Source organism: Ambystoma mexicanum, chromosome 5q (assembly GCF_040938575.1).
Source record: "Ambystoma mexicanum isolate Mex_15411 chromosome 5q, UKY_AmexF1_1, whole genome shotgun sequence".
NCBI classification, from domain to species: domain Eukaryota; kingdom Metazoa; phylum Chordata; class Amphibia; order Caudata; family Ambystomatidae; genus Ambystoma; species Ambystoma mexicanum.
In genome coordinates this window covers 722,600,436-723,444,734 of record NC_090933.1, presented here as the reverse complement: position 1 = coordinate 723,444,734, position 844,299 = coordinate 722,600,436, and the positions used below count along the sequence as shown (strand labels likewise).

The 844,299-nt window shown below is 47.2% G+C and overlaps 1 protein-coding gene across 3 annotated transcripts; it reads right to left on the bottom strand.

Annotated features, from left to right (window-relative positions):
• Positions 1 to 296,895: 296,895 nt before the first annotated feature.
• On the bottom strand, positions 296,896 to 826,040 carry TERF1 (telomeric repeat binding factor 1). 3 transcript variants are annotated; one of them, XM_069621207.1, is made up of 11 exons: positions 825,578 to 826,040; positions 766,094 to 766,189; positions 730,923 to 731,053; positions 706,128 to 706,214; positions 678,752 to 678,901; positions 640,537 to 640,646; positions 553,679 to 553,810; positions 489,101 to 489,160; positions 488,889 to 488,995; positions 362,969 to 363,042; positions 296,896 to 297,588 (listed from the first exon to the last, which is right to left on the bottom strand). In XM_069621207.1, exons 1-11 carry the CDS (start codon positions 825,912 to 825,914, stop codon positions 297,430 to 297,432), a joined length of 1,443 nt encoding a protein of 480 aa, XP_069477308.1. In that variant the 5' UTR covers positions 825,915 to 826,040; the 3' UTR covers positions 296,896 to 297,429. The 3 variants fall into 3 exon arrangements, with proteins under 3 accessions (XP_069477308.1, XP_069477309.1, XP_069477310.1); XM_069621208.1 differs by lacking the exon at positions 766,094 to 766,189 and having other exon boundaries at positions 825,578 to 825,966; XM_069621209.1 differs by lacking the exon at positions 678,752 to 678,901 and having other exon boundaries at positions 297,251 to 297,588; positions 825,578 to 825,966.
• Positions 826,041 to 844,299: the final 18,259 nt, after the last annotated feature.

Below are 844,299 nucleotides of genomic sequence, written 5' to 3'. Positions count from 1 at the left end.
GAACCCATAACCGTTCTTTCATACCATATGCTACCAGGAGGGCAGCTCAGGTAATTGTGGTCACACAGACTGCTTAGCCAGCCACAACTGTAGGGGGATCATCATCCCCTCCCCATTTATATGTGTCAAAGATGTATGGATACAACATTTTTTTCTGGAGTAGGTCAACAATAGGGTTGTGTTCTAGACCTTGATGCATTGAGCATGCCTAAGTGGCAAATGAGTTTGTCACAAATACTCTTTCCCCCATACAATAAAACAATAAATAAATGCCCTGAACCCTTGTCAGTTGCAGATGGGAAGAGGTGGAGACTGCCTAATGTTATTAGCTGTGTTTGAACGTGAAGCCGAAGGGATGTTCTTTGAACCTGTCGACTCAGCTCTTTCTGCAAACATTCTTCCAAATGCCTCAACAACTCATTCTTGCACATGGTGTGCATGTCTTGCTCTGTGTTCTCCAAGTCAGCCTCATCAACCTGCTGCTCGAAATTTGCCATATTGACTTTAAATCGTGGGTCATGGAATTCCATCAAGAGGTACTCAGTGTTGCCTTTTATTGTAAGGATACAGAGATCGTCATGGCTTTGTGAGCGGATTTCTTTTCAATTGAGACACTTCTGCATTGTCAGACAAGGCATGGGATTTTGCTATTTGATGAACCTGATGGTGTCATCACTTCTTTCCCAGAGCTAGCCTCTCCTCATGTGGCCAGGGGACGGCAACCTCTACTTGATCCTGACCCTGGGGGTGGCTATGTGAGGGAGGATCTCATGGGGAGAGGCGGCCCTCACGGGGGCGAAGCAACATCATTGGGTAAGACATGATATCTTTTTTTTAACAACATATTTTATTTTATTTTGTTACCGTTCCACAATTCAAGAACATACAAAACACAAACATATAACTTTGCATAAAATTAGCAGATCAGCACGAGCAGGCACTGTTCGGGTATGGGCGAGTGTAGAGACACAGATGTTGTGAGGTATAGACAAGGTCGGGTCAGCGAATGTTCATTTCCCTGTTCATATTGTTTAAGCGGCATCCAATGATGATGTTGTAGCGTGTGGCCTTTCCAGAATTACGTTTCAAAGTTTGTTGGCTGTTGTGCATGATTTACAATGTCTGTTCCCATTTCCCCCAGATTTGATCTGCTTTGCTCGGACAGCCTCTTGCTTGGTAGACTCAGCGTTCCATGAGGATGATAGCGTCTACATCTGATATCCATTGATCATATTTCGAGGTGCTTTCAGAGCCCCATAGTTGTGCAATGTTCCTTTTGGCAACCCCTGTGGTTGTCGATAGAAGTAACTTTTCGAAGCGGGACACATCCACGTTAACTTCAATACCCAGAAGAAGAAGCCTGGGATCCGTTGGGATCTGGCGACACATGACTTTTGAGAGTCGTTCCCTGCATTTATGCCAGAAGTGTTGTATACGTGTATATAAGGATATGATAGAAGGTACCTTCCTCTTGTTTGCACCGTAGGCATTTGGGGTCGGTTGACTTACCCCATTTATACAAAGCTACTCGGGGATAATATATCCTATGAAGTATTTTCAGTCGGACGAGCCTAATCCTCGCCGATATTGCAGAGCCTCTAGGATACATCAGAGTCGATATCCAATCTTCGGGTTGTATTGGGCCCACGTCTCTTTCCCATTTAATTTTCAGATTCAGTAGCTCTTTCGTGGCAAATGAGGAGATGGCGTTGTACATGGTAGACGTGACCTTGTTCCTAACACTGTCCATAACTATATTTCTTTCCATGGGCGTACATTCCGGCATATCTGGCAACTGATCTCTATGCACAGTGAGTGCATGTTGTAGTTGTCCATAGTGGTATTGCTCTGTGACTGGAAGATCGTGTGATGACACAAGCTCGTCGAATTGTATCATCTGGTCGTTCACGAATACTTGCTGAATGGTTTGTATGCCAGCTGTTACCCAGTTCGGCCATTTCGGGAGGTTACTGGGGCCGTGAGGTGAGCATTATTCCAGATGGGCTGGACTGGGGTCATTTTATTGTCCCTTCCTAAGTGTTTATGTACTTCCCTCCACACCAGGGCTGTGTGCGCTACTATCGTGCATTCAGGGGGACGGGATTGTTTACAGTAGAGACTTTTGATCAGGGACATGTCGTGTCGTGCAGCTAATTCGGTTTTTATGTGGGGTATGTTCGGGTCCCCATGCAGAATGTCGTTAACTGTCACCATCTGGGTCACCCAGTAATAGATTCGGATATTCGGGAGCCCTATTCCCCCCTCCCAGACTGAACGTTGAAGGGTTTTGAGAGCTATCCTTGGGTGTTTCCCATCCCACAGGAACTTACGTGTTATTCCGTCTATTTTATGGAACTTTTCAATGGGAACATGGAGAGGGGCATTTTGAAGGATGTACAAGAACCGGAGAAGGGCCAGCATCTTGAAGAGTGCCGCCCTGCCTAACAATGTCAGTGGCAATGCCTGCCAGTGGGCTGCATCTTGCGCGTATCTTCTGGTTAGTGGGTGTAGGTTTTGCATTACATAGCTATCCAGCCCATTCGTAATTAGAATGCCCAGGTAGCGGAACTGTGTGGTCTCAACTTGATATGGAGAACCAGATGCCGGTATGCAGTCTACGTCCTTCACCGGGAACAGTACAGATTTGGCCCAGTTCACTCTCAGGCCACTGAAGACTCCGTAGTTAATCAAAATTTGAGTGACTACAGGGCAGGAGGTCGTTGGATCGCCCAGATACACCAGAAGGTCATCTGCGTAAAGGGATATCTTATCTTCCCATTCCGAGCTCCATCTGAAACCAGTCCACGCAGATGTGCCCCGCAGGAGTACAGCTAATGGTTCTATTATCAGTGCAAACAGCAATGCCGAGAGCGGGCAACCTTGTCTGGTGCCTTTTCCCAGTTGGTTGTTGCGCGAGGGCCACCCGTTCACTCTTACCTCCGCTAATGGCTTATTGTAGAGAAGTTGCACCCATTTTATGAATGGTTCCCCGAATTGCATCTTACGCATTATTGCCCATACGCGTCCCAATACACTGAGTAGAAGGCTTTTTTGAAAACTATGGCTAATAGTGCCAGTGATTGTTGCAGGGCAGGAGCTCTCTCCAGCGCCAGATGCAGCCTGCGAATGTTCATTCTCGTGGACCTTTGAGGCATAAAGCCGCATTGGTCTGGGTGGATCAGTGCTGTAATGACCAATTGTAGCCTATTGGCTAGTATTTTAGGTAATATTTTGGCTTCACTGTTGATTAGGGATATGGGCCGATAAGAGGTACATTCATCTGGGGGTTTGCCCTTTTTAGGAATCTCTATGATGGTGGCCTTGCGGAGATCTGATGGGAGCTCGCCTTTGCGTAGGGAATGTTCAAACATGTTGAGCAAATGAGTGGGTATATCTAGATGATTTAGTTTTTTCCAAATGTCTAGTGGGAACCCGTTGGGACCTGGGGTTTTGCCTGTTTGTAGCTGGGCGATAGCCGTTGATATTTCATCAGTCATTATTTTGCTATCCAACGCGGTGGCTTGCTCCATGGTAAGCATTGGAAGATCAATACTGTTGAGTATGGTGCTGTCTGTTGTGCTAACGGGGGGTTTATAGAGGTCTTCGTAGAAATCAGCAAAACGTTCTGCAATCTCCGCATCGGAGAAGAGTAGATCTGTGTTCAAGGTTTTAATGCATTTCACCTTCTGGTGGCCTTTGTCACGCTTTTCCAGCCACGCTAGCATTTTGCCTGCTTTTTCCCCCGTCTCGTACAGGCGAGCCTTCATGGCATTGTGTGCCTTTTTGGCACAGTCCAGAGATAGATTTTACAGCTTCTTCTGAGCCAGTATGAGGGCTCTGTTCATCTCAGGGGTGTCGCTGGCCATCTGATCCGTTTCCCTGTATGCAACTTCATTTTCGGCTTCGATGATCCCTTCGCGTTGAGCCTTCTTTTTTGCCGATGTCCACGAGATTATTTCACCACGCAGGACTGGCTTGTATGCCTCCCATAGTGTGTTGGGATCGTCAACCGGGCCTTCATTTAGTTCGAAGTAGTTGGAGGTGGCTGCCTCTATTCTCTCTTGAAGGTCTGGGAACCCCAGGTAATAAGAGTTCAGTCGCCACGTGGGGGGTGATTGAGGTCTCTCTGTTTCAAGTTCAAGGAGCAATGGGGAGTGGTCAGAGATTCCTCACGGGAGGAAGGATGCGTTGCACACTTTGTGACTATTTTGATGTGGTAAGAAGAAGTAATCTATTCTGGACATTGAAGCATGAGCTCCAGAGTGGAATGAATATTGACGAACCTCACCATGCAGTTCTCGCCATGTGTCCCTCAAGCCCATTGCAGACACAAAAGAGGCCAGTTTGGTGGTGGTGGCAGGATTTCTGGCCCTCAGGTGCGTGCAATCGAGTATATTGTCCATAACTTCATTGAAGTCCCCTCCTATTACCCATCTGTCTGCGGGGTTCGTTGCTAGGATGGGGGTAATCTCAGTTAGGCGATTATTAAGGAGAGTTGGCGGGGGAGTACACTGCCATAAGTGCCAGGGTTTGGTTCCAGAGGGTTTCTCGGATATAAACATATCGACCTCCTCTGTCTTGCATTATATGCGTGATTTCCATCGGAAGTCTTTTATGAATTAATATGAGCACCCCTCTCGCTCCAATGGAGAAACCTGCATGCAACGCTGTGTGATGGTTAGATCTTTGGAAGAATTTGCATGCATTTCCCGCTAAATGCGTTTCAGACAGGAAGGCTATATCCGGGGAGTGTCTATTTATATGCTGCAGTACTAGTCTTCTTTTGATACTGGATCTCAGCCCATTCACATTCCATGACATTAGTTTCACTTTTTTTGGATTGAAGCAATCTCAGGTGCCATAGGTCGCTTGGAGTAAAAATGTGCATGTGTCTCTTCAATTGTAGTCGCGAAATTTGTACAGCATTTGATCTGCTCTGTATGCCCACCGTACCATTGCATGCCAAACATTGAAAAAAGGAAACTTGAAGTCCAACTCCCCCCTCCCCATACTCCTCCCCCAACTGAAGCATCTGTCGTCCCGATATAAACTTCTGAACTTTTGAACTTTAGCCAGTAGAACACCACTCTATGGTGCTCCCGGTACTCTTGCTTGTCGGGGGGGGGGGTGGGGTTGTTGTTTGACTGCCCGCCAGCCTTGTTATTACTCACGCCTAAGGTTGCAATATGAGGAGTGGGCTGCTTTGCGATACGTTTGTAGTGATGTGGACAATCTGGATAATATTGCTACTTGTTACGCTACGTCTTGCTGCAGGTTCTCTATGTGTGGGTTTTGCTGCAGATCTCGGTCAGGTGGCCGCTCAGGATGTGGTCTGTTGCGTTCCCCTCTCCCCCTGCCCCCAGCGCTCCAGTCGCCGTCTATATGCCTTTCGGCCCAGCTCCACGCCTCCTTAGGATCTGTGAAGTGCACTGTTGTATTCTTGTGGAATATTTTGAGCTGTGCAGGGAAGATTAGCCCATATTTGACTCCCATTGAGTGCAGGCATTTCTTAAGCAGATCAAATGATTGATGTGCTTTCTGTACTTCTTTGGTGAAGTCAGGGAAGAAAGCGATTCTTGATCCGTTGTATGTGACAGTCCCTTTATGTCATGATCTCTGCTTCCAAAAGGTCAGGGTTTTCCCAACTCCCTAGGAAGCAGATCCATAACCCAGGTTCCGAGTGCCAACCAGTCCCAATTGGGACCTTTTGGACCCAGTCCTGGCGCCAGTGGCACCAGGCTCATAAATATGCCCAGTCCCAGCGCTGGAAGCGCCGGGCTCATAATGCTTGGGTGGACTTACCTGCAGCAGACCATGCTGCTTACTTGCCTGCCAGTTGAGCCTCTGATCCTCTTCTGTTTGGAACTACTTTTCCTGTTGGGTGGGGCTGGAGCCACTCCCTAGATTTAGAACACTGGAACTCTTCTGGAAGGCAGGAACTCTTTTCTTACCAGGAACTCTTTTCTTACTTAGGCGTGGCTGTGGAAGGAGACACCTAAGCACTACAGGAGGCTATTTAAACCACACCCGGTGGATGAATCTTGCTTTGCGTTATTCTGCACCCTCTGCAGCAGGACGCTCATCGTGTCTTCTGCATCCAGTCCTGGGCCTAAGGAAAAAGGCTTACCATCCTGAATCCAGTCTTCAGCAACACCTATAAAGACAAGAAAGAACAGGTTAGCATTCCGGCATCTGAAAGGCAAAGGCTTACCATCCTGAATCCAGTCTTCAGCAACACCTATAAAGACAAGAAAGAACAGGTTAGCATTCCGGCATCGGAAAGGCAAAGGCTTACCTACTCTTCGTGCGCTCCGGAGGTCTTCATACTGCATTCCGGCATCTGAAAGACAAAAGCTTACCAACTCTTCGCACGCTCCGGAGGCCTTCGGCGCTGCATCCGCATCTGAAAGACAAAACAAGGTGCGTTTAAAGACATTGGGGAACTTTAATACTCACGTGCCATTACTCCTTTCCACATCTAATCCAGTGGGTATTCCGGCACCCTGCAGCCGCTCCGAACTCGTACCTGCAAAATAAAAAGACAGTTAGAGCGCATCGTGAAGCAGGCAACAAGCGCTTACTCACGTGCTTCCAGGCGCTTCTATTCATCACACGGGCTCCATCTTCAACTCACTTCAGCCCGTCATCCGCCATCGCCGGAACCCTGCAAAACAAGAGACATCATTACTAAAGACTTTAAAAAGACATTTGAATGACTCGAAACTTACCGTTCGTGCAGTAAACGACGGACAGCAGTCCTCTGAAGTCAAGAGGCCTGCGCTACCTATCCAGTGAAGAAACTGGCTACAGCACCCTGCCCCGAGGCAGATGGAGAGCTCGGCATTCACTTACCTAAGGTGAGAGCGTTAACCTTTGGGGTCTACAGGAGAGGAGAAGAGGAAAGAGATAGGGACACCTCAATAACCCCAGTTCATTAACCCCATATTTTCTATCTGCAGACATCTTACTCTACACGTCAGGCATACAGTGCACAGAGGTCCAGCCCAAAGAGCCAACAGGGTGCTACACATCACCTTTGAAGATACGGTAGTCGCCCAGCCAAGACCGGCGCCTCTGCGAGAATCAGGTGAGCGTTACAGAACGCAAAGCCTACTGCAAAACTCTCGCCCAGGCGCTATGGAAACCTCGGATACTGACCCCCTAGCCCGGTTACTTGGGGAACTAAGGGCAGAAGTGCATGCAACTCGTCAGGAAACGAATGCTCTAAGAAGGGAACTAATTATTTCCAAGGAGAGAACAGACAATCTTGCTAGACAAGTGCTACAGTCACAAGCCGGACAGACCCCGTTACCCGCATCAGGGGCAAATCTTCCTTCAACATCCTCTATGAATCCAGTGCAGATCAACCTACCTGGGAATGTACCTCTGGCTCCGCCCGAGCGATTTTCTGGTGACCCAAAGAGGTTTGCAGTATTTATCAATCAGTGCCGGTTGCACTTCTTATGCCGGCCAGCAGCCTTTCCAACTGATCAAGCTAAAGTAGCTTTTGTACTTTCGTACCTTAGTGGCAATGCGGCAGACTGGTCGATCCCTCTAGTTCATCAAGATGATCCGGTTCTCCATGATTTTCAAGCCTTTCAGCTTAGTATGGAAAAACTGTTCGCAAGACATTCACAGGGACAGGCCTTGGACAATGAGCTTCTTTCGTTGCGACAGGGTAATCAAGACCTTTTGGCTTATATTGCATCTTTCAATAGACTAATAGTGGAAACTCAATGGCCTGAGGACAAAAGGATTACGCTGTTTTATAGAGGTCTACGTGGAGAGCTCAAAGACGTTTTAGCCCAAGTAGTGAATCCCCCACAAGACTGTTCGGATTACATAGACTTGGTCGTTCAAATAGATCACAGGCTGTAGAACAGGAAGGCCGATCGTTCCAAGTTTGATGCTCGAGTATTTTCCAAACCGCCAACTCCTTCCAAAGGAGTAGACTCCGGGGAATCCATGCAAATAGGGGGTCTGAAAGGTCCTCTAACACAACGGGAGCGGGAAAGGAGGAAACAGTTGCAATTATGCCTATATTGCGGAAACTCAGGGCACTTTCTTCGAGACTGTCCGGTGAAACCTGCCAAGAAGGCAGTAGGAGCTGCAGTTACCAAAGTTACAAACTCTGAGCAGGGAAACGACCTCGCCCGACAAGAATAGAGGTCCTCTTGCCGAGCGTAAAAACCAGTTCCGTGACCTCGCATTTCGTGATACCTATGGTCCTCATTAGCCCTGATAATCCGGATCGATTACATGCAATTGAAGCTTACGTCGACAGCGGTGCCATCGGCAATTATGTGGATCATGAAATGGTTTTGAGGATGAATCTAACTCTTTGTCCCAAGGCTGTAAAGGACGTCATTACTACGGTGGATGGTACGGAGATAGCCTCCGGGCCAGTAACGCATACCACTCAAGAAGTGACGCTAGTAAGTCAAGATGGACACCATGAGAAGATCGTGTTCGATGTGATCAAGGCCCCTCAGTTTCAGATTATTCTAGGAATACCTTGGTTAGAGAAACACAATCCTCTGATCGATTGGCGAGCAAGAACGGTCCAGTTTCCAGAATGTGTCTCTACTTGTCACCCTCCACCTGGTGTTGCACTGGCCGCAATTTCTTCAGAGACTCCCCAGTTAGCTCCCGAATACCTAGAATACCAAGATGTTTTCCGGAAGGATCAGGCTAACTCTCTACCTCCTCATAGGTTTTATGACTTCCAGATAGACCTGATACCTGGATCTACTCCTCCTTGTAGTAGAATTTATGCCCTCACCGAGCCTGAGAACCTTCACCTTCGACAATACCTGGATCAATACCTGGCAAATGGGTTTATTCGTCCTTCCAAGTCCCCTGCTTCTTCAGCTTTGTTCTTCGTTCCAAAAAAGGAAGGAGACCTTAGAACTTGTATCGATTATCGCTCCCTGAACCAGATCACCGTTAAGAATAGATATCCGTTACCTTTGATCCCTGAACTCCTGGACCAAGTCAGAAAAGCATGCATATATACAAAGCTGGATCTTAGAGGAGCTTACCACTTGGTACGAGTAAAAGAGGGCGATGAATGGAAGACGGCCTTCCGCACAAAGTATGGGCTATTTGAATATCAGGTCATGCCGTTCGGACTTTGCAATGCCCCGGCCGCCTTTCAATATTTTATGAACGATGTCCTCAGAGAGCTCATAGATGTATGTGTTGTTGTTTACATTGACGACATCCTCGTTTATTCTTCATCGGAATCTGAACATCGGAAACACGTGAAAATGGTCCTCGAAAGATTGCGTCAACACAAACTTTTCGCTAAGTTGGAAAAATGTGTTTTCAACGTGACTGAAGTTGAATTCTTGGGATTCATATTATCACCTGGCGGGGTGCGTATGGATTCAAAGAAGGTCGATGCAGTTCTCAAATGGCCATCACCATCCTCCGTAAAAGGTGTGCAAAGCATGTTAGGCTTCGCTAACTTTTACCGCAGGTTTATCCCCGAGTTCTCTCGAATAGTCCAGCCCATCACTGCCTTGTTAAAGAAAAACAAACGTTTTGAATGGTCTACCGAGGCGGAACAAGCATTCCAGGATTTGAAGACTAAATTTATCTCTGCACCAATCTTAAAACACCCTCGCCCCGAACTCCCCTACATCGTGGAAACTGATGCTTCAAGCCTTGCCATGGGGGCAGTTCTATCACAAAAGGACCCGGTAACCAATCAGTTGCATCCCGTGGCATTTTGGTCCCACAAATTCTCGCCTCCTGAAGTCAATTACACGATTACTGACAAGGAACTTCTGGCTATCAAGTCTGCCTTTAAGGCTTGGCGGCATTATCTGCTGGGGGCCCGACACACCGTTACTGTAATTACGGATCACCGAAACCTGCAATATTTGAAAACCGCAAAAGCCCAATCCTCTAGACACTCCGTTGGGCATTATTCTTTGCCGAGTTTGACTTCATAATTACCTATCGACCAGGTACAAAGAACGGTAAAGCCGATGCCCTTTCTCGAATGGGAGTGGAAGAACACTTGATCAACCCTAAACCTGTACCAATCATTCCCGAACAAAGAATTCTGGGTGTAATCGCCACAGAATCCATAGAGGAAGTTAAGGATAAAGCCAGGCAACTTGTAACTCCAGCAGATATACAGAATTGGCATCTGCAGGGAAAGGACTTTGCAGTAAAGGACAACTTATTGTATTTCCAAGAACGATTATACCTACCCAGCACAGATTTACAGAAAAAAGTAATCTCTTGTTATCACGACTCTTTAATGGAAGGTCATCCCGGTATAGCCAAGACCTCAGAAAAGATCAAGCGCTACTTCTGGTGGCCGTCTTGGAAAAAAGATATCAGAGACTTTATAATGTCCTGTGGAGTATGCGCCCAAAACAAGAGTCAAAAGGAAAGACCAGCAGGCCTCTTACGCCCTATTGACATCCCACCTCGCCCTTGGCATACGCTTTCTATGGACTTCATCACCGATCTACCTCCATGCTCCGGATACAATACGATTCTAGTAATCGTGGACTTATTCTCCAAGATGGCGCATTTCATTCCGCTCAAAGGCTTGCCAACAGCAGCAACTCTGGCCCGAGAATTTCTCGAAAACATCGTCCGACTGCACGGTTTTCCTTCGGTTCTAATTTCAGATCGAGGTAGTCAATTTATTTCTCATTTTTGGCGAAGTTGCTGTCGGTCGGCTCAAATTGATGTGAGACTATCGACCAGTCACCACCCTCAGACCGACGGACAAACCGAGAGGACCAATCAAACTCTGGAACAGTATTTACGCTGCATGCTGCAACAAACTGAAAAAACTTGGAAAGATATCCTTTGGATAGCCGAGTATGCCTACAATAACTCTGTCCACTCGGGAACTGGGAAAACCCCGTTTTTTCTTTTGTACGGCAGTCACCCTCGAACCTCAGAGTTGGATCCCCTCCAAGATCTTGAAACACCAGCAGTAGACTACCTGCATTCTACAATCACCCAAGCCTTTAAGGAAGCTGTTTCTCACCTTCAAAGGGTTAAAGAACAATACAAGAAAGGAGCAGATCAACATCGGAAGGAAGCCCCTCACTATCAAGTAGGGGATCAAGTCTGGTTATCCACCAAATATCTATCTCTAAAAGGGCCACGCACATTCAACCCAAGATACCTTGGTCCCTATTCCATCACTACCATAGTAAACCCAGTAGCGGTCAAGTTGGACTTGCCCCCGCACATGAAGATACATCCGGTCTTCCACGTCTCTCTATTAAAACCCGTGCAACCTCAAACCCGACTAACCAAATCTCCAAAACCTATCCTAGTGGATGGAGAACTCGAGTTTGAAGTCAAAAGCATTCTGGACTCCAAGATCTCCAAATCTAAACTATTCTACCTAATTGACTGGAAAGGCTACGGCCCCCAAGAGAGATCCTGGGAACCTGCTGAATATGTCCACGCTCCTCGCCTAATCAAAAGATTTCACCGAACATTTCCTGACAAGCCAAAACCCCCGGAGAAGCCCGGTTTGGGAGGGGCCTTGAGAGGGGGTACTGTCATGATCTCTGCTTCCAAAAGGTCAGGGTTTTCCCAACTCCCTAGGAAGCAGATCCATAACCCAGGTTCCGAGTGCCAACCAGTCCCAATTAGGACCTTTTGGACCCAGTCCTGGCGCCAGTGGCACCAGGCTCATAAATATGCCCAGTCCCAGCGCTGGAAGCGCCGGGCTCATAATGCTTGGGTGGACTTACCTGCAGCAGACCATGCTGCTTACTTGCCTGCCAGTTGAGCCTCTGATCCTCTTCTGTTTGGAACTACTTTTCCTGTTGGGTGGGGCTGGAGCCACTCCCTAGATTTAGAACACTGGAACTCTTCTGGAAGGCAGGAACTCTTTTCTTACCAGGAACTCTTTTCTTACTTAGGCGTGGCTGTGGAAGGAGACACCTAAGCACTACAGGAGGCTATTTAAACCACACCCGGTGGATGAATCTTGCTTTGGGTTATTCTGCACCCTCTGCAGCAGGACGCTCATCGTGTCTTCTGCATCCAGTCCTGGGCCGAAGGAAAAAGGCTTACCATCCTGAATCCAGTCTTCAGCAACACCTATAAAGACAAGAAAGAACAGGTTAGCATTCCGGCATCTGAAAGGCAAAGGCTTACCATCCTGAATCCAGTCTTCAGCAACACCTATAAAGACAAGAAAGAACAGGTTAGCATTCCGGCATCGGAAAGGCAAAGGCTTACCTACTCTTCGTGCGCTCCGGAGGTCTTCATACTGCATTCCGGCATCTGAAAGACAAAAGCTTACCAACTCTTCGCACGCTCCGGAGGCCTTCGGCGCTGCATCCGCATCTGAAAGACAAAACAAGGTGCGTTTAAAGACATTGGGGAACTTTAATACTCACGTGCCATTACTCCTTTCCACATCTAATCCAGTGGGTATTCCGGCACCCTGCAGCCGCTCCGAACTCGTACCTGCAAAATAAAAAGACAGTTAGAGCGCATCGTGAAGCAGGCAACAAGCGCTTACTCACGTGCTTCCAGGCGCTTCTATTCATCACACGGGCTCCATCTTCAACTCACTTCAGCCCGTCATCCGCCATCGCCGGAACCCTGCAAAACAAGAGACATCATTACTAAAGACTTTAAAAAGACATTTGAATGACTCGAAACTTACCGTTCGTGCAGTAAACGACGGACAACAGTCCTCTGAAGTCAAGAGGCCTGCGCTACCTATCCAGTGAAGAAACTGGCTACAGCACCCTGCCCCGAGGCAGATGGAGAGCTCGGCATTCACTTACCTAAGGTGAGAGCGTTAACCTTTGGGGTCTACAGGAGAGGAGAAGAGGAAAGAGATAGGGACACCCCAATAACCCCAGTTCATTAACCCCATATTTTCTATCTGCAGACATCTTACTCTACACGTCAGGCATACAGTGCACAGAGGTCCAGCCCAAAGAGCCAACGGGGTGCTACACATCACCTTTGAAGATACGGTAGTCGCCCAGCCAAGACCGGCGCCTCTGCGAGAATCAGGTGAGCGTTACACTTTAGATCTCGCCAGCTGCAGCACCGTATCCCTGTCCCTGTAGTTCAGGAACCTTGCGATGACTGTACGTACGCGGGGGTGCACCCGGCACGACCTTGCCGGTCGGGATGCGGTGGGCCCGCTCAATGGAAAAAAATTTGGAGAAGGATTGTGCGTCATATGTTTTCACAAGCCATTCCTCAAGGAACAATTCCATACAAGCTCCTTCTGCTTTCTCTGGAAGGCCAAGTATGCAGACATTATTGTGCCTATACCTGCCTTCACTGTCGTCCGCTCTCGCTTCCAGGAGCTTTATACGTGCTAGCATGCTGGACATCTGGCGGTTTACCCCACGTAGACTATCTTCAGTTTCCGAAATCCGTGCTTCCGCCTCTCTGGTACGTAAGGTCGGCTTCTCCAAGTCGTGCCTTAACAAGGACACGTCCGCTCCAATACTGTCCATCTTCTTCTCCATAGAAGTTCTAGAACTGTCAATGGCACTCATTATGTCCCTGAGGGAGATGTTTTCCTCTGTGCAGTCTGTATCGGATAATGACGGCCTCTCTGGGGAGCGAGTCCCCGATGCGGTTGTGTATTGCTCAATTCTACTTTGTGTAGAGGTCTTCCTGGGCTTATCTTTCCCCATTTCCAGTGTTCAGGTGTACTGGCTTCGAGGGTCTGTGTCTCCTCTGGGGGGGATGCGGGTAGGAAAGCGGATAGTCGAGTGCCGTCGAGGGGGGCCGGAGGTGAGCCCACTCCACCTTTATTGCTATGAGGCCGGCGGTCGCGTGGATTCGTATCAGATAGATCTATGGTGCACCGCTACCACCTCTTGGATAGGGTGGCCACAGGGAGGGGGCCTTTTGCTTGGAATTGCGCTGGGTGTGAGCATATATATTGGTGCGGGTCTGCCGAGGATACGAGGGTCCGTGTGCTTCGTTTGGTGTAGACCTCTTGCTCAGCTCAACTTGTATTGCTATGTTCAGGAGCTTGTACAGTGTACAGGAGGGGAAGGCGGCAGCATTACATGTAGGCGAGAGATTCCTGTAGTCTCGACGGCAGTTGGCTCTGGGCGCCAGAGTGGCAGGGGCAGTGGTCACACAGGGCCTTCTGGGATTTGTCTGCTCTCCACGTCTCCACTTTTTAATGGAGACAGCAATCGTCTTTATGCCTCCTTGTAGGGTATTTATTCCCCCCCCGCTCCTTCTCAAGTGTGGCCGCCCAACTTGTCTCGCATGTGTTTTTCGGCTCTCTGTCCCTTCTCCCTTTACTTGCCAAGCGGCACTGGCTGTGTCTGGCTGCCCAAACCGAGAGTGCCACCGGGGCGTGAGGTTCGCCTAAGTGGTCATATTGTTATGCATGAGCGGCCTGTGCCGCGTAGTTGACCACACTGCTGTTGGTGCGTGACAGAACTATTGTGCTGCGTCTTGTCTCCGCTTACTGCACCAGTGGCTCCCTTTTGGAGCGAGGAATTGTCCCAGTGCTTGTAGCCTCGCCGGTGGCCCCTTACATTTACATTAGGCAGTTCATGATGGTTGCTTGGTAGTGTTGCCACTGCATGTGAGCGCGCCCACCAGCCCCCGACCAGCGCCGCCAGCAGGGGTGGGTGGGCCGGCGGAGGCCCAAGCTCGGTTATCCCCCTCCAGGAGCCCATGCCGCTGGGTTTTTGCTTATGTAGCTCGAGACGTTTTCAGTTCGTGTAATGGGGGCCCAGGGGCAGTAACGTTGTGTGGGGGGGCTGTGCAGGAGTGCTACACGATGACTCTGGCCACGCTTCCCCGCCACCCCCCCTCTCCTTACCGCTGTGTCGGGCAGCTGTAGCCCGCAGGCAGATGGGCGGGTGTCTCTCTGTGAGCCCGGAAAGGCGCTCTACGCGAGAGCGGAGCGCCCGCGGCTCCACTGCGGCTCCGTGCGACCCGCAGCCGCAGCGTCTTCACCCCCAGGGCGAGCCACGATGTTTCGCAATCCCTCGCGGCACCCCAGCGATGCTGACTGCCAGAATGTTCGTGCCCCGTCGCCAGCGGGTGCACAGTGGCCACCTCCAGGGACACGTCGCTCCCAGCCTCTGGCTCTCAGCCGGGGATCGAGACAGCCCTCCCTGGGAAACTCCTGAAGGCGGGAATCACGGAGGCACCCCCTGGGTTCCTCCAGCTCGCGTAGAGGGAGCGGCAACTGTAGCAGCCCTCACACCCCTCCGTCCGCATCCAGGCCCACAGCAACGCTCCTCGTCACGCCGACATGCTGTTTCAACGCAGGATGGGTCCGTCGTTGGCATGCGGCGCCCTCCGCTCACCCGCAGCACACAGCGGCCATTTTGTTCATCCCACACCGCGGAGGCCCGCGACTTGCAGTCTTTGTAGCTGGGTCTCCCGTTTCCGATTACACTCTGGAGCCGGGTAGAAATGTGCGGCAAGGATTCGCCCGTCGATGAGGTATTTCAGATCTTCTCAGGTTAGCAAATAAGGCAGGATCAGTGCAGGATCTGGCTGGCGGCAAGGAAACGATGCGATCTCACGTCCGCATCGTTAGCCTGCTGGCCACGCCCCCCCAAGACATGATATCTTTATTTATTTTATTTGTTGAACATTTGTATGGTGCCTATACAGCAAAAAGTGTTTCCAGGCACCACCAAAGAAAGAAAGGGTTGGGGAGTGGGGGAGCTCAGAGGGGAAAATAACGGTAATGGTCCTACTAGGCCTTGTGACAATCGGATCATGCAAGTGTAGTACAGAAAGTGCAGGGGGAGAGGCAGACCAGGGGGAGGGATGGGATAAAGACCAGGGGGAGGGATGGGATAAAGAGAGGGGAAGAGGGAGAAGTGTAGGGGTAGAGGGCCCCAGGGGCTGGGCAAGTACTGAGGGGAGCCCGGGAGGGCAAGTGCTCAGGAAGACAGAGGAGTGGGGGTCAATTAGTGCAATGGAATGGGGTGGACCAGCCTGAGTAGGCTAGTTGGGGAAAGGTGCCCGGAGGCAAGTGCTGGTAGGAAGGTGCAGGGAAGACTGGTCGAAGGAAGGCCTGGCCCAAGTAAGGCTCAAAAGGAAAACAGGCAAAAAGACATAGCGGCAGGTGGTGATAAGCAGGGGAGGGAGAGAGGGAAGGAGGAGAAGAAAAGGAAGGTCTTGAGGCCATTCCAGTGGGAGGCTCCTGCCGAGGAGAGTGATCTACCTCCAACTCTCTGCTTGGAGAAATGTCTGGTCTGCAGAGAGTTGGAGCCAGAGGACCGAAGGACTCTAGCAGGGAGGTATTTAGGGAGACAGAGTTGCATATAGTGAGGTTCCAGGGAGGCTCCAGAAAACTTTGTGGATGATTCAGAGAGTCTTGATTTGGATCCTTGCGACCACAGGGACTCAGTGGTGATATTATGGCTGGAGAGATGTGGTCCCTGGGCTTGAGGCCAAGGATAAGTCTCACAGTCCTATCCCCCATTCCCTTGTAGGGACATCGTTTCAATACCTCAGGCCCTCATGCCAAATGGTTACAGTAATCCTCATTATTCCCCAACAGTTAGTCATAGAACTCTTAACCAACCTGCAGTGTTATCATCAACAAAGACTGTTGCGAGGAAGAGAGCAACCAGAATGAAGGTTACTCAGCTAGACCAAAGTGAACAGTGTAGCTGTTGGGGAATCCAACAACTCCCTTCCCTACCGTGAAGTTCACAGATGACGCTGTGGAGAATTGCAGAAAGACCCAACCGGCTAGTGATTGCTGGGGGACCTGAGCTGTTAGCTGGACACACGAGCGAAGAAGAAGGGACACAAGAATGAGCAGACTGCTGACGCAAGATGCGGGGAGGCTCTGCAGCGTACCCCACAAGTGGGGAAAGGGCTGGAGAGTGTTGGAGATGCCAACACTTACCGAAGCATGACTGATAAGGAGAGGGGCACACGCGGAGGACGCCTGGGGCGCTTTGCGATGTAGACCACAGAGAAACCCAGAAGGAAGGGCTCCATTCCAAGGCAGTGAACAAGGGAGCTGGGGCATTATGAAAACTAAGGGGATTCAAGAAAACCAAGTGTTGTGCAAGTCTGGGACCTGAACCCATAATCACATATAGTGAAAAGAATTCTCAAGGAAGACTCATACCCTTTGAGAGGTTGTCCTGTCAGAAGAGTACACCAGGATGACAGCGAGAGTGAACAGTGTAATTAAAACCTGGCAGGAGAGCATAGCAGGTGTTTTGTAAGTTGAAAGAAACCTGCCAGGAGAGTATACCAGGTACTTTGTGAGTCTGGGACCTGCACCCAAATTGTATCAAGAAACTATGGGACAGAACCTGGCAGGAGAGTATACAAAGCGTTTTATGAGTCAAAACATCCGAGGTAAGATTCATGCCCGTACGATTTTTTTATTGCATTTGGGGTATTATGAAAGTAGAGAATCCAAAGGAAGGTTCATGCCCTTTGGATTTTGAACTTCATTGAATGTGGAAAATACTTGGGGAAGGGAGTAATTTCCCCTGGAGTGAGTTACAACACCAAGACGAGGAGGTTATCCTCTTGGGCTACAAAGAACTCATTATTCTTTTGAACTTTTGTTTTGCTGGAGAAAAACCTTGGTCATTCCATGGAAGTGTGAACATTATCCATTTGGAAACTTTGTTGGATTTTTACCTTTTTGTTGAACTTGAACATTTGTGCACTTTTCAAGCTCAAGACAATACCCTTAACACCTTAGAGTTACTTTTAGAATGAGAGGGCTAGGATAGGATTTTAAACAAAGGAAATGTTTGCTTCGGACATCTTGACAAAGGAAAGACCCTTAGATTGTGGATGAGGTAGGGAAATACCTTCTAGATTAGGCACAGCACAGCATTTCCAACCCCTTTATTATTTAAATAAAAGTTTATAGCAATCATCCTGAGTCCTGTGTGTCTGTCTCATTCCTGGTTCCTCACAGCTATGCTGGAGAGTTCTGATCCCAACAGGTACATAGGTGGTAGTACCTCTTTGAGTGACAAAGTGAACATGCTAACGTAATGTGTGTTCTCCACAAAAGGCTGCAAAAGAGAGACATTGTTCACCACCTGTCACCAAATGGGTGTGAGGTATGCACAAAACAGTGCCCTGCTTGAACTGTTGCAGCAGTCAGTCACTGGTTAGCTTTGCTCACATAGGAGTTACAGTATGCATAGAGACACACTCCAGTAGGTCAGCACAGTGGCCTTTATCTAGTGGCACGGCAAGTTGTGGCATGCCGGCAAAGTAATCGATGTATTTTAGGCTCTGTAGGACTGGTTGAAATTGGAACACATTTGCAGTTCCATTCCAATCATGTCATCTGGAGGCTGGCAGTAACTGATGAAATGCGTGACTTTAAGGTGGAAGACATGGGCAGCGCAAGGGACATGCCACAAAGCCCAAATACTAATGAATGAGTAGTAACCCATTGTGGCACCACAACCTCCACCACTAGGTAAACTCTACAGTGGCATTTGATGTCAAACACATTCATGAACATTGTATCCTGTTGGCGAATAGCATATGTATGACTCTGCTCTAGATATTGCTGAATGATGGCAGAGCTGGAAAGGCGGCACAATATGCACTGATGGAAATGCTCTGGCTGTTGGTCTACATTGACTTGGTTCCCATCACACTGGTCTGGTAACAACCCATGGTGGCTTAGCACAGCCCCATCACCCATTTGGCGGAATCCAGTATCTGCAATGTCCACGGCAATAGAAATGGCATGGTCTGATGCCACCTCACCCTCATGTAGCAGTGTAAGCACCTCATCCTGGTTGTTGTATGGGAGGAAGTGTAGTATCGGGCCGAGTTTAAACCATTGCTCATGGTCGTAGCGGAACAGAATTGCCAGCTAGTTAGCTGCCTTGATGGTCGGCGCAGCAGTAGAGATGGCTCTCTTTCCAAAAGTGTTTAGTTGTTTGCCCACTTTTACTGGCGGCACCATATGGGGAAAGGAAGGACTGGGCGAATGCTTACGAGCAGCTGCAGAGACATCTGAGTCTGGAAGTGGTCCAGATGGAGCAGGAGGAACCAGGCGCTCCATTGCTGATAATCCATGTGACTGTGGTGGAAAAGGCAATGATGGAGTTGGAAGCCTTTGCTGTAGCCCAGACACAAGTGTTTGTAATGTGGATATTATATCCATTGACACATCCCTTGAGCCGGATAGCTTAGGGGTCTGTGAGGCCTAAGAGGGCACATCTCTGGTCACTGGCAATGGCTGAGTTGGGCCTTGAGGCAGAGGAAAACCTTTCCTAGGTGGAGTCGGCATATCCGCAACAGGAGGTACAGTATTTGCCCCATCATCTTCAGACGACACCATCTCTAGTCATTCTAAGTCCAAATCGGTGCCTCCCTATAGCAACTGCCCAATGGGGCTGGGCATGGATGGACAATGGGCTTCAAGCGATGAATGGCGAGCCAGTGAACACAGTGGCTGAGCACGAGTTGGCCTGGATAGAAAAGAAAAAGCAGATGGGGCATCCCTGGCTACAGCAACTCCCCGTGGGAAGGTTGAGACCAGGGGCCTCTGCACAGGCGTCGTCGACGATGCAGACCTGCTTGGCACTGGTGTAGGTCTAGTCGGCAGCAAAGTTATCAGTGTATCAGATTTAGACGTGGACAACGATTTGGTCATTGACAAAGTGGTTGACAGGACTGAAACAACATGTGTGATCGACGATGTCTTGGTCGTCATGAGGGAGTGGATGAGGTCATCGACTGGATTGTGGTCCAAGAAGTCATCAACGGGGTCGAGGATTTTGTCATTGACGATGATCTTGGTCGACTCTGGGTCGTCAACGATGATGGTGTAGATGGAGGAACTCTAATCATGGTTGAGCATTGCTTTTCCAAACAGTGTTTGGACGACGCACCCACCGACAAAGATGTACTTGGCGCTGAGATGGTCAATGATGTGACCGTAGGTCGTGATGCAGCTGTCACAACACTGTCGACGAAGGGTAGCCTGAGCATGTGATCCATGTTCCTTTTTAGTATTTTTCCCCCAGGAAGATTCCTCGTGGCACCTCAACCCCTTTGAAGAAGGAGTGAACTCTAGGGGTCTGCTGTGCTTGGCCGAAGCCTACTACGGTCAAAGGGCGAGTCATAGGCCCGACACCTTCATCCAACCAAGCCACTAACCTGCGGTGGTGGTATTTGCAGGTCTTGGATGCGAATGGCTGGCATGTGGTACAGCTGGTCAATCAACACTTTTCATGAAGATCCTCAATGTAAACATTAATTTCTTTCACTTTTTTAATTTGTATAGCGCACACAACAGACGGTGAACATCGTTGCGCTGTTACATAGGTAGATAAACTCCTTAGTTACAGTGGTACATACATTGAATATCATAGCTATTACAGTGGTGGTAAAGGACATAACTTATCAAGTGTACACAGTTCGTTTGGTTACAGGGAACCTGAGTACACAGGAGTAGGTCAGAACAGCCAGGTTTTGAGGGCTTTGCAGAGTGCAAAGAGGCAGGGTTTGTTTCTGAGGGTAAATGGAAGGAAATTCCATTGTCTTGCAGCAATGAATGGGAAGCTGGCTCCACATGCTTTGGCACGTTTGACTATGGGGATAATGAGTCAGTGGGAGTGTTGTGGTGTTGTGGTGGGTCTGGAAGAGCCCGTTCTACCTACTTTCGAGGAACGTAGGGGGGACTGTGAGAGTGATGCACTTGTGAGTGATAGTGCGAGTTTTAAACAAGACTCGTTCTTTGATGGGGAGCCAGTGGGCTTCATGTCTGGTTGCAGAGATGTGTTCTCTTTTGGAAATGTTGAGAGCAACGTGCAATGCGTTCTTTTGGATTATTTGGAGTTTCATTACGTTTTTAGAGGAAGTGCCAGCAAAGTGCCTGTTGCAGTAGTTCAATCTTGAGCCAATTATAGCTCTAGCAATCGAGAGGCAGTTCTCGTGGATAAGAATGGTTTGGCTGTGTTGATCAGCTTGGCGTAGTAAGCTCCTGAGGAGGCAATGGCGCTGACTTGGCGTGACACGGACAGGGTGGCATCAAGGTAGACGCCTAAGGTCTTGACCGAAGAGGAGACAGGGATCTTAATGTTGTCAATTGTGAAAGTGATGTATTGGCTGGTAAGTTTCATTAGGGTTTCTTGGGGACCTACTAGGAGCATTTCTGTCTTTTCGCCATTGAGGCGGAGACTATTGGCTGCCATCCAGGCATGAATAGTGGAATAGGCTCTGTTGAGGGTCTTGTCATCAGTTTTGTAGTTGCCAGAGAGTGGGAGGAGGACTTGGGTGTCATCAGCTATGCCAAAGGAGTCTAAGATGTCAAATAGTGGCTTAGTTGGTGTATGCTATGCCAAAGGAGTCTAAGATGTCAAATAGTGGCTTAGTGAAAATGTTGTAGAGTGGGAGAGATGCAAGATCCATGTGGGACTCCGCAGTGGATGGTGGTGGGGGCTGGACAGGCTTGATCTGAAAACTCTCTCATGGCTCTTCCTTCCAGGAATGAGGTGGTCCAAACTGTGCCTTTGGGTGAGAAGTGGGCTGCGGAGGTGAGGTGATGACATAGAATGTTGTGGTCCACTAGGTCAAATGCAGCTGATAAGTCCAGGAGGAGGAGTAGAGCAGGCTTGCCTGCATCCTTGATCTCATCTAGTTGTTTTTTTAGGTCAAGTAGAGCAGATTCTGTGCTGAGACCAGGGCGAAGGCCATATTGACATAGGCCCAGGATGTGGTTGGTTTCGAGGAAGTGTTGGACTTGCGTGTAAGCTACTTTGTCGAGGATTTTTAGAAGGAAGGGGAATGTAGTTATGGGCCTGTAGTTGGGGGAGGCAGGGTCAAGCAGAGGTTTTTTTTAAAGTGGTCGTACCCAAGCTTCCTTGAGGCTAGCAGGAACCAGTTCTGTGGCAAAGGAGGCGTTTATGAATGCAGTGAGAAACGGGGCCAGTGTGACTGCACAGTCTTTGATGATTGTGGCTGGGCAGTCATCACCTTCGCAATTGGATGGTTTGAGGTGTTTCAGAAGGGTAAGGACTTCAGGTTCAGTAACTTCCATGAAGGAGAAGAGGGGGGAAGTCCTGGAGGTGGGGGGGTTAGTGGTGAGAGTAGCTGTAGGTGTGATTAGTGCATTCCTGTTGGTTAGGATTCTGCTATGCAGTAGGTCAGGTTTATCAAGCATGGTGGTTTGGATATTAGAACACCATGATTCGTCTTTGGAAATGACCTGCGTGGAGGGAGCTGGTGATTCTAGTTACCTGAAAATGGCAAACATCTCTTTAGATAGAGATTTTTCATTGGCAATCCTAGTGCTAAAGGACGTGGTTTTGGCTGAGATGATTGCCTTTTTGTATTGGGCAAATATCTTGTTGAATTTCAGTTTGGTGAATTCAAGTGGGTTAGCTTGCCAAGTGGAGAGGGCAGTGCGTTTCAAGGGACAGAGTTCCATTAGCTATGTGGTGACCCAGGAGTTTGCATGCCTAACCGTTTTTGCTTTCCTCGCTGACAGTGGGGCTATGGCGGCGACTGCATCCTTTAGCGCAGAATTGTAAAGTTCACCTAGAGCTGTAGGGTCATTGGAGAAGGGAAGCCTGAAAGCAGGAGTTTCTAGATAAGGCAGTAGCCTCTCTTTGGTTAGTTTACATGAGCTCTGAGCTATAGTGGGCGGTAGGGGAGTGCTGAGAGGTCTTTGTTTGGAAGGCATGGGGATGGCAAAGCGGATGACATGGTGGTCAGTCCAGGGCCAGAGGGCAATGGAGCTGATGGATGGGGAGCAATTTTGGTCAGCTATCCAATCCAGGATACAGCCTCTAGAGTGGGTGTGGTCTGTGATTGATTGTTTGAACCCCAGAGTATCTAGGGCTTTGGCGAGAGATTTGGCATGAGAATCCTCTGGATCATTGAACCCAAGGTTCAGGTCTCCTAGTAGGATGGATTTAGGTGAGATTTTTAGATTGTTGGATAGGAAGTGGAAGAGGTTCTCCTGGAAGTAGGTCATGGGGCCGGGCGTGGGGGGTAGACGGTGTGTATAGTGATGGTGCAGTTAGGGGAAGTGGTAAGGTTGAGGGACAAAATGTCACTGTTACCTTTGAAAGAGTTGGAGACCTGTTTTAGCGGAAGAGATTCCTTAGCTACGAGGGCAACTCCACCCCGTTTAGAGTTTAGGTGGTACTGACGGTAGATGTTGTAGCCTTGTGGTAGGGCTAAGGAGATGGCAGGGCCAGAGGCTTTGTGTAGCCAGGTTTCTCAGATGGCTAATAGTTCCAAATTGTTAGCAGTGACCAGGTCGCAGATTTTCAACACGTGTGCTGGGAGGGAGTGGCCATTAATGAGGGCACATTCAAATGAGGCCAGAGGTTTGAGGGAGTTCTTGGGGAGGTGGCTGCTAGTAGTATCAAGAGTGGTAGTGACAGGGAGGCTGGATGTGCCAGCTATACTTAACTTGGTTCCAGAGTGGATCGATGTAGTGGGGCCTGGGTTTAGCCTAGCAGGAGTTGGGTTAGTAACCGAATTTTAATGCAGGGGATTTACAAGCGTGACCTTCATGAGAGTTGGGGCAGCATTCAGATTCTTCAGATAGGGGGTCAGGTCATAGGCAGTGGGATTGTGAACAGAGGAATCCAGAGTAGGTATTTCAGGATTGGTGTGTACAGTTACATTAGCGTATGGAGGGCAAATGGGAGAGGCAATCGGATAGAATAGTCCCACATCCTGCATTGGGGCTCCAGTGATGTGGTCAGAAGAGGTGGTAGTTTGATGGATGGCTTTGATGTGGTTCAGGACTTTTTAGGTGTTCTGGGGGAGGTAGCTTTGTTAGGTGCAACACAAGGTATTTGGCTGGAGCAGCCAGCAAAGAGAATATGGGGTTTTCATAAGTGTGGAGAGCCTGTAATCTTTCTTTAGTTTGGGCATGTGGACAATTCCTTTTGGGTTAGTGAGGATGGAGATGGTTGGGGTGTGGCAGCAGCGAGGGTGGGATGCCACGGGTTCTCTGTGTACTGATTCCTTGATAGGAGGTGGAGGCATAGTGTGCTGTGGGTGTGCAGTTTGACAGGATTTATGTTTAATGCTAGGCGCGTGGCAAAGCCAAGGGATGTGATGTAGGGCTTAGCAGCGAAGAAGGTGAGTGATGCGTGGAGCTGTGGGGTGTTCGGGTGATACAGGAGTGAGTGAACTCATCCGCAAGGTGACATCTGTGTGTGGTCGGCATGCTGAGGCTGGCGTGGCTGTGTTTCGTCGCTGAGACTTGGGTGCAAAGGCCAAGGAGGCGATTTCTAGAGGATGTGATTCTTGGGTGAGAAGGGCAGTGAATAGGTAGTGTACGAGCACGCAGCATTTTTAGTCTGCGGTTGTGTGGGCTAAACACACGTAACATGTTACACTTTAAATGTGCGAGAGACATGTAAAATCGATTCAAAGCACATCTAATGTTGCTTTAAAGGCACGGCAAGGCTAGATGCAAAACAAATGTAGATCAAGTAAAAGCACATTTAATGTTGCTTTAAAGGCACGGCACATTCTTCAAGTTATATGCCGAGGAGACCTTGAATAGGCTCTTCTTCTTTTTGTCTGTCATCTTCAAGGCCTCAAATGGAATATTGGAATTCTGGAGGCAATGGAATGGGTCGAAACGTTACTGCCGTCGGTGAGAAGTGTTGCACCAGACCAGTAGATTTGATTGAAGAAGAATAGCAAACATAGACAATAAAATGTCAAAGTTGTAGAAGAGAGAATTCTCGAGGACTCCCAACACCGGACGTGCAGTAATAAATCTGAAGATGACCTCCAGTGGAGAAGCTAAGGGAACCTGTCTAATTCTCTCTGGTTAGTATAACCCAAAATGACTCTAATAGATAACTAAAGTGACAAGCAGTTTAAAGGTTTAAAGGTAAACTGCTTTAAAGTTACAGAGGATTCCCAGCCTGACATGGGGAATATTCAAGAGCTTTTGAATCCATGAAAGATCCATTGCTGGAGAATCTATGATTTTCCTCAGTTGCTTAAACCCTGATCTTTCAACAAACAAGTATGTAAATAACACCCAAGCCAACATTACTACCAGATTAACTTTCAGCAGTGCTGTGGGTTGCATCATTGGAGAAGTGATAGGATTCACCATTGGGGTGGCAAAAGGTTCCAAGGTAATGGTACGGGATACTGGATATATGATGGCTTGTGACTGATAGTTGATGACCAGTTCTCATCCCCAAACAAGTGGTTGTTGCAGCCAAATTTGAGCCGGCAGTGATGAGGTACCCACATTGGACCCAGCCTTCTCTTGGCAGGTGGTGTTCTGGGTTTCAGAAGTGGAATTATTGCAATAACCAGCTGAGTCTAAGAGTTAGACTAGTTGGAGGGGGATACCAAGAGCATTGTTCAGGGTTTTGGACCTTTCTAATAGATGAAATACTTAAGCTTGCACTCTTGCATGTGCGTATAAAGGACAATCTCGGAGGTAGCATAGTTAGCTATAGTAATGTTGGCAGGGCTAGATCGCTGCTAGGCAGGATGTGCAGGTTTCAAGAGGTAGACATGAAAGACTGGATGGAATTGTCAATATTTGGGCAGCTACAGTTTAGCAACTACCGGAGGAAACATGTTTCAGGATTCTAAAGGGACCAAGAAATTGGGGCTTGGTTTTCGGTGTGTCATGGATAGTACTGCTCACAGAACATCTCCAGCTAAAGGCTAATGCTTTCAGGTATTATCGTTCATTCTTTTATTGGGCAATAGAGGGTTTGGAGAAAAATCTATGATTTATCCTGCCCTTGAAAACCTTTCTACCAAAATAGTTCTCAAACCATTTTCTTCCCTTCTCCTGAAATTCTTCTGTTACGCTTTCTCCGACCTCCCACCTTCATATTCTGTATCTTCTCATTGCTATGCCACATTTCTTCTTCACCACCCTCTCTTCGCTCCACTTTCTCCTGGGGTCAGGAAATCTCTCCTCCCTCGTGGCTCCACCACATTGTCTCTCACTGCTGTCAGTTTTCATCCTTCTTGCTTTTTTCCTTATCATTCTCGTCAGTTAATTTCCCTTATTCTGGTTTCACCACCCTTAATATATCCCTTGGGTCCTCTCCCTGATGACTCCCCCAGTTCTCCTCTTTCCTTTCCCTTGCTTACCTTCCCCAGTTCTATCCTTGTTTTCTTTTTTCTCCACTTTGGTCTTTGACCCATTGTTCTCCTCTCTCGACCTTTCCCTTTTCCCTCTTCCAGTCACACACTATTCTACTATTTCAACTGATTGTTGCCTTCCTCTTCACCCCTTCTTTATTCAACTCTTTCTTCTTTGACTCAGAAGATTTGATGTAAGAGAGAGGATTGGCAACAAACGATCAATTTCCCACCTACTTTGGTTCAGTGTTCCCAACCCTCTTTGGTTCGTTTAATTTCTCCTCCACTTTTGTCATTACCTCTGTTAATATTCTTCTCCTCTATGCCCCTGTTAGTCTCTGTTTTGGTTTGCCCTTTCTTCAGCCTCCTGAATTAGCCTCTTTCTTTCTCTTCTCAGTTTTGTCTCCTCTCGCCCCTCTTCCTTGGACTTCTCCTGTCATCCTCTCCAGTCCACCATATGTTTGGACCCTCTTCCAGCTTCTCTGCTCTCTGGATCCTCATCATCTCCCCTGGCACCTCCATTGCTCCTCTCGCTTTTTTCTCTACCCTCCCTTGCGCATGCAGGTCTCTTGGCGACTCCCTGATTTTCTCCTAGCATCTTCTTTCGTCCTTTTACCTCCTTCCTTTTTCTACCTCTGGCATGCGCACACTATGCAGGCCTTTGGGCAACTTCTTGTGCACAGACCCAGTTCCTTTGTATCTTTCTGTAGATTGGGTGATGGTGACACCCGCTTCAATTAAGACCCTCTATGTCTGCTTCTTGAAGTCTAAGCAAGATTGGTTATCAGGGTAATATCTGCCTCTTTTCACTAATGCTACAAAGTCTGATGTCCTGCTAACAATAGCTCCCTAGCCCAATGTGTCCTGTGGGGCAGGACCTTTTAGGGTCAAGTAGTCCAGCTAGAAAGTCAGCATGATCCCAACCCCCTTTCCTTCCCAATTACCAGGATAGGTCCCATGACTCAGCCCACTAGGCCCTGGCTGCACCACTCACCATAGACCACCTTGTTTTCTCCTGTGCAAATCGATGGCAATTGGAGAGCAGGGCCTGCAATTGCACCAGAGAGCACATTGGCTCCAGCACCTTCTCCAGAACTGCAAAGTGATGTGTGCATGGAAACTCCAGTCGGGTGTCAATGTTTCCCCCATGATTCACCTGCTTCATTTTCTTTTTTGCACTACAACCTCCCCCAGAGACAATGACTTACTCCCCAAGACTCCTGAAGAAAACCAGGGTAGCGAGCCGTGGGCTCCAGATTAAGCCATATATAGGAGGTTCTAGGGAGTCTTACCCGCTCACCCACAGGGCCTACTCTCCAGTATACAGGGTGGGGGTGTTTCTCCCTACGACCTAGGTCCCTTGTCTCTTAGGTTGGGAGTCCAGCCTATGAATTTATCACAGGTGACGCTGAAGAATGTGAATGTTTTTGGCCGAAAAATCAAGACCTGGGCGTGTACTGCAGAAGCAGGGGCTGACACCCTTTGCATTCAGCCAAATGTTTGTAAGAAACCAACGTTATATTGCTGCAATGTGGCTTGTGCCATATTATGTACTCCAACTATCTTCTGTGGTAGCTCTTGCACTTCTGGAATGGAGCAGGCCCTGGGTAAAGTGATGGGGAACATGTGGTAATGCCAGCCTTTCAGACAATAGAAAGGCAGCATGCTAATGAATATGTGATAAATATTGCATGCAAATTCAGCAAGAAAATTAGTTTGCTTCAGTTACCTTGAGCTTGTGAAATGAAAACGGCAGATATACTGCCCTATCACCTACTTAATTCTTTCCATTTGGCCACTGATTTGTGGAGGGAAAGCGGTGGAGTGATGGACCCGAACACCGAGTTTTGCCAAGGTGTGCCAAACATGGAAGTTAATTGTGATCCTAGAATCAAGACCAATGTATTAGGCAAGCAATTTAGGTGTGTTGCAAGAAAAGTCTGGGAAAAAAGGACCAGGATAAGAATAAAATGCTAAATTTTGGAATATGTATTTATTTATTTTTATATTTATATAGCGCTGTAGCACATGGGCATCAGTGCACTACAAACAACGTAAGACATTATTAACTCCAACAAACAACAAAAAGAAAGGATCAAAACAGTAATTCTGAAAGGAAACAAAATGGCACCAGTGTTTTGGTCGACTATAGGATTGAGGTTTGAGGAACCCGTGGGCAAATATCGACAAATACTGAGATAGTGTTGCAGGTTACTGGACCCAAATCCTACCAGCACACAGTCTCTGTCCTCATGAGTACACCAATAATTTAACTCCAGTCTCGGTAAAACCTTCAGGTCAGAACTTCTTACGACTCCTGGCCCTGTTCTTTGCCAAAGCCATGCCAGCACTTTGTTCCGTAAGGCTTCTTTCGGTTCTAACGCGGAAGGCTTCTCAATATTTGCGATCATAATATTCCTCTCGTCCATGACAAAATCTCTGATACACTTGCCCATAGGCAACGGCATAAGAGATTTTCTAACTCATAAGCTTCTAAACATAACCTGAGGTGTACACAATTTCAATTTTCTACCGACTTTACACAGGTTATTCTTACACTTAATTTCAGCAGCCGAACCTACTGTATAAGGACACTCGTTCACTTACTTGCTAGCAATGGTGGAGCTGACATAGCCATAGGAGAGGAACTGGCTTCAAAAACCGACCCAAGGGGAAATGTCAGTGTCGGTTGTGGATACAAATTGGTTATATTGAATTGGCCGTCAGTCTGCCAGCAGTTGTCCTCCTTGTTCAGGTGTTGAGAGATCCCTACAGTTGGTATAAATTCAGTTTGACAAGATATGTTTAGTTTGACTGGGCGATGTTCTCCTGCACATTTATCTTGTGTGTCCATCCAAATACAGAAATCGGAGAAGCTATTGCAAAGGTTCAACTCCTTGGACATATCAGCCTTGACATGTGACCATTGTTCAGGTGTGTAAAGCATCAGGGGGTCTTCTTCTACAACACACAACGATTGCGCATTAAGCGGAACAGGGTTGGCCTTAATTTCCAAATCACAGAGGAAAAGTGAAACAGTAGGGGCAGATACCATTGCGTTGATTGGCACATTTTCAGGGCTAACTACCTCTGCATTTACCCATTCATGCATTTGGCAGGCCAGCTCTTTAGCACCCGTATGGATGTCTTTGGCGGAATCAATATCTGGGGGCATGTTAGGTCTCTCAATGTGTAATTTCTCCCTTCTACAAGAACTTAATGTGAACCTTACGGGACTAAAATCCTTATCAGAGCCTGGAAAGGGCAGAAAATGTGCCACAGATGTAGCGGCAGAGACCTCAAGGCCAGAAGCACGTTTGTTGCATTTACCCGAGGTCAGTGTTTTTCTATTCATGATCTTCCTTTTTGTAACAGGTGTTGAGGGTGACTGGCGCCCCCGCGCGCTTCGCCGTAAGCCCCGGCCCCAAGAACGCAGACCAACACGTCCGTCTTGGTTCGGGCTTCCCGGTCGCTCTAACGCGGCCGGGAAACGGCCCGTTTATTTATACTGCACGCGACAGCGTGCAACATCACGCCGCCGCGTGCGCACCCGTCATCGGGCAGCGCCACACTCTTTCCTTTTTCGGGGAGAACCAACAACCATCATTGAACAAATCACACAACCCCTGTCCCATGAGCACCCCTTTATTGGCATCCACCCGGGTCCCCTTAGCTAGACTGTCTCACCCTCTGGATTCTCAGCCAATTGTCCCAGCACGTGAGGCGAGCTGGTTTCCCTCGCCCAGTCCTCTGGGGGTACCTCCTGCTCGCCTCCGGCACGGGTGATCTGTCCGCCGACGGACCCCGCACTGGGGACTCCGGCATGCAGGGTGGGTCTCCCTCATTCTCAAGGACTCCTCCCAGGTCCGGGTCAGGAGGTGGGTCAGTTCTAGGGTCTCTGATCTTTTTGAAGAAGCTCAAGTTGCGCGTCACTTCCGACCGTCCATCCGACGCCGTCACCATGGAGCCCCGGACGGCCATGACATCCAGTGGCTCAGGCTCGTACGGCAAAGAGAGTTTTCCATGCGGGTGTCGATTGCGAATGAGAACCTCATCGCCCGGCTCCAGCTGTTGTGTGCGAAGCCCCCTCCGCACGTTTTCTTGCTCAGTTCTTGCTTGCCGGTCCATCTCGACCCGTTGGTCGTCAATCACCGCAGGTTCCCGCTCTCCGACCTCCGGCAATAGCCCTCGCGGACACCTCCTGAACATTGCCTCTGCTGGGGCCACCCCCGTGGACACATGTGGCGTGGTGCGGGATACTCTCAAGAATTGGTACAGGGCTCTCTGTGGGGACTGCCCCTGGCCTTGGGCAATTCTAAATGTCTTATTGAGGGTCCTCATCAGGCGTTCTGCCTCCCCATTCGCTCGAGGCCACAGGGGCATGATCTTCCGGTGCACCACCCGCAGCTCACCATCAGTTCAGCAAATCGTTCACCCTGAAAAGGCGCACCATTGTCCGAACACAGCGTGTGAGGGAATCCGTGAGCCGCGAACAACTTCTCCACCGCCACCACCACGTGTTCAAACGCAACGGACTCCACGAACTCCACCTCGGGGTAGCGGGAGTACTCGTCCACCAGGACCAGGAAGTGGGTGCCCATGGTGGTGGATCCAAAATCGGCATGAACCACCTCCCACGGATGGGTCCCCTTCAGCATCGCCTCGATGACTGGCTCCCGCTGTAAGGACGAGGCTGCCTGACACCAGACACAAGCCGCCACAAACTCGTCCACCTTGCGTTCCAGCTCGGGGAACCACGCCTTCATCCGGAGGCGGGCCTTGGTCTTGGCGGCCCCTTGGTGGCCCCGGTGTGCCAGCGCGATCACCTCACCCACCTTTGACTGGGGAACCACAATCCGATCACCCCGGAGTAGCAGGCCCGACGCCGAGAAAGACAGTTCCTCACGAACCTTCCAAAGTTGTTCTAGACCAGTCCGGGCCTCCTGAGTGCGTCCCGCCAGGGCCTCAAGCGCTGACTTCCAGGAGCCTTGCTGCATGGACTGCCTCAATACTTTGAAGCACTCATCCTGTGCCACCGCAGCCTCCAGCTCCCGGAGAGGCATGGCATTCGGCGTGGCAGCCTCTACCACGACCTGGACATGCTCCTCAGCTTCTTGCTCACAGATGTCACAATCTCCTTCTCCAGGCGCTCCGGGGTGTCTGGATAGGTAGTCAGCTGCGTTGTTTACCCCTGGCCGGTAAACCAGGGTCACCCCATACTCTAAGAGAGCCAGCATCCACCTCTCAATGCGTGCCGGCGGTTTAGATGACTAGGATTGGCAGCAGAGGTTTATGGTCAGTAACCACCGTCACCGGGCGTCCGAGAACATAAAGCCGGAAATGGCGACATCCCCACAGCGCCGCCAGAGCCTCGAGCTCAATCTGCGAGTAGCGTTGTTCGGCGTCTGACAGCGTCTTACTGGCATATGCGACTGGCCGGACGCCACCATCACGGTCAATCTGTTTCAACACCGCACCCAGGCCGAATGGGCTAGCATCAACGATGATCTCCGATGGTAAGGCGGGATCAAAGAATGACATTGTGTCCTCGGCTGTGAGGGCGCCCATAATGTCATCAAAAGCCGCCTGTTCCAGCGGACCCCAATTCCAGACAGTGTCCTTTCTTGTCAGGGCCCGGAGGGGCTCAGACCTGGATGCCAGGTTCTTGATGAACCGGCCACAGTACGTGACCATGCCCAAAAAGCTTCGCACCTCCGACACAGATTCCGGTGGTTGGGCCTTCTGTATGTCCAGTACCTTTCTGGGGTCAGGAGACACCCCCCTTCCCTGAACACAAACCCGAAGAACTCCAGGGAGGGGCGCGGAAATTCGCATTTCTCCTTATGTAGTGTGAGTCCCAGCGACTGCAGCCTCTCGAATGTTTTCGCCAGATGCCTCAGGTGGTCCACCTCGGTCCTCGCGAAGACCAGAATGTCGTCGCTTATGTTTAGGACGCCCTCGAGGTCGGCTAGGGCACCCCGAATGATGTTCTGGAATACTTCCGCGGCTGAGGATACCCCAAAACTCAACATCTTGTAGCGATATAGTTCCCGGTGCGTGGTGAAGGTGGTAATGTACCTTGAGTCGGGGTGGAGGACGACCTGATGATATCCGGCCCTGAGGTTGAGCTTCGAGAAGAACCAAGCACCCTGCACCTCTGCGATGATGTCATCCAGCGTCGGTGTGAGGTGCCTCTCTCTCCCGATGGCCTTGTTGGGGATTCTCATGTCTACGCAGATCCTGACTGCGCCCGGTTGTTTGAGTTTCCTTGCCACCACTATGGGGGACACCCAGGGAGTCGGTCCCTCCGCCTTCTCGATAATGTCTAGATCAACAAGGCTGACCAGTTCTTTGTCTACCTGCTCACGGAGGTGGAAGGGTACCCTCCGATGTTTGAGGGCTACCGGCTGTACCGACTCATCAATGTGCAGCCGCACCGGCTCCCCGACCATCTGCCCAATCCCCTTGAATAGGGCATGATGTTTCTCCAGCAAGTCATTAATGTCCTCCAGGTAGACGGAGTACGCGAAGCTTACGATGCCGAGAGCCTCCGCCGCCGCACAATTTAGCAAAGTGTTCTTACTCACTGGTGTCACGTAGAAGCGGGCTGTGATGTGGGAGCCATTGTGTTCCACTTTTGCTACAAAGGCCCCGTCCAGAGGGATGGGCTCCACACCACCGAACGCGAAGATGCGGGCCTTTGGCGTGACCAGCCTGGGCGGCCGATCCATGGCGTTGTAATGTTCTCGGGCCATGACGTTCACTGATGCCCCTGTGTCCACGAGTACAGGGATCGGAGACTGGTTCACTTCGACCACGCACCTTGGTTGACGTCGATTCCCGCCTCTTAGGAGTTCCACACTTGAGACAAAGAATATATTCTCTTCATCTTCTTCCTCTGCTTCTTCTGCCCGAGCCTCCTCCTCGCCCTGGTCCACCTGGGCGACATTGGACGGCCGACCTTGGCGAATGGCAACCGCTCGGCCCTGACCCCTTGGCACCAGTACGGGCAAGGCCACCCTACACACCCTTGAGAAGTGGTCTGGCAACCCACATCGTCCACATGTCTTTCCAGCTGCAGGGCACTCCGCTGGGTGAGGCAGGTTGTATACGCATTTTTGGCAAATCTCTCCTGCCCTCCCAGCTCTGTCCCGTGTGGCACCGCCATACCTCCTAGAACCTCTTCCCCCTCGCCACATCGCGCAGATCTCTTCAGTCTTTATGGGGCGCGACCCGACCTCCATTCTTGCCGCTCTCACCTCTGACACCTCGTGGCTCCTTCCTAGCTCAAGGATGCGCTGGAGCGTTATCCCCGGCTCCCTCAGCACTTGGCGCCTGAGCTTTCCTGATGAGCACTCCTGGATAAGCATGGTCCTGATCATGTCCTCTGCATCGCCCCAGGCGCAGGCGAGCGACAGACGCCTTAGGCGCCCGTAGAACGTGTCCAAGGTCTCGTCATCTTTTTGTTTGGCAGAGAGCATCACGAACCGCTCATAGTCCGCGTTGGCTAAGGGCAAAAAGTATGCCTGGAGGGCGGCCTTTGCATGATCGTAGGTTCCATTCCCAAAATCTCCTGGACAGAGGGCCCTGCCGAGTACAACATTGTGGCCAGCCTGGTGTCATCATCAACCACTTGCCCAGCCCTGAAATACATGTCCAGGCGGTCCACCCACCTTCTCCATCGGGGCCCCAGGCTGGATGGCGGGCCCGACACATCGAATTCGGGGATGGGCTGCAGGGCAGCATGCACACGTACCTGCGACATGGCAGGCGCTGCCTGCTGAACACCAGGAGCAGCAGCAGGTTGAACTGGGGGTTGAAGGGCGGGAACTGCTGCCTGACCATCTACTGGAGCTGTTGGTTGCTGCATTGGAGGTAGAAGACCCTGCAGGGCCACTGGTGCACGAGGATGAGACTGCGCCGCCACACCGTGTGCTCCGTCCTGGTCCTCGGTGTCACTCATGAGTTTGAGCGCACAGGCACCCCCATAATGCTGATTGGGGCCGCAACTCAAACATTCAGCCCACAGTGACTCTCAGCCTGGACCACCCCTGGATGCAGTGACTCCTGCCACCTCTGTGATGATGAAGAGGACGAAGATAGATGGAGTCACCAGGATGATGATGAAGGGGATGAAAAAGCAGAATGCCTTTTAGTGTTCCAAAAATTGGTAGCAAAATAGTAACTGGATTCAGCAGGCCCAGTCAAGATAGGCCTTCTCCTAGCTTCCACTCGACGTAGGAAACCCAAAATTGAGTCGATGCACTAAATATGCATACCTCCGTGTAGATGTAGCTGTCAGCTACTGAAATGTCAAAAAATTAGGCCTGGGGTCGTTTCAGGGCCCAAACCGGAGCTCCTTGAAATCCCACAGCCGTTGCACAAAATGGCCACCAGCCGCGTGGGCAACGCACTACCCGCGGCATGAAACGAAGTCTGTCCTTCGACCTCGTTCCGGTGAAAAATTGTTCCGATGATCACCGCCGGGCCCGGGCATCGTTTCCCCCACTCGTCGCCACTGTTGAGGGTGACTGGCGCCCCCCACGCGCTTCGCCGTAAGCCCCGGCCCCAAGAACGCAGACCAACACGTCCGTCTTGGTTCGGGCTTCCCGGTCGCTCTAACGCGGCCGGGAAACACTCCGTTTATTTATAATGCACGCGACGCTGTGCAACGTCACGCCGCCGCTCATCGGGCAGCGCCACAACAGGCATAATGCTCTGGGAACAAGATCGCTGTATTATGGTACAGGTTTTGCAAAAAATAAAGCTTTGTTATTATAGAGGGGTTAAATACCTGTGACGCAGACTTCTTAACTGGTGTCAGAAACGAAGGTATAGCAACGCAGAGACATACAGCCGCTTTGAGCCACAAGACCACCATCATGGTGAGAGGCGTGCAAACAAGGCGGGCGCTGCTGTAGCTACAACTGCCAGTGCTGGCTCTTCGTCGGACGGCCTCCAACAGCGTGTGGCTCGAGGAAAGGACCATACAGGCATACGAAACGTCAAGCCGCACTGCCGTATAGACAGCTGCTTCTGACAAATGCGTGCTATAGGTGTGGACTACTGCCGGAGGATGGTGTTTTTGCAGGATGAGAACAATTCTGTGATGAGGTCCATAGCAAAAACCACACCGGGTTTGATGGCCACTTCCAAGGGTTGCAAGATTGTGCATACATCATACATCCATGGACATATGTATTGTCTTTTCCCATCTGAGGTTACCAGACCCAGTGTTGTACCATTTGCTTTATCTTATTTTGTCCAAGATAACCATATTGTTTGGAATCATGGCACTACTTGAGTTGTCCACTAACAGTCTTGGGTAGTGGAACATATAACTGATATTGTGGATTTATCATGCATTCTGGGGGTTGGTTGCAGTTTAGAATGCTGTTTAACAAACTTGATTACTTTAGCTGCTTGCACAGATAACCAGAGTTGGTTTTATAATCCCTGAAGGGCACCAATCACAGCCTCCAGAACTAGATGTGATTCCAGCACTGCCGTAGAGTTGGGGTCGGTGCAAGATAACGCGTCTGGTTTATTTGCATGGAGCCAAACCAATGGGACAGTTTGCAATTGAACCTGGTGTTAAACAACGTCCAACATGCAGCTCCAGCGGCAGCGGTCAAACATTGTGCCTCTTTAAGGAACATTACGTTGTTATGATCATGTAATACCGTACCGGGATGCATTGCTCCTTCCAGATGGTAACACCATCCTTGATGGCCATGAGTTCTTTATCATAAATGGGTTAGTTGCACTCCGCCACAGCGAGCTACCTCGAGTGGCAGGCCATGGGGTGTAACAACCCATCCTCTACCTTCTGCGATAATCTGACTCCAACAGCACTACTGGAGATGTCTGCTTCTAGCAACAATAGTTTCTAAGCTTCTGATTGAATCAAAAACAAATGTAAAGGCTTCCTTGAGGGAATCAAACACTTTTTACTTCATGGCATTACACAGGAATGGGACAGCCTTTCATGTCAAGTGGATTAGAGGTTGGACCACTGGTGAGGTCTCTTACGAGTCTCTTGGCGTATCGCTGGAGTTCTGTGAGGTTGTTCAGTCTAGCCTCTTTCAAAAATACCAAAACCTCCTTCTGAACAATATTCAACCCATTAGGAGCGAGCACACAGCCCAAGCACTCCAGCTCCTTTGAGTAGAATAAGATTTTCTCCAGCTCAGTGTTTAGATGTTGTTTTTATAAATGGTGCACACCATGCGTTTTTGGTGATCCTGTCTATTGTGGGAGTAAATGTGCAGGTCAAACTAGTTTGCCATGTACACCCCACAAAAATCATGAAATACATTGAGCATGAAATGCTGAAAAGCTCAGGGTTGTTGTAGCAAGTGTAGTTAGCAGTATGGCAGACTTGCAGATATTGTTGGAACAGAAAAGTAATTTGATATGTGGGCCAGTCAATGTTAGGATTGTGATTGGACAACCATGCTGTTCTCAAGATTGGTTTGGTGAATCGATGAGTTCAAAGTGAATGAGCTTCTGCTGATTTGCAGGGCAGCAGTCACATGGTTGAAGCCCACTGTAGTATAATTCTTCCAATGAAGACAGGAGCCTCTGATCTGGTCACGATGTATTTATTTGCTTAACCAGTTTCATGCAGTATGCACCCAACACGTGTGCATTAAAGATAAAGGCCAACGGGCCTAAAGTGGCAGAGAGAATGCTGCAGGGATGGTCTGAGTCCAGGCTGTCTCCCGAGCAGGCCCCGTAGCAGGAGCGCTATCCAGGACGCCCCTTCGCGTCCTCGCGCTCGTCCCGTAGTGCGCGCGAAGTGCGCGGGGGCGGAGCTTGATCCGGCTGCGAGATCTCGCGAGAGCGCAGGCTCTCGCGATGTCTCTACACCCACGAAAGTCAGTGGGCATCCATCCATTAATTTAATTGGTTCTGGGTGGGGGTTTCAAGAAAAAAGGAATAGAAGTGTTCTTGGCGAACTGTAGATCCATTCAGTTGCTGGTGGCTCCAGGATCTTTAAAGAGGACAACCTTCGCAGGTGCAGAAGTTCCTAGAAACTCAATAGGTACATAGATGTGTGTGGAAGGAGACTGGATACACCCAAGGAGAGTTCCCCTTTTCCTTTGAGCTTTGGCATTTCTCAGATTTGATGAGGGGCAGTCACATACAAAGTGCCTTTATTGCCACAATGCATACATAGATTTTCAAGGCTTCCCACATTGCTTTCCTTGGGAGAGAGCGGACCACAGAATCAACAATAGTTATTGGCTATGGCTCTTTCACGGCCGCCTGGGTATTGCGGTGCCAGGAGGACTAATGGGATATGGACAGGGTAGCCAAGTACTTTCCTTTTAATTTTGATTGGGCCGTAGGTCCTGGAGACGCTAATCGATTCGTAGTGCCATGTTTATGAGATCCTCGATTATGTTCTGGGTTGGATGCAGGTTTGCTAAGGCACATTGAATTTTGTCCAGAAGCCCTCGTTGAAACACTGTAATTTGAGATTCCTCAGAACAATTAAGTTCTGGAACCAATTTTTTGTTGAAGTGTGCAATATAGAAGCAAAGGACTCTTGTACTGTGTTTCAGAGTCAGCATTTTCATTCCCTTGGTCTATGTCCTGTCCTTCATTTGTGAAATGGCATGGAGGTGTGCTAGAAACACTGGAGGGAACTGGAGGTTAACCGCAGTACAGGGAGAATGATTACACTGAGAAAGAGAACGTTTAACTCCTCTTTATTCACCTTGCCGGAACCTGCCTTCGCACAGGAAGTCCTAGCGCGCATGCGCGACGTGCACTCATCCTCATTGGCTGGCACATCTAGTGAAGGAGCTCAGGCGCTCCATTAACTGTGTCCTTGCCGGGACAGACATCTCCCCCCTTCGGGCAAACAAAAGTCTCTCATAGTTTATGTCTTCACATCTCTTCAATGAGGTGTACAGCAGGCCTTCGAATACACCTGGTGGACCTGGTCTGACGTTCTTCCTGCTGCTCTCCTGGCTCATCTTCTCCCTATCTTTAGTCCCTGAGCATGTTGCACACAGCTGATTGCGTGACATTTGTCTTAGCTCATTTTCCTGGAGAACTCTTTTCAAGCTGCCCATGAGGTGCTCCGGCATAGGTGGCAATCATTGATGGTGCGCTCTACCATTTGATCCAGCCCTGGGATCCACATGGTGTCCAGTTTGTCTCTTCATGGCCACCATTCCACGTTGACCTTCATGTGCCACGTCAATGACGGCTTGTCGTAGATCCGAGGGAATAACTATTCTATGCCCTCTCATGACAAGTTAGTCCACCAATATCAACAGTTCTTCTCTTACATTCTTGAACGCGCGCATTTCCACAGTGAGATGGGTTTCTCGTACTTCACGGGTGCTGTACAGATCTCTCCATCCCCCAGATCACATCAGTTCTTGTACCTTCAGTAGTGCGACGTCTCACTTTGTGTGATCTCGGATGGTTTCAGATGTGATTGCCTGGGAGGGCCATGACATGGTGAGCAAATTAACATGTTCTTACACTAGGCTTTTGTCGGTGGAGTCGCATGGCAGCGCATGTCGCGACATGAAATTTGCTGAATTAATAATAATAATAATAATAATAATAATAATAATAATAAATGTCTCCTTGCCTGGCTTGTGGATGATCGTGAAGTCAAAATCCTGTAATCTCAGGCCCCATCTTTCAATTCGGCAGGGCCTCGTGCTCCGAGAACTTCCGTAGATGGTTACTAGAGCTTGATGATCTGTCACGACCGTGAGCAGTTGCCCTGGAGAAACATTTGGAACTGTACCCAGACGACGTCAAGGCCTTCTTTTTCAAGTTCTGAGTACCTGGTTTCCACCTCTGAGAGGCTTTTGCTGACGTAGGCTACGACAATGCGGGGAGATTCTGGTCCCGGTTGATGTTGTGCCAAAATTGCTAACAGGCCAACTGGGCTATCATTGACGGTCAATTGTGTGCACAGATTCAGATCAAAATAGGCCATGTAATCTATTGATGCAATGTCATTTTTGATCCATGCAAAAGCATCTTCGCAGTGTTGTGACCTTTGGAATGGCCTTCCTTGCTTGGTGAGCTCTCTGAGGGGTGCATTGGTAGTCGTAAAATCTCGGAGGTATCGACCACAGTAGCTAGCCATCCCAGGAATGATCTGACTTCACTGACATCTTTTGGGGTAAAATCGCTGAGATGTCAGCAACCTTGCTCGGATCCAGGCTCATGCCCTCTTGTGAGAAGATGTGTCCATAGAACTTGAGAAGTGATTTGTGAAAGACGCTTTTCTCGCTGTTGAGTGTCAACCCAGCATCCACCAGTGCTGTGCACACTTGACACAAGACGTGATCATGCTGTGCCATTGTGGCCCCAAATATCAAGATGTCGCTGGAGTTGAAGCAGTCATTTACATGGCGAATCACTTTCCTCACGCGCTCTTGAAATATCTCGGCAGACGAGCAGATGCCAGAGCTAAGTCTCTTATATCTAATGAGCCCAATCGACGTGGCAAATGTGGTGATGTACCTGGAGTGTTCATCTATCACAATCTGATGATATCCTTTGTTTCGGTCAAGTTTTGAAAACACCTTTGCTCCATTTAGTAGGCTGATCATGTCATCCAGGTGCATTCCGGGATGCCTCTCGCACCCGATTGCCTTAATAATAATAATAATAATAATAATAATAATAATAATAATTTGGCATTTATATAGCGCTACAAACCCTGAGGTATCTGAGCGCTGCTTATTATTACCCACGGTGTGTGGTGCCTTGTTTGCCTGGTGCATGTCGACACATATGCATATCTTGTTGGTGGACCCTCTCTTGGGAACAGCTTCTATGGGAGATATCCTGGGGCCATCAGCTGGTTCTATTACGCCATCATTCAATAGGCATTGTATTTCTTCTTCCATCAGTGGTTGCAGGTACACTGGAATCCTCCTCGGGTGTTGAGCAACCAGTGGTACTGATTCGTCAATGTGGAGTGTCACATAACTTCCTTTCAGGCACCCAATGCCTTTGAACAGGGTCGGGAACAGTCGTCTGGCCGAGAACCTGGACTGCATGTTGTATGTTACTGCCACCATCTCCATCTCAAGTAGGTAGCTCCCGGGAAATTCTCCTTGAAGCCCGTGAAACTGGGCTTGGGTGCACTTCTCCTTGTTATGCAATGATGTGGAGACTTTCCCGTGGTTTTGCAGCGGCCCTCTCGCTGCCCATGGGAAAACCTTCAGGTCAGACAGACATAGTGGTGGCCAGGACGCCATTTTGCAGTATTCTGACACACACATAATGTTCAGTGTGGTGCCGGTGTCGACGAGGAATTTGGCCTGATGATCTCCTACCAGTACGTTGAGGTCACCTTCAGGTGGGGCCATCACGCCGTTCACTGCTGCGTGCACTGAACATTTGCTTGGATGACAGAGCTGTACCCCGGCGATCGTCCAGGTGGAGCCTTGCAGACGATAGCTAGATGGTTTTCCTGGCCGCCCTTGGTGAACACAAGACTAAATGCTGGACATTTCACTCCTTCTTGATGGGGAAACGGTAGACCACATCAATAACATCTTCTGGACGACGCAGGCCCTCTGGACATGTGGTTGCCAGTGGGTCCCCCTCGGGCCGATGACGATAATTGATAGATTTGCTCTTTTCCGGAACCTTAGAAGTTTCAACTTGCAATGCTTGTGCATCCGCCCTGGACTCTGGCCTGGCCATTTGCAGTATGGTAGCCAGCGGGAGAGGTTCTCGGAGCAACTTTTTCCTAAATGAGGATGAAAGACAACCTCCTATAATTTGCAGTCGAATGGCTTATTCATTCTAGAAAGTGTGAAACTCGCAGTGCACCAGCAACTTGCAAAGACGAAGTCCATTGATTCACCCACCAGTTGGCATGTCATGTTGAAAAGGTGTCTTTCATGGTCAATGTTGACTTGAGGGTCGAAAAATACGCGCTCAGTGCTTTCTTGAGGCCTGGATAGATCTCAACTTCCTCTGGAGGGAACGTGGGTATGAATTCTTCTAACACATCTCCAACTAAGTTCACTAGCAGCCTTCTGGCGAATTTGTTAGGTGCAGTTTTGTCAAGTGCGTTCAGGTAGTTTTAGAATCTTTTTATCCACTTCTCCCAGCGAGGTTCCAGGGCTTGCTGATCAGTCATGGCAACGGGCCCCAGGTAGGTCGGCGAAAAGCTGCTGCACCGCGCCCATCTTCATTCAGCTCACCTTCTGACATTGTGGAAATGGGTGGTCCTGGTGAAGGCCTCAGAAGCCATTGCAAGGAGAATGATTACACGGAGACAGAGAACGTTAGAACTCCTCTTTATTCACTGAGCCGGCAACTGCCTGCGCGCTGGATGTCCTAGTGCACATGTGCAATGTGTGCTCATCATAGGTGTAATTATAGGCAGGGACAAGGGGTTTTGTCCCCCCCAACTTCTGTAGCATGCCTTTTTGTCCCCCCCATCTTTTGGAGGGAAGGAAGGGGGCTCCAATCATCAATTATGTAATGGACAACGCAAGCCCAGCTGGGGTGTTCAGCAAGGCTTGCGCTGTCTCATTACATAATGCAGAGATGCCTGACAGCCGCGCTGCAACACCTACAGGGCTGGGATGCCCTGCGTGGCTCAGTCCCTTTCACTGGCTGGCCTGAATCAAAGTCAGCAGCCAGGGTGCTGAACTGGGTGTTGCAGGGCCTGGCGCCTGTGCTGTCACGCTAGCAGCAGCACTTCCGTGGGCCAGCGGCACAGAGCATCGCTTTCCGGCTTCGTGTTCGTGCAACACACAGACAGGAACTAGGAAGCTCATTCAGCTTCCTGGTTTCTGTCTGGAGGCACGTGAGTGCGAAGAGGTTAGGTTGGTGTAACGTGAGACGTGGCCCGAGCAGCATTTGAAAGCAGAGCTACTTTAAAAAATAAACATGTTTTTAATTGTGTTTGTGTATGTTTGTTGGGGAGCTCTGTCCAAGCCCTCTGAGGCAAAATACATGCAAACTTCCTAATTAGCATATGGATTCCACCAACAGAAGTGACTTCATAAAAAAGAACATTGCAAGGCGCATCATCAGTCTTTGATACTTAGAGACACCATGGAAGTGACTTTAGAATAAGTTGCCATAAATAGGCCAAGTGACAAATAACTTTGTGGTGCAAAATACCTAAATTGCAATTTGTTAAATGTGGAGCAACTCTATACTTATTAGGCTTTTCCATTATAATAGCATGATACATTAACATAAGCTTTGAAGTGAATCAGAATCACTTACAGAGCTGCAGATAAGGCACAATATGATTAAATGATTTGCTCAGGATCACACACTTGGTTAAATGGTGAAACTGGGATGTGGACAATTTAAGTGCCCATGCACATCTTTCCAGGCTTAGTTGATATAGATATTTATTAAGGCTTTGCTTTACATTTCATGTGCTTATTATTTATGTAATGCATATAATTATGTATAGCAATGCATTGGAAGAAAACCATATTACATAATAAACTAGCCATACACTATATACATTGTCATAGAAATATGTTAAGCAATATGAGTAGGGCTTTGGTTTCATTCTCCCCATTCTGCATGCAAAGTCACAATAGCATCATGCAGATTAATGTGAGCCTAACAAATCCTCCTTGGGTTTTAAAGCCATAGTCATTATTTCATAAAGCATGCAACATTATGCACCCTTCTCACTTCTGATCACTCCCACCCATTCACATTTCTAAAAGGACAAATGTCCCTGCTAATAGTGCCACCCTTCCTCCCGTCAGTGCCTAATGGCTCACCTTGTAAAACAGAGCAACGTGAGGACGCCCTGCTGCCCGGTGCTCCTTGGGACAATGTCCTGGCAGCGGGACACCTCTACCATTCGGAACGAGAAAGGTGTTCTGCTGCCAGGACAGTTGCTCAGCACACATTGTCCTGCCAGCGGGACACCTTTGCCGTTGGGCGCCCACTTTGAGGTGCTGAATGGGAGAGGTGTCCCAATAACAAATGTCCCGGGCTGGCTCTTAAAAGAGCTACGGGGGGATGCTAACTTGACCACCCCATTGCGACTCTCCCGCTCGGTACTCCACTGCTTGGAGCCATTTCAACACAGGAAAACATACCTTAATTTTAATCAGTCAGAATCTTGTGGAAAAAAATTCTATCAGCACATAGACATATAAGGTGCTGTGCAGAACCCAAGTTTGGAGATATATGGCATTTAAAAATCTATACCAATTATACTTGGTCACCCATTGCACTGCATTAACCAATGATTTCTGCCTTTGAATGAAAGGAAAAATCAGGCAAATTGCTGATATTCCAGTGAATCTGGTCCTTTCGGCCATGGCTTTATAGTTCAGCAAGTCAATTTAGCCCAAAATTTCAGGTATCAGGGGGTGATAAAGTCTGGTCTGTTCAATGGACGTTGTGCCACTGTTTCCATGTGTTATTGTAAATGTACATATAAATGTTGTGTGCACACAGTGTATGTCAGTGGAGGTGATGGGTGCATTTGTGTGTGAGTGAGTGTGTGCAAGCATATGTGTGTTGACCTTTGTGTCTGAACGAAGGATAAATAATGCATTGTCTGTATGTTCCAGTGGAAATAAGTTTGTGAATGTTATGTTGTGTCGCTGGGTGCATGGCAGGCCAGCTGAAGATGCGTGTGAGCCTAATTGAATTTTAAAGATACACCATCAGTCTTATGAAAGTTATAACAGAGCGTCAGCAATGGACTCTTGTGGTGTGGTAGTTTATGTTATGTTATGTTATGTTATTTTGCACTTATATAGCGCCTTATATACCATTGGTATGGTCTGAAGGCGCTGGTAGGTTGAACGCCCTTGGGAAACGAAGTTCAGATCAGTAGAGAGAGTAGGGAGAGTCAAAAGGTGCGTGTGAGAACCGGGTTTGTGTGCAGCTCGTGCAGTATTCGTGTAATAGCTGCTTCTTAGCGGTAGGTGTGGTGGTTGAGAGATCAGGAGAATGTGTTCGTTCTGGCAGGATTTATCCGGAACGGATGTGGCTGTGTTAGGCCTGAGGAGAACGCCTGGCTGGGGGTGTGAAACCAGCAGTGTTTACATAGAATGATGTGGAGTAAGCGGCGGATGTTGGTATGAGAACAGTTATACCGAATGGTGTCATAGTATCTCTGTGTTCTAGTTGAGTGGTGATGTAAAGGAGAGAGTAAGCGTGGTGGTGTGATATGATGGGTTACATGCTCTTTCAAACGTTCTCTGCATTCCAAACTGGGCTATATACGTCATGCAGTTCTATGCGCTCCAGGCACTTGTTCGCTCCAGGTACTCGTCTGCTTTATGCCCACACACGTACTATGCATTCATCTGTTTTACGCACTCACCCCCTCTACGCGCACACACCCCCTCTGCGCATTCACCCCCTCTGCGCAATCACCATCTCTTCGCACTCGTCCTCCTCAACGTACTCATCCTCCTCAACGTACTCATCCTCCTCAACGTACTCATCCGCTCCACGCACTCATCCGCTCCACGCACTCATCCGCTCCACGCACTCATCCGCTCCACGCACTCATCCGCTTTAAGCACTCGTGCGTTCACGCAATCAACAGCAATATCGTGTTCTATATATTCATCTCTAAGCTCATCTGTTCTATACCTTCATCTGTTCTGTACATTCATTATCTTCATATACCGAAGCGCTCCATACACTCATCCGCTCCATACACTCACCCGCTCCATACACTCACTCTCCTCAACGGAGGAGGCTATTTGGCACACTTCTAAATTCAGTTTACCAGAGAGGCTATTGGGCAGAAGGCTATTGGGCACACTTCTAAATGCAACTTTCACAGAGAGGGTATTGGGCACACTTCTAAATTCAATTTTCCAGAGAGGCTATTGGGCACACTTCTAAATACAACTTTCACAGAGCGTCTATTGGACACACATCTTTAATCAACTTTCACAGAGGATCTTGGGCACACTTCTAAATGCAACTTTCACAGCAAGGCTATTGGGCACACTTCTAAATGCAACTTTCACAGCGTGGCTATTGGGCACACTTCTAAATGCAACTTTCACAGAGCGTCTATTGGACACACATCTTTAATCAACTTTCACAGAGGATCTTGGGCACACTTCTAAATGCAACTTTCACAGCAAGGCTATTGGGCACACTTCTAAATGCAACTTTCACAGCGAGGCTATTGGGCACACTTCTAAATGCAACTTTCATAGCAAGGCTATTGGGCACATTTCTATAGTCAACTTTCACAGAGAGGCTACTGGGCGCACTTCTAAAATCAATTTTCCAGAGAGGCTATTGGGGGCACTTCTAAATTCAATTTTCTAGAGAGGCAATTGGGCACACTTCTAAATGCAACTTTCCAGAGTGTCTATTGGATACACTTCTATAATCAACTTTCACAGAGGGTATTGGGCTCACTTCTAGATGCACCTTTCACAGCGAGGCTATTGGGCACATTTCTAAATTCAATTTTCCACAGAGAGGCTACTGGGCTCACTTCTAAAATCAGTTTTCCAAAGAGGCTATTGGAAACACTTCTAAATTCAATTTACCAGAGAGGCTATTGAGCATGTTTCTAGATGCAACTCTCACAGAGGCTATTGGGTACACTTCTAAATGCAATTGTCACAGAGCGTCTATTTGCCACACTTCTAAATTCAATTTTACAGAGAGGCTATTGGGCACAATTCTAAATGCAACTTTCCAGAGTGTGTATTGGATACACTTCTGTAATCAACTTTCACAGAGGATATTGGGCACACTTCTAAATGTAACTTTCACAGAGCGTCTATTGTGCACACTTCTATAATTAACTTTCACAGAGGATATTGGGCACACTTCTAAATGCAGTTTTCACAGAGCATCTATTCGGTACACTTCTAAATTTAATTTCACAGAGAGGCTATTGGGCACACTTCTAAATGCAACATTCACAGAGGCTATTCGGTACACTTCTAAATGCGACTTTCCAGAGTGTCTATTGGAACATGGCATAATGAATGCTGTTACACCAGCTTTCGTCCATGAGGAGAGTGGGTGGGGGAGTGGATGGATTTTCCAGCTCTCTAAAGATGGTGAAGATTTCTTTGGACCCTGATTTGGCATCATAAATCCTGGAGTTGAATGATGCGGTTTCGGCCTGGGTGATGTTGGCTTTGTATGCTTTGGAGATGGCTTTGAAGGCACTTCTAGTAGTTTCAGAATGGTTGGCTTTCCATGCAGATAGGGCAAGCCTTTTCTGAGAGCGTTGGTCAAGCAGCTCCTTCGAAAACCATGCGTTAGAATGTTTGGCTTTTTTGGGCTTTAAGGGCGAAAGGATACTTTGTGTAACATTTAAGGAGGGACACAAAGTATCCATTTTCATCCTTAAGAACTGTAGTTAGGAAGGATAAGGAAATAATCTCAAAGGAGAACCTAAAGGGTTCCCAGCAGCACTGCCCATAAGCAGCTGTGTGCTGCAATAGTAAAACACAGCTGCTTTAATAGAGATATGGAAGAAAGCAGACTCCATAGTAAAGGAAAAACACAGAACAGAGTTCCAAAAGTCAGAGCAGATAAGAATGAATGAGTTGAAAAAGGCTCCACTCACTCAGGATAGAAAGAAAGCTTCCCAGAAGTCCAGCAAAAAGTGCTGGGGCTCTCACTAGGAGAGGGGAGGAATGTTAGGGAGAATTCTCATTGCTGTGCTAATTCCCTTCAACCTTAGAGACCCACAGCTCCTTTGCTGGATCTTAGGACTCCTTTAATTTGAAGCCTTGAGTGAGTGGCACCTTTTCCTCACTCTGGCATGTGTTTTGACCTGATTTGGATTATGTTTGCTCCGTTTCTGGAGTCTGACAAACTCCATAGGCATCTATCCTTTGTATGGTGACAAAGCACCCCCAGTGCAGCATCACAGAAATCCTTCAGATTTCTCATAAGGTTCAAATACCTTTTACCGTTCCCAAGAACAGTAAAGTGAAATCGACTTCACTTACCCTTCCTCCCTGTAGGTCCAGCACACCCCATCTTATATGAAGTGCTGGGGGGTTACCCAGTAGCCACTTATCCTACATTTCCATGTAACATTTTTTTTGCTACCTTCACTACTTTAAAATGGCTGGTGGCAATGGTTTCACTTCCCCACCACTGTGCTTTTCCACCGCAGGCCGAATCCTCAGCTACAGTACAGCACCCATGGGTGACCACCCTGTCAAAATGGCCCCGGCCTTCCCCCCTCGCCACTTTCCGTTTGTGAGGTCTTTCATGGGCTTTACCCTGTGCGTTGAGCCAGGCTTGAGCCCTTTGTTCGTCTTGCCCTTGGCGGGCTTGAACCTTGATGCCCGTCTCTGGCTCCAGCGCGCCTGGAAATGCAGGACACGAGGGAGGTCCACAAAATGCCCCCGTCCTTTGCCTCTAGGAATGCCCGAATGCAACCAGATTGACAGCTGCTTAAAAGGTGAGGGTTTTGGGACTCAAGGCAGAGTCGACCGCTGGGAGAACGGATCTGCGTTATTGTTCCATCACGGAAAATTCAGCCATAGAAAGGTTTGCATGAGAAATGTATGAACCACAAAGTGTTATCCCTCTGGGATTTAGGTTGTTTGACCGATGTACAAAATCACGGTGGAATTAACCGCATTCATTTTCGCTGCAAATACATTTTTACCTTGGTACAAAAAACGTCCCTGGAGGATAGCACAGCGGCAACGTGCGCGCCTTGGAAGCAAGACGACACGAAGCAACACAAGTTCGATCCCCGGGTCCGCGCTTAGAAACATCTGGGTGTTTAAGCGCGTTATAAATATGCAACTAAGAGAAAAACAATTACGCAACTACAAAACAAACAAATCCTGTAACAGCGCCTCGATGCCTGTGGGCTGCGTGAGCGCTGTAAAAATAAAAAATAAAAAAATAAAAAACCAAACCCCTGTCCCCTCAAACTGCCAGTACACCATAAACCCCCACTTACCCTTTCTCCATCCGCTGCCTCTCTTGTAACCTGCAACGTCAGATCCACCCCTTTAACGCGGGTGGGATCTGACGCTGCAGCATCCCTTTTCTTCTTTATTTGTTGGGTTCACTGCCACCAATGCTGAGGAAGCGAGGGACATCCCTGTTCAGTATCTTTGGCTTCGAACTAATGGTGGTTACCAAATTCGGTCAAATCTACCACTCGACCAATTTTTTTTTAACAATTTGGCTGAAACGATCCCTCAGAGCCACCATCCGCCCTCCCTTCACCCTACCCCTTTCCTTCAGTTGTCATGTCCCCCCCAACATTTTCAGCAAAGTTACTCCACTGGTGCTCATCCTCATTGGCTGGCGCCTCTAGTGACGGAGCTCAGGCGCTCCGTTAATTGTGTCGATGCCGGGACACGACATCCACAGATAAGGAATTTCTACACAATGTTTTCTTCAACAGTGAACTACATCTGGTTTAATCTCCAAGAAGGGGGTCATTAAGGACTAGTAATCAGGTGTCCTAGGTAAGAGTGTTAACCCCTAATTGTGAAACAATAAATATGTCTTTGGACTGATCATTAGAAACTAGGATGGTTTCATGAGGAAATGTAGTAGACACTGAGTTTAACATTCTTAGGGTAATGATAGAAGCAGTTGGTGGTGGTAGATTGCAGGTAGTGCCTCAGTTTGCAGAGTTGGGTCCTGGCTTGGGCAAGGACGAGCAACAGAAACATTGGCGTGTTGGTCCTCACTGAACATCTATCTGCCTAAGCTTGCAAAGCCTCACTTGAGTCAAGCAGTGCAGCAGCATCAGCGTGTCAGACTTATTTTTACATGAACTTGGCTCAGCTGAGTCATTAACTGATGGAACACTGGGAAAATCTGTTAGTTCACATGCAGGGGAGGGGCTTGCAATCTGTCAGACTTCACCTCACTGATACCAATCAATTCAAAATAATAAAAAGAAAGGTCAGAAACCTTAAAAATAAAAATGGATGGAATGTGCACCTCGTCTTCATGCTCTGACTAGCGAAATGACAGATAACACAGGGCAGGGCGTTAGCAGGGACAATGTGGCTCGCTGTAGGAGGTGCACACGATGACGTTAGAGCCTTCAAGCATTGGTTAGGTTAGCCTTCGGCAGAGAGCCCTGGACAGGGTTGCAATGACTATTTCTGTGCCAGCAGCACAGCATGAACCCTCAGAAGCAGCAGGTGAGAGCAAACATTGGTGTGACCTGGCACAGACGTTTGGTGGGTTCCAGCAGGCCCTTTCTTGTGAAGAGAGATAGCAGCAGGTTGGCAAGTTCAAAGTATAGCTCCGAGGATGCTATCAAAGGTTCCAGCGATGAAGTGGGAAGGTGCGTCTGCGAGGTTGCAGCCCAGTTCAAAGCCGGTGGAGGCCAAATACAGACCTGGAGTGGAGTCAAACCTTGGAAAAGCGATGGAGGCAGAGTAGGGCTTCAGACTGTCATCAAATTCAGGTCTTCCAAGTCGATTTGAAGGCAGAGGTCCAGTATGCAGTGGTGTGCTTGGCCAATGCTCATTGCGAAAGCAGACATTTGGTAGGTTTCTGGTGGTCCTTCTGCTGAAGATGCTTGGATCGTGTGGCCAACAATCTGAAAGGGCTCCAAGTCTTTTGCTTCTATCCAGAATTTGGGTAAGTGGCTGCCCCATGTAAGGAACGTTTCACAAATAAACTGACAAACGCTGTCCAATTGGGGATTCTATCTAGCAACAGGAGACACTCCGACACTCTGGCTGAAGTGTAGATTGGAAAAGGACAGTGCCATTACCCAGTTTTAGCCAGTTCACTCACACAAAGCACTTGCCACTTAACAAGAAGTCGTGGGCTGGACCACCACAAAATTTAATCTCAATATATTGCAATTTTCCAGCTGAAGTGGAAGGAAGATGGGCAACAAAGATGGTGGCACAAAAATCAGGGCTTGTACCATGAGGAGCAGCCCATTTGAGTATATGGTACAGTGGAAAAGAAATGTATATATAAGATTCAATGAAAAAACGTTGTTAAAGGGATGTTATGGTTAATAGTAAAACCGAAAAATCTCAGAAAATTGCCAGTTGTGGTAAGCTAAGCAACCATAACTTGCACCACAACCGTGCACTGATAAGAATAACATCCAGGACATCAGATGGGGGCATATACCTTTTTTGCAAAGTTTTGTAAGGATTCATCCATGGAGAGCAAAGTTATAAGCTGCCCAAAAAGTGCTCTTCCGATGAGCTCAGTAACTTAACCATAACTCCAGGGCCGTTAAACCAGGCCCTGTGATATATATATATATATATATCACTATCACTACCGTGGCCGTGTAATATATAGATAGATAGATAGATAGATAGATAGATAGATAGATAGATAGATAGATAAGATAGATATTACACGGCCACAGTAGTAAATTTGTGATATCTATGTCCACTCTGCGGTCGCACTTCCCTGTTCGCTCCGCGGACAAGAAATCGATTGGCTAATCTGTAGCGTCATGTCCGCGGACATGTGGCGCTTTCACCGATTGGTTGTTGAACAGCGTGAAGTGCGTCCCATTTCTTTGCGGCCTCTGTCATATTTTGTTCATGTTTTGGTGTACACGGACATCGTCGGTAAAACATACAAAACAAGACACTAATGCACTTGTTACAATTATGAAATAATGTTTCTGAAGGTGAGCTTTATTTAGGTTGGAATGGAGTGTGGTCGCGGAAAATTAAAAAAGTGGCGTTTTCTTGCCACCAAATTCATACGGTAAAGTGGAAGTTGGTGCTCAATGCGTGGCCACCAATGCCTGCATCTCTGTTACAATGTTTTCAGATTAATATTGAAGTCGGACTGGCGTCCTATGTTTTGAAATCTGAGTCGGCCACCTGGAGTGTTTGATGGAAACAGTGGTTTACGCGGCATATGGGAGTAGCGGTTCTCATGATAGGATGCTCATATGTTGTTGCAAAGTGAGAATGTATTTGCCTTCTGAGTGAAGGTCAGTTGATTTGCTTTTTTGGTCGCAAGCTCAGTAGGCCCACGCATCCAAGTTAATTCATAAGGGGCTATTTGTTTTTTGACCTTGAGTGAAACTTTAAAAGCTACGCAAGGAATGAAAGCTTGGAAAAAGAATACTATTTGATAAGGCTATATTTTAAAAACGTTTGTAAGGAACATGAAATATCAGTTCACAAAGATTCTTTGATGCGAACAGTTTGCTGTCTGACTGTGGAAAAAATATCCCTGTCCACATTGTCCACGACACCAACATCTTACTGTTAAGTGTTTACGGATTTGGGGACACGTTACTGTGCTGTACACCAGCATATTGTCAAGTGGTATTCTCCGCAAGGTGTTTAAATAAGTCAGAAGTTGCTTTACATTATGGTTACGTGGCACTACTGTAAACGGATCATCTTTAGCAAAAACATTTTGCAAAAGGGACGGTATGGTTAAGTTGCTCTACTGGAAACCTGTAAAATGGACTAAAAAGAACTTTGTTAAAGGGACGTTATGGTTAAGTTGCACTACTAAAAACCTGTGAAATTCACTAAAAAAACTTTATAAACGTGACATTATGGTTCAAAGTACAATCGAAAAACCCCTGAAATTCGACAGTTATGGTAGGCTAAGCAACCATAACTGCCTGCACCACTGTGCACTGCTAACACTAACACTCAGGACATCACTGATGACATCACATGTGTAGCCCCTTTGTTTTTGTTCACTGCCATATCTAGGCCAGGTGGGTTTATTTACTGACTGTCAGAAACTTCACTTTCAAAAGGTATTACATTTATTAATGTTGCTATTCTCACATGTTCTTACACTACTTTTTTTAGAATGTAATCGCAGCTTTGGATGTACATATACAGCGGAAGAAGCAGGCATGAAACACAGCAATCATTTTTGTGCATGAATCTAATCATGTACATTATACACAGTTGCTAATGATACTGCCTCTTGCATGCTTACTTTACTCTCCACATATAAGCCACATCTTTGTATGCATTGTAGTCTATTTATGTTTTGTGTGTAGTACTAGATATATGTAGTAAGTGATGCATTATTAGCAACTTAGTACATGTTTCAACATGGCCCCACATCATGTGACTCATCAAAGGCACAGTCTCACCTTCTACAGTTATGCATAAAACAAAACATTTTCAAAAAGAGCACCATCTAGGACAGACACTGTTTCAACAACTGCTTTGCTCAAATGAACACATGGATGATGATTAATAACTTAAAACTAAACCCAGACAAGAGAGAAATCATTATCTCTACCAGTCATTGTTAGGGAGAATTCTCATAAATGGTTCATTTGCCTTACCTAATGAGTCCCTCAGCAGCTTTGCTGGATTTCTAGGATTTATTGTTTTCACCTGGTAAGAGTGCGAGCCTTTTTTTCCCACTCTTACATGTGTTTTGCTATGTGTATTTCTACTTTCTGTGTGATCTTGGGCACTGGAGCCTCACCTACTCCATGTGCACCACTTTTTGTGTGTGTTACAGGCACCTTCAGTGCAGTGACACAGGGTTGTCTTTGAGACTTCCCATTGACTCCATTTTTCTGGGGCTGCCTACTGTCCCCCAGAAACAGGTAAAGTTGCCATTAACTTTATATAGTCACTTTAAACCACAGACCCAGTACACTCCATCTTACATGGAGTATTGGAAAGGGTTAACTCTTATCCCTTTTTTTCTGTGCCTCTTGGAGCCTTGTTTCGCTGCCTTAATATTAAGGCTTAGCTGGTGGCAGTGGTGTCTACCCTAAATTTTTTACCGCAATTATCTTATATAAATGTGGTAATGTTTTAGGCTATTATATTAGCCTCAAACATAAACCTACTTGACCAAATACATTTTTTTTTGGTTTTGGCTGGGTTTATTAGCCATTTCTTTTTGTTAAAGTCTTTCTCGTGTTTCTCTCTGCGTGCCAAACTGGGGATGACTCCTTTGTTGGCTGTCTTTTCACAGGCTTCTGCACAGAAGCCCTCCTTAAGGCGCCTGATAGTCTATGTAGGCAGGATGTGAGGGAGGGATCTTCGGACCTCTGCCATCGGTTCCCTTGGTAACCCAAGTCGCACTCTTGTCTGATTGGCTAAGGGGACTGGCCTTGCCAGGCCAGCCACCCTGCTGTGTGAATGTGGGAAAACTGCATAAAAAGCAGGTTTCTGGGACTGGAAGAACAGAGTAACAGAGTCGCCACTGGAACGAAAGAACCAATGAGGAACTGGAAGAAGAGGACCCCTACCATGACTGAACCGCCTGGTGAAGCCCTGCTGCAGGTCTGAATCCCCAGAATCCGACGACAGAGAAGATCCTCCAGGAAACTTCTTCCCTTGAGCTGGTGGGACCAACCATTTCGTCCAAACTACCAGCCGGGACCCCTTCTCTGGTCGAATTCGCTGTACAGAGCTACAGTCGGCCGGATAGCCCGGAAGGTCGGACCTTGCTTGGGTTTTAAGGAGCGTACCTTTTATTTGTTGTTTTGCTCTGCTGCTGGTTTCCTCCCTGGGTGGCGCAGGACCCTCCAATCTTCCTACTTCATGTCAGTCCGACAGTCGCTTCAGGAACTGTGAGCCTGCAGGAACCCCAGAAACGTCCGCCTCAGCTACAGCTCTCTCTCCGTTTTAAGGTACTGTGCAAATCCGGTTGTCCGTTTCGTTCAACTGCGGTGAAAGTGTTTGAAATCTTTCTCCAAGCCGAGGGCTTGTCCTTCTCTTTGAACTAACTTTTCTATCAACCAACCTCGTCCGGAATCTGTGCCAAGAACTTTACCGCAAACTACCCTGACCTGTGTGATGTTGAGCAAAAGACACTTGACCCATTGACTTTGGCCCCAAGCCTTTTCTAGCTGATCTCCTCACTGTAGTCTCTCTTGTTCAATTGCCCTGAGTACCTACCTGTTGGTTTTGCCTAATTTCTAATAACCTTGACTTTCCCTCCCTTTTAAATTTCTGGAGTGCATTTTGCTCCCACTTCATTTTGTGAGCTTAACTTGCCTGGAATTTAAGGGAAGTGGTGTAGTGTATTTATGATTTTGATTTTTAACTTGCTTAGAATAGTGAAATGTTATACAACTGTTGAGTAAATAAATATATATATTATTTTACTTAGAAACCTTGAGCCAGTGTTTGCCTTAATCATAGTAAATGCTGTCCTTTTTGTAAATATTTGTACTGCTCACTTACTCTTGAGATAAGTCTGGCTTCTCCGCTACTGCTACCACTATAACTGTGTAGTACAGGCTTGTACCAAAGGTGAAATTGTACTGTCACTTGTAGTCTTGATTGTGTGTAGTGTTCCCAAAGGGTACTGCATATAGTTCTGCCTAACAGTCATACCACAGGCAGCAATATCTTGACCTACACTGTTGGGCACCTGTCCAAATACCACAAAAGAGAACAAGAATGTGGATATCTATATGGGCAATGTAATTACCACATAAATACAATTCAGCGTTGAAGTAAAGAAATGGTATGGAACCACAATTCAACGCTGACATAAAGAAATCTTTCTATGATCAATCAGGTGTAAGATGCCCTTCCTCACCTTCTAGCACAGGACTCTCCCCATAATTTCGCAGTTTTTTTAAATCAAGAAGCAATTATGCCAACAGCATTTATCCAAGTATTCCGGATTACCTTATTAAGAAACTTCAACATATCCAGAACACAGCGGCAAGACTATTACGCAGACTCGACAGAAAGGAATACATAATACCAGACCTACGAACACGGCACTCGCTACTGGGTAAAAATAATCTATTTCAAAGAACTCTGCATTGCCCACAGAGCTCTTCAGGGCTGTGGAGCTGAATTCATCTAAGGAACGATCATCCAATACCCAAGAGAACACTGAGATCGAGCAATAATATACTCCTAGGAAACACATGCTATGCCAGTAACAAACAAAGAGGACTGACTTCCTCCAACATCACGGCCGAACTCTGGAACTCCCTGCCAAAGAGAATCTGCTCAATCAAGGATCCCCTTACATTCAGGCAAACACTAACTAGCTAAGCTATTTCCCCAGCAATCCCCCAGACACCCACTCCGACCAGAGCCCATGGTATACGCTCGCCAGAAAAGCCAGCAGCCCGACAACTGGAGGCCTGTTTTTCCTTGTTTCACATCATCATTTGTACTATATTGTGATTTCGCTTCCTGATGTCCAACAGAAGGTTTCCCTGCTCAGACATAATGTTCAGTATAGAGATCTATATGTATTTTAAAATTCTTACTTTCAGCAAAGCCGCTGGCCCAGATGGTCTGCATTTGGATATTTGTAAGTGGTTCTCACGCTGGTGGTTGCCAATTTTATTTAAGCTTTTTAACTCAATCAGCTACTTTGGGGTTCTCCCCGCTCATGGTGCAAGATTATGATGGTTCCTATTTTTTAGAAAAGGAGTTATAATTAGAACTGTAATTGTTCTTTTATAACACACTTAATACCAGAGACAAGTTTCTAAGTGCGAGTCTGGGATTCAAACCTGTGTTGCTATGTGTTGTCTTGCTTCCAAGACAAACTCGTTGCCCCTGAGCTTTCCTCCTGGTCAATATGTAACCTGCACTGCTATCATCCAATTTCCCTATTAGATATACCAGGCTACGTTTTTATCAAATGTCTTCTGACTAGGACAGAGGACTTGTCAGAACTTTTTAAACCCATTCACGAAGGTTTTGGGAAAGGGTTTTCAACATTTGACCACTGTTTGTTTGCTTTTAAATACGCTGATTAATAAGTACTATATACTAAGCGCAATCAGAGGCAGGAAGCTAAATGTGGGTTTTTATCGATTTAGAAAAAGCCTTTGATTCCAAACCCTGGAACTGGCTGTGGGAAAAGCTAGCTGCACTAAAGATGCCCGAAGGCCTCCCAAACGTAATCCAGTTGTGTTACAAAGACATGTATGCGTCTGTATGGACCTCGTGTTCCGGCAGAATGTCGGAAGCCTTTCCAACAAACAAGGGGGAAAAGCAAGGCTGTGATTTAGCCCAAATGCTATTTATTCTGCTTCTTTCGAACTTTAACCATGTTTTTGCAGGCCCTAATGTCAACCCCCCTTCGCTCCACGACACCCACTTTGGAGCCCTTTTGTATGTCGATGACATAGCTTTACTTGATCTATCAAGGGGGGGGGCTGCAATTTGGTCTCTCTTACGCCAAGTAATATTTCACAGCCCATGCCCTAAAGATGAACAGGGCGACTACTAAGGTACTTGTATTTGTGAAAGGCAGAAATCTATACTCGTTGGACCTAAAGAGAGAACAAACTGAGGTAGTTGAGGCATATTGCTACCTAGGTTTACTTTTCTCCAAAAATGGGAAATGGTCAAGTCATAGAAAGGCAATTGCAATGACGGCTGAGGCAAGGCTAGGGGATTTGCTTAGATTTTATCATATGTATGGTGGACAGATGCTTGATAGATGTCTGTCTTTACAAAGCCAAGGTGCCACACGGTATGCAGTGATTTTGTCGAATTGAAAACGACGAATGCAATTAACGAACCCAAAACATCTATTAAAAAAATCTCATTTTTTTAATATGTAGTTGGGAATGGCAATAGTAGTTTTGGGGGTGGAGGGAAAGTATGAATAACAAAAAAAAGGTGTGCTTGGGGGGGAACATTTTCGGTTGGTTAAAAATTCATTCATTGTTTTGTGATTCGTTAAAATCACATGTAACCGCTGAACACTTTGCTATATGCGAGTCAGATCTGGTGCTACTCCAACTGCTCTGTCATTGAGAGGACTCAAAACAGAATAAAAAAAATGAGTAGGCCTAACTCAAAGTACCAATAATTGTGTGCTGTGCTTAGAACTTGGTTTGTCTGTTATTTTTCTGAAAGTATGCCAGAGCAATTTGGAAAATCCAAATCTGAAGAAGATGATGGTGGAAATTCTAGGGTCCCCTGTGTCCAACAAATATGTTCGGCACAAGGAGGGCCGTAAATGATTGGTCAGTTGGGAAATATTAAACATGGATGTCACTCAGCATTCCTCTCTGTCCCATTTGAAAGCACTAAGGAACGACCTAGAGTTGAGTATACAAAAAGTGTGCACTCTCTCCTTGCTTGAAATATATCCTGATCTACGCATAAATATGGCATGTGGTGGTGAAATATGTACTATAAAATCTGCAGAATGTAGGAGATTGGTACTAATGACAAGGCTGAACTTGCTTCCTTTAAATGATAGAAGAGATTGGGACAAGTCTTTGCCGAATAAAAAATGTTATTGTAACACAGGGGCGGTTGAGAATAGCACCCATTTCCTACTATTCTGTTCAGGTTTCCCTGATCTGAGCAGGGAATTTTGATATCCTTTTTTAGGAAGTAGAACATCAGGTTTTATTGTAATGCACTTTTTAAAATTAATTGCAATCTCCTAATCTCCTCCTTTGGGTACTTGTACCAACTCTTTGCGGACAACACCCAAATCATCTTCTCTTTTCCTGAACTCTCCTCTGATCTCTCTATCAAAATTTCCAACTGTCTCTCTGCCATTAAATATTGGATGACTTTGCACTCTCTGATGTTAAACTCTTCCAAAACAGAGGCACTCTTCTTCCCTGCCAAAAGCTCACTCTCATCTCGTCCTCTGCCTATCTAGTTCCCACCTGACACTCTCCCCTACTCTTCTTCAGCTAGAAACCTCAGCATCATCTATGACCCTTCTCACACATTCACTACTTCCATCTCCAAAACTGGGACAGCAGCTCGCAGCAACGTACTAAACATTAAGAAAATCAGACACCTCCTTCCTTTCAAAACCACCAAGCATCTTTTAACCACTCTTTTCTTCTCTAAACTGGACTTCTATGCCAGTATCCTCTTTGGTCTCCCTAACTTTGCTTTCTGTCCTCTCGGCAAGTTCCTTAACTTCGCTACCAGGACTCCCTCATTTCACACCTACTTCCTTGTACCATCACCAGGCTGGATGGCTGAGGATGCAAAACAAGGCCAGATTTAAATTTCTTCTCCTGGCTCACAAATCTATCCACAGTAAGGCACCACTGTATCTATCCTCCTCTATAAGCCTTCTCGTAATCTCTGCTCTTCCTCCTCGACTACCCTTGTTGCTCCATGTCCTCCCTGTGCTTCCTCTCGCTTCCGCTCTTTCTCTCTTCTTGCTCCACTTGCATGGAATTCTCTTGCTCTGGATATCCGAGAAACAGTCAACACGGATTTGTTCAAAAACAAACTAAAAGCCTACCTCCTCACCTCTGAGCTACCCTCTTAATGTACCTCTCATCTGCCTGCTAGCTAACATTTTTCCCTCCCCTTGTCTCTAACCTACCTCTGCCTCCATGCTAGCACTTCACCCATCATGGAAATGTCCCAAGCACAGCTGGCCGTACTGCCTACCTGCTTTTAAAATGTCCAGTGTTGGTTGTCCTTAATCTATGTATGTCCACTTATGCATTGTCCCCAGTAACTGTTCTATTTACTCCCCCCACCACAATCTGGTCAGAATGTCCCTCAAACTCCACCCCATTGTAAGAAGCTCACTGCTTCCCGTCAAATCTGATTTCTTATCTATTGTACGTTCTTTGGTGATCAGAAGAGCATTGCTCCTCCTGTATATAAATAAATAAACTATCTGTACAGTTGATATACATTTGTAACAATAGTTCTTTCAAGACGGGCCGTTGCTTTGTATAGTGTGTCATTTTCTTAGGTTTTTAGCGTGGTTTTATTCATTGTGTTCTTGTCTTTTGTAGTTTTAACTGTGTTAATGGAGAAATACAAATCTAATAAAGATTGAGGATTCCCTTCTCAGTGTTCCACTGTCACTTATAATATACTGTGATTTGCTCCCTCGTGTCCCACCTTATTGTGCGCTTCAATGTGATTTTCACATCCTTGCGTCTGCTGCAAATTCTGCCATGCAAATCTACTGCGCCCTTGTGCCTCACCATAATTTGTGCAAACATTCCCCATAAAAACATTCTGAACTTCACCGCTCTGTGACTAAGTCCCTTACCTTATTCTGTGGAGTGCAAAGGTGACAACCAAGAGGGTCGGATACATCAATCTAACAAATGATTGGCCCATGAGTGGGGAAGGAGGGTCCACTAGTCTCCCTCCCCTGAGCCCAATCTTTTGCCAGCAGACAGCCGGAAAATCAACACCCCTTCCCTCACCCCAGCAGTAAGGATTCTTGACAAGTTGAGGCATACGCAGAAATGTAGCAGCATTCGGCTGCCCGGCTAATAACCCCAACAGATGCACCCACATGAGATGGCTGGAACTTGCCAACGTTTTCTGTTTTTGACTAGATCCATTACTCCAAACGCAGATGAAGGCCCGATTTCCCCATGACACAGGGCAGCCAAATTCAATCGAGCAGCAGGGGTAGGCTTAGATTATCTTAGAGGTTCACCCGAGAGCCCCAGACGCCGCAGTGAATGTAGTCAGTGATTTCTCCAAGCACAGGTCTGCCAGGCCACAAGCTTGCAAATCCAAATCGAGAAATATTACAGAAAAAAGAATTCACTCATCTGCATGCCCATTTCAGCCTCTCAGAAATCATACCAAGGAGAAATGGGAAAAGAAAGAAAAGTACCTAGAAAGGGTTATATTTCTAGAAAGGGTTTAACACCTTCTGTGTTGGCACCTCAAGCTAGAGCCCCCAGGCTGAGAAAGCCAGTACCAACGAGTTCCTGATTCTTTTCTTAGTCTTTTCTCCACTGCCTTTTAGGACAAGCTGGGGAGCTGGACCCTCTGTGACTAATATTGCAGGGCAGGATTTGTGCTATGGCTTGCGCTATAACTTGCATTGGGGGGCTCGGTTATGGGGTTCAGCAGCATAAAGAATCATGCTTCATCAGCAGATCTGTGCATCCCGTGGTAGATTTCGCAGTGGTGGGGACAGTGGGTTGGGACCAAGTAGACACAGGGTTTTCAGCATATTAGGTGAATGCTCAGTGGGTTTAATCCTTCAAGGCACTTCAGCAAAGCCCCTGGTTTTAGGAGCGAGGCACATTTTTTCCCTTTGTAGAAGTAGTGGCTTTGGTACCGAGAAGATCCGGCTAAGAGAGTCTAACAAGACTGTCAGGACAAATTGATCCAGGGATAAAAGCATATGGAACAGGATACCCGGGGAAATAAAGGAATACTTGCCTGAGGTTTCACTTGTTACCTCTGCTCCAAGTGACAAAGTCCTACAGTTTTGCGAGAGGAAAAGAAAAAAACAACACAAATACAGAGCCCTGTTCTTGAGGGACTGGAGAGAAAGGGAGCTAAAGTATGGAATCAGGCCATGGACTCTCAAACACCAAACATTAAGGGCAAAGGTAATGTGTTACCTTCAAAGTACTGTGATGGACATGAATGGCATAGCTTACCATTGCTTGCTTATACCATAAGCAGAAGTTTTGAACAGAATCTTGTAGCTGGTGGTCAGCTAGGATGCAGGAATTGAGGAAAAAACAGGGTAACTACAAGCAGCACACAATGGAAGAAAAGAGTGAGGTGCAGGGGGCTGGCGGATACATTATATAATGCTAAAGGTATTTATATATAATTGATGTATAGGGCACCCTCTGAATGCAGTTACTTTGTGGTGTTAAGTTGTAAAGGAATTGTCATAGCCTTTTCACATTAGACCAGTTAAGTACAGGAAGAACGGGGGAGAGAAATGCAAAGCATGTGCAGGTACATATTCAACATACAAAAACACAGGAAGCCTGCCGGTCCTGCAAAGAGGTGGCACACAGGACAGTGAATCAGGTAGGTGCAAGAAGGATAAGTGCAAGGCTAATACCAGGCCCCTGTGGAATCATAAAGCAGCGACACCCGAAACTCAGGACATAAACAGATGTGCACAAGGACAGGTTTGACAAAGCAGAGGTAGTACCAATTGTGGCATTAACATGCAGGACAGAGGGATCCAAAAGAGGATCACACCTGCCTTAAAAGGGCAGAATCCCTGGAGCACCCAGAGAGGTGGGTGGAAGTAGACATTCTAAATTCAATGAGAGGTGGCTAATTGCTCTCTGAGGTGGGTCAGGAGAGTGTTCCAAAGATGGGCATTGACAGATCCAATGGTCCTGCCATCATCGCTTCTTTTCCTGCAATGCCAGACAAGAGATGTGGATGGATGAAGACGATCTTTGGGACCTCAATGGGCACCATTCACTGGAAATAACATGGCTCCCACCATCTGTTTATGTCCAGAGCATAATACAGAAGGCTTTGAAAGAGATGTGGGCCTCAAGTGGGAGCCAGTGAAATGATTACAGAGCAGGAGTGTTATTATGGCTGTGAGGTGTTAAGGCCTAGGGAAAGCCTTGCCGCCTTGTTCTTGATGACCTGAAAGCGGTGAAGCTGGGACTTATGGAGGCCCCAGTGAAGGCTATTACAATAGATCAGCCTCGAGACGATTGAGCGCACTACTTGCCAGCAATATCGCTTCACGGTAGCAGAGTATGTGGCCCTACAGGTTCCCCTTCTACCATGTTGCTGTCCTACATCCAGAACATTCTAGGACGGAGACTGAACATACTATTATTTTATCTGTGTGTCAAGAGACTGTTCTAGCATAGTGTGGCCACTGGTGCTTAACACTCGCATGCATGCACAGATGTATTCACTGTTCCATTCCAAGATGGCGGATGACACTTTTAAGGTTTGGCAGTATAAAAAAACTCACAACTGATGTACGGCCTGTAATTAAGTAAAATCCCCATTCAGGCCGCAAATCTGAAGATCCTCGATCCAAGCCCAAATGATGGGTCTGGTGGAACTTCAGCCCATTTATTCCCCAGATCACCAAAGAGCAAGCTGTGTGTTTTGAGTAAGTTGCAAGTGATGGCGATTCAGAAGAGAAGGGGGAGAAGGAAGTTGATGGGAGAGTGGAAGGAGTGGAGGAGTCTGGATACAAGATTGGAAAAGGAACATCAGGAGTTGAAATGGGCTGAACATCAGGAGGTAGCAGGGGTGTTAGGTGTAAGCAGCAGTTTGAAAGCAGGTGGTGACCCTCAGGAGTTGGCAGTAGGAGAATATCAGGAGGTGGTTGGAAAGAAATAGAAGGAGAAGGCTGGGACTCAAGTGTAAACCAGAACTAAAGGGCTAGAAGAAAGAGCAGAAGGAAACTAAATAGCTAGCATCAATCAAGGAGCTCCCTTGTGGAAAATGGGGCCAGGGAACCCAGTTGGCTCCCTCTACTAGAGAAGGTGAAGCACCAATGGTTTCTATGGGTAATGGCAGAGACCGCAATATCAACAGAATCTACAGGAGTAATCAGAGAAGAGACAAGTCAGAGGATTTGTTGGGGAAAGAACCACAGAGAATGATTGCTGGGGTGGAATCCTGAATACTGGAGTACTTAAGGAAATGTTTGAACTGGTGCATCTATTGAGAAAAGAATATCCTGACATTTTTATTTGCGTGAGTTTTGTCTGAGGAGAAATTCTTTGTGTTTAATTAAATCAATTTTTTAAGCTTTTGTGTGGGGACTTTTAGGGACCCCACTCAGTTTTATACGACTTATGATGTCAGAAGTGAGATCTAAGAAGGCTGTTCCTGAAGCCTACCTAGGATACCAAGACACCTAGTCCCTACCGCACAAGTCGTCTGTAGGTCCCGAATGACTCAAGTTCTGATAAGGACTACTCCTGGATCAGCTGGTATGGACTTGTAACAGTGTGGCTATTCCCGGAAGGGCCAGGCCCTGATGTCCAAATGTCTTGGGGTGGCAGTGCGAGATGGTAGGACATAATAGGATCGCTCCCAAGTCAGTACTTTCAGTAAAATACCATACTGATCTTGGGTCAGAAGGGACTGATCGAGATTATCGTGTGGTGATGAAGGTTGTCCTCTTTAACCACAGTTCTGACACATTTAGAGGTAAAGAGGTGGATAACACAGGGGTGAAGCTGGGTTTGGATCCTCTTATTTACTACAACAATAACCTGCAGTGGTGAAAATACATCCCATGGGACTGAGCAAGATTAGCCAGAGAATCTCTTTTGAACTACAATTTGTTTTAGCATAGAGAAAGTAACCTTCCCTGTGTGCTGCTTTTGTTCCTACTATCTGTGCAAAGTAAGGTAGATGAGAACTAGACTCTATTTTGTAGGGAGAAGGGCCTCCTGTACAGTTTGATGAATAATACCAAGGAAGATGGGCAGGTGAGCTATCAGTTGTTAGAGCACCCCCAAAACTTCCCAGAAAGCAGTTATCAACCTGGCTCACTACCATCTTTTGGCAGGACTCCAAGGGGTGACTAACACACTGTAACATGTCCCTCGTTGGTTCTCTTGGCCTGGGATTTACCAGCAAATTCAGAAATACTATCTGGAATGCCCAGTGTGTCAAACAACCTTTAGGAATGATGTGGGTAAAGTACCCTTACAGTCTGTACCTATCCAAGGCATTCCATTTCAAATTATTGGAATGGATGTGGTGGGTCCCCACAGTCCATCCATGGTTGGGAATTTTATATTTTCTTTCCATTAGATTGTGCCACCCGTTATTGGAAGGCTTACGCTGTGAAACTGAATATCAGGCAGCATATTTTAAAATAGTTAGTACCATACATTGCACGAAATGACAGAACTTTCACGGCCCAGTGTGCCCCATTTATGCCCAAACCCCTAACTAGCAAGAAAATAACTACTGTAGATAGACACCATCTGGATGTTTTCCTAACAGCCCCAGGCAGATGGTCTAGTGGAGCTTTTCAAACAAGCGCTAAAAAACGCTCTCTGGAAATTGGCTAGAGGGTGCAAGGAACTGGAAAGTGTTGAAACCCTTCAACCACTTTGATGCATGAAAAAAACGGACTTGCATGGAATGGGGAAGAGTTGTAATGGAGATGTATTCAGTGGTGGTCGATGTTTCAGGGGGGAGGAATAGGCTAATTATGAATGAGCTGAGAATAACGCATTTGACAGAACGATTTAATGACCAGGTGGAGAGAGCTCCTAATGATCATGTAGATCTCGTGCTGGACTATACTAGGCCCTTGACAACTTTTGTTGAATCGAGAAAACCAGGTCTGAAAGCTACCTTCACCCACGTGCATGTTTACGACATGGAAGTAGTGAAGGCTAAGAGGAACTTAAGGGCCCTTTTGAGTGGGTCTAAAGGCAACATAACTGGGGAGAGAGTAGACTATATTAAGAAATATCGTAATTGATATCATTGTTAAATCAATGATGTTGCAGCACGATGCAGAACAAATGCTTCATAGGATTGAAACAAAAAGGACAGGTCACATTTCAAAGTTAATAAACTCATTGAGTGGGCCCCAGGAGGCGTTGTTAACGAATGCTGTTCCTGCTATGTCATGGGTTGAGCCCTTTTCCCAAGTTATTCTTGGAAAATGGGGTGGCGGGTTAGTGGATGCTTGTTACTCACCACACTGTATCTGCTAGGGGCATTGTATAGGCATCCCGAGACCAGCAATGGAACCCTGGGATCAGAACCTCCTGTACTCGACAGCCAGCCTGACTTCACTTAGGCCTCTGAGAAGTCAAGCCTCCTCAACTCAAGGGAATTATTTTATACAATACACCCCTCTGCTGTTCTAGAAGTAGACAGAGAGAGGAGTTGATCCCATAAAAAAGCCGGGAACACGCGCACCGCCAAACCAATGCTGCAAGAAAAGACCGAGAGAATAACACCAAGCTGAAACCAATGCAGTAGAATTTTTTTTTATTTTATTTTATTTTATTTAATATTTGTAATGCGCCGGTAGCTCGCGAGCCTCGGGGCGCAAAGATAAGAACACGATAGACAGACAGACAGGAAAACGGACAGCAGAGACGGGAATGAACATACAGAGATTACTCCAGCTGGGATTTGGACATGTGGTAATTTATTTGAAGATGTGGGTTTTTAGCGATTTGCGGAAACGGATGTAATTAGGCTCCATTCTTAGCTGGTCCGGGAGATTGTTCCAGAGATTGGCTGCGAGGGACGGAAAGGCTCTGCCTAGGCCGCTTTTAAGTCTATGTGGTGCTATTGCAATTTTGCCGAGTTGGGATGATCTCAGTGTTCTATTTGGGACGTATGGTCTGATCCTCGTTTTTAGGTATGTTGGTGCTTTTCCGTGGATGCATTTATGAACAATAATTAGGGTCTTAAAGTGCACCCTATCTTCAATTTTTAGCCAGTGAAGCTCCCTTCTGGAGTCGCTGATATGCTCTGTTCTGGATTTAAGCTTGACAGTTCTTACTGCGTTGTTCTGTACAACTTGGTAGCTGTGTAGGCACCGTTTGGAGGCACCCAGGAGTAAGGCATTGCCATAGTCGAGGCGCGACAGGATGGTGGCTCTAGCTATGGTCGCCCAATTGTCCTCTGATAAAAAGGGTCTGATGGCTTTTATTAGACGGAGGTGGTAAGCACAGTTTTTCTTAACGTATTGTGCTTGGGCCTCTGCCCCTAAGGATGCTTCAAGCAGCATACCGAGGGTTTTGACCTTGCCTAATACTGGTATAGGTGTGTCTTTGATCTGAAAGGATGCGTAGGATGTAGGTAACTTAGCTCGGGCGTATGATGAGCCAAAAATCATGAGCTCCGTTTTTTTCCCATTAAGGCACATCCAATTGGAGCCCATCCATTGCTCCACGTAATTATAAATCATGCTGAGTTGCTCACTGTCCTTCTGATAATCGCCACTTAGTTCAAATACCAGCTGCGTATCATCAGCATAGTTAGTGAAATAGGTGTTAATATGGTCCAGAACTAGGCATAAGTACCTCAAGTAGATGTTAAACAGCAATGGTGACATGCTTGCCCCTTGGGGGACTCCACAGAGGATTTCTTTTTCCAAAGAGAACTTGTCCCCCCAGTGCACCCTGGATATTCTGTTTTTTAAGAATGACATTATCCAGCTGATGGCTTCATCAGAGCAATTGGTGGACTTTTTCAAAGCATCCTGGAGTAGGTTGTGGTCAAGGAGGTCAAAAGCGGCACTGAGGTTGAGTAAAATAAGAAGGCCTGTCTTACCCTTGTCAATAATGCCGAGCATTTTGGTCTGGAGATCTAACATGGCTGTCTCGGTACTGTGGGCGGGTCGAAAACCAGATTGTTGTGGGTGGAGGGCGTTTGACTCCTCCACATATGTCTGGAGTTGCATGGTGGCAATTTTGTCCATAATTTTGAGAATGAAATTGCAGTTAGTTATGGGTCTAAGGTTGTTTGGGTCCCTTTGGTCCAGATTGGGTTTTTTTTACCAGAGGGGTTACTGTAACCTTTTTGATGGCATCGGGCACTTTCTGATCTCTGAAGGAGGCATTTATGATCTTTGTCAAGGTGGGGGCGAATATGTCAATGTTATCCAGTATTATTTTGGGTGGGATGATGTTCTCTGCACAAGTCGTAGGTTTCATTGTTGTCAGTACCTTGATCATGTCACTACTGTTGATCTCTGTGAATTTAAAGGTTTCAATACCTGGTGTTGAAATCTCGACTGGCAGGGTCTCTATCATTTGTTTGTTAGACAATGAGTTAATAATTGAATCCCTGGCTTTAGCAATTTTATTGAAGAAGGCGATCTGAGTAGTGTCGCATTCTTCTTGTGAGGGTAGGAAAGGAGGGGTGATAGCTTTTGGTTTTTCTATAGATTTGAGAATATTGAACAATTTGCTGGTGGAGTTGGCTGCTGTAGAGATCTGTTCATTATAGAAGTTTTTTTTGGCCATGATTATCATGTGTTTGTATTTTGAAAGGGCTTTATTGGTTGACGAGGGGTCTTTTAGCCAAGCATTTTCTCTGTTTCGTTTATCTCTTTTTTGTTCTGCTAGTTCTTTGGAGAACCATTGATGGTTCTTTTGGATAGATCTGGTTGACTTGGTTTGGAGGGGAGCTACTTGGTCTATAAGTTCATCGAGGTGACTAAGTAAATTTACTAGCATGGTTTCACAGGTGTCATTCTCAGCTTGCTTTTTTCCAACCTCAGCCAAGCAGTGTATGAGATGGTTCCTGTCGATGTTTTTGTAGTTTCGATAGGTCGAGAGAATGGGGCTGTTGGGGGTTTTAGGTTTAGGAAGGGGTAGGCTGATGTGAAAGGATATGCTGTGGTGGTCAGACCATATGCATGCTTCCGTCTTAAACTCTCGTGTTTCTAGATTGTTAGAGATGTCCCAGTCAAGAAGGTGACCGTTGTTCATTGTGGGCTCTTGATTATTGATCTCAAAGTCAATGTTGTTTAGGGATTTTTGTAATTTTCTAGCTTCTTTGTCTTTGGGATCACTGTACCAGCGATTGAAATCTCCCAACACTAGAGTGGCTGTATTGGGTCCTTTAAGCATGTTAAGTTGGTGAGTTATTTCGTCATTAAAATCAGGCATGGACGTGGGAGGCCTGTAAAGTACTATCAAGTTTAGGCTACTGTTGGCCGTGGGAGTGTGTTTAAGGTGTAGTATTTCACAGCCTGTGCAAGCTATGCTGTTTGGGAACATGTGGATGTGGTCTCTAGCAATGACTGCAACCCCACCCCCCTGTCCTTCTTCTCTATTGGAGTAGAAGATGGAGTAGCCTTCTGGTACTGCGATGTCGCAGATGGGGCCGATGGGGTCCTTAAGCCAGGATTCAGCGATGCAGAAGATGTCTATTTGTTCGTCGACAATCCTGTCATGAACACATTGTGAGTGTTTATTGAGAGAGCGTGTGTTTAGTAGGCAAATTTTTAGGACGAGCTTTGTTGGGGGGTGAGTGGACAGTTTTTCCTTTTTTGCGGGCCTTTTAATGGCGAGTTGTTCTCTAGTGTCCTGACTGTTACGGTCAAGGACAGAGTCCACCGCTTTTTTGACCAAGTTAATGCGCGCAAGTTTACTAAGGTCTGATGTGAGCTTGTCAAAAGGGAGCATCCCCATGGTTGCCTGTGAGGATGAAACTTACGTTTAGTGCAGAAATGAGCAGCGGTTTTCGCCCTGAACGCCACGGACGGCGTAGACCGGCTTGCCCCTGAAAGCGCCGGCGCTGAAAGTACCTGACGTGTCAAGATGTAGGCGGCAAGGGCACCTGGGAACAGTAGTTCCAAAAAGAAATGCAGCAAAGTTGCAAAGTAAACAAAATACGAGTGCTTGCTCGTTGCGCTTATTATGTAAGGAAAACTCTTAAACAAACAAAGCAGTTACAAGTCTTTCTGAATTGACAAAGGAATCCAAAATATAATGCAGTCAAAACACTTTTCCCAAATGACAAAGTATTCTAGGAACGTACGTTATAACGTTGCCTGGTAGGGAAATGGAATGGGGAATGGGCTGTGCTTCTGGCCCACCCACAAAAATGCTGTTACCTTTCTAATGGACACCGTGTGTCTTAGGGGTTAATGAGGAGGCCGGCGGGACCGGCGTAGACCGGCTTGCCCCTGAAAGCGCCGGCGCTGAAAGCGCCTGACGTGTCAAGATGTAGGCGGCAAGGGCACCTGGGAACAGAAGTTCCAAAAAGAAATGCAGCAAAGTTGCAAAGTAAACAAAATACGAGTGCTTGCTCGTTGCGCTTATTATGTAAGGAAAACTCTTAAACAAACAAAGCAGTTACAAGTCTTTCTGAATTGACAAAGGAATCCAAAATATAATGCAGTCAAAACACTTTTCCCAAATGACAAAGTATTCTAGGAACGTACGTTATAACGTTGCCTGGTAGGGAAATGGAATGGGGAATGGGCTGTGCTTCTGGCCCACCCACAAAAATGCTGTTACCTTTCTAGGTAACAATTCTAACAATTTAACCTTAAGGAATACCTAAATGGTAGCCTTGCTATGGACATGGAGTCTAAACATATAGTGAAAACCAAAGCATGCCTTAATTCCTAAATCTACTAATCCAACACAACCACCCCAGTCAATGAGTATTTGTGGATGTTTATGTCATCACCTCCATGGTGAATCCTGCTGTCGTTACCGAAGTTCTGGCGTGTGCACCCAGTGTTCTACGTTTCTCTTGTCAAACCTTGTCTTCCTGATACCCGTCTGCCTTGACATCCTGCTCCTGTTCTGGTTGATGGTGAGGAGTACAAGGTGTCCCGCATATCCATTTCTCTATGACGGTTCGCATAGAGGGCTGCACAGAACAAGCGCAAACCACTTTATTGGGTAGAAGAGAAGGTGGTTCTGGCTGAGTTTGGTAATCCCCTGAATGTAGACGAAGAGTGCATCCGCGGAATCCTGGGAGATTTGGCAGGACGGTAGGTGATGGTGAACTGGCATTGTGAGAAAAAAAGATGCCATCGAGCCTGCCTGGCGGTCAGACACTTCATTGACTGGAAGGCTAATAAACTACGATGGCCAGAGTAAACTGTGACTGAATGCTGAGAACCCAACAAATGGTATCTCCACTCAGAAAATGCGTCTGTGATGGCCAATAGTTCCCTTTCTTTAATAGCATAGTTCTTTTCATAGGGTGATCGTTTTCTGGAGAAGTAAGCAAGGGTCTCTCCAGATTGGAAACACTTGTGAGAGTACAGCCCCCACTACAAACCTAGAAGCCTCTGCTTCCACATAAAATGGCAGCTCTGGATACGGATGTTTCAGAACAGGTGATGTAGTGAAGGCAACCTTCAGCCTCTCGAATGCTGTTTGCACCTCCGAAGAACAAGCAAAAGGCATTTTAGAACTGGTCAAGGCTGTAAGAGGAGCTGAGATGGATGAGAAGCCATGAATAAAACACCTGTAGAAATCTGCAAATCCTAGAAAGGATTGCAGGGTTTTGACTGATTTCGGTACAGGCCAGTGCATGACTGCTTTTACTTTAGAGGAACTCATCCATGTGACATGTTTGGTGAGATCGTAACCGAGGAATTCCACTTCAGATGCATGGAAAGCACACTTTTCTACTTTTACGTAGAGTTGGTTTTTGCTGAGACACTGCAACACATGCTGGAAATGTTCTGTCAATGAGCGAGAGTAAATCAGGAAGTCATCTAAATAGACCATGACATATTGGTCTAAAACATTGTGGAACAGATCATTCATGAAAGCCTGAAATGAGGCTGGGGCATTGCAGAGCCCATATGGCATTACCAAATACTTATAAAGACCGTAGCGTCTTCCATTCATCCCCCTCTCTTATTCGTGCAAGATTATACGGCCCTCGGAGATCCAAATTAGTAAACACTTGTGAAGAACCTAAGTGATCGAGGAGAACCGAAATCAAGGGAAGAGGATATTGGTTCTTCACGGTTACCGCGTTAAGGGCTCGATAATCGATGCATGGTCTGAGGTCACCCTCCTTCTTAGGAAAGAAGAAGAGGGTGGCGGTGGCTGGAGATTTGGAGGGACGTATCAACCCCATATCCAATGTCTTGTCAATGTAGTCTTTTAATACAGAGTCTTCATTCAGGGTCAAGGAATAATCTCTCCCTGCTGGGATTTTCGCCCCTGGTGTGAGGTCGATCGGACAGTCATAAATGCGATGAGACGGTAGGGTCTCAGCCTTGCCCTTGCTGAAGACGTCCAGGAATTCAGTGTATTCAGAAGGTACGTGGATCATGGGAGTACTTGTAAGAGCTCCGATGTGAGAGGAGGAGTGAACGAGTGCAGTACAGGGACTTTCGGGCATAATACAATACAATTTCATACACTGTGTGGTACACATGGTTGAAGGGAACTGGATTGTACATAGTGGCCAGTCTATGGCCGGGTTGTGGCATTGAAGCCACTGGATTCCCAAGATAACCTTGTAGGCAGGGGCTTTGATGATGTCAAAGCAGATCTCCTTGGAGTGACCTTCATCTGTACACATGGCCAGAGGTGCAGTTTGATGGGTAACCAAATCTGAAGCAAGAGTGGACCCGTCCACGGTGTTAACCTAACCGTCTCTGGATGTTTCTTATGTACCGAAGGAATCCCAGATAAGGAAACATATTGTTAATCAATGTAATTGCCAGTAGCTCCCAAGTCGATAACAGCCATGGCGTTGAATGAAACCCCAACAGCTGTCGAATATGTAACAGGAAGATGGAACAATAAGGTGTGACCATCAATGGGTGAGTCCAACCTATAACCTCCTGGAGTAGGGACTCCATCTACTGTTGGGATTTGGCATTTCCCACCTTCCTTTTATGTTTTTTGGGACACTCTAATGACAGATGATCTGAGGCGCCACAGCACATGCGTAGATTATGAGACCTACGGTACTCCCTCTGGGCAGGAGTCAATGGACCCCTGACTGCCCCCATTTGCATGGGTTCTGGAGCAGGTAGAGGAGGGGCTGAAGATTCCGTAGTTACAGGGAGAAATACAGGTTTCTTCTTGCCTCGTCTTTCAGCCCTACGGGCATTGATTTGTAACACCAAGTCGAGTAAATCCCCAAAAGCGGACGGAACGACTGGTACTGTGGATAATATGTCCTTTAGTTCCTCGGAATGGCCTTGATAGAAAACAGCGGCCTTCGTCTCCTCCGGCCAGTCTGTCTCTGCTGCCAGTTGATTAAAGCGAGCAAGATAAGCAAGGAGCGATGTGCTCCCTTGTCTGTGTTTCAGAAGCTCCAAATCTGAGGCCTGTGTGCTATAAGGGGTGTCGAAAACTTTGCTCATCATGGCAAGAAGAGCATTACAGTTAAACAACACATGACTGTTTGCTTCCAATAATGGATTGGACCAAGCAGCGGCAGTACCACCAAAGTGTGACAAAACAAAAGCCGCCTTGGAGGTGGAAGTAGGAAATGAAGCTGGGCGGCAAAGAAAATGCAGCTTGCACTAGTTAACGAACGTACTGTAATTCTTGGGATCGCCCAAAAAACGCTCAGGAGGGGCAAGGGGGAACTGTGTGGATAGAACCACAGGTGCCGGTTCCTGCCGAGGAGTCACAAAACCCCAACCCAAGGCCGTAGCCCCTGAAAGGGCTGCTCCCTGGGAGGCAGGAGTGGTTACCGATGATTGAAGAGCATCCATGCGCTGACGAAGCGCCTCATGTGCGTTCGTTAGATCAGTCTGTAAATCAGTAACCATCTGCACTATTTGTGCCGAGGGATCCGAAGGTTCCGTTGAAATTTTGGGCTTTTAATTCTGTTACTCACCACACCGTATCTGATAGGGGCGTTGGATAGGTTCCTAAGACCAGCGAGGGAACCCAGGGAACAGAACCTCCTGTACTCGACAGCCAGTCTGACTTCACTTAGGCTTCCGAGACGTCAGCCTCCTCAACTCGAGGGTGCTCTTTTCTACGATACACTCCTCTGCTGTTCTAGAAGTAGACAGAGAGAGGAGTTGATCCCATAAAAGAGTAGGGAACACGTGCACCGCCAAACCAATGTTGCAAGAAAGGACAGAGAGATTAACACCAAGCTGAAACCAATGCAGTAGAATTCTAACAGTTTAACCTTGAGAAATAGCTGAATGGTAGTCTTGCTATGGGCATGGTGTCTGAACCTATAGTGAAAACCAAAGCATGCCTTCATTCCTAAATCTACTAATCTAACACAACCACCCCAGTCAATGAGTATTGTTCTTACCACCAAGGTGTGAGTTGCTTGTATCCAAGAAGAAGAAAGTTACAGAAGCAACAGAAGGATAAAATAATAAAGAGAAAGATTAGTATGGGAATACTAACCCGGACGGCACGAGGGACGCACTAGTAACGGGTTGGTGTACTGACAGCATAGCGGTCGTACGTGCACTTCTTGTTAAGGAACTTAATGTGCAGAGAGCAATACATATGGAATAGCTTGTGGGTATGGAAGTTCATTGGTTAGCAAGATAGAGAAAAACAGGCAACTGCCAGGTGGTTGAATAGTAGAGACAGTGACGCTGCTTGTAATGCCAATGCAAATATAGCAGAAACTTACAGAGTATCAGGATAAGGAAACGGAGTCCATTTGTGGTCCGTAGTCAAAAGCAAAAATAAGGAACAAAGGCAGAATCAGGAGGCAAAGGCAGTTCGAATGCAGTCTGTGGTTGAAGCTGAAAGGAAAGACGGAGGCAGAATCAGGAGGCCGGGCGTAATCCAAGTAGCGGTCCGAGGTCGAGTACCATGTGGAAAACTGAAAGCAGAATCGGGATGAAGAAAGGAGTCCTGGAGCAGTCCCGAGTCAGGAAGGTTTGGAGCTTCAAGGAAATAAGATAGAAAGAAGTCTGTCTACCGTAAAATGATTAGCACAAACACCAAAACAGGAAACTGGAATGCTAATTAGAAGCCCTGAATGAATGGAAGAGAACTGCCTTTAAGCCGTAGTGGAAGGGCGAAGCTTGCGTGGAGCATAACTGACGTGTCACATGACACGGAAGGAACGACGTTGGTGCGCCGTTGTTGACAATCTCCATGGCAACTTCCATCTCTGCCAAACGGAGAATCTCACCACCGTTTACCTTCATGAAATGGCTGCAAAGATGACATAAACGCCAACACTGCACTCTGGATGAGTGTCCATATGTGACAATGCTGACCCATTATGTAAGAAATGGTCCCTATTGGTGGAAATGGATGTTATTGTCGACCTGATTAAAAAAAGCAAGTAATTCTAGAGTTGCAGGGCCGGATGGTATAACCAACGTGATGTTAAAGGAGAATTGGAGGAATGGGCACTATTTTTGTTGAGGTTGTTCAACTACATAGGAAAGGTGGGGAGAATTCCACAATCATGGAAAACATCGGTGGCGGTACCAATTTACAAGAAGGGCGACAGGTTGGATCCTAAGAACTATAGACATATGGCCCTTCTTGACGTAGTTGGGAAAATCTTTGCAGCCCTGGTGTTGAAGGCGCTCTTGGGGTGGTTTGCTCTCTCTGGAAACTGGGACCCTCTGCAGTCACGTTTTATGAGGGGATTGTGTTTGTCTCTGAACATGCTCTTCATAAATATAGTGAACATTTCCGAAGAAGAAATCCATAGGAAAATCAAAACCTTGAAAACCTGCGTGCACCAGGCCCTAATGGTCTGGCCAATGAAGTTTTGTTTCATAACACCTTTTTTTGGTCATCCCTCTTAAAAATTTTATTCGACAAGGCATTGGCAGAAGGTAAAATTCCGATATCCTGGCAAACTGCGCATTCTGCGTCGTTTCTAAAAAAAAGGTTCCCCCCTTGATCCAGGTAATTATCGTTTACTATCCATGTTAGACTCCTCTGGTAAACTGTTTGATTATTTCCTCCTCAGAGAATTACAATCCTGGGCAGAACACAGAAATATACTGGATAAATTCCAGAGTGGTTTTCGCACAGGGTACTCCACAGTCCATAATCTCCTTCTTTTGGACCATATGGTAGATCAGGCACAAGCAACTCATAAACCCTCACTCTATGTAATGTTTGTAGATCTAAAGGCTGCCTTCGATACAGTGAGGAGGGATTTGCTGTGGAGGAAATGAGAACTTCTGGGGTGCCCATCTGGGCTCCTATACTTTCTGAAATTACTCTATCTTAGGTTGGGTAACAACGGTACAACGACTCCCCAAGTCATACAAAATACAGTAGTCAAACAAGGTTGCATAACAGCCCCAATCCTGTACAATCTGTTTGTATTTGATGTTCCCGGTTACTTGTTTTGTATTAAAGCTTGTCCACCTAAGATCGGCAATGCCCACTGTCAGGTCCTGGCATACACAGATGATTTGGTTTTATTAGACCATACTTTCAATGGAATCCAACATATTGATCTGGGCCTGTGGGAATATGCTGGGAAAAATGGCCTTGTCATCAACAACAAAAAACCGCAAATTATGCTATTCACAGCGAGAAAGATTGCTAGACCAAGACTCTAGATACTGAAATTATGTATACTCCAATGTATAAGTACTTGGGGATAGAATTTGAAGTTTGAAGGGGCTACAAAATTTGCATTGAAACCCAGATAAGAAAAGCCACCCAACTTACAGCACTAATTAGTCAATTTGCAAGGAAAGGAGCGGTATACTCTTTGCTGGGTACTAGACATCTTTATATGCAGTGTATGGTCCCGGGAATAATGTATGGCCTGGGGAGCCTAATGGAAGTCAACCTTGACTGGCTCCAACTGATTGAAGGCAAATTTTGGAGGAAATTACTGGGTCTTCCGAGTTGTATTCCCATGGCTATTTTGAGATTTTGAACTCGGGCTGCATTCTCTTAAATCGATGGTATTGAAGAAAAGGGCAATATTATTCATAAAGCTCATGCAGGGCCCGGCAAACCCTCTGTTAAATACATTGAGTACCAAGATTCGGAAAGCCGAAACTGAATCTGGCCTTAGCAGGGGAATTGCCTCACTACTTAAGGAAATAAACTGGCACACTGATTGGGGGAAAGAAGAACATAACTTTAGACCGCGTCTTACTAATAAACTGGACCTGTAGGATTGGGGTGAACATTTTAAGCACTTGGAGTCCTTGAAAAGCTATACATTTACCTCAGAAGTCCTGTATACATATGAAAGGATGCAATCCTATCTTGCATTGTGTCCTTCTAAGACGCTGAAGAGATTTATCCTCCTATTGCGAATTAACAGGCTTCCTATGCTTGGGGTACTGGGCCCATCGCTTGCTATACCTGCTATAGATGGTAGCTGCCGTATCTGTAGGGAACAATTCATCCAGGAAATGGCTAGACGCGTTCTTACCAGCTGTAGCAGTATGGAGAAGGTGCACTTTAAACATTTTAGAAGATTTGTCCATCTGCAGGATTATAGAAAAACCTCCACATTCTGGAAGAACTGCATAAATACTCAGAATCAGAGCAAGCATATTGCACTCTGTAGGGTGTGGAAGGTGGTCGAAACACAGTTATATCTGGCTTAGAACTAGTAAGTGAATGAAATGTGGGTATGTTAACGATTTAAATATGGATGACTCCTCCTGCTGGTATAGTAATATGATCTAGGATTTTTTAGCTGAAAGTACATTTTATTGAATGTAATTGGTTCTAAACGCGTAATGAAATTGACAAGGCTCTAGAGGTACAGCATATGATATATATATATATATATATATATATATATATACATGTATTTCGAACATTTTGAATTGAACTATCTGAATGATTATTATTACAACTCATACAATTGTCTTGCCATTTGGAATAGTTTTTAGTATTGTACAGTTTTAAACAATGATATTATGATATGAAGATGAAAGAATGTACATCAGATGTATTGATCGATGAATTAATATGTGTAAAGTTTTAATTTTAAACTGTAACACATTAATTAAATTAAAAAGATAAATATACTGAAGTCACGTGTAGTGAGGAAAAAATGCAAGACGGTCCTTGCCTTTATAGACCTGGCCCAAGCCTTTGATACAATTGACAGACAGAGACTTTGGGCGAATTAAAAAAGCTGAGAGTCCCCGAGTGACATCCTGGAACCAATACAGGGTTTATACTATGATACTTCTCTTAAAGTACGATTGGATTCTAAAGGGACGCTTTCTGATCCAGTTCCAACAGGAAAGCGCCTTAAACAAGGATGCCCGTTAGCACCAGCTCTTTTTAGCTTATTCATTTCCGATTTACATAAAACATGGAAAACCACAAGGAGCTTTCTGCCTAATGTGGATGGTGTACACTTAGATAGACTATTGTATGCAAACGATTTTGTCGTAATGGACCAAACCCCCGTAGTGCTGCAAAGGCAGTTAAAGGCACTGCAGGCCTACGTTGAGGAGAATGGCCTGAAAATAAACACTACCAAATCTAAAGTATTAATCTTACACCCACCGACTGGGAGGGCAACATTTAAACACCAGTGGTTTTTGGGAAGTGAGAGTTTATTAAAAGTGAACGCTTTCGTATGCTTGGGGATGCACCTAAACACTAGCATTAAAGATGCCCTGAGGGAATTAATCTTACGCACAAAAGTGAAAAATTTGGCGTCCCAAGCAAGAGTCATCTTAAAAAGATATGAAAGATTTTCTCTCTTTCACGTAGTGTCTTATTATCACTTGAAAGTGATTCCTATTCTGTCCTATGGTGCAGAGGCTTTTTTTGTACTGCCAGCAGACACATGGGTAGTGCTGGAGAGTCTGTTCTGGAAAGGAGTGCTGTCCATTTCAAGGTGTGTTCCGATCCAGGTTATAAGAACGGAGTTGGGTCTCACATCTATGTATGCAATGGTTGTCTAGAAAAGTTTATATCGTGAGTGCATACTAGCATTGCCAGAGTAGGGTTTTTGTACACTTAGGAGTGTTTTATTGAATGATTCTGAGCCTGTCTTAACAGAATGGAAAATTATTTTTAAGGCAATTTTGGCCGACTTGAGTGTTTCAGAGGACATCCTGGTTGCGAACCCAACTTTGGTCAAAAACTAGTTATGGTTATTAGACTGGATAGGGGACACAGCAGGAAAGGCAGCCCTATAAAACGTAATCGCAGTTGGTTCCAGAAGCTCAGCGTCTTAATACTTTACTGCAATATTTAGCAACATTTTTTATCGTATGCAATATATGCGGTTCAGATTAAATCTCTATCAAACGTAGCATAGGTGAAATGACTGACACAACATGCAGGTTGTGCAAATTGAAGCATGTAAAAGAGCTCTGAAACATCTGGTACTGTTTTGTACTGCACTGACAGAGCTGAGAATGAGGCTACTGGGCAAATATATTTAATGGCCGATGGACGAGATGCGCTGATCAATGGTGGGTAGCGCTTATTCATGGTGAACGATTATCACTGATTGTAGCGTTAGTACATTTTTTAAGAGATATTTATCAAAATAGAAAGTCTGCCTCTAGAGGAGGTGGAATCTGTTGTTTTTTTGTTTTTTTAACTGAAATTTCACAAACTATACATTGATGTTAATTACATAAAAGGATCCAAATGTACAATGTATTATGTAATTATGATAATTGCAAATGAAATGTTTTTCTTTTCCCTTTGTTCTTATTTTTCTTGAGTTTAATGCTCATATATTGTTTGAGGTTAAGAATGGTAAAAGGCTGTGCATAGTAAACCAATGCCAATAAAAAAATAATAAAAACTCTGCAACCATCCACCAGATTCTCCCCATTCAAAATGGTCAAAGGGAGAGGACACTGAGATGTCCCTGATAGACGGGAGGAAGTATGGGAGGGACGAGAAGACCCAGAAGTTGGCATACCAATGCTCATGAGAACTACCCAGTAGAGACTCTCATTGATCCACAATTTGACACAACAACATTTACAAAGCAGTCATGAGAAGCAAAAGCTTTTTATGACTGATAAGCTAAACTAAGAAAGTTCAAAGCATACAATTTAAGCCCAGTCCTACTTCAGATAGCCGAGAATAAGCTTGTGACCAAGTGGCATGGGCCTATAAAGTCACGCTAGTTCTCAGAGACATCAAATATCAAGATCAGCAGGATACTGTCAAAAGTATGCCCAAGCATGCCATATAAACTGGCTCAAGGCCTGGCAGAAGAACCATAGAAACAAACTCTGATGGCACACCTGAAGTCAGGGTTAAACAGATCTCATACTGGAGGTCCCGGCTGTCGACCAGACCCAAGATCTACAGACCAGTTCTTTGCTGGTGTATTTTTAGATCAGCCCAACAATGCTAATAACTTTGTACATCAAATTGAAACTCCTCGAAGCAAATGAGTACAGCTGTAATCCAAAGGATTACCTGAGGGGAGTACGAAGGCAGTGAAAGATGGGATGACGATGATGCTGCATCTGAAGGTCATTGAACCCTCACAAGCCACATAAATCATCTTGCTTTGAGGCCTACCATATACCAATCATTTGTGAGATGATTGAAAGGATTTGACCAGCAAAGTACATTTCCACCCTCGATTTAACAAAAGGTTACTGGATGATCTCCTTGTTGTAAGAAGATGGGAAGATAAGAAGATAGAAGGAAACCCCCTTCTTCATACTTATTCATATTTTTCAGTTCACCATTCTACTCTTTAGATGGTGTGGGGCCTCCACGACCTTTCATTGGGTAAAAGACACGATACTTTAACTATACCAAGCTTTTGCCAGAGCCTACTTAGATGAAATTGTGGTATACAGTAAGAATTGGGCCAACCATGTAAAACATCTATATTTGGTTGCCCCGAGTCTCAGGAAGACAGGACACAAGGACAAACCAGGGACTTGTCACATGGCTGTTCACTCAGTGAAACACATGGGGTTTCACATTGGAGAGGGGATCGTTCAGCAGGGAAGCAAACACTTTCAGCAGGGTAGCAAACATTAAAAGCATCCAGAACCGCTCAACTCACATAACGAAGGAGCTGCACTTTTCTGGGCAGAGTTGGGTACCATTGGCACCCATTGCAAAGTTTAATTGTATCCAATGAGCTGAAAGTGTGGAGAAGGCCTTGGGGATGTTTAAAATAAACTCACTCTTTCATAAGACACTCTTAATAACGGCCAACCTAAATGATCCACTTATCATTCAAAATGATGAATGCGGTGTTGTATCTGGGGTAGTACATTCTTAAGTCCGAAATGGAGTCAAATAACCCATTCTCCTCATCAGTCGAAAGCTCAATCCCTGACAAAAGAGCTATGCCACTATTGAACTTAAGTGCCTTTCTATTAATGGGCCATAGAACCCCTCAAGTAACGTTAGACAGGCCCAAAATTCCCCTTAGCCACAGACCATGCACCTCTCACGTGGTTATGCAGGAATAAGGACACTAACCACGGGGTCATTTGGTAGTTCATAGGTCGAAAGTCATACTCTTCTTCTGGCATCTATAGGGTGGTAAAACTCAAAGCAAAGGTACATTATTTAAGTAGGTATCCCGTAGCAGGGATTCAGGTAATTGTTTTGCAGCTCATGATGCTGTGGCCCTTTTTTCCCGCTCCTGTTCACCTCCCCCCCCTACTGTATGGGAGAGAGCCACTTGTCGCCCCACTTGCATCCCATTGTACAGGGCACAAAAAAGCATTGGATGTGAAATACTTTCTGTGGTAAAGTGACCCACTCCCAACGGCAGAACCACTGAGGTGTCAGAGCAAATAGATGGGATATGTGACAAAGTCCCCAGCCTTATTATAGGGACATTGAGTGCAGGTGACCAAGGGCAAGGAATGATGGTCTGGTGTGATATCTGGAGGATCCCATGATCACCTCAACTTAGACTCTACCAGGGGGCACCTACAAGCATAACTATACTACTGGCCCTTTAAATGATGTAGATTTGTTTGAGAAGGCCAGGTTTGTCAAGCAGCATCCTGTGAAAACTGTGTGAATGGAGAAAGAAACTTTTAATAACTGCATTATTAAGGCAGTTCGTGCCCTGTGAACACTCATGGCATGTAGAGAAGCAGAGGCTGTTCCGCTCCCGCTTCTGACCGAGCCCAACCCAAAGGGAGGGGACTTAATTCTTTTTAAACCACATCTAGTAAACAGTGGTGTGGGTGTTTGGGAGAAGTCACATGCAAATTATGGAGCAAGCTGGCAATATAGGAGAGAAGTAGGCTGGATAGAGAAAGGAAGGAGTGAGTGGATGAGTCTGGACACAAGGGGAGAGAAAACATCAGGCAATGAGCATCAAGCAATGGAAGGACGAGAATACCAGGTAGCAGGAAGAGAAAATCTGGAGGTGGTAGGAAAGAAACAGCAGAACAAGACCAGGAAGCAGTATGAATCCAGCACTAGGGAGCTTCTAGAGAGCAAAAAGGAACAGGAGGGTAGAGATCAAGAATCTAGAGAAGGGAAATTGTAGGACCATAGTCTTCTCTTCTGTGGAAACTGGTGGTGGTGAAAAACAGTAGGCTCCGGCTACTAGAAAGGGCAAATCTGCAGCTATTTCTACTGCTAGGGGTTGCCTTCCAATTTTTGGACATTTGTCTGGTTTTGTTCTGGTCTTTTTCAGAAGGAGATTTATCTAAATTTGTTTCAAACCTATCGCATTTAGTGATTTTTAAGCATTAGGGAAGTTTGCTTTCACTTGCGTGCTTTCATAAATAGAGTAAAGAAGAATTTTACTTTTAACTATATTTACTTTCATTCAAGGTCGGATATTGAAGGTTGTTTCCCCAAAGTTCTGTAAAAATATTTTAATATCTCTTCTAAAGTCTGGGTCAATAGCCCCTGCTAGAACATCGAGTCCAAATTTCCAAGCAATTCCCAATTTCAGAGCAAGTCTAATATAACACCAGGGTGGGGGATCGAGTTAGATCTGTAGGTATTAACCCTCGCTCCCCAGGAAGGACATTTGCTACTCTGCTACTACAGAGGTCAAATCAAATAGACCCTTTTGTGGCCACTGTTGGAGCTAACGCTCTCTTACTCAACTTTTCATATTTCAGGGTCCCCCAACCTGTTTCGTTTGAGATGCATCCCACTCCTGACACCATATATGTGAAAGGCTTGGTGCTCAGAGGTAGACATAGACACAAGGATACCATTTTTGAAAACCTTTATTTGTTAAAATGGGATTTGAAGAATGCCTAACATGTCCTATTTCTAAACAGGAGTAGTCTCAATCATTAAAATAAAAAAGAAAGAATAGTCAAAAAATCTGTCTGTCAAAAGTAAAGAAATCTGCTTGTGCCAAACCTATGCTTGCCCTCACGTTCTAACTTAACAATGTATAGGGTATTGGATAAAATATATAAGTGTCTCAAAAGAATATCAGGATGGCCATTTCCCTTCCCCAAGCTTAAGTCACTCGGGATCTCAAAAAGTTCAGTTTGTTCCACACAGTTCACAAAAGGCAGTTCAATAGTTTTCTTATACTGCACAGTTCATGTACTTCTCGCAGGCTTCCATTGCCTGATTCAATGCTCTCTAGTATAACACAGTTCTGCTTTAACAATGGTCTCCTTCTCTGGCTTTTCTCGCCCGATTCAATTCTTTCTAGCATAACTCAGTACTACTTTAAGAATGTTCCTGGGTGGATCTTTCCGGCTTTCCTCACTGAAGGTTAGACCCTCTTTTCTCGTTCCTTTCAACTCTTTAATATTTTACATTACAATATTTCATCTACTTGATACACAGGGTTCCCTTCCCCAATCGACTTTCGAAATGGCACAGCTTTACTTATTCTTCTTCTTCTTATTATTATTATTCTCATGCCTGACCACCACAACATGGTTGCATTCTGGTTATCATATTCCTTATACTGGGTTAGTCTTTCATCAAGCGAGCCTTCTAGCACCACGACAAGTTCTACTTCCTTTTCTCCGTCTCAAACGTGCTCCTTAGCACTCTGACAAGTTTCACTTTCTTGTCAATTCCTTTAATCACTCTGTTTCATTCGATCCCCATTGGGATTTTGCTTCACTCAATATTCTCTTCCGTTGCCTTTCCCGTCAGCTATCACTTTCATTAAGTTTATTCAACTCGCTTTTTACCTCAGCTATACTTTGTTTAACTTTCACATTTCACAGAGACTTTCGACAATGCAGTGTTCAACAGGACCACTCTGTTACTTTGTTTCATCAAAGCTCAAAACAATCGAAGCTTTCTTTCAACGCACCTCGCTTCTGCACGTAACCTTGCTTGCAACTTGGTCATCATTCACATCATTACAAACTGGGCTCTCATTAATTTGAACTCTCAACGACTGTATTTTAACAACGTGTCCTTCACAGTTCTTTTATCCGAGGTCAGAGTCTCTCCACTCCTGCCCCTCAGACCTTCCTGGGTGGCTTTGCTTAGGGAAATGAGCAATCTCTTGGCATAACGTTTGGAGAGATTAACCAACTTTCTCGGCTTCTTGGAGACACAGCTCCCTCGCCACGCTTTCTCCTGCTTCAACATGCAGCCTTTTAGTGTCTCGGCATCCCATTCTCTCAATACTGGTTCTCAATAGCCTCTGCTCAGCTGCTCCCCATCTCGCCTGCTCTCCTTCTCGAACTCGCCTTTGCCTTCCTGGCTTCCCGTTCTCCATTTGTGAATCTGGTGATACTCCCTTGCTTGTCCGCCTCCCAGGGTCGGGATCCAAAAGCAATGGCCCTTCCCTGGCCACCTGTTTAGAAGATTCACTGGAGTGGGAAGGGAAAAACCCTTAGGGTTTTCACACACCCCATTTGTTTGCTTTCTTTTTAATCCTGTCCTGACATTTTGAAGAGGAGTAAAGCCTTCAACTTCACTTCCTTTGGCTTTTGCTCATTGTTATGGAGAAACTAACTAGTTATTCAGACTGTCAGCACTGAGAAACTTTGTTTCTCTTTTGAATTCTTGTATTTTTACCAATTGCAGCCAACACATTATAGTGCAGTGCAATGCCTTTTTACATTATGGGTTTGTGATTACTTTTATATGGGCCTAAAAACAAGCTGGTTGCAGCAGTTCAATTTTTACAGTTTTTGTACTATTTTACCCAAGCACTTTCACGTTTACCGCACATGGCTAGTTGAGGTGGCTAGCATCCTAAATTGGCTGTGCCACGAGATTATTTGCTTTTGTACTCCAGCACCTTGAAGTGTCTCTTGTGCTAGATGGAATTACCAATAAAGATCTCAGACCAACTAACTGGACAGACTCAAGGAATATGGCAAAGTACTACTTTATTCTCAGTTTATTAAACCAGGGTCAACTGGCAAATATCAGACGGATGCTTGCACACTCACACACAAACTTTATTAAACATGGATCTTGTACCCCAACATGCGTCATCTATGAAGTCTTTCTACGTGGCAAAACATAAAAACTATTCGCGGGAGGGATTGGTTAGGGGAACATATCTACTTATAGAAAATCTATGGGTTAAGACTTCATCTGTCTCTTATCTGTAAGACAAACCTCAAACTATCTCTAAATGCAAATAATACTGATTGCTAACAAAATGACAGCAGATTGGTCTATGCAACATTGTATAGCAGGTTGCCCCAGAGACCAACTGATTGGTTTATGGTTCTTTATTTCAGGGTCCATTCTTTGGGTTTAGGGAGTGCTCTATATAGTACCTGGGTTTAGGAAGGGTGTGTGGGTTTGTGATCCTTCCGTTGTTCACCTCTGTGTACAGAGTGAAAATGTTTTGCTGCATCTGAGTGATTTTGGGCAGTTTTAATAGCCATGATTAGGGTAGGTCGGTTTAGCTGTAATACTGCTTTCTGTAAAAAGGGAGGTAGAGAATTGGTGAATTGTGCCAGAATTATCATTTCAACCAACTCTTCCATAGTCTTGCTGTTAATCCAGATGGCTACCGTGTTCTTGATTTGTTCCCCTAATTCAAGGGGGGTTTCATCTAATAGCCCTTAGTTTCTGTCGATAGAAGTTACAGGTTTGGCCTACTCTTTTAAGAAGTCCCTCTTTTATTGATATAAAGGTAGCTCCCTGGGCAAGGTTCAGTGGCTCATAGGTGGTTTGTAGCTCGCCTTTCAATAGGTGGACCAAATGAAAAAGTTAGATTTTCTTTCCACCCCAATTGCTCAGCTAATCACTTGACATTCAAAAAGAAATTCCCTTGATCTTTACCCTCCTGATAAGGTTGTAGTATCTCTTGAGGTGGTATGGGTCTGGCCTGTAACTGGACTCATTTTGTTAAATTCTTGTGAAGACGGGTTTCGGCCTGCATCTGATGGGCGGCTAGTTGGGCAATGACATCTTCATGATCGGCCATACCTTCCGGGGGAGTAAGGGGTCCCTCTGTGACACTTTCTGAATCAGAAAAAAAGGGTCTCACCCTCTGAAAGGGTTTTGAAGTCATCTGACTCCTCTGAACTGTATCCTGATGGAGGAGAGGATTTTGGTGGATTGATTTCTACACCCAATGGACCAGGAAATGAAACTAGCCTGGTACAAAAGAAAATAGGTTCGGGGAAAGGCAGATTCAGGGTACTAGAGCTAATGAAAATGTGTGCAGTCCTTATTTTTAAGACTATTCAATCCTATTGTTGTATATTATAGTGGGAGAGTGGAAGGGTATCTAACAATACCTGGGTTTTGAAAAACAAATCTTGTTGGCCAATTGGGACTTGAAGCTGGGAGAACAAGGCTTCTTTTATAGTGTATATTTTATCAGACTGAAGGAGTTCAATAATCCTATTTTCTCCTTCTGGTGGTGTGACGATTACTAGAGTGGGTTTTCAACTTTTGTCAGTTAAATCATATCCCACTCCTGACACCACATGTAAGGAAGGCATGGTATCAACAGTAAAAAAGACACAAGTGACCACAGCTCAAGGATGTTTATTGAACTTCAAAGAGGGTTTGAAAAACGCCTATCTAATCCTAACTCTACAGATGGGCGCAAGCTTCGACCAACGAATAATAATAACACTGTTCCAGTGGTGTCTTGTCAAAATAAAAGGTCCTATGCTAATAAACCTATTGCCAATCCTTACCTCTAAATACAAATAGTGTCTGAAACAGTGTTACAAAAAAGAAAGAAGTGTTCACAAAATTATAGGTCAGGATGTCAGGCCGTTGGCCTCGCTTCCCCACTTTTTCAGCACGGGACAAAGCGGTACACTCGAGCTTAGCACAGTTGCTGTCTTCTCTGGCACGAGGATACAGTTCAATCCTTAGCATCAGGGCCTTCCGTGCCCAAGTCTCTTTGCATTTCAAAGTCTCTTCTTTCAGAGGGCCTGATCCGATAAACAAACAATACGTTATTTTCCTCTTAAGATTTCACAAGTTCTCAATTTCTCAGGCGATTCACTATTCACCTTAGATCCCCTCAGCCGGGCTCAGATCCACTTTAACACAATGTTTAACACAATGTTCTCATGATTTCCACTATTTACTTTGGACCCCATATGCCGGGCTCAGATCTGCTTAAACACCATGTCCTCAGGATTTTCCCATATCCAATTTCACAGCTGGTCCACTGTTCACCACGGATCCCCCACCGCCGGGCTCAGATCCTCTTAACACAATGTTCAATTAGTCTCCCTCCACCAGGATCAGACCAATTTCAATTTAACTCAAAAATGCTTTAACAAAAAGCTCTCAGCTAGTCTCACGCCTCTGGGCAAAAACCTGAGACATTCTTTTCTATCTCTCTTCCGCACCACATCACACACCAACACCTCTGGAGCAATCCTTGGCCCCTCCACCACTTTTTCTTTCTTCTCTCACTCCTGTCACATCTGATGAGGTCACCAGACAAGTCCAGCCTTTGAAGGCCTCATCCAAAAAGGTAGACCCCTTCCCCTGCAAAACCTTTAAGTACAACATTGACTCCCTCACTTCAGCCGTGGCTGATCTCTGCAATCTCTCTTTTGCCACTTGAGTTTAACAAACTTCTCTTAAGCACTCCCTTGTGCACCCTCTGCTGACCCCTCCGTTCCGGCAGACAACCACCCTATGTCTATCACTCCTTTCATGGGCAAACCTCTTGAGAAGCTGGATATTTCTCAGCTCGCCCTCCACACTGAATCTGTTGGTTGCTTCCACAACCATCAGTCTGGATTTAGAGCATTCAGAGGCACAGAAACTGCTCTTCTGAACATCTGTGAAGACCTGCTCTCAAATCTCGACACTAACACTCCCTCTGTCCTCATTCTTCTTGACCTCTCCTCTGCCTTTGATAAGGCAAACTACAATATCCTGATCGCACGTCTCTTTGGCACCTTGGGAATCACAGGTCAGGCTCTGGCATGGTAAACCTCTTTCCCTTCTGACTGCCCATCCCAGGTTGAACTTGGGTCCTTTCTCTCTACTATCACTCTTTCAACTTGTGGCGTTCCCCAGGGTTCTAACCTATCCCCTGGTTCTTCAATGTCTACATGGCTGCCCTGGCAAATGTGATTGCCACTTTCATATCTAACTTCCAGTGTTATGCAGATGACACACAGCTATCCTTCAGGCTACCCTCAGCTACCTCCTCTACCTCGCTCATATCTGACTGTGCGTAATGCAGTCATGGTGTGCTGCAAATGACCTCTGCCTCAACACCAGCAAAACTGAGATCCTTCGCATTGGGACTCCTGCTCCCGCTTTCCCACTCTCACTCTGGCCAGCCTGCCTTGGCCGTGCGCCCACCTGCATGGCAAAAAACCTTGGGGTCTTCTTCAACTCCACTCTCTTCTTCTCCACTCACATTTCGGACATCTCAAAAAAGTCCTCAGACATACTCTCCCTTTTCTCACCTTCTCTGAGTGGCTCACTGTCTCCAGAGCCCTGGTTCTATCTAGGCCGAACTACTTCAACAGCTTCTTTCTAAACCTCCCTGCCTCTGCTCTGCGACCTTTGCAACTCATCCAGAAGAGACCCGTGAGACTTATCCCTGGCATCATGCCCAGTGACCGCATCTCTCCAGCACTGAAATCCCTCCAATGGCTCCCTGTGGCTGCAAGGATCAAGTTCAAGACCACCTGAATTGTCCACAAGGCTTTCTGGGGCCTGGGACCTACCTATCTGCAACGTTGCCTACCTAAATACTGTCCTTCCTGAGCCCTCCGCTCATCTACCTCCAACCTTCTGCGAGTGAGCCGGTTCTTCAAGCAGAGATTTGGAGGGAGATCTTTATCCTCTGCAGGGGCCTCCTTCTGGAATAACCTACCTGCCATATTGAGCCAGATCTCCTTAAGTTCTGAAAACTGTCCTTCCTGAGCCCTCCGCTCATCTACCTCCAACCTTCTGCGAGTGAGCCGGTTCTTCAAGCAGAGATTTGGAGGGAGATCTTTATCCTCTGCAGGGGCCTCCTTCTGGAATAACCTACCTGCCATATTGAGCCAGATCTCCTTAAATTCTGAAAACTCCTTAAGACATTCATCTTCCTTCTCTCTCCCGCTACCCAGCTAACCTCTCTCAACGCTCTATCCACCTCTCCCCCCTTTTTTCGCAGAGCCTGCTAACTGGCTGACTGTTGTACCTCAGAGTCACACAGGTCCCAGGCACCCACTCCAGTCCTCTCGCACCTGCCTCCAGGCCTTGCACCTGCCTCATCGCTACTGCACTTGGTAAATGGACATGTGAGAGTGGCATCTCGCAGCACTTACCCCTGCTTCTGATTGACTGGGTGCAAACCTAATCCCCTCATCCCCCTGCATGTGACCCTCCCTCCACTCACATGCACCAGTCTGCGCACTTGCACGATCCGAAAGTATCATGCCTCAAAGATCGTCTATATCTATATGTCTTTCTTTTGTCTGCCCTCCCTGCATGGTGGTGCCTCAATGCACTTGGAAAAACTAAAGAATAGTTGTCGGACCTATTTGCTGTTATCTACACTGTTAATTTGTATTACATGCACTTGTTCCATGCGCTTACTCTGCCTGCCGGAGACTTGTATCATTCATAAATACAAGGGCTCTGAATACCTGTTGTTTTTCTCCTTATTCCCTCCCTCCTTGAGTACGTTGAAAGACTTGCTTTGCGTATACGCGCTTTAAAAATAAACAATACCAATACCAAAAGACTTTCTATTGCGCAAAGGGGTTTGCTTGCCCCGTTGCAGGACCACTTTGATTCACAATTCCTTGTCACTCTTTTGCTTTTGCCACCTTTCAGTTGGATACCTTACAGAGACTTTTGAATGAGCATGCACGCAATGCCAGACCACTCTGTCTTAGGTATCATATCTTGGCATAAAAGTTAAATCACTCATCTCTTGTTCCATTTTACTTGAATTGATTATCACATACGCTTCATACACTGTTCACTTCAGCGTTCACTATACAATGTTGCCGCTTGCAACCTTGGCTTCAACATAAACCAGTCTGGTATCAGCCTCCCCAACTCACCGGCTGTGCTGACATCACTGGCACTGCTTGGTTGTAGGAGCCAAGGACAGTACCACAGCAGCAAGCAATTATCCCTGTCTTGAATATCAACGTGGGAGAGACTTGGGTACCTCTGACACAAAATGCAGGATTCTTCAGCCTCCTTTCCTGGACTTACAGTTTCTATTCTTGAAGGTTCATGAAAGTAACAGCTCCTGGTCGAAAAGGGCAAGAGTACATCCCTCCTTGTGATGCCCTTCTGCTTTGCCTTTTTCCGCCTTGTATTAAACTGCCATCGTGGAACTGATGCTTCCTCATGTGCTTTGCCTCGCTCAGAGTGTGCTCTCGTGCTCCGCCTTTTATCCGTTTGGCGAAGTGTAATGGAAGTCAGGTGTGTGTAATGGTCAATAATTGCCTGACCCTTCCTGACCATTGTATTGGGACATGTCAGGTATACGGCTCAGGTGTTAGTCCGTTTTCTCTCATAGCAAGCTCTCTGTGAGAAAGTGTTTGTGTTGGGAAAGGGGGAGGGTCGAGTTTCTAAATGTCGTACCCGGTAGGATGGGGTAAAGGTGTTACAGGGAAGGGGATACTGCGTCTCACCATCCAGTGTCCCACTCCCACAAGATCCCTCACCCAGGTGATCCTCCCGCACTAGTACACCCTCAGGAACAGGATCCAAAAGCGATGGCCAGGACATGGCCACCTAGATGACAGATCCTCGGAGACTAGGGGGTGAAACACCTTCCGGTTTCTCACAGGTGTCACTGATAGTACTGAAAACATCCGGTCACACTGTGGGCTGTCCTTTTGTGGATATAAATTCATCCCTGTACATGTGAAAGCATTTCCTCCTACGACAGTCCCACTCCCTAATTTGGGTGAAGGTGCTTGCTGAACTCCTGTAGTAATATTACAATATGGGATGTCCTGTGTTATTTTGTTGCACTGATTGCATCTCCTGTGCCACCCCACCTTCATTACTTGTCAATACTGCTCCCCCTATGGCTATATTTGGCAACTTTTCTGGACTAACTTTGCTTCCTCCTGCTTTCTATTCTCGGCTTTCTTCTTATTCTTCTCCTGCATTAATCGGCAGTGATGCACAATCATCAATTGATTTTCTGGCAATGGCTTTGCTTCCATTCCCACTTGTTTGTTCAATTGCTGTTGCACTGGCTCGGGCAGTCGCCAACACAAAATATGGTAAAATAATGCTACTGTTTTATCCCACGGTTGATATGTCTAAAAGTGACTTTTCTCTTGAATATAAGCAACAGGGTCTTCATCCTCCCCCATTTTCCTAGGAATAATCGCACCCATGTCTGATATATCAGGGTATTGCACTCTTATATTAAATGGCACTCCATCGTGTGTCGTGTTTTGTGCAATCACACCTGCTCATCCTGCTAATTTCCAAATGTCGTCAGCCCTCTCCCCTATGATAGCTGCTAGCAAGCCTTTTATATCACCTATGGCTAACGTCATTCCTGATGTCAGTCTCTCTAGGTCATAAATCCATGTTCCGACACCGGATTTTAAACTGAGTAATTTATGTCTTAAATTGTCGTTCTCCATTTGTGGCCACAGTATATATTGTAGTCGTCCTCCCCCTTTCTTTAATAATGGGAATTGTGAAAATCCTGGTCCGCAATCATACCTGCCTACACTTCTTGTTTTCCAAGCAGTGCAAGTCTCACCCGTCTGTCTCCGTCCTGGTAGTGCCCTTAACCTGCTTACATAAGATGGGGATTCATCCCCTGCACTACGCGATTGTGCTTGTGGTGGCTCAGTGTATGGTGTTGATTCTGGTGTTCTATCTTTGGGGTCCATTAAATGTGTTCATTTTAGCCCTTTTTCCACACTCGATTCTTTTAAAAAATCTGCATGCGCTCTCTCGTTTTCTTCCCTCTCTTCATCTGACATTATTATATCGGAGCTTGTATGGCTGTTATCCTTTTCCGCATCATCAAGATCTAGCCTGCTTAAAGAAAGCGTTCTATGCTCATCTGTTATGATGTTATCTGACATACCTCCAATTTCCCTTGATAGAGATCCTTCTATGTTCTCTTGGGTTTTATACCTGTCTTTATCCCTCAATTGCCTACATAAATCCCCAAGTCTTTTATCTATGTCTTCTGTGTCTCGCACATCAGCCAATGATGGTATTCTTGGCACCCCTTGCAGCTCCCTGCAGGGCTGTTGTGACCCTCTCTCAAGTCGTTCTTGTGCTTCTATCAGCACTACTTCTGTTCATTTCTTCCTCTCTTCTAGTTATCTCCCTTAATTTATCTTGCCCTTGCCTTCTTTGCAACCTATGTTTGTTCATCCTTTGCGCTTCTACCTCCTCTCGTCTCTTCTCTTCTCTTCTAGTCTCTCCTTTTCTTTCCTTGCCTTGTGCCTTCGTTCTTCCTTTTCTTGCATTCTTTCTTTCCCTTCCTTATATGCTCTCTCTTCTTCCTTTTCCCGCTCTTCTCTCTTCCTCGAACCCCATTAATGCACTTATCATCCAGCTTGAGTAATATCTGTCCTCCCATCCATTAGTTCTGTACTATTGTTGTTCCCTTAGCTTTGTCCTTTATTTCTTTCAGCTTTTTTGCTTCTCCCTCTATCTCCATCTGTTTATCTTGTCTGTCCTTCCTCTCATCGTGCTGTTTACTTTCATCGGGTGTTGAGATATATTTGCGTTCTCTACTTCTGCTCTTTTCCCCATTGTCCTCACTGTTACATGCAGGGGGCACATATGTCGGATTAACATACCCCACCGCTGTTTTCAATTGCTTTAAAGGATAAAATTCCTTCTCCTCTGTATCTATGCTCTTGTTTTCAGGAGGGAAAAGGGGAGCCGAAGGCGTTTTATCCTGCCCTTCATGCTGATTAATCATCCATTCCTTTTCCACTGGATCTTCTTTCTCACTCTGAAACATCTTCCATAGCTCTAAAACAGCCAACCCATTCTGTAACTTCTTTCCCTTATATGTAACATGCAAATACGTTGTCATATGTCGCAGTCGTTTTTTGACAATGAACCCTCCTGAGGCCATGGCATGAGTGACTTATTAGCAGAGCCTCAGACCCATTCTGAATGATATTTCTTTATCTTAGCTACGTAGCTTGGCAATGTGCTGCAAAAGCATAGAAGAGGAGTGTCTCCCATGATGACAAGTCAGTCTTGACTGTTCGTACTTACCTGATTTTTTATTGTTATCTTTATGTTATCAAATATACCACACAGATCAATTTGAGAAGGCGCCATCAATTGCTGCTTGATTATCCAAAAATCAAGCAATTGTATCCGTTTTTAAAACTCTACACAACAATGTTTTTTGTTCCTGTGTTTACATTTTATACATTTTTAATATCTTGTTGTTCTACCATTGATATTTTGAGCCTCTTCTTTTTTATTACTTGCCTTTGATTTTTATCCTTCTGATTGATGTCAATCTCTTGATCAAAAAAGCACTTTAATTTTTTACTATTGTTTTATATCTACTAGTTTAAACACAACAGAGGCTTTATACTGACATATTTATGACCCCACACATGTGCACTCTAATAATTGTTCCCCTGTGAACACCTTCCTTTACTATCTTTAGTAAATATATCAAATGTTTGCCCCATTTTGGAGTTTGGTACGCATTCTTCTTTTTCGCTTTGCACCAGGAATCCTTAACACCCCTATTTGGAGTCTTTTTAATGCGTACCCTTCCGTCCCCTTAGAACCGGTAATCAAGGTATCTACTTCTCTTCCTTATAATCCCCCAAACATCCCATTACCTTTATACATACATTATTTACAACACAATCACTCCCCCACATTATTTACAACACAATCCCTCCCCCTATGTTTGCCATTTTGAATGTTCTACTTACATCCATGGCTCAGCTAGAGTCCATTGGCATCACCTCTCACTCAACCAACCAGTTTGCCTTCAGTCCACGGGGCACCTGCGGGGACCGGAATTTCGTCAAAGGGGGACCTGCCAACTGTATCTTTTACACTTGTATTGGCGCATGCCATTCTCCACAGGAAGCTCTGTGGTCTTCTGGCTAATCCGGGGAGCAGCCAAAAGTCAGAGGATCTGGGCCTAGGTTGACAAGACCTACCAACGTGTGCTCTAGCACCTTGAAGCGTCTCTTGTGCTAGATGGAATTACCAATAAAGATCTCAAACTAAATAACTGGACAGACTTAAGCAATATGACAAAGTACTGCTTTATTCTCAGTTTAAAAAAGCAGTATCACTGGCAAACATCAGACAGACGCTTTCACACTCACACACAAACCTGATTACACAGGGGTCTTATACCCCAACATGCGTCATCTATGATGTCATTCTATGTGGAAAACCATAAAACCTATTTTTTCTAGTAGGGATTGGTAAGGGAAACATATCTACTTATATAATATATATGGGTTAATACTTCATTGACTGTCTCTTATCTGTAAGACATTCCTCAAACTACCTCTAAATACGTATAATACTGATTATAGCTAACAAAATGACAGTGGATTGGTCTATGCAATATTGTATAGTAGGTTGCCCCATAGACCCGCTGATTGGTTGGCATTCTTAACCAACCTTGCACTTTCGGCTCGGATAGCAGCATGTAAGCAAACCAAAATCCAGGTGTTTGGATCATGTCAAGATTACTCCCTACTTTCCCAATTAGTCTATCATCTCTCATCAAACCGGCCATGAGCCAAGGTTTCCCATCTATAGTCGACGTTGTAGCCTGTTCTCTGTTCTAGGACATTCAAGGGAGTGAAAGCACATCACTATCTTCATCTGAGGCTTAATGAATAGCCTTTGTTTCCGACTTCTGGGTTCCATGTGAAGAGGCAACGAATGCGTCGATTTCAACCTCTTATTTACTGCTATTTGATTTAATCATACTGGGTGTCAATGCTCCTCCTGGCCTCTAGAGACTTGCTCACTCTACCTTGTATACACTTTCAATTGTCCAAAACTTGGCTCTTGCAGGTGTTTTTCTTCTTCTTTAATCTAAGAGGAATATGTCCCATCCATGGCTTATCCGTCTGCCTCCCTTAGTACTTTGCAGCCATTCCTTAAACATAGCACACTTGATTCCGAGCCAACATTGACTTCTTTTTGTTTTGCACACAAGCTGTTCTTCCAGTGTCTGCTGACTCTGCAACTCTGATCAGCTTCTGAGGTAGTTGAATTGAATATTTACACAAGCCGGCGTCCGTTTTCCAACTATGGCCATCCTTGCCACGTTATATATTCCTATAAAGCAAGCTTCTATGTATCTTTTTACCTTGCGTTACTGCGTATTTACACTCATTGGTCAGCAAGATACTTTCTCTTCTTTTGTATTCATGATTACTTTATCGTTTCGTACATGTTTCTCTTATTGATTCAGTTACATCGTCACTCAAATATTTTCATATCGTTCCAGCATGGCTCTGTACATCTTCTCCATGACATCACTCTGCCCTCGTCAGATTTCCCTCAGCGCTCCATGATGTCCAATGGTGCGTGCTGACATCTTTTCATATAGCATCCTTCCACACTTTCAGTGCAAGGCTACATTTGATATGCTTGTCTGAGTGCATATCATCTCTCATACATTGAATGAGGTATAGGCATAACACATGACGTCTCATACAGTGCCCTTCTCCCGCTGCTCCAGTATGACGGTAGTGAGGGGCGGGAGTTAGGGAAAATGCGTCCACCTAATCCTCTACACTTGTTCTTTGGATATATTGTAGTTTGGCCTTCTTCCTGCAGTCAAAGTACAGGAAATCCCACATAAGGTTCTGCACTTGCCCAGGGAAGTTGCTGCTTTCCCGGGCTAGTGAGCCTTTGCGTGTGTAAGCACAAGAGAGGTGTCTCTGACTGTCTGGTCCCAGTCCACATCCATATATCTTAGGGCTGGACTTATGTAAAGGGAATTGTGTTTGTGATTGGTTCTATTAATTTTACCTGCATCCGATTACTTACCTGGTTAAATATTGATTGATGCATTGTAAGTGAACCTACTGGTCAATGTATATGACATACATTAGTTACCGTAGTCGTATTTTTGATGCTTGCATCTGCTTAGATTCACATGCTTTCCATAGGCTGACATCTAGTGGTAGGTGCAGAGTATTGCATAGTTTGTTTTTGAAGTTCGAAAAGGGGTGTTGACTGGGTGCGTTTGTAATACTATCCCTATTGTGATGTGTACTGTACCCATGGTCCTTCACCCGTCAAGGTCCCTCAGATTGTTTTGTTTCTGACATGGGGAGCATTAAGTGTATTGAGTACAGGAAGGAAAGGTGTTAGTTGTCTATGTACCTTCAACACAAGAGGGGAGGAAGGGTGGGCACATGTGAATCTAAGCAGATAAAAGCATCAGAAATACAATTACGCTAAGTAATGTAGGCCTTTTGAGGCTTGTGGATCTACTTAGAATCATATGCTTTGCATAGTCACGCAAGCAGTACCTGGAGAAGTGGTGGGTTGTTAGAAGGTACAGCCGCAAAAAGATGTTTTACCACCACCACCTGACCCACCTGTGTCTCACCTTGTAAATGTATAAACAAGCAGTAATGCTGTGTGAAGCTGTGAATAGAACTCCAAGTAGCAGCTTTGCAAATGGCATCTAAGAGTACATTTGCATTCAATGCTAGAGTCGCCACTGTGCCCCAAGTTGAGTGTGCTCTGGGCGTGAAAGGTAAGGTTATTTTGGCTGAGTAGTAAAATTGGATGCATTTCATAATCCATTATGAGATAACCGACTTAGAGACAGGGTCCCTTTCTCTTCCTGAGGCTACAGACAAGAAGAAGCAGTCAGTTTTCCTCGGTGGGTTTGTTTTTTGTATGTAATACATGACAGCTCTCCTGACACCCAGTGTATGGAGGCTTTTTTCTGCTGAATTATTTGGGTTTTGAAAGAAAGCAGGAAGTCGATGGATTAACATGGAACTTTGAGATGAATTTAGCAGCGAAACGTGGATGTGTTAGTAATACAATTTTGTTCTTGTGCACCATTATAAATGGATGTTGTAGTTCACTCACACTCCTTATAGATGCACTGGTGACAATAAATTCAGTCTTATAAATGAGGTGGTTAAGGCTGGCTTTATACATTGGCTCAAGGGGGGCAACAATGAGCTTTGTAAGAAAAACATTTAAGTCCCATGCACTGGAAATTAGAGGGTATAATCTTTTGACCGCTTCTATGAAAGCTTTAACTACAGGTACTTTCCACCATGATAACTTGCTTTGGGAAGTGGTGTAAGATGAGAGCGCTGCTAGGTGCACTCGTAGTGAATTAAATACCAACCCTGAGTCTAGAAAATATAGTAAATAGTGTATTATATGAGAAGGTAAACAGACAATAGGGTTGTTCTTGTGTGATATGCACCACAAGACAAAGCATTTCCATTCAATGCAATCACAGTGCCTTGTGTTAGGTTTCCGTGCTTCCTTTAAGATGTCCATACATTTCTGGTCTAGGTATAAATTACCAAATTCTAGGACTTCAAGAGCCAGGCTGCCAAGTTCCGTGTTTGAGGGCATGGATGTAGTGTTGTCCCCCGATTCTGTGACAACATATTGAAAGGACACAGTAGTTTCTTTGGAGGACAGAGACATTTTCAATAGGTGTAAAAATCATGTTTGACGTGCCAACATAGAAGCTATTAGGAGCATGTTGAATTGTTCCTGGTGTAGTGGAGGTTGCACCTTGATATCTTGCGCTGGTTTTCTGAATCAATAATCACAAGATTTCAATATATAAACTGTGAATACAAATTTAATCAAGATACAGTGAATTAGTCAACACGTCTTTCAGCTCTCAAGTCTTTTACAATGTTGAGCAATTACAAAAACCTATCAATTTGAAAATATTTAAGTAGAAAACATGATATTCAATAGAGGATCATATGTGTGATTGAAAATTCACCAATACAGTAAATATCGTTCAAAGTAAACCAAATGATATGTGTGAAAAAAAGAGGGGTGGAAGAAGAGTGGAGGGAGAGAGAGAAGGACAAAACATTAGTATCTATATATTGCATTATCACCAAAACTGATAAAACATAAACACCAATGGGTTGGGAGCCATGGCATGAAAAGCCTTACTAAGGAGATTTACCAGGGTTTCCAGGAGATCTGGGTATATTGTTCACTGCAATTGATTCTGCATGTAAAAGTCTGGAACTAATGATCTGGCTACTGGTGGTCTAATCAGACAGACAGCATGAAGTGGAGTACAGTCGAATTGGTGAACTACTGCTAGTTGTCTGGGTCATACAGAAACAGAGGTGGAGTCAAACCGGAAGCATCCCTATGAGGGTTAATCAGATGGTGAGTACCAATGCCTGGTGGACACCAATTCGTTGTGGTAGAATTTCACAAGCTAGGAGGTATGAACAATTTACACCATGGGGGTAATTCATGGAATAAATGTGCGCCGAAATTTGTGGTGCAAGCTGGCGCAAGAATGAAAAAGCTAGCACACGCGTGCGATTCATGGAAGGTCCTGTGCGTGTTTTTTCCGGGATGTGCACCAAATCCGTGGTTACCTTACACGTCACTCGGACTTTCCAAATGCGTGCACGACAGGAACGGGGAAAGCGCACAACTTCTCGCACACACACCTAAAAAGCGGGCAGAACCCGGAGAATGGGGAATAACATTAAAATGTAGGCATAACGTGGAAAGTACTGCTGACAAACACCCACATGCCAGTGAACAACACGTATTCATGGAATCGAATAGGTAAAATCCATGCTGGTCAAAACACACGCACACGCACAAATACGTCTGCCACACGAAAGCAGGTGTAAGCGCGCCTGCGCAGCATAAAAGTGCGCGCAAACAACAGACAAGCATATACAGCTATGATGAATGCCCCATTCCTCGCAGCAGTGATCGTGGGACACCGCAGGAGGAGGAGAATAGCCAGGCCCTGCATTTTTCTGACCAGGACCAGCCTTTTTGGGATGCCTGATGACCAGGTCTATGGCAGGTATAGGTATCCACCTCATATCATCCTAGATCTGGTCACTGAGTGGGAGGACAAACTCACATCACCCACCATGTGCTCCCAAGCATTGAGCCCCTTGGAGAAGGTGCTCAATGTACTGAATTTTTTGGCCACTGGGTCATTTCAGTAGACAACTCCCATAGTGGGGGGCGTCTCACAGCCCATGCAGTCACGTTGCCTACACCATGTGTTGGCAATCATCCCTGCGCGCCCCTCAATCCGCAGGCACATAAACATGCCCAGAACACCCGCAGAAAGGCCAGCTGTGGTCCAGGACTTCTACAGGGTGGCACACTTCCCCAAAGTGCTCGGTGCCATAGATTGCACCCATGTGGCCCTACATCCACCTAGGGCCACTGAAAACATCTACCGCAACTGCAAGCACTGGCATTCCATCAACGTGCAGGTTGTTTGCGATGCCAAGGGAATCATCACCTCTGTATATGAGAACAGTCCAGGATCCACCCATGACAGTTTCATGTAGAGAATGTCTGCCCTGAGCCGGGCCCTGGAAGCTGGGAAGCATGGTGAGACATGGCTCATAGGTGAGTACAAATGCATGTGCACATGCATGCATGTCACATACAGACAAATACACAAACCCAACTAATGACAACCATCATCACCTCCCCAGGGGACAGTGCCTACCCTCTGAGCATCCACATGATGACGCCAATACGGAACCCCACCACACCACCCCAGGTAAGATACAACGCAGCCCATATTGCAACCAGGGCCATAGTGGAGCGCACGTTCGGAGTGCTCAAGTCATGCTTACGCTCCCTTAACCCATCTGGCGGTCAGCTACTATATGCAACCCCAGTAGTGTGCAGGATCATTGTGGCAGCATGTGCCCTGCACAATATCGCAACGCGGCAGGGTGTACCGGTGGACATGGTGGTGCCCCCACATCTTAACCACATGCACAGACGCTGCTGCTGGGAGGGGAAAGGGTACGTGGCGAGGCAGCCCGGACCCAGCTTGTGGCCAAATTTTTCACATAAACTCCCACCCCTGTGGAGTGCAGACAGGGCTGCATATACCAGGTGACAATCGATGATGAAAAAGAGACAGTCAACTGTCACAACCTTACCACCCTGAGAATGTTTTCACAGAAGTGCTACATTGTGTGCATCCCTAGCTACATAAACATAACCAATCATGTGTGATCAAAAGGAACATATGCAAGGTGCATATCCCACCACCCCCCCTGCAAAACATGCCATGTAAATCACTGTTATGTCACCCAAACCCTCCCAAACCCCATGACCTCTGTCCTCCATGCCATGCCATGGCATGCAACAGCTAAACAGCCAACCAAATGCACAACACATGACACTATCGTCATTAAGTGCAACGTGAGAAATGTAAACAGGCATGACACATTCACACCTGACATGGAACCTGATAAACTCACTTGGCAAAAATATCCCAGACATACAAAGGGGGTCATTATGAGTATGGCGGTATGCCATAGACGGTGCCAGTATGTCACTGGCCCCTGTCCATACCGTACTGCCATATCACCAGTTACCCTGGGCGGTGGCGGGCTGTGTGGTGGTTGCCACAGCTGCACCTGCAGCTACCACTATTGGTGGCCTCATGTCAGCACATGTTACTTACTGTCGGGTCGCAAGGGTGCCAGGGTCGGATGCAACAGCAGCATCACCTGGAGCCGCAGGGCGTGGTGGCATGGCTGCACCAGCACGTGACTGGACATCCTGTGGTGCACCCCTGCCTCTTCCCGCTCTATGGCCACCCTGGACTCCACGTACTCCCTGGTCATCCCAGCCACATGCCCGACCAATCCCAGCACTGGCAGGACGTCCAGCTGAGCCCCCCTTAACCTTTGGTGGCCTCCCAACCATGGCACGGATGTACTAATGCCAATGGGAGGTGCACTGAACAATTGTCCTTGTCAATTGGGGTGAAGGGGGCAGAAAACGTGATGGTAGATGCACCCCTGTGCTCCTGCCAGGCTATCTGTGGACCCTGGGGATAAATGCCAGTCACGCAATGCTCAGGCACCCCAAAAATACAAGAAAAACGTATACGCAACCCCTGTAGCCCACGTGCGTATAAAAAAACCTCACGCAGTAAGCTGTGGCACCCAGGAACACAAAAAAGTGTACGAGATTAACATGTGGGCTACTATGACCTCAACAAATTGGGTATGCGACAAACAGGGGCACTTGCAGTGGGAAAAATAGCATGCAATAGCGTGCGCGACTCACTGTCTGCCTTGAAGTAATCGCGTGTGAACCCCAAAGTAGGAAAAACACACGCGTCGGTCTCCACTGAAAGCACGTACAGCGCGCTGCAGACCCACGTGGACCATAAACACGTGCAGAAGGAAACCCCTGTGCGCATTATGTCACTTACGCGGTTACGCGCTAAGGGCCTTTCCTCGAATTACACGCTGACGTGCTGTTTTTTCACGTGCCAATTCACTCTGCATCAAGGTGACCACGCGACAACACATGGAAGACCATGCTTCTCCCCAGAAGGCCATTTTCCTGCACCCCAGAGCCCTGGGGAGCCTCCTTCAAGCCATCTGCTGTTGCCTGCCTGCCTGCTGCCAACAGTGCCCTGCCATTCGGTTCCTGCACATCAGCCATCTGCAGGGGTCCAGTTGCTGTGACCACCCCTGCTGGAACAGAAGACTCCCGACTGATGTTCCATCACTCCACAGCCCAGCCCCAGGACCCAGATGCCCACCCACACCTGCCTCGGGGGTTGCCATGTCCAACGCAATACCATCCGGCACCAGTGATAACCCCCCAGCAGAGAGGCAGAGGGCTGCTAGCTTCAGTGAAAAGGAAGTTGGCATCCTGGTCGAGCAAGTCCAGGGGCATTATGATGCCCTCTTCACACCATCGCGCGCCAACAAGGAAGGACGGAAGAGGATCTGGAAGGACATAGTGGGTGCCATCAACGCAGAGTCGTCTGGCACCCAGCGAAATCAAACACGTCCAGAAGCGCTACAAGTCCAGGACCCTCAAGAAGGCCCGGTGCCTCTTGGACGCAGCGGATGCAGTTGGGCGCCAGGTCCACCTTACCACCCAGCCGATGAGGGTCCTGGAGTGCATTCGCCCAGTGCTTCATCACCAGATCCTCAGGATGCAGGTCCGTTTGGAGTCGAGCGGTAAGTGCCCATGCATTCCCGTTTAAAACAGTGCATGTTGCAGTGTGGTGGTAGTTAGCTACTTGGCTGTATGTGTGGCATGGGTCATGTATGGATGTGTGTGTGCAGGGACATGATGGTGCTGCATGTGAGTCCAGTCAGGCATGACCCACATGGATGGTGTATGTGTAAGCTTTCCTGTTTTCAGTGAAATCCGATAAACACTGGAAAAACACCTCCCATAAGAAAAAGTGCCTCCTGGGGTTAAACTGAAAAACACTGTTTCCCCTCATACCAGTGGTGTCTTCGTGAGAGCATGGATAGGAGGAAATTTGGGGTGAAGGAGTGGCTGGAGAGGGGGCTTGGCAGACAATATGAAAAGGGCCCTACTCCACCCCATGTATGCTTGTTTGCCTTCTCCCATTGCTTCCCCTCTTCTCCCATGACCTTATTCATCACACTGCACATTCAATGTTGCATTGGTTTCTATGTAAAAAAATATATATATATTTGTAGTTGTATGTGGTCAGAGCTATTTTGAGGCATTGGAGACACATTTGAGAAATGTCTGCGGTTGCCAATTCATGTCTTAAAATTGGTTAGAATTCCTCAAAATATCCCTTGACCACTGACAAATATTTGTATTTACAACAAATGGTTTAACATGGATTTTTCAGTGTCAGTTTGTGGCCACAGACCCTCTGTATATGTATCTGTCTGGAGGAGAGCTGCAATGTATCAGCTACCTGTCGGCTTTAAAAGAAAAGCCATGTGAGGCTTCAATGCATGACGCTCGCATGAGGCCACAGTGTTGGTGTCACTGTCACGTCGCAACCTCCTGTGGCAATTTAGAGCACCCAAATTAATCCTCATCTCCACCAAATTGAGTGTTCCTGAGCAAATCCTTTTCTCACTCTATGCCTTAGCTACTAAAAATTGAAGTCTCTACAATGTGGACAGGCCGTTTTCACAAATCAAAGTATTCATGGGAAGATAAGGGGCAAGGATGGGCAAAGAGTCCCTGAAAAAGTATTGCATTATTTGCAATAATTTTGACATGTAGAAATGTTAGATATTACCGGATTTACACATTCATCTTTATTTTCCGGAAAGTGTTCATAGCATCTTGCTCTGAGAGACATCACCCTACTTATACACGAGATGAAACAATAAAAGAATATTTGTGTGTTTACAATGGAAAAAACAGTTATCCATGATTTTTTGAATGGGACAAACGGGAAAACATTGCTAAACACAGATCCTTACAATTTTTTAAAACACTGGAAAAACACCCCCGGAAGTAAATAAAAATAAACCCCTAAAACAGGAAACACTATTTGTGTTACAATGCATCATGTGGAGCAGCATGCGGAATGCACACATGTATGCATGCCTGTGTCTGTACTTGGACATGTTTGGGGTCTGAGAGATGGGTGTTGCTCTCATGGACATGCATGGTGTACATATCTGTGTGTCTGAGTAGTGTGTGAGTGACCGGTAAACGCCATGGATGCATGACACATGTTGGTGACGATGAGTTGATTCACTGATACAGCCCAGTCATCCTTGTATCCACTGTGTCTGTATTTCTTCATTTGCATGTGTGGTTTTCATTTTGTCATTTGTTTTACTTTTTAATACATTTCATAATTCTACATTATTGGTGTGGTGTACTATGATTTATTTTGTGCATGTCTCCATGAGCATTGGTTCAGTCATGTGTTGCCACTGTGTGGCTCTGTAGGACATTTGTTGATGGGCATGCTGATTCTTTTCAGACTATCATGGAATGGGTAATTTACTAGGGAGTGGGTGCAGTGGATCGTTGGGTGTTTACACTGGGGGGTGGAGGGGTGGGATTTGGGTTGGCATTAGAACCATGGGTCTGTATAGTTTTGAAGTGGTGTTTGGGGGGACATGAGTCGGGGCCTGCTGGCAGGTGTCCGTCAATGGGGGTGGGTGGGGGGGACATTATTCAGGGCCTGCTGGCAGGTGCCCGTCAATGGGGGCTGGGTGGGGGGGACATGAGTCGGCGCCTGCTGGCAGGTGCCCATCAATGGGGGGGACATGAGTCGGGGCCTGCTGGCAGGTGCCCGTCAATGGGGGGCCAGTGTGGGGGACATGAGTCGGGGCCTGCTGGCAAGTGTCCGTCAATGGGGGGGTGGGGAACATGAGTCTGGGCTCCCAAGTGCATGGTGTCATGTGGCCTGCTGCAGGGCATGGGGAGGGTGGATGGGCTGCCTGCGGGGCATGGGCAGGGTGGATGGGCTGCCTGCGAGGCTGCAGGGGGTGCATGTGGCTTCTCACCACACTGCTGCGTGAATCTGGGAGTACGGGAGTGAGAATTACACACAACTGGGCTGTCGCGAGCAGGGTACGCATATTCCAGGGGTGCGCAGGGAGTTTTACATGCCATTTTGCCAGCGCGAGCAGAGCATGTGTATATTCTAGGGCTGCGCAGGGAGTTTTGCACGCGATTTCTCTGGCACGAGCGGGGTACGTGTAATCCGAGGGGTGCGCAGGGAGTTTTACACGCGATTTTGCTGCCGCGAGCAGGGTATGCATATTCCCGGGGTGCGCGGGGAGTTTTACACGCAATTTCGCTGGCACGAGCGGGGTACGCATATTCCAGGGATGCGTGGGGAGTTTTACATGCGATTTCGCTGGTGTGAGCGGGGTACGTGTATTCCAGGGGTGCGCAGTGAGTTTTACACACGATTTCGCAGGCCTGAGCGGGGTACACGTATTCCGAGGGGTGCGCGGGGAGTTTTACATGCAATTTTGCTAGCGCGAGCGGGGTACGCATATTCCGAGGGATGCGCTGGGAGTTTTACACATGATTTCGCTGGCACGCGCGGGGAGTCTTACACGCGATTTCGCTGGCACGATCGGGATACGCATATTCCGAGGGGTGCGCAGGGAGTTTTACACATGATTTTTCTGGCGCAAGCGGGGTACGCGTATTCCGAGGGGTGCACAGGGAGTTTTACATGCATTTTCGCAGGCGCGTGAGGGCTGAATGGCGTTTTAGTGCGTTTTCGTGGTTGGGGGGCTGTATGCTGGTCCACTGGCCTTTGCGCCATGTAGGGAATTTGTGCAATGTTTTTGGCGCACGGGGTGGCGTTGGGGGCGTAACTGGCACTGCTGCAGGGTCGCTGCACCACTCTGCACCACGGCTGGTTATGGATTTAAGTATCCATGAATACGCTGTGTGTGAAAATGGGTTTTGGTGCATGCGGCTGGCGCACGCTGGCACACGCTCCCTCTCTGCGCCAGATGCGTGCGCTACTTCTGCGCTAAATTCTATGAATCACCCCCCATGTGTCAAGTGAAATAATCTGTTTACTCTCAAGTGTCACCAGGGTGAATACAGTGTAATAATTAGGGCACTTACCCTAGATGTGAGTGCACGAATGTGCACGGTGAGACTCAGACTCATGCTGGTATGGATTGAGCTGGCTCAACCGGTTAGAGGCACCAGCAAGGTATATATAAGGCCTGGCCCATTAGATCTTATAAGCTATTGTCTGAAAAAAAGAATATAATGTGGAATCTCAGAAAGAGTTGTCCTGTTAGTGTGAGCAATTACATAAACCTAAACACGGGGTAAACCATAGATGTACTCAAGGCGTCCGATTAAATAATACTTTAAAAGGTCATTAGGAATAATTAATGCGCAGAATAAAAGCCCACACATATCTCAAAAGGTCAAGTTGATCATTAATCAACAGCAGTTGTCCACTGAATCAGGCCAATAAAATTGGCAACAAGGATGAGCACATTTTGTTAACTCACAAATACTGTTGTGTAGAATGATGAATGATACTAGAGCTGTGCACTTCCCATAAAGAGTGGGACCTGAAAAGCAGTCCTCCTTCTGCCTTTCGGCGTAAAATCAATGCAGCGCCTTACAGCTCCGCACAGCATCCTGTGGGGATGGCTAGTGCAGTGTGCTTGAGAATTGTAGTTCTAGTAAATGCATGCGGTTAATACGTGGGACACTGATCCCTCATTAGTATAGCGCTGTGTGGCACAGAGACACTACACATGATGAACACCCATGCGCTGTACACCTGCGTGTACATCTGAAGATGGATCCCTTACATAGAAAGTGGCTCACAATAGCACGTGCGGCGCAATGGCATTGGGGCACTTGTTGTAGTTGATATTGTGCAAATACACGCCATTTTATCTTTAAGGAAGATGACGTTTTTGCGGCATGAAAGCCCTCACATATCTCAATGGAAGGTCCATTCATATTTAATCAACAGCATTTGTCCACTGAAATCAAGCCACAAGGAGTGGCGTCAAAAATGAGCAAATCTCATTAATAACCGGATAATGTTAATATTGTTAAACTGTGTAGACTGCAATAAGGCGCAAGCGCAGTACAGTTGAGTATACATCTGTTGGACCAAATCATTTGGGTAATATTTGACAATTGGGAGCACACACGCAGTGGCATCTGTGTGTGATGCGTGGAACTCGTTATGCTCCTGAGGATATACAGGCTTCATCTCTAATGAGCCCTGAATTAACAATTGGGGGTGTTGGTAAAGGGTTGATAATGTTAAACTGTGTAGACCGGTGTTGGGCGCAAGCGCATTACAATTGATTATACATCTGTTGGACCAAATCATTTAGGTATAGTCACCCAATGTTTACGGCCTTCATCAGGACGGAGTTCTGTGTAGATTGACGTCATTGCTATGGGTTAATAGATTTCACAGGCGCTAAATTTGAGATCTGCTAGCCGCATGGGCTGGTCTCTGTATGATCCTCTCGCTGGAGGTCGAAAAATGCTGATCCAGGGTGGTATCAGTGGGAAACAGACACGGCTTGCACAGCTGTGAGGGTTGCAGCATGGGCAGCCTGTCTGCAAAAAAGTACGAGCTGGAGCTCCTCAGGCTGCTGAGTCACAGATGAGACTGCAGGGGCCTGACTGCAAAGCGTTGGTAACCATACTTAGACCAGCCCATGCGGCTAGCAGATCTCAAATTTAGCGCCTGTGAAATCTATTAACCCATAGCACAGACGTCAATCTACACAGAACTCCAGGGTGGTATCAGTGGGAAACAGACACGGCTTGCACAGCTGTGAGGGTTGCAGCATGGGCAGCCTGTCTGCAAAAAAGTACGAGCTGGAGCTCCTCAGGCTGCTGAGTCACAGATGAGACTGCAGGGGCCTGACTGCAAAGCGTTGGTAACCATACTTAGACCAGCCCATGCGGCTAGCAGATCTCAAATTTAGCGCCTGTGAAATCTATTAACCCATAGCACAGACGTCAATCTACACAGAACTCCGTCCTGATGAAGGCCGTGTTAAAGATGAGGCACACCTAGCCCACCTATAAACGGCTGAAACACCTGGTGTAGACGCACTACTCCCCCCAAAACTACAGCACATTAATGCTGTTTACGCAAGAAAAATAATTTTGTGTACCCACCATTGTTCTATGTGTTTTCCACAAATGTTGACTTGAATATGTACACTGTAATATGTGAATTTCTTGGCAAATCCTAATAGGAGTCGGGTTTGTTGCACACACACAATTTGGAGATTGTCCCAAAAAATGCTTTTTTGGCACTGTGTGTTGTAAATATCTTTCTGTTTTTTTGTCTGATTGTTCTGTTTTAGCAAACCATTTTGATGTCTTAATTTCTCTAAATGTTGGATTTATGTCTTTTTGCACACAACTCTAATATAAAAAAATGAGATTTATCTCTACAACATACTATTGAAGAGTGATTCCTTCCTTAGCAATGCAGAGTTTGATAATACATGTGGAGGTGTTGTTCTGAGCCTAGCATCCTTGGACCTATTCATTTGTATCTTTTGTTTTCCTAGTTAACCCTCCTAGGTAGAATAGGTTCCACACCAGGTGCCCTATTTTTTGATTCTTGAGTACAAGCTGTGACACACAGACCTGAGTGCATCACAGTCAAATGTGTGTACATGCAAGTGGTCACAGATCGTTCAGTGTGATGCATTTGATAGACCCATCAAAAACCACCACATGACTGACAGCATGCCCTCTGTCTCCCCACAGGCATGACAAGTGACAGTGACAATGCCCAGCAGGCGACGCAACGTCCATCTGCACGTGGACGACGCAGCCAACCTGCCGGGGATGAGGATGCAAGCACCTTTGGGACACAGGCACCAGCACCAGCTGCAACTGGCATGGATGCACCAGCCCACGTGACCATCCCAGTACAGGCTGCCACCACACACGTGGCACACGCTCCCACCATGGCCACAAAAACCATCCTGCAGGCTGTCTGCACTGCATAGGATGCTGCATCCAGTAGCAACAGTGCCCCTGTCATGCAGTCCGAAGATCGAGGACAGGAGGGGGGACAACATGGATGACCTGTCATCCCTCCACAACCTGCAGTTCAGCCCCCCCCCCCTCACTGCACAGCCCCATGAGGTCACCAACACCCTCCATGGCAGAGATTAGTACATGCATGCAGCGGATGGAGGAACAGCAGGCCACCCTATCCCAGCTTGTCGAAAGGCAGCTGGAGGAGTCGAAGCTGCAGCGGGAGGAGGCGGTGCAGCGGGAGGGGGCTAGGCTGCTGCAGGAGGAGTTGAGGCTGCAGTGGTAGGAGGCAACGCAGCAGCGGGAGGAGGAGAGGCTGCAGCGAGAAAGCAATGCTACATCAGTGCATCGGCTTTCCAGGGCCATCGGGTGTTTAACCACTACAAACCCCCTGGCCTTTATTATTATTATTATTATTATTATTATTATTACAAATGTAAACATGGCGCGCCATGTCCGGGAGGGCAACAGTGTCATGTCCTCCATCGCTGAGTGCATGTATGTGGCCCAGCAGGTGTTTCTTGGATGTGTGCCACCAGTTGGTTGCACCACCAGTGCCATCCACCAGCACCACCCCAACAAGCTCCGTCGCTGGCAGCCCACGGAGGCGCTCCAGTCGGCTGAGTGCACCCTCTGGCAAGGACGCTCATGAACAAAAGCGCGGTCGGAAATAGTGCCATGTGGGAATGACTGTCCACAAGACAAACTGGGAAACATTGAGTGAATGGGGGCAGGTACGTTTGGGTGGTGGGGGAGGTCCATGATGGGGTTAGTGGTCTGGGGCATGGTTGGGGTTGGGTATGTTTGGGTGGTGGGGGAGGTCCATGGTGGGGTTAGTGGTCTGGGGCATGGTTGGGGGTGGGTAAGTCTGGGTGGTGGGTGGTGAGTGGTCACGGGTGTACAGCTTTCCTATCCAATTCACCTTCTTACCTGCTTTGTTGTCAATAAATCACTTCTTGAAATGATTTTACGAGTGAACATCCATTATTTAATTTGCAATCATTTGACATGCATCATCATAATCATGCAATGCTGTTCATGTACAGTCTCTCAAAAGTAAATGCGAATGAGTGCATCGCGTGCATGCTGTCCATCATGTGCCCCCCTGCGAGGGGGTGCAACCATCCCACCCCCATTGTCATCTTCATCATCTACTTCACCATCATCCTCTGTGTCTGGGGCAGAGGGACGTTCCTGCGCATGCACATATAGTGCAGCATGGCACACACAAGCACTATTTTACCTGTCTTCACTGGGTTGTACAGCAGTGACCCGCCAGACCTGCTCAAGCAGCAGAACCTGGCCTTCAGTAGGCCAAATGTCCTCTCGATCATGCCACGTGTGCAGACGTGTGCTCTGTTGTAGGCCTCCTCATGTCTGTTCTGTGGCCTCTGTACGGGCGTCATCAGCCATGGAGCGAGTGCATATTCTCTATCACTTACATGGGATGTAAATGGAGGGGACATGTCAGTGGTTGTGGTATCCATGTCTTGATCAGTTGCAGTGCAATCATGTGTCATTAGTCAATCATCCATATGGGGCAAGCAATGGTCTGACCAGTGTGTGAATGCCATTCCTGGGTCATTCGTAGGACATTGTCCTACGACTTGCTGTGCATATGTAGTTGCCATTGTGCTCATTTGTGGTTGATAAGTTTGGCATTGTGCAGTGGTGTACATACATTGAGGAGTTAGTCAATGGACACTGTGATGATGTGGTCGATGCACAATGTCAGATGTGCACACATCATGTGCATTGGGGGGCACTGGTGCATTGGGTGGGTGGGTGGAATCACTGCCTCATGTCGTATAGGCTTGTGCTACCACTACATGTCTTGGTTGTGCATCTCCTTAGTCAGGGTGTGACGGGCACACTGTGCCCACCTCTGATGTGTAGCTTTGGAATGTGTGGGTTGTGGTGACTGTCCATTTCATTGGCCTGGGGGTGATGCATTGCCAGTTGTAGGAACACAGACACACAGATCATTGCACTGGACTCCCACCCATCCCCTTTCACAGGGGCCGTGCATTGGCAGTTGTGCTCACCCAATAGACATGTGCTTTGTCCAGCATATCGTTCCATGTACCGGGGCAATGTTGAATCCCGAAGGACCATTGAGTCATGTGTTGACCCCGGAAAACGTGCGCAGCAATGTGTTATCACTTGTCCAGCATCACATACCATCTGTACATTCAGTGAGTGGTAGAGTTCCCTATTGCGGTACACCATCTCCATTGCACCTGGTACAGTCAGCTCTATGTGGGTGCAGTCTACTGCACCAATGCAATTTGGCATGGCCGCAATGGCATGGAATGCCAACTTGGTGGCAATGACCTAGGGGAGGGTTCGGGGAGGGCGATGTGTTCCGACACATGGCGCAGCAGGGAATCCAGTACCTGGTCCAGTATTCTTGAGAAGCAGGATTGTGACAGCCCGTGCAGCTCACCAACAGTGTGCTAATACATTCCAGTGCCAAGAAAATGCAGTACCGAGACCACCTTCAGCAGGGGTAGGATTGCCACCCGTATGCCAATGCGGGTGCTGATGTCGTCCTCAATCATGGTGATGATGGACATGATTGTTGGACGTCTAGCCAGTATAATGTGTGGATTTGACCTGGGGTCAGGACACCGAGCAAGGATCTGAGTCACCTAGGAGTTTCCAGCTTCTTTGCCATATGTCTTTGGCCAACTGCAACAGCAGGGAGGGTATCACTAGACTAGAGCAAGTTCCTTAACCCAAAATGCTTCCCTCAAAAGATATTGCTTGAGCAGCAGTTGTAATAGCAGTGTGTCCTGTGAAGCTTCGTCCCCCAGCCAGCGCACCACATGTTGCAGCTGCCCCGCAAGGTAATAGCACTTGAAATGGGGTACTTTCATTCCGCCCACCACATAGTCCCTCTGTAGGCTGCTCAAGGCAATTTGGTTTCTTCCTTCACCCCTCGACCCCTCACAGGAAGTCTCTCACCAACACGTTCAACCTCTGAAAGAAAATAGCTGGTATGTATTAGGGACATTAGTGAAATAATACAGGAGACGGGGGAGTATGACAACCTTCAAGATGGCCGCTCTTCCCGGTACTCCCAGGGGCAGTCTCCTCCAGAACTTCATGTTATTCATGGCCGTCTGCGTATTATTCTTGTGTGAGGCCGCTGGGTTTTGCCACCCAGTAATACCTAAATAGCGAAAGTTATTTGTCTCCCACTGAAGTCCCAGTCAGGGCAGATGCTGTTCATCAAGGCCTCTAAGCCCATCGAGCAGGAACAGACAGGACTTCTCTCCTTGTTCTCCCTAATCCCCACAGCTCAGCGAACTGGTCAATGACATACAAGTGCAGTAAGTTATCGTCAGGCCTGTTTACATACAACATCATGTCATCTGCGTACAAGGAGATTAGGTTGCACCACTCCGTCTAAATTTATCCCCGCCTCCCCATAATCCTCCCTGAGGGACACAGCCAGCGGCTCCGCTGCCAGAATTTACAGCATTGGCGATAATGGACAGCCATGTTTGGAGCCCTTCTGCCGCAATATCCTTCTTATTCACAATTCCACAATTGGCCCCGCAGTTCTCACCAGGAGCCGGTACCAGACACTCAGAAATTACATAACTGACCAATAAACAGGATCCAAGAACCAAACATTGGTTGGGTCATGATATCCTGAGATGATATCCAACCATTCTTAATCATGCATGCAACCATTCTACCAACGCTCCCAATTGTTATTGCAGGGCTCGTTAAAGATAGCACTTTTATATCCTCAGGAGCATAACAAATTCCATGCATTACACGCTGTGCCCTAAGTGCCACTATGTATGCGCTCCCAATTGACATATACCTAAATGATTTGGTCCAACAGATGTATAATCAATTGTAATGCGCTTACGCACAACACCGGTCTACACAGTTTAACATTATCAACCCTTTACCAACACCCCCAATTGTTAATTCAGGGCTCATTAGAGATGAAGCCTGTATATCCTCAGGAGCATAACGAGTTCCACGCATCACACACAGATGCCACTGCGTGTGCTCCCAATTGTCAAATATTACCCAAATGATTTGGTCCAACAGATGTATACTCAACTGTACTGCGCTTGAACCTTATTGCGGTCTAAACAGTTTAACAATATTAACATTATCCAGTAACTAATGAGATTTGCTCATTTTTGACGCCACTCCTTGTGGCTTGATTTCAGTGGACAAATGCTGTTGATTAAATATGAATGGACCTTCCATTGAGATATGTGAGGGCTTTCCTGCCGCAAAAACGTCATCTTCCCTAAAGATAAAATGGCGTGTATTTCGCACAATATCAACTACAACAAGTGCCCCCGATGCCATTGCGCCGCACGTGCTATTGTAAGCCACTTTCTATGTAAGGGATCCATCTTCAACTGTACACACAGGTGTACAGCGCAAGGGTGTTCATCATGTGTAGTGTCTCTGTGCCACACAGCGCTATACTAATGAGGGATCAGTGTCCCACGTATTAGCCGCATGCATTTACTAGAACTACAATTCTCAAGCACACTGCACTAGCCATCCCCACAGGATGCTGTGCGGAGCTGTAAGGCGCTGCATTGATTTTATGCCGAAAGGCAGAAGGAGGACTGCTTTTCAGGTCCCACTCTTTATGGGAAGTGCACAGCTCTAGTATCATTCATCATTCTACACAACAGTATTTGTGAGTTAACAAAATGTGCTCATCCTTGTTGCCTATTTTATTGGCCTGATTCAGTGCTGTTGATTAATGATCAACTTGACCTATTGAGATATGTGTGGGTTTTTATTCTGCGCATTAATTATTCCTAATGACCTTTTAAAGGATTATTTAATCGGACGCCTTGAGTACATCTATGGTTTACCCTGTGTTTAGGTTTATGTAATTGCTCACACTAACAGGACAACTCTTTCTGAGATTCCACATTATATTCTTTTTTTCAGACAATAGCTTATAAGATCTAATGGGCCAGGCCTTATATATACCTTGCTGGTGCCTCTAACCGGTTGAGCCAGCTCAATCCATACCAGCATGAGTCTGAGTCTCACCGTGCACATTCTTGCACTCACATCTAGGGTAAGTGCCCTAATTAATACACTGTATTCACCCTATCTGGTGACACTTGAGAGTAAACAGATTATTTCACTTGACACATGGGGGGTAATTCATAGAATTTAGCGCAGAAGTAGCGCACGCAGCTGGCGCAGAGAGGGAGCGCGTGCCAGCGTGCGCCAGCCGCATGCACCAAAACCCATTTTCACACACAGCGTATTCATGGATACTTAAATCCATAACCAGCCGTGGTGCAGAGTGGTGCAGCGACCCTGCAACAGTGCCAGTTACGCCCCCAACCCCACCCCGTGCGCCAAAAACATCGCACAAATTCCCTACATGGCGCAAAGGCCAGTGGACCAGCATACAGCCCCCCAACCACGAAAACGCACTAAAAACGCCACACAGCCCTCACGCGCCAGCGAAATTGCATGTAAAACTCCCTGTGCACCCCTCGGAACACGAGTACCCCGCTCGCGCCAGAAAAATCATGTGTAAAACTCCCCATGTACCCAGCTCGCGCCGGCAAAATCACATGTAAAACTCCCTGCGCACCCCTGGGAATATGCGTACCCCGATCGTGCCAGCGGAATCGCGTGTAAGACTCCCCGTGCACCCCTGGAATATGCGTACCCCGCTCGCGCCAGCAAAATCATGTGTAAAACTCCCAGCGCACCCCTCGGAATATGCGTACCCCGTTCGCGCTAGCAAAATTGCATGTAAAAGACCCCGCACCCCTCGGAATACGTGTATCCCGCTCAGGCCAGCAAAATCGTGTGTAAAACTGCCTGCGCACCCCAGGAATATGCGTACCCCGCTCACACCAGCGAAATCGCATGTTAAACTCCCCGCGCACCCCTCGGAATACGTGTATCCTGCTCAGGCCAGCAAAATCGTGTGTAAAACTGCCTGCACACCCCTGGAATACGCGTACCCCGCTCACACCAGCGAAATCGCATGTAAAACTCCCCGCGCACCCCTCGGAATACGTGTATCCTGCTCAGGCCAGCAAAATCGTGTGTAAAACTGCCTGCGCACCCCTAGAATACGCGTACCCCGCTCGTGCCAGCAAAATTGCACGTAAAACTCCCTGCGCACCCCGGGAATATGCATACCCTGCTCGCGCCAGCAAAATCGCGTGTAAAACTCCCTGCGCACCCCTCGGATTATGCGTACCCCGCTCGTGCCAGAGAAATTGCGTGCAAAACTCCCTGCGCAGCCCTGGAATATACACATGCCCTGCTCGCGCTAGCGAAATGGCATGTAAAACTCCCTGCGCACCCCTGGAATATGCGTACCCTGTTCGCAACAGCCCAGTTGCGTGTAATTCTCACTCCCGTACTCCCAGATTCACGCAGCAGTGTGGTGAGAAGCCACATGCACCCCCTGCAGCCTTGCAGGCAGCCCATCCACCCTCCCCATGCCCCGCAGGCAGCCCATCCACCCTCCCCATGCCCTGCAGCAGGCCACATGACACCATGCACTTGGGAGCCCAGACACATATTCCCCACCCCCCCATTGATGGGCACCTGCCAGCAGGCCCCGACTCATGTCCCCCACACTGGCCACCAATTGACGGGCACCTGCCAGCAGGGCCGGACTCATGTCCCCCCCATTGATGGGCACCTGCCAGCAGGCACCGACTCATGTCCCCCCCCAATCACCCCTCATTGACGGGCACCTGCCAGCAGGCCCTGAATAATGTTCCCCCCACCCACCCCTATTGACGGGCACCTGCCAGCAGGCCCAGACTCATGTCCCCCCAAACACCGCTTCATAACTATACAGACCCATGGCCCTAATGCCAACCCAAATCCCACCCTCCCCACCCCCCAGTGTAAACACCCAACGATCCACTGCACCCACTCCCTAGTAAATTACCCATTCCATGATAGTCTGAAAAGAACCAGCATGCCCATCAACAAATGTCCTACAGAGCCACACAGTGGCAACACATGACTGAGCCAATGCTCATGGAGACATGCACAAAATAAATCATAGTACACCACATCAATAATGTAGAATTATGAAATGTATTAAAAAGTAAAACAAATGACAAAATGAAAACCACACATGCAAATGAAGTAATACAGAGACAGTGGATATAAGGATGACTGGGCTGTATCAGTGAATCAACTCATCGTCACCAACATGTGTCATGCATCCATGGCGTTTACCGGTCACTCACACACTACTCAGACACACAGATATGTACACCATGCATGTCCATGACAGCAGCACCCATCTCTCAGACCCCAAACATGTCCAAGTACAGACACAGGCATGCATACATGTGTGCATTCTGCATGCTGCTCCACATGATGCATTGTAACACATACCATAGTGTTTCCTGTTTTAGGGGTTTATTTTTATTTACTTCCGGGGGTGTTTTTCCAGTGTTTTCAAAAATTGTAAGGATCTGTGTTTAGCAATGTTTTCCCGTTTGTCCTGTTTTTTCCAGTGTAAACACACAAATATTCTTTTATTGTTTCATCGCGTGTATAAGTAGGGTGATGTCTCTCAGAGCAAGATGCTATGAACACTTTCCGGAGAATAAAGATGAATGTGTAAATCCGGTAATATCTAACATTTCTACATGTCAAAATTATTGCAAATAATTCAATACTTTTTCAGGGACTCTTTGCCCATCCTTGCCCCTTATCTTCCCATGAAGACTTTGATTTGTGAAAACGACCTGTCCACATTGTAGAGACTTCAATTTTTAGTAGCTAAGGGAGTGATAAAAGGATTTGCTCGGGAACACTCACTTTGGTGGAGATGAGGATTAATTTGGGTGCTCTAAATTGCCACAGGAGGTTGCGAGGTGACAGTGACACCAACACTGTGGCCTCATGCGAGCTTCATGCATGGAAGCCTCACACAGCTTTTCTTTTAAAGCCGACAGGTAGCTGATACTTTGCAGCTCTCCTCCAGACAGATACACATACAGAGGGTCTGTGGCCACAAACTGACACTGAAAAATCCATGTTAAACCATTTGTTGTAAATACAAATATTTGTCAGTGGTCAAGGGATATTTTGAGGAATTCTAACCAATTTTAAGACATGAATTGGCAACCGCAGACATCTCTCAAATGTGTCTCCAAAGCCTGAAAATAGCTCTGACCACATACAACTACAAATATATATATTTTGTTACATAGAAACCAATGCAACATTGAATGTGCAGTGTGTTGAAAAAGGTCATGGGACAAGAGGGGAAGCAATGGGAGAAGGCAAACAAGCATACATGGGGTGGAGTAGGGCCATTTTCATATTGTCTGCCAAGCCCCCTCTCCAGCCACCTCTTCACCCCAAACTTCCTCCTATCCATGCTCTCACTAAGGCACCACTGGGATGAGGGGAAACAGTGTTTTTCAGTTTAACCCCAGGAGGAACTTTTTCTTCTGGGAGGTGTTTTTCCAGTGTTTATCGGATTTCACTGAAAACAGGAAAGCTTACACATACACCATTCATGTGGGTCATGCCTGACTGGACTCACATGCAGCACCATCATGTCTCTGCGCACACACATCCATACATGACCCATGTCACACATACAGTGAAGTAGCTAACTACCACCACACTGCAACATGCACTGTTTTAAACGGGAATGCATGGGCACTTACAGCTCGACTCCAAACGGGCCTGCATCCTGAGGATCTGGTGATGAAGCACTGGGTGAATGCACTCCAGGACCCTCATCTGCTGGGTGGTAAGGTGGACCTGGCACCCAACTGCATCCGCTGCGTCCAAGAGGCACCGGGCTTTCTTGAGGGTCCTGGACTTGTAGTGCTTCTGGACGTGTTTGTTGTCGCTGGGTGCCAGACCCCTCCGTGTTGATGGCACCCACTATGTCCTTCCAGATCCTCTTCCGTCCTTCCTTGTTGGCGCGCGATGGTGTGAAGAGGGCATCATAATGCCCCTGGACTTGCTCCACCAGGATGCCAACTTCCTTTTCACTGAAGCTAGCAGCCCTCTGCCTCTCTGCTGGGGGGTTATCACTGGTGCCGGATGGTATTGCGTTGGACATGGCAACCCCCGAGGCAGGTGTGGGTGTGCATCTGGCTCCTGGGGCTGGGCTGTGAAGCGATGGAACTCCATGCGGGGGTCTTCTGTTCCAGCAAGGGTGGTCACAGCAACTGGGCCCCTGCAGATGGCTGATGTGCAGGCACCGAATGGCAGGGCACTGTTGGCAGCCAGCAGGCAGGCAGCAGCAGATGGCTTGTAGGAGGCTCCCCAGGGCTCTGGGGTGCAGGAAAATGGCCTTCTGAGCAGAAGCATGGTCTTCCGTGTGTTGTCGCATGGTCAACTTGATGCAGAGTGAATTGCACGTCAGCGTGTAATTCGAGGAAGGGCCCTTAGCGAGTAAACGCGTAAGTGACATAATGCGCACAGGGGTTTCCTTCTGCACGTGTTCATGGTCCGCGCGGGTCTGCAGTGCGCTGTACGTGCTTTCAGTGGAGACCGACGCGTGTGTTTTTCCTACTTTGGGGTTCACACGCGATTACTTCAAGGCAGACAGTGAGTCGCGCACGCTATTGCACGCTATTTTTCCCACTGCAAGTGCCCCTGTTTGTTGCATACCCAATTTGTTGAGGTCATAGTAGCCCACATGTTAATCGCATACGCTTTTTTGTGTTCCTGGGCGCCACAGCGTACTGCGTGAAGTTTTTTTACATGCACGTGAGCTACAGGGGTTGCGTATACGTTTTTCTTGTATTTTTGGGGTGCCTGAGCATTGCGTGACTGTCATTTATCCTCAGGGTCCACAGATAGCCTGGCAGGAGCACAGGGGTGCATCTACCATCACGTTTTCTGCCCCCTTCACCCCAATTGACAAGGACAATTGTTCAGTGCACCTCCCATTGGCATTAGTACATCTGTGCCATGGTTGGGAGGCCACCAAAGGTTAAGGGGGGCTCAGCTCGCCACCGGCCAGGGTTACTGGTAATATGGCAGTACAGTATGGACGGGGGCCAGTGACGTACTGGCACCGTCTATGGCGTACCGCCATACTCATAATGACCCCCTTTGTATGTCTGGGATATTTTTGCCAAGTGAGTTTATCAGGTTCCATGTCAGGTGTGAATGTCTCATGCCTGTTTACATTTCTCACGTTGCACTTAATGACGATAGTGTCATGTGTTGTGCATTTGGTTGGCTGTTTAGATGTTGCATGCCATGGCATGGCCTGGAGGACAGGGGTCATGGGGGTAGGGAGGGTTTGGGTGACATACCAGTGATTTACATGGCCTGTTTTGCAGAGGGGGGGGTGGTGGGATATGCACCTTGCATATGTTCCTTTTGGTCACACATGATTGGTTATGTTTAAGTAGCTAGGGATGCACACAATGTAGCACTTCCGTGAAAACATTCTCAGGGTGGTAAGGTTGTGACAGTTGACTGTCTCTTTTTCATCATCGATTGTCACCTGGTATGTGCCAGCCCTGTGTGCACTCCACAGGAGTGGGAGTTTATGTGAAAAATTTGGCCACAAGCTGGGTCCGGGCTGCCTCGCCATGTACCCTTTCCCCTCCCAGGAGCAGCGTCTGTGCATGTGGTTAGGATGTGGGGGCACCACCATGTCCACCGGTACACCCCGCCGCATTGCGATATTGTGCAGGGCACATGCTGCCACAATGATCCTGCACACTACTGGGGGTGCATATAGTAGCTGATGGGTTAAGGGAGCGTAAGCGTGACTTGAGCACTCCGAACGTGCGCACCACTATGGCCCTGGTTGCAATATGGGCTGCGTTGTATCTCACCTGGGGTGGTGTGGTGGGGTTCCGTATTGGCGTCATCATGTGGATGCTCAGAGGGTAGGCACTGTCCCCTGGGGAGGTGATGATGGTTGTCATTAGTTGGGTTTGTGTATTTGTCTGTGTGTGACATGCATGCATGTGCACATGCATTTGTACTCACCTATGAGCCATGTCTCACCATGCTTCCTAACTTCCAGGGCCCGGCTCAGGGCAGACATTCTGTACATGAAACTGTCATGGGTGGACCCTGGACTGTTCTCATATACAGAGGTGATGATTCCCTTGGCATCGCAAACAACCTGCACATTGATGGAATGTCAGTGCCTGCGGTTGCGGTAGATGTTTTCAGTGGCTCTAGGTGGACGTAGGGCCACATGGGTGTAATCTATGGCACCGAGCACTTTGGGGAAGTGTGCCACCCTGTAGAAGTCCTGGACCACAGCTGGCCTTTCTGCGGCTGTTCTGGGCATGTTTATGTGCCTGCGGACTGAGGGGCGCGCAGTGATGATTGCCAACACATGGTGTAGGCAACGTGACTGTGTGGGCTGTGAGACGCCCCCCACTATGGCAGTTGTCTGCTGAAAGGACCCAGTGGCCAAAAAATTCAGTACATTGAGCACCTTCTCCAAGGGGCTCAATGCTTGGGAGCACATGGTGGGTGATGTGAGTTTGTCCTCCCACTCAGTGACCAGGTCTAGGATGATATGAGGTGGATACCTATACCTGCCATAGACCTGGTCATCAGGCATCCCAAAAAGGCTGGTCCTGGTCAGAAAAATGCAGGGCCTGGCGATTCTCCTCCTCCTGCGGTGTCCCACGATCACTGCTGCGAGGAATGGGACATTCATCAGAGCTGTATATGCTTGTTTGTTGTTTGCACGCACTTTTATGCTGCGCAGGGGCGCTTACACCTGCTTTCGTGTGGCAGACGTATTTGTGCGTGTGCGTGTGTTTTGACTTGCGTGGATTTTACCTATTCGATTCCATGAATACGTGTTGTTCACTGGCATGTGGGCGTTTCCCAGCAGTACTTTCCACGTTATGCCTACATTTTCATGAGTTATTCCCCATTCCCTGGGTTCTGCCCCCTTTTTAGGTGTGCGCGCGAGAAGTTGTGCGCTTTCCCTTTTCCTGTCGCGCACGCGTTTGGAAAGTCGCAGTGACGTGTAAGGCAAGCACAGATTTGGCGCACATCCCGTAAAAAACACGCACAGGGCCTTCCATGAATCGCACGCGTGCGATTCGCGCTCGTGTGCTAGTTTTTCACTCTTGCGCCAGCTTGCACCACAAATTTCGGCGCACATTTATTCCATGAATTACCCCCATGGTGTATATTGTTCATACCTCCTAGCTTGTGAAATTCTACCACAACGAATTGGTGTCCACCAGGCATTGGTACTCACCATCTGATTAACCCTCATAGGGAAGCTTCCGGTTTGACTCCACCTCTGTTTCTGTATGACTCAGACAACTAGCAGTAGTTCACCAATTCGACTGTACTCCACTTCATGCTGTCTGTCTGATTAGACCACCAGTAGCCAGATCATTAGTTCAAGACTTTTACATGCAGATTCAATTGCAGTGAACAATATACCCAGATCTACTGGAAACCCTGGTAAATCTCCTTAGTAAGGATTTTCATGCCATGGCTCCCAACCCATTGGTGTTTATGTTTTAACAGTTTTGGTGATAATGCAATATATAGATACTAATGTTTTGTCCTTCTCTCTCTCCCTCCACTCTTCTTCCAACCCTCTTTTTTCACACATATCATTTGGTTTACTTTGAAAGATATTTACTGTATTGGTGAATTTTCAATCACACATATAATCCTCTATTGAATATCATGTTGTCTACTTAAATATTTTCAAATTGATAGGTTTTTGTAATTGTTCAACATTGTAAAAGACTTGCGAGCTGAAAGACGTGTTGACTGATTCACTGTATCTTAATTAAATTTGTATTCACATTTTATATATTGAAATCTTGTGATTATTGATTCAGAAAACCAGCGCAAGATATCAAGGTGCAACCTCCACTACACCAGGAACAAGTCAACATGCTCCTAATAGCTTCTATGTTGGCACGTGAAACATGTTTTTTACACCTGTTGAAAATGTCTCTGTCCTCCAAAGAAACTACTGTGTCCTTTCAATATGTTGTCACAGAATCGGGGGACAACACTACATCCATGCCCTCAAACACTGAACTTGGCAGCCTGGCTCTTGAGGTCCTAGAATTTGGTAATTTATACGTAGACCAGAAATGTATGGACATCTTAAAGGAAGCACGGAAACCTAACACAAGGCACTGCTATTGCATTAAATGGAAATGCTTTGTCTTGTTGTGCATATCACACAAGAACAACCCTATTGTCTGTTTACCTTCTCATATAATACACTATTTACTATATCTTCTAGACTCAGGGTTGGTCTTTAATTCACTACGAGTGCACCTAGCAGCGCTCTCATCTTACACCACTTCCCAAAGCAAGTTATCATGGTGGAAAGTACCTGTAGTTAAAGCTTTCATGGAAGCGGTCAAAAGATGATACCCTCTAATTTCCAGTGCAACTCCCAGATGGGACTTAAATGTTTTTTCTTACAAAGCTCATTGTTGCCACCTTCGAGCCAATGTATAAAGCCAGCCTTAAACACCTCATTTATAAGACTGGATTTATTGTCACCAGTGCATCTATTAGGAGTGTGAGTGAACTACAACATCCATTTGTAATGGTGCACAAGAACAAAATAGTATTACTAACACATCCACGTTTCGCTGCTAAATTCATCTCAAAGTTCCATGTTAATCCATCGACTTCCTGCTTTCTTTCAAAACCCAAATAATTCAGCAGAAAAAAGCCTCCATACACTGGGTGTCAGGAGAGCTGTCATGTATTACATACAAAAAACAAACCCACTGAGGAAAACTGACTGTTTCATCTTGTCTGTAGCCTCAGGAAGAGAAAGGGACCCTGTCTCTAAGTCGGTTATCTCATAATGGATTATGAAATGCATCCAATTTTACTACTCAGCCAAAATAACCTTACCTTTCACGCCCAGAGCGCACTCAACTTGGGGCACAGTGGCGACTCTAGCATTGAATGCAAATGTACTCTTAGATGCCATTTGCAAAGCTGCTACTTGGAGTTCTATTCACAGCTTCACACAGCATTACTGCTTGGATATACATTCACAAGGTGACACACAGGTGGGTCAGGTGGTGGTGGTGGTAAAACATCTTTTTGCGGCTGTACCTTCTAACAACCCACCACTTATCCAGGTACTGCTTGCTTGACTATGCAAAGCATGTGATTCTAAGTAGATCCACAAGCCTCAGAAGGCCTACATTACTTACTGTAATTGTATTTCTGATGCTTTTATCTGCTTAGATTCACATGTGCCCACCCTTCCTTCCCTCTTGTGTTGAAGGTACATAGACAACTAACACCTTTCCTTCCTGTACTCAGTACACTTCATGCTCCCCATGTCAGAAACAAAACAATCTGAGGGACCGTGACGCATGAAGGACCATGGGTACAGTACACATCACACTAGGGTTAGTATTACAAACGCACCCAGTCAACACTCCTTTTCGAACTTCGAAAACGAACTATGGAATACTCTGCACCTACCACTAGATGTCAGCCTATGGAAAGCATATGAATCTAAGCAGATGCAAGCATCAAAAATACGACTACGGTAACTAATGTATGTCATATACATTGACCAGTAGGTTCACTTACAATGCATCAATCAATATTTAACCAGGTAAGTAATCGGATGCAGGTAAAATTAATAGAACCAATCACAAACACAATTCCCTTTACATAAGTCCAGCCCTAAGATATATTGATGTGGACTGGGACCAGACAGTCAGAGACACCTCCCTTGTGCTTACACACGCAAAGGCTCACTAGCCCGTGAAAGCAGCAACTTCCCTGGGCAGGTGCAGAACCTTATGTGGGATTTCCTGTACTTTGACTGCAGGAAGAAGGCCAAACTACAATATAGCCAAAGAACAAGTGTAGAGGATTAGGTGGACACATTTTCCCTAACTCCCGCCGTCATACTGGAGCAGCAGGAGAAGGGCACTGTATGAGACGTCATGTGTTATGCCTATACCTCATTGAGTGTATGAGAGATGATATGCACTCAGACAACCATATCAAATGTAGCCTTGCACTGAAAGTGTGGAAGGATGCTATATGAAAAGATGTCAGCACGCACCATTGGACATCATGGAGCACTGAGGGAAATCTGACGAGGGCAGAGTGATGTCATGGGGAAGATGATGTACAGAGCCATGCTGGAACGATATGAAAATATTTGAGTGACGATGTAACTGAATCGATAAGAGAAACATGTACGAAACGATAAAGTAATCATGAATACAAAAGAAGACAAGGTAACTTGCTGACCAATGAGTGTAAATACGCAGTAACGAAAGGTAGAAAAGATACATAGAAGCTTGCTTTAGAGGAATATATAACGTGGCAAGGACGGCCATAGTTGGAAAACAGACGCCGGCTCATGTAAATATTCAATTCAACTACCTCAGAAGCCGATCAGAGTTGCAGGGTCAGCAGACACTGGAAGAACAGCTTGTGTGCAAAACAAAGAGAAGTCAATGTTGGCTCAGAATCAAGTGTGCTATGTTTAAGGAATGGCTGCAAAGTACGAAGGGAGGCAGACGGATAAGCCATGGATGGGACATATTCCTCTTAGATTAAAGAAGAAGAGAAACATCGGCAAGAGCCAAGTATTGGACAATTGAAAGTGTATACAAGGTAGAGTGAGCAAGTCTCTAGAGGCCAGGAGGAGCATTGACACCCAGTATGATTAAATCAAATAGCAGTAAATAAGAGGTTGAAATCGACACATTTGTGGCCTCTTCACATGGAACTCAGAAGTCGAAAACAAAGGCTATTCATTAAGCCTCAGATGAAGATATTGATATGCTTTCACTCCCTTGAATGTCCTAGAACAGAGAACAGGCTACAACGTCAACTATAGATGGGAAACCTTGGCTCATGGCCGGTTTGATGAGAGATGATAGACTAATTGGGAAAGTAGGGAGTAATCTTGACATGATCCAAACACCTGGATTTTGGTTTCCTTACGTGCTGCTAGCCGAGCCGAAAGTGCAAGATTGATTAAGAATGCCAACCAATCAGTGGGTCTATGGGGCAACCTACTATACAATATTGCATAGACCAATCCACTGTCATTTTGTTAGCTATAATCAGTATTATACGTATTTAGAGGTAGTTCGAGGAATGTCTTACAGATAAGAGACAGTCAATGAAGCATTAACCCATATATATTCTATACGTAGATATGTTTCCCTTACCAATCCCTACTAGAAAAAATAAGTTTTATGGTTTGCCACATAGAATGACATCATAGATGACGCATGTTGGGGTATAAGATCCCTGTGTAATCAAGTTTGTGTGTGAGTGTGAAAGCATCTGTCTGATGTTTGCCAGTTGATACTGCTTTTTTAAACTGAGAATAAAGCAGTACTTTGCCATATTGCTTAAGTCTGTCCGGTTATTTAGTTTGAGATCTTTATTGGTAATTCCATGTAGCACAAGAGACGCTTCAAGGTGCTAGAGCACACGTTGGTTGGTCTTGTCAACCTAGGCCCAGATCCTCTGACTTTTGGCTGCTCCCCGGATTAGCCAGAAGACCACAGAGTTTCCTGTGGAGAATGGCATACGCCAATACAAGTGTAAAAGATACAGTTGGCAGGTCCACTTTGACGAAGTTCCGGTCCCCGCAGGTGCCCCGTGGACTGAAGGCAAACTGGTTGGTTGAGTGAGAGGTGATGCCAATGGACTCTAGCTGAGCCATGGATGTAAGTAGAACTTTCAAAATGGCAAAAATAGGGGGAGGGATTGTGTTGTAAATAATGTATGTATAAAAGTAATGGGATTTTTGGGGGATTATAAGGAAGAGAAGTAGATACCTTGATTACCAGTTCCAAGGGGACGGAAGGGTACGCACTAAAAAGACTCCAAATAGGGGTGTTAAGGATTCCTGGTGCAAAGTGAAAAAGAAGAATGCGTACCAAACTACAAAATGGGGCAAACATTTGATATATTTACTAAAGATAGTAAAGGAAGGTGTTTACACAGGAACAAAAAACATTGTTGTGTAGACAGATACAATTGCTTGATTTTTGGATAATCAAGCAGCAATTGATGGCGCCTTCTCAAATTGATCTGTTTGGTATATTTGATAACATAAAGTTAACAATAAAAAATCAGGTAAGTACGAACAGTCAAGATTGACTTGTCAGCATGGGAGACACTCCTCTTCTACGCTTCTGCAGCACATTGCCAAGCTATGTAGCTAAAATAAAGAAATATTACTCAGAATGGGTCTGAGGCACTGCTAATAAGACACTGATGCCATGGCCTCAGGAGGGTTCATTGTCAAAATCTACTGTGACATATGACAACGTATTTGCATGCTACATATAAGGGAAAGAAGTTACAGAAAGGGTTGGCTGTTTTAGAGCTATGGAAGATGTTTCACAGTGAGAAAGAAGATCCAGTGGAAAAGGAATGGATGATTAATCAGCATAAAGGGCAGGATAAAACGCCTTCGGCTCCCCTTTTCCCTCCTGAAAACAAGAGCGTAGATACAGAGGAGAAGAAATGTTATCCTTTAAAGCAATTAAAAACAGCGGTGGGGTATGTTAATCCGACATATGAGCCCCCTGCATATAACAGTGAGGACAATGGGGAAGAGAGCAGAAGTAGAGAACGCAAATATATCTCAACACCCGATGAAAGTAAACAGCATGATGAGAGGAAGGACTGACAAGATAAACAGATGGAGATAGAGGAAGAAGCAAAAAAGCTGAAAGAAATAAAGGACAAAGCTAAGGGAACAACAATAGTACAGGACTAATGGATGGGAGGACAGATATTGCTGATTGAAGCAAAAGAACGACTTGAGAGAGGGTCACAACAGCCCTGCAGGGAGCTGCAAGGGGTGCCAAGAATACCATCATTGGCTGATGTGCGAGACACAGAAGGCATAGATAAAAGACTTGGGGATTTATGTAGGCAATTGAGGGATAAAGACAGGTATAAAACCCAAGAGAACATAGAAGGATCTCTAACAAGGGAAATTGGAGGTATGTCAGATAACATCATAACAGATGAACATTGAACGCTGTCCTTAAGCAGATTAGATCTTGATGATGCGGAAAAGGATAACAGCCATACAAGCTCCGATATAATAATGTCAGATGAAGAGAGGGAAGAAAACGGGAGGCGCATCCAGATTTTTTAAAAGAATCGAGTGTGGAAAAAGGGCTAAAATGAACACATTTAATAGACCCCAAAGATAGAACACCAGAATCAACACCATACACTCAGCGAACACAAGCACAATCGCCTAGTGCAGAGGATGTATCCCCATCTTACGTAAGCAGGTTAAGGGCACTACCAGAACGGAGACAAAAGGGCGAGACTAGCCCCGCTTGGAAAACAAGAAGTGTAGGCAGGTATGATTGCGGATCACAATTCCCATTATTAAAGAAAGGGGGAGGACGACCACAATATATACCGTGGCCACAAATGGAGAACGACAATTTAAGATATAAATTACTCAGTTTAAAATCCAGTGTGGGAGCATGGATTTATGAGCTAGAGAGACTGACATCAGGAATGACGTTAGCCATAGGTGATATAAAAGGCTTGCTAGCAGCTATCATAGGGGAGAGGGCTGATGACATTTGGAAATGAGCAGGATAAGCAGGTGTGATTGCACAAAACACGACACATGATGGAGCGCCATTCAATATAAGAGTGCAATACCCTGATACATCAGACATGGGTGCGATTATGACTAGGAAAATGGGGGAGAATGAAGACCCTGTTGCTTATATTCAAGAGGAAAGTCACTTTCAGACATATCAACCGTGGGATAAAACAGTAGCATTATTTTACCATATTTTGTGTCGGCAACAGCAATTGAAGAAACAAGTGGGAATGGAAGCAAAGCCATTGCCAGAAATACAATTGATGATGGTGCATCACTGCAGATTAATGCAGGAGAAGAATAAGAAGAAAGCCGAGAATAAAAAGCAAGAGGAAGCGAAGTTAGTCCAGAAAAAGATGGCAAATATAGCCATAGAGGGAGCAGTATTGACAAGTAATGAAGGTGGGGTGGCACAGGAGATGCAATCAGTGCAACAAAATAACACAGGACATCCCACAATGGAATATTACTACAGGAGTTCAGTAAGCACCTTCACCCAAATTAGGGAGTGGGACTGTCGTAGGAGGAAATGCTTTCACATGTACAGGGATGAATTTATATCCACAAAAAGACAGCCCACAGTGTGACCGGATGTGCTCAGTACTATCAGTGACACCTGTGAGAAACCGGAAGGTGTTTCACCCCCTAGTCTCCGAGGATCTGTCATCTAGGTGGCCATGTCCTGGCCATCGCTTTTGGATCCTGTTCCTGAGGGTGTACTAGTGCGGGAGGATCACCTGGGTGGGGGATCTTGTGGGAGTGGGACACTGGATGGTGAGACGCAGTATCCCCTTCCCTGTAACACCTTTACCCCATCCTACCAGGTACGACATGTAGAAACTCGACCCCCCCTTTCCCAACACAAACACTTTCTCACAGAGAACTTGCTATGAGAGAAAACGGACTAACACCCGAGCCGTATACCTGACATGTCCCAATACAATGGTCAGGAAGGGTCAGGCAATTATTGACCATTACACACACCTGACTTCCATTACACTTCCCCAAACGGATAAAAGGCGGAGCACAAGAGCACACTCTGAGCGAGGCAAAGCACATGAGGAAGCAGCAGTTCCAAGATGGCAGTTTAATACAAGGCGGAAAAAGGCAAAGCAGAAGGGGATCACAAGGAGGGATGTACTTTTGCCCTTTTCGACCAGGAGCTGTTACTTTCATGAACCTTCAAGAATAGAACCTGTAAATCCAGGAAAGGAGGCTGAAGAATCCTGCATTGTGCGTCAGAGGTACCCAAGTCTCTCCCGCGTTGATATTCAAGGCAGGGAGAATTGCTTGCTGCTGTGGTACTGTCCTTGGCTCCTACAACAAAGCAGTGCCAGTGATGTCAGCAAAGCCGGTGAGTTGGGGAGGCTGATACCAGACTGGTCTGTGTTGAAGCCAACGTTGAAAGCAGCAACATTGTATAGTGAATGCTGAAGTGAACAGTGTATGAAGTGTATGTGATAATCAATGCAAGTGAAATGGAACAACAGATGAGTCATTGAACTTTGATGCCAAGATATGATACCTTAGACAGAGTGGTCTGGCATTGTGTGCATGCTCATTCAAAAGTCTCTGTAAGGAATCCAACTGAAAGGTGGCAAAAGCAAAAGAGTGACAAGGAATTGTGAATCAAAGTGGTCCTGCAACGTGGCAAGCAAACCCCTTTGCACAATCGAAAGTCTTCTGGTATTGGTATTGTTTATTTGTAAAGCGCGTATACACAAAGCAAGTGTGTCAAAGCGCTCAAGGAGGGAGGGAATAAGGGAAAAAAACAACAGGTATTCAGAGCCCTTGTATTTATGAATGATACAAGTCTCCAGCAGGCAGAGTAAGCGCATGGAACAAGTGCATGTAATACAAATTAACAGTGTAGATAACAGCAAATAGGTCCGACGACTATTCTTCAGTTTTTCCAAGTGCATTGAGGCACCACCATGCAGGGAGGGAAGACAAAGGAAAGACATATAGATATAGAGGATCTTTGAGGCATGATACTTTTGGATCGTGCAAGTGCGCAGACAGGTGCATGTGAGGGGAGGGAGGGTCACATGCAGGGGGTTGAAGGATTACGTTTGCGCCCAGTCAATCAGAAGCAGGGGTAAGTGCTGAGAGATGCCATTCTCACGTGTCAATTTACCAAGTGCAATAGCGATGAGGCAGGTGCAAGGCCTGGAGGCAAGTGCGAGAGGACTGGAGTGGGTGCCTGGGACCTGTGTGACTCTGAGGTACAACAGTCAGCCAGTTAGCAGGCTCTGCAAAAAAAGGGGGGAGAGGTGGATAGAACGGTGAGAGAGGTTAGCAGGGTAGCGGGAGAGAGAAGGAAGAGGAGAAGAGGAATGTCTTAAGGAGTTTTCAGAACTTAAGGAGATCTGGCTCAAGATAGCAGGTAGGTTATTCCAGAAGGAGGCCCCTGCAGAGGATAAAGATCTCCCTCCAAATCTCTGCTTGGAGAACCGGCTCACTCGCAGAAGGTTGGAGGTAGATGAGCGGAGGGCTCAGGAAGGACAGTATTTAGTTAGGCAACGTTGCAGATAGGTAGATCCCAGGGTCCAGAAAGCTTTGTGGACAATGCAGGTGGTCTTGAACTTGATCCTTGCAGCCACAGGGAGCCAGTGGAGGGATTTCAGTGCCGGAGAGATGCGGTCACTGGGCTTGAGGCCAAGGATAAGTCTCACGGGTCTCTTCTGGATGAGTTGCAAAGGTCGCAGAGCAGAAGCAGGGAGGTTTAGAAAGAGGCTGTTGAAGTAGTTCGGCCTAGATAGAACCAGGGCTCTGGAGACATCGAGCCACTCAGAGAATGTGAGAAAAGGGAGAGTATCTCTGAGGACTTTTTTGAGATGTCTGAAATGTGAGTGGAGAAGGAGAGAGTGGAGTTGAAGATGACCCCAAGGTTTTTTTTAGCCTGAAGGATAGCTGCATGTCATCTGCATAACACTGGAAGTTAGATATGAAAGTGGCAATCACACGTGCCAGGGCAGCCATGTAGACATTGAAGAACCAGGGGGATAGGTTAGAACCCTGGGGAACGCCACAAGTTGAAACAGTGATAGTAGAGAGAAAGGACCCAAGTTCAACCTGGGATGGGCAGTCAGAAGGGAAGGAGGTTAACCATGCCAGAGCCTGACCTGTGATTCCCAAGGTGCCACAGAGACGTGCGATCAGGATATTGAAGTTTGCCTTATCAAAAGCAGAGGAGAGGTCAAGAAGAATGAGGACAGAGGGACTGTTAGTGTTGAGATTTGAGAGCAGGTCTTCACAGATGTTCAGAAGAGCAGTTAGTTTCTGTGCCTCTGAATGCTCTAAATCCAGACTGATGGTTGTGGAAGCAACCAACAGATTCAGTGTGGAGGGCGAGCTGAGAAATATCCAGCTTCTCAAGAAGTTTGCCCATGAAAGGAGTGATAGAGATAGGGTGGTCGTTTGTCGGAACCGAGGAGTCAGCAGAGGGTGCACAAGGGAGTGCTTAAGAGAAGTTTGGAAAACTCAAGTGGCAAAAGAGAGATAGCAGAGATCAGCCACGGCTGAAGCGAGGGAGTCAATGTTGTTCTTAAAGGTTTTGCAGGGGAAAGGGTCTACCTTTTTGGATGAGGCCTTCAAAGGCTGGACTTGTCTGGTGACCTCATCAGATGTGACAGGAGTGAGAGAAGAAAGGAAAAGTGGTGGAGGGCCAAGGGTGGCTCCAGAGGGTTGGTGTGTGATGTGGTGCGGAAGAGAGAGAGAAAAGAATGTCTCAGCTGAGAGCTTTTGGTTGAACCATTTTTGAGTTAAATTGAAATTGGTCTGATCCTGGTGGAGGGAGACTAATTGAACATGGTCTTAAGAGGGTCTGAGCCCGGCGGTGGGGGATCCGTGTTGAACAGTGGACCAGCCGTGAAATTGGATACGGGAAAATCCTGAGAACATGGTGTTTAAGCGGATCTGAGCCCGGCATATGGGGTCCAAAGTGAATAGTGGAAATCCTGAGAACATTGTGTTAAACATTGTGTTAAATTGGATCTGAGCCCGGCTGAGGGGGATCTAAGGTGAATAGTGAAACGCCTGAGAAATTGAGAACTTGTGAAAGGCTGGACTTGTCTGGTGACCTCGTCAGATGTGACAGGAGTGAGAGAAGAAAGGAAAAGTGGTGGAGGGCCAAGGGTGGCTCCAGAGGTGTTGGTGTGTGATGTGGTGCGGAAGAGAGAGAGAAAAGAATGTCTCAGCTGAGAGCTTTTGGTTGAAGTGTTTTTCAGTTAAATTGAAATTGGTCTGATCCTGGTGGAGGGAGACTAATTGAACATTGTTTTAAGAGGATCTGAGCCCGGCGGTGGGGGATCCGTGGTGAACAGTGGACCAGCCGTGAAATTGGATACGGGAAAATCCTGAGAACATGGTGTTTAAGCGGATCTGAGCCCGGCATATGGGGTCCAAAGTGAATAGTGGAAATCCTGAGAACATTGTGTTAAACATTGTGTTAAATTGGATCTGAGCCCGGCTGAGGGGGATCTAAGGTGAATAGTGAAACGCCTGAGAAATTGAGAACTTGTGAAATCTTAAGAGGAAAATAATGTATTGTTTGTTTATCAGATCAGGCCCTCTGAAAGAAGAGACTTTGAAATGCAAAGAGACTTGGGCACGGAAGGCCCTGATGCTAATGATTGAACTTTATCCTCGTGCCAGAGAAGACAGCAACTGTGCTAAGCTCGAGTGTACCGCTTCGTCCCGTGCTGAAAACGTGGGGAATGGAGGCCAACGGCCTCACATCCTGACCTATCTTTCGTGAACACTTCTTTCTTTTTCGTAACACTGTTTCGCACACTATTTGTATTTAGAGGTAAGGATTGGCAATAGGTTTATTAGCATAGGCCCTTTTATTTTGACAAGACACCACTGGAACAGTGTTATTATTATTTGTTGGTCGAAGCTTGCTCCCATCTGTAGAGTTAGGATTAGATAGGCGTTTTTCAAACCCTCTTTGAAGTTCAATAAACATCCTTGAGCTGTGGTCACTTGTGTCTTTTTTACTGTTGATACCATGCCTTCCTTACATGTGGTGTCAGGAGTGGGATATGATTTAACTGACAAAAGTTGAAAACCCACTCTAGTAATTGTCATACCACCAGAAGGAGAAAATAGGATTATTGAACTCCTTCAGTCTGATAAAATATACACTATAAAAGAAGCCTTGTTCTCCTAGCTTCAAGTCCCAATTGGCCAACAAGATTTGTTTTTCAAAACCCAGGTATTGTTAGATACCCTTCCACTCTCCCACTATAATATACAACAATAGGATTGAATAGTCTTAAAAATAAGGAATGCACACATTTTCATTAGCTCTAGTACCCTGAATCCGCCTTTCCCCAAACCTATTTTCTTTTTTTACCAGACTAGTTTAATCTCCTGGTCCATTGGGTGTAGAGATCAATCCACCGAAATCCTCTCCTCCATCAGGATACAGTTCAGGGGAGTCAAATGACTTCAAAACCCTTTCAGAGGGCGAGAGCCTTTTTTTCTGATTCAGAAAGTGTCACGGAGGGACCCCTTACTCCCCCGGAAGGTATGGCCGACCTTGAAGATGTCATTGCCCAACTAGCCGCCCATCAGATGCAGGCCGAAACCCGTCTTCACAAGAACTTAACAAAATGAGTCGAGTTACAAACCAGACCCATACCACCTCAAGGGATACTACAACCTTATCAGGAGGGTAAAGATCAAGGGAATTTCTTTTTGAATGTCAAGTGATTAGCTGAGCAATTGGGGTGGAAAGAAAATCTAACTTTTTTCATTTGGGACACCTATTGAAAGGCGAGCTACAGACTGCCTATGAGCTACTTAACCTTGCCCAGGGAGCTACCTTAAAAGAGGGACTTCTTAAAAGCGTAGGCCAAACCTGTAACTTCTATCGACAGAAACTAAGGGCTATTAGATGAAACCCCCCTTGAATTAGGGGAACAAATCAAGAACACGATAGCCCTCTGGATTAACAGCAAGACAATGGAAGAGTTGGTCGAAATGATAATTCTGGCACAATTCACCAATTCTCTACCTCCCTTTTTACAGAAAGCAGTATTACAGCTAAACCGACCTACCCTAATCATGGCTATTGAAACTGCCCAAAATCACTCAGATGCAGCAAAACATTTTCACTCTGTACACAGAGGTGAACAACGGAAGGATCACAAACCCACACACCCTTCCTAAACCCAGGTACTAGATAAAGCGCTCCCTAAACCCAAAGAATGGACCCCGAAAGAAAGAACCATAGACCAATCAGTTGGTCTATGGGGCAACCTGCTATACAATGTTGCATAGACCAATCCGCTGTCATTTTGTTAGCAATCAGTATTATTTGTATTTAGAGATAGTTTGAGGTTTGTCTTACAGCTCACCCAATAGACATGTGCTTTGTCCAGCATATCGTTCCATGTACCGGGGCAATGTTGAATCCCGAAGGACCATTGAGTCATGTGTTGACCCCGGAAAACGTGCGCAGCAATGTGTTATCACTTGTCCAGCATCACATACCATCTGTACATTCAGTGAGTGGTATAGTTCCCTATTGCGGTACACCATCTCCATTGCACCTGGTACAGTCAGCTCTATGTGGGCGCAGTCTACTGCACCAATGCAATTTGGCATGGCCGCAATGGCATGGAATGCCAACTTGGTGGCAATGACCTGGGGGAGGGTTCGGGGAGGGCGATGTGTTCCGACACATGGCGCAGCAGGGAATCCAGTACCTGGTCCAGTATTCTTGAGAAGCAGGATTGTGACAGCCTGTGCAGCTCACCAACAGTGTGCTAATACATTCCAGTGCCAAGAAAATGCAGTACCGAGACCACCTTCAGCAGGGGTAGGATTGCCACCCGTATGCCAATGCGGGTGCTGATGTCGTCCTCAATCATGGTGATGATGGACATGATTGTTGGACGTCTAGCCAGTATAATGTGTGGATTTGACCTGGGGTCAGGGCACCGAGCAAGGATCTGAGTCACCTAGGAGTTTCCAGCTTCTTTGCCATATGTCTTTGCCCAATTGCAACAGCAGGGAGGGTATCACTAGACTAGAGCAAGTTCCTTAACCCAAAATACTTCCCTCAAAAGATATTGCTTCAGCAGCAGTTGTAATAGCAGTGTGTCCTGTGACGCTTCGTCCCCCAGCCAGCGCACCACATGTTGCAGCTGCCCCGCAAGGTAATAGCACTTGAAATGGGGTACTTTCATTCCGCCCACCACATAGTCCCTCTGTAGGCTGCTCAAGGCAATTTGGTTTCTTCCTTCACCCCTCGACCCCCCACAGGAAGTCTCTCACCAACACGTTCAACCTCTGAAAGAAAATAGCTGGTATGTATTAGGGACATTAGTGAAATAATACAGGAGACGGGGGAGTATGACAACCTTCAAGATGGCCGCTCTTCCCGGTACTCCCAGGGGCAGTCTCCTCCAGAACCTCATGTTATTCATGGCCGTCTGCGTATTATTCTTGTGTGAGGCCGCTGGGTTTTGCCACCCAGTAATACCTAAATAGCGAAAGTTATTTGTCTCCCACTGAAGTCCCAGTCAGGGCAGATGCTGTTCATCAAGGCCTCTAAGCCCATCGAGCAGGAACAGACAGGACTTCTCTCCTTGTTCTCCCTAATCCCCACAGCTCAGCGAACTGGTCAATGACATACAACAAGTGCAGTAAGTTATCGTCAGGCCTGTTTACATACAACATCATGTCATCTGCGTACAAGGAGATTAGGTTGCACCACTCCGTCTAAATTTATCCCCGCCTCCCCATAATCCTCCCTGAGGGACACAGCCAGCGGCTCCGCTGCCAGAATGTACAGCATTGGCGATAATGGACAGCCATGTTTGGAGCCCTTCTGCTGCAATATCCTTCTTATTCACAATTCCACAATTGGCCCCGCAGTTCTCACCAGGAGCCGGTACCAGACACTCAGAAATTACATAACTGACCAATAAACAGGATCCAAGAACCAAACATTGGTTGGGTCATGATATCCTGAGATGATATCCAACCATTCTTAATCATGCATGCAACCATTCTACCAACGCTCCCAATTGTTATTGCAGGGCTCGTTAAAGATAGCGCTTTTATATCCTCAGGAGCATAACAAATTCCATGCATTACACGCTGTGCCCTAGGTGCCACTATGTATGCGCTCCCAATTGACATATACCTAAATGATTTGGTCCAACAGATGCATAATCAATTGTAATGCGCTTACGCGCAACACCGGTCTACACAGTTTAACATTATCAACCCTTTACCAACACCCCCAATTGTTAATTCAGGGCTCATTAGAGATGAAGCCTGTATATCCTCAGGAGCATAACGAGTTCCACGCATCACACACAGATGCCACTGCTTGTGTGCTCCCAATTGTCAAATATTACCCAAATGATTTGGTCCAACAGATGTACACTCAACTGTACTGCGCTTGAACCTTATTGCGGTCTAAACAGTTTAACAATATTAACATTATCCAGTAACTAATGAGATTTGCTCATTTTTGACGCCACTCCTTGTGGCTTGATTTCAGTGGACAAATGCTGTTGATTAAATATGAATGGACCTTCCATTGAGATATGTAAGGGCTTTCCTGCCGCAAAAACGTCATCTTCCCTAAAGATAAAATGGCGTGTATTTCGCACAATATCAACTACAACAAGTGCCCCCGATTATTTCACTTGACACATGGGGGGTAATTCATAGAATTTAGCGCAGAAGTAGCGCACGCAGCTGGCGCAGAGAGGGAGCGTGTGCCAGCGTGCGCCAGCCGCATGCACCAAAACCCATTTTCACACACAGCGTATTCATGGATACTTAAATCCATAACCAGCCGTGGTGCAGAGTGGTGCAGCGACCCTGCAACAGTGCCAGTTACGCCCCCTACCCTACCCCACCCCGTGCGCCAAAAACATCGCACAAATTCCCTACATGGCGCAAAGGCCAGTGGACCAGCATACAGCCCCCCAACCACGAAAACGCACTAAAAACGCCACACAGCCCTCACGCGCCAGCGAAATTGCATGTAAAACTCCCTGTGCACCCCTCGGAACACGAATACCCCGCTCGCGCCAGAAAAATCATGTGTAAAACTCCCCATGTACCCAGCTCGCGCCAGCAAAATCACATGTAAAACTCCCTGCGCACCCCTGGGAATATGCGTACCCCGATCGTGCCAGCGAAATCGCGTGTAAGACTCCCCGCGCACCCCTGGAATATGCGTACCCCGCTCGCGCCAGCAAAATCATGTGTAAAACTCCCAGCGCACCCCTCGGAATATGCGTACCCCGTTCGCGCTAGCAAAATTGCATGTAAAAGTCCCCGCGCACCCCTCGGAATACGTGTATCCCGCTCAGGCCAGCAAAATCGTGTGTAAAACTGCCTGCACACCCCAGGAATATGCGTACCCCGCTCACACCAGCGAAATCGCATGTTAAACTCCCCGCGCACCCCTCGGAATACGTGTATCCTGCTCAGGCCAGCAAAATCGTGTGTAAAACTGCCTGCACACACCTGGAATACGCGTACTCCGCTCACACCAGCGAAATCGCATGTAAAACTCCCCGCGCACCCCTCGGAATATGTGTATCCCGCTCAGGTCAGCAAAATCGTGTGTAAAACTGCCTACGCACCCCTAGAATACGCGTACCCCGCTCGTGCCAGCGAAATTGCCCGTAAAACTCCCTGCGCACCCCGGGAATATGCATACCCTGCTCGCGCCAGCAAAATCGCGTGTAAAACTCCCTGCGCACCCCTCGGATTACGCATACCCCGCTCGTGCCAGAGAAATCGCGTGCAAAACTCCCCACGCAGCCCTGGAATATACACATGCCCTGCTTGCGCTAGCGAAATGGCATGTAAAACTCCCTGCGCACCCCTGGAATATGCGTACCCTGCTCGCAACAGCCCAGTTGCGTGTAATTCTCACTCCCGTACTCCCAGATTCACGCAGCAGTGTGGTGAGAAGCCACATGCACCCCCTGCAGCCTTGCAGGCAGCCCATCCACCCTCCCCATGCCCCGCAGGCAGCCCATCCACCCTCCCCATGCCCTGCAGCAGGCCACATGACACCATGCACTTGGGAGCCCAGACACATATTCCCCAACCCCCCATTGATGGGCACCTGCCAGCAGGCCCCGACTCATGTCCCCCACACTGGCCACCGATTGACGGGCACCTGCCAGCAGGGCCGGACTCATGTCCCCCCCATTGATGGGCACCTGCCAGCAGGCACCGACTCATGTTCCCCCCACCCACCCCTCATTGACGGGCACCTGCCAGCAGGCCCCGACTCATGTCCCCCCAAACACTGTGTAACGCTCACCTGATTCCCGCAGAGGCGCCGGTCTTGACTGGGTGAATGCCGTATCTTCAAAGGTGATGTGTAACACACGGTTGGCTCTTTGGGCTGGACCTCTGTGCACTGTATGTCTGACTCGAAGAGTAAGATGTCTGCAGATAGAAAATATGGGATTAATGAACTGGGGTTATTGGGTGCCTCTCTCCTCTTCCCTTTCTCTTCTCCTGTAGAACCCCAAAGGTTAACGCCCTCCCCTTAGGTAAGTGAACGCCGAGCTCTCCATCTGCCTCGGGGCAGGGTGCCGTAACCAGTTTCTTCACTGGATAAGGGTGCAGGCCTCTTGACCTCAGAGGACTGCTGTCCGTCGTTAACTGCACGAACGGTAAGTTCTGAGCACTTCAAATGTCTTAAAAGTCTTTTGTAATGATATCTCTTGTTTTGCAGGGTTCCGGCGATGGCGGATGGCGGGCTGATGAGAGTTGAGGATCGAACCCGCGTGAGGAATAGAAGCGCCTGGAAGCACATAAGTAAGCGCTTGTAGCCTGCTTCACGATGCGCACTAACTGTCCCTTTTATCTTGCAAGTACAAGTTCGGAGCTTTAGAGAAGCTGAAGGGTGCTGGAATACCCACTGGATTCGGCGTGGGAAGGAGTAATGGCACGTGAGTAATAAAGTTGCCCAATGTCTTTAAACGCACCTTCTTTTGTCTTTCAGATGCGGGATGCAGCGCCGAAGGCCTCCGGAGCGTGCGAAGAGCTGGTAAGCTTTTGTCTTTCAGATGCCGGAATGCAGTGCGAAGACCTCCGGAGCATGCGAAGAGTAGGTAAGCCTTTGTCTTTCAGATGCCGGAATGCAGCGCGAGGCGTTGGTGACAGCCGATGGACCAGGTAAGAGATGCGCTGCCACTGAAGACCGTAGTGCTAACCTGTTCTTTCTTTGTCTTTACAGGTGCTGCTGAAGACTGGATTCCAGGATGGTAAGCCTTTGTTCCCTTAGGCCCAGGATCAGAAGCAGAAGACACGATGAGCGTTCTGCTGCAGAGAATGCAGAATAACGCAAAGCAAGATTCATCCATCGGGTGTGGTTTAAATAGCCTCCTGTAGTGCTTAGGTATCTCCTTCCACAGCTACGCCTAAGAAAAGAGTTCCTGCTTTCCAGAAGAGTTCCAGTGTTCTGAACCTAGGGAGTGGCTCCTGCCCCACCCAACAGGAAAAGTAGTCCCAAACAGAAGAGGATCAGGTGTTCAACTGGCAGGTAAGTAAGCAGCATGGTCTGCTGCAGGTAAGTCCACCCAAGCATTATGAGCCCGGCGCTTCCAGCGCTGGGACTGGGCATCTTTATGAGCCTGGTGCCACTGGCGCCAGGACAGGGTCCAAAAGGTCCCAATTGGGACTGGCTGGCACTCGGAACCGGGGTTATGGGTCTGCTTCCAAGGGAGTCGGGCAAGTCCTGATCTTTTGGAAGCAGAGATCATGACAGCACCCCCCCTCAAGGCCCCTCCCAAACCGGGCTTCTCCGGGGGTTTGGGCTTGTTAGGAAATGTTCGATGAAATATTTTGATTAGACGAGGCGCGTGGACATATTCTGCAGGTTCCCAGGATCTTTCTTGGGGACCGTAGCCTTTCCAGTCAATCAGGTAAAATAGTTTAGATTTGGAGATCTTGGAATCCAGGATGCTTTTGACTTCAAACTCGAGTTCTCCATCAACTAGAATAGGTTTTGGAGATGTAGTTAGTCGGGTTTGAGGTTGCACGGGTTTTAATAGGGAGACATGGAAGACCGAATGTATCTTCATGTGAGGGGGCAAGTCCAACTTGACCGCTACTGGATTTACTATGGTAGTGATGGAATAGGGACCAAGGTATCTTGGGTTGAATGTGCGTGGTCCTTTTAGAGGTAGATATTTGGTGGATAACCAGACTTGATCTCCTACTTGATATGGGGGGGCTTCCTTCCGATGTCGGTCTGCTCCTTTCTTGTATTGTTCTTTAGCCCTTTGAAGGTGAGAAACGGCTTCCTTAAAGGCTTGGGTGATTGTAGAATGCAGGTGGTCTACTGCTGGTGTTCCAAGATCTTGGAGTGGATCTAACTCCGAGGTTCGAGGGTGACTACCGTATAAAAGAAAAAACGGGGTCTTCCCAGTTCCCGAGTGGACAGAGCTATTGTAGGCATATTCGGCTATCCAAAGGATATCTTTCCAAGTTTTTTCAGTTTGTTGTAGCATGCAGCGCAAATACTGTTCCAGAGTTTGATTGGTCCTCTCGGTTTGTCCGCCGGTTTGAGGGTGGTGGCTGGTCGAAAGTCTCACATCAATTTGAGCCGACCGACAGCAACTTCGCCAAAAATGAGAAATAAATTGACTACCTCGATCCGAAATTAGAACTGAAGGAAAACCGTGCAGTCGGACGATGTTTTCGAGAAATTCTCGGGCCAGAGTTGCTGCTGTTGGTAAGCCTTTGAGTGGAATGAAATGCGCCATCTTGGAGAATAGGTCCACGATTACTAGGATCGTATTGTATCCGGAGCATGGAGGTAGATCGGTGATGAAGTCAATAGAAAGCGTATGCCAAGGGCGAGGCGGGATGTCAATAGGGCGTAAGAGGCCGGCTGGTTTTTCCTTTTGACTCTTGTTTTGGGCGCATACTCCACAGGACATTATAAAGTCTCTGATATCTTTTTTCCAAAGACGGCCACCAGAAGTAGCGTTTGATCTTTTCCGAGGTCTTGGTCATACCGGGATGTCCTTCCATTAAAGAATCGTGATAACAAGAGATTACCTTTTTCTGTAAATCTGTGCTGGGCAGGTATAACCATTCTTGGAAATATAATAGGTTGTCCTTCACCGTAAAGTCCTTTCCCTGCAAATGCCAATTCTGTATGTCTGCTGGAGTTACCAGTATCCTGGCTTTATCCTTAACTTCCTCTATGGATTGTGTGGCGATTACACCTAGAATTCTTTGTTCGGGAATGATAGGTACAGGTTTAGGATTGATCAAATGTTCTTCCACTCCCATCCGAGAAAGGGCATCAGCTTTACCGTTTTTTGTACCAGGTCGATAGGTAATTATGAAGTCAAACTCGGCAAAGAATAGTGCCCAACGGAGTTGCCTAGAGGATTGAGCTTTTGCAGTTTTCAAATATTGCAGGTTTCGGTGATCTGTAATCACAGTAACGGTGTGTCGGGCCCCCAGAAGATAATGCCGCCAAGCCTTAAAGGCGGACTTGATAGCTAGAAGTTCCTTATCAGTAATAGTGTAATTGATTTCAGGAGGCGAGAATTTGCGGGACCAAAATGCCACGGGATGCAACTGAATGGTTACTGGGTCCTTTTGTGATAGAACTGCCCCCATGGCAAGGCTCGAAGCATCAGTTTCAACGATGTAGGGGAGTTCTGGGCGAGGATGTTTTAAGATCGGTGCAGAGATAAATCTAGCCTTCAAATTCTGGAAAGCTTGTTCCGCCTCGGTAGACCATTCAAAACGTTTGTTTTTCTTTAACAAGGCGGTGATGGGCTGGACTATTCGAGAGAATTCGGGGATAAACCTGCGGTAAAAGTTAGCGAAGCCTAACATGCTTTGAACACCTTTTACGGAGGATGGCGATGGCCATTTGAGAATTGCATCGACCTTCTTTGAATCCATACGCACTCCGCTAGGTGATATATGAATCCCAAGAATTCAACTTCAGTCACGTTGAAAACACATTTTTCCAACTTAGCGAAAAGTTTGTGTTGACGCAATCTCTCGAGGACCATTTTCACGTGTTTCCGATGTTCAGTTTCCGATGAAGAATAAACGAGGATGTCATCAATGTAAACAACAACACACACATCTATGAGCTCTCTGAGGACATCGTTCATAAAATATTGAAAGGCGGCCGGGGCATTGCAAAGTCCGAAGGGCATGACCTGATATTCAAATAGCCCATACTTGGTGCGGAAGGCCGTCTTCCATTCATCGCCCTCTTTTACTCGTACCAAGTGGTAGGCTCCTCTAAGATCCAGCTTTGTATATATGCATGCTTTTCTGACTTGGTCCAGGAGTTCAGGGATCAAAGGTAACGGATATCTATTCTTAACGGTGATCTGGTTCAGGGCGCGATAATCTATACAAGTTCTAAGGTCCCCTTCTTTTTTTGGAACGAAGAACAAAGCTGAGGAAGCAGGGGACTTGGAAGGACGAATAAACCCATTCGCTAGGTATTGATCCAGGTATTGTCGGAGGTGAAGATTCTCAGGCTCGGTGAGGGCATAAATTCTACTACAAGGAGGAGTAGATGCAGGTATCAGGTCTATCTGGCAGTCATAAGACCTATGAGGAGGTAGAGAGTTAGCCTGATCCTTCCGGAAAACATCTTGGAATTCTAGGTATTCAGGAGGTAACTGAGGAGCCTCCGAGGAAATTGCTGCCAGTGCAACACCAGGTCGAGGGTGACAAGTGGAGACACATTCTGGAAACTGAACCGTTCTTGCTCGCCAATCGATCTGAGGATTGTGCTTCTCTAACCAAGGAATTCCTAGAATAATCTGGAACTGGGGGGCCTTGATCACATCGAACACGATCTTCTCATGGTGTCCATCTTGACTTACTAGCGTCACTTCTTGGGTGGTATGCGTTACTGGTCCGGAGGCTATCTCCGTACCATCCACCGTAGTAATGACGTCCTTTACAGCCTTTGGACAAAGAGTCAGATTCATCCTCAAAATCATTTCATGATCCACATAATTGCCGATGGCACCGCTGTCGACGTAAGCTTCAATCGCATGTAATCGATCCGGATGTTCAGGACTAATGAGGACCATAGGTATCACGAAATGCGAGGTCACGGAACTGGTTTTAACGCTCGGCAAGAGGACCTCTATTCTTGTCGGGCGAGGTCGTTTCCCTGCTCAGAGTTTGTGACCCTGGTAACTGCAGCTCCTACTGCCTTCTTGGCTGGTTTCACCGGACAGTCTCGAAGAAAGTGCCCCGAGTTTCCGCAATAGAGGCATAATTGCAGCTGTTTTCTCCTTTCCCGCTCCTTTTGTGTTAGTGGTCCTTTCAGGCCCCCTATTTGCATGGGTTCCCCGGAGTCTACTCCTTTGGTAGGAGTTGGTGGTTTGGAAAATACTCGAGCATCAAACTTGGAACGATCGGCCTTCCTGTTCTGCAGTCTGTGGTCAATTTGAACGACTAAGTCAATATAGTCCGAACAGTCTTGCGGGGGATTCACTACTTGGGCTAACACATCTTTGAGCTCTCCACGTAGACCTCTATAAAACAGCGTAATCCTTTTGTCCTCAGGCCATCGAGTTTCCACTATCAGTCTGTTGAAAGACGCAATATAAGCCAAAAGGTCTTGATTACCCTGTCGCAATGAAAGGAGCTCATTGTCCAAGGACTGCCCTGTGAATGTCTTGAAAACAGTTTTTCCATACTGAGCTGAAAAGCTCGAAAATCATGGAGAACCGGATCATCTTGATTAACTAGAGGGATCGACCAGTCTGCCGCATTGCCACTAAGGTACGAAAGCACGAAAGCTACCTTAGCTTGATCAGTTGGAAAGGCTGCTGGCCGGCATAAGAAGTGCAACCGGCACTGATTAATAAATACTGCAAACCTCTTTGGGTCACCAGAAAATCGTTCGGGCGGAGCCAGAGGTACATTCCCAGGTAGGTTGATCTGCACTGGGTTCGTAGAGGATGTTGAAGGAAGATTTGCCCCTGATGCGGGTAACAGAGTTTGTCCGGCTTGTGACTGTAGCAATTGTCTAGCGAGATCGTCTGTTCGCTCCTTGGAAATAATCAGTTCCCTTCTTAGAGCATTCGTTTCCTGACGGGCTGCATGCACTTCTGCTCTTAGTTCCCCAAGTAACTGGGCTAGCTGGTCGGTATCCAAGGTTTCCATAGCGCCTGGGTGGGAGTTTTGCGGTAGGCTTTGCGTTCTGTAACGCTCACCTGATTCCCGCAGAGGCGCCGGTCTTGACTGGGTGAATGCCGTATCTTCAAAGGTGATGTGTAACACACGGTTGGCTCTTTGGGCTGGACCTCTGTGCACTGTATGTCTGACTCGAAGAGTAAGATGTCTGCAGATAGAAAATATGGGATTAATGAACTGGGGTTATTGGGTGCCTCTCTCCTCTTCCCTTTCTCTTCTCCTGTAGAACCCCAAAGGTTAACGCCCGCACCTTAGGTAAGTGAACGCCGAGCTCTCCATCTGCCTCGGGGCAGGGTGCCGTAACCAGTTTCTTCACTGGATAAGGGTGCAGGCCTCTTGACCTCAGAGGACTGCTGTCCGTCGATAACTGCACGAACGGTAAGTTCTGGGCACTTCAAATGTCTTAAAAGTCTTTTGTAATGATATCTCTTGTTTTGCAGGGTTCTGGCGATGGCGGATGGCGGGCTGATGAGAGTTGAGGATCGAACCCGCGTGAGGAATAGAAGCGCCTGGAAGCACGTAATTAAGCGCTTGTAGCCTGCTTCACGATGCGCACTAACTGTCCCTTTTATCTTGCAGGTACAAGTTCGGAGCTTTAGAGAAGCTGAAGGGTGCTGGAATACCCACTGGATTCGGCGTGGGAAGGAGTAATGGCACGTGAGTAATAAAGTTGCCCAATGTCTTTAAACGCACCTTCTTTTGTCTTTCAGATGCGGGATGCAGCGCCGAAGGCCTCCGGAGCGTGCGAAGAGCTGGTAAGCTTTTGTCTTTCAGATGCCGGAATGCAGTGCGAAGACCTCCGGAGCATGCGAAGAGTAGGTAAGCCTTTGTCTTTCAGATGCCGGAATGCAGCGCGAGGCGTTGGTGACAGCCGATGGACCAGGTAAGAGATGCGCTGCCACTGAAGACCGTAGTGCTAACCTGTTCTTTCTTTGTCTTTACAGGTGCTGCTGAAGACTGGATTCCAGGATGGTAAGCCTTTGTTCCCTTAGGCCCAGGATCAGAAGCAGAAGACACGATGAGCGTTCTGCTGCAGAGAATGCAGAATAACGCAAAGCAAGATTCATCCATCGGGTGTGGTTTAAATAGCCTCCTGTAGTGCTTAGGTATCTCCTTCCACAGCTACGCCTAAGAAAAGAGTTCCTGCTTTCCAGAAGAGTTCCAGTGTTCTGAACCTAGGGAGTGGCTCCTGCCCCACCCAACAGGAAAAGTAGTCCCAAACAGAAGAGGATCAGGGGTTCAACTGGCAGGTAAGTAAGCAGCATGGTCTGCTGCAGGTAAGTCCACCCAAGCATTATGAGCCCGGCGCTTCCAGCGCTGGGACTGGGCATCTTTATGAGCCTGGTGCCACTGGCGCCAGGACAGGGTCCAAAAGGTCCCAATTGGGACTGGCTGGCACTCGGAACCGGGGTTATGGGTCTGCTTCCAAGGGAGTCGGGCAAGTCCTGATCTTTTGGAAGCAGAGATCATGACACACCGCTTCATAACTATACAGACCCATGGCCCTAATGCCAACCCAAATCCCACCCTCCCCACCCCCCAGTGTAAACACCCAACGATCCACTGCACCCACTCCCTAGTAAATTACCCATTCCATGATAGTCTGAAAAGAACCAGCATGCCCATCAACAAATGTCCTACAGAGCCACACAGTGGCAACACATGACTGAGCCAATGCTCATGGAGACATGCACAAAATAAATCATAGTACACCACACCAATAATGTAGAATTATGAAATGTATTAAAAAGTAAAACAAATGACAAAATGAAAACCACACATGCAAATGAAGAAATACAGAGACAGTGGATACAAGGATGACTGGGCTGTATCAGTGAATCAACTCATCGTCACCAACATGTGTCATGCATCCATGGCGTTTACCGGTCACTCACACACTACTCAGACACACAGATATGTACACCATGCATGTCCATGACAGCAGCACCCATCTCTCAGACCCCAAACATGTCCAAGTACAGACACAGGCATGCATACATGTGTGCATTCTGCATGCTGCTCCACATGATGCATTGTAACACATACCATAGTGTTTCCTGTTTTAGGGGTTTATTTTTATTTACTTCCGGGGGTGTTTTTCCAGTGTTTTCAAAAATTGTAAGGATCTGTGTTTAGCAATGTTTTCCCATTTGTCCCATTCAAAAAATCATGGATAACTGTTTTTTCCAGTGTAAACACACAAATATTCTTTTATTGTTTCATCGCGTGTATAAGTAGGGTGATGTCTCTCAGAGCAAGATGCTATGAACACTTTCCGGAGAATAAAGATGAATGTGTAAATCCGGTAAAATCTAACATTTCTACATGTCAAAATTATTGCAAATAATTCAATACTTTTTCAGGGACTCTTTGCCCATCCTTGCCCCTTATCTTCCCATGAAGACTTTGATTTGTGAAAACGACCTGTCCACATTGTAGAGACTTCAATTTTTAGTAGCTAAGGCATAGAGTGATAAAAGGATTTGCTCGGGAACACTCACTTTGGTGGAGATGAGGATTAATTTGGGTGCTCTAAATTGCCACAGGAGGTTGCGAGGTGACAGTGACACCAACACTGTGGCCTCATGCGAGCTTCATGCATGGAAGCCTCACACAGCTTTTCTTTTAAAGCCGACAGGTAGCTGATACTTTGCAGCTCTCCTCCAGACAGATACACATACAGAGGGTCTGTGGCCACAAACTGACACTGAAAAATCCATGTTAAACCATTTGTTGTAAATACAAATATTTGTCAGTGGTCAAGGGATATTTTGAGGAATTCTAACCAATTTTAAGACATGAATTGGCAACCGCAGACATCTCTCAAATGTGTCTCCAAAGCCTGAAAATAGCTCTGACCACATACAACTACAAATATATATATTTTTTTACATAGAAACCAATGCAACATTGAATGTGCAATGTGTTGAATAAGGTCATGGGACAAGAGGGGAAGCAATGGGAGAAGGCAAACAAGCATACATGGGGTGGAGTAGGGCCCTTTTCATATTGTCTGCCAAGCCCCCTCTCCAGCCACCTCTTCACCGCAAACTTCCTCCTATCCATGCTCTCACTAAGGCACCACTGGGATGAGGGGAAACAGTGTTTTTCAGTTTAACCCCAGGAGGAACTTTTTCTTCTGGGAGGTGTTTTTCCAGTGTTTATCGGATTTCACTGAAAACAGGAAAGCTTACACATACACCATCCATGTGGGTCATGCCTGACTGGACTCACATGCAGCAACATCATGTCCCTGCGCACACACATCCATACATGACCCATGTCACACATACAGTCAAGTAGCTAACTACCACCACACTGTAACATGCACTGTTTTAAACGGGAATGCATGGGCACTTACAGCTCGACTCCAAACGGGCCTGCATCCTGAGGATCTGGTGATGAAGCACTGGGTGAATGCACTCCAGGACCCTCATCTGCTGGGTGGTAAGGTGGACCTGGCGCCCAACTGCATCCGCTACGTCCAAGAGGCACCGGGCTTTCTTGAGGGTCCTGGACTTGTAGTGCTTCTGGACGTGTTTGTTGTCGCTGGGTGCCAGACCCCTCCGTGTTGATGGCACCCACTATGTCCTTCCAGATCCTCTTCCTTCCTTCCTTGTTGGCGCGCGATGGTGTGAAGAGGGCATCATAATGCCCCTGGACTTGCTCCACCAGGATGCCAACTTCCTTTTCACTGAAGCTAGCAGCCCTCTGCCTCTCTGCTGGGGGGTTATCACTGGTGCCGGATGGTATTGCGTTGGACATGGCAACCCCCGAGGCAGGTGTGGGTGGGCATCTGGGGCCTGGGGCTGGGCTGTGAAGCGATGGAACTCCATTCGGGAGTCTTCTGTTCCAGCAAGGGTGGTCACAGCAACTGGGCTCCTGCAGATGGCTGATGTGCAGGCACCGAATGGCAGGGCACTGTTGGCAGCCAGCAGGCAGGCAGCAGCAGATGGCTTGTAGGAGGCTCCCCAGGGCTCTGGGGTGCAGGAAAATGGCCTTCTGGGCAGAAGCATGGTCTTCCGTGTGTTGTCGCATGGTCAACTTGATGCAGAGTGAATTGCACGTCAGCGTGTAATTCGAGGAAGGGCCCTTAGCGAGTAAACGCGTAAGTGACATAATGCACACAGGGGTTTCCTTCTGCACGTGTTCATGGTCCGCGCGGGTCTGCAGCGCGCTGTACGTGCTTTCAGTGGAGACCGACGCGTGTGTTTTTCCTACTTTGGGGTTCACACGCGATTACTTCAAGGCAGACAGTGAGTCGCGCACGCTATTGCACGCTATTTTTCCCACTGCAAGTGCCCCTGTTTGTTGCATACCCAATTTGTTGAGGTCATAGTAGCCCACATGTTAATCGCATACGCTTTTTTGTGTTCCTGGGTGCCACAGCTTACTGCGTGAAGTTTTTTTACATGCACGTGGGCTACAGGGGTTGCGTATACGTTTTTCTTGTATTTTTGGGGTGCCTGAGCATTGCGTGACTGTCATTTATCCCCAGGGTCCACAGATAGCCTGGCAGGAGCACAGGGGTGCATCTACCATCATGTTTTCTGCCCCCTTCACCCCAATTGACAAGGACAATTGTTCAGTGCACCTCCCATTGGCATTAGTACATCTGTGCCATGGCTGGGAGGCCACCAAAGGTTAAGGGGGGCTCAGCTGGGTGTCCTGCCAGTGCTGGGAGTGGTCGGGCATGTGGCTGGGATGACCAGGGAGTATGTGGAGTCCAGGGTGGCCGTACAGCGGGAAGAGGCAGGGGTGCACCACAGGATGTCCCGCCACGTGCTGGTGCAGCCATGCGACCACGCCCTGCGGCTCCAGGTGATTCTGCTGTTGCATCTGACCCTGGCCCCCTTGCGACCCGACAGTAAGTAACATGTGCTGACATGAGGCCACCGATAGTGGTAGCTGCAGGTGCAGTTGTGGCAACCACCACACAGCCCGCCACCGGCCAGGGTTACTGGTAATATGGCAGTACAGTATGGACGGGGGCCAGTGACGTACTGGCACCGTCTATGGCGTACCGCCATACTCATAATGACCCCCTTTGTATGTCTGGGATATTTTTGCCAAATGAGTTTATCAGGTTCCATGTCAGGTGTGAATGTCTCATGCCTGTTTACATTTCTCACGTTGCACTTAATGACGATAGTGTCATGTGTTGTGCATTTGGTTGGCTGTTTAGATGTTGCATGCCATGGCATGGCCTGGAGGACAGGGGTCATGGGGGTAGGGAGGGTTTGGGTGACATACCAGTGATTTACATGGCCTGTTTTGCAGGGGGGGGTGGTGGGATATGCACCTTGCATATGTTCCTTTTGGTCACACATGATTGGTTATGTTTAAGTAGCTAGGGATGCACACAATGTAGCACTTCCGTGAAAACATTCTCAGGGTGGTAAGGTTGTGACAGTTGACTGTCTCTTTTTTATCATCGATTGTCACCTGGTATGTGCCAGACCTGTGTGCACTCCACAGGAGTGGGAGTTTATGTGAAAAATTTGGCCACAAGCTGGGTCCGGGCTGCCTCGCCATGTACCCTTTCCCCTCCCAGGAGCAGCGTCTGTGCATGTGGTTAGGATGTGGGGGCACCACCATGTCCACTGGTACACCCCGCCGCATTGCGATATTGTGCAGGGTACATGACATGCTGCCACAATTATCCTGCACACTACTGGGGGTGCATATAGTAGCTGATGGGTTAAGGGAGCGTAAGCGTGACTTGAGCACTCCGAACGTGCGCTCCACTATGGCCCTGGTTGCAATATGGGCTGCGTTGTACCTCACCTGGGGTGGTGTGGTGGGGCTCCGTATTGGCGTCATCATGTGGATGCTCAGAGGGTAGGCACTGTCCCCTGGGGAGGTGATGATGGTTGTCATTAGTTGGGTTTGTGTATTTGTCTGTGTGTGACATGCATGCATGTGCACATGCATTTGTACTCACCTATGAGCCATGTCTCACCATGCTTCCTAACTTCCAGGGCCCGGCTCAGGGCGGACATTCTGTACATGAAACTGTCATGGGTGGACCCTGGACTGTTCTCATATACAGAGGTGATGATTCCCTTGGCATCGCAAACAACCTGCACGTTGATGGAATGTCAGTGCCTGCGGTTGCGGTAGATGTTTTCAGTGGCTCTAGGTGGACGTAGGGCCACATGGGTGCAATCTATGGCACCGAGCAATTTTGGGGAAGTGTGCCACCCTGTAGAAGTCCTGGACCACAGCTGGCCTTTCTGCGGCTGTTCTGGGCATGTTTATGTGCCTGCGGACTGAGGGGCGCGCAATGATTGCCAACACATGGTGTAGGCAACGTGACTGCGTGGGCTGTGAGACGCCCCCCACTATGGCAGTTGTCTGCTGAAAGGACCCAGTGGCCAAAAAATTCAGTACATTGAGCACCTTCTCCAAGGGGCTCAATGCTTGGGAGCACATGGTGGGTGATGTGAGTTTGTCCTCCCACTCAGTGACCAGGTCTAGGATGATATGAGGTGGATACCTATACCTGCCATAGACCTGGTCATCAGGCATCCCAAAAAGGCTGGTCCTGGTCAGAAAAATGCAGGGCCTGGCTATTCTCCTCCTCCTGCGGTGTCCCACGATCACTGCTGCAAAGAATGGGACATTCATCAGAGCTGTATATGCTTGTTTGTTGTTTGCACGCACTTTTATGCTGCGCAGGGGCGCTTACATCTGCTTTCGTGTGGCAGACGTATTTGTGCGTGTGCGTGTGTTTTGACTTGCGTGGATTTTACCTATTCGATTCCATGAATACGTGTTGTTCACTGACATGTGGGCGTTTCCCAGCAGTACTTTCCACGTTATGCCTACATTTTCATGAGTTATTCCCCATTCCCTGGGTTCTGCCCCCTTTTTAGGTGTGTGCGCGAGAAGTTGTGCGCTTTCCCTGTTCCTGTCGCGCACGCGTTTGGAAAGTTGCAGTGACGTGTAAGGTAAGCACGGATTTGGCGCACATCCCGTAAAAAACACGCACAGGGCCTTCCATGAATCGCACGCGTGCGATTCGCGCTCGTGTGCTAGCTTTTTCACTCTTGCGCCAGCTTGCACCACAAATTTCGGCGCACATTTATTCCATGAATTACCCCCATGGTGTATATTGTTCATACCTCCTAGCTTGTGAAATTCTACCACAACAAATTGGTGTCCACCAGGCATTGGTACTCGCCATCTGATTAACCCTCATAGGGAAGCTTCCGGTTTGACTCCACCTCTGTTTCTGTATGACTCAGACAACTAGCAGTAGTTCACCAATTCGACTGTACTCCACTTCATGCTGTCTGTCTGATTAGACCACCAGTAGCCAGATCATTAGTTCAAGACTTTTACATGCAGATTCAATTGCAGTGAACCATATACCCAGATCTACTGGAAACCCTGGTAAATCTCCTTAGTAAGGATTTTCATGCCATGGCTCCCAACCCATTGGTGTTTATGTTTTAACAGTTTTGGTGATAATGCAATATATAGATACTAATGTTTTGTCCTTCTCTCTCTCCCTCCACTCTTCTTCCAACCCTCTTTTTTCACACATATCATTTGGTTTACTTTGAAAGATATTTACTGTATTGGTGAATTTTCAATCACACATATAATCCTCAATTGAACATCACGTTGTCTACTTAAATATTTTCAAATTGATAGGTTTTTGTAATTGTTCAACATTGTAAAAGACTTGAGAGCTGAAAGACGTGTTGACTGATTCACTGTATCTTAATTAAATTTGTATTCACATTTTATATATTGAAATCTTGTGATTATTGATTCAGAAAACCAGAGCAAGATATCAAGATGCAACCTCCACTACACCAGGAACAAGTCAACATGCTCCTAATAGCTTCTATGTTGGCACGTCAAACATGTTTTTTACACCTGTTGAAAATGTCTCTGTCCTCCAAAGAAACTACTGTGTCCTTTCAATATGTTGTCACAGAATCGGGGGACAACACTACATCCATGCCCTCAAACACTGAACTTGGCAGCCTGGCTCTTGAGGTCCTAGAATTTGGTAATTTATACGTAGACCAGAAATGTATGGACATCTTAAAGGAAGCACGGAAACCTAACACAAGGCACTGCTATTGCATTAAATGGAAATGCTTTGTCTTGTTGTGCATATCACACAAGAACAACCCTATTGTCTGTTTACCTTCTCATATAATACACTATTTACTATATCTTCTAGACTCAGGGTTGGTCTTTAATTCACTACGAGTGCACCTAGCAGCGCTCTCATCTTACACCACTTCCCAAAGCAAGTTATCATGGTGGAAAGTACCTGTAGTTAAAGCTTTCATGGAAGCGGTCAAAAGATGATACCCTCTAATTTCCAGTGCAACTCCCAGATGGGACTTAAATGTTTTTTCTTACAAAGCTCATTGTTGCCCCCTTCGAGCCAATGTATAAAGCCAGCCTTAAACACCTCATTTATAAGACTGGATTTATTGTCACCAGTGCATCTATTAGGAGTGTGAGTGAACTACAACATCCATTTGTAATGGTGCACAAGAACAAAATAGTATTACTAACACATCCACGTTTCGCTGCTAAATTCATCTCAAAGTTCCATGTTAATCCATCGACTTCCTGCTTTCTTTCAAAACCCAAATAATTCAGCAGAAAAAAACCTCCATACACTGGATGTCAGAAGAGCTGTCATGTATTACATACAAAAAACAAACCCACTGAGGAAAACTGACTGTTTCATCTTGTCTGTAGCCTCGGGAAGAGAAAGGGACCCTGTCTCTAAGTCGGTTATCTCATAATGGATTATGAAATGCATCCAATTTTACTACTCAGCCAAAATAACCTTACCTTTCACGCCCAGAGCACACTCAACTTGGGGCACAGTGGCGACTCTAGCATTGAATGCAAATGTACTCTTAGATGCCATTTGCAAAGCTGCTACTTGGAGTTCTATTCACAGCTTCACACAGCATTACTGCTTGGATATACATTCACAAGGTGACACACAGGTGGGTCAGGTGGTGGTGGTGGTAAAACATCTTTTTGCGGCTGTACCTTCTAACAACCCACCACTTATCCAGGTACTGCTTGCTTGACTATGCAAAGCATGTGATTCTAAGTAGATCCACAAGCCTCAGAAGGCCCACATTACTTACTGTAATTGTATTTCTGATGCTTTTATCTGCTTAGATTCACATGTGCCCACCCTTCCTTCCCTCTTGTGTTGAAGGTACATAGACAACTAATACCTTTCCTTCCTGTACTCAGTGCACTTCATGCTCCCCATGTCAGAAACAAAACAATCTGAGGGACCGTGACGCATGAAGGACCATGGGTACAGTACACATCACACTAGGGTTAGTATTACAAACGCACCCAGTCAACACTCCTTTTCGAACTTCGAAAACGAACTATGGAATACTCTGCACCTACCACTAGATGTCAGCCTATGGAAAGCATATGAATCTAAGCAGATGCAAGCATCAAAAATACGACTACGGTAACTAATGTATGTCATATACATTGACCAGTAGGTTCACTTACAATGCATCAATCAATATTTAACCAGGTAAGTAATCGGATGCAGGTAAAATTAATAGAACCAATCACAAACACAATTCCCTTTACATAAGTCCAGCCCTAAGATATATTGATGTGGACTGGGACAGAGACACCTCCCTTGTGCTTACACACGCAAAGGCTCACTAGCCCGTGAAAGCAGCAACTTCCCTGGGCAGGTGCAGAACCTTATGTGGGATTTCCTGTACTTTGACTGCAGGAAGAAGGCCAAACTACAATATAGCCAAAGAACAAGTGTAGAGGATTAGGTGGACGCATTTTCCCTAACTCCCGCCGTCATACTGGAGCAGCAGGAGAAGGGCACTGTATGAGACGTCATGTGTTATGCATATACCTCATTGAGTGTATGAGAGATGATATGCATTCAGACAACCATATCAAATGTAGCCTTGCACTGAAAGTGTGGAAGGATGCTATATGAAAAGATGTCAGCACGCACCATTGGACATCATGGAGCACTGAGGGAAATCTGACGAGGGCAGAGTGATGTCATGGGGAAGATGATGTACAGAGCCATGCTGGAACGATATGAAAATATTTGAGTGACGATGTAACTGAATCAATAAGAGAAACATGTACGAAACGATAAAGTAATCTTGAATACAAAAGAAGACAAGGTAACTTGCTGACCAATGAGTGTAAATACGCAGTAACGAAAGGTAGAAAAGATACATAGAAGCTTGCTTTAGAGGAATATATAACGTGGCAAGGACGGCCATAGTTGGAAAACGGACGCCGGCTCATGTAAATATTCAATTCAACTACCTCAGAAGCCGATCAGAGAGACAGGGACAGCAGACACTGGAAGAACAGCTTGTGTGCAAAACAAAGAGAAGTCAATGTTGGCTCGGAATCAAGTGTGCTATGTTTAAGGAATGGCTGCAAAGTACGAAGGGAGTCAGACGGATAATCCATGGATGGGACATATTCCTCTTAGATTAAAGAAGAAGAGAAACATCGGCAAGAGCCAAGTATTGGACAATTGAAAGTGTATACAAGGTAGAGTGAGCAAGTCTCTAGAGGCCAGGAGGAGCATTGACACCCAGTATGATTAAATCAAATAGCAGTAAATAAGAGGTTGAAATCGACACATTTGTGGCCTCTTCACATGGAACTCAGAAGTCGAAAACAAAGGCTATTCATTAAGCCTCAGATGAAGATATTGATATGCTTTCACTCCCTTGAATGTCCTAGAACAGAGAACAGGCTACAACGTCAACTATAGATGGGAAACCTTGGCTCATGGCCGGTTTGATGAGAGATGATAGACTAATTGGGAAAGTAGGGAGTAATCTTGACATGATCCAAACACCTGGATTTTGGTTTCCTTACGTGCTGCTAGCCGAGCCGAAAGTGCAAGATTGATTAAGAATGCCAACCAATCAGTGGGTCTATGGGGCAACCTACTATACAATATTGCATAGACCAATCCACTGTCATTTTGTTAGCTATAATCAGTATGATACGTATTTAGAGGTAGTTCGAGGAATGTCTTACAGATAAGAGACAGTCAATGAAGCATTAACCCATATATATTCTATACGTAGATATGTTTCCCTTACCAATCCCTACTAGAAAAAATAAGTTTTATGGTTTGCCACATAGAATGACATCATAGATGACGCATGTTGGGGTATAAGACCCCTGTGTAATCAAGTTTGTGTGTGAGTGTGAAAGCATCTGTCTGGTGTTTGCCAGTTGATACTGCTTTTTTAAACTGAGAATAAAGCAGTACTTTGCCATATTGCTTAAGTCTGTCCAGTTATTTAGTTTGAGATCTTTATTGGTAATTCCATGTAGCACAAGAGACCCTTCAAGGTGCTAGAGCACACGTTGGTTGGTCTTGTCAACCTAGGCCCAGATCCTCTGACTTTTGGCTGCTCCCCGGATTAGCCAGAAGACCACAGAGTTTCCTGTGGAGAATGGCATGCGCCAATACAAGTGTAAAAGATACAGTTGGCAGGTCCCCCTTTGACGAAATTCCGGTCCGCGCAGGTGCCCCGTGGACTGAAGGCAAACTGGTTGGTTGAGTGAGAGGTGATGCCAATGGACTCTAGCTGAGCCATGGATGTAAGTAGAACTTTCAAAATGGCAAAAATAGGGGGAGGGATTGTGTTGTAAATAATGTATGTATAAAAGTAATGGGATTTTTGGGGGATTATAAGGAAGAGAAGTAGATACCTTGATTACCAGTTCCAAGGGGACGGAAGGGTACGCACTAAAAAGACTCCAAATAGGGGTGTTAAGGATTCCTGGTGCAAAGCGAAAAAGAAGAATGTGTACCAAACTACAAAATGGGGCAAACATTTGATATATTTACTAAAGATAGTAAAGGAAGGTGTTTACACAGGAACAAAAAACATTGTTGTGTAGAGTTTTAAAAACAGATACAATTGCTTGATTTTTGGATAATCAAGCAGCAATTGATGGCGCCTTCTCAAATTGATCTGTGTGGTATATTTGATAACATAAAGTTAACAATAAAAAATCAGGTAAGTACGAACAGTCAAGATTGACTTGTCAGCATGGGAGACACTCCTCTTCTACGCTTCTGCAGCACATTGCCAAGCTATGTAGCTAAAATAAAGAAATATCACTCAGAATGGGTCTGAGGCACTGCTAATAAGACACTCATGCCATGGCCTCAGGAGGGTTCATTGTCAAAAACTACTGTGACATATGACAACGTATTTGCATGCTACATATAAGGGAAAGAAGTTACAGAAAGGGTTGGCTGTTTTAGAGCTATGGAAGATGTTTCACAGTGAGAAAGAAGATCCAGTGGAAAAGGAATGGATGATTAATCAGCATAAAGGTCAGGATAAAACGCCTTCGGCTCCCCTTTTCCCTCCTGAAAACAAGAGCGTAGATACAGAGGAGAAGAAATGTTATCCTTTAAAGCAATTGAAAACAGCGGTGGGGTATGTTAATCCGACATATGAGCCCCCTGCATATAACAGTGAGGACAATGGGGAAGAGAGCAGAAGTAGAGAACGCAAATATATCTCAACACCCGATGAAAGTAAACAGCATGATGAGAGGAAGGACTGACAAGATAAACAGATGGAGATAGAGGAAGAAGCAAAAAAGCTGAAAGAAATAAAGGACAAAGCTAAGGTAACAACAATAGTACAGAACTAATGGATGGGAGGACAGATATTGCTGATTGAAGCAAAAGAACGACTTGAGAGAGGGTCACAACAGCCCTGCAGGGAGCTGCAAGGGGTGCCAAGAATACCATCATTGGCTGATGTGCGAGACACAGAAGGCATAGATAAAAGACTTGGGGATTTATGTAGGCAATTGAGGGATAAAGACAGGTATAAAACCCAAGAGAACATAGAAGGATCTCTAACAAGGGAAATTGGAGGTATGTCAGATAACATCATAACAGATGAACATTGAACGCTGTCCTTAAGCAGATTAGATCTTGATGATGCGGAAAAGGATAACAGCCATACAAACTCCGATATAATAATGTCAGATGAAGAGAGGGAAGAAAACGGGAGGCGCATCCAGATTTTTTAAAAGAATCGAGTGTGGAAAAAGGGCTAAAATGAACACATTTAATAGACCCCAAAGATAGAACACCAGAATCAACACCATACACTCAGCGAACACAAGCACAATCGCGTAGTGTAGAGGATGTATCCCCATCTTACGTAAGCAGGTTAAGGGCACTACCAGAACGGAGACAAACGGGCCAGACTAGCCCCGCTTGGAAAACAAGAAGTGTAGGCAGGTATGATTGCGGATCAGGATTTTCACAATTCCCATTATTAAAGAAAGGGGGAGGACGACCACAATATATACCGTGGCCACAAATGGAGAACGACAATTTAAGATATAAATTACTCAGTTTAAAATCCAGTGTGGGAGCATGGATTTATGAGCTAGAGAGACTGACATCAGGAATGACGTTAGCAATAGGTGATATAAAAGGCTTGCTAGCAGCTATCATAGGGGAGAGGGCTGACGACATTTGGAAATGAGCAGGATAAGCAGGTGTGATTGCACAAAACACGACACATGATGGAGCGCCATTCAATATAAGAGTGCAATACCCTGATACATCAGACATGGGTGCGATTATGACTAGGAAAATGGGGGAGAATGAAGACCCTGTTGCTTATATTCAAGAGAAAAGTCACTTTCAGACATATCAACCGTGGGATAAAACAGTAGCATTATTTTACCATATTTTGTGTTGGCTACTGCCCGAGCCAGTGCAACAGCAATTGAAGAAACAAGTGGGAATGGAAGCAAAGCCATTGCCAGAAATACAATTGATGATGGTGCATCACTGCAGATTAATGCAGGAGAAGAATAAGAAGAAAGCCGAGAATAGAAAGCAAGAGGAAGCGAAGTTAGTCCAGAAAAAGTTGGCAAATATAGCCATAGAGGGAGCAGTATTGACAAGTAATGAAGGTGGGGTGGCACAGGAGATGCAATCAGTGCAACAAAATACCACAGGACATCCCACAATGGAATATTACTACAGGAGTTCAGCAAGCACCTTCACCCAAATTAGGGAGTGGGACTGTCGTAGGAGGAAATGCTTTCACATGTACAGGGATGAATTTATATCCACAAAAAGACAGCCCACTGTGTGACCGGATGTGCTCAGTACTATCAGTGACACCTGTGAGAAACCGGAAGGTGTTTCACCCCCTAGTCTCCGAGGATCTGTCATCTAGATGGCCATGTCCTGGCCATCGCTTTCGGATCCTGTTCCTGAGGGTGTACTAGTGCGGGAGGATCACCTGGGTGGGGGATCTTGTGGGAGTGGGACACTGGATGGTGAGACGCAGTATCCCCTTCCCTGTAACACCTTTACCCCATCCTACCAGGTACGACATTTAGAAACTCGACCCCCCCCCTTTCCCAACACAAACACTTTCTCACAGAGAACTTGCTATGAGAGAAAACGGACTAACACCCGAGCCGTATACCTGACATGTCCCAATACAATGGTCAGGAAGGGTCAGGCAATTATTGACCATTACACACACCTGACTTCCATTACACTTCCCCAAACGGATAAAAGGCGGAGCACAAGAGCACACTCTGAGCGAGGCAAAGCACATGAGGAAGCAGCAGTTCCAAGATGGCAGTTTAATACAAGGCGGAAAAAGGCAAAGCAGAAGGGGATCACAAGGAGGGATGTACTTTTGCCCTTTTCGACCAGGAGCTGTTACTTTCATGAACCTTCAAGAATAGAAACTGTAAATCCAGGAAAGGAGGCTGAAGAATCCTGCATTGTGCGTCAGAGGTACCCAAGTCTCTCCCGCGTTGATATTCAAGGCAGGGAGAATTGCTTGCTGCTGTGGTACTGTCCTTGGCTCCTACAACAAAGCAGTGCCAGTGATGTCAGCAAAGCCGGTGAGTTGGGGAGGCTGATACCAGACTGGTCTGGTTTTGAAGCCAACGTTGAAAGCAGCAACATTGTATAGTGAATGCTGAAGTGAACAGTGTATGAAGTGTATGTGATAATCAATGCAAGTGAAATGGAACAACAGATGAGTCATTGAACTTTGATGCCAAGATATGATACCTTAGACAGAGTGGTCTGGCATTGTGTGCATGCTCATTCAAAAGTCTCTGTAAGGAATCCAACTGAAAGGTGGCAAAAGCAAAAGAGTGACAAGTAATTGTGAATCAAAGTGGTCCTGCAACGTGGCAAGCAAACCCCTTTGCACAATCGAAAGTCTTTTGGTATTGGTATTGTTTATTTGTAAAGCGCGTATACACAAAGCAAGTGTGTCAAAGCGCTCAAGGAGGGAGGGAATAAGGGAAAAAAACAACAGGTATTCAGAGCCCTTGTATTTATGAATGATACAAGTCTCCAGCAGGCAGAGTAAGCGCATGGAACAAGTGCATGTAATACAAATTAACAGTGTAGATAACAGCAAATAGGTCCGCGACTATTCTTCAGTCTTTCCAAGTGCATTGAGGCACCACCATGCAGGGAGGGAAGACAAAGGAAAGACATATAGATATAGAGGATCTTTGAGGCATGATACTTTTGGATCGTGCAAGTGCGCAGACAGGTGCATGTGAGGGGAGGGAGGGTCACATGCAGGGGGTTGAAGGATTACGTTTGCGCCCAGTCAATCAGAAGCAGGGGTAAGTGCTGAGAGATGCCATTCTCACGTGTCAATTTACCAAGTGCAATAGCGATGAGGCAGGTGCAAGGCCTGGAGGCAAGTGCGAGAGGACTGGAGTGGGTGCCTGGGACCTGTGTGACTCTGAGGTACAACAGTCAGCCAGTTAGCAGGCTCTGCAAAAAAAGGGGAGAGAGGTGGATAGAGCGGTGAGAGAGGTTAGCAGGGTAGCGGGAGAGAGAAGGAAGAGGAGAAGAGGAATGTCTTAAGGAGTTTTCAGAACTTAAGGAGATCTGGCTCAAGATAGCAGGTAGGTTATTCCAGAAGGAGGCCCCTGCAGAGGATAAAGATCTCCCTCCAAATCTCTGCTTGGAGAACCGGCTCACTCGCAGAAGGTTGGAGGTAGATGAGCAGAGGGCTCAGGAAGGACAGTATTTAGGTAGGCAACGTTGCAGATAGGTAGATCCCAGGGTCCAGAAAGCCTTGTGGACAATGCAGGTGGTCTTGAACTTGATCCTTACAGCCACAGGGAGCCAGTGGAGGGATTTCAGTGCCGGAGAGATGCGGTCACTGGGCTTGAGGCCAGGGATAAGTCTCACGGGTCTCTTCTGGATGAGTTGCAAAGGTCGCAGAGCAGAAGCAGGGAGGTTTAGAAAGAGGCTGTTGAAGTAGTTCGACCTAGATAGAACCAGGGCTCTGGATACATCGAGCCACTCGGAGAATGTGAGAAAAGGGAGAGTATCTCTGAGGACTTTTTTGAGATGTCTGAAATGTGAGTGGAGAAGGAGAGAGTGGAGTTGAAGATGACCCCAAGGTTTTTTTAGCCTGAAGGATAGCTGCGTGTCATCTGCATAACACTGGAAGTTAGATATGAAAGTGGCAATCACACGTGCCAGGGCAGCCATGTAGACATTGAAGAACCAGGGGGATAGGTTAGAACCCTGGGGAACGCCACAAGTTGAAAAAGTGATAGTAGAGAGAAAGGACCCAAGTTCAACCTGGGATGGGCAGTCAGAAGGGAAGGAGGTTAACCATGCCAGAGCCTGACCTGTGATTCCCAAGGTGCCACAGAGACGTGCGATCAGGATATTGAAGTTTGCCTTATCAAAGGCAGAGGAGAGGTCAAGAAGAATGAGGACAGAGGGACTGTTAGTGTTGAGATTTGAGAGCAGGTCTTCACAGCTGTTCAGAAGAGCAGTTTCTGTGCCTCTGAATGCTCTAAATCCAGACTGATGGTTGTGGAAGCAACCAACAGATTCAGTGTGGAGGGCGAGCTGAGAAATATCCAGCTTCTCAAGAAGTTTGCCCATGAAAGGAGTGATAGAGATAGGGTGGTCGTTTGTCGGAACCGAGGAGTCAGCAGAGGGTGCACAAGGGAGTGCTTAAGAGAAGTTTGTAAAACTCAAGTGGCAAAAGAGAGATAGCAGAGATCAGCCACGGCTGAAGCGAGGGAGTCAATGTTGTTCTTAAAGGTTTTGCAGGGGAAAGGGTCTACCTTTTTGGATGAGGCCTTCAAAGGCTGGACTTGTCTGGTGACCTCATCAGATGTGACAGGAGTGAGAGAAGAAAGGAAAAGTGGTGGAGGGCCAAGGGTGGCTCCAGAGGTGTTGGTGTGTGATGTGGTGCGGAAGAGAGAGAGAAAAGAATGTCTCAGCTGAGAGCTTTTGGTTGAACCGTTTTTGAGTTAAATTGAAATTGGTCTGATCCTGGTGGAGGGAGACTAATTGAACATTGTCTTAAGAGGGTCTGAGCCCGGCGGTGGGGGATCCATGGTGAACAGTGGACCAGCCGTGAAATTGGATACGGGAAAATCCTGAGAACATGGTGTTTAAGCGGATCTGAGCCCGGCATATGGGGTCCAAAGTGAATAGTGGAAATCCTGAGAACATTGTGTTAAACATTGTGTTAAAGTGGATCTGAGCCCGGCTGAGGGGGATCTAAGGTGAATAGTGAAACGCCTGAGAAATTGAGAACTTGTGAAAGGCTGGACTTGTCTGGTGACCTCGTCAGATGTGACAGGACTGAGAGAAGAAAGGAAAAGTGGGGGAGGGCCAAGGGTGGCTCCAGAGGTGTTGGTGTGTGATGTGGTGCGGAAGAGAGAGAGAAAAGAATGTCTCAGCTGAGAGCTTTTGGTTGAAGTGTTTTTGAGTTAAATTGAAATTGGTCTGATCCTGGTGGAGGGAGACTAATTGAACATTGTCTTAAGAGGATCTGAGCCCGGCGGTGGGGGATCCGTGGTGAACAGTGGACCAGCCGTGAAATTGGATATGGGAAAATCCTGAGAACATGGTGTTTAAGCGGATCTGAGCCCGGCATATGGGGTCCAAAGTGAATAGTGGAAATCCTGAGAACATTGTGTTAAACATTGTGTTAAATTGGATCTGAGCCCGGCTGAGGGGGATCTAAGGTGAATAGTGAAACGCCTGAGAAATTGAGAACTTGTGAAATCTTAAGAGGAAAATAATGTATTGTTTGTTTATCAGATCAGGCCCTCTGAAAGAAGAGACTTTGAAATGCAAAGAGACTTGGGCACAGAAGGCCCTGATGCTAATGATTGAACTTTATCCTCGTGCCAGAGAAGACAGCAACTGTGCTAAGCTCGAGTGTACCGCCTCGTCCCGTGCTGAAAACGTGGGGAAGGGAGGCCAACGGCCTCACATCCTGACCTATCATTTTGTGAACACTTCTTTCTTTTTCGTAACACTGTTTCGCACACTATTTGTATTTAGAGGTAAGGATTGGCAATAGGTTCATTAGCATAGGCCCTTTTATTTTGACAAGACACCACTGGAACAGTGTTATTATTATTTGTTGGTCGAAGCTTGCTCCCATCTGTAGAGTTAGGATTAGATAGGTGTTTTTCAAACCCTCTTTGAAGTTCAATAAACATCCTTGAGCTGTGGTCACTTGTGTCTTTTTTACTGTTGATACCATGCCTTCCTTACATGTGGTGTCAGGAGTGGGATATGATTTAACTGACAAAAGTTGAAAACCCACTCTAGTAATTGTCATACCACCAGAAGGAGAAAATAGGATTATTGAACTCCTTCAGTCTGATAAAATATACACTATAAAAGAAGCCTTGTTCTCCTAGCTTCAAGTCCCAATTGGCCAACAAGATTTGTTTTTCAAAACCCAGGTATTTTTAGATACCCTTCCACTCTCCCACTATAATATACAACAATAGGATTGAATAGTCTTAAAAATAAGGAATGCACACATTTTCATTAGCTCTAGTACCCTGAATCCGCCTTTCCCCAAACCTATTTTCTTTTGTACCAGACTAGTTTAATTTCCTGGTCCATTGGGTGTAGAGATCAATCCACCGAAATCCTCTCCTCCATCAGGATACAGTTCAGGGGAGTCAAATGACTTCAAAACCCTTTCAGAGGGCGAGACCCTTTTTTTCTGATTCAGAAAGTGTCACGGAGGGACCCCTTACTCCCCCGGAAGGTATGGCCGACCTTGAAGATGTCATTGCCCAACTAGCCGCCCATCAGATGCAGGCCGAAACCCGTCTTCACAAGAATTTAACAAAATGAGTCGAGTTACAGGCCAGACCCATACCATCTCAAGGGATACTACAACCTTATCAGGAGGGTAAAGATCAAGGGAATTTCTTTTTGAATGTCAAGTGATTAGCTGAGCAATTGGGGTGGAAAGAAAATCTAACTTTTTTCATTTGGGACACCTATTGAACGGCGAGCTACAGACTGCCTATGAGCTACTTAACCTTGCCCAGGGAGCTACCTTAAAAGAGGGACTTCTTAAAAGCGTAGGCCAAACCTGTAACTTCTATCGACAGAAACTAAGGGCTATTAGATGAAACCCCCCTTGAATTAGGGGAACAAATCAAGAACACGATAGCCCTCTGGATTAACAGCAAGACAATGGAAGAGTTGGTCGAAATGATAATTCTGGCACAATTCACCAATTCTCTACCTCCCTTTTTACAGAAAGCAGTATTACAGCTAAACCGACCTACCCTAATCATGGCTATTGAAACTGCCCAAAATCACTCAGATGCAGCAAAACATTTTCACTCTGTACACAGAGGTGAAGAACGGAAGGATCACAAACCCACACACCCTTCCTAAACCCAGGTACTAGATAGAGCGCTCCCTAAACCCAAAGAATGGACCCCGAAAGAAAGAACCATAGACCAATCAGTTGGTCTATGGGGCAACCTGCTATACAATGTTGCATAGACCAATCCGCTGTCATTTTGTTAGCAATCAGTATTATTTGTATTTAGAGATAGTTTGAGGTTTGTCTTACAGCTCACCCAATAGACATGTGCTTTGTCCAGCATATCGTTCCATGTACCGGGGCAATGTTGAATCCCGAAGGACCATTGAGTCATGTGTTGACCCCGGAAAACGTGCGCAGCAATGTGTTATCACTTGTCCAGCATCACATACCATCTGTACATTCAGTGAGTGGTATAGTTTCCTATTGCGGTACACCATCTCCATTGCACCTGGTACAGTCAGCTCTATGTGGGTGCAGTCTACTGCACCAATGCAATTTGGCATGGCCGCAATGGCATGGAATGCCAACTTGGTGGCAATGACCCGGGGGAGGGTTCGGGGAGGGCGATGTGTTCCGACACATGGCGCAGCAGGGAATCCAGTACCTGGTCCAGTATTCTTGAGAAGCAGGATTGTGACAGCCCGTGCAGCTCACCAACAGTGTGCTAATACATTCCAGTGCCAAGAAAATGCAGTACCGAGACCACCTTCAGCAGGGGTAGGATTGCCACCCGTATGCCAATGCGGGTGCTGATGTCGTCCTCAATCATGGTGATGATGGACATGATTGTTAGACGTCTAGCCAGTATAATGTGTGGATTTGACCTGGGGTCAGGGCACTGAGCAAGGATCTGAGTCACCTAGGAGTTTCCAGCTTCTTTGCCATATGTCTTTGCCCAATTGCAACAGCAGGGAGGGTATCACTAGACTAGAGCAAGTTCCTTAACCCAAAATACTTCCCTCAAAAGATATTGCTTCAGCAGCAGTTGTAATAGCAGTGTGTCCTGTGAAGCTTCGTCCCCCAGCCAGCGCACCACATGTTGCAGCTGCCCCGCAAGGTAATAGCACTTGAAATGGGGTACTTTCATTCCGCCCGCCACATAGTCCCTCTGTAGGCTGCTCACGGCAATTTGGTTTCTTCCTTCACCCCTCGACCCCCACAGGAAGTCTCTCACCAACACGTTCAACCTCTGAAAGAAAATAGCTGGTATGTATTAGGGACATTAGTGAAATAATACAGGAGACGGGGGAGTATGACAACCTTCAAGATGGCCGCTCTTCCCGGTACTCCCAGGGGCAGTCTCCTCCAGAACTTCATGTTATTCATGGCCGTCTGCGTATTATTCTTGTGTGAAGCCGCTGGGTTTTGCCACCCAGTAATACCTAAATAGCGAAAGTTATTTGTCTCCCACTGAAGACCCAGTCAGGGCAGATGCTGTTCATCAAGGCCTCTAAGCCCATCGAGCAGGAACAGACAGGACTTCTCTCCTTGTTCTCCCTAATCCCCACAGCTCAGCGAACTGGTCAATGACATACAACAAGTACAGTAAGTTATCGTCAGGCCTGTTTACATACAACATCATGTCATCTGCATACAAGGAGATTAGGTTGCACCACTTCGTCTAAATTTATCCCCGCCTCCCCATAATCCTCCCTGAGGGACACAGCCAGCGGCTCCGCTGCCAGAATGTACAGCATTGGCGATAATGGACAGCCATGTTTGGAGCCCTTCTGCCGCAATATCCTTCTTATTCACAATTCCACAATTGGCCCCGCAGTTCTCACCAGGAGCCGGTACCAGACACTCAGAAATTACATAACTGACCAATAAATAGGATCCAAGAACCAAACATTGGTTGGGTCATTATATCCTGAGATGATATCCAACCATTCTTAATCATGCATGCAACCATTCTACCAACGCTCCCAATTGTTATTGCAGGGCTCGTTAAAGATAGCGCTTTTATATCCTCAGGAGCATAACAAATTCCATGCATTACACGCTGTGCCCTAGGTGCCACTATGTATGCGCTCCCAATTGACATATACCTAAATGATTTAGTCCAACAGATGTATAATCAATTGTAATGCGCTTATGCGCAACACCGGTCTACACAGTTTAACATTATCAACCCTTTACCAACACCCCCAATTGTTAATTCAGGGCTCATTAGAGATGAAGCCTGTATATCCTCAGGAGCATAACGAGTTCCACGCATCACACACAGATGCACTGCGTGTGTGCTCCCAATTGTCAAATATTACCCAAATGATTTGGTCCAACAGATGTATACTCAACTGTACTGCGCTTGAACCTTATTGCGGTCTAAACAGTTTAACAATATTAACATTATCCAGTAACTAATGAGATTTGCTCATTTTTGACGCCACTCCTTGTGGCTTGATTTCAGTGGACAAATGCTGTTGATTAAATATGAATGGACCTTCCATTGAGATATGTGAGGGCTTTCCTGCCGCAAAAACGTCATCTTCCCTAAAGATAAAATGGCGTGTATTTCGCACAATATCAACTACAACAAGTGCCCCCGATTATTTCACTTGACACATGGGGGGTAATTCATAGAATTTAGCGCAGAAGTAGCGCACGCAGCTGGTGCAGAGAGGGAGCGTGTGCCAGCGTGCGCCAGCCGCATGCACCAAAACCCATTTTCACACACCGCGTATTCATGGATACTTAAATCCATAACCAGCCGTGGTACAGAGTGGTGCAGCGACCCTGCAACAGTGCCAGTTACGCCCCCAACCCCACCCCGTGCGCCAAAAACATCGCACAAATTCCCTACATGGCGCAAAGGCCAGTGGACCAGCATACAGCCCCCCAACCACGAACACGCACTAAAAATGCCACACAGCCCTCACGCGCCAGCGAAATTGCATGTAAAACTCCCTGTGCACCCCTCGGAACACGAGTACCCCGCTCGCACCAGAAAAATCATGTGTAAAACTCCCCATGTACCCAGCTTGCGCCGGCAAAATCACATGTAAAACTCCCTGCGCACCCCTGGGAATATGCGTACCCCGATCGTGCCAGCGGAATCGCGTGTAAGACTCCCCGCGCACCCCTGGAATATGCGTACCCCGCTCGCGCCAGCAAAATCATGTGTAAAACTCCCAGCGCACCCCTCGGAATATGCGTACCCCGTTCGCGCTAGCAAAATTGCATGTAAAAGTCCCCGCGCACCCCTCGGAATATGTGTATCCCGCTCAGGCCAGCAAAATCGTGTGTAAAACTGCCTGCGCACCCGAATATGCGTACCCCGCTCACACCAGCGAAATCGCATGTTAAACTCCCCGCGCACCCCTCGGAATACGTGTATCCTGCTCAGGCCAGCAAAATCGTGTGTAAAACTGCCTGCGCACCCCTAGAATACGCGTACCCCGCTCGTGCCAGCGAAATTGCACGTAAAACTCCCTGCGCACCCCGGGAATATGCATACCCTGCTCGCGCCAGCAAAATCGCGTGTAAAACTCCCTGCGCACCCCTCGGATTACGCGTACCCCGCTCGTGCCAGAGAAATCGCGTGCAAAACTCCCTGCGCAGCCCTGGAATATACACATGCCCTGCTCGCGCTAGCGAAATGGCATGTAAAACTCCCTGCGCACCCCTGGAATATGCGTACCCTGCTCGCAACAGCCCAGTTGCGTGTAATTCTCACTCCCGTACTCCCAGATTCACGCAGCAGTGTGGTGAGAAGCCACATGCACCCCCTGCAGCCTTGCAGGCAGCCAATCCACCCTCCCCATGCCCCGCAGGCAGCCCATCCACCCTCCCCATGCCCTGCAGCAGGCAACATGACACCATGCACTTGGGAGCCCAGACACATATTCCCCACCCCCCCATTGATGCCCCCGACTCATGTCCCCCACACTGGCCACCCATTGACGGGCACCTGCCAGCAGGGCCGGACTTATGCCCCCCCATTGATGGGCACCTGCCAGCAGGCACCGACTCATGTCCCCCCCCCAACCACCCCTCATTGACGGGCACCTGCCAGCAGGCCCTGAATAATGTTCCCCCCACCCACCCCCATTGACGGGCACATGCCAGCAGGCCCCGACTCATGTCCCCCCAAACACCGCTTCATAACTATACAGACCCATGGCCCTAATGCCAACCCAAATCCCACCCTCCCCACCCCCCAGTGTAAACACCCAACGATCCACTGCACCCACTCCCTAGTATTTTACCCATTCCATGATAGTCTGAAAAGAACCAGCATGCCCATCAACAAATGTCCTACAGAGCCACACAGTGGCAACACATGACTGAGCCAATGCTCATGGAGACATGCACAAAATAAATCATAGTACACCACATCAATAATGTAGAATTATGAAATGTATTAAAAAGTAAAACAAATGACAAAATGAAAACCACACATGCAAATGAAGTAATACAGAGACAGTGGATATAAGGATGACTGGGCTGTATCAGTGAATCAACTCATCGTCACCAACATGTGTCATGCATCCATGGCGTTTACCGGTCACTCACACACTACTCAGACACACAGATATGTACACCATGCATGTCCATGACAGCAGCACCCATCTCTCAGACCCCAAACATGTCCAAGTACAGACACAGGCATGCATACATGTGTGCATTCTGCATGCTGCTCCACATGATGCATTGTAACACATACCATAGTGTTTCCTGTTTTAGGGGTTTATTTTTATTTACTTCCTGGGGTGTTTTTCCAGTGTTTTCAAAAATTGTAAGGATCTGTGTTTAGCAATGTTTTCCCGTTTATCCCATTCAAAAAATCATGGATAACTGTTTTTTCCAGTGTAAACACACAAATATTCTTTTATTGTTTCATCGCGTGTATAAGTAGGGTGATGTCTCTCAGAGCAAGATGCTATGAACACTTTCCGGAGAATAAAGATGAATGTGTAAATCTGGTAATATCTAACATTTCTACATGTCAAAATTATTGCAAATAATTCAATACTTTTCAGGGACTCTTTGCCCATCCTTGCCCCTTATCTTCCCATGAAGACTTTGATTTGTGAAAACGACCTGTCCACATTGTAGAGACTTCAATTTTTAGTAGCTAAGGCATAGAGTGATAAAAGGATTTGCTCGGGAACACTCACTTTGGTGGAGATGAGGATTAATTTGGGTGCTCTAAATTGCCACAGGAGGTTGCGAGGTGACAGTGACACCAACACTGTGGCCTCATGCGAGCTTCATGCATGGAAGCCTCACACAGCTTTTCTTTTAAAGCCGACAGGTAGCTGATACTTTGCAGCTCTCCTCCAGACAGATACACATACAGAGGGTCTGTGGCCACAAACTGACACTGAAAAATCCATGTTAAACCATTTGTTGTAAATACAAATATTTGTCAGTGGTCAAGGGATATTTTGAGGAATTCTAACCAATTTTAAGACATGAATTGGCAACCACAGACATGTCTCAAATGTGTCTACAAAGCCTGAAAATAGCTCTGACCACATACAACTACAAATATATATATTTTTTTACATAGAAACCAATGCAACATTGAATGTGCAGTGTGTTGAATAAGGTCATGGGACAAGAGGAGAAGCAATGGGAGAAGGCAAACAAGCATACATGGGGTGGAGTAGGGCCCTTTTCATATTGTCTGCCAAGCCCCCTCTCCAGCCACCTCTTCACCCCAAACTTCCTCCTATCCATGCTCTCACTAAGGCACCACTGGGATGAGGGGAAACAGTGTTTTTCAGTTTAACCCCAGGAGGAACTTTTTCTTCTGGGAGGTGTTTTTCCAGTGTTTATCGGATTTCACTGAAAACAGGAAAGCTTACACATACACCATCCATGTGGGTCATGCCTGACTGGACTCACATGCAGCACCATCATGTCCCTGCGCACACACATCCATAAATGACCCATGTCACACATACAGTCAAGTAGCTAACTACCACCACACTGCAACATGCACTGTTTTAAACGGGAATGCATGGGCACTTACAGCTCGACTCCAAACGGGCCTGCATCCTGAGGATCTGGTGATGAAGCACTGGGCGAATGCACTCCAGGACCCTCATCTGCTGGGTGGTAAGGTGGACCTGGCGCCCAACTGCATCCGCTGCGTCCAAGAGGCACCGGGCTTTCTTGAGGGTCCTGGACTTGTAGTGCTTCTGGACGTGTTTGTTGTCGCTGGGTGCCAGACCCCTCCGTGTTGATGGCACCCACTATGTCCTTCCAGATCCTCTTCCGTCCTTCCTTGTTGGCGCGCGATGGTGTGAAGAGGGCATTATAATGCCCCTGGACTTGCACCACCAGGATGCCAACTTCCTTTTCACTGAAGCTAGCAGCCCTCTGCCTCTCTGCTGGGGGGTTATCACTGGTGCCGGATGGTATTGCGTTGGACATGGCAACCCCCGAGGCAGGTGTGGGTGGGCATCTGGGTCCTGGGGCTGGGCTGTGAAGCGATGGAACTCCATTCGGGAGTCTTCTGTTCCAGCAAGGGTGGTCACAGCAACTGGGCCCCTGCAGATGGCTGATGTGCAGGCACCGAATGGCAGGGCACTGTTGGCAGCCAGCAGGCAGGCAGCAGCAGATGGCTTGTAGGAGGCTCCCCAGGGCTCTGGGGTGCAGGAAAATGGCCTTCTGGGCAGAAGCATGGACTTCCGTGTGTTGTCGCATGGTCAACTTGATGCAGAGTGAATTGCACGTCAGCGTGTAATTTGAGGAAGGGCCCTTAGCGAGTAAACGCGTAAGTGACATAATGCGCACAGGGGTTTCCTTCTGCACGTGTTCATGGTCCGCGCGGGTCTGCAGCGCGCTGTACGTGCTTTCAGTGGAGACCGACGCGTGTGTTTTTCCTACTTTGGGGTTCACACGCGATTACTTCAAGGCAGACAGTGAGTCGCGCACGCTATTGCACGCTATTTTTCCCACTGCAAGTGCCCCTGTTTGTTGCATACCCAATTTGTTGAGGTCATAGTAGCCCACATGTTAATCGCATACGCTTTTTTGTGTTCCTGGGTGCCACAGCTTACTGCGTGAAGTTTTTTTACATGCACGTGGGCTGCAGGGGTTGCGTATACGTTTTTCTTGTATTTTTGGGGTGCCTGAGCATTGCGTGACTGTCATTTATCCCCAGGGTCCACAGATAGCCTGGCAGGAGCACAGGGGTGCATCTACCATCACGTTTTCTGCCCCCTTCACCCCAATTGACAAGGACAATTGTTCAGTGCACCTCCCATTGGCATTAGTACATCTGTGCCATGGTTGGGAGGCCACCAAAGGTTAAGGGGGGCTCAGCTGGGTGTCCTGCCAGTGCTGGGAGTGGTCGGGCATGTGGCTGGGATGACCAGGGAGTACGTGGAGTCCAGGGTGGCCGGACAGCGGGAAGAGGCAGGGGTGCACCACAGGATGTCCAGCCACGTGCTGGTGCAGCCATGCCACCACGCCCTGCGGCTCCAGGTGATTCTGCTGTTGCATCTGACCCTGGCACCCTTGCGACCTGACAGTAAGTAACATATGCTGACATGAGGCCACCGATAGTGGTAGCTGCAGGTGCAGCTGTGGCAACCACCACACAGCCCGCCACCGGCCAGGGTTACTGGTAATATGGCAGTACAGTATGGACGGGGGCCAGTGACGTACTGGCACCGTCTATGGCGTACCGCCATACTCATAATGACCCCCTTTGTATGTCTGGGATATTTTTGCCAAGTGAGTTTATCAGGTTCCATGTCAGGTGTGAATGTCTCATGCCTGTTTACATTTCTCACGTTGCACTTAATGACGATAGTGTCATGTGTTGTGCATTTGGTTGGCTGTTTAGATGTTGCATGCCATGGCATGGCCTGGAGGACAGGGGTCATGGGGGTAGGGAGGGTTTGGGTGACATACCAGTGATTTACATGGCCTGTTTTGCAGTGGGGGGGTGGTGGGATATGCACCTTGCATATGTTCCTTTTGGTCACACATGATTGGTTATGTTTAAGTAGCTTGGGATGCACACAATGTAGCACTTCCGTGAAAACATTCTCAGGGTGGTAAGGTTGTGACAGTTGACTGTCTCTTTTTCATCATCGATTGTCACCTGGTATGTGCCAGCCCTGTGTGCACTCCACAGGAGTGGGAGTTTATGTGAAAAATTTGGCCACAAGCTGGGTCCGGGCTGCCTCGCCATGTACCCTTTCCCCTCCCAGGAGCAGCGTCTGTGCATGTGGTTAGGATGTGGGGGCACCACCATGTCCACCGGTACACCCCGTCGCATTGCGATATTGTGCAGGGCACATGCTGCCACAATGATCCTGCACACTACTGGGGGTGCATATAGTAGCTGATGGGTTAAGGGAGCGTAAGCGTGACTTGAGCACTCCGAACGTGCGCTCCACTATGGCCCTGGTTGCAATATGGGCTGCGTTGTATCTCACCTGGGGTGGTGTGGTGGGGTTCCGTATTGGCGTCATCATGTGGATGCTCAGAGGGTAGGCACTGTCCCCTGGGGAGGTGATGATGGTTGTCATTAGTTGGGTTTGTGTATTTGTCTGTGTGTGACATGCATGCATGTGCACATGCATTTGTGCTCACCTATGAGCCATGTCTCACCATGCTTCCTAACTTCCAGGGCCCGGCTCAGGGCGGACATTCTGTACATGAAACTGTCATGGGTGGACCCTGGACTGTTCTCATGTACAGAGGTGATGATTCCCTTGGCATCGCAAACAACCTGCACGTTGATGGAATGTAAGTGCCTGCGGTTGCGGTAGATGTTTTCAGTGGCTCTAGGTGGACGTAGGGCCACATGGGTGTAATCTATGGCACCGAGCACTTTGGGGAAGTGTGCCACCCTGTAGAAGTCCTGGACCACAGCTGGCCTTTCTGCGGCTGTTCTGGGCATGTTTATGTGCCTGCGGACTGAGGGGCGCGCAGTGATGATTGCCAACACATGGTGTAGGCAACGTGACTGCGTGGGCTGTGAGACGCCCCCCACTATGGCAGTTGTCTGCTGAAAGGACCCAGTGGCCAAAAAATTCAGTACATTGAGCACCTTCTCCAAGGGGCTCAATGCTTGGGAGCACATGGTGGGTGATGTGAGTTTGTCCTCCCACTCAGTGACCAGGTCTAGGATGATATGAGGTGGATACCTATACCTGCCATAGACCTGGTCATCAGGCATCCCAAAAAGGCTGGTCCTGTTCAGAAAAATGCAGGGCCTGGCTATTCTCCTCCTCCTGCGGTGTCCCACGATCACTGCTGCGAGGAATGGGACATTCATCAGAGCTGTATATGCTTGTTTGTTGTTTGCATGCACTTTTATGCTGCGCAGGGGCGCTTACACCTGCTTTCGTGTGGCAGACGTATTTGTGTGCGTGCGTGTGTTTTGACTTGCGTGGATTTTACCTATTCGATTCCATGAATATGTGTTGTTCACTGGCATGTGGGCGTTTCCCAGCAGTACTTTCCACGTTATGCCTACATTTTCATGAGTTATTCCCCATTCCCTGGGTTCTGCCCCCTTTTTAGGTGTGTGCGCGAGAAGTTGTGCGCTTTCCCTGTTCCTGTCGCGCACGCGTTTGGAAAGTCGCAGTGACGTGTAAGGTAAGCACGGATTTGGCGCACATCCCGTAAAAAACACGCACAGGGCCTTCCATGAATCGCACGCGTGCGATTCACGCTCGTGTGCTAGCTTTTTCACTCTTGCGCCAGCTTGCACCACAAATTCCGGCGCACATTTATTCCATGAATTACCCCCATGGTGTATATTGTTCATACCTCCTAGCTTGTGAAATTCTACCACAACGAATTGGTGTCCACCAGGCATTGGTACTCACCATCTGATTAACCCTCATAGGGAAGCTTCCGGTTTGACTCCACCTCTGTTTCTGTATGACTCAGACAACTAGCAGTAGTTCACCAATTCGACTGTACTCCACTTCATGCTGTCTGTCTGATTAGACCACCAGTAGCCAGATCATTAGTTCAAGACTTTTACACACAGATTCAATTGCAGTGAACAATATACCCAGATCTACTGAAAACCCTGGTAAATCTCCTTAGTAAGGCTTTTCATGCCATGGCTCCCAACACATTGGTGTTTATGTTTTAACAGTTTTGGTGATAATGCAATATATAGATACTAATGTTTTGTCCTTCTCTCTCTCCCTCCACTCTTCTTCCAACCCTCTTTTTTTCACACATATCATTTGGTTTACTTTGAAAGATATTTACTGTATTGTTGAATTTTCAATCACACATATAATCCTCTATTGAATATCATGTTGTCTACTTAAATATTTTCAAATTGATAGGTTTTTCTAATTGTTCAACATTGTAAAAGACTTGAGAGCTGAAAGACGTGTTGACTGATTCACTGTATCTTAATTAAATTTGTATTCACATTTTATATATTGAAATCTTGTGATTATTGATTCAGAAAACCAGCGCAAGATATCAAGGTGCAACCTCCACTACACGAGGAACAAGTCAACATGCTCCTAATAGCTTCTATGTTGGCACGTCAAACATGTTTTTTACACCTGTTGAAAATGTCTCTGTCCTCCAAAGAAACTACTGTGTCCTTTCAATATGTTGTCACAGAATCGGGGGACAACACTACATCCATGCCCTCAAACACTGAACTTGGCAGCCTGGCTTTTGAGGTCCTAGAATTTGGTAATTTATACGTAGACCAGAAATGTATGGACATCTTAAAGGAAGCACGGAAACCTAACACAAGGCACTGCTATTGCATTAAATGGAAATGCTTTGTCTTGTTGTGCATATCACACAAGAACAACCCTATTGTCTGTTTACCTTCTCATATAATACACTATTTACTATATCTTCTAGACTCAGGGTTGGTCTTTAATTCACTACGAGTGCACCTAGCAGCGCTCTCATCTTACACCACTTCCCAAAGCAAGTTATCATGGTGGAAAGTACCTGTAGTTAAAGCTTTCATGGAAGCGGTCAAAAGATGATACCCTCTAATTTCCAGTGCAACTCCCAGATGGGACTTAAATGTTTTTTCTTACAAAGCTCATTGTTGCCCCCTTCGAGCCAATGTATAAAGCCAGCCTTAAACACCTCATTTATAAGACTGGATTTATTGTCACCAGTGCATCTATTAGGAGTGTGAGTGAACTACAACATCCATTTGTAATGGTGCACAAGAACAAAATAGTATTACTAACACATCCACGTTTCGCTGCTAAATTCATCTCAAAGTTCCATGTTAATCCATCGACTTCCTGCTTTCTTTCAAAACCCAAATAATTCAGCAGAAAAAAGCCTCCATACACTGGATGTCAGAAGAGCTGTCATGTATTACATACAAAAAACAAACCCACTGAGGAAAACTGACTGTTTCATCTTGTCTGTAGCCTCGGGAAGAGAAAGGGACCCTGTCTCTAAGTCGGTTATCTCATAATGGATTATGAAATGCATCCAATTTTACTACTCAGCCAAAATAACCTTACCTTTCACGCCCAGAGCACACTCAACTTGGGGCACAGTGGCGACTCTAGCATTGAATGCAAATGTACTCTTAGATGCCATTTGCAAAGCTGCTACTTGGAGTTCTATTCACAGCTTCACACAGCATTACTGCTTGGATATACATTCACAAGGTGACACACAGGTGGGTCAGGTGGTGGTGGTGGTAAAACATCTTTTTGCGGCTGTACCTTCTAACAACCCACCACTTATCCAGGTACTGCTTGCTTGACTATGCAAAGCATGTGATTCTAAGTAGATCCACAAGCCTCAGAAGGCCCACATTACTTACTGTAATTGTATTTCTGATGCTTTTATCTGCTTAGATTCACATGTGCCCACCCTTCCTTCCCTCTTGTGTTGGAGGTACATAGACAACTAACACCTTTCCTTCCTGTACTCAGTACACTTCATGCTCCCCATGTCAGAAACAAAACAATCTGAGGGACCGTGACGCATGAAGGACCATGGGTACAGTACACATCACACTAGGGTTAGTATTACAGACGCACCCAGTCAACACTCCTTTTCGAACTTCGAAAACGAACTATGGAATACTCTGCACCTACCACTAGATGTCAGCCTATGGAAAGCATATGAATCTAAGCAGATGCAAGCATCAAAAATACGACTACGGTAACTAATGTATGTCATATACATTGACCAGTAGGTTCACTTACAATGCATCAATCAATATTTAACCAGGTAAGTAATCGGATGCAGGTAATATTAATAGAACCAATCACAAACACAATTCCCTTTACATAAGTCCAGCCCTAAGATATATTGATGTGGACTGGGACCAGACAGTCAGAGACACCTCCCTTGTGCTTACACACGCAAAGGCTCACTAGCCCGTGAAAGCAGCAACTTCCCTGGGCAGGTGCAGAACCTTATGTGGGATTTCCTGTACTTTGACTGCAGGAAGAAGGCCAAACTACAATATAGCCAAAGGACAAGTGTAGAGGATTAGGTGAACGCATTTTCCCTAACTCCCGCCGTCATACTGGAGCAGCAGGAGAAGGGCACTGTATGAGACGTCATGTGTTATGCCTATACCTCATTGAGTGTATGAGAGATGATATGCACTCAGACAACCATATCAAATGTAGCCTTGCACTGAAAGTGTGGAAGGATGCTATATGAAAAGATGTCAGCACGCACCATTGGACATCATGGAGCATTGAGGGAAATCTGACGAGGGCAGAGTGATGTCATGGGGAAGATGATGTACAGAGCCATGCTGGAACAATATGAAAATATTTGAGTGACGATGTAACTGAATCGATAAGAGAAACATGTACGAAACGATAAAGTAATCATGAATACAAAAGAAGACAAGGTAACTTGCTGACCAATGAGTGTAAATACGCAGTAACGAAAGGTAGAAAAGATACATAGAAGCTTGCTTTAGAGGAATATATAACGTGGCAAGGACGGCCATAGTTGGAAAACGGACGCCGGCTCATGTAAATATTCAATTCAACTACCTCAGAAGCCGATCAGAGTTGCAGGGTCAGCAGACACTGGAAGAACAGCTTGTGTGCAAAACAAAGAGAAGTCAATGTTGGCTCGGAATCAAGTGTGCTATGTTTAAGGAATGGCTGCAAAGTACGAAGGGAGGCAGACGGATAAGCCATGGATGGGACATATTCCTCTTAGATTAAAGAAGAAGAGAAACATCGGCAAGAGCCAAGTATTGGACAATTGAAAGTGTATACAAGGTAGAGTGAGCAAGTCTCTAGAGGCCAGGAGGAGCATTGACACCCAGTATGATTAAATCAAATAGCAGTAAATAAGAGGTTGAAATCGACACATTTGTGGCCTCTTTACATGGAACTCAGAAGTCGAAAACAAAGGCTATTCATTAAGCCTCAGATGAAGATATTGATATGCTTTCACTCCCTTGAATGTCCTAGAACAGAGAACAGGCTACAACGTCAACTATAGATGGGAAACCTTGGCTCATGGCCGGTTTGATGAGAGATGATAGACTAATTGGGAAAGTAGGGAGTAATCTTGACATGATCCAAACACCTGGATTTTGGTTTCCTTACGTGCTGCTAGCCGAGCCGAAAGTGCAAGATTGATTAAGAATGCCAACCAATCAGTGGGTCTATGGGGCAACCTACTATACAATATTGCATAGACCAATCCACTGTCATTTTGTTAGCTATAATCAGTATGATACGTATTTAGAGGTAGTTCGAGGAATGTCTTACAGATAATAGACAGTCAATGAAGCATTAACCCATATATATTCTATACGTAGATATGTTTCCCTTACCAATCCCTACTAGAAAAAATAAGTTTTATGGTTTGCCACATAGAATGACATCATAGATGACGCATGTTGGGGTATAAGACCCCTGTGTAATCAAGTTTGTGTGCGAGTGTGAAAGCATCTGTCTGATGTTTGCCAGTTGATACTGCTTTTTTAAACTGAGAATAAAGCAGTACTTTGCCATATTGCTTAAGTCTGTCCGGTTATTTAGTTTGAGATCTTTATTGGTAATTCCATCTAGCACAAGAGACGCTTCAAGGTGCTAGAGCACACGTTGATTGGTCTTGTCAACCAAGCCCAGATCCTCTGACTTTTGGCTGCTCCCTGGATTAGCCAGATGACCACAGAGCTTCCTGTGGAGAATGGCATGCGCCAATACACGTGTAAAATATACAGTTGGCAGGTCCCCCTTTGACGAAATTCCGGTCCCCGCAGGTGCCCCGTGGACTGAAGGCAAACTGGTTGGTTGAGTGAGAGGTAATGCCAATGGACTCTAGCTGAGCCATGGATGTAAGTAGAACTTTCAAAATGGCAAAAATAGGGGGAGGGATTGTGTTGTAAATAATGTATGTATAAAAGTAATGGGATTTTTGGGGGATTATAAGGAAGAGAAGTAGATACCTTGATTACCAGTTCCAAGGGGACGGAAGGGTACGCACTAAAAAGACTCCAAATAGGGGTGTTAAGGATTCCTGGTGCAAAGCGAAAAAGAAGAATGCGTACCAAACTACAAAATGGGGCAAACATTTGATATATTTACTAAAGATAGTAAAGGAAGGTGTTTACACAGGAACAAAAAACATTGTTGTGTAGAGTTTTAAAAACAGATACAATTGCTTGATTTTTGGATAATCAAGCAGCAATTGATGGCGCCTTCTCAAATTGATCTGTGTGGTATATTTGATAACATAAAGTTAACAATAAAAAATCAGGTAAGTACGAACAGTCAAGATTGACTTGTCAGCATGGGAGACACCTCTTCTACGCTTCTGCAGCACATTGCCAAGCTATGTAGCTAAAATAAAGAAATATCACTCAGAATGGGTCTGAGGCACTGCTAATAAGACACTCATGCCATGGCCTCAGGAGGGTTCATTGTCAAAAACTACTGTGACATATGACAACGTATTTGCATGCTACATATAAGGGAAAGAAGTTACAGAAAGGGTTGGCTGTTTTAGAGCTATGGAAGATGTTTCACAGTGAGAAAGAAGATCCAGTGGAAAAGGAATGGATGATTAATCAGCATAAAGGTCAGGATAAAACGCCTTCGGCTCCCCTTTTCCCTCCTGAAAACAAGAGCGTAGATACAGAGGAGAAGAAATGTTATCCTTTAAAGCAATTGAAAACAGTGGTGGGGTATGTTAATCCGACATATGAGCCCCCTGCATATAACAGTGAGGACAATGGGGAAGAGAGCAGAAGTAGAGAACGCAAATATATCTCAACACCCGATGAAAGTAAACAGCATGATGAGAGGAAGGACTGACAAGATAAACAGATGGAGATAGAGGAAGAAGCAAAAAAGCTGAAAGAAATAAAGGACAAAGCTAAGGGAACAACAATAGTACAGAACTAATGGATGGGAGGACAGATATTGCTGATTGAAGCAAAAGAACGACTTGAGAGAGGGTCACAACAGCCCTGCAGGGAGCTGCAAGGGGTGCCAAGAATACCATAATTGGCTGATGTGCGAGACACAGAAGGCATAGATAAAAGACTTGGGGATTTATGTAGAACATAGAAGGAAGGTATAAAACCCAAGAGAACATAGAAGGATCTCTAACAAGGGAAATTGGAGGTATGTCAGATAACATCATAACAGATGAACATTGAACGCTGTCCTTAAGCAGATTAGATCTTGATGACGCGGAAAAGGATAACAGCCATACAAGCTCCCATATAATAATATCAGATGAAGAGAGGGAAGAAAACGGGAGGCGCATCCAGATTTTTTAAAAGAATCGAGTGTGGAAAAAGGGCTAAAATGAACACATTTAATAGACCCCAAAGATAGAACACCAGAATCAACACCATACACTCAGCGAACACAAGCACAATCGCGTAATGCAGAGGATGTATCCCCATCTTACGTAAGCAGGTTAAGGGCACTACCAGAACGGAGACAAACAGGCGAGACTAGCCCCGCTTGGAAAACAAGAAGTGTAGGCAGGTATGATTGCGGATCAGGATTTTCACAATTCCCATTATTAAAGAAAGGGGGAGGACGACCACAATATATACCGTGGCCACAAATGGAGAACGACAATTTAAGATATAAATTACTCAGTTTAAAATCCAGTGTGGGAGCATGGATTTATGAGCTAGAGAGACTGACATCAGGAATGACGTTAGCCATAGGTGATATAAAAGGCTTGCTAGCAGCTATCATAGGGGAGAGGGCTGACGACATTTGGAAATGAGCAGGATAAGCAGGTGTGATTGCACAAAACACGACACATGATGGAGCGCCATTCAATAGAAGAGTGCAATACCCTGATACATCAGACATGGGTGCGATTATGACTAGGAAAATGGGGGAGAATGAAGACCCTGTTGCTTATATTCAAGAGAAAAGTCACTTTCAGACATATCAACCGTGGGATAAAACAGTAGCATTATTTTACCATATTTTGTGTCGGCTACTGCCCGAGCCAGTGCAACAGCAATTGAAGAAACAAGTGGGAATGGAAGCAAAGCCATTGCCAGAAATACAATTGATGATGGTGCATCAGTGCAGATTAATGCAGGAGAAGAATAAGAAGAAAGCCGAGAATAGAAAGCAAGAGGAAGCGAAGTTAGTCCAGAAAAAGTTGGCAAATATAGCCATAGAGGGAGCAGTATTGACAAGTAATGAAGGTGGGGTGGCACAGGAGATGCAATCAGTGCAACAAAATAACACAGGACATCCCCCAATGGAATATTACTACAGGAGTTCAGCAAGCACCTTCACCCAAATTAGGGAGTGGGACTGTCGTAGGAGGAAATGCTTTCACATGTACAGGGATGAATTTATATCCACAAAAAGACAGCCCACAGTGTGACCGGATGTGCTCAGTACTATCAGTGACACCTGTGAGAAACCGGAAGGTGTTTCACCCCCTAGTCTCCGAGGATCTGTCATCTAGGTGGCCATGTCCTGGCCATCGCTTTTGGATCCTGTTCCTGAGGGTGTAAGTGCAATAGCGATGAGGCAGGTGCAAGGCCTGGAGGCAAGTGCGAGAGGACTGGAGTGGGTGCCTGGGACCTGTGTGACTCTGAGGTACAACAGTCAGCCAGTTAGCAGGCTCTGCAAAAAAAGGGGGGAGAGGTGGATAGAGCGGTGAGAGAGGTTAGCAGGGTAGCGGGAGAGAGAAGGAAGAGGAGAAGAGGAATGTCTTAAGGAGTTTTCAGAACTTAAGGAGATCTGGCTCAAGATAGCAAGTAGGTTATTCCAGAAGGAGGCCCCTGCAGAGGATAAAGATCTCCCTCCAAATCTCTGCTTGGAGAACCGGCTCACTTGCAGAAGGTTGGAGGTAGATGAGCGGAGGGCTCAGGAAGGACAGTATTTAGGTAGGCAACGTTGCAGATAGGTAGATCCCAGGGTCCAGAAAGCCTTGTGGACAATGCAGGTGGTCTTGAACTTGATCCTTGCAGCCACAGGGAGCCAGTGGGGGGATTTCAGTGCCGGAGAGATGCGGTCACTGGGCTTGAGGCCAGGGATAAGTCTCACGGGTCTCTTCTGGATGAGTTGCAAAGGTCGCAGAGCAGAAGCAGGGAGGTTTAGAAAGAGGCTGTTGAAGTAGCTCGGCCTAGATAGAACCAGGGCTCTGGAGACATCGAGCCACTCGGAGAATGTGAGAAAAGGGAGAGTATCTCTGAGGACTTTTTTGAGATGTCTGAAATGTGAGTGGAGAAGGAGAGAGTGGAGTTGAAGATGACCCCAAGGTTTTTTTTAGCCTGAAGGATAGCTGCGTGTCATCTGCATAACACTGGAAGTTAGATATGAAAGTGGCAATCACACGTGCCAGGGCAGCCATGTAGACATTGAAGAACCAGGGGGATAGGTTAGAACCCTGGGGAACGCCACAAGTTGAAACAGTGATAGTAGAGAGAAAGGACCCAAGTTCAACCTGGGATGGGCAGTCAGAAGGGAAGGAGGTTAACCATGCCAGAGCCTGACCTGTGATTCCCAAGGTGCCACAGAGACGTGCGATCAGGATATTGAAGTTTGCCTTATCAAAGGCAGAGGAGAGGTCAAGAAGAATGAGGACAGAGGGAGTGTTAGTGTTGAGATTTGAGAGCAGGTCTTCACAGATGTTCAGAAGAGCAGTTTCTGTGCCTCTGAATGCTCTAAATCCAGACTGATGGTTGTGGAAGCAACCAACAGATTCAGTGTGGAGGGCGAGCTGAGAAATATCCAGCTTCTCAAGAAGTTTGCCCATGAAAGGAGTGATAGAGATAGGGTGGTCGTTTGTCGGAACCGAGGAGTCAGCAGAGGGTGCACAAGGGAGTGCTTAAGAGAAGTTTGGAAAACTCAAGTGGCAAAAGAGAGATAGCAGAGATCAGCCACGGCTGAAGCGAGGGAGTCAATGTTGTTCTTAAAGGTTTTGCAGGGGAAAGGGTCTACCTTTTTGGATGAGGCCTTCAAAGGCTGGACTTGTCTGGTGACCTCATCAGATGTGACAGGAGTGAGAGAAGAAAGGAAAAGTGGTGGAGGGCCAAGGGTGGCTCCAGAGGTGTTGGTGTGTGATGTGGTGCGGAAGAGAGAGAGAAAAGAATGTCTCAGCTGAGAGCTTTTGGTTGAACCGTTTTTGAGTTAAATTGAAATTGGTCTGATCCTGGTGGAGGGAGACTAATTGAACATTGTCTTAAGAGGGTCTGAGCCCGGCGGTGGGGGATCCGTGGTGAACAGTGGACCAGCCGTGAAATTGGATACGGGAAAATCCTGAGAACATGGTGTTTAAGCGGATCTGAGCCCGGCATATGGGGTCCAAAGTGAATAGTGGAAATCCTGAGAACATTGTGTAAAACATTGTGTTAAATTGGATCTGAGCCCGGCTGAGGGGGATCTAAGGTGAATAGTGAAACGCCTGAGAAATTGAGAACTTGTGAAATCCTAAGAGGAAAATAATGTATTGTTTGTTTATCAGATCAGGCCCTCTGAAAGAAGAGACTTTGAAATGCAAAGAGACTTGGGCACGGAAGGCCCTGATGCTAATGATTGAACTTTATCCTCGTGCCAGAGAAGACAGCAACTGTGCTAAGCTCGAGTGTACCGCCTCGTCCCGTGCTGAAAACGTGGGGAAGGGAGGCCAGCGGCCCCACATCCTGACCTATCATTTTGTGAACACTTCTTTCTTTTTCGTAACACTGTTTCGCACACTATTTGTATTTAGAGGTAAGGATTGGCAATAGGTTTATTAGCATAGGCCCTTTTATTTTGACAAGACACCACTGGAACAGTGTTATTATTATTTGTTGGTCGAAGCTTGCTCCCATCTGTAGAGTTAGGATTAGATAGGCGTTTTTCAAACCCTCTTTGAAGTTCAATAAACATCCTTGAGCTGTGGTCACTTGTGTCTTTATTACTGTTGATACCATGCCTTCCTTACATGTGGTGTCAGGAGTGGGATATGATTTAACTGACAAAAGTTGAAAACCCACTCTAGTAATTGTCATACCACCAGAAGGAGAAAATAGGATTATTGAACTCCTTCAGTCTGATAAAATATACACTATAAAAGAAGCCTTGTTCTCCTAGCTTCAAGTCCCAATTGGCCAACAAGATTTGTTTTTCAAAACCCAGGTATTGTTAGATACCCTTCCACTCTCCCACTATAATATACAACAATAGGATTGAATAGTCTTAAAAATAAGGAATGCACACATTTTCATTAGCTCTAGTACCCTGAATCCGCCTTTCCCCAAACCTATTTTCTTTTGTACCAGACTAGTTTAATTTCCTGGTCCATTGGGTGTAGAGATCAATCCACCGAAATCCTCTCCTCCATCAGGATACAGTTCAGGGGAGTCAAATGACTTCAAAACCCTTTCAGAGGGCGAGACCCTTTTTTTCTGATTCAGAAAGTGTCACGGAGGGACCCCTTACTCCCCCGGAAGGTATGGCCGACCTTGAAGATGTCATTGCCCAACTAGCCGCCCATCAGATGCAGGCCGAAACCCGTCTTCACAAGAATTTAACAAAATGAGTCGAGTTACAGGCCAGACCCATACCACCTCAAGGGATACTACAACCTTATCAGGAGGGTAAAGATCAAGAGAATTTCTTTTTGAATGTCAAGTGATTAGCTGAGCAATTGGGGTGGAAAGAAAATCTAACTTTTTTCATTTGGGACACCTATTGAAAGGCGAGCTACAGACTGCCTATGAGCTACTTAACCCTGCCCAGGGAGCTACCTTAAAAGAGGGACTTCTTAAAAGCGTAGGCCAAACCTGTAACTTCTATCGACAGAAACTAAGGGCTATTAGATTAAACCCCCCCTTGAATTAGGGGAACAAATCAAGAACACGATAGCCCTCTGGATTAACAGCAAGACAATGGAAGAGTTGGTCGAAATGATAATTCTGGCACAATTCACCAATTCTCTACCTCCCTTTTTACAGAAAGCAGTATTACAGCTAAACTGACCTACCCTAATCATGGCTATTGAAACTGCCCAAAATCACTCAGATGCAGCAAAACATTTTCACTCTGTACACAGAGGTGAACAACGGAAGGATCACAAACCCACACACCCTTCCTAAACACAGGTACTAGATAGAGTGCTCCCTAAACCCAAAGAATGGACCCCGAAAGAAAGAACCATAGACCAATCAGTTGGTCTATGGGGCATCCTTCTATACAATGTTGCATAGACCAATCTGCTGTCATTTTGTTAGCAATCAGTATTATTTGTATTTAGAGATAGTTTGAGGTTTGTCTTACAGATAAGTGACAGATGAAGTGTTAATCCATAGATTTTCTATAAGTAGATATGTTCCCCTAACCAATCCCTCCCACGAATAGGTTTTATGTTTTGCCACGTAGAAAGACTTCATAGATGATGCATGTTGGGGTACAAGATCCATGTTTAATAAAGTTTGTGTGTGAGTGTGCAAGCATCCGTCTGATATTTGCCAGTTGACCCTGCTTTATTAAACTGAGAATAAAGTAGTACTTTGCCATATTCCTTGAGTCTGTCCAGTTAGTTGGTCTGAGATCTATATTGGTAATTCCATCTAGCCCAAGAGACACTTCAAGGTGCTGGAGTACAAAAGCAAATAATCTCGTGGCACAGCCAATTTAGGATGCTAGCCACCTCAACTAGCCATGTGCGGTAAACGTGAAAGTGCTTGGGTAAAATAATACAAAAACTGTAAAAATGGAACTGCTACAACCAGCTTGTTTTTAGGCCCATATAAAAGTAATCAAAAACCTATAATGTAAAAAGGCATTGCACTGTACTATAATGTGCTGGCTGCAAGTGGTAAAAATACAAGTATTCAAAAGAGAAACAAAGTTTCTCAGTGCTGACAGTCTGAATGACTAGTCAGTTTGTCAATAACAATGAGCAAAAGCCAAGGGAAGTGAAGCTGAAGGCTTTATTTCTCTTCAAAATATCAGGACAGGATTAAAAAGAAAGCAAACAAATGGGGTGTATGAAAAACCTAAGGGTTTTTCCCTTCCCACTCACAGGGAATCTTCCAAACAGGTGGCCAGGGAAGGGCCATTGCTTTTGGATCCCGACCCTGGGGGGCGGACAAGCAAGGGAGTATCACCAGATTCACAAATGGAGAACGGGAAGCCAGGAAGGCAAAGGCGAGTTCGAGAATGAGAGCAGACGAGATGGCGAGCAGCTGAGCAGAGGCTATTGAGAACCATTATTGAGAGAATGGGATGGCGAGACGCTACAAGGCTGCATGTTGAAGCAGGGGAAGGCGTGGCGAGGGAGCCGTGTCTCCAAGTAGCCAAGAAAGTTGGTTAATCTCTCCAAACGTTATGCCAAGAGATTGCTTGTTTCCCTAAGACAGCAAAGCCACCCAGGAAGGTCTGAGGGGCAGGAGTGGAGAGACTCTGACCTCGGATAAAAGAACTGTGAAGGACGTGTTCTTAAAATACAGTCGTTGAGTTCAAATTAATGAGAGAGCCCAGTTTGTAATGATGCGAATGATGGCCAAGTTGCAAGCAAGGTTACGTGCAGAAGCGAGGTGCGTTGAAAGAAAGCTTTGATTGTTTTGAGCTTTGATGAAACAAAGTAACAGAGTGGTCCTGTTGAACACTGCATTGTCGAAAGTTTCTGTGAAATGTGAAAGTTAAACAAAGTATAGCTGAGGTGAAAAGCGAGTTGAATAAACTTAATGAAAGTGATAGCTGACGGGAAAGGCTACGGAAGAGAATATTGAGTGAAGCAAAATCCCAATGGCGATCGATTGAAACAGAGTGATTAAAGGAATTGACAAGAAAGTTAAACTTGTCGGGGTGCTAAGGAGCACGTTTCAGACAGAGAAAAGGAAGTAGAACTTGTTGTGGTGCTAGAAGGCCCGCTTGAGGAAAGAATAACCCAGTATAAGGAATATGATGACCAGAATGCAACCATGTTGTGGGGGTCAGGCATGAAAATAATAATAATAATAAGAATAAGAATAAGAATAAGAATAATAAGAATAAGAATAAGAATAAGAATAAGAATAAGAATAAGAATAAGAATAAGTAAAGCTGTGCCATTTCTAAAGTCTTCGACATAAACCGGATGAGGAAAGCAGGATGATTGAGGAAGGGAACACTGTGTATCAAGTTGATGAAATATTGTAATGTAAAATACTAAAGAGTTGAAAGGAACAAGAAAAGAGGGTCTAACCTTCAGTGAGGAAAGCCGGAAAGATCCACCCAGGAACATTCTTAAAGTAGTACTGAGTTATGCTAGAAAGCATTGAATCGGGCGAGAGAAGCCAGAGAAGGATAACATTGCTAAAGCAGAACTGTGTTATACTAGAGAGCATTGAATCAGGCAATGGAAGCCTGCGAGAAGTACATGAACTGTGCCGTATAAGAAAACTATTGAACTGCCTTTTGTGAACTGTGTGGAACAAACTGAACTTTTTGAGATCCCGAGTGACTTAAGCTTGGGGAAGGGAAATGGGAAGAGACTCCATGACCATCCTGATATTCTTTTGAGACACTTATATATTTGATCCAATACCCTACACATTGTTAAGTTAGAACGTGAGGGCAAGCATAGGTTTGACACAGCAGATTTCTTTACTTTTGACAGACAGGTTTTTTGCCTATTCTTTCTTCTTTATTTTAATGGTTGAGACTACTCCTGTTTAGAAATAGGGCATGTTAGGCGTTCTTCAAATCCCATTTTAACAAATAAAGGTTTTCAAAGATGGTATCCTTGTGTCTGTGTCTACCTCTGAGCACCATGTCTTTTGCATATATGGTGTCAGGGTTGGGATGCAGCTCAAACGAAACAGGTTGGGGGACTCTGAAATATGAAAAGTTGAGTAAGAGAGCGTTAGCTCCAACAGTGGCCACAAAAGGGTCTATTTGATTTGACCTCTGTAGTAGCAGAGTAGCAAATATCCTTCCTGGGGAGCGAGGGTTAATACCTACAGATCTAACCTGATCCCCCACCCTGGTGTTATATTAGACTTGCTCCCAAATTGGGAATTGCTTGGAAATTTGGACTCGATGTTCTAGCGGGGGCTATTGACCCAGACTTTAGAACAGTTATTAAAATCTTTTTACAGAACTTTGGGGAAACAACCTTCAATATCTGACCTTGAATGAAAGTAAATATAGTTAAAAGTAAAATTCTTCTTTACTCTATTTATGAAAGCACGCAAGTGAAAGCAAACTTCCCTAATGCTTAAAAATCAATAAATGCTATAGGTTTGAAACAAATTCAGATAAATCTCCTTCTGAAAAAGACCAGAACGAAACCAGACAAATGTCCAAAAATTGGAAGACAACTCCTAGCAGTAGAAATAGCTGCAGATTTGCCCTTTCTAGTAGCCGGAGCCTACTGTTTTTCACCACCACCAGTTTCCTCAGAAGAGAAGACTAGGGTCCTACAATTTCCCTTCTCTAGATTCTTGATCTCTACCCTCCTGTTCCTTTTTGCTCTCTAGAAACTCCCTAGTGCTGGATTCATACTGCTTCCCGGTCTTGTTCTGCTGTTTCTTCCCTACCACCTCCAGATTTTCTCTTCCTGCTACCTGGTATTCTCGTCCTTCCATTGCTTGATGTTCATTGCCTGATGTTTTCTCTCCCCTTGTGTCTTCATCCACTCACTCCTTCCTTTCTCCATCCAGCCTACTTCTCTCCTATATTGCCAGCTTGCTCCATAATTTGCATGTGAATTCTCCCAAACACCCACACCACTGTTTACTAAATGGAGTTTAGATAGAATGAAGTCCCCTCCCTTTGGGTTGGGCTCGGATCGACGGTCAGAAGCGGGAGCGGAACAGCCTCTGCTTCTCTACATGCCATGAGTGTTCACAGGGCACGAACTGCCTTAATAATGCAGTTATTAAAAGTTTCTTTCTCCATTTGCACCGTTTTCACAGGATGCTGCTTGACCTCTTAGGGCAAACCTGGCCTTCTCAAACAAATCTACATCATTTAAAGGGCCAGTAGTATAGTTATGCTTGTAGGTGCCCCCTGGTAGAGTCTAAGTTGAGGTGATCATGGGATCCTCCACATATCACACCAGATCATCATTCCTTGCCCTAGGTCACCTGCACTCAATGTCCCTATAATAAGGCTGGGGACTTTCTCACATATCCCATCTATTCGCTCTGACACCTTGTGTGTGTTACACCTTTCCTTCCCATTAAAATGTGAATTTGAACTGGTTTCTTCTAAAATGGCCATGCCACTAGGTTCTTTGTCCTGTCCTTTGGCCATGTCGCCCCTTCACCTTCCCCAGGTCGAGTCGAGCTGACCCGGGTCAGTCTTTATTTGGGCATGTATTTTCCCGCGAAGCGCCAAGCTTTTGCGGGCTTCTGCATGCCATGAGTGTGCGCCCCCAGGATGTGGGCTGGACTGTCCAGTTCCAATACAGATCCTGGGTGCCAGAGTGTCTGGTGTGCTCTGAATGCCTAGGACCAACATGGTCCATGATTTATCCACGTATGGTAGGCCTGTATGTGAGCAGATCTCCCATTGGGTCCTCTTCGTTTTGGCACAAAGGAGATTTTGGATAAGAGAAGGCTCCAAACACCCGTACCACATCGATCTCTGGAGCTCTCACTGAACAAAGGATAGGATCCAAGTATCCTGAAACTAAGAAGCAGAGTCAAGAAACTGCTGGTGACCCGCTGGAGGGTTTGGTACCATGAGCCCGCTGTGGTCCCGTGGGACCCCTCTGCAGCTAGTCGTCCTAGAAGGTCTGCGTAGACGCTTCAACCCATTGCAACAGTGGGACCAACTATTCTCGGCACCTTCATCAAAACCTGCAAGTAAGCCTTTTCGGAAGTGTCCCTGGACCAACCAGTGGGCTGACCAGCTTGCTCAGAACTTTTGCCCTGATACTGCCGCCATTTCGAGGAGGCCCTTGAAACTTGGTACATCGCATGGTCAGTGTTCATGGCACTCTCATACCGAATTTTGTACACAGGTCTGTAGTAAAGTGTGTGCGCCTGAAACGGAGTATACACGGTTACCGTGTTGCCCAGCCGTGGTGACGAACTTTGCAAGTTCATTGCAGCTGTGGTCCTCTGTGCCCTGAAGCCTGCTACAGTGGAACTGGCCTGATCCACCCACCAGGAGTGGACAAATCGCTACTGTCCTGTTTGTGAATCAACACTGTATCTTAGTCGTTGAAAGCCGCAGAGCCGTGAGATTGCCACATTTGAACCTGCAACCAAAGTGGACTCTACTGCCGAAGTTTGGTCCATAGTGCGCTAGGGGTTGGTGTGTAATTGCAACCCTTACCGGTGGCCCCTAGCGCATCCATCAATTTTTACGAATGAGTGGCCCCTGAGGGCCCCTCTCATTTCCACTGCTAGTGCAAACTATTCCCAAACTCTGGAACCTGCTCTGCCCTGTTGGGGAGACCCTCCACGAATAGTGGGAACTTATTCGGCATCACCTCACCCACCTTCCTGAGCTGCTACAGACCCTTGAAGAGACCCCGTTTTGCCCATCTGCATTACCGCGTGCACCAGCATTGCAAGTACATTTGAGCAATAGGCTCCACTCTTCTTAGGGATTGGACTGCCTTTCAGTTAGGACTGTGTTTGATGAAGAAGGGACTTAAAGACTATATGCACTTCCTATTTCCTTCCCCTTTTAGGTTGCGGACCCATTTCGTGCATTAACCATTTAGACCCCATTCGTCTTGTATATATGTATATTGATAGGATTGTGTTGGCTTAGAAGTATTACCGTGATTTTATTTGTATGTTGAAACTCAAAGGCCTTGAAATAATTGTATATGTATTTTTAATATATACACCTGACTGGGATTGATTTGTAAGTGTCCTTTACTCTTTGTGCTCATTGAGGTCTTTCAGTCACCCTCACCCCTCCTGAGACCTAGTCTTGACCGCCGCCAAATGCTACCTTGATTGGTCTGGCTTGTCCAGAAGGTTACCCTGTTCCAAGAAACTAGGCTGGCCTTCTGAACCTCTGCCCACCAGGTCAGAGTTCAGAAATCTGTCAACAAATTGGTGTACAGCGGTGGGATAGGACTGAAGGTATCCAGTGTTGCACACTAGTAAAGACATGTCAGATTACCCCTACCCAGGACACATAGTGACTTTGTAGTGATAACTGTAAAAGGCCATAGACCTATCTAATATAATGAAAACAAGTACCCTTATTACCTTAAATGCTTCTAAGTCAGAAACATTGAGAAAGATGTGTACTGATAGAGGTTTATCTGCTCAAGGTACACAATTGGAAATGATTCAGAGAATCATGGAATGGCAAGAGTTGCAACTCAGTGCCATAGCCTGAGATGAGAAGGAGGTGGGGCTGCTCCCACTGGCAGAACTGACAGTTGTGTCACTGCCCTCATCCATGGTGTCCATGAGGACCTGGATGATGTAATGTCCAAAGTTTCTTCTGCATGCTCTGATGCTGAGGCCATACTGGAATTCAAGAAGCAAGAGCTGCTATTTAGGCAGAAGGAGCTTGAATTTCACATGGCTAAACTGAAGATAGAACAGGCAGAAAAACAGAAGGACAGGGATCACCAGTTGGAACTGGCCAAGCTTCAAGTTTCAAATGGATCTAAGGGATCTCGACATGGGTCTGGGTCCTCCTCTCATCCAAGATTTCCTAAAGATCTGCTCAGTGTGTATGATGAGAAGAATGACATTATGGACTGGTTAAATCCATTTGAGTATGCATGTGAAGTTTAAGAGGTTGTAAATTCTGATAAGATTGCATGGTTGCTCAGCAGACTACCCCATTCCGGCTGCAATGCTATTATGGAAATGTCAAAAGCTGAAAGATTAGATTTTGCAATGTTGAAGCATACTCATCTTAAAGTTTGGGAAGACTCCTGCCCAATACTTGTAGAGGTTTAGAGAGCACAAAAAGAAAGAAGGAAGTACTTGGGTGTCATATGTGACTGATTCTTTAAAGAACTTGACTGGCTGGGTTGAAGGCTAGAAGGTCTCCACCTTTGAGGGTATGATATGTCTTGTCATGCTTGAACATATGTTTGCATCTTGTTCCACTGAGCTTCAGCAGCATTTGGCAGATTCAAAGGAGTTAGATCCTAAGAAGCTGGCCCTTGCAGCAGATTTGTGGTTATCACATAGAGTGTCCCATAAGGACAAGACTCATCCTGGTAAGCATGAGGAGGGTGAACAAGTCCAAAGATAAGGAGGGTGGGGGATCTGATAAAACCTCCTCCCAAAAAAGCCACAAAAAGAAATGTAAGGGTAAGTCACAAGAGAACACACAGGGTAGTGGAGGTTATCCTCCAAAACAGAACTCTGCTTACAGTAAGCCTCCCTATGCCCCAAGTCCCAGTGGATCTTGTGTGACTTGTGGAGCAAGTGACCAGGTGAAGGGGGACCCCAGATGTAAGGTCAAAACCTTGGGGTTCCACTCTGCTAATCTGGCCTTCTCCTCCTATGAGGAAGAGGAGATAACAGGGGCATCCTTCTCCTCAGACTCCTTCTCCAGTGGGATAGATTCTGAGTTAGTTTTAGTTTCCCTGGGTTCCTGGGAGCCTAAAGTCTTAGTGGCTTATGCTAGGATTCCTGATAATACCAAGCACTACTTTAAGGACAGTGTGCTGATTAATGGAGTAGATACTCCTACCCTTAGGGATAGTGGGTGCAGCAGAACTGTAGTGGATTCTACCTTGGTAGGCCCAGAGGAAGTTGCCAGAGCTCATCTGTTACCCACTAAGTTGGCTGACGGCCCCCCTCTCAAGTTATCAGTTATGCCTGTAAATCTTACTATAAATGGTACAGTAGTCAGGATTCCAGGGAGCATTCAGAGAGATGTCCCAGGAAAGGTCTTGCTGGGGAAGGATCTCAGAGCTTTAGGGCTTGTGGGAGACACAGCAGAGAGACCCTGCACAAGGTCACAAACAGGGGCTGCACTGGCCAAGTCCACTGCCTTGCCCAAGCCAAAGGGGAAACCCAAGGCTAAAGGAGTCAAGAAAGATAGAAGAGCGATAGAAAATATTCCCCCTAACTCACCTACTACTGAGATGGAGGTAGTTGGTCCAACACCTGGACCTCACGAGGTAGGGTTGTTACCTGAAGTGTTTGATCCCAATGACCATCCTGAACTACAAGACTTGTTAGTGGAAGGTGGTCTTGACAAGATTGAATTCAGTAGGGGGTGTGTGCCCATCTCTGGAAAGCCTAAGAAGACAGGCCTGCTCCCAGCTTGAGGGTGAACCTCCTGGGAAGCATAGGATTTATTGGGAAGGTGGGCTCTTCTACAGTGAGCCTACAGCATCTACAGAAGGAGACCATAGGAGGTTGGTGGTTCCCCTTGCTGTAAGACCCTTTCTGCTGCAGTTGGCGCATGAAGTGCCCTTGCTGGTCACCTTGGCATCAAGAGAACCAAGCAAAGCTTATCCATGCATTTCTACTGGCCCAAGAAGGGAACGTAACGTGCAACTCACGTGATTAGTAGACGCGGCGCGTTGCTAGGGTCCGTTTTTCAGAGTCCTAAGCAGAGTGTGGCATTTGTTAAGTACCAGCAAAGTTTTTTTTGAGACGGAAGGATCCAGTGGAGGCATACAGATTTGACATTGGCAGTGGACAAAACAAGGCTGCTGTACTGAGAGCAGGAAACTCGCACATTTCAAAGGAGAGCTCTCCAGGAAAAGCAAACATCTCTCGGCCTATCATCTACCCCTTGCCCTGTGCAAGGACACAACTGCTTGAATGCTGCATGCTCTTGATACGGGCAACATGAAAGGACCCCCCCTGTAGCATTTGTTCTGTGTTGCACCTGCTACAAGGTAAGCCTAAAACGGACTTCTCTTCTGTAGTGAAGCAGTTCTTTTCAGGAAACGAACACTCTTGCCTGGTGCTGCTGCCTGTAAATCAGCGCTGGGAGTTTTCTAAACTCGCGCCTTTCGAATGCTCGCTTCCAGGAGGGGGCGGAGCATTGCGGTGGTCATGTGACACTCTCTGCCCACAAAAACAGGGCCAGTCCACCCTTGCGGCGTTAAGCCCGTCAGGAGTAAAGCCCAGTGACTGTTGAGCGACTGTTAGGCGCTGGTGGCTCGAATACTGGTTGGGAGACTGCAGAGTTTATCTCTTTGATCCCAATCGAATTCACTTATTTTACTTGTGGCACGGTGAATTCACAGGTAATCCTGTTACGTGCTACAATAATTTGCAGTGTGAAGCTAAGTGTTACCTGCGACGCCAGTGTGGCCGTGTGTGCACACGACTCTTTCTCTCATAACAAGAAACAGTCCCCTAATGGCTTGGATGGAGCCGGGACCCTCAGGGCTCCTTTTGACTGATGTCGCTGTTCAGTCTCAATCCAGTAGTGAAGATGGAGGAGTACATCCGCTCACCAGGCGGCAGCGTCGCTTTCTGGCCGCTGGAGGAATCGAGCCTGTCGAACTACTCACAACATCCCTGGTAAGTAGTTATAGATCTCGTAAAAGAACGTGTACTTCAATCTCTTCCTCCAGCTCTGAAATTTTTTTTGATTGCCAGGCAAACAACTCACCCCCACATGATGTCACTAGAACACCGAAGACAGTCCATACACCTTGTTTTCCCTATGGTACGATCCTAGAAGAAGAGAATGTAAGGACTATAAGTCACGCTGTGTCTGAGATGCATCCGGAGGTTTATCCAGTAGCATTCTCAGAATTTGATTCCTCAGTCACGGAGTGTGACATAGATCCAAATATCCATCAAATGGTTGCCACAACAGATGTTCACCCATATGAAGATGTAGAGCAGACGGTGACCAGATCTTTATCAGTCACAGAGAGCTGCATACGGGATCAGGACAAAGTCCATACGAAAGCGAAGGTATGCAATCAAGCTGAAAATGTTGGCACTGCAGGACAGCTACTTAGTAGCCATGAGTTATACCTGCATAATCACAGCCTCCCAACTCAAGCCGAGAAAAGCAATTTGGCAGAAGATAATAGAAATATGACAGTTGATCTTGTAACCAACATCGGTAATAATGTAAATGAAACACAAACACAGGAATCATCAGGTACTACTGCCACTCCTGCCAAGGAAGTGAGGAGCCCAAACTGGCGAAGCTCGATTGCCACAGCTGATGAAGTACTTAAAGACTTAATCGAAATAAACACGAGATTGACAAGTCAGCAAACCTCTCATAATGAGGTAGAAACATCATCTACCGAATTTCCAACAGCACCCGAGTTGGTTGTAGATGCAAACATGTCTTTACCGTGGAATATCCCAAAGCAGTTACCGAGTACATGGGAGTTTGTTGAAAAACGGAACCGTGGCTAAAACCCATGACGAAAACAAAAAGAAACAACTCGTTAAACGATGACCTAACTGATCTACTGTTTGTGTCCCAGAAGAGACATACTGAAGAAGGACACTTAACCGGTCAAGACGAATTTGGGGATGAGTCATATTTAACATCAATCCTGACAGCTGGTCCTAACATAGACAACATTTCTACCAAAGAAAGCAATCTCTGGAAGCCAAAGTTAAAAACATTCAGTCTGAAACCAAAGAGTGCAAAGAAAAAAAAAGAAACCCCAGACTCAAAACTTGGCAGAATTCCTAACTAAAGAAATCACCAGAGAATTAAACACACTAATAATGGCTGCTCATACGATATCGATGTCACCATATATGAAGCTATATGAACAATTGAATGACAATATAAAGGACCAAACAACACTCTTGGCCATGATGAACACCAAAATGCGAACCGTAGAGCAAGACCTGACGAGAACCCAACAAATGCGGTCACATGAAAATCTAAAATCTGAGGCAAATGTGAAGATTATACTAGAACACACCAAGAACAGTGCAACTGATAAACGACTGTTTGGAGAAGTAGCACGAGAAGCGATTGCCTTGCTAAAACAGCAAAAAATGAACTCCATTCCCATGGAGCAGAGAGTGAAACAGAACGGTGAATGTACTGACGTGCGTGAGGAGATAACATCTGTAATTAATACACTACAAGAGGCTAGACAAACTGTGAAACTGAGATCGATAAAGACTCAAACTTAAACACACAAAAGACCTGTCAGGACAATGGATGTATGAATGATCCTCCGTCCAAATGTAAACAAAAATTAAAAAGAACTAAAGAAGCTGAGAAAGGATTTACCATTACTGCTAATTTAGATCTAGTCCACTCTCCGGCAGCCTCCTTGAAAAGGGTCCAGGAAGCTACACCGGAGCAACCTGTCAGTGATAGCTCCACTGTGGAAATAGATCTGACCCAGTCTAATAAAGCCCTGCTATCAGTAAAACAGCCAGACTTTAAAGCTACCTTGCTGGATCAGGCCCACCCCAATCCAGCTACTGGCAGTGTCCTGAAAGATACTGAAGCAGCCTCACAAAAGCAGTCCATATTGACGGATCAGGACCTCTTAAATCCAGCCCCAGGCTTCGATCCCAAAAAATCAGAGATCCAAAAAACCAAAGAACATGAGAAATCGTAAAAACCATCAACGATCTAGTGTACGTTCTTTTCTAAGAAATATAAAAGGCTTTAGTATTACAACAACTACTAAGCAACTCTCTGGAGCCATCACTAATGATCACCCTAGCACACAAATGCCAAATCCACCTGCTGAGCAACAGGTGAGCCATGAAGGTGAAAAAAGCACAATTACGGAGAAGGAAAACTCTCTAGAAGATCTATTAGATCTCTCTACATACAAGCAGAGCGAAAGTGACAGCTGGGTTGAGACTCCTGATCCAATCCCGAATGAAGAGTGTATAACAGCAGAAGCTGTAATTAGCATTGACCTCAGATCTACATCGCATGAAGAGAAATTATCTGAGGGCAAGAAAAATTGTAAGAAACCCCATATTCCCCAAGATATTCCAACTGGTAAAATCGGTGGGGCGACAATGAATGAATCTGAGCATCAGCAAAAATGTGTCACCATGCAACTAGTAAAGCAAGATAGTTACCTTCGAAAATTTGCAGAGAAAGTCCCAGCAACATGTATAACGCTAGAGGAGAAAAGAGCGCTAACTATAGCCAGTAACAACTGGGAATACTCCACCTCAAAACTTTCATCCCGAAACCAGGATCTGTGGAAGTACGAACAAGAATTTGAGGCTCTGGAAGCCAAGATGGCCCTAAGGGATGCTGGAATTATCACCCCTAAATTCATCATGGAAATAAACCCCAGAGATAAAGATGTTAACTTAACTGAGTCAATTCCGTCGCCACAGACGCAGAGATTTATGATGGATTCAAAGATACCTTCTGACTTACGCCAAGCAATGTCTGAGAAAATCCAGACTAATGCAAAAATAAATAAAATGCCCAAGAAGGAGCCCTGTCCTCAAAATCGGCACTCCACGAAATCAGGGAAATATCTCCTGCGAGTAGAGCGAATAGTGAGAGAAAAAGATGGTCTCTTACTAAATAGAAAAAACATGATGAGACTAATACATCACATCCCGCAACTTAGAACAGTGGCTTCTGAAGATATCCAAGTAGTCGAATTTGAGGATGAAAAATATAATGACCGCGTGATACTTCATATAGCCTCTAAACTCATTCGAGACTCCCTCTTACAGACTGGTGCTATCTTCAACTCCCTAGGGTTTGACATAAATGAGATTGGTGACCCAAAGGAGAGACAACCAGCAAGGGAAAAAAGATCCTTCTCTGACTACAAACAAGCGGAACATAAAAGATCCACAAGCGGGGTAGAAGAAAACGTCCCGAAAAACAAACATGTCTCCCCGAGAGGGAAATCTCTGAGAATGAAGAAATGAAGATTGTATCAACTGAAACAAGAAGTAGACACTCTGATAACCAAGGCCCGAGGAAATCCATTTCGAGAACTGAGGACCTCGATTGGACATGGTTTGCGAAAACCATCAATAACCATAATATCAGCTAATGCCGAAAGTCATACGAGTCAGGAAAGATATGCATAGCCTCATGGAATACAAGAGGCTATATGCATTTGCTGAGTGAAATCCCAAATGAACTAAAAGATATTGACTTATTATGCCTGCAAGAGACATGGCTGACATTCCAATTGCAGATGGTTTTGAGATTGCTTTCAATCAGGCAATAAAAAAGAACAAGGGATGACCCATGTCGGGAATGTTGACATTAGCAAAAATTAAAAGTGGCACACGTATTTTACCTACAACTAATGTTTCATCATACATACAAGTATCCAGGATCAAACTACCGATGAGTGCAATGAAAAACGAGAACCTACTTATGTTGATAAATGTCTATTGGCAACATGCTGCAAACAAAGCTGAGGCATTCATCGAAACTATCTCGAAAATTATCTGCAACATTAAGAGGACGGAAAAAGACGTAAATATCTTAATATGTGGCGATCTTAACATAAATTGCCTGCCAAGTGGACAAGACGTGAAGGAAACAGACAGAGAACATGCGACCAATCTGTGGGTAAACGAAATGAAATCATGGAACCTACAGATGCTGAATGGAGAAGTGATGGGAGATATTCCGCCTCGTCCAACTTGGCGAAGAAATGAGCTAAGCTCCACAATAGATTATATGTTTGCAAACGAAAGACTGAAAAGTGAAGTTGCACAGCTAAAAATCATCGAAATGAAACATAGTGACCACAGCCTAGTAAAAATATACTGGAAGACTCATCATATAGAAAGCCTCCCTGATACTGCCAAAAAGGATCCAGCGGTTGAACCGGGCCGTAATCATTTACGACTAAACGCGACCAAAGTGAACTCACTGCTAAAATCATTGGAAGAAACATCAGTGGTAGAGAAAATTGAATATACAACCTTTCTACAGAAATATCGAGAGAAGAACTTCTCTAAAACCAGATCAAACTTCAGGAACCAACATGTATGGGATGAAGAACTCAATGATAAGAAAAAAAAACTGAATAAAGAAATAAGATCGCTCAAAAAGAAATCGGAGCTGAGCAATGGAAGTACAGCAAAAACCCTGAAACAAACCTACAAGAACTGGCTTCTCAGTCACAAACATATCATGCTGCAACGCGATGCGGAAAGCATGATGAAAACGTTAGCCAACAGAAATACAAGTGAATTTTGGTCCTACCTGATTAACATCTCAACTCCACAAGGTGCCATTATAAAAAACACAATACCAGAAGAACTATGGGTGAAGCACTACGCGAGAATATTCTTTAATAATGAAATCAAGATAAAAGAGACCACCACATCGGAGAATGAGTGTTCAATTACAATAACCAAAGAAGATATATCTAGAAACATCAAGAGATTAAGTACATCAAGAGCCCCAGGACCCGATGGGTTAACAAATCAGATGCTAAAACAACAGCCCGAGCTATGGTCGGAGGTCTGTTTTATGTTGTTTTTAGCCATCCTAAAGAACCAAAAGATCCCTACATCTTGCAAAAGTGCTATTGTCATACCGATTTTTAAAAAGGGGGAGCGTACTAACCCAATCAACTATCGGCCCATAGCGCTCCTTGATGTGGTGGGGAAAATCTTCGCCTCGCAGCTTCAAATTCAACTAACAAACTGGATATACGGTTCCAAACAATATGATCCACACCAATCAGGATTTGTTAAAGGGGTTGGATGCGGTCTGAACTTGACGATTCTGAACTTCTTAAAAATGGAAGCGATCCGCCAAAATAGAAAAATCTACGTAGCGTTTGTGGGTCTATCAAGTGCCTTGGATACAATTGATCGAGAGTTACTTTGGAGCAAGATGAAGAAATGGAAATGTCCTGAAAATCTTCTCCAACCCATAAAGCACTCCACACAGACACACAAATTAAGGTCAGACTAGACTCCAATGGAACGTTGAGCAAGGCTATACAAACTAATCAGGGCGTGAAACAAGGCTGTCCTTTGGCAGCCACGTTGTTCGCCCTATTCTTATCCGATATTGGAGAAAGCTTAGAATCCATAATCTCCTACCCACCGAAAATCAATGGATCACGGATAAACTGGATGCTCTACGCTGATGACATCGCACTATTGGATCTAACGCCAATTGGTCTGACAAGAAAATTGAGAGCTCTAGAAAGCTATGTGGAGAAAAACAAACTAAAGATCAATTCTGCAAACTCGGAAATAATAATTCTTCAAGACCTAACAAGAAATAACAAACAAAACAAAAATCGTGTACCTAAATGGAGTCTACACAATGACAAATTGAGATGTTTGAAAATAAATATTTAGGAATGTGGATCAACAGCAACATAAACGATGCCCCCTGGGTAGAGAATGTAAAACAGAAATGCAAACAACTATCAAGTCAAGGAGTGATTATAAATAAGAGATTTGGGAAATGTTCTCTTCTACCTGTTCTGGCCCACTACAACCAGAAAGCGCTACCAACATTGATGTATAGTGCAGAAAGTGCACTGGGAGTACCTGCAACCCAATGGCCAGAACTGGGAAATCAATATTGGAGGAGAGTACTACATCTACAAAAGGGAATCTCGAGCACCTGCATTAGATATGAACTCAATCTAATATCTATGCAAGCCCGAGTACTATGGAACATGCTATCTATATACAGGAAGATAACCATACCTGATTGCTCCCCCCAGTTTAAAACACTACAGCATGCCCTTACGGGAAACTCAGAATCAGTTCTGTGCAAATGGGTAAGTGGATGCAGAAATAAGCTAGCGGAATTGGGCATTGATCAAAGAACCTTGGAAACCAATCCGTACTTCGTAAGAAAAAGTTATGGGAGCTGGATTGGTGTCGAACAGTGGACGATCGAAATCGCCATAACCTAATGAAAGATGCCGCAACTGAAGCCAAAGATCGGAACATAATGTTGCAATATCTGATGAAATCACCAAGTGCTAGACATCGTTTTATGTACATGAAATTTCAAATGAATCTATTCAACACAAGGGTAAGCTATGCAATAAGAACTCGGAACGTGTTAGCAGTATTAAGCTGTCGCTTGGGCAATAAAGAGCAGGAGACGCTTAAACATCTCACATTGTATTGCGAAAGCTTGAAAGACATGAGATCTGTGCATTTAGGAAACTTAGTAAAACAATATCCTACCTTGTGTGAAGAAGAATTGTGGCGAAAATGGTTCAACCCGTGAGAAAAGGACATTTTTGGGTTGACTAATTTTCTACAGAACTTGGAGTCAGTGTTATAAACTTATATTAACGTGAGTAGCACTGCAAAGAAACACGGCATAGATGTGTCATGGAAGCAGAGACTGAATAAGGGGGAATAATGAAACCCGGAGGATTACAACATCTGAAGAAACATAAACTGATAAACAAAACAAGGACTGGAAAATTGGACCAGGATGGCTAGCAACAAAGGACATCAAAACTGTTGCATAAGCCATTGTGATTAAGATGTACCCTAATTTGTCTCTGCTTTTCTGACACCAAGTAATTGTGAGTTGGAAATTCTTTTTCAAAAGTTTGTATAAACTAAATGAAAAAAAAAAAGATGGGGGTGCAAGTAGAAAGTCACTGCAGGAGTTGTGCCACCTACCAAATATCTGGAAAAAGTGGCACAACAATCCAAGCTCCATTGGTACCACTCCCAGTAGTGGGGGTACCATTTGAGAGGGTAGGAATGGACATTGTTCATCCTCTTGAAACCCAGACATCCTGAGGCAATAGGTTTATCTTGGTGCTGGTCGACCATGCCACCAGGTATCCTGAGGCCATCCCATTGAAGACTGTGACTGCCAAGTCAGTTGCAAAAGATTTACTTGGAATATTTACTAGGGTTGGCTTCCCTAAAGAAGTTGAGTTGTGTTTGATAGGGGCAGCAACTTTATGTTGAAGTACATGTAGGCCATGTGGCAGGAATGTGGTGTCAGCTATATGTTTTCATCCGCATATCACCCACAAACCAATACTCTCGTAGAAAGGTTTAACAGAACCTTGAAAAGCATGATAGGGGCTCTGGAAGAGCCCCAAAGAAGAAAATTGGATCTTCTATTGCCATGCTTACTGTTTGCCTACAGATAGTTACCTCAGGAGGGTGTTGGCTTCAGCCCCTTCAATCTTCTGTTTGATCACCCTGTGAGGGGACCCTTAGCAATAGTCAAGGAGGGATGGGAGATGCCCACTCCCCCATCACTACCAACGTAGTAGACTATGTGCTAGGGCTCAGAAGGAGAATGGTACTCCTGATGGGTCTGGCAAGTGAGAAAATAAAGGCAGGGCAAGCACTCGTGAAACATTGGTATGACTGGAAGGCTGCCCTCATCAATTTCACACACGGTCAGCAAGTCCTGATCATGAATCCCCTAAGGCCTAGAGCTTTACAGGACAAATAGTCAGGCCCTTACACAGTGGTGGAGTCACTGGGTGAGGTCAACTATTTAGTGGACCTTGGAAGGGCTGGTCAAGCTCCAAAGGTGTTCCATGTAAATAGTCTGAGGGCTTTCATCCCAAGAGTTGAACTCGCTGCACTGCTGCTGGCTTCAGATGTTGAGGAGGAGGAGTCAGAACCTCTCACTGACCTGTTCCAGGGCAGTCCTTCAGATAGCTCCATTGAGGGTGTCCAAGTGGCCCCTCACCCGACTGCTGATCAACAAGCAGAGGTGAAGGTTTGCTGAGGCAATTTTCCCCCTTGTTCTCATAGTCTCCTGGATTGACAACCTGGTGCAAACATGACATTGGCACAGGAGACAGTGTACCTACCAAAAGTAGGGGATACAGGATGTCTGACAAAGTAAGGTCTTACATTAAGACAGAGGTCAACAAGATGTTGTATCTTGGGGGTGATTGAACCCTCAAGTAGTCCTTGGTCCAGCCAAGTTAGAGCCTTTTTAGGACTCACTGTGTACTACATAAACTTCATGGCAGACTATGGCACCATAGCTGCCCCTCTGACTGCTCTCACAACTCCTAAGAAACCGAAGAAGGTAACTTGGTCTGAAGAGTGTGGGGAGGCCTTCAATGGCTTAAAAGACTCCTTGTGCCAGGCCTCTGTTCTCAGGGCCCCTGATTACCAAAGACCTTTTATTGTGCAGACAGATGCCTCTGACACTGGGATAGGAACTGTACTATCACAAGTAGATGAGATGGGCAAGGAACACCCTATTGGCTTCATTAGTCGCCAGCTTAAGGACAGAGAGCTCAGATGGTCCCCAGTAGAGAAAGCATGTTTCTCTGTTGTGTGGGCCCTAAGGAAGCTGAGACCCTACCTCTATGGGACCCACGTCACTGTGCAAACTGACCATAAGCACTTAAAGTGGCTAATGAACATGAAGGAGAGAATCCAAAGTTGCTCAGGTGGTCCATAAGCCTTCAAGGTTTTGACTTCACTATTGAGCATAGGCCAGGTGACCAACATAGCAATGCTGATGGGTTGTCCAGAATGTTTAACCGACATGAACATGAGACTCATCCAGGTGTGGATTAATTCCCCCTGTCCCTGGTCTGGCAGGGGCGAGTGTTAGGAAAGATTTCCAGTTCATGTGTAATTTTCCCGCCGGTTGTGTACCCCCTAACTCTTTGCTTTTGTTTAAACACCATAGTCTGACTTTACCAGAGGAGCACAGCCTTCTGCTGCACTTCCATGGGCTTTTTCGCTCACTTCTTATGGGGAAACTGACATGCCCTTAAAGACAGTCAGTACTTGGAGACTTTGTTTCCCTTAGTCCTTGTCAATGTTACAACTTTTCTGCAACATGTTGCAAGTGCACCAAGTACCTTACAGTGCAGTGCACTTGGGTCTTCCTGTCATTTCTAAAGGCCCTAGTTACTCTCTAAGGATTTTTTTAGGGGATGTGCCTTGGACAGGGCTGGTGGCAGGTTATCTTTTCGTATCGTGCCCTGAAGCCTGCTACAGCGGAACTGACCTGATCCATCCACCAGGAGGGGAGAAATCGCCACTGTATCTTCATTGCTGAACCTGCGTGTCATCCGCCGTGCCGGATGGGGTTTACTTCCGCATTGGCGGCTTCGTCACGGTAGAGTGCGGGGTTAGTTTCCTCTCTGTGCAGGTCTAGTTGTTGCGTCCTGACGGCCGCCCGGAAGTATAAATTCTGTGTACTTCCGGGTTACCGTTGCGTTGCAACCCCATTAGATTAGCGCTTCGCTCTCCTTTGGGTCAGATGCTGTTTTCCTCTTTCCGCTTTTTCTTTAGCCGACTCCTTTCGTACGCCTTTCTGGTGTCCTTTCCTCCTCTATCTCTTTGCCTCGCTGCCTTCTAACTTTTACTACGCTTTCCGCTTGGCCGGCGCTCTCTTCAGTGGCTTTCTTTTCCAATCTTTCTTTGTGGTTAGCCTTACCTCTACCTCAAGGATTGCCAGCCTCTCTACCATCTTCCACTTGCCGGTTACCACTACCATCTCTGGACCACTTTCCAATCCTGGATCAACTTCGAGCAGAACAACAATACGGACAAAAGGGTTTTTTCTGCCGTTCGGCTTTTTCCCTTTACTTCTTGGCTGCTCACGGGAACGAGGCCACAGGACTGCTGTTATAGCTAGCGGTCACTGTGGCGTCCTCTCGCGGCAGGCTCCCTCCACATAAAAAGGAAAAGGATTACCTGCATCGAAGGAACTTCAACCCAGAAGATTTGAATAACCTATCACCAGGTGAGGAGAGTGGGGAGGAAGGAGGGCGAGAACGTCCTAGTCAGGACAGATTGCAACGCCAAGACAAGATGTCGGCGGACGAACAGATTCAGGAACTGTGGAAGGCCATTAAAGGCATATCCCAAGAACTACAGACTGTTAAAACTGAAAATGCCATCCTTAAACAAATGGCTACCTCACGGGAGGCCTCCCCAGCGGAATTGCCAGCTATGTCTCTCTCCTCCGGAAAATATTATGGATTACCAAAAAAGATGAAGGAATTCTTGGAAGCTTGCATTGTGTACTTCACTTTTAGACCCTGTTCATTTGCAACTGACCAAGCTAAGATTGGTTTCTTGATCTCAAATATGACAGGCAATGCACTGTCATGGGCTATCCCTCTTGTGCCCAGTGCTAACCCTATCTTGCATGACTTCACGGGGTTTCAGACACTATTGAAACAAACTTTTGAGCGACCAGAATTAACGTTTACAGCCTGCGAAGATCTATTAGATGTACGACAAGAGGCTACCGACGTCCTTACTTATATATCCCGTTTCAAGACACTGGCCGCCGGTGCTGGTTGGCCAGAACAAGCTCAGTATGCCATATTCAGAGGAGGCTTAAAGGAGGAGATCAAAGACAAGCTTGCTAGGTCTACTAGACCTCCAACGTTTTCTGATTTACTCTCTTCTGTCTTACAAATAGAATACCGATTACAAGAGTGGTGCTCGGAACGCCGCAGACACGGTACAACGACTCAAGTTCCGGACTCCAGGACAGCTGCCACGACTTTGTCCTCTTCCCCTCACTCACACGAAGAATCAATGCAGATAGGAGCTACCAGAGGCCCGTTGTCATCAGCAGAAAGAAGACGAAGAAGGGAAAAGGGACTTTGTGCATATTGTGGTTTGGAGCAGCATCTCCTTAAAGACTGTCCGGAAGTTCCTACTAAGCGGCAGGGAAACGAGAATCCTCGGTACCAGTAGGGAGTAGGTTCTGAGGAACACTTGGAGATTCACGCAGTCCCTATGTTTCGCTTTCTATCACGGCTCCCAACACACAAGAAGACTCCAGGCTTATGGTCATTCCTGTCCTTATCAATCTACCCGCAAAGACCGTGGAAACTTTAGCTCTCTTGGATTCCGGAGCAGCGGGAAATTTTGTGGAACACTGCGGGCAGAAAAGGTGGGTCTCCACCGATTAGTCTGCAATCATAACCAGAAGGCGTAAGGTGTGGATGGTTCCCCCCTTTCGTCGGGACCCATAACACATACTACTGAAGAGCTCACGATCACCATTTTTCAACAATCAGAGTCCATCAATTTCGGCATAATACGAGCTGCCCATTTTCCCATTATCCTCGGTATTACTTGGTTACGGAAGCATAATCCTCAGATAAACTGGACCAATAACCAGCTAAGTTTCAGCTCTTCATACTGTCAACTTCATTGCTTCCCTGTTACAGCTAAAGACGAAGTTTATAACATGACAAACTACTCAAGTAATCTTGTGGGCATCCATGCTCTACCCCAGTATTGTACACCATACCAGAAAGTCTTTACGGAAAGAAGGCCTGCTACCTTGCCTCCACATAGGCCGGAAGATTGCAAGATCGACCTGGAGCCTAATGCTTTAGTTCCATTCGGTCGAATGTTTTCTCTTACTCAGGCGGAAAGACTGTTCCTCAAAGACTATTTGGAGAAAAACATGCAAGACGGTCTCATCCAACCTTCAAGGTTCCCTGCTAGGGCCTCATTATTCTTCATAAGAAAGAGAGATTCCACTGAACTCTGTCCCTGCATCAACTATAGGGGCCTAAATAAAGTAACAATCCGGGACCGTTACCCTATGCCATTGATAACCGAAATCATAGAAGCTGTGCAAGGAGCCAACATTTTCACTAAACTTGATCTTCGTAATGCTTATCACTTACTTCGCATTGCTGAAGGTGATGAATGGAAAACGGCTTTCCGTACACCATTCGGGTTATACGAGTACCGGGTCATGCCGTTTGGGCTAGTTAATGCACCGGCTGTGTTTCAGCGGTTTATGGACCAAGTGGTTTCAGATCTACTTTCGGTTTCAGTCATCGTCTATCTGACATCCTGATATTCTCATCCGATGTAACTGATCATACTCGACACGTCCTACAAGTACTGGAACGTCTCCAAAGATATCAGCTCCTTGTCAAATCAGAAAACTGTAAGTTTGCAGTATCCTCGGTACCTTATTTAGGTTATATTCTCTCAAAGGATGGTATTTCTACGGATCCTGACAAGATTTTGGCTTTTATTGAATGGCCTTCACCCACCAATATCAAGGAAGTCCAAAGATTTCTGGGTTTGTCAAACTTCTACAGGAGACTCATTCAAAACTTTTCTGAGATTGTTCTTCCCATCACCAGACTACTTAAAAAGAGTTCAGGCCCATTCAAATGGTCATCAGAAGCAGAAAACAGTTTTGTTCATTTAAAACAGATGTTCTGTTCAGCTCCCATTCTTCGACACCCAAATCAAGAACTACAGTTTATAGTCGAGACTGATGCTTCTGCTTCTGCCATAGGAGCTGTTCTGCTTCAAACTCACGACGGAGTGGAACATCCTGTAGCATACCTCTCAAAAGCACTGTCCTCTAGTCAACTAAATTATTCAGTACTAGAGAAGGAGCTACTTGCTATTAAACAGGCTTGTGAAGAATGGCGACATCTACTTTTGGGAGCACGTCATCAGTTTCTCATTCGCACAGATCATAAAAATGTACGAGTCCTACAGAACATGGACTGTGTTAACTCACGACAAGCCCGATGGGCATACTTCTTCGCCCAATACAACTTTCTTATCACTTACTTACCTGGAACGAATAACAAAGTAGCGGATGCATTATCTAGAAAAGAGACGGTCAGCGAAGGAGAAACCCTTCTTAGGGAGCCCATGTTCCAAAGAAACAGGATACTTGGAATTAAGGCAACATTTTTTCAGGAGATCAAGACCGCTCAAGCTGTCGAAAGGCCTTAGTTATTACAACAGGACAGTTATTCTTACACTGATAAAGGTGGCTTGCTTTTTTATGGTACTCGGTTGTACATTCCTTCCGGAATGTGGCGACGAAAGATTATCAGTTGGTGTCACGATCTACCCACTGCAGGACACAGAGGAGTGCAGAACACTACAGATCTAGTTGCTAGATCATTCTTTTGGCCTGTGTCACAGCTGCGGCTTCCAGGCCCAGGAGTGGCGCGAACCAACCACCCCCTCCAAGGTCTCAGCGCCTGCAAAGCAAAGCTTACACAAGCCTCTGAGACCCTAGCGGGGAAAGAGGGTTAGGATCTCGTCGGTTGGATAGGTAGAATCATGCAGGATCACCGGAAAGAGGGTTGGGAAAAGTGGGAGTGGTTAGGGAAGGGAAAACACAGAAAAACACAATGCAGTACAATTATACTACGTTTTCATTCACACTTTTAGGCAACCAGAAGAGACTTATCTCTGGGGTGAGTGCTGGCCTCCTGCCTGCGCACTCTCAGGTCTGGAATCCGGAGCAGAATCAGTGCTGCAAAAAGAGTGACAGTTACTGACTAGTGTGTCACCTCACATACCACACACACATTATTAGTTGGCACAGAGTACAAGGTTATGCTCTTGCTTTGGCTGCTGCTGCGGCCCACTACAGGGTTAAATATCTGGCTACAGCCCGTTCAATGCGGATCTAAGCCGCGCGTGGCTCCGCGATGAAATGCGTGCGGTTCCAGGCCAGTGCAGCCCCCAACTCGATCCGTTAGTTGAGGCGAGTGTTTTTAGTGTGCCGGGAGCAAGCTGCGATATGGTCAAGAACCGCAGGCGTCTCAAACGCGTCTGCGCTGGTAGCTGCTGCACGTGGCTAATTTAACATGCAAATCGTATGCACTGCTCGCGTTATGGATGCGGGCTGAAAGCGGGTAGCAACCCGAAGCGCTATAGCCCATGGAGCCTAGGACTTAGCTTGCTGGAGCAGGGGGAGCGGGAACCCTGGGCGATGCCCCCCTGTGCGTGCCCCTCACTGCCAACTCAGCTCTCCCTCTCTCTCTACGGTGCGGCGCTGGGCTGGCTTCACCCGTGTGACCTTGACTCCCCGAGCCTACGGTACTTAGCTTTTGCAGGCGAGGGGTCTGGAGTGAAGTAAGGTGGGGCGTGGCCCCTCGTGTTGATCCCCGTGCTCGGAGCTCCCAGGAACACGTCTTCCTCGGTGACACTTCGTAGCACAAGCCCTGTGCCTTTTGCTGCGTGCGCATGCGTGCGCGTGTCACGCCCAACGTGGGCCTTGGAAAGTAGTTCCTGGCCCAGGGCTTCCTGGGTAATGTAGTCTGTAGGCGATTTTGTCTGAAATAGGGACAGAAAAGCCCTTTATACGGCTGGATTCTTTTGCCTTTGAATTGATTTTGCGCACAGTGTTCAAACAGAAGTCTGTGGGCCCTGATAGGGTCCTGCACTCAGAGTCCTAGACTCTGTTTCATGACAGTACTCCCCCCCGCACAGAAGGATCTGGGTTTAGGTTTGTCTGGGTAGTTATGATGAAATGTTTTTATCAAACGTGGAGCATGTATATTACGAATTGGCTCCCAAGATCGCTCCTCGGGCCCATAACCCACCCAATCCACCCGATAGTAGAACCCATCCTTACGTTGTTGGGAATTCAAAATTGCTTTCACTTCATACTCGGGATGTCCCTGCACTAAAACAGGTGTTTTTTTTTAGTGCGTATGGTGGGTGGGGCTGGTTTCAGTAAGGAAACATGAAATGTAGGGTGGATCTTTATTTGACTGGGTAGATTCAACCTCACTGCCACTGGATTGACTATAGCGGATATAGTAAATGGGCCAAGGAACCTGGGTTGTAATTTACAAGGTCCTGGCAACTTAACGTTGCGTGTGGATAACCAAACCCGATCTCCTACCTTGTACAATGGGCCTTCTCGTCTTTTTTTATCTGCATAGGTTTTATAGGTTTGTTTTGCTTCCTGGAGATTTTTTTGTATCTGAGACCAGACATATTGGGCATGAGTGTGGTGTCCTAACAAGGTGGGCAACTGTATCAATTGGGGGCCAGCGGCGGTGGGCAAAACCCTTGGGTGAAGGCCATATACTCCAAAGAACGGAGTATGTTTTGTGGAACTGTGCACGGTACTGTTATAAGCCAGTTCAGCTAACCACGCATATTGCACCCACGAAGTTTCTGCACTGGTGGCATAACAGCGTAAGTATTGCTCTAAACCCTGATTTACCTTTTCGGTCTGGCCGTCAGTTTCAGGATGGTACCCTGAGGACAGACTTACTTGCATGCCGATCAACTGGCAGAAAGCCCGCCAGAAGCGAGAGGTAAATTGAGGACCCCGATCAGTGATTATTCGATTGGGTAAACCATGTAAGCGTACCACGTTTTGCAGAAACAGTTCTGCGAGTTCATCAGCCGTGGGAACCCCTTTACACGGGATGAAGTGACTCATTTTTGTAAGAGAGTCAACCACAACTAGAATCGAGGTGTGACCCTGAACCGATGGTAAATCTACAATCAGGTCCATGGTTACTGTATGCCATGGTGTTGGTGGGGTAGGTAAAGGCTGCAGTAGACCTGCCGGTTTCTGATGACTAGCTTTTTGTCTTCCACAAATGTCACAACCTGATACATATATTCTAATGTCCCTGTTTATAGTGGGCCACCAAAAGTGCTGAGCCACGTTACATTGAGTTTTTGATATTCCCGGATGACCCGCTGTTGGGGCATCGTGACACCATTGCATAACTTCTTGTTGAAGTGCTGTCGTAGGTAGGTAAAGTGCCTTGGCATATTAGGGGAGCCCATTCTGCAATAAGTGCTGCGCCCCTCTGGAACACCAATTGTGCAAGTCCTGTATTGACATAGCCTTAAGAACATCCTCGAAGATATTAGGCCTACCCACGACTCCTATGATACTCGAATCTGGGATAATTGGGCGAGGTTTTATCTCTTCCTTAGCATCCCCTTCGGGATATCATGACAATATATCAGCCTTTTTGTTATCTGTGCCAGGACAATAGGTGACAATGAAGTCAAAATCAGCAAAACATAACGCCCAACGTAATTGACGCGGACTGAGAGTCTTTGCTGTCTTTATAAATTGTAAGTTGCGGTGATCAGTTATAACCGTCACTGTATGTCGAGCCCCTAAGAGATAATGTCGCCATTCTTCGAATGCCGTTTTCACAGCCAACAACTCTCTGTCTGCGATGGTATAGTTGATCTCTGCCGGGAGTAGTTTTTGGGAATAAAATGCCACTGGATGCAATAACCCCGTCTGTGGATCCCGTTGTGACAATACCGCTCCTAGGGCATGGCTGGAGGCGTCCGTCTCTAATATAAAAGGCAAAGCAAGGTCTGGGTGTCTTAACACAGGAGCTGAGGTAAAAGCCTGTTTTAACCGGCGAAACCCTTGCTCTGCAGACTCGTTCCATTGATATGTTTTTCCTTTTTTTAACAATGCCGTAATTGGGGTTACAAGTTCAGAGAAGTTCTTTATAAAGCGCCTGTAGAAATTTGCAAATCCTAAAAAGGCTTGCACTTCTTTGACCGTTGTGGGAGCTGGCCAATCCAAGACTGCCTGAACTTTTCGCTGGTCCATCTGTACCCCAGCAGGTGTTAGGAAGTACCCCAAGAATTCTACAGTGGTCCGATGAAATTCACATTTTTCTATTTTGGCATACAGACGGTGTTCTCTCAACCTCTGCAGTACTGCCTTTACGTGTTTTATGTGTTCCTGCAAGTTCTGAGAGTAGATCAGTATGTCGTCTATGTATACCGCCGCAAACACGTCCAAGTATCCGTGCAACACTTCGTCTAGGAAGTGCTGAAAAGCCGCAGGAGCGTTACAGAGGCCGAACGGCATGACCTGGTATTCGAACAGGCCGAATTTAGTACGAAATGCCGTTTTCCACTCGTCCCCTGAGCGAACCCTGACCAAGTGGTATGCACCCCGCAAGTCCAACTTAGTATAAATCGTTGCACTACGCACCTGATCTAAAAGGACTGGTATCAACGGTAATGGTTAATGTTTTTTTATGGTAATTCTGTTCACCCCGCAATAATTTATACACGTTCTCAAGTCCCCGGTCTTCTTTGGTATGAAGAAGAGGGGGGACAAGACGGGTGAATTAGAATGCCTAATGAACCCATTCCGCAAATTTGTGTCTATGTAATTTTTTTCATGCTCAGTTTCAGCCTCTGTAAGCGTGTATATCCTGCTACAGGGCAGCACTGCCCCTGGCTCCAAGTCAATGCGACAGTCAAATGGCCTATGGGGAGGCAATGTCTCTGCGGCTAGTTTACTGAATACATCTTCATACTCCCGATATTCCGGGGGTAGGGAACTCAAATCTATACCTTCTGTGGTTGCAAGACCTATGCCCACTTCTGGGTTCTGCCTTGGTGACTGCTCTAGTTCACCGGCGACATAGTGGGCTGAACACTTTGAGGAAGTTAAAGAAACCTTTCCTGTGGACCAAGTCACAAGCGGATCGTGTTTACAAAACCATGGGAGACCTAAGATTATACCAAATTGAGGTGCCGTAATTAAATCGAATTGGATTTCCTCCAAGTGCTTGGACTGACTTCGTAAAGTTAACACCTGTGTACAATGAGTAATGGGTCCTGAACGCAAGGCCGTACCATCGACAGCCCTTACAACTTCTGGTGTGGTTTTATTGGACAAAGGCACTCCCAACTTTTTAGCATACTCTATATCGATGAAGTTACCCGTGGCCCCAGAATCTAAAAGGAGGGAGACACGAACCTCCAGACCCAGAAATCCTAACTCCCCCGGCATAGTGACATGCGGGGCAAAATTAACGAACCTGATGGCTGGGGTAACTTCTTTCTTTTGGCCCGACCGCACTACCCCTACAACTGCCGAGCCGAGGCGTTTCCCTGTGACTTGGGTTTGTTAGGACATTCCTTTACAAAATGCCCAGTAGCTCCACAATATAAACATAAGCCTTCCTTGCGGCGGCGTTCCTTTTCTTCTTTGGCAAGTGGGCCTCGTGTAGAACCAATTTGCATAGGTTCATCCATCACACTTTTATCTGGGGGGACGGAAGATCGAGATGCATGATGCTGATCAAACCTAGCTATGGGTCTCACTTCCCCTCGCCTCTTATCTCCTCGGCGCTCCGCTTGACGGTGATCTAAGCATAGCGCAAGATCCATCATGGCTGCACAGTCCTGGGGTTGGGGATCTACTTGTGCAATAAGGACCTTCATCTCATCGCGCAGACCTTGATAAAAAAGGGACATCTGCTTTTTGCGTGGCCACTCCGTCTCTGCCACCAATCGATTGAAATGAGTGTCGTAAGTCACTAATTCCATATTGCCCTGGCGCAAAGTTAACAACTCCCTATCCTTGCACATGGTGGCTGCCCTGCGATCAAATATTTTTCCAAACTCTAATTGAAACTCATCCCAATTGTACAAGACCTCATCGTCCCTTTGAACCAAGGGGTTTGCCCAGGCCGCTGCATCCCCAGTAAGATACGATATTACGAATGCTGTCCTAGCCTGGGTGGCCCTAAACGCAGTAGGTTTTGTTAGAAAATGCAATTTGCACTGAGTCAAAAATGTTTGGTACTTCTGGGGATCCCCCGAGTATCTTTCGGGCAGAGCCAATGGCACCACAGCTTCCGGAGAAACGTGGACCTGCACGGGAGAGGGCCCCGCAGAGGCACTGGGAAGGGGGGACGCCTGAGCGGTCAAACTTCGCACTTGTGTTGCGAGTACCGCATAGTCGTGCCTAGTGGCAGTGAGCTCGGCTTGCAAATCTTGCAAGACTTTCGTAAGTTCCTCCATGGTTGGCCCGTACCACCCAGGGGCCTGATTCACTTGGGCTTGTGCTTCTGTCACAGCTGCGGCTTCCAGGCCCAGGAGTGGCACGAACCAACCACCCCCTCCAAGGTCTGAGCGCCTGCAAGGCGAAGCTTACACAAGCCTCTGAGACCCTAGCGGGGAAAGAGGGTTAGGATCTCGTCGGTTGGATAGGTAGAATCATGCAGGATCACCGGAAAGAGGGTTGGGAAAAGGGGGAGTGGTTAGGGAAGGGAAAACACAGGAAAACACAATGCAGTACAATTATACTACGTTTTCATTCACAACTTTAGGCAACCAGAAGAGACTTATCTCTGGGGTGAGTGCTGGCCTCCTGCCTGCGCACTCTCAGGTCCGGAGTCCGGAGCAGAATCAGTGCTGCAAAAAGAGTGACAGTTACTGACTAGTGTGTCACCTCACATACCACACACACATTATTAGTTGGCACAGAGTACAAGGTTATGCTCTTGCTTTGGCTGCTGCTGCGGCCCACTACAGGGTTAAATATCTGGGCTACAGCCCATTCAATGCGGATCTACGCCGCGCGTGGCTCCGCGGTGAAATGCGTGCGTCTGCCCTCTAAGGGGTTAATAAGTTGTCTGATATGGGCTACTGCCCATTCCATGCGGATTTAAGCCGCGCGTGGCTCCGCGATGAAATGCGTGCGGTTCCTGGCCAGTGCAGCCCCCAACTCGATCCGTTAGTTGAGGCGAGTGTTTTTAGTGTGCCGGGAGCAAGCTGCGATTTGGTCAAGAACCGCAGGCGTCTCAAACGCGTCTGCGCTGGTAGCAGCTGCACGTGGCTAATTTAACATGCAAATCGTATGCACTGCTCGCGTTATGGATGCGGGCTGAAAGCGGGTAGCAACCCGAAGTGCTATAGCCTATGGAGCCTAGGACTTAGCTTGCTGGAGCAGGGGGAGCGGGAACCCTGGGCGATGCCCCCCTGTGCGTGCCCCTCACTGCCAACTCAGCTCTCCCTCTCTCTCTACGGTGCGGCGCTGGGCTGGCTTCACCCTTGTGACCTTGACTCCCCGAGCCCACGGTACTTAGCTTTTACAGGCGAGGGGCCTGGAGTGAAGTCAGGTGGGGCGTGGCCCCTCGTGTTGATCCCCGTGCTCGGAGCTCCCAGGAAGACGTCTTCCTCGGTGAGACTTCGTAGCACAAGCCCCGTGCCTTTTGCTGCGTGCGCATGCGTGCGCGTGTCACGCCCAACGTGGGCCTTGGAAAGTAGTTCCTGGCCCAGGACTTCCTGGGTAATGTAGTCTGTAGGCGATTTTGTCTGAAATAGGGACAGAAAAGCCCTTTATACGGCTGGATTATTTTGCCTTTGACTTGATTTTGCACACAGTGTTCAAACAGAAGTCTGTGGGCCCTTATAGGGTCCTGCACACAGAGTCCTAGACTCTGTTTCATGACACCCTGGACTCAGAAAAGATGTTAGTGAGTATCTGAAGGCATGCCCGGTGGGTGCCACTGCCAAATACCCTTCTGGTAAACCGTTAGGACTGTTTAACCAATGTGAGATACCTACACGTCCGTGGGGCTTGATTTCAACCGATTTCATTGTTGATTTGCCAGTTTCTAGCGGTTGTACCTGCATTATGGTGACGATTGACTCTTTCACCAAACTGGCTCATTTTTCCCCGTTAATCGGATTACCTACGGCAACTGAGATGGCAGAAACCTTTGCTAAGGACATATTCCGGTTACACGGCCTTCCAGACAAGATCATCTCTGACAGAGGAAGTCAATACATCTCTAAATTTTGGAAAGCCCTCTGTTCTCGAGTTGGTATTGAAAGAGCATTATCCTCAGGGTTTCATCCTCAGTCAAATGGCCAGACGGAACAACTGAATGCCACGTTAGAACAGTATTTACGGTGCTACAGCAACAGATACCAAGATAACTAGGTTTCATTACTTCCGACAGCGGAGTTCACGTACAACAATTCAAAACATTCTGCCACGGGTCACACTCCGTTTTTCTGTACATACGGTGTACATCCAAGGTCTTTTCTTCCCACTCTTCCTGTTCCTACTAATTCTCCCACTGCCGAAGCTGTTCTCGAGTCTATTCGAGAAACACACCATTCAGCCAGACAGTGTCTAGAAGAGAGTAGAAGAAAGAACAAGACTCAAGCAGACAAGCACCGCAAGAACTGTCCTACTTGGGAGAAAGGTGACAGAGTATGGCTTTCTACCAGATACCTACCCAGATGGGTTCATCCTTCCAAACTGTCTCCCCGTTTCTTGGGTCCTTTTTCTGTACTCTCTAAGATCAACCCTGTTTCCTACAAGCTTGACCTCCCTCCTCATCTTTGTCGTATCCATCCGGTTTTTCACGCTTCTCTTCTCAAACCTTTTGTCTCAGATTCTTTCCAGAGGTCAATTCCCAAGCAGATTCATGCCCAACCCGACGGGAAGGGCGAATATGAAGTCTCCACCATCTGGGATTCACGGTATTACCGGGGACGCTTGGAATACTTGGTTTCGTGGAAGGGTTACCCAGAGTCGGAGGACTCTTGGGAACCAGCTTTTCATGTCCATGCTCCCCGGTTGCTGAGCTGTTTTCACCGGTTACACCCCGGTAAACCTGGGTCCCTTCGCACTGGAGGGGGGCATACTGTCATCGCCGTGCCGGATGGGGTTTGCTTCCGCGTTGGCGGCTTCGTCGCGGTAGAGTGCGGGGTTAGTTTCCTCTCTGTGCAGGTCTAGTTGTTGCGTCCTGACGGCCGCCCGGAAGTATAAATTCTGTGTACTTCCGGGTTACCGTTGCGTTGCAACCCCATTAGATTAGCGCTTCGCTCTCCTTTGGGTCAGACGCTGTTTTCCTCTTTCGGCTTTTTCTTTAGCCGACTCCTTTCGTACGCCTTTCTGGTGTCCTTTCCTCCTCCATCTCTTTGCCTCGCTGCCTTCTAACTTTTACTACGCTTTCCGCGTGGCCGGCGCTCTCTTCAGTGGCTTTCTTTTCCAATCTTTCTTTGTGGTTAGCCTTACCTCTACCTCAAGGATTGCCAGCCTCTCTACCATCTTCCACCTGCCGGTTACCACTACCATCTCTGGACCACTTTCTAATCCTGGATCAACTTCGAGCAGAACAACAATACGGACAAAAGGGTTTTTTCTGCCGTTCGGCTTTTTCCCTTTACTTCCTGGCTGCTCGCGGGAACGAGGCCACAGGACTGCTGTTATAGCTAGCGGTCACTGTGGCTTCCTCTCGTGGCAGGCTCCCTCCACATAAAAAGGAAAAGGATTACCTGCATCGAAAGAACTTCAACCCAGAAGATTTGGATAACCTATCACCAGGTGAGGAGAGTGGGGAGGAGGGGGGCGAGAACGTCCTAGTCAAGACACTGCGCCCGAAGTGGACTCGACTGCCGAAGTTTAGTCTGGAGTGAGCAGGGGTCGGTGAGTAATTGCAACCCTTAGTGGTGGTCCCTAGCACATACATCCATTTTTATGCATGAATGGCCCCTGAGGGCCCCTCTCCTTTCTACTGAGAGTGCGAATTAGCAAACTATTCTCGAACTCTAGAACCTGCTCTGCCCTGTTGGAGAGACCCTCCACGAATAGTGGGAACTTCTTCGGCATCACCTCACCCACCTTCCTGAGCTGCTACAGACCCTTGAAGAGACCCCGTTTTGCCCATCTGCATTACTGTGTGAGCCAGCATTGCAGGTACATTTGAGCAATAGGCTCCACTCTTCTTAGGGATTGGACTGCCTTTTAGTTAAGACTGTGTTTGATGCAGAAGGGACTAAAGAATATTTGCACTGCTCGTTTCCTTCCCCTTTTAGGTTGTGGACCCATTTTGTGCATTAACCCTTTAGACCCCATTGGTCTTGTATATATGTATATTGATAGGATTGTGTTGGCTTAGAAATATTACAGTGATTTTATTTGTGTTGAAACTCAAAGGCCTTGAAATAAAATGTATATGTGTTTTTAATATATACAACTGACTGGGAGTTATTTGTAAGTGTCCTTTACTCTGTGTGCTAATTTCGGTCTTTCAGTCACCCTCACCCCTCCTGAGACCTAGTCTTGACTGCCGCCAAAGATACCTTGATTGGTCTGGCTTGTCCAGAAGGTTACCCTGTTCCAAGAAACTAGGCTGGCCTTCTGAACCTCTTCCCACCAGGTCAGAGTTCAGAAATCCGTGATAACAGTCTCTAGACTATATGATCTGTTCCTGGGCAGGTTGGGTGCGTCAGAGCTGAAAGTGCACAGTAAGTGGGAGACACACATAGGGAGAGCACTTACAAATGTGGAATGGGAAAGGGCACTGATCTACAGTAAGCGAGTATCTAGGAATGCCAGTTTCAAACACACCCAATTGTATGTCACTCACAGGGCATATGTGACTCCATACCGGGTGTCCCTTATGGCTAAATGAGGTGACCAGGCCTGTCCAAGATGCACACAGGGGAGAGCAGACCTGATACACATGTTTTGGGTGTGCCCGGTAATACAGACATTTCAGGGAGTTATTGTGGGGAGGGTGGCACAGGGTGGTATCCAGATGCAGTTGTGGCCCCCAGAGTACTGCTTATTAGGATCATTCCCTAGGGGCGAACGACAAAAGGCTCACTTGACCAAAATGAAGGATTTGGTATGTCTACTAGCGAAACGCAGAATTGCCATGAAGTGGAAATCACCAGAGGGCCCTCAAATAGAAGCCTGGTGGGCAGACCTAAGGCGATGGTCACTCGCGGAGTCTACTGTATGGTATAAAGCACTTAAGAAGGGCATGCATGACGGTAATGAGGTAATCGAGGCATGGAACACCCTGGTACAGAATATGTTCAACCTGGGTGAAGTTGAGACTTAGAGGCTGTTTGCTCCCGGGGGGAGGTTGATGCAGGAACTGGGAGGCACCGATGCGATGGGGACCATGAAGTCTGGTGGGTAGGAATTGTTGTGGGAGGTCGTGGACCTGGCGGAAAGCTGAGATAGAGGAGGAATAACTACCCGCCCTGGGGAACGCCTGAATTTATATATGCCTGTATCACTGAAATGACATGGTGACGCTTGTCTGTATTTGCTTGTTTGTTTGTTGAATAAAATAAAAATATGTAGAAGGATATGGAAAATTATCTAACGGCATAAAAAGAAGTGTAACCCTGGAAGGAGATCTCAAACCCTGGCATTCCAATGCTTTTTTGATGATTAGCATTCCATATTAAAGAAAGACATTAAATTCATGGTCTCAGTTCAGTCCTTGGATCACACATCTGAAGCCACAGATCAGTCTGGCTTCTTGCTGCCTCAATTTCAAATTTGCGGTGGCCATCTCTGATGCCACATGAGACTGTCTGTAGTACAATGAATCAAATATATTTGTCTCACTCCGCTGGTGTTCTAATCTAATATTAGATTGTGTAGTCTTTCTGGTCTTTGGAGTAAGTAATGTCTGTCTTGTCAATTTGCGTGCTGCTGTCTCCGCTTGGTCCAAGGTTTGTCCGGAGTAGCTTTGATCTATGAATTTCTGAGCAAGCAACTTGCATTCATTGTTAAAGGCTACTTAATTATTGCAATTTTCCAAGCTCTTATAAATTCACCTTTCAGTATGTTTTTGATAATTGTACTCCTGTGGCAACTGGAGGCATGTAGTACTGAGTTGACCTCAGTGGGTTTTCTATAGGTTCGTGTAAGTAGACCTTGCTCAGAGACTGAAAATGCGATGTGCAGAAATTACATCTTGGTGGCACTGAAGTTAGGAGGGAGTTCAAAGCCAAATTGATTGCAGTTAAGTCACAAATTCTTTAAGGGCTCCTTGTGCTCCTTGCCAGACCAATATGATATCGTCTATGACTCGATGCCAATTTCTAAAGTTAGTCTGAAATGTTCTGTTTGACAAGGCATGTGTAGCTTCATATTGATGCATGAAAATGTTGACTAGAGCTGGTGCATAATTAGCACATAGAGCCACCCCTTTTGTCCGACGATAGTCCCTATTGAAAAGAAAAACATTGTTGGCTAGACAAAATTCAAGTAGCTGTTTAGTCATTTCCAAATGACTATAAAAAGATACCGACTGTTTCAAAAAGAAGAAGTCAATGCTATAAAGGGCTATTTTGTGATTGATAGATGTATACAGTGCCTTGACGTCCAATCATACTAAGAGAAAGTCAGGTTCCCAAATTATACTGTCAAAGATTTCTAGTGTGTGCATGGTGTCTCTAAGATATGTGGTTATATTTGGAACTTATTTCTGAATAATGTTGTTGATATACTTGGATAGTGGTTCTGTGATCAAACCTCTAGCACTAAAGATTGGTCTCCCTTCTGGTACTTCCTCGAAGGGTTTGTGGACTTTGGGCAAGAAATACAAATTTGGCATTGTAGGATGCATAACTCCAAGGTAGTGATATTCCTTATCGGTAAGAAGACCTTTTTTTGAGCCAATGATTAACAATAGTGGTGTGTTCAGTTAATATACTCTTGGTTGGATTTGAGTTAAGTTGAACGTTAACAGCGAGGTGTATTTAAATGGTTGGTAGCTATTTGAATATAGTCCGCTCTATTCTTTAGAACGATGTTCCCACCTTTGTCAGCCTCTTTTATGAGTATGTTTAAATCCTTCTGTTGGTTTTGAAGAGCCTGAATTTCTTGATGTTGCAAATTCTGTCTGGTCATTTGCCCTCTCCTATAGGTATCTTCAAGTCTATGTAGGTCCAATGTGACCGCCTTTTCAAAAGTGTATATATCATTTTCATTTAGAAGATTATTCAAATTTTTTACATTTTTTTTAAACTCGGGTATGTTCATAGAACCCTCATCTATATCCAGATAGGCAATAGGGGGGGCGTGGTTAGCAGCCAACTGAGTATGTCGCATTCATGGACTGCTCCCGCGGATCCTGGAAGATCTTTTCATATGGCAGGTGCTATTGCATGAACCGCATTGAAAGTTGGTGACGGTGTGGGGGAATGCTACAGCAGTGACCAGCTGTGAGCCGTCGAGCTGTGCTGTGAGCGAAAGAGGGCTGCAAAGGTGTGGAACTGCTGCCGGTGCCTTTGTCCAACATGGCAGTCGCGAGCAAGGAGTGAAGGCAGATGCAGGCTATAGACTCGGAGTTGGAGCTGCGACAGGTCGGAGGAAGAGCGGGTGCCGGGATGAGCAGCAGAGGCCACCAAGTGGAAGAAGACGGCCACCCGACTTACGGAGTGCCTGGTCTGGAGAAGTGTGGCGAGGAGCGCAGCCATACCCCCGCCAGCACCGGAGATCCCACACCGTAAGCCAGGAAAAGTGTGTGATGCATCCCAAGGGCCCCGGCTACCCCAAAAGGAGTCTGGAGAGTGGGGCCCGGACTGCATGGTGGTGATACGCGCATACATATTTAAGCCCCCGGAGCAAAAACTGCTACTGTTGGGGTTCTGCGGCCCCAACTGCTACTGTGCTACGGTATCCTCATGTGCAAAGGACCAGATGGGTGCCCTGTAAAGAAGGACCCAGGCCACATGGTGAAATATCATTTCTCAGAGTACGTTCTGAAATTCTCAAAAGACCCAGGCCACAGGGTGAAATTACATAGCATTGACTGAGACCTGGCTTCCGCACGCACAGAAGATGGGAGGCGTGCATTAGACAAGGGGACCAGAGCCATGGGAGCAACGTGGAAAGCAACCCTGGGGATCTCCGGCCTCTGGGGAATCCCCAGGCCAAGAAGGCCAGTAGAGTGCAGTGAGCACAAGACCCGGGCCGCATGGTGAACATAAAAAGCAGCCTTTGGGTCCCCCATCCAACGAGGGAATCGCACGCACAGAGCATTCCTTGTCTGCCTATGGTAGCACAGGCAACAACACTGGGATAACCCTTATTGCCGCAGTAACGGACATTTGGGCAGAGGCATACTTGGCGCAGGGCCAAGAAAAAGTCCAGGACAGAAGCCCAAGTGTGCACAATTTGCCTTGGACACCACAAAGGGCACAGCTTTTCGGTTACAAAGGCATATGGGACAAAGAAAGTGGTGATATACAAGCCCCTGCAGCTGGAATACACACGTGGAGCTCTAGCCAGAGCACAGCTGCAACTGATACACGAGCACCTGCGCCAAGGAACCCAAGCAGGGGCTCAGGCAGGATGAGGATCGGCCTGAGCACCAAGAATCCTGCAGGCCTGATGCCTCCCAAGTCAGCCAAGCTGACAACTAGCCAACCCACACTAGACGGCTTCGCCAGGGCAAAGCAACAGTATCCCGGTGGCGCGATGGAACCAGCACAGGGGAAAGAGAGCGAGACTACAGAGCTGCATAAACAGGTGATGCAGGCGATAGCAGACTTGAAAGCCTCCCTGGTCACACAGAGTGCAGCAGTGCAAGTAGATGTCAGACTGCTGCGTCAGCATGTGAGAAATTTGGCAGAGCGCACTGAGACCCAAAGGAGAACACGGGAGCGCTCTGCGAGACACAGGCGGATGTCCATATTTTGTAACAGAAGGTCAGCCTCCTGGAAAACAGAGTGGCAGAAGCCAAAGGGCTGGCCAGGAAGAATAACATATGCATAGTCGGATTGCCGGAGGGAGAAGAGGGCGCTGGCCCCACGTCTTATATTGAGAACATGTTACTTCAGGAGATTGGGCCTTGGAACCTCACGCAAGGTTTTACGATTCAGAGGGCACACAGGGCACTGTCCAGATGCCCTCTTCCAGGAGCACCTCCGCGGCCGATCACTGCTAAGGTCGTGAACTACAAGGACAGGGAGAAAATATTGGCATACTCCAGACAAGGGGGTGAACTGAGAAGGGCTTCAGCAGACTTGGCGTTCTACCCCGACTATACTTTCCAGATACAGAAAAGCAGGGCAAAATTCTCAGCGGCCAAGACAGGGCTCTGAGCGGCAGGCCTGAAGTACATGTTGATCTACCCTGCGCAACTCAAAATAATTCATTAAAAAGTCCTGGTTCTTGGACCTTCCAGAGGAAGTGCAGGGATGGATGGACAGAGAGGAGATATGGCCTTGCGGTAAAGAGGGAGACGACACTGATGTGAGATGCAAAGGAAGCTCTACGCAACCAGTGGCCAGGAGCACTTAGGGTACCTGGACTGGATTGAGAGGAGACACAATGCTCCAGTGATAATGCCACTGTGGGGACACCCTAAGATGAAGGATTCCTCGTTCGGAGTGTGATTCTCACTGGCCCTCATTACGACCCTGGCGGAAAGGGGTTTATGCCGGCGTAAACCATGGCACCCCTTTCCGCCTGACTACGAGTTCCCGTAGCGCCATGGTGATTTTTACGCCTGCTTTTTGCAGGCGGAAAAATCCATGGCGCTACGGGACTTGTTGTTAATTACGCCACCGTAATTTACGGTGGCGTAATTAACGCCTTCCGCACTCCCATTATACCCTATGGGGCAAAAATGGGAATGGGGAAGGGTAAATGGGGATTGGGGACTTACCGCCCCGCCAAGGTCGGAATGGGGCGGTAAGTCCGCCAACCACCATGGCGGAGTTGGCAGCTTAGCGCCATGGACCATGGTGCAAATTGCACCATGGTTCTCCGCCAGGGTCGTAATGAGGCCCACTGAAACAAACTATTTGCGCTTTCTGTCTCTTTCTCTTCTTTGTACATGGTGGGGCTTCGGCAACGTACACCACGATGAGGAAGATCATACTTGCAGCTGCTGCCGCCACACCCTCAGAGTTCTCTTTCTTCCTAGGGGCACTTGTTTCTGTGCCTATCTGCTGTGCACTAACCACAAGCAGGACAGCTTGGGGTGAACACGAGGCGCTCACACGCCTGAGCAACAGGAACGTAGCTGGGCATTTGGTTATTGTTGGGGATGTTGGGAAGGGGGGTTTAGGGATGCTTGCACGCATAACAACAGCGATTGGTAGTGTATTACCTTTGGTTGGAACGCCTCATAAGCAGAAAGTACAGATGGATGTCAAGGGGGCGGATTAGCCCAGTGGATGAGGAGAAAAGCGGATGGCTGGATCTGTGAATGTCCTCACATGGAATGTGAGGGGTCTGAATTCCTATGTGAAAAGGAACAGGGTCTACTCGTACCACAGGAGATGCAAAGTGGACATAGCCATGCTGCAAGAAAGGCACCTTAGGGCTGAGAAGCAAATATTGTTGGCAAGGAAATGGGGGGGGGGGGGTGGGCGATGGTCCTGTGTTCTGCATACTCGGCTTAGGCACGCAGATTCCTAATATGGATTGCGCCCTCAGTACCCTTTAAGGTCACCCACGTTAAAACGGATGATGAGGGAAGGATGGTGGTAGTACAGGGACTTCTTGAACAGGTAGATACATGTCTGATCAATACGTCTGCCCCTAACCACGGGGCGGCTAAGCTTTTCCAAACCTTTTACCCCAGGCTGGGCCCTTATAGGAACAGTAACATAATATGGGGGGGGAGAGGGGAACAGACTTTAATTGTACGCTAAATCCTCTATTAGACAGATCAGACACAAAAGACACTAGACCGGCTCTGCCTGCTAAGACCCTGCAGACACTCTTAGATTCCTTCGCCCTCGTGGATGCCTGGAGAACTACATATGGACACCAGGCACTACTCGTACTATTCAGTACCACATGCAGTTCAAACGATAATTGATTACTTTTTCATAGGATGTGAACTAGCTCACCACGAATGCACAGTACAAAGGTAGAGTAGTGTCGGATCATGCTCCGCTCAGTCTGCAATGGCAGTACGTGCCCCTTAAAGCCCTGATCCCTACGTAGTGGCTCAGAAGTGAGTCACTGCAAAACCCCCCTTTCCAGGATTGCATCAAAAACAGTATCACAGATTATGTTTCCCACAACAAAGGAAGTGTCCCTAGTGCAGGGACCTTTTGGGAGGCACTGAAGGTAGTGATTAGGGGAATGGCCATAGCAGGCTCAAATGGGGCCCAAGCATAAGCAGGAATTTTTCCTCCGCTGAGGAAAGCTCGAGACAATTAGAACAATCCCAAGAGCGGCTATCGGACAAAAATGCATGGAATGCTGGGAGAGGGTGGGTAAACAGTTTCGCAAAACATACTGGGCCTCATTAGGACCCAGGCGGTAAGGGGTTTACGGCGGCGTAAACAGCGCCGACCCTTACCGCCTGATTCCGAGGTCCCTTAGCGCCATGGAGGATTTAACACCTGCTTTTAGCAGGTGTTAAAATCCATGGCGCTAAGGGACCTTGTTGTTAATTACGCCACCGTAATTTACGGTGGCGTAATTAACGCCTTCCCCACTCCCATTATGCCCTATGGGGCAAAAATGGGAATGGGGAAGGGTAAATGGGTTAATGGGGACTTACCGCCCCGCCAACCTCGGAATGGGGCGGTAAGTCCGCCAACCACCATGGCGTAAACGTAGTTTACGCCATGGTGGTAAAGGTACGACCCAGGCGGTAACTTACCACCTGGGTCGTAATGAGGCCCACTGAGAGGCAACATACGGAGGGGGACAAGCCAGGCCGCCTGCTGGCATAGCTGTATTAAAAAAAAAGGATAAACAGGGGCCCATACACTCGATATACACGAAACAAAGAGACCTCTGCCATACCCATAAGAGTGTCAATGATGTGTTTTTGGAATTCTACCAAATCTTTTATCAGGAGGAATCCCGGACACCAATAGCCCGTATAGTGGAAGTGCTGGATGAGATAACAGTTCCAGAGCTGAGTCAGGAGGCGTGAGACAGCTTAGACGCACCTATCTCACCTATCTCACTAGAAGACATTCTAAGCATAATTGCAACCCTGCCCACGGGAAAGACACCGGGATCAGACAGGCTACCTAGTGAATTCTATAAGGAATACACCCAAGAATTGGCCCCTCAGTTGCTTAGCACCTTCAATGATTCTTATGAGGCAGGGGTTCTCCCGCTGAGCTTGAGGGAATCCATCATTATACCACTTATTAAATCCCACAAGCCTCCTGAGGAGCGTAGCTCTTATAGGCCCCTGTCAATGCTCAATCAAGACAGCAAGATACTTACATCAATACTTGCAAATGAATGAAAAAGGTAATACATGATTTGGTGTTCCCGGACCAAACAGGCTACATACCAGGACGGAGTATGTCCTGGAATTTGAGACGATTGCATCACGTGATAGATAGCACAGCACTCTGGGACACAACGTGCGCCATAGCCACATTAGATGCTATGAAGGCATTTGACTCCGTTAGATGGGATTGGCTTTATGCAACTTTGCGAAGGTTCGGTTTTGTCCAGGCATACATCAAGTGGGTACAGCTAATGTATACTAGACCGATTGATAGGGTCAAAACAGGGAAACATATCTCGGAGGCATGGGAACTGGAGAAGGGTACAAGACACGGCTGCCCCTTGTCGTCTCTGCTCTACTTCCTGGCCATGGAACCCATTCCTCGGTATCTCAGGGCGGAATATATAGACGTGGGCATTGAAATAGACAGGACAAGGCACCTGATATCTCTGTATGCAGGTGATGCGCTGTTGTACATTCAGAACCCAGAAGATAATTTGGAATTGTTACTGGAAGCAATGGCACTTTTCGCAGAATTGTCAGGAATTACAATTAGCATGGACAAATCAGCCTTGTTTTCCCCTGGTGGGACTACGCAGGTTTGACATTGGAGCACTGCCAGCTCATGCTCTACGATGGGAAGTGACCATGTTCAGGTATTTGGGAGTCAATGTGTACAATAGCCCTGTAGTGGAGCATGCGCAGAACACACTGGGTGCCTTGGAGAGTTTTAAGAGTTCCATTAAGTTCTGGGCTAGATGGCCCCTTTGAATGATGGGAAGGGCAGCTTTGTTGAAGATGGTGGTGCTACCCAGGCTACGTAAATGTCCCGTTTTACATAACTACATTTATCATTAAAACTTTGGATAGCATCTGTAGAGGGTTCCTGTGGCAAAATCGAATAGCGCTATAAGGAACAAGTTACTTACCTGTAACTGTTGTTCTCCAGCATGGGTCTGGCATGGATTCACATGCTCATGAACATTCCCCGTCGTCAGGCTGGGAATCCTCGGTAAAGAAAAAATCAGTATCAGTTTCGTTTCTGATCTGTCTTTCTTAGTAGTACCCAATCACTGATCTCTGGGTCATACTGCCCCCAGCCAATGACTGCCCTCTCCCTAAGCCCCGCCTCTGGCAGCCATCCTCAGATGTGGTAGCACGCCAAGTGGCAGTATGACCAAGTGAAGAGCCGCAGAGGGGTAGGCGGGAGGGTTCGCATGTGAATCCATGCCAGACCCATGCTGGAGAACAACAGTTACAGGTAAGTAACTTGTTCCTTCTCCAGCATGGGGTCACTAGTTGTGTGTGTGTAGAATGAGATGGTGACAGTGACTGAAGGAAAGAGCGAATGGAATGTGTTCGAGTGAGATGTGCGAAACAAGGAATGATCAGACGTGTTAAATAACACAGCACAATACACTCTAATGGTTTAAAATCAAAAATTCAAATTAACTGAATCACTGATGGAAAGGGTCCTAGTTTTGTGCATATATTGCTGTTAATGTGATATTTAGATTCCTAATGCAGGAGACTACAAAAGCACTTTAATTCTGCACCGAAGGTGTGTTTTTTAATATTTGCATGTAAATGAACAATAAAATATGTTTATTCTTTTACAAATTCATGTCTAAGTAGATGTTGTTTTTTTTCTCTTGCCCTGAATTGAATAGGGTATGAGAATAGAACCCACCCAGAGAATGCAGTGATGATGAGCACCAGCTCGGTTGTTGCAATTTATTAAGGGTTAATCCCTTTACGCTTAGGGTAGGCTGGTGCCATATACCCCTTTATCTCTCTTTTTGTTGGAATATGGATTCACATGCTCATGAATAAAATAATACATAGCAGTATACACATGCACAACCACGGGAGGTGGCAAAGGCTCAATATTAAGCATTACATACAAACTCAACATTAAGCAATTCTTACCTCCTCACCAGGCTCACCTTAGGCAAACAGGTTGCGCAGTACTGCTTGGCCGACCCTGGACTCCTCCCTGGAGTCCGAATCGACGCAGTAGAATCTTGTGAAGGTGTGCGTCGACCTCCACGTAGCAGCCCTGCAGATGTCCAGCAGGGGCACACCAGACCGGAACCGCTTTCCACATCCATAGGGCACAAAAAATGCCCATAAAATGAAGATTTGGCGTGTATCATCGGCAAACGCAGAATAGCCACGTCGTGGAAATCTCCTTGTGGCCCGGTGGTGGAGGATTGGTGGTGGGTGCCTGAGGCAGTGGCAGAAACAGTGACATGGAGGAGGGTGGTGCAGGGCAGTCAAGGTGAGGCCACAAAGGCATCTCAGCATGGGAGGCCTTGCTGCACTCAGTTTGCGGCAGAAGCCATAGCAGGAGGGGAGGCAGATTGAGATTGCTAGCTGAATAAGGAGTTACATATGTTGCAAGTACTATGTTTTTCTTCCTTTTGGTACATACCACATGAGCGTTTCAGGCATTGGGGGGAGGGCAAAAGGGAAGGGTATTAAGGGTAATGTTTAAGAAAAGTTAATGCGAGAGACGTTGATCTTGTTCTGTGACATGCTGTTGTTTGGTATATGTTAAAACCAATAAAGTAAATGTAAAAAAATCCAGATAGGCGATTGCATCCTCTTTAGAGATTGTTTCAGTCTCCTCAAGGGATAATAGTAAAAAGGCATGTGGGTCATATTTTCCTGTGTGATGTTACTTGGAATGGGTTTTGGTGTCTGTAAAAACTGGAGGGGGCTGATATCTGTACTGCTGCTCTCTATATGGCAGAGTAGAAGCACAGAGTACCCCAGCCAAGATTCTCTATTTGGTAACGTTGGATGAGCAATCAAGGCTTAAGCTCTCAGCAGGCGATGCAGGCTGCTTTTTTAAAAACTTTATTTTAAATTAGCTTGGCAATACAACAGCAAACAACCAGAACTTTTCGGGCCAGTGAGTCCCAACCAGGGCCTAAGAATAACAATGGAGCATACAGCGAGAGTGAGCATCCGATCGGGCACATAATAATACAGTGCCCCGTCAATGCTGGGGAGGGGAAGAAGAGGGTGGTGTGTCAACCTCTTCACGCGAGTCGACCGACAAAGAGGAAATATATAAACGGAAAGGGCCCAAAACATACCTCGGTCTGGATCTACTTGGTTGCGTCAACAGCCAGCATTCCTGAGTATCGGAGGCCCACGTGACAGCGCAGAGCCATTGTTCGTGTGTAGGGGGTCTCGGTCTGAGCCATAATAGAAGGATACAGCGGGTTGCGAGGAGGAATCCCAGACTCGCTAATTTCTTGGAATCTCGGCCTAGTGTAGAGAGCTCATAAAAGAGACAGGTTAAAGGGAATGGGGCGATGGTACACTCTAATATTTATGATAGGGATGTGCATACTGTAATCCAGAATTGAGTGAGTTGGGGGTATGTCCATAGCATGTGCATTTAGTCAGCCTCATCAGAGTTGCATCTTGAGCAAGTACGCGGATGGTCTCGTGATATACGGTGCAGCCTGGCTGGGGTGTAGTGGAATCTATGTAACAGTTTAAATTGAATCAGTTTAAAACAAGAATTAAACGATATTGTCTGTGGGCAAGTACACATGTAGTCCCAACTCTGATCTGATAGCTTAACCTCTCGGTCCCTGGCCCAGGATTCCCTGAGTTTGGTAAACAGGTGGGATATCTGAGTTTGAAATGTATTGTACAATCTAGAGACCTTACCCCTCTGGGACGTGGGGTTAATGATCTCTGATAGGATTGGGTCATCATGTGGGATAGCAGGAAAGTCAAAGAATCTGGCTTTTAGTATGTGCCGCAGACCGGCCTACTGTAGTCAGCTGGTGGGTCTACTGTGTAATTGTCTAGGGAGATTGCACCACTCAATGAAGATGCCCTGTTCAAATACATCTCGGACCGCAAGCAATCCGACCACTGCCCAGCTCTGCACGGTTACTGCGCTCACACGGGGGGAGTTCGGGAGGAAATTCGAGAAGGGGAGGTCCCCATGAAATGGGTGCGTGCTACCGGTCTGTTTCCAAAGTCTAGTCAGGGCCTGGACTGTGGCACCAACAGGATCAGCAGGTTGAAATTGGGCGGTGCAGGTGGGAAAGATTAAGGAACGGATATCGTGGTCGTCAGTAGCTTGCCGTTCTATTTTAACATGAAGTGGTGGGTCGGTAGGCACAAACCAAAATGATGCATAGTGGGCTTGAGCTGCTATCAAGTATCCTTCGAAGTTGGGAGCACCAAGTCCCCCCCTAGTTACCGGGGTGGTCAGCGTTGTGAGCTTCAGGCGGACCACGCCTGAGTGCCGAAGGAAGATATTGGTAATACGAGCAAGAGGCGAATAGAATTCGCTGCCTGGCCATATCACAACATTTAGGAATCTATACAGCAGCTAAGGCAGTATAACCATTTTAAGGACAGCGATCCTTCCCGCTAAGGTTATTGACAGTTTCGCCCACCCTGTACATTTCCGCGCCAAGTTGGTTTGGTAATTGCCATAGTTTAAGTCATACAGAGTGACTGGGTCGCGCGTGACAACAGCACCCAGGTATGTGATCTCAGAATGGGCCCAGACAAATCCCTCAAGTTCTGACGGGGGGTTGGTATTCTCAGTCAACGGGAAGAGGGTCGATTTAGTGCAATTCACTTTAAGGCCCTATAGTTCGCCGAAGTGGATAATGTCCTCCAATATCGGAGAAATGTTCAATTCAGGTTGTCTAATATAAAGTAGAGCATCAGGTATCCAGGCATTGTTTTGAAAAAATAGTTTTGAATGCCAAAAGTTTCGACAAAAATGCATTGTAAAAATGCATTTTTTTTGTGGGTAAAGTTTTTTTTTTTTTAAACTAAAATGGGTGTTAAGGGGTAAAAAAACGGGGGTTGCAGAGGACCCCCCATTTAAAAAAGAAAAAATTAATTTTTTGACGCATTTGTTGTCAAAACTTTGCCATTCGAAACTATGGCTGTCGAAATAATCACTATAAACCGAGCATCGTCTGCATATAGCGAGATTATCTTGGGGCGGTCAGATAGCTGCAGTCCTCTAAGCGCGTCTCGTTGATGGATATTGTCGGCCAATGGTTCTATGACCAGAGCATATATCAGTGGTGAGAAAGGGCACCCCTGTCTCGTGCCTCTTTCTATCTGCAATTGGGGCGAACATAGATTGTTGGTGGGGACTCGTGCGACTGGGGAAGAGTATAATAGTTTAACCCAGGTTCTGAATTGGGGACCAAAATTACATTTCTCAAGTACCTGCCATAAAAAAAAACAGGAAACAGAATCAAACGCTTTTTGCATATCTAGGGTCGCTGCAACTGCTTGAGTGTCGGGATGCATGCGGGCTAGTATATTAAATAATCGGCGCAGCTTGTATGCGGTGGAACGGCCCAAGATAAACCAGACTGGTCGGGATGTACAATATAATGCATATAGGGGGCCAGTCTGAGACCTAAGACTTTGGTATATATTTTGGCGTCACAGTTGATGAGTGAAAGGGGGCGATAGGAGCCACACTGTGTAGTGGGTTTACCCGGCTTACACAACACCATTATTATTGTTTCACGGACAGAGGGCGGTAGAATACCTGTAAGACATGCTTCGTTCCAGAGGGCCAATAACGGAGGGACAAGGCGAGATTTATAGTTGTAATAGAACTCGATCAGGAATCTGTCGGATCCCGGTGCTCTCCCCGAGGCCAAGGAATCTATGGCCTTAGATAGCTCTTCGGCAGTGATCAGGGCATCAAGGGCCTCCCTAGTTTCCGCAGAGAGAACAGAGAGTGGGAGGTGTAAGAGGTTTTGTCTTATTGGGGCAAATTCGGGATTTGGCAGTATTTTCTTACCGTGATACTTTGGTGGTAAACTGGCCCTACCATTATAGATAGTTCAGTATTATCCTATTTTGGTGATAATATAGTGTTAGCTTGTGTTGGTTGTAATTTTAGTGGTATCTTACTTTGTGGTATTTTCAGAATTATCTTATTTTTGTGGTATAGTGGTGAGCATAGGTTTTTATACTACAGCCCCATCATGAAACAAACCTTTCCTCTCTATTAGAATGTCTCTTGGTCGCCTGTAGAGAACCCCCCAGACCTATCACACTTTTAGAGAACCCAGTGAGTTTATTCATAATGCCATCTATCGTATGTGGCTTGTATTACTGGCTTATTTGCATCCAGTAATCTATGTGTCCTGATGACACCGCTCTCTCGAATGCATGCAGAGAAAAGCGCATTCAAAACACATACACACCTTCCTACCTTACAGGTATTTATTCACTTTTCCTTGCTTGCTACTTTAGCTACAGTGGTAGAATAGCAAATGTTTTACCGCTCTGGTATAAACATCAAACTCTTGTGATTCCCTTGTGTAGAAATGATTCACAGACACATGAAACAACACCAAAATCCCAGCCTTTGTTTTTTGTACACTATGTATTACATAACCATTATAAACATAGTTACATCTTACCACATGATATCACAGCATCGAGCCTACAAAATATAAAAGACAACAGAGAACAACAGGCACATTGCAAAAACACAAATTTCGCATTCAGCACTTTTAAACGTGGTGAGAGGGAGACATGAACATGCAGTATTATATATTTATTTATAACTCCCTGCACTGCCAACAAATTACATCATCTCCCATTCATTCTCATTCCTCACTTGGCACCTAACTCACCCCGGACAAGAGAAGTTTGAAACTCTCGTTGTCAGGACCTTATCTGCCGACTTTGCCGCTTCGCAGACCCAGTGCTAAGGATTCCTTCGCATCAAAGCCGGCAACTTGACCTCCTTGTGTGGGGAACTCCTAGCTGTTTACATTTGTAGCCAGCGCTCACACCCAGATGGAGTCTGGCAGCATTTCCTTGGAAGCACCGTCTGTACCTCTGTCCCAGCTCAAACTGACTCTTCCCACTGCCTTAGTCATCAAGAAAACTCCTCCTGTCTATCACTCCTAGGTCAGTCCTCTATTGACGCGGCCCATCCACCTCCAATCCCTACCAATCAAAATAAAAGAATGTGCCCTGTACCAGCCCTTGTTTTTCAAGACAATGAAGATTTCAGTCCTGCAAAGCAACTGTTTCTGTTTGCCTTCCTGCCAGTGGTATATTTCTGCTTTCCACGGAAAAAACACTAACATGGTATATATTTCAGAGTGAGCATCTCTTCATGGAAAACATATAGAATGCATCCCATTGTGCACAGGAACTGCATTAATAATGTTAGAGGGATTGGGGTTAATATATTAGTAATGCAGTTAAGTAAAGGGTTATTTAGTTATGTATTTCTAATGCACTTCCACACAGATGAAGAAATCCCAATTGTAAAATATGCACATTTTTAAAATGACAGCACACTGTGCTAAATGCTTCAATGCTTCCAAAATTAAACCCATTTTGCTGGTTTAGCTTAATGCTTTTTTTAAAAAAAAATGTTTGCTGAAAAACTGCCTCGCACCTACTTTGAAATGGCTGCATTTACATATTGCCCAATTATTCTTACAGAGGTCATCAAGGAATGCACTGATCTCATCGTCTGTAGCCGTGTCAGAGTTGGTATAGAGTTTCTCGTAAAAGGAGCGGAATTCAGAGTTGACCTCCTGTGATGAGATGGCCAAGGAGCCATTTGCTTTTTCTATGGCTAAGATGTGTGGCGACCCTCTTTCAAGCCAGACTAATCGTACCAGTGCCCGACCAGGACGCTCGCTCTCGCGGTATCTGCGTGCTGTCTGGGGTTTATCTAGGAATTTTCACTTGCGGTCCGCATGAGCCCAGAACGCGTCCAGTTTTTTGCCTATATTTGCTAGAATACCAGGTGAGTGTGTGGTTGCATATTGTGTCTCCAGAGAGGCATGGTTAGCTTCACTTTTGGCTATATTCCTCCTAATGGTCTGGAGCACCCCTGCTTCTTTAAAGATTGCCATTCCCCTAATGTATGTTTTGAATGTCTCCCAAAGGCTGGTTTGAGATGTGACTGACCCGGTATTCAGCGTAAAAAATTCATCAATATCTGTACCTAGTTCGGTTTCAACATCCAATAGGGAGTATGGTTTTAATCTCCATGTACGGGTCGCGTGTATATCCATAGCCCAGTAAGCATTTTGGATTAAAACGCTATATAAATTCAATCAAATACAAATCTAAGAGATAGTGTCACTGGTGAGTGATCAGAGAATGTCCTAGCAAGGATGGAAACATGGGTGATAGTTGCGATTAAATTGTCTGTGATGAGCCACCTATCTATGCGGGAATGAGAGTCATGTACTGACGAGAAAAAGGAGAACGCACAGGAGTCGGGGTGTAGCAACCGCCACGGGTCAGCGAGTTCCAAGTGGGCCTGTAGATCTAGGATGGTTTTAGCTGCCTTGGATAGTTGGCGAGGTTTGGAACTGGATCTATCATAGTGAATGTCAAGAATAATATTGAAGTTCTTCCCCCCCACACCCCCCCTCCAGAGTATAGGGACCAGTGGGAACCCAGATATGGGTGTGAAGAGATGTTCAAAGAAATCAGGGTCATCAAAGTTTGTACTATACACATTCAACAATACGACTTCCCTGCCCTGCAAGGTACCCAATAGTAAAACATAACGCCCTGCATGATCGATGTGGACCACTTTCTGTTGAAATTGGAGACTCTTATGGATAATGGTCATAACACCCCGGTTCTAAGAGGAGTAGACAGTATAATACCGTTGAGGACCCCAAGACTTGGCAAATCCCTCACAGGTACCTGCGAGGGAGTGAGTCTCCTGCAGGAAGAGTATATTAACATGGTGTCTCTCAACATAGAGCTGGAGTTTCCGCCTTTCAGCAAAATTACCCAGTCCCCGTACGTTCCAGCTCATACACGTGATAGTGTCAGCCATAGTTTCCACAGTTGTACATCACTAGAGGATAACAGTCTAGGCCATTAAATTCCACCCTCCACCCCAGATTATGTGCATAATACAGTAGGCTCAATGGTCTCATCATAGATAATAAGGAGGTTTCAGTCCCCAGATGCTTGCCAATCAGTTTTCTTATCATAACCTCTATCCCTCCCACCCCGACCCATACCCATCCGCCAATTGGAGGGGTGAACCCCAAACATAGGCAAAACTTGAACACAACCATGGGCGACTTTGCCTGGGGGTCTTGGCGCCAAGCGAGCTGGAACACTCTCGTCCAGGGACATTAACTAGATCACTGTGGCATTGGGTCACTGACAGCACTTTCTTTCGTTACTGTAAAATGGGTCTAACATGTGGGACCTGGCACAGGGCCATGGGAAACTTTTCAACGAAGAATAGGTATCCAGGGACATCACGGCGCCCGGCCGACCAAGGCAGTTAAACAGCATTAGGAGCAGACAGGGGGTCTCAGGGGGGGCATCCCCAGTAGCAATCCCCAACAGGCTGGTCATCTGGGAAAGTGTTCTTCGATGAATTTAGTCGCCTCTTCCGGGATGGTGAAGAAGTAAACCCGGTTTGCGCGTTCCACCCTGAGCTTTGCAGGGTATAACAGAGTAACGGACTCTGAGATCACGCAGTCTCTTCCTCACAGACAAGAATGTTTTCCGCTCCTGCTGAATTGCAGTGGAGACGTCTGGGTAAAGATGGATTCTGGAGGACCCAAGAAACAGATCACCCTTGACCCTTGCAGCTCGAAGTAGGGCATCCCTGTCGCTGTAATTCAACACCCTTATTATGATCAGGCAGGGGGGGGGGGGGAGTACCTGGCCTGGGTTTAGTTGTTAGGGATCGGTGGGCCCTTTCAATAGCAAACTGTGGAGACACTTTGGAAGAGTCCAGCAAGGATAACAGGGTCTGCTCAATGTAGTCCTCCATGGGGCCCTCGACGTTGTCTTCAGGTAAACCAATTATGCGAATGTTGTTACGCCCAGAGCGTGATTCGAGGTCTTCGTTCTTTTTGCTGATCTCCTGGACTCGCCTGGTCAATGTATTCATTTCGCCTCAAAGGGAGCCAATATCATCCTCTGCAGTGCTCACCCTGTTTTCAACCTCCGTTACACGGCTGTCCGTCTTTTCCATATGGGCCTTAATTGAGCAGATGGTCCCACTCATGTCGTCCAGCTTGGAATGTAGGGCTGTGAACCCCTCACGCATGGTGGGCCAAGGGGGGGTGTACCTGGTTATGCGACATTGTCCGGTATAACTTTAGTAAAGTAGGAGTCCTCACTCCAGGAAGTGCATCGGAGGAACGGGCGTGAGGATTCCGCAAGGCAAGCACTACCGTCTGATCAGGTCTCAGACTTACAGAAGGAAGTTGGACAATGCACCACTCCCACAGAGCAGTACATAGGTATGGGCACTTCAGGTAACAAGTTCCAGTAACTATTTACTAATCCCGGGTTATTGGCCACATGTCAGCACCACTGCATGTAGGCAGGAAGAGGTGCACAGCCAGGCAAGTCTTACCAAGTCCAGGAGGGCAGGCGGGACACCCGTGTGGCGTGTAGTATAGTGTGAGTGTGTTGCCTCGTGGTGCCGTAAGATGGTGTTCGGGATATCCTATAAATGGGGCGTGTCAGAGTGAACAGGATCTTGTGTTAACAAAGGTGAGGGTTCCCGCCGGTCCGCCCCTCTGATGAAGCAAGCTGATTCCGTAGGGTCGGGACGCGATTCTCCTCACAGCAGTATGTCTGATATTTCTCAGGTGGATTATGGCCTCCCACATAGGTCGAGCAATAAGCTGATGAAGCTATGGCACCTTGGGTGGATCGCGTAAGCTGACAGTGCTCTTCGCAGGTTTCTGTGTCCAAAGAGTGTGCTGCTCACTGGTCGAACTTAACGCCCCTGCAAAGCGCTCCGCTGGTGGTCGCGGGCGTACAGGCCCCCACAACCCGGGGTCACTCCAGGAGAGGCAGACAGTCTTGCAGGGCCAGCGATGGGACCAAATGGTGTCCCCACATGCAGCGCCTCACCAGTGATCTGAGGCAGCATTCAGCAAAGGCCAGGGCGGAGGTCCGGAAGGAAAGGTAGCGGGCCAAAGGGGAGCTCAGCCGATACCCGCAAATAAACTATATGGTGGAGCTCACCGTGTCCGCCTCATGAACACGTGACTGCTGCTCCCAATGCTCCAGACCATCTGCGGGCAAGCAGACTCACGAGTACTAGTCTACGACTGTGTCCCACGGGCCGTCTCGATGAGAGCGCGGGGGAATATCACACCGTGGGTGACCCCCACCACCTGCCCACACCTCAGGGAATCACTAACGGCAGCAGCACAGTCGAGGCCGGGTCAACGATGGGCAGCAGGGTATGCACCGCAGGGATAGCAGCATACAGTCCAACCTCCGTTAGGTGGGCTCTTCAGTGGCGGCTCGGAGTTCCCAGGCACCTCGCCAGGGCGGGGGGGAAGAGAACGCTGTCTGCTGTCGATCAGTGGTTGGAGGGCACGAGTCCATCGCGCTCCAGGCTGGTGTAGCTCCTCCCCGTACAGGCCCGTAGCCCCCCGCACTCAGGTGCCAGCGGAGCCAGGGCCTGTGAAGCTGCAATGTGGCCAGCTCCAGTAAACCACGACGGTGGTTTTTGAAACAAAATATCTCTGCAGCGGCTGTATCAACAGGGTCGGGAGTCGGTCAGCAGCCGTAGATGTCCCCAATGTTGCAGGAGGCCTGATATTGATAATTTTGATGGGACCCCGCCAAGTTTATCAGTTTACATGGCTACTTCCAGCGCAGAGCACAAGTTTATGCGACCATCCTCGCTCAGACGCAACAGCACCCCCCCCCCTGATGCAGGCTGGTTCTTAAGTAAAGTGTAGTACCTATGGTGTACACAACACTATCGATAAACACATAAACACAGGGGAGACCAGCAGGGTTGTTTAGAGCTGCCGTGGTGTTCTTTAAGGGTGAAGATAACGGTTTGATAACCTTTTCTTTCACAGCTCCTAGAGGCTCCAGACGGTAAGCTGTTCCATTAAATACACCACTAGTGTATTTTAGGCACCAATCAGCCATTATTCATTAATTTTTGAATTGAGAATTGACTCCCTGAGATCCTGACAGCTATCCTTCCCCCACAGATTACCTTTACGGACAGCACCACTACCAGCGATCATCCTGATGAAGGCCACCACTACCTCAGGCTCTTACCCAGCCCTGCTTGGCCGAAACACTTCAGTGTCAATGTTTTGTGGCACAACCCTTGTGTTTATGTGTTTATAGATAGTGTTGTATACACCATCTTGCTTAGTACCCCCGGACCAACTACAGTCCTGGGTCGCACCCTGTAAAAATCCTTTGTCACCACTTACCTGTATTGTATACTCGTGCATTTCTTTGGAAATTGTACCTCGACAAAAATAGAGGTCGATACTTACCTGTATTTCCCTTGTTAAAAAACGTCTGTCCTTATACTTTTGTGCTTATCAAAAGTCATGTAAATATTTCATTTTATTCATCTGTGCAAAATCGTTTTGGAGGCAAAATATAATAGATTCAATACTAGACAGCTGTCTATGGATCTCTCAAACTGATTTCTAGCATTTTGCATACAGGTACCCTCCTCGGCATATCAGGACTCTGCCAGGTGCCCTTTATATACTCTAAAAGGAAAGAAGCAAGACATTATTATTCGAAATAAGAGGAACATAAGAACTGCATATAAAGACTGTAAAGCAGCAAACCTACGGAGCCGCACCAGTGAAGTAACTTGGTCGCTGCTCGCCCCCCACATCTACGCACCCCTGCCATGAGGAGCAGGATGGAGAATCCACCTTTTACAATATTAAGACCCATCTTTAACCAGAGGCCTTATCAAGGGACCGGGAGAGGGTTTGAGAATGCAAATCATCCAACCAGGGCTGGGTGGCGTCCCTGTGGATACCAGGTGATCGTAACCTATAGCAGATTTCTTCAATGGGTCATCAATAGATCCTTCTTGAGTGTCTCCCTTTAAGCCAGGAGCCACAGATCGTTTATAGTCCTTGAAGAAGGTGAACTTTAGCGTTGGGAGTCCTCGATGAAGACTTTGATGGCATTGAGGCAGCAGCTTTGGTTCTGGCGGTGCTCATCGACGATCAGTCGTGGACATCGTGTAAAGACAAGGCGTGTGGTGCACCTCGACGATGATGTTGCTGCAAAGAGTCAATGAAGAACTTCGGCCCAGTAAGGGTGTCGGGTCGTCAGCGTCTTTGTGGCCTTCGGGTGGCAGGAACCCACCAGCGGATTCTCCTCGGTTCACCGGCGACCTTGACTCTCTCAGGCGGGACAAAGTGGTAGACGGTGATGAGCAAGGGAGTCCTTGATTAAAAGTGTTCTTAGGAAAAGGTGGAGCGTTGTGGCTCCGGTCATCGTTTGCATGGCGTTAAGCGGCCCCTGCTTCGAGGCAACACAGCTTTGACGGGCTTCCAGCGGTTACAGCAATCCTCCAAACTCTGGTCGACAGTAATGGACTTTCGATGGCCTCGATGTCCGGGTGCTTACTTCGAGATTCCTCAGCGGTCCCCGTCTCCGGTCGACAGTCTTTGTAAGGCTGGCTTCCAGGGCACTTCAGCGAAGGTTACCGGTCTGCATGATGTTCCCTCGAAGCTCGGGAAGAGGTCTCCTAGCCAGGTCCTCTCTCGGATCAGTCCTCGACAAACTCGACAGCTTTCAGATCGGGTCGAAGCAAATGCAGCAGAAAGTCTTCTTCCTCTAGCTGGGCTTCAAGGCTAAGCCACAAGTTTCAACTTCCATCAGTGAGAGGTCCCCAGATAAACTGTTTGGTCTCTCATTCACTCTGCTGGTTCACATTCAGGCAGCCAATCATTCAGAAGGGCATTCATGCAGGCAGGCAGGCAGCCAATCAGGCTCACAGTGCATTCATGCCATTCTTCTCCATCCAGACACTCACAACAAGAAATGTGGATTGGGGCAAGCACCCAGCAATTCAGCACTCCACACTGCATTCATACCAGTTTCGGGTAGGGCTGTCTCAGTCTTTGTGTCACATACCAGAAACCAGACACCCATTACATGAAATGCATATTGGTCACACACTCCATTCACCCAGGTCCCACCCCAGGGTGTACCAACAACATACAGCCACTGGGAAGCATCCAGACAGTCTGGCCTAGACTTCCCCACAATAACATATATGGAACTTCCACCCGACAGCCAGTAAGGGGAAGGGACATAGTCAGGGCTTCCCAGGACTTTGGGAAAACAAGGTAACAGGCAATAGAAAGCAAGAGGCCACAGGGGCCATCTTGTCTTCTATCAGGGATCAACTGATTCCAATGGCAGGGCCTGGGTGTCCCAAAACAGAGGATACTCTGAGCACCTGTCAAATTCAGCATGGAGCTGCCACCAGCCCATACACTGCTCTGTGGGCCACACAGGTGCCCAAAAACATACACTAGGGGGACAGGGTTGTACCCCCCCCATGGGTGCCATAAGGGTATTCAAAGAGTCTGTTCACCATACCAAAAAAGAGTAAGAGAATTGTACTGCCAGGAGTCCCACGTGGACTCCTGCACAGAAAATACCACAGAACACACATGGTAAAAGGACTAAAGAACAAGGACATGGAGGCCCTGTCCTTCCAATAGATTTCCAGCATCACAGTATCAGTCTCTGACAGATTGTAAGTTTGGTGGCAAAGAATTTAGCTAATTTGAGTTTCCGTATGAACTTGGAAAGATTAAATTGTAAGTCCACGAAACTGTTGGAACTGGTAGGAGCAAAGGATAACCCTTTATTCAGAACTTGTTCTTCCATCATTGTTAGATGTCTATTGGGTACGACGTCCTTTCATCGCCTGCATTTTCATCTCCTGGCATTTTAACATGCACATTCCATCGAAAATGCTCATCGAATTCTCTTGGGGGGGTGGGAAAGGTTAGATAAGGGTTTGGACGGGCAGGCAATAGCCAAAATTAAGTGTGGGAGGGGAGCTTTGGGGGTGTGGTGGGGGGTAGCCCCCCCCAAAAAAAACAATGAGCATTTTCGATGGAATGTGCACGTTAAAATCACAGGGGATGAAATTACAGGCGATGAAATGACATGGAACCCAGTCTATTGGAGAAATTGAGTACCAAGTTGGTGGATTCCCTCGTCTCTGGTAGGAAGATCTTGTCACGTGCCTTCCTTCTTGTTCTACCTTTTGGCTGTTTTCCTGCCCTCTGCCCTCTACCCTCCCTTCTCTTGTTGATGTACTTTCTAATGGGTATGAGAAGCGTACATGCTTGGTAGAGAGTTTGCGATTTGCTTCCTTGGGTCTTTTGACCTGCTCTAAAAAAGACAATTTGGCGTTGTTAGCAATATTCATTGGTGTAGGGGGCTTGGGCTGTAGTTTCTGGTTCACAGTGTCAGAGCTCGCTGTAGATGAATTAGGAATACTGTCTCGACTGGTCTAGCTTGTGGACTAGCCTGTTGAGAAGAGGGGTTGGAGGAAAAGCGAACAGAACATTCCCTGACAAGCTCATCCATAGTGTGTGTTTCCTTTGGATCCTGTCTGGGGATACCTGGATGTGCAGTCTTGGCATTGTGCATTCTCTTTGGTCGCAAAGAGATCTGTCTGGGGCACCCCAGATTGAGAAGATGATGCGTAGGACATCTGCATGCAACTGACATGTTGTGATAAGAGAAACATGTTGTTTAAGAGCACATAACCACATGTTCTGGGCTAGTTTGGACAGCCCTGGAGATTGTGTCCCTCCCTACTGGTTTATGTAGAACATGGCTGTGGTGCGGCCTGTGAGTAAGAGGACTGTTTTCCCTAGTAGCTGTTTGAAAGCTTGAAGAGCTTTGAACATCGCTAATAGTTCTAAAAGCTTGTGTTTGTTTGCCACAGCTTGTTTCCACACTCTGTGCGTGGTTTGCTGGAGAAAATGTGCTCCCCACCCAGATACCTATGCATCTTTTTTAACTGTGGCCTCGGCGGCGGGGGCTGGTGAAAGGCTTCTCTTTTGTTCACCACTGTAGTGATAGAACGAGGGAATGTGAAAACACCACTAGATCGTCCCATAGACCACATGCTTGAGAACATTGTTTCGCCAACCACTCTTGCATAGGACCCATGCGCAAACAGGTGTGTGGTACAAGGTAAATACAGGAAACCATCATTCCCAGAAGGTGCATGGCCTTCCGCACGGTTACCTGACGACCGGCTACATACTATGGGTGCTGAAACCGCACCGATCTTTGTGCCATTTTTGCCCAAAGGTTGTATTCACAGCTGCAGCTATGTACAAAAGGGTCACCTTTGGTCCAACACAGTGGCTTCTTTCTTTTTTCACCATTTCTTGTATGGTTCTTTCTTGGTCCTTCTAACGTCCTGGGAGGGGGAGGTCCTGATCTGAGTTTTATCTTTGGCGGGAACCCTTTGTGCATCCCGCCGAGGCTCCAGTGTGTCTGTGAGGACAGAAACCATGTGAGGATCCCGAAACTCTGCTCTCTTTTGTCTTCTGGTGTGTCTGAAAGGAACCAGTTCCCACTGGGGGGTTGGCTGTCCTGATTGGACAGCCACCCACCCCTTTCTGTATACTCAAGGGAGCGTTTGTAGAGGATGAGTGTGAAATCCTGATAAAAGGTGAGGTTCCTGAGGCAGAAGACAAGTCGACCACAGGAACAGAAGATCTGAAGAAGACGACCAGAGATGCCTGCAACCCCTTCCAGCAACCGTGACGAGACCACTGCTGTTCTGACCCTGTTTTCGAATCAACATAGGAGCCCTGAAGAGGAATACTCCTTCCCTTTGGCTGGTGGGACCAACTAGCAATAAGACGACCTACAGAACGAGCCATCGCCTGATGTGCTGTGACCTTCCTGGGCTGCAAACCACCAATTCCAGGGGACCTCCGACCCAATTGCAGTGCATCGTCTTCACATGAACCAATCCTCTCTGAACTCCAGAGGCAAGATCCCGTTCCTCCAAGTCCCTGCACCAAAGTGAACAACCGAAGAATGGAGGTGGCCCAACCAGGCGGTAAACGTTGAACCTTTCAGCCTATAAAAAGGCACCAAAACTGCAGACCAATGTGGGAGTATGAAGAATCCTTTGCTGAGAGTTCTTTCTCTCGACTGCTGCTGCGTCATCCTTCCAGAGTCCCTCCTTTTGTCACCACGACTAAGGAACAGGAGACCAGGTCCACCGATGTTGCACTGTGAAAGAATCCAGCTGCATCTTCTTCACTACTCTTCAGGTACTGTGGGACTCGGGGTAGTAATTACAAAACTGCCATTTTTGTCACTCCTGTGTTGCTGGAGTGCCGCTTCTGGAATACTGGATGTTCACTCCTACCGCTCGCCCAGGCCTAATGCCTGTGCGCCTATAGGGAGCCTTTCCCAAGGTCCCTGAAACCTTTTCGATCTACAAAAGCATTCTACTAACTTGTAACCGAAGAATCCTCTGGAACTTTGCCTGTTCTGCTGCTATTACCTGCTTTCCCTCCAAACTGACTGTGAAGAACTCATACGTAATTAGGGATGGAATGCTAAAGCCTAAGGCCACTGTAAAGTATTACATGTCTTTGAAAGTGTTGAACTGCTATTGCTAGTGCTGAATAACCCTTTGTATTCTTACAACAGAACATTTTCTGAGTTGCTATAACAAGTGATTTTACTTACCACTGAACTGTGTGCATGATCTGTATACTTCCCTACTATTGGATAACTCACCTAAAGTATTACTGATGTTTTCTATTGTGTTGATCGATTAGTTTAAATAGTACTTACTTGCGTGAATATAACTTTGCTTAGTGTACATAAAATACATGTCTATTTAACTAGAACTACAAGTATGTAAGAGTTTCATTGGGCCTATGTATAGACTGAGTTCATTGTACTTGCCTACAGCACACATCCTCCTATATGAAGCCTGACGGCTCCACCATTCTACCAAACCCTTTGGGTAGTAGAGACGTATCCTAAGAGGCCAGTTCACCAAAGGATAGTTTCATGAAGTCTTTTCACTCACTTTCCCCCAGAAGCTCAATGGGCCTCATTACAAGTCTGCCGGTCCGGTTTTAACGTTGCCGGTAAAACCGTACCGGCATCGTTTACCTGACTGGCTCATTCTGACATGGAGTCCCAGAAAAACCATCACCCCGAATCCACTCCCGTGTAGACAACGCACCCGGAAAATGCGTCGCCGGACACAGAGCATCCACACCCCCGTTAGCAGCAACACGAAACACTGTGCGCATTACGAGTGGCACAGACATGGAAACACCGCCACCGAAATAGCGGAATCACCGTGATCACTGTGGCAGTACCACCACCACCGCGGGGATGGCAGTAAACAGTGGCAGGTGAGTTGAATCAGGCCACAGGTGCACCAAATGAGCCCAGCTGCACCCAGCAGGCCACTGGGAGCCTACAAAAGGGCCACACCCAGGCCATCTCCAGACACAACAATGCAGGCAGCCGTTGTAGCAGCATTGGGCCTCGGGCTATTGAACCTACAGGCAGCAGCGCACGTAGCGGCAGTCATGCAGCAGGGGAATAGGAGGCGGAGGCGGCGCAGGCAGCAGATAGCAAACCCGGTACCCATACCAAACCCAAATGTGCAGCCGGCACGACCCCGCAGGCAGCCTGCAATACCCCGCATCAGGGCCTCACCCTGGAACCTGACGCCAGGGCAGATCCACACATTATGGCATTCGGAAGGCAATCCTGCCCCTGCTGAAGGTCGTCTCGGTGCTGCATTTCCTAGGAACTGGAACATATCAGCACACTGTCGGTGAGCTGCATGGGCTGTCACAACCTTGTTTTTCAAGGATACTCGACCAGGTACTGGATGCCCTGCTGCACCATGCGTTGGAACACATTGCCCTCCCCCATACCTCTGGCCAGGTTTTTGCCACCAAGGTGGCCTTCCATGCCATTGCTGGCATGCCAAATTGCATCCGTGCATTAGACTGCACCCACATAGAGCTGACAGTACCACATGCAATGGAGGTGGTATACTGCAATAGGAAACAATAGCACTCACTAAATGTACAGATGGTATGTGACGCTGGACAAGTGATAACCCATTGCTGTGCACGTTTCCTGGGGTCGACACATGACTCAATGGTCCTGCGAATTCCATATTGCCACGGTACATGGACAGAGCACATGGCTATTGGGTGAGTATAACTGCCAATGCATGACCCCTGTGAAAGGGGGGGGGTGGCCAGGGCAATGATGTGTGTGTCTGGGTTGCTATAACTGCCAATGCATGACCCCCCTGACCTATGCAACGGACAGTCACCACACCCCACACATTGCAATGCTTCACAATACAGATGGCCACAGTGTGCCTGTACAGACCCTGCCAAAGGAGATGCACAACCAAGACATGTAGCACCACAAGCAAAAACAAAATGAGGGAGGGAGTCCCCCCACTCATCCAATGCACCTGTGCCCTCACAATGCACATGATGAGTGCATATCTGACATTGTGCATCGATACACATTATCACAGCGTCCATTGACCGATTGCTCCGCGTAAGTACATCAATGCACAATGCCATACTTACCAACCACAAATGAGCATAAGGCCATCATCTAATGCACAGCGAGTCGTGGACCACTGTTAAAGCATCAATATGGAAAACAATGACCCAGGAATGGGATTCACCCACTAGTCAGATCAGCGCAATGCCCCATATGAATGATTCACTAATGGTACATGAATGAACTGCATCTTATCCACACATGGATGTCACAAACAATGACATGTCCCCTTCCTTCCCATTCCGTGTAGGTGATGCAGGATATGCACTCACGCCATGGCTGATGACGCCCATACAGAGGCCAAGGAACTGGCATGAGGAGGCCTACAACAGGGCACACGTTCGCACACGTGCCATGATCGAGAGGACATTTGGTTTACTGAAGGCCAGGTTCTGCTGCTTGAGCAGATCTGGCGGATCATTGCTGTACAAGCCAGTGAAGATGGGTAAAATAGTGGTTGTGTGTGCCATGCTGCACAATCTGTGCATGAGCAGGAACGTCCCTCTGCCCCCAGACACAGAGGATGATGATGAAGTGGATGATGAAGATGACGATGGGGATGGGATGGCTGCACTCCCTGGCAGGGGTGCACAAGATGGACAACATGCACGGGATGTACTCATTCGCAGTTTCTTTTGAGAGGCTCTACATGAACAGCACTGCATGCATTTACTGTAGCACGACAATAAATGGAGTGATTGTAAATCAAATAACGGACGTCCACTCGTCACTTCAATTTCAACAGGGACTTAATGTTAACAAAGCAAGAAAGGTGGTGGTATCGACAGGAAAGCTGTACACCCGTGACCACCCACCTCCCAAACATATCCACCCCCAACCAGGCCCCAACACACTACCCCCATAATGGACCTCCCCCACCTCCCAAACATACCCACCCCCAAACAGGTCCCAACACACTACCCCGATAATTGACCTCCCCACCTCCCAAACATACCCACCCCCATACACCCAATGATCCCAAAATGTCTTGTGGACATTCATTCATTCTGGACACTATTTCCGGCCACGCTTATGTGCATTAGTGTCCTTGCCAGAGGGGCCAGCCAGCCGACTAGAGCGCCTCGTGGGCTGCCTGTGACAGAACTTGAGGGGGTGGTGCTGGTGGACGGCACTGGTGGCGTGACAGGTGGCACACGGCCAAAATAAGCTTGCGGGGCTACCAACATGGAATCAGCGATGGAGGACATTATGCTATTGCCCTCCCTGACACGGCGTGACAAGGTCACAATTGGTGTGGCAAAACGGCTGATGGCCCTGGACAGGCGGCGTATTGATATGGCAGTGCTTTCACATTGCAGCCTTGCCTCCTCCCGCTGCTGCATCGCCACCTCCCGCTGCTGCATCGCCTCCTCCAACTGCCTTTCCACCAGCTGTGCAAGGCTGGCTTGCTGTTCTTCCATGCGCTGCACGCGTGCACTTAACTCAGCCATTGAGGGTGTTGGTGACCTCATGGGGCTGTGTAGGTCTGGGGCGCTAAACTGCATGTTGTGGAGGGATGAGAGGTCACCCATGTCATCCACCTCCTCCTGTCCTGCATCTTTAGGCTGCACGACTGGGGCAATGTCGCCACAGGATGCTGCATCCACCTCAGTGCACACTACCTGCTCAATGGTTTTGGTGACCACGGTGGTGATGGGTGCTACTCGTGTGGCAGCTGACTGTAAGGGGTTGGCCACGTGGGTTGGGGCATCCGTGCTAGATGTTGCTGGTACAGGTGCCTGTGTCCCGGAGGTGGTGGCATTGGCATCCCAGCTGCATCGGTCACGTGTGCCTGTGGGGGAATAGAGGGCATGCTGTTAGTTGTGTGGTGGAATTTGATGGGTCCATCACATGCATCACACTGAACAGTCTCTGCCCAATTGCATGTACACACATTTGACAGGTGATGCGCTCAGGTGTGTGTCTCAGCCTGTATTCAGTCACGCACTGTGTGCATGTACAGGTGGCATGTTTTGAGTGCGTGTTGCTTGTCGTCTGGGTCATTGATAGATGCATTGGGTCACTCCTGCCCTGGCTTGGGTGGGGGGTGTTCATTGGTACATGCATTGGGTCACTCCTGCCCTGGCTGGGGGGGTTCACAACCATGGCTTCATACTCTGTGCACTTACCAGCATCAGCAGGTGGGCATACTCAAACGTCTGTCTCGCCGACGCCCTGTATCCCCTCAAGGTGCAGGATACTGCTGCACCGCTCCTCCCATGACTGGAGTTTTAATGGCGATGCTGGGCCTCCACTGGTGCCAGTGCTGTGCAGCAATGAGATTCCACACTCGCAGCCGTAGGTCATCCCACATTTTGTGGCAGTCCTTTATGGTGCGTATGGTCACCCCAACGGCTGTGCAGATTCTGCCGAGACCTTACGCCGTTGCTGGGTGCTGCAACGCTGGTCTGTGCTGAAAAGCATGTCTGCATTCCCTACAATGTGCTCCACAAGCACTGTGAGCCCGCCTCACTGAACCTCTGCTTGTGCTACCTTGTAGCAGGGATGCGGGATGCCATCGTGGTGGTTGGTTTTTCCAACTGAAGGAGGTGATGTTGCCTGCAGTCTGTGAGGATGGCAGTGGATTGTGGTTTAAGTAATGGCCGCCTCTCTCTTTCCGGTTTTCGCGATCACAGTGTTTCCGCTTCCGGTAATTCCGTGTCCATGTCGGCGGTTGCGGAAATTCCACTGCTGTTTTTGGCAGTATGTCCGTGTCCGTGGGTGTTTCCGTGCTGGCAGCGACACCATTTCTTCGTTGTACTGGGGCGCGCGACCGACAACCCGCAATCTGCCATTGATTCTGCAAGCTTGCGTTCGCGGAAACGGTGTCACCGTCGTCACGGAATAAACGGATTACGGACCGGTGAACTCAGAATGAGGCCCAATGTCTCCTGAGCTCTGGTTCTCTCAAAGATAGACTACTGCCTGTTCATTAATCTGACCTCTTCTTCACTAGAACCCCTCCAGCTAATCCAGAATAGGGATGCACGATTTATCCTTGGCCTTAAGCCCAGGGGTCGCATCTCTCCAGCCCTAAAAACTCTCCAATGGCTCCTGCTTGCTGCAAGTATCAAATAAAAATCCCTCTGCATCATCCACAAGGTTGTCTGGGGCCGGAGACCACGCTATCTACAATTTGCTCTCACTAAACACTCTCCCTCCAGATCTCTATGTTTCTCCGGCACCAACTCTGTGTGTTAAACGCTTAGCTAAACCGCAAGCTGATGGAGATCTCTTTCCTCAGCACGCTCTCTCCTATGGAACAACCTCCCTCTTCCTCTCCGTCTTGAGCTGGATCTCCTCAAGACTCCTTTTCACCTCCTCCTTCCTTTCCTCCCTCCTCTGCTAATCCCACAGTTGCTGAGATTGGTGACCAGGGCCCTTACGTGTCCTCCAGGGTTCTGGCCTCTGACACCCAATCGCCTAGAGCCTCCACCCCTCCCACCACTTTGCTTAGGTACCCACTTGCCTATGCCACCACAGGCCTGCACTTATTTATTGACGGCTGACCACTCCACCTATACGCTTACAGCTGCTCACTACCTAGTACTTCCCTGTTGATACACAACACTTACCTCCCCAAACCCTCGTCCCTCCCTCTCTCTGCACTTGCACATTCTGAATGCTTACAAGGCCTAGTAGGTCCGCCTCTATCTTTTATTGTTAGATTTCTTTGATTCACATGTCCCCTCCCTGTTGCTGTGTGGGCGCTTTGAAACACAATTTACTTTGTATAGGTGCCTTACAAATGCACGATAAAATAAATAAAATTAAAAAGTGTCATCTTTGGTAGACTTTAGAAACCTCCCCTAAGAGAGTCGTTAAGTGCGCCGCTACCACCAAGAGTACTTTGATAAATACTCTTGGTGCGGAGGCTATGCTGAAGGCTAACACCCTGAATTGGTAGTGCGATTTTCCCACTTTGAATCTTAGGTATTATCTGTGGCCCTGGAAACATTGAAATATAAAAGTATCATGCCCAATGTTGCCATGTAATCCCCTTGTTTTAAAAAGGGGGATTACTTCCTGCAGCACTGACATCCTGAATTTGTGCGGCTTGACATACAAGTTTGCAGGATGCAGGTGTAAAACAGGGCGCATGGTTAGATCCTTTGTTGGGACAAGGAAGTATATTGATTAAATCCCTTTGTTTACCTTTGTCTCGGGAGGATAGCTCAGGGGCAACATGCTCGCCTTGAAAGCAAGACGACACAGAGCAACAAAGGTCCGATCCCTGGGTCCGCGCTTTGAAACCTCTGGGTATAAAGCGTGTTATAAATAACCTATCATACCTGTAGAAGCGGAACCAGCTCTATTGCTCCCTTCTGTATTATTGTTTGAATCTCTTTTTGTAGAATGAGGTGATGCTACTGAGACACTCTTCTTGATCTTGGAGGATGGTGGCAAGGTTTTTGTAGGAATGTCATTGAATAACCTTGGCCACTGTTGTGGACACCCACTGGTCTGATGTTATGCCCTCCCATGCTTGGACAAAATTAGTTATTCGACCCTCTACAGGGAAAGCATGGCAGGGGACCTGAACTGGAGCATTGTTGGAGGGAGGACCGGAACCTCTACAGGCTGCAATCCTGCCCCGCCCTTTGCCCCCTTTAAAACCTCTTTGTTAGATGGTTTGAAAAGAGGAAAACTATCCCTGAGGAGCGTACCAAGAGGAGGAAGCAGACCCAAAACCAGATTGAGAAGCCCTCGTGAATCCTTTGCTTCAAAAAGAATGGCAGGTATTGAAGCTGCCCTGAAGAATAAAGTGTTTGTTTGATATTTGCCCCAGTGTTTTTAAAGTTTCATGCTCTTTCTTTCAGGTTTCTAACGTGCCATATTCAGCATTCTGAAAGAGCACAGTCTTCTATGGCCATGTTAATAAGTGTTGCCTGAGTTTGTAGTTAAAAATCTGAATTTAGGACGCCATGAACAGCGTTTGAGTAAGGTGCCCTCATCTAGGACTCTGACAGAGGTCTCTGCTGAATCGAGGGCATTTTCTAGGATATTTTGTGCCACTTGTCTGTTTCCCTTCATTTGTAATTTTAAGTAACTCGGATATAATTGGCTCAGGAACTGAGTCCAGATGTTTTGGTACCAGATCCCACTGAGCCGTATTGTAACTGGCTAGTAGCGTAGAGTTGTTCGCTATGCGAGTAGAATAAGCCCCAGAAGTGGTTACCCTTTTGCCTAGAGCATATAGTCTTTTGCACTCTTTGTCTGGCGGTGCTTCAGCTTTGGTATCCTGCCCTCTTCCTTGTTGTGGTGACAAGAGAATCTGGCTTGACATGGCCTCTAATGTAGAGGGGGTCTGACGTAGCAGGTTTAAAGATTTGTTTCTACTCTGGATTGCACTGCCCGTGTTGAAGAAGGTGAAACTAACGATGGGGCAATTATCTTATTGACTATAGAACAGGTATTGACTGACTGCTTTCTTTTAGTTCAGAATGTCATTTACAAAATCAGTGTCCTCATCTATGTCTTGACTTTGGATTTTAAAGTGATCCGCAGCCTTCTTAAGTAGATTGTTAAATAAGTGTGGATTGTCAATGGGGGTGAGGAGAGGTCTGACCTGGCTCAGGTGCAACATCAGGAGACTGAAAAAAGGAAGCGTCAGGATCATCTGGGTCATAGCCGGTAGGCGTATTAGGGTCATCATACCAAGTCCCTTGGTCACCATTCCCCAGGTCTTGGTAGTATTGAGGATCTTGAGAGTCTTGCTAAATATCTCGTTGAGTAGGCTCAATAGTGTCAATGACCATATTTTTTATTTTGCATTTTTAAATCACTCACACAGCCCTGGGGCATCGAGGCACTATTACAGGAATATGTATCTTAGTTGCATATTTATAACGTGCTTAATACCCGGAGGTTTCTAACACGATGGCGCTGAGCTATCCTCCCTATCCGCTGGAGATGTATGTATGAACCCTGGGGGTTTTAGATTGTGGGTCTTCCATTTCTAAGTGCAGGGTTTTCTGCTTAATTGGGCATTTGTCCATAAATGAGCCAAAGGATGAAACCTTATCCATAGTGTCCTCAAACCATAGCGTAGGCTGCCCACCGTTTGGAAAGCCCATTGCTTCTGGATCTTCCCTTGGCCTCTTATTTTGTAATGATTGAGATAAGGGCGAGGTGGCCTTAGAATATCTAGGGACCTCTTTAGGGGCTACAGTGCGTCTTTGGGTTGTTGTTGAGACACTTCTATGTGTTTTTCTTTGATACTTGGTGTTTTTTTATTTTGAAATGTGTTTCGATGTTTGTTGCTGAAGCACGTTCCGTCGAGCGTTTATGTAGCATGGTAATCAGCGCCCGTTTAGTTTTATCACCTTGTGATGGACACGAGAGCGAAGTGGGCTTGTGTAATCGGTAGGCTTTGCTGTACCTTTCACTACCGTGAGGCCCTCTATTGACGCTCCAGTTGAAAGCCGGCACAGGGTTGTGCGTTTATGATGCTTGTGGTTTTCCTCATAGCCTGTCATTCGGGGTTGGGGACTGACACGCGGGAGCGCGTAGGCTCCTCCAAAACGTTTTCGGCGTCCGACTCTGAGCTGCTGCTGCCATGGCCTTCTAGATCAGATTCAAAAGCGCCAGAGTGGATATCAGCTTTTGCCACCATAGCATAGGCCGCCCACCGTTTCATACGCTGCTCTTTGAGCATCGAAGTCTTAAAGAGTTTGTATGCCGCGAAACGTCCTTCAGGATGATCCCGGGAAGGCAGTGATTACACACTCGCTTAGTGTCTTTCCAAGGGCAGTTTCGGTTACACTATGGACAGAATTTAAAGGGCGCTCTTTCCATTTTTTATAAAATGTGAAATGGCAGCTAGAAAAAGTGTATAAGGGGAGTGAAAGGATACATTCGCTAAAAGAAGTGAAGAGAATCAGTCCTCCTCACTCACCCTACTGTGACGGAAGCCTGGTGTAGGCCAGACCCTGCCGTTACTTTGTCAAGGAATCCGTCGAGATCTGCACTCAATCGGTGATGGCTGCTACTCGTCGAAGCATGGGTCAAACTGCGTTTGTCAAAAGGTTGATAGAAGATTTCAAATAAAGTTCTATCAATCTTAAGTTTGAAAAGCTATCGACTCCGCAATGGAAACAGCCGACCACAATGGCGGAAAACAATCTGTGGTATCTCGATGCGTGAAGGACTATGGGTACAGTACACGTCACACTAGGAATAGTAATACAAACACGGCCAGTCGACGTCCCTTTTTGAACTTCAAAAACAAACTATGTAATACTCTGCATCTACCACTAGATGTCAGATGTTGGCCTATGCAAAGGATATGATTCTAAGCAGATAGACAAGCCTCGGAAATGTACGATAAATGGTTTTGTGCATAACACTACCTGGTGGTTTCATTTCTTAGTGTGACCTGAAAGGCTATAGCATCTAAGCTGAATTAGTGTGCTCTGTGTGGATTCATTGTGGCCCTAGACCACTCTCACTCACTCCTGAGAATAAGTCTCGACTGCTCTTCCGAGTACCTTGTTTGGGCTTTGGCTAAAGTCTCAGAGCTTCCAGTTCACTGTACCTATGGTGGGGTCCTAAAATCTTCCCCTCAGAGATGATTTTAGCAATCCATCTCAACATGCTGCAATGGCCAACTTTGATAAAATTAGTTGCATTGCTGTTATCGTCCTAATGAAGGCATTTTAATGTATTTTGGATACTGAAACTTCCATACACCTCGTTTGTCTTGTAATAAATAGTATAAATAAGCTAGTCTGAATTGTTGATATTCAAAATTAGTGAAGTAAGTTTAGATAACAAAGAACAAGGGAATGGTGAAAATTCAGTTACTATTTTAATTCACCGTCTTGTTTTTTCTGTTTCTATTGCTAGTTGCAGATACACAGTGATGTCTACGGACTTGACAGGAGGAATAGGAGAAGGTGGGTGATTTTCCGGAGAAAGAACCAGGCCCTAAGTGCTGGGGAGATACTCCAAACCTTTCAGAACTCAAGGCAACCTTTGAGCTGGTGTAGATGTGCAGGAAGGATAGTGCTGACATTTTTCGTTGCTTAAATTTTGCCTACATTTGTGTGTTGGGAATCTATTGCTGACCTCACTCAGCAATACAACTGTAACACCTTACCTTGGCTTTTGAGTTTTGCCACCATGGGAATGCAGCACAGTCTTAAGGGCGTACCATGGTGCTGAACCATTACATGAAGCTACATCGGAGTATACTATGCTCCCAGATGCAGCCCCCACGAAAGAGTGGGGCTTTATTCACCCTTGTCCCCAATTCTCCCTCTAGCCTGGGCACTGTCCGTCTTTTTTTTTATTCCTGTGGGCACACAAGAGTATATTAAGGTTAGTGCACCCCTAAAGACCCCACCGCGGTCTCAGATTCCCACTGGTTACCTGGAGGTCTTGCTCTAAGGGAGTTCCAAACCTACACCAGGCTCTCGGATCCCAGAAGTTACAGTACTCCTGGAGTTCACAGAGAAGTACTGTTCATGGGGACAGGGCAATTGCAATTGTACTGCAGTGGTCAGCCACAATGGAATCCTATAACAATACAATGTCTTTCTCAGTTCTAATGCTGTTAGCGTAAGGAACAAGTCACTTACCTGTAACTATTGTTCTCCAGCAAGGACCTGGCATGGATTCACATGCTCATGAATATTCCTAGTCATCAGCCTGGGAATTCTATGTAAAAGAAAAACAGTTTCACTTACAAACTATTTCTCTTTTAAACCAATCACTGTCCTCTGGGTCATACTGCCCCCATCTAATGACAGTCCTCTTCCTAGGTCCCTTCCCTGGCAGACATCTTCAGATATGGTAAGCACGTAAAGTGGCAGTATGACCAAGAAGAGCCGCAGACGAGACGGAGGGAGGGTTTGCATGTGAATTCATGTCAGACCCATGCTAGAGAACAATAGTTCTGTTCCTTCTCCAGCATGGGGTCTGGCATGGATTCACATGCTCATGAATAATGAATACATAGCAGTACAACATTACACAACCACAGGAGTTGGCAAGGCTCAACAGAAGCAATCAACTCTTACCTCTGGAACAGACTCACCACAAGAGAACAGGTTGCGTAACATGCTTGGCCGACTCTGGACTTCTCCCTGGAATCCTTGTCGATGCCGTAGAATTTCGTGAAGGTGTGTCGAGGACCTCCACGTAGCTGCCCTGCAAATGTCCAGCAGAGGTACACCAGACAGGAACGCCGTAGTCGCGGCGATCACTCTGGTTGAGTGGGCTCAGGGACGGCCGGGTTGCAGACAGTTTGCCAACCGATGACAGTGATGCAGCCAGAGAGCCACCTTGAGATAGAAGCCTTGGACAAGGCCTGCCCATGGTTCATAGGACTAAAGTTCACAAACAGTTGAGAAGTCTCCTGAAAACTCTGTGCGTGCCACGTAGAGCTTCAGGGCACGAGCAACATCCAGCGATTGCAAGGCCCTTTCAGCCAGTGACAAAGGAAAAAAAATTAACACCAAAGGCTTGCTGAGGTGCAATTCTGATGGAACCTAAGGCATAAAAGAGGGGTGTGTCTGCAGCACCACCTTCGATTTGTGCAAAGACAGGTATGGCTGTTTGCAGGATAGGGCCTGGATCTCACTTACACTGCTGGCAGAGGTGATGGCCATAAGGAAAGCCGTTTTCCACGAGAGGAACTTGAGACGGGCTTCGTGCACAGGGTCAAAGGGGGTCCCCCATGAGCCTCGTCAGCACCACTGAGTTCCCATGCCAGGGCAGGAGACTTCACCTGCGGGAAAGACCGAAACAGTCCTTTGAGGAACTCCTTGACAAGTCAGTGAGACCAAAGTGAAGATCTTCCTGGAGATCTGGTGTAGCGGGACATATGCACCAGATGTACCTTGCTAGAGCCGTGCACCAGTCCGGCCTTGGCCAAGCATAGCAAGTATGGAAGAATCTGCGGGGCTGTGACCCTCAGAGGGGTCACCTTTTGAGACCAGCACCACTAAGTGAAATGCTTCCACTTGTGACCGTAGCACTTCAAAGTCAACGACACCCTGGCCTTGGAGAGGACCTCCCTACAGTCTGCCGGCAACTCATATCCTCCTAACTCTAGGGCTGCAGGAGCCAAGCCCTCAGGTTCAGCAATCCTGGGTCGTGTTGAACTAATGGCCGCTTGACCGAGGCGACACTAACAGGCTGAGGAACATCCCATCGAAAGAACGTTACCAGGTAAGAAGTAACTTGTTCTTCGAAGGGATTATGTCCTCCGACGTATTCCTTATCTTGATAGACTCCCTTAGCAGTGGTCTGTAAACGGAGGTGGGAGTAAAAGTGCCAGAATGAACAAAGTGTAACACAGCTTTGTCAAATCTAGTCTCCTGGCTAGAGGAGGAATCCAGATTATAGAATTTTGTAAAGGTATGTGCGGACGACCATGTGGCAGCCACACATATGTCTCGAATCGGTACCCCTCTTTGGAGGGCCAAAGAGGCTGCGATGCCCCTGGTTGAATGAGCCCTAAGATTTTGAGGGGGCTCTTTCCCTGCCAATTTGTAACATTCTAGAATGGCTAAAATAATCCATCTGGAAATGGTCTGTTTTGTGATTGGCAATCCTAATTTGTGCCCTGTGTAACCTATAAACAGTTGGTCTGCTTGCCTAATCCTAGCAGGTCTGCTGATATAAAAACTCAAGGCTCGCCTTGGATCCAGCCTATGTAGCCTATGTAGCCTCTCTTCCTCTTTCCCTGGATGGGGAGGAGGATAGAATGAGGGTAAGGTTATCTTCTGAGTGATGTGGAATTCAGAAACCACCTTTGGGAGGAAATTAGGCTTCACTTGTAGGACAACTTTATCTTTGTGAAAAATTGTAAAAGGGCGGAGGGTTTAGAAGATAGGGCTTGTAATTCGCTCACCCTTCTGGCAGATGTCAAAGCCACTAATAAGACAGATTTAAGGGTGAGGAATCTTAACGAACAAGAGTGTAGTGGTTCAAAAGGAGTACCCATCAGTAAGTTTAAGACTAAATTTAAGTCCCATAAGGGAACTTGGAACAGTCTCCGGGGATAGACATTAGTTAATCCCTTCAGATATTGTATTACTAAGGGTAATTTGAAATATGACGGCTCCTCTGCAGTGCGCTTGAAGATCGATAGCGCTGCGAGGTAGCCCTTGATCGTACCAAATTGAAGACCTGAATTCGCCAAATAGAGTAGAAAGGATAACACCATTGGTGTACCACATGAAAAGGGTTCAATATTCTTTTCTCTAAACCAGCTGCAAAATTTGTTCCAACGGCAGCGGTATAAAGTCTTTGTTGCTGGCCTCGTGGCTGAAAGCAACACCTCCATGACGTCATCTGGGAGGTCCCAATCCTTGTATCTCAACCTTTCAGAAACCAAGCATGAAGGTTGAGGGTTCTGATGTCTGGATGGAGAACCTGACCTCCTTTCTGTGAGAGAAGATGCTCCCTGTGTGGAAGACAAATCGGAGGGCAGATGGACATGTCCAGAAGGTCCGGGTACCACGTTCTCCTGGGGAAATTAGGCTCATAGTCTTCCGGAATCTTCTCAACCTCCTGATCATCTGAGGAATGACAGGGACTGGAGGAAACACGTACAGAAGTGGAAACTCCCAGTCTACCACGAACACGTCCCGTAGAGCTCCCCTCGGGGGAAATTCCCTTGAACAAAACTGATTGCACTTCCTGTTGATACTGGGGGCGAACAGATCCACTTGAGGGGTTCCCCAAAGGGCAAAGATCTCTTTAAGGACTTCCTGAGCTATCTCCCACTCGTGAGAGACTGTGCTCTGTCTGCTCAGAGCATCCGCTGTCAAGTTCTTCTCTCCGGCTAAGTGAACTGCCGATAGAGATATTCCTTCTTGAATTGCCCAAAACCAGAGGTGCATCGCCTCTCTGCACAGTGGCAGTGATCCTAAGCCTCCTCTTTTGTTGAGGTAGTGCATGGCCACTGTATTGTCCGTCATTATTATGGCATTTTTCCCTTGTACAGATGGCAGAAAAGCCTTCAGCGCTAGTCTGATAGCTCTCAGCTCCAACAGGTTGTTATGTAGTCTGGACTCTGATGGAGACCAACGACCGCTGATGGTCAAGTCGTTGACATCGGCTCCCCACCCCGTGAGTGAGGCATCCGTGACTACTGTTATCTCCGGCCATGGTTGCCAAAACAGTTCTCCTTTCAAAATGTTCTCCCGACAGGCCCACCACTGAAGGTCTCGAGCCACTTTGTCCAGAACCTGAAGGAAGTCTGTCATTCTTCCTGAGAATTGCGACCACTGAATTCTTAGTGCCTACTGGAGAGATCTCATTCTCAGGCGAGTCTCTGGCACAAGGAAGATGCAGGATGCCATGAGGCCTAGCAACCTCAAAAAGTCGAAGGCTGGGAGACATTGGGCATTTTGAAACTTGGTGACCATCTGCAGAATATCTTGAGCCCTCACCTCTGGTGGTGAGGCTTTCCCCAGGCAAATGTCCAGGACCGCTCCAATGAACTGGAGTCTCTGTGATGGTATCATCTGTGACTTCTTTAAATTGAGGGAGAAGCCCAGTTTGGGAAGGAAGCGGCAGACATAATCTAGCTGAATCTGAGCTTGTTCCCAAGATACAGCTCTGATCAACCAATCGTCTAGGTAGGGGTAGACATGAATCCCTTCCCTCCTTAGACTTGCAGCCACTACCAACATTAGCTTGGTGAAGACCCTTGGGGCGGAGATCAGCCCAAATGGCAGAACTCGAGATTGATAATGAGAGTTGCCACTTGAAAACCTCAGATATTTCCTGTGTTTGAGATGGATTGGCACATGGAAATAAGCATCCTGAAGGTCCAGAGATACCAGCCAGTCCTGAAGCTGGAAGGCCTGAAGGATCTGAGAGAATTACCATCTTGAACTTGTCCTTCCTGAGGAACTTGTTCAATTCTCGTAAGTCCAAGATAGGTCTCAGTCCTCCGTCCTTCTTCGGTATCAAGAAGTAGGGGGAGTACCAACCCTTGTTCCTCTCCGCTACAGGTACCGGTTCTATGGCACCTTTCTCCAGCAGGTCTAGAATCTCCTGCAAAAGGAGCGGATCTGGAATCTTCAAAGAGTTGTTCCCCGGTAAATGACTGAGGGGTGCGTAGAAAAGGCAGGCAGTAACCTTGGGCAACTGTCTCCAATGCCCAAGCATCTGACGTAATAGCCTGCCATTCCGTCAGATGTTGAGTTCACCTGTCCCCTACTGGTGTCTTGTGAGGAGAGTCCTCAGAGCGGTTTAGAGGCGGCTGATGCAGATGCCGAGGGTAAAGAGGCACCTGCTGCCGCTGCGGCTTTTGTATTTTTAACCCGTCCACCTCGGGTGAATTTCTTTTGGCCTCTTTGAGTCAGCTGTCCTCTACCTTTTCCAAATGCGGAATAAAAACGAAAGGACCTACCTCTCCAAGAGGTTCCTGAGGGGCGATAGGGAGTTTGACGGATTGCAGCTCCAAGGGATTTTGCTGCTGCCTTGGATGTTTCCAACTTCTCTAGGCTGTCATCAGCCTTCTTACCAAATAAAGAAGAGCCGTCAAAGGGCATATTCAAAAGGCTGGCCTGTACATCTGGAGCAAAACCAGACTTTCGCAGCCACGCAAATCTCCGGATTGTAGTACTTGCCGCCATGGCCCTGCTGATACTGTCAGCAGAATCAATGCGAGTTTGAAGGGATTCGCACATTGCGTCTTTACCATCTTTAATGATGTTCAGAAAAGCTTCCCTTTCTTCTCCTTCCGGAAGGCAGTCAGCCGCTGATGAAGCACACTCCCAAAGTGTATGGCTGAATCTTGTGAGCGTACAAGTAGCATTAATGGATTTAAGCGCCATGCTACATGCAGAAAAGACCTTTTTTGACGTAGCGTCAAATCTCTTAGCATCCCTGTCTTGTGGAACAGTAGGGTATGCAGATCTACTCTTCAATGAAGTTGCTGCTTGAACAACCAGACTCTCTGGAGTTGGATGTTTGGACAAATAATCGGGGGTCAGAAGCAGATACCCTATATTTGGCAGATAGTTTTTTGTTAACTGCCGGGATAACCTCAGGAGTTTCCCAGTTGGCCCATATTTTCCTCTGCAATGCAGTATGAAATGGAACCACAGGATCTTCCTGTGGGCCTTTAATTAAAATGTCTGTAAGATCATCTTGTTGAAAAGCAGGTGAAGGTGTAGACCAACCCATGAATTCTATTATTCTGGCCATTAAAGTTCTATAAGGGGTGTCAGCATGTTCCCCTGGGTCTGGTTTGGCAAATTCTACTTCTGGGGAAGTATCTAACCCACTTGCATCATTCAAGGATTCTTGAAGGTCTTTCAACCTATTTTCTTCAGAGATAAATTCCTCTGGTACAGGTGTTGTAGTCCTCTGCAACCCAAAAGGTCTTTCCTGATCAGAATCCTCCCCTTCCTCATAAATAGAGGACAAGGCTCTGAAATAATCTGACCTTGGAAATGGCTTAAAACCCATTTCTAAAGCAGAAGGGGCCAAGCTTGTAGTAACCGGTTGAGAAAACATCGACGTTGTCGACGCGGAAGTCAAAGGCTTCCAAGAAACCGAAAAGGTGTTGAAAAGGTATGAAGAGACCTCGAAGAACTCGAGAGGATCGGAATCCTACTCGGAGTCGTCAAGGTTATCAACGACATTCTTGAGGTCATGGTGGAAGCCCTCGGTATGACTACTAACTGCAAAGTAGTGACAGCTGTAGGTTTGTCCTTTATCAGCGTCGACATCAGCGTCGATTCGACCGATCTATGCGTCGATGGGCCCTTCGATAATGGCGTCGATGATGCAGATTTATGAGGCGAAGGGACCTTCGAAGATGGCGTCGATGACGCGGTTTTACTGCCTTTGCTCGACGGTTCATGACGCTCTGGGGCAGTTTCTTTCGCCGGGTGCAACGACTCACGGCGTTTCGATTTTTCGGGTCTTTCACCCAGGGTATCACCTTTAGCCGTCTCCGAGGGGGTCGAGGCTGCTTTCTCGAAGACGCTAAGCATCTTTTTACAGAATTCCTCCCACTTAGCTGGAGAGCTGTGTTTTGTGGGGCAGGTGACCCTTTCCGTGAAAACAGAAGAAGGCTAAGAAGAGGGTGATCTTCGACGCCTCTTTTTCGAGTTTGGATCTCGAAGAGTGATTTTCTTTCCACAATCTCGACACTTTTGGAAGCCGGACTGTGGGGTCGACGGTTCAGATGAGGAAGCCATCAAAAAGAGTAAGATATATTCGAGGAATAAGTAGAATCTACTTGAAGAACGAACTGAGCAATACTATTTCGAGGCCCACGAAGCACGGAAAAACGCTGAGCAACCGACGCTGCGCGTGTATTTATACGCATGATGATGTCGGCGCCGATACGGAGGCTGTCGAGGGACACCAACTCGAGGCAAAACAAAAGAGGTGATGGCTGGAAGGTTTAGAATGAATCTTAACCTCTGGCATTGCTCTGGGCAACCCTCCAGACCATCGTTCTTCGCCTGCCAAGCCATTACAGAAGGGGAAAGACCATATGCAAATCAGGCTTGGCCCCACCCCCAAAGGGGTAGTCCAGCCCGAAATGCTAGGTCACATCCCTTTTGCACGAGACCACAAGCATCCCCAGACATGTTTCAGCCTTGTTGGGTGTCATCCATGAGGGGTAAGCTTGGGTCTCTAGGCCCAGCAGGCACGGGACCCACATCTGGGCATGCCCGTCCCACTCGGGGTGACAATAGCAAAACAAAAGAGGTGATGGCTGGAAGGTTTAGAACAAATCTTAACCTCTGGCATTGCTCTGGGCAACCCTCCAGACCATCGTTCTTCGCCTGCCAAGCCATTACAGAAGGGGAAAGACCATATGCAAATCAGGCTTGGCCCCACCCCCAAAGGGGTAGTCCATCCCGAACTGCTGGGTCACATCCCTTCTGCACGGGACGTCGACGCGCAGCGCCCTCTACTGAAATTTTTTTCCGCGGCCAGCAAGCTGGAAGTAATTATCAAGATAAGGAATATGTCGGAGGACACAATCCCTTCGAAGCAGGACATGCCGCAAACGACTTGATGGTTTGCACTGTGGCGGTCTTCATCAACAACAGCTGCTGCACTTTCCCTTGAATGGCCGCTACCCTCTACTCCAAAGGTGACGCCAGGCAGAACACCGTATTGAGTCTGGCTCCTAGGAGCAGTGCATTCTGCGTTGGTGTCACGCAGGACTTTGGATAGTTGATGGAGAATCCCAGATCTGTCACCAGCTGGAGGGTTGTCTCCGTGTGTCCGACGGCCAACTCTCCAGCGGGCTCGGATCAGCCAGTCGTTGAATTACGGGTATACGTGTATACCCCGTAGACACAGATGGGCTGCCACCGGTGAACACTCTGGGGCCGACTGCAATCTGAAAGGTAGGGCCTTTAACTGGTAGTGCTGTCCCTGCACTACAAAGCATGTTTCCTATGAATGGGGATGTGGAAGTAGGCGTCCTCCAGGTCCAGCAACGTCAAGAAGTCTCCTTTAAATGGAAAGGGGGGGGGGGGCAAGGGAGGGCAAGATGGCTGCAAAAGGCAGGCAGCTACTATATCAATGCCTGACGGCAATTGAAGTAGTGCAGATCTTTCACAGGCCGAGGGGAAGGAAAGAGGGGAGGGCAGGCAGCTGCAAAAAACAGGTGAATACGAATTACTATGCCTGACGGCAATTAAGGTAGTGCCAAAATTTGACAGAGAGGAGGGAAAGGAGGGCAGGGGCGTGGGTGGGGGGGCTTGCACATACTCACGGTGGGTAGGCGGTGGGCTCGCACAATCACGGTGGGTGGGGGATTGCACACACTTACAGGGGTAGTGGGTGGGTGGGAGAGCTGTGCACACCCACAGGGGCAGTGGGGGTGGGGGGTTGCACAACCTCACGGGTGGCAGGGAGTGGGTGGGAGGGGCTTTAGAGATCTAACTTCTGTACAGGAGGGCGGAGCGACCTCTGACGGGCCCATAGGATCAGAGCTCAACCTCAAGTACTTTAAGACGAGATAGCTGCACCTTGAGGTGGATGGGGTGCAGGATTCTCTTACTTCAACACCAAGCAATAAGGACAACTCAATGGTTTGGCAAAGGGAAGTCCGTTTAATGACACATACAAAAAATGGGGAAAAAATGGAAATCAACAGTGATGCGATCGCCTGTCTCGCTTCAACTCCCAAAATCTTCATTCTGACAGCAATAGTTATAGCGAATTCTTGTCATCATTGACGTTTAACACACAAAAGTTTGTCATGCAATTCTATTGGTTAAAAAGAAAACTTCAGTAAAGGTGCTATATCTGTATATGGTAACAGACTGTGAGGATTGGATAACTTATCGGGTGGGCATCTACGCCCATCCCTCTACAATACTTGTGCTAGACGTCACTACACATACGACGTCTCATTGGTTCTACTAGCTATAGGACCCTAAATGATTTGGTCCATTGTGATTGGGTCGGTTAAACCCCGGGGCATAAATCTCCACTTTAATTAGCAGCTAGCAGAATTGTTACTCAGATGTGGCATGCCCCAAGATTCACCCTGCCTCCCTTCCATCAATCAGTACTTTTAGGGCTATGGGTCAATTAGTTGGCTGAGGTTGGCCTCGAAACTAGCTTCTTATCAGGAAAAGTTATGGCATCCTCTGGTTTGGGTGACATTAGACGTTGGTACCTCTTCGCGCTTGGCTGGTGACATGTTAGCACACCATCAATCTGCTTCATTTTCCCTCTATTTGCGTATTTGATTCTCTCTTTGGCCTCGCCACTTGCCTGGGCCTCTTTATCTTGACCTTCACGGGGCAGGCTGCTATGCTCTTAGTTTTGTTTCTTCGAAGTTGCTGCTCTCCTCCCTTCCTGGGGTTGACCTTGAATTCCCAGGCATGAGCTGCTTCTTGCTAAGTTTCGATTCCGCTATTTCTTCTAGCTTAGCTGGAGTATGAATCTTGGCCTGTTTGGCCCCTAATATCCTGGGCTTAATTTATGCTTTTTGTAAAATGGAGTCGCACTTGTATAATGTGCTTCATTGAGGTAGGTATATAGTTGGCACTTGCCGCTCTATTCTGCTACTAAGCATAGCAAGCCATACTGTTTTCTTAGCTTCTTGCGTTCCAAGCCTATTTACAGGCGTAAGCTAGTTGCATATTTTCATCCTTCTATATGGTTACGTTTCTTTATAGGTCAACATTGTTTCTTCTTCTAAGTCCATTACATCATTATTCCTTATATTTCGTCCTTGCGTGTCATCCTTTGCTTGTCTTTTCGTTCATCAGTACGCCTGTCCGGGCCCTTGCGTTGTCACCATTCTCCTTCAATTAAGGCCCTTTGGGTTTATTCCGGGACAGTTTGTAAGTAGTCTTCATTTTGTGTCAGCAGCTGGTACGGTTGTCTCAATGGGTACCGTGCTGCCCATGGTTGTCTAGTTATCAGCACTTCAACAGGTATTGCTCTTCTGATGGGCACTGGGAAGAGGCCTAGTGCTGCTCTCTGTTGGTTTATTTGCTCCTCATACGTCACATATCTCGGTGAGTAAGTTCCTGGTATTTCAAAATGGGTGGCTGGAGTGCAGGCCATATCTGGGACCTCCTCTACACTCCCCTCTCTGGTCGGTTCATCGAACACTTCTGCTTCCTCCTTTGGATTCGTCTTACTTGGTTCTTCTGCATCCATTTCTTCATCTTCTGGGTTTGTACATGATGGTGTGAAGGAGTGTCTCTTTGGGGTCCACATTTTTATCACTCCTTTCAAACTTCCTGCTGTTTTTACATGTTCGTCTTTGTTCCAGGTCGTCAGCTGGCATTGTCCATTTGGGCTGCAATAGATCCATTTTCCTTCATACGTTCTTTGTTTTCTGGGATACACAAACTTTGTTCCTTCTGGCGCATATTCGCGGGCTTTCACAAAGTCTCTTATTTCTTCATCAGTCAGGTCTCTGGGCTTCCATCCTGGTTTGACATTGATCATGCTCTTCATCCCTATGGCTTTCTTCGCAGTTTTCTGGCATTGTGAGATGATTATCTTGATAACACAAAATTCTAGTAGTATCATCAGTAGTAGGGCTCCCAGAAACTTGAATATGTCTGCCATCCATTGTGGGACCCATGAGAATAGTGTTCCAAACCAGCTGTCATCATCAACTTCGTCAGTTTCATCGATCATCTGGTTCTGTAGGTTTGTCAGCATACTTATGGCTTCTGTTAAAGTTCCATTTTCTTCGTCATGCGAAGGTGTAAATGTGCAACATGATTCTCCGATTTTTGCGCAAACACCTCCATCCATCGCTGGGATCATGTCAAGTACATATCTCTTCTGTAGAGTCATCAATCGGATTGCTCTTAGTTCTTCTTTAATCGCATTGAATCCTTTTATGGTAGTGTCGATGGTCTGTAATAATTCCCATCTGGTTATCTGCAACCATTTGGTGTTTACTCCAACTTGGATTTTTGACATGAAGACCATTGTGAACACCGATGAGGTGAGGCTGAAAAGCCTGTGCTCATACGGGATTGCATGGAATGCTTCTTCTGATTTGGCAGAAAAGTAATTTTCTCTCTTCCTTCGGGATACCAGCTTTACAGATCTCCTTTTCCTCAGGTAGGCATCTGCTTTCGGGAAACTGTCAATATTCAGGTCACTCTTTGGGATCACCAGTGCAGGAACGTGGACGTTCACTATTGTGCATATGCCTCCCCAGTCTTTCGGCAGTCTTATGTAGGTTTTGGATCCACACGCCCAGTAATGATCCATAATTACTGCGGTTCCTTGAGTCATTCCTGGAGCTTCACAGATTCGTCTGCAGTTCTGATTCTCTCCCATCTTCCTGGTGCCATTGTTCCTGAAGCACAATTTTGGGCTTTCCAGCGGCGCTATCTGCAAGGGTCCTCCTCTGTCTTCGACCCATGTTAGTAATTTTGTGAGTTTTGGCCATAAAGGTTTGCATAGTTTTTGTGAGTTTTCCATTGCTTCCTTGCAAGCTCCAAGGACCATCCATGCTCGGCAGATCACTACTCCTTCCCATCCATTCGGTGAAACCACAGTTCCCCAAATCTGCATTTGGCCTCTGTTCTTCCAAATCTGAGCTTCTTCTAGAGTTTTTCCTTGGACATTCAGCCTTGGGTTTATTTCCCATCTTATTCCTGCCCCTTTAATTTCAGGCTTCTCATATCCGATTACGTGATTCCTAGTATGAGCTCTATTTCTCATCTTAATGTCCTGGACGTAACCATCTTCATCGGGGTAATCCGTTTCAGTTGCCCACATCAATGAGGCATCCCTCCCCATGAACGGTCCTCTCGTGTTGCACATTGCTACGTGCGACAGGCAGTGTGCTGTCGGGACGTCAATCTCTACAGCCACAAAGATCTTTGTGCACTCCTACCCTACAGCATAGGGAAATCAAACGAAGCATTCTCCTTCTGACTTTCTTCTTCCAACTTCTTTCATGTGTTGGTACCAAATGTTGTTTCCTAGATGTGCTGTGCTGTCCAGGTAGTCGTTCAGTTCGTTGTTATCTTCATTTGGGCTTCTCTTGATTCTAAGTGTATTCCTTTAGTTAGCTAGAACTACATCTCTAAATGCGTGTGTGTGACTTTTCCTTGCTGGGGTTCTCTCGGGCATGCTGGTCGGTGGAGCAGGTTTCTTTATCTGCATCAGTGTGGTATGTGGAGGTTTTGCAATTCTCTCCTTCTCTTCTTGCATTCTTTTCCTGCCCTCTAAGTGCTTTTATCAACCACCAGCCTGTCACTGGCCCAGTGTATGGCTGCATCGTGGGCCAGGTACTTGTTCCTTGTGTTGGAACTGGTGTGCTTGTCAATACAGTCTCTGCGTTTTTTTTTCAGTTCCTCCTGCCGTTTATTTGCTCTAGCTATAAACAGGAATAAATTATCATCATTTGTGTCCTTGCAGTGAATTCTCCCGTAGCCGCTTCTGTCTTCTTGAGGGCTTTTGCTATGTCTGCTTTAGTTGGCCTTTCACTTAATTCTTTTCGGTCTCTTCCATTATTTACTGGAACGGGTTGTTCGGTAGGCAGTCTTGGGCTCTGTTTCCTCTGCTTGAGGTTCTGTGGCCATTGACACTCGCCCTGGTTCGTGTGCATTCAGTGTGTGGGTGCGAGAAGTGGTCAGTGCTATGTTTTTGTTACGCTCACCTGGCTCCCACAGAGGCGTCGATCTGGACTGGACCGCTGCGGTCTCCACCAATGTGACGCGTAGGGCCGAGATGACGGACTGGACTGGCCCACCTAGCTTCGTTTGCTTGGCCCGTAGGAATATTCTTCTGCAAGTGGAGAAAGGGAATTAACCACCCGTGGAGTTGAGCGTAAATCCCCCCCACCCCACTGTTCTCCCCACTGATCACCTTGGATGTGCCCTCTTATAGTCTCACCTGATGATTTGAAAAGATAAGCTCTCCATCTGCATTGAGCGCAGGGGCGTGTACATAACCAGTTGCTTCACTGGCTCGAAGGAATTGGTGAGTTCCAGGACAATAATGACTCCGATATTCCTGGCAAGACGCCGTAAGTATGTAGTTCATAAGAGTTCAAATGCCTGACTTTCACTCTTGTCTGATTCCTTGCAGGTTGCAGCTTGACCCTACTGAAGAGTTCCTCGTGGCAACCGGTAATGTTCTGGTAAGGATTTGTATTATCCAACACAGTTCGATAAAATAATGTCCATATGTAACCTGTTGCTTTCTCCCTTATTCAGGCACTGAGAGAAAGTATGAAGTCTCGGGGAATAATGCCTCAGGCGGTAAAATCAGTTAAGTCTTTTGTGGTGAGAAGGGTTCCCCTTGTTAGTCCCTTGTTTCACCTTGCTGTCCTTTTGTTTCCCCTTAGGGGCCGGGGTTCGGCTAGGATGCAGTGGAAGCTGCGCCGACTCGTGAAGAAGAATAGTACCCCTGGTGGTAAAATCAAGTAAGTCTATGGAACAAGTTACTTACCTGTAACTGTTGTTCTCCAGCATGGGTCTGGCATGGATTCACATGCTCATGAATATTCCCCGTCGTCAGGCTGGGAATCCTCGGTAAAGAAAAATCAGTATCAGTTTTGTTTCTGATCTGTCTTTCGCAGTATTAACCAATCACTTATCTCTGCGTCAGACTGACAACAGCCAATGACTGCCATCTCCCTAAGCCGCGCCTCTGGCAGCCATCTTCAGATTTGGTAGCACGTGAAGTGGCAGTATGACCAAGTGAAGAGCCGCAGAGGGGTAGGCGTGAGGGTTCGCATGTGAATCCATGCCAGACCCATGCTGGAGAACAACAGTTACAGGTAAGTAACTTGTTCCTTCTCCAGCATGGGGTCTGGCATGGATTCACATGCTCATGAATAAAAGAATACATAGCAGTACACACATGCACAACCACGGGAGGTGGCAAAGGCTCAACATTAAGCATTACATCCAAAACTCATCATTAAGCAATTCTTACCTCCTCACCAGGCTCACCTTAGGCAAACAGGTTGCGCAGCACTGCTTGGCCGACCCTGGACTCCTCCCTGGAATCCCGATCGACGCAGTAGAATTTAGTGAAGGTGTGCGTCGACCTCCACGTAGCAGCCCTGCAGATGTCCAGCAAGGGCACACCAGATAGGAACGCCGTGGTAGCTGCGATCGCTCTGGTGGAATGGGCTCTCGGACGGCCAGGCAGGGGTCGGTTTCCCAACCGATGACAGTACATGATACAGCTGGAGAGCCACCTGGAAATGGAAGCCTTCGAGAGAGCCTTCCCCTGATTGACAGGTCCAAAGTTCACAAAAAGTTGTGATGTCTTCCGAAAACTCTTTGTGCGGTCCACGTAGAACTTCAGCGCTCTAGCCACATCCAGCGAGTGCAAAGTCCTTTCAGCCGGCGAATAAGGTGACGGGAAGAAAACAGGCAACACCAAGGGTTCGTTGAGGTGGAAGTCTGACGGCACCTTGGGCATGAAGGAGGGGTGCGTCCTGAGCACTACCCCCGTGTCGTGAAAAGTCAAGTACGGGGGCTTGCAGGAAAGGGCCTGGATCTCTCCCACCCGTCGTGCGGAGGTGATGGCCACAAGAAATGCCGTTTTCCACGACAAGAACTTCAACGGAGCTGAGTGCAGAGGCTCGAACGGAGGTCCCATGAGCTTGGTCAACACCACGTTGAGCTCCCACGCCGGGGCCGGTGCCTTCACCAGCAGGAACGATCTGAACAGTCCCCTCATGAATTCTTTCACCAGACGATGAGACCACAAAGTCGTCCGTCCCGTGGTTCTGGTGTATCGGGAGATCGCAGCAAGATGAATCTTGATGGAAGCGTGCGCCAGTCCAGCCTTGGCCAGCGTCAGCAGGTACGGCAGTACTTGAGGAGCCGTAATCCGTAGAGGGTTAATCTTCTCTGCGTGGCACCAGACAGAGCACCTCTTCCATTTGTGTCCGTAGCATTTAAGAGTTGAGGACGCCCTGGCCTTTGCAAGAACCTCTCTGCAGTCGGCCGGTATGTCGTAACCTCCAAACTCTAACGCTGCAGGAGCCAGGCCTGCAAGTTCAGCGACTTCGGGTCGTGATGGAGGATGGCGCCTCCTTCCCTGGAGAGAAGATCCGCGTCTACTGGCAGCTTGATTGACGGGGACACTGACAAGTCCAGAAGGTCCGGGAACCATATCTGCCTCGGCCACGCAGGTGCGACGTGGATCATCCTGCACCGTGACCTCTTGAGCTGGTTGATGAGCTGGATCAGCAGCAGCAATGGAGGGAACGCATATAGGAACAGGCCCTCCCAGGGGAATGAGAAAGCATCGCCCATGCTCCTCGGCTGGGGAAACCTGCTGGCGAACCTCCGGCACTTGGAGTTCGTCGCCGTCGCGAACAGATCGATCTGGGGTGTGCCCCACCGTCGGAAGAGGCGGTCCACTAGATCCTGTCATAGTTCCCAATCGTGGCACTAGCGCAGCTCCCTGCTGAGCGAGTCGGCGATGGTGTTTTTTATCCCTGTCAGATGAAACGGCACCAGAAACATCCCTTGGGCGACGGCCCAATGCCACAGATCCTGAGCCTCCTTGGACAGGGCTGGGGATCTGGTACCGCCCTGCTTCCTGATGTAGAACATGGTGGTGGTGTTGTCGGTGAAGATCCTCACCACCTTGCCCTTGAGGGACGGAAGAAAGGACCTGAGGGCCCAAAACACTGCACAGAGTTCCAGGACGTTGATATGGAGGGACTTCTCCGTCGGCAGCCAAAGGCCTCTCGCGTGCAGATTTTCAGTCTGCGCTCCCCACCCTACCAGGGAGGCATCCGTGGTCACTGTCTTCTGGTGGCCCGGGGTCTGGAAGTCCATGCCCGCCATCAGATGCGTGCGGGTGCCCCACCACCGGATCGCTCGTCGGAAGCTCTCGTCGAGTGTGATCCTGTCCTCGAAGCTGCCCGTCGTCTGGATCCAGCGAGCGTCCAGGAACTCCTGCAACGGGCGCATCCGAAGCCTGCACAGGCGGATGAGATAAATGCAAGAAGACATCATTCCGAGGAGGGATTTGATGGACCTCACCCTGGCCGCGTCCGCAACCAGCATCCGCTGCACCTTGCCCAAGATGGCCCTCATGCTTTCCTCCGACGGAGAGGCCAGAAGCGCCACTGTGTCGAGTTTCGCTCCCAGAAACAGCGCGTCTTGCGCGGGCACCAGGTGGGACTTGGCGTAGTTTATGGAGAATCCCAGGTCCGTGAGTAGTTGGACGGTCCTCGCCGTGTGCTCCACGGCGAGCTCCTTTGTCTTTGCTCGGATCAGCGAGTCGTCCAGGTAGGGGTAGACGTGGATCCCCTCCAGGCGCAGCCGCGCCGCCACCGGTGCAAGGCACTTGGTGAACACCCTGGGTGCCGACCTCAATCCGAAGGGAAGGGCTCTGAACTGGTAGTGACGGCCTTGGACCACGAATCTGAGAAACTTTCGGTGTCCCTTTAGGATGGGGATATGGAAGTAGGCATCCTCCAAATCCAACGATGACAGGAAATCGCCCTCCTCCAGTTGACCTAGGACGTGCTGGAGGGTGACCATCCGGAACTTCTGTGCCTTGATGAATTTGTTCAGTCGTCGTAGGTCCAGGATGGGACGCCATCCTCCCGTCTTCTTCTTCACGAGGAAGTATCTTGAGTAAACTCCGGAGCCCCGAAGCCTCTTTGGGACGAGCTTGATGGCGCCTTTCTTGAGCATCGCCTTTACCTCCAAGAGAAGTTGAGGGACGTGATGTTCCTTCCTTGCCACGGGTGGAACGTGCGGGCACTTCTTTAGAAACTCGAGCGCTTGACCCTGGGCCAGGGGGTCCAGCACCCAACGGTCGGTGGAGATGGACTCCCACACGCTGACGAAGTTCGCCAGCCGGCCTCCCACCGGGGTGCTTCGGTGGGGACCCGACCCCACGGCCGGTTCAGTCCTGCTTCGACGAGGCTTTGCCGCCTTGTCCTCCTTGGCGACGACGGCGGGGTCCGCCCGACTTGCCTCGTCCCTTGTAGGCTTCCTGTGACGACGAACGGGCCCCTTGACGATAGGTGGAAAATCCGCCGCCGGAACCTTTGGAGGCACCCTGCTTGCCTCCGCCGCTCCGAAAGGGCGGCCGTCGTTGCTGGAGAACACCAAGAGCCCGGGCCGTCTCCGTGTCCGTCTTGATGGCTTGTAGGGAATCGTCCACTGTTTTCCCAAACAGGTTGCTCCCGTCGAACGGCATGTCCAAGACTCTGGTCTGCACGTCCTGACGGAAGTCAGTTGCCTTAAGCCATCCACGCCGTCTAAGGCACACGCCGTTGCCCAACTGGCGAAATCCAGTGTCAGCGATGTCCGTCGCTATCGTAATGGCATGGTCCGACGCCACTTCTCCTTCCTGCAAGATCTCTAGGGCCTCCGCCCTCTTGTCGTCTGGTAGGAAATCCAGCAGGGGGGCGATTTTGTATCACAACTCCGTCGTAGCGGGCTACGATAGTCAAGGCGTTAGCAGCCTTAATTGTCGTTGCTGCCGATGAGATGACTCTGCGTCCCATCGTGTCCAACATCTTTCCCTTGCCGTCCGGCGGGGAGGTTGACGTAGAGGCCGAGGCCCCTCCCGCTTTCTTCCTGGCCGCCGCGGAGACGACCGAGTCCGGGTCGGCTGTGCCCGAAAGCACAAGGGGGCCGCGTCCGGGACCCGGTACTTCTTCTCGTACCGATCCCTTCTCGCAGGCGTTGTGGATGGGTTCTTGAGGAGGGCGAGACCCTCATTCCAGATATCGTCCAGTAGAGGTACAGCGAGGACCGTCTTCCTCTTGGTCTCGTGCCGTTGATAAAGGAAACCTTCCATCTTCTTCTCTTCCGGGCAGAGCTGGAAAAGCTTGGATGCCCTGGCGATCATGGCATGAAACGATCCAATCTCGTCGGGCGGGGAAGCCCGGGGAGGAGGTGACAACGGGAGATCCTCGTAAACCTCGTCGTCTGTGCCCGTCGCGGCCGTGTCAGTCCCCGTATCATCCCCACGGGTCGTGGACGGGGAGGAGGGCTGAGCAGGGCGTGATGGTTGAAAAGGAGGTGGAGGATGAATCCTTCTTCTCTTAGGAGGAGGGCTCCCAGAAGGGCCTGGCTCCGGGTCCCCCGTCGGGAGAGGTTCCTCCGTTGGTGGTAACGGCAATCTCGTCCTTATCTCCGAGCATAAGGACTGTATAGCCAACAAAATGGTCACCGAGTTGTCTTGCGGCACTGGTTGAGGGGAGTCCGACGGGCGGTCAGGAGCCCCGTCGGCACCCTCGACGTTCTCGTCGTCTCCTACGTCAGGGTCCCTCCCGACGGGCTGGTCTTCTTCCACGCCAACGCCGTGGCTTAAGACTTCGATCAGCTCCTCCTCAGAGGTTGAGGCCGAATCCACGACGACCTCCTGCCCCCCCTTTTTCTTCTCCGTCGGGGGTTTCACAGGGGTCCTGTCGATGGGCATGAAAGAGGACTCCCTCCGCGGTGGCAGGGAGACTCTGGGCCCCGAGGTCGCCACCACTGGTGTAGCCTCCACAGGCTGAGCCAGGGCCGCCGCGACTGTCTCGATAGAGGCCTTGGCCGGATGGATTAAGGCTTTCACCACCTTAGGTGCGCTCACTGCCTTCTCCTTGCGGGGGGAGGGTCACCGCCTCGCTCCCCCTCCGATGGGGCCTTCGAGCTCGACCGGGGTCTCTCCAGGAGCTTCGCTGGGTGCTCGGCCTTCCTCTTACCCGAGCCAGAGCGTTGGCTCGTGGTTGATGGCGCCGGGGAGGATGCGCCCTGCCTGGCGCCCGTAGAGCCCGACCGTTCGGCGCTCCCGGTGCCAGCAGACTCGCGGTGCTTGGCCTTCTGTTGGACCCCCGTCGCTGGGGCGCCCTCAAAGGTCTTAGAAGACCGCTCGGACTTCTTCTTCTTCTCGCCTGACGGGCTCTTCCCTTCCAGCCAGTTGGCGAGATGCAGATGGCGATCCTTCATGGTCCGCTCCGACATATTGCCGCAAAACGCACAGTCCTCCTCCACGTGCGTCTTGTCCTCATGCAGGCAGTAGAGGCAAAGGGAGTGTTCGTCCTCCTTAAAGACATTCTGAAGCTGGCATCCAGGGCAGACCCTGAACAGCTTTCCGGGCGTCGAGCTTCCCTTCTCCTGGGCCATGATCGAGATGGGCCTGAGAAACTTCTGGAGTCCTCCAAAAGCGTGGCTCGACGAAATCTTCACCCTTGAGGGGCGTAGAAGAATCCGACACGGGTCCCCGTTGATTGGATAAAGAAACGGTGGAGCTTGAGGCTCTTTTGACCGAAAAAGAGAACATTTTCCTAAGAAAAAGCGCGAAAAAAGCACTAAAGCTCGAGAGCAATAGCACGAGGATCCCAACACTTGAACGTGCGGTAAAAATCTGAAGATGGCTGCCAGAGGCGGGGCATAGGGAGATGGCAGTCATTGGCTGTGGTCAGTATGACACAAAGATCAGTGATTGGTTAATACTACGAAAGACAGATCAGAAACGAAACTGATACTGATTTTTCTTTACCGAGGATTCCCAGCCTGACGACGGGAATATTCATGAGCATGTGAATCCATGCCAGACCCCATGCTGGAGAAAGGGGGTATTCCTCTGTGTATTCCCTTGGCTCAGCTTACTGTTCTTGTCTTCTCCTTGGGTGCCAGAGTGCGGTGGTAACATGCAGGAGGATGCGGTGGAATGTGAAGATGCGGCAAAAGCCGGTGAGTTCAGCGCGGCGCTGCAGCAGGCGAGGCAACGCGCATAAAATAACTTCTTTCTTCCAGCTCGAAGGCGAGATGGATCGGGAATTCAGGTAAGGATCAAAGGTATTGCTCTTGTTCTAACCTTTTCTCCTTCTTTCTCCCTTTTTCTAGGAGCTCCAAATTCGAGGCAGGCGTGGCAGAAGACTGGATGCAGACTTGCAGGCACGGTGAGCGTTACGCTGCTGGATGCAGAATAACGCGAAGCGTGTGCTGCTCTTCGGGCGTGGTTTAAATAGCCTCCAAAGTAGTCTCAGGTAAGTATTCCTCCCCAGCCCCACCCGAGTAAAAAAACAGTCCCTAGGTAAAATAGTCCCTTCCAAGCCTCGTTTGGCTTGGAGCTCTTGCAGCATGGTTTGCATCAGGTAAGTTTTAATCTATGAGCCTGGTGCCTATGGCGCCAGGACTGACTCTCCATATGAGCCTGGCGCCATAGGCGCCAGGACTGCACCTAAATAGCCCCTAGCGGGGGTTGTTGGGCTTGCTTGGGGTAACTTGATGCCTGCTTCTGGGGTTGCTGGACTTGGTCTGGGTCCCCGGGGGTAGGCATCATGACAGCTTTCATTCATTCCGTGCTGACCCTGTCTCCAGCTTTTCTCTTCATTCGTTACCATAAGTGTGTATGCATCACTGCTAATTACATTCATTTTCAGTTTGCCTTACTATCAGATTTCCTCGGGACTGGAATAAGTATATAGGGTCTGGGTGCTTTTGTGGCACTCATGCGTACACCATCAGGTGGGTGCACTGAAATTGGAACACTTCGTGCACCAATGAAAAAAGGCAGTTCTGATCGTTAAAGATAGCAAAATAATGATAAACACAATGCATAGATACATGATAGTGCGGTAGGTTAAACGGCAGCATTTCCTTCCAGAGAAGCGGGGGCGCCCCGCTGCTTGTGCGAGGACCAGGTTACTGTTCTGGGCCCCCATCCTGCTCATAACAAAATGTCAATGTTTTATTCTTTTCCCTCACTTCACTATTGTTCTCGAACAGTTTGTATCATAAAGTGTCTGGTGCTTCACAAGTGTCCCCCCTCTTGTGGGTGACTATTGTCTCTTGATAGAGGATACAGTGTCCTTGCTAGACTATGGAAAAATAGATTAGACTAACACTTCGATAGGTTACTTTTACCATGCATGCTCAAAGTACGTAAGCTCCCATTACACCTCCCGAATCTGCTTTAGTCCTGAGGACATGTTGGACACTGTTCAATGTGAAGAATTGGGAAAATTTGCAATCAAAACAAATAAAGGCGAAGTTCTTGTCTCTACTCCCTCGATCTGTCCCTCGGCGGAAAGTTTCACTGGAATCTCCTCAGATACACTCTCTAAAAGTTGGACAGTTCCACTTGCAGCATGCTGACATGGAGGAGCGTTCCCATCTGTCGGACGTTAGCTGGATCTCTGATGAAGGTGTGGACGTCAACCTCGACAGGTATCCCTACCATCTCTGGAAAGTCAGTTACTAGGCAAAAGAGGATGTTTGGTGCCAGTCGGCTGTCCTCAGGTGACAGGGACATTTGTCCTGCCTTGCTGGGTTCTGGATCACAGCCCCTCCCTTGACGTGAACAGCCCTTGCACTTTCCTGCTGCATGGATTGCGACTAAGTAACTCAGTTTAATCCACAGCTGGCTCAAATGTTCAGAGTTTGCTGGATCGCAAATAAACCTGAGAGTGTCTGTGGTTCTCCCGAAGATAGCTGGGCACTCCTCTATGATGCGAAAGATAAACGTATTGATGAGTTCATCTATAATCGTCTGCGGTGGAAGCATTTGTGTCATTTTCGTTGTATTCAGGCAGTACTATGAAGGCTTCCGCGATAACGGTAAGTAGTTGGCAAATTACTTTCTTGTTGGCCGGATCTTGGATACAGTCTGTGACACTGGTGACCCTCCTTACCAGCGATGGATATATCAGCACTAACTGGAAGTAGGTTAGCACATCCCTTGTGATATTTCTGCTGGGAGACACCATAAGTGCTGCAAAACAAAGTCTTGGTATTGGATGATTCAGGATACTGTAATTTGCTCTTTAAGTAAAAGTCCTTGATCACTGTCTGTTAGAGTCTTGTTTCTCAACAATGCTTAAGTGTGGCTTGGTTTACAAGTTCGTGTCAACAAACTTGTTGTGGCTTACATGCACAATTTTATTCTGCAACCTACAACTAGGATGCACAGAGTGTCCGTTTTATGTCCTTATCCCCTTTTTGCTTAGAGGAAATGTCCAATTTAAGCCACATCTTTCAAAAGGGTTCTTTTTGTCTTGGCTTTGCTGCTAATGCGTCCTTTTTCCTCGTCATGGATCTCGTCTGCACGTGCTGAGGTTCTTCCCCATTGTCTGTGGTTTCTTCGCGGTGGAGTGCAGCTAAAGGGCTTTCTCTGATATAGGGCTTAATGTCATTGAGAAAAATCCATGCTCTCCTGCCCTGTAGTTTCACAGCTGATGGAGTGCAGTCCTCCACAATGAAAGGACCATTGAATCTCGGCTCGTCCCACTTTTTCCTCTTATGGTTTTGTACAAGTACAGCACCTCCCAGGAAAATGAGTGGAACACGTAGACGTTGAATTGCATCTGTTGCAGTGTCTCCTGCTGTGTTTTATGCTGCGCTGCACCCTTTTGGTCGTCGTCGCAGTTGTTCTGAAATTACAGTAAGTTTGGATGTCATGCAGTTCAGATATTTCTGCATCTCGGTTCCCAGGACCTCTCGGGTTGACTGGGCATCACATCTAGCTCTGTCTCGAGGGGTCAGGGGAGTATTAATTCTCCTTCCTGTGACTATCTCATGCAGCGTAAAATGATGGTCGGAGCCTGGTTGGTTCCGAAGAGCATACAATGTCAGTGGAAGGCAGTGCAACCATCCCCTCTTCAGAGTAAGCTTCAACTTGGCTATCCTTTCCTTTAACAAGCCGTTGAGCCTCTCACAAATACCATTACCTTCAGGATGATACACCAAAGAGAACTTGTGCTTTATATCAAGCAACAAGCTAATCTGTTCAAAAACTGCATTTACAAAATGAGCCCCATTGTCTGATCTCATCACCTCATACAGTCCCCAACTAGGGAACACTTCCCTCACCTGGAATTTGGCCGCACAGGTAGAGCCTGGGTGTGTAAATGGACCTGCTTCTATCCATCTAGAGAATGGACACACCACTACAATTAAGTATCTGTACCCGTTACACACTTGAATCATGTCAACATAGTCGATATGTAAGTGCTGAAAAGGCCCATTTGGCCGGGTGAGGACTCCTCCCACTGCTTTTAATGTGTGCCCAGCGGTGAATTGCTGGCAGATTATGCAGTTCACCATAAAGAATGCAACATGCTCTGCTAAATTCGGTATAAACCAGTCTTCTGCGAGCGTTGCTGCTAGATTCTCTTTTGACATGTTTATGGGGTAATGCAATTGCTCCAATGATATTTTTAGTAGGGCTACAGGCATTACTGGTTTACCAGTGCTGTCCTGCAGCCACAATCCGTCAGAGGGGTTTAAGGAACACCCTCAATGTTTCCACAGGTTCTTTTCGCCCTGTGGTGCTTCCCCTTGAAGCTCCATTAGTTGTGTCTGCCCCAGATTAGTATAGGCTTCAGGTGTGGTACGTGCCACCATCATTCTCTCATGGGTGCACGCTACTTCCACTTGCATGATCGTCTCACTTTTGGATGCCATTCGCTTGGCTACCGTGTCTGCTGCGTGGTTCCCGCGTGACACAAAATCTGTCCCTTTGATGTGAGCGGTGCATTTCACGACCGCTATGCCCACTGGGAGCTGTAGTGCCTTGATCAGCCTCTCCAATAAGGCTGCATGCTGCACTGGCGTGCCGTCTGCTCGGAGGTAGCTCCTCCTTTTGCAACGTGCTAGGCCTGTGTGCACTGTAGACATCACATAGGCAGAGTCTCTGTACACCGTAACTTCCTGATCCGCATGATTCTCAACGGCGAGTATCAACGACAATAGTTCAGCAGCCTGCGCTGAATAATGAGATGGTATTTGTGCACTGACGAGTACTTGAAATTCTCCGTTTGCTATGTGTTTCATTACGGCAACACCTGTATATCTTTGTCCGTCTTCTTGGTCGATTCTTGAAGATCCATCAATACAAACAATCTCTCCTCCCGCCAGGGCATTTTCTTTCACCCTGGGGATTTCATCATAGAATTCTTCATAGTTTGCACAGTCATGTATCGGCTCTCCCCTCAGTGACTGGCTCTGCAATTAATGTAGCTGGGTTCACTGTTTTACATCGAACTACCTTGATCAATGGATTAGATATGATCACCTCATATGCAGAAGCTCTCTGAGTCGTCAACGTGACTTTAGGTTTCTCTAAAATAGCGAATAGTGAATGTTCAATGTATAATGTCATGGAACATCCCATCGCAATGGTTGTCGCTCTCTCTATGGAGAATGCAGCGGCAGCTAAGTTTTGTTCCCATGGGAAGTGGCCTCTCATTACTGGGTCCAGGTTCCCACTGTAACATGCCAGGGGTTTGTACCCCAACGAGGTTCTTTGTGCGAGCACTGCCGTCATAATGCTGCCATCTGTGTGCGAGAACAGGAAGAATTCCTCTGCATAATTAGGAATCCCGAGAACTGGAGCCTTACAAATCGCTCTCTTGAGTTCTGCAAACCCCTTTTCCATTGCCTCAGTCCATTCAATCTTTTCCTTTGTCACCTGGGCCTTCTTTAAAGCCTGGAGTAAGGGTTTGGTATACAAACTGTAATCGAAGACCCATGCTCTAACATAATTGCACAGGCCTAAAAAGCTCTACATTTGCTTTATCGTGAGTGGCTTAGCCATGCTCATGATGGCTTTAGCCCTTTCTGTGGTCACCTTTTTACCTTCGTGTGAAATTAGCTGGCCTATGTACAGCTATAGGCCAGTAGCAGGATTGCCATGGCCTTCCAAGATTTTGGAAAAAATTGTGACCACTCAATTGCAGAACCATGTTGACCAGGAGAATCTGTTAAACCCATTACAGTCTGGTTTTCGCCCAGGTTTTGGGACAGAGACAGCGCTATTAACGGTGTGGGATGATTTGTTAGAAACAGCGGATCAGGGGGGGCAAGTCCCTGCTGGTTATGCTCGACCTGTCCGCCGCTTTTGATACAGTGGACAATGGGAGATGTCTGATGGAAGTAGGAGGGGTGGGGGTAAATGCCCTGCAATGGTTTATATCGTTTCTTTGCAGCAGAGAACGAGTTTGACTTGGAGATTTCCTGTCGGACTCAGTATTACAAAGCTGTGGAGTTCCTCAGGGATCCTCCCTTTACCCACTGCTTTTTAATTTATATGCAAAACTGCTTATGGATATCCTGAGAAAGCATGGCATACAGTTTCATTCGTATGCTGATGACACTCAGGTGTTCCTGAGGATACAGAATCCAGAGGAAACATACGAGATAGTGGAAAGATGTCTACAAGAGATACACGGTTGGATGTGTGCAAATCAGTTATTGCTGAATGCCAGCAAAACCGAAGTATCCGTATTCGCCTCAAAACACCATCTACAGAAGGAGAAATAGCATCCCCCTTGTCTACTGGGGACACAGTTGAATTTTTCCCCCCCAAAAAATCAAGAATTTAGGTTGTATCTGGAAGAACAATATGGAATGTGGAGCTCAGGTGAGCGCGAAGGTGCAGGCAGCATACCACTCATTGCATGTACTGAGACATATTTTACCTTTTATTGCAAATGAGGATAGAGCGGTAGTTATCGGTACTCTGGTTAATTCAAAGCTAGATTATGGTAACGCATTGCTGTCAGGTATTCCAGCTTACCAATTGCGTAGACTGCAGTTGGCCCAAAATGCAGCAGTCAGACTGGTGTACAGAGCAAAAAAATCAGCCTCAATCTCTATCCTGAGAAAAGCCCTGCACTGGTTGCCTGTAAAAGTGAGAATAGAGTTTAAGGTCCTCTGTTTGGTCTATAAAGGCGTGAATAAGATAGGACCAACATACCTATCAGATAAAATCAGGAGATACATTCCTACCCGACAACTGCGCTCCGCAGACCAAAATCTGCTCTGCATACCAGGCACTAAATGTGTGAATAAAGGGGACCGAAGATTCAGTCTACGGTCCCAGAGCATGGAACAAACTGCCCAGAGAAATCTGCGACATTAAAACCCTCTAGGTTTTCCAGAGGGCTGTGAAGACCTATCTGTTCTGTTAGGCCTCTGATAGAGTATATTTGCTAAGTAATTCTCATAAGATCCAGTGGACCATTCATAGACAAATGTCAATTGATACATCTGCGCCCAGTTACGATTTAATTCGTCAGGTGCGCGTTACAAATACTACAATACAATACAGCACCTCCTGTTGACAGCATTGTAGTTTTTCCTTGTCAACCTTATATCCCTTCTCAGCCAGTATAGTCAGTAGCTGAACAGAATCGTGTCTGCATTGTTCTTCTGTGGTACTGCAGATCAAGATGTCGTCCACGTACTCCAAGACGACACTTTCTAATGCAATATTGCTTAGGTCCATCTGTAGGACTCTGTTGAAAATGGATGGGCACTCACAGTACCCCTGTGGCAACCTCGTGCTTTTCAGACGCATTTGTTTGAATGTAAATGACATCAGATCTTGAGAGTCACGGTGCAACGGGATTGAGAAAAAGGCATTTTTCAAGTCAATCACCGTGAAATATTTTGCCTCGATGGGTATGTTACATAGGATTGTAGATGGATTAGGGTCTAGAGGGAACTCGGCTTCAACAATATCATTTAATGCTCTTAAATTTTGGATTAAACGTCAGGACCCTCCCTTTGATTTCTTGATGGGATAAATCACTTGTAACGCTCACCTGATTCCCGTAGAGGCGCCGGTCTTGACTGGGCGTATACCGTATCTTCAAAGGTGATGTGTAACACACGGCTGGCTCTTTGGGCTGGACCTCTGTGCACTGTATGTCTGACTCGAAGGGTAAGATGTCTGCAGATAGAAAATATGGGATTAAGGAACTGGGTTATTGAATGTCTCTCTCTTCTTCCCTTTCTCTTCTCCTGTAGAACCCCAAAGGTTAACGCTCTCACCTTAGGTAAGTGAACGCCGTGCTCTCCATCTGCCTCGGGGCAGGGTGCTGTAACCAGTTTCTTCACTGGATAAGGGGAGCAGGCCTCTTGACTTCAGAGGACTGCTGTCCGTCGTTTACTGCACAAACGGTAAGTTTCGAGTAATTCTAATGTCTTTAAAGTCTTTAGTAATGATGTTTCTTGTTTCGCAGGGTTCCGGCGATGGCGGATGACGGGCTGAAGTGAGTTGAAGATGGAGCCCGTGTGATGAATAGAAGCGCCTGGAAGCACGTAAGTAAGCGCTTGTTGCCTGCTTCACGATGCGCTCTAACTCTCTTTTTATTTTGCAGGTACAAGTTCGGAGCGGCTGCAGGGTGCCGGAATACCCACTGGGTTAGATGTGGAAAGGAGTAATGGCACGTGAGTATTAAAGTTCCCCAATGTCTTTTAACGCACCTTGTTTTGTCTTTCAGATGCGGGATGCAGCGCCGAAGGCCTCCGGAGCGTGCGAAGAGTTGGTAAGCTTTTGTCTTTCAGATGCCGGAATGCAGTGTGAAGACCTCCGGAGCGCACGAAGAGTAGGTAAGCCTTTGTCTTTCAGATGCCGGAATGCAGCGCGAGGCGTTGGTGACAGCCGATGGACCAGGTAAGTGAAGAGCTGTCACTGAAGACCGTAATGCTAACCTGTTCTTTCTTTTCTTTATAGGTGTTGCTGAAGACTGGATTCAGGATGGTAAGCCTTTTTCCTTAGGCCCAGGATCAGATGCAGAAGACACGATGAGCGTTCTGCTGCAGAGGATGCAGAATAACGCAAAGCAAGATTCATCCATCGGGTGTGGTTTAAATAGCCTCCTGTAGTGCTTAGGTGTCTCCTTCCACAGCCACGCCTAGGTAAGAAAAGAGTTCCTGCTTTCCAGAAGAGTTCCAGTGTTCTGAACCTAGGGAGTGGCTCCTGCCCCACCCAACAGGAAAAGTAGTTCCAAACAGAAGAGGATCAGAGGCTCAACTGGCAGGCAAGTAAGCAGCATGGTCTGCTGCAGGTAAGTCCACCCAAGCATTATGAGCCTGGCGTTTCCAGCGCTGGGACTGGGCATATTTATGAGCCTGGTGCCACTGGCGCCAGGACTGGGTCCAAAAGGTCCCAATTGGGACTGGTTGGCACTCGGAACCTGGGTTATGGATCTGCTTCCAAGGGAGTTGGGAAAACCCTGACCTTTTGGAAGCAGAGATCATGACAGTACCCCCCCTCAAGGCCCCTCCCAAACCGGGCTTCTCCGGGGGTTTTGGCTTGTCAGGAAATGTTCGGTGAAATCTTTTGATTAGGCGAGGAGCGTGGACATATTCAGCAGGTTCCCAGGATCTCTCTTGGGGGCCGTAGCCTTTCCAGTCAATTAGGTAAAATAGTTTAGATTTGGAGATCTTGGAGTCCAGAATGCTTTTGACTTCAAACTCGAGTTCTCCATCAACTAGGATAGGTTTTGGAGATTTAGTTAGTCGGGTTTGAGGTTGCACGGGTTTTAATAGAGAGACGTGGAAGACCGGATGTATCTTCATGTGCGGGGGCAAGTCCAACTTGACCGCTACTGGGTTTACTATGGTAGTGATGGAATAGGGACCAAGGTATCTTGGGTTGAATGTGCGTGGCCCTTTTAGAGGTAGATATTTGGTGGATAACCAGACTTGATCCCCTACTTGATATTGAGGGGCTTCCTTCCGATGTTGATCTGCTCCTTTCTTGTATTGTTCTTTAGCCCTTTGAAGGTGAGAAACAGCTTCCTTAAAGGCTTGGGTGATTGTAGAATGCAGGTAGTCTACTGCTGGTGTTTCAAGATCTTGGAGGGGATCCAACTCCGAGGTTCGAGGGTGACTGCCGTACAAAAGAAAAAACGGGGTTTTCCCAGTTCCCGAATGGACAGAGTTATTGTAGGCATATTCGGCTATCCAAAGGATGTCTTTCCAAGTTTTTTCAGTTTGTTGCAGCATGCAGCGTAAATACTGTTCCAGAGTTTGATTGGTCCTCTCGGTTTGTCCGTCGGTCTGAGGGTGGTGACTGGTCGATAGTCTCACATCAATTTGAGCCGACCGACAGCAACTTCGCCAAAAATGAGAAATAAATTGACTACCTCGATCCGAAATTAGAACCGAAGGAAAACCGTGCAGTCGGACGAAGTTTTCGAGAAATTCTCGGGCCAGAGTTGCGGCTGTTGGCAAGCCTTTGAGCGGAATGAAATGCGCCATCTTGGAGAATAGGTCCACGATTACTAGAATCGTATTGTATCCGGAGCATGGAGGTAGATCGGTGATGAAGTCCATAGAAAGCGTATGCCAAGGGCGAGGTGGGATGTCAATAGGGCGTAAGAGGCCTGCTGGTCTTTCCTTTTGACTCTTGTTTTGGGCGCATACTCCACAGGACATTATAAAGTCTCTGATATCTTTTTTCCAAGACGGCCACCAGAAGTAGCGCTTGATCTTTTCTGAGGTCTTGGCCATACCGGGATGTCCTTCCATTAAAGAATCGTGATAACAAGAGATTACTTTTTTCTGTAAATCTGTGCTGGGTAGGTATAATCGTTCTTGGAAATACAATAAGTTGTCCTTTACTGCAAAGTCCTTTCCCTGCAGATGCCAATTCTGTATGTCTGCTGGAGTTACAAGTTGCCTGGCTTTATCCTTAACTTCCTCTATGGATTCTGTGGCGATTACACCCAGAATTCTTTGTTCGGGAATGATTGGTACAGGTTTAGGGTTGATCAAGTGTTCTTCCACTCCCATCCGAGAAAGGGCATCAGCTTTACCGTTCTTTGTACCAGGTCGATAGGTAATTATGAAGTCAAACTCGGCAAAGAATAATGCCCAACGGAGTTGTCTAGAGGATTGGGCTTTTGCGGTTTTCAAATATTGCAGGTTTCGGTGATCCGTAATCACAGTAACGGTGTGTCGGGCCCCCAGCAGATAATGCCGCCAAGCCTTAAAGGCAGACTTGATAGCCAGAAGTTCCTTGTCAGTAATCGTGTAATTGATTTCAGGAGGCGAGAATTTGCGGGACCAAAATGCCACGGGATGCAACTGATTGGTTACCGGGTCCTTTTGTGATAGAACTGCCCCCATGGCAAGGCTTGAAGCATCAGTTTCCATGATGTAGGGGAGTTCGGGGCGAGGGTGTTTTAAGATTGGTGCAGAGATAAATTTAGTCTTCAAATCCTGGAAAGCTTGTTCCGCCTCGGTAGACCATTCAAAACGTTTGTTTTTCTTTAACAAGGCAGTGATGGGCTGGACTATTCGAGAGAATTCGGGGATAAACCTGCGGTAAAAGTTAGCGAAGCCTAACATGCTTTGCACACCTTTTACGGAGGATGGTGATGGCCATTTGAGAACTGCATCGACCTTCTTTGAATCCATAAGCACTCCGCCAGGTGATAATATGAATCCCAAGAATTCAACTTCAGTCACGTTGAAAACACATTTTTCCAACTTAGCGAAAAGTTTGTGTTGACGCAATCTTTCGAGGACCATTTTCACGTGTTTCCGATGTTCATATTCCGATGAAGAATAAACGAGGTTGTCGTCAATGTAAACAACAACACACACATCTATGAGCTCTCTGAGGACATCGTTCATAAAATATTGAAAGGCGGCCGGGGCATTGCAAAGTCCGAAGGGCATGACCTGATATTCAAATAGCCCATACTTGGTGCGGAAGGCCGTCTTCCATTCATCGCCCTCTTTTACTCGTACCAAGTGGTAAGCTCCTCTAAGATCCAGCTTTGTATATATGCATGCCTTTCTGACTTGGTCCAGGAGTTCAGGGATCAAAGGTAACGGATATCTATTCTTAACGGTGATCTGGTTCAGGGAGCGATAATCTATACAAGTTCTAAGGTCTCCTTCCTTTTTTGGAACGAAGAACAAAGCTGAAGAAGCAGGGGACTTGGAAGGACGAATAAACCCATTTGCCAGGTATTGATCCAGGTATTGTCGAAGGTGAAGGTTCTCAGGCTCGGTGAGGGCATAAATTCTACTACAAGGAGGAGTAGATCCCGGTATCAGGTCTATCTGGCAGTCATAAGACCTATCAGGAGGTAGAGAGTTAGCCTGATCCTTCCGGAAAACATCTTGGTATTCTAGGTATTCGGGAGGTAACTGGGGAGTCTCTGAAGAAATTGCTGCCAGTGCAACACCAGGTGGAGGGTGACAAGTAGAGACACATTCTGGAAACTGGACCGTTCTTGCTCGCCAATCGATCAGAGGATTGTGTTTCTCTAACCAAGGTATTCCTAGAATAATCTGAAACTGAGGGGCCTTGATCACATCGAACACGATCTTCTCATGGTGTCCATCTTGACTTACTAGCGTCACCTCTTGAGTGGTATGCGTTACTGGCCCGGAGGCTATCTCCGTACCATCCACCGTAGTAATGACGTCCTTTACAGCCTTGGGACAAAGAGTTAGATTCATCCTCAAAACCATTTCATGATCCACATAATTGCCGATGGCACCGCTGTCGACGTAAGCTTCAATTGCATGTAATCGATCCGGATTATCAGGGCTAATGAGGACCATAGGTATCACGAAATGCGAGGTCACGGAACTGGTTTTCACGCTCGGCAAGAGGACCTCTATTCTTGTCGGGCGAGGTCGTTTCCCTGCTCAGAGTTTGTAACTTTGGTAACTGCAGCTCCTGCTGCCTTCTTGGCAGGTTTCACCGGACAGTCTCGAATAAAGTGCCCTGAGTTTCCGCAATAGAGGCATAATTGCAACTGTTTTCTCCTTTCCCGCTCCTTTTGTGTTAGAGGACCTTTCAGACCCCCTATTTGCATGGGTTCCCCGGAGTCTACTCCTTTGGAAGGAGTTGGCGGTTTGGAAAATACTCGAGCATCAAACTTGGAACGATCGGCCTTCCTGTTCTGCAGTCTGTGATCTATTTGAACGACTAAGTCTATATAGTCCGAACAATCTTGTGGGGGATTCACTACTTGGGCTAACACATCTTTGAGCTCTCCACGTAGACCTCTATAAAACAGCGTAATCCTTTTGTCCTCAGGCCATTGAGTTTCCACTACCAGTCTGTTGAAAGACGCAATATAAGCCAAAAGGTCTTGATTACCTTGTCGCAACGAAAGAAGCTCATTGTCCAAGGCCTGCCCCTGTGAATGTCTTGCGAACAGTTTTTCCATACTGAGCTGAAAAGCTTGAAAATCATGGAGGACCGGATCATCTTGATTTACTAGAGGGATCGACCAGTCTGCCGCATTGCCACTAAGGTACGAAAGCACGAAAGCTACTTTAGCTTGATCAGTTGGAAAGGCTGCTGGCCGGCATAAGAAATGCAACCGGCACTGATTGATAAATACTGCAAACCTCTTTGGGTCACCAGAAAATCGTCCGGGCGGAGCCAGAGGTACATTCCCAGGTAGGTTATCTGCACTGGATTCATAGAGGATGTAGAAGGAAGATTTCCCCCAGATGCGGGTAACGGGGTCTGTCCGGCTTGTGACTGTAGCAATTGTCTAGCGAGATCATCTGTTCGCTCCTTGGAAATAATCAGTTCCCTTCTTAGAGCGTTTGTTTCCTGACGGGCTGCATGCACTTCTGCCCTTAGTTCCCCAAGTAACTGGGCTAGCTGGTCGGTATCCGAGGTTTCCATAGCGCCTGGACGGGAGTTTTGTGGTAGGCTTTGCGTTCTGTAACGCTCACCTGATTCCCGTAGAGGCGCCGGTCTTGACTGGGCGTATACCGTATCTTCAAAGGTGATGTGTAACACACGGCTGGCTCTTTGGGCTGGACCTCTGTGCACTGTATGTCTGACTCGAAGGGTAAGATGTCTGCAGATAGAAAATATGGGATTAAGGAACTGGGTTATTGAATGTCTCTCTCTTCTTCCCTTTCTCTTCTCCTGTAGAACCCCAAAGGTTAACGCTCTCACCTTAGGTAAGTGAACGCCGTGCTCTCCATCTGCCTCGGGGCAGGGTGCTGTAACCAGTTTCTTCACTGGATAAGGGGAGCAGGCCTCTTGACTTCAGAGGACTGCTGTCCGTCGTTTACTGCACAAACGGTAAGTTTCGAGTAATTCTAATGTCTTTAAAGTCTTTAGTAATGATGTTTCTTGTTTCGCAGGGTTCCGGCGATGGCGGATGACGGGCTGAAGTGAGTTGAAGATGGAGCCCGTGTGATGAATAGAAGCGCCTGGAAGCACGTAAGTAAGCGCTTGTTGCCTGCTTCACGATGCGCTCTAACTCTCTTTTTATTTTGCAGGTACAAGTTCGGAGCGGCTGCAGGGTGCCGGAATACCCACTGGGTTAGATGTGGAAAGGAGTAATGGCACGTGAGTATTAAAGTTCCCCAATGTCTTTTAACGCACCTTGTTTTGTCTTTCAGATGCGGGATGCAGCGCCGAAGGCCTCCGGAGCGTGCGAAGAGTTGGTAAGCTTTTGTCTTTCAGATGCCGGAATGCAGTGTGAAGACCTCCGGAGCGCACGAAGAGTAGGTAAGCCTTTGTCTTTCAGATGCCGGAATGCAGCGCGAGGCGTTGGTGACAGCCGATGGACCAGGTAAGTGAAGAGCTGTCACTGAAGACCGTAATGCTAACCTGTTCTTTCTTGTCTTTATAGGTGTTGCTGAAGACTGGATTCAGGATAGTAAGCCTTTTTCCTTAGGCCCAGGATCAGATGCAGAAGACACGATGAGCGTTCTGCTGCAGAGGATGCAGAATAACGCAAAGCAAGATTCATCCATTGGGTGTGGTTTAAATAGCCTCCTGTAGTGCTTAGGTGTCTCCTTCCACAGCCACGCCTAGGTAAGAAAAGAGTTCCTGCTTTCCAGAAGAGTTCCAGTGTTCTGAATCTAGGGAGTGGCTCCTGCCCCACCCAACAGGAAAAGTAGTTCCAAACAGAAGAGGATCAGAGGCTCAACTGGCAGGCAAGTAAGCAGCATGGTCTGCTGCAGGTAAGTCCACCCAAGCATTATGAGCCTGGCGCTTCCAGCGCTGGGACTGGGCATATTTATGAGCCTGGTGCCACTGGCGCCAGGACTGGGTCCAAAAGGTCCCAATTGGGACTGGTTGGCACTCGGAACCTGGGTTATGGATCTGCTTCCAAGGGAGTTGGGAAAACCCTGACCTTTTGGAAGCAGAGATCATGACATCACTGTATTACAGGGTGACTCTGACTTCACTAAGATGCCCTAGTCCATCATGGAAAAAATTGTCTTCGCGATCCCTTCATCCGCCTCTCTGGACATGGGATATTGTCGCGCTCTCGGTAAAACTGCTCCTGGTTTCAGTTTAATTTTCACTTCTCCCACCCCCTTCAGGAGGCCTACGTCATAAGGTCCTGTAGTCCATACTGAGACAGGCACCTGGGCCATGTCATCATCAAAGTATTCCGGATGTATCAGTGCCAACATCTTTCTCTGAGGCACTTCTCTTTTGATAGTTTTTACCCAAAATATGAGACTCACTTCCACCATCTTCTCTTCTGAGTCTGGTTGTTCTTCAAACAGATCATCATCGGTGATGTCAGTCACTGGATACCCATTTTCAATGGCGATTATCTCGCGCCATTGTCTGCCTTCATCATCGTATCCTTCGACCAATGCTACTTTCCCTCGCACTGCTGCGGTATATATCAAGGGAAATACTTGTCCCTCCTCTTCATGCATAGGTATTCTAGGTCTGAATAGAAACTCATCAGGGGTTCTCATAATTCTACCTGCAAGGCCTGGCAATCCTGCCATAAGCACACGCATGCCATATGCGAAACCGTCTGGCTCTAATGGTATAGCTCTCATGGCTATGTGTCCTGAGTATGCCCTGATCATGTAGCACATGTTTAAATAGTGCATTACTGGAGTGGAGCATACTATGCCCTCCTCCGTGAACAAGATCATCATGTTCAATTTTGTTAAAATTCTCGACCCAAAATGTTTACTGGGGTCTGACGTGAATATAATAAAGGTACATTCCTTTCACACTCTCCTACAGAGACTGGGAGTGCGTCTGTAAAGGGAACTCGACTGTGAGCTCCTGTAAAACTCTGAGTATCTATGGCCTTGCCGGACAAGGAAAACTTGCCTTCTTGTATGCACGAGCGTGTTGCACCCTTGTCAACTAGAAGGAATATTCTTTACCCCCTATGATGACATTCACCCTTGGTTCCCTATTAGGGTCTGATGTGACTGATAGGATAGAGCACATCAGGGTTCCCAGTGAGCTGTCCTAGTTCATATACAAGTTCGGTCCACTGTACACTTGTGGATTTTCTCCATTCCCGGGGTTGCCTCCCCTTCCGGAGTTTGTGCCCTGAGACATTTGCAGTGGTGCCTGTTGAAATTGCCCTTGGTACAATATGTGGTAAAACACCGGTATAGATTTTGTCCAAGATTCATGCGTTTCGAGCACCCACGCTTCTTGGAAAGTTTGGATATAAATCAACGGATCTTCTGACTCCTTCATTTTGCGAATCATTATAGCTCCCATATCGGAAGTGTCTGGGTACAGCACTCATTGCGCTTTCCATACCGCTGCTCTTCAATTATTAAATGGTGCTCCGTCGCAAGCAGTGTTAATTATGGTCACACCAGGGTACCCTGCCCGTGTCCACACATCATCTGCTCTCTCTCCAAGTATGGCGATCAGGAGACCTTTAATATCCCCTATAGCTAATGTGACACCCCCTGTCCTTTTTGTTCTAACTCGTGTATCCACTTCCTGGCTCCCGATGTCAGCATTGGAAGCTTGTTTTTAGGTTCTCTCGATCCATATGTGGCTATGGAATCTATTGCGGTCTTGCTCCCCCTTTTCTAATAGCGGAAATTGGAATGCCCAGCCCGCTTTCTCTTTCCCCATAGCTCTCTTGTCTATTGCTGGGGTAACATTACCGCATCGCCGTCTGCCTGGCAAGGTCCTCAACCTGTCTACATAGGCAGGTGCTGACACCCCCCTCTGACCATGGGGTGTTCCATCATGCCGGTATGACTGTGTGCAGACTCGGATGCCCTTGAGGCGGACTCGTTAGCGTCTGACCATCGTACCCCTTTGTCCCTTGGGAGCCGCTTTTCGCGCCGTCTCCCCTTCCTCATTTGTCTCGCACTCCGTTTCCTCTCTGGAGTCGGACTCTGACTGTTCCCCATTCACGCAACTCCCCTCAGCCTATCTTTTCTTCTTATCCTTTCGTCCCTCAACTCGTTTTCCTTCTCCCTTCTCTGTGCCTTATCTGACTTCTCTCTCGGTCTCACATCATCCCTTCCTTTTCCATCGAGTTTCAACAATATCTGTTCTCCCATCCATTCGTCTTTTGCGAATGCTATCTCATCAGTCCTGCTTTCGCTTCCTTTCAATTTCTTTCCCTCTCTCTCTCTTTATCGAGAGATGCACTAATCTGTGCCTGGTCCTTCCTCTCATCATCGCGTCTCTCCTTGTCCCTCGGGACTGCGGCTGTAAGATTCTTATCCTGATCCTTCCCTTTATGTTCGTCACTACTGCACATAGGTGACTCATATGCGGGGTTGCTATACCCCGTGGCTGCTTTAAGCTCTCTTAATGGGTAGAGTCCCTCAGGTTTACTTCCCTCGGTTCCGTTTCAGGCGGAGCAGGTGGCGTGGTAGGCATCTCACCTCCCTCCGTGCATACGTTTAATATCCAGTCTGCAGGTGGCTTTTCCTCCTTAGACTGTTCGAACATTTTCCAAAGTTCTAGAACAGCAAGGCGTTTCTCTAGTTTCTTGCCTGTATATGTGGCATGCAAGTAAGTCGTAATATGCTGTAAGGCAGCTTTAGATCAGGACCCATTTTGTGGCCATGGCATAAACATCTTGTGGGCGGTACCCTTAACCCACTCAGTGCTGTATTTCTTAAGCTTGGGTGCATGTTTTGGCAGTTGTTTACCTAAGTGTGCTAATGGAGTAATGTCTTCCATGCTTAAATCTGTTTCTAACAATGCTTTCATGCAACTTCAACACTCCCAACAATATGAGCGAGCACCAAATACTGCAAGCTCCAATCCAATCTTTTCCCGCCAAACTTTTGTACCACCAATTTACTCAAGATCATCAATTTCGGTGCAATTCTCTCTCAACTATAGAATCACGAAAAACCTTACTTAATTTCGAACAACAAGGAGACCAATTTCCTTACATGTGACATACAACAGAACACGTACAACAGACATTTGACAGACTAGACAGACCAGCTGCACACAAATATCTCTGCCTTCTGATTAACACCCCAACATTTTACGACATCTTAAAACGTGGTAGTAGCCTAGTCGGCCCCTATTATGTGGGGCCCCGAGTTCACGTTTCTTCTGACCGCTATATTATAGCGCAGGAATAAGGCGTATCCTCTCTCCGTCTCAGGTGTCTGCCCCGGTATCCTCTCTCTGTCTCAGGTGTCCGCCCTGGTATCCTCTCTCTTCTCAGGTGTCTGCCCTGGCAATCTGTTTTCTCAGGTGTCTACCCCGGTATCCACTATTTTCTCGGGCGTCTACCCCGGTAACCTCTATTTTCTCAATTATTCTCGAGTCATTATCCCCTTATATATATTCAGTCTTCTCTACTTCTGACTTTTATTTTTTCTTTTCCCCACCTCCCTCCATTACCTTTTCCCTTACTTGTTCTAATGCCTATTACATTTTTTGCTTCACTCACCACTCGCTTCGTTCCTCTCTTGATCCTCGGGATCACCGCCTCCGTTACCTCCTCTTTCAGTCTTTCGTCTGTTCCGCTGCCCGTAGGAATGGAGGGGGTTATGTTTTTTAAAACGGGTCCCTTCAGGCCCACTGCAGGTTTTGATTCAATTTAAACTATCATTATCCATGGGAAGCTTCACAGTCTACTCGGCCGAATGGCGAAGGAGTTGTGATATTGCCAAAGACCTAGAGTTACTTCGTGTCGACGGTCAATAGATGTCTTATCAATAATTAATGGTCATAACTATCCTTTTGGGCCCATAGGATCAGAGCTCACCCTCAAGTACTTTAAGACGAGATAGCTGCAACTTGAGGTGGATGGGGTGCAGGATTCTCTTACTCCAACACCAAGCAATAAGGACAACTCAATGGTTTGGCAAAGGGAAGTCTGTTTAATGACGAGTACAAAAAATGGGGAAACAATGGAAATTAACAGTTATGCGATCGCCTGTCTCGCTTCAACTCCCAAAATCTTCATTCTGACAGCAATAGTTATAGCGAATTCTCGTCATCATTGACGTGTAACAGTCAAAAGTTTGTCATGCAATTCTATTGGTTAAAAAGAAAACGTAAGTATAGGTGCTATATCTGCATATTGTAACAGAGTGTGAGGATTGGATAACTTATCGGGTGGGCGTGTACGCCCATCCCTCTACAATACTTGCGCTAGACGTCACTACAAGTACGACGTCTCATTGGTTCTACTAGCTATAGGACCCTAGATTATTTGGTCCATTGTGATTGGGTCGGTTACACCCCTAGGCATAATTCTCCACTTTAATTAGCAGCTAGCAGAATGGTTACACAGATGTGGCATGCCCCAAGTTTCACCTTGCCTCCCTTCTATCAATCAGTACTTTCATGGCTATGTGTCTTTTAGTTGGCTGAGGTTGGCCTCGAAACTGTAGCTTCTTATCAGGAAATGTTATGGCATCCTCTGGTTTGGGTGACATCAGACGTTGGTACCTCTTCGCGCTTGGCTGGTCATGCGTTAGTACACCGTGAATCTGCTTAATTTTCCCTCTATTTGCGTATTTGATTCTCTCTTTGGCCTCGCCACCTGCCTGGGCCTCTATCTCGACCTTCACGGGGCAGGCTGCTATGCTCTTAAGTTTCGTTTCTTCGAAGTTGCCGCTCTTCTCCCTTCCTGGGGTTGACGTCGAATTCCCAGGCATGAGCTGCTTCTTGCTAAGTTTCGATTCCGCTATTTCTTCTACCTTAGCTGGAGTATGAATCTTGGCTGGTTTGGCCCCTAATATCCTGGGCTTCATTTCTTTTTTGTAAAATGGAGTTGCACATGTATAATGTGCTTCATTGACGTAGGTACATAGTTGGCGTTTGCTGCTCTATTCTTCTACTAAGCATACCAAGCCGTACTGTTTTCTTAGCTTCTTGCGTTCCAAGCCAATTTACAGGCGCAAGCTAGTTGCATATTTTCATCCTTATATATGGTTACGTTTCTTTACAGATCAACATTGTGTCTTCTTCTAAGTCCATTACATCATTATTCCTTATATTTCGTTGTTGCGTGTCATTCTTTGCTTGTCGTTTTGTTAATCAGTACATCGGTCTGAGCCCTTGTGTTGTCACCATTCTCCTTCAATTAAGGCCCTTTGGGTTTCTTCAGGGACAGTTTGTAAGTAGTCTTCATTTCGTGTCAGCTGCTGGTACGGTTGTCTCAATGGGTACCGTGCTGCCCATGGTTGTCTGGATATTGGCACTTCAACAGGTGTTGCTCTCCTGATGGGCACTAGGCAGAGCCCTGGTGCTGCTCTCTGTTGGTTTATTTTCTCTTCATACGTTACATATCTCGGTGAGCAAGTTCCTGGTATTTCAAAATGGGTGGCTGGAGTGCAGGCCATATCTGGGACCTCCTCTACACTGCAACGCCAAGCATGGGAATGCATGGGGCGTGGCTCCTTATACTGAGCCAATCAAGATGGCCCCTGAGAAGTGTCAAGTCTTGTGAGAATCTTAGAGATCTACTAGGTCTGCTTGGTAATGTAGTCCTAGACCCATAATGTGGTGGCCCAGGTTTGGAATTCCCTCTCAAGCAGCAGATCAGATGTAAGTGTGCCCTAGAACAGTGGGCTCTCCTTTGTGTTTCTTCCCCCCTGGAGCCCCTCGAGTGCCCCGCATTTCTGTGTTTTTGAAGTATGTGGAAATCTGCCAGACTTGACAATAATAGCATTCAGTGTCCAAACATATGGCTACCACTTTTAGGTTGTATTATTTGGCAGATCACTCTGATCCAGAGCGCCCCGTTTCCCCACTGTTCCACTCAGATCCTTCTCCAAAAGCGCTAGCAATAGGTTTTCATATGGGAACACGAGTCCTCGTTGCAATGCTATTACGTGTGGCAGTTGTACTGTCTTGCCTGGGCAGCATCTCACCACGATGCAAGGCACTGGGGAAGCTTGCCCGCCAGGGCCAAATTTAATAAATGGTGCAAACCTGTGCAAAGGGGGATGAATAGCATTTGCACTATGCAGATCTAGCACTTTTTGACTCTGGCAAGTGCATGATTTTGCCCTTAATTGTCATGGCTCCAAAGACAATTGCAGTGGTGTTTCCTGCTAATGTTTAGTACGTTAGAAGTAAATAGTTCCTTACTGGGTATACTTATGTTTTGCTTCCTAGCAATTAGATTCTAAAACTTGTTGTGAGAGCAAGCTGCAAATCTTACATTTGAGCTGGATAATTAACTTGTTACCTACCTGAAAGAGAGGCAAAATTGCTACGGGCTACTGGGATGATGGCCTGGACTCTGAGACCTGCAGGAACAACATTCTCTGAATTCAGTCGCAGGCAACCAAGAAAGGTTGCCATAGTTGGTCCACTTCTGTCAAGCACAGAAAGGTGACCGAGGAGGCATGTTTAGGGCGAAAACGTGGTTTGGGTCTATTTCACTTAAAACATTTGACATAATCGCATTTGATCGAATGCATTTGACCTTTTTTCGGTCTAAAATGCAGGGGGAGACTCCCTGCAAACCCCCCGCCCCCACTTCCCCTCAACCTAATCTATACCCTTACCCATATTATATATGGGATACATTACTCACCGTAATCGTATTTCTGATGCTTGTATCTGCTTAGATTCACATGCTGTGCATAGGCCGACATCTAGTGGAAGCTGCGGAGTATTACAGTTTGTTTTTCGAAAGTCGAAAATGGGCGTCGACACAGGCGTGCCAGTAATACTATCCCTAGTGTGACGTCCACTGTACCCAAGATCCCTCACGCGTGTAGGATCCTCAGATTGTATTTTTTCTGACATGAGGAAGCATGAGGAGTAGCGTGAGTACAGATAATCCAAGCAGATAGACAGAAAAGGTAAGACTACAAGCAATCATGCGCCTTCTCTCGGAGGGGAGGAAGGGTGGGTCGCATGTGAATCTAAGCAGATACAAGCATCAGAAATACGATTACGGTGAGTAATGTATCCCTTCTGAGGCTTGTGGAATCTGCTTAGATCACATGCTGTGCATAGATTAGCGAGCAGTACCCGAAGAAGGAGGTGGGATGTGAGAAGGGTCATGAGCAAACAGGTGTCTTAGAACCGCTTGTCCCACTTGTGTATCTGTCTTGGAATGAGTGTCAATGCAGTAATGCTGAGTAAAAGTGTGAATAGAGCTCCAAGTAGCCGCTTTGCAAATGGTGTCGAGGGGAACATTTGCAATGAAAGCCAGAGTGGCACCAATGCCTCTAGTAGAGTGGGCCCTTGGCGTAAAAGGCAGAGTCTTGTCAGAAAGAGAGTAACACAGCTGTATACAGTTGATAATCCACTTCGAGATAGCGCCCTTAGAGACGCGATCCCCCTCTCTGCCTGTAGCTACGGAGACAAACAGTTGATCTGTTTTCCTTAGCGGTCTGGTTTTATTTACATAGTATAGGACCGCCCTACGCACATCTAGGGTGTGTAGTTTCACCTCAGCCGAGCTTTGCGGGTTCTGGAAGAAAGCCGGAAGCTCGATGGACTGGTTTACATGGAACTTGGATATGAATTTAGGTGAGAACCTAGGGTGTGTGCGTAAAACCAGTTTGTCCTTGTGGATAGTAAAGAAAGGATCCTGCACTGACAGAGCCTGAATTTCACTGACCCTTCTTATGGAGGTAATGGCTACTAAGAAGGCCGTTTTATAAGTCAGGTGTTTGAGACTACTTTTATGCATGGGTTCGAATGGGGGTCCCATGAGCTTAGCTAGCACCACGTTGAGGTCCCATCCTGGCGGTGGGTTCGAAATAGGAGGGTGAAGTCTCTTTACTCCTTCCATGAAGGCTTTAACCACTGGTACTTTCCACCACGAGACCTTGTTATGGGATGTGGTGTAAGCCGAGAGGGCTGCCAGGTGTACTTTCAGCGAGTTAAAAACCAACCCTGCATCCAGCAGGTGGAGCATGTATGTCACAACGTTGGAAGGAGTGCAATCAACCGGGTTGATTTGTTTATTCTGGCACCAGATAACGAATCTTTTCCACTTATCAAAGTAACAGTGCCTTGTATTTGGTTTCCTGGACTCCTTTAGAATGTCCATACACCTCTGTGGTAATTTGAGATGTCCAAACTCTATGACTTCAGGAGCCATGCTGCTAGGTTCATAGAGTTGGGTTCCTGATGCACTGTTTGACCCTGTTGCTGGGACAGTAGGTTGTACCAGGCTGGGAGTCTGATGGGTTCGCACACCGCCATCCTGCGTAGGTGTGGAAACCATGGTTGTCTCGCCCACATGGGAGCAACTAGGATGAGCGTCATAGATTCCTTGTTCATCTTGTACACCACCTTCCTGATGAGAGGAGTTGGTGGAAAAGCGTACGCAAACATCCCTGACCAGTTCATCCACAGGGCATTCCCTTGGGAGTCCGGCTGGGGGAACCTGGATGCAAATCCTGGGCATTGTTTGTTTTCGCTTGTGGCGAATAGGTCTATAGTGGGGAAACCCCACTGAGAGAAGAGATCTTCTACTACGTCTCTGTGAAGGACCCATTCGTGTTCTTCCGGGAGGGAGTTTCTGCTTAGAGCATCCGCTAGGGAATTGAGCTCCCCTGGAACATGTTGCGATGACAGGAAGATGTTCCGTCTGAGTGCCCATATCCATATTTTCTGGGCAAGCTTGGACAGATTTGGAGAACGAGTCCCCCCTTGCTTGTTCAGATAGAACATGGCTGTCGTGCTGTCCGTCCTGATCTGCACCGACAAGTTCAGTAGATGGGGCTCGAACGCCCTTAGCGCTCGGAATACTGCCAGAAGCTCTAGCAGATTGATGTGGTTCTTGGCTACTGAGTGAGACCAGAGACCCTGAGCTGTGTGGTGGAGATGGTGAGCTCCCCACCCAGTCAGGCATGCATCTGTAGTCACCACGGCTTGTACTTCGGGATCGTAAAAGGGTTTCCCCTTTGCGAGATTCTCTCTTGTCCACCAGTGTAGGCTCTGTACGAGTGTTGGCGAAACGACCACTAGATCGTCCCAATGACCACTTGCCTGAGACCACTGTTTCGCCAACCATTCCTGCATGGGACGCATGCGCAGACGCGCGTGGGGGACCAGGTAAATGCATGACGCCATCATGCCCAGTAACCGCATAGCTTTGCGTACTGTTATCTGTTGACCTGACTGATAATGCGGAATTTGCAGAAGTATATTCCGAATTCTCTCTTCCGAAGGGAAGGTCAATCTTTTCTGAGTATCTAGGATAGCTCCTAGAAACTGTTTTGAGGTGCTTGGCACCAGACTTGACTTTTTCTCGTTGATGGAGAAGCCTAATTCGTGGAGGAGGTCGATAGTCCTCTGAATGTTTGACCTGCAAATTCCTGGGGTTTCCCCCGTTATGAGCCAGTCGTCCAGATAAGGGTACACCGGGATTGCTTCCCTGCGTAGGTGTGCAGCCGCCACCGCCAGTACCTTGGTGAATACCCTTGGTGCTGAAGCTATCCCGAAGGGCAGTACCTTGAATTGGTAGTGGCGACTGTCCACCTTGAAGCGCAAGTACTTTTTGTGCGCTGGGAGCATGGAAATATGAAAATAAGCATCTTTCATATCCAAGGTTGCCATGTAATCCCCCTTTTTTAGGAGGGGGATTACCTCTTGTAGCGTGGTCATACGGAATTTTTGGGGCTTGACATATTTGTTGGCAGGCCGTAAGTCCAATACTGGGCGCATTGTCAAATCTTTCTTTGGCACAAGGAAGTAAGTTGAATAGATACCCTTGTTTACCTGGTGTCCTGGGACGAGTTCTATCGCGTCCTTTTCTAGCAGAATGGCGATCTCCTCGAGAAGGATCCTTTGATGTTCTAGGGAGTGCACTCTTTGTCGTGGAGGATGATTCCGGGGACGCTGCAGTAGTTCTATACAATATCCTGCGGATACTGTTGACAGCACCCATCTGTCTGAGGTGATCCCTTCCCAAGCCTGGGTGAAGGTGGAAATGCGTCCCCCTACTGGGGTTGCGTGGCAAGGGACCCTGAACTGAGCGTCACTGTTTTGGTGGAGGCGTGCCCCCGCCCTTGTTGGGGCTGCCTCTGCCTCTTCCACGACCTCTCTTGTTACCCCTGCCGTAACTCTGGGTAGACTGCTGGTTGTTATTCCATTGTGTACCTTGTCCCTGGGCATAGTTGCCTCTTTGTGAATTTTGGCCGCGTGGGCGACGAAAATTATTGTTCCCCCTCTGGTTAGGGGGTTTGTTGGTAAGCTGGCCAAGGGATTTGAGAGTCTCATATTCATCTTTGGCATTTTTAAGTGCGTCTTCGACCGCTTTCCCAAACAATAGGTCGGGTTCCACTGGCTTGTCTATTAAAGAAGCCTGGGTTTCTGTCTTGAATCCCGACTGCCGTAACCACGCATGTCTCTTGATAACAGTACCTTCTGCTATCAATCTCCCTGCGTTGTCAGCGGCGTCGAAAGTTGCTTTTAAAATGCAACCAGACACGGCTCTCCCCTCTGCCGAGATCCGAGCCAGCTGGCCCTTTAGCGGTTCTGGAGCAGAGGCAATGAGCGCCGCGACTTCTTCCCATTGATGGCAATTGTAACTAGCCAACAGGGTGGTGGAATTCGCAATCCTTGCTTGGTAGGCGGACGTTGAGGCTACCTTTCTGCCAAACCCGTAAAGTTTTTTGCTCTCCTTGTCGGGAGGAGCTTCTGATGAAGATAAGGGCGTGCCAGCCCTCTTTCTAGTGTTGGTCACCACTAGGGAATCTGGTTTAAGATGTCCCTTTATATACAGAGGGTCAGACTGGGCTGCCCGGAAAATCTTTTCAATTCTGGGGTTGACAGCTCTGGTGAGGTTAGGATTCACCAGGGAAGGATCTATTCTTCGTTGGATGGATTTGAGGATAGGGATGGTCTGAGCGACCGGTCTTCTCTCTCCTACAAACTCCTCCGCGAAGTCCCTTTCCTCCTGTACACCGTGGGTGTCGATGTGGAAGTGTTCCGCTGCTCGAGCGAGAACCTCGTTAAGGAGGGGCTGGTTATCAACTGGAGAGTCAGTAACTGGGGCTTCGCTTTGTACTGGGGAATCTACTCTGTAAATTTCCTGCTCATCTTCTCCCTCCTCCAGGTCCTCATCCTCTGCATAGTAATCTGTCCCGGTTTGTTCTTCCATAAATGCAAACTCCTGGTCCTCTTCAGGGAAAACTTGTCCCTGATAACTGGGGAGTGGAGTAGAATATGGAGTGGAGTAAGGCTGAACCTTGAAGGGTTCAGGTCTTTCGACCCGGGGCTCTTTACTTAGCGGGATAGGATCGGAGGAGCCTGAGGGTGTGGCCCCTTGAGGGTTATATGAAAGAAAGTGTTCTGGGTTCTTATCATAAAAATCAGCCAAGGAAGACATCCTAGACATAACCCTGTCTATGTCCTCACTGGACCATTCCCTGGAACAGGGTATTACTTTAGCAGGTGATTTATTTTCAAGGGTAGACTTGTGTTTGCTTGTCTGCTTAGGCTTTACAGGGGTGGAAGGCTGTGCTTTCCGCTGTTTCCCCCCTTCTCCGTGCGTGGAAAAATGTTTTCCCTGTCCCTTGGGGGCCCCAGAGACTTTCGACGCCTGGCGTCGAGGGTCTGGAGAGGTATCTGTGTGCTTCGGGCGTGGGGCCTCACTGATGTTAACCGCGGTCTCGGTATCTTGGAGCGCGGCCTGGGGGTGGAAGTCGTCTTCGTCTCCCGACGATCGAACTTCCGTTAGTGTGTGTAGCGAGGCACTCTTGGCAAGAGTGGATGATTGCCTTGCGTCGTGAGGCGATCTCGATCGAGAGCGCCCAGAGGACACCGAGTCGGACCGTTCTTTTTGTGCCTCTTTCCGGGAAGTCGACGTCGTCGAGGTCCGGTTGGTCTTAGTGTGTTTAGTGTGTGTTAGGTGTGTAGCGCTTGCGTCGCCGGGGGTCTTCCCCATAGCCGCCCTGCCGGACGACCTTCCGAGGTCGGGGACCTGCGCTCGTCGGCTGTCTTTCGACGCCGTAATGCCCTCGCCGTCCGAAAGTACGGCGTCGCTGCCATCGCTGAAGGCGCCCTCCGCTGCCATGGCCTCCTGCCTGGCGTGGTGGGCCCAACGCTTTGTCGAACGGTCCTTAAGTGTCTTAGGTTTAAACCTACTACACGCTCTGCAGTTCGCTTCGGGGTGATCCCTCGGCAAGCAGAGATTGCACGTGGCGTGCCTGTCGACCCAAGGGTATTTGCGATTGCACTTGGGGCAGAATTGAAAAGGGGTACCCTCCATACGCACCTTAAGGCAGCGGGCTGCTAAGTGTAGGAATATATATAAATGTAACTATATATCAAGAGTGAAGAGTATGTACCACCCCCCACTCTCCCTACTTGTAAGGGCCGAGGCCAGCGGCCTACTAGGCCCGGGCCGAGGCCAGCGGCCTACCGAGGCCCAGATCCGTCGTGCAGCAGTCGACGGTCGATGACTTCTCCAGCCGTCGTCGAGGTTGAGGGTCGACGTTGGGGTGGGGAAGGGAATGAATAAGAATTAAAATTATAATAACAGCAAAAGTATGGCTAAGGCCAGGGAACTCCGCAAGATGCTTCCGACCAGTATGGCGGAAAAAAACAATCTGAGGATCCTACACGCGTGAGGGATCTTGGGTACAGTGGACGTCACACTAGGGATAGTATTACTGGCACGCCTGTGTCGACGCCCATTTTCGACTTTCGAAAAACAAACTGTAATACTCCGCAGCTTCCACTAGATGTCGGCCTATGCACAGCATGTGATCTAAGCAGATTCCACAAGCCTCAGAAATATATATATATATATACACACAATACAATTTGACGAAAAAAAGGTAAAGAAATTCAATCAAAGGTTTTAGATCAAATGTTCAATTATGCTAATACCGAATATGTGAGGGGCCGATTCTGGCATATGGGTTGTGCACGTTCTGTCGTTAATATGGCAGCAATCCAAGCAGGAAAGGCCTTCCAGGCCTAAGAACGGAGGGGGATTTAGGAAATAAAAGTATGACAACCATATAATAGCAGTTAATGAATATGCAGTTATAATCAACACAAAATTTGACACGTCATCCAAGTTTTATACCATAAAAAGGAACAGTACTGCATTTCTTTGTACAAAAAACATGTATTGAAATGGCATTTTTCTGTACCATTTTGTCTCAGTAAAATGGGGATTACCTCTTACAAGTAGCATCGAAATGTTATTTACTAAATGAATAAATATTCAACACAAAAAGCTGACCAAATATATGCATTTTGTTTAGACTGCAAATGTTAACAACACTGGATATTCTTTGTACAAATAACACATTTACAAGTGGTATCTTCAATGGCCAATTTAAGAGGTCTTAATATCTGATTAATACAATTGCAGAAATGTAGTTTTAAAAAGGAACAACAGATGCATGTAGATTCAGGATAAAAAATGTATAACTTTAAAATTAATTCTGCATCGACAAATACATGCACAAAAAGGTTTTCATTTACTTTTCACTGAAAAGAACAAAAGACATCCTTAACCTTTATACCAAGTTATCATACAAAAATAGTTTTATGATACAAATATTTAAATATACATAAACCCAGTTGTTTTAAATGAGATGTAGTTTCTTCATAGTCCTCCATCGATCTTTTAACATAACACCAGTCCGATTACTGAACTTATAATGAAAAAGAATTTGACTCCAGTTTCCTACTCCAAACTCTTTCACGCCTTTCACGAGTTGCTCATCTTCTTCTTGCACCCAAAGCTGAAGAGAGTAAAGCACATTTTCACAGATCACTCCTTTTAGCCATCAAATCAAAATGAAAACAAATTAAAGGCATTCATATGTTTTCTAGCAGCCTTCCTCTCACTTATTATATAACACTTTAAATCAGATTAGCAACATCAAACTCCAAATGTGATCTCTTCAGTAATGGAACTAGAATGATTTAGAATGTGGGTACATTTTACAGCCACAGCCATATGTTTTATTTTGTGTCACATGAATGATCTCATGCCGACATTATAGGGCAGGTATTTCTAATCAAACACATCAGAATTACTAAGAAAATATTGCCTAGTACTTACATCGAATGCTTTGGAACCAATAGAGCCTGTTAACAATTAATTCAATGTAGTTTATTTTGGACAAAAACAATACACAAAACATGTTTAGGCATATGTAAGAATAACATCACACCATGCTTTTTTTAAACTAGTACAACTGTGGAAGACTTCCAAATTTGGGGATTCACATTAGTACTAGCAATTAGTAGTACATTAGTGGGTAGTGGTGCTCATGAATCCATTCAGAATGCAGTTGGAGGCAGGGCTCCTATTTGGCTTTCACAATGCTAAGTTTATCCATACAAACGGATAACGGTTTTCTCTCTAGCACCATCATTGACTAATGCATTCTAGAGAGGAAGTATTTGTCTCAAGATGATAGGGATTTTTGGCGGCCTGGGCCATAGCTTCCCAGAGCTGCATGCACCAGTTCTCTCTAGCAGTACGTAAGGGCCCATGAACAATTCCTTCTTCTGTCGATAGTGTCTAATTGTCTGTAATTATCGTTCCTTGTTAGGCCATCCCACAATGCACTCTTGGCATCATTGCAGCAGCTGTTAAAACAAACCTTGATCTCTGGAGCTACGTGCCATTCCATTTGTTCGCTTTGAATTTAGGTGATTAAAGAAATGTAAAAGCACTAGTGAACCAAAATGTTTATTGAACAAATAAGTAGTGCCTCCTTTAAGATGGTATTTTGAAAATGCTGCTCCCGCCCACCCAAATAATTAGACTATACAAAACGCATCAAAAAAAAAGCACCCTCGTCCAAAATCTATCAAGGATGCACCAAGTAAGCGCTCAATACTGTAACCATGGTGTAACCGAGAAGGAACCGGGCCTGCGTAGGCATTGCAGTGCCTCAGCACTCAGTAAGGTGTAAGCAGATAAGCGGTGTAACGCAAGGGAAGCTATAAAGCTGAGCTGTGTTTTTTAGCAAGATGGTGCTGTGCATGTGAGATTTCCATCTGCCATGGGGAAACTTCTAGAATTTTTCAAGTTTTAGGTGTAAATGGATTCTGCCATTAAAACGTCAGATCTGCTAAACAGACTCACTATCAGACATGTCTCCATTTTAAAAACTTGTGTAGGTGGGTTTGCTCCTAGATGGGCCCACCGGCCATGAAGTGAAAAATGGAAATTACAAGCATTCATATTTAAGACATATACTTTCTGCCGGGCATAAGTACTTGCCATGTCAGCCATGGTTAGGCCACATAAAAGCATGCACAGCTGGAAACTGGGTAACAATTTCCCATATACGTTTCTGTTCAAAGCAAAATTGTTCCTAAGGAAACCCTTTCAACTTGTTAATTCAGTATTTTAGGGTGAAGGAAAGAATGGTGCACAATTACAATTAGCTGAAGTAAAACTCATTTTAAGCAGCATTGGGCGACTTTCAAAAGTGCCCGAGCTAATTTGTTCACTTATAAATTGAAAAAGTTTCTTTTGGTTGTTCAATCTGCTACAAAAGTGGTAGGAGTATACACATTATTTGATTACTGTTCCTGACAAAAGCATTTCTATAACCAAAGTTGTTATACATTTTACATGGGCCTTTTTGGCAAGAAAATGGGAATACCTTTAAAAGTAAAACATTTTATTGTCAAACTGGTAACTAAGGGTGAAGAAGAAGGAAAGATGGCATGCTTGGGGCTATAGACTTATTAACAAATGACGCAAGAGAACACCTATTCCTAAGAGGAGTTTCCCAGCCTCAACTAAAGATCTAAGGCAGTTTTGTCATGATGTCTGCTCAACTAAGCGTCCACCGTCGTGTGTCAAGAAAACCCTACTTCTGACCCTTACTAATAAATAAAGCAGTACTGTTCTGATCACAAAAGATTGCCTCCCTTCTCCTGGGTTGTGGTCACAGTTTCCTTGGTGGGCCAGGGAAATGCCTACCTCCTCCTGGCGTTCAGTCTCAAAAGGCCTGGGGGAATGACTCCCTTACCCAGGTCACATAGTTCCAAACAATATTTACTTTCTCTGATGAATGCCTCTGGCGTAGTCTCAAAAAGACCCAGGGAATGACTCCCTTTCCCAGGCCTGTTGGACCTTCCTCCTTGTCCAAGTTACAAGGAGAAGGACTCCCTACTCCTAGTATCTGTAACACAATCTCTTACAACCAGGGGGAATGACTCTCTTCCCCTGGTCTTCTCCTCTTTAGGTTTCACACTTGGAACACCCAACTCTGAGTGATATGAGTGTCTGCGATCCTTCTTTAGTTTGGCCCCTGTATCACTCTCTTGGTTTGGGTCCCCAACCCTGCATTCTCTTCTTTGGTTTGGACCACTTGGTTCACTTCTCTGCCAAGTACTACCACAATGAAGATGACTTGTATGACTCTCTTGGTTTGGGTCCTCAACCCTTATTCCTCTCCCTCTCTTTATCTCCCCTTCGCTGCCTCGCTTGCCAAGTACTGACACGAGGAAGATGGTCTGTTATTTCGGTACAGGGTTTTTGCCTCCTCTACCTTCTAGCCCCTACTGCTCCCTGCACCTCTCAATTTACCTGCTGTGTTTGCTGGATGCGCAGCTGATTCTTCCTGGGGGCTTCTATTCCGTATCTCCTGCCCCGCCCTTGGAGCGATGGACGCATTTGCGTCACTGTCAGCCAGCCTTGCGTTACCATCTGGAAGCCATCAGCCAAAGGAGTCCCGTTGTCCCCTTGACTCAGGGAGTGGACTGCTCTCAGCTGCATCCTGTCCTTGCCAGCGTCTCCTTCAGGCTTACCAGACTTCACGGTCTGGCATCCAGGGTGGCTGTGTCTCCCCGACATGCAGTCCTTCCTTAGTTCTTATGGTGTAAAAGGAACCACGCCTCCATGGAAGTCTATACCGCTGCAGTTCCTTCTTGGTATTGCTCTTCATTGTTCCTGTATTCCACCTCGTAGCATAACTTGGATTACCTATTGTGGTGAATCTGATGGTTTAATCACTTTTCCCGGCAGTGACCTTTCCCCATAAGGTCAGGGGACAGCAGCCGCTAACTAATACTGACCCTGGGGATGGCTATATGAGGGAGGATCATGTGGGGGGGGAAGACAACCTCCGGAGGAGTAGCAGAGCATCATTGGACACGGCACAGAATTCCCCTTCCTCTCTTGAGGATACTCCATCCATACCCAAATGCCTTAATGGCATATTGTGACTCCTTCCCTCGCCCATCTAGGAAGATTACTGAAGACCTTTTCTCTAGATCTGTATGGGAGTCTCATTAAAAATCCTTTTTAGACTCCACCTGCAATTCATTCAGAGCTAACTTGCCCAGGGTGTGTATGTAAAGCACCAAGAATGGACTACCATTCCCATAACTACAAGAATACTGGGACGAGGAAGATGAGCAGAGTAATGCAGAGCAGAAAAGACCAATAGTACAAGCTGTGCTCTAGTTGTTATGAGCCCATACCTGTAGCCGGGCGATTTATACCGCAGCCACAGCTGACTGGGGCGTGCTGCTGGAGAAAGCTGCTTCTCTCGGTACTGACCGAGAGACCATGAGGCTAGAGATAGAGTACCATGGAGCCAACCGGCTCAGGAGCCAATGAAAGGGAAGTTGACCGCGAGAGGAAACATGCTGCAGGAACGCCAGAAGCCAACGGAGGGCTCCTGGGCATTCGCAGGTGTTTGAAGGAAGCCGTCACCTTACCGGAACCCTAAGACATGAAGCAGAAGAGCCCACTAGGGACCTCTAGAAGCCGAGAAATGGATGCAGCAACACAGAGGGAGACGCTGAATGACCGCTACCAGCTTGTCATGGGAGAAGTAGAATACGCCAGCCAGGAGCACACTGTGTGCAGGAGGTGTTCACCAGTGATTGGGACTGCGTAGAACACAGGGACAACAGTATCGAGACTGGGAGCACACTGGAGAGGTGCTGGATATTGGTTGGGAGCTACATGGACTCCCGAAACACAGGGCAGCAGACCGGAGACGAGCTGGGAACTTCAGATACCCTGTCGCATGGAGGCGCAGTGCGAGCACGAACTGGTGAAGGCACTCCTTTAGACTGTCCAGCTATGGTGTTGGGAAAAATTGGCAGGCAATAGCGAATATTGTTGTCTAGGGCTAGTGGCGGCAAGGTTCCTGTTTAGGGACAGACATTGTGGAGCCTGCTTATATAAACTGCACAGCAGCCACAAGCTGGTTGGGGCGTGAGGAGATTACGGTGGCTTGGGAAACACTTTCTACTGGTAAAGCTGCACCGAATGTAAACACAGTGGACTGTTAAAACCCCCTGGACCTTGGCATGCACTGCTAGATGGACTAGGGCAAGGACTCATGCGCTAATTTCCAGTAGTCGCCATGAGCTGGCCAGTACTGGGGAGAGCAATCTGTAAATCTGAGACTGGTTAACCGGCTGGACAGTACCATTGTACAATCGCTTAAAACATACAACATGTTGACAATACATCAGGTGGACCTTGGCATGCACTGCTAGATGGACTAGGGCAAGGACTCATGCGCTAATTTCCAGTAGTCGCCATGAGCTGGCCAGTACTGGGGAGAGCAATCTGTAAATCTGAGACTGGTTAACCGGCTGGACAGTACCATTGTACAATCGCTTAAAACATACAACATGTTGACAATACATCAGGTATGTCCCCCACGAAGAACAAACAGAAGGGTTCAATAATGGAATCCTTCACAGGCAAGCGAACGCCTGTGATGCGGCGCCCTCGGCTATGCTTGCACCGGGTGAAGTATCAGTGTCACAAGGGGACCCTCAGGAATCCAGGTATTGGCTGCCATTGCGGATTTAAAGACGTCACTGGAGGGCAAACTAGATGCAGTGAGCATCGACGTGCAGTTACTTTGCCAGGACGTATGCTCGCGTGCCGAGAGGGTCACAATGGCAGAGGCAACCCTGAAGTATACGGCCACCGCCACGGGTGACTTGACAGTGAGAATGAAAGCGGTGGAGTCGAGAAATGCCATACTAGAGTCGCGAGTGGCTGAAGGAGAGGAAAGGTCCCGCAGGAACAACATAAGGGAGCTAGCTTTACCAGAGGGCAGAGAACCGACAGGATACATTGAAAACCTGCTTTTGCAAGTCATTGGCCTGGGTAAGCTGTCACAGGGGTTCGCAGTGGAAAGGGCGCACATGTCCCTTCAAAAGAAACCCCCGCGTGGCTCTTATCATAGGTCGGTTATCACCAGGATTTTAAATTTCAGAGATAGAGAAGCGATACTTCAGTTTTCTAGAGAGGGCGGGACACTACAATGAGGCAACACAGCAATAGATATATATCCGGACTACACACCCATGGTGTAACAGAATCGAAACAGGTTTGTGCCCATTAAAGCACAGTCCTAACCGCTGGGAATAAAATAATAAAATACATGTTGATGTACCCAGCCAGGTTGAAGATTATATATGGCGGGAAAACGCAATTTCTGGAAACACCACAGGTAGCAAACATGTGGCTTGAACATAATCATTTGGGGAAAAGAGCGGGAGAAGACACCAGAGGACGTAAGGAGCTGCCTATTTGAACTGACGCTGAATGAAGGTACCAAAAGGAACGTGACTTGCAGTGGAGACTAGATCCTTGCTTACCCGTTATAAGGGAATAGTTTCTTACCTGTAACTCCATTTCTCCAGCATTGGTATCTTTCATGGATTCACATGCTTAGAATATTCCCCGTCGTCAGGCTGGGAATCCTCAGTAAGTTATATAGACATTTTCCATAGGAAAAATTCCGACACTTTTGTGTCCCATCTACGTCGTTTTGGGCCGCGCACGCCGGCGCCACTAGGACGTAGAGGTATATATAGCTCCGCCCCCGCGGCTCCCTCAGATTTCAGCCCCCAAAGTAGTATGGGGGGGGATCTCTGGTTTGCATGCTCAGGGGAGGCCAGCGGGCGCATGTGAATCCATGAAAGATACCAATGCTGGAGAAATGGAGTTACAGGTAAGAAACTATTCCCTTCTCCAGCATTGGATCTTTCATGGATTCACATGCTTAGAATAGATTGTATAGCAGTATCCCAAACATTGGAGGCGTGTATGCAAACCAACATCACAACAAGCACAGTGCCCACTTACTATGGCAACACATTATATTATAGCCTGTTAACTGTAAAAGACACGACACTTGTCGGGTAAACGTATGTGGTACCGACCAGGAAGCCGCCTGGCAGATATCCCCCAGCGGAATTCCGGACCACAAAGCCGTTGACGACGATGTAGATCTCGTCGAATGGGCCCTTGGACGCTTTTCTAGCGGCTTTCCGGCCTTGGAATGACAATAAGAAATGGCCGAAGACACCCATCTGGATAGTCCTTGTTTTGAAATCGCTTTACCCCTAGCCGCAGGACCATAAGCTACGAAGAGTTGTCTCATGTCTCTGAAGCTTTGAGTGCGATGGAGATAAAATTTCAAAGCTCTTTTCACGTCCAATGTATGGAGAGTCTTCTCTGCCACTGAAGACGGTGTTGTAAGAATGTAGGCAACACTATAGCAGCGTGTTTATGGAACATGGAAGGTACTTTAGGTATGAAATGCGGGTTAGTGGCCAGCACGACTTTATTACTGAAAAACCTCAAATACGGAGGGTCGATCACTAGAGCTTGTATTTCCGACAGGCGACGAGCAGAAGTAATGGCCACCAGGAAAGCCAATTTCCAAGACAAACATTTTAATGATGTCGATGACATTGGTTCAAAAGGGGGTTTCATCAGGGCTGCCAGGACCAGGTTCAGACTCCAGATCGGAGGAAACTTCTTCTTGGGAGGAAAGGTTCGAAACAACCCTTTAAGGAAGTGTTTAACTAGGCGGTCACTGAACAGTGGAGTGGAATGTCTCTTCCGAGTAAATCTCGAGATGGCAGCTAGATGCACCTTTATGGATGAAACAGATAACCCGTTATTTGCCAGGAGCAACAAGTATGGTAGGAGTTGTTCCGGTGTGATCGCCCGCGGGACCAGACCTGGTTGACCTGCGCACCATATGCAGAACCTTTTCTATTTGTATGTGTATGAAGTGTTCGTGGAAGGTGCCCTTGCGGCTTGCAAAATACGACGGCAATCCGCTGGAATCGCTAACGCGCTAAACTCGGCGAAATCAGGAGCCAGGCCGTCAGACTGAGGTTGTCCGGGTTGTGATGCCAAACGGTCCCTTTCTCCTGAGACAGAAGGTTGGGGATCTTCTGGAACCTCATTGGTTCTGCCGCTGAGAGGTGAAGTAGATCGGAGAACCACACTTGTCTGACCCAATACGGGGCCACCAGGATCACCCGACAAGGATATCTGTGGATCCATTGCAGAGCCCGACGGATGAGAGGGAATGGGGGGAAGGCATACAGAAACCTGCCCGTCCACGGGAAGGAGAACGCGTCCCCTAGCAAGTCTTGTTGTGGCCACCTGCTCGCATATTGGGAGCATTTCTTGTTGTCTCTCGTCGCAAAGAGATCGAGGGCCGGATGACCCCATTCCGCGAAGACACGGTGCAGTTGCTGATCGTTCAGTTCCCATTCGTGTAGACAATTCATCTCTCTGCTGAGAGCGTCTGCTTGCACATTTTTTACTCCTGGTAAGTGGAACGCCAACAGATGTATGTCGTGTTGTAGGGCCCAATGCCAGATCTCTTGGGCTTCCGTCGACAGGCTCCTGGAGCGAGTTCCTCCCTGCTTCTGTAGACTGTAGATAAAACAGGGTTGTCTGTCATGGTTCTCACCACTGAGCCCTTTATCTGTGGCAGAAAGGATTTTAGGGCCCAACGCACCGTCCTCAACTCTAGCAGGTTGATGTGGAGGGAGGACTCTTCCGATGACCACCGACCCTGAACCTGTAAGGAGTCCAGTTGAGCTCCCCACCCAGTTAGAGAAGCATCCGTAACCACTGTCTTCTGGAACGCAGGCTCCAGTAAGGGCATTCCCTTCGTTAGGTGTATGGAGATTCTCCACCATTGAAGCGCCTGCACGAGATGTCCGTTGATGGTCAACTTGTCCGACCAGCGTCCTTGACTCTGTGCCCATCGATCCGCCAAGAATTCCTGAAGAGGCCTCATGAAGAGGCGACAGTTGTCTATCAAGGGTATGCAGGACGACATGGTCCCCAGCAGGGACATGTACCTTCGTACTGACACTCTGGTGTTGACCTCCCATTCCGATGCCTTTTGTTGCAGTCTGTGAATCCTTTCGAGGGATGGCTTCACCAGTCCCGACTGTGTGTGGAACTCTGCCCCCAAAAAGACCAAGGTCCTTGAAGGCTTTAACGAGGACTTGTCGAAGTTCACTGCGAAGCCCAAACGTTGCAGGAGGGACATGGTGGCATCTAGGCTTTCTTGTGCTCTTTCTGGAGACAGTCCCCTCACTAGCCAATCGTCCAAATAAGGGTACACATGGTGACCTTCCTTTCTTAACCAGGCTGCTATTGGAACCAGACATTTGGTGAACGTCCTGGGGGACGATTTTAGGCCGAACGGGAGGACCTTGAACTGATAGTGGGTTCGTCCGACGACGAACCGCAGAAATCTTTTGTGCCATCGACGCATCAGGATATGGAAGTATGCGTCCTGAAGGTCTAGCGATGACAAATAATCTCCGGGTTGTATGGATCGGATCACCTCCTGAAGCGTCAGCATTTTGAATTTTAAATTCTTGAGCAGTTTGTTGAGCGCTCGTAGATCCAGAATGGGACGCCATTTTCCATTTGGTTTCTTGACGACAAAGTACCGGGAGTACACTCCCTGTCCTTTTTCTGCCACCGGGACCAGTTCTATAGCCCCTTTCTGCAGCATAAGCGCCACCTCCTGTAGTAGTATTTGAAGGTGGGGCTGGGCCGAGAACACCAGTGGAATGTGTGGTGGCTTGCCCTTGAACTGTAGAGAGTGGCCCAGATGATTCGTGTCCAAAACCCTTCGGTCTGTTATGCGCTCCCACTTGTCGATGCGACGAGACACTAGACTCCCCAGGACGCCCTGAAGCATGTCATTGTTGGTTCTTGGTTTGTTTATCTTTCGTCGACGAAGGGTAGGCACCCCGCCGTCTGGAGGTTTGGTAATCTCTGCCTCTACGAGAAGAATGGGCCGCACGCCTGGAGCCTTGGGACGAGTAGGAGGGTCTGCTGAAACCTCGGTCTCTAGATGACCCAAACCGGGAGTTACCAGAGGCCCCTCTGAAAGGACGAAAGGAACGAAAATTCCTACCACTCTGGAGGGCTCCGAGTGACCGTGCCGTGTCAGTATCCTCTTTCATGCTCTTCAAGGCCTCATCAACTTTTTCACCGAACAGTTGCTCCACTTCACACGGCATATCCAAGACTTTATATTGCACCTCCGGTCTGAACGAAGTGCACTTGAGCCAGGCTTGTCTACGTAGAACTACGCCATTATTGATTTGCTTAAACCGGACTCGGCTAGGTCGATGGCAATGTTTATAGCATGGTTGGAGGCCTCCTCTCCTTCCCGCACTAGCAACATTGCGGACTTTCTATGTTCCTCGGGCAAATGCTCCAAGATAGGAGCCAGTCGGTGCCACATTTCCCTGTCATACCTAGACATAATCGCCAAGGAGTTGGCTGCTTTAACTGTAGTCGCGCCGACGGACAGCACCTTCTTGCCGAAAGCGTCCTGTCTCCTGGCCTCGTTGTCTGGAGGGGTCGTGCATTTATGTTGAGACCTGGCCTTTCTTGCCGCCACCGCCGATACCACCGACTCCGGCGAAGGTTGAGACGTCAGGCACTTGAGAGTCGATTCCGAAGCCTTGAACTTCTTATCCAAATGACCTTTCACTGCCGGTTCAGAGAACGGGTGCCGCATGGTCTTCAGGCCCTCTTGCCAGACATGATCCAAAATCAGGATGGCGAATATGGATTTCCTTCTCTTGCCCATATGATCAAAAAGAAAACAATCCTTTTTCTCCTCTTCAGGGACTAGGCCAAACTCCGAACACGCCTTACTCATCATGGCATGGAATGCACCCACGTCGTCAGGTGGCGATGGCTGTGCCGGCTTCTCGGCGCTTCCATCTCCGCTTCAGAGTCCCAAGTTGGGTCCCTTGAGGGGGATTAGCGAGATGTCTGAACCTGATCCCTCACGGTCAGAGTCCTGTAGTTCTCCTTCTTCTTGCAGGGTAGGGCAATCTTCCGGCACGTGGGAAGCGGCCGTAATCCTTGTCGCCGAGCGAGGAGCCAGGCCCGGCTCGTCGACGAATGGCGTCGACTGTATCTGTGTTGGGGCCCCAGGCTGGGCTATTTGTGTGTCCAAACGCTGTAATAGTTTCTGTAGCGTATTTAGCACCTCCAAGGACAGAACCGCCTGGGGGTTCAGTAATGACGAGGCAGTAGGGATGGAACCCACACCCAAGAGCAACATTGCGCTGGTCGGCTGCAGACCCAGATCGGTTGGGTGCGCGACCGTGTCGCGTTCCTCGTCAGCTGACGAGATGGAGAAAGTCGCCTCTGGTTGAAGCAGGGCCTCCGGCGGGACGGGATCGAAAACCTCCGGTTGCCATCCCATCGACGGGACCACCGTCGAAGATATGTTTCCAACCGCCGCAGTCTGACATGTGGGAGGAGCCACCGATGACGCAGGCATCGACGAGCGCGTCGTCGGCGAAGCCAGTGGCGCAGGGCCTTGAGGTGTTCCCGCCGCTTTTGGGGCCGACTTGCTGGCCGCGGCCTCTCGACTCAAGGTAGACTTATGACGGTCTCCTGAGGGGAATTTAGATGGTTCTTTTCTCTCCTTTTTAGATGAGGAGGAAGAAGACGGCGCCTTGTGTGAAGAGGAGGAGGCCTTCGAATGTTTCTCCGAGGGTCGTTTTTCGGCCGACTCCGAGGTTCGTTTTTCGGCAGCACGTGCCTTCTTCGTCGGGGGTTCCGACATACTTTTTGAGGCCATGGAGCCCACCTCCGATGCCGGGTACGCACTCGCTCCGTCATTGAGCCAATCGACCAGGCGTCTTTTTCGATCTTTGAGGGTTTTCTGGGAGAAACCCTGACAGATTTCACAAGTGTCTGCCGTGTGGCGAGGATGAAGGCAGTAAATGCAGTCCATATGACCATCCCCTTCGTACACCTTCTTAAGGCCGCACGTAGCACACGGACGACAACGCCTTTCCAGACATTCTCTTGAGAAGAACTAACAGTTGCAGAAGTAGAAAGAACAACCTAACCAAATAGCAGATACGCGAGGTGTTCCCACCACTTTGGAAGACGGTTGAAATCTGAGGGAGCCGCGGGGGCGGAGCTATATATACCCCTACTTCCTAGTGGCGCCGGCATGCGCAGCCCAAAATGATGTAGATAGGACACAAAAGTGTCACAATTTTTCCTATGGAAAATGTCTATATAACTTACTGAGGATTCCCAGCCTGACGACGGGGAATACTCCAAGCATGTGAATCCATGAAAGATCCAATGCTGGAGAACTATTATAATCTTTCAGGGATGCCCTGCTGCATTTGGGGCAAACAGACTGATGGAATTGCAGAAAGGGCTCAGGTCTTATGGAAGCCACAATGTATGGCAGCGCGCCTGACTTGTACTATTTGTGCTACACACTGATGTGGAGACGTCGCAGCTTGGAAGCTGAGAACAGTGGGAGCTCTCTGACAACCCCAAACTTAGTGTTACTTGTTACCAGCCATTTGCTGGCCTTCACCTGGTACACAAAGTATAGCGTTGGTGGTGCGGGTATGCCCGAATGGGGACTCTTTGTTGGGTGATGTTTATCCCTTGGGTTTAGGGGCTTGTTGAATTTAGTTTTGTTTATTTCTTCTACAGAGCTCAATGTAGGTACGCAGGGTAAGGGAAGGTGATGGCTCAGTACTAAGGGTTGGAATGGGCTAAATCAAACTACTATATGGGCAAGAGGTGGCATGTTTGATCTACAAGGTACTGGGGAGTGGGGTATGTGACGGCAGTGTGACACAGACTGCATGGTAAAGGGTGGCTGGGTGTTAAATCTCCCTATGACACAAGTAAAGTTTTTGTCCTGGAATGTTAGGGGACTGGGATCATACATAAGAAGGAATAGGGGGAGGTCTTACCTTCGAAGGAAAAACATATCCATAGCCTTGTTGCAGGAGACCCATCTGCTGCCTGATGGGCAGGAGCAACTTTTGTTGCAATGGGGTGGGACGGGATACAGCTCCATGTTCTCGCAGTTTGCTAGAGAGTTCTTCTATGGGTGGATGCAACAGTACCCTTACAAGTATCAGAGGCAGTGGTAGACAGGGAGGGGAGATATGTAATCCTGTGTGGCTATCTGGGCCAAAGGGAAATGTGTATTGTACACTCATACTTTCCTAATAGCTTGATTCCGGCGCATGTGCGCTCACTTAGTGTGTAATTACACTAAGACGGGATGTGATGTTATTGTGGGGAGGTGATTTTAACTGTGTGCAAGATGTGCTTCTTGACAGATCTTAACCACACGTCCCCCCCACCCCCCCAAGGAGGTTCCTTCCCTGCTACTGAGGCTCTGAACGCAACCATTTCGGAGATTGCTATGAGGGACATATGGAAGGACCAACACCCGAATGTTAAGAGGTATTCTTATTATTCGTCCCTGCATGGCCTACATGAGAATTAATTACATGTTTGTGGGGGTGGAATACCTCATGGAGTTCTTCTTAAGTGCAGAATATGTGGGACGAACTACGTCAGATCATTCACCACTGATGGTTACATGGGAGACGGGGGACCCAGGGCCCCTATCCCGACGTGGCGTATGCCCATAGATGCCCTAATAGATAAGCCACACCAAACCACACACCAAACCATAGAGAAGTACTTGGAGACCAACATTGGTAGCGTGGACAGCTGGGGTACTGTCTGGGAGGCAATGACGGTAGTGGTTTGGGGAGACAAAGCGAGGGCGGGAGAACTCGCAGGCAGGGCAAATCTGGAGGTAAGATCATTAAGATAGAGGCCCAGAGACTTATGAGAGGAGAGTTGGAGAGGGACCTCGCTGAATTGAGAATGCAGTGTGCACAGGCTTGGGGAAAGCTCTCCAAATTTCAATATGAGGCACGGGTGGCACAGATACACGAGGAGGGGGATGAATCTGGTAGGATGGTAGCATGGTTGTGTATGCAGGAGCAGCCCTTGGACACGCTGTTGGACGAGAGTGGCGCCCCATGAAGGTCTTAGACGGCCATAAATGATATCTTTGCACCCAGTTGTATAGACATCACACACAGGTACCCCAGGGGGAGATCGAGGATGCTTTTAACCAGATTCATCTTCCGCAATTGACTAAAGAACAGGTTGAGGCTTTGGACCAATCGATTTCCTTGGAAGAGGTGAGGGAGGCAATAACAGCACTTGCCGCTGGAAAAACCACGGGGAGTGACAGACTTCGGTCTGAATAAGACATATACTTCACTGTTAGCGACTTCGCTACTAAGGGTGTATGAAGAGGCGTACGAGAAAGGCATTCTTCCGCTGGGTATGAGAGAGACTATGGCAACACCTATACCTAAACCAGGGAAGCCCATGGAGTGCTGCAATTCCTATCGCTCTCTGGCCATGCTGAATTATGATGCTAAAATCCTTACACTATATTGGCTGGTCACCTCCGTAAGGCTGTAACCACGATAATGCACACTGATCGTAGAGGGTTTGTACCTGGTCGTAGCACAGCTTCTAACCTGCGTAGGTTGCAGAATGTCATAGATGAGAACAACGGACAGAAGGCGCACCTACTGGTTGTATCACTTGCTGTTAAGGCCTTCGATTAGTTTTTTTGGGAGTGGATGCATGCAGCACTAAAAGGTTTTGGGATAGGCGAGTCATTTATCCAGTGGGTTAAATTACTGTACATCAACCGGTGGCTAGGGTGAAATCTGGGAAGTGCATCTCAGAGGTATGGAACATACAAAGGGGTACCCGTCCGGGGTGGCCGCTCTCACCGATGCTGTATATACTGGCGCTGGAACCACTGGCGATATACCCTAGGCAAGAGTACTTGGAAGCCGGCATAGATGTGGGAGGAACTAGACATCTTATATCGCTGTATGTGGATGATGTTTTCTTATACTTATGCAAGCCTTCCCACAAACTCCCCATTATTTTAGAGGTCTTGGGCGACTTTGCAAAAATGTCAGTGATTATGTTTAGTAGGCTGAAGTCGTGTCTTTTCTTTCCCTCTTGTGGGACTCCGAAGGGAAGCTACGGAGGATTTACCGGAATGGGGGCTGAAGTGAGAAACAACTACATTTAAATATGTAGGGGTCTGGATAGCGCACATGACACAAGATATGCATCCACATAACACCATTAGGATAGTGGATGGGATAAGGAAGTGCATAACATTTTGGTCCCATTTACCACTCTCGCTCATGGGCAGGGTATATATAACTAAAATTACCATTCTTTCAAGATTGCTGTACTCATTCACAAATGTGCATTACTATGCAGAAACAATGTTTTGAAAGAACCTCAATGCCACACTCTGGGAATTCCTATGGGGAAGGAGCTGCCGTAGGATTGCACTCAAGACATATTTATCATACCAAGAAGGACGTGTGCGGCTCCCGAACCTGGAACTGTATTATTTGGCTGCTCAATTGCGATATGCGACTTTGTGGTTATCGATGGAGTCACTACTTAATCTGATCTGTTACAGATGGTAGTGAAGCCTGTTAGCCTTAAGGACATTCTGTGGGTTTCGGGATCTTGCATGGACTCCCAATGTTGGATAGTGGGACTGGGCAGAAAGATTTGGGCTAGGGCACTGAAGTTGGTGCATTTGCCACATCCTTACTCTCTAAATGTTCCTATTGCAGCAGAGACCTGTTCAAATCTGTCCGAAAGGGGGTTCCCCAGCATGAATCAACTAGCTCACATCCCACAGCTGACACCAGGTTGCAGGGGTGGCATATTTGGGGCTATAGACTTATTAGCAAATGAAGCAAGACAAAACCTACTTTTCCCTATTCCTGAGAGGGGGTTCCCTGCCTCAACTAAAGATCTATGGTGACTGTCAGGATGCATGTTCAAGTAAAAATGTCCACCGTCCTATTTCAAGATAACCCTACTTCTGGTCCTTATTAAGGTATAAAGCAATACTGCTCTGATCCCAGGAGAAGACCTCCCTTCTCCTGGGTTGTGGTCAAAGTGTTACACAATGTTTCCTTGGTGGCCAAGGAGAATGCCTCTTCCTCTTGGCATTTAGTCTCAAAATGCCTGTGGGAATGACTCTCTTCCCCAGATCACAAAGTTCAAAAAGAATCCCAAACAATGTTTCCTTGGTGGGCCAGGAGAATGCCTCCCTTCTCCTGGCATTCAGTCTCAAAAGGCCAGGCGGAATTACTCCCTTCACTGAGTCACAAAGTTCCAAACAATATTTACTTTCTCAAATGAGCAAGGAGAATGCCTCCCTTCTCCTGGTTTCTATCACACAATCACCAACAACTAAGGGGAATGTCTAACTTCCCCTGCCCTTCTCAAGTTTCACAGTTGCAATACCCAATTCTGAGTCTTATTAGGGTCCGTGACCCTGATTCCGCTCTCCTTTGGTATATCCAACTTGTTCCACTTCCTTACCAAGTACTGCCTTGAGGAAGATGACATTTATCCCTTTCTTGGTTTGGGTCCCCCTGACCCTGGATTCCCTTTAGTTTGGTTCACTTCCCTGCCAAGTATTGCCACAAGGAATTTGACTTATAACCCTCTTGGAATGGGTCCTCAACCCTTATTCCCCTCCCCCTCTCTTCATGTGCCCTTGACTGCCTCGCTTGCCAAGTACTCACATGAGGCAGATAGTCCTGCACGTTATTTCGGTACAAGGTTTTTGCCTCCTTTACCGGTCCCCGCGCCTCTCTTGCTACCTTCCTTGTTTCCGAGGATGCATGGCTGGTTCTTCCTGGGGTCTTCCTTCTACTCAGTGTCCACTGATGATCTACAGAGTCCTTGGAGTGACGATTTGGATGCTGCCTCTCATGTTCAGCGTCCCGGTCGGCCAGCCCTGTGTTACCGTCTGGAAGTCATCAGGGAAAGGGGTCCCTTTGTCCTCTTGACTTCGGGAGCGGACTGCTCTTGGCCACGTCCTGGCCTTCTGCGCATCTTCTTCAAGCTTCCTGGTCTTGCAGGCTCGCTGGCTGCAACTCCCTGATAGGCAGTCCTTCCTTGGTCCTTATGGGGGAAGTCTATACCGCTGCAGTTCTTTCTTTTGTATTGCTCTTCATTGTTCCTGTATTCCACCTCGTCCCAGTACTTGGATGACCTATGTTCCTGATGTACTTTGTCTCAGCACTTTCCAGGACCTTGAGGTAGTCTACTTTACAACAGTACATAGATCTTCTGTCTACAAAGAAGTTAGTAGAGGAAGGAGAGGCTAGCGTATGTGGGGGGTGTGATGGGTTTATAAGGGCTATACCCTAGATGGGCAACCTTCTCCTGGGTCCGGAGGTGGGGGTAGATGAGTCCCACATTATATCACCCACAGAGAATTGACGACATCCAGTGATTTGTCACAGTAACCCAGAAGAGAAGTTACAACCAAGAGAGGGGTTCCACCATCTTCACATTCGGCCACTCCCACATCTTAGGCTCCATCCCCACTTCCTGCAAACATAACACTCTGGGACTGACATCACCAGGAAGAGACTCTTGTCGCAGCAGGCAGACAGAACAAGTTACTCACCCCTGGTAACATACATTTTTCGGCAGGGGGTGCCCTGCGTCGATGGCATCGGGTCAATGTCCCTTGAAGGCCTCAGTTGAGGGTGACATCATCAGATGTTATAAAGTAGCACGCACAGCGCCTGTTGCCTCGGTTCTGGCTTTTTCCCCCTCCTCGTGTAGCAGAAGTGGCCACAAATCAGGTCTGACCGTATTCAGCCTTGCTGGAATGAAAGGTGTAATAGCATAGGAAATTCTACAGAGGGGCAGGTTGGGAGGGCGATGAGGAATACGTTGGAGGAACATCCAGTCGAAAGAATGTTACCAGGGCTAAGTAACTTGTTCTTCGAATGGATTGTGTCCTCCAACGTATTCCTCATCTTTGACTCCCGAAGCAGTATCCATGTTTGGAGGAGGGTGAAGAATTTTGTACATTAGAAATTAAAGGGCAGAGTAAAGCACTGCCTTACCAAATGTCACATCCTGAGCATGGGAAGTATCCAGGGAAAAATGCTTTGTAAACGTGTGCATCAACGACCACGTTGCAGCATCACAGATGTTCTTGCTAGGGACACACCCCTTTGTAGGGCTGTCGATGTAGCCATGCCTCTGGTGGAATGAGCATGCAACCCTCAGGAGGGTCCTTGCCTGCCAATCTATAGCATTCAGAAATAGTGAGGATGATCCACCTAGACAAAGTCTGTTTAGAAACAGCCTGGCCTAGCTTGTGCCCTGCATACCCCACAAAGAGCTGATCGTCCACTCTTACCTTGGACATTCTGGAAATATAAAAGCTTAATGCTCTTCTAGGATCCAACCTATGAAGCCTTTCCTCATCCTTATACTATGATATTTTATTTGTATCGCGCTCGTACACAAGTGTTTCATAGAAGGCAGGTAGCGCAATTTTCTGATTTAAGTGAAAGTCCGAAACTACCTTAGGTAGGAAGGAAGGTCTGACTCCACACAATCCTGTCCTGGTTGAATACAGTAAAGGGTGGCTTGGAAGAAAGTGCCTGCAATTCCCTCACTCTACGTGCAGCTGTAGTAGCCACCAATAGAATAGTCTTAAAGGTCAACAACCTTAATGGACATGAGTGCAATGGTTCAAATGGAGCACCCATCAGAAACTTTAAGACCAAGTTAAGGTCCCAAACCGGAAACTGAAATGGTGATGGTGGGAACACATTTGTGAGCCCCTTTAGAAACAGAGTAACTAGTGGAATCTTAAAATAAGAGCATTCTTTGGATGAGCGCTTAAAGATTGAGAGCGCTGCTAGATAACCTTTAATGGTTCCCACCTGACGACCCTAGTGTGCTAAAGAAAGCAAAAATGGATAGAACGTCCGGAGTTGAACATTGAAAAGGATTAACATTCTTTTCCCAGCACCAGTCGCAGAACTTATTCCAACAGCAACAGTACATACTTTGTTGCCGGCCGCCTGGCCGGAAGCAACACCTACATTACGTCATCCGGGAGGTCCTAATCCTTGTATCTCAACCTTTAAGAAACCATGCGTGAAGGTTGAGAGTACTGACCTCTGGATGGAGAACCTGACCCTCCTCTCACGAGAGAAGACCCTCTCTTTGGGGCAGACGTATCGGAGGACAGATGGACATGTCTAGAAGGTCTGGGTACCACGATCTCCTGGCCCAATTGGAGCAATGAGGATCATGTGGGTCCCGAACCGTCTCAACCGCCTGAGAACTTAAGAGATGGCGGGGACAGGAGGAAACGTGTACACTAGCGGAAATTCCCAGTCCACCACGAATGCGTCTGCTAGAGCTCCGCTCAGAGGAAATTTCCTTGAGCAGTACTGCTCGCACCTCCAGTTGGCATATGTCACGAACAGATCCACTTGAGTGGTTCCCCAAAGAGTGAAGATCTCCCGAAGGACTTCCTGAGCTAGTTCCCACTCTTGGGAGACTGCGCTCTGCCCGCTCGGAGCATCCGCCGCTGCCTTCTCCTCTCCGGCTAGGTGAACCACCGCCATGGAGATTCCCTCTTTAATTGCCCAGTACCAGAGCTGCATTGCCTCTCTGCACAGAGACAGTGACCCTACGCATCCTCTCTTGTTGAGGTGATACATGGCCACTGTGTTGTCCGTCATTATCAGTACATTCTTTCCCCATAAAGACGGCAGGAAAGCCTGCAGTGTTAGACCGATTGCTCGCAGCTCTAAAAGATTGATGTTTAGTCTGGACTCTGATGGAGACCAACGACGGCTGATGATCAAATCATTGGCGTGAGCTCCCCACCGTGTGAGGGGAAGCGTCCGTCACCACTGTTATCTCTGGCCATGGTTGCCAAAAAGGTTCTCCCCTAATAAGATTTTCCTCGCAGGCCCACCACAGAAGATCCTGTGAGACCCTGAATGGAATCTGAAGGCGATCCGACATCTAGCCTGAGAACTGGGACCACCGAGTCCTGCGAGCCCGTTGAAGTGATCTCATTCTCAGGCGGGCCTCTGGCACCAGAAAAATGCAGGATGCCATGAGGCCGAGCAACCTTAAGAATTCGAAGGCCGAAGACTCTGGGCACAATGAAACTGGAGAATGTCTTGAGCCCTCACCCTGGGTGGCGAGCACTCCCCCCCCCCCCCCCCAAGGATGTGTCCAAAACAGCCCTGGTGTACTGGAGCCGTTGGGAAGCTGTCAAATGGGACTTCTTGAAATTGAGGGAGAAGCCCAGTCTGTGAAGGGAGTGGCAGGTAACGCTGAGATGAGCCAAGGCTTGTTCGGGAGAGCTCACCAGGATCAGCCAATCGTCCAGGTAGGGGTTGACGTGAATCCCCCCTCTCCTGAGATGCGCTGACACAACAACCATCAGTTTGGAGAATACCCTTGGGCGGAGGTTAATCCGAATGGCAGGACTCGGAACTGATCGTGCAAGCCGCCAACGGCGAACCTCAGGTATTTCCTGTGCTTGAGATCAATCAGCACATGAAAATAAGCATACTGAAGGTCCAATGAAATCCTGAATTTGGAGGGCCTGAAGGATCTGAGAAAGAGTGACCATCTCCTCTCCGCTACAGACACTGGGTTCTATAGCGCCTTTCTCTAGCAGGGTTAATATTTCCTACACAAGGAGCGGATCTGGAATCCTCAAAGAGTACTCCCGGTGGATTGGCGTGAGGCTTGTGTTGAAAAGGAAGGCAGTACTTGTGGGTTATTGTTTCCAGAGCCCATTCTTCTAGATGCTGAGACAGCCTGCCCCCCCCGCAGGTGAGCTGTGACAGAAGGCAGGCCTCAGAGCAGTTTTGAAGGGGCGGTAGCAGAGCCTGATGGCAAAGAGGCTGCAGCTTGAGCAGGCTTGGCACCTCTACCTCGTCCACCACGAGGAAACTTATGTTGGCCTCTTTGACTGGCCATTCCTCTCGCCCTTCCAAAAGAGGACTAGTAGCGAAAAGATCTACCCCTCCATTGCTGTCCGCTAGGATGAAAAAGCTGAGGCTGCTGAACAGCGGCGCCCAAAGACTTGGCGGCTGCTTTAGAGGTCTGCAGCTTCTCAAGGATCTCGTCAGCCTTGCTGCCAAAAAGAGGAGACCCATCAAATGGCATGTTCAGAAGTCTAGCCTGCACATCTGGTGCAAAACCCGAATTCCGCAACCATGCACATCTACGTATCACGGTGCTCATAGCCATGGAACTGCTGACACTGTCTGCAGCATTCAACCCAGACTGTAGGGATTCACACATGGTTTCCTTTTCGTCCTTAATAGCCAGGAAGCCCTCCCTTTCTTGCCCTTCAGGAATATGCTCAGCCGCCATAGATATGCACTCGCACAGTGTGTATGAAAATCATGCCAAGGCACAAGCAGAGTTGGCCGATTTCAACGCCGGAAATACGTTGCACGCCCATCCATCCACACGCTATCGTCTCTATCTGGAGAGATGGTAGGGTACGCAGCCTGCTTCGAAGTAGATGTTGCTGCCTGGACCACCAGACTCTCAGGAGTGGGGTGAGATGGCAGATAGCCGGGGTCGCTACTGGAGGGGCGGTATTTTCTTGTCAGAGACCTGTTCACCGCCGGATTAACCTCTGGGGTTTCCCAATTTCTGGCCACCCTGTTCTGCAGAGCCACATGAAATGGCAATATTGGATACGTAGGGAGACCCTGATCCAAAATGTCTGTGAGATCATCCGGATCATAATGAGCAGGAGGTCTAGACCAGCCCAAATATTCCACAAGTCTCGACCCTGGGTCTGGTTTGCCGAACTCCAGCTCTGCAGAAGTGTCTATATCACTTGAATTATGCAAGGTATCACAAAGATTCTGCATCCTATTCTCCCCCGAGATGAGGCAGTCTGGCACATTAGGAGTCCCAAACTGGAGACCAAAAGGAGCATCATCCTCATCAGAATGTTCCTTCTCCTCAAAAATGGAGTTGAGGGACTTAAAAAAATCTTTCTCTGGCAGAGGAATGGGCCAAAGGCATTGAGGGTCTGACCGGGGTGGAGGACCCGACAGGCACTATCGACTGGCGTGGCTCAACGGCTTCGAAGGCATCAAGGGTTTGGACTGTTTCGATGGAGATGAAGACTGTGACCTTGCTCTTGAACGATCCTTAGATATCTTGTCCGGACAGGGCCTCAAAGGCTCCCGAAGAGGATCATGCCGTTTACGCGGGCTCGAAGGCACGCGAGTATCCAGCCAGACCGTTCCCTGCCAGCTTCAACAGGAGACACGGACGGGGCCTTGCCCTGCTTTTCAAAAATCTTAAGCATTTCCACGCGGAAAGCTTCCCACTCAGCAGGTGTCGATTTTCTGGACGGGCAACTCACCCTCTCAGGGGTGCCGCCTGAAGATGCAGAAGGCGACCGGCAGTGCCTTCTCCTCAAGCGATTTGACAAGGACGAGTGGTGGGAACCACTCCTGGACCTTGAATGATTTGCCTTCTTCCTCTGAGGAGAGTCGGCTCTCGACTCATCGGTCGAAGGACCAGCAGGTCGGGAGTTATGGGGCTTGGACACCTTGCCTACATTGAGCTTCCCCTTTCGTTCCCGCAAGGCCTTTCCAGTCATCGACTGGCACTTGGAGCAAATATCCATGTCATGGCCCTCGGCGAGGCACCACAGGCAGACTATGTGGATCTGTGATTGACATCTTGGAGCCGCAGTCCCGGCATTTCTTGAATCCGGACCGAGGTGTCGTTGGGAGTGGAAGACTAAGACATATCGATGAACTTCAACAGCAAACACTAGTAAGTACGAGACGCGTCGAGTTTCAAAGCAAACCGGTCTGTGGAAAACACGGAACTGAGGCAACGGGCGCCGTGCATGCTACTTATAACATCCAATGACGTCACCCCCAACAGAGGCCTTAGATGGACATTGACCCGACGCCATCGACGCAGGGCGCCCTCTGCCGAAAAATTTCCGAAGCAGCCTCGCTGTGGACAATAGATGTCAAAGATGAGGAATACGTTGGAGGACACACTCCATTCGAAACAGAAGTTCAAAACAGGCTTGAAATGGATGACTGTGCTGTGGCAAAATGAGTATATAGTGGGCGAATCATCTTTGGATCACAAGTAGAAGGTTTTACCTGGAACTTTATTGGGATATAGGCTGCTGAAAATCGAAACTGAAACCTGAAGTCTGAAATCTGTTGGGATTGGCAAGGAATCCAGGAGGGAAAGTACCCTGCCTATAGAACTGTTTATCTGAATCAGAACTGTTTATCTGAATCGCAAAAAGTAAAGATGGCTGGCCACTGAAGTTTAAAAGCACTGCATCCATGCTCCCTACAGAATTAAGAGAATATGAGACCATTGTACCGGTCAGAGCAGTGTAGGACTAATCAGAGATTAGGGTGAGTGTGAAGAAAATATCTTGGATGAGAACCCCATGATTGTCTGGTCTTAAACCACACCTCGGTACTTGAAACCCTAAATGCGCAACTCAGTTTTTCTAAAAAGCTGAGTACTGCTCCGCATTGTGGGTAGTGCAATGGGGGATATAGGCTGTGAACCAGCAGTCATCTGAATCTGACCATTAACTGCGGGAATTGACATTTCTGTATGGGGTTGGGGGTGGAGGGGAACAGAGCTCAGGGGGCGATACCTGAGCCTCCAAATAGACATGGAGGAGCAGTTAAGCTAATGAGCCATACCCACCACGCCAGCCACGGGACTCGATAGCGTCCCGATGCAGACGGAGTTGGGAACAGACCTGGAAATCCGAAATAAGCCATACCTTGTCTTAACCCTATGAAAACAGGTTCAGGGCAGTCTAAACAAGTGACACTTCCTCCTAAAGGAAGTCCAGCACACTTCACGTTTACTCGCTACTCACCAAAAGCATGCAAATACCTGGAATAATAGCACGAATATACACAGAGCGAATCACCTAAACATTTCCCACAGGAAGACACATTTGATTTAGACAGGATAACAAATTTACGTTAGGCATTAGAGAAGAAAGGCCCACGTGTAGACCAACGCCAATGGGATAGTTACCTCGACTGGTATATCACTAAGAGACAGTTTGAATCTAAGACCTGGGCACGAAAAGACTCTGAAGAAAAGCTCCAGGAGCAAGAGAAATCCATGAAAACCGAGTATTCTAACCTGCAGGTACCAGCCCAAAAAGCCAGGTACAAACAATTATATACCGTTCTTCAAGGGGAGCCCACATTAAAAGAAAGCCCCAAAGATATTTTGGACACTTCTAACCCTGCCATCTTAAATGTCATACCCAATCAACGACTAATTAGCCCAGCTTCCCCTCAAGCATGAATTTATCACCAGTCCTCTCCAATGACCCGATGACTGGCCCATTTACTCCTGAAATATGAACTCAGATTTCTGAACCGTTTTTGCCAGCCACAGGCACGTTCAAATGATTCCTGAACTCAACAAATATCAGTTCTGGTGTGTTTCCACTCAGACAGCTCCTGGCAGTAGGTGATACTCTAGTTACAGTTATGTTATGCACTTAAAAAGTTTACTGATAGACTGATGCAAACCATTCTCGAAATCAGACCTTGAAAAATGGATTTGGCTAAGATCAACGCATGTAAACAAGCCAAGGGAGAAAACCCTGCAGAGTATCTCGAATGATTAAAACTGTACTTTGAACAGCATTCTGGGATTGTTGACACTGTGCTTACTGCACCTCAAGCCGTGTTGGCTCGGTTTCTTCAGGGGTTGCAACCCAAGGTATGCAAAAGGTATTAGGGCAGTAATCTACAATACTAAATTTTTCAGTTCCCATTGATACGCTGAAAATGGAATGTCTTCTTGCCCACATTTCGATATCCTCTACTATGACCCTGCCAGTGTTATTAACATATCAACCCCCTGGAGTCGATATTCTGTTTTGCTCTGATTTTCCGGCACTAGCCCTTGAATTACAGACTCAACACCCTAACCTAGTAATTATGAGAGAATTTAATCTGCCTAACAACCCGGCCCTTAGTGATCATAGGAAAACATTTCTAGACCCGATGCTTGATCTTGGACTTCATCAGTGGGTAATTAAACATATCCACCTACGGGGTAATACTCTTGATCTAGTCTTCGCTCCGGAGCAATCCATTACTCTGTCCCCTCGTTCCCCTATTATCTGGTGTGACCACTATTTAGTTCTTTTTTTCCATTCCCTTGCCTGCCCCGATTGCTGTGCAACCTAAGCCAGATATTTTGGAACATAGCTGGCATAGGGTTCTTAGCCCCTCCATAACGTCCGCTCTGGCCGTGCATTGTGGCCAGCCCATGTCGTGCTCCCTGTCTACTTTGGAATCTGCCTTCGCCACCACTGCCGACCAATTGGCCCCTCTTAGGATGTGCAAGCAAAAAGCACGTCCGTCAGAGCCATGGTATACCGATCAGCTACGAGCTGAAAGGATTTCGTGCAGACAGGCTGAGAGAAAGTGGCGGGTTAAGTACTCAGTGGAAACAATCTGTATTCCGCCAGCAACTTACCGCCTACCATATATCTGTGGTTTATGCTGAAAAGGCGCATTTTGCCCTTAAGATTGAAGGATCCCTTAATCAACCTAGGGCCCTTTTCCAGCTTGTTCAGTCCCTCTCCTCCCCTGCGATGACTAGCTTTATGTGGTTCCTTGTCGTCCTCCTTTGTGTCTAAGATCGTTGCTATCCGTGGTAATATCAATAACGATGAAGCATGCCTGCCAGTCACTAAAACATCGACTGAGCCTTCTCCGGATGACAGGACTTGGTCGTCATTTCCCACCTTTCTAGAATCAGATATTCTTGCTGCCATTCTAGGGCTGAAATCAGCGGCTCCCACTGACCCCATTCCGCTGGCAGTGCTGAAGGAAAACTCGAGGGCTATTATCTCTCAGATTACTGCAGCGGTTAATGCATTCTTTTTTGGAGGGTTTGATTCCATCTACACTTAAAACACGCCCTTGTGATCCCACTTTTAAAAAAAACCTGATCCAGAGGTGTTAGCGAACTATCATCCTATTTCTTTACTCCCATTCCTTATGAAATTGTTGGAAGCCCTGATCTCCCCTGTGCTCTCCACTTTCCTGGAATCTACGTCCTACTTTGACTTATTTCAGTCCGGGTTCCGGCTTGGTAGGGGAACTGAATCAGTCCTGAACTCGGTGCTTGACGACTTGGCTCGCTTGGTGGATCAGGGGGGTGTTGGCGAAGTTCTTTTACATCCGTCAGCTGCATTCGACACTGTTGACCATCCTACCCCAATCTCCCGGCTTGCTACTGCCGTCGTGTCTGGCAGAGTTCGGGGCTGGTTCGTCTCCTTTCTGGCCGACCGTTCACAATCAGTTACACTCCCTGCGTTTCGCTGCAGCCCAGTCTTGCTATCCTGTGGTGTCCCGCAGGAGTCTGCCCTCTCCCCGATCCTATTCAACTTGTATATCAGGCACCGTCTGGCTCTCATGGCTTCCGCCATTATTCCTACATCGACGACACCCAAATTCTGGCCCGTCTTGAACTTAATCATACCAATACGGCCAGTCGGTTTAGGTTGTGTCTTCAGGAGGCCGGGGAATGGATGTCATCTAATTGACTCAAAATAAATGTTAGCAAGACAGAGGTATTGGTGGTTGGTACCACCTCGCCTCTTCTCTATTGGACCAGTGATTGCTGGCCGACCTCTCTTGGCCCCCTCCTGTTCCCTGTGGCATCTGTAAAGAACTTGGGGTGGTTATCTCCTCCTCTCTTGCGGTGGACGCCCAGGTAGCAGCAGTTTGTAAGAGCGGACATTTTAAACTGCGCATACTTAGGAAAGTTCTCCCTTTTGTGCCAAAAGAATGTTGGGCTCCGGTGGTAGCAGCACTCGTCTTGAGTGGTCTAGACTATTGCAACTCACTGTATCCTGCCCAGCCCCGTTATGTGATCCATCCATTACAGTTACTGCACAACCCCACTGTCAGAGCTATTCTGCGGCCTCCTATGGGAGCCCACATTAGCCCCCTGCTGAGGCAACTTCACTGGATCCCGGTGGACAAGAGGATACTGTTCGAATCCTTGTGTATGGTACCCATCAGGCCTTCAACAGCCTTGGGCCAGAATATATTCAAGAAAGGTTCACCCACTATGTACTAACAGTGTCTCCGCTCTCACTCTGCCTGCCTGGTCAAAGTTCCCTGGTTTAGACTGACCCGTACCGGCAGCTGTGCCTTTTCGGTGGCTGCTGCCAAGGCCTGGAATGCCATTCCTCTGGCATTGCGGATGACAGTTGACCACCTTACCTTCCGGCGTTTGCTCAAAACTTGGGCGTTTTAAAATTGTCGCCTAGCAGCTTTGTATTCATTCCAGCGCGAGGGTGCCCTCGGGTGTTTGTGCGCTCTATACATTTGTTTAACATAACATAACATAACAAATGATAGGATGGGAAGGAAAGGGTTTGGTAGGAGCTTTATTAGATGCACAGCACTTCCATGAGTAGGTCGAGAGACAAAAGGAAACCACTGAAGATATCCTCATGGAGTTACAAATACAAAGTTTACAAATGCTCCACGGAAGGGGAGGGTTCTGCCCTGCTCCGGGAGGGCGAGGGTGGGGACGAGGAAGAGAAACACCTCAGTCATTTCAGTCAGGGAACACTGAAGAAAGTTCTTACTCGAACATGTACAGAGACCAATGTAACTACTGTAAAGAGTTTGGGCACTGGAAAGTCAAGTGCCCACATCTGCCTCAGTATGACGGTCGAGGAGGACAGCCAACCGTATCAAGCGGGATGGCAAGATCCCTGTATCCACCGCCATTACTTATGACCGATTTTTAGGACTGCCAAGGGGTGCCTGTGCTTGTTGCACCACTTACATCAAATAAGCCTGCTGCCCTGTATGTTGATTGTATTGGTGATGGTCAAAGTGTGTCATGTTTGGTTGATACAGAGGAATCCCACTCCACACTAAAAGCTTGGGTTTCCCCTGGCATAGAAAACTGATGACATAGTAAACACTGTAGGTATAGGGGGTACTCCGATAACTCATCCTGTGTCCAGCCCACTTACGGTCACGATAGGCCCAATTTCCAAACAACATGCATTTTTGCTCCACCCTTGTTCTCCTGTGAATTTGTTGGACTAGATTTGTGTTAAATAAGTGACACTATTCACTGTTCCTCGGATGGTGTACATCTGGATAACCCTGCCCATAGGGAGCACATGGTGCTGGCAGTATTACAGGAATTCAAGCATTCAAACCCTGGGGACCGAGCCAACACCCCATGGGCCTCATTACGACCCTGGCGCTAATGGGTTAACGGCGCCGTAAAAGGCTGCGGCGCCGTTAACCCATTAGCGCCTGATTACGAGGTCCCTTTGCGGGACCGGACCTTAACGGCTGGTCTACACCAGCCGTTAAAGTAGGGACCCGCAAAGGGACCTTGGCGCTAAGTACGGTACCGCAATTTGCGGTACCGTACTTAGCGCCTTCCCCATTCCCATTGAGCCCTATGGGGCAAAAATGGGAATGGGGAAGGGCCATGGAGGAAGGGGGAATTACCGCCCCGCCAACCTTGTAATGGGGTGGTAATTCCCCCCTTTCTCCATGGCGGAGTCAGTAAGTTACCGGCATGGACCATGGTGCTATCAGCACCATGGTTTTCCGCCTGGGTCGTAATGAGGCCCCATGACTGTAACAGGGGTGGACCGGGTCCCAGTTAAATTATGATCAATCCATGCTAACGATACTGGATATATGGATAATGTTGAGCCAGTTAAAATCAGGCTCAATCCTGCCAAGCCATTGCCATCTGTACCTCAGTATCTTATTTCCCAACAGGCTGAAGAAGGTATCCGCTCTGTGATAGAATCCCTTCTCCAACAAAACATCATTGTGCCAACCCAATGCACCTTTAGTACTCCGATCTTGCATACAAAGAAGCCAGGTAAAGAGTTTTATTGTTTTATTCAGGATTTGCTTGCAGTTAATGCAGCTGTGTTACCATCTTTTGCAGTGGTACCCATCCCAGCTACCATTTTTTCATGCATTCCCTATAGAGCCAAGTATTTCACTGATGTAGTGTCTCCCCCATACCCATACATCCTGATAGTCAGCGTTTCTCCAATAAATTGATACAGTACACGTTCAGTAGGCTTCCAAAGGGGTACGTAGAGAGCCCTATCCTGTTTTCCCAGATCTTAAAGAAAGACCTTGATTCAGTACAGTTTCAGGAGGTTTGATGCTGATGCATTAAGTAGATGATCTGCTCATAGCCTCACCCTCCTTGGAAGCCTGTGAGGAAGTCTCACTTTACCTGTTGAAAGCGCTCACTAAAAAGGGTCACAAGTGCATCTAAAGACAAATTACAGTTATGTCTGCTGCGTTTACGATACCTGTGCTATGAGATTCCTGCCAGTGAAAAACTATTATCCCAGGATCTGATTGCAACAATTCAGAAAGTCTTTAAGTCCGATACCAAGAAGCAGATGAAAGGTTTCATCTGGATGGTCCGTTACTGTAAGCAATGGGTCCAGGGATATGCATCCATAGTTAAGCAACTTCAGAACCTCACGCATGATTCGACCAAAGAGACCCTGCCATGGTCTCAAGACGCAGAAGATGCCTTTGTCATTATTAAGCAAGCACTCGCAACTGTTCTGGCTTTAGGTTTGCCGTATTATAGTAAGCCTTTTGGTCTTGTTTAGCGACGAGCGTAACAGGTTTGCTCCAGGTGTGTTGACTCAATGACATGGTGATAAGCACCGGACTGTATCCTAGCACAGCTAACTCTAGATCCAGTAGCCGTGGGTCTCCCAGCTTGTCTGTAGGCTGTCACTGCTGCTGTCCTGTTGGTAGGTGAAACTGACTCCCTACTCCCAGGACATCCTGTCGCGATTGCAGTTCCCCACGCTGCCTTGTCATTGCTACGAAATGAAAGAACACAACACGTGTCAAATTCCTGCCTTACACTACACGGAAAATGACTAATTTCCACTGCCAATTGTGAATCAAGGGAGTGCGTAACTTCTCTAAAAATGGGAAGCCCCCCACTCATCCCCCTGTGAGGCTAGGGAGGTGAGGCTGCTCCACAACGCTCTTAGGGGTCGTGGCAAGTCGGACCCCACCTACTCCTGTTCCTGTGAGGAACTCCACAGACCAGTACAGGTAATGGCCTACATGGGACTCTCTGGAATGCCAAGAAATGTCAAGCTTCAAGACTTGGATAAAAGAAGAGTTAACATATATAATTTTCAACAAGAAAGAGCTTGCCTCTTTAAATGAAAGTCTCCAATCCACGGAGACAAGGACATTGAAGAACAAGCGTATAGTGAAGGAGTAGAACGAGAGGGAGACATGCATACGTGAGCAGGGGAAGGCCCCTACTGTGTCATGGCGGCAAAAGGAGGAGTGGAAGGGAAGCGCGGAGCCCGCTCTGTTCAAACCTGCATTGAACGAAGGGGAGCAGAAACGTCAGAATCGCTGTAACCCCGACAAGAGAGTGAGCGAAGGGGAAGACGCGAGAGACGCCGCAGAACCCCGAAGGCATTAGTAGAGAAGGCCAAAGGGCGAGCAGAAATGGTTGAGTGGCCGCAAAGGAGCAGTGATTGGCCAGCGGCTCGTGGAACAGTGCGGAGACCACAGCAAGAAATAGCCCGGCAGCAAGAGAACGAAGTCTGGAGCGTGACTGCTGGAAAAAGCAAACCGATAACCAAGCAAAATAGGAAGGCTGTGTCCATAGAAATCTCCTGACATTAAAGGAGGTAATGGGGAGAACGGGAAGCCAAGCAGGAATTATTACACAGTTGGGGAAACTCATCACAGTATAAATATTGAAATTATGAGAACAAACATGATGGACTATAAATGCATATGGTGGTTGGGTCAGTTCGCTTAGTGTTGGACAGTTTGTTTTGGACATTCACTGATGACCAACGAGCACCCTAGTAAATGGTTGCACATGGGAAAGCCACAACAGCAATAGGGAGAGATAGGCCTTATACTTATTCTTCAATAAAACCCCTTGAACATGTCCAAAGAGTGTCCACATCCTTCTTCTGATCCGCCACACAATGTAACCCTGAGTTCCTACTCAGTCCTGAATCCTTCTTCGTTACCAAACCCTGAAGATGGTGAGCTGCATGACTGACAGGTTGTTGTGGAGACACTTTTGTCACCCGTTTTGATGTAGCTTTATTCAATCTGAACCTTATTCTTTTCAATGACGGATCTTGTATCTGCATTCCGGAAACAGGAGAATTGGTCTCTGGGTATTCTGGATGTACCCTCATGCTGTTCTAGTAGCATATTGCAGGCACATGGCCAAATCAGCACAGGTCGCCAAGCTTGTGGCCCTCACCTGTGCATATACTCTTGCTCAAGGTCGATTAGCAACAATTTATACCGACTCCAGGTGCGCACATGGGGTGGTCCATGACTGGAGTCCTTTGTAGCAGCATAGGTACTTAACCTCCAAGGGCACCCCAATATTGAATATGTCTGCTCTATTTAAGGCATTGTTATTCCTTGCAGCTATCACAATAGTGAAATGTAAAGGGCACGACCCCTCTCAGTCCTTTACAGCCCAGGGAAATGCTTTAGCTGATGGTGCAACTCGGTCAGCGGCCTTAGAGGGGCCTCTGGCTCCTAATGAATGTCTTGTCTGTGTTGCAGTTTCACGGTCACCGATCCCTTCTCTTTGCAGTCTGGTGATTCTGCAAGATCAAGATCCAGAGGCTTAGAAGGTGACCTGGACTCAACATAGGTATGGCCTGGGACAAACTACCTGTGGCGTTCCACAAACGGCCGCCTGCCAGCACCCAAGGTACTCCTCCCCTATCTGGTCCATGAAGCTCATAGCATGGCCCAATCAGGTAAAAATGCCATGATCACACTACAGCATCAGGCCTGGATAGCTCCCGGTTTAGCCTATATGGCTCCGAATTATTGTGAAAATTGGGTTACATGTGCCTAAGAAGCTGTCTGCACGTCCTTTACCGGAAGGTCCGTTTTTATAAGTGCAGACAGACTTCATAAAGCTGCCTGCGTGTATGACCTCTCTCTATTGTACAGTGCTTATTGATGTGTTTTCTGCATGGGTGGTGGCCTATCCTTGTATAGGAAAGCAGATGCTGTCACGGTAGCCAAGAAATTGCTAGCTGCGTTTATTCTTCGGTTTGAGCTGCTTCTTAGTATAGACAGCAACCGAGGTACACATTTTACTGGTCCAGTTATTAGGGAAGTTTGCAAGGCTCTGGGAATAATTCAACAGTTCCATTGTGTGAACCATTGGTTTTCAAGCGCACATGTAGAATGCCGAAATAGCAACATTAAGCTGAGGCTGCCCAATGTGTGTAAGAAACAGGGTTGAAGTGGTCCCAATCCTTGCCCCTGGTTTTGTTTGCTATGAGAAATAATCCGCAAGTCGTCACTGCACCTCCAGCAGTCCCCCACGTTCAAATTTTACCTTAAGGGGAGGACACATTGATCAAGAACTGTAGCATGAGGATTCAAACTGTTCAATCTCTTCAGGCCTAGGTCCGCGAAGGCCTGCCTGAACCAGCCACTGGACCGTGCCACACCTTGCAGCCAAGACACTATGTCCTGGTGAAGGTCCATTTGCAAATGTCAGCGCTGCAGCCATGGTGGCATGGGCCGTTTCAAATGCTGCTCACTAAGAAAACTGCTGTTAAATATGACGGAATCCCAGCCTGGATTCACGCGTCACATTGTCGCAAAGTCCCCCCTAAACGCTGCATCTACCGGTTTTCCTCGGACTAACTCCAGTTCAACCCCGACTGCCAAAACCACCCCGATCTGAAATGCCCCCGACCTTTGCTAGTGTCAGACTCTTCCAGGGTTTCTGGAACAGAGAGCGAGAGCATGACCCTCGATCAATCAATACATTCACTGCTGAAACAGAATCAGCAACTTCTGAGTCTTTTCAACACAGGGAGGACCATGCAGGAGCGATTGCTTAAAGTTCCTTCCCATGAGGACGCATTTCTGGAAGGGACGGGCCGATTCAAACCCCACTGTTGGCATACCATCTTCAGTGTCTGGCCCTTCTGGATCTCAATGCAATGAGCCGTAGGTACACCCAACGATCCCGTGAAAGAATACCAGAGAGCCAGTAGTTTTGAACAAAGAGGCCACAGGTCAAGTTACTCGTCACTGGATCGGACTCCTCAACAACAATGAATCCACCTGAGAGAATAGATGCCAATGCTGCCAATTCCCCAGCATCTCTAAGTTACGGCCCCTGTTGCTATCATTTGTTGGCCATGCTTTTTTGTTACCATGACCCTTATATTCGTTTGGCTCTGGTATCTCAGATATTTGTAGGTTGGACTATTAGGAGGAACTTGGAACATAATTTGTTTCTTCGTCACAGAGCCTGCAAATGTTGAACCAGACATTGGTCTAGCAGACACCTTTCACATATGTCCTGTGTCCTGTACCTTACCAGCATAGATGAACTGAAGTGAACTTTACTTGCAGGCCACCAACTGTTACCCCAAAAGTTAAGATTGATTCCAGGACCTGAATGTGAGTCTGCTGTGCATGATGTCAGACTACATCATGGTTGTTGTAATTATGAGACTAGTGATTTACTCTGGTTTCCCTGTAACAGACACCTTCTGCACTACGTGCCATGAGAGGGACGGTTCCTCCACACACACCTGGGTTCAAAGTGAAAATACCCATCTACACCTTGTGTCCAGTCAAATTTTCGAAACATTAGTTTCGAATGTCAAAAGTTGACACAAAAGTGTGGAAACAAAGTTTTGAATGTATTTATTTAATATTAAAGTGTTTATTTTAATTTCGTATAGGTAAATAAGTGTTTAAAAAAGAAAAAAACGGGGGTTTAGGGCAGAACCCCACCCCCACCCCCCACTTTTGTGTCGGAACTTTTGGCATTAGAAACTTTGGCTGTCGAAACAGTCACTAGGAACCCTACACCTCTCCTGGCAGCATGCCTGCATATTTAATCTGCCCAATAGTTGGTTTTGTTCCCATTTGCCACATGAACTCTGCTCCAAGTTCCCTATTGCACCCATCCCCTTCTAGTGGGGGGATGTCTGTTTGGATCTCAAGTTGGTGACCCAGTCCGTGGGTCCAGGATCCTATAGGGATGCTCATTGACACTTGCGTTTTACTTGTCCTCTGAATTTCCATACCCCAAATCAAGTATGCATCAAAGCAGCCACACTTCACCTTTCCTCCCCGGCAGTTGATCTTCTGTTATACCAACCAAGGATCTATATACATGGGAACTAGCAGGTGTCAGTATTGCCCGTCCACTAACTCTAGTGTGATGATTAATAATGTCACCTTAACGTTTGAACAGAACTTTTAATTTTCCCAGTCAGGGTAATCTACATATTCTGGAATTTGCTTCATCTGTGGAGATGAGGCTTGCCCCTGGTTGCCCAACAATTGGGGAGGGAGCTGTTACATGGGATATATCCTGCCTGCAGTGTGTTACACTCCCACATTTCCCGCAGAACCCTGCCCTGAGAGAAACACTGACTAGGAAACCTTTGCTGCAGGAGTGGAATATTTGATACCGGCCCTTGCGGTCAAAATATAGAGACTTGTCGACGCAAATGCCACGATTAGTGGAGGATATCACAAATGCTACTGCAGTCTCCCTGTCTTGGTTGTCCCTTGAACAAATAGCCATCCAGACTATTATGCTCCAGAAACATATGGCTCTATATATTGTCCTATCCTCGCAAAGAGGCATCTATGCAGTCGTAAAAACTTGAGTGCTGCACTTTTATACCAGATTACGCAAGTAACATTACCCACATTCACCATATTTTAAGCTTCCTGCCTACTAGCAGAGACATGTCCTGGTCCTTTGGGTCTTGGATTTTAGGGCTATTGGGACCCCTAGATGAGTCTATTACAAAACTCACTGCAGAGAACATCTCAACCTCCCATGCCTAACACCACCATTCTCTCTCGACCCTGTCATACTAGCGGAACTATTCAGAGACACACTGACTAACGCCATCAACACAATCGCCCCGCTAGAAAACAAAAAAGAAAAGAAATCCTTCCACTCCAACTCGTGGTTCACAGAAGAGCTCCTTAACCTGCGCAACTCCAAACGGCAGGCGCTAAAAACCTGGCAGGCTAACACCTGTGACACCACTAAAGATATCTTCCAAACCATCGCTAAAAAATACAAAGAATATATATTCAAAGCCAAATCTGAATCCTACAACAACAGAATCTCTTCGGCCAACTCCCATTCCAAAGAGCTATTTACCATCTTCAAAGGATTAACAGTACCTCCCACTTGCACGGACGAAATTGTTAAAGATGCAGCCTGGTGCTCCAGCATACAAGCTGCCATGCTAAAAAACATAGACCTCCTCCAGAACAAAATCTCTGACCATTACAAAGCATTACCTAAACAGAAGCATCAGAAGCAAACCCAACAAAAACACTCAGGCATCATCCATCCCAATTTCTCCTTCTCTGAAATATCCGAGACAGACGTCTTAGACATCCTAAAACATCTCAAACCATCGCTATGCAAGGGCGATGTATGCCCCCAAAAATTGTCAAAGAATGCGCGGAGCAGCTCGCCCCACTAATCACTGCCTTCATAAACGCCTAATTCAAAACAGGTATAGTCCCCAACTGCCTCAAAGAGGCGTGGGTACGTCCCCTCCTAAAAAAAACCTACATTAGACCCCTCCCAAACAAATAATTACAGACCAATTACTACCGTCCCTTTTCTTAAAATATTAGGTAAGGCCGCCCACAGGCAAATCCAACTGTACCTCGAAACTAACTCTATCCTTGGTAAGAGACAATCAGGGTTCCGCAAAGGACACGGAACGGAAACCGCATTACTAGATCTGAAAAACCAAATCACTTCCATCCTTGACATGGGTAAGCCTGCATTACTCCTGCTCCTAGACCTCTCAGCAGCGTTTGACCTCCTTGACCATAACACCCTCACCAACCACCTCACACATGCTGCGCACTTCTCCAATCACGCAGCAACTTGGATCACGTCCTTCCTACAAGGCAGAGCCATGAAAGTGTTCTCCAATATAGCAAACGCTGAACCCACTATCATACACTGTGGTGTTCCCCAGGGATCATGTACTGCCCCTAAACTTTATAATCTATTTACAAAGCCACTCTTTGATCACCTGGATGCACTTGGGATCACATTCACAAACTATGCTGATGATACCCAGGTTCTCCTTCCCCTCACGGGGAACTATATCAAAGACGCTTCTACCCTCCAACAAATTTACTCCACAATTCAAGCCTGGATGGCCACCAATGGATTATGCCTCAACGGGGATAAAACTGAAATCCTCATTCTCAGTCAAAAACCCACGCTAGCTAAACTGAGTCCAACCTATCAAAACTTCTGCGTTGACAACTGTAGCATCCCAGTCCTTTCGTCAGTTAAAACGCTTGGAGTCCACATTGATGCTACACTATCCATGGATAAGCAAGTTAGCGCCATTGTATCAGCCTCCGCTCTGAGTACCAAACTAATCAATGCCATAAAGCCTTTTCTAACTAAAGACAATTGCCTCTCCATTGCAAGAGCTACAATAGGAGCTAAATTGGATTACTGCAATTCCCTCCTAGCGGGTACATCAAAAAAAAACTTAGCCAGACTCCAAACCACTCAAAACAGCTCTCTCAGAGCAGCTCTAAGTATTCCCAAAAGAGAACACATCTCCCAAGCAAGAAAAAACGCTCACTGGCTACCAGTTAAAGACCGAATCTCCTTCAAGATTCTCTCCACCGCACACAAATGCATCAACCTAACCGCACCCTCTTACTTATCGGACTCTTTAGTCAGAACACAATCCACCAGGCCCACTAGACTCGAGTACACCAACCAACTCCTAGTGCCACGAATTACCAGGGCCAAGGCAGGAGGTCTAGGATTCCCCCATCTGGCACCTAAACTCTGGAACACGTTACCCACAGCCCTCAGAGAGGAAACCTCTCTTCAGGTCTTCCGTAAAAATCTAAAAATGACACTCTTCAACTAGCTGCTAGCTCACTGTATACACCTGCGCACTACTATGATATCTGCACCTATGCGCTACAAGCCGCAATGCCTTCTCCTGCTGTATGTATTTACGTGACTACTGTAACTAAGATATAAATATCCACTGTACCAGCGCCACAATGCCCACGGGCTGCTGTGCGCTTAACAAATGTGAATAAATAAAATAAAATATTGGTCATATCTTGCTCATAGCAGTGGCAATAATTTTAAGTCTGTCCCGTCTGTCAATGCCTCAGTTATTGAGCATACAATCCCTGTTATGAAGTTTCCTAAATCGCTGAAGTGCTTTACTGTTTTGTTACTGAAGACTCAATTTGTTACGACATGTAAGGATGTGATGTTTGTAATGAGACTGGAGTGAACGTCTCACAAGAGGGGACTTTGGAGGAAATGTTTGAGAGTTGGAAATTGGATTTACTCGCCTAGCATATTACCACTGTATTCCGTTGTGCATGCACATGCAAACCGCCATGTTTAAACCACTGCTTCTAGCTTGTGTGAGGCGAGACGGTAAACTGTACTGAGCATGTCTTTGCCATTAAAGCGCTTTGCCCAGCATTCAAGAATGCTCACCTTCACAGTTCTCGCTTATGACATATTTCCCTTTTGGCATATGCAAGAGGGTTTTATGTTCTCGCTTTCTTAGGAAAAGCAGCATTAGTGGGCGGAAGTAATCATATTGCAAGCGCTCGTATATTTACCTTGACTAAATATATTACACTAGGCTGCCCCTCCCTGACAACACTAACTAGCATCTTTGATTGCAACGGGCATCAAAACAAGGTGTTGTGCGCAATGTTTCAAGGTGAGACTATGCCCTGTTGGGACCACCCCTTGCATTGAAATGCATGTGTGCTTTTGGGTATAAGAGCGAGGTGCAGGGAGGAAGAGGGGGTTCACTTGTGCCAGAGTCTTGTGCTGCTGCTGGTTATGTTTTGCTACTGCTTTACATAAAGTGTTCACCAATCCACCAGAATCACGAGTGGTAATTTCTCCATCACCCAATCAAAATAACAATGGTGGAGTGGATTGAAACCTGGGTCTCAATTATACAGGGTTCATCCAGCTGATGAGGTGCACAAGAGGTTCCAACGCTGGTCCCCAATCTATCAGTGGGTACACCAGTTATGAGCGAAACCCCACAAATATCATTAACAGAATGAATGGTGCCTGAACATCTTTGTGCTTGAAAGTCTGCCTACACCACACTGGTTTGCCAGATTGAGGCATCAAGACATGGGCGCCGTTAGTCTTTTTTTTTCTTAAGTCCACCTTTAGGACTTTTTAAGACTCGCTACTTGGCAATACAGAGTTCCAACTCTCAGTATATGCATTTACCACTCAAGGTGGGTAGCAATGGCAAAGCAGCCAGAGTTCTCTTAGGAGGGAGAGATGGCTGTAAGAAGGTAGAAAGAACTTTTAGCATACATGTGTTCCAAAGAAACACTTATACACTTTAGTTTAACAAAGTTACTCACCGTAGTGACTACCTCACTCCTAGTCCATAGTCCCCTTTCCTCCATATGTGTGGGACATGCCGTCCTTCGGGATGCGACCGGAGCACTTTGTAAAAAGCATCAAAAACGTATAATTTTTGTCCTTTTGATTTTTACCCGGGTTATCCCACGTGGCCGTACCCCCACCCTCCTGATCTCTGCACCGCGCATCGCCCTTCAGTCCTTTTCTATTGCCAGGTCTGAGACCATTGAAGCAATAATAGAGGATATTTTCTTGAGGGGACAGCAGGCGGGCATATAGAGGAAAGGGGACTATGGACTAGGAGTAAGGTAGTCACTAAAGTCAGTAACTTTGTTATACTCCTATGTCCCATCCCCTTTCCTCCATACTTGTGGGAGATTCCCAAGCACGCGCCACAGTTAGTTTGGGTGGATGGAAAAAAAAAACCTTTACTGGAATACGTTCTTAAGAACAGCCTGGCCAAACAGGACATCAGCCCTGGAGCTCAGGTCCAAGCAATAATGCTTACAAAAAGCTGATGGGGAAGCCCAAATAGCTGCCTTGGCAATGGTTTCCCAAGGAACATACTTTTGGAAGGCAAGAGCAGCCACTTTGCCCCATACAAGATAAGCGTGAATGTCTCTTGGAGGTTGAAGGCCTTGGATGGTATAGGCTTCTGAAATGCAGGAGGCAATCTATCGGGAGATAGTTGCCTTGGAAGCCGGTTTCCCTTTCGGGTCCCCGATTGTGACAAAGTTGTGAGGAGCCCCTGAGTTCACTTGTTCTGCCGAGATACAACTTCAGGGCTGGCCTAACATCCAAGTTGTGTAAGACTCACTTGGCATCCAATGCCGGGTTAGGAAAAAAGACAGGTAAGGAGATCAGTGGTGCGGAAGCAGGAGGGAGCGAGACTGTATGAGGCAGTGGTGCCCAAGCCGGTTTTTGTTGTCCACAAAGCGTGGAAAAGGCTGCTCAGCCCCAAAAGGAATTCTCCCAGCGCCAGACGTTGTGAACGTTGGTGTAAGAGGTATCCAAAATGGCCACCATGGACCATGGAGGTTGGACCGCCATTTTGTCAACACCGCAGAACTGCGTCACATGTGGAGATGAGGCAATTGTCTCCTCAGGGGAGACAGGGGACTTAAATAACACCTTAGCCTTAACACCTGAATCCTCAGCAGAGCCAGTGCTGGCAGGTCTTGGATGTTTACTTGACCTTAGAAACTGCCCCAGAATTAGCCTCCAGTGGAGGACCCTCAGCAGAGCCGGTACTGGAAGGCCTGTGGTCTGTGACCGCCCTCTTTGCCCCCTCAACACAACCGGTACCACCACGATTGTGAGCGTGGGACGGCTGAGGAATGTACCTCACCGACAAGACCTTCAAAGAGGGCCTCTTGATTCTGTTGGTGATGACATTAACCCCAAGAAGAGGAACCTCGGGTTGTAACTCAGACGAATAGCTCCCTCAAGAGGGGCCTCGAGCTGTGACTCAGTGTGGAAAGCTCCAGAAATGGAGACCTCGGGCGAACCCTGGTAACCAGAGCCACAGAAGAACTCGGCTGAACTTTAGCACCCAAACGGTGAACCTCAGAACAGTGTCCAGTTTTGGCAGGTCCGCTGAAGGAACCCTCGGAGACCACTCCGGTGTGCCTATTAGGCCCCTTGTGAGGCACCTCAGGGGGAATCCCTGGTGACAGAGCTACTGGAGCCCCTCCTGGACCTGGAAGACCCCGGGAAGGAGTCCCCTGGTCAGGGTGCCCTAAAAAGTAAAGAACTTACCGGCGTTTCTTCTTTTCATCGATGAAAAGCTGTAAACGAGGTGGGGGAATGCGCTGAAACACTTCCTCCCATCGAAGATGAAGGCATGCCCTAACGGAGAGGGAATCGCAATAGAAACACGAATCCCAGCGATGCTTCGGGCCTAGACACTCCAGCAAAGAGTGGGGATCCACCCTCCCGAAACGACATTCACATGAAGAACAGGATACGAATCCCAGACGCTCCGGCATAGACGGAGGGCTAGGTGACTGGAACCGGAGCAGGAAGGAAGGACAAAGTGTTAGGCAGAATCCTGTGCAGTTCCCTTAGGGAGCACTACACAAGATTAGGACTACAGGTGAGAGCAATAAATCCCCTTTTGGTATCAGTCTGTACCACAAAGATTTAGTTGGTAGCTGTGGCTGAGCAGTCAGACTTATCTCAAGAGGGAGATGAGCAGTATTCAGGGTTTACACAATAGGCCCACTAGACTATGGTACAAGGAAACGCTGATCAAAGCTTTGTATTTAAAAAGTAGATATATATTTATTTTATACACTTCTAATAAAACACATGTATCACAGTCATCAAGCAAGTTAAATTAAGTCAAAGAAAAAATATACACACTTCAAAGTTAAATTGTAGACCAAATGAACCAGAGTGAAAACTGAGCAAAACGGCACAGTGACAACTACACACAAGGGATCCTCTAATAATTCCTCACAAGGGAGGGAAAGCACAAGTTATATAGAAATCGGTTCTTACACACCCTAGCAACACTTCCCATCAGTTTGTGAACCATTTTAAGCAAGGCAGTGTATCAGTATCAGTATAAGCAATACTTAAATGAAAACTGAGCAAAATGGCATTTCACAAGGTTAAAAAATCGGAAGGAAAGGGTAGTAAAAAGAAAATAGGTGCACCACACAATTCTAGCTGAGTATCAATCTAAAGAAGGCAGATCTAACAAATGTGACCAGAGTCAGTAGGCCTGTGCCAAAAGTCAGTTGGTACAGGGCAAGGGCCCAGGAGCAAAAATGTTCTTGTAGCTGCAGTCAAGTCTTTAGTTAACGAAGAGGAAAAGGGGGATGCAGACGTTGAAAAGACAATGTTAAGAGAGAGGGGCGGCCAACCCAATAGGTAGGTAAAGGATTTAAAACACCTTTAGTGCTAGCGCGAAGAAAGGCCGGCCTGGCGGAACAATGTACCTTAAAATGGAGAAGTGGCTCCTGTGGTGGCGGTTGTTCCTGGACTACCAGGCGGTTGTTCCTGCAGTTCGGGTGATCCAGCAGAGGAAGAGAGGCTCTCGTCGTGGAGGAAGGTTCGAGTTACTGCACTACCCAGGGATGAAACCAGCCGCGGTGCTGCCCGATGAATAAAAGGTACACTCCTTTAAATCGTGGTCCGGGTGGACTGGTGCCTGGCTATCCAGCCTCCGAGTACAGGGTACGGGAGATTCGACCAAGGCAGGTCCGGGAAGGCGATTGGCAAACTGGTTGGCCCCACCAGTTCAAGGGATGAAGGCTCCTGCGGTGAAGATCTTCTCTCGTCGTGTGGAGAAAAGTGGTGAGACGCTGCAGCAGGGCTTCACCGGTGGTTCAGTCGTTGCAGATGTCTTTGGCTTCTCTCCTCTTCGGCTTCTTAGTTCCAGTGGCAACGTCTTGCTTTTCCAGTCCTCAGGACCCTGCTTTTATGCAAAAAGATCCCCATTCAACAGCCTAGCTGTCACTCACACAGTGGAGTGGTCATCCTGGCGGGAGACCCTCCAGCCTATCAGGATAGAGTGTGACATGGGTTGCTGCGGCAACCCTGTCCAGGGGTCCTACTCCCCCTCCCACACAATGGACCCACCACAGACTCAGTGGCGCCGAAAGGAGGGCTTCTCGGCAGAAGCCCGCCAAAAGGATGAACAAAGGATCCCCGACCTGGGTTAGGAGTTTAGAGGAAGACACGAGAAAGAAGTTATATTAAAGTTCTGGCAATAAAAACCTACCGGAGTAAAGTTAATATTAAAATACACCGGCGGTATGTTAGAGGCTGTCAGTAAAAGTGGTAGCCTCAAACAATGGGAAAATCCCATAGGGAAATATTTGCAGTTGAATATTTACGGTAGTAACCACTGCCAGCAGCCAGAAACTTTTGAGGGAGGGACTGTACGGTATCCTCTCGAAAATGAACATAGGGGAAAAACTATTAACCCCTTCCCGTACCTCCATAGTAAGATGGGTTGTACTGGTTTAGTTCATAGGATTCGACTAGTAAAGTCAATGGGGACTTTACATGCCCTGGGAGACAGTAGTCTGTCCCAGGGTATGGAGTCTATGTTTGAGGGTCGCTACGACAACCCTGTGTCACTGCACTGAGGGTGGTGTATAACACATGTGAATAAAGAAGGTTCCTATGGGGTTGAGAAAGATCCCATAGGCATTAAACACAAAAATAGCCTAGAACACACATAGCAAAAATGCCTAAGAGTGAAAAAAAAAAAAAATAATAATAATAATAAAAAAAAAGAGTCTCACTCTTAGCAGGAAAAAAGAAACAAGCCCTTCAAATCCAGCAAAGCTACTGGGGGACTCTATAGGTAAGGGACATTAGCCATAGAATGAGAATTCTCCCTAACACAAAGGTTATAAAAAAAAATCCTGGTGATGCTGGGGTGTCCAGCCCAGACCGAGGACTGAAGGGCAATTTGCGGGGCGGAGCTCAGGAGGGTAGGGTTACGGCCATGTGCGGTACCTCTCATAAAACTAAAAGGACAAAGATGTTAAATGTTTCATGCTTTTTACAAAGTGCTCTGGTCCCGTCCCGAAGGACGGAATGCCCCACAATTATGGAGGAAAGGGGACGGGACGTAGGAGTAAAAGTTACTTATCTGTAACTATTGTTCTCCAGCCAGACCCATGCTGGAGAACAATAGTTACAGGTAAGTAATTTAAACCTTCTCCAGCATGGTGTCTGGCATGGATTCACAGGATCATGAATAACGAAAATATAGCAGTACAACATTACACAACCATGGGAGGTGGCAAGGCTCAACAGAAGCAATTAATGTGTACCTTCGGAACAGTCTCACCTCGAGCGAACAGGTTGTGTAGCACTGCTTGGCGGACTCTGGACTCCTCCCTGGAATCACTGCCGACGCAGTAGAACCTCGTGAAGGTGTGCGTGGACCTCCACGTAGCAGGCCTGTAGATGTCCAGCAGGGGCACACCAGACAGGAACGCCGTTGTCGCAACGATCGGTCTGGTGGAGTGGGCTCTCGGACGGCCGGGCAGAGTTCTGTACGCCAACTGATGGCAGTGCGTGAGGCAGCCAGAGAGCCACCTTGAAATGGAAGCCTTGGATAAGGAAGGCTCATGGTTCACAGGACCAAAGTTCACAAACAGTTGTGAGGTCTTCCGAAAACTATTTGTGCGTGTCACATAGAACTTCAGGGCATGAGCAACATCCAGCGAATGCAAGGCCCTTTCCGCCGGTGACGAAGGTTTCAGGTGAAAAACAGGTAACACCAAAGGCTCGTTGGGGTGGAATTCCAACAGCATCTTCGGCATGAAAGAGGGGGCGTACGCAGGACCACCCATGATTCGTGGAAAGTCAGGTATAGTCTCTTGCAGGATAGGGCCTGGATCTCACCTACCATCCTGGCAGAGATAATGGGCACAAGGAAAGCCATTTTCCACAAGAGAAACTTGAGAGGGGCCTGATGCATAGGCTCGAAGTGGGCACCCCCCCATGAACCTTGTCGGAATCGCGTTGAGTTCCCGTGCCAGGGCAGGAGCCTTAACCGGTGGGAAAGATCACAAAAGCCCTTTGAGAAATTCTTGATGCGTCTGTGGGACCAGAGTGAAGAACTTCCTTGAGACCTAGTGTAGCGGGAGATGGCTGCCAGATGTACCTTGATAGAGGTGTGTGCCAGTCCGGCCTTGGCCAAGGATAGCGAAGATGGAAGAATCTGCAGGGCCGTGACCCGCAAAGGGGTAATCTTTTGAGACCGGCATCACATAGAGAAACGCTTCCACTTGTGACCGTAGCACTTCAAAGTCAACGACGCCCTGGCCTTGGCGAGGACCTCCCTGCAGTCTGCAGGCAGCTCATACCCTTCAAACTCTGGGGCTGCAGTAGCCAATCACTCGGGTTCAGCGATCTTGTGTCATGATGAAGGATTGCGCCTCCTTCTCTGGTGAGAAGATCCAGAACCACTGGCAGCCAGACCGGGGGGCGACACGGACAGGCTGAGAAAGTCCAGATACCAAATTCTACCTCGGCCACGCCAGGGCAATGAGTACCATTTTGCATGGACACAGTGTGTGTTGATGACTCGTAGCAGGAGAGGGAACGCGTACAGGAACAGTTCCTCCTACGTGAAGGAGAACTGTTCCCCCAGGATCCTCGGTTGGTGGAATCTGCTGGCAAACCTCTGTCACTTGGAGTTCACCAATGTCGCAAACAGATCGATCTAGAGCCTGCCCCATTTGACGAATAGGCGGTCCACCGGATCCTGATGAAGCTCCCACTCCTAGCAAGAGCACAATTCCCTGCTTTGGGAGTCTGTGATGGTGTTCTTGACTCCCGCCAGGTGGGGAGGGACGAGGAACATCCCCTGTCCGACAGCCCAGCGCCTTAAGTCCTGCGCTTCTTTGGAGAGCGCCGGGGATAGAGTGTACCCCTGCTTCCTGATGTAGAACATGGTGGTGATGTTGTCTGTGAAGACCTTCATCACCTTGCCCTTCAGAGACAGTAGGAACGACTTGAGGGCTCAGAACACTGCTTGTAGCTGCAGGATGTTGATATGAAGCTCCTTCCCTGGCAGCTACAGGCCTCTGGCGTGCAGACATCCGGTGTGTGCTTCCCCAGCCTTCCAGGGAGACATCCGTGGTGACTGTCTCCTGGGATGTTTTTTTTTAAAATCCTGTGACTTGAGCGATGTTGAAGCAGACGCCCCACCATCCAATTGCCTGATGGAACTAGTTGTTGAGCAAGATCTTTTCCGTGAAGGTTCCAGACACCTGCATCCATGAATTCCTGCAGGGGTTGCTTCAGAATGGCCAGAAGCACAGAAACTGCTCTCCTGAACATCTGTGAAGACCTACTCTCCAACGTTGATTCCAACACCCTCTGTGTCCTCATCTTACTTGATATCTCTTCTGCCTTTGACACGGTCAACCACGCCCTCCTGCTCAACTGTCTCCGTGATAACCTGGGTATCACTGTACAGGCCCTGGCTTGGCAGACCTCTTTCCTCTCTGATCGACCCTCCCAGGTCCAACTTGGGTCCTTCCTCTCCTCTATCTCTACCTGTGGTGCTCAACAGTGGTCTAACCTCTATCCCTGGCTGTTCAACCAATACCTTGCACTTCTTGACCATCGCATTGTCGCCGTCTGCCGCAACTTTCAGTGCTATGCGGATGCCACTCAACTCATTGTCAGGCTCCATTCCGCCACCTCTTCTCCTTCTCTCATCTCTGTCTGCTATCCAGGAGTGGTGTGCCGCCAATGTTCTCTGCCTTAATGCCAGTAAGACCAATATTCTCCTTATCGGCACACCAGCCCCTTACTTTCCTTTTCGTTCTCTGGCTGGCCTCTCTTGGCCCACTTCCTGCTCCCACCCATGAGGCTAAAAACCTCTGGGTCATCAATGTCTCCTCACATCTCTGACATCTCTAAGAAGTCACACTACCAGCTGCACCTCCTCAGAGTTATTCTTCCTTTCCTCTCCTTCCCCCAGAAGCTCACTGTTGCTAGAGCTCTGGTTCTCTCTAGGCTGGACTACAGCCTCTTTCTAATCTGCCGGCCTCTACTCTCAATCCTCTGGCAAATCATCCAAAAAAGGACTGCAAGACTTGTCCCTGGCCTCAAACCCAGGGATCGTACCTCTCCAGGGCTGAAATCTCTGCACTGGTTCCAAGTGGCAGCGAGGATTAAGTTCAAAACCCTCTCCATTGTCCACAAGGCCGTCTGGGGCCTCAATACCTTCAACTCTCTCTTCGTAAATATCTTACTTCTCGATTTCTTTGCTCTTCCGCCTCCAACTCCCTCAGGCTCAGTCGCTTCTCCAAGCAACGAGTTGGTGGTAGATCTATTTCTTCTGCTGGGGCCTCCCTCTTGAAAAGCCTCTCTGAAACTTGAGGAGAACCATCTCTGGGGTTCCGGAAGCACCTCAAGACCTTCCTCTTTGCTTTCGATTCCTCTCCTCCTCTCCCCTGCTGATCCCCTGGCTGAAACTGAAACTGCACTGGTTACCTGGCTACCCTCTGATCTCAGGCCCAGGTCTCCTCCCCGCCAGTTGCACACCTGCACTGCCCCCCTGGCAACCGTTGCACTTGGGGGCTGTTTCTGTATCCCTACAGCTCCTTACCAGCACTGGACACCCAATGTCTGCACTTACACTTGCCACCATCTGGGCGCACTCTATTGTCTTATTTATTTTACAGTTTCCTATGTACTGCACTGCCCTCTCCCCCTTTCCCCCAAACTTTTCCCCTTCTCCCGCACTTGCGCGATCTCAATGTCACCTGACCTAATAAGATTGTCTGTCTTCCCTCTGTTCCCCCTCCCTTGCCCCGTCACGCCTTGAAACACTTGTGTATAGGAGTGTTATAAATGCCATATCATATCATTTGCAACCTGCAGAGGTAGATGCAGGATAATGCCCACTAACGACTCGATGGCCGGCACCGTGGCCGTCTTCGTCGACGATAGCCAATGAACCTTTCCTTGAATGGCTGCTATCCTCTCCTCAGATGGCGACGCCAGGCAAGACACCGTATTGAGTCTGGCACGTAGGAAATGCATGTTCTGTGATGGCGTTAAGAGGACTTCGGATAGTTGACAGAGAATCCCAGATCCGTCAGTAGCCAGACGGTCGTCTCCGTGTCTGTCGGCCAGCTCCCGCCAGTTGCAGCGAATCAGCCAGTGGTCCAGGTACGGGTATAAGTGTATGCCCTGTAGACTTAGGAGGGCCGCCTCTGGTGCCAGGCATTTCATGAACACACTGGGGGTCGACTTCAAGCCCAAAAGGTAGAACCTTGAATGGGTAATGCTGTGCCTGCACCACGAAACATAGAAACATCTGATGTTTCTTGTGAATGGGGACGTGGAAGTAGGAGTTCTCCAGGTCCAACGAATTGAAGTATCCCTTTTCCAGTTGGCCGAGCACATGTTTCAACGTGACCATCCTAAACTTTGGGGACTTTAGGTATCTGTTCAGACGCTGTAAGACTAGGATGGGCCTCCAGCCCCCTATCTTCTTGCTAACCGGAAAGTATCTAGAATAGACTGCAGAGCCCCAGAGCAGTTGGGGAACTAGCGCTATCACCCCTTTTTGCAGCATGGGTCATACCTGTAGGAGCTGTGGTATGTGATGCTCCAGACGGGTAACTGGTGGGATCCGCGGACACCAGCGTTGAAACTCCAGGATGTGTCCTTAGGCGACAGCATCCAGCACCCATCTGTCGTTGGTGAGCTTTCTCCACTCGCTGATGAACCTCATCAGCCAGCCTCCCACCGGGGTGCACAAGTGGGAGCCCAACGACCCGGTCAGTTCAGGCTCGTTTTGGCGCTGGCGTCCTGCCCTGCGGGCAACGGCAATGCTGTCCCCTGCTACATTAGGTGTGGGAACGGCCTGTGTAGGCTTCCTGCATTGAAGATCTGGAAGGCTGTTGGTACGATGAAGACCTGCTCGACTTTCCCCTGGAGGAGCGAAAGGACGATCAGTGTTGCTGTAGAGTACCCAGGAAACAAGCCGTCTCCGTAACCGTTTGGATGGCCTGGAGGGACTCGTCGATGACCTTCCCAAACAGATTCTCTGCGTCGAAGGGCATGTCCAGCAGCTTCCACTTGGAACCACGGATAGAAATGTGTGGCTTTCATCCAACCTTGGCGACAAAGGCAGACACTGTTCCACATTTGGCAGAACCCTGTGTCGTCGACATCCAATGCCACTGTGATGGCGTGATCCGACGCCACTTCCCCTTCATGGAAGAGAGAGATTGCCTCCATCTGATTATCGTCAGGGAGGAACTACAGAATCTGGCCCAGCTTGTACCACAACTCCATGTCGTACCAGGCCAGGATCGCCAGTGCATTGGCCACCTTGATAGTGGACGCTGCGGTGTGAATCATCTTCTTTCCCATGGTGTCCATCCTTTTCCCCTCACTGTTTGAGGGGAGCGAAGATGACGAGGACCGGTTGGCCGACTGTTTCCACGCGGCCGCTAATACCACCAAATTTGGTGATGGCTGCGACCTCAGGTCCTTGGGTGCAGAGTTTGGCATCCTATATTTGGCTAGAGCCATGCAAGGGTTCTTCATGAGGGTCAGGCCCTCCACCCGATCATCATCCAGAAAGGGCACCGCCATGATAGTCTTTCTCTTGGCCTCTCGCCTCTGATACAAGAAGCACTCCTTCTTGATTTACTTGTGCACCAGCTGGAATAGCTCGGAGGCCCTGGCGATCATGGAGTGCAAAGATTCCACCTCATCCAGTGGGGATTCTGTCCACTGCGACAATGTCTTGATCGTCATTCGTCGTTGTGGCCATATCCGTACCAGTGTCTGGGTCTGCTGGGGGAGAAGGGACACGACGTGGCGAAGGAGGTTGAACTGGAGGCTGATAGGGAAACTGGGGACCACAGGTACTGGAGCCGGAGGCATCCTCATCTGAATCTCTGACACCAAGAAGTGTAGAGTAGACAGAATATCCAAGGAGATGTCCCTCGGCTGAGAAGGCAGAACAGGAATTCTAGGCCCTGCGCCGTCATAGCCACCGTCATCCTCGTCGACCGTATGTACAGACTCCTGATCATCCTACATGGTTTGGGCGATGGCCTGGGAGGGTTGCTTCGGAGGCCGTTTCACCCCTTCTGCCGTGCCTGCAGACTTTACAACGTCACTGCGGAGGTCTCGCGTCTTAAGGGTATTGACACTTTTTGAGCCGTGGGAGCTACTCTCGCAGGATCAGCGCCCTTAGCTGTCGTGGCAGAAGCAGTCGTCAAAGGAGTCGCCAACAAGGTCTTAGCCTCTGCCGGTTCAGCATGCTTGGGCTGTTTGGCCGCCTTCTCCTCCGTCTTCGGCTTCTCAGATTTCTCACATAGCTTAGCAGGGGTAGATGACTTCCTCTTCAAAGAGGAGCTTGACTGTCAGACGCGGAAGGTGATGCTGATCGTGCCCTATCCACTTTGGGACCCGCTTCCGCAGTGAACGCGGTGGACTTGCAGCTCTTGGCCTTATCTTGGGCCCCCAGGGATGAGGTGCCCTCAAAGGACTTCGAAGACCACTCCTCGGACCGGCCGGTTGGCCGGCCCTGGCAGTAGCATGACCCTGCTCAGAAGCACGGGTCAGAGGCCTTGGCGTTCAGCTACGATGCCAGACTAGTACGTCTGTCCTTCATTGTTTTCTTGGAGAAACCAAGGCAAATCTCGCACTCCACCTCCTTGTGGTCTGGGTGCAGGCAGTAGAGGCATTGCAGGTGTGTTTCTTCCACAAACACATTCCGTAGCCCACATTTGGTGCAGGGCCTGAAAAGGGACCTTCCCTCCTTCTCCACCGTCATAGGGTGTAAAGTAGGCCCAAAGGCCTTGTAGAATCTTCGATGATCTTCGCCCGTGAGGGGCATGGAACTTGAAAGACAACTGGTCCCTGCATTCAGCCGATAAAGAGAAGATGGGCTTCTTTGAAACAAAAATAGAACTTTTTCCGTCAAAAACGTACTCGGAGAGCAAACTCGAGGACTCCCAACACTGAAGCGTGCAGTAAAAATCTGAAGATGGCTGCCAGAGGAGGGGCTTAGGGGGGAGGCAGTATGACCCAGAGGACAGTGATAGGTTTAGAGGAGAAATGCAGTTTTTAAGTGAAAGTGAAACGGTTTTTCTTTTACCAAAGGCCATGGTCAGTGACCTGGTAGGTATCGAGTCTTCTTTATTTTAGATGTGTGTTTTCAGACTTTTGAGCATGTGAGACTTGAGAAAAATAGAAGAAAATACTTTAACAAAATGAATATAAAAAGGAGCAATTTAAGTCTACTTTTAGATGCACCATACAATGTATTTTATATATTGTGTGGCTGTGAAACGTTTGCCTATCTCATTTACTGTTACACATTTTTCTATGCTTTCTTATTTTTCAGTTACTTTACATAAGTACATGAGTAGTGTTGTACTGTACTGATCATTTTAGTTGGATTGTAGTATAAAACTAAGTGAGTCCCCCTTTTAACTGACTTTTTGTAACCAAAGTTATGGTGAAAGTCAATGAACTGTAGCTGCAGGTATAATAAAAATGTCTTTTGTTATTATTTATTGTATTTGTGTATTTATGTATGATGAGTAGTGCTTAAAAGGAGTGTTTTGGGGTAAACTGAGTGTAGAAGTTTAGCACATCAGGAGTACTGTTTTGATGTTATGAAGGAACACTGCATTTCCTCCATAGGTTAGGTGTACTCTGTCATTTCTATAGAAATTGGCCATGTTGAACTCGATGTTGGTCGAAATCCATAATTGGTTGTGGTCTATCATGAATTCTGAAACTGCTTTATTAACATTTCTCCGGGATTTCTCAATTTTACCATTAAATCTGGTGGTCCATCTCCATTTTTGCCTCTGAGTGAGATTGGAAAAGATAAAGATGGTGCAAGGAAATAGTTCCATTAATTTTTCCCATGTCTTGTTTGATCATTAAAGTAAGGGACACCCCTCGTACATTGCCCAAATCATTGCCTCCACAATTAATTAGTATGACATCTGGGTGCCCTGTACTTCGCAGACTTAATTTTGGAAAAACTTGGAACCAACGCATTCCCTGCAATCCAAACCATGCAATTGTAAAATCTCTCAAAACTAGGTCCATGTTAATATTTAGTTTCTCACAAAAAGCCAGCAACCAAAAAAGGCAACTGTCTCCAATCAGCCACACAGTTTTCAAACCAGCCATGATATCTGTAGTATTTCTGTTTCCAGGAAAATGATTCCTAGTTCGAACTTATAGTAGTTTGTATGAGCAGGGTATGTATGATGTGCGTATTGTAGTTTCTAATTGGTTGATGGTGCTGCTGATATTATTTGCGGCTATACAGTAGCCACCCAGCCGCAGCATTGCTATTCGTGGGTAGATATCCCACCCAACCTGCAGCCATAGCTATAGTCGGGCAAAATACACGTGTGTTTTTGGATGTGTAGTAGCTGCGGCTATCCGAAATTATGGGTGGGGGTGGCATCTTATATAAATTGAGTGGGGGGATTGTAAGAGACTAGCGTAGTGCATGAGGACTATGAGGAGTGGAGGGGGGCTGGTAGGAATGTTGGGGACAGTTTGGGAAGTTTGGTGGAGTGGAAATGTTGGAATCTCTTAGTAGGAAGGGAAAAGAAAAAAAAGAATGCTGCAAAAAAGAAAAACGTTTTTTAAAAAACGAAAAAGAAAAGGAAAACATAAAATACACAAACTGAACAAATCACAGTACAAAAGGGAAAATAGGATTAAGGGTAAGGTGGGTAAAACGGGTCAGGAATTTAAAGGGTAAAGTGCCAAAAGTGCTTGCAGTTACTGAGAAACCCTTTCACTAGCAAATACAGAAAGCAATGATAAATGTTACTGAGAAACCCTTTCACTAGCAAATACAGAAAGCAATGATAAATGTTAACTTCTTTTTTGTGGGTGCGATTATTCGCGGCTACAGACGGCCGCACCATCTGGATTGGACAGTCTTGTATGCGCAGATGTCAAACGGCGTGGGCGTAGCTGTGTCACTATATCACAACGTTTGATTGGCTTGTTAGTTTACACGCATAAAATGTCACATGTAGACTTGGAGCTGCAGCGCGTCTTTTCATTGGTTGGTGGATCATGCATGAAGATCAGACACATGAAGGGAGTTTGACGTCCTATTGGCCCATTTTGCACGTGTGGGTCACATCAGACGGTATGGGTGTATTCGCGTGAATACAACCCAACGTTTGATTGGATCGTTTGTTGACACGTACAAGTCATGTCTAGGCGTGGAGCCGCAGCAAGTTATTTCATTGGTTGGTGGATCATGCGCGAGGATTGGCAGATGCATTAAACGAGTTGAACGTCCTATTGGCTCATTTCGCACGCATGGGTCATTGTCAGACAGCATGGGCGTAGTCACGTGAATACATCCCAACGTTTGATTGATCGTTCATTGACGCGCATAAAATTCACATGTAGGTGCACAACTGCAGCACGTGATATGATTGGCTGGCTTATTAGTCGCTAAGATATATAGCCGCGTTGAAGGATGTCGACGTCTATTGCTCATTTTGCAGACGCGGTAACCCTCAGTCGTTGCTGCATGTAGCCGTGCATGCATCCTTAGTAAACGCGGCTATAAAACCATTTAAGTGTTGTACATATTTATTTTGAAATATATTGTGTAGTCCTTCTACACAGTTACTGTACCACTTTAATAACTATTCATGAGCAGTACATATACAAGTAAATACTTTTAAAAGTCAGGTACATATGCAAACACATTTTTTTAACAGGGTTTATTTGGGGGCCAGTGGGTTGAGGTTGCACCATTGCTTTTTATTTTCTAGACATAATACATTGTTTTGATTAGCCAAATTGTCTGTATTATTGTTAATTGATGGAAATGTATGGAATAACAAAACCCTTGAAATTCAAGGAAAAAAAACTTTAGTTGGAAGGATCTTAAGGTGAGAACTTAATGTAACAAAACACTGTCAATTCAACTAATGCTCCCTTAACTTCTCGCCCCCTGTTGCGCAGACTATGACCACAACGATGACATCACTGATGACATCACTAATTACGTGTTGTACGAGAACAAATTATGACATTACAAATCACATCACTGATGCCATCAGTGGTGACAACACTAATTTCATTCTATATAACTGATTACATCTATAATGGAATTAGACATAACATCATTTATAAGTTAGCTCATGAAAACTTTGATTACCTTAACAATTTAGGCCGTGGACTTGGCCATGACAAAGACTGGGGTCACTGGCCAGCACCAAAGGCCATAGCTATTCGTCGGTTAGTGTTCAAAAGTACCAATGTGCATGGTTAAAAGTCATGCCTATTGGCCCAACACTGTTTTAAAATATACAGCGGCCAACGCGGAAAGCTGTAGTCAGTGGCCATGGCTAAAGGCCATAACTAGTGCCCATTTATATAGCAAACTATGCAGTCGGCACAGCCAAAGGCCGTGGGCACTGGCTAGTCATTGTGTTGAAGACCATGGCTACTTTGGGCATGGTGGAAAGCCATAGCTAGTGTCTGGTTAGTGTTGTGTAATACACAGTGGGCAGGGCCGAAGGTCATTGCTTATTGCATTTTATTATTTTAAAAAATACAGTGGACATGTCCAAAAGATGTACAAACTGCTCAAGATCAAAGGCCATGGCTAGTGGGCCATTTATATGTTAGAATATATAGTGGGCACAGCCAAAGATTGTGGCCAGTATTGTGCTAAAGTCCATGGCTAGTGCCTATTCCGGTTGAAAGCTGTATCCACTGGCAAAGGCCAAAATCTATGTTTGGTAGCCGGTTAGTGCACATGTAGGTTGTGACTATCGTCCATAGCTGAAGGCCATGACTAGTACCCATTCATGTGTTCAAATATATTTGGCCATGCACACTGACCATGGCTGAAGGGCACACTGACCATGGCTGAAGGCCATGCTTAATGCCAGTTACTGTTGTAATATAACTAGTGATTGAGTACATTATTTGTGGCTTCTATATCTGTAGTAGCCTACTGCTTACTAGATGTCCCTATCAGAAAGACACTAACTTTCCCTTAAGTAAGTTAACTCTCCCTATTCAGAGCTGATATGCCGCCTGTCTAGGTTAGGGGATAGAAGAAGAGATTCACCCTCAACACACTCACTGCTTTCCTTTCAGCCTAAAAAGGTGTAGAATTGCACACAGTCGGAAGCTGACTATTTTATTCCTTCCTCAATGTGTGTCTTATAAAATCTGCAACAAGATAAAAAATCTGAGTTAAGAATTCCAATGTGTATTGTTGTGTATGTAGTATAAATCTACCACAACTTTCGCAGAACTATTCTGCTCTAATAAAATGATGCATCTTTTACAAGCTTGCAGTTTTTCTTTAAGTCTCGGGGGTTCTGGACATCACCCTGAACCCTATCACAGTCGACTGGTTTCAGCAGAACCAATACAAGTATGTCCGCTTTCTTCAGGACTAAACACCAAACATAATTTGTTCGGCTTACAGTTGTATCGGGGACAGCACAATAATTTCTGTAAATGTTCTCAGTCTTGTTTTGTCAGTTAGTCTCTTCTCTTCAAATTGCTTTAGAGTTCCAATGCTCCCTACACAAGAGGGCAAACTAAAAGAGATGGGGGACCATCAGAACATTTCTGTTATCTACTTCCTTTATCTAAATGGTTTCTCATTTTATGTGAAAAACTCTTACGAAAGCCTTTTTTCTGATGCTCCAGGTTGGCTCCACGTATTTGGGTCCAACCTACAATCCGATCCAAAAACCCTTGCTTGTTTAAGGACTTTATATATTATGATCCTTTGCACCATGTATTTCAATTTCAATTACAGAGTGTCTAATGTACCCATTGGGTCCTTACCCGTATTATCCACGGAGTGATCATAAAATGATCTTATTTCGCATTCCACTCACCTCAGCAAATGTTTTTCCTTTTCCAACCTATTTTGTACAAATATCTGTATCAGTTCATCGTGTTTCATCTTTTTCTAGTTTCTTTTGTTTATATTTTATTTATTCCATGCTATGCAGTCTTGTAAATGTGCTGAATGTTAACCATCTCTACTTAACTACTTGAATAAATGCTGCAACGATCTAATGCTGCATGAGCCATTGTGTGCTCCATGTTTACCAAATGCTGTTTTTCTGCATTCGTGAGCTCGAGCATGTGCATGTAGGCCCCCAATCTATTCTAAAACCTATTTAGCTGTTCGTAGTCTACGCATACATTACTTCACCGCAAGTTGTGTGCAATTGTCCTTATTTTTAAACTTATGAAGACGAAGTAGGTTACAACTGTTTCCTGGGCATTTCCTTTTGTCCCGACTACACATATGGCGATTGCATATCGCGGTTCAGATGACCTCATTGTGATTGTGCTGGATTATATACAGCAACAGGGACGGCGCTACTCTGTGAGCAGTGGAATCAGACACATTTCCAGTTTACCTGATTGATTTGGTGTGCTGTTTCTCTCTGCGTCTCGTGTCCGCGTAGCTGTCTCGTTCTAGTCTCGCATCGGGTTCACTCTGCGATGTCTAGTTTCAGCATGCACGCCCCCTATTTGTTTCTCTAATCACATGATGAGCCACCTTCTGGCAACACTGTGCGCAGTCCTCTTTCGTTGTTACCTGATTTCTTCACCCTATGTGCAAAAACTCTTTTGCTAAATAGATTTACTTCTTATTGTGCCACTAGTATCAGAGTTTACTCACATCTAGTGTCAACTCTGATACATCCCTGGTTATTGCATTTATCTCAGGGATGTCTCATGTGGGGAGACCCTAGGCATGCTGGTAGTTGTAGTTTTTGCCATTCCTCCCAGTTCAGTACAGAAACAGGTGCTGTGCCTCCTAAAGGCAAATTTCACAATCCTCTTTCAGTGGACCAACATACTTTCGCAATGTGTGCTTTGCTATAGTGTATGGAACGGATGAGGGTATGGAACGGATGAGGGTGTGGAGGGGGATGAGTGCGTGGAGGGGGATGAGGGCGTGGAGGGGGATGAGGGCGTGGAGGGGGATGAATGCATAGAGGGGGATGAGGGCGTAGAGGGGGATGAGGGCGTAGAGGGGGCACAAAGCAGATGAGTACCTGGAGCGAACGAGTGCCCAGAGTGAACGGACATGTTGCGTAGAGTGGACGAGTACGTAGAACAAACTGGCGCAGACTGCATCCAGTACTGATGAGTGCGTAGAAAGGATGAGTTCGAAGAGCTGCTGAATGCGTATAGCATGGGCCAGACAAAAGCGCTTGCATGGGGCAGACAAGAGAGCATGCATGGAGCAGACAAGAATGCGCAAGGCGAACCGGAAAGCGCGGGGCGGACTAGAGCGCGCGGGGTGGGTCAGAATGCATGAGTGCGTGCAGCAGACCAGAGTGTATAGACCAGACGTGGGTTCATGGAGCAGATAGGAGCGCACGGAATGGACTGGAGCGCATAGAATTGCATGATGTATATAGTATAGTCTGGAATGCAGAGAACGTTTGAAAGAGCATATAACCCATCATATCACACCACCACGCTTACTCTCTCCTTTACATCACCACTCAACTAGAACGCAGAGATACTATGACACCATTCGGTATAACTGTTCTCATACCAACATCTGCCGCTTACTCCACATCACTGCTGGTTTCACACACCCCAGCCAGGCGTTCTCCTCAGGCCTAACGCAGCCACATCCATTCTGGACAAATCCTGCCAGAACAAACACATTCTCCTGATCTCTTAACCACCACACCTATCGCTCAGAAGCAGCAATCACACGAAGACTGCACGAGCTGCACACATATCCGGTGCTCACACGCACCTTTTGACTCCCTCTACTGATCTGAACTTCAGTTCCCAAGGGCGTTCAACCTACCAGCGCCTTCAGACCATACCAATGGTATATAAGGCGCTATATAAGTGCAAAATAACAATACATATTCATTCATGTAACTCTGATCTATATTATGATGTTATAAACTATATATTTTGTTATTCGTGTGAGTAAAAGGCCTTGCCTTCCCCCCTCCTCCCAGCATATTGTGGGGGGTGACTCGTATTGTACAAGTCTGGGCATACTAGTGACTGTTGTTTTTACCTCAGAGATCGAAAATGTGTATGTATGTGATGGCAGCTTTGGTCCAGTCCCCTTGTTGTTAATCAGATCTTATTTTGTGTTGTTACCGGTGTGCAACTTCCTGTCTCATTTCCATATTTGTGGATTTTGCCTATTAACCCTTTAAGTGACATGGGTTCCCCCCCCCCCAGTGGCAAGGCCTTTTTTGGTGATTTCGGTATGTGCCATTCAATGCCTTGTAACTTTGTTACATGAGATATCTCGGCCAAATTTGGCCACTTTTTTTCCCACATGTAGGCGGTCGTAACGCTACCCAGGAATCTTAGGTTGCTGTAGAGGGGTTAGGGGGTGAGAGAAAATAACCAAAAAGGGGGAACATTTGAGGGTTTTTCAAAAAATGCCAATAAAATGATGTACAAAGAAGCCTGTAGTTTTTTCCTTGTAAGAGCTAGGAACAAATGGTTTGCTGTGCTGAATTCCCCAGATTTGGGCCTAGGGTGTCGAAGCCAGCAAGGAAAACAGGGAACCCCATGAATTTCCCAAAAGAGGATACCCATGGGAATCCACAGGGGTCTGGCTTGCACAAATCACCCCAGAATGTATTACCCTGAACCCCCCGGCAAAGTCCAAATTTGGGGGGAAAAAAATACAATTTCAGCACATTTTACTTAGCTCACCCACCAAAACACGCTGCCAACAACACATGGCCTACCGTCCTGAGCTCCCACAGGTGTCCCGACGGAAACGGTACCTCATATGTGTGGGTGCACCTACCGGGGCACAAAGGGATGAAGTCGAAAACACGGGTAACCTCAACTCTTTTCGCAAAGCAGGATCGCAGGATTTTGACTGATGTGCACACCATACAGATTTGGGCCTAGGGTGTCCAAGCCACCAAGGAAAACTGGGAACCCCATGCATTTCTGAAAAGTGGACACCCGTGGGAATCCACAGAGGTCTGACTTGCGCAAATCGCCCCAGTTGTTATTAGCCACAATCCGAGACAAAGTGTGATATTTGGGGGGGTGGAGAGGTGCACCCCCCTTCCCATTAGAAAATTCCCCATCGGTTTGGGGTGCCCCACAGCCCCCCCAAAAAAACTATCTAACATTTTTACTTTTTTGCTTTGTTTACCCATCTCTCCTTGGCACAGATGGGCACAATAGTGTGCCATTCTGCCCCAAGGGTGCCCAAACCTTACTGCCCCACCCATTGGGGGGCCAGTCTGACATTTGTGGTGGCCCTCTCCCCCCAAATGGGTGGGGGGCACCTCATGCAGGCCTCCCTGGGCCTCCAACAAACGGCTGTGTGAGGTACACCCCCCTCCATTTGGAGAGGGGGAGGAGAGGGCCACCACAAAATGTAGGACAGGCCCCCCAGTGGGTGGGGCAGTAAGATTTGGGCACCTTGTAGGCAGATTGGCACACTAATGTGCCCATCCACACCAAGGGAAGTTTGGTAAACAAAGATTTTTTTTAAAAAAGGTACCCTACACTTTAGGGTGGGTTGAGGGGCACCCTAAACCTCTGGGGAACTTTCCAAAGTAAAGGGGGGTGGCCCTCTCCCCCCCAAACCAAATGAAAGGGGGGCCATCTCAATCAGCCCTCCCTGGGGGCAGATAAGAGGGGGGCATCTCATGCAGCCCTCCCTGGGGTCAGATGCCCCTTCCTAGGAACAGTTATCTGCCCCCAGGAAGGGCTACAAGGGGTGCCCCAATTTCCCCTTGGGATGAGGGCCACCCCCCCTTTTCCGTAAAATAAATCCCTGGTGGCTAGTGACTGCCTCCCACCCCCACCCAAATCTCCCTTTTTTCATTTTGCCCCCTTCCCTGGGGGCAGATAATGAGCCATCTGTCCCCAGGGGGGCCCTAACCTGCAGGCCCCATCCTTTGGGGGGCCTGCACACTTATTCCTGGTGCCCCCCCTCCAATTGGATGGGGGGCCACCTCAAGTACTCCTGCCTGGGGGCAGAAATCTGCCCCCAGGGAGGGCTACAAGGGGTGGCCCCCTTTCCACTTGGTGTGGGAGGGGAGGGCCACCAACCTTTCGGGGGCAAAAAAAAATCCCTGGTGCATAGTGCCCCCCCACTGCCACCCCCCATCCCCGTTGCATTTCATTATTTTTTTATTTTTTATTTTTCCCCCTTCCCTGGGGCAGATGATCAGCCATCTGCCCCCAGGAATATCCATAAGTGCCCCCATGCTTTGGGGGATGGTGGGGGAGAGGGCTGCTTACAGTAAGCAGCCCCCACCTCCCCCCCACTTTGAAAACAATCCCTGGTGGTCTAGTGTGCATTGCTGGGCGGGGATCGAGCACTCTGCGCCCAATCCGCGTCTAGCAATGCTTTCATAAAAGGTGTTGTTGGAAAGGGGAGAATCTCCCCTTTCCAACGACACCTCCCTCGATCTCCGGCTTGAAATACAGCCAGAGATCGAGGGGGAGAAAGGTGGAGACTCACCTTTCATTTTCACTACGGCAGCCCAAAATGGGTTAACGTTTGAGGAGCATAGATCCTATGTTGCCTCCTCGTCTCGGTATCTGCATTTTTTCCAAGATGGTCCATGCTATATAATTTTATGTGCGTCTTTCTTTAACATAATGATCCACTTGTGGTGCTGTGATGCATGTGGTCCCGATACTGGACTGATGCTCACAAATCCTGACTTTTATTGCCCTTGTGGTCATGCCTATATATCATGTGATTAGATCGACGATATTCATTGTGTTACAATTTGTGAACGATCAATTTTCCCATGGGGCTGTCCATCCTATGTCTATTTGCATTGTCTGTTTTGTGAACTGGCACACGGAACATTGTCCATATCGGGAATGCCCCATTGCTTAGGTAGGCCCCATAGTCTTGTTTGTGTATCAGCTCCCTCATGATCTTCTCTGTAGGTTCTGACCAATGAGTTCTGTAGATTCCTTCTCCTTTTCAGGGCAAAAAAGGGAATAGCAAGATTGCTTTGTCAAACGTTCAGTATGTGCCAGAGTCTTCCCACTTCTTTCTTCAGTTTGTTCACTATGGGCGAGTGACTAAAGACTGCAGTTATTCGATCTTCTCCTTGATCTCTTCTTTCATTTTGGATTAGAGTAGTTTCCCTCGGTATATTCCGGGCTCTCTTTCTTGCATACCTTATGTATTTCTCTGGGTAGTTTCTTTCTCTCAACTTCTCGGTAAGTATATTCGCTTGACAATCATGCTCCTGTCTTGTGCTGCAATTTCTCCTGAATCTGGGAAATTGCCCAAAGGGCAAGTTTTCTTTCAGGGTTCTGGGGTGGTAGCTGTTAAATTCCAAAAGTGAATTCCTGTCTGTTGTCTTTCGGTATATCGTTGTTTCCAACTGCTCCCCATTCCACATGATTTTCAAGTCGAGAAACTTAGCTTCTGTTTTGCTGTACTCATGTGTGAATCTTAGATAGGGATTCTGTGCATTCAACCAGGCTACAAATTCCATCAGGATGTTCTCTTCTCCATCAAAAAACATGAGCACATAGTCTATGTAACGTCTCCAGATTGTTTTGTTCTTCACATAAGGATTAGACTTGCGGTAGATTGTTCTTTCCTCGGTGCCAGGCTCGGTGCGAATGTCGCACCCATCGCTGTTCCAGATGTCTACTAGTAGTACCCATCTATCAAGACGAAAAAGTTCTTCGGCTTGGAAGATAAGTTATTGTATTTCTGATAGGGACATCTAGTAAGCAGTAGATCACTACAGATATAGAAGCTACAAATAATTTACTCAATTATTTTCCGCCTGTCTTGTGTGAAAATGGACGGAGCATCAGGCAGATCTTGCAGGCAGCTCGTAGACTTTTGTGGTACTAAAATATAATTAGTGATGTCATCAGTGATGTGACCTGTGATGTCATCATTGTGGTCACTCTGCGCAAAAGGCGGAGCTTTAGCTGAATTTTGTTGCATTAAGTTCTCACCTTAACGTCCTTGAAACTAAAGTTTTTTCCTTGAATCTTTATAAAGCTGAATGTATGTATGTGTGTAGGCTTGTCTGGCTATACAAATCCACACTGTTCAAACTACTGCTACCAACGTTCACATGGATTCCTCTTTTGTCTGGGGCAAGTTTGTAGTCTATGTTTGGATGCAAAAAATGCCTTCCGTAGACACCCTCATTTACTGATGCTCACCCCGATTCACTACAGTAGGTACTAGGAGGAGGCAAAATTTGAAAAGTGTCAGAAGCAAAATGTTCGATGTGTTGGTATTACTACTGTATACAGTTTGAAAGTGTTTATTAAAGCATTTTTGAAAGGTAATTAAAAAAATATTAATTTTCTTTATCACACTACTCCAAATATGGGAAATGGCAAGCTTACAGAAGTTCATTCACGAGAAAAGAGCACAATCAATCTTTCTTGGACATTTTCTCAAATGTGCTGAAGCAATTAAGTAACTGAAACATACTGCACAAAAAACGAACATCACTTGAAAAAGTTCCATCTGATGCAAAGATAAAAATCAATATCAACAGCTTCTGAAACAGCAACAAACAGCAGCACGACTTCCTGACCAGAGGACAAGAGCACATTTTCCAGGGCAAATGAGATGCCAAAGCAAACTGAAGCAAGACTTGCCGACAAGAGGATAAGAGCAACATCCGAACGCCAGTATTGACAAACATTTCGAGATCTGGGATTCCACGCCAATCGGAATAAGCTATTTTCGCTTGCCATTGGGGGAGTGAGAGTCAGGAATAAAGGTCCCTACGAACTTTAGGACAGCCGAATTGAAACACTTTATGGCAGACCGGCACAGCATTACCGGGATCCAACCGTGCACACACGCTTAAGGGACAAACGGGTGACGCCCCTCTTTTTTGGCTGTGGGATCAGCAGCAAGCTATCCACATTGTAAAACAACTTGCTGTGCAGAATCACAATGATGTTTCCTCTGTTTCTGATTTATTCGGGCTGCTCAGATTGCCGTTTTCTGAAATATAGTCAGGTGACGAACACGCAGACAACAGTGCTCGACTATGGCTAATTTCGGAGTAGAAGGTCCTTACCATTACAGACACTCGGAAATGGAGAAATCTCCAAATGCTAGCTGTTGAGAAAACACTGACAGGTCTCGAGTAATAACATCCAAACTGAACTAATTGTGCCGACTAGCATTTAGAAGGTGTATTTCACTGATGTTAGTTTTAGATGAGTAGATGATATTTGGACTACAGTGCGCTTGCTGTTTTTTCAGATAGCCCCTGATGAATTTCCCATGTACTTGGTTTAAAAGACTGTGGAAAGAAACATATTGGAATGGAACGGTACAAATGTAGTATGAGATGGTACGAGTGATAAACGAGTACGATGAACACAGTGTCTGATACCTTTTTATGGTTTGTAATTTTGTATAGCACAAGACGCTTTTCTCCCTTCTTGTACTGAAAACTTGCAGGAAGAAATGCTTTTGAAATGAAAACCTGTTTGTTACAGCTTGCACCGTTTATACGACCCGTCACAAATTAATGGTCATTTGGTTGGTGGTCAGTGAGTAATGGGTGAGGCAAACCCATTGACATTGCCTTGGTTATCGATGTGCAGTGGGTGAGAAGTTATTCACATTTTTATATATTTTGAAAGACTTGGGGTTTGGGGGTAATCCAGATGTAGGCCGTGTGCTTATTGTTCTCATAGCGGCACAGCTTTACCTCACTGATGAGGCCCAACCAGGCTGACACACCTGGCTGGGTTTGCTGTTGGTACTCTTGTTCAGAGGGGAATTGCCTAGCATTTCGGTACCGGACTGTCCTGGAGGGTAGAACCAGACTGATATGCAAATGGAAATGTATCCACTCTGAAAGGTACACTGAGCTAAAACGTGGTTGAAGACTCTCCGGAGTGAGAAACATCCCATAGAACAGGTTCATGTAGTCATGTTTGTTCTCAGAAGAGGTGCTTCTACACATTTCTCTATTCATTCAAAGTACCCTGTGCACATCGCCATGCTAATTTCTGTTCCACGCTATCCTCACTCTAAAAAAACGATTTATACTTTTGGCTGGTTAGGTGACATAGGGTTTCACCTGGGACGAAGAAAGACGCAAAAGAGATAGATTTCTTCATTTTGTTTGAAGAATTGGGCAACACAAATGAAGATGCGAACTTCCCAATTAAACAAAGGTCAAGGTGGTTCTCCTTAAAGGGGACCATGTCCTAGTCCCTTCAGAGATAACCCACTTGGCCTAACTCTTCCACAAGTTGGGCGTCCAAAGGCCTTCCCGGCCTCTGATGCAGTGTCCCAGTTCATGCAGTTCCAAAAAGTGTTATCTCATCCCTTCCAGGCATTGCAGGCTTTAGAGAGATCCAAACCCTCTTTCTTGGTTTGAAGTAGATGTAGGCTTTCCAGGGACCTGTATCCCACTACTCACTAAAGTATCGTGAGCAAAGGGGTCAGTGGACACAGTCAGCAGGTCTGCATTAGAGATGGGTTCCTTGGGGGTCTGGCTGGGCCTAGGCCAGGGGCGTCATTTAGGGGTCGCCAGGGGTCACAGCTGCGACCCCCCGAGATCTCCCTTGTTACCCCTAAAATAAAATAGAACTTCTCTTTTTTTATAAATTAAATTGAGGCTCCTGGGCTGTGGCCAGCCGCAGGTGGCTCTTCGTTTCTGGAGTGGCTGGTTTCCTGATAGCTACAGCCGTTAAGATAGCTCAGTGGGTTGAGCGCTCGCTTCTGCAATGTGAATGTTTTCTGCAGGTTGCAGGTCTGACTCCCCGCAAGATCAACTCAGCCTTTCATCAGGTTGATAAATGAGTACCAACACAGTTTGGGTAATATTGTATGTATATTTGTTCTATATGAAGCGCTTAAGCGTAAGTGCTACATAATAACACATCATTATCATTTGGCCTTGGACGTCTGCTTGCATTCACAGTAATTTGGTAATATAGGCCTATAGGCGCTGATATTGATACATATGGTGATCCATTCTTGTACAAACGTATATCACTTTACAGTGATATTGTAAGCATATTTTTCGTAGTGTGCTTAGAAACAATGCTATGTGATGCCACTTTGTCAAGGGGTGAAAGGTTGTGTGCCATTGCGTCCATGTCACTTTGGGGTGGGTTAAAATTACATCACTTCCTGTGATGTCATCAGAGGTCAAGGATCGTGTGATGTCACTTTGCTACCCCTGGCATTTTGGTGAAATTATGTCACTGGCCTAGCTTTCCTCTGTCCGGCTTGACTGACCTTAAAATAATCTCTCTGACCACCTCTCACTCCTCCCACTGTTTGGTCATCCCTGGCCTGCTGAAACGTGCCTGCTCTCGCTGTCTATCTACTGGATCCCCTACTTCACCTCAGACAATTTCTCGCCTCCTGATATTCCTCTCTCCACTACTTGGGATTTAACCACCTGGTCTATCCTAGTCATACTGCTGCTGTTGTGATCTCCGAGACACTTCCTCATCTGGGTTTTAACTCCTCTGGGGAATCCCATCTTTCTGCCGATGATACAGATCCAAACTCCCCCATAACACTTTTACTACATCCGCCAACTCGTGAAGTTCCTTCCTCCACCTTCTTCATATAACTCTTTTCCCCTGATGTTAACTCTGTTTCACTTCCAACCTCGGATGTTATTGCAACCTTCTTTCTCTTGGATTTTTCCACCTCCTCCTGGACCCCAATTCCTAATACCTCTTCCACTCCCAGATCCTGATGTTACTATCATCTCCTTCAACTGTTCTCCTGCTATCGCCACCTCATCTGTCTCTCCCTTAATTCTCACCACCTTCTGAACTCCTGGTACCTCCTCTTTCACAATCTCACTCTTTGATGTTACCACATCCTCCTTGACACTATTAGCTCCCAAAACCCATGCATTACTCCTCTCCACTGCTGCCACCTCTCCATTTTACTCCATCTCTCTAGTCTGTGCTTCTTTCACACACACAGACATCTGCAAACATGGGTCTCTTGCCCCTACTCCCAGCACTGAGGAATTGGAACTGTGTGCTTTTATACTGTGTTGCCCCCCCTCAACTCTGTGTGGGACTTTTAGTGAGGGTTTGCATCTCTGGATTGTAAACGAGGGAGGGCTGGGATTAGCTTTTATCTCGGAGTGCACCTGTCGCTGCTTTGGGCACAAGAGGCTGGACCAAATCTATAATTGGCCTGTCTGCCATCTTGGATGCGAGTTCTGCTCCCCAAACCACTCCCTGCTGCTGCCAGTGTGGTTTCAGCATCTAACTTAGAGGCCGGAAGAACATTGGGGAAGCTTTCAGGAGGATTTGTATCTGTATTTACATTGGGTACACAGTAAAACAGCAACAATGTACCACCCATTATGAGAACATCTTGCTAGGGAACAATGCTTCCGAGTCTTTTATTTACTGCCCCGCACTTTTAGCGTTTAGCAAGTCACGGACAAAAACATTGCATCTGCAAACCTCAGAGTTTACAGCTCCCACAAATGCTGCAAAATTATTCCTTTGATTTGTTGAATGAGACAGCAACTTTCATAACACTCGCTACCATTGATGAGTGAAGACATTTTCCCCATGGGAGATTTGGGTGTGTTCAATGGGTGCCTTAGGGTCTCTAAATAGGAGAGGGTGCAGAAGTGTTGCCCCACAGAGTACAATAGGTTGTGTGCAGGACACAAGCTTCAAAGAGTCTTGGGGCTAACCTTATTTCATGGGCTGGTGGGGAGAGTCCAGACCCCAAACTTCAGCCTGAGGTTTGTCACTGCATTTGACTACGGCCATGTAATGGTCAGAAACCTCCCCATACCTCCCACAGGCCAAACATCCACTCGTTCCGGGTGGCAGCTGGCCACCCGAGTAACCACTGTGGCAATTCCCAGAAAGAGGAAGCGGGATTCTTCACACCATCTATAAACCCAGACCAAAAATAAGGTGGATGTTGAAAACCTGTATAATTTATCACAGGGATGATGCCAGTCCCCAGCTTTAAAATAATGAAAAGAGAAACACATCACTCTATGTCACTGTATTTACTGTACACTTTAAAATACATTTTATTTACTTCGGAAAGTACGCACCTGTCTTTTTTTCTTTCTAGGGGTGTTACTGGGAGAAGATGACTCTTTTTCTGTCACGGGCAAACTGTTTCTACCTAAAGCAAAACACAAAAGTAAAGAACAAGCTAAAGATATTACAAATTTCCATATACATACAACAAAAAGGAGAAATAATGTTGCCAATATTGTAAACCCAAGGAAAGTATTTTACTTTGTAAGAGTTTAAAAAGCCTCATAGCTGCACAGGCAGTGTCAGAATTGAAGATTACATTTCTTTTTACTGGTGGTGTGGTTGATAAATGTTGTAGCACCGTCATTGTATTGCTGTAATGGCACCTCACTACATGAATATCTGCTGAAGAATTTTCTGCAAGCCATTTTATTTATTGTTTGCATGTTAGGTGCTTATACAGCAAGTACATACTGTTTCAAAGCACCCATAGGGCAAAGTGAGGGAATAAGGAAGTGATACAAATTGAATACACAACAGAGGAGAGGAAAGGAAAAAGGGACAAACTTACTATGCCTTGTGAGTAATTCAGAACATGCAAGTGCAGCAAGGAAGAGGGCAGAGGGGGTAAGTGCTGGAGTGTCCGTGCTCGTGAGTGAGCAACAGATGAAGTGCATGGTGTGTTAAGTGCTATACAGCGTGGAGCACCATAAGAGCCACAAGCCCAAACCAGCAGACCAACTTAATCCTACATCCTCATAAGAGTATTATCAAAATGCTCTTTTGCAGTAGCCTCTGTTATTTAGCATGCCTGGATAAAAATAAAAAGTCTGAGGGGTTTATGCGATTTAAAACTCAAGATCAGATTATTTAAGCTAAAACCAGGTTAGGCAACCAGGCAGTCTTCCGTTTAGTCTACAATTCCCATGATCTCTCGCTAGGGCAGGTGGCAGTTGTAGGCTATAAGCAGAGCAACAGGGTGATCCGCACCTGGTTGCAACCCTCCATGACCTCAGTCTCCCTGTTAACCTGTGTGTTCCCTCGTACTGGTAATATACACCAGTCTCCATCCCACCCACAGGGGCCTTCGGGCTGCTGCTGATCGCTGCCAGTTCAGACTTTCCAAGTTCACATATGCTGTGTCTCTTACTGACAGGAGAATGGAAGCCGGGCGATTAATTATTTCCAAGCCAACTGATTGTGGTTTGTTAGGGAGATGTATCCGTTTTATGCTTAATCCCTTCCCCGTGTGAGATCCCCAGCACTTTTTACTTGACTTCTGGGCATTTTGCTTCCACCATACCTTTTAAAGTCACGCTTCACTTTTGCAGCACACAGCACCCTCTGTGCAGTGTTGCTGGGAGTCCCTTGGGCTCTCCTTTTCATATTATTTTATTTACCTTAAGAACTGTTTTCAAGGTTTGGGGGGTACATTTAAAGGCCCTAGATAGAAGCCCCCTTCACCTGAAGAGCAGCATGCAAACACTGCCACCAAAAACGGCATGGTTTGCTCTTATTTCACCTGAAAAGCAGAATTTCTACACCGCAACGAAAAAACGGCTCGGTTTTGCTTTTATTTCATCTGAATGACGTGAATTTTAACACTACAACCAAAAACGGCTTTTGCTTTCCCTTGCACATGAACAGCAGCTCTTTAAACAAAGCAAATGAAAAATACTGCTTGGTTTTTTCTTTGTTTTCATGTCAAATTAAAGAACCATGTGAAAGGGGGCCTATCGATCCTTATCAATGGACCAACAGCAAACACAAACGTGCTCAAAAGAGAGAAGTTAAAGAATCCTGTGACCTGCAAGACAGGATTTAAACATTTTTTTAAAAAACATTTTTATTGGGTTTTACAACAATCAACTTTTAACAAAAAACAAAAAAAACCAGCAGTATTTATGTAATACATTAACGTCATGTGCACATCAATATGTATCTACTGCTTACCCTTACCCTCCCACCAACCCAAGCCTAATCCATTTCGCATTATGCTCATCTTTCCTCTGAGGGAACTTCTCCTCCTGTATTCTCAGAGGTTTCATGCTCGCTTGAGCAGTCCTGAGCGGACCCATACAATGTGGCCGCTAAGTGTTTCCAGGCCGTCAGGGTTTCTGCTTCCTCCTCCCCTCCCCTATTGACTGCTTCATGCCATGCTGCCGTTTCGGCTTTGGTCCATTTCTGGAGATCACTCCACCAAACTTCCACCTTTGGTCTGTTACATGCTTCGCACCCCATGCAATCCTGCGCTTGGCAAGTATGTATGCCAAGTCCTTGAGCTTGCTGACATGTTTTAGTTGGCGCGGTCTAGGGAACCCCCCCTACCACACATGCCCACACTGATTCAACATCTAACAATCCCTTTTCCGTTTAATCGGTGGGCTACTTCTCCCCAGAACTTCCCAATTTCTGGACACGCCCAAAACATGCGAGTCATCCCTGCATTTTCTTCCCCACATTTGGGGCACGTTTGTCGTCCAGCATTCTTAAACCATGCTATCCTCTGGGGGGGGGGGTCATGTATGCGCTAGGGGTTACATATAGCTGTATTTGTTGTAGCCTCGCGTTTCTAGACACTTTTTTAATGGTACCCTTGAACCCGTTCCCATAGCCCATCACTCAGAGGTTCCGCGGTTTCCTTTTCCCAGTCTGTCTTAATTGGGCCACTTCCTTTCCCACCCTAGACATCAGAAACTCAAGATTCGGGAAACTTCATGACCTCCCTCTGCTATGTCATATCGTTTCTATAGCTGTATCAGGTTGATCTTCCAGTATTATTTCAGACCATGTCTCTCTGATCTTCCGGACCAATCTAGTATAGGTGATATACTGCCCTACATGCAAACCCGTTTCCTCTGCAAGCACCCCAAGTTCCCTCACTTCCCCGTCCTGCCATAGGTCTCCCATTGTTGCAATCCCCACCGATTCCCAGTGCTTACGAATTGTCCTCCTTAGTTGCTCGTCTCCTCTGGTCAATGCCATTAGCGGCCCTTGTGGAGAGCACGGGGTCGGATTCTCCATGACCTGGCAAGCCTTGCGCCACATCCTCCATCCCAGCTCCAACATCCCCGGGTGCCCTATTATCTCAGGTTGGAGCAGCCATATTGCTTCTTTCAGAAAAAACGGGGCAAACTCTAATCTCAACAATCTGGACTCTGTTGAATCTTCCGTTAACCATTTGGCCACGTTTTGCAGTTGTCTGGCCAAGTGATAGATCTCAAAGTTAGGCAGTTTTATACCCCCTTTTTCATATGTGTTTTGTAATTTCCATAGGGCAATTCTGTTCCTAGTTCTGTGACAAAGGAAGTCTCTACATATGCTCTGGAGTTTAACAAAGAGCGCTTCGGTATCATATGTGGTATGTTCCCAAAGAAATGTAATAGTCTAGGCAATACGACCATCTTCAACAATGCCCCCCTCCCCATCATGGCCAAGGGGAGCTTGGTCCAGAACCTCATGCTGCTTTCTAAATTCACGACTGCTTTCTCAGTATTGTATTTATATTCTGCTTCTACCGTGTGATAAATGTCAATCCCCAGGTATCTGAACATGCGGGTCACCCATGGTATTTGCAAGACTGGCAGTTGCTCCCGCGGAACCCCCATGTACCTCCCCAAGGAAAAAATGCACGACTTCTTTGGATTAACTGCAATGCAAGACAGCACTGAAAATCGCTCCATTGTTTCCAGAATATATTGGAGATTCTCCTCAGGGTACCTCAGGTATAACAACATGTCATCTGCATATAATTAAATTAAGTGTGGTCCCACTTTTGTGTAAATCCTGACTTCCTCATATTGTTGCCTTAGGTATATCGCCAGGGGTTCCAACGCTAGGATGTACAGCATCGGGTACAAGGGTGTCCCTGTCTGGTGCCCCTACTGAGCTGCCACCTCTCCAAGATGATCGCTCCCGTCTTAACTCTGGCTAGCGGTGAACTGCATAGTAATTTCACCCACTTAAGGTACCCGGGTCCCATCCCATATTCTCTCAGAGATGCCATCAGCCAAGGCCACTTGACAGAGTCAAAGGCCTTCACTGCATCCAGTGATATAATTGCAATCTCACTCAAGTCTCCGGCTGTGTGTTCTATTACTCAGTGAAGTTGTCTGAGGTCATCCGATATGTTTCTGCACGGGACATATCCAGACTGATCTGGGTGTATTAATCTGCTTATAACCGGTCTCATTCTATTTACCAACACAGCCGTGAGTATCTTGCTGTCCTGGTTCAGCATCGACAACGGTCTATACGACCCGCAGTACATGCTCGGCTTGTTAGGTTTAGGGAGTGGGATAATGATCGCCTCTCTCAGGGATTCTGATAATATCTCTGCTTCGAATGCTTCATTTAGCATTGCGAGCAGCGGGGGGGAGCACTTCTTTCTTATACATTTTGTAAAACTCACTGGGTAGTCCATCTGCCCCCAGAGTCTTGCTCGTGGGTAGCTGCTCCACTTCCAATTCTTCTAATGTGATTGGGGCGTCTAGGTCCTCTCGCTCTTCAGCACTTATTTTTGGCAGCCCAATATCCTCCAATGTTTCCCTTATTTCGCAAAGATTTGCCCACTCTCCCCCATTACTGCTCTAATCATTGGTCTGGGGGTCTCACTTTTATATAGCCATGCTAGCAATCTTCCCGGCATGTCTACCCCCGCCGGTTGCCTCTCAATATATTTCTTATAGTTTAAATTACACAATCTCACCCAGAGCCCTATGCATTCCTGCTGCAATTGGTTTATGGCTTCAGCATCCTCCCGGGAGTCACTTCCTTTACCTAGCACTGACTCCAGTTCCGCCTCTGCCTTCTGTAATTCCCTTAGTATGCCTCCTTGCAGCCCTTTGGATTTGGCTATGGCTGTACCTCTCATCACCACCTTAAAAGCTTCCCATAAAGTGCCGGACGATTCAACACTCCCAGTGTTCTTTTCAAAGTATTCTATAATTTCTTCTCTCAGGTCCTCCCTGAACACTATATCTTTCAGTGTTTCAGCTCTGAGTCACCACGTTGGGATCCTAGCTCTTGGGGGCAAATATTGCCATGTAAGGACCAGAGGCGAGTGGTCCGAAAGGACCCTTGCTTTGTACTCCGATTGCACTATTTCAGCCACAATCTCTTGTGTGGCAACCACATAATCTAAACGTGTATACACGTTTTGTGGGGCTGAGTAATGTGAATACTGTCGATTGTGTGGGTGGTGCAACCTCCACATATCTTCTAGCCGGAGGTCTCCCAACATGGTCTTTAAGGTTTTGGTAGCAGGGGTGGGTTTGTCTGTTTTCCTGTCTGACCTGTTTATACTCGGGTCTAATGTGCAATATAAGTCGCCCCCCCATATCACCACACCCCCCAGGTACGGGCTCATTTTGTTATGTAGGGTCTTAAAGTAAGCTACTGTATCTTGATCCGGGGCCTATGTATTAATAATGCATATTTCCCTGTTTTCTATCAGTCTCCTTATTGCCACCATCCTCCCATCTTCCTCTACTGTGGTCTGTAACAGTTGAAAGGGGACATGTGGTGCTACCCAAGTGATCACCCCTCTAGCAAAGGCCCAGTACGTTGCGCCTATGGCGGTCCCTTTTCATTTCCTCTGCATCACCTCTAGTTTCTTTTTCGTGAGGTGTGTTTCCTGTATTAAGGCTATATCTATTTTCTGTCTCCTTAAGTACATAATAATCTTGTTTCTCTTCAACTGTTGAGCCCCCTGCCATTCCAAGTAACTATCTTAAGGTCCCCCATGTTACTGACCTACCTGGTCCCCTCCATTTTCTCACCTGGTTAATTGCTTTAGGCTCAGACGCGCTTGTATGTAAGCTTGTTCCCGTAACTAATAACACTACCAAACCCCAAACTCCCCTCCTTTCCGCTGTTAACACCCCTTCAAATACCCCAACTCCCCCCTCCCACACCATTCCTCCCATCCCCAACTGGTGCCTAGCTCCATCCCTGGATGATCTCAGGCTATCCTGCATCTAGTCCTAGCAGTAGAACCCAACAGGGGGGGGGGGGGAATCCACCCCATTGGTGTCCTGACTCAACTAACTACTGGGGGTAAGAACGCACTGTCTCAGTTGCTCACGCATTGATGGCAATTTACTACTCACATTTTTCTGACTCCCACTTATCAATTCTAGTATTAGGGCTACTCCATGGTCGCACCCACTGTTAATATCTACTACCTCATGTACATGCCCAGTGGGCTCCGCTAGGCATCCACACACCATATGACCAAGTCATCATTTTGTCCGCTAGCTTAGCCTCAGTCACATTTAGCCACCCATGGGCGGCTGATTCACTTATCTTGTCCGTTCTGGTCACAATCTCCTGCATCCGCCGGGCAACCCTGTGCATCTAGCCAATTCGCCGCCTCTTCGGGTGATTCGAAGAAGAACGCCTTTCCTCTGTGCAAGACTTTTAGCTTCACCGGGTACAGCAGCATGTATTTAAATCCAGATTCCTGCAGTCACATCTTGACCGCCACATAGTGTAGTCACTGCCTTTGTACCAGCATGGTGTAGTCCAGATACGCTGTGACGGTCGCTGATGCTCTGCTTATCGTTGCGCCCGTACGGAAATATTCCAGGATCTTTTCTCTGTCTTTATAGTTCAGACTCTTGGCAAAAATTGCTCAGGGAGGGGCTCCTGGTTGGGGCCTTCTGAGCAGAACCCTGTGGGCTCTCTCTACCGTGAACCCTTGGGTGAGCGCTCCTGCCCCAATCTCCTGTATCAACATGTTTTTTTCCATGTAGTTTGTAGGGTCCATACCTTCCTCTCCCTCGGCAAGCCCACCACTCGTATGTTGTTGCGACACGCTCTCCCTTCTGCCTCCTCTGCTCGGCTTTCCAGGTTTCACACCTGTTGCTGTAATATGTGCACCTCCTTGGCATTGGCTGTGCTGACCTCCGCGTTGGTTTTCACTTTACTTTCCAGGCCACTTGTAGGTTCCGCCAATGTCCTTACATCTTGTTTTAGGAGGTTCACATCCACACTGACCGCATACATTTTGATTTCCAGTGCAGATTTCAGCTCCGCCATGGCCGTGTCGATCTTGCTTCCCCATGAGGCCTTCAATTCTGATATGGCCTCTAGGATATGATGGTCGTCCCGTGGCAGGCGATCTTATCTTGAGTGACTCCTTTTACGGGTGCGGTCACCTCCGGTGAGTGTGACTGGTTGGTAAAGATGTCCATCGTAGGTTGTTTACCTTTGGCTTTGTTGTTTTTGGGCGCCATGTTCTCTGCCCCCACACTGGCCTTCTCAGCATTATGTTATGGTATCTTCTCCAGTTCTTATCAACTGCCTGGTCGGGGCCTTTTAGCCAAACAAACTATCTGCCTGACAATCAGAAATGTATTTCTACTTCCCCACTACCACCCGAAGGGTGGCGGGTGGGCCAGGTGTTCACCTCTCGCAGTGTCTCTATGCTTAGACCACTTGCATTAGCCTATGCCGCACAAGTAGTATAGTGGGCCACTGCAGTGGTTATTCGCTCTAGTCGAGCTCCAGTCATTTGCACAAGACTCTGATGGCCGCTGTAGTCGTATCACCCTGTTCCTAGCTTCTGCACATGACTCATAAATAGCTCCGGGTACTTTCACTCCCTGGCGTAACTCAGCGGGCTGCCTGTCCATGTACTGCAGTGTTCTTGTGGTTTTATTTATGCATCGTGCGTCCTGGCCCACCGGGCCCGCACTGGGGTTTTATTCTTGCTTCAGCATGTGCAGCGCAGCAGCTATGGGGCCGGTGTAGGGCTCTGTTAGTGTTTATAAACAATGGTGTAGGCCGTTTGTACTGCCTTCTGTGTGGGCTCTTCCCCACTTCTCACTTTATCGCCTGGGAGTTGTTGTCTGCCTACCAGGCTCCAGGCAGTTCCATGTCCTTCATGCTATGTGCCATGGAGCTTGCCTCGAGCATAAACTGCCTGTTACGCGGTCCGGGACAAATCTGTCTAGATGCGCCCGGTCCGTGGCTCTTTTCTGTGTTATTTCGGGGCCGGGGTTAATGTATCCCGCCGCCTGTGCCACTGTTCTTTGGGGCGCATGTGACCTTTATAGCATTAGGTGCACGCAATACCCTGCTGCTCAGAGGGTCTTTCACCTTCCAGTTCTGCAGTCTTAGATGAACATGGGCCGTGTAATGACTAGGGGCTCCGCGTCTTGGCATGGTCCTTTGTTCGGTCTCATCCACCATCTTGGCGATTGGTCCGCGGGCCAGGTCTCTCGCCGCAATCAATGCCGCTGCAGTCGTACACATTCAATATACTGCTAGTCTTGCATATGTCGAGCTCCACATCTTCCGACAGGCGCAGCTCCGTTTATATTCCCATTTGGAGTAGTTTGCAGTTCGTTGGTGCAAGGATCAATTTCGGATCCGTGGGAGAACCCGAGAAGAGCAGCCTATTCCATGGCTGCCAAGCCACGCCCCCCTTTTGGATTTAAACATTAAAAGAAAATAACAGCCTGCACACGTCTAAAAAAAAAAGGCTTTAAAAAGCCAAAGTGGAAAAGATAGCACTGCTCGAACAGAGAAATTTCAGGGGAATATGATGGGGGAGGGGGAGGTTTGACCAAAGTGAATGTAGATTATGTTCCAACCCATAAAACTCCTGTCACATTTGAATAGACCCTTTGACGGGAAAGACGGGTTCCGGCACGAAAGCAGGGACTAGTGATGATAAAGCCCCACTTCCCACTGGATCTCGCACATATCCTATTACCATCTCACAATAAAATGTGATGCTGCAGAGGGCGTCAATTCCCTGCTCTGCTAGACATTAAGGCAGGAGCCCGGAGATTTCAAAGAAGGCAAAGTGTGGCTAAAGCTTGAGCACTTCCTGCACTCACTACAAAGAGCCAACTGTAACTTCAAAGTGAGCCATAAAATCTCTGGTCATCGGCTGAGTCCAGAGAAAGACAGATGGCTGTGGGGGGGATAAGTGGCCCTCCCCCAGGTAGCACAAGACACTCTCAATTTACTTTAAAAGACGGATTACATTTTAGGCATTTTCACAGCAAACAGAATAAGAATCAATTTCATTGCATGCTATTTTTGCATGCAATTTCCAGGCGGTTTTTTATTTCCCTAGGACTTTGGGGACTGAAATGGCTGTTTAAGACTAGCTTCTGGCTGATCTGAACAGGTGACAAATATGACAGTTGATGGAAAGATGCAAGATGAAATTAGGAACATGCTGGATCATTTGCCTAGTCACAACTGTTATACATTTTATGAAAATGACAAAAATGTGCCAAAGGCCCATGCTACCTCGTATGGAGTTGGCGATCGACTTACCCAATTCCTTATGACCCACTAAAACCACATAACTAGTTCATATGGCTGGGCTAGTATAATTATGAAGTTATGAGACAACTAAATTTTGCCAAAAAGTGGTCATGAGAACAAAGAATTGGAATAAATGCAAATAGACAGATGGTGCTCTCTTCCCTTGAACCAATCATGCCAGAGGGCGGAGAAAGGAATGGCAAACTGTCCTATCCGAGCAGCAGGGATAATTCCAGAGTACTCCCCCTAGATTGTAAAGTTAGTGATGTCATTTGTGTTATATAAGAGGGACTGTACTAGGACCGGACACACAAAAACCCGGGGAGACAGGAGAAGGAGGATGGACAGGAGGCGGTTGTACCTTACCATCTTTGAGAGTGCAGTGACCAGACCCCTTGCCCTAGCTGTCCAGAGTGTCCCGAGATCCAGTTGGCGGTTCTGAATCCTAAACCAAGGCTTGCTTTGTAAGTAGTATATACCCCAGCCCTAAATTGCATAAGCCCTTCATTTTGTAGCATTGCATCCAATCATTTCCCTAACTGAAAACCCCATTGAAAACCAAAATTGCCAGTGTAATTCAGTCACCTTCCCATGGAAGAATCTATTGTTAGCCTGTGTAGGTTAGCATCTCTCTTTGAAAAAAACTCAGTGTCTGTGTAAATCCTTAGCATATTTTTAAGTAAATCAATTAATTTCCCCATTGAAACTCACGGTTCAAGATGGTTGATGTTCAAAATCAACCATCTTGTCTCTGGTGTTGTATTTAATTATTATAGTCATTAAATAATTTGTCTCTTTGTAAATGAAAGCCGAATTTGTCTGTGTATAGTGAGCATTCCCCAAAAAAAATCCTAGTTGCATCTGCCGTATTAAAACCCAAACCGTTGTTCCATTGTGAGCAGTCCCTTTTGCCTAGAAGTCTACATGTATGTGCCTCTGAAAAACGATTTTTCGATTGTAAGCTAAACCCCTTTACTCAGCTGCCTGCCATAGTAAACCCAGTGTAAACAAATTTCCGTTTGCCACTGTATTTTTCCTTTTTGCATTTGCTTTCTCCCAAAACCCATTTTCCCATGTGTATTTGTGTTTTACATAGTGCCTTTGTCCAAAGTGCTTTACATAGGACAGTCAACAATATAATGAATCAGAATGCAAATCAGCGTTCATAAACAGTAACATTCAAGCTGTGTTCATAAATAGTAACAATCAATTACCATTCCTGGGAGTAAACAGTCAATCAGCGTTCATCAACAGTAGCAATCAATTAGTGTGCATAAGAGTAAATGAATCAGTGTTCAAAGCAGATGATTAAATCAATTAGAGCACTCTAGCAGGTGGGTTTTTGGAGAGGAACGGAACAGAGGAAGTAATGGAGCGAAGAGACAGGGGAAGCATGTTCCAGTGAAGAGGGGCTAGGAGCTGGAACGTGCGAAAACGGGATTGGGCACAAGGGGGACGTGGGACATTGAGTCTAAAAAGATTAGTAGAGCGGAGGGAGCGAGATGGAGAGTAAAAAGAAAGGAGAGATGCAAGGTATTCGGGAGCAAGGCCATAGAGACATTTGAACGCAAGACAGAGAAAGTTGCATTTAAGTTGAGAATATACGGGCAACCAGCCAACAGAGGCCAGGGAAGGAGAAATTGGGTCATGGTAGGAGAGAAGACAGAGTGAGCAAATTGAAGAATGATAGATTTAAAAGGAGCAAGGCGTGAGTGGGGAACACCAAAGAACAGAATAGAATAGTCGGGAGAAGACTAGTGAGGAGATGAGGAGTTTTGTAGCATGGAAAGTGAGAAAAGGGCAGACTTTGCGAATGTTGTAGAGATGAAATCGACAGGCGCGGATGTAAGGGAGATGTGGTGGTCAAACGAGAGATTAGAGTAAAAGTAAATGCCAAGATTGCGGGCAGAGCGAGAGATTGAGAGACAGGAGGGAGGAAAAGAGATGGAAGAGGGCGGAGATTGCGAGATGAGTTTGCCGGAAAGAATAGGACCTCCGTTTTTTCGGCACTTAGAGTGAGGAAGTGAGAGGCCATCCAGGACTTGATGGCGGTGAGGCAGGATGAGAGAGTCTGATGAATATCCTAGGAGAAGGACGAGAAGTATAGAAAGAGCTGGGTGTCGTCAGCATAGAAGTGGTGTGACACCCCAAAGGTCGCCTAGCAGTTGTAAGAACCAAGACCCCATACTGCCGTTTTGCTCCAAAAACGGGTTTTCATTTTCTTTGCTAGCTTCCCATCTTGCGGTGGTGGGCTTTACCCCAAATCTGATTTTCTCTCTCTATTCCTACTCCTTGCCACTGACTTCTATTCAAAGGAATCAAGTTTAATTGATGTTTGGGGTGAGTGTTGCAGGGGGGAGTGGTAAAACCTTGGCGCTATCACTTTCAACCATTTTCCCGTTTTGTCATTAAACCAAAAGCGAGTAACAGTCTATTTCAACCTGATTGTATTTTCCTGTTTATCATTATAACAAAAGTGTAACAGCCCATTTCCACTTGCTCACTCTAGATAGGATATTGCATTTATGTTGCCCCAATTTTGATGGCTGCTGTTTGTTATTTTCCTTTTTCATTAAATAATAAATTAATAAATATCTTATTGATACACACCGGCCTGGTTCCTAGTCCATTGTGACACAGGGTGCTTGTGGAGGTTGGGTGTGAGACGGTTTGGAGGCCTACTCAAAACGAATCCGTAGGATATTAAAATAAAAGCACTTTTTTGTATGCCACATTGTCGGGGAAGGAGTCCCTGGCTGGAGTAGTAAAATGGTGACAGGTTAGAGGGATACTTTATCCTTCTTAGCTTTTCCTTTTGAGAGATATGCACACAACCTTATGTGGAGTGCTGAAGGGTCACTTAGTATCCCCTTTCTCTCTGCTCCTGTAACAATTATGTTAGAGTAACAAGCATACGCATACGGAGCGAGGTGCAGCCCCCTTGTGATCGTGCTAGCAGTCCGACAATAGTAAATTGCTGATTTGTTTATTTATCTTGCAGGCCCGTGCCCTGGTGTCTCCCTCTCCCCTTTGCGGCCCATTTCCTTGTTGCTGCTCGTCCATCCCTCCTTCCCGCCTCCCATCCTGCCCACCCTGCCCTGATTGGTAGCTAGGCCCGGAGGTCTGGGGCTTGTGGAGCACAGCGTCGACCCCTCGGCTCTTTCCATCCAGAGCGAGGTGTGTCCAGCTGCAGCCCCCTTGTGATCGTGCTAGCGGTCCGACAATAGTAAATTGCTGATTTGTGTATTTATCTTGCGGGCCCGTGCCCTGGTGTCTCCCTCTCCCCTTTGCGGCCCATTTCCTTGTTGCTGCTCGTCCATCCCTCCCTCCCGCCTCCCATCCCGCCCACCGTGCCCTGATTTGCCCAGACGAGCGGACTCCTCTCCATTACCAATCCCCCTAGGGCAGCCCTCTGCCCGGCAGCCCATCGGCTAAGGACCTGAGGCAAAGGACGTCGCCTACAGAGACGGCGCCAGGTCGTATCTGCAAGTATCCGCAGGAGAAGCAAGAAGTCAACAATAAGTAAGAGTGGGAACGGCAGGGCCATTAGTAATCACTTCACGCCATACTACCCAACCACTCAACTAACAAAGCATCACCACTTTAAACTTGTAATATCTGTAACATATTTGCATTTGAAAGCTCTGTTCTTCACATTTAAGTTCGAAAGTGCACCCAATAACCTCTGTGCGAATTTAGAAGTGTGCCCAATAGCCTCACTGTGAAAGTTGCAATTAGAAGTGTGCCCACTAGCCTCACTGTGAAAGTTGCATTTAGAAGTGTGCCCAATAGCCTCTCTGCGAATTTAGAAGTGTGCCCAATAGCCTCTCTGTGAAAGTTGCATTTAGAAGTGTGCCCAATAGCCTCTCTGTGAATTTTGAAGTGCACCCAATAGCCTCTCTGTGAAAGTTGCATTTAGAATTGTTCCCAATAGCCTCTCTGTGAAAGTACCATTTAGAATTGTTCCCAATAGCCTCTCTGTGAAAGTTGCATTTAGAAGTGTGCCCAATTGCCTCTCTGCGAATTTAGAAGTGCACCCAATAGCCTCTCTGTGAAAGTCGCATTTAGAAGTGTGCCCAATACCCTCTCTGTGAAAGTTGCATTTAGAAGTGTGCCCAATAACCTCTCTGTGAAAGTTGCATTTAGAACTGTTCCTGTTAGCCTCTCTGTGAAAGTTGCATTTAGAAGTGTGCCCAATACCCTCTCTGTGAAAGTTGCATTTAGAAGTGTGCCCAATAACCTCTCTGTGAAAGTCGCATTTAGAAGTGTGCCCAATACCCTCTCTGTGAAAGTTGCATTTAGAAGTGGCCCAATAACCTCTCTGTGAAAGTTGCATTTAGAACTGTTCCTGTTAGTCTCTCTGTGAAAGTTGCATTTAGAAGTGTGCCCAATACCCTCTCTGTGAAAGTTTCATTTAGAAGTGTGCCCAATAACCTCTCTGTGAAAGTTGCATTTAGAACTGTTCCTGTTAGCCTCTCTGTGAATCTAGAAGTGCGCCCAATAGCCTCCCTGTGAAAGTTGCATTTAGAAGTGTGCCCAATAGCCTCTCTGTGAAAGTTGCATTTAGAAGTGTTCCCAATAGCCTCTCTGTGAAATATCAAAATAATCTAATACCTTACCGGGTTGAATTGACTAATCTCCCTAATAACCTCTCTGGGCAAAGCTGAGTTATATTCATGCCCAATACCCTCCCTGTATAAAATTGAATTGAGAGAAGTGCGCCTATTAGCGTGCCCTAATTGAACTGACTAGTGTCCAGAATAGTCTCTCTGCACTTAGTTCAATCTAGAAGTGTGCATGACACCATTAAGGCTAAGAAGCGTGCCCAAATATCCTAATTAATCCTATTAGTATACCTAATATAATATCCGTGTCATGTTGAATCTAGCACTGTGCCTAATATCACCTCTACACAAAATCGAATCTAGAGTTAAACCTAATATCATCCCTGTGTACAGTTGATCCTAGAAGTGTACCCAATAATACCTAGTAGCCTAATATCATCTCTGTGCAATTTGAACTTGGAAGTGTGCCTGAACTTAGAACTACTATTAGAAAGCCCTCCTAAATCCACCTAAAAGCCAGTACCAAGCATGAGTGCACCCACAAACCAACAGCTTGTCGGAAACGACCGCCGTGGACCGCCCACACTTCCCGATCCGCCTTCCCTCCCGTCCCTCCTTTCCCAAATCACCCCACCCTCCTTCGCATTCCCTGCCATCCCTCTCTCGAAAAACCAAGCCAGAGGGGCACGATGGCGAGCCAACCACCCTAAGACCACCCCTCCCCTGAACCCTATCACCAACCAGCCAATGTGAACCATGCCTGCTCTCCTCATTCCTAGCACACCCCGCCGTGCAAGCATCCACCCGCCGCCTTGCCCTCAAACCCCCGCCACCTTTGCCCAACCGCACCCTTTCCCCTCCCTAAAAACTGCACGCCTAGCCCTAGCAAGAACCGAAGCAACATCCCCCTCCCCCTCTGATCCCCCTACCCTCTCTCACACTCCAATTGCAACAAAGAAACTAAAGAGGAAACGTACCTGGTCCACCCACAATCTCTCAGCACTCTTCGTCAACCCTGTCTCGACCCACCACCTCATTCCCCCACTCACCTCCTTCCCCCATGGCTTCACCCTTCCTGAAACCCCTCTCCCTCGACGTCTCATTCACTGCAACTGAATCTCCTAACTGCCCACACCCGCCTTCAAATCCCCATAACCAAACCCGATCATCCTAACACATGCAGCTACCCAATCCCGCCCGAAGCTCGCCTATTTTTCTGCTCGCCCGCTATTCCCATCGATCATCACCGACCCCCCCGCTCTCCCTTTCCAGCCTCCACTCTCTCCGCCACCACCCCCTTCGGCTCCGAGACCAACCTCACCTGCCGATGTGAACTGCATCCTATTTAATGCCCGATCAGTAGCAAAAAACAGACACTGCATCTTTGACTTCCTCGCTTCCGACAAAACAGACCTGGTTTTCATCACCGAAACTTGGGTCTCTGACGACTTCGCCCCAATCGCTAATGAAGGCTTTCCTCCTGACTACTCCCTCATCCCTCTGAACCGTCCCTCCAGAGGAGGAGGAGTAGCATTCATCTTCAAGTCTCTCTTCCACGCCTTAATCATCGACAACCAACCTTCCATTTCTTCCTGCAAATCTCTCCTCATTAAACTATCCCTCTCCCCGTCGTTATCATACAGCTTCCTAATAATCTACAGGCCCCCTGGCTACGATAGACAATTCGCAAACAACCTCTGCGACTCAATTGCCACCCTTCAACTAAACCATCCCAACCTCACCCTTGTTGGAGACTTCTACATATGGCTCGACATCCCCACCAACCCTATGACACACTCCCTGGTCGACAGTTTGGACGCAATTAACCTCCAACCCTACATAAACGGCCCGACCCACTACAAAGGACACACTTGATGCCATCTTTAGCTCCAACACCCCGATTCATTTAAAGCCCCCCACCCCTATCCTCTGGTCCGATCACTTCATTCTCTCGTTCGCCATTCACTCATCCGACCCCCTTCCCATACTAAAATCTGAACCTCTGAATCTACGCAAATGCTGGAAAAAACTAATAATCGTCCCGGACCTACCTGACGCACTCCTCCAGTCTCTACCTCCTACCTGCCAACTCAACAAACAACTAACCCCTGACGCCTTTGACTCATGGCTCAACGCATCTCTTATGCGGTTCACACCCCCTTACAAACCATCAACCCGCCACGGCCTCTTCCCCGAACGGTTCACTCCTGAGTTGAAAACCACTAAACAACTATATAAATACCTAGAACGCAAATGGCAGAAAGACAAAACCCAGGAGAGCAGGGCCACTCTGGCCCGACACCTCTATCAGTACAAGGCCGAAATCCGGACAGCAAAAACAGCCCACTACAACTCCCGAATCCTAAACTGCAAAAACCCAAGCAAAGAACTCTGCAAAATCATCTCCGAGTTCACCAATCCGGCTCGCAACACGACCGTCCCAACTCCCTCACAATCACTGTGTGACTCTCTCTCTCCCCCTCCACTTTTACACCACGGCTCTCGAAAGAACAAATACTCTAACCACCAAACTGGATCTCCTACATCCACCAAGCAATTCTCCCCTCATACCGGCCGTCTCTCCAACTGCGACCACTATGCAACCAACGTTCGAATCCTTTAGTCCAATATCACCAGAGCAATTTCTCAAACTTCTATCTGCCCACAAACCATCTGGCTTGCCACTGGACCCTTGCCCAGCCACAACCCTCAAAGAAATTTTCGCTTCCACCTGCGCAGGAGAACACGCAAGATCCATCATAAACGCCTCACTTTCCTCCGGAATCTTTCCCGACGCATTCAAAACGGTTCATGTCAAACCTCTAATTAAAAAACCTTTGCTCAACCCTCTCGTGCCCAAAAACTACCGCCCCTTCTCAAACACCAGATTCCTTGCCAAACTCATTGACAGAACCGCCTACTCCCAACTAAACGCCTTTGTCGAAAAGACAACAATCTCCTAGACCCTGCTCAATCAGGTTTCAGAGCCCGTCACAGAACTGAAACCACCATAACCTCAATTTGGGATGACCTTAAAATGACGGCAGACTCCACGGGATGCGCAGCACTAATCCTTCTTGACCTATCCGCCGCCTTCGACACAATCAATCACTCAATCCTCCTAGACCGCCTCCACTCCCTAGGAATTCATGGAACCGCTCTTAAATGGATAGCTTTATTCCTCAAAGATCGGTACCAAATAACAATACTCTCCACCTATACCTCCCAAGCCTGACCAGTCGACACGCGAGTCCCACAAGGATCATGCCCGTCTGCCCTCCTGTTCAATCTCTACTTGATCACCCTCCCACCAATAATTTGTTCGCACAACATCCTGTGCTACAACTAAGCCGACGACACTGAACTAATTCTAAAACTCCTGAACTCAAAACCCAACTCCCAACCAGACCTGGCCTCCTTCCTCCGAGACATAGAACTCTGGATGACCCAAAGCCACCTCTTGTTATACCCCCCCAAAACGGAAATCATGGTATGTGGCAACTCCGAACTTCTTCCGCACCCGCTACCCTGGCCGTCCGCCATGGGCAACTCACTGACCCCCTCCAACTCTGTGAAAAATCTGACTCCGACCTAACACTCTCGCGCCAAGTCAACATCGTATCAAAGTCCTGCCACTACCACCTTAAAACCCTTAGGCGCATCTTTCCATATCTCTCCTTTCCCAACAGACTCTCCGCGGTCCAATCAATCGTTATATCAAGACTGGACTACGCAAACCCCCTTTACCTCTGAGTCCACGTGTACCAACTGAACAAACTCCAAAGGGCACAAAACGCTGCAGCCAAACTGCTACTTGCACTCGGCCCAAGAGACCACATCTCCCCAGCCCTTAAAACGCTGCACTGGCTTCCAGTAGCCCGAAGGGTCACTTTCAAAACATTGTGCATCTCCCATTGAGCGCTGCACAAAACCGGACCACAATATCTTCAAGACAAACTAAAACCCTACCCCCCCCCCCCCCACGCACCCTAAGATCAAGCTCAGCCGGCCTCCGTCATACCGAAGACAAACTCAAGCAGGTTAGGCGGATCATCATTCTCAGCCTTGGCCCCCACGCTATGGAACTCACTCCCACCCCACATCCGCCTGAGGATTTCACGTCTTTCCGCAAACTGCTGAAAACCTGGCTCTTTCCCTAAAACCAACCCGTACCAAACTAACCAAACAGACCAACAGCAACTCAATGACTCCTATACATCAAACCACCTGACGCGAGAAACTGAAGCTAATAACCCCTAATATAAACTAGAAGGACAAACAGAATTAAACAAATAAATTAGATCAAAGCAGTGAAATGGCTATTAAGAGTAAATCATACGGAAACAGTAAAGAGATTTAAACTCCTGAAATGGACAGAATGCATACGGAGTGAACGAAGTGAATGGCGTGGATGAATTAGTTAGAATGGATAAAACAGGTGGAATAAATGAATGCTCTGAGGGGAAGAATGCATAAGTGGAAGAACAGACACCTATATAGTTCAAATGAGTATGGAAATCGAGTGAATTTGTAGATCAGGTGAGTTTATGGAATGGATGAACATGTTGAGTCAATGAGTGTGTAAAGCGGCTGGATGCATAGAACGGACAAGCATGTAGCACGGATAAGTGCGCAAATACAGAAGCGTGTAGAACGCAAGAGTACGCAAAACAGATTAATGTCCAGAACGGATGAGCGTAAACCGGATAAATGTGTTTAACAGATGAGTATGCCGAGCGGATGAATATCTAGAGCACATGAGTGTGGATAACGGGTGAATATGGAAGTGTGGAGAGTGTGTAGATGGCTGGAACAGATGAATGTACAGACCGGTCGAATATACAGAGAGGATGACTGCATAGAATGGACGAGTGAATAGAGCGGACGAGTGGATAGAGCGGACGAGTGGATAGAGCGGACGAGTGGATAGAGCGGACGAGTGGATAGAGCGGACGAGTGGATAGAGCGGACGAGTGGATAAAGTGTTCAGAGAAGATGAGTAGATAGAGCCGATAGAACGGATGAGTGGATGTGCGGATGAGTGGATAGAACAGATAAATGGATGAGTGGATAGAACGGATGAGTGATGAGTGGGTGAATCGATGAGTAGGTGAGTGGAGGAGTGGATAGAGCGGATTAGTGGACAGAACGGATGAGTGGATAAAGTGTACAGAGAGGATGAGTAGATAGAACGGATGAGTGGATAGAACGGATGAGTGGATAGGGGGATAGAGCGGATGAGTGAATAGAGTGGATGAGTGGATAGATCGGATGGATAGAGCAGAGGAGTGGATAGGTGTATGGATGAGAACAAAAGTGGACAGAGAGGATGAGTAGATAGAGCCAATGAGTAGATAGAGCGGATGAGTAGATAGAATGTGTGGATAGAGCGGTTGAGTGGATGAGTGGATAGAGCAGATGAGTGGATAGAGCGGAGAAGTAGATAAGTGTATAGAACGAATGAAGGTAGAACATGATATTGTTGCTGAATGCGTGAAAGCACGTGTCCTTAAAGATGATGAGTGCGGGGAGCACATGAGTGCGTAGAGGATGAGCGCGTAGAGGGGGTGAGCGCGTAGAGGGGGTGAGCGCAGCGTGTAGAGGGGGTGAGGGCGTAGAGGGGGTGAGGGCATAAAACAGGTGAATGCTTAGTACATGTGAGGGCATAAAGCGGATGAATGCCTGGAGCGAACTAGTGCTTGGAGCGAACGAGTGCCCAGAGTGAACGGACGTGTTGCCTAGAGTGGACGAGTAAGTAGAACGAATGAACACAGATTGCATCCAATACTGATGAGTGCGTAGAATGGATGAATATGTAGAGCTGCCAAATGCGTAGAGCATGGGGCAGACAGGAATGCATGCGTGGGGCAGGCCGGTGTGCATGCGTGGGGCAGGCGGGTGTGCATGCGTGGGGCAGGCGGGTGTGCATGCGTGGGGCAGGCAAAAGTGCATGTGAGGGACAGGCAAAAGTGCATACGAGGGACAGACAAGACTGCATACGAGGGACAGACAAAAGTGCATGTTTAGAGCTGACTGGAATACGCATGGCGGACCGGAGCGCGCAGAACGAGCGGGAATGCATGAATGCGTGGAGCAGACCAGAGTGTATGGAGCTGACTGGGATGCATGAGTGGATAGGAGTGCATGGAATGGACCGGAGCACATAGAATTACGTGTTGTATATAGTATGGGTTGGAATGCAGAGAACATTTGAAAGAGCATATAACCCATCATATCTCACCACCACGCTTACTCTCTCCTTTACATCACCACTCAACTAGAACACAGAGATACTATGACACCATTCGGTATAACTGTTCTCAAACCAACATCTGCCGCTCACTCCACATCATTCTAAGTAAACAATGCTGGTTACACACCCCTCAGCCAGGCGTTCTCCTCAGGCCTAACGCAGCCACATCCGATCAGGTTAAATCCTGCCAGAACAAACACATACACCTGATCCCTCGACTACCACACCTACCGCTAAGAAGCAGCTGTCACACGAATACAGCACGAGCTGCACACATACTCGGTGCTCACACGCACCTTTTGGCTCTCTACTGATCTGAACTTCGGTTCCCAAGGGCGTTCAACCTACTAGCGCCTTCAGACCATACCAATGGTATAGAAGGTGCTATATAAATGCAAAATAACAATAACAATACAAGTATGGTTTGTGGCAGTGGACGTGTTCTACCGACTTTTGTACCGTTTATACTCGCAGGCTGTATTCACAGATGCGGCTATGCACAAAAAACATAACCTTTGTTCCAACATGGTTACTTCTTTCTTTTTTCGCCATTTCTTGTGTGGCCATTTTTTCTTGGTCCTTCTACCATCCTGGGAGAGGGAGGTCCTGATTCTGACCCTTTGTGTAGCCCGCTGAGGCCCCAGTATGTCTGCGAGCACAGGACGCAATGGAGGATCCAGAAACTCTGCTATCCTTTGTCTTCTGGTGTGCCTAAAAGGAACCAATTCCCACTGGGGAGCTGGCTGTCTCAACTGGAGAGCTACCCACCCCTTTATGCATACTGCATGGAGAGTTAGCAGAGGATGAGTGTGAAATCCTGATTAAAGGTGAGGTTCCTGAGGCAGAAGGCAAGTCGACCACAGGAACAAAAGATCTGAAGAAGACGACCAGAGACGCTTGCAGCTCCTTCCAGCAACCCCAAAGAGACCCTGTTTCCGAATTGACAAAGGAGCTCTGCAGAGGACTACTCCTTCCCTTTGGCTGGAAGGACCAAGTAGCCATAAAACGACCTGCAGAACGAGCCACCACCGATGTGCTGCGACTTTCCTGCGATGCAAATCGCCAATTCCAGGGGCCCTCTGACCCAATTGCAGTGCATCGTCTTCCCATTAACAAATCCTCTCGGAAATTTGGTGAGTTCCAGCTGGACCTCCAGAGGAAAGATCCCCTTCCTCAACGTCCCCGCCTCAGAGTTCACGACTGAAGAATAGAGATGCATCAACCGGGCAGTAAACGTTCATCCTTGAAGCCTGTAAAAAGGCTTCAAAACTGCAGACTGGCATGGGAGTACGAAGAATCCTTTGCACAGTCTCCTTTCTCCCATCTGTTGCTGCAACATCCTTCAAGAGTCCCACCTTTAGTCCCCACAACCAAGGAACAGGAGACCGGGTCCGCCGCTGTTGCATCATGAAAGAATACAGCTGCATCTTCACACTCCTCAGGTACTGTGGGACCCGGGGTAGTACTTACCTCAAGCCATCTTGTCGCTCTTGTGTTGCTGGAAAGCTGATTCTGGTGTTTGCCTGTTCACCCATACCGGTCTCCCTAGCCAAATGCGTGTGCGCCTATAGGGAGCCTTTCCCAAGTTCCCTGAACCCTCTCTAACTTGCAAAAGTATTGTACTTACTTGTAATTGAAGTCTCCTATTGAACTTTGCCTGTTCTGCTGTTGTGTGCTCTCCCCTCAAACTGACTGTGAAGAACTCATACTTAGTTAGGGATGGACTGCCAAAACCTCAAGGCCACTGAAAATTATTACAAGTCTTTGAAAGTGTTGAACTGCTATTGTTGGTGCTGAATAACCCATTTATTCCTACAATAGAACATCTTCTGAGTTGCTATAACAAGTGATTTTACTTACCACTGAACTGTGTTCATAATTTGTATACTTCCTTACTATTGGTTTACTCACCTGAAGTATTGCTGATGTTTCCTATTGTGTTGATTAGCTTAACTAGCACTTACTTACCCCGAATATACATTGTGCATATAAAATAAATGTCTATTTTACCATAACTACAAGTGTGTAAGAGTTTCTTTGGGCATGTATTTACTGAGTTAATTGTACTAACCTACAGCTCACATCATCCTCCTAAAAGAAGCCTGGCTGCTCTGCCATTCTAGTAAACCCTTAGGGTAGTACATACTTCTAGTAATAGTTGGGGCCTGTATACAGAGGGATAGTTTTATGAATGCTCACCTTTGGTAGACCCAAGATGGTTTTAGGTACCTGCATGGTGGACTATTGCACTTTCAATGCCTCAGATTTCTTTTCTTGGCAGTGATTTTCCTCCCAAATCTGTCTAAGCACCAATCACTGTGCACTAGACGAGAGGCCATGGCAAATGTAGCTTGGCCATGGCTAGAATCTTGATTGTTGGTCTGGATATATCTGCTTTTTCATATTCTAAGCCGTTGTCCCTTACTCTTCCAGTCTACGTCCAACCCCTGCTGCCACATCCATTGTGTTTCTCCTCGCCTCATCTGCCCCCCCACTGAGCATGATTCACCAACATTACCCTGCAGGCGCTCAACTGGATTTGATTGGCCCTCGGAGTGAGTAAATCTAGTGGAGGCACCACTGTACACCACCGGATAGGTTGTGTGCAGTCAGCCTTTACTCTGACCTACATTTCAGACAATCCTGGTTTCATTACTGCAGTGTTCCTATTTGGCTCAAGTTCCTGCTGCATGGATTGCTAACATTGGTGCCTCGATGAACATTTGACAATGGGATTAATAAGGCTAACTATGGGGCAACTCAATTTAATGTGCATATTCCACCAGACTTCATATATGCAAATTAGATGCATCATTGCATGAAGCAGTGACACAGATCAACCATTTCGCATTGTGTTAAGGAAAATGTTCATTTCTGTGCCAATTCCCTTTTGTTGGATTCAGGACTTTTTACATTTTATTCCTGAGTGAGTGGGACCTTTTTTCTCACTCACTCCTGTGTTTTTCTGACTATGATTTTCTATGTTCCTTACTGTTTCATGGAGTCTGGTAAACTACATAGGCATCTGCTTTTGCATTGTGACACACAGCACCTTTTGTACAGTGCCACTGATGTTTAACTACATTTTCTTGGGTGAACTACTGTACCCAAGAATAGTAAGGTGACCCCTGTCTTACCTTTACCTTATGGGTCCAGCACACACCACCCTATCTGGAATTTTAAAGGTTGCATAGTAATTCCTTTAACCCATTCCTCATGTAACATTTTGTTACACTAACTCATTTGAATGGCTGAGGCAGTGGTTTGTTTTTTACTACCTAGTGACATGTATCTGCAGGCTGATACCTAAGCTGAAATGCTCTACAGTGTACACTAGGGTGACTATTTTCCCAAAATGGCCCAGCCTTCTTTTTTCGCCATTTCTTGTTAGTTCTCCTAGGCTTTTACTCTGTTTGGATCAGGTTTGAGCACCCTTTGTGTAGTTTGCCTTTGGCGGGCTTCAGCCCTGAAGCCCACCTAGGCTCCAGTGTGTCTGGAAAGGCAGGCAGGAAGTGAGGGAGGGTCCCAAAGCTTCCCTGTCCTTTGTCTCTAGGTGCTAGGTGTGCCTGACTGAAATCAGTTCCTACTGGCCAGCTAGTTGCCCTGAAAGGACAGCCATCCTGCTGTGTGATTGACAGCCTAGGGCTGTGAATGAATGGGAACTTGCATAAAAAGAGGGGTGTTTGGTACTAAGCAGAGTCAACCACTGGAGGACAGAATCTGAAGCAGAGGACGAGAGAAGACACCAGCAGCACCCTCCTGGACCGCAAAGTGCCCAGTGAAGCCCTGCAGCTGTGCTGACCCTATTGTCGAATCGACAGGGAAGAACTACAAAGGAAGACTTCCTTCCCTAGGCTGGTGGGACCAACTAGTCACCGAGACAAACTATTTTGGCGCAACCCCCTTCATGCTGTGACGTTCCAAGGCTGCACAAGCCCAATACCCGGGGTAGCTCGACCACTCGTAAGTGCTTTGTCTTCCAAAGTCCAAATACGGACATATCTTCGTAGACATCCAGAGGACTCTGCAGAAGCAAGTAATCTGCATCCAGAGTCCCCTCACCAGAGTCCAGGACCAACGGACAAAGGAATTCCTAACCAGAGTTTTTCGTTCTTCATTGGCACTGAGGAAAAGCTGCCAAAACCACAAAGAGCCGCTGAATCATTGAAAATCCATTGCTGCAGAGTCCCTTTCTCGAGTGCTGCCACAGGAGCCCGCCAGAGGTCCTCCCTTTCGTCACCACGACCAATGCTGGAACATGTGTAACATATGAATGATTACTCACCTGCTGTATTGTTCACTTTTGAATTGAATCCCAACTTGGGATTAAGGTTACAGTTAATTACTGCTTTTTAAAGAATGCTTTAAATATCTTTATGTATATATTAATAATCCATGCATTATAACTAAGTGTTTAAGTATTTACTTGGATACCTGAATTTACTTGTTTCATTGCACAGCTCTACAGCTCACATTATCCCTCTTAAGATAAGCCTGGGTGCTCAGTCACACTACCAACTTGTCTAGTACAGGACTATATTAAAAGGTGAGTCTGATATCAAGGAGATAAGTCTTGTGTAGTCCCACACCAGTTGGACTGCACTAATACATTGTCACACAAAACTGTATTTTATAAGCCCATGTAGATTACAACTCATCCTTCACCCAGGCCAGGGTATGTTGGAGCTCAGATCTCTGCATTCACTCTCCAAGTACACGTTCATTTATTGAAGTCACATGATAGATTGCCACAGGACATGGCACTTTAAGGCCCACCATGTACAGCGCTCACTTAAATTCTCTGAGAGACTACACCACACTCTTTGACTCAGAGCAAGCTATACAGGAACCATAGAACTGAAAGACAAACCTACAGAGCTATTGAGAGCTAACTCTATAAAATTAATATAGCATACACTAAGGGAATTGATATTACTAGTATCTGGGATGTCTAGCCTCTCTCACCCTGCCAAGATAACAATCTGTAAATTACCTCTTCAAATTGTATTTACGAATCCATGGACACAAATTAGAAGACAATGATTTTGGATATAGAACATTCCCTGAGACACAAATATATGATCCTGAAGGTGTCATTTATAGTGAAATGTACATGCACTGAAGGTTACTCTATAGTGCATTTACACAAATGTGCATGACAATAACAATTTGCAAAAAGGAAATAGTTAAGCACAGCAGTTTGGTACACTGTATATAATTTATGCGTTTACAATGTGCTTATACGGCAAATGGTGTTTCAAGGCACCACAAGAAAAAACAGGGTCGGGGCGACAGTGGAGGAATAACAAAAAACGGTCCTACTAGGACTTGTGTCATTCAGATTGTGCAAGTGCAGTAATAAAAAGTGCAGGGGGTGGGGTCCACATACTAAGTGTGATGACTGGGCTGGACCAGGCTCAGAAGAGGTGCGGCCCCACCAGGCTAGTACAGGTGTAAGGAGCCTGGTAGGGCAAGTGCAGAATTGGCAGGCGGGTCAGGGGAAGACCAAGGAGTTGCGCTAGACTTGGCGAGGAGGGCATGGTGCCCAGTATGACTCAGAGTGAACCAGGCAGCCAGTTAAAATTAAAACTGCGGCAGAGGGGAAATTAGCAGGGGGGAGAGGGAAGAAAGGAGGGTCTTGAGAAGCTTCCAGAACTTAAGGAGATCCGGCTCAAGCCTGAGAGGGGCAGGGTGACCATTCCAGAGGGAGGCGCCTGCGGAAGAGAGATCGCTCTGCTTGGAAAAATGTCTGATCTGCAGGGAGTTGGAGCTATAAGGCTGAAGGGCTCTAGCAGGGAGGTATTTTGGGGGAGAGAGTTGGATGTAGCAGGCTCCCTGGCCGCAGAAATCCTTGTGGATGATGCAGAGGTTCTCGAACTTGATCCTCGCAAAACCCGGGTGCCAGTGGAGGGATTTCAGGGCTGGAGAGATGTGGTCCCTGGGCTTGATGCCAAGGATAAATCTTGCAGTCCTATTCTGGATAAGCTGAAGGGGACATAGGGAGGATTTAGACAGTTTTAGGAAGAGACTGTTGCAGTAGTCAAGCCTAAAGAGTACAGGAGCGAGCTCTGGAGACATTGAGTTTCTGGGGGAAGGTGAGGAAAGGGAGAATGCCTCTGCGGAGGTGCAGCTGAAAGTGGGCCTTCTTGGCAAGGTCCGCGAGGAGAAGAGAGCGGAGTCGATGACACTAAGGTTTTTTGCCTCACAACAGGGTGACGGAGGGGACACTTGGAGGGCAGTGTGAAAAACCAGAAGGTGTCTCACTCGCTAGTCTCAGGGGATTTGTCATCCAGGTGGTCAGGACACCGCCATTGCTTCTGGATCTAGTTCCTGGGGCTGGACCAGTGCGGGGGGTGGGGGGTAAATCACTTAAATCGGGGGTCTTTGCGGAGAGGGACACCGGATGGTGACACGCGGTATCCCCCTCCCTCTAACACCTTTTCCCAATCCTACCAGGTAGGATACTTAGGAACTCAAACCCCCTACCCCTTTTCCCTACACAAACACACGTAGCTGTGGCTGAGCAGTCGGACTTCTCTCAAGAAAAGTTGGGCAGTATATAGAGTATACACAATAGGGCCCAAAATACATTAGCACAAGCAAACACTGACCAGAGCTTTGGTATAAAAGTATATAATTATTTATTTAAAAACACACTTATAAAAATACACTGGCACTAATATGTCAAGCAAGTTCAAACACAGTCACCAGAAATATATACACCTCCCTAATTAATTATTTGACAAGTCTAGGTTAAGACACCACTTATATAGCAAAACAGAGGTGAGCGCGTAACCATAGATGGCACTCCAATAATTTGTTTAAAAAGGGAGAGGAAAGGCAGAATAGGAAAATCACACAGTAACAACACATTTAAAGAACCACAGAAAGTCAAGAAAGGCAGGGTCTACTGTAGAGCAAAAAGTTCATAGGCCAGGCCCACTCTTGGAGAGAGCAAGGCGGAATGTGCCCAAGATCACACAGTGAGAATGCACGCAAAGTCTTTGCAGGAAAGTCAAAAAGAGGTTGGATCAAGTTAGGAAGGTAATGTTAACGGGTCCGAGGTCACCCCAGGATAGATGGTCAAGGATACCTTGGACAGTCTGTTGCAAGGGAGACCAGGCGGGACACGGTACCAGAAATGTTGAGAAAGCTCCAGCGGGGGCAGTTGTTCCTGGCAGCGGGTGCAAGTCGGGGCTTCGTCCAGGGGAAGAGAAGATCTCGGCGTGGAGGAAAGCTGGAGGTCGTTGCACTGCCAGGGAAGAAACCAGCCGCGGAGTTTCCCGGATAAAAGGTACTACCCCGTTATTCGCGGTAGTGGTGAAACATGGCTATCAGGCCGCCGGGGTGCTTGGCACGGGCAATTCGACCACAAGATGATCCAGGAGGCGAAAAAAGGCTAATTGGTTGGTCCCACCAACTCAAAGGGAAGAAGTCTCTCCTGGAAGAAGTCGGGAAAGTGGCGAGTTTCGTACAGCAGGGATCCACCGGTGGGGTCGTCGTTGTAGATGGCTCAGCTTCTCCCCTCTTCTGATTCTTTAGGTCCTGTGGCGACTTCTGAAGTTCCAGTCCCCAAAGCCCTGCTTTTATGCAGAAAACTCCCATTCATCAGCCTAGCTGTCAATCAAACATGCTAAGTGGTGAGCCGGGCGGCTCACCACTGGGCCAATCACACAAGAGTGCGACTTGAGTTGCCAAGGCAACTCGGTCCAGGGTGCCTATTCCCCCCCCCTCCCACACATCCTGTAGACCCAGACAGAGTGGCAGCACTTTTGGAGGCTTAGTTTGCAGAAGCCCGCCAAAAGTGGAACAAAGGGCTCGACTTGGGTTGGAGTTTCAGAGGCGAACACAAACGCCATTTTAAAACCGAGTCCTGGCAAAAAGACCTAACCGGCAAATATTAAATAAATAACCCGGCGGTATCTTTAACATTGCATCAAAAAAGTGGTGCGTTTAAAATGAATGGGAAAATCCCATAGGAAATATTCCGGTGGAATATTTCGCGTGGTATCCACTGCCACCAGCCAGAAACTCGACAAGGGGGGACTGGACAGTGCCCCCTTCAAAAAAAGACCCAGGGGCAATCAAATTACCCCTACCAGCGCTTCCACAATATGATGGTTTGTACTGGTTATGTTCACGATTTAAGACTAGTAAAGCCAATGGTGACTCTACATGCCCTGGGAGACAGTAGTCAGACCCAGGGTATGGGGTCTATGTTTGGGGGTCACTATGACACCCCTGTGTTACTGCACTGAGGGTGCTGTGTAACACATATACCAAAAACACATGAAGCCCTATGGAGTAAAAGACCCCATAGCCCATAAAACACTTTACAAAGTCAAAGGACATTCTCAAATCATGCCTAAGAGTGGGAGGAAAAGATTCTCACTATTAGCAGGAGAAAAAATGAAACCCCAAAAATCCAGCAAAGCTGCTGGGGGACTCACTAGGTTTGGGGAATTAGCCTTAACAGAGAATTCTCCCTAACACACCCGAGAAAAGATATTCTATAAGCATTGAGAAGAGGATCTGAGCCCTACTCAAGGGGAACCAGTGTGAAGAATAACTCACCTGAATTGAGTATTTGTAATGGCACCTCTGAATCAGAGACTTTGATAACTTACGAGACTTGGGCACAGGCCCTGATGTCAGTAAGGGAACAGTGTCCTCATGCTGAAGAAGCCCAAGAGTGTGCTATGCCTGGGGTAACTGCCTTGTCCGTGCTGAAAACGACGGGAAGGGAGGCCCATGGACAGAACATCCTGATTTATCATTTTTTGACCACTTCTTTATTTTTCATGACCATTTTCACACACTATTTGTATTTAGCGCTAAGGATTGGCAATACGTTTTTAAGTATAGGGCCTTTTATTTTTACAAGACTCCACTAGGACTACAGTATTATTTGATGGTCGCAGCTGGCTCCCATCTGTAGTTTTAGAATTGGAGAGGAGTTTATCACACCTTTATTAAAGTTCAATGAAAACTCTTGACCTGTGGTCACTTGTGTCCGTCTTACATTGATATCATGCCTTCCGTACAGCAGCCAGAAAATAGTAGGGAAGGAGGGAACTGGGGTCCCAATGAGAAGTTTCTCAGTTTTTCTGGAATTAAGGCAGAGATCGTTGGCAGCGCATCATGCCTGAATAGCAGTCATACAGTCAGGAATGAGAAGAGGAGGCAGCATTGGAGGGAAGCTTGAAGGAGAGCTGTGTATCGTCCACGTAACACTGGAAATGAGGAGAGAAGTTGGAGATCAAGTGGGCCAGAAAGGCAAGGTAGATGTTGAAGAGCCACAGCAAGAGGATAGAGCCCTAAGGCACACCAGAGGTGGAGAGTGTGATGGAGGAGAGAAAAGGGTCCAGATGAACCTGGAATGGTGGGTCCGAGGGGAAGGAAGTTAACCAGTCTAGAGCCAGGTCCATGATGCCAAGGGTATATCAGAGAGATTTATAATGGTGGCATGATTGACCATGTCAAAGGCAGAGGAAAGATCGAGAATGATGAGAACGTAAGGAGAGTTGTAATCGAGATTTGAGAGCAAGTCTTCATGGGTGTTCAGGAGTGTAGTTTCCGTGCCTTTGGCTGCTCTGATGCCAGACTGGTGGTCGTGGGGACAACCAACAGATTCAGTGTGGCGGATCAGCTCAGAGATGACAAGCTTCTCCAGGAGTTTGCCCAGGAAGGGGGTAATGGAGATAGGGCGATAGTTAGCCAGCAGCAGGGGTCGGCAGAAGGCTTGAGGAGAGAATGCACAAGGGAGAGCTTGAGGGTAGAGGGAAGGATCCTTGTCAGGGGTAAAGGAGTGATTGCAGAAATCCACCAAGGTTGGGACAAGGGAGGCAATGTTGTCCTTGATAGTTCTGGAGGAGCAGGGGAGCACCTGTTTGGAGGAGACTTTCATATAGAGGACTTGTCTAGAGAACTCATCCAGTGCTATAGGCGAGAAAGAGGAGAGCAGGAGGGATGGTGATAGGGGTCCAGGGGTGGCCTCAGAGCAGGTGGGGGAGAAGGGAGGGGTGTAGTGGAGAGTAAGGACAGGGTGTCCCGCGTTTGGTTATGAAGTGAGAGGCCAGTTCAGTGCAGAGGGTCTGGGATGGCAGAGGAGAAGTGGAGACTGCAGTGGGATTGGCATGTTCCCTGCATATTTTGAACAGTTAAGCCATGTTAGTGGCCGCAAAGATGCAGGCTTGGATATAGGCCGCCTTCGAGCGGATAGAGAGTCTGTATTGCTTTTCGGAGCAGGCGTCAGGCCAGTCTGTCAGAGGCTGTGTTCGAAGCCTGCCACTTCCTCTCAGCAGCTCTGCACTTGTGTTTCAGAGAGACTATGTCTGAGTCATACCAGTTGTTATGCTTGGAGGCAGGCCTCATGCATATCCTCATGGCAGGTAAGGGTACACTGGGATTGCCTCCCTGCGCAGGTGTGCTGCCACCACCACCAGTACCTTTGTGAATACCCTTGGAGCAGATGCTATTCTGAAGGGCAGCACTTTTAATTGGTATTGCTGGTTCGCTATCTTGAAATGCAAGAATCTTCTATGCGCACATTGAAATATGAAAATAGGAATCTTTCATATCCAGTGTTGCCATGTAATCCCCTTTTTTAGCAGAGGGATTACCTCTTGTAGCGTAGTCATGCAGAACCTTTGTGGCTCGACATTTGTTTGCAGGGCGCAAATCTAATACTGGGTGCATTGCTATATCTTTCTTTGGCACAAGACAGTAAGTTGAATAAATATCCTTGTTTACCTGGTTAGCCGGGACGATTTCAATGGCTTCCTTTACGAGAAGCGTGGCGATTTCCTCGAGGAGGATGCGCTGGTGTTCTTTGGTGTGGGTCTTTTGGCGTGGGGGGTGGTTCCGGGGTTGCTCAAGGAGCTTTATACAATATCCGCTTGCTACGGTGGACAGCATACGTCTGTCTGAGGTGATTCCCTCCCATGCTTGGATGAAGTTGGAAATGCGCCCTCCTAATGTAGAGGCATGGGAGGGCACCTGGAGCGGGATGTCACTGCTTCTGAGGTAGGGTACCACCTCTGGAGGAGGAACCCCTTCCTCGACCGCGAGATCCGAGCAGTCCTCTCTGGTAATTTTGAGAGGTTTGGCCTTGATTGTTCCTCCAGGCCATAACTTGACCTCGATTATAGGAACCCCTCGGGGCAAATTGTCCTTGTGTGCGATGAAAATTGCTGTTTCCCCCTTTGGCCAGGAGGTTTATTAGTCAATTGGCCCAAAGATTTCAAAGTATCATACTCCTCATTGGCTGTCTTCAAGGCGTTCTTGACGGCCTTGCCAAAGAGTACGTTAGGCTTGACGGGCATGTTAATGATCGTAGCTTGCATTTCTGGTTTAAACACGGATTGGCGTAACCAAGCATGATGCTTAATAACGTTAGGCTTGACGGGCATGTTAATGATCGTAGCTTGCGTTTCTGGTTTAAACACGGATTGGCGTAACCAAGTATGATGCTTAATAATGGTAACTTCAGCTATTATTCTGCCGGCGTTGTCCGCGGCGTCAAGACCGCTCTTTAACAGACAGCTCGACAGTGCCCTCCCTTTTGCAGCCACCAGTGCTAACTGAGACTTGAGGGGTTCTTGTGCTGACGAATGCAACACTGAGACTTCGTCCCATTTATGGCAGTTATAACTAGCTAATAAGGTAGAGTTATTAGCAATTCTGGTTTGGTAAGCAGCAGAAGAGGCCACCTTCCTGCCCATTGTGTAAAGTGTTTTGCTTTCTTTGTCTGTGGGAGCCTCAGAGGAGACTAGGGGAGCAACTGCCCTTTTTCTTGTTGTAGGAACAACTAGCGAGTCCGGCTTTAGTTGGCCCCTACTGTACAGCGGGTCTGAAGGTGCAGGTCTGAAAAGTTTCTCTATGTGTGGGTTCACGGCCCTCGTCCGATTGGGTGTCTCCAGTGAGGGTTGTACCCTCAGCTGCACTGACTTTAGAAGTGGAATAAACTGAGTAACTGCCTTCTTGTTTCCGAAGATCGGTCCATAAAATTGTCGTCCTTTGGACCCTCTTGGGTAGCTATTTGAAAAGGCTCTGCCGCTTTGATAAGTACCTCATTAAGAAGAGGTTGATTGCCTATGGGTGAATCTACAATCTGGGAGGGGGAGAGGGAGAGTCTTGATCCATTGGTGAATTTATGATGTACATCTCTGCATCATCAGGGTCACCCTCCTCCTCCTCATTATCTCTTTAATAAGGGTCTGTGGCTTCCTGGTCATAGAGGTCTTCATGATCCGTGTCATAGTTTAATTGTGGTTGCATTTTGCGGTGGTTCACTGGGGCAACACCTTTTAGCAGGGGATTCAACAGGGTTCTGTGACCCAGAGGCCACTGTTGTGGGAGGGGTGGAGTGAACACTTGCGAAATAGTTAGGGTCCTTTTCATACAAATTAGCCATGAAAGACATTCTTCTCATTACCCTATCTATATCCTCAGCTGATCATTGGGCAGAACTAGGTATGACCAAAGATTGGGGAGGGAGACCCAGATCCTCTGCAGTGGGTGGGATTACTTTAGAAAGTGTAGCCTTTTTGTTCAAGGTTGAAGACAGGTAATCCTGTGTTTGCGGTTCCTTACTTTTATGAGGGGACCTATCCTTCTGTGTCTTATCTCTATGAGGGGTTTTAGAGGAGCTCTTTTTAGACTCCTTTGACCTTACAAGGCTTTCCGGTACATGCTTTTTAACTAATTGTGCAAGTCCGGCTTGTATTTACAGCTATCGACGAGGAACGCCGAATCTCTGCCACGGTTAGCTCCGAAGTCTCGTCAGCCGACTCACAATCTTCGGGAATGTTTTTTATCGGCGATGTCTGTTCTGTACTTCGACAGTCGGGATCTGTCATGTGCCGATCTCGATCTGGAGTGCCCAGAGGACAGCGAATCAGCAGACCTTTCCCTGGATGTCGCGCAATGCTGTTTGCTTGACACGTGTGTCGATTCTCTGCTGTGGATTCTGTTTGGTGTGGGGGGGGGGGTTAACGAGAGCGCTTTCGCCACCGGGTGTAGTCCTCATAACATGGCCGCCGACCTGTTTGTTGGGGTCGGGGGCCTGCGCTTGGGAAACTTGAGTTGCCCCTTCGCATACCACAGTGTTACTGCCGTCGCTGAAAGCACCCTCGGCTTCCATGGCCTCGAGTTTCCTGGCGTGATGGGCCCAGCGCTTAGTTTGGAGGTCGAGAGGCTTGTGGAATCTGCTTAGATCACATGCTATGCATAGATTAGCGAGCAGTGTTAGAAGGTGGTGCTAAGTGAAAAGTGTGTACTGAGCTCCATGTAGCTGCTTTGCAAATGCTGTCTAAGGGGACATTTGCAATAAAAGCCAGCATAGCACCTGTGCTCCTTGTGGAGTGATCTCTTGGTGTGAAAGGCATCTAATTTGATAATAATAGCATAGTTGTATGCATCGAACTATCCATCTGGAGATGGCATTTTTGGAAATGCTGTCTCCTTCTCTGTCTGGCGCTACGGAGACAAACAGTTGGTCTGTTTTCCTTAGCGGTCTGGTCTTGTTTATGTAGTAAAGGACAGCCCTCCTCACATCCACGTGTGGAGTTTTACCTCAGCTGAGCTAGTTGGATTTTGAAAGAAAGCTGTAGCTCTATGGATTGGTTCACGTGGGATTTGGAAATGAATTTAGGAGAGAACCTCGGATGTGTACGCAAATCCAATTCGTCTTTATGTATGATACAGAAAGGGTCCTACACTGACAATGCTTGCAATTCACCAACTCTTCTTATGTAAGTATTACCCACTAAGAAGGCAGTCTTGTATGTCAGGTGTTTAAGACATGACTTATGCATAGGCTTGAATGGGGATCCCATGAGCTTTGCGAGTACTACATTGAGATCCCATCCTGGCGGTGTGTTAGAAATTGGAGGGTGGAGTCTCTTTACTCCCTCCATGAACGCTTTAATGACTGGAATCTTCCACCACAATACTTTACTTTGAGAGGTGGTGTACGCTGATAAAGCCTCCAAGTGGACTTTTATGGAGTTGAATACTAACCCTGAGTCTAGCAAGTGGAGCACATAATTTTGAATGTGGGATGGAGTACATTCTATGGGGTTTATTTGTTTAGACTGGCACAAATTACAAATCTCCTCCACTTGTCGAAATAACAGTGTTTAGGGTTTGGTTTTTCGCACCTCCTTGAGGATATCCATACACTGTTGTGGTAGATTAAGATGTCCGAACTCTTACTCCAGGAGCCACGATGCCAAGTTCCTGGAGTGTGGTTGTAGATGCACTGTTGTTCCGCCCGTGTTGGGTTAATAGGTGGGTCTGACACAGGAGTTTGATGGGATCGCATATCGCCAATTTGCGCAGATGCGGATACCCTGGCTGTCTCGCCCACATGGGAGCAACTTGGATGAGTGTCATCTATTCTCTGTGAATTCTGTTCACTATCCTGCTCATTAAGGGAGTCAGGGGGTGGGGGGGCTCGGGTGCAAATTTCCCTGACCAGTTCATCCATAGGGTGTTCCCCTTGGAGTGTGGTTGGGGGAACATGGATGCGAAGTCTGAGCATTGCTTGTTTTCGCCTCTAGTGAACAAGTCCAGAGTGGGGTAACCCCATTGAGAGAAGAAGTGGTCTATGACACTTGAGTCTAGTTGCCACTCGTGTTCCTCTGGTAGGGGATCTCTGCTCAGAGAGTCTACTAGAGTGTTGAGTGTTAGGCAAGGTTTGAATGCAGTACCCTCTGAGAACACTACAAACAACTATGACTACAGGTATAGGCAACCCAACCTTTGGTATAAGCTTGTACTACACAGTTTTGGTAGCGTGTTGAGCAGCCAGGCTTTTCTCAAGAGGGGGGGGAATGTGAGCAGTAGTGGAGTTACACACAGATTCACAGTTACAGGTATTCAAATAAACTCTTACACTCAAGGTTTCTTGCATAAACAATTGTTCATTTATTTATCAGTCAGTTATAAAGCCTTCTTTAGAAGGGAGCAATATACTAGTAACGCACAAATACACTTCAATACTGTACACTCTGAGTTTCTGGATCAGAATGGGGACTTTTGGGAGTGCCCACAGACAACCTACACCCACAGGCGACTTCAGGAACAAGGGTTCTGGGCATGTTAATACCTTACTGTTAGCACACAGAATGCTCTCAATAGTTCGTAAAAGGCAAAGGTTATCTGAACACAAGAAGGTTCAAATATTCCTAAGCAGGGCAAATACTTTCAGATAGCAAGAGAAGAGTCATTCAATTCAAGAGGCTAAGCCAAAGTCAATAGGCCAAAGTCTTTGTATAGGATGCAGCACTTCAGGTAAGTAAATGGAAAATTCTTTGCACAAGTTCTTAGGAGTCTTTGATAAAATAAAGAATCAAATGTAAGCCACAAGATGATTAGACTTGTGAGTTGCAGAAGTTACAAGCACTTCCACAGTAAGAGAGAAGTTCTCTTAGACTTGTTTTAAAGTACCTTGGTAAAGAAGAAAAGATGCAGCTGATGACTTCTGTTCCTGTGCAGCTCTGCAGATCTCACTGTTCCTGGGCCTCAGTCGTGGGCACAAGAGGGAGGATGTCGGGGGGACTACTGCACTGCACTGACACTGTCAAAACTGGCAACCGGCAAACTTTACTTTCAGTGGCTGTTTCGCGTTTCAGCTCCTTGCGGTACAGCAAATAACAATAAGCGCCGTTCCTGGCTGTCAAGGTGGATTTTCCTCACATCCGAGGTCCCGCACTCAACTGAGGGGGGTCGGGGGATCAGCCTTGGTCAGTCCTGCTTCATGGGAGTCCAGAGGATCTTCCAAAAACTTTAGGCCAGCTTACAAGCAACGCACACAATCTGGTGTCTCCCTCTCTACGGTTTCCTGCAGCATTCTGAGGAAAAGCAGCTCCAAGATGGGTGTCGAGGTGGCTTACTTGGGAGTTGATTGGTCCCACCAACTCAAAAGGGAGAAGTCGTTCTTGCAGGGCTTCTCTGTCGATGCAAACTTGGCGATGCAGACCTGCAGCAGGGCTTCACCGGGCAAACCAACGGTCCAGGAGGAATTCTCCCTAACATCGAGTACCCCAGGAACATGTTGGGAGGACAGGGACATCACCCGTCTGAGTGCCCATCTCGATATCTTCTGTGCCAGCTTGGACAGACTTGGAGAGTGTGTGCCCCCTTGTTTGTTTACATAGAACATTGCAGTGGTGCTGTCTGTTAGAATTTAAACAGACTGGTTGGTGAGTTGTGCTTCGAATGCTTGAAGTGCTTTGAATACTGCTAGAAGTTCCAGCAGGTTGATGTGGTTCTGTGCCGTGATGTAAGTCCACAGACCATGTGCTGTGAAGGTAATGAGGCCCCCAAGCGGAGAGCGATGCGTCTGTTGTAACGATCGCTTGCGCTTCCGGGTCGTGGAAGTTTTTTCCCTTTAACAAGTTTTCCATTGTCCACTAGTGTAGGTTTTGAACCAGTTTTGGCGAAACGACTACTAGATCGTCATACTGACTAATTGCCTGAGACCACTGTTTCGCCAACCACCCCTGCATTGGGCACACACGCAGACGTGCATAATGGACCAGGTATATGCACAATGCCATAATGCCTACTAAATGCATTGCTTTGCGTATGCTTATCTGGAGACCGGCTTGATACTGAGGTATTTGCCGAAGCATGTTTTGCACTCTTTCCATGTATGGAACGGCCAAGCCTCCTCTTGTGTCCAAGACAGCTCCTAGGAACTTTTTTGTTGTGTTTGGTAAAAGACTTCACTTTTTCTCGTTCATTGAGAAACCCAATTGGAAGAGAAGGTTTAGGGTTCTTTGCGTGTTTAGTTTGGAAAGATGGGGCGATTCCCCTGTGATCAGCCATTCGTCCAGGTAGGAGTACACTGGGATTGCCTCCCTGCGCAGGTGCGCTGTCACCACCGCCAGTACCTTGGTGAATACCCTTGGAACCGTAGCACCATGAATTGGTAGTACTGGTTTACTATTTTGAAACACAAGAGTTTTCTGTGCGCTGGGAACATTGAAATATGAAAATAGGCATCTTTCATATCCAGTGTTGCCATGTAATCTCCTTGTTTTAGCAGAGGGATTACTTCTTGTATCGTTGTCATGCAGAATTTTTGTGGCTTTACATAGGTGTTTGCAGGGCTTAAGCCTAAAACTGGGCGCATAGTTAGATCCTTTTTTGGCACAAGGAAGTAGGTGGAATAAATACCCTTGTTTACCTCGTTGGACGGCACAATCTCTATGGCATCCTTGAGAAGCAACACGTTGACCTCTTTGAGAAGGATGAGCTGTTCTTCTCTTGTTGTCTTCCTTTGGCGCAAGGGATGGTTCGATGTTTTTTGGAGGAGCTCCACACAATAACCTCCCGCTACTGTTGATAGCACCCACTTGTCTGTGGTTATTCCCTTCCATGCGTGGGTGAAGTGTGAAATCTGTCCGCCTAATGAGGAGGTATGGGAGGGGACCTGTAGCGGGCTATCATCGCTTGGGAGGCGTTTCTCCACCTCTAGATGTGGAGAGCCTCCCACCAGCCGCAGGATCTGCTCTAGCATCTGTTAACCCTGTGACGCCTGACCTTGGTTGTTATTCCAGGAAGAATTTTGACTTTGTCCGTACCCGTAACCTCTGTCAATTTTGGCCACGAAAGCTGCAAAAATTGTTCCAGCCTCTCTGGCCAGGAGGTTTATTAGTTAGTTGCCCTAGGGACTTGAGGGTGTCGTATTCCTCCTTGGCGGACTTCAGGGCATCCGCTACCACTTTGCCGAATAAGACTGTTGGTTCCACTTGCATGTTAAGTAATATTGCCTGGGTCTCCAGCTTAAAGCCAGACTGGCAAAGCCAAGCGTGGTGCTTCATTACGGTTCCTCCAGCGATTATTCGGCCTGCATTAGCTGCAGCGTCGAGATTATTCTTGAGAATGCAGCTGGCAGTAGCTTTGCCACCCACTGCTACTAATGCAAGTAGAGACTTTAAACGCTCGGGAGCAGAAGCTATCAAGGTAGTTATTTCATCCAATTTATGGGAATCATATCTTGGCAACAGTGTAGAATTGTTGGCGATTCTAGCTTGAAACGCTGCTGAAGTCGCTACCTTCCTTCCCATGCTATAGAGATTCTTGCTCAAACCTTTTAAGGTATATTGCTCGTTTCCCTTTCACTGCACTACATGATGTTATTAAGTGTATCAGATCTCCCTTTTGCCAATACCTTTGCATAACCTACAATCGACATGCTCAGGCTGGATTAACCCATATCTGGCGAATACCTCCTTAGTCAGAACTATGTTTCATCTAAATTTCAGAAAGGATTGCCTGATCCACAAAAAACTCTTACAAATATGTTGCATTCCCATATAAAACAATCTTCAGATCATAAAACAGGGAATCTTTTAGTGGATTTAAAATCTTAAGATAAAGAGATAAATATGTACAGTGAGCCCTACAGGTTAAGGAATAGATAGCTCATATCGAATACCTGCCAGAGGTATAGAGGTCGGCACCCTGAGGGCTCTCCTCCAGAACAAACCTTCCAAGTAAGGCAAAAACTCCAGAATACCAAACGTTAAGACTCCAATACCATATAACATTTCTGGGACTATTTTTCCCTCATAAAACTTCAAGCTGGTAGCGACTAAGAATTTTCTATATATCTTGTGTCCACCTGATTCTACTGATTCGAGAGGGTGATGACTTGCATCTTTAGCGATTCCTTAATTTGCAGTTTCGAAACGTTTGGTAGTTATGGGGAATCCAAGATGGATAAAAATAAAACTACTATTTTGGGGTGGCAAATGCAGATTGTTCCAATTAATCCCCAATATCTGATACAGAGGTTGAAAAGGCAGGGTGCAAGAACGCAATCTTGCTTGACACCTCTAAACATTGGAATCTTACGTGACAAGCCCCCATTCCGATTCAATCTCACCTGTACGTTCGACTATTCATGCAGCCCAATCACTAGGCGCAGAAGCCCTTCTGAATACCCAATTCTTTCAGCTTTGTCCACAACAGACCACGATTGACCATATCAAATGCGGCAGATCCGTCAATCGTGGCCAGAAAGATGGATTTTTTTTTATTTTATACAAAGTAGGACTTTGTGCACATTTTCGAATGAATCCGCTCAAGGATTTACCCAAAGCCTTACGAAATCCTGTCTGCCACTTCTTAATTCTACCCATTTCCCATTGCCAAATTTCCAGATGCTCCAACAGCAAGGCCGCAAAAACCTTTCTGTCGGCATCTAGTATGGCAATGGGTCGGTAAAGTTTTGGCTCAGACTGAGGACCTCTTTTGTTAATAGGCATTGAGTGCACAGCAAGTGCCGTTTGCTGTCCTGTTAATTTCAGAGGCTGCGATAAAACTCACATTTCTCTCCTCATCTTGCTTTTATTGGATGCACTTTGATTTTACCAAGGATTTTACTGCCTATAGTTTTAATCATGGGCTGACACCCGCCCACTTTCAACAGGAAACGCTATAAAACACTGGCACCTCGTGCATGCGCACTCACGGAGTGCAGACTGAGTACTGTTTGGCGGTGAGGCGGGGACGGCCGGTGAGAGGATTGATCCCTTGATTGTACTGCACTTGCTCATGTTCTTTTCTATAGTCTCCTTGTCATCGTTTGTTGGGAGTATCTGATGTTGTACGCCTACACGCTTAAATCCAAAATGCCCAGGAGAGCGGGTGTTTCAAGGGACTTGACTTTACAAGCTGCGAAGTCCAAAATATCCATCTTCAATAAACCAGGCTTCGGCGAGTAATCATCTTCGTACTGGCCTTCAGACCCCAGATATTCAAGCGTATTTAAAACCTTCCCAATCCATTGACGGGGCCGCAGATTTTTTTTAAATGCCTTTCCAGATTCTGCACTGGTGACAGAAGTTTCATCTTTGGAGCGGGGGATAGAAACCCCTCCGGTATTAAGGGGCACTTTTAATTCAGAGCCCCTGGACATGCAGGGGAAGATTTGGCTCTGTCTGAGAGCATACCTACTACCCAGGTGCAGGTTCATTCAGCGAACACTGAGGTCACACTTTTTTTGTAACAAAGATGAGGTTAATTTAACCACTTTGGTTGGGCAATATGATCTGCCAGCGCATGATCAATTATTGACATCCAACACTTTAGAGACTTAACATCTCAGAGTCTACCTCTCTAATCACAGAACTTGAATTCCTAAGAGGTGGTTCTATCAAAAGACTTGCGGGTTAATGACCAGGATTTGACGAAGGATTTGAATGTTTCCGGCTGTTCCATTCTTTATGGGTATTCGGTGGATTCTTCCACTAATTCCTCGTCCTCATTTGTACATCCGGCTCCGCAAAGATCATTTGGAATTCCATCATCGTCTATGCCTACGTTGAAGATGACCTTGTCGGCAATGAACACTACGCTGCTGGTTTTGGCAAATTTGTACGAGTCCTTAATTAACAAAATCTCTGACCAGGTATCTCTTTCACTTCTCAATTTGAAGGTAGTATATGTATAGAGGGTCATTTGACCTCAACTGATCATTGGTCAAGGCTGTGCCCACATTCTATTCAGGTCCAGTTGTTGGATTCAATGACAGCTGAATCACTTCTTCCTTTTGGGCGGTCTACGGAAGAGGGGGTAGGTACTGGGTAGTCCGAGCTTGTGGGTGAGCCATAGACGAAGTGCTAGGAATGTTGAGTGCTACACTGCGTGGGCCGCGGGAGGTGTAAGTGCGAGTCTCCAGAGCATAGGGTGTGCAGATGCAAAGTGCTGTGGATAGACAGGAGCTGGGAAGAATTGGTGTGGGAGGTCAAGGCCCCAAAGGTGCCCAAGGGCACAGATTCAGCAACTGTGGGATTAGCAGAGGAGGGAAGGAGGAGGAAAAGGGGAAAGTCTTAAGGAGCTTATGGAATTTGAGAAGATCCTGCACAAGGCACAGGGGGCGGCTATTCCAAAGGAGGGAGCCCGCAGAGGAGTGAGCGACCCCCTGCCCTCTTTTTAGCAAAACGCTTTACACACAAAGAGTTGGTGCCAGAGGAGTGAAGTGGTCTAGAGGGAGAGTATTTAGTGAGATAAAGTTGAAGATTGTGTGGGCCCCAGGCCCAGACAGCCTTGTGGAAGATGAAGAAGGATTTGAATTTAATCCCTGCAGCAACCGGGAGCCAGTGAAGACACTTTAGTGCAGGAGAGATGCATTCCCTGGGCTTAAGGCCAAGGATAAGTCTTGCTGCCCTATTCTGGATAAGCTGAAGGGGTCGAAGAGTGGAGGAAGGAAGATTCAGGAGGAGGCTATTAAAGTAGACAAGTCTATAGAGAACTAGGGCTTGAGTGACATTGAGCCTCTGAGGGAAAGTGAGAAAGGATAGAATTCCTTTCAGAAGGAAGAGCTGATAGTTGGACCTCTTTGCAATGTCCTGAGTGTGAGGGAGGAAGGAGAGAAGAGTCAAAGGTGACTCCAAGGTTTCTGGCTTCAGTTGAAGGAGCAGAGGGAGAACCCAAGGAGGAAGGCCGGAGTGAGGGGAAGAAAGAGGGAGCAGGGGTCCCAATGGGAAGGATCTCAGTTTTACAGGCATTGAGGAAGAGATCATTGGAGGCACACCAGGAATGGATGGCAGAGATGATGGAGGGTGCAAAAGGGTCAGCAGGGAGTCTGAAGAGCTGCGTTTCATCCGTGTAGCACTGGAAGTTGGAGAAGGAGGTGATGAAGCATGCAAGGAGAGCCAGGTAGATTTTAAAGAGCCAGGGGGAGAGAATAGAGCCCTGGGGGACACCACAGGTGGAGATGGAAGTAGGAGAGGAGAAGGGGACCAGGACGACTTGGGAAGAGCGGCTAGTGAGAAGCTTCAACTAAGGCCTGTTTGTCGACATTGGCTATTCCTGTCAGCGACTCCCCCAACAAGTCGTTACGATATTCTATATATGATATGGCATTCATAACGCGCCTGTACACAAGTGTTTCTAGGCGCCACAAGACCAGGGAGGGAAGACAGACAGTATTAGACAAACGATCCAATTAGGCCTTGTGTCATTCGGATCGTGCAAGTGCGACAATAGAAGTGCAAAGGGAAGGAGAGGGGGGGAAGTGCAACGGAGAGGAAGGTTGAGGGGGGGAGTGCGATCAGGGCAGCATGGCTCTGAGATAAGTGCAGCAAGGGCAGCCTTGGGTACGTGGAAGGAAACAGGGGTGCTGTAGTGGTTACAGTTACTGCCCCCAAGTCTGAGGTAGTCAAGGAGGCATTGCAGAGGAAGACTGGTCATGGAAAAACCTGGTACCCAGTGAGACTTTGAGGGAGCCAGGCAAACCAGTCGGCACATGTTAAAATGAGGCTCTAAACTCTGACCTGGTGGACAGAGGTTTAGGAGGCCACCCTAGTTTAGTGGAACAGGGGAGCCTTCTGGATGAGCCATACAATCTACAGTAGCTTGGCAGGCAGTCAAGACTAAGTCTCAGGAGGGGTGAGAGTAATCGTAGGCCCACAATGAACACACACAGTAAAACTACACAGAATACTCTTAGACAAGTGTATATCAAAAATACATATACATTTCTAATAGGCCTTAATAATTGAACACCAATAAACCACAGTAATATAAAACAGTTACACCACACGCCTATAATATATATATATATATATATATATATATACACATATATATATATATATATATATAACACAGCCACGGTAGTGGCAGTTATGGTTGTTGCTGTTTCCATAGGAAGAACACTTTTTGGGTGGCTTATAACTCTGCTCCCTCTGGACAAATCCTCACCAAACTTTGCGAAAAAAAAAGGATATGGGCCACTCTGAATTTTTTTTCTGCAGTTTGGTGACGTTTGGTCCAGGGGGGGGAAAAGTTATAGGGGGGTCCCAAAACGTCTTTTTTTCACATAGACTGAATAGGGGAAAAACTTTGCGCACGCCTACAGGCCAAACAGCTGGACGGATTTTCACCACATTTGCGGCAGGGGCTTGGTCTCGAAAGTGTGCTTTTGTAAATTTGGTGACAATCTGTCCAGTAGTTTTCTTTAAAATGACCAATAGGTCTCCAAAAATGTGTGATATCTATGTCCGCTACGCGGTCACACTTCCCTGTTCGCCGCGCGGACAAGATACTGATTGGCTAAGGGGCTGGCGTCATGACCACGGACACGCGACGTCTCTGCCGATTGGCTGGAGTGAGGCATGATGTGCGTCAGATTGTTTGGATGCGCCCAACATGTTGGATCCGCCGACAGCGTGGCGGCGACCAGAGGCAAAATGCTGTTTCGAAAACTGTTTTGGTGTGTCAAGTGCGTGGGGAGGTTCAGAGAGTAAGACATGGGTGAAATGCTGTATTTGTTTAGGCGGCAGGTGTTAATGATGTATTCCATATGCCCGGTTTGTAAGTAATGAAAATGAGGGGTATCATAAGGATAGTACTTCAGTCCGTGATGTGCGCAGGCAACTTGAAACTGTTCTAAGGACACGCATGGTGTTAGCAAACATTAAAAGTGAGTACATACCGTAGTTAAAAAAAAAAAACCTTCTATGGGTGCGCTATTGATTTATACGGCGCCATGGGTGTGATATGCTGCGGTGGTTGTGGCCAGGGCCTAGAGTCTTGGGTGCATGGCCGTAGGCCATATTCCCAAGACGCTAGGCCCTGGCCACAACCACTGCAGCCTATCACAGCAATAGATACACCCGTAGTATCGAACATCAATCAGGTGGTTGTGGGGAGGGCCTACAGTCTTGGGTGCATGGCCAAAGGCCATGCACCCAAGATCAAATGTATACGTAGTGAAGTTACAAGCCACAATGGGTGTGATATGCTGTGGTGGTTGTGGCCAAGAGTCTTGGGTGCATGGCCCATGAACAAAGTTATAGGCACTGGAGTTATAAGCCACTATGGTTTTTATATACTGCACACCCATACATTCAAATATCTATGGCCTTACACCCAAGACACTAGCCTCTGGGCACAACCACTGCAGCATATCACAGTTCTAGATACACCTGTAGTATCACACATCAATCAGGTGGTTGTGGGAAGGGCCTAGAGTCTTGGGTGCATGGCCAAAGGCCAAGACCAAAATTATACGTAGTGAAGTTACAAGCCACAATGAGTGTGATATGCTGTGGTGGTTATGGGCAGGAGCTAGAGTCATGGGGTCATGGCCAAAGGCCATGCACCCAAGAACAAAGTTATAATCACTGAAGTTATAAGCCAACATGGGTTTTATACAGTGCAGTGGTTGTGGGCAGGACGTAGAGTTTTGGGTGCATGGCTGCAGGCTGTAGGCCATACACCCAAGAGTGTAGACCCTGCCCACAATCACTGCAGCATATCACATTCATACATCACACTCATACAATCAATTATGTATCTGCTAGGTGTGGGCAGGGCCTAGAGTCCTGGGTGCAAATTGAGTACATGCTACAGTTAAAATGTTTCATTCTATGGGTGTGCTAATGATTTATAAGCCACCATGGGTGTAATATGCTGCAGTGGTTGTGGCCAGGGCCTAGAGTCTTGGGTGCATGGCCGTAGGCCACACACACAAGACTATAGGCCCTGGCCACAACCACTGCAGCATATCACAGCAATAGATACACCCGTAGTATCGCATATCGATCAGTTGGTTGTGGGGAGGGCCTAGAGTCTTGGGTCCATGTCCAAATGCCATGCACCCGAGACCAAATTTATACGTAGTGATGTTTTAAGCCACAATGGGTGCGATATGCTGCAGTGGTTGTGGGCAGGACTTAGAGTCTTGGGTGCATGGCCAAAGGCCATGCACCAATGCCTGAAGATATAAGCACTGAGGTTATAAGTCAGCATGGGTGTGCTGTGGTGCAGTGGTTGTGTGAACGACCCAGAGTCTTAGGTGCATGGCCGCAGACCATGCACCCAAGACCAAAGTTATAAGCAGTGAAGTTATAAGTCACCATGGTTTCGATATGCTGCGATGGTTGTGGGTAGGACCTACATTGTTGGTTGCTTGGCCGCAGGGTGTAGGTGGTAGGTTATACATCCAATACTTTAGGCCCTGCCTACAGCCACTGCACCATATTACTGCCATAGATCAGACATATAGATTCAAATATGTATGACATGTATGAAATTATACTTACTGTTTACTTAGTTGAGATTCCATATATTTCTTACATGACTTTAGTACTTGGCGGAAATATCCTTTTTTAATTTCTGTGATAAAAGAAAACAGCATGTTAGTGTTTGGATTTTATAAAGACTTATTACATTGTACAATAGATATTTTAGCTTTATTTTTACCCTCATATTTAGTTTACACACCAGTGTACTGTGCATTTTGCTCAGTTTGTGTTTGTTTTTCAAATCCTTAGGTCTGGGGGAAAAAAATCCTTGTCGGATTAAAAAAACCTTTCTTTGCTATGCAACAAACTATTTCTTTGTTTCCTTTGAGTGTTTACTTGTTGTTTCTGATTAATGTTATGTATGTTGGCTTGTTGCAGATTTTTTAAACAGTTAGATACCTGTTGGCGTATTCTAACTGTGTATTTTTTGTTACGGATGTGTGGTATTCATTTATCTGTGTGGTTGTTGTACACTCTTGGGCAGTTAGATACCTGTTGGCGTATTCTAACAGTTTATATAGTTTTTTACTTGCACTTTTTGTTAATGATGTACAGATTAGTTATTAAATTTTGGCTTTAAGAAAATTAAATACGCATTTGTAAGATTAGCTGGCAATCTCTGCTTTACAGTAATGGTACTATCATTACATGCGACCCGTCCACATTTCTTTTTAATATATGCAGTGTAGTGACCTGCATTGGTTGTGGCTCCTGCGTGGTAGATTATATCTATTGTTGTAAAGGTTTTCTTACCAAGTGACACTTGACCGTGTGTGAATCCAGTCAGCTTGCAGTTGTTTATGGTACCATCTGCATTGTCCCGTAGAAGCATAAGTATTATGTAGTTACTATGTGTTTGTATCAGTAAGGTGGAGCGATTATCTGAATTGCACATAGTACATAATCTGCCATGGTTTGCATTCTGTAGAAGTTGCTGAAATGGAATGGATTCACAATTAGGTATGGATACATACACAAATCGCTCATTTGGGATTTGTTCCTGTGTCACATTGTTACAGAGCGTGCATGTATGTTTCCACATGTATGAAATCTAGAAGATTTCATTTATAGGTATGTTTTTGTTTTCCAGTACTTGTAGTAAGTACATTAGAAATTCTTGTGGGTCTTCTTGTGAGTTTATAGTGAATCTCACCATTCCAGCACAGTAGTCCAATTCTTGTCTTATTCCATGAACACTATACGTGTTGTCAGAATTGTGTGTTGCGTTTCTATGAAGGACTAACATTTGCAAACACAATTGCTCTGTACTGTGTAAGTAAATATTGTTAACAACTGGTGGCAATTGAAATGGAATATTCATTGCTACATTTGCATAGCAATTTACACCAGTTTCATCTGAAAATTTGAATGGACCAGCTAGTTCTGTCTCAGTGATTTCTTCGGAGTTTCTGTTGCTTCTTTGAAGAAATACCCGATTTACTTTCCCTAATAGGTTCTTCTTTAGTTTCAGCTTCTTTTGTTTTCTTTGAAGGATTTGCCATCAGATTCTGTTGCATTTCTGTTTGAATTAGTTTTCTTTTACCACGTTTTCATTTTGCTGGAACAGGATATGATTTCAGATGGGGGGTGTACAGTGAACGCAGTCTATTGTATTCTAAAATGCAAGGAATATCAGCGTTCAGTTTACTTGCAAAGTTGAATTAGAAATAGACCGTCAAGTGTACATAAGCGTGATAGTGCTACGTAGCTCATGCCTTCTTTAAAGACTGTTTCCTATATCTATCAATGCTTTGTCTAGGGTAAGACCTTGGGATTTATGAATGGTGACTGCATATGCAAGAGTTAGAGAAAATTGTACACACATGTCTTTGAAGAGAAGGAATCGAGCAGTTGAGCGCCCTATCCTTTTCACTTCTGAAAGTTTGTCAAAGCGAATATTGACAAACTGAATGTTGTTGTCACGTGGGTATGTTTGAAAGCCAACAACTGTACCCAGTGCCCCATTAACTAGCCATTGCTCCACGTCAAGGTTACGTTTAAGCATTATTCTACAATTTAAGGATAATGTTTTTTTCAACCCAGCTGTGTTGGAGATTGATTTTTGTAAGGTATTTATTCTTGTTGTGGCTTGCTCACACATGGGTAGTGTCATACCATGTACGTCTAGTTTGTCTGTGGAACAAATTTCCATTATTGGTTGCATTTCTTTTTTTTAACATTGTTTCATTGAATTTGAAACAGCTTGCAAGAGATGGCATTAAGGCCATACAATTGACATTTTTGTGCGCTAATTGTTCCATTTCAGTAGCACATGTGCCAGTTTTTAAATATTGCTTGAGCTTCTTGAGATAGTACACCAACTCCAATACTTTTTAAAATCTTGGCTTAAGTGAGATCTGCAGATTGATGCACGTTTTCTGTTAATTCTCTGCATTGGAAATGTTGCTGAAGGTTCACATTTCCTATGCTGCCAACAGTTTTATGGCAGAGTTTGTGTCCTAAGGTTTTAAAAATAGGTTCACCTTTCACTGGTGTCAATTGTAGAAGATCTCCAAAAACGATGTCTTTCTCCGCAAAGAGTTCTGTGTAGTTTGTTTTAAGTACTTCTTGCAATCTGAGGTGAATCAAAGCCAACATTAGGTTGGAGACCATGCTCACTTCATCTATTAGTAGCATTTTCATTTGTTTTAATACTCTGCGTTGTTCCATTGCAGCTTCTGCAGAAAATTTGTAATAGTATAATTTGTTTTGGTGTTCTACTGGAAGGAGTAGTAATCGGTGTAAAGTGACACCGCCTATGTTGTAGGCAGCTAAACCTGTGGGGGCAGTTACAACAGCTGACAGTTTGTTGTTTGTCAATTGTTGAAGGAACTTGCTGATTTTGATTAAGAATGTTTTTCGTGACCCAGCTTCACCACCGACGTACGGCAGTATAGGTTTGTAATTTTGGCAGGTACATTCTTTATTTTCGTGTTGTACACCATGTGCAATTTCTTTTGTTACTTCTTCAAAAATGGTGCGCTGATCTTTGTTACGTTTTGCTTGTAGTACAGTTAAGTCTTCTACATTTTCTTCATAGTCACTCATAGCGTTTTCCACTTCTGTCATAGCTAATTCTGTCTCATTTACTATTAGTGGCAGTACTAGTGGTTCTTGACTTCCTGTTACAGAAGGTTGACTACTGTCGGAAGTGCCCTTATCTAGTAGGGCCTGAAGTTGTTTTTCGTGTTGCTGTTCATTGTGCAACATTGTTTTGTACTGCGTAAAGTTCACATCGGTGATAGTGCTTTCATTTGCTTTGAAAGCATCTTCATAGCAGTCATAGTTATCTAGTATCTCTTACTCTTTTCTCCATGGTTTAAAAAGTTGCAGCAGAGACATGTAATATAGTTGTTTCTGTTGAGGAGTTTTTAATGACAATTTGACATGATTAATTAAGCTTTGTTTGGTAAGTTTCACTAAGCTGCCTTCACAATCTGTCACTCTATATCTACATTTGCTTTCATCAGGCTTTATATTATTTTTGTATGCAAAGTTTTGAGCTATGTGGTATAGACACATGGTTTCCAAAGTGGTACTCCTGTTCGGATAGTATGTGTCCAGTAAATAGTTTTCAAAATGTCTTGGCTGTTGGGATCATTTCTAGCTATTGTGTCTATGTCTTCATGATTTCAGAACTCTTTCTAGATTTAGCAGGACCAAGACTTAGCCATACTATGTTTTCTGATTTTCCATACAAAGCAGTACCGGTTAAACGATCTTCCGCTTCATAGCGCCACATTCTCTATAAGAGAGCATTTTTATGCCTAGCGTGTACAATTTCAGAGATAGTGTTTTGTCTGATGATAGGTCATTCCAGATGTCTTGAAGCTGTTTTCTGCTTTTGTTAAGTAGGCTGTAACATATCATGCAACTGCAGTGGAATTGTCTGCAATGTACTGCACATCTATGTTTGCATTCCATAAGAGGACAATGATTGCATTGTAATCATTGACATATTTTGATTCTTCTGTTCTTTTTATGTAATACGTGTTCTTAGGTGATTTTCCTTTAACACTATGTTGAACTGAAGACAAAGTTGTTCACTTCACCTGTTTCTGTAACTGGTCTAGGGAAACCAGAGCAGCATTTGGTGTAGTATTTCCCTTTGCTTTTGTATTTGCGAAGACAATATTTGCCACATTTGTGTCTTTGAAATTGTAAAATCTGTCCATGAAGGTCACCATGTGTCCGTTGTGAAGGGATTTCACAAGTGACATATTTTTGGATAAACTGCAAAACAGTGGCATCACTGTCCTGACAAAATTTAGGTGCACCTTTAATCCATAAAAGCATGTGAATATTTGGTGCTCCTCTGGCTTGGTATTCTTTTCTCCAAAAGAAGTGTTGCACTTCTCCGAGAAGAGGAACAGTTTTATTACAAATAAAGTGTAGCATAGCAATGAAACGATGTTGGAAATATCTTGACATTAACAGGATCTAGAGAGCAAAGTTCTCTAGGTGTTAGTATATCCATGTTGGTTTTTTTGTTTGATATGCGTAGGAACTCATGTAAATCTTCCCATGCATACTCTGCCCAACTTAATGTAACAAACCAAGTGGGTGGTCCAAGGTTTCTGATCATACAACGTACATCTCCGTGCCGTCTGAACCAGTATTCTTTCGTACCACGCATGTTTGCAAACAGATTTGTTATACTTGATTGTAAAACCTCATCTTTTTCTTGCACTTTTTGTATTAATTGTGTAGCTGACATTTTTAAAGTGGGTTCCAGATTTCAATATGTGTGCAACGCCGTAACATAGGGTTGCTAGTTCACTTTCAAAGAGTAGGTGGAATATGTATTCCACATTTTGTCTAAATCTGGGATCTTGAGAATACATTCGTAATGAGCGGTATTCTGATGCCGTAATCTGAGTGGGTCCATCATCGTATCTTCCGCCTTTGCCAGTAGGAAATAGCAGTGGAAAAGCACGTGCTTCTATACTTTTTTCCCATATGCTCATTGGTGACCCTTTGGTTTGTCGCATTTGGTAAGTTTCTAGTGCATCATCTATGCTCTCAGAGTGTAATGGATGAATTGTGTAATGGTCCAAAAGAGTGGATACTGCAGCAGGATCCAGAAGTTCAAATTGACCAGTTTCTGATGACTCTTGAATTAATTCAGTTGTTTCCCCTTAAGCTTTCTTCAATATTTATTTCTTTGTAGTATTAGTTATTGTCTTTCAGATATTGCAAGGCTTGTCTAACTTTCTGTAAGTCCACCAGTTGTTGCCAAATTTGTTTGTCTTTTGTTGGTACACCATTTACTAAGACAATTAAAGAATGCTCTATTGGACGTTGCACTCCTAGAGTGTGCACATTTTCTGTCAGATCTAATGGCAAATAAACTACTTTGCCACAAATGCCTTTTAGCAATTCAGAGGGAGATAATTTTGCTGTTTTTGGTTGAAGGCGTATTATTGCTTGAAATGGGTGAACTGTTTGAATTATGATGCTCTCATACAAATTGAGTTGTTGCAGGGGTTTTGGTAGTGGGAATAATTCCAAATGATTTGTGATAGCACGTGAAGGAGTATGGTTGTTGTCCAGTTTTGTAGTACAGTAACTGCAACATATTAGTGGTTCACTTATTTGGTATTTCTTTTTCTGCTAAAAGGTAAAGAGCTAATTCAAACCATTTGGAATCTTCTTTGTCTTCTAATTTGTATGTTATGTCTATAGTTTTTGTGTTCCTTTTGTAAAACGTTCTGTGGCAACACACACACACATGGTTTGGTACTTCAGCCGATGTACTTTTAAATTTTAGTATTTCTTTTTTGTATGTGTGTAATAGAAGGTTGCCATGTGCAGAATTGTTGCTAGTCTGTTCTAAAACTATTGCATTTTGTAAGTGGCTTTCACTTCCAAAATATTTTCTTTGGATACAGTCGATTTCTTCTTGTAGGTATTTGGGTGTACCATGTAGAAGAGTGTTATTTAAATTGGCCAATTCTAAAGCTGGACTTTTAGCATAGTACAGTTTGTACACTAGATTTCTTACACTTGAATGATGTATTGATATTCTTTTGATATCATGGAAGGTGCTTTTGCAAATAGGTCCGTAAATGCAGGCTAATGAATGTCCTTGTAGTCCTGTGTATTTGCGCACTGGGCAGATATCCATATTTTGCAGCACTTTCATTTTGATTTTGTCTTTACCTTTCACATACTGATTGAGGAACTGACGTAAAGATTTGTTAGGAATGTTACACATTGACGTGCACAGCCATTTGTTAACTGGACGGTCTGGTTCAGTTGAATGGAGAGGTAATTCTGAGTTTTCAGGGGATACTTTTGTAAGCAGTGTTTCTTGTTCCATGATGTTATTATTGATTTTTTCATACCCTCGTCCACTGCTATGGATGGCAATTGTGTTTGTTTGATTTTGTTTGTATGCGTCTTCATTAAAATATGGTTCTGTGGTCGTTGTGTGACTCCATTCACCTCCACAAATATTTAAGAAGTTATTTTTGTTGATATTCTGTTTATTGAGAAGTTTCTTTTGTAGTTTAGTACTTAGTTTTGTTAGTGGTTTCATCCTATTTAACACTAAAATAAATAACTTCCTTTTGAGAAGGATTGCACTGTCTATGAGAGCTTGTAGGATTAATTTTCTACGGTAGGTTTAAAGGGTTGAGGATGATTTCGCTCCTCTTATTACATTCTGAAGGACTCTGTGGTGAAACATTTTTCTAAAATACTTTTTTTACTATGGGTTCTTGTTACTATATCAGGATTCATAGGAGCATTGTTAGCAGTACTGGTAGCCGATTTTTTTAAAAGCGTTTTCTGTTTCGTGCCACATTTTGATAGAGGAGCCAAAGTTTCGGTAGTTGAAGCTTCCTTTGTTTCGCTAAATGATTGTATGAGCTGTTTTGTTCCAACGTTCTCTACAAACTCTGCTAGAGATGGATGCTTACTTTAGACACTTATTTTAATTTCCTTTGCTCTATTTCTGCCTTCCTTTCTACGGACTTGCTTTTTGGTAGGCATTCTTTGGTGTCTGTTGAAAAAAAAGAAGGCATGGTTTGGTCTGTTGTACAATGTATGTGTGGTGTGTGCATGCACGCATGAGTTTGATGGGGAAGCTGTTTGGGGTGGTGTGTGAATGTGCATTGGGCAGTTACAATGAGTTGGGAAGGCTATTTTTCTGTTTGTATATTACTACACTGTGCTTCAGATGAGAGTAGAAAGTGAGCTAGTGGTGAGGAGAGGCATTAATAGTAAACGTAATGTTATAAAATTAAAACAGCTATTTGTTTTGTAGTACTAACATTTTAAGGCTTATGTATGTTATTTGTGTTCCAAAAACACAAGGATTTATGTGCCATTCTGCCTGTTATTCTTTGTTTAATAAATGGGGATTTGTGGGTAGAATGGTTCAGAAATCAATGTTTTTTTTGGTTTTCAAATTATATAAATAACCTACACAGTCTCTTTGAGGAACAGTAAGAATATATAGGTAGTACTGTACTTACTTTTTTTGTGGAATGACCAGGTTTCTTCGGATATGTTGTTTGCAGTGTAGATGCTGTTGATTTTCAGGAGCATAGTCTTCACTGCAATTGTAAAAGGAAGAAGTTAGTAACTTTGTGTGTTTAAAGCAGTGATGTTAATGTACACGTTCATTTTGCATCTTTCGTCAGAGTATTCTCCTTTGATATCTCAGCACAGTGCAAGTGTGCATTTTATTTCATTATGTGCAGCCTTTATATGCTATTTGCAGTACGTTAGTTGAACCTGCTTCACAAATGAGTACAATTTTCAGTTGATGAAATACCCTTGTTTTTTTTAAGCTGTGTTGTCTATAGCAGAGAGGATATTATAGTAGATGGGAAAAATGTGACTACTTTCATATTATAAGTACGAATGCGAAAAATCGGGAGAACCTCAGAGGGAGATGTCACCACAGCAATCGTGAACATTTATTTTTCTCATACGATCGCATTGGAAGTAGCATTAATTTAGGCTGTAGACAGTAAAAAAATTGTGACATTTTGTAATGGAAGTTTCGCTCTTAAATCGGGAGGGTTGTTACATATGTATAGGTTATGCGGGAGAAAGTAAGAAGCAGTGCGGTTTCTCAATGAAAAAAATCGGAAGTCTTGCACTTAAAGGGAGAGCATTGGTATGTATTGGCTATGTAGATTTAGTGGCATTAATTTGTTTAAATGAAATCATAAGGGTTGCACATGTTCTCTGAATAAAATATGCATACCTGTACTTTGTACTCATGCATGTTCGTAAGCATGGAGCTGTAAGTAGAAATCCGCGACACTTGCACAGTAATTTTTGAAGTAGGTGCTTTGCAATGATATGCGACTTGCATTCAGAGTGATCAACAGTACATTTGAAGTGCGGAACTCTGATGACGGAGTTAGTTGTAGAGATCTTGAATGGGATTGCTGGATGGTTGTGTGACGGCTTAGCTGTGTCCAATGAGGGAATGGATTCGCGAGTGATGTGGAAAAGGTAGAAGGACTGGCTAAGAGTTACGTGCCGCACGTAGACCGTGCTTGTCCGCGGGTAGGGTGTGGCACATACGGGTTCTACAGCAAATCCAGCATGGAAAGGGGACTGTAGGCATCAGCCAATCAGATGTTCACATTGTTCATTTGTGTCGAAAGACGGTGCATGTATGAAGATGGCAGAGGTGGAGACAGTGAGGGTGTTGGTGCTCAGAGATATTTTTGTCCATGGTTTACAGCACTATTCCGAAAGTAGGCATGTGGCACACAATTTCGATGTTAGAGGAGTAGAGGTGGTGTGGAGCACTGCGACTGATTGCAATGTTGAGGCAATTCTCCAAGTTTGCAGAGATATGCGTAGGATGACCAGTCCCCATGTGGTACTTTTGCACTACGGTACTTGCCATTTGGGCTATGTAACTTCACCTACTTTGTTGGAAGATTTGGAACAGTTGCTGCAAGCAGTCATTAATATCTTTCCAACTGCGAAAGTGCCAAACCTTCCAGCACCTCTCAGGCGTTACCACGGGTCTGCTCTTTTCATTTCAGGATACTTGGCTCCTCTGTAGTTTCAGGATACTTGAATCCTCTGTAGTGCGGTGTGAACTTCAGTTGATCGACCTGGAATGGATGCAGAGCCCCTTCTCTTATCCAGGATTAGCTTCGCGCCAAAATCTGGGATAACCAATGAAAGATCTGCTCTCTTGCATGCACGGCAGGCATGGACCAATCACGGTCCACGGTGGTCCCAGTCATTCAGGCATACCAGACATACTGGCACCAGCAGTATCGGGACCAGACAGTCCCAATCCTCTTACTGGACAATGGCACACGTGACATGCAGTAGGCTGCTAAAGTAGCGGTTTTCGTAGGAGACTGCATGCCCAAATAAGGAAAGCCTGGGTTTGCTCGACCTGGGGGAAGGCAAGGGGACAGAAAATGGCCAAAGGACCAAACAAAAGACTTTGTGGCACAGCCATTGTTGGCACTGGCAACAGTCTTGAGCCAACGTGGTAAACGCGATATGGTTCATTAAAAAGAAGTAAAAATACTATAAAAGTAAGCTGCTGCCACCAGTTCATCCTAGGCACACTTGAACAATCAACAAACAATCCTTAGAGTGAGTTTAGGGCCATTAAACAAAACGAACCTCTATGCGCTGCACGCAACAAGTAACTTACCTGTAACTGTTCTCCAGCATGGGTCTGGCATGGATTCACATGCTCATGAATATTCCCCGTTGTCAGGCTGGGAATCCTCGGTAAAGAAAAGGAACAAGTTACTTACCTGTAACTGTTGTTCGCCAGCATGGGTCTGGCATGGATTCACATGCTCATGAATATTCCCTGTCGTCAGGCCGGGAATCCTCGATAAAGAAAAAATCAGTTTCGTTTCTGATCTATCTTTCTTAGTAGTAACCAATCACTGGTCTCTGGGTCATACTGCCCCAGCCAATGACTGCCCTCTCCCTAAGCCCCGCCTCCGGCAGCCATCCTCAGATTTGGTAGCACGCCAGGTGGCAGTATGACCAAGTGAAGAGCCGCAGAGGGGTAGGTGGGAGGGTTCGCATGTGAATCCATGCCAGACCCATGCTGGAGAACAACAGTTACAGGTAAGTAACTTTTTCCTTCTCCTGCATGGGGTCTGGCATGGATTCACATGCTCATGAATAAAAGAATACATAGCAGTATACACATGCACAACCACGGGAGGTGGCAACAACTCAACATTAAGCATCTCTTACCTCCTCACCAGGCTCACCTTAAGCGAACAGGTTGCGCAGCACTGCTTGGCCGACCATGGACTCCTCCCTGTAGTCCCGATCGACGCAGTAAAATCTTGTGAAGGTGCGCGTAGACCTCCACGTAGCAGCCCTGCAGATGTCCAGCAGGGGCACACCAGACAGGAACGCCGTGGTAGTAGCGATCGCTCTGGTCGAATGGGCTCTCGGACGGCCGGGCAGCGGTCGGTTTGCCAACCGGTGACAATGCATGATGCAGCCGGAGAGCCACCTGGAAATGGACGTCTTTGAGAGAGCCTTCCCTTGATTCACAGACCCAAAGTTGACAAACAGTTGTGACGTCTTCCGAAAACTCGGTCCACGTAGAACTTCAGCGCTCTAGCTACATCCAGCGAGTGCAAAGTCCTCTTGGCCGGCGTCGAAGGCGACGGGAAGAAAACTAGTAACACCAAGGGCTCGTTGAGGTGGAAGTCCGACGGCACCTTGGGCCTGAAGGAGGGGTGAGTCCTCAGCACCACCCTCGTGTCATGAAAAGTCAAGTATGGAGGCTTGCAAGATAAGGCCTGAATCTCTCCCACTCGTCGTGCAGAGGTGATGGCCACGAGGAACGCTGTCTTCCAAGACAGGAACTTCAAAGGCGCCGAATGCATAGGCTCGAATGGGGCTCCCATGAGCCTGGTCAGCACCACATTAAGCTCCCACGCCGGGGCAGGAGCCTTCACCGGCGGGCATAATCGGAATAGTCCCTTCATAAATTCCTTCACCAGGCGATGAGACCACAAGGACGCCCGTCCCGTAGTCCTGGTATATCGGGAGATGGCCGCCAGATGTATTTTTATGGAGGCGTGAGCCAGTCCAACTTTGGCCAGCGACAGTAGGTACGGCAGTACTTGAGGGGCCGTAATCCGCGGAGGGTTAATCTGTGCACGGCACCCGACAGAGAACCTCTTCCATTTATGACCGTAGCACTTGAGGGTGGAGAATGCCTGGCCTTTGCAAGAACCTCTCTGCAATCAGCCGGGATATCGTACCCTCCAAACTCTAGCGCTGCAGGAGCCAGGCCTGCAAGTTCAGCGACTGCGGATCGTGATGGAGAATGGCGCCTCCTTCTCTGGAGAGAAGATCCGCGTCCGCCGGTAGCTTGACTGGTTGGGACGTTGACAAGTCCAGAAAGTCCGGGAACCAGATCTGCCTCAGCCACGCCGGTGCGACGAGGATCATCACCTGGACTTCTTGAGCTGGTTGATGAGGCGCAGAGCAGCAACGGCAATGGAGGGAGCGCGTATAGAAACAGGCCGTCCCAAGGGAACGAGAAAGCATCGCCCATGCTCCTCGGCTGTGGGAACCTGCTGGCGAACCTCTGGCATTTGGAGTTTGTCGCCGTCGCGAACAGGTCGATCTGGGGTTTGCCCCATCATTGGAAGAGTTGATCCACTTGATCCTGGCGCAGTTCTCACTCGTGGCACGAGCGCAGCTCCCTGCTGAGTGAGTAGCCGATGGTGTTTTTTATTCCTGCCAGGTGGAAGGGAACCAGAAACATCCCCTGGGCGACTGCCCAGTGCCACAGATCCTGGGCCTCCTTGGATAGGGCTGGGGATCTGGTGCCTCCTTGCTTCCGTATATAGGATTGCCAACAAAATGGCTGCCGAGCTATCCTGTGGCTTGGGTAATGGCTGCGACGGACGGGATGGCCGTTCAACTGGGCCCTCTACGTCGCCATCGTCGCTATCCTCGATCACGTCAGCAGGGGCCGCCCCCTGGGACCGAACCCTCCCGAACCTCTCGTTGGGGCATATGAACCTCTCCTTGAGGCCTATGGACCTCTCGTTGAGGCCTTTCTCGGTCTACCAGCTCCTCCTCATAGGCTGATTCCGAGTCTGTAATGGCCACCGGCCGCCCCCCCTCTTTTTCCGCCGGGGGCTTCACAAGGTTTTTAACGATGGGCTGGAAAGAGGATTCCCTCCGCGGTGGCAGGAATACTCTGGGCCCAGAGGCCGTTTACACTGGCGTAGTCTCATCCGGCTTCGCCAGGGTCGCAGCGACCACTTCGGCAGAGGCCTTTGCCGGATGGATCAAAGCCCTCACCACCTTAGGTGCGTCCTGGGCCTTCGTCTTTGGGGGAGGGTCAGCACCTCGCTCCCCCTTCGAGATCAACCGGGTCCGCTCCAGCAGCGTTCTCGGACTTCCTCTTCCCCGAACCGGAGCGCTGGCTCGTGGTCGAACGTGCCGGGGAAGTAGCGCCCTGCCTGACAGCCGAAGAGCCTGACCTTTCGGCGCTCCTGGTGCCCGCGGACTCGCGGTGCTTGGCCTTCTGTTGGGCCCACGTTGCCGGGGCGCCCTCACAGGACTTAGAAGCCCGCTCAGACTTTTTCTTCGCCTTCTCACCTGCTGTGCCCTTCTCCAGCCAGGCGGGAACAACGATCTTGTTTGGTCTGTTCCGAAAGGTTCTTGCAGAACGCACAGTCCTTCTCCACGTGCGTCCTGTCCTCATGAAGACAGTAGAGACAACGCGAATGCTCGTCCTCCTTGAAAACTTTCTGCAATCCGCATCCAGGGCAGCACCTGAATAGCTTGGATCCGGGCGTCGAGCTTCCCTTGTCCTAGGCCATGTCCGTTGAGGTAGGAGGTAGGCCGCAGATCTTCTGGAATCCTCCAAGAAGTGTAAACTCGACGAAAACTTCACCCTTGAGGGGCGTAGAAGAAATCCGAAATGGCAACCCGTTGTCGGAAGTAGAAACGGTGGAGCTTGAGGCTCGAATAAACCGAAAAAATGAGAAAATATCCTGAAAAAGCGTGAAAACGCAGTAAAAAACTCGAGAGATAGACACGAGGACTCCCAACACTTGAGCATGTGGTAAAAATCTGAGGATGGCTGCCAGAGGCGGGGCTTAGGGAGAGGGCAGTCATTGGCTGGGGCAGTATGACCCAGAGACCAGTGATTGGTTACTACTAAGAAAGACAGATCAGAAACAAAACTGATACTGATTATTTCTTTACCGAGGATTCCCGGCCTGACGACGGGGAATATTCATGAGCATGTGAATCCATGCCAGACCCCATGCTGGAGAAAAATCAGTTTGTTTCATTGCTGAACTCTCTTTCTCCTAAAAAACAATCACTGAGCTCTGGGTCATACTGCATCCAGCCAATGACTGCCCTCTACCTAAGCTCCTCCTCTGGCAGCAATCTTCAAATTAGGTAGCATGTAAAGTGGGAAAAGGACCAAGAGAAGAGCCACAGAGGGGCAGGCTGGGGGGTTCGCACGTGAATCCACGCCAGACCCATGCTGGAGAACAACAGTTACAGGTAAGTAACTTGTTCCTTCTCCAGCATGGGCTCTGGCATGGATTCACATGATCATGAATAAAGAATACATAGCAGTACACACATGCACAACCACGGGAGGTGGCAAGGTTCAACATAAGCATCTCTTCCCATGAATAAAGAATACATAGCAGTACACACATGCACAACCACGGGAGGTGGCAAGGCTCAACATAAGCATCTCTTACCTCCTGTAACTCCCACCTGGTTCCCACGGGGGCGCTGATCTAGTCTGGATTACTGCGGCCTCTTCTAGCGTGATGCGCAGGACCCGGAACACCGATTGGACAGGACCTCCAAATCGTGCTTCCTTGGCCCGTAGGAATATCCTTCTGCAGATGAGAAAGGGGATTAACAGTCTGCAGAATGGTGTGCTAGCTTCCCCCTTCCCCCCTCCGTTCCTCTCTATTCCTCCAAACCCGGTTTAAGCTCACCTTATGGTTTGGAAGGTTGAACTCTCCATCCTGCTTCTGGTGCAGGGGCGCGCGTTCGTCCAGTGACTTCACTGGTTTTCAGAATGGCGCTGGCAAAATCCACTTGACTTTCCTGAGCGATGCGCCGTAAGTATGAAAGTTCAAAGTTCAAGTGAGGCCCCCTTTATGCTGTCTTTCTCACCTGCGATCTGTCCTTTATTTCAGGCGCAGAATGAAGGCGATGCGTCGAGGGGTTAACCTGCCGAGGTGAGTAGTAATGAGGGCGATCCCTCTAGATGTCCTTATCGTTCCTCTGAAATGTCTCTAGTCCTTTCCCCATAGGGGCCGGGGTACGGTACCTGCCAACGGGGCGGCGCCGACCCGAAATGTGGAAGAAAAGCCGGTAAGTATTATGGCTGTTAATCAGACTTTCCTTCTGTGTGTCCTTCTGCTCACCTTTTGTTTCTTCCTCTCTCCCCTAGGTGCAGAGATGTGGCGTCCGATGCTGACAGCCGCGATGGAGCCGGGAGATGTCTCGAGGACAGGACAGGTGAGTGAAGCGTGGCGCTGCAGCGAGCAAGTCTTCCTTCAGGGATGCTGGCGAGAAGATTCCGGATGCAGGTAAGAAGCTTGAAATAATCCTTGGTTTTCACCTTTCTCTTCTCTTCCTTCCTTGAAGGTCTTCCAGGTTCAAGACGGGCGTGGCTGTAGTCCAGGAGCAGGAGCAGACACGGTGAGCGTTAAGCTGCAGGAAGCAGAACAACGCGAAGCATGAGCTGCTGTCTGGGCGTGGCTTAAATAGCCTCCAAAGAAGTCCCAGGTATGTATCCTTCCCCAACTAGGTATGTATCCTTCCCTGGCCACGCCCGAGTGAAAAAATAGTCCCTATGAAAAAATAGTCCCTTTCAGGTCTCAGGGAGGCCTGAAGCGTGCAGCATGGTCTGCATCAGGTAAGTGCACAAAACACCTCCCTTTATGAGCCTGGCGCCTATGGCGCCAGGACTGATGTCCAACATGAGCCTGGCGCCAAAGGCGCCAGGACTGAGACCAAAGAGTCCCTATAAGGGGCCGCTGGGCTTTTACCCAAGGGCATGATGCCTGCTTCCGGGGGTGCTTGGCCTGGCCTGATGCTCCGGGGGTAGGCATCATGACACCTCCTCACCAGGCTCACCTTCAAGCGAGCAGGTTGCGCAGCACTGCTTGGCCGACTCTGTAATCCCTGTCGACGCAGTAGAATACTGTGAAGGTGTGCGTCGACTTCCACGTAGCAGCCCTACAGATGTCTAGCAGGGGCACACCAGACAGGAACGCCGTAGTTGCAGCGACCGCTCTGGTCGAATGGGCTCTGGGACGGCCAGGCAAAGGTCGGTTTGCCAACCAGTGACAATGGGTGATGCAGCCGGAGAGCCACCTGGAAATGGAAGCCTTGGTTCACAGGGCCAAAGTTCACAAAAAGTTGCGACGTCTTCCAGAAACTCTTTGTGCAGTCCACGTAGAACTTTAGCGCTCTTGCCACATCCAGCGAGTGCAAAGTCCTTTCAGCCGGCGACGAAGACGTCGAAAAAAAACACAGGCAACACCAAGTGCTCGTTTAGATCAAAGTCTGACGGCACCTTGGGCATGAAGGCAGGATGCGTCCGCAGCACCACCCCTGTGTCGTGAAAAGTCAAATAAGGTGGCTTACAGGACATGGCCTGAATCTCACTCACTCGTCGTGCAGAGGTGATGGCCATGAGGAACGCTGTCCTCCACGACAAGAACTTCAGTGGGACTGTCTGCATAGGTTCGAATGGAGGGCCCATGAGCCGAGTCAGCACCACATTGAGTTCCCACGCCGGGGCTGGAGCCTTCACCGGCGGGAACAAACGGAACAGCCCTTTAACAAACTCCTTAACCAGACCGTGTGACCATAACGAAGACCGTCCAGGAGATCTGGTGTAGCGGGAAATACCCACCAGATGAACTTTAATGGAAGCGTGCGCCAGTCCTGCTTTGGCCAACAGCAAATATGGTAGTACCTGCGGAGCCATGACTCGGAGGATAGATCTTCTGTGCACGGCCCAAATGGCGAACCTCTTCCATTTATGTCTGTAGCATTTTAGAGTAGACAATGCTCTGGCCTTGGCAAGCACCTCTTTGCAATCCGCTGGGAGATAATAGCCCCTGAACTCTAACTCTGCAGGAGCCAGGTCTTCAGATTCAGTAATCCTGGTTCGTGGTGCAGAATTGTGCCTCCTTCCCTGGCGAGAAGATCTGCGACTACCAGAAGCATGACTGGAGGGGACGCTGACATGCTGAGAAGGTCCAGGTACCAGATCTGCCTCGGCCACGATGGTGCGACAAGGATCATCCTGCACCGGGACCGTCTGAGTTGATTGATGAGTCGCAGAAGCAACAGCAACAGAGGGAACGCATACAGAAACCGGCCGTCCCAGGGGAATGAGAATACGTCCCCCATGCTTCCCGGCTGGGGAAACCTGCTGGCGAACCTCCGGCACTTGGTGTTCGTCGCCGATGCAAACAGATCGATCTGGTGATTGCCCCATCTGCGGAAACAAGAGATCCACTTGATCCTGCCTAAATTCCCACTCATGGCAAGAGCACAACTCCTGAGTAGGCAACAGTGTTATTTACTCCTGCCAGATGAAAAGGAATGAGGAATATCCCCTGGGTGACGGCCCAGTGCCATAGGTCCTGCGCTTTTTTGGACAGCGACGGTGGATCTGGTGCCCCCCTGCTTCCTGAAGTAAAACATTGTGGTGGTATTGTCCATGAAGACTGGCAGCACCTTGCTCTTGAGGGACAGGAGGAAGGACTGAGGGCCCAAAACACTGCTCGCAGCTCCAGCATGATGTTGTGCAACGTTTTCTACTCCGGCAGCCACAGGCCTCTTGCTTGAAGACTTCCGGTGTGAGCTCCCCATCATTCCAGGGAGGCGTCTGTCGTGACCTTCTCCTGGTGCGGCGGGGTCTGGAAATACGCACTTCCTGAGAGATGAGCACAAACTCCCCATCACCTTATCGCTCAACGGAAACTCTTGTCGAGCATGATCTCGTCCTGGAATCTTCCCGACACTTGTATCCAACTGTCATCGAGGAACTCCTGTAGGGAGTGCAACCGTGTCCTGCATAGGTGGATGAGGTAGATGCATGACGACTTCACGCCGAGCAGAGACTTGATGGTCCTCACTGTGGCGACCTTCAGTGCCAACAGCCGTTGCAACTTGCCCAAGATGGCCGCTATCCTTTCCTCTGACGGAGAAGCCAGGCACGACACGGTGTTGAGACGGGATCCCAGAAACAGCGGAGCCAAGCAGGACTTTGCATAGTTCACCGATAACCCCAGCTCCGACAGTAGGCGAACGGTCCTCGCCGTGTGGTCGATGGCGATGTTCTTCGAACTGGCCCGGATGAACCAGTCTAGGGGTAGACGTGGATCCCCCGCAGTCGCAGCTGCGCCACCACTAGTGGCAGGCACTTGATGAAAACCCTTGGTGCCAACTTCAATCTGAAGGGAAGGGCCTTGAATTGGTAGTGCTTCCCTTGAACCACAAAGCGCAGAAACTTGTGGTGTCCCTTGTGAATGGGGATATGGAAGTACATATCCTCCAAGTCCAGCGAGGACAGAGTCTGCCTCCTCGAGCTGCCCGAGCATGTGCTGAAGAGTGAACATCCAGAACTTTTGGGACTTGATGCATTTGTTTAGTCGACGAGGCGGAAGTACCTTGAGTACACTCTCGAGCCCCGGAGCCTCTTTGGGACAAGCTCTATATCAGGCCTTTTCTTAACATGGCCCACACCTCCAGGAGCAGCTGAGGGATGTGGTTTTCCTGCCGGGCCAATGTTGGTATTCGGGGACACTTCAGTTAAAATTCCAGGGTGTGTCCGCGGACGAGAGCATTCAGCACCCAACTGTCGGTGGAGATGGTCTTCCACACGCTGACTAAGTTCGCCAGCCGGCCTCCCACTGGGGTGCACGGGTGGGGGCTCGATGCAACGGTCGGTTCAATCCTGGCTTGGACGTCGAAGGGGCGCCTTGGGGACCCTGGTGGCAAAAACTTCCTCCTCCGAAGTCCTTGGAGCGGCCCTTGTTGGTTTCCTGGGCCGAAGAGTGGGAGGGTTGGTGGTAAGAAGCAGAGCCCCCACTGAAACCCTTCGAGGATCCCTGGGATTTTCTGCCTAAGGGCTGAAAGCACGGCCTCCAATGCTGAACGGTGCCCAAGGCACGTTTCATCTCCGTGTCCGTCTTTATGGCCTGTAGAGACTCATCCACAGCCTTCCCAAACAAATTGTCCCTGTCAAAGGGCATGTCCAACACCTTCGACTGAACGTCCTGATGAATGTTGATGGCCTTGAGCCAGCCACGACAACTAAGGCAAACGCTGTTGTCCATTTGGTTGAACCCCGCATCAGCAATATCTGTGGCCTCCGTGAAGACGTGGTCCGACAGCACTTCACATTCCTGTAGAATTTCCAGCGCTCCCAACCTATTGTCGTCGGGGAGGAAGTCTAGGATGGAAGCGATCTTGATCTTGAACGACATCTCCCGGTCGTAGCGTGCCACGATGGAAAGACCGTTGGCGGCCTTGATGGTCGCCGCCACAGAATAGATGACCCGTCGTCCCATGGTATCTAACTTCTAGCCCTCGCTGTCCAGAGGGGTGGATGCTGCAGAGGAAGAAGCACCTGAGGACAACTTCTTGGGTGCCGCTGAACACAGAGTCCGGCACCCTGTACTTCTCAAGGTGATCCCGCTTCACTGGGGCCGTAGAAGGTTTCTTCATGAGACACAAACCTTTGTCCCAAATGTCATCCCGGAGTGGCACCGAGAGGATGGTCTTTCTCTTCGCCTCGTGGCGTTGATATAAGAATCCCTCCTTCTCCTTCTCTGGAGCAAGCTGGAAGAGTTCCGAAGCACTGGAGATCATCGCGTGGAACAAGCCTATCTCACCCGGCCGAAAGATCTGGGAGGTGGTGATGGGTGGTCCCCCATCCCACCGTCGTCGTCCATGCCTGTCGTTGCCGTGTCAGGGTCTATCTCATCTCTCGGGGGGGGGGTAAGGGAGGTGGGCGAAGGGGTCAAAGGGTGGCAAGGAGGTGGAGGGTGTACACTCCCTTCTTGGCCAGAGGCTTCTTGGCCAGAGGCTCCCCTGTCAGCAGGGGGGGGGGGGTCAGCCATCGCCGGGGCCATGGGATGGGCCACCAGCGCGATAGGCATCCTTGTCTGCATCTCCGAGACCAGAGTATGCAGTGCAGAGAGACTGTTCACCGAGAGGTCTCTAGGGGGCAGCTGTTAGGTATCCACCTACCACTAGACTCCAGTCACGCACACAAGGTCTCACACAGGCTTTGCTAGTTCACATGATACTTCACAAACTATGAGTAAACACACACGCATTTCACCCACACCTCAGGCAACGGCTAAGCGACTCGTTCTGCACAAGAACCTTCGCCGTTTTTCACCAAGTCATGATTTGCACTACATTTCCCCGAGGGTTCAGCCTACGGGACGTTACGGTCGTTCCTGGCGGTTGGCCTGGAAACTATGGCGCCCGTGATTGTTTCGTCATCAGGTTCGCATCCAGGTCATGTGATTTTGCAGTACTTAATGCTCGATTGCCATGGGTCCCGCGATTCTGATTCCACGGAAGTGTGCCTCATTTCCTGTTTTTTGAACTTTCTGGATTGTCTGCTGCCTCGACCTCGGACTTCGTGTTTTGGACCAGTCTCCTGCCTACTCCTTGTCTGCTTTGTTTGCCTGGACATTATTGGAACTTTGGTAATTCAACCCTGGAACGTTTCCTTTGGATTTGTCTTGCTGCTCCTTTGTCTGCTACTTGTGCTGTTCGTTTCAATACAGTGTCTCTTGCTCTTTCCACGAATCATGGCGTACCGGACCTGTCTGACTAAACCTTCACTATGACCTTCCAGTTGAAGTGCTTGTATTCCAGTGCAATATCAGCCCGTATCTGGTTTCCCCCCAGTCGTACACCTTGGACTAGAGACTGCCTGCTTGGTGTGCTTCTGTTCGTCCTCGTTTCGTCGGGTTTCCCCATTTGGAACTAGGGACTCTACGAAGGCGTCCTCGTGTCGGCGGGGACAGGTGGGCTGTTGCTACTTGGATACAGCACTTTACTTTTGTTCTTCTTGGCTGACATCCCTTGGGTCCACAGTAAGGTACATAATTGACATTGCACATATTTCTCAAACCTTTAGAACTTCCACCACTTATTCTGTTGTCTTTTGTTTGCTTTATCACAGCATTAAGGAGGATAGTTTTCCCTGCACTTCTTACCAGCTCCTGTCTTCCTCCCAATTGAGGTTGGTTCTGCTACTTGTAGTATTCTACGAACATATTGCTTTGTGTTGTTACTTAATCAGGGTGTTTTTCATAGGGTCCTGGAGTTGCTGGCATCGCATTGTGATTATCCTCTGGGCGTCTTCTGGGATCCTCCTGGCGGTTTGTGGATTTCCATCTTTCAAAGAATGCCTCAGACTGTCTGTTATTAGGTGGCCAGTCAGTGGCATTGTTGGGAAGAAATCTTCGGCTACACTACGTGGTCAAGTAATTGCTGTGGATTTCTGACAGCAGCTGAGGTGGAGGAGGAATAGGCAGCTGGGAAACCGGCTGGGAGCCCAGGCCCTCGTCGCTATGCTGCTCTTCCTCGACGGTATCCTGGCCGTCGTCACCCTCATCATCGCCTTAGTCGGCGCACTCGTTGTAGGGTTCCTCCTGGATGGTTTGCAGGCAGACGAGCTCCTCCTCAGAGGAGATATCTGTAACCTGGAGGGCCACCGGGCCTCCCACCCCTTCTTCGCGTCCAGAGGGTAAGGTCACAGGGAGATGACAGGCATCTTCTGTGGGGTCTTTTCTATGGGCCAGAATTCAGCCTCCATCCTGGGAGGGAGACCCTCACCTTTGGGGTTGCGCCCTGCGGGGCCGTCTCGGTGGCCTTTGCAAGAGACGCCACCACCCCCTTGATGGAAGGCTGGGACTTCGCCGGTTGTACCTGGGCTTTCACAGTCAGGACCGGAGCCTTGTCCTGTGAGGCCTTCTTGTCCTGCTTGGCCTTCTCCTTATGGGCGACTGAAGCTGGAGATGTCGAACGCGCCCTGGCTGCCAAGGAGCCCATCGCAACGGCGCTCTCGTTGGCAGTGGACTTGCGGTGCTTAGCCTTTTGTTGAACACCCGTGGGAGGGATGCCCACAAAGGTCTTAGAAGCCCACTCAGCCTTCTTGGAACTGGGAGAGGCATGCTGCTGCGACCCACCCTGAGCAGGGGCCACTCGTTCAGCCGCCTGTGCCGATCCTTCATCGTACGAGGGGCCATCTCCTTGCAAAACGCACAATCTTCCTCCTTGTGTGATAGGTACAGGCAGTAAATACACTGGGAATGCTTGTTGTCTGAAAAGACAATCCACAAGCCGCAGTCAGAGCAAATTTTCAACAGGGGTGTTGAATCCTTTTCCTCCAACATGGTACACGCAGCGTAGGCCTGAAGAATCTTCTGGAAGCCTCCACGAAGAAACTCGACGAAACTCGCCATTGACGGGTGCTGGAAAACGGGTCCCCGTTAATCAGAAGGTAGATCGGTGGAGCACAAGGCTCGATTGACCGAAAAATAGAGTAAAACTCTTCCAAAAAGAAAAAAAACGCAGTAAAAGCTTGAGCGCTAAACACAAGGACTCCCAACATTTGAACATGCAGTAAAAATCTGAAGATGGCTACTAGAGGAGGGGCTTAGGTAGAGGGCAGTCATTGGCTGGGGCAGTATGACCCAGAGCTCAGTGATTGGTTGTTAGGAGAAAGTCAGTTCAGAAATCAAACTGCAACTGATTTTTTCTTTACCAAGGATTCCCAGACTGACAGGGAATATTCATGAGCATGTGAATCCATGCCAGAGCCCTTGCTGGAGAATTTAAGGTACTTGTCACAGACAAAAAGTGACCAAGAAATGGCCACAGTCAAAGACTAAGGGAAACAGTTTCCCAGTACTGACAGCCTGAAGGACGTGTCAGTTTCCCCATAACTAGAGAAGTGCAGCCGAAGCTTGTGCTCCACTGGAAAAAGTCAGGTTAGGTTAGCTAAACAAAAAGGGGGGGGGGTGGGTCCATAAATGGAAGGAAAATTGCATTCCTAACAGCGCATTAGAAAGGTTAGTTCGCAAGGGAGAGAGAGAGAGAGAGAAGGAAGAGGAGACAAGGAGGGTCTTGAGCTGTCTACAGAATTTTAGGAGGTCCGGTTCAAGCCTGAGAGGGGAATGGCAGCCATTCCAGAGGGAGGCACCTGCAGAGGAGATTGATCTAACCCCCACTCTCTGCCTGGAGAAGAGTCTGACCCTCAGAGTTGGAGTAGCTGAGCGAAGGGATCTGGGTTGTTTGACCGTGGCAGAATTGTTCGCGGCTGACTTGACCGTAGGCAATTTCCCTGCAAATACATTGTGCAGCGGCCAAACTCACCAAATCCAAGTCCCTCCAACCACCCTTAATAGATCCCACCCCCCCACTTACCTTTTCTCTGTCTGCTGCCTCTCCTGACCCTGCAGCGTCAGTTCCGTCTCTCTCGGGTCGGATCAAACACTGCAGGGTCCCCTTTTCTTTTTGTTTTTCGTCCCCCGCCTCCAATCTTCAGCACCTCCACATCCCCCAATCCCCATGTTCGGTATTTTTTAATTGACTTGATTGAATCAAATCGATCTAATGGTACTGGCTGAATTCGGTCAGATGTACCATTCGATCAACAATATTCAATCAAATTGGTTAATACCGAGCGAAGGGCTCTGGAATTAAGGTATTTCGGAAGAGATAGTTGGTATACGGCGGGCCCCGGCCCCAGAAAGCACTGTGGACGATTCAGAGGGTCTTGAACTTTATACTTGCAGCAACCAGGAGCCAGTGGAGAGATTTCAGGGCTGCAGAGATACAGTCCCTGGGTTTGAGGCCAAGGTTAAGTCTTGCAGTCCCGTTCTGGATTAGTTGCAGGGGGCGAGGAGTAGAGGTAGGCAGATTGAGAAGAACAAGTTACTTTCTTACATGGTAACGTTCTTTCGATGGGATGTTCCTCCGACGTAGTCCACATCTATGACAGGTAATCACCACAGCTGTGCTGCTTCGGAAAATATTCAGCGTCTGCGTCCTTCGTCGATGACGTCGATATGCTGTCCCTCGAGGGCCTCGTTCGAGCCGATGTCACCAGATGTTATAAGTACGACGCATGATGCCCGTAGCCTAAGTTGTAGTTTTTTCGCAGAACGTGTGGCACCAATCTTCTGCCAGTATGACTACAGAAAGCCTTGCGGAAACGTAAGCTGCAATCGCATAAGAAATTCTGTAGAGGGGCAGTCTGGGAGGGTGCGATGGGGAATACGTTAGAGGAACATCCCAGGTAAGAAAGTAACTTGTTCTTCGAAGGGATTGTGTCCTCCGACGTATTCCACATCTATGACACACTCCCAAAGCAGTACCAACGTATGGAGGTGGGAAAAGAATTTAGAATTTTAGACTGCCCAATTAAATTGCAGAATAGAGGACCGCCTTGCCAACGGCCAAATCTTGCCCATGGATAGAATCCAGGTAGTGTTTTACAAAAGTATGGACAAAGGCCCATGTGGCTGCTTCACAAATGTTACGAATGGGAACACCCCTCTGCAGAGCAGCAGAGGCAGCCACACCCCTAGTAGAATGGGCCCGTAAGCCTACAGGAGGGTCCTTACCCACCAGACGGTAGCATTCAGAGATTGTCAAGATAATCCATCTGGACAAGGTCTGCTTAGTAACAGCTTGACCCAAACGCCTTCCAGCCTATCCTACAAAGAGATGATCGTCCACTCTGACCCGGGACATGCGTGAGATGTAGAAACTTAAAGCTCTCCTAGGATCCAACCTATGGAGCCTCTCCTCTTCCTTACCAGGATGCGGAGGAGGATATAACGCCGGAAGAATGACCTTCTGGCTCAAATGAAAGTCCGACACAACCTTCGGAAGAAAAGAAGGACGGACCCTAAGGACATCCCTGTCCTTATGGAACACCGTGAAAGGTGGCTTGGCAGATAGTGCCTGCAACTCACTCTCTCTGCGAGAGGAAGTAACCGCAACCAAAAATACAATTTTAAAGGTCAACAGTCTCAAAGGACAAGAAAGTAAGGACTCAACGGGAGCTCCCATTAGGAATTTCAGAACCAAGTTCAAATCCCAACCAGGCACCTGGAAAGGTGACGGTGGGAACACATTAGTTAGCCCTTTCAGAAACTGAGAAATGAAAGGAATCTTAAAATAAGAACACTTCTCAGACGAGCGCTTAAATATGGACAGGGCCGCCAGGTAACCCTTAATGGTACCCACTTACACGCCCTTGTTGGCCAACAAAAGCAAAAAAGACAGAACCACAGGAATGGCACATGAAAAAGGATCCACATTCTTTACCCTGCACCAGTCGCAGAAATTTCTTCAACAGCAACGGTACAGGGACTTTGTTGCAGGCCTTCTCGTCGAAAGCAACACCTCCATCACGTCTTCAGGGAGGTCCCAATCCTTGTAACTCAACCTTTCAGAAACCAAGCATGAAGGTTGAGAGACTTGACCTCTGGATGGAGAACCCGACCCCCCTCCTGTGAGAGCAGATCGTCTTGGTAGGGAAGACGGCGTAGAGGGCAGATGGACAGGTCAAGAAGGTCCGGGTACCATGCTCTTCTGGCCCATGCCGGAGCAATGAGGATCATTCAGGGACCGAACCTGCGCAGCACTTGCAGAATGACGGGGACTGGAGGAAACACATACAGCAGTGGGAAGGACCACTCCACTACGAACGCTTCCCCCAAGACTCCTCTTGGAGGAAATTCCTGCGAGCAGAATCTTTCGCACTTCGGGTTGACGCTGGTGGCTAAGAGATCCACTTGTGGGGTCCCCCAAAAGGTGAAGATCTCCAAGAGAACCTCCAGAGCCAGCTCCCACTCGTGAGAGACCGTGCTCTGCCTGTTCAGAGAGTCTGCCGCCTCGTTTTAGTCTCCAGCCAGATGAACTGCCGAGATCAAAATTTCCTACTGGATGGCCCAGAACCAGAGCTGCATCGCCTCTCTGCACAGTGGGAGAGACCCTGCCCCCCATTTTTGTTGAGGTAGTGCATGTCCACTGTATTGTCCGTCAGAATCAGGACATTCTTCCGCCGTACAGACGGCAGAAAAGTCTTCAGAGCAAGCCTGATGGCCCTCGGCTCCAACAGATTGATATGGAGTCTGGACTCCGACGGAGACCAATGACCGCTGACTGTCAACTCGTTGGCATGAGCTCCCCATCCCGTGAGGGATGCATCTGTCACGATCGTTACCTCTGGCCAGGGTAACCAAAATTGAGCTCCCTTCATCAGATTGCCTTCTACGGCCCACCACAGAAGATCCTGGGTGACCGAGGGTGGCACCTGAACGGGATCCAACATCCTGCCGGAGGACTGCGACCACTGCATCTTGAGAGCCCATTGCAGAGATCTCATCCGCAACCTGGCCTCTGGCACCAGTCGAATGCAGGATGCCATGAGGCCGAGCAACCTCAAGAACTCGAATGCCGGGAGACTCTGGGCACGTTCAAACTTGTCCACCATCTGCAGATTGTGATGAGCCCTCACCTGGGGAGGCACGCACTGCCCCAGGGATGTGTCGAGCACTGCTCCAATGTACTGGAGCCGCTGGGTAGGTGTAAAGTGGGACTTTGAGGGAGAAGCCCAGCCTGTGAAGGGAGTGGCATGTGACTGACAGATGATCCAGGACTTGCTCGGCATCAACCAATCGTCCTGGTAGGGGTAGACGTGAATCCCCCATTTCCTGAGATACGCTTCCACCACCACCATGAGCTTGGTGAAGACGCTCGGGGCAGAGGTCAATCCGAACGGCAGGACCCGAAAACTGAAAATGCAGTACTTCCTGTGCTTGGGATGAATCGGCACATGAAAGTAAGCATCCTTGAGGTCGAGAGACACCAACCAGTCCTGAAGTTGAAGGGCCTGGAGGACGAGAGAGAGAGAGAGAGAGAGAGAGAGAGAGAGAGAGAGAGAGAGAGAGTAACCATCTTTAACTTGTCCTTCCTGAGGAGCTTGTTCAAACCACGCAAGTCCATGATGGGTCTCAATCACCTGTCTTTTTTCGGGATCAAAAAATATGGGGAATACCATCCCTTGTTCCTCTCTGCTACAGGCACCAGTTCTATGGTGCCTTTCTCCAGCAGGGATTTGATTTCCTGCGCAAGGAGCGGATCCGGACTCTTCAAAGAGAGCTTCCCTGGTGGATTGTCGTGAGGCCTCTGCCGGAAAGGAAGACAGTAGCCGTGGGCTATGATCTCCAGAACCCACACATCTGAAGTAATGGCACGCCATTCTACAAGATGCTGTGCCAGCCTTCCTCCAACCGGCAAACCATGGGACATGGCCTCATGACTGAGCTGAAGCGGCTGTGGCAGTGCCTGAGGGCAAAGAGGCAACTGCCCGAGCAGCCTTGGCACCTCGAGTACCTTGTTTTCCACCTCTGATACTCCTACGTTGGCCCCTTTGACTGGCAGCTCCCCTCGATCTACCAAAGCACGAGTAGTATCGAAAGGAACCTCCCCTCCATTGCTGTCCCTAGGACGAAAAGGCGGAGGTTGGCGAACTGCAGCGCTAAACGAATTCACTGCAGCTTTGGAGGTCTGCATCCTCTCAAGGCTCTCGTCAGCCTTGCTGCCAAAAAGATGGTCACCATCAAAGGGCATGTTGAGAAGCCGGGACTGTACATCAGGAGCAAACCTTGACTTCCGCAACCACGCAAACCTGCGCATCACGGTGTTCGCTGCTATGGACTGGCTGACAGTCTGCCACGGAACGGTTTCACACATGGCATCCTTCCCATCCTGAACGAGGGCAAGAAAACCATCCCGTTCCTCCCCTTCGAGAATATGATCAGCCGCTAAAGATACACAATTCCACAAAGTGTGAGTGAATCTTGCCAAGGCACAAACAGAGTTGGCTGCCTTTAAAGCCATACCCCTAGATGAAAATATTTTCTTCACCCAACCGTCGAAGCGCTTGTCGTCCCTATCAGGAGGGATGGTAGGGTATGCCGCCTGCTTCGTCTGGGCCGTAGCCGCCTGCACCACCAAATTCTCCGGAGTGGGGTGCAAAGACAAGTAGCCGGGGTTGCCACTGGATGGACGTTTTTTTTTCAGCAACGACTTATTCACTGCCGGGAGACTCTCCGGAGCAGTCCAAGCCGCCACCACCCTTCTTTGCAAGGCCATATAAAATGGGTCAGTGGGTGGACCTTGGTCCAAAATATCTGCAGGTCATCCTGCCGAAAATCCACAGGTGGAGCAGACCATCCCAAGTACTCGGTCACCCTCGACATGAGACGCCTGTACGAAGACTCGGCGTGTGTACCAGGCTCAGGCCTACCAAATTCAACCTCCGGAGAGGTGTCCAGACCACTGGCGTCATGCAAGGATTGACGCAGGTCTTCCATCTGGCTATGACCAGACAACAGTTCATCAGGAACCTCAGGAGGGACAAACCCTTCCACATCTGACCCTTCATCCACCTCTGAGATATAATCCAAAGGCTGGAATAAATCCCTAGATGAGGGTACAGAAAAAGGCTCAAACACAGGCCTCACCGACTTACTCAGTGCCTTCCTCTGGGTTTCCACCGGTCTCCGGGGCACCTCCGATAAAGCCTCCTCAAAAGGCGTTGACGGAATCGGCGCCGACGGCTTCGACAACAGCTTCAAGGCAGGAGCCCCGAGCGTGTCCTTAGACGGCCACGCCACCAATGGCGTTGAAGACTTCCTCGGAGGCAGAGCCTCGAGAGAGCCCCTCAATGGACATGGCGCTGATGCCTTCTTAGAAGGCCTCACAGGCTCCGACGGTCTCGAGGGCGTTGAAGACTGGGACCTGGAACGGGCATGGCTAGAGCGATCTACCTTGTCCTATCGGGACCTCGACGGCTCCCGATGTTCGCGCCGACGACCGGAGCACGAAGGCATGCTCCGGTGGCCCTAGATCATCATTCGAAGCAGGCTTCTCTCGAAGGCGCAGATGGAACAGAGCCCTGCGATTCAAAAATCACCATCATCTCCTTGCGAAATGCGTCCCATTCCGCCGGAGATGAATGCTTGTTGGGACAAGCTACCCGCCGTCTGGCGGAGTCCTCGGACGAGGAAGGGGAAGACGACCGGTGACGGCACTTCCGAGAGTGCCTAGAAGAGGCAGAGGAATGGTGGGAACCACTCCGGGACCTAGACCCCCTGGACTTACGCCGACGCAGAGAGTCGCCCCTCGAATCATCGGTCAAAAGCCAAGTGGATTTCTACTTTCGGGGTTTGGAAACCCTACATACAGTCAGCTTCTTCTTACGCTCCCGCAAGGCATTTGACGTCAAAGACTACCATTCACCGCAGTCATCGGTGGCGTGGTCCTCGCCGAGGCACCAGAGGCAGACATCGTGCGGGTCCGTAAGCGACATCTTGGAACCGCAGTCCTGACACTTCATGAAGCCCGACCGCGGGGTAGAAGACGAAGACATGAAACTTCACAAACAACCAAGTTCGAAGAACCGATTCAATCAGAAGAACTGAGGCGCGCTGAGATTCCATAGCGAACACGTTTGCGGAAAAAACAGAACTGAGGCTACGGGCGTCGTGCGTCCTACTTAACATCCGGTGAAGTCGGCTTGACAGAGGCCCTCGAGGGACAGTGTATCGACGTCATCGACGTAGGACGCAGATGCCGAACATTTTCCAAAGCAGCACAGCTGTGGTGATTACCGGTCATAGATGTGGAATACGTCGGAGGACACAATCCCTTCGAAAGAGGCCATTGCAGTAGACCAGCCTGGAGAGAATCAGGGCTCTGGAGACAGTGAGTTTATGGGGGAAAGTATGAAAAGGTAGAATACCTCTGAGTAGGTGCAGCTGCAATGTGCCAAAACTAGGTCTCAGGAGATTCGCTCGGGGGCAACGCACTGGCCTTGGAAGCAAGACGACGCAGAGTAACAGATTCGATCCCCGGGTTCGTGCTTAGAAACCTCTGGGTATTAAGCGCGTTATAAATAACCAATTATAATTAGTGTTCGATGAGCAGAGCTAAATTGGTCAAAAAAAGGAAGAAAACAACGGTACACCCCGTTTCCACGCGGCCAGTTCGGCGACGGGATGTTTTGGCCCTGGGATGTTTTGGTGCGCCGTGATCTGTTTTTTTGACTTTTATACAATCCTTTGTTCCTTTGTCGCTAGGGACGGCGTATTTCCTTTCCTTTTACAAACCATTGTAATCTCGGTACTTTATTCCAATTACTTCAGCTGAAGTGAGCCACTTCTGCAAACCCCGGAGCGTATTAGGCTGTTAAACGTCTGCCCAGGACTGAAACCAGGGAATGTCCAGTGACAGTTTTATATGGACGGCCTATGGTTAGTGAGGTGTACATTCGCAAGGAACTAACAGACGTTCGTTCCTGCACAAGCCTACCAAGTGGAGTAAACAAAACCTTGCATTATAAAGGGATGCTGGGGCCCACTCATCGATATGTTTGTTTCCTGGGCATGCAGAATTCAATAATAGGAAAGGCACTAGGAGCTCCACCAATCTTCTTTCCGGATGCCTCTGTGTGGTTGCTAAGCAACCATTGCTCGCTTTCCCCCTTCATTTCCGAAAGCACTTTGTGTTAGTAAAGGTGCTTCAGACTCTAGGACATTTCTATGCGGCCAGTTTGGCGCGGGCTGCCGCGCCAAACCGGCTCCGGCGCCGAACCGGCCGTGCCAAATCGGCCACGCCTAATCGGCCCACGCCGAACCGGCTGTGGCGAAATGTCCTGCTCCGAGAAAACAAACCACAAAATCCAAAATCAGGTGCTCGTTCTAGAACTTCAGATTCTAGAAAATGGATCTGTACTCTTTCTACTCGTCCACGGCCTGCTAAAGGGGAAAAAGAAGAAGGTGAATCAAAAGAAAGTTACTGCGAAAGTAGTTACGTTTTAAGTCTGCCGACTCGCGGGCTTTATATAGGGACGCTATGCTGATTGTGGAATGTGCAACCTTCTCACCTAATGATAAGTATTTATTGAATATTTCTACGTATTCGACTGATATTCATTATGAATATTTGAAGGAAATGGGGGTCCCTTCAGAGGGGACCATCTCTTCAGCCCCAGATTTATATAACAAGGTGGTGCCCCTAGCTTGAAGATGTGACACTACAAAGAGGGCACACGTTGGGGGATAAACCCGAAGACCAATACGCATTTGAGTTTAAGACAAATAAACAGAAGATTGTTATGGTAACGGAGATCCAATAGTCATACTCCGGCGCTGACCAAGCAGTACTTGATATTAATAAGCTTTAATTTCCACACTTGGTAAGTATTTGCAATATATATTGCTTAATTGTTTGTCACGTGCTTCATACAATGATTGTCATTCTTGTGACATACTTTCTAGTTATTTCAGACTTTCATAGTATACCAAAAAGGCAAATGCCTAGGTTTTACTAGTGCCGACACGTGTTTCAACCTTAAGGCTTTTCCCAAGGCTGTTCAATGTGCAAGTGGTGATTTGTCGTGACAGAGTGCCCAGTGAATAGTGATATTCCCGGTTGTGGTTTTTTGTATTCATTCATACAGGAAACAAGACCATAGTGTACATTTTGTATATATAGTGGCATGACAAATCTGTGACAAGTGCCTGGTATGTGCATAGTTCACATTCATTTTAGTGAAATCATCGCCGTTCTGTTTCTGACAACTGAATGTGAGTAAATACATCACTCATCTGGGTTAGGCTGGGAAAAGAACCCAACTGTTGTTCAGATCAACAATCCGTGACGTCTGGTAGAGTAAATTGTTGGTGGCAAGGTCACAAATCAGACAAGTAAATGTGAGAGTATATATACATCATAGAAATACATTCAATTCATGTTCTGTGTTGCGGTCCAGCAGCACATTTCTGTATTTGCAGATTAGCTTGGCTTCCCTTTGGCGTAGCATTATATATTGCAAACACTTTCCAAGTGTGGAAATTAAAGCTTATTAATATCAAGTACCGCTTGGTCAGTGCCGGAGTAGGACTATTGCATCTCAGTTACCATAACAATTAACCGGAAACACTGGGACAGCAGGAGCTGTGTCCATCTGAGATCCCCGTACAGGTGGCAGACGAACAGTGGAAGTTCATACAAACACCAGAGCAATAAACAATAGCGCAGTGATCCACAGTTCCCACAAGCTCCAACACATCGTCACTTCTTAAACAGAAGAGACTATTAAGTAATAAGCTGAACTAAAGTTTGGGGGTTTGATGATCAGTCCTCTCAGTATTTGGTTCTAGATAATGATCACTTTATAGGGATTGGGGTTCAATTACACAGGGACCAAAGAGATTCAAGACCTCCTATTAACCGGGGCATGTCAACTGATAGCGATAGATCTAATTAAAGGTGAAATCTGATCCTGCCATCCTTGGGTGCCAGGAAAGGTGATTCAGGGCCCTTTCAATGTCTCCTTCTAGAAAGGGGACGGGATACTCATGATATGGTTACGTTGAATAGATTAACGTGTTGAGGTTATTCCACTCTATTTTGAGTTGGAGGGCTATACGGTGTAGGGACACAGCTCAAGTCTAATTTATTGATCGAGTCTTGTTGCATATTCCATCTAACTTAGTAATCCAAGTATTGTTAGCAGCTCGAGACCAACATAGAACCCATTTGAAGGAAAGTCGATCTCCTTTTTTACCTTTAAGAGTGACCTGTTCACAGTCGATTCTTAACAAGCTCAGAGACATAGAATTTTTGAGAACGATTCCCCAGCTAGATACCGGGGATGATTGTGTTACGCTCACCTGGCTCCCACAGAGGCGTTGATCTGAACTGGACAGCTGCGGTCTCCACCAACGTGACACGTAGGGCCGAGATGACGGACTGGACTGGCCCACCTAATTTCGTTTGCTTGGACCGTAGGAATATTCTTCTGCAAATGGAGAAAGGGAATTAACCACCCGTGGAGTTGAGCGTAAAACCCCCCACCCCTGCTTTTCTCCCTACTGATCACCTTTGATGTCCCCTCTTATAGTCTCACCTGATGGTTTGAAAAGATGAGCTCTCCATCCTGCATTCAGCGCAGGGGCGCGTAGACAACCAGTTGCTTCACTGGCTCGAAGGAGTTGGTGAGTTCCAGAACAATATTGACTCCGAGATTCCCGGCAAGACGCCGTAAGAATGTAGTTCGTAAGAGTTCAAATGCCTGACTTTCACTCTTGTCCGATTTCTTGCAGGTTGCAGCTTGACCCTAGTGAAGAGTTCCTCGTGGCAACCGGTAATATTCTGGTAAGGATTTGTATTATCCAACACAGTTCGATAAAATAATGTCAATATGTTACCTGTTGCTTTCTCCCTTATTCAGGCGCTGAGAGAAGTATGAAGTCTCGGGGAATAATGCCTCCGGCGGTAAAAATCAGGTAAGTCTATTGTGGTGAGGAGGGTTCCCCTTGTTAGTCCCTTTGTTTCACCTTGATGTCCTTTTGTTTCCCCTTAGGGGCCGGGGTTCGGCAAAGGTGCAGTGGAAGCTGCGTCGACCCGTGAAGGGGAATAGTACCCCCGGTGGTAAAATCAGGTAAGTCTATGGGGGGGTAACTAATATTCCTCTGTGTATTCCCTTGGCTCACCTTGCCGTTCTTGTCCTCTCCTTAGGTGCCGGAGTGCGGCGGGAACATGCAGGAGGATGCGGTGGAATGTGAAGATGCTGCGAAGGCCGGTGAGTTCAGCGCGGCGCTGCAGCAGGCGACGCGCATAAAATAGATTCTTTCTTCCAGCTCAAAGGCGCGATGGATCGGGAATTCAGGTAAGGATCAAAGGTATTGCTCTTGTTCTAACCTTTTCTCCTTCTTTCTCCCTTTTTCTAGGAGCTACAAACTCGAGGCGGGCGTGGCAGAAGACCGGATGCAGACTTGCAGGCACGGTGAGCGTTACGCTGCTGGATGCAGAATAACGCGAAGCGTGTGCTGCTCTTCTGGCGTGGTTTAAATAGCCTCCAAAGTAGTCCCCGGTAAGTATTCCTCCCAGCCCCACCCAAGTACAAAAATAGTCCCTAAGTAAAGTAGTCCCTTCCAAGCCTCTTTTGGCTTGGAGCTCTTGCAGCATGGTCTGCATCAGGTAAGTTTAAATCTATGAGCCTGGCGCTATGGCGCCAGGACTGAATCTCCATATGAGGCTGGCGCCATAGGCGCCAGGACTGCACCCAAATAAACCCTAGCAGGGGTTGTTGGGCTTGCTTGGGATAACTTGATGCCTGCTTCCGGGGTTGCTGGACTTGGTCTGGGTCCCCGGGGGTAGGCATCATGACAGATTGGGCTTGGTTACCAGGAACGTTGATTTCAAGATCTTCATATTACTAGCCACCCGTAAGGCACCCATCTACGCAAATCATAATGATCTTGGAATACGTGAAGTTTCAAGCACCTTTTCTCTAACAAAGATATCCATTTGAGTTCCCTCAATATAGTTTTTTTGCAAGAAACTTGGTTGAGGAAAATGCCTTTTTGAGGTGGGTATTCATGAAATCTTTCTGCTGCTATTACGGGTGAACAGGGTAAACCCTCTTCGGGTTTGCGGACGGTGTCGGAATGGAAGAGGATTCAGCTTGGAATCTTGGGCCACTCCCAATCCGTTTTCTTAACGGACTAAATTGGTCTGTTCAAACAAACAAGGAATGACCCAAGGGCACTATGCATTGTTGAACCTCTACTGGAACCCTTTGGGTATAAATGTAGACATCGTTTTGGAGGGGATTACGAATTTGCTCAATGTATGTGCAGCCGATTCCAGAAACGTTGGCGGTGATTATAGCCAGTGATTTAAACATAAGGTGTCTCCCTTATGATGACCCTAATTTACATCTGCAAGCAAAGAGATTGCTAGCTTTAATGGATGACAGGGGCTTTTGTATGCTAAATGGAAGTGTAAAGGTAGATATCGGCCCGGTATTCCATTATTGAATATTTAGTTTCACAAGGTTTTTTTCTGGGTATAGAAGAATTATCTGTAGCCCTGCAAACAAGCAGTGACCCGAACTTGCTGGTGGTTAAGTGGTCTTGTCCTTTGATACCTGTAAGGAAAGATATGTATCGGCAGAATTTGTTGGTCTCGTCTGGGAGAAACAGTTTTAAATGGAATTGGGGGTCGATATCGGCCCTGGACATGCGCCTAGTTAATAAATACTTAAGTTCTCAATCGGAATATTATGATCGGTATGCAGACTATACCTTATGCGAACCTTTTTGCAGTGAAAAATACTTTCTTTACTCCGAGCTTGTTTTCACATAAACATGTGTTTGATGCTGAAATTCAAGCTAGAAAAAGTAAATTGAGAGCTGAAATTAGGGCTCCGACGCCCTTTGACAGTCAATCGATGGCATCTAAGCTGAAGCTATTAAAACAGAAATATAGCAATTGGCATAGAGGCCAGAGGGCTCTGATGGGCCACAGAGACAGCCAATAAATGTTGGTCGCTTTAAGTTCTAAAAAGAGCACAAAATTCTGGTACATTTTAAATTATTATAAAGGTGATCAACAGCTTGTTTGTTTATTGCATTTATAGAGCGCACCAGACCCAGGAGTAGCAGGGCGCAGAAGGATATGCGAAGCTTACAAATGTTACATAGTGTGCAGGCAGTAATTGAAAATTCACATTATACAAGAAATAGTAATACAAAATACAACGCTTAAATTACACAGAAGGGCAGAGTCATTTACATCTTGGTAGGTAAGGATGTGCACCATTAACAAATAGACAATCTAGCAACAGGTCGTGCTAACGTAACAGTTTCAGAGGAGAACTAACTCTCAGTCAGGTTGAGGTGAGTGATGAGATTTTTTCTGAAGAAAGAATAGGGGAGGTCGGCTCTCAACTGGTGAGGTAGGGAGTTCCAAAGTTTAGCAGCCTTTACAGGGAAGCTGTTGCCACTAATCCTGGAGGATTTGAATCTGGGTACTACCAGACAGTTAGTGTTGATGGTTCTAGAAGGCCTACTGGAGGTTCTTCTAGATATTCTGTCAATTAGGTAGCTTGGTGCCACGTTATGTAGTGCTTTGTATGTCAAGGAGGCAATTTTTAGTTGTATTTTATTATGGGTAGATAGCCATTTTTGGTGTCATCTGATGGCAGAGATGTGCACTCTTTTGTTAATGCCTGAAGCAGCTCTGATGGCATTGTTTTGTAATATTTGGAGTTTTTGGATAGTAGTTTTATTGGCACTGCTGTAAAGGGCGTTGCAATAATCTAGTCTTGATAGAATTAATGCTCTGGCCAGCATGAGGCAGTTGTCATTAGACAGAAAGGGCCTACCTGCTCTGATCCGCTTACAGGTGTAAGCTGTGGTGGACGCCAGGGAGTTTAGTTGTTTGGTAAAGGACATAGTTGCATCAAGGTAGAAACCCAGCATTTTTACCTCCTTAGAGACGATGGTATTGTTACCGTCAATGATGAATGAGGCATATTCATGCCCTAGTTTGGAGATGTTGGAAGGGGAACCGAGGATTATCAACTATGTCTTGTCATCATTCAGGCATAGGCCGTGGGTGGCCATCCATGCCTGAATGATGAGATAGATTCTATTGACCAACGCCAGGACCCTGCCAGGATCCCCAGAAAGAGGGAGGAGAATCTGAGTGTCATCTGCATAGTTAGTGTAGGTGACATCCAGAAGGTCCAGATCATCGAACAATGGCTTGGTAAATATATTGTAGAGAGTGGGGGACACACAAGAACCCTGAGGGACCCCACACGTAATAGGGGTAGGATCTGCAGCTGCAGAGGGTGAGAATACTCTGCTAGTTCTGTCACTCAAGAATGATTCTATCCACTTAACAGCACCTGTGGATAAGCGGGTTGCTGTGTCTAGATACCTACAGAGGACCTTATGGTCGACTAGGTCGAATGCAGCTGAGAGATCAAGTAGCAGCAATAATGCTATTCTACCTTGATCTCTCAGCTCATCGATCTGAGTCTTCAAGTCCATCAGTGCAGTCTCCGTCCCATGCAGTGGTCGGAATCCTGACTGTCGGACCCCAAGAAGTTTGTACTTTGAGATGTTTCTGGATCTGTAAGTAAGCAATTTTATCTAAGATTTTAAGTAAAAACGGTACCGTAGTGATAGGACGGTAATTGGTAGCGATAAGTGGGTCTAATGTTTGCTTCTTGAGAAGCGGGGGCACCCATGATTGTTTGAGATTGGCTGGGACAGTGCCAGAGGCAAAGGAAGGAATCCGTTTAGAGATAAAGGGGGGGAAGAGGTCTCTTGCAGCCTCTTTTATGATATGCACTGGGCAAATATCCCCTTTGCAGTTAGATGGTTTAAGAGAAAGGATAGTTTTTTCCACTTCAAGGATTGTTGTTTTGGTGAAGCAGAATGTGGTATTTGGGTCGGAGATATTTACTTTGGAGGGGAGAGGTAGTTATTTGGTTGAGATAAGTTCAGAGAGTCTTTTTTGTTTTTTATTTTAGTTTGGAGTGTGTTGATTTTGTTGGTTAGTGCTTGTTGTATTTCTGAGCACCAGTTCTGGTCTTTGATGCAGATGTCGGGTTGAGAGAATGGGGACTCTAGTTCTTTGAGGATTTTAAATAATTCTTTCATGCTAGAGTTGGAGTTTGCTATTCGTTCATTGTAGGAGTTTCTTTTTGCCTGGCATATTTCTTTTTATAGAGTGACGCAGTGGACGCTAGCTTCTTTTTGTTCTCTTGGGAGAGGCAAGCACGCCAGTCAGTTTCGCACTTTCTTTTTAATAGTCGCATGTCCTTTAAATGTGGAGTGAACCATTTGTTAAGATGTAGTTTAGCTTTACTGGCTCTCAGTTTGAGGGGGGATACTTTGTCCAAGGTGGAGAGCATAATCTTATTATATTCTTGCACCATAGTGCTTGGGTCGAGGTTATCTGGCTAAGAATTTAGGGTGGGTAGGATGTTAGGGATCACACTGTCCACTGTTATATTCTTTTTTAACCTGGTTGGACAGGGTGGTACTTCTTGGGGTGCTATAAGTTTCTATTAGTGGAAAGTGTCAAGGACACAAGGAAATGGTCAGTCCAAGATAAGGGAGAAATAGAGGCGATGGTAACTACAATTGTGGTCGGCTACCCAGTCCAGAGTTCTACCCTTAGTATGGGTGGGAGCGCTCACCTTTTGAGTTAGTCCTAATGCATTAAGGGAGTTTGCTATTGGCACAGCCTGTTTATCTGAAGGATCATTTAGGCCTAGGTTAAAATCACTGAGCAACAATACTTACAAGGTGTGTTTGAGGTTACTGGCAATTAGGTTATGCAAGTCCTCTTCGAAAGTGCCAATAGGGCCAGGGGGTCTGTAGACTATATGCATGTTGAGTGATTGGGAGTTCTTTAGTGGTAGTCTGATGGAAAGGGCTTCACAGGGTTGTAGGTCATGTGGGTCTACTAGTCTTAGAGATAAGCTGTCTCTAGATATAATGGCTATTCACCCGCCTCGGGAGCCAGCTCTGTCTTGTCTGATTATAGTATATCCTTCTGAGATGGCTAGCATGAGTGCCGGTCCTGCGGCGTTGTGTAGCCATGATTCCGTTATGACAAGGAAGTCTAAGCTGTCTTCTATGATTAGGTCAGCTATGTCAATAGCATGAGCCACCAGCGACCTAGCGTTCAGGAGAGCTCTTTTAAGGGGTTGATTATCTGCTTTAATTGTGGGAAAGCTATTAGTAGCTGTTGGCTTGGAGATGGGTATAGGGGACTGTGTATCCGAGGTATTACAGGTGAGTAGGGTGGCGGGCTGTTTGACGCTAGTAGTTGCCGTGGTGTGGTAACCATAAGTTTTCTTATTAGAAGGTGGTAGCGATCTGGTCAGCGGCTCAATGATTTTGGGGAGTCTACTGCATAGGTTAAGATTTCTAATGTATGTAGTGCACGGGATCATGGTATAATTTCCTGTAGGCTGGTCGTAGGGCTGGACAAGACTACTGGGCTTCGGTGCCATGTTAAAGGAGGTATGAGTGGGTAGTTTCTTCTCAACTAGGCAGGTGGAGTTAGGGTAGGATACTACACTAATGAACAGTTGAGAGGTGATAAGTATCCTAAGAATAAATGAGATACGGTGGCCTGGCATATTAGTGGTGAGAGGTGGGTCACAGTGGGAAAATTCAACTTTTTCAGAATGGGCTTGAGGCACAATATGCACAGTATACAGAGTATTCTAGGACAGGTCAGGATGGCTAGATTCTACTTTAGCTGTATGTGCCTGTAACCCGGTAAGCTAGTACACAGAAATTCTCGGGCAAGATGATGAGGCTATTACAGTACAGGACAATGATGGCTATGTAGCAGGGGTGCAGAGCTAGGGCTAAATAGGCATATAAATGTAAATTGGCAATGCGGCAGGGCTCATAAAAGGTTTGCATACAGGCAAGATCAGCAAAGCAGAGGCCTTAAACACACGTGGAATGGCTGCATACATGTAAAATTAGCCATACGGCATGGCGTGAAGTACATGAGGGAGATTATGCAAAGTCAATATGAGCAGATTGGCATGCTGTAGCTTAGCCCTATTGCTGAAGAAGTTTGGGTCAAATATTTTTCAGACATATTTAGTAGCCGTGTGAGGCACGGTGGAGTTGTGTAGTTGGAATCCCTCTTTTGATCGGAGAGTGTAACCCCAGAATTACCAGCTTATAGCCCTCCTTGACGCCCCGGGTATGATCTTTGCCAGATTAGTTCTGAGGGATCTTTGAGAGGCTTAAGGGGGCAAGGTGTTTTGACGCTTATCAATCGGGTTGGGGACTTCAATTAATTTGATGGCACAGTCCCTGATAAAAAAAAGTTTTAAACTCTAGCCAGCTGGTATATTTAGCATTTATTAATTTCAAACTTTCATTTGATTCTGTGGATCGAGGACTGTTTTTTAATTTGTACAATTTGGGCTGCCCTCCAAAAATCCATCATACAAGAACTATATACCCAAACCTCAATCCAGGTTAGGCTCAATCAACAAGGTATGCTGTCGAAAAGTATTTCCACATAGAGGATTAAAGCAGGGGTGCATTTTGGCCCCCGCTTTGCTTAACCTCTTTATTGTTGATCTGCGTGAATATTTGATACGGCGATCACTTTTCCTCAGAGATTAGGCAAACTCCCAATATTTGGCTTGTATACATGAGTCTAGAAATGGCCTTACAGTAAATGCAAGTAAATCCAATATCGTGATTTTTACATCAAAACATTTACGGAAAAAAAACATTCTTTTAATTTGAATAAGGCACCTTTGCTGGTTGTAAAGGATTATAGATACTTGGGAGTTTGTACCACTGATAATGTTATGGCCAGTTATTATATTTTATAAACAAAGAGGTGGTTCCTACGTTGGTATATAGTACCGAAATTAATGCTGGCAGATATTAACTGGAATGGACTGGAGGGTCTCTATTGGAGAAGGTTCTCGCTTTTCCCCCACGTGTATCAATTCAAATATTTTTGTACAAATTGGGACTTCTTTCACTCGCTATTATGGTGAGGTGGAGAGCGCTGGCACTTCTCAGGAAATGCCTTTTGGGGCAATCTAATATGATTCTTTCAGCTTTGGGTGAGCTTTTAAAGATCAAATCAGATCCATCAGTCCAGAAATGGAAGGATGACTGTTTCTATCTGATGGCAGAAGCAGATATTTCTTTGGACACCCTTATGTTGACACTGATAGAGCAAAGCATAAACTCTGGCAATACGATTAGATCCAGAAATTAGCTCATTGTAAAAAATATTAGATTTGTAAAAATTGTCAATTTGAGGTTAAGGCGCTTAACTCTATTGCGAATTACTTAGTTCCACTGCCATACATTTCGGGGTTGGTTTTTGAGACTTTGTTTTAATCTTTGGCCAACTCGGGAGGTGGTGGGAACAAGACTGAATTGGCCTACCTCCCAGATGCAGTCTCGTTTTTGTACTAATATAAATTAATTAGAAACCTTCAGGCATATATTGGTATGTTGCCCTAATTTCATGGGTAAAAGGAAGACTTTTAACAGAAGAAAAAATGTGGCAGATTATTTTTAGTGGTTAACATATTTCATACATTTTAGCAACTATTAGGTTTTTATTGGCGGTTGATATTTTACCAAATTTAGCGTACAAGAGTAAACAGGATTAATGTGTATGGTTAAAAAGCTTCTATGGTGTCTTATGAAGTGTATTTATTTATTGGAGAACTAAGGTTGTTTCTGTATTGCTTTGGATCGATTTAAACTTCTGTATGTTGATTGTAAGGTTGAAATATTTCAGCAAATAAAAAATAAAATATATGCACTTGTCCAGGACTTTGTTAACAAACGAGATTCTGCCACACGTTCAAATAGAGTTGTCAGTACCAAAGCCCAAACTGCTGGGTTCCCTTAGACTAGAAAGTTAGATAATCTATTTGGTCCTGCTGCTCGATGGGTGCTAATCTTCTTAATCATTTCCTTCACATGTTCACTGTCAACTATCATTTTCCAACTTTTTTCTTGTGAGCCCTCTACCTCTTCTATAGAGTTGCAAAAACACTTCTGAAGTGAGACACTACTTCCGCTACTGGATTCAGCTGCTGAGTCGGCTGGGAACTCTCCATATCATTTATCAGTCTCCAGAATGCATTTGAGTTTTAATTTTGCAAAACCAACAACATGCATTCTGCACCCCGTTGGGTTCGTAACACCCTATTTACCTATAACCAGTTTTTATAGCCCAACTTCACTTTATTTTTCAGCACATCTCTTGTGCGGAGCGCCCACCAAAAATCTTTAGCAATTTGATCTGTGCTCTCATCTCTTCTTTCTTCAGTGCCACTTCAGCAGCAAAGACATGAACATGCTTCTTTAGCAGCTTACCAGTACAAGACTTAACACTTGTCCCAGGAGGATAGCTCAGCGGCAGCGTGCTCGACTTCGAAACAAGACGACACGGAGCAACACAGGTTCGATCCCTGGGTCCACGCTTAGAAACCTCTGGGTATTAAGCGCGTTATAAATAACCTATCAAATGAGCTGTAATCAAGAACATTGTTAATAAAAGAATCAATTTTCCACCGGTATGGTATTATATTGCCAATCGGGAGAAATTAGAGTAAGATAAGTGGCAAGAATTTCATTAACTCAATACACTGTACCCGTATTCCAAGACAGTCCATTCCCTACCACATTGACTCGTAAATCGCTATTCTGCTAAATTTGATATTCTGATCTAGATTTCACAGATAATACAATGGTCACTAAAATCAATCGGAATAACTTGAAGCAGTTCACACTTTTCAAAAAGTCTAACCCACAAAGATGTAATCTATAGTGATGTAGGAGGCACCATTAAACCATGTATAATACTTGGTATGTCTCCTGTAATGGATTCATTCAATCTGGAAAGACCCAAACCACCCAAGCTCTTTAACCAGATATAGCCTTGATGTTGTTTTCCCATCATCCTTAGAGCATCCATGATACAGACCTGATCAGAATCCTGCATTATACAGGTAGCATTCAGATCATCGGAAAGGAAGATTTGGGCTCCCAAAAATGTCCCACTCCACTCATTTGCACAAGACAAACACTATTTCTACATCTACAAAACATTCCAAGTTACCACTGCCAGGCTGCCAACATACATTAAAGATCAGGAAATCCATAACACTCCACTGGTAACCTGACATGGGTTGCCAATATGCCCCAGCCTAGTTTATGCATTTAATAACTAGCAATTCCTTTCATGATCTCACTAAAGTTAAAAGGCCACCCAATGGGCAACCCTGCTCACCCCTTTTGGCTGATTGAAAATTAGTAACAAAACCGTCCATAAATTGATTCATTACAGGAAACATGGATCCTCAAGAGATCACACTATGAGCTTTTATTATTCCGCCCACTTTAGGATTGGTTAGTAAATGTTTGTAAACCTGGGAATTCCATGATAAAAGAATCAGGATCTGATCAAAACATTCAAGGCTAGGGAAAGGACAAAGCATTCCAATGCGGAGCCCTGCACAATAGTCCTGACTTCCATGACCAATCTTACATTTCTTCCAAGGGCTTAGACCTCACGGGAGGGACCCCTACCAGGCTCCACAGATACCACAATCTCATTAGGCAATGGATAATCCAACCTACCCGTGTGCATTGACATTACATTAGGGTCCCTTATCAGTACAAGGAACAAGTTACTTACCTGTAACTGTTGTTCTCCAGCATGGGTCTGGCATGGATTCACATGCTCATGAATATTCCCCGTCGTCAGGCTGGGAATCCTCGGTAAAGAAAAAATCAGTATCAGTTTCGTTTCTGATCTGTCTTTCTTAGTAGTGACCAATCACTGATCTCTGGGTCATACTGCCCCCAGCCAATGACTGCCCTCTCCCTAAGCCCCTCCCTGGCAGCCATCCTCAGATTTGGTAGCACGTAAAGTGGCCGTATGACCAAGTGAAGAGCCGCAGAGGGGGGGGAGGGAGGGTTTGCATGTGAATCCATGCCAGACCCATGCTGGAGAACAACAGTTACAGGTAAGTAACTTGTTCCTTCTCCAGCATGGGGTCTGGTATGGATTCACATGCTCATGAATATAAGAATACATAGCAGTATACACATGCACAACCACGGGAGGTGGCAAAAGGCTCAACATTAAGCAATACAACAACTCAACATTAAGCATCTCTTACCTCCTCACCAGGCTCACCTTAAGCGAACAGGTTGCGCAGCACTGCTTGGCCGACCCTGGACTCCTCCCTGGAGTCTCGATCGATGCAGTAGAATCTTGTGAAGGTGTGCGTCGACCTCCACGTAGCAGCCCTGCAGATGTCCAGCAGGGGCACACCAGACAGGAACGCCGTGGTAGCAGCGATCGCTCTGGTCGAATGGGCTCTCGGCCGGCTGGGCAGCGGTCGGTTTGCCAACCGGTGACAGTGCATGATGCAGCCGGAGAGCCATCTGGAAATGGAAGCCTTCGAGAGAGCCTTCCCTTGATTCACAGGTCCAAAGCTCACAAACAGCTGTGATGTCTTCCGAAACCTGTTCGTGCGGTCCAGGTAGATCTTCAGCGCTCTAGCTACGTCCAGCGAGTGCAGAGTTCTCTCGGCCTGCGACGAAGGGAAGAAAACTGGCAACACCAAGGGCTCGTTGAGGTGGAAGTCCGATGGCACCTTGGGCATGAAGGAGGGGTGCGTCCTCAGCACCACCCTCGTGTCGTGAAAAGTCAAGTATGGAGGCTTGCAAGATAGTGCCTGGATCTCTCCCACTCGTCGTGCGGAGGTGATGGCCACGAGAAATGCTGTCTTCCACGACAGGAACTTCAACGGCGCCGAATGCATAGGCTCGAATCGGGCCCCCATGAGCCTGGTCAGCACCACGTTGAGCTCCCACGCCGGTGCAGGGGCCTTCACCGGCGGGAACGATCGGAATAGTCCCATCATAAATTCCTTCACCAGGCGATGAGACCACAAGGATGCCCGTCCTGTAGTTCTGGTGCATCGGAAGATGGCAGCCAGATGCATCTTGATGGAGGCGTGAGCCAGTCCAGCTTTGGCCAGCGACAGTAGGTAGGGCAATACTTGAGGGGTCGTAATCCGCAGAGGGTTAATCTTCTGTGCACAGCACCAGACAGAGAACCTCTTCCACTTATGTCCATAGCACTTGAGAGTTGAGGACGCCCTGGCGTTTGCAAGAACCTCTCTGCAGTCAGCCGGGATATCGTATCCTCCAAACTAGTGCTGCAGGAGCCAAGCCAGCAAGTTCAGCGACTCTGGGTCATGATGAAGAATGGCGCCTCCTTCTCTGGAGAGAAGATCCGTGTCCGTCGCCAGCTTGATAGGTGGGGACGTTGACAAGTCCAGAAGGTCCGAGAACCAGATCTGTCTCGGCCACGCCGGTGCAACGAGGATCATCCTGCACCTGGACCTCTTGAGCTGGTTGATGAGACGGAGCAGCAACGGCAACAGAGGGAACGCGTACAGGAACAGGCCGTCCCAAGGGAACGAGAAAGCATCGCCCATGCTCCTTGGCTGTGTGAACCTGCTGGCGAACCTCTGTCACTTGAGTTCGTCGCCGTCGCGAACAGCCGATCTGGGGTTTGCCCCATTGTTGAAAGAGCCGATCCACCTGGTCCTGGCATAGTTCCCACTCGTGGCACGAGCGCAGCTCCCTGCTGAGTGAGTCGGCGATGGTGTTTTTTATTCCTGCCAAGTGGAAGGGAACCAGAAACATCCCCTGGGCGACGGCCCAGTTCCACAGATCCTGGGCCTCCTTGGGTAGGGCTGGGAATCTGGTGCCTCCCTGCTTCCGGATGTAGAACATCGTGGTGGTGTTGTCGGTGAAGATCGTCACCACTTTGTCCTTGAGGGACGGAAGGAACGATTTGAGCGCCCAGAACATGGCTCCTAGCTCCAGGATGTTGATGTGGAGCGACCTCTCCTCCGGGACTAGAGGCCTCTTGCGTGGAGATCTCCGGTGTGGGCCCCCCATCCCTCCAGGGAGGCGTCCGTCATCACCGTCTCCTGATACGCCGGGGTCTGAAAATCCGTGCCTGCCATGAGGTGTGCACGGGTACCCCACCATAGAATCGCCCGACGGAACTCCTCGTCGAGTGGGATCCTGTCTTCGAAGCTGCCCGCCGCTTGAATCCAGCGGGCGTCGAGGAACTCTTGTAGCGGAGGCATACGAAGTCTGCAAAGGGCACAAAGTAGATGCATGAGGACATCATCCCGAGGAGGGACTTGATGGACCTCACCCTGGCCACATCCGTGGCTAACAGGCGCTGCACCTGGCCCAAAACGGCCTTCGTCCTTTCTTCCGACGGAGATGCCAATCGCTCCACTGTATCGAGCTTTGCTCCCAGAAACAGTGCTACCTGCGACAGAACCAGGTGGGATTTGGGGTAGTTGATGGCGAATCCCAGATCCGTGAGCAGGCGGACGGTCCTCGCTGTGTGTTCGACGGCGAGTTCTCTTGACCTTGCACGGATTAGCCAGTCGTCCAGGTAGGGGTGGACGTGGATCCCTGCAGACGCAGCCGCACCGCCACTGGAGCGAGGCACTTGGTGAACACCCTGGGTGCCGACTAATCCGAACGGCAGGGCTCTGAATTGGCAGAGACGCCCCTGGACTGCGAATCTGAAGAACTTTGTGTCCTTTTAGAATGGGGATGTGGAAGTAAGAATCTGCCAGGTCCAACGACGATAGGAAGCCACCCTCCTCCAGCTGTCCCAGCACATGCTGGAGGGTGACCATCCTGAATTTCTGTGCCTTGATGTACTTGTTTAACCGACGCAGGTCCAGGATGGGGCGCAACCGCCTGTCTTCTTTCTGACGAGGAAGTACCTTGAGTAAACTCCAGAGGCCCGGAGCCTCTTGGGGACAAGCTCGATGGCACCTTTCTTGAGCATCGCCCTTACCTCCAACAGCAGTTGAGGGACGTGATTCTCCTTCCTGGCCACGGGAGGAATGCGAGGACACTTCTTTTGAAATTCTAGCGAGTGTCCGGTGGCCAGGGTGTCCAGCACGCTGACTAACTTCGTCAGCCGGCCTCCCACCGGGGTGCTTTGGTGGGGGCCCGATGCAACGGCCGGTTCAGTCCTGCTTGGAAGAGGCCTTGCCGCCTTGACCTCCTTGGTGACGGCGGCAAGACCCTCCTTGCTTGCCGCAGCCTCTGTAGGCCTCCTGGGAGGAGGAGCGGGCCGCCTGGCAGTACGTAGAAGAGCTGGATCCCTTGGAGGCTCCCCATCTGCCTCTGGCTCTCCGAAAGGGCCGCCGTTGCTGAAGGACTGCTAGGGCTCGGGCTGTCTCTGTCTTGATGGCCTGGAGGGGCTCATCCACCATCTTCCCAAACAGGTTGTTGCCGTCGAACGGCATATCCAACACTCTGGTCTGGACGTCCTGGCGAAAGTCCGTAGCCCTGAGCCATCCTCGTCGTCGAAGGCAAACCCCGTTGCCCTGCTGGCGAAATCCGGTATCAGCAATGTCCGTTGCCACCGTAATGGCGTGATCCGACGCCACCTCACCTTCCTGCAGAATCTGTAGGGCCTCCGCCGTCTTGTCTAGTCTAGCAGGGGAGCTATCTTGAACCAGAGCTCCCTGACGTAACGGGCCACAATCGCTAAGGCATTGGCCGACTTAATCGTCGTTGCCACTGACGAGATGACTCGTCCCATGGAGTCCAACTTCTTGCCCTCGCTGTCCGGCGGGGAAGTGGAAGTTGAAGCCGCCGCACCCGCCGCTTTTTTCTTGGCCGCTGCCGAGACGACCAAATCCGGCATAGACTGGGCCCTGAGGCACAAGGGGGAGGCGTCGGGGACCCGGTACTTCTTCTCGTACCGTCCCTCTTGGCGGGTGTCGTGGAAGGGTTCTTCAGGATAGCCAGCCTTTTGTCCGAGATGTCGTTGAGCAACGGTACCGCGAGGACCGTCTTTCTCTTGGCCCCCCGTCATTGGTAAAGAAAGCCTTCCTTTTTCTGTTCCTCAGGGCAGAGCTGGAAGAGCTCGGATGCCCTGGCTATCATGGCGTGGAAAGAGCCAATTTCATCAGGCAGAGAGGCCCGAAGGGGAGGGGGGGTAGAGTGATGAAGGAATGTCCGTTGTATCATCGCCACCGTCGTCGTCCGTCCCCGTCGCTGTATCTGTCGCCGTATCATCCCAAGGGTCCGGTGAGGGGGATGAGGGGTCCACAGGCCTTGTGGGCATGAAGGGCGGTGCGGGGTGGACTCTCCTCCGCTTGTTCGGAGGGCTTCCCGACGGTCCAGGTTCTGGATCCTCCATCGGGGTCCGTGGTAACCTCGTCCTTATCTCAGTACATAAAGATTGGATCGGCAAAAAAATTGCCACCGAACTATCCTGGGGCTCAGGCAATGGCTGCGACGGGCGGGATGGCTGCTCCACTGGGCCCTCGTCGTCGCCATCGTCGCTATCTTCGATCACATCAGCAGGATCCTTGCCCTGGGATCGAACCTTCTCGAACCTCTCGTTGAGGCCTTTGAACCTCTCATTGAGGCCTTTCACGGGTCCCACCAGATCCTCCTCGGAGGCTGAATCCGAGTCCATAATGGCCACCACCCCCCCCTCTTTTTCCACCGGGGTCTTCACGATGGGCTGGAAAGAGAATTCCCTCCGCGGTGGCAGGGAAACTCTGGGCCCTGAGGGCGCCTCCACTGGCGTAGTCTCTGCCGGCTTTGCCAGGGCCGCTGCGACAACCTCGATAGAGGCCTTGCCGGGTGGATCAAGGCCCTCACCACCTTAGGTGCGTCCTGTCCTGGGCCTTCGCTTTGGGGGGAGGGTCATCGCCTCGCTCCCCCTCGGCTCCCTTTGAGATCGACCGGGGCCTCTCCAGAAGCTTACCCGGGTTCTTGGACTTCCTCTTCCCTGAGCCAGAGCGCTGGCTCGCGGTTGATCATGCCGGGGAAGTCACGCCCTGCTTGGCCGCCGAAGAGCCCGACCTTTCAGCGCTCCCAGTGCCCGCGGACTCGCAGTGATTGGCCTTCTGTTGGGCCCCCGTCGCCGGGGCGCCCTCACAGGACTTAGAAGACTGCTCAGACTTTTTCTTCGCCTTCTCACCTGCTGTGCCCTTCTCCAGCCAGGCGGCGAGGCGGGAACGACGATCTTGCTTGCTCCGTTCCGACATGTTCTTGCAGCACGCACAGTCCTTTTCCACGTGCGTCTTGTCCTCATGAAGGCAGTAGAGACATCTCCAATGCTCGTCCTCCTTCAAAACATTTTGCAATCCACATCCCGGGCAGCTCCTGAACAGCTTGGATCCGGGAGTCGAGCTTCCCTTGTCCTGGGCCATGTCCGTTGAGGTAGGCCTCAGATCTTCTGGAACCTCCAAGAAGCGTAACTCGACGAAAATATCACTCTTGAGGGGCGTAGAAGAATTCCGAAACGGGTCCCAGTTATCGGAAGTGGAAACGGTGGAGCTTGAGGCTCGATTAAACTGAAAAAATGAGAAAATCTCCTGAAAAAGCACGAAAATGCAGTAAAAGCTCGAGAGCTAAAGCACGAGGACTCCCAACACTTGAACGTGCAGTAAAAATCTGAGGATGCTGCCAGGGGAGGGGCTTAGGGAGAGGGAAGTCATTGGCTGGGTGCAGTATGACCCAGAGATCAGTGATTGGTTACTACTAAGAAAGACAGATCAGAAACGAAACTGATACTGATTTTTTCTTTACCGAGGATTCCCAGCCTGACGACGGGGAATATTCATGAGCATGTGAATCCATGCCAGACCGCATGCTGGAGAAAGCTTAATATCAAAACCAAATGCTCTTACTGAATGGCGTTCTCTCATAATGGAGTCCAGAATCATTTTTGATTTAATGTGAATTGCTACCCGATCAGTTCTATATTAATCTATGAAATCAAGATCTTGCGAAGCGATTGCCTGTCAATTAGGGATTTCACCCAGGAGCCTCACGATATTCGATTGGTTAAAGACAATATGTTTGTTATCTGGCAAAACACTTCTCCAGTAAGAGCCTATAAACCTGATCACTTTTGTGTTCTTTGGATGGGGGGACCTCACTCATGTTACCCAAGCTCCGGTCCAACCCATGCACTGCCGAGACAACTACTATTCCAAAAACCGTTCTGTGATTCCATACGTTTGAAACCTTTTAGGACACCAAAAACCAGATTTTTGGCCCTCGAGAATCCACCCTCTCCCATACACCAGGCATTGTTAGTTGTGGCCATTTCCACAATCACCTTTATTAGTACCTGCTATCCACCAATGGCACCTCAGTTTCCCAAACTGGAACCAAATTGGTAATTTCCACGATAATATGCTACAAATAAGTACATCCATGCACTTCCACCAACTTCTCATTCATTTGTACAACCTGGTGAATTAGGTGCACCCCACCAGCCAGCACCTCAGTCTGTTGCCTGCGACACGCAACCATTATCAGATATTGTCACTGGGGCTGTACTTGTTGCCACACAATCTGTCCCTATGTCATTATGCTATATAACTCGGAATCACTTCCGCTACAACTGGCGGAGTTCTAACCACTACTTTCTCCATGACCGCTTTCAAAACAAGGTTGCTTAAACAGTGAGCTAATAAACTTACTGGAGGCCTGCTTATTAAAATTCTACTTAGGCTCGTTTTTTGACCAGTTTACTGCATTTTTTCTTTCCATTATTCACTGTTGTAATGTTAGAGCACACGTTGGAGCACACTGTTGGCCGTGCCTCAGCATTCACCACATATTCCAACAATCCAACCAAATGGAGTTATCCACAATTGACAGCCTGGAGTGTTAGTAGCTCCTTCCCCACCCAAGCTGGATAATTGCTGGGTGTCTCCTAACACTACATTACCATGTTCTCGAGTTCACTGTGGCTTCCATCGAGAATTATTGTGGCAGTTTCCACTAACACAGTCGAAATCGTGGGATTAGGGGGACAAACCGTCTGATTACTGTTACAGGCTTCTCAACAGGCAACAGGCTCGGACCACGCTCCACAAGTGGGGAGGCTAATGGGCTTCCAGACAAGCAGGCTGGACCACGTCTGAAACTTCTAGAGGACGCTTTTCAGGGGGTGCAGACCTTTCTCTGCCCACATGTAGTGACCCTTTCCCATTTGTATTAACAATCACATTGTTATGTACAGAAAGGGATACAGCGGGCACTGCTGGAAAGAAGGCCGTTATTTTCCCTGGCTTAGTGGCTTTCACCCGCTTTGACTTCAAACAAGTACTTTCCTCCCCCAGACCCACAGGAGGAATATCCACTGAACACCGTCTCCCACTTGCCTACGTTGCAGCCTGCCCTGGTGAGAGAGGGAGCATCAAGACGAGTGCCAGTAGCATTTCATGCTCAGTAATCTGGGTGCAATTTTGCGTGGGTGCTGGAGACATAGCCATACCACCTTGCCTTTTTTGTTACTCTTTAAATTGCACATAAACTGCAGTCTGCCTGCAGGCTACCACTGTCCAGACAAATGCCAATTAAATACGTGCTGCCCTTGAACTAAAATCGATGGTCTTGAGGCACAGCACTGATCACGCTTGCACGCTCTGCTTATATTACCACTTCCCAAAGTCACTACCTGTGTCGACGGCCGAAGCAGGAGCCGACCCAGGCGGTTCCATCTCAGTGACGAGCGGTGCAGCTTCAGTCCGGCAGTCGTGCAGTCAGGAGTGTCATATCGGACTCCTTGATCCTTACCCCCGTGACCCGCTTACTGTGCTCTCACACTGCCTCACACCACACGTGCTCCACACCGCACTGCTTTTATTTGAATGCTTTCTCCAGCGTTGTAAATGACAGCAACACCAGACTCCAAGCAACACCTCAGGCAGAGTAACGCTGCACTGCACCCTGGTTTTTCAATGCTTTCTCCAACGTTGTAAATGACAACAGACTCCAAGCAGCTTCTCAGGCAGAGTAACACTGCCTCACACCGCAAGGGAGCACTTCTTGCTGGAATATTGGTTTTCTTTGGACTCTTGAGTGAGTGGGAACCTCTCCTCACTCATTCTTTTGCTAGCACTCTGGGACCCCTTTTTGGTTATCTTTAGTGGAGTCTGCTTTCCTCCATCTTTTTGAGGCATCTGTATTTTACTATTGCAGTACACTGCACCTTCTGTGTAGTATTGCTGGAAGCTCAGGGAGCTTCCTTCTTTGGTTTTCTTGTATTTTCCTGTGCTAACGTAATGTTAGCAGGATGGGGGATAATTTTTTATTCTACCTATACTTTTCGTTTGTGAGATCAGCACATGTGGAGTGGTGAGGGGACACAATGTATCCCTTTTCTCACTTCTCCTGTAACTTTCTAGATACAGTGGCGTGGCTGGTGGCAGTGGATATTTTCTAATGACTTTTCATGATTTTTACACGCTGGCTGCTGCCACAGCTGCGGTAAAGGACACATGGGCCACCATTGACCTAAAATGGTTCCAGTCTTCATTTTTCGCCAACTCATGATGGCTTGCCTCTTGAGCCTTCCTCTGCTAAACTGGGTGGGGGGAAGTTTGCTCACTCCTTTGTCTTCAACGGGCTCCCATTGGGAATCCCGCCCGAAGTGCCAGTTTGTCTGGGAGGACAGGAAGCTGGGAGGACACAGAGAAACCAGAGGGTGTCTCACAGGCTAGGTCCTGGGGATCCGTCATCCAGGTGGCCAGGACACGGCCATCACTTTTGGATCCAGTTCCTGGGGGTGGACCAGTGCAGGAGGATCACCTGGATGGGGGATCTTTGGGGAGTAGGTGTGGGACACCTAATGGTGAGATGAGGTAACCACCTCCCTTTAAAACCTTCACTCCCTCTTTCCCGATCAAGTACATGAGTTTTGTAACTCCCACCACCCCTCCCCTGCAAGAACGCATATACATTCCCTCTACACACTGGGGAAAGACAGCCTCAAACATGTCCCGGTGCTGTGGTCAGGCAGAGTCAGGCGATTGCCTGGAACAACTGACACGTGAATCCCCTTTACCTTCCCCACCTGGATTAAAGGCAGAGCACAGTAACACACTTCGAGCAAGGCATGAAACGAGACCGAGCACATGAAGGAACAGCCTATTCCAGAATGCAGCAGAATCGAGGAAGCCAGACGGAAAGTCACAGAGCGAAACCAAGGAGAGAAATGCCTTTGGGCCGTTTAGTAATCGCTGGGCTGTTGAAAACTCGGAAGCAGCACATGTGAGGCAGAGATGTGAGGGCAGAGAATCCTGTAATGTGTGCCTGAGATACCAGGGGCACTCCAGCCTGACTAGTGGAGTCGGGGGGAGAAGTGCAGCCGCCGTGGTATTGTCCTTGACTCCATGATCAAAGCTGCAAGTTGAACCTTGTATTCAGTCGGTGAGTTGAAGGCAACTGTGTGAAACCTGGCTGTGCCTGAACAAAGGTTACGGGCGTCAACAAAGTGTTCTATGAAGTCGAATGGAAAAGGCGTTTGATAAAAGACGTGAATAAAAAGGCAAAGTCGATAATTGTTTTCTGAACTTTGAGAAGTGAACGCACGATACTAAGTAGCAGAGTGGTCCAGCACCGCATGTGTGCCCAATCAAAAGGCCTCTGCCTGAATGTATCCTGTTAACAGAACTTATGAAATCTGAATATGATTTATGAGGAAGAAAATCGAAGTGGCCCTGCAAGGGTTTAAATCAAATCCTTTGCACAATTCGGTTTGTAGTGAACTGTGAAAGAAATAGGAGTCTGAGCCCGATGGCGGGGACTCAAGGTGAAAGTGGTGTGAATTGAGAACGGAACCATACAGAGGCCTGAGTCAGACAAAGAGAGGCTTATGGTAAATTGTAAAGTGAAATGGGAGTCCGAGCCCTGTCGAGGGGGACTCAAAGTGGAAGTAAAAGACTTTTGTTGCTTGAAAAGTAAACTCCTGAAGAAAGGAACTTTAAATAATCTTTGTTGAACTTTTGTCTTGCAAGGGAGAAACCTTCCTTGATTGAGCAAGAGACTTTTGGTTGCCGAGAGCTGATTTATGAACTGGAACCGTGCCCTTGTGCTTAGCCGAACTGAAGTGTATTCTGATCCCAAGTGTGCCGTTTAGTCCCATGGTGAAAACATGGGGAAGGGGAACCAACAATCCAGTCATCCTGACATACTGTTTCATGACACGTTATCTACATCATTTCCCACACTGTTTATTGTTTAGATGTAGGGATTGGTAATAGTTTTTTTTAGTATAGGCCCTTTTATTTTGACGAAGACACTAATAGGAATGAGCTATCTTTATTTTGATGGTCATAGCTTGCTCCCATCCTTGGATTTAGGTTTACCATAGGCGTTTTTCCAACCCCCTTGAAGTTCAATATACACCCTTGAACTTTGAGCACTTGTGTCTGTGTTCACTGTTTGATACCATGCCTTCCTTACAACACCAAAACTCAATGGGTATTTGTCCTCCAGTGTGTCTGCTTCGATCCAGTTCTAACTGGGTGCATGGCTGTCCTCTTGGGACAGCCACCACCCAAAGTCAGAATGTTGCATGCATGCTCATTGGCTGGGTTCCTGCATAAAAGAAGAGGGTTTTGATGGTGAAGCCAGAGTCGACCACTGGAAGAAACATTCCGAAGGAGGAGGATTGCAGCCACCTTCATCGACCGCCAAGCTGACTGAGCAGCTTCAGCCCTTTCCTGTTCAACAGGGAAGATCCAGACCAGACAACTTCCTCATTTGGACTGGTGGGCCTAAACAGTCTCGAAACCAGCTACAGTTTGAGCCATCCCATGGAGTGCTTGGACCTTTCAGGCCTGTAATACCGGAATACCCGGGGACATCTGGCACTGCTGCGGTGCATCATCTTGTCGAGTGCGGTTCTGGCTGAATCCCTTTGGGCATCTGTCTGGGCCTGCAGAGACTCCATTTTGATTGTAGAAGTCCCCTCAGAAGAGTCGACAGAGGACAATGGAAGTCTGCCAGGTGACAACCGTCGCTGTTACAAAGCCTGTGCGTAGCCTCCTCAACCAAGTGCTGCGAAGATCGTCTGCTGGGTATCCCTGTGACAGAGTCTAACCGTCTGCTCCCGCCAAAGTTTTTTCATCCAGCCGCCAAGGCCAGATACCCGAACCTGAGCTGCTGTTGTCTTAACTTTGGGACCCACCAGTGACATCACTCTTCCACATCATAGAAGGTACTGTTGAACTTCTGTGTACTTACCTAGGAGGTTTTTGTGTTGCCGTTTGCTCTTCCTGAGCTTCGTGAGTCACGCTGGAGTGGACGAACCAACGGTGTTCTCCTAGGCCTAAGGACAACCGTCCTACAGGCTGAAATCCTTCAGGTGGCCTACCTAGTCCCGCTGAACCCAAAATGGAAACAAATTCCATTACTTGTTATGAAAACGCTCCTTCTGCTATTTAACAACTTTGACAGCATCTGCCTTCCTTTGTTCTGCCGACCAAGGGTTATTGCTCCACCAGTGTCCCCATCTGACTTTTTGAGACACTCACCCCCCAGATAGGGCTAGATTTCTAAAGAAAAGGCTTTCCTGGTTGAGTAATGATTTGCTAACCTAAAGGTACTCTTATACATACCTGTAATTCATCTAAGGTCTACTACTGAAACGGAGTATTGCAACAGCAAATATCTAGTGTATATCTGTATGAACTATTTTTACTTATCTGAACTGTCTTGATTTTAACATTGTCTTGGCATCTATAATAAATAGGTCTATTTTTATAATACTACAGTGTATGTATGTTTCCTGAACCATCGGTGTACTCAATTGTCTTTGTACTCAACTACATCCCTTCTCCCACTGAGACTAAGCCTGGCTGCTAGTCCATTGCTACCAAAACATGTGGGTAGTTCAGGCCAAACCTAAAAATTGAAGCCCTGTACACCTAAGCGTAGTGCTCCAGATAAGATTTTGGAGTGGGAGCATTTAAATCCCTATTTTTAAACTGTGAAAGTAAATGTGAATTCAAGAGAGTAAAAATTAGTTTTCTCCTTTGCAAGAGAGTATAAAGTATGTGACATCAAGTGCAGAGTTAAAACTGTATGCAAATCATTACCATGCAGCAGTTTTCTGCATTGTGACAGAAAAGCAGGTTTCTCTCACACTTAACCAATAAAGCACACTGTGCAGTGGCACCCACACCCTCTCACAAATGGAACAGATGAGCACAAACACTCAGATTGTCCCTTGCATATAAAGCATATAAAGCAAGTATAAGCTTTTAACTCTTCGCTCACACACAGAGCAGGTCAGCTCGAGTAGAAACTGTGTCCCTCACACAAACAGAAAAGGCAAATCAGAGCTTTATTTATGTAGAACAGGTAGAAATCAGTGCAAGGTGTAAAGTAAGGGTAGAGGTATCTGGTGATCCGTCGAATGCTATTGCATCTAACACCAATCCATCAAATTATAAGCATTGAAATGCCATGCCATTGAATGACCAGTTTGTTGTCTATAATTCGATGGATCCAACGAAATGTGTTATATTGGATTAGGGTTAGATTAAGGGTTAGATTAGGGTTAGATTTAGGGCTAGGGTTAGATTAAGGGTTGGGTTAGGGTTGGTGCTAGGTTTAGATTACATTAGGGTTGGGGGTGGGTGTGGGCTTGGGGGACTTGGGGGGGCACCCTACTCCCCGCCCCCGAACCACCAATATACATAAAAACAAACATGTTACAAGGAGCTGGCCAGTGCCGAAATTTCAACACTGGACAGCTCCATGTAACGTTTTAAAGTTACAAAAAAAGCACTGAAATGCTATTTTTTACATGTAAAAGTGCATTTCCATTGAAACCAGTCCATTTATATTTTCGATGGACTGGTTTAGATGGGAATGCACTTTTACATGTTAAAGATAGCCTGTCGATGCTTTGGCAGACGATGCTTTGCATTAGATGGGTTGATATGTCACTGCTTTTTTTCCAGACGGATTGACTATAAACCAGGCTAGAAGATTCCCACACAGAACAGATCAGGAATGCGTCCCCACAATAGAAGGTCTTCTTATATAAAACAGGTGAAACATAGCCTTCAGTAGTGTGCACACCACTCCTAATATACAAAAGGTAGAACATGGATCTCAGTAGATCATGCACACATAGAAGAGGAATGTTGTGAGTCTCAACAATACAAGATTACCACATTTGGAACAGGTAAATTGTGGGTCACAACAGTAGAAGTTCCACATGCATATTGAAAGAACTGCATGGGATGGAGCAATGCAAGCACCCTCACACTGATGAGGTAAATTAATGGCCTCAACACAGCAGGGCATTGCAAGCTACACTCATTTAACTGGAACATGGTAGGACTCAGCATTACAAATGTCTGTCACAAAGACCATGCCCAGCATGTGCCACACCAATACAGCAGTGGGAGAACCACCCACATAGAACCGGAACAGTTAATTGCCTTAGTAGTGCAGCATCCTCAAAAATGGAACTAAAATAACATTAATAGAGTCTAGACAAAATGTGCACGCCAACTCGATTCAGAAAAGCTTTTCAGTAGCAGTAGGTATTCAGTAAACCATAATTAGAAGGAATTCGGCCTTAGAAAACCAAATTATTTCTATGCCAATTCAATACCAAATCCCATCCACTCTACAGCTGGTTCTCTTCCTAAAATATGTTGCAGATGCTAATATAATACAGAGCAATATGTTACTCCATACTCATTTCATTATTTCTCTACGGTCTAGCCATTTGATCTCTTCTATATGCATTTTATTTTTATACACTAAAACCTAGCCAATTCTATGTCAAGACCGGAGGCTCCCATTATGCTTCTCTTTCTTTATTCAAAATCCAAAGAGAAAGCTCAGCAGCATGATATATTCACCAACGTTATAGTAACATTACATAAATAACATGAATGGGTGCAGAAATCCCATAAAAATAACATATTAAACAACCATAGTCCATGGAAATAAGAGTCACTGGGAAAAAAACTCAGTTTCCCAGAAGGCTTTGCCAAAGTCCATAACTGGTCACAGAACATGGGACTGAAACAGCCAATGAGGCATAGGCAGTCCCTCCAAATAGGAGCTAGACATGAATCACTTCCTCTTGCTTTGCCTCTCACAGCAAGAGATAAGTGGAATTTTCATACACATTTCCTAATTGTTTAATGAATATTTGTATGTAGCGTTAGTGCTCAGAGGTGACACTTGTCTGATTGCAGTCACTCGAATGCATGTTGCGGCACTGTTGCCTCAATAATAGCCTTTTTCTTTTCTGCGCCGCAGTAATAATCGCAGCCTTTCCCTTCCGACACCTGTTGATCTCCTCAGCTTGTATCGGAAGCCTCGCATTTTACAAACGGAAGTTCCCATTACACACGCAAAGCCTACGGTTGCCGTTTCATGCTTCCGTGGGACTGTGTTTTCTCCCCCCTTTTCCCTTTGCTCGCGCCCCTCCTCCCACAGCATCTCACCTTCGTGGTAAGAAAGGCAACCACGCAATATGTTTCCTTTTCAGTCAGGGCCCTCGCTGTGCTTGCAACACACAAGCAGAGGGAGCCTGTACACGCTTGGTCCTTTCCTCTTCTCCGGCGCTCGCTGATGCATTTACTTTGAATTCAAAAGGATTTTAACGTGCAGCGAGCGCCATAGACACTCGTAACAAGAGGATTCTTCTGATTTCTTTGCTAATATCTCCTAATTGATTTAAAAAAATAAAATGAATGAAAAGGGGATCATTATCTGTAACCACTCAGCATATATGGCGCCTCAATACTCTTCGCCAAGCTGAAAAGGAATGGTCAGATGAGGAAGAGGAGATATATGAAGATGATATGGCTTTTGGCAGACAGTTTTAAAGAATGCTGGGCTCCTCAGTGTAGACTATCAAAAAAGCAGTATCAGACATGCTGATGCCTATCCAACAATGCTTGGATGACAGAGGCCCCCGTAAAGGAAAAATAGAACTCAAAACAGGAAGAACACTTCTGAAGGGAAAGTACACCGGCTCGAAAGAGTTAAGAGGACTCTGACTCCCCTCCCCCCGAGCCAGCCAGAACCAGCCTCAACCATGACCGCCATCACAGATGCCTCCTCCAGGCTCAAGAAAGCCTTTTTCACCAGGAAGGAGACCCCTTCCGATCCTAGACCCTCTCACCCGGACTAAGATAATGCGGCTGCTAGACCCTCGAGAAGTATCATCAGGGCACGGATGATGAATATGAGAATAAGGGGGACGATCACAATGATGATCAGACTCCCCAATCCTCAGAAGAAGAGGACAAACAGGACGACGGATCAAGGCCCAGCACATGCGGGAATGCGGCAGCCCCCACTCCCAAACAGCAACCTGATGAGTATTCCGCTCCTGATGGAATGTTTGTTCCCGAGGACCTGATCCACCCCAGGTTATCCGTCTGGGCTCTGTCATCCAGGGCTATGGAATACATTAAAGCAAGGCTCTTGTCGGCCCCTGGAGAAGGAGGTCAGGGCCAAGCTTAAAGCTAAATTCCTTGGCCCGAGATCCCAGGAAAGGTAGCCCTAACTCCCTGAATGCAAAGATGATTACATTCCTAGGGAAGATTATCTATGACCCCAGTAAAGAAATTGACAGATCCTGGAGGTCTTGACAGTCCTAGATATCACAGGTCCCTTAACAAAAATCATGGACCTGGCCAAAAAAGCCCTAAACACAGGGAAATCGACCCACCCACCCTATCAGGGTGGTCTCAGAGTGCTCTGCTTGCTCGGCAACGCCAACTCCGACATTTTGACAGAGCGCAGGAAAGGTATCCCCATGAAGATTGACCCTAAACTTGGGGAACTCGCCAACACTAATCAGGCACAGCCGCACCAGGGACTACTGTTCGACGACCATTTTGTGAAGGAAATGTCCAAATGCGCAGGCACATTTACTGCTTTAGATAAGGCGCAAGCATCAATTAAAAGAGTTTTTGCCACTAAGATTTTTTCTCAGGCCGAACGAGGTAGGGGTCGCTCCTCCGGATGTTACGCCTTCGACAGAAGGCCCTGGCAATCAAGAGACCAGCATTCCTACTGGCAAGACAGGACAGACACCTTTTTCCCTTCCAGAGGAAGAGGAAGGGGCCGCGGCTGGAGAAGGGGAGATACCCAGCTCAACAATCTTCAAGTCAGTGTAAGCATGGCAGCGCCAGCACCGCAATCGCCCATAGGAGGGAGGATAGCTCTCTTCGCGCAAGCGTGGAACTCCTCATCAGGAGATGCCTGGATCAGAGACAATGCAAGGGTGTTTCGCTTAGAATTCGTTGCCCAACCTTTTCAAGCATGTCGCCTAACACAGATAGTAATGCTGCACGCAGACGCCTTAGCGTTAGACAGCGAGGTGTGCAGTCTACACCTAAAACACGCCATACACCCATGCTCAGACCAGGGCAATAGGTTCGCCCGGTAATAAACCTCAGAGCCTTGAACGACTTCATCGTATACCGCCATTTCAAAATGGAGGGAATTCACATGCTCAGAGATATTCTAAGACCAATCGCTTGGCTCATTTGCATAGACCTAAAGGACGCATATCTAGCGGTGCCTATTCACCAGGCACATGTGAGTTACCCAAGGTTCACATGGTGGAATCAGGACTGGGAGTGCACAAGCTTGCCCTCCGGGCTCTCCTCGGCACCTTGGGCATTTACGAAACTCCTAAGGCCAGTCGTAGCACAGCTCAGGGAGAAAGGTGTCGGGCTTATCCTATCATTCTCACGGCTCAGTCCGAGGACCTGGCAATGCATCAGGCCCGGCTCACCATAGACCTATTTCACAACCTAGGCTTCTTCCTCAACTGGGAGAAATCAATTTTCTCGCCCTCCAGGAGCCTGGAATTTTTGGGTTTCATAGTAGACACTCAGAACTCACAGCTTTGTCTGCCGACGCTCAATATACACTCCACTCGCCAAGAGATCCGCAGACTTCTACAGAGAAATGCCATTTCCCTCCAGGGGGTTAGCGAGAGTAATAGGCCTCCTGTCATCATCCATTCAGGCAATATTTCCCAGCCCGCATCATTGCCGCAAATTACAGAGACTGAAAGGTCAGCATCTGAGGTGCAACCTTTCTTACTCACATCATCAAGCCCTCTAGCCCCAAGCAAGAGCGGAGCTCAACTGGTGGCTCACGCATATGGAGGCCTGGAACGTCAGAGCGATCTTCGGTTCGTCTCCCGACAGTGATGAGTCGAACGCAAGCCTTTCAGGTTGGGGAGCAAGATGCGGCCTAGTGGCCACGGGGGTGGGCGGGACTTGGTCCCCCCCAGGAGCTAGAGATGCACAAACTGCTTGTAGCTTCTGGCAGACTCATTCGTAGTGCGATCTTTCGCCAGAGATTGAGTGAACTGTTGCATCTTACTCAAGATGGACAACATCTCTGCCGTGAGATACATCAATCATTTGGGTGGCACCAGATCCAAGCCTCTAGCAGAGCTAGCCAAGGACTTTTGGCGTTTCTGTCTAGAACACCAGATATCTATGACAGCCGAATAACTCCCAGGGCTAAGAAATGAGGTGGCGGACTGGTACTCTCACCACTCCGCCGACTACAGCGACTGGACACTCGCCAGGGATCTATTTGCTTCTCGTCTCAACACCCAGCTCCCGGAATTCTACAACTGGAGGGCGGATCCAGTGGTCGCAGCAACAGACTCCTTTCTACAGCGGTGGACCGGGGGAATTGCTTATGCCTTTCCCCCGTTCACCATGATAGCGGGGACCCTGGCCAAGGCCCGTCGGGAACATACAGAGCTAGTCCTCATACCCCTGGTTTGGACCTCTCAGAGTGGATATCCAGTTCTTCTGGAACTTTCATCGTATTCTCCAATCCTAGTAACCCAATCTCCGGATCAGCTATAGGGTCCGACAGGTCAATGCCCCCCCTTCTCCTGAGTGGGTCGCTGACCTTAGCAGCCTGGAGGATTTCAGGGCAAGATGGAGGGTTTAGGGCATTTCAAACAAGGCTCTCTTATTGAGGAGAGCTGGACCCCACAACGACTAAGCGCTTGGACACGCTGGTGCTTGGCGCGGGAGATCCATCCAATTTCAGCAACTGTAGAGGAGATTTTAAACTTCCTAGCTTCATTAGTAGAGCGCGGACTAGCTTACAGGACAGTAAACGCCTAACGTTCTGCAATCTCAGCCGGGCACGATCTTGTCCAGGGCTGCCCAGCAGAGGAACATCACCTGATACCGCCTCCGGCCCGCTACAACAAACTTTGGGACGTAAACACTATACTTTACCTTTTTCTGGCCTCGTAACGAGGACCTATCGTGTACAGCCCTCTCCGGCAAGCTCACTACTTTTCTATGTCTAGTCTCCTGCAGGAGAGTCTCGGACGTCAGAGCTCTCAACCTAGCAGGCAGTTCTCTCCAGACTGAATAGTCTTCCATACATCCAGAAGAACTAAGTGCCATACGAGAGTGATGGGATATATCCAGCCTTTAGCGAGCAACCAAAACTATGTCTATTAAGGTGCCTAAAGGTCTACGAGGAGGTGACTGCACCTCTCAGGACCGACAGCACCAGGCAGCTCCTTATAGCACTCTGCAAACCACATAAAGCGGTTTCCACCCCTACTCTAGCTCGCTGGGTACGCTGGACTCAAACGTAAGCGGGAATTAATAGCAATCACTTTGGTGCACACTCAGTAAGAGGCGCTGTGGACTCCAAGGCCTTCCAGGTAGGAGTCCGGCCGACTGGGCAGGGGAGTCGGTTTTTCAAAAAAATTCTACCTAAATCCGGTAGAACAACCCGCTGTAGTGGAAAGTAAACTTTAAACTAGCATAATGGGAGCCTCCGGTCTTGACATAGAATAAAGATTTTCTATGGTCCTATAATGCTAGGCAAATACCTATGCATACTACTTCTGTTTGTTCCATGAGCAAAAACATAGCAGAAGCTGAACAGAAAGAAACAAGTTCTTACATCACTGTGCGTGGTTTCTTTCTGAAAGGCTTCAGAGAAAACATTGTCTGTTTCAGAGGCTTTTCTCCGTGGCCTGCAATTACAACCATGCAGATACAAATCAAAAGAAGCGTTCTGGTTCTGGTCTTTACAGGGTCGTCTGCTCTAAACTGGTGCAATGCCCATTTCCCTTGGGAGTTTAAAGTGACAAACTACTAGACCTCTACCATGGGGGTGGAGACAGACCCGAGTCCGAGATTGTACAACTGAAGATTCTGCCTGATATGCAGAAGATTGGTCTGGGAAAGCAGGCTGAAAGTGTCATTGAAAGTGTCTTGTGGATGGCTTGCAGGGCCAAAGTTGAGGGTACATGCGGGGGGGACGGAGTCCACCCACTTTATTCAGAGGGTGGGCTCATTCCCCCCTAGCTAAAAGAGAAACTTGGATGTCCTCTTTAAATTTACAAATTAAAGCAGACCTCATGGATCGAACCGCAGTCGCCAGGTTTGCAGGCCAGACACTTCACCACTGCACTATAACCTGATGAAAACTAACAAACAACTAAAGGTGAAATATCTCATTTCAGTACTCCAAGTCCCAGGGAAAACATTTGTATTGGTTCTTGGAGTTTAAAACATGCACACCTTATAACGTTTTCAAAAACACTATTAGAAGAAAATATCCTCTCTTGGTTTTGTGTGCGTGTTGATTTTACAAAAGGCAAATGTCATTCGTCCTGTGCAATTTGGGAGGCTATGCAAAGTCAATGTAATGAGTTGCTCATATTTCACCTTGATATGCTATTTTCTGGGGACGTCGCATCCCATTGCGTTTGTTGATGAGCCCCCCCCCCGACTTTAATTTTTAGGACTTGACCCCTGATGGCTTGCTAAAGAAATGACCCATCACCTGCCATTTCATGAACTGTATATACATGCGTATCAATTCTAGAATCGGACGTTGCAGCATGGAAAAAGGCCCCGAGGAGGAAAGCACTAGACTGTACCGCTAGCAAGGCACTGTACTCATTTTTCCTAACTGATTTATCAAAACATTTCCGCAGCTGGACTTAGACAGCCCCTTACCTACAGCCATGGAATCAAAGGCCATGAACAGAGGACTTCTGCACCTATTTGGAGCGGGCAACGGCAAATGTTTAAAGCCTGCATGACGTCCAGCAAATGCAGCTTGTGTTCATCCACAGGAGAGGACGAGGCAAATAAATCAAGCAGGACCAAGGGCTCATTAAGATGTAAAGACAAAGGTACCTTAGGTATGAAAGTAGGATTTGTCCCCAACACAAGGTTTGACTTGTCGAACACCAAGTATGGTGGTTAACGTAACGGCATGCAACTTCCTAACTATCCTGGCAGATGTAATTGCGACCAAAAAGGCAGTCTCCCAGAAAAGAAACTTGATGTCTGCCTTGTGCAAAGGCTCGAATGGAGGACCCATGAATTTGGAAAGAGCAAAATTCAGTTCCCACGCTGGGAGGGTGCCCGTAAAAGAAGTTTTAGAAATTCATTAACCAGATGGTGGGACCACAAAGATGGAAAGCGTGCGGGTGAATCTTGAATTTGCCACCAATAGGACTCTGATGGAGTAGTATGAAAGAACACGGGACAAAGGCAGGCGGTATTGCAAAACATCCTGAGATATGAAGTGAAAACATTCAACCTGATTGGCACAACATCAAGTCGTAAAGCGCTTCCACTTAGGCATGCAAGCCTCATCAAGAACACTGCAGCAATCATGCGGCATAGAGATGTGTCTAAGAAAGCAGGAGTCAGGCCGTCAAGTTGGATGGGTTGGGTGAGATTCAGGCCCTGTACTGTAAGCCACTCTATTTTACTTTTCAAGACACAAGGGTGGTGCTGCGGGCGCACCCCTCCTTCATGCCCAAGGTGCCGTCAGACTTTCATCTAAGCGAGCCCTTGGTGTTGCCTGTGTTTTTTCCGACGCATTCGGAACCGGCTGAGAGAACTTTGCACTTGCTGGATGTGGCTAGAGCGCTAAAGTTCTACGTGGACCGCACAAAGGATTTCTGGAAGACGTTGCAACATTTTGTGAACTTTGTCCATGTGAACCATGAGCAGGCCCTCTCCAAGGCTTTCCAATTGGCTCTTCGGCTGCATCACCCATTGTCACTGGTTCGCAAACTGACCGTTGCTTGGCCGTCTGAGAGCCCATTCGACCAGACCAATCACTGCAACTACAGTGTTCCTGTCTGGTTTGCCCCTGCTGGACATCTGCAGGGCTGCTACGTGAAGGTAGACGCACACCTTCACAAAATTCTTCCAGGGAGGATTCCAGAGTTGGCCAGGCAGTGCTGCGCAACCTGTTCCCTTGAAGGTCACCCTGGTGAGGAGGTAAGAGATGCTTTTGTTGAGCCTTGCCACCTCCCGTAGTTGTGCATGTGTGTACTGCTATGTATTCCTTATTCATGAGCATGTGAATCCATGCCAGACCCCATGCTGGAGAAGGAAGAAGTTACTTACTGGTAACTGTTGTACTCCAACATGAGTCTGGCATTGATTCACATGCAAACCCACCCGCCTACCCCTCTGCGGCTCTTCTCTTGGTCCTACTGCCACTTTACGTGCTATCAAATCTGCAGATGGCTGCCAGAGGAGGGGCTTAGGTAGAGGGCAGTGATTGGCTGGGGGCACTATGACCCAGAGCTCAGCGATTGGTTGTTGGGAGAAAGATGTCCTGTGGCCCTTTTGATGGCTATAATCTTGTCCTTTGAGAGGAAGACACTCTCGGAGCCCGTATCCCAGATGAGGCACAGGAACATTAGATTCTGCAGAGGCTCCAGCTGTGACTTCTTGAGATTGAATGAAAATCCCAACTCGTGTAGAGTATTCATGAGGGCGCAGGAGGTGTGGTTGACTGCCTCCGGACACCCTGCCCTGACGAGCCAGTCGTCTAGGTATTGATAGACGTGGTGACCCTGGGCCATGAGAAGGGCTGCCAACGCGTTCATCAGTCTTGCAAAGGCCCTGGGGGCTGAACTGAGGCCAAAAGGTAGAACCTTGTATTGGAAATGAAAGCCCATGATCCTGAACCTCAGAAGGAACCGATGGGGCTACCAGATCGGGACATGTAGGTACGCATCCTTCAGATCCAGGGAGAACATCCAGTCTCCCAAGCACAATGTCTATACTATAAGCACTGGGGGAACCATCTTCAACTTTTGAAGAGGAGGGGAAAGGTTCAAGGTCCAACAACTCTCAGGCCCACCTGGTTCTTCTTGTGTATGGTGAAAATCTGTGAATAGAATCCCAGACCCCGCTGGGAGGCTGGGACCTCTTCCACCGCCCAACTCTCTACGAGCGAGCGAATTTCCACCAACAGAGTTGCTGTCTCAATCTGTGGGAGAGGAGGGGAGGAGAGAGGGGAAGGAGGGATAGGTAGGCGGTAGCCCCTGGACACTACTGAGAGGATCCAGGGGTACACAAACCTTGTGCACCAGCACTGGGAGTGAAGAGTAAGCCTGCCCCCCGCCGGAAACACGTGGACCCGGATGGCCGGGTCATGCCTTTTTTCTCCTCTCAGGCGGAGGGGGGACTAAAAAAAAAACCTTGTGCCCGGCCTGGTGGTGTTTGCGCTGGTGCTGGCTCGAAGACCTGTCGGGTTGCCTGGACTGACATTCCAGGAAACCCCAGAACCCGCCGAAGGACCGACCCTTGTCTAAACTGGTGCGTCTGGCTGTACGCTTTAGGAGTGGCCTTAGTGAGGATGGATAAGGACTTGGCAGTTATTATCCAGTTCCTCGTCCGTAGTGGAATGGAACAGGTTACCATACTCAAAGGGAAGGTCCAATATGCATTCCTGGATGTCCGGGTTGAACGTGGTTGCCCGCAGCCAGGCCGTCTGTCCTCACGTCAGTAGTGATGCAAATGGCATGGCCTGAGGTGTCAAGGTGCGCCACCGTGGACTCCATGATGGCTTGCGCTACTATTTTTGCCTCTGCCAGCCCCGCCTTGAAGCGTGCCAGGTTCTGTACCGGACGTTCCGGAAGGAAATCCGCAATTTTGTGCCAAAGCCTCTGGTTGACAGCACAACCAAAGCTGATGTAGCTGAAGACAATTGTGGCTTGGAGTAGATCGAAGCTGCAGAGATTATCGAGGAGTGTGACTTGGCGTTGAGGCGCTTGTTTGTAGGCTGCGCCGAATGGGGTTTAAGCCATTCCTTTTTGGCCAGTGCTACAACGTTCTTTTGCATCGGAATCCCTGTTCTAGCCGAGGGTTGTATAGCGAGGACCTCTGCTAGGACTCCCTCCCGCCCCCTTCCAGTTTTTCCAGCCTAAAGTATTCGGCCAATTTGCGAGCCACTCATGGAAAACCTTGGCCGACAGTGTGTCCGGATCCTACTCATTGTCCGTTTCCACCAAGGCATCCTGCTGGTCAGGTGCAACTGGAGGAGTGGCATACTGACAGGGGCCGGTGGCTGTGCAGCTGACAGGACCGTTGGAGGCATAGGAGCCGGCATGGGAGCTGGCAAGGGCAGATGGGGTTGCATCGTGGGCAGAGCCGATGGAACCACGTGCGTAGTGGCTGTGGATGCCGGAGCAGGACTGGAGGGAGCATGTCACTGATCAAATCCTTGAGAATGATGCCCATCTGTGGAGATCTCATGAGGGCCAGAAACTTCTCCAAAAAACCTGTCCTCACAGGCGGGGGAGTGCTTGTAGGCATGGGCATGGGGTGAGGCCTGGGCACACTCTGCCTTACTGTCTTGCGTGGTGCATCTGCCCTGGCACGGTGACTGGTATGCCAGAGCCCATGTGCCCGGTGAAGACCAGTCCCACCTGGAAACTCCTTCCCCCTGCCTGTTCCCCAAAGGGGTACGGTGTCGGGCGAGCTGCCATTTTAACTGGGCCAGCGGACATTTTGTCGGGCTGCATGCCAGGTGCCTGTGTCATGGTGCTTGCCGCGCTGGGCCCGGCCTCTTCCAAGACTCTTGGCGGTGGAGGTTGAGGCCTACCCTGCACCTCAGGACGGGGCCTGGTAGGCGAATTGCCCTCGTCTGTGTCGCCAGTAGTGCTGCGTACAGGCGCCCACTCAGACATATGTCCGGTACTACAGCGTAGCCCCTCGGGCGTAGACCGTGTAACAGAAACTTGTGGTCCCTCAGTGACGTCACTGGTAGGACCTAGGGACCCCCTCGGTCTGGTGGCTAGTAGCTGTAGCAGCCTCGGTAGCCGCCCTGGTACAAGAACCTGAAAGGTCAGTCCCACTCGAGCGCTTCCTGGGAAAGGAGTCGCCTTTGCGGGGTGGGGATGAAAAAAGTGCCTCTACCTTGGGCCTGGACTTGTGCTCGACGAATTCCTTAAAGTCCTCCGGAGGCGACCTTCTGAAGAGCTCCCTCCACTGAGCTAGCCTGTTCTTCAGAGCGTTCTTCAGAGCGTGCTGTGTCAGCGCATCGCACGTGGTGCAGCCTTCCCAGCCGTGGTCAAGGCAGCGGAGGCAGAGAGCTTGGGGGTTGGACGTAGGGAAGAGCCCCTTGCAGGGTGGACACCTGCTGAAGCCCGCTGACGTCGACATGCACCGGGGAGGAGCGGGACGCCAGAGGACAGAGGTATCAGATTAAAACAAGAAAGAAGAAGACAAAAAAAACACTTCTCTGGGGAAGAGCACGTGGCATTACTAGGCCAGAGGCCTAACCCAGGAGTGCTGGTGAAAGCGGTACGTTCCCGTCAACGCGGAAAAGAGGACTGTGGAGTGGTGTCGGTGGCCGGAGTCAGGGGAACGCATGCTCCCAGGGAAGCGCTCCCGCGCGTCTCTAAATTTAAAGGGGAATTAGATTTTCTATGGTGAAAAGGGTTCCTTCTCCCATCCCTAGCGAGGGACAACCATATAGTGTGGAGGAAAGGTGACGGGATGTAGGAGTATGAGACTGAGCATCTGAAAACCAGAAAGCCAGGGCCACCAACGCGACAGTGTCCCCTAGGCTTCCGGACTGGGGGAAACTGCTGGCAAATAGCCTGCATATCGCGTTTCCCTGGTGGTGAAGAGACCCATCTCTGGAACACCCCACAATGGAAGATGAAATTAAGTTGATTGTGGAGAAGTTCCCACTCGTGGCAGGAGTGCAGTACCTTGCTCAGGGAATCAGCAATGGAGTTTGGGATGCCTAACAGATTAAAGGGGGGGCAGGAATATTCTGTGGGCCAGAACCCACTTCCAGAACGACTGGGCCTCCATGGGAGGAGTGTTGATCGGATGCTGCCTTGTTTTTGTATGTAAAACATGGTGGTGTTGTCTGTGAACACCCAAACCATCTCCCCATCAAGATGGAGGTGAAAGAACACAGCTTTCATGATGTGCAGCAATTTGTCGGGTGAAGACCAGAGGACTCTGACATGATAGTTTCTGTATGCCGACTCCAACATTCCTATGAGGCGTTGATGGTGACTGTGACCTGATGCGTTGCAGGCTGTAACGGAGGCCACCTGGAGGAGGTTGGTGGGGACCGAAAACCCAAGTAAGGCAAGATGGAAAGGGCATGACAACTTGTCCCATTTTTCTGAGATTTGTTTCCATCAGGAATTCAAGAACTCTTTGAGAGATCGCTGTATCAAGGGGATGCAGGAGAACATCATCAAAAGGAGAGATTTGAGAGAGTGGACCAATGTAGTCTGCTTCTGTGAGAGCAAGTTGTTCTTCACCAGGATGGTTGCAACCCTGTCTGTTGATGGGGTAGCCAGGCTAGAGACTGTGTCCAGTTGTGCACCTAGGAACGACATCTGCTAGAAAAAGCATAGCAGGATTTGCTGTAATTGATCGAGAACACCAGAGAGGGCAAACAGCCTTGTGGTGTGATGCATGGTCTGACGCAGGGAAGGAACCCTGACCAAACAATCGTCAAGGCAAGGGTACACGCGAATGCTCACCCGACAAAGGGGGGCTGCCACTAGGGAGAGGCATTTGGTGAAAATGTTGCTATAGACCCGAGGCCTAAGCGTAACGTCCTGAATTGATAGTGCATACCAACCATCATGAAAGAGGAATTGCCAGCGTTGCAGATGTATTGGGATGTAGAAATATATGTACTCAAATCCAGCAAGGACAGGAAATCTCCTTTTTGAATCTGAGTGAGCATGTGCTGAAAAGTAACCATCCCAAAAGTCTGAACTGATGAACTTGTTTAACAGGCGGAGATCCAAAATTGGCCTCCAACTGCCTGACCTTTTCTTATCTAAGAAATATGGAACAAGTTCTTACCTTCAACTGTTGTTCTCCAGCATAGGTCTGGCATGGATTCACATGCTCATGAATATTCCCCGTCGTCAGGCTGGGAATCCTCGGTAAAGAAAAAAAATCAGTTTCCGTTTTGTTTCTGAACTGTCCTCCTACTAGTAACCAATCACTGCAGTTTGACTGGAGGGGACGCCGACAAGTTCAGAAGGTCCGGGAACCATATCTGCCTCGGCCACGCCGGTGTGACGAGGATCATCTTGCACCGGGCCCGTCTGAGTTGATTGATGAGCCGCAGAAGCAACAGTGGGAATGCGTATACCGTCCCAGGGGAATGAGAATGCATTGCCCATGCTCCCCGGCTGGGGAAACCTGCTGGTGAACCTCTGGCACTTGGTGTTCGCCGCTGTCGCAAACAGGTCGATCTGGGGACTGCCCCATTGTCAGAATAGGAGATCCACTTGATCCTGCCAAAGCTCCCACTCGTGGCAAGAGCGCAGCTCCCTGCTGAGTGAGTCGGCGACAGTGTTTTTCACTCCTGCCAGATGAAAAGGTACCAGAAACCTCTCCTGGGCGATGGTCCAGTGCCACAGATCCTGCATTTCCTTGGATAGGGCTGGGGATCTGGTGCCTCCCTGCTTCTGGATGTAGAACATCGTGGTGGTGTTGTCGGTGAAGATCCGTACCACTTTGCCCTTGAGGGACGGAAGGAAAGACCTGAGGGCCCAGAACATTGATGTGCAGGGACCTCTCCTACGGGAGCCAAGGGCCTCTTGCGTGGAGATCTCCAGTGTGCGCTCCTCATCCCTCCAGGGAGGCGTCCGTCACCATCTCCTGATGCGCTGGGATCTGGAAGTCCATGTCCGCCTCGAGGTGCGCGCGGGCCCCTCCCACCACCGGATCGCTTGACGGAACGTCTCGTTGAGGGAGATCTTGTTTTTGAAGCTGCCCGCTGCTTGTATCCAACGGGCGTCGAGGAACTCCTGCAGTGGCCGCATCCGCAACCTGCATAGACGCACGAGTTAGATGCACAATGACATCATGCCGAGTAGGGACTTGATGGACCTCACCCTGGCCACTTCCATGGTCAAAAGCCGTTGTACCTTGCCCAGGATGGCCTTCGTCCTTTTCTCCGACGGTGAAGCCAACCGCGCTAATGTGTCGAGTCTGGCTCCCAGGAACAGGGCGTCTTGCGACGGTACCAGGTGGGATTTCATGAAGTTGATCAAGAATCGCAGATCCATGAGCAGTTGGACGGTCTTCGCTGTGTGATCGACGGCGAGTTCTCTTGACCTTGTCGGATGAGCCAATTGTCCAGGTAGGGGTATACGTGGATCCCCTGCAGGCGTAGGCGCAAGCGCGCCGCCACCGGTGCCAGGCACTTGGTGAAAACCCTCGGCGCCGACTTCAACCCGAAGGGCAGGGCCTTGAACCGGTAGTGTCGTCCTTGGACCACGAATCGTAGGAACTTTCGATGTCCTTTGTGTATGGGGATGTGGAAGTAGGCATCCTCCAAGTCCAGCGATGACAGGAAGTCGCCCTCCTCCAGCTGTCCCAGCACGTACTGATGGGTGACCATCCGAAACTTCTTGGACTTGATGTATTTGTTGAGGCGGCAGAGGTCTAGGATGGGCCGCCAGCCGTCGGTCTTCTTTCGGATGAGTAAATACTGCGAGTATACTCCGAAGCCCTGGAGCCTCTTTGGGACGAGCTCTATCGCGCCCATTTTAAGCATTGCTCGTACCTCTAGGAGCAGCTGTGGCACCTGGTTTTCCTTCCTGGCCACGGGTGGTAGACAGGGCCACTTTCCTTGGAACTCCAGAGTGTGCGCATGGGCCAGGGCATCCAGCACCCAACGGTTGGTGGAGATGGACTCCCACACGCTGATGAAATTCGCCAGGTGGCCTCACACCGGGGTGCTCGGGTTGGTGCCCGACGTCACGGCCAGTTCAGTCTTGCTTCGCCGAGGCCTTGACACCTTGGCCTCCCTGGCGACGACTATGGTGTCCTCCGGCCTTGCTGCAGCCTCTGTAGGCTTCCTGCGACGAAGAGCGGGCCGCCTGGCGGTACGACGCAAACTGCCGCCGAATCCTTTGGAGGCACCTTGGGACTTTCCTCCGGAGGTCCGAAAGGACGGCCGTCGTTGGAGGACCCAAGGCCCGGGCCGTCTCGGTGTCCGCCTTGATGGCCTGTAGTGACTCATCCACTGCCTTGCCGAACAGGTTGTTCCCATCGAAGGGCATGTCCAGTACCCTGGTCTGCACGTCCAGACGGAAAATCAGTGGCCTTGAGCCAACCGCGCCTGCGAAGGTAAACGAGTTGCCCATCTGGCAAAAGCCGGTGTCGGCAATGTCCGTGGCCACCGTGATGGCGTGGTCCGAAGCCACCTCTCCTATTTCAAGTGCTTCCGCCCTCTTGTCGTCTGGGAGGAAGTCCAGGAGCGGCGTGATCTTGAACCACAGCTCCCTGTAGTAGCGTGCCACGATCACGAGGGCATTGACCGATTTGATGGTCGTCGCCACCGACGAGATGACCCGTCGTCCCATGGCATCCAGGTTCTTCCCCTAGCCCCTGCCGATTTCTTATTGGCAGCCCCAGAGACCACCGAATCAGGGGACAGCTGTGCTCTGAGGCACATATGAGCGGAGTCTGGGACCCGGTACCTCTTCTCGTACCGGTCCCTCTTCGCAGGAGCCGTGGACGGGTTCTTCAGCAGTGACAGTCCTTCGTCCCAGATGTCGTCCAGTAACGGGACTGAGAGGACGGTCTTCTTCTTGGCCTCCCGTCGTTGGTAGAGGAAACCCTCTTTCTGCTCTTCGGGGCATAGCTGGAACAGCTCTGATGCCCTAACGATCATGGCGTGAAAGGAGCCAATTTCGTCGGCGGGTGGGGGGCGGTGAGGCCCGGGCAGGGGGTGATGGGAGATCCGTCCCGTCATCACCATTGTCGTCGCCCGTCCCCGCCGTTTCCGTTCCCGTCTCATCCCTCAGTGGGGGGGATGGAGGTGAAGGATGGAAGGGAGGGGGGAGGATGGATTCGCCTTCGCTTGTTCGGTGGGCTCCCCGAAGGTCCAGGCGCTGCTGGATCGTCCGCTGGGGGTAAGGGCAACCTTGTCCTCATCTCCGTACACAGAGTCTGCAAAGCCATCAGGATTGCTCCTGAATTGTCCTGTGTCGTAGGCATCGGTTGCAACGGGAGCGACGGCTGGGCTGCGGGGTCTTCCGTTTCCTCCGCCACCTCATCGGCCCCACCATTGCTCTCTACATCCACCTTGTCTGGATCCCTCCCGTAGGACCCGACTTCCTCGAACTTCTTGTCCAGGATCTTTTTGACACCAGCCAGCTCATCCTCGGAGGTGGTATCTGTGTCCGTTATAGCCACTGTGCCCCCCCCCTATTTCATCCCGGGGTTTCACGATAGGCTGGAAAGACGATTCCCTCCGGGGTGGCAGGGAAACTACAGGCCCGGAAGTCGCCTCCACAGGCTTCGCCAGGGTCGCCACGACTCCTTCAATCGAGGCCTTCGTCGGGTGAATCAGGGCCGTCACGACCTTGGGCGCGTCTGAGGCCTTCACCTTAGGGGGAGGGTCAACGCCTCGCCCCCCGTAGACTTTCTCCGTCAGGATCGACCGGGGCTTTTCCCAAAGCTTACCCGGGTTCTCCGACTTCATTTTCCCCAAGCCAAAGCATTGGCTCATGGATGATGACGTTGGTGACATTGCGCCCTACCTGGAAGCGGAGGAGCCCGAACCAACGGCGCTCCCGGTGCCCACGGACTCGCAGTGCTTTGCCTTTTGTTGGGCCCCCATCGCCGCAGCGCCCTCAAAGGTCTTAGAAGACCGCTCACACTACTACTTCTCACCTGTTGCTGGGCTCTTCCCTTCCAGCCAGATGGTGAGCCGAACACGACGGTCCTTCATTGTCCGGATGGACATGTTCTTACAGGACGCACAGTCCTCCTCCATGTGCGACTTGTCAGCATGAAGGCAGTAGAGGCACCGGGAGTGCTCATCTTCCTTGAAGACATTCTGTAGTCCACATCCTGGGCAGTTCCTGAACAGTTTGGATCCAGTAGGTGTCAAATCTCCTTTGTCCTGGGCCATGTCCGAAACGGGGTAGGCCTCAAAGGTATTCCGGAATCCTCCAAGAAGTGTAATTCGACGAAAATCCGCCATTGAGGGGCCTAGAAAATTCCTTAACGGGTCCCCGTTGATCGGAAGAAGAATCGGTGGAGCTTGAGGCTGGAACTGACCGAAAATATAAGAGTAAACTCTTTGAAAAAACGCAACACGCAGTAAAGGCTCGAGAGCTAAAGCACGAGGACTCCCAGCACTTGAACGTGCAGTAAAAATCTGAAGATGGTTGCCAGAGGAGGGGCTTAGGTAGAGGGCAGTCATTGGCTGGGGGCAGTATGACCCAGAGACCAGTGATTTGTTATTAGTAGAAAGACAGTTCAGAAACGCAACTGAAACTGATTTTTTCTTTACCAAGGATTCCCAGCCTGACGACGGGGAAAATTCATGAGCATGTGAATCCATGCCAGACCCCATGCTGGAGAGCTGTAGTATACTCCTCGACCCCACTAAGCATGAGGAACGCATTCTATGGCCCCTTTCACAAGGAGGATCGAACTTTCTGATGAAGCATTAAAAGATGGTTTTCTGACTAACTTTGGCAATTGGCTTTGAAATGCCAGGGTGTGTCAGGAATAAGGACAGAACCCTCTTGGTGTTCGACCACTTGGTGAGGAACTGGGAAAGACGCCCTCCCACGGGCAAGGAAATGGGGTGTAGGGCAAGTCTGCAGACTAATCAGAAGCGCTTACCGGCTTGACTCCTTGGTTGGGAGTAGCCACACCAACGCTGGTTCCCCCTGTATGTGTCCCTGTATGGAAAGGTGGAAGATTGATATGACTAACTGATAAAACAGCCTATAGTCCCTGTTGGATCTTGAAAACCTGGACTTTCCAGCAGGAATGGATTGCTGACACTGTTGCAGGGTGCCAATAGACCTGCCAGTGTCAGCCTTTATGGCCTGGAGTGTGTTGTTGACCTACTTTCCACAGAGGCCCTCTCCGCCAAAAGGCATATCCCCAATTTTGGCATGCAGTTACGGCCGAAAGTTGGTAGCCTTCAAACATTCCAGTTGGCACAGCATCACACCGTTGTTGAAAACCGGTGTTTGCGATGTCCACCGCAATCGAGAGGGCATTGTCCCAAAGATGTTTAAACACCTCCATCCAGAATAAGGCACATTTTGAACCATAGCTCCCTGTCGTAGCGGGACAGAATGGCCAAAGAATTAGCAGCTTTAATAGTAGTGGCCGCAGTGGAAACAATGCGCTCGCCAAAATAGGTCAGTTGCCTTCCTTCCTTATCCGGTGGAACAGAACATTGTGAAGGGCTGGCTGTGCGTTTTTCTGGGTGGCAGAAGAGACAAAGGAAGCTGGACTAGGCTGGGTTTGCAGACTTGGGGCTGCCCTCAGGGACCCTGTAATTCTTCTCTAACCTGTCCTTTTTGGCAAGGGCTGTAAAAGGAGTTCTTCATGGTTGGGAGGCCATCCTCCCAAATGTCATCCAGTGTCGAGCATCTTTTGTGCCCATTTCCAGAATTGGTACAAGAAGCTTTCCTTTCTCTGCCACTCTGGGAGAAGATCAAACACCCTAGCAGCCTTGGAAATGAGAGAGTGCAAAGAACAAATCTCAGCAGGAGAAACCCTGATGGGTGGATTATCAGGTTCGCCATCCGCAGGAGCAAAGTCATCAAAGTAATCTGTTGTAGTATGAGTAGAAGCACCACCCTGAGAGGTGTTGTCTTCGCTCTCGCATTCTGAGGACTCAAGAGGAGAGCGTGCAGTCAATGGAGAGATGGAACTGCAGTGTCTAAAAGGAAACCTGTGAAAGAGTGCATCACCGGTTGACTAAGGGCAGCAGCGGGAGTATGTGGAGGCTGCACGGTCGTAAGAGATTGCAGCTGTGCAGGTGGCATTCACGACATGACTTCTTCCTCCTCGTTATCTGAAAATACACCTTCCGGTCCCTCAAAATCCATATCTATCACATGCTCAAGGATTTCCTCAGGAGGCACTCAGGAAGGGCCAGGAACAGCAGGAGGAACATAAGGAGCGACCATAAATATAGGCTGTTTTCATCTAGGAGATCAAGCAGATGTGTGTGTGGCTAATAAAGTTGTAACTGTTGGTGACGGAGGGTCATTTTCATCGACTAGGTGGACGTTTATGTCATTGATGGTGCCATGGAAGAAGTAGTCTGAGGACGTCAACAGAGTGCTGGAAGAGGACAGGAGGAAAGCAGACTTTCTGCGCTTGGTCGTCTATGACGAGGAGGGCATCAGCGTAGTCGTCTTAGTGGACGAATGACAAAGTTATTCACCGTAGTGACTACCTTACTCCTAAGTCCATAGTCCCCTTTCCTCCATACTTGTGGGATATTCCGTCCTTCAGGATGGGACCGAAGCACTTTTTAATAGCATTTAAAAAAAAGTTTTGTCCTTTTATTTTTATGCTGGGCCACTGCCTTCCTGAGCTCCGCCCACGCCTCATCCTTCAGTCCTTTGCTATCACCAGGTCTAGGACCATTTAGCAACAGCGGATACTTATTAGAGGTGACGGCGGGTGGCGTATGGAGGCTATGGACTAGGAGTAAGGTGGTCACAACGGTGAGTAACTTTGTCATACTCCTACGTCCCATCCCCTTTCCTCCATACTTGTGGGAGATTCCCAAGCACCGACCATAGGTATTATAGGTGGATGGAAATGTCCCTTATTGCAACATATTCTGTAGAACTGCTTGGCCATATTGGGCATCAGCCCGGGAGCTCAAGTTGAGACAGTAATGTCTGTACAAAGCTGATGGGGAGGCTCACATAGCCGCCTTGGTAACGGACTCCCAAGGGATGTACTTTTGGAAGGCTACAGCAGCCACTTTGCCACGGACCAGATGTGCATGAATGCCCTTTGGTGGTTGAAGGCCTTGAATCTTGTAGGCCTTGGAAATACACAAAGCTATCCAGCAGGAGATGGATGCTTTTGGGTCTGGTTTCATTTTTGGGTCACCAAACGTAACAAGAGTTGTGAAGAGCTTCTGGGTTTGCTCGTTCTATCGAGGTAGAACTTCAGAGCTCGTCTGACATCTAGGCTGTGCAGGACCCTCTCAGCATCAGAGACCAGGTTCGGGAAGAAGACTGGTAAAGATATTGACTGGTTCAAATGGAATTCAGAAACCACTTTAGGAAGAAAGGAAGGGTGAGTGCGAAGCAAAACCTTATCCTTTTGGAAAGTTAGGAACAGATGTTCCGCGGAAAGAGCCTGAAGCCCACTTATTCGTCTTGCAGATGTTAACGCAATCAAAAAGGCCACCTTCCAAGATAGGTACTTGAGTTTGGTAGTGGCCATGGGTTCAAAAGGCTTATGACAAAGCAGCGAGGAACACATTCAGATCCCATTTGGGGTGAGGGGCCCGAACTAGTGGAAAAAGATGAAGACCTGAAAAGTGTCTTTTGACGACTGGATTAGCCAGTGAAAAGGATCAACTGTCTGTAGACAGGCAAGCCGCAATGGTGGACAAACATGTCCTGCATGGAAAGACATGTATGACCGAGGCTGTAAGGTCAGATACAAGAGACAAAACAGTGTCAATAGAAGCATACCTAGGATCAAGCTCTTTGGCTAGGCACCAATGACAAAAACGGAGCCACTTGCTCCTGTTATGAAATCTTGTAGAGAACTTTTGTGCCGCTTGAATTATATGCATGTTGTCCTCGGAGAGGTTGAACTGCGCTAATGATCGGAACTCGGGCACCAGACCGCCAAGCTGAACGATCGTGGGGAGGGGTGCCACAACTGGTGATTGCTCTGGTGAAGGTCGGGAATCTGCGGCAACCTGATCGGAGAGGACACCGACAGGTGCTGCAGTTCCGGATACCAGAACCAGGCTGGCAACCCAGGAGCTATGAGGAGAGCGTAGTTCGATGCACTCCTGAATTTCCAAAGTGACCGATGAATCGGTGGCAAAAGAGGGAAAGCATAAGCTTTCATGTTGTCCCACTGGATCTCGAGGGCGTGCCCCAAAGAAGACACCCCGAGCCCGTCCCTGGAAGCATAAAGAGGAAGTTTCCTGTTCGATGATGTCGCGAAGAGGTCCACCGCTGGAGTACCCAATTGCTGAAAGATCTTGGTGAGAACATCAGTGTTCCTCTCCCACTTGTAACTCGCCGCAGATAGGAGGTTGAGGGAGTCTGCAGTCACACTGATGTGACCCGGAATGTGCACAGCTTGGAGCCAGAAATTGTGTTGGATAGCGCAATTCCACATTTGGATAACAAAGTCCACCAGAAGGGGGGACTTGGTGCCCCCCCCTGTTGATGTAGAACATCGTTACGGAATGGTGCGTGCGAATCCGAGCCACACTGTTGTTGATAGAGGGTTGAAAAGCCCTGGCCGCCAGAAAAACTGCCACGAGCTCCAGATAATTGATATGGAACTGCCTGTCTTAAACGTCCACAAATCGTACACCTCGAGGTGATGCAATGTTGCTCTCCACCCCAGAAGGGAGGAGTCTGGAGTAACCATTACTTGTGGGCAGGGCTCCTGGAAGGAGGTCCCCACTGAAAGGTTGCTGGCGGATGACTACCATTGAAGATCGCTGTCATGCAGGATGGGACTGGATTCCTCTTGGAATCCGGTTCGGTAGCGTGGGCCCAGCAGCTCCGAAGAGCAAGCTGAGTGTGCCTCATTTTCAGGCGTGCAAGAGGTAGAGGCAACACGCAAGAGGCCATAAGGCCCAGGAGTCTCTGGACCACCAGGCCGACATGTGGGAGGACTGCAGGAAGAGCTGGCACGTGGCCCAAAGGTCCGCAATCCTGTCCTCCGTCATGAACACTTTGGTATTGACGGTATCCCAATGGAAACCCAGAAAGATCAAGTCTTGAAAGACCGTCATCGACCAATTCCGCCAGTTCACTGACAGCCCAAGATGGAACAGGAGCTGAAGGAATGACTGAAGATTGCCCATAGCAGCCTGTGGGCAAGGACTGCGCAGGAGCCAATCATCCAAGTATGGATATACATGAACCCCGTGCAGTCTGAGGAATGCTGCGATGACCAACATCTCCGTAAAGACATTCAGTGTCGAGCTGAGACCAAACGGAATCACACAATACTGAAAGTGTTCCGTTCACACGGAGAACCGCAGATATTTTCAATGCAGGCTCCAGATCAGAATATGCATGTATGCATCCTGAAGGTCTACCACACTGAGGCAATCGCCCTTCCGGAGAGAGGACTTTATCTGGCAGGGCAGGATCATCTTGAATTCCTCTTAGGGTAGAAAGAGATTGAACTTGGATAGGTCGAGGATAGTGCGCAGGCCAGCATGGTTGGGTTTGGGCACTTTAAACAGACAGGAGTAATAGCCCTCCCCTTGTTCCCACAAGGGAACAGGTTACACTGCTCTGAGGTCTAGAAGTTTCTGTACCTCGGCTCTGAGGGAGGGCGACCCAGACTGCTGGAGAGGAGGGTGAGAGGGTGGGATATGGGGCAAGGGCAAGCGGATGCCCACCCGAGCGACGGACAAAACCCATCGGTCTTCTGTGATGGTCTGCCATGTCTCCAGATGAGACGAAATTCGTTCTCCCACCGGAGTCTCGTGTGACAGATGGAAAATATTTAGCTGTTTTATCGGCGGAGAGACCATCCTTTGCTGAAGAGGAGGCTGCTGGCAGAGAGGAAAAACGGCCACCTTGCTGTTGCTATTTACGGCGGGGGCTGCCAGCTGGAGCCTCTGCTCGGTGCGCACGGCGGTCTTGAAAGCCTCTGAAAACAGAGAAGGAGCTCGTTTCAGACCCCGACCTCCAAGTATAATGCCTTTGCTGGTGTTTTCGCAAGGACCGACAATGACTTGCAGTTTCAGTACTTGCCTTGGTCTTCGTGAGTTCCTCATCCGTGGAGGAGTAGAACAGTTCTTTAACCTCCAAGGGGAGGATCAAGCACGTTGTCCTGAACCTCCTTTGAAAACTTCGTAGCATGCAGCCATACTTGGCGGGAGATGTCTACAAGGAAGTGTCCACAAGTTTTGAACACTGGCATAAAAAGTTACATTCAAACGTAACAGTAATCAGAGTCACTTATTTCTCCACTGCACCCTTAATTCACACAACATCCTCCTTTTTGGGAGTAAGTATGCTAATTTCCCAACTAAAACAGTTCCTTTAATTAAGGTGTGCTTGCTATATCCTAATTAAGTTCCAAGGCGGGTTGACCGTTACATGGGGGTTGATCGTCCCCCAAGTCCCACAATGGTCCAGGGGAGCCCCGGCGGGGTCCCCGTCCCTCCCTGGAGATATATATATGCTAGATTTTACCAATCAAATTAAGAAATGAGAATCAACTTTCTCCAACCTAGGGATGTGCAATCCGACCTTAACCCAGGCTTATCTCGACACTGGACTGATTCTAGTGATCAGCAAACCCTACTATCTAAAAGCTATCCGTCTATAGGTGATGGCCTAAACGCAAATGCCTTGTCTATCTAATCTTCCTCTGCAATCTAGATGACATCTATAAGGAATCCCAGTTGGATAGTGCCTTCCAGTCATCCTGAGCAGTCTCCTGGACTACCACACAGTTCTACTGCTTTCCCTGGATCTTACGTTCTATTTCTGTTTCTCTTTCTACACTCGCCTCCTCCTTCCCTACTCTGCTCACCTTCTTTCTTCCTTCTCTCTCTCCCCCTCACTTCCTCTCCCATCCATCCAATTGTTACCTTCCTAATACGCCTCTAGTGGCTCCTCTCCTTACAGCCCACTACTACTCTCTCTGCCCCTCTAAACTGCTCCCACCTCTACACTGCCAGTCCTCCCACCTACACACCGCAACTGCTTCACCTCAACACCACTACTATCCCAAACCACCTTCTCCACAATCTTCCTCCATTCACTCCCTCAGTCATCCTTCACTCACTCCTTACTACCACTTTCACTCACAACACAGTCCACCAGCCAAAACCTCACCTTCACAATGAAACACCTCCACACTGTTTTCCACCAGCCTCTGGTCTCGCTCTGCCACCATCTCCTCCTCCTCCTCTGACATCAACCACACCTTACTGTTTCTGGTTGTCCCTGATATCCTCCCCCTTCTGTCTCTCCCCTTCTGGTTCCCCGGGCCAGTCTTGCTGAGCACCCCCCTTGGGACTTGTTACAGATATCAGAACACATGAGGAGATCCAAACACTGCCCTTTTCTCTCATGTGGTATCGACCTGGACCGTCAATGGTGGCCCACCAAAATCAAAGTTCCAGTTCATGTGAGAGTCCAAGTCCTTGGAATCAGTCGACGCTCCGCAGCTCTCGTGTCAGTAAGTGGTTGCTAATTTCCAAGCGACAGACAGTCTTTGTTACAACTGTGCTCCATGGCTCTGCTGCCAGCGAGCGTGCTGGTTGTACGGAGCAGAAGGCACCATTTCGCACACTCAATGGCTCTTGGTCGTGCAGAAGTTTCATGGTGTACTGCTGCGAGTTGGGGTGTGCCGACACTGGGTACCTGTTCTGGTAGGCTATTGATTCTTTGTTTTCCGGCCCTAGTGAGAAAAGTGGCCAGCACTTGGAAATTGAACTATGGGGTGATTAAGAGTGGTATTAGTTTCAATCACACAAGAACAAGAAAGCGACAGGGACTGGAGCCCTCCTAACTGCCACTTCCCACCTCTGGTGGGTAGGACTGGCACTGGCTTTCCCTGTGATAGGCCTCCCACACCAGGCTGAGATGGGCTCCCAAACGCCTTGACAGGGACAGGTTACTCTCACACCTAAACATTATTAGAGAAATTCTATTTTATTGTACCATGCTCTATTTGGCAATAGTGTTGCTCATCAAATTGGATCAAGACTATGAATACGAGTTGATTAAAGTAGAGGTTGCAATTTTTCTGGTCTTCAAATCAGTTCATATTGGTGAATAATGGTTTTAAAAGGTCAGATTATACTGTACTTTTATATAATGAAGTGAAGATTAATTTTAATGCACTATATTTTCCAAATACATTGAAACAATCTAAACAAACTGCATATTGGACAGTACAGTTTGCAATCTAGTGGCAGAGGAGAAAGCAATGCCTCAGGCGTTTTAAAAGATTCACAAGTAAAAGCTACATTCTTTAATTATTGTATTTGTTCTGTGAGTAGTTATTGCAGCAGTGGTAATAGTTATTGCTCAGGACAGCTCCTACTAGTCCTTTCAAGCCAAGTGTTTTTCCTCAAGAGTTTGGCATGTTCCAATGACATGTGAATCTATGCAAATAAGGTGTATAAATTGTTTGCAACTGCTTAAATTCTTAAAGAAAGTAAAGTCTTACTTTTAAGATCATGTTTCCTCTCATGTGCTGCAAGCTTCTTGCGAGAACTGTGTTGCTGTGGACTCCAGGGCTTGCGCAGTTTTGCAGAAAACAGACGTTTATGGGCTCTGAAGAAAAAGATTGGAGCAAATGCATTGGCATCCCATAATAGTATTGGACATTCTGGCAATCAGGTCACTGCACGATAGCAAGTACAATTACACCTTACTTACCTTAAATGCTCCTCATTCTTTGGCAAATCGGTTTCACAACTGGGCTCTTCTACCGGGTTACTTGGTAAAAAAACAAAAAAACAATAAGAATGCTACAGAAATTATTTTGTTGTTTTAGCTCTTGAATCATTAAAGATGTGAATATCCTCAGTATTGGATTGCAAATCCTCTGCTAACAAAAAAGTAGCACAACAAAGCAAAAAGTATTGACTGAGACCTTCATTTAGAATTTGATAGAAAAGCTTGTGCAAAAGTATTTTAAGATGGTGGGAAATGGTACATATTAACCACCACATTGAACAAAGGAATTATACTTTAAGTAACAGTATTAGCACACACAAAAAGAGGCAAAATAAAAGAGGACCAGACTACAAAATGTTCTTACTAGGCTTGTGGACGTGGGGGAACAGGACTACCATCACCCAACTCCAGCTTTCTTAGCAGTGAGAGATGTCCTTGCACACGCATTTTGATTGCTATATGCTGGCAAAACTTAAATAAATGAGGGTGCCAAGCGGTAAATACGTCCATCAATGGCTAAAGATAGTCAGTTGGTCAGAGAATACGTTCAGTGAGCGAGACATCCACACAGTGATTAGGTCTGATAATATATCTGCGGGTGTGTCAGAGGGAATACCAGACAATCAACGAGATACGTCAGTGAATCGTCGGCGATTAAGTCAAGTAGTGAGTCAGTGCAGTGTGTGAATGAACGGTCAGTCCGTTCTTCCTTCTGACTGATCTTCCACAGCCCCCTAGGTCTCTCGGACAAACCAGCCTGCCTTTTAATTGATGAATTTCCCTGACGGTTAATCCTCTTCCATCACACCATATAGTCACATTCATGGTCACAGCAAGCTGCGTTGCCTGGTTACCAGAGAATCAGATGTGCGATTCTCTAAGAGCACGCTGCTTGCAAGAATCGGACTATGGCACGCAGATGTGCGATTCAACTGGGATGTCATGCCTCTTTCCGGTGTACGCGGGAGAGGGCATGGCATATGTCCTCTTTCGTGCATCATTCAGAAGGCACTCGCAGCCTTCCAAGCTGTAACACTCATTCTGTGATGCACTGCGTTGCATGCAGAAGTAAACGCACAGCATGTAATGTTTGGAATCCAGTATTTTGTTCAGTACATCCACTCAGCCATCTCCCTGCACATAATGAAGGCAGGCAAATTGCTGGCTGCACTGCCAATCTCAAAATAGCAACTCTTCTAATGCAGTAACGTCTATACCAACCAAGGACACAACTAGCCCAAAACTTTGAGGGAGAGGTGAGGCTAATGATTCAAATGGTGGGTGAGGGTCTACATTCGGAAACGCTGTGTGGGCGTGCAAACTTACTGGTATGGGACCTCCTTCACCTTTTCCCCAAGGAATGCTGCTTGAACTATTGCCAAATTAGCAGCCAATGGTGCAATTTAAAGCGCATTTGGACATTGACATTATCCAAAAACATCATGGGATTTAAAGACAAAATTAATATTTTAATGGAACAGGCTGGCATGGTAAAGCCGTGTTTGTGATGGATTGGGGAGGAAGGATAGCTCAGGGGCAACGTGTTTGTCTTGAAAACAAGACAACGTAGTGCAACAAGGGTTGAAACCATTCACTGGTATTAAGCGCGTTATAAATGAACAATAGGCGCGCATTCGTGGAAGGGCTTGAAAGGGCTGTTAGTGCTGAGGAACTGCGTTTTCTGACTTGCAACGAGGATTGTTTTGAACGTTTTTTTACTGACGCCAACACGGTATTGGGAGCATACAATTCAACATAGCAACTTTGAATATTTCATTTTGTGTGGTGGTTGTTTGTTACAAACATTTCATTTTGTTTCATAGTGATCATTTGGCTCCGCCTCCGTGAAATCCGGCTCCCAGCACTCCCTTCATTAGTAACAGCGCGCGCGCGCTTGAAAGAGCTGTTACTGCTGTTAGAGCTGGTGAGCAGAGTGTGGGGGCCAAGAATCAGAATTATATTTATATTTTAATGTATTTTTCTTTTGTATTCTCCTATTCGGTTCATCTTAGTTTTTATTGTTTATTCTGTGTAGAGGTGTTTCTCCTGGTCCACTAATAAGTTGTATAACGATGACCAAAATGTATACCTTGCGCACAGGAATGCCACCTATGGGCAATGCGATAGCTGACTGTGACTCAATGATGGTAACACCCAAGCGTGGAACTGTAGTCCCAAATGTACTGCGCAGGGCGGCTTCTCGCTCTAGATTGTTGTCAAACACAACGCACATTCGAACATTTTATCCTGAATGTCCGTCTATAAACGTACCAACAAATTTGGTTCCCGCTGATGGTATTGAGGTGCAAGATACAACATGATACCGTGTGTAGGAAATAATAATGAGGGGGGAAGGAGCGAGTTCGACCTATTGATCTTTGCTCACCCTCAGACTCCTTGATGATGGCTTTTACCCAAAAGGACCTGTTGGGGGAGTTTGTTTTGCCGGTCCAGAAGGAACATGTTGACCCAGTAGTAACGAATACAGTAACTACTGTTCAAATACATGCAACAGCAGTAGGCTGCCAACAAGAATGTAAAAAAAATAGTAATGGTGAGACTGTTGTGAATGAGGAACAAAAGAATGATCAGGGTGAAATGCTTTCAGATGATGAAATTGTCCCACTAGATTTGAATATGAATAATCAGGGGATGCATTCAATCGACCTAGAAGAAAGAGAGCAATTGTCTCAGTCCCCAGATGTTCCTTGACTCACAACATGAGTCCTCTGTCCTCTCTTATCTCATTTACACAACCCACGGCGCGGCAATGTAGAACTAAAGCAGTGAATATAAAGGAAAAGGCGGTTCAGGATGCATTATTAGGTGCTGAAAATACACTGCAGGCTATGAATACTGCCCTATTTGCGCTAGCAAAGCTTTATGAGTCCCTTGATTCGAGACTCATTGATCAAAACTTCTTATTGAGAGAATTAGTAGAATCAAGACGACATATGTACAGCGAGAGGTTTTAAATTCACCTCCAATACAGGCTGGTAACAAGAAATTTGAAATGAGACAAAATCAAATAGAAGTCGCTGTGCAGGCGCCGCTACAAGTGGCTAAAGCAGAACAAGTAAGAGAAGTGAATCTAACAGTTAAAAAATTAAAACGAAAAGATGGCAAAGAGCAAAGGAATGGCTGTGCCATACAGCAAGAAAAGGTTGAGGAATTATCAGAAGTAATTGATCGTAAAGAGGAGGAGATGATTGATAAAAATGGTTCTGAGCTGAGATCTGGGGTGGTTACCAATCCTGTGCATAATATTTTTGCCGCTTAAGGACTTCAGCAACAGTCAAAAAGATGTAAAGTTACTTAAACCAATAATTCAAAAGAAGGCAAAGAACAAAAAAATATCCAAAATGCTAAAAAGCAAGAATTCCAGGCAATTTATAAAAAAACTCCTTACCGTGCCTGATAAACGAGTGCAGGACAAAAGTGCCGCTATTGTTAGAAAATATGGCGCTTTGGCTAAGGTAAAGGGGCAGGTAATACATCCAATACAAGTGGTAATAGAAACCCCTGATACTCCGCAAAGTGATCTGACATATGCCCCTTTGGACAAATTGGTGCATGAATTACGAAAAAAGGAAGGGGAAAGTAGTGAGACAAAAAGAACTGTGGCAGGGATACGTGACTCCGAAATATCTGCTGGATTTGTACAAACTGAACCAGCCAATCATGGTACATATATGACACTTGAAGAGCGCAGAGAAGAGATTGAGAAATCTCGGAGGCAATTTATGGTGCAGCCTGTAGTGACCTCCAAAAAGGAGGGAGGGGAGGTTACCAATCCTGTGCATAATATTTTTGCCGCTTAAGGACTTCAGCAACATAGTCAAAAAGATGTAAAGTTACTTAAACCAATAATTCAAAAGAAGGCAAAGAACAAAAAAATATCCAAAATGCTAAAAAGCAAGAATTCCAGGCAATTTATAAAAAAACTCCTTACCGTGCCTGATAAACGAGTGCAGGACAAAAGTGCCGCTATTGTTAGAAAATATGGCGCTTTGGCTAAGGTAAAGGGGCAGGTAATACATCCAATACAAGTGGTAATAGAAACCCCTGATACTCCGCAAAGTGATCTGACATATGCCCCTTTGGACAAATTGGTGCATGAATTACGAAAAAAGGAAGGGGAAAGTAGTGAGACAAAAAGAACTGTGGCAGGGATACGTGACTCCGAAATATCTGCTGGATTTGTACAAACTGAACCAGCCAATCATGGTACATATATGACACTTGAAGAGCGCAGAGAAGAGATTGAGAAATCTCGGAGGCAATTTATGGTGCAGCCTGTAGTGACCTCCAAAAAGGAGGGAGGGGAAAATTCAAATCGGTTGCATGAGAACCCAATGAATGCGTTATTAAGGCCGCCGCAAAGTAATGTGGAAAAGAATACTGAGCATGAAGGTAGGCAAACAGATCAGAAGTTCCCACATAATATGTCTGAGGTAAAGAGAACTACCTATGGCAAACAAAGTGAAATTAATGAGAGGATGAATGGGCGGCATGGGAATTGTAATGATTCAACGCATGTAAGTCTAATATTGCAGTGCAGAGGAGGTGAATTTGGTCTGTATGATCTAAACAGATCTTCGGTCTTGAATATTTTGGGAAATATTCCACGGTTGCAAGGAGTGAAGTCATCTGACCTTGCCCAGATTTAATTTATTCATGAATATGATCGAACAGTGGTTAAGATATGGATAATGTCAAATGTTGTGAAGGATGCAATATGGCAGGGAAGAATGGAAATTTATCAGAATGGGTTTAAGCTACTTAACTTGGCAAAGAAAGCTCAAAGAATAGAGGTAAACCAGCCAAAAAAAATTGGAATGCCTGGCAACAAACCTTGGAAGCAGAATACAGTGTCAGTTTCATACTCTACTGGGAATAATGAATGATCACGCTCTGTAATTTATCCACCTACTGGTGCAATGTTGAAGAGATAATAGCTAGGCAACAGTATGGAAAAACAAGTTGTAAAGATAGCTTCATGGAATACGAGAGGTAATTCACATTTAAATACCTCTTGAAGGGCCCAGCTGGAGCAGTATGATCTAGATTCTGCTCCGGTTTGGGAAAATCACCAAATTGAATTGATAGCTGCAACCAGCCAAGTTCGAGGCAGACCTAAGGCAGGATTAATGGTTGTAGTTAAGACTGGTAATGGTTGGAAGATGAAGCCCTGGTACTCACCAAACAAACATATTCAGGTAGTCAAAATCAGTTATGGTAACAAAGTTATTGCTTGTGTAAATATATATTGGAACCATCTGGATATCAAAGATAGCAACTAAAGATATGGGGGAGTGTTTAGATTTAATAGCAAAGGATCATACGATAAATTACACTATGGTGGCGGGTGACCTGAATATGAATTGTTTGGAGAGAGATGGAAGAAAATTAAAAGGTGGCAGCTAAGCAATGGAATCTGCTGATGAAGGATAGAGGTCTTAACATGGTCAACGGGGCAATCTCAGAGGATATTCCCCCGAAGCATACATGGAGTAGAGAGAATTCAACGTCATTGATAGATTATATTTTCGTAGACAATAATATGTTCAACTTGCTAATTAAGTTTAGAATCTCCGAATCTAAACAGAGTGACCATAGTATATTATCAATGGATTGGCAACGGTCTGTTAATAGCGAGTGTGAAGATAAAGATGTCTATGCTAAGTCTCTGACGCTGTCTGCGAGGGGTAATCGATTTAAATGGACTTCGCCGATATCAGATTTATTGAAAGCCATATCATATACTAAAGATATTCTGGAACTGAATGTAATGTATCAAGAAGGGAATTATACAGCCATTCTTCATCTTTTTAAAAAATGTTTTAAAGTGGGACACTATAATCAAAAAATACATCATGTGAGCGATAATGAAGTCAGACTAAAAAAAGATGAACCGCAGGAAGGACATTCGTAACCTTAATGAATTTAGTCTGGTAGAAAGGAAAAGGGTAAGTGCTAAATTGAAAAATGCTTATAAGAACTGGCTAAAATCACAGAGCCCAGATGATATTACAAGATGCGAGAATAATGCTTCATTCCTTGGCTTCAAAGAGCTCTGCAATGATCTGGGGGTTAATAAAAAATATATACGTCCCTGTCCAATCTATCAGTCAAATTAATGCGGTACCAGAGGATGTATGGATGCAGTATTATTCATCCCTATATGCAAGTAGTGTATGGGCCAACAGGCAGCTAAGCCAGAATCCTAATGAAGCATCACATTTAAGAATCACGGAGGAGGATATCTTATATCATATTAAGAAGCTGAGCTCATCGAGGGCAACTGGACCTGATGGGCTCTCCAATTCGATGCTTAAAGAATATCCAGAAGCATGGGCTGCCATTCTCCAGGTAATATTTGTTCAAACTGTCTACAGATAAACTTCCAGCCTCTTGGCAGAAATCGATTATAATACCAATTTATAAAAAGGGAGACAGAACAGACCCAAAGAATTACAGGCCGGTGGCATTGTTGGATGCACCTGGCAAGTTATTTGCTTGCATAGTGCTAGATGAATTTAATCAATGGACCAATGCGGCTGGAATTAATGATCCCTTTCAGACGGGTTTTAGACCGGGTTTCGGAACAGGAGTGAATTTACAAGCCATTCATGCTATTAAAAAACACGAGCAGCAGATGAAACTAAATTTATTTATGGCATTCATAGATTTTGAAACTGCCTTTGACTCTGTGTCTAGGCAGTTATTTAAAAAATTGGCAAATAAAACGCATCCGGTACATCTGCAATTCCAGATATAGGAGTTCCATACAAACACCTCGATTCAGGTTCGAATCTCATTGGATGGCACCTTGACTCGCTGCATTAATACTTTTAGAGGACTGAAGCAGGGATGCCGAATGGCTGCCTCGTTGTTTAATTTTTACATGGCGGATTTGGCAGATGAATTCAGGATAATGGTATCAGATTCGCCTTGCCTGGCCTCGATCGCGATCCCCTGGCTGTTTTATGCTGATGATTTGGTGTTGTTGGCGAAAACAGCCAGGGGATTACAGAGATTGTTGGATGTGGTGGGAACATATGTGTGAGAGAAAGAACTGACTATAAATGTGAAGAAATCAAAAACTATGAAGTTGGAAACAAAACATGGAAATAAAACAGCTCGTCTCTGCTGGCATCTCCAGACCCAGCGCATAGAAGATGTTAGGGAATATAAATATCTAGGCCTGAATGTGAACACTTCAGAGTCTGATATACCAATTTATAACAAAATAAAATCGAAAATGAAAACAGCTACTGCACAGGCATCACTGCTGAATTATAAATAGGGAATGTTTTCCTTAAGACCTATAGTTATATATTATTGTCAGAAAGCTGTACGAACGGTGATATACGGCGCTGAGTCAAGGGCTTGGAGGGACGAATTGTTTTGGGCAATTTTGGAAGGTTCTTATTGGAAATCATTGTTGAAGTTACCTAAATCTGTGTCAATATATCTGGTGCGATATGAGCTTGGGCTGACTTCGCTCTACATAATGTATATGTGGAAACTGTGTTGTATGTATCGCAAATATATACCAGCGGTAGAAGAGAAATCTATCATGCACATACTGTCCACATGCATAAAAACAACAGACCATTCATTAATCAATGGCCATATGGAGGCGGAAGGTTCAAGAATTTCTCCAGAATGCTAATGTGTCTGAGGAATTGTTGATAAATGACTCAATGAAGGCTAAGAGAAAGATTCTGCTAAGGTATTGGTACAACACTTATGATCAATGTGTAAAGACCAAGCATTCGGCGATTTATAAGATAGAGATAAAAAAGCTAAGAACAGCAGAATCATATTTCATGAAATTTCCGGTAGCAAAATACAGAGATATGTTCTTGAGATTCAGGTTTAACGTCTGGCACACCAGGGATGTTTTGGTTAAATGGAAGTTAATACCGGTGAAGGTGAATTACTGTAGATTCTGCAAAGATGTGAATGTGAGCGAAACATTATCCGATAGTCATTTGTCCTTCTTTAATTGATAAAAGAACCTTGTACTTTAGATCATATTTTGAAGGCTATATATTACTCACGAAGGAATCATTTTGGTGGTATGTTTACAACACTAGGTTGACTAAAGTGAGAATTGCAGTAGTCAATTTTCTACTGGCCCTGAAATTAAAAGATGACAATAATTGTGCTGGGGAATAGCAATGTTAATGGTATACTGAACTAAAGATACATAGCTATAAATAATTGTAATGATACTGTCTTGAAATGTTCCAGTTATTTCTTATTGTAGGCAAATCATCCTCGAAGAGTATGGTGACTTGAATTTATGGAGATTTTGACTGGTTGAATGTACCCTCTGGTGGGGATTAGGGAAAGAAAGCTATCATGATTGATGTTCTTGACTGAACTTTTATATGTTTTATTGTTTTAATGTAAATACATTATAGGTATGGTAAATAGTTAGGAAAATTATGTTAGTGTAAATGAGGATATTATGTTATTCTATTATGTTATTCTATGTGTTTAAGGATGATTTGCAACGGTGGTTGTAATTGTTAGAATTCTTTTTTTTGTTTTTATATGTATATTTTATATTGAAAAGTTGATTTATCAACTGTAACAATAAAACAATTTAAAAAAATAAAAAATGTCTGGTTGGCTTTGCCAATGATATTCCATGGTGCATGAACAGCTGCATTGTACCATAATCCATGCAAGACTGAGTGGAGCAGCTGAGGTAGTGCCTTTGAGCTCAGTCAGAAAGGTTGTCACAGCACCTGACTGAAAACTGAGGGTCCAGAATCCAAGAATCAGTGCAAATGTCAGAAGATGTGCTAAATAAGACTAAACAGGGCGAAGCAGAGTTTTACTCATTCTACTGTGGGTCAGTACTCTAGACTGTCCCAAGCAACTCCTGTAACTGGCAAGCAGCAACAGGGAAGGAAATCAATGTTGGTCCTGCTGCAATCAGTCCGCTATACTAGATTGTGTGATGCACTAGCTGACTGGTGACTATTGATCTGCCTGCCAAATCAAGCGATATGAGTGCCATTGCAGCAATTACTCAATTCTAGGTGATGGCCTCGGGGAGCACTAAGAGAGGAGCACATGGGGCAGTGCTGGCTGGAGAATTTACAATTTCAAATATTTCCCACAAATATAGCAGAGTGACCAAGCGTAGTGAGGGAGTCCAAACCCACTAAAGGGGGTCCGGTGGGGTTTAATCTCGCTCCGTGAAAATTGTTTTCATAATGGGTTAAAATGGTGCATTTTATAGTACTGTTTTTGTGAAAAACTCAGATAAAGATTTAGGCAGTTTGCAATCGGTTTTGTAGGTTAAGTCATGAAAAAGTTCAATAAATGCAAGCCACCAACAGTGCACAGGAGCATTTCGCCACACATTTTCTCGATGCCTTTGTCAACAATATTATGCCAGTATAAAACATTTTCATGCTGGCTGCACCAATTTATGCCAGTATTCCCCTATAAGAATAAACTCATGTTTGCTTAGCGCATAATGCTAGTAATGCTACTATAAGAAAACATGTCCACACTATTTCTGCCAAAATATGGTAGCGTCCTGTGAGGGGCCAGCAATGAGAGGCGGAAACACGGAGATACTTTTCTCAACATTAATCATTAACAAAAAAGGGTGTATGGATGAAGGATTAACTATCCTGGCGTAAATGCCCCTTCCTATGAAATTAAAACTAAAACAGGATGACCTTGTGTCCAAACTCAATCTAACCCTCAGACTAACATATACAAGCAAACAGTGCAAGGTACACGTTTCAAAGTTCGACTTAATATAAAAATGCAACAACTCAAACATATAACGCCACCAAAAACACTTCTTATATCCAGGGTTGACTCCCTTCCCCCCGGCTTACTTCAGGTAAGTCAGTCACAATGTTTTTGCATCAGGACGAGTCTCTCAAAGGCATACAAATGTCTTGTCCACCTAATACTTTCCTCAGAATGACAAAACAAATATTCTTTTCATAACGCCAGTTCAGATAAAGCAAGGGAAGTTTTTACTACTTTACAGGATGACAAAGCAAATGTCTTTTTCAGAACAATAATACAAGTATGGTAAAAAGCACATCTTTTCAAGGCTTCTGGTGTACACAATGTTCAATTTAAGGAAGAAATTAATATGACCAATTCTCTTTTTTTGCATTCAAATGTTATTGAAAACAGAATTATTTAACAGTGCACGGCTCCTTTAGCTCAGATGAACAAGTTACTTTCTTACCTGGTAACGTTCTTTCGATGGGATGTTCCTCAGGCGTATTCCACATCTATGACAGTAATCACCCACAACTGTGCTGCTTCGGAACATTTTTCGGCGTCCGCGTTCTGCGTCAATGACGTCGATACGCTGTCCCTCGAGGGCCTCCGTCGAGCGCCAACGTCACCGGATGTTATATGTAGGACGCACGACACCCGTAGCCTCCGTTGTAGTTTATTCCCCAGAACGTGTGGCACCAATCTACTGCCAGTATGACTACAGAAAGCCTTGCGGAAACTTAAGCTGCAATCGCATACAAAATTCTGTATAGGGGCAGGCTGGGAGGGTGCGATGTGGAATACGTCAGAGGAACATCCCATCGAAAGAACGTTACCAGGTAAGAAAGTAACTTGTTCTTCGAGGGGATTGTGTCCTCCGACATATTCCACATCTATGACAGACTCCCAAAGCAGTACCAACGTATGGAGGTGGGAAAAGAATTTAGAATTTTAGAATGCCCAATCAAATTGCAGAATAGAGGACCGCCTTACCAAAGGCTAAATATTGCCCATGGATAGAATCCAGGGAGAAGTGTTTTTACAAAAGTATGGACAGAGGCCCATGTGGCTGCTTCACAGATATTACGAATGGGAACACCCCTCTGCAGAGCAGTAGAGGCAGCCACACCCCTAGTAGAATGGGCCCGTAAGCCTACCGGAGGGTCCTTACCAACCAGACGGTAGCATTCAGAGATTGTCAAGATGATCCATTGGGACAAGGTCTGCTTAGAAACAGCTCTACCTAAACGCCTTCCAGTGTATCCCACAAATAGCTGATCGTCCACTCTGACCTGGGACATCGTGAGAGATAGAAGCTCAAAGTTTTCCTAGGATCCATCCTATGGAGCCTCTCCCCTTCCTTACCAGGATGCGGAGGAGGATAGAACGCCGGAAGAATTACCTCCTGGCTCAAATGAAAATCTGACACAACCTTCGGAAGAGAAGGACGACGAACCCCAAGGACAAACGTGTCCTTATGAAACACTGTGAAAGGTGGCTTGGCGGTAAGTGCCTGCAGCTCACTCACTCTGCGAGCGGAAGTAACCGCAACCAAAAATACAGTTTTAAAGGTCAACAGTCTCAAAGTACAAGAATGTAAGGGCTCTAACCGAGCACCCATTAGGAATTTCAGAACTAGGTTCAAATCCCATCTGGAAAGGAGACGGTGGGAACACATTTGTCAGCCCTTTAAGAAATTGAGAAATCAAAGGAATCTTAAAATAAGAACATTCCTCAGACAAGCGCTTAAACATGGACAGCACCGCTAGGTAACCTTTAATGGTACCCACTTGCAGGCCCTTGTGCGCCAAAGAAAGCAAAAAAGACAGAACCACAGGAATTGAACACTGAAAAGGATCCACATTCTGTACCCTGCACCAGTCGCAGAACTTTCTCCAACAGCAACGGTACAGGGATTTTGTTGCTGGCCTTCTGGCCGAGAGCAACACCTCCAACACGTCTTCAGGGAGGTCCCAATCCTTGTATCTCAACCTTTCAGAAACCAAGCATGAAGGTTGAGAGACTTGACCTCAGGATGGAGAACCCAACCCCCCTCCTGTGAGAGCGGATCGTCTTGGTAGGGAAAACAGCATGAAAGGCAGATGGACATGTCGAGAAGGTCCGGGTACCACACTCTCCTGGCCCATGCCGGAGCAATGAGGATCATTCGGGAACTGAACCTCCGCAACACTTGCGGAATGACGGGGACTGGAGGAAACGTGTATAGCAGTGGGAAGGACCACTCCACTACGAACGCATCCCCTAAGGTTTCCCTTGGAGGAAATTCCTGCGAGCAGAATCTGTCGCACTTCTGGTTGACACTGGTGGTTAAGAGATCCACTTGTGGGGTCCCCAAAGGGCGAAGATATCCAAGAGAACTTCCTGAGCCAGCTCCCACTCGTGAGAGACCGTGCTCTGCCTGCTCAGAGCGTCGACCGCCTCATTTTCATCTGCGGCCAGAGATCGAAATTTCCTGCTGGATGGCCCAGAACCAGAGCTGCATCGCCTCTCTGCACGGTGGGAGAGACCCTGCCACCACCCCATTTTTGTTGAGGTAGTGCATGGCCACTGTATTGTCCGTCAGAATCAGGACATTCTTCCCCCGTACAGACGGCAGAAAAGCCTTCAGGGCTAGCCTGACGGCCCTCAGCTCCAACAGATTGATATGAAGTCTGGACTCCAACGGAGACCAACGACCACTGACTGTCAACTCGTTGGCATGAGCTCCCCATCCCGTGAGGGATGCATCCGTCACAATCGTTACCTCCAGCCAGGGTAGCCAAAATGGAGCCCCCTTCATCAGATTGCCTTTGACGGCCCACCAAAGAAGATCCTGGGTGACCGAGGGAGGCACCTGAACGGGATCCGACATCCTGTCGGAGGACTACGACCACTGCTTCTTGAGAGCCCATTGCAGAGATCTCATCCGCAACCTGGCCTCTGGCACCAGTAGAATGCAGGATGCCATGAGGCCGAGCAACCTCAAGAACTCGAACGCCGGGAGACTCTGGGCATGTTGAAACTTGTGCACCATCTGCAGAATGTGATGAGCGCTCACCTGGGGAAGCAAACACAGCCCCAGGGATGTGTCGAGCACTGCTCGGATGTACTGGAGCCGCTGGGTAGGTGTCAAGTGGGACTTCTTTAAGTTGATGGCGAAGACCAGCCTGTGAAGAGTGGCAGTTGACTGACAGATTATCCAGGACTTGCTCGGGAGAGCGCGCCCTGATCAACCAATCGTCCAGGTAGGGGTAGACGTGAATCCCCCCCCTTCCTGAGATAGCCACCACCAACATGAGCTTGGTGAAGACCCTCGGGCAGAGGTCAATCCGAACGTCAGGACCAGAATCTGAAAATGCAAGTCGCCAAGCGCGAACCTCAGGTACTTCTTGTACTTGGGATGAATCGGCACATGAAAGTAAGCACCCTTGATGTCGAGAGACACCAACCAGTCCTGAAGTTAAAGGGCCTGGAGGACTTGAGAGAGAGAGTAACTATCTTGAACTTGTCCTTCCTGAGGAGCTTGTTCAAAGCACTTAAGTCCATGATGGGTCTCAATCCCCCGTCCTTTTTCGGGATAAAAAAATATGGGGAATACCATCCCTTGTTCCTTCCGCTACAGGTACCAGTTCTTTGGTGCCTTTCTCCAGCAGGGATTTGATTTCCTGCACAAGGAGCGGATCCAGACTCTTCAAAGAGAGCTTCCCCGTGGATTGTTGTGAGGCCTCTGCCTGAAAGGAAGACAGTAGCCATGGGCTATGATCTCCAGCACCCACACATCTCAAGTAATGGCACACCATTCTACAAAATGCTGCGCCAGCCTTCCCCCAACCGATGAACCATGGGACATGGCCTCATGACTGAGGTGAAGCAGCTGCAGCAGTGCCTGAGGGCAAAGTGACAACTGCCCAAGCGGTTTTGGCACCTCGAGTACCTTGTTTTCCACCTCTGGTACTCCTACGTTGGCCCCTTTGACTGGCAGCTCCTCTCGATCTACCAAAGGAAGAGTAGTATCGAAAGGAACCTCCCCTCCATTGCTGTCCCCTAGGATGAAAAGGCAGAGGTTGACGTACTGCAGCACTTAACGACTTCGCTGCAGCTTTGGAGGTCTGCAACCTCTCATGGCTCTCGTCAGCCTTGCTGCCAAAAAGATGGTCACCATCAAAGGGCATGTTGAGAAGCCAGGACTGTACATCAGGAGCAAACCCCCACTTCTGCAACCACGCAAACCTGCGCATCACGGTGCACGGGAATATGTTCAGCCGCCAAAGAAACACAATTCCACAGAGTGCGAGTGAATCTTGCCAAGGCACAAACGGGGTTGGCGCCTTTAAACCCATACCCCCAGATGAAAACACTTTCTTTGCCTAACCGTTAAAACGCTTGTCGTCCCTATCCAGAGGGATGGTAGGGTACGCAGCCTGCTTTGCTGGGGCCGTAGCCTCCTGCACCACCAAACTCTCCGGAGTGGGGTGCAAAGACAAGTAGCCGGGGTCGCCACTGGCTGGACGGTATTTTTTCGGTAGCGACTTATTCACTGCCGGGAGACTCTCCGGAGCAGTCCAAGCCGCTGCCACCCTTCTTTGTAAGGCCATATGAAATGGCAGCACCGGGTCAGTGGGTGGAACTTGGTCCAAAATATCTGTCAGGTCATCCTGCAGAAAATCCACAGGTGGAGCAGACCACCCCAAGTACTCCATCACCCTCGACATGAGACCCCTGTACGACGACTCGGCATGTGTGCCAGGCTCAGGCGTGCCAAACTCAACTGCCAGAGAGGTGTCCAGACCACTGGCGTCATGTAAAGATTGACGCAGGTCTTCCATCTGGCTATGAGCAGATAACAGGTCATCAGGAACCTCAGGAACAACAAACCCCTCCACATCAGACCCTTCATCCACCTCTGAGATGTAATCCAAAGGCTGGAATAAATCCCTGGATGAGGGTACAGAAAAAGGTTCAAACACAGGCCTCACTGATTTACTCATGCCTTCCACGGGGTTTCCTCCGGTCTCCAAGGCACCTCCGATAAAGCCTCTTCAAAAGGCGACGTCGGAATCGGCGTCGACACCGAACGAGGCGCCAACAGCTTCGAGGTCAGAGCCCCGAGCGTGTCCTTCTGCGGCCTGGGCGCCAATGGCTTCCTCAGAGGCAGAGCCTCGAGAAAGCCCCTCGACGGACATGGCGGCAACGGCGTCAATGCCTTCTTAGAAGGCCTCACAGGTTCCAACGTCTCGAGGGCGACGAGGACCGGGAACTGGAGCGGGCATGGCTAGAGGGATCTACCTTGTCCGATTGGGACCTCGACAGCTCCCGATGATCGCGCCGACCGCCCGAGCACGAAGGCGTGTGAGCGGTGGCCCTAGCGCATTCCCTGCCAGCTTCTCTCGAAGGTGTGGACGGAACGGAGCCCTGCAATTCAAAAATCGCCATCATCTCCTTGTGAAATGAGTCCCATTCCGCCAGAGATTAATGCTTGTTGGGACAAGCTACCCGCCGAGAGAGGCAGAGGAATGGCGGGAACCACTCCGGGAATCCCTGGACTTACGCTGACGCGGAGACTCGCACTTCGAATCGTCGGTCGAAAGCCCAGTGGATTTCGACTTGCAGGGTTTGGAAACCCTACCTACAGATAGCTTCTTTTCCGCTCCTGCAAGGCCTTCAAAGTCAAAGACTGGCATTCATCGCAGTCATCGGTGGCGTGGTCCTCGCCGAGGCACCACAGGCAGACGTTGTGCGTGTCCATAAGCGACATCTTGGAACCACAGTCACGGCACTTCTTGAAGTCCGGCCTCGGGGTAGAAGACGACGAAGACATGATTCTCACAAGAAACCAAGAACGAAGAACAGATTAAAAAGGAGAAGAACCGAGATTCCGAAGCAAACACGTTCGCGGAAAAAACAGAACTGAGGCTACGGGTGTCATGCGTCCTACATATAACATCCGGTGACTTCGGCGCTCGACGGAGGCCCTCGAGGGACAGCGTATCGACGTCATCGACGCAGGAGCCGAAAAATGTTTCCGAAGCAGCAGAGCTGTGGTGATTACTGTCATAGATGTGGAATACGTCAGAGGACATAATCCCCTCGAAACATCAAACAGATACATAACTCTAAAGCAGCTTCCATCCACAAACATTTTCCTTGAATATCATGAAAACATTTACAATCAAGATAAAACATCACTGTTGCACCGTTGGACTAAAACGAAAAACAAACAAAAGCGGGGGAAAAAGGTCAATAGTAAAACACATCCAAACATAAAATATTCAGCACTGGGGGATTAACAATCTGGTAGAGGTGTCGCTTTGAGGCAATAACATCACAGTAACAAAAAATCATTTCATGAGGCTTATGATGGTGTCCGGGGTTATCGATCTGAGCCACAAACTGGATGAAGGGCTCCCATTCAGCAAGACACTTGGACATTTCGCCTTTCAGGATGGCTTCGACTTTTCACATAGTGACAAAAAAACACAATTTAACCCACCATTCCCCAATGTCTGGCGCAGTACAGCGACCAGGAAGTGTGTGAATAACTTGGCAGACGATTTATTTTGTCCATCAAGGTTCTCATTGCCAAGAGCACTGTCGGAGGTACCATGGGAAGATCTATCCCTGTGATCCCCTAGGACTGGATCACAGCGCAAGACCACCAGATATGCAGGGCCTGTGCACATCTCCAGCATCGGTCAGGGATAGCAGAGTCCATCCTATGAAGCTGTGAGGGAATAAGATACCATCAAAATAACAGCTTATAACTGTTTTCATTCAACAGTACACATCGCTATGATTTAGTAGCCGTGTTCAAAACATTGTACCACGTAAGATCTCCTATGGGGACATTTATCTCTTCCTCCGAACGCAACATATAGGCATGCAGGGGCTTAAAGCGACATGCGTAAAAGGACATGATCCTGTGAGGATACCCTACAAGAAGGGGGGGGGGGCGGTCACCAACAAAGATCCTCAAATGGGGATGTATCCCTTTTAGCCTGCTTTGAGACCTTTGTGCTAGATATACAGTGGCAGAGTTGTATATAAGAGCATTAATCAATATCTCTGACCACAAAGGCCTGCTTACATTTAGCGAATGTCAAGGGAAACTAGACTCAAAGAGCTGACCCATCCGTTCCAGACCTCTTTCAATCCATCTAGTGAACCAACCCGGTCGACAACCTGATGGGAATTCGGGTATTTTCCATTTCCGGCTGAGGGGAGGGAAGGGCACGTCATCCCCTGGTACTTACAAGCTGCCTTGTCCCAATATTCCATTAAGAAAAAGTGGGTCGTCGGGAGGAGATTAGCCTCCTTACGGACTAAGGGAGACCTCTAGCATCAATCATGTAGGGGAGTCTGCAGACTAGATGGCTCTATAGTTAACCAATGCTTAGGGTTTACGCCACCTGGCTTCAGCTGCTCTTTTGTGAACACTTCTTTTCTTTATTGTACCTCTTATCCCACACGCTTTCTATATTAGTTGTAAGGACAGGAAATGGGTTTTGTAGTATAGGCCCTTTTATTTTGACCAGTCTCCACAAGGACGGACTTATTTTTCATTTGATGGTCGAAGCTTGCCCCATCTTAGATTTAGATTAAGCGTTTTTCCAACCTGCACACTGTTTAAATAAACACCCTTGAAACATTCACTTGTGTCTGTCTTTACTGTTGCCACCATGAGTTATTTACACTTCCCACTGCTAACTTTCACCCTTCATTCTCAGCGTCCTCAACTAGGGATGTAACGGTATAACGGTATACCGTTAAAGATACCGTGAACCACTTCATTGAAGAATAATAACCGTCACATTGTTTATACTGGTATACCGTTTATATCGTTAAGTGTGCTTTTCAATATGATTTGGAAAGACTGCAGTTAGCAAGTGCTGCGCAGTCTTGGCCTTGCACTGTTGGATGTGCCGTCTGCAAAGTAGTTTCAGTTGGAGCAGTTTTTAATGCCATTCCATAAACCACACGTGCCCGACACAAAATCAATATGTTAACAATAGGAAGAATACATACAGTGCCAAGGAGGAAAGGGGTTTACTTTGGGTTGGCGGCTTTGGGGTTTATATATTTATAATGGATGTTTGCTAAACATATGACAATTGAGGATTTCCCTGGTTCCATCATTGAATTTACATATAATAAGTCACACTGCGAAATTCACTCATCTCTGTGGGTATTCCCTGCTGCCATACCAAAGGGTAACATGTCCGTGATTACTGAACACCTTTTGGCCCGTAAGTAAACTAAAGGCTGTAACATAAAGAGAGAGTGTGTGTGTGTGTGTGTGTGTGTGTGTGTGTATGCGCACAAGCGTATACTACCATCAGCCTCCATTGATCTGTGGCATGCAGGTTATCAAGATGGCAACATGTTCATCTTCACCAGTAGCCAGTGGGGGAGCTAAAAGCCTAAATGACCACTTAAGAAAAGCTATTCAGTTTGCTTTGCCAGTCGCAGCAGGGCTTCCCCCCACCCTCCTCCTCTCCACACGTGTGTTTCTGTTTTGTGGAGGCAAGGGGTGGCATTTCAGTGGAAAGTATGTTGAAAAGCCCAATTCTGGCCCTGGGTGCCTGGTTTTGTTTGTGATGATAAATCTGACAATTTATGACCTTTTAGAAAATATTTGTTAAGATTAGTTAACTCCACCTGCTATACCGCAAGAACAATGATATACCGTCATTTGGCAAGAAGGTTATCGTACCGTCATAAAACTAATTCTGTGACACCCCTATCCTCAACCATGGGTCACTCCATTCATACGCTGTCTCCGCACAAATGCAGGCGTACCCACTCGCATGCAGCCTTTCAACTCTACCTCTCTACCCTAAATTCTGAAGTCCTCGCTTGATGAGAGCGAAAACAGATTTCTACCTCACCCTCATTGATTCTCACTTGAACCATCCTTACCGGCTACAGGGCACCCTAAACTCACTCCTCCTAAACCTATGACTATCAGCTCCACTCTCACAGGTAAATGACCTACTTTGCTGCAAAAATGTCCACAATCAGAACATCACACTCCCTACACTCTACACTTACACCTACTATACGATCATCCTCTGCCTCCATCTCACACTAATACAGAAGTCGTCCTTTCTCGATTGATGAAGGCTCACCCCTTCTGTGCCCCATCAGGCCCTCTTGCTCCTCAGCTAGTCAAACCTATTGCCCCTGTAATGTCCTCTCACTCTGCTGAACTACAGGTCCTTCGACTTCCCTTGCTTTCCCTCCATTTTTGAAACAGCCACCATCATCCCTCTCCTAACAAAGCATGGGGCTGACTTGAACCTACCGGCTAACGTTTGCCCTGTGCCTCTCCTTCCGCACTACCCATAAGGTTTGTGTTAAACCATCTTACAAATTTCGTAGGCATTCACAACCATCCAGACCCCCTACAAGCATGTTTCCTATCCGGTTACTCTACGGAAAAGGCTTTCATGAACTACTCAACTTCCTTGCCTCTAAGCACTCCAAGCTATCCTCTGTCCTAATTCTTCTTGACATGTCCGCTGCCTTTGACACGGTCGATCACTCTGATCTCCTCAATACTTGCTCTCCTTATTGGGATTCGCTGTCTGGATTGAATCCTACCAGGCACTTAGCCAATTCTGTCTCCGGGAGCAACATGACCTCTGAACTCACTCCTCTAACTGTTGGTGTTCCACATGGCTCTGTCTTCGTTACTCTCCACTTTGCGCACTACACCTCTGCTCTTGGGGCACTTATCTAGTTTGGGTTCTCGTACCAGCTCTTTTGTGGATGGCACCCAATTTCCTCAACTCGCCTCCGATTCCTCTATCAACATTTCCAACCATCTCTCTGTCATTAAATAGTGAATGGCTTTGCACTCTCTGATGTTAACTACCATCCAGAGGTGATCTTCTTCCAAGACAAAAGCGCTCATCTTTTCGCCAGCCTATCCAGTTCCCACATGACACTGTTCCCCTACTCTTCTTCAGATAGAAACCTCTGCGTCATCTAGGACCAATCTCACACCTTCTCTATTTTCTCCAAAACAGCAACGGTGGCTCACCTCAGCCTAATAAATATTAGGAAAATCAGGCACCTCCATCCCTTCAACATCACCAAGCATCTAACAACTCTTTTCTAATCTGAACTACTGTGCCAACATCCTCTTTAGTCTTCCAAAATATAATCTTTCTGTCCTCTCAACAAGATCATTAACTTCACTACAAAGGCTCTCTTTGAACTCCCACACTTCACACTTACTTCCTTGTCACCAGGCCGGATGGCTGATGATGCAAAACAGTGCCAGATTTAAATTTCTCCTCGTTCATAAATCTATCCATGGTAAAGCACCACTGTATATATCCTCCTATATCCAACTCTAAAAGCATTCTCGTTATCTCTGCTCTGCCTCCCTCAACTACCCTTGTGGCACCTCAGCATCCCTGTGCTTCCTCTGACTTTCGCCCTCTCTTCTTGCGCCACTTGCATCAAATTCTCTTCCTCCGGATATCTGAGAACAGCCCACATCAATTTGTTCAAAACCATACCTAAAAGCCTACCTCCTCATCTCAGATTTACCCTCTTAACCTACCTCTCATCTGACTTCTAGATAACATTATTCCCTCGCCTCAAACTTGCCGCTTTCCCTCACTTTCGCTGCCTCCACTCTAACACTTCATCAATCATGGTCACATCACTAACAACTGGCTGTACCGCCTACCTGCATTTAACAATGTTTAAAGTTGGCTCTACTTAATCTCTGTATGTCCACTCATGTGTTGCTCCCAGTGACTGTTACACTTACTCTCCTGCACAACCTGGTCAGAATGTCACCGGATCGCACCCCATTGTAATAAGCTCACAGTTTCCTGTCAATTCTGATTTCTTATGTATTGTAAATTCTTTTGTAATCGAAAGAACATTGTTCCTCAATGTATATAAATAAATATATACAAATAAAAAAATAATAGTATGTGGAGGAGTGAAGGGGTAGAAGACCAGAGGGACAGAAGAGGAGAGGAGTGGAAGCAGAGATAGGAGAGGAGGGACGAGAGTGAGAAGGAAGAGAGGAGAGGAAGTGGAAAGACCAGAGAAGTAGGTAGGCAGAGTAGGAGAAGACTGAGACAGAAGGGGACACTAGAAAGGGAGAAAGGGAAGAAGGGAGTAGGGAGACAGACAAGATAAAGGAGTGAGAGGGAGAGAATGCCCGACAATCGCCTTCACCGAAACTTTCATTGCAGGATTCTTAACACATGACACCCGTAGGCAGTACAGGAGGGAGTTAGTTAAGGCCTTAGCCGTTAGGCCCTCACATCATAGAGAGGATGGCCTAGTCAGTAGGGGTTACCGATCTCTAGGAGGTTAGCTAACACACAACGTTAGGGAAGCCTGTATTAGAGTGAAGGGAGCCCAGCTAGCAACACACATTTAGTGAACTCTACCTACAGTGCCAAAAGCAATGTAAAGTCAATTTTAAAGTGCAATTAGTAAAACCCCTTGAAGATTATCAAGGTCATCTGTGAAATACATTCACCTCGGTGTAGAGATGGTCACCAACATCCAGCGTGCTGCTATGCATGATGTGAAGGACATTTGATTATCCACATGAAAGCAAGCAACTTTGTATGGTCAAGCTAGTGGTCATCATCGATATAAACTAATCTTTAAAAGGGAGCGTTATTGTGTTACTCACTTTGTCTAGGAAGCAGACGGGATTTGGTAGGTAACTGGAGCTGTGTGGATTCTTTCAGTTTGACATGGCCATCAGTGACAATAGTCTAAACATTCAAGCACACGAAATGTGCTGCTGCGAACTAAAGAAATGCGTTTCAAAAGTGATAGCGAGGCCTTGGTAAGGTGGCAGACGGTGCAGACCCCAGACACTGTTGATCATCTGCATTTTGTTTTGCTTCCAACAGCACTGAAATTGAACAGGTCCTTTCTCCAAAAGTCCAGAAATTCGGTGTTGGGGGCCCGGGGGCTAAAGCCAAATGATGCTGGTAACCAACTTTACGCTTCGTGATAAACCACGCAACTAAAGCATGAAAAAGAGATGTAATCATTCCTCAAAACATTTGAATCTAAGATCCAATGAGCTGGGCTCAGTTATCTGGTCTGGCCAGCCACTGCATAGTTCGAAAAGAAAAAAAAAAGAAAATTGTCCATCATCACAATTATTTATAAAGGAACGCGAAGTACTTCTTAAGGTTACTAACAGAGATATAATACAGTAATGACAACGGGTGAACATGTTACTTACATCTCAAACTGTTTTTACACCTTGAAATCTGTAAACATTCACATCCATAGCATGCTTCCACCATCTAGTGGGCACATTTAGAGCAGTTATTATAAAGTAGAAAACTACCTGTGGACTTAGGCAACCACTGCATGATTAATACAAGTTACACAATAAAGTAACCTCAGTACTTCTTGAAAAATGAGCCTCCCCATTATTTGTATATAAAAGGTCTTTAAACACATCTCTTGCCATTACTAGAGAGTGCCCCTTTTCTCCGTCTAACTTAATTGGATGAAAATGAGTGAAAATGGCAAGATGGGGCTTTGAGGAAAGTGGAGCAGATTGCCTGAGTGCAAAGGTAAAACACTGAGCAACCGGCAAATTGCTTTCCTTTTATAATAATGTTGTTGATGGATACGATTTTCCTCCCAGAGACGCCTCATCTTTGAAATATCTTCAGGTACTAACTAGTTTGGACCGGTGCCAGTCCATGACTAGATCAATCACTGCGACTTCGATATCCCTTATCCAAGATGTGATGTAGCAGGTAAATATTTGAAACCCTATACCTACTTTCCACACAATATACCACACATCTTAGCAGAAATGCCAAAAAACGATTGCAAAGGTGGTAATTGTGGTTTGCCAATTAATTGAGGGTATAGGCGAGACGACAATGAGGGATCAGTGGAAGGAAGACTTTATTCAGCAGAAAAGATGTTACCAAAGGAGAGTCATATGTTCTTTTAATGGATGCATTCCTTCAAAAGATTCCTCTTTCTTTTTTAAAGACTCTCAAAGTAGGGCCATGCAACAGGATCCTGGGCACTGAATTGTTTAGAACAGAAACCCTATTTGGGAACCCCTGCAAAACCGACCCTCATCAAAAGGGTATCCCTCATTTCAAAGAACCCAGGCAGTCGATCTTGCATCTCTTGTGTCTTTTTATGCTCCTTCGCGATCCCTTCGTTCAACATCTCTTCATTTATTATCAGTTCCTTGCCCTCGTTATGCGCAATCACGTTTTCGTTCTTTTTTCACTTCTTGCTCCTTTTCATTCGAATGCTCTGCCTCTTTGTCTTCGTTCTATTGACTCCCACTAAGCTTTTCGTACTGCCTTGAAAAACATTTTACTAAAATCTTAAATGTTTCTTCTTTCCGCTAGTTTTGAAGTGTTGTTCGTCAATTTGTATCACTATGTTCAAAACGTAATTTTACTGTAAACTAGATCTGTACAGTGCCTTGGCGTAAGGCACTATATACATAAGAAACAAATACAGAAATACAAGTAATGCTTGGCATATGTATGCCGAGATGACCAAGAGGCAACTTAATGTATGTCCAGTATAGAAACACTCGTGTATTTTGGGTGTAGCTGCTGCCTCTGGCTGGGCCTGGATCCCTTCAAGAACATCTTTATTTGCCAATTCCTAGCAGCTCTTGATACATATTACTATCGTTCATAAAGTGGGTCAGGTTGTGATGACCTTACACTTCCAAGGCACAGCAATCCCGAAGAGCATTGGAAGACGAATCTTCTGGAGGATGGTAAAACCTAGAGACCACCTTCACCCAACTGAAGAAAGGCTAGTCTCCTCAAAATAACAGAAAATGAGATTTTACAAAACGTGCTTGCCGTTAACTTAAGTCATGTAAATGCTACAGCCATCAGAAAAATCATGTCCTCATGTTCAGAAGGCAGATGGAACAGGAATGGAAGGCGACCAGTGTCCTACATGACCGCATATCTCCAAGTCTTTCCATGGGCGTCCATAGCCTCGGGTGTCCTTTCAAAGGGTGCCGTTCTAAGGGCATTGCCGCTCCTGTTCGTGACTGGAGTGGAGTGACGAGTGACATGGCCCTCCTCCACCCCAAGCCAACGTCATCCTTCTGGCCGAGACTACCTTTCACTGCCATCTATTTCTGGCCTGCCATGCCTCCTTTCAAACGGATTTTTCTTCTCTCCACTGCTCTTTCCCCAACAATGCCAGCATTCATACCAGTTCACTTGTAATCACATTCCGTCTCTCGCCCTTCTTACAGCTACAGTAACTCCAATAATCTGATAACCCACTTCTCCTGATGATGCCCCCTCCTATCTCTATAGCTCTTCTTAAGGTACATTCTGTTTGCAATAAAACTCATTGTCTTCTTGATAATTTCTTCAATTTGAATGTACCCTTTCTTTGTCTGACAGACACCTGGATCTCTACCTTGGATACCATCACTTCTGCCGCACACACAACAGCGCAGCCTGGATTTTTTCACACTCCTCGCCAATCTGGCGGTTGGGGTGGAACTAGCATATTTTGTAACACAAAAGGAGGGGGAAAGGGATGCAAAACACCCACAAGACTAGTAGTCTGTGTGTGAGGAGCTTGTATAATGCTCCTCAGAGATAAACATACTGAAGTGTCTCCAGAGTGAGAAGAGCAGGAGCAACCAGTTAACCGTCGAGTGTCTAGGAGAACAGAGTGTCTACTTTGACGGATTATGACTTGCAGACTACTCAGAAGTTGTAGATAAAAAAAGAGAGAAAAGTGGGGACAGAGAAGGTTCGATCTAACCCTACCTCTCTGTAGTACTATCCCTAGTCAGCGCTGGTGGGCCGCCTATCCAATAGTGGACAAAGTAAGAAAAGTAGAAAAAGAAATTTCAATTACTAATGTCTCAATTGTTAGTATTCTGTATCCAATTGCTCCAACTGCTTTTATACTTGCTTGTTTCAAAGTAGTCGTGGTATTGACATGAGTGGTATGTTTCGCTTAAATCCACAGGCATGGGGTAGTTCGAGAGGGCACATACACTGAAAGAGCAGTATGAGGAAGAGAGAAATGTTTCACAATGATATGCAGATCGAAAATTCCAGGGAGGAAATATGGATGGGTTTTCATCACTATCTTATTCTTGTTGAAAACTGTATAGGACTTCCCAGTTAAGTGAGCTTGAAGCACGATTACCGACCCAGCCCGCGCCGGCCACCAACCAAAAAAAAAAAAACACCATCAAGGTCCCCTTCCAAGTCATATGTTTGACATAATGGTGGTCTTGAATTTACTGGAAGTCCTGATGTCCTTTGACCTTCACCTACACTGTAACTCTCTAGGCTGCTAAGCATATGGCAAAAACAGGCTTCTTTCAATTCCACCCAAGGAAAATCTCAGCCTCAATTGCCCCATAACATTTACTACCAGCAGGAGAAAAGATGGCTACCCAAAAAGAGATCAAGAAGTAAACAGACAGACCAGCAAACCTTATTCAAACACCACAGGAAATGTATTTCCAACAGATGTAGTCTCAAAGGATATGTAGTTGTTATAAATGAAATTCTCTGAAGCAGAAGGTAAGTTTGTAATTAAGTTACTTCCTTCAGTTACACCAAGACCCACTGTTGCCTACCACCCAGGCTACGTCTTCCAAATGACTCTGCAAGAACACATGGAGTAATGCATTCTACAGTCCCTCCCATTCCACGATTGACATCACACACTGTCATTCACCATAAAAGCAGGTAAAAGGGACAAGAACAGTTTTAAATGCTATAATGAGGGTTTTTGAGATTGATAAAAGCTGATGTAATCATTTTAATAGTTAATGTAGAGAGCCCTATAACACAAACTTCAAAGGACTAGTAGCCAGAAAGGGACCGATGGGGCAAGGTTTCAACCCGAAACAAAGCTTCAATATATTACGATATATTTATATTTAATCATTAAGGTTCTAATATTCAATGTGGAAATATAAGATCAGCAGTTTTCACGTGATGGAGAATAATTAGGAACACAGAGAGGCAGGTGCATTCAGAGAATTAATGCTAGTTTCTGAAACCCATTGCCACCAGAAGCATAAAGTGCAAGCAGGCTGCTGTCTGCCCAGACTTCAGCTGCCTCCTGAATGAGAGATAACTGTCCAGCATGCTTATGCAAAGGTATGGGGTGTACCAAAGTGGTACTGCCAAGAAACATAACGGCACCTGGAGAGGGGATATGAAATGGGGCCCTCCCAATGGTATGCCCTCTTTGGAGAGGAGTTAAAACATCTCTTTTTACCGATTTATCACATTATATGTTTTACTAAAACAGGTAGATTGGGGGTAGGGTTTAAGAATATACAAAGTGATGGGGGATAGGTTGGCAAAGTGCTGCAGGTCTCCCCCACATTTTGCAGTAAAGAAATGTTCATTTGGTGCCCGCTCCAGGCTGAGGGGGTCCCTATTCCCCTTTGACAAGTTCATATTACTGCTTTTGCTACACTTGTCTGGCAGCTTTACTCGTTAACATCAGAGTAATGTTTCTTGTGTTCTTTCTTGGTAGAACAAAACGTACAAAAATAGTGTTGTGGACCACACTCTTTTGAAAAATATGCTTCTCTTAAAAAAAAGTACATTAAAGTATTGGTGCATGCATCTATGAGTCTTCAGCTTGTGTGGGTGAGTGTGTGTACACAATGTGTTAGTCAAGAATTGAACTGTGTGAGACTACACGACACTTACCTACTTGGTATTAGGTAACCCACCTTTTGGTATAGGTCTGTACTACACAAGTCGGTAGTGTGACTGAGCAGGCAGGCCTATCTCAAGAGGGGGAAATGTGAGCTGTAGCAATGAAATTCGACAATACACGTAACCAAGTAACGCTTACACTCAAGGTTTCGTTATAAATAGTTATTTATTTAACATCAGTTTTTAAATAAGCATTCGTTAAAAAGGCAAGTCATGTAACAATGTAAATACACTTTAAAAATACTCTTCAGAATCAACACCAGTTAGTGGATAATCTTTGGATACACTTCATACACAATTCCTACACCCTGAGGTGACTTCAAGGACAGTAATGGCATTTATATATCACACTAGTTATACTTCGTTGATTCTGAGGTTGCAGAAAGGAAAGGTTTAAGGAAGGAAAAAGTTTCAACAGGTTCTCAGTATTTGTGAGGACAATTAAATCTTCCAATGACATCTAGACAAGCCTTTCCCAGCAATAACAGTCCAAAGCAAGTTACCACCTATAGGGGACAACAATATCAAAGTCAATGGGCTAGAGAGCCTGCAGGGAGCCAGAACAGCCAAGTCAATTTGAAACAGTCTATGGAGCTGAGGCACTTCTTAGATCAATGTCTTAAACAAAGTTAGAGAGTTTGTAAAAATCACTTGTAGGGTCACAAGCTGTTAAGCTTGTGAAAAGCAGAGTTGGAATCAACTCTAAGGGTAAGCCAATGCAATTCCCGACTGAGAAGAGCACAGCTAAAAATACAATGAGGTAAGTACCCCAAGTATAAAAAGTACCTCTGGTTTGAAGAACAGTGGTCCAGCTGGATTCTGTCCCGTTACAGCGGTGTAGACCCTGTGTTCCTGAGCCCCAGTTGTGGGGACAAGTGGGAGGACGTCTGGAGGGCTCCTGAGGCTGTAGTTTGGAGGTCATCAGCAGCTATGGGCTCTTTTCAGTTCAGCAGCACTTCGCGGTTTCAGCGCTTAGTAAACAGCACCATCGTGGATCTCAGACACCAGTTGGGCTTCCTTCACTCCTTCGGTCCAGCACTCTGGTGAGGGCACTTGAGCGCTAGTCAGCCTGCTTCTGGAGAGTCCTTAGGAGACTCATGGAGCTTCTAGCCAGATTTCAGATGTTGCACTCTACTACAGATTTCTTGACCCCTGGCACTCATTTCTTGCAGCAGCGAAGAAGTACAGCCAGTTAGGGAAGATAGTCCAGTGGAGTTCGTCTCGGGGTTAGTTGGTCCCACTAACCCAAGGGAAGAAGTCGTCCTTTCCAGGGCTTCTCTGTCGAATTGAAAAAGGAGATTCAGCACAGCAGCAGGGCTTCACCGGGCAATTCAAAGGTCCAGGAGGATGCAGCAAGCTTCATTCACGGTTTCATCATCTGGTATTTCTCCCAGTGGTCGAGTCTGCCTCTAGTCCCAAAACCCTCCCCTTTTAAGCAGGTTTCTCCCATTCATGCATAGCCTAGGCTGTCAATCACACATCAGGGTGGCTGTCCTGAAAGGACAGTCAGCCAGCCAATCAGGACTGGTTGCATTCAGGCACTCCTAGAGACAAAGGACAGGGGAGTTTTGGGAACCTCCCTCACATCCTATTGTCACTCCACAACTTTGTTTTTCTCAAAACCAACCATCTTCATCTTTTCCAGGCAGGTTTTCGCCCTGCTATGGGCATTGAATCTGTTCTCGTTTCTCTTCTTGATGACATTGCTCTGCTTCTGGACAGCAGAGAGGTTGCTGCGCTTATTCTTCGACCTCTCTGCGGCCTTTAAAACTGTTGACCATCATAGACTTCATTGTCTCCATGAAGCTGGAATTTCTGGAATCCCTCTGAAATGGTTCTATTCTTTTCTCTTGAACAGAGTTCAGACTGTCTCGCTTCATCCTTTTACTTCTTCCCATCACCCTGGACTGTGGGATCCCGCATGGCTCAGCTCTCTCCTCTCTTGTTTAATCTGCATATGGCAGCTCTCGCAAAACTGATTCTAGTCACGCCATTCACTATTTTCCCTATGCCGAAGACACACATTCTTTTTCGTCTTAATACTCCATCCACTGATCCTCCACAAAAGCTAAAGAACTGTCTCCCTGCAGTAGCTGAGTGGATGTCAACAACTGGCTTAAGCTTATCTGTGACAAAACCGATGTTTTATTGGTTAGCCCTGCCTGCCCTAGTTCATCAGTGACCCCCGATTATTGGCCCTCCCGTCTTGGCCCATGTACTGATCCTGCATCAGTGGTAAAAAGCCTAGGCGTAAAAATCATGTCTTCTGGATCCAGATTAGCCCAAGTATCTGCAATTTGTCAAACAGGTTTTGCCAAACTCAAACTATTGAAAAAAGGTCCTCCCTTCCTTCCGACTCCAGACCCAAAATTGTCACAGCCTCTATTATGGGGTCCATTGACTATTGTAATGGGATCTACATAGGCCAACCTGAATTTCTGCTTCAATACTTGCAGATTCTTCAAAACTCAGCTGCCAGTTTTGCTCTGAATGCCCCCAGGATGGCCCACTCTCTGGAGCTTCTCTGTCAACTCCACTTGCTTCCTGTAAAAGCTGTATTAAGTTTAAGGCCCTTTGTCTTGTTCACCAAGTTATCACAGTACTGGAGCAGAGTTCCTGCAATCCAAACTGGTACCTTTTAAACCCTGCAAAAGTCTCTGCTCGGCTAATCTCTCCTTGCTTTGCATTCCTCGATTCCTTCTGACTCATGCCGGAGGAAGATCTTTCTCTGTGCTGAGATTTGTAACATCCTTCCTTTTCTTTCTTTCCATAAATGTCTAAAAAGGTTCTTGTTCTAAGTATCCCTGGGTCCCCCTAACTCTCTTCTCTCTAGCACCTTGATTGGTCTTGGCCACGCTTAATATCAGTACAATACAATACAATCCTGCCTTACCAGACACACTGGAGCCAGAGACGGGCTTCAGTGCTGAGGCCCGCCAAAGGCAAAACAAAAAGGGCTCAAACCTGGCTCAACGCACAGAGTAAAACCCAAGAAAGACCTCACAAACAGAAAATGCAGAAAAAAGAAAACCGGGCCATTTTCACAAAATGGTCACCCATGGGTGCTGTACTGCAGCGGAGGATTCAGCCTGCGGTAGAAAAGCACAATGGTAGGAAAATTAAACCACTGCCAACAGTCATTTAAAGTATTGAGGGTAACATACAAAATGTTACATGAGAATGTAGCATAAGGGGCTACTAGGTAACCCCCCCCCCCAGCACTCCACATAAGATGGCGTGTGCGGGACCTACGAAGAGAAAAAGTAAAGTCAATTTCACTTCACTATTCTTGGGAACAGTAGTTCAAACAAGAAAATGTATTTACACCTTATGAGAAATCTAAAGGATTTCTCTGTGACACTGAACTGAAGGTGCTGTGTGTCACCATACAAAAAGTAGATGTATGTGGAGTTTGTCAGACTCCAAAAACAGAGGAAAAACAAAATACAAATCAGGTCAAAACACAATGAGGGAGTGAGGAAAAAAGTCACTCTCTCCAGGGTAAAAATCAAAAGTCCTAAAGTCCAGCAAATGAGCTGGGGGTCTCTAAGGCTGAAGGGAATTAGCACAGAAATTAGAATTCTCCCTAACACGATGCCACACACTTACCAGGAATCACCTCCATAAAGATAATTTAGAAGAAGAATAAATAAACAAAAAGGCACAAAAGCTATACTAAATATTTACAATACTAAATACTCTTACTTTAGAAATTCTGTAAATCAACACTAATTCAATTCACTCAAACTTTAATACAGAAATGATTTCATTCATGTATGGTGCTGCAATTCATGTATCATGCACTAAAAATAGAGTAGAACTCAAACATAATACATTCCACAGGTTCAAGATTAATTCAACAAAACCAATTCCTATGCTCCTTTTCATCTAGTATAATCAAAGTCGTGCCTCTCTCAACTGACACTGAAGAAATTGCTTACTGTGGAACTCCAGACCATTTCATCATAATGTGCTCCAGGAAACCACTCACAAGTAAACTACATTGAAATAATAGACTTCACTAATCCAAGCCCAAAGTGCTATTGTACGTTTCATTGCTAGAATGTTCAATATACACAAGCCTGATAAAAGTAATTTGTCTTTGCTCCCTTTGCACTTCTCAAGGCATTTATGTCCGTTCTTCCATATATGCACACTGATAGTAAATACTCTTTGAATCTTTACTTCCATTCCTGCTCCTTCTTTCAGACATTTTGACATCATGCCTATTGCTCCAACCACCTTTGTTTTTCCTCCAGATATCCAAGGTCTCAAAGCATCCACAAGTAGATGAAATGAGGTATGAAGGTGTTTGGGAGATTTATAATTTCTATGCTTCATCCCCTCTCCTAGCGAGACCCCCAGCATTTGTTGATGAACTTCTGGACCCTTTTAGTTCTATCCTGAATGAGTGGAGCCGTTTTCCACTCATTCATTCTTATTTGCTCTGATCTTTGGAACTTGTTCTCTGTGTTTTACTTTTACTATGGAGTCTTACTTTCCGCCAAATCTGTGTTTAACATGTGGAGCACACAGCTCCTTGAGGGCAGTGTTTCTGGGAATCCTTTGGGTTCTCCTTTTGAGATTCTTTCTTTATCCTTGAGTAACTACAGTTCTTAAGGATAGAGGGATACTTTGTATTCTCCTAAAACTGTATACTCAGAGATTAGCATACACCACCTTATGAGGAGTGCTAAGGGGATACCTAGTACCCTCCTTCTCTCTGCTCCTGTGCATTTATAGTCACATAGACAACCTTCTAGTTATGGCTGGTGGCAGTGGACGTGTTCTACTAACTATGGTCTTATTTCTTACAACCGACTGTATTCACAGTCCCAGTTGTGCACAATAGGGTCACCCAAGTACTAACTTTAGCGGGAACCCTTTGGTGTGCTTGCATAGGCTCCAGTGTGTCTGGGCAGACAGGAAGTGAGGGAGGAGTTTTTTCACTCCCCAGCTCTTTGTCTGCCTGAGCACCTGAATGGAACCAGCTAACACTGGGCCACTTTCTGTAAACTCCTGAGAGAGATTGCAGAGGAGTGTGTGTGCTGAAACGGAATAAAAGGTGAGGTTCCTGAGGTGAAAGGCAAGTCGACCACTGGAAACTGAAGTAACCGAAGAAGACTACTACCAGAGACGCCTGCAGATCCTTTGAAACACAAGCGACCACTGCTGCCCTGGCCCTGTTTTCTATGTGATAGAGGAGCTCCGAAGAGGACAACTCCTTCCCTTTGGCTGGTGGGACCAACCAGCCCTGGGATGAACTACAATCTGAGCCATCTCCTGAGGTGCTGTGCGCCTTTTCAGAGCTGCAGACTGCAAATACTAGGAGACCTCCAACCCTGCAGCAGACTGCAAATACTAGGAGACCTCCAACCCATTGTAGTGCAGCATCTTTGAGAGGCCGAATCCATCCAAGTGTTTGCTGAGCTCCAGGTGAACCTCCAGGGACATAATCCGACTCATCCAAGTCCCCTCACCAGAGTGCAGGACTCCAGGAATTGAAGAAGATTGATGGGGTGAATCGTGTCCTTTGCCGGTGCTGCAGAAAAGGCGCCAAAAACGCAGACTAACCAGAGGAGTTGAAGAAAACTGACAGAGGTCCTCTTCTCTAGACTGCTGTTGAAACATCCCATTCATTGTCCTGCATTTCATCACCAGACCAAGGAATACAGAGACCGGGTCGATCACTGCTGCAAAGAGGAGAATCCAGCCACAAAAATGTCTTCTAACCTGAGGTACTGTGGGGTGAAATGGTATTGCTTACCTTAAACCAAGAAGTCACTCCAGAGCATTGGAGTGCACAAAGAAAGGAATCCAGGGTGTCCACCCTTACCTCAGACACTAGCTGCCAGCATGTGCCCCTTTTCCAAGTCCTGTAACGGGGTCTCCACTGTTGTATTATTCTTCTAGCATCCTTCACTAGAGACTGAAAGTATCCACTGGAACTTTTGCTGTTCTGCTGCTACATAAGGCTGAGCCCTCTCCGAACTGTATATTGCTTAGAGTTAGGGATCGGACTTTAAAAGCATTAGTTCGCCGAGAACATGCCTCTAGAACCTTAAGCTCTGCTACCGTTTGACTAACCAACTGTTTTCCTTCCCAAAAGTCTACCTTACCTAGTTTTTGCAACTAAATACAACAACCATATATCTGTCTGTGCGCGAGTGCATGGTATTACCGATAATACCGTAGAACTGTTAGTGTTAAACACCAACAATTGTAACCGCGAGCAACTACAAACTAAGCAGTGGCCTCCAAAAGTAGTTATATCATTAAACAAAAACAAATAGGAGTACTTAGAAGTATTTTAAGACCTTCATTGTGTAAACATAATAATGATATACTTTATATAAATGTATTGGTGTAAGTGTTTCTTTGAACTGCTTTACTAACTAGGTTCAGTGTACTTACCGACTGCTCACATTTTCTTCTTATGATGGGCCCAACTACTCGGTCACTCTACTGAGGTTACAGAAGTAGTACAAACTGATACTAAGAGTTGGGGACCTGTATACCATTAGGAAGGTTTTATGAAATCTTACCTCAAGTGGACTTTAGGAAAACTCCCCTAACAGAAGGCACCGAGTACATGTGTCCATTAAAGAACATATGATCTATGTGCATTGCTCACAGGGCATTTCACCACCTTTTCCCACTTTCCCTTATAACGCACCTGTGCACAAGTATTTTAGACGTGACAAAGGGGGCGGGGGAGACAGAGGGAGGACAAGATGAACGATCTTAATAGGCCTTGTGGCATTCAGATTGTGCAGGTGTGACAGCGCAGAAGTGCATGGGGAAGGGAGGTGGGGATTGCCAAGGAGAGGGAGGGGGAAGTGCAGCCAGGACAGTGCAGCTCTGGCCAAGTGCTAGGAGGCAGGGGCCTGTAGAGGTTACAGTTACAGACAAACTCTGTTACATGTGATTTTAATGAACAGAAAAATAAAGACTTTTTCATCTAAACATTTTAAAGAAAATTAAATTTGAGGGCCCCCGTCCAAATCCCTTCTTTTCCCTTTCCAACAACACCCCTAACCCTTCCTCACCCGTTTTAACCCCCTTTCCATATATATATAATATATATATATGAGAATGCATTACTTACCGTAAAAGCATTTCTGATGGTTGTATCTGCTTAGATTCACATGCTGTGCATAGGTCCGACATCCAGTGGTCACTGCGGAGTATTGCATTTTGTTTTTCGTAGTCGAAAAAGGGGACGTCGACAAGGCGTGTCTGTAACACTATCCCTATAGTGACGTGCGTTGTACCCACAATCCCTCACGCGTCGAGGTCCCTCTGTTTGTATTTTTCTGCCCTGAGGGAGCCTTCTAGACGTGAGTGAGTACAGAAAAGAGAGAGATATATAAAGGAAGTCTATGTTCCTTCCATCCGAGCGGGGAGGAAGGGTGGGCGCATGTGAATCTAAGCAGATACAACCATCAGAAATGCTTTTACGGTAAGTAATGCATTCTCTTCTGATGTTTGTTAATCTGCTTAGAATCACATGCTGTGCATAGACTAGCGAGCAGTACCCGGAGTTGGCGGTGGGTTATGAGAAGGAACAGTAGAGAAAAGGTGTCGTAATACTGCCTGTACCACCTGGGAGTCAGATCTAGAGTGTGTATCTAGACAGTAGTGTTTTGTAAAGGTGTGCACAGAACTCCAGGTAGCCGCTTTGCAGATGGACTCAAGGGGAACATTTGCAATGAATGCTATGGATGCCCCCGTGCCTCGAGTAGAGTGTGCTCTTGGCCTAAAGGGCAGTTCTCTCTTAGCAAGAGTATAGCAGAGAGTGATGCATTGAACAATCCATCTAGAAATAGTGGATTTTGAAACCGCATCTCCTTCTCTTCCTGCTGCCACCGAGACGAAGAACTGATTAGTCTTCCTCAGTGGTCTGGTTCTTTCCATGTAGAACATGACCGCTCTGCGTACATCTAGTGTGTGCAGAGTCCTTTCTCCCAAATTGGAAGGATTTTGAAAGAACGTTGGTAGTTCTATAGATTGGTTTACGTGGAATTTAGAAATAAATTTCGGAGCAAACCTAGGGTGAGTGCGTAGAACCACTTTATCTTTGTGAACTGTAACGAAGGGGTCTAGAATAGAAAGAGCCTGAAGTTCACTTACTCTCCTGATGGAGGTGATAGCTATTAAAAAAGCAGTCTTAAGCGTGAGGTGTTTAAGAGATGCTTTGTGCATGGGTTCGAATGGAGAGCCCATGAGTCTGGTAAGTACCACATTAAGGTCCCATCCGGGAGCTGGGTAAGCTATCGGGGGGTGTATTCTCTTTACTCCCTCCATGAAGGCCTTTATAACAGGGATCCTCCACCACGACACTTTGAGTTGGGAAGTGGTGTATGCAGAAAGTGCAGCTAGGTGGACTTTAATGGAGTTAAACACTAGACCTGAATCCAATAGGTGGGTCAGGTATAGGACCACATGTGTGGGAGAGCAGTCAATAGGGTTGATGCTTTTACTCCTGCACCAGATGACAAATCTTTTCCACTTGCTAGAATAGCAGTGGCGAGTGTTCGGTTTTCTGGCTTCCCTGAGGATGTCCATGCATCTTTGCGGGAGTTGTAGATGTCCGAACTCTATGATCTCAGGAGCCAAGCTGCTAAGTTCATGTTCTGGGGGCATGGATGCAGAGACCTGCCCTTGTCCTGAGACAGCATGTTGTACGGGCAGGGGAGTTTTACTGGGGGGGATAGAGACATCTCCATCAAGTGAGCGAACCATGGTTGTCGTGCCCACATTGGGGCCACTAGTATCATGGTCACTTGTTCCTGGTGCATCTTGTGCACCACTCTGTTGAGAAAGGGAGTCGGGGGAAAAGCGTAAACAAATTTCCCTGACCATACCATCGACAGACCGTTCCCCTTGGATTGGTTCTGGGGGTACCTGGAGGCGTAGCTTAGGCATTGTGAGTTTTCCAGGGTTGCGAACAGGTCTATTTCTGGGAATCCCCATTGTGTGAAGACGTCGAAGACGATGTCTTCGTGCAGGCGCCATTCGTACTCTTCGGGCAGGGGGAAATCTCTGCTGAGACTGTCTGCCAGCAGATTGAGTTCCCCGGGTACATGTAGTGATAGTAGAAACATGTCCTGTTTGAGAGCCCACTTCCATATATTCTGGGCCAGTTTGGACAGGCCTGGAGAGTGGGTGCCCCCCTTGCTTGTTGATGTAGTACATGGCTGTGGTGCTGTCTGTAAGGACCATTACTGTTTTGCCTTGTAGGTGTTCCTGGAAGGCTCTTAGCGCCTTGAACACAGCTAGTAGCTCCAGTAGATTTATGTGTTTGGATGCTACGTTCGGAGTCCACACTCCGTGAGCAGTCTGATGGGATAGGTGCGCCCCCCATCCTGTGAGGGATGCGTCTGTGGTTAGAGTGGCTTCCGCCGCGGGTGTGGCAAAGGGTTTCCCTTTTTCCATGTTTTCCTTTGTCCACCACCGTAGCGAGAGAACCAAGGCTTGCGAGACCACAACTAGATCCTCCCATAGTCCGCTGGCCTGACACCACTGGCTGTTGAGCCACTCTTGCATTGGGCGCAGGCGCGCGTGAGGTACCAAATAAATACACAACGCCATCATTCCTAGCAAGCGCATTGCTTTGCGTACCGTCACCTCTCGACCGGTCACATATCGAGGGATTTGAAACAGCATGTTTTGGACCCTCTCTTTGGAGGGGAAGACGAGGCCGTCCTTTGTTTGAATTAGAGCCCCTAGGAATTGCTTGATTTGACTGGGGTCTAAACTGGACTTCTTTTCGTTGATGGAGAAGCCCAACTGGAACAAAAGGTCTACCGTCTTTTGGGTATTGGAGAAGCATGTTTCGTAAGAATCCCCTGTTATGAGCCAGTCGTCGAGGTAAGGGTAAACTGGGACGGACAACCTGCGCAGGTGGGCCGCTGCCACTGCCAGCACCTTCGTGAATACCCTTGGTGCTGATGCTATGCCGAAGGGTAGCACTTTGAACTGGTAGTGTTTGCCCTCTATCATGAACCTGAGGTATTTTCTGTGCGCTGGCAGCATTAAAATATGAAAGTATGCATCTTTCATGTCCAATGTTGTCATGTAATCTCCCTGAGAAAGCAGTGGGATCACTTCCTGTAAGGTTACCATACGAAACTTTTGGGGTTTGATAAACTTGTTCGCTGGGCGCAGATCTAATACAGGGCGCATGGTTAGATCCTTTTTGGGTACAAGGAAGTACACTGAATAAATACCTTCCGTTACCTGAGATAGAGGCACGACCTCTATGGCTCCTTTTTCCAGCAGTTGTTGTACTTCTTGGAGAAGGATGGCAAGATGTTCCGGTGTCATGCGACGTCCCCTCGGGGGTCTGTAGGATGGGGAACTGTTGAATTCGATACAGTATCCGTGGGCTACGGTGGAAAGTACCCAACGGTCTGACGTTATCTCCTCCCATGCAGGAAGAAAGGATGTTTTCCGGCCCCCGACCGGTGTTGCATGGGAGGGGACGCGAATCTTCGCGTCACTTGGAGTTGTTGGGGGCTTGGGAGCCTCTGGGGGTGGATCCCCGACCTCTCCCTTTACCCCGGCGTTGGCCTCTTTGGCTGTACTGCCCACTATTGGTCTGGTAATTGGTGGCAGGGTATTGTTGATGCTGACTTTGTTGTTGTTGTTGGCGTTGGCCACGAAAAAAGCGTTTGTTGCCATAGCCGCGTCTGGTAGTGGGCTTAGAGATTTGGTCAAGAGTCTTGATAGTATCGAACTCTTTTTTAGCCATCTCTAGAGCTTCATCCACCGCTTTTCCGAAGAGGTTAGAGTCTTCCACAGGTTTATTTATTAGAGACGCCTGTGTCTCCGGTTTAAACCCTGAGTTGCGCAGCCATACATGGCGTTTTAGGAGTATTCCCTGCACCAGGGAACGTCCCGCTGTTTCTGCCGCGTCCAGAGAGTTTTTTACAATGCTCTGGTTCACCTGGGTTCCTTCGCCAATAGTTGAAAGTAGGCGTGTACGTAGAGGCTCCGGTGCTTCCTCGGCGTCCTTGCGCAGTTTGGCCCACTGCGCGTCTGCATAGCTAGCAAGCAAAGAATTGTTGTTCGCAATTCTTGCTGAGAAGGCAGCCGAGGAAGTTACTCTTTTTGCAAGGGCATATAGCCTTTTGCCCTCCTTGTCAGGGGGTGCCTCACTGGTGGAAAGTGGTACCCCTGCCCTCTTTCTAGTATTAGATACTACTAGGGAATCCGGAATGGAATGTCCCCTAATGTAGAGCGGGTCTGAGGGAGAAGGAGTGAAAAGTTTTTCAATTCTCGGATTGACCCCTCTGATCAATGCGGGAGTGGCCAGCGAAGGGATGATTCTTCTCTTCACTGAAGCTAGGAGGGGAATGGTCTGGCTGACCGGGGGTTTCTCTTTAATTACTTTTTCCACAAAGTCTAATTCTGGAGAGAGCTCCCCAGTGTCCAGTTCGAAATGTGCTGCTGCTCTGCGCAACAGTGCATTGAAAGTGGGCTGATCGTCAATTGGAGACGTGTTCCTAACCGGTGAATTGTCAGGAGGATTTAGGTTTAGGACATCAGTGTCGGAATATACTGATGGGGATTGCCAGGGGTGCGAAGGTCCTTCTTCAGTGTCTTCTCGGAAGCCTTCTTCTATAATGTCTGGCCTGTCTTCCAGACATTCCTCCTGGTTCTGTCCTTCTTCATCGTCCATGAAATCATCCTCCTCCTCCAAGTATTCTTCCTCCCCAGTGAGGTCGTATACGTTATGGAAGTCTGAGGCTGTGTCCACCTGGGGATCGACTAGCCTCGGATTTTTGGCCCTGGGGTCCTCCTGAGGCCCTTCTCTAGTCCTCTTGGGAGTTTGAGAGGTCTGGGTATTCATAAACCTTTCCATCCTCTCCATACAGAGGTGGAGTCTTTCCATGGTTTCATGGGGTACCCCAGAGCGGTCTGGCGGGGGAAAAATAGAGTCATCTAGCTGGAAACGGCTCGACCTCTCCCAAAGCGTCGAGGAAAGTGTCCCGTCGCCCTCCGAAAAACCTTCAGGTGTGCTGGGTGACCCCCCGACTGAAGGGGGTAGTCCCTGCCTTTCTTCGGGCTTTTTCGGCGTGTCTTTCGACTTATGCGTAGCGCTCGACGTGTTCTTCGGCGTACGCTTCTGGGCGTCAGCTACAGCGATCCTCGCCAAGCTTTCGGCGACTCGTTTGTCGGCGACTCGTTTGTCGGCGGAAGCTTGCGTTTTCGACGCTATGGGTGTCGAACGCTCTACGGCGGTATGCGCCTTCTGTTGATGCGCGCCGGCCGATGGTTTGGGGGCGGCGCCCTTATTTGCCGAAAGCCCAGTCGCTGGTCGCGGCTGCGAGAGGGGCTTCGAACCCGAACGGTCCGAGGAGGCCGCCGGTGGAACCTGCGTCTCTTTGGGCACCGAAGCTCTTTTCGTCTTAGACGAAGAAGAGCCGTGGGTTGTGTGCTTATGTGAGTCTTTGTGTGCGTCAGTGTCGCCGGGGTGTTCATCCCCATAAGCAGGGCGTGAGCCGAGCCCGTCGGGGCCGGGGACAGACGACGAAGCGCGCAAGCGCTCCTTAGAGGGGGTTTCGACTTCCGTAGCGGAGGTCGTGTTATCGCGTTCCTCGTCACTGTCGGTGGTAGCAGCGGCGGGTGAACCTTCGGCCTTCGACATCGCGTAGGCCGCCCACCTTTTAACCCTACGGTCTTTTAGAGTTTTAGGCTTAAGAAGCCGACAAGCCGCGCAACCTTCCTCCTTGTGATCGAGGGGCAAGCAGCGGTTACACCGTGAATGCTTGTCCTTCCAAGTAAATTTGCCTTTGCAAAGCGGGCAAAACCTAAAGGGTGTCCTCTCCATAGCCGAGGCAATAAATCGCGATAAGCACCCCAAGGGAAAGGAAGGGGAAAGGGAAAGGCATTCTCAGAAAAGACCCAGAGATGTCCCACGACCCCACTCTCCCTACTGTATATGGCTTGCGAGGCCAGGCCACGTGTTCGGCAGCGCCGAAGGATTTCCTCCGCTCGACCCTCCGTCGAAGATTTTGCTCGGCGGAGAACAGCTTACAACTGCGTCGAGGGAGGGATTATTAATATTATGAGAAAAAACGACCAAAGGTCGAGGAGTTGCAATGTCTCTCGAGGAGCTCCGCGTGAAGGCGACCAGAAGCTGGGCGGAAAAAAACAATCTGAGGGACCTCGACTCGTGAGGGATTGTGGGTACAACGCACGTCACTATAGGGATAGTGTTACAGACACGCCTTGTCGACGTCCCCTTTTTCGACTACGAAAAACAAAATGCAATACTCCGCAGTGACCACTGGATGTCGGACCAATGCACAGCATGTGATTCTAAGCAGATTAACAAACATCAGAAATATATATATGATACATTACTCACCGTAATCGTATTTCTGATGCTTGTATCTGCTTAGATTCACATGCTGTGCATAGGCCAACATCTAGTGGAAGCTGCAGAGGATTAGTTTGTTTTTCGAAACTCGAAAATGGGCGTCGACGCAGGGCGCGCCATTAATACTATCCCTAGTGTGACGTTCACTGTACCCATGATCCCTCACGTGTGTAGGACCCTCAGATTTAAATTTAGGTGAGAACCTAGGGTGTGTTCGTAGAACCAGTTTATCCTTATGAACAGTAAAGAAAGGATCCTGCACTGACAGAGCCTGAATTTCACCGACCCTTCTTATGGATGTAATGGCTACTAAGAAGGCAGTTTTATAGGTCAGGTGTTTCGAGACTGGCTTTATGCATGGGTTCAAAGGGTGGGCCCATGAGTTTAGCAAGCACCACAATAAGGTCCCAACCAGGTGGTGGGTTTGAAATTGGAGGGTGGAGTCTCTTTACCCCTTCCATGAAGGCTTTAACCACTGGTACTTTCCACCACAAAACCTTGTTGTGGGAAGTGGTGTAGGCTGATCGCGCTGCCAGGTGTACCTTAAGTGAGTTAAATACCAGCCCTCCATCCAGCAGGTGGAGCATGTAAGTGACAATATTGGAAGGAGTGCAATCAGCCGGGTTGATTTGCTTATTCTGGCACCAGATAACAAATCTTTTCCATTTATCAAAGTAACAGTGCCTCGTGTTAGGTTTCCTAGATTCCTTTAGGATGTCCATGCATCTCTGTGGTAAGTTGAGATGTCCAAACTCTATGCTGTGCATAGGGCGACATCTAGTGGAAGATGCAGAGTACTACAGTTTGTTTTTTGAAACTGGAAAAGGGGCGAACTAGGGAATGCCAGTAATACTATTCCTAGTGTGACGTCCACTGTACCCATTATCCCTCACACGTGTAGGACCCTTAGATTGTATTTTTTCTGACATGAGGTAGCATGAGGAGTAGCGCGAGTACAGATTATCCAAGCAGATAGAGAAGACTACAAGCATCAATGCGCCTTCTCTCAGAGGGGAGGAAGGGTGGGTCGCATGTGAATCTAAGCAGATACAAGCATCAGAAATACGATTACGGTGAGTAATGTATCCCTTCTGAGGCTTGTGGAACCTGCTTAGATCACATGCTGTGCATAGATTAGTGAGCAGTGTTAGAAGAAGGGAATAGTTTCTTATCTGTAACTCCATTTCTCCAGCATTGGTATCTTTCATGGATTCACATGCTTAGAATATTCCCCGTCGACAGACTGGGAACCCTCGGTAAGCTTATAGGAAAACGTTCGACACTTGTGTCCTATCTACGTCGTTTTGGGCCGCGCACGCACGCCCCACTAGGACGTAGTGGTATAACTGCCCCGCCCCGCGGCTCCCTTCAGATTTCGACCCCTCCAAAGTAGAAAGGGGTGAAACAAGAACTACAAGATAATTGCATTTAGGGGAGGCTGGGAGGCTGTAATGGAGTTACAGGTAAGAAACTATTCCCTTCTCCAGCATTGGATCTTTCATGGATTCACATGCTTAGAATAGAATGCACAGCAGTGAACCTGAAACAATGCAGGAGGTGTGAATGCAATCCAGCACCCACCCCATCCTGCAAAAGGCGAATCACGATCACATAAGATTCGAAATTAAAAATGTGCCACAGTACTGCGAGTAATATTCATATAAGCCATAAAGCATACATCTATACATATATACGTACATAAATATATATGCATATACAAATACATATCGAAACCAGTTAAGACCCTTCTCGAAGAAAAGGGCTTACCTTACTAAAAAAGATGTCGCAAGACTGCTCGTCCCATTTGTATCTCGTCCACATGCTGTCGTTCGAGGCAGTAGTGAAGGGTGAATGTATGGGGCACTGACCATGCTGCCGCCCTGCAAATGTCTGTCAGTGGAACCCCCACCCACAACGGCGTCGACGACGAAGTCGCCCTGGTCGAGTGAGCTCTCGGACGTCCTTGTAGCGGTTTCCCCGCTTTTGAGTGACAGAAGGCAATCGTCGACCAGACCCATTGGGCCAGTCCTTGTTTTGAAATTGCCTTCCCCTTTCCCGAAGGCCCATATGCAACGAAGAGTTGCTGCGTAGATCGAAGTTGTTGAGTTCGATGAAGGTAAAATTTTAGAGCTCTCTTGACATCCAGGGTATGCAAGACCTTTTCCGCAGCTGATGAGGGGGTCGCGAAGAAGGTGGGCAGGACAATGGATGAATGTTTATGATAAGTCGTAGGAACTTTCGGGATGAAATGAGGACTTGTTGACAAAATCACATTGTCTTTGAAAAATCAGTTTATGGAGGGTCTATGACCAATGCTTGCAACTCTGAGATCCGTCTAGCCGATGCTATTAGAAAAGCCACTTTCCATGATAAAAACTTCATCGACGATGTGGCCATTGGCTCAAAGGGTGGTTTCATTAACCCTGCTAGTACCACGTTAAGGCTCCACGTCGGTGGAAAACGCTTAACCGGGGGGAACGTCTGGAACAAACCCCTCATGAAGTGCTTCACTAACCTGTCGCTAAACAAGGGCATTGATTTCCTCCCTCTTGTGAACCTAGAGATGGCCACCAGGTGAACCTTTAGTGATGAAAAGGACAATCCACTCTTCGCCAAATGTAGTAGATACGGAAGAAGCTGCTCCGGAGTAACCCTCGGAGGTTCCACTCCTGCCTGTCCTTGACACCACGTACAGAATCTTCTCCACTTACACCTGTAGGACTTGTTGGTGGGCGGGGCCCGCGCAGCCTGTAATATCTTCCGACAGTCCGAGGGAACGTTCAAGGCACCAAATTCTGAAAAGTCAGGAGCCAAGCTGTGAGGTTGAGACTGCTCGGATTGTGATGCCACACCGTTCCTTCATCCCGGGACAAGAGGTTGGGCACCTTCGGGAACGTTATCGGGTGATCCGCTGACAGGTGTAGCAGGTCGGAAAACCATGGCTGCCTCGGCCAACACGGCGCTACCAGGATGACTCGGCACCTGTACCTGCGTCGTATCCACTGCAGAGTTTTCCGTATCAGAGGAAACACGTAGAGGAACTTGCCCGTCCATGGGAAGGAAAACGCTTCTCCCACCGAATCTTCCTGTGGCCACCTGCTGGCGTACATCTCGCACTTCTTGTTTACTTTCGTGGCGATGTGGCGAAGAGATCCAGCGGAGGCCGCCCCCATTTCTCGAAGTCCTTCGACAATTGATCGTTGTCTATTTCCCACTCATGAATCTGGTCCATATTTCTGCTGAGCGAGTCCGCCTGCTCGTTCCTTACTCCTGGAAGGTGATGAGCTACGATGGATATATCGTGTTTTAGAGCCCAGTGCCACACCTTCTGAGCCTCGATGTAGGGTTCTGGATTGCGTGCCGCCTTGCTTCCTTAAGTAAAACATCGCCGTGGTGTTGTCCGTCAAAACTCTCACTGTGGATCCCCTGATGTGAGGCAGGAACGCCCTCAGGGCCCAGCAGACCACTCTCAATTCCAGAACGTTGATGTGCAGGAGAGATTCCTTCTGAGACCAACGGCCTTGTGTCTGCAGAGTGCCCATGTGCGCTCCCCAGCCAGTTAGGGACGCGTCCGTCACCACAGTGAACCGGGACTCCGGCTCCTGCAGGGATACTCCTTTGGAAATATTCTGAATTCTCTTCCACCACCGAAGAGTTAATAGGAGCTCGTCGTCGTCGTTGACGGTCAGCCTGTCTGACCAGAGGCCCTGAGCCTGCGTCCAACAATCCGCCAAAAACTGTTGCACTGGCCTCATGAAAAGGCGGCAGTTGGGCACCAGAGGGATGCAGGACGCCATAGCCCCCAGGATTGATGCATATTTTCTCACCGACAGTCTGGAATTGATTTTAACTGACTTGCCAATCGACTGAGCCTGGCGATCCTGTCGAGGGATGGTCTGACTAACCCCAACTGGGTCTCGAACTGTGCACCCAGAAACACCAAGCTTCTTGACGGCGTTAACGAGGATTTTTTGAAGTTTATCACAAACCCCAACCGTTGCAAGAGGCTCATGGTGTCCTGTAGACTCCTGTGCGTCGACGCAGGGGAAGACCCCTTCACCAACCAGTCGTCGAGGTACGGGTATACATGGTGGCCTTGCCTTCTCAGCCAGGCTGCCACCGGAGCCAAGCATTTTGTGAACATTCTGGGGGAAGATTTCAGTCCAAAGGGAAGAACTGTGAACTGGTAGTGAGTCCGCCCTACCACAAACCATAGGTACTTCTTGTGTCACCGACATCGGTATGTGCAAGTACGCGTCCTGCAGGTCCAGAGACGCCAGAAAATCCCCTTCTTGAGCTGACCTGATCACCTCCTGGAGCGTGAGCATCTTGAACTTTATGTTTTTCAACGACTAGTTTAACTCGCGCAGGTCTAGGATGGGACGCCACTTTCCATTTGGCTTTTTCACCACAAAGTATCGGAAATAAACCCCTTGACCCCTTTGTGACGATGGCACTAGTTCTATAGCCCCTTTTTGTAGCATAAGTGCTACTTCATGCAGCAACATGCTCAGATGGGATTGAGCAATACACACCGGTGGAATGTGCGGAGGGTTGCTCTTGAATTGCAGGGAATGTCCGTATTTTACTGTGTCCAACACCCATTGATCTGTTATTAGCTCCCATTCGTTGATGTAACATGATACTCTGCCCCCCAGAACGTTCCGATTCCCGTCATTGCTGGTCCTTGTTCTGCTTATCCCTCGTTGACCACGAGTAACCTGCTCTCTTCTTGGGGGCCCGGTAGTCCCGGCGACGTTTAGCCGCTTGCGAAGCTCGCCTGTATCCCTGAGAGGAATATGCTGGCCTACCGAAGGGTCGGTCCCTCGATGCTGAGAATCTGGAATTCCCCGATGCTCCTCTGAAGGGACGAAAAGACCGGAAACTCCGACCACTCTGGAGGGCCCCCAAGGAACGCGCCGTGTCTGAGTCCTCCTTCATGCCCTTCAGGGCTTCGTCGACCTTCTCGCCGAAGAGGAGGTCTCCTTCAAAAGGCATATCCAGTACCTTGTACTGCACCTCCGGTCGGAAGTTGGTGCATTTTAGCCATGCTTGCCGTCGGAGAACTACACCGTTGTTCACCTGCTTAAACCCCGACTCAGCAAGGTCTACTGCGATGTTTATGGCAGGATTTGAAGCCTCCTCACCTTCCCTGACCAGCAACATAGCTGCTTTGCGATGTTCATCCGGAAGGTGTTCCAGTATAGGAGCCAACCGATGCCACATCTCCCTGTCGTATCTAGCAACTATGGCTAGAGAATTGGCCGCCTTCACTGTGGTAGCACCTACCGACAGGACTTTTTTGCCAAAAGCATCCTGTTGTCTGGCATCACTTTCTGGTGGGGTCGTACACTTGTGTTGAGCCCTTGAATTTCTCGCCGCCGCCGCCGATACCACAGAGTCAGGTGTTGGTTGTGAGGAAAGGCACTTGGGAGCAGAGTCCGGGGCTTTGAATTTTTTCTCTAGGCGACCCTTCATCGCTGGCTCTGAGAAATGGTGACGCATGGTTTGAAGACCTTCCTTCCACACATGATCCAGGATAGGCACTGAAAACACGGACCTTCTCCTTTTCCCCATGTGGTCGAAATGAAAACAGTCCTCCTTTTCTTCTTCTTGGGCCAGCCCGAATTCCGTGCAAGCCCTGGCCATCATGTTGTGAAATGATGCGATATCGTCTGGGGGAGACGGCTGAGCCGGGCTCCTCGGGGTTTCCAATTCTGCATCGGACTCCCAGGTCGGATCCCTGGAGGGGGAAAAGGGAGACCACTGACGACGCTCTGCTGCCTGATTCCGAATCCAACAGTTTCCCTTCCTCGCGGCGTGGGGCCGAGAGATTTGCTTCCGGAGGCACCGCTGCGGCGGTTGAAGGTGGTGGGTGGCGAGACGGGCCCGGGTCGTCGACGACTGACCTGGCCGGAGTTGTTCGAGGCAGTCTGTCATCCAGTGTCCTTAGCAGCGTTTGCAACATGGACAAGACCTCCAATGATAAAATTGATTGCGGATTGAGCAGGGGGGAAGAACCCGGAATGCTCCCGGAGAGAGGTGTGGTAACTTGTAACCCCAGGTGTGCAGGGGCAGCTATTCTCTCACCCTCGTCTCCCGAGGACACCGACAAGGCCTCTTGCTGTAGAAGTGCCTCCGGCAAAATTGGGTCGAAGACTTCTGGACGCCAGGCCTCTTGCGGGATTTCCGTCGACGAAGCGATAGTCGGCCCCGTCATCGACGTCGTCGTCACCTGCGGTCCAGGAACGGTCGATGTCAACTGCGTCAGTGGCAGAGAAGTAGACGACGACTGCCCTACCGTCGACGACGGGTGTGGTCGTGCAGGCTTATGCGTTGTTCCCGCCTTTTCTGAACTCGACCTGCGTTTCTCTGCTTCTCGACTCAAGGTCGATCTATGACGATCGCCTGAGGAGGATTTAGATTTTCCTTCGTCTTTCCTCGCTGAAGATGAGGACGAAGAGGCCTTCTTCGAAGAAGAGTCCCTGGAATGGCCTACCGATGATTCCTTGTCCACCGGTCGCGATTTCTTTACCGGGGGTTCCGACGACGATGAGCGGCGCGGGCCCCTGAATATTTTGACACTGAGGCTGCGCTGCGTGTGGAGCCCACCTCCGAAGGCGGGTATTCCCCCGCTCCGTCGTTCAACCATGCTACAAGTCTGCGACTCTGAACCTTAAGACTCTTCTGGGAGAAGCCCTTACATATGTCGCACTTGTCAGCCGAGTGATGAGGGTGCAGACAGTAAATGCAGTCCATATGTCCGTCCCCCTCGTACACCAAAAGTGCTTTTCCCGACATCAGGAGAAAAAACGCAACAGCACAACCTAACCAAGTAGAAATTACACAAGGTGTTCCCACTTTGGAGACGGTTGAAATCTGAAGGGAGCCGCGGGGGCGGGGTATTTATACCACTACGTCCTAGTGGGGCGTCCGTGCGCTGCCGAAAACGACGTAGATAGGACACAAAAGTGTTGAATGTTTTCCTATGGGAAACGGCTTTATAAGCTTACCGAGGGTTCCCAGTCTGTCGACGGGGAATATTCTAAGCATGTGAATCCATGAAAGACCCAATGCTGGAGAAGGAGGTGGGATGTGAGAAGGGTCATGAGCAAATAGATGTCTTAGAACCGCTTGTCCCACTTGAGTATCCGTCTTGGAATGAGTGTCAATGCAGTAGTGCTGAGTAAAAGTGTGAATAGAGCTCCAAGTAGCTGCTTTGCAGATGGTGTCAAGGGGTACATTTGCAATGAAAGCCAGAGTGACCCCAATGCCTCTTGTAGAATGGGCTCTTGGCGTAAAAGGCAGAGTCTTTTCAGAAAGGGAGTAACAAAATTGGATACAATTGACTATCCATTTGGAGAAGGCACCTTTAGAGACGCGATCTCCTTCTCTGCCTGTAGCTACGGAGACAAACAGTTGGTCTGTTTTCCTTAGCGGTCTGGTCTGGTCTACATAGTAGAGGACCACTCTTCGCACATCTAGAGTGTGTAGTTTCACCTCAGCAGAGCTTTTGGGTTCTTGGAAGAAAGCCGGAAGCTCGATGGACTGTTTAACATGGAATTTAGAAATAAACTTAGGTGAGAACCTAGGGTGTGTTCGTAGAACCAGTTTATCCTTATGAACAGTAAAGAAAGGATCCTGCACTGACAGAGCCTGAATTTCACTGACCCTTCTTATGGATGTAATGGCTACTAAGAAGGCAGTTTTATAGGTCAGGTGTTTGAGACTGGCTTTATGCATGGGTTCAAAGGGTGGGCCCATGAGTTTAGCAAGCACCACATTAAGGTCCCAACCAGGTGGTGGGTTTGAAATTGGAGGGTGGAGTCTCTTTACCCCTTCCATGAAGGCTTTAACCACTGGTACTTTCCACCACAAAACCTTGTTGAGGGAAGTGGTGTAGGCTGATCGCGCTGCCAGGTGTACCTTAAGTGAGTTAAATACCAGCCCTCCATCCAGCAGGTGGAGCATGTAAGTGACAATATTGGAAGGAGTGCAATCAGCCGGGTTGATTTGCTTATTCTGGCACCAGATAACAAATCTTTTCCATTTATCAAAGTAACAGTGCCTCGTGTTAGGTTTCCTAGATTCCTTTAGGATGTCCATGCATCTCTGTGGTAAGTTGAGATGTCCAAACTCTATGCTGTGCATAGGGCGACATCTAGTGGAAGATGCAGAGTACTACAGTTTGTTTTTTGAAACTTGAAAAGGGGCGAACTAGGGAATGCCAGTAATACTATTCCTAGTGTGACGTCCACTGTACCCATTATCCCTCACACGTGTAGGACCCTTAGATTGTATTTTTTCTGACATGAGGTAGCATGAGGAGTAGCGCGAGTACAGAGTATCCAAGCAGATAAGATAGATAAGACTACAAGCATCCATGCGCCTTCTCTCAGAGGGGAGGAAGGGCGGGCGCATGTGAATCTAAGCAGATACAAGCATCAGAAATACGATTACGGTGAGTAATGTATCCCTTCTGAGGCTTGTGGAATCTGCTTAGATCACATGCTGTGCATAGATTAGCGAGCAGTGTTAGAAGAAAGTGCTGGGATGCGAGAAGGGTCATGAGCAAATAGATGTCTTAGAACCGCTTGTCCCACTTGAGTATGTGTCTTGGAATGAGTGTCAATGTAGTAGTGCTGAGTAAAGGTGTGAATAGAGCTCCATGTAGCTGTTTTGCAAATGGAGTCAAAGAGTACATTTGCAATGAAAGCCAGAGTGGCCCCAGTACCTCTTGTGGAGTGGGCCCTTGGCGTAAAAGGCAGAGTCTTATCATAAAGGGAGTAGCACAGTTGGATACATCTGACTATCCATTTAGAGATGGCACCTTTAGAGACGTGATCTCCTTCTTTGCATAGAGCTACGGAGACGAACAGTTGATCTGTCTTTCTTAGCGGTCTGGTCTTGTCCACGTAGTAGAGGACCGCTCTCCTCAAATCTAGTGTGTGGAGATTCACCTCAGCAGAGCTTTTGGGTTCTTGGAAAAAGACCGGTAGCTCAATGGACTGGTTAACATGGAATTTAGAAATTTACTTATGTGAAAACCTAGGGTGAGTGCATAAAACCAGTTTATCCTTATGAACAGTAAAAAAAGGATCCTGCACTGACAGAGCCTGAATTTCACTGACCCTTCTTATGGATGACATGGCTACTAAGAAGGCTGTTTTATGAGTCAGGTCTTTGAGACTACCTTTATGCATGGGCTCGAAGGGAGGTTGCATGAGTTTAGCAAGCACCACAGTAAGGTCCCAACATGGTGGTGGGTTAGAAATTGGAGGGTGGAGTCTCTTTACCCCTTCCATAAATGCTTTGACGACTGGCACCTTACACCATGACACCTTGTTATGGGAGCTGGTGTAGGCTGATAGCGCCACCAGATGTACCTTGAGTGAGTTAAATACTAACCCTGCATCCAGTATGTGGAGCATATATGTGACAATATTGGAAGTACAATCAATTGGGTTGATTTGTTTATTGTGGCACCAAATACCAAATCTTTTCCACTTATCAAAATAACAGTGTCTTGTGTTAGGTTTTCTAGACTCTTAAGGTGTCCATGCATCTCTGGGGAAAATTGAGATGGCCAAACTCTATGACTTCAGGAACCATGCTGCCAAGTTCATCGAGTTGGGTTGCGGATGCACTGTCTGCCCTTCGTGCTGTGAGAGTAGATTGTACCAGCACAGGAGTTTGATGGGGTCGCACACCGCCAGTTTGCGTAGGTGTGGAAACCATGGTTGTCTCACCCACATAGGAGCAACTAGGATGAGCGTCATCGATTCCCTGTGTATTTTGTTCACCACCTTCCTCATCAGAGGGGTTGGTGGAAAAGCATAGGAAAACATCCCTGACCACTTCATCCATAGAGCGTTCCCCTTGGAACCTGGCTGGGGGAACCTGGATGCGAAGTCTGTGCATTGTCCGTTTTCGCTTGTGGCGAACAGGTATATAGTGGGGGAACCCGAGAGAAGAGATCTTCTACGACTTCTTTGTGTAGTCGCAATTCATGTTCCTCTGGGAGGGGATCTCTGCTCAGAGCGTCCGCTAGTGAATTGAGATCCCCTGGAACATGTTGAGATGACAGGTAAATGTTCCGTCTGAGTGCCCATTTCTAAATTTTCTGGGCAAGCCTTGTTTGTTTAAGCAACATTGCTGTCATGCTGTCTGTTAGGATCTCTACTGACAGGTTGGATAGGAGGGGTTCGAATGCCCGAAGCGCTCTGAAGACTGACAGAAGCTCTAGCAGATTGATGTGATTCTGAGCCAGTGTGTGAGACCAGAGACAGCTCCCCACCCTGACAGGGATGCGTCTGTTGTGACGCCAGCTTGTATTTATGGATCGTAAAAGGGTTTCCCCTTTGTAAGATTCTCTCTTGTCCACCAGCGAAGACTTTGTACTAGTGTTGGCGAAACAACCACTAGATCGTCCAACTGACCACTGGCTTGAGAGTATTGTTTCGCCAACCATTCATGCATGGGTCGCATGCGCAGGCGTGCGTGGGAACCAGGTAAATGCACAATGCCATCATGCCTAGCAAACATAGCTTTGCGCACCCATATCTGGCGACCGGACTGATATTGAGGAATTTGCAGCAACAGATTCTGAATTCTTTCCTCCGACGGAAAGGCCAACCACTCTTGGGTGTTTAGGACAGCTCCTAGGAACTGCTTTGAGGTGCTTGGCACCAGGCTTGATTTTTTCTCGTTGATTGAGAAGCCCAATTGAAAGAGGAGGCCGATTGTTCTTTGAATGTTGGATCTGCAAATTACGGGGGTTTCCCCTGTGATGAGCCAGTAGTCCAGATAAGGGTGCACCGGGATGGCCTCCCTGCGTAGGTGCGCTACCACCACCGCCAGTACCTTGGTGAATACCCTTGGAGCCAAGTCTATTCCGAAGGTCAGCACCTTGAACTGGTCGTGCTGGCTGTCTACCTTGAAGCGCAAGAATCTTCTGTTCGCTGGGAACATGGAAATATGAAAATAGGCATCTTTCATATCGAATGTTGCCATGTAATCTCCTCTTTTTAGTAGGGGGATTACTTCTTGCAGTGTAGTCATGTGAAATTTTTGTGGCTTGACATACTTGTTGGCAGGGCGTAAGTCTAATACTGGGCGCATTATATCTTTTTTGGCACAAGGAAGTAGGTTAAATAAATACCCTGGTTTACCTGGTTGCCCGGGACAAGTTCTATTTCGTCCTTTGCAAGAAGAACGACTATCTCCTCGAGGAGGATTCTTTGGTGCTCCAAGGAGTGGATCTTCTGTCTTGGAGGATGGTTGTGGGGGCGTTCTACTAGCTCTATACAGTATCCCGCGGACACTGTGGACAGCACCCATCTGTCCGAAGTGATCTCTTCCCATGCGTGGCTGAAGATGGAAATGCGCCCCCCTAATGGGGATGCATGGGAAGGGACTCGGAGCGGAACGTCACTGTTTATTGGGTGGCATAGTGCCTCTACCTGGGATGGCTCTCCCCCTACCGCTGCCCCCCTTTTGACCTCTGGTGAAACCTTGGGTAGCCTGTTGATTACCACCCCATGAGGTTCCCTGAATCTGATAGTAATTGGACCCTCTTTGGGAGTTTTGGCCGCAAAAGCATCAAAAATTATTGTTGTGTTCCCTTTGACCTGAGGGCTTATTTATTAGCTGGCCGAGGGACTTTAAGGTTTCATATTCGTCCTTAGCTGTTTTCAGTGCTTCCTCCACTGCTTTCCCAAATAGGACGTTCGGTTCTACCAGCATGTCTATGAGGGTGGCTTGAGTCTCAGGCTTAAACCCCGATTGTCTTAGCCAAGCATGGCATTTAATAACTGTGCTTTCTGCTATCAGTCTCCCTGCATTATCTGCTGCATCGAAGTTTGCTTTAAGAATGCATCCAGACACTGATCTTCCGTCTGATGCAATTTGGGCCAACTGGCTCTTTAGAGGTTCGGGTGCAGAGGCAATGAGGGAAGCTACCTGTTCCCATTGGTGGAAGTTGTAGCTTGCTAGCAGAGTGGTGGTGGTGTTGGCAATGCGTGCTTGGTATGCTGACGTGGATGCCACCTTCCTCCCCAGAGCATATATTCTCTTGCTCTCTTTGTCTGGGGGTGCTTCAGAAGAAGCTAGTGGTGTTCCTGCCCTCTTTCTGGTGGTTGTAACTACCAATGAGTCGGGTTTTAACTGACCCCTTATGTATAGTGGATCGGAGGGAGCGACCCTAAATAACTTTTCTACTCGTGCGTTGACCGTCCGAGTAAGGTTAGGGGTTACCAGAGAAGGATCGATTCTGCATTGAATTGATTTTAAAATGGGGATTGTTTGGGCGATGGATTTCCTGTCCCCCAGAATTTCTTCTGCAAAATCTGCCTTCTTGGAGACCCGGTGTGTCAATATGAAAATGGGCTGCAGTCTTAGCTAAAACCTCATTAAGTAAAGGCTGATTGTCCACCGGTGAGTCATTCACAGTGGGATCTTTGGGAATAGGGGAGTCAAGAGTCAATGTTCTCTCTATCTGTGCGCATGTGCGCTTGCCCAGCTTCCTTCTGGGTGCCGCTCAGAAGACTTTAGCAGTGCACACAGAAAATTCTCACATAATGAAAAATATTTAATAAGGCACAAGCCACAGCAATTACCTGAAATGTTCTTTCTCTTAAAATAAGCAACTAGTCTTGATACTCTGCTAATTTGCATTACACTACTATGCACCTAAAATCCCTAACAGCAAAATACAACACAAGAGGTTAAAAACTAATATGGAAAAATGGCTCCATGAACAGAGGAATCTAACCAAGATATGCGTGCACACATTAACCAAACATTTTCCCTCCCCACCCATGACTCCTAACCTGACTCCATCACACTTTTACCTTACGACTTTGACTTCTGCCCCAGAGTACATTAAGTTACTACCAGACAACTTTGACTCTTCCTCTCTTGGCTCTGCGAAAGGTTAGCAGACGTGTACCTACATCCACTTGTTTTAGGTTTGTTGTAACATGAATAACGTTCACACGCCAGAATTTCTGTTACTCATTGTGCCTTACCAAAAGCATCACCCGCCCTATATAATAAAACTACCAGCTCAAATATAGGATACTGACTGTATGTAAACTGGCTACTTGTTGTGTAACCAAATCCCATACTTCCTCTTCTTTGTACATATGTCACGCAAGTGCTTTGAAGCGGCCCCCTTGTAAGTAAATGCATTATAAAACTCAAATATGAATTTGCCCTCTAAAGATTATGAAAATACAAATGTGATGCTCAGCGTCTCCTACTTTAGCATTACTAAAATGACCCTATAAGTAGAGAGCAACATTTACTTAGCCTACAAGGGATAATGGGTATGGACTATGCCTGGGATTATTTGTCCGTAGTATTATAGAACCGGATATCCAGACAGGAGAATGCTTTTCACAGAATCTGCATTGTTTCCAAGTGTTCAGAATTCCTTTGGGCATAGACCTTCACATGTTATAAGGTAACTTGCTTCTATACAAAAACAGTTTCACTGAGCACTTGTGTAATCCTACACAGTGATACAAGGGTGGGGTATATTGCAAACAATATTGTATGCACTGAAAAAGAATTGTGTACATGCAGAGTCATGACATTCTTAAAATGCACATCATATGTTGAGGCATTTAAATATGCCTTGCTTGCAAAGTATTGTGGGTCTGCAAATACCCCAGTGAGTGTTTACTGCTACAATCCCTCACTTTTTACAGTGCTATATGAACTAATATTGGAGGCAAGCACAGGCACCGGGGAAGGGTATGAGTGGAAGCATTACTCCTTGTGGGTGATGAACAAAAGCAGCACATTTAAAAAACCAAGGCAGACATTTCGGCAGTACACTGAAGGAAATGTGTTGCGTGTTTGCTAAAGGATAGGATATTCTTGTACCCATCTAGACAACAACACCTTCTTTTTCATTCTATGCTCAACTGCTGAGAGCTTTTCAATATAACCATGTGTTCTGTGTGCATCGTCTCTAGCATCCCCCTGCATCTTACTTAACTACTTAACTGATAACAAAGAATTACAGAAGAGGGATCCATAGTTTTAGAAGAAGGCCCTCAATCAGTGGTATCTCTGATGAATTGATGCTATTAACCTAAAAGGCATATATGTGTGATTTTCTTCAATAGGGCTCCATAATAAACCTCAGTAAGGCTCTTGTTTAATTTTACCTAAGCTGTGGTGCAGAAGGGTGGGCAAAACTATACACTTTATTATGTGCCCGGTCATTTCACTCTCTATGTCAAGGATACAAGCAGGGCTCTAATCAGATTTTGCTCCCTACTTGGAGTCAAATGATTTGTAAGGGAGTAAAAAGTAATTAGCTTTGCCAATAGGGATACTTTCTTCTTATTAAAAGATGTACTTTCCCCATAAAATTCCTTTTGAGATTGGGCATTAATATTATTAGAGTTCATTCCTTCCTATGCCACTGCTCTACTAGACACTAATTCGAAAAAATCTCAGTGGACCTTTGTGGGTTGAAGTGAAGCAATGATATGTTCATTGTTTCTCGTTTTTGTTAGGCACATTTTCGTTTTTTAGGGAGTAAACATGTATGGTGCATATCTCTCTTAGCTCTAAGGTTTAGCTGGGCAGCCTCTCTTGGCCCTCTTCCGGTCCCTGTAGTATCCGTAAAGAATTTGGGGGTTGTTATCTCCTCCTATCTTGCTACGGATGCCCAGGTTGCGGCAGTATGTAAGAGTGGTCATTTTAAGCTGCTCATACTCCGGAAGGTACTCCCTTTTGTGCTGGAAAAATGCTATGCTCCGGTGGTAGCAGCCCTCGTGTTGAGTGGTCTAGGCTACTGTAGCTCACTTTATCTTGCCCAGCCCCGCTATGTGATTCATCGTCTACAGCTAGTACAGAACGCTGCTGTCAGAGCTATTCTTTGGCCTCCTATTGGATCCCCCATTACCCCTCTTCTGAGGCAGCTCCACTGGCTTCCGGTGGACAAGAGGATTCTGTTCAAATCCTTGTGCATGGTACATCGGGCTTTTAATGGCCTCGGGCCAGAATATATTCAAGTAAAGTTCCCCCATTACGTGCCTACACGATGTCTCCGCTCTCACTCTGCCTTCCTGGTCAAGGTCCCCCTGTTTAGACTGACGCATACTGGTGGCCGGGTCTTTTCTGTGGCTGCTGCCATGGCTTGGAATGCTATTCCCCTGCCACTGCGGATGACAGCTGGTCACCTTACCTCTCGGCTTCTGCTCAAAACATCTGTGTTGCAATTTTGTTATGGTAGCTCTTTATTCACCCTAGCGCCAGGGTGCCTTCGAGCGTTTGTGCTCTCTATAAATGTGTATAACATAACAAGGCTTGTTTTATCACTACCCACTGGAGAACGTAATGTGGATAGTAAGCAAAGGCACAGGAATTTTGGATCATCATATTCTAAGGTGCAGTTATTCTGATGCAATTATCATCCTTACACAAATTATTAGACGCAGGCTCTCCTGGCCCTCGAATTACTTCATTAAAGTGGCACTTGAACTCCTTTCAGCATGTTTTTGACGCATTGCTTTAATTGCCATTAACCCCTTAAGTGACACCGACGAGCCGGCTCGTCGGTGGCAAGCGCTGGTTTAGGCACTCTGTTTTGCTCGATCCCTAACTGTAATCCAACCCCCGGGCTATGTGAGGGGGAGGTCCCATTTTGGGCTGCTACGGGGAAGAGAGAAGGTAAGAGACCTTCTTGTTCCGCCTCGATCTCCGGGTGTATTTCAAGCCGGAGATCGAGGCGGGTATCGTAGGAAAGGGGAGACCCTCCCCTTTCCAACGATACCCATTGTGTGGCATTGCTGCCCGTGGATCGGGCGCAGGGCGCGCAATCCGCGGGCAGCAATGCCACCGGATCAATACAGATCCGTTTGTGATGCGGGGGAGAGGGGGCTGCGTACTAGGTAAGCGGCTCCCTTCCCCCTGTGGACCCAGATGATCACTGCCCCCAGGGGTGGAAAAAATAAATAAATAAATCGAGGGATGGGGGAGGTGGAAGGGGGTTTGAGGCCCAGGGATATGACACAAAGTGGTGTCCCTGGAAAGGGGAGGTTCTCCCCTTTCCAAGGACACCACTGATATGACGCATTGCTGGTCACGGATCAGCGCAGAGCGCTGATCCGTGACCAGCAACCCACTGGACCACCATTGATTTGTTTGTGAGTTGGGGGGGGGGCTGCTTCAAGTAAGTAGGCCTCTCCCCCTCCTGCCCCCAAAGCATGGGGGCACATGCACATGAATCCTGGGGGCAGATGAATGACCATCTGCCCCCAGGGAATGTAAAAAATAAAAATGATGGGAAAAGGGGGTAGGGGTCCACTAGCCACCATGGATTTTTTACTGATTGAAAGGGGGGTGGCCCTCCCCCCCCAACTGAAGTAGAAAGGGGGCACCGCTTGTAACCCTCCCTGGGGGCAGATATCGGCTCCTAGGAAGGGGCATCTGACCCCAGGGAGGGATGCATGAGGTTGGGCCTCCCCTATCTGACGCCAGGGAGAGATGCATGAGGTGGGGACCTCCATTTAAGGTGGGGGGAGGGGAGAGTGCCACCCCTGTTGCAGTACAAAATTCGCTGCCAATTTAGGGTGCCCCTCAGCCCCCCCTAAAAAGCAGCCTACGATTTTGTATTATTTTTTTTGTTTACCCAACTTCGCTTGGCACAGATGGCCACATTAGTGTGCCAATCTGGCCCCAGGGTTCCCAAACCCTACTGCCCCATCTATTGGGGGTCCTGCCCCACCTTTTGTGGTGGCCCTCTCCCCCCACCTCAAATGGCTGGGGGGGGGCCACACCTCATGCAGCCCTCCCTGAGCCTCCTAGGAAGGACTGCATGATGTGCCCCCCCCCCCTCCGTTCGGTGTGGGTGAGGAGAGGGCCACCACAAAAGGTGGGGCAGGACCCCCAATAGATGGGACAGTAGGGTTTGGGCACCCTGGGGGCAGATTGGCACACTAATGTGGTCATCTGCGCCAAGCGAACTGGGGTAAACAACAAAAAAAAATCCAAAATCGTAGGCTGCATTTTAGGGGGGGGCTGAGGGGCACCCTAAATTGGCAGAGAATGATGTACTGCAACGGGGGTGGCCCTCACCACCCACCCAAAATGGAGGGCCCCACCTCATGCAACCCTCCCTGGGGCAGATATCTGCCCCTAGGGAGGGGCATCTGACCCCTGGGAGGGATGCATGAGGTGGGGCTTCCCCTATCTGACGCCAGAGAGGGTTGCATGAAGTGGGGCCCTCCATTTGGGGTGAGGGCCACCCCCCGTTGCAGTACATCATTCGCTGCCAATTTAGGGTGCCCCTCAGCCCCCCCTAAAATGCAGTCTACAATTTTGTATTTTTTTTTTGTTTACCCAAGTTCGCTTGGCACAGATGGCCACATTAGTGTGCCAATCTGCCCCCAGGGTGCCCAAACCCTACTGCCCCATGCAATGGGGGGCCTGTCCCACCATTCTTGGGGGCCCTCTCCCTCCCACCCCAAATGGAGGGGGGTGTACCTCACGCAGCCGTTTGTAGGAGGCCCAGGGAGGCCTGCATGAGGTGCCCCTGCCACCCATTTGGGGTGAGGGGGGAGAGGTCCCCCAAAAATGGTGGGACAGGCCCCCCAGTGGGTGGGGCAGTAAGGTTTGGGCACCCCGGGGCCAGATTGGCACACCAATGTGCCCCTCTGCACCAAGGCAAGTTTCGTAAACAAAATAAAAATGGAAAATGGTGGAACGCTTTTTAGGGGGGCTGTGGGGCACTCCAAAGGGTCTGGGAAGTTTCTAATAGGATGGGGCATTGGCCACCTCCCCCCCAGCCGCAATGGAGTGGGTGCCATGTCATGCAGCCCTCCCTGGGACCATATATCTGCTCCTAGGAACGGACGCCTGAGCCCAGGGAGGAGTGCAGGACAGCCCCCTCCATTATCTGCCCCTGGGGAGGGCTACATGAGATGGGCCGCCCCTCCAATTTGGCCATGTATGAGTTCCCACAGGTATCCTCTTTTGGAAAATGCGTGGGGTTCCCCGTTTTCCTTGCTGGCTTCGACACCCTAGGCCCAGATCTGTAGGTTGCCCACATGAACAAAATGGGCAGTGGCGAAAGGCTTGGGGTTACCACTGGGTTACCCTTTTCCTTTTGCGCCCCCGGTAGGTGCACCCACACATGTGAGGTACCGTTTTCATCGGGACACCTGTGGGAACGCGAGAAGGTAGGCCATGTGTTGTTGGCGGTGTGTTTCGGTGAGTGGCCAGAGCGAAAGAGAATTGTCTTCATTTCCAGCCAATTTCAGAGACATTTCCCTGTGTCCACTCACCGAAACACGTCGTCAACAACAGATGTCATACCTTCTCGCGTTCCCACAGGTGTCCCAACGAAAAAGGTACCTCACATGTGTGGGTGCACCTACCAGGGCGCAAAAGGAAAAGGGTAACCAGCTGGTAACCCCATGCCTCTCGCCACAGCACAATTTGTTCATGTGGGCAACCTACCGATTTGGGCCTAGGGTGTTGAAGCCAGCAAGGAAAACAGGGAACCCCATGCATTTCCCAAAAGAGGACACCCGTGCGAATGCACCGAGGACTGACTTGCGCGAAGCGGCCCAGAATGTATTACCCAGAACCCCAGACAAAGTGAATATTGTGTTTTTTCGCCACCAAATATCACATTTTGTCGGGGATTGTGGCTAATAAAAACTGGGGCAATTTGCACAAGGCAGACCTCTGTGGATTCCTACGGGTGTCCTCTTTTGGAAAATGCATGGGGTTCCCTGTTTCCCTTGCTGGCTTCGACACCCTAGGCCCAAATATGTAGGTTGCCCACATGAACAAAATGGGCAGTGGCGAAAGGCTTGGGGTTCCCAGTGGGTTACCCTTTTCCTTTTGCGCCCCCGGTAGGTGCACCCACACATGTGACGTACCGTTTTCATCGGGACACCTTTGGGAATGCGGGACGGTAGGCCACGTGTTGTTGGGGGCGTGTTTCGTTGGGTGAGCCGAGCGAAATGTGTGGAAAATGCGTTTATTTTCCCACATTTCTGACCTTGCAGGGGTGTCTGGGTAATAAATTCTGGGGCGATTTGCGCAAATCATACCTCTGCGGATTCCCACGGGTGTCTTTTCGGAAATGCATGAGGGTCCCTGTTTTTCTTGGTGGCTGCAACACCCCAGGCCTAAATCTGTAGGTTGGCTCCCCAAACCCTTTGGGGGGGGGATAGCAGTGGTTTAGCCTTATTCCTTCGCGCCCAGGTTGGTGCACCCACACTTGTGAGGTACCGTTTTCATCGGGACACCTGTGGGAACGCGGGACCATAGGCCATGTGTTGTGTTTGTGTGGTTTTCATAACGTTTTGACCCATTTGCTGGTGGCCTTTGCCACACAACCCTTTCATTTCCCAAATGTGACCTACATTTAGTCGCTGCTTTAGGCACCATACACTTTTGTAACCTACACAAGTCACCTACCCTTGAAAAGGTCTGCCTGTGCTCTTTCAAAAAATGTATGCTTGCCGTTCCTCACCACATTGGTTTTCCCGATTTACACATGCTAAGTGCGTCTGTTCAGGCCGTGAGCGTAAAACTCCTGTGTACCATGGCTCAGTGTTTGGCTTGTGGTATTGCTTGTTTTGTAAAACACTACAAAAAATGTGTGCTCTCCTAACTGCAAGATTCGGGGCAATGTAGCGGAGCATTGCTTTTCTCAAAATTCATAGAAGCCATTGCCGTACCAAGCCAACCATGTCCAAAACATACCTTTTGTTTCGGTCATTTTCCCGCTTTTTCCCCAATCTATGGCAGTTTTCCCTACCTAGTTGTTGCCTGACCTATGCAAATCGCCCCTTCCGAAATTTCTGTCCTCCAATTCGGCTTTCCTACCCTTTTCTTCCATTCTGTCCATGCATGTCCAACTGGCAAAAATGGCCGAAATCGCCTACCTCTCACAAAACCGTTGATAACCACATCAAAATATTTTATTTTCGTTTCCACTCAACCTGTTCTTGAAAGCCAGGAAATTGGGGAATTCAGTACAGCAAACCATTCGTTCCTAGCTCTTACAAGGAAAAAACCGCAGGCTTCTTTGTACATCATTTTATTGGCATTTTTTGAAAAAACCCAACATTTTCGCCCTTTTTGCTTATTTTCTCTCACCCTCCTACAGCAACCTAGGATTCCTGGGTGGCGTTACGACCGTCTACATGTGGGAAAAAAAGGAGCCAAATTTGGCCGAGATACCTCATGTAACAAAAAAGTTACAAGCCATTGAATGGCCACATACCGAAATCACCAAAAAAGGCCCTGGCACTGGGGAGAAATACCCATGGCACTTAAGGGGGTAATCCATCGGCAAATGTATTTTGTCCGAGTTTCTTGACAGCCACATCAGTTATGACAAGAGATATTTGAGGGCCAAAAATGCCAGGGACATTGTTTGCGCAGTAACAGGCTGACAAGCCAGCCTATTCAAGGAGTCAAACCCACCTACCCCCAACCCACCACCAAGAGCCAACCTACCCAACAGTCAAACAATAACACACCTGCAAGACCCCTTGGGTCGAAACACGTGTCAGCTGACCACGAGTTTATTGCATCAAGAATAAAATTCCCTTTTTTTGAAAAATCACAATATGAAGAAAAAGGTCTTTAAGAATAAATATTGTTTGCGCGAGATATCTGGGAACACAACTAAGATATTTGTATTTTGTAATAAAATTGAGTGATTTTCCAGTGGCGTAAAACATACATGGCCTAATTACGACTTGGGGCGGTATCCCAGCGTAAATCCACCAGAATGCCGCCCAAACTAATTACTGTTACCGCCACTTGGTCTGGAGGAATTTCTACCGGATTACCACTGGTAGTGGCGGTGTAATTCCCCATTCATACTGAGTCCATATTGAGTCTATTGGACTCAATGTGGCTTTTTTGGCGGAATTACTGCAGCAGAAATTCCGACGATTTCGGCGTCGAGTTGGAGGATTAACCTCCAGGATTTTCCTGGAGGCAAATATTCCACTCCAGGCCTGAAATCGTAAGTTGGCGTAGTGGTAAAGTTGGCAGTAACTCCATTGCAACTTTACCACTTACCTACAAACTCGTAAGGAGGCCGCCATTTTCTCTGCACAGAAGTATGTTTGCAAGGTGCTGTGGCAGATATTGTAGTCTTGGACTGGTTGATGAGTTTTCTGTATAATCACATATGACATATTTTATTTTAGACTAGGGGCCTCATCACGGGTTTGGCGGTAACCCTTAAATGCGGTGGTAATGCTATTACTGCTGCATTTAAGCGTCCTCCAGATCATGGCCCTGGCTGATTTCCCCCCAGCTCTGAGCTGGGGGAAAATCCACTGCAGATTTGCTGTTTTTGGGTGCTATTACCGCCAGCGGGAAATCCGCCAGCGGTAATGGTGTGAAAATTCCCCATTGAGCCCAATGGAGGATGAGAAATTCCCAAATGAGCCCAATGGGGAATGGGAACCGACCGCTCTGCCAAACCCGTGATAGCGCCGGGACTACCGCCCAACTCGTGATGAGGCCCTATGTTTTTGGAAAAAGTGTTGTAAGATTTTTAAAGAATTGCAGTGGCTGGGAAGAGGAAATTCCTTTCCAAACCCTCTTCTGAGATGGTAGCTCACAAAGTAGTTTATCTCATTAGTACATTGCGCTCATGGAAAATAATGCGCGCACAACAGCCAACCGGTTCGCACATAGAGAAAAAAATTAGAGGGAACATTGGTCAAGACTATAGGCCTCCGCCTCGTCTTCCTCTTCCTGGTCCTCATTGTCCCCGTAGTAAGAAAGCCCTGTCTGTTGCTCCAGCATGTGAGTGTCTGTTTCACCGTAGGACTCTGGGTGGTATGCTTCACTTAACAAAGGGTCAGTAAATGAGCCCTGCGCTGGATCCTCAGAACGGAGTCTCTTAGCAGAGGGTTGAGAGGACTTGGACCCCGAAGGGGACGAGGTAGCTGAAGTGCTGGTGTAGCTGTGGAAATAATTAGGGTCTTTCTCATAGAAGTCTGCCATAAATGACATTCTTCTCATTACCCTATCAATGTCGTCAGAACTCAAAAATTTGGAACTAGGGATGACTACAGGATCCTCATCCTCTTCCTCCATGTCCATAACCTGAGCAGTGGGAAGAACAGTTCTTGTCATGGTGACAGGGTCGGGGACCTTGGATTTTTTTAAAGATTTAGGGTCCTTTTGTTTTTCCTTTTGTTGCGAGGTCTTTTCCTGCTGTTTCTCCCCCTTCCCATGGCTAGAGGAATGGTTTCCTGGGCCTTTAGGGTTTTCTGAATGTTTCAACGCCTGGCGTCGAGACTAAGAGGTGGATTTCAACACAGCGTGTCTAGGTTCGGAGTGGGTGCGAGATTCGGAAGTCTTGGAAGACGGCCGTGGAATCTCAGAGGTAGACGTCGAACATGCTACTTGGGGGAAGAGGTCGGATTCGTCTTCTGACGACCGGGCCTCAATAACTTTAGGTAATGTGGCACCCTTAGCAACTGTGGATGGTTGCTGTGTGTCGTGAGGCGACTGTGACCTGGAACGCCCAGAGGACACCGATTCGGCGGACCACTCTCTAGATGCCTTCACATTTGCCGATCGCTCGACATATGTGTCGAATCTCGGCTGGGGTTTGTGTGCTTGGTGGAAGGTGTGTGTTGCGCTCTTGCCACTGGGTGTTGTCCCCATAACTGAACCGCCGGTCAGTCCTCCGAGGTCGGGGGCTTGCGCGTGGGTGCCTGTCGACACCCCTGTGCCCTCGCCGTCCGATAAGGTGGCATCACTGCCATTGCTGAAGGAACCCACTGCATCCATGGCCTCTAGCTGCCTGGCGTAGTGGGCCCAGCGCTTTGTCGAGCGGTCCTCGAGTGTCTTGGCTTTGAAGAGCTTACAAGCTCTGCAATTAGCCTCAGGATCGTCCTATGGGAGGCACAAATTACACATATGGTGTTTGTCTACCGAGGGATACTTACGGTTACACTTTGGGCAGAATTTAAAGGGAGTACTCTCCATATGTCACTATTTGGCAGCGGGCAGGTATATGTAGGAAATGAGTGTGAGTGACCACCCCCCACTCTCCCTACTTGCACAGGGCCTAAGTCAGAGGCCCTCCAAGGCCCAAAGTCCTTTGTGTAGTCTCGACGGCTGTTCTTCCTTGGTCTCGAGTACCGACGTCGATCTTCAGCGATCTTCGAAGTAGGGTTGGAGAACAGGGAATTTTTCTAATTATAATATAAATGGCTAAAAGCCAAGGCAGCTCTGTGATATGCTTCCGACAAATATGGCGGAAAAAACAATCTGAGGGTCCTACGCACGTGAGGGATCATGGGTACAAGTGGACGTCACACTAGCGATAGTATTACTGGCACGACCTAGTTCGACGCCCCTTTTCGAGTTTCGAAAAAAGAAAAAAAACTGTAATACTCCGCAGCTTCCACTAGATGTCGGCCTATGCACAGCATGCGATCTAAGCAGATTCCACAAGCCTCCGAAATATATATATATTGAAAATCGGTATTTTTTCGTTATAAATGTTAAGATATTAAATGTTGTTCATTATTTTCTATTCGTTTAAATCACTGCATACCACAAAACTCTGCATATACTCCATGATGTGCCTTACATTTCAGCACCCTCTACCTCTTTTTCATAAAAAATCATAATAACAAAAGCACATTGAGAATGTGTGTTCAATTGACACTTACATTTTGAAAGTAACTTTACCTAGAAATCACCATGTTTAAGAACCTAGTTCACTTCACAGTGAAATCCTCCAGGCTGCTGAATGTGTGGCCATTTATAACGTCTGAGCTGCCCCACAGTGCACAAGTAATGATGCTCTTTTGTGCGATTTACGATGCGTGCAGTCGATGCCTTGCACACCAGAATCAAAGAAAGGAAGGAGCTGGCCAAGAGGGTCAAGGAGTTGTCTTTCATGGTCAACACCCAGGACAATTACATATACAGTTTCAAGTTACTGTTACTACTGCTACTGTGTGCTCCTTGAAAATATATGCTAAATGCTCTGCTGGTTCATGAGAAGCACTATTAAAAAAAACGGCGGTCACGGACACTGGATGTTTAAATGTACTCTTCTTTACAACTTTGTTGATGTTCTGATGTTGAGCAGATAAACAGTAGTGTACAACATTAGGTTTGAATTTCTTGAATTTCCATTTCATACACACGCCCCGCTCCCTCTTTACAGGAGGCACATTACCCTGTCCAGATCGCTTACTGGGATTGGATGCTATATAAGACAGGTGTTTACATCAGACCCATAACCGCCTACGTTCTCATTCTGATCCTGTAACTATCTCTAGGGCAAACACAAATAACAGGCACATCAACTGGGCAAGCTATTTCACTAGATTCATAAGGATAACGCCCAAGGAGGAGAGGAGTGGTATGTAGTCAGATCAGACCCGGGTACACCATTCATTGACACCCTGACATTTCAAAGAGAACTAAAGATCAGCCAAGTAAGATTTGCTTGAATGATAGCGTCAAGAGATTTTCCACTGCTCCAATTGTACCTTTGACATACCGTCACAAACGTGTAAATTGCTCACACATCTACATGATCGGGACGTGTGCTAAACAGAATTCTGAATTAATTTCATGTTTATTTTAAAATAAAAACAACCCAATTAGAAATTCTAAAAATAGCATACTTACTGAACTGTGTGTGCCTTTCTCTTTTTGATCCTGTAAATTGAATCTTTCCTTTTGTCAACATCTGCATCTTTATTTTTATGTACGTCTCCTTCTTTATTTGTACTAGAAGATGAATTGTAATCTGTACTACTCCTACAATTAAAGCAAGTTAGACCACAAGTGAATGAATGTAGAACTCAGATTTATAAATTCAACTCAGACTTAAGAGCTCAACATTTCCTGAGCTTGCATTAAATATGTACTTTGCACAACAAGGATATTAAAAGTGGTTTTCACTAGATTCACACTTGCACGTTTCTATAGTGACTACGAGAACTAGAGAAGAAAAAGTACACGGAAATAAAAAATATATATTAGAACAGCTTCTGCAGGTGACAGCCAAGCATTGCACCGCAGTTAGAGGACGATTTAAGAAAACCTTAGTCAAAAATGCACAACTATGTTTCCTTAATAGCTTTTAAACGCAGCATGGGAGATTATTATCAGGAGAATCAACACAATCTTCAAGGAAGGAAACCTAGCTGTAGTTTTTTTATCCAGAGAGGGTGGTTGCAGGAGGAGCTGGATCTTAAGGAGCAGAGCAACTGAGAGCAGAGTGAAGCGAGACAGCAGACAGGCCTGAAACAGTGGCTTTGAAGTGGCCTTCCGGTGATCGTCAAGAATGGCCTGGCAGTGATATTACCAGGCCTTCAGGTTCAGGCAGGACCCAGGCGCCTTGAAACACTTGTGTATAGGCGTGTTACAAATGCCATATCATATCATAACCCAAGGACAAGCTTTCCAGACCATTTAGAAGAACGAAACTGACAAGGACTACATCTCCCAGAATCCTCCGCTCCCAGTGGAAAAACAGAGCAGATCTGTGAAACAACTACATATGAAAGGGAAGCAAGACTATTGGGAAACACTAACCAGCCCACAGAAGCACAGTCCCCAGCCAGAGGCGGACGGAGACCCAAACATATCCCTCCCATGTAACACCCAGGGTGTCAAGGAGAAGCACAATTATTCCCTCTGCAGAAACCAGACACACAGAGGACACCACTCCTTTCCCACACAACATACATGAGGAAAGGAAATCTCCGGTTTTCCCCACAATTTCAAACCAGGCAGAAAGAGTGTCTCCTGCAGCCAACAGCCCTACTGAAATCAATGGGGGAAAACAGCCCCATCACAGCGAATAAAAGAGAAAGATTTTCCAGTCCAAAAACACAACTTTACAACTAAGAAACTAACCTTTAAACGGGATAGACATGAGGACTTGTTATGAGTTGAGAGAAACTCGTCCCCGTAAGATAAAAAAAAGAAAAAAAAAAAACACTGAATATACCATCGATGAACCAGAACTATAATAAACTGAGGAGAACCAACTCCCCCCACCTACCCCTGTCACTGGATATTGCACGGCACACGCCAGCTAGGGAACTCCTTCCCCTACGTTGAATGTGGCGCACAATAACACGCTTTTTCTTTTTTTTCTCAACATGTGTTTATTGGCATTTTTAAAGAAACAATCAACATTGAAAATGGCCCACCAACCCCTCCTCCTCTGCCCCCCCCTTCCCGTCATCCTGGAGCCAGATGCACTAACACGCTTTTTATCTATAATATACTACAGATTCTTTTTGAGCTTTTTTGAATAGGCGTCCAACTCGTCTCGCACCCCAACCTCCACAAACACCCCGTGCCACAATGGACTAGGAAACAGGCGGTGTGTATCAATGAGATATTTATCAATTTATTATTTAATGAAAAAGGAAAATAATGAAAACACATCAGCCACCAAAATTGTGACAACACAAATGCAATAACCTATCGAGCGCGACCAAGTGGAAATGGGCTGTTACACTCACTTTTGTTATAATGACAAACAGGAAAATACAATAAGGTTGAAATCGACTGTTCACTCACTTTTGTTTTAATGAAAAAACAGTAAAATAACAATTCCACACAAAGTGATAGGACCACAGTTTAGCACTCCCCCTGCAACAGTCAAGCTCAAACCTCAATTAAACTTAATTCCTTTGAATGGAAGGCTGTGGCAAGGAATAGGAATATAGGGGGAAAAAAAATCGGATTTGGGGTGAAGCCCACCACCACAAGATGGGAAGCCAGCAAAGAAAGGGAAAACCTGGTTTTGGAGCACAATGGCATAATGGGGTTTTGATTATTATTCACAACTGCTAAGGGACAGAATAGAAGAACATTTGTAGTGCTTACACTTAGGAGATAGGTAAGCATTTAGAGAATACTAATCAGCACACCAGGGAAAAATAGATATGAAGTGGGAAAATCGGTTTTTGGGAGCAAGCAAAGGCAAAGGGAAAATAAGGTGGCAAATGGAAATTCGTTTATACTGGGGCTTACAGTGACAGGCAGTTAAGGGATGGGGTTTAGCTTACAAAAGGAAAATCGGTTTTCAAGGACAGAGGCACGTAACAGGTAGACTTCTAGGCAAAAGGGATTTCTCACAATGGGAACAACGGTTCATGTTTAATAGGACCGATGCAAATGGAATTCATTTGGTGATGCACACAATACACAGACTAAATTGGTTTTTAGTTACAAGGAGACATTCTTTTGAGGCAACACTTTATAACAATCAAATACAAACACCAGGAACAAGATGGTCGATTTCGAATTTCAACAATCTTTAACCGTGAATTTCAATGGGGGAATTAATTGATTTACTTAAGACAAATACTAAGGACTTACACAGACAACAGAGAGGTTTTTCAAAGGAGATATGCTAACATACACAGGCAAAAAAGAGATTCTTCTATGGGGAGATGACTGGATTCCACTGGCAATTTGGGGTTTTCAATGGGGTATTGGATTAAATGTACTACTACCAAAAATGAAGGGCTTATACAATTTAGGGCTGGGGTTACATGCTACTTACAAAGCAAGCCTTGGTTTAGGATTCAGGAAAGCCAGTTGGATCTCAGGACACTCTGGACAGAAAGGGCAAGGGGTCTGGTCACTGCACTCTCAAAGATGGTAAGGTTAGGCAGCCTTCTCTGCATCCTCCTTTTCCTGTCTCCCGGTTTTGGTGTCTCCTAAATCCTAGTACAGACCCCCTTATATAGCAGAAATGACCTCAATAATTTTATAATCTAGGGGGAGTACCCTGTAATTATCCCTGCCGCTCGGATAGGACTGTTACCATCCCTCTCTCCGCCCCCTGGCAGCATTGGTTCAGAGGAGGAGAGCACCATCTGTCTGTTTGCATATATTACCCTTCTTTGTTATCATTGCAACCTTTTTGGCAAAAACTAAGTATGTATCATAACTTCATACTTCTACTAGCCACTGCCATATGAAACATATATTCGGTTTGAGCTAGTCATAGGGAATTAGGTAAGCCGATAGCCAACTCTGTACGATGTAGCATATGTTTGTCCTTTTCATACAAATGTACAACAGTTATGAGTCTGCAAATGATCAAGCATGTTCCCAATTTCAATTACCACCTTTTCATCAAATCTCATAATGGTCACATGTTCAGATCAGCCAGAAACCTACTCTAACTGGCCATTACAGTCCTCAAGATCCTAGGAAAATGCAATTTATATCTTTAAAACCGCCTGAAAATGACATGAAAAAATGGCATGAAATTAAATGAATCCTCATTCGGATTGCTGCGCAAAATGCCTAAAAATGAAATCAGTCTTTTAATGTCAATTGGGAGTGTCTTGTTCCACCTGTGGGAGGGCCGCTTTATCCCCCACAACCATCTGTCTTCCTCTGGGCTCAGCCGGTGACTAGAGATTTTTACGAGTCTACCACTGGGAAGAACAACCCCAACAATGAAACCGTGAACAAAGCTTGCTGCATCCTCCTGCACCTTTGAATTGCCCAGTGAAGCTCTGCTGCTGTGCTAAAACTTCTTTTTTTGGATCAACTAGAGAATCTCCAGAAGAGACTACTTCTTCCCTTGGGTTAGTGGGACCAACTAACCCCAAGATGAACTCCACTGGATCATCTTCCCCGACTGGCTGTACTTCTTTGCTGCTGCAGAAACCGAGTGCCAGGGGTCGAGAAATCGAATGCAAAGTCTGTGATCCGGCCAGAAGCTCCAGGAGTCTCCTAAAGACCCTCCAGAAGCAGGACTCCCAGAGCTTGAGTCCAATCAGCAGAGTGCAGGACTCCAGGAGTGAAGGAAGCCAACCGGTTCCAAGCTCCACAGTGGTGATGTTTACAGAAGGTTGAAACCGCAAAATGCTGCTCATCTGAGAAGAGCCCGTAGCTGCCACGGACCTACGAATTGCTGCTGCAGGAGTCCTCCAGACGTCCTCCCTCTTGTCCCCATGACTGAGGCCCAGAAACTCAGGATCTGCATCAATGCAACCAGACAGAAGCCAGCTGGACCACTCTTTTTCAAACCAAAGGTACTGTTCCGATTTGGGGTACTTACCTCAGTGTCTTTAGCTTTGCTCTTCTCAGTTGAGAATAGCAGTAGCTACTTTGATAAGAGTTGATTTCAGCTCTATAACAGCGTGCGCCACTACAGTGATTTTTCTTCGAACAGACTCTCTAGCTTTGGCCAAGACTTTGCCATCTAAGAAGGGCCTCAGCTCCATAGAGTCCATAGACATGCTCCAATTGACTGTGGCTGTCCTGGCTCTCTGCAGACTCTACTAGTCTATTTGACTTTGATACTTACTGTCCCTCACAGGTGATAACTTGGTTTTGAACTATTATTGCTGGGAAAGGTTTTTATCTAGACTTCATTGGAAGATTTAAGTGCTCACATGCTCCGAGAACCTGTATATCCCTTTTCATTCCCTTTCCTTTCTACAAACCTCAGAATCTACAAAGTGTTCTAGCAATATATGAATGCCATTACTGTCCTAGTTAGTGAAGTCACCTCAGAGTGTAGGAAGTGTGTAAGAAGCATCTCCAAAGAGTATCTACTAACTTTGTGTTGATTCTGGAAAAGTATATTTGATTGTTACATATATTGCCCTTTTTAAAGAATGATTATTTAAAACTACTGTTAAATAATTACTTATGACAAAAACCTTGAGTGCAAGTGTTACTTGGCTACTTGTATTTGTGGATGTCATTGCTACAGCTCTACAGCTCACATTTACCCCTCTTGAGATAAGCTTGGCTGCTCAGTCACACTACCAACTTGTGTAGTACAGGCCTATACCAAAAGGTGGGTTACCTAATACCAAGGTGACAAGTGTTATGTAGTCTCCCACAGGGTTACTACATCAATTCTTGCCTAACGAGGGCCCTGATGGAGCCGGACCCCCAACACAAAGTTATAAAACTGACAAAGTGGGAAGCCGGCACCGTGAAGGAGACCTCAGAACGGACCAGAAGTCTCAGAAGTGCACACTCCTCGCAGGACATCCATAGCATGGCCGTAGAAGTAGGCGTTTACTGCGACCAAGGGTAGGTAACTACACAAATGAGTAAAACCTCCTTGGTCCCATCGACACTGCTGTCCTCTCCACCCCACCCTTATCCTCTGATGCCAGAAACTGAGGCGTATATCGCAGCTACTCTGGAGGTGGTCCTGGAGGCTCCTCCAGCAGCAAAGTGTGGTCTCAAATTTGACCTCGAGGGGTCAAGCTACCGGCCACCCTATTGACTCTCCCTTTATCGACGTTGAGTGTGCGCGGATTGACAAAGAACCTCTTGACGACCCTCCTCATTATCTTCTGTCAGCTGGCGGAACAACGCAGAACTTAAGGCCGACAGGCTTTCAGAGTTGACCTGAAAATACCTGTATACAGGAGGAAATATTCTGCACATTTACAACAAATTGTGACCAAAAGCAAGTTTCCTCCTGAACAGAGGATTCATGGCTTGCGATAGACCAAATTCAACAAAACGTGGAACTTACTGGTCTCAGGGGAGAAAGCAGCATAGCACAAGAAAATGGCAACACACTCCAGCAAGAAAAACTTTATGCCGGCACAAAGGCGTCCTCTGCACCCTCGGTCCTTAGTAGAAGAGGAGGCAGCCATACAGATGACTAAAGAAGCTATTGAGTTGCCTTTCAAACTCTACTGCCCCTTAGAGACAGGTTCTTACTCTGACCTACATAAAATAATGGATCCCTTTGTTGTGCCAGCGAATCGACCGGTTCAGACCAAATGGAAGTGTAAAGAAGGGCTGTCGCAGATCCCTGGGGTGGGAAGCTGAGTAGGCTCTCTTCTACCCCCAAAAAAAGAAATGATGGGTACCACCAACCTCGACTCGAGCTGCTCTGAAATAACAGCTCCTCATGCAATTGCTGCCAGAGAACTGGCGGACGGCAAACTCTTGGAAGGCTTGGTGGTCTTTGACACTTGGACCTCGACCCCAACTGGTAGTTTAAAAACAAGCGCACCAATGGGGGCAAGTGCGCCCGCTCAAAAGAGACAGTGCCTAAGTTCAAACCACTCACTGATTGAGAGAAGAGCATCTGAAGTTTGGTGTGTCCACCTAACATCCACAAACTAACTTACCTCAATGATTTACCCGACACGTGTTCACCATCCGAGTGGCAACCCCCCTCACTTGTAAACTGCGACCTACACCAGACATTGATACCCAGAACGAAAAGATCAAATCACTTATGGCGCCCATCAACTTGACTAAGTGTGCTAAACCTGGTACCAAGGCAACAAATCCGAGGGACCCCGTTGGAGGTGGCATCAATAAATCAAGGAAATTCATCATCTGAAATCAGGTTTGGAATAAGATCTGAAGCTGTCCCAACCTACGACAACTTCCACAAAGATCAAGTAGCCCTCCGGTGGAATACACTGAGTAAATGATCTCGAACCCCCGCAAACCAATCTCCGCCTCCTGCAGATCAAGTGGGAGGCTCTTCGAGACACCAGATAAAGGTTAAGAACAGACTAAGAAAATCAAGGAATTCTGTGTTTAGCCAGATGTCGGTAGTGTAAGGAACTCATGGTGGCAACAGTAAAGACAGACACAAGTGATCACAGTTCAAGGGTGTATATTAAACTGCAAAGGTAGTTTAGAAAAACACCTAATCTAAACCTATATCTAAGATGTGAGCAAGTTTCGACCATAAAATAGTAATAAGGCAGTCTGAATGGCTTTTTATCAAATAAATGGGCCTTCACTAAGAAAAATCTATTGCCAATCTTTACGCTAAATACAAAAAGTGTGGGATAATGTTCTTAAGAAAGAAGGAAGTGTTACCAAATAATAAGTCAGGATGCAGTACTTGAGGTCTCACTTCCCCATGTTTTCCGCACGGGACAAGGTGGGACTTTGTAGCACAGCAAATGCTCAAGCTTTCCAGGCACGAGCTAACAGTTCCGCTTTCAGCAATCAGGGCATTTGGTGGTTAAGTCTCTTTTCTATCGAAAAGTATTTTACCTCTGTGGGCCTGATGTATTCAAACAAAGAACAAAGAGTTCCTTTTCACATATACATTCGGTGATGTCTTTCACCTCTGGATCCCTCTCTTCCGGGTGCAGATCCCTAGAAAGTTCTTTAATGATACCAGAACCTCTGATAGTGCTGTTCTCCTGTTTTCAAGGGTCTATCGGTTTCAAAATATCAAAAAAAAAAGTTCTTCTCTGTATTAGGGTGATAGTTCTTCAACCCTGGGTTCCCCCTCTTCCGGGCTCAGACCTCTCTCGAATAGCACTTCTCTTTGGCGAGTTTCCTCTGGCGTGTCATGCATTCAAAAGGCTTTCCCTCTCACGTTTTGATTTGTTGCACTCATGGGTCAGTGGGTGTTGACTTTTCACACTTGGATGCCTTCTTCTGGGCTCCGATCGGAGTACTGTTCGCCTCCCTCGATCAGGTTCACCATGGCTTTCAATGCAACTTATTTGGTGGCTTTCGCAAATCTTAATGTCTTTTTCTACAGTTCACTGTGGACATCCCTCGGCCGGGTTCACTCTTGTCAATCACGCCTTTCCCATTCAACTCTTACAATACAATACAGAATTAATTTCCCTTAGTTTCACAACCGTCCTTCGGTCAAAGACTTTGAACTGTACAGATGATTTTTACAAGACCCCTGTATGGCCACTTTGACCACCTTCTCGCCTTTGCCAAGGCATTCTGGTTATGGTAGTTTCAATAATTGTGTAATCCCCCAGAGTTTCCTAAGTGAGCACCGTCGTGGTGCCGGACTCCTCTGTTGCTGGTTTTTTCCCTTTCCCATTAATCGCTCTTTATGCTTTCAAAGTTCAATTAGCTGTTTGCTACTTTTCGTTCAACACAGCTCGGTTTCGTATCGACTATCCCATCGACTCATCAGCTGTGATGAACTGCTTGGCCTCTCTTGTTGGGGTCAAGGTTGGTACCACAGAGACAAGAGTCTCTCCCCGGCTTGGTTGTCAGCAGAGGAGGGTCTTGTGTACCATTGACATCTACAACACACGCTGGCTATTGTTCGTGAGCACGATTCCTTCAGCAGAGGTTTCACAGGCCTTGGTCTTAAAGAGCAAGATCGCTTTTCTCCTCGTCACCCTCTTGGTATGCGCCGTCTTTCTCCTCCTCTTGAGCTGCTGTGCTGAGTTAGCTCGGTGGTCGTGCGGTCATGCTTTGCTCGTATTGTGCTCCACCTTTTATCCATGTGGGGAAGGGAAAGGGCCCTCAGGCGTATGCGATTCTGGTTAATTGCCTGACCCATGCCAGGTAAACAGTTTTAGCATTTGTCAGTTGTCTGTCACGATGCAAAGAAGTGTTTGGGTTGGAAAAGAAGGGCGGTGGAGTTCCTGAGTATCCTACAGGGTAGGAAAGAGAAACTGTGTTATACAGGATTATAGCCCTCGTACCAGGGGGTTGGGTACATTTGGAAGTGTGAGATTGGTAGGGATTGGGGAATGAACGAAAATAAACAGTTTTTATTGTGACCAGAACAGGGGGGGATTGTGGGAATGGTAGTGTGCTGCCAATGCAGTATAATGGGGTTTTGGGACAGAATAATCAAAAGGGGTGTAAAGAAGAATTACTGGGAGTATTCAGGTAGGCAACAGGGAAAAAGGGATTCTGGGGAATGTGGTTTCTAAGTGCAACAGAGTGTCTAATGGATTCACCAGAGGCAGAGGGGATGGTGGATTCTCGAAAAGGAGGTTCATTGGGTGGAAAGGAGGTTGAGTTGTACAGCCCATAAAAGCCTTGAGGGCCTCGTCTTCCTCATCCCCTTCTGCAGTATAGTACTGCATCTTGTCTGGGGCATTCCCCTGAGCATAACCCCGGTCTCCCCTACTCAGGTGATCCTCCCTCGCTCGCTCGTCCACCCCCAGGGTTGGGATCCGAGAGCACCAGCCCTTCCCTGGCCACCTGAACAAGGGATTACTGAGGTCTTTTTGGGAGAATACCCTCAGGTTTCTCACAGTAGAGACAATTGCAATGGCATTCTTTATGAAACTTTAGGAGGCCCTGACATGACACCCTAAAAGATCAAACAACCTTGTTGGTAATGCCCCACACTAAAATAACCTACATAAAAGGTTTTGTCACAGCATCGAGAGCGGAGAGGCTTGGATGAACAAGGCCAATTAAGGCCCAGCAAAAAGTGGGCAGGTCGGTGGGAAAACTTCCCAGGAATTGCTGTCTTCAATCACGACAGATTGCGGTTTATTAGAGGAGCCTCTATAGTAAAGTATTTTACATTTTTACATTTGTGCAAAGTAAACAAACAACGCAGCATCTGGGGAGAACGCTGGAACCAAATATGTTGCCAATAAAAAAAGGCGACTTTAAAAGCATTGCCGGTTTCTGAGAAAATCAACAAGTCCCTTTACGAACAGGGAGACTAAAAAATCAAAGCGGCCCATGATGGTGCACTCAAAAGATCCTAGAAGTTTCTTGAGAAAAGTTATTCTACCGCACTCAGAACACACTATGGTTACTAACTTACAGGAGGAACTTGAAGTCTTTTTCTGAATCAAACCCTGAGAGTGAGCGAGCTCAAAGCTTTGATGAGGACGATAGGACGTTATTATTCGATCTTACACCAACTCTTTGGATGAAAATGATGACATTATATATGTTGAACAACTTGAAACTACAGAAAAGAGCTTAACTGCTGCTGCGGTCTCTGGATCAGTGTCTACAGCTGGTTCCCCGCCCACGTGAAACTTCCTGACCCTGCCAGAAAAAAGAGACCGCCACAAGGAAATAGATTTTCAGCACTATACAACCTGATTTAGGAAGACCTCCCAAGGAAATGGGATCAAGGAACCATAATGAGTGCCCATATAGGTGCAGCCTTGCAGTCCACTTGGCCTACTCAGGGAAAAGAAGGCAGGGGTCCCCAATACCCCACAACTGAGAACGCCAAACCTCTTTAAATCAAAATGCCAAAAAATAAACCCGGGTGACTTCATATCACATCAAACAACTGGCTGGAATATATTCAAAGAAAGGAGCAACTACCCAATTTGCAGAGTCACGCAATGAGGCCAAACTTGAAGGTAGTGACTACACATAACGCCTCAGACTGGAGAGAGTGGTCGACCAACGAGATGAGTGCATTTTATATAGATACAACATGTTAAAACTGTCACTGCATTCCTCCCTTGCGATGAATCACATCAGAGGACTTTGCAATTATTGATTTCCTGCACAAAGATCTCATGGACTTGGTGTTCCTCCACCTTCATTCAACTGTGGTTAAACAAACTCCTGCTGGCTTCGGCAACGAGTTTGCTGCTATTAGGCTTTGATTTAACCAAAGTAAGAGGACCGTCGCAGTAGGGCCAAATTAATTCAGCTCCAACTAAATTGGCTCGGCCAAACCATACAGAAGAGACTACGACTTGGTGGAAATCTAACATCGCATATGAGAAAGGTCGGTCCTGGGAGAAACAAGCTATCAAACTGGCTGAGAAAGGACTAGCCAAACTCAACTGAGCGGCGGCAGTTACTAGTAAAATAAATAAATAAATAAATAAATAAATAAACATAATTCTGACAGTAACTCGACTGGGGAATAGATCCCCTGGCAGAAAAATGTTATTAGAGGTAACAAAGCCATCCAAACTACCAGAGGAGACTTCCAGGTCCTGGCTTGCAGCAGCACTTCCGTCAGATGATTCGGAATAGCCAAAAAGAGAAATCCCGGAAATGACCTCTGTCCCTTGTTTCCTGGAACATACAGGGGTTCTCACATTTGATGAAAAAATAGGAGACACCCTGGGCTGATGCAGACTATTTGCCTTCAAGAAGTATGGCTAACCAAACAGGCCCCGTATGGCTTTGCATTTTTTCTAAACCCAGCAGTTTCAACTGGCTTAGGACGCCTAAGGGCGGGTCTCTTGACCCTAGCTAGGTCGGGAACTAACTGAGGTAGTAAAGTCTACCAACCGCGGGCCCTTCATCCAGCAACCCTTCAAGAAAAGTCAGCACGATGAGAAGGTTTTGGCATTATGCACTAAACACCCGTCCTTAATTAACACCTATTGGAATCCTGCAAAGACCGGAATAAAGCAAATGATTCATAACATTTCCGAAGCCATTGACGAAGAATATAGCCAAGAGAACCCTTCAATCATTGTGTGTTGCGACCTAAATTCATTATGTGGGACAGAAAAGCTTCAGAAACAGGGTAAGATCATGATGTCACGCTGTCAAGAGATACAGAGAGGCCAAAAATGTTACTCACTAACGAAGTTCCGGGACCTACACCTTTTAAATGGCCACTTTGAAAAGCAAAATCATTGTTAACCAACTTGGCAGCAGGGGTTACATACATCACAAGACCTGATCGACTTAATAACCGCCTTTAAAGTAATACGTACTAAGGAGAGTGACCATAACTTGCTTAATATGTTCTGGGCCTGGGGTCAGGCGAGGTCTGTACAATTTGCCCCATGTGCAAGTAGAACTCACAAACAAGGGATGCAGACTGACTATGTCTAAGCAAGACGTTGAGAAGTTGAGATCCACTCTCTCTAAATGCCTTGACAAGAACACTCTTCCTGCAATACCCGTCAGTAGACTATGTCCCGCTTCTAGCCCCATATCTGGTTCAGTACTCACATAGCGTGAGATCCAGAACAGGACATTACCAGGACTATGACAAAGAGGTAGCCTTGAAAAAGAGCTTTAAGACAAGCCCTGGCTATGTTAAAATGGACTCAACCTATATCTGACCAGGAGGATATGGAGAGACTAAAGAAAACATTTAACTGGATCAGGAGCCACAAGAAAGAAATGATCCGGTGAGACACTCCGAGGACATGGAGAGCCTTAGAACATAAAAATATATCTGAATCCTGGGCCATCATCAATTCAACTGGAGCGTTCTGGAACTCACCACTAATAAACTGAGTTGCTGAAAGCATCTGGGCTAGTTTCTTTTCGGCACCGCTTGCAGAGCGGCACACAGTGGAGGAGATTATCTATGATAAGGCTGATCTGATTAACCCGATAAGGCGATCTAAACCCTCTCGAGCTCCAGGCACAGATGGCTGACTCAACATGACTCAAAGAAAACCCTGAACAATGGGCTTATGTCTTGGACCAAATCTTGAAAAATGTTTTGGAAACACAACTTCTGCCAAACTCAGCACAGACAGGGGTGAACCGAATAACTACCACTCAATCACTTTATTGGACGTAATGGTGAAACTCTATACCACATTGATCCTACAATGATTGGGCAAATGGTCATCAAGCGAGGGACGTCAAGATCCATTTCAGTCCGGTTTTGCAAAAGGTCTGGGGACCTCCCCACCGATCTTCCTCCTCTCACTATTGATGAGCAGAGTCGAAAAAGCAAATCAGAAGATCTACATAGCTTGCGTCAACCTATCTAAAGCTTTCTACGGAATTAGCAGGAAATGCCTCTGGAACAATTTGATTTCAATGGAACTGCCCTGTAGACCTGGTTCACCAGTTAAAGGCGCTGCATATGGACTCTTCCTGCAGAATTCAATGGAATGTCTCCGGCTTTCTGAGTGATAAGACCCTGCTGAGGCGTCAAACAAGGGTGTGTCCATTAGCACCGGCCCTTTTTCCAACCTCGACATCTCAGATTTGGCAGTCTTTATGGACCATGTTAGGTGTTTTCCCTAAAATATCAGAGGAGCAAAAGTCAGTTGACTTCTATAGACAGACGATTTGGTCTTTCTTGATACTACCCCCATCGACTTGCAGGGACAACTAAACTCACTGAGGAATATACTGCCCTAAACGATCTACAGGTGAACACAGGAAAGACAAAGATCCTTGTCCTGCAAAAGAGCAGAAGGAAACGGAACAAGCCATTTATTTGGCGATTGTGGTCTAAGAAAATCGAGGTGAAGGACTCCTTTAAATATCTGGGAGTCCAGATCTGCAAAAATTTGCCAAATAAAAACTGCTCAAATGTTCAAACAAATAATGAGTGCCTTGTCGAACCAAGCTATAATTCTGACGCACAGATTTTGTTGTTTTTCACTGCATATATTTCTATAGAGCCAAAGCAGTCTCCGTGTAGGCCTATGGTGCTGATGCCCTGATAGCCATCCCCAAAAAGCAATGGTCTCTGTTAGAAGACCGCTTTTGCAAGACAGTGCTTGGCCTCCCCAAATCCACCCCAATTCAGATTATCAGACGGGAGTTGGGGCTAATCTCTCTGAAGGGAACGGCGGAGTGGAAAGCATTGACCCTTTTTGCAAGTACTTAGCTGTCTACCCTCCAACGATTTTCACTCTAATAAAAGCAGAGGTAGAGTATAGGACATGTACATTGGGGTCCTTGTGGGATCAAACTTGCAGATCTCTCCTGGAGGAACTGGGGACAACCCTCGAAGAACTGCTGGCCAACCCATGCAAAGTCAAGAAAAAGCTTTGTGAAAGAAACAGGATTGTGACTTGTGAGGAAGCAAACAAATTCCAACTGTTTCGCCACTTAGCAAAAGAAGCAAGATCATTCTGAGACACTCCATGTCACACAAAGACATTTCCAAACCGCTATTTTAGGCCCCAGTTTATTAATTAAAACACTTAAGAACATATCACTTTGCACAAACTGTGGAAAGCGCCCATTCCCTCTCAGCAGAAGATTGGTGGGTAATTTTGCTGAGAGGAGAAAAAAACCTCACCGACTATTGCAAGTAATATTTTTGGAAAAATGCTTGAGACACAGGATCGCCTTAGTCAGCAATACAGATTAAATGATAACGTGGCATTTTAATGAGATGCAGGATCCTTCTAGAATGGAATTCCTTTTCATTTTCTTACTAAAAGTTTTTGTATTAAACTAATGTTAGCAATACAACAAATATATTAGGATACTGTATACATACAGATATAACATCACGAAGTAGAAAAAAACATGCCATAGGTAATAGAATAATACATACATAGAGAGCTAGTAACAAAAAACAGAAATGGGTGTCTAGGGCAACATAAATTATATTCAGTTATCTTGACAATACATGAGGCAAATCGCTTCTCAGTTGGAGTCACTTTGTCGTTTGATTTGATGACATTTTAACAGTTATGTGGGAGGAAACTTCCACAGTTCAGTTATATCCATTTTTTTTTTAAGGAAACCAAGGTTTATGCAATCGAAGTAAGCCAAAAATGTTTTAACCACATAAAATGAATACAGTTGTGCAAACAGGGTCGACGTCTATGATGTTTCAGTGTATATCAGTAGCACGCCTTTGTTAGGAACAGAAATTTGTTCTAAAAGGACCCTGCACATTTGGAAACACCGAAAAAAAGAAACAACAGAGTAAGTTATGTACTGATATTGATATTTTATTTCTATTGCGCTCATACAAGTGTTTCAGAGCGCAACAAGGCAAGGGAGGGTTACAGGGGAGAACAAAAAAAAAAGATTTTACTAGGCCCAGTAGCATTGAGAACGCGCAAATGCATGGGAGAGGGGAAAAGTGGGAGAGGGGGGGAGGGGAAAAGTGCATGGAAGGGGGGGAGAAGTGGAAAGTGCGGAGCAAAGGAGAAACAGATAAATAATAATAAATAATAAAAGGCAACAAAAAGTGGTAGTGCAGCCAGCAAGTGGCAAGTGCTGGGTTTAAGGCAGCAGACCGGGTAGGTCTGCTAAGTCCAGGAAGAAAAAGGGAGCGGGGGGAACTGTATGGGTACAGATACAGACCCCCAGTGCAAGGGGTGGCCCGGAGGCAGTGCCGGAGGGTGGCAGGGTGAGCAGGTATCTGGGTCCGGAGGACAGAAGGTGGCCAGGTGCACGGTGCCAAGAGAGACAGATCAACAGATCAGCAGGGGCAAGGGGGAGCAAAGGCAGAAGCAAAGAGGAAGGTCTTGAGGTGCTTCCGGAACCAGAGATGGTTCTCAAGTTTTAGGGAGGCTGTTTCAGAGGGAGGACCCAGCCGAAGACAGATCTACACCCAGCTCGTTTCTTTGAAAAACGACTGACCCTGTGGGAGTTAGAGGTAGAGGAGCAAAGAGCTCGAGAGGGGAGGTATTTGCATAGGAATAGCTGAAGGTATTTTTGACCCAGGCCCCAGAAATCCTTGTGGACAATGCAGAGGGTTATGAATTGAATCCTTGCATCCACTCGGAGCCAAAGGAGAGATTTCAGAGCTGGAGAGATACGATCCCAGGGCTTGAGGCCAAGGACAAGTCTTGCATTCTGGATTAGTTGCAGAGTGCGGAGAGTAGAGGCAGGTAGATTTAAAAAGAGCCTGTTACAATAGTCCAACCTAGAGAGAATCAGAGCTTGGGAGACAGTGAGCTTCCGGGGGAAGGAGAGGAAAGGCAGAGTATCTATGAGGTGGTGCAGTAGGAAATTTGACTTTTTAGAGACATCAGAGATGTGGGGGGAGAAGGAAAGTGTGGAGTCAAAGATGACCCCGAGGTTCTTAGCCTCTCAGGTGAGGGTAGGAGGGGAAGGGATGCCGGCCAGAGAGTGAGGGGAAAGGATGGTGGAGGTGTACCAATGAGGAGGAACACCGTCTTGTTGGCATTCAGACAAAGATCATTGGCGGCACACCAATCTTGAATGGCAGTTAGGCAATCAGAGATGAGGGAGGGAGAGGAGGTGGCTGAGGGCAGCCTGAAAATGAGTTAAGTGTTGTCAGCGTAGCACTGGAAATTTGAGCAGAAAATGGCAATGCAGTGGGCGAGAGTTGCCAGGTATTGGTTGAAAAGCCAGGGCGAGAGGTTAGACCTCTGGGGAACACCACAGGTAGAGAGGAAGATAGATGATAGAAGGAACCAAGTTGGACCTTTAAGGGTCGATCGGAGAGGAAAGAGGTCAGCCAGGTCAGAGCCTGATCAGTGATACCCAAGTTATCACAGATGGTTGAGCAGGATGGCATGGTTGACCGTGTCAAAGGCAGAAGAGAGATCGAGTAGGATGAGAACAGAGGGAATGTTGGAATCAAGGTTGGAGAGCAGATCTTCACGGATGTTCAGGAGAGCAGTTTCCGTGCTTCTGGCAGATCTGAAGCCAGACTGGTGGTCATGGAGACAGCCAACAGAATCGGAATGAAGGTTAAACTGAGAGATGGCCAGCTTTTCCAGGAGTTTGCCCAGAAAGGGAGCAATGGAAATTGGGCGATAGCCGGACAAGAAGGATCAGCTGTGGGTTTCTTGAGAAGAGGATGCACAAAGGAGTGCTTCAGAGGGGAGGGGAAGGATCCCGAGGCAAAGGAGTGGTTGCAAAAATTGGCAAGGGCCGGAGTGAGGGTGTCAATGTGGTCCTTGATGGTTTTAGAGCGACAGGGATGAACATGTTTTGACAAGGCTTTCATAGATCTGACTTGTCTAGCGACCTCATCAGGGGAGAAAAGAGGAAAGGACGAGAAGGAAGGTGAGGGGTGGCTGAAGGAGGGTCAGCAAGCACAGACGGGGAGGAGGGGCAAGGGAGGAGAGGGTGGACAGGATGTCCTCGATTTTTGAGATCAAGTGAGAAGCAAGGGCATTGCAAAGAGCCTGGGAGGCAACAGGAGGGGTAGAGACTGCAGCAGGGTTGGCCAGCTGCTTGCAGATTTTAAAGAGTTCGGCCGAGTTGTTAGATACCGTTGTTAGATGCCGCAGAGACACAGGCTTGAATGTTGACTCTCTTCTTGGTGAGGACAGAGTCGTTATTGCCCTTGTAGCAGGCGACAGGCCAGTTTGTCAGAGGATGACCAAGAAGCCCTCCATTTCCTCTCAGCCGCCCTACACTTATGTTTAAGTGTAGCTAGGTCGGTGTCATACCAGGAATTGCACTTGGCTTTGGACTTCAAACGGATCCTCATGACAGGGGCAAGAGCATCAAGAGTATCAGAAATAGAAATTGAAGAGCAGAGACAGGGCTCTGTCAGGAGGTGGGGGGTTGGGGGGGGAGAACATGGCAGTGAAAGCCTCAACTGAAACACGCTTCATGGGTCGGATGTTCGAGAATGTAGGTGGCAGTGTTGGGGTAGGATTGGCTTGGGGGGGGGAGAGGGAGAGATGAGAGGAGAAGAGGGAATGATCGCTCCAGGAGAGAGCAGTGGTCAGAGGGATGGAGAGGGGGAGGTCAGAGGAGATCAAGACATCGAGTGAGTGTGTGCCCTGCAGAGTGAGTCGGGCCAGAGGGGAGGATGGACAGGGAGAAGAAGTCGCAGAGGTCATGGAAGAGTACAGAGGAAGAACAAGGAGAGTCTAAATGAATATTGAGGTCACCGAGGAGGAGTCAAGTGGTAGAGGCAAGGATGGAGGAGTGGTCCGCCCACTCAGAGAAATGAGGTGATTCGACCAGGAGGCCGGTAGATGGTAGCCACAGTAAGAGAATGGGTAGGAGAGAGAGAGTCTACAGACAAGGCATGAGTCTACATACAAGGCATTCAAAAGAGGAGTAGGTCTGAGTGGGAATGATAGCAGCAGGAATCCACTCAGGAAAGATCAGGGCTACCCCGCCACCGGACTGGGAGGATCTGGATGCAGAGAGGATCTTGTAGCCATCAGGGAGGAGCGTGTCAAAGCTTGTGACAGAGCTGACCGTGAACCATGTCTCAGTAAGACCAAGGACATCAAGGTCTAGTTCTTCAAGGAGGTGCCAGATATCAGAGGAAGAACGTTGCCAGCCTTAAAGACCTTCCTGGGAGGGGTACAGATTAGAGTTATGCCCTGGGGAGGAGAAAGAGCCCTAGGAGGGGCAGAGGAGGAGGAGAGAAAGGGCAAGGTAGCCAAGGGGGGGGGGGAGAGGAGGGGACAGCAGGAGACGAGAGGAAATTGATGAGGCGACATAAGCGCCTATCAAAGTGGAGGAGATTGGCCTGAGGGCCTTGGACCATGACAGTGCCATTAAGGTAGAAATTAATGACTTTCGAAGAGTCGAAGGAAGCCATGAGGACTTCCCAGCGAGTACCACCATTAATGGGAGAGGAGGTAATAGGACAAAGCACAGAGATTTTATGAAGAGTCCATAGACCTGGCGAAGGAACAACAAAGAGGATGTCGGTGAGGGTCTGTCTGGAAGAAGTATTGGTGTAGGTGTCAGCGATAGGAAGACCAGGGTTAGAGGCTGAGATATCTTTTTTTAACTTCTTCCTACCAGACTTCGTGAGAAGGGAAGGATAGTCAACGGAGAACAAGTTGGAAAAGATAGGAGAAACAGAAAGCATCATGGGGTGGAAGCTAGGAGGGGGTGGAGAAGCTGGGGGGGCTAAGGTAGGTAGCTGTGGGACAAAAAGAGTGGTGTGGTCACTGGGCTGGCAAGTTACAGAGAAGCAACAGTGTACAAGCAAAATACAGAACATTTAGAAATGGGCAGCAAGTTGTGACTTTCTAGCAAAAGGCAAAAACAGCAGGATGTGACTTTAGCAAAAGGCAAAACCAGCAGGATGTGACTTTCCAATCAGGGATTCAGATGTTAGCAAAGGGTTTTAAGAAGCTCTGCGTATTAGGATGACAACATGGGAGAAACATGCAGAAAGAACAGTGGTAGTCAAAGGTGCTAGGAGTGAGTCCAGAAGGAGGGAACTAACCCATAGTTCTGGAGGTGACAATGTCAAGGCAGTTCGGATTTCTCAGAAGAGTGAGGTGGCAGCATCATTGTGGTTAAGGAGCAGGGAGAACCCCAATTAGGGTTCCGGAAGCGGACAGGGAGCAGACAGGGGCCTTAGAAGGGGGCCCTGTACATGAAGCCGGCTCCCGCCTCCCGGTTGCTCCCATTGGGCAATGAAGCCGAGGCAACCAACGGGGGTGGAAGTCAGGCAAGGCTGGAAAACATTACATCCGAGAAAATAGATGGCATTTTGGAGGGGCATGAAAGCAGTGATACCAATGGCAAGCAGCAGCCTCAGTGGCTTAAACCAACAGCCGGGTGCAGAAGAATGGACGAAAAGCAATTTCCTGCAGTCCAGCGCCCACAGAGGATTAAAAAAAATAAATGTAGGCGTTTTTTTTTTCTCTCCGAAAATCACACTTTGCACGCAAAATGCACACTGCAAAATTCAGGGCTTACCCTGCAGAGTAGGATCTGCTCTCCGGAGCATGAAGAAATGCAAACAAAGGCCCAGCCAGGGCACAGGAGGCGAGCATCAGCCCAGGAAGTCTCAGAAGGAATATTGTGGAGAATGATTTAAAAAGAAATCGAAATAAAGTCTAAAAAAGGGGCTCACCAACCAGTAGTCCCAACTGGAGAAAGTAGTTGGTAGATGGATTTCAATTACCTTTAGATATACACATATTGTTTATGCATCTCTGCAGGGGAGGAAAAACACAATAACACAAGAGTGATGGTATAATAAATTGCCATACATTATTCAGTGTATCTCTCTTATAGAACCACAATGTATATTACTGTATGGAAAAATCTTTTACAGGCAACAGAGATATGCAGTAAATAGTTGTATCTAGTCAGGGAATGGGCTCAAAATAAAGGGTGGCTTAGAAGGGAAAGATGGAACAAGTTACTTACCTGTAACTGTTGTTCTCCCGCATGGGTCGGGCATGGATTAACTCATTATGCTAATGAATATTCCCCGTGGGGCTGGGAATCCTCGGTAAAAGAAAAAACTATTTCACTAATTTTCTTTTTCCTATAAACCAATCACTGAGCTCTGGGTCATACTGCCCCCAGCCAATGACTGCCCTCTACCTAAGCCCCTCTTCTGGCAGCCATCTTGAGATTTGGTAGCACGTAAAGTGGCAGAATGACCAAGAAGAGCCGCAGAGGGGCAGGAGGGAGGGTTCACATGTGAATCCATGCCAGACCCATGCTGGAGAACAACAGTTACAGGAAAGTAACTTGTTCCATCTACAGCATGGGGTCTGGCATGGATTCACATGCTCATGAATATAAGAATACATAGCAGTGCACACATGCACAACTACGGTAGGTGGCAAAGGCTCAACATTAAGCATTACATAGACTCAACATTAAGCAACTCTTACCTCCTCACCAGGCCCACCTTGAGGCGAACAGGTTGCCGGTCGATGCAGTAGAATCTCATGAAGGTGTGCGTCGACCTCCACGTAGCAGCCCTGCAGATGTCCAGCAGGGGTACACCAGACAAGAACGCCGTGGTAGCAGCGATCGCTCTGGTCAAACGGGCTCTCGGACAGCCGGGCAACGGTCAGTTTGCCAACCGGTGACAGTGCATGATGCAGCCGGAGAGCCATCTGGAAATGGAAGCCTTCGAGAGAGCCTTCGCTTGGTTCACAGGTCCAAAGTTCACAAATAGCTGCGATGTCTTCCGAAAACTCTTCGTTCGGTACACGTAGAACTTGAGCGCTCTAGCTACAGCCCGCGAGTGCAAAGTCCTCTCAGGCGACGACGAAGGCGACGGGAAGAAAACTGGTAACACCAAGGGCTTGTTGAGATGAAGTCCGACGACACCTTGGGCATGAAGGAGGGGTGCGTCCTCAACACCACCCTCGTCTCATGAAAAGTCAAGTATGGAGGCTTGCAGGATAGGGCATGAATCTCTCCCACGCGTCGTGCAGAGGTGATGGCCACAAGGAACGCTGTCTTCCATGACAGGAACTTCAACGGTACCGAATGCAAAGGCTCGAATGGCGGGCCCATGAACCTGGTCAGCACCACGTTGAGCTCCTACGCCGGGGCTGGAGCCTTCGTGAGCGGGAACGATCGGAACAGTCCTTTCATAAACTCCTTCACCAGACGATGAGACCACAGGGATGACCGTCCTGCAGTTCTGGTGTATAGGGAAATCGCTGCCAGATGTACCTTGATGGAAGCACGAGCTAGTCCAGCTTTGGCCAGCGACAGTAAGTACAGTAGCACTTGAGGGGCCGTAATCCATAGAGGGTTAATCTTCTGTGCACGGTACCAGACAGAGAACCTTTTCCACTTGTGTTTGTAGCACTTGAGTTGAGGACACCCTGGCCTTTGCAAGAACCTCTCTGCAGTCTGCCGGGATATCGTACCCTCCAAACTCTAGTGCTGCAGGAGCCAGGCCTGCAAGTTCAGCGACTCCGGGTCGTGATGAAGGATGGCACCCCCTTCTCTGGAGGGAAGATCTGCGTCGGTCGACAGTTTGACGCTGACAAGTCCAGATGGTCCGGGAACCAGATCTGCCTCGGCCACGCCGGTGCGACAAGGATCATCCAGCACCGGGACCTCTTGAGCTGGTTGACGAGTCGCAGTAGCAATGGCAACGGAGGGAACGCCTACAGGAACAGGCCGTCCTAGGGGAACGAGAAAGCATCGGCCATGCTCCTCGGCTGAGGAAACCTGCTGGCGAACCTCTGGCACTTGAGCTTGTCGCCGTCGCAAACAGGTCGATCTGGGGTTTGCCCCATCGTTTAAAGAGTCGATCCACTTGATCCTGACGCAGTTCCCACTCGTGGCACGAGCGCAGCTCCCTGCTGAGCAGCGAGTCGGCGATTGTGTTTGTCCCTGCCAGATGAAAGGGTAGCAGAAACATCCCCTGGGCAGCGGGCCAGTGCCACAGATCCTGGGCTTCCTTGGACAGGGCTGGGGATCTTGTTCCTCCCTGCTTCCGGATGTAGAACATTGTGGTGGTGTTTGTTAAGACGGATTTCTGAACTCTGTCCTGGAGGCGCAGAAGTTCAGAAGGCCAACCTAATTACTTGGAACAGGGTAACCTCTGGACAAGCCAGACCAATCAAGGTAGCGATCGCGGCGGTCAAGACTAGGTCTCAAGAGGGGTGAGGGTGACTGAAAGCCCGCAATGAGCACACAAAGCAAGAGCGCTTACAAACTACTCCAAACAGTTGTTATATCAAAAATATATACACATTTATTTTAAGGCCTTTAAAACAATGACCGTAGCGAGAACATCACAATATCACAATATTAAACCAACACATATCATATCAACACAATATATATACAAATACAACAGTCGCTAGCGTTATAAGCACGAAATGTGTAGTCCACCTGAAAGGGAAGGAAAACAGCAGTGCGATAACGCTTTAGACTCAGTTCGCCTTCAGAGGCACCTAACTAGATGGAAGTCCGAGCCCTGCGAAGAGTGGAGCCTTGTGCTCAAAGTACCTGCCACGCCGGTGCCAACGGGCAAAAGGAGAAGCTCTTCGGAGGAAGTCAGGCAGTTCGGGTTAGTGCACAACAGAAGGAGAACAGGTTCCGCGACTCAAGCGCAGCCTCCACAGCGAGCAGAAGCAGAGCGCGAGTACGGACAAAAGGGTGCTGTTTTTACACAGCGGGGAAAAGCAATGGGCTACTACAGGAGGGCGACCAGATCCTAGCTAAACTACTCACCGGTCCCCGAAGCAAGCAGACCCAGGCTTCTCCACGTTAGTTTCAGCAGCTGGCAGGTTCAGAAGAGCAGGGAACGCCTCGTAGTCGTGTAGAGCAAAAAGACGTCCCAATCGACGAAACCATCACAGTTTGTTGCCGCAGCAGGACAACAGAGCGGCCGTGTGTATTCGAGCCAAATGTACACTCCTCCCTTCAGACTTGGGAACGCCAAGTGTACGAAGCGTGGGAGAGTGACAAGGACTCGGAATACAACACAACCTGGCGGCGGTTACAGAGCAGGACTCCCTTGTAAGCTGGTCAGTCAACTGGATGGCCCAGAGACACTTCCGAAGGCTTACTTGGCAGGAGTTGAAGTCGCCGGGAATAGCTGTTCCTGCTATTCCAAAGGTCGAAGCACCAGTACAGGCCTTCTGGTTCGATCAAAGGAGGAAAGGGTTTCACAGGACGACAGCAGTGCAAAGGAGGATTCCTTCAGCGGGTCACCAGCGATTCCTCGGTCCAGCCTCGTGGTTGCAGGATACTTGGCTCCTGTATTCCTTCGTTCGTGAGAACTCAGGAGATCGACATGGTAGTGGTGTTTCCAGCCCTCTCTTATCCACGGTTCCCTTCGCGCCAAAACGGAGGGGAGCCAATGGGAGATCCGCTCATCAACACACATACCATACGTGGACCAATCACGGACCACGGTGGTCCCAGGCATTCACACTACCCTAGACTCTCTGGCACCCAGGATGTGTATTGGGACCAGACATCCCAGCCCACACCCTGGAGGCACACAAACGACATGTAGAAGCCCGCGAAAGCAACCACGTTTCGCGGGAAAGTACATGCCCAAATAAGGAAGGCCCCGGGTCGCTCGACCTGGGGAAGGTGAAGGGAGCAAGACGGTCAGTGGACAGGACAAAGGAGCCTCGTGGTCTGGCCATATTGGGAGCCAGGCCACCATTTTGGGTTCAGTGCGAAAAACGTGCTCAGAACGCCAAAAGGAGCTCAAAATAAACAAAACGATCGCTGCCACCATTCCAATCCCTGAATGACTTGCACCGATCAAATACCATCCTAAAAGAGTATCTAGGGCCTGTAGAAGGCTAGAGACCCAAGAGAGCTGTAACTTAGCTTACAGTGCCCTCTTGTGTCATGTTGCACTAAAGCCGCAACATGATAAAAGAAACTACGGGAAACAGCGTTCCCCGGTACTGACTGTCTTAAGGGCATGTCAGTTTCCCCGTAAGAAAAGGAGCGAAAGCCCAGAGGAGTGCGGCAGAAGGCTGCACTTCTCTGGCAAAGTCAAGAACAAGGTGAAAAACAACAGCAAAAAGTTTAGGGGTTGCCACATGGAAGGAAAATTACCTACAATTACGAAATCTTTCCTAACAGTGTTGTCGGTGAAGATCCTCACCACCTTGCCCTTGAGGGACGGGAGAAACGACCTGAGGGCCCAGAACACTGCTCGGAGCTCCAGTATGTTGATGTGGAGCGTCCTCTCCTCCGGGAGAGAGAGGCCTCTCGCATGAAGATCTCCGGTGTGCGCTCCCCACCCCTCCAGGGAGGCATCCGTCGTCACCCTCACCTGGTGTGCTGGGGTCTGAAAGTCTGCGCCCGCCGCGAGATGCACGCGGGTGCCCCACCACCGAATTGCTCAGCAGAATACCTCGTTGAGTGAGATCTTGTCCTCGAAGCTGCCCGTCACTTGCATCCAACGGGCGTCGAGGAACTCCTGTAGAGGGCGCATCCAAAGCCTGCACAGGCGCACCAGGTAGACGCATGAGAACATCATCCCGAGAAGAGACTTGATGGACCTCACCCTGGCCATGTCCGTGGCCAGTAGATCCTGCACCTTGCCCAGGATGGCCTTCGTCCTTTCCTCCGACGGCGAGGCCAATCGCGCTACTGTATTGAGCCTGGCTCCCAGAAACAGTGCGACCTGCGATGGAGCCAGGTGGGATTTGGGGAAGTTGATGGAGAATCCCAGGTCAGTGAGCAGCTGGACGGTCTTCGCTGTGTGTTCGACGGCGAGTTCCCTTGTTCTTGCTCAGATGAGCCAATCATCCAGGTAGGGGTAGACGTGGATCCCCTGCAGGTGCAGCCGCGCCGCCACTGGCAATAGGCACTTGGTGAATACCCTGGGCGCCGACTTCAATCCGAATGGGAGGGCCTTGAACTGGTAGTGCCGTCCCTGGACCACGAACCTGAGAAACTTTCGGTGTCCTTTTAGTATGGGGATGTGAAAGTATGCATCCTCCAAATCCAACGACGATAGGAAGTAGCCTTCCTCCAGCTGGCCCAGCACGTGCTGGAGGGTGACCATCCAGAACTTCTGTGCCTTGATGTATCTGTTTAGTCGACGCAGGTCCAGGATAGGACGCCATCCTCCCATCTTCTTTCTGACGAGGAAGTATCTTGAGTATACTCCGGAGCCCAGGAGCCTCTTTGGGACGAGCTCGATGGCTCCTTTCTTGAGCATCGCCCTTACCTCTAACAGCAGTTGAGAGACGTGGTTTTCCTTCGTGGCCATGGGAGGAATTCGGGGGCACTACATTAGAAATTCCAGAGTGTGCCCATGGGCCAGGGCATCCAGCACCCAACAGTCGGTGGAGTTGGACTCCCACACGCTGACAAACTTCGTCAGCCGGTCTCCCACCGGGGTGCTTCGGTGGGGGCCCGATGCAACGGCCGGTTCAGTCTTGCTTGGAAGCAGCCTTGCTGCCTTGGCCTCCCTGGCGACGACGGCGAGATCCACCTGACTTGCCTCGTCCCCTGTAAGCTTCTTGCGACGAGGAGCGGGCCGCCTGACGGTACGTCGAGGAGCCGTCGCCAAATCCTTTGGGAGGCACCTTGCTTGCCTCTGGGGTTCCGAAAGGGCGGCCGCCGTTGCTGCAGAACTCCCAAGGCCCGAGCCGTCTGTGTCGGTCTTGATGGCCTGCAGTGACTCATCCACTGTCTTTCCAAACAGATTGTTCCTGTCAAAGGGCATGTCCAAAACCTTGGCTTGCACGTCTTGGCCGAAATCCGTCGCCTTGAGCCACCCCCGCTATCTAAGGCAAACGCCGTTGCTCAACTGGAGGAAACCGGTGTCAGCAATGTCTGTGGCTTTCGTTATGGCGTGGTTCGACGCCACCTCACCTTCCTGTAAGATCACCAGGGCCTCTGCCCTCTTGTCATCTGGTAGGAAGTCCAACAGGGGGGCGATCTTGTACCACAATTCCCTGTCGTAGCGGGCCACAATCGCCAGGGCGTTGGCCGCCTTAATCGTCGTCGCCGCCGACGAGAGGACTCGTTGTCCCATGGCGTCCAGTTTCTTTCGCTCGCCGTCCGGTGGGGAAGTTGAAGATAAAGCCGATGCCCCCCCCAGCCTTCTTCTTGGCCGCTGCTAAGACGACCGAATCCGGGGTTGGCTGTGCCCTAAGACTCAACGGGGAGGCGTCAGGGACCTGGTACTTCTCGTACCGGTCCCTCTTGGCAGGCATCGTGGACGGGTTCTTCAGGAGGGCAAGTCCCTCGTCCCAGATGTCATCCAGCAATGGCACCACGAGGACAGTCTTCCTCTTGGCCTTGCGCCGTTGGTAGAGGAAGCCTTCCTTCTTCTCTTCGGGGCAGAGCTGAAAAAGCTCAGACGCCCTGGCAATCATGGCGTGGAAGGAGCCAATTTCGACGGGCGGGGACACCCGCGGAATCAGAGACGGGAGGTCAGTCCTGTCGTCACCGCCGTCGTCATCCGTCCCTGTCATGGCTGTGTCCATTCCCGTGTCATCCCTTGGGACCTGGGAAGGCGACAAAGGCTGAGAAGGCTGTGAGGGCTGAAAGGGCGCTGTATGAATTCTCCTCCTCTTGTTTGGAGGGCTTCCCGACGGACCCGGTTCAGCTGGGTCGTCCGTCTGGGGTAGGGGCAGTCTCGTCCTTATCTCCCTGTATAAGGCTTGGATTGCCGTCAAAATGGCCACCGAGTTGTCCTGCGGCTTGGGCTGCGATGGGCGCGACGGTTGCTCCTCCTCCATGGGAGCCTCGTCGTCACCACCCTCGCTCTTGTCGTCCCCCTCGTCTGGATTCCTCCTGTGGGACCGGGCCTCTTCCATATTCTTGGTCAGTTCCTCCTCGGAGGTTGTGTCTGTGTCCGTTAACGGCCACCGCCCCCCCCCCCCCTCTTTTTCCACCGGGGTCTTCTCGATGGGCTTAAAAGAGGATTCCCTCCACGGAGGCAGTGAAACTCTGGGCCCTGAGGCCGCCTCCACTGGGGTAGCCTCCACAGGCTTCGCCAGGGCCGCAGCGACTCCTTCAAGGCCTTCACCACCTTGGGCGTGCTTCAGGCCTTCACCTTAGGGGGAGGGTCACCGCCTCGCTCCCCTTTGGCCGGTTCCGTCGAGATCGACCAGTGCCTCTCTAGAAGCATAGCCGGGTTCTCAGATTTTCTCTTCCCTGAGCCAGAGCGTTGGCTCGTGGTTGATGGCGTCGGTGAAGGTGCGCCCTGCCTGGCAGCCGAGGAGCCAGACCGTTCGGCGCACCCGGTGCCTGCAGACTCACAGTGATTTGCCTTCTGTTGGGCCCCCGTCGCCAGGGCGCCCTCACAGGACTTAGAAGACCGCTCGGACTTCTTCTTCTCACCTGCTGGGCTCTTGCCTTCCAGCCAGTTGGAGAGACGGGTCCGACGATCCCTCATAGTCCGATCCGACATGTTCATGCAAAACGCACAGTCCTCCTCTCCACCTGCGTTTTGTCCTCATGGAGGCAGTATAGGCATTTCGAATGCTCGTCCTCCTTGAACATTCTGTAGATTGCATCCAGGGCAGATCCTGAACAGCTTCCCTTCTCCTGGGCCATGTTCCTCTCGTCCGCGAGGTAGGCCTCAGAAAACTTCTGGAATCCTCCAAGAAGCGGAGCTCGATGAAAACTTCGCCCTTGAGGGGCGTAGAAAAATCCGAAACGGGTCCCCGTTGATCGGAAGTAGAAACGGTGGAGCTTGAGGCTCGATTAAATCGAAAAAATGAGATAAATCTCTTTGAAAAAGCGCAAAACGCAGTAAAAGCTCGAGAGCTATAGCACGAGGACTCCCAACACTTGAACGTGCAGAAAAAATATGAGGATGGCTGCCAGGGGCAGGGCTTAGGGAGAGGGCAGTCATTGGCTGGGGGCAGTCTGACCCAGAGACCAGTGATTGGTTACTACTAACAAAGACAGATCAGAAACGAAACTGATACTGATTTTTTTCTTTACCGAGGATTCCCAGCCTGAATACGGGGAATATTCATGAGCATGTGAATCCATGCAAGACCCCATGCTGGAGAATAAAGAATACATAGCAGTACATATATACAATAGGCAAGGCTCCACAGAAGCAATTACTCTTACCTGCTCACCAGGCTCACCTTCAAGCGAACAAGTTGCGTAGCACTGCCTGGCCAACTCTGGACTCCTCCCTGGAATCCCTATCGACACAGTCAAATTTCGCAAAGGTGTGCTTAGACCTCCGTGTAGCAGCCCAGCAAATGTCCAGCAGGGGCACACCAGACAGGAACACCGTGTTGCAGCGATCGTTCGGTAGAATGGGCTCTCGGACAGCGAGGCAACTGACGGTTTGCCAACCAGTGACAATAAGTGATGCGGCCACTTGGAGATGGGAGCCATGGACACGGCCTTCCCATGGTTCACAGGACCAAAGTTCACCAAAAGCTGAGAAGTCTTCCAGAAACTCTTTGTGCGGGCCACATAATACTTCAGCGCTCGAGCTACATCCAGCGAGTGCAAAGTCCTTCCACCCGGCGACGGATAAAAACACAGGTAACACCAAGGGCTTGTTGAGATGGAATTCCGACTGAACCTTGGACATAAAGGAGGGGTGCGTCCGCAGCAAAACCCTCGTCTCGTGGAAAGTCAAATCAGGTTGCTTGCAGGACAGGGCCTGGATCTCAACTACCCTCCTGGCAGAGGTGATGGCCACGAGGAAAGCTGTCTTCCGAGACAGGAACTTACCAGTGCCTGATGCATGGGCTCGAATGGGGCCACCATGAGCCAAGTTAGCACCACGTTGAGTTCCCACGCCCGGGCAGGAACCTTCACCAGCGGGAATGAACGGACCAGTCCCTTGAACCCAGGCAACATGTCCTTTAAGACGAGGTAACAGTATCTGAGATGGATGGGGATGCAGATCTTACTCAAACATCAATAATCAAAACGACTCAAGAAGTTGGCAAACGTCAAAGTTGTTTTAATAACAAGTCTTTAAAACAGGGAGTACAACGGACATCAACGGACGCTGCACAGACATATCTCTCACTCGAGAACTCAACGTTTCTCATGAAACACACATTTATAGTAACAACTCATCATCATTGACGTCACACTACGTGGCAAATAAGAAAAACCTATGGGGGTTGTGGTTGGTGAACGGGGAACATCTACATATACTTTATATGGGCTACAGGGACATGATTGGATCTCTAAGATCAGGTGGGCAACTAAGCCCATCCCAAGTGCGAGTCATCTTCCGTGTCATGAAAATATACAACATACTATTGGCTTCTCAAACTATAGGGCTCCTGAATACGTGGCCCTCTATAATTGGTTGGCACACTTGTACTCTTCTGGAATATTCCACTCGCTAGCAGCACACAACTGGAACTCCAGGTGCTTGGGGGGAGGGAGGGGGGAGAGGTTTGGCCTGGTAATTCCTCCCCACCCAATTAGCCTAAAATACATCATCACTCCTGTGGTCTGCCATTCAATTAATACCTTTGAACTTGGCCTTGCTGAGGCTCACTGCGACTGAGAATAAAAGGGAGTGAAGCATGGTCTTCTCTTCTGGTGTCGGTGTAGCTCGCCCCAAAGTTTATTCACATCCGACCATGTGACTGGAGACCACATTTTCGAGCTCTTCGTATTTTAATACCATTAAATAAAGAAATCTTGGCAGCCTCAATGCTTTTCATTACACCTCAAACAGGAGCTGAGCTTGCTTCTCATGTTTTTGTATCTTCTCGAATACATGGTAAGGCTTGCGGTGGCTCAGACTCTTGACACTGGGCCAGGCAAGACTTTCTCGAATCTTCCTTCGCCATCAGCTATTATTCTGCTACGCCACTTATTCAACCCTTTCATTCACGGGATCCAAGTTTGCTAAAGTGCGATGCGAAACATCCAGATTTTATATATTCCTATGTATATACATTGGCGCATCGCTGCAATATATTCACTACATAGTGAGCTTTATGATTATTTTGTCGACATGCGATACTGCGTCTGTATTTTCTCTGGTGTTCTCCGTACATGCAATCTTCATTTTGCTCCCGAAATGTTGCATACTTCATTACTTTGTTAACAGGTTCTATAAGGTCTATAATTCTTACTTCGTTTATATCTCTTCTGTGTGTGTCACCGCTACTTCATGTGACGTCACCAGTTCTTTCTTTCATCCATTTTCACACTTCTTCCGGAACTTCCTTCAGAAGTTCATAATTTCTTTCTGAATACATATAGGGTTTTCTCAATGGATATCTTGTTTCAAAGACTTTTCTCTGCATTGGCATTCTCACTGGTATTGCACGTCGTAATCTCTGGTTGCCAACATATAGGCAAATTAGACGCGTAACTTCCAGTAGAGGTACTTGGCTACTCCTCTACACCTTTGATGAACTCCTCCACCAGACGGGTCGACCAAAGAGGACCATCCTGGAGGCCTGGTGAAGCGGGAGATAGCCGCCAGATGCACTTTGATGGAGGTGTGCGCCTTCCCAGACTTCACCAATGACAAAAAGTACGCAAGGACTTGGGGGGCCGTGACCCTCAGAGGGTTAATCTTCGGCAACCAGCACCAAGTCGCGAAACGCTTCCATTTGTGTCTGTAACACTTCAGAGTTGATGACGCCCCTAGCCTTGGTGAGGACCTCCCAGCAGGCAACTCATACCCACCGAACTCTAATGCTGCAGGAGCCAGGCCTTCAGGTTCAGCAATCCTGGGTCGTGGTGCAGGATTGCGCCTCCCTCCCTGGCGAGAAGATCCGCAACCACTGGCAGGTTGACTGGAGGGGACGCTGACATGCTGAGAAGGTCTGGGTACCAGATTTGCCTCGGCCACGCTGGCACGAGGATCTTCCTGTATCAGCATCATCTGAGTTGACTGATGACTACTAGTAGCAGAGGCGGAAACATAGGGAATGCGTACGGAAGCAGGCCTTCCCAAGGGAAGGAGAATGCCTCCCCCCAAGCTCCCCGGCTGGGGTAACCTGCTGGCGAACCTCCAGCACTTGGTGTTCGTTGCCATCGCAAACAAATCGATCTGGGGATTGCCCCACCAGAGGAAGATTTTGTCCACTTGATCCTGCCGAAGCTCCCACTCGTGGCACGAGCACAGCTCCCTGCTGAGGGAGTCGGTGACAGTTTTGTATTCCCGGCAGATGGAAAGGAATGAGGAACATCACCTGCGCAAAGCGACTGCCCAGTGCCACAACTCCTGTGCCTCTTTGGAGAGCGCCGGGGACCTGGTGCCCCCCTGCTTTCGGATGTAAAACATTGTGGTAGTATTGTCCGTGAAGACCCTCACCACTTTGCCCTTGAGGGACGGAAAAAATTACTAGAGGGCCCAAAACACGGACCGCAGTCCAGGACGTTGATGTGTAGTGCCTTCTCCGGCAGCCAGAGTCCTCTGGCGTGGAGACATCTGCCATGATCGTCTCCTGGTATGGAGGGCTCTGTAAATCCGTGCCCCCACGCCCCACCACCTTATTGCTCGACGGAACTCCTCGTCAAGCACAATCCTGTCTTTGAAACTTCCGGACACTTGGATCCAATGGGTGTCCGAGTGTTCGCATCCGCAACCTGCAGAGCCGAACCAGGTAGATGCATAACTACATCATGCCGAGCAGAAACTTGATGGTCCTCACCGTGGCGATCGTTAGTGTGAACAGCCATTGCACTTTGCCCAAAACAGCCACTATTCTCTCCTCCGATGGAGCCGCTACACAGGACACCGTGTTGAGCCTGGAACCCAGGAACAGAGTGTTCTGCGATGGAGTCAAGCAGGATTTTGCATAGTTCACAGAGAATGCCAGATCCGTCAGTAGCCGGATGGTCCTCTCTGTGTGATCGACAGCGATGTCCTCCGACTTGGCCCGGATGAGCCAATCGTTGAGGTAAGGGTACACATGAATCCCCTGTAGTCGTAGATGGGCCGCCACCAGAGCCAAGCACTTCGTAACGACTCTGGGCGCCAACTTCAGTCCAAAGGTAAGAGCCTTGAAATGGTAGTGCTTCCCTTGTACGACAAAGCGCACAAACCTGCAATGCTTTATGTGAATGGGGACGTGGAAGTATGCGTCCTCCAGATCCAACAATGACAGAAAGATCCCCTCGTCCAGTTAGCCGAGCATGTGCTGCAAAGTGACCATCCTGAACTTCCGGCACTTGATGAACTTGTTGAGTAGTCACAGGTCGAGAATGGGCCTTCAGCCCCCGGTCTTCCTTACCAGAAAGTACCTTGAGTAAACTCTGGAGCACCGGTTTCGCTTCGGAATCAGCTTTATCGTCCCTTTCCTTAACATGGCCCGGCCCTCCAGCAGCAGCTGAGGGATGTGTTGTTCCTGTCGGGCCACCAGTGGTATTCGTGGACACTTTCACTGAAACTCCAAAGTGTGTCTGTGGGTGAGAGCATCCCGCACCCATCGATCGGTGGAGAGGTTTTACCCATACACTGATGAAGTTTGCCTGCGAGGTGCAGGAGTGGGAGCCAGAAGTCTCAGTCGGTTCAGTCCCGCTTGGAGGCCGGCACGCCACCCTGGTAGCTTTGACGACAACAGTGGCCACCTCCAAAGGCCTTGGAATGACCCCTGTAGGCTTCCTGGGACATGGAACGGGAGGGTTGGCAGTAAGAGGATGATCCACTGCCGAAACTCTTCGAAGACCTCCCAGACTTTCCTCCTGAGGGACGAAAGGAAGGACGGTGCTGCTGCAGCATGCCGAAGGCACGGGCCGTCTTGTCAGCTTCGATTGCATGAAGAGATTTGTCAACTGCCTTGCCAAAAGGATTGTCTCAGTCGAATGACATGTCCAGGACCCTTGTCTGAAGTTGATGGCCTTCAGCCAGCCACGACAAAAGAGGCAAGCCCTGTTTCCCATCTGGTGGAACGCAGTGTCTGCAATGTCCAGGGCCACGGTGATGGCGTGGTTCGACGCCATCTCTCCTTCCTGAAAGATCTTTTCTGCCTCTACCGACTTGTCCTAGGGGAGGAAGCCCAGGATCAGAGCCATCTTGTACCATAACTCCCAGTTGTAACTGGCCAGGATTGCTAAGGCGTTGGCCTCTTTGACCACCGTCACTGCTGAGTAAATGGCCTTCCGTCCACGCCGTCCAACTTCTTCCCCTCGCCGTCTGGGGGAAACAGATGTTGATGACGGGTTGGACGACTTCTTCCTTGCTGCAGCCAAGACCACCAAGTCCAGCGATGGTTGTAACCTCAGGCATTTGGGCGCAGACTACGGCACCCAATACTTCTTCTCCAAACGGTCCCTCTTCGCCGAGGAGGGGTTCGTCAGGAGCGCCAGCCCCTCATCCCAGATATCGTCCAGAAGTGGTACTGACAGAATAATCTTCCTCTTCACCTCCCGGCGTTGGTACAGGAAGCCCTCCTTTTTCTTCTCAGGGGGGAGCTGAAAAAGTTCTGATGCACGGCAATCAAGGAGTGGAAGGATTCCACTTCGTCCGGCGGAGAAGCCCTTGGTGGCGGAGAGAGTCCACCATCGTCGTCTGTGTCCATCGTAGCCATGTCCGTCCCTGTCTCCCTAGTGGGGGGGGGCGAGGAGGGGAGGGGAGGGCAGCACAAGATGCCTCCTTTTCTTCGGCGGAGGTGCTCCCGATGTTAATGGGGTCGTCGCTGGCGGAGTTGCTGGTGGTGCCGTCCGCATCCTCTTCTGAATCTCTGACAGAAGTGTCTGGAGTGTCAAGAGAATTTCTTGGTACAGATGCCCAGGGGATGCCGGAGTCTGCCCCCTAGCCAGTTGTCGCCTTCGACGGGCAACCACTCGACGTTGTCGTCACCCAGTGATGGTGTGGATGGAAGCCACGTCGTCCGCATCGGACGATGAAATATACGTGCCCTGTAGCTCTTTTATGCCCCCTTCCCCTCTTCAGGTCCTGAGGGGACACCCATGGGCTGAGGTCTGGCATCCTCTTCTCCGAAGTCTTCTCCACTGGTCTGCCAGAGGCCTCCTGCCAGGGAGGAAGCGCCACCCTGGCCGCCACCAGGGTTCTCTGCTGGTCAGCCCCTTTCATCTTCGAAAGGGCGGCAGCAACCATCTCGATGGATGAAGAGGACGTCTTGGCCTGGATCACCAGGGCCTGAGCTGGCAGGACCGACACCTTGTCCTTCTCGGTATTCTCTCGTAGCTTCCCCGGGGTAGCTGACTTTCTCTTTGACGAAGAGCTGGAGCTATGGCTGGAGATAGAGGCTGATGGAGACTATAACGCGCCCCGACCGTCGCGGGAGCCACTTGCACGGTGACCCTGGCGGAAGCAAACTCATGGTGCATGGCCTTGTCTTGGCCCCCCACGGATGGAGTGCCCTCAAAGGACTTAGAAGCCCGCTTCGGATGGCTGGATCCGGACGAGGCATACCCCTGTGGACCACATGGGTTAGAGACTTTGGCCTTGAGCCATGTCGCCAGTTGGACGTGCCGGACCTTCATTGTGCGCTTCACAATCTTCTTCCTTATGCATCGGGTGTAGATAATACAGGCACTGGGAATGCTCGTCACCCGTGAAAACATTGCACAAGCCACAGCTCGTGCAGAGCTTGAAGAGGGAAGCTCTGTCCTCCTCCTCCGACATGATCTGACATGGTGTAAGCCTGATGGAATTCTGGAAATTTCCAAGAAGAAAACACTTGACGATTTAAGCCCTTGAGGGGCTATGAGATGCCAAAAAACTGATACCCGTTAATATTTTTTGGGGGCTTACACAGAGATTGTGTCCATCAAGCAGAACTTACTTGTCCACTATTAAAATAGTTTACCTGATCAGTAAACCACGGGAAACAGGTACCTCAATTGGAGCATCATGGCACCAGCATTCACAGGTTGACATGTTGTGATGTCCCCACATCCCATGCCATGTTAAATATGAAATGTTAAAAGGATATTTGTACCATGCACTATCACCACCGGAGTGGTTCCCCTGGTGGATCTGAAAAGAGAAGGGGGTGATGGGCTAGTCGGAACGAGTGGGAAAAGTGCAAGAGAGCAGTGATGCGCTGTTGGCAGCTTCAGTTCGGTTAACACCGTTCGCTGAGCTTGGGGTGCTTTCCGGTCGGTAGCCATTGTGTGCTGTTGTACAAGCTATGTTTGGTTTGTTGTTGCGATGTAGTGAAGTTTGTGAGGTTTGTTGTGCTATAGGGTTGTGGTTATGTTTGGTTAGAGTATGAGAGGTGTATGCAGAGGGGTGAACTTGTTAGTGGGTTGGTTATTGGCATCGCTGTCTAGAAGTGATGTGCTAAATTTCCACGTTCTTTCTAGATGTGGCGTGCAACTATCTCTGCATTTCTATCTAGATCCGGTACTGGCTAATAGTCACAATCCTTTCTATATATGATGCCCACCAACATTCACAACTGTATCCAAATGTGGCATTGGCCCACCTTCGAAAATCCTGTCTATATGTGAAGCAAGCTAGCATTCACAACTCTATCTAAATCTGGCCTTGATAGTATTCCCAATGCAGTCTATGTGTGGCACTGGCTGACATTCACAATCCTATCTATTTGTGACGCAGACTATTGTTCACAATCTTATCCAAGTGTGGCACATGCTAACATTCGTAATTCTGTAAGTGTGGTACTTGCTCTCATTCACAATTCTGTCTGGGTCCGGCGCAGGCTAATATTCACAATCTGCTAGCCTTCCTAATTCTAACCAAGTGTGGCGCTTGCAAACATTTACTATTCCATCCAAGTGTAGTCATTGCTAACCTTCATAATCCCATCTAGATATGACGCAGGCTAGTGTTCACGATTCCATCCAAGTGTGGCACATGCTAACATTCACAATTCTATCTAGATGCGACTCAGGCTAATGTTCACAATTCCATCTAGGTGTGGCATGTGCTAACATTCACATTTCTATCTTAGTGTGGCACATGTTGCCATTCACAATCTTATCTAGATGCGACGCAGGCTAATATTCATGATTCCATCTAAGTGAGGCACATGCAAACATTCACAATTCTGTATAGGTGTGGTACTTACTATCATTCACAATTCTGTCTGGGTCCAGCGCAGGCCAATGTTCACAATTCTATTTAATATGGTACTTACTAACCCTCACAATTCTATGTAAGTGTGGAACTTGCTAACATACACAAATATGTCTAGATGCGACACAAGGCAAAATTACAATCTTGTCTTGAATAGACGTAGGCTGATGGTCACAATTCTATCTACGTATGAGTGATGCAAGTGATATTCGCCTGGCAGTCTAAGTTTTTGGTAAGGTAATGGACAGTGGCAGGGCTTTCTGGAGTAGAGTGATTGCTCTACTTCCCCACCCATGCCACACTTACTTTTTTGTTGCTGTCGGTTGACAGGTGGCCACTCTGGGATGGATGATATGGAGAGGAGGGGTCAATTAGGGCACGTGGGAGGGCTGGGAGGCGGGATTCGGGCTTGGAAGGGGAAGGAAGCAGTGGAATGGGAGGACTGAAGCGCCAAGCGCGCTGTGTGTGCATTTTCAAGCGCCAAGCGCGCTGTGTGTGCATTTTCAAGCGCCAAGCGCGCTTGTGTGCATTTTCAATTTAAAAGCACAAAAAAGTAATTTGGTCATGCTCTGGGGCTTGGGGCTCGGGCCTCAGGTTGGACTCAACTTGGTCCATATTACAGAAAAACGGGATGCAGGAATACGTTACATATGTTCGGCAAAGGCTGATGAAAAAAAATGGATGTAAAGGAAATATATAGATGCAATTCAAGTCTGAGAGTAGAGCGTTGTTAAATTCCACATTCAATAAATAACGTTGGTGTGCATCCAGAAAATCTGCTTCTACTGTCAATGGAAGGTAAACCACTGAATCATGTGGGAAGTCCTCATTGAACTGCACAAGGATTGTTAGTGCAGTTCAGTTCTAAGAGCGGAGGGATGTTGTTGGATTGCACATTTTTTTCAGTACACATGCATTCATTTTACTACCAATATCAATGGTGAGTGGTTGATAAACTATTCAATCATATTGGAGGAGAAAAGTCTTCATTAAGACCAGAGATAATGGTGTGCATCCTGAAAACCCATCTGGCCTCCTGAATTAGTCAGTTGTGGATTGAGCTTGTGGTGTGCTAGGGCAGTTTTCTGAAGTCCAACTAAGGGCTTAGTAAAACCATTCAACTGAGACAGTAGAAGACTCCACTTATAGTATAAGGGTCTACCACCTAAGTATATTGTAGCATAGACAGAGTAGCCATATAGTCAAGTGGCACAGCCTTATACTAAGAGTGGAGTCTTGTACTTTTGCAGTTGAATCGTTTCACTAAACCCTTAGTTGGACTTCAGAAAAACACTGGTGGCAGCGGTGGGATAGGCTTCTGTTGCATGCAAAAGTCAAAGTTCCTATGGAAGACTGTTCAAACAAGTAAGTGGTTCACTTTAAAAGGTAGTTAGGGTCCAGAGACATCAAAGAAGACACCCTTGGAGGATTTCAGCAGAGGGCCTGGATTACAGTAAACACCCAAAAAGCTTTACAGACATCACACAGGCTTAAGGCAAATAACTACCCCAGCCAACACAGAAGATTTGCAGAAGGAAGACTTCAGAATCTGCAGCCAAAAACCCAGTTGATGGATTCCTTCGGCATGAAGACAGTTTTCAGCAGGGATCAACTGAGAACGCTCCAGGCAAGAGTTTCCTCATGGCAGGATGTGGCTCTGTGGTTTTGGTGCCTTTTTCAGGAGCTCAAAGAAGACTGAATATCGCTGGTCGGATTCACTTCATTTGCAAGGTCCAGCACTCTGATGAAGGGACTTTTAGGACTCAAATCGTGTCTCTGTAGTTCCAGCAGGATGCCACCAACATTTTAGCTCAATTCAGAATTGAAGACCATTCACCGCACAATGGCTGGAGGTGCCAGGGTATTGGGATATTGCAGCCACGCAAGGCGGCAGCACAACGTGGGATGGCTCAAAATGCAGGTGTTCTTGAGTCTAGTAGATGTTACTATGCTCTGGGTTTTCGGGATCCCCAGGTCGATTGGAAGGAAGGGTTACAGCAGGCTCCGGTTGCACAGCAGGCTCTCCGGTCGCTGGAAATCACTACGGCCTTCGTTTCTTCATCTTCCTCTACGGTTTCAGCTCCAGTGGTCAACTTGTCTGTAGCTTCCAGGTTCTGAGTTTTTATCAGGAACTACAGCACAACCTCTGCATCATCTCCCCGCATTTTGTTAATGTTAAAAGGTATTTGTACCATGCACCGTCACCACTGCTGTGTTCCCCAGGCGCTCTGGCTGATCTGAAAAGGAGAGTGTGAAGAGGGAGAGGAAAGGGGTGGGGGGGGTGTAGTAGGGTGTAGTGGGAACAGGAAAGTGAGGGTTGCGATGTCCTGTTGGCCATTTCAGTTTGGTTTGCACTTTTCGCTGTGCTCAAGTGTGGTCTTTGGGTCGGTGCCAATTTCCCATGTGCTGTTGTGTTGGGCTATGTGTTGTTAGTCTGTTGTTGCAATGTGGTGAAGTGCGTGCCAATTGCTGTGCAGAGAGGTGGTTGTGTGAATTTCTGTATGGAGAGTAGGCAGAAAGTCATGAGGTACGGTTTGTTTTTTCTTTTAAAAAAATTGTTGATTTCTTACCACTTTGTCTTTGCATTTCTGTGACCAACCTGTGTGGTTGTCCTGTGTGTTTGGTACTGTAGTTTGCCTCCCTAGTTGGCGTTAGGGAGAATTCTCAATTCTGTGCTAATTCCCTTCAACCTTAGAGACTCCCAGCTCTTTGGCTGGACTTCAGAACTTTTTAATTTTAACCCTGGAGAGAGTGAGCCCCTTTTCTCACCCTCATGTATTTTTGATCTGATTTGGAGTGTCGGTTTCATTTGTTTTTGGAGTCTGACAAACTCCATAAGCATCTACATTTGTATGGGGACACACAGCACCCTCAGCTCAATGACACAGAAATCCTTTAGATATCTCATAAGGTTTAAATACCTTTTCTTGTGTGAACTACTGTTCACAAGAATAGTGACGTGAAATCAACTTTACTTACCTTATCTCTTTGTAGGTCCAGCACAAGCCATTTTATGTGGAGTGCTGGGGGGTTACTTAGTAGCCCCTTTTTCCTACTTACTCCCATAACATTTTTTATGTTACCCTCACTAGTTTAAATGGTTGGTGGCAGTGGTTTAATTTTCCTACCACTGTGCTTTCCTACCGCAGGCTGAATCCTCAGCTGTAGTATAGCACCCATGGGTGACCATTGTGTCAAAACAGCCCTGGTCGTCTTTTCTTGCCGTTTCTTGTTTGTGAGGTCTTTCTTGGGTTTTACTTTGCGTGCCTGTTAGGCAAGATTGTATGCAGTACACTTGGTGCACTACAAGAACTCTGACCGAACCCAACCTTTGGTATAAGTCTGTACTACACAGGTTGCTAGCGTTTTGCGCAGCCAGGCTCATCTCAAGAAGGGTCAATGTGAGCTGTAGGGGAGTTGCACAGAGATCCACAGTGACAAGTATTCAAATAATCACTTACACACAAGGTTTCTTGAATAAACAATTATTAATGTATTTATCAGTCAGTTAGAATAAGCCTTCTTCAGAAGGGAGCAATATAAAAGCAACACACAAATACACTCCAAAACTATACACTAAATCAGTAAAGACCCTTTTGGGATGGCCCACAGTCACAACCTACACCCTCAGGTGACTTCCATAGTTGGGGTGCTGGGGACATTAATATCTTACTGTTGCATTTAGAATATTCTTAGGATTTGGTCAAAGGCAAAGGTTATTAGAACAAACAAGAGACCACAAATATTCTTAAGCAGTCAAATACTTTAGTATCCCCAAAGCAGAGTATATCCCCAAAGCAGAGTCATTCAATAGAACAGGTTAAGCCAAAGTCAATGGGCAAAAGTCTTGTATGAGCTGAAGTACTTTTGGTAGGTAAGTAAGAAAAGTCTTTGCACAATGTTTTAGACGTCTTTGAAGAAAAGAAGAATCAATGTAGGGCCACAAGCTATTTAGGCTTGCGAGTAGTAGAGGATGCAAGCAACTCCAATAAGAGCTAAGTTCTCTCAGACTTTACAGTACCTTTGGATTGAAGAAAAAGTGCAGCAGATTACTTCTGTTCCTGTGCAGCTCTCACATTTCCTGGGCCTCAGTTGTGGGGACAAGAGGGAGGACTTCTGGGGACTCCTGCACGCAATGGGACGGTCACCGCTCGCAACCGGCAATCTTCAAACAAGCGGCACAGTGTTTCAGCTTCTCGCGACTACCGCAAATAGCAACACTGCGGTTTCTGGCTGTCGAGATTGACTTTCCTTGCTTCTGGGATCCCTCAATCTGTTGAGGGGGCTCAGGGGCTCAGGCTCAGGCTCAGTCAGTCCTGCTTCCTGGGAGTCCAGAGGATCTTCCTGGAGCTCTTGGCGAACTTAAAAACAATGCACACAATCTGGTGTTCCTCTCCCTGGCTATTCGGTTTCCAGCAGCAACTCTGTGGAAATGCAACCAGCTCTGTAAGAATGTCCAGGTGGCTTACTTTGGAGTTGATTGGTCCCACCAACTCAAAGGGAGAAGTCGTCCTTGCAGGGGCTTCCCTGTTGATACGAATTTGGAGTTACAGCACAGCAGCAGGGCTTCACCGGGAAAACCAACGGTCCAGGAGTTGCAGCAGGCATCCTCTTCAATGTTCTTCTTCAGTTCCTTCGTCCGGTGGTCGACTCTGCCGTCCAAGCCGAAAGCCTCACCTTTTATTCAGTTCTCTCCCATTAATTCCAGCCTAGCTGTCAGTCACCCAGCAGTGTGGCTGTCATTGCCGGACAGTCAGCCGGCCAATCACTACAGAGCGCATTTAGGTCTCCTAGGAGACCAAGCACAGGGAGTTTTGCGTACCTCCCTCACTTCCTGCCCCCACCAGACACCCTGAAGCCAGAGGTGGGCTTCACTCGTGAATCCCACCAAAGGCAAAGCGAACAAAGGTACCAAACCTGGTTTGGCGTGTGCAGAGTGAATCTCAAGAAGGACCTTGCCACAAAGAAATGGCGAAAAAAGAAGACCGGGGCCATTTTGACAAAACTGCCACCCTTGGGTGCTTTACTGCAGCTGTGAACGCAGCCCGCGGTAAATGCACACCACAGTAGTTAAAAGTAAACCACTGCCACCAGCCATTCAGTGAGGAAAGGGTAACATAAAAATGTTGCATAAGAAGCTAGACAAAGGGGATACTAAGTAACCCCTCCAGCAGCCTATTGTAAGATAGTGTGTGCTGGGTCTAGAACAGTTACACATTTAAGTAAAGTCAATTTCACTTTACTGCTCTGGGAAACAGCAGTTTATTCCAAAGAAGGAAATCTGAAAGACTTCCCCGTGCCACTGCACTGAAGGTGCTGTGTGACAATGTAAAAGATGATTCCTATGGAGTTTTTTCAGACTCCACAACCAAAAGAAACAGAGTTAAAAACACACATTAAAATACATGAGGGAGTGGGAAAAAGGGTCTCACTCTCTCCAGATAAAAAAAAAATCAAGTCCTCAAAATCCAGCAAAGTTGCTGGGGGTCTCTAAGGTAGAGGGAATTAGCAAATTTCTGAGAATTCTCCCCAACAGCGCCGAACTAGGTTTAAGCCCTTTGTTCGTTTTGCCTTTGGCGGGATTCAGAACTGAAACCCGCCTCTGGCTCCAGTGTGTCTGCAAGTGAGGGAGACACCTGAAACTCCCTGGTCCTTTGTCTCAACGGGAAACTGAATGCACCCAGTCCTTATTGGCTGGCTGTCCTTGCAGGACAGCCACCCTGCTGTGTGAGTGACAGCTAGGATGTGCATTAATGGGAGAAACCGGCTTAAAAGGAGAGGCTTCTTGGACTGAAGACAAAGTCGACCACTGGGAAGAACAACCCGACGAAGAAACCGTGAACGCAGCTTGCTGCATCCTCCTGGAACATTTAACTGCCCGGTAAAACCTGCTGTGCTGAAACTCCTTTTTCTGATCGACAAGAGAAGCTCTGGAAAGCACAACTTCTTTCCTTGGGTTAGTGGGACCAAATAACCCTCAGTCGACCTTTGCTGGAAGACCTTCCACGACTGGCTGTACTTTTTTGCTGGTGCAGGAACCGAGTGCCAGGGGTCGAGAAATCTGTAGTCGAGTGCAACGTCTGTAAGCCAGCCAAAAGCTCTAGGAGTCTCCCGAGGACCCTCCAGAAGCAGGACGACCCAAGCTTGAGTCACTTCACCAGAGTGCAGGACTCGAGGAGTGAAGGAAGCCCCAACCAGTGTCCGAAGGTCCACAGTGATGCTGTTTACCGAACGATGATACTGCAAAGTGCCGTTGAAACGAAAAGAGCCTGTAGCTTTCCAGCCGACCATCGAATTACTGCCGCAGGAGTCCCCAGGCATCCTCCCTCTTGCCCCCACGACTGAGGCCCAGGAACACAGGTTCTGCATCACTGCAAGCAGAAAGGAGCCAGTTAGATCCTCTTCTTCTAACCAAAAGGTACTGTTCTGACTTTGGGGTACTTAACTCATTGTCTACAGCTTGCTCTTCTCAGTTGAGATTTGCAGTTGCTGCTTTCCTAGAGTTGATTTTAGCTCTAACTTTCACAAGTGTAACAGCTTGTGACCCTACAGTGATTTCTTTCTTCAACAAACCCTCTCACTTTGTGCAAGACTTTTACTATCTAAGAAGTGCCTCAGCTCCATAGACTTTGCTCCAATTGACTTTGGCTTTCCTGGCTCCCTGCAGACTCTTCTATTCGATTGACTGATTATTACTGTCCCTTATAGGTGATGCATTGGTTTTAAACTAAAATTGTTGGGAAAGGTTTTTATCTAGACTTGACTGGAAGATTTAAAGTGCTCACATACTCTGAGAACCTGTTTAACCTTTTTCCTTCCTCTAACCTTTCCCTTCTACCAAACTTCAAATTACGAAGTACAAAAGTGATACATAAATGCCATTACCGTCCTAGTTAATGAAGTCACCTCAGGGTGTAGGAAGTGTGTATGAAGCATTTCTAAAGAGTATCCACTTACTTTGTATTGATTCTGAGAAAGTATTTAGAAGTGTATTTTGATTTTTACACAGTGCCCTTTTTAAGACTGCTCGTTTAAAAACAACCATTAAATAAATAAATCTTTTAACTAGAAACCTTGAATGTAAGTGTTATTTGTATACTTGTATTGGTGGATTTCATTGCTACAACGCTACAGCTCACAGTTACCCCTCTTTCTTGAGATAAGTCTGGCTGCTCGTCACACTACCAACTTGTGTAGTAGAGACCTATAACAATAAGTGGGTTACCCAATACCAAGAGGACAAGGGTTTTGTAGTCTCCCCCAGGGTTACTACGTCAATTCTTGCTTAACAGTTGGACGGCATGTCGCGTAGTCGGAGCATTCCTTTGTGTGACTCTGGTGGTTTGTGTATCTAGCTTGGTTCCACTGCCCTGTGGCTGTTAAGGCTTTGGTCAGAGGATTGGTCCCTCACTGCCCATCCGGTTGTGTGTCCTCACCTATCTTCCCTTTAGGATTGGCGGCGTGTGGACATTGCGTTACGCTCACCTGGTATCCACGGGGACGCCACCCAGCCCTGGTTGGATGATTTGCACTCTCAAACCCTCCGGTTAAAGAGGGGTCTGCAATATAGGAGAGCTGGATTCAATACCAGATTGTCTTTGTTTTTCCACCTCCTTTGGCCTCAACTCCTCCCCCTTGGGCCTTCTCCTTATCTTAATATTGTAAAAGGTGGATTCTCCGTCCTGCTCCTCGTGGCAGGGACGTGTAGATGTGGGGGGGCGAGCAGTGACCAAGTTACTTCACTGGTGCAAGCCCCCCTGTGGGAATCCAGGCCTGCTGCGACTCCGTAGGTTTGCAGCTTTACAGTCTTTATATGCACTTCTTGTGTTCCTCTTAGTGCGTATAATAATGTCTTACTTCTTTCCTTTTAGGTATGGAAAGGTATTTTGGTGTTGTAATGCAATTTGTAGATGAGTATGGGCCGGTAGGCGAAAGCGCAGTGTGCATGATTGTTAAGCGGCTTCACTTCAACACTACAGCTAAGTCAATGCCTAGTCTGGGATGCTGAGGGAAACCCTTATTGATATATTTTTAGGTTCAGTTCATGTACTCTGGATGACAACCCTTATATAACACCCCTCTCTTAGAATCTCCCTGACCCCACTGAGCCAAGAAGTAGGTCTGTTTTGCACATTTAAAAGGTTTATTTGAGAAATATAAACAATATATATAAAATAACCAGTGATAACATGAAGCTGTGCCAAATTATCAATCTGTCCTCTCATGTCCTCACCAAAGCCCAAGCCTCTGTTCTCTCACTTGGACTTAACTTTTGCCCCACTAAAACATTTGACTATGTCCAGTCACGCATTGATTTGGATAAATTTATTCGAAAGATCAGACTTAAGAAATTTTTCTCCTTGAATCCAACTGTGCCAAAACCATCAACATCTCGTACTGGGCACACCGACCTTCTGATTTCTGATATCCCGTCTCTTATGGACCTGGCTTGCCTTGAAGACTCTGACTATGATCCGTCAAATGCCTGTCTCACGGAGTTTGGCATTGACCCTGATTGGGATGTACGCACCAAACTCAAGGATAAATCTAAGTTTATTCCACAGTTTCCCGTTGGTGGATGCATTGAAGCATTTTATGATTTGTGTATCAGTAACTTTAGGAAACTACGAAGCAGTACCATCAAGAGCAAACACAATCTCACGCCTGCTCAACTCACGGCTATCAGCGAATTACAAAGCTTGCCGAACATTATCATCAAACCGGCCGACAAGGGCTCAAATATTGTAATTCAAGATCGAGCACACTATGTAATGGAGGCCAACCGTCAACTCAAAGATCGACTGTGTTATGTCCAACTCTCAAAAAACCCCTTCGATGACATACAGTCTGAACTCAAAAATTTATGTACAAAGTGGGTTGAAATTGGCCTCATAGATGATGACTTTGTTAAATTTTTAGCTCCATACTGCTTCACCATACCTACAATCTATTTCTTACCAAAAACACACAAATCTCTTGTACATCCACCGGGAAGGCCTATTGTTACTCTGTGTGGTTCTCTCCTTGAGCATCTGGCTCAGTTTGTTGACGAAACTTTATTTCCCCTTGTGTCAGTTTTACCTTCATATTTACGGGATACCAAAGATTTTTTACAACATATCTCAGACATACCTTGGGAGGATGGTTTGCTTTTGGCAACCCTTGATGTCGTCTCTCTCTATACCTCCATTGACCATCAAGTTGGTATGGGTGCCTGTAAATATTTTCTTGATACCCGTTCACTGAATTTCTACAGCCATAGTTCTATGATTCTTGAAATGCTTTCTTTCTGCCTAAACAACAATGTTTTCTTGTTTGAGGGTTCGTTTTTTCGCCAGGTAAGGGGCACTGCCATGGGCAGTACTTTTGCTCCTTCGTATGCAAACCTGACAATGGGATGGTGGGAGGCCACCTTCCTTAGCGATTTACTTGCATCTAGCTTTGCCACACATATTGTCGCTTCGTGGCGATATATTGATGATGTATTCGTCATATGGAAGGGGACCAAGGCTGAATGGCAATCATTTGTGAAACTGATTAATACCAACATGTCTAACCTGAGTTTCACAGAAAGCCACAGCATGACCGAAATTGTCTACCTTGATATAGTGGTGACTCTTGAAAGATCTGGCCTATGTACAGCTCTATACAAAAAACCATCTAACACTGGTCTGCCCTTACATGCCACAAGTTGTCATCCCACGTCATGTAAACACAGCATTCCATATGGGGATTTCATTAGATATCGCAGGAATTGCACAGACCTAGTATCCTTTGATTATCACTGTGCCCTGGCGGCTCAAGATTTTGTTAAGCAAGGCTATGAGCGCAGAATCATAGAACAGGCCTACACCAAAGCACGTGGACTCTCTAGGGATAATTTATTGCATGGCATTAAGCCCGCTAGAACCACTGGCAACGATGAACCCCGTCTGATTATCACATTTGACAATGCCTCCAATCATGTTCGCAAAATCATAGAGCGACATTGGCGGATTCTCACCATTGACAAGGACTTATGTCCTCTACTTTCCAAACGCCCTACCATCACGTATAAACGTGTACCCTCGCTCAGGGACAAACTGGTCTCTAGCTTCTTACCATCTATCAATACTAATCCATCTTCTATGAAATCGCTGATGGAATTTCCAATAGGATTCTCTAAATGTTGCAAATGTAAGGCTTGTGTCCATGCATTACATGTAAATCTTTTTTGCATCCGGTTACCCAATGCCATCAGCTAATCAAACATTCAATGAATTGTGATACCACTTTTGTGGTCTATGTGCTCGCATGTCCATGCATGAGATGGTATGTCGGGAGTACTACATGTAAGCTTAAGCTCAGAATATTAAAACATCTTAGGGCAATCAAAAACTCCGATCCCGCATACCCCACATGGCCAAGCATTTCAAAGAAAAACACAACAATGATCATTCGCTTCTTAAATTTTTTGCAGTGGCGCACATTCCGATCCACCCCAGAGGTGGGAATCGTGTGCTCAAATTAAGACAACTAGAGACCAGATTTATTTTGGACTTCGATACTAAGTTTCCCAATGGCCACAATCTCGACGAGGAGCTTCATACGTTTCTAGGCACGTAGGAGATCTTGTATGATCTGGATTGGTTTTCCCTAAGTCATTGAACTGTCTTTCAGTACCCAGATGAGCGGAGTGTATTTCTCTATTTACTATTGTTGTTTCTTTTATCCCTTCTGTTCTTTGGAATGAACCTGCTTTTCTCTTCTCATTTTTTTGTCCCTGACCTGTGCCATAGTTTTATCCTTTCCCTATCTCTACTTCGATGGATACATTACCACTAAGGTTTACAAATGGGATTGGCTTCACTTTTAGCCTTATTTTTTAAGCTGTTATTTTCACGACCTTGTTGGACAGTTGACACTTTTGTTTATAATTCTTGCTGTAGTCTTTCATGTTTAACATTATTGTGCTTTTTGACACCTTTCCCATTGTGGTTATTTGGCTGTACAAGATTATTTCAAATTTACATGCTTCAGTTAAGGTATTTAGCTAGTCTAGCATTCATGCCGATTCTTGCTAATTGTGATACCATCTGCCAGTTAATCCCCTGAATTGCTGCTAATTACATTTGCTTATTTGATTTTGCTGGTTTGCACAACTTGTATGCTGCTTATTGATTGCATTTGCATTTTATGTCAATAGGGCCCATATGATCTTGCTTCTTTGCACATCTCTTTATGCTGCTTTTGACCGACTTGCACTTGCACTTTATGTCATTATGGGTCAGAATATGTAATGTTTTTAGACTAATACGGTACAATTATTGTTGCCTTGTATTTTACTATCACACATCCTAACGTTGATCAGTTTTTATACATCACTATATTCTGATCATCTTATTACCGTGATGGCCCTTCCATGACAATTTCTTCCGGCACTGAGCCCTATAAACCGTCTATTATGACGAATGCATTGCAATATCTGCTATTTTGCACATACTCATGCTGATATTTTGCTCAGCTGCACACAATCCAACCTTGCATATGTATGCTACGAATTTTTGTGATTTTTTGTGATTTGTACAAATTCTGATTGCACACGGTAGTGCGTTGCTTGTTTAGCTTTTTCAGTTTACTTTTAGACTGACTGATTGACCTCTATAAGCTGCAATCTTATATACAATTTGTAAGTGTAATATGCACTTACTTAATTTGTAAATTTGCATTGTAATATCTTGTTATCAAATAACCAGCCACATACCTTGGAATTTGAGGTGCAATGGTAGTCTGTATAGAATTTTGTCTCCATTTCTGTACTTTACTTTAGGGCGGTATATATGCTACACTGTTTGTTTATTGCTTAATCTCCATTCCAACATGGCCGCCATGAAAACAGTCTTCCTTAGCACCTCTATTCCAACTAACATAGATGATGGACTACATGTCATTGTTAATTGTGTCTCTGTACTCTGTTGTGCTACGTGATCAAGCGCTCAGTTGAGCGTGAAACGCGTTGTAGGTGGGCCGTGTACCAGGCGTCCTGCCTCTGTCTGTCTTGCTGTTTCCCCAGCCCTTTTTTTTTTTTCTGTACTATTGTGCAGACTCTTTTACCATTAAAATACTTTTTACTCTTGGAGTGTGGGCATTATATATTTTTTCTTGGGCTCTCTTCCCATTTGGGATTGTAGGACCTCTTTGGATCCACGGAGAGTGCGGTCCGTCCCTTTTCCTCTGGTTTTCCCAATATATATATATATATATATATATATATATATATATATATATATATATATATATATATATATATATATATATATATATATATAAATTGATAATGGATATTACACTTGTGAATATGAGCAGTAATCAGCAAGAGGTAATTTATGAATAGGAACAGAAGAATAAGGTGGGAAAGAATGCTTTATATGGTTCAAGGAAACGCAATGATGAATGAAATGCAGTACAGAAAATAACTTGATATGGCTTCAACAAAAGACAATGTAATCACTTTTTCCCTGGTGGCAATTCACCCCCCCCCCTATATGCAATGCAAGGAGATGGAAGTAACACACACAGTCTTCGGGAATACAATCAAATACAATACGGAATTCAGTTCCCCCCCAGCAAGCTTAGAGGAAACAGGCAGAAGTTTCAAACACAGGCCCAAAATGCTTTTAAATGTGATGGCAACGGATGGGAAAATGTGCTAACTGATTTTAATTCCCTCTAGAGATTCAGGGTGAGTGAGAGATGCTTGTTGGTATTAGTCCAGGCTCCCTTTAGCAATGCTCTATGAGTTATTACCAGGTTGCAAACGGATTTTAACAAAGGAAAGAATGGAGCTGCTATTTTGACAAGTGGAGAAATTGAGCCAAAATCGCAAATCGCGGTAAATTTCGCGAGTGCGTAAATCGCAATTGCGGCAAAAGTATAGGGAGTAGGAAGTCTAGAATCACAGCATTAAAATGAAAGTTAAACCACGTTCCTAGGACAAACGGTTCCGGAGATACGGACGATTTAATAAAGGTAGATTTTCGGATTTCAAGTAAAACTCAAAATGACAGGTGACAGCTTGCAGCTGCAGAATTGACAGGTGACAGTTGTGCAGCTTTAAAAATGACAGATGACACGATTTCTAGGAGGCAGTTCTACTTAGGTTAAAATAGCTTGAATTAGATTATTTTAACTAAGAGATTGTTTCTGCACAGTTCTGCTAGGTACTCACAATATAAATTTGAACTAGGCCTCGTCACGGGTCTGGTCAACACGTCCGGCGGCGGTTCTGTCTGCTCGGCAGGTCAATCAGGCACCGGTTCTGCTCAAAGCGATCCGGATCTCTGGTTCTGCTCACAGTGGTCCAGGTCAGCTCTGCTCTGCTGGTCTAGCCTCTCTGGATACAGCGGCCTCTGGTTCTGGATGCTGCTCTGCTTTCCGGTCCGGATCAAGTGGATTCTGGATGTAACACTGCTTTCTGGGTACTGGCAAAAGTTCTTGGCAAAAGAATTCAGACAGCTCGCCCGGCTGTGGAATAGTTTGCAGATGATTTTAAGGATGCTGAGGCCTGCTGAGAAGAGTTCTCAGTTTGTGGGTTTAGGCCCTTGCTTTAAGTTCTGAAGTAAAGTTCTGGTCTTTGGAGATTGATGGATGTGAAGTCTGGAGTCTCCCGGCAGAGCGTCCCACAGAAAATGGAATTGAATGTCTCTACCTGTCCCAGCAGTCTCTTTTTATGTGTTTTAAAAAGTGGGTGGAGAGGCTAGCATCACTAAGCTTGCCCCTCTCTTGATTTGATAGGTCAATAGATTCTTTGGTCCCTGATTTGGGAAGGTATAGTGTGTCAGAGTGATGTCATTTTTATGACCTGCAGAAATTACACTCACCTGGTCAATGTGCACACAAATCTATTCCTGATCCAAATACATATTTCCCAGGTACATAGTTGTTTGACATCACATACACAAATCATATATTACTAAAGATAGTCCCTGTCCCGACTCTGGCGTTTCTAGGAGCTTGCATTCAAAAATGGCAACTTATTTTCGATTTTAGTGGGTTTTGCAACATTGGTTTTTCATCAAAAATTATACAAAAGGTACATTTCCCTTCCACATATATCCCAGTAACTTTCCATGTCTCTAGCTTAAATACAGTGTCTACAATAATCATAATTAGCGGGGTTTTGCCCCAGAACATGGTACAAATCGGAGTTTGGACTCAAATCGTGAGGGCATTTTCCATACTAAGACTCTCTAAGTTGTACATTCCTGTCATTTGGTTACGATAAGTTACGGTTTCTATAAAATATATATTTGTTGCAATTCAACTCCCCAAAGTGTTTGGGTCCGCCTCCAGAAGTCTGGGTGGGTCAGTGATCACATGTCTCTCCTTGCTGGCAGAGGGCTGTTGACAGGAAACACTCAAAATTAACATACCCCATTCAACTGAAAGAGCCTTTTGTGTGGGCTCCAGCAGGCTGCCTGGAAGTCTCTCCTCAATCAATCAACAGGGTAATGTGATATCCTGCCTCCTGGTGTGGGAATCTCTGAGGTGTTAAGGTTTCCCAGCCTCTTGGCCTCTGGGAACAGCAGGTGGCTAAGATTTTCAATTTACCAACATGCTTTGAAGTCCCTGTTGACTCAGGTCCCTTTGTCAGCCAGTTCTCCTGTCAGAGTTTAGACCGCTAGCGCCGCCTTGGGGAATTTGTCGGTACTGCATCCATTTTTGAGTTGTCTTGAATTTGACAGGAGATTTTTGCTATTGTTCTGATAGGCATACTGACAGAGTGGTTATGTGGAACCCCCCCACAAGAAGGTTGAATCTTTAAAGTGGTCTTGAACCAACTGCACAGTTCTCCTGGATTCTGGCGTGAATGTGCGCGGCGATAGCTCATCCCCACATCCACCCAGTCCATTGATTTAGTTTGTTCTGGGATAGAATAATGGGCGGCGACAGCTCATCCCCACATCTACCCAGTCTAAGGATTCAACATGGGTCAAAACCCTTGACAAAACGCCGGCCGGTGATTACTGCGCGATGCGTGGCGCTGTTTCGCCTTTTATATTGCTAACCTGCGTCTTTTTTCTCCTTGCAGGTTGCGATGTTCCTCGCCGAGCACTGTAATGTTCCAGCAATTATACTGACCAGGAGAGGACTACCCAGGTAAGAATTGTGTGGCTTTCTTCATTCGGGAGGAAAAGTGAGTAAACGCTTACTAATGCGGTCTTTCTTTCTGCTCTTTTCAGGTTAAGGTATTCCAGGATGCATGCAGTGCCGGATGATGGAGTTCGTACCTTCAGGTGAATGGAACTGAAGTCAGCGATGGATTGAAGACAGGATACTGTTCCAGGTAAGTTTTAGTGTTCTTTCTCTCTCTGCAGGTCCTTGGTTTCAGGTAAGCTGGCATCAAAGAACTGGACACGGTGCGTGTTACGCTGCCCACAGCAGAATAGCGCAAATCATGTTCTGCTGTTTGGGTGTGGTTTAAATAGTCACAGGTAAAGTAGTCCAGGTAAAATAGTCCCAGGCCTGCCACACCCAGAGTAGTCCAGGTAAAGTAGTCCCAGGCCTGCCACACCCAAAAGACTAGACCGCATAGCTCAGTTCCTTGTAACTGAGCAATGTGTGTACCTCCATGTTGGCTGAACCCCCCCCAAGTTAAATAGTCCCAAGCAAATAGTCCCATTCTAATGTTGGTCTTCATGATGGTTATGAGCCTGGCGCCAAAGGCATCAGGACTGACTCCAAGAGAGTCTTGGATGAGGTTTTAAGGCCTTTGACCTGGCCCTTACTGGAAGGCTGACTTGCCAGTGAGGGCCAGGGCAAGGGTCATGACACATTGGTCGGTGAGCACCTACCCCTGCTTTGATAACAGAGGACCCAGTTAGGGGTTATGGTTTCCTCCTGGGGGATTCCCTTTTTCCTCTGGGTCCCTCCTTCCTAGACATTTCCTCCTGAATCTGGGCCAAAGAGCCATGTTATGAGACGTTTTCTGAACTCAAGATGATCCCTTGTGTTGCATATGTTTTTTGGTAGGTTATTCCAGGTTAAGGCTGCCAGGTGACCAAAAGATTAACCTCTGAATGAACAAGTTACTCTCTTACCTGGTAACGTTCTTTTGATGGGATGGTCCGACAACGTATTCCAGATCTATGACATGTAATCACCACAGCTGTGCTGCTTCGGAAAATCTTCGGCGTGTGCGTCCTGCATCGATGACGTCGATACGCCGCCCTCGAGGACCTCCTCTGACGGCCGACGTCACTGGATGTTAAAAGTAGGACGCACGACGCCCGTAGCCTCAGTTGTAGTTTTTTCCCAGAACGTGTGGCACCAGTCTACTGCCAGTCTGACACACAAAGCCTTGCGGAAACGTAAGCTGCAATCGCATAAGAAATTCTGTAGCGGGGAAGGAGCGATATGGAATACGTCGTCGGACCATCCCATCGAAAGAACGTTACTAGGTAAGAGAGTAACTTATCTTCGAGGGGATTGGGTCCTCCGACGTATTCCATATCTATGACAGACTCCCAAAGCAGTACCAATGCAAGGAGGTGGGAAAAGAATTTAGAAAACAGAAATTTAGAATGTCCAATCAAATTGTGGAGTAAAGGACCGCCTTGCCAAAGGCCAGATCCTGCCCACAGATGGAGTCGAGGTAGTAGTGATGTACAACAGTATGTACCGAAGCCCAGGTGGCTGCATCACAGATGTTACAAATAGGAACACCCCTCTGTAGGGCAGTAGAGGCAGCCATACCCCTGGTAGAATGGGTCCGCAAGCCGACCGGCAGGTCCTTACCCACCAAGCGGTAACACTCCGAGATAGCCAAACTAATCCAGCGAGACAAAGTCTGTTTCGTCACAGCATGTCCCAAACACTTTCCAGCGTAACCAATGAAGAGTTGATCGTCCACTCTGACCAGGGACATGCGTGAAATATAAAAGCTTAACGCTCTCCTAGGATCAAGCCTATGGAGCCTCTCCTCTTCCTTACCAGGATGTGGAGGAGGATAAAAAGCCGGAAGAACAACCTTCTGGCCTAAATTAAATTTCCGACACCACCTTCGGAAGAAAGGACGAACTCTAAGGACAACCCTGTCCTTGTGAAACACAGTGAAGGGTGGCTTAACTGAAAGTGCTTGTAACTCACTCACTCTGCAAGCGCAAGTGACCGCAACCAAAAACACAGTTTTAAGAGTTAACAGTCTCAAAGGGCATGAATGCAAAGGCTCAAATGGAGCACCCATCAGAAACTTGAGAACAAGGTTCAAATCCCAACCGGGCACCTGGAAAGGTGACGGAGGGAACACATTAGTGAGCCCTTTCAGAAACTGAGAAATTAAAGGAATTTTAAAATAGGAACAATCTTCAAACGAGCGCTTAAATATGGACAGCGCCGCCAGGTAACCTTTAATGGTACGCACTTGCAAGCCCCTGTGGGCCAAAGAAAGCAAAAAAGACAGAACCATGGGAATGTCACATGAAAAAGGTTCCACATTCTTAACCCTGCACCAGTCGCAGAACTTACACCAACTGCAACGGTAAAGGGACTTTGTTGCAGGCCGTCTGGACGAGAGCAACACCTCCATCACGTCTTCATGGAGGTCCCAATCCTTATACCTCAACCTTTCAGAAACCAAGCGTGAAGGTTGAGGGATCTGATCTCTGGATGGAGAACCTGACCCCCCTCCCGTGAGAGCAGATCGTCTCGGTAGGGAAGACGACGTGGAGGGCAGATAGACAAGTCGAGAAGGTCCGGGTACCACGTCCTCCGGGCCCACGCCGTAGCAATGAGGATCATCCGGGAACCGAACCTCCGTAACCTCTGCAGTACTTGCAGGATAACGGGACTGGAGGAAACGCATACAGCAGTGGGAATGACCACTCCACCACGAACGCGTCTCCTAAGGCTCCTTTTGGAGGAAATTCCCGCGAGCAGAACCTCTCGCACTTCCGGTTGACACTGGAGGCGAAGAGATCCACTTGAGGGGTCCCCCAAAGGGCAAAGATCTCCAGGAGAATCTCCTGAGCCAACTCCCACTCGTGAGAGATCCCGCTCGGCCTGCTCAGAGCGTCCGCCGTCTCGTTTCCGTCTCCGACCAGATGAACTGCCGAGATCGAAACTTCCTGCTGGATTGCCCAGAACCAGAGCTGCATCGCCTCCATGCACAGAGGAAGTGACCCTGCACCCCCCTTTTTGTTGAGGTAGTGCATGGCCACTGTGTTGTCCGTCACGATCAGGACATTCTTCCCTCGCACAGTCGGCAGAAAAGCCTTCAGGGCTAGCCTGACAGCCCTCAGCCCGAACAGAATGATATGGAGTCTGGACTCCGACGGAGACCAACGACCGCTGACTGTCAACTTGTTGGCATGAGCTCCCCATCCCGTGAGGGATGCGTCCGTCACGATCATCACCTCTGGCCAGGGTAGCCAAAATGGAGCCCCCTTCATCGGATTGTCTTCGACGGCCCACCACAGAAGGTCCTGGGCAACCGAGGACGGCACCTGAACAGTGTCCGACAACCTGCCGGAGGACTGAGACCACTGGAGCTTGAGTGCCCATTGCAAAGATCTCATCCGCAACCTGGCCTCTGGCACCAGAAGAATGCAGGATGCCATGAGGCCGAGCAATCTCAAGAACTCGAACGCTGGGAGACTCTGGGCAAGCTGAAACTTGTGCACCATCTGCTGAATGTGATGAGCCCTCACCTGGGGAGGAAAACACTGCCCCAAGGACATGTCAAGCACTGTACCGATGTACTGGAGCCTCGGAGTTGGTGTCAAATGGGACTTCTTTAAGTTGAGGGAGAAGTCCAGCTTGTGGAGGGAGTGGCAGGTAACTGACAGATGATCCAGGACTTGCTCTGGAGAACGCGTCCTGATCAACCAATCGTCCAGGCAGGGGTAGACGTGAATCCCCCCCCTTACCTGAGGTGCGCTGCCACCACTACCATGAGCTTGGTGAAGACCCTCGGGGCAGAGGTCAATCCGAACAGCAGGACCTGAAACTGAAAGTGCGAGTCGCCAATCGCGAACCTCAGGTACTTCTTGTGCTTCGGATGTATCAGCACATGAAAATAAGCATCCTTGAGGTCGAGAGACACCAACCAGTCCTGAAGTTGAAGGGCCTGGAGGACTTGAGAGAGAGTAACCATCTTGAACTTGTCCTTCCTGAGGAGTTTGTTCAAACCGCGCAAGTCCATGATGGGTCTCAATCCTCAGTCTTTCTTGGAAATCAAAAAATGAGGGAAATACCATCCCTTGTTCCTCTCCGCTACAGGCACCAGTTCTATGGCGCCTTTCTCCAGCAGGGATTGAATTTCCTGCGCAAGGAACGGATCCGGACTCTTCAAAGAGAGATTCCCCGGTGGATTGTCTTGAGGCCTCTGCCGGAAAGGAAGACAGTAGCCATGGGTTATGATCTCCAGAACCCACACATCTGAAGTAATGGCGCGCCACTCTGCAAGATGCTGCACCAGCCTTCCCCCAACCGGTAAACCATGGGACATGGCCTCATGACTGAGCTGAAGCGGCTGTGGCATTGCCTGAGGGCAAAGAGGCAACAGCCCGAGCGGCCTTGGCACCTCGAGTACCTTGTTTTCCACCTCTGTCACTCCTACGGTGGCCCCTTTGACTGGCAGATCCTCTCGCTTTACCAAAAGAGTAATAACGAAAGGAACCTCCCCTCCATTGCTGTCCCCTAGGACGAAAAGGCAGAGGTTGGCGAACTGCAGCGCCCAACGACTTCGCTGCAGCTTTGGAGGTCTGCAACCTCTCAAAGCTCTCGTCAGCCTTGCTGCCAAAAAGATGTTCCCCCGTCAAAGGGCATGTTGAGGAGCCGGGCCTGCACATCAGGAGCAAACCCCGACTTCCGCAACCATGCAAACCTGCATATCACAGTGCTCGCCGCCATGGACCGGCTGACGCAATCTGCCATGTCTAACCCGAATGAACGGCCTCACACATGGCATCCTTGCCATCCTGAACCATGGCAAGGAAACCATCCCGTTCGACCCCTTCGGGAATATGTTCAGCCGCTAAGGAAACACAGTTCCACAGAGTGTGCATGAAACGAGACAAGGCACAAACGGAGTTGGCCGCCTGAAGCGCCATACCCCCTGAAGAAAACACTTTCTTCGCCCAGCCGTCAAAACGCTTGTCGTCCCTATCAGGAGGGATGGTAGGATACAACGCCTGCTTTGCCGGGGCCGTAGCCGCCTGCACCACCAAACTCTCCGGAGTGGGGTGCCTGGTCAAGTAGCAGGGGTCGCTACTGGCTGGGGGGTATTTTCACGGCAAAGACTTGCCAACTGCCGGGAGACTTTCCAGAGCAGTCCAAGCCGCTGCCACCCTCCTCTGTAGAGCCATATAGAACAGCAGTACAGGGTCAGTTGGTGGACCTTGGTCGAGGATATCCGTAAGGTCATCCTGAAGAAAATCCCCTGGGTGGCAGACCATCCCAAGTACTCGGTGACCCTTGACATAAGGCGCCAGTACAAGGAGTCGGCATGAGTGCCAGGCTCAGGCCTACAAAACTCCACCTCCGGAGAGGTGTCCAGCCCACTGGCATTGTGCAGGGACTGCCGCAGGTCCTCAATTTGGCTATGGCCCAAGAGAATCTCGTCCGGCACCGTATCCGGAACCATTCCATCATCAGAGCCCACATCCACCTCTGAAATAAACTCAAGCTGGCGTAAGAAGGCACAGAATGTGGAACAAAGCCATGCTTGACCTTTGCCAGAGCCTTTCTAGGTGGTTCCACCGAGCCCCGGGGAACCCCCGTCGAAACAGCCTCGGAAGACGTCGAATGAATCGGCATCGACCCCGAACGCGGCGCCGACAGCATTGATGGCGTCGACACAGTCCTCGAGTCCGGAGCCCTGAGTGTGTCCCTCGACAGCCTGGGTTCCGACGACTTCTTCGGAGGCGGGGCCTCGAAAGGGTCCATCGACGACCTCGGCGCCACCTTCTTCCTCGAAGACACCACAGGTGCACACGGTCTCGAGCGCGTCGAGGACCACAACCTGGACTGGGCATGACGAGAACGATTCCCCTTGTCTGAGCGGGACCTCTTCCGCGAATCGTGCCGACCACCCGAGCCCAAAGGCGTGCGAGCGTCGTCTCTCGACCGATCACGACCGACCCCACTCGGAGGCGCGGACGGACCAGTGCTCTGCGATTCGAAAATCGTCAACATTTTCTTCCCGAAGGAAGCCCATTCCTCCGGCGTCGCCTGCTTGGTGGGGCAAGCGACCCGCCGACGGGCAGAGTCCTCGGATGAGGACGGGGAAGGCGACCAATGACGGCGCTTCCGGGAGTGCCTCGAAGAGGCAGAGGAATAGCGGGACCGACTCCAGGACCGAGATCCACTGGACTTCCGTTGACGACACGGAGAGTCGCCCCTCGAATCGTCCGTCGAAAGCCCCGCAGACCTCGACTTCTGTGGCTTGGACACCTTACCTACCGATAACTTCTTCTTGCGCTCCCGCGAGGCTTTGGATGTGAGCGACTGGCAGTCGACACAGTCATCCATGTCATGGGACCCCCTGAGGCACCAGAGGCAGGCGTTATGCGAGTCCGTAACCAACATCTTGGACCCACAGTCCCCGCACTTCTTAAAGGCCGGACGCGGTGTGGAAGACGAGGTAGACATCTTCACGAAGAAAGTACTTCACAATACGAACAGGTTCGAAGAACCGAGAAAGGACAGAAACTCCAAAGAGTCGAGGCACGCCGAGATCTCCGAAGCGAACACGTTCGTGGAAAAAACGGAACTGAGTCTACGGGCGTCGTGCATCCTACTTATAACATCCAGTGACGTTGGCAGTCGGAGGAGGTCCTCGAGGGCAGCGTATCGACGTCATCGACGCAGGACCCAGACGACGAAGATTTTCCGAAGCAGCACAGTTCTGGTGATTACATGTCATAGATATGGAATACGTCGGAGGACCCAATCCCCGCAAAGTTTTTTTATTGTATGGTTTTGGTTCTAGGCGAGTGTCGTGGCTTGATCTGAGTGATCTTGTCAGATGGTAGATGGTTATTTTCTTCTTCAAGAACTCTGCTCCTTGGCCGTGGAATGCTCTGTGCATTATGCACATTGATTTGAACTTTATTCTCTCTTTTACTGGTAGCCATGTAGCATTTTAAGCGCTGGGATGATGTGTTCTCTTCGTGGTAGTCTGAGCAGGAGTCTTGCTGCAGCGTTTTGGATGCGCTGAAGTTTATTTTAACATTCGTCGATGGAGTCGCTGCTGTACCCAGCTGCATCGGCCATGGGATGTAGTGGTTTCTTTCCTCGCTTTTAGCTATGATCATTATTTCAGTTTTGCCCAGATTGAGTTTGAGGCTGTTGGTGTTCATCCAGCTGTAGAGCTCTTGGAGGCAGTAATTCAACGTTTCGTTTTCTTTCTGTGCATCTTGTATTTTGTAGATCTGTGTGTCATCTGCGTAGTTCTAGCATGTGAGGCTATGTTTTTTATGAGCTTGATTAGTGGCATCAGGTATGTGTTGAGTAATGGGAGAAGGATAATAATTGTGGTACTCCGCAAGTGCATTCCCTTGTAGATTTGAAAGGTTTGATTCAAACAGTTTCTGTTCTGTTTGTTAGGAAGGATTGAATCCATAGTAGGGCTGTGTCGGTGATTCCCATTTCTACTACTCTCCCGATGAGGATTTCATGGTTGACTGTCAAATGCTGCAGAGAGGTCTAGTAGTATTAGAGCTGTGCTTTTGACCGAGTCTGCATTAGTCTTTAGATCGTCCCAGATTGAGAGAGTGCCGTTTCTGTTCCCCTCATGGGTCTGAAATTTACTTGTGCTTGGTCCAACAGTTGGTGCTCTGCTATGAATTCTTGTGCTATTCTGTAGACGTATGTCTCGAGTAGCTTTGCTGTGTAGGGGATGTTAGATATGGGTCTGTAGTTGGAGAGGTCTTCCACGTTTCCTGCTGTTGTGAAACCAGATATTATGGAGAAGCCTGGTTTGTTATCATTAGAGAATAATTTAGGGATTTAGTTATCCGTTATCCACATATTATGTAGCCATTTGCGTTTGCTATAGAATGAGGCCTGTTATATTTGTAGTGCCTTGCTAGAGACATGTAGAGATAGACTGACTGATGTATTATGTATGTATTGCAGAGATATGCAGGAGTGTGCACTTAGTGTATGCATTGAGACATTATGTATAGCGCTTGCCATTGCAAGAGAGAGTAAACGCTAGAAAGCATGAGGCCTATGGCATTCTGAAGCCATCCTGAAGGAGACAGAACAGAAGCGCCACGGACTGCTAAAGGTTGTTTTGAGTTACAGTGTACGAGGAATGCGTAAACAGTTTGGTTGTTCAGACACAGATAACGTGACTCTTGTCCGAGTGGAGAAGTGGAGAAGGGCTGGCTTATCAGGCCTGCCTGGGTTGTGTTCGCAGACAGAGAAAGTGGGGCATGCAGCGAGGAGCTTTGCACAGATAGGAGGATAGAGGGATTTTAGACGCTAACAGTGGAGTGAATAGAGGAATATGGGGGAGATGGATGGTATGGTAACACGTAACAAAGATAGCATGTACAAGATATGATGTACAAATGTCACGATGACAATACAAGACATGCATCACAGACTCAGGCACTGCTCTGATTTAGAAATGCTGACAGAGAGATGAGTGAATGCTTAATGTAACCATAGAGATGTATGTACGTCATTCGACACTATAACTGAGCAGTAGGAGTGTATGCTGCTCTCTGACTCCGAGATTTTAGATGTGGATGGAGCTGCTCTCTGACTCCGAGATTGAAGAGAGGTGTTTGGTGTGGCATTGATGGAGGCTTTGTGAAGTCTTTTGGGTGCAGCAGAATCGGATGGCTTCGGGAGTTCGGAAGCTTGGGGAAGCATTCTGATGAAAGCTGATGAGATTGATCTGGCAGAGAGAGTTGGCAGGAAGACCACTGAGAGGCCAAGGAGAGGCCTTGACTGGCTGATTGCAGAGTTAGCTGGAGAGGAGAGACATGGCAAGAGGGGAGTATTGCTGATATAAGGCCTAATTGATCTGAATAAGACATGTGCCAATGGGGAATTAGAACAGGCACTCACACAGAGCTTTGGCTGACATGATAGATGGGGAAATCAGACCGGGATCGTCTTAGAGAGAGAGAGTGAAGTGTGGTGAGGATTGGAGCGGAATGGTGAGGATTGGAGAGGAATGCTGACACTTGCCGTATGTATGAATACACTGGATAAGTTGCTATTAGATTGCATGCATCAGAAGCCTGTAAGGCTTACAGTTATTGCATTGCAGATTTGCACCCAGAGCATAAAAAGGTGCAAATTCGTGATTTGCATTATAGTAGTGTTTGCATCATGCATTGCTGTGCATGAATAAAAGTGTTATTGTTGAATCGATTCATGTGTTTTCTTTGCGTCTTATGTTTGTGTGTCCATAGCATAGTAACTTAGGAGTAACACAGTGCGCAATCGCTCTGAGATACAAGAGCAGGGGGGCATAGTGATCCACCCCCCCAGGTAGATTTGGAGACCAGCAAGTGGTCTCCCATAAGGGGCTAGGCCGGAGGTAATTTTGTTTTAGGACTAACACTGTGTCCTTGAGGAGCGGCTTTATGTATGCCGATTTGAATGATTGCGGTACTTTGTTGAAAGCGATTGGTTGCAAAGGTTTCTGTAGTATTCCATAGGCATTCCTTGCGGGAAGATTTATTTGCGTATGTCTGAGGGGCACAGATCCATGGGGGAGCCTGCTTTGTTGCTGTTGCCCAACACCTTGACAAATGTCTCTGCTGATATTCCAGCGAAACTTCAGAGTTTGTTCTTGTGATCCTCCGATGGCTGGATGAGTTGCACGTTGTAGTTGATTGGTCTGCTTTGTATGATCTGTTGAATGGTGGTGATTTTGTCTTTGAAGTGGTCTGCAATGTCATTGCATAGATTAAATGAAGGTATTGGTGTTGTTGCAGCCAGGAGGGTTTCTCATTTTATGCTTTTAAACAATGATTTTGGGTGTTGGTGGCTTTGGTGATTCTGTTGTCTTAGTATTTCTTTTTGGCCTTATGGATTTCCTTTTTGTATGAGTGGATTTGTCGCTGGAGTTGTAATTTCTTCACCTGATCGTTTGGTTGTCTCCATTCTAGTTCAAGCTTCCCGTTTTTTCTTTTCATGGCGCAGAGTAGCAGGGAAAACCATTTTGCTGTCGCTCTTTTGCTTGATGGGTGAAAGGTTTTCCCTTGCGATTCAGTCCATTGTTCCAGCATTCCATGTATGAAGTATGGTAGGAAAGGTTTGAATGCAGTACCCTCTGGGAACACTACAAGCAACTATGACTACAGGTGTAAGCAACCCACCCTTTGGTATAAGCTTGTACTACACAGTTTTGGTAGCATGTTGAGCAGCCAGGATTATCTCAAGAGGGGAAATGCGAGCAGAAGTGGAGTTGCACAAAGATTCACAGTTACAGGTATTCAAATAAACTCTTACACTCAAGGTTTCTTGCATAAACAATGAATTTATTATCAGTCAGTTATAAAGCCTTCTTCAGAAGGGAGAAATAGAATAGTAACACACAAATATGAGAATGCATTACTTACCGTAAAAGCATTTCTGATGGTTGTATCTGCTTAGATTCACATGCTGTGCATAGGTCCGACATCCAGTGGTCACTGCGGAGTATTGCATTTTGTTTTTCGTAGTCGAAAAGGGGACGTCGACAAGGCGTGTCTGAAACACTATCCCTATAGTGACGTGCGTTGTACCCACAATCCCTCACGCGTCGAGGTCCCTCTGTTTGTATTTTTTCTGCCCTGAGGGAGTCTTCTAGACGTGAGTGAGTACAGAAAAGAGAGAGAGAGAGATATATAAAGGAAGTCTATGTTCCTTCCATCCGAGCGGGGAGGAAGGGTGGGCGCATGTGAATCTAAGCAGATACAACCATCAGAAATGCTTTTACGGTAAGTAATGCATTCTCTTCTGATGTTTGTTAATCTGCTTAGAATCACATGCTGTGCATAGACTAGCGAGCAGTACCCGGAGTTGGCGGTGGGTTATGAGAAGGAACAGTAGAGAAAAGGTGTCGTAATACTGCCTGTCCCACCTGGGAGTCAGATCTAGAGTGTGTATCTAGACAGTAGTGTTTTGTAAAGGTGTGCACAGAACTCCAGGTAGCCGCTTTGCAGATGGACTCAAGGGGAACATTTGCAATGAATGCTATGGATGCCCCCGTGCCTCGAGTAGAGTGTGCTCTTGGCTTAAAGGGCAGTTCTCTCTTAGCAAGAGTATAGCAGAGAGTGATGCATTGAACAATCCATCTAGAAATAGTGGATTTTGAAACCGCATCTCCTTCTCTTCCTGCTGCCACCGAGACGAAGAACTGATTAGTCTTCCTCAATGGTTTGGTTCTTTCCATGTAGAACATGACCGCCCTGCGTACATCAAGTGTGTGCAGAGTCCTTTCTCCCAAATTGGAAGGATTTTGAAAGAACGTTGGTAGTTCTATAGATTGGTTTACGTGGAATTTAGAAATAAATTTTGGAGCAAACCTAGGGTGAGTGCGTAGAACCACTTTATCTCTGTGAACTGTAACGAAGGGGTCTAGAATAGAAAGAGCCTGAAGTTCACTTACTCTCCTGATGGAGGTGATAGCTATTAAAAAGCAGTCTTAAGAGTGAGGTGTTTAAGAGATGCTTTGTGCATGGGTTCGAATGGAGAGCCCATGAGTCTCTTAAGTACCACATTAAGGTCCCGTCCGGGAGCTGGGTCAGCTATCGGGGGGTGTATTCTTTTTACTCCCTCCATGAAGGCCTTTATAACAGGGATCCTCCACCACGACACTTTGAGTTGGGAAGTGGTGTATGCAGAAAGTGCCGCTAGGTGGACTTTAATGGAGTTGAATACTAGACCTGAATCCAAAAGGTGGGTTAGGTATAGTACCACATGTGTGGGAGAGCAGTCAATAGGGTTGATGCCTTTACTCCTGCACCAGATGACAAATCTTTTCCACTTGCTAGAATAGCAGTGGCGAGTGTTCGGTTTTCTGGCTTCCCTGAGGATGTCCATGCATCTTTGCGGGAGTTGTAGATGTCCGAACTCTATGATCTCAGGAGCCAAGCTGCTAAGTTCATGTTCTGGGGGCATGGGTGCAGGGTCCTGCCCTTGTCCTGAGACAGCATGTTGTACGGGCAGGGGAGTTTTACTGGGGGAGATAGAGACATCTCCATCAAGTGAGCGAACCATGGTTGTCGTGCCCACATAGGGGCCACTAGTATCATGGTCACTTGTTCCTGGTGCATCTTGTGCACCACCTTGTTGAGAAGGGGAGTCGGGGGAAAAGCGTAAACAAATTTCCCTGACCATTGCATCGACAGACCGTTCCCCTTGGATTGGTTCTGGGGGTACCTGGAGGCGTAACTTAGGCATTGAGAGTTCTCCAGGGTTGCGAACAGGTCTATCTCTGGGAAACCCCATTGTGTGAAGACGTCGAAGACGATGTCTTCGTGCAGGCGCCATTCGTACTCTTCGGGCAGGGGGAAATCTCTGCTGAGTCTGTCTGCCAGCAGATTGAGTTCCCCGGGTACATGTAGTGATAGTAGGAACATGTCCCGTTTGAGGGGCCACTTCCATATATTTTGGGCCAGTTTGGATAGGCCTGGAGAGTGGGTGCCCCCCTGCTTGTTGATGTAGTACATGGCTGTAGTGCTGTCCGTGAGGACCATTACAGTCTTGCCTTGTAGGTGTTCTTGGAAGGCTTTTATTGCCTTGAATACCGCCAGTAGCTCCAGTAGATTGATGTGTTTGGATGCTACGTTCGGAGTCCACACTCCGTGAGCAGTCTGATGGGAGAGGTGAGCCCCCCATCCTGTAAGGGATGCGTCTGTGGTTAGAGTGGCTTCCGCCGCGGGTGTGGCAAAGGGTTTTCCTTTTTCCATGTTTCCCTTTGTCCACCACTGTAGCGAGAGAACCAAGGCCTGCGAGACCACCACTAGATCCTCCCATAGTCCGCTGGCCTGACACCACTGGCTGTTGAGCCACTCTTGCATTGGGCGCATGCGCAGGCGCGCGTGAGGTACCAAATAAATACACGACGCCATCATTCCTAGCAAGCGCATTGCTTTGCGTACCGTCACCTCTTGGCCGTTTACATATTGGGGGATCTGAAACAGCATGTTTTGGACCCTCTCTTTGGAGGGGAAGACGAGGCCGTCCCTTGTTTGAATTAGAGCCCCTAGGAATTGTTTGATTTGACTGGGGTTTAAACTGGACTTCTTTTCGTTGATGGAGAAGCCTAGCTGGAACAAAAGGTCTACCGTCTTCTGGGTATTTGCGAAACATGTTTCGTAAGAATCCCCTGTTATGAGCCAGTCGTCGAGGTAAGGGTAAACTGGGATGGACAACCTGCGCAGGTGGGCCGCTGCCACTGCCAGCACCTTCGTGAATACCCTTGGTGCTGATGCTATACCGAAGGGTAGCACTTTGAACTGGTAGTGTTTGCCCTTTATCATGAACCTTAGGTATTTTCTGTGCGCTGGCAACATTGAAATATGAAAGTATGCATCTTTCATGTCCAATGTTGTCATGTAATCTCCCTGGGAAAGCAGTGGGATCACTTCCTGTAAGGTTACCATACGAAACTTTTGGGGTTTGATAAATCTGTTCGCTGGGCGCAGATCTAATACAGGGCGCATGGTTAGATCCTTTTTGGGTACAAGGAAGTACACTGAATAAATACCTTCCGTTACCTGAGATAGAGGCACGACCTCTATGGCTCCTTTTTCCAGAAGTAGTTGTACTTCTTGCAGAAGGATGGCAAGATGTTCCGGCGTCATGCGACGTCCCCTCGGGGGTCTGTAGGATGGGGAACTGTTGAATTCGATACAGTAACCGTGGGCTACGGTGGAAAGTACCCAACGGTCTGACGTTATCTCCTCCCATGCAGGAAGAAAGGATGTTATCCGGCCCCCGACCGGTGTTGCATGGGAGGGGACGCGAATGTTCGCGTCACTTGGAGTTGTTGGGGGCTTGGGAGCCTCTGGGGGTGGATCCCCGACCCCTCCCTTTGCCCCGGCGTTGGCCTCTTTGGCTGTACTGCCCACTATTGGTTTGGTAATTGGTGGCAGGGTATTGCTGATGTTGACTTTGTTGTTGGTGTTGGCGTTGGCCACGAAAAAAGCGTTTGTTGCCATAGCCGCGCCTGGTAGTGGGCTTAGAGATTTGGTCAAGAGTCTTGATAGTGTCGAACTCTTTTTTAGCCATCTCTAGGGCTTCATCTACCGCTTTTCCGAAGAGGTTAGCGTCCTCGACAGGTTTATTTATCAAAGACGCCTGTGTCTCTGGTTTAAAGCCTGAGTTGCGCAGCCATACATGGCGCTTTAGGAGTATTCCTTGTACCAGGGAACGTCCTGCTGTTTCTGCCGCGTCCAGAGAGTTTTTAACAATGCTCTGGTTCACTTGGGTTCCTTCGCCAATAGTTGACAGTAGGCGCGTACGTAAAGGCTCCGGTGCTTCCTCGGCGTCTTTTCGCAGTTTGGCCCACTGCGCGTCTGCGTAGCTTGCAAGCAAGGAATTGTTGTTGGCAATTCTTGCTGAGAAGGCAGCCGAGGAAGTAACTCTTTTTGCAAGGGCATATAGCCTCTTGCCCTCCTTGTCAGGGGGTGCCTCACTGGTGGAAAGTGGTACCCCTGCCCTCTTTCTAGTATTAGATACCACTAGGGAATCCGGAATGGAATGTCCCCTAATGTAGAGGGGGTCTGAGGGTGAAGGAGTGAAAAGTTTTTCAATCCGTGGATTGACCCCTCTGATCATTGCGGGAGTGGACAGCGAAGGTATGATCCTTCTCTTCACTGAAGCGAGGAGGGGAATGGTCTGGCTGACCGGGGGTTTTTCTTTAATCACTCTTTCTACAAAGTCCAATTCTGGAGAGAGTTCCCCGGTGTCGAGTTCGAAATGCGCTGCTGCTCTGCGCAACAGTGCATTGAAAGTGGGCTGATCGTCAATTGGAGACGTGTTCCTAACTGGAGAATTGTCCGGAGGAGTTAGGTTTAGGACATCAGTGTCGGAATACACTGATGGTGATTGCCAGGGGTGTGAAGGTCCCTCTTCTGGGTTAACCCCGAAGCCTTCTTCTATAATGTCTGTTCTGTCTTCCAGACATTCCTCCTGGTTCTGTCCTTCATTGTCCATGAAATCATCTTCTTCCTCGAAGTATTGTTCCTCCCCAGTGAGGTCATATACATCTTGGAAGTCTGAGGCTGTGTCCTGCTGGGGATGGACTAGCCTCGGATTTTTGGCCCTGGGGTCCTCCTGAGGCCCTTCTCTAGTCCTCTTGTGAGTTTGAGAGGCCTGGGTGCTCATGAACGTTTCCATCCTCTCCATACAGAGGTGGAGTCTTTCCATTGTTTCATGGGGTACCCCAGAGCGGTCTGGCGGGGGAAACATAGGGTTATCTAACTCGAAATGGCTCGACCTCTCCCAAGCGTCGAGGAAAGGGTCCCGTCGCCCTCCGAAAAACCTTCAGGTGTGTCGGGTGACTCCCTGACTGAAGGGGGTAGTCCCTGCTTTCCTTCGGGCTTTTTCGGCGTATCCTTTAACTTATGCGTAACGCTCGACGAAATCTTCGGCGTACGCTTTTGGGCGTCGGCTACAGCGATCCTCGCTAAGCTATCGGCGACTCGCTTGTCGGCGACTTGTTTGTCGGCGGAAGCTTGAGTTTTCGACGCTATGGGTATCGAACGCTCTACGGCGGTCTGCGCTTTCTGTTGATGCGCACCGGCCGATGGTTTGGTGGCAGCGCCCTTGTTTGCCGAAAGCCCAATCGCAGGTCGCGGCTGCGGTTGCGAGAGGGGCTTCGAACCCGAACGGTCCGAGGAGGCCGCCGGTGGAACCTGCGTCTCCTTGGGCGCCGAAGCTCTTTTCGACTTCGTCGAAGAAGAGCCGTGGGTTGTGTGTTTATGTGGATCTTTGTGTGCGTCTGTGTCGCCGGGGTGTTCATCCCCATAAGCAGGGCGTGAGCCGAGCCCGTCGGGGCCGGGGACAGACGACGAAGCGCGTAAGCGCTCCTTAGAGGGGGTTTCGACTTCCGTAGCGGAGGTCGTGTTATCGCGTTCCTCGTCACTGTCGGTGGTAGCAGCGGCGGGTGAACCTTCGGCCTTCGACATCGCGTAGGCCGCCCACCTTTTAACCCTTCGGTCTTTTAGAGTTTTAGGCTTAAGAAGCCGACAAGCCGCGCACCCTTCCTCCTTGTGATCGAGGGGCAAGCAGCGGTTACACCGTGAGTGCTTGTCCTTCCAAGTGAATTTGCCTTTACAAAGTGGGCAAAACCTAAACGGTGTCCTCTCCATAGCCGAGGCAATAAATTGCGATAAACACCCCAAGGGAAAGGAAGGGGAAAGGGAAAGGCATTCTCAGAAAGACCCAGAGATGTCCCACGACCCCACTCTCCCTACTGTATATGGCCAGCGAGACCAGGCCACGTGTTCGGCAGCGCCGAAGATTTCCTCCGCTCGACCCTCCGTCGACGATTTTTCTCGGCGGAGAACAGCTACAACTGCGTCGAGGGAGTGTGTATAAATTTTATGAGAAGAAACGACCAAAGGTCGAGGGTTGCAATGGTATCTCAAGGAGCTCCGCGTGAAGGCGACCAGAAGCTGGGCGGAAAAAAACAATCTGAGGGACCTCGACGCGTGAGGGATTGTGGGTACAACGCACGTCACTATAGGGATAGGGAACAAGTTACTTACCTGTAACTGTTGTTCTCCAGCATGGGTCTGGCATGGATTCACATGCTCATGAATATTCCCCGTCGTCAGGCTGGGAATCCTCGGTAAAGAAAAAACCAGTATCAGTTTCGTTTCTGATCTGTCTTTCGTAGTAATAACCAATCACTGGTCTCTGCGTCATACTGACCACAGCCAATGACTGCCCTCTACCTAAGTACCGCCTCTGGCAGCCATCTTCAGATTTGGAGCACGTGAAGTGGCAGTATGACCAAGTGAAGAGCCGCAGAGGGGTAGGCGGGAGGGTTCGCATGTGAATCCATGCCAGACCCATGCTGGAGAACAACAGTTACAGGTAAGTAACTTGTTCCTTCTCCAGCATGGGGTCTGGCATGGATTCACATGCTCATGAATAAAGAATACATAGCAGTATACACATGCACAACCACGGGAGGTGGCAAAGGCTCAACATTAAGCATAGCATCAAACTCAACGTTAAGCATCTTACCTCCTCACCAGGCTCACCTCAGGCGAACAGGTTGCGCAGCACTGCTTGGCCGACCCTGGACTCCTCCCTGGAATCCCGATCGACGCAGTAGAACTTCGTGAAGGTGTGCGTCGACCTCCAGGTAGCAGCCCTGCATATGTCCAGCAGGGGCACACCAGAAAGGAACGCCGTGGTAGCTGCGATCGCTCTGGTGGAATGGGCTCTCGGACGGCCGGGCAGAGGTCGGTTTGCCAACCGATGACAGTACATGATACAGCCGGAGAGCCATCTGGAAATGGAAGCCTTCGAGAGAGCCTTCCCCTGATCGACAGGTCCAAAGTTCACAAAGAGTTGTGACGTCTTCCGAAAACACTTCGTGCGGTCCACGTAGAACTTCAGCGCTCTAGCTACATCCAGCGAGTGCAAAGTCCTCTCAGCCGGCGACGAAGGCGACGGGACGAATACAGGCAACACCAAGGGTTCGTTGAGATGGAATTCCGACGGTACCTTGGGCATGAAGGAGGGGTGCGTCCTGAGCACTACCCTCGTGTCGTGGAAAGTCAAGTACGGGGCCTTGCAGGAAAGGGCCTGGATCTCTCCCACTCGTCGTGCGGAGGTGATGGCCACAAGAAAAGCAGTTTTCCACGATAGAAACTTCAACGGGGCCGAGTGCAGAGGCTCGAACGGAGGTCCCATGAGCTTGGTCAGCACCACGTTGAGCTCCCACGCCGGGGCCGGAGCCTTCACCGGCGGGAACGATCTGAACAGTCCCTTCATGAACTCTTTCACCAGACGATGAGACCACAAGGACGTCCGCCCCGTGGTTCTGGTGTATCGGGAGATCGCAGCAAGATGAATCTTGATGGACGCGTGTGCCAGTCCAGCTTTGGCCAGCGTCAGCAGGTACGGCAGTACTTGGGGAGCCGTAATCCGTAGAGGGTTAATCTTCTGTGCGTGGCACCAGACAGAGAACCTCTTCCATTTGTGTCCGTAGCATTTAAGAGTCGAGGACGCCCTGGCCTTTGCAAGAACCTCTCTGCAGTCGGCCGGTATGTCGTATCCTCCAAACTCTAGCGCTGCAGGAGCCAGGCCTGCAAGTTCAGCGACTTCGGGTCGTGGTGGAGGATGGCGCCTCCTTCCCTGGAGAGTAGATCCGCGTCCGCCGGCAGCTTGATCGGCAGGGACGCTGACAAGTCCAGAAGGTCCGGGAACCATATCTGCCTCGGCCACGAGGGTGCGACGAGGATCATCCTGCACCGTGACCTCTTGAGCAGGTTGACTAGCCGGATTAGCAGAGACAAGGGAGGGAACGCGTAGAGGAACAGGCCCTCCCAGGGGAACGAGAAAGCATCGCCCATGCTCCTCGTCTGGGGAAACCTGCTGGCGAACCTCCGGCACTTGGTGTTCGTCGCCGTCGCGAACAGGTCGATCTGGGGTGTGCCCCACCGTCGGAAGAGGCGATCCACCAGATCCTGCCGTAGTTCCCACTCGTGGCACGAGCGCAGCTCCCTGCTGAGTGAGTCGGCGATGGTGTTTTTTATCCCTGCCAGATGAAACGGCACCAGAAAAATCCTTTGGGCGACGGCCCAATGCCACAGGTCCTGCGCCTCCTTGGACAGCGCTGGGGACCTGGTTCCGCCCTGTTTCCTGATGTAAAACATGGTGGTGGTGTTGTCGGTGAAGATCCTCACCACCTTGCCCTTGAGGGACGGAAGGAAAGACCTGAGGGCCCAAAACACTGCACGGAGCTCCAGGACGTTGATATGCAGGGACTTCTCCGTCGGGAGCCAGAGTCCCTTTGCGTGCAGATTTTCGGTGTGCGCTCCCCACCCTTCCAGGGAGGCATCTGTAGTCACAGTCTCCTGGTGGGCTGGGGTCTGGAAGTCCATGCCCGCCGTCAGATGCGCGCGGGTGCCCCACCACCGTATCGCTCGTCGGAAGTTCTCGTCGAGCTTGATCCTTTCCTCGAAGCTGCCCGTCGTCTGGATCCAGCGCGCATCCAGGAATTCTTGCAACGGGCGCATCCGGAGCCTGCACATGGGAATGAGGTAGATGCAGGAAGACATCATCCCGAGGAGGGACTTGACGGACCTCACTTTGGCCACGTCGGCCACCAACATCCGTTGCACCTTGCCCACGATGGTCCTGGTCCTCTCCTCCGACGGGGAGGCCAGAAGGGACACTGTGTCGAGCCTCGCTCCCAGAAACAGTGCGACTTGCGCGGGCACCAGGTGGGATTTGGCGTAGTTCACGGAGAATCCCAGGTCCGTGAGGAGTTGGACGGTCCTTGCCGTGTGAACCACGGCGAGCTCCCTCGTCTTGGCGCGGATGAGCCAGTCGTCCAGGTAGGGGTAGACGTGGATCCCCTCGCGGCGCAGCTGCGCCGCCACCGGTGCGAGGCACTTGGTGAATACCCTGGGTGCCGACCGTAGTCCGAAGGGGAGGGCTCTGAACTGGTAATGACGCCCTTGGACCACGAACCTGAAGAATTTTCGGTGCCCCTTTAGGATGGGAATGTGGAAGTAGGCATCCTCCAAATCCAACGACGATAGGAAATCCCCTTCCTCCAGGAGAAGTTGAGGGACGTGAAGTTCTTTCCTGGCCACGGGGGGGACGCGCGGGCACCTTCTTTGAAACTCGAGCGCGTGGCCCCGGGCCAGGGCGTCCAGCACCCAACGGTCGGTGGAGATGGACTCCCACACGCTGACGAAGCCCGCCAGCCGGCCTCCCACCGGGGTGCTCCGGTGGGGGCCCGACCCCACGGCCGGTTCAATCCTGCTTGGACGCGGCCTTGCCGCCTTGACCTCCTGGGCGACGACGGCGGGGTCCGCTAGACTTGCCTCGTCCTCTGTAGGCCTCTTGCGACGACGAGCGGGCCGCTTGACGGTAGGAAGCGAAACCGCCGCCGGAACCTCTGGAGGCGCCCTTGCCTCCGCTGCTCCGAAAGGGCGTCCGACGTTGCTGCAGAACTCCGAGGGCCCGGGCCGTCTCAGTATCCGCCTTGATGGCCTGAAGGGAATCGTCCACTGTCTTCCCAAACAGGTTGTTCCCGTCGAAGGGCATGTCCAGGACTCTGGTCTGGACGTCCTGCCGGAAGTCCGTAGCTTTGAGCCATCCACGACGTCGAAGGCAAACGCCGTTGCCCAGCTGGCGGAACCCAGTGTCGGCGATGTCCGTCGCCACGGTGATGGCGTGGTCCGAGGCCACCTCACCTTCCTGCAGGATCTCCAGGGCCTCCGCCCTCTTGTCGTCCGGCAGAAAATCTAGTAGGGGAGCTATCTTGTACCAGAGCTCCCTGTCGTAGCGAGCCACGATAGCCAAGGCGTTGGCCGCTTTAATCGTCGTCGCTGCCGACGAGATGACTCTACGTCCCATAGCATCCAATTTCTTACCCACGCCGTCCGGCGGGGAAGTCGATGTGGAGGCCGCACCCCCCCCCCGCTTTCTTCCTGGCTGCCGCGGAGACGACGGAATCCGGGGTAGGCTGCGCCCGGAGGCACAGGGGGGCCGTATCCGGGACCCGGTACTTTTTCTCGTACCGGTCTCTTCTAGCTGGCGTCGTGGAAGGGTTCTTGAGGAGGGAAAGGCCCTCATCCCAAATGTCGTCCAACAGAGGCACTGCGAGGACCGTCTTCCTCTTGGCCTCGCGCCGCTGATAAAGGAAGCCTTCCTTTTTCTTCTCCTCAGGGCAGAGTTGGAAAAGCTCGGAAGCCCTGGAGATCATGGAGTGGAAAGATCCGATCTCGTCAGGCGGAGAAGCCCTGGCGGGAGGCGACGACGGAATATCCTCGTCGTATGCCTCGTCGTCCGTACCCGTCGCTGCCGTGTCAGTCCCCGTATCATCCCCTCGGTTGGACGGGGAGGAGGGCTGGACGGGGCGCGACGGTTGAAAAGGAGGTGGTGGATGGATCCTTCTTTTCTTGGTAGGGGGAACACCAGAAGGTCCCGGTTCTGGATCCCCCGACGGGAGAGGTTCCTCCGTCGGTAACGGTAGTCTCGTCCTTATCTCGGAGCATAAGGACTGTATGGCCAACAAAATGGCCGCCGAGTTGTCTTGCGGCGCTGGCAGAGGGGAATCCGACGGGCGAGCAGGGGCCCCGTCGGTACCCTCGACGATGTCGTCGTCGTCACCTGCGTCGGGGTCCATTCCGACGGGCTGGCCTTCTTCCACGCCTAGGCCGTGGCTTAAGACCTCGATCAGCTCCTCTTCTGAGGTTGAGGCCGAATCTACGACGACGCCCTGCCCCCCCTTCTTCTTCCCCACGGGGGGTTTCACGGGGGTCCTATCGATGGGCACAAAAGAAGACTCCCTCCGAGGAGGCAGGGAGATTCTAGGCCCCGAGGTCGCCACCACTGGCGCAGCCTCCACAGGCTGAGCCAGGGCCGCCGCGACCGTTTCGATAGAGGGCTTGGTCGGATGGATCAAGGCCTTCACCACCTTAGGTGCGCTCACCGCCTTATCCTTGAGGGAGGGGGCACTGCCACGCTCCTCCTCTGCCTTAGAGCTCGACCGGGGCCTCTCCAGGAGTTTCGCCGGGTGCTCGGCCTTCCTCTTACCCGACCCAGAGCGTTGGCTCGTGGTTGATGGTGCCGGGGAGGGTGCGCCCTGCCTGGCGCCCGTAGAGCCCGACCGTTCGGCGCTCCCGGTGCCAGCGGACTCGCGGTGCTTAGCCTTATGTTGGGCCCCCGTCGCCGGGGCGCCCTCAAAGGTCTTAGAAGACCGCTCGGATTTCTTCTTCTTCTCGCCAGACGGGCTCTTACCCTCCAGCCAGTTGGCGAGACGTTGATGGCGGTCCTTCATGGTCCGTTCCGACATGTTGCCGCAAAACGCACAGTCCTTCTCCACGTGCGTCTTGTCCTCATGAAGGCAGTAAAGGCAGAAAGAGTGTTCGTCCTCCTTAAAGACGTTCTGCAGCTGGCATCCAGGGCAAACCCTGAACAGCTTTCCGGGCGTCGAGCTTCCCTTCTCCTGGGCCATCTCCGAGACCGGGCCTGAGAAGCTTCTGGAGTCCTCCGAAGTGTAGCTCGACGAAATCTTCACCCTTGAGGGGCGCAGACGAATCCGACACGGGTCCCCGTGGATCGGATGTAGAATCGGTGGAGCTTGAGGCTCTTTTGACCGAAAGAATTGAGTTTTTGTGAAAAAGCGCGAAAAAATAGCACTAACGCTCGAGAGCAATAGCACGAGGATCCCAACACATGAACGTGCGGTAAAAATCTGAAGATGGCTGCCAGAGGCGGTACTTAGGTAGAGGGCAGTCATTGGCTGTGGTCAGTATGACGCAGAGACCAGTGATTGGTTATTACTACGAAAGACAGATCAGAAACGAAACTGATACTGGTTTTTTCTTTACCGAGGATTCCCAGCCTGACGACGGGGAATATTCATGAGCATGTGAATCCATGCCAGACCCCATGCTGGAGAATGTTTCAGACACGCCTTGTCGACGTCCCCTTTTCGACTACGAAAAACAAAATGCAATACTCCGCAGTGACCACTGGATGTCGGACCTATGCACAGCATGTGATTCTAAGCAGATTAACAAACATCAGAAACTTCAATACTGTACACTCTTGAGTTTCTGAATCAGACAAGACCCTTTTGGGATGGCCCACAGACACAACCTACACCCGCAGGTGACTTCAGTAACAAGGCTGCGGGGGACATTAATATCTTACTGTTGGCATTCAGAACACTCTTAAAAAGTTGGTAAAAGGCAAAGGTTATTAGAACACAAGAAATTACAAATATTCATAAGCAGGGCAAATACTTTCAGATAGCACTTAGAAGAGTCATTCAATTAAAATATGCTAAACCAAAGTCAATGGGCAAAAGTCTTTGTATAGGATGCAGCACTTCAGGTAAGCAAATGGAAAAGACTTTGCACGAGTTCTTAGGAGTCTTTGATCAAAAAGAAGAATCAAAGGTAGGGCCACAAGCTGATTAGACTTGCGAGTTGCAGAAGTTACAAGCACTTCCACAGTAAGAGGTAAGTTCTCTTAGACTTGTTTAACAGTAACTTGGTAAAGAAGAAAAGATGCAACTGAAGACTTCTGTTCCTGTGCAGCTCTGCAGGTCTCACTGTTCCTGGGCCTCAGTCGTGGGGACAAGAGGGAGGACGTCGGGGGACTTCTGCACTGGCACTGTCAAAACTGGCAACCGGCAAAATTTACTTTAAGTGTTTTTTTTTGCGTTTCAGCTTCTTGCGGTACAGCAAATAGCAATAAGCGTGGTTCCTGACTGTCAAGATGGATTTCCTCACATCTGAGGTCCCGCACTTGACTGAGGGGGGTCAGGCTTGGTCAGTCCTGCTTTGTGGGATTACGGAGGATCTTTCAAAGGCTTTAGGCCAGCTTACACGTAACACAAAATCTGATGTCCCTCTCCCTGGCTCTACGGTTTCCTGCAGAAACTCTGAGGCAATTCAACCAGCTCTGAGATGATGTCCAGGTGGCTTACTTGGGAGCTGATTGGTCCCACCAACTCAAAGGGAGAAGTCGTCCTTGCAGGGCTTCTCCGTCGATGCTAACTTGGCAAGTAGTCACTGCACCAAGGCTTCACAGGGCAAACCAACGGTCCAGGAGTGCAGCAGGCGTCCTCTTCAAGCTCTTCTTCGGTTCCTTCGTCCAGTGGTCGACTCTGCCTTCCAAGCCAAAAGACTCACCTTTTATTCAGTTGTCTCTCATTCATTCCAGCCTAGCTGCCACTCACCCAGCAGGGTGGCTGTCCTTGCCGGACAGTCAGCCAGCCAATCACCACAGAGTGCATTTGGGTCTCCTAGGAGACTACGCGCAGGGATTTTCGGGCACCTCCCTCACTTCCTGCCTACCCCAGATACTCTGGAGCTAGAGGTGGGTTTCACTCCAGAAGCCTGCTAAAGGCGAAACGAACAAAAAGGCCAAGCCTAGTTTGGCGCGCAGAGAAACTCTCTAGAAGGACCTTTAAGCAAAGACCTGGCGAAAAAAAGACCGGGGACCATTTTAACAAATGAGGCTCAGTGCCATTTTGAAAAACATTGCTCCAGCGATTTAACATTACCGGAGCTGCAAACAGTTCGCGGTCGGGGTAAATCATGGTAGTTCATTACAAAACCACTACCACCAGCCATTCTGTGAGGAAAGGGTAAATAAATGCTACATGAATACTAAGTAACCCCTCCAGCACTCTATTGTAAGATTGGGTGTGCTGGGTCTACAATTTTACAGAACTAAGTGTAGTCAATTTCACTCCACTGCTCTGAGAAACAGTAGTTGTTCCCAGAGAAGGTATTTAAACCTTGGGAAATCTGGAAGACATCCCTGTGGCACTGCACTGAAGGTGCTTTGTGACCCAATTGTAAAAGATGATGCCTATGGAGTAGGTTAGACTCCACAACCAACAAGAAACACAGAAAACAAGGAGAATTAAAAGTACAAAGTCCCAAAGTTCAGCAAAAGAAAAAAGAGCTGCGGGTCTCTAACGTAGAGAGGAATTAGCACATTTTTGAAAATTCTCCCTAACAAAGTAGTTCTGTTTTTCAAAGTCAGCTTCGTCCACGGTCGTTCTTGTTGGTTTGTTGGTTTCTAGTTCTGCTAGGTTGCTAGCACTGATGGCTCTCCAGTTTCTTTTCATGATAGCTGCCAGTTTATTGGGTTGTTTGGCTGTTGTCGTGGGTAGTGTGATCACGAAGGGAATGACGAGGTGGGTGCTCTAGAGGATCTGTAATGGTGGCGTCATGCTGATGTTTTTGTTTGGGACGATTGCGTCTAGTGTGTGTCCTGCAGTGTGGGTTGCTCCTTTGACTAGCTGATGTAGTTTCATTGTCTTCAGTTGTATGGCTAGTGATCTTTGTGAGTTAGCAGATTCTTCATCAAACCAGCTGTAGAAATCTGAGGATTATCAGGTGTTCCTGTTCGATGGCTAGGTTGGTGATGGCTTCAGCGAATGCGTCTGAAGGTTGCATAATGTTGGTGGTCTGTATACCAGAATGAATTTGAGGCTTGTTTTGGTATTTGCTGTTAGGTGAAGGATCATGGATTCGCCGTATTTGATGTTTAGTGGTTCATCCGTTTTAATTTTGAGGTGTTCCTTGTATGCTATCGCCAGTCCTCCTCCTCGTTTGTTTTTTGCTGTTTACATGTGACCACTTGATGTTGTCAGGGATGCAGTTATGCAATGTGATTTTGTAGTTGTGTAGCCATGTTTCGGTTATGAATAGAATGTCAATACCACCGTTGCATAGGAGGTTGAAGATCTCGGTGGCATATTTGGACATTGATCTGGCATTGATTAGATTGCAGTGGATCTTTTTGACTCGGTTAGAATTTTTTTTAATCCTCTCTGTTTTGTGGTTTTTCTGTTGGGCTTCTTCTGTGATTGGTGCTCTATGTATTTTGCTTCCTTGCTGAAACAATCTGTTAGGTTGATTGTCGGGTTGATGATAAATTCTTCTGCTTCTTCATCTTCTATGTTTTGATGTGGTTGCTCGCATTGCCCTTGTGTTTTTGAGATATACGGGGTGAGGGCATTGGTTTCGCTCCTTTCTTTTCTTGGATCTTCTCTTCCTGCGGGGTTCCGATCGGGTCTCGGCGTGCCTGGGCGTATTAATGCTGTTGAGCTGTCGAAGAGGTTGCGAGGTACGGTGTTAGATATAGGGATATTTCTCTCATGTCGGTTGTCCCGTTGGCGGAGATGCTTTCCAGTGTGTGTTCTGTATTTGTGGCGGTTTCTGCAGGAGGTGTGCGTGTATCCGGTCGGTTTGTTCTTCACTCCGTTTCTCTTTGGTGGCGTTCAGCTCCGTGTCAGGGGCATCTTTGGGTCTTTGGTGGTGCGGTAGCTCAGGGTTCATGTTACAGGAGCTGTAGCCCACCTATAGGACCTTGAGTGGTTTGGGTGTTGTTGAGTTTTGTCCTCTTCCACTGTGATAAAGGGCTGCACTCTGTGAGCTTGTGTCTGTGTAGGTTGGTTATGATCCCGCAGTGGAGGTGCTCTTCATGGTTGCTGTTGTAGGTTGGCTGGGGTGTCTACGTAACAATGACTTTTAGATATGAGGGGGTTCCTGGTTGGGTCTGTTCTAGAATGTGGGTTGGATAGCTCAAGGTTTCAACGGTGGGTGGCCAGGTAGCAGTGTACAGTTCAGGTCTTCTACCTTCCAATGGTGAAGGGTCTAAGCAGGGCAGGGTTCGATTATTAAGGAGTTTGACGGGGGGTAGCGCCGTCGGATTGACTAGCTCCTGAAGTTAGACTGGGTTCGCGTTTAACAGAGGCAATGATCTGACTTTAAGCAATTGCTTTCATTGGCTAGCTGGGTGTTCCTGGATAGTGGGAAGTCCTTGGTTTTGGCAAATGGCATACAAGCGGGGGGAACACACCTAGATTCAAGATTCCTGTCTAGTGGGAAGGTTGCTAGGTCTCACAATACAATAGGTAGATATGGGAGGAAACCTAGATTTTAGATTCCTGTCTAGTGGGAGAAGGCCTAGGTTTCACAATACAGTAGGCAGATATGGGAGAACACACCTAGATTTGAGATTCCTATAAAGTGGGACAAAGGCCTAGGTTTCGCAATACAATAGGCAGATGTGGGTGAACGCACCTAGATTTGGGATTCCTGTATAGTGGGAGAAAGGCCTAGGTTTCACAATACAATAGGAAAATAGGGGAGAACACACACAGGTTTGAGATTCCTGTATAGCGGGGAAAGGCCTAGGTTTCACAATACAGTAGATGTTTCACAATACAGTAGATTTTTAAACTGTTTGTGTTCACAGTGGATTTCCTAGAGACTGTGACGGTTGTGCGTAGTTGGTGTAATTATTGCAAGTGGTGGTGCTGTATGGTGGGGTGAGTGCTAATGTGGTTATTACTACCAGTGATTGTGCTTACCTTATCAGTTGACGCGGGATGACTGCAGTTTGTTCCTTGTTTGGCGCGTCTGTACACTGTATCCAGCTGCTACTGCTGGTTTGCCAGTGGGATTATGCCTTGGAAACCCCCTAGATGAGTAGGGTGGCCTCAGGAATGCGTCGTCTGTTCCTTGGGGGAATAGGCAGAGTTTGACACTGCACCCGGGGAGCTAGGTGGGAGCACTGCTGCTCCTGTTCCTTGAGCTCAGTGTAGTGAAGGAGCTAGGTGGTGGGGCACAGCGGGTCGGTTTGGTTATATATGTGGTTAAGGGGGTAGTTGGCAGTTTAAGCTGGGTTGATGTTAGTGGGTGGCCACTTCCCGTGCTGACACCTGAAGACACAATTTGGAGCCGCCACTGTGTTAGCCGCCCTTTGCCTTGGGGCCCTTGTTATGACAGTTTTTCTGAAGACCAACTAAGGGCTTAGTAAAACCATTCAACTGAGACAGTACAAGACTCTACTCTTAGTATAAGGCTGTACCACCAGAGTTCATGGTAGCATAGACAGAGCAGCCAGGCTTATTTTAGGAGGGAGAGAGGACTGTAGAATCAGTACAAGTGAAATTGTAATACAAATGATCCAAAGAAACACTGAACCACTTTGTATGTAAAAATAAAGGATTTATTTAAATACAGGTAGGTCCAGATAAATCTAGGGGATAAGTAAGTACTAACACATTATATGAAATCACAATATAAAAACACAGCACTATACTTGAAGGCACACAGACCCAAGTATAGACCTTATTTGAAATACTTAACAGTAGTTCTAGGAAAATCAAAACCTTTTTATACACATTCAGTATAGGTCACACCTATTCTTGGGGAGTAAAAAAATAAAATGGTTACTTTCACAATTACATTCAGTAATGCAAGGGCAGTAGACCCTACCAGTTATACAGTGACTCTTAGAACAAATCACTTAAACAGTAAACTGGACAATATACTTTTTGTGAATAGTGGAACACTTATTCCAGGTGCAGTAAAAACCTATAACTACTTTTGTGATAACGCAGTTATACTAGATGAGTAAAATCTAAGGATGTAATATACAATTACAGGTGCTTTTGAGATCAGTGAACCGCAGATAGAGATAAGCAGTAACTCTTGTAACTTCTTTTTGGATGGCACACAGCTAACACAAGGTAAGTAAAACCCACATACTTTTTTAAGCACACAATGAAGGGGAAAGTAAAACCCAATGTTACTCTTTAGTGAATGACTCAAAGTCATTCTAGGTAGGCAACAACCTAATGTAGACTTATTCTGGACAGGCTAGCAGCAAGTCAGGGGAAGCAAGACCCAGTTGGGGGACACTCATACAATTATCCTCAAAGGACTAATCTGGTGATACCAACAGTCGGAGGACATGCTTACAATTAACCTGCAGGAATAATCTGGTGAAACCAACACTTTACTTTTGGGAAGAGGCACAACCTAATCACAGGAGAGTAAAATACCTTCACATCTACTTTCTATTAGACTGGCAAAACAATTGCTAAGGAAGAAAAGATGTTAACCATACTTTTAAGAATAGTGCATCACACATCCAAGGTAAGAGAACTTTTGTAACTTTTCACTCTTGGAGTTACAGTTACCAACCAACTCTTTACAAGTAAGTAACTTTTAAACACTTATTTTCTTTTCTAGGTAAACGCCCCAATCCCTTGAAAGTCTTTCACTTATTCTTGGAGCTTGAGTGTTCTCAGTGGCAAGGTGGGGTGGGCGGGGTCACTAGGACTAGTGACCAACAGGCAGCGTCAAAATAGGCTCTTTAGTAGCAAAAGTCAGAGTTCCTTAAGAAAACTTGGCAAACGGGCAAGTAATTCACTTTAGAGTTAGAAGAGGGTCCAGGGGCATCACAGAAGACACCCTAGCAGGATTCTAGCAGTGGGACTGGGTGCACTGGATGAGAGTCCTCCCCATCACAGCTACACAGAAATCCTAACAGGCTTAAGGTAAGTACATACCAAAACCAACACAGTACCTCAGCATTGAAGAAGATTTTGCAGCAGGAGGACTTCAAGGTCTGCAGCCAAATACCCAGTCAGTGGATTCCTAGTTGTGGTGACTAAAAACAAGACCTCAGAAGGAACTTTGCAGCAGGGATCGATGAAGAAGGCTCTAGGCAAGGTTTCCTTCTCGGCTGAATGCGGTTCTGCAGATTTGGAGCCTTTTCAAGGAGCACAGATGAAGACAGAAAATCACGGTTGAATTCTGGTCGTTACAAAGGTCCAGCACTGTGTTGAGGGGACTTTTCAAACTCGATTTGTGTCTGTGGAGATCCACCAGGATGCCCAAGAAGTTTCAGAATTCGGAAGACCGTGCACCGCACAATGACTTGAGGTCCCAGGGTATTGCAACAACGCAAGGTCGCAGCAACGCGTGGGATGGCTCAGAATGCAGGCCTTCTTGAGTCTAGTGCATTTCACCAGGCTCTGGGTTGGGGTCGTTGTTTTCAGAGTCCCCAGGTCGATTGGAAGGAAGGGCTACAGCAGGCTCCGGTTACACAGCAGGCTCTCTGGTCGCTGGAAATAGTTTCAGCCACTTCTCCATCATCCTCTTCGGTTCCAGTGGTCGACTTTTTCTTCAGCTTCCAGGTTCGCAGTATTTATCAGGAATTACAGCACAACCTCTGCATTCTCTCCCCGAATTTTACAAGAAGGGGCGGTCTGGTTGTCCAGTTAGGACAGCCACCCACCCCCTTCCCCCCTCTGTCCCTACCCCCCCCCCCCCCCCGACACCCTGGGATTTGTCCCCATTCAAGCAAGGCGCAAGACAAAGGGCTGTGGAGTTTTGGACTCCTTCCTCACTTCCTGCCCTCACAGAGACAGGAGTCTGGGCGGGGACTCCCGCCGAAGATAAAAATCACACAAAGTAATTTCCCGCCCGGATGTCAGGGGAAGGAACAAGAAATGACAAACACTAAAATGATAAAAAAGAAGACCGGGCCATTTTGGTAAAATTAGCGCCCTGTCATGGGTATCAGGTAGGTAGTTGGGGCAAGCTGGGTGGAGGCTTGGCAGGCCTGGCATAGGCACACAAAGAACCCATAACAAATCCCTCCTTTCATTCCTTCCTAGTGTTTGTAATAACTTCCTGGTTAACACTTCCTGTTGCCAAACAGGAAGTGCATGATAATTCATGAGCTCTCTAGTGTTTGGGTGTGGCTGGCTATATAAACCACACCCAAGATTCTTCCAGTGCTTCGTGTTGCTTACTGTGAGCTGTATCAGCAACACACTTGCCGTGCTCTGGATCAGCCAGCATCTGCTTCCCTGCTCCGGATCATCCTGCTTCTGCTTCCCTGCTCCGGATCATCCTGCTTCTGCTTCCCTGCTCCGGATCATCCTGCTTCTGCTTACCTGCTCCGGATCATCCTGCTTCTGCTTACCTGCTCCGGATCATCCTACTTCTGCTTACCCGCTCCGGATCATTCTGCTTCAGCTTACCTGGTTCTTATTCCACACCGCAGCTATCTCCAGTCAAGAGGGGACTTCTACACCGGTACCTGTAAAAACAAAGAAGAACTGCGTTAACACACGCACATCAGTAATGCTGAGCATACTCACCGAATCTTCCCACGACGCTGGAATCCACGTTAGTTGTACGAGCGCACAAACCCCTGTAAAAGAAAGAAGTGACATTATTCATTGCGCTCGCCCCAATAACGCAGACACTTATTTCACTTCTCTCTCTCTCTCTCTCTCTCTCTCTAGGCAGTGCATACTCACCAAAAGCCTCCGTGCAAACTTACCTAACCACCAAGTCTCTAGTAGCGCTGAACCCGGACTCGAGGCGCTAATACCACATCATTTCTCCTGCAAGGGAAAGGGAGACACATTACCAGGCGCGCTCCAATTGAAGGCGCTGCGCAAACCTACCAGCAGCTAGCTTCTACACGGAGCGCTACTCGCCCACAAAAATATTGGCAAACAAAGACAATATGGACAATCTTGGACATTCAACATTCTCCGCGCAACGTTCACTTGTGGGAAGGACTTTCTAGCCAGTGAAGAAACTGGCGCCTTGAACTCTCGGCCTCGCTGTGAAGGCATAAAACAGCGTTTGGCATCTGAACTCAGCCTACAGACATTGGCACCAATCACATGAGTGAATCGCGCCCCTGCAAATGCAGGATGCAGTGCACACCCTACTAAAGATCAAGGTTTTCCTCGAGGTGAAACAGGGGAAGTGAAGACTCAGGGTCAAGGGAGGCTCGTCCATCGCTCCTGCAGAGACACAGGTGAGTGTGACACACCCTTAGGTGCCTTTACTGCAGCTGTGAACACTGCCCGCTATAAAGGTGTAGCAAATTAATACAAGGTATTACTGCCACCAGCCATTGAAGGTAAGCTTGTCTCTGTAACAGAATTGTTACAGGTTTAGTGTGAAAGGGGATACATTGTATCTCCCCAGCACTCCACATAAGGTGGGGTGTGCTGGCTTCACAGAATAAAATGTAAAAGGGATCCAAAGATCCTTTCTACCCTTGTGAACTGTAATTCACTGAAGGTTAGCAAAAGAAAGTTAAAAGGGGAGCCCCTAGGGCAACCCAGCAACAGGCACTTATTGCCAATAAGTTGTTAAAGAGGATAACTTTAAAAAGACACTATGGAGAGTCAAAAAAATGACACCAATAGAAAGAGTTAAAGATTGTGTGAGTGTAGAAAAAGGTTCCCACTCACTGAGGTATTAAGGAAAAATATCCCACTAGTAAAGCAAAATGTTCTGGGGTTGACCCAGGTCAGGAAGATTTTCCAGTTCTGTGAAAATCTTACCCAACAGCCCTTTACCGGAGGGGCTGCGCCTGGGCAGTGGGGCTGCCCTAGAGTGCCGACCAATATGTCGCAAAGGACCAACAAGGACGCAGGGGCGGGCTTGGGAGGCAGGAGCTGAATGGAGGAGGTTCAGGCAGGGGGCTGGGGGACTACGGCACACGCCGCGCTACTAGGTATCTTTAAAAATTAAGTTGAGCCAAAAGCAGCCCGGGTTGCATCGCTTACCTGATGCCTGGAAGCTAAATGGCGCAGGTAAGCGGCATGCAGAGGGTTAGGCCCTCGTCGTTGTGGTTGTTATGGATGGTCCAATAAGAGCCCAGGGGCCGGAGGCGGGACAAAGGCCGGGAAGCGGAAAGTCATCGCGGGGGTAGGGGAGGTGAGGGGAACGCCAGCACGAGGATCACGCTGGCCTGTAAGTGGGTTTAAGGCCATAAAAGTCTCTGGGGGGGACTGAGGCTGCAGCGCTTACCCGATACCTGGAAACTAAATCGAACAGGTAAGCGGCATGCAGAGGGTACAGCACTCGTAGTGGATGTTATGTATGGGCCAATTAGAGCCCGCTGGAGGATGGTACAGGAGGCGGGAGAAATGCCGGGAAGAGGAAAGAAGTCGGGTGGGGGCGGAGCACGAGGGTGGCACTGGCTTGCAAGTGGGTCTAAGGCCACAAAAGCCCTGGGGTCACCAGGGCTGCATCGCTTACCTGATGCCTGATTTTACAGAAAGGGGCGGTCTGGCTGTCCAATCAGGACAACCAGCCCCCCCACCCTCCGCTGGGAGTCGTTCCCTTTCAGGCAAGTTGGAAGAAAAAGAGGGGCAGAGTTTTGGACTGCTCCCTTGCTTCCTGCCTTTACAGACACTCTGGAGCCTGGCCAGGAATCCACAGGATTCCCGCTGAAGACAAAACAGCCACTGAGGTCGTTCCCAGCTAGAATGGCAGGGGGGAGACCTCAGAAACAGCAAGCACACAAGAAATGGCGAAAAAAGAAGGAGCCCGCCATTTTAGAAAAACTGTGGCCCTTCTGTGCATTACTGAGGCTGAATTAACAGCCTGCGAGTAATAGAGACTAAAGGTCATAAAAGGTAAAACCATTGCCAACAGCCATTCATGTAAAGCTCACAATTGTAACAAAATGATAACAGGTAAGCAAGCAAGGGGATACATTATATCCCCCAGCACTCCACATAAGGTGGGGTATGGTGGTTCATTACATAAAATGTATAGGGGGGACTGTAGTTCACCCATGTACATGAAATAAATTAACAGGGGATCCCATAGGGGCAACCCAGCCTAAGTCCAAAAGTTGTAGGAAACTATAACGTCACCATACTCTATGAAGAGACATAAAAAGGTCACCCATAAAAAGAGTAAAAAGCTAGGTGAGAGGGGAAAAAAAAATCCCCTTCACCTATGGACAAGGTCAAACAGTTACCTAGTCAAAGCAAAAAGTTCTGCGGTTGACCCAAGTCAGGATTATTTATTATTGATCTGAAAATCCTACCTTAACATGGTGGCTGTATCAATTATCCACCACAAAATATCATCCGGAGACTGGTTGTGTTCCAAAAAGTGTTGGACAAGTGGTGCATTAAGATCTTTCAGCATATTCCCGACCGATGTTTCTGAAATGTGCACATTGGCTGCTCTGGCCAACATATCTTTTTGAGCAGATTACTTTGGCACTTTTGAAGTAAGTCCTCTCCCATAAAAACCATACATTATTAAAAACAGAGAAATGTTAAATTTATTTGGTGAATCTTCATACTGAGCACTGACAGGAAGGAAAATGGCCCACCAAAGGTTCCAGATTGGTTCTCAAATACTAGAAGTGAACTAATCTGTCCCATGAGTTCTTCCATCTTTCAGAGCAAATCGGGATTTCCTCATTAGGGAGGCTTAGTCGTACTACTGGCCAATATTTTTAATGATCTTTTTCAAATGTTCAGACAAAAGGTAGTGACACAGGTCATTCTGTCCTTTCTGTTCTCCTTTTTGCCAGATGTAATCAAAACTTCCCTTCGGCTGTTTCTAGCTCTCCTGCAGGAAAAGTTAATGATTTTGTTCGGGTAACCCCTCTGTGTTAAGCGGGTGTCAAGAATGTTGAAGTTCTATTTAAAGTGCAGTCTATCCTTATCCCAAGACATTGTCCAAGTCAGGAACTCTTAAGGCTTAATGGGACTATGCTAGTGTGCTATAACCGGACATACATGACTGAATCTGCCCATCTACATATTGATCCTCAGCGGGCATAGTTTCTATCAGTAAGCTATGCAGTTAATCCCTCTGTATGTCACATAATAAGTGTTTTGTAGAGCACACTTCACTCTAGTGGGACATCCTGTGAATGAGAACAGATTTCAGTTAACTCAATGATTCCCATATGCTTTAAATAGGGGAAAACAAAAAGTATCAACTTACAGGGTTAATTTCTTGCTGCTGCCTATTTATATAAAATGCCTTATCCTTTAGCACTTTACCAAAAGAGTTCGAGTCTGTAAGAAAAATATGTTCCGATGTCGTGCCCCAAGGCAGAGCTATTTACAGTTCACAAATGTCAATGAAAATCCTATTATGGAGAAGGATATGTGTCCGCATGTGTGTGTGTCCGTGTGTGTACCCACCACAGTACCTATGGGTTCTTTGCGTTTAAACATGTTGAGGATTCACGCTGAGGCCCTCCTCCATGCCTGTCCTCTTCCTCCAGGCCCATTGGCTGACAGAAGCCTGCGTCATCTGCATCCCCAGCCCAATTGTGTACAGTGTCAGTGGAGACTGCCCGCTCATGGATGACAGCCTAAACCTCATTCTGTTTGTTCAGTGGCAGGTGTTGAACCCTTTCTGTGTGGTGTAACTTTTAGTCAATGAGGTTTCATTAACTGCTTGTCATGGTTGGGATGGTTTTCTTTGTGAAAGCAGCCGACGGGGTCATGGATAGAGGACTTATTGCCACGGACAGAACCTAGGGTGGCTCACAATGAACTACTTGTGGACAGCACTTGGCCATCCCTTGACAACAGGTGCCGACTCATCAAATGCCACTTATCTGTAGAAGGATGGCTTGCCATGGACAAATTTGTCAACAAGCAGTTTTGGTCGACTACTGAACAGTTTTTGGTTTTTAAGTCTTGCCATACCAAGAAAGACTTCTGGCATGTCAGTGTCCAGAGGAATGTGGTTTAACTAGGGCTTGACCTTTCACCCTCTTTTCAGCTAAAGGCTATTCCTTCAACAGAACCCACTCAACATGAGCCTGCTTTACTATACATGTGCTCCTGGGTGAGGTGGTTAGTTGGACTTCTCCCCTGACAAGGGGGCAATACGCTTATTGAGAAAAAATAAAGGGCACCTGTGCCTACCGGTTAGTACATTTTGGTGGTAGCATTAACAAATGTTACATTCCTCAATGTTGTGAGAGTGGTAGAGGAAATATATGCAGTCCCTTGGGGATGCGTTTCTTTTGCTACAGATGGAAGCAGGATTTCTAAGACATGAGTTCCCCCGATACCTAGGTGTGAAGGCTGGGCCATAGGAAAATTTGGAAACCACAACCAAAATCATGCAGAATTTTCAGACAAAGTTGCAACAGCAAGAGAGAAATGAACAAAAGAGAAGATTTCCTTCAACAAATAAAGGAGGAAAAATTGTATGGAGGATAGTCCGATGACTCGGATGCACATGCAAAGAATCTTTAGATGACTTCCCTGGAGGGAACCTAAAGCGCTGTCCTTAACTGATCTAGAGAGAAAAAGATCTAAGTTTGGTAGATAAGTACATGTTAAAAGTTCATTGTTACTGCTATATCATATCATTATACCATACTGAATGGCAGGAAAGTATTTAAAACATATGAATCTATGCGAGATTCAATGCTGTAGTACCCTAAAACATTGCCTCACCCATGACACCACTGTTCCACATACACGCACCACTTATTACTTCTTCTCTGCGCTTTCAGTGTCAAGTTCACAGAGAATATTTTATTTCATGTAAAAAACTATTTTCTTCTTCTAATGTTTCGACCTACACAGCATTCAGATGACGACATTGGAAAAAGTTTTATATTTCTCGGCTACTACACAATGCCTGAAGAGCAAATGTTGACATGCATGCTACACACATGAATGCATTTTTCATTTTTTATTAAATAGTTACAATGCTCCCAATTAGTTCCGATCAATGAAACCCAATCAAACACAAACCTTTTCTCTTTCTCAGATTTAATTTCACTTTCAATTTCAATTTCATTTCTATTTTCATCAAATTGTGATGTTGTTGCTTCTTTTTTTGCCTCAACCACCTTTGTGGCAACCTTGAGAAAAAAAGAAAACTTTTAAAACAAACAGCCACAGAAAGGCGAGCGCTAAGTAGACCACGTAGGTGATAAAGTCTTGTATTACACAACACAAGCAAAATTAATACCCTCAACACACTTGCAGTTCGTTTTGTGAAGGCTGACACATGCATTTTTAATCACAAAAGATTGTGAACAACATTCCGGTTTCACATAAGATGTGAACTAATGCAGGGCCATGAATTGCACATTTCATTTTTCAGCTCTAGCATTTTCTGTGACATTTTAGAAAAACGAAAAACAATGTTAATGTACTAAAATCCCTAACCTAGCAATCTAAATCTTATCTGAGTGAGAACAATAATAGAAAAAAGCATAACCCTCATTAAGTTACACACTGAGATGTCTGCATTGGCAGGGAAAAAGCCACAGTAGCTTTCACATAGCACAGACATTTGGAGTAGCCAGTACTTGGGAGCTAGGTACCACAACTCCCACTCTATGATGTCTGACTCAGAGAAATCATATGGGGGGGAAGTGAGGGGGTCATGCAGGTTTCCCCGTATATCACCAGACCAAGGCCCAAATCCTTCAACATGGATCTTAATGGAAGAATCCCAGGCCCTAGCTCAGCTTCTTTGAACAAAACAAGAATCATGGGGGGAAATTGAGAGGCAGGAGATGGGATAACAAGACACCAAGAAAACCCACATCTCTGGTTAAGCCTTCGAGTTTCCCTAAGAGAGGGAAAGCTCAAACCAGAAAACCCTTGCCATTGTACCCCTACCCTGGCAGGCAAGATATAATTGCCACAATCACTCAATCCCGACTGTTTGCCTTAGAGGTCTGTGGTCCCCAACCAAACGTCAGCTACACCCCTAATAGACCTAACCTGAAGACTTTAGAATGCCCGGGGTCGTGGTGGTCATGGAAAGAGGAACACCCACTTGTATAAAAGAACGGCTTATGCAAACGGACAATAGGGACCTCTGCCCCAAGACCACCAATATTGGAATGCTGAAGCAACACAAATAGGCCTTTCCTCAAATTAGACGTGAGCTTTGCGCACAATATCCTGTAGTGAAGCCAGTGTGGCATGGAGCTCCCGCAGACAAAAAGCTAGTTTGCTTAAAGACATTGTCTGTGTGCCCCACTCCAAGCACCAGTCAGCAAACAACAAGTTACTCTTACCTGGTAACGTTCTTTCGATGGGATGGTCCGATCTATGACAGTAATCACCACAGTTGTGCTGCTTTGGAAAATTGTCGGCGTCTGCGTCGATACACTGTCCTCAAGGGCCTCTGTCGAGCCGACATCACCGGATGTTACAAGTAGGACGCCGGTAGCTTCAGTTGTAGTTTTTTCCCCAGAACGTGTTGCACCAAACCACTGCCAGTATGACCACAGAAAGCCCCTCGGAAAAGTAAGCTGCAATCGCATAAGAAATTCTGTAGTGGGGCAGGTAGGGAGGGAGCGATATGGAATACGTCGTCGGACCATCCCATCAAAAGAACGTTACTAGGTAAGAGAGTAACTTGTTCTTCGAGGGGATTGGGTCCTCTGACATATTCCATATCTATGACAGACTCCCAAAGCAGTACCAACGTATGGAGGAGGGAAAAAAAATTTAGAATATAGAAATTTAGAATGCCCAATCAAATTGCAGAGTAAAGGACCGCCTTGCCAAAGGCCAGATCTTGCCCATGGATAGAATCTAGGGAATAGTGTTGTACAAAAGTATGGACAGAAGCCCATGTGGCTGCTTCACAGATGTTACGAATAGGAACACCCCTCTGCAGGGCGGTAAAGGCAGCCATACCCCTAGTAGAATGGGCCCGTAAGCCTACCGGAGGGTCCTTACCTGCCAAGCGGTAACATTCAGAAATTGCAAAGATAATCCATCTAGACAAAGTCTGCTTAGTAACAGCTTGTCCCAAACGCCTTCCAGTGTAACCAATAAAGAACTGATCGTCCACTCTAACCCAGGACATGCGTGAAATGTAGAAACTGAAAGCTCTCCTAGGATCCAACGTATGGAGCCTCTCCTCTTCCTTACCAGGATGTAGAGGAGAATAAAATGCCGGAAGAATAACCTTCTGGCTTAAATGAAATTCCGACACCACCTTCAAAAGAAAGGAGGACGGACTCTAAGGACAATCCTGTCCTTATAAAACACAGTGAAGGGTGGCTTAACTGAAAGTGCCTGCAACTCACTCTGCGAGCGGAAGTGACCGCAACTAAAAACACAGTTTTTAGGGTTAACAGTCTCAAAGGACAAGAATGTAAAGGCTCAAACGGAGCACCCATAAGGAATTTAAGAACAAGGTTCAAATCCCAACCAGGCACCTGGAAAGGCGACGGCGGAAACACATTAGTGAGTCCTTTGAGAAACTGAGTAAATAAAGGAATTTTGAAATAATAACACTCCTCAGACGAGGGCTTAAATATGGACAGCGTCGCCAGGTAACCTTGAACGGTACCCACTTGCAGGCCCTTGTGGGCTAATGAAAGCAAAAAAAAAAAAAAAAGACAGAACCATGGGAATGTCACATGAAAAAGGTTCCACATTCTTAACCCTGCACCAGTCGCAGAACTTACGCCAACTGCAACGGTACAGGGACTTTGTTGCAGGCCGTCTGGACGAGAGCAACACCTCCATCACGTCTTCAGGGAGGTCCCAATCCTTATACCTCAACCTTTCAGGATCCAAGCGTGAAGGTTGAGGGATCTGATCTCTGGATGGAGAACCTGACCCCCCCCCCTCCCGTGAGAGCAGATCATCTCGGTAGGGAAGACGACATGGAGGGCAGATGGACAAGTCGAGAAGGTACGGGTACCACGTCCTCCAGGCCCAAGCCGGAGCAATGAGGATCATCCGGGAACCGAACCTCCGCAGCACTTGCGGGATGACGGGGACTGGAGGAAACACGTACAGCAGTGGGAAGGACCACTCCACCACAAACGCGTCTCCTAAGGCTCCTTTTGGAGGAAATTCCCGCGAACAGAAACTTTCGCACTTCCGGTTGACACTGGAGGCGAAGCGATCCACTTGAGGGGTCCCCCAAAGGGCAAAGATCTCCAGGAGAATCTCCTGAGTCAGCTCCCACTCGTGAGAGATCGCGCTCTGCCTGATCAGAGCGTCCGCCGACTCGTTTTTGTCTCCGGCCAGATGAACTGCCGAGATCGAAACTTCCTGCTGGATGGCCCAGAACCAGAGCTGCATCGCCTCCCTGCACAGAGGAAGTAACCCTGCCCCCACCTTTTTGTTGAGGTAGTGCATGGCCACTGTGTTGTCCGTCAGAATCGGGACATTCTTCCCTCGCACAGTCGGCAGAAAAGCCTTCAGGGCAAGCCCGACGGCCCTCAGCTCCATCAGATTGATATGGAGTCTGGACTCTGACGGAGACCAACGACCGCTGACTGTCAACTTGTTGGCATGAGCTCTCCATCCCGCGGTAGCCAAAATGGAGCCCCCTTCATCAGATTGACATCGACGGCCCACCACAGAAGGTCCTGGGCGACCGAGGGCGGCACCTGAACGTGGTCCGCCATCCTGCCGGAGGACTGACCACTGCATCTTGAGGGCCCATTGCAGAGATCTCATCCGCAAACTGGCCTCTGGCACCAGAAGAATGCAGGATGCCATAAGGCCGAGCCACCTCAAGAACTCGAACGCCGGGAGACACTGGACGTGTTGAAACTTGTGCACCATCTGCTGAATGTGATGAGCCCTCACCTGGGGAGGAAAACACTGCCCTAGGGACGTGTCGAGCACTGCTCCGATGTACTGGAGCCGCTGGGTTGGCATCAAATGGGACTTCTTTAAGTTGAGGGACAAACCCAGCTTGTGAAGGGAGTGGCAGGTGACGGACAGATGATCCAGGACTTGCTCAGGAGAGCGCGCCCTGATCAACCAATCATCCAGGTAGGGGTAGACGTGAATCCCCCCGTTTCCTGAGATACACTGCCACCACCACCATGAGCTTGGTGAAGACCCTCGGGCGGAGGACAGAGCAGCAGGACCCGAAACTGAAAGTGCGAGTCTCCAACCGTGAACCTCAGGTACTTCTTGTGCTTGGGATGGATCGGCACATGAAAGTAAGCGTCTTTGAGGTCGAGAGACACCAACCAGTGCTGAATTTGAAGGGCCTGGAGGACTTGAGAAAGAGTAACCATCTTGAAAATTGTCCTTCCTGAGGAGCTTGTTCAAACTGTGCAAGTCCATGATGGGTCTCAATCCCCAGTCTTATTTGAAATCAAAAAATAAGGGGAATACCATCCCTTGTTCCTCTCCGCTACAGGCACCAGTTCTATGGCGCCTTTCTCCAGCAGGGACTGAATTTCCTGCGCAAGAAGCGGATCCGGACTCTTCAAAGAGAGATTCCCTGGTGGATGGTCGTGAGGCCTCTGCCGGAAAGTAAGGCAGTAGCCGTGGGCTATGATCTCCAGAACCCATACATCTGAAGTAATGGCACGCCACTCTACAAGATGCTGCGCCAGCCCTCCCCCAACCGGCGAACCATGGGACATGGCCTCATGACTGAGCTGAAGCGGCAGTGCCTGAGGGCAAAGAGGCAACTGCCCGAGCAGCCTTGCCACCTCGAGTACCTTGTTTTCCACCTCTGGCACTGCTACGGTGGCCCCTTTGACTTGCAGCTCCCCTCGATTTACTAAAGGATGAGTAATATCGAAAGGAACCTCCCCTCCATTGCTGTCCCCTAGGATGAAAAGACAGAGGTTGGTGAACTGCAGCGCTCAACGACTTCGCTGCAGCTTTGGAGGTCTGCAACCTCTCAAGGCTCTCGTCAGCCTTGCTGCCAAAAATATGTTCACCATCAAAGGGCATGTTGAGGAACCGGGCCTGCACATCAGGAGCAAACCCCGACTTCCGCAACCACGCAAATCTGCGTATTACGGTGCTCGCCGTCATGGACAGGCTGACACAATCTGCCATATCTAGACCCGACTGAACGGACTCACACATGGCATCCTTGCCATCCTGTACAATAGCAAGAAGACCATCCCGTTCCTCCCCTTCGGGAATATGTTCAGCTTCTAACGAAATACAGTTCCATAGAGTGTGCGTGAAACGAGACAAGGCACACACAGAGTTGGCTGCCTGTAGAGCCATACCCCCTGAAGAAAACACTTTCTTCTCCCAGCCATCAAAACGCTTGTCGTCCCTATCAGGAGGGATGGTAGGATACAACGCCTGCTTTGCTGGGGCCGTAGCCGCCTGCACCACCAAACTCTCCGGAGTGGGGTGCATGGTCAAGTAGCAGGGGCACCACTGGCTGGGCGTTATTTTCGCGGCAAAGACTTGCTCACTGCCGGGAGACTCTCCGGAGCAGTCCAAGCTGCAGCCACCCTTCTTTGCAAGGCCATATGGAATGGCAGCACCGGGTCTGTTGGTGGACCTTGGTCGAGGATATCCATCAAGTCATCCTGCAGAAAATCCCCTGGTGGCGCAGACCACCCCAAGTATTCCGTGACCCTCGACATAAGGTGCCGGTACGAGGACTCAGCATGGGGGCCAGGCTCAGGCCTACAGAACTCCACCTCCGGAGAGGTGTCCAGACCACTGGCGTCGTGCAGCGACTGACGCAGGTCTTCAATCTGGCTATGACCACGCAAAATCTCGTCAGGCACCTCCTCAGGCACCATACCTTCCTCAGACCCCTCATCCCTCTCAGAAATATAATCCAGAGGTTGGAAGGAGGGCACAGAGAAAGGGACAAAGACATTTTTAGCCTTGGCCAGAGCCTTTCTGTGGGTTCCACCGTGCCACAGGGTTCCTCCGACAAAGCAGCCTCGAAAGGCGTCGAAGGAATCGGCGTCGACAGTCCTTGAGGGCGGAGCCCCAAGCGTGTCCTTCGACAGCCTGGGCGCCGATGGCGTCGACGGCTTCCTCACAGGCGGAGTCTCGAGGGAGTCCCTCGACGACCTTGGTGCTGATGTCTTCCTCGAAGACTTCACAGGCTCCGATGGTCGAGAGGGCGTCGAGGACCGGGAACTGGAAGGGGCATGTCTAGAGCGACCATCCTTGTCCGACCGGGACCTCGAAGGCGTCCTGTGGTCGCGACGACCGCTCGAGACCGAAGGCGTACGAGTGGCGTCTCTAGCACGCTCACGGCCGGCGTCTTTCGACGGGGCGGACAGAACAGAGCCCTGCGACTGAAAAATCGCCATCTCCTGCCGGAACAAATCCCATTCCGCAGGAGTGGAATGCTTGTTGGGACAAGCCACCCGCCGACAGGTGGAGTCCTCGGACGAGGACGGGGAAGGCGAGCTGTGACGGCACTTCCATGAGTGCCTCGAAGAGGCAGAGGAATGGCGGGACCTACTCCTGGACCGAGACCCCCCAAACTTATGCCGACGATGCAGAGAGTCACCCCTCGAATCGTCTGTCGAAAGTGCAGTGGATCGCGACTTCCAGGGCTTTTCCACCTTACCTCCCGACAGCTTCTTCTTACGCTCCCGCAAGACCTTTGATGTAAGTGACTGGCAGTCGACACAGTCATCCGTATCGTGGTCCTCCCTAAGGCACCAGAAGCAAGCGTTGTGCTTGTCCGTCAATGACATCTTTACCCACAGTCCCGACACTTCTTAAAACCCGGCAGCGGGGTGGAAGAAGCCGAAGACGACATAGGTTTACACAATGAACAGGTTCGAAGAACCGAAAGAACAGAACTCAGTAGAACCGAGGCGCACCGAGATCTCCGAAGCGAACACGTTCGCAGAAAAAACGGAACGGAGGCTACGGGCGTCGTACATCCGGTAATGTCGGCTCGACGGAGGCCCTCGAGGACGGCGTGTCGACGTCATCGACACAGGACGCAGACGCTGAAAATGTTCCGAAGCAGCACAGCTGTGGTGATTACTGTCATAGATATGGAATATGTCGGAGGACCCAATCCCCTCGAACTAAGGATACAGGAGTCTGTGGAAATGGAGAACTAAGAGGAAGGAACTATTAGGGAGATGGATTCGTTTTATGCTTAATCCAGTCTCCTAGTGAGACCCCCAGCACTGTATGCTGGACTTCTGGACCTTTTTTATCTTTATCTCCTAAATCAGGGGAGCCTGTGGGTTTCCACAAAGAATGGAAACTCTATTCTTTGTGTTTTACCTTATTTCATGAGTCTTGCTTCCCTCCATATCTCTTTAAAGGCATCTGTGTTATCTTTTGTAGCACACAGCACCCTATGTGCAGTGTTGCTGGGCACGCTTTGGGTTCTCCTTTGAGATTATTTGACTATCATTACAAACAACTGTTCTGAAGGATAGAGGTATACTTTGTATCCTTCCTAAACACTTTAACATAAAAAAGGCACACACCACCTTATGTGGTGCCTAGTATCCCCCTTCCCTCTGATCCTGTGACTTTTTGGTCTCAGTGACAACCCTAGAGTTATGGCTGGTGGAGTTGGACACGTTCTACCAACTTTTGTGACATTTGCTACAGCAGACTATTCACAGCCTCGGTTATGCCCAAAAGGGTCACCTTTGTTCCAACATGGTTTCTCCTTTCTTTTTGTTCACCATTTTTAGTGTGCTTATCCTTTGTCAGCCCTCGTTCTACCATTCTGAGAGGGAGAGGTCTGAATGTGAGTTTTGCCTTTGGCATGAACCCTTGGATGTCCCCAACTTGGCTCGAGTGGGTCTGAGGACAGGATGCAGGGGAGGAGTTTGACACTCCCCGGTCTTTTGTCTGCTGATGTGCCTGAATGGAACGAGTTCCCACTCGGGGGCTGGCTGTCCTGATTGGGGGGCTGGCTGTCCTGATTGGGGCCACCCGCCCCTATCTGTAGTTTGCAGAGGAATGAATGGGAACTCTGAATAAAAGGTGAAGTTCCTGAGGCAGAAGGCAAGTTAACCACTGGAATACAAGATCCGAAGCTGAAGATGACTAGAGAAGCCTGCAGACCCTTCCAGTAACCGTGAGGCAACATCTGATGCCCTGGAGCTGTTTTCTTATCGACAGAGGAGCTCTGAAGAGGATGACTCCTTCCCTTTGGATGGTGGGACCAACCAGTCCCCAGACGAACTGCAGATCGAAGGGACCTCCGACCCATTTGCAGTGCAACATCTTGGCGTGGATGAATCCTACCAGAACTTTGGCGAGCTCCAGTTGTACCTCCAGAGGCACAATCCCACTCATCCAAGTCCCCTCACCAGAGTGCAGGACTGCAGAATTGAGGTAGATCGACCAGGCGGTAACCGTTCATTGTTGGAGCTGATAAAAAGGTGCCAAAAGCGTGGACAGATGCAGGAGAAGGAAGAGGTCCTTGCTGAGAGGACTTTCTCGTGACTGCTGCTAAGACATTCCATTCAGAGTCCTTCATTTCGTCACCAGACCGAGGAATAACGAGACCGGGTCCGAGGCTGCTGCAAGGAAAAGAACCCAAGTGCATTTTCTTCAACCAACCTAATGTACTGTGGGGCTCATGGTAGAACTTACCTCAAGCCAAATAAATGCTCCAGTGTGATTGTACTGCGATACCAGGTGTTTGGGTGTTCACCCATACCTCTTGCTCATGCTGAGCAGCTTGTGCGCTTTTAGTGGGTCCTTTGAAGGGTCCTTCTAACTTATTCTTCTAAAGCATCTTATTTAAGTAACTGAAGTATCCTGCAGAATGTTTCCTTTTCTGCTGCTCCACAAGACTTTTGCTACTATCCTACACTGACTTTGATGAACTCTTGAATAGTTAGGGATTGGACGGTTAAAGAATAAGATGCTGTGAAAAGTGTTACTCGAAAGTAAATCACTGCTAATAGTTTTGAATAACCCTTCTTCTCCTACCAACAGACTTTGAGGGACTCTAGTAAATGAAACTATAATTTCTCTAACAAATGTGGGTGCGCGCCACTTCCAAATATACAGTAGAATGGTCATTACTGTCATTTTCTGTAACAATTGTTAAGTGCGAGCAATTACTATCAAAGCAGTCACCTATGAAAAGTATTGTTAATAATTCCTGTGTGTGTTGGTCAAAATAAGTATTTACCTACCTTGCATATATAAGAATACATGTATATTTTAATATAACGTTCAGTGTGTAAGAGTTTCTTTGGACTATTGCACTGACTGGGTTTCATTATGCTCATCTACAGCTCACATCATCCCCATAAGATAAGCCTTGCTGCCCTGCTATTCTACCAATCCTTTGGGCAGATAAGAGTTAGGGACCTATGAAGGGATCGTTTTATAGAGTCGTACGTCCAAGTGGACTTTAGGAAACTTCACTAACAGGTACGGCAAAGATCTGTGTCAGGCAGGGCTTTTCTTGATTGGTTGTGGAATGGAGGCCTGTTTTGATGGCTCAGGCCATGTGACCAAAACCCTGCATGGAGCAAAGTATAACACCTATTAAACATGAAGTTCAAAGGTCATAGGGACAGAGACCTCAGCTGCCTTAGTGCAGGCCATTAGACTATCTGGGAACGACAGGGATCCTTACAAAAAGGAACAATGGCATTCAGTGAGTTTAAAAGTCGGAATGTGCTGGGAAGTGGTAGTGTGTTATGAAGCACAATGGGGAGCAAGGAAGAGGTGATAATTGCTTGTTGGAGTGGCAGGAGGAGAGTGGAGAGGACAAAGGAGGTAAGAGGATGTTTAGATGGAGGAAGACAGAAGCATGGGAGGACAGGAGGTGTGGAGAGAAACAAATACAGAAGAGGGAGTAGAGATACAGAGGAGAGGAAGAGTATGATCAAGAGGGGTGGAGGAGGTGCAAAAAGAATGGAAAGATTAATAAAGAAGAGAATAATAAAAGGGAGAATGAGGTTTGATAATGCAGCACTCGACTTACCAGAACTGGCTAAATTACTCCAGGACCACTAGCCAGAGAAAGGAATTGCAAGGCCATCTGGCTCCATAAGGGGGTAAGGGCTCACTCAGTTCACGTGAAGGAGCAGGTATTTTCTGAACTGGGTTAAATTAAGAATCCAGTACGGGATAAAGTCACAGTTTTAGATTACAATAGAGCAACACGCCTAATATGTGTATGCAATCCCACACAGACATGTTTCAAAATCATCAAGCCACTCTCAAAACCAACATCCACCCAATCAATATCAGTACGCAAATATCCCTCATGGACTACCTAAATTCCAATATACACATCAGACAGGCCCTGCCACGCCATCGCCCCACAGATCGCTCCCACCCTCCGCTCCCACCCTCCACTCCCAATCCCTCCAACAGCTGAGATGCATTCCAAACCATCGTTCAAGACCCACTCATCATCACAGCAAAAACAAAACCAGCACACTTCCTGGATAATGCATGCCCAGCACAGGCCATAGAATTACAGTACTAGTGCCACACAGGCTCAACGTTATGAACTCCTGTGACCCACACAGCACCATCCCCCCTAAACTCAAAACAGGGCAAATCTCCACCCTCCACAAAGCACCATTCCTCAACCCCACACTTCCTTAACACCACCGTCCCCATCACAATCCTACCATACCTTGCCAAAATCATGGATTGTCTTGTCTCATGTCAACTCCAGCAGCACATAACCACAAACAACCTCATCAACGTATTTCAATTGAGTTTCTGCTGCAGCCACAGCACCTAGACTGCAATCCTTCACATCCTGGATGATGTCCTGAACATCACTGACAAAGGGGAGACAGCCCTTCCAGTCCTTGTTCACCTCATCAGAGCTATCAACACCATTGACCACGCCACACTCCTAAAACACTGTTAGGGAGAATTCTAGTTTCTGTGTTAATTCCCTTCAGCTCTTTTGCTGGACTCTAGGACTTTTAGTTTTTGATTTGAAATCTTGTGTTTCTATGATTTTGGAGTCTGATATTTTCCATAGGTATCACCTTTTTGTATTGTGACACAGCGCCTTTAGTGCAGTGTCAAGGAGAAGTCCTTTGGATTTCTCTTAAGGTTTAAATACCTTCTCTTGGATGAACTACTGTTTCCAAAAGCAGGAAAGTGAAATTGACTTTACTTACCTTTTTCTCTTTGTAGAGCCAGCACACACCATCTTACGTGGAGTGCTGCAGGGGTTACTTAGTATCCCCTTTGTCTACTTTCTCATGTAACATTTTTATGTTACCCTCACTACAATTAATAGCTGGTGGCAGTGGTTTAAATGTTCCTCCCATTGTGCGTTTTTACTGCAGGCTGAATCCTGCAGGCTGAATCCTCAGCTGCAGTATTGCACCCATGGGTGCCCATTTTGTCAAAATGGCCCCGGTATTCTTTTTTCGCCATTTCTTGTTTGTGAGGCCCTTCCTGAGATTTACTCTGCGTGCCAAACCAGGTTTGGTCCCTTAGCTTGTTTTGTCTTTGGCGGAGTTCACTGGTGAATCCTACCTCTGGCTCCAACGTGTCTGGCAGGGCAGGAAGCGAGGGAGGTTCCTGAAACTCCCTGTGCTTAGTCTCCTTGGTTACAGAAATGCATCAAAAGGTGATTGGCTGGCTGTCCTTAGAGGACAGCCACCCTGTTGTGAGAGTGACAGCTAGGCTGCGAATGAATGTGCGAAACCTGCATAAAAGGCAAGGTCTTTTGGGACGAAGGCAGAGTCGAACAATGGAAGAAGGAACCGAAGAAGAAACTGGAAGAGAAGCTTGCTGCACCTTCCTGGACCATTGGTTTGCCTGGTGAAACCCTGCTGCAGTGCTGAAGCTCCAAATTTCAAATCGACTAGAGAAGCCTGGAAAGGACAACTTCTCTCCTTGGGTTGGTGGAACCAATCAACCTCAAGACAAACTTGCCTGGAACCCGTCTCCCTGCTGGCTGTACTTCCTCATTGCTGCTGGAACCGAGTGCCAGGGGTCCGAAACTCCAGAATCAAGTGCATCGTCTTTAAGCGGACCAGAGCTCCAGGAAGATTCCAAGGACCCTCCCGAAGCGGGAATACCTGAGCCCGAGGCACCTCGCCAGAGTGCTGCACTCCAGAAGCGAAGGAAGCCCCTCAAGTGTCCAAGATCTGCAGTGGTGCTATTGACCTGTAGCGGAAACCGCAAAGTGCCGCTGAATTGAAAAGAGCCTTTTGCTGCCGGCAACAATCGAACCGCAGTGCAGGAGTCCCCAGACATCCTCCCTCTTGTTCCCACAACTGAGGCCCAGGAACACCGGATCTGCAGGACTGCCAACAGGAACAGAAGCCAGATGAAATCTCTTTTAACCAAAGGTACTGTGTTAACTAAAGGGGTGCTTCCCTTTTTGATTTGTAGCTTGTTTGTCCTCGTTGGAGCTTATAGAAGCTGCTTTTTCAGCAGAGTTGCTTGCATCTTTGCTTTCACAAGTCTTACAACTTGTGGCCCAACAGTGATTCTTTTCTATTCATTATAACATTGGCAAATGACTTTTGTACCATCTTCTAGAAGTGCCTCAGCTCTCCTAGACTTTGCTCAATTGACATTGGCTGTCCTGGCTCCCTGAAGACTCTTCTGAGCCCTTTGACTTTGTGTTTATCTGTCCCTCCAAAAAGTCATACATAAATTACTTGAATTGCTGGGAAAGGGTTAACCTATATTTCATTGGGGGATTGTGAAAGTACTTACTTGCTCTGGAGAACTTGTTAACCTTTGTTTCCTTCCCTAACCTTTTCCATTTTTTATAACTCCAATATTGCATTAAGTATCCAAGTGGTATATCAACATATCTACGTCCACGGTGTCCTAGCTATTGAAGTCACCTGGGGGTGTAGGAATTGTCTGTGTGTCATCCCAAAAGGGTATCTACTTACTTAACTGAAACGGAAGGAGTGTATTTTTGAAGTTTATTTTATTGTTGCATCTTGCCCCTTCTAAAGAAAGCTTACTTAAAAAAACGGACCGTTAAATAATTTTAATAAGAAACCTTGGAGTTGTTATTTGAATCCTTGTCACTGTGAATCTCTATGTTGCATCTCTACAGCTCACATTGACCCCTCTTGAGATAAGCCTGGCTGCGCAGTCACTCTTCCAACTTGTGTAGTACAGGCCTATACCCAAGGTCGGGTTCCCTATTGCCAAGAGGACAAGGCTGGTGTAGTCTCCCACAGGGTTACTACATACAATCTTGCCTAACAAACACCATATCCCAAAGAATGAAACTCTTACTACTGCTCTCAACTAGTTTACCTTATTTCCTTACGGACAGGACACACTTAGTCACCGTCTCCGCATGGCATATCGCAGGATCTTCCCCATCTCCTGTTCTCTTCAACCTACATGTGGAACCCTTTGAAATACTCTTCACTGCCACAGCATCCACTTTCATCAATATGCATTGGCATGCAAATATACTTCAATATCTCCTCAGAATGCCACTCTCTCAGAGGCCATCTCTCCAAAATCATCACCTGCTTGGCCACCAACTTCCTCAAACACAATATCTCACTTGCCCTCATCTGAACTTCCCTCCCGCCCCATGCACAAGCCAGACCTCACCTCCTGGATCAAAGAACTCAGCACAGACGACACACGCATATCCCACTCCATACCAGTCTAATCCCTAGGCTTCACCATCGTCCACCACCTTGTCCCATGGAGGTAACGTTTTTAATGCCAACCAAACACCCTCACAGACACTTCCATCAACCTAATCTAGTGGGCATCAGTTGCAGGAAATCATGAACTGGGATCAGTTCAAGACCATGATGGCCTGGAACTGATCTCAACATTCTCTTGGTGTGTCCCACCTTCCAACTAAACCACCGAGCAAATCCAGGTTTTTTATACATTGTAAAATACTTAGGTTCAGTTAGCTTGAACCGTGTTAGCCAAAGGTTGAACAGAATGTTGATACAAAAGAAAACAATGAGTTCATACCTTAATTCAGCTAACAAAGTAATTTATTTTGCTTATTTGCAAGCTTTCATGGAATGTGCTCACTTCCTCAGGCAGAGATGGAATGAAACCTTTGAAAAACATCTCAGCATTCAAGCTTGCATAGCCCTTCCTGCAAATGCTCCGTTATCTGTGCCCGTCTGTACCGGATTTGTAGTTGTGCTCAGAAAGGCATGTATTGGATGTTCAATTCCCCCACACATTGCGATCCTGTAGGTATAAATGGTACACTGTATTAAGTGGGGCAGGGGTGAGTGGCACTGAAGAGCAGGGAAAGAAAAATCAGCCCACCCTGTTAGAGGACTCTCAGGAAGTCAGGAGGTGATGGGCAAGTGTCAGTCACTGTATGTGCAGTCCAGTTGAAGCTCGGTATGTTAGGCCAGTCCCTTTACAAGATCGGTTGTAGCACAAACAACATACCAGGCTGTGCCTCAAAGTCACGAAAGAGGGGATACACAGATGCTTTAGGCCTGTTACTCATGGAGCACAGTGTGGTAACTTTGTGTCAAATACCATATCAGGGTTGTGTTGCATCACAATCCAGAGGAAAGGGTGGGGTTTGACTAGGGACAGGGGCCCTGGCAAGTCTCAGGGAAGCTTTTCAGCTGGGGCATTTTGAGGGTAGAGGGAGCTTGGTTGGGGACTTGGTTGGAGGGAGTCCGGCAACAATTAATTGCCTTAGAGAGGCAGGAGGGGCTGGTTCAGTGCCAGTTGAAGGGCGGTGAGAGGCTATGGAAAAATGGATGGAAAGTGTCAGGTCTGGATGTTGCGATCCTAGTATCTCTATGGGTGGATACACTTGCCAGTTGAAGGGGGAGAATCCCGGAAGACCCTCTAACAGAAAGAAGTAGCTGCAACAATATGGCTGTTGTTCATATGAGCTTACACCCATTCCCACTGCTCCCATGATGGATAGTCATCGTAAAAGATACCCTCCCAGCAGGCCCTCCCTGCAGCAGTGTGGACTTTACCCGGAGTGATCAAAGAGACAAGACGGAGCTGGAGACCGCTACATGGATAGACTCGACTAAACGCCAGACACCAAGCCACTCGTCGTTCGAGACGCCACAACGACTTCGCTACGTTAGGCATGAAGCACACGTGCCATCCGCACACTCTGGACACACGCACTCATCTACACGAAGAACACAGGTATACAGCTCTATTAGAGGACAATGACATATACATACTGTCTGCACATTTATTATTTTGTCATTAGGCCTGCTACAGCACTGCGGTAAGGCAAGCAGCAAGAAGAGTTCAGGTAGATGCTTGCAGACGCTTATGTGGGAATAAACCCATGGTGTGGAAGGAGCACTTCCGAAACCCGACTGCTATGACGAACTAACCTACAGGCTAAAAGAAGATGTGCACAGTAGAAGCCAGGCCATGGTTTACGAAATTTAGTAGGCCACGATCAATGTTGAAAGGTGCCCAAGGCCTCACAGAATGCTGTGCAAGCAGAACCATTGTGGCAGAAGCAAAGCCGCCACCAAGTCGCAATGTTGCAACTGACATTCCTCACTCTGAACCAAAGTAACACCGGCTGCAGGAGAGGTGCGCTCTCCGACAAAATACAGAATAAGTCGAAGATCCTGGGCTCACAAAGGTAAAAATGTTACATGAGAAGCTAGACAAAGGGGGCACTAAGTAACCCCTCCACCACCCTTTTGAAAGATAGTGTGTGCTGGGTCTAGAAAATTTAAGTAAAGTCACTTTCACTTTACTGCTCTGGGAAACAGTTTATCCCATAGAAGGTATTTAAACCTTTGGGAAACCTGGAAGACTTCCCTGTGCTACTGCACTGAAGGTGCAGTGTGACATAATGTAAAAGATGATGCCTATGGAGTTTGTCAGGGTCCATAAACAAAAGAAACACGAAGTTCAAAAATCACATTAAAATACATGAGAGCGTGGGAAAAAGGGTCTCACTCTCTCCAGGTTAAAGAAATCAAGTCCTCAAAATCCAGAAAAGTTGATGGGGGTCTCTAAGGTGGAGGGAATTAGCACATTTCTGAGAATTCTCCCTAACATGGCCATCGTGAAGATCTGCTCTCCAACATTGACACTAACATTCCCTCTGTCCTTATCCTCCTCGATCTCTCTTCTGCCTTCGACACGGTCAACCATACCATCCTGCTCAACCGTCTCTATGAAAACCTGGGTATCACTGATCAGGCTCTGGCCTGGCTGACCTCTTTCCTCTCAGATCGACCCTCCCAGGTCCAACTTGGGTCCTTCCTTTCATCTATCTTCCTCTCTACCTGTGGTGTTCACCAGGGGTCTAACCTCTCACCCTGGCTTTTCAACCAATACCTGGCAACTCTCGCCCACTTCATTGCCACTTTCTGCTCAAATTTCCAGTGCTATGCTGACGACACTCAACTCATTTCCAGGCTGCCCTCTGCCACCTCCTCTCCCTCCCTCATCTCCGATTGCCCAACTGCCATTCAAGATTGGTGTGCTGCCAATGATCTTTGTCTGAATGCCAGCAAGATGGAGATCCTCCTCATCGGCACACCTTCACCATCCTTTCCCCTCACTCTCTGGCCGGCCTCCCTTGCCCCTCCTCCTACCCCCACCTGCGAGACTAAGAACCTCGGGTCATCTTTGAATCCACCCTTTCCTTCTCTGCCCACATCTCGGAGGTCTCTAAAAAGTCAAATTTCATACTGTACCTCCTCAGAGGTACTCTGCCTTTCCTCTCCTTGCCCCAGAAGCTCATGGTATCCCAAGCTCTGGTTCTCTCTAGCTTGGACTATTGTAACAGCCTCTTTCTAAATCAACCTGCCTCTACTCTCCGCCCTCTGCAACTAATCCAGAACAGGACAGCAAGACTTGTCCTTGGCCTCGAGCCCTGGGATCGGATCTCTCCAGCTCTGAAATCTCCTCATTGGCTCCCAGTGGATGCAAGGATTAAATTCAAAACCCTCTGCATTGTCCACAAGGCCAATATCCCTCCGCAAATACCTCCCCTCTCGAGCTCTTCGCTCCTCTAACTCCAACTCCCTCAGGGTCAGTTGTTTTTCAAAGAAATGAGCTGGGGGTAGATATCGGTCTTCGGCTGGGGCCTCCCTCTGGAACAGCCTCCCTGCTACTCTAAAACTTGAGGAGAACCATCGGTTCTGGAAGCACCTCAAGACCTTCCTCTTTTCTTCTGCCTTCGCTCCTCCTCTCCCCTGCTGATCTGTTCTTTCTTGGCACTGTGCACCTGGCCACCCTCTGTCCTCCGGGCCCAGGTACCTGCTCACCCTGCCACCCTCCCGCACTGTCTCCGGGCCACCCCTTGCACTGGGGTCTATATGTGTACCATACAGCCCCCCCTTTTTCTTCCTGCACTTATCAGACCTACCCTGTCTGCTGCCTTGAACCTAGCACTTGCAAATTGCTGGCTGCACTACCACTGTTTGTTGCCTTTATTATTTATTTATTGTTATTTATCTGTTTCTCCTCAGCTTCGCACTTTCCACTCCCCCCCCCCTTACATGCACTTTTCGCCTTCCCCCTCTCCCATGCACTTGCGCATTCTCAATGTCACTGGGCCTAGTAAGATCGCCGTTTTGTTCTCCCCCGTTACCCTTCTTTGCTTTGTTGTGCTCTGAAACACTTGTGTACGAGCGCAATAGAAATAAAATATCAATATCGTGAGACATGCTTGCGCGACGACCCCGACGGAAGCGGACTCGCAGTATTTTGGCCTTGCCTTGGGCCCCCACGGATGGAGCACCCTCAAAGGACTTCAAAGCTCGCTCTGGCCGACTGGATCCGGATGAGGCATGCCCCTGTGGACCACAGAGGGTAGAGGCCCTGGCTTAATGCCACGACATATCTCGCAATCTTCCTCCTTGTGCGTCGGGTGAAGACAAAGGCACTGGGAATGCTCGTCCATGAAAACATTATGCAAACTGCAGCTGGTGCAGAGCTTGAATTGGAAGGAATTCCTCTTCTCCGACATTATCTGGTGCGGTGTAGGCCCGATGGCCTTCTGGAAACTTCCAAGAATAAACACTTGATGATTCCGCCCTTGAGGGGCGATGAAAGATGCTGAAAAACGGATTCCCATTAATCGGATGAAGAAACGATGGAGCACACTGGCTCGATTGAACAAAAATAGGGTTTTCCTAGCCAGAAAGCACGGAAAACGCAGAAAGCTCCAAGATCAAAACACGAGGACTCAACCCTTGAACGTGTGGTAAAAATCTGAAGATGGCTGCCAGAGGAGGGGCTTAGTGAGAGGGCAGTCATTGGCTGGGGGCAGTATGTGTGATGCTGGAAATGCATCGGAGGGACAGGGCCTCCGTATCCTTGTCCTTTACTGCTTTTTATCATGTGTTCTGTCGTGTTTTCCGCGCAGAAGTTCATGTGGGACTCCTGGCGGTGCAGCTCCCTTTCTTTTGGTTTGGTGAACGGACCCGTGGGATACCCTTATGGCACCCATGGGTGGGGGTACAACCCTGTACCCCTAGTGTATGTTTCTGGGCACCTGTGGGTGGCCCACAGAGCAGGGTATGGGCTGGTGGCAGCTCCATGCTGAATTTGACAGGTGCGCGGAGTATCCTCCATTTTGGGATACCCCGGCCCTGCCATTGGGATCAGTTGATCCCTGATGGAAAACAAGATGGCCCCAGTGGCCTCTTGCTTTCTATTACCCATTACCTTGTTTTCCCAAAGTCCTGGGAAGCCCTGACTCTGTCCCTTCCCCCTGACTGGCTGTTGGATGGAAGTGCCATATATGGTGTTGTTGTGAAGGCCCAGTCAGACTAGCTGGAGCCTTCCCGGTGATATATGTTGTGGGTACCTCCTGTGGGTGGGACCTGGGTGAATAGAGTGTGTGACGAATATGCATTCTGTGTTGTGGGTGTCTAGTATCTGGTGGTTGACACAATGACTGAGACAACCCTGCCCGAAACCGGTATGAATGCAGCTTGGAGTGTTGAATGGCTCGGTACTTGTCCCAATACACAACTTGTTGTGAGTGTCTGGAGAGAAGTGAATGGCCTGAATACCTCGTGTGCCTGATTGGCTGCCTGCCTGCATGAATGCCCGTAGTCGTGATTGGATGCTTGAGTGTGACCCAGCGGAATGAATGGGAGATCAACAGTATATCTGGGGACCTCTCACTGCTAGGAATCGTGTTCAGAAGCTGAAGTCCACAACGACGAGTAACTGGATTAACTGACGCTTGACCTTGAAGCCCTGCTGGACGAGAAGAATTGCTGTTGCTCTCCTTCACAAACTGAAAGCTGCTGTGCCTCCAAAGACTGACCCAGAGAGGACCTGGTAAGGCGCCCTCTTCCCGAGCTACGAGGGACCATCGTGCACAGCTGATCTTTGCCAACGCTCCCTGGTAGACAGACCTTCGACAGGCTGCCGACCCGATACGGGGACTGCTGCGAAACTCCAAGGAGAAGCACTCGGACTGTTGTCCGCCACTGTCGACGACCGCTGTCGCCGACCTGAGCCGCCGTGCTCCAGTTTGCCTAAGAGCTTCAATTGATCATCGGACGCTCTCGTCTGCATAGTCACCCGCTTGTCTCCTGCTGGAGAAGGCCCGAACGTAGACGTGCCGAGGAGCTTCCACCGGTGGGTTTCCCGCCACCTAAAGACCGCAGAGACGCCGAAGACTCGACGCCCTTGCTGGGCCACAGTTCTTCATCATCTCTTCGCAGTCCAGAACTATTGTCACCGAGGTGCCCCACACGCCTCTTCCTTGCAGGACGTCAACGCTCTGTCGTCGACGAGCACCGCTAGGAACGAAGCTGTCACTTCCCTGCCGTAGTTCACCCTGTTCATGGCCGGACGTTCGACGACCCCGACACCTCTCGACGATCCGTGGCTCCCGCCTGAAAGGGAGGCACTCAAGAAGGATCGGTCGGTGCATCGTCGGAGAACTCTACTCCACCAGGTACATTGGGGGGAGTAAAACCTTAATAGGAAGAAGTGAGACTATTGAACATATGGACTGGGCTTGTGCGATATATCTTTATTTACAGGTTGCCCAGGTGGGGGGGATCTCCACACAGAACTGTGCCTAGTGGTAGGGGTCAGCATTCTGCCTATTGTTTCAACCATCTTGCGTTCCTTCTTATCTCTATTGCTGGTTTACTCGTTATTGATCTGTGTGACATTTTAACCGTACAGTTGATGCACTTTAATGAGATTTGATAACATTAGTGGTACCACTCTAGACGTGTATATATTTATCATTATTGACTTCCAAGTACAAAGTGCGTTATTGTGATCGTGTACATACCTTTGAATATTAATTATATAATGACTGTTTTCAGTAATACAGTGTGTGGACATTCCTTTGTGGTTCGGGGACTACACTCTAAAGAACCAGCCCGCATCACCTCCTGAGAAGCTAGGCCTCGATTGCTCGTCCATTGCTACCGTAATAGAGAATCTTGGCTGGGGTCTGCTGTGCCTCTCCTCTACCATATAGAGAGCGGAAGTACAGACACCCCCCACCGGTCTTTACAGTATGACCCAGAGCTCAGTGATTGGTTTATAGGAGAAAGACAGTTCTAAACTAAAATGAAACCTTTTTCTTTTACTGAGGATTCCCATGCCATATGCCATGCTGGAGAACCAACTTTTTTCCTTCCCAGGAATCACCATTTTATATGCTGACTAAATGCAATTACTGCATTACATTGTGGGTGCGCATTATTATCGATAGTATGGTAGACCTGTCGAACACCTGTAACAATTGTCGCCGCGTTCAGCAACGAACAACTAAGTAGTGACTTTTTGAAAGTATTGTAAAGTATACCCATGTGTGTTGGTTTATTGTGCTAGGTATTTAACAGTGACTAGTGTGTAAATATAATAAACCTATATAAATGTATGTTTAAGTGTTTCTTTGTTGTGCATTACTAGCAATAGTCAGTGTACTTACCTACAGTTCAAATCTTCCTCTTATAATAAGCCTGACTGTTCTGCCACTCTACCAAGGTCTCTGATTAGTACAGACTGATACTAAGAGTTGGGGATCTACAAACCACTGGGATAGCTTACTAAAGTCTTACCTCCAAATGGGACTTTCAGGAAAACTCCCATAACAACTCCCAAAATAAAGGACATAGAATCCAATCTGGTATATGAGACTACGTATTCCCAAAAGAGCTAAAAGTACAAAAACATTTTAAATGAATGCTAGATACTGTTACAACTGGATCCTACCTTATATCGACTATTCCCAGATGTACCTAAATTTGCCCATCGTAATAGTAATTCCATCAGGGACAGTGTGATCAGGGCTGACAACTCCTCCAAAAACATCAAGACCTCATATAAAGGAACAACCCCATGCAACAATTGTCAACATTGTCACAATATAATTAAAAAGGTAACTTAATTAATCATCCATACACAAGAAAGAAAATCTGGTTGAAACATTCCACAACGTGCGACTCTGCCAACGTCGTATATGGAATAAGGTGGCCATGTGGCATTATGTACGTAGGTATGATCGCACGTAAAGCAAAAACCTGCTGGACAGAGCAAAGTTCAACATCCATACCAAATCTGAAAAATCCCCAATTGCCCCAACACTTCATACAAGCACAACAGAGTAAGCACATATGAAATTCATCATTTTGGAGCAGGTAAAAGCACCCACATGGGGGGGGGTGGGGCAAGACATACTTGAGAACTTACTCCAGAAGGAAATCTTTTGGGTTGACCAATTAGACAGCCTATCCCCTAGAACCATTAATAAAGAGTAGGACATCAGTTGCTATCTGTAATAGGATATATTAGATAAGTGAACATCAGGTTCCGGAACTAGATGTACCAATCCAATTCTTCTAGCCACACCAGTAGATTTGCCCATTAGAACAGGGTAAGGTGATGACATAAAACATCACACTTTAGAATAGGCACTGTTAAGATACTTTAATATGATACAAGCCTGTGGAAAGTATGGGATTAAGCTGTACTGTCTATTGCCCAAGCTGACAGCTACAAGGGAAAATTAATAACTATCACATGTATGACTTAAGTGCAATAGCGAGGCCTTGAACAATAGATTTGTTGAAAACAGAGGACTTGTACAACATTTTATGGAACCTCACGAAATGTGTATTTTTCTAATTGTCAAAAGGAATGGTATTTCACCACTGGAAATATACATTACTCTGCATTGACAGATTTATTTTCTAAGAATTATCATAGAATCACAGAATATATATTTGAGGACACTCATCACATCACACCTTGAAATGAGTACCTGTAGTATAGATTCATATGTCTTTTGGAAACTATAAGATTATGTTGTACTAGTAATCATGTTAGCAGACAGCCGCAGCAGGTAAAACCGTTTTATTAACAGCCTAATTTAATATTTCTTCCTACTATAAAATGCGCGTGATTTCGCATCTAGAAATGCATATTGCCTAATCGGCGTGTTTGGCCAAGGGAGAAACAATATTGTACAAATTGCCCTCACATTAAAACCTCCACTAGATAGGTAATGGTGCCAGTGCAAGGTGATATGTTATATAATAGAAGCTGACTGACCATTACCTGTATGTATTGCAAAGAATAATTCAATCCGGTCAGTAAACAAACGTAAGGTACAGGCCAAGATGGCACGCCGTTAAGCTATTAAATACCAGTGCTTCCTGCCTACATTTTGGCTACCAGCTAAGTCCATCAACAATGTCGATTTGCATGTGAGAGCATTACTTTGAACACTATTCCTATTTCAGGGTTGTGTAGAACGCGATCGTCACGTCAGGATGCTGGTTGGCGTCAGACAACGTACGCTGCGCTAGAGAACCCAGTATTAAGCCAGACGCGGGACGGGAGGTCGCTTTCACGCTACTTTCTGTCCTGCATCTGGCTTTCTACAAAAAAACAAAGGAACAGGTAAGATGAGGCATGCATATGCTTTTTATATGTCTCTAGAGACACAGTTTACAAACACCGTCTCGTGATTCCTTTGCAGGAGTATCTTGAATTCCGTCTGCCTATATATACACTTATGGGCTTCATCCTATATTGAACAAACCCAGGGTTCTTTTATCTTGGAGACATTTAGGAACATCTGAAGAAAACATGAAGTAACTCCTAAACTACCATATAATAATCATGGCTATCCCAACACACCTAAGTCTAGCTCAAAGATACATTGGACTACATTTGGATCTTTCTTTTTAATTCCAGCATGTTAAATATCAACTACATTTGAATGTAGTTTACAACTGAACTGCCCAACTCAGTATGACTGCATATGAAGTTATCTTTTCAAATCAACATTATCTATTAATAATTAAATCAAAACATGAAAACTATATTATTCCTTTAGGGAGACAGGATGTATCACACCTGATCGAGGGGGAAGACAATGCATTACTTACCGTAAAAGCATTTCTGATGGTTGTATCTGCTTAGATTCACATGCTGTGCATAGTCTGACATCCAGTGGTCACTGCAGAGTATTGCATTTTGTTTTTCGTAGTCGAAAAGGGGACATCGACAATGCGTGTCTGTAACACTATCCCTATAGTGACGTGCAGTGTACCCACAATCCCTCACGCGTCAAGGTCCCTCTGTTTGTATTTGTTCTGCCCTGAGGGAGCCTATTATACGTGAGTGAATACAGAAGAGAGATATAGAAGAAAGTCTATGTTCCTTCCATCCGAGCGGGGAGGAAGGGTGGGCACATGTGAATCTAAGCAGATACAACCACCAGAAATGCTTTTACACTAAGTAATGCATTGTCTTCTGATGTTTGTTAATCTGCTTAGAATCACATGCTGTGCATAGACTAGCGAGCAGTACCCGGAGTTGGAGGTGGGTTGTGAGAAGGCACAGTAGAAAAAAGATGTTTTAATACTGCTTGTCCCACCTGGGAATCAGATCTAGAGTGGGAATCAGATCTAGAGTGGGCCTCTAGACAGTATTGTTTTGTAAAGGTGTGAACAGAACTCCAGGTTGCCGCTTGGCAAATGGACTCAAGAGAGACATTTAGCAATGAAAGCTATGGAAGCCCTGGTGCCTCGAGTGGAGTGTGCTCTTGGCTTGAAGGGTAGTTCTCTCTTAGCAAGAGTGTAACAGAGTGATGCATTGTACAATCCATCTAGAAATGGTGGATTTTGAAACTGCATCTCCTTCTCTTCCTGCTGCCACCGAGACAAAGAACTGATTAGTCTTTCTCAATGGTCTAGTTCTTTCCATATAAAACATCACAGCTCTGCGAACATCCAGTGTATGCAGGCTCTTCTCACCTAAGTTTGAAGGATTTTGAAAGAACGTTGGTAGTTCTAGTGACTGGTTGACATGGAATTTAGAGATACATTTTGGTGCAAACCTAGGATGTGTGCGTAGAACCACCTTATCCTTGTGAACTGTTACAAAGGGGACTCGTACAGAGAGCGCTTGTAGTTCACTTACTCTCCTAATGGAGGTGATAGCTTTTAGAAAAGCAGTCTTAAGAGTGAGGTCTTTAAGTGTTGCTTTGTGCATGGGTTCAAAGGGTGACCCAATGAGCCTGGTTAGTACCACATTTAGGTCCCATCCGGGAGTGGGGTTAGCTATGGGAGGGTGGATCCTCTTCACTCCTTCCATGAAGGCTTTAATAACTGGGACTTTCTACCATGACACTTTAAGTTGGGAAGTGGTGTATGCGGAAAGTGCAGCTAGATGGACTTTAATAGAGTTAAACACCAAGCCTGAGTCTAGTAGGTGAGTCAGGTACAGAACAATTTGTGTGGGGGAGCAGTCAACTGGGTTGATGCTCCTTCCCCTACACCAGATGACAAATCTTTTCCATTTGCTAGAATAACAGTGACGAGTGTTCGGCTTTCTAGCCTCCCTGAGAATGTCCATGCATCTCTGCGGGAGTTGTAAATCTCCAAATTCTATGATCTCAGGAGCCAGGCTGCTATGTTCATGGTCTGAGGGCATGGATGTAGTGTCCTGCCCTTGTCCTGTGACAGCATGTTGTACGGGCAGGGAAGTTTCACTGGAGGAGATAGGGACATCTCCATCAAGTGAGCGAACCATGGCTGTCTGGCCCACATAGGGGCCACCAGTATCATGGTAACTTGTTCCTGGTGCATCTTGTGCACTATCTTGTTGAGAAGGGGAGTCGGGGGGGAAAAGCGTAAACAAATTTCCCTGACCATGGTATCGTTGGACTGTTCCCCTTGGATTGGTTCTAGGGGTACCTGGAGGCGTAATCTTGGCATTGGGAGTTCTCCAGAGTTGCGAACAGATCTATTTCTGGGAATCCCCATTGTGTGAAGACGTCAAAGACGATGTCTTTGTGTAACCGCCATTCGTACTCCGAGGGCAGAGGGAAGTCCCTGCTGAGTTCGTCTGCTAGCAGATTGAGTTCCCTGGTAAATGTTGTGACAGTAGGAACATGTGTTTGAGAGCCCACTTCCAGATGTTCTGGGACAGCCTGGACAGTCCTGGAGAGTGAGTGCCCCCTTGCTTGTTGAGGGGGTACATGGCTGCGGTGCTGTCCGTGAGGACCATCATTGTCTTCCCTTGTAGGTGTGCCTGGAAGGCTTTCAGTGCCTTGTACACAGCTAGTAGCTCCAGTAAGTTTATGTGCTTGGATGCTATGCTCGGAGTCCAAACTCTGTGAGCAGTCTGATGGGATAGGTGAGCCCCCCATCCTGTGAGGGATGCGTCTGTGGTTAGAGTGGCTTCCACTGCGGGGGTGGCAAATGGTTTCCCTATCACCAGGTTTTCCTTCGACCACCACCGTAGCGAGAGAACCAAGGCCTGCGAGACCACCACTAGATCGTCCCATTGTCCGCTGGCCTGACACAACTGGCTGTTGAGCCACTCTTGCATTGGGCGCATGCGCAGGCGCGCGTGAGCTACCAAATAAATACATGACGCCATCATTCCTAGTAAGCGCATTGCTTTGCGTACCGTCACCTCTCGACCGGCCACATATTGAAGGATCTGAAACAGCATGTTTTGGAACCTCTCGTTGGAGGGGAAGACGAGGCCGTCCTTTGTTCGAATTAGAGCCCCTAGTAATTGTTTGATCTGGCTGGGGTCTAAACTGGACTTCTTCTCGTTGATGGAGAAGCCCAGTTGAAACAAAAAGGTCTACAGTCTTTTGAGTATTTGAGAAGCATGTTTCATAAGAATCCCCTGTTATGAGCCAATCGTCGAGGTAAGGGTATACTGGGATGGACAACCTGCGCAGGTGGGCTGCTGCCACTGCCAGTACCTTTGTGAATACTCTCGGCGCTGATGCTATGCCGAAGGGTAGCACTCTGAACTGGTAGTGTTTGCCCTCTATCATGAACCTGAGGTATTTCCTGTGCTCTGGCAACATTAAAATATGAAAGTATGCATCTTTCATGTCCAGTGTTGTCATGTAATCTCCCTGTGAAAGCAGGGGGTTTACCTCCTGTAGAGTCACCATACGAAACTTTTGAGGTTTGACAAATGTGTTCGCTGGGTGCAGATCTAGTACAGAGCGCATGGTTAAGTCCTTTTTGAGTACAAGGAAGTACACTGAATAAATACCTTCCGTTACCTGAGATAGAGGCACAACCTCTATAGCTCCTTTTTCTAGTAGTTGGTCCACTTCTTGAAGAAGGATGGCGAGGTGTTCTGGTGACATGCGTCGTCCCCTTGGGGGTCTGTACGTAGGGGGAACTGTTGAATTCTATACAGTAACCGCGGGCTATGGTTGACCAGCGGTCTGATGTTATACCCTCTCATGCTGGAAGAAAGGATGTTAACTAGCCCCCGACCGGCGATGCATGGGAGGGGACCCGAATCTTTGAGTCATTTGGTGTTGGTGGCTTGGGAACCTCTAGGGGTGGGACCCCGACCTCTTCCCTTGCCACAACGTTGTCCTCTTTGGTTGTATTGTCCACTGGTGCCTTGGTTAGAGGACCAGTTAACTCCAGAGTGTTGCTGCTGCTGTTGTTGCTGCTGCTGGCGTTAGCCTAAAAAAAAGCGTCTGTTGCCATAACCACGTTTGTTGGGAGGCCTTGAAATTTGGTCTAGGGTTTTGATGGTGTCAAATTCCTTCTTTGCAGTCTCTAGTGCCTCATCCACCACCTTACCAAAGAGGTTGGCATCTTCTATAGGTTTGTTAATTAGAGATGCTTGTGTTTCAGGTTTAAAGCCTGAATTACGTAGCCATACATGGCATTTGGGGAGGATTCCTTGGACTAGGGAACGGCCAGCCTTTTCTGCAGCATCCAGAGTATTTTTAATGATGCTTTGGTTGACTATGGTCCCTTCAGTAACTGTGGCTAGAAGCCGAGTACGTAGGGGTTCCGGTACCTCATCGATGTCCTTACGTAGTTTGCTCCATTGTGCATCTGCGTAACTTACCAGCAAAGAGTTGTTGGCAATTCTTGCAGAAGAGGCAGCCGAGGCTGTAATCCTTTTTCGTAGGGCATACCATTTTTTGCCCTCTTTATCCGGTGGTGCCTCGCTAGTTGACAGCGGGGCCCCTGCTCTTTTCCTTGTATTTGTCACCACTAAGGAGGCTGGTACAGAGTGGCCCCTGATGTTTAATGGGTCCGATGGGGAAGGACTAAATAATTTTTCTATCCTCGGGTTGACCCCTCTGATCAACGCGGGTCTAGATAGTGAAGGAATAATTTGTCTCTTTACTGAGGCGAGGAGGGGAATGGTTTGGCTGACAGGGGGTTTCTCCTTGATGATCTTTTCTACAAAGTCTATGTCAGGAGAAATTTCCCCCGTCTCGATTTCGAAATGCGCTGCTGCCTTGCGTAGTAGTGCATTAAAGGTAGGTTGATCGTCTATAGGTGACGTATTCCTAATAGGTGAGTCCTTGGGGGTGGGGGGGTGGGGACAGGTTTAGGGCGTCAGGGTCTGAAAACGCTGATGGGGCTGCCAGGGCTGTGAAGCGCCCTCTTCTGGGTCTTCTCCCCCATATCTGGGTTATCTTCAAAACCTTCCTCCTCTAAGTTTTGTTCCCCTTCATTGCCTAAGAATTCGTCATCCTCCTGAAAGTGGGGGTCCTCTCCAGTGAGGTCATATAAATCTACATCCTCTTGGGGGGGATTAAACAGCCTAGGGTACTTGGCCCTGGGATCCTCCCGAGGTCCCTCTCTTGATCTCTTGGGTGTTGGAAGGTTCTGAGTCTCCATAAACCTCTCCATTTTGTCCATACAAAACTGGCGTCTCTCTAGGGTTTCTTGAGGTACCCCAGAGCGGTCAGGGGGGGAAAGGGAGGGCCTTCAGTTTGAAAACACTTCGACCTATCCCATAACGTCGAAGAAAGGTTCCCCTCGCCTTCTGAAAAGCCTTCTGGTAGGCTAGGAGTCCCTCTCTACGCAGGAGACAGTTCCTGCCTTCCTTCTGACCTTTTTGGCGTCTCTCGGGCATTGTGAGCGGTGATCGACGTTTCTTTCGCCGTCCGTCTCTGGCTATCGGTGGAAATAATCCGCGCCAGGCACTCGACAACTAAACTGTCTGTCGAGGGTATCTCCGGCGTCGACGTTACAGGCGTCGCTTGCTCTACGCCGACGGGCGCTCTCTGACGGTGCGCGTCGTCTGGCGGTTTAGTGATAGCACCCTTATCTGGGGGTAGCCCAGTCGCTAGTCGCGGTTGCGAGGGGGGCTTAAGACTCTTACGGTCTGAGGAGGCCGCCGGTAGGACCTGCGTCTCCGTTGGCGCGAATGCTCTCTTCGTCTTCGGCGAGGAAGAGCCGTGGGTCGTGCGTTTATGGGAGTGTTTTTTGTGTGCGTCAGCGTCGCCGGGGTGTTCATCCCCATAAGCAGGGCGTGAGCCGAGCTTGTCGGGGCTGGGGACTGACGACGAGGAGCGTGAACGCTCCTTAGAGTGGTCTACGACTTCCGAAACGGACGTCGGGTTATCACATTCCTCGTCACTTTGGCAGCGGTGGGTGAGCAATCAGACCTAGACATGGCGTAGGCTGCCCACCTTTTGACCCTGCAGTCTTTAAAGTCTTCAGCTTAAGAAGCTGACAGGCCGCACAGCCGTCTTCTTTGTGGTCGAGGGGCAAGCAACGGTTACACCGTTTATGCTCGTCTTTCCAGGTAAACTTGCCCTTGCAACACGGGCAAAACCTAAAGGGTGTCCTCTCCATAGCTGAGGAACTGATTGCATGTGACAACAACCCCGAAGGAAAGGGAGGGGAAAGGGAAAGGCATTCTCAAGGAGAAATAATAAATGCCCCACGACCCCACTCTCCCACTCTCCCTACTGTATTTGGCCAGCGAGGCCAGACCACGTGTTCGGCGAACGCCGAACAACCTCCTCCGTCGAAGGCACCGCCGTCGAAGATCTTAATCGGCGGTGAACAGCTTCGCAGCTACGACGCCGAAGGAGGGATGTAAAGCAATATTATAGTTACAAGTTAATAACGACCAAAGGTCTAATAAATGTTTTTGCAATGTCTCACGAGGAGCTCCGCGTAAAGAGCGACCAATATCTGGGCGGAAATAAACAATCTGAGGGACCTCGATGCGTGAGGGATTGTGGGTACACTGCACGTTACTATAGGGATAGTGTTACAGACACGCCTTGTCGACATCCCCTTTTCGACTACGAAAAACAAAATACAATACTCCGCAGTGAACACTGGATGTCGGACTATGCACAGCATGTGATTCTAAGCAGATTAACAAACATCAGAAACTACAATTCAGAAACGCGCAGTGTGGCAGATTATTCCTCACAACACTCACTTCTTGGAAACAAACTGGAATTTCTGCAAATATTATACATCCAGTTGATTTTTTGTTCCATAATGATCTGTATATGCATTAATGTATGCACAATGTATGTATACAAGTTGATATTGTCCAAAGACAACGTATGCTTTTGGACACTACTATTTTGGTTGTTCTGATTTAATTATTACTTAAGCCCAAAACAAAAATACACATTTCTTTTTTTTTTTTTAAATGAGATTCTGGCAATTGTTATTGGGATTCATCCCCAGGAATGCAGAGGTATTTCACAGCATTCTCACAGACCCACATTTTTATTTTTGTCCTCTTAGCCAGGGGCATACACCTGGAGCACCCGAAAAACAGAGCTAAAATTATGAAAGCAACAAAATGTAACCAACACCATTGAAATTGTAGTCCATCCCCACTCACTATGCATCATGCAACTAGACAGTTCCATTCTCTTCCTGGGTGACACACACAAAGCAACCAATAGCCCACAAAAGCAGCAGCTTTCCTGGGCCAGTGAATTGCCTTATATGGGAGCTTCTGACCTGGCAAGGCAGGAAGAAGGCTAAACTACAATATGGCCAAACAACAAGTGAAAATCTTTTGGAACTCCCATTTTAGGGCACCAGCCACGGTTAATAGCCATAAACGTGAATGTACACACTAGAATGAATGCTCATCTTTAGCAGGCACACATAAAAGTAACCAAAAATCCGAAGTGTAAAAGCTAGGGTGATACAAAAGTATCCCCATTGCACGGCATTGTAAAATGCTGTGTGCAATGTTAAAAATGCAAAAGATAAAAGGGAAGCATTGTTTCCCAGTACTGATAGTCTGAAGGACTAACCAGTTTCGCAATAAAAAAAATAGCAAAAGGCAAGGAAGGTGAAGGCTTTACTTCCTTCAAAAAGTCAGAACAGGTTCAAAAACAAAGCACAACGATTTGGGTTCCATAGAATCTATGGAGAGGAAAGTTGAAAAAAAGAGAAATCTTTCCTAACAGTACTTGTCTTTTGGGCACAAGGGCCCATACATCTTAGGGCTGGACTTCTTGAATTCTTGTGTGTTATTCTGTGACCTCATTGGGGCCCCAAGTCCACTCTCACTTACCTCTAAGATTAAGTCTGGACTGCTCTCTCTCACGCAGTACCTTGATTGGGTTTTGGCTCTTATAGACTCCCTATTCATTTGGGTTGATATTAGAAATCCATTTTAACAATGTGTATGACATACATTATATTACTCACCTTAATCGTATTTCTGATTATATCTACTTAGATTCAGGTGCTGTGCATGCAAATCTAAGCAGATGCAATCATCAGAAATAAGATTACGGTGAGTAATATGATGCTTGTGAATATGCTTAGAATCACATGACGTGCATAGACCAGCGAGCAGTACCAGGAGAAGGGGTGGGATGTGTGAAGGAACAGTACAAAAGAGATGTCTTCGCACCACCTGTCCCACCTGAGAATCAGACAGTGTGTGTGTTTAAGCAGTAATGTTGAGTGAAAGTGTGTACAGAACTCCAGGCAGTTGCTTTGCAAATAGAATCAAGAGGAACATTTGCCCGCCAGACGTCCTCCCTTTCGTCACCACGACCAAGAACCAGGAACAAGGGTCTGCTGCATTGCATCCAAAAGGCATCCAGCAGTTCAAAGCTAGTGCGGGGCTTTGGGTATAATATCCTTTTGCCATTTGGGGTGCTTCCTACCTTTGGGAGTGCAATTTAACCCAACTCTGAGTTGACCTAAATTCACTTGCACTGGTCTTTCAGCTTGTGCTTCTTGAAGGGGACTCCTCTTCAGGTGCTGCGATTTCTTTTTAGACGCTGACTATTTAAGAACATTTTTATAAGTAGAGCGTCAGAACTATGACTTTGCCCATTGACTTTGGCTATCCTGGCTCCCTAAAGGCCTCCTTCTGAACCGATTGGCTTTGGCAGTGCTTGTTCCCTTACCGGTTTTAAATGTTGAACCCTTTAATGCTGGGATAAAAGACTAACTGCATCACTTTGAGAGAATCTACAGATTATCAGTCTAACCCTAACTTTTTCCTCCTTAATAACTCAATATTGCAAATGTGATACAAAATAGTTGTTACACTGACCTCAACTCCTCAACTGCGTTACATCTGGGTGCTGGAACATGTGTAACATATGCATAAATTACTCAACTGCATTATTGTTCACTTTTGAAATTGAATCCTAACTTGGGATTGTTACAGCTAATTACTGCTTTTAAAGAATGCTTTAAATAGCTTTGTGTGTAAATACATAATGTATTATATAACTAAGTGTTTAAATGTTTGCTTGGATACCTGTATTTACTGATTTCATTGTACAGCTCTACAGCTCACAAGATAAGCCTGGCTGCTCAGTCACACTACCAACTTATGTAGTACAGATATTAAAAGGTGGGTTACCCAATACCAAGAGAAGTCTTGTGTAGTCCCACACCAGTTAGACTGCACTAATTCTTACCTACCAGGCCGCGATGGTGGGTGCGCAGAGGGCCCTGAAACAGCGATGTTCATTAGCTCCGGGCGAACTTTTCAATGGGCCTGTGGGCATCAATTTTTCCGCGACTAATCCTTTGAGGGAAGCCTAGTGGTTGGTGTTTTTGTGTAGTGGTATGGTGTGTGTTCTTGTCGCTGGGGTGTAGTCTTCCCATCGCACTGCCGGTGGCATACTTGTCGAGGCAGGGGACGGACACGTGAAAGTCTGTAGACTCCAGTGTTAAGTATACGGCTTGCGAATCTGAGCCACGGCTGCAGACAAGAGTCCTTGTCCGAGGTGACGGTGGAGGGGGGGTTGTTGGGGGGCAGTGACTCTCAGCCTATATGGCATAGGCCACCCACCGCTTGGTGCACTTGTCTTTTAGGGTTTTGGGCCGAAACCGTTTACATGCCTTGCAACACTGCTCATCGTGTTGGTCACGAGGGAGGCACAGATTGCACTCTTTAGGAGTATCTTTCCAAGGAAAATTGCTGTTGAAAGACTGGTAAAATATAAAGGGTGTTCGATGCATAACAGAGAGAAACGGCAGCCTGACTGAAGGAAAAAGAATAAGCGGGGCAGAGAAGAGGCATTCTCAGGTGAAATTAAGTAAAATAGGACCCAACTGACTCTACTGTGAGGCCACGCCCGAGGGCCCAGGCCAAAACAAGATCAGCAACTGAGCCACTGGAAGACATAACGTCGGTGAGGCAGGATAAGTCGTCAAGAGGATGTCTAGTAGTCGTCGAGACAGCTGTCGAGGAAAACATAGCGAGAACCGCTAAGCAAAGACAAAGCAATGTAAACTCTATAACTAGCTTTGCATTGAGCGACCGACTAGATAGGCAGAAAAAAACAATCTGGTGGGACCTCGACGCATGAAGGATTTTGGGTACAGTACTGTTAGGCAAAGTTTGTATGCAGTACCCTCTGGGAACACTACAAACAACTCTGATTACAGGTATAAGCTTGTACTACACAGTTTTGGTAGCATGTTGAGCAGCCAGGCTGATCTCAAGAGGGGTCAATGTGAGCTGTAGTGGAGTTACACAAAGATTTACAGGTACAAGTATTCAAATAAACTCTTACACTCAAGGTTTCTTGAATAAACAATTATTCATTTATTTATTTATCAGTCAGTTAGAATAAACCTTCTTCAGAAGGGAGCAATGGAATAGTAACACTCAAATACACTTCATGAAATACACACTCTTAATATCTCTAAATCAGTAGATACCCTTTTGGGATAGCCCACAGACACTACCTACACCCTCAGGTGACTTCAATTGCTAGGGTGCTGGGGACATTAATATATCACTGATGCATTTAGGATCGGTGGTCGGACAAAATCTCGAAACAAAAATCTCGCATAACAAAAAGATCGAAAAAAAAATCTCGAAAAAAAAAGTCGAATTACTCTTTTTTAAATTATATATTTATTTTGGGGCACGGGATTAAACAAAAAAAAAAAAGGGGGGGGTTTGGGTGGTGGAACCCCCCCATTTCAAATAAAAAACGGCATAAAAAAAAATTCGACTTTTTTTCGACCTTTTTTTTCCACCTTTTTGTTTGAGATTTTTCATTTCGGTGATATCACTATAAACCTTTAGGATCATATAGTAATAAGTCAAAAGGAAAAGATTATCTAGAACAAGAGACCACAAATATTCTTAAGCAGGCAAATACTTTTTTTATCCCTCCAGGAAGTAATTCAATACAAAATGCTAAGTCAAAGGGCAAAAGTCTTATATAGGATGGAGCACCTCTGGTGATGGAAAAGGCTTTGCACAATGCTTCAGAAGTCTTTGGAGAAAAGAAGAATCAAATGTAGGGCCACAAGCTGATTAGACTTGTGAGTGGTAAAAGATGCAAGCAACTCTACAGCAAGAGGTAAATTCTCTCGGACTTGGTACAGTGCCTTTAAAATGAAGAAAAGATGCATCAGATGACTTCTGTTCCTGTGCAGCTCTTCAGGTCTCACTTTTACTGGGCCTCAGTCATGGGGACAAGAGGAAGGACGTCGGGGGACTCCTGCAATGCACTGGGACGGCCAAAACTCGGCTAACTTCACTTTCAGTGGCTGTTCAGTGTTTCAGCTCCTCGCATCTACCGCAAATAGCAACACCACCATTCCTGGCTGTCGAGAACTTAACTTGCTTCTGGGGTTTACTTGCTTCTGGGCGCCTGAGCCCCCGCACTCTGTTGCGGGGGCTCAGGCGCGGTCAGTCCTGCTTCCTGGGAGTCTGGATGATCTTCCTGGTGCTCTTGGCCAGCTAAAAAGCAATGCACACAATCTGGTGTTCCTCTCCCTGGCTATACGTTTCCAGCAGCAACTCTGTGGAAATTCGTCTTTGCAGGGGCTTCTCTGTCGATTGCGAACGTGCCGTTTCGGCACTTCAGCAGGGCTTCACCGGGCAAACCAACAGTCCAGGAGTTGCAGCAGGGTGGCTGTCCTTGCCGGACATTCAGCCGGCCAATCACCACAGAGTGCATTGGGGTCTCCTAGGAGACTAAGCACAGGGAGTTTCGGGCACCTCCCTCACTTCCTGCCTACTCCAGACACCCTGGAGCCAGAGGCGGGCGTCACTCGTGAATCCCGCCAAAGGCAAAGCGAACAATGGGACCAAACCTGGTTTGGCACGCAGAGTAAATCTCAAGAAGGACCTTTCCACAAAGAAATGGCGAAAAAAGAAGACCGGGCCCGTTTTGAAAAAAATGGCACCCTTGGGTGCTTTACTGCAGCTGCGAACGCAGCCCACGGCAAATGCACACCATGGTAGTTAAAACGAAACCACTGCCACCAGCCATTCAGTGAGAAAAGGGTAACATAAAAAATGTTACATGAGAAGCTAGACAAAGGGGATACTAGGTAACCCCTCCAGCACCCTATTGTAAGATAGTGTGTGCCGGGTCTAGAAAGTTACAGATGCAAGTAAAGTCAATTTCACTTTACTGCTCTTGGAAACAGTAGTTTATCCAAGAGAAGATATTTAAACCTTTGGGAAATCTGAACGACTTCCCTGGGCCACTGCACTGAAGGTGCTGGGTGACCCCATGTAAAAGATGATGCCTATGGAGTTTGTCAAACTCCACAACCAAAGGAAACAGTGTTCAAAAACACATTAAAATACATGAGAGAGTGAGGAAAAACGGTCACACTCTCTCCAGGTTAAAATAAAATCAAGTCCTCAAAATCCAGCAAAGTTGCTGGGGTCTCTAAGGTGGAGGGAATTAGTACATTTCTGAGAATTCTCCCCAACAACTACACATCACGTTAGGGATAGTGTTACATTCACACCCATGTCGCCATCCCTTTTCGATCTTCAAAAAAAAGATGCAATACTCTGCGATTACCACTAGATGTCAGACTATATGCACTGCATTTGATTCTAAGCAGATTCACAAGCATCAGAAATAGATTTTATAAGGATTTGTGTAACAATACTTACTTGCGATTTCTATATGCTTAGTGTGTAAACTGAAGGCCTAATAAATCATTGTATTTTTAAACTTCCTGTCTAACTGCAATTACTGGTGTTGCTCTATGTGGCATCATTGTAACCCTAGACCACTCGGGCACCCTTCCTCAGACTAAGCCTTGACTATAGGTTTTGGTTAACCTCTCAGAGTCTTCCTTGTTCACCATAATAGGGTGGCCTCCCAAAATCCTCCCACCTCAGCTGATTTTCAAAATCCATCTAAAAAATGCTGTTTTCCAAAACAGCCCTTATCAATAAGGACAAACGTCTTGTACCTGGTTTCTACAAATCTGCAGTGCATTCTCCAAATGTGATTCCCTTTTTATACATAATGACTGCATCCTCTTCCAAAGCTCCAGTTTAAGACATTTTCACATAGACTTTGAGTTTGGACACTGCATTCAGTATTAAGCATCGTCTATATTGAATTCACAGATATTGCAAGATTAGCATGGCTAAGGGACATGTCAGTTCAGCTATTAGGAAGGGGAGAGTTTATTCAAAATGTATCATCATGACGTCTATGGTAAAGAAAATCCATCATTTAGGTTAATAGGTGCATTGCCAGACAGTATGATTGGTGAGGCCACTGGATAATGGAGAGGGCATATTACATTTTCAGAAAACTGGGTCAAGTTGTGTGGGGCAACGGGTGTCCATGGTAGTTACTTTACCAGAAGCCAACAAAAGATTAATCTGACTATAACTTTCTTCCACTGTTGGTAAGATTAATTGGCATTCTACCAGACTTTGAAATCTGATTAGAGCGTTAACTACATAAAACAATGAGCCAAATACAAAGCATATAAAAAAAAAAACACTTGGCACGATATCATTATCAAGCAAAGCTTCTTTCTGGTGCACAAACAACCTAATAATATCACAAGGACAGTACCACAAACAAAACAGATCACAGACTCTTCTTTGAGTACTAAAATATCCTTGAAGAGTCTGTATATGGATTGCCACCTTAGAGCATGACAAATTAAAAGAGCAAACATTTTGATTAAATCCTGAATGAGCTATGAGAAAGATTTTTGGATTCCTTATAACCAAAATTGACATATTGTCTTTTTTAAAGTATTATTTAACAAGCTTTTATTTGAAGGTTAAATGGATTGTATTTTCCTGCCTGGCCATACACTTTACTTCATCACGCATGCATAGATTAACAAGCAAAGTATGCCAGGGGTATACCCAGATATGGGTCGCAAGCTTGTTGTGCCAAGTGCCTCGGGTCACTCTTCAATGATGATGGCGAATGAGGTCAGAAGAGATCTGTGGTTGCATGCCAAAGGGAGGTGACCTAGCTGTTAGGGCTAGGTTTATTTCCTGAGCAAGTAACCTTGCTGTGTCAGCTGTGTGAACACCTAGATGGTGGTGGCAGCCATATTCCATTTCAAGCCTGACACATAGCTTGAAAGTACGGCTCTTGTTTTGGAAATTCTGTAAGAGCACCACAGCTAAACTTACTTTCCCTTGCATAAAAAGACACAGAAGTGACCATATATGGTCCTGGCTGATCTATGCCCAGGAAGCCAGAGGCAAAAGCACTGAAGACTAGATTTGACCAGCAAGTGTATAGTGTGTTCGAATGCACATCCTGTGTGTTTGCCCAAAAATATTTGAACGTGGCAACTCCCAATGACTGGGTGGCTGCCAGGAGTTTGAAAGGGTGCAAGATTGTGATTGGAAGTGGAGGGCACACTCAGCTCCCAAAATTTCTAAAAGATAAGGGAATATGCACCAACACCATCCACTCAGAAACAACCCAGTGAAAATTCTTACTTTATTCTTTGCTGTTAAATTCACAGCGAAATGATGTTGAGCTCTGCGCATAGTACAGTTTTCAATAACCAAAGGGAAACTCCCCATGACGTACCAGACAGCTGGATTACAAACTTCCAAGACACCCTCAGCTCCAAGCAGACACCCTACTGATTGTACTGCACAGCCTGACATGAAGAGGCCAGGGTACCAGATGAGAGGGCGGTTATAAAAACAGCCTAGAATGAAGGAACCAAGAGCCATGTGACTCAGAGGAACCGCAGCCTTACCAGACCCGCACTGCAGGGCCACGGTCTACATTGCCTGGCAAAGGTTACATTGCCTCTAGCACAGCATCAGCTCCAGTGGCTCCAAAGTCCAGTTGCCTGAGTGAAGGTATAACAGATCGTGGTGGTATAACATAACCGCAAGGGCAGAACTACTGGCTTCACATCATTAGAACTGAACTCTTAAGAGAAGAGAACTTTTTTCCCTTTAGAAGAAACTCTTCTTGGTATGCTTCTAAGCATACACTGATCAACATCGCTGCCTGTAGACCCTGGTTGATCCTACACTACTGGTGAACGAAATTGGTAGGATCCCAACCTTAAGATCCCAAAGTAGTTTACAGAATTACTCTCTTGTAAACATGCATTGCCTTTTTTCCTTCACAGCAATATGAAGTTATGTTTTCACTAATATATTGTACACCCGTTCCCTTATTAAATTCAATAACGTGTTATACTGAACCAAAATGTGTAACAGTTATGTTTGAGAAGGCATCAGGCCAGGAATAATTTCAACAGAATAAAAGCCTTTTTCACATAAAACGTATACTCCAAGACACTTTTTGTGAGTATTTTCACAAGCATATTTGAATGTACACTTAGAATTATGCAATACATACCTTTAATAAAAAGCTTTTCGGTGTTTCACTGAAGACAATATCGATAAAAGACATGATTTTTTTTAGCATCTGCTTATATGTGAACCCCTGAAGAAACTGATGATATGGATCTTTCTTACTGATGATCGCTGCCAACTTTGTTCGTATAGACTAAGATTTGAAAAGAAAAAAATGACACAAATGGAATTGCTCAAAATTAAAGCTAGAACGGAAGTATTTATTATATGCACACATTTGTAAATTGTAAATATCAGGCAGCAGACTGTTTTCCACTAAATGAATAATCCCTCAATTGAAAAGGTAAAGAGCTGTGTTTAGAGAAGAGAGAAAGACGAGAGAGAGGGGAGAGAGAAAGAGTGATAGTAAATAAAAGGGTGTTACAAAAAAGGAGGAGCAGGAGGGAAAGTAAAACACAGGGAGAAAAATAGTATAGGGAGGTCACAGCCGCCCTATAGTTCCGGTGAGGCGGACTCCCATAGGAACACCTTAAAATGTTATCTTTAATAACCTTTGATTCAAGTAATGGTTTTGGACGAAAATTCGGAAGTGATTAAAAACCTGCGGGCCCCCAGACTGCAAAGTTTCGTAAAGATTAGTTAAAAAATTTTTGCCCCCCAAATATGCGGCCTACTTCCTATGAATTTTCCCATAGACAAACAAGATAAATTCTTTCCAAAGCGCACAGCTAAACCGCTGGACGGATTTCGAAAAGGTCCAAAACAACTTGGGCACAAAGTGCGATCCATGCATCGTTTGGGGTTATTCCGTGCAGTATTTTTTAAATATCTAACAGATGTTAGTAAGATTTTCATAGCAAGGATAAATCTTCCTGACCTGTGTCAACCACAGAACTTTTTGCTTTTACTGGTGGATTATTTTTCCTTATACCTCTGTGAGTGGGAACCTTTTCCCACACTGTCAAAATCTTTTACTCTTTTTGATGGGTGTCATTTTTAAGACTCTCCATAGTGTCTTTTAAAAGTTATCCTCTTTGACAACTTTTTGGCAATAAGTGCCTATTGTTGCTGGGTTGCTCTAGGGGCTCCCCTTTTAACTTCTCTGGCTAATCTTGTGAGTACTACAGTTCCCAAGGATAAAAAGGATCTTTGGATACCTTTTACATTTTATTTTGTGAAACCAGCACACAACACCTAATGTGGAGTGCTGAGGAGATGCAATGTATCCTCTTTCACACTAAAACCTGTATGACCTGAAGTTTATTTAGGTTGCGTTGGCTCGTCCCTAAATAGAGGGCATTACAATAGTCAATCTTGGACATGATGAGTGTTTTGGCTAGGATAGTGCAATTAGCAGTAGTGAGAAAGGGTTGGCAAGCTGTGATAAGTTTGCATGTGTAAGCGGATGCTGATATTACAGAATTATGGTTTTGGTTCCAGTGGTTGACTACCTCTTCAGCTTCCAGGATCAGACTCTTATGCAGAAACCTATCCAAACCGCCTTGCAACATTCAAACTTGGGGGTGGGGGGGTTGGCAATCCTTTCAGGACAGCCAGCCTTCAAGGTTGAACTGGAATCTCGCACTCTGGCTGGAAGACATAGGGCTGCAGAGTTTTGGACTCCTCCCTTGTTTGCTGCCTTCACACACACTGGATCCTGGGCGTGGAGTCCACAGGACTCCCGCTGAAGATAGAAATCGCTGTGGTAGCCTAAAATAAGTTAGTGTGATTGCTTCCCTTAGTCTGTGAATTGAAGAGCAAGGTCCAACTCCCCTAGAATAACTTATTCCTGGACTAGTAAAAACCTATAACTCTGATTCAGGATAAGTGTTACACTATTCATCGATGGGAATACCATTCAGGTTTCTAATTACACTAAAACGCTTGGCATCTACCTCGACTCTACCCTGTCACTGTCTAGACAAACTAATTCTGTAATATCAGCATCCGCTTACACGTGCAAACTTATCACAGCTTGCCAACCCTTTCTCACTACTGCTAATTGCACTATCCTAGCCAAAACACTCATCATGTCCAAGATTGACTATTGTAATGCCCTCTATTTAGGGACGAGCCAACGCAACCTAAATAAACTTCAGGTCATACAGAAAAACGCTATCAGGGCAGCCCTCAATATACCCAGGAATCAGCACATCTCTGACACCAGACGTAATCTACGCTGGCTCTCAGTAGTTCAGAGAATCTCACTGAAAACGCTTGCTCTCACCCATAAGTGTCTGGCCAACCAGGCTCCCACCTATTTGACTAGCCAATTTACACCCCACACTTCTACTCGACCTCAGAGAACTGCCCAAGCCCATAGCCTCTCCCTTCCCAGGTTCAAGCTTCAGAAAGCTGGAGGGAGTGGTTTCCTGGTTTTAGCCATCAAACTGTGGAACACTCTGCCCGCCTCCCCTTAGATCGGAACCCTCCTTCAAGAGCAAAGCCAAACTGTGGCTCTCTGCTCTAGACAATCCTTGTATCTAACGAGTCTGCATCCCCTGGTGCCACTGTCCAACCTACTCCTTGATTGTAAATATGTACACTTAACCTGTATTTTAACCTTGTTCTGTAATTATGACTTTTTACATTTTTTATACTATTTGTTAACCTCGCCCTGCAACAATGACTGTATATACTCTGTACACCCATTTATTATATACTTTGCACTGTATATATTTTCTGTTTTCTGTACCTTGCCCCTTGTATTATGTAATATTATATACTATGCAATATTTGTCTCTAACTCAAGATATGCTCTCAGATGCCTCTGGGCCATGCGCGCTACTTAAAGAAATACAAATACAAATTCTGAAAAGTATATTGTCCAGTGAACTTACTATGTGATTTCTTGTGGTGTGTCCCTATACAACTGATATTACTGAAAATAATCTAAAAGTAACTATTGGTTTTGACTTGCCTAGAACTCCTGTTCAGTGTTCCAAATAGGTTTATATGCTTAGACCTGTACACCTTCAAGCATACAGTTGTGTTTTCTTTAATAATTGTGATTATATATAATGTGATAGTACTTATTTCCCCCAAGATTTATCTGGGCCTACTTGGATTTAAATAAACCATTTATTTTTACAATACATAGTGTTTCAGTGTTTCTTTGGACTTTTGTATTACAATTTCATTGTACTGATCCTACAGCCCTCTCTTCCCTCCTAAAATAAGCCTGGCTGCTCTGTCTACGCTACCCTGAACTCAGTTGGTACAGCCTTATACCAAGAGAGGAGTCTTGTACTACCTCAGTTGAATGGTTGTATTAAGCCCTTAGTTGCACTTCAGAAAAACTGGCCTAACAGGGAAGGGAGTGCCCCCTTCCCAAAGAGATTTTTAGGGGATTTACCGAAACAGTTTTATCACAGAAATGAAACGACCGCCATCTTGTTTTTCTCTGGATGCGAGCGATATTCGCAGCAATAGCCAAGGATCTGGGAAAATGAAACGCAGGAAAAAAGCCATTTGCAGGTAAAAAAAACATGCACATGTCATCAGGCTAGAGGTGTTGGGGGGAGGGGTAGAGGGCACCAAGTGAAATTTGGGAGTTGGAGGGGGTCTAGGGAACACAAAGCTTCCTGTAGCCTCGGCTATAGCCACAAATAGCCGACACCTGAAAGCAAACAGCGCCACAGAAACACTGTGTGTAGTGGGGGGAAAGGGAGAGGGCAGGAAAGGTGAGGAGGCCATCTGGGGATTGGGGGAGCTGGCACAGATGAAGGGGCATTTGGTGGTGGCCTGGGGGGGGGCAAGAAAGCATTTATTTTGGCTGTTTGCCGATATTCGTGGCTAGAAAAGACTACGGATTCCCGAAGGGGATGTGTAGTTCGGTACCCGTGGTTAGTTTCTTTTTTTAAAGATATTTTTACAGCTAGTGTGACATTGGGGTGAAAAATATCTGGCCCGTGACTTGATTGTCATCCAGGTCTCCTATCCATGCAGTAACCAGGACAGACCTGCTTAGCTGCAAAGTGTGGAAGGGGCCAGTCTCCTCAGGCCATGTTGCCCGATAAATGAGTCAAAGTTAAAAGACCACTCAGAGGAACAGCACCAGCCCTTTCCTTACTTTAAAGCTGAGGAGGGTTTGCCCCGCTTTGAAGCTAGGCAGGGTCAGTCGCAGTTCCTGCATGGGTGGGCGACCAAATGTAATTGAATTATTTTAATTTTTTTTAAACCATGCTAATGATACAGTCCTTGAAACATTTGCACTCAGACCATTTTTTGCCTTTTGCTAAGGTGCATTCTGGTATTTTCAGTCTCCCATTCAATAATAAAAAAAATGATATTTTTACAGCAACAGTAGGGTTCCTATCCCATCAGTAACTAGGACAGACCCTGTTTAGCTTCAAAGTGAGGAAGCGGTCCGCCCCATAAGGCAATGTTGCCCAATACATGGGCCCACCCTAAAAGGACAATTAGAGAAACATGGTCTAAGGGGGCTGGATCCTTCCTCGCTTTGAAACTAAGCACGGTCAGTCCCAGTTACTGCATGACTGGGAGACAGTGACACTATGGAATGTGTACTTTTCAAGTTATATTTAAGTTATATTTATAAAGCAGAGTATTGTTGAAAGCCAGACAGCAGGTTGAGGGGGGGAAATTATGAGATGGTACGCAAGTCATGAGTAATAGCCCACGATGTGGCAAGAGAGTTTGCAATCCTGGACATTGGTGCATTTTTTCCCCTGATTGTGCTTTTCAGGGCACCAGTAAAGGACACATGTGGGTGGACAGCGTAACTTTTTTTTTTCCAGTGTGTGGACACAACCCTGTACGTTTTTATTAGGTTGGCAAGTTTGCTCAAGTATTTGGCTACCAGGAATTAACTCAGGTTGTCATGTTCCCAGATCAGACGCTTATTCACAAGACCACAAGCACTTGTTTCGTATTGGGATTTAGTTTTCCAGGGAATATTTCACAACAGATTGTTGGGTTTAAAAGGTGAACCCCTTTTATACTTTGCCAGCATATTTATTGGAACATTTCCTCTCAGGTTGTTTTTCTGGTGTTCATTACTTTTGTTTTTAAAAATTCCAATGCTATTTTGTCTTGCACACTTTCGTCTAAGGAGTAGGTCTATTGAAATCCATTTGTATATTTCACTTGAATATATGCACAGTAAGTGAACATATATCTTAATGGGTGCCAGCTTTTGATTTTCGATATGGGGGCAGAAGTACATGGGCATATCTTATTTTTGCAGCTGGCAATTTGTTTCCCTTTTCACGGATTAAAAAAATGGGGTGAGTTGGGGTTGTACAGTCACTAAGAGACCAGCCACAGAACAAGGGTCTTGTAGCACGCTGTTTAACCAAAGAGTGTGATCCACAGCAAATGAAGTAATCGCACAGGGCATTAACTAAAAACACTGGGAGTTCTCAAAGACACCAATCTTTTATACATAATAAAAATAAATCGATAACTACGGTGACATCGAGGGTGAAAAATCACTGGTGGCCCGGGTCTCCCATCCATGCAGTTACCAGGAGCGACACTGGTTAGCTTCAAAGTGAGGAAAAGGCCAGCCCCCTGGCCTGCCTAATAAGTAAAGCAAAGTTACAAGACCACTTAGAGCAACATGGCCTGAGGGGGCCGGACACTTACTGACTTTGAAGCTAAGCAGTACTGTGCGTATATTCATGGGTGCCAGCTTTTGATTTTCGCTATGATTCAGAAAGTACATATGTTATTCTTTGAGCCGGTCATTTTTTTCCCCCAATTTCCGTGCTGCTTAAATGTGGTTAGTTGGGTTGTGTAATGTATCACAACAGTCACCAAGATAATGAGCAGAAAACAAGTGGCTTGGAGTATGGGACAGGACATTTTGGCGCAGCCAGTTAGGCACACGCCGTTGTGGCGCGGCCGTTTCGCTGCAGGTCCCTTTTTGGGATGCCAAGCTGGACGCAGCCAGTTGGGCACAGGGACCCTCTTGGCGCAAGGATGTTTTGGCGCGAGAGGTCGCAACTGGCATGGCATGAACCTGCAGGCACGTTGCATTGTGTACCTCTTTGCGCAAGGATGTTTTGGCGCGAGAGGTCAAAATTCGCATGAGCCTGCAGGCACTTTGCATTTTGTAATATGGATTAAAAGTGAAAAACATGTATTTACTGCATTATAAAACAGAATGGAACATGCATTGCACTGTCTCTGGCAACATTATAAAACAGACAAAACGAAATAAAAACACATTTGTGCTGAACGCTGCTTTCGAGAACCCTGGCTGGCAGGAGTTTGAGATACAGCACTTAACCATTATGCTACAATGATATTATTGTTAGGATTCTCACAAGTTTCATACTTTGCCTTTTACAATTGGACATATTACATTGTAGGCTAAGTATGAAATGTATGCACCATGAAGCACTAAACAATTGTGGCGTAGTGGTTGAATGCTGGTCCTTGAACTCAGCAGACTAGGGTTCAAGACTTTTTATTTTATTTTAAACAGTACATTTTGGTAAAAACTCTATTCTGGACTATGCAATATTAACAGACACGCTTTTGATTTATGTGGCCTCCTTCATGAAAACGTTCACCCAATCACTGCATGATTTTAAGACGGTCTTTTGAGCTGCACTACCAATGGGTTAATAATAGTTGCGCCTCTTCCAGTGCACGTGAGCCAGTGCAAAGCAGCTCAAGGGAGGGGCTTGCCACACAGTCCCATTATTCCCTTAATATATTGTGCTAATTTTAGACTTTGAAAGCGGCAGGGGCAAGTAGGCACCACTAATCTCCAGCCCCTTAATTCTCACTTTCCCCAGCTGAAAAAAAAACATTTTACTTTCCTCTCCTCCGATTCTACACTACGTACCTCTTCCTTCAACAACATACACATCCCCTACTGCCATTCAACACAAGCAAATAGAGGTGCAGGGGAAATCATGAATATAGCCAAGTTACATGTGTTGTATAGACTGTTATATGCCTCACGTCCCTTGTTATTTAGAAGATGATCATACAGATTTCCTTTTTACTTTGCATTTTGAGACTTGTAGTACCGGACACTTGTTGGACAAAACAAAACTACAAGTCATAAAATGCGACAACAAAAACCAAGAACTGGATGGGCATCTTCCAAATTACATGGAGACATGCACACACATATACCACTGACAAATCGCACTCAACGTGTCACAATGATCACATACATACAAGCGGTGCGCACACACGAACACTTGCCATTACGGAGAAATGCAGACTGCACGCACAATCCCTCACACACACGCTCACATCCAACACACACACATTGCATGCACACTCTCCGATGACATGCACACCCTCGCACCACATTCCCCCTTACACTGCACATATATTCACAAAGAGGACTACACTGTCTCTGGGCAACATTATAAAACAGAAAAAAATTAATAAAAATAAATCACATTTGCAACACTTAACCATTATGCTACAATGATGTTATTGTTTGGATTCTCACAAGTTTCATAACTAACCTTTTATCATTGAACATATAAAATTATAGGCCAAGTATGAAATGTATGCCTAGTGAAGCAGCAAGTCATTGTAGCCTATTGGTTAAATGCTGGGCCTTGAACTCTGGCAGACCAGGATTCAGGGCTTGATGTTTTTTTTTTAATTTAACAAACTTTATTTATTTAATTAAAACATAACTGGGAGGTGGCGAGGTTTGTTGCAGTGCAGTCCTGTGATCCTATTTGGCATGGGGGAGTTTAAACGTGGCTGCAATATCAGCCATTTCCAAACATCCCTCGTGCCAAAATAACCACGGCGGAATGGCGTTTGCGCTGAAAATGGTGCACAGAAATGGACGCTGTGGCGGAATGTCTGCGCCAAATCAGCGCGCTGCAAAATGATAATGCCTAAAAGAGGTGTACCACTTGGAGCATGCTGCTTGTGTGTGTGGTTCATGGCAAATAATTTAGTCTCACTGCACATTGGCTAAAAACATTGCGAGTTCTCAAAGCCTACAATCTGAAGGCTTTGGCTAGTGGTCTGGTAGTGTTTTAAAATCAACAGTGGGCACCACTGACCATGGCCAAAGATCATGCTAGTGGTCTGGAAGCCTTCTAAAATCTAAGGAATAACAAAACCCTTGAAATTCACGGAAAACATTTTAGTTGCAGGGACGTTAAGGTGAGAACTTCACGCAATAAAACCCCCACGAAATTCATCTGAAGCCACCTTAACTGTGTGCCCCCTGTTGCGCAGGAGACCGGCTTTTCTCTGGTGCCTCCGACCAGTGGCTGAAGAGGGAATAACCTGTGAAGTGGAGCTGCATGCCAGGGCCAAGGCCTCCAGACACAACTGCAGACTTCTGGCACACCCACTATCATCCAACTCCTCGCTGGAGTGTGTATTTGGTTGGGAGTGTGTGTTTGGGGGAGTATCAAACTAGGATGCCAGCAATGAGAGGAGAATTTTTGCCTAATTTTATACCGGCTTAAAACAGAACTAACATCACATAAATTGGAGTCTGCTACTACTTTTTTTCTTCGACAAGATTGCCATGTACGACTCGGATACCATTGCCAGTGTGCACCTCAGAGGATCTGGGGCAGACTTCTCAGTGAAGGCCCGGCCCACTGAAGAAGAGCCTTTGTGTACCTAATTTCCAGGAACATAGGTGAATCGTGGATGCTGTTACACCACAAAGAATTTCTGTGGTGACCGTAGTGCTTGTCAGTGATTGCTGAAGGCGGATCCTACATGAGCCTGAGGTGTACAAGGAAATTGTTAAATCCTTTGGATTTGGGACATAGTAAGAAATTGAACCTGCTCGAATCCAGGACCCTGATAGATGGGAGTTTTTTCAGCTCAGTTGGGGCGTCCTCCTATTCCTGAATATTAGAGATTCAGCCAATTCTACAAGAAGAAATCAGACCGCACACAAAACCAGTGCGTGTCTTTAGCCCCGAAGAAAGTGGTGACACTCAACTCTATACCACAAACCGGTCGGCTTCTTTTTGCGACCTGAGTAGACAAATACGGATCAGGGAGATCCCTACATCAGACCGCATTCCGATCCCAGTATTAAGAAGGGATCGTTCTTTTAATAAACTGAGGAACGGAGTTCACACAAAAAACACATCTCTGAACCCAAAAGAAATAGGAGTGACCTTTGACGACTAGTTTTCTTCGACTATCATCGGTCCAATACTCCGAAACACAGTCTTTAAATTTTAACAGTTGCATTCCAAAAAACGCAAATAAAAAATGAATGTTTATTTTGAAAACAACACAGAAAACAAACCAAAATGTGTGGAACCCTGAAGGCAAATACAGGAATTCATAACTATGGATTAATTCCAAAAGAGAAGCAATAATTGAATAAATGTGACTCGAATCCAAGTGTGATAGAACGACAGGGAAGATTTGAGGTATTGATTCCCAATTTAGGTTCTAGTTTTGTGGACGCTGTTCATTGTGCAACATTGTTTTGTACTGTGTAAAGTTCACATCGGTGATAGGGCTTTCATTTTCTTTCAAAGCATTTTCATTGCAGTCATAGTTATCTAGTATCTCTTCCTCTTTTCTCCATGGTTTAAAAAGTTGTAGCGGGGACATGTAATATAGTTCTTTTTGTTGAGGAGTTTTTAATGACAATTTGACATGATTAATTAAGCTTTGTTTGGTAAGTTTCACTAAGCTGCCTTCACAATCTGTCACTCTATATCTACCTTTGCTTTCATCGGGTTTTATATTATTTTTGTATGCAAAGTTTTGAGCTATGTGGTATAGACACATGGTTTCCAAAGTGGTACTCCTGTTCGGATAGTATGTGTCCAGTAAATTGTTTTTTAAAATGTCTTGGCTGTTGGGATCATTTGTGGCAATTGTTTCTATGTCCTCATGATTTCAGAACTCTTTCTAGATTTAGCAGGATCAAGACTTAGCCATACTATGTTTTCTGATTTTCCATACAAAGCAGTACCGGTTAAACGATCTGCCACTTCATAGGTGCCGCATTCTCTATGAGAGAGCATTTTTATGCCTAGGCTGTACAATTTCTAAGATAGCGTTTTGTCTGATGATAGGTCATTCCAGAGGTCTTGAAGCTCTGTTTTTTCTGCTTTAAGTAGGCTGTAACATATCGTGCAACTGCAGTGGAATTGTCTGCAATGTACTGCACATCTATGTTTGCATTCCATAAGGGGGCAATGATTGCATTGTAATCATCGATATATTTTGATTCTTCTGTTCTTTTTATGTAATACATGTTTTTAGGTGATTTACCTTTAACACTATGTCGAACTGAAGACATGAAGTTGTTCACTTCACCCGTTTCTTTAACTGGTCTAGGGAAACCAAAGCGGCATTTGGTGTAGTATTTCCCTTTGCTTTTGTATTTGCGACGACAATATTTGCCTCATTTGTGTCTTTGAAATTGTAAAATCTGTCCATGAAGGTCACTATGTGTCCGTTGTGAAGGGATTTCACAAGTGACCTATTTTTGGATGAACTGCAAAACCGTGGCATCACTGTCCTGACCAAATTTAGGTGCACCTTTGATCCATAAAAGCATGTGAATATGTGGTGCTCCTCTGGCTTGGTATTCTTTTCTCCAAAAGAAGTATTGCACTTCTCTGAGGGGAGGAACAGTTTTATTACAAATAAAGTGTAGCATATCAATGAAACGATGATGGAAATATCTTGACACATTAACAGGATCTAGAGAGCAAAGTTCTCCAGGTGTTAGTATATCTATGTTGGTTTTGTTGTTGTTTGAAATGCGTAGGAACTCATGTAAATCTTCCCATGCATACTCTGCACAACTTAATGTAACAAACCAAGTGGGTGGTCCAAGGTTTCTGATCATAAAACGTACATCTCCGTGCCGTCTGAACCAGTATTCTTTCGTACCACGCATGTTTGCAAACAGATTTGTTATACTTGATTGTAAAACCTCATCTTTTTTCTTGCACTTTTTGTATTAATTGTGTAGATGACATATTTTGAAAGTGGGTTCCAGATTTCAATATGTGTGCAACTCCGTAACATAGGGTTGCTAGTTCACTTTCAAAGAGTAGGTGAAATATGTATTCCACATTTTGTCTAAATCTGGGATCTTCCGAATACATTCGTAATGAGCGGTATTCTGATGCCGTAATCTGAGTGGGTCTATCATCGTATCTTCCACCTATGCCAGCAGGAAATAGCAGTGGAAAAGCACATGCTTCTATACTTTTTTCCCATATGCTCATTGGTGACCCTTTGGTTTGTCGCATTTGGTAAGTTTCTAGTCCATCATCTATGCTCTCATTAGAGTGCAATCGATGAATTGTATAATGGTCCAAAAGAGTGGATACTACAGCAGGATCCAGAAGTTCAAATTGACCAGTTTCTGATGTCTCTTGAATTATTTCAGTTGTTTCCCTTAGGCTTTCTTCAATATTTATTCCTTTGTAGTATTGGTTATTGTCTTTCAGATATTGCAAGGTTTGTCTAACTTTATGTAAGTCCACCAGTTGTTGCCAAATTATTTTGTCTTTTGTTGTTACAACATTTACCAAGACAATTAAAGAATGCTCTATTGGCCGTTGCACTCCTAGAGAGTGCACAATTTCTGTCAGATCTAATGGCAAATAAACTTCTTTGCCACGAATGCCTTTCACCAATTCAGAGGGAGGTAATTTTGCTGTTCTTGGTTGAAGGCGTATTATTGCTTCAAATGGGTGAACTGTTTGAATTATGATGCTCTCATACAAATTATGTTTATGCAGGGGTGTTGGTAGTGGGAATAATTCCAAATTATTTGTGATAGCATGTGAAGGAGTTTGGTTGTTGTCCAGTTTTGTAGTGCAGTAACTGCAACATATTAGGGGTTCACTTATTTGGTATTTGTTTTCTGCTAAAAGGTAGAGAGCTAATTCAAACCAGTGGAATCTTCATTGTCTTCTATTTTGTATGTTACATCTATAGTTTTTGTGTTCCTTTTGTAAAACGTTCTGCGGCAACACACACACACAGTTTGGTATTTCAGCCGATGTACTTTTAAATTTTAGTATTTCTTTTTTGTATGTGTGTAACAGAAGGTTGCTATGTGCAGAATTGTTGCTAGTCTGTTCTGAAACTATTGCTTTTTGTAAGTGGCTTTCACTTCCAAAATATTTTCTCTGGATACGGTCGATTTCTTCTTGTAGGTATTTGGGTGTACCATGTAGAAGAGTGTTATTTAAATTAGTGATTTCTAAAGCTGGACTTTTAGCATAGTACAGTTTATACACTAGATTTCTTACACTTGAATGATGTATTGATATTCTTTGGATCTCATGGAAGGTGCTTTTGCAAATAGGTCCTGAAATGCAGGCTAATGAATGTCCTTGTAGTCCTGTGTATTTGCGCACTGGACAGATATCCATATTTTGCAGCACTTTCATTTCGATTTTGTCTTTACCTTTCACATACTGATTAAGGAAATGATGTAAAGATTTGTTAGGAATGTTACAAATTGATGTGCACGGCCATTTGTACACTGGACGGTCTGGTTCAGTCGAATGGAGAGGTAATTGTGAGTTTTTAGGACATACTTTTGTAAGCAGTGTTTCTTGTTCCATGACGGTATTATTGATTTTTTCATACCCTCGTCCACTGCTACGGATGGCAATTGTGTTTGTTTGATTTTGTTTGTATGCCTCTTCATTAAAAATGGTTATGTGGTTGTTGTGTGACTCCATTCACCTCCACAAATATTTAAGAAGTTATTTTTGTTGACATTCCGTTTATTGAGAAGTTTCTTTTGTAGTTTAGTACTTAGTTTTGTTAGTGGTTTCATCCTATTTAACACTAAAATAAATAACTTCCTTTTGAGAAGGATTGCACTGTTTAGGAGAGCTTGTAGGATTAATTTTCTACGGTATGTATTAAGGGTTGAGGATGATTTTGCTCCTTTACTTATTAGATTCTGAAGGTGAAACATTTTTGCTAAAATACTTTTTTTACTATGGGTTCTTGTTACTGTATCAGGATTCATAGGAGCGTTGTTAGCAGTACTGGTAGCTGATTTTTTGTAAAGCGTTTTCTGTTTCGTGCCACATTTTGATAGAGGAGCCAAAGTTGCGGTAGTTGAAGCTTCCTTTCTTTCGCTAAATAACTATTAGCTGTTTTGTTCCAACGTTCTCTACAAAGTCTGCTAGAGATGGATGCTTACTTCGGACACTTACTTTCATTTGCTCTATTTCTGCGTTCCTTTCTACCGACTTGGTTTTTGGTAGGCATTCTTTGAGGTCTGTTGCAAAAAAAAGAAGACATGGTTTGGTCTGTTGTACAATGTATGTATGCATTTGTGCATGAGTTTGATGGGGAAGCTCTTTGTGGTGGTGTGTGAATGTGCATTGGGCAATTACAATGACTCGGGAAGGCTATTTATCTGTTTGTATATTACTCCACTGTGCTTTAGATGAGAGTAGAAAGTGAGCTAGTGGTGAGGAGAAGCATTAATAGCAAACGTAATGGTATAAAATTAAACCAGCTATTTGTTTTGTAGTACTAACATTCTAAGGCTTCTGTATGTTATTTGTGTTCCAAAAACACAGGGATTTGTGTGCCATTCTGCCTGTTATTTTTTGTTTAATAAAGGTTGTACAGTACTTCCTTTTATTTACGGAAATACCAGGTTTCTTCGGATATGTTGTTTGCAGTGTAGATGCTGTTGATTTTCAGGAGAGCAGTCTTCACTGCAATTGTGAAAGGAAGAAGTTAGTAACTTTGTGTGTTTAAAGCAGTGATGTTAATGCACACGTTCATCTTGGATCTTTCGTCAGAGTATTCACTTTTGATATCTCAACACAGTGCATGTGTGCATTTCACTTCACTATGTGCAGCCTTTATATGTTATTTGCAGTATGTTAGTTGAACCTGCTTCGCAAATTAGTACAATTTTCAGTTCATGAAAATCGCTTGTTTTTTTTAAGCTGTGTTGTCCATAGCAGAGAGGTTTGTAAGTGATAGGTCATTATAGTAGATGGGAAAAATTTGACTACTTTCATATTAGAAGTACGAATGCGAAAAATCAGGAGAACCTCAGAGGGAGATGTCACCACAGCAATCGGGAACGTTTATTTTTCTCATACGATCGCATTGGAAGTAGCATTGATTTAGGCGGAAGACAGTAAAAAATGGTGACATTTTCTAATGGAAAATCGAGTTTCACACCTAAATTGTGAGGATTGTTACGTATGTATAGGTTATGCGGGAAACAGTAAGAAGTAGTGTGGTTTGTCAATGAAAAATCAGAAGTCTTGCACTTAAAGGGGGAGCGTTGGTATGTATTGGCTATGCAGATTTAGTGGCATTAATTTGTTTAAATGAAATCATAAGGTTTGCACATGTTCTCTGAATATAATATGCATACCTGTACTTTGTACTCATGCATGTGCATATGCATGGAGCTGCAAGTAGAAATCTGCGACACTTGCACAGTAATTTTTGAAGTAGGTGCTTTGCAATGATATGAGACTTGCATTCAGAGTGATCAAAAGTACATTTGAAGTGCGGAACTCTGATGACGGGCGTTAGATGTAGAGATCTTGAATGTGATTGGTGGATGGTTGTGTGACTGCTTAGCTGTGTCCAATGAGGGAATGGATTCGCGAGCGATGTGGAAAGGGTAGAATGACTGGCTAAGAGTTACGTACCGCACGTAGACCGCGCTTGTCCGCGGGTAGGGCGTGGCACATACAGGGTTCTACAGCAAATGTAGCATGGAAAGGGGACTGTAGGCATCAGCCAATCAGATGTTCACATTGTTCATTTGTGTCGAAAGACGGTGTGTGTAGTGAAGATGGCAGATGTGGAGACAGTCATGGTGTTGGTGCTCGGAGATATTTTTGTCCATGGTTTACAGCACTATTTCGAAAGTAGGCATGTGGCACACAATTTCAATGTCAGAGGAGTGGAGGGGGTGTGGAGCTCTGCGACTGATTGCAATTTTGCGGCAAATCTCCTAGTTTGCAGAGATATGCGTAGGGTGAGCAGTCCCCATGTGGTAGTTTTGCACTACGGTGCTTGCCATTTGGGCTACTTGACTGCACCTACTTTGTTGGAAGATTTGGAACAGTTGGTACACACACCCATGAGAGGTTGATGAAAATAAAAGATCCAACGACAGAGAGCGATACTTGTCGTTTCTGTCAGACAGAGGCGGAATCAATTAAACATTTGATAATTGAGTGCCCTAACATCGCTGTCCAGCGCTCCTTGCATCTAGCATGCTATGCTCCAAAAATGGAATGGTGGAGCTATTTAATAGCAGGGATAAATGTCCAGCTAACTTGCGATGTTATTAACTTTATAGACATGATTCTACCACGATCACCTGAGTTGCTTGACAGCCTCACATGAGGACATTATGTATGTAGATAGGAATAGATGACTGGCACTCTTTTACACTACAGGTGTTAGCCTGTTATATGATGCTGAAGAGAGAACGTTTTTTCTTTTCCATTCTTGTGACGGAATAGATGAGGAATTGGAATAGGAATGACAAAAAGTTTGTTTTCTTTTATCAAACGAAAGTCAATAAATACATTTTTACAAAAAAATAATGTTAGACATTTTCCAGGATTCCGGCATAATGCCAGTGTCAACTAATTTTTGGAAGATAATGGTCAATAACTCAGCTCAGACTTCAGGGTTAGCTTTTATTACACGATTACATAGCCCATCAGGGCCAGGGGCTCTAGAGGCTTTCAAGTGCTTGATGATCACTGCAATATCCTCTGTGCAAATAGTCATATTATTTGGAGGATATTTTTATCAGTTTACTCACTTCTCCCTTGAATTTTTCCGACAGTCGACCCAACTAGAGCTACTTATAGGTATAATAAGCTCCATTTTTCCAGCATTAATTGATTTAAAGCTAGCCCAGAATTTCTTGGTATTTCCTTCAATTAATATCCTGACCATATATTGCCAATTGATGTTTTCTTCCAAGGCTAAATATCTTATGTCATTTCTATATTTATTTCTGATCCTTCTTTTGGCTTCATGTATTACATGGGGACTAAAGACCTCACGGTGACATAAGCGCAGTTCCCTGCGCATCTTAATGTTCATGTCACGTATGGGCTTATCAAAAATGATTTGATTATCTTGTCCCTCCTTAAGAGGTCTCATCACCCATGAGCATGAATCCAGACATACATTTAGTTATACAGTTCACAATTTCTTCAGCTGAGCGAGTAGGATAATGCTCAGGATGTAGATTCTCACTACATATTCCGCTTTCTCCAAATTGGCATCAGACCATCCTATTCTATTTCCTCTACAGGAGACACTAACTTCCACAATGTTATCGAACTGTTCTCTTTTAGCATTAAGCAAGATCGTACACCTAGGAATCGCATGATCACTGAAAGAATTATCATTACTTCAAAATCAGTTACTATCACTAGTACATATACAGTCCAGTGTAGATGTCTGGTAGCCATTTGTCCAAGTGAAATTAATTTTAGATCTATCATACATGGTTCCATTCAACACCAGTAATTCCATATCGCTTAGAAACTTTTTCCATCTCTGCGCTTTCAGCGTATTCAAATTACTAGACACAGTGACATTGGAACTCAAGTCTCCACATAGTACTACATTCATGGTCTCATGCAGGAAATATTTATCAGCGGAAAATTCATATATAGCTTATTGTATGGCATTTGTTAGATCATCACCCGGAGGATTGTATATGTTAATCAGTAATACTTTATTATCATTTTTGAGGCACATCTCAACCATTAATACACTGGGATTTATGACAATCGGAATACATTCATGCGAGTTGAGGATATTTGACACCAGTGTAATCAGGCCCCCATATCGTCCGCCCCGTTCTCCCCTTCCAGCGGGATTGTGATATGCAACATACCTATCAAAGTCAATACATTGCAAGTTTCCTGGAGAAAGACAATTTGAGCCGTATTGAAGAGATGATGGGGGCCTGATTTGGATAGGAGATGGCGATGACCCCTAGTATTCCATGATATTATATTCCACTCTTCTCAATTATCATTATTAATGGGTGGTAGAAAGGAACAGCCATTCCCAATGTGATTTTACTATAGGATCACTCCCCTGAGGCATTTTGTCGCGGTCCAACTGTTTTATTATCCCTCGCTTTCTTCTTACTTTCATATTCCCCATCATACTCCTCATTATCAACTTCAATGTCCAGCGCATATCCACTTCTTCCTAAATCAGCTTTACAATCTCTAATCAGACAAACCACTGCTTCCGAGAAGCAATGTACACGGGTTAATAGATCTGGGCATTGTTCCACAAACTTAAAATCCCCACTTTTAATAATCCTCAGTGATAGTTGGGAATTGAGAATTTCCATCAGCCTACTTCAATTAATAGGTTTCTTATTTTTCTTGGCTGTAGCTGAGATAGTTTGTTTTTTTTTTAAACAATTTTATTGATTTTATTCAAACAACAAATAACAAACCCAACTCAACATACAGTGGTTACATATCTTGCTCGTAAATACACATACATTTTACTTTTTCGCCCACTGTCTTCCCCGTCCCACCCCCTCCCAAGCCTACCGTCTCCCATTGTTAGTCTCCACCTTCTGCGGTGGGGGAGGTCTCTCCCGCCACGTTTATTGAATCATCATCACTTGGTCCATCATACGTGGGCCCAAATAGCTCTGCTATTAGCTGTCTCCAACCCACTATGGCTCCGGCTTCACCCTCTATGTCTCCTTTGCACGCTTCCTGCCATGCCACTGTTTCTGCCTCCGCCCACTTCTGCAAGTCCCTCCACCACGTCTCCACTTTGGGCTTGTGGCACGTTTTCCATCCCATTGCTATCCTCCTCTTCACCAATACATATGCCAGATCTTTCAATTTGCTCACATGTTTAAGCTTCCGCGGTCAGGGGAACCCTCCCAACAAACAAGCCCACGCCGTATCCACCTTCATACGGATTCCCTTGTCTTCCATTTTCTGTGCTATATCTCTCCAGTATTTCGCTATCTGTGGACATGCCCAGAACATATGCACCATTCCTGCATTTTCTTCATTGCATTTGGGACACACCTGGCTTCCAGCATTCTTAAATTTGGCCACCTTTAATGGTGTCAGATATGCTCTGTGTGTTATATACAACTGTATTTGTTGCAGCCTAGCGTTTCTCGACACTTTATGATACCCCTGAGCCCTTTCCCACATCCTGTCACTCATCACATCTCCTACTTCCTCCTCCCAGGCCAGTCTAAGCTGCACCACTTCCTTGCCCACTTGAGTCATCATCATCTCGTACACTCTAGATGTTTCCTGCCCACCTTCTGCTATATCATATATCACATCTAGTGTGGTGTCCGGTTCCTCTGCAAGTTCCACTTCGGACCAGGTATCTTTAATTCGTTGTACCATCCTGTGATATGTAATATATTGCCCAGAGCTCAACCCCGTTTGTTCCACCAGATCCTCAAATTCCAGTATTTTCCCCTCTTGCCACACATCCCCCAATGTTGCTATTCCCACCGGTTCCCAATACTTCCTAATCATTAACCTAAGTTGCTCTTCTGTTCCCATCATTGTCACCAGTGGGATTTGCAGAGAGCACAGGGCCGGCTTATCCATCAACCGGCACGCCCTCTGCCACATCCCCCACCCAAGACCCAACATCCCCGGGTGACCTCTTAGCTCCTGCTTGGGTAACCATATAATTTCTCTCAAAAAATATGGAGTGCAATCTCGCTGGTGCAGCTTATGTTCTAAGGTGGACGCCGCAGAGAGCCATTTGGCTACATGTTGCAACTGGCTCGCTACATATTATACTTCCCAGTTGGGTAATTTGATGCCTCCTTTCTCATGTGGGTTTTGGAGATTAAATGTGATGTTTCCCCAACAACAATGCCTATTTCGTCATATTGCTGTCTCAGATAAATCGCCAGGGGTTCTAAGGCCAGAATATATAACATGGGGGACCAGGGGCATCCCTGTCTGGTCCCCCTACCAAGTTGCCACCTTTCAGAAATCACAGTTCTTGTCTTCACTCTCGCTAATGGCTCGCTATATAGAAGTTCTACCCAGTGAAGATATCCTGGTCCCATACCATTGCTGGCTAGGGCCGCCTTCAGCCAGGGCCACTTGACCGAGTCAAATGCCTTGATCACATCCAGCGACACTATCGCCATTTCACTAGTGTTCCTTTCAGTACGTTCAATCACTCGATGAAGTCACCTCAAATTGTTCGAAATATTTCTATTCGGGACATATCCTGTTTGATCAGGGTGGATTAATTTGGTTATGACAATCTGTTTGCCAACACTGCTGTTAAAATCTTACTATCTTGGTTTAACATCGATAGGATTCTATAGGAACCACAGTCTCCCAACTTCATATGCTTCGTTAAGCATTTCCAGCAGTGGGGGGTGAATCTCTGCTTTATATGCCTTATAAAATTCACTCAGGAGTCAGTCAATTCCTGGGGTTTTACACGTGGGCAGCTGCCTCACTACTTCTTCTAACTCTTCTAGAGTGATCGGGGCATACAGCACCTCCCTTTCTTCTACACTAATTTGGGGTAGCGCAAATACGTCTCTTATTTCCCCCCTCTCTCGCTTCCCGTCTCGTCTCCATACAAGCGTCTATAGTAATCTACAAATTCTTGGTTGACCCCCTCCTGCGTATCCACTACGTCACCATTATCTCTCACCATTGTTCTAATTGGGGGCCTAGGAGTCTCGTTTTTGTAAAGCCATGCCAAGAGTCTTCCTGGTTTGTCACCTCCAGCATGTTGTCTTTCTATGTACTTTTTATAGAAGGTTACATAATCTCTCCCAACATCCTGCACATTTCTGCTGCAGGCCCAGAGCCTTTTCTATATCTGCCTTAGTGTTACTGCCTTGTTCTAATACCCGCTCCAATTCCTTCTCAGAGTCCTGTAGTTTGGTCAGAACCCCATCCTGCAGTCCTTTAGACTTGGCTATGGCTATTCCTCTCACCACCACTTTAAAAGCTTCCCAGAGTGGGCCCGCTGTCTTTACACTGCCAGTATTTATCTCGAAATAACTTATTTCCTCCCGCATGTCCTCCCCGAATAGAGCTTCTGCACGCAATCACCATATGGGTATCCTTCCGGGTCGGTATTGCCATGTTAGCAACAGTGGCGAGTGGTCCGAGAGAACTCTAGCTTTGTATTCCGCCTGCGGTATTTCAGTCAGCAACTCCACCATCCCTCTCATAACCACCATCCTACCGTCCGCCTCTACCTGCGAGTTCAGCAACTGAAACGAACATGCGGGGCCACCCATGTGATTACCCCTCTTGCATAGGCGGAGTATGTGGCCCCCACTATGGTCCCTCTCAATTTTTTTCGTATCACTTATAGTTTATCTTTCGTTAAATGAGTTTCTTGTAACAGGGCTATATCCACTTTCTGTCTGCGTAGGTACATCATTACCTTGTTCCGCTTCAGATAACTATTGAGCCCCCTAACGTTCCAAGTAAGGTCGCCCATGGTTCATTTTGTTTCTCGTGAGGTGTAGGCTCACCCCATAACACTACCCCAACTATAACAAACCACAGCACACAACCCCTTCCCTCCCTCCTCCCCACCCTACCCTAACCCCAACAGTTGCCCAGCTCCATCCCTGGATCTCAGGCTCCCCCGCATTTGGGCCTACCCTGGTACCCCGTGCAAGACCCCAGCAGGGCGTCACCGCACTATCGGTAACCTAACTAAACTATAAATGGGGGATGTACAGGTTGGTCCTGCAAGGCTCCTAGTTAAAGCCTAAATAGCAATATTAGCGGATCATGAATGTATCTCATTCCGACAACACCATTCCGCTGGCTACTGCAGTGACTATATTCAAGTCCCATAGTCTTAAGTTCTGAGACCCCCGGTGCCCCTCTCGTACATTACTTTTCCGCGCCACCACCTTCTCCTGTCCAAACGTCCGACTCCTGGGGGCATCCCTGGGTGTCGAGCCATCCCACGGCTTCTTCCGGAGTTTCAAAAAACAAAGTTCTGTGCTTATGAAAAATCTTCAGTTTGGCCGGGTAGAGCAGCATATATTTATGGCCCGCTTCTTGCAATCTCCTTTTGACTGCCCCAAAGTTCATTCTGTTCCGCTGCACCGTCAAGGTATAATCCGAGTAAGCCGTTATAATTGCCGAGCCTCTCTGTATTGTCCCATCTTTGCAGAAGTGTTCCAGGATCCTTTCACGATCCCTGTAATTAAGTATTTTAGCGATCACCGGCCTAGATGGGCCTCCTGGCGGCGGTCTCCTCGTTAGGGCCCTGTGCGCCCTTTCCACTGCGAACCCCTGAGACAGCACTCCCCCATTGATTTCCTGTAGCAGCATTGTTTCAACAAAATCCGTGGGGTTATGGCCTTCCGCTCCCTCTGGCAGTCCAAAAATACAGATATTATTTCTCTGGGCCCGCCCTTCTGCCTCCTCCGCTCTGCTCTCCAGATTACCCACTCGCTGTACCAGGGCATGAAGCTCCGATCGGTTAGAAGCACAGTCCGCCGTGTTAGGGCCCATCTCCTTCGAGGTTTTCCGTGCGCTCCGCCAGAGACCGTACGTCTTGTCGTAGCAGATTCACATCCTCCTGCACTGCCCCGACCTGAAGCTCCAGTGTTGTTTTTAATTCTGCCACCGCCAGTTCGAGCTTGGTCTCCCAAGCCGCTTTCAAATCGGCGATTGCTTCGAGGACCTCCTGATTCGCGCCCATGGTGGCACTGCTCCCAGCTTGGGCTTTGTCTTTGCTCCTGGCTCCTTCCGGGCCTGGTGGCGTCTTTGTATATTCCTCTAATGTAGGTTGCTTACTCTTCAGTCTTGGGGGATTATTAGACATGGCGCTGTGCCTAAGAGTCGTGAATCAGCCCCTTCACCTGTGGTCCTCAGTCCCAGCAAGGGTGGGTTCTCACTGTCCTCCAAGGGCCGGTGGTATCTGCTAGTTTCTTCGATCGTCCACGCTCCGTTCGGAGCACTCCACCAGCGTTTTCCCTTTTGTTTTCCTTCTTTGCGGCCACCCGAACTGGGCCATGTGATAGTTATTTCGTATCCCTAGCGATCTTCCTCTGCTGTTGTCGGACGGAGACAGCCCTTCGTTTCAAGGGTGCGCCCCTCGGGATCTCTTTGTTCTCGACCGCGGCCAATTTGGTGCCCTCTCCGCGGCCACCTTCTCAGGAAAAAGTAACGATGCGGTCGTTTCTCCGCTCCAAATTTGCAGTCGACCTGCTCATACTCTGCTCTGTATCTTCCCACACCTGTACATACTTTTGGGCCACCACTGATCCAAAAAATATGCGTTTCTTGGTCGGAATCACAGAGCTTGCAGGGTTTCCAGCCTATTCCATGGCTGCCAAGCCACGCCCCCCCTGTAGCTGAGATAGTTAATTGTCTCAGTGGCATATATTTAACCACTCTCTCCGTATCGAACCTTTTAGACCTTCTCCCTTCTTTTTTAGATGTTATGCGGGATAATTCCTGTACCGAGTTTGCAAACTTAACTTTGGACGACTTCTAATAAGCTGGGGATTTTACGGGCTCAAAACTGATATCGAGGCTAGTACATGTGGAGTCCACACAACTAGAGCTGGATTCCTCAGTTATTAATTCAGCCTCATGCGTGGGGGATACAATCTTAGGCTTAATTTTATTAATGGGTTTTTCAATGTTTTTATCCGATCCAATAAGCCATGTAGTTAGATTGACGTTTTTTTGGGCTTGCTTTTTGGCTTTCCTGGCAGCCCTCTTTCTAGCTCTCTTTGAAGTACACTTTTTTTTTTTTTAACATGTTTATTTTTGTTCGATACACAGGAGAACGTACATTATAACAAGCAATTCTTAGACATTTATCAAGCCCCTCAATCTCTTTTCTTTCAGCCGTCCCTCCACCCTCCTACCGTTAACTCTCAGTCTACACCTAATTCTCGCTCCTCGTCTCGCTGTACCAAGACCAAGCGCTCGGCCGACAGGGCGTTTGCTATCGCCCACAGCTTGAATGTTAGAGCTGGGTAGCTCTCATCATAATCCACCAGCGGTGACCAAATGTTCATGAAGCGATGAAGCAAGCCCCTAGATGTCGCTGTAATTTTCTCTGCAATAAAAATGTCCCACAGTTTTAGCCACCACAAGATCATCAGAGGGCCCTTTGGAGATGTCCATGTCCGCGCTACCGTGATCTTGCCAGCTAATAACAGCTGAGCCAGGAGAGCTGCCGTTCTGCCAGATCTTGGGTATAAACCTGGGATTGGGGCTCCAAGTAAGATTGACTCTGGTTCCAGAGGCAGCGTGATCTTTGTTATATCCGTATCCGCAATCGCCAGCGTGCATTGGGACCAGAATTTTGCAACCACTGGGCATGACCACCACATATGTATAAATGATCCCGGGAGGCCACATTGGCACCAACAGTGGGGGTCTAAGGATTGGTTGATGCAATGTAGTCGGAGTGGTGGGTAGTACCATTTCAGGAGCAGTTTATGGGCACACTCTCGATTAGTGATGCAATTTGAAGAGGAGCGAGTGCGAGACCAAATGTCCATCCACGTCTGGTCCTCTATTGCATGACCTAGGTCCGTTTCCCATTGTGCCATGTAGGTCGCTCTGGTGATGAGAGTTTGTTTGCAGTAGTTTGGATATCGTCGAGATTCAACCTCGATGCGGGGGGTCTGCTGAAGTACACTTTTACTACAGGAACACTGTCATCCTCATTCACTTCCACCTCTTCAATCACCTCCTACTTAGATTCCTTTAGCCTTTTATTTCTCCTTCTCTCTCTTTTAGAGACACCCACTCATATCACTCTCATTTTCACTGAAAGCCAATTTTTCCACTAAGATAGATTCCAGATTTTCACTACACACCTCTACAAATCGGTTTCATTGTTATAGTATCTTTTTGTATATTGGAGACCACAGGATCTACAATAGCATTCATCTTAGCATTAAGCAGATCAGCATTATTTCTGACCTTCGAGATGATGGTGTAACATCATTTTCAATGCAAAACTAGTTGCCGTTTTATGCAACTCTAGATCCTTTAATTTATTACTTATATTACAGTTACTATAGTCCTGACATGTGTTAGGCAGAATATTGTCTTGTGTTTCTGTATTAGTCTCCAGTAATCCATCTGCTAAAACGGTCAGACATGGTGAGCAGGACGGTCTATCAGTGGAAGGTATATGAGGTTTATGAGGTATATAGCTTGTATATTATTGACAGTGCATAGGTCAATAGCATCATTATTACAGGAAGCCACATCACTCACCTGTGATTTCTGCTTCTCTAGGTTACCAATGTGTCCTTCCAAGCCATAACAAGTTCAGGAGAGACTTGGTATCGAAATTATGCCGATGTACATACCACATTATTCGAGATAGCAATTGTTTCAGGTTGCAAATGTATCATGGCTACCACTGTTTGTTCCCCAAAAAATAAATCGGTGATCTATTTTTCTTTGGTTACAATTGTTTGTGTACTTATTTCCACCGTATCCACTTCACTCAGGGCACTTTTTGCTTTTTTACCTCGCTTAAGGTTACTCCGGAGTTTCATTTTCAGGCAAAACCGAATCAATAGATAGTAGAGCGCCAATCAATTGTTCCACGGTTATAGAAAGTCCACCAGACCGGCAGGTTCAAAGATATTAAATCCACAGTCACCTGTCGGGCTATTATGAACAGCACACAATGGCAGTTCACGTTGGATCAGAGATATAATTTTCAGTCACCAACTACTAGCTGTAACCTCTTAGCTAGGAGGGGTAGGTCGGAGCTGGCTCAAAGATCAAAAGATCCACAGGCACCAGCTCAAATTGAACAGCTCTGTCCGGGTTATTGAGGTGCACCATAAATGTATTGAAGTTGTGATAACATATAGCTTATGTCATACGTCAGCGTTAAATAACCATGCATAGTAATATAGGCAGATATTTTCAAAGCGTGCAAGCAGTGACTCTTGTGCGTGGCTTGAAATCACTATGTTTCTTTTTCTAAACGAAAGACAGTCACTCGGTTTTCTTATCTTAACTAATGGGATGTTCTATCAGCTGTCACAATGGCCCAACACTATTGATGGTTAAGAGAAAGTTTGAAAAGATAAAAAAAAGATTAGAAAAAAAACGAAAATAAATAAATAAACAAACACAGCCAGAGCGTTCCACTGCTGTCTGGCCAACTGGGGCTGTAAATGGGGCTGCTTCTTCGCCTCAATACGAGCCCACCAATAAGGTGACATGGTAATAAGGTAACAAACTTACACTCCTTGCTTTCGTAAATGCTGGGGGAGACTGTTATACAGGCCACCCCTCCACGCTCCTAGTCTGCTACCGGGAGGGCGTTTTTTTTTTTACCTGCGTGTTCCTGTGGCCGCCAATTGCCTCTGTCAGTATATCTATCGGCGTATAGCGCTTGCCCCCCCCAGCTCGTGGCTCCTAGCACCTCCACAAAGCCTTTCGCAGCACGAAACCTAACACCTACATAGAGCATTCACCGCGCATACACACTCTTCAATACTCCTCCGTCGACTTCCTCTCAAGACAACTAGAGGAATGGAAATAGTGATCCGAACGCACTGCCAAGTCAAGCCGCACTGTGTTACTCAATGAACACGAACTTCCCACAGCCGCTTTCGACTTGTAATTGTTTTACAAACTAAATCTTTTACCTTTCCTTCCTTAAAAAACTCAATCACTGAATAGGTAACTGAAAATAAGTGCAATACGGACATTTACTGAAGTCACTCCGTGTGCTGGAATATGTGTTAGCATAAGAAAAGTATTTACCAACTTTTATTGTTTTTTAAAAACGGAATCCAACTTTGATTGAATGTTACTAGTAGATGATGCTTTTTAAAGAATGCTTATTTAAAATAAATATTTATAAATAACGTTAAGTGTGGAAGTGTTACTTGGCTACTTGTACTTACTGATTTCAATTGTACAGCCCACATTACCCTCTTAAAATACGCCTGGCTGCTCAGTCACACTACCTACCAACTTGTGTAGTACAGGCCTATATTACAAGGTGGGTTACCTAATAGCAAGCAGATAAGTCTTGTTTTGTCCTCACCAGTTGGACTGCACTAATTCTTACCCAACACGTGTTTTGTTGAACCACTTCCACAGAGGTGCGGTCACAGGAGTGAACTCTAGCTTTGTGGGTTTAGGGGCTTGGTCCCTCATTACGCTATAGGTATTACACCCAAGTGCCCTTCGGAGTGACAGGGTATGCCTTTAGGGACCTCTCCCCAGAGACTAAGGTGACCTCTCTGGCTTCAACTTGAAGAGCCCCAAGGAACTCTATCCTTCTGGAACTTTAGTATTGGAGTTGTGCATCTTTCATTTGTACACTTGTCAATCAAGTTGTTTTGAATATCATTTGTATTGTGAAGGAAATGAAACTCAAGGAACTGATATCTTTTTACTAGCAAGTGAAGAGACATCCAGGGGAATGGAATCGCCCTCTGGAACAAAGAACTCTATCCCTCTGGAACTTTTTGGTTGGAGTTGTGTATTTTTCCTTTTGAACATTTTCCAATCGCTCAAAGCCAATTCACTTTGTTGAACTGTGAGGGCCAGTACTTTGGAAACAACGGTTTTTGCTTTGAAGATTCTGACATCAACAGACCTTTAGTTTTGGTTTTAGGTAGGGAAAAACAGCTAGCGCAGGAATAGAGGCATTTTTCCAACCCCTTTTATTTTAATAAAAGCATTTGACCAAAAATACATTGTGTCCATTCCTGGTTCCTCACAAAGTCGTCCTGCTTTTATCCACACAACTTCATGGATATGTTTGGACCAGCAGCAAACGAAGGGCTAAAGGAAGAAGCTGTACTAGTATTACTGCCTGATCTGAAGAGGTAATAATATACATTTTTACATGCATGAATTACTTGGTGCAAAGAAATATTCATCACAAAATATTTCTACATATTTGTACTCGCTTATTAAAAATACTCCCACTGGCAATGGGACTTTTTTTTACTCACAAAAAAATAATTTCACTCCCAACTTTAAAAAATAGGGAGTAACATACTCCCACTTCAACATTTTATCTGGAGCACTACATGTAGGATGATATACCCACACCCTAGAAATTAGGCCAAAGAAAAACCTGCCTGACAAAGTTTAGTTCCGAAATAATCTGTATAAAGAGATGAATCAAGTTACATGGAAGTAAACAACTGACTCACCCTTCTTAATATCTGTTAAAGTCGGTGTGTTCCAAGAAGCCAAGTATACAATGGCACATGATGCGCATTGCATTAATGTGTGTAAGGTGTTCAGGGTCAAAGTTATCTGTGGATAGGTGCAAAGAAACACCCCACACCAGAAATCCTTCATATGCACCCAGCCACGTAGCGATTTATTACAAAGTGACATGTAGAGTGAAAGCTTAATAATGATATCCAGCATTGAGTATCTGAAGCAAGTATGATACAGCAACTTAAAAAAACTTTGTAAAATTACCGAATTTGAATCTGCTTCGCCAAAGAGTCTTTCCAGGACTTCTGTTGCTCGCTTATAGTGTCCCTTCTCCATGCAAACAGCAACAGCCTGCAATGAGAATTAGATTTTAATCATTAAATATTAAAAGGGCCATTTTGTAAACTTGAATAATTAAAGAAACAAACATCAAAAAAGGAAATGAGGTTCATGTGAAAGTCAGAGCAGGAGGGTTTAGAAGACAACAGAAATCACTACTATGCATGAGTATTCTCATTTTAAAATAGAAATTCGTCTAAGAAATTCTTCAATACAATACACGCTCTGTAGCATGGAAGCTACTGTGTAGCAAGCTTTAAGGAATTCATCAACCGACTAAGTATACCTGAGAAAAGCAGGAGCCTGTTATGACAAAGGCTATCTCAAACAAACCCAAAAGCTCAGGCTCACTATGACAAAGGTACCTGTGGTCAAGTCAATATCCTGAACAAACAGCTTGCCAGAAACCCGCCAGGTTCTAAAATGCATTAAACGCTGCATCGACAGCAATAATAACATGGTTTGTGTAAAGAGGCGTCAGGTTGAGGAGAACGAAATTCTTTGACAAACTTGTTAAGGTACAAGTGTCTTTGGGTCATTCCTGGGCTGGAGGAGTGTTAAGGGAGTTTTCCTAAAGTCTACCAACAGGTGAGATTCTATGAAACTATCACTTGGAATACAGCCTCCAACACTTAGTATAAGTCTGTACTACCCAAAGGTTTGGTAGAATGGCAGAGCAGCAAGGCTGAACTTAGGAGGAGGATGTGAGCTGTAGGTAAGTGTTAGGCAACGTTTGAATGCAGTATCCTCTGGGAACACTACAAACAAATAGGACTACAGGTATAGGCAACCCAACCTCTGATATAAGCTTTGACTACAGTTTTGGTAGCGTGTTGAGCAGCCAAGCTTCTCTCAAGAGGGGAAATGTGAGCTGTAGTGGAGTTACAAAGATTCACAGTTACAGGTATTCTTATACACTCTTACACTCAAGTGTATCAGTCAGTTATAAAGCCTTCTTCAGAAGGGAGCAATAGAATAGTAACACAAATATACTTCAACACTGTACACTGTTTCTGAATCAGACATGACCCTTTTGGGATGGCCCACAGACACAACCTACACCCACAGGCGACTTCAGTACCAAGGGTGCTGGGGACATTAATTTCTTACTGTTAGTATTCAGAATACTCTTTAAAAAAGTAAGTAAAAGGCAAAAGTTATTAGAACACAAGCAAGAAATTACAAATAGTCATAAGCAGGGCAAATACTTTCAGCTAGCACTTAGAAGAGTCATTCAATTCAATAGACTAAGCCAAAGGCAATAGGCCAAAGTCGTTGTATAGGAAGCAGCACTTCAGGTAAGTGCATGGAAAAGTCTTTGCACAAGTTTTTAGGAGTCTTTGATAAAAAGAAGAATCAAATGTAGGGCCAAAAGCCGATTAGACTTGTGAGTTGCAGAAGTTACAAGCACTTCCACAGTAAGAGGTAAGTTCTCTTGGGCTAGTTTACAGTACCTTAGTAAAGAAGAAAAATATGCAGCTGAAGACCTCTGTTCCTGTACAGCTCTGCAGATCTCACTGTTCATGTACAGCTCAGCAGATCTCACTGTTCCTGGGCCTCAGGCGTGGGGACAAGAGGGAGGGCATTGGGGGACGCCTGCACTGTACTGACACTGTCAAAACTGGCAACCGGCAAACTTTACTTTCAGTGGCTGTTTTGCATTTCAGCTCCTTGCGGTACAGCAAATAGCAACAAGCGTGCTTCCTGGCTGTCAAGGTGGACTTTCCTCACGTCTGAGGTCCCGCACACAATCTGGGGTCCCTCTCCCTGGCTCTACGGTTTCCTGCAGTAACTCTGAGGAAATTCAACCAGCTCCGAGATGGGTGTCAGGTGGCTTACTTGGGAGATGATTGCTCCTACCAACTCAAAAGGGAGAAGTCGTCCTTAAAGGGCTTCTCTGTCAATGCAAACTTGGCTATTAGGACCTCCAACAGGGCTTCACCGGGCAAAACAGTCCAGGAGTTGCAGCAGTCATCCTCTTCAAGCTCTTCTTCGGTTCCTTCGTCCAGTGGTCGGCTCTGACTTCAAAGCCAAGAGACTGGCCTTTTATTCATTTCTCTCCCATTAATTCCAGCCTAGCTGCCACTCACCCAGCAGGGTGGCTGTCTTTACTGGACAGTCAGCCAGCCAATCACCAAGAGTGCATTTGGGTCTCCTCTGAGACTAAGCACAGGGAGTTTGAGGCACCTCCCTCACTTCTTGCCTACCCCAGACACTGGAGCCAGAGGCGGGTTTCACTCCTGGTGAATGAACAAAGAGACCAAACCTGGTTTGGCGCGCAGAGAAAAACTTGAGACGGACCTTTCCACAAAGACATGGTGAAAAAAGAAGACTGGGGACAATTTTAACAAAGGAAGCTTCCGCGCAATTTTGAAAAACATGGCTCCGCGATTTAACGTTAAAGTTACCAGAGCTGCAAACAGTTTGTGGTCGGGGTAAATCATGGTAGTTCATTACAAAACCACTGCCACCAGCCATTCTGAGAGGAAAGGGTAACATGTGAATGCTACACGAGTAACTAGACACGAGGGGTACTAAGTAACCCCTACAGCACTCTATTGTAAAATAGGGTGTGCTGGGTCTAGGATTTTACAGGACTAAGCGAAGTCAATTTCACTCTACTGTTCTGGGAACCAGTAGTTGATCCCAGAGAAGTTATTTAAACCTTGGGAAATCTGAAAGACTTCCCTGTGCCATTGCACTGAAGGTGCTGTGTGACACCATTGTAAAAGATGATGCCTACGAAGTTGGTTAGACTCCATAACCAAAAAGAAACACAGAGGTATAAACTCACATCAAAATACATGAGAGTGCGAAAAAAGGGCTTCACTCTCTCCAGGTAAAAAAATCAAGTCCTCAAAATCAAGAAAAGTTGCTGGAGGTCTCTAAGGTAGAGGGAATTAGCAAATTTTTGAGAATTCTCCCCAACAGTAAATACAATGGACTCAGTAAATACATAGGTCCAAAGATTACACACTTGCAGTTACAGTAAAATATTTTATATACAAAAGGCAAAGTTATATCCTGGTCAAATTTTGTGTGTGGGTTTGTGGCTTAGCGAAGTGGCGTTCCTTATACAATTCTACACTGTTTCACCAATCTGCACTAAATTTTGCATAGATACCCGTGAAGACCGTGCGGACATTACTGGCTAGATGACATTTGGACACCCCACCTGTTTCCCTGGATTTCAGCAAAAGTAAAAAATGTGTTTGTGGGTTTGTGGCTTGCCAACAAAGACGTAAATCATGTTCACCAGGAAGGGAAACAATGTATGAGAGGCAAATGGACCCCGAGAGGCAAAGATGAAGGCAGGTAGCATTGCAGAACTGTGCAATTTTTGCCACATAAAGGTGAAATTAATTTTTTCAGAGGATTTCTGCGAGACAGTGTCTGCAGACGAAGCAGTGTTCACCGAAAAGGTAAAGACAAAATGGTGTTTCTCAACCGGTCCAGACACAAGGAACCAAACTTGAGGTCCCTAGGGTGCATGGTTTCTGAGATATTTGCACCGCAACGAACTGCGCCACGCCAGCGTAAGGTGGAACAGCGACCTACAGGATCATTCATTTGAGTGTTATGTCCCGTCTGCAGAACCAGTTCAGAGAACGGGCAGTTTTGCTAGTTTAAACTAATCAACACGATAGAAAACATCAGTAATCATTCAGGTGAGTAAACCAATAGTAATGAAATGTACAGTTCATGAACACAGTTCAATGGAAAGTAAAATCACTTAATTATAGACACTCAGAAAATTATATGTTGTAGGAATAAAAAAGGGTTGTTCTGCCCCAGCAATAGCAGTTCAATACTTTTGTAGGCTCATAATACTTCAATGTCAACAGGGCTATAGCAGTGCATCCCTTACTAGTTGTGAGCTCTTCAGAGTCAGTTTGGAGGGAAAGCAGGTAAGGCACAGCAGTAGACCAGGTAAAGTACACTTTGATTATAAGTAAAATGCTTTTGTTGGGCAAAAGGTTATGAGCGACCTTGGAAAGGGCTCCCTATAGGCACACAAGCATTAGGCCTGGGCGAACAGTATGGGTGAACACCCAAACACTGGAATCAGCACTCCAGTACCACAGGAGCGACAACATGGCTTCATATAAGTACTACCCAGAGTCCCACAGTACCTGAGGAGTGATGAAGATGCAGCTGGACTCTCTCACGGTGCACCCGGTCTCCAGTTCCTTGTTCGTGGTGACAAAGGAGGGACTCTGGAAGAGATGCCAGAGCAGCAGTCTAGAGAAAAGAATCTCAGCAAGGAATTATTTGTACTCCCACGTGGGTCTGCAGTTTTGGGGCCTTTTTACCCCGAGCACCTGTCTATCCACAGCACTTTGCATCTGCACACCCTGCACTCTGGAGGCTTGCACTTCCATCTCCCGCAGCCCAGGCCGTGTAGCACTCATTCCTAGCACTTAGTGTATGGCTCACCCACCAGCTCGGACTCCCCAGCACTTACCCCCCCTTCCTTTCTGCACTTGCACATTCTGAATACTCACAAGGCATAGTAGGTATGCCTCTCTTCCCCCTCTGCTCTTAAATGTTGTGTTGTAATTTATTTCCTACCCTCGTTCCTTCCCTGCCCTGTGGGTGCTTTGAAACAGTATATTCTTATTGTGTAAGCGCCTAACATGCAAACAAATAAAATAAACACAGATGCCTTTAAAAAAGGTATGAGGAAAGAATGACTCCAAAACAAAGTAAAATGCAATGAACAGAGTTCCCATGATCAGAGCAAGAAAGAATGAATGAGGGGAGAAAGGCTCCTCTCACTCAGGAGAACAAGAAAAAGGTCCAGAAAGTGCTGGGGGTCTCACTAAGAGAGGGGATTAAGCCTTAAATTGATAAATCTCTCCAACACTCGTCCCCCTCAGAGTAAGGGACAGGAGGATCTAATCCACTCCTGAATGTATCTCTGGTTCCAGTCAGACATAATTTCTGAAGAGACCATCAGCATATTAATGTTGGGTACCTGACCGATGCTCTATTGTGAAGTCAAAGCCCTGAAGGCTAATGGACAACCTGAGCAACTTGGGACTCCCCTTGCCCCCTTCATCTGCATTAACCATCTTAAGGGTAGGTGGTCTGTTTGAATTCTGAAAGCAGATCCATACAGGCATGGTCTAAACTTCTTCAAAGCCCACACAGTGGCAAAACATTTGCGTTCAATGATTGCCCACGTCGTTTGTGTCTTAATTTCCTACTGATAAAGCAGATGGTGTGTTTGCTGCCTTTGCTATCCATTTGGCTCAAAACTGCCCAAATTCCCGTATTGGATGCATCAGTCTGCACTAAGGCCTGAGTAATCTGTAGCTCTCGGCACTGGAGCTTTACAGAGTGCATCTTTCAGCCCCTGAAATGCTTTCTCACAGTCTTCATTCCACTTCATCATCTTAGGGCATTTTGGAGAAGACACTGTATTCAATGGAGAACCTATGGTCCCATAGTTCTTTATGACATTTCTATAGTAGCCTGCGAGTCCTAGGAAGGCTCTCACTTGTGTATGAGTAGTAGGGGTGGACAGTCTTGTACAGCATGTACTGTGCGTGAGACAGGCATGGTATCAAGAGAGACACAAACTCAAAGATGTTCGTTTCAAAACCTGTATTTACTAAGGTTCCTGGGTTGGTGTAATGCGTAACTGGCCCCAACTATAAAGGGATGGTTCCCTTAACTGATGTTACTAAAGGGCGTTGATGTCTGATAGTGTAAAATAATAGTCGGTCTGTGTCTAAACCTATGCGTGCCCTCACTCTTTACAAAAATGTGATAGGAAGTCTTTAAAAGGCAAGAACACAGTGGTTCAACAGAAAATAGGAAACCAAGGTTGGTTTCAGATGGTGTTCTCACCAGGTGTCGTTTGGTCAATGTCACAAAAATGAGTTCAATCAAAAAGGGCTGTTCGTAAGACCTTCTCCACAGAGCTCTTACAATATTCTCAAATACTTTCAGCGTCTTTGGTTTTTTGGGGTTTCCTTCCCCAAGCTTCAACATGTTCAATTTCCAAACACCACAAAAGAAAAATAACAGTTTCTTTTGAAACTTCAGGGCACCCTTTCCCAAGCTTCAATCCTTTCAACACTACAAAACCGTCTCCAACTTGGCTATCCCTCTCAGGGTGCCCTTCTCCAAGCTCAGGCCCCTTTCAGTCTCGAACACAAATTCAGTTTTGTCAGGATGTACTGTGCTTTTTTTTCAATAACATGAAATAATTGGTATTCCACTTTTATTCCTTGCTCCTCCTTTTAAACCTTCCACCTTCAGGTACTTCCTGCACCCTTTCTTGTTCTCTGTTGCTTCTTCCCAGTGCATATGTGCACCTTCCCTTTGCTGTTCCTTTTTTCCACCTTCCTTTGCTTTCATACTGTGCAGCTTTCACACCTTACATACTTTTTTACCTTAACGTGCACCCTTGCACTTGTCCGTTTCTGTCTTGTGCTTCCTGCACACTTAACACAGTCATCTCTTTACCATGCACACGTTGCACTAAAGTCTTTATTCCACTTTTCCTTCTTTGCACTGTTCAAATGCCCTTCTTTCACTTTTCTTCGGTGCCGCTAGCGCAACTTCCTTCTTTCCCTTACACTCTACTGTCCTTCGTACACCTTTTTTCACTTTCCGCTCTGTGCCGCTTTAAAACTGTCTTTCTCCCGTTTCGTTTCAGGCAAATGCACGCTCCTGAGTTTCTCCTTCACTCACAAGGCAGCGTCTCATTGCCAAGCGGTCCATCTCGATACATATGGTTGAGTTGGGTCTCCCCACCTGCCCCTTAGACACCATTGGGGCTGGCACACATCCTAAGGGAACAAGCATTTTATCGAACCCCACCACAGGATACAGTCTGCCTTACTCCAGCTCCTTGAAGACACGGCTCCTGCAGCCCTTCACAAATACAGCATCAGCGTCTCGGCACGCCATTCTCCTCTGGACTTCCACTCCTGCTGTTCTCTGCTCCTTGGCTCTTCAGGTCTGGACAGCGTCCCCAGCTCATTCTCCTTGTGAAAATGAACACCTTTTATAGTTGAAAAAAACAGTCAAGTTGAGTCAAGTGTAAGTGGTCATTATTAAATGCCTGAATCCATTAGTGGGACAACTTGGTCTTTCTATAGTAATTTTCCCTTACTTTCCCATGTTATATGCATGGGTAATCTGCATGGCTCCCGGTTGCCTCTCCCCAGTATTGGTTGAAAATAGGGAGGGATTGATGGAAGGGTTTTGGAGTATAGCTCTATTTCCCGCTACTCTATCAGGGAATTGACAACGGACATGAGGGAACACCAGGTTAGAGGATTTCCCTAAAGGGGAAGGTTTCCCCCTTCCATATTCCTGATGGTTGATTATATAACCATGAGTCTTGATGGTATTCCCTGTGATCTAGATTGGTAGAGGATGAATGATATTAAGAGCAGGCGTACGTCTTTGTTTTGGTTGGTTTTTCTTCCTTCCCAACTTGGGCAATTGACGCTTTCCTTCTTTTAGCCTGGTTCATGGGTGACGGGATTGGAATTAGGGAAATTGAGACCTAGAGCAGGGTGACGGGAATCAATGTATCCCATTAAGGCAGCTGGGACTACTACTTCTATCGTCCCGTCAGAATACAGCGTCTCACATGGGGTATTCCCACAAAGGAAATCCTGGATTCCCCTACCTAGGTAATCCTCGCTCGCTCGTCCAACCCCAGGGTTGGGATCCAAGCACGATGGCCCTCCCCCAGCCACCTGAATAGAGGACTTTCGGGATCTTAATGGGAGAATACACCTAGGTTTCTCAAATGTGCTAGGCAGGGGCTTTATCTCACCCCCTCCTACGTCAAGGTAGACAACTTTACTCTGTCCAACTTGAGATTTGCTTGCCTTGATAGTCAGACTGGCCTGGTGAATAGCCTGCAACACTTGCTCAAAATGGAGATGTACTTCCCAAGTGGAGCTGAACACTGCCATGTCTTCCAAGTATGCCATGAAGATGTTCTCCAAGACATTCAGAACATGATTGACCATTCTCTAAAGTGGCAGGTGCATTTTTCAGTCCAAAGGGCATGATCTTAAATTGATACAAGGTTTCTGGGGTAGAAAAAGCATTTTTTTCCTTGGCATCATCATTCATGGCAATCTGCCAATAACCACTTGTCAAGTCAAATGTACTGAGGAATTTAGCTGACCCCCCCAGCTTGTCCACCAATTCACCAGTCCTTCGCAAAGGATGGGCATCAGTTTTGGTAACTGAATTCAAGGCCCTGTAGTCCACTCAAAACCTTAGTTTTTTGTAATAGTACAACTGGACTAGCCCATGGACTGGTGGAGTGTTCAATAACTCCAAGGTTAAGCATCTTACTGACCTCTTCCTTGATGTGATTGCTCACATGATCTGACATTCTGTAGCTCCGTGCTTTTCACAGGGACACTGTCACCAGTGTCAATGTCGTGTCGTTGTTAATTGACCCCTTCAGGCTTGCCCACAACCTTGAAGGGCCCCGTCTACTTGTCCTGTAAACCTACTTTGTTTTATTGGGACCAGAACGAGAACTAGCTGGTCTGGAGTAAACCGCTCCATGTTAGTTTACTGCTCATGCCCATGCTTGACAGTTTTCTGAAGCTTCAGTCATCATGTGTGCCATCCTCTGAGGCCTAGCACAAAGTCAGTTATTCATAATGTCTTTAAGGGAGGAAACTTTCCGTCCTTTCCTTAATCGGGGCCAAAGGGCCTCTGACTGGATGGCCATAGAGGAGCTCAAAGGGGCTAAAGCCCACTCTAGCTTGAGGCACCTCTCAGTAGCCAAAAGGAAGGCATGGCAGTAGAAGGTCTGTCTTTCTTCTAAGGGGTGCTTCTAAAGCACTAATCATGTTCAACCTCTCTACCAACCCACTGGCTTGAGAGTGGTAGGATGTTGAGAATGTGTAGGTGACTGCAGAGGTTTTCCACATGGCCTGCATGTAATGGGACATACCATTTGAACCCCCGTCCAATAAAACCTCCTTAGGAAATCCTACCCAGATACAAATACCAAGTAGGGCCTTAGCAACTGCCCGAGTAATAACAGCTCTCATAGGTATTGCCTCAGTATTTCTAGTGGCATGGTCCTCTACAACCAGGCTACAACCAAGATAAACCAGTTGCTTGAAGAGGTTGGAAGATCTAGGGGATGAAAAATGTAAATTCCCACCCTCTCAAAAGGAACTCCCACACCCAGGAGGGGCACTAAGGGTGCCACATTCCTTGTTCCACTCTTGCCAGACAATTGGCAAGCGTGGCAGCTTCTGCAATGCTTTTCTACTTCTGCACCCATCTTGAACCAGTAGAAATACAGTGAGGTTCTCTCTTTGGTCCTTTTGGTACTCAAATGACCAACCAGATGAACCTCATGGGCTAATTGCAGAAATTAGGATCTTATGTCTTGGGGTACCACCAGTCTCCTGAGGCCCCTGAAGTAGATTCCATAGGCTCACTGTAGGGGAGACCATCCTCCCAGTAGAGTCTATGCTTCCCTGGTTCTTGCCTTTCATGTTGGGAAGCTACCTGCTGTCGCAGACCCCCAAGAGAGGGACGCACTTGGTGTCCTGTTTTAAAGTTTGTCCAAGAGGGTCGACCTTCTGCAAGCAAAGTCTGTAGCTCAGGGTGGTCTCTAGGATCCAGATCCTATCGACAGGGTTCAATCTCCTCCACTTCTGTTTCAAAAGTAGGTGGGTTTTTAGGGGATTCTTCTTTCACCTACTCGGCAGCAGCTGGAGTTTTTCTATACTGGAAACTCTGAAATTCTTTACTGGAAAGTGATGAATAAAGCAACAGAAATCTTTCTTTTCTTTGAGGAAGGTTTGGGCTTGATGCTCTTCTTTCTTTTTGAGACTCTGGATTTCTCCTTAGTCTCAGTGGGGAGGTCTCTTTAAATTGCCTCCTGGCTTTTCTTGTAAGCTCCTTCATAGAAGGGGGTTTTGGTGTGCTGGAGATTACACCGAGGACCTTCAAGTCTTTTCCCAACAGTATCCTACCAGTCACTTCAGAGTGAACACCGACAGTGATTCAAACAGTCATATCATTGCGTTCACTGATTCTACTGAGTGGGTACCTTTTTCGACACTTATGCATTCTCTTACTCTGATCATGGGAACCCTTTTTTTCCTCTCTTTGGTATTTCTTTTTGAAATCATGCTTTCCCCCAATTGTAAGATTTGTAGATATAAATGTATCCCACCCAGAAAGAAAAAGAAGTCTAAAGAAGCATTTTGGTAATCACTCGGTGCCTACTCAGCGGGTGACATTAGTGTTATCTCAATCATCTGAATCCCTTATTTATAAAAATTTTGGGATAACTGGACAAATTGGAGAGGGAATAAAATGTTTTGAATATGTGCTCTTTTAATTCTCAGTAATAAGGTGTGTTTTGATAAAGTGCGTTCAAACTCAACACTGACATCTTTCCAAAGTATAAAAAGAAGTAAATAATATACACGTTGTGATAGACAAACTTAATTGAAGTACATCATGATAAAAGCATTGATCAACATAAAAGCAAGACATAACATTTCTGAATATAACATTAGAGGTGAATTTAAAATAGGAAGACTTGAATTCAGTTCCCTAGTTCTGCACCCAATTAAGGGTACCCTATCTCTCCCCAATTGTTATTATATTCCTGCCTTTCCACCAAAACAGAATAAGAATTAACAAATATCTCAAGGCTCCAGTCAAGCCTGTATCTGGGTCTTTACGGTTAAAGAATTCTTTGCCTACGTGGGGCTTGGTGTCCAACCAAGCTCTTCACGTTTCGGCGGTCGTTAGATGCTTTTTAGGCCACCTTCATCAGGGTGTCTTGTTTGAAGACCCTGTGTAAATGTGTAAAAAAGCAAACAGATTTAATTCCCCATCTCAATTATGGTCAGAATATGTCTGACCCTGTATAAACTAAATGCAATTGAGCCTCAAATTTCTCGGTTGTGGATTTACCTGCCGATACTGTGATCCCAAGTCTTGGGTCGTGTCCTATCTTGAGCCCAAGGGAACCCTGGACTCTAATGTGGTGGCTTCTGTGTTCCTCAGTTGCAGCAACCTGGTGTAATTTCTGGTGGAGCCCTTCCCATGATTCCCCCCTTAATATATAGCCGTGCTGCCTGCTGGTATAAAACAAAATGGTGGAAACCTCAGTTTAGTGAAAAAGAAGGGGAAGTGAGTGGTTTGGTACCCTTTCTAATAAATGGAGGGCTTCCTATTGAAGTTCGAGGGGGCCCCAATTATTACCTCCGTGTTCATCTGGGATTCTTGTTTCCGAATGATTGCAATAAATGCTTGTAGGGGTGTCAATAGATGAAGAGGGCATGTAAAGCCTCTAAATGTCCAGCGATGCCCAGTTAGAACTGAAAAACTCAATACAGAATCGTGCATGTACTACAACTTGTGGTGGTAAAAACATTAAATGTGGGGATAGGAATCTTTTTACAAAAAGATAGCTACCTGAAGGTGCTGGCTCGCAAAATTGGAGTTCCACAGACGCAGTAGTGGGTCCAAACGGGTCCCCTACGGTCCCAGTTCCTGTTAGAAAATGATAAGGAAATGGTTACCATCTCGATCTCTGCTCGAGTGTTGATTAGTCTGGGGGCTGCTGCATAGTTAAGTATTCCCCCAATTGTAAGGCATCTACAGCACACAGCACCTTTTGTGCAGTGCTTTTGGAAGCTTCTAGAGTTTCCCCTTCATGGTTTCTCTTTTTTTCCATTGGTTAACTCATCGTTGTAAAGGCAGGGGATGTTTTTGTCCTACCTGTATTTTCTTTAGGGAGATCAGTACACCCCACCACCTTATGTGGAGTGCTTAAGGGATCCAGTGTACCCCTTTTCTCAACTCTCCAGTAACTTTTTTGCTACTTTTAACGAGTCCATCTGTTCATGCTGTTGACGGTGTACCTACTACACTACTTTGTATGGGCTTTTGTTGCAGGCTGTCATCGCAGCTGCGGTAGGGGTCGCAAGGCACACCATTTAGCCCTGAACTCGATGTCTTGTCCTTACGGTTGCCTTCTTCTACCGTGCCAGATGGGGGAGGGTCCATTTTTGTCTTTGCCGGGCTTCCCTTGGAAAGCCTGCAAAGCTTCTTTAAGCTACTGGCAGGGCAGGAAGTGGGGGTGGTTGACCGAAACTCCCCTGTGCTTTTGTCCTGAAGTGTGCCCGAGTGAAACCAGTTCAGACTGGGAGGCCAACTATACCCACTGAACAGCCATCTCCAAGTTTGAATGGTGCATGGGACAGGATTGGTGGACTCAGCTGGTGTTCATGGATATAGTCCAAGGTACTGGAGCTGAAACCCAGAGTCAATCACTGGAACAGAAGAGGACGATTAAGGACGCAGCCAGCAAAGTCCGACGACCGCCAGAGGCCGCTGAGTGACTGCTGCTGTCCCGGACTCTACTTCAAGCAACAGCGAAGATCCTAAAACAATGGCTTCCTCCCTTCCAAGCCTGCCATGACTTGAGCCAGCTCCCCAAAGTCTCCTCAGCACAGACTACTGACAAATGAAGAGTCTACCGGTGCAACATCCGTGCTTCACTCAAGCCTGAAAAATGCACCAACAAGCTAGAACCGCGACAATCCTTTGCTGGGCATCTGTCTGCACAAGAGCGGTCGACAGATCCACCAAAGTCCCTTTCTTCCGTCACCAAGACAGAGAAACCTGTGACCGGGTCTGCTGTTGACTCACCGCTGGAACCGTCCTTCAGCAACTGCTTCTTCACTTGAAGGTACTGTCCTGCTCCTGGTACAACTTACCTGTAGAATTCTTGATTGATCCTGGAGGCTGTAAATTGCTTGCATCTCGCACCGCTGCAGGTCCTCAGAGTTACCTTGGGGTGGACAACCCAGTCCCTCTATCCTGCCTTAGGACACTGGTCAGAGTTCTTGGTACCTCACTACAGCCTGCCTCCCTGCTTAGCATAAGCCTGACTGCTCGCCATGCTATCAACCCCTTGTGTGGTTCAGGCCAAACCTAAGATGTGTAACCCTGTTCACCAAAGGTGGCCTTCCCTAAATTATGTCACAGCCAGTAACTAGTGTAAAATAAAACCTAAGATTACTTTTTTCAGCAGCCTTTGGCACAGTTGAACATCCCACTCTCCTGGATTGACTCTACCACCCACCTCTGTATTAGAGACAAAGTGTTAGCCTGGCTCCAATCACTCCTGAGAAGGCGCTCGATTCAACAACAATAATAATTTAGGTCATGATTAAAACCCCATGAAAGTCACAAATATAAAAACATCACAGCAACAAGTTATATCAAAATCAACTTATAGTCCAGGCATTTATGAATTTGAATGTTGCTAAATGTGTACCATTAATTTGGATCCTATTCTTAAAACAGCAAAACAATAATTAGCAACGCAAAAATACACATATGAATCAGAGAAGCAGTAAATATAGTAGATTGAGTAAAAGCGCTACGAGAAAATATTTCATTGGAACTGCATAAAGTGTGAAAATATACATGCACGTTTCCACACCCTCCTTCCATACATATCATTTGACGCAAGTAGATGAGAAGGTGAGCAAGTCAAAAGATTACGCCAATTACACCTAAAATGACTCAATAACATACAATGGTTTTTATCTCTAACTGCCAGTAATTAACCTGCTGCTCGAGAGACTGGTGCAAGTAAAAAATATTGAAGCAAAGACGCAGATTCCTCCTGCTTTCTAATAAAAAATGATTTGGCATTACTTGAAATGGCCTTCAGATTGCCAAACCAACAAGAATAAAAAAAAAGGTTTTGTAAAATCCTATCCAACAACTCAATTTTACCACTAGGAAAGCCTGCAATAACAGTTATAATATTCTGGGTTAAGATTTGCCATTTCATTCAGCCAAATCCTGATCCATAGTAGAGCAGGTTGTACTGCAAGGTCAACCGCTGAAAAAAGAAGATATCCAATTCCCTGTGTATACTGTAAAGGAGAGGTGGTTGGAGGGACTCACTGGATGTTTATTAGTAATTTATTTTCAATTGGTCTGCCCTAATAGAGCCCCAAATGCCTACACAATACTTAGTGTGAGCTATGGATTTTCACTGCATAAATGCTTAGTAGTTGTGTAATCTATGCTTTCAAAGTGCCCCACAAAATCCTTAGAATGACACCATTGGACTATCATATTTAGGGCCATGTTGTTTATGTGCGTCACCCACGTGAGGATATTATAAAACTTAAGTTTAGTACTTAATAAACTTATTGTTTGGACAGTCCAAATTTCAGACCATAGCTAAAAATCTTTTTTTGATAGTCTCCAAAGTTCTGTGACCACCATGAAGTTGCTTTTAAAAGAAAATCTGGTAAAAATGCATCTTTTGCTTTAATTACTGAGTGAAAAGTATGGCTACCAAAAACAATATCTGTTATGCAGTTAAAATATATTACACGCTTACAATAAATATCCCCCAACTGGGAATATTAATTACCTTTTTACTCAAAAATCCCAATGTAGAAAAAGGAGTAACATTCTCACACTTCAAAATCTTACCTGGAGCCTGCCTCCAATTCTTGTCAGTTTATGCAAGTATTGTTAGAGGACATCAGATTCTGTAGGGCTGACATAGGGTCTCATCACAAGTTTGGTTGCATCATGGCAGTAAATCAAAGAGGGGGAACCGGAAAACAAACAATAACTCAGGCCTCAGTGAATACAGTCAACAACTGGTACCTCAACAATATAACGTTGACGCCATATGTTTCGGCCCTCTTTTATTATTATATTATTGGACCGTTGTTGTGAGGACATTAATGTGGGTTTTCTGGTTTCCATTTTTGGTTTATGCCCATTTATTAGAGTCCATAGAACTCCATGGTGATTTCAGCAGAATTACCAACGGCAGTAATTCCGCCTCTAGATACATTCTGCCAATTTAGTCTTTTTTTGGCTGTAAAGTGGAGGAATTACCACCAGCATTCTGCTGGAGGTTTTTCCTCCACCTTACCTCCAAACCGATAGTTTGTGGTGTTGTAATACAGAGGTAATCCAATGGTTATTCCGTTACCACTGCATTACTAGCGTTTTTGGCCACACCGCAGAACTTGTAATGAGGCCATGGTCTGTGACAGTAAGACAGCATTGTATGATATGATATATGATATGGCATTTATAACGCGCCTATACACAAGTGTTTCAAGTGTTTATATGCATATGTAAGTGCACAAATCCTTCTATTAGTGCTCGAGAGGACATCCGTTGTTCCATCCTTAAGGGTTTGCATCAAGGAGTTTGTGAATAAATTGAAAAGCCAGGGAGCAAGAAGGTCCCCATGTCGCATTCCTGGTCTTAGATCAGTCTATATGAAGGGACAGATAGAGGCCTTTCTTTTATATAGAAAGGGACAATTATACAAGTATGTCATTCAAGATGGAATAAATTGGCTCTCCAAAAATGAATTAGAAGTAGTATGTTAACAAGGTACTCAAAGAAGGCTATTTTTTAAATATAAATGTATGGGGACTGCATCCGGTCTGGGGCTTGATCAGCGACTGGGTGTCCAATGTTCTCTCAACTTCCTTCACATGAAAATTAAGTCCCCCAAATTAACAGCATTAGACGTCAACCCCCTGGCAGTAATGTCTGCAATGCAGTGGTTATAGAGCTTAGAATAATGGGCGACAGAAGCAACCAACAAATTATGGCAAGGAATCAAAAGGTCCTATTTGTGGAGGTTTTACATTCAGCTACTATAAGGACACATTGACAAATCACCATCTACGGCTGCCTCATCAACCTTTTCCCACGTATTTTCAATTGATTGTTTCCTTTGACTGAGCTTTTTTTTAAATGTTTAACCCACTTACCTTCTCTCTATTAGCTGGGGTTTCATTCAGGGCATTCGCGAGTAATAGCTATAAGCACTTGTAATTATCTAGCCAGGATTTGGAATGATTTAGGGATTTTTAATGTTTTTCAACTTGAAAGCATTACCAAATTTCCTTCCTACATTTCCATATTGATGGTCTCACATATCCAGGAGTATTAAGACCCAAACATGCTAAAATGCTATTCAAGATTTCAGAAATTCTTTTCTTATGGAAAACGTCATGACTTATTGACTGAAATTTGACATTCCTACCATTGTTTGATATCTCTTGGGGAGTTTACAATTTCAAGGCTTTTAGTGTCATATTCCCATAAGACATTGGCAACACCAACGGATTAGGATCGTTTTCCTCTACTTTGAATTACTTAAGGAACTCCCCAAGAAGATATTAGAAATATCAATATATGAAGCGTCTTACCAATCTGACTCATTCTCCAGGTCTAATGTTATACATGTACACCGATGATACCCAAATTATTCTGAGATTGGGGGATGACATCGGATCCATATTTTAGGGTTTCAGAAGCCACACAGAGGATACCAGGAATTGGAGTAACCATCATCGTTCTGCTTTCTGGCTCACTGAGAACCAATACCTCACTGGCTGAGGCAGAGGAATATTTGACTTCTGAGCTCGGGCCCACCTTGCCAGGCATGCATCCATTGCAGACACAAGTATACAATCTGGGAGGTCTTTTTGATTATTCTGTCTTTTACGCAACAAATCAGTCAGGTTTCCAGAGTTTTCTTTCCATCTCTATTCCTTGTGTAGGTTTTTGGATTATAGTTCCCGTTTTCATAGAGTTCAGCTGATTATTGCAGTAATTCTGCATCGTCTAGGCTATTTTAATACTGTCTACTTGGGTCTACCATCTTCAACTTTAATTAGACTGCAGATCATACAAAAAGCAGTGTGCTTGAAATTTTATGACAGTTGGGCTACAGCGACCATATCAACTCAACTCTGCGTACCCCACATTGGCTGCCCACTAAGGTTACTTACCAACTGTAACGTTCTTTCGACTGGATGTTATTCCCACGGATTCCTCATTTTAGATATCTTGTCTGGCAGCTCTGCTGCTACGGATTTTTTTTTTCACCAGAGGGTGCTGTGTTCGAGGCCGCAGAGTCGTAGTCCCTCCAGGGCCGCCGTCGAGCGTTGACGTCATCCGCTGTATAAAGGGTTTGAACCGCGTCCGTTACCTCAGATCTGTTTTTACGGTGTTCACGGTCGCATCAGTTGATCAGGCTTTAAAATCCTCAGGCTCTTAAGGAAGTTTGAGTGCAACTGCCGTAAACTGTAAGGAGGGGTAGGTTGGGAGGGTCAATGAGGAATACGTAGGAGGAAACATCCAGTCGAAAGAATGTTACAGTTGGTAAGTAACTTGTTCTTCGAATGGATTGTGCCCTCCCACGTATTCCTCATCTTAGATAGGCTCCCAAAGCAGTAAGAATTTGGAGGAGGGAGTACCATAAATTTCAATCATGGACTGAATGAAGGACAGCTTTTGCAAAGAGTCCTCCTTCATATGATGTAGAGTCCAAGCAGTAACGCTTCACAAAAGTGTGCATTGACGACAAGCACATATATCTTGCACCGGGGTACCCCTCTGAAGAGCCGTGGAAGTTGTCATGCCCCTGGTTGCATGAGCCCTTAACCCATCTGCAGGCTCTTTCCCAGCCAATTTATAGCACTCCGAGATTGCTAGAATCATCCATCTGGATAGAGTTTGCTTAGACACTCCAAGGCCCAATTTGTGTCCAGTATACCCAACAAATAGTTTGTCAAATTGTCTGAAATTTGCCCTTCTAGAAATATAGAAACTGAGAGCCCTTTTTGGATCCAGTTTGTGCAAGCTTTCCTCTTCCTTACTAGCGTGTGGAGGGGTAAAAAGAAGGTAAGGTGATTTTCTGTGACAGATGGAAATCAGAGACCATCTTAGGCAAGAAGGATGGTTTAACTTTTAGAATAACTTTGTCCCTATGGAAAATGGTGTGAGGAGGCTTACAAGAGAGCGCCTGCAACTCACTCATCCTGCGGGCTGACGTTATAGCCACTAACTAAATTGTTTTTAGAGTGAGAAGTCTTAACGGGCAAGAATGTAAAGTTTCGAAAGGGGCACACGTAAGAAATTTTAAGACTAAATTCAAATCCCACTCAGATGGGCACCTGAAAATGTGTCGGAGGGTACACATTTGTCAGCCCTTTCAAGAATTGAATGACCAAGGGCATTTTAAAATAGGACACACCTCTTCCAAGGAGAGCTTAAAGATAGATAGCACTGCCAAATATCCTTTTATAGTACCAACTTGGAGCCCCAAATTGGCCAAGTGTAAGAGGAAAGAAAGTACTGTAGGAGTATTACATAAAAATGGATCCGCATTCTTATCCCTGCACCAGTTACTGAATTTGTTCCAATGACACCGATACAAGGATTTTGTTGCTGGCTGCCTGGCCGAAAGCAAGATCTCCATTACGTCATCCAGGAGGTCCCAATCCTTACATCTCAGCCTCTCAGAAACCATGCATGAAGGCTGAGTGTCATGACCTCTGGATGGAGAACCCTACCTTCCTCTTGCAAAAGAAGATCCTCTCCTTGTGGAAGACATATTGGAGGGCAGATGGACATATCCAGAAGGTCCAGGTACCGCGTCCACCTGGCCCAGTCCGGGGTAATTAGGATCATGGTTTTCCTGAATTTTCTCAACCTCCTCATTACATGAGGACTCATGGGAGGAAACTCTTATAGGAGCGGAAATACCCAGTCCACCCCGAGCGCGTCCCCTAGAGCTCCTCTTGGAGGAAATTCCCTTGAGCAGTACATTTTGCATTTCCTGTTGACACTGGTCGCGAAACGGTCCACTTGAGGGGTTCCCCAAAGGGCAAAGATCTCTTCAAGGACTTCCTGAGCTAGTTCCCACTCGTGAGACTGTGCTCTGCCTGCTCAGAGCGTCCGCCGCCGTGTTCTGCTCTCAGGCTAGGTGAAGTGCTGATATCGAGATTCCTTCTTGCATTGCCCAGAACCAGAGCTGCATTGCCTCTCTGCACAGTGGTAGTGATCCTACACCTCCTCTCTTGTTGAAGTAGTACATGGCAACTGTGTTGTCCGTCATTATCAGGACATTCCTTCCCTGAATAGAGGGCAGAAAGGCCTTCAGCGCTATTCTGATTGTCCTCAGCTCCGAAAGGTTGATGTGTAGTTTGGACTCCGATGGAGACCAACAACCGTGGATTGTCAGATTGTTGGTGTGGGCTCCCCACCCCGTGAGTGAGGCGTCCGTCACTACTGTTATCTCCGGCCACGGTTGCAAAAAAGATTCTCCCTTGAGGATATTTTTCTTGCAAGCCCACCATAGAAGATCTTGAGCCACTTTGGCCGTGACTTGCAGAAGATCTGACATCGCCCCCGAAAATTGGGCCGATGGAGTCCCGAGGGCCCATTGAAGGGATCTCATCATCAATCTGGCCTGCGGCACCAGAAAAATGGAGGATGCGTTGCCGGCAGATGTTGGGCATTTTGAAACTTTGTTACCATCTGCATAATGTGGTGAGCTCTCTCCTCGGGAGGTGAGGATTTCCCTGAGGAAGTATCCAGGACTGCTCCGATGAATTGGAGTCTTTGGTTTGGAATCATTTGTGACTTCTTGCAATTGAGGGAGAAGCCCAGTCTGTGTAAGAAGTAGCAGGTCAGGGCCAGATGTTCAAGGGCTCGTTAGGGTGAACTTGCCCTGATTAGCCAATCGACCAGGTAATGGTAGACGTGAATCCCCCCTCTCCTGAGATTCGCTGCCACTACCGCCATCAGCTTGGTGAAAACCCTCAGGGCGGAGGTCAGCCCAAATGGCAGAACTCGAAACTGATAGTGAGAACCTTCAACCGCGAACCCAGGTACTTTCTGTGCTTCAGATGGATTAGCACATGAAAGTAAGCATCCTGAAGGTCCAATGAAACCAGCCAGTCCTTAAGCTGAAGAGCCTGAAGGATCTGAGAAAGGGTCACCATCTTGAACTTGTCCTTCCTGATGAATTTGTTCAAATTTCTTAATATGGGTCTCAATCCTCCCTCCTTTTGGGGGATGAGAAAATAAGGGTTGTACCAACCCTTGTTCCTTTCCGCTACAGGTACATGTTCTATTGCACCTTTCTCTAGCAGGTTTGAAATCTCCTGCACAAGGAGCGGGTCTGGAATTTTGACAGAGTTAGCTCCCGGTGGATGATCTTGAGGTCTTTGATGAAAAGGAAGGCAGTAACCATGGGTCACTATCTCTAGCGCCCAGGCATCTGACGTAATGCCTTGCCATTCGTTCAGATACCAAGTGATTCTGCCTCCCACCGAGGTTTTGTGGGTGAAGACCTCAAAGTGGCTTTGACACGGCTGCAGCAGTGGCTGAGGTAGTAGCCGCTGTTGGGGCTGATCTAACACCTTTCCTCTTTCCACAATGAAAGGGTTTTCTCTGTTGGCCTCGGACTGGCCTGCCCCCTCCCTCTTCCAAAAGAGTAAAAACGAAAGGGACGACTCCTCCAGGAAGATGCGTAGGAGTGTTGTTGAGTTCGTCTTATAGCGATGCTGAGTGATTTTGCTGCCGCTTTCGAGGTCTGCAGCTTCTCCAAGCTCTTATCCACCTTGCTGCCAAACAAGCTCAAGCCGTCAAAGGGCATATTGAGTAATCTGGACTGCACATCAGGTGCAAAACCAGATTTTCTCAGCCATGTAAATCTGCATAGGACCGTGCTAGATGCCATGGACCTGCTTACACCATCAGCAGTGTCCAGTCCTGACTGGAGGCATTCCTCTATAGCCCCTTTTCCAAATTTCACTATTGTCAGGAAACCATCCTGTTCCTCATCCTCCGGGATGTGTTCAGCCGCTGATGTCATACAATCCCACAGGGTATGACAATTTTGCCAAAGTGCAAGTTACATTAGTCGATTTAAGGGCCATGCTGCCCGAAGAAAAGACTTTCCGGGCGCAAGCATCAACTTTCTTATCCCCATCTGGTGGTATAGAAGGGTAAACTGACTGCCTAGTGGAGGTTAAAGATTGTACCACTTAACTTTCAGGAGAGGGATGTTTAGATAGGTATTCAGGATCTGATGAAGATGGTCTGTACTTTGCCAAAAATCTTTTATTTACTGCCGAACCCGAATCAGGGGTATCGCAATTCGTCATCACCCTTTTTTGCAGTGCCTCATGGAAAGAGAGGACAGGATCTTTTTGAGGTCCTTCAGTCAGCATATTAGTCATATCATCCTGGTCGAAACTTGGGAAGCTGCTTTCCATGAAATCAATGACCCTTCCCATGAGGTTCCTATACCCAGGATCTGCATGATCTGCAGGGTCTGGTTTCCCAAATTCCACTTCAGGCGAAGTGTCTAGGCCACTGGCATTTTGAAAACAATCAAAGATCTGTCATTTTTGGTACTCGGGTCTAACTCTTCAGGAACCTCTCTGGCTCCAAACCCAACCCCAGCTGAAGTTATATCCTCTTCAGAGGACTGCTCTTCAAAAATGTATGTCATAAATCTGAAAAATTCTTGCCTGGGTTGAGGCTGGAAAACCTTTTCTGGTAAAGGGGGTGGCCCCGACATAGGACAATAGCGTCGACTTTCGCATCGTTATTAAGGAATGCTTCGATAAAGGCATCGAAGGCGTCAATGGTATGGACGCTGGCTTCGAAATCTTCGAAGGAGGCTTCAATGCCATCGAAGTAGGCTTCGACATTGTCGAAGGTATCAACACCATTTTCAATGGCAGCTTCAACGCTATCCTCGTGGACTGTGTCGAGTCGGATTTCAACTTTGACCTCGATTCCGCTACCACCGATTTATGCACCAGTGGTTTTGACTTTACATGAACATGAGCTGTTTGAGAACTTCCCCTGATGACACCCTCAACTGTTTGTCGGATCTCGCGTGCCTAATCTTTGATGTCCCTCTGTCACTTTTGGAGTAGGCAGGGGCATGATCTCCACACGGCTTTTTCGAGGGGGTCTGGGCCACTTTCTCGAAGATTTTAAGCATTGAAGCCCTAAAGTCCTCCCATTTTTCTGGGGAATCGTGCTTGGAAGGATAAGTCACCCTTCTCTCAGACGAGGAGGAAGGAGGAAGGAGGAGGAAGACGACCACCCGTTGCGTCGCTTTTTCGACATCTTGGACTAAGACGAGGAGGATTCGACTCTTGCACTTCAACCTTCTCGACCCATGTTGAGATTTTCCTGAATCTTTTTGCCTTTTCGAAGACCTATAAGATTCCTCCCCCACCGCCAGCTGACCTTTCCGTTCCCTAAGAGCCTTATTGGACATGGCCTGACAGGAACCACATTCTTCAACCCGATGGTTAGGGCTGAGACACCAAAGGCAATTCCGATGGGGGTCGGCAATTGACATTTTCCTACCACACTTCAGACATTTTTTTGAAACCCTTCTTGGGTGTGATTGGAGTAGATGAGGACATAGTCGAGAAAAAACCTGATGCGCCATTCCGTGACGCGAAGCAGTGCTCGGAAAAACGGAACTGAGGTAACGGGCACAGCTCAAGCCATTTATACAGCGGATGTAGACGCTCGACGGCGGTTCTCGAGGGACTACGACTCCGCAGCCTCCAATACAGTGCCCTCTGGTGAAAAAAAAATTCCAAAGCAGCAGAGCTGGGAGACAAGATATCTAAGATGAGGAATACGTGGGAGGACACAATCCATTCGAAAAGTGTTTTTTAAGACTAACTGTATGGTTCATAAAGCATGCTTAGCTGAAGGCCCAGCATTTTTGCAAAACACGTTCACGTCCTATATTCCCACATGGGCACTTAGGTTGGCTTCTAAGGGACAAGCATGAGTTCCTCATTTTCATTTGGCACCATGAGGTAGCAGATCCTTTTCAGACCAGGCTTTACATTTGTGGAACACACTGTCCCATGCACTGAGATTTATTGCTGGGGGTTGCACTTAGAGACATCTCTTACCGTACCATCATTTAGAGATGTACTTATCTGTGTTCTCCTTTGTAAGACATGCTGGGATTCTGTAACTTGTGTGTTGGTGGGCTGTTATTTAAAATGATCGATCTACTTGTACATCTTTTTCTGCTTAATCATGGAAAAAGAGTATATTTTACATAGTATTACCAAGTGTGGACATTTAATCATTGTGTGTAGGTGAAGTGTTAAATATTTTGTGATCTCGCTGTTCTCCTCTTTAGTCTAGGTCTTACCACTCAGACTAATTACAAAGTGAGTGTTTGATTACATTTCTTTGCAGGGCCACTAAGGTTGTCATCCTAGTAGCGATTCTGAAAAACCTAACCGGATGGAAAGAGGTGCAGGGGGTAAATGATCTGGGGTGCTTGTACTGTTTGGACTGCCCCAATGCTGCCTCAGCAGTTGAGATGTAGCGCAGACCACCTGAATGTTATTGATAATGATAGGAGTGTTGCTTACAATATGGTCTTAACAATGATCGCCACGGTGTCAGTTACTGAATTTGACTACATTTGGTTATCATGTCCCTATCGCAACAGACTGTAGATGCCTAACATATCCTCAACAAACTGTTTAAGATTCTAGTGATCGACATTTCCAGGTCTGAATTTGTGTGTATGCAGACAATCTAACATCCTCTTTGTCAACTGCGATACCCCTTCATTTGTGCAACATTCCTAAGGTGACATAGTAGATGTCCAATGCCAGCAAAAAAGCAAAGAGGAAAAGGACAACATTTTCTTGTCTCTAGTGATGGCACCTGACCATAAACTGGAGGATGGGAGTTCTTTAATGCGGCTCCAGAGGTTAGGAATGTTCTGAACCCTTTGAGAATATGCACACCGACTGTACAGCCGGCTGATTGTAAAAGAAATAATTCCACTTTGGCTTTTCTCTCAATGTCAATTATAAATGTATGATACTTTTTACTTAAGTACAATGTTTTGTTGTCCCTTAAGTAATGATGTTCGAAAACCTTTCCATTTTTTAAGGAAATGGAGTGAGAAAAATGAAAACTTGAAAAATGAAAATTATGGCACATATTAAGTACAATAGATCATTTTAACCCACTGCCATCAAGCAACCTGCCTTCTACTTCTCCATACCAAAAAGCGAACATCAAAAAGCTAATGCATTTAATATTCTCTGCACATTACTCCATTTATACACAAAAGATCACCCTGAAATTCTAAGCCTCTTCCACGCTTTCTACCAACCCCAAACTTTAGTGCTTCCAACACCTTCCATTTCCTATTGATGATCACATGAGCCGTGGTTGATGCACAGCCAAACACCAAATACCCCATATCCAACACATCTATCCCTCCACACATCTCCTTCAATCTTGCTATCACCTCATTCCAAAGGCTCAGTTTGCAATCTTATATGCAATAGGGTGCCTTCTTGACCATGATGGAAACATTTCCCATTAACTTTATCAAATGTACATAATTTGTTGGGGGTGCAGTATAATCTACACATCATAAAATCCTGCATGAGGATTAAGGTCAATTCCATCAATGATTCACACACTCTCAAAACGTTCTACCACAATACTTCAACCTTAGAAATGCTGATTAGTCCTTCCACTTTTCAGACATGTGCCTAGCCAAATGCCAATGTTCTGCACACATCATTTTGTACAGATTTTTAGGTGAAATGGCCACCCATTTTCTTGAGAATGTTATACACTATCCCCATTTTCTCCTTGTTTCGCACGTAGTGCTAGATTTCAAATCCCACCACCACTCTTTTCCAGTGAAGACAATTCACTTTTTTGGTACTAACGTTTTATCTCCAAATGCACTTTCTTCCCATCCTTTATCAGGTCACCCCACTTAATAAGCACTTCCATTGATAATTTGTAAAAAAAATAACCAACAAAATGCTTCTAAATCGGAATGCCTACCTGAACCTGCACCAGTAGCTGAATTTCTTTGTGCAGAGTACCAAATTTTTCAGGTTCCCGTTCAATGGATTCCCAAATGATCAAGGCTGCTTCCAAAGGTGTTATATTTTCATCTTTTTCAAATTGGGCATCTTCAAGTAACAGAAATTAAAAATTAAAATAAAAGCAACATTATGTTTTTGTTTTATTTATTCCTAGCAATACTTTTTACATACATTGCAGTCCTCCTCTCAACCATTCGGAGTGCTGATTTTAGTCTCTAATCTCTGGTGTAGACCTCGCTCCAAACAGACTTGAGCAGTAGTTTAATATTACTACGTTATTTTCAGTTGTACACCTGCATGTGGTGTTATGCTTACAGACCTTGGGGGGTGGGGGGGAAATCATGATTGCTTGGGGGAATAAACATTTCTCAACTTTTAGCCCTCTGCTTCACCTACGGCAATAACTTAGAATGCATCATTATACCACAATCGTGTCCCCTCCATCAGTCTACAAGGCTTCATTACATTTGTTTCACTAAGCAGTTCCAGCCAAAGTCAATTGTGCAAAGTACTAATAAAAGTGTAAAACAAGATAAAAAACAAAAGCATCCAGATGGGGTACTGCGTAAGCACCAAAGCTCTCTGCCATGCAGATTATACCGCTTCACCTGCAGGGTATTTTATTTATTTATATATATGCTTGTAGCGCTCGAAAGCCCACAGGTATCAGGGCGCGTGGAACACGAAACACAAACAACCTAACATTCCCACTGGTTCTGATGAGAAGATTCAGCTGGCCACAAGCCAACTCATTAAAACAGGTGGGTTTTCAGAGATTTCCTGAAACTCGGGTAATATTTTTCCAATCGGAGGAAAGGGGGCAGCTTATTCGAATATTGCGCTGCCTGCACTGGGAAGGCTTTGCCGTTACCGGTTGCCCGGCCGAAACGTGGCACATTTAGCCAACCCAGAGCTTCTGATCGTGAGGGAATGTATCTAAAGAATTGTTTCTTTAGATACTTAGGGGCTACACCGTGAATGCACCTATGGACTATAGTCATAGATTTAAAAATGATTCTGTCCTCTATTCTCAACCAGTGCAATGATTTCCTTCCTTCTGTGATATGCTCTCTGTTCTTGACCCCTTTGGCAATACGAACAGCGTTATTCTCCATAACTTGACATCTTTCTATTTCTTTCTTGGATGCCCCTAGCAGCAATGCATTGCCATAATCCAAATCGCGACAGGATAATAATCCTAGCAATATCGGCCGTGTTTTCCTCATTGAGGAAACGACGAATGGCTCTCAGTAGATGTAGGTAATAAGCATTGTTCTTATGAAGGTATTTAACCTGTACTTCGGAACCTACTGATGCTTCCACCATCATCACTAGCGTTTTAACCTGGGGCATAACTGGGATAATGACATCCTTGATGGCAAAAGCTTTATATTCTGAACCTAATTTAGCTCTGACCTGATGAGTGCCAAAGATCATCAATTCAGTTTTGGTGTTATTCAAACACATCCAGTTTTGTCTCATCCATTTATCTATAATATTATAGACTTCTGTTATTTTGGCGCCATCTACGAGATGATCATCCACTAGTTCGAAGACCAGTTGGGTATCGTCGACGTAGTTGGTAAAGAACACGCCGACATTTTCCAAAAGATCACAGAGACATCTCATACATAAGTTAAAAAGCAGTGTAGAAAAACTTGCTCCCTGTGGAACTCCAAATTTATTTGAGTGGCCTCTGAGAATGTATCCCCCCCAATGCACTCTTGCACTCCAATCTGCCAAAAACGAAGTCAACCATGCCAAAGCGGCTGGCGAACAACCCGCTATTTTGTCCAGTGCCTTTTGCAGTAGTTGGTGATCCACTACATCGAGTGCAGCACTAAGGTCTAAGAGCATCAGTATCCCCGCCTTGCCCCTATCCAAGATATCAAGCTTGTATGTTTGCAAATCTAACATAGCAGTTTTGGTGCTATGTGCCGCCCGGAAACCCGATTGTTGCTCATGAAGAATTCCCTGGGCTTCTAAAAGCTTTTGCAATTGATCGGTTGCCATCTTATCCATGATTTTTAGGATACAATTTGAATTTATGATGGGGCGTAGGTCTCCTGAATTTTTGGGGTCTAGGCCTGCCTTTTTTACCATAAGCGCAATGGTCACCTTTTTGATATCCTGGGGTATTAAGCCCTCTAGGAAAGAGGCATTTACTAACTTAGTAAGTACTGGTGAAAATAGTTCCTATCGTCTAGGATCACTTTGGTCGGAAGGATGTTTTCCGCACATGACGTTTGTTTCATTTTTCCAGTACTGAGGATATCTCTTCCTCTGTAACTGGGACTAAAATTGGCCACTTCACATTGTCTAGATCCAGCTAGAGGTTGTATTATAGCCTCACTTGAAACCTCTCTGGTTGTTATAATGTTGTCTCTAGCCTTCTGTATCTTGGCAGTGAAAGCCCTTTGTGCTACCTCACAATCCTCCTTAGTAGGAACAAAAGGAGTGAGCGCTTTAGGTTTTTCTATTTTTCTGAGAATCTCAAAAATGTTGCTTGTGGTATTGGGGGCTCCTGCTATCTCTTTATTAAAATAATTCGACTTAGCTTCTCTAATGGCTTTTCTAGATTTTGAATGTATGCATTTCCATTAAACCTTATGGGCAGGAATTTGTCTCCATTTTCTTTCTAGACCTCGTTTTTCGAGCTTCAATTTATTGAGCTCACCATTGAACCATTTTTGATGGTCATCGATCTACCCAATTATTTTGGGTTTTAGGGGAGCAAACTGTTCCACTAGTTCACTAATGTGTGTTGTATAGCAATAGCATATTTTCACACAACTTATTTTCATGAAAGTTATCCAGAATCGCTTTTAAGCAAGGTTTCAGTTGGACAGAGTCTATATTTTTAAAATTACGACTGTGTACCTTTATATGGGGATTGCTTGTACGTTCAGATGGATTATTTAACAAGACGTCAAAAGTGACCGAAAAGTGGTCTGACCATATACAGGGTTCCGTAGTTATGTTCTGGGTATGCAAGTTTTGAGTTATAACCCAGTCTAACTAGTTACCTTGTGGTGTAGTAGGTTCTTCTTTTATCACAATGAAGTCTAAATTTGTCATTGTTTTTTCCAGTAACATGGCTTCCTTATCTAGTTAATTCCCTCTCCATCTGTTTAGATCTCCCACCAACACTGTAGCCATATTTATAGATTTAAGGTTGTTTAACTGGGATGTTAACTCATTACAAAAGTCTGACACAAGTAATGGCGGTCTATATAGAACTATGATATTTAAGCAGTCATTAGGAGTGTGGGTGAGTTTAAGGTGTGATGTTTCACAACCACTGCATGTTAGATTGGCTTTGAAAAGCTTAATGAGTCTTTGGCTATAACTGCCACCCCTCCGCCTACCCCGATGTCTCTATTTTTATGATATCGTATGTATCCCTCTGGTACTGCTATGTCGCATACTGGACCTACCGGATCCTTTAACCACGTTTCAGTGACACACGAGATCCAATTTTTTCTCCTGGATCAGATTGTGGATACTATTTGCATGTTTGCACAGGGAGCGAGTATTCAACAGGCAAACTAGTTATATTACACCCATCTCTTCCTTGATCTGGTGCCTATAGCGCCTGAAAGGGTACTGATATAGTCCCTCCTTTTTGCCCTCCCTTTGATTTCTCTATGGTACTGCTATTAATTACCTGATACTCCTCCGAGCGCTTACTCAAGTCCGGTGCCCTATATTCCTCTAGTGAGTTGACAGGAGTGGTTTTAGCCTTGTGCTTATTTACCTGAGACATATCCAGTAAAAGTGCTTGGGTGGCCGACCCAGTATACAACTCACCTTTTGCTTTAGAAATGGCTTCCAGTACTTCCTTAATGCCCATTAGTACTAATAAAGGCTGCGGTTTGTTAGGGAGAAATTGTTGCACTTCCTCGTCCTTCCACGGACTGCCACAGACTGCCCGTACGCACGTTCGCGCAGTGTTAGAAGGGTAATCTGTCGGCAGGACTACAAACACTCTGGGAACTGTAGTTCCTAGCGTGTAAAACCATGTGCGTGCACTGTCCGACAGTGTTTTAAATCGCACAAGTGGGATTAGCCTTGCTTTAACAGTTCTGTACTATCAATGCACCTTTCGGGTCCAAGCCAGGCACTCAACATGCTGCCATTCTCTTAGTTTCCACTGAACCCTGGTATGTTCTATATCCTAGTTGTTCTGAGGTCACATATTTATTTTAATTCTTTATCACGTGCCAGATCGCCCGTAGGCCCCAAGGTACACAGACAGCAGACAAGGACCAAACAAAAGCAGATTCAAGGATTGCAGCAGTACAGTGCCAAGAATCAGGACCTAAGCAGTGATGAAGAGGAACGTTTTTAATTTCTTCTTTAACTCGAGAAGAGATGTGGTCATTTTGATATCCAGAGGAATTGGATTCCAAGTGGCTGGAGCCAGGACATCAAAGCTTGTTTTACCAAATTTAGCTAGGCGAAACCTGGGTTGGATAAGTTTAGTCTGGTCAAGTAACCTCAGGGATCGTGTAAGCAGAGTGGCGTCAGAGGGGGCGGCATCACTCGGGCTACGTGCGGCTTGAAGTCGGATGGGATAGGGCCTTTCCTCTAAGCTCTCTAAGCTTTCTCGCAGAGCCGGCGTGTGGGCTGGTTGCTGGGGCTACGCTCTCTGCCCGCTGTTCAGAAAGTCCTTCAGCTCCTCCAGCGCCTGTCCGGGGGGGGGGTCGGGTGGTCGTGGCTTGTGAGGTAAGGCCTAAACTCACGTGGGCGGTAAGCCAGCGTCACTCCTCGTTCAACTAGTGGGACAGTGGGAAGCACTGGGCTCTCACATCGGTTTCTGGCGCTGAAGGCACTCTGCCCCCGCGGGTGGAATATTTCACTGTATTCCACTTGGGCTTATGCTGTTTTTGTGTCGGCTCTGCCTCTCGCCCGCAAATTTCCTTTCCCTGTTGGAGGACTGCAGCCAAAACCAAAATCAAAGCTATGGAGCTAGCTGAGAAGGGTGGGAGTGAGAATAGTCCATGACTGAATACTGGTGTGATCGGTCCCCTTTTTGAGGATATTAATGCTGAATCTGATACCTTGGACTCAACAAATGTAACTTCTTTGCCAGCTACATCCACACAGTCAGTGTATGTTACATCCCCTCAATGGCCTATCCTTATGACAAATATTGCCAAAGAGCTCTTATTATGTACCAGCCCTTTTGATTTGGGCCTACTGGTTGACTCACTGAATGATTGGGTAGCAGATTTACACCAATCTGGTATGATCGTTGCATCACAGACCAAAGTGCATGGCAGTCCTGTTGCTTGGCCACAATTGTTGAAACAGGATAACAAGTCAGCATGGAAAAGGAACAGAGACACCAAGCGTCAAACTGTCCATCTTACTGAGGTGTCTCCGGTCTCCAAGGGGTTAATATCGTCAGCCAAGGAGAGGGTGAAAACATCCAGCTCTGAAACTAAAGGGACAAGACAAGAAAAACCCCTCTCATTACTGCCTATCCTTGCAGATCACAAAACAGATAAACTGCTGATAGAAGTGAATGCCAATTTCAAATGGGTAGCTTTGCGAAGCCTGCATCTAAGGAAATGACAGATGCCTAAAATTCAGGCTAATAGTTCCCATGACTTCATCATGGAGGAGAGAAATTGATCATTGCTAACATTCCGAAAGGCTGAAACTATAGAGTCAAGACAAGCATTACACTATAAGGTCCTTGCTTGGCTTCGACAGAGGACTGGACCTGGTGTAGTCAGACTGTCGGATCTGAAGATCACGCGTAGACTGGTCCTGGGTGACTGGTGTACACAACCCGACAGTGATCGTGTACTAGTCGGTTGTGGGAGTAGTTCCTTACCACTTTTTTGGAGAAGATGCAAATATCTCCCCAGAGGATCTTCCCTGTGTAACCTGATAACCGGATAACGTGATGTGTATCTCTGTTGGGTTTCTAGTCCTTAGTATTCCATCCTTTTCTCGTCTGCCATTTGACATTTGACATGTCCTACATTTGCTGTTTGTAATTTTTTGTTTTATGTTGTATTTACTGTATGCGCCCTGACACTTCTGGGTCTATGGTGTGCCATATAAATGTAATAAAGTAAAGGCACGTACCGCTGAATGAGCTCAGAAAGATAACTGGGCACAACCTGGTTCAGGAACCTGAAAGTGAGTGTCAAGATCTTGAAAGACACACGGTGCTTGATTGGCAGCCAGCGCAGATTTGGTCTGGCTGCAGTAACGGACTGACTATTGGAGATGCCCAACACCGTCCTTACTGCCCCATTTAGGGTAACCTAAAAGGCGGCCATAGAGTGCGCAGTGCCTGCCAACAGACTGTTGTAGTAATCCAGCCTCAAATTAATTAAAGCAGAGGCTATCATGGACATAATTTTCACAGAAAGATAAGGACGTAGGTGACCTAACTGCTTCTTGATCCAGCCACATGAAGCACAGATCTTGGCTACATGTGGTCTCGTAGTAAGCTTGGAGTCAAGTGCATATAAACGCATTGAATGGGTCAATGAAGCATGTTTTGTAATAGCCCCTAAATCTATTGTAGTGAGATGTATTGTTGTGCAATCAATGCCTACTGCTAAACACTGTGCAGCTCATTTGTCCTGTTCTGCTTTTAGGGCTGTATATGTAATCACTTGCTTCCGCTTAGTCCAGTGTCATTTTCTCTGCCCAGCTCACATTTCTGACCATGTGCTCTTGTACCCTTTCCGGGATCCTTACTAGGACTCCTTTTGTTGCTTCTGCTCAGCTCTTATTGGATCTTGCTATAGTGGATATTGCTGAAATTTCCTCTTGACATATGTTTCCTGTTCACATGTTCTTCGTTTTAGTGTTGCAGAGGAGCTGGTCATGCTCCTTTCTCTTGAGCTCTTGTTTTGTTTATCTTGTCACGTGTAAAATCTTTCCAGTACTCTGCTGGTCTGTGTGGCAATTTATGACTGCAACTACAACCTCTAACTCCAACTTTGTGTTTATATTAATATGGGTGTGAGCGTGTGATCAAAGTTCCAAAACGGACCCTAGGGCAGGAGGCTCCTCTACTGGTTGACGTTTGCCTGGCTGGTTTAAAAACTTTTTCCTTGATGACCGTTAATCTCAGGTCTCATCAGGCATGTTAGCCTCCCACGGTTAGGGAGCCAATAGGGCAAAGCATGTTGAAGTAGCCTTGCATGGTTCACTGTATAGAATCCACTGGCTATCTACACTGTGCATGTATAACTTTACTGGGGCACATCCTACTGAACCCAGGGAGTCCCACTGTACAAAATCCAGTATTGAGTACAACAGTCATGTTAACTTTCCATGAGATGGTAAGTGCGATACAGATGAAGCATACATGGTCCTGGTCGCTGCCAGTCTCAAAGCGAGGGCTACAGTGGCAAAAATCTGACATGGCTTGTCGAGTCAATGGGTCTTGTGGCAAACTAGAAGAAGGACTAGTTACCGACATGTTTCAAGGGTGTTTATTAAAAATAAAAAGCCCATCTAGCCCTACTGCTATGAGGGAAGTTCCTTGCCTAGTAAACTAAAACTAATTGTGCGTGTACAATGTCCCAAAAGAAACAGTCTTTAGTCCAAATCCTATTCCGCTGACTGGCTCTACCACTTAAAGATTACAAATGGGGGCAGAGCAACAGCCATTTGGCTTCTGCCTGGCTGAACACTTCAATCTCGTCTCTAAAATGCAGGTTTTAAAAGTTCTGGATCTCCTTACACGCAAAGGTTTAAAGTTTGTCAAAGTTAATCAATTCCTTGCAATACAATCCTCAGCCTCTCTGCATGTTCTGTATGAAATATATATATTTATATATATATACATACACATACACACACTGTGCATAGGCCGACATCTAGTGGAAGCTGAAGAGTATTACAGTTTGTTTTTCGAAACTCGAAAATGGGCATCGAACTAGGGCGTGCCAGTAATACTATTCCTAGTGTGACGTCCACTGTACCCATGATCCTTCACGCGTGTAGGACCCTCAGATTGTATTTTTTCTGACATTAGGTAGCATGAGGAGTAGCGTGAGTACAGAGTATCCAAGCAGGTAAGAACGATAAGACTACAAGAATCCATGCGCCTTCTCTCAGAGGGGAAGAAGGGTGGGCGCATGTGAATCTAAGCAGATACAAGCATCAGAAATATGATTACGGTGAGTAATGTATCCCTTCTGAGGCTTGTGGAATCTACTTAGATCACATGCTGTGCATAGATTAGCGAGCAGTGTTAGAAGGAGGTGGGATGTGAGAAGGGTCATGAGCGAACAAATGTCTTAGAACCGCTTGTCCCACTTGAGTATCTGTCTTGGAATGAGTGTCAATGCAGTAGTGCTGAGTAAAGGTGTGAATAGAGCTCCATGTAGCTGCTTTGCAAATGGTGTCAAGGGGTACATTTGCAATGAAAGCCAGAGTGGACACAGTATCTCTTGTAGAGTGGGGCCTTGGCGTAAAAGGCAGTGGCTTTTCTGAAAGGGAGTAACACAGCTGGATACATTTGACTATCCATTTAGAGATGGCACCTTTAGAGACGGGATCTCCTCTGCCTGTAGCTACGGAGACGAACAGTTGATCTGTCTTTCTTAGCGGTCTGGTCTTGTCTACGTGGTAGAGGACCGCTCTCCTGACATTTAGTGTGTGGAGTTTCACCTCAGCAGAGCTTTTGGGTTCTTGGAAAAAGGCTGGTAGCTCAATGGGCTGGTTAACATGGAATTTTGAAATGAACTTAGGTGAAAACCTAGGGTGAGTGCGTAAAACTAGTTTATCTTTATGGACAGATGGACAGTAAAGAAAGGATCCTGCACTGACAGAGCTTGAATTTCACTGACCCTTCTTATGGATGTAATGGCTACTAAGAAGGCAGTTTTATAAGTCAGGTGTTTGAGACTAGCTTTATGCATGGTTTCGAAGGGAGGTCCCATGAGTTTAGCAAGCACCACCCTGGTGGTGGGTTAGAAATTGGAGGGTGGAGTCTCTTCACCCCTTCCATAAAGGCTTTGACAAATGGCACTTTCCACCATGACACCTTGCTATGGGAGGTGGTGTAGGCTGACAGCGCCGCCAGGTGTACCTCGAGTGAATTAAATACCAACCCTGCATCCAGTAGGTGAAGCATGTAGTTGACAATATTGGAAGGATTGCAACCAACCGTGTTGATTTGCATATTCTGGCACCAAATAAATATTTTCCATTTATCAAAATAACAGTACCTTGCGTTAGGTTTTCTTGATTCTTTTAAGATAATCATACATCTCTGTGGTAAATTGAGATGGCCAAACTCTATGACTTCAGGAGCCATGCTGCCAAGTTCAATGAGTTGGGTTGAGGATGCACTGTTTGTCCTTCGTGCTGGGAGAGTAGGTTGTACCAGCACGGGAGTCCGATGGGGTCACACACCGCCAGTTTGCGAAGGTGTGGAAACCATGGTTGTCTCGCCCTCATAGGAGCAACTAGGATGAGCGTCATCGATTCCCTGTGTATCTTCTTCACCACCTTCCTCATCAGAGGGGTTGGTGGAAAAGAGTAGGCAAACATCCCTGACCAATTCCTCCATAGAGCGTTCCCCTTGGAGCCTGGCTGGGGGATCTTGGATGCGAAGTCTGGGCACTGTCTCTTTTCTTCTGTGGCGAATAGGTCTATAGTCGGGAAACCCCACAGAGAAGAGATCTTCTACGACTTCTTTGTGTAGCCGCCATTTGTGTTCCTCTGGGAGGGGATCTCTGCTCAGAGTGTCCGCTAGTGAATTGAGATCCCCTGGAACATGTTGGGATGATAGGTAAATGTTCCGTCTGAGTGCCCATTTCCAAATTTTCTGGGCAAGCTTGGACAGATTTGGCAAATGAGTGCCCCCCTGTTTGTTTAAATAAAACATTGCCATTGTGCTGTCTGTTAGGATCTGCACTGACAGGTTGGATAGGAGGTGTTTGAATGCCCAAAGCGCTCTGAAGACTGCCAGAAGTTCTAGCAAACTGATGTGATTCTGAGCCAGTGTGGGAGACCAGAGACCCTGAGCTGTGTGGTGAAGGTAGTGAGCTCCCCACCCTGCCAGGGAGGCATCTGTTGTGACAACAGCCTGTATTTCTGGATCGTAAAAGGGTTTCCCCTTTGTAAGATTCTCTCTTGTCCACCAGCGAAGACTCTGTACTAGTGTTGGCGAAACGATCACTAGATCATCCCACTGACCACTTGCCTGAGACCACTGTTTCGCCAACCATTCCTGCATGGGTCGCAGACGCGCGTGGGTAACCAGGTAAATGCAAGATGTCATCATGCCTAGCAAACATCGCTTTGCGTACCCTTATTTGGCGACCGGCCTGATATTGAGAATTTGCAGCAACAGATTTCGAATTCCCTCCTCTGATGGAAAGGCCAACCCCTCTTGGGTATTTAGGACAGCTCCTAGGAACTGTTTTGAGGTGCTTGGCACCAGGCTTGATTGTTTCTCGTTGATTGAGAAGCCCAATTGGAAGAGGAGGTTGATAGTTCTTTGTATGTTTAGTCTGCAAATTACAGTGGTTTCCCCTGTGATGAGCCAGTCGTCCAGGTAAGGGTACACCGGGATTGCCTTCCTGCGTAGGTGCGCAGCCACCACTGCCAGTACCTTGGTGAATACCCTTGGCACCGCGGCTATTCCGAAGGGCAGAACCTTGAACTGGTAGTGCTAGCTGTCTATCTTGAAACGCAAGAATCTTCTGTGCGCTGGGAACATGTAAATATGAAAAAAGGCATCTTTCATATCCAATGTTGCCATGTAATCCCCCTTTTTTAGTAGGGGTATTACCTCTTGGAATGTAGTCATTCAAATGTTTGTGGCTTGACATACTTGTTTGCAGGGCATAAGTCTAATACTGGGCACAGTAGGTTGAATAAATACCCTTGTTTACCTGGTTGCCCGGGACGAGTTCTATTGCGTCCTTTGCAAGTAGAATTGCGATCTCCTCAAGGAGGATTTTCTGGTGCTCCAAGGAGTGTACTTTCTGTCTTGGAGGATGGTTGCGGGGGCGTTCTAGTAGCTCTATACAGTATCCTGCGGACACTGGACAGCACCCATCTGTCTGAAGTGATCCCTTCCCATGCGTGGGTGAAGGTGGAAATGCGCCCCCCTACTGGGGATGCATGGGAAGGGACCCGGAGCGGAACATCACCGTTTATTGGGTGGCGTACCACCTCTACCGGGGCTGCCTCTACCCCTAGTGCGGGCCTTGCGCTGACATCTGGGGAAACCTTGTGTAGCCTGGGACTGTTTTTTTCCCCACGAGGTTCCTTGGTTCTGATAGTAATTGGAGCCTCTCGGAGTTTTGGCCGTGAAAGCAACGAAAATTATTATTTCCCCTTTGACCTGAGAGTTTATTTGTCAATTGACCGAGAGATTTTAATGTCTCGTATTCGTCCTTAGCCGTCTTTAATGCCTCTTCTACTGCTTTCCCAAATAGGAGGTTTGGCTCTACTGGCATGTCTATGAGGGTAGCTTGGGTTTCGGGCTTGAACCCGGACAGTCTTAGCCAAGCATGGCGTTTTATCACTGTGCCTTCTGCTATCAACCCTTCCTGCGTTGTCTGCAGCATTGAAGTTTGTTTTAAGTATGCATCCGGACACAGATCTACCATCTGATGCGATTTGAGCCAACTGTCCCTTTAGTGGTTCAGGTGCAGAGGCTATTAAAGCACCTACTTGTTCCCACTGATGGCAGTTCTAGCTTGCTAACAGAGTGGTAGCGTTAGCAATACGTGCCTGATATGCTGAGGTGGATGCCACCTTCCTCCCCAGAGCATACATTCTCTTGCTCTCTTTATCGGGGGGTGCTTCTGAAGAAGCTAATGTTGTGCCCGCCCTCTTTCAGGTGGTTGTTACTACCAACGAGTCAGGTTTTAACTGACCCCTTATGTACAAGGGATCGGAGAGAGCGGCCCAAAATAATATTTCTACTCGCGGATTAACTGCACGAGTAACATTAGGGGTTACCAGAGAGGGATCTATTCTGCGCTGGACTGATTTTAATATGGGGATAGCTTGGGCAATGGCTCTCCTGTCCCCTAATATTTCTTCTGCAAAGTCCCCATCTTCTTGGACACCCTGTGTCGCTATTTGAAAATGGGCTGCAGCTTGGCTAGTACCTCATTGAGTAGTGGTTGATTATCAACCGGTGAGTCATTCATTTTCTATTAATTGATAATTGGCTAAAGCCAAGGGAACTCCGCGATATGCTTCTGACAAGTATGGCGGAAAAAAACAATCTGAGGGTCCTACACACGTGATGGATCATGGGTACAGCGGATGTCACACTAGGGTTAGTATTACTGGCACCCCCTAGTTCGACGCCCATTTTCGAGTTTAGAAAAACAAACTAATACTCTGCAGCTTCCACTAGATGTCGGCCTATGCACAGCATGTGATCTAAGCAGATTCCACAAACCTCAGAAATATATATGTTTCCTTTACACAACTCTACCCTTCTCCACTTGGTGCTTGAATGTGTCCATGTCTTGTTTTCAAACCATTGAACACTCCAGTTTCCCTCTTTTGACAGTTCTGTTCCCTAGGTTTCTTGTTTTGAGGACTCTACCAAGTCCTCAGGCCCTCCATCAGGATTGTTTTAGCGGGCCCTTGATACAGTGTCTGCCCTCTTGGGGTTTTCGAGGCTCCCGTAACTCTTGTGGCTTCTCCAGCCTTGGGAGTCAATGTTTTTCGTATTCCCACTACTTCCCAAAACCCTCCGGCCCTCCGATAGCCTTGCCTTGTCTCTATTCGAGTATCTAGTTCCCGTAACCCTACTGGCCTTCCTAGCCTCGAATCAAACTGTTCGCCCCTCTCCACAGCGCTCCCTTTATAGGAGCATTTCCTTCCCTTTCACTGCTTGGCTCGGCAGCTAACGCACCTCTTGTGCAGAGCTCGGGGAACTTGTCTATCAGCTGCACTCTGCTTTGGACAGCAGTTAATGGGCCTCAGCCCAACCACGACTTCTGTGTGGGCACACCGCCAGGCATGCCGGTTGCTTCACCCTCCCAGTCCCTTCCTTGACACAGCCTTCATTACCAGTCAGGACGCCAGCCCACCAGCATCTTGCATGCTTTTCTTTCGCTCTCCACGCCACTGCTGGCTGTGCGGTCTAGCGTGGCTCCCACCCCTGCCGGACATCTGCCCGCCAGAGGCTCGCCTCCGCTTAGGATTCTCTCCGCCCCATTCAAAGTTCCTCAGGGGTTTATGTACGTCATGACAAACAAAAGGTGAATGTCGTTTTTCTTTGACTGTGTCGTTCAGGTGAAATCCAGCATTACCTCAAGCCAAAGAGATTAAAGAACTGTTAGTATTAGGTGGATGCAAATCAGGATTAACAGCAGTCTTTCAGATTTCAATGTAGGCAGATAATGTACTCTGGACGTGGAGTTCCTTATTGTAATGGAGTCCGTCCCTGAGAGGGGAGTCACTCCAACTGAAACTGAAGTCCTACTTGCCCAGAACCCTAAGGAGGGTCTTGCGGAGCAGGCACACCTCCCCAACCTCAAAGGGGAGCAGCTCCCGTGTGGGGAGAAGGGACGACTTGACCAGATTTGTCACAATCCGTTTGGAATCCTACAAAAACAGAAGCTAAGAGCACAGGAAGAAACATAAAAAGTTGTATGCAGCAGTCCCCAGAGATTGGTGACCACCACAAGTTGAAAGTTCCAATAGGAAGCAAAGTGTTCACTCAACTTCTACATTTGCATTTTAAGTGCATCCTTACTTTGAACAGCAGCAGTTGAGTTTTGGGAGTAATCGCGATGAGAGGGCAACGTCAAACCAAAGAGTGAGGAAGCTAGGCTGGTCTGCATATTGCTAAGGCAGATCTGATGGCGATGCTCAAACAGTGTCTTGCAAGGGTGCTGAAAAAGGAAGCAGACACAAAAAGGTGGAATGGTGGTGGCTATAGACTTATTTATAAAATAAAGACCCTCACTTTCCCCATCATCTAAGAGGGGTTTCCCTGCCTCAAACTAATACTCAAAGATCCATGAGAATGGCCGTCAAAATCAAAGTTGACCATCCTGTGTCTCAACCTACTTTTATCCCTTGAACTACAACTAAAGACTAATATATTCCAACAGAAAGTTCCTTCCCAAGGAGAAAATGTTCTCTTGAAAAAAAGGTTACCAGGGGTGAATAACTCCCTTACCCTGACTTGCGGGTTCCACACAATCTTTGCAAAACTCCACCTTCTGGACCAGGAGAAAGACTCCCTTCTTCTGGTACTGGTTTATACAGGTCACAATAAGGCCAGGGGGAATGACTCCCTTCCCCTAGTATCTTTTGAATATGTTCCAAGGGGTTTTGTGTTGTCCCCAGGAGAATGCCTCCCTTCTCCTGGTATTTGAAAAGTTATTTTTCGTGTCTTTCAACTTGCCCCAATTTCTCTTAGTACCAGTAAAGTCCCAAACCAGTCTCTGCTGGAAAATTGACTTCTTTGCCACTATGCCGAGGAGGTTCTCCTCGGGTGCCCAGACCCCTTGTATTGTTGTCCCAGACCCTCCTATGGTGATCAGTGGGTATGTGCTGCCACTACAACAAAGAGGTTCTTCTCGGTTGCTCAGTTACTTTTTGTTGGGGTTCCAGATCCTTCTCTGGTGGTCAGTGGACTCATTACGGCCACTGCGATGAGGACATTCTCAAATGCTTTCTTCACTGTTAGGGTCCCATCCCCTTCTCTCATGGTCATTGGGCTCATTACTGCCACTGCGACAAGGAAGTTCTCCTTGGATGCTTGGTTCACTCTTTCAGGGTCTAGTAGCTATTGTGCTACTACTGGGCCGAGGAAGATCCTCCCTGATGCACTATAGACGGTTCTGTTGCCCAATAGCCCTATAGCTGCCACTACGGTGAGGAATATTATCCTGTGTTCTTCTCCCCGCCTCTGCTGTATCCCTACCAGGTCTCCCATGCCTCCTTTTACCTTCTCGTGGCACGCAGCACATCACCGGTCCTTCCCGGAACCAGGTTTCTTGCTGGCGGTTTCCGATGCTCTTCTTGTCCCCTTCTGTGGATCCGGTGCACCTTTGTGGTCCTTCGCTCCTTACGGTCTTGGCTCCGCTCTGGGACCCAACGATCCACGTTGTAGTGATCATGCCTCCAATTCTACCCTTTGGCCTCGCAGTTGGGTCTGCTTCTCAGACCCACGAAGTACTATTGCAGCCTACAACCAGCATCCCCTGCACAGCTCGTCTTCCAGCCCTCACTCAGAGTTCGAAACTCCCAGGCTCCAGAGGGCACCTGGCTTCCTGCGATCAGATTTCCTTTAGTCCCTCTTCTCTTTTTTATCTTCAGGACTCCGCCTGTTACTTACAAGTTACTTACCAACTGTAACGTTCTTTCAACTAGATGTTCCTCCCACGTATTCCTCATTTTAGATATCTTATCTCCCAGCTCTGCTGCTTCGGAAATGTTTTGCCACCAGAGGGTGCTGTGCTCGAAGCCGTGGAATTGAAGTCCCTTGAGGGCCGCCGTTGAGCGTCAACGTCATCTGCATTATAAAGGGCTCAGGCCGCGCCCGTTACCTCAGTTCTGTTTTACGGTGTTAATGGTTGCATCAGTTCAATTTAAGGAAGTTTGAGTGAAACTGCCGTAAACTGTACGGAGGGGTAGGTTGGGAGAGTCGATGAGGAATACGTGGGAGGAAAATCCAGTCGAAAGAACGTTACAGTTGGTAAGTAACTTGTTCTTTGAATGGATTGTGTCCTCCCACGTATTCCTCATCTTAGATAGGCTCCAAAAGCAGTAAGAATTTGGAGGAGGGAGTAACAGAAATTTCAATCATGGACTGAATGAAGGACGGCTTAACAAAGAGGCCTCCTTGATATGATGTAGAGTCCAAGCAGTATTGCTTCACAAAAGTGTGCATTCACTACCAGGTGGCCGCAGCACAAATATCCTGCACCGGAACACCCCTCTGAAGAGCCATGGCAGTTGCCATGCCCCTGGTTGAATGAGCCCTTAGCCCATCTGGAGGCTCCTTCCCAGCCAATTTGTAGCACTCCGAGATTGCTAGAATTATCCATCTGGATAGAGTTTGCTTAGACACTCCAAGGCCAATTTGTTTCCAGTATAACCAACAAACAATTGGTCACTTTGTCAGAAATTTGCCAGTCTAGAAATCAAGAAACAGAGCTCTTTTGGGTCAGTCTGTGCAATCTCTCCTCCTCTTTTCTTGCATGTGGAGGGAGGGTAAAAAGAGGGCAAGGTAATCTTTTGTGACAGGTGGAAATCAGAGACTATTTTAGGTAAAAAGGATGGTTTGACCGTTGTCCCTATGGAAAATGGTGTGAGGAGGCTTACAAGAGTACCTGCAACTCACTCACCCTGTGGGCTGATGTTATAGCCACTAGCAAAATTGTTTTCAAAGTGAGGAACCTCTACGGGCAAGAATGTAAAGGCTCAAAAGGGGCACACATTAGAAACCTTAAAACTAAATTACAGTTCGCACTTCTGGTTGGCACTGGCCATCAACTTGAGGGGTTCCCCAAAGGGCGAAGACCTCTTGAAGGACTTCCTGAGCTAGTTCCCACTCGTAGGAGACTGTGCTCTGCCTGCTCAGAGCATCCACCGCCGTGTTCAGCTCTCTGGGCTAGGTGAACTGCCAATACAGACATTCCTGCCCAGAACCAGAGCTGCATTGCCTCTCTGCACAGTGGAAGTGATCCTACGACTCCTCTTTTGTTGAGGTAGTACATGGCCACTGTGTTGTCCGTCATTATCAGGACTCTCTTTCCCTGTACAGAGGGCAGAAAGGTCTTCAGCGCTAGTCTGATTGCCCTCAGATCCAAAAGGTTGATGTGTAGTTGGGACTCCGATGGAGACCAACTATCGCTGATCGTCAGATCGTTGGTGTGGGCTCCCCACCCCGTGAGTGAGGCGTCCGTCACTACTGTTACCTCTGGCCATGGTTGCCAAAAAGGTTCTCCCTCGAGGATATTTTCCTTGCAAGCCCACCATAGAAGATCTTGAGCCACTCTGGCTGGAATTTGCAGAAGATCTGACATCTCCCCTGAAAATTGGGACTATAGAATCCTGAGGGCCCATTGAAGGGATCTCATTCTCAACCTGGCCTATGCACCAGAAAAATGCAGGATGCCATGAGGCCCAGCAACCCTAGAAAATCAAAGGTTGGTAAATGTTGGGCATTCTGAAACTTTGTTACCTTCTGCAGAACGTGGTGAGCTCTCTCCTCGGGAGGCAAGGCTTTCCCTGAGGAAGTATCCAGGACTGCGCTGATGATTTGGAGCCTTTGGCGTGGAATCATTTGCTACTTCTTGCAATTGAGGGAGAAGCCCAGTCTGTGTAAGAAGTGGCATGTCACGGTCAGATGTTCCTGGGCTCATTCGGGTGAACTTGCCCTGATTAGCCAATCGTCCAGGTAAGGGTAGGCGTGAAACCCTCCTCTCCTGAGACTCGCTGCCACTACAGCCATCAGCTTGGTGAAAACCCTTGAGCGGAGGTCAGCCCAAAAGGCAGAACCAGAACCCGATAGTGAGAACCGCGAACTGTGAACCTCAGGTATTTGCTTGAGATGGATTGGCACATGAAAGTAAGCATCCTGAAGGTCCAACAAAACCAGCCAGTCCTGAAGCTGAAGAGCCCAAAGGATCTGAGAAAGGGCACCATCTTGAACTAGTCCTTCCTGAGGAATTTGTTCAAACTTCTTAAGTCCAAGATGGGTCTCAATCCTCCGCCCTTTTTGGGAATGAGAAAACACGGGGAGTACCAACCCTTGTTCCTCTCCGCTACAGGTACATGTTCTATTGCAGGGTTGAAATCTCCTGCACAAGGAGCGGTTCTGGAATTTTGACAGAATTGGCTCCCGGTGGATGATCTTGAGGTCTTTGTTGAAAAGGAACAGCGCTCAGGAATCTGAAGTCATGCCCTGCCATTCGTTCAGATACCGAGTGATCCTGCCTCCCACTGGGGTCTTGTGGGTGAAGACCCCAGAGTGGCTTTGCAGCTGCTGCGGAGGAAGTAGCCGCTGCTGGGGCTGATCTAGCACCCTTCCCTCTTCCACAACGAGGGGGTTCTCTCTTTTGGCCTCTGACTGGCCTGTCCCCTCCCTCTTCCAAAAGAGGAGTAGAAACGAAAAGATACGGCTCCTCCAGGAAGATGACCCTGCATAGAGTGTTGCTGAGGCTTTCTTATAGCAGCGCTGAGTGATTTAGCTGCCGCTTTCGAGGTCTGCAGCTTCTCCAAGCTCTCGTCCGCCTTGCTGCCGAACAGCCTCAAGCCGTCAAAGGGCATATTGAGTAATCTGGACTGCACATCAGGTGCAAAGTCAGATTTCCTCAGCCATGCAAATCTGCGTAGGACCGTGCTAGATGCCATGGACCTGCTTACACTATCAGCAGTGTACAATCCTGACTGGAGGCATTCCCTCCATAGCCTCCTTTCCATCTTTCACCATCGCCAGGAAACCATCCGGGTCCTCACCGTCCGGGATGTGTTCAGCCGCTGAGTTCATACAGTCCCACAGGGTGTATGTAAATCTTGCCAAAGTGCAAGTTACATTCGTAGATTTAAGGGCCATGCTGCCCGAAGAGAAGACTTTCAGGGCCCAAGCATCAACTTTTTTGTCATCCCTGTCAGGTGGTATCGAAGGATAAGCTGACTGCCTAGTGGAGGTTGCAGCTTGTACCACCAAGCTTTCTGGCGAGGGATGCTTAGACAGGTACTCAGGATCGGATGAGGATGGCCTGTACTTTCCCACATACTTTATTTACTGCAGGCCCAGAGTTTGGGGTATCCCAAGTTGCCATCACCCTTTTTTGCAGTGCCTTATGGAAAGGGAGAACAGGGTCCCTTTGAGGTCCCTCATTAAGGATGTCTGTCATATCGTCCTGGTCAAACCTTGAGGAAGTTGTTTTCCATCCCATGAAGGCAATGACCCTTCCCATTACGTTTCTATACCCATGGTCTACATGATCTGCATGGTCTGTTCTCTCAAATTCTACTTCAGGGCTATCTAGGCCACTGGCTGTCTGAAGGCAATCATAAAGATCAGTCATCTTAGAATTTGGGTCCATCAATTCCTCAGGAACATCCTTGGTTCCAAATCTAACCCCAGCTGAAGTAACATCCTCTTCAGAGGACTGCTCCTCATAAATAGAGGACAGAGATCTGAAAAAGTCTTGCCTGGGTTGAGGATGGAAGATTTTCTCTGTTAAAGGGGGTGGCATTGACTTTGGGTCGATTTTGGCATCGGTATTAAAGAATGCCTCGACAAAGGCGTAGAAGGCGTTGATGGTATGAACGCTGGCTTTGACGTCGAAGGACGTTTCGAAACTGTTGCAGAAGGTATTTTAGAGGGCGGCCTCGACGCGGTCTTAGAAGGCTGCGTCAAGTCGATATTCGACTTCGATGTGGACGCCATTTTATCCTCCGTTACCCCCGATTTATGCACCAGTGGTTTTACTCTTTTTCATGAGGTATCAGAGGACTTTCCCCCAATGACACCCTTGACTTTTTGTCGGCTCTCGCGTGCTTAGTTTTTGATCTCCCTCTGTCACCTTTGAAGTGGACAGGGGCATGCTCTTCACGCAGCTTTTTCGAGGGGGGTCTAGTCCGCTTTCTCGAAAATGTTTAGCTTGAAGCCCCAAAGGCCTCCCATTTTTCAGGGGAATCGTGCTTGGAAGGATAGGAAATAACCCTTCTCTCAGATGAGGAGGAAGAAGATCTATGACTTTGCTTCTTCTATTTTTTAGACGAAGAGGATTTCCTCGAGCGACTACTAGACCTCGATCTCCTCGACCCGTGTCAAGACTTTCCACTCGACCCTCCCGAATCTCTTTGCCTTTTCTAAGACTTATAAGATTCCTCCCCCAGAGCCAGCTTACCTTTCCGTTCCTAAAGAGCCTTATTGGACATAGCCTGACAGGAACCACATTCGTTGACCCGATGGTCAGGGCACAAACACCAAAGGCAATTAGGATGGGGTCGGTAATCGACATTTTTCTACCACACTTTAGACACTTTTTAAAACCTGTCTTAGGTGTGGTTGGAGTCGATGACAAGGACATTTCGAAGAAAAACTGATGCACCGTTTTGTGACACGAAGCAGTGCTCGGAAAAACTGAACTGAGATAACGGACCCGGCTCGAGCCCTTTATACTGCAGATGACATTGACGCTCGACGGCAGCCCTCAAGGGACTTCAACTCCGCAGCTTCGAGCACAGCGCCCTCTGGTGCAATTTTCTTTCCAGAAGCAGCAGAGCTGGGAGACAAGATATCTAAGATGGGGAATACGTGGGAGGACACAATCCATTCAAATGTTCTGTTCTGGCAACATCCCATGTGCTACAAAAATACATGGACTTACTCTTAATGACATAGCTCGGTATGGAAGGGGGAGGGCTAGGGAATGTTGGGGAGTGACATGGCTCAATACAATGTACCCTAGGTGATCGTTCAGTCCCCAAAGGGCAGTTCCTCCCCAGGAGGTCCTCCAACATTAAACTACCCTTAGGGGGGACTATTGGGTAGCGGCCGCACCGCCCTAGCCTCATGGGAATGGGCTCCTCCTTGGGGAGAAGGGACAACACCTTGTGAATTATCACACCCTGGAGACACTGGGCCTCTCAAAACAACCATGGAGAACAGAGCAACTTGTGTTCCCGCTCTTCAACCAAGCGGGCGCAGTTTGCCCACACGCTTCAAGTATACCTGGTCCCACAGGAAGCCTTGCTAAATGGTCTCTGTGTGAAACTGATGCAAAGAGGGGGGAGCATCAGACAAAAGGGGCATCGCTGCCAGAGCCGCGCCAATGCAAAAGCAAAACGCAACTAAAGAACTTTGAAAGAATAGTTGGGTCTCTCAAACCACAATGTCTACATCCGGAGAGCCCACCAGCCCCAGTACATTCTCCCACAGTGCTTCCACAGACCAGTCGGCCCGCAGATTGACACCAGATCAATCACTGCATGACTGCAACATCAGGATCAGTAACAGTATCCTGCTTAGGCCAGCATCTGACTGTCTTCCCATCGATTTCTACAAGAAAAAACTCCTGGGTGAGCCAGCTCCTAAAATGCCCCTCGGGAACTGGCAGTCAAACCTGCTACCCAAAATATCGGTTTAAATTTGACTCTAAATAGGTAGCTTATTCGCTGCGACATGAAAGAGCATCGGACAGACAAAGCAAAGTAGTTAAGGTGCTATTTCACTGCTTACCTGTGTGGACAGTAGACAGAGCGGGCAAAGCACTAGCTCCCTGGGAACCTGAGCAGGCAGGAGGAAGAGTGAATAGGGTATATATTCCTTTGTGGAGAGGAGTGTGAGATGTCAGAAAGGGAGAATGCAAAAAGCACAAAAGGACAACCCACTTCAAGGGCAGCCTTTGCTGGTTGCACCAGCTAACGAATCTGCAAGAGGAGAGAGAGCTACGAGCCCTGAGAAAGCAGAGACCCCCAACGAAAACTGACATTCAGAAACACCATAGGGGTCAAGAAAAGCTGCAGAGACAGAGGAACCGGAAAAGCCTGTGCCTATTAAACAGGTATACAGAGCAAATTCGCCCAGGATGGTGACCCAACCCGAGTGTGAGAATATCTGATATTAATGCAAGAGTGGAGAGGAAGAACTCTGCTTTTATGATCAGAGACACAACAGCAATACAACAGTACGTTTAAGTCCTTTAATGAAGTTATGAGGACAGACTGTCACTTGCTCAGCGTTCTCTATATGTTTTATGTTATTTTATTGTTTCAAGTGCTGATCGAGAGCAGCAGAGGGCTGAACAGGGTGTGGAAATAAATCTTATTTACTGATGTATGTTGCACAACTTTATATTCCAAGTAGTTGTAACCAGATGACAGCCTTAAACCTACAACCTTCACATTGAAAGTCTCATGATCTACCGACTGAGCTACCAGATCTGTTCCTCAAGCAACTGTCATTAGTGGAACCAACAACAGCTACTTGAAGAACGGACTGATGAGTTTTATTTGCACGATTGTTAGGGGAGTTTTCCTAAAGTCTACTTCCAGGCGAGACTCTACAAAACTATCCCTTGGTATAACGGCCCCAAAGGTTTGGTAGAATTGGCAGAGAAGCCAGGCTTATCTTAGGATGAGGGTGTGAGCTGTAGGCAAGTACAATTAACTCAGTAAATGCATAGCCACAAAGAAACTACATACTTCTATACACAAAGCAAAGTTATATTCAGGTAAGTAACTATTTTAACTAAATGAACAGAGCAGAAAACATCAGCAATACTTCAGGTGAGTAAACCAATAGCACAGAAGTATACAGTTCAACAGTAAGATCACTTCTTATGGCAACTCAGAAAATGTTGTAGGAATAAAAGGGTTATTCAGCACGAGCAACACACATTCAAAGACCTAACTAGGTAGGCGTTCTTCAAAGTCCGTTTGGGGGCAAAGCAGGTAAGACGCAGAAGAAGAAAAGGCAAAGGTCGATTACAAGTAAGTAGTATGCTTTTGTAGGACAGAAAAGTTTCAGGGACGTTGGGAAAGTCTCCCCATAGGCGCACAAGCATTAGACCTGAACACCCAAACACCGAAATCAGCACTCCAGCAACAAAGAAATGCCAAATGGGTTGATGTAAGTACTATCCAGAGTCACACAGTACCTGAGGAGTGGTGAAGAAGATGCAGCTGCATTCTTTCAAGGTGTAACAGCTGCGGACCCAATCTCCTGTCGCAGCAGTCGAGAGAAAGGACTCTCAGCAAAGGATTCTTCATACTACCATGTTGGCCTGCAGTTTTGGTGCCTTTTCAGAGGCTCCAAGGATGAACTTTTGCCACCTGGCCCAATTCGCCTCAATTCTCAGTCCTGCACTCTGGTCACAGGACTTTGAAGAGAGGGATCTTGCCTCTGGCGGTCCAACTGGATCTGACCAATGAAACGGAGAGAATTCGTTCATGGGAAGACTATGCACTGCAATTGGGTTGGATGTACTCTGGTAATGGCGGTTTGTAGCCCAGCAAGGTCACAGCATGTGGGGGACGACTCATTCTGCTGGTCGTCTTCTAGCCAGTTCGTCCCACCACCTGAAGGGAAGGAGTCATCCCCTTTATTTCTAGGATGTCCAGGGTCAGAGTGGACGATTACCAGGATGAGGAGAAGGATAGAAAGAGGAAGAACCACTTTCTGGCTCAAATGAAATTCAGACACTACCTTAGGTAGAAAGGAAGGACGTACCCCCAGTACACTCTATCCTTGTGGTACACAGTAAAGGGCAGCTTAGATGGAAGTGCCTGCAATTTACTCACTCTGCGAGTGGAAGTAACCGCAACCAAGAACACTGTCTTGAAAGACAATAGTCTCAAAGGACGAGAGTGCAAAGGTTCAAACGAAGCACCCATCAGGAATTTCAAGACCAAATATAGATCCCAAACCGGCACCTGGAATGGGGACGGCGGGAACACATAAGTGAGCCCTTTAAGAAATTAGAAGATCAAAGGAATCTTAAAATAAGAACATTTTCTAAAACGATCACTTGAATATAGACAGCGCCGCCATGTAACCTTTAATGTACAGGGAAAGGGAAAAAAGAGAAAAAAAGAGAAAGAGAAGATCCTCTTGGTAGGGAAGACGGCGTGGAGGGCAGATGGACATTTCTAGAAAGTCCGGGTAGCACGCTCTCCTGGCCCAATACGGAGCAATGAGGATCAAGTTGGGTCTGAACCTCCTTAACACTTGAGGAATGACTGGGTCTGGAGGAAACGCGTACAGAAGTGGGAATGACCAATCCACGACAAATGCGTCTCCTAAGGCTCCTCTCGGAGGAAATTCCCTTGAGCAGAATCTCTCGCACTTCCGGTTGGTACTGGTCGCGAAGAGATCCACTTCTGGGGTTCCCCAAAGGGCGAAGGTCTCCAGAAGGACTTCCTGAGCCAATTCCCACTCATGAGAGACTGGCTCTGTCTGATCAGAGCGTCTGCCTCCTCTTTCTCCTCTCCAGCCAGATGAACTGCCGAGAGTGATCTTCCCTGCTGGACTGCCCAGAACCAGAGCTGCATTGCCTCTCTGCGCAAAGGGAGCGACCCCAACCCCCCCTTTTTTGTTGAGGTAATGCATGGCATCTGCTCCCTGAAGGCAGTCCATTCCTCCAGAGTCGACGAGTTAGTTGGACAAGCCACTTTCCTCGCGGCACCATCCTCCGAGGAGGACGGGGAAGGCGACGAGTGACAGCGCTTCCTGGAATGCCGAGACAAGGACGAATGGCAGGAACAACTCAGGGACAGAGATCCACGGGACTCCTTCCGACGTGGAGACTCGCCCCTCGAATGGTCAGTGGATATCCCCCTAGATTTACGTGACTTACTGGGTTTAGAACCCCTACCTACCTGAAGCTTCCCCTTACGCTCCCGCAAGGCCTCAGCAGTCAGCGACTAGAATTTGGAACAGTCGCTGGTGTCATGACTCTCGCCCAAGCACCACAAACAAATGCGATGCGGGTCGGTAATCGACATCTTAGACTTGCAGTCCCGGCAAGTCTTTAAGCCAGACCGCGGAGTCGAAGAAGAAGACATTCACGACGAACACACAAGGAGCACAGAGTCTACGAAGCAAACACGTTTTCAGAAAAAACAAAACTGAGGCTACGAGCGCCATGCGTCCTATTTATAACATCCGGAGGCCTTCGAGGGACATCGACCCGACCCCATCGACGCAGGACACCCTCTGCTGAAAAAGTTTCCGAAGTACACAGCTGTGCACATTATATGTCAAAGTTGTGGAATACGTTGGAGGACAATCCATTCGAAATAGAAAAATTCTCATACATCACATCAGCATTCAGACCCTTAAACACTCTCCATGCATCCTTTAATAAATCTTTCTCATCATTCTCTTTCACCATGTTCACCCCAGAGGGAACCATACTGCCCACTGAGAGGAAGAAAGAGGATCGGACAACAGGGAAGGACTTTTACAAGAAAGGCAAAAAGCCTACTTTCCTTGACTACAAGTGCAACTTCGCTCCAGCTTCCTGCGTGGCCTCACCTCGCGGTAAGCCCCACCTACCAGGTCTGCGTTTTAGCTTTGCAGAGCTGTGTGCATTCGAAGTGCCCCTTACTGCCCATTGTTCCCTTCCTCCCTGCCCCACTCCCGCCCACTGCATCCCAGATTGGTTGTTTTGCTTCAGGAAGCAGTTGGAGCATGCAACAAGGCTTGGAACCCGGGCAGCCGGCTAAGGGCCAGAGGCAGAGGGGAGCTCCCTAGGGAAGCTCCTATCGCCTGTTTGCACCTGCGAGGAGCCTGACAAAGCATCTTACTGCCACAACCAGGTAAGGTGGCAAGACTAGTGAACCAGCCATCACTGAACCCCCAAAACCCTGCCACTTTCACATTACCAATTGAATCTGCCATTGTATTGAACCTGCTGCGTTGTATGGTTCTTTTAATGTGTTGACTCCTGGCATTATTTTAACCCTATTTTAACCCTAGACATTTTGCTAGGTGAACCATTAGCGTGAAGCCCCTGCTGAATATAGGGGAGCTCTCGGAGAGCAGCCAACGTTGAATCTATGTAGACTAGAGTAGAGCCACTGTTGAATCTAGGAAAAGTTTCAGAGTATAGCCACTGTTGAATAAATGCGACATCTACAAAAAAGCCGCTATTGAATCTAGAAGCACTGTCATAGTATAGCCACCAATGACTCTTTTCCGAGTCACTGATAATCACATGTGACATTTACAATATAACCACTGTTGAATCTATAGCCACTACCGAATTTAGGAGATGTTTCCGAGTACAGCCACTGTTGAGTACATGCGACATAGACATCATAACCACTGTTGAATCTAGAAGAATGGTCAGAATATAGTCACTGTTGAATCTAGGTGAACTATCAGAGTACAGCCATTATTGAATCTGGGAGAACTCACAGGGTATAGCAATTGCTGAATCTAGGAGAACTATCAGAGTATAGTGTAAGGAAGGCATGGTATCAAACAGTAAAACAGACACAAGTGATCACAGTTCAAGGGTGTTTATTGAACTTCAACTGGGTTCGCAAAACATCCATCTAATCCTAAATCTAAAGATGGGAGCCTATCACCAACCCTTGCTTCTAAATACAAATATTGTGGGAAACAAGGTTATGCAAAAGAAAAGTGTTCTAGGAATGATATGTCAGGATCTTCATGCGGTTGGCTTCCCTTCCCCACGTTTTCAGTACAGGACAACATGGGACACTAGAGTTTAGCACACTTCTCTAGTACGCAGTTCAAGAATTCAACATCAGGGCCTTCTGTGCCAAAGTCTTTGTCAAAGGCTCTTATTTCAGAGGGCCTGATGCAACACGACAACACATAAAAGTTCCTTTCTTACTCAGGATATTCACTCATACAACTTCTCGGATGATTTACTGTTCACCCGGCACCCCTTCGCCGGGTTCAAACCCACTTTACACAAAATCTTCAATTGGTCTCCCTAGGCAGTGCTTGGATCAGATTAATGCATTTTTCCAAACTTTCTTTATCTTATAAAAATCAAAGACTTTCGACTGTGTGCAGGATTTTGATTGACCCGTCGCAGGACCCCTTCGATTCACATTTATTCGTTCACTTTCAAACGATCTCCCTCCCCCGGGCTCGGATCAAGTGTATCTACTTTCGTCACTCCTCAGCTGGATACCTTACAGAGACCTTCGATTGAGCACCCACACGGTGCCGGACCACTCTGTCAAAGGCATTGTAGTTTGCTTTAAAGTTCAATCACTCATCTGCATTTTGCTTCACTTGCATCTCTTATCACATAAGTTTTAACAATGTTCGTTCCAGCGTTCGCCATACAATGTTGCTGCTTTCAACCTTGGAGTCAACACAGACCGGTCTTGTATCAGTCTCCCCAACTCACTGGCTGTGCGGCTTTCACTGAAGCAGCTTTGTTCTTGGAGCCAAGTATGGTACCACAGTGGCTGGCGATTCTCCTTGCCTCGACTGACGCGGGAGGGCCCCAGGTATCTCCGACACACAATGCAGGATTCTTCAGCCTGGTTTCCTGTTCTTACTCTTTCTCTTAAGGTTTCGGGAAAGTAATGGTTCCTTGTCGAAAAGGTCTAGGGAATGTCCCTCCTTGTAATCTCCTCCTTGCAATCTCCTTCGTTTTTGCTGCCTTTCCTCTCTTACTCAGCAGCCGTCTCGAAAATGAGGTTTCCTCATGTGCTTTGCATCGCTCAGAGTGTGCTCTCGTGCTTCGAGTTTTATCCGTGTGGGGAAGTGCAATGGAAGTCAGGTGTGAGTGATTGTCGATAATTGCCTGAACTCGCCTGACCATAGTATTGGGACATGTCAGGTACACGGCTCAGGTGCTAGTCTGTTTTCCTTCAGAGCGAGCGGTCAGTGAGAAAGTGTTCCCGTTGCAAAAGGGGAGGCGGGTGGAGTTCCCAAATATCCTACCAGGTAGGATGGGGTAAAGGTGTCACGGGGAAGGGGATACCGCAGCTCACCATCTGGTGTCCCACTCCCAGAAGACCCCTCACCCAGGTGATCCTCCCGCACTGGTCCACACCCAGGAACTGGATCCAAAAGCGATGTCCGTGTCCTGACCACCGGGATGACAGATCCCTGGGTACTAGTGGGTGAGGCACCTTCTGGTTTCTCACAATAGCCACTGTAGAGAGAAGGACTGGAGTATAGCTACTCTTGTTGTCATCTGGACTAACCACAGAAAACGAGAGGGAGGCTACTGCCGCCGTTGATCACTATTCAAATACAAAACTGCAATGCCCCAGAAATGGAAGACCTTACCACAAACAACCACAGGGAGGCTTTCACCAATGTGAACCCGTTACAACTACAACACCACAGGACGGCAACTGCCTCTATGAACAAGATACAACTTAAATGCCATGGGACCCCACAAGGAGAGACAGCCACTCAGGACCCCACAAGAGAAGAACTAACCACAGGAAACCACAGATCGCCACAGATAGGCTTTCACCATGGTTGAGCCAATTCAAATACAAGAGCCCCCAGAGGGGGACAACTATACAGGACCACACAAGAGAAGACAGAATGAAAGGGCATCAAAGGTAGGCTGTCGCAACTGTGAACCCAATACCGCTACAACAATACCGCAGATCCACACGAGAAGATCTAACCGAAGGGCATCACAGGGAGGTTGTCACAACTTTGAACAGAATACAAATAGAACTAAAAAGAGGTGGGAGCCCACAAGGACAGGTAGGCACGCATTGACCTCAAAAGGAAGGGTATAACCATAGACCACCACAAGGAGGCTAACACCAATGTGTGCCTGATACAACCAGATCCATTTACCACAACATTCCCACAGCACTCACCTTGGCAAGAACCTTCCTGGAACAAATAGTCAGGTGTCACGACCCTCGCCCAAAAACCCCCTCTGGCAAACCCATTGGCCAGGTGGAGTCAGGACTTTGGCCTCTAGAGCCTGGCATCCTCTTCAAAAGCCCTCATGGGGCCAGTCCTGGCGAAAATGGTGCCAGGCTCATACACCATGAAAAACAATGTGCTTGGGAACTACTTTATTGTATTGTCAGCCAACATGGAGGCATCCACATAGCTTGGTTCCTAAGAACCAAGCTATGCGGTCTAGTATTTTGAGTGTGGCAGCCTAGGGACTACTTTACCTGGACTATTTTGTTGGGGCTATTTAAACCACACCCGAGCAAGACAACACGCTTTGCGTTACTTTGCAGTTTGCAACGTGACGCTCACCGTGTCCAGCTATACCCCCGAACCTCGGAGAAGCAGAACTTGCATGGAGACAAAAGGATCATCATTAGCAGCAGCATCTTACCTGCAGTCTTCATCTTTAGTTACTCGCAGCTCCTGAACAGCTTCCTAGAATCTGCACGCCTCCCGGACAGAACGACCTGAAAGAAGAAGATAGAGGCAACATTAAAGAAAGCAGAAGAGACATTGCAAATTACGAACTGCTCTAAAGGGTTACCTGGCTGGTCGCCTCTCGGCTGGCACCACTCCGGACATTCCACAAGCGCTGAAGAACACCGCAACCTACAAGTAAAGAAAGAAAAAACAGGTTAGCAAAGGCAAGACATTGCAGCGCTGCGCATGCGCCATCATTTGCCAGCGGGGCTCAACCAAGCCAGTTCGCCGCGCTGAAGCTCTGCATACCCAAGGGAGAAACAGACATTATTAAACAAAGAAAGGCATGCAGGTAAGCAACAATACTAAAGAATAGCAATAAGACCTACCTGAACGATATCAAACGGGCCGGCGTCAGTGAAGTAACTGGACCGCAGACGCCCATGAAAGACAACGCGCCCCTGCAACGAAGGCAAGATGGCGAGCACGCCTAATTCTACCAAAAGGCAGAACCTTCCCCGCAAACCACATCTGGGCAAAACTGAGAAGTATACCAGCGAGTAACCTGGCTGGGTGGCGTCCCTGTGGATACCAGGTGAGCGTAAAGTTTGTCAGCAAACCATCAGGTTCAGTCCCAGATAGGGTTAGCCTTAGTCAGAGAGGTCAGTCCACGACTGCCAGGGTTAGTTACTGCCAGCCAGGGCCAAACCCAGACAAACCCGGCCCAGTGACATTTACCACCCCGGGAAAGTGCCACCCTCAGAACAGACCGCATATCACAATGCACCACACCAGAAAAGACTGACACACAAGAAACAACCAAAACAGGGCCTACTGCCTCCGGGGTTGGGCGTCCGTCTCCCTTGTTGGTCGACTGCCCCTCTCCCCCCCACCCCAAGATCAGCAGCGGTCCCAAGGAGCCCTGGCAGGGTCCTCATCCCTCCCCCCTGGAGTAAAAACCTGTAACGCAGGCAAGCCATAACTACAGGATGGTCGGGGGTGATGTCCCCGGTCTTTGGCGCCTGTCTCCCATGTGGGTCGACTGTTCTTAAGTCCAGCAGCGGTCCCAGTGAACCCCCAGCAGGGTCCCCATCCCTCCCTGTAGGGAGAACCTTTAACAGAGGCCAGCCAGAACTCCTGGAAGGTCGGGGTGATGATCCCGGCCTTTGGCGCTTCTTTTCCATGTTGGGCGACCATCCCAAGTTCTGCGGCAGTCCATCCCCATCCCTTCCCAGAGGTAAAAGCTGTAATGCAGCCTAGGCAGAGCTCCAAGACCGTCTGGGTTGCTGCCCCCTGCCTTGGGGCACCTGTCTCCCTTGTTGGTCGACCATCCCAAAGTTTAGCGGCAGTTCCAGGGAGCCCTGGCAGTGTGCAAACACCTCCCCAGAGAGAAAAGCTGTAACGCAGCCCAGCCAGAGCTCTAAGACGGTAGGGGGTGATGTCACCAGCCTTGGGTGCCTGTCTCCCTTGTGGGACGACCGTGCCCAGGTCCAGTGGTGGTTCTGGGGAGACCTGGAGGGCATCCCTAGCCTGTTACAGTTTTTCCCTCTGTGAAGGGACTGGGACCCTGCCGGGGCTCCCCAGGACAGCCGGTAAGTTTGGGGGCCGTCCAACCGAGACAGGCACAGAAGGCCAGGGACATCATCCCCGACCGTCCTGGACCTCTGGCTGGCCTGCGTTAAAGGTTTTCCCTCCTGGTATAGGGATGGGGACCCTACCGGGGCTCCCTGGGACTGCCTCTGGACTTGGGGACGACCAACCCACATAAGAGACATGCAGCCATGGGCGGGAACATCCCCCCTGACTGTCCTGGAGCTCTGGCTGCGCTAGAGCTTTTCACTCGGGAAAGGATGCGGACGCTGCTGGGGCTCCCTGGGACTGCCGCTGGGCTTGTGGACGGTCAACCCACATGAGAGACAGGCACCGAAGGCCAGGGGCAACCCTTCCCCCCTCCCCCCACCAGCCGCCCTGGACCTCGTGCTGGGCTCAGTTACAGATTTTCCCTCCAGTGAGGGATTCAGACCCTGTCAGGGGGGGGGGGGCTCCCTGGGACCGCCACTGGGCTTGGGGACAGTATATCCCTTTCTCCACCCAGGTAAGCGCACCCATGTGAGGTACCGTTTGTCAGGACACCATTGGGAACGTGGGAAGGCAGGACATGTGTTATTGCTGGAGTGTTACGGTGGTTTCCTGGTGGCAAATGTCTGAAAATTGTGTATTTTTCCCTACATTTTGAACTTTGCCGCGCCTTGTAGTTAATAAATTCTAGGCCGATTCACGCAAGTCAGACCTCTTTCGATTCCCACTGGTGTCTTTTCAGAAATGCATGGGGTTTCCCGGTTTTCCTTGTTGGCGGTGACACGCCAGGCCTAAATCTGTAGGTTGGCCACAAGACCAAAATCCAAAAAATGTCCTCTTCCCAGACCCTTTGGGATATCAGTGGTTTAGCCTTTTCCCTTTGTGCCGAGGTAGTTGCACCCACACATCTGAGATACCGTTTTCGTCGGGACACCTCTGGGAATGAGGGAAGGTAGGACATTTGTTATTTTCTCTTGGTTTTGACAACCTTTTCATACATTTGCTACTGCACTTTGTTAAACAACCCTTTAATTTCCCAAATGTAACATATATTTAGTCACTGCTTTAGGACTGTACCCTTTTGCAACCTGCACAAGTCACCTATCCTTTAAAGGGTCTGCCTGAGCTCTTTCAGAAAATATATGCTTGCCATTCCTCACCACATTTGATTTCCTTATTTTCAATTGTTAAGTACGTCCGTTTAGGCCGTCAGCATAAAAATCCTGTGTACCATGGCTCAGCTTTTGGCTTGTGGTCTTGCTTGTTTTGTGAAACATTACGGAAAATGTGCGATTTCCTAACTAGGAGTCCGGAGGATGTAACGGTGCATTGCTTTTCTGAATATTCACATAAGCCATTACCTTACAGGCCCAAGTCCAGCACATACCTTTTTTTCTGTCATTTTTCAATTTTTTTCCTCAACTATGGGAATTTTACCCACATAGTTGTTGACCGACCAGTGCAAATGACCCCTTCCTAAACTTGGAATTTTGTCTTCTTTTGAGAAATGTATGCGTTCTGTTTCTCATTCAACTTTCCTACAATCCTCATTATTCCGTCCACGTAGGTCCTAGTGGAAAAAAAGGGAAATAAATGGCCTACCTCTCAAAAACCAATGGTAACCTTGTAAAAATATGTTTTGGTTGTTTACACTTAACCTGTTCTTGAAAGCTTGAAAAATGATGAATTCAGAACAGCAAACCATTTGTACTTTTCATTTTATTGTCATTTTCTAAAAAAAACACAAAATGTGCTCTGTTATTTTCTCTCACCCCCATACAGCAAACTAGGATACATGTGGGAAGAAAAGGGGCCAAATTTGTTTGAGATATCTCATGAAACAAGAAAGTTACAAGGGATTGAATGGTGAGATAACTAAATCTCCTAAAAAGGGCTCGGCACTGGAAGGGAAAACCCATAGCAGTTAAGGAATGCCCTACCTCCTACTCTTTGAGGCGAAGTATCACTCTTGGCTTTCCACAAAGCAATGAAAACCACACTCTTCGCTTGATGTACACAACACTCACTGCTTGTGATTGCTTAATGCATTTCCTGTTAAACTGCAAAATGTATTTATAACCTGTGCTCAAATATATGAATGTACTACATGTAAATGCATAACCCACTTGTACCTCCCCTGTAACTAAGCTCCCCGCAAGTAACAGCGCCTCGATGCCCAAGGGTTGTTTGTGCGCTATACAAATGTAATAAATAAATAAGGGGTTAAAAACATAGCTCTTTAATGCACCGAGCTGAAGAAATCACCAGAGAGAGAAACCCCACCACTGCAACGCAAGAAAATACCAAGAAACCAGACCACCCAAAGAAATAGCCGACGCTAAACCGAAAAGGAACAAAATAAGCCAAAGTGTTAACCAAACACAAAACAATCCAGACGACCCCTGACTAACCCTGCTAATAACTCTCCAACACTCTGCATACCCACCACACTATCCAAACCTTAACCACAGAACATCCAGACTGCAGGCACTCTACCAACACATGAAACACCTGCATGCAGCAACACACAAAGCATCGCACTATGACAATCAACTAAACCCGTACCAGCACACAGTGAACGTTTTTTCCGAACTGAAACTATCAACAGCACATCAAAGCTCTCTTGCACTTGTCCCTCTCAACCCTAACTAACCACCTCAGCCCCCTTTCTTTTCAGATCCGCCTGAGCCCCTGGAGACCATAAAGAATGACACTGGTGCGCGGTACAAGTCACAACAACATATTATTATTATTATTATTATTAGTATTATTATCGTATTGAGCGCTGACCTAGCTTCAAGAAGTAACACAGCACTTTACAGAGGTATACAACAGTACAGATGCATAACTGAGTGCTTTTCAGTAGGTAACAACAGAACAGGTATACAGCAGGGGATAGGATACAGAGGGGCACAGATGAGGGTTAGAGCTGTACAGGGTGGTGGGGAGGAGAGGAGAGGGGCAGGAAGCATTTAGCGAGTCAGGTGGTGCAGGGGGGCGACGTGAAGGCCTAGGTGTTGAGTAGGAGAGACTCCTTGAAGAGGTGGGTTTTGAGTTCTTTTCTGAATTATAGGAGCATGGGGGCGAGTCTGATTCTGACAGGGAGGAAGTTACATAGTCTTGAGTCCTAGGCAGAGAAGGCTCGTTCCCTGGTCCTTTACTTTTTGCAGCAGCAGATTTCAAGTCTGCACGTATCCTGGCTTTTGGTGGTGTGCTGTCGCCAAATATGCTGAGTTTCTCCTTAAGGTAGCTTGGCGATTGCCTTATAGAAGATGCAGAAGATGCATCTTATAGAAGATGCAGAAGATTGCCTTATAGAAGATGCAGCAGCAAGACTTGAAGGTGATATGTGCATGCAGTGGGAGCCAGTGAAGGTTGATGAGGGTCGGGGTGATGTGGTTGTTTCTGCGTAGATCCTTGATGAAGCATGCAGCCACGTGCAGGACACTTCTGAGGGGCACAAGGGAGGACGACGGGAGGCCTCAGAGGAAGCCATTGCCCCAATGCAGGTGGGATTGGACCAGTGCTTGAACGGTGGATCTAAAGCTGCCCACAGGGAGGGCTTGACCTTCCACAGGAGGGAAAGCAGATGCCATATATACACCATAAAGAAAAAGGTCAAAAAGTCTGCGCCGACAAAGGCAAATGATTGACAAAGGGCTCCGATTAAGGAGAAGGGCTATGAAGGATTAAGGAGAAGGGCTATGAAGGAGAACTAGAAATAAAGAGTGGTGCTATGGCGAAGGCAATGGTCTATGACAAAGGACTGTGTTGAAGTGGAACAAATATAATGAAGGAGTATGACACAGAACGAATATAACATGGGAAGGTACGAGAACGAGGAAAGGCTATGAGGAATGAGAAGGCCGGCGACAAGGAGCTATGGCGAAGAGAAGGACGAGTACCAGGGACTATGCCAAAGTAAATAGTCAAAGACCAAGAAGAAGGACCAAAGGCTATGACTAAGGTGAAGGGCCAGGACCAATGTAAAACAGATATGCTACCATTGACAACAAACAGGGTTCTTGTCTTTTTTTTCCTCTCCTCACTGAGAGGTTATGGCTTGCCCCGAGCACCAGCGACGTAGACGTGCCTGCAGCTTCCATCCAGTCTTAACTCAGAGATCCGTTTTGACTCCCTACGGCATGCACAATATTTCAGGTCTAGGTTTACGATGGTGTAATAAGAGAGTACGCCTTCCTGGGCCATATACTCCAGTTCTACATTCTCTGATACAGAAATGGCAGGGGTTGTCCAGCTCTTCTCCACCGTCTGAACCAAACTTCTTAAAACTATCCCAGAATAGACAGTAGCTGTGTGGTCGACCCCCAACTGAGTTGATCTACCTTATTTCTGGCACGTTTGTTTAGATCAATAGAATAAGAGAACATAACAAATGTGGACTTCATTTCAGAGTAGAATTTGAAAACAAATAATACACAACAGCTAGACCACAATGTATAGGTTTACAGGGTTCTATGTGATCTTATCGAAAGCTTTTCATCCATTTTTATTTTATAATTAGTTGATTTTGCCGCAAATATATGGGGGTCGGGGGTAGGGAAGACCCTACCCTCAACACGCCTACATTAGTTAGGTATTTGCCTAAACCCACCCTTCACATATATTTAGGGCAGAATCTGCTGTAAAGCATTATCACGTTTTGGATTACATGCAGATTTCATCTTTAATGGGAAAAACACGTATTTAGTGGATCATTCATAGAAGCAGAAAATATACAAGAATATTTTAAGTACCAAGATTTTGTCCTTCTGCAATCCGTGACAAAAACTGACACAGGTTGACTGTTCTCATCTGATGGCATTCCAGCTTTTTTGCTCCTTGAAGTAGTGCTGCAATATAAGAAATTAGCAAGGTTACAACAAACGTGATTCAATAGTGCCACTGTCTGGTTGTTTTCGGGTATAGTCTCTTCCTGATGCAGAGTTCCCTAAGTGAGAAAGAACAACTTTATTCAAAACGTAAGTTTAAGGAATTTGAAAAAAGGGATTCATATGCGAGAAAAATAGATCCAAGTAAAACAAATACTACCAAATAAAGCTAACAAATAATGAAGTAAAATACAAAACCTAGTTTCGGGAATTATACATTTCATATCGTATATCATATGTATTTGGACACTAAATTGTTCTGATGGCTGAAGTACTATAAATATTCTAATAATAATAATAATAATAATAAAATAATTCTAGAGGCCGTTAAGACACAGTAAATGGCAGACACCTACTCCTATCCGAACCTCTGCAGCAACTAATACTCTGGTCTGTTACAGGTTATTTTATCTCACTGTATATACAATTGGTCACGTTTATGTACACAATTTCAAACGTAGATCTTCTCAAAACCTGTTTTGGAGACTGATTACTCTCGGCAAGTAAAAAATGGCGTGCTGTATTCATGTGGAGAATGGAGCGGAGAGTACATTTTATGCCTTGCTATTAGCTTGCAACTTGAAAATGTGTACCCCTAACCCAAGGCTTTTTTCACCGGTGAGGAGTCGGGGATGAAACTTTTGGTCGAAAACTTTTATACAAAATAAAAGGGGTTCGGAAAATGCCTCTTGTACCCTGCTCAAAGAGGAATTTCCCTACCTGAACCATAACTAAGGATTTCTCTGCATCTACAAAATGAAAACTGTCCTGTGTCCAAAGTTCTATTTGACCCTCACACAAACAAAAATCCAAGGTGAAACGGGAAATGTCTTTAACCTTGGAAGGTTCAGGAAAGTGTTCACAAAAAGAATAATAACGAACTGTCTTTCAACATAAACGTTCTGCAAGGATATAGGTGCTTGCTCCAGAGAATGGGTCCCTTCCCCAGGGTTCCTCTTGGTTCTCTCAAGTTTCACGTTCAACAGTTCCTTATGACTTTCTTGGCCCACACCAATGTGGACCAAAAAGAAACTTGTCTTGGCAAGTGTATCTCTTGAACATCCAGTTCATTCAATCCTTTCCTAAATCCTGATGTTCCTTCTCAGGACCTCTTTGGTAAAACAACTCAATTCTTCACTCTGTCCCGATATTCCTTCTCAGGGCCTCTACAACACAATCTTTCACTTGTATTAAACAACACAGGTCTGGTTGCCTGGTACATTCTCCTGCCAGGGCTTCTTCGGTTCACACGGTTTGTGCTGGTTGCCTGGTATACTCGCCGCCCAGGACTTTTTATATTCACATGGGCTACATATAGGCACATAGACATATAGGTGCACAGACATATAGGTGCACAGACACACACACACACACACACACACCAATTTGCAACTATGTCCTCCAGATAAATAATCTGGTTCTGTGTTTTCCTTAGTTCGCACGGTTTGCATCTATTCGCTTGTAAGGGCTTTGTTTGCAATTGGCTTCCCCTTTTAATGTCAAATGCATTCCTTCTTTCTCTCACTTGCTTGTTGTTCATTCACTTGGATTTGCATACCCAGCGACATGCCCCGGGGTCCCCAGGGCCTATGGGAACAATGATCAGCGTTCATTGGCGTTGCCGTATGCTCCCGCTGTCGACCAGAGAAGCGCTTTCATCTGCTTCCTTCTCGTGACCGCCTCTGCCTGGTTTCTAGTCTTGCGGCTTCCATTTCCAGCGTCTGGACTCTTGTAAGGAAAGGGCTGTGCTTCCCGATCACCTGTGAACGACCAGAAGTCCCTTGTAGGCTCCTGGTGTTCCCACAGTGGGTCTTCCTTGCTCTGCAGCTTTCTCCTTCTTAGCTGTTGAGCGTCTGGCTCCACCACACTGGTACTCTCCCTTCAGTATCCTCAACCTCACAAAAGAGGCACCATTTTCTCCTGCCAGCAGCAGACATTTATGTTCTGCTTCATTTGCCTTTTAAACTTCCCAGGCACAGGTTTTTATGAGTAAACACTAGAATGCTCACTGTGCTTGGGGCTTTCTTCATTCTGCAATGCTAGATTCTTCTTCTTCATCCCAGTACTTTAATCATTCTAGGACATGAAGTCTATATTTTGGAATTGGTTCGGAAGACTTGAATATTTATTTATTTAATTTTTTGTGCATTTGTTAGGCGTTTATACAGTAAAACAATTGTTTCAAAGCGCCCACATGGCAACAGGGAGGGTACATGGGATTGAAAACAATGAATACAGTGGAAGATAAAGACGAACCTACTATGCCTATTGAGTATTCAGAAAGTGCAAGTGCAGCAAGGGGAGGTGGGGTTAGGGGCAAGTGCTGGAATGTCCGTGCTGGTGGGCAGCAGATTAAGTGCATAGTATGGTAAGTTCTATGCGGCCTGGAGACGCATTGGGTAGATAGTGTAAGCCTACAGGGCGAAGGCCAGTGGGTGCCGAAGCAAGTGCTACGAGGTGGGCAGAGGCTGGGGCGATTGGGTGTGGGAGGCCAGGACCCCGAAGGATACTTAAGGGCCCTAGTCACCAATCACAGTGACTGTGAGATTAGCAGAGGAGAAAAGAAGGGAAGGAGGAGGTAAAGAGTAAAGTCTTGCAGAGCTTCCGGAATCTGAGCAAGTCCTCCTCAAGACGAAGAGGAAGGGGGAAGCTGTTCCATAAGAGGGAGCCAGCTGAACAGAGTGATCGGCCTCCGGACCTCTGTTTAGCGAAACGCATTACATACACAGCATTGGTGACAGTGGACTGTACAGGTCTAGAGGGAGAGTATTTAGTAAGAGAACGTTGCAGATAGCGTGGTCCCAGGCCCCAGACAGCCTTGTGGATGATGCCAAGGGATTTGAATTTAATCCGTGCAGCAACTGGGAGCCAGTAAAGAGTTTTTAGGGCAGGAGAGATGCAGTCCATGGGCTTAAGGCCAAGAATAAGTCTCGCTGCCCTATTCTGGGATAGCCAGAGGGGTCGTAAAGTGGAAGAAGGTACATTCAGGAGAAGGCTATTACAGTAGTCAAGCCTAGAGAGAACAATTACTTGGGACAAACGCAATGTTAGGAAGGAGATCAGCCAGACCAGTGCCCGTGCCGAGATACCAAGGGTATCATGGAGCCGTTTTATAAGGATAGAATGGTTGACCGTATCGAAGGAAGAGGAGAGATCGAGTAGGCCGAAGACAGCTGGAGAGTTAGAGTCCAGGGATGCAAGCAGTTCTTCACGGGTGTTAAAAGAGCAGTTTCCGTGCCTATGGATGGGAATCCAGATTGATGGTTGTGGAGATCACCAGCAAGTTCAGTGTGTGAGGTAAGTTGTGGAAAGGCCAGCTTCTCCAGCAGTTTCCCAAGGAAGGGGGCGATAGGAATAGGGCGGTAGGGTCTGCTGAAGGTCTTTTCAGGAGGGGGCACAGAAGGGAGTGCTTGAGGGAAAGATCCAGTGACAAAATAGTGGTTGCAAAGATCAGCGAGTACAGGGGCAAGAGAGACAATGTTGTACTTGATGGTTCTGGGGGAGCAAAGGGAAACCTGTTTGGAAGAAACATTCATGGAGTAGACAACTCTGTTGACTTGTCAGGTGTGACAGGGAGGAGGAGAGAAAGTAAGCAAGCAAGAGGGTGAGAAGCCACAGGAGGCAAGTGAGTGAGGGACGGGTTGGGAGGGAGGGTAGCAAGGGTTTTCAGGATGTCCAGAGTTTTAGTGGTGAAGTGTGTGGCCATTACGTTGCAGGGGGCCTGGGATGAAAGAGGGGAGGAGGAGACTGTAGAAGGGTTGGTCAGTTCCCTGCACATTTTAAAGAGTTTATTCGTGTTGATGGATGCACCAGCTACCCTTGCCTGTATGAGGGCCCTTTTCTTGGCACGGATGGAGAGTCTGTATTGCCTATGAAGGTGGCGGCAGGCCAGTTTGTCAGAGGGTGAGCCTGATGTTTGCCACTTCCGTTCCGCAGCTCTGCACTTGCGTTTCAGGGCTGCAAGTTCAGAGTCGTAGCAGGTGTTCCGTTTGGAGGCAGGTTTCAGGCGGATCCTCATGTTTGGGGCAAGAATGTCAAGGATGTTGGTAATGGCAAAATGGAGGTTGCCGAAAGAGTCAGTGGTAGTGTCTGGAGGGAGAGGGGGGATGAAAGTGGATGTGAAGGCGGCAGCAGCTGACACTCGTTTCATCAGACGAATGTTCGTGAACGAGGTTGCCAGAGCTGTTGGAGGTGTGCTCAGAGGGCCCAGTGGACCCAGGTGCAAGGACTGACCAAGAGAGGTGAGTGACCAGAGGGGTGGGGGCATGGAGGAGACAGAGCTCAGAATGGATGAGGGCATCTAGAGTGTGTCCAGACATTTTTAGTAGTCTTAAATAGTGAATGATTCGTAGATGAATAGTAGGGTGAATTGGAGAGAGCGATTGCCCCATTCTTCATGGGAGAAGGAGTGAGCGTATAACAATGACCCATGAGGGATTAGATATGGGAGGGTTATTTTCAGGAGAAAATGGGGGAATACCATGTCCCACCCGATGAAGCCATGACATCTCCCTGGAGGTTGTCTCCCCCCGTTTGATTTTCCCTCATATAGCCACCCACATGGTCAGGAACAGGTAGAAGCTGCCATCCCCATGCTACATGGGGAGGTCACAGTCGGGAAATCAGTTATGACTCCATCGGATTAATCAAACACCACACTGACAGCTTGCCTCTTCCATCTTTATCATTTTACACTTTTGTTTTTGTATTCTATTTCATATGGATCATATTTATAATGTAGACGTACATGTTATGAATTAAAACATTTCAGCTTGGTGTGCTTAAATGAGCACTCGCGCACTCAACTTTCTTCATATTTAACCTGGAGTCGGAAGCAACCTCAGCATTGCTCGTTCGCTCACTGAGTCAGAGGTGCGGCTTGACTCGCGCTTCTTACGCTTTGAGATTCTTTCCTCTGTTTTTGGGTCGCAGCACAGCAAGTTTCGAGCTCCTTCTTCTGAGTTCCTGCATCAGAGAGCTCAGACCCTAGGCTGGGCACTCCCGCCCAGCTGTATCGCCACAGCGCTATTGTTGTTGCTAATATCCACCTAGGCACAAGAGGTACGGGAGAGAGAAGAGATAAGTGTTGGATTCACGTCGCCCTTTCTCTCCCTTCTTTTTGGTAGTCGTAGTTGCCCAGGGACTTAGGGGGTAGAACAGACGGGCAGTGCTTATTGTGCTGTTCTCCGCGATTGTTTTTGCACATACTTTCAAGTGGCAGGAGAGATCATAACATTTCAGCATTGAGAGAGACTGCAGAATCCTCCCTGCACCTGCACAGCCCACGCTGTGATTTGAGATACTGAGAGGGCGCAGGGGGAGAGATGCAAGAGCTCTGCACCCGTAGGAAATCTTTTATAGAGCCACTATCTGTATACCCATTGCGCTCTACATTACTTTCTTGTAACTTTTACTTTGTAACAGCCTAAGCCACTGGCTCTTGCCACAATTACTACACGAGCGGCCAAGAGGCTGGTGGTCGCAAAGCAGGGAGCCACGGTAATCCAGCTCCAGACCACCCTGCCTCTACAGGTAGAGGCTGTGGCGTTAGATAACTCCCTTTCGACTAGCTTGGCTTGTTGTGTCCAAACTGAATTTGAAATTGAAGGAATAAATATGACCCAGTCACAAACCAGATGGCGCGCCCAGTTTCCATACACAAAAGAACACATGTGAACGGCCATCTAAGCCACCCAGAGCATGCCCTCAACGTACTGATGCTTCAGAAGTTGTCAATGATGTTAAAGATGCCAAGGGAGGGAGCAACTTCCATTCTAAAATTACAGACTTTTATTCAGTGCAAAACGAAAAAGAAAAGGAAATTCAGCTATTAAACACCACTGCAGCAGAACTTGGTACTGAGTTAATAGAGGAATTTGCCGTTTGGGCTCAAAATATTGAGTCTGTAGTCAGGGCTCTAATCACACCTGGTGTTAAACAAAGCCCAGATTCACTGGGAGTTAATGTTAGTTCCCCAGTACCGGGGTCCCCTCCAATAAGTCTTCTACTTAGCCTGGTTCTGAAGGCTTGTGAATCAATTGACAGGGCTTTACAGGGGAGCAGAGAATTGGCTCTCAGCACCAGTGAGTAAGTGCTGCAGATGAATCCCGTGGGGTGAAATAGCCCTAAAATACCATAACTACAGGCCTGCGCACAAGTAAGTGCAAAATGAGGCCATTGCCCAAACACGAAGGAACCATTTTAGACATCTAAGCCTAGTGAGGCCTGAAACGGAAGTAACCGCAATCAAGAACACTGTCTTAAAGGACAATCTCAAAGGACAACAGAGCACCCATAAGAAATTGAGAAATCAAAAGGAATCTTCAAGTAAGAGCATTCTTCAGACGAGCGCTTGAATATGGATAGCGCCTCCAGGTAACCTTTAACGGTACCGACTTGAAGGCCCCTATGGGCCAAAGAAAGAAAGACAAAACCATAGGAATGGATCACTGAAAAGGATCAACATTTTGTCCTCTGCGCCAGTCGCAAAACGGCAACGGTACAAGGATTTTGTTGCTGGCCTTCTGGACGAAAGCAACACCTCCATCGCATCATCCGGGAGGTCCCAATCATTATATCTCAACCTTTCAGATACCAAGTGTGAAGAGTGAGAGTCCTGACCCCCCCCTCTCACGAGAGCAGATCCTCTCGGTAGGGAAGATGGCGTGGAGGGCAGATGGACATTTCCAGAAGGTCCGGGTGCCACGCTCTCCTGGCCCAATCTGGAGCAATGAGGATCAAGTGGGATCCGAACCTCCGTAACACTTGAGGAATGACGGGGACTGGAGGAAACGTGTATAGCAGTGGGAATGACCAATCCACTTCGAATGTGTCTCCTAAGGCTCCTCTCAGAGGAAATTCCCTTGAGCAGAATCTCTCGCACCTCCGGTTGGCACTGGTGGTGAAGAGATCCACTTGTGGGGTTCCCCAAAGGGCGAAGATCTCCAGAGGGACTTCCTGAGCCAACTCTCACTCGTGAGAGATCGTGCTCTGCCTGCTCAGAGCGTCCGCCGCCGTATTTTCGTCTCTGGCCAGATGAACTGCCGAGAGTGAAATTCCCTGCTGTATGGCCCAGAACCAGAGCTGCATTGCCTCTCTGCACAACGGGAGTGACCCAACCCCCCCCTTTTTGTTGAGGTAATGCTTGGCCACTGTGTTGTCCGTCATAATCGGAACACTCCTCCCAGGCACAGGTGCCAGAAAACCCTTCAGGGCTAGCCCGATTGCTCTCAGCTCTAACAGATTGATGTGGAGTTTGGACTCCGACAGGGACCAACGACCGCTGGCGGTCAAATCGTTGGCATGAGCGGCCCATCCTGTGAGGGAAGCATCCGTCACTACAGTCACCTCCGGCCACAGTTGCAAAAACGGCTCCCCCTTCATCAGGTTCCCTTCGTTGGACCACCACAGAACATCCTGGGAGAACGAAAGTGGAATCTAAACGGGATCCGACATCTTGCCCGAGAACTGTGACCACTGCATTTTGAGGACCCTTTTACGGGATTCTCATCCTCAGCCTGGCCTCTGGCACCAGAAAAATGCAGGATGCCATGAGGCCGAGCAACCTTAAGAATTCAAAAGCCGGGAGACTGTGGGCATGTTGAAACTTGTCCACCATCTGCACAATGTGATGAGCCCTCACCTTGGGAGGCGAGCACTTCCCCAAGGACGTGGCCAACACAGCCCGATGTGCTGGAGCTTTTGGGAAGGTGTCAGATGAGACTTCTTGAAATTGAGGGAGAAGCCCAGCCTCTGGAGGGAGCGGCAGGTGAGACAGAGGTGAGCCAATGCTTGCCTCGGGAGAACGCGCATGGATCAACCAGTCGTCCAGGTAGGGGTAGACGTGACTCCCCCCCCCCCTCTCCTGAGATACGCTGCCACCACCACCATTAGTTTGGTGAAGACCCTCGGGCGGAAGTCAATCCGAATGACAGGACCCGAAACTGAAAGTGCGAGTCGCCAGCCGCAAACCGCAGGTACTTTGTGCTTGGGATGAATCGGCACATGAAAGTAAGCATCCTGTAGGTCCAGAGACACCAACCAATCCTGAAGTTGAAGGGCCTGGAGGACTTGAGAAAGAGTGACCATCTTGAACTTGTCTTTCCTGAGGAGGTTGTTCAACCAACGCAAGTCCAGGATGGGTCTCAAACCCCCGTCTTTCTTTGGATCAAAAAATAAGGGGAATACCAACCCTCACTATAGGCACCAGTTCTATAGCGCCTTTCTCTAGCAGGGTCAAGATTTCCTGCACAAGGAGCGGATCTGGAAACTTCAAAGATAGATTCCCTGGTGGATTGTCGTGAGGCCGCTGTAGGAAGAGAAGGCAGTAGCCGTGGGCTATTATATCCAGAACCCAGACATCCCAAGTAATCGTTCGCCACTTTTCGAGATGCTGAGACAGTCTGCCCCCAACCGGCGAACCATGGGACATGGCATCATGACTGTTTTGGAGCAGCTGCGGCAGCGCCTGAAGGCAAAGAGGCAGCTGCCTAAGCGGCTTTGGCACCTCTATTTCCCCGAACACCATGGGTACTTTTCCATGGACCGCTTTGACTGGCGGTTCCTCTCGTTCTACCAAAGGAGGAGTAGTAACGAAAATAACGTCCCTTCCACTGCTGTGCCCTGGGACAAAAAGGCAGAGGTTGACGCGCAGCTGCGCTTAAAGATTTTGCTGCAGCTTTTGTGGCCTGCAACCTCTCAAGGCTCTCGTCAGCCTTGCTACCAAACAAATGCACGCCATCAAAGGGCATGTTCAAAAGACGGCCTTGCACATCCGGGGCAAAACCCGACTTCCGCAACTACGCAAAACAAACATGGCATCCTTGCCATCTTGCACGAGATCAAGGAACCCATCCCTTTCTTCCCCTTCGGGAATATGCTCAGCCGCAAGAGTAACAATTCCACAGTGTGTGTGAAAATCTTGCCAAGGCACAAGTGGAGTTGGCGGATTTCAACGCCATGCTCCCCGCAGAGAACACCTTGCCTGCCCAACCGTTGAAGCGTTTGTCGTCACTATCCGGAGGGATGCTAGGGTACGCCGCCTGCCTCGAGGTGGCCATAGTCACCTGAACCACCAAACTCTTGGGAGTCGGGTGGGATGATAAGTAGCTGGGGTCACTACCGGAAGGGTGGTATTTTTTGGTCAACGATTTGTTAACAGCCGCAAGAGATTCCAGTGACTGCCAAGCAGCCGCCACCCTTTTCTGTAAAGTGAGATGAAAAGGTAACACCGGGTCAGAGGACGGACCTTGATCTAAAATGTCCGTTAGATCATCTTGCACAAAAGCTTCAGGAGGACTGGACCCGCCCAGATACTCCGTGGCCTTAGTCTGTAGGACGACTCTGCATGAACCCCAGGCGCAGGCCTGCCAAATTTCACTTCCGGAGAAGTATCCAAACCACTGGCACTAGCAGGTTTCTGCAGTCTCGCTGGGGACAAGGACCGAGACCTGGAAGCACATCTCTTGCGACCATCCTGAGCCTTGTCTGAACGCGACCTCGAAGATTCCCGATGAAGATCGTGCCGAGGACCCGAGCCCGAAGGCGTACGAGCCACGGTTCGAGACCGTTCCTTGCCGGCTTCATGAGAAGGTACGGACGGAACTGTGGCCTGCGATTTAAAAATCGCCAACATCTGCTCCCTAAAGGCAGCCCATTTTTCCGGAGTTGAGGACTTCGTTGGACAAGCCACTTTCCTCGAGGCACCATCCTCCGAGGAGGACGGGGAAGGCGACCGGTGACAGTGCTTCCTTGAACGCTGAGACGAGGACGAATGGCAGGAACCAATCCGGGACCGAGACCCCTGAGAATCCTTCCGACGCGGAGAGTCGCCCCACGAATCAATGGTGGACATACCCTTGGACTTGGATGTACGTTGGGACTTACTGGGTTTAGCACCCCTACCTACCTGAAGCTTTCCCTTATGCTCCTGCAAGGCCTTAGTAGTCAGCAACTGGCATTTAGAAGAGTGTCGTGACTCTCGCCCAAGCACCACAAACAAATGCGATGCGGGTCGGTGATCGACATTTTAGACTTGCAGTCCCGGCAAGTCTTGAAGCCAGAGTGCCAAGTCGTAGAAGAAGAAGAACTGAGGCTACAGGTGGCGTGTCCTATTTATAACATCCAGTGACGTCACCCTCGGCGGAGGCCTTCGAGGGACATCGACCCGACGCCATTGACGAAGGACGCCCTCGGCTGAAAAGGTTGCCAAACTACACAGCTCTGGACATTACATGTCAAAGATGTGGAATACGTTGGGAGGACAAAATCTATTCGAATCATCCCTTGTGTACCTGTTTATCATAGTTCTCTTTCCCCTGAAAAGTCCTTTGTTTGCATGGTTAAGTAAATTATTTCCCTAGTATTTTGCCTAGTAAATCAATAAATTCCACGATTGAAATTCATGGATCAAGATTGTTGCAATTCGAAATCAACCATCTTGTGCCCGTTGTTATTTAATTGTTATAGTAATTAAAGTGTTGCCCCAAAAGAATTATTCCCAGTATGAGCTAAACCCGAATTTGTCCATGTGTTAAAGTGCGTTTTAAAACAAATCGCCTTTGCATCTGTCATATTAAACCCAAACTGTTGTTCCCACTGTGAGAATCTCTTTGCCCAAAACATACCTGTGAGTTGCCCCTGTCATTTTCACTAAAAACCGTGGTTCCTATGTACCTTTCTCATTGTTGAAAGCGTGTGTCTCATTTCCAGCCCCAGCTAAATTTAGTGGGATTCTCAATTTCGTTTTTCCAAATATTTATTTTCATTCTTTAAACAGTGATTTCCCCAGAGTATTTCCCTTCCTCTATCATGTTCTAAGCCTGGATTTAGTATTGCCTTTCTTTCGTTTTTCATGGTTTGAGCTTGCCTGTCATTTCCAGCTCCAGCTACATTTAGTTGGATTTGTAAAATCGTTTTTTCCTACTCTCCCTGATCATGGATTCAAATTATATCCCCTTTTATTTTTTGATTTTTCTTTATCATGTGGCGCCTGTGTAAAAATCGTATTTCCAATGTGTGCTAGCTAGTCTGTTTGGAAGCCCTATTTGTTCTCTAGTGTAAGTAGTTAAAAAGGTCCCTTGTGTGCTGGCCCATGGTAGTAGTATTGAATCATTTACAACTCAGTTTTCCATTGTCACAGGGGGGAGCACTTAACCTTCCTGCAATCTGAATTGAAGGAAATCATTTGGCATTGCTTTTCACAACACAAAATTTGGTATGGCATTGAAGTCTCTCTTAACCTGGTTATGTTCTAGAAGCCTGTGCATTGTGTTGCCACAACCTTAGTGGCTGCTGTCATGTTTTTGTTCTGATGGAATATTAAAATAATACATTATTCATTGACAACACACCGGCCTGCTTCCTGGACTATAGAGAAAAGGGGTGCTGGTGGAGGTTGGGTGCGAGACGGGATGCAGGCCTCCACAAAAGAATTCTGTGGAATCATAAAAAGCGTTTTATTGCGAGTCACCATCATTGAAGGGGTAGAAGGTCCCCGACATGCTTGTGCTGCATAACATCTTGTGATAACTTGAGGGCTCGAGTCCGGGATTGACAAAGTGTTTCCACCTGTGACAGGGTAACACAGCATACTAGCCCATTGAAGTATTGTTACATTTAGTGGGCGGTAGGTTGTGTTGCACTGTGAAGGCGCCAGCCAAACTTGTACCCTAGAAATCAGGGCTGTGTGGCCAAACAAATAGCGTAAGCATAACTAGGAAGGAGCAGGGTGGAGATTATGCCCTTGCATAGATAACCCACCAGGTGCAGAACACTTTTCATAATAAGCACCGTAGAAATTAACATGGCTAGGAAGCACCTTCTGTCCAAATTGTTCATTAAAGGGGAATGGGCAAAGCAGGGACAGGAGGCCTGGCAATCTAGAATTATGCAACAGGTAACCTCTACAAATCTGGGTGCGTTGCAGGACAGTGGCCTGTTACATCAAACCCTGACCAATTTCTACAAGATGAGCAAACTAAAATGGTCCAACTCACTGCATACATGTACTTCCACATGATAGTTATGGACAAAAGGTACCAGGAGAGTAACCTCAGGGCAGAATCAATCTGAGTTATTGGAGCAAGTAACAGGGGAGTTAAGGCAGGTAGAGGAAAAATGCGAGAGAGCCAAAATTCTGAGTTAGAATTAGGAAGCATCATTCAGCAAGGGGGAGTTGGCAGTTCAGCAACAAACAAATTCAGAGCAGAAGGCCCAATTAGCTGCACTGAAAGAGGAGTGCCAAGAAAGGGTTGACTCTCTGGAAGAGAGTCTAGTAAAATTGAACCAACAACTGACATGGAGCCTGCTTAGAGGATACGATTGCATAGCAAGAGCAGAATAAGCAATTGAAAGACGAGAATAATCAGTGGGCTATAAAGGAGGTCCATTCCCAAGCAGATTTTGACCAGGAGCGCCGGAAGTTGGCCGCTATAAAACAGAGCGATCACCTCAGTGAACAGAATAGCAGGCTGTGTCAGGAAAAATTGTTCCTGTGCCAGGAGGTGTGCCAGTTTAAGGCAGACCTGGTGAAAGGAGAGTCATGTCTTTTTTTTTTTTTTTTTTTAATGGTTTCATCAAACCTTTACAATTTTAGACAATAGGAAAAACAAAGAAAATAGATCAATTCATAATATAACATCAAAGGAAAATACACAGAGAAAAAAGAAAATCCAACTAACAAATAACAATTCTTAAAATTCTGAAACTTGATTTAGCAGAGTTTTTTTAAAAGGAGAAGAGAAAAAATGTTATACCCAATAGTGTGAAAATAAGAGATAGATGTAAGCATAACAAAGAATAAATACAACCTTATACAATCAATCAGTTCATCAGAATTAGGAATAAATCAGTCAAAGGATTCTATAACAACCATTAATTAATAATTAAAATGCAGTTCTTGGAATACAGTTTGGATTGTATACCAATATAACTTTCAAACATTAAACCACAGGTCCAATAGGATGGCCTATATAATAGATATTATTGGCATATCTTACTCTAGCTTAATACTCTTCAAAAAGCCAGAGAGGGCCAATCCTTCCTGTACATTCTGGATAGAAGAGCAGCGTTTCCATATAGTATTAGTAAATTAATGAGCGTAGTAATGCTCTAGAGTACCAAAATAGGCATTCCTTAGATCTCAGTCCACAACAGATCTCTGGTGTTTCTTGTGTGCAAGTGTCACCAGAAAAGAAACACGTTTTTATGAGACAGAAAGGTTTGTTCATCTGATAGAGTTCTGTCCGAAGAACTGGTGGGCTGGTGCACTTGTGGGTGGAATTTAGACCTTACAAATAGGGTCTGCTGTAGCCTGGCTTAGGAGGGATAACCAAATAACTGGTCAGTGTTATTTTTGGGCTGTTTGGGCTCAAAGCAGTTGCATTTGAAACACTCACTGCATTTGGTGTATTTTCTGGACATTCTTTTGGACTAATATGAAGTAATATTTAGCCGAACTATGTATATGTGAGTTGATATTACACAACTGTTTGTGTTTTTTGGATTTGTTCCCACAGGACACTCTAGAACTCGTGTCTTGTTCATTGTATTTTTGACACAATTATTTATGCACTTTTTGAATTTGCTTTCACAGAACACTTGATAACCCTGTTACTTACTTTATTTAAAGTGTTTTTTTTTTACTTTCCTTTTGAAATCCTACATGTGTAGCCAAATTAAAAAAGGCAACAGTAGTCATATTCCAGTGGTTGGATCATTCCTTTTCCAGTAATACATATTCTTTAATGCCTTACTGCTGATTTCTGGAGGTTTGAATTAATACTGCAACAAATAATTGCAGCTCTAAAGATTTGAGGACAGGACTACCCCCTCGTACACAGTGCTGGGATTTCAGCAAAGATTGTAAGAATATTAGGCCTATTTAGGCAAACCAATTAATCGGGTCCCAATATGCTACACATCTTTCATCAAATTAGCAGCTTTAACTCTCCCATTCTTACTCATATTAGAGTTAACAATTCCCTTCAGTTTGTTACCCCCCAAGGATCTTTGACTCCCCTGGTGGCCACCACCTAGAGCAGCACCCCCATCCTCATTAGTGGGTCTTTGTAGCCTGCTTAGAAGGTCCTTTATTCCAGTAGCAATTCCCGAATAGAGGCATGCTGGAGGTGGAGAGTGGAGCCTAGGTTTACCCTGACCATGGCTGCTTTCAACCCTTTCTTTAGGCACTTCCAAACAGTCAAATGATTGTTTGAGGTAGCTGCCCCCTCAGTGGATCCCCAGATGGACTTGGGGACAAATATATTTGTGGGGCCCCAATTAGACGGAAGAGCGACAATATTGCACATAGGCCCCAAGTTCGTGGGCATAGCTGTGTTACCTATGCCATATGTAGCTGCCGAAGCCATATGGCCCAGAGACTTCGGGCAAAGATCTGATTTTAAAGCAACTTCCCTTTCCCTTACTTCAGGGTTCTTCACTTTTCCTGGCCCACATCCCCAGCCAGATCCCAAATCAGGGTGTCTGTCACCTAAACTTGTGGAGCTAATCGGGGCCCCTGAGAAGAGCCACCCAGGCATAACATCTGCAGAGGTTTTTCTACCAAAGGCAGCCTGTTGGCATCAGTAGCTTTATCAATGTGATTCATATCAGTTTGCATTGTTGAATCTACAAGCAAGGGTTGCATATTTAAAGCCCTCTGGCCCTTGGGAGGAGGCACAGGATGGATTAGTTTAGTTCTAAACAATGTAGCAAGAGCCTCTTTTACAGTTGATGCACAGAATCTTTTTTGGCAAAGGCCTACGCCTCATCTGTCTGCCTTTTTTATACGAGACAAAATGAGTACATTGGGGCAGGTCATCATCTCCATCCATCCTTACAATCGCATCGGCTGGAGGGGCGTGAATGATATCACTTGCCAATTGATCATCGCACACATCACTATGTTGAGGGGGTTTCTCACTATTGATGGGGGGGGGGGGCTAGATTTTACCACCTCTTAGTGTGGTGTAGCATTTGTATTCGTGGCCAATAGGCATTCCACTGTCAACAAGGTCAGAAATCTCAATTATCTCAGGTGAACTCGGTATCAAGGTTGGATTACTTAAGTGGCCTGTCCCCGCCTCCTCAGTCATGCACGGGGCTTGGTTAAGTAGACGATCTCATTTCAGCCCCTATATATTCCAACTTACTATTAACTTCAGGCAACAAAACTGAGCCAATACAATCCATTTTAGTATTCATCTCAACCATCGCAAGTTGTGTTGATTTCAGTTCAGCCCGAATATTACCATAGAGTTCTACGAAAGAGCTAAGTACCGCATTTAATGCAGACACAGTGGGATGAGATAAGCAAATCCTCTCATCCACATCTTGCAATGTATGATGCATTTTAGAATGGTCACAGTTAAATCTTGTGCACCCCAAAGAATCAATCTGTTGCCCCCCTCCCCTGTCCTTTAATCTTTCGTTTTCCATCTTCCAAAATGTTTGTGAGGGCGGTAGGTGTATCATGACCCGATGCATCGCATGTCGGTTGCATCAAACCAGCATCAGTCTTATCATTGTCCAGCACTTTATCAGAGCATTCTATGATGCCGATATCCATGATGTCATTCTGCCCCCAAAAGAAAACCTGCAGGGTCATGACTGAGTGGTCCAGCATTGCACTCCCTCTAATTGCTTGCAGGACTTTAAGCTCTGTACTTGTAGGAGGCTGCCTTTATTATATAATGGTCCATGAATCTTTGGCCTGATTTCAGTCTTAGAGCCTTAGGTCCTCTTGGTGTAATAGGCAGGTGCTTTGTTAGGGGTCGTATACAGTAGTTACTGCTAGGTCATGTGAGGCACGGACCATAGCCCAACAGAAGGGTGCCGGGTTAAATTGATCATCCAGTTGTTTCAGTATTAATGGAGGCACCTGTTGACTTTGGTCATTCAGTTCCCTCTTATTCTCATTAAATGTTTTGTTGAGGGTGCTGATAATAGGGGATAGTTTGCATAATGAGGTTGAAACAGCAGGCTGGTGGCTCATTTTTGTAGCATCCTCTACAGGCCCCAATTCTTCATTATTCAACACCTCCTGAACAGTAATAACGTCTGGTAGGGAGGCCAGATTTGTTTGGCTTTGTAGGCCAGGTGTCACTATGACCTTTACGATGCAGATAGTATACGATGTATCAAGAATCCACTGTTTCCTGCTAAGTAATGACAATTCCCAGAGTCAAAAACTATTCTGCCTCGTCCACTTCCCAAGGTCTCTGGGTGTTAGCTAATGAGCAGGAACGTCAATTCCAACTGTTCAGAAACTAGAAAAATGCGGTCGGATCAAAGGACTCGCCACCTAGTGTCTATCCCGCAGTCTCCGAGCCGTAAACTAAGCCTGTAAACCAGCCAATTTAAACGCTACAATCTCTGACTATTATGTCAGGGAGCGTTACTCAGATGAAAGGAGTAGCCAGCTAGTGACGATCGCGCAGTCTCTGAGTCTCTGATGTAGAATAGCAGAGAAGGGAAATACTCCCAGTACTTAGTTGCAGTACTGCACTACACGCCGAAAAAATGTAAATTAATCCAAGATGATCAAATAGACAACTAAGTAGTTGAAATGCAGAAAGTAAAGGATGTTTTATCTCTCTTTTGGGCAATACCTTTAAAATACCAAAAAAGACCACAACACACTGCAGGCTTATAAGCTTACAAGCTTGCACGCTTACTGCAGAGAAATACACTTTTCCAGCTAGCACGGCTCTCGCCACTCTCACGGTTCTCACATGTTTCTCTGTGTCTTCTCTTAGGTCTCAGCTCCGTAAACGCGAGACCGGCACCGCACTGAAAGTCACTGGGAAATCAGAACGAGGAAGCAAGACGGGCAAGGAGCGGTAAGCGGTGAGATGAGGCGTGAGCCGGCAATCAAGTGATTAGAGGAAAGAACGTAGCTACGTCAAGCCGCACTGTAGCTAGGCAGACAGAAACACAGGAACTAGAAAACGGCCGCTTCTGACGTCCAGACCAACTCCAAACAAATCCAGAGTCAGGTGTTCAGGAACTGACTGACCTAAAAGCAGAGTATTCAAAATTGATGAGACATATGAGGCGAATAGAATCTGAACTATAGCAAGCAACACAGACCAAAACTGCACAGAGCGAGGAGATTCAACCTCCTGGAAAATAAGAGGTCTTAGAAGGAAGGAAGAAAGGAAGAAAGGAAGAAAGGAAGAAAGGAAAGCCCTGAATTACTCCAGGGTCAAGTAGTGGCCCAAGGTAAGGTTAACGAAGCCAGTCGCCCTGGTAGCCGAGTACAAAGCTCAGGCCTCTGCATACTACTAAGAAATAGGGGTCGAGAAAGATAAATTAGATAGAGCAGAAAAAGAATGGGCTAGATTTCATCAGGCCTTGTGGAACCCCGAACCATCAGGGAATAGAAGGGCGACCCCCGATTATGGTTGGATGCCCCCTGTAACAGGGACCTCAAGCCAGTTCACCACCTTGCATGCAAAAGACGCGGTTAGCTTCTTACCCGAGTCAACAAGAACCAGGAAATATGAGGCAGCTGGACCCAAGCATGCCTTGCATGACTAAACCGGAAGGCCTGCCTTCATCAGAGAGCGATGGGCGAGACTCCCTGCTTAGGTTTAAAGATATTTTGGCCAGAATATCTGACCAGGACTCCCCCCATGAAGAGAAGGTCAGGGAGTTTGAATGGCAGAGACGGAGGTCAGGAGTCAGCTGAGTACTCCCCTGTGGGAAAGAGGGAGTGCGGAGGAGGGAGTCCAAGGGAAGTGACCCAGAGAGCCCTCAATACAACAGGGGAGAAGAGACTAGGCCCCAAGATTCAGGGAGCGCCTCGACGATAGGTAAGGGGATGGGACCTAAAACAGCAGCAGCTCTGAGTCTGAGGGCTAATGGACTTGGGTGCGGTGGAAAAAGAAGGCTGCAAAACAAAATAACTCTGGTAAAAGACCCTATTAGACAAATAAAAGCCATTAGAAACTTCATGACCCATTACCATATGAATGCCAAATACTCAGTCTGGGAGCATCTGGAGCTGTATGATCAGATGACAACGTCATTTGGCACCAAAAATGATCAGAATTCTATAGAGTTTGCCAAATGGACATTCTCCCCAGAAAAATCAAGCTTCTTTGCTGGGCTGGAGGATCAGAATCATTCAAGGTGGTCTACCTACAAGCCCCGCCATCGTGAAGCACTTCTCCGTGCACTAGAACCACCAGGAGGCTCGCAATGCAGCCTACAACCTGCAGTGCGGAGAGATCAGGCACTGAGAGTTTGTCCAAGAGTTGAAAAGGGCATTTGCCCAAACCGCTCGAAGGGTGCACACCAACAGTAGAGAGTTCATTAACGCCTATTTCCATGCCCACCTTAAATGCATAATGATGCAGCTGAATGGAAAGGACCCTGCACTGGGTAATAGAGCAAGCCACCCGGATCTATGAGGTCCAAAAGCCTGTGGAAATTCACCCCAAAAATCCCAAACTGACCAACACCCCCACTGCTGCCAAAGTGGCGGAGGTGAAGAATAACCCAATTTTGGACCTAGAAATGTGGGGGGGGCCCTAAAAATACACCTCCCGTTAAACCGAACCAGAGGCACAGAAGACCCTCTGACTAGTCACAAGCAGGTGGTAGCCAGGCAGGGTACCCCACAAATGTGTCACCTGATTCTGCAAACTACATTAGCCTGAGGTATAAGGGGAACAGACCCATCTTGGGGTATGTATGGACTCCCCCGGCTCAGGGGGGGATCCAATCAGGTAAGTACGGCCCCAGGAAACTTTCCTCCAAACTTCCCTCAGGAGGGCAGTAATCTTCCACCCTGTTTCTTCCCCAGGTACCCTCCAAATCCCAACATTCAGAACAATCCTCTCTCTCCCCGCTTTGAGGAGACCCCCAAATCAGGGAGACGGGAGACCAAGATGGAGGGTTACCTGGGAAACCCTCCATACCCAAGGTACTCTGGGAGAAGGGACAGTTATCCTGCCCGAGAGCAGCAAAGATTTGACCCAAGACCCCCGTATCAGTCAGAGAGGGGGGGGTCACAACTGGAGCGGTAGGTCCAGAGCTTGAGCCAAGACCTGGGTTGCATGTTGAGGGCTCAGCAGAGCCCTCAAATGAACATGGCTGCCCAGTACAGCTCAAACCAAGGGTCTGCCACCCCGGAACAATGACGGAGAGAAAGCCCAGACAACCCACTGGTTCCAGAGGAGGAGGCTTGGGAGGAAGGGGGATGCAAAGCCCTAGAGGAAGCTTCCTTCCTCGTCCGTGGAAAGCCCCTAGGAACCTCTGAACCTGAACCCAAATCTCCTACCCCTGAAAACTGCCACCTAAGGAACAGAGGGTAAGTAGGAGAAACCAAGTGATCAAGAAGACCCATTTTGTGAAGGAAGTCCGTGTCCTCCAGTTTGAAGGGGCTGAATCCCTGGGGGATTCTGGGAAGAAAGTCTTCTCTTTCAAGGATGGAGGGGGATTCCTCCCACAGAAAAATAGGACCCAAAAGACCCTGACTTAGACTGGGTTAGTATGGGGACTGACCTAAAATCGCCTATCCCTGAACCCCAGAAATATCATCCCAATAACTCAGAAATAAATTAGCGATTCTCCCCGAAACCAGTTCAAGTGACTGTCCCCAGGAAAAGGGGGACAGCACAGAATCAGGGGATTCCCAAACCCCCCCAAATCTCAGGATGCCAAATTTTCTTCACAGATTCCCGAACTCCGACACAGAAAATTGCCCATGGTCACAAAGTGTTGGAGTAAATAAAGAAGTTAACCACCCAGCTGGCCCAAAATGCCCACTTGCTTTGCCCACTGGAGGAGAAAGAAGGTAGGTTTTATGCCCCAGTCAGGGTGCAAGGGCAGTGTGGAATTTCAGCGTTGGTGGATACAGGATCCCAAGCCACCCTTCTATCCAAAGGGGCATTTGATCAAATCAATTCAGGAAGGGGGTCATTGGGGGGGGGGGGGGGGGGGCAGGATGGGGGGTGGGAGATTCACCATATTCCACTCAATTCCAGAACTTTGACGGAAATTACATTCCCGTCGGGGGGACTGCAGATCTGGAGGTCAAAATTGGCCGACGCGCAAGGTGAAATACCAAGTTATAGTCGTTACTCCAGAGGGAACACCCTGTCTCTTAGGGAATGACCTCCTTCCCTAATAGGGAAGGAGTTGTCAACCCTAATAGACTGCGTAAACAAGGTCCTCTGGACACAGACTAACCGGCCAATAAAATTAAAAACGGAGCACCAAGTATGTAAATCTAAACGGGACATGCCATATGGTTGAGCAGCGGTCTGACAAAATTGAGTTCCACTTTAGGCACAATCAAGTCCCCGACAGAACGGCCATCACTGTAGGAGAGAAAACTGGGGATGGGAACCCTTCTCCATTCTTGAACATCAACCTTCCTTCCAGTTTCAAGTGGCATTCCACACTAGAAGGAAATACCCTGAAATTGTATACTGATCCACAATTTGAAGAGAACCCAATCCCCATGATAAAAGGCGATGAGGAATCAGCACAAAGCTTGGCTGATAATCAGGTAAATGGGAGGCGGGGTGGGGAGGAGGGCAGTCTGTTCTCGCCAGAGTATGCCGGAATAATGGGAAAAAGCTCATCAGCGAAGCATTATTCAGGAAACTCCCAAAAGATCAGACCATTCCCACATTTAAGTTGATTGATAAGTGGGAAATTGACCTGGAAACTGCCAATTCCAAACATATTCTGCCTAGCAGGTGCATGCTAAAAATGTCCATTGGTGATAAAAGCATAGAGCATAATTGTTGGGTTGTGCGAGATGTCCCCTCTGCCTTCTACTCAGGCTCTGACATTCTCAATTGATTCACAATTAATTTGGACCTCATTAATTACAAAGTCTGGTCCCGACTAGGGGGTAACCCCATGGGTTTTGACAATCCTGAAAAGGCATTTCGGTCAGCTCAATTGCTACCGTATGCAGTGGAAGTTATAATTGGAGAAGAGGTCACCATCCCAGGACTGGCCCGACAATTCATTATCCCCCTAAAAATTAAGAGAGGACAGACATTTCAAAACCAGGACTCTAAATTTAAATCATCATCATCTCCAACAGCGGGGGTTGTATTTGATCCCGACACCATTAATTGACTTAGAACAAAACACCATTCCAATATTGGTGAATAAGAGCGGCCCCAGGATATCACTCTGGGCGCAGACACCTTTATTGGAATGGCGGTCGATGCCCAACATTTCTCCATTGACTTAAGGAATGAAATCATGGGACAGATCACCAATGACTGCTACGACGACTTACCGCGAGAAAAGATTTTCACCTAGCAAGGGGGGAATTTCTTGGTCTACTCTTCCTGCCCTTACGGGTGGGAGGGATGAGGGAAAAGAGGTGACCTGCGACATCAGAGAGGATGAGGTGGTGTTTCAGGTCAACAGTGCCTGCCTCTCCTACCTGAAACCTCCTATCCAGGCCAACACCATAACCAGAGATCTCTCCACGCAGCTGGATGATACCGCAGAGATTGCCAAACCCGAGGTGTTTCCATGCTTCAGAGAGATGGTTGAGGAACAGATCAACCTCGCTGATGACAGAAGGAGGAGCAAAATCAGAAGGTGAAACCAGCGTTTCTGGATTTTCAAGAAATCTTTGCCGTGGACTTGTACAACTGTGGGCGCACCGAGATGCATTGTACATCAATACCCACGGACCCTGGGAAGGTTCCCGTATTTGTGAAGCAATATCGGTTGTCACTTGAGTCTATGGAGTCCTGCACGGAAATTATAAAGGTCCTAGAGTCCAGTGGGATAGTTCGTCCAGCCCACAGTACCTTTAATAATCCAGTACTTGGGTCCTAAAACCTAATGGCCAATGGAGACTATGCTCAGACCTTAAGGAGTTGAACAAAAGGGTCCACATGTCCCGATGGCTTCTTCCCTACATTGATCAGGGACTGGCCCAGATCCAAGGGTCAAAGGTATTTACCGCCATTGACCTGACCAATGGATACTGGACAGTACCCGCGAGTAGGGAAGACCAGTACAAGCCAGCATTTACCTTCGGGGGCAGCAGTACACGTGGACCCGAACTCCCTTTGGATAGATAAACTCTGGCAATGAATTTAACATTGTTCTGCACAAGGCCATGCCCAAATTGGGCGACAGGGGAAACCTGGCCTATGTGGATGATGTCCTAATTAAAAGCTCAACCGTGAAGGAACATTTATCGTAAATCCACTATGTTCTGACCCAGTTGAAGGAAGCCAGAGCAAAAATGTCCTTACAGAAGGCGCAGTGGTGTAAGACACGCGAGAACTTCCTAGGGCATGAACTCACCCCTGAGGGTCTCTGTGTCCAGGCAAAAAAGGTAGAAGCATTATTAAAACTGAAAGACTCCATGACTCTGTATGAACTGAGAAGCTTTCTTGGACTGACTAATTACAGTAGAAATTTCATAGAAGACTACGCAGAGGTCACGAGACCCTTGGTCCATTTACTAAAGGCCGGGGTCGAGTGGGGTCCAGAACAAGCAGAGACAGTGAAACAACTGAAAAGAAGCCCCTCACAAGAGCCTGGTCTAGCTTACCCTGTCAAAAACAAGGAGTTCTTCTTGGAGACGGGGTTCTCGAATACGTGCTTAACAGCAGTATTATACCAGAAGCATGACAAGGTCAATAAAGTCATCTCCTATGCGAGTAAGACTATCCTTTGTGGAGGAAAAATTAACGATTGTGAGAAGGCCCTCCTGGCAACGGTGTGGGCATTGAATATTTACCGCCCGTTCATCCAGGGGGAGCACATCATCGTCGAGACTCGTCACAAGCCTTTGCAATATCTCCAAAGTGACAGAATCCAGGCGGGGAATGTGAGTAATTCAAGAATTACTTCCTGGATTCTGTCCAGGCAAGGCTTTACTGTGGAGGTCAGATATGGCCAAAACAAGAAGAGTCCCCTTGCGCAAGGTTTGGTTGACTTGCATGATTGTGCTCGGGAAAACTGTCTCGGGGATGAAAGTCTAAAAACACAGGACAACATGGAGGCATACCGGACTTCCACACACAAAGTCTATGAAGAAGACAAGTGCCAGGGGATGCCCACAGTTTATCTGGACGGGTGCTCCTACCATGTTGATACAACAGAGAAAAGGAACTTGTGGCCGGCGTTGGGAATGCCTGGGTGAATGATTCCCGGAGCCCTACGCCGGGTACAAGATCGGTTCCCGAAGTAGTCTGGTGGCAGAGTTGATGGCGGTTCATCAGGCCATCCTCACTTCCGTGCCAACACCGAATCCACCAACTGGTCATAATCACTGATTCAGATTATGGAGCACCTGACAAATTGGAAAACCAGAGGCATGCTGTGTGCAAATCATAAAACCACTCAAACATGGCAAACTAATACAAACCATTGATCTGGTCACATCTAATGAGAGGACCATCTACTGGAAAAAGATAAAGGGTCATTCCAGAATAGAGGGACCAGACAAAACCATAAATGACCTGGCTGGCGAGTTGGCCAAAATTGGAGCCATCCATGGGGGTCTGTATGAGATCGAGTTCCTGTTAGGGGAAATCCAGGTTACTGCTGTCAACAGGTCCCAAACCCTTGCCCAAAATTAACTCTCAACTGCCCAGTGGAGTAAGGATTTGATCACAGTACAACAAGGGGATCCAATAATTGGGAACTGTCATCAACACATTGAAGACCCCGTGAATTTTCCTCTGACCGAAATCGATTATCTCCGGGTGTTGATGAAGTTTCCAAAAATGTTACAAATCCAAGACGGTTTGTTGGTACGGAGAGCCGTCTCTGGATGCAACCAGTGGGTGGTACCTACCTCGTTCCGAAGCCTGATGCCAAGTCACGCACAAGACGCGGCCACAGCCGGTCATCAGGGGTTGCATACTACTTTGGAAATCTTGAGAGGTTGCATACTGGCCACACATGGGGCAGGACCTTGAAGGGGTGTCTTGTGTGTGCGCAATTCCAGCCAAGTTCACTCACACACCAAGCTGCCCTCCAGAAGAGGGGATGAAACTGGGATTTACAAGTAGATTTCATTGGGCCTGTGATTCGCTCCTCTACAGGAAACAAGTACATGTTAACGGTAATATGCTTGTTTACCAAATGGGTGGAATGTCTCCTGGCCCCAAATTGCAAGGCAGAAACAGCAGCTGCCCTGATGATCAACCACATCTGCTTGCGCTTTGGCCTTCCCCAAAGGATTGAGTCAGACCGAGGAAGTCACTTTGCCAGCGAGGTCATGACAAAGATGTGGGAGATACTTGGGGTAAAGAGAAAACTCCATCTTGCCCACCGCCCAGCCTCTGGTGGGGTAGTTGAGAGGTACAATAAAACGATTGTGAGCATCCTAAAGAGGTTTGTGGCAGACTCTAGGCCTAGTTGGGACACCAGATTACCGCTTGTCCTGATGGCCATCAGGTTTACACCATCTTATGCGACAAAGATGTCTCCATTCAAGCGAATGACTGGACAAAAAATTGTGTTACCACAGCATCTGCTCTACAGAACGCAAGAGCAGACCCTGATCAACGCGTCCACGACACATGAATATATTGAGAATCTGAGAAAACACCTTCAGCATACTTTTGCGTATGCCTAGCGGAATCTGAAAAAAAAAAAGAAAAATCGGCAGAGGGGATGAAAACCCAATACGATTTAAAGTCCACAAGTAGGAGACAGGGTCTACTTGTACACTTTTCAGAGGAACCAGACCAAGATGCAGACATTCCTTCCCTCCTGGTGCAGCCCCTTTGAAATTGTAGACAAAATTTCACCTGTCGCCTAAATGATCTGCATTCCTAAACAAGAACAAACTGAAGAGAAATGGGTGCACAATAATCAGTTGAAGTGCTGCCATTCCAGGCAAAACTTGCGACTGATTGTAGAACCCAGTGAGGGTAGAGCCCAGGAATTCTCTGAGGAGTAAAAGGGAAGAAATTGAAATCTGGATGAAGAAAATCATACATTAACAGAGAGTATAACAACTCTTCTTCTTTTGGAATTTTGAATGTGTAATAAGTATGAAGAACCCAAACTGCGTATTTGAAGGGTCTATGTAAGGAATATGTATGCTGGCTATGTGTACTGTATATGTATCTCTCCAGCTGTTTTGTTACCCATTTTCACGTCCCTACCTGGGAAAATGGTATTGTGTAAAATACTTAATCTCTCTGTTCTTCTTGGCAGATCTATTAACTCCTTGCCTCTACAGGCCAAAGGAGAGGCACCGCACGGGGAGAGGCGTAGGAACCCCAACCCAATGGAAGAATCCAAAGAGTGGGTGTGAACCAGTGCACCCCTCCATCAGGACCAGTAATAGAGCTGACTGACACACTCCGAAAAGAGTGCGTGAATGAGCCCAGGACCAGGTAGGCTCTAAAGGAGACCCCTGGGGAAACCCCAGACCATCACGGAATGTACACCCCACTCTCTCCTAGCTATTCGCTCTCAATAAAGTTAATTCATAGCAGTTACTTCGTAGCTAGAAGGGGGGGGACTTGTGGGGTGAAATGCCATAACTACAGGCCTGCACATGAGCACGTACAAAATGAGGCCTTTGCTCAAACACGAAGGAGCCAATTTAGATATCTAAGCCTAGTGAGGCCTGAAAATGTTCCCTTGTCACACATGAGAGGAAGACCTCATGACCCTTTTGAGAAAGATCTGAAAAGGCTGAGACCATCTTGGCAAAAACAGCAGCATCCAGCGTGTACATTTGTGTGCAGACTTGCACTGTAGAATGGAGTTTTGTACTCTGACCACAATCATTGCCTTCAAAAGTCATTTTTCCTTTTCAGTTAAAGATATGTTCCTGAAAATGGGGGCAAAAGTATAATCAAGGAACTGTGCATTTGTGCCTCATGAGCCCACCGTGAAAAGACATAATTTGCAGAATCCACATGGAGTAATGTGAAATTGCAACAGAATGAAGGGTCACAGCTGAAACTTTATGCAGCAAAATTGTAATTGTGTTTTTAAACACCAACACTTGAAGTGTCCACATGTTCAGTCAAAGTTATGTAAATATACATTGGGCCTCATCATAAGCTTGCCGGTCCGGAAAGAACGGTAGCGGTAAGTTTGCCGGTACAGTTATTATCAGACTGGCAGACTACGAGGTCTGCTCGCAGGTGCCTTTCTTGCCCGCCAAGTCCGACCTGGCGGGCAGAACGGCACCCTCGAGCAGACCATGTCGGATGCACTAGCACCATTCACGAATGGCGTCGGTGCATCCGACCTCCCCATTCCCATAGAGCCCTAGCAGGCTCAAATGGGAATGGGGAGTAATACATTCCGGCGCCTGGCAATGTGGAAATACAGGGTCTGCCAGGGCTGTAATGCCCCTGTATTTCCCCATTGCCAGGTGCCGGAAGAATTTGCAGGTTCGGCGGCAAACTGCTCACTTTACCGGCAAAGCTAGCGCCGAACTTGTGATAAGGCCCATTATGTTGTCTTTTTATAATCAGGGATTGCAGGCACCCACTGTGTGAAGGTTATTACATATTGTAATTGTGCCATTCTAATAATTGATTTAAGAAAATGTTTGCAGTGGGAGAAATGCCGGAGTTTCACTTTCATTTCTGCTGTGGGCTCCCGAGGTGTGAACCTGGCTATGCACAAGCCCTGTTGCCAAGGAGTTGGGCTGAGGAATTCTCTGTGTTCCACAGCTGTACGACCAAAAGCAAATCTGCCGTGGCTGCCCATCAGCCCTTTGAAGCAGGAACAGCAACCCTTGTGACATCACAGCCCCACAGGACAGAGGGTGGGGGGGCAGTTTTATAGAGGGGGTTGGTGTCCCATTGCACACAATGGGGAGATATGCTTTTCTTCATGTAATATCCCCAATATTTATCTCAGAATATTCATGTGCAGATTTCTGGAAAGCTGTCCGCAAGCTGCATCTGGTCAACCGAAAATGATTTTGGTGATCTCAAAAGTTATAAGGGAAAAATTGATTATGATCTTTGCGTAAATCTGACGATCCTACAAATTTTAGAAAATGTGTAACAGGTGTTAGGTGTTCTTCCCATCGAATGCCTGAATCTTCAGTGATATGGTTTGGGCGGAAACAAGGGAAAACTGTGGCTTTGCACCAGTAGGTCCCACGGTCAAACAAAGTTTAGGCAACTACCTGGAAAATATATCATCTAGAAATACTGCCATAGGTGACATAACATGATGAGAAAAGGTAGTTATTAGAAAAGGTATTTATTAAAATGTGAGGTTTCCAGGTCCATTCCCGACTGTGTCATATGATTGATGGGGTATCCTACCCTGACTGCTCAAATCACGCCTACTTTCTCTGAGCCTACCGGCTGACAGAGGGGGAGGGAACCCTTAACCACTGCCCAATCAGTTGAGCGAGGAGGACGACACAGCAGTGATGTAATTTGGCTTATAAATAGGTTACTCCTCCTCTACTGGATTCTCTCTACAAAATTCGAGGTGTGCAGCTGGCGGAAAAATCTGGAGCTATACTTGCTGAAACTGGGCTTAGTCCTGGAGTGAAGCAGGGACATGGAATAGTTGGGAGGACCGAGTGAGGTCTTGATTGACCCCTTTGATGGTTTGTTTTGTTTGTTTTTTTGCATTTATATAGCGCTACAAACCCTCAGGCATGTGAGCGCTGCTTACCCACGGTGTGTGGTGCTCATTTATCGCCATCGGAAGGATGAAAGGCTGAGTTTGGCCCTGCCAGGATTCCAACCTGCATAGGCAGGCTCTGCACGGATGTCAAAGCGAGAGCTCTACTCGCTGTGCTATCTGACCGGCAATGGCAGTGGAGCTCTGGCGCCATTCATGACCTTGGAATCCTTGTCTTCTGTAAGTATAGCTCTCCACAGCCATAGATTAAACAAGTCAGATCTATTTAAGCACTACCGTAGAGTGACCCATAAGGAAAAACCCTCTATTCTACAAGTTTGTGAAATGTTGTCATTTTTCTATTGAAAAAGATTTTATTTGTCAGTGCATTTTGGTAACTCTCCCATTAACACATACTGTGTTCATCTGTGCATTTAAGTCATTTTACTATGGAACAAAATCATCCCTTGTGTACCTGTTCATCATAGTTCTCTTTCCCCTGAAGTCCTTTGTTTGAAGTAAGTTATTTCCCTAGTATTTTGCCTAGTAAACAATTAATTCCCCCACTGAAATTCACAGATCAAGATTGTTGCAATTCGAAATCAACCATCTTGTAGTCAATGTTATTTAATTGTTATAGTCATTAAAGTGTTGCCCAAAAATGAATTATTCCCAGTATGAGCTCAAACCTAATTTGTCCATGTGTTAAATTGTGTGTTTAAAAACAAATACCCTTTGTATCCGTTACATTAAACCCAAACTGTTCTGTGATAATCTCTTTGCCCAAAACATACCTGCGAGTTGACCCTGTCATTTTCACTAAAAACCGTGGTTTCTATGTGTCTTTCTCATTGTTAGTGGGATTTGTATTTTTGTTTTTCCAAATCTTTGTTATGTTATCAGTATTTGTAGAGTGCACATTCGCCAAAAAGACATCATGGCGCTAGCAACAATAGCATGTCATGAAGGGCTCAGAACAGATATGTCTTCAAAAGGCGACGGAAGACAGGATGGTCCACAGGAGTCCGCAGAGCGGAAGGAAGAGCATTCCAAGTCTTGGCCGCGGCTACAGAAAAGGCTTCACCGCCAACGCAGGAGAGTCTAACACGAGGAACTGCCACCACGGAAGAGGACCATGATTGAAGGCAGCGGGAAGGAACAAACCGTGAGAATTTTAATTGAATATATTCAGCCCCTAAGCCAAAAAACGCACGGTGAACGATGCATAGGGACTTAAAAAGATTATGCTTTTCAACCAGCAGCCAATGGAGTTGTCTGAGCAGTTGGTGGGGGGGACATATGCGCCCCATAGGGAGGGCGAAGAATGGCTCTGGTGGCAGTATTTTGCAGAAGTTGAAGGCACTTTATAAGAAAACGTGGCTGAGGCAAATATAGTAAGTTGCAGTAATCAACTGTGCCCAGCACAAGAGAAGCCACAACGGGAGCCTGGAATTTTTCCAGGATATAAGGAAGCACCTTACGAAGAAAAGTGCTCAGCTTTACAGATCACCGCCACCTGTTCATGCATCGAGAGGGATGAAGTCATTTGTACCCCAGATTCCGAACAGAGGGGGATGGCAGGGGGAAAGGGCCCAGGGACATTGGCTAAAATCTGTGGTCCAAAACAACAGGGGAGTGCTTGTACCAACAACCAGCACCTCAGTTTTGTTTTCATTAAGATTTAACCAGTTAGCTGTCATCCAAGCACCTAGATCCTCCAAGCACCACCTAAGCCGGACGGCGGTATCAGAGCGGGTGAGATCAAGGCACAGCAGGATGTGTGCGTCATCAGCATAAGAATAGAAACGAAAACCATGAGAGCAGATAAGAAGAAGAAGAAGAGGCCAAATATAGACATTGAACAGTACTGGAGAAGGAGCAGAACCCTGGGGAACACAACATCTAAGCAGCATGGGTTCTGAGCAAAAAGGGGGAAGAGAGACAGATTGAGAGCGGTCAGTAAGGCATGCAGTGAACCAACTGAGAACCTGTCCCGACAGACCGGTGGAGGAAAGGCGGGAGATCAGGGTGGGGTGGTCCACTGTGTCAAACGCAGTGGAAAGGTCTAACAGCAACACCGCTCCAACTCCACCCTAATCCACCAGACGAGCCAAGTCGTCCATCACTGAGTTTAAGACTGATTCAGTCCCACTCCCTGGGTGGAAACCAGACTGGAAAAGATCAAAGAGGCCAGAGGTCCGCATGAAAGTAGAGAGAAGCAGTGCTACCAGGGCCCTCCAGCACTTCCTAAGAAAAGGAGTGAAATAGGCCAGAAATTGGCAATTATAGAGGGATCGAGAGAGGTTTTTTTTTTTAGAAGAGGGATAACCAGTGCATGCTTGAGAGTTGTGAGGTATTGACAGCAGTAGTGAGTAGACCAATCAGATCACTAGAAACTTCCTTTAGGAGGGTCAGAGGGATGGCATCGGCAGGAGAGGCCGATTTCAGGCGGCAATCGCTACTAACACATCATGATCCGAGAACAGTGGAAACGTTGACCAAGTACCACTTGAAGAGGAGGGCTCTAAGGGAGTGGGGACCAGCAGCTGAAAGGCCAGCCCCCTCCTCAATGTTTTTCCGAATAGACTGGATCTTTGTGTGAAAGAAAGAAGAGAGCGAATCGCACAGATCCTGCGATGGCGCATGGAGGCCCGTTTTGGTGGGAGCGGATAAAGACTGCACCAGTTTGAGTAGTGGATTCCACCTTGTGGGAGAAAAAAAAAAAAAAAAAAACCTTTTCTGGCTTTGAAAACTACTTTGTGGTAAGCAGATAAAGAGTGGCGGAATGAAAGTTTAGCTTCAGGGGAATAGTCAAGACGCAAATCTTTCTTTTCACCTTTGAAAAATCTTTTCCTACTCAAACCCGGATCACAGATTAGAATTATATCCCCTTTTAATTTTTGATTTTTCTTGCTCTTATGGCGCCTGTGTAAAAATCAGATTTCCTATGTGTGCTAGCTAGCCTGTTTGGAAGCCCTTTTTGTTCTCTAGTGGAAGTAGTCCGAAGGTCCATTGTGTGCTGTCCCATGGTAGTAGTATTGAATCATTTAAAACTCAGTTTTCCATTGTCACGGGGGGAGGGAGCGTTTAACCTTCCTGCAATCAGTTGAAGGAAATCATTTGGCATTGCTTTTTACAACACAAAATTCGGTGTGGCATTGAAGTCTCTCTTAATCTGGTTATGTTCTAGAAGCCTGTGCATTGTGTTGCCACAACTTAAGTGGCTGCCGTCATATTTTTGTTCTGATTGAACACTAAAATAATAAATTAATAAATTATTTATTGACAACAAACCAGCCTGGTTCCTGGTCTATTGCGAAAAGGAGTGCTGGTGGAGGTTGGGTGCGAGACGGGGTGGAGGCCTCCTCAAAAGAATTCTGTGGAATCATAAAAAGCGTTTTATTGTGCATCACCATCAAGGTCCCTGACATGCTTGTGCTGCACAATATCTCGTGACAATCCGGCCAAAATACAAACTAGGGGTGAGGTTCCCCATGTGGGAAGAGGCCCATGCTTCAATGTTGGCAAACCAGCCTGTAGAAACATATCCTCCGATATGCCCATTAAATGAGCCAATTGAGCCATTGAATGACCTACCTCTAACTAATATGTTGTTATCTGAGTTAGAACAACGTGGAGAGCTGAGTTACATTACACAAGAGGGCGATGGCAGCAGCTCCTAGGCCGCAATGTTTAACATATTGGAGTCTTTGCTTATTCAGCTAAACTCCAAATGTAATGACCTTGCAAGCAAGCTAAAAAACATTGTTCTCACTCCGACCAAATAGTGGGTACTCTTAACAAACTGTTTCAAGTTACAATCACACTTGCTAACTCGTTGGACTAAATGAATGAGAACATGATGGCACCTAATGCACAATCGGGACAATTGAATGTCGAAAGCGCCATGCTGGGCATGAAGCTTGGAGGGGTGGACCCGGACTCGGCCGCATGGTACGAACGAAAGAAGAGGAAAGTTGCTAAACAAGCAATTATGTATGAGGATCTCCATACGAAGAGAAGGGGAAAGGCGCAGGAGGTACTGCTCAAGTATGTTGCTCTTAATCACTGTACTAACTCCAGAGTTCTTAAAAACATGCCTCATTTAGAAGGCCAACCTAAAAAGGCTCTGCGTTTGACAAACTGTGCCACAATCGCCACGCAAACGATTGTGGATGAGAGAGCCTCGTCAGCTGTAGGTGGAAATCCTTGTGGTGGGCGCCCATCGCAGAAACCAGCCCCAGACCACAAAAAAAAGCAACACATTCCTACAGCAGGCCAGAAAAAAAGATATCCAACAACGCCCAAGGTTGCGGAAGAGTCTTCCTAAAATTTGGAGGAACTGTTTAGTAGAACAACACTACTGTACAGACAGATATCTGAGGTATGCGGTTTGATACTACCAACAGTACAGATACATGTACGTAACACGATGAACTAAGTTCGAGGCCCTAAAAATACAAAAGCATCTTCTGGGACGAAAAATGATGCTTCTCAAAATGCTTATGATTGATGGCACTACTAGACACTGTAATCCTTTTCCACTTCACTGGCAGCACTGACGCTCGAATTGTCTACATATGAGAAAATGTTAAATATGCTACACCTATAGTCCTTTTTCATGTTGATGGTACTCTTGATTATATTATGGTTAATTGCTCTGCCCTCTACAGATTGAGCTATGAAATGTTCACTCATTGAGGTGGATGCTAACCTGGGGAGTAAATTCAATAATCCAGGTGGGGAGCCTAGTGGCAGCAATGTGCCTTGTCCTTCGCTGCCTTGTCGCCCGTTAAACATCATACCAACTTACGCATAAGAAGTATGTGGGAAGATGGATCTATTGCAGTCCAAATGGGGAGTGCAGCCTCATGACCTGGAACAAGGATGAGCGTGTTAAAACAGCAGGATGCCTGAACGGAGTCGAAGATAAGGATCCCAAAGAAGCTCTTCTTCAGACGAGAATGTCTGAAGGATGATGAGAGAGTGGTTGATAAATCGCTCAGAGGAGGAGTGGGGGGGCGGGGAAGAGTGTAGAGGAGGAGCCAAGTACCCCCACCTCAACCACTTCACCCATATTACCTGAATGTTAGAAACCAGAGTATGTGACATATGTGGAACAGTTGAAATGACAAAGGCCAAAAGGAATCCTAGAAGCAAGGTTCCCATTGACAAAACCGTACCTGCATACAAGAAAATATGATGGCCATTTTTGAATGAAATCCCAGAAGAAGCAGAGCAAGTGAATGGTCAAGGCGAATGGTGACATCATAAAGACCTGAGCTGACATGCCTAGAAGAGATGCATAGATCAGGGAATGCAGATATTCTATACGGCATCAAGGAGGTATCAAGGATAAGTGACATCTTGGGATCCAAGTGAAGAAACTTATGCCACGAAATGGATAAAGGATTTAAGCCAGTTTACACGTGCACAGATGCAAAAGAAACGCAAACAGACAAAGTATTCTTGAGGCTAGCTTTATAGTGAATAGATTGTGGCGTGCGCCAATATATACATGCATGCATAAGGAGTAAAGTATGGATGTTTCCACTATGTCTTATGGCAGAATTGAACTAAAAATGGAAGGCATCATTCTCGGTGTCGCACAGTAAGAAAACATATGAATTAAAAGTGACTCTCGAACAGACGAGGCTGAATGAGCCATGAAGTCAAGCCAAGAAGCAATAGTCTTATCAGGTTGGAATGTGCCGACATTGGATACAGTATCGTGTGAAAGAACAGCTCCTGTTCAGAAGGCATGAACAAAAACACAGAATACGTCAGAGGTCTATTAAAAAATAATATTTTTAAGACAGTAAAAGCTTGAATTCATGGTCTATACTCAGGGGAAGGATGAAGTTGGGCGAACAAGATGCTCACACCTACGCGTGAGGGCAGAACGTGCCTTCACTCCCCAGATTCTCCACAGTACAGAACAAACTCAAGGCCAAGCTTCAAAGCCTAATTGACTACACTGACCATTGAGGTGATGATAGATTGATATGCTAATTGGTGGGAAGTTGGCACCAAGACGAGCTCCCCAGCACCTGGAGATGCAATCTGCGTGCTGCTAGACGTAGGTGGAAAAGTACCGACAATGGTTAAGAGTGCCAACCAATTGTAGGGGACCACATAATTAAGGGTCCTATAGTTTGTGTATGAGGGGAGGGCTTAGTTGCCCCACCTGATGTTAAGAAACCTATCACTTTCACTTACTATCCCATACTAGTATGGATCATACACTTAGATAAGCCTATCACAGCTGTTAGTAGGTTTTGTAGTTTGCCACGTTGGATGACGTTGGTAGTGACGTAGGTCAACGTCAATGATGATGAGTTTTTGATATATAAGCTATGTTTTTTTTATGAACTGCTGTGAGTAAGAGGACCGAGCAAATTCGTTGATGTCCGTTGTGCTCCCTGTTTTAGACAATTGAAAATAAAACAGTTATCCTTTTTACCAACTGAGTCATTTTGATTATTGATGATTGAGTAACTTCTGCATCTCCTCCCATTTCCAAGGTAATTGCTACTCATCTTAAAGGGCTGAAGTTATTCAGTTCAACAACATCCTGATCTCCCGTCTATGTGATACCCTGGGCATCAAAGATCTGGCCCTGCCATGGCTTGCCTCCTTTCTCTCGGACATCCTTCCCAGCTGAAACTTGGGTCCTTTCTCTCCTCCATCACTCTCTCTTCTTGTAGCGTCCCCAGGGATCTAACCTATCCCCTTGGTTCTTCAAGGTCTACATGGCCCATCTCTACCTTCAACTCCAACTTCCAGTGTTATGCGGATGACACGCAGCTCTCCTTCAGGTTACCCTCTGCCTCTTCCTCCTCCTCGCTCATTCCTGACTGTCCGCAAATCAGTCTTGGTGTGCTGCCAACAATCTCTGCCGCAATGCCATTAAGACAGAGATCGTCCTCATTGGGACCCCTGCCACCACTTTCCCCAATTTCCCTCTGGCCAGTCTCCCTTGTCCCAGTGCCCTCACCTGCTAGTGAAGCAAAAAAGAATCTGGGGGTCATTTTCGACTCCACTCTCTCCTTCTCTTCTCACATCTCGACTCTTCGATATCTCTGAAAGTTCCCACTACCAGCTGCACCTCCTCAGAGGTATTCTACATTTTCTCACCTTCCCTCAAAGGCTCACCATCTCCATATCCCTGGTTCTCTCTAGGCTGGACTACTGCACAGCCTCTTTCTCAATCTTCCTACTTCTACTCTCCGTCCACTACAACTCATCCAGAACAGAACCACAAGACTTCTCCTTGGCCTGAAGCCCATCAACCGCATCTCTCTGGTGCTGGAATCCCTCCACTCGTTCCCTGTGGCTGCTAGGATCAAGTTCAAGCCCCTATGCATAGTCCACAATGCTTGCTGAGGCCGGACCCCGGACTATCTACAACGCTCTCTGCCTAAATACTCTCCTTCTAGAGCCCTCTGCTCGGCCTCCTCCAACTCTTTGCGGGTGAGCCTTTTTTCCAAGCAAAGATTTGGGGGTAGATCTTTATCCTCTTCAGGTGCCTCCTCTGAACAGCCTCCCTGCCTTTCTCCGCTTCAAGCCGGAGCTCCTTAAGTTCCGGTTGCTAACCCTCCTCTCTCTTGCTCTCCAGCCTCACTCCTCCATCTCTACCCAAACTCTGTTCAGATTTTGCTGACTGGTCGCCTGGCTCACCCCCAGAGCCTCATAGGTCCCAGGCTCCCTTGCAAGTCTTTGCACTTGCCTCCGGGACTCTGCACTATGCCTGCAATACTGCACTTTCTGAATACATTCCACGAGAGGGGTAACCTCTCTGCACTTAACCCAGTGCACTGCTGGACTGTGTGCACTTGGTCCCCCCCCCTTGCACTTCCATCTGTACACTTGCATGAGCTGAATTTACTAGGCCTAGTAAATTCTATCTTGTTCCCCCCTTTTGTCTCCCCTCCCTAATCTGGTTGCGCCCGATACATTTCATGCACTTGCACTAGGAGAAATGCCATCAGGCCTAGTACGCTAGTGACTTTTTTGATAGATCATTCGGAAACATCAAGACCCAAGAATGACTACTGTATTCCCTTGCTCCCATCCCGCCTTGAAGCACTTCACTTGTGTTGAAGCGCTGTACAAATAAACAATATACATCTGGTTTATGGTACAACAATGCCCTTCTGCATGTTGTAATCTTTATAAGGTGTATATGGTCTAACTGTGGAACACACTAACAGAAGAGAATTACTTCAACTTTATCAACGATCAGTTTATTTTGGAGCATAGGCACACAGCTCCTCCTGGACGTTGCGTGGTAGCGACCTTGTAAGATCAAGTTTTGTCTCGATATCGAATGCGGATTTCATTTGGATTGCCATGCCTTCTGGGTTCAGTTCATTCAGGAAGTGTGGCAAAGAATTGGAGTCTTCAAAGGTAATGGTTCCATCATTATGAGTGAACTTGCATTTCCTGGGATGTAAGATTCCGTACCGGATTCCCAGCCGTTTCATTGTTGGTCTCATGTACAGGAATTGCTTCTTTCTCCCGGTCGTTGCCTTGGACACGTCTTGCAATATGGATATACTATACCAAAAAAAGATGAGTGGGCACCGCCTTAAAGTATGAAGAGAGTTTCTATAATACTACACATTAAAAAAATGTTTGAGGAGCACTGTAGACCCAACCAGCACAATTGGGTAAATACAAACAATCAAATTGAGGCAAACTAGCATTAAAGGCACTTGCTCATGAAACCAGTGCAGCTAAGGCACAGTAAAATACAGTATTCTTAATAAAGAATCAGCATAAGAGAATCAAAGTAGGAAAAAGTAATATTTGTAAGCATTAATATAAATAGATAATGATGAGACAGATGATCCTTCTCAGATTGTTTACTCCGCTTCACTCCGTCTGCCCTAGTTTTTGGCTGCCTCTTGTTCCCCAGCAATTTACCAAGAAACTGGTTGTGAATCCAAGAGATTGAAGTGGCTTGCACTTAAATGAGAGACAGATGTGCCCTGATGAAGTAAAGGCAACCCTACAGATAAAGGGTGTATCTGTCACTTTTACTCCCTAAAAACAGGCACAAACTCCCATAAAATAAAAATAGCGAGTAAAAATACTCCCCAACAAAAACCTTGTGCCCCTTCTCTCACCCCCACAGCTCGATTGATATGTTTGGACAAGTAGTGCATGTTGTACTATAGTAAGAAATTATTATTACTGCCTGTTCAGAAGAAGTAAACATGCATCTTTTAAAAGTGATTAAATGCAAAGAAATCATTATTACAAAAACAGTTCCTCTTTCCTGTTAAAACCATATTTATACTCACTTATACAATACTCCCATTGGAAATTGGACTTACCTTTTTACTCTAAAAAAAATCATTTTACTTCCAAGTTTAAAAAATAGGGAGTACAAATGCAATACTCCCACTTCCAAATCTTATCTGGAGCACTGAGTAAAGGGTTCTATCCGAAAAGCATTGGCCATGAGTTTTGCTCTCCTTTGGCGGTTCATCGTTTTTTGATATTAGTGCAAACAAATATAACTTCTTTCATGCTTGATGATTGTCTCTTATGTTGATTCTTTATTAAGAATACCATACTTTATTGTGCCTAGCTGCACTGGTTTCATTAGCATGTGGCAATGAGGCCAGTTTGCCTCAATCTCACTAAGTCTGTATGTATATATTATGCGAAATGCATGTTATTTTCTTTTTTTCTCCTACCAGCCTCTAGGATCTGCATAGATTGGGTATATTCAAGAAGTCAATCAGACCCCTGGGTCTGTACTCGGACACACCAGAGACAGCCTTTTTTTGACCCAGTCGGTGAGCACATTGGATGTTCAGACCGATTTTGGGATCCACATCTACTGTGAAAAACCAGAGGGTGTTTCATCACCTAGTCCCCGGGGATCCTGTACTCCGGTGGTCAGGGAAAGGCCATCGCTTTTGGATCCCAACCCTGGGGCGGACAAGCGAGGGAGGACCATGTCAATAGCAAGAGCTACCATAGGCGCTAAACTTGACTATTGTAACGCACTTCTAGCTGGCACCTCTGAAAAAAACCTAAACAAGCTTCAGGTCACCCAAAACAACGCTCTCAGAGCAGCCTTAAGCATCTCCAAAAGGGACCACATATCACACGCAAGACAATCCGTTCATTGGCTCCCTGTCAAAGACTGCATCACCTTCAAGGTACTGACCTCTACCCACAAATGCATCCATCATACTGCACCAACATATCTCTCAGACACTATCCACAGACCGGCCTCATCCAGACCCACAAGACTTTGCTACACTAATCAACTCACGATACCTCACATCAACAAGACTACAGCAGGATGTCGGGGTTTCCCCTACATAGCACCTAGACTCTGGAACAATCTCCCTCACGCTCTAAGAGCAGAATGCTCCCTTACAGCTTTTAGAAAAAAACTCAAAACCTCTCTCTTCAACTAAAACCTCTTCTACCCACAGTCAAACATAAACACACTGCTAATGTTTTTATTGTCAAACTTGCATGTGTGTATGCTACTATGATGTAACTAAGGTACTAAGTTTTGCTTTTCTGTAACCAGCGCCACGATGCTTCAGGGCTGTTCTGTGCGCTTAACAAATACGAATAAATAAATAAATAAATAAATAAATAAAATAAATAAATAAAATAAATAGGGGGTCCTCCGGGAGTGGAGCAGAGAAACTCCGGATGGCGAGACATGGTATCCTCCTATTTGCACAACCCATCTAACCCCTATCCCTGCTTATTTGATGGGAAACTACAGCTCCCATAATCCCTCCCCACGTTACATTGGCAACAATACTGAGCCGAGGAAGATGAGAAATAAGGTCAGGCAGATTACCTCTACTTACTTGCAATGGCTCTGTTCCTGTAATGAGGCCAGGTAGAGTCCGGCACGTAATCCTAACTATATACACCTGCCACTTCTTAACACTCCCGTTCAGGCGAATAAAAGGTGGCATGCACAGTTACACTCTGAGCGAGGCTGGGTACGAAAAGGAACAGCTCTTTCGGGGCTGATGCGAACCAGGTGATGGAAGTAGGAAGGCCAAGGGGCTGATCTGCAGTTACGAGAGCCAGGTGAGGATCCCACACTTTTTGGGAAGTCTTAAGCATTCCAAGACTGAAACTGAGTGAGCGGAAGAAAGAAACCTTTAAGGTACTCTGAAGGTGTCTCCCTAGCTAGTCCCCAGGGATCTGTCATCCACATGGCCAGAACACTGCCATCGCTACTGGATCCAGTACCTAGGGGTGGACCAGTGAGGGAGGATCACCTGGAAGGTGGGGTCCTTGGGGAGTGGGACACTGACTGATGAGACGCGGTATCCCCCTTCTTTCAACACCTTTTACCCCATCTTACCACTGCCCCCCCCTTTCCGACACGAACACTTTCGTACAACACGAAAGACAAAAGACAAAAGACAACAGACTAACACCCAAGGTGTACGTGAAGCAGGACTTTGCATTTGTTGGCTACATCGGGTCTCGAAGGCAAGAGACTTTTTAATTGAAAAAGACTTACCCGTCGAAGAACCTGATTTCTGATATGGAACTGTTGGCTCGTGCTGAGAAAGCTCTAGTGTGTGCGGTGCTCAGGAGATCCACCTTGTCCCAGGCTCAGAAACGTGGGGAAGGGAGACCCACTGGCAACAGCATCCTGACTTAATATTTGTGAACACTTCTTTCTTTATTGAAACCCTATGCCACACTCTTTGTGTAATTAGTTGTAAGGAATCCGCAATAGGTTTTTCTTAGTATAGGCCCTTTTATTTTGATACAACGCCCCAAGGACTGCCTTATTTTTCTTTTGATGGTCGACGCTTGCTCCCATCTTAGATGTAGATTAGGCATTTTTCCACCCTGCATTTACAGTTTAATACCCTTGAACTGTGATCACTTGTGTCTGTCTTAACTGTTGCCACCATGAGTTCCTTACAGTACTAGAGCAACCTGTGACCCTCCCGGATGAACGACGGAGTTGGGGAAGAGCAGAGGAGGCGTTAGAAACGGACTTGACTGCTGCATGAAGAGCACTGATGAAAGACGACGGATTAAAACAACACAACAAGTGAGTTATAAAAGGCAACAAAAGTCTGGTTTGTGTTAAATGCAAAAGTAACTAACTTGAAAGGTGACGGTTGCGCGTATGCCGATAAAACGCGAAATGGGAAGGACAATTGCTGAATTGCAAAACTAATGGATACAAAGTAACAGCGGTCCTGCGAGGTGAAATCTCACATTCGAAAGTCTCTGTGAAATGGTCTGAGTTGATTGAAAATCAAAGACAAGAAAGAAATCGCGAGCGATCCCGAAAGAAAGTTGAATGAATGGAAAGCAAAGTATATGATCTCTGAATATGCCAAGAGGGCAAAATATATGAACTTTGAAAAAAGGCCAAAAGGGCAAACAAAATAAAATAAGAAAATACAAGTACAAAGAGGCGTTAGTGTTGTAAGAGAAGGAAGATTGTGGATTGTAGAATTATTGAAAGAGAGATCGAAGTGGTCGTGCAGAGGTCTATGTAAAATCTTTGCAGTTTCCGAAATCTTCGACTGTGAAAAGACACCCGAGAAATCGTGGGGAAGGGAACCCCCACAAAAAACAAAAAAAAAAAGACATGCTCGAGCCCGGCAGAAGGAAGCCTGTACAGTAAAGGTCAAAAGTGGAACTGCAAATTTATGACAAGGCAGATGAAGCCTAAGGAAATGATTGACCTACCAGAAGCTTGAAGCCCAAGCCTCAACTGTTAAATTGTACCAATAAGCCAAAGTGTGCAAGACTGAAAGAACTGTGCCATCCACCTACACATTTTAGGAAACTCTCAACCCTGTGGTGCTGAACGTGGGGAAAAGGATTCACTTGGCATTTTGAAAAAGAGGGCAAGGTTAGGTTTTCTTATTTTTGACCAGGCTGAGACTGTTTGTTATTCATTTAACGGCCAAGATTACTCCAATCCTAGAGTTAGGGCCAGTTAGGAATTCTACCAACCCAATTAAAATACCAAATAAAGGTTTTCGAAACTTGTATCCATTGCGTCTGTGTCCACTATGGATACCATGCCTTAATCTGGGAAAGATCTATTGCAGGTATCTTCTCGAGTGGTCTTTTTCGGCACCTTCTGGACGCACAAATAATTCGCACCATTTTTGGATGTTACGGATCTCTACTTCCAATATTATCACTTTGGGTGTGAGGGTTTCAAGTTTACAAATTCTCTTTTCTTTCTCGAGGGCTTTCAGCTCCATTGTATTTAGTTTGCTTTCGATTGCATCCCCTTTTCTTTCGAATAAGACCCTACCATGTTCAAACCTACATGTGCTGAGCAGGTGCTGCTAGACAGAAACGTGCCATACATAGGCTTATGATGTACTTAGATGGCAGTGTCTTTGCCTGACATCTCCAAGCATATTGACAGAGTAAGGGGCATATGTGTTTGCCTTTCTATTTGAGAGGAATGCCTCCTTTCCACCCTCGACTTGAATATATTGGGCTTGTGTTGGCCTCAGCTTTTCCCCCCGATCCACACATTCAGTAGGCACCCTCCCGTTTGCGCAGTAGAGCGGAGTGTCTGCGGCTGGCCATCAGATCCAGATCAAGTTTTGCCGTTCCCTGTGGGTGAACTAATGAATGTAGGAGCTGACTGAAGTGCCTGCAATACCTCCACTGCACCGACATGCTTTACGGAGGCATCACACATACTGAATGCTTTCCCGTTGACAGTCCGTACCTGTTTTTGTGGCAGCAGCCGATGCTGCTAGCCTGAACATTAATCTTCAGTGGCAATCAAGCGCTCATTGCCTCCACCCATTTTAACGGTGCAGTGCCATTTTCTCCTAGTGCGGCGATGCAGCATAGGGACTGTCGGGAGATAGTGTGCCACTTTGGCGTGCCACTATTTTCAACAGAGATGGTGGGCCACCAGTTTCAACTGATGCCAGTATTGCAGCACGTGCCGTGTGTGTGATTTAGTATGTTAGTACTAATGTGCAGCATCAAGGGTAAACCAAGGGGGCAGATTTGGGCGTTGCAGGCTTTAACACATTAGCATGTACATGGACAAAACAGATTTGCTTGCGAGGAGTACATTCAGAAAAAACAAAAACAAAAAGTTTAATGGGTGAACAGCCTGCTTTGCAAGGTGGCATGTTTAACATTATAGCAATTCCCTCCCTCCCACTCCCCACCACGCCTCCTCCCCGGTGCAGATGAGGGTTCCTCTAGCTCCTTAGAGTATTGGTTCGCAGAGCCACTCCATGTCCAGCAGTTTGAGGCGCTGGGGGCACCACTGTATTCTAAAACCCTCCTTCAGGAAGTTCATAACCTCCGCCCAGTCCCTTCCAAAGTGTTGTACATTACTGTTCATTGCATAGTTAGCCCGTTCCAGGGCTACTACCTCCCACACCTTGCGTAGCCAGCCCTGAATAGTGGGGATATTGTCGCTCTTCCATCTTTGGGCGATGATGATCATTGCAGCCAAGGTTCAGATCACTCTTGCCTTCTCTTGGTTCTTGGGTTCGCTGGTCCCTGTCCTGTTCTTTAAGCGCCAGCAGGGTGTGTTCCGGGGGCTTATCCTCCTCCATCCCGAGTGCCTGTCGTAGGGCTTGTCGTATGTCATTCCAGAAGGGCTCTATCTTGGGGCATCTCCACCATATGTGCTACGCTGTACCCCTGCCTCCATATCCCCTCCAGCACTCTGCTGAAGTTATATTTGGGTATATGCTATGCAGCCGGGCCGGTGTGGAATGCCACCCATACAGGATTTTGTACTTCCTGTAATTGTGATGTTCTTGCTAGCTTCAGTATTTTCCCCCACAGCTTCCCCATGTTTCCCTCGTGATCTCTCGTCCTAACGTTTGTTCCCATCTTTGCATGTATGCCCACATGGTTCTCTGTGTGGCATCTTCTATTCTTTTATGAAGACTGGAGGGATAATTCTCCAGAATGGCTAATTTCCCTTACCTGTCGAGTCCCTCAGCAGCTTTGCTGGATTTCTAGGGTTCAATTTCTTTGCCTGGTAAGAGTGTGAGCCTTTTTTTCCCACTCTTACATGCGTTTTGTTGTGTGTTATACATTTTTTGCTCATGGACAATGGAGTCTCACCCATTCCATAGGCATCATCTTTTTATTGTGTGTCACACAGCACCTTCAGTGCAGTGACACAGAGTTGTCTTTTTCAGACTTCCCACTTTAAACTCCCATTTTCTGGGACTGACTACTGTCTCCCAGAACATGTAAAGTTGCCATTGGCTTTACTAGTCTTTTTAAATCTACAGACCCAGTACACCCCATCTACCAATAGAGTACTGGAAAGGTTTATAGTTATCCCCTTATGTCTGATTCTCATGGAACATTATTTTGTTCCCCTTTCTCTAAGATTTGGCTGGTGGTAGGGGTATCTACCATTTTTATTCTACCGCAGGCTATGAAAATAGCCTCGGTACCGTTAGAGGCTATGGTGGTAGCCTCGAACCCGCTGGACCCCTTTTATTTTTATTTGGTTCCGGTCGGGTTTATTTGCTATTTCTTTTTGTAAAGGTCTTTCTCATGTTGTACTCTGCGCGCCAAACCAGGTTTGGTTCCTTTGTTCACCGTCCTTTGGCGGGCTTCTGCACAGAAGCCCTCCTTAGGCACCCGAGTGTCTGGGTGGACACGATGTGAGGGAGGGGTTTGAGGCCCCTTGCGCAGGGTCTCCTTGGAGACCCAAGTCACACTCTAGTTTGATTGGCTAGGTGGCTGTCCTCCCAGGACAGCCACCCTGCTGTGTGATTGACAGCCAGGCTGTGTGAATGGGGGATTTGGTGCATAAAAAGCCAGTCTCTGGGACTGGAAGGCAGAGTCGCTACTGGATCCAGAGAACCAAAGAGAAGCTGAAGGGAGACGACTGCTGCAACTTCTGGGCATCCCGGTGAAGCCCTGCTGCAGGTCGTATCGCCCGAAACGTCTGCATTGCCCGAAACTTCTGCAAGGAGTCTTCTTCCCTTGAGCTTGGTGGGACCAACCAGCTCGCCAAACACCAAACCCCGGCCTCCCTCTCCTGGTCGAATTTGCTGTACATCGCTGCAGTAGATCGGATAGCCACTGGGAAGAGAACCAGTTTGGGTTTTAAGGAGCGCACCTTTTATTTGACGTTTTGCTCCGCTGCTGGTTTCTTCCCTGGGCAGTGCAGGACCCTCCAGCCGTCGTCCTTGTCCCCACGACAGAAGCTCCAGGAACCGTGAGCCTGCAGGAACTGCAACAACTGCCTCAGCTACAGCATTCTTCTCCATTTAAGGTACTGTAGCAAATCCGGTTGTTCGTTCCGTACGACCGCGGCGAAAGTGCTTGACCTCTCCGAAGGCTCGAAAGGCTTGTCCTTCTCTTCACCTTTGAATAACTTTCTTTCCGACCAACTTCGTTTTGAACTCTTGGCAAAGACTTAACCACAAACTACTCTGAAATGTGTGATCCTCTGCAAAGACTCTGACCCATTAACCTAGAACTTGTTTGGGTTGTTGATTTTGAATAACCTTGCCTTTGTCTCCCTTTTAAATTGCTGGAGTGCCATTTTGCTCACACTTCATTTTGAGCCTAACTTGTCCAGAATTGATTGGGGGTTGTTGTAGTGTATTCAGACTGTGTTTTCTGCTGCTTTATGATAGTGAACTGTTTATAACTGAAGGTGTAAATAAATGTATATTCTTTTACTCAGAAACCTTGAATCAGTGTTTGCTTGAATCATAGTAATTGTTGTCCTTTGTGTAAACTCTTGTACTGCTCACTTTACTCTTGAGATAAGTCTGGCTGCTCAGCCAACGCTACCACTTTACTGTGTAGTACAGGCTTGTACCAAAGGTGAAATTGTACTTACATGTGTATTCTTAATTGTGTGTGGTGTTCCCAAAGGTTACTGCATATGATTCTGCCTAACAATTGGATATCAGCCCCTTTGTTCCATCATTCATTAATATGAATTGCTCGAAAGGCGTTAGTGTCCTAGTGGCTGCTTTCCCATTGTCCGGACTCATTGCCCAGTCTCCCACCCTCAATTCTTGCTTGCACGCCTAAAGGTGCAGATGTCCTCCCCCTGGAACAGATCCCCGATATGCCTGCATCCTCCCTCCTTCCATTGCCCAAAAGCCCCTTTTTCCATTCCCGGTGTGAAGTCACCATTTTGAAATATGGGGGGAAATGGGGATGATGGGTCGTTCTACCCTTCGTTTTAACCACCTTGTCCCATGTATCTGCCACTAGTGGCACTTATGTAGAGATGTGCTGGCTTATGCTGTTTTGGCAGCCAGAGCACGTCCTTAAGATCGCGCCGTGCCACTGCCCGGTCCTTGGCTACTCAGAGTTTTCCCTCACCTCCTTTAAACCACTCTCTGATGACCAGCATTTGAGCGGCTTCATAGTAGATGCAGATGTCCGGCAGTGCCAGGCTTCCTTCCCTTCTCGGGGCCAAGAGTAGCTTTCTATTCACCCTGGGCTTCTTCCCTTCCCAGATAAACTTGTTTACCATTTTGTCCAGCTCCCCAAACAGGCTTGATGGTAGTGCGATTGGTAATGCTTGGAACAAGTACAAGAGTCTGGGGAGGACTACCATTTTCACAGTCACTATTCTTCCTATTCATGATATTCTCAGATTCCTCCATCTCTGGAATACTTTTATAACTTGCTTCAACATTGGTGGGTAATTCGCAGCGTACCATCCCGCAAGGCGGATTCCCAGGTATCCAATTCCCCACGGGGACCAGACAAACGGGTAGAGTCCTTCAGGGTCTCCCCAACTTGCCTTTTCAGCGAGAGGTTCATTAGTTCCGACTTTGTGATATTTATGTGCAGTCCCGACACCGCCCCAAATCTATCTAGTATAGCCCTCACTGCCCTAATGGACTCTTGGAGCTTTGTTAATGCAAGCAACATATCATCCGCACAGCTGCAACCTTGTGGGTCTGCCCCCCCCAAAGGGAATCCCCCCTACCTCCTCCGTATCCCTAACCGCCTGCAGGAAAGGTTCCAAGTATCTGGCATATAGCAGCAGGGAAAGTGGGCACCCTTGTTTAGTTCCTCTACCCAACTGGACTGGGCGTGACATTTCCTCATTCACTGAGAGGCGCATCCGCGGGTCTCTGTAATTTGCCTGCACCATTTTAAGGTAATCTCCCCCTAGATCCATCGTTTCCATGACCTTAAATAGGCAGGACCATTCCACCTGGTCAAATGCTTTTTCTGCATCCAACGCTAGTAATACTGCTGGTGTGTCTGTTTTCTGTACCTTTTCTTCCAAGTGTGCTACCCTCCAAATATTATCTGCTGTCTGCCTTCCCCATACAAAACCAGCTTGATCCAGGTGAGTGAGCTTGGGGAGATGTCCTTCCAGCCTATTCGCCATTATCTTAGTATATATTTTAGCGTCCAAGTTTATTAGGGCTATGAGCCTGTAAGACGTGCATTCAGCATGATCTTTGCTGGGTTTCGGGATCAGAGTTACTTTTGCTTCCTCCATTGAGGGGGTGTTGCAGCCTGTTTCTTTGAATGAGTTGAATAGCCGTGCCATATGCAGGACCAGCGTGGCTACGTATGTTTTAAAGAAGGCCGCTGTGTAGCCGTCGGGCCCCGGCGCCTTCTTTGTGGGTAGTTTCCCCCACTACTCTTCTCACCTCGTCCTCGGTTATAGGCTGGTTCAGAGCTACTTGTGCCGATTCATCTATCCAGGGCAGGGATGAGTAGAGCTCGGCGTAGAACCCTGCCAGGCGCACCTGGATTTCTTAATTGCGTGTGAGGAGGCCTCGCTTTCTATCTTTAAGGGCTGCTATGGAGTTCCTCGTCTCTGCTCCCCTTAGTATACGTGCCAGCAGCGCATCCCTCTCGTTGGCCTTTGCGTAGAACCTCTGCCTGATAAAAATGAGTGCAACATCCGCCTGTTTCGTGCGAAGACCCCTAATTGCCCTATTGCTGTCTATAGGCCCTTTGCGCTCCTCTTGTGGGGGTTGCTGCCACTGCTTTCCTTGCTGTCTCTACCTCTGCCTCTAGTTGTTTCTCGAGGGCCTTCAGCTGCTTATCTCTACAGGCCTTTGCAGCAATAAGCTCCACCCGAATTATAGCCTTGAATGCGTCCCATCTGGAGCTCTCCCTTGTATCAGTGTCTTTCTTGAGCGTCATTTTACCCTCAATATCCTCTCTAATCACCGGGTCCCTCAGCAGCGTCCCTGGACATTTCCACCCCCAGATCTTGTGCGTCCGCCTCTGAAGCTCTAGTGTCATTGAAACGAGTTTGTGGTCTGCTATTCCTAGGGGTCCCGCTTCCATGTCCCTCACACTCTTCAGGAGCAGCCCAGATATAGTAAATTCTGGATTGTGTGCCATGCGCACTCGATAGAAAGGTAAAGCCCTCCTCCTCCCCCTTTACTCCCCTCCAGATACCCCGCAGCCCAACCTTTTCCATTTTTTGGTTCAGTTCCGCAGAGGCCCCTGTTCCACCACCTCCCAGCCCCGATCCGTCTTTGTCCCTCTGCCATGCCAAGTTGAAGTCCCCCATTAGGATTATATGACCTCTTGCAAAATCTTCCAGTTTTCCTACGAATTCCCTTAGAAATGCGTCCTGCCCGATATCTGAAGCGTAAATGGATGCAATTGTATACTTGGCTTCCATGTGCGTCCACCCCCTCCCCATTACATACCTGCAGCCCTTATCCCTGCAGACTTCATCCACTCTAAAATCCATTGTGTTTTTGACTGCTATCGCTACCACCTGTGTCTTCGTACCGCTCGATGCATGGAATATTTGGTCAAATCCTCTCATTTTTAGCCTGCCCTGGTCCTTCACCATCAGATGCGTCTCCTGTAACCCCAGGATGTCTATGCCCTCCCTTCTAGTAAGCCTCTCTAATTTGTTCCTCTTCAGGGGAGTATTTAGTCCCCTGACGTTATGTGTTACTCATTTGAATGTTTGTCATGCAGGACTTTCTGCCTCCTACAGTTCCCTCGCTTCTCAGGTTTTGGCCCTCTGCTTTGGACCCCTGCCTAGCCTTCCCGAGAGCCCTCTTTTCCTTTGCGATCTGATTGTCTCCTTTTACCCCCCCCCAATAAGCACTTCTAACCATTTCCCCCCGCTGCCGCTGGCTTCCCCATTCCCCTCCCTACACCCCTCCCCTCCCCTCACCACAGCTTCCCCCTCCCCCTGGAAGTACCTGCCCTTCCCGCTTCTCCTCTCCTTCCTCGGGCATTCCCACCCATTCTAATCCCAAAGACGTTTGTCCCCCCCATGCCCCGTTACCTCCTTCCGAGACGCCCTGTAATGCTTCTTATTTAGGAGCACTCTTGTTCCCCTGAGTCATTTGTTCCGCCCGTGCCTTTCTCCCTTTCCCTTTGTGGTTTTCTGCTCCAGTCATTGTTCAATCAAGTAGTGCAGGAAGGGGAAAGGGGATGTTTGATTTTCTTTCGACAGCAGGAAGAAACGGTCGGCAGAGTTGCAGCCTGCCAAAGACCAGTGGGCTGAGCTGGAAAGTTTCACGGTGCAGGAAGGGCTACAATATTCTCTGTCACATGTTAAAGTTGGGAGTGACAAGAAGGGCTGGAGTTGAAGGAAGTGACATCGAAGGTAGGTGGGTAAAATGTGCAAGATGCATGTGATATAGGAGAAGGGTTGGGTTTTGGAGAAAAGCTTTGAGCTGGAAGGCTGTTTTTTGTATGGGGCTTTAAGCCTGTGGGTTTCTGCAGGTTTATTTTACCAGGTTACCTCCGATTTTGCTGCATGACGGAGCCCGCTCTGAGACTGTAAAATGGGTCGAGAGTTAGCAAGCTCTGACTTCGAGTAAGGACCTGGGGCTGTGGTTTCTGAATTTGGAAGGTGATCGTCGGGTGAGAAAGCCAGGCTGGTCGTTTGGTAGCTGTCCGATCGTAAGCCTCGCAGAGCCTTAAAAGATGCTGCGAGCGAAGTAGTTATTTGTGTGCCTGGCAGAGCGACAGGGCAGCGCAAGCTGGGATTCTGAGCCAGAAGGTGGGGCTGCTGTCGACTGCTGCTGAGACAGGCCAAAACTGCAGACAGGCTGGTGGTCGCAAAGGTCTCAAATGAAGTTCAAGTGAGTATTAATATAGTCCAAAGAAACTGGAATTTCTTGCAAGACGTGATTTGCACCGGTGAAACTGACCCAGAATGCATATGGCCCCCCCATATCCATTGTACCCGTGGATCAAGGAAGTTGCCTAAATCAAAATTGATTATGGGAATAATTCTGCTATGCAAGAGAATCCATTAGCTCTAATCTCAAACCAACCCGGCCTTAGCTATAGGGAAATGGGTAAATGAGAGGTGAGGCTCTTTCCAGAGTGCATTTGCTTGCATAAACCAACTAATGTGCTTACCAGGGTGTGACCCAATTTAATTCCCAACCTATTAATAGTACACGTGGGTAGCAGCTGAAGATGTCATGCCCCGTTACACACATTATCAATGAATGCTAATTAGGGTTTCTAGAACCCAAAGAAAACTGTCAGTGTGGAATTGCATGTTCTGTTTTCCTTTTTTATTTCCCAACACCATACATCGCCGAATTTATGGATTGCTAGCCCAGTTGGAATGTGCTTCGTTTTACACGTTTTGTTTTCTTACTGAAATGATGCAACTTCTGTAGTCTTCTGTAGCTTCTTAACATAAACTTTATTACAGGTAACAAGCTTTATTACAGGTAACAACAAGATGTTAAGCACAGAACCACTGGGTCCCATCACACGGGCTCAACTGACATAAACTGGAACCTTGACACTACATTAATCACCAAACATTCCACTACCTCACATCAGCATTCCATGCATACAGAACAAGTACTTGAAAACACATCTCCCTCCTTTCCAGCAACACCACAAACACGTAAAGCACATCAGGACACTTGCCTATAACCAATGCAAATAGAAAAATCATCTTGTTAACGGATCTACATTTTTCAATATAAAAGTACGGATTGTGAGCCTGCGTGATATTTTGTTATTGTGTGGTCTATTCAATTTACAATATACAGTGTTTAAATCTGGTGTGTGCCTAGTGCAGTACCAAGTCTTCTGATGTTTAGCCAACGAACCAATAATCCAATATAACTGTTAACAGAAAAGTGGTGGCAGAGAATATTTCTTACACGACTCCTCCGTCTGCTGATTTCTTCTCTTTCCCGATATTTCATCGCTCTGTCTCTTGCTGACAATGCTCTCCTTTGTATCCGATTATTAAGTGTATGCCATTATGCAATTTTCCTCCAGTTTAGAACCTTATTTTTTCTGAAAATGCCAGATGGTGCAGGAGCTACTCAATCAAGTTGCCGTATTCCTTTGCATCAAGCCACACCTCCATCGTTATGATATGATATTTTATTTGTATCGCGCTCATACACAAGTGTTTCAGAGCACGACGAGGCAAGGGAGGGGGACAAGGGAGGACAAAACAACGATCTTACTAGGCCCAGTGACATTGAGAACGCGCAAGTGCAAGGGAGAAGTGGACCCTTTGCCTGTGCTTTGCCTGTGTACCGATCTGATGCCCCCCCATTGCTTGACTCTGAATAAGTAGACTTAACCTGTCTTAAACTAATTAGCCTGCATTGCTCATACAGAGCACGCACTGCCTAGCCAAATAGTGCCTGTAACGCTTATCTATAACTGCCTCACAGACCCGGCGGCCCTTCCTCTCTAATCTCGGTAACATGCTACCACGCTGGTCCTCCCTAAGGTCACTGCTCTCCTCATTACAAGTACTACTCTCAGTGTGGTCAATTAGCTCCTTGCACACCTCATCCATGGCCACCTCTCACAGATCTCCTGATACCTACCAAAGTACTGCACCTCAATACCACAACATCTACCTCAACGATCCGGCCCTATGGCTCGACCATTTCGCCAAAAAACCCTCACCCAACCAACCATGTCCTATCACTCTTAGAAACCTAAGATTAGGATCTAGACATATGGGTAAGAAGGGACACCCCATGTACCTGAGGCGATACCTCAAAACTCATACGCACAGCCCGCCCCCACAAACGGCCACCTCACCCACGCCCCATCACCCTCAAACCATCACAGCTTCATCGAGCAACGTTGGTTTAATTAAAGCTGCCCTGATTAACGCAAGATCCCTAGCTGCGCACGCTCTGGACATTGCTGATCTTATCAAAACTCAGGAACTCGACTTCATCGCCATCTCCGAGACCTGGCTGCACGCGGCTTCCGGCCCGGCACTCCCATTGGCCATCCCCACTGATTACTCCATCATCAGATGTGATCGCACCTCGAGAGGTGGAGGAATTGCTTTCATCGCTAGAAACTCATTAGGACTTAGAACCATCCCAAGCACTAAGGTGGAAACTGCAGAGTTACTCTCTGTCAAGCTCGGACTCTCAGCTAACCAAACAGCTACCATCCAACTAATATACAGACCCCCTGGTCCACCCACATCCTTTGTGGATAATATCTCTACGTTAGTACTCAACAATGCTAAATCCAACTCCCAAACCATCATTTTTGGCGACCTCAATCTAGGACACCAAGGCCCTAATGATCCTGCGGCCCTCGACCTAGCTAATACCTTAACAGATTTAGGTTTCACTCACCACATACAGGAACCCACCCACAATAAAAGGGCGGTCCCTTGACTGGCTTAGTGACACCAATTGCAATATTAGCGTAATCTCCAACGCCCCTTGCTTGTGGTCTGACCACCATGTCATCACTTTTCAGCATCGAAGCAGCCCCACCACCCAGGCCTTTGGTCGCCCCAGCCACCCTCACTAGAAATAAAAAGAACATTATGACCGAAAAAATACTCCCCCCTTATCCTTCCCACACTAAATAACGCTCCCGACACTTGCTCAGACCCCACCAACCTAGCCGACATGTATAACCAGTCACTGCTTGCAGCCATCAACTCTATCGCCCCGCTCAAACCGAGGAAATCCAAACAACGAGCACACCTTAACTCGTGGTTTACTCCCCAGTTTAGAGTGTTACGCAAAGAGAAACGCACAGCAGAGTCACGCTGGAGAAGTCACCACTCCAACGCCCACAAGGACAGTCTTCAGATAGCCACCCTTAACTATAAAGAAGCTGTACTCCAGGCAAAAAAAGATTCTTATAATAACCGCATAATATCAGCCCAGTCCAATACTAAGGAACTCTTTAATATCCTTAAGGAACTCGAGACACCTGCAGCCCCCCCTGACTCTTGCTCCAAAGACAACACTTGGTGCACCAATATTCAGTCAACACTCCTGGGTAAAATTGCTACCCTCCAATCTAAAATCAGGCACAAACAGAAATCCCTACAGCTTGACCAACCACCGACCACACCTACACTTAATACACATTTAACCTATCCGCATAAACCTTTCTCCTCCCCACTCACTACTCTCGAAGTAGAAAACATCATAAACAATTTAAAACCTTCCAATTGCCAAGGCGACCCCTGCCCAGCACATATTATCTAGGAAGCATCTCATGAGCTAGCCCCGTTCATTACAGCATTCATAAATGCTTCTTTCAAGACGGGTATTGTCCCCGACAACCTAAAGGATGCATGGGTTATCCCACTCCTCAAAAAACCCTCCCTTGACCCTAATATCCAAACTAACTTCAGACCTATCACTACAGTCCCATTCCTGCTCAAGATCCTGGACCACGCAGCCTACCTGCAGATTCAGGATTACCTCAAAATAAACAATCTCCTGGGCTTAAAACAATCAGGGTTCCGCCCTAAACATGGCACGGAGTCAGCTCTGATCGACTTGAAAACTCAGATGGAGTCACTGAAGGACAATGGGAAGCTAGCTATTCTCCTCGATCTCTCCGCGGCTTTTGATCTGGTCAACCACCAAATACTCTGCCAGCATCTCAAATCCGCAGCCCACTTCTCCGACTCTGCCAATGCCAGGATCCACTCATTCCTGATCAATAGATCCATGAGGGTCTTCTCACCGCTGGCATCAGCGGATCCCTCCCCTACTCACTGTGGCGTTCTTCAAGGCTGGTGTGTATCCCCTACGTTGTATAACGTATTCACCAAGCCCCTCTTCGATGTGCTTGACTATCTGGGTGTCTCCTACACTAACTACGCGGACGACACCCAGATACTCATCCCTATCACAGGAGACTACACAGCTGACAGCAAAGCCCTTAAGGATGTTTACTCGGTCATCCAGGCCTGGATGGCACAGCACAAACTTTGCCTTAACGATGATAAGACTGAGCTCTTACTTCTAGGATCAAATCATCGGCTCAACAATCTAGACCAAACCTACAACTCCTTCATTATTGACGGCAATGACATTAAAGTCTCCAAAGATACTAAGAAGCTAGGGGTCTATCTTGACTCCTCGCTTTCTCTGAACAGACAAATAAATGCAGTTAGGTCAGCTTCGGCCTATACCTGCAAACTTTTCACTGCCTGTAGACCCTTCCTAAATTCCACCAACTGTATCACACTCGCCAGAACTCTTGTTATGGCCAAAATCGAATACTGTAGTGCTCTCTACCTAGGGACCAGTCAGTCTAACCTTAATAAATTGCAAACTGTACAAAATAATGCCTTAAGCATCCCGAGACGCTCTCATATCTCCTCCGTCAGATCGGACTGAAGCTGGCTCCAGGTAAAACAGAGAATTGCCCTGAAAACCCTAGCTTTGACTCACAAATGTCTGAGCAACAACGCCCCACCTTACCTGTCCGCTCGCTTCTCACGCCACACCTCCACTCGACCTACCAGAGCAGCCCAAACTGACAGCCTCATCGTGCCTAGATGCAAACTCCAAAAAGCTGGTTGGGTGAGCTTCCCCGTCCTGGCCTCCAAACTCTGGAACAACTTGCCCACACCTATCAGAATTGAACCATCATTCCACTCCTTCAAGAACAATGCTAAAACATGGCTGCTCTCCCAAGACTCATGAGACCTTGACACAGTCCAGACTCCATGTGGGGTACAGGACTGAATATACATTTTCTCTCTGCTCTGTCCCTGTATTATACGCTGTTAATGGTACCCTTCGGTACATGTATATATGCTGTATATTTTTGTAACTCACTGTAACTACTGCTTTTTGTAACATGTTTAAGAGTATGTACATGTATATATGTTGTATATTTTTGTAACTTCTGTAACTACTGCTTTTTGTAACATGTTTAAGAGTATGCGCCCGGTTGTCCCTGGGCCTGGTTTTTTGCGCTTTATAAATAAAATAAAATCAAATCAAATCGAAAGTGCTGAGCAAGGGATAAAAAAACAAGTAGCAGTGCAGTCAGCAAGGTGGCAAGTGCTAGGAATAAGGCGCAGACAGGAGGTGTCTGATAAGTGCAGATTAGGGGACTGTAGGGTTACAGATACAGACCCAAGTGCAAGGGTTGCCAAGAGGCAGTGCGGGTTGGGGCTGGGTGCGCATGTACCTGGGCCCAAGTTAGAGGCTAGCCAGGTGCAAGGTGCCGAAGCAGACAGATCAGCAGGGGAGAGGAAGAACAGAAGCAAAGAGGAAGGTCTTGAGGTGCTACCGGAACCGGAGATGGTTCTCCTCAAGTTTCAGAGTGGCAGGGAGGCTGTTCCAGAGGGAGGCCCCAGCCGAGGAAAGAGATCTACCCCCAACTCATTGCTTGGAGAAGCGACTGACCCTGAAGGAGTTGGAGGTGAAGGAGCGAAGATCTCGAGTGGGAAGGTATTTACGGAGGGGGAGTTAAAGGTATTTTGGACCCAGGCCCCAGAAAGCCTTGTGGACAATGCAAAGGGTCTTGAATTTAATCCTTGCAGCCACTGGGAGCCAAAGAAGAGATTTCAGGGCCATATTGCTCAGCATATTGTTATAAGGGCATCACTGAGCCACAATGGGCTGCTCTGTGCCGTATTGGGTAGCAGTGTGTTATTCTGAACGTAACGGAATGCCATAACAGGCAATGCTGTCATATTTCAGTAGCACCAGGATAGACAATTCCATATGCATTTTATTTTCTGGTACAGGAATTGTGCTGAGCCGTACTGGAACCTGAACATTAATATATTATTTAATGAGCGTGTGCGCACAATTGAATTTGAAACGTGTTTGTGAGCAAATAGATTTGTAAAATAGATTTAAAATGTGCCAATAGGCTCTGGTGTTCATAATGTTTAAGGAGAAATCTTCTGAAGTAACTTTGAAAGAACTTGCTTGCTAGCTGTTTAAACTCTTGAGAGAAACAAAAACATGTTAGAGTTTTTAAATGTTCAGGAGCTCTTGATTTACAATGAATCGTCATCTAAAAAGCAGATTCTTAACTTTGTATGAGAACATGTATTTTTGGCTGATGCGCTTCATCCAGAATACATGTTTGTAAATGTAATACATTGCCCAAAATGCTTGCAGTGACTGTTCAGAATGGATACCTGTGCTGGCAGTTGGTCATACCATTTTATCACAGGCCTGCAATTCCTCTAGCAAAATCATATCCCTACCGCTGATGTTGGGATCACCCAACAGCGACCTTTGGGCTGCGTTCACACAGCAAACACTCCACAGGGGTCACCCTGCAGGCTCCGTGTCACCGGATTGTACATGTGGTTTGGGGGCACCCAGCACACCGCAGTCCCAGCTCTAGGGGGCACCAGGCCGAGGTTGCACAGACAGGCTGTGGTCACACGGCCAATACCTTCAGGTGGGACGGTGTTGCCCAGCCGGGACACGTCCATGTGCAAGGCCACGCCATTGGGCCTGTTGAACTCGGCAGGGCACTGGCATGGTGCTTGCAATAATACGCCAGAGTCAGCTCTTTATGAGACTGACGAGCCAGAAACGGGCCATCGTTTTTATTGACTTGGTCACATGGTAACCCCCATGTGACCATTAGACACATCCTGGGCATTACCAAGCTCCCAGGAAAATGTGACATGCAACAAGCATGTCGGGACTTCAATTCAAGCCTGTGGTTTAATAAAATTCCACTGTCAGGCTGACCGCTCTATGTACGTAACACGGAGCAAGATCCCTGAACCAAGCCTTCTTACTTGTAACCAAGACAATCTCATGCAACAGCATATCGATGCCTTTGGGCTGTGTTGTGGAGCTGGCCAGGGGACATCGTACCAGCTCCACCGTTGGATGCTATGGGACACCAGCATCAGGAGGCTCATGGCCCCGGAGGTTGCAAGGGTGGGGGCTGGCCATGGACATCGCACCAGCCCCACCTTACAGTGCCATGGGACACCATCACTGGGGAGGCTTCACAGCCTCAGTGATCGGCACAGCTGGCCGTGGTCATTCCTAGGGCCCTGCCCGGCAGGCCAAACAGGGAACCTCATGGCGCCGTGGCCTGCAGGCCCTGTGTCTTCAGGGCGGGCCTGCAGGCCACAATAAAAGATACACACACCAGTTAGTTGGTCATGGTGCCTGCGGCCGTTCTGCCCACACGTGCCTGCAGGCTCCCTTTTATTATCTTGGGCCATGACGTAGTCATGGCATCTCTTAAAAGGGTAACAACGTACCAAGGTACACACCCCATTAAAGGGGAAATACATATCGGAGGTCCACTCCGTAACATCCCTCCTTTTTCATAGGGAACGAACATGTGCGATTCCAACATAACGATTAATCATTGTAACCACAAACATCACTGACTTCATAACTGTCACCATCTGTCAACTCATCCCCTCCCCACAAGTGCCAGTCGCTGTGGGTCCCTCTCTGGTGGATGGTCGGCGTTGTACCGCAAATTACAGAACCCTTTATTAACCTCGGGTACAGAACTGCCACCATTTTCGGACGCTCCACCTGACTGCCGGAGCACAGCTTCACATTGCTGTCCTCTCCTAAAACCACTTTAACCATGTACATACTATGCCGGTTCACAGCATCACAACGCAGTCTACTGAGTCCTCTTAACGCTTAGTCGGGACTGCAGGAGACCAATTCATTCTTCATGAGCGTTAGTTCCGGAGTCACTTCCCGGGTCCGGGTCTGTTGACAGTACAGTTCACAGCCGGCAAAGCCGCGCCTGGTAGGTACCAGGGTCCACATCGGCATAGTCCCTTGATGTGGGCAGGGGAGCGATCTGCGTCCCTCTGGGCATCTCTGGGCATCAGGCTGCTCCTCATGCTGACGACAGGGTGTGGGGTGGCTGGCCATCACTCACCCCTTTTCCGTCTATGTTACCCCCCCAGCTGGGAGTTCTTCTTTCCTTCGATGGCACAGGAGGGCGCACAAGCACTCGTCATGAGCTGCAACCCAGTTCCGGTCGGCCGCGCTGCTTCTTGGTGATAGTTCTGTCTTATGACGGCGTTTCATGTGGCCGGCACCAGTGGCCGGTAGTTCAGGAGTCTTGGTGGTTCAACGTCAACACCACCTGTTTGTCAGCCGGAGTGACTGCAGTGGCCTGCATGGTGTTGGAGACATTGTTGAGCAGTCACTCAGGGTGGCTTCCGTGGTGGGGGTCTGACTTCTTTGTTCTGGTGACCGAGGCTCGGTTGCTGCCTTTCTCCTTTCACGGCCAGTCCCCACCACTGGGCCCAGGAACTGCAGTGTCGTCATTGTCGCTTTTTAGTCACAGCTCTGGACCGGAGGAGGGTTCATGTGTCGACTTGGTGTTGGCCATATTCGTGTGTGCCACTTACACACCAGTAGAGGGTGCCTGATTGGACAGCCACGAAGGGGTGTTGCATTTCTAAACCCCCGGTGATGCATGATGGAGGACAGCACTTCACCGTCCACAGGGGCCCGGGCCCACCATGGGCCGATGCCCATCGCATTGCTCTAACAAAGATCGGGTCTCTGCAACCTGTTACTGCTCCAGCCCGGAGCAGAGTAGCACTTCCCGCCGGTGGCTTCGTTATTCGCTCTGCTCTGGAGCATACCGCGGCTCGTGCCACTGTCCTTCCGGCTCGTGGTGCTGGCAGGCATGCAGGGGAGGGACAGCACACCTCTCCCTGCGGTGGGAGCCGCCTGTGTAGGCGCTTTGTGTTGCGTGGCTTGCGGGAAGGGGAGGGGCAGCTCCTCTTCGTTGCTCTTCCCCTCTGCAGTGGGGCGGGCGGACAGGCAGCTCACCTCTCTCCCGCGAGCGATGCCTCCTCTGGGGCTCATCCTTGTTGCAGCGTATGCCGCTTCTCCTTCACGGCGGGTGTGGGAAGGGCAGCTGTGGCTTTTCCCCACTGCGGCTCGTGTCGCTTTCCCTGTCCCGACCCGTGGTGCAGGCATGCGGGGGAGGGGCAGCTCAGGTCTCATGCGACAGGGCCCGCAGGACAGGCCTCCTCATCTGGGTTTTCCTTGTTGTGGGGGACACTGCCTCCACTTCACGGCGGGCGGGGGAGGGGCATCTTACTTCTTCCGTGCACCGATTGCCACACAGCCTCCCCTTTTGCGGCCGAGGCCACTAACTCTTTCATCTTCGTGGCGATCACGCCACTTGGGGAATCTCGGTGCGGCACTGGCCACCAGGCATCTTCCTTTTCGGGGGTAGCGTGTCACTCCCACACTACGCGGGTGACGACCCACGTCATCACAGATGCGGCAGAGGCCGCAGGACCTTCTTTACAGTTCTTAGAGGGGGGGGCCTCATGTGGCTGACCACGTACTTCACATTGTGTAAGCACAGGGCCCTTCCTCCCTGGCTTGCGGCGGGTGCCGCGGGGAAAGGGGGATATCCCTTTCTTCCCCAGGAACCGCCACTTGCTTTGCGGCTGTGGCCACTCCACTTTTCCCTCCTTCTTGACAGGCACCGCAGGATGCAGCTCACTGCAGGGTGGCCCGGGCTCTTACCGTAGTACGTGCAGTGGAGCGCAGGTTATTCCTGGCTGCAGTGAGGGTCGGGTGCTTGCACTTTGTGTGCTCGTGGTCCTCTCTCTCTCTTTTTCCCTCTTGAGAAAGAGACGACTTCCTCCTCGTCGCCAATGTTGTGTTGTGGAGCTGGCCAGGGGACATCGTACCAGCTCCACCGTTGGATGCTATGGGACACCAGCATCAGGAGGCTCATGGCCCCGGAGGTTGCAAGGGTGGGGGCTGGCCATGGACATCGCACCAGCCCCACCTTACAGCGCCATGGGACACCATCACTGGGGAGGCTTCACAGCCTCAGTGATCGGCACAGCTGGCCGTGGTCATTCCTAGGACCCTGCCCAGCAGGCCAAACAGGGAACCTCATGGCGCTGTGACCTGCAGGCCCTGTGTCTTCAGGGCGGGCCTGCAGGCCACAATAAAAGACACACACACCAGTTAGTTGGTCATGGTGCCTGGGGCCGTTCTGCCCGCACGTGCCTGCAGGCTCCCTTTTATTATCTTGGGCCATGACGTAGTCATGGCATCTCTTAAAAGGGTAACACCGTACCAAGGTACACACCCTCTTAAAGGGGAAATACACATCGGAGGTCCACTCCGTAACATCCTGTAGTGCGCTTTACAAATTCTAAATAATACTTGTGATGGTCAAAGATCAAAGCCTAATCCTTGTTTTACTCAAATCGATTTTAAGGTAATGCTCTAAAGATGCCTTCAAATAATGAGAGTTAGGATTCAATTCTAAGTAATTAGAAACTCTGACAACATTAAATAATTAGATTTTGAACGCAATACTTAAAATAAAATCAGAAGGGAGATGGAAAGCACCGCTTTCTACCAATCAGAGCCCACTAGCTCAGGTCAAACCAAAACAATAAAGCTCATTGGCCGAAAACATTTTTTACCAGATGAAATCAAATGCGCATGCGTCAGAGACACACATGTAGTATTCACACTCAGTCAAAATAGAATTGGGTTATGCTCGACTGCCGCTACAAGAATATAGCACGAAATAATACGTCATTACTGTTCGCTTGCTAACCTTCCATCATGTTGCGGCAGAGTTCGAAGTCTTCCATGTGCTGCAGCTTGAAGTGCTGGTAGAGATACAAGAACATGAAGTCCAGCATCCACTCCGTGACTACTTCCACTGCGGCAGCACAGAGTCCTCTCGCCGGGCACTGACCACCGCAACTCTCACATGCAACACCCCCAACCGATGTCTCTGCAGGGGCATCGACCCCTGCCGTCTCTAATGTTTCAAGTGTCGTGTCCTTCATCATATCCGCGGAGGTGCGCACGCAATTAGCAGATTGTGTCAGAGGCGTTTGGTCCACAGAAGCCCCGCGCTGCGGGAATGGCACGTTCACGTCCTCCATCTCGGGTCCAGGCAAAACAACTCTTGTATGCTCTCTTTGTCCGAGTGTTGCCTGAACCTAACAGGGTAGACGATCGGCTAAGCCCCGCCCAATTACGTCACACTTTCTTCTCTGTACCACGGTTTCTCTGTGTGTGCAACAGGAATGGGTGAATTGCAGGCTGCCTCGCGCACGCCCCCTGCTTGACAGTAGATAAACCACAGTCAAGAGTTATTTATTAAAACTCCATAAACTTGCTCTCGTGTCTGTACAGTCATAGGTCTACGCCGGCAACGGGACTACGGGTGTTTTTGAGTTCAAGAAGTTGTATTTTCAAAAGAGATATAGGTAGAGATTACATATCTCTAGTTTGCAAACTTGTTAATACTTTGCTAATTTCCATATTCAATCACATCACAGGAAATATCACAAGACCTTTAGCATACAATAAATGTAAGTGGCATTACAATAAATAGCATCAAAATTATCCTACAATTAATACAAAATCAGATTGTTGTGGGGCAACCTCCAGGCCCCGTGATCACCCATGAGACCCCTCCCGCTACAAACATGTACACGGAGACGTCCATATGGTTCGGGCTCACTACCGCAGCCGGGAACGCCCCGTTTATGTATACGCACGTAGCAGAGTGCAACGTCACTCCGCCACGTGATCAACCCTTAAAGGGCCAGCACCACTCTCCTCCTTTTCCATGAGGACAACAATAAAAACATCTTAACAGCATCTATACTAACCCACACACTTCACATCAATCAAACCCCCTTTAATCACAGCCACCCGGATCCCCGTGACACTTCACTTCCCAGCCGTGTAGTCCGAACTCACGACTCCAGCACATAGTCACTGAGGCGGACTGGTTTCGCTCACCCTATCCTCAGGGGGTACCTCCTGCCCACCTCCCAGATAGGGGATCCATCCTCGACCATCTCTCTCTCTGGGGAGCAGGGAGAAGGGGCCACACCCCCACCCTCGTCTGGAACCTCCATCATGTCCCTGTCCAGAGATACCTCCGCCCAAGGCTCTCCCAGTCTTTTAAAGAAGCTCACATTCCAGGTTACAGACGCCTTGCCGTCCGAGGCCGTCACCATGGACCCCTTGACAGCCACCACGTCCAACGTTTCTGGTTCATAAGTCAATGACATTTTACCGTGGGGGTGCCTGTTCTTGATGAGCACCTCGTCCCTCAGTTGCGGAGGCCTCTCCTCTGGTTCTCTTGTTCAGTCCTGAGTATTCGGTCCCGTTCTACTTGTTGGTCATCAATGACGGCCGGTTCTTTCTTCCCCACCTCAGGAATCAGCCCTCGCAGGCATCGTCTGAACAGCGCCACCGCCGGAGCCACACCGTAGATGTATGCAGGGTGGTCCGGTAGCCATGCAGGAACTGATACAGCGCCCTCTGTAGGCGCACACCTTGCCCCTGTGCGATGCGGAATACCTTATTGAGAGTCCTCATCATTCTCTCCGCCTCCCCATTTGCCCTGGGCCACAGATGGGGTAACGTTTCTGTGATGCATTCCAAAGCTCTCCATCAGCGCTGTGAAGCTCTCACCCTGGAACGGCGCACCATTGTCTGAACACAACACTTTGGGGAGTCCATGCACTGAAAAGATTTTCTCCATTGCCAGCACCACGTTCTCAAAGGCGACTGATTCCACAAACTCGACTTCGGGGTACCTGGACCACTCGTCCACCACCACCAGGAAGTGGGTCTCCTGGGTCGTGGACCCAAAATCCACATGCACTACCTCCGAGGGCTGGGTGCCCCGTGGCATCGTTTCAATGACAGGCTCCCACTGGACCGGAGACGCCGTCTGACACCATACACAGGATTCAACAAACTGTTCCACTCGTCTCTCCAGCTCGGGAACCACACTTTCAGACGCAGCCTTGCTTTTGTTTTGGCTGCTCCTTGGTGCCCCGGGTGAGCCAACCCAATGACCTCCTGAATCTTCGCCTGAGGGATTACGATCCGATCACCTCTGAGCAGGAGGCTGGATCCAGAGAATGAGAGTTCATCCTTCAATTTCCATAACTGTTCAAGAGTGATCTTCGCCTCCTGCGTCCTCTGCGCCAGATTGTACAGCACCACGCCTTCCAGGATCCTTGCTGCATCGCTGACTTCAGGATGAGAAAGCACTCATCCTGGGCAGCCGTATTCTCCAGATCATCCAGCGGTACAGAGTTAGGAGTCGCTGCCTCCACCACCAGAAGAATGTAAGCATCTGCCTCTTCCGCACAGTCATCTGCCCGGCCTTCCGGGGTACCTCTGGGGTGGCGAGATAGATAGTCCGCAACGTTGTTGCTTCCAGGCCGGTAAACCAGCGAGACCCCATATTGAAGCAGTGCCAGCATCCACCGTTCGATACTGGCAGGTGGTTTAGAGGATGAGCCTCAGGAGTTTGTGGTCCGTCACCACCGTCACCGGACGCCCTAGGACATACAGCCTGAAGTGCCTGCAACCCCACAGGACAGCCAGGGCCTCCCGCTCGATCTGGGAGTATCTTTGTTCCGTCTCAGTGAGGGCCTTGCTGGTGTAGGCCACTGGCTGAATGTTTGAGGTGGCGTCCACCTGTGTCAGAACTGGCCCCAGGCCAAACGGGCTGGCGTCCACCACTATCTTTCACTGCAGGGCGGGATCGAAAAAACGCCATAGTGTTTTCTGCCTTAAGGGCGCCTTTTATGTCGTCAAACACTGCCTGTTCCAGCGCCCCCGTTTGCCACGTGACGTCCTTCTTGGTCAGTGCTCGCAGAGGTTCAGATAGGGAGGCCAAGTTCTTGATAAAGCGACCACAGTATGTCACCATACCCAGAAAGCTCCGCACCTCTGACACGTTCTCCGGCGGTCGGGCCTCCACAATGTCCTTGACCTTGCAGGGGTCATTAACACTCCCCCCTCTTTGAACACGAATCCAAAGAATTCAATTGTTGACTACAGAAACTCACACTTGTCACGGTGCAGCATTAGGCCCAAAGAGCGGAGCCATTCAAAAGTCTTGCCCAATCTGTTTAAATGTTCCGCCTCTGACTCAGCAAAGACCAGGATATCATCACTGATTTTGAGGACTCCATCCAGGTCTGCCAGAGCCCCTCTTATAATATTTTGAAAGACCTCCGCTGCCAAGGACAACCCAAAGCTTAGTCTTTTGTAACGGTACAAACCCCTATGGGTGGTGAATGTCGTAATGTACCGTGACTCCGGGTGCAGCACTACCTGGTGGTATCCCGCTCTCAGGTCCAACTTGGAAAAGAACATGGCACCCTGTAACTCGGTAATGATATCATCAATAGTAGGTCTCAAATGTCTCTCTCTCTTTATGGCCTTGTTGGGGAGGCGCATGTCGACACAAATCCTCACCGAGTCCGGCTGCTTTGGTTTTCGTGCCACTACAATGGGGGTCACCCAGGGGGTTGGGCCTTCAACCTTCTCTGTGATGTCCAGGGAGACCAGATTGTTCAGCTCCCGATCCACCAGCTCCCTCAGATGGAAAGGCACCTGTCGATGTTGAGAGCGACGGGCTGTACCGAGTCGTCAATGTGCAGCCTCACCGGGTCACCAGCCATCCGCCCAATGCCTTCAAACAGTCTGGCGTACTTGTCGAGTAGCATTTGAATGTCCTCAACATAGACAGAGTATGTAAACTTTACAAGTCCTAGGGCTTCAGCTGCCGCGCAGCTGAACAGAGGGTTGCTTCTCACAGGTGTCACGTAGAAGCGAGCCCTTATTCTAGACATTTCATGTCCCACATCCACCAAAAAGGCACCGTCGAGGGGAATCGGTTGCGACCCTCCAAAAGTAAATATACGTGGCTTGGGAGGAGCCAGTGGCAGGGGAAACTCCATTGCCTCGTAGTGTTCTCTTGTCATCACATTGACAGAGGACCCATTGTCCACTAGCACCGGGACAGATGACTTGTTGACTGTGATAATGCATTGCGGTACCGTCTGTTCTTTGATTGCAAGGCCCCAACGCTGGATGCAAAGAAGATGTTCTCTTCCTCCTCTTCCTCCGGTCGGGTGCCTTCTTCACCCTGGTCTATCTGGGCAACATCGGGGGGGCGTGATTTGCGAAAATAGCCAGACCGGACCGGCCTTCTCGACACCACCACAGGCATAGAGGCCCTACACATGCGGGCGTAATGATCAGCCAGACCACACCGACCACACGCTTTCCTCACAGCTGGGCACTCCGCAGGGTGGGGCAGGTCAGACCTGCACTTCTGGCACACCTCCCCTAGCATTCCGCCCCTGTCACAGAAGTTGCCTGCTGGCCTCCTGGTGCCTCTGGCACCTGCACCACGCCCTACAGCACACACCTCTTCTGCCTTGCTTGGGCGCACCCCGCCTCCATCATGGACACTCTTACTTCCTACACCTCCTTGCACCTGCCCAATTCAAGGATACGGGGTAAGGGGACACCTGGGTCCCGCAGCACCTGCCTCCCTAGTTTGCCTGAAAAGCATCACTGAATCAGCTGATTCCAGACCATCACATCAGGATTGTCCCAGGCACATGCCACTGACAGCCGTCAGAGACAGCCATAGAAAGTGTCAAGAGTCTCATCGTCCTACTGACGGGTGGAAGTCAGTACAAAGCGCTCATAGTCCACATTTGCTAATGGGAGGAAGTAGTTGTGAAGGGCCGCCTTTGCTGCGTCATAGGATGTGTCTGCCGCTGAAGAGACTAAAAAATGTCTTGTACCGCAGGCCCCGCAGAATACAGAGCATCGCCAGCTTGCTGTCCCCATCCGTCTCCATAGTAGCCCCGAAATACATGTCCAGGCGATCGACCCACCTTTTCCACCGAGGTTCCAGGCTGGATGGTGGACCAGCGATGTCAAACTCAGGGATTGGCTGTATCGCCCCTGGTGGTCTCAAACGGGCCATTGCTGGAGCTGCAACTTGAGGAGCAGGCTGAACTACGGCTTGGGCTGCCGCTTGACCATCTTGGTCAGTCATGGGTTAAGCACACAGGCACCCCACCCCAATGCAAGATGGAGCTGCAAGTCACCCCACCAGCAGATAGTTCAAGCACAGCCCTGAGACGTCCTCACTGGAGCAGGAAGATGCACCCAGTGAGTGTGTGGCAGATGAATCCCCAAGATAAAGAAAGGCAACTGTCCCACTGTGATGATGCATACACCCAGTGTGTTTGAGATGACTCCATAGGAGAAGGAAAACCACTGTCCCAAAGTGTCCAAAAATTCAGCCAGGGAGGCTTAGGGGACCAACCAGGAAAACAGCAGACCACTCCCAGCACCTCACCTCAGCTCGATGAAAATGCACTTCAAAATCGAAGTTTTGGAATTCTGATGTGCTGTGGGTGTAGAAACATCTGTCAGCTGTTGATGTGTCCAAAAATTCAGTCAGGATGACGCACAGGCACCCTCCTAGAGGTCTGCGACCATCCTAGGCCTCATTCACAAAATTACCACCAAGCCGTGTGGGCCACTCCCTCTCCGCGGCATAGAACAAGACAAATTTCACCTCGTTCTGGAAAAAAATCTTTTTTTTCAAATCACTGCCGTGCCCGGGTGTGGCTCTGATCTCGTCGCCACTGTTGTGGGGCAACCTCCAGGCCACGCAATCACCCGTGAGCCCCCTCCCGCTACAGACATGTAAACGGACATGTCCGTATGGTTCGGGCTCCCCGGTTGCACTATCTCGGCCGGGAATGCCCCGTTTATTTATACGCATGCAGCGGAGTGCAACGTCACTCCGCCGCGTGCTCAACCCTTAAAGAGCCATCACCACACAGATACTAACAAAATTACATAAAATAGATATTTATAATTAGCCTAATTACATTAGATCTAGTGGGCACAACTAAGCCAAACGCCATTATGCTCACATTGCAAAGTGAGGTCTGTCATGTGACAAGATGTAACATGTGGTGACGTCACCACACATACCATGACGTCATTAGTGCATGAGCGCGGACCGTGTCAGTAACATCTCTTGTCTTCTTCATTGCATAGGCCCTATGCCTATGTACTGCCGGTACCCACCCAGTGGGACATAACACTGGCGACGAAGGGGAATGGTGAGCAGCTCAGTGTTCTGAGCTGCGAGGACCCACGCAATTGTTCGCTGCCGGCAGGGGAGTGGCAGTATTCCGACACCCACGTGTGACGGAGCGGTCTATGTCCTGCCGCCATGATGCCTCACATAACGGTATCCCGCCGGTAAGAGTGCAACAAGTGCGCCGTTTTTTTCATTATTTATGATACTGGCGGTACGCCAAATTTTTGGAACCTCCCCAAGGGAGGATGAATCCACCACAGTGATGAACATTTCATGAGAGTCTGGGCCACACGCATTCTTGTTTCTACCCAGATGTACTACTCACACAGCAGGACTCCAGCAGTAATTCTCTTTCTGTGACAATTCTGGATGGCTCACTAGCAGAACCCCAAGATTAGGATTTGTGGCACTCAGTGGGAGAGTGCATGTGCGCCCTGGGGTACAGTATTCCTATAGGGGTGTGACTGGTGTAAAGTTGTGGCTCCTGGAGGAGTGCCTGTTCGCCCACTCAACACAATTGGCCCAGAAAGGGACAGGCGTCTGCAGGTTGCGGCTCCTAGTGGAGTGCCTCTGCAGCCCAGTCTCCACAGTGCTGGCCATAGAACACGGTTGATGTACATTCTGTGCTGGTCCACGTGTTAACACATATTTACACCTCGTCCGGAGACGAGGGCGCAGCTGTCCCAAGAGGAAGACTCCCTCCAATGCAAGGGTCCTTGGCACCTATTCCTGAATTTGATGCTGACATCGTGCCTGCATCATTAGGCCCCAGATGGAGCATGTGGATTAAATGCCTCAACATGTATTTTGATGCAACTGGTGAAGTGAGTGACTGGGCCTGAAAATCCTTGCTACTTTACTCTGTGGGCCCTGCGTTGCACTGTATCTTCGAGACATTATGCCCCACCAATGGCTCTTTTGCTGTGGCAGTCTCTGCCCCAAATGATTACTTTGCCCCCATGGTGAACACAGACTATGAAGAGTTTAACATGAGGTCGGCTGCACAAAAAGCTAGTGAGGGCTTTGTAGGTTACCACGGGTGCCTGTGCCACCTTGCATCTACCTATGCATGGATGGATTAAGAACAGGAGGTGCGTCTGCATCGGATAATTTGGTACCTGTTGATGAAATTGTGGAGGCAGGGCCTGCGTGAGCCAGGCATCACACTCTACCTCGCTTATTAGAACTGGGACGCTCACACGAGTTAGCAGATGCCAGAGCGACCCTCGTGGAGTCAGCACTTAAATCTGTCAGACTGAAGGATGTGTGCACTGTGGGCAGACCACCATCTAGCAGAGGAGGAAGAAGGTCCCACTGGCCGAGGAGTGATCAGCCTTGTGCTGCCAATAGCACAGCACACCACCCTGTGTAGTTACGATCTACCCCACATAAATGAATGCCCAGCTAAAGGTCACACCTGCGGCACATTTGGCATCCAGAATCATTTTGCTCATGCATGCAGAGTACAGGCTCCCGCAACTCATTCAAGAGGAAGAAAGCATCCGAGAATGCTGTCGTGGCAGTGGAAGAACCTCCACAAGAGGCAACCTTTTTCAAGAGAATGAAAAGGAAGATGATGTCTTTTTCATTTCATTTGTGTTGATGGTCAGTGGGAGAAAGAAATGCCAGCCCAAATCCGTGGTGAAAATAAAGGACATGGACTTCCCCATACTCATTGATACTGGAGCATCCGTCAATGTTATGCCGAACGCCCACTATCAAGCTTTACAACCCCCCACCTCTGAAGAAGACAGGGGTTCTCATATTCACATTTGGAGGCAAAACCCCACTGCCCCTGGAAGGCGTCTTTGTGGCTCCCTTCCAATATGACGGGGTGTCGATCAAAGCACGATTTTTCATATCCCAATTGAGCGACCAGACGCTGCTCGGATGTGCCACTGTGGAAGCGCTCAAGCTGGTGCACTTTGCCTACAGTGTATTGGTGGAAGATATACAAACACTGGTTGGGAGGTTCAGTGATGTCTTCACAGGCATTGGACAGATGGTTGGTGACCCAGTGAGACTCCACATTGACAAAACTGTTCAGCCCGTAGCACTTAAACATCGGAGGGTGCCTTTTCACCCACGAGAACAAGTGGAACAGGAGCTCTAAATGTTAGTGGACCTAGACATCATTGAGCCTGTGAACGGTCCCACCTCGTGGGTCTCCCCCATCGTGATTGCCCGAAAGCCCAAACAGCCGGATTCCGTCAGAATACGTGTGAACATGCACCTTCCAAATAAGGCAATTAAAAGGGATCGTCACATTACGCCTAACATTAACAACATCATCCCTGACCTACAGGGGGCCACGTTCTTTTCCAAGTTGGACCGCTGTGCTGCCTGCCATGAGCTTGCGTCGCACCCGGAGTCAAGATACATCACCACCTTTTCGACCCACATAGGGCTTTTTAGGTACAAGAGGCTCAACTTCAGAATTTCTCCGGCCGCAGACGTTTTTCAGAACACTATATGTTGTGCCCTTGCCGGCCTGTCGGGTGCTCTAAATATCAGTGATGACATCTTTGTGTTTGCCCAATATAAATCTGAGGATCTAGAGCACCTGAAAATGGTATTAGAAAGCATACATGCCCTTGGACTGACATTGCATGAAGTAAAGTGCGAGTTCGTAAAGTGAAGGATTGAGTTCTTCGGGTTCATTTTTCAGGAAGGAGGGGTTGCTGCTGACCCCGCTAAAGTCCAGGACGTTTGCATTGGCCAAGGCTCCAGAGACAGTGGGGGTCATTCCGAGGTTGGTGCTAAGGGAAGAACGATGCCGGTAAAGGAATACCGGCATCGAATACTGTTATGGGCTATTCTGACCTTCCCGACCGCTAATTCCGGCATCGTAAAGTACGATGCCGTAAATAGCGGTCTGGGCGCGGGTACGCGACCCACCATGCCGCCAATTGCGGCATGCCGTAAAGTGGAGTAGATCACAAGTTAAGCGGACATGCAAATTACGGCTTCATGAAGGTGTAAAAAGTCCCTACCAGCATGCCGTAAATACCGGCAACGCAGACCTACCGTAAAATGCCATGTGCATTGATCCAAAATGACACAGGTGCACACAATCAGCACAGGTGGAGGAAATGGAGTTTGCCCCACTACAAAATGAGCACACCCACACACCACACCCCTTACCACACCAAGATCAATACAACAGCATCATCAACACTTCAGCTGGAGGACATGCATGCATTGCAATACCAGCAACAACACCAACGACAACAGCAGGCACCACAGAAGAGACGCAGCAGGAGAATGAGGGTGAGACAGGCCCTGCATGCCCCACCAGTGCAGCCACCTTAAGCACGCATGCAGCCCCCAATCCCAAACATCATAGACAGTCCCTCCAACCCAACCCCTCAGCACAACCACACCCCGTACCGTCTGGACCGTGACACCATCAACACCATGGTGGACATGATATAGGACTGTCAGTCTCATTATGCATCGCCACCACCCCTCAACTGAAGGCACTATCGGTGCTCCACCTCAAGCACACAATGGAATACATATCTCTACCACGGACTCCCAAGGAGGTACTAGAAACAAAAGGTGGCCTCCGTGCCATGGAGGTGGTTTAACGCAATCACAAACTATACCAACACAAACAGGTGGAGATGGAAGATGACGCAAGCAAGATCATCACACATTGTGGTGCACTTCATCCCGCATCAACCACAGGAATACTGAATGTCACCATGGGAAAAAGCAGCGCAGAATGCCAAAAATTGCAGAGGCAACTGCCAACGCTCACCATCAGAAAATCATACACAACACAACTAATCAGCAAAGTCACTCAAACAGAGCAATATGCGCACACAATGCATGAGCTACAACATGACAGAGCACACCGTGTATCATCTTGAAGATGCTACGCACACCATTATTCCATGGCACAGGACACATTGAGGGCCAAAGATTTGCTTGCATACAACCAGGGACATGTGCATGTGACCAACGATATTCTGCCGGCAAGTGTGACTAGTACAGCTGTCCATTATTATTCACATTACAGTTACCTACAATTGCCTCGCATGCAGGTGATAGTGGCTATCCCTTGAAGCCGTGGCTCCTCACCTCTGTCCGTAACCCACAGAGCAGGCACAATGAGGATTACAATTTTTCCCATTCCTGTACCCGTGTGGACATCGAGCATACCTTTGGCCTGTTGAAGGCACGATTTCACTGCCTCAGCCGGTCAGGTGGAGCACTCCGCTACAGGCATGAGAAGGTGGCCAAGATCAACATGGCATGTGTCGAGCTGCACGATATGTGCATCCGCCGGAACGTGCCCCTGCCCCCTGACATTGAACTGCTACCACCTAGTGATGATGAGGGGGAGGAAGAAGAAGTGGCTGGACATCATCGCGATGGCGATGCACAGGAGGCCCGTACTGTGTGCAAGTCCGTGATTGGATAATATTTGTGACACACATGGCAGCAGAGGGTGACATGATGGTTGGACAGAGGCCACTGGGTGTGGGGGTACATCTACACCATGCACTGTAACTGAATAATTGACACATGCGCATTGATGAATGTCCACTCAGGTATTTTTTTTTAATTTTTAAACAACCGGTGTATTAAATGTAAGAAAGTAAACTTATGTGACAAAACCCTCAACCACCTCACCCCCTTCCGCCTCCCCCACAACTCCCCACACTTCCTCACCCCCCCACCCCCTCCCCCACAACTCTCCCACACACCCTTCCCCTTCCCCCTCCCCCACACGTTTGTGTCGAACTGCAGGACAACAGTGTGGCCGCCTGCTGAGGTTGTGTGGCAGGGTGCCCTGCCTCCATGGCATCCGCAATGTGCCCTAGCACCTGCCGGAGGGCCGAGACCTCCTCGCAGAGGCGGCTGGTGTTGTCCGAGAAGGATCGCACCGTGGAGGCTGTGTTGTCCGAAATGGACCGGCCTAGTGCAGCTACAAACTGCACAAACTCACGAACGAGTGCAGTGAGCAGGTCAGCCCGCTGCAGCCCTGCAAGTGCACCTGTGGATGTGTTCGGCACCTGGCTGTCATGCCCAGCCTGCTCAGCCTCCCCAACACTGAAGACTGGACTGAGATGTCCCTCTGTGTGGTCAGGGGCAGACTGCTCTGGGGTGGTGGCGTTCCCGGTATCGAATGATGATAGTTGGGGGGATGCAAGTTGGGATGGGGTATGGACCACATCCATTAGATTGTCCTCCATGGTGCCCCAGATATCCTCCTGGCTGTCATCAACAGTCAGGGGTGCCGCCGTGGCTGCCACCTTCCCCGCCAAACTCGACTCCTCCGAATGTGGAGTCTCACATGTGTCTTCAGGTTGATCAGTGGGTGGAGGTGGTGCAGTGCACTCTACGGGCCTTGGTGGTACAGGTGCAATGTGTACCTGCGGTGGCTTGGTTGCAGGGACACAGCGCCCCCTGGCTTGTCCCCTGGAGGTTGACGGCCGGTTGCTGTCCTCCTGGGACCTCTTCCTGGGTGTGGCCTGTGCAGGGGTAGCGTCCTGCCCATCGCTGTCATGGTCACTGCCTGTGGGGGTGGAAGAGAGGGACGGCATGAGTGATGTTTTAATAGGCATCATACATACATTGGGACAATTGCTCATCCACACAATAGGGGGTAATAGGCATTTGTGTTTGGAAGGGCACGTCATTTGATACATGGGTGGTAAATGCAGGCATATGTCGGCATCACTCATGTTGGCCAGGAACAGTGCTGTATGACATGCATACTATTTTGGTCATGCACGCTGTGTGCCTTGTGGAATTTCCTACTTTGTGTGGTATGTGTCATGTACGATATTGCCTTGCACCAGGCATCAGCATGTGTCTCTGATGCTTCGGCCTACTTTACAGGGAGGTTGTGTGTGTGGGCGACCATGGCGTGACTCTTGGGACTGACACTGAGGTTGACTTTCATCAGATTTGGCATAGCAGTGTTTACTTTGGACACTCACCTTCATCGCCAGATGTTGTGGCGCCACGCTCCATCTCGCCTACACCTCCGATGGATTCCGTCCCAATCATGCTTGCGCATGTGTCCTCACACGGGGTGAGCTTTATTGGGGAACTGGAACCTCCCCCTGTTCCCATGGCCTCGCTGCGATTGACGGATAATATGTTGTGCACCCTTAGGCGCAGGTCGTCCCATTGCTTAAGGCAGTCTTTCACTGTGCGTGGTGTGTTGCCCACTGCGCTAACCTTCTGGGCAACAAATGCCCAGATCTCTTTTTTATGTAACACTGCCCCTCCCCTCATGTTGCTGGAGAAGACTGTGCCTGCATGCTCGTGCAAAGTGTCCACAAGCAGCTGGAGCTCGTCCTCATTACAACTTTACTTTCTGAGGCGGGCAGCTCCCTTCTTCAGGGCCTTCGGAATTCTTGTCTTGTAGAAGGAGGTTTTCTGACAATCAGCAGTGTCCCAGGGGTCCTGTGTGCTGAGGATGTGCAATGGATTGTTTTTTTAAAGATGGCCGCCGTGCTCCTTCCCGATCCTTTGCGATGACGCTACTTCCGGTTCCGCTTATTAACGGTGACTGTAAATAGCGGTGTCCGCTAATTACAGTCACCGCTATTTACAGTCACTGCTAATGACGCATTAGACTATGTCAGTAGTGAGTGTTATCTACGCTACGCTTGATGCCGGTAAGGGGTTTTTTTAGTGCCTTTTGCGGCATGGCGATAGATACCTTACCGGCATGGCGCAAAGCTCATGCCCACGAAGTGTAATAGTCCTCTATTAGCGGACTGGTGCCAGCACGGACATGCTATCTGCGCCATGCCGGTAAGGGACGTTACTTACCTCCAAACTCGGAATGAGGGCCAGTGTCTGAGGTGAGAAGTTTCCTCGGGATAGTCACCTACTGTGGCCCTTTCATTAAGGACCTGGCATAGATTTTGGAACCCCCAAGGAGCCTTACCAGAAAGGAAACAACATGGCAATGGACGCTACTAGAACAGCGGGCATTTGACGACATTTTTTGACCCCTGTCTTGAGACCGAACTAGTAGTGGACACCAGCCCTTTCGGCCTTGGGGGTGGTTCTCACTCAAAATTACCCGCCAGGGTGACATCCAGACAGTTGCCTCTGCTAGCAGAGCCTTGAGTGTCACGGATCAGAGCTACTCCCAAATTGAGACGGAGGTGTTAGCGGTATTGTGGGGGTGTCGACAGTACCGTTTATACATTTTTGGCAAGTCAGTGCGGGTGGTGACCGATCATAAGCCGCTACTCCCCATTATGTCTGGTGCTTCAGCTAAACCCCCAGCCAGAATTGAAAAACTTCTCCTGGCTCTACAGGCGTACAGTGTGACCCTGGCTTACAGACCAGGTACAGGGAACGCCGCTGATTACCTATCTCGGCACCGAGATGGGAGTTTGCCGACACAGGATGAGGATGCCAATGAAACTGAGGAGTTTGTGAGGCTAGTAACGGTTGAGGCCATCCCAAATTTGATGGAAGTGGAGGAGCTGAAGATGATGTCGGAGAATGACGAGTGTTTCGGCAGAGTGTGTGATGCCATGCCACTAGGTGAGTGGAAGAACATCCATGGGAACCTCGACAGACACACCCAAGAGGCCAAATCCACCCTGACGCATCGGTGGTGTGTGCAGCATGAACTGACCTTCACAGAAAATGGACCCCTGCAGCAGAGATTCAGAATGGTGGTGCTAACTGTGCAGGTACAAAGGGTCATACAATTGGCTCACCAGGGCCACCAGGGAGTTGCAAAGACCAAGGCTCGTCTCAAGGTGTGGTTCTGGGTGCTGGAAGAGAAGGTGCAAGAGTTCATAAAGGGATGCATTTGGTGCCAGGCGGCCGCCCCCAAACACGCTGAGCCTTGCATCGAGGGTATGGACAGGAGTGAAGCACTGTGGGAAATGGTACACGTACATTTTGGCTCCATTCACAGGGACACGCATTTTCTGGTCGTCGTGGACCAGTCGTCCCGATACCCGGAGGTTGAATTTGTGCCATTAACAGTTCTGCAATATGTTGTTTCCGCATTGGAGAAGATATTTGCTGCCCACGGGTTTCCCAGCAGGCTGTTCTCGGACAACAGGCCACCATTCAACAACTTTGGGTTCAAAGAGTTCCTGGAAGAGAGAGGAGTGCAGCGCTTGAAGGTCACACCCGTGGGGCCAAGTACCAACGGCAAAGCGGAACACTTCATGCAGACTCTGAATATGGTCTGTTGCATCGCCGACAGGCAAGGAGCGTGTGAGAAGAGTGCTTTGTTTCAGTTTTTAATGGAATACTGCATGACCCCACACTGCTCTACTGGAGTGTCACCTGCTGCCCTTTTTCCAACGCTGTCCTCTTGGCCTCATCCCAGACAATGGGCAAAGCTCACCTGAGGCCATCAACAATGATGAGGTGAGGGAAGAAAGAGAGAGGCTCATTGAGCGAGAGAACTGGAGAAGACACCTTCGGGACTACCCGATGATGCTGGGAGAGAGAGTTCTAGCAAGGTCCCGACATCCCACAGGGAAGCTGTCCCTCACGTATGAGCCATGACTGCTCGGAGTCCTTGATGTTAAAGGCTCCATGATGACCAGCTCGGATGGCGTTGGGACTGTCACCCGGAACTCCAGCTTCCTTCAGCTTGTGGCAAGCTCCACCGCCCCCGGAGAAGGACATTCTCTCACGAGAAGCACACAGCAAGCAATGAGAAGGGACCTGTATGATAGTGGGCTCGCCGACGACGACCAGGGATGGTTCACGCAGAATGATGTGGAAGGAGTGGTCGGTGACTAGGAAAGTATGGTGGATGCACCTCAGGAACTGTCGCAGGAGAGAAGATACCTGATTTGCGAATCCAGGCGCCAGCCGGCATACCTGGGAGACTATGTGACAGATGAGTAGTATTATGATGATGAGTAGCATTATGAAGCTGTTTTGGTTATGCATGCGTCGCTTGTCTTTGTGTGTTTTGTTGTTCAGTTATGTAAAAGGAGGAGTGTCATGTGACAAGATGTTATGCCTCGTGACGTGTGCCATCACCACGCATACCAAAAAGACAGCCTGCGTCGGCACGTCTTTAGTCCACGAGCGGGGACCATGTCAGTAACGTCTCTGTCTCCTTCATTGTATAGGCCCCATGCGTATGTACCGCCGGTATCCACTCTGTGGGACATAACAAGGTCCAATTAGACTATGCCCAGTAAGAAGTGAGTTGAAATGCTAGAACTCCCACAAAGCAGAAATGGGGCAGGAGACATTATCCCCATTTAGCGCAATGAAACCTAATTCTGTAACAGTCCATAAGGACAGGTTAGTCCTGACCAGACTTTTGACTGAATAGCCTGGGAGTGATGTCGCAGGTGTCTGGGAAATGCTATTTGTGCTGGCAGAGGAGCCTGAATGACTTTGATTACTTCTGGCTTTTCACTGAACCCTTTTCAGCTCAACGATGATGGTTTATGGCTGAAGCGCTGCTTGCTGTACTGGTGAGTCACACTGCATTACACAAAAGAACATAATAATGTAATAATAATAATAATAATTTGTTTTTTATATAGCGCTTTAATCTAAAGCGCTTTAAAAGGACATATTTATGTACATTACTATTCTAATATGTCAGTTACGTCATCTGTGGTGATTGTTTCTGGCTTGGATAGGTCACCTGGGGCTACAGCTAATAAGTGGAATGGCGAAAAGGACTTGATCAGCAGCTTGCAAGCAGGGTTGGACTGGGGCATAAAATTGTCTCAGGCACCAATGAAAAAGTGGCTCACAGTTGCAAATGGCAATTCATTCCTTTTGTGACTGACATTTGAGTAGTACCCAAGGTTTTTTTTTGTTGATCAAATGTAACGCAAATTGTACATTTTAAAGAACATTTATTCAGTAACAGTGGGCAAAACTACTAGCGACATGGTGAAATAACTTATCAAACTGGCTGTGGGGAGCAGCCTCTCTAGAGTACAACAGCCTCTGTGCCCTTGCAAGGCTGTGCAAGAGCGCATGCGCGAGAAGCGCTGTGATTCGGTGCCACCGGGACAGAAGGCGGATGCTTCCCGACACTCCTCCTGCACACGCTCACGGCCTGTTGTCTTGCAGAAACTTCTACATATGCTAATAGAGACACAGATTGAAGCAACTCCTGTGCTCTACTTATAGACATCCACCAGTTCGTCCACTGAGCTGCATTTTTATATGATATGATATGATGGGTTATTTATAACGCACTTAATACCCAGAGGTTTCTAAGCGCAGACCCGGGGATAGAACCTGTGTTGCTCTGCGTCGTCTTGCTTCCGAGCACGTTGCCCCCGAGCTATCCTCCAAAGACTTTCCCATGTTGTGAAGCACACCTTTAATAAACCTACTAGTTACAATCTGTGCCTGTCATCATTACGCCACAATATAATTGGCAACCAGGACCAGAGAAGGAGATCCACGCAAGCATGCAAGGAGCTACGCCACCTCCAGCGTTTCTCCAGTCCCCAGTTAGGCCAGGGATACCGTGGTTGCAGTGGGAACCATTGTTCAATACGTACCTGGAGGCTGTGGGTGGTTTGCATTATGCTGCAGGGTGAAAAAAGGCAATGTTACTCAAAACTATGGGCATTGAAGGGCAAAGAATATTTGCAGCCCTCAAACCCGAGCCAGTGGACGGAGATGATGACGACGTGTTCAAGAAGCCTATTTGTTGCATTGTCAAGAGGTTTTCTAATGAGGAGAACATTGTGTTACATTGGTTGAAATTTTACACTAGGAAGCAGGAGAATGGTGAACCAGTAGATGATAACATCACCCGCATGAGAGAAATGGCGGCCCAGTGTGGGTTTGGAGAAAATTCTGAGAACATGATCTGCGATATGCCAGTGGTGTATACTAACTGCAGAAAAGTTCAAGTGAAATTCATCCTGGAGAAGGAGTTGAACTTAGACAAAGCTGTTCAGATTTCCCTTGTGGAGGAATAGACCTTGTGCAGGAGGAAGGAAATGGCGGGAACTGTGCAGTCCACCGATGTGACAATAGTGCAATGGAGGGGACAACGAGATAAACCCAGAAGGGACGTTGCTGATTACAAGGGTGTGAAAAAGATGGAACCCCTAAAGTGTCAGAGGTGCCCCAGCACAAAGCATCTCGCTAATGACAGAGACTGCCCTGCGAGAAACAAAGAATGCTCAAACTGCAGAAGATTCTGAAACATCGTGATCTCCTGCAGGTGGAAAGGATGGAAAGTCACATTCATCGGAGACGATGGATGCGCAAGTGAAGATGAGGAAAATGCCGATGATAGGCCAACAGTCATCATGGTGAACAGTTCAAAGGCGAGGTGAGAGAAACCGCATTGCATGATAAAAGTAGACGTAGACGGAAACAAGACCATGGTAATGGCCGACTCAGGCTCCGATCTAACTATATTGCCAACTCAAACATGCAAGACCACGGTAGAACATTGAGAGGTAGAAATTAGACATACCAAACACAAATCGACGGTCATCGGAGGAGCATCAGTTGATCTGGTGGGCTACATAATGGCCAACATAGAATTCAAAGACAGACAGACCATGACCAGAGTCTACTTTTCGTAATAGGGCCTGGCAGTGACCAACACAAGTTAAAAATAAAACTGGATGCCAGCACAGAGGATCAGATGCTTTCAGTGAATACAGGGAGCGTCTGTTTCAAGGGAAGACTTTCCCGCCCTATTTTCAGAGGAACCAGGGAGAATAAAAGATTATGTTCATAGAATTTGACTCAAGCCCAATGCAATGCCATTCAAACACCGGGTGAGGCTGATGCCTGAAACTGCAAGAAGTGCCCTCCGGGCCCAACTAGAGAAAATGGTCAAGAAAGGCACCATCGACACGGTGAAGTCCTCTGAGTGGCTGAGTCCAGTAGTACTCATTAAAAAGCAGCAGACAAATGATATAAGACTATGCATCGACCTACGTAGCTTGGACATGGCAGTGATAACGGACAGCTACCCCATTCCCAGCATTATCAAACTTATTCTTATGATGAAAGAGGCAAAGTACATTTCAAAACGACATGCGTGATGCATACCACCAGATAACCCTGCACAAGGTCTCAAGACCGCTTGCAACGTTCATCACACCGTTTGGCATGTACCAATACACGTGTATACCATTTGGGCTGTCATCCGCTGCCTCAGCATTCCAAAGGATGATGGACTCCCTATTGCGCACAGTGGGAAATGTGTCGTACTTTCAGGACAACATTCTCATCTATGCGGAAGATCTCGCAACACACGACAGAGTATTGAGGACAGTACTTAAGAAGCTGCAGGAAGTAGGAGTGTGTCTGAGACATAAAAAATTTGTAATTAAAGCCAAAGAAGTGGAATACCTAGGATACAAGATCTCGAGGGATGGTGTAAGTCCCAAGAAGAA

Bases quoted from the DNA above. Each gene is read 5' to 3' on its own strand.
- TERF1 (XM_069621207.1), bottom strand. From the start codon at position 825,914: ATGGAGGACGTGAACGTGCCATTCCCGCAGCGCGGGGCTTCTGTGGAC. The intron at 766,190-825,577 runs GTTAGCAAGCGA...CTTATATTGCAG, and splicing joins CTGCCGCAACATGATGGAAG to CACTACTTCAAGGAGCAAAA. The intron at 489,161-553,678 runs GTAAGTATGCTA...TTTTTTACCAAG, and splicing joins AGAAAGGCACACACAGTTCA to TAACCCGGTAGAAGAGCCCA.